This window comes from Nymphalis io, chromosome 18 (genome assembly GCF_905147045.1).
Source record: "Nymphalis io chromosome 18, ilAglIoxx1.1, whole genome shotgun sequence".
NCBI classification, from domain to species: domain Eukaryota; kingdom Metazoa; phylum Arthropoda; class Insecta; order Lepidoptera; family Nymphalidae; genus Nymphalis; species Nymphalis io.
Window position 1 is genome coordinate 4,275,056 of NC_065905.1, and position 1,044,727 is coordinate 5,319,782.

General features: G+C 33.0%; 44 protein-coding genes, 1 long non-coding RNA gene and 2 other non-coding genes across 83 annotated transcripts; 23 read left to right on the forward strand and 24 right to left on the reverse strand.

Moving 5' to 3' along the window:
* Positions 1-37,654: 37,654 nt before the first annotated feature.
* Positions 37,655-53,110, reverse strand: LOC126775549 (TWiK family of potassium channels protein 7-like). Its single transcript, XM_050497572.1, has 4 exons — positions 53,034-53,110; positions 52,752-52,931; positions 38,862-39,538; positions 37,655-38,751 (listed from the first exon to the last, which is right to left on the reverse strand). The coding sequence occupies exons 3-4, from the start codon at positions 39,463-39,465 to the stop codon at positions 37,955-37,957; spliced, it is 1,401 nt and encodes a 466-aa protein (XP_050353529.1). The 5' UTR covers positions 39,466-39,538; positions 52,752-52,931; positions 53,034-53,110; the 3' UTR covers positions 37,655-37,954.
* Positions 53,111-65,854: 12,744 nt separating this feature from the next.
* Positions 65,855-77,676, reverse strand: LOC126775538 (apyrase-like). Its single transcript, XM_050497553.1, has 11 exons — positions 77,442-77,676; positions 72,959-73,181; positions 71,336-71,533; positions 71,121-71,251; positions 69,926-70,076; positions 69,440-69,566; positions 68,934-69,091; positions 68,065-68,146; positions 67,447-67,605; positions 66,685-66,830; positions 65,855-65,991 (listed from the first exon to the last, which is right to left on the reverse strand). Exons 1-11 carry the CDS (start codon positions 77,558-77,560, stop codon positions 65,866-65,868), a joined length of 1,620 nt encoding a protein of 539 aa, XP_050353510.1. The 5' UTR covers positions 77,561-77,676; the 3' UTR covers positions 65,855-65,865.
* An 11,643-nt stretch (positions 77,677-89,319) lies between these two features.
* Positions 89,320-89,391, forward strand: Trnaa-cgc (transfer RNA alanine (anticodon CGC)). The gene has a single exon. It is a non-coding gene; the product is annotated as a tRNA-Ala (tRNA).
* A 1,729-nt stretch (positions 89,392-91,120) lies between these two features.
* On the reverse strand, positions 91,121-104,496 carry LOC126775535 (apyrase-like). Its single transcript, XM_050497550.1, has 11 exons — positions 104,296-104,496; positions 102,006-102,228; positions 99,088-99,285; positions 97,814-97,944; positions 96,767-96,917; positions 96,054-96,180; positions 93,916-94,073; positions 93,114-93,192; positions 92,707-92,865; positions 92,187-92,341; positions 91,121-91,787 (listed from the first exon to the last, which is right to left on the reverse strand). The coding sequence occupies exons 1-11, from the start codon at positions 104,418-104,420 to the stop codon at positions 91,662-91,664; spliced, it is 1,632 nt and encodes a 543-aa protein (XP_050353507.1). The 5' UTR covers positions 104,421-104,496; the 3' UTR covers positions 91,121-91,661.
* An 11,920-nt stretch (positions 104,497-116,416) lies between these two features.
* LOC126775536 (apyrase-like) lies at positions 116,417-130,092 on the reverse strand. The gene is made up of 11 exons (XM_050497551.1): positions 129,891-130,092; positions 127,571-127,793; positions 124,932-125,129; positions 123,471-123,601; positions 122,380-122,530; positions 121,838-121,964; positions 120,147-120,304; positions 118,582-118,660; positions 118,165-118,323; positions 117,645-117,799; positions 116,417-117,244 (listed from the first exon to the last, which is right to left on the reverse strand). Exons 1-11 carry the CDS (start codon positions 130,013-130,015, stop codon positions 117,119-117,121), a joined length of 1,632 nt encoding a protein of 543 aa, XP_050353508.1. The 5' UTR covers positions 130,016-130,092; the 3' UTR covers positions 116,417-117,118.
* Positions 130,093-137,841: 7,749 nt separating this feature from the next.
* Positions 137,842-151,756, reverse strand: LOC126775514 (probable ATP-dependent RNA helicase kurz). 2 transcript variants are annotated; one of them, XM_050497509.1, is made up of 19 exons: positions 151,553-151,756; positions 151,205-151,387; positions 149,935-150,112; positions 149,263-149,787; positions 148,518-148,733; positions 147,649-147,890; positions 146,353-146,499; positions 145,549-145,695; positions 144,923-145,085; positions 143,939-144,158; positions 143,636-143,864; positions 143,217-143,345; positions 142,959-143,099; positions 141,672-141,827; positions 141,010-141,205; positions 140,572-140,796; positions 139,623-139,764; positions 138,676-138,878; positions 137,842-138,038 (listed from the first exon to the last, which is right to left on the reverse strand). In XM_050497509.1, exons 1-19 carry the CDS (start codon positions 151,625-151,627, stop codon positions 137,962-137,964), a joined length of 3,594 nt encoding a protein of 1,197 aa, XP_050353466.1. In that variant the 5' UTR covers positions 151,628-151,756; the 3' UTR covers positions 137,842-137,961. The 2 variants fall into 2 exon arrangements, with proteins under 2 accessions (XP_050353466.1, XP_050353465.1); XM_050497508.1 differs by having other exon boundaries at positions 141,004-141,205.
* A 303-nt stretch (positions 151,757-152,059) lies between these two features.
* Positions 152,060-154,227, forward strand: LOC126775527 (uncharacterized). The gene has a single exon (XM_050497538.1). The coding sequence runs from the start codon at positions 152,153-152,155 to the stop codon at positions 154,100-154,102; it is 1,950 nt and encodes a 649-aa protein (XP_050353495.1). The 5' UTR covers positions 152,060-152,152; the 3' UTR covers positions 154,103-154,227.
* A 1,479-nt stretch (positions 154,228-155,706) lies between these two features.
* On the reverse strand, positions 155,707-164,579 carry LOC126775608 (fatty acid-binding protein 2-like). 2 transcript variants are annotated; one of them, XM_050497657.1, is made up of 4 exons: positions 164,373-164,579; positions 163,295-163,458; positions 156,754-156,864; positions 155,707-155,770 (listed from the first exon to the last, which is right to left on the reverse strand). In XM_050497657.1, the coding sequence occupies exons 1-4, from the start codon at positions 164,440-164,442 to the stop codon at positions 155,714-155,716; spliced, it is 402 nt and encodes a 133-aa protein (XP_050353614.1). In that variant the 5' UTR covers positions 164,443-164,579; the 3' UTR covers positions 155,707-155,713. The 2 variants fall into 2 exon arrangements, with proteins under 2 accessions (XP_050353614.1, XP_050353613.1); XM_050497656.1 differs by lacking the exons at positions 155,707-155,770; positions 156,754-156,864 and adding exons at positions 162,107-162,209; positions 163,096-163,206 and having other exon boundaries at positions 164,373-164,577.
* Positions 164,580-166,278: 1,699 nt separating this feature from the next.
* Positions 166,279-180,544, reverse strand: LOC126775607 (fatty acid-binding protein, muscle-like). Of its 2 annotated transcripts, none has more exons than XM_050497655.1 (5): positions 180,454-180,544; positions 179,780-180,040; positions 172,709-172,878; positions 169,845-169,955; positions 166,279-168,587 (listed from the first exon to the last, which is right to left on the reverse strand). In XM_050497655.1, the coding sequence occupies exons 2-5, from the start codon at positions 179,850-179,852 to the stop codon at positions 168,528-168,530; spliced, it is 414 nt and encodes a 137-aa protein (XP_050353612.1). In that variant the 5' UTR covers positions 179,853-180,040; positions 180,454-180,544; the 3' UTR covers positions 166,279-168,527. The 2 variants fall into 2 exon arrangements, with proteins under 2 accessions (XP_050353612.1, XP_050353610.1); XM_050497653.1 differs by having other exon boundaries at positions 180,172-180,536.
* A 10,262-nt stretch (positions 180,545-190,806) lies between these two features.
* LOC126775553 (histone deacetylase 3) lies at positions 190,807-589,182 on the reverse strand. Of its 5 annotated transcripts, none has more exons than XR_007669889.1 (8): positions 588,244-588,746; positions 587,531-587,719; positions 586,730-587,004; positions 586,367-586,554; positions 585,401-585,541; positions 584,481-584,590; positions 581,893-584,149; positions 190,807-191,012 (listed from the first exon to the last, which is right to left on the reverse strand). XR_007669889.1 is itself a non-coding variant. In XM_050497577.1 (8 exons), the coding sequence occupies exons 2-8, from the start codon at positions 588,410-588,412 to the stop codon at positions 583,989-583,991; spliced, it is 1,233 nt and encodes a 410-aa protein (XP_050353534.1). In that variant the 5' UTR covers positions 588,413-588,447; positions 589,115-589,182; the 3' UTR covers positions 580,072-583,988. The 5 variants fall into 5 exon arrangements, 2 of the variants coding, with proteins under 2 accessions (XP_050353534.1, XP_050353532.1); XR_007669890.1 differs by lacking the exon at positions 190,807-191,012 and adding an exon at positions 326,542-326,600; XR_007669891.1 differs by lacking the exon at positions 190,807-191,012 and having other exon boundaries at positions 580,072-583,685; positions 583,783-584,149.
* Positions 193,269-194,081, reverse strand: LOC126775597 (ribonuclease P protein subunit p29). Its single transcript, XM_050497642.1, has one exon. It carries the CDS (start codon positions 193,942-193,944, stop codon positions 193,318-193,320), a length of 627 nt encoding a protein of 208 aa, XP_050353599.1. The 5' UTR covers positions 193,945-194,081; the 3' UTR covers positions 193,269-193,317.
* Positions 194,578-198,720, forward strand: LOC126775574 (aldo-keto reductase AKR2E4-like). The gene is made up of 6 exons (XM_050497612.1): positions 194,578-194,924; positions 195,331-195,504; positions 196,310-196,426; positions 196,944-197,111; positions 197,810-198,013; positions 198,468-198,720. Exons 1-6 carry the CDS (start codon positions 194,850-194,852, stop codon positions 198,645-198,647), a joined length of 918 nt encoding a protein of 305 aa, XP_050353569.1. The 5' UTR covers positions 194,578-194,849; the 3' UTR covers positions 198,648-198,720.
* On the reverse strand, positions 199,393-215,667 carry LOC126775565 (putative tricarboxylate transport protein, mitochondrial). The gene is made up of 5 exons (XM_050497600.1): positions 215,372-215,667; positions 206,445-206,571; positions 203,293-203,516; positions 201,986-202,150; positions 199,393-201,341 (listed from the first exon to the last, which is right to left on the reverse strand). The coding sequence occupies exons 1-5, from the start codon at positions 215,568-215,570 to the stop codon at positions 201,103-201,105; spliced, it is 954 nt and encodes a 317-aa protein (XP_050353557.1). The 5' UTR covers positions 215,571-215,667; the 3' UTR covers positions 199,393-201,102.
* LOC126775555 (SWI/SNF-related matrix-associated actin-dependent regulator of chromatin subfamily B member 1-A) lies at positions 217,712-227,165 on the forward strand. Of its 2 annotated transcripts, XM_050497580.1 has the most exons (8): positions 217,712-217,899; positions 218,026-218,216; positions 218,391-218,553; positions 218,815-218,962; positions 219,726-219,937; positions 220,253-220,429; positions 221,718-221,856; positions 226,430-227,165. In XM_050497580.1, the coding sequence occupies exons 1-8, from the start codon at positions 217,819-217,821 to the stop codon at positions 226,519-226,521; spliced, it is 1,203 nt and encodes a 400-aa protein (XP_050353537.1). In that variant the 5' UTR covers positions 217,712-217,818; the 3' UTR covers positions 226,522-227,165. The 2 variants fall into 2 exon arrangements, with proteins under 2 accessions (XP_050353537.1, XP_050353538.1); XM_050497581.1 differs by lacking the exon at positions 226,430-227,165 and having other exon boundaries at positions 221,718-221,864.
* Trnaa-cgc (transfer RNA alanine (anticodon CGC)) lies at positions 348,016-348,087 on the reverse strand. Its single transcript has one exon. It is a non-coding gene; the product is annotated as a tRNA-Ala (tRNA).
* LOC126775511 (uncharacterized) lies at positions 459,883-569,648 on the forward strand. Of its 4 annotated transcripts, none has more exons than XM_050497493.1 (27): positions 459,883-460,077; positions 498,697-498,764; positions 499,400-499,557; positions 515,287-515,428; positions 515,999-516,196; positions 535,169-535,276; positions 535,518-535,658; positions 537,566-537,718; positions 539,004-539,134; positions 553,418-553,571; positions 558,951-559,112; positions 559,405-559,504; positions 559,594-559,732; positions 560,646-560,812; positions 560,901-560,980; positions 561,516-561,659; positions 561,951-562,058; positions 562,140-564,015; positions 564,084-564,201; positions 564,289-564,514; positions 564,852-565,255; positions 565,364-565,554; positions 566,373-566,505; positions 567,412-567,539; positions 567,700-567,830; positions 568,114-568,293; positions 568,866-569,648. In XM_050497493.1, the coding sequence occupies exons 2-27, from the start codon at positions 498,714-498,716 to the stop codon at positions 569,019-569,021; spliced, it is 5,679 nt and encodes a 1,892-aa protein (XP_050353450.1). In that variant the 5' UTR covers positions 459,883-460,077; positions 498,697-498,713; the 3' UTR covers positions 569,022-569,648. The 4 variants fall into 4 exon arrangements, with proteins under 4 accessions (XP_050353450.1, XP_050353452.1, XP_050353453.1 ...); XM_050497495.1 differs by having other exon boundaries at positions 567,415-567,539; XM_050497496.1 differs by having other exon boundaries at positions 564,102-564,201.
* Positions 577,186-580,054, forward strand: LOC126775547 (uncharacterized). Of its 2 annotated transcripts, none has more exons than XM_050497567.1 (2): positions 577,186-577,544; positions 578,709-580,054. In XM_050497567.1, exons 1-2 carry the CDS (start codon positions 577,369-577,371, stop codon positions 579,976-579,978), a joined length of 1,446 nt encoding a protein of 481 aa, XP_050353524.1. In that variant the 5' UTR covers positions 577,186-577,368; the 3' UTR covers positions 579,979-580,054. The 2 variants fall into 2 exon arrangements, with proteins under 2 accessions (XP_050353524.1, XP_050353525.1); XM_050497568.1 differs by lacking the exon at positions 577,186-577,544 and adding an exon at positions 578,287-578,632.
* Positions 589,155-595,768, forward strand: LOC126775594 (phosphatidylethanolamine-binding protein homolog F40A3.3-like). 4 transcript variants are annotated; one of them, XM_050497640.1, is made up of 5 exons: positions 589,155-589,289; positions 591,321-591,417; positions 594,009-594,132; positions 594,517-594,730; positions 595,339-595,768. In XM_050497640.1, exons 2-5 carry the CDS (start codon positions 591,337-591,339, stop codon positions 595,475-595,477), a joined length of 558 nt encoding a protein of 185 aa, XP_050353597.1. In that variant the 5' UTR covers positions 589,155-589,289; positions 591,321-591,336; the 3' UTR covers positions 595,478-595,768. The 4 variants fall into 4 exon arrangements, with proteins under 4 accessions (XP_050353597.1, XP_050353595.1, XP_050353596.1 ...); XM_050497638.1 differs by having other exon boundaries at positions 589,175-589,289; positions 591,296-591,417; XM_050497639.1 differs by having other exon boundaries at positions 589,179-589,289; positions 591,299-591,417.
* Positions 595,769-597,136: 1,368 nt separating this feature from the next.
* On the forward strand, positions 597,137-600,633 carry LOC126775596 (protein D3-like). Of its 2 annotated transcripts, XR_007669895.1 has the most exons (5): positions 597,137-597,379; positions 598,684-598,807; positions 599,424-599,637; positions 600,303-600,493; positions 600,592-600,633. XR_007669895.1 is itself a non-coding variant. In XM_050497641.1 (4 exons), exons 1-4 carry the CDS (start codon positions 597,218-597,220, stop codon positions 600,439-600,441), a joined length of 639 nt encoding a protein of 212 aa, XP_050353598.1. In that variant the 5' UTR covers positions 597,137-597,217; the 3' UTR covers positions 600,442-600,633. The 2 variants fall into 2 exon arrangements, 1 of the variants encoding a protein (XP_050353598.1); XM_050497641.1 differs by having other exon boundaries at positions 600,303-600,633.
* Positions 600,634-604,999: 4,366 nt separating this feature from the next.
* On the reverse strand, positions 605,000-606,346 carry LOC126775666 (uncharacterized). The gene has a single exon (XM_050497730.1). It carries the CDS (start codon positions 606,344-606,346, stop codon positions 605,000-605,002), a length of 1,347 nt encoding a protein of 448 aa, XP_050353687.1.
* A 13,649-nt stretch (positions 606,347-619,995) lies between these two features.
* LOC126775598 (protein D1-like) lies at positions 619,996-633,417 on the forward strand. Its single transcript, XM_050497644.1, has 5 exons — positions 619,996-620,059; positions 630,296-630,448; positions 631,229-631,349; positions 632,020-632,224; positions 633,215-633,417. The coding sequence occupies exons 2-5, from the start codon at positions 630,305-630,307 to the stop codon at positions 633,363-633,365; spliced, it is 621 nt and encodes a 206-aa protein (XP_050353601.1). The 5' UTR covers positions 619,996-620,059; positions 630,296-630,304; the 3' UTR covers positions 633,366-633,417.
* A 313-nt stretch (positions 633,418-633,730) lies between these two features.
* LOC126775600 (phosphatidylethanolamine-binding protein homolog F40A3.3-like) lies at positions 633,731-640,428 on the reverse strand. The gene is made up of 5 exons (XM_050497647.1): positions 640,315-640,428; positions 639,283-639,365; positions 635,783-635,906; positions 634,222-634,435; positions 633,731-633,886 (listed from the first exon to the last, which is right to left on the reverse strand). The coding sequence occupies exons 2-5, from the start codon at positions 639,358-639,360 to the stop codon at positions 633,748-633,750; spliced, it is 555 nt and encodes a 184-aa protein (XP_050353604.1). The 5' UTR covers positions 639,361-639,365; positions 640,315-640,428; the 3' UTR covers positions 633,731-633,747.
* Positions 640,429-644,016: 3,588 nt separating this feature from the next.
* On the reverse strand, positions 644,017-728,982 carry LOC126775541 (uncharacterized). 2 transcript variants are annotated; one of them, XM_050497558.1, is made up of 3 exons: positions 728,701-728,982; positions 660,335-661,290; positions 644,017-645,968 (listed from the first exon to the last, which is right to left on the reverse strand). In XM_050497558.1, the coding sequence occupies exons 2-3, from the start codon at positions 661,281-661,283 to the stop codon at positions 645,373-645,375; spliced, it is 1,545 nt and encodes a 514-aa protein (XP_050353515.1). In that variant the 5' UTR covers positions 661,284-661,290; positions 728,701-728,982; the 3' UTR covers positions 644,017-645,372. The 2 variants fall into 2 exon arrangements, with proteins under 2 accessions (XP_050353515.1, XP_050353514.1); XM_050497557.1 differs by lacking the exon at positions 728,701-728,982 and adding an exon at positions 697,386-697,419.
* A 3,759-nt stretch (positions 728,983-732,741) lies between these two features.
* Positions 732,742-733,799, reverse strand: LOC126775606 (mediator of RNA polymerase II transcription subunit 21). Its single transcript, XM_050497652.1, has 3 exons — positions 733,592-733,799; positions 733,161-733,439; positions 732,742-733,037 (listed from the first exon to the last, which is right to left on the reverse strand). Exons 1-3 carry the CDS (start codon positions 733,631-733,633, stop codon positions 732,912-732,914), a joined length of 447 nt encoding a protein of 148 aa, XP_050353609.1. The 5' UTR covers positions 733,634-733,799; the 3' UTR covers positions 732,742-732,911.
* Positions 733,800-735,458: 1,659 nt separating this feature from the next.
* On the reverse strand, positions 735,459-738,226 carry LOC126775558 (solute carrier family 35 member G1). The gene is made up of 2 exons (XM_050497587.1): positions 738,037-738,226; positions 735,459-737,941 (listed from the first exon to the last, which is right to left on the reverse strand). Exon 2 carries the CDS (start codon positions 737,929-737,931, stop codon positions 736,894-736,896), a length of 1,038 nt encoding a protein of 345 aa, XP_050353544.1. The 5' UTR covers positions 737,932-737,941; positions 738,037-738,226; the 3' UTR covers positions 735,459-736,893.
* Positions 738,227-739,045: 819 nt separating this feature from the next.
* Positions 739,046-753,041, forward strand: LOC126775520 (zinc finger protein 791-like). 3 transcript variants are annotated; one of them, XM_050497521.1, is made up of 14 exons: positions 739,046-739,395; positions 742,741-742,899; positions 743,466-743,630; positions 743,776-744,024; positions 744,218-744,493; positions 746,350-746,539; positions 747,186-747,363; positions 747,473-747,684; positions 748,135-748,502; positions 749,629-749,865; positions 750,313-750,387; positions 751,420-751,485; positions 752,116-752,217; positions 752,586-753,041. In XM_050497521.1, exons 1-14 carry the CDS (start codon positions 739,261-739,263, stop codon positions 752,691-752,693), a joined length of 2,520 nt encoding a protein of 839 aa, XP_050353478.1. In that variant the 5' UTR covers positions 739,046-739,260; the 3' UTR covers positions 752,694-753,041. The 3 variants fall into 3 exon arrangements, with proteins under 3 accessions (XP_050353478.1, XP_050353481.1, XP_050353479.1); XM_050497524.1 differs by having other exon boundaries at positions 747,491-747,684; XM_050497522.1 differs by having other exon boundaries at positions 751,423-751,485; positions 752,586-753,040.
* Positions 753,042-757,036: 3,995 nt separating this feature from the next.
* LOC126775564 (cyclin-dependent kinase 1) lies at positions 757,037-762,035 on the reverse strand. The gene is made up of 7 exons (XM_050497599.1): positions 761,676-762,035; positions 761,321-761,465; positions 760,761-760,895; positions 759,955-760,064; positions 759,219-759,332; positions 758,597-758,699; positions 757,037-758,333 (listed from the first exon to the last, which is right to left on the reverse strand). Exons 1-7 carry the CDS (start codon positions 761,822-761,824, stop codon positions 758,127-758,129), a joined length of 963 nt encoding a protein of 320 aa, XP_050353556.1. The 5' UTR covers positions 761,825-762,035; the 3' UTR covers positions 757,037-758,126.
* A 3,209-nt stretch (positions 762,036-765,244) lies between these two features.
* On the forward strand, positions 765,245-770,817 carry LOC126775667 (uncharacterized protein MAL13P1.304-like). The gene is made up of 8 exons (XM_050497731.1): positions 765,245-765,406; positions 766,600-766,817; positions 766,986-767,281; positions 767,576-768,334; positions 768,563-769,186; positions 769,301-769,504; positions 769,658-770,626; positions 770,681-770,817. The coding sequence occupies exons 1-8, from the start codon at positions 765,245-765,247 to the stop codon at positions 770,815-770,817; spliced, it is 3,369 nt and encodes a 1,122-aa protein (XP_050353688.1).
* Positions 770,818-773,748: 2,931 nt separating this feature from the next.
* Positions 773,749-781,633, forward strand: LOC126775540 (lysosomal acid glucosylceramidase-like). Of its 2 annotated transcripts, none has more exons than XM_050497556.1 (12): positions 773,749-773,878; positions 774,012-774,139; positions 774,473-774,524; positions 774,599-774,737; positions 776,600-776,756; positions 777,205-777,365; positions 777,964-778,087; positions 778,589-778,702; positions 780,400-780,547; positions 780,676-780,755; positions 780,923-781,212; positions 781,291-781,633. In XM_050497556.1, the coding sequence occupies exons 1-12, from the start codon at positions 773,800-773,802 to the stop codon at positions 781,388-781,390; spliced, it is 1,572 nt and encodes a 523-aa protein (XP_050353513.1). In that variant the 5' UTR covers positions 773,749-773,799; the 3' UTR covers positions 781,391-781,633. The 2 variants fall into 2 exon arrangements, with proteins under 2 accessions (XP_050353513.1, XP_050353512.1); XM_050497555.1 differs by having other exon boundaries at positions 773,757-773,878; positions 774,009-774,139.
* Positions 781,634-781,907: 274 nt separating this feature from the next.
* LOC126775532 (CCR4-NOT transcription complex subunit 10-A) lies at positions 781,908-783,779 on the forward strand. The gene has a single exon (XM_050497545.1). The coding sequence runs from the start codon at positions 782,007-782,009 to the stop codon at positions 783,702-783,704; it is 1,698 nt and encodes a 565-aa protein (XP_050353502.1). The 5' UTR covers positions 781,908-782,006; the 3' UTR covers positions 783,705-783,779.
* Positions 783,780-787,071: 3,292 nt separating this feature from the next.
* Positions 787,072-790,502, forward strand: LOC126775579 (WSCD family member AGAP003962). Its single transcript, XM_050497619.1, has 5 exons — positions 787,072-787,372; positions 787,560-787,735; positions 789,095-789,179; positions 789,816-789,985; positions 790,280-790,502. The coding sequence occupies exons 1-5, from the start codon at positions 787,105-787,107 to the stop codon at positions 790,460-790,462; spliced, it is 882 nt and encodes a 293-aa protein (XP_050353576.1). The 5' UTR covers positions 787,072-787,104; the 3' UTR covers positions 790,463-790,502.
* A 4,076-nt stretch (positions 790,503-794,578) lies between these two features.
* On the reverse strand, positions 794,579-879,791 carry LOC126775517 (myotubularin-related protein 4). 5 transcript variants are annotated; one of them, XM_050497515.1, is made up of 20 exons: positions 841,706-841,879; positions 833,484-833,846; positions 810,707-810,880; positions 807,278-807,453; positions 804,138-804,333; positions 802,980-803,119; positions 802,581-802,758; positions 802,133-802,329; positions 801,822-802,014; positions 801,244-801,429; positions 800,664-800,837; positions 800,218-800,356; positions 799,814-799,916; positions 799,581-799,701; positions 799,195-799,392; positions 798,684-798,981; positions 798,127-798,485; positions 797,801-797,905; positions 797,356-797,564; positions 794,579-797,244 (listed from the first exon to the last, which is right to left on the reverse strand). In XM_050497515.1, exons 2-20 carry the CDS (start codon positions 833,625-833,627, stop codon positions 797,148-797,150), a joined length of 3,387 nt encoding a protein of 1,128 aa, XP_050353472.1. In that variant the 5' UTR covers positions 833,628-833,846; positions 841,706-841,879; the 3' UTR covers positions 794,579-797,147. The 5 variants fall into 5 exon arrangements, with proteins under 5 accessions (XP_050353472.1, XP_050353474.1, XP_050353471.1 ...); XM_050497517.1 differs by having other exon boundaries at positions 798,127-798,470; positions 841,701-841,879; XM_050497514.1 differs by having other exon boundaries at positions 841,701-841,879.
* An 841-nt stretch (positions 879,792-880,632) lies between these two features.
* On the forward strand, positions 880,633-892,402 carry LOC126775554 (phosphorylase b kinase gamma catalytic chain, skeletal muscle/heart isoform). 2 transcript variants are annotated; one of them, XM_050497578.1, is made up of 12 exons: positions 880,633-880,991; positions 881,747-881,922; positions 882,268-882,400; positions 884,256-884,407; positions 886,802-886,892; positions 886,989-887,018; positions 887,242-887,348; positions 887,635-887,732; positions 888,332-888,415; positions 890,716-890,877; positions 891,222-891,413; positions 891,610-892,402. In XM_050497578.1, exons 1-11 carry the CDS (start codon positions 880,900-880,902, stop codon positions 891,354-891,356), a joined length of 1,260 nt encoding a protein of 419 aa, XP_050353535.1. In that variant the 5' UTR covers positions 880,633-880,899; the 3' UTR covers positions 891,357-891,413; positions 891,610-892,402. The 2 variants fall into 2 exon arrangements, with proteins under 2 accessions (XP_050353535.1, XP_050353536.1); XM_050497579.1 differs by lacking the exon at positions 888,332-888,415.
* Positions 892,403-899,584: 7,182 nt separating this feature from the next.
* LOC126775504 (max-binding protein MNT-like) lies at positions 899,585-934,614 on the forward strand. Of its 6 annotated transcripts, none has more exons than XM_050497486.1 (13): positions 905,967-906,404; positions 911,611-912,157; positions 919,472-919,664; positions 922,666-922,909; positions 923,466-923,601; positions 923,710-923,777; positions 923,884-924,000; positions 928,378-928,455; positions 929,568-929,648; positions 930,744-930,846; positions 931,390-931,458; positions 931,668-931,753; positions 931,858-934,614. In XM_050497486.1, the coding sequence occupies exons 2-13, from the start codon at positions 911,755-911,757 to the stop codon at positions 931,978-931,980; spliced, it is 1,701 nt and encodes a 566-aa protein (XP_050353443.1). In that variant the 5' UTR covers positions 905,967-906,404; positions 911,611-911,754; the 3' UTR covers positions 931,981-934,614. The 6 variants fall into 6 exon arrangements, with proteins under 6 accessions (XP_050353444.1, XP_050353443.1, XP_050353440.1 ...); XM_050497483.1 differs by having other exon boundaries at positions 905,969-906,404; positions 911,558-912,157; positions 919,472-919,691; XM_050497484.1 differs by having other exon boundaries at positions 905,969-906,404; positions 919,472-919,691; positions 931,390-931,462; positions 931,675-931,753.
* Positions 934,615-951,920: 17,306 nt separating this feature from the next.
* On the reverse strand, positions 951,921-960,696 carry LOC126775700 (cell cycle control protein 50A-like). 3 transcript variants are annotated; one of them, XM_050497766.1, is made up of 9 exons: positions 960,569-960,696; positions 960,149-960,255; positions 959,843-960,048; positions 959,206-959,339; positions 958,261-958,371; positions 957,392-957,477; positions 957,180-957,306; positions 956,522-956,686; positions 951,921-955,322 (listed from the first exon to the last, which is right to left on the reverse strand). In XM_050497766.1, exons 2-9 carry the CDS (start codon positions 960,200-960,202, stop codon positions 955,258-955,260), a joined length of 948 nt encoding a protein of 315 aa, XP_050353723.1. In that variant the 5' UTR covers positions 960,203-960,255; positions 960,569-960,696; the 3' UTR covers positions 951,921-955,257. The 3 variants fall into 3 exon arrangements, with proteins under 3 accessions (XP_050353723.1, XP_050353721.1, XP_050353722.1); XM_050497764.1 differs by having other exon boundaries at positions 960,363-960,696; XM_050497765.1 differs by having other exon boundaries at positions 960,355-960,696.
* Positions 960,697-961,111: 415 nt separating this feature from the next.
* Positions 961,112-963,092, forward strand: LOC126775633 (actin-related protein 2/3 complex subunit 3). The gene is made up of 5 exons (XM_050497693.1): positions 961,112-961,271; positions 961,342-961,518; positions 961,817-962,012; positions 962,160-962,221; positions 962,839-963,092. The coding sequence occupies exons 1-5, from the start codon at positions 961,266-961,268 to the stop codon at positions 962,932-962,934; spliced, it is 537 nt and encodes a 178-aa protein (XP_050353650.1). The 5' UTR covers positions 961,112-961,265; the 3' UTR covers positions 962,935-963,092.
* A 643-nt stretch (positions 963,093-963,735) lies between these two features.
* LOC126775632 (short-chain specific acyl-CoA dehydrogenase, mitochondrial) lies at positions 963,736-965,849 on the reverse strand. The gene is made up of 5 exons (XM_050497692.1): positions 965,700-965,849; positions 965,219-965,602; positions 964,714-965,129; positions 964,360-964,602; positions 963,736-963,978 (listed from the first exon to the last, which is right to left on the reverse strand). Exons 1-5 carry the CDS (start codon positions 965,734-965,736, stop codon positions 963,835-963,837), a joined length of 1,224 nt encoding a protein of 407 aa, XP_050353649.1. The 5' UTR covers positions 965,737-965,849; the 3' UTR covers positions 963,736-963,834.
* Positions 965,850-970,502: 4,653 nt separating this feature from the next.
* Positions 970,503-977,030, forward strand: LOC126775401 (polymerase delta-interacting protein 2). Of its 2 annotated transcripts, XM_050497292.1 has the most exons (7): positions 970,503-970,698; positions 970,782-971,061; positions 972,755-972,799; positions 973,867-974,044; positions 974,414-974,577; positions 976,360-976,565; positions 976,677-977,030. In XM_050497292.1, the coding sequence occupies exons 1-7, from the start codon at positions 970,610-970,612 to the stop codon at positions 976,792-976,794; spliced, it is 1,080 nt and encodes a 359-aa protein (XP_050353249.1). In that variant the 5' UTR covers positions 970,503-970,609; the 3' UTR covers positions 976,795-977,030. The 2 variants fall into 2 exon arrangements, with proteins under 2 accessions (XP_050353249.1, XP_050353250.1); XM_050497293.1 differs by lacking the exon at positions 972,755-972,799 and having other exon boundaries at positions 970,509-970,698.
* A 973-nt stretch (positions 977,031-978,003) lies between these two features.
* LOC126775402 (uncharacterized) lies at positions 978,004-978,212 on the forward strand. The gene is made up of 2 exons (XR_007669874.1): positions 978,004-978,061; positions 978,094-978,212. It is a non-coding gene; the product is annotated as an uncharacterized LOC126775402 (long non-coding RNA).
* Positions 978,213-978,261: 49 nt separating this feature from the next.
* LOC126775400 (5'-AMP-activated protein kinase catalytic subunit alpha-2) lies at positions 978,262-983,871 on the reverse strand. 2 transcript variants are annotated; one of them, XM_050497291.1, is made up of 7 exons: positions 983,397-983,871; positions 982,981-983,286; positions 982,463-982,762; positions 980,976-981,171; positions 980,502-980,622; positions 979,745-979,864; positions 978,262-979,178 (listed from the first exon to the last, which is right to left on the reverse strand). In XM_050497291.1, the coding sequence occupies exons 1-7, from the start codon at positions 983,649-983,651 to the stop codon at positions 978,923-978,925; spliced, it is 1,554 nt and encodes a 517-aa protein (XP_050353248.1). In that variant the 5' UTR covers positions 983,652-983,871; the 3' UTR covers positions 978,262-978,922. The 2 variants fall into 2 exon arrangements, with proteins under 2 accessions (XP_050353248.1, XP_050353247.1); XM_050497290.1 differs by having other exon boundaries at positions 982,460-982,762.
* Positions 983,872-984,325: 454 nt separating this feature from the next.
* Positions 984,326-999,278, forward strand: LOC126775631 (zinc finger protein OZF-like). Of its 3 annotated transcripts, none has more exons than XM_050497689.1 (10): positions 984,326-984,458; positions 985,020-985,151; positions 986,238-986,361; positions 986,581-986,675; positions 987,209-987,298; positions 988,001-988,119; positions 988,474-988,619; positions 989,296-989,447; positions 991,058-991,102; positions 992,589-999,278. In XM_050497689.1, exons 1-10 carry the CDS (start codon positions 984,423-984,425, stop codon positions 992,652-992,654), a joined length of 1,005 nt encoding a protein of 334 aa, XP_050353646.1. In that variant the 5' UTR covers positions 984,326-984,422; the 3' UTR covers positions 992,655-999,278. The 3 variants fall into 3 exon arrangements, with proteins under 3 accessions (XP_050353646.1, XP_050353647.1, XP_050353648.1); XM_050497690.1 differs by having other exon boundaries at positions 986,238-986,352; XM_050497691.1 differs by having other exon boundaries at positions 986,286-986,361.
* Positions 999,279-999,827: 549 nt separating this feature from the next.
* Positions 999,828-1,003,182, reverse strand: LOC126775668 (uncharacterized). The gene is made up of 6 exons (XM_050497732.1): positions 1,003,110-1,003,182; positions 1,002,376-1,002,492; positions 1,001,384-1,001,575; positions 1,001,178-1,001,287; positions 1,000,711-1,000,875; positions 999,828-999,875 (listed from the first exon to the last, which is right to left on the reverse strand). The coding sequence occupies exons 1-6, from the start codon at positions 1,003,180-1,003,182 to the stop codon at positions 999,828-999,830; spliced, it is 705 nt and encodes a 234-aa protein (XP_050353689.1).
* A 7,052-nt stretch (positions 1,003,183-1,010,234) lies between these two features.
* Positions 1,010,235-1,011,703, reverse strand: LOC126775669 (gustatory receptor for sugar taste 43a-like). Its single transcript, XM_050497733.1, has 3 exons — positions 1,011,635-1,011,703; positions 1,011,025-1,011,189; positions 1,010,235-1,010,310 (listed from the first exon to the last, which is right to left on the reverse strand). Exons 1-3 carry the CDS (start codon positions 1,011,701-1,011,703, stop codon positions 1,010,263-1,010,265), a joined length of 282 nt encoding a protein of 93 aa, XP_050353690.1. The 3' UTR covers positions 1,010,235-1,010,262.
* A 6,294-nt stretch (positions 1,011,704-1,017,997) lies between these two features.
* LOC126775670 (zinc metalloproteinase nas-13-like) lies at positions 1,017,998-1,022,442 on the forward strand. The gene is made up of 7 exons (XM_050497734.1): positions 1,017,998-1,018,178; positions 1,018,700-1,018,867; positions 1,019,312-1,019,458; positions 1,020,303-1,020,458; positions 1,020,607-1,020,740; positions 1,021,039-1,021,124; positions 1,022,294-1,022,442. Exons 1-7 carry the CDS (start codon positions 1,017,998-1,018,000, stop codon positions 1,022,364-1,022,366), a joined length of 945 nt encoding a protein of 314 aa, XP_050353691.1. The 3' UTR covers positions 1,022,367-1,022,442.
* Positions 1,022,443-1,022,942: 500 nt separating this feature from the next.
* LOC126775510 (general odorant-binding protein 84a) lies at positions 1,022,943-1,024,334 on the reverse strand. The gene is made up of 4 exons (XM_050497492.1): positions 1,024,134-1,024,334; positions 1,023,937-1,023,998; positions 1,023,473-1,023,620; positions 1,022,943-1,023,115 (listed from the first exon to the last, which is right to left on the reverse strand). Exons 1-4 carry the CDS (start codon positions 1,024,327-1,024,329, stop codon positions 1,023,033-1,023,035), a joined length of 489 nt encoding a protein of 162 aa, XP_050353449.1. The 5' UTR covers positions 1,024,330-1,024,334; the 3' UTR covers positions 1,022,943-1,023,032.
* A 7,714-nt stretch (positions 1,024,335-1,032,048) lies between these two features.
* LOC126775672 (uncharacterized) lies at positions 1,032,049-1,034,138 on the forward strand. The gene is made up of 5 exons (XM_050497735.1): positions 1,032,049-1,032,139; positions 1,032,587-1,032,737; positions 1,032,951-1,033,106; positions 1,033,323-1,033,457; positions 1,033,903-1,034,138. The coding sequence occupies exons 2-5, from the start codon at positions 1,032,647-1,032,649 to the stop codon at positions 1,034,136-1,034,138; spliced, it is 618 nt and encodes a 205-aa protein (XP_050353692.1). The 5' UTR covers positions 1,032,049-1,032,139; positions 1,032,587-1,032,646.
* Positions 1,034,139-1,034,369: 231 nt separating this feature from the next.
* On the forward strand, positions 1,034,370-1,036,064 carry LOC126775629 (gustatory receptor for sugar taste 43a-like). Its single transcript, XM_050497684.1, has 4 exons — positions 1,034,370-1,034,497; positions 1,034,664-1,034,773; positions 1,034,921-1,035,082; positions 1,035,973-1,036,064. Exons 2-4 carry the CDS (start codon positions 1,034,672-1,034,674, stop codon positions 1,036,051-1,036,053), a joined length of 345 nt encoding a protein of 114 aa, XP_050353641.1. The 5' UTR covers positions 1,034,370-1,034,497; positions 1,034,664-1,034,671; the 3' UTR covers positions 1,036,054-1,036,064.
* Positions 1,036,065-1,044,727: the final 8,663 nt, after the last annotated feature.

Sequence of the window (1,044,727 nt, forward strand, 5' to 3'; positions counted from 1 at the left end):
GCTCTGATAAGACTTGGAAAGCGCTTGAATCGGCTGTAAGCATTTTAAGAAAATGATTTATTTAAATAAATAAATTAATACATGTTAGTGTTGTAATTATATAAATCTTTTATATGGTAGAGCATGAAGGTAGGTTGGTACCACCCACTCATCAGATGTACTACCGCAAAACAGCAATACTTAGTATTGTTGCGTTCTGGTTTGAAGGATCAGTGAACCAGTGTAATTATAGGCATAAGGGACACATCGTCTTCGTTCCCAAGGTTAGTCGCGCATTGGCGATGTAATGAATGCTTAATATTTCTTACATCGCCAATATCTATGGGCGGTGGTCACCACTTAACATCAGGTTCCCACTTGCCCGTCTGTCTACCTATAACATAAAAAGAGTTTAGTTGTAAAAACTACAATTCCAGCGTTGAGATGAAAGTCTAAGTAATCCTTACTAATATTACGAGAGTGGGTTTGTATTTGTGTTACGTTTTCAAGTCTAAGCTACTCATCCGATCATCACGAAGTTACGTTATGCACGTCATCAATGGTACAGAAAAGGATTTAGGGTACCTCGTACCTCCCCCTTTATAAGCGGGTAAGGTGAAAACTAGTACTTCTTTAATTCTTACTAATATTGTAAATGTATGTCACTTATAGTGATATATATATAATTCTTACTAATAATTGGAAAGTGAGTTTGTTGGTTATACTTTCACATCTTAACTACTTAACCGATTATCATGAAATTTCGTATACATGTCAAAGGTATAATAAGCAAGGATATGCCTAACACTGACTCCTACACTCACGGTCGAAGCCGCGGGCGGAAACTAGTTATTCATATTTTAGAGTGTGCTTATGACTATGGAGATAGAGATGGCCAATTTACTCAATTGTCTTACAGTTCTAAATATATAAGGTGCCAATATAGTATACATACATAGAGAATACGTGGCTTTTGCATTATTAAAAGCTTTCTATTTAATGGGAAGGATTAGTCAAAACACATTAGAAATGTTTCTTATCTGTGCTGTTTTATTCGATAGCATCCTCAGTCAAACCTAGCTTGGAAATTATCTATTAAATACAGCAGCAAATTCATAATTTACAAATAATATAAATTAATTTAATATATCTCATAATATTCAATGATTTTTTTTTTATATTTGTATAAAAGATATTTCGTGTGTCACCGATACGGCTAGAAACGATTGTTTAATTTTTTAATTTCGATAAGGTTTAAGTGGCTTTTTTTTTAATTGAATTTTTCTTAGTTGTATAAATTAACTATTACAGACGAGCTAAGCTAAACTAAGCGAAATAAATTATTGTATGTGTTTGTTGTTTATTCAATATTCTTACAAATGCCTTTTTGTAATAAAAGTCTCCATAGCATTTTCTGTTCCGCAGCGCAATATGCGTTCGACCTCACGAATGTGCCATCATTACTCAAAGTCCGGCTAGCGCAACTAAGTTGATTTTTTCTCGTATTATAGCAAATATTCGGCCGTTACAGAAATCCAATGCGATATAAATGAGATATAATCCTTATGAATGGAAAACCATTTCGTTTTACGAAAAAGAAACGATGAAATGATGATGATGAATTTTTTTTATTTTTTTTTTATTCGGTTTACATAGAGTTCATAATATGATAAATCTTCTTTGCTACTTATTTTCTTTATTTGAAGTCTGTTAATTTTCATTTATAATTTCTTAATTTTCGTTAATAAACAAAGATTTTTATGGTAGATAAAAATATCGCTTGTTACCCATTTCTTTATATAAAATTAGTATAGTTGCAAATTTTCAAGCGACACATGCAGGTTTCCTCTCAATGTGCCTTCAACACGGAGCACGAGATGAATAAAGACAAATTAAGCTCATAAAAATTTAGTACACGTCTGGTTTGAACCCGCAATCTTCGATTTAGATTCACGTATGGCCATCTCGTAGAACAACACATATTTTCAAGGTCAGATTTCAATTTGTCAACATGCAATCAGCTGCATGATAATTATACATAATTAAAGTATATTCTATACCAGTAATGGCTGAATATCCGTAAAAATCTCATCCCTTAGCGGTATTATCAGAAAAATACTTGAAAAAATATGAGTGTAATATATAACGTACCCACTTAAATATCCCCACGCATTATATGTGGAGTCATATCCAGTTGACCTGGTAGAGGTGTAATTTATTGTCCACCTGTCAGCACCGTCCCGGGCGAGCGGTAAATTCTTATAATTGAACGCCGCAAATTATACCCGGATGAAGCTGTTTCTTTGTAAACTACATCGACTTTCCATAACCATGAAAATCAAAATATTCCTTACTTGTTGGCTTCTTTGTGCAAGCCCGTCTGGCTAGGTAACTCATCAGATATTCTACCGCCAAACAGTAATACTTAGTACTGTTGCGTTCCGGTTGTAAGGTTGAGTGAGTCAGTGTAACTACAGGCACAAAGGACATAATCTTAGTTCCAATAGTTGGTGGTGCATTGGCGATATTAGGGATGGTTAATATGTTTTACAAAGCCAATATTTATGCGAAGTTGTGGCCACTTACTATCAGTAGTCACTAGAATAGGAAGGCGGATGAGCATATGGGCCACCTGATGGTAAGTGGTTACCAACGCCCGTAGACATTGGCATTGTAAGAATTGTTAACCATCGCTTACATCACCAATGCGCCACCAACCTTGGGAACTAAGATGTTATGTCCCTTGTGCCTGTAATTACACTGACTCACTCACCCTTCAAACTGGAACACAGCAATACCAAGTACTGTTGTTTTGCCATAGAATATCTGATGAAAGGGTGGTACCTACCCAGACGAGCTTGCACAAAGCTCTACCACCAATAAAATTGTTTTGACATACGAAAGAAGAAGACGGTATTAATTAATCACTTCCTAAACAACCAGGTACATTATAAAACCTTCAAGTATTATATTATGAGCATGAGACTTTTTAGCTTAAATTAATTATTATAAAATAATTTAACGTACAAGAATAATAATTAATTACTAATAAATCACAATAGTATAATTCATTAAACTTTTTATTATATAAAGTAATTGTTACGAAGTATTACAAGGCATTGCTTAGGTTATTGTACAGTATACAGCCTAATAAACGATTCCAGCGCTAAAAGCTATGCAAATTAGGGTAATTCTATCGGCGTCTGATCGTCAATGTACCGAACAGTGGAGCGTCAGAGCAGCGTTGTAGCAAATTTATATCATTTACATAGCTTACTGCATATGATAATGCTATCGCAGCACACATGGTCTGTGACCTCGATTCTGTAAATGAAAATTCTAATTCATTATGACTAATGTTTGTTTTATTATTTTACACAAAAACAAAAATAAACAAACTCAATTGAGTAAGTGAGTGAGTTTAATTGTTACGTTTTCACGACTTAACTACTCAATCGATCATTATGAAATTTTGCATACACGTTACCGTACTCTTTGTAACGTGGTAAAGGACATAGGTCACACCTGCCCTTTTCACTCATGCACGGGAAACTAGTTTTTAAATAAAATATTCCTCCCAATTAATGTCAGAAATCTTTAATAGCCTCTTCAAAGTTAAAGTGATTCGCTATTGCGTGTATAAAGATATGATATATCGATGAAAATCTGAAGTTGAACCTAGTTTTCATAAATTGGAAAACTTATAGCGTCCGAGTTATATTCCAGCATTATGATGCTTTCAAAGTATCCGAGAAATATTTTACGACAACTTTCTTGATAATATGAATTTTATTTTTCTTTCTATCTCGTTGCTATTGTGTTTATTTATTGGAATGTACTGGAATTGTTTTTTATTGTTTAGTATTATTATTATTTAAAAATTATTAAAATATGTATATATAAATAAAAATATTCTCATCGATATTTTTATACATATAAATATCCAAAATACATTTAAAAATTACCAATGTCACTCTTCGTGATAAATTGTTATCATAGATGTTCTTAGTTTTATTGCGAAAATGAACTTTATATACATATAAATAAAATTAAAATTGTATTCGTCTTATAGGACCATTCGATACGTATGAAATCCGCTTATAATGTTATGAATTATTAAAATAAAGCAAAAAGTTTGATAAAAATTATTGTGTATCGAGGGCATTGAAAATGTATGTTACAAATGCCAACCATTAACAGTATTTTATTTACACACAGACACACATACGTAATTACAAACAAACCCCGCCCCTTGCTTTCCACAAACTCGCGCATATATGCAACAATATATAATTCTTTGAACTGGAATCCTTTTTTTAACTGAAATTCCTCTCGACTTAGCACCATAGCGAGTGATTTATGAAAAAAAAAATTAAGTTCGAAGTATGGGTGACATGCGACAGAACATACATAGTTAAAGTCGTCAAAGAAGTTATATCGTTATTATAAAAATTAAACGAAATTATTTATAAAAAAAAAACTCTAATGACAGAACTAGATAATTTTCAAACACAATTAATTATACAGTTTTGCAATAACCTATAACACAACCAGTATAAATAAAAAAAATGCAAAGATTAGAGGAGGACGTTTCATGATTTTATGTGTTGAAAAAAAATTATACTTTTATGTTTTCAATCAGACAAATCCCTTGAATATATAATGAAAATAGTTTTGGTTTAAACGCGAAAGAGTTAAAAACAAACAAGCTTACTATCGAACTACAATATTAGCTAGGATTATAATTTCTCGGTCAGCTAAGCGTAATCGAATTAAGTACACCCCAACGCACTAACCTAAATTAAATCGTTAATAATATAAATAATTATTATCGTTCAATATAGCAATTACGCAACTTCATTTGTTATTCACGACCTTTTGAGCGGCAGATTTATCTTTAAGCCCCCCAATTTATTTCTAAACATCAAAGCTATGAACAGACACAAAGAGATATAAATGCCAAAGAAGAAAATTTCCGTTACGAGTGGATTAGCTAAATTTAGATCCGTCCCAATTGCGCGGTGAATCATTCTGGTGTTAGTATTTTGTTTTTTATGTGATAATAATGAGGAGGCACCGAATTCCACTAAACGACCCCTAATCAAAGGGGCTAGCCGTCTTCGCGGGAGATTTTGCAAGACTTTACAATGCTCAGGATACATATTTATTAAATCAACCGCTTCGCTTTTTACGTTGTAATAGAAATGTAATTTTGCCATAGTTAAGATTCGTGTTTTCCAGAAAAATGTAATCGATTGTGCCTACGTATTAACTTTTATTAATGTAAGCAAAAATCACTGTCCATAATGGCACCTAGAAACAAGTCGATATTCGATACGCTACATTGCCAATTAATACATTATTATATGTTCTGTCGCCAGTCGCCATTCTAACATCGCACTGTAATATCGTCGTAACAATTAAATATTGTAAATTATATTACAATACATATATCTATACTCAATTGCCTTTCATTACATCATCCACATGACATTTAAGGCAAATTGGTGACCCCGACGTGATTCAGTCAGTTTATACGAAATTAAAAGTGATTATAAAATGACCAGTGAAAATAGAACACCATCAGCCAGCACAGCATCCGAGTTAGTAACAGTCATAGTGTCATCAAGAGTCCCTGAGTTTTGGTGCGATCAAGCTCGCTTATGGTTTGTGCACCCTAAAATCGAGATTATTAGCAGTGTACGAAGAATCAGAAAATCGTCAACTCCAAAAACTTTTGAGTGAAATCGACCTTGGCGATGAGAAACCATCTCAACTTTTGAGACGCATGCGAGATTTAGCCAGGGGGAAAATTCCCGACGAAACGCTGAGTATCATGTGGCAAGGTCATTTGCCAGCCGCAGTACGCTCCATCCTTGCCGTCACTGATGTAAAAGATTTGGAAAATTTGGCTACTATTGCAGACAAAATTATGGAAAATACAAGGCCTATTCAAATAACGGAGGTTAGTAGTAAACTGTCGACGTCAGCTGATAACCTTTCCGTGTTGCAAGCACAAGTGGCTCAGTTATCTTTACAAGTGATGGAATTGCAGAACATTCAAAGATTTCAACACAAAAAACGAAATTATAATATTCATAATCGCTACCGATCAAAATCCCGTGGCCGTAATATGATACGACGTAAGTCACGGAGCGCCGATGATCTTTGCTACTATCATGCGCGATTTCGCCATAGAGCTAACAAATGTACAGAGCCGTGCGCATGGAATAAACAAAATACCCAGAACAAGGAAAACTAAATAAGGTGCAGTCAGTGGCGGATGTCTGCACCCTTTTACCATGCCACCGCCTTTGCTTGACCGACTTAAACAGTGGTCTACGTTTTTTGGTGGACACGGGAGCCAACGTTTCTGTTTTGCCAGCCGTTAAAAAACCCTACAGACACAGTGATAGTGACAGTTATAGACTTTATGCCGCGAATGGGAGTGAAATACGAACATATGGAACTAAGCGCTTAGAGTTAAATTTAAAATTAAGAAGACCTCATGCTTGGAATTTTATACTCGCCGACGTAAAACAGCCTATCCTTGGTGCCGATTTTTTAAATCACCACAAACTCTTAGTGGATGTAAATGGTCGAAAACTTATCGATTCTGTTACGAGTCTAAACGTTATTGGGTTTATGGTAAATTGCAAACAAGACACTATCAAAACAATACAGGTCACCAACCCGTACTACGATTTATTGTCAGCTTATCCCGATATCACAAAACCTATGTATTACAAAAATGTGCCAAAACATAACGTTATGCACCACATCAAGACTACTGGACCCCCTGTCTTCGCCCGCGCTCGACCTCTTTCCGCCAACAAATATATGAGAGTTAAGAAAGAGTTTGAATTCATGCAAAAAATAGGCATATGTCGACCTTCGAAGAGTTGTTGGGCCAGTCCACTTCACGTTGTTGCTAAAAAGAACGGTGAAATACGACCCTGCGGCGATTATCGCAGTCTTAATGCCATCACCAAGCCAGATAGGTACCCGATTCCGCGTATTCATGACTTTACATACCCACTGGCTGGAAAGAAGATATTTTCCCGAATTGATTTACATCGTGCATACCACTTTATTCCGATGGCGCCGGACGACATTGAAAAAACAGCAATAATAACTCCATTTGGCCTGTTCGAATTTCCACGAATGACTTTTGGCTTAAGGAACGCAGCCCAAACTTTTCAGCGCTTTATGAACCATGTTGTTTTTGAAGGTCTGGATTTTTTATTTAATTATATCGATGATAGCATTATTTTTTCAAACTCGGAATCGGAACATCGAATGCACTTAGAGACCGTTTTCAAACGTCTTAATCAATACGGCGTTACAATCAACTTAGCTAAGTGCGATTTTGGAAAAGCGAAAGTAGACTTTTTGGGATACCACGTATCTGAAGAAGGCATACGACCTTTGAGTAATAGAGTGAAGGTCATTACAGACTATCCCAAGCCAAAAACAGTATCACAACTGCGCCGCTTTATGGGAATGATTAACTTTTACAGAAGTCATTTACCTAAAGCCGCTAAATACCATGCAATTTTGAATGCATATTTACATAATACAAAACGTAACGATAGAACCCCAATCACATGGAGCAAAGACGCTTAAAAGGCATTTGAATTGTGTAAAAATAATTTAAAAGAGGCCGTTTTGCTGTCGCATCCTGTTTCCGGGGCACCTTTAGCTATTATGACTGACGCATCCAACACGTGCGCAGGCGCTGTTCTTCAACAAAAAATTGGCCAAAAATGGAAACCGCAATCCTTCTTTTCCTGCAAATTTAGCGAAGCTCAGCAACGTTATAGTGCTTACGACTGGGAGCTACTATCTATATACATGGCTGTAAAACATTTTAAGTACATGATTGAAGGTCAACAAGTGACCTTATTTACGGATCATAAGCCGCTCGTGTACGCCTTACACAAAAAAGCTACGAGTGGTACCGATACACCTAGACGCCTACGACACCTGGATTTCATAAGTCAGTTTTGTAAATCAATAGAGTACATTCAAGGCTCGCAAAATATCGTGGCGGATACCTTATCAAGAATCGATCAGATAGACATGCCTTCGCCAATCGACTATACAGAAATATCCAAGGCTGAACAAAACGACGAAGAATTAAAATACTTGCTGAAATCAAAAAATTTAAATTTTAAAGCCATCGTATATCCAAATTGCAATGAACCGATATATTGCGAAATATCAAAAGAGTGCGCGCGCCCTTACCTACCGCATGACTATCGTATTACAGCCTTTAAAGCGATTCACGGAATTAGTCACAGTGGCACGCGCGCCACTAGAAAAATGATAACAAATAGATATTTTTGGAAATCTATGAATTCGGACATTAACGAGTGGACAAGAGTTAGTTAATTGCCAAAAATCTAAAATTCAACGCCATACAATATCTCCACTCAGCTCTTTGCCATCTTGTAGCCGTTTTGAACATCTACACATGGACATTATCGGCCCATTAACGTATTGTCAAGGATATAGATACATACTGACTATGATAGACAGAGCGACTGGGTGGCCTGAGGTAAAATGTTTAAAGGACATCACCGCAGAAAGCGTCGCACGCGCATTATATACTCAATGGATTACGAGATTCGGTTGTCCCTCCAAAATTACCACAGACCAAGGCCGCTAATTTGATTTAAATATTTTCTGTAAATTGGCAAAATATATGGGTATATCAAAAATTCGCACTACAGCTTACCATCCACAAGCCAACGGTATGATAGAAAGGTGGCATAGAACGCTAAAGACAGCACTGATGTCACGTGGAAATACCGAAATTGGGTAAAGGAGCTACCAACCGTTTTATTAGGCCTCAGAGCAAGCTTACGAGACGATACAGGCATTTCTGCCGCGGAAATGGTTTACGGCACTACTCTAAAATTACCAGGAGATTTTTTTGAGCCGTTAAAGCAAGCATCTCCGAATGACTTTACTGGTGGTAGGGCTTTGTGCAAGCTCGTCTGGGTAGGTACCACCCACTCATCAGATATTCTACCGCAAAACAGCAATACTTGATATTGTTGTGTTCCGGTTTGAAGGGTGAGTGAGCCAGTGTAATTACAGGCACAAGGGACATAAAATCTTAGTTCCCAAGGTTGGTGGCGCATTGGATATGTAAGCGATGGTTGACATTTCTTACAATGCCAATGTCTAAGAGCGTTGGTGACCACTTACCATCAGGCGGCCCATATGCTCGTCCACCTTCCTATTCTATAAAAAAAAAAAAAAAAATGTGCTAAAAATAGTGAAGTTACAATATAACTGTTGTAATCGTAGGTATATTGTGTCGTGTATTGTATCTTTAAATTTAAGAATATACCCATTTATATATATATATATATATATATATATATATATATATATATATATATATATATATATATATTTTTAAGGGTTTATTATATTTAAATTATAGGACATTATATTTCTTGTTTACACGATATACATTAAAATTTACAAATTTTACTTTTGACGATTGAAAAATATTTTTGTTTTATATAAGTGTAGTAATTAAATTTTTTCATTATATTTTGTTAATTTGTTTACTTTTATAATAATATGTCATAATATGTTATTATTATTATTTTATTTTTTTAAAGGAAGGGAAGTGTTGTGCCTACGTATTAACTTTTATTAATGTAAGCAAAAATCACTGTCCATAATGGCACCTAGAAACAAGTCGATATTCGATTTGCTACATTGTCAATTAATACATTATTATATGTTCTGTCGCCAGTCGCCATTCTAACATCGCACTGTAATATCGTCGTAACAATTAAATATTGTAAATTATATTACAATACATATATCTATACTCAATTGCCTATCATTACATCATCCACAAGACATTTAAGGCAAACGATCTTTAACCCTTTAAATCAGTCGATTGAGGTTAAAGATTGCTGATGTTAAATGTTTACACCCCACGGAACACCACTGTTAAAGAATAAGCGCTGAAGAAAATATCAATGAATGACGACAAAATAACCATCGCTCTATAAAAGTTCAGAAACACCTAAAAGGTTTTATTCATACCATACCAGCCGCGACGTTTTCACGCTTTAATTTTCAGAAGCACTTACAAATAATTCATGTTACTATTTCATATAATGGCCTCAACGGCTCCAATGAAATCTGTTTTGGGAAACGGGTAACACAGTCAAACAAATACTCGTGTGGCCCCAAGACAAATATTTGTCACAAGCAAGCCAGTTGCAGAAACTATATTTACGCCAATCTATACAATTATTATTATGCTATGGCAACTCTATCTGACTCTTTGTTATAACATTATGGACTTAATTACTGCACCGTATCATATTGTTTTGAAATGTGACTTGTAGATAGCCTGGAAGCTGTATAAGAGACATCCTGTAAATGACCCACTAATGAATTAGTTCCTTGTGTTTGAATTGGTGTTATCTTTCACCACTAAGCAGAAATGAATTATTACAAATACAAATACGGCACATAAGAATTCAGTGGTGCTTGGCTTGGTTTGACCCATAATCATGAGTAAAATACAAAAAGATAAAAATTCTAAAAAATTAAGGGCAAGATAAGAAAATAGACTTATATACGCAGGACACCAACGGAAGAAAAAGACGGAAGAGAAACACAATCAATGCCACGGGCTGAAACTAGTAACAATATAAAGTAGCAATTTATATACATAGACTCATTGGTAGATGAGTAGAATCGACAAAAGGCGTGGCCATAAAGCGCTCCGAAAATGCTCTTCTTACAAGTAAGTATATTCGAAGAAATCTGACAAACTGTCTGATTTGACGAAAATTCGATACGCGACAGGCAAATGTGCGTATCGATGCCATTCATCCGGTGTATTGGCTGTCGATAAAATTGTTGGTGAAATATATAGGTTTTGTAAATTACCGTCTAAAAATATTTCAATTATAATAATATTATTTTCAGTTCTAATCGACAATACTTCGTTGAGTTTTTAATATACATCTTATATTTTGCTGCCGAAATTATGTTATTTGATTATTAGGATTGTAATGAATTTTTTATCGATAAGTGTATAAAACATTTCTCATAATATCTTAATTGTATCATATAGGCATTCATGTTCACTATTCTTTATGGTATTATTTGTGGTAACACAAAGTATTGTAATCAGATATACCGACACATAACCAAATTCATGTTATCCAATACCTGTGATGTTTTAAAGATGTTTTTTTAAACGCAGTACGGGCCATTTTTTAGCCCATTCTTTTTTCAGCATGTTTCGTTCCTTAAACGTTAATAATTATTTCATCTACATTCACACAGATGGAACGTGATGTATGATTAAAAAAATCATTGAAATTAAAAATATGATTCGATTCCCCTTTTTCATATAACGGGAAATTATTCATTCTCCTTTCGCTCTCGATTTTTGAATTTCCACATCTCATATTTTCCTGACACTGAAATTTATCCAACAATTGCTTGAAACGCCGATTCCGAGTAATGAATTTAGATGACGCTACGTCTCCACGCGCTTGATTAAAATTTAATGTTTTTAACACTGAAATAAATTTATTTTTATTGATTTTAAACATTTTTATTTAGTAAACTAGTGCACAAAGTGTACAGACACAAGGACGCAATAGATTATTTACCGAGGTTAGTTGGTGATGTAAGAGATCATTAATGTCAGTGCCATTGTCCACGGGTGGTGTTGACCACTTACCATCAAGTGGCCTATCTATATCACAAAAAAAACTTCTCTCCTGAAAAGTCCATTTCCATATTTTCGGTACAAAACGTGTAACTATATGATACTGAGAAAAATATTTATTTTCCCAAGTGTAAATTGTTGAATAAAAAAGAAATAAATAAGTCAACCTTAGGACTTCGGTAACACAAAGACTTTTAGCGTATTCCAGAACGTGTTCTGTTTTAGTTTCTTATTTTTTATCTTATAAATCACTCGATCGACACCAATAAGTCGCAATCCCGATTCGCCTAATACAAATATTTTATAGAGAAGCTGTAGTATTCGTAAATTATCTTATATATGTATGTATTATCTTATATATGTTTTAAGCTCGTCTGGATAGGTACCACCCACTCATCAGATATTCTACCGCAAAACAGCAGTATTTGGTATTGTTGTATTCTGATTTGAAGGATGAGTGAGCCAGTGTAATCACAGCACAAGCACAGGGATATAACATCTTAGTTCCCAAGATTGGTGTCGCATTGGCGATGTAAACGATGGTTAACATTTCTTACAATGCCAATGTCTATGGGCATTCGTGACCACTTACCAACAGGTTGCCAATGCTCGTCCGGCTACCTATACCTATATAAAAAAATGTACATAGTTGACTTGACACTTACTTGTGATAAAATTCTTTAAAAGATATTTCATAAAATTTATTTTGCATCACTATTATAAAATTCTACTTAAAATACCTAATATTAAATATGTATCTGTGTATTTTCGCAACAAAATATATCTCATTTTAACAGCGATTCAACACGATGAATTCAGAAAACCGACAAATGCGAATATGTTCGATTTAAACCTTCTTTCAGTGAAATTACAGAAAAAAAAAGTCTCACCGTTGACGTTTATGGGTTTTTTATCAAAGCCTAAAAGGCAAAGGTATTATTTTTTCGTAATGGCATTACGGTATGGCTTTTAATTTAAAAAATATGGAACGCATATTTGTTCCATTTTTGATACATTATGTTTATGATACGTACATAAGTATCATTTTCTTTTTTATATTTAAAGGTAGACGGAAATATATCTGACTTCTTTATGTGACGTTCTCATATGCCCGGTAATAAAAAAAAAGTCGATTCGTTTTGTTGACGGATAGTAGAATTGTCTACGAGGAGAATTGAGTGGCTAATAGCTTTTGCTAATTTTAATTTTGGCTTGCTATTTATTATATATAAATATATTATATATATATATGTATACATATATATATATATATATATATATAGTAGGATACATATATGAACAGGACAGATATACTAGTCATCAATAAAAAATTGTAAAATTCAATTAACATCCGGAGTTTTATTTAAATTTGTATATGTTTAATAGCTCCTGTTATGCAAGACATAATAAATAAAAAAAAAAAACAAGTCTTGTGTAGAAAACAGATACTCAAATGAATTCTACAGCATTTGTTATCCAAATTAATAAATATATTGAGTTTTTTCTCATAACTTTTGTACATCGACGCATTGCCAGTTAACGAGCTGTGCTATTGCTACCCATTGTTAAATTCGCTGGCGTAAAATTTTAATTCGGAACTTTACACGGGCATAAATAACGACACAAACTGTTTGAGCACAGTTTTAATATAAACGAACAATACAGTCACGCAGCGGGAATACTTGAATTTCTTTTAAAATATGATTTCGTATACATTTCAGATTTATTTCAGTTTTGTATTTATTTATATTTCGTTATAACCATAGAACAAATTTGTATTTTGGATTTGTGATTTTGTAACGTTATAGTAACTAGTAATTGAAACGGAGAACGGGACGTGGGAGGCGAACTGGGAGCTTAGGAGAAACATAAGCATATCTTGGAAGATATTCTTATGTCTCTATATCATATAAGGGGTAGCAGATATACTATGTATGGCTATGGAAAATTGTAGTTTCTATAAGAAAATATATCTATGATTTAATTACCGCCCGAAATTGCTCGGTTTTCCGAATCGTTGACTGCACTCAAAGACTTTTCTAATATAATTAGTTCCAAAATACGCAGTTATTTTTATATCAGCAAAGTGTTCATTACAAGACAACCAATTTTATAAACTGTTTTGCTATAATTTTTTAAGGTTTATATTTTAAGGACTTATTTTAGTCTCCTTGTGTACTTTAAGAGTTATTGACGTTATGGTTTTGTTATATTGGGAACAATGGTATTATCAGTGGCTGGCTTTGTTGAATTTCTAAAGTATCTTGACTTGGTATAAGGGCTACCTTACTTATTATACTCTGCGTTCCTTGTGAGTTCGATCATCATATATAATAAGTATGGACGACGTTCTTTGGTTCCTCCAGCAACTGGTAACCTATGGAAGACACGTACTGGGCGCCCACTCTACTCAAGCTAGTTGGTGCTGTGGAAGGTAGGTGCTTAGGCTCATTTCCCTATTGTACGTTACATATATTAATAATTTTTAGGGTCAGTATAAATAATTGTTAAAATACACAATACAGTATAAATAATTGTTAATAAACTACATTCAATATACTAAATATATTTCAGTAGCACCTGCAAGTACAATAAAAACTAACGGCCTAGGTTTATAAGCAACTGTTTAGATAAGCACTGATTTATCGCTTTCTGGCATTATTGGCTTGGCATTCGAAAGAAGACACAGCATTGTTTAACATATCGCTCCTAAAAACGTTTATTAGGCCGTAAATAAATAAAATACTCGTGCAGAGTCAAAATGGGAAGCTAGTCAATTACTATAGAGAAAATACTCATATTTGGTTACGTCAGTATTGTATTTGCGTTAGTTTCGTGTATACAGGCCATGACCAATGATTGTGGTACTTCAGTGAGGATTTATAGGAATCCATTGCTCGTATACAACGTCACGAGGCATCGACGCTTTACATAAATATGATTTATTTTCCCAATTCGCAATGTAGTGTGTATCGCAAGACAGGTAACTACGACTCATATTATATGTCTTCCTGTTTAAAAATTATTATAATCGTTCTTTATTGTAATAATTGGATACAATTATTTGAGAAACTTTATTTTGTTATCCTACAATTTGTTTCTTGTGTATTATTTCGTTTATTTTTATTATTATACTTATATATTAAATGAAAATATATACTGTATAAAAATATACACTTTTGTAATGTATATTCCTGATTAGAAGGATAATGCGACTACGTCATTTAATTCTGAATGATACTGTATTTTCAATATAAAAAATCATCTATTGTGTTTGTTTACTCGGGCGTTAAAAGGGATATTTATATTATGAGTAGATAAAACATTCAGAACAATGTTTTAATTTATAATATCATTGCAGTAATAATATATACAAAATTTTAATTAACCTTTGATGAATGAAAGTTTAATGAACAGAAAATATTATTTTTTTAACTTATATCTTAATAATGACAATTTCATAGTTAAATCCCGTATTCTATTAGTTAGAACGCGTTTCTACTAGTTGAAACTAGTTACATGTAGAATTATCTAGTTATAACCAGAATTCACTGCTGTACATATTTGGATTTTAGATATAACTATTTTTAACTTTAAACATTATTTGAAAGTAATTATAGCTAAATAAACATTTTTGAAGGAAACGATTCAATAAAAATCAATAAAGTGACGATCATGATTATAAAACTTATCTTAATTTATCTTATTAAACAACAATTTGTGTGGTTTAATATAATTAAGATATGTATTGATAACATTTCTAACATTGCTTGCAAAAAATTAACACAGATCGTGATTTGGTGTCAAGATCGGCTTTCTTTATTTCTCAAAAAAAAAATCTTTCTAATCTCCTCATTGTCGTTATTGAATTTGGTGTCTCTCTCTATTATTTCGAGTTTGATACTTTGATGTGTATGCATGTTCCAAGCAGTATCACAATCAAAATTTTAGGATTACTATTTTTGTTCTTTCTTGTTGTTGGCCAGTTGCCTTTCTTGAGTCAATTGATCTTAGTGGAAATACGGTCTGGATGCTATTCAGCCAGCCTGTCCACGATGGCTTTATTTCTATCATGACTCGCTATTACTATACTATCTTAAACATATTTTTTAAAGTAAATAACTGCTTAATTTCCTTTCACCAATTTATAATGCAATTTGAAATGACAAATTATTGTCCAACATTTCAGAATTTATCGCAGTAAATTGCGCCGTGTAGGAACACCACAGGATTCCGACGTTTTAGCTAAATGTGATTTATTTGTTTGCCAATGAAGTGTAAATGAACAAAGATTATGAACAATGGTTTAAGCCGTCAGTTCGCAAATACTAATATAATATTAAGGTATAAATGATCATTTCAATATTTTGTTTGTCTTAATGAATATAATGTCTTTATTAGAGGGCAACAATATAAATAATACAGTAATTCTTACTTTGTTTAATATGAAAGTATTTGTAACTATTTTGATTTTTGTAAATTTTGAAGAATATTTTAGCCAAATAAATAAATACAAAACACAACACAACAAACACACGTGCATTATCTATTTCTTCACTCACATAATCTGACACGATCGGAAACAGTTCAGGTGCAGGACAAACAGCTTCACGTGCTGTGTAAGGGAAGGGATCGTAAACAATGCCAACTTAACTTAGAATAGAGGGCATAGCTTAGCACTTAGCATGTTGATCTTAACATGGTACACGAGTATGCAGGTTCTTTTAAAAAACATGGAATGTAACACCGAATTAATGTCCCACGACTGCGCTAAAACCTTCTTCTTCTCTTTTCTTCTTCTTTTTGAGGAAAAGGCTTTGAGCATATGGCAGATTTTCACTCGTTATAAGCAGGTTTCCTCATCATGTTTTCCTTCATCGCTGAACACGAGATGCATTGCGAGTAGAAATTAAGCATATGATATATGATGGTGCTTGCCCAGCTTTGAACCCGCTACATTTGATTAAGATTTCTGTAACACTGGCTCATTTTTGCATTTTTTTTATATCATTGCCTTGATATCGATCCCATGGATACTTCACATTTGCCAACCTCTATGTAATAATAACAAATGATTTTGAAGTCTCCAATATATATCTGCATATAGATATATAACAGAGCCTTTGCCAAAACGTCATAAGTTAGAAAAAAGTTATAAATAAAAAATAAGTTAAACGACCGACACTTATCCACAACTCATGTTAAACGACTCCAATATTGTAAACGTTTTATACTATATAATCTATATTGTAGTATAAAATAAATTAATTATTAAATTTTGTAAAACAGGCTCTTAACTAAAGAATAAGGCCCTAAAGAATAAAATAAAGCAAACCCATGATTTTGTTACATTATATAATTCTATATGGTATAAAAAATTTGTCGCGTATGTTTTATTTGCATATACTATGCAGTGACACGTGATTGAGAATTTACACCCTCCTAGGTGAACTGTATGACGGTAGGAGCAAAATCGGTAATATGAATCAAACTTGGGTTGCTTAACATTATTACATACTACAAATTATTTAGTTACGTTTTTCCTGCATTATTTATTATAGCCTTAATTTTGTATATAGAAATAAGCGAAATTGTTATTTGGATAAATAAATAAATTACAATTATTTTTATTGCTTCAAAATTAAGCAATAAAGTCTATACACGAAAAATTAGTTAATTCAAAAACTTAATTCCTTCCTTTTGCTTAAAATGAAATGAAATTAAGATTTGATTTTGTCACAGTACATAAGTTTTGAATGAATAATTTAATATTTGAAAGTCTTGCAAACATTTTGTGTCATATAAAAAAAACCGCACAAGTATGATTTTTCTAAATCAGTATAAAACAATATAACTCTTGAATCTAAATTACGCAATACGTAAGCGAAGTTTCGAAACAAAAGCCGTCTATTGAATTACTTAGCTGTATCGAACCACGTAGAGCACCCCCTACTAAAATCAAACTGCTAAATTATTCTTGCGGCATAACATAAACATTTATTCGATATATTAGACTGGTATCGGTCTTAGACGGTCCAGGTGTCGGATTAGAGTCTGATCTAGTTAAATAATTTCATCTAATGGGTTCAAATTCTCAGGGTTAGTCAGGGTTAAATGGCTGTCTGGATGTGGACAATATGACGTGTATACTAATTGCCGTCAGTAAACTTCGAGACATTCGTGCTGCTAGTAATATTAAAGTAACTCGATTATATTAGGATGTTTTTTCTGTTTTATATTAAGTTATCATAATAATTATATTTTTTAAATATATTATCTGTGCCAAGCTTTCATTGTTTTTCACATGATTGTAACAGAATTATTACGTCCTTACATATGAAATTGACGTTTTTTTACGAGAGGAACATAAAATCACTTTTTTTGTAAAATATATTTAATTAATGAAAACATGCACCGTTGTTATCTATGCACCACCTCATAGGTAGTTAATTGATCCCTTTACTAAAAAAATAATGGGTGCTAGAATCAATAAACTCTTTAAAGTTGGCTTGGACTGCCGCATCGGAATTGAATTTTTTTCGGAAAAAATGGTAATCTGTTGGAGCAAGGTCCGGGGAGTACGGTGGATGTCGCAGACACTCCAATTCTAGCTCAACTAACTTAGTGATTGTTTGTTGTGCAGTGTGTGGTCTTGCGTTGTCGTGAAGCAGCAGTAGCCTAGAGTGGTTGACCAATCTTGGTTGTTTAGCGGCTAGTTCTTCCTTCATGGTTTGCAGTTGCTGACAAAAGATATCTGCCGTAATCGTTTGGCCCGATTTGAGAAAGCTGTAGTGAACGATACCGGCGCTAGTCCACCAAACACTCACAAGTAACTTTTTCTGAGTCAATTTTCGTTTAGGGCAGGATTTGGCTGGGTCTCCAGGGTTCAACCATTGCGACGAGCGCTTCCAATTGTCGTACAATATCCACTTTTCATCACAAGTAATGATTCGATTTAAAATCCCTTCATTATTGTGTCGGTTGAGCAAAGTAACACAGCAGTCGACGCGTGCTTGCAAGTTCGAACTCAAATGTTCCAAATAAATGAATTTATAAATTTGAAATTGGAATTATTAACCAAAGAGGAGATATTTCTGATCAAAGTGGTCAGTATGACAAAACGCTAATTTCATATGTAAGGACCTAATATTAGGGGTAGATTTTGTTTATTATTAATAATTAAAATACACAAGTAGCTCTTTATATTATTGGTGTAGGTATCTGATTTTTTAAATCACGACACGACAGGACACCGCACGATACGATGTAGATAGAAAGTGTTTGAATAAAGAATGTTAGGTTTATTGAAATGGACATAGTTGGCGAGATAGATATCATTTCTATAAATATAACGTTATTTATAAAGATCGCTTAGCAACTGTTTAATTTAACACTGACGGCAATGTCAAACATTAGTGATTTGACATTAGAAAGAAGAAGACACGGTATTGTTTAACTAATCACGCGCTACTAAATGTTTACAAAGGTCGTAAATATGCTCTCTAAAAAACGAGAGTCATGTTTGAATAAAATATTGTATATGAATGTTTGATGTTGCCGCGGAACGTACACGTATGGTACATGTAAAATTGAAATATTCATTTTTTTCCGATTTTTAATGGACAGCACAATGATAAATTATATCAGTTTGCTTAATTTATTTAACAAAACCGCTGTATTATGCTATTTTTTTTTTTGCTGGAACAACGCGTTGCTGGGACTCGCGTATGTGGGACTCGCGGGCACTGAAGATGATAGAATACCCACTAAAAAACCAGCGGTATCCTCAACATCTCGCTGGGGCGACACGGGATCGCTTACGCATGCTACCGTGATATTATGCTATGCAGTCGAACTATTATTTTTTATTTGTCATTCCAAATTCGAATTCCCTTCCAACGTGTACACTAACTTATATATATTACCGCATCACTTTTTTAATGTTCAATCAAATATCTTTGAAATGATTGGCCAAGATACAAATATTTTATGGCAACAATATATAGAACTTACTTAAAATAATGTCTTTTATTTTGATGCGTCTCTAATAATGTTTTAATGTTTTTAAAGGTGTTTTTTAATAAATTCTTTTTAGGAGATTGGTCACATAGTGGTCATGTCACCACTGTAGAAAATTAATTTTTAAAAGTTACAAGTCACAAGCCATTTGACGAGTCGTTTAATAAGAAGTTATCTAAAGTAGTAATACATTCCAGGTTAAAGATAATAATTATAACTGCTGGAGTCGATACGTGGTGGATCACTGATGGTAAGGTTATATGCAAGCTCGTATATGTGGGACCACCCACTCGTCAGATATTCCACCGCAAAACAGCAATACTTGATATTGTTGTGTTCCGATTTGAAGGGTGAGTGAGCCAGTGTAATTACAGGCACAAGGGACATAAAATCTTAGTTCCCAAGGTTGGTGGCGCATTGGCTATAAGCGATGGTTGACATTTCTTACAATGCCAATGTCTAAGGGCGTTTGGTGAGCACTTACCATCAGGTGGCACATATGTTCGTCCACCTTCCTATTCTATAAAAAAAGGACAACGTACAGGTAGTCAGCGATTATATCTATCTCGGACATCGTTTATCATTTGATCCTCAAATACAGGATATTTCGATATCCTGTATTTGAGATTTCCGATCGCATTAGCTTAGGGTGGGCTGCTATTGGAAAGCTCGAAGATACGTTGACATCCAAATTCCCACAATGCCTCAAGACTAATGTGTGTAAACAATGTGTCTTGCCTACCTACGGTGCCAAAACATGGACGCTTACTAAGCATAGCATGCACAAAATAAAAGTGGCACAAAGGGCGATGGAGCGTGCTATGCTAGGCATCTCCCTTGTTGATCGTGTACCAAACGCGGAAATCCGTCGAAAGACGAAGGTTAAAGTGGAGATGAGCTGGACACTTGGCCAGACGGGAAGACGGAAGATGGACTAAAGTCGTCACGGAGTGGTGGCCTAGAGAAGCAAAAACAGGGCAGGTGGTCTGCCCACTGGCAGACCACATGCCCGGTTAGACGATTTTAGAAAATGGCGGGTGTTCAATGGATGCGACTACCACAGGACCGGAAGAATTGGCGCGCCTGTGAGTAGGCCTATGTCCAGCAGTGGATTAATGTGGGCTAAATATGATGACAACAAACATACAATACAAATTAGTGTAAACATACATTTAATACTAAAGGTAATATTTGTGAGCCGTAAATACATCAGACCTGTAGAATATCTTCAAATATTTACTCGCTGCCTCTCCTCATTAAGTACTAGCGTCGAACCTTTTAAAGTCCAAGTGGGCCATTATGGTGTCCTAGCCTTAAATTAAGGTAAATAAATAAAGCCGTATACAACGTTACCCTTAATTTGTACCTTGTGTTAGCTCTCATCTTGGACATAATGTTGTCTGGATGTGACGTATTAATATTTTAATGTCGAATTCTAATTTCGAAAATTATATATTATTTCGCTAAATTTATGAAAATAAATATTATATTTAAAAAGGATAGTTGGATCGAGTGTAAAAAAAGACTAAGATTATGTAAAGCCGTTTATATATATGGCGTTTGATCCACGGTTGGCTACGGTCGCCACACGCTTCCGATGCTATATACTTATTTATGCGTCCAAAGTAAATTCATATTAAAATATGACCCACAGCTGGGCAAAGTTCTCTTGATAAGTAGTTTTTTAGAGTAACCTCAACTGTAAAAATTTGTCTTATTTTAAAACCTACATTTTAAATAACGAACTCGGATTTATTTAAATATAAAGGTCATTTCTAGTGCTTATACATCTTATTTGACTTCCTCGGTCCTCGTAAATCTTCATAAATGGAGGGGTCTTTACCAAGTCATCCAGGTGCGTGGTTATGATTTCATACGATCCGCAGTATCAGTTACTTGCCGGCGAATTGAATACATTTTTTTTAATAACGATATTTAAAATAATTTTTGGAGGGATACACCTGATGTACATGGTCACCATTGCCAGCATATTGGCGATGTAAGAAATATTAACCGGTTTACATCGCCAATGCCCCACCAACCTTGGGAACTAAGATGTTATGTCTATTGTGCCTGTAGTTTCCTCGCTGATCTATCACTGTCTTCCACTTATTATTATACGCGATGTTACATAACTTTAATTTAATTAAAACGTCGTATAAAATACTGCTACTCTGTCAGATTTGTCAAATGTCAAAGTGAATATAATAATTATAGAAATAAATGAGTATATACATAAAAATAGCGTATCACCGTAAGTCGTTTAAACTTTTCACGGATCAGAGAGTCCTTAAAGAATGGCACTGTAAAATGGACATGAATTCTTTTAAAACAGGAAATTCTGGAACGTGTAAAGAATTTACCTAATAGCCGAACTCTAGACACACTTTGAAATATTGGTATTTCTGTAGTCACATATTTTCTTAAATACACGTAGCGTTAAAGTACAGTTCTTACAGAAATTCTGTTTGCGGTCCTGTTTTCTGCAGTACATTTTAAAATATTTTAGAAACATACTTCTTTATAAAATTTACTTGTGAAAATTATTAAAAACAGTTTCTTTATTAAAATGAACATATTTTCTTATTATTATATTAATAAGAAAGAAAGAAGACTTATACGCGCCATGAACACACAGAAATTGAGTATAAGAGAGCGTCATGTCGTTTGCCGTCACGGCATACGAATCGGTCTTATCTTCGTGCTAAGAGAACATTTCATAAAAAACACTGCGAGGAATTGCACGTGGCAAACAAAACTCATTCACACCGGTCTAAGGCAGCGGTGTGGTATCATACCTGCTAATCTTAATTATTTTAAAAAGTATAAGCGACCTCTTTGCGTTATAAGAAAATAAATATATGTATTAGATCGTTCAATCATTCTCAATCTTTTAAATACCTTGCTAGCTTAATTCGAGCGAAGCATGATGAATGAAACGATGATGTGATCTTGAGAACATATAATTACAGGAATTTTATTTATAAAGTTAAGTGTGAAACACACAATGAAATCTAACGTAATATGAATAATAGCATTTAATACATAATATATATATATAACAAAGTAATCTAGGAAAAGGCTTTAGCGCTCCTAAAAAAAAGAATAATCTTTATAAATAATAATGAACATTTACGCATCGATCTTTACAAGTAAATAAAATATATGTACCTATTGATAAAAAGAAACATTTTAAATATATATTTATGTATTTAAATTTAAATTATCCTGCATGTCTTATGTATGGTCATTTAAATGGTTATATTCGAACATATTACATTAAAATATATGTATATATAAAGACTTCAAGAGTATGTAATGTGATGTATTATATAAATCTATCTCGTGCGCAGCGGTGAATACATAAAACATCGAAAAAAAACCCGCATTTATGTCGAATATAAAAAAAACAATAATATTAATAAGTAATTTGAAGAAACATAGATATAATCAAATTGTATAAATACGTGAAAGCAATTGATTACATCAAATACAAGAAATTGACATACATAAGTGTCTAGTACACTTGTATGTTTTCAAAAAAGTAATTCGTATTATATGAGTATTATTAAATCTAAAGAGGTAATTTGCTATTGTTTGTTAAGTGGTATATTTCGTGATAAAACGCTATAAACCACTGAAGTAGTATACATATAAGCTTTTCTACCGACCCTACTAACATTACTCAAACAGACGATGGAAACTCGATGTGTATTTGCACCTATGAAATATCATAAAATAGCGTATCTGTATGATTTAGAATTACTTAGTAAAAAATTATATGTAAAAACAATTATTATGAGAAAACAAAATAGATAGTACGTTATGTTATAGCAAATAATGGATTAGATTTTTTTGCACAGCTGTGTGACGACACAAAAAGATTAGTCACGCAGCTTATATTGGCAACCTAAAAGCTGATACAACCAGATCTCGACTTCCAACGCTGATTTTTATTCCCTCGCAATAATTGCCTTCAAAATATAATAATATAGCTCATATTACTTGTCATTAAAATTTTTATTTATTTATTTATTAATCCTATATTGCACACAATTTACAAACGTATAAAAACAAGTATTACATAGTATAGTATGGTAAGCAAAGGCGGCCTTATCACTTACAGTGATCTCTTCCAGGCAACCTATGTAAAGGGAAATTTTAAAATAATAAATATTAATAGAATATATCATGTCCTCCAGACCGATTTCGGCCACGGCGGACAATCCCAAGAGAGATTAGCCAACTACGCAGGAGATATTATAGTGCACAAGTGTGTGCGCAAACACATTTGAAACAGCGCAGGCACAGGACCACTGGCTTTACTTGCTTTCTGAGGCACAGAAGTGTACACACTTCCAACTTCCAGACTCCGGGCTGCTGCTGAGAATTTTCTGACAAAAAAAACAATAACTTTTTATTTGCCCGACCTGGGAATTTAATCCAGGACCTCCGGGTCAGCGGCCTAACATTAAGCCACTAGACCAACGAGGCAGTCGATTATAGTTATTAATAAAAAAAACACTAATACACAAAAGTTGACTTGTGTCCCTTAAGATTGGACGCCGTGGCCGAAACAAACTTAGTGGTAATCAAACTTATTGTAATATTATGTCACTATTACGATCCTCGAACTGATCAAATTTAACAGCTAACGTAATTAATATTCGATATTAATTATATTTGCGTTAGAGGCATATTTCAATTAGTACATTTTAACTTGTTTATGCTATCGATATATACCATGGTTTTGTTCGTAAAGTATTTTTGTTGTAAAAAAAATATTGGGGGTGTGATTTGTATACCGTGATGGGAAACAGCATAATGTTCTCAACACTAGTCTATACTTATGGATACATCGACCATACTAAATATAAAAAAATAGTTACTAGTTGAAAAGGTTATACTTCACAGTCACTTGACGATTTCAGTGTTCAGGATTTTCAACATGGTTTATTTAAAGTTGAAACTCAACGTATCAATTCCCTATAGTCAGTAACATTCGCGATGAAGCAAATGCTATTTTTTTTTTTGTTATAACGTTCAATATACAAACATGTTTCTACACACGTTGGTATATATGTAAACCTACGCTAATTAATTTTAGATCCAGCTTACATATTTGTTAAATTAATTACCAATAGATAATACAACTATATTTACTAGCTTAAGCATATGTATATTAAATATTTAGACTGTTTATTGAAAATGCTTTATAAATTAAAACAATCGATGACATTTTTTCATTTCATTTACAAAATTGTGAAGAAGTAAGTTCCGATAACTTGCCACCTGTGCAACCAATATTGGTTGCCCAAATGTGCCCGAACACAGAAATGCACTCTATTCCCTCACGCTCAAAATCCGACACGATCTGTTCGTTGAATATCTGTACTGGGAAAATAATATTTTTTTGAATAGTTCGAACCAGAATTTAATTTGAAAAGCCTGACGCTAAGAGAGTAAAATAGAGGTATTCGTAGTATTATGAATCGTCAATTGTTAATGTAAGTTTTTGCCAGTTCTTGTTTGACAAAACATTCTGAACTGTGGCAACTTAACATTAAATTGCATACTGTAACATGATTTAAACTTGTTTATAAGAGTATACTTGAATAAAAATATTTTAAATTTTAAAATAATTTTTTACTAAAATTACCCTTTTTTACTTATTTTTTTCATTTAATTCAATGATTAGTAATTCCGATTATCCTAGACATAATTGTCGTCTGTCTTAAACATGCATAAATTAAAGTTATCATGATAAAATCGATCTCTATTCAATGATACGACATCCAAAGATATTTTGTGCAAGCCGCGTTTTTATAGTTTTCGGCACACTATATGAAAATATTATATTATTTAAATATTGACATAACATTACATTAAAAGACTTAAATAAATTCAGATAAAAATTAAAAATAGTTACTGTGTAAATCATGACCGATATACAGTAAGTATATATCAAAAAAATAGTTAATTAATTTTTGTGGTTAGATTACTTTTTTATTATTCTCTCACATAAGTACGTCCACACTTACGTTGTTGCAAAATATTCAAATTGTGAATCTACATCAACTTTAACAATATATCCCATTTTCTAAAGGTAGATCTTGAAAACAAAAACAAAAGAAAACGAATTCGTATTTCGCCAGCCTTTAGACAATATTAAGACGATAAAAGGCGGTTTAAAAGAAAAACTGTTAAAGGAATCAGCGAAAACCTAACAATAAACAGAAAGGAAACGTCGTAAGCGATATTTATCGGTAAAATATTCCGCCACAAAGAACCGTCTGCGGAGGCAGTAGGATCATAAAGTAGAACGGGCATGATTTTCTTTGGTCGACAACCTGAAGTTGTATTCTCCAATTTAACATAATGATACTTTCAATTCAAGAACGAGTTGGAAATATTTAAAACGTTGCATTTTCTCTTCGTTTTCTAACTAATCTACATATAAATAAAATAGTCCAATACATCTTTTTCCTTTGTTGCCAAAGGATTTTTTGTGGAGTTTAAGTTTTATCAATAAAATCATTTTGGAGAGAATTTCAAATTATATTACATTTTGTCACATTTTAAATAATGATTATGGTAGAATTTTGACCACTAGTATATATAACAATGGATGTTGTTATGTCTGTTTGCAAATAAAGGTTTACTTGGTGGTAGTGCTTTATGCAAGCTCGTTTGTGTTGGTACCACCCATTCATCGTTCATTCATTCATCATTCGGTATTCTACCGAAAAACAGCAGTACTTAGTATTATTGTGCCATTGTAACTACAGGGACATCTTAGTTACCAAGATTGCGATTGGCGCATTAGCAATTTAAGGGATGGTAATGATTTCCTAGTATTTCAATGATTATAGGCGTTAGCGATGTACATCGCGAATTATTTACATTAAAGCTGCCGTAAAAATGATGACCGTGTGGAAAGTTGACAAGAATACTATTTTCCCTTCGAATTCCAAATATGATCGTCCCGACGATTTGAACCTGTCACCAGTACGGGCAATAAAACGAGGTTTATATTTTTAATTGCAGTCGTTTTAAAGATTACCCAGCACACACAAATAAATAAAAACATATATTGTTTTGATTTTTTAACTCTCAAACAGCCGTATAAACTTAAAAAGAGTCAGTTATTATACAGTTATATGAAATCACAGAGCTACTTAAATTTTATTTATGTATAGATTATAGATTTCACTAAAATTTATTATATCCAGGATGAGACTGTACTGGTGGTAGGGCTTTGTGCAAGCTCGTCTGGGTAGGTACCACCCAATCATCAGATATTCTACCGCAAAACAGCAATACTTGATATTGTTGTGTTCCGGTTTGAAGGGTGAGTGAGCCAGTGTAATTACAGGCACAAGGGACACAAAATCTTAGTTCCCAAGGTTGGTGGCGCATTGGCTATAAGCGATGGTTGACATTTCTTACAACGCCAATGTCTAAGGGCGTTTGGTGACCACTTACCATCAGGCGGCCCATATGCTCGTCCACCTTCCTATTCTATAAAAAAAAAGCTTGCTATCTTCAATATCGTTTTCTTTCTTTGTATATTAAAATTGTATAAAAATAGGTACATGGATCAATGTCACTGATGATGATCACTTACAGGCGCAATTAGATAAACGCATAACGCGTATCTTTACATTTTTATCCTACAAAGCTCGAACATATAACTTAATCATAATACATACAGAACGCATCATAGTTATATCCACACACACATTCCCATTCGGCGCGTAACCGTAAAGCGTAACCACAACGTACAAAAAATATTTGATCTTATAATCATATCAAATATTCTTTATGCAAGTACGTGTGAGTTGTCAACCCAATCATCACATATAACATTACCAAACAGCAATAATTAAAATTGTTGTGTCCCTACTTGAAGGGTGAGTGAGCCAATGGTACAATTACAGGTAAATAACATCTTACTCGTAGTTTCCAAGGTTGGTATCGCATTACCCTTAAAAGATTCCGCTGCAATATATTATCTGCTTAGTTACGTATAATAGCGTAACAATAGCAGCACGCGTTACAGTAGACAGGTACAGTAAATACGACCGCTGCCGTTGAGACCGGATGTTTGCAGTTTTCCACTCTAGAAGATAAACTACCAGTTCCTTCTCCTCATGATATATAATTGTTTTAAACTTAGTATTATTTCTAAGATTTCCAATAATATTTTCTTTGTAACATTTTTCCGATATTCAGTAAGCTTATCCTGTAACCTAGCCACATTAAACATTGTATTTTTCCTACTTACCTATAAATGTCGCTTGGCCGCTGTTTTCTCCCTTTCTGTCATTACTAATTTGATATCTGAAAGAAGACGACACAGAATTGTTTAATTAAACACCCGCTAAGCAACATTTACGATGCCGTTATTATTTAAACAATCAATTAAAACTGACTAGCTAATATTCTCCTCCAGTTTAGATACAAATACCAAATAAGAAGAGAAACAAATCATCCCATTATAAATGGAATCATAGGCTTTGAAAGCAAGGAAGTGTACACTAAATATTAATTAATTTATATACTTACGAATGTGTGTGTGTTGCTCTGTGGTATGTGTCCTAATATAAATTCAAAAGTTCTTTGCAAAATATATTAAATAAAATGACTCCGTCAAAATAATATAAAAAGCATCTTTGGTTGTAGTAACGATATTAAAAACTACTTTAAAAAGATTTTTAACTAGGAAGCAGTTGAAGTAACACAATACAACGTAGGTAGACTTTTAAAAAAAGTCTTCTGGCAATCTCGCCGGAGCAATTAAGTAACAATACGTTTATTTAAAACGGAAAATGTGTTTTAATTATCTATCTACACATTTATAAAAATTGTATACGTATGTCTGTTTATTTAAATGAATGTGTGTTCTTTTTCTTTTTTTTCTAATGGCCAGTCACTGTGAAGATATAATTAAGGAAATATAGAAGTTTTATTTCAATCATCGATTACAATTTATATTTTTTTAGATCACTGTGAGCACGTGAGCACTTTACTTTTCTTATACAATAATAGATTACAAAAGAAGCATTGCAACGCTGCCGGGCAATAGCTAATCTATTATATATGAAGAAACACCAATGCCGAGGTAATTAAAAAAAAAAGTGACATCAGCTTCGTCATCAGCCGATGTCACAATCACCATTTCCATCAGGGTCGCTCAAACTCACATATAATTTAGTAGCAAGTATAGAAAAACGTCAACTGATTATCAATATACCTTCTTATATTCAATGATATAACACTAGAGGTCCGTACGCTCTGACAGATTTCTATCGGGCGCCCGTACTAATGCGAAACTAAAATCTCATAAGAGAAATATTTTAAAATAATGAAATTAGTTATAGTATCATAATTTGATATTTTACAATAATTGTTTGTCAAGATTAATTAATCAAATATAATTGTTGCTTCTATCCGGGAATTCTGTCACGCCGATAAATATACTTAAAAAATGTCATAATAATATGCCATAATAATTTTACCAATCTTAATTAAATGTCAATTGGTTGTTTACATAAGGCCTTATGTTACATCCACACTCCAATCCGTTTGTACCAAATATTTGCCAAGTACCGGCAAGCCAACATTGACCATCCACGCTTTTGCGAGTGTTCTAATTAGATCGTGAGCTTAAAGCGTGACGTTGAAGTTACTACTAAAACAATCGTTTGTCGTTTGACCAGTCAGCTGTTTTAATTGCTTATTTATCTCGCAAGGGTACTTTATAAAGTATCGGAGATTTTTCTTTAGAATTGTTTGAGAGTTGCAATTCAATTCGATTTACTCAATGTAGTCCATAGAATCTTTCAGTTGGCATGAATCTGTAAATCCTGGAGACTTGGTAATTTTGTTTTTTTTAGTATAGGTAGGCGAACGAGCATATGGTAAGTGGTCACCAACGCCCATAGATATTACCATTGTAAGAAAGGTTAACCATCACTTACATCGCCAATGTAACACCAACCTTGGAAACTAAGATGTTATGTCCCATGTGCCTGTAATTACACTGGTTGACTCACCTTTCAAACCGGAACACAACAATATACAAAGTAATGATTGACAAAGTATGATGGTTGGGTGGGACCTACCCAGAAGAGAAGAGGGTAAATGTATACTTAAGAGCCTTAGTTCCAAAAGTTGTCATACCAAACACACACTCATATACATATGTGTGACTAGAAAGACTCCCACAGAATTTTAATATATCAATTTGTATATTTGTCTTGGTCGCTTGTCCGCTTGGCCGCTTTTAACGCAGACTAACCAATTAGGTAATATCTCAAAGGCAGTTAAAGTGACAGCACCTCAATGACAATTGTCGAGGAAAAATGCAAGTTTTTCCACTGTAAAGAAATATATTAAAAACTGTCTGTATCTAACGTTCAGGCTCTTACAAGTTACTATACGTCAATTAAATATCCGGTGACGAAGGACCAGAAACATAACCAATTATCGAGAACTAAATGGCTTAGATATATACAACTAAATCCGTAATGATCGTTTCGGTGATGAGCATTTTATGTGATAATATTTTAGTCCCCGTATATTTAAGATTCGAAAACCACTAATAGATGAAACAAAACGTTACCAAGTGAAACGTATTTCTAAAAAAAGACAGTCGGATGTAAATTTAGTATCAAATAAAAGGAATGCTAAAAATATTTTCTTTTAAAAATTCCATTAAATTCGCCAATGCATTTACGAACAAAACATTATTGCAGTCTACTTTTATTATATAAAAAAAGTTTCGTACTTTCAAGTTAAATGCAGTTTAAGCCATATACAAAGCGAACGTTAATTAAAGTTTGTTTTGGTTGTTTGTTATGCGCCAAACAATCCTTACGTGCTACAGAATCCAGACAGCTCCATCATTACTCTAAAAACATAATTTCGCTCAACATAGAATTATTATACACAAACGCAAACATTATAACGCCGTGTTGTATCTATCTTCAAGTTATTCGTGTCAAAATAAATACACTAAGTTTTGCTGAAAATACTTTTACTTTTAAAGAAAATCTAAACCTTCTTGCAATTATGTTTACCTTAAAACTGAAGCCTTCTAATCAATGCGTTTCCACTCTATGTTCGCAATATCCACAGTGTAGATCATACCTCATTGCGAAGATATATTAATAGGTTCGCTCTGTTAAGATGGTGTATAAAACATTATTGTTAATCTTGTTAAAAATAAAGTATTTTATGTAAAGTACATTATATTTTTAAGCGTTGTGTCTGATCAAAAACGTAAGCTACTCCTCTTCCATCCTCTTTTACATTTTTTTGATTTATACTCATAATAGTATATTACATACACTATATAGATAACAAATAATTAATTATATTTACAAAAAATCCAAAGCTCTCACTAGTATATTATTAGTATATTTTGTAAAACCCTTTAGTTTTATAACGATAAAAAAACTTTTGGTGCTTAGTACATTTTTTTACAGCCACATCTGTTGCATGTCACCTATACTTCAAACATATATTTATTTCTTAAATCAGTCGCAGCGACGCTTTTGAGACAAAAGAAGTACAGAAAAAATTTAAAGCGCTTTTAATTAATTATCATATTAATAGTTATACAAGAATTATATTATATCCTACAGAATAATTTTCAACATATGTGCAATGTGGAATAAAATAAATTTAGTATTTACCTTATAAATTTACCTTTGTAAATAGAAAATGCATAAATATTAGATCGCGAGCCGAAAGGAGCGTGCAAAGGGTGCGAATCTGAACATTCTGGCTTTAGGTGCCTGAAAGAACATAATATACTTTTCAATACTTTTTAGATACTAACATATTTCCATGGCTTCTTTGTTGGTCTTTTGGCTAAGTCCTTGTTCAAGCCCCAGGTCGGTAAGATCGATAAAAAAATATTGTTTTTTTTCTGTCAAAAATTTCTCAGTAGCAGTCTAGAAGTTGGCAGTGTGTACACTCTCGTGACTCGGTAAGCTCGTAAAGCCTGCGCCTGAACTTTTTCCGGTCGCGTCGGATTTGCCGTTCCTTCGGATTATGAGTGTGAAGGAATAAAGAGTGCGCCTGTGTTTAAAAACACACTTGTTTATTATAATATGGCCTGCGCAGTCGTTCTCCCTTGTGGACGAAATTGGCCAGGAGGGCATCATAATTATACTCCTATCCTCGTCCAGAAAGAACATTAGTTGTCCCACAATCTGTTTGTTTATTCGTGATTTACATCAAAAAATAATAAATGAGATGAATAATGTTATTTTTAGGTAAATCACTAGAAACTTAATAATAAAAGTTTATTATTATCAAATTTAATACTAATAAATAATCATTAATGATAATTACTTGCTTATTAAAATAACATTGTCAAAAAAGAGTAAATAAATTGATATAAAAATATATTCATTATAATTTCTGATTTAAAAAAAATAATGTTTCATTTCATAAACAATGTTCAATAATATTATTTATTTTATTGTTTAAGTGCTTTGAGTCGTGATGGCCTAGTGGTCAGAAGACGTGAATGATTCCAAATTTAAACTCATCAGTGAATTTATAGTGATTAATTTGTGTTTATAATCACCTGCATGTGGCGGATGAAAATCTGCCACTTGTTTTCACCAATCCACATTGGAGAAGCGACATTTGCCCAATTTTGGTGCAGGAGTCTTAATGTATGACTCGTACTATATAAGTATCTTAGTACATAAATAATAATAATGTCCTCCAGACCGATCTCGGCTACAGCGGCCAATCTCAAGAGAGATTAGCCAACTGCGCAGGAGATATTATAGTGCACAAGCGTGTGCGCAAACACAGGTGCACTCTCTTTTCCCTCACTCTTGAAATCCGATGAGACGGCAATCCGACACGACCGGAAAAAGTTCAGGCACAGGACCAACGGCTTTAGGTGTTATCCGAAAGACGGGAGTGTACACACTTCTAATTTCCAGACTCCGGGATGCTACTGAGAATTTTCTGACAGAAAAACCCAATAACTTTTTATTGGTCCGACCTGGGAATTGAACCCAGGACCTCCGGGTCTGCGGCCTTACATCAAGCCGCTAGACCAACAAGACAAGACATAACACGACACAAGACCAACGAGGCAGTCAAAGTACATAAATAACTTTTATAAAAACACTTTTCTATATTCAAAAGCAAACGAAGTGGAAAAGAACGGTAATTTTAAATTGAATCGACACGTACACAAAGGGATTTATATCCCTTTAAATCCAATGAATAGTTAATACACTTGAAATATTAAAAATAATAACAACTGAATAAAAAAGCACCTTATAAATCTACAAAATATATTATTTACTTAAAATGTAATTCACTATTCAAAATATTTGTATAATCGTCACAAGAATGTACAAACAGAGAACGGGTTTACGGTACATTAAACAATTCATTTCTCTAACAACGTAATAAATTTAAGAGATCGCGCAAAATGTAATAACGAATGGTGAGAAAATTTTCTTCGCTGAATTCCTTTTACGATCTCATTTAATTCGGTATCAAATGTCAAGAGTTTTGTTTCAACCTTTGTTTTATTAGAACTCAGTAACTTTAAAAAAAAAGCGAATTATAATAATTTACAATACAATTACTTTTATAGTGAAACATGCATTTGTAAAGCCTGTCAAAATGATAGAATACCAAAAAAAAAAACGATAAGTAGATAGATAACTGATTAAAATGAAGTTCCCTTTCATATATTAAATTAATTACAAGAATATGATATTCACGCAACTTCTTATTCTTCGTCGTGACGCTCTTGTCAGAGCGGTCGTGGTCGCCATGAAGTATTATGAATTATTCGGCGCAGATGTTATTCGCCTCACGAGCCTTCGCCATAAGTCCCTGTTAGTGGTGAGGCTGGTGCATTCATGTAAAGGACCACCAACAGTTGTTTTTATTTGGTTGGTCCATCGCATGAGCGTCCTTCCACGTGGTCTGATGCCATCCACCTTGCCTTGAATAACAAGGCGCTCAATGGAGTCATTTCCTTGCCGGGAGACGTGTCCAAAAAATGTTAGTATGCGCTTTCGAACCAGCGTCGAAAGACGCTGTTTGATGCCGAGTTCTTGAAGAATGGAGATATTGGTGCGAAATTCGGTCCACGAAACTCTTAGCATTCGTCTCAAGCACCACATCTCCAGAGCATCGAACTTCTTTTTTTCGACCTGCCGCAAAGTCCACGTCTCCGCAGAGTATAGAAATATGGGGAAAACAAGCGTTTGTACGAGCCGGATCTTGGTTGCTTTGGTAATGTTTCTGTTGTTCACGCAGCTACTCATACATTTTTTTTATAGAATAGGAAGGCGGACGAGCATATGGGCCACCTGATAGTAAGTAGTCACCAAACGCCCTTGGACATTGGCATTGTAAGAAATGTCAGCCATCGCTTACATAGCCAATGCGCAACCAACCTTGGGAACTAAGATTTTATGTCCCTTGTGCCTGTAATTACACTGGCTCACTCACCCTTCAAACCGGAACATAACAATATCAAGTATTGTTGTTTTGCGGTAGAATATCTGATGAGTGGGTGGTACCTACCCAGACGAGCTTGCACAAAGCCCTACCACCAGTACATACATAGCCATACATTATGTATTATATACTAAAACCTACAATTAGATTAAATAAAAGATATAATGAAATGATAACAAAATTGTAATAAAGGACGTCATTATATCATTAATTGCACACGACTGTAAAAATTGTGATGAGAGATTTCTTCGGGTAATCTCTCTCATTCTCTATTCAACCGCAAAACAGAAGTACTTAGTATTGTTGTGTTCCGGTTTAAAGGTGAGTGAGCCAGTCTAATTAAAGGCACAAGGGACATAACATCTTAGTTCTCAAGTTTGGTGGTTCATTGGCGATGTCAGCGCTGGTTAACATTTCTTACAATGCCAATGTCTATGGGCGTTGGTGACCACTGCCATCAGGTGGCCCATATGCACATTCGCCTACCTATTTTATATAAAAACACACACACAGTGATTAATTATTTCACTATCTTTCTTCTTTTTCTAACTACCTGGACTATCTAGTCCAGATATGTATTTTTTACATTTACATTACATTAATAAATATAGCATATATATAAGAAAGTACATTTGTGTACGGACTTCGGTCACCGCCTTCTCAAACTCGTTTCCCCATCCAGGCACCAGCCTGTGGTGGGACCGAGGGCCTTGCCTTCACCGGCCGGGCCAAGAGGATAAAACCTCAATAAAAAACATTCGGTGGGTCGCTCACCCAAAGCGACGGTCGCAGGCGGGGTCGCGGTGGTGTGCTAACGCATTCCCGTAACCCCGCCACCATGCGGTGAGGCGGAAACGAGGAGGTTTTAGTAGGTAGGTCGATGGCCTTCTGCCCCGTGAGTCCCACATACCCGTCCCGGTCGTGTCCGGGCGGGAGGCGTAAATGCCTTTCCTCCACGAAAAAAAAGGCAAATAATTGGAAAAAAAAACATTTTGCTGTATCGAATAAAGGTATTTGACGTAATATAGACCGACCTTAACGGTTAATAGAATTAGAGCTTCAACAACCTTCAACCACCACTCTGCTTACACATATATATATGTAACAGCTTTTTACTCGAAATATGCAGGTTTCCGCACAATATCTTCTTTTACCACTGACCAGGAGTTGACTCTGTGATCTTTGATTACGATTCACATTTTATTTCCATTGGGAAAACTTCATTTTATTGTCTTTTCTCGTATAAGTGACAATTTTATAATTTCCGTATATTATATTTTAACTTATACATAATGTATAAGTTAAGCTAACCGATATCTTCCTTTTAAGTACTTGTTTGTTTGTGAAAAATGTTCAGACGTTCATTGATAGAAAACATTCCTTTTAATTGTATAAGTTTGTGCGGTAAAACTAAATTTAAAGTAAGCTACCTTTATACAGCGATAGTTAAGTTTGTGGTGCTAATATTTCATAGTAACTTACAAGATATATGTATGTTTATGTGTGTTATTAATATGACTAGCTAGTATTCTTCAAGACTTTAAGGATTAAAAAAAAAATCTAAAACCTATTTATTGAGACCGTTTTAACAAGATCAATAACAATTTTTGTATCTGTTGGTGAGGAATTGCTGCTGATTTGAAAACACTTAAATTGATCAGACCAATAGAAGTTGTACATATCCCTTCAACAACTAATATATAAAAACTGATGACCTTCAAACAGCTGAACAGATTCTCTTTAATCATAGCTAAGAACACTTTCAGTCTAGTCACCTTTCAAACAAAAAAAAAAAAACTAAATCAAATTCGGTCCCTCCGTAGTACCTACCATGCCACATATACACACATTACACTTATAACAACCCTCCTTTTGCGTCAATGTTAAAAAAGAACTACCGAGGTTCTGCATCTTTTTGGTAGAATCTGAATTTGTAACTGGAAGTAATTTTAATACGATTTAATCCTATAACATGATGATTCAAAAATGCTCAAAGGAGCTATTTTAATAAATTCTCATAATTATATAAATCATTTTCGAATTTCATTCATCGCAGATATTTCTATCCCATCACTGGTGGTATTTACTGGTGGTAGGGCTTTGTGCAAGCTCGTCTGGGTAGATACCACCCACTCATCAGATATTCTACCGCAAAACAGCAATACTTGATATTGTTGTGTTCCGGTTTGAAGGGTGAGTGAGCCAGTGTAATTACAGGCACAAGGGACATAAAATCTTAGTTCCCAAGGTTGGTGGCGCATTGGCTATAAGCGATGGTTGACATTTCTTACAATGCCAATGTCTAAGGGCGTTTGGTGACCACTTACCATCAGGTGGCCCATATACTCGTCCACCTTCCTATTCTATAAAAAAAAAAAACTTATTACATCGTATTACATACATCGGTCATTCGAACGATGTGGCCTGCCTATTGGCAATTTAGCATACTAACTCTATGAGTTATAGTGGTTAAATTCGTTTGTCTACGGATTATATTATTACGATCGGTCGCGTAGAGAAATACCGAGCATTGCTCTTTTCGAAACTTGGATAGCCCATCTTGGATTGTAAGCTACACGTCAGCCAGTCCTGTATTCGTGAATGAAACAATTCCTACATCAAAACTAAAACTACAATACAAACTAAAAGAACAATACGGAACATCAAAGAATAGCGGATACGTCTTTGTCAGGAAAATATGATCCATTCAAAGCAAATTACACAAATACAATATCAAATAAAACATAAAAAAAACCGCAGTGTTCTCAATATAATTCATTATATTTATTTAGATACCTAAACTAGGTCATCATGATCTAACCTTAAATGAATAACACATATTTTAAAAAAATAACCAACGCTTTTCATAAAAATGTTTTATTATCTTTTTTACACTTGGTATAATTGCACAAAACGTCTTAGGTCCTTAAATACATATATAGATGTTAAAATTCACACTATGTACGAACTAACATCTCTATACAGGAAACCACATTAATTAATTAGGTATAGTTGATTTCTCAAACCTAAGTAATCAATTCCTATTTCATTAACGCTTAAAAAAACCTTTATTAGGAAATCCGTAACACTTCAGACGTACCTTTGTAGTACTTTAACTTTTAATGCCATTAATAATACAATTAAAAATTTAATGTTCTTCCTATTAGTCTTAATTCTTAACGCAATTCCAATAACTGAATTAAAAGTTGATCAAATTTTATTTTATACAAAATGGTTACCTGTTAATTTAACAAGTTTATTTTATAACATTATATTAATTTCTTAGTATATAATTAGGTTTTATTTTTAAATTATTTTATGAGAGTATAACTTTATGGAGACAAATATAATTATTTGTCTAATTTGGCACTAAATTTACCTATTTAAAGTAATTAACAAACACTTCAGTCGTTTTATTATGTTTATCAAAATCATTTTATCTATACTAAAATTCACTCGTCCTAACAAATCTTGTAAATTCAAACTCCAATTTCGAATTCCAACTTTTAAATTATAAAGATTTAAAAGAACGTCTTTTTACATTGGTGTCGCCCGTTCTGGTTCTTTCTCTTCTTTAAGAGTGTAAACGGATCGATGTATCGTATTACCCTCGTACCTAGTATTAGGTATATGGTGCAACACTTCGGGGAGTGTCTCCACATCAGAATTGACTACTGTCTCTTCTGTGAAATTCCCGCTTTCGTCTCGTCAAGATCGCTGAAGAAATTCAGGTGTTGAACTCTTCAGATTATTTACTTTGAGTATTCTCTCATGGTGCCTTAATCGGTGAACAATCTCATCGTGGAGAACATTGAAACACATAGCTGTTAGCGCCAAACCAATCATAATGTAAATCGAGCAAAACCAGATAGTACCAGAAGAAGCACCATTTTTCTGAGTTAAACCAGGTGCCAAATGTCCGAAACCAATAGTGCTCAGGCTCATGAAGCAGAAATATACTCCATCTATAGGACTCCAACCTTCCAGTTGATATAAGACAAGAGCTCCAAAAAATATGTAGGTGAAAATAGCTGCTAGACATAATGAAATTGGTGCAAGAATCGAGAATCGACGCAGAGATATTTTTGAGTCAGTGTCAGCACAGCTCATTGAGTCACAATCACGTAGAAATTGTAAGCCTTGAGTCTTATCTTTAATAGAATTTGTACTCAGACTGTTAGCTTGTGATGCAGAAATAATTGTGCCCGAAGGTGATCGAACATAATACGGTTCTTGTAAATGTAAGGTTTGACTTCTATAATCATCCTGACGCCTTACTTTTTCTTTCCTTTCTTTCACAGCTATTGTTTTGTTATCAAGGCAACAATATCCACATTTTAAGCATAAACAGCAACATAACGCCCGACTGAAGAAACTACGAGCAAGTCTAGATAAGAGCGCTCCCACCACTGATAAATATAATAGTGTTAGTGGTATACCTATAACAGCATAACCAATCGTGACCGCTTTCCCAAGTGCTGTTTTTGGTGCCACACTGCCATAACCTGTAAATAAACAATTGAAAATAAATTAGATTGCTAGATTATAACAAAAAATGTTTTTTTTAAAAATTAATTAGCTTAATTTATTTATGATGTTTATCATTAAACTTTACCTATTGTTGTTAAAACTGTTAAGGAATAAAGGAATGCTTTGGCGAAATTCCACTCATAGTCATCAGTAACCAATGCTGGAGCCAATTCTAATGCTCTAACATCTCCATGTTGTTCAGAGACGTCAGCAGCAACTCGCGCAATAAGTTTTTCTTGAAATCTAGCAATTTCTTGAGCTGCAAGTCTAGTCCAGTTCTCTTTATACAGGATATTCAAGGATACCGTTATTTCCCAAATGCTTTCTACTGTTTGCGTTCTTAATTCAGCACTAACTTGTCCGATGCTGCTGTTAACTTTCGGTAAGGGATTAGATTTTCTATTTTCATTTGCATGATACGATGTCGTTGCTAAAGTTTTCTGATGCACCTTAGCAGCACTTCCTTCGATCGCTAGGAATATAAATGCTCCAACTAATGTATAAACAATAAGGATTGTGAGTATTCCTAAATTTGTTATACATCCAGCTATCAAACTTTTCTTTTTACTCTTTTTTGTTTGAATGCAAAGACAGCACGTTGTGATGACGTCATCATAATTACCTATTTTACCATTTTTCTTGTACTTGCCGTTAATGCTGTTTTTTTTCTTCTCCATATTTTGTTTCATGGAATAAAGCTATGATACATGCTTTTTGCTTCTTAAGTTTAAATCAAATTAATGGATTTGAGATCAATCATATCTGAAACAAACAAACAAAGATAGTAAACTACAAGTATAACTATGCAAAGTAAACATTATTGCTTATACAAACGCGCTTTGATTATTTCGTTAATAAAGATTCTTCAAAACCTGAATATAGAGATAGTATTTCTCGAATGTTGCTGAGACATAAAGTAACTTGACTAGTAAAAGGCGTGTCTGAAATAGCAAGGAAGGGGAAAAAGAAAATCAAAGACAATATTGTGAATAAATACGTTATATGCAACGATGTTCTCGAAAACAAATTCAATACAAGAATTTATTTAATAAATACATTTTCTTGTTACATTAATGGATCGTTATTAATACCGTAGTTGCATTTAGGTATTCTTGTTAATATCGATTAATATCGTTATTAATACCGTAGTTGCATTTAGGTATTCTTGTTAATATCGATAAAAGAGATGAGCTAAAGATCATCAATAATAATCCACATATATGTACATAAAAGTTACATATGTGGAATAAGCTAAAAGCTTCTTTGTGGAAAAAAACTAAAGGACCGATTAAAATTACGTGAATAACAAATATTTTATATATTTATTATTTAAGATAAGTAGTTTTTTTTATAGAATAGGAAGGTGGACGAGCATTTGGGCCACCTGATGTTAAGTGGACACCAAACGCCCTTAGACATTGGCATTGTAAGAAATGTCAACCATCGCTTATAGCCGATGCGCCACCAACCTTGGGAACTAAGATTTTATGTCCCTTGTGCCTGTAATTACACTGGCTCACTCACCCTTCAAACCGAAACACAACAATATCAAGTATTGCTGTTTTGCGGTAGAATATCTGATGAGTGGGTGGTACCTACCCAGACGAGCTTGCACAAAGCCCTACCACCAGTAAAATACATACACATTATATACCTCTTTATCTTAAATAAAGCCATTATTATTAACAAAATAGGGACAGTAAAATAGAATGAAACTATTGAATAATTATATAATATATAATGGCTCAATATTCAAATTTCGAAAATTATATCATTATTTAAACCTTATAGAACAAATAAAAAATCGTATGAAAATTCTGTTTAGATAACAGTTGATGTAGGCTACGGAAATCATCCTCACTATACATAAAGATTTGGCTTTACGCTGCAAGTTACAAAGTATCAGAACATTAGTGGTATGAAATGTTCATAGTTCATAGCACGCTTTCCACTACATTAGTCAAAGGTTTCATTTTCATCAACTTTTTATAAAGATTAATAATATCTTATCTTTTTATAATAAAGACTAAAATATACTTAGTTAAATTATATTTTTTAGACTTATATATTTGAATCAATTTTCTTTTTCTTACCATACAAAGATAGTCATTAGCTTATACATATGTGGGCTCTAAGAATATGGATTGAAGATTTTTGGTTAAACGTCTATATCGAGAAATTAAACATCAATCGGGAGGCATAAGAGGATTACTGTATCCATTTTCTTTACGCGTCGACTTCGCTCGTATATTTTTAGCGTTTATACGAATATATTATTCTTTGAACATACATTTAATGGTTTACTTATTTAAGGACACCTTTTAACAAATAGCTTTTTAGCAATTAGCTTCGGCTTTTCTACAGCTTTGACTGTTCGAACTTTGGACTTTGTTCCTTATTTTTGTTATTATTATTGTTGTGGCTACGGCTACTTTATAAACACCGCAGTTACGACTGTGCTTTCTACTGAACTACGGTCTAGTTTATTGATTTATTGATAAGACTTTCAGTTTTTTATACACGTCAGCTACGGCTGTGATACCTAATGGACTTTAGTTCCATTCCATATATTATTAACTAATTGTGGGCGCACTATAAAATTGTATGTCCCATAATCGAGGAAGGTTCACCGATGCGTGGTGGTAGCTGATGGCGGGTATGGGGCCAATTCAGTTTCCTCCCCCTTTTATATTTTTCTAAATCAGTTAAATATATAAAGATGGGAAGGAGCGACATCCTTTAAGTACTCGTAAGAGGTGTTAAAGGAAATGGGACCGGGATCTCATTACTGAAATCGTTTACAATTTCAGTCAATTAATTTAATCAATTAAAATTTTGCATATATTAATAAATAAAAATAAAAATAATAATAAAAACGTATTAAAAGATAAACATAGTTTTATTTGACTCCCCTATAGTTTGTTGACCATGTGATTCCTGACGCTCTAAAAGAACACGGTTATTACGAAAACAACATTATTAATATCCTAACTAACTAGACGAAATCACCAGCCAATGTTTTATTTAAATAATAAAGATATGAATATTTAATTTTTTTATAATTAAGGTAGGCAGGGATTGGTTACAATGTTTCATTCACCCTTCCATGATATAAAAGGAAATTAAGGTTTAAGAGTTCTCGATGACCAGCTCGGTTCTTTTATGGTCTCTAATATTTCAAATAATTTTATCAAGAATTGATCGCGTATACAAAACAAAGCGAATCAAAGTACACGCTATGATATATGTTCAATTTATTATCAATTCAAGTCTAACTCATAACTAAGTTCTGGAGCGTTTCAAGCTCGATGCTTTCCGCCTGTTTTTGCTACACGTTAAGTTTGCAACTAATCGGTAACTTCTGTTTGAGATTGGATATAGTTGGAAACTAGTGTCGGGGATTACGACTCTTATTAATTGATTTGATATCTTCTATATGTTTATTAAAAACTGTACATAAATGTACTTTATTTGTTGCTTAGTTCCTCTTAGAGAACATCATGCAAAAATGTCTTAACCATCGAATACTACTACCACTACTGAGTATATTAATTGATATTGTCGATCGAAATATTGTTGTTCCAAGAATTTATATAGGGAGTGATGAGATTCATTAGGAGAGAGTAGCAGTGGCTTTTAAAAGGCATAAAATATAAAATTTATTATTTAATTTTTACGTAAAATACAATAGTAAAATATAAGTTCAGATAATTTTAATGTATAGATTTTTATAATTAACGAAAAGTATAAAGTTTAAAAAAAAACTCGATTCATTGTTATGTTCCTCAATATAATAATTTTAGCAATACGTTTTATGTCTTTCCTATCTACTCTTCAATTAGGAATATTCACATAAAACTTTAGTTCCAACGTCAACCAATATAGGTTTCCTGTATTCATATTCATATATGTAATTTAAATGTTTAGGTAATACCAAAATTTAAAAATCTATCTGTCAGGAATGCTTTAATACTTTTCACAGATTCATAGATAAAATATATATAGCAATTAAATTGCTATTGATTTTAGAAAACAATACGAAGCTGTATGCTTTGTTTCAACAACAATCGTAAGTTAGATCCGCAAACAGCGACTAGCTAGTTTAAATCTACCAATATCATTTATATAAAGGACGAAAATGTTACCCTTCCAAATTAAAATGTCACACTATTTTTTTATAAAATACGTAGACGGACGAACAAATCGGCTAACTGTTTTGAAGCGATCACCACCACCCATAGACATTGGAGCTTTAAGAAATATTAACTGTTCCTTACATCGCCAATGCACCACCAACTAGAATTACGATGTAATGTGCAGTGCCTGCAGTTACACTGGATCACTCACCCTTCAAACATCAACACAACAATACTAAGTATTGCTGTTTATCAGTAGAATGTATGGAAAGTGGGTGGTACTTGCCCAGAGGGCCTTGCACATAATCCTACCAAGTGTTAAGCACGTCTCGTTTCAAAACATAATTATTATAAATGATCATTAGTGAAGTTTCCACCTATTTTCAAGAGCCAGTTACATAAACAATTATAACATATAAATGAAGCACGGAAGTTAGCCGAAATCCGTTTTTACTCCACGTTAGTTTCTGTGGAACTAATCGGAAACTCCTATTGAACACGTTGAGAAGTTGGAGGGCATTAAGACGGTAACGACCGTAACAATATTTCTATCGTCAAACTATCTTACGTGTTATATTCAAATGCACTGGGTTTCTGTAATCGTGAGCATATGTAGACACAGTGGATAATTCTACTAACAATGGATCATCATTATCTTTATAAGTATGTATTTACAAAAGAAAAATAGTATATGTAGTATATCAGTTCTCTGGTTTCCATATTACAAGCTTAATTTGGGATCAGATGGCCGTGTGTGAATAAATGTTCCAGGATATTATTATTATTATTATACTGGCTGGCAATGATATAAGTTTTGTTTATGTTTTTAACGTAATATTTGAAACTTAAATTTGCAATTATTATTCACTCTGCTTAGTTTTAATTAAATAAGAGATCGCTAATGTTTTAAAAAAATATGTTTGGTACCAACATATAGTTTCATAAAAATCATGTGACAAACCCTAAATTCTCAAATGTCTTACTTAGTAAATGAACGTAATGTTAAAGTTTAAATAAAAAATAATTTCCAGCCTAACCTACGCAATATATAAATTATAATCTTTTTTTTTTGTAAAATTATATTGTATGAAATGAAAGTACATAATATGTCATTTAATGTCAAATTAATTATCATTTGAACTAGTAACTAAATTGTATATATTTATATATAAAAATTTTAAAATGAATACACAAATAATTATTTCTATTTAGGTTACATACAAAATTAAATTTATTATGATGAGTTGCAAAAGTAAGTAACAACCGCTAAGCTTCCATCCTAACCTTAAGCATACGATTAAGTAGAAGCTTTCTCCTAATCTGCTGCGCAACTCTAAAAGGAATTGTCACATAAATATTCGTCAGAAGTTTTCTTAAAACATAATGTTTATGCATATATGTTTTCCCACGATATTTATTTTTCAAGAAAGCATGATGAATCCTATATAATGATCGTTAGGGGAACTCCTCGACTCGCTATGGATAAACTAGCTGTATTTTGTAGAGCAACTGAGCCATGGAGTATCAATGTGAAATCTTTATTAATTTTTAATGTTTTTGTGCCGAAATATGTGGAATTTGGATTTAACGGAAAAAATCTATTTACGTTACATCGTGTCACAGGTACATAAGTTATTACTCATACTTCTTGTTTTATGTACTATTAATTGTGAGTAAAAGCAATTTCACTAAATCGGGTCAGGAGATAAACCTGTGGCAAAAATCCACCACACATGATTTCCTTACGATGTTTTGTTTCACCACTGAGCATGAAATGTATTTATAAGGACTAAATAACAAATGAAAATTCAGTGGTTCTTGCCCGAGTTTACACAAAATTTGAGTGGAAAATATTCACGCGTTCTAACCACTGGGCCATCGTCTTTTCGTTGTTGACCATATTGATTTTAAAAAGCGATTCGTTTGTGTGTTTGGAATTCACGCAAATATATTACAAATCTTAATTAAAACGAATACTTTTCTTATAACATAATTACCTGTATGGATAATTTAATATTACGTGTATAAGATGAAAATATAGATCAGTAGATCAAACATCTTATATCTCTCTTGCAAATTTAAATAATGACAAGTAAAACTCAACAGAAGACTTTCATTTGTTGAGGAAAAAACATCGCAAAAATTTGCATCAGCAAAAATTTGACACACGCAATGTATGTTAAGGAAAAAATATCTTCTTAACGATAGCCTGCATTAAGCAATGTAAATTTTTTTTTCTGAAAAACTGTTAAAAATAATATTAATATATCAGGCGTATTACTCGATATATTTTTTTTTAAATAAAATATATGTATATAAATAAAAAGCGATAAAAAAGCGTGCAGCTTGTAATTGATTTTCATGCAGTATATACAACATACATATTTGGGCTTTGTGCAAGCTCGTCTGGGTAGGTACCACCCACTCATCAGATATTCTACCGCAAAACAGCAATACTTGATATTGTTGTGTTCCGGTTTGAAGGGTGAGTGAGCCAGTGTAATTACAGGCACAAGGGACATAAAATCTTAGTTCCCAAGGTTGGTGGCGCATTGGCTATAAGCGATGGTTGACATTTCTTACAATGCCAATGTCTAAGGGCGTTTGGTGACCACTTACCATCAGGTGGCCCATATGCTCGTCCACCTTCCTATTCTATAAAAAAAAAACAATAGGGATGTAATAATAATTTATAGTTTTTATTGCCTAAAGTTTTTTTTCGTTGGTGCCCAAACGATCCATTGCATAGTTATGGGTTTTTTCAAAACTACTTCAAACTACTTTTAAGAACCTACTTCAATAAATTATATTTTGATTAACAACTATAACACCAACAATTACACTATAAAATATAAGTTAACAATCTGAATAAAACTTACCTACTGAAAGTTTTATTATCAATTTCGAATTTATGTCTACGAATCTCGCTTAGAATCAGTTCAAGCGCACGCAGGGTAATGAAATAATTCATTTAAATTGGAATAGAGATTTCAATGGGACATTAGGCGTTGGGGAGGCTAAAACTCTGTAATATTGGATTATATCACTGATTTATGCAAAATCTTTATCGGCAGCGACACCTGAAATTGGATTTTGGTGTCGTCGCATTACTTTTGGTAAAAAGGGCTTAAAATGTTTTCCGGTCTGACCATATTTTAGGAATGTATTTTAACTTATATATAATTGGATGTGTGTAATATAAAGAATAAAACAATTTAATTTAAATCTTTTTGAAAATTTATTAATATTAAGGATATAGTCGGTTGCCAATTTTCCTTACGTATATTTTTTCTTACGCCCGCTACCAGTCCGATGTCTGAGCGGGTACATAATGAAACAATTGATTAAAAAACAGTGAATTTATATTTTATAGCAATCATATTTTAAAAATCCTTATTTAAATTCGCTTATAATGTAAACGCTTGAACTAATTTCGTGCTACTCTTACTGTGTGTCAGTAAGTTAAGCGTTTAGTCCATCAACGTCGAAAAGTATTAGCGGCTTTCATAATTTTTCCCCTTTTGTAACAAAACTTCAAAATGTATCGGACAGGACAGCGGACAGAAAAACTAAAACCGTTTGTAAATTTTTCTTAAAATATAATTTATTTATTGTTAATCAAATAATCAAAACCAGCCATATACAATCAAAAAGATTTTACTGCAACTTAATTAAAAAATACAAAAACAAAATTTTCCTCGAATATGTCAAATCAAGCAAGCAAGTTTAATTGCACTTCGGTACTTACTAAATAATTTAAAACATAAATTCACGTTGGTTGTACACTAGCACCAACGTCAGCATAAAATGCAAAAAAAAACATACTGCTATGCTATGCTATACAATGAAGATGTGTTTAAAAACTCCTGCATGATTAAGGAGCGTACTGAGGCCTGCATTCAGGACGGCACAATTTCCCTCCCCTTGTTATTTTTTATGAGAACCGTAATAATGTTCATATACGCTTGTATTATATCGGTGGAAGCGGAAAATATCACTTTAATATTAAATGACGTAAGAGTTTTTTGTAAAGATTCTATGAAAAACGTGGGTATGACAAAATATCTCGGTGGATCAAAGAACCTATTAAACAGCTCAACATTTAAGTAACAGTATTTTTTGTAAAAATATAATAATAAGTAAAACATATTGAAATGACATAGTGTCATAATGGCAAAACTTTTAAGATTTAAATTACTAAAAATCAAGAAATCTGCATGTCAGTGGAATTATAAATCATGTAACTATTTGCGGTGTATCTATGGTGGACTAAGCTATCCCTATTTTACGTGTGAAAGTTCTTCCAGGATACCCCCTGGGCCTCTGCAGAATAGAACGGAGATAGAGATTAATTCCATTCTATCCATTAAAAACTTTTTAATAGCTACATGCATCAGAGAGTATATTTATTAATAAAGAAGGTTTTTCGTAGTAGTCGTATCGGATAATATTTTACAAGCAAATTTATAAAGGTATTGGAACGCATATAGGAATATTAGTTGCATAGAAATTTTGTACCTAAAATCAAGTCACGTCGCAGCAGGTATCGGGCGTAACATTTTAGTGGTTCTAGCGACATACTCGACACGTGGACGCTCATGTGAACAGGGACCAATTTAACTGAACACTAGCCTCTCTTAAACAGTGAAGTACGCAGAAATTAGACAAAAAAATGTACACGTGTTATTTAAATTTATCAATGATTATTCATAAAAATTTAAAGAATTTTCAAAGTTTATATAACTGTATTATTATTAGAGAAATAACTGGCTGTAAATAAATAAAATCATACAAAAATAGATTCGTTTTATAAGTAGTCAGCGATGGAAATGTTTCTGATGTGAATAAAAATAAAATTTTGAAGTATTCATTTTATAAATCCCTTTTTTATAAAAAAAATAGACTCGCTTATTGCACTTTATTTGAATAATCGAATAAATGAAAATCTATAAAAACAGAAACAAATGGATATATAACATATTACAACATTATGGTTAAATAATTTAAATATCACATTATAATTTAAATAACATAACTAAGCAACAAGATAGCATTATTCACCGTAAAGGGCGAGAACGAGATTGGCATTATTTGTTACAGATACACTATAAACAAGCTACCACAGATAATAAAAACGACAGATAAACTATGAATGCGCTTAACGACAATTTTACAGCCTCACAAAATGCTTCCCACAAACGTTTTGAATTTGAATACCGATTCATGGCCATTAAACACAGGGTTCGATTTTATTCTTATCGATTTTTAGTTTATAACAATTTGATAGCTGTTAAGTATACAGAAATTGAATTGGTGAAGTCTGAAGTATTGAACTGAAGTAATTAATTATTATTGGTGCGATTTTTGATTTGTTGAATGTTTTCAACTTGTGAAATTCGTAAGTTTAAAAAAAAACGTGTTTTTTTTCGTGAAGAATTGCGTTTTTTCCTTTATCTTCAAATGTATAATATTTATATGCTGATGAATTTATTACAAATCAATGAACAATTTACACATATCCTTTTATATTTTATACGTTAATATCAAACGAAAAGCTATTCCCTTGTCTTAAATAATGGCTTCCGGTTTCCTGAACCCCGAATGTAAAGACAGATCTAAGAAAACATTTTATTAATTGTTATAGTACCGACTTCACACTGGCTAAATATTTGTTTTTATATTGAAATATAATGATTTTATATTTTACTTGGTGATAGCGCTTTATTGTGATTAGCGCAAGCCCCTCTGGTGGTACCTACCCACCCACATATTACACTCTACTGATAAACAACAATTTAGTATTTTTGTGTTCTGGTTTGTAGGGTGAGCCAGTGTAAGTACAGCAGAAGGGACATAACATCTCAGTTCCCAGTTGGTGGCGCATTGATATAAAATGTTTAATATCTACAGTATTAATGTCGATGAAAAATTTTCTCGTCCGCCTTTCTATTTTATAAAAAAAACAATATGGGATTGAATCCGGTCATCCTACGATACTTATGATTATTATTTATTAAAAACAGAAACAATAACAAACAATATGATTTATTTTATTAATTGGTAAATATATATACTATGATGACTAAATATTTTGATGACTAAATATTTTGATTGAACGGTATGTTCAATCATTTTCAAAAAAGTATAAATAATTTATAGGTACAAATAAAGAAATACGATATTGAAGCTAATAATATTTTGAATAAAAAGCAAGAAGTTATTCATAAAATAACGACAAATATTTGTAACGTAGTAAAAACAAATAAAAATAAAGTTTCCCTTTGTAATGTATTATGATAACAGAAAATACAAAAAAACATAAAAGTTACCCAACATTTAGTCTAAAAGTAATATAATATCTAAACATTTATTTAGAATAATTTTCTTTACGTATTTCATTACTCAATAATTTTTATGTCTTCGGTAAGAAAATTTTATAATTTTCCGAATCTAATTTCTACCTTTTCCCCAATATGCGAAATCGTACAAACGAAGTTATGGAATACTTTTGGTTTAACTACATATATGACTATGGTAACAAAACTCGATATTGTCCGGTCTGAATATATAACCAATTAAAATAGTAATGGGTTTAATGGTATTGAGATTGATGTGCTGCAGCGCCATTTAGTAGTTAGATGGAACAGGTGAATAGTATAAAAAAATACTCCATGAAAAAACTTATGTGATTTTCATGGTAATCGGTTACAATCACTTTTATTATTTATCCAATAAAAAGGATACTTTTTCTTATCAAAGAATACTATCAATCTGATTTTAAGGAACCACTTATTTTAATTTTTTCCGATACTCAAACCTTTATCGGCTAATGAGGTCGAGTGCCTATTACAGCCCACTTAAGGTCATTAATAAACAGGCTAAGGCCTCCTCTCCTATTTAGAAGAAAACTATCAAATTCCACCAAGCCGCTTCAACGCCGTTTTGGATACACTCGTGACAGACTTCAACTAGCATGTGTCGGATGTATCCTCGATGTCTTCCATCACAATCGAGCACGAGATGATTTATAAAATTAAGCACATGAAAATTCGGTGGTGCTTGTTTATTAACAACTTATAAAAATCACTGCCAAATAAGTTCTGAGCGTACATGAGTCGAGAGGAAAGGTTGTGTCATTATTGGGGACGAAAATATCTCAAAGGCTCACCTTTCGTATAGCTAGCCAGACCACCCGTAAAGCTATTGAGACCAATGATTTGGAAATCATAATGAAATAACCAATTTGAATATTGACGTATGTTTATTTCGACTAGAGCGTAAATGACTTGTTCGAAGCGACAAGTCCTACACTGTTTTAATTTCTCAAATCATATTCTTATTTAACTAGTATTTTTATTATAAGATTCAATTTTAGTTGGTCAACACTTGTTATTCAACAAAAGTTGTAACGAATTACAATAATAAAAAAAAATATAATAAAAAGATTTTTCTATTAAAATTAATTTAATTAATTTATTTTAATCTTAAATTAAAATTCACAATTTTAATATTGAATCGACCTTTATTTTTCAATTGTAAAAAGTCTTCTCAAAACTACAAATACAGCGAGTGGTCACCAACACCCATAGACATCGGCATTGTAAGAAATGTTAACCATCGCTTACTTTACTAATGCGCCACCAACATAGTCATAACCAAACGTTATGTCCCTTGTGCATGTAATTACACTGTTGCTCACTCACCCTTCAAACCGGAACACCACAATACCAATTACTGCTGTTTTGCGGTAGAATATCTGATGAGTGGGTGGTACATACCCAGACGAGCTTGCACAAAATCCTACTACCAGTATAGTGGTATATGTAAGTGACAGTCGTATGTATCAAATCATTATTTTATTTTATCTGCTGGCTTATTTCACGATTTCATCGCGCTTTAAATGAAAAAGGCTTTTCAATTTTTTAATTTAATAGCACAAAAATCAACGAATCTCCTAGTGTTTGTTTTTGAATTCAACCTAGATACAAAAAATGGAATTACGATACTAACTATCACGTCGAATCACACACGTCCTGTGAGTGTGGTGATGAAGAATATGTTTGTATGTGTGTGTGTGTGATTTTAGGATGTAAATATTTCAGTAAATTTGAATATAAATATAATGTCATTGATAAAAAACTAAACATTACTAAATAAGACAAAACTATAGACAATCATGTTATACTTGATATATTTTTTAGACCTTTTAGAAATTTATTTACATTTTTATTTTAATATATTTATATTATTAACACAGAAAAAAAGACAAAAAAAAGAAAATAGCATGTAATGATTATAAAAATAGTATGTGTGTGAAAGTCTGTGCACGTTTTTTATCAAAGTAAAGTTAATCATAATTAATAATTATTTACGGCCTTATAAACGTTGCTAAGCGGCTGTTTAGTTAAACACTGATTTCGCTCTTTCTGCCATTATTGATTGGACATTAGACAAAAACACAACGGTGTTTAACTAATCATCCGCTAAACAATATGTATAAGTAAGGCTGTTAATTATTCATCAACAGTAGTACCCTGTCACATTAAACAGGTAACGAAAATTATAAGAATAAAATGTCAGATTATAAAATTAAGATAATGGTTGAGGTTTTGTGTTCTTAGTGATCAGTAACAAAAAACGTAAATTTCATATCAAATTTTTTTTTTTGCGGGAACAGTTGTTGAAGTTTTTGCTGTTTCGTTGTTATCTGAACTGAACATAAAAGTATAATAACAAAAATATTATACATATGTAAATTCGATCGTATTTTTTTAGAGTTTTCATACAAATTACTCCAACTGTTCAGAGAACTTTTAAAATACATTTTATTAAATGTTATTCTCTACATAACAAACAGTTTTATTTCCAAATCATGACTTCAACGATTTAGTCATAGCTTTTATAAATGAGGCAAAATAATGTTATTTAAATATCGAATATAATTTTAATTTAAAAAAAAGACCTACGTCCTTACTTATAAATTTTGCTTGGCGGTTTTTACTTAAACACGGATTTCGCTCTTTTTATCATTATTGATATGACATTCGAAAGAAGATAATACAGCAATATTAACTAACCACTCGCTTTGCTACGTTTCCGATGGTGAAAAAGTTACTCTTTATTTATTTTTTATTCGATGATACTTCAAACTAAATAATAATAATAATTAAGCTAGCTTTTATACTTAACGCACGCATTTTATATAATGCGTGCGTTAAAAATACTAATTATAAAACACAAATAAATTTGAAAATAGTTTTTATATTAATTCATATTAAATAATAACGTCTGTCTGGCTGGCTTAAAATGCTGCATTAATGCAACCCCAATTATGAATAGAAAATTCAACTCGGATCTGCTTATGCTGACAGAATATGTACGTCAGACAAACGATATTATAGCATTTAGAGCTATGCAAATATAGCCTATTTTTGAATGCATTGTGCATGGTAACTACAAGTCCACTGTATTAACAGTTCTTTTGTATGTCACACGTATTCCCATAAGTGGCTTTTTTCACAAAGCCACGTAAGAACTGAGGAACGCTTAGAAGAGTTCTATGTTATTAATTTATATTGTTCGTTATGTTTTTTTTTTAAGATGAAGGACGGAACAATAACATTTAAACAAATAAGTTCAATAAGCTGTGTTCAATTTAACAATATTAAATGAAAATATGTTAATTAAAAACGTTTGAAGAACATAAATAGGTATCTAAACGAAAAATAAATTCAGTCTTAAATAAAACTACAATAAAAACATACGAATTAACTACCAATCTGTTTGTAAGTTTCAAAATGTATACTAGAATTTAAAAAAAAATAGGAATAAAAACATACCTCTCATCACATGTCCAATTTTCTGCAATTTTTTAAATTCAAGTATTTGACAATCGGATTTTTAACTAATCATATTCTGAAATTTTTATTCAAAAGATTCTGGACACTGATAATTTTAGTTGACAATTGAAAGTTCAAACGCTCGGAGTGTGTTGCAGTCACTCAATGATTACCACTGATCTGTCAACATAATGAACCTTAAAGTGATTGAATTAACAATTCTTACATACAAAATCACTTATTATTCATTCACTATATTTAAAAAAACAATGTGCTTATTACTTATAGTTTGCCCTTTAACCGTATATTTTGGGTTATTTTTTTATTTATAGCACAAATAAGTCACTACAATGGGTTAAGACTCGACCACTATCCGCCATCTTGGAAACTATACCGCGCATGCGTATTTTTTTTTAAATGGCGCATGCGCTCTTTGCTCGGTTTTAATGAAAAGATTGAATGAAAACATTTCCATAAGTATGATTTAGTAAAAAAGAGGTAAATTTAATTACTCAGTATAAGTAATTAATAAATAGTAAATTTTAAAACTAAAAAAAACAATGCGGTTTCTATGTGTGAATAGTTATATCTCATATTTCTACATTTAAATATAGAAATATACTGTAAAAAGCTTTTTATTGAGTCATATCATAATATGTCTGCATAAAGTTCATTTAATTTATAAAAATATATAGTTTTTATTTATCTCTAAAACTGTATTTATTTTTACTTAAAATTATATTATATGTAACATTTCTATTTAAAATGAAGTTTTGATAAGGAACTGTTATTACTTCTGGCACAGCCCCTAAAGCCTAAAAAGTCATCTACTGATTGTTAAGTTGAACTGTATCTTTTTTTAAGGAAATAAACTAATTTATTTTTAACTAGTTTTCGCCCGTGATTTCGCGCACGTTTTGGGGAAGTCTGTTAGGTTTGTAAAAGATGTTAGGTTTAAAAAAGTACACTGTCTCCTTCCTTAGGGTTCAAGCTTACTTCAAACCTAACATAATTAAAATTATATAGCCGGGAAAGCGTATTAGACGGACAGACGACAGAGTTACTTTCGCATTTATAATATTAGTATAGATTGTTAGATTGCCTCGTTGGTCTAGTGGCTAGATATAAGACCGCAGACATCGAGGTCATGGGTTCAAACGCTAAGTCGAGCCGAAAAAAACGTTTTTCTGTCGAAAATTCTCAGTAGCAGCCCGGAGTTTAATAGTTGATAGTTTCACTCCCGTGCATCGGAAACCACGTAAAGCCGTCGCTCGCGCCTGAACACTTTCCTTCGTGTCGGATTGCCATCTTTTGACTAATCTTTGTTTGGCTGTCGTTACTGATATCGGTCAGGAGGACATCATCATAAATTGTAATTATGTGATGGTTGATGGTTCTTCTCTCGTGACGGTTTTCCTCGATCTAACCTACATTCAGAAACAATAATAAAATGACATTTAATTTAATCTTGTTCACTGACGTTTCAAAGAGCCATCTTCAATAAAATAATATATATAACGTGTATTTCACTAAGAATCCTAATCATTAGCCATTTCAATATCCATCAAGTTTTATTAATATTGCATGTTTTATTATTATTTGCTTTTGACTTGCTCGGTGGTCTTATTGCTAACTTAGGTGGGTGAGTGGCTATTCTTTTATATAATAAAGAAAAAAATATACACTGGAAAGTTATCTGATATGCATATATATAACTGACGTACACAACTTGCGTTAATACAGTTTTTGTATGCTAAGTTTTTAATACAAATGGCCAACACATTACACATCTGCGATTTGCCGACGACATTGTCATCATGGCGGAGACTCTGCAGGATTTGGAAGAGATGCTAAACAGCCTGAGCGATTCTTCAAGACAAGTAGGTGTCGGGATGAACATTGAAAAGACCAAAATTATGGCAAATCGTCATGTATTCCCGAGACCAGTGGTCGTAAATGGCTCTCCACTTGAAGTTGTGCAGGAATATATCTACCTGGGCCAAACTATACAACTTGGCCAGCACAACTTTGAGAAGGAGGCTAAAAGAAGAATACGTTTGGGCTGGGCGGCATTCGGGAGGTTACGTCATATTTTTGAATCGTCGATCCCACAGTCGCTTAAGACCAGGGTTTTCAATCAGTGCAACCTGTAATGACTTACGGTGCCGAAACGTGGACACTTACCGTAGGACTGGTCCACAAATTTAGGGTCGCTCAGCGAGCAATGGAACGTGCAACGCTTGGGGTTTCTCTGGCAGATAGAATCCGAAATGAGAACTAAAGTCACCGACATCGCGCTTAGAATTAGCTCGCTGAAGTGGAAGTGGGCTGGTCATGTCTCCAGGCGCATTGATGGCCGATGGAGCCGACACGTGTTGGAGTGGAGACCACGCTTAGGTAAACGTAGTGTAGGACGCCCTGTGACAAGATGGGCCGACGATTTAAAAAAGGTGGCAGGTTCGGGATGGATGCGGACTGCCCAAGATCGGGATGGTTGGCGTTCTATGGGGGAGGCTTTCGTCCATCAGTGGACGGCAAAAGGCTGAAAAAAAAGAAAAAAAAAAAGTTTTTAAAGATATTTAAAATATTCGAAAATAAACATACGGTTAACGTAAATCTAAAATTATACCAAAAAAAAAACATGAGACACAACCACACATACTTATTATTCTTTATATACAACATACATATATGCTTAAATAAATTACTTTTCTAGCTGTTGTTTGCCAATTTATATGAATATTTAATTTTCTTTTTAAACGTAGCAGGAGAGTCGTGTAAGATGTGTCCAAACCTGACATCATTTCCTCCAATTCACTAACAATACTTAAAGTAAAAGCCGAGATGGCCCAGTGGTAAGAACGCGTGAATCTTAACCGATGATCGTGGGTTCAAACCCGGGCAAGCACCACTGAATTTTCATGTGCTTAATTAAAATTATGATTCATCTCGTGCTTTACGGTGAAGGAAAACATCGTGAGGAAACCTGCATGTGTCTAATTTCACTGAAATTCTGCCACATGTGAATTCTACCAACCCGCATTGGAGCAGCGTGGTGGAATAAGCTCCAAACCTTCTCCTCAAAAAGAGGAGAGGAGGCCTTTAGCCCAGCAGTGGGACATTCACAGGCTGTTACGGATTACGGATACGGACTTAAAGTAAATAGAGTAATATTTACTTGATTGTAGGGCTCTGTGAAAATTTATCTTACCGCCAAACAGCAAACCTTAGTATTGTTGTTACGTGGTATATATATAAGTACAGGCACAAAGGTTATATCTTAATTCTCAAGGTTGATGGCGCATTGGCATTGTAAGAAATGGTCAATGTTTCTTACAGTACCAATGTCTATAGGCGATGGTGTTCACTTAACAACAGGTTACCATATTAAAATAACATCCTGTTAATGATCCACTGCTGGGCTAAGGTCTCCTGTTAAGGAAAAGATTTGGAGTGGTAGACTTTAATAAATTTGTAGGACTGGCTCGAAGACCTTACTTATTATTCAACTTATATTACTCTATAAGAAAAACTTTCTATTGCTGAATTTAATTAAAAAATACATGTATCAACCGAATGTTCATTAATTTCAACACACTCAGAGAAATTAATACACTAAACATATAAACTAAAAAGTACATACTCGTATTGTATTAGTTATTCCTGTTGTTTCACGTACAAAGCCGTCAAAGTTAACATCAAAGCTTTTAACTGATTCAACAAAGTGTGGAAATAATTAGAATTTTAATTCGTCCGAATAATACCTTCCATTTTTCGAAAAAAAAAACGTATGTTACTGTCAGCATAAACTATGCGGAGACATCTCGTGCTTAAAATTGTACATATATTTGGTTTCGTTTAAATAAACCATCAAAATAAATATTGTGTACAAAAATCTCCATTTATACAAAAACATTAGCAGTTATATATATAAACAACCGCGTCGGTTCTAGTCTGAAGAGTCCGTGACGTCACGGCATTAAGCATGAGAATTCGCTGAAAATGGTTAGATATTTAAATGTTTTAAGAGGAAATGCATCCATTTCCATTATACATATTTAAATTCGGATATTTAAATTAAGGCACTATTTTGTTTGTATCTATGGTAAATTCTGTTGTGTCTAGTTCATTGTAATTCAGTTTACTTGATACTCTTTGTCTGATATTTAAATATAGTTATATGGAACAAATGCATCTATACTTTTATCTTTTTACTTGTTTTACTGGTTGTAGGGCTTTGTGCAAGCTCGTCTGGGTAGGTACCACCCACTCATTAGATATTCTACCGCAAAACAGCAGTACTTGGTATTGCTGTGTGAGTGGTGGTGGTGGTGGTGAGTGAGCCAGTATAATTACAGGCACAAGGGACATATAAATAGATAATATAAAAAAAATGTAAATCTTAATTTTTTTAATAAAAATTAATCTTAGGTCTACTTTTTTAATATAAATCTTTTAAGTTTTTAAAAGTCTTCAAATTATTTACTTGAATTTGATAATATTATTAAATTCTGTAATAAACTTAGAAGTTTGATCCTGCATGATTAAATTGAAAGCTAAGCCATATAAACATCATCGTATTGGATTGTTGAGTGACGATATACGCAAAGTGGCTGGCAGCGGATGGAGACTGAGAGTTGAAGATCGAGCATAGTGGCGTGGAGAGGCCTTTGTCCAACAGTGGACGAGGAAGGGTTGATTATGATGATCATGATGATGACTGCCAAAAATCTCGGTAGGTACTTATTTATAATTTTGTGTAGGCTTATTAATATAAAATTTGTATACATAGATGTAGAAACGAATACCCGGCCTCGGGAAGGATAAATTGCCTTTGCGGAGTCCGATATATAATGTTATAAGTGTTTATTTCTATTGTTTACACTTGTACAATGAATTTCGCTGATTCTATCAAAATAATGGCTTCGCTTCGACTTCGCACTATTTATTTAAGTTTAATCTTAAAATTCAAGATATAAGATTAATATAGTAACATAAACAGATAGGAGTTCGAATTAATATTTTTGACCACACACGCCACGCCATATATATATAACAGACTGTTTTTTCTGTTAAAACATTTACGGTTCTTTTGCAAAGCTACAAATATACAAATGTATATTTACCGTAGATACGTTACGTACCGTTGGCAGGTAGATAATACATTTAGCACTAAGCTGGCCTTTCACTTTGTTCTGAAAATATTAAATAAATTATATTATGTGCTGATTCAATCAAGTCAGCCTTAGGCAAATCAATTAAATGAAAATGTATTTGGGGTGTGTACTACTGAGTATCTTGTTGGTTCTTCTCTGTAGAATCTACTTTCTGAACCGGTGATAGTTGATTTTGAATAAAATGCAATTCATAATGTATTGTTATGTATATATGTATTGTATAGTTGCTATAAAAATGAAAAGTGAAGATAAATTCAAAAAGGAAAAGAATTTTTATATTTGAATATCTATCAATTGATCGCTTAACTTTATTCCAAGTATGTTTCAAGCAGAAATAGGATATTTTATGCACTCAATATAACACTACGATACTTTAGTTATTTCCACATGGTTGCGTGTTTCGCTTTGAAACTCAGCTTTATTTCTGGATTAAGCTATCGTCGAAAAGATTCTGCAAATTATTTGAAACGTGAAAAATAATTTATTTATAAATAATAAATTGTTTAGGCCAATTTTCTCCTTATCTATAATATCGGTATTCTATTACTAAAAAGTAACACCAATCATATGAGGGTTGCCATTTTGTTATACCAAATTTAACAGCAAGTAGGCAGGAAAGTGGACAGGAAAGTGAATGTAAACATGTATCTTCAATTGGTAGTGGTTGACTTTGTGCAATGCCGTCGCGGTACGTAACAGCCTGTGAATGTCCCACTGCTGGGCTAAAGGCCTCCTCTCCTCTTTTTGAAGAGAAGGTTTGGAGCTTATTCCACCACGCTGCTCCAATGCGGGTTGGTGGAATACACATGTGGCAGAATTTCAGTGAAATTAGACACATGCAGGTTTCCTCACGATGTTTTCCTTCACCGTAAAGCACGAGATGAATTATAAACACAAATTAAGCACATGAAAATTCAGTGGTGCTTGCCCGGGTTTGAACCCACGATCATCGGTTAAGATTCACATGTTCTTACCACTGGGCCATCTCGGCTCGTCGCGGTAGGTACCATCATATAATTTTCAACAGCCAAACATCAATACTTAGTCTCTTTCTGTGTTCGACAGGTAAGTTAGTCAGACTAACTGCAGGTACAAGGGACAGAACACATTCGTTACCGAGTTTGATGGCGTGGCTATGGTAAGGATATTTCTTACAGTGCCAATTTCAGGTGGGTGATGGTGACCACTTACCATCAGGTGGCCAATTTGCCAGTTTGCTAATCTATAAAAAAAGTTCAAACACTCAATTCGTACCAATAAATATATTTTGATACTTAAATACGGCATTTTCAGAAGCACAGAAACGTTGTAAGCATAAATTAGATAATACAACTTTATAAATACTTATTCTTTATTGCCATTTAAAGCATCGATAAATATATCTATGCTATTTTTTTCTAAGAATATCCATTACGCGATGAAGACACAAATGGCAAACACGTCGCCAGGAAACCAGCTCAATGTGAAATACATTTTCATTTATCAGACGAACATTATGAAGTAAAACTCAGGCATTTATTATTTTCACCAAATTCGATGTAAGAAGGAACGAGATTGAACGTCGTCATCGTTTAGTTAAGACTAAGAAACATTGAATTATTCGGCGAAACTCGGTGAATGATAAACCGTATATATACATATAATTGATATAGCTATTTATGAATCTTGGTAACTTGGTGCATTATTAAATCGTTAGTAATATATTTAATAACTTATATGACGAATGACGATGAAGTGTAGTGGATTATGTTGCGAAATCTTCAAAGATATTGTTTCTAAATTTTGTTCTTTGGAAGGGGGCCGAGCCGAGATGGCCTAGTGGTTAGAACACGTGAATCTTAACCGATAATCGTTGGTTCTAACCCGGGCAAGCACCACTGAATTTACATGTACTTATATTTATATTTTATATTTATATTTTGGTTTATAATTCATCTCGTGTTTGACGGTGAAGGAAAACATCGTGAGGAAACCTGCATGTGTCTGATTTCATTGAAATTCTGCCACATGTGTATTCTACCAAACCGCATTGGATCAGCGTGGAATAAGCTCCTAGACTTCTCCTCAAAAGGGACAGGATGCCTTAGCCCAGCAGTGGGACATTAATAGGCTGTTACTGTTACTGTTACTGGACGGGGTTGTGTTTCAATACCCTTGTCCAGTAACTGTAATATAGCTCCAATATAGCAAAGCAATTTGTATGTCCAATATACTAGCTTCATTTAAATAACATTTATATTTAAATAATTTTTATATTTACATGTGAAAGGCATACACCAAATTATAGCGATTACAATTCAATATAATGTTGACAGAGAAACTTCACCTGTTACGTCACTCTCAAAATCCAATGGGATAATAATAATAATGGCAATCCGACACGATCAGTGATAGTTCGGTTATCCGAACATTCCGATGACGATGACGAAAAACGATTTTTAAACTCGATCGACATTCCAAATTGATGTTTGCTGTTCATTTGAGGGACGTTATAGTAAAATTATATTTCAACGACGTTAATAACGACTTTAATAAGTATATTTTTTTTATCGGGGCTCATACCATAACTGATGAGCCATTAAATCGCCTATGATTATGAGCTTATAAGATGGACCCATAAATATTCAATTTATACTCATAGCAAACGATATTCAAAACAACATTACAATGTACATGGGATCGAAATGAAAACCGCAGATCAGTTTGGACCGAAGAGAAGTTCAATAGTTCGATGATAAAGTTTCAAACAATTTCACCTCTATATTTCGTGGGCGTTACAAAACACGTAGCAATAAGCCAAGCTACTAAAAACAGCCAATAGATATTAATATCGGGTAAAACTACTTTCGCAATAAACCGTCAAACTGAAAACACCGTTGCCGACCGCCACTGACTGTAAATTCATTCATTTACGGTAGTCATGTTTTTTTAATTTTTTTTTATTATATTCACCTATATAGGTTTTCCTAAAGAAACATCTTTATATATCAAATTATTTATTGACTGCCTCGTTGGTCTAGTAGCTTGATGTAAGGCCGCAGACCCGGAGGTTCTGGGTTCAATTCCCAGGTCGGCCCAATTAATAGGTATTAGGTAGGTAGGTTTTTCTGTCGGAAAATTCTCAGTAGCAGCCCAGAGTCTAGAATTTGGAAATGTGTACACTCCCGTGCCTCGGAAAACACGTAAAGCCGTTGGTCCTGCTCCTGAACTTTTTCCAGTCGTGTTGGATTGTCGTCGTCGAAGAGAGAGAGCACCTGTGTTTGCGCACACACTTGTGCACTATAATATCTCCTGCGTAGTTGACTAATCTCTCTTGAGATTGGCCGCTGTGGCCGAAATCGGTCTGGAGGATATTATTATTTTAATTATACTGAGCGAAGCCGCCGCCCAGGTACTCTATTATATATAATTGTACTCATATACTCACCCTAACCCTATCTATATATATATATATATATCTACAATATAGGTACAAATATACAACACAACTACACCCTTGGCGTATCGTAGAATAAAGTATTATATATATATATAATAAAAAAATACGTACATACACATATAATATGCTACAAAATATATACACAGCTATATTATATATAGAATAAATTTATAAATAATAATGTATTTAGTGTCATAATATGTAGTGATTTATAGCGTATTTATGGCATAAGCGTTTCACCCCTCAATCTTTAACTTCGTGAGTAAAGCCACGAAGAGGGACTCCAGTTAATGTAAAGATGTAACAAAACAACGGAGACCTTTCGAGTTGCGGTCCCGTATGTTGACATGAACTAACTCTATCTAATTTTCGTCCAGACGGGGTTCAAATCTCAAGTACGATCAAAGTACGTCCTACTTTGATCGTACCCGCATATATATTATATGTATTTGATTCTGAAAACACTGTTCGTCGTATTTGATTCGCCTAAGATATTTAAACAACGAAATAAATGATTCAGGTTAAAATAAGTTTCATTATGATATTTTTTTTAAATCTATGAAAAACAAAACAAGAAAATTTACAGTTAATACTTATAGTTATCGAACACCCTTCGAATGAAAAGTTGGAATTGTAAATAAAATCAAAACAAAATATTTTGAAATAATCATATAATGCTTCATTATCATTTAACAAAAATAAAACTTTCTTAAGTCACAAATAATCAATAAATCTTATTACGTGTTAAAACAATACTTTAATATAAAGGATAAAGATGCTTGGATTTTACATCGGGTTCCAACGTAGGACTGATCAGTAACAATAATTGTAAATACTAACGAACTTGTAAATCGGATTTATTTTAAAAAGAGTAACTACGCGAGTCCTACCGTTTCCTCTGACTACACACTGCATTCCGAAACTATGGTAGGGTTAAAACAGTGACGATTGAAAAACGCTTTATTCTAAAGCTTATTTAATTAATTTGACTGTTACATACAATATGATATATGATTTGATTTGATTACACTTTATCAGACTTAAATAGAGAAAAGAGTTCTGTTGAATTTATTTTCTTTTTCAAATTTACGTTACGTAAATATTAATAAATTAATAATTAATCTATTTTAAGAAATGAATAATTATTAATCGTTGAGTTTTTATTCAATTACACGTCCTAATTATTTTAATTGGATATCGTATTGCATACAACACATTACGAATCAGATCCTTCTTTTTATTTCCTAATAAGATGCTAATTGCACTACTACACATAATCTATTTCACATTTTAAAAAAAATTATCTGTCGCCTACATACATACGTTTAACATTAGTGAAATTGCCTTAGTTTAGTACGTCAGAACTCTAAGTACCCATAATAAGTCCTGTTCTTACTGTGGTATTGTGAATAAGTTTATACGTATATATTATATATATATTTTATTTTTGTTATTAATATAATTTAAATATAAACTTTTTTCCGTGTATTAAAATAATGAAAATGTGCCATATGTCCATTCCAAATTGTGAGACGTGGAGAAATAAGCTACAAAACCTTCCCTTCAAATGGAAATAAGGACAATAGCCTTTACTTTATGTATCACAAGATTCCGCAGGCGCTTGGGGCAGACAGGTGTTAAGTAGCCTGCTGTTAGCTATCTCAGTTCCAATTTTCGTCCAAATCGGTCCAGCTGGCTTGCTTGATTTAGTAACAAACATGCAAACTTTCACATTTATAATATTATTATTAATCCCGAGTTAAAACCCTTCAAACGTTACTGCTTCGCCCTCTTATATAGTCGAGTGTTGTTATATAGTCTAATAACCTTTCTCGATAAACGGGCTATTTAAACGCAAAAAGATTTTCTCATATCGAACTGGTAGATCCTGAAATTGGCTCCATCAAACAAACAAACAGTTCAGCTACATTTAATAGGATATATTATTTCATAAAGTGATTAACTAATTTCTATTGAACGTAAAATAATAACAATTATTGATGTATTCTAGAAACAAATACTTAATAAAAATAATAAATTTATATTAAAAAAATTATATTATAATAACTTTAAAACTTAAATAATTTGAATTTTGCATATAAAACTGCGAACGAAAACCACGCGACAGGTGGGACTTTCTAATTATCGCGAAACGGTCCGAGCTCATTACCATACATTAAAATTAATTATTAAACGACGAAATTTGATTTTAGATGACACTAAAGAATTTCAAACGTCCCACCTTCAACGTAAAATTATACGTGGAATTATTCAGATAAGGGAATTTGCATTTTTTCTAAGTTATAATTTTAGTACGAAATGTAAGTGCCTTAGTGTTATTATTGGATAAATTTTGTTTCCATTAAGTTATTGAATTAAATTAAATTCGAAGAATCCTCGATGTATTGTTTTTGTTCGGAAGTGATCGCTATGTAGCGATAAGGCCGTCGTAGTTGTATGCTAATTAGATTGTATCCATGTGTTATGTTTTTTGTTATTGTTTGTTTTATTTTATTTTTTGTGGTGTAGAATAATGTTTTTTCTATGTATCTATTTATGTTTCAACTCGGTCTATCGGACAGTGAGGTCATTTTTTTATATATAATAGGTAAACGGACGAGTACCACCTGGTGGTAAGTGGTCAACAACGTCCATAGCCATTGGCATTGTAAGAAATGTTAACCATCCCTTACATCGCCAATACGCAACCAACCTTGGGAAATAAAATGTTATATTCCTTATGCCTGTGATTACACTGGCTCACTCACCCTTCAACCAATATTCAAGTAATGCTGTTTTGCAGTACAATACCTGATGAGTCGGTGGTCCCAGACAGGCTTGCATAAAGCCCTACTACCAGAAATCGATCATAGCATCCGCTTCATAACAATGGGAGTCATACTCTTCTAAAAACATGTCGGCATACGTAAGAATCGTTAGCATTATTTTTATAAGTAATCAAAATGTATACTATATGATATTCTATTGGCTTGAAGTACATTCAGCATAACATGTCAGTTATCGTTCTTAGTGTCGCATAGACTGTGTATGAATTTATTAATACTTCTATTGTCTATGGTCGAAAATGGTCATCAGACAATGACTTACCGTCAGATAATAAACAGGAATTTTTAAATAATTTAAGTTTTTATAATTTTTATATTTCCTTACTTGAGTTTGATAAAAAGATACACAAAATAAAAAATAAGCGTATCCGTAAAAGATACAATTTAATTATATCGAAAAATTACCTGAATATTCACTTCATATAAAACTCAATACCAATGAAATGTATATAGGACCACTTTGGAGCTAAAACAAAACATTTTTAAGTCGGTTTAAAGCTACTAAAACATTAGCAATCTTTCAATAACTAACCAAATAGACATGTTTATTTTCGCCAAGCGATGTACTGAAAACCGCTAAACTTTTAAATGTCCAAAAAAGTTCCTAGGAAAAGATTATTCAGAGATAACTGGGTTTTAAAACTGTCTGACCGAATCACGTACAGTATTTTTTAGCCACACTAGTTATTTGTAAATGCCGTACGCCGTTGCGATTTCCATTAACTGTCCGGAAAAGATTTATGTAGCGAATGACACCTTTGTACTTAAAAATACTAAAGAATAAATTGTGTTAAAAATCTCCAATATATGTGATTTCAATTTTAAATGATAGATATTTTTAGTTGAATACTTTCAGTGTAAATTTGCTATAACAAAAATATATATAGAACTAGCTAGTCGTCCCTGATTCGCATTCGGATATATAAGAAGAAAATATTATTTTAGATAGTAATCCATTTTTAGTTAGCGTCTACATCGGGTGACAAATTTCGTGATGAGTGGTATTTCGCTTATTTACATGAATGTAGATAAAAATTTCACAAAACAAGACTTGTTTAACAACACTTTTATCTTCTTCTTTTGAATGTCAAATTAGTGATAGGATACATTACATTACAGAACAAATGTCATCATAGTTTCGCACCTCTTACAAATGGATATTAAATTTTAATCAAACGTCTTGTCACAGCAAAAACTTTTGAGTCTTTTTCGTGATTTCACGACCCACGTCAATATATCTTATACGAACCCTAAAAACCCTTATAAAGTAAAATAAAACAAATAATGTACTTATTTTAAATATGTCTTATACAAGATTAAAGCTTGAAACTCTATTGTGGGTCATAAAGATCCAGGTTGGATTCGTTCGTGTCGTCGAAAATTGACTTTATATTTTTTTTTAGTTTTTATAATGTGGTACTGCCATCCCATTGAAATGTAAGAATAAAAAGTGTATGTCTTTGATTATAAACAGGTGCCTGCACTAGAATATTTCCTGGGTAGGCAAAAGGTCCATCATTTGACAGTCCACTTCTTTAAGAAGATAGGCTATTTTACATCACGCTACGGCACGCAGCGGAGTTTAACTCGAGTGAAACCGCGCGGCACAGTTCGTTAAAAAATAGTAAATAAAATACCGAATACAAAATACATTAATTTATTACAATAAGTCTATTATCCAACGTCGGCGTGATGGGTGTAACTTTATTTATATAGTTTTCTATGACATCGCTATCTTTGCCGACTGCAGTCATGTTTTTTCCATATTTACTTAACATCTGGAATAAATGATTAATGTATATAAATATATTACATTAACATAATCACGAACTTTTTGTCTAGAAATCTAATATGAGCTTCAAGGCGTAAGGATTTTTATAACTTAACGAAAGACATCGGAAATATTGAATTCATTATAAATTGTGTCAAAGCAGAATTTGAAATTGCTTTTCGTTAGTATTTAAGGCTTTTTTAATAGAATAGGTAGGTGGATGGGCAAATGTCAGCCACCTGATGGTAAGTGGTCATCACCGCCCATAGACATTGGCGTTGTAAGAAATATTCACCATCCCTTATATCCACTAACGCGCCACCAACCTTGGGAACTAAGATGTATCTCGTGCCTGTATTACACTGGCTCACACACCCTTCGAACCTGCTTGGTATTGCTGTGTTCCACAGCAATACCAAGTACTGCAGATTTGCGGTATAATATATTTAGTCTTAAATAAAAGTGACTTTTTTACCACTTTTTACCTCCCTTACAATCCTCAAGAAAGATGTCTTTATGTTTGGATTCTGAACCTTATGGTACATTACAATCAACTCTTGGCCTTATATTATTAAAAAAAATCCGTGCTTGCTCGAGTTTGAACCAGCAATCTTCGGTCGAGATCCACGTTTTCTACTCATCTGGCAATGTTTACTCTTTATATTACTTGTCAAGTATCAATCAAACCAATTATACTTACATCGAAACCGTTTCCGCCTTTACCAATAAAGCTTAATGTTGTAACTTGGTATTCCATTTCTGGATCTAAAGGTACATAATCTTCACCTTCTTTAACTAATACTTCAATGGTCAACTCGTTCGTTAAATTCAAAGTCAAGCGCATCCCTGAAAAAAAAATGTTTTAAATTTTCCACCTTTCCTCACAGACCAAACTTACATACTTAGCCTGGAACATTCTACAAATATCAATAAATACAAGTAAGTTTACTCATTTAGTTATATCGTCACAAATAACTTATATATTTTTCTCCGAAACCAATGTTTCAAAATGCTAAAGTTTAAGTGATTTCTGATTGTCTGACTATCTATCAAAACGACAACTACCACTATTGACTCATCTCATATCGTAGTTATCCTATTTAATAGACAAATTAAAAATAAATACAGTACAAAGTTTTATAAAAGTTGAATTAATTATAGAACCTTGTATACCATATTGCGACAGCAGGAGAACTAGAAATAAAAATCCTTAGATTTACATATTCCATGAGATTTGCTATTAGCTCTACTACTATTTGCACTATGGACAGTTTTTGATTAATATATTATATTACTTTTTATTTTTAATTCTAAAGTACCGGCAATAACTTCGCTGATCAGCCGATCTCGACCAATGACGTCATATCAATTCAAAGTCAAATTTGTCATCTTTTCTACTACTGCCATTGGAATTATTTTATATATTATATATTATTTATTAATTATATATATGAGTACTTACCCGAAACTTGAGGCATCCAAGGTCCTTGAAAGGGCTTCGCGACCCAGGATCTGCTCATGCAATTTTTAAACGCATCAATCAAATATTTTCCGAGCAGGGAAAAAGTTACCACCGAGTTTGTAAACGGTAACGCATTTATAACTTCGCCTCTTGTTATTTCTGAATAATAAGAATTATGTTATTTTAAAATGTTCAAAATAACAATATTAATGAATGATTTATTAGAATTTTAGAAAGGAATAAAAATTCGAAGACTGAGATATGTAAATTAATTTTCATTTAATTATATAATATATAATTCTACGTTTATCATTTTTTTCTATAGAATTTATTTCGTATATACAGTTGTTACAATAAGAAACTACTAGAAAACTAACAAATAAATAATACAATGTGGTTGTACAACTATTTAAGATAAACATACCTGCTTATGAAATATTGTTTTCAATTAAAAATAGCTTATAATTTTTTTAAGGAAAGAAAAAAAAAATCTTGTCGATAATGAAACAAGATTTACGAAAACTAATTTTACCAAACAGTGTAAAAACGCCACAATAATAGTTTTAGTATATTATATATTATATTATATACATAGTATATAATTACAGTTATAATTACCTCCTTTTGGTATAGAGCCACGAATCATGTTACGCAATATGAAAGATACGTGCGTGAGATTTGAGACGTTCAATTCCTTTGTCTGTAATATATTAATTTAAATAAATTGATTTTATAATAATTAATGATAATATTAAATGACGAAAAACATATCACTGTTGATTAAAATATGTTTCTCAATCATTTCAATATTTACATATGAAATTGTATTTTTTTGTCCTACGGCGGAACTTGAAATAAAAAAAACTGTATGTGTGTTAAGAATTTCTACTTTTTGCAGGCCTGTCGGGGCGGGACAACGCACTCTTCATATATTCTACCGTCAAAAAATAATTCACTGTAAAGCAACAGCCCGTGAATGTCCCACTGCTGGGCTAAGCCTCTTCTCCCTTTTTGAGGAGAAGGTATGGAGCTTATCCCACCACGCTGCTCCAATGCGGGTTGGTGGAATACACATGTGGCAGAATTTCAGTAAAATTAGACACATGCAGGTTTCCTCACGATGTTTTCCTTCACCGTATAGCAAAAGATTAATTATAAGCACATAAAAATTAAGTGGTGCTTGCCCGGGTTTGAATCCACGATCATCGGTTAAGATTCACGCGTTCTAACCACTGGGCCATCTCAGCTTTTTTTTCGTCTTAAAGAGTAAATAAGACAGTTAATTAATTTACAAGTAAAATACAAAAAGAAAAGAAAAGACAGGTGATGATGGTATTCTATACCCATCTTCTTTTTAATCATATGTGAGCCTATAACCTACACAATCTTACACAAGGCCTACCACCTGAAATAAACTTCTCATAATATGTATTTGCATATTATGCAAATACTTCGGTCGTTGATATATTATATTTATTAAGACTTACGGAATATAAAAATGCATCCGCGAAAAAGTCGCCGATAGCACACTCCTTCGATCCACAAGCATCAGCAAGAAAATCATCTTCAACGTAACCAACAACTTCGTTCACAATTGCATGAAGATCATCAGAATATGGTTGAAGTAAGGCTTTTATATCAGGGTCTAGATTTCAATATTGAATTATCAAAAAAAAACATATATTATTACATACATCAAGCATAGCAATAGTTGCTTCATAAATATAATAAAAGTTACTCTTGGCTAGTAATTTTGTTCATTAATGAATTATAATTTTGTAACGTTTCGTTAAGTCATAGTCGCATTATTGAAATTATTAAAGGATATTTTATAATGGATACTTAAATTGATCTGCTTACATAACATTATTTACAATTGGTATAAAATAGCGTACATATATTTTTTTATGACCTTGTACACCATAAATTCTTGGAACAGAGTTAATAAAATCTAAAATAATTATGTATTTATTTACAATTAATTATAACATACCTTCTGGAATAGATCTGTTGAGAAATACCGGTTCACCCTCGAAATCCTTCAAGTGTCCATCCCCATCAAAATAAACAGTCAAGTTACCCAAATATTTTGTAAAACACGCTGCCGTCACTATCAAAACCTAATGAAATATAAAATAATTAAAAAAAATCCGAAGCTTAAATCAAAAAATAATTATTACATGGATTGCTATTCTGAATTACGATTATTACTGTTATAGGTCCCTTGTCAACGGAGCTTCACTAGGCTCTAATGACGATAAGAGAAAAATTGAGTTTATTTAAGACAAACCGTTAGAGCCTTTTCTGAGACACGTGGAAGAAATGTATATACAAGAATTGCTTATTTAAAAAGACCTATTTTTTCCGTATACAACAAGTATATGGAAAAAAATTAGGTCGTTCTTATATGTATATATAATATAATTATTATTATTATTACCAAATAACACACAAGCATTACATTTGCGCATAATCTTACTTGATGACGAGGATTTGTTTCAGTCCGCACAAGTACAGGGTACGGCCCTGAAATATACTCATTGCTCGGCGACTTTCCATTCCATAGAAGACTGTGCGAATGACCTCCTACAATTACGTCAATGTTTTCTCCAACTTCTGATGCTATTTGCCTGCAAACATAAATCATTAATTAATAAAAACTTCATAATTTTTAATACTAACAATATGTACAAGTAAAAAATAAAGTAAAAAACTTAGTACATCTACGATTACACATTGATATTCAAATGCCAGAATCGTTTTCAGAACAAACTATCCTTGAACCTAATTTCGATCAAACTCATTCATCTGTTAAGATGTTATTGTTTGAACAACCTGTATCCAACATCTTACCTATTGTTTTTATTATATTTGCGGACAGAATTACGCAATTTCTTTTCGAATCGTTAAATTATATGTAACGAATAGAATCGGAGCAAAACCCATCAATTCTTTTGACGGCAAATGCACTGAATCTTTATAAGACTACGTTAAGCGGATATTGGAAAATCTAACAGATTTATTCCATAGATAATAAAGTTATCGATGTATATTACTAGTATTTCTACAAAAGAATCTTATGCACCGTAGTCAGCGATTTGACAGGTTTATTGGAAAATATGGGAGCTAGCTGCTTTCTTTGCATTTAAATCGCCTGCAAGTCATACGCATGAAATAAATCGCTGTACTTAAATATAAAAGAGATAAATATATGCAGAAAATCCTCGTAGACTTATTTAAATTATATATTAAACGTTATTTATACCATATCAAATTTCTTCATTCCCAAATATTTCATTTTAGTTTTAATAAATTTATGGTTAATGATTCTTACACTACACTGCCCATGTCTGTAGGTATTGGTGACCATTTACCATCAGGTGGCCTATATGCTCGTCCGCCTACCTATTGTATAAAAAAATCATGTATTAAAACTAATACAATTTACTATTTGTTTTTTTTTTTTGATAATACTATCACTAATATCATAACTTCTACTGTATTACGCCGTGTTTTTGCTATAAATTTATAATGTGTATTTTGTTTTGTTTTTTTTTTATTATTATAATTTTGTTTATTATAAAAATGTCTGTACATAGTAATAAAATATAATAAATGGTATATCATAAATTTAATGTAACATTCTTATATCATTTTGACTATGACTTACTTACTTGTCAATATCAAGACCGCAATGTGATAACAATATTATAATATCTACTCCTTGTTCTGTCAGTAGCTTCGCTTCTTTTTGTGCTGTTTTTATTGGATCTAAAAATATAACATTTTCTGCATTCGACGACGTCTGAAAATTGCAAAATTCACTTACAAAATCATTGAATTTGTTTATTTATTATTGAAGTTTGCTCTACTTTCTGTTTATGGTTACCTTTGTTTCTGTAGTAATTAAGCCAATAATTCCTATTTTCCTTCCAGCTCTCTCTAATATAATGTGTGGTTTATATAAGCCATTCAATGTTGGTTCAAGGCTTATGTCGATGTTGGCGACGACGACCGGTGCTTGGAGTGCCGCAAGGTACGGTGCTAGGCCCGCAATTCCATCATCGAATTCGTGGTTGCCAATAGTCTAAACAAATTATTAATAGTTAGTTGTAATGATGTATTATCAAATACTAGGTTTTTTATAAATTCCTGAACAGGTCCTTTAACCATCCCAACGCACGCGTGACGCAGGTCACAAGGTCATCCATTTGATGTGATAATTTACACATAATGAGTTATAAGCCAATTTTGTAATAATAATAATGTCCTCCAGACAAATTTTGGCCACGGCGGCCAATCTCAAGGGAGAATAGCCAACTGCGCAGGACATATTATAGTGCACAAGTGTGTGTGCAAACACAGGCGCACTCTCTTTTGCCTAACTCTCAAAATCCGATGGGATGGCGATCCGACCAACCGGACCGATGACTAACGACTTTACATGCTTTCCAAGGCTCGGGAGTGTACATACTTCCAACAACTAGATGCTGCTACTGATAATTATCGACGGAAAAACCAATAACTTTTATTGGCCCGACCTGGGATTTGAATACAAGACCTCGAGTTCTGTGACCTAACACATAGCCACTGGACCCACGAGGTAATCATCGTATTATTTTATAATAATATCAATTATTGCCAAGCGATCAATGCACATGCGATAAAACATTGAACCGCACGCCTCACATATACTTATATCATGTGTTTATATAAATAACGAATATCTTATATTATCTTTTAAGCTACAGCTCTAAAGTATAAATGGCGAATATTATTTCTGATAATATTCACCATCATTTGTCAATTATCATAGTCATTAATTATAATAGTCATTTGTTAATAACCCAGTGACTTAGTCAATAAATGGAATTGATTCAAATTGGTTTCAACAAAAAATAAACCAGGAAATTTGTATGTGACGTTTTCAAGGCTCGTTTTGTGTTTATAGATTCATTACAATCAAGGAAAACATCGTAAGGAAGTCTTATGCGGAAAAAATTTTGAAATAATAATAAATAACTTTGCATTCAAACCGCGTCTAATGAAACGTTTATCTTAAATATATATATTTTTTAAATTCGTTTTAAATTTTTTTTTTTTTTTATTTAGTCAGTATTTGAGCATGTACGTTTGTGAATATTATGCGACGTGTAAATGTTAGTTGCGTATGTATAGGTGCGTGTGTTTATAAGTATATGATGGGATAATGTAACAGGCATAGTGTATATTATAATAAATTTTAATGTATATCAAAATAACGTGATATGCGAAATAAAATAAACCGTCAATAATGAATGTACATACACATACATAAATATAATGTAGCATTCCTGGAACCATTCCACGCGGTCATGTTTTGTACAGTAGATGTTTATAATTTTATTTGTATGTATTTAAGGCTTTAATAAAAATAATATATAATCATATATATCAAGAGAATCGAAAGCTCATCTAAAATTTGTCCAAAAAAAGTTTGAAACAATGAAGTGATTCAATTTGTTTTACTTACGTGTGCATCATTAGGCAGTAAGTTTATGAATCTTTGCGTTATATTCCATTTCAATAACGTGTACCAGTAGGTTCCTTGAAATGTGTCACCAGCGTTCAATAATAGGGCGTCAGGTTTCTCTTTGAGCAGTGTTTTGATTTCATGGTACAAGCGAGCGTAGCCTCCTAAGCAAGTTGTATCGTTCGATGTGCATACTGGATACGATACTGTCGTTTCTTCAAATCTGAAATTAATTATAAACAAATTATATAAAATGAAAAGAATTACAATACCAACGGTGCTAACTGGTCCATATTACATGTTTATCTATTCTAATAGTAACCAAGATTGATTTGTATTATTTTAATTTAGATTGAACCAGTTTCTACAGAGCGATTGCAATTTTGACAAAGATTAACACTTATGACCTTGAGTCACAATAATTTTATTAAATAGACATTGTTACCAGCAATTGTTCGTGATATGATTGTTTCGAGTGACTTAACAAACCTTTTCCTCAGGGAAACCCAGAAGGACGACACAGAAACCAAAATAAATATAAATATATATGTCTATAGAAATATAACTTTCAAACTGTTATAAAAACTCCGTCGAGAGTTGAACGCCCGTTTGCTGCGTTTTCCCTTGACGGTTGTCAATATTTTTGACGAGCAATTATACAAAATATTTATTACGTTTTTCTGTAAGCATATCTTTAGCTTCACTTTTTATATTTTATTTAATTTAAAAGTCTGTAGGAAAAAACTTGCGTCCTCATTTATACAGTTTATTTCATTTGTAATCATCTTTTATGATTCCGTCAGATTATTATTTACTTAACTTCTCTTATTAGTATGTATGGGTCATTCTTGAAACTAAATGTTAAACCAATTCCACTCACCCGATTTAGCCGAAATACAGCAAAAGTTATGATATAAGTGATAGTATTATCAAAAAAATAAATGGCAAATTGTATTAGTTCTAATACATGATTTTTTATATAAAAGGTAGGCGGACGAGCATATAGGCCACCTGATGGTAAATGGCCACCAATACCCATAGACATTAGCAGTGTAAGAAACATTAACCATAGCTTATATCGCCCATGCACCACCAACCATGGGAAATAAGATGTTATGTCTCATGTGCCTGTACTGGCTCACTCACCCTTCAAACCGTAACACAACAATACCAAGTACTGCTATTTTGCGGTAGAATATCTGATGGCACAAAGCCCCACCACCAGCAAATTAAATAAATTTTGTTTTAAAAGTCATCCTTGACTTGATATTTTATACTAATATTATAAAATAGTAAATAATTGTAAAGCCTAAAGTAAAAAAATCAACACTAAGATTATGTACTTACGATTAAATTCTGTAATTTCAATTAAATTCTGATCAATATTGCTTTATGTTACAACATATATAATTATATTATAGTCTAGGTCATTCAGACGTCATTATTATAGTCTAGGCCACTCAGATAACTTCTAGGAATCATATTGAAACTTTATGTGATAAAATTAAACAAGCATACAGATAACAATTAAAAACATAACATAATTGTACTGCCACTGCAATTTCTGCATACAATTAAAATCTTATCTACACACTTCAAAGTAAAATTAAAATCCCGTTATTTATTTTACCTTCAGTATATAATATAGGTAGGCGAACGGGCAGATTCAGCATCTGATTGTAAATGTTATCATCAACCATAGACATTGGCGCTGTAAGAAATATTAATTTATAAATTGGAAAGTAAGATGTAATGTCTCTTCTGCCTGCAGTTACACTGCCTCACTCACCCTTCAAACCGGAATACAACAATACTAAGTACCACCCACCATCAAGCGAAACCGTCCCTATTAGTTACGTACTTATTCCTGGATAATCTCATAAAAACCGGTTGAGTAGTTTAGTTGTCATGTGATAATTAATGTCACGTGATATCATAAGTATAAAGAATAATATCGACTAACAAAAATTGAAGATAACGGTAAAGGCCTCAAGCAAACACGTGATGACAATCCAACCCATCAGCATTTGAATTTACTCAGGAGTTTTGGTCTCAAACAAACTATATGGCCATAAAAATCTGCTAAGTCGTACGTAGGATAATGGGATAAGAGCAAGCCATAAAGAACTTTACACATTCTCGCTTATCAAAGAGATCGACAGAGATGACTGTCAATTTTATCATTTTTTTTTATCTGATATCGTTTACCGCTTAGTTATTTGTTTGTTTGAAAAAAATCTAAATACAATAATATACATTAAGGTTATTTTTAATTTATAAAAGCTAATAATGCAACAAGCTTCATCAAAATACTTTTGTGTACTTATTCTCAATATCTTTCAAAACATTTGGTTTTGTTGCATTGCATGTTGAGTTGTATTGCAAATGTTATTTATAAATATCCTACGTCGTCCTTAGGTTTCAGACTAGTTTACCCGTGAAAGCGTAACGGACATAAAGAAAGACAGAATATGATATTAAAACAGAATTTAATAATTTTCACTTTCGTGAGTTTGATATAATTGTGCTACATACAAAAGATTTAATAGGTCAAAATGACACTCGTAATAAGCAACCTATGGGGTTGCTTATTACGAGTGTCGCCAGAATAATCATTAATTGCGAATCAAGATGATGTGCGGCATAAAATAGCTATTTATGAAACATTTAAATTATAAGAAATCAATACGAGATTTATAAAAAAGTCGCCCTGTTTGACATGGAACCATACTAGTTTCTAGTTAACCTCTTTTTTTAAACACGAGAAACATTTCTCAAAATGGAGAAACTGTTTAAGTTAAATACGGGTCCCAAAAAAAAGGAAATTACTATGCGTTTAATTAAGATTCTTTTAAAATTATAACCAACAAAAGAATTGTTTTATTAAAGCTTTAAACATAAACAAATAAAATAGCTACTGTACAAATCGTGACCGCGTGGAATGGTGGCAAGAATGCTGGCAGCGTTTCCCCTTTGAATCGTAATTCCGATCCTCTGGGCCAATAAGAAATTAAATATTTAAGTAAATTGTGGTTCATAATTATAGTGTCTCGTAAACATTTTCTAACATGTTCCTAGTTAACCTCCAAAATCAAAGTTCATTTATTTATGCTGACAATATTTCAACTTTCAATATTCGCACAAGTTAGTGTTAATTTTTTTATGGAACTCTAGTATGTATTGTTGCCAGTTTTAACAGACTAAAAATAACTAACGATAATTTCAAATCAAAATATACTTTATTCAAGTATTCTCTAGCGAGCATTTTTTATTCGTCACATTACAAGATTCAATTAAATTTAAGTCAGACTACGGTTCGGAATGCTGATTCTAGAATCTGGCAATCAACTTACAATGTTAATTAAATATCTAAATAATAACATATTTTAAAATATCAAAATGAATCAAATTGTCCTTTATTTCTGGTACGATAAGATTCTACATGTGATAGATTGGAGAATTTACGGTAATAGTATAAGTTTGATGGGACCTTGGCATAACTGTATTATCAAACTGTATCATGTATTGACAAATCTTGGACAGCTCGGTTGGTGATTTATGTGTGTGTGAGTTTTTTATAAATGTTAGAATCAGGGAACTCAAAGCATTGATGTCAATTTAATATCGTTATTAGTCATTATCATGTCATTAACTATGTTCATTAGCTAATTGTATTTAATATATATAGTAATTGACTGTATATACACTTAATGGTTTTGTTGCATTGCATGTTGTTATACTTATATACAGTATATACATTAATTTTCTGTCGTCGATTACGGAAATCGCTATAAACTAGGCTGTAGCCAAACTTGGAACTTGAAAATTTATGATCTGAGATAAAACACTGGACCGCAAAGAAAGAGTCGGTTAGAAAATCTTCAATATCTTCAAAAGTACTTGACATTGCTTTATAAAATAAAGACTTAATTAAAGAATATTAATTTAATGCCATATAAAATAATATATAGAACTTTATTATTTATTTTTGATATTCGTATAAAAAAACTGAAAATGTAATAATAACTTGTGCAAATATGTCCTGCGCATTTACCTAATCTCTCTTGAGATTGGCCGCTGTGGCCGAAATCGGTCTGGAGGACATTATTACTACTACAAATCCGAAATGCCGAGATGGCCCAGTGGTAAGAACGCGTCAATCTTAACCAATGATCGTGGATTCAGCGGTAATCTCGCGTTCGGCGGTGAAGGAAAACATCGTGTGGAAACCAACACACATTGCAGCAGCAAACACAGCACTCCATACCTTCTACACATACCAATTTATTACCGAAAGTATACCTATATACACTAAAATATAAGTATGTCTGATTGAATAATATTATTTTATTTTATTTATATATAATTTTAATGGATACGACGATGTATAAAATAATAATATAACTTATATAATTATAAATAATAATCTCAATCAATTTATATATATAATATATTAAAAATAATAATAAATCATTAATCTCACCTAGCGTGAAAATCATTATAATGAATAATATCCAACTTAAACAAATCTCTTTTAAAAACACCGCACTTTACAAAGTCACTTATAAATAATAGAAACGATATAAATAACAAACGAATCATAATGATTTTAAATAATGAATTACGGAAAGTTCAATCTATAGCGCATCATTATCGATTTCCGAATAATGAAACCATATCGACGTCAGTGTAGTAAAATGGACACTTAAATACTACTAAATAGTACACAAGGCGTCAAACGAGTGCTGAGTACAGTTAACACAAATGTTGTAGTGAAAACTTAGTTGAATTCTGTTATCAGCTCTATGCTGTTGTAATAAGACTGATAAATGTAACATGTAATTTTGATATGAAGAATGAGCGTTGAAGCGTTGCGAAAAAACGGTTTACGAAATTAACACGCCGTCAGCTGTTCGAGGTTCGGTGTAATTATTTTAACAATTTATTGTCCCTTAATACGATGAGTTAGTTGGAAGTTTTTTTTGCTTAGGAAAACTATTGCTTAAAAAAATGTAATATATTTTTAATTGATTTAATTTGCTAATAATTTTGCGTGGGAGTGATGTATTATTTAAAAAAATGAAAATAAACCTAAAATGGATTTAATTTATGCATGTATTTTTTTTTTCATTTTAATAGTGAGTGTTTTTCTTAACATTTTTTAATTGTATATAAATAAACTATTATAATAAAAGTGTCTAAAATGTATTTCAAGGTAGTATACCAATTTTTAATTTTATTATTATTTAATATTTTCACATTAAAAATTCAACTACTCTCATATACATTTGTCTGCGAAAACGTAAATCGTTAAATTTCCCGTGAAATTTATTTACGTACCTTTAAAATGTTTGATATAAATATTTTTTTGTTTATTTACCTATCAAGCGATCGGTATTTTTTTTTTGTATTTTTTCTTTTTTCAATTTTCGTTTTGTTTGAGAGCTTATCGTACTTATTATTGTATTTTTATTATGTATTTGTAACATTAATATGTATTGGTAATATAATATTTATTTTGTGGTGTACAATAAAGAACAAAGTAAGTACTTCATACGATAAATGAAGATTTTTTAAACAAGACTGTTTTTTTTTTGTTTCTAAGAAGACATTGACCGGTACTTACTAAACTATTTAAATATTTTATAGGGTAATTTATTGACATCAAAATAATCTAGACACGCGGTAGCGTGTCAATCAAGTTCAAGCTAACAGAACTGGCGAGCACCGTGTGTAATATTACACGAACCATTTGGAGCCACTTTTGACCCCCTCATAACTCAAAAACAATTTCACATAAGCACGTCATCAGGCTTATATATTGAGACTTGCGAGATACATATGTGTTCTAAATTGCATAAACACACCTCAAACGGTTATTTAGATATTAACGTCCAAAAATCGTCATTTTTATCACTGACTGACCTATAGATCAAAACTAACCCAGTTCCAGACGACCTAGAAAGTTTAAATTTGGTATCCAGATAGGTAGTTGGGTGAATACAAAGGAATAAATCAGAAACTAGTAAATTTTTATCATTTTATTATAATTTTTCAATTAATTGATTATATTAGGAACACTTACTTATAGCGCCTATAATGTAAGAATAAGCAATCAAATTGATAACAGCCGGTCTTTATGTTGATTTCAAGGTCTTCGCGTGAATATATAACGAGTGAAATACCACCCGTTACCGTTACCGTTACCGTTAACGTTCATTAGAGTGTTGTGTTAATTGCCTAAAATATTGAAAGATATATATTATACATAGTATAATTATTTTTAAAACAAATTCAATTGGCTTTATAAATATGTTTGTGTTTATTTTAAAAAGGACCTTTCCTTGGTCAGAGAATTTAATGGCTCGTAATGCAAGGCTGTTGTGATCATATATTTAAATTTGAGTGGGAGAGTTCCAATTTCAAAATATGCATCCACATATTTTGAAGCAAATTAAAAAATGATCATATAACATACTAGTTTCTGTGCGTGGCTTCGATTATTAATATTTGTAATAATTTCTATTTTTCTATAAAATTAGTTAAAGCGAGTAAAAGAGACAAACGTGACATTCAGTTACTCAAGTCAGAAATATCATTATTTTTTTTTACTAAACCAATTAAATTCATCAAAAAAACAATTGTTTTAATTTATCATTAAACAAATATTAGATGTATTTAAAGTGTGAGGAGGTCGTGACCATAAAGACTAATTGGGTAATCACCCAATTAGGTAATCACCTATAATTATATTTCGATTGGTTTTTCTAATGTTCTATCCAACCTTCTATGACACATTATTAATAAATGATTCTATACTGTTTATATGATATAAGGTTTATATATGGCAATTTTTCAATATCACCATATAAATTAAACCCGTCTGTGTAAGTACTATAGTGTGGATAAAGAGAATAGTAAGACATACGTCACTTCTTGATTTAGTAACATTACATTTTATATTTTTTGTCTTGATTATGAAGTCTGGGTGTTACCTTACCATCTACACTATATCTTTAATTGTTGCCAACTTACCATCAGATCATTTATCCGTATTAATCCGTATTAATAATGTTGAATATTAAGAATTTTGTTGTTAAATATCTTTTGTCGCGCTTAGGGGTAAGATGGCATAAGAAAGCGTCACGCCGTTTGCCGTTACGGCATGCCTTAGATACACCTACAGATGTTTCTCATCAATATATAATGTAATGTAATCATAATATATATTATAATGCCTCTCTACACAAAAAGCACCTAACAACAGAACAGAATTATCGCTATCTATAATCGCAATCTCTATCATATTCAAGTATTTTCTGTCAATTTCTCTTGATATTTTGATTTAGGTCATCGATATTGATTTACACGTAAACTAAATTGACGCATTTTTTAAATGACTTGAAGTTTGTAAAATTGCCATCAATCGATAGATATGAGTGAACTCGAACTCACTGTTTTGTCATTATAATCTCTCGCCTTTAAAAGTTTTTCGAACGAAAACATATATTAACTAGTAAAGTATTATAATATAATCAATTAAATTCGAAGAGCGGTTAGTAACCGAACCTTAGATTTACATTTCAATTTCATTATAAAGCTCTTGATTAAAATTTGTTTACTTATATGACAACACTTTTTCATTTAATAATTATATTCTTTGTACTGCAGCAATACTCAGTCTTGTTGCGTTCCGGTTTAAAGTGTCAGTGAGCCAATGTAAGTACAGGCACAAGAGACATAACATCTCAGTTTACAAGGTTGGTGGTGCATTGGCGATGTAAGGAATGGTTATAATTTAACCTTACCAATGTCTATGGGTGGTAGTGGTCACTTACCATCAGCTGGCCCATTTGCTCGTCCGACTACCGATAACAAAAAAAAAATTATTCAATTTGACTTCAAATTTTCCGATAACAACATGGCCGACATTCAAAACGCCTTTCATACAACACGTCCGTACTTAGGCGTATGACGGGGTCATTGCACAATCACTGTCCTCCTTCCCGTCGTCAACGATGTCCTAAACCTCACAGGCAACCTTTATGCTTTCTCAAAGTGTCTCAATAGGTCAATGGTATATTGGTCACGCAGCGATGAGAAATAGCTGGTCCGATCCTGACCACCTGGGCTATTGTCGTCTCCACACAAGCCGCTAGATTAACTGGAAGGAAAATGGGAGTATTAGTAATTCCTCGAAATAAATATTTATTAAAAAACAAAACATTTTCTTACTGCATGATGCGCATTTTTTATTAATTACTGTATCTGTTGCGAATTATGTGTGTATATGTGTGTGTGTAAAAGAAGTGGGGGGGCTTGTTTCGGCCATGTGTGCGTAGCGTAGATATTGAAAAATTTGCTTGCGGATGAGACAATAATATTGCAAGCTCTGTGCCACAACTAATTAGTATTCCACTTAATGTAATAATGATTAAGTATTTACAGAGAATCGTTTACATACTTGTGAAAAAGTTGTGAAATTTGTATTTATTTTAAAACAATAATTATTTTCGCAGTAGGTAGTTCACAAGACGTTGTAATTGAGTAAATATTTTTGCATAACAACTGCGTCACGCGCTATAGCCTGGTCGAGCCTGACAAGCGTCTGTATTCATAATAATATGACCAAATCATCTTTTCGCCCGCGGCTTCGGCGGTATAAAACAGAAGCATATGTCCTTCCTTGGGTTTCAAGCGTCCTTCATATCAAATTTAATCAAAATCGTTTCAGTGGTTTGGCCGTGAAAGCGTAACAGACAGAGTTACTTTCGCATTTATAATATTCATACAGATCTATAATTGCACATGGTTCTATCTATACTTTTTGAAATATAACTCCCGAAGCGGCCTTCAATCATTAGGTGGATGAGAATTGAGAGTAAAATTAAGAAACATTACGTTTAGGCATATTTAGAGAGAAAAATAAAGTAAGCCTCATAATTTAAAAAGTTTTACTTTTATGTCGTATGCACGCGTATTTATTTATTTATTATTTACTTTCTTCGTCATCAAGTTAAACGCAAAGTAAGATTATAAATATGAGTGAGCACTTAAAAGCACTTTAATTATTTATCAATTTTATATTATTGATTGCATAGTAAGAATTACTAATATTATAAATACGAAAGTGAGTTTGTTTATTTGTTACACTTTTTGGGATACAGAAACGGACATAGGAAAAAATAATTATATGTTAACGAACAAACATAATATAAAATGTGTGTAAAATGTATATTAAAATATTATATTAAATAAAATATACATAAATGTAAGCTGATTACTCATACACGTCTGTTATATGACAGCTACTGAAAATTGGCATTGAGGTACCATCCCAAACATCAAGCAAAAGTGTAACAAACTTGTTAAACGTTAAGCAAATAATTATTTCGTCCTTTTATAATACGATACTTTAAACCATGAGTTATTTTATCCGTATTTTAAGCTATTTTTAACTAATCTGTACAGATTTTTTTAATAATTTCAATTTCTTCTTAAAACAAAATCAGATGGCTTAACGCGATGCTCCGCTAGTGCCAGTAACAGGCTTTTACATAAACACGCCGTAATATACCTCAATTCATGAACATTATACAAATCATCTTCATCACACAGATAATAATAAATAATTTATAATTTAAAAACTTTAGCGCCAAAATAACATTCTTTTTTTTTAATTGACTTTCATTTTATCTCGAAGTAATCTACACGCTTGCATTGAAATTCTTTTATCATTAACTTGTTATATACTATAAATTTTATTAGTAATATGATAATACACAATTATATAAATATGAATTGTTTTACTTTAATACGTAAGAGAATTTTATAAATTACTGGAATTAGATAAGAACTCCCATAATCTTGATACGTATGCTTATTTCATCAAAAGGTATAGCAATATTTTATCATACTGTGTAATGTAGTTAAGCGTACTAGCGGGCCATTTTTATCTCGCTTATAAAAAGCATTTACGCATTTCTTCAACATGAAGTGGAGGGATATTTGAACTTCACCGACGCCGAGTGCAGCGCCGACCTTGGGGAAGAGCGAGAGGCGCGATCACTTAAAATTAAATTTTAAGTTGAAGTCGAAATTTTTTGACTTTTTTTATATCCACCTTCATGCAAAAATTTGATAATATGGCTATATCCTAGCCTGATTACCTTATATGATTAATTCGATGACGAGTTTATCTATGAAAACACATAAGAAAATAGTAACCTATACACAGAAAAGTATTGAATTATTTTCTCAATCTTTTCGTACAATTTTATGTGACTAATACATTTATACTAATACAATTAAGGTCCAGACGCTTTTCCGAGGAACTAAAAGTTCTCGTTTTTAGAAAACCTGTTTATCTAATTTTAGTTTTTTCGCGATCATTACTATGACATTAATCTTCCAGACGACGACTACTCATATTACGAGAATTTGGCGTACAATAACTACCGAAATATTACGGAAAAACATAAATGAAATATTACGGTCAATAAATATCAAAGTACGAAGTATGAAGAAATATACAAAAAAAAGATCCATAATTAAATTTTCAAGAATAGAAACCGAAATTATTATTTTCACAAAATATAATGTAGCAAATCATAATGTGAAAGTAGAATAAATAAATAAAGAAATTCATATAGCGTTCGAAACAAACACAGCCACGGTCAACGAACACGGCCGTTAATTTTGTGGCACAGAGGAAAACATGAATAAAACAATCAACAATACATTCTGGATTAATAAACCTAAATTATCGTATATTACACCGACGACGGGGATGATGCGGCGGTGAAACTGGAGAAGATGCACCGATGGCAACAACAAAGAAGGTTCTAGACTATAACCTTATAGTGGCGATGATAGAGACGACCCATAATGGACAGGCTAGCTGAACACAATCCAGAACAGCCTAGCAACCCAGAACCAAAGAAAGCAAAAAAATTTTACAATCCAAAAATGTTTATTGTGATGCTGCCTGGTACACGAATTTGATGAAATTTGGTATGAAGCAAGCTTGAACCCCAAGGCGAAACATTGATTACTTTTTATACCTAATACCTGACGTCTAAAAATAAGGGCAAATCCGCCGGTGAAAACTAGTCGTTTATAAAAATCAATAAATATATCGAAGGCATGCTAATCCAATGCGTGACTATGCCGCACTTAAAACGTCTGTTTTCTGTAAGAATTCTTCAGCATCTTCCTCGATATGATGGTTCATCGTTATCTTTGTCCGTATCATAATATCAAATTAAACCTTGCCGCTTTAACTCAAAAATACAAGATCTTTTCTAATTTTATGTCCAATACGTATAACGGAAAACGTATTTGCCATTCCTATTGTCATTTGTTCGTATGGAAAATGTAACGAACGACATGAATGGAATCTCACGAAGACAATTGAACAAAGAATTGTAATAGAAATATCACACTTACGGAGTCAGTTCGCGCTTGTCGTATAATAACGTCAGTTATACTGTAACGTTAGATGTTATGCTTTGCGATATTAAGAACTATGAAATGAGATGAGAGTCAAAAATGTCCTATGGAATTATCCTGGGAAAACTTACTTCACAAGTGTAATTAATAAAGTATGTAGAATCAAAAATAATTTAAATATATTTTTTTTAATCTTAAAAATATAACATACACAAAAATTGTATTGCGAAGCTTATGTTATAAACGATTTCTTCCAACCACCCTGGAGTGTGTGTAACATAAGTGTGTATTTAAATAAACTGATGTATGTATATATTATATACTTTACTTTTACTTGGCGATACCTATCGAGATTGCACAAACAATCTCGATAGGTTTTACCCACTCATCAGATATACTGCCGCCAAACAACAATATTTAGTATTGATGCTATCTTAGTGCCCAAGTTTGGTGGCTCTTGGCGCTTTAAGGAACGGTTAATATTTCTTACAGTGCCAATGTCTATTGGAGGTGATGAACAGTTACCAGGGCAATTTTCCCGTCCTTTTATTAATTTTATAAAATTAATAAAATAAATACAATCATAGAAATTTGGACTGCCAATGATACCATAATTTAATAATAAATATTAATATAATTAAGTTTTCTTTTTGTTCCTATATTATATTCAATGTCATTACATACAGATAAGCTAGCTCTCAGCATTGATTTGATCGCATACATATACAGATTTATATAATATAAGATTATGTAATATAACTTCCAGTCCTAACTTCGTTGCCCTTACCAGATCCAAATTAAATCATCCTGAGACCCAATCCTGAGACACAAAAAACACATCAAAATTAGTAGTGACGTTTAGGCGTTATGGAAGACTGATATACATATGACTGATATATACTACTGATATTATTTACGAAATATTTACATATAACTGCTCCCGTGACCTATGGGTTATTTGATGTCTACATTTTTTATACTATATTGGTTAATGTCTATAGATAGTTTGAGAAAAGCAACAGTGCTTTTCTCAAAGTTGATGGTATATAGTATTCTCTCTTAAGCCATTAGCCATTTAGCCATTATATAGCTCGTTAGACCATTGATATTTTTAGTTTGATATTATAAATATTATACTAACAATTTAAAAGTCTATACGCGTGTTTCTGAACTTATTCAAGAAACTCGTCTAATATTTAGTGAACTGCAGGTCTATCAATTAATATTAGAAGGCTAGGACCAGGCTCAATGCTGGAAACATATTTTGACGTCAAAGATTAATTATGACATTATTGCATTCGATCTGAGTATATTTAATTTGATATTTTATAAAGTAATTTAACTTTTTAATTTAATAGTACATTAAACAAAGAACAATGACAAATATTAGTTATAAAAATATATTTTATAACAATAATTAACACATTCTCTTTTAGTATTTAAAATGAAAAAGGAAATTGTCAATAGCTGCTAGTAAGTAAAATGTACTTTAATATTTTTACGTTCTGTGTTTGCATCTACTAGGATTCAATTAATTGTGTTAAGGTTTGTACCAACTAATTTATTTTATTATAGTTTTGCGAGTAAAATAAATAAGCAAAAACATATAATCTATAGTAAGACTAGTCTCAAATTCAAAAAAAGCATAGTTCTATATTTCAAACAAATCAAATTATATCTAGCATTCTTTCTAATATTATAAATGGAAAATTGAGTTTATTTATTTCTTTATTGGTTACACTTTTACATTATGAAATTTTGCATACACGTTTTCAGGGGTACCGAAAAGGACATAGCGTACCAAACACCTCCTCCCTCCCCTCCATTTACTAATAACCCATAGGAACCCATAAGAAAGCGTTCGATTTTTTTTTCTTTCAAAGACAAGAATACAAATAAACCCATCTTTCCAGCAACATTTTCAAAGGCTGAAATAAAACGGCAACGGCGTCTGTATCAAAGAAGTCTTCTAACCTGTGGATAATCTTACTATTTAATGGATTCGTAGTCACTTTTTAAACAATTTTATGTTAACAGAAAATATAATATATACAGCTGAACTATCATATTGGACAAGACGATATAAATATATCATATTTTTAAAATTATCAAATGTAATTCTAAATCAATTAATCGTACTTGTAATTTTATTTTGTCCGTCAATGATTTTTGTCCCAAATACGATTAAGTTATGACACGAATACGCGACCAAAATAAATCACGAACTTAATTATAAATAGTTATCATACGTTTTCTTTGTTGAGTTGTCTTTCAAGGTCGTACATTTCATGATGAATTAAAATCATTTACTTCGCAAGTTCAACGATAGCCACAAATATATTATACAATAAAGTATGTAAATATAATAGTCAAAATATAGAAGCCATGTAATAACATAAAAAATAGGTATGCAAACAGGCAATGATAATGGATTAGCGCTCTCTACCACCTAAATGCACTGTAAGGAATATTAACCACCATTATATTGTCAAGACACCACTAACATTGGCCACTTAGATGTTATGTCCCTTGTGCTTGTAGTAACACTGGCTCGCTCACACTTAAAACAAGACCAGAACAGTTTTTTATTACTGTTTGGCGGAAGAATGATGTGTGGGTAGTACCTACCCAAACGAGCTCGTAAAAAGCCGTACAACCAAGTTAAATCTGTCTCAAGAACAAAATCTTTTTTCAATATAAATAAACATTACTTATTAAGAGAGCCGTGAAAGCCTAAAGGTTAGGAAACGTGCATCTTAACCGATAATTCCGAATTCATACCCCAGCAAGCACTAACACATCCAACCCGCATAGGAGCAGCGTAGCTATGTAAGTTTCAAACCACATTTACAAACTGTTATTTTTTAGTGTTTTTTTATGACGTTGTTTTAAATAGAAATTCAAACATATAAATATATAAAAATACTTTCTCTGCATTCTCTGCCAGTCAACTTTCATATTCAGAAGAGTCATAACTGCCAATGCTTAAAAATAATATAATATAACAAACACAACACATACTAAGTAAATAAATAAATAATAAAATGAATTTCTTCCGTACCGATTTTAGCTACGGCGGGCATTCTCAAGAGATATTAGCTAACTACGCAGGATATATATAGTGCACCTGTGTTTGCGCAAACACTTACATGGAAGATATATGAGTAAAACAATATAATATAATAATGTGTGTGATTGTTAGAATTTTGTCTATTTGTCTGATTATCTGCTTGTCTGTTTATCTGTGTGTTTGTGCACGCTAATCTTAGAAACGGCTTAACGGATTTGAGTGCGGTAACTAATGTATTGTGGCTAACTTTATTTAAAATTTTGTGTTTGTTTTATTTCAATCGGCTTATATATAATAAAGTTATGTCAACTTAAAGAGTCACGTCGAACATTTATTCGATACAATTGTTATAAAATAACTGTTCTTCCAATGTAAAGTCAGATCCGAAAAACTGAGATCAATAAGATCAATCATATTAATAGGAAGCAGCTTATGCTGGTGTATGTCGATTGTCTTAATATGTTTATCTTTTAAGGGTGACTATAACCTTTTCATTTCGGTCGTTTTTCATAAAATATTAATTCTTATGAAAGATATCGATCATAGACTATTTTTTGTACTTTTTATAGCTTTGTCATATTAATACAACGGGTATTTGTGTAGGTTGTTTGAAAATACTCATATATACATACGTATTTATTTTCGGTTTGTAAATAACTTTGTAAGTTAAAGGCTATAGGGTAGGTATTTCGTTTCGTTGCCGCATATATGTTTTTTCATTGTTTTGTTAAATTTATACTTAGTCGATTAGTTTGACAAGTGAAGCAAAGCCTGAAATATATACAAATAAAAATTAAAAATAGTACAAATCGTGACCGCGTGGAATGGTGACAAGAGTGCTAGCAGTATTTCCCCTATGAATTCAATTCAACAATTCCGATTCTCTGGGCGAAAAATGAACCAGTTAGTTAGTTGATAATAAGTACTAATAAAAAAACAGATTTACGTTTTAATTTTAAAAGGATACCATTTCCTGTGAAGGTATCGTTTGCGGTTACAATAAATAAAGCACTGGAAAAGTGATTCAAGAATGTCGGAATAGATTTAAGGTAATGATGTTTTTCTCATGTATGATTCCAAGTGTATGTTGCCTTATATGCGGAAAACCCGAATAAATACTAAAATCCCACGAAAATAAAACTAAATATGTTGTATATACTGAAATATTATAAGTCTGCTCTTAGTGATTTCTTAAAGTTATACGTAGGTGAAACCGCAGGTACAGCTAGTTTTATAATATTATCATTATCAAGCCAAGCGATCAATGCACATGCGATAAAACATGTCACAAATAACAAATATCTTATAAAAGAAAATAGAAAGAAAGTAACAGCCTGTTAATGCTGTGGGACAGCTGGGCTAAGGCCTCCTCTCCGTTTTGAGGAGAAGGTTTGGAGCTTATTCCATCACGCTGCTCCAATACGGGTTGGTAATACACATGTGGCAGAATTTCAATGAAATTAGACACATGCAGGTTTCCTAGCGATGTTTTTCTTCACCGTCAAGCACGGGATGAATTATAAACACAAATTAAGCACATGAATTCAGTGGTGCTTGCCCGGGTTTGAACCCACGATCATCGATTAAGATTCACGCGTTCTAACCACTAGGCCATCTCGGCCTAATAAGATAATATAAGTATTATCTTTTAAACTACAGCTCTAAAGTGTAAATGGCAAATATTATCAGAACACAAATTTACTTATCTGCTAAAGTTTATTCATAATAGACCAACGAGGCAGTCAGCCGTATATAACAGTATGTATAATATATAAAATAATATATATATAATATCGATAATGTGTATAAAGTATCTGTTATTTTCATCGTACTTCCTGTCGGGGGTGTAACTCAGTGGTAGAGTGTCTGCTTCGCATGCTGAAAGTCCTGGGTTCAAATCCCAGCACCTCCACACTAGGCTTACACGACCACCGTTTTGTATTTTCTTGAGTAACCAAGTTAATAGCGATGAGCAATAAATATTGACTTTTTGTATGTATTTTTCTCATTTATTTTAGAAAGGACATCTTTGCCTAAAGTTATAACCCAATTCTTAGCTTTGTCAATGCACTGCACGCAAAAAAGTCTTGTGTCCATTGATGTTCTCAATTTCGCTTATTTGTTGAATATTTTTTCAATGTAGAATATGACTTTATTTCAGATAAAAACATTATTTAACAAAGTACATAAAATACACATACTTTGTAGGAGAATCTAAAAATATAAAGATAGCTTAGACAAAAGCAGTCGGAAAGTGTTAGATTTAGTTCATAAAATAACAATGTAAATTATAAATTCAATTCAACGTTTACAGTTTTTTTTTATCTGTTTTTAAATAACATGAAATAGTTATTTTCGTAACCAAAATTCATTTATTATATTCTTCAATTCTATAAATCTATACAACAATTGTTTACATTATGACCTTGTCTACAAACGAAATCGACAACAGCTGCGTGACCTTGTCTAGACCCAATACAATTCTAATGATAGCAATACAGTCAGGTACTCTCGCTTAATAAACTTGATGCAATGCAGTATGCAAACTACTGCACTAAATGTGTTCATAGAAGCCCTATGAACTTCACTAAAAGTTAGAAGAAGAATAACTTTCCCGCGCTTGATTAAAAACTGAATAACTGCTACCGAATCGATCTTAATTTGATTTCAGAATTGTGCGGGTATAGAAATATCACCCAATATTATAAAACAAAGTCTCCCCGCTGCGTATGCTGAATTTTCATACGGTTTACACCAATAGACGGATTGAGTCATGAGGAAGATTTAAGTGTATAATTCTTTAAAGATTTTTGTAATTTGGCTGAACATGACGATGATTGTTGAAGATGTCGGAAAACAACAACTGAGAGCATCACTGGGCAGCGTCTCGTAAACCAATAGTTATATGCATTACGATATAAATGTATTATATCGATATTGTACATCGACCCTTATTCTCCCCGTGCGAGGCCGGGATGAGGGTAGCTAGTACGACATATATATGCATTACATGTACTGGTGTATTAATTACCATTATGTATACATTTTATGAAATTTATGAATTCAATTGTTTTTCTGACAGATTATCAATACCGCGTAATGTATTTCAAACAGAATATTATATATTCAAGTATATACTTACGACTATAGTTGTAGTTACTACTTGCATTGAGTTACTTGTTTTAGTGCCATGAAAAAGGCGTAAGGAATTAAAAGAAGAAAAAATTCAGTTAAGTTAAACAAATGCAAGGACGCTTACAGAAGCGTACAAATTATGAAAATATATATTAAAGTATTATTAATTAGTTAGTAAGTAACAGCCTGTGAATGTCCCACTACTGGGCTAAGTTCCTTTTTTTGGTTTTGAGGAGAAGGTTTGAAGTTTATTCCACCACGTTGCTCCACTGGCAGAATTTCAATAAAATTAGACACATGCAGGTTTCCTCACGATGTTTTCCTTCACCGCTAAGCTCGAGATGAATTATAAACACAAATTAAGCACATGAAATTAAAGTATACTTATACATATATATTTTCACGTGAGTCCTATTTACAAATTTACCAACTAAATTGAAACATCTTTCGAAATAAAACTTAACGACAATTTTTATTTAATTGCTTTTAATTCATTAATATATTTTCAAATCTTTATACTAAATCAATAACTTTTACGTAGACATTTCCGAGATCAAACATTTTATATCATGATTGTTATTAATTTAATTGATTCAACATATCAATATTCTTAGTATATAAAGAAACCATTATATTTCATGCATTGTAAAAATTACAATAGACAGCTCAACTGTAGCTTTTTAATAATAAAATTATTTTAAAATAGGCAAAGATAAAATAGTGTAAAACTTTTTACAGTACCGATTTTCTTTTTTCTTTTTTGTTTGGTAGTTGTATTATAGCTAGTGTTTATTTTATTATAGATTTTACTATACCATTTAATCGACCACTAGGCGAAAACTAATTTATTTAAATTGTCTCAATTTATGAAAATAAACATTAAAATATATTCTGTTATTTTTTTAATCTGTATTAAGTTATTATTAGTTGGAACTTAATTGATTTTCGATTTGTATATTTTGTATTTTCTTAGTATTATGTATTATATATTTATTTGTTTCCTGAATAAATATATAGTGTATTTATTTTAACGTTATTATCTGTGACTTATTTATTAATTACTATTCTGTTATCTTTTGTCACATTTATTGGAGTGTGTTTCTTGATATAATTTTCAATAATTTTCTGATCACGTCCGACTACTTCAACGTTCCTTTTTCCATTTTTAAACATCTGAAATTAAAAAATATATATACCGTCAATAAATATAACATCTTAGGAATAACTCTATTGACGGCTCCATACAATAATCCAGTATTCGCGAAACTGAAAGTATTTTACAGGAAAAAAACATGTATTAGTTAACTCTTTTCAACACATTATTATTATGACAACACTGACGTGTAAAATGATAGCAATTAATTTCATACAATTTGTAGTTATAATATCAACACTCGCATGATTGAAACAGTTTAGTATTTTGTACGTAATTTGAACATTCACAATTCATACAGTATATTCGTTGGGGATTTGGCAATTACATAATTCTTTTATTTACTTTGCGTATATTTACGTACACGTGTTATAATTGGCAACGAGCCGTTTGGAATTACATATTTGCACAATCCTTACCGTAAATCCATCACCGCCATCAGCTAAATAAGCTGGTACGATCAGGTGGTAAAAAGCTTCAGGATCTAATGGCACATCAGACTTCTCGTGGCCAACGGTCACTGAGGTCACTCTTTGCCCTTCTGGTTTTGACACATTGTATGTCACTCGTAAACCTTGAACGAATGAAAAAATATATATTAATTGTCTTAAGTTTTCTTTCTTAAATATAAAAATTCATTTTTTATTTTTTTATTTAATAATTTAAAAATACTGTCCTGAATGAATGAACGAATGGATGAATTTATAGCCTCTATCACATGGGGTGATGTGAGGATTGTCTAAATGCCTAAACAGATTTGGGGTGTTGCCTAAATTGCAGTGAAAAGTTACGTTGAAATATATTATAAACTCACATACATAAATACATGAACCCAGAAAACATTACACTCCTATTTTGGATACTCGAGTCAAAAACATCTTAACCGTTAAGCACTTTAAATAATTTATACAGAAATAACATATTTAAAAGGTATCATACCTGACAGCTGCAAAACATAAGGTCCCTTGAATGGTGTCATCTCCCAGGGCTCGGAAACACTTCGTTCGAGGGCAAGCAACACGTCTTTGCCTTGTAATTCGAATGATTGTATGCGATCGTTGAACGGCAACAGTTCGAATATTACACCTTTGGTTATGTCTACAACATAACATATAATAGTAATAAGTGCTGTATTTAATTTGTAATCGGTAGGTAGACTGACAAATGATCTAACGCCCGTAGACATTGGTGCTGTAAGAAATATTTAACATTGCTTATAATACCAATGCGCCACCAACCTTGAGTAATGTTATGTGCATTGTTAAAGCGGTGGAATATATGATGCACAAAGCCCTACCACAAAGTTAAACGGTTGCAATCTATTACCCATCCATTGTAATACTTACTACCACTCGGAATAGTAGACTTGATATTACCGCGTTGAATAAATGATATGTAATTGATATCAGATCGTAGCGTCTTTCCCTGAAATCAAAACACAATATACAGCTGTAAACTGTTGTTACTGTTAGTAAATTGTCTGGTTGGATACCATTAGCACCGTACTACCCAGGCACCATTTAATCCACCGCCAAACATCACATCTTTGAGTTGTTTTAATCCGCTTTTAAAGGTGAGTGATCCAATGCATTGAAAGTACAAAGGACATACAATTTTTGATCAAGTAATTGATGGCATATTAAAATGTTCATTTAATATTTTACAAGAATTAAATATATATATAATACGTTTATTCCAACCAAATTTGGTTATTAAGTTAAACAGATTTAAGTACCGTTTCAAAGTAACGTGATTTTATTTTTACATTTTTTAGGCCGAAGCCGGTATTTATGTTGAAACTATGATAATGTCCCCATGACCGATTTTAATCAAGGCGGTCCCGAGTGGTGAATAGCCAACTATGTAGGAAATTTATTGTATTGTATTTGTATCGTATATACAATTATGTATGTCGATGTGTGTTAGTATTATTTATTCAATTTAATATTATTGTTTTTTTATGTACATTTCATATTACACGTCTACTACAACATTCCATTGATGTTTTGATGTTGGCTGAAACATATGAGCTTTAAGCCTTCTGTACAATTTAGTTTTGCTGTACAATAAAGTATATAAAAAGTAATACTAATCAAGTGTGTGCGTAAACACATACACTGACTCTTATAATAATATTAAAATACTTACAAATTCAGTTAAAGAATCAACCAAAAGATCGCCGAGAGCGCACTCCCCGAAGACACACTTTTCAAAATATAATGTAGTTTTACTCTCTCCAATGATTTCTTGCTCCGCTTGGTGGACCATCTCCGCATACGGCGCCAGGCGGGCTTTAATGGCTTCGTCTTAATAATCATGAAAATCAAAATATTATTTATTAAAATCGTTCTTTTATTCTGACAATTAGTAAGTAAATGTATTGCTTCTATAATTAATGAATGATTTAATTCAAAATTACGAGCCAGTTGGCCTGGTTGGTAGAAACTTGCCTTTCACGCCGAAGATTGTGGATACGATTCCCACCCAGGACAGACATTTGTGTGCATGAACACGTCTGTTTATCCTGAGTCTGGGTGTAATTATCTATGTAAGTATGTATTTACAAAAGAAAAGTAGTATACTGATATCCTATATCAGTTGTTTGGCTGCCTTAGTACAAGCTCTGCTTCATTTAGGATCAAATGGCCGTGTGTGAATAATGTCCCAGGATATTTTTATTATTTTAACATTGTCTTTTATACTAGTCTAAGATACTATAAAGTAAGACTCGCTCCGGGTCTTACTTGGCGCACAGGTTGTCCATTGCCGTACAGTTTTAAAACGCGGCGTGTATTATGGGCAGCTTTGCGTCGGGTGGGGATGGGGGATACTTTTTTAAATTTTACTTAAAAAAAGGTCATTAATCAAATTATTAATTTTAAGTACGTGAATTTAATAAATTTATTATAATTTAAAAAAAAAAACAATTAATAAAAGTACTTTATTTCAATTCACACAGATACTATATACTATATATTCGATTTTCATCAAAAACAAGTCAATGAAGTTGATCAAAAATAGTGAAATAAAGTTAACATTATTACCAGTGTTGGTCCGTGATTTAGCTAGGCAACCCATTTGCTATGTATATATAGATTTATCAATGTACATATTGTCTAAAGATATATACTTTATAATAAGCAATAAGTACAGTCAGATGAGGGTATATATTACTAATAACGTATCTCGTTCTATATACAAGTAATTATAGATCTCGTATGGAAATAAGCTAATAGGCTTTGCTTCTGTCTATATACTGTTAATAAACTCTTATCATTGATGTTATTTTTAAAATAACACTTAAATTGATAACTACACAAATAAAATCGAATCACAAACTGTATTACGTAATATTTCATATTCGCGTATCACTTTATATTTGACGCAGAGGAAATTATCTTACAGTACGCAACTTCTCGATTACTTAAAACGACTATCACGATTTTATGTTATTTTGTTATAATTTATAATATTTCGTCACTCAATTTTAACTTAAAATCACTTTACGAGTATGTCTAATGTTTTCTATTTACTAACATCAAATCTAAATCAAGTATCTATACTAATATTATAAAGCGGATAAGTTTGTTTATTTAATACCCCAATCATTGAGAAACGACTATAATATAGCAGGTACATATATCAAGGGACATGAACAATTAACGCAGGTGGAACTGCGCGCAAGAGCAAGTATTGAATCATAATTGAACTATTAAGATATGATAATGAAGAAATAACTGGGGTCAAGTTCATGATATAAACCTTATAAATATTAAGAATTATTTATGCAAAATACATTATTCTATTTTTATAAGTGTAAACAAAATGGCAATTCGGAGTAAAATGTTGCCCTTTATTAAAATAATAATATAATTGTTTTAATCTGTAAAAATATTAACAAATCAAATTCTTTCAAGACTAGGAATGAGCGTAGGACTGCCCAAGTATAGTGTGTGCGCAAACACAAGTGCACTGCCTATTCCGTTACTCATAATCTGATAGAAAATCCACAAATCCGACACCACCGAAAAGAGTTCAGGCGCATAATGAAACAATAAGTTATTTGTGAGACACGGAAGTGTACTGCCCAATTCCAAAATCAGGGCTACTATTGAGAAATTTTATTGGCTCGAACAGTGGTTTGAATCCAGGATCCAGGAGGTATTGAAAAGTCAATATGTATATTAATAAAATAAAAAACAAATAATTTACGCAAAACGAAATGGGAAAACGAAAAAACCAGATATCGAATATAATATAGCTAATTTAATTATTATCATAAATACCTTCGGGTACAGATCGATCCAGAAACACGGGACCCCCATTCCAGTCCACGTAGTCACCGCGAAAATCGAAATAAACAATCAGACTTCCCATATACTTGGTAAAAGCTGAAGCTTGAACTATCAACACCTAAAAGTAAAATTTTATTACAAAGTAACCTGGTGGCTTTCTGCAAGCCCGTCTGGGTAGAAACTACCCACGCATCACGTATTCTACCGCCAAACAACATTACTTGGTGTTGTTGTGTTGCGGTTGGAAAGGTGGGTGATCCAGTGTAACTAAATGCGCAGGGACATAACATCTTAATACCCAAAGTTGGTGGCCAATGTCACAATGTATATGGGCGATGGTGATCACTTACCATCCGCTTACATATATTTAAAAACTCCTGCGACTAGTTAATAAAATATATGCGAATCTGAAAACACTTGTAAAGACGTTATATATAGAAACGTAACACTTAGGCATAACTATGTTACGGTTTGGCGAGTGAGGCAATGTAATTTATAGGATCAAGAGACATGACACTATATTATTGGCACGGTCACGGTCTAAGAGTTGGTATATATTATTAGTGTCTGAAGGTGACGTAATATTTTAATACTTGCATTAGATGGAAGTGAAAAAAGAGAAAATAAATACAGAATATTGCTTAAAACAAATGAGAAAGGACGATAGGCCTTTCACTCAGACCTTGTTTTCGATAGAAGCATACCTTATGTTTTTTGTTAGCGCTCGTCTCAACGAAGACAGGATACGGTCCTGCCACCTCTTCACCGCTCGGCGCTGCACCGTTCCATAACAAAGAGTGAGTATGTCCGCCTACTATTATATCTATATATTCGCCATAATCACGGGCGAGTTCTCTGAAAATATTACCTCGTATATAAAGACATCATTTTTATCGTACAATGAAACAAAAAACCAGCGTAGTTAAATAGTTCAAATCAAACCAAATCAAAACATTTTCATCTGTTATAGTTATCGGCTTTGCCCGCCTGTTAGAAAGCCGGCATATGTTATATATTTATATTATAAATGCCAAAATCTTTGTTAAGCTTTTACGTCTTAGCTATTTTACCAGTCATTATTAAATTTGGTATAAACGTTGTAATGGGTATAGAAAAGGACGTAGACTACATAACATCACTCTCCACCGCACGCTGGTAAAGTATAGATTAAATAACTTTTAGAAGTACTCACGAATCGTTACGGAACGTAAATTCCGAAAAAAAATTATGTAAACATACAACTATATTAATTTCTACATGAAATCTAGTAATAATTCAATCCATGTATATTAACAGACTTATATAATACCTATTCTGATACAGACTTAGGCTTTACTTTTAATTAGATTCTGTTTTATAAGAGATTTTTGTTATCTATAGATGTGATAACGCAGTAGAAACCGCGTGTGGGCACGTTGAATAAATTTATCAAAATATTTGCGTGATATGGCTATAAAAAATAGTAAAAGTACACAAAATATTTTTTTTGTCTGATAACGGTTTACACAGATAGATTAAGCTCAGCTCAGGATCAACATTTAGGTTTTGTTTCATTGAAATCGTATCACAGCGAAAAAAGTTATTATTTATAGAAACAACAGTTTTGTTTCTATAAACTTTGTCGCGGCCAAAGTAGTTTTTAATAAGAAATATATACATTTTATTTAAAGGGAAAACATTTTTTAATGTTACAACCTGGTGAATTTACTGTAGTTGGGATAAAGTTAAGATAATTCCGCGATAATACTCACTTATCTACGTCAAGGCCGCAATGCGAGAGAACAATTATTATATCAACTCCCATGTCGTTTAGCGCTTTAGCTTCCCGTTTCACAGCCTCACGTGGATCGGTGAACTCCACGTTACCCGTCGTAGATAATATCTGAAATTCAATGAAATGCTTTAATGAAAAAATGGCCAGACATTCTGTTGACATCCAGACTGTTGCGCGTCGAATGTCAGGCCATTGGGCCTGAGGATATTGCGCGTCAAATTTTTATTACGTTTCTCACTTAAAACTTCATGACAAATGAGAAAAGTCAAAAGTAACTTGTTGCTAAGTTGCAGATGCAGATTCGGTAATTAAATTTTTTTTTAAACATATGTTCCCGCCATAATATTAGACGAAGAGCATGACTATTAAGCTGTCTAGCCCCCTATCTGCCGCCGCGCTCTACTCCCGAATATTTTATTAACATCAACATAGTTTCAACTATGTCTTTATTTATTTTACATATTATTGTATTTATTACTTTCTTTAATTATATATTCATTAAATAAAACCATCAATTTGGATTAATTTCACATCATACGCATTACAGCGTGGTGGAGGTGCTCCAGTGTCAGCCAACTTTTTTCATTATATTTGATAAATACTTAAGTAAATTTTAATAACAACTTATTTACTATCATTAATGTGTATTTGCTTAAACATAGTTAATGTTACGACAGACAAATAGCAAAGATAAGTTTATCTTCATTATCAAATCAAGTCAAAGTTGAATGTTCATATAGATTCCACGTGAAAATGTGTGGTTAGGTGATTCCTATAGCATTTCGCTTTTGGGTGTTAAGTAGCTAATGTCTTCTTATGTACCTTTTACAACGTGAATAAAATATCATGATGATCGGTTAAAGAGTTTAAACATGAAAGTGTAACAAACTCACTTTTCCATTTATAATATTAGTTAGGATTTCCTCGATCGTTGAGGCCGCAGATACCGAGGACATGAGTTCAAATCCCAGCTTAGGCCAATAAAAACTTATTAAGTTTTTCTGTCGAAAATTCTCAGTAGCAGCCCGGGGTCTTAAAGTTGGAAGTGTTCATTTCCGTGCCTCGGGAAGCACGTAAGACCGTTGGTCCTGTGTCTGAACTCTTTCCGGTCGTGTTGGGTTACCATTCCATGGGATTATGAGAGTGAGGGAATAGATAGTACACCTGTGTTTGCGCACACACTTGTGCACTATAATATGTCCTGCGCAGTTGGCTAATCTCTATTGTGTCATCAAAATAAATTTTACCCACCTTTGTGTCTGTTGTTATAAGACCTATGATGCCTATTTTCCTCTTCTTACGTTCAATAATTACGTGTGGTTTGTAGAGGCCTTGTAAGACTGGTTCTTTGCTGGTATCCATGTTAGCTGCTATAACTGGCGCTTTCAGAGCCCTGAGATATGGAGCCAAGCCTTGGGGTCCATCATCAAACTCGTGGTTGCCAATTGCCTGTATAAAAGAATGATTTTTTATATATATATATATTCGCACAGGTTATAAAAGGAGGGGAAACGTGAGCTGGTAAAGAATTCCATTTTTTTGTGGTGCGATAAAGAAGAGTTGCCAAATTTCTACAACAATAACACTTTTTCAATCTAAAACTTATATAAATTTTTTTATAGCATAGGAAGACGGACGAGCATTTGGTCCACCTGATGGTAAGTGGTCACCAATGCGCCACCAACCTTGGGAACTAAGATTTTATGTACCTTGTGCCTGTTAATTATACTGGCTCATTCATTCTTCAAACTGGAACACAACAATATCAAGTACTGCTATTTTGCGGTAGAATATCTGATGAGTGGGATTCGCAATTTTAATTTAAGTCAGGATCACGATTATGACGTGTTGTTTTCAGCATGTATAATACCACTGCATCTAAACTCGTGTGTATCGTAGAACCACCTTTTTTTTGGATAGCGCATGCGTCTATAGTTTATACCATTAGCCAAATAAACAACAATACTTCTGCTGTCGTAAAACGTGTCGTGCTATCCCTATTAATGATTAGTAATATAAGCTTAAACTCCTAATAAATGTGACTATTTTATTTACAACCTACAATTGTCCAGCTGAGCTAAGGCATCCCTCTTATTTTGAAAAGACTGTTTGAAGCTTTCTCCACCACGTCGCTCCATTACAAGTTGGCGTATACCTACCTATGTGGCAGACTTTCATTCGACATAATATACAGGTTTCCTCGTAATGTATTCCATCTCAGGCGATTATTATAAACATAAATTAAGCATGTGCACATTTCGTGTTGTTTGCTTGGTTTGAACTTGCAGTCATCGGTTAAGACACACGTGTTTTCAACAACAAATAAATATTTTATTCTTATATAATATAACATATATATTGATATGAAAATGGTTTAATAATTTTTAAAGGATAAATGTATTTAATAAGGTTATTCCCACAATTTACAACTAAATTACATAATAACCTGGACTATTACGCAATTTAAGAACGGAAACGTATTACATTATGTATTCAGTGTATCAAAAGTGTATTGTGATTTATCTATCATACAATATGTACAGCTTACTATAAGTATAATGCACCTTAAGCACACATCATTAAGGTGCAATATCGTTTAAATATTTTTAAGACGATCGAAGGTGCTCTATCTTTTTATATGACCGGACAAAGCCAATATGCTATTTTTAAGTCATACTTGAATATGCACTAGTAATATATATATATATATATACTCTTAACTACAACTTGTATACATATTATTTGTGCGCTTACTTGATTTTAATGGCTTTGTTTCTGTTCCTGTATAATTACAATCCTTTTCACCACATATGTATATCTAAGGTATATTTATTTGTAAAGCTTTTTTTTCATTATAAATATCATCATAACAATCGTAAAAAATTAATTTAAAAAACTGCAAAGGTTTTGCTCTGCATAAATTATTGTCTCAGATATATTATATAGAAGATATAAATTGTGACATGAGGGAGTATCAGAGTATGAGTGGTGTATTCCTGGAGATATTTTATAACCATTAATATTCCTTTATCTAAGATGAATTTGTATTTATTATTCCTTTATATTTTCTCGATTACATTTCGGTAAACAAAATTATAATACAAATAAATAAATTGTGTAACAGTGCAAAGTTGCTTAATATGCAACAGGCGGCGTCAGAGCGTCACGGTAGCATACGCAAGAGATCTCGTGGCGCTCCTCGTTAAGACGGAAAGGGTACCGCTGGTTTTTTTAGTAGGTATTCCGGTGTTCCCAGCTCAGCCCTATATAACCCCTCACGGGACACAGTGTATGTGGGTAAACTCGGAATGCGGTGTATCTGTACCCATCACCGACAGTATTTACCTTCTAGGAGTTACCTTAACATCCAAACTCAACTTTGGGCAATGCATTGAATCCAAAGCTAAAACTGCTGGCAAAAAACTTGGGATCCTCAATAAGGTCAAACAGTACTTCACACCGGAGCAGCTTCTGACCATATATCAAGCTCAAGTCAGATCGTGCATAGAGTACTGCAGCTATTTATGGGACGGCTCTGCTAATTACCAGCTTGAAGCTTTGGATTCAGTGGATCGTCATGCTAGAAGGCTCATTGGTGACCAGACACTGGTGGCAAAACTCCAGACCTTGGAACACCGTCGTAAGGTTGCCTGTCTGTCGGTTTTCTACAGAATATATTTCGGAGAGTGTGCCCAGGAACTATTTAATTTGGTTCCTCCGTCACCTTTTTACCATAGAACTGCGAGGCATCGTAAAGATCTGCACCCGTACGTTGTTGATGTATCTAAGACACGTACGAAACGATTTGCTTCCTCGTTTCTGATACGCACCACTAAGATCTGGAATAACCTCCCAACCTTCGTTTTTCCCACCACCTACAATATGGGTACCTTCAAGTCTAGAGTGAATAGGCATCTTCTAGGCAAGCGCGCTCCATCTTAGACTATATCATCACTTTCCATCAGGTGTGATAACAGACAAGCGCAAGCTTATATATTAAAAAAAATCGGATTATTAGACTTAATAGAGAGAACAAATACACTAGCGCATATACTTACGCAATATAATATGTCCTGCATAACGGGCTAGTCTCTCTAGAGAATGACCGCCGTAGTTAAATTCGGTCAGGATGACGTCAAAATCGTACCTTTAAATTAAATGATACTTACATGAGCATCATGCGGCAGCAAATTCATGAACTCCTGTGTGACATTCCACTTCAAGAGGGTATACCAATAAGTCCCTTGAAAACTATCACCAGCGTTTAGGAGTATTGCATCTGGTTTCATTTTCCTCAACATCTCAATCTTTTTATACAGACGAGGAAATCCGCCAAGGCAGGAGTAATTGTTGTACCGACATGTCGGCGTATCCACTGAAGTTTCTTCAAACCTAAAATAATTGCTTGTAAAAGTTAATTCATTCATTTAATTAAATCGATTTTAAAGAGCACACTTTGGAAATAAATGGATTGCCTCCAGGCAGATTAAAATATAAATAATAACTATAATAGAAATAATGTTTATACTATATACTACGTTACTTTCGCAGGTTCTTCTAAAGTATGAGGTGTTTCTTTCCGTATTCACGATTGACATTAAAAAAAAAGTGCAACGCTTTTTAATTGTATATATGAATATTATTAAAATATACACACATATTTTCTTTACCTTTTAACTTATTAAAGAAGTTTTAATTTTGTACAATCCTAAGAGATTCTAAGATCCTAGAGAGATAATAGCTATTACTTCTTAGAATTCATTATTTTAATATAACGTTATTTAACGAATAATTAGTAAAACAGTGGGACACAAGACAGTGGGAGATCATAATATATTTGCTGTTAAAAACCGAAGTTATCAAATTCAAAAATCAAAATACTTTATTCAACATTGAAGCATTACACCATTACACTTGTGTATTGATTTTAATTATCAGTTTATTATAATTATCATTTCCGACCCGGATCTCGTTTAAATGTTGTGTTTAAAAACATTTTTTTTCACATTTATGCAAAGATATGATAGACGAATACCAGCGTTGTTTGTCTTTGAAGTGTGGAACAAATTCTTTTTTTTTATTTCGTAATTTTTTTCTAGCAAGACTATTATAATATCGGATGTAAACTACTGTCATAATATAACAAAGCCATTAAATATATAAGATAGGTGAGACAACATTCACTATCACACATACACAGACAGCACTCACACACAAGCATCTTACTTAAGACAAAAATAAGCTTGGGTTATTTTTAGCAAGAAATCGTGTTTTGCCTTTCACGTAATATGTGATACAACTTTGTTCCGAACAAAATAAAACGTCACAACAAAAAACGCTTATAAAAATCCGAGCACCAATGACTTTTCATTTGCATGAAGCAAATTTTATAATTCATCTCGTGACGAGGTGAAAAACATCGTGAATAAATCATCAATGTTGGATAAAATTCTGTCATTTATGTTTCCCCTAACCTGCATTGGATTAGCGTGGCATAACCTGTATATATATATATCTTTTGTCTTGTTTATTTAAATGATTAAAGATATTAGGATGACACTATAGACAAGTTAGTACTTTTTAATGATTTGAAATACAAACAAACACATAACACTACTAGTCGTGAGTAAAAAGTTATATTTAGTAGAAAAACACGCCTTTGTCTATGTACTTGCTGTTTAATTAAGTAATAGTTTAGTAGTAGGTTAGTAGGGTTTTATGCAACAAAACTGTACTGTTGTATTCAAACAGCAATACTGGACTGTTGTATTCCCGTTTCAAGGGTAAATGAGCCACTGTTACCACAAGCATAAGCGACATAATGTTTTAGTTCTCTAATTTGGAGGTATATTGACGGTGAACAGGATTGTTAATATTTCTTATAGAGCATATGACTATGGGCGATGATACGACGCCTAACCATCATTTGCCCTATTTGCCAATCAGCCTATTTATTTTGATTTTAAATAAAGCAAATGCGTCTTAACTCGATGGTTTCATAGTAGGCATTGTGACGTTCCACTAATCACAGCCTTGATTTAAAATTGATAATTAGAAGAAGATTAAAACCGACTTCCTAGATTTGTGTACTACTAATTACTTAATGTCAGTAGACCTTATTATTAACATGAAAATTAAATATTTACAATGAGAAGTAAAAATAAAAAATCACAAAGATATGTACTTTTGTGACTGTATTTTTTCTTTTGGAATTTTACTCTCAAACTCACGTTATACCTTAGTTACCATGGCAACTAGAGTAACATTTCTTTTAATAATATTCATTAATATGTCATCACATTTATTATTTACAAGTTTTACACACGCCTTTTTATATTTTAGTTATTAAATTTAAGACACAATTGATTTTGATTTAAAATCATTACTTTTTATTTTATATTGCTAACAAGAAATTACGCGAAACCCAAGAAAGTTTTTAAATATTTAAACAAAACTTACCTTGCATGAAAATCGTTGTAATGAATTATGTCAAGTTCGTACAATCCTTCGAAGGGCAAAGCGAATGTTAAAACAACACCGAATATAAAATGAAACTGCAATATTTTAAATACCATCGAATGCATATTGAAATTTTAATAAATTATTGCATATAATCAAATACTTGAAACGACGTTCATTCGGAGACGTCTAGACGCTCACTCAATCGAATACAAACTGAATAAGTTGATTATCTGACAGTGAATTGAATCAATTGATGAGTAATGCTTCGGCTACACTATCGGGCTTCAGCGTTTCGCGTTATAGCGACGAAAGTAACGAAAACATTCGTCAAACGCAACACCAGACATCAAAGTTCGTTAAAACAGCGAGGAGACCTTAAGCGTGTGACACATCGACTGCACCTAGCATGTTGAATGCTATTTGTAAAACCTTTAATTAAAAGGCCTTTTAGTTTTTTTTTTAACTTATTTATTTCTCAGAGTTGTTTTGAAAGTGAGAGGATATGTTTGTCCGATCATCACGTCTAAACGACCAATTAGTTCAATAGCACTACTTCATAATCCTTTAAAACTCGACAATTATATTATAGATAGGACTTCAAACCTACTACCACCACCACATATTCGTTATTTTACTACATCTTTGAAAGGACATGGGCTTTTTTAGCTAGCCCGGTGAATAATCACCTTGTGTAGTCATTAACTTTTGAAGATATCATATATAGTATAGTAACAGCTTGTGAATGTCCCACTGCTTAGCCAAGGCCTCCTCTCCCAATTGAGGAGAAGATATGGAGCTTATTTCACCACACTGCTCCAGTGTGGGTTGGTGGAATACACATGTGGCAGAAATTCAGTGAAATTCGACACATGCAGGTTTCCTAACGATGTTTTCCTTTACCGTAAAGCACGAGATGAATTATCACGAATTAAGCACATGAAAACTCATGAAAACTCAATCAACAACACCACTTCACGCGTTCTTACCACTGGGCCATTATTATTATTATTAAATAACTTTATTGCACACTCACAACGAAAAAAGAAAAGACAAACACAAGTAAAAAAAAAAGGAAAACAAAAGTTCAAGAGAAGCCATGTTATATAAATAAAATTGTGGACCTCAACATGATGCGTGCAAGGGCGGTCTTATCACACAAGTAGTGATCTCGTCCAGACAACCCTGCATTAAGATGCTGGCAGGACCTAACGGGCGAATGCATTGTACATACATATACATAAATGTAAACAATACATACACAAAGATACATATATACCTTTATAAACCATACAACATATATCAATACATATATACATAAATACATACATACATATATCTATTTACAATACAAACATTTATAACATTAAGAGTGGACAGATGAAGTGTGAAGGAAGTAGATAGGTTACAGAGATAGGTAATAGTTTTTAGTACGAATTTTGAAGATAGAAATTGAAGAGGATTGACGGATATCTGATGGAAGTGTATTCCACATTCTTACTGCCTTTGCCGTGAACCTATTTATATGGACGCCAACAGGCGTCCATATAAATAGGTTCGGAACCACTTGACAACATCTGGAGATATGTTGAGTGAGTCCTAAATGGCTAGGAGGATAACAAAGTCAACCGTATTAAACGCGTAGTCTAGTAAAGCTATTATACATATATGCCTTTGGTCTAATCCGTATTTAATGTCATCAAGAACTTTAGTAAGTGCCGTCAAAGTACTATGTCCCGAACGAAAACCAGACTGGAAAGGGCTTAAGATATCATGCTGTGATAGGAATAGAGTAAGCTGAGAGTGGACAATACTTTCAAAGACTTTAGACAGAAAAGGAAGAATACAAATTGGTCGATAGTGTGAAGGTGTTGTAGGATTTGAAATTTTATCAATCAAATCAAATCAATCAATCAACAGCCAATCGTTGTCCACTGCTGAACATAGGCCTCTCCCAAGGTGCGCCAAAGCTCCCTGTCCTCCGCCTTCCGCATCCAGTTGGTGCCCGCCACCTTCTTAAGGTCGTCGGTCCACCTGGCTGGAGGGCGCCCTACGCTGCGCTTGCCGATTCGCGGTCTCCACTCTAGGACTCGTCTGCTCCAACGACCATCGGTCCTACGACATACGTGACCAGCCCACTGCCACTTCAGCCTGCTAATTTTGCAAGCTATGTCGGTGACTCCGGTTCTTTTCCGGATAATCTCATTTCTGATCTTATCCTTCAAAGATACTCCGAGCATAGCTCGCTCCATTGCACGCTGAGCGACTTTGAATTTGTGGACTAGTCCCGCAGTTAGTGTCCACGTTTCGGCACCGTATGTCATGGCAGGTAAGACGCATTGGTTGAAGACTTTCGTCTTCAAACATTGCGCTATAGACGACTTGAGGACTTGACGAAGGTTGACAAATGCTGCCCATCCTAAGCGAATTCTTCGATCGGCTTCCTTCTCGAAGTTGTTCCTACCGACTTGTATTATCTGTCCTAGGTAGGTATATTCACTAACAACTTCGAGAGGTTTCCCCTCGACGTATATCCTCAAAACGAGGCGTGAAGAGGCATCTTGCGGGCCGGCAAGGCGAAGGCGGCTAGTGCAGAACGTTTTTCCCGTCTGTACTGGCCGTCGTCGCGTTTGGACTCTACTACCACTTACCATCAGGTGGAGTAGAGTCATTTGCCCTCCCGGCGATATAAAAAAAAAAAAAAAAAAATATCGGTCCCGGCACGACATGCCTATTGAACATGACCTTGGTCTTGTCCAAGTTTATACCGAGACCGACACACCGGGAAGTATCGCCTAGGCTACGCAGCATTTCGGTGAGTTGTTCCAGCGACTCTGCTATGATGACGATATCGTCGGCAAATCGAAGGTGTGAGATGTACTCGCCGTTTACATTGACTCCATACCTAGCCCAATCCAGCGTTTTGAAAACGTCTTCCAACGCGTTGGTGAACAGTTTCGGGGATATTACATCCCCCTGTCTCACCCCTCTGCGCAGTTGGATCGCCTTCGTCTTACAGTCCTGGATGTGGACAGTCATTGTAGCGGCGTTGTACAGACATCTCAGTACCTCGATATATCCCCAATCGATATGACATCTCTGCAATGAGTCGAGCACTGCCCAGGTTTCGATGGATTCGAAGGCTTTCTCGTAGTCCACAAATGCCATACACAGCGGCTGATTGTACTCTTCGGTCTTCTGCACAATCTGCCGAACAGTATGGATGTGGTCCACGGTGCTGTAGCCTGATCGAAAGCCGGCTTGCTCTGGGGGCTGGAACTCGTCAAGTCGTCTGGCGAGACGGTTCGTGACGACTCTTGAGAACAGCTTATACACGTGACTCAGGAGGGAGATTGGTCTGTAGTTTTTCAAGAGGGTTTTATCACCTTTCTTGAAAAACAGTACCACCTCACTCCTGCTCCACGTTTCCGGGGTCTTGCCATGTTGGATGACGGAATTAAAGAGGCTTGCTAGCTCTTTCAGGACCGGAGTCCCGCCTGCCTTAAGCAACTCTGTTGTGATTCCGTCATCTCCCGGAGCTTTGTTGTTTTTAAGCTGTTCTAGAGCCGCCCTAATCTCTCCTTAGTCAACGACCGGGAGCTCCTCGGAGTAATGGCGCATAAGAGGGGCGCGCTGGTCATCAATACTGATTCCCACGGGTTTATCCGATCTTGAAGAGAACAACTGCCCATAAAACCTCTCTACTTCTCCGACAATCTCAGGCCTAGAGGTAACGACCCCACCATTTTCAGTTTTAAGTTTTGTCAGACGCGGCCTCCCAAACTTGCGAGCGAACACTTTCGATCCCCGATTTTGCTCAATCGCAGCCTTGATGGCACGTGTATTGGAGCGTCGGAGATCGCGTCGCGTCAGCGTTTTTATTGTTCGGTTTAAGGCCTTATCTGACAAAAACGATGGTAGTTCTCGTCGTTTTCTCATGAGCTCGAGTGTCTCAGCAGAGAGTTTTGGTGCGTTGTCTCTTCTCTGTGGCGGAAAACACTTGCGGGATGTGATTTGCAGTATTTTGACCAGCGTGTCGGTTCTCTCATCAATGCTGCTTAAGGTTTCCAACGCGGTGAATTGATTTTGAAGTTCCATTTGGAACTTTTCGGAGCCTTGAGCAGCTTGAAATTTTATGGAAAGAAATAATATGGGCAACGCGCCAGGTACTAGGAAACGTTTTAGAGGATAACGAGAAGTTAAATAGATGGCAGAGGACAGGTACAACTTTATTCAGGACCAAGGTTATCATTTTTCTGCTTATACCGTCACCACCCGTCGCGTCAGAGGTAATAAGAGGACAGGTGCTTTATAACGTCGTCGTTAGTGACAGTACTGAAGGAAAACATGGGATAGTCAGGATAGTCATAGTTGTGCATTAAGATGTGTCATGGTTTCATATTTACGGACATTATTGAAATTACCTAAGTTAGAAAAGTGACAGTTTAGTCTGTCTAAATCCATCGTAAGAGATATGTTAGTTTTTGATCGTCCTATTCCCAGAGATTCTAAAAATCTCCATACATCAGCCGGGTTTTTATTTTTGACGGAAGTGTGTACAAAAGTCCTCTGAGCATTCCTACAGATCCTGTTGCACTGATTACGCAATCGTTTGTACCTGGACAGATTATCATCCGTTGGTCTGGATTTATATTTGGCCTTCGCAGCATTGCGTTTTGTCATTAGAGCTCTAATGTCATTGGTCAGCCAAGGAGCAGGTAGGTGTTTTAATTTAGTAGGTCTAAGAGGAGCATGCTTATCAAAAAGTTCAGTAAGTAGGGAATTAAAGATGCTTAGTTTATCATTTATCGTGGGAGCGTTGAACACTGAATTCCAGTCAATCGAGTTCAAGTCCCGCATGAAGTCGTAATTATTAAAGTTTTTGAAACTGCGGCGCATAACGATGGTTGGCTTAGCCTTGTGTGGGCGGACTTTATATGACAAATAGATCAAGTCATGATAAGAGAAAGCGTCGGCTGGAATCTGTCCGTGTATACTGATAAGCTCCGGTGAGGAGACGATCATTAAATCCAGCAAAGAAGGTGCGTAATTAGGGAAATAGTGTGTAGCACTCGTATTAAGCAGATTTAAATTAGAGCTGTTGATTATTTGATGTAACCGTTTAGCACGTGAATTATTTTTGATTAAACAAGTGTTGAAGTCGCCCATGATTATAGTGTGATCAGCGCTAGGAACGTAGGACTCCAACAATTGCTCAAACTCCTGGAAGTAATTTATTAGGAGTGATGGAGAGTAGAAGACTCCTAAAAGAACTTTTAGGCTACCAAATAAAACTTCCAGAAGGATATGTTCCGACGACTCAGAGTAAGCAGATGACGATTTGCTAAGAATCGAAAAAGGAATATGACTAGGTAAATAGATACCAACCCCACCGCCACCTTTGCCTGTACGATCGTTGCGAATTAAGTGAAACCCTGGGATTGAGAAAGATGTCGAAGAAAGAGATGGTTTTATACGATACCAAATCGCATGAATATTTGCAACATCGAAGGAGGCTAATATATCAGTGTAATGTGCAGGGACGCTTTGTGCATTTATGTGTATGACATTAAAGTTTTTGCAGAAAGAGGCAAATTTTGTACCAAGGAGACTGTTTAAGGGCAATGTAGTACTTTGAAAACTATCGTCTGAAGACAAAGAAAAAGAGTAGTAACTGTCGTTGTCAGTGACAATCGCATTGTGACTAATATCCATATTGTGTAATCAGAATTATAAAATTGTTGACGTATAAAATAAATGTTATAATAATTAAACAATATATCAAAAAAAAAAATATAATTATATATATATAATTATATATATATAATTATATATAAATTAAAATGCAATAAAATAGCAGTTAAAAAAAAAGAAAAGAAAGAATATATATATATATATATATTTTCTTCGAACCCACAACCTTCGGCGTGAAAGGCAAGTGTTCTACCAACCACGCCAACCGGCTCGTCTTAGAATAAAAGAATAGTATAATTTCTTACGTCATTCACCCCCTCTATCTTTTTCTAACACACAGCTGCAATCTTTTAAATAATATGGAGTTCGTCTTGTCCTTGCGGATCTCCTAAGATGTTGATCATCAGATGTGCTTGGCGCTGTAGATTGTATATTGTCTAGATCCTTATCCTCCGAGCTCAGAACTCTATCTTCAGAGTCATAAAAAACATCTAAGATATCTTTCTGACTTTTTGTATTTGAGTCATTTAATTCTTCTTCTATATTTTGATTCATAGAGTTTTCAACAAGAGAAGGAGGTGGAGCTAAATTTCGATTTGAAACTGTTTGTCGTTTGTTGATTCGCGTCCATTTTTATGCTTTACAAAAGAGTAATAGGGGTTACTTTGTAATAGTTCAACCTCTTCAACATATGGATCATATTTATTACGGATATTTTTTTTCATTAACACAGGTCCAGGAACTAACCAAGAAGGTAAAGATTCTCCATTAGATGATCTGCGAGGATGATTAAATAGCCGTTCGTGAGAAGTTGTATTGATTGGTATACACAGAAGTGAACGAAATGCATGTAATGACATTGGCAGAACTTGCTCCCAGTTTTCAATTGGCGTTTCTCTTGCGCGAAGAGCAAGTTGTAAAGTTTTCCACAAAGTACCATTGAGACGCTCGATTTGACCATTTCCACGTGGATTATAAGGTGTTGTTCTGCTACAAGCGATTCCCAAGGAACTTAAAAAATCTGTAAACTCTTTAGAAATAAAAGCAGATCCTCTATCGCTATGTATATAAAGAGGTGTTCCGAACATGTAAAATAAATCTTGTAAACATCTTATAACAGTTGAAGTTGTCATTTCCTTACAGGCATATGCAAAAGGAAATCTACTGTATTCATCAATTATTGTTAATAAGTACTTATTTGAAGTATTCGACGGTAAAGGTCCTTTGAAGTCAATGTTTAGTCGCTCAAACGGTGCTGTTGCTTTTATTAGTTGACCTTTAGATTGTATAAAGCGAGGTTTAACTTCGGCACATATTGGGCAAGGCAGTGTAACAGACTTCATATCATTTACCGAATACGGTAAATTTTTCATACGAATCCAATGCATCATTCTTACAATGCCAGGGTGGCAGAGAGAGTTATGCAACTCACGTAATTTATCAGTATTCATTTGAGCACATACTCTTGATAAAGCATCAGCAACTGTGTTGTCTTTACCCGGACGATAACTTATGTCATATTTAAAACACGATAGTTCGAGACGCCATCGTTCAAGCTTTTCATTTTTTATTTTACTGCAATGATTTTGATGAAATATAAATGCAACAGAGCGTTGATCTGTTAAAAGTAAAAAGTGTTTACCAGTTAAGTAGTGACGCCATTTGGGAAGACTCTCTACAATGGCACATGCTTTTTTTTCAATTGAAGGTTGTCGTTGTTCTGAATTTGAAAGGGTTCTAGAGAAAAAAGCTATAGGACGCCCTTTTTGAGAAAGAGATGCAGCAATGGCAAATTCTGATGCGTCAGTCTCTACAATGAGAAGCTCATTATCATCAATAACTGTCAAAGTGGATTTTTCTATTTCTGATTTCAATGACGCAAACAAATGTTTTGCAGTATCATCGATGGGAAAAGACTTAATACCAATCAATGGATGTATTTTCTGTGAAAAATTATTTATCCGTTTCGCGTAGTGAGCAAAAAAACCTAATGTTCTTTTTAATTCAACGTTATTTGTAGGAATTGGCAAGTGTAACAGTGGTTTCAATCTATCAGAATCAGGTTTGACAGTCTTTTATATTGTATCCAAGCAGATTAATAGAATTGACACCAAAGATAGATTTTTGTTCATTAATTGTCAAATTGTACATTGACAGCAGCCATAAAACCATTTAAGTTTTGATCATGATCATCTTTGTCCTTTCCACACACAGTAAGATCATCTAAATAGCAAAATATACCTTTCAGGTGTTCTGTGTTAATTATAAAATTTAAAGCTCGTTGAAATGCTGCTACTCCATTTGTGACTCCAAACGGTATTCTTATAAATTGATATAGATTACCACAGGCTTTAAAAGCAGTATAAAGTTTTTCTTTTTCTAGTATTGGAATCTGATGGTAGGCACTTTTTAAATCAATTTGACTGAAATAGTTATATTTTGCAACTTTAGATATTATACTTTCTACATTTGGTAAAGGATATGCATTTAAAAGTGTAAATCTGTTGATAGTTTGTGAATAATCTACTACTAAGCGTTTTCGGTATACTCCTCCTCCAGTAACAAGGACTTGAGCACGCCAAGGTGAAATGCTAGGTTCAATAACTCCATCTGCTAGAAGATTTGAAATTTCAGTATTTATAAAATCGCTATCTGCTTTACTATATCGTCTAGATTTTACCGCCACGGGTAATATCCAGTACCAAGTTAGTAAATAAAGACACAGGCAGAATAGATGCATTCATAACATTGCATATTTTTTAAGGGTCTCTATTACGTCCAAATTTAAATTCTAATGTCGAATGATCTTTTTCAGTATATCATGGCCTATAATGACATCCACACAAAGATTGTGAACTTTTAAGAGTTGACGGTGTTCATAGACATAGCAATCTAGTTTAACCGAAGCATAGCACGTACCTTCTACGAATGATACATGTGCCAACGATGCTAAAGTAATAGTCTGTTTGCAGGGTCATATTTTTAGTTTCATTATTTCCACTAAATTATTGTCTATAAAACTAACAGAGCTTCCTGTGTCTATTAATGCATCAGCGCATATATTATTTATAAAAACTGGTATAGTAGCTTTTAGTAAACTATTAGGCGACGCAGCTAAGAATTTTTTGTTTAAATTATAATTTACGTCTGAGTCTGTAGTTAGAACATTTGCAGTTTGTTGTTTATTGCTTCGACAGACCTTAGCAAAATGACCTTGTTTAGAACACAGTTGACATGTCACTTTAAAGGCAGGACATTTTATTCTTTGGTGTATATTTCCACCGCAAAAGAAGCAGCGTCTTCGCTGTAAAGTGGATACAGCCACATTTGGATTCAAATCAGTCACATTATTTGAGGAAGCATTTAGTTGTAATGAATTTGTATTCCCAGTAATTATTTCTGAGCTTCGTTCTGCAGTTTCTAATGATATAGCTTGATTTAAAGCCTCATCCACAGTAATTGTATTGTTCTCCAAAAGACGTTCTCGAATTTTCTGAGATGTAATGCCAGCAATAAATGCTCCTCTAATTGTCTGCTGTTCATGTTCTTCAGCAGTAACATTTCGAAAGATACAGTCATAAGCCAAGAGTTTCAATGCTCTTGAATATTCAGAAATAGATTCTTCCGGACGCTGTTTTCTAGAAATTAGTACGTGTCGTGCTAGAATTTCATTTTTGGATTTTATGTAGATATTATCAAGTATTTTTATTGCATCTTCGTAAAATTTACAATCTCGAATATATGAAAAAATAGTTGGAGCTAAATGGTTTACCAATAGCATCAGCTTCATAGAATCAGGAGTAGTAATAGTAATTTCTTCGGATAAAAAATTTGTAAACGTAAACCGCCAATGCGTCCATTTTAAATCAGAATTTTTAAAACTCGGTTCTACATCAAATCTGTCAGGTCGGAAATAGCGAGACATCGTGGCTTGAGAAAAAAAATGTGTAGTATCGACAAAATTATCTTGAGACATATTTTAAGTTAATAAAATTGATACATAAAGACAAAACCAAAAGGAAACTTGGTTTTTATTAACTTTAAAGAATTGTACATATTAAGCTGACAATATGTAACATTTGACAGAATAAAAGAATAGTATAATTTCTTCATAAATTATACGTCAAGCATTCAGAATCAATAATAAATGTTATTATAATTTTACAAAATAGAGGAATTCTAATGTACCCAAAAATAAACAAAAGGTCAACGTGTAGATCTATAGGTTATATAGTTAAACACCAACAACCCAAACCGGGGTGTGCGAAGCAAACTGAAGTATACATATTATGCAAAGTAGAACACTACAAATAAAAAGGGAAATTGACCGACATGAAAATAGCTGTTTGTTATCTACAATTACAAACAGTGGTACGAACTATAATTATTAACTAATATTATTGCTAATGCTAGACATTTAAACAAGTGAGACTACATTAATAAAAATAAAACAAGAAATAAAAATTTGAAGAACCTACTTTTTGATATTTCTTTTGGCTCTGGCAGCTTGACTAGGCTGTACGGTCTTGATACTTCTATGACTGGGACTTGCCACAGTATTGGCTAAATTTGCAGTGTTACTATTAGCGATGGATATCTGGTCTTGAGCACTATTTGCACCCAGGATCGCAGTGATTTCAGCCATCGAGGTGATATGGTGATGAACTCCATCTGGCCCAATTATAATTAATTGCCCTTCTTTAGTCCAGCATTTAGAAATACCGAAGGTCTGCCTTGCCTTCATAAATGCCTCGTGGCGACTCTTGGTCAGGAACTCAGAGAGTGTAATTCCTGTATTTTTAAATTTTGTTTTGGAGTACCATACTTTATTATGTAAGGACAGCTCCTGGAATTTAATAAAAATAGGCCTTGGTTTGTCACTTGTGATATGACCCATACGATGGCTGCGACTGATGTCAGTGGAAGTAAGCTGAGGCATTTTCAAATGCTCCGATAAGGCTTTCATGGCTAGAGTAGTCACATTTTCTTTCTTCACTTCTGGAATACCAAGCAACAACAGTATTTTTATCTTGCTTCGCATCTCCATCTGATCTACTTGCTTGGAAAGAACTTTTATTTGCTGTTGAAGACTTTCTAGAGCAGACATGACAACTACTAGCTACGGAAGTTGTTGATTTAAGCTGTGATGTTAGCAGTTGAGCTTGATGCTGGGTTATCAGCTTGCAGATTATGTTGGAGTTCAGTCATTTTGTTGTTAAAATGTAGTGCTAAATCATCCATAGATTGTTTAATGGATTCCATTACTAGTGTAACTTAACAGTGATAGTGAAAGTTGATGATTTAAATTTGGATATTCTGTGTGATGTGTGCGAAAGGAGTAGTACTGGCAAGTACTGGCAAATTTTTAGTGCATACTAATAAATATTTAAAGTTTTTATAGTATACAATTTTATAAAATAAAGAGAGAGCTCACAAAACTGTGTTATTTGTTATGCAGCTACCCGCAGAAAAAAAAAATAAATAAAAAATCCCATCCATCATGGCCATCTTGATATGCTATGAAAATATCATAATTTGTAATATATATTTTATTTTTATTTTAATAATTTTTCCAACAAGGAATACACATGACATGCTTTAAATATTATGCGAGTTATAAGTCTGTGTGCTCCCACAGTTACAGGAAACCACAGCATGCGTCCCATACAACTAAGTAACACCTAATATAAATAGTAAAAGTAAAATTAAGAACTACACATTTAAAATGCTACGACTTAAATAACTTCTTATGTTAAATGAATATATTTATTTAATAATACTTACCTAGTTTGTGTAAACAAAATCTTATCAAATGAAATACTATTTATCTTAATTTTATATTAATTTATTGACAATAGATTTTAAGTAGAAAATAATTAAATATTTTATCCTAACATGGTTTTTCTTGGGATTTTTCTTTTCGGAACCGGTGGTAGATTACAATTTGCTTCTAATGCTTCTTCATCATCATCATCTAATGCTTCTACTTTGAATAAAGTCTTCTTATTTTATTTCATTTTATTTGACTTTACTACGCGTGTATTATACTTCGTTGTTATATTGTTATAATTAAAAATACTATGTTTTCATTTATAAATAGTAAAACTAATAAATACCATTAAAAAATATTTATTCGTTATTCTTTGATTATACATAAATGATTTGATTGACTATTTCAATATCTCTTAGAAATCTTTTGCACAAATTCTGTTGCAAACATTTTTTTTCTCAACACATTTTGTATTCACACATACATCCTTTTTGTGATTTGATATCACAATACTATGTAAATTAGTTCATATTAAAAGGCTTGTTTTTTTTGCTTATTTTATCTTATTTTCAAAGTATTATTAATAAACAATAGTTTAACAGATATTAATAAAATAACATCTCATAACATAACGCCCTATAAACACTTATAAAATTTCAAAAAATTATATTTTCTGTTTTAAATAGCTACCTCTTATAAGATTAACTCCAAGTATTCAACATCCATCTTCAAGTAACGAAAACTAAATTGAAACATCTTTCGAAATAAAACTTAACGACAATTTTTATTTAATTGTTTTTAATTCATTAATATATTTTTAAATCTTTATACTAAATCAATAACTTTTACGAAGACATTTCCGAGATCAAACATTTTATATCATGATTGTTATTAATTTAATTGATTCAACATATCAATATTCTTAGTATATAAAGAAACCATTATATTTCATGCATTGTAAAAATTACAATAGACAGCTCAACTGTAGCTTTTTAATAATAAAATTATTTTAAAATAGGCAAAGATAAAATAGTGTAAAACTTTTTACAGTACCGATTTTCTTTTTTCTTTTTTGTTTGGTAGTTGTATTATAGCTAGTGTTTATTTTATTATAGATTTTACTATACCATTTAATCGACCACTAGGCGAAAAATAATTTATTTAAATTGTCTCAATTTATGAAAATAAACATTAAAATATATTCTGTTATTTTTTTAATCTGTATTAAGTTATTATTAGTTGGAACTTAATTGATTTTCGATTTGTATATTTTGTATTTTCTTAGTATTATGTATTATATATTTATTTGTTTCCTGAATAAATATATAGTGTATTTATTTTAACGTTATTATCTGTGACTTATTTATTAATTACTATTCTGTTATCTTTTGTCACATTTATTGGAGTGTGTTTCTTGATATAATTTTCAATAATTTTCTGATCACGTCCGACTACTTCAACGTTCCTTTTTCCATTTTTAAACATCTGAAATTAAAAAATATATATACCGTCAATAAATATAACATCTTAGGAATAACTCTATTGACGGCTCCATACAATAATCCAGTATTCGCGAAACTGAAAGTATTTTACAGGAAAAAAACATGTATTAGTTAACTCTTTTCAACACATTATTATTATGACAACACTGACGTGTAAAATGATAGCAATTAATTTCATACAATTTGTAGTTATAATATCAACATTCGCATGATTGAAACAGTTTAGTATTTTGTACGTAATTTGAACATTCACAATTCATACAGTATATTCGTTGGGGATTGGGCAATTACATAATTCCTTTATTTTACTTTGCGTACATTTACGTACACGTGTCATAATTGGAAGCGAGCCTTTTGGAATTACATATTTGCACAATTCTTACCATAAATTCATCACCACCATCAGCTAAATAAGCTGGTACGATCAGGTGGTAAAAAGCTTCAGGATCTAATGGCACATCAGACTTCTCGTGGCCGACGGTCACTGAGGTCACTCTTTGCCCTTCTGGCTTAGACACATTGTATGTCACTCGTAAACCTTGAACGAATGAAAAAATATATATTAATTGTCTTAAGTTTTCTTTCTTAAATATAAAAATACATTTTTTATTTTTTTATTTAATAATTTAAAAATACTGCCCGGAATGAATGAACGAATCTATGAATTTATAGCCTCTATCACATGGGGTGATGTGAGGATTGTCTAAATGCCTAAACAGATTTGGGGTGTTGCCTAAATTGCAGTGAAAAGTTACGTTGAAATATATTATAAACTCACATACATAAATACATGAACCCAGAAAACATTACACTCCTATTTTGGATACTCGAGTCAAAAACATCTTAACCGTTAAGCACTTTAAATAATTTATACAGAAATAACATATTTAAAAGGTATCATACCTGACAGCTGCAAAACATAAGGTCCCTTGAATGGTGTCATCTCCCAGGGCTCGGAAACACTTCGTTCGAGGGCAAGCAACACGTCTTTGCCTTGTAATTCGAATGATTGTATGCGATCGTTGAACGGCAACAGTTCGAATATTACTCCTTTGGTTATGTCTACAACATAACATATAATAGTAATAAGTGCTGTATTTAATTTGTAATCGGTAGGTAGACTGACAAATGATCTAACGCCCGTAGACATTGGTGCTGTAAGAAATATTTAACATTGCTTATAACACCAATGCGCCTCCAACCTTGAGTAATGAGGTACTATGTTATGTGTATTGTTAAAGCGGTGGAATATATGATGCACAAAGCCCTACCACAAAGTAAAACGGTTGCAATCTATTACCCATCCATTGTAATACTTACTTCCACTCGGAATAGTAGACTTGATATTACCGCGTTGAATAAACGATATGTAATTGATATCAGATCGTAGCGTCTTTCCCTGAAATCAAAACACAATATACAGCTGTAAAATGTCGTTACTGTTAGTAAATTGTCTGGTTGGATACCATTAGCACCGTACTACCCAGGCACCATTGAATCCACCGCCAAACATCACATCTTTGAGTTGTTTTAATCCGCTTTTAAAGGTGAGTGATCCAATGCATTGAAAGTACAAAGGACATACAATTTTTGATCAAGTAATTAATGGCATGCTATTTTATTATTTTACAATAATTAAAAATATATTTATTATGTTTATTCCAATCAAATTTTGTTGTTAAGTTATACAGATTTAAGTACCGTTTCATAGTAACGTAATTTTATTTTTAAATCTTTTTAAAACTCAAAGCTGCGCGATGCGAATGTTCGCCGAAGCCGATATTTATTTTGAATTTATGATAATATCCTCATGACCGATTTCAATCAAGGCGGTCCCGAGTGGTGAATAGCCAACTGTGTAGGAAATTTATTGTATTGTATTTATATCGTATACACAATTTTGTATGTCGATATATGTGTATGTGTTAGTATTATGAAAATTATTTATTCAATTTAATATTGCTTTTTTTTCACGCAATGGAAACCTTCAGAAAAGTATCTAGCTTCCATGGGAAGGAGGGAATGGGGGGGAACTGGGTTATGTAGCATTCTTCCCCACTAAAACAACTGCGATAGGCGTTCTCGGAGAGGCTGCGGGATTGTGTTGATATAACGCATCCGCGGCCTCTCCCATGCTTTGCTCCGCTCGTGGCTAGGCGGAGCTCTTCTCAGGGGGCGAAGGTAATCCCTCCCCAGCACTCCTCGCTAGTGCGTATGGCATCGTGGGGCCATCCCGGCTGCCATCCTCCTCAAGGCCGTCTGAAAAAAGACACGCAAGGCCCCCACCTCACGCATCAACGGCCCCAGGGTTACGCCCTATCTTTTAATAATAATAAGCCTAATTTAAGCCCTGGGCGTTGAGGCTGTGAGAGAGCCGAGACGACGCCGACGTCGTCTCCGCCGAGCAAGATCGGCCCTTTCCCGTTCCCGCTCCACTGTCTTCTTCTGGACCATGAAGGTCTCACAGAAGGAGGCTACGGCCCTTCACGCCGATTCCCTGCGGAGCATCGCCGACACGACTGCTCGCAGGGACAGGTCTTGTCCGACTTCGCGGACCAGGATCTCCCTCTCCGCATTCCACACGGAGCACGCCTCCAGCGTATGCTGAGCGGTTTCCCAAACGACACCGCAGTGGTGGCACATCGCCGAAGATTCGCGACCGATCTTACACAGGTATTCTCAAAACAACCGTGACCGGTCATTACCTTAAATTACACGTCTACTACAACATTCCAAAGACATTTTGATGTTGGCTGATACATAATCGCGTTAAGCCTTCTGTACAATTTAATTTTGCTGTACAATAAAATATATAAAAAGTAATACTAATCAAGTGTGTGCATAAACACGTACACTGACTCTTATAATAATATTAAAATACTTACAAATTCAGTTAAAGAATCAACCAAAAGATCGCCGAGAGCGCACTCCCCGAAGACACACTTTTCAAAATATAATGTAGTTTTACTCTCTCCGATGATTTCTTGCTCCGCTTGGTGGACCATCTCCGCGTACGGTGCCAGGCGGGCTTTAATGGCTTCGTCTTAATAATCATGAAAATCAAAATATTATTTATTAAAATCGACTCCTATCCTATACAAACGCTTAAATCAGAGGATAAGTGCTTAGTAATATCATAAACGCGAAAGTTAATCTGTTTGTTTGTTACGCTGTTGCGTCTTGACTACACAACCGATCATTATAAAATTGTGCACACAAGTTGTCGTGGTACAGAAAAGGATATATGGTACATACCACCTTACCCTCTACCACGTGGGTGAAACCTCGGACGGTAACTAATTGAATATAAAGCTACCATCCAGATGGTAGCTTGTATTAGTAATAGTGTCAGTAACATGAGTGTGCATGTGAAAATATTAAATTATTATATACATTACAATCATAGAAGTTTGAACTACCAATGGTGGTAGTTAAAAAAAAACAATATTATACCGAGGAGAATCGCAAAGACACAAAAATTTAGTCGACTGCAAAGAATATTTTACGTAAAAGCGATCAAAACTCCTCTGTTGCTAAATTAAAATATAATGTAAAGAAACGCTTGTGTGCAAAAGGTTATTAGACTGAAGAATGAATATTATATAAGTAAGTTAATATATGATAGAACACCTTGGGATTAAAACGATCGCCCCCTGGCAAACAAAACACTAAAACTAAAAAAAAAAAACCTCGCCGACTTTATCACGGCGATTTTTCTCATGTCAGGGTATTTTAACTTCCGAAACAGTGGTAGCTTTTATTTTGACAATCAGTAAGTAAATGTATTGCTTCTATAATGAATAATGATTTCATTTGAAACTACGTAGTTGCTTTTTACAAATAACATTGTCTTTTATATAAGTCTAAGATACTATAAAGTAAGACTCGCTCTAGGTCTTACTTGGCGCACAGGGTGTCCATTGCCGTACAGCGTGGAAACGCGGCGTGTGTTATGGGCAGCTTTGCGTCGGGTGGGGATCGGAGAGTACTTTTTAAATTTAACTTAAAAAACAGGTCATTAATCAAATTATTAATTTTAAGTACGTGAATTTAAAAGAATTCATTATAAATAATAATATAATTGTTTTAATCAGTAAAAATATTAACAAATCCGATACGACCGAAAAGAGTTCAACGCATGATGAAACAGTAAGTGATTTGTGAGACACGAAAGTGTACTACCCTGTTCCAAAATGAGAGCTACTATTGGTAAATTTTATAGGCTCGAACCGTGGTTTGAACCCAGGATTTTCGGATCTGCCTTATAAGCTAACCAGTAGACCAACGAGGTATTCAAGAAGTCTATTATTTATAAATGAAATAAAAAACAAATAACTTACATAAAACGAAATGGGCCAACGAAACAACGTGATGTCGAATATAATATAGTTAATTTTATTATTATCATAAGCCGAGATGGCCCAGTGGTAAGAACGTGTGAATGTGTATTCCAACAACCCGTATTGGAGCTGCGTGGAATAAGCTCCAAAACCTTTTCCTCAAAAAGGGTGAGGACGCCTTAGCCCAGCAGAGACACAATCACAGGCTGATTACTGGTTATTATTATCATAAATACCTTCGGGTACAGATCGATCCAGAAATATGGTACTCCCACTCCAGTCCACGTAGTCACCGCGAAAATCGAAATGAACAATCAGGCCTCCCACATACTTGGTAAAAGCTGAAGCTTGAACTATCAACACCTAAAAGTAAAATTTTATTACTAAGTAACCTGGTGGCTTTCTGCAAACCCGTCTAGGTAGAAACTAACCACCCAACACGTATTCTACCGCCAAACACATTACTTGGTGTTTTTGTGTTACGGTTGGAAAGGTGGGTGAATCAGTGTAACTAAAAGCACGAGACATAACATCTTAATACCCAAGATTGGTGAGCGATGTCACTATGTATATGGGCGGTCACTTACCATCCACCTACATATATCTAAGAATTGGTATATATTTATTAGTGTCTGGGCGAAGGTGACGTAATATTTTAAAACTTGCATTAGATGGAAGTGAGAAAAGAGAAAATAAATACAGAATATTGCTTAAAACAAATGAGAAAGGACGATAGGCCTTTCACTCAGATCTTGCTATGTTTTCGATAGAAGCATACCGTATGTTTTTTGTTAGCGCTCGTCTCAACGAAGACAGGATACGGTCCTGCCACCTCTTCACCGCTCGGCGCTGCACCGTTCCATAACAAAGAGTGACTATGTCCGCCTACTATTATATCTATATATTCGCCATAATCACGGGCGAGTTCTCTGAAAATATTACCTCGTATATAAAGACATCATTTTTATCGTACAATGAAACAAAAAACCAGCGTAGTTAAATAGCTCAAATCAAACCAAATCAAAACATTTTTATCTACTATAGTTATCGGCTTTGCCCGCGTGTAGGAAGTAGGCATGTGTTATATATTCATATTATAAATGCCATCTTTGTTAAGCTTTTACGTCTTAGCTACTCAACCGGTCATTATGAAATTTGTTATAAACGTTGTAATGGGTATAGAAAAGGACGTATAGTACATAACAATACTCTCCCTCGCACGCTAAAGCCGTTGGCGGAAACTATTATATAACTATATAATTTATTATATTAGTATAGATTAAATAACTTTTAGAAGTACTAACGAATCGTTATGGAACGTAAATTATAAAAAATATGTATGTACACATACAACTATATTAATTTCTACATGAAATCTAGTAATAATTCAATCCATGTATATTAACAGACTTATATAATACCTATTCTGATACAGACTTAGGCTTTACTTTTAATTAGATTCTGTTTTATAAGAGATTTTTGGTATCTATAGATGTGATAAAGCAGTAGAAACCGCGTGCCGGCACGTTGAATAAATTTATCAAAATATTTGCGTGATATGGCTATAAAAAAAGAGTAAAAAGACACAATTTTTTATTTTTTTTAGTCTGTGTACGGTTTTCACAGATAGATTAAGCTCAGCTCAGGATCAACATTTAGTTTTTGTTTCATTGAAATCGTATCACAGCGAAAAAAGTTATTATTTCTAGAAACAAAACTGACTTTGTCGCGGCCAAAATCTAGTTTTTAATAAGAAATGGAAATATAAACTTTCATATATATTTTATTTAAAAATGAAAACAATTTTAACAACCTGTTGGAATTACTGTAGTTGGGATGAAGTTAAAATAATTCCGCAATAATACTCACTTATCTACGTCAAGGCCGCAATGCGAGAGAACAATTATTATATCAACTCCCATGTCGTTAAGCGCTTTAGCTTCCCGTTTCACAGCCTCACGTGGATCGGTGAACTCCACGTTACCCGTCGTAGATAATATCTGAAATTCAATGAAATGCTTTAATGAAAAAAATGGCCAGACATTCGACTGTTGCGCGTCGAATGTCAGGCCTGAGGATATTGCGCGTCAAAGTTTTATTACGTTTCTCACTTAAAACTTCATGACAAATGAGAAAAGGCAAAAGTAACTTGTTGCTAAGTTGCAGATGCAGATTCGGTTATTAAATTTTTTTTAAACATATGTTCCCGCCATAATATTAGACGAAGATCATGACTCTTAAGCTGTCTAGCCCCCTATTAACATCAACATAGTTTCAATTATGTCTTTACTTATTTTACACATTATTGTATTTATTACTTTCTTTAATTATATATTCATTAAATAAAACCATCAATTTGGATTAATTTCACATCATACGCATTACAGCGTGGTGGAGGTGCTCCAGTGTCAGCCAACTTTTTTTATTATATTTGATAAATACTTAAGTAAATTTTAATAACATCTTATTTACTATCATTAATGTGTATTTGCTTAAACGTAGTTAGTGTTACGACAGACAAACAGCAAAGATAAGTTTATCTTCATTATCAAATCAAGTCAAAGTTGAATGTTCATATAGATTCCGCGTGAAAATGTGTGGTTTGGTGATTCCTATAGCTTTTAGCTTTTGGGTGTTAAGTAGCTAATGTCTTCTTATGTACAACGTATATATAAAATATCTTGATGATCATTTATAATATTAGTTGGGATTTCCTCGATCGTTGAGGCCGCAGATACCGAGGTCCTGAGTTCAAATCCCAGCTCAGGCCAATAAAAAGTTATTAAGTTTTTCTGTCGAAAATTCTCAGTAGCAGCCCGGAGTCTGAAAGTTGGAAGTGTTCATTCCCGTGCCTCGGGAAGCACGTAAGACCGTTGGTTCTGCGTCTGAACTCTTTCCGATCGTGTCGGGCTACCGTTCCATTACCGGATATACCGGATTATGAGAGTTTTTTTTTTTTTTAATGAATAGGAAGGCGGACGAGCATATGGGCCACCTGATGGTAAGTGGTCACCAACGCTCTTAGACATTGGCATTGTAAGAAATGTCAACCATCGCTTACATATCCAATGCGCCACCAACCTTGGGAACTAAGATTTTATGTCCCTTGTGCCTGTAATTACACTAGCTCACTCACCCTTCAAACCGGAACACAACAATATCAAGTATTGCTGTTTTGCGGTAGAATATCTGATGAGTGTGAATATGTGTGAATATGTGAGAGTGAGGGAATAGAGAGTACACCTGTGTTTGCGCACACACTTGTGCACTATAATATGTCCTGCGCAGTTGGCTAATCTCTATTGTGTCATCAATATAAATTTTACCCACCTTTGTGTCTGTTGTTATAAGACCTATGATGCCTATTTTCCTCTTCTTACGTTCAATAATTACGTGTGGTTTGTAGAGGCCTTGTAAGACTGGTTCTTTGCTGGTATCCATGTTAGCTGCTATAACCGGCGCTTTCAGAGCCCTGAGATATGGAGCCAAGCCTTGGGGTCCATCATCAAACTCGTGGTTGCCAATTGCCTGTATAAAAGAATGATTTTTTATATATATATATTCGCACAGGTTATAAAAGGAGGGGAAACGTGAGCTGGTAAAGAATTCCATTTTTTTGTGGTGCGACAAAGAAGAGTTGCCAAATTTCTACAACAATAACACTTTTTCAATCTAAAACTTATATAATTTTTTTATAGCATAGGAAGACGGACGAGCATTTGGGCCACCTGATGGTAAGTGGTCACCAATGCGCCACCAACCTTGGGAACTAAGATTTTATGTACCTTGTGCCTGTTAATTATACTGGCTCATTCATCCTTCAAACTGGAACACAACAATATCAAGTACTGCTGTTTTGCGGTAGAATATCTGATGAGTGGGATTCGCAATTTTAATTTAAGTCAGGATCACGGTTATGACGTGTTGTTTTCGGCATGTTATAATACCACTGCATCTAAACTCGTGTGTTTCGTAGAACCACCGGTTTTTTTTTGGACAGCGCATGCGTCTATAGTCTATACCGTTAGCCAATAAACAACAACACTTCTGCTGTCGTAAAACTAACCCACCAGCAAAAGCATCAAGGTAGGTTAGCATCAGATGTGTGAGTTGCTATAATAGTTTTCCAAAACATTTTTCCCTAAAAATATGACATAAAAATCTGTTTCATGTTACACAAACACACACAATTTATACCAAATATCTCATTAAAACATCACTATGCTATCCCTATTAATGATTAGTAATATAAGCTTAAACTCCACGTGTTTCCAACAACAAATAAATATTTTATTCTTATATTACATAACATATATATTGATTACGAGATAAGATTATCTTATTGGTATGATATACAGAAAACGGTTTAATAATTCTTAAAGGATAAATGTATTTAATAAGGTTATTCCCACAATTTACAACTAAATTACATAATAACCTGGAATATTACGCAATTTAAGAACGGAAATGTATTACATTATGTATTCAGTGTATCAAAAGTGTATTGTGATTCATCTATCATACAATATGTACAGCTTACTATAAGTATAATGCACCTTAAGCCTACATTATTAAGGTGCAATATCGTTTGAGTAATGTTTTTAAGACGATCAAAGGTGCTCTATCTTTTTGTATGACCGGACAAAGCCAATATGCGCTTACATTATTTTAGTGGCTTTGTTTCTGTTACCACATATATCTAAGGTATATTTATTTGAAAAAAAAAATTTTTTTATTATAAATATGCTTAAGGATATGATTGACTGCCAAGATTTTGCTCTGCATGAATTATTGTTACTTAGATATATTACACAGACGATATTACATAGTGTATGAGTGAAGTATTCCTGGAGATATTTTATAACCATTATTCCTTTATATTTTCTCGATTACATTTCGGTAAACAAAATTATAATACAAATAAATAAATTGAGTAGCAGGGCAAAGTTGGTTAATGTGCAACAGGCGGCGTCAGAGCGTCACGGTAGCATACGCAAGCGATCTCGTGGCACTCCTCGTTAAGACGGAAAGGGTACCGCTGGTTATTTAGTGCGTATTCCGATTCCCGTTCACAGCCCAGCCCCACATAACACCCCACGGGACACAGTGGGGGGGTATGTGAGTAAACTCGTAATGCGGTTTTTCAGCGATAAAAAAAAGGTGCAACAGGCGGCGATCTTAATGAAGCAGCGATAAAAATACTGTTAATTGCAGCTGAGTTTCGCTTGAAAATACTCGTACATGTTCTATTATTTCGATGAGATAACAATTTCTATCTCTTCAAATTTCAACGCTATTTTATTTTTATGCGTCATCAACATTGTCCTCACTATAATATATACTAGAATTGTTCGATCGACATTATTAATTGTAAAAAAACTCATTCCTCTAGTGGCTTGTTAAACAGTACTGATGCCGAACTGTTAGTTTCAAACCCCGTGGGTTATTCAATAAATAATCCTAGAGCATTTCGATAGACAGATTGTTAGCAGCTCGGTAATTGGAAATTAGCAAAAACTTAACACCTGTGGTCCCGAGACTGTTCTATTTTTTTTTTTAATGTATAGGCTAGCGCTTGACTGTTATCACACCTGATGGAAAGTGAAGATACAGTCTAAGGTGGAGCGCGCATGCCCAGAAGATGCCTATTCACTCTTGACTTGAAGGTATCCATATTGTTGGTGGTGGGGAAAACGGAGGTCGGGACGGTATTCCATACCTTGGCGGTGCGTATCAGAAACGAGGAAGCAAATCGTTAAATTAGAACTATAATCGTTAAAATAGTACTAATTTCGGTCGTTTCGGATTATTAGAGTTAATAGAGAGAACAAATACACTAGCGCATATACTTACGCAATATAATATGTCCTGCATAACGGGCTAGTCTCTCTAGAGAATGACCGCCGTAGTTAAATTCAAGATGGTCAAGATGACGTCACAATCGTACATTTAAATTAAATGATACTTACATGAGCATCATGCGGCAGCAAATTCATGAACTCCTGTGTGACATTCCACTTCAAGAGGGTATACCAATAAGTTCCTTGAAAACTATCACCAGCGTTTAGGAGTATTGCATCTGGTTTCAATTTCCTCATCATCTCAATTTTTGTATACAGACGAGGAAATCCACCAAGGCAGGAGTAATTGTTGTACCGACATGTCGGCGTATCCACTGATGTTTCTTCAAACCTAAAATAATTGCTTGTAAAAGTTAATTCATTCATTTAATTAAATCGATTTTATAGAGCACACTGGAAATAAATGGATTTCCTCCAGGCAGATTCAAATATAAATAATAACTATAATAGAAATAATTCTTTCCGTATTCACGATTGACATTAAAAAAAGTGCAACGCTTCTTAATTGAATATATGAATATTTTTAAAATTTACACACATATTTTCATTACCTTAACTTATAAAAGAAGTTTACTTTTGTACAATCCTCAATCTTGTAAGATATAAGAAATCCTAAGGCATTATCAATAAGTACAACAAAAGCAGTAATAATTAAGCTTTACCCAAAGAGATAATAGCTATTACTTCTTAGAATTCATTATTTAATATAACGTTATTTAGCGATTAATTAGTAAAACAATGGGACACAAGACAGTGGGTGATCATAATATATTTGCTGTTAAAAACCGAAGTTGTCAAATTCAAAAATCAAAATACTTTATTCAACACTGAAGCATTACACCATTACACTTGTGTATTGATTTTAATTATCAGTTTATTTTAATTATCATTTCCGTCTCGCATCTCGTTTAAATGTTGAGCTTAAAAACATTTTTTTCACATTTATGCAAAGATATGATAGACGAATACCAGCGTTGTTTGTCTTTGAAGTGTGGAACAAATTCTTTTTTTTTATTTCGTAATTTTTTCTAGCAAGACTATTATAATATCGGATGTAAACTACTGTTTTTAATATAACAAAGCCTTTAAATATATAAGATAGGTGAGACAACATTCACTATCACACATACACAGACAGCACTCACACACAAGCATCTTACTTAAGACAAAAATAAGCTTGGATTATTTTTAACAAGAAAAATTTAAATTAATCGTATTTTGCCTTTCACGTAATTTGTGATACAACTTTGTTCCGAACAAAATAAAACGTCACAACAAAAAACGCTTATAAAAATCCAAGCACCAATGACTTTTCATTTGCATGAAGCAAATTTTATAATTCATCTCGTGACGAGGTGAAAAACATCGTGAAAAAATCATCAATGTTGGATAAAATTCTGTCATTTATGTTTCCCCTAACCTGCATTGGATTAGCGTGGCATAACCTGTATATATATCTCTCTTGTCTTGTTTATTTAAATGATTAAAGATATTAGGATGACACTATAGACAAGTTGGTACTTTTTAATGATTTGAAATACAAACAAACACATAACACTATTAGTCGTGAGTAAAAAGTTATATTTAGTAGAAAAACACGCCTTTGTCTATGTACTTGCTGTTTAATTAAGTACTAGTTTAGTAGGGTTTTATGCAACAAAACTGTACTGTTGTATTCCAACAGCAATACTGGACTGTTGTATTCCCGTTTCAAGGGTAAATTAGCCACTGTCACCACAAGCATAAGCGACATAATGTTTTAGTTCTCTAATTTGGTGGTATATTGACGGTGAACAGGATTGTTAATATTTCTTATAGAGCATATGACTATGGGCGATGATACGATGCCTAACCATCATTTGCCCTATTTGCCAATCAGCCTATTTATTTTGATTTTAAATAAAGCAAATGCGTCTTAACTCGAGGGTTTCATAGTAGGCATTGTGACGTTCCGCTAATCACAGCCTTGATTTAAAATTGATAATTAGAAGAAGATTAAAACCGACTTCCTAGATTTGTGTACTACTAATTACTTAATGTCAGTAGACCTTATTATTAACATGAAAATTAAATATTTACAATGAGAAGTTAAAAATAAAAATCATAAAGATATGTACTTTTGTGACTGTATTTTTTCTTTTGGAATTTTACTCTCAAACTCACGTTATACCTTAGTTACCATGGCAACTAGAGACATTTCTTTTAATAATATTCATTAATGTCACTATTTATTATTTACAAGTTTTACAGGCGCCCTTTTTATAAACATCTTAGTTATGAAATTTAAAACAATTTAAAAATAAAATCGATTGATACCACAGACACCATTGATTTTGATTTAAAATAATTATGACTTTTTATTTTGTATTGCTAACAAGATATATGTGCGAAACCAAAGAAAGTTTTTAAATATTTAAACAAAACTTACCTTGCATGAAAATCGTTGTAATGAATTATGTCAAGTTCGTACAATCCTTCGAAGGGCAAAGCGAATGTTAAAACAACGCCGAATATAAAATGAAACTGCAATATTTTAAATACTATCGAATGCATATTGAAATTTCAATAAATTATTGCATATATTCAAAATACAATAAACGACGTTCATTCGGAGACGTCTAGACGCTCACTGTATTGAATTCAAACTGAATAAGTTGATTATCTGACAGTGAATGGAGTCAATTGATGAGTAATGCTTCGGCTACACTATCGGGCTTCAGCGTTTCGCGTTATCACGACGAAAGTAACGAAAACATTCGTCAATCCGAACTAGTTCAGTAATTAGACATCAAAGTTCGTTCAAACAGCGAGGAGACATTAAACGTGTGACACATCGACTGCACCTAGCATGTCGAATGCTATTTGTAAAACCTTTAATTAAAAGGCCTTCAAGTTTTTTTTTTAATCTTATTTATTTCTCAACGTTGTTTTGAAAGTGAGAGTATATGTTTGTCCGATCATCACGCCCAAACGATCAATTCCATCGCGCACAAAGAAATTTGGCAACTCTTTTCTTTGTCGCACTTCCAAAAAATGGAATTCCTTACCAGCTCACGTGTTCCCTTCCTCTTACAACCCGGGTTCCATCAAACGAGGCGTGAAGAGGCATCTTGCGGGCCGGCAAGTCTGTACTGGCCGTCGTCGCGTTTGGACTCGACTACCACTTACCATCAGGTGGAGTAGAGTCATTTGCCCTCCCGGCGAATATATAAAAGCACTACATCATAATCCTTTAAAACTCGTGAATTATACTATAGATAGGACTTCAAACCACTACCACCACATATTCGTTATTTTACTACATCATTGAATGGACATGGGCTTTTTTAGCTAGCCCGGTGAATAATCACCTTGTGTAGTCATTAACTTTTGAAGATATCATATATAGTATAGTAACAGCCTGTGAATGTCCCACTGCTTAGCCAAGGCCTCCTCTCCCAATTGAGGAGAAGATATGGAGCTTATTCCACCACACTGGTCCAATGTGGGTTGGTGGAATGCACATGTGGCAGAAATTACCTTATCATATCAGTTGACGTACGGTGCTATATCGTTTGTGCTATACAAAATAATCCCTAATTCCTTATAAAAGTGTTATTGGAAGTGACTTTTTATTTCATGTTGTTTAATAAGTATTAAAGTATATTTGTGCTTGTTTTTAATAATATACAAAGACACAGTATAATAAAAATATTTAAAATACTAAAACAATCACAGTAATTACATTGAAGTGCATACTATTTGAAGAGAACGCGTAAGTACGCGATATACGCGGCGCTTACGACTTTTTGGGCGCGAGCTATTATCGAAGAGCAAGGTGAATTGAATACGCTGTGTTAACTCATTAAGGGTCCGTTCACACAGACCGGCTCGGAGAGGAGAGCAGATTTTTATCACGTTGGAAACAGTGTTTTGAGTGATTGTAGTAAAGTTTATTTTTGCATTTGCACCTTTTTTGTCATTAAAAATGCCTGAACGCGCTTCGTGTGAAGTAATAAAAGGAGCCGACCGGCTCCGCTTGCGTGCTCTTTCTCGCTCGCACCCGCTTTCAGATCTCTTCCAGCCGGTCGATGTGAAATAGTTGGCGGCTCCGCTCCGGCCAATTCCAAGCGTATACGACCCGGTCTGTGTGAAAAGAAAAAAGCAGGCCGATGCTCTCCGAGCCGGTCTGTGTGAACGGACCCTTAAGCTTACCTACATTTATTTAAAAGCGAATAGAATGGAGTGTAAACATTGCTTATGCTTATTGAAAGTTGAAGAATCTATTAAATGTACTGCTTGCTTAAATATATATCATCATGGCTGCGTGGGAATTTCGCTTGCAGATTTTAAAAAGATTCTACCGATGAATAAAGCTAAATGGAAATGTCCAAGTTGTAAACAGACCAAAAATAATAATAATATAAGTCCCATTACACCTAATGTCGCCAACGAAACCAATTTAGATCTTGCACAGCCCTATTCGACCTTGAATACTAAATCTATAATAGACCACTTTGATGAACGTTTCACTCATTTAAATTCATCTATTGAATCATTTAAAAGTTTTATAACCAATGAGTTTAAAAAAGTTACCGAAACTGTAAACGAATGGACAAAAAAAATTAAGCTCGTTGAATCATCAATTGATATGGTCATGGATCAAGTTAATAATTTTGACAAGGAAGTTACAAAAATACATAACATCGAATTGGAGTTAAATGAGCTAAAGAATTCTATGAAAGATTTAAAAGATAGCCATTACAAGAATGAACAATGGGTTCGACGTTCAAATATCCAAATTAGTGGAGTTCCCCAAAAGAAAGGCGAAAACCTTATACAGTTAATAAAAGTGCTCGCTGATAAGTGCAATTTCCCTTTGAACCCGGTTACTGACATAGACTTTATCACAAGAGTAGCGACTAAGAATGATTCCAATGACATCAGGCCTAAACCAATTATTTTAAAAATGCAAGCTCGTTACAAAAAAGACGATTTTTTGTCATTGCTTCGAAAATTAAAAACTATAAGAGCTTGCGATATAGGATTTTCAGAAATGCAAAATCAAATTTACGTTAATGATCACCTTTCTACTCGCAATAAAAGTTTATTCAATGAGGCAAAGCGAAAGTCAAAGGAAAAGGGTTATTTGTTTTGTTGGGTACGTAACTGCACGATTATGGTTAGACGCACAGAAAGCTCGCCTGTCCTGCACATCACTTCTGAAGGTTGTTTAAAAAAAATCGTATAAGTGCGAAATTGTTTTATTTAAAACATAAGTTTCAAGTGTCTAATTTTATTTTGTTAGTATTTTTTCATAACTTTACTTTTTTAGTTAGTGTCCATTTTCATGACTTTTTTAGTTATTATTTTATTGTTAGTGTTGTATATTCTTTTATGATTTTATTCGTTTTATCTGAGCAGCGTTCATTGCGGGAATCATTTATTTATGACTTATTAGAAATAGAAACTATGAAGGAATTTTTATTACAGATATGTAATATATACAATTATTATTTGTGTTTTAAGTATTCAACATGTTCTTAAATATTTTTTATCAAAACGTCCGAGGTTTACGGACTAAAACTAATCAATTTTATAAAAACGTGCTTAATTGCGATTATGACATTATTTGCCTAACAGAAACTTGGCTTTTACCTGGAATCTTTGACAGTGAAATATTTGATGCTCGATATAATGTTTATCGTAACGACCGTGATTACGAGCAGTTAGAAATGACAAAGGGAGGTGGTACTCTGATAGCGGTCCGTCGCGAAATTGATGTTGATGTGAGAAATGTTCAGTTGCCTAATTTTCCTAGTGCTGAAGTCACTTATATAAAAATTATAACTAAACGCGGTATTATTAGGAAAATTCTGCATCTTTTTTGTTGTTACTTTCCACAGAATAATTCTCAAACGGATTCACAGCTTAATTTTTTTGAATTTATATCTGATTTGATTATAGAAAATTCACAAGATGATATAATTATTACAGGTGATTTTAATATACGAGATGCTGTTTGGTCATTAAATAATAATAATTCAATTTATATTTTAAATCCCTCGGAATGTCTCCTTGTACATCAAATATTTGTTTTTATGAATTTTACTGGATTACAACAATTAAATTATATTCTTAACTTAAATAACAGGCTCTTAGACTTAGTACTTTCCAATCTGAATTGTAACATATCTCGTGTGGACCCTTTATCAGAACCTGAAGATGAACATCATCCTTCCCTTTGTATTAAAGTTGATATGAATACCATTGAGCGAAATTTAAATCCAGCTATTCGTGTTGTACGTCGCTTTCACAGCGCTGATTATGATAAAATTAATTTTGAATTAGCTAAAGTTAACTGGCAACACGAATTTAAAAACAAAGATATTAGTCAGGCAGTTGATACGTTCTATCTTATCGTAAATCACATTATAGAGACATTTGTCCCGTCTAAGTGTATAAATGAGATCAATAAATATCCACGCTGGTTTACGCGACCCTTGATAAAATTAATTAATAAAAAATTAAAATTCCACAAAAAATGGAAAATTTATGGCCAACAAAACGATTATAACAAGTTCTCTGAATTACGTCTACAATCAAAAAACTTAGAAGGAACGTGTTATAATGAGTTTCTGGAACGAGCAGAGAATAATATTCGTTTTAGCTCAAAACAGTTTTGGTCCTATATAAAGACTAAAAAAGGTCATACGTCTGTACCTAATGTAATGTATTTTAACTCTCAAGTTGGATACAATGGACACGATATAGCAAATATGTTAGCAAATTTAAAAACAAAGATATTAGTCAGGCAGTTGATACGTTCTATCTTATCGTAAATCACATTATAGAGACATTTGTCCCGTCTAAGTGTATAAATGAGATCAATAAATATCCACGCTGGTTTACGCGACCCTTGATAAAATTAATTAATAAAAAATTAAAATTCCACAAAAAATGGAAAATTTATGGCCAACAAAACGATTATAACAAGTTCTCTGAATTACGTCTACAATCAAAAAACTTAGAAGGAACGTGTTATAATGAGTTTCTGGAACGAGCAGAGAATAATATTCGTTTTAGCTCAAAACAGTTTTGGTCCTATATAAAGACTAAAAAAGGTCATACGTCTGTACCTAATGTAATGTATTTTAACTCTCAAGTTGGATACAATGGACACGATATAGCAAATATGTTTAATTCTTATTTTCATTCAGTTTTTGAGGATAATATTGGAAATCAAACAATGGATCACTATTCTACTAGCGCAAATCAGACTATCATCAGTTCTATCGAGATTGTTGACAAAAAAGTAGAACGATATTTATCGAACATAGATACATCCAAGGGTTATGGTCCAGATGGAATACATCCCATTTTCTTAAAAAACTGCAGTAAAGTGTTATGTGTGCCTTTAACAATGCTTTTCAAAAAATCATTGGACAACGGATTATTACCAACTATTTGGAAAAAATCTTTAATTACGCCGATTTATAAGTCTGGAAATAAAAACGATATAAAAAACTATCGCGGTATTTCTAAATTGTCAGTTATTCCAAAACTTTTTGAAAAGATTGTCTATGATACGATATTTCCATTATTAAGGCCTCTACTTACCTGTAACCAACATGGTTTTATTAATAAGCGATCCACTGAGTCCAATCTGTGTGAGTTCTTGCATACAGTATTAAGTGCTATGGAAGTTGGTTTCCAGGTAGATGTCGTATACACTGATTACTCGAAAGCATTTGATAAGATATCGCACAATTTGTTATTACAAAAACTTAACAACATCGGTATACATGGTGACCTTCTACGTTGGCTTACATCTTATCTCCGCGAAAGATCTCAAGCCGTTGCTATTAAAGGATATACGTCTAGTTTTATTCCTGTAACATCGGGTGTACCACAAGGTTCTCACCTTGGCCCTTTACTTTTTAACATTTTTATTAATGACGTAACTAATTGTTTCAAAAATTCTCAAGTTTTATTATACGCTGATGACACTAAAATTTTTAAGATAATAAAAAATAATCAAGACTGTTTTCATTTACAAGAGGATTTAAATAAATTAGGACAATATTGCATTGCTAATAATTTGCAGCTTAATGTTGACAAGTGCTGTGTAATTACATTTTCGAGAAAAAAAGAACAAATAATTTTTGACTATTCCATATTTAATACTAAATTAAAAAGGGTGACCGAGGTGAGAGACCTTGGGGTACAACTAGACAACAAACTTATATTCGATAAGCATATTGAGGAAATAGTGATGAAGTCGTATAAAATGCTTGGATTTATCTTTCGGCAAGGGGCAGACTTTAAAAATATTCATACCTTTGTAATTTTGTACAATGCTTTCGTTAGATCACATTTAGAGTATGCGTCAACTGTTTGGAATCCACAATATGCAAAATATGTCAACTTAATTGAAAATATACAAAACAAATTTATCAGGAGGTTGCGATACAAATTTACTTTTCCTGACTCTGTTTTTATGCCACTTGAAGAACGTAGAGAACAAAGAGACCAAATGTTTCTTTACAAAATATTAAATAATTTAATTGATTCTCCATATCTGCTCAGTGAGATTTTATTTAAGTGTCCTCGTTTTAACGCTCGCTCTCAGGATACTTTTTCAATACCCATTTATAAAACTAATTATTTCAAAAATTCTTTTATTCTAAGATCTTGTAATAGTCATAATAGAAAATACAACCACATTGATCTGTTTAAAAATAGTTTAAGTAAATTTTATAATCTTGTGAAAAATACTTATTAGTAATTAACCATAACCATATTTACGTTAAAATTTTACTTTGTCATAAATAGTTATATTTTATGTAACATCAAAATTAGTCCACTTCCCTGTTAAAACAGTAGTGGAAACTTAACTGGCATAAGTGTTAAAATATGATTATTATATTAAGTTGTAATATACGATATGCTGTATGTTTCCCTAATAAATAAATAAAAAAAATAAAAAAAAAAATTCAGTGAAATTAGACACATGCAGGTTTCCTAACGATGATTTCCTTTACCGTAAAGCACGAGATGAAATTATAATCACGAATTAAACACATGTAAACTCAGTGGTGCTTGCCCGGGTTTGAACGGGTCAAAATTCACGCGTTCTTACCACTGGGCCATCTTGATATGCTATGAAAATATCATTATTTTAGTAATATATATTTAATATTTTATTTTTATTTTAATAATTTCTCCAACAAGGAATATTATGCGAGTTGTAAGTCTATGTGCTCCCACAGTTACAGGAAACCACAACATGCGTCCCATACAACTAAGTAACAGCTAATATAAATAATGAAAGTAAAATTAAGAACTACACATTTAAAATGCTACGACTTAAATAACTTCTTATGTTAAACGAATATATTATTTTAATAATACTTACCTAGTTTGTGTAAACACAATCTTATCAAATGAAATACTATTTTTCGTAATTTTATATTAATTTATTGACAATAGTTTTTAAGTAGAAAAATAATTAAGTATTTTATCTTAACACGGTTTTTCAGAAATATCCCAAATATTTCTTTTCCGAACCGGTGGTAGTTTCCAATTTGCTTCTAATGCTTCTACGATGAATAAAGGATTCTTATTTTATATCAACTTTACTACGCGTGTACTATACTTCGTTATTATATTGTTATAATTAAAAATAATATGTTTTCATTTATAAATAGTAAAACTAATAAATAAATACGATTAAAAAATATTTATTCGTTATTCTTTGATTATAAATGATTTGATTGACAATTTCAATATCTCTTAGACATACCGTGACGGCTTAATCTTTTGTTTCAAATTCTGTTGCAAACATATTTTTTTTCTCAACACATTTTGTATTCACACATACATCCTTTTTGTGATATATCACAATACTACGTAAAATGACTGTCTCGTTGGTCTAGTGGCTAGATATAAGACCGCTGACCCGGAGGTCCTGGGTTCAATTCCCAGGTCGGGCCAATAATAAATTATTGGGTTTTTCTGTCAGAAAATTCTCAGTAGCAGCCCGAGGTCTGGAAGTTGGAAGTATGTACATTCCCGTGCCTCGGAAAGCACACACTTGTGCACTATAATATCTCCTGCGTAGTTGGCTAATCTCTCTTGAAATTGGCCGCCGCGGCCGAAATCGGTCTGGAGGACCTTACTATGTAAATTAGTGTATATTAAAAGGCTTGTTTTTTTTTTCTTACTTTATGTTTATTTTCAAAGTATTATTAAGATAAAATTCAATAACAATAGCTTAAAACACATTTATAATAAAATATAACATCTCATAACAAAACGCCATATAAACACATAAAATTTCAAAATATTTATTTTTTCTGTGTTAAATGGCAACAAAACGCCATATAAACACATAAAATTTCAAAATATTTATTTTTTCTGTGTTAAATGGCAACCTCATATAAGATTAACTCCAAGTAGTAAGATTATAAGTAAATATTTATTTACATTATTTACAAAGTTATCTATGATAATGTTTATCATAACGGAGGCCAGTAAAGTGTGACCTCATTGTGAGCAGACTCTGGTAACCATTTCAAGTATTCCTCCAATAAATCTGTAAAATAAAATATTTATCACTTTAAATTATAAATTATAAAACAAAAAACGATTTTCATAATTACTTTTCTCTTCATAATACTAATATGTTCAATGGTGACCACATATAATCTATTGATATCTAACTTTATCTTTAGAATTTTAATATTTTTAAATTTAATTTTCTTTTTTTTATTATCATTTTAGTTGTTAAGTATATTTTTTACATGTCGTGGTAACTATACGTATGGCAACTTTTACCTTCAAACCTAATTTATACTGATAATTTCTAAATTTATGTGTCATGTTGGTACCCTAAAATAAATAAATAAAAAAATAAACTTTACTGACGCCTTGTTGCCCGATATGGCCCAAGCACCACTGAATTTTCATGTGCATAATTTGTGATTATAATTTATCTCGTGCATTACGGTGGAGGAAAACATCGTGAGGAAACCTGCATGTGTCTAATTTCACTGAAATTCTGCCACATGTGTGTCACCAATCCGCACTGGAGCAGCGTGGTGGAGTAAGCTCCAAGCCTTCTCCTCAAAAAAGGGAGAGGAGGCCTTTAGCCCAGCAGTGGGACATTCACAGGCTGATACGGTGCGGACGGACGCCTTATTACCACTTATAAAACAATTTAGTGAACTTACAATCAGGCTGTTCCTTCCATGCTTTCTGCAATTGGTCTTTAGTGCCGACTCTTCTTGCAATTAAGGTTTTCAATATTACTTCTGTTCTGGACTGCAACTTCGCCCAACTCTTAACCATCGTTGAAGGCGGAGACAGTAGAGATCCAGCGTATTTCTTCAGTTTTGGGAATACTTTTCCTTCTAACAGGTATCTTGCGAACCACCTGTGTATATAAATATTCATGAATAGTTTTTCTAACCGAGATATTTTATAGGGCAGATATGAATGGTCAAACTTAGACTATTTTCTCACTCACGTAGTCGACTCGACTATAGAGCGTTTAAGCGCAGTGTTAACGGCTTTTCGAACTTTCCAAGACCCAGGAGTCTAACACTACAAATTTTTCAAATCCATCATTTACTGGTGGTAGAGCTTTGTGCAAGCTCGTCTGGGTAGGTACCACCTTCTCATCATATATTCTACCGCAAAACGGCAGTACTTGGTATTGTTGTGTTCCGGTTTGAAGGGTGAGTGAGTGAGTAATTACAGGCACAAGGGACATAACATCTTAGTTCCCAAGGTTGGAGGCGCATTGGTGATGTAAGTGATGGTTAACATTTCTTACAAAGTCAATGTCTGTGGGCGTTGGTGACCACTTACCATCAGGTCGCCCATATGCTCGTCTAAATTCTTATTGTATAAAAAAAAAACAAAAAAAACCTGCTATCTCAATCTCTATACATTTATTGAATCTACCAGGATTCAAACATGTCACTTCATGATAAGCAGAAATATAAGCTTAGTACTAAATAAATAGTTATTTACAAATATTTTCCAGATATCGTTCCAGAAAAACTGTTTTAACAAACCAAACTTTTTTATAAAAAAATTACTTATATATTAGAATAATACATATAATATATAATTATTTAAAAGTAACTTATTACTATAGTAATTATTTACAAACCTATATCTTTCTATTTTGTCAGGATAATCAATTTCAACGACAGGAAGCTCCCAGCAGCTCATCCCAAACGTGCCTTTAAAATGACACTTGACTCGGCCTGACGTTTCGTCGTAACTCGGCTCGGGCGTCGACAGCGGTTCCCCTATTCATACGAATATTTACATTTAATTTAAAAAAAAATAGCCTGTAAATATTTCACGCCTGGCAAAGCTCTTCGAATTTCATCCAACGCATACAGATTTGCTCACTAAGTTTTGATGGTTTTACCGCAATATTTGTGTGAGATACAAGCTGGCCAATTGCCATTTCGTTTTAAAGAATGTTAGTCTATAATTATTTATAAAAATATTCCAATAACGAGAGGAATAAACACAAATAAACAACTCTGACAGCGAATTGAGGCGATATCATTTGGTCGTGATCTGGAATTATCTATGATATTCATTATGGATTCGTGGAATTTCGGCAGTAAAATTAAAATGGATATAATAATAATAATAAATAACATTATTCACCAAAAAAAAAACAGACAAAAAATTGAAGTACAATACCATAAAAAAAAACATATAATATAAGTGGTTATGTAATAATATGGAATAATCTTGTTTTATAAATAAAGATATATTTATCAATAGTTGTTTGTCGTATATTATATAAAAGGGCTATTAGCAAATCGCATGGAATACGTAAAGTCTTGAATCGATGTATAGAATATGTTATACAGTAAAATGTGTATGAGCGGTTGTGGCAACTGACCATCAGATGGCCAATTCGATTTTATTTAAATTTATTAGAGAAATCTGTTTTATTCTTCGTAATAATTATATTTAATTTATGTTTTTTTTTTCTTTTACCACCACTCCTTTAATTCCTATTCACCCCATTCAATGGACAATTAGGCTGTATTACAATTTGACATTTTTTAGGCAAATTTACGTGAAAAACTCACCCAAATTACACAATTGCGGCACGTATATCGGTAGCCACTCAGGCTCGATGGCGGCCACGTTCCTCATGACCATTTTCTTCCTATCCGTTTCTCCCGTTTCGTACAACTCCTGGTAGACGACCCACTCGGGTATGCTCTTGCGAAGTATTGACTCGGAATGTAGGAACACCGGTTCCTCTAAATTACTGCAGTGGTAGGCGTATTTGAATTTTCTTTTATCTTCGCCTAATGATAAAAAAAATTAGATTTGTTATATAACTAAATCAATTATTGTAATATAACTTTTTTTTAGTAGAATTAACAAGCTGCTTCGCATGATTTCGCACGGTGTAATATCCATTGTGTTATATAGTCTAAGAGCCAAGATTATATATTAAAGATTAGATATTGACCTAGTACTATCAAATACACCATATTACAATTATAACATACAATTACCATTTTTAACTTCTTCGAGTCCTATCTTCCTTCCGACTTGGTCTCCCAGCCCGCTCAGTAACAGCTGCCTCAATAGTTTCGCCTGTTTGTCGTCTGGTGGTTTCATCTCCGGGTCAATGGTAGCGTTCACGCCCGACACACTTAGATTGATTTCTGACGTCAACTGCTTACGGAGCTTGCGTATTTCTTTTATAGCCTAAAATTTATATACATGTGGACTTATGAATTATGATATAGTTAGAAGATTTCTTAATCTTTACAACAGCGTTGTTAAAAAATAACAGTAACAGTAACAGCCTGTTAATGTTCCACTGCTGGGCTAAGGCCTCCTCTCCTTTTTGAGGAGAAGGTTTGGAGCTTATTCCACCACGCTGCTCCAATGCGGGTTGGTAGAATTTCAATGAAATTAGACACATGCAGGTTTCCTCACGATGTTTTCCAAGTCAAGCACGAGACGAATTATAAACACAAATTAAGCACATGAAAATTCAGTGGTGATTGCCCGGGTTTGAACCCACGATCATCGGTTAAAATTCATGTGTTCTAACCACTAGGCCATCTCAGCTTAAAAAATATGAAGAGCGCTAATTTAAAATTTGATTGAACGATTGCTGGATCTCTTTTATATACATATGTGATACATATATTTACTATGTACATACCTTTTCTCTTAAGCCATATTTCGCACAGAACAGTTCTTGTTCACCCTTAACATGTGCATATTCAGCCGCGCCCACCGCTCGAAGTAACACCCCTGGGTCACCGAGCAACAACGTATTGCCAGTAGCCGGCCAGCTATCGGCTTTACCGGTCATCACCTACAAAAAAATGCTTTCAAATACACACTTGATATTTGATGACATTTCAAAAACATAGATTATTTTAAAGGACAAAAGCGACAATTTAACACATATAAAAATCTTTATGAAATATAAAAAAAATATACTCGTTCATTGGTGACTGGGAATCTAGGAGGAAACCGTTTTGAATAAACAGAAAAATAGAGATAAACAAGAACAAAACGAAATTATATATGGCCATATGATAATGAAGGAACTTACTACGAACGAACCATTTAAGAAAATCACACTAAAGATAAAATTTTCATGTAATTCTTATGAAAATAAAATACTTTTTAAAAAAGGAAGACCGATGAAAAGATGGATGAGTGGAGAGATACAATGTGAAATAAAAGAATAATTGATAATATGTGTAGATAAAGATGAATGGAAAAACTGTATAACGGCCTATGTTACAACTCGGTAGCGATAGATGGCGCTAATTGAATATGTCACATTCCTGAATCGCGATGTCGAGATATTCGCTACTGGATATATATAGTGTGGAACAATAATTATAAAGTCCCTCCGACTACGACCTGAGCCGAGGTGCGATCTCGTAGGAGACACCCTCATGATGGACATCATGTAGAGCCCGAGACGGCTCGAAATTCAAGGCGGAGTCTAGTACTCGCCCCAACGCCCGGTAACGCTGTAAAGGCCAATAGGGCCAACAGCATACATTTATTCAGAAAAAAAAATAAAGTGATCAAATAAGTTGTAGTTATATATGAACAATGAGAAGCATTTACTTAGTTTTACTTACCATTTGATCAGCCGATATTAATTCGCCGTTAACAAAAACACATCACCTCATTTAATTTGATGGTGGGGATTAGTGCAAGCCAGTCGGGGTAAGCACCACCCACTCATCACATATTCTACCATCAAGCAGCAATTACTAAGTATTGTTATGATCCGGTTAAAAGGATGAGTGAGCCAGTGTAATACACAAGGGACATAACATATTAGTTCTCAATATTAGTGGTTTATTTAGGACGTATCCCTTACGTCGTAAATAAATTACGTGGTTAACATTTCTTACAGTGCCAATGCTACCATCACGCGGCGTATTTGCCAGCACGAATGACTAAATATTATATGACATACCTCCTGTACGGTAAGCGCAGATACGAGCGCGATGGTGTACGGCAACAAGTTGAACTGGTGGCTGAGTGCTAACATTTTCCCGTAGCGAGGAAGCAGTGGAAACGCCGACACGGCTTTACCAAGAGGCGTCACTTTGAGCACCTACAAGAGCAAAGGGCTTTAATTAAACAACTAATCGTGTATATGTCTTTGTGTTGAGCCTGCTGTATAACTTTCTGTATTTTTGTTCGTCAAATTATCATAAACAAATATTAATACCTCCTCAACGTTTTTCTTCTTAAATTTCTTCGTTTCATGCTTCTCCAGTATACCCAGAATTTCCAGTCGCTTTTCTGCCATACGTAATTGAATTTTATCAGGCGCAGTCGGGTACGGAAAATTCACCACCTAGGGATATTATCGACTTACGTTATCTAATAAGATCCAAATCTTCTTCAGATCTATGTTTAGCGGTGGAACATTAAATAAAACTATCACTTTTATGTATTGATTATGTCCACAGTAATGTAATGGTACAATACTCTAATGAAATAGGCGAAAACACAGGCACATTTATAATATTTTTTATTTGCGTAGGTCAATTTATTTGTTGATTATAAAAAGTAGTTACAAAGAATTGGCGTACCCATTTAAGAAGCACACGTATTCATATAAGTCGACGTCTCGTCCGCGCTCACCTTGTCGATGCCCATGCACTTCATCATGAGCACGAGGTCGTCCGCGGGACGGCGGCACAGCTCGGGCTCGAAGTGCGCCACGCAGTCGTGCTGGAACACGGCGCTGCTGTACAGGCGGTAGGCGTGTCCCGCGCCCGTGCGGCCCGCCCGCCCCGCGCGCTGCTCGGCGCCCGCGCGGGACGCCCACACCACGCGCCACGCGCTGGCGCCCGTCGCCGGGTCGAACACGCTGCGGACACGCGGTCGCGGCGCTCAGCGGGCGGGCCCGGGCGAGCCGGGCGCCCGCTGGCGGCGAGGTCTTACCGCATCTTCTTCTTGCCGGTGTCGACGACGTACTTGACGGCGGGTATGGTGAGCGACGTCTCGGCCACGTCCGTGCTGACGACGCACAGCCGCGCGCCGGGCGGGGCGGGCGCGAACACGCGCGCCTGCCGCTCCGAGCCCAGCATGGAGTACAGCGGCAGCGCCCACAGCGGCTGCCGGCACGACTTGATGACCGGAGCCAGGCTGTCCTCTTCGGCATCTAAGCGAATATATTAAACCTCTGAATACGTTCTATAACTAATTATTTATTTACTATTGTTTTATTAAATACTAAACTTTTTAATTATTATCGGCTTATCCTATCGTAATTGCAAGAGAAGTGTACGTTCATTCTTTCTATATAAAACTTATGACGAAACAGAAAAATATATAACCTAGATGTTCAAGAAGAAAAAACATAACGCACGCACACACACACACACATTAATATTTAACTATAGAATCTAATATTGTTATAGAAAGTCTTTAAGAGAAAACATATTCTACATAATAATTTTGTGACACACAAAAAATGAAATGGAACTGTTCCTTCCTTAATACAGATTATTTTATAACCTAGCGAGGAGTACAGTACCACTACCTACGCCTACTTAATTAGAATTAAATTAAATTGTCCAAACCAAATTGTAATATTTACTATGTTCAATCTCTATTATAAATAAAAATATATTATTATAATTATTATTAAAAAAAACATACAAGACACTTTTGAATAGTCGATTCAATGGTAAAGTTCAATTTATTTATAATAGCGCCTTACAACATACATATAAAGCATTGAAAAGATTAATTTATAAAACAATAATAGTATATCTAATATGCATGACAATTACAAGTGTACATAGCACTTCCAGAATCATCTAATCAAATTCAAATTAGAAGTAACAAAAAATCATAAGTAATTTTTAAAAAAATGTCAAGCTATATACCGATTTAGATTTTTCATTTAGTATATGCACAAACCCGAGTCGCTCAAATGGCCGTCGCTATCTTCATCGCTAACCAGGTCCGCTTGGCCGTCATCTTCGGGCATATCGTAGTCGTCCAAATTGATTTTCGGTAACTGTTTCGACTTCTGCTTGGCCTTCTTACGTGCTTTTCGCATTCTTTTCATTTCTTTCTCCACCTAAAATTAAATCGCTTCTAATTTTATTTAATCCATGTACTGAAACCGAAAGCCGAGATGACCTAGTGGTTGGAACGCGTGAATCTTAACCGATGATCGTGAGTTCAGACCCGGGCAAGCACCACTGAATTTTCATGTGCTTAATTTGTGTTTATAATTCATCTCGTGCTTGATATGAAGGAAAACATCGTGAGAAAACCTGTGTGTCTAATTTCATTGAAATTATGCCACATGTGTATTCTACCAACCCGCATTGGAGCAGCGTGGTGGAATAAGCTTCAAACCTTCTTCTCAAAAAATTAATAGTTGTGCAATTATTAATGAATGCAAATAATTAATGCAAATTATATTATCTTTCATAAAATATTAACATCTATGACGTAGCTAGAGGCAAGAAAGGCAGCCCAAGGTCACTTTTCTATTTCCTCGAAACAACCAAGTATGCAATAATAATATACATTACCTCGTCATCATCAGACTCAATATCCTCAGGTTCCGAGTCCAGCGCTGGGTCCACTTCAGTCACCGTCTTCTTTGTGATCAGTTTCGTATAATCCACATCTTTCCTATAAGGAAATGATGCCTTCAACTTACGTACTAAGTAATTTACCTGAAAACAATTAAACAAAATGAAAACCTTTAAAGAAACATAGTTTAATCATTTAATCCATACAGGATTGTATATAAGAGATGGGATATCGAAGATTATCTTGACGATTACTGCTACAAGAAAGCGGTATATAGAGATTGTCTATGATTTTTGAAGATATTTCTAATAGCATTTAAAGAATTTTTAAAAATATTTGACTGTTATTAAATTCTGCGCCTGTCTGAAAGCGACAAACTAAAAACTACCGAATTTAATTTTATACGATTTCCACCAATGAACGGAGTGATTCGTGAAAAAATATAGCGGCTGAAAGCTTTAATAAACCCATAGAGTTATTAACAATTAAAACAGGATGGGTTTGCTAGTATTATGTTTTTTTTTTTTATGTTATAGGTAGGCTCACGGGCCTGAGGGTAAGTAACCATTCCTTACATTGCCAATGAGCCACCTTCCTTAGGAACTAAGATGTTATATCCCTTGTGCCTGAAGTTAAACTGGCTCACTCATCCTTCAAACCGAAACGCAACCATATTATTGCTGTTTGGCGGTAGAATATCTGATGGTTGAGTGGTACCTACACGGGCTTGCACAAAGATAACACCTAGTATATATATTTCTTTGTTGATGTTTTTCACAAATAGGTTTAACATTATTTACCTCCTGCTGTCCCGTTACAAATATAAGTATTCCACCTTCTGGCAATCTCGTGTGTATTTTCACTGCCTTCTTGTATGCCTCCTTTAAATAATCGCTGTACGTATTTTTATTAAAATGTATCGTAACTGGATACTGCCTCGACTCTACCTGTAAACATATTCATTTATACCAATATTATGAAGAGGTAAGGTTTGTGAGTTTGTAGGGGGTAATCTATGGATCTACTGAATCGATTTTAAAAATTCTTTTACCGATAGAAATTCACGTAATTTGTGAGTGTCATAGACTATATATTAACCCGAAAATTGAAAAGATTTATTCGTGGTAGTGGTGGCCAACGCGACTTTTGTCAGGAAATAAATCATAGCACTCAGTACTAACCGAACCACAATCATAAATTCATCACAAATAAAAATGTTTACCCCCCAACGAAGTAGTCACGGGTCAGCTAGTATACTATAATCTAACTAATTAATGCGTGTAATTATGTTTTTGCTATTAATAATACTATAAATGTGATGCAGCCTTGAAAAAAAAAAACATGAGGAAGGGGGTGGGGGTGTTAGTGGTAGGGGGTGTCCATTTCTGTGCCCCTGACGTTACGAATTAATACGTGAAAGACTAATAAACTAACTCACTTTCGCATTTATATTGTTAATAAGGACTTGTTTATGTCCGCGACTTTGCCCGTAAGGAAGGAGTGAGAAGTAAGGAGTGAGGTGTTAGACACCCTATGTCCTTTTCTGTACTCTTAAAAACATGCGAAGGCGGCTAGTGCAGAACATTCTTCCCGACTGTACTGGCCGTCGTCGCGTTTGGACTCTACTACCACTTACCATCAGGAGGAGTAGTCATTTGCCCTCCCGGCAAATATAAAAAAAAAAATGTATGGAAAATTTCATGATGATCGTCGAGTAGTTGTGACGTGAAGGCGTAAGAAATTGCGTAATTTCGCATTCATAATATAAGTAAGTATATTCGTAAGATATAATTTATAACATTTCCATCCATTTAAGAATAACATAATTATTACATAGTTACGAGGTTCCTTGATCAATACAAGAGCGTTGTTAAAAAAAAAATAGGCGCGCTAATTTCAAACCGCCATTTTGTTGGTTGGAATTATTGGCGCGACTTGTGATTTGTTGAAACAATTAAATTTTGTTATTTGAATTTTTAAGAGTAATTGACTGATTTATTTACATCAATTCGTACGATTTGGTGTTCTATTTTTAAAAACTAGACAATTCGAGATTTTTGTAAAATCAGTTTATTTCAGTATGCTAAATATATTACCTTTATAGTTGGAGGTGGTGTTTTAAACAATCTCGTATTATCGGTGAAGTCTTCAACCCTTAGCGTCGCTGACATAATAATTAATCGTAACGAAACCCCCCTTTTATGTCTCAACGGTACAATTCTTGATAACAATCCGAGCAATATATCCGTATATACGTTACGTTCGTGAGCTTCATCAATGATCACTACCGAATATTTGCTTAAAAGAAAGTCGGATTGTATTTCTTTTAGAAGAACACCTGAAAATTTACCATTATCATACATTATATTACGTAGATTTAAACCTAACTTTTTGGTAGGGCTTTGTGCAAGGCTGCCTGCTTGCTTAATAGTTTGAATAAGCCAGTGTAACTATAGGCACGAAGGACATAACATCTTAGTTCTCAAGGTTAGTGGTGCTTTGGCTATGTAAGATATTGTTAATATTATTAATGGCGCCAATGTCTAGGCGGTGATGACCGCTTAACGTCAGCCATTTCACAATCTGCATATATATTATAGAAAAAAAAAAACGTAAGTAACTACTAAGTTGTTTCATAGTTATTTATAATCTAAAAAAAAATTAAATATTAGTTTGGTTTTATTTTATATTTCCTTTTTGTTATTTTTTTTTTTTTTAATATCTAATAATATTTAGTGTACAGATTAAACGAAGTATTCAATAATAAGTAATTAGTAAAATACTGAAACTATAGTATTTTAGCATAATTTCAATCACAACCTTAATTCAACACTAATGATTGATGATGACGATTTTGTATTTTCAAACTATTAAAACAAAATTGTACCGAGAAAGAGTTTTTTTTAAAAACAATAGTATTTATAATTTTAGTCTTCCTCATCTTTTTTAAGTTCAAATATCTTACCATCCGTCATAAATTTTATTTTTGTGTCTTTAGTGACATTTCCTTCAAAACGCATTAAATAAGAAACCTCCTTGCTCGTCAAGCCCAACTCGTGCGCTACTCTTTTAGACATGGCCACCGCTGCCACCCTGCGCGGTTCCGTCACAGCTATCATCTTATTTTCCGCATAGCCAGCCTCATAGAGGAATTGCGGTATTTGAGTAGTTTTACCGCTTCCTATAAAATGTAAAATAATGATATACTCTCAAGCAATTTTAGATTCTTGAAAATTTTAAAGGGTTTCTACGCAGCACATTTGAATTCTGATACGACCGAAAAGAACTAAAATGCAGGACCATTAGCTTCAGTTGCCTCCCGATATGCATGTGTAATACAAAATTACTGCCAACCTGCACAACCGGTCGCTACTAAGAACTTTTCAACTAAAAACTTTATGAGCCTGACCTATTGTTTGTTTGAAAAGGTTCACTTCTGGGCTTATGACCTAATAAGCAACCCTCTCAATTGAACTTTAGGCAGTCCTAAATCATTTGTACATGTATATACTCCACAAATTGTGTGCACAATAACTTTAATCAAAAAAACTAGCCAATAACTTTTTAATTAATTTAATTTGAATAGCTCGAGCTTAGCTACTAGGCCATTGAAGCTTTTAGAATATGTATATTATAAAATAAAATTCAATAATGAGTGTAATATCGAAACTTGTTACTTGCTTAATCAATTAGATTAATTAAATTTTTACCAGTTTCTCCAGCAACTATAAGTATTTCATTTTCATTCACCAACTCCATTATTCTCTGTTCTTCTCCAAGAATCGGTAACTTTAACCTTGCAATTTGCACTATTGGATCTCTTTTTATTTCCACATGTACTGTAGGCACATAGAGCTTCGGTTGTATAGACTTAAGTGCTTTATAATTAATTGAAATACTATTTTTTTTGTCTGAATATTTTAAATTATTTTCTTCTTTATTTATTTCTTTTATAGTATTATCTGTATTTTTACTTGGTCCTTCTTCAGAGATATCAATAACCTCTGTTTCTTTTGTAGAGTCTGCGTGAATTTCTTTTTTAATTTCTATATTTGATGAATCTGCAGAATCAACGTTGATTTCATTTTTGACCTCAGATGCATCATTGTCACTTTCATCTGAAGTAGATTCTTTATCAGTTGAATCTTCAAGACCAATGATATTAGGATCATATTTTTTCTTCTTATTGCCATCCATGTTATCCATTCTGAGCAGTCTCAGCCTCTTTTTTGCACCTAAAACGGAAATTTATAATCCATTGGAAACAACTACTATCATTGCCGAAACAGTCTTAAGCTCACTTTAAGTAAAATCTGCTAAGCAAATGAACTGGTCAATAAGCAAAGCGATTAAAACAACATATAAATTTTGTAAATATTTACCCGCTATACTACTAAATTTCTTTTGTTCACTAGGTACAGTATTTTTATGTGCAGTTTCTAAATTATATTCATTCAGCTTACGTAACCCAAGTGTTTGAAATGATGAAATCGTCGTCAAATGAGCTACTTCATCTGGCGATGCTTGGACTTGTGATAAGGATTCTAGTAGAGCTGCCCTCTAAAAATGTAAATGTAGATATATAGTTATAAAAATAATTAACCTCTTTTGTATACTTCATTTGTACTTTTTGGTAATGGAAAATTGTGAGAAAACATGCACATCAAAGTTAACTCTGTCATAATATATAAACCATTCAAATTAAAGCCAGCTTTGCAAAACCAAATCTAAGCCTGCTACGAAACCGAAGAATTAAGCTTTGCCAAGGAGCGTCACAAGTTGTTAGTATTTAACTAACATGCTTAAGGAGGTAATTGAAAAAAAATTACATTTATGTTTATTATGCTGTTGTATTGTGTGTATTTCAGTTATAATCTGTTTTGTAAATCATAGACAAATAAATTAATTAATAAATGATTAAATACAATCACTGTAATATTTTCATGAATTTAATGACATTTAGTAAATATTTCCCATTGTTGCTAAATAATTATTACTTTATACTTTTAATTTATAAATTACTGTATAACTTTATTGCACTGTGAAGTTTTTGTATTTATTGTTAGTTTTTGTTTTTTTTTTTGTCTTTGCAGAGTTCTAATTTTTTTTAATCTGTGTAAGTGGAAACTTTATTCATTTACGTTGTAGAAGTTATTGTTCAATCTATGTTGTATATTTCCCAAATAAAATAAAAGTAAAAACTTATCAAACGCAAAATGAGAATAAATAACACCTCACCTACTTGAACTAAAGTACTTACAAAGTATTTATTTTTAATAATTCCGCATGACTTATAATGAAAGTTATAATTTAAGCAATTTTGCTTTATTTTTTAATATTGTTATATCATGACTTTATACTTTATACTTTGAATATATATTCAAAGTAAATTCATTAATATATGAAGTAATAAACCATACCATTAAAATTAAATTGTTATAGTTTTAAAAAAAATATGTTTAGCCTTAACTATATAGATTTAAAATTTATGTTCTTGACATACACAAGATTGTTGTAAAATTATGTTCACCAATACACCTATTTACCCCTTATGATTATGGTATGAGTGGAAAATAGCCTGAGATGTCAAGCTTAAATCTATGATTTCTGAATTGCTTCTTAATTTAAAAAAAATATATTTTATTTACTTACATTTTCTTTTTTTTTCTTTTTATCAACAATTTTTTCTAATTGTTTTCTTTGAGCCTTTGACAGAAATTTTGTTTTTTCCTTCTTATCGGCTATTACTTTTGTTTTTCTTTTTGTCGATGGCAAAGCCAATAAGTTACTTGTATCCGTAGAGCCATATTCTTCTGCAGCAAACTCAAGTTTAATCTGAAAAATAGTAATTAGTAATATTTAAGAACTAGAAGTAACCTAAATAAAGCTATCAACAACAAATTTAAATTACAGGATATTACTTAAAAAACAGAAAAAAAAAAACAAGTGAACTGCGATTAAAAAATACATTCAAATAACATTTGAGTTAACAAATTTTACCTCATTTGTTTGTGAATTATCGATATTTGTTTTAACCACTTGACGCGCTTTAGCATTGTATCGTTTCTTGCCCATTTTATCTGTTTGTTTTTTACATTTATTACAATTTTAATTCAATAGTTTTGCTAGATTTAGCTTCCGTTAATTCAAACTTAATAGTAGTAACCAATATTGTAAAATATAAATTAACTTCAATAGATCTCAACAATCAATTCAACGTGCTTTTATTATGACTTTTTACTTCATCGTCAGTATTCAGTCTCCGGTTTTGCTCTGGATACGAGTTATTTTAGAAGTTCACTCAAAAATATTGTATTATAAACATTTAAAAATATGTAGAAATTTTTTGAGAAATATTCAAAAATAATATAAGCAATACGTTATTGGTCGAAAAATTACCACCAATTCATAAAAAATACCTTATAAGCATATAAGAGCCGGCGATAGGAACTATTACTGGAAAGGAACGGTAATGTCAATCATTGTCAATATGACATGTGCGTTTGTTATTATTGTGTAACCTCTAAAATAAAATTGTATAAAAGCTTAAAATAAAGAAAAATAAGATTTTATATAACAGTTATAATAGATATTTATGACATGTTACATGAAATATCACGAAAACGAATAACCGTAAATAAATATGAAGAAACAAGCATATCTTGGTACAATTCCGTGTTGGTAGTGCGAGGATATAAAACTTTACATTTAATTGATTTTTCATACAACTTATATTCTTTAGAAAAAGAAATAGATTTAAAGGAATGTACGGTAAGCGTCAGTTATGACAGCCCAGTACCAAATAATTATCTATCAAATTATGCTGCACAAGGAGTCAACAATTTGGAACTTGTGGAGATGATTACAAACCCAGCCTTTTGGCCACATAATAAATTGCTTACACAGGAAATGACAAATATAGTATCATTTAAATGGTCTCCCGAGAATCTAATAAATAACCACGAAAGTGTACTAGCAACGGTAAACAGTGTTGGTAATATAGAATTATTCGCTAGAAAAAAGCAATTATGGTACAGTATAATGGAGTTCTCAAAGGAAATGATGAAACATTTAAGTACTAGATTTGAATTATTAGACCAATGCCCCCAAAAGTTTAAAGAAATGGAAGATGTTGTATATAGCTTAGAATCATCAACAATTTGTTGGTGTCCAGTACTGAATCCCGATAATTCTTGTTACCTAGCAACAGCTCAGAAGTCTGGTGAAATATTATATTGGTTACTTAAATGTAATGATACATTGCAAACCGAATACTGCGGCAGTATAAAGAATTCAAATGATGTTGAAATTCCTTTAATGGTTTGGGTATCCATTGATACAGGTAAATTTATACTAATTATTACAAATGAAAGCGGTCAAGTATTAGCTAATGAATGTCAATTAGTTGAGAATAAAGTAACACTTATAAAGGAACACATCTTATGGCGACATACAGATAAAATGATGGTCACATATTTGGAATACACATTTATAAATGACATGTTATTAGTATTATTTAATAAACACAGACATTTAATAGTACAATTGTACGACAAAAGCTTTAGGCTAGTATGTCAATGTGTGAAAAATGTGAATGATTATAAAATATCATCTATTAAAAAGTTTAAAAATATTTTCTACATCAGCACAATTAATACGAATATATACAAAATCAATTATACCATCACCGAAGACAATGTAGAAGTTACATTGGAACCATTTGATATTAAAGATACATATACATCATGTGAGCTATTCGGTATTGGATGTTCAAATAACAATGTTTTATTCGCTCTAGCTATGATCGATAGAAGATTATTATATCGAAAACAATCATTAAAAATCGAAATAATTTTTCTTTGCCCTGAATCTGAACCCGAAGTAGAAGCTACAGCCATTATAAATAATCCATTAAAAAGATTAACTCATATGTGGGATTACCTTGAAATTTTACGATGCAAAATAATAAAAACAAAAACGTTACCTCAAATAGACTATTATAAATTGCTAAAAGATGGTGCAAGTGATGTGTATAAATTAAAAGTATATTTAGTTTTTTTAATTTTCTATCAAAATTTGGAAAAGTTAATGGTACCACATTTAAAAGGAAAACTTCCAGAAACATCGATAGATATTATAAAAGATAGAATCCTATTTGTTCAAGCAATAAATGTTATTAATGATGTTTATGATAAATATACAAAGAACAATCATTTAACTGATTTTGAAAAAGAGTGTTTTGATTGTAGTAAAAGATTTATTAATTATTATTGTATGTTATATTCTGGAAATCGTGATGATTATGTGTCTGACGATATTTGTTCAATATCTAATTTGAATGTTGAATACATGTGTCAGGCGTGTGACGAGAAATTATTGCAGTTTTCATGTAGAAATGGACATCTGAATATGTTTTGCTCTCTCACGTTCAGTCTTATTGAAAGTGATCAATACATAATATGCAAAAGTTGCGGCTCAACTGCAAGAATGGAACTATATAAGGATAAGCCAACTTGTGTTTTCTGTGATTTACATTTGATTAGTGTTTAAATCTGCATCAACTGCGCTACGGTCTCTTCAAACACTCCAGTAACTTGAAATAAGTTTTATTCGTTCCGGAACATAATTTTCTAAACTAAGAAAACAATTGATTAAAGATTCTAATATCTGAGAAATCTTGGTTTTATTGTTGAAAATAGTCTCTTAGTCTTAGTCACACTTAATTAATTATATGTTTACTTTGACATAAGATAGAATCATTCATTTCATCTACAATGACTTTTTAAAGAAAATCTATATGGGTAAGGGCTAGTGATGGTTGAAATATTAATGGCTTTAAGCGCACTTTGATTACTAAGTAGTAACACAACGCGCGTCTGCTTTATCTTAATTATTTTTTTAGATAGCCAAATATATTATTTTATTACTCCAAGAATAACTCTCGCTCACAGATAATTTCAAGTCAAAATAAATTGAAACCTTTTAATATCTTCTACAGGACATGACTAGCGAAGTACACCAGAAAAAAAAATTGTTCTCAAGACATCCGTTTTTTGTATTTTCTTTCATTCAGTGAACAACATGTGCTATTACTAATACTTGTAAGTTAATTATTAGTTTTATAGTAACTGTTATAATAAAAAAATTAAATAATGTTGGATAAATATCTACTTGACCTAACGATCGAATTGAACGAAGACAATACAATATATATGCGTACCTACCTGAACTCTGAATAAAAATTACACACATTCATATTATTGAATGAATAGAAGCAGACATAATAATATCCTTGGACATTATTCACACACGGCCATCTGATCCCAAACTAGGCAGAGCTTGTACTATGGAAACCAGAAAACTGATATATATGTAGTATCATATACTACTTTTCTTTTGTAAATACATACTTGTATAGATAATTACATCCAGACTCAGGACAAACAGACATGTTCATGCACACAAATGTCTGTCCCGGGTGGGAATCGAACCCACAACCTTCGCCGTGAAAGGCAAGTATCTACCAACCACGCCAACCGGCCCGTCAGACATGAACTGTATAAGGCGACTTCTTGTGACCGAGTTCTTTTATATAAATAATCATTGTTATTGTTTTCTTTATAAGCCTTACCTCTTTTACTACATTGAGCAGAATGATCACCTCAAGGACTAATATTTAATCGATCGTTACTGGATATGTTCAAATATAATATGTGATATACAAAAATATTATGTTTATATCTACCGGGACTCCTTTTTATTTTATACTGACTTACAAAAAAGTAAATCTGTACATATCTAGTACCGACCTAAAAGCTGAATACCAACTTTAAACTAACCAAACGCTTAGAATTATGTCGATCGTCCAGTCACAAGCCTGTTGGTAACTGGACGAACTTGAAATCATATGATGTTGGGTCGGGCCAATTAGACCTTATTTCGGTATTTCCGGCGGACTGCCGTAGAAAACTATTAATTTTATCGTACTTTGAGATTGACGTCATCTGAGGCCAAAAATCACATTATTATCATGATATCTATAGAATAAAAAGCCTCTAATAAAACATTTTTAGTAAGAGAGTAGAATTCAAAACAAGTAACATTTTTCTTATTTGTTTTAATAAATATTTAAAACTTATTTACAATTATAATTCGGTACATTTAAACAGCAGCGTAATATCTGCGGGCGACGCCGTCCCAGCCAGATGTTGTTATTTCCTGGAAAAAAAATATACACTTGAGGTGCTAAATGTAACAAATTTCCAATCTACATTTACTATACTTTAAAGAAAGGATATAAGGGTGCTATATTTTAGAGACAAGAATGAATGCTTTGCTCAAAATAAGTAGGCTTATCTTACGACCAATAATAATATCTACGAGTTTAAAGCATATTTTTAGTAGAATAAGAATTATTTTTATACCAAAAGTCGGTGCAAAAAAAGCTCAATCGATTGGTTAAAACTGGCTTAAAATGCAATTGCATAACTTGGAATAGGTTATAAGCCACAACTGATAAATAAATATAGATGTATATACATATACCCTATTCCAGTCGGAGTAGGAGTAAAGGTAAACAAACCGTAGATTTACAAATTGCTTACGATTTTCTAATTGCTTTTGTAATGCTTTATTACGCACTATAAACATTTCTTGATTAATTTACCTTTATTTATAATACAACACTATTCAATTTAACTACAATTCAACTTAACTATAATCACATTAATTTAACTTTCGAAGTTCCGATTACACCTTCGCGGATTGAAAACGCCATTTTTTCGCGAATCCATAGTGAATATTATAGATTATTCCAGATCTCCACCAATGATATCGCGTCAATTGATCTCGGTGAACAATGATATTGGTGTCAAAGTTGTTTATTTGGGTTTACTCCTCTTGTGGTTGGGATAGGCTATATGTACCTATTTATTACTGTATAAGTAGGCATATTTTACGACCAATAATACTACGCGTTTAAAGCATATTTTTAGTAGTATAAGCATTATTATTATAATTATAATGTGGTCTTTTTTGCAACTATCTAGTAAAAACGTTTTGGCAATGAGTCTAACAACTACAATTATTACAAACCTTAAAAGATACAAAGGAAAATTCTAGTTTTTTATTGGCCAAGAACCTCCCTGAGCTTACAGAACAAACAAACATACAAATATTCATGATATTCGCAAACTACTTACCACGACAAGTTGGTCGCTGCTGTATTTTCTTTTAAGGGTGATACTGCGACCATCTTGGAGTTTCTGTACTTGGGTCACTACATCACCAGAAACGGTGAATGTTGTCTTTGACTGTAATAAATATTACATTAATGTTAAGTTTTTGTTATACTAGGTTTTGGGAAATTGCAAAATTTTATATAAATATTGTCTATGAATCTATATTTTCTCCTGTACTATCTCTAGGAAAGATTATATAAATTAAATTATGTTGAGATTTGGATACGTACGGTGATTTCCGGGGTAAGGATTTCTTCGAATTCAACTCCTTCCTTGAACTTCAGTTCTTTGGTCGAAGTGTCAATGGTAGTCAAGGTGTAGTTGTCGCCATTCTTTTCAAGTTTCTGTGATGGCTTGGATGACATGAGGATTTCCACTTTGTCTGCTGGGGCACCTGTAGTCATAAAAATAATTGTTAGTTTTCTTTCCAAAAAAATTTACGAACACGCAATTTAGCCTGGCATTGGCACTACATGAAATATAGACCATTCCATTTAGCTCACCAAATTATGATATTGTTAACTCTTTTTTAAAAAAAGAGTTAACAATATCATAATTTGGTGAAAAGGTCGTAGTCTCAGCTAGGCTACTTTTCAGTTTACGCCTTGTACATATGCTGCCAACACAAACGCTACATTCAGTGCAGTAAAAGTTTATGCATATCATATAGTATATCCATGCGAATTTAAATCAATGTTTATGTCACCAGTTAAAAATACGTATTCATATTTTGGTGTTAAAAAGGATAGATTGTCATCTAGCGTAGATAAAAATGTGCTAAAACTAAATTTGGGAGGTCGGTAGATGACTCCTACAGCAATTATGCATCTTTTAATCTTAATTTCAAACCACTGTTGCTCAAGTGCCGAAGAATCTTCTGGCAATACTTTTACTCTCAAATTTGAACGTATATATGCGCCTACTCCTCCTCCTCTAGATTGCGAACCTGATCGTGGTTCATGAAAAAAATGATAGCCTGGGATATTGTAATTTTTTTAGCGTGACATTCTCAGATAACCATGTTTCCGTGATAGAAATTATGTCTCGATCAAATTATTTTAGTGTGTGGTAATTCGTCTTTTCCTGTATTTAGTGATTGAGCATTCAGCACAGATAATTTTAACTTTGTAACTTTTTTACCCATTTTATAGAATTAAAATTACATAATATAAAATACCATAACTTTTCCTTCTTAAAATGTTTGCATGAAATATTTTCCTCATAATAATAATTACATTTTATTTTAATTGAACGATATCAATTTCGCAATTGTCTCTAAAAGTACCAAAAAGATTACAATAGTTTTTTTTATTTCTGCTATCATAGTATATTCGCAATATGTCGCGTATGGACCTTATTTGAAAAACAACTGACTTTGTTGATTTGCGCACCAAAATTTTGCAATCTTTAATCCAAACAAAAGAAAAGTTTCGTTCGCGAGCCTTATCCTTTACAGTACGAAGGAGACGCTGATTTGCGAATGTCAAATTATCTCTTAAGAAAATTTTATGGGTAATACCGCTTATTCCTATATCCGATGTTATAAGCAGCCTCCTTTGATTTGACTTTTGCCATTTTTTTACTGAACTGATTACTTTGTCTTTTATTTCTTTGCACTTAAAACGAACTAATATGCGTGACGGCTCTTCTCCTTTTGGGGTTGAAGCTATATTAGCAAACGTCAAATCAGTTGTGGGTTGTTCTTCACCACATACAGGTGCCATTTGGGATTGATGTTTTCTGGTTTTTATCCTATATACACATTCTAAGTCACTGGGTAGAATCGACACTCCCGTGGTTTTCGCTAATAGACATACCGTATCAGCTAGGTTTTCATTAGGAGTTTGTGTAACACCGCATATCTCCAAGTTATTGATATGATCTTTTTAGTCCCTTTTATTTATTTCATTTTGTAAGTTTTCATTTTGAAACTTTAAATCAGATAATTTCTGTTCTATTTTTTCAATTCTTTGGCCCTAATGTTCGACTTCTAAGACTTTTGTTTGTAATTCAAATAAATCATTTTTCATCTCCATGACACAAGATTGTAGCTTTTTGAATTCATTATCTTGTTTATTGAGTCTCGCATTTATTTCTGCGCGAAAGTTTCTTATTTCTGTTAATATTAAATTATTAAAGTTTTTGTTTCTCATATCTTCTTAACTATTTGACGTAGCTTGTGGTATAGGCGACTTGTTACTATGCGATGAAGTGTTGATATCCTTATTACTCACACTTTGCACTCTTTTAGAACTTGTTGAATTTTCTCCCCTTGGGTTTGTTTTTTTTTTACACTTGAACTATGTCAATGTTACACACAACATTATGTATCAGTTTGAGACTAATCAATTTCGAGACCGTGTGGCCAGGAATATTTTTATACTACTTGTGGCTAGCCACTGAATAGCACTCGAGAGCATCGACTTCTCAATAGAAGTTAACAATCGCAATGACAATTGCGATGTACATACACAGACAGGAGAAAGTCTATAAACGGCTGCCTAACGGGTATTAACGTATATATGTAGATAGATATATATATGCATAAAATAAACGTTTTTATAATAATAATAAAATTGGCAAAAAATAGTATACGAGACAATTACTAAGTTAAAAGATATCACGAACAGTGCATTCGTATATGGTATATTTTTGGGAAAATAGAAAAACTATAAAATTAATAAAGATACAGTTCTGATATATTCCATAGTGTAAAATCTTTAATTGACTTACCCAGATGAGTCAAGAATTCAAGGAAATTCTCGGCTTTTTGGAATTTGTAAGTTTTACCAATGTACGCCATTGTGATTTGTGGTAGTTAACGTGAAATGCCGATATGGAATTAATAAAAAATGCCGGCGCTGCTCTTTTTAATAGCAACTTACTGATTCATAGATAAGTACAGTGTTTCTTATCAGTTTAATTTACGTTACGAACTTTAAACGTAATCGTTGATAATTTTTTTACATATAGTAACTTCTTATATTTTTTTTATTTATTTATTGTGTGTTATTATTGCATGCAATGCAGGATAATTAAGAGACATTTCTACCAGTTGGCATGATTCAGCACCTTTAACAACCATCGTCATATTTGATCCAATTTACTAATATCTAATATTTAAGATCTTTAATGAATTATGCTAAATTTTCCTCATTAATCAGTTAACTTGGAGGTAGTTAACTTTGTACAATCTCGTCTTGGCAGGTACCTACCGCAGGTATTCTACCGCAAAACAGCAGTACTTACTACAACAGGGTGAGTGAGTCAGTGTAATTATATGCACGAGGGACATCAAATCTTAGTTCCCAAGGTTGTAAGGCTGCTTTATATTTGTTACAAAGCCAATGTCTAAGTCACTTCGGTAACCACTTACCCCCAGGTGGCCGACTCATCTATAAAAATCCTTCTATTGGTGAAAATCATATGAAAATTCGTTCAACGTTCAGACATTAGATTATTATTCTCAGCAGTCATTGCCTATTTCATCTAAGGTCATCATGATCGTGCATATTTTCGCTGTATTTATAATATTTTTCGGTAGGCTACTTTATTGTAGTACGCATGAATCTTAGAGCGCAATCCGCAGCTGCGTATTTTGTTTTGGAAGGATAATGGACGATAATTGTGATTTGCATTAATTTTGTTTTGATTGTAGCAAAAGATTTGTTATTTATTATTGTAAGTTACATTCTGAAAATCGTAATGATTATGTGTCTGACGGTATTTGTTAATTTATATAATTTTAATCATCTACTTGTGGATAAACATTACACACATTCATAATATTGGAGGACCAGAAGCAGACATTGACATAAACTGTATAAGGCGACTTTTCTTGTCACCAAGCTCTTTTTAAAGACTTACGGCATTACATTACGGAGTGATTAGTTAAACGATGCTGTCTCCTTCTTCCGAATGTCAAAACAATAATGTCTAAAAGAGTGAGGTCAGTGTTTAACAAAAAAGCGATGCCTTACTTATAAAGGAACTATAAGGTCGTTATTTATTTATCGAAGTATTTCTGTATTATACATAATTTTTAATAATTAATAGATCATCATCATTTGATTCTGATAATTAATCATTGATTCTGTATTCCTTACATAAGCCATACCGCTCTAGTAAACATGTTCAGTGTTCAGATATAATATGTGAAATGCATAAATATTATGTTTACTATCTACCGGGCCACCTTTTATACTAACTTTCAACATTGTACACATGCACATAGCTATAGCCTTTTTTTCACGCAGTGGAAACCTTCAAAAGATTGGTAACTTTTTGAAGGCTCTCTTGAAAGGGTTAAGTGGGATTCTTACCCACTAAAACCACAGCGATGGCCGTCCTCAGCGCGGATCGGAGAGGCTGCGGGATCGTGTTTATATAACGCATCCGCGGCCCCTCCCGGGGCTTTAGTTTGGAAGCTGACTCGTCGTTTTCGTCTCCCTTACCTTACCTTACCTATTCCAACCACAAGAGAGTAAAGACGAATAAATAATTATTTAGCTGATATTTAAATGTTATATGTTAATTTGTAAACTTTTTAAATAAATTATTATTAATAACTACTTTGACATTGAATTGACGCGATATAATGACGAGATGGATTCGCAAGAAAATGACGTTTTTAATGTACGCGAAGTTGTGATCGGAATTTTACAGTTAAATTAAATTGGATATAATTATTTAAGGGACATAGTGTTGTATTACAAATAACAATAAACTAATAAAGAACTGTTTGTAGAGTGTATATGCTCTACAAACAGTTCAGTAGAACTATTAGAAGATCGCTTGGAATATGTTAATCTAAGGTTTGTTTATCTTTACTCCTTCTTCGATTGGAATATCTACGTAAAGGTCGAACTTAACGAACGAATTTAAACTAAGTAAACTCTTAGAACTGCGTCGTTCATCCAGTCACAAGCTTGTTAGTAACTTGAAATAATACGATGCTGGCTCAGGGCAATTAGATCTTATTGGGTTTTTCTGACTTGAAATTATCATTAAAAAACCAGACTTGCGAGAGTTAGGAAGTTGCCAGAGTTGGCAACTTCTAGCAACTTACGTGCCTTAAAATCACGTAAAACCCTTGGTCCTATGTCTAATCTGTATCCGCTTGTGTCAGAAATAGCGTAGAAAATTATTTATTTTATTGCACTTTGAGATTAACCGCCGCATGAGGCCAAAATTCAATCAGAAAGACATTATTATTATGATAATATCTATGGAATAAAAAGCCTCAAATAAAAAAAAAATTTAGTAAGAGAGGAGAATTCAAAACAAATAACATTTTTCTTATTTTTTTTTTTAATAAATATTTAAAACTTATATAAAACTATAATTCGGTGAATCTACATTTAAACAGCTGCGTAATATCTGCGGGCGGTGCTGTCCCAACCAGTTGTTGTTATTTCCTGTAAAAAAATAATAAATACTTGAACTAAACTAAATGTAACCGAGATGGCCTAGTGGTAAGAACGCGTGAATCTTAACCGATAATCGTGGGTTCAAACCCGGGCAAGCACCACTGAATGTTCATGTGCCTAATTTTTGTTTATAATTCATCTCGTGCTTAACGGTGAAGGAAAACATCGTGAGGAAACCTGCATGTGTCTAATTTCATTGAAATTCTGCCACATGTGTATTCTACCAACCCGCATTGGAGCAGCATGGTGGAATAAGCTCCAAACCTTCTCCTCAAAAGGGAGAGGAGGCCTTAGCCCAGCAGTGGGACATTAACAGGCTGTTATTTTTGTTGTTGTTGTAAATGTAACAAAACGCCAATTTACTATATATTTTAAAGGAAGAAATGCATACTGTATAAGTAGGTTTATTTTACGACCAAGAATACTACGCGTTTAGAGCATATTTTTAGTAGAATAAGCATTATTATAATTATGATTATATCTGGTACTTGTACACATGGTAAGAACTGACTTAACATTCAGTTGCATAACTCAGAATAGGTAAATATGTTCAATTTATGTTCTTTTAAAATGCCATAGCTTATAAATAAATGATGATGTACAAATATATTGATTATCTGAGAAGTATAATTACAATGTAACAATTTATTTTTGTATGCACAAGATTATATTGTGGTCCTTTTTCTAAGTATATAGTAAAAATATTTTGGCATGCACTCTAACAACGTTTTTTGGGCCAAGAATCTTCCTGAGTTTACAGAATAATCGTCAAATTTTCATCACAACCAGATCAATGGCTTAGCATAGAGGACAAATACACAAATATTCATGTTCTTTTCATTTAGAAAGATGATATTCGCATACTACTACTTACCACGACAAGTTGGTCGTCGCTGTATTCTCTTTTAAGTGTGATACTGCGGCCATCTTCGAATTTCTGTACTTGAGTCACTACATTACCAGAAACGGTGAATGTCGTCTTTGCCTGAAATAAGTATTACATTAATAATAAGTTCTTCTCATACTAAGTGTTGGAAATTATTGTTTTATGTTACATGGATTTGGACACATACGGTAATTTCCGGAGTAATGGATTCGTCGAATTCAACTCCTTCCTTGAACTTCATTTCTTTAGTCGAAGCGTCAATTGTAGTCAAAGTGTAGTTGTCGCCATCCTTTTCAAGTTTCTGTGATGGCTTGGACGTAAGCAGGTATTCCACTTTGTCTGCTGGGACACCTGTAATCATAACCAAGATTTTTATACTATCTACCTTGTTGTATCTCGATACTAATTGGTTTTCAAGAGCATCAACTTATATAGATACAATTTATCATTGCGATTACAATTATTTTACACGAGTATATATACACAGACAAGAGAAAGTAAATTAACGGTTTGCCAACGAGTATTTATAAAATTAAAAAGTTTTTATTTATTTTTTTATTTGCTATTTTGACTGGATCATTCTACGGTTGATAGATTTTGACAGTAGCAATGTAGTGTATTATTATTACGTAAAGAAAATTATCAAGGCTTTTCAGAGAATTAATTGATGACAAAAAATGATTGCCTATTTGAGTTCTACAGGTCGTTTATTTTACACGAATTTCGTCATATATCAGTTTTATTTAAAAAAAAAACTATTTGGACAATCGAAAGATTAGATAAAACATCCCCATTAATATTTACAAGTAAGCTTGAAGCTTTATCAATTTTTTTTATATCAGTTCTTATCTCCGCACTAAAAAAAGAGTTAACTCATAATTAATTTTAAAATTTTTAATAAGCAATTGAGGATATTTGGCGGTAGTATATCTACATCGGCTTACAATTAAACATCAGCCTTCAGTAGCAGTATCCAATGGAGATAAAATATTAATTAAATTATTAATTATTACGTCATTAATATTTAACATAGGTACTTAAAACACTATTTTATGACGCAACTTTATATATATATTTAGGTATACATATATAAAATAAACTGTTTTCATAATCCAAAGTAAGAGTATAATTTTTAACTATTTTAAGAATAATAAAAGTGCATAAATATATGGCATATTTATACACTCTTCGTGAATCGTAACTATAATTTTGATATAGATACAGTTCTGGTATATTCTATATTATAAAATCGTAAATTGACTTACCCAGATGAGCCAAGAATTCACGGAAGTTCTCGTCTTTTTGGAATTTGTAAGTTTTACCAATGTACGCCATTTTGATTTGTGGTAGGTAACGTGAAATGTCGATATGGTATTAATAAAAAATGCCGGCGCCGCTCTTTTTATTAGCAACTGTGATGATTCAGAGATAAGTACAGTGTTTGTTATCAGTTTAATTTACGTTACGAACTTTAAACATAATCGTTGATAAAAAATTTACAGATAGGTAATAATTTCTTATAATTTTTCTTGTCAATTAATTAATAATATTTTTTCGTGCCTGGACAACCAAGCTTGTGACAGTTTAAAGGCCGATAAATTTATTGTATTCGTAAGTTATTAATACTAAAATCGCTTGAGATGTTTATTATAATTAAATTAAACGTAATAAGAATTAAGTTATTATTGCATGCAATGCAGGATAATTAAGAGAGATTTCTCCCAGTTAGCATGATTTATTCTGACACTCAATAACCATCGTCATATTTGAGCCAATTTACTAATATCTTTAATGAATAAATTATCTACCTAAATTTTCCTGATTAATGAATTATTTTTCTCGATAGGGTTTTGTGCAAACTCGTCATGGTAGATACCACCCATTTAATAGATATTCTGCCGCAATACAGCAGTAATCCGTATTCTTGTGAGTTCCCAAGGTACATTGCCTCTGTAAGGGATGCTTTATATTTGTAACAAAGCCAACGTCTATGGGCGGTAGTGATCACTACAATTAGGTGAACGATATTTACCCTATCTATAAAACAACTCCATCCATTGGCGAAAATCGTATGAAAATCCGTTCAACGTTCAGACATAATATGTTAGAGACCGGATTATACGCATTTGTATATTAAGTCTATCTTCAGCGATCATTACATATTTCCGCTATGCTTATAATATTTTTCGGTAGGCTTCTTTATTGTGGAACGCATGGCTCTTAGAGCGCACTCAACAGCTGCGTCTCTTGTTGGTAGGATAGTGGACGATAGCTGTGATTTACACACAATTTTTATTTATTCATCAAGGTCAGCAGTAGATAATGGGTATATTTACGTATTGTAATAAGCTCATACTTATTACGTTTTTACGATTTATTTAAGCCGCGTCATTGTGATACATAATTTATTTATCGATTTGCACACAGGACAAATCACTTTATCAATAATAGAGTTAGTCGACTTTAACCAATTTTAATTTAAACTGAAGCTACCATCGGTTCGAGGCGAACCGGCCTGCTAGAGATACCTACATATTTTTACCTAATATATTTTAGATATCTTGTATGAACATGTGTTTCAATTTCAGTTATTGGTAAATAATGGTTGGCAAAACTAAGTTATTAGTTGTAAACCAATTATGTATTAGTTATAATGCATTGTTTACATCGTTTTAATAAATGTTTTCCTGACAACTAAAGAATTATTATGTATCAGCAGCTAACAATATAGTATCACAAATACCATTAAAATTAAATGGAAGTGCATTTATGTATACCAAAAATAGGAAAAGACCCAAAATTGATCCCTGTGGAAAGTCCATTTATAAAAACATGTTGTTCTTTGATTTATTAGGTATGAATATATCTCAATTTGATCTCATCCCAAGTTTACACATCCTCTTCTCTACTGTGTGTTATTTATTATTATATGTTACTGTTATTAGTTTTTTAATAAATAACAATTTATTCTCATATATTTTTCAAAAATCTAACATGTTAAAAACAGAATTATTGATTTAATTATTTTTGCAATAGTAAGAAATGTGTTCGTGGAGTTTGACCCACGATTTCGATTAGATTAGATTAAACGAGTATAATATAGAAAGAACTCTTTTTACCAATCAATTTCTTTATTATGGAATTTTTACAATTTACTATCTAATCTGGCTCTACTTATTTAAAAAGTCAGACGGTTTTTCTTATATGCATAGTAATAAGAAAAATAATAATAAAAATATTAGAAGTAATAATCACCCATAGTTGTAGCGAAAGTATAATTTATTCGCTTAATATAATCTAGATATATCTGTATAAATATCCGAATTTTTAACCAAACTATTCAAACATATTTGGGGCGAATTTGACAAGTAGCAGTTCTCGGAACTCACTCTCATAACAAAACGGTATCGTTATTTTTGCTTAATATAATAAAAATAATGCAATAAATAAGCAGTTTTAAGATAAAATATTTTAATTTAATTATAAATGATTAACCGATATTAACCAAAAACAAGTGATTATTTAAGTTTAAAAAAAAACTTATTTTCACATTTAACATGAATTATTTTCTTACAAATAAATAATACTTATTTTTAAAATATACTGTTTTCGAAAACGTTCGGATACAAGACAATAGGCTGAATAAAATTCAGTATAGATCAATATCCGTTCTATGTCCATTGAAAAATATTAAGCATCCTTCAATTATTTAAAATTGAATGATGTTCCAAGCAAACATTTCTTTACTTTCCTTGCAGTTTGCCTTATCAGTATTTTTCAATTGGTAAGAGTTTATGTGGATATTGGTGTTATAATGATAAAGATTATAACTACGGTGACCGATATTGTTTAAGGTGAAGGAGTGTCACATTGCCACTCCTTATTTTTAACAAGTAGCAAGTTTATCAAATGTGCTAATAAAATATTTTTAATCGAAGTTGTGACCTATATTTTACAATAAATTCATTTTTAAATGTAATCAAAGAGAGCCGAGGTGGCACTTGAATTTCAATTTTTTTTATTTAAGCTTTAAATTTAATTTAACACTTTAATATACTACCACAAATATTATATACAAAAAAAGTGATCTAAGTATAAACGGCATACTTATCCATTGAGGAGGTTTCTATCAGCATACCGAAGGAATAAGCAAAATTAATTTAGACAGATAAACAAGAAGTGAACAAATACAATAATACAACATCTTATCAAAAAAATACAGACGAAAAAGTCAATTTCAGCATTAAAAAATTTATAATCTATTTTGCATAATATTAAACCTTATTTAGATAACAGAATATTGCTTTTAAAATTAGATAACATTATAATGTGAATATTATTATTTGAATCTTTATTACATTTCTGTTTGATTATGTTTATGACGTGAAACGTCTATAGCCACGCTTTGGGCGTAAGAACGAATCGTGTACCATGACGGCAAACGACATGATAGTCCAGCCATCAAGGAATAAAATGGAGCTTTCACGACCTAAGGTCAAGGAGTTTTAATTTGATAGATTAGTAGAGATGGTATTCGAATTAATACTCCGAGATTGCAAACGCAGCACGCGCCGCCATCTTAAAAAAAATTGTACCGAAAACATAGTAACAAAATAGAATAAAATATCTAAAGGTCCTGAGACTGTTCTTGTTGGTTCGCCGTTCAGATTTTTAATCGTACGGGACTATGAGAGTGAGAAAGAATGCGTCTAAGTTTGCGCAAACATTTGTTCCATATAACATCTAAGCACTTATATTGTTTTGTTATAGACCGCCGTGGTCGAAATTTCTTTAAAAAGATAGATATTCTTTTGAATATTTAAAATAATATAATTGAAATTTATTTTAAGGATTATTATTTATATATTATTTATATATTAAATAAACATAATAAATAAATATTATAAGCATATAGTGTGATGTGTGTGGAATCTTAGCAATAATCTATTCAATCATATAAGTACTTGTACAAAAATTTTATTCACATTATTGTGACTAAAAAAACACTTAATACATAAAATTTTACATTACATTAATACATTTATGTCATTGAATTGTCTTTTGTAGCTTTAGTTTTTTAAAGTAATTAATTACTAGTATAATTAGTAGTATCAGATCATAATTTAAAAAAAAAGAACCGTCAAAGAACTCCCGGCACTTGTGAGGCAACGACATCAATGGTTGTTGAAATAATTTATATTTAAAGAAAACCAATTAATAAAAACGTAGTTTCGTTCATTACAATTTGTTTGATTGAAATAATAATAATATACAGCAAAGAAGTATGTAGTATACGTGCTACGCACACGCATAGGGGTGGAGCGCGGCGGAGAGAGGAAATGGTACCATAAGAAAACATCACGCCGTTGGCCGTCACGGCATACAAGACGCGCCAATAGACGTTTCTCCAGAAAATAAACTTATTTAACTAATTCATATATTCGAATACATGTTCCGTCCCATCCTTCTGCCGTTGTTGTCTGTAAAATAATAATTATTATTATTAGGTTTTTTTTAATCACTCACACCAACAATGACTTCACAAACATATTACAGATCAAAAACGGATAAAATATAAGTTAACTATCAGAAATATCATCTATATTTGGAACTATAATAATACGAAAAAAAAATATTAAAACATCTTGGATATCCTCTCAATAAAGTTATGTTTGAGGCCGAAAAACTCAGGAAATATAAGAAAATTCAGACAATAAGAGTAAAGTCATTTTAGGGACAACTTGAGGTTGTCTGGTGATTTGATATTCGGCATTGTTTGCTAATAGAATGATACTTTAATCTTAATGAGATATTAATATACGTTTCTTCGATTAGATAAACGTATCATGCTGAAAATGCAATATTTTGCTGTACGCGATTCAATAACATCGAAAACGCATAATCCCAGAATCTACTAGCAGCGCTATTCTGAAAGAACTGCTCACCCATGAAATGTTGACAATCGATTTATGGTTATATACTATTCTGACGCATGTATTCATGACATTTTGCGATCGTTTTCTGCGGTAATTTTCGAGTTTGTTCTTACCGATTAGTAGCCCTACAACTTGCTTTGAACAATATTTTTCTTAATTAGCCCCCTTATATAAAAAGTCTATAAACTATATTATGTATCGCGGGGCGGAGCAGTAACTACTTTTCAAGGCCTATGAAACAGATAATATTATACATATATAAAATACTATTACAAACAAAGCTTTATCTATCTATGTAACATCGTACATATATACAGAGTAAATAATTAGCTTTTATTCTATTTACCAATGTATTACCTACGTAATACGTTGGCCGAGGTTATAGCTGCACCATTTTGCGTAAAAAATAACCTTTTTAACACATTATACAAACGGTTATGACTTTTATAATTTAAATACTATTTACTGGTGGTAGAGCTTTGTGCAAGCTCGTCTGGGTAGGTACCACCCACTCATCAGATGTTCTACCGTAAAACAGCAGTACTTGGTATTGTTGTGTTCCGGTTTGAAGGGTGAATGAGCCAGTGTAATTACAGGCACAAGGGATATAACATCTTAGTTCACAAGGTTGGTGGCGCATTGGTGATGTAAGCGATGGTTAACATTTCTTACAACGCCATTGTCTATGGGCGTTGGTGACCACTTACCATCAGGTGGCCCATATGCTCGTCCGCCTTCCTATTCTATATAAAAAAAAATATTTATAATAATAAATAAATAATTATATTAAATGTCACTTACCACAGTAAGACGATTGTCGGTGAACTCTCTGATATGTTTTGATTTTCTACCGTTTGATTCTATTTGTATTTGAACAAGAGTGTCTCCTTCGACATTCATTACAGATTTTACCTGTGAATTAAAAAAAAAAGATTTTATTGTCATATATTATGCTCGACTATTAAAATCCATAAATTTCATCAATGGACCCATAGAATTGCATATTTAAGTATGTATTCGTTTGTGTGATGTTTCAAAAAATTCAAAATATACTAGGTGATAGGGCTTTGTGCAAGCCGGTATGGGTAGGTGCCACCCATTAATCAGATATTTTACCTCTAAACATCAAGCCTTAGTATAGTTGCGTTCCGGTTTGGAAGGTGAGTGAATCAATGTAACTACAGGCATAAGGGAATGGTTCATATTCTGTACATCGTTAAAGTATCTGAGTGGTAGTGACCACTTTACATCAAGTGGCCTATTTGTACGTCGTCCACCTATACTATATTCAAATAGGCTTTAATAGGTAATCATTCTCAAAACGTCATTTTACCAAATTTAATTTAATTTAAAGTCACGGTTCTGAGTGTAGGTTCTAAAAAGAAAAATCGACAAGAAACTCCGTGGCTACTCTATTCCATTAATTAAATAATATGTTTTTTATACATAAATATTAATTAAATACAATTTATTTATTTTTTATGACGTGTATTGTTCTTAAATTAAAAATAAATCTTTATTCAAGTCGGCTTTTGCATGCACCTTTTTATATCAACCTGTAAAGTTATCATATTATGAATTCAGATTTGAACCGACAAGAGACTCAACAGGAAGTATATATTTTTCATTACCTATCCAAATTACATGTACAAATCCACAATGAAATTGATACGTATATCCTACTCGTAGATGAAAATAAAATAATAATTACTCGACGCTTTTTATTATCTATATAATCTTGTATAAAATGATATGTCTTGTTATTATTACTGTGTTTGAATTCGGCTTATAATAATTACTTGCTAAATATTGTATCTGCGAGATTTTATTACACCCCAGGAAGGGCACGAATTGCTGCGTTATTGAAAACTTTGCGTTACTACACAATTTTTACTTTTGATTCTATCAAAATAATCAAGTTGTAGATATACTCTGCATGATTGTAATTATTATGTGACGAAACCGTAATACTTCTTTACTAAAATAAATTGCAAAGAAATGCTTATTTCGTTTCAATAATAAGTAAAGGACTATACAATAATAAGTAAATGACGATTATTAAAAGTTTTGTTCGACGCTAAAAATTCCTAATGAACTCTTAACTTAGAATTTTATTACGTAAAATTGAAGCGAATAACAATTAAAAAAACATTTGATTATAAAGGTGATAATGAGAAATTGCATCTAAACCACTATTTAAGTTTCAGGAGAGTATTACTATTTACTGTCTAATCTCTTCTAGAATGAGAGATTATGACATGAACAATGATAAATAAAAAATAAAACTTTTTTACATAGCAAGGGTGTACAATGACGTTTTATTTATTTCATTTAAGGAATCTTATTTCATTTCATTTATGGCGTTTCGTTTATTTCATTTAAGGAATATTCCAAAGAAATTAAAATAGGTAATACATAACTAAAAGAAAATTATAGGTAATTGAAAAATGTTTTAATATGTTTTTCCTCATACTGTAAGTCTATCTAATCTCTTTTATCAACTACACTAGTACTTCAAAAAAAATTGTCTGCTGACTTTTTAGGTTTAAGGAAGGTTAACATATTTTCAATTCATATATACATTTCTTTTGGCGTATAAAAAAAGTTGAAATTTGTGAACTAGTGTTTTCACAGGCAAGTTACGTAAACGTGATCATAATTAACAATCAAGGACATCTTCATTTTTCTTTATCAACGTTTATTTGATTATTTAATTATGTGACACGACAAACTGGCTATCACGGTTAACCAAGAAGGTTATAAGTTTAGAACACCTTAAACTCCGAACTCTGGTCATCGAGATTTTTTTTTAATTATATTGGTAGAAAAAGAAATATTATGTGCATCCGATATACAAACAATGACATTCCTTACTTTAATTAACATTAATAAGCAAATAAAAAACGGTTTGCTTAAGGCAATTATGAAATTTTGATAACCACATACATTAATCATGTTTTTTAAAAGCCTTATTGTTCTTCTAATTTTATATAAATAATATTTTTTATAGAAAATCGGTTAATGATGTTTATTAATATAAATAAAACAACTATCACTTTATCCATGGCTTCGCTCCCGTCATATTTCTAAATTGCCAAAGACCATTTCCGTAGAACTTTCTTAAAAAATGATGAATTTTCATACAAACTTTCATTCGTTTTAAGTGTAACATTTGACTGCCTCGTTGGTCTAGTGACTTGATATAAGGCTGCAGACTTGGAGGTCCTGGGTTCAATTCCCAGGTCGGGCCAATAAAAAGTTATTGGGTTTTTCTGTCAGAAAATTCTCAGTAGCATCCTTTAACCGTAAAGCCAAGGCTAAAGGCGCAGGACCAAATCCTGCGCCTGAACTCTTTCCGGTTGCGTCGGATTGCCGTCCCATAATATTATGAGAGTTAGGGAATAGAGAGTGCACCTGTGTTTGCGCACACTCTTGTGCACTATAATATCTCCTGTGTAGTTGGCTAATCTCTCTTGAGATTGGCCGCCGTGGCCGAAATCGGTCTGGAGGACATTATTATTATTTATTATTATTATAACATTTTTATAAATCCTTCATTACTGCTAGACTTCTATGCAAAAGGAATCCGTTTGTAAAGGCCGTGCGTTGATATGTCAGTCAGTTATTCTTTTATATATATATAGATTAAGGATATTTTTTTTTACCTTGACACCATCAGGCCTTTCTTCAATAAACTCTTCGCCAAGCTGAAATGTCGTAACTACATTTCGTATAGCGGTAATCATGGTTAAGGAGTAAATACCGTCTTCATTCTTCGTCAATACGCACACGGGGTACAGAGAAGTGACGAGCTTACGAGATATATAGCCCACCTCTGGAAAAAAAATAGAATTTCTTCAATTATATTTGATTAAAATAACAAGGTATCAATGAACACAATTACTCGGTGGTAGGACTTTGTACAAGCCCGCCTGGGTGGGCACTCATCAGGTATTTTACTGCTAAATAGCAATACTTAGTATCGTTGTGTTCCGTAACCGGAAATCCGGATTCCTTGAAGGTAAGAGAGTCAACCACCTAGCATTAAGCCATTACAAAAGAACAGATCAAAATATCATTCTACCGGTCATTGAACACATTAAAGTTACTGACGTTAAAAATGTTAAGGTTTTATTTTAAAGTCCGAAAAGTAGGTACTCAATACAATTTTCAAGTGGAAATTTCTATTAAATAATTGTCATTTTATCGTAATCGAATCGAAGTGTAATTGTTGCCGTTTACCCGTTTTCCTATTCTTTAATTTAATTATCGCCTATTGGTATAAAAATAATTAAGTTTTGTTTTAACATAACGGTATATGGTAACATCATATCGGTTCGGTAGCGATCCGAATAAATATAGAGTAGTCAAAGTTGGATTGGAATTAAATCGGGGACGTATCAGAATCGTTATAGATTAGTAGAATTGGGCCACAGTTCTTAAAAATCGATTCAATAAAAAAATGCCACATTTTTGTATTTAAAAAAGTTTCTATTACTTGTTGAGCAAAAAAAAAACGAATCGTGTGAATCGCTGTGATAAAAAGGTCTGGATCTCGGTTTATATTACAGACTTGAGTCATGATTATAAATTAAAAAATATAGTTGACAAAATTAGTACTAAATGTTGACTAGCCCTAACTGTAAAAGATTAATAAAATCATACGATACTACGTGAATATCATATTGCCAATATCACTGTCATTACGTGGACATTTATAAATCGAACGATAACAGGATCCCGAAATGAAATTAATTTTAATCTTTATTTAATCAGTCTAACAATCTAGAAAAGAGCTCTATGTCAAAGCAATATATATATTATATATTGCTATATAAATATATATATACTAATGCAGTCAGCAGAAACGTTCAATTAATAGAATATGTGTTTCGTGAAAATTTCGATATATTAAAAAAAAAAGTAATCTGTTATTCTTCTTTTATAATATGTATGTACGTACAGACACACGGTTTCTATTGCTTTATTATATGTAAGCATAATGTATGTCTTACGCCTAAGCCATAAATGTGTTTATCTAGCGAGAAAAAAGGTGCATAATATAATATCAAACGCTAATGAATGGAAAGATTAATTCTTAGAATCACTTTAAGGAAGTCAATGCAAATGCAGTTACTTTAGGAAGCTTGTTAGCCTCGTTGAAGCGATATAAATAATATGCGTCATAATTAAACAGGTTTTTTTTTTCATTTCTCGTAAAACTGGCATGCCACTAACCTTAAATTATTATGCCTGTTCTATGTGGCATGCTTTTTTTTAAATTCCGAATGGAATAAATATATATAATTAAATATCCACAAGAATAGAATATGTCGTAACAAATAAAAATAAAAACAAAACGTGTTTCTTTTTAAACTACTTCAATAGATCCAAAACAAATGTTCCTAATTAAATATTAAAAAATATATATTTATTTGAACTTGGTTAATTTGATGATTTTTCAAATTTGTGTTGATACTACGATACTATTTTCTAAATCATAATTTTAAATTACTGAATAAATTGTAGTTATGTAACTATGTACTAAATACATATTTATACATTTCCCAATTTGAAAGTTTGAAGGTTAAACTGATTAATATATTCAAATTGAACGAAACATTAAAATATCAATTTATATTACTATCAAAGTTTGTAATATTTCAAATAGTGTTGATTAATATTTAAATAAAAAAAAAACCATAATTATTGCATAAATGAAACATGTGTTTGTGCACACACTTGTCTACTTTATGTCATGCGCAGTTGGTTAGTCTCCCTTTAGAATAGCCGCCTGGCCCAAATGGGTCTAGGCGACGTTATCATCATCATCATTAACTCTACAAATATTTTAATTTATGAATTTGAGGTTTTTGTATAAGGATCATAGATCCTCGGTCAAAAACTGTAAGGCAAAAACATTACTGATTTAATTAAGGGCTGATACATTTAAGGAGCGCACAGCGACAAAACAATAATAGCGGGAACGCCGCCGCCGGTTCAGTATCGACATCATAGCGACAAGCGCTGCAAAGCGTTTTTTAGTCGCTTTATCTAATAATTTTTGCTCTGATTATGATGGTAGTGTTAAAGAAGTATTATTAACTGTATTGATGATAACAATGTTTTCTAAACTCGGTACTAGTTTCCTTTAGTTTCCGTTATATTATATTATGTGTATAGCGGTTAACGGAAGCGAGTTTTTCGATTAATTTAAATAATTAATGTACGTTGCTTATAAATTATGATGCATGCTTGTAGGGTTGTCAGGCTCCTAAATATAAAAAAGTAAAACATTGTTACCTTTACAAAGCGGAATAAAGTTTTTAACATTTTATTGTTTATTTCAAATATGTAAGCAGACTGCCAAATATGCGACCTGATAGTAAGTGGTCACCGACAATCTTAGACTCACACTGTAAAAAATATAACCCTACCTTACACCGTCAAAGCGCCACCAACTTTGAGGATTAAGATGTTATGTCCCTCGTGCCTGAGAACTATCTCTGGCTTACTCACTCCTAACAGAACACAACAATACTAAATATTGCTATTTGGTGGTAGAATATGTTATGATTGGATGGTACCTACTCAGACAGGCTTGCAAAAAGCCAGACAGACTTGCTCGTTTTGTAAGTGATGCATACACTCGATGTAAATATTGACAAATAGTCTAACAAAAACCGGACAAATGGGCACGTAATGTTTGACCGGACATGACACCAAAAAGCCCGACTCAGCAACCCTACTTGAGTATTAAGCAAGATCAGTTTAAACCAAGCGAACATGAGATTAAACATTGGGTTATATCGTCACGATCTTGTAGGTACCGTTATACAGGTGCGTTATTCTTCTTTTAGGAGCGTAGTTCGTAGGAGCATAGTTTAAGCGATACGTTAGTTTCAATTGTAATGATGAAAATGAAAGGGCAAACAATTTATTCTAGGCAAATGGACCAGCTTTATTGATACATGTGTTTTATTGCAGATGGACACTAGATTTATCGAATATAGAACAACTTCTTCTCTGTACTTTGATAAAAGTATATTTTTATTTATAGAAATATTTTAAAGTTTAATTAAAGTAATAATTATTAAATCATACGCATCTAAATCACCTTTCAGACAGTTTTACCGATATTCCAAGGAATTTCACTTGGATAATAGTTCCGTTAAATATGGGGTACTTGCTTCTTTGTAATTTGTTAGACCATTTTACATAGTCCATATTTTCACTAAAAGGTTTTGTCTATTATATAGATTTTATGTAATACACAATAACTATTAATAGTTGACTAGTTTTCGCCAGCGGCTTCGCCTTCGTGATAGGGGTAGGGGTAGGTGTTAGGTATAAAAAGTAGGCTACGTCCTTTCTTGGTGTTTAAGCTTGCTTCATACAAAATTTTATCAAATTTAGTTAAGTGGTTCAGCTGTGTAAGCTTAGAGTCACTTTCCCATTTATAATATCAGTATAATCTATAGTACTACTGTCTGAGCTAATTAAAAAGTCATTGGAAAATGACTTTGATGCACAAATACCATGACCATTAGTATAACTTTTGTTTATTTGAACAAATCTATATATAAAACCTTTAATGGATATCGGGGCGACTACACATAGTAATTATCTAGGGTAACATAAGACAGATGTAAAGCATATTTTTGTGCGTATACGATATTCGAATGTGTGGAAAATATTTTGATGATCTCCGTAATTGCGTTTAAATGAAACATTTTGTGTTCGTGGTGTCAAAAGGTCCCGTTAGTTTGTATTTTGTACTATTTATTATTATACGCTATTTAATTAATTCAAAATGTCAGTGAGATCAGCAGTGAAATGTTTGTCTGGAGGTTGTTCGAGTTACGAGGTCATTACCCCGTCAGGTAGCTATATTGGACGCAAAAAGTTTTTATACTATATCATATATAATATACTTGAAAACAAGATAAAAATTATGCTTGTACATATATTTTATAGCGATTAAAAAAATGTTTATTATTCACTAATCCGGATTTGCTTAAGTTATTTAGCTAGGAATGCTTGGTACGTCCGCTCCGTGATAGTCATGGTCTTCCCGAAGCATGTCGAACATGCTAATAAATATTATAAATGTGAAAGGGAGTTTGTTTATTTGTTACGCTTTTAAGTCTTAACTAATCAACATCGGTTGATCACGAAATTTTGCATACACGTTGTCAAAGAACAGAACAGAACAGAAACATAGTTTACCTTACACCTTCCCTCTCACACACTGGCGAAACCACGGACGAATACTAGTTAGTTAATAAAATAATTGTCTATGGTATTGTCATCATATCTATGATAAGTATCTATATATGTGACAGTATGCCAAGGGGCTATGTGGTTATGATCTATACCGGATGTCCGTAAAATAATAAATATGTATATAGAATATTCAGACATAAATTAAATTAGTGTATTAGTCTACTTATTATACAAAATATTTCAGTTATATACTGGTGGTAGGGCTTTGTGCAAGCTCGTCTGGGTAGGTACCACCCACTCATTAGATATTCTACCGCAAAACAGCAATACTTGATATTGTTGTGTTCCAGTTTGAAGGGTGAGTGAGCCAGTGTAATTACAGGCACAAGGGACATAAAATCTTAGTTCCCAAGGTTGGTGGCGATTGGCTATAAGCGATGGTTGACATTTCTTACAATGTCTAAGGGCGTTTGGTGACCACTTACCATCAGGTGGCCCATATGCTCGTCCACCTTCCTATTCTATATAAAAAAAAGTTAAATTAACGAGACACAACGAGAATCTTAAATAACTTAATACCCACAGTTAAGTTACAGGTATTGGTTTATTTTATACTCCTGACCAGGGCCGGCTTCAGGGGATTTCTATTGTTGAGGCCCCCTCCTCAAGAGATTTCTAAAAGGAAAAATTTCCTAATTTCGAAGTTTACGCACATTTAATGCAGTATATTGTGAAGATATCTGGCTCCGCTCCTGACAAGTAGATTGCGCAATTGCGCACGTAAGTCAATTACTTAAATATACCGTTGCGTGTTAGCTTCCATTAGCGTCGTTTCTAATGACTTTTTTTACCGTGATAAACACTATCGTGTGACTATTTATTGTGTCAACAAATTCGTTTCGTATAAACTCAGTTTTCTTGTTTATTGCGACCTCTATGTACTTCGTACTAACCATTGAATACGATCATTTACATAATAATAATGATTTACATAATTAACTCAAAACAAAGAGTAAAATGATTTTGTTTAAATTAATTTAAAATTGGAATTGACAAAATAATTATAATACATAAATATTATTATCGTATTAAATATCTTGTGTCATATATATCTTAATATTTATTGTAAAGGCATCCAGCATAGACCCTACTTATACAGCCTACTGGAATACTATCAAATTATCTCTGTTGTCAATATCAAAAACATTAATATGATTCCATAAACAATTGAAGATGTAAGTGGTTGAAGGTGCTATGTTGCATTTTTACATCAATGAAAATTTTAAGACACTATACACATCATGGTACCTTCAACCTCTCGCAATTTAAGCTTTAAGAGACACGTAATGGATGAATGACGTATCTACACAAATAGTAACAGCCTGTTACAACAGGATATTAATAGGCCTCCTCTCCATTTTGAGAAGGTTTGGAGCTTATTCCACCACGCTGCTCCAATGCGGGTTGGTAGAATACACATGTGGCAGAATTTCAATGAAATTAGACACATGCAAGTACCCTCACGATGTTTTCCTTCACCGTCAAGCACGAGATGAATTATAAACAAAAATTAAGCTCATGAATATTCAGTGGTGCTTGCCCGGGTTTGAACCCACGATCATCGGTTAAGTTTCACGAGTTATAACCACTAGGCCATCTCGGTTATAAACAAATAATCAGCTCAAAAACATAAGACTGCCAATTACTTAAAATCATCTCTCTGTTCCATGACACCTTTTTCCACTTATCTTTAATCACTTAAATCAAGTAATTAGACGTAGAATAATTATAGAAGTAGAAGTACTATAAACTCCTTTTTAAATATCAAAAATTATGTATAGAATTAGTTTATTTGCCTTTTAAATCTAACAGTTTAGATGTATTTATATAATTATAGTATTACAATACACAATCAATTATTTTGTACAAATTATACGCATAATATTTTATTTTGTACGAATAATCAATTCAAGCATTGCTTATAGAGGCAGAGTTTTAACAAAATAATTGTTTCTATCTTATAAAAGATCGTGTGGTTATTTAAAAAAAGGTTAATTACTTTATTATCATCCCGGTGTATTCCATACCTGGGCAATGGCCTCTCTACCCTCTTTCCACAATTCCCTAAAATTTACTATGCAAGACTAATCCTTCTGGAAGTATTAATATATTTGTTCAATTATTTATATTCTAAGGTTGGTAATAAATAATTAAAAGAGCAAAGCAAATTATATTCAAGGGCACGCATTTATCCGTGATACGTAAACTTGTTTAATTAACGAAAGGCGAATTTGATAAATGAACTTAATAAATAAAGAGCAATATATAATATAATAATTAATTGACGATAATCCGAACCTATACAACGTTAGGTACAAAATAGAGAATAAAATCTCACTCAGTAGTCTCAAAGAATATTATATACAATAACTTTATATATAGATAAGTAAATAAACTAAAACTATTAAAATATAACATAGATAGGTCAAAAATAAATACCAAGAACTTACCAATAAATTTAAGGTATTCTTCGAAATTATCTGAACTTTTTAATTTATACCTTATACCAAGATATTTTTCCATTTTATTCACAATATAAACACGTCAGGAGATCACTAAGCTTAGTGCGAGTTATTTTACTAACTCGATAGCGTTGACTTTAACGGCGTTTTGTATGGAATTCCAATTATTCTCGCTAGACGGCGCTGTTTTCATTACATATAAATCGTAAAAAGTTTACGGTCTAGGCTGTTATGAAACGAACGCCAAAACTGTAAAAGATACAAAAAAAATTTAGAAGAAATTAATAGGTCTCCAAAATAGACAACTGCCTATCTTTTATAGGTGACAACTCACTGTAATCACAGTATTTATTTATTTTTTGATTAAAATAAGGAAATACCTGTTGTTTAATTCAATTGTCACAAAGTATAAATCCTTTGCAACACAAATAACATATAAATTTTAAACACTTCATGCCAGCACTAACACTTTTTTAATCGAACCAGTAATATTAGAAAAATAACAAGATATTTAAATAAACGTATTATTAAATCCGCGCGTTGTATTATGCTTTATATGCAGAGTATTATTATTAGCACTGTCCTATATAAGCGAATAGATCAATCAGCGAGGTTTAGATCTCATTGAAAAAAAAATGCACTATATAAAATCATAATTTTACCCTTACGGAGTCGGGGCTAGTATGTATCATAGGAGTGAAGACATTATAAACGCGAAATAGACACGAGGCTGTAGAAAAACACGTGTTTCTCTGACAGCGATAAGTTTTTATTGAATTCTTTGTATTGAATGTGGAATGCTAATTATATTTATAATCAAGTTTAAAGTATCGTTTGCGTAGATGTATATTACATTATATAATGTTAATTCTTTTTATTTTGTTGTTATAAATAGTACCTACCTGTCAATAAATATAATACTTTCTTACAACAAAAAAATAATATAATAACTTATTAGATATTTATTTTTATTTGAATAGACAACTTGACGTTGGGTGTCATCTTTTTTTTTATATAATAGGAAGGCGGACGAGCATATGGGCCACCTGATGGTAAGTGGTCACCAACGCCCATAGACATTGGCATTGTAAGAAATGTTAACCATCGCTTACATCACCAATGCGCCACCAACCTTGGTAACTAAGATGTTATGTCCCTTGTGCCTGTAACTACACTGGCTCACTCACCCTTCAAACCGGAACACAAAAATAACAAGTACTGCTGTTTTGCGGTAGAATGTCTGATGAGTGGGTGGACCCTACCCAGACGAGCTTGCACAAAGCTCTACCACCAGTAGTTTTTGTTTTAAGGTTTTTATTTTGTCATTCCTGTTGTTTAAGAAATAAAGCAAAGCTTGATGCTTAGTTATGGAATTAGTTCAATTTCGTTAAGAAGCGACGTCCACGTCAATCCGAGATACATATATCTAGAGATCTATGTCAGTTAACTCGGTCACAATTAATAATATAATAATAATAATATCCTCCAAACCGATTTCGGCCCCGGCGGCCAATCTCAAGAGAGTTTAGCCAACTACGCAGGAGATATTATAGTGCACAAGTGTGTGCTCAAACACAGGTGCATTATCAGTTCCCTAACTCTCATAATCCGATAAGACGGCTATCCGACACGACCAGAAAGAGTTCAAGCTCAGAACTAATGGATTACGTGCCTCCGAGGAACGAGAATATATATATCCTACTTAACTTAATGTAGTCGAGACTCCAAGCTGTTACTGCGAGATAGTTCTATAATATTCATAAGATAATTTAATACTAATTTATTTAATAATTAACGTAATTATTAGTTTTCTTAAGATTGCGAAATAACAGCGTAGTGAACATAAAAAAATTCCAATGCCAAATAGACCAACCTTCTTATGATCAAGTGAAGCAATACAAGAAGACGGGACAAACTTGTTCTGTGTGTTTTGATTTACCGGCTCTAACGAGAAAAATCGGTACACAATAAGAGTATTAATTATACGTATTAAAACTGTTAATTTGACCAACTCATGGTAAGCGGACACTACATAGCAATTGGCACTGTAAGAAATATTAGAGGTAGAGTCAAAATTGTGACGACTCAAAAACGCTTACATTAATAAATTTTAATTCGATTTGATTTGATTTAACCATTCCAATTGACGATTAACCTTAGGAAATAAGAGTTGCCTTTTAATTATACTGACTCACTCACTTAAACCGTAAACCGTAACCGTAACAGCTTGTGAATGTCCCACTGCTGGGCTGTAGGCCTCCTCTCCCTTTTTGAGGAGAAGGTTTGGAGCTTATTCTACCACGCGTTTGCCGCTTTTCAGTGCGGGTTAGTGGAATACACATGTGGCAGAATTTCAGTGGAATTAGACACATGCAGTTTTATTCACTATGTTTTCCTTCACCGTAAAGCACGAGATGAATTATAATCACAAATTAAGCACATGAAAATTCAGTAGTACTTGCCCGGGTACATACATACACCCACGATCATCGGTTAAGATTCACGCGTTCTTACAACTAGGCCATCTCGGCTTAAACCGAAACCTCTTAAACCGAAACGCAAAAATTGTAAGTAGTGCTGCTTAATAGTAGAACAACCTTAGTGGGTGGTACCTTCTCAGATGGGCTTACACAAAGCCGAACCAGGTTAATATAAAATAGGGGTGCATGTCAGTCACCTCCACGTGGTGCACCCTGGGCAACGGGGTCGACCAGCAATCCGATGTTTTTCCGGAATGCTTGTCGATCGCGGCTGAGACTGACGCGGCGGAAGTGTCGCGGGCCGCTCCTGGGACTTCTCTGTTGCGCAGAGTTGACCAGCGAGCGGCTCCGTGGCAAATAGGAGGACTCCGGGGTCCTTTCGGGCCGCCGGAGAGAGGAGGAGTTGGTCTCCGGAGTCCTTTCGGACTGCCGGAGACAGGAGTAGAGGAGTAGAGGAGGAGGGAGAGGCGGGTTCGTCCAGTTTCGGTGTCGATGCTGGGCGGACAGACTTCGGTCACCGCCTTCTCAAACTCGTTTCCCCATCCAGGCGCCAGCCTGTGGTGGGACCGAGGGCCTTGCCTTCACCGGCCGGGTCGAGAGGAGAAAACCTCAATAAAAAACAACAGGTGGGTCGCTCACCCAAAGCGACGGCCGCAGGTGGGGTCGCGGTGGTGTGCTAACGCGTTCCCGTAACCCCGCCACCATGCGGTGAGAAGGAAACGAGGAGGTTTTAGTGGGTAGGACGATGGCCTTCTGCCCCGTGAGTCCCACATACCCGTCCCGGTCGTGTCCGGGCGGCAGGCGTAAATGCCTTTCCTCCTCTAAAAAAAAAAAAATGGTTAATATAAAATAAGTCTTGAATATATTAAATGTTAAATGTAAAAGTACACCGGTACTGTAATGCTACCATAGGTATTGATTATTATAAACCTGCTTCAAGGATTGAAGCAAACCTCGAGCCATAGGATCTCAAACAGGCCGAATAATTGTTACTAAATATTGTTATTTTTAAATATATAATAACATTTTAAGGTCGCTTAGCGAGCTATGGAGAGGGCTATGCTCCAAGTTTCTCTGAAGGATCGAATCTCAAATGTGGTGATCCGATAGAGAACCAAAGTTATCAACATAGCCCAAAGGATTAGTAGCTGGGTTGGTCACATTTGACGCAGAACCGACAACCTTTGGAGTAGACGTATTCTGGAGTGAAGACCACGCCTTGGCAAACGTAGTGTAGGACGCCCTCTAACTTGGTGGACTGACCATATAACCAAAATGGCTGGCAGCGGATGGAGATTGAGAGCTAAAGATCGAGCTGTGTGCCATAACTGTACAATGAACTTTAATATCGATCATAGCAGTAGCGATCCAGTTACACCTCTGTTAGGAATATGGTTTAATACTAATATCTTTAATAAGTTAGATTGACTGAACGCCTCAAGGCTAAGTGTGAGTAGGTCTTTGCCAGATAACTCTGTGACAGTGAACTGGGAAATAGTGGATTGTTGTAAAATAAACAAGGCCAAAGACATATATAGTGACAATAATACAACCGAACTACGTCTATATGCTACTTGCGGAACTGAGCTACCTTTAAGGGATTGCAAATCAGATTTCCAACTCCACTAATTAATAATCTAAAGCATTGCTTAAAATACTGCAGTATCATTTGTACTAATATAACAATTTTCAAACATTACTCCAAAGTTTTCTTGTCTTACATTGGGTACAAGTAAATATAGCTTATTTTTCTTGGTGCAATTTTTTTTTTATGTCAGCAGGTGTCCGTAAGCAGTGGTAATCACTTTCCATCAGTTGAGCCTCCTAATCGTTTGCCCCCTCTTACATAAAAGAAAATAATCAACTCCTCAAAAAAAGAAAAGACCTAAGCCCAAAATGGAACCCATACAGCTGTTACTTTTTACGAATAAACCATTAGGATTTCAATTTGATTATAAAATTATAAACTAATTTAAACATCGAGTAGACTTTTATGCTTATAAAATGATTCTTACACTTACCGACAATTATGGCTAACCTTTGACCACAGCGAATCTGGTTACAAGCGCGCTACGTAATTGCACGATTATGTAATTTACATAAAACAAACACTTTGTACAAGAAGTCAATTTACTTTAACGCGCTTAAGTATTTACCGTAACGTTATTAGTTATAACAATTATACCACCTTCAAATTTAAAACCTTTATTACTTACTGGCAAGCAAACCAATACTGTTTTTTTTTAATTCGTGATCCGCTGTATCATTATCACACTAAATCTCTACTCTCTCAATAATATAAATATTGTTATTGATGAAGAGATTTTCTTAGATATTTTTTATCTATAATCTATACTAATATTATAAATGCGAAATTAACTATATCCGTCTGTATGTTTCTCTGTCTGTTACGCTTTCACGGCTAAACCACTAAACCGATTTTGATAAAAAACGCGCAGGTGAAGTCGCAGGCGAAAATTAATACTAACGATTACGAATTAATTGTTGTAGGAGCCTCCGTCAGAAACCCAACCCACGCTTAATACACAGTAAATGATTAAGAAACATCTTGTTATTACAGTCACTGTTTAAATATAAACTTAAAAGCGTCTTTGTTGTTGTCCAGATTTGTTCAACAGCTTTTCTATGTATTTAGTGTACTCTTCTATCATACTCCTGTGAACACTGTAGGTACTACATGAACTATTTTACATGAATATTATATTGTATTTTAGTTATTAATACTGTAATGCAGATCCTTGTAAATATTCCTGCCGGCGCCAATTTTTTACTCCTTTGGAATAAATAATAGTAAGGAAAGGTAATAATACTAAAGCTTAGGAATTGTATTTTTATCATTATATTTTTTTTTAATTTACCAATTCACTATTGATAGGAATGCGTCAAAACTATAAAAGTACTAAAAATTGTCTACGATCATCTTGATATCTTTCATAATGACAATCCGCCACAAGGCTGCGTGTGAGCAAGGTCAATATCAGTTAACTCGGTAACAATTAATACGTTAATAGTACTCGTATATAGGTGTATAATACAAAGACTAAAGACCAATAATAAAAATAATACAACTATATACTAGAGAGGTATATGGCATTGCCGGTACTCACACGTGTAGCGTACTAATCAAAGATACTAAGATGCAACCATAGACAATTTACTACGTTCTACTGATTTGACAATTTCCTAACAGGAACGCATATTGGAATCCCGTGTAGTACATACAATGTACATAATGCGCCTGCTCTAAATAATTGAATGAAATACCTTAAACTGTTATATATCAATTAGTAATTAAAAACACAACTAAAATTGCGGCGATGACGTAACTTCGTGTAATAATAACCACATCTATTACCAAACGTACGTTCTACGGTTAACTGCGTTAAGGAATTGTTCTAATTATACAACGTCTTTGTTATGTAAAAAATTAAAAATAAATTGTTTAGACGTCCATTAAAAACAAATAAATTAAACACGTTTATTTTTAAGGAATAATTACATTATTCATATTATAAGCTAAAATCGGAACAATATTTTTTTTATTAATTGATTTAATTGTTTTAGTTTTATAAGTAAACTCAGATCAATAAAAAAGCTAGACGGTACACGTAAACAAAACCGTTCAATGAAATTAAGCGTTATTTACAAAGTTGTGTCGTGATCACGTGTCGATTACACTTACAATGCGTCTGTATGCTAAGTAAAAAAATGCTGCCACCGAAAGATTTTTACCCGATTTCTTCATTTTAAATAATTATATAACCATTGTGACATTACTTAAGGTTTTGAGTTCCATTATTTTATTAGGCATTATTAGCTGAAATGTACAAATACCTGCCTTATTTTTGCTAACGAATTTATTTATAGGCTTAAGACAGAATATTTTAAGGAATCATTTTTATTATTAAAATTCTAATACGAGTTCGAGAACGCAATCAGCAATCAGCTTCCTTCAAATTCAGCTTCTTTTGATGTTCGTTTTTGTTATTCTTATCGTTTTGAGTAATAATTATAAGTATTCTATTTTTTAAATTCAACTGTTGTTATTGTATGAGGTTCCAGCAGCAAATTCGCTTGATTTTCCTTATAATTTAAAATAATTGATGTTTGGTAGCCTCTATAAATTTAAATGAAATATTAATTTTTAATTTAAATATATAAGTAAAGTAAAGTAACGGCTCAGGCCTCCTCTCCATTTAAGGAGAAATTTTGGAACACATTCCACCTTCCACCATGCTGCTCCAATGCGGTTTGGTGGATACACATTTGACGGGATCGTGTCTAATTAACGTACAAAGAAGCAATTTAAAGCAATAACATAAAATAAAACCATAATTTCTCTTAGTACAAAGCCGATTCAATTAGTGACCAAAAAGTAAAAACAATCTTTAACTGAAATAAAAACATAGTATGTATAATATATAACTCAAAACACACCTATTGTATACTATAAAAACTATAGTGTTCTTCGGCGTGACAAACGCAACATGTAGGAATTGAAAGAATCCCGAATGTTCTAGAACTTATATCTTTATCGAGCCTCGTGGTATGAACTTGGAGAAATGTCCAATAGCATAAAACATCGGCTGCTTCATAAACTCATCGTGCTCTGGGTCCACAATGATAGGAGCATCTTCGAATAATTTAGCCCAGTTTGGCGCACCTTGCAAGTCTAGGCGCAAGTTCCAATCTATCCAACTTACTACATTGGGGTTTAAAGTCAGAAATTAATCATTATTTATTGTTATTAATAAGTTTTACAGTACTTTTGTCATGACAATGTCCTCGTGGCCGATTGCGGCAACGGCGGCTATTTTCAAAGGACATCGCAGGACATAATATCGTTTGCCTTCGAAAAAAAAAAATAATAATAAAATTAAATATACGTAAATTAAAAACTATTAATTATTTGAATGTATGTGTGTTCGATTGTGTGTGTTGCTTTGACTCAACGACTTATCAGATAAAGTTTGACATGTAATTTTAAAACACAAAAACGTACGAACAAAATCTTCTATGTGTCAACTTATTATTACAATGATTAAGTAGTTATTGATTAAAGTCACCACAGAGTCGGGAAAAAAACGACAATAAGAACTTAACGAAAAGTACTCGCGGCACAAATATTTTTAATGATTGAACGAATGAATCGAATGCCTAAAAGCAATAACGGTCACCTCCATAATATTCGTGATATATCTGTTAGCTCTCTACCACGAACCCAATGCGACGTGCGTTGATTGCCAAAAGTATACAAAAAAGTACATCTGAAAAATAATTATTTTAATTTATTAAAATTACTTTTAAACGTTATTTAGCGAGTAATTAGCTAAACAATGCTGTCTTCCTTTTTCAAATGCTAAATCAATAATTCCAGAAAGAGATTAATCAGTATTTAACTAAACATCCGCTTAGAAACGTTTTTAAGTAAGGAAAAACTAGATAGCTATATTTCCTGGGAGTTTTGATGGTACAGGCTTAACGTGAAGAAGGTTTCCCTATGTCAATGAAATAATTTGACTTTGAATTTAGCAGCCGACTAATATTGAACTCTAATATGTGACTAAGATAAATGAGTGTTTACTTTTTAATACAACATTCATTAGCTACGAAACCCTAATCTGTGACTTAGAAATAGACTAAGTATAAAAAAATTTACCAAGCTCTAGCGAATATAGAAATTGAAATAAAAAACTTACCAACACTGGCTTTTGTCGAAATCATGAATAATTTTGGATAAATGTTAGATATGATATCTAATAGTGAGGCCGGTATAAATCTATTTTAAAAATAATGAACACTGATACCATCTACATATTGAATAGCATTTGGATATTTTAGAAACATCTAGAAAAAAAACCACAAATTAAAACAAGTAAACAACACAGTATCAGAGAGAGAATTTAGGCAAAAAACCGACGTAGCTAGCTTTACGAGATTTGCAATTCATGGTAGTGAACTATCAACTTTCAAACTTGGCTGCTCTTTAAAATTACAGAGGGAAAACCCCAATAACTTTATATTGACCTGACCAGAGGGAAACCTAGTAACATAAGATCAGTAGCTATTATATATTATAAGTTAGTCACTAAACCAACAAGGTATTAAATATCACCAGTCTTTATCAGATACTATGTAGCTTATATCCGTCCTGAAACTATAAGGTATCTATAAGGTATATGAAAGTTATATATCAATCGAATTGGTTGTTTTTGCGTGAATCCGAAGATATAATTAATATATATATATATATATATATATATATATATATATATATATATATATATATATATATATATGTTATTCTAACATTTTAAATAAAATCTACGTACAGCAGACATCCAAATTGGCAGAACGATCAGTTGATGAACGAAATGTTGAATTGCGAATAGTTGGCTCTAAATTATTAACAATCCAGTTACCCTGAAAAGTCATGAAACACAACATACAGATGTAAATTCGGTCTATTATAATAATTCCTCTACTCTAATTACTACACAATTGCTTATATGACAAAGTTCATTTGCATTAACTTAGGTATTTATGGTACAGAGAGCAACTCTAGCTAAACAGTACGTTTATACTTCAATCAAACATGTACTTTCTTGTTGTAATAAATACATATTTTTTTAATATGCGTTTTTTTAAATATTTTATATACTGATCTAAACATCACAATGTAAGCGCCAATTTTGTATGTATAATAAAATATAATATTCTTAGAGCATCAATGGTTCACAGAAACACAGAAACACAAAATGGTTGGTAATTTTGGTAGTATAATCAGTTAATATAAATGTATTTTAATAAATATTCCGTTGTATATCGAAATTATTGTCATATTTATAGTTATAACATAAAAAATCTTATTCCAAAATACTTTTCTGTTGAAAGCTCTTTTTTAAAATTAAATTACAGGATTTTATTTCTGGTAATTTACATTTGTATGTACACAACATAATAAACGAATCTGACCATTTTGTTTATCGATCACTGAAACTCGGTTCATTCGTTGTTGTAATAAACCAAATCGGATTGCCATTAGCCTTATATTTCTCCAGAAATCTACATTTTGGAAAATAATTAATATACCATATCACATCCAAAAACATAAAAATGGAAGATTTTTTGATTTCTCAATAGCCACCCGGAGTTATGTTTCCTTTTACGTGGTTCTGCGCCTGCTTTCGCGAATCAATAACCAAATCCGCGATTTCAAATCCGCGGTTAAAGGGGAACTTTATTGTATTATTGGATTAATTTTCTTGTGAGGTTTCAATATCAAGGTTCAACATTGATAACATTGAAACCTTACCATATTATATTCCTTAATGTAATATTTATATTTGCGTCAAAATTAAAACTAATTAAGATACTCATTATCTTACTTAAGATGATAATCGGCATAAGTATGATAATAAGCTAGCTTTAGTCGGTTTTGACCTCTGTAGTCATTGTTCGTCTTCATCCAAATGGGAGGTGACCAAGTGCTCGTGACTATCTGAATGGGCGTTGTTGATACATTCATCATTGATTTTATCATTGGTATCTGAAACAGCTCTTGATTTTAACGAATCATTAAGATCAAAATAGTTATAGATCTTTTTAATCTATTAATATGATAGTTTAGAAATTACTGTTTTCATGAAACAATCGCAGATTAAATAACAATCGCCAGCCCGGATTTATTACTTGGCCTACAATCCATCGGCCTAGGGGCCCAGCCGGCCCAGAGACCCCATCTAAATATATATAATTTTATTCTAACCGTTTCGGAATGTGGGTTTAAATGTCAGAATGCCTTGAATCTCTAAATACGGGCCTTGCAATCGTAGATCAATACTATTTAACATTGCTATTTTAATAAGAATGGCAAGATCAATTAGCGAACGTCAAATTGGATACCAAATGTTAGGTCAATAAACTCATGGTTTTTACACTCACTGTATTTTGCTTTCTTTTTTGCTATCTCACCTTGTATGCAATCCTGTAGAATTTTAGGTACACTTTTCCAATTTATTCCAGATGAATCTGTTACAGAGCCGCCGAAGCCTTCTATTCGCTGGTACGTTTTAGTAGCATCCAATTCAAATGTAGCAGGTTTTCTGTTAAAAAAAATCATTTACTAAAAGACAAAACTTTTTCTACCTAATTTTAGTTATCAATATACTAACGCGATTTTCTCTAGCTTCCCAAAACTTTCTTCGAGTCATTAATATACAATAATTGTCTTCTAACGATTAAGTACAATTTAAAATAATTGAATAAATGTCTTACGACATAAAATACTTAATAGTAGCAAACAGAAACATAAATATTAATATATCATCTCTTATATATAAAAAAAAACTTGTGGCATTCTCGCTGGTGCTACTCCATCTCTGGATTGCTAAGTTCAGTCTTAAACCTATAGGACGTATAGAAGTTAGTGGTAGGACTTTGTGCAGGCCAGATATGGATAATTATCACCCACTCATCAACCGAGCCGAGATGGCCTAGTGGTTAGAACGCGTGCATCTTAACCGATGATCGTGGGTTCAAACCCGGGCAAGCACCACTGAATTTTCATGTGCTTAATTTGTGTTTATAATTCATCTCGTGCTTGACGGTGAAGGAAAACATCGTGAGGAAACCTGCATGTGCCTAATTTCATTGAAATTATGCCACATGTGTATTCTACCAACCCGCATTGGAGCAGCGTGGTGGAATAAGCTCCAAACCTTCTTCTCAAAAGGGAGGGGACACCTTAGCCCAGCAGTGGGACATTAACAGGCTGTTACTATACTCATCAACAGCAATACTTAGTACTGTTGTGTTCCGGTTTGAAGGATGAGTAAGCTAGTATAACTAAAGGCACAAGGACTATAACATTTTAGTTCCCAAGATCGGTGGAATGGTTGATATTAATTATAGCGCCCAAGTCTATGGGCGGTGGTGACCATTCACCATAAGGTGGCCCATTTGCCAGGCTGCCTAACAATTATAGTTAAAAAAATGAGTAAGTCTAGTAAAGTCTAGTACGATCGTACGTTCTGGTATAACTTACGCTCTCAAATGTTATTAGATTTTCATAAAAAACTAATATTATTTCGTAGATTATGATTTAAAACAAATAAGTATACTACCGCAGAAGTAGTGTATGCGACGAACGATCCATTATCAGGTACATCTCTGATGATTTCATCACAGTATGTCGAGTTGCAGATGCACACAACAGAATGTGTAGGTATAAGTCGAGCAGCACTTGGCTTGTCTAGAAATAATATTGATTAATAAAAAATATTTAAAAAAAATATCATTTGCTTAAAACATACCTGCAAGACTATATTTTATTATTGAAAATACTATTATATTATACAAGAAATACGTCAAAGCCATAATTTTATCTAAATATTATTAAAGTATTTAACCATATAACTTTTCATGTGATTAAGTTATTGCATACGTTAGCATGAAGCCAGTAAATAATGCATAAATGGCCTTAAGACAGCACGAACAATGTTTCTAAATCACGACTTAACAGCTATAGTCATTGTGCTGCTACCCTACATTGAATTTATAAAATTAAGATGTATACTTTCATAAAATACTGGTTACCCGTCACGGCTTTGCACAGTTGGAAGACGGTTTATTGAGGGACACTTAGCTACAAATAAAAAAAATTTTTTTTTTGAGCCAGAAACCGTCACCGACAGACATTAATGGCTTAGGAATAAAGGACATAAAATTTTTATTTACAATAATGCTTATGTAAGAACTAGTTACTCCGCGCGCGTTAATCGTTACTGCTCCGTCTCTATGAGTTTCTCAATGGCTTTTATTAAATCGGACAGGTTAAACAAATAAACTCTTCTACTTTAAACCCCCTAAACTCCCCACTACCCTAAAGCGAGAGCAAAATCTAGTAAATAATATACTAGTTAATGCTACTACTAGCAGCATCAAATTATAAAGCTGATGAAAGATACAACAAAGGCACGGACAACAGGTCTGTGGATACTACAAGAAAAATACGAGCGGCATGCATCTCTTTTTTTTTATATATATTCGCCGGGAGGGCAAATGACTACTCCACCTAATGGTAAGTGGTAGTAGAGTCCAAACGCGACGACGGCCAGTACAGACGGGAAAAACGTTCTGCACTAGCCGGCTTCGCCTTGCCGGCCCGCAAGATGCCTCTTCACGGAGGGGAACACGTGAGCTGGTAAGGAATTCCATTTTTTGGAAGTGCGACAAAGAAAGGAGTTGCCAAATTTCTTTGTTCGCGATGGAATTGATGTCACAGTTAGGCGGTGACATCGAGAACCAGCTCGCGTGGACTTAAGAAGGAAGGGGGAAGCAGGAATTAGAGAGAATAATTCCTCAGAGCACTCGCCGTGATACAGTCGATAGAAAGCGCTCAGTGCTGCTATCTCACGACGCAATTGTAAAGGTTCAAGGGTGTTTCAGACCTCATGCGGCTTCACCCGTGAGCGGTACAGAAGGGTGTTATGAGTCCTATGTCCTCGTGTAACCTTAATATGTATGTAAAACATAATGACGATCGGTTGAGTAGTTAAGACATGAAAGCGTAACAAACAAACAAACGCACTTTTGCATTTATAACATTACTAAGGAAGTTTTGATTTTGCTGGATCATGAGAAAGTAATCCTATTGAATGATTACCTATGTGTAAGAAGTTTATTTAGTATGACATGCCTTTTCAATGTTGAAAACAATATTGTTGTTTAAAATTTTTTATAATTATTAGTGAAATTTGTAATTTTTGTTAGTGGTTTTCTTTATACACATAGCATCATTGATCAAGGAGAATATCCGCTTAAGCTAAAAGCAGGGAAAGTCAAATGGGTTCCCAGGTTGTCTCCTGTATTTATTTATAGTTAATAAAATATAACAAGCTAAATAACTAAAAATTAAATAAGTAATGATGAGCATGTTATTTATAATTTTTAAATTGCTAAATAAAACAAGTACAGGTATTTAATTTTTATTTATATATTTATTTAATTATAATAACAATTAAATCATAAATCGGGATGTAAATAACTTTTGATTTTTTTATTAGAACGTTCAGCAGGCCTCGCACACAAGAGTTTGCCAAAAATACATATTATTATATCATTAACAAATAAATTAAAAACACTACATTTTTTAGGTACAGTAGTCACTATATTATCTTCAGATACAATTTTGAATGTATTTTTAGTGTCCATTATACAAATTCCTTTTTTACCAACGTAACTTGGACATTTAGAACGTACTACTTCCATCATACCACCATGAAAGTCTGCTCTATACAAACTTTGAGTAAACTGGACCCAATTTTTACTTTTTGAATCTGGAACCTGTTCTTCTACTTCAAGTAATTGACTTATATAATCAGACCAAACTTTATGCAGTGCCAACATATCATTATACTTAATGCTGTTCCTCGGTATAACATAAAAACCGAGAGCTTTCCTTTCATTCCGGGTCAAAATCTTAGACTTCTTTGTCTTCTGCTTTCCTTTATCTCTCCTCTTTTTTTTAGCAAGCAAGAAATCCTTTTTCAACTCAGACTCTATACTATAACCCTCATACTTAGGCGCGTGAGTTTTCAAGAAATTAACAATTGACTGCGCAGCTTGGTCTTTTATTTCTAAATTCGACATAATTAGTTACTTATTACTTGTAATTTAAAAATAATGCAAAATTGCCTTCTCTTAAATCGATTTTGTATACTTATAAAGTTCATAACTTGTTAAAAATCAGAAATTATAAGTCTCTCAATCATGCATATCCCAATCCATAATAAATAATAAAACTTCACTGTCATTTGTTAGACGTCAATTGTCATTTATCATATAAACATTCAATTTCATTCACTCACCCACAGATTCTATCTATACCTATAATTATTATCCTGAGAGATAACATTAAATTAAATACCAGGCATAGTAAATGTTTTAATAAACAGTTAAATCATGACAAAAAGTTAGACGGAAAATTAAACCTCAAAACTTTTACTTATAAATTATTCTATTGATTACCAACCTCTTATGCTTCTTTTAGTAACTATTTATTAATAACAGCGTTGCCAATTGTCGAAATTATTGTTGCTTGGATAACCTGAATGCTGAAACATCAATTATCAGTTCCAGTATCAAAAGCCTAAACAAAAAAAAACGTAACACAAAAAGTAAACAATAAACATAAACAAAAACAAGTGTCACACTTCAATCTCTTTAAAAATTGAATTTAATATGACATAAGTTTCTCCTTTCCATTATATATTACCATAAATACAAATGTTAAGTAAAATAAACCCACAATCATATTAATATTATTATTTTATTACAATTGACATTTGAAAGGTTATTTAGAGGTTATCGTAGTATCGCAAAATTGGATTTATAGTGAAGTTGAAGTGTTTTCCACTTTAATAAATTCTTAAAATAGCACAGGAGCTTTCATATAATTTATTTTATAAATTATATCAAAAACTTGATTAATTAAAAATTAAGCTTAAAAGTACTGTTTCTATAACAAGGTTTTATGTTTCTGTAAATCTTGTAAAATGTTTACTAAAGTGTCGAAAGTTAAACTAAATAATGGAATTGAAATGCCTATGATTGGTTTAGGCACCTATGCGGTAAATAACATAAATTTCTATACATAAATATAAATGTTTTTTGATTTTTTAAGAACTATAAATGCAATTAAATACTACTACAATGAATACCCTTCTATTTGTTTATAAAAAAATGTTTGATGTCGAAGGCCTTTTTGTTACGCCGAATTATAATAAAATCACACCATCGTAATGCATGAGCATTATAACAATTCTAGAGCAATTGTGAGCCGACAATTATATTTTATATACGTTAGTCGTGGCAGTTAATTATCAAGCACTTAAATGATTTAACTAGCACTATGGTGGCTTGGAACAAATCGACCGGCAAAAGCATAGATACTTTTTATGCAGCATTTGGACGAGGACAAGGATATGATTAATCCATTAAATATGTACACTAATAATTCTAAACTTTATCTTGTAGCGTAAAGCAGAACCAGGGCAGTACAGACAAGCTGTTGAATGGGGTATAGAACTTGGCTATAGACATATAGATACTGCATCTTGTTATAAAAATGAGCAGGAAGTAGGAGAAGCAATTGAAATGAAAATAAAACAAGGGTTGATTAAAAGAGAAGATTTATTTGTTACAAATAAGGTGAAAAATATTATTTAAAATTAGATAACCAGCTATTATTTAGAGTACTTAGTGCTTTTTTTATATTTACAACATTATTACTGGGCATTCTTAATCTAAACAGTAAACTTTGGAACTCAACATTTTTTGTTGCTGTGTTCTAAAGTTTGAAAGATGAGTAATAATAATGTCCTTAAGACCGATTCGGCCACGGGGGCAAAATCTCAAGAGAGATTAGCCAACTGTGCAGAAGATATTATAGTGCAACAGTGTGTGCGCAAACACAGGTGCACTCTCTATTCCCTAACTTTCATTATCCGATGGGATGGCAATCTGACTCAACCAGAAAGAGTTCAGGCGCAGGAACAGCGGCTTCATATGCTCTCCATGGTACAGGAGTGTACAAACTTCCAACTTCCAGACTCCGGGCTGCTATTGAGAATTTTGTGACAGAAAAACACTAACTTTTTATTGGCCCAACCTGGGAGTTGAACCCAGGACCTCCGGGTCTGCGGCCTAACATCAAGTCACTAGATGAATGAGTAAGTCAAAGAAAGAAGAAAGATGAGTAAGCCTTACTGAAAGCATAGGGAACCTAATGTCTTAGTCCACTATACAATAAAAGAAACAGCTAGTAAATGTACCACTGTGGTTTTCCTTTTGAGTAACAGGTATTGAGCTTAATCCACTATGCTTCTGCAATGAGGTTGGTTAGTGGAAGTTACTAAAAGAAATAGCATTCATGTTCCATATTACAGTATTTAATGAATTGTTACTAAATTTGTCGAAACTTTTAATCAACTGATAGAATTATGTTCATTTTTAGATCTGGAATGATCATCATGCCGAAAACGAAGTTGTACCAACCCTAAAGGATTCATTGAAAGAAATGAAATTGGATTATTTAGACTTGTACTTGATCCACTGGCCAGTTTCCATTAATGTATGTATTATTTTATGGTAATTTGTGTGTCTAAAATGTTAATTTAAAAAAGGAACAAAGAAATATCAAACTTTTTATATATATAATAAATTTGTATCTATTAACAATACACTGAATATATTTGAACTTTAATGTAAACACCTGACATTGAAGCTTATATAATAAATATTATTGTCATTTCTATTCTTAGATAAAACAAAGAAAATGTTGTAATTTACTTTAACTTGTATTAACCACAAAAAAGGGTCATAAATTATCGACTGTACAACAATTCATTTAAAGAAAAATAATCTGTATTTAATTGATTAACCAAACGTCTCAGATACCATGTATGATGGTGTTAGCAATAGATTATACTTTTTCTTTTATTATTTTAATTTTTGTGTAAAAGTGACAATTAACTATGAGGTGATCAATTTGCCTTTATTAAAATAAATGCAGTTTTTATATAAAAATAATTTCGTTCAATAACATAATTTAATATATCAAATATGTACTAATAGTATTAAAATTGCAGGCAAAGGGTGAAGATACTGCAGTAGATTACATTGAAACATGGAAAGGTATGGAGGAGGCAGTAAATCGTGGACTTGTGAAATCCATTGGTGTTTCAAATTTCAACGAGGAGCAATTGAAGAGGCTTCTTAAGCATGCTAACATCAAACCTGTTGTTAATCAGATTGAGGTAAGGTAAAAAAAAAAAAAAATTAGTTGCAGATTATTGGTTAATGATAGTTATATCACTGGAAATTAGGAGTTATTTCTGTTGTTTTATAACAACGATGAAACAATTATAACTGGCACATGAGACTATGTTTTGATGGGCATCACAATAGTAATTAAGATATGGAATGAATTCTTAATTTATAGATAGATTTGGCTAACTAGCTGTAATATATAAAGTGATATTTCTCATAAACATGTTGGGGAAATTATTGGATACAGCAGAAATCTAATTTATTAATATTTAATTTTAATAAATTAGTAATCAATCTGTGTTTGTATCGCATTTCCCATATTTTCACTTTTTAAGGTTATTAGATGGTCAAATTATTACAGTAAAACCTCATGATCTTCCAGGTCTTAAAGTATTGATAAATGGGTAGCTTGAACCTGCTTGTGAATAAATATTTGGCATGGTTGGGTCATGGGTTTGCACAAAGCCCTACGACCCAACCATGCCTAAACAGTGCTACACAAACAGGTTCAAGCTTTAATAAAATTGTTAATAACTTAACATGCATTCCAATGAGCAATTTTACAATTTATTAGTAGATATCTCAGACTAATTTTCTTCCAAACTTATCTTTTTAGTCGTGAATGGGACTTTTTGGAATTGTTCATGTTATGTTCATTTAAAAATCTCAAATCTTCTTTTCACAGATAAACCTCACATTGACTCAACATAAATTAGTAGATTTTTGCAAAGAGATGTCTATTATTCCAGTGGCATACACTCCTCTAGGTCTCATGTCTGAAGCCAGACCGGAGTTTATTGGGAAGGATGTCATTAAAACTGATCCCAAGTTGGGAGCAATCGCTGAAAAATATGGCAAAAGTCGAGCACAGATTGCTTTAAGATATTTAGTAAGTATCACAATGTAAGATGATAATTTGCTTTTATTTGTACAACCATCCTGGGTCGTTGAACCCTGGATGATGACATTAAATTATTCAAGCTGTGGTGAAATGTATTGTCGAAGGTACACTCGGTTTGCTCCAACAACCTCTATAATCCATCTTAATCTCCTAAAAATTAACGGCCTTACCTATAAATGTTGTTTAATGGGTGATTAGTAAAACAATACTGTCTTCTTCTTTTGAATAACAAATCAATAATGACAGAAAGAATGAAATAACTTTAAAATTACTATTGTATTTGTAATTAATTCTTAATTATGGTTGAACTGTATTTATATTGTTAATAAATATGTGCAAAATAAATTATTTATTTGTTAAAATTTATTATCACCTACCTCAATTTATTTATTATAAATTCTTTTAGTTGATTAGTTGTTTTACTTATTAATTTTTATTTTAGACTCAACGGGGTATACCAGTCATCCCGAAATCATTTACAAAGTCAAGAATTGAGGAGAATTTAAATATCTTCGATTTCGAGTTAAACGAAGATGAAATGAACATCGTGGATAGTTTCAATTTGAATCATAGATGTGTTCCTGGACGAGCTTTTGAAAAATATACTAATTATCCATTCTAAGTTGTTCTTTTTACACATTTGTTAAATAATATAATGTATTTCTGTGATAATAAAGGTAAACATGGTTCAAAGTTGTTATGTATTATTTATTGATATTGTTTTGCTTTGTGTTGTGTCTGTATAGGTACCACTCATTCATTATTTATTCTATGGCTAAACAGAAATAAAATTTATCTTTGGGTTCTGGTTTGAAGGGTAACTGTACCTGTGTGTATGTAAAGAACAGTTACAAATATTTTTTTTCATATCAATAAACCCATCTCATTGTAATTGAAATCTAAATTAAATAAAAAATACTCAACTGGATTATTAAATTAAAAAATAAAACAATTTTGCTTGCCATAATTTATTGAAATGAAAAACATGAAATAAATAACAAAAATCTGATTTGCACACATTCGATAATTAAAAACCAGTAAAAACATTTTAATAGTATAACTAAATTAAACTTATTCGGAATGTCCTTACAAGAACTCTCATTCAATTATTGAAATCAAAACATGGATACATTATTTTAGTATCATTTAAAAATAGAACAATTAAATTTCTATTCATCAAATTTCAGGACAGATAATAAACTAACTTTGGTCACAATTTATGTAAATTGTCTGTTAGTTTTGCTATATCTTTGTTTTGTTCATTATAATATGTGTTCTCTAAGGCTGAAGAGGTGTTAGAGAGAATGTTCAGAAAAATGCAAAACTTAATATTTAAAGTTTTAAACTAAATTGTAAAAAACAAAAACAACTGTAGTAACATTTATTTTTGAAAACAAAATAACGAAATATATTGCTTTTAAGCAGGATTTCTTATTTAATAAATACATATGGTTTATATTATATTTAATTTTTAAGTTTTTGTAGTAATCTTAAACCAATCTGTTTAAAACAGACTCCATAGCAAAGCATCCCATATATTAATAGTAACATACTAAATAAAGCAATATTTAATTAAATTCTTATCAATTCATAAATAGCACTGGTCTATAAATTCAATAACCAATCAGATTATAAGAGGCATACATTGAATACATCCAAAAAATTTTTTTTTTTTTTTTTTAAAATAGAATGTATGCCTGTTTAAAAAGTATTAGCAATGTTAATGAGAGACTATTTTATTATAGATATATAAAAGTCATGTAAGACAATATAAATATTCATATATATGAAACATCAAATGAGACAGAGACAGCTGAAATAAATTTTAATCATTTTTGAAAATAAATAATATTAGTAATAAATAAATTAAGAAAATAAAAATATATAAAAAATCAACTTCTATTATAAACTTAAAAAAGAATAAAAAAATGATAATATCTTTAAAAATTAATTATTATAGAACAATGTTTTTTTTTTTATATTCTGTAATTGTGAATTGTATCATCTATTAAATGCTGACAATCGATTATATTTCAATTCCCATTGTATAAATCGATTTGATTAAATATTATGAATAAACATAGTTGGTATTTTAATATTTTTGGGCTCATTAGATATTCGATAGACATGTCGATTGATATAGATTAAAAAAATAGTTGTGAGCGTAGCAAGCCAGATAGTAGTAAGTGATATTGTTAACACGTCGAAAGAACAGTACCTAATACCGAAGTATTGGTCTCATCTCAATTTAAACTCAAGGGTACCATCTATTACCAGTAAAAAAATTAATAGCATCGCCCATGAATATAATGCTTAAAAATAAAGGCAGTCATAAAAAAAAAACAAAATAAATTCCTTTTATAAATCACATTACCAACCCCGGAACCAAGACAAAAATCTTATAAAAAAATGTTCTAAAAATATTGTTTAAAATGCATACATATATAGTGTTTAAAAATAATATAACAAAATAAAAACAATAGTTTAAATTCTACAAAAATATTCATAATATATATTTAGATGTCAATTACTTACTATATTATGATCCTAACATCATTCAAAATGTTTGTACACAAGTACTGCAACGAAATATTGCATATATATTTCACACTTAATCTAGTCTCACATGAATTCGTCGCAAATATTGTAACTACATAGAAATTTCAATATTCAATATGGCAGCACTTGCAAGAAATTCACGAAAAACTTGAATAAACGTCGTATATAATTGATAAAATTATTACTTATAGTATTCTTTTTTCACGTCTTATTATATAAATATATAGTAGTCAATATATAAGTGTCTGTATATAAAAGCAAAAAAAAAAATCATAGATTATCACCACAATCAAAGCATGACTAATTGTTTAAACTATAAACTCTTCAATAATTTACGAAATCACATGTAATAAAAACAAAATACTTTTATAAATTCAGATATACATTTCGACCTGATAACAAAATGAAACAAAACTCTATTCACATTTAAAATATACTAATAGAAACGTAAATGAAATCTGTATCCCGTTTATATTAGTGGTAATTTATAAAATGGCAACATTTTGAACCCGTTTACACTACTTCCATACATAATTAAATACGTCCATGATACTGTCATATATGGTGAACGTGATCGCTACATCGAACACAACTCTACTGAGACGTGGCACGGTACCTTTATAGAAAGCGAGAGGACCCTCGTGTTTCCAGGTCTTTATAAAGCAATCCAACGTGCTCTTGTATTTCTTAGCTTCGAGACCTTGCATTCGAGTTTTGACTACATCTATAGGAGTGTTACCGAAGACTGATGCTGCACCTATGAACAAATAAAAAACCGTGTTCTTGAAGAATGCATTGCTATTTCATATCAGCAATAATAATGACGGCTATGGCACGGGAAGTGGAAAAATAATGTTATAATGAGTTTAAGTGCCGACATTAGCCAATGGTAAGAATGCGTGAATCATAGTCGATGATTTCGGGTTCAAACCCAGGCATGCATCATTGAATTTTCATGTACTTAATTTGTATTTATAATTCATCTCGCGCGTATAATTCATCTCGGGACAACAACTAATCTAATTTCTCTGCCACATGTGTATCCACTTACTCGCATTGGAGCAGTGTGGTGGAAAAAGCTCCAAATCTTCTCCTCAAAGAGAGAGGAGGCTTTAGCCTAGTGGGATAATTACAGACTTTACTTGTCTAATCCCAAAAACATACATGCCCATAATTATTCGCCATATTTTTATTTGTGTGCTAAAAACAATGGGAGTGGGATATGAAAATATAAAGAGTATGACATTGTCCAAGTCGAAGGTCGATTCTGGACAGTGGCACAACTTGCAGATAGGGGCCTATAACAGCGGGATAAGGATGGCTGTGGATGATAATGCTTAACCCTGAAATATAGACGTGTGTATGATTGGGAATACTAGTTTACTATGGATATAAACTAACCTGCAACGCCACCGAATAAACCCACGATGTATTTCGGCACTGGTTTGTCCCGGTCACCTCCCTTGTACCAGTCTCTTAGAGATTCCATCACGAAGAATCTGATTGCCTGATTACTGCCCTGCTTCATGATAGTGGCTGATACACCTTTGTAGACACCACCGATACCTGGAATTCACATGTTTATTTATGAAAAACTTTATATCATTGAAATTCTATATATAATACTAATATGTATATGGAAATATGAGCCAATAAGAAACCTAATAGTATTTATTCCTGTTTTACTGGTGGTAGAGCTTTGTGCAAGCTCGTCTAGGTAGGTACCACCCACTCATCAGATATTCTACCGCAAAACAGTACTTGGTATTGTTGTGTTCCGGTTTGAAGGGTGAGTGAGCCAGTGTAATTGCAGGCACAAGGGGCATAATATCTTAGTTCCCAAGGTTGGTGGCGCATTGGTGATGTAAGCGACGGTTAACATTTCTCACAATGCCATGTCTATAGGCGTTGGTTACCAACTTATCAACAGGTGGCCCATAAGCTCGTCCGCCTTCCTATTCTATAAAAAAAATTATAACACTAGCATTTCGATGTGAACCGAAAAGGCCTCAATGATAGAAGGTGCATTGTATACATTTATCAGAAAATACTCATTTATCTAGTCTGGTTTAATTAGGTAAATTTTGTCCACATATCCATCATAATATGCATTTAAAATTGTTAATAAACATAATAATTATTAAAAGCAGTATAAATACAATAAATTTCATAATAAGAAATTTAGTTTTACTGATTATCGCTTCTTAGTCGTATAGCATAACGATATTTGGAACAAATTTTGGGTAATTTATCTAAGGCTTTTGATTGATTAGAGCATAACATGGGTTTTATTTAAATAAAAAATTAAGCGTTAAGCTTTTGATCTCGTTGCTCATTAGTTAAACCAATAAGTTTCCATTAATGAAATAGTTTCTGGATCTATGCTCAAAATGGGTGTTTCACAAGGATACTTTCGGATATTTTCGGTCCTTTACTATTTTTGAAATATATAATTTTTCTTTCTGCGTTAAAGCTGTTTGTGATATTGTATTGTTAGCTACTTCAGTATTTCTTAAATTTCTCAGAAAACAAGCGAATTATGACGATGTAAACAATCAATTTGAACTCGTAGGTTTTATAAGATCAGTACATAGATTTTTTACCTGAGTTAGCCTGACAAAATCTTGTACCAGATCCAAAAATTTAAGGAGTATCATTGTGTGATATAAAAAGTAAATTATAATAATAAATGTGATATTCAAACCCACCTTCTTCCCTAACGATAGTTCTAACACCATGGAAGAAACCCTTAAACCTGGGCTTCTCCATTCTCATGTCATTAATGAACTTCACTTTCACAGTTTCCATGGGTGTGACAGCGAAGATCGCTTCAGCTACACCGGCAGCCAAACCACACGCCAGTTTGCCAGTCGTTGATAATGTTCCATTCTCTGTGACCATGTATAGTTTTGCTTGCTCGAATACTCCGAATCTAAAAAAGGTTAATAGAAATGTTTAATATGTAATACATGTATGGAAACTTTAAGAATTCTTCATTTGCTTGTTTTTGTTCTATGTGTTAGAAATTTCATTGATTGATTACTTGGTCGTAAGGCTTTGTGCAAACAAGTCTGATCTCTCTATAACTATATAATATATATTAGATAACTCATTCGATACTCTACCGCCAAACCTCAATACTTAGCATTGTTTTTCCGGTTGGAGCGGTGAGTGAACCAGTGATACAGGAGTAACTTACATGTAATGGCTGGTGGTGACCACTTACCAATAGGTGGCACATTTGACCGTCTTACTATAAAAAAAAAACATTCATTTATATTTCAACAAAGTACTTTTTCTTTCCACGCAAAAATTCAGAATTTTGAATTAAATTCTTTGTCAAATATTTTTTGATGAAATAAAATGTTATTTACTCTTAACAAATAAGGTAAATAATATGTTCTATTTAAATTTTCCTTAAACTGGGTTAAACTAAATAAGCGTTAACGTGCCGAACAATTACATTGTATGTATATAATATTTACATAACATTATATTTTTTGTTACGCCGAAAGTTCCAGTTTCGGAGTTCGTGTATTGATTTAAGAAGCCACTGAAACGGTTCCTTCTTGTTTTTATACGTTTCTTTTTCCAACCTATTTGGGAGTTGCTCCAACTTTTTAAATATACTAGTTTTCGCCCGCGTAATACGGGAGATGTTAGGTATAAAAAATAGCCTGTGTCCTTTGGTTTCAAGCTTGCTTCATAGCAAATTTCATCAAAATCGGTTAGTGGTTTAGCCGTGAAAGCGTAAAAGACAGACTGGCAGACAGACATTCGCATTTATAATATTAGTATAGATTAGTTACGAGGTGGGATCTTCTTTTGATGTATTAGTTGCTGTTCTTTTTTTTTTTATAAAATAGGAAGGCGGACGAGCCCATATGGCCACCTGATGGTAAGTGGTCACCAACGCCCTTAGATTGGCATTGTAAGAAATGTTAACCATCGCTTACATATCCAATGCGCCACCAACCTTGGGAACTAAGATTTTATGTCCCTTGTGCCTGTAATTACACTGGCTCACTCACCCTTCAAACCGGAACACAACAATACCAAGTACTGCTGTTTTGCGGTAGAATTTCTGATGAGTGGGTGGTACCTACCCAGACGAGCTTGCACAAAGCCCAACCACCAGTTCGCCCAAATGATCAAAACAGCGTCACCAGATATGAGGCAAGCTGGGCTCGGAACTTTATAATACGATCTTTTTTTAATATTGATAAACTTATAACTGTGGCAAGGTATTCTATAATAAAATTTCACACTTATTTTTACCCCAGCAAATAATTAAATTTCAATATTATACAAAAACACTAGTAAATACAACAATGTCTATGGACGCTGATCACGGCTTACTACCACGTGATCCAATTGCTTGCCCTACTTATATTATAAAAAAAGAAAAAAAACTCCGCTTTTGAGTAACGCGGTATAATGGCAAGAGAAACATTTGCCAAGACACATTTAAGGCTTTTCCGTGTAGATGTATTCTGTAAGAACAAAACTTAAAACTCACGAGGAACACGATCGTTAAATACCAGAAAATGATATGCGACACTATAATAATTGAAGACATAAGCGGATAAGTGTTATAGCATTTTTAAACTTTTTCAAATTGTTACATGATTGAACATTTTTAGTTAGGTACTATACACATCATGGTACCTTCAGATCTTACGTTTATAACTTTAAGAGCTATTAACGTGATGGACGACCCATGTACACCAATAAAATCAATCATCTTTTTGTTTCATGACACCTTCTATCTTCAACACCGTAAATTTTTAACATTTCAAGACTGAAATCCGAAGTAAGTTCTTAGAGATTGTTGTTTTTTTTACGTCTATTAATCTTGTTCCATTTTTAAATATTAATACTTAAATACTAATGAAATACATTATTAATCTAGGCTAATGAACGACCGGAATGTCATTGAATGCTATCAGTATAGACTGGCGTCACGTTGAACTATAGTTATCACCTAACGATTGAAACTTGGTAACCTCATGAAAGTCATACATACGACTATTGTATTACATAATCGTTTGACATGATTGAGAATATATATATCATTAATAATAAAGATAATCTACCGATTATTTAATATTAACATTTTTAATTATTTATTTTCATATATAGAACAATAAAATATTTAATGTTTTAATACGAGTATGTAAAAGTGAATGAAAGATTTTCTAACAAAGCGGCAAATCCCAAGAACTACCTTAATTTTTTTTTTATAGAATAGGAAAGCGGACGAGCATTTGGCCACCTGATGGTAAGTGGTCACCAACGCCCATAGACAATGGCGTTGTAAGAAATGTTAACCATCGCTTACATCACCAATGCGCCACCAACCTTGGGAACTACGATGTTATGCCCTTGTGCCTGTAATTACACTGGCTCACTCACCCTTCAAACCGGAACACAACAATACCAAGTACTACAAGTGGGTGGTACCTACCCAGACTAGCTTGCACAAAGCTCTACCACCAGTAAACTGCATACGAGATACTCTATAATACAAAGTGTGCGCGCGATTAACATAGAATGAATATAAGTTACTCTCCTCAGTCAGGTGTACCCTCTATTCCCTCACTCATAAATCCCGATATAAGATAGGATAGGTAATATAAGGATTTTATATAAATATGTAAAATGTGCAGATAAGGTTTGAACTAGTTTGTAATTGTTTACTGAATACTAGTATTTGCCCCCTGCTTCGCGAGCATAATAGGGGGAGCTGCGGTTATTAGGAAAAAATATTCGTCCTTGGGTTTTTATCTAGCTTCGTACCAAATTTTATCAAAATCGGTACAGTGGTACGCATTTATAATATGAGTATAGATAATCTTACCGTACTGCTGATTTGGGTATTGAGCCGTACAATAGGACACTGAGTCCTCTGTAAAGACCGAGGAAGCCATGGCCTTTGACGGTCTTCTTAACACAGTCAACGATACCTGCATATTGCTTTGTACCACCTGAAATTAAATATTTTTAATGTAATACGATAAACGCATTGCACCGAAGGGTCAGATGGTCACGATTGTTTATAGAATTTGATAAGAATAATCATAAATGCTTGACCTATTATTATATGACATAATCTATAATAATAAATGAGACGTTTATTACGAGAACAATACGCAACTTTTACCGAAAGACGAAGCTCGTGTCGGAGACGTTAATATATAGCTAATATTATTATAAGTAGCTGTTTCGTCCGCTTTAAATTTAGATTAGGATTGACGAGATGAGTCCGAAATTACTGTTCTTGTTTATATTCCATTCCAAGGAACAGTAAAGTTAAATAGATCTTAGGTTTACAAATTCCATGCGATTGCATTGCACGCATTCCATGTTAAATTATACACTATTTAATGTATACGCAATGCTATGCTATGCTTAACTATGTATCCACTTTAATTTTAATTCCAAAGTTCATCCGTAATGATGATTTCAGATAAATTTAGATATTGATGAATATGTCATATGAATTCAAGATAAAATTAGTGTAAGTAATTATGTAATTAATAAAAAAATATATATGAAATATAGATCAAAGTTTCTTAATCTAATAAAATAACTATCATTTTAATCTAATAATTCTTCCTGTCATTGGAGAGTAGATTATTGTGTGACCTAATCGTCATTGTTGAATTCACTGTCCACCTCCCGAATCTATAAGCAGACTCTACTGTTATCCGAATTACATAAAATATACTTGCGAAATATCAGATCGATAGTACAATAAAATGTTGGTCAAACACCAGTTCCTATATTTTTTATGTACTCTTATATTTAGATAAAATTAAATAGCATGTAAAAAACATTAATAAATAAGGCGTACTAATAAAATATTATAGCGATACTAAAAAAGCGTGTAGGTGTATGAGTGTTCGTTGATTTTCATGCAAATTTAATAATTTAATTAAACATATCTATGTGATTTAAATGGTAGATAGGGGTAAGAACTACTACTAGGGTAAGGGTTATAATAGGTTGTAGGGCTTTGTGCAAGCCTATCTAGGTAGGTACCATTCACTCATCAGATATTCTACCGCTAAAAACAATACTCCGTATTGTTGCGTTTCGCTTTGAAGAGTGAGCCAATGTAACTACATGCATAAGGGACATAACATCTTCGTTCCCAGATTGGTGGCGCATTGGCGATATAAGGAATCGTGAATATTTCTTACATCGCCAATGTCTATGGGCGGTGGTTACCACTTAACTTCAGGTGGCCCATTTGCCAGTTCGCCTACCTATAACATTAAAAAGTAGTGATTGAGATTTTGTCGCTTGTATTCGGTATCTAACGACGGTATTAACACTCCGAAAGGGAGGTAAATTTAAAGATTGCTTTATCTTGTAAAATGACGATTTAAAAGTACTCGTAAATCCTACTATTTGAAAAACGAATTTCGATTTAAAGTGAAGTTAACATAAAAGATTCACAATAACGTATTTATTTAGTAATCAGCCAGCGAGAGTGACTTAGTATAGTTTTATTTCAACTTCCATTCAATTGCAACTTCAATAGTCGAGGCAATAGTTTTATTGTTATGGTTTGCTATCCCTTTCCAACTACACATAATTGTAAATGGGAAAGTGATTTTCTTTCTCACGCAGCAAGAGAGCCTAATCGAAGTAATTTACAATGTCTTACTATGGAACACTGTTGATTAGTCCAAGTAAAGTGCAAAACATTGCGCTTCGAAGGAGCCGGTATCCTTACGATGTTTTTTTCCACCATTGAGCACGAGATTAATTATTAAAACGCAATAATAGAACATGAAGATTTGCTTTTCATCTGCAGTAACTTTTTTTACTTAAAATCCATGTGTATAATCATTTATACACAATTATACATTTAAACATTCCTCGTTAATCAGTCCGTTCAATGTAAAGAACGTATAAAAATCTGTTTGGTAGTTTGTGAGTTTATCGCGTTCAAACAGACACACAGACGGCTGAGGGAGGGGACAATTGATTTAGACCTACCAGTATTGTTTAAACGAATTGTATATTTTTATAACGTTCTCCTCCAATTTGTAGGTCAAGATTTAAGCTCGAGTCTCGTGTATCGTATACGAATTGGTTCATACGATTTAAAATATTAATGATTCGTTTTGTTAAAACGCTTTTTCATATTATATCAGAAAGTAAACAATGATATCAGAAAAAAAAATTCACTTTGGTTAGTTATCTAAATATGATATGAGATATGAATGTTTGTTTATTCGCTCTGAAATGTTTCAATTTAGTAAATACTTAATGTTAATAAAAAAAGCCAAGATGGCTTAGTAGATATGAGATGATAGTCGATAGTAGTAGTAGATAGTATATGTTAAATGAAAATTTCTGGTTCAAATCCAAACCACGTACTAATACGAGTTATGATGAGTTCCATTATTGTTTATTATTCATCTCATGTTCACTTAAGGAAAACATAGTGAGGAAATCTCATATAGTTTTCCTTTTCAAATACGACGTCATTATTTGTCGTATACAATTCATTTATTTATTTGGATTTCCAAAAGTTGTACATAAGACAAATTCAAATCACTTTTTACATTAACTTAAAACAACCAATTACAGGAGAACACACACATTCGCAAACACAATTACAAAATATACAAATCAAAAATAGAATAAAAACAGAAAATAAAAATATTTAAATAAATAATAAAAAACAAAAAACAGAAACAAAAGGTAGTAACTAATTAAATTTTTAAACAAATTGCCAGTTTATACTAAAAGAAACATCACATTTTTTCATGAACGATGAGAGCCCGTCACAACCAATGTCCAGTGTTACTGTGTTTTTTACACAATAATTATATTCTCGCGACATTCGCGATATTGGAGCATTCTGTCCAAGTTTCGTTCGAGTGCGGTCAATTTTAAAGAACGGACATGGGTTGCGAGGAGGTTCTTCTGTCAATTCTCAGTACATTGTTTTGTGTCTCAGGACAGCAAAGCTACCGGTTTCACAAGCGTTACAGGAACGTTGAAATCCATTAAAAACAATACAGGCATAATTCTATTATGACAATAAGGTGAAAAACCAAATCCAAATTCACCAACGAACACTATATAGCACCGTAGTGGTTTAAACTCCAAACCTTTTGCATTAAGAGAATGACAATGTTTTGGTGGATTACCACTTTTCTTAAAAAATAAAATAAAGAAATATATAAAGTACGAATATTTGGATTTATTAAGTGTGTCTTCTTGGTTTTAATCAATGCACTCGATAACTGTATGTGAATCTATCCATATTTAAGCCTATATGCATTGGTTAAAGAAGTCCATTATCATAGTTTCTCTACAACCTATTTAGTTTCTCGTTGGTTCTTGAAGGAATTAATATTTCGAAATGTTGGTAACGCCACATCATACAAAAGTACTTTTAATTGTGTTTTAATAATATGCGACCTTACTTATAAACTTTGGTTAGCGTTTGTCTAGCTTAACACTTATTTCGCTCTTTCTGTCATTTTTGATTTGACAGCTGTTAAGCTAAGTTTATAAGCAAGACCGTAATTACTCTCTTTTTGTCATTATTAATTTGACATTCGAAAGAAGAAGAAAGCATTTTTTGACTTATCATTCACTAAACAACATTTATAAATAACGTATAACATTTTGAAATTGACAATTTAAAAGTGACGCCTTATATTTTTTTTGTAAAATATGGACGAGCATATGGGCCACTTGATAGTAAGTGGTCACCAACTCCCATCGATATTGGCATTGTAAGAAATGTTAAACATCTCTTATATCGCCAATGAGCCACCAACCTTGGGAACCAAGAAGTTATGTCCATTGTCCCTGTAATTACACTGGCTCACTCACCCTTCAAACCGGAACACAACAATACCGAGTACTACTGTTTTGCGGTAGAATATCTGATAAGTGGGTGTCACCTACCTAGACGAACTTGCACAAAGCCCTACCACCAGTAAATATAATATTAATTATTTAATTATCAACAAACAAACAATAAATATGTTGTTTCTCTCAATTACATAATTTTTAATACAATACTAAAAGGGACAAAAAAACTCTGCGACAGTTAATCTTTAAATAAATAAATGTATTACATCATAGATTTGAATCGTCTGAAATATAAATATATCGAACATTTTAACTCCAGCGACCTCGTTTCAGAACTGTGGTCGGATATCGAAGCTTTTTTTAGAACAACGAATTATATAAAATCGTATACATTATACGTTTGATAACATAAGTATTAAAAACATTGAGATGTTTTCGTAGGTGGAACGTAAATAAATATGAATAAATATTTTTCTTTTTTATAAATGTATCTTATTTATACTTATTTTATAAGTAACAATGTTCGTTTCAAGTCTTTATATAATAGAATAGAAGAGACGCGTTACTTTTATGTGAATAACTAACTGAAAAAACTACTAAAGCAGTATATATTGATGACGAGCCGGTTGGCGTGGTTGGTAGAACACTTGCCTTTCACGCCGAACGTTGTGGGTTCGATTCCCACCCAGGACAGACATTTGTGTGCATGAACATGAATGTTTGTCCTGAGTCTGGGTGTAATTATCTATATAAGTACGTATTTACAAAAAAAAAGTAGTATATGTAGTATATCAGTTGTCTGGTTTCCATAGCACAAGCTTTGTACAAGCTTAATTTGGGATCAGATGGCCGTGTGTGAAAAATGTCCCAGGATATAAATAAAAAAAAAATTAAAAAACATATTATACATAAAACTTGCAACAAAAGATGCAGCGCTTTTTCGAGGAGATTTTAGTATATAATATACAGTGTAACCTCAATATAACAAAATGGAAGGGAATTAAAAAATCTTCGTTATACCAAGTCATTTGTTACAATGAGGTTTGTTATATCGAGGTTAGGTTACTCTACGATGCGTTATTACAAGGTAAAAAACTTGTACGTTTACATTAGTAATTATTTATTATTTCTCTCGCCATTGCAACTGTCAAACTAACAACAGTGAAAAACTAAAGTGTTTACCACGTTACTTGGCGTCAAACAACAATGATTGTCTTACGAAAAATTTAACTTGTCTGAAACCTGTCGAGACATTAATTATTTAGGAATTGATCGTGAATGATTGATTTGATACGTTATGTAAAGGTTATAAGTTGACAAAATTCGTTAAATAGACGTAACTTAAATACTTACTACGTATGGTTGAAAATTCTGTGAAATGTAATGGATGATAACTCATTATAAAGAGGTTTCTGACAAATGTATTCGTTATGGACAGAAATGTTTTGTATTGACAGTACGCAGTACTTACGGGCAGTTATAGGGGATTTCGAAGAATTTGTTAAATCGAGGGAATCGTTATATTGAAGCTAATATTAAGGTTGCACTGTGTAATAAAATTGGTAGATGCTCTTCGCAGTTTTACGTTAATTTAGACTATTGACGTGAAAAGCTTGAATTTATTTTTTTACTTAATATTCTAGTCTTATTTTTACACGAATTTATTAACATAATGCACTGTATGACTGTTGTTTTTTAATGGATTTCTACGTTCCTGTAATACTTGCAAAACTAACGGTTTTGTTCAGGATCCCGATACACAAAGCAATCTAAAGTTAACGGAATATGTATTTATATATAGACTATATAAGCTGTGATCGAAGAACAATGTGTTAGAGATATTTCATGAATCTTTGAATTACATATATGTATATTTAATTCGATTTTTATATATAACATTCGATATAATATGATATGACATTACAACATTCAGCCTTGAATTTATATTTTATATATATTTCTAATATTAACATCAACATCAGATAAAATCAGATAATCCGATATCAACACTTGCTTTATCAAACATTCACAATTTTATTAAAGTAAACAGCTATGCAAAACTTATTTATAACAATATACTTAATTATAATTCAATATAATATATGAAAAACATTTTACATTAAAGGTAACTAAAAAGAATAGAAAAAAGTTACGCAATTACCAATCGCAAATAATTTGCTTTATTTTGTTTATATAAATACTTTGGACTGTCTCGTTGGTGTAGTGGCTTGATGTAAGGCCGCAGACCCGGGGGTCCTGGGTTCAATTCTCAGGTCGGGCCAATAAAAAGTTATTGGGCTTTTCTGTCAGAAAATTCTCAGTAGCAGCCCGGAGTCTGGAAGTTGGAAGTGTGTACAATCCCGTACCTCGTAAAGCACGTAAAGCCGTTGGTCCTGCGCCTGAACTCTTTCCGGTTGTGTCGGATTACCGTCCCATTGGATTATGAGAGTTAGAAAATAAAGAGTGCACCTGTGTTTGCGCACACACTTGTGCACTATAATATATCCTGCGTAGTTGGCTAATCTCTCTTGAGATTGGCCGCCGTGACCGAAATCGTTCTGGAGAACATTATTTTAAAGTTTAAAGTATTAGTTAACAGTAAAGTAAAGTATGTATTACTTTACTCTACTGTTACTACACATTTATTCACAGTTGAATGTTATCTAAGATTACGTTAAAAACATGAGGTAATCGTTCTTTATTTAAGTTCTGTCAGAACAATTCTTCCTTTGTTTTGTACATAAGTTATATTATTACAATTCGACTGCCTCGTTGGTCCAGTGCCTATATATAAGACCGCAAATCCCGCAGGCTTGTACTATGGGTGGGGCCGATGAAGTGTTATTGGGATTTTCTGTCGAAAAATTCTCAGTAGCAATCCGGAGTCCGGATGTGTGTGTCTCGGAAAGCACATAAAACCAAATTATCTTACGTCGTATTACCGTAAAAAAAAATTAATAACGCGAATATGCGGATTTCGAAAAACATATTCAAGATATTGTAACATTAAAATAGATTAATTAAGAACTATGTACTTACAATTCTTAAGTTCATAGTATTTATATACCAATAAATATAAAAACGTATACTACACGACCGAGCTGCGCAATCGTACAATGATCGGAAATTATCGTATAGCATATCATTTTACGATAATTATCGTATCGTTGCTAACAAAGTTTCAAAAGTAAATTTATTTCAATGCTAAGGCAGAGTTACTTGATTATTTTTTGTAACATATTATCAAAGTACACCAATATATAATAAGTATCTCAAAGTTGCTGAAATCATAGTTCATAAGCTACTTTTTTTGCTAGTTATAATATCTAAGAATAGATATCTATTATTAATTCTTAAATAAACCGAGTTGGTGTAAACGCATTGTGTATAAGTACACACAATGCGTTTAAAGAAAAAGCTGAACTATTATTGGTAAATAAATGTTATGATTTGTTTGTAAAACAAAGATAGACCAACGCGTATAATTTGTCCGAAATACGCGGGAATAACAATAACATTTTTATATGTTTAGTTTGAATTTATTCTTCATCTCGTGCTCGACGACGAACGTCGAAAGGAAACCTGCCCACACCAAGCCGTTGATATTCTATATTTATATCTTAATACTACCATATGAGTATCTAGTGTATTATTTAAAAAATAACACCTGAAAATCAGTTCACAAACGGCGATGATATCGGCCATATTATATCGCGATATATACACAAAAAAAAAACTCAGCAAAATTGACAAACATGATAATTGTACAAAAGGTACTTTTATAATAAAAACACAATCAAATTTTGAGAAAAAAGTAATTTATTATTCAATATTCAAATAACTAAAGAGTGTCTTAATTTTTATTTATGGACTTTTTTAGTATTATCTGTATTTTAATTTGCAGCAAACATTACATAAGCAATTTGACATTAATTTTCTTTGGAGTACAAGGTCATTATTATAATTATTATTGTTCAATTATTCATAATAGCACTAACAGACTGTTAAGTTAAATATAAAATGTATAAGACTTTATTTAGAAACTTCTTAAACTTTTTCTGTATCAATGACATTAATCATTTCCATTAATTGGAATGGAATTATAAAACTAAAGAATTATATACTAAATACCTAGTTATGGTGTACTTAGAGGTAGCCTGCTTTGATTTGTACCTCAATCATTTTTCTAATGCCAAATAAACTGCTTCATTTTGGTTTTAAGTTGTATTAATTTAAGTTGCTTTTTATAATTAGAAAATTTGTTTCATTATTCTGTAAAGTGAATATTTTAGTAAAAGCATACTGTCAGTTTTTAGGTTTGATTATTTTTTCTACACTCATGCATTTAGGATAATAAAAATATTATTCAGGTTTTATACTTGATACTTCAGATTATATGAATAGTTTGCTCTGGTTTGATAATTTTAAGTCTCAAAATGTACACTTTTATAGGAGTAAATAAAACATATTTTTTATATTAAACATTAAAGTTGCAATAAAAGAAAAATATACCAGTAAAGTATCTAATTAAATTAAAAGCTATGAATGTTTTTTTTCTAAGCTATCAATTTATCAATGATAATAAAAAGGTTGAAATCGGACAAAGTCCAATACAATACGAGCTCAAGAAATCAAACAAATATTACGGAAGAGTACTTGATATTCATGTTAGTATCGTAACCTCGAAAATGATACCCGTGCAACATGATTCTAATTGGAAAATATATTATCATAACGAGACTTTGTTTAACCAATAAAAAAGTTCTTAATAAATACTTCATTAAAACGCTAAATGACGCAATATAAAACATACATATACATATACTTTTTTTTTAATAATTATCGACTAATTTCGTCGAGGGCCAACTTGAAGTGTTTTACAAAAACAATAATAATAATAATACTCATTTAAATATTTAATTTAAGAAGTAAACTGACCTTTTTCGTCTAATTGGAGTTGTGTTTTCACATATTCGGTGGGGAATGTAATACAAATTTCAATGCCACCAGTAATACCGCCGGCAACGACTCCTTTCAGTCCGACTGACCCTGGACCTCCGGCTGCGGCTGCTGCTCCAGTTTCAGTCATCCATGGCCTCGAAAAAGGATTTTTAAAATTTTGCCTTCTATTAGACATGTTTATTTACCGCACTTGTCGTTAATTTAACGACTATGACATGCGACAATCCTTCCCACTCAACAATTAACCACCGACTAAATATGAATGAGTTACTGCGGTAACTGAATGATATTAACGTAAACGTATGAAGAGATTGGATTGTAGATACTTGAATGAACCATAAAAATATTATTATTTAACTTATAATAATTAATAATTAGATAGGTGATTTCTAGGATATCAAATTCCAGTAAATGCATTTAATGAATGGACAAATTATATTTTTATTTTTAAAATAGTGTGATTAACAGGGGTGAATAGGGAAAACAACCTTATATGAAGATGAATGATTGCATAAATATTAACAATAATAATTATTAATATTATGGTAGTTCAACTAATTTATTAACAAATTAAACGTTTACTATCTGTTATATTTTCTGCTTATTGTTTTGAACAATCGGTATTTCTATTGTGGACTTTTATTTATTGTTACTTTATTTTGTTATCCTTACTTAATATTATAAATGCGAAAGTAAGTTTTTTGTTTGTTACTGTTTTGCGTCTTAACTACTCAACTAATCATAATTATTGTACACACCTTGTTAGGGATACAAAAGAAGACATAGGGTAACTTAATTACCTAGCACCATAGACAGAGAAACTAATAGACGCAATGACGATTTCCTTCTTACTTACACAAGAAAGGGAACGAAAATTACTTTACAAATGGTTTAGACAGAGATAGAATTATCAAATCTTTTGTTCCTTATCGCGTAACCAGTTTTAGTGTTTTAGGTTTTTGGGTGTAGTTGGAAAACAAAAAAATATTTTAATTAAAAAAATGTATAATAAATATTAAAAAGTAAAATATAAAATCTAAAGTAAAAAAAGAAATTGTTTCAATTAAATCCTGAAAATTATTTATCTCCCGAACAGGGAATGCAGTTACTATGGCAACATTATACGCACACATTGACAAACTATCTCTGTCTCCATTGGTCTATTTAACAAACTATCATTTCATTAAACAAAATAAGTTTATTTAATTTTACATTTTAATATTTATTATACTTTTTTAATTAAAATATTTTTTTGTTTTCACAAAAAACAAACAATGCAACAGTTTTTGGGTGTAGTTGACACCCAAAAATTGTTGCATTGTTTGTTTTTGTTTCCATTATCAATAGTACTTCAGCATCTTTATATGATACTGAATTGGCATTCTCCTCAGAAGATGAAATCTAAAACACTCAATTAAATTATTACTAAAGAATGGTTGCCACATAGATTTCTATGTTAACCTCTTGACTTGGAATGTAATAACATTATAAATTTTTGTAGAATGTTAAATACTGTTGTCGTTAAGAAATTATAAAAAGGAGAACGAAAAATTTAAAATAACATATTTACATATAACGAAGCACTTTAGGCTATTATTGGACTCCACATTAATTTGTCTACATTGTTAACGAGTCGATATTTTTTATCGAAAATCGGGATATTTTTTTTAGCTGACGATTTTTTTAGCAGCACTTACATAATAAATAATTATAGGTTATGAATGATAAAAACTGGAAAATCCTATTATCTTCAGGATTTTAATGCAATATAAGGTTCCGCCATAAATAAATATCAATGAGAAATTATATTTAGGGACAAAATCGTCGTACTTACGCGTAAAAACACCCGCCAGCCATTTTCTTTTTGCTATCACTTTAACATGAAATAATACGGCACTGCACCATTGTATAACCTTCGATATGATATAAGGATTGTTTCTCGGCCTTTTCACTGGATTAGAATCGTTCTAACATAAAAATAAGCGAAAATTGAACAAAAAATACAATGAACGTACCAACTGTCAAGTTTGTTTCGCAACTCAAGTAGCGAAACAAACACCAAAACTGGTTACGCGATAAGGGACAAAAGATTTGATAATTCTATCTCTGTCTAAGCCATTTGTAACGAAATTTTCGTTCTCTTTCTTGTGTAAGTGAGAAGGAAATCGTCATTGCGTCTATTAGTTTCTCTGTCTACGCCTAGCACTTATTTTAATGTATTTGTAATTGTCTATAGTGAAAATATGCTTGGTCTTTTGACAATTGACGTTGTCAAAATAAAAAAAATATTGTCTATTGTCATTTGTATAGCTTGTATCGAGTGCTTGTTACTATCCATATTTTCAATTTTTATTTTAAATGAATTTCAATTGTTGAATTATAGTACATTTCTTTGTTGGATAAAAGAAATAAAAACATTAAAAATGGCTTTAAGGACATACGGCGATAAGCCGATCAGTTTTCAAATTGAGGAGGGCGGCGAATTTTACTGTGTCGGATCTGAGGTATTTATATAGTGTTTAAAGACTATTTTATTGAATAGCCAAAACATTGTACAAGTCATCAACTGCATTACTTCTTATTCATGATTCTTTATTTGTGACCTTTATATTTTTACGAATGATTTGTAGGTGGGAAACTACTTACGGTTATTCCGTGGGTCACTATACAAGAAGTACCCTGGCATGGCCAGGAGGACCTTAACTAATGAAGAACGAAAACGATTAGTCGACAATGGATTAGGGCCGCATGTTCTGTCTAGCTCTGTATCATTGCTGAAGGCTTCTGAAGTTGAGGATATTATTGAAGGGAACGATGAAAAGTAAGCCATTTTGTTATTCTTTTTATATGTATATTTATTAGAAGAAAGTTTAATTTATATTCAATAATTGTTGTTCATGTGCATTTTTACACTGAGTTTTCAGCCCCTTGATTAATTTTTTTTTTATTTAAAAAAATGTTAAATATATTGAATAACTTTATTTTCTTTATTTAGATACAAAGCAGTATCTGTTAGTCAAGAATTGGCTACTCCTCGTGAGAGCAAGAGTAAGAAGCCACACAATCCATCATGGTTGCCAGTTATGCCAAATTCTTCCCATTTGGATGCAGTTCCACAAGCCACTCCAATCAGCAGAACTAGAGTTCACAATAAGAAGGTAAATATTTAATGACTTATGATGTATAGTAAGTGTGGGTAATATAAATCAACAAAGATACAATATTTATGTATTTGGATAACAAGATAGTCAATATCAGTGTATAGCAGTTTAGTAGAGATTTCTTTTGTCAAATAAAGTATGCACAAATGCAAATTGTATCTATGAACCTATATTTGCTTATCTAAGTAGCTGTACCTGTGTGGGTAGCATGTTGGTACTTTTATATGAACAAATCATAAATATTTTATCATATTACAGGTTAGAACATTCCCACTCTGTTTTGACGATACTGATATGACGGCAATGCTTGAGAATTCTTCTCAGAAACAAATCTTGGTTCCAATCAGATTAGACATGGAGATTGAGGGTCAGAAATTGAGGGACACATTTACATGGAATAAGAATGGTAATGATTATTTAAATAAGTGTAATATATAAATTTAGTGATTTTATAAATTAATTTCCTCACCAACGTCATTTTCTTTGTATATTTACATGAATATCAGAAAGTACTTTTGTATAGAAAAAGTATATATGTATTAAATTTATGAATATTTTGTACAAATTATCTATTATCATTATGTATTTTGTCGTTCAACTTGGAAAATTATGCATGCTATGAGCTTCGATGCTGTGGTGCTGTGTTGATAGATAAGCATTTTCAAATCAATCCTAAAACAAGTTTATAACATACTTCAGTCTGCCTTCTTAATGCTATCAGTATGAACTTCACACTGCTTGATTAGCTATTATGATAAAAGTTTATTTTTTTAAATATTAAGTAGAATATTATATGGTATATTGGTGGTCAATTCATGAAGAGTGAAAGACCAGGTGACAGCTTTAAACTATTGTCATACAATATTCTTAATAGACTTTATTTATTAAGTATTTAGTTTTCTTTATTGAGCATAGAGTAAGATGTGAAAAGTTATTATTTATTGACTTCACCTAAACACATTTCACATTGGTTAATATTGAGCTCAACCTCTATAATCCTGTATTAATGAATAGCAAAAGTAATTTGTTTGTTTCACTTTTATGTCTTAATTACTCAACTGATCTTGATGATATTCTGTATATATCAGGGCTACAGAAAAGCACATTTAGTGCCTAACACCCCCTCGCAGGCATTACATATTTAATAAAAATATTTACTCTTTTGCCAGAATCAATTATAACACCAGAGCAGTTTGCGGAAGTACTTTGTGATGATCTAGAATTGAACACAAGTACATTTATCCCAGCAATTGCGACATCTATTCGTCAGCAAATTGATGCCTTTCCGAGTGAACCTCCAGCTATCTTGGAAGAGCAATCAGATCAAAGAGTCATTATTAAGTTGAATATCCATGTGGGGAACACTTCTCTTGTTGATCAGGTAATGTTTTAATCATGAAGGCCTTTAGTAATTTGTTTTTTAAGTCCGGAATTTTTTGTTAAAGAAAATTAATTGCTAAAAAATTCCACAGTGAAAATACCTAAAATGGTTCCGTAATATGTAAAAAGAAAGCCATAATGAAATTAACAATATTTTTGTAAAATAAAGTCTGCAGTAGACATTTTATTCTCTTAATTGGTGTGATTATAAGGGTATTACCCATTGTATACAATTATTTGTAGTCTTTCTTTTAATATTACAACTTAATATGAATGTAAGTAAAGTAAAAAACACAAAATTGCTTACTAATCACAGGTTGAATGGGATATGTCTGAAAAGGAGAATAATCCAGAGCAATTTGCAATGAAACTGTGTGCAGAATTGGGTCTAGGGGGAGAATTTGTAACAGGTATTGCATATAGTGTCCGCGGACAACTCAGCTGGCATCAGCGCACTTATGCATTCAGTGAAGCACCATTGCCTATTGTTGAGGTAAATCGATTGACTTTTTTTTAACATACCACTTATAAAATAGATAAAAAAACTAAGTATGGAAGGCATGTCTTGAAGATAATAATAATAGGTAAATTGCAATGTTTCATGTAAATCAGATTTCCTCAGTTTTATAATCAAATTATATCCGAACAAATACTACTATTGTTTATTTAAGTGTAATATGTAAATTAATTACAAATTACTTTAAAGATTACTGCTATGGTCCATGAATAATAAAATCTGATATTTAGGTTCATCAATTGGAAACATTTTTCACCAATTGTGCTTTTTTATAGTATAGGTAGGTGGACGAACAAATGGGCTACCTGATGTTGAGTGGTCACCAACGCCCATAGACATTCTAAGAAATCGCTTATATCGCAAATGCACCACCAACCTTGGGAACTAAGATGTTATGTCCCTTGTGCCTGTAATTACACTGGCTCACTCACTTTTTAAATCAGAACAACAATACCAAGTACTGCTGTTTTGCGGTAGAATATATGATGAGTGGGTGGTACCTACCCAGACAAGCTTGTAACAATCCCTACCACCAGTAATGTCAAAGAATCTTTATTGTTTAAATACTAATATCTATTAATAGCAAATATAAAAAAGTAAATTAAATTTACAGCCTGTAAATTTTCCGCCTGGTCAAAACCATTCCTTTCTCTTGAGTTTGGAGCTAATTTTGCACTTATAACTAGCACTTGTAACAAAATTTGATCCGACACATGCATGTTTCCTCATGATGTGTTCCTTAGGCAGTTAATTATAAACTGCCTCGTTAGTTTAGTGGCTTGATATAAGGCCGCAGACCCGGATGTACTGGGTTCAATTTCCCAGGTCGGGCCAATAAAAAGTTATTGGGTTTTTCTGTCAGAAAATTCTCAGTAGCAGCCCGGAGTCTGGAAGTTGGAAGTGTGTACACTCCCGTGCCTCGGAAAGCACGTAAAGCCGTTGGTCCTACGCCTGAACTCTTTCCGGTCGTGTCGGATTGCCGTCCCATCGGATTATGAGAGTTAGGGAATAGAGAGGGCACCTGTGTTTGCGCACACACTAGTGCAATATAATATCTCCTGCGTATTTGGCTAATCTCTCTTGAGATTGGCCGCCGTGGCCGAAATCGGTCTGGAGGACATTATTATTATTAATTATAAACAAATTAAGGATATGCAAATTCAGTAAGCGAATGTAATATTGAAAACCGCGAACGCCAAGCTCTATTATTGTTTAAAAAATATAATTGAATCATTGACGCTTTTGTTTTTTTTTTCTTTCACAGACGCCATACCGTCAACAATCGGAAGCTGAGCAATGGGCTCCATATCTGGAGACACTGACTAACGCTGAAATGGAGAAGAAGATCCGTGATCAGGACAGGAACACAAGACGTATGAGACGTCTTGCAAATACAACACCCGGTTGGTAAATATGATAACTATATAAATGGATGCCTTGATTGATAACACTATATTTAGTTACAACAAACTCTCTTACACAAGTCAATGCATATATCCTACATAGTACATCTCGTAGAGCTGCGTACATCATTGCCTTGTGTAGGAGGGGCATATAATAGTGATTAAAAGTTGTCTATGGCATTTGTTGCATTTTCGTCAATTTTGTTAACAATACTTTTCTATTCTTCATGGGCTATATATGTATCATATTATAACACGCTTTTATGGAGTTATAGTTTATATTCATATTGCGATGTCTACATTTCTACACTGTAGTATTTATGGTATGTGTTGCCAGAGTAGACTTGTTTATGGTATTATTAGTAACGGATTAGTGTAGCTGAACTTACTTTATTGTAAAGTCTGAAACCGATGCATATTGAATTATGAGGATATTTTATTTAAAAGAATTTTAATATGAATATAAGACTTGAATATGTTTTATATATTGTATGTATTTAGGACATCTTTCCTATATAAAACTATTCATTTAGTGATCAAGTATGATGAAACAGTTTTTATGTCATTATTATTGTTATCCAATATAAGAAATGTATGTGCGGGGACCTAATTTCTGTTGTTCATGGTACATTACACATACATTTAATTAATCTGCCTCTATGTAAACATTGTGGCAAGCTTGCTTTTAGACGATACTGTTATTTTAATATTTATATTTACTTCTACATTTAAACATAAATATGGGTCAAGATTGAATCAGTTACTAGATTAAATTTAATGCTATTTTATATTTCTCATATTGCCAAAGTCTGTGCGTGGGTTTTATGTATGATTTATACCCATACATACATACATACATAGATTCATATAGATGTGAAATGTTCATATGTAAATTATTTAATTTCAAGTACATTTTAGGATGGTTTCAGACTTTATTATAATAACAATAATAATTTATTATTATTAAAATTGAAACAATTCCGTAGTTAGCAAATTTTTTGAAATAATTTATTTACATCAAATTGTATGGTTTCGGTGATTTTGTTATTGTACTTAGTTAAATTATTATTATTAGTTAAATTAATATTTAATATCTAGTTAGTTAGTAAGTAAAATGATAAGCTGGGTGTTTAAAAAGTTTAATTTATGGCCAAATATCAAAGGTATAAAATAAAATTCCGTAGTTCATTTTTATATAATTTTTCAATCGGTGAGTTTTTTTTTTAAACTTAAAAAAGGTGTTCGTTAATTTCTGTATAAAAATAAAAACGAAATAAGTATGTATATGCCAATTTGTAACAAGTAGACTTTATTTTTTCTATATGGTATCTTAAATTATAATAATTATATAACGGGGAAGGGATTTCAAATTACTTGTTGGAAGGTTTTGTGTAAGTCCGTCTGGGTAGGTGCCACTTACCCATCAGATATTCTACCGCCAAACAGCAATATTTAGTATTGTTGTTTTCCTTTGTGAAGGGTGAGCGAGCAGTGGCGATGAACGGAATGCTTAATATTTTTTACATCGCCAATGTCTATGGTCAATGTCAGGTGGCATATAAAAAAAAGGTCATTATAATATATGGAAATTTCGTGAGAATTTGACGTAATGATCATTTTGTCTTAGTTGTACTATTTATAAATAAAATATTTAATTAATGCAGATAGTAAATAAAGCGTAACGAAATACAATGTTTGATATCGATTTCAATTAAGCACCGATTATTAAAGGTTAGCTTTAGCTCTAGTTTAATTTATTTTTTAATGACTCGATATTTTTATTGCACTCGTATTTAAGCTAAGCTGTTTGTTAATTTAAAGATTGCATGAAATCGAACTATTCAGTATATAAATATGAAAAAAAAAATCCTTAAACATACCTTTACGGCAACTTTTGAATTTTTAAAAAGAAATATGAAAAAATATATATATTTGGCGAATTGATAATATATTTTTTTGAAAAGAACGGGAAACCAATACTGGTATAATTTTAGGTCTTAATTAATTTAATTCCGAGAAGAACCGACTATAGTAACTTTTTTACATCAATTATAATTATACATGTCTAATGTTTTATAATATTTTGTTCAAGAGTAAAGTAACAGTCTGTAAAATGTCCCGCTGCTGGGCTGAGGCCTCGGCTCCTTTTTAAGAAGGTTTTGCAGCTCATTCCACAACGCACCAATGAGGGTTTTTGGAATACACATGTAACATGATTTGCATCCGATACAAGCAGGTTTCCTCACGATGTTTTCCTTTACCACCGTGCACGAGATGAAATTATAAACACAAATTAAGAACTTGAAAGCATAGCAGTGATTGTCCGGGTTCGAATTTCGAATCTTCAGTTAAGGTCTTCTAGCCACTGGGCCGTCTCACATTGTATCATATGCAATTTATGGTACACTATGGTATCAAAGTAGAAATTATTGTAGTTAAAATCACTATAATATGGCGCCGCTTGTCTATGGCATATGGCTAATGTAATTTATTTATGTCCTAATTAGAGACAATAATAGAATAATGTGCAGAAAATATCGAGTCTGTGTAGTCTTTTAAAGCTTTAACACATTATTCGGTAATTCTGTATGTCTTAGTGATGAATTATTTGTTCTCGACTTTATTATTTATATTTTATTTATTACATTAATAATAATAATTTATGTACTTAAATTAAATTTAATGTAAGAACTTCAATTTTATAGTTTTTACTGGTATTGGTGTTTTAGTGGCTTGGTTCATTGGGATTATATTGAATAAAAATTAGTATATATTACGATACTTTTAAGGATATAAAAATACAGCTTTTGTATTTCATTAATTTGCAAATGTATACGAAGTCGTTACGTTTAGATATTTAATCCTAATTATCTGTCTAAACATACTGTTACATATGATAGCATCTGGAATTGCGATATTTGGCATTGTCGTGTAGTGACAGAAAAACCATAAGATTATTATATTTTTTGGAATTCTTTTAAAAGGCAATTTTTCTTATATATTTAGATAATGCTTGGATTAGACACGTAAAAGAGCATTACAGTTCAAGGGAGCAAGTATCATAAATAAATAGAAAAACCATAACTATATACAGTATACTACGGTTTTCGGAACTAACGCAACATAACGGGAAAAATAAATAAAAATTATTTTAACTTTTTCCTGTATTGCATTCATAGCATAAGCCTCTTATAAAAAGTACTTCAATTAAAGTTTTTCGAACCACGCCTACTTAGCACAACTTAAAAAGTAAAAACAAATAAACTTCATTGTCTTGCTAACGCTACTTTTTTAGTTCACAATCACACGGCACTCCATTCCAATATGTGTACAATCAGCTACTATATACCACAAAGTATATTAGTTTAAAACAAATGTAGTCAAATATATATATCGGGCATGTAATGATATTTATCGCTACTGTTATTACAAAAGTTCGTATGTTACTGTAATGTTATATATACTTCTAATACGTTAAAAATTATTTAAAATATTAATTACTATTTTTATGCTAACTTTAAAAAAAAAACTTTATTTTCCACTTAAAAAAAAAACAGTATATAATAAATTTATATGCTCCTCTTTGACGTACAACCTTTTGTAATAAAAGTAGCGTTATGTACGTAACTGCATGCTGCTTAACGGTTTTTTTTTTTACATTATATAATCATAGATAAGAATGTTTTTAGTACAGCCTATTGGTATAGTATGTTTTTTTTTAATTCTGCATAAAATTAATCATTTATCGTTTTGATAATAGCACATGTCGTTATAACTCGTTTGTTGTTTTACTAATTGTTCCGATTTGTTTAAAATGTTAGAAGAGTAAGCTTTCATTTCTTTTGCGATTGTCGATTGATATTTTATAATTAAAGCGTTTATAACATTATTCATTTGTCAATCGTTGATTACGAAAGGTTTGATCGACTGTATTTTGTATTTTACTGATAAAATTGTAAATTTGTGGTGTTCTGTAAATGTTAAAATAATAATATCTTACGTAACTAAAGTACAAAAAGTATGCGCTGTGTTGTTAGCTAAACGATACAGTTTTGAACGCTCAATTTATATATACTTAAATATTAACTCGTATTCGGGTTGTATTTTGTGCAGAATTTAATAGAATTAGATTAAATTTAAAAGTAAGTAGACTGTTAAACTTTTTTCACATTAAACGATTTTTTTTCAAAAAAAAATATTAGTTTCATTTGACCGCTTTTTTAATTTTAATAGTTTAATGCATTGGGTGATTAAGTTGATACGTCTGCTTACCATTTCATTTTTTATATGGCAACACTTATGTATGAAATCGCATGATAACATATACATTTTATTATATGCATGTCAAATAAGAATATTATTATTAGCAATATATATATATACTTTAGATGTATATTTAGATTAATTTTTTTTCTAATTATTATATGTGTAGTATTAGTAACTGCTATTTTATATATAAAAAACAATAATATAATGAGTTTTCGTTATAAAGGATTAAATATGAAATGTTACATTAAAGTGTTGCTATATACAAAAAGAGTTAAACAATTCTGACACGTTTGTTTGGTGGCAGATGTGTCGTTGAGCCGCGCTGTCAATCGGCTGATCCGGGCAGACGAGGCGCTCTTCCAAAGTACACCTGAGAAGAGAAGGAAAAAAATTTAATCACTCAACGCAAACCAGTTACCATCTACAAAAAAAAAACAACATTTATAACATACAATTATATTGTTATTAATAATAAGATTGCAATAAAGTATTGTAATATGATATTAATTTCGGCACTGTTGATATTTAGGCTTTTCAATATAAAATAAATGAGCGATATATGTTCGCATTATGTATAAGACCAATTGAAGTTGTTTCCTAGTATAAACAATATTTGTTATTTTTGTGTGGCAACACAAGACTGCATGACTTATAATACAAAGATGGCGATTCTGTATAACCGATGATGACAATTATGTCAGCTTAGAAAGAAACGCGATAAGTGTAAAATTTACATTAAAAAAATATTTTGAAAACATATTCGGCTTAAAATTTACAAACAAGTATTATATTTTGTAGTTGATTATCTAAGTTGCAAGTAATACTTTAATATTGTATTATCAATGAAAATACTTTTGAAACTAAATGATATTAATTATTGGACTCGATATTTCACCATAAACAAATAAAAAAAAAGATAGATAATAAATAACACATTCAATAGTAAGTAGTATCCTAATCAGACTCTCAAATTGCAATCTCTTGTATTACAAAATGAGGTAAATATATTTAAAAAAAAAAAAACAAGTTTTTATTTAATCTGGACTGTGTTTAGATCTATTCTGTGAGAACAAACTCGAAACTCACCACAGAAAACTGTCTTGAAATGTCAGAAAGTGATAAGCGATATTGACAATAATTAATATAACATTTCAACAATATTCGAATCAAAATCGTATATCAACTTGATCATCTTTTTTGTGCTAAAATTAAACACGATGCCCTTATATATGTATTATATAAATATTGATGTATTGATTGATTTGTATGTGTGAAGAGTGTCAATTTGAAATATTTGACGGCGCGTCACTTGAAAATGAGTATTTACTCCAATGACAGGGCGAGTAAAGAAATATTATATATATTATAATAAACAAATATTATATATATTGCATGTAATTTGTTAATAATAAGTAAAATAAGGCAAATAGTGGCATTGTTCGACTATTGGTTCGCTCAGTAGCATTACTCAGATATCGTAAGTCGATTGTCAACTTTTGACAGGTGAATAATGAAGTGAGTCCTTACAGAATAGCATGTATCGTAATCGAAGTGTATGTAAAATTTTTTGCTACTAACTTCTTGCTAACATTCATGATTCTAGGTCAAACGGGAAGTACCATATAGTTTTTCATTTTGATGAGGCATAAACGGTGGTAGCTTTTGATTGTTTTGATTAGAAGTTTGAAGTATTTTGTCACTGCTCCAAGGGATTGCAGACTTGAGTAATTGATATTTCAATTCGAATCCACCACGTGTTCTTGAGAAAAAGGCGCTTGATCGACGGACAGACGGACAAAGAAGTGATCCTTTAAGGGCTTTTCCTTTTAAGATACGGAAACCTAAAGGCTCATCAAGTAGTCTCAGCGCTGATATCTGCGAGCATGTGTTACACTAACTTTTCCATCTGAAGTTTTCAACTTAACAAATAAATGTTTATATGATATTGTATTATATGAACTTTTGTATTCACTATTGTGAGACATTCCTGTGTCAAATAAAATTAAAGTGTGCTTTAGTTTCTTAAGTTTGTAAGGAAATTAGATATTCGTTATTGCAAAATTTAATTGATGGTGGAATGGATCACATTTAAAATTGAAAATATTTACGCAATTGGATATATTTTCAAAATGTATAATGTATGTTTAGAGATTTTATTTTCGCATTTTAGACGTTGGTTAATAAAAAAACTTTTTTTTTGTCTTCGATGAGTTGGACTCAATCTGGAATATATTGATTTTTTGAAATTAATAGTTCATATAATTAAGTAGTAACTACTATCAGGAAATTTTTCTCATTGATTTATGTAACATTTTTTTAAAATAAATATTCATATGCAATACAGTGTTTTATTTATCTCGAAAGTTATATGTAAATGTACGTCACAAGATCTGAGTTTTTTTTTTAAATTTATACAGATATAGGTAGATATATAATACCTGGGCGACTGACTTTGTTTTTTTTTTAATTCCGTTTTTTGCGGGATATGCCTATTATGACTTAAAATAAACTTGAAACGTAAAATGTGTTAATACAAAATTTGAGTCACATACACGTTAGAGCTGTTTCCGAGATAAACAAATATACAATACATCTACGTATACAAGAATCTCATTTAATATTATACGTTTATTTTAACGTATCTAATAATCCCTACCGGTTCAAAGTGAAAAATGTAGATGTTAATTTTTATTTACAGCAAACATATATAATTAATGTGGTAGGGCTTTGTGCAAGCTCATCTGGGTAGGTACCACTCACTCATTAGATATTCTACCGCAGAACAGTAGTACTTGGTATTGTTGTGTTCCGGTTTGAAAGGTGAGTGAGCCAGTGTAATTATAGGCACAAGGGACAAAAAATCTTAGGTCCCAAGGTTGGTAGCGCATGGGCTATGTAAGTAATGGTTGACATTTCTTACAATGTCAATGTCTATGGGCGTTGGTGACCACTTAAATAAAAAAATATTATTATTTATTTTGAATAACATTAACACTGAAAAAGACATTGAACTAAAGATAAAGTTTATTTTGTCACAATTTTTTTACATATAAATGTTTACTGTGACATCGATTTAAACAGTTTTTTTTAGTAGACATACATGAAAAGTTTTCTTCTATCTGTTATAATTTTGACATGCGGTGTGACATCATTTTCTCTCTGATTAAGTTGACATGATAAGCTACGTGATCTGAGTAGTTAAGGCGGGAAAGCTTAAGAAACAAATAAACTAACGAGCTCACTTTCTTATTTATAATTTTAATTAGGATTGATGTACTATACAGCTGAAAATCTTGAAACGACCGTAAAAGAGTATCTAAAGCTAGTGATATAAATAACTCGAAGTCCAACCATATAACAAAGCTAGGAGCAGCTTTTTACAAAAAATGAACTAGTTACCGTTTCGTATGCATTAATAAAGATAAAACCAAGACGATATGTGTTGTTGTTTACGCTCATATATCACCAAGATCGCCGCTGGCCGCCTGAACGACCGCTTACAAAATGTTTTTTAACAATACGATATTTATTATACGAATGTTTTTCAGGTAAATGGAAGTAAGAGAAAACTTAAATTTTATACTCGTAGAAGTTATTGAATTTACATTATAATGAATATTAAAAATTACTACTTTTTATTTAATACATTTAACGATCCCTCACGAGTGACACGTGTTTGCGTGTCGTGTGTGTGTGCATCGTTTTGGAATTGAATATAATTGAACCATTTATGAGCTAAATTAAAATTAATTAAAATAACAATTAGTTGTCCAATAATCCTAAATAATTTTGTAACTTGAACACTGAATGAAAACATTGAACTGTTGAACCAAAAATCTATATACTATAAAGGGTAGAAAAGGCTAATATAACGCGTTTTCCTTAAGAAAATAGTTTAGACAAAGGCAAATAATGTCCCCTCAGTCGTTTAAGATTTATTAGGCTCGACTCAGACGTTAAGACGCAAAGAAGATTCAAGTTTCGAATCGAGAAAACACGGTTTGCGCATGTGCTAAGCCGACCAATGCTATTTCTCTGCATCATTAGGGTTGGAATCGGTAAATATTCGGAAAATAATTGAATATCGATACATTTTATTGTATTAGATAGTCCAACAGCTTAATTTATATAACGTTCCAATTAAAATAAGTATGTAGTTTAACCGTCGTGAATGTACTTAATAATTATTATTAACGGTAACGAGAAATTGTATATAACATTATTAAAAAATGATCTTTTATATAAGAAACTAATTCATAAAACATCTGTATCATGTATATTATACATACATATTTATTTTCTATATATATAGTGACGTATTTGTTTTAATAATAAGTAGAAGTTATAGAGGTATTGCTGAAATAGGTGTATCGGTTATTGCGTTTTCTTTTTGTAAATCCAGTATATTTATAATATTACATTATTAAAGTATAGTAGATGCTATATTTATTACAATTTATAAAATTAGTTGGGATAACTTATTCTACGGGATGTACCATTTATCGATAGAATATTAGACAACACTACTGGCAGATTTTGCTAACCGTTCTGTCATTCAGTGCGATAAAATGTTTGGAACAAGCGGAGGGAAGCTTTCGAGCGCGAGCTCTACTCCCGCCAACGGAAAAATTCAAATTTGGAATGAGCAAATAACATTTTCTGATTAAAAAATTTCTACGTACGTACTTTTGTTGATATTAATTTGTGATTGTGAAATATTTTTTTAGTTGTGAATAGTTTGCAGTGGTTTCATTGTGTACTTACTTATTTAAAAAATAAAATAAAAACTAGTGTTTGTTGTGATACGACGGAGAAAGTGCGGAAATTGTTAGGTAAGTATTTTTATATACCTTCAATAAATTTAATGAGAGGTAAAAGTGTTGTATTAAAACTACATTTATTTAATTATAATCGATTAAATTAAATGCTGATAGATAATTTTCAACGACATTACGTCAATTATAAAAATAGGTACTCGCATATTTTTTAAATTTTATTATAGCTAAATAACGATTAATATATATTTTAAGAAATGTGTCATAAGTATTCTTTGTATATATATATTATTTATATCAGGATTCAGTTCAATTATTTTTAAAAGCACTAGTTTAGATATTTAAATAAAACTTTACGAATATCTTTTTAAACGTACAAAAATTAAAAGTTGAAAATTGGCGATGGATTTTTACATACAGATAATTATAATATTCAACTGTTTTCTTTAAGGTTACTCCCCTAAACTCGCATATTTTCCGACATCATTAGCTTATAAGGTCTCGTAAATAGATGACAGCTATTATGTAAGCAGTAAGCTTCATTGGAATTCAAGATTCGTCAATGTTCATTTTAAATTATCGTAAAATATCATGATATTTATCGATATTACAAAAAATTTGTAATATCGATTTTTCGAATACTCTATCGAAACTTCCTTCGAGTTTTTTTATTTATAGGGACCGTGGTGGTACAGACATTTACATTCCTCTACCATTGATAGATAACGGAGATTAAGAGAGAGCTATTATATAGATCGAGTTCAGTTACTAAGAAATTACACTGATTTGATAAAATAATGCTTATATTATAGCTATCGTCACTAATTCCTAACATATGAATGATTTATATCACATATACCAGAAAATTATCTCAGTATATAGTGAAGCTTATAGATATTTTTCAGTATTTTTTTTATAGAATAGGAAGATGGACGAGCATATGGGTAATGGGCCACCTGATGGTAAGTGGTCACCAAACGCCCTTAGACATTGGCATTGTAAGAAATGTCAACCATCGCTTACATATCCAATGCGCCACCAACCTTGGGAACTAAGATTTTATGTCCCTTGTGCCTGTAATTACACTGGCTTACTCACCCTTCAAACCGGAACACAACAATATCAAGTATTGCTGTTTTGCGGTAGAATATCTGATGAGTGGGTGGTACCTACCCAGACGAGCTCACACAAAGCCCTACCACCAGTATATGTAATTCTATGAAGGGATATAATAGTTTTATTTCTAGAATTCTCTTAGATCAACTGCGTAGCCCGTATACTGAAAGCAGGTCTCTAGAGAGATATGGTTATCACAGTTTATATACTTAATACATATAATGCACACATACGTAGAACCTAAAGAGTGACTATGTAGAAAGATCTTTCTTAATCTATAATAACGTTTAATTTAAAAAAATATATTTATTTTTGTAATTATATAATTAATTTTTTTTATAAATACTTTGTAGAAAGGCATTTAAGCAAATGATCTAACTGAGTCACCTTTGAATGCTCATCAGTATAAAACGATCCTTATATTACTAATGCGCTAAACATGGCTGAAGATTAATGCCTTACACCTGCTTTACACATTATTACTCATCATTCACAAAAACACACCACTGCAAATATTGGTAGAACGATTTATAAGTGGGTGGGCTACATTAACGGGTCTGCTAATATCCCTTAACTATTATTTCACGAACGCCATACGATATCTGTGTCATTTATAAACCATGACAGAAAATTTTACAATTTGGGTATAACCATCATGGAAATTTGCGAATTTAAAGGTAATCTATTTATAATATGGTTAAAAGGTTATATATAATGTATCCTTCAAAGGTCGTAGTACTCGGCAATTGCAAGTAACGTTACATTTTTTAATGATTAGTTAATATGACCCACGGTCTCTGGGCTTTATATGTATTTTATTGCGATATATAAACACACCACTGCAAATATTGGTCGATATATAAACACAGACGTCAATGGTTATCGGATTTTTTGTGGAACATTCTGTTATTTTTTTCTATTTCTAACATTTCAAGTTACCAAGCCCTATGTTTTGATGATTATTAATTACGGAAATACAGTTTCAACGGAAGAATCTTCCTGTTTCATACAGCTCGGAATTTATTTTTTTGGTTTTAACTATACAATAATGATTCCAGATAAGATATATTAAGCCGTTTTTGTCAAAAGATAGACAGTATGACAAAAAAGTGATTCTTTATAGGATTACTTTCCTCATCGAACCCTTATGGGTTCCGTTTTTTGCTGTTCTCGCCATAAAAAGATATGTGCTAGATAAAGAAGGCAATAGCGCTATTAGCGATGATTTATATTTACCCTACCCAGCCAAGAAAGAGTAGTAATGGTTTTAGCAGTTTATGTTTCTGCGTTTATTCTTGACGTTTCATAATATAATCAGCAGATCCTAATAGCTCGGAAGCTGGCGAGGATTTCAGATACCTACGTAAATATTTATAAAATCGGTTTTTGTAATCGCTCCAATTGCTTATCGATTAGAGCGATTAAAAACCTTTTAGGATTCTATCAGAAACCTGGATGTCTGCCTCGTTGATTTTCTTCGTTTTTATAAGTTATGCAGTAATAATATATACTAATATCCCTCAAAGAGGCAGATATAAATAAATACTCTTTTTTTAACATTGATCAAGCGTTGATAAGAATTGACAACGCATTGGCAGTATCAGATTGACTTGAAATTTTGCGATACAATAATATTATACCATTGAGTTGTTGTGATAGATGTGAAAAGGGCCATCAGCTCTTCAATTAGTAATAATAATTTTATCAAATTTACTCTTTTAAGTAATATAACAAGCGATTCCAACGTAAATATACTCCAACGCCAACAGAACAAGATCATAAGGACAATTGCAAAAGTACCATGGTACATATTCAACAATGAGGTTCACGAGCACCTTAAAATGAGAACAATCAAAGAGGAAATTCGGAGTTTGGCAGACCGGTTAAGCCCTATTACCCTAACGAACTCGCTCGTCAACTCACCATGGACCAGTATGTGAGACTAGAAGTCCGGCTATAGCTCTGGGCAGCAGATGAGTAGACGCTTCCAATAGGAAGCCACTCCGCATGACAGCATCACAGAACAAATGCTCAAAACCTTGGGGTTGATTGCAAATACACACAGAGAAAAAAAAGTAATATAAAGTCTTGATTAACTCATTCTCATTTATCGTCATGATTATATGATGATGATATATTTAGTGATACTACAAACAAACGTACAAAAAATCTAATTTTACCTCTTTATAATATTAGCATAGATAAATAAAATATAATTTGTTATAGACAAAGCTTCCTCACAACAACAAACACAGGGCGACAAAGGTCGCCCTGTTCTTATTTGTAATTTATATGTAACTTTGTGTGTCCTATTCTATTTTCTTCTATTCGATTATGTCTAAATTTATTATCGACTTCCGCTTTCGATGAAACAAGGCTTTAGACTAATTGTAATCGGTTGAGGTCGGTTGAGACAAACCTTTAGAATATAAACAGCGCCATCTATGATCTTTCTTTTGAGTAACAACTATACACAACGACTACGTTTCTTTTCATGTAAGTGCGTCGCTATTTTTAATCTGTTAATTTAGCATTAAGTTAATTAAATATCGTGAACTCTGGGTAATATTCAACTAAAAATAATAGGGCTAAGATATTTTCCTGCGTGTAAAATGGAGACTATATTTTAAGTAAGACTTCTAGCAATACAACAGTGAAAGCCGCAAACATATGTAATTAATACTGGTGGTAGGGCTTTGTGCAAGCTCGTCTGGGTAAGTACCACCCACTCATCAGATATTCTACAGCAAAACAGCAGTAATTGTTATTGTTGTGTTCCGGTTTGAAGGGTGAGTGAGCCATTGTAATTACAGGCACAAGGGACATAACATCTTAGTTCCAAAGGTTGGTGGCGCATTGGTGATGTAAGCGATGGTTAACATTTCTTACAATGTCAATATATATGGGCGTTGGTGACCACTTACCTCCAGGAGGCCTTCCTATTGTATAAAAAAAAATATTAGTTTTTGTTAAATGTCTATAATGTACAGAGATCGGCCTGTTACAATGTTATTATATGTATAGATAATTCGTTTTCAATTACGTTATATATCGATGTTTTGTTCACGTACGGACACGGACAGCGAATACTTCGAAATATCGTCGCCAATTTCGACGTGTCCACTCCATTATAATGAGATCCCATACTTTCTGAAATATGTCGAGTATTTTTCGATAAATAACGTAATTGAAACAGGAATAACGAATTATATTTTACTTATATTATACTTACGCTTATACACAACAATGTTAGTAAGAAATATTAATAAGGAAATGACTCCATAAAGCGCCTTGACATTCAAGGAAAGGTGGATGGCACCAGACCACGTGGAAGACCCATGCGATGGACCGACCAAATAAAAATAACTGTTGGCGGTCCTTTGCATGAATGTACCAAGCTCACCACTAATAGGGACATGTGGCGAAGGCTCGTAAGGCGAATAATATCTGCGCCGAACAATCCGTAATACTTCATGGCGACCACGACCGCTCTGGCAAAAGTGTCACGATGAAGAAGAAGATTGTGATTGTGAGTGTGATGCACTGTTAGAATTAGGAATATGATGTATTATTGTTACTATTAGTCTTTTGCTTTGCTTATTCAACATACATACACTATTTACGTATTGATTGAGTTATCTGACATACGACCTACGCACACGTAGTCTTGTGGCGTTCTGACAATATTAATCAAAAATATTAAGATGAAACTTTAGACAATTTAGTTCTTTTTAATGATTCGACCTACACCTAATAAGTCTTAAAATTTTCGATCAGTATTCTGTGTTGTAAATTTTGTTCGGTGAATAAACAGTTGTTTTATTTATTTAACTAGACATTCAGGTTTCAGAATATCTTTAGAGGGTATTTTAAAACTTGCATGAAGCATACTAAACTTTTAGAACGAATAAACTTCAATTTGGAGCTGGAAAGGCTGAGAGTTCTTTCTCTAGCATAAAGCAGTATAGGGTTATAATTCTAGGCTTTTGAAAATTCAAAATTATCTGAGCTATTTTATCATATATCATATTTATATTGATAAAACAGTATAAATACCTTAGATACATTATTGATAGACGATCAATATAAAAGTAGGATTTTTGACAATCAATAAGCAAGTGTAAGTGTACAATAAAACTACAGGTAGAAATGGTTAATATTTTTTACAGCGCAAATGTCTATGTACGGTTGTTAACACTAACCATCAGGTGGCCCATTAGTAAAAAAAAGAGATCATCAGTCCAACTGTCTGGAGGGCTCTACGCTCCAACGCTCCAATGCTCCGGCCACTTCATGTTGCTAATTTTACAAGCAAGTCAGTACAGATCTTAGGTTTAGGTTAGCCTCATTTCTGATTTTATCCTTCAAACTCCGAACGTAGCTCGCAAGATAGCACTTCTTCTTAGCTAAATTATCTCTTAAAAATTCTCAAATAGACTATAAATTTAAATTACGATTTTCTTTTAAATTCTCGTATTCATTCCAAGGGGGTTTAAGTAAATTAATTATCGTTTCATTCTGCTTCTCTAACTTCCCAAAAAAATCTAATTACATGTAAGCATAAATTATGTAAATTACGTAGATGCTCTTGTTAGATGATGGTTTAATGAGTAACCACACAACTCAAGAAGCAGGAATTCGATCTGCGGTCACAGACCTGTCCGCAAAATGTGTTGATTACGGCAATTCTAATGGGAGTTCGATGTAAGTACAGGACATTGCCAGTCAGATGCCTTCGGTCATCAGGGACACCACAGTTTTGTAGATGCCATTGTTATCATTGAAGTTCTCGAGAATTGCCATACAGCTATAATGTAACGATCTTACCCCCCCACTTACCCCCTCGGGCCTTTTTCCTTCATTATATAAAAAAAATAAACGGATACATCTGATCTATATTACAAAGAACTAAATCACGGTATTGGAAAAAAAGACGACCATGACATGGTAATAAAATATGCTGTGTCTTAAAGTAAAATTAAATCAATATTTTCTTTAAATATCAAAGGTGTCTGTTTCAATCAGTACATGTTACGGATAATATTATATTCAAATTTCAAATTACGCTCATTATTAGATAATTCGCAAGCCTCACAAATACTGGTTCGATTATACGCAATTACTTAAAAGTGCTATCTGATTTGCGGAGTTGAATTACAGCAAAAAGATTACAGAGAGACGTTCACTTTACGTTATACACATTAAGCTCGTACGACTTGCCTACGCTAAACCGTGCAAATCGTAGACTTCAAATCTTTGTCAATAACTGGTTCAAAATAACTAACTATTGAGGATACTCGAGTGTCATAGATCTACTTGAAGCAGATTCTCGCAACTTAAATCAATCGATATTATATTGACTATCTGTGGAGGTATGTTTCTTATACAGTAACAGCCTGTTAATGTCCCACTGCTGGGCTAATTCCTCCTCTCCCTTTTGACGAGAAGGTTTGGAGCTTATTCAACCACGCTGCTCCAATGCGGGTTGGTAGAATACACATGTGGAAGAAATTCAATTAAATTAGACACATGCAGGTTTCCTCACGATGTTTTCCTTCATCGTCAAGCACGAGATGAATTATAAACACAAATTAAGCACATGAAAATTCAGTGGTGCTTGCCCGGGTTTGAACCCAAGATCATCGGTTAAGATCATACGTTCTAACTACTAGGCCATCTCGACTCTTATGGATGTTTCTTATACATATATATAATTGCCAAACTCAAAATATATTTAATGGCGTTATGTGAATAAAAAGAAATACCTCTTACATAAGCAATGGCTTCTATCTATGCAATGTGTCTGGACAAATGTGTGTAACTAAACTTCAATATTTAATTGTTACTTTGATTGTAATTTATTAAAACATATATCTCTATTTGTTTAAACATTTTTAATTATTTTATTATTATTGTATTTTCATTTTTTATTCAATATGAAATATTTTCCTTTTTCTAGAATTAAAAAAAATAAAATACCTCACTGTATTAGTAACGCTTGCATGTTTTCTTTTATATTTGCCTATTGTGCGTGTTATAAATTGTATTAACTTTTATTATTTAAGTAATTTTATCTCCTTTTACCTTTTACTGCATTGAATGTAGCGTTTGTGTTGGCAGCATATGTACAAGGCGTGGACTGAAAAGCAGCCTAGCTGAGACTACGAACTTTTCACCAAATTATGATATTGTTAACTCTTTTTTTATGGTTTTGTACCTTAATTTTTTTGTCTTTGTTTCTTTGTGGTGAATTATGTTATTTATTATTATTATATACATATTCAACTGAATTAATGTTTTAGTTTATTTTTGTTTGTATTTACAGAATCTTTTTTTTAAAGTTTTGATCTATAGATTTATAATACGATCCTAATACTATTTACTAGTTTATGTTAATGTCAATATTCAGTCATATATTTTTTATTTGTATATTAAGTTAATCTACAATTGGTATATATTTTGTAATACTCTTTTTATATAATCAGTAAGAAAATGTATTACTTAACATATAACGTTGGCTTCCTAATAAATAAACTAATACACATTGAATACATATTTGACATTAATATTCGTCACATGTAGGTTTCCTCATGATGTTTTCTGCCTCTACTTAGCATTAGATGATTTAAAAAAAAAGAAATAAAACACATGAATATTCTGTTGTAGATGCTCGAGCTTGATTGGCCCCTCTCAACAAAAAGGTTGTAAATACTAAGAAGATTTTAATGTGATAAGCTCCTTTAGGACTGACTATGACTAAGTTTCCCAAGCAGGTCACATGAAAGGAAGCTATTCAAATAAATTGCAAAATGTTTTTAAGGTTTCAGTTAGCTACACAATTATAAAGTCATTCTATTACTTTTCAAGAAATGAGAACATACTCTTATTAGACGTTTTTGTTCCCGTACCCAAGGACAAGGAATGAATAAAAATTTCAGTTTTTTATTTCATTTTAATTAACAGTACAGAAGAAAATTATATATTGTCCAGGGGAAACCTTTAAGTTTCTGGGAAAAGAAACGGGTTATGTGAGATTATTTTTTTTATGGCTTCTTGGGGATTTTAATTTTTTTGAATTCCATAATAAGTGCCGAAAAGGCAAAAAGCCGAGGTGGACCATGAGTGGTTAGAACACCTGACTCTTAGATAAAACCCGGGCAAGCACTACTGACTTTTTGTGTGGTTAATTTGTGGTTATAATTCATTTTGTGCTCGGCGGTAAATGAAAACATCGTAAGGAAACTTGCATGTGTCGGAATATGAGATGAGGATATGTGTATCCACTAACCAGCATTGATGAAGCGTCGCCCATCATGCTCCTCCAATGCTCTATGCTGCAAATCTTCTCAAAGGGAGAGTAGAGCAGCTCAGCTCATGGGACTTTTACATACATTAATTATATTGTCTAAACAAAAAACTCGCCTATTTTTTTATCACATACGACATTAATTGACTAACTAACATATCAGAGAAACCTGATACAGCTTAATGAACTTCACCAATTACCATTAGCCACTTGACTATTCGCTTTATATCGATGACAGTTTATTTCTGACTGACTAATGCCCGACTATTTAGCTGATTGCCTGTTGGAAATGAAAAAGTCTAGACGTTTCTAGATATTTTGATTGTATTTATGAAAATCTTGACGTACTAAGCTGTTTCTCCAATACAATAAGCCAATAAGCACCATCGCAACGTTTATTAGTCGCTGTATGGTTTCTGTATATCACACTGTTTTGAATCGGCATATTACTACTTAATTTTTTTATTTTAAAATCTAAAACATTTATTTTTAAGTCAAGAGTTCTTGAATTGATGCAATAGAAATTTTGAAACGGTGAAATAAGAAAACATTGCAACCCGTTTTTTTATCTATTTTTCAACCAGCCACTGGTCCTTGTATATTTTTCTTGATATTATGTTAAGCCGTTGGTTTTGCTATTGTAATCATAATCCATAAATCTAGATAAGAATACTTAAATCGAACTTGTAACTGGTAACAATAAAGGTAAGACAGAGCAGTAAGATTACCTTTTACACATTTTTTTATAGATATAACGAAAGATAAAAATAAAATTTATTTATTCATTTTCTGTTTGTGATAGTCTTTAATAAAAGAAAAACATATAAGATTAAAGATTAGTTACCTTAATAGAAGAAAAGATTCGCATTTGAGATATTATCACTAGCTGAATCGTGGTGTTTTCAGCAATTTCCATAATAATTCATATAAAGATACAGATAGAAGAAATGAACTATCTGAATGCAAATCTATTATCTCGTTGTCATTTGCATTCCTTACATTGTCAGTATGTCAATCGTGAAATGTAAGTTGTTTTTTTTTAATTTTGGAAGACAATTTTTGGTTCCTTGTCCATAGCCATTGGAACTGCAAAAAATATAGACTACTGGCAACATTAATGCGCTGACAAAAATGAGATCTAAGAGTAAATACGCCTAAGTCTTTTGTTTACACTCTGAGCATGCGTGTAATTCGCGTATTAAAAGATTATTTCGTGTTTATCGTAATATTCGTATAATTAGGTTATACTTACGTCTTTTTATTTGCAGCATTACGGCCGATGCCCAAACTGTGCTATTAAACTGGTTGGGTAAACGTGACTGCATCGATCACCCTTACCACTTTATGTTATAATTATTTTTATATTATTTAATAGTTAAACTTAAAAAAATAATTAACTACTAATTAATGTGTACTTTTAATTATACTGTCACAGAAAAACTAAATACAGCCATGTAAATAGCTGAGGTTTGGTGCTGATAACGAATAAATAGGTGGTACCTAGAAATACAGGTTTGCATTAAGCCTTTAACTAAGCCAGTGCTGACTTCCATAATATTATATGGAATACCGTATCCACTAATAGATTCCATAAATGCGCTTAACTATGCTGGTCTACTACAATAAACCAATACCATTTTTTATTTATGTTCGGCAGCAGATTAACTGATGCCAGTGCTTGCAGGGCCTACTTGAATAAAGTTACTTTTGGTTTTGAGTGAGTCAACTGAAACTAAAACTAGTATTTATGCGTATAAGGACAAAACATATCAGCTATCTCTTTAAAAAATCCTTCATTCTACAATTTATGTTGTAATTTTTATTTCACAAGAGCGTTCTTATTTTCGACAACACTCAAAAACACTTTAAAGGATCTTGATACAATAAGAGTACACAATCAAGTGGATGACTTTCAAGTTTAATATTATAATTTGTTTTACCTTTTACAAAGGTTTTTATTATTTTAATTATATAATACGGATGTAGACAAGCATTGTTTGGTAACATCGATTACATTCATTGTCATCGTGTTATAAACTACTCTGCACGAATAATTTGCTCATTTAGCATATCTTGAAAACAAATACCGATATTGATAGCAAAGCAATTAACTTTGGCATGTAACGGCTTTTTTTTTTTTTTTTTTTTTTTTTTTTTTTTTTTTTTTTTTTCAGCCTTTTGCCGTCCACTGCTGGACGAAAGCCTCCCCCATAGAACGCCAACCATCTCGATCTTGGGCAGTCCGCATCCATCCCGAACCTGCCACCTTGTTTAAATTGTCGGCCCATCTTGTCACAGGGCGTCCTACACTACGTTTGCCTAAGCGTGGTCTCCACTCCAACACGTGTCGGCTCCATCGGCCATCAATGCGCCTGGAGACATGACCAGCCCACTTCCACTTCAGCGAGCTAATTCTAAGCGCGATGTCGGTGACTTTAGTTCTCTGGCGAATGTCTTCATTTCGGATTCTATCTGCCAGAGAAACCCCAAGCATCGCGCGTTCCATTGCTCGCTGAGCGACCCTAAATTGGTGGACCAGTCCTACGGTAAGTGTCCACGTTTCGGCACCGTAAGTCATTACAGGTAGGACGCACTGATTGAAGACCCTGGTCTTAAGCGACTGTGGGATCGACGATTCAAAAATATGACGTAACCTCCCGAATGCCGCCCAGCCCAAAACGTATTCTTCTTTTAGCCTCCTTCTCAAAGTTGTGCCGGCCAAGTTGTATAGTTTGGCCCAGACCACTGGTCTCGGGGATACATGACGGTTTGCCATAATTTTGGTCTTTTCAATGTTCATCCCGAGACCTACTTGTCTTGAAGAATCGCTCAGGCTGTTTAGCATCTCTTCCAAATCCTGCAGAGTCTCCGCCATGATGACAATGTCGTCGGCAAATCGCAGATGTGTAATGTGTTGGCCATTTATATTAATGCCGCGTCCGTTCCAATCGAGCGTCTTGAAGACGTCCTCCAATGCATTGGTAAAGAGTTTCGGTGATATTACATCTCCCTGTCTTACCCCGCGATGCAATTGGATTGGTCTTGTGCTCTGATCTTGTACTTGGACGGTCATGGTTGCGGCTTCGTACAAACACTTCACCACCTGGACATACCGACAGTCAATTAGGCATCTCTGCATGGATTCCAGAACAGCCCAGGTCTCGATGGTATCGAAGCCTTTTTCGTAGTCCACAAACGCTAGGCATAGAGGCTGATTATATTCCTCGGTCTTCTGTATTATTTGCCTTAGTGTGTGTATGTGGTCTACGGTACTGAAGCCTTTTCGAAACCCAGCCTGTTCCACGGGTTGGAAGTCATCGAATTTTCGGGCAAGACGATTCGTGATTACCCTCGAAAACAATTTGTAAACATGGCTTAAAAGTGAAATGGGGCGGTAGTTTTTCAGAAGAGCTTTATCGCCCTTCTTGAAAAACAGCACCACCACACTTCTGCTCCATGTCTTCGGTGTTATACCATTGTGGAGGACGGAATTAAAGATGTTAGCCAGCTCTCTCAGAACTGGTGTGCCTCCTGCTTTGAGAAGCTCTGAGGTAATTCCGTCATCTCCTAGAGCCTTGTTGTTTCCAAGTTGCCCGAGAGCAATCCTAATCTCGCCCAAATCGATGTCGGGAAGATCGTCTGATAGATGGCGTGTTAGTCTGGCTCGTGAGTCATCCGCACTGTGGGACTCAGGTGGAGGTACTCGTGATGAGTATAAATCGCCATAGTACTTTTCGACTTCAGCTAGAATCTCTGGTTTTGAGGTGACGGTTGTGCCTTGTATGGTTCTGAGTTTTATCAGGTGACAACAGGAGGTATGTGACTTTGCAAAAACCTTTGAGCCCCTATTGAGTGCTATAGCATCTTCAATATTCCGGGTATTCGCTCGTCTTGTGTCACGCCTTATTAGTTTTTTAACCTTCCTGTTAAGTGCCTGACACTCAGATGGCGTCATGTTCTGCTGTTCTCGTCTCCTCGTCATCTCGTTCAGAGTTTCGCCTGAGAGCTTCGACTTACGTCCATTGCTCTTTTGTCGAAAGTAATTTTGGCCTACCTCGCGGATGACACGCACCAGACCATTGGTGGCGTCGTCAATTCCCTGCCTGGTTTCCAACATGGCAAATCGGTTCTGTAGTTCCAGCTGGAAGCTTTCGCAACCAGCTTCGACCTGAGGCAGAGTTGGTCAAAGAGTCGACTTCATTAACCGCGATCGTTCTATTTTAGTGTTAATATTCAGGGTGCCTCTTACCAGGCGGTGATCACTTCCAGTGTTTACCCTGTTGATCACGGAGACATCCCTAAATATTTGGCGCTTATTGGATAAAATGAAGTCGATCTCATTCATCGCTATGTTATCGGGGCTTCGCCAGGTCCACTTCCTTTGGGGCTTTTTCTGGAAAAATGAATTCATCAGAAATAATCGCTGAGCCTCGAGGAAGTTTACCAGCATTTGTCCCCGATGATTTCTGCGCCCATAGCCGAATTTTCCTACCCTCGATTCACCATCTTCTTGTACTCCCACTTTGGCATTGAAGTCACCCATAACAATTGTGTAGAAGGTATTGGTACGAGACATAGCTTTCACTATGTCTTCGTACATGGCTTCGTCCTCTTCGTCAGTGTATGTAGACGTTGGGGCATACACTTGTATAACCTTCAAGGCATACCTCTCGGTTATCTTTAAGACAAGGTATGCCACCCTCGCCGACACACTGCCAACCTCCACGACATTGCATCTGAGTGACTTGTGGATCAAAAAGCCGACGCCACCTTGGGATGGTTGGTGTCCTTCTCGGAAGTAGAGTAAGTGACCGGCATCTAGTGTCATCGTGTCCTCGCCCTGTCTTCGGACTTCTGATAGACCTACTATATCCCAGTTAATACGACTTAACTCTACTTCCAATTCTGTCAGATGTTCGTCCAGTCGTAGAGAGCGTCTATTATACGTGGCCAGAAACAGTCGCCGTTTGTGGTACACTGCCGTAGCCCGGGGATTCTTAGCACCCCCCATCGCACCGTTACCATGGCCGGTACCGTGGCCAGGAATAGTGTGATTACCGGGAATTGTGGGCCGTGAATTTTTGTCGTCGCTCATAGGGGGGTTTTTGCCTTAGTCACCACGCTTGGCAGGCGGGTTGGTGACCGCAGTGGCTGGAAATCTTTCACTAATAGCGCTGCTGCCCGCTATCAGGATTTGCATTTTCGGATTCCAGCATTTGTGTGGTTATACCGCCACGATTTCGGTCATACCGCCACGATTTCGGTCAAACAAATCTAAACTTGTGAAAAAGGTTGTACGGCATAAGGTGATGAAATCCAGGAGAAGATTGATTTCAGAGATCATCTGCGCAAGACATTATAAAGTGTATAGGGTTGTACGTGAAAATAAATGCAATCTATATTTTAACACTCTCATAATGTCCAAACAAGTGGTTCATTTTTTTTCAATACTCATACAAGTCAGTTAAACTCTTTGTACTTCTTGATACAGACTGTAAAGAAGTACATGATGTACTTATGTCTCTTAAAACAGATAGTGCCCCTGGATGGGATAATATTCCAACTAAATTTTTAAAAATAGCTAAATTAGTAGTTGTTCCAATAATCTGTCATCTAACGAACCTTTGCTTTAGAAAAGGAATCTTTCCGTCCCTGCTTAAACGATCTATCATAACTCCCGTTCACAAGGGTGGTGACAGAGATGGCGTTAGTAACTATCGTCCAAATTCCGTTTTGCCGTCAATATCAAAGTTAATAGAAAAAATTATAAATGTGAGATTATTAAACTATTTAAATAAATTTAAGCTTTTGTCAGACTCTCAATATGGTTTTCGTCAGGGCAAATCCACGGAGGACGCTGTTGAAGCTCTAACCTCGCACATTGTTAAGAGTCTTGACAGTGGTAAAAGGTCGTTGGCTGTATTCCTTGATTTAAAAAAAGCCTTTGATACGGTCTCTGTCCCCATTCTTGTGAAAAAGTTAAAATATTTGGGAATCAGAGATACCTCGCTGGCTCTTTTTAGGGACTACTTGAGCGACCGAACTCAAGAAGTTAGACAGTTTGATAATCGTGCCTCAAAAATAACTTATGGCGTACCGCAAGGTAGTGTCTTAGGACCTACCTTGTTTCTAATTTACATTAATGATCTCTGTAATTTAAAAATAAACAATGCTAAAATATTTTCCTATGCAGACGATACCGCAATTGTTTTTACAGATACTAGTTGGACTAAAGTTAAAAATACAACAGAAAGAGGTCTCTTCACTGTCTCCTGTTGGCTGAAGTCAAATTTACTGTCTCTAAACACAACCAAAACAAACTACATGCCTTTTTCCATCTATAATCGAACCCAGCCAGATAGTAACTATAATATTACAGTTCATGTTTCCAATAGCATTAAATGTGAGGATTGTAATAGCTGCTCCATGATCAAACGAGTGAACTCTTTCAAGTACCTTGGTGTGTTAATAGATCAAAGACTATCATGGGATGCACAGCTAGAAGCTATAGGATGTAGATTGCGTAAACTAATTTGGATATTTAAGGATTATTAAGGATATTTGGATTATTAAGGATGTTACGCCACAAAGCCTCTTGGGCCTTATTACATAAAATATATAAAGCTTTGGCGCAGTCAATATTGGAATACTGTATTCCTGTATGGGGAGGAGCTGCTAAATCTAAGTTCATTGAAGTTGAGAGAGCGCAAAGGCTTTTGCTAAAAGTTATCCACTTCAAGCCACATCGCTTCTCAACGGACACGCTATATTCAATGAGCCAGATACTGACTGTCAGACAAATGTATATCCAACGTATCATTCTTAAAGCTCATAAATCATTAAAATTCATTAAATCCAGTTCATTAAACAGAAGAATAAAACATAAAATTACTGAAACGTATGGTGCTAAGACTACTTTTGCTAGCAACCAATATATAACACGTTCTGCCTACCTTTATAATAAAATTAATAAAATTCTAAACATATATCCCGAACAATATTTTAACGTCAAACAGAAATTATTTGAATGGTTAAAAACAAAAACATACGATGACACCGAATTAATTCTGTTTCATAAAACATAATCTAATCTACTGTAATCTACACATACAGCCACCTACACATACACACACACATACACACATACACACACAAACACACACACACACACACACACACACACACACACACACACACACACACACAAACACACACAAACACACAAGTAAAATTCATTTTGATATAATGTTAGTTTACCTGCTGATTGTGAGTTTTAGTATATAGTAAGATATTGTTTATTCTTTTTAAGAACATGGACAGAATTGTATGTTATGGAAGAGCGGGTCCTTCTGTCACGAGTATTATATTATACTCACTAGAGGGTCCCAACCTTTATTTGCTATGTACAACTTGATAAAGAATAAACTATTTTTTCATTTTCATTTTCATAATCCGATGGGAGGGCAAATCCGATACGACCTGAAAGAGTTCTGGAGTAAAGGCTTAAAGTGTTGTCCAAAGCAGGAGAGTGGCTACCAACTTTCAGACTCCAAGTAGCTACTAAGAATTTCTATCTCGATATTTTTCATTAATAACCTTATAAGAATAAGAATAATAAAACATTTGTTCAGGACAAACAAACATTGCAGACCAATGTATAGAAAAATCATTATAATAAAAACAAAAAGAAATTAAACATTAAATAATAAATATAAAAACAAGAAAAAATAAAAGAGATAAGATATAAGTCTAAAGATTCTGTTAGAAATTTTATTTCCAATGAGGCAATACCTAAAGGCATTATGAATCCCTGTTTGAGATTTTGGTGAATTCGATTCAATTGTTTTTACTATGTCATTGCATTTCCTTAAGGACGTAAGTGTAATATTTATTTTTATTTTAGAATGTTGGCAGAAAAAATTGTTCCTTTTTATTTTGAGTCGGTGATTTAATAATATGTTCAATTAACTTATTGAATACTTAAATAAGGTCTGATTGAGGATTAAAATTTCAAGGCTAAATAAAGAATGTTTAAAATTCCTCGCAGCGCCAATGTCTATGGGCGGTCATGACCACTTGCAATCAGATGTCCCATTTGCTAGCCTGCCTATATACTTCAAATTAAAAAAAGCCAAAGTGGAACACTGTGGTGAAAGGGCCTCGAAAATAGCTCCCACTTTTGCAGTAGATGGTCAACCAAAAGCTGTTACTTCATATATTTTTTATATAAATAACGAATTATTCATTCGTTTATGTACTGACATTGTATTCGTTCCTTCAGCTATATTTAGTGTATGCAGAATTAATTTTGTGTGTATTACTATGTGTCTTATAATTTAAATCACTAATTGAATATCCAAATATTCTCACCTGCGTTTTAATAACGTCCAATTTTCTATGCGATTACTTGTATTATTGCCTCTTGTATAGTAATAGAGATTGGGTTTCAGTCATTTGGAATATTAACAAATGCATTCAACGTGACGAAGATATCTGTCCGTTATTGATCTGCACTTACCGTACCTTGAAATGCGATATATTGGATTTGAGATTACTACTTTATATATTGGTTTCTAGGAATACGAAATGAGTGTTTATAGCAAACTCTTTTAGTTTTTACATCTAGAAATTGACAAACGAATCATTTTGTTTTTTTGACATTTGATAAATGTACATAATAAAGATTGGCTTAAGGAATTTGAGGGACATTTAAGTTTATTTTTATTTTATTTTATTTATTATTTTAAAAATCAATACAGTTAAATTTTTGCAATTTTAATTGTAACCAATAACTTTATTGTTATTTGATTAAGATTTAATTGATAAAAAAAAACAAAATTGAAACTGAATGCAGGCAGGCAAGTTGAATCCTTGAACCGAATGGAAGTGCCTTAGTCTCCATGTCCAAAATTGAGTCTGGAGATCTTCCAAGGTCCACGGAGAGGCTTCCCTCGAGGGGCGAGTATCACGTAGGTATTTCGATGTTCGGGGCGCACTCGGCGCCTTGGACACCGGTTAGCCCCACATACCCCCCACTGTTTCCGTGGGGGAAACGCGTAACGCGTTTTTCCAGCGTAAAATAAATAAAAAAATATAAAAGTACTTACCGAACCCGGCTGCTTTGATTTTTGAATTACCTGCACAAGATAGCGCAGCGGGAAATGTCACTTTCTTGCCACGAGTGTGGTTCACCAATCGACACGGCGCAACACATTCAGGTAAAATAATAAATACGGTTTTAATTCGGTTGAGACATGTATTGAACAAGAACAATGTGACAAAACAAAGAAAGAAAACAATAGATGTAACAAAAGATTTCGAAAATTATTTTTCTTATATGTACTACAAACTCTTTACAAGTTTATAATAATAATAATAATAATATCCTGGGACATTTTTCACACACGGCCATCTGATCCCAAAATAAGCTTGTACAAAGCTTGTGCTATGGAAACCAGACAACTGATATACTACATATACTACTTTTCTTTTGTAAATACACACTTATATAGATAATTACACCCAGACTCAGGACAAACAGACATGTTCATGCACACAAATGTCTGTCCTGGGTGGGAATCCTACCCACAACCTTCGGCGTGAAAAGGCAAGGTTCTACCAACCACGCCAACCGGCTCGTCAATAATATAAAAAAAACATTTGTTTCTTATTTCTATAGGCTATACATACTTATTATACATATTTTAAATAAACAAACGGTGAAAATCAGACTAATGTATGAAATAAAATTATATTCGTAATGATATAGCGTAGTGTTATAGATGATGTTACAAAACGAATCTTTTTGTATTCCGGCGTGAGGATCAGAGTTTAGTGTAATTACAGCCAGAAGCCTTATATTACAGCTGCGGCTGTTTCGTTGTTCTAGTGGCTAGCTTATAAGACTATATATTCCGAGATCAAGCACAATCTAAATATATAAATAAATAATAATATATATAAATACGAAGACGGTTAAATATGGTCAATATTTTTAGCATTATACAAACGGCATGCGCTGTAACGCATTATATTGCGTATATAAATATAATATACTAATTAATAAATTATACAGTTTATTTACACTTCTCTGTAATTCTGATGTAACTACACCCGAGGTTGCCTGTAAGAAAATTGATATAGTGAGTAGGCCGTCCTAGCAAACATTTTTTTTAAGAATATTGGTAATACCCTTTATAAATAAATTATTAACATTCCTATGTACCCTCCAATTAAGCGTAAAGCTTGTATTAGGCGTGGGAACAACAATAGCCCATTCGGCTATGATCGAATTTACAAACATATAAAAGAACAAGTAGTACATATTATATGCAAAGGCGGCCTTATCACTTATAGTGATCTCATCCAGGAAACCTCTGTGAAGAGAAATATTTATGTTTTTTTTTAGCCATATTTATGTTTTTTTTTGTCATTAATCGGGCGTAGTGTGCGAACAACTTTTATTTAAATTTATTTTTTCATTAAATTGTATTTTCTTATTCAGTGTAATTTCTACATCGCTTAGATTTAACAAAAGTCCACTCTCGTCGCACCTTTGTTACGACCGACCGACTTAACTTCTTTAAGATACGTCATATCACCCTGTACCCTGAAGTTATACTTGCTTGTTTCATCATCTTCGTCTTTCATACGAATGTGTTTTATTTGATCACACTTTTGTTTGTAGCTATCCTTAAAATAAAATATATAAATTACTTTTTAAGTTAAACTTATTATTTTTTTTTTTTATAGAATAGAAAGGCGGACGAGCATATGGGCCACCTGATGGTGAGTGATCACCAACGCCCATAGACATTGGCATTGTAAGAAATGTTAACTATCGCTTACATCACCAATGCGCCACCAATCTTGGGAACTAAGATGTTATGTCCCTTGTGCCTGTAATTACATTGGCTCACTCACCCTTCAAATGGAACACAACAATACCAAGTTTTGCGGTAGAATATCTAATGAGTGGGTGGTACCTATCCAGACGAGATTGCACAATGCAGTAATTTTTGCAATTAATGAGTTTTATTGGCCTGCACGAATGTAACTAAAAGTAAATTTTCGATGTGAAATATCCATTTGGGTAAGAGCTTCTCGTAAGTCGTGCCGGCAAGCGACATGACTTTCTCTCATGCTGACATCCTTCTCTCCGCCGTTGCTTTCTGCAGCTTTGTGTGTGCGTAACCCGTATATAATATAAAAAAGAAAAACACATTTAATTAAGAAATTCAATTAACTGATAAGTTTGTTGGTTTTCTTTAATTATAAACGACTTCAAACATCCCTTTCAATCTTTACCACTGGCGTCGTTTGACGGTCATTTCTTTTCTAAAACATACAATTTTAATAATTAAAAATAATAATATATATAATTAAAAAGAAATGGAATATATATGAAATCACCGAATGACCTTAATAAATACGATTATGTCAATGGTAAAATTGATTATGTTAATTAAATTTAAACTTGGACGATAAAATTAATTATTTTCCTAGAAGTCGTTTACAAAATATATAACGTTGCTCTGAAAGTTGTATAGATGTTGTAACCGAGCTAGTTGTTGACGCTCAATTTAAAGTTGGTTCACATTAAAAGTGTTTAAATCAGTTAACGTATTAGTTGCTGAAAAATTATTCATGCGACTAATCCTGTTTGAGTGTTAATGTAGGAACCTTATCTCTTAGATTTATTAGTATATTTATATATTAGCAACCTGTCCCAGCTGAATGAGGGTCTATACACCCTTGGACTTGGACGCGAGGATACGTGAGGTGGGGGCCTCGTGTGTCCTATTTCAGACGGCCCTGAGGAGGACGGCAGTCGGGATGGCCGTACGCACTAACGAGAAGCGAGGAGAGCTCCGCCGAGCCACGAGCGGAGCACAGTACGGAAGGAGCCGCGGATGCTTTATATCAAAACGATCCCGAAGCCTTTCCGATCCGTGCCGAGGACGGCCATCGTAGTGGTTTTATTGGTTAAGAATCCCACATAACCCGATTCCGACTCCATTGGACCTGGGTACCTTTATAAAGGTTTCCACTGCGGAAAAAAAGGGGTCTACATACAAGGCTTATATCGTAATACATAAACTCTTTAGATTTACACGGCGCACGCCGTAAAGATCCTAGGCGGTATGTTTTTTTCTGAGATCTTCAACAATCACCGTTATATTTCACCAAATTGACGCAAAATCATTAATGAATTATACATCCAAACCTCACTCGTGAATCACTTCACCCACAAATGAAAACCGTATGAAGTTTAACAGTTTCTGAGTTTATCGGGTTTAGAAAGACGGACATATAGACGCAGTGGAGGTACTTTATAAAGCATAGGGATAAAATAATAGTATGCTGAAAATGTCAGTTTGCTTCTTTTAAGGCAGACATGATGATATAACAGATTAAAAAAAATGTTTTGCGTTAGATACCTTATTTATTGAGAACGGAATAGCAATCAAATAGACTTTATAATACCCAAGGGGGCGGAGTAATACCGCATACCGGGTGGAGCAGTACGTTTCTTATAACTCTTATAATTTATAAGTTTTAATTAATTTCCTTTATGTTCATTTATTCAAGCGAATGTTTTAATAAAATAAATCGAATTAATGATGTCGAGTATGTATTTAGTATATTACTAACTAGCCTTCACTCGCGGCTACGCTTGCTTGTGAGGATTTATGTGGCGGGTATAAGCTATTTCTATTCTAAATTACAAGCATGTATAGCATGAAAGTTTAACAAAAATCGATTCCATTCATTCTCACAAGCTGATATATATATGTCATTTTATATATTTTATTCAAAATAGGTAAGCAAACTCACAAATGAAGCTGCTGATGGTACGTGGACACAGCCACCCATTGATATTATTGACCATCCCTTACATGGTCAATGCGTCATTAACCTTGGGCACTAAGATGTTACGTACTCTATACCTGTAGTCGCTGACTCAATCATTCTGCAAACCAGAACACAACAATACTAAGTATTATTGTTTGGCGGTAGAATTTGTCACGGGTGCGTGGTATATACCCAAATGCATAAAGCCCTACTACGTAAGTATAAACTAGTCTTAAACTTAAAAGCGTTAGTAAGTTTCCTTTCGATTTATTTTTGGGCTAACGTCATTTCTAACTAGTAATAGTTCCACGTAGCTTTAACTGGCGTGAGAGTTTTGCAGAATGAATTCGTTAATGTTACTAAAAGTGTACTTAAATAAAGTACTTTTAATAGTAGCTTTTCCATGTTTGTTGTATAATATTTTCCTTTTTACAGAATAGGAATAGGCTTAAAGTAAGTTTGTTGTAGTTAGTGAGGGTAAAAATATGGCTAAATTACTAGAACAATAAAGTGCAAGATATCTAGAATTAAGATTACGTGAATTTATTCCAGAAAGGAAATTGAACTTTAGGAATATAAGTCTTGGTAGATAATTGATGAAAACGTTTATAGCTGCTTATTATAAGATTTTATTTGATTTCAACTATTAGTATGCGGGGTCAAATCTTGGAATTGCCATTGCAAGAGCATCGAACTGAAATTTTGAACTTTTTAATTTGGTGTCAATATAATCTAATATTTTATCTTTTTTAGTACTGCATGGATTAAATAAAGTTCAAACACTATTTTTTTAAACTTGCCACACTTGTTCAAACACTATTTTTTTTTAAATATTAATGACTAGTTGTCCACCGCGGGTTCATCCGCGTTATTTTGTCAGATATTTGTTTGGTATAAGAAATCTCGTTCCTCAAAATCGATTTAGTTGTTTCGCCGTGAAAGCGTACCAGACAGATAGACGAAGTTCTTTTGAATTTGTAGTATTTAATAGATTAATCAATATTAGAGGATATCGAATTATGCTAATTGTTATTAGTTAGTTCGAACAAAAATAAATTTGCTCACAACCGTGAGGAGCTTAGCCTTTGCGTCACATTAAAAATAATGCTTAAATGTAATATTTAGTCCATAATATAAAAAATAAGTTGTCAACGGTGTAACTGGGCAAAGAGTGCCTTTAGAAACGTCTGTGAAAAAATTGCATTGCTATGTTTTTAAGGTGAAAGTATGGGGCTTATTTTACCAGGACATTCCAGCTATTATCATTCCAGCATATATCCCAATTCCGCCCCGATTATCGGAATAGCCACTAAAAACCAGCGCTACCCTTTCCGTCTTAATGAGTAGCGCCGCGGGGTCGCTTGCGCATGCTACCGTGACTTCATCGAATATTCTCCTATTACAGATGGCCTTGTACTTTTATCTCGTTTAAAACTCTGATTGTTTGGCCAGTGAGATGATTTGTAGATCTGATTACAATCAGACATGCGTGATTTTCAGTTACTTAGATTCAAAAAGTGACATAAAGTACAATCAAAAAGTTTGTTTCTAATATGCATACATACATAGGCTAGGAAATATGCATATTAGAACAAACCATGTTTAAAAAAGAGACGTCAAATTGATGCGATGCTATTGGTCACGATCTTGAATAAATATAGTACTAGTTATGGATTCACGAAATAATGGTTTTGAATTTCATCGAAATTGTAATCGGAAACATTGGAAATAAAATAAATATTTATAAGCAACTGAGTGGAATAGTATTGTATCATAAATAAATGTAAGTTAATCAAGAACTGTATAGAGTGCATAATACAGCAGAGCTATTAGCAAATCGCATGGAATATGTAAATCTAAGGTTTGTTTATCTTTACATCTTCTTCGATTGGAATAGGGTATAGGTTTAGCTTGCATGGCGAAATAAATACACACAACTTGATGAACAAAGTGGACTTGAGTAGAAAGCTACGATAACTAATAAATTCAGAACAATGATGATAATTAATCATAAATGTCTTTAGTCTTAAGACGAATTTATTTAAATGACAGAATGTATGTTAAAAGTTATATTTTATTTTATTTAAATTAGAGGCACAGGCGTGCATTTAAGGTAAGTGGTTATCTTCCATTAAGATTGGTATAAATATAAAGCATTTTTACGCGCCGCAAACCAGTGGAATAGATGTTATGTTCCTTATGTGGTGGACTAACTCACCGAAACAAAAACACAAGTTTGATGTTTGGTAGTAGAATATATGTACTTACTCAGAAGTTCAGAACTACACATATTCTTCCGCCACTAATATTCATTGAAAGCTTTTTCAGTTTCAAAATCATCGTAATCAATTTGTAGCGAGTGAATATTTACAAAATTAGCAGCGGGGGCAATTGAGTTAACCTGTATTGCACGTCCGTGAAGACTAACAGGATTTCAGGTGATATACTTAAATGTACCCTGCAAATGTAGGTACATTATAGTATGTGTTAATAGAATTAGTTACATTGAATAGTTATTAAGTTCATACAAATTAAAATTTAAAACATCTACTGTACAAATCTTAAGCGAATCATGGCCATAATTGATAAATGAAGAGGAACGATAAAATGACATAAATGCTAGCAGAATTTTTCTGCTGAATATCGATACTCTGGGCGAAAAATTAACCAATCCTCTTGTCATCAGAGGAGGCAATAATATAAAGGCATTTTTGCCTTGTTACTCATAGATCATGTGGTTCCAACTACAAATAGTATAAATATATAATTTGGAAAGAGAATAATCTTATTAATGATAATGTTATTAATTTCTATTGTAGTAAATAACCTGAACTAACCTAAAATAAAGAGCTATTTTATTCATGAAACGTACATAATACATCTTTCTATAAGTTAGGTTGATTAGATTTATTTCGTCCAGTAAAATAAAGAGTTCTTTCCGAACGCGGATCACAACTCTCTGATCAGATGTTACAGATGATATGCTGTTTCACATTAATCTCCATAATATACAGGACTACCTGATGACCATGTTTGCCTCTGTCTAATATCGATCAAGGCAGTCTTTCTCAAAGGAGACTAGCCACCTGCGCAGCACATAGAAGTGTATCTATTCCCTCTTTATCATAAGCTGATGCGATGGCAAATTCGTCACAAGTAAGAGTAAAGAAATAGAGTAGGTGCAGAACCGATGGCTTTGTCTTCTTTCAGAGACATGGAATAATTTCTCGAAAGGAAAATAGAAAAGCTTTTTTATAGCCCAATTTGAGGTTTCAACCCAGGGGTTCAGGATCTGCGGCTTAACATGCAAGCCACGAGGCCGTCGACGATGACTTAGTTAGGGTACAAATGGATACATAAATTTTTTTAAAACGTATAGGGTACAAATAGATACATTAATTTTTTTAAAGTTATCCTTTCACGAGATATGAGTCGTTTATTCCTCGGCTCTGTCAACAATAACAACTTTGCAACAGTTAATGTTTGTCTAACAAACTGTATCTATAAACTAGACTTTCATTTAAGCACGCTTAGAAGAGCTTATTAATATATACTAAAATATTTAACGCTATAAATTTTTAATATTTGAAAGCATTTAGGTTAAGCGTACGTACAGGCAAACGTTTAAGGTTGATTTAAATTAATTTTTTATTACATTAATCACTACTTTTAGTATAAAATATTGACATATATATTGTTTTGTTTATATACGAGGTTCCTAACTCAAATCGTGCTAATATAAGTAACAACATGAAAATGTTCCATTGCTGGGCTTAGAGCTCCTGTTCTTACGAGAAGTGGTAACCAACGTGGATAGGTGGATACGCATATGTGAGAATCCGACACATTAAGCATGAATTATAATAGACTTAATGAAACAATACTAATTCGTGACAACTTTTTTATCAGTTTTAATTTAAGTTGAACATTTTAATATCTCTCTTGAGACGAGTTTTGAGTCTTTCTTTGTAAATACTTAGAAAGTTATTGTCAGGGAAAGAAGTAGAATAAACAATTATAAGGATAAAATGGTACGGCTTGCTGACAACAAACTCGTTTTTTTTTTTGTAAAAAATCAGCTTCGTTTTTGTTAATGATCTGTAGTGCTGCTCTGAAAGAACTCACTTCGTATCTCACTCATATAATGTTGTATGCCGACTTACGGTGATTGATTAATTTGATGCGTGTGTCCTTTAAAATTTCAATGCTATAATTGTTATAGTCAATGTCGCATATCACCTATCGTGTTCTGTAGAGTTTTTATCCTTTTATTATTATTATTATTATTTATCTTATATGCATGATCCATCCATCGTGAGAAGCTTCAGTTTATAATATATGTATATCATTTGTTGTTTGGGATACCTGGACTACCTGGTAGTATTGGTACTGTAAGACTTTAAAATAAAACCACCGAGTATGTTTTACTGGTCAGACAGTGTAATTGGTCTCTCTTTAAAAATTAACAAAAACTTATTAATTACTTACAAAAAGTAATATTGTTATAGCGCGATATAAAATACATCTAACGCCATCTATTGATGAAAAAATAAATTAAAATTTTATTTGGCATAGTGTATTTTGATCGTGAACATTTGGTCGTAAAAGGTTATAGATATGCTTATTATCATAAGGATAAATAGTGCTTTATAAAATAAAGATGTATAGTCAAATGATAGTTATATTATTAGTTATTTTATCACTTATTTTATTAGTATGATAGTATGATTATGTTCGTCTTGAAATAATAAAATAAAACAATATTATATTAAACAAATAAATACATTATTTGATAATAAAACAAAAATAAAATATTTAAATGATTATTATAATGAAAGTGTGATACAAGTTTCAAGTTATTATAAAAAGTTAAAATGAAATGGCGATACAATCGTAGTAATGAAAACAAACAAATGTATTATCTTATGCAAATTTCTTTTGCGTATTGTTTTATAGAGTTTGTACAACATATATTTCATGTCATGAATAAAATACTCAGATAACTCATTTATCGGTGAATTAATTGGTATTTTGATCCTAAAATTAAAAAAAATAATTGTTGAATTTTGTATTTGTAATTACTAGTTTCCTTCCGCGGGCTCGTTCGCGTGAGAAAGTGTACTTTACTGTATTCCCGACAAAGTTTATGCAAAATTTCATGACGAAAGGTTGAGTAGTAAGACGTGAAAGCGTAACAAACAAACAAACTCACTTTCGTATTAATAATATTAGTAAAGGCTAGAACTGGTGGCCAAAGGAGCCCATTCTTAACGGTTTAACTAACTGTGCAGAATATATAAATATATAAATTTCCATTATCAATGCAACGGAAAAGCTAAACTGAAAATATATTAAAAATAAGACGTAATACATAAGCAATACACATTTACATACATACATAAAAAAACACTAACACACATATACATATATACATATATATATTTATACGTACAAGTATAAAATTGTAAAATGAAATAGTTATGTTGACAAATAATTATGCAAACGACTTAAAAAATCGTGATAATCATAATAACTCATCATGATACTTTTTAAATTAAAAGTGACGCTTGAATTAATATTGTTTTAAGAATTTTGCATGAATTTCATTTATATTTAAACTGACCATCGGTTTTAATTAAAAATGAATAGCACTATCAATGTGATTATGTTCGACTAATTAATTGGCTGTTAAAATTACAGTTCCAGGCAATCTAGCCCTTGATTTGAATTATAGAATAGCATTTCTGTATCAGAGGTAAATTTCATTTAAACATAATGACAAACAAGGATATCGAAATGGTAATTAATAATTTAATATATATTATTTATTTGCAATACTGTACTGTACTGTAAAATATTTCGGAATAACCTCGTAGATAAGGGCTACGCGATCGTAGTGTATTCATTTTTATTCATTCATATTTGCGATGTAAAAATTCCTCAAAATACTTGCTTGCTTACAAATGTTATGTATAATAGTCCTCTAGAGGGATTTCGGCCACGACGGCCAATCTCAAGAGAGATTAGCCAACTGCGCAGAACATATTACAGTGTACAGCGCAAATACAGGTGCACTCTCTATTCCCTCACTCTCATAATCCGAAGGGACGACAATCTGAAACGACCGGAAAGAGTTCAGGCGCAGGGTCAATTGATTTACGTGCTTTCCGAGGCACGTGAGTGTACGCACTTTCAACTTCCAGACTCCTGCTATTAAGAATATTCGGCAGAAAAACTTAATAACTTTTTATTGGCCCGACCTGGGATTTGAACTTGGACCTCAGGGTTTGCGGGCTTACATTAGCCACTACACCAATGAGGCAGTCAAAGTTATGTATATATATATCATTAAGCAAGCATCCGATCGATACATTTAAATAATAAACTAAAACTGTAAATATTATACAACCGAGATATTATTTTAAAAAAAGTGAAGTAACAGTTTGTAAAAATATCACTCCTGGGCTAAGGCCTTCTCTCCTTTTGAGGAGAGGTTTTAAAGCTTATTACACCACGACACTCCAATGCGGGTTGATGGAAACACATAGGACAGATTCTCATTCATCATGTGCTGGTTTACTCACAACGTTTTCTTTACTCCTGATCATGACATGAATTATAAACACATAAAATAATTTAAGGCTAATGAAAATTCAGTGTTGTTTGCCATGGTTTGAACATACAATCCTTGGTTAAGGTTCACATATTGTTACCACCATAGCATTTCAATTCCACACATATAATTTTTGTTAATCCATAGTTGTAACAAAAGATGAATATTTCGATATAATTATAATTAGGTTCTTTAAAATTTTTAGGTAAAAAAATAAACTAAAAAATAAACTATTTACAAATCAATTACTAAATGTATATTTTAAAAATTTTGGTTACAAAATTATACGGCAGAACGTGTCGAGCGATAAGAGCCAAGTGGTGTAACACGCTGTTTCAATTTTATAGAATTGTCGACGTCGATTGTGAGTGAGTGACCGCTGGCGCTAACAATATATTTTCATTCCTATTAAGAGGATACACGTGAGGCAGGTTTTCATTCGACACATGGAAAATATTCTCATCTATATGCAAGTTTCGTCACGATGTTTTTCTTACCTTCGAGCACGAGATGAAATATAAATAAAAAGATCACAGTTGCTTGGCTTGGGTATGAACGTGTAATCACCGCAAATATCGTTTTACAGCAAATAAAATAGGAGCACTGCATGCAATTTTCAATGTTAAACCACAGCGGAAAGACATGATATAGTCCTAACTAAAGACAAAACCAATAAAATAACGGAACCGCTCTCCTCCGTATTCACTGAGTTTTATTTCTCTTGAGATTGTAATCTTTACTAGGAAGCTTATTTAAAGTACTGCGATGTAAATTGGTTTAATATGGTTATATTAAACTCATACCAGTTATATATATAGAGTTCCCTCGTGTATGTGACTGTAGATTAATATATATTACTGATTCAACATCGCTAATAAAAATTTAAATATATATATATGAATGCGTTTGGCGCATGAAATATTATATTATACTAAACACACTTATAACCACATTAATTAGTCTCGATTTGCTGTCGGGTCATTTAGATTTATCGTTAGTTGAAAACCTCTTCTTGTTGCGCCTTTACATGATGACAAGGTTTTCTCATGTATCAAGACTTTATGATCTAGATGATCAGGTATCCGCCCCCTGTTTCGTATGGGTGAATAAGGGTCTAAATAAAACGTTTATATCTATATGCGAAGCAATATACTTAATATTGCTTCACGCGACGCACACCAGTAAAGCTTCCAGTTATCATGTTTTTTTCCGACATCTTCAATAATTACCGCCTTCCTCAACTTCCTCATTAATTACTCCGTCCATTGGTTTTTTTAAATAGGTAGGCGAACGGGTTATGTTGTTATAACCGCCCATTCGCCACTGACCTTGGGAACTAAGATGTTATGTCTTTCGTCCCTGAAAATATTTGTCCTATTCAAGATTTGTTTCACTATAATTACTAGTAAAAACTGCTTTATATGCGTGGAATTCAGTATGTTATTTTTCTTCAAATTATCCAATTTTAACGTATGTAATGCCTTTTTGAAATGTAGTTAAAATGTTAACATAGCAGCGGGAGTCTTCAATAAAATAAATGTTATTTTGGTTTCTTATTAACTTTAAAAAGGGGCAGTTATTTTGAAATCACAGACATACATTTAAATTTTATTTATGTTTGCTAGAAATGCATCCATACATATGAATTCATTTTAATTCGTCATTAAATATAATGGAACCATTTTTTTCCATCGACGATAGCTTTCCATTGTTTCATTTCGGATCTAAGGAATGCAAAAGGTATAAACATAATCCTTTAGAGCAGAAATGCAATCTATATGGTAATGAGTAATCAAAGCAATGCCTTCCAATTTGCTGTTTAAAATAGTAATTAACACGTACACATAAAACACGTTTACTATCTTGCCTTTAGTGCCAATATATAGTTTTTCGTATCGCTTAAGGGAATATTTTACATTAGATGATGTGCTCAAAATCCGATGTGTGTTTTATTACCTACTAATAACTAACTAACGTGAATATTGAGATACAACTTACGGTTATACGCTATTTTGATGCGTGTATCCTACATATGTTATGATTGAACATTCAAAATTGCATGTCACTTATAGACATTTCAAAATCATGCCCTGGACTATGTTTCGAGTTTGTTTTTATAGAATATTTAAGCTTGAGTTTGGGCTGACAAATGTCGATCAATAAAGACCTGATCGAATTTCTAATGATCTTGCGAATGATCAATCTCAAGATCTAGCTAACTGCGCATAAGATACTAAAATGCACAGGTGTGCAGGTGCACTCTTTATTCTAACGATTTAAAAGAACGAGTTTTTTTTGACGCCACTAAAGTATTAAAAAAAACTTACATTTAATGAACCTACACAAACTTCTGGGTTCTAAATAATTTCAAGTAATATACGTTTAAAATACAATTCTTTGTTTTTTTCCTTTTAATACACTTTACTACTTTTTCCACATATGTCCGTGTGGTCCACATTTGGTGAATCTTTCTATTATTTTGATTGAGCTTAGCAGTCTGATGCAATATCACATCGAAATGTCAAGATTTTAATTTTAATTGACTTGAATGAATGAACCCTTATTAGTAGCCCATGAGGTAGTTATCGGTTCACCAAAAAACACACTTTCAGATCAAGGCAGATATGGGTTAAATATGTACAACACGAAATTATAGTTATATAATATGTTACGTCATGTTTTTAATAAGCTTATTCTAATACGTATATTGAGTGCTGTCTATCTAAACAAATTACAGTAAATTAGTCTTTGACGATATATTTTTTTTTCCATCTTTTTTGCTCGTCTGTCTTTGTAAGCATTATTATTACAACACAATAAATTCCGATGACAATTTATATTTTTCGTCAATTTGTTACTTATCTATGAATGTTTTTCTATTATACCTTTACAAATATTACAAGTAAATGGTCGTATCTATACTTTTATTGCTTCACAAAAGATTTTTTGTAAAATTAACTGATTTAACAGTATTTATTATATTGTACAAATCATAATATCAAAATAATACAAGTTGATCCTTTACTGTTATTTCGACACATGTTTTGATTCAAAATTGATGCATACGATGCATATATACTATAAACTGAAATCAACCAAGTATTAATAGTTTTAATTGCGTTATGCCATGTGAGGCATTTCATGTGAAACGGCAAACATTTTTCATGTTTTTGATTTGAGTATTATTTGAGTATATTGTTACCCCCTACACGTTCTGACCACAGATAAAAAATATTTTTATCTAATATATTATAACTAAAATCAATGACGTGTTTTTTATCCGTCTCGTGATATGCCTCATGTGATAAAAATGAACATAAAAAATTTGAAGTTTTAAAATTATGTAGATAGCTTTTATTGCATTGTGACTGTGACGTAAGCGATGGAACCGCGACAAATAATAACAATTTGAAATTAGAATATGATTTTGTGATGGTGAGTGAGACAGTATAATCCTAGAGTCTAGCTAGATGTGTGGTAAGCAATAAATATTGTTTCGACCCAATGAAAGTATGGGTAATGAAACTGCCTCGTTGAATCAGTATCGCTTATAAGGCTGCAGATCCAAGGTTCCCACCAGATTGGATTTTTCTTTTAAAGAAATCTGTAAAAAGGTCTACCACCATCATCATCATCATCATCTATCTAAATATTTCAATAATATGACAATATAGAAAAATATCCTTAATTGATAATATTACATTTTAAAACCCATTTCGTATAATAGTAATTCTGAAAGAGTTCAGAAACCACGCACACCCTCATTACCGAAGGTATCTTTGAATCTTTTGTTGAGTTTCTATTGTACAGGTAAAGGAACCGACTTAATGAAATATGTTCGTGCCTTATCGACATTGCAGGATAACTTTTATTGGCGACGTAACCAATTATATGAGTCTTCGGTTTAAAATTAATATTACGTATATTAGCTACCCGTTACGTCACAATTCTACTTAAGTTCTTATTATAATTTGTTATAATATTTACATATTTTTATATCTAAATATTGATACTATATGCCATCTGAATTATTAAGAAAAAAACTTCGAAAGATAGTAAGAATACCATGCAATGCGAAAAGCTAAATGACGCACGTAAACTTGTTTGATCATGATATCCTGATCGATTTCGGCCAACGAGGTGCTCAAGAGTAACGAGCCAGCTGCGCAGGGCATATTAAACAGAAGTGCATTTTCTATTCCCATACTCTTATATATATTTTTGCCACCTGAGGGTAATTGGTCATTACCGCACATAAACATTGGTGCTATAAGAAATATTAACCGATCCTTATAAGGCATGCTATAAACCTTAAGGACTAAGATGTTTAGTATTTTGAATGTATCATTGAATGAAACTCAGTGGAGCCAAGCCTCTTTCCCTGTACGGTCTGGGGGTCTAGGTGTGCGACGAGTGAGGGATGTGTGTCTGCCTGCCTTTCTCGCATCGGCGCATGGGGTTGTTAGTCTGGTCTCTAAAATTTTATCGTCCGATGGAGGCAGGACTATCATACCTTTTGCTGCTGAGGGAGTAGCGAAGTGGGAGACGCTCTTCCCGAATGCACTCCTTCCTAGATTTCCAGAAAGGCAGCGTTCTTGGGACGATGTGGGATACAAGTCTGAGCTCGACCGACTTGTCAGTGCGGCTGGGGGAGCGGATTTGGCCAGACTCAGAGCGGTGTCGAGGGCGGAGTCTGGAGCTTGGTTGCAGGCTTTGCCTTCCCCCTACTTTGGGACTCTTCTCGACAGTGACTCTTTGCGTGTGGCTGTGGCTCTCCGCCTTGGCTGCGATGTTTGTCAACCACACCGATGCATCTGCGGATCCATGGTGGGTGCCAACGGTCATCACGCATTGAGTTGCGGACGATGCTCGGGGAGATTTCCCCGACACCACGCTCTAAACGACATTGTCCGGAGAGCCTTGGTTTCGGCGAATGTCCCATGCGTCCTGGAACCACCAGGTCTCAGTCGCTCCGATGGCAAGAGACCGGATGGCTTGACACTGGTCCCATGGCAAAGGGGAAGAAGTTTGATATGGGATGCTACCTGTGTCAATACCTTCGCGGCCTCTCACCTGGCCCACACAACACGGACGGCTGGGGCGGCTGCTGAGAGTGCAGCGGCGAGGAGACGGACGAAGTATGCTCCCTTTTTAAAAAAATATTTATTTGTGCCACTAGCGGTTGAGACGTCGGGATGTTGGGGGTCGGATGCCCTCAGTTTAATAAGGGAAATCGGCTGTCGCCTTAGAGAGAGGGGATTTGACGGTCGCTCCGGGTCACACTTGGCACAAAGGTTGTCCATTGCCATACAACGCGGAAATGCGGCCTGCATTATGGGCAGCTTTGCGTCGGGTGGGAATCGGGAGGGACTATTTTAAAATTTGACTAAAATAATAAAAATTAATAATCTAAATTTAAATCAAATCCTATGTAATGATCATGATTTCTGTAAGATGTTACGTCCCTTGTGCCTGTAGTTACATAATCCGATGTAACGGCAAATCTGATATCACCGGAAGGTGTTTGGGCGCGAGACTAATGGCTTTACGTCTTTTCGAAAGCATTGGAGAGTACACACTGCCAACGTCCAAACATCAGGCTGCTACTGAGAATGTTCTAAAAGAAAAACTTACCTAATACCTGTTTATGTTCCCATTCCATACATCGAACCCAGGACTTTGGGATAATCAGCCTTATAAGTTAGCTTCTAGACCAAAGATACATGCATATAATATGATAATTAAATTGCCCTTATCCCATTTATTTGGTATCGCATTATATTGTTACCGCCACCATGTATATAGACGTTTTTTTATCATTAATAGGCCAGCGTTTGACCGATGTCTTGCCTGATCTTAAGAATCGACACGGTCTAGAATGTAGCACGCTTGCCTAGAAGAAACCTGTTTATTAGACGTGCATATAAAGAATTCCTTTCGTAGTTTTTCTCTACCTCAAAAATCCCTAAAAAAATAATGAAAAATTTATATCAGTACTAGTTTCAGTAACAATCAAATAAACAAACTCACTTTTCTATATGTTATATTAGTAAGTATTATATAAGTAAGTATATTAACATATAATAATTTACGGTTACAAATTATTATTTGTATCCATAAACTATCAGTTGTTTTTTCTTTGATATTGTGTTGTGTGTGTTTGTGTGTTCTTTGACGCTGTGTTTGTGATCATGGATAAATTGCAATCTCGAGTTGTTTGTAAGTTGTTTTGATCGCTTCCGTTCTGGAAATTTCGATTTCAAGTTAGCCTCGTGGACGGCTTGAGATTAAATAAGGTATAAGGACGCATTGAAAATGATTGTGGAAGTGGATTCTTCTTAAGCAGTTTTAAAATTAGCAGCTACCTTTGAACAAAGCTAAGAAATTATACTTAGTATTTCAATTTTAATATTTGCAAATTTGGGAAAATAGTGAAAAGAACCTGCAAATTTCCCACTGTCGGGCAAAGGCTCTCTTAAGAAAAAAACTGTTCCAATGCGAGTTCGAATCAAGAGATGAAAACAAAAACAAACCGGTTGTAAAAAACATACTCGAAATCGAAATTGACGTCAAATTTGATTTCGAAATGAAAAAGTTCATTTATTGGTAAAGAGAACGAAATTCCATAAGAAAAATGTGTGCATCTTCCATGACATTTTAAAAGTAATAATAAAATAGTTGAATTTAATTCTGTAAACTGATACTTAAAAAAAAAAAAAACTATCATGAAAAATTATTTGTAACTTAAGACGCTTTGTTGATTTAATTGGTTTAAATACGACCTTTTGCACCAACGCAGCGATATCTACTCGTATACTGATATTATAATAAAGCCTAAGATTATTTTGGTTTTTGTTTAGTGTTTTTTTACGTTTCTAGTTTGCTATTGTTGTATATTAGTTGCAATTGTACTTTACATTTGAGATATATAAAAAAATAATGCCGCCGAGTTTCTTTCGCCGGTTTTTCTCAGGTCTGGGAGTTTATTTCCGAACCGGTGGTAGATTTATGACCATCAATAAGTAAGTGTAACGCTTCTATATTGAATAAAGATTTTTGACTTTGATTTACCCACTAATCTGATATTTTACCGCCAAACAGCTAAACTTAGTATTGTGTTACGGTTTGAATGGTGAGAGACCCAGTGTACATAGTTTACGTTAACGTTTTGTTTTTCCTCATCTTAATTTAACAAGAATAATAATATAAAACATAAAATAAAAAGTAAATTAAAGTGCACAAAGACGGCTGACTTATCCTAATAAGCGATCTCTTCTAAGAAACCTTTAAAGTACTGAGAAGTGAATTTATGCGGTTGGGAAGTTGTAGTTTATGAAAATTTAACACAAGTAAAGATAAATAGAAACAAAGAGATTCAAAACAAATAAATAAGAAACGGTGAAATTCGTGTTATCATTTATTGTGTTTTCTGCATAAATAATTTAAAAAATTGTTGCAGATCTGTATAGGTAACTAGTTACCAGCCACGGATTCGCCCACAAATACGGCAAGGTATGATGCGTTATTTTCTTTGCTGTATATCATATTAATATTATACATAATAGTGCAAAAACGAGCCGAGATGACCCAGTGGTTAGAACACGTGATTCTTAACCGATGATCGTGTTTTCAATCCCGAACGAGCACCACTGAATTTTCGTGTACTTAATTTGTGTTTATAATTCATCTCGTGCTTGACGGTGAAGGAAAATATCGTGAGGAAACCTGGATGTGTCTAATTTCACTGAAAATCTGCCACATGTGTATTCTACCAACCCACATTGGAGCAGCGTGGTGGAATAAGCTCCAAACCTTCTCCTTAAAAGAGAGAGGAGAGGCCTTAGCCCAACAGTGTGACATTAACAGGCTGTTACTGATACTGATATATTAATATTATATATTTTCTATTATATGTGATATAAACAAAATACATTGTGCACAAAGAACATGGATATCTTATAAAAAAGTACATAAAGATGAGATATTCACGTCAAAGTCGAGGAAGGTCAAATCAGAAATAAAAAACGGAAGATCTATTTACTTCGTGTCACATTCATAATAGTTTTATGTCAAAACTTTTAAGCAATATATAAATCAAGTCGGCAGTCTTCGTCGACTTCACACGGGTAAAATAAGGATTTTAACCCGTGCTTTTTTTTGCGCCAATGTAAACATTCGCCTTTACTGTCCTATTGCGTTATGCAACACGCCCCGGGTATTTTTTTAAAGCGTATTATTTCTACAACTATCAGTTCGAATGACAAAGTTTTAAAGCGTTATTTATCTATCAAATATCTTTATGTATGTATTATTTATTTTCATGAGAAATATTATATAATATTGTTAATATACATCACAATTAGTTGAGAAAACATCTTATAAGAAAAATAATAAAAAAAAAGTTTTTGTAGTTAATTTTTCGAAGGTAATGTTTTCGATTTTTGTAAAAGATAAGATTTTTTCTGTTTTTTTTTATAATTTGCAGTATTTCCATAACTTAAGTTATATATGAAATTCCAAAATCACTATTCCTGTTATTCAAGTTTGCGATCATGATGCGATAAGTTTCCTAACTTCGATTGTTCGATAAATGTGTCTATACATATAGACTCTAACGCTCAAAACGTATACGAGAACGCTCAGACTTAGGCTACATTGAAACCATAAAGAAATTTTCGTTTCTCATAGCGACCGGTTTGTAGACAGATTTATATCACTTTATTACGGTTACTAAAAATATATATATTTTTTTATAGAATAGGAAGGCGGACGAACATTTGGGCTAACTGATGGTAAGTGATCAACAACGCCCATAGACATTGACATCGTAAGAAATGTTAACTATCGCTTACATGCGCCACCAACCTTGAGAACTAAGTTGTTATATCCCTTGTGCCTGTAATTAAACTGGATCACTCATCCTTCAAACCGAAACACAACAATACGAAGTACTGCATTTATGCGGTAGAATATCTGATGAGTGGGTGGTACCTACCCAGACGAGCTTGCACAAAGCTCTACCAGTGATTTTGAAAGTCTCAATAAACATCATCGTTTTTAAAATAAATTTTATTCAAAGACAGCTTTTAAAAGCACTTTTGGATCAATTGACAGTATTGGATTAGATTTAAAACTTCCAACGATGCGGAATATAGGTCTTAATTTGAAACTCATTTTGACACACCAAATTACATTTATTTATATTATCATATTATAAATGTAACTCTGTATGGTATCCAAAAACCCGAGCGAAAGGTTCATACGGAAACTAGTTTATTATATATTTGGTTCATTCATAAACTCGCTAGTAAATATAATTGAGAAAACTGTAGCAAATACTAAGGCAAAGGCTAATAGGACAAAAAGGAAGAATTATCTATATTATAAAGGTTAATAACACGGGACACGAAGTCCTATAGAATTTTCGTTTTAATTTAATGATTATTTTATTATTGCTGGGTTTAATAAAAGGTGTAAAATATAATTAATTATTTTTATAGTTTTTTTTTAAATAAATTATTGAAGTACTTTTTAATTTTACTTTTTTTTTATTTTCACTTGGAGGTAGGGGTTTATTAAGCAAGTAGTGGTAATAGGTACCACCCAATCGTCACATTCGTTGGTGGTAGAATCACCAAACATATTAGTATTGTTGTGTGCTGGTTTGAAGAGTGAGGGAATCAGTCAAGAGGCATATAATATTAGTTCCCTACGTTGATGGTGGTAGTTATCTTGCACGATCCTGTGTTGTTTTTTTTGTTCGCTACAATGTAATAATAATAACATTGTTATATATTTCCAAAGTAAACTATAAATGTTTCTCCTTTGAAATCCTGAGAATGCGTGATTATTGGCCACCGTATCTTATTCCAGTGCACAAATATGCTAAGCGTATATACTTTTACGAATTGATGTTAGGAAAATCCCGAGGCAATGTTACACTAACATTTTCAATTCCGTATCCCAACGAGTTTGAGGGCTTTGTTTTCATACAATCTCATAGTTTTCTTAGAAGTGATTTATCTCTTCATATATGGGATACAAAGTAAGTAACAGCTTGTAAATGTCTCTAGCTATGGCATTTTCTTCTCTCGAGAAGATGACTTGGAGCTTAATCCACCATAACTGTTCTTCATCGAGCATGAGATGAAATATAACCAAATTAAGCACGTGGAAATTTATTAATTTTTAGATGGACTTGAACTCGCAATCATCGGTTAAGATTCCCGTGTTCTACTCTACCATGCGATTAAACGGCAAAAAGGATATATAGCTACAACAAAATTAATTTATAAGATTTTGAAAGTTCTTAACACAAAAGTAAACAAGCGGAGACAGTGTTGTAATAGAATCAGCAACAATACCTGCTCACATATGTTGGTTAACAAAATATGTTTTAAAACACGTTGAAAAGTAAAATCTTACAAAAATGTATTTAAATTTGTAATGAAAAGTATCGAAAAAAATTAATAAATATGAGATTTCTTAATAGATATGTATGTATTTTCGATGAAAAAATAAATATATAAATAGTTATATGGAATATGTATAAACCACAAACAAATGAACTTGAGTGTATTCCATAATAACAAACTTGCAAATCTCAAGAGACATGAATAGTCAGAGACAGTCAATAGACCGGACCTATAGTGGGATGACAATAATCAATTTCCAGAGGCATAGTCTTGGGAAATCAAGCAAATAACAAATTCTTAAGACTGCCTTAGATAGTGCCATAAAGTTCTCTTTTTGAATTTGAATGCCAATGTATGATCAATGTACATAATATTTTAATCTAAAAACCATCCAAAATACCTTGTGTAGGAGAGAATTGTTAGAAGGGAAATGCTAATTCAAAAACGAACGTATGAGTTTTTTCTTTTAAATCACTTCAATAGCACATTCTTTAATTTCATCAAGAAAAAAGTTACTATATACAATATCTGTTGAATCTAAAAATAAACTCATAAAAATATCCTTAAAAAAAAACAAATGTTAGAATTTTGTTACACAAATTTTGTTACTTAATGATTGTATTTACGAAAGGCCTCTCGACTATCGGTAGCTGTTCTTAAAATATTTTTAAAGCCTGGGATGAAACTGTGTTTGAATTTTTTTTAAATCACTGAACCTTCCTGTGAATCCTCAAGGGATACATTAGGGATAATTTGTGTCTTATCTGAGACAATTTATTGCGTGCTATTTGAAACACTGGTTAGTAAGTTACGTCACAATGCCATTAGTGAAGTTGTACTCAATCTTCTAATTGCATACAAGAGCAAACGAATTCAGGAGGTTGGTGTAACAAACAAAGATAGTTCAATAGATCCAGCTCTCGGTAATCGTCCGTAAATAATAAGAATGTTAACTTATATGTATACGCGATTGTATATGTGATTGAATTTATTTTTGACGTGCTTGCTTCTACAACTTTGCAAGTTGCATGCCAGTTATCTTATAGCTGTGTCATTGACCTTTATTTGACCATTTGGGGAATTCTGGAGTCATAGGCTGGTTTTGATGTTATTCGGCATTCCATGATGGGATCATCCGTACTACGCATCGCGATTTTTATGTTATAGCTCATCTTCTTGTCAGTAGCCGTTTCTGGTTTACCATTTTAGAAATATATATTCGAATATATTAAAGTCCGTATATGATCATGCGAGCTTGCCTTTAGGTGGTTGTAGCAATGGCTGACAGGCTAGCATTTTATACGGAGACATCGATAGAAGCGGGGTATTGATTTTATTTTAATATTTTTATCCATCAAGATTAATTAATATTTAACTTATAATATAAACTCTTATTCATTGAAAAAATAAGTGCGTTGAATGCAAGTGACAATGTATTGCGTAATATCGTCTCTAGTGGGTTTGATATCCGTTTCATTGCTTTTATTGAGATAACGAGAATTCTTTATTCTTATTGTCATCTTTAAACACGACAGAGATTTGCTTGAAAAACGAACCGACTAATTGGTCGTTTGATTATGACTTTGTTTTATTGTTAAGATAAATACAATGCAAATTTTTTCTACGAAAGATTGAAAGAGCGAATGCAAAACAAGTAATCAATTAAAAAAAAAAACAGTTTTTTGTTTGATTAGTATGAAACAACAGTAGGTTAACACTATGGAAGGATTTTGAAAAAAATTATCTCTAATGTAGTGATAAACGGGATTGAAATTTTGTATGAAAATCCTGAAATAGTATTTAGCCATTCTGAATTGTAGCCACGGCTAAAGCGCTAGGTATCCAATTAAAAAAACTATATGGATCCGTGACATATTTATTGTAAAGCAAAGAAATACATAAAAAGAAAAACATTTACCTTAAATATTAGCAATTTAGTGATAAACCGAAAATAAAATAAAACAAAGTGCTTAAATTAATGAATGAATTCACAATAAATATCAAACTAGGTAACAATGTTGGATCCATCGGTTTTTATTATCTGTATTTATTATTTTGATTATATATTTCTATTATATATGCATATGGTTATAGTGAAAATATTATTTATATATATTGTTTTGGAATATATAAATAAGAATAACCAGTTTAAAATTTCTTTCGTTTTCAAGGAAATATTTCTTCATTAAATTTAAAATGCGGATAACCGATTTAAGAAGTAGTTCGCGGTAGAGGAGTTTAAGAAGTTCATTAGTAAGTTTCCTTTTGAATAGTTTTTAAGGTTTTCAAGAGGCTTTTCCTGCATTTAATTTTAAGAATATTTTTTTCTTTAGGTTTGTGTTGGTGTGATATTAAACATTTTGGTCACACATTATTGTCAATATAAATAAGGATATTTACATAATTTTCTATGTTAAATCCTAGTTGAGTGTCGTTTATTTTTTTTATATTATCCTCATTCTGATTTTTAAGATATTATATTATTAAAAATATATCGTCATTATTATTTAACTTCAATTAAATTCTACTTCGAAGTAAAAAATCATAACGTTCCTTTTTTTTCAAATACGGTAGAAAATTTAAGATAGGCATCTTCATGTTATAACCGGCGTTGTTTAGTAGATCTTGAACAATCTAATTAGCGGCAGATAGACGGGCAAGAAAATTGGCAACAGGGACGCACTTTATACAAGGCGGAGTTATATATAAGCGAAAGTTTATAATAACTTATTTTGTTCTATTGAAAGACTTGTTCACGTGTATATTTTCGTGTGTGTAACTATGTCGGTATTATTATAGTTAAAGCTATATGCTCGTAAATTTTCATTAATTATTATATGTACTGGAATTCGTATAAGATAGAAGCTAATATGTGTAGTGTTTCTTTTCAGTTGAAATCACATTATTATCGAACTGGGCTTAAATTTAATTGACATGATAAGTCTATAAATGAAGTTAAAATGTATTTATTAATAGCTAGATACTGAACGTGAAAGGCGTGGGTATGAGGACCTTATGCAATAACGTAACAGGCTTCTATTTGATGCATTATACTTTGAAAATCATCTCATTATATGCCATCATTTTGATTTACGCTAGAGTAAGCGGAACATATTATTGCATACAATATGCACTTAAATTATGTTACGTATATACGACTATTTACGATGCTAATATGACTTATAAGAATTGAAATATCTTTTCTTATGCACATACAAGATGGTCATATGATGTTATTCGTATAACAAATCGATACTTAATACTTGTAATAATAGTAAAATGACTGATCTGCGTTTTTGTAACTTGACAAGCTGTTTATGTCATGAGTATCAAGTCCCTTTTTAAATATACACACCTAATATATTAATCGAATGTATAAAGAAAAAGATTAAGTAAAAATATTAATATTCAAAAATCATTTTAACATTTAAATGAATATTAAAAGTTGAATAGTTCTTAGACCCTGTTTCAGTCCAATATCACGGGACTTGTTCCCCTTCCAACGAGTTTCTTGCAAGAATGCAACGTGAACCCTGCGCTTCGTCAGTACGTCAGCCAGTTCAAGTGAGCGACCTGTGAGAGAGCCGATGTTCCAGGTGACAAAGCGGAGCTTCTTTTTAGGTACTTGCTTCTTTAGCTGTGTCCGTACTTGACACGGTAGCCTTTTCCCACTTGTCGCAGGTTTAGGGCGATGTGCCTGCGCGTCGTTTTGCGGCGACGCCCTAGCCATTGTACCTAAAATTCTGTTCTTCTTTTCCATATAAAATGGCGGGTACTGGTTTTACAAGGAGCGACTGCCGTCTGACCTCCCCAGCCTAGAGTAGGGAACCAGTTCAGGATAGAGGGATGTTGAGGAAATTTGGTAGGAATTCAAGGTATAAGGATACTTATGCCACGGAAGACACAGGGTGTAGCATAAGTAGCTCGAGGAAGGCGGGGTCGCGTACCCGTATGTTTATATCTCTTATACTGCACAGGTACAAAGATACAAACCCCCCTGCCTGTAATAATTCAATAAAAAAATATTTCACCTAATTTTTTTTATATTAATTTTCTTGGTGTGGACATAGCTTAGATAAAGCTAAGCTTAAAGTAATGGATGTTTTCTACGTCTGATTGAAAAATTACTTTTGCTGCTAGCTAGACTGTCGTTTCACGTTACAAGCTTGGAAATAAATGAAAAACCATTTTCTTTTCCAATTACATCGTATTTCAATTTGATTCGAATAAACCAGACGTGAGATCGCGTCTGAGCGTCAAACATTAGGGAAAGATTCATAATGACATTTGCATTTATTAAATGATTAGTTGCTTATCGCGGTTACACATGCCTTTAATCACGTCATCCATATGAATACAGACTATTTTTTAACATATAAAATAACAGCAACAAAGGTCATTTTAATTATAATATACAATGTTGAATTTTTTTTAATCTATTATATTTATTGTTATTTGCAAACAATGAATCTTTTAATATCACAGAATCAACAATATCGAAGAAGAATCAAAAGACGGGAAAACAAATGAATAGTTTTTTTAAATAAATCTTTTAGCTGTAGAATTAAATTAATTTGAATTTGAAATTCGAAGTCACTGTTAAAACTAGCCAGTATTAAAAATCGGCATTTTCATATTTCTAATACAAATACATTTAGAATATATAATTATCAATTAACAAATAAAATGCATCCATAGTGATAGATGTGGTAGAATAAAAATGTTTTTTATTTTCAGTATTAGAAAACTCGCTGTTCGTATAGACTTATCCTGGTTAACCATATCCAAGTAGATTTAAATGGATACTTTTTTGAGTGTTCGAAGGGCGTTTGAGATTACAAGGGCCGGGCCAGTCTTAAAATCTGTTTTCTCGTCAAATCCGGTAATCTTAAAATAAATCAAACCGCGGAGCTTATCGCATCGTAAATTACATTACAATATTATACTAAGTGAACCTTGTTGACATACATGTTATATAATATTATGTACTACTATCCTGTATGTATATTATGTACTATATTATATACTAATATACTGTCTGCTTTTTCTAGTAGTTAGATTATATGGCTGTAGATCACACGGTACTGGATTCAAACCTCAGATAAGACCGATAAAAATCTCCGTAGCAGCCCATAGGATTTTTTTCCTGGGACATTATTTACACAAGGTCATCTGATCCCAAACAAAGCAGAGCTCGTACTATGGAAACCAGATAACTGATATACTACTTTTTGTAAATACATATTTATATAGATAATTACACCCAGACTCAGAACAAACAGACATGCTTATACACACAGATATCTGTCCTGGATGGGAATCGAACCCACGACCTGTGGCGCGAAAGGCAAGTGTCTACCAACCACGCCAACGGGCTCGTCAAATGATGTTAGAAGGGTCTACACTACCGGGCTACGTTCATGACGGAATTGCCTTTACGTCGGATTATGAGAGTGCTCTTGTGTGAACACACTTGTGTACTAAAATATGTTACATAGTAACAACGGCCAATATGGCCAGGGTAACCACTTACCTTATCGTGGCTTATTTGAAAGTCTGCCTACCTACATTAAATAAAAAAATGTCGCATTACTAGATAAAAGCCTCCGCTCCTCTAAAGAAAAGATTAAGTTATTGTAATGTTAATAAAACAAGTTACGAACGCAATATCTTATAAATTACATATAAAGCATTCAATAGGCATACTATCGAACAGTCGAGAACAATCTAGAATTTCTTTTTCGTTATTTACTAAAGCGATTGTAATACCACTCCTGGAAGGGAAGTGTAAGAAAGATACGATACGATGTGAACTACTAAGCGATTGGGTATACCGTTTAACATTTTTTGTGCACTGTATTAGATAGCATCTTATTTTTATCAATAACAACTTATTACCAACAATGTCGTAACAATAAATTGCAGTAGCAAATCATATAAGTCAAATGTTAAATCGATTAGTATTTCTGAAAATTCATACATTATATACATACATAGCTATGTATAAAGCGGTACAAATATTTTTAGTAATCATACTTGTGAGGATGAATGGATCTTTGCAATTCTTTCACGCTAAAACTATTGTATGGATTTGAACGAATATTTTATTGTCAATATCCTAATGTGAGTGCGATGGAAATTATTCTAACAAATCCTACTAAAATTGTTATATGCGAAAATTTGTGACGATGGATCTTTGTTACGCTTTTACGAGTTGGTACGAAAAACTATTGAACGGATTTAAATGATATTTGGAATTTTTTTTTTTTTTTTTATAGAATAGGAAGGCGGACGAGCATATGGGCCACCTGATGGTAAGTGGTCACCAACGCTCTTAGACATTAGCATTGTAAGAAATGTCAACCATCGCTTACATATCCAATGCGCCACCAACCTTGGGAACTAAGATTTTATGTCCCTTGTGCCTGTAATTACACTGGCTCACTCACCCTTCAAACCGGAACACAACAATATCAAGTATTGCTGTTTTGCGGTAGAATATCTGATGAGTGGGTGGTACCTACCCAGACGAGCTTGCACAAAGCCCTACCACCAGTACCACCAGGAATACAGACAGCTTATACCTTATACCTCCACGTTATGCCAAACGGGCGAAAGATAAGTATTATAATACAAAAGTGGTATTGATTATTTATCTGCGTTTTTTACTTTTTCATGTCTTAACAGATAAATCGATGACCATGAAATTTTGATTTCTTGTCTGAAATTTCAATTAAAATATTGTCTATTGAAGATCGGTAACAACGAATACGTTATCTAGCAATTATGCTTGATAACAAGAGTTCTTGGCAGTCCTAACCAATTAAACGCCCCAGTTACATTAATTGATGAATGTATAATTAGGCTATGTTCTATTAAATTAACATTTTAATTTAACTATTATCATTTTCTGGGATTCGTTATTTTTGCACGGACTTTTTGTGTGGATTTTTGGAATTATTTTTCAAATGACTTCCTTGTTTGATCCAGTTAAATAATCTTAAATCATATGTTTATATAATAATAAATTTAAAGGCTGAAGGGATAATTAACATGGAGAAAATATAAGTCTTCATGCATTATATATAAATTGAATTGTACATTGATTGTATTACAAAGTTTCTTAATCGTTATTTCTAATCATAAAGAATATATTTCGATTTGATATTTGAACAATTTTTCCTTTTTGCAATCGTCTAGATACATAGTTCCTTAAGGTCTTGAAATTATTACACTCAGCAGACAAAGTTAGTACTAAACATACGTAGTTACATAAAATGAATCACTACTACCAAGTCAAACAGACAGACAGAGAAGTCCTGGTTATACCTAAGTTGCTCTGAGGTTGACTAATTATAATAACTTGATGAGCAAAGTTTTGTACGTTTTACAATTTTCAGACCATATATGTATATTATCGTCATTATTCGCTAACTTTTTAAAATTGATTCGGTACTGGACAGTTTCTGGACTCACCAGATTCCAGAAACCATCACTTACATTGCCAATACGCCATCAACCTTGGGAACTAAGATGTTAAGTCCCTTGGACCTGTAATTATACAGGCTCACTCACCTTTCGTACCGGATCACAATAATACCAAGTACTGCTGTTTTGCGGTAGAATATCTGATGAGTGGGTGGTACTTACCCAGACGAGCTTGCAAAGCCCTACCACCGTAAAACCACCTTGTGTCTTGGTGAATTGGTCATTCGGTATTGAACGTTTGATAAAATTGATATTTATAAATTTTTGTTATATATATTGTGATGAACGCCAAGACACTTCTAATTTTAAAATTATAATGACTCATTTGCGCTTCAAACTGGAACATTACTGCAAAAAGCTGCCAACCTCAGCCAATATATAACATAGAAATTCTATATGTTTTATTAGCCACACTTGGGTTTTCAAACAATAACCTTGGGATCTTGGGCACGAGGCAAGTGCCTGCAATATCACGCCTCCGCTGACCTAGTCCACCGAAGAAGACTGGGAAGATGACGTCAGCGTTATACGCACCTTCTCCCCTCGTATGCGTCACCTGGACACATATTGGTAAACATACGCGCTCACCACTATCTACGGGGGAAACGCGTTAATGCCTTGACAAATAGCGAGATAAAAAAGGTGCCAGCAATGTCAATATTGTCAAACCTTTAAATACTTACGAAAACTTATTAATTTAGAAAAACTTAATAATTTCGGCACAGCAACAAAATGTTATGTATGTATTTTTTCACTAAGACCTAAAACGTCACGAAAAATTACAAGGCAAATTGAATTTTTAAGCAGTTTACAATTATAAAAGAAAAATATTGAATCTATAATTATTCCTCTTTTATATGAATTGAGTTGCAAGAAATATACGGATAAGGCTTCTTCGTTATTCGTCGCAGGCCCTTTGACGGGTACAACTAGCTAATTAATTATTCTATTGTACGATAACTTTTCTATAGTACGTTGAATGGTTGTATTACAGTTTGAAGTATGAGTGAATCATTGTTAATTTATTTATTTGTAAAAGAACACTTACAACATACATATAAAGCATAGACAAAATGAACTTATAATACAATAATACTATATCTAATATGTATGTCAATTACAAGTGTACATAGCACTTCCAGATTCAATCTAATCAAAACTCAAATTCAAAATAAAAAAACAAAATGAATTTTATTGTTATAATAAAAACTATATTAAAAAATAAAGTGGCGATATCATAATTGAAATTATTAGAAGTATTAATTAAAACTAATCATGGATTTTATAATAATTAAATAACCAGTCAGGAATTGATTTGATTTTGATTTACAGACAAGAAATATAACATCTTAGATCCCATAGCTTTCGCATTTGCGGCGGAAGGAGTGTGTTCTTTTAATATTTGTGTTTTCACTGACGTGTTGTCCTTGACTTGTCTTGTATATAAAATAAGGATTTACGTTATAAACGTATATAGATATATACACATATGCATACACACATCTGCGCATATATAAATCTTCGAATAATAAAAAACCCCGACACAAAAAAAAAATCAAATGTGTTTGTTAGCCCATTAACTATTATTTAGTATAGGTATTCGTTGTTTTATTTAATTACAAGCGTCGTCGAATCGGGGTATCGCAATTTCAAATCAATCGGACCTCTGCAAGTTGATAAACTAAGGTAAGGTAAGTAAGTTAGCTAAGAGCTATCTTAATCACATCAGGTTTCAAACAAAAATAAACAAAACAAAATCGGTTCATTCGTTTGGGAGCTACGATGTCACAGAGAGACACAAAGATGCACACGTTAAACTTATAGCTTCCTTTTTATGTTGGGGGTTAAAAACATCGAATTAAACTCTAATGACCTCATAGAGTAGAGATTTTCCATAACTTGTATTTCCGAATATATATATATTCGGTAATTTTGAATCTTACCTGTACAAAATTGAGAGAAGTAAATATATATATATATATATTTACTGGTTATATAAATGGTAATTCACTGGTATAATAATAATGGTAATTTCAATATATATATATATATTTACTTGTCTCAATTTTGTACAGGTAAGATTCAAAATTACCAGCCATAAAATTGAAAGTCCTGTAATCCTTACTATTATTATCTAATGCTACTCACCCGATCATCATGAATTTGACATATTTATATTTTTTTTTAAATTCTACATACACGTTGTCAAGAGTATAAAAATATATGGTACCTATTACACATTACCCCCCCTTCCCCTAATTCTAGTAATAAAATATGCCTATGTCCCTCCTTAAAGACTCAGAAGTTTTGTCTGTGCATTTATAGTCATCTAGAATAATCCATTTTATAAGCATAGATCTGTATTTATTTAGGACAACCAACAGTAGATACATTAGATAGACAATTAATCAGAGGTTAAAAAGTTATTCAATAAATGTTCTACTTATAGGTTATTACATTATTCATAAAAAGTCATTGAATTATAAGTAGACGTTAAAAAAATTAATCATTAATAAAATATTTACAAGTCCATAAAAATACAATATAATCATATAATATCATCAACTACACATCATTTTAGAGAAAAATGTATATCTTCATACAATTCCTTTACCTTTACGAGGGACATTGTCCTACACCTAATTGCACGGAATACAATTAATCGCACGCTTTATAGCTCAGCAATAAAGCGGAACATCTCAATGTTTACGAGATCGTCTCGAGGATTAGGGTTAAGATGGAATCGGTGTTTCATTACAGATCCTTTTCTACAGTATCCAATGTAAAAAGATGGAGGGATTTTTTTTTAATTTTATATCTACTATAAAAAAACCTCAATATCTTTAAAGAGATTTATATGGCTAACAGCAATTCTTTTGAATCTATTAAAAACTTATTTAAAAATGTATTTTTTTTCGTCAAATTAAATTATAACCTACTGTCTCTTTAAATTTAAGTTTTTATTTTTAACCGACTTCAAAGTTACTTAAAAATAAAAAATAATAATTTTTTTTTTTATTTATTTGCTATAGACCGATTTAGATGATTTCAACTATAAATGTATAAAATGTATCATATCTTGGTTTATTGGCTACGATGTAAGACCGCAAACCCCGAGATCCTGGGTTGAAATTCGGGGAAAGAAAAAGTTATTTAGTTTTTCTGTCGAAAAATTCTTATGAGCAAACCGGAGTCTGGATGTTGGATGTCCTTCAAAAAGTACGTAAAGCCGGTAAACTCTTTCCGGTCATGTCGGATTTTTCGTCTCCAAGTGAGTGTTTGTACACTTAAGTCCTGCGTAGTTAGCTTGTCTTTCTTGCTAATGGCCGCCCTGTTCGAAATTGGCTTGGACGTCATAATAATATTATCTATATTTTTAATTAAATACCGAAATTGAGGTTTTTACGTAATTTTCTTAATAAAAAAAGGATAGATTATTATTGAAACATTTCAAAAGAAAAACTATATCATCTCCAAGCGGGTTTTACTTAAATGAGGCCTTAAATGCATATAATCAAGGCGTAAAACCACAAATTTACTCATTAAAAACGAAAGCTCTCCGCTCTGCATAAGCAGATTGCTACTTTATTTTAATTTAAAAGGAAACTTGAGCCAGGGCTACCACACTTCTGCGGTAAACACGTAAACGTTATAGAATAAAAGCCATTTTTGCATTTAGATTGCTCCATTTGCGGAATACTTTGTGCAGTTATGAAAATAAAAGGCTAATCTAATATATTAATTTTATATAGTATTTATTTAATTTACTATTATTTATTACAAATGTTATTTGCAAATGATGTAACTTCACAAACTCGTTTAGTGATTATGATACTTTTTTTCTATAAAATAATTAGGCGGACACCCACAGACATCGGCACTGTAAGAAATATTAACAATCACTTTCATCGCAAATGCGCCATCAATCTCGGGAACTAAGACGTTATGTCCCTTGCACTTGTAGTTACGAGCTCTCTCACCCTTCAAACCGGTACACAACAAATCCATATTGCTGTTTGGCGGTAGAATATGTGATGAGAGGTGGTACCTACACAGACAGGCTTGCACAAAGCCTTACCACCAAATAAAACCAAAATCTAAAATTAAAACCGACGTAATTAAGTTTTTGTAATACATAGGAATATGTTATGTGTACCCTTTTTGTTGTAGCACCTTGTTATAAGCAAAATCACTTTATTCTTAAATAAGCGATTCGAGAGAAATTGCTATTAGCATTCTTGCTACCAATCCACGTATCATAATCAGATCATGATTTTTGCAGATGCCATTTTTAATTTTTGTTTGTATATATTCATGACCTTAATGTAAATAATTCTTATGTTAATTTGAGAATGTTATGATCAAGTTTTAATTAGACGTAGGGAATCTATTTATCCTGAAGGTGGTGTTTTACTGTCTCTTTCTTGAAGTTTCCTTCTTCTGGTTACTCAACACCGCCAATGCTCAACTACGAATTCTTAGATACAAAGCTTAGTCATCCAATTTCAAAGTTTATATTTCGAGCTAGAAATGTTAAAAAGTGATATGCGACATCGACTACTATTATTGTAATATTTATATATGTAAGCAAAGAAAAACAGTTCACTACCTTCTCATTTTAAAACTCTGATGGGATAGTTTTTATAATTTTTCGATTGGCAAATATCGAGCATTCACCTCCATTACGCTCCGAGCTACTTCAGCTGGTCACGTAGTTGATAAGATCTTCACACTCTAGGAGCGTGCAACGTTGCAAACTTTGCAGTGCAGTGTGTTGGGTTCCGTCATGTATGTTGTTAAAATAAAAACTTTGATATCTTTGACGTCAATTTCATTAAAATTTGTATCCCCGCGCATGTATTGATATTAGTTTATATGTTCGTGAAAATCTTTCCTGGTTTTATCTTAAAGAAATCTGAAATCTCCAAACTAATTTATTATAATAATCAATTTTATTAAACTTATTTTCCACAACCTTTGTATGTTTTATTACGTGTATAACTTAGAATAAGAAAAAGAATTCATGGCTCATATTTCATCGCATATTTTTCTTAGAAAACGTTTGTTTAATATTAGAATAAACGAACATCAATTATCCTCATTGAACCTCATGTTTTATCAGGGCTTGCTGTTTCTAAGTATAAACGTATAATTATGGTAAAATGTTGCTCGACCTAATTTTCTGATCAATTCCCTATTAGATGAATTGACCTCATACTTTTGTTGATTAATTGTAGCAAACAAAATATTTCTTTATGTCTATATCTAGATGGTGACTATTTATCAGGTGACCCAATTGCCATTCTGCCTACCTAAAATAAATCAAACAATAGTAAGATGATTTTTCCAATAGAAATGGGATCATCCTAGATATCATTAATCCAATAAATAGCGTAGGTATATTATTAAAATACAATAAAATATTATTGCATGTTATATTACCTTCATAAAAATAAACAAACACTAACATCTATTAAATCTTGTATTATGTAAACAGTGTTGATGCAACGCGAATTACAGATATTTCTTCGTAGATTTAGATACTTATTCTCTAAAGCGAAAGATGTCTTAGTACTGGGATATTTACGGCCCCCTACAACACATCCTAGGATCCTAGAATGGATTCTTTAAGAAAACTTGGAATAATTAAACTGGCCTATGACAGCTCTGTAGTCATGTTTATGAGATATTGATACTAATATTATAAATGACCATATATGAACATAGTTACGTGAACGACACATTATTAGTACTTTATTACTTAATTTACGCTTCGCCCTTGTTGGTAATAAAATTCCCTCACGCTGGCTCGTAATTTGATCATTGAATCTTCTGTGCATGCCCGCTGAGAATGAAGGAATGTTAGGATAAGTAGGGGATTGCTTTAATGCAATTATATCTTAAGTATTTTTACTCAATGATTGTCAAGAAAAGTATTGTTTTGTCTGTTATTATAGGCTGTCCATGCTGACTTCGATCAGATTGCATTTAAAAAATCCGCACAAAGTAACTCCTTAAATGATTTAATAAAATAGTTCGTGGAGCGTGGTAACTATGAACAATTTCGAGTCAATCAAGCTTATAGTTTAGAAGATCTCGTGATGCGTCAGTCAGTGCTATCTCACTTGTATATATGTGTATATGTATTTACATGTACTACGATTAGTTAGTAATTAGTAATTAGTTGTGTAAGCATTCTTCTCATTTCTACGTTTGGGTGATAATGGTTAATGGTCCACAATCATCACCATCATCTATAGACATTGGCGCTGTAAGAAATATGGGAACTAAGATGTAATATCCCTTATGCCTCTTGATGCACTGTCTCACTCACCTTTCAAACAGAAACACAACAATACTAAGTATATTACTTTAACGAGCAGTCGCTACTACTAAGACTCGCAGTATTAAGTTGCTTTTTTGAGGTAGAATATTTGATGAGTGGGTGGTACTTACCCAGACGGTAGCCCCTACCACCAAGTAAATATGATATGAATTTCGCCTCATTCATATACATTAAGTACAAAATACGATCCGTATACCGTAAACGTTATCCCGAATAAAGTATACCCATTTTGCTTCTATATTACTTTAACGAGCAGTCGTAATTTGAGTGCCACTCACGTATTTCCAAGTCTTGCAATTTCAAAACGAAACATGGTATCTATGGTAAAAATACAGTTTGAATATATACAATTGTAACAAGCGAAAGAATTTTTTTAAAGGATGAAATAAGAAATTTTTATAATGGCTACCATCTCGGTTTCACACGAGTGTCATGGGGGTATAATTACATAAAGTTTATTTTCATGGAAGAGAGAGTGGGGAAACCTGCATGTGTCAGATGAATCTACCACATGTGTCTACAACACAGCAGTGTGGTGGATAAGCTCTTAGCCTTCTCAAAAGGAGCCTTTTCTTAGCAGTGGAAATCAACAGACCGTAAATTTTAGTCTGGTTCATATAACGTAAGGCGTATGCGACGAACCACATTGAAGCTCAGAAAATCTTCTTTCGCGAGGTAGTACCTGAGACATTTTAAAATAAATTCCCCCGATTTTTCACTTCATTTCATGTCAGGGGGATTATGTCTTTGACGCTTGAATGATTGTTGGTAGAAAGACTGTAGATATAGAGATAATTTATGTCTTTTTTTCTTTAAAGGCGAACGATGCTCTAAGTTTGTGTATCTAAGTATCATGAATTTTTTATTTAAAATAATACTTATTAATAATGTGATCATGTGGTACTTACGGCCTTATTTGCATAGAACTTATACTATAAAGATATGTTCTTTGACTCAAGACAAAATAATAACAAGATTAATAATACTTTTTTACTTTAAAATGTCATTTCTTGGGATATTAATTAAATTTTACTAAGAAATAATTAAATACTCCTATAGAGCAGGTATTTGAGTAGCTAGCCTAGTTGTTTCATTGTTCATATGGTTATACTAATAAATTAAAAAGGTATTTTTTATATAATGCTGGCTCTGTTTGTTACACAACAATTTCTATGAAATTAAATTAATTCTGTTTAATAAAAAAGTACTGTAAGCTTATTATAGGTATTAACGTTGAAAAGGCATTTTTCTCGCTTCTCTTTACCAATTCATGACATGATTTGAGATCGAAGTTGCCTCATATTTTATGATAAATATATTGCCCGTTATTATTTCCTCAGTAAAGAAATATAAAATAATTTTGTCTTGGCTGTGTGCTGTTGTTAAATGGTACCCTGAATCGTAAAGTTAAACTAAATGAAACTAATGAAAGAGGTAAAAAAATCTTTATAAAATTATTAACATACCTATGTCATTCAGTTGATGCAAAAGATTCACTATTGAGTTTTGTTGCCGGTTCTTCTCGGGAGAATCTGTATTTGGAACTCGTACCTTTAAATTTAACATAATCTTGTGAAGTTATCATTTAAAAGTGCTTGTAAAATCCTACTTGACTTAAGTATATTCTGATTTTGATTAGCTCTTATGATGAACTACATTGGATCATTATACATTATGACTATTGCTATTCTAAATTTTCGTATTATTATTAAACGTTATTATTTTATATTGTAGAAGTGTTAGGCGATCGTAAGAAACCTAATACTGGTAATGTCATCAAAAGTTTTACACACTTCTATCTAGTTTTTATAAGACACGCCAATCATTCCAAATTCAAATATATATTTTTTAATTACACTTAGTCGTCATAAAGCCAGCTCTTTTCTATAAGTCCAACTATTTACTTAAGACGGCTGCAACAGTGAATTTAAATAAAACTTTATTCAATATTATTCTATTTTTAAAAAGTATTGTTATAGAAATGAAAACACTATACCCTTCATAAATTTAAGTAAATATCAATATGCATGCTACTATAATGTTAGTTTGCAATATTGTTTTTATTGTAATATAGGTGGCCAGTTGTAATCACGATTCCTTGGAGACTTGATTTACGTGAATATCTAAAGTACCAAAAATTCTGGTTACATTTTAAATAATTCCCAACTCGACGTTGTTTCATTAAGAGTGTGTATTAAAAAAAATCTGTATTATTTATTTACTTCAATTAAGAGTGTTTGCATAATCATATATGTTGGTTTGTCAGACACGCACGAGATTTATACATTTGTTTATCCTCCTCACCTTAAAAAAAATTCAGTCCACGTTTTAGGTCAGATTTTTATTACAATAAATTGTGAGAGTAAAAAATGTTATGTAATTTTAAACTTCAGCCGATTTAAAAAAATAAGGAAGCTATTATATGGGCTTTATTTTTTTTGTGCTTATTCCTCGATAGCTCGATTTTAAGCCGCTTTTAATGATTCCGTTTTTTAAAGGATTTGCTTGGCTTAGACTAACAACGATCCCTAAAAGTATCTAATTACATGTCTATACTAATATTATATAGAGTGAACACGAAATTTGTGAGTTCGTTTATTTGCGGTAAGTACTCTCCGGAACCATGACATCTATTTGAAAATTCTTTCACCATTTGAAAGGTACATCTGGAATAATGCCCAGGCTATCTATATAGCTATCTTTTATAAATAAAACTTTAATCATTTTAGTATTAAAAAAAGAAAACACTACAATTGTAGTTTAGTTTAATATATTAATTTTAAGCACTTCCTGTAAATAAATATTGCCTATCCGATTTTTGCAATTCGAACTAGTAATTTTAGAAATATTACGAGATATTTAAATTAATGTACAAAAAATACGCAGTGCGTGTTACACGATATCTTAGAATCGAGTACTGTACTGGCAAATAAATCGGTTGGCGAATGTTTATATAATATCTTATTGATTAAAAAATAGTACGAGATAAAATCCTTAGTTTATCCGTACGAAGTCAGAGCGAGCTGCTAGCTGTGAATATTATTTTACAATTTTATAAGATATATATTCAGAAACAGAGTAATAGGCTTTACTAATAAGATTATTTTTAATAACTAATTTAGCCTGCTTAGTGGCGTCAACTGTGAATAGCGCAGATGACTTTTGGACTGGTCTCGGCCACGCTGGCCATTCTCAAGGGACACTAGCCAACTAGCCAGGCCATATTAAAGTTCAGAAGTGTGTGCGCAAACACAGATGCGCTCTATTCTCTTACTCTCATGATCGGATGGGACAGAGAATCTGACACGACGGGGAAAGAATTAAAGTGCATCAGCGGCTTAACGTGCTTTCCAAGGCACGGGAGTATACACACATTTAACTTTCAGATTCCGACCGCCATCGAAACTTTCGCTTTAACTTTTAACTTTAGCGCGACTAAAATTCTTTTGATTCCTGGAATTTAAGAAGTTTAAACGCTATAGTCGTATTTACTTTTATAATATTGTAAGGTATAAAGTATTAAGTAAAGTTATATCAACACGGGAAAAGAAACCTTATTATAATAGAGTAGGATTATATAGTTGAAATGATCTTAAAACAATTTTGTTTGTAGTTGTTCGTTGCAACCATTGAAAATTATTTAATTAATTGCTGTTTTGTATTATACTTTACTGTTATAAAAATATTATTTTATTTATAAACTTTATTCTACGCCAATTTAAATACATTAAGAACATAACTATAAAATATGTGCAGCACAAAAAGCCTTTGTCCCTTACTAGCGATTATTATACAACCTTCTGGTTAGGACATTTGTTAATATGGGTAATAATTGAATATCAGAATAAGCGGTAATCTTTAGTAATATTACAATTTCGAAAGTGAGATTATTTGTTTGTTTGTTACCATTTCACGTCTAAACTACTAAACCGATCATCATGAAATTCTGCATACACGTTGTCAGTGGTACCGAAAAGGATAAAGGGTTCCCTTCTCTGACGTTCCCTTCTCTGACGCGGGCGATGCCACGGGCAAAAACTAGTATAAAATATTATATTTATTTACGTCTTGCATAATATAAAATTTAAAGTTAATATTTTGATAAAAGCTTGGGCTAATCACGGCAAAATAAGCTTAATGGTCAGGAAAATAGTATAATAGTAAAATACAATATCACTTAAAAAAAATACTTTGCCAAATATTTTTAAATTTCCTCTCTCTTTGGTTTAGGTCAGGTTAGGCTATAATCCCATTGATTATGAGATTGACATTTGCAATATCCAGCGCGATTGTCTAGTACGATGATAATGTCTCGTTCTGTCCGTGTATCCATGGCAACGATAACCTATCACCAAGTATAATGACAAACGAGTATGTATAATATCAAAAGCAACAGTTTTAAATCATTATGCATTGAGATAAAATGTATGCCGAGTGAAAATACTTCTAAGACAAAACACCTTACGTTCAGCTGTCTTCATTTGTCATGTAAAGTAGAACGTCTACTATTATTGTCCTGAGTCGAAAAACGTTTTGGAACCGAGCTCGGTGACATAGAGCTTTATCATGTGATGTTATCTTAGTTTTTATTTATATTGAGAGACAAAAAGCGAGAGATTTGTTAAAAGTATATTTTTATCTGTAAAATTTATTTATAAAGCTTGACAAAGGAACGAGGAACCCAGAAAACAATAGCAGTTTTTTTTTTCAGAACGTTCTATTTTTAAATATAATGTTCTTAAAATCAAATGCGATCAAATAAAGGTATGTGGATATATTTACCTTTTTTTTTTTCTCTGGAAAACGCGTTTACGCGTTTCCGCCACTTGAAGTGGGGGGGGGGGTATATGGGACTCGCCGGCGCCGAGTATGCGCCGGAATACCCACTAAAAAACCAGCGGTACCCACACCGCCCTTTCGAGGGGCGTCACGGGATCGCTTGCGCATACTACCGTGACGCCCCGACGGTTGGCCCGCCTCTGCAGGCCTCCAAATCCTATTGGGTTCTCAGGGTACAAAGATCCCCTAACCCCGGCAACACTTACGGCGGGAGGAGAAGATGCGCATAGCGCTGACGTCTTCTCCCCGGTCTTCTTCGGCGAAGCGAGTCAGCGGAGGCCCGCTCCTCACGCTCCCGTTTCGCTGCCTCCTTCTGCGACATGACATTTTCGCAGAAGGAGACCGTCTCCAACCAGCACCTCTCGCTACCAAGCATGACATTTATCACACTCGGCAGCGAGAGGTCTTCACCGACTAAGGCCGCCAGGGACAGGCGCTGAGGTCCCCAAGCGGCACACTCCATCAGAGTGTGGCACGCCGTGTCCGAAGGCGCACCACACTCATGGCAGGAGGGTGTCACCTCCCGCCTCGCTATCCGGTGCAGGTACTTACCGAAACAACCATGTCCGGTAAGTACCTGCGTCAGCATGAATGTGAGTGTGCCGTGACTCCGTTCCACCCAGCGACTCAAGTGGGGGCGGACCGCCTCCACTGTCACTAGGCCTGCCGAGGGGGACCTCAGGTCCTCCTCCCACCTACGAATCAAGACTCGCTGGGCTAGGGCCCTGACTCACTCAATCTCCGCCGACCATGGACGGACGCCGCTTGACCTCGTTTCCACCCGGAACCGGTGCACTTCCGCAAGCACCTCTGCCTGGAGTTCCCAGGGTGGATCGCTCGCGAGAAGTGTCGCTGCCATCCATGACACCGTACGGTACCCCCGTATCGCTCTCACCGCTATGACTCTTTGCGGCCTCCGCAGAAAAGCTCTGTTACGAGCGGTGAGAGCATCCACCCAAATGGGTGCACCGTACAACGCTATGGAGCGTACCACGCCAGCGTATAAGCGCTGACATGGTGTTTCCGGCCCTTCTACATTAGGTAGGAGGCGGCCCAGGGCAGCAGCAGCGCTTATAAGCTTCGGGTCGAGTTGGACAAAATGCTGCCTGAAGCTCCATCTTCCGTCCAGGATCAGGCCCAGATACCTCATCTGGACCTTCACCTTAATCACCGTTCCCTGGACGGTGATAGACGCTCTTCGAGGGGGACCTCGATGTGGAATAGGAGGGCCTCCGTTTTTGTTACAGAGACCCTCAAGCCCAGCATCCTGATCCGATCCATCGTGAGCGATACTCCGACCTCAGCCAGGCGGGCTGCCTCCTGAAAAGTACGTCCCGTCGCCGTGATGAGGGTGTCATCCGCGTAGTACAACACCCTCATTCCGGGAAGAATGGGGGCCCTAAGGAGCCAATCGAATCCGACGTTCCACAGGATTGGGCAGAGTATCGACCCCTGTGGAACGCCGCAGCCTACCCAACGCCGGACAAGTCGCCCATCGCCCCCCTCCCAGAGGACCACTCGGTCCCGGAGGTATGCCCCCAACAGCCTTCTGAGGTAGGAAGGCACCCCGTGGTATCGGAGTGACTCCCTTATAGTCTCGAAGGGAAGACTGTTAAAGGCGTTCGCTACGTCCAGCGATATCGCCAGGACTACGTCTCCTCGGGCCACCGCCTCGGTGGTCCAGGTCTTTAGGGCGTCCAGGGCGTCAATGATTGATCGACCCTCCCTGAACCCGTACTGAGCCTCTGAAAGACCCGGCCCCACCTCGTTGAGGTGCTGAATAAGACGGGCAGCGAGGATCTTCTCGAAATGTGAATATATTTACTTGGCTTAGAATTCTATTATATATTGAACTTCTTTTTAGATGTTGATCCACCACAGATTGTATCCAATATTTTTTTTATTTATTAACCTTATTGTAAAACATAATATTATAAACGTGAAAGTTGGTAAGTAATAATGAATATTGTAGTGTTTGTGTGTGTTGCAAAGGGTGAGTTGGCCAGTTTATTTACAAGGGATATAACTTCTTAGTTCCCAAGGTTGGTGGCACGTGTATGATGTAAGGGATGATTAATAATTCCTACGATGTCAATTTCAAAGGGCGGTAATTATCATTAGGTGGTCATTTGCAGGTCAGCCTATATATTATTAACTGAAAAAATATAGCGGGAGGTCAATTCATCAGCAAAATAAGACGAAAATACGACGTTTTTATAAATAAAGGATAAAAATACAACAAAGCTTAATGATGATTAGAGCAACAAAAAATAAATAAAAATACTTCAATCGATCAATCAAACTAAAGAGATAAGAACTGTACATGTTATGGTCTGGTGATTGATGTTTCAACTTCCTTATATTATTTTATTTGTATAGTATAATATATTATATCGATATGTTGGAGAGTGTTATAAAGTCGAGTCTCTAAAATATATCTTGAGAAGATTAATTTAATAGTGGGGAACATTTTTATCACATGAAAAGGAACTTTTTTGTGCACATCACGTGGAATTCATAAGGTACAACACAGGACATAAGATTTTTTTTATAGAATAGGAAGGCGAACGAGCATATGGGCCACCTGATGGTAAGTACTACTAACTACTGGTGGTAGGGCTTTGTGCAAGCTCGTCTGGGTAGGTACCACCCACTCATCAGATATTCTACCGCAAAACAGCAATACTTGATATTGTTGTGTTCCGGTTTGAAGGGTGAGTGAGCCAGTGTAATTACAGGCACAAGGGACATAAAATCTTAGTTCCCAAGGTTGGTGGCGCATTGGATATGTAAGCGATGGTTGACATTTCTTACAATGCTAATGTCTAAGAGCGTTGGTGACCACTTACCATCAGGTGGCCCATATGCTCGTCCGCCTTCCTATTCTATAAAAAAAAAAAAAAGTGGTCACCAACGTCCATAGACATTGGTATTGTAAGAAATGTTAACCATCGCTTACATCACCAATGTGCCACCAACCTTTCCATGTTCCAATTTATTTTCCATGAGCCTGTGTTTAATGGCTCAATCCCCCTGTAACGGTAAACAATAATATTAAGTATTGAACGAACACGTATTATGAAAGTGTTTAAATAATACCACATATTTAATTTAAATTCTTACGCGCAAATGAGTCTCAGCTAAAATCATATTACATTATAATTTTAAACTGTAATCGTTTTAAAATTATATAAGATTTAAGGAAAGGAATGAGAACGATAGCGTTGTTTAATTACAGACATTTATGATGGAGGAATATGAATGACGTAAGACGTATTTTGAACAGATATACATACATTATATGTATATGAATGATGTATTTAACTAACTATAATATTTGTTGTATGTAAATGGATGGTGGTATCTGTTTGAGATGAATACTTCCGTATCGTTTGACTAATTACCATGAAATTAAATATATGTTTTTTTTCATGGAGTAGGTTTTTCCCGGTGAGTTTCTGTTGCCGATTTTTCTCCAATCTGAGATGTTATTTACGATCAATCAATAAGTAAGTGTATGCATTTATTTGAATAAATATTTCTTACTTTTTTGACTTTTTTATATTATTCACTTTATTTTAACCTAAGTTTTGCTAGTATAATATATGATAACTAATCCTGTCAAAAGTGTAATAAAAAAATATTATTCTCTCAACTAACCGCGGCGGTGCCAATAATGTTCTCCGTGTTTACGAAACGCTTGGGGATCTTATTTTAAGTTGATTACAGCTTCATAGATGTGATATATTTCGTAGCTAACATCACTTTTTTGTTTGATATTATTATTAACTCTAAAAAAGTTAAGCTATAATCATACCAGTATTATTTAAACTTTTATTTTCTGACAAATGACATCATATACTATTAAATATACAAGATCGCATTTCACCAGAATCGAAATGGTGCAAACTTGAAGCTTAATATGTTTAGAAGTGATTTAAAATTTAATTAACCCACGCACACAGATAGTAATAGTCTAAAAATATTCCCACTGGCCAAAGACTTCTCTCGAGGAGAAGGTATTGGACTTTATTTCATCACGCTACTCCAATGCTGGTTGGTGGTAACAAATATCACTGTATTTCATCCAAAATGTGCTGTTTCCTCGATATGTTCTTCTTTACCATGCGATGAATTATTAACAAAAATTAAGCATACTAATCTGGGTTTGACCCCACAATACTAGAACGAAGTTCACGTGTTCATGCAACTGGGCAACAACAACAAAAAAACAACTGAAAAACAACAGCTTGTAAAATATATCCTCTGATTTCTCGAACTCAAATTCAAGGAATAAACATAACAACTTTATAAATACATGACGTAACCGAGATAGGTTTTATAAAAAATATCGGTAACACGTCACGAATAAAGTTCGTCAATGATTTATGTTACTCATATTCGTTTTGGACTCGTTCATCATCCCTTCCAAATTGACATCTTTGCATTTAAGATTTGCCGTTCACTGGGTTCGATATATCGCATTATACATGAAACAAAAACTAATAAGAATTTACATATATCAGTTAGTTTTGTGTAGTTTACTGTTAGTATTATTCACATATTAAATTTTTTTAAATTATTTATTGTATCTATATATATATATATATACTCATATTTCTCACATTTTTAAATACTCCTATAAATATATTACATAACATTATTGGTACATAAAATAATTATAAAGCATTTTCGAATATTGAATACCTAAATTTTTTTTTATGAACGTTGTGTAATGCTCACCTGTTTAATTAAATGTTGGCCCGAATTGATTTAAGCCAATTCGTGATGTTATTTATAAGCTCGTTAAATGGCGTTGATGATTGTGTATATACATATGTTTATGCAAATCTTCATTCACTAGTTACCTATTTGATATTTCCTTACGTGAAATAAGTAATTAGTTTGACTACAATGCTTACTTATTCTTTTCTAGCACGGTAAGATAATAAATGATAAAAAAGGTCAGAATCGAAGGCCAAGTTATGGCTCGCGTCACGGCTTTGAACGAAAGCGATTTTTCATATCTTGCTTTATATCATACCGTTGTTACTCGAAATAAAAATTGTTTGTATACTCAATGATTGAAAAATAATTATATAATAATATCCTGGGACATTATTCATAGACATCTGATCCCAAACTAAGCAGAAGCTTGTATTATGGAAACCATACAATTGATATACTATATTTACTACTTTCCTTTTGTAAATATATACTTATTTAGATAATTACACACAGACTTAGAACAAACAGACATGCACGCAAATGTTTGTCCTGGGTGGGAATTGGGTTTGATTACAACCTTAGGCATGAAAGGCAAGTATCTAACAACCACGCCAACTGGCCCGTCAAAAAATTAAGTGTTAAGAGGTGCTGTTACAGTTAACTCCAGTGGACAGTCAGGTTTAATCTTGGACAAACGACACAACATTCGGAAACGTTGTCTGTGACATAAAATTTCACGTAACTGAAAAATGGGATTTCTGGTTTTTTAACTACGAGTATATATTATTACTGATATAGTATTATTACTGATTTACTTATGCCGGTGTTTTTTCAAATTGGTAGTAAATTTTTGACACTTAATAAGTGAATGCAATGATTCTCTTTTGATGAATAATTATTTTGACCTTAACTCTGACTATCGTAATAGTACTTATACTTTACTAATAACCCTTCAAACTTTAACGCATCAACAAAAATAAATGAAATAATTTTTAAAAATAAATTAATGTATTATAAAGGGTTAAAAAAATATATATACATAAAATATTATACCATTTTTCTTTTTTCAAGTAGCGTTTTGGGATAATTAATTCCATTCCGCTTGATATATCACGTCAATACAAGTAAAATATACGAAGCAAATTATACCAGGCCACAAGTGTGACCCTGTTTTTGCAATGATAATGCGGTGAAGTGGGGTGGTCGACGACGACGCTTCGAATTTATCCCCACCTTTTTGTACTGCTTGATACATTTCCATATTTAAATCGATAATATTAAATTTTACATTTCTATTATTTTATTATTGAGGCATTTATTTTTAAATTTGAAGAGACATATGGTTAACATAAGCTTATTTAAAGAAAGCCGAGATTGCCTAGTGGTAAAACGCGTGAATCTTAATCGATGATCGTGGGTTCAAACCCGGGCGAACAGCACTGAATTTTCACGTGCTTAATTTGTGTTTATAATTCATCTCGTGCTTAACGGTGAAGGAAAACATCCCGAGGAAACCTGCATGTGTCTAATTTCATTGAAATTCTGCCACATGTGTATTCTACCAACCCGCATTGGAGCAGCATGGTGGAATAAGCTCCAAACCTTCTCCTCAAAAGGGAGAGGAGGCCTTAGCCCAGCAGTGGGACATTCACATTCTGTTACTGTATTTAAAGAAAATATTATTAAGCGAGTTTGTATTTATAAATGTGTAATTAGGACAATTATTACGGGATCATCATCGAATTTGCGAGTTTCTCACTGTTAGACAAATAATGTTATTAGTTTCTTCTACAGATTTTAATATTTTATTTTTAACAAAAAATTAATAAGAAATATAATGTAAAGTAACAATTTGTAAATGATCCATTGCTGGGCCATGGCTAAGGCCGCCTCTCCTTTTTAAAGGAATGTTTTGGAGCTTATTATATATACTTTCTGAGACTATTAACTCTTAAAATCTGGTCTGCTCTTGACAATTTCTGGATAGAAAATCAATAACATTAAGATCGAATCCAAGATGCTTGAAAGCATTATAAGATCAACAGGACAATCAATTGTATAAGTTACCAGTTTCCACCCTCGGCTTTGCCCACATGTGGAGGGGGTGGGGGCGGTAATTAGATCATCTATGTCTTTTTCTATACATATGACAAGGTGTATGCAAAATTTCATAACCAGTTGAGTAGTCAAAACGCGAAAGCGTAACTAACAAACTCACTTTCGCCATTCACATTATTTTCATTACTGGGAGTTCACTTTGTTAATACATACTTTATGATATATTTGAGATAGATAACATAAGTTGCGAGAGAATACCCAACGACGAGGTATTTTTTTACTTTATTATATAAGTTTTCAACAAATCTCATCTTCCAACTATATTTCACACACGAAAGTAGGTATATAAAATATAAGTAATAATCGTCGGTGGATTTGATATCATGTAAGTTCTAAACGACTCGACCGATTAAGGTCATATTCATGTGATATGTTTGTTTTGTCGAGATTGAGTTAATTACACAAAAATGACTTTTATCTACAAACGATTAGAAAAAACAAAGAATGGTGTTTAGTTATTATATAAAAGTTGCATAACATTTTTTCTTACTTCACAGGCAATACTTATACCAATTGTCATGGCGATCAGTTCAATTGATGAGCTACTTTAGGTGGTGGTTGGGCTTTGTGCAAGCCCATCTGGGTAGGTACTACACTCTCATCATATATACTGCTGCCAAACAGCAATCCTTTTTGTTATTGTGTTTCGGTTTGAGGATGAGTGAGCCAGTGTATATCCGGAAAAGAACCGGAGTCACCAACATAGCTTGCAAAATTAGCAGGCTGAAGTGGCAGTGGGCTGGTCACGTATGTCGTAGGACCGATGGCCGTTGGAGCAGACGAGTCCTAGAGTGGAGACCGCGAATCGGCAAGCGCATTTAAGGCGCCCTCCAGCCAGGTGGACCGACGACCTTAAGAAGGTGGCGGGCACCAACTGGATGCGGAAGGCGAAGGACAGGGAGCTTTGGCGCACCTTGGGAGAGGCCTATGTTCAGCAGTGGACAACGATTGGCTGTTGATTGATTGATTGATTTGATTGAGCCAGTGTAACTACAGGCGAAAGGTTTAACATCTTAGTTCCCAAAGTTGGTTCAAAACATTGGCGTTATAAGAAATGGTTAATATTTCTCAAAGCGCCAATGTTTATGACCGGTGGAGACCACCTACGATTAAATAACACATTTTCTCAAATTTCATAAAAAAGCTGCAGCGGTATCTAGCGCTTAGTTACAATAAAGTAGATTATATAAAAAAAAATCGTTGAATAACATAATATCACCATAATGCCAATACAAATTTACCAATATCCATTTTTATAAATATAACTATAGACAAACTGACATTTATAAATGTATCTAATAAGACGCGGGCAAAACCGCCGGATACAACTGGTATATACATATTACGTGTATATATAGAAAGAAAGAGATAATCTCAAATATATCATGTGTCAAACGGTCTAAATTGCGTAATGGGATGAAAGGGAAGCTACATCGATTTTTCCTTGTATGCCGTCTTATAGGAAAGATTATTTTCCGTTTGAAATATAAATTGTATTTTTTTAACGTATGTCTGTTATATATATTTAATGTCTGATATAATGTTAAGAGTTGATGATAAATGTGTTTAATTCGGGGTAGCTAAAAGTATTATTATAATTCGATTACTTGTTACAATTTTAAGATATTGAAGTTTGTCGCCAAGCTATTTTTCGGTTTCGCGTTGATATGTATCACGATTTTTTGCATATATTTTGAATAATCTTTAAAACCGGGAACGATAAAAACTATTTTAAAATTATTAAATTTAAACTTTGTCTATTAATATTTGTGTAAATAAAATAAGGCTTATAATGTTGTCAATAAAAATTGGTCAAGTTATAGACCACCAGCCCAATGCCTTATTATTTATCTAACATCTGAAAGGTAAAAGAGTATTTTTGTATTTATATTTTATAACAACCCTTTTATGCGGTCCCCGCGTAGACTAATATTACTATTACTGTTCTAAATTATAATATAATTATTTTATATTGTTAGCTATATAATATAAAGTATATTTTGATTTTATTTTTTTAAATACTTACATGAATGTGTATCACGGGTTTTCAGCTCCGAATATGCAGTTCAAATTCGTGTAGCCATGACTAATAAGACAAGGAATATTAACAATTTCTTCCATCATGCTGCACCAAGCTTGAGTATTAAAATATTATGTCTCTTGAGCCTATACATATAGTTACAACGATACTAATATTTCAATTTTGCACACACATAAAAAATATGAAATAAAATAGTAAGTGTACATACAATACACGTGAAACATGTAAATCTTCGGAAATTCTTGTCTTATTCAATCTTATCGAATAATTCCAGTTATTATACTATTTCTCCCTTACATACACATACATGAATATCTTTCGTCTTTGTTGCGCGACGGAAACTTCGAAACATGGTTTGAGGAACCTTGTTATTTTATTTTTGGTTCAGGAAAATTACTTTCTATTCAAAAATTTACAATAAACATGTGTAAAAGATGACAATCGAGGTCAAAATTTTCTCCTTGTATAATATGCCCTTATGGTACTAAGCCTCGTTGGTCTAGTAGCAAAATATAAAGCCTCGCATCGTTGAAATACAAATAAGTATATGCTAAAAATATTTGTCGTTCAAAAAAAAGGTAAATTTTATGATTTTTATAGTCTAAATAATTTGCAAAAATACTAAAAATTATCTTTGAAAAAAAAAAACGAAGTGACGTGTAGCAGTAACTTTATGTACATCCAAAGCAAAGGGCGATTAATAAAAACACGACGACAGCCGAAAGCCGAAGATTGCCAAGAGTCATTAATAAAATAGAAGCCCAGCATTGCCATTCAGTAAGAACTCAATTCGCATCTTACTTGTAAAATGTTAAAAACTAACTTGCATTGATACGCTATTTTGATGCTTATAACCTTTAAATGTTTTAATTTTTATAATCAATGTTGTTTATCACTTTGACTACGCGATTAGTTTGCGGTGAGTTTCAATTTTGTTTGCCGATCAATATGCATTAACTTCGCACCAATCGCACCTCACTTGTAAAACGTTGAAAACCAATATACATTGATTCGCTATTTTGATGCTTATATCATTTAAATGTTTTAATTTTAATAATCAATGAGTTTCGATTTATTTTTTATGTAGTGTAACACAATTGTTCTTGACCAATAAATTTATTTAACATCTTAATAATAATTTGCGATAAATCCGTACTGTTAAGATGTAACCCTCAATCGTAAAAGGCTTTAAACGCAAGGCTTCATTACCTTCCGCTAGTGATATATCAAGCTAAGATAAATGGGGCCGACGGAGATAAACTGGCCTGATTGTGGGACATGTGTTCTAGGTATCTTTATATTTTTATCTTTTGTGTGGATGTTGCTGCTTCGTCCTTAGCTATAAAAATGTTCTATAGTTACAATTATTTAATCTTTTTTAATGTAATAATAGAAATTTGTAAAACAGATCCCATTTTTGAGTATTACCTCTTTTATATTGGATTATTGGGATTTATTAAACATTAGCTGTGCTTTCGGTTTCACCCGTGTATAACTTAAAGAAATCACTAAGAGCAGACTTGAAAGTATTTCAGTACATACAACATTTTTAGTTTTATTTTCGCGGGATATTAGTATCTATTGGTTTTCGCTGCACCCGGATTTAAATAGGTCAACATACATTGGCAATAAGAAAAACAGCATTACCTTTAAATCTATACCGACATACTTGAAAAAACATTAAGAAAAATATGCGGCGATGAAACGAAATACCTACCTAACCCAAAAACTTTAACTTAGTTATTTTCAAACCGAAAACAAATGCTTAAGTATGAGTGCTTAAGTATTTTTTTATGTATTCAAACATTTACTCTATCTTTTTTTGTATTTGTTTTCTCGCTGTGGAAACCTTCGGAAAGGTCCCGGGTCGTATGGGGGTGGCACCGGGTCATGTGGGATTCTTACCTACTAACACCACTGCGATGGCAGACTTCAGCACGGATCGGAGAGGCTGCGGGATCGTGTTGATATAACGCATCCGCGGCCTCTCTCGTGCTGTGCTCTGCTAGTGGCTCGGTGGAGCTCTCCTCAGGGGGCGATTGTAATCTCGCCCCCGCACTCTTCGCTAGGGCGTACGGCAGCGCGAGGCCATCCCGGCTGCCGTTCTCCACAGGGCCGTCTGAAATAGGATGCGCGAGGCGCTCATCTCACGCAACTACGGCCCCCGGGTTACGCCCTATCAATTTTAAGAATCACGTCGATCTTTTCTTCAATAAAACCGAAGGCACAGCTACTACAAAATAAGTCTAAGTTTATATTATACATATATAATTTTAATACATTGTTTTTTTAATGATTTTTTAACCAAAAAAAAAGTTAAACATAGATTCATATTTCCGTCGATGAGAAGACACAAATCGGGGATCTTGTTTCCGCCACCGGAGGCGATGTAAGCGTGGTGTACGTATCGTACGCGTCCTTGCTTAGGAAGCGTTGGCTAATATGATCCTATCGCCTTTGTCATTTAGGACGTGTTTAGGTTCCCTAAGTCTGTCAATTTGTTCAAATGTCTGTATTTCTACGTAACACCAGTATGAATGGCTGAATGCTGCGACACAAATCCAGACTGATTTTTGTAAAGTATTTTCTTGTTATTTTTAACATTAGTTGTATGGTTTGCAATGATAGTAATATTTCTTTGTAGTTTGTCCAATAAATTACCTTAATATCTACATACAGGGTAATATTCGAGTGAGATATACAGAGATCTACTAATCTCCCTCTCTTTTTTATAGTATAAGTAGGCGGACGAGCATATGGGCCACCTGATGGTAAATGGTCATTAACGCCCACAGACATAGGCACTGTAAGAAATTTTAACCATTTCTTACATCGCCAATGCGCCACCAATCTTGGGGACTAATATGTTATGTCCCTTGTGCCTGTAATTACACTGGCTCACTCACCATTCAAACTGGAACACCATAATACCAAGTACTGCTGTTTGGTGGTAGAATATCTGATGAGTGGGTGGTACCTACCCAGTCAAGCTTGCACAAAGCCCTACCACCACTAAAAATCTCTATACATTAGTCAGTGTTAAGATGTATAATAATTACAATATTGTTTAGTGTTTAAGTTACATTTATATTTAAATTCAAATTTTATTATGTATGTAATAAATTATAAAAAAATTAAATATTACTTATATTCAATATTAAAGCAGTGTTGCTTATTGATGTATAAAAAAAACTATCAATATAAATTACGTTTCGTTGCGTGCGTGATCAGAAGAAAGTAAGGGTTCATCTTTATTACAGAGTCAATTAATATCTTGCAAATAAAGCAATATAGCAAATGTGCCAATTACTGGTCACCAAGAAAATGGAAATAATTCTAAGTCTCTTGCTAACTGGAATCAAATAAAAAAATATATATAAATAAATAAATAATAAATAAACCGAAAAAAAACCGAACAGGCCTATGGCTGGAAGTACAATCTTACATTACAAAATGCATTATATTTTGTTTCTAACCTATTATGGTTATGTAATTTACCACACCTGCTAATTAATATGCACATTATTTAAAGGAATACGCATTTTTATTCCTTTAAAGTGGCCCCTATACTTTGTACATTGAACTGCTTAATGCCATATTAAACATGTAGATAAAATATTTTATATAAATAAAATATTTTATAAGCAGGAATAGCTTAATTTTGTTTAATGTATTGAATGAAAATTTTATGTAATGTCCAAACCATGAATTTTATGGGATTCCTTATCAGAAAACATAAAACTGACTTTTTTTTTAAATCCAAAGGTCGACTGGCAAAAGGGTCATTTGATGGTAAGTGTTCATTATCTAGTGGTACCTACCTATAGACAGTGGCACTGATAGAAATAACATTTAGGTAAATAAAATAAAGGTATTTTATAAGCGTTTTTTTTTTCATTTACTGAATGAAATATATTCTACCGTAACAGCCTGTGAATGTCCCAATGCTGGGCTAAAGGCCTCCTCTCCTCTTTTTTTTTTTTTTTTGAGGAGAAGGTTTGGAGCTTATTCCACCACGCTGCTCCAATGCGGGTTGGTAGAATTCACATGTGGCAGAATTTCAGTGAAATTAGACACATGCAGGTTTCCTCACGATGTTTTCCTTCACCGTAAAGCACGAGATGAATTATAATCACAAATTAAGCACATGAAAATTCAGTGGTGCTTGTCCGGGTTTGAACCCACCATCATCGGTTAAGATTCACGCGTTCTTACCACAGGGCCATCTCGTCTTCTAAAATTTCTATAAATAGGAAATTTTTCGTTCGTATGAACGTAAAATTTAACACTTTAAAATTATTAATAAACAATTACTCTATATGGTGTTATAGTATAAGAGCTAGCTATTAAAAAAAAGTGTTTACGAAGATTGGTTTTAAGATGCTTAGAAGCGTGATACGGATGAGACACGTCTCATTACGTTTACCAATGCGTAGCCTGTATGTAAATTTTGTATTGTAAAATCAATTTCGGTTAAATCATTTTTTTTGTCACAATTTTCTATGACCATATAAATTAGGAGACATCCTTTTCATGGAAAGTCCGTTGTTAGGGTAATATAATTTAAGCCAGACAGTATTTTAGTAACTAATAAAAAAATCAAATCATTTCAGATACTGAAATTTTAGTATAATACATATAATGATCCTATTAAAGAACCTAAAATAACTTTACCAGACAGAAATTCAGTTGTTTAATTTGAACCTAATTGTTTTAAGTCTCGGGAGAAATACAGTAAAACTATTTATCTATATAATAGTTATGTGAACTTAAACAAAATTTGATAAAAAAAGCTAAATTTTTGTTGTAAATATTATGTTTGCAGTTACAAAATTTTAACAACCTTATTTTATATATTCTTTCAAGCTACCTCAATTGCAAATATGATTTCGATCGGTTCTGGGATTTCGCCCTTATAAGGTAACAAACAAATAGTGGGAGATTATTTCGCATTTACAATATAAATACCTATATATATTCTTTAATATTTTCTGAGTAAGTAATGTGTTTTTGTGTGCGTATTTGATACAATTTAATATATTCATGTTGTGTACCAAAAAACTAACTTCATTTATCCACAACGATTATAATAAATGGATTATTATTAATAATACTCTCTGTAGTGCGAATAGAATATAATTATTTATTACACGAACAACCGCCCACATATTTTTTACGGAAACAATAACAAATAATGTTGCCATTATAAAGTATCAAAACCTTTTGAAGATAATAAAAGCAACAACGTTTAAACAAAATAGTAGAATTGCTCTGAATAATAATTAATGATCCTTCATCGCTTCTCAAAATAGTTTTGATAACAAATATTATTTGTTTCCAAATATATTTTAAGCCTTCAAAAACAAAAGTACAATAAACTACATCCAAATTATTTTATAAGTAGTTAATTTTGAGTTTTTGATCATTTTCATGAGAGCTTTTTAAATTATCACTTTGAATTTTGATATATCTTATTTGCATTGATCATTTATTCTAAATATTTACTGTAATACAATTACCGATAAAACTAACCTTTATTCGTCGGTTCTTCGCAGATACGTGTGTTTTTTATTTTGACTAGCAGTAAATAATTGCAAAATACCAATAAAAGTAAGTAAAGTAACAGCCTGTTAATATACCACTGCTGGGCTAAGACCTCTTCTACCTTTTGAGGAGAAGGTTGGAGCTTATTGCACCACGCTGCTCCAATGTTATTAGAATACACATGTGGCATAATTTCAATGAAAATAGACACATGCAGGTTTCTTCACGATGTTTTCCTTCACCGTCTAAATACCAATATTGAATAACAAAACAGATTAAACTTAAAAAAGGATCATATCCCGAATAATGCCTGGTTCTGATTTTATTATAATAAAAGGTACTACATAGCTCGCTCCATAACTTGCTGAGCGATCTTGAATTTTCGGACTAGTTCCGCGGGTAGTGTAAGTTTCGGTACCGTATGTAGTGTGGTGTAATCTAGTGTGTAGTAGGTAGGACGCAAAGTTGAAAGTATCGTCATCAAATACGAAGGTTGCCATCATTTTTCAAAATTTCAAGTATAATAGTCTTTAATGTGTTTTTATGTGTGCGGTAATAGGGTTCAAAGAATTTTAAGCTATTAAATTAAGGGTTAAAAATAGACACTATTTATCTTTGTCTGGATGGTTTTGTTGTTATGATATCTATGTATATTTCTTTAATTATAAGCACATAATTTACCTCATAAAATTACTTCAGTAGATATATCGTAAATATAATAATAATTGATAAGCTTATAACTTTTAATTATTATTAACTCAACGAAATATATATCTAGTATGGAGCTGAATGAAGCGCTTTGCTGGGCTGAATGGATAAAAGGCTTAGCTGTGGATGCTTTTATCTCAACTCCATTACTAGACTGCTATATTAAAGTCTTAAGGAATTTGCTCTAACTAATTATAAAATAGTTGAAAGATATTTCATAATAGAAGATAAATATAAGTACTGTATTAATTTATTTCGTAATACGCATCTTGGTCCGATCACTCAGAAATTGGCACTATTGGATTTTTTTTTCGAGGATAATGTTACTACCATTACCACCTTGTTGTAGTGGTCACTAACGTCCACAGACATAGGCATTGTAAGAAATGTTAACCATCGCTTACTTCGCAATACGCCACCAACCTTGGGAACTAAGATATTATGTCTCTTGTGCCTGTAATTACACTGGCTCACTCACCCTTCAAACCGGAACACATTTAATAATAATAATATTAAAACACGACTGCCAAAAAACGAACTAAAAAGTAAGTAAATTATAACTAGTGTCAGAACTAGTGTCTCAGAATGATGTGAGGTTTATAACAATACATGGGGTATTGTAATTGTAAAACCAAATCAGTTGAGACATTTGCAAGTTTTGATTAAATAGAGAAACTCACATATCACGGCAAAAAAGGTTTTCATCATTGGAACTAAGAGATAAGACTCTTATAGCTTCCCTCACCAATCTTTAATCATTAACAATGGCTATGGGGTATCCCGAAAATCGCCACAAAAAGGTAGTTCATATGTAAACAAATGTTTTCTAACTTGGTTTTGATAAACTAGACAATAAATATACGGAACTTTAAGTTCACGGTCCCTTGACTGGTTTTTTATAACGATAGATAAGAACAAATTCACTTAATGTTTGCATTTATGGATCATTGATCCGTGTCGTCTAGAAAAACTCCTATAGATATAATGCCCCTTAATCTTTCCATAGAAAAAAATAGCTTCTAAGAAAGTCGTACATTTATATATTTACACAGCGAGATTGATCATATTTGTGTGTAATATTTAATGCTAAGTTATGATGGTAAATCAAAAACTCGCGTTTCACGGCTTTTACCGCGAATGTAGATCAGGCATCATAAGTAAGGCCATGATTTTTTTCCGATTGTTATATTGTTGTAAGCATTATTAGTTATAATTTCTGGTGCTTCGTAGACTTATAAGATAGCTACTAGATCAATGTAATAGTATATTTTTAAATCAGATGTCAAACTTTTCAAACCACTCGATTGAAAGTTTATCCTGTAAAACTCTTTGGCCAGACGACCGTTCATAAGGAAAGAAATAATTTTCTTAAAGCGTAATGACTGAATTATTACTTGGCAAGTTATTCGTGGTCAACCTGAAGTTTTCGTAATCATCATTAATATTTATCAATGATAGGAAACTGGGAATATTTCGGTGATTTTTCTTTGTAATGCTTCATATCGGTAGGAATTAAAGGTCATTATGAATCGATTTGGTCTTCCGTAGCTGAATTACTCTCGTTCTAGTTACATTAGCTTCAGTTATTTTAACGAATTCGATGTCATTGACAATGCTACGTTATCATGTTGGAAGACAAGGTCATTCACGTTTCTTATGGTTTGCCACAAGCAAATCAGATTTAAATGATATGTTTTAAATAATTTTCCTTTAGTAAAAGCTAGTTTTTCTGTAAATAATATTGTGACACTAATTGACTTTATAATTTGAATAATAAAAAACTGAAAATTTTGATTGAAGCTTAATAACAACCTTTGTATTATATAACAAAACCTTCGGTTACGAGATTTATAGATACAATACAAACTCAAAATATTTTTTTTATTTCTCTCACAGTTCTCATTTTTTTATTTATAATATGAAATATAATAACACTTATTCAAGAGATTAACATCTCTTAGACAGAATTCTAATTATATTTTTAAATATTAATTTATTCATTAAAATTAAATTACTAAAATTTAATTACATACTAAAAATCACTGTAAGCAGTGATAAGGTCGCCTTTGCATACTAAATGTACTTGTGTGCAATAAAAAATAAATAAATAAAAATTGGAAACAGTACTGTTTAAATATTTTGTTTTCATTACTACATTCGATAGCTTTTGGTATGTAGTTCTTTCCATTCCATTGGTAATTCAATATGGCGACATGGCTTAGTTAATTATTCTAACAAATACACCCTAAGTCACTCCTAAGATAAGGACAGATATATAAAGAAGCTTATTTTAGTACCGATTAACACAGTAGGTGCACTCGAAAAAGATAATTGATAGTCTGGAAGAGTGTGGTAAAAAAAAACATCAATATTTACTGAAAATTTAACTTGTATTCATCGTGGATACAAGTATGAATTAAATTGCGAAACTGGAATGAAATCCTGACGTTCGGTATTGCTGTGATCACGAGTATGTAATTACACCGGTGCGGCCGTAGTTTCACACATACTCGTAGTTCTCATCTGTGGATGTTGCGGTTTGGCAGATATTTTCGATGCTTGGTTCATACACGATGATTCTCGATCGTAGGTGTGTTTGACGCTTAACTCTTAATATGATAATTATTATTGATAATGCGAATGTAAGCGATTCTGTATGTTATTTTTATGTGAAACGGTAACAATAACAATCAGTACGTTATACCCAATCAATTTTTTATCAATAATTTTTCATTATTCCGTCTATTATTATCATTGCTAAGTACGACACTCGTTATTTAGGTGACCATTGGGTACAGACTCTCCTGAATAAACTAGCGAATGACGTTCCGAATTGAGCGGATAGGGAATTTAACTCTTCCCACTTGGCAGATGTGACGACACTAATGGCTACAGGCGGGCTTAATGGACTAACTGTTGTGGCGTGGCTTTTATTTTGGCTTAGCTTGACTTAACTTGGTATGGCTCGGCTGGTGGTGTTACATGATTTCAAAGCTCAACGTTTCGATTCCATTAACACTAATAATAATTGCGTGGGGTACATAAATATTAAGTTAACAGGCTGTTTGTATCTATAGCATTTGCATATTAAGAAAACATTTAGCAAGCAAGGAATTCAAAAAAAAGAAAACATTTTATAAAGTGAGGTCCACTAGCAAACAAATTACTTGTAGCGGAGGCGAGGTTTTAGATAATGGTTACCCAGCGGTTAGCTGATCTAGGCCAAATGGAGTCTCCATTTTATATATTTAAGCTCACCACAGCTTCCTAACTCGCAAGTAATTAAGTTTTATTTTAGTATTTAACGTTCGTTCTAAATTAAAAACATATACAACCTAATCCTATTTATTTATGGCATAATTACATACGTTAGTTACCAATAATGGCACGTTATTTTAGAGCATTTAAACTTTTTTGTGGTTGCATTCATTGCTTATTTTATTAGAGTATTTTATGTACATTTTTTTAAATTAAATTTCATTAAGATGTAGTGTCCTCGCCCAAAAGCAGTACATTACAGTACATTTAAATATAAGTAAGTTAAAAATACGAACTGTCATGTTTTTATAAACAAGAAATGTGTGTAATTATGTCATTACATAAACTATTCGCTTAAGACGTTACACGTTGCATTATATACTATTTTGCTAATGCGAACGTAGAACGTTTAAAGCTCTCACTTATTGCCCTTTAAAAGTCACGACACAGTCGTTTAGCCGTGTAGAAATTACTTAAAACTGGGAAATCTTAAAACCTTTTTTACAAACTGGTGGTATATACGCGTAGCTATCTTACGTGTAACAAATAATGTTTGTTTTAAATTATATGTGTTTGTGGATTTGTCATCGCGATTAATTAAATTGAAACATTAGATAGTTGTTATTGGCGCATGCGTGAAGGTTTTAATATAAAAGTATTTATTTAAAACTTTACTGGTGGTAGATCTTTGTGCAAGCTCGTCTGGATAGGTACCACCCACTCATCAGATATTCTACCGCAAAACAGCAGTACTTGGTATTGTTGTGTTCCGGTTTGAAGGATGAGTGAGCCAGTGTAATTACAGGCACAAGGGACATAAAATCTAAGTTCCCAAGGTTGATGGCGCATTGGTGATGTAAGCGATGGTTAACATTTCTTACAATGCCAATGTCTATGGGCGTTGGTGATCACTTACCATCAGGTGGTCCATATGCACGACCGCCTTACTATTCCATAAAAAAAAACCTTCTACAATATAACTAACTCACTGCTCCACCTCCGAGAGTCGTAGCGTATATATTATATAGTCTGAATGGCTACAAAAATATTTTTTAATCGGACTGTCTAACCCTGGACAAAAAAAGAAAATCATTTACATATAGATTTATTTATTTATAATATATTAAGATAAGTTCTTGTGTGAATATAATTAATTTTTAGTTTTTTTTCTTTATAATTTATTCTAAAGAAGCCAGTCATGATATAAATATAAAAAATAAAGTCAGCCTCGAAACTAAGTATTCAGTGTAATTTGACACGAAGCCAAGCCGTCTTCAGTCTACTATAAGGCCCATTAAACAAAATTGCTCACCAAAGTCTATCTTGTACTTTAAGAGGCTTTTAAATGCAAATGTAATCCCATAAACAAATTACGCTATTTCCTGAAAACTATTTTGTAAATAAAATCCGCATTAGAACTCAGTCGTTCGGTAATGTGAATGACTGAACAACACAATTATCGTCTCGTCCAACAAATGTGTTTGATATTTATTTACACGTTTTAATATCAATATTGAAATAATTGGAACCCGGTGGTAGGTAGGGCTTGGTGCTGGCACTATTTATTCTACAGCCAACCAGTCTACAAAAGTTATAATCTGTATTCCTGTGTTTCGGTTTAGAGTGCAAGTGAATCACTGTAATTACAGGCACGATAAAATATGGAATAGCCCATAGTTGGTGTCACATTGACGGAAGGTAATGGTATATACTTCGTACAATGCCCGTGTCTATAAGCGAAGGTAACCACCATCGGCTGACTATTTTGCTCGCCTGCCCTCGATAAAAAAATCCAAAACTAACGACTATTAAGCATTTACACAGTTATACACCATTGATTCTGAACGTGCAATATCGTTTCAACAGCCATAGACAACAGCGGACAGCGACGAAACTGTTTTGCTGAACTAGCTTTTAGTAAGGACCGACTTGAGCCATGCAAAAATAGTTTATTAAAAAAAATCAAGACACCCCTCTATTACCTGGGTGGATTTGATAGAAGTATCTAATAATTATTATTTAGTTTCAAATTCTCAAATGACAATTCAGTCATTAAAATACCGCATAAAATATAAAATATTTAACGCACGGAAATGAAAATTGCTATCGTAATTATAAAGTTATATAGTTTTTTGGTAACGTTAAAACGTTAATACAGTAAAATAATGTTGTAATAGTATATATGGATATACATATTTCGATCAGATAAATAATTTCACCAGATATGCAAGTTCTCTTTCGATATTTTCCTCCACCGTCGAGCACACATCTCGATGAGCGGACTCACCGTTCAAGCTGGAACAAGGTGTTAATAAATACCTAATTGTCGCATGTAATCGCCCTTATGAAGGTCGGTAAAGGTCAATAGAGAATATGGGCAAAAGAATTGCATAAAAACACGCATTAGTTTGGTTCTCCAAAAATAAAAGGAATATCGAAAAACGCTCAAAGGTCTTAATTCTGGTTTTGATTTTAATGAAAAATGAAACTGGGTCATGATATTTTTAATTTTTGCTTTTCCAGCTTGAAATCGAATCAGCTGATTTAAAAAGCCAACCAAATCCTGTATTATTGCACCAGCCGAGAGTGCCTTTCCATATTTTCATTCATCACTTATGTCACTCGGCTTGCTGAATATGATGTCCCAATTTTTACCACTCACGTGGATCTTTTGAGGTATTATCTTTGAAATATTCTTTACAACATCATTTTCAAAACTTTTTTTTTATTATCTATGTATCCAAATAAATAATAAGTGGAGTAATACATATTTGGAGGGAGGGAGGGTGCTTTGTTTTTGTTATGCAATTTTCTAATTTTTGCAGTCGTGTTAATGTTTGCCACATGAACCGATCAAATATAGCAAATTCAATCACCAGTACTAAGCATATTTAACCTTGCCATAAAAATTACAAGTACCTGATTTAATAATTTGTAAAAAGATTGAGTTTCTTTTAACAAATCTTTCTTTGTCGCACTTCCAAAAAATGGAATTCCTTACCAGCTCACGTGTTCCCCTCCTCTTACAACCCGGGTTCCTTCAAACGAGGCGTGAAGAGGCATCTCCCGGCGAATTTAAAAAAAATATAACATTATAAAATTATTAAAACATAAAACCAAAAGAACTGTAACAAATTTAGTGAATAAAAAGAATTTCTATTTTGTTAACTTAAGGATTTATACTAACCGAAGACTGAATTTTCATGTGCTTGATTTGTGTTTTTGAAAAATATCGTGTGGAGTTCACTCGCAAATTTTGGACGAAAATCTAACGCATTCGTAACCAATCCGCAATAGAGCAGTGTGGTGGATTATAGGCAGTTACTTTAATTTGTTTTTACTTTTTATGTCACTTATGTATTTCAATGACGAAAATTCTACAATAAGAATCGGATAATGAGACATGAGATGCACTAACATCTTCTGCAAAGTTTGTTAGTCTATTCTAACGAATCGGTCAGAAGGAAATAATCATTATTCTACCGACTATCAATATATAGCTATAAAACATAGATTTGTAATTTTGAAAATACCTTCGTTTCGTGATTAAAGGCGCACTAAGGATTTTGCAACATCTGATTTAGGCGGCACCTTTGTATCAAGCCGAGATGGCCTAGTGGTAAGAACGCGTGAATCTTAACCGATGATTGTGGGTTCAAAACCCGGGCAAGCACCACTGAATTTTCATGTGCTTAATTTGTGATTATAATTCATCTCGTGCTTGACGGTGAAGGAAAACATCGTGAGGAAACCTGCATGTGTCTAATTTCACTGAAATTCTGCCACATGTGTATTCCACCAACCCGCATTGGAGCAGCGTGGTGGAATAAGCTCCTCAAAAAGAGGTGCCTTTAGCCCAGCAGTGGGACATTCACAGGCTGTTACGGTTACGGTTCGTATAAATATAAACACTATTACACTATCTAATATAGCTAATCTAAAACTTCATTAAATTGAACCGAAGGGTCATTATTTCCATGTATATTTATAGTTGTGTACATTATTAGGGTTAAATTCGCCAAGTGTGGATCGCTGGAACCGTGGTGGTTTTAGTCGGTAAGAGTCCGACATAACCCTCCATGTATCATCCGATATGGAGGGTATCCATGAAGATTTCCCCACGATAAAAAAAAGCACTATGTCACACTGAACTAACATGTTTCTTTTTAAATAGTGTCTACCTTTCTTTTTTCTTTTCTCTTCCTTCAGGTTGTCTGGTTTTTTGTCTTGTCTTTGTACATTTATCTTGTCTGTATATTATGTAAGTTCATAAAAAATCACTACTTCTTACTAACTCCATATCCTCCTGTGACGTCGAGTTATCTAGATATGTACATGTCTCCTAAATCCTATCAATGACAGCGAAAGGATGACGAGGGATGAAGGGCGATTTTAATATCTGTAGACACATTTATAATTCGTAAATGTATGTTGTTTATTGTTTAATATCTAATAATATGAATATTTAATATAAATAATGTGCTACAAAATGTATACACTTTATTTGGGCGAAATAAGAATACAATTTATTAAATTCGAATCAATATGGCCGCGTTCCACGCTGTCATGATTTATGGAGCAGCTATTTAATCAAGTAAGTAATAAATATTGTCAATTTTTTTAATATCTTTATTCCAAATATTAAAATGTTTTAATCATTAGTAGTATCTATTGGATTTTATTATAGTTACCAACACCTGGGAAACTTTGTGGGTTAGAAACTTGATGTGACAACTTTAGTTTATAGAGAGTTCGGTCCTCCTGGCTGGCCTAGGCCAGTCAAGGTATGGGCTTCGGGGTTGCCCCCTTTACCCGAGCTGTTCCTCTGTTTTGACCGTCGCGTCATTTCATTCTGGCCCAGAGGGCCAGGGTCTCTGTGACTCAGTGGCTATTGAGCTTTATAATAGTTATAATAGTGGCTACTTTAGTTTTTAATAGTTACCTAAAATTAGTTTCTGTTTTGGCCACCAGGTGTCATGCTTCAATCTGTTAGATCCCGTGCTAATTTACACTTTGTTGATATTTCTTTAGAAGTTATGACTGTGTAAATCAACTGAATAATTGGACTAATATTGACGTTACGATTTTTTTTAAATTATAAGTAAACCAAATCTTATATTTTGTTTTTAAGCCTTCGCTAGGTAACGCATGACACCTCATCAATGTTTCATCAAAATTTGATTTATAGTTTAGGAAGCGATAGAGAGCATAGCTACGAACCTTCATTTATATTTATATTTTACTATATTTGCCGTATACTATATTTGCTATATTAAACATTTAAAGCCGTTGGCTTGTGTCAGATTGCCGTCCTTGCATTATGAGGACGAGGAAATTATGTTAATCTGTGTTTGCGAACACATTTTAACATCAATATAATATGATCTCTTGTGCAATTCCTGCCTTCAAGGTTAATCTTTGAGATTGGCTGAAATTCGTTCAAGTTTTTATACAATACCATAAATATTAAAATATTAAGATAATATACAATATCATGACTAAAACCATGACTTTAATCTCGTGGCTGTCTGTGATACTGGCTTATGCATAGACCACCTACTAAGACCCAATTATATAACATCTTAGAAGCATGTTTGTCCATTCATCCGTGTCTTTCTGCGATACGTCGGACATTACAGATATCCTCTAATAATACAAGGTATATACAATCTAGGACTTGAAAATTATACAATTACATCATGTAGGATTTACTCATACATGAAACTAATTGAGGTGATTATGTATTTTGAACACATGTAAAATAATATACTCTCATAAATGATATATGTATAAATTATTAATTACTTATATTTGAATTACTAAAATATCGATAAAATAATCGAAGTATAGATGGAACTAATTGCAAAAATACACATTATTTATTACTTAGGAATCAATTATCGAACAAACATAATAACATAACTTTCACCAAGTCATCTACTTACGAACTCCCGACTGTAAAAAAGCATCTCCACTTAATCAATGCAATGAAAAATAAACCTTAGACGCTGGGAATACTATCCGTTCGTTTCAATTAATATTTAATGTATATTTTTATGAGATAATAATTATATTGCCTCATTTGTATGTTGTTGGTAGAGAAAACATTACACAGTTCAAATTTACGCTGTTTTGTTGGAGCAAACAAGGACCCTGACTAGTGACGTCCCGCCAAAGAACGTGGCGACAATTTAAGCGGTACGAGTAGAAGCGCTCTTCTGTCTACCCACCAACTCGTGCGAAAGTGTGATCTCATGAGAGATACCCTCAGGATGGACGTCACTCAAAGCAAAGTCTAGAAATTGTCTCGTGGCTTTAAGAAGGCCAGTAGGGCCAACAGAAATTAAACAATCAAAAGAAAAGAAGATCATCATCAGTAGACTTATAATGTTCGGGATTACCTAATCGGTGTTTCAACCCACTTCTGAAATAGCAATTAGCTTTGAATTGAATATAATTTTGTAATTAACCGCCTTAAAATTTTTATTTGTAAAATATTTTAATTTTTTTTAATATTGTTTGAAGTTGCATTAAAGTGCTGAAAAAATATTAATAAATATTTTTCATTTGCCCATAATGAAAAATAACATTTTCTTGGTGGCTTATGTGAAAGATATTGTATGTATGTATTGTATGGCTTTGTGCAATCTGGATAGCCACCATCCACTAATCACATATTCTACCGGCAAACATCAAAACTTAGTATTGTTGTCCCAATTCAATGTCAATTGTAGTGAAGAGTGAGTGAGCCTTTGTAACTACAGGCAGTAAGGACATAATATCTTAGTTCCCGAGATGGCGCTTTGGTGATGAAAGCAATGGTTAATAATTTTTACGGGGCCATTTTCTGAGGGTTACCACTCTTAACCTTCAAGTGGTCCATCTGCCTGTCTACCTACCTATATTATATTTAAAAAAAAAAAACATTTATAGTAATGACGGTATTTCTTTGATTTATATCTGGTTTACTTATTGTATTTCGGATAACTAATCAATCGAAACTATCAAGTTTTTGACATGGTAATATACGATTCAATAAACCTCTGTCAAAAAAGCCGAGATGGCCCTGTGGTAAGAACGCGTGAATCTTAACCGATGATCGTGGGTTCAAACCCGGGCAAGCACCACTGAATTTTCATGTGCTTAATTTGTGATTATAATTCATCTCATGCTTTACGGTGAAGGAAAACATCGTGAGGAAACCTGCATGTGTCTAATTTCACTGAAGTTCTGCCACATGTGAATTCTACCAACCCGCATTGGAGCAGCGTGGTGGAATAAGCTCCAAACCTTCTCCTCAAAAAGAGGAGAGGAGGCCTTTAGCCCAGCAGTGGGACATTCACAGGCTGTTACGGAAACCTCTTGCGAAGAACATATCGTAATACTTGTCGTATATAATCATTTGAAGTTAGAAAATCTGTCTTGTGACAGAAACTCTGAAAACTCATCATGATATCGAAGAATATTGATAACATCCGAGGTCCTTCGGCTTGCAATAAACAGTCGGTGTAAGTGCTTTATATATAATGGCAGTGTTTATGGGCAAATGGGTAATGGTAATTTACAATAACACCCATGGGCAATTAGCTCGACTGCCTTGCTAAACTAAAAAGAAAAAAATAAGCCATGCCGGGCCGACCGACCGTCGGCTGATTGACCTAATTTTCAACTTTGTTTAAATTCCAGTAAGTATTAAAAGCGATCCTTTCAAGTTTTCATGATCATAAATGAAAATTGTTATACCATAAATGGTAAGTCGGGATGGCCCAGTGGTAAGAACGCGTGAATCTTAACCGATGAACGTGGGTTCAAACCCGGGCAAGCACCTCTGAATTTTCATGTGCTTAATTTCTGTTATAATTCATCTCGTGATTTTCGGTGAAGGAAAACATCGTGAGGAAACCTGCATGTGTCTAATTTCATCGAAATTCTGCCACATGTGTATTCCACCAACCCGCATTGGAGCAGCGTGGTGGAATAAGCTCCAAACCTTCTCCTCAAAAGGGAGAGGAGGCCTTAGCCCAGTAGTGGGACATTAACAGGCTGTTACTGTTACTGTACTGTACTGTAAATGGTTCTTTTTATCTTAGTCGGAAAATTTTATGCAAAAACTAAAAAAACTTAATTTTACGTTCTAAACTATATTGTAGTTTACTGTATAGTCAGTATCTACTTTAAAACCTTGTCGATCAGTGGCTAATTGATCCTGTGATATATAACCTTCATTTAATTTTTAAATAATGTGTTAAATTTTCCTTGTACTCTTGATGTATTAACCACTAGGCCATCTCAGCTGTATACTGCTGGGCTAAACCTTCTCCTTTTTGAGGAGAAAGTTTGGAGCTTATTCCACCACGCTGCTCTAATGCGGGTTGGTGGAATACACATGTGGCAGAATTTTAATTCAGCCATATAGCCGAGATGACCGTGGTTAGAACGCGTTAATCTTAACCGATGATAGTGGGTTCAAACCCGGGCAAGCTCTACTGAATTTGCATGTGCTTAATTTGTGTTTATAATTCGTCTCGTGCTTGTCGGTGAAGGAAAACATCGTAAGGAAACCTGCATGTGTCTAATTTCATTGAAATTCTGCCACATGTGTATTCTACCAATCAGCATTGGAGCAGCGTGGTGGAATAAGCTCCAAACCTTCTCCTCAATAGGGAGAGGAAGCCTTAGCCAAAGAGTAGGACATAGTAACAGGCTGTTACTTGATATACAGTCGGCTTCAAAGTTATTGTTCAGTATTTGCATTTGGAATGCAGAGGCAAATTGGCTTAAATAAGCTTGGGGTGGTAAACAGTGATACGGTAGTCCACTTTAAAACATCTTCAGTTTTTAAGATTTTGTAAGAAATATTTTTTTTCTTATAAATTAACTTCAAAAATATTGGTTATGCCGAAAATACTTCGATTTTTTATATCTAAGTAAACTTTAGAAGTAACATAAGCAAGATATAATAAGATAATGTTATAATTAGTATTTACAAATGAAGACATAATAAAAATCACTTTATATAGTTGATAAAGAAAAATAAATATTGTTATCATTCAATATTATTAATTCGCGAGTCTATCTACGAATCTCTATAATATCTAATCGTTACGTAATGACGAGCCACTTCAATGAATCGCAGCTATGTATTCATTAAATATTTAATATAAGCAAAGAGATCCTAGCTGGTACAGGGGACGAATTGCCGTTTATCCGTTTCATGTTCTTTAATTTGAGTATCGACTATTGACATAAATGTTAACAATTAAGTATTGTTTTGGCATTATAGTATAGGGTGACATCATATCGTTTTCGTTCCTATCCGAATAGCTATATAATAGTTTAAATTGGATAGGAATTGAATCGGATCGTAAAATAATCGTTATAAATTCGTAGAATTGGCCCAAAGTTCATCAAACTATACAATTATCTTCTGTTATCGTCAAAATGTTGAATACGTAAAAACCTAATGATGTTTTCTTTCGCAGATGGAAACAAACGTAAAATATGAGAAGCACTTAAAAAACTCGAGAGTTGTTTGTGCAGATGCGAGAACGTGACATTTCGGCGGTTAAAATATCCTATCTCGGCCTTTCGGAGGAAAGATTAACTTTTGACGGTTATTTGTTGAACTAAATCCAATGCCATACGATTCATCTCTAGCATAATAATAATAATCATTATTAAATTATTCTTTATCAGCCTTATAAAGGTTGTTTTCTTTATGAAATAGGTAGGTGGACTGGCAAATGGACCACATGATGGTATATGGTCACCACCGCCCGTAGGCCGATGTAAGAAATATTAACCATTTCTTACATCGAAAATGCGCCACCAACCTTGAGAACTATATTTCCTATGGTGCCAAAATCTATGGGTATTGTGACCACAATAATCCCATTTGCTAGCCTGCCTACGTAAACAATTAAAAAAAAGTTCATATTTAGCTTACAATTCCTATGATATATATATTTTAAATCAGTAGTATAATTAATTATTGTTTTTAAATCGATATAAGCAGTTGTCTGCTAGAAATCTTCAATATAGTTTTTAATCTACAGAACGTAAGACAGTCGACCTAGTTCTGAGAGCCGATTGATTGCACGGAATATTGGCTGCCTTCACTGACTCCGTTAACGAGGTCACATCCTGAACTGAACCGTATGAATATATATTAATAATAGTATATAAACATATGAAACGTGCCGTGGATATTAATTTTGTACTTCTCATGCACGATAGTCAAGAGTTCTACCTTTTTGAATATATATCAAACTAGCTCCCTATCCCGGCTTCAATGAGTAGAATAAAGGCCTACGCAAAACGTTTATATCGTAATGTATAATATTAAAGCTCTTTTGGTTTACGTTACGCACGCGAGATAACTTCCAGTTGGAATGATTTTTTCGACGTCTTCAGAGCTCATCGTCATATTTTAGCTAATTTAAAAAAAACCTGAAATTATACACCTAAACCTTCCACCGTTACGTTCATTGGATAAACAGTACAGTAACAGCCTGTGAATGACCCAGTGCTGGGCTAAGGCCTCCTCTCCCTTTTTTTGAGGAGAAGGTTTTTGGAGCTTATTCCACCACACTGCTCCAATGCGGGTTGTGAAACACATGTGGCAGAATTTCAGTGAAATTAGACACATGCAGGTTTCCTCACGATGTTTTTCTTCACCGTCAAGCACGAGATGAATTATATCACAAATTAACGGATTTGAACCCACGATCATGGGTTAAGATTCAAGTGCTCTTACCACTGGGCCATCTCGGCATTGGATAAAACCATATGAAGTTCTGTCGTTTTTTAGTTTGTCATGTTTAGACAGACCGACGCGATAGGCCTTTAATTTATAATATGTAGTGAAAGTATTAATATGACTTAATCGCATCATACTGCAATGAAGTAGGGTTTTGGACAAACAATTTATTGTAAAAATTCAATTTTAATGACACTCTGCCACATGTTTATCAACCAAAGTCATGTTATATCTGTGTAATAGAAATAGATCCAAGCATTCTCTTCAAAAGCACTAAGCAGAGAGGACTTTAGCTCAGCATTGGGTAATTTAAATACGTTATCTTATTGTATCTGTGACCAAATCCAATACATACATACAAACATCATCAACCCTTCGTCGTCCACTGCTGGACATTGGCCTCTTCAATGGCACGCCACTGAGCTCGATCTTCAGTTCTTAATATCCATCCGCTGCCAGCCATTTCGCGAATATCGTCACTTGTATGGGATGTAAGGGAGCACAGGGATGCAACGGAGCACAACTAAATCTAACTGCTCCCAGCCAACTTTATCTGCACGTGGTGCATCCTGCCGACCAACAAACGAGGCTCTGGCAACCGACTAATGGCGGTATAACCATTCGATAAAGGCGTAGCTAAATTCCGCAGACCGGTGACGGGCAGCAGCGTCAACCTGTACGACGAGCTACGTTTTGCGATCACCAACACGCCTGCCAAGCGTAATGATTATGGGCAAACACCTCGATGGCACACACATTTACGCAACGGCCCCTATTTCCCGGTCGCCCCCGCTGTTCAAATTCAATAATGAATAGCAATTATTGACTTACATAATCAGTCAAAATGTTGGTTCAATAATATTTGCATATTGGAAGTACTTCAGATCTGAAAAGAGCCGTTGAAAGAAACTGAGTTATTGGTTTTTTTTACAAATGTATTTGTTTATTTGAATCTCTGGAGACGATTATTATATCCATATATGTCATCGTTGTATCATTTTGATATGAAGTAATTATATACTATTACTGTAATTGTATAAACAAGTGTTTTTTTTATTATTTTATAATTGATAATATTTTTGATTATAGTTTGGGATTCCGCTATGCTCATTGTCACACAAAAATATTGCTAACCCTGTGTTTGATACCAAAAGTATCTATAGACATATATGTGTAATGAAATTGTTATTCTATATCTTTGCCTACGTAAATGTTTTTAAGAGTTTTAAAATAAATAAGCATGACTCGGGAGATAAATAGTAGCTTGCCGTCATCTATAAGCCAACAAAATAAATTATATATCATACTATTCTAAGTTATTTTAGCTATATAACATCACATATTATTAAAAATATAATTATATTTTATTCAAGCCCAGTTAAAAAGGAGCGCAAACACTTTTGTGTTATCATTTTATAAAATAAATTAAAATTTCATGTTATCACGGAGCTTAGAATGTAGTCGATATCTATATAAACAATTTTAAAACTCAATAGTTACTCTTTTCCACCTATTTCATTAAAATATTATTAAATAATTTACTTATCTTGCATGAAAATCGCATTTATAATTTATATGATAAGAATTTCTGATCATCTATTTGTTTTTCACTGATTGATAGATTGTGGTTGCTACGATATTCTCGTAGCGATCGTAGACATCCTTACTTTAACAAGCTTGTTTAAATAAACTTGACTTGCTATGGTGTAAATATACAAATACATATATAATACTAAATATTTTAAATATATGTATTTTTTATTGTAACTTATAAATAGCTGTAGAAATAATTTAATAAAAATAGAAAATGACAAAGTAAATTTGACTGATTGCGAGACTAGCAAATGGACCACTGGATTAAGTGGTCCCACCGCTCTTTAGCATAGACTTTGGCACAATGAGAAATATTAATTAACCTTTACAGTCAATGCGCCGCCAACCTTTGGAATTATCATGTTAAGTCCCTTGCTTCTGTAGCTATACTGGCTCACTCCCTATTTAAAACGGAACACAATAGTTATAAGTATTGCTATTTACCGGCAGTAGATATGATCAGTGGGTGGTAACTACCCAGATGAGATTGTACATAGCCGATATTACTCGATATGCAATTTTCAGATCGTAATCGCTCTGATAAAAACTAATGACCTGTCAGATCCGAAGTCGACTAGACCCGACAAATATAATGATAATATTATACCAGAAATATTGTAGGAAGAACGCCGAGAACAACAAATGACGTTTGAATGACATAAATCTTTTTAATAGTATGTTTTATTCGACGATAGTAAAGTACAAACAAGAGATATAGTCTAGTATGACTGTAATGATTTTAAGCGATCAAAATAATATTCGATAATCGCAGATTCAAATAGTGACAAACTCCACTGAGTTTATAAGTCAATTATTTGTGCTTATGATTCATTTCGTGCTCGGCGTGTAAGGAGAATATATTCTTATGATCAAATCTGTAGTACAAGTATATAGTACGAAAGGATTATTATGAAAATAAAAAAATCATACAATTTTTTTCAGTACGTATTTATTATGGTTTTGAAATCATTTGGAAAGCGCAGGCAAATTAACTGAAAGTTTTCTGAGAGTTGGTTCATCATCATCATCCCCCCTTTCACGTTCACTGCTGGACATAGCCTCTCCAAACTCAATCTTCAGCTCTAATTTACATTTGCCAGCCACTTTGCGTATGTGTATGTGTGTGTTTGCATATACAAATGCGTGTAACTAAACTTAATGTACTTAATTGTTATTTTGATTGTAATTTATTAAAACATATATCTATATTTGCTTATACATTTTAAATATTATTATTATTTTTATTCAATATGAAATATTTTCCTTTTCCTAGAATTTAAACAAAAAAATATACCTCTTTGTTTTAGTAATGCTTGCATGTTTTTTTTATTTTAGCCTATTGGGCGTGTTATAAAATTGTATTAACTTTTATTATTTAAGTAATTTTATCTTCTTTTACCTTTTACTGCACTGAATGTAACGTTTGTGTTGGCAGCATGTACAAGGCGTAGATTGAAAAGCAGCCTAGCTGAGACTACAACCTTTTCACCGAATTATCAAATATATTGTTAACTCTTTTTTATGGTTTATTAACTTAATTTTGTCTTTGTTTATTTTTGGTGAATAAAGTTATTTATTATTATTATTATTATTTCGTCACTCCACCCAGCTAGAGGACGTCCTACGTAACGCTTGTCAAGGCAAGGCAAGGCAAGGGAAAATACAGTCTATCTTAGCCTGAAAGTAAAATTAAAATTGATATAATTTATTTAACATAATATGTACATACGATGTCAGTTTAATAATTCGTAACGTTTTCTGAAATTTTATATTAATATGCAACATTGTAAAAGGATTCATAAAGTGCCCTATTCACTTAGAATATACTTACCTTATATTAATACGAAACTCGCATAGGATCTGAGAACTTATTAACTTTCAAGTAAAGGACTTAATATTTACATGTCTCTTTCCCTATATGATAAAATGAATATTGTAAAGATATTACTTAAATATTAGAGACTTGCTGCCGGTTTCGACTACGTATTGGTAAAATTAATACAAACCTCTCCCATATAAATAGCCGAGATGGCCTAGTGGTTAGAACGCGCGAATCTTAACCGATGATCGTGGGTTCAAACCCGGGAAGTACCATTGAATTTTCATGTGCTTAATTTGTGTTTATAATTCATCTCGTGCTTGACGGTGAAGGAAAATATCGTGAGGAAACCTGCATGTTTTTAATTTCATTGAAATTCTGCCACATGTGTATTCCATCAACCCGCATTGGAGCAGCGTGGTGGAATAAGCTTTTTTTATAAATACCTTCTCCTCGAAAAGGGAGAGAAGGTCTTAGCCCAGCAGTGTGACATTCACAGGCTGTTACTGTTACTGTTACCCCTCATTCCTCACCCCCTTAAAGATGAAATTTCCAAAAAATCTTAACCATTCCTTATATAGCCAATGCGCCACCACCAACCACGATGCATTTCCACGTCCAGCGCATACTGGCCTTGATAAGTCAGCCACTACACAAACGATTCAAGTAAAATAAACATTCGCGTATTCCGTTGACATAAATTAATTAATAAAAATATGCCGAGAAACTTTTGAGTATAAAAATTATATTACTTTTTTAAAACGAAAAGATTTTTGACGTTGGCTTCTCCTCTTCTCACGTAACTAGATTACAAATGACAAAGCTAATTAATGTATTTTAATTGGAGCATCGTTGTTACAGAACTTTTTACCACGGTTGGGTTGTTTAAGATATTTTTTAAATCTGTCAGGTTGGTTTTTTTTTTCAAAAGTTTCTAGTTTTTTTTTTTTTAATATAATATTGCGGTTTGATAATAGTTTAAAAAGTAGAATACCTTATTCTACTTTTTTTAAAAAGTAGAATACAGAAATAAATTGTCTATGACTCTCTAGTCTATGAATGTTATGATACAAATAATTTTATAAGCTTATATTTTTTTATGTGTAACGGCAAATGTGGACAAAATTACTGGCTTCTAGATTACTTTGCCTCATGTAGACTTTTTTTGTTGTATTTTTAACCACTTCACAATAATAATTATGTTCCGTAAAAACTCACTTCATAACTCACTTTGAACTGAACTGTTGAAAACCGATCGCTATTTGGTGTGTACATTTCAAGATCGTATTGCGATAGGCCCTCAATCTAGAATTTTCTGATATAATTTTTGGTCGAAATGATTTTGTTATATATAGATATATCGTTGACAATAAGACAAAGTTTTGGAAAGAAGGAGTCAAATTAACGCTTACATTGTGCTATATATTCAGCTAAAAACTGTCGCCTTAAGACATGTAGTCTCTTTTTATTTTTTATCAATTAATAAAAACAATTCGATCGTCAATTCGAACGTCTATTTATAAGACGTTTTTAAAGGTTGCTTGCAAAGGAATGTTAATTAAACAAATTTAGAAAAGAAAAATTCGAACGCTGAAAATAATGAGGGAAAGTTCGAGAATTTTTTCGAAAGACAGTAATTAATGAACCCTTTTAATGGACGATCCCAATTCACGATAGCGTCGACAGAATACTATATTTGTATGAATCAGAAGAAGAAATTGTTTGAAGAAATAAGCATACATAAATACTTTAAATAATAATCAAAAACATTTTATTTAATTATTTATTTAAGGAAAACAACAGCATTATACAAAATATGTTGACGATATGTTTGGTTTTATAGCACTGTCATTGAGACAGTTAGTTTTCGTTTTATTATATTTGTTACGATAAAGTTTGCAATGTTTGAATCAAGTAGACAAAGTTGTGAGACTATTTAATTAATTAAAGTTTCGTATTACATTAGCTGCTATTTATGTCTTATGTACATATATATCTTAGTGTGCAACATTATATTATAGCTTATCTGTAACCGGGATAAAAAGCCTTTTTCCATGTATTTTCATTATTGAGGTCCAATCGTGGGCGCAGTAGTTGTTGATTCGTTCATGAATCTCTGTGGTTATATTAAAATCCTTTTCGGATGCAATGAAATGGACGTGAGTTATATTTGGTGTGCACAGTACAGAAGGTAATTAATTAAGCATTATGGTTAAATATGTATAGTATTTTATACTTTATTTACATAATAATAAGTCATTATGATGTCTAATCGATAGACTGCATATAAGATATTACAATGTTCAAGTGTGTACGCAAACGCAGATATACTCTATATCTTCACTATGTCGAAATCCTTTGGGACAACACGGCCGAGAGTAATCATCGCCGCCTTACAAGATATCCAGTCAGTTATTGTAGTGCAAACTACCTTATTTATGTTTCGTAATATGAGCCTATGGATGTTAATGTCTGTCGTTATGGCAAATAACGAAGGAAAGGCTATGATTTAAAAGGAATATGAATAAATTATTCTACTCTGTATTTCTTTGTTTTTGTGATTTTGGAAATTTAATTATTAACCTTTTAACTTTTTTTATAAAAAATCAGAAGGCGGACGGGCAAATGAGCCACTTGATGGTAAATGGTCACCGTTGCTCATATGCATGGCTCCGGAAGAATTATTAACCATTCCTTAGATCGTCAATGAACCACCAATCTTAGAAACTAAGGTATTTTATCCCTTGTACATGTAGTTATACAGGCTTACTCATCTCTTAAACCGGAACACAACAATACTCAGTATTGGCGTTAGGTTGCTGTCAATATGTATTCTCTAAACTATTGTTATAAAGAGAAAATGTATGTTTGTTTATAATTCATAAAGCCTGTAACTACTAAACCGATTTTAATAATTCTTCCACCATTGGAAAGCTATTTTATCTAGCAGTAAAATAGGCTTAACAATACATTTGTAATAATGATATTTCAGTCTAAAATTAGAATAAAAAAAAATTACTGATCTGTTTATGGAAATAATTAATTACATTGGGAACTAAAATAAGTATAAAATAAATATGAATAAAATAAAATGTATATTTATAATTTAAACAAATAAAAATAAAAATTATGTATATTTTGGTTTCAGGTAAAGATGGCTGAGGCAGTATTTATACAAGTACGAAAAGTTTTATACAAGTAGTAAGTATAAAAGTACAAGTAATGTAGCTTCATTAGCACGTTATACGGATCGGTTAAAAGTCGCAGATTTGATCAGATCAGAACACACAATTAAAAGTAAGTTTGGAAAGACATCATCAATATTATACATCTTATACAATTGTATAAGAAGTTCTTAGTAGACAGATAGAAACTTGGGCCTATAGGTTGCTCTATTTAATATGCCTTAGTGAAACATGTATCTATACAGCATTTCTATGTTGTTAGATTCTATTTCCCATATGACTGAACTTAAATTAACCGAATCACCAGTACAGACTGAGTTGCTCTCACACAGTAATACTACCAGTTACTTACTTTAATAATAATAATAATAATAATATCTTGGGACTTTATTCACACACGGCCATCTGATCCCAAATTAAGCAGAGCTTGTGCCATGGAAACCAGACAACTGATATATTACATATACTACTTTTCTTTTGTAAATACATACTTGTATAGATAATTACACCCAGACTCAGGACAAACAGACATGTTCATGCACACAAATGTCTGTCCTGGATGGGAATCGAACCCACAACCTTCGGCGTGAAAGGCAGGTACCTACCAACCACGCCAAACGGCTCGTCGTCAAACTTTGCCCCCAATATCAGAATATAATTTAAAATGTTCACTACTTTCGTGTGGCATGCTCAAAGCCCGTCTTGGTAGGTACTAGTAACTCTCTTCAACCGCCAAACAAAAATATTGAGTATTTTTCAACTGCAACCAAAGGCACAAGGGATGTAACATTTTAGTTCCCGAGATTGGTAGCGCATTGACAATGTAAGTATTGGTTAATATTTCTTACAGTGCCAATGTATATGGGCAGTGGTGACCGTTTACTGTCAGGTGAACTATCCGTATACTTAATATGGATAAAATAAAATGGCAGTAAAATTACTAATCAATGGGTGGTACATGGATTCATATCACTAACAAAATTATTATAAATCGATTTCAAGCGCAATTTGAAAATTATTTAATCAACATTTCGCTAACATTTGTTAAGATCGTAATTTAATTAATTTCTAAGCTTAAATCCTGATTGAAAGAAAATCCTTTATTTTAATTAGAGATGTTACTGAGCGGTGAAATTCAAAGCCTAAGATAACGAAAGATCACAAAATATATATATATATATATATATATATTTTTTTTTTGTGAAATTTGAAAAATAAATGTTATATATATGTATATATATATATATATGTATATATATATATATATATATATATATATATTATAACATTTATTCACATAGAACAAACGCTCGCAATAATAATAAACCAAATTTCGAAAGCTCTACAATTCGCTTTCCGCCTGACAGTTATTTTTATTGGGTAGTAACTGTTACCCTTCCATTTCGATGGACGAAAATGAATTTTTAACTATGCTTGTTTGAATTTCGTCTCCTAAATACGTATTGCAAAATTCACTCAAATCTGTCCGTCCTTTTTGTAGTGATGCTGTGACCAACAAACTTTCACATTTATGAGAACGCTAAAACAATTAGACTAATAATTATGTTTTTTAATTGTGAATACAATTGTTTGACTTTCCTTTGTGCTTCAGAGAAGCATTCCTGCTTCCCCCTTTCTTCTTAAGTCCACTCGAGTTGGTTCTCGATATCACCGCCTAACTGTGACATCAATTCCATCGCGAACAAAGAAATTTGGCAACTCCTTTCTTTGTCGCACTTCCAAAAAATGGAATTTCTTACTAGCTCACGTGTTCCCCTTCTCTTACAACCCGGGTTCCTTCAAACGAGGCGTGAAGAGGCATCTTGCGGGCCGGCAAGGCGAAGGCGGCTAGTGCAGAACGTTTTTCCCGTCTGTACTGGCCGTCGTCGCGTTTGGACTCTACTACCACTTACCATCAGGTGGAGTAGAGTCATTTGCCCTCCCGGCGAATATAAAAAAAAATAAAAAATTAAGGTAAAAAATAATAATATTACATAAATTCTTATAAAAGTATTAAGACAAAATATCTTAGATAAAGAGAAGATCCTAAAGAGTTAATCATAAGATATGATTAATGATTCGAATTTATCTCGACAGTTTTATTTCAAGCACATTATAGATTAAACCTTTTTTTTTATTGCCATCATTAATAGATTAAGTCTTTGCGACTTAGATACTTAAAAGATATTTCATAAAATATACAGAGGGTTCTATTACAATATTAAAAAAGTTTAAATTGTGTTATATCAAATAATATATCTGTTCCTGTTGAAGATTGTTGAGTGATATTGGAATATTTAATCTAAGTTAGCCGACTGTTCTTTGAAGTGCATCCACATTTATTGAACTTTTCTTGTCTACAAATATAAAAATACTTATTGAGACGAGACGAAAGTATCGAAAGTCATTCGAAGGTCGTTGTAAAGGGACGTTGTTCCTAGTTTTCTGTGGAAGAAGAAGATCTTTTAAGAGGCAGGTCATTGACCTTGCTTGATTAGGAGTTACCGACAATCATATCCGCAGATATCATACCTTCTATGCCCGGTGTCTGCCTAAAAAAGTGTCACCGGTCTGCTTAGCATCATCTAGTCCCGCAGTGATTTTCTAGGCGACAAAGGGATTACATCGCGATTGCGATCATCAGTCATTTAAAAAATCGTTAAAAATATAAATAAATGCAAAAGTAAGCCGAGGATTCCCTTAATGTTAAATTATATAATATGCATTTTTAAATAATACAGTTTTGTGATAGATAGCTTTAAAGAAAAAAGGTAATAATTACAAAAACAAAGGATACTTTGCTTTTGTTCTATTTCCCATATGACTTTTGTGATTATAATTCATCTCGTACTTGACGGTGAAGGAATACATCGTGAGGAAACTTGCATGTGTTTAATTTCATTAAAATTATGCCACATGTGTATTCTACCAACCCGCATTGGAGCAGCGTGGTGGAATAAGCTCCAAACCTTTTCCTCAAAAGGGAGAGGACGCCTTAGCCTAGCAGTGGGACATTAACAGGCTGTTACTAGAATACTTTGCTTTGCATATTATATACTTTAATGTTTTTTCGACAAAAAATACCGAGAAAAAAGCACTATGCACATATGCACCTATTAAACAGTAATTGAGAAAATTTGACGTCACTCTGACTTCAGAAATTCATATATATATATATATTTGAGGTACTAATAGCTGACTGAATGAACGGTCACTGACCTTTATCCCATTCCTCAATCTCTATTTGCTTACAGACGCTTTAATCGTTACTGTTATAGATGTAGTGACAATACTCAAGTTTGAGCTCCTCATTTACATTTACCCGATTCGTAAACAGCGATATATGCTCAGTATTTGATCCAACCTTGACCATACGTTATGGGCGTGCTCATGTCACATAAATTTTGATTGAACCAATTGGATCGGTATCAAAGACAGAGCAAGATATACATACATATTATATCTAGATATATATATATATATTATTGCAGGTTTTCAGTTTTGCTGGGCGCTAGTTTACAGTTATAACTTTATAACTATCTATAATGGTTCTCGGGAATTTTCCTGTAGAATCCCAAGCTTCAAAATACTTTTAATTTATTTATAGTTGAAATGAAGTAATAGCCTGTAAATGTTCAGTAGCTGGGCTAAGGAGTTTCTCTCATTCTGAAGAGAAGATTTGGGGCTTAAACGATGAATACACTTGTGATAGAGTTTCGCGCGACACATGCAAGTTTCCTTACGGTGTTTTTCGTTAAAACTATAAATTAAACAAAAATTAAGTTCGAAAAAAATTTATAGTAAGCACCACTGATTTTCATTCTGCCATATGTTAAAACGTATATTCCACGCAGCGCGGTGGAATATTCTCTTAGCCCAACAATGGGATATTAACACGTTTATTTTACTTTAGATGGTAATGGTGAATTTAAGCTTATAATATAAAAAGCTAATTTGAATATACACATTATGCACAGTTAAAAAAAAACTATGTTTTTGAATTTCTTTGGACGAACTCTTTAAGTTATCTGAATAGTTGAGTGCCTTTGACACAAGGGCAATCGACTGAAACTATGTGGGTTGACAAACACTTTCCGCATCCGTTCCGTTGGAAGTTTCATCTGTAATGAGATGAAAATAGTTCGTCAAGAGTCTTACATGTTTCTAAAACAGATTGTTAAAAAGTTTTTTGATTTGTAATACATCTTACACTGTACAAGGTAAATACATTAGCATTTTCAATTTCAGCAAGTTACATACATAATTTACATCATAATAAAAATATTTGAGTTTGCCTTGCATGTCTTAACATAGATATTGTATAATTTACGAAATTGTATCATATTTATTTGCCACGAGCGCAGGATGTGGCGTAAATATTGTGTGTAAGTACTGTATTTGTCCAGCAGTCAAAGATGAATTATAATAATTGTTCATAAAATATTCTGCCACCAAATAGCAATAATTTCTATTGTGAGGTGAGTAAGCTAGTTTTACTACAGCCATAAGAGACATAACTTCTTAGTTTCCAAGGTTGGTGGTACTTTGACGATGTAAGGAACTGTTAATATTTCTTACAGGGCCAATGTCCAATGTCAATCACTTACCTTCAAGTGGACTATTTGCCTTTCGCCTATCTATTATATATAAAAAAATACATGTTATAATCGTACTATCATTCATTCTAACAGGCAAAAAATTAATCTCTGGAAATAACACCTATTTGTTGTATGGTTTTTTTTCTGTTACACAATAATTTTTAACATATGATCCATATGTCAATATAACAAAGAAGAAATTAATAAAAAGATCCAACGCAATATTAGGGTAAATAAATGCTTTGATATGACATTAAAACAAATATCGTTTTCTTCACTTTGAAATGGGAAAATTTAAAACAAACACCGTAAACAGCCTTAGACGTTCGTCTTATTTATTTCACGCAAGATACATACGAGATACACGCGATTAATTTTCATAGAATTTACATAATTTATATGAACGTTATTTAAATAAACATCTCATAAATAATTCACGATCATATGTTGACTGATTTAAAATTAATTACAGTTCCATCTCGACCCACTTAATCGGGATGCAAATTGTATAATTGTATTGGGAATTTGAATAAAGAATTTCATTGACATTTTTATTTTTAATCCAATGACTCACTCACGTTTTACAAACAAATTTCTCAATTTCTCGCCTCGACTGAACCGTAAAAACTCGTTCAATTTATATTTAGTTATTTGATAAAGTGTTTTGTATGCGTCCTAGTTCAAGGAGGTTGTTGTTTCAATTTAAAACGATTGCTATTCAACGACTTACTGAAAATAGCGAAGATCTTTATAAGTTTTTCGACTCAGGATGTACGGTCTGAACGACCCACACAAATTTTTCACCACTCAAATCGATTCTGCGAGCCAATATGGAGGTGAGTATTATGTATCTATTTAAAATTCTGAGACAAAGTTGAATAGAAATAAACTGCCTGTTTGGGTAGATTAGGAATAAATTATGGTTTTATATTTTTTCTTAATATAAGACAAAGAGATTTATTGAAATCGTTATCTAATAAATCAATCTTCTCTTATGTAAAACTACCGTTTTTTTTAAGTTATGTTTTGTAATGATAGGCTAACGTTTAGAGGTTATTCCATCACGTTATTCAAATGCGGCTTGATACACCAACCAACGTACATGTGACAGATTTTATAGAAATCATTCAAGTTTCTTGTTTTACTTCAATGTCGAGAACGAGATTAATTAATAAACACAAAATAAACATGTAGTTAGTTCGAATGAAATTTTTTTTGTTCTACTTTGAAAGATGAGTGTAAGATTATTTTACTTGACCGTTGCAGATTAGTATGTAGTCAAGTTATCAAAACAATCACTTTAAATATACATGGTGGTGACTATAGATTTGTCAGTCTAACTACCTATTTAGACTGATTAAAATGATTTATAATTTTGTACATTTATATTTTTTTGTTTGTGTTTCTAAATATATGGTTTTTTTTAACCTTCTCCTCAAAAAGATGAGAGGAGGCCTTTAGCCCAGCAGTGGGACATTTACAGGCTGTTACGGGATTACGGGGACATATATATTTTTTTTGTTTGTGTTTCTAACTATATGTGTATTCTAAATGATGTTAAAAATATAATTGCGATAGGATTAGTAGAAAACGGATACAACACTCGAAATAAACATGACATATGCATATATACATATATTACGTAAAGTTCATGAATCCGTATTTCCTCGACCGACGTAACGCTCACCTACCAAAGTCCGTCTCGCTGAACAAGAGTTTCGTTAATTAAAAAGGCTTATTTCATTAAGTTGAGTAGTTTGACGTACTCGATCTTTGTAAACGACTTTGAAATTATGGAATCACTTCTACGGAAACTTTTCGTTACGTTACATTTAGTCAGAGTATGAATAACAACTTCCGAATATTATTAAAACAAGGTTTTCTTTATTTTTTTGAACCTGTGTAGCTTTTATCAAATTTATTATATTATCTTAAAGTATTTACATTAAAGCCTTAAATGTTTCCTTACATTCGTTTATAAAAGCTTTGTTCAACTTTAGTTTTCTTTGTGAGTTGAGTTTGAGGACTAGCTCTAAACATTCTCATAAATAACTAATAGTAATTTTTTTTTAGAACCAAACATTTATTTACAAAATTTGTTGCTTATGTTGTTGACCGTTGAGAAGTTCCTTCGTCTGAATCTAATCTTGATAGAATTAGGTCATGCTTTCTATTAAAATGCATTCTCATTCTAACTGAACCCTTTTTTCATAGATTAGGTAGGCAGACGAGCAAATGGTAACTGATCACCAACGCCCATAGACATTGACATTGTAAGAAATATTAACCATCGCTTACATCGCCAATGCACCATCAAACTTGGAAACTAAGATGTTATGTGTACTAGGCTCCAAAGTCTTGAACATCGACGTGTGGTTGCATCACTCTCAGTCTTCTATCGGATACATTTCGAAGAATGTGCTCAGGAATTTCACGAACTGATTCCTCCAGCCCCTTTTTACTATCGAACGGCCACGCAAACGCGACCAAAGCGCCATAGGTACACAGTGGAAATTCCCCGCCTACGTACGAAGCGCTTCGTGTCTACATTCATCATTTGCACTGCGAAACTATGGAATGCTTTGCCTGAGTCTGTATTTCCTGATAGGTACAATGTTGGTGTCTTCAAATCCAGAGTAAACAGGTTTCTTATAGGCAAGCGAGCTAAAGTCATGAATATTTGACTATCATCGACGTACTTGTATGATTTTTTTTTTGTTATACTGGACTGCTCATATATTTTTCTTCCATAAATAATTAATCGATTATATTTATTAGTTAACAGTAAGTAACATCATTTCATTTTAAGCTTAATGCTGCTCAAATTACATTCGCTGTATTTGTTACAGTCGTATATAGGCAAGTACCATTAAAAATTGTGGTAAGTGAATGGCGACTCGAGTCGACTGTACGTATTGTTCGTACACGCGTTGTGGAATTCTTAGCGTTAGTAAATAAATAAAATATATACTGAATAAATTAGCTTTCTAATAATGGAAATCATTTAATATTTTCATGTTCAGTTATTTCAGAGTTTATCGACTACAAGCAAACAAATCTTTTCTCTTTATAATATTATTAAGTACTCTATACTCGTATGTTATATGTATAGAGTAAATATATATACATATATATTCTATATATTCCAAATTACATGAAAAAACAAAAAAAAATTGATGTAACATGCAGATTGGTTAAAATTCAGAGTTCCAATATTCTGACCAATCACAATAACTTCCTATTGGAAAGTTAATATAGAAATGCTACTAATCCAATCATATTTCATGTACTAGGTTTGCAGGATTGCGAAATCGGGTAACTAAACCAATTTTCATTATTTGGATTGAAATTCCAGTAACTTCGACTTATATGTGAAAGTTAAGCTTTCTGGTAACAAAATTTCTCCGACGTCCGTTTGTACTACACAATCTCGTATACTTTTTAAGAAGGTTAGATATGGACGCGGGCGTTCAAGTACTTGGTGGTGGATTCGTTGTAAGCTAATATACTTCATATTCTGTCTAACATCAGGACTAATGGTTAGAATTCAGTAACAGCCTGTGAATGTCCCACTGCTGGGCTAAGGCCTCCTTCCCTTTTTTTGAGGAGATGGTTTTGGAGCTTATTCCACCACGCTGCTCCAATGCGGGTTAGTGGAATACACATGTGGCAGAATTTCAGTGAAATTAGACACTTGCAAGTTTCATCACGATGTTTTCCTTCACCGTTAAGCACGATATGAATTATAACACAAATTAAGTACATGAAATTTTAGTGATCTAAAGCTTATGCACAATGAGATATTTCATTAATCCAATCGCAAATAGATTCAAAGTCATTCTATTTAGCATACTAAAACAAATAAATAGTGAAAAGATAATAATATATTTTATTTATATTTCTGCGATGGGAGTCGCGACAAATTGTGCTTCTTTATACGTGAGTAAAACTCATATGTCACAAGATGTGAGTATAAAGATCTGTATCACTGCTCGGTGAATTCTACTTTATACGATACGTCACGGTCGTGTGCGTGCGAAAGAAAAATTTATTTTGTGCGAAATACGCGATCGGAATTTAAATTTTCAATGTAAGAGAATATTGAAGGAATCATTTCTTACAAAATAATAAATATAATAAGAGAAAAGAAAAAAAAAATACAACAATGGGATTTGTTTGTTAGAAATTTGATTTTAACTTGAATTTCAAAGACAATTAAGTCCATTTCAAACGACAATCAATCGATTCTGTGATTGTAAGCTTTTAGTACCGCTGTTGATATATATCTATATTTTATTTTTAATTATTAATTTTAGGAAGTTACGAACAAATGGGCCTGTTGTTATGTCTCCTTCGTCTATAGACATTAGGACTACTAGGAGAACAAACCACTTCTTACTCGACATATATAAGCATCTTATAAAAAGAAGCCTATGGCTATTTACAACCGAAACATAAAAGATTGTTATGTCGTTTATGTCTTAATACACTGACTTTCCTTTCAAACTCAGAATGATTGAGAACGGAGAACATCAACAATGATCGATTTTGTGTTCTAGGAGGACATCTAAGTAATTATTATATATATATATATATATATATATATATATATATATATATATATATATAATATATATATATATATATATATATATTATATATATATATGTATCTATATACAAAATTACATATTCATAGAATTGAGAATGTGTAAAAACGATTTCTTCGCCAATTATCATATAGATAAAAAACTAAATAAATAAATAAGCGTATGTTCTTGAACGTTTGTGTCTATACATTTTGGTGACCTGCAAAAAAGATAGGAATCCCTCAAAACTCTCTATCACTATGAGGTAGAGTAAAAATAAATCACCATCATGAGCTCTATCAAGAATCAAGGGTTCGTATCAGGTATCAGTCAAATTCCGGAGTAAACCTGCATGTGTCTAATTTCACTGAAATTCTGCCACATGTGTATTCCACTAACCCGCATTGAAGCAGCGTGGTGGAATAAGCTCAAAACCATCTCCTCAAAAAAAGGGAAGGAGGCCTTAGCCCAGCAGTGGGACATTCACAGGTTGTTACTTTAGTTATTCAATAATAATTGATTGATATAATCAATATATAACTATATAAAAATTATATCAGTTCTACTAGGAGCAGAACAGTCATACGATAAATATACATAAACGATAATAAATATGTCATGAATATAATCCAAATTAAGCAATGGCAAACTTATGGCGCATTGTTACTATAAAATATAAAAAATATCATAACTGTTTTATCAAAAGGTACAAATTTTTAGTTGAGAAAACACCCGTGGGTACTTTAATGTTTTACGCCATCGATTCAGAGGCAAGCATTGTGTTTTCTAGAAATTTATATAGTATTTATCACTTGTTTAGTATTGAAGAAAAACTTTATTATACCACGTGTTAAAAGAAATGTATATACGTCAATTGTACATTAGAACATGGAACTTGAATAAGTAAAAGTTTACTATCTTATTCTTCTGTCAGCTCTTTATTATAATCTTCAAGGCAAGCATAAGCATCATCTATTAAAGCACTTTTCATCTTAGAGTTTCAATACTAAGGTCTGTAAGCGTAAGCCTATAGTAAAAATAGCTTAGCTCCTACTTACTACCATGAGTACTCGTTAAATAAAATTGGAATTACAACTTTAGGTGTAACTAAACCCACGTCACACATTGGTAATTTGGCCAAATTGATTAATGTTCTTTTCACATTAATTGATGTCCGCCAGCAAGTCGGTCTGGGTAGGTTTCTTTATCACTAAGTAATTAAAGCCTAGCAACAGAGACAGTGTTACAAAACTGAATGAAATAAATTTATTTGTTAAACGTTAATAAAAACAGCGGATTAAAAGAAGAAGAAAAATCGAAGCTAAAGAAAATAACACATTTTTTAGAAAAACAATAATGTTATAACTATAATCTAATGTTGCGAAAGAATAAAAGAATACAAGATTATTTTTTTGTATTATGTCTTGATCTTGTATATCTCCTTCTGTAATTACTAAATTAATATATTAAATACCTTAACTAATACGCCTTTACGTCTTTGTAATATAGACGTGAATTTCACGCCAACGCTACATACGATAAGAAAAATGGAATTAAAGCTCAATCCTCAGCTTTAGTCAGCTCCTCGAACAAACAAAGAGACAATGTAGGTTTTTGTTTTTTATGTCATTATTCGAATAATGAACATTTTTGCACTGGACTATTAAGTACAAAGGTCCGTTAATACAAGAAGTTGTTAGAAAACTTTAGTAACAGCAGGAAATAATATTTTGTTGGTATGAGTTAATAAATATAGGCTATATTTAATAATTTACCCAAAACAGGAGTCCCTCAAATAAAAATGTATTCAAATTTAACAAAGAATACTTGACCGTTTTCAAGGAATTACTAATATTCTTATTATTTACTCTGTCCTATTAAATATCTTCTAAAATAATAATTGCAAACGTTTTCTGCTCATTGATACTTTCTGGGACAGTAAACGTCAAAACAATTGATTAGCTATTTATTGTATAAATGTATCTCAAAGTGTTAATTTTTTAAATTTGTAATTAATATATGATCAGGTCAAAGACAAAATAGATCGCTAGTGTGACCTAAGTATCATGTATATATTAAAAGTTAAAGACAAAACCATACAGACATAGAGTTAAGTTCCATTATCTTTACTTTTTGTCAATCAGTAATAGCTCTTGTGGTTTAATAATTAATCTATATTACGAAAATATATTATTAAATTTTAACACTAAAAACCTATAGGAATTGAATAATCCGGTAAAACTAGTTTCGAATTCAGCGTCACTTGTATTCGTATTGGCTAACTTGTCGGCAATTCTAAGTTGAAAGTTACTTCAACAGATGGTACACGAAATATTGTGACATCTGTCTCTAGACGAAGGCTATATATCAAAACTTTCCGCAAAATTCAATACTAATGAGAAATATTTATAATTTTAGATTTCCTCATATTTTACGCGGAAGTTGGTTTAATACCGCACCACTTGCAACTCCTTTAGAGAATATTTTTTTTTTCATAAATAGAAGCCTGAACACCAATTTCTAACTTCAAAACTGAAACGAACTTCCACGCTAACTTTCATCCCCTTAATTTAACCCATTTAGAAAATTAATTATGCTCACCTATGATATATAAGAATTGCTATGTGCTATGTGATGTGATGCTAGTGATAATATTATACAATATACGTGTTAAAACGCAAATTATACTACTGAAAATTTCTGGAGCATTGATTACAAGAATACGTACACATAAATGCGCATGTTGGATGCATTCGGGATGGTTGGCGTTCTATGGGGGAGGCTTTCGTCCAGCAGTGGACGGCAAAAGGCTGAAAAAAAATGCGCATAGGCACGCGCTTACATACATAGGTAGCTTCGTTAATTTTTTCTATTAGCTAATTATTTTGAAATTGTAACGCATTGGTATTTTGTGGACGTATTCAGTGGGGCAATGTTTGTATTCTTAGCGATAACGGGACATTACATGACGAATATGCTTCTGAAATTTAATAAGTGTGTGATTTTAGCGTCTTAATTGCCCATCACATAGTAATGATCACATAAACACGTTATTAGTCTTATACCAATTTTCTTCACTCTCATGAATGAGAAGGCTATCCGAAGCAATGAAAGAGAGATGAAGCGCAAATCGTTTCAATGCACAAAATATAAAAGAGACAGAAACGAAACTATTTTGTTTTCCAAAAGTTTTATTCTTACATAACATATACATTTTTACACTTGTTAGTTTTTTTTTTTTTTTTTTTAATTACCATACATTTAATTTTACTGTTTTATCTATTTTATATATATGTTCACTTCCAGATTAATTATTTGTGGAAACTGTATTGGCATGTGTGTTATTTAAGGTTTTTATAAGTTTTATGTAATATAAAATATGCTGTTTGTTTCACTTACTTACAAATAAATAAATAAATAAATAAATAACATCACTTATAGAAACGTTGCACTTAAGCCGACCTTGAAAATTCGTTCGTCTAGAAACTTCGAAACAGTTGCAATATGAAGCGAAAATGACGTATTGTAGTGTTTTTATTTATTAATATATTCTTGAGTTTGAAAACAGTGAAACAGTGTTTGAACTATTGTGAAAGAATAGTTAGTTGAAGTCAAAGTTTTAATATTCACCATTCACAACTTTACTGGTGGTAGGGCTTTGTGCAAGCTCGTCTGGGTAGGTACCACCCACTCATCAGATATTCTACCGCAAAACAGCAATACTTGATATTGTTGTGTTCCGGTTTGAAGGGTGAGTGAGCCAGTGTAATTACAGGCACAAGGGACATAAAATCTTAGTTCCCAAGGTTGGTGGCGCATTGGATATGTAAGCGATGGTTGACATTTCTTACAATGCCAATGTCTAAGAGCGTTGGTGACCACTTACCATCAGGTGGCCCATATGCTCGTCCGCCTTCCTGTTCTATAAAAAAAAAAAAAAAATTCACAACTTTCTCAATACTAGATAATTAAACTAAAGCACTTATAGTACTGGAGCATTAAGAATCTGCTTTATGTAAACGGTTTTATAATAAATAATTTATTGCATCCCTTGGCCTAAATTAAATATTAGAACATTTTTTTAAATAAATAATCGATATTGTATTTTACGTCCCAAATAATACACAATATATACTTTTAACTAGTCGCATTACATACATCCAAAAATATATTTAGAAACTTCAATATTTTTTAACTGTATGTCGCGGATTCAAATGGATTTCCTTTTAAATGGCCACCATTGTCGTTCAACATGTTGATTTTAAATTTTATTTTGGCGCTGTCCTGAGAGCAAGAGACCAAGAAGCCAAGTGTGTCACACGACAAACAATCACACGCACTACTGACGGATACAACATTATATTTCCATACTTCCATCATCTTATCTGATCTTATATTTTCACAACTTGACGTCTGACAACCGACCAACCTATATGACATACATCACGTTGTGTGGTGTTGCTATTCTAATAAGTGGCGTCGTATATTTATTTATTTATTTAAGAAACTTACAGCATAATATAACACGTAAACATTTGATAACAAAGAAGTCTTACATAAGCCAACAAAGTTTCCACTTTAACATTGAAACATGAAGTGAACCTAACCAGAACAAGTTATTTAGCAAGTATATAAAATAAAGTATTAAAAAGTAATTTAAAAAGCAGAACAACAAAAAAAAATACGATAAGAATGTTAATAACAAATACAGTTTTTTAAGGTTTCTAAAAACTTAAATAAATTTACGTTAAAGATATCTATCTATATGAGGGTAACGTTTATTATAATTGTCAGTTGCTCTTACCAAAAAGCGATTTTTAGCACAGTTAGTTCTACACATAGGAACATAAAAGGTATGTTTTGAACGGGCAATGGAATGTGGACACTTGATATTAATATTGTTGACTAAGTTCATTGAATCGACGTTGTAAAGAAAAACCTGATTTTTGCATTCCCTACGTTTCTCAAGCGACAAAATATTAAGCTTTTAAGCTTATTAATAGAATTAGACCCAAACTTACGTGTTATTCTTCTAATAAATTTATTCTGTACGTTTTCGATAGCCACAATATACTTTGAGTATTGTGGATTCCAAGCTGTTGAAACGAATTCCAATTGTTAATATATTGTTAATGTATTGATATTTTTAGTCTCTTCCCTGGCGAAATATGAAACCCAACATACTGTAAGCTTTATTCACATGCCTGTCAAATATTAAATTAGAATCTAGAAGCGCTCCTAGGCCCCTAACCTCGGTTATCCTCTTAATTAAATGATTGGAAATTGTGTATTCAAATAAAATTGGATCTATTTTCTAGTAAATGTTATAATATAGCACTTATCAAAATTAAGATGTAGCCCGTTATATGAACAATATTCCACTAAAATATCTAAATCATTTTGCAAATTTGAGCAGTCATCACTTTTTTTTATGATTTTAAATAGTTTAGTATCATCAGCATATATATCAGAAGAGTGTTAGGATTTTGAAAATTTTTCAGTATATCATTAAAGAAATGTTAAACAATAGGGGACCGAGGTGAGAGCCCTGAGGAACTCCAATGTTATGGGGACAAAACTAGAGATGTGTCCTTTAACAGCTACTGCTTGAGTTCTGTCACGGAGATAGGATGTTATCTATCTTAGCAAATCGCCGTGTATACCAGTATATTCGAGTTTTTTTAAGTAATAACGAGTTTGGAATTTTAGCAAATGCTTTTGAGTAATCAGTATACACAGCGTCAACCTGATGTCCTCTCTCCATAGCTAAAAGAACAACATCCAGAAACTCAACGAGATTAGACTCAACTGATCTTTTATTCACAACTCCATGTTGTTGGGTAATGAGCAGAGTTTTTATTATAGGAAACAGAGTATCGTAAATAATCTTCTCAAATAATTAAGGTATGATTGACAATATTGAGATTCCGCGATAATTTTTGACATTATGCTTATCTCCATTTTTAAAAATTGGAACAATAAGGGATTTTTTCCAAACAGTATACCCGCTTAAATTTATTATCTCTGACATATACAATTATTTATGTATTACAAATCTTCTCAGTGTTTACTGATGCGAAACATCTATTACGCGCACGTAGGTGTATGACCGACACGTACATATATCGTGACGACAAACCACATGACGCACTCTTATGCCATCATGTCGCCTACCTGCCGCCGCACCCCTAAATGTGCGTGGCAAGAATACTATATTCTTCGTAAGTACATATTATTACAACACAACAATAATAAGAAAAATGTTGTGATTTTGGGTGTATAATTGTGACCATTTTTATTTTGTTACCAAAGCTACACATGACGATTTTGACTTCAAACAATTGAATTCGACGTGTAATTGCATAAATAATTATAAGGGGTTATATTTTTACAACATAGTTTAAGTTAGTTAGACCGCTTAGTCTATGGAAATTAAATAACAATGAAAGAGAAATTTAAAGTTGAGGTACTTCTTTCTAACATTAAAGCGCTTTTAAGAGCCAATTTATGTTATTAATCTTTGCTATTAAGCTACTTACGTTTCTGCCTGAGTTATTGCATATAATTAGGACAAGGCTGGCCGTTAGCGAAGATCTTTAATCAATTAATCTAAATATAGTGTATTCAATAGGCTCTTCAGGCTGCGGCCTTCTATTGACGGTTGGCCATAGAAAATTCGTTGTAGCAAATATTCACGCAGCGTAAATGTCGACGCGTTTACAATTAAAACTTCCAAAATTCCATATATTTATATGGAATTGTACCAAAAATGCCACGCGCAGCGGCGACTGGCGGCACGAAGTGAGAATGTTGCTGCACTAATCTTACGACCCTCAGGCGATGCGACTATTGATAGAATAGTCCAAAACCGAAATCGCTTAGTTATATATTCGCCGAGAAATAATAGACATAGAAATAATTCATTTCAATCATTTGTATTGCTCCTTCACCCGTCACGCCGTCAGTTTTCGTGGTCAGGCGGTAAATGAGATACGTAATAACTGACGTTAGCGTAAACTTCAGATTGACATTACAACCGCCTTAAGTCAATGCATATGTCAATCACAACAATAGTCTTTTTTTTTTTTATAGAATAGGAAGGCGGACGAGCATATGGGCCACCTGATGGTAAGTGGTCACCAACGCTCTTAGACATTGGCATTGTAAGAAATGTCAACCATCGCTTACATATCCAATGCGCCACCAACCTTGGGAACTAAGATTTTATGTCCCTTGTGCCTGTAATTACACTGGCTCACTCACCCTTCAAACCGGAACACAACAATATCAAGTATTGCTGTTTTGCGGTAGAATATCTGATGAGTGGGTGGTACCTACCCAGACGAGCTTGCACAAAGCCCTACCACCAGTAAAGTCGATAAAAAGTATCTCGCATTTGGTGTTTTTATTAAATGTTGAATTTTTGAACGACGATTATATTGCAATGGTTTGAAATAAGGAGAGTCGCAACCCACAGCGTTTGCACGCCGCGTACGAAGTCAATATGTAATAAGCATCATGACGGTGGGAGGACAACAGGACGCGAGGGTGGGAGCGCGCGTTGGCCACAGTGACAAGTGACTGTTGTAGCGCTAAGTTGTTTCAGACGACAGACGACACCGAACGATAAGACTGAATGGGTTTGATAGTCCCGCTACCCGTTCTCGTACCCACCAACCATAGCTCGTTGCCAAGGCCCATAGTGTAGCTATAACGCGCGGATAGGAACGTTTAAAAACTACGCCCGCTAGCTCATTCGGGCCCATCGCGCTAGGCGCTGGCCTTAGTCATTACACTATGGACGCAAACGGCGGTTTCATAGGCTTGATACTTCGCGCCCGTCGTCGCAATCACGCAAGGCCGTCAATGTGGACGCACACTTACGGTGTTACATTGCAAGCGGCCGAAGACCATAATAAAAGTCACAAGCATTTGTAGTTTTACAATATCAATTAAATATAAAACACCACCGATTTGTAATGTAGATTCCAACGAAAAAAAACTGGTATGAAATTCAGTAATTAAGTACTATTTTTTATCAGTCATGTTCCATGTATATATCCTGCAACGAAAAACTTATATAATCTTATAAATATTTATGTAATATTTTGTTAATCTATTTAAGATATTTCAATCGAATTACTTAAAATGCTACAACTAGTCAGAATTGTCATTAATTACTACCATTCATACAAACAATATATATTGTTATATTAATGTGTATATATATGTTTTTCTCTAAGTTTTTATTTATCCTATGATCATAGTATCTTCCAAAACGATTTTGTTCACGACGACGAAACAAAATAAACTCCAATCCAAAAAGTTCCAATCGAAAAATCTAATAGAGTATAAATCCCTTTTCGAAGCGAAATAATTTCATTAAGGTATATTATATTTCGGGGTAGATGATAGTTCCAGTATGAATTAAGTTGTGTATTTATAGAAACACCTTCGTTATCGCAGGCGTCAACCTAAGCGTTACGTCGAGACGACTGCTTCAATGAAGGGATTATTCGGAAGAGTTCCCAAAGAACTTAAAGATAAAATTCATTTTTATTTTATAGGGGATTTAATGTAAGAATATATTCAATAATCTTAAATGTAATAAAATATTTCAAAATAACTGCTCTTTTTTTAAGTTAATATGGCTATTTGCGAGTACCACCCATTTTTATAATTTTAATATATTATGCGTATAATTCAGACATTATGTACGTTAAAATGGCTGATTTTGAAGCATTGTCGTCACGAGTTGATTTCCACGCTAGCGAAGCCGTGGCTTTTGCTAATAATATATTATGTGCCTTGTAGAAAACACAGCATCGCATTATGAAGAAGCAGTGTCGACTCACCTTTATTGTTCTACTTACTCTCGTTTGTCTTAAGCCGAATCCATAGATGTTCATCCTCTACCTTATTTAAAATATCTATGGTCTGTTACCGCAAGGCGGGAACCGGCCTGTCAAAGTCACTGCGTGTGTTACTCGCCGCCAAGTTGTGTACGATTTGTAATTTTTAATAAGTTTAAAGTTATAAAATGAACGAAAACGAGCCGAACGTAGTGATTACTAACGAAGACGGGTCGGACTCAGATTCGTCTGCAAGTTCTTCTCTAACGGAGAGTGAAAGGCCTTCTTTCAAAATAAGAGATTCTAAAGAGGACCCTCGCTTGGAAGCGGAATGTAGGATTTTTATCTAACATCTATATGCAGAGTCTCGGCGGCTCTCAAAATAACCAATCACAACAATCACAGGTGTCAAATAATCAGTGTTCAAACGATTCATTTTTAATTCTTCCTCAGGCTACGGATATATTTCTTAATTTAGGCCAGGTAGCAATTGATATTGATGCAACGAAGTTAATAAAACCAGCTCTTCCGGAAAGAGTAGTGACAAAATAAAGCTACTACAAAATTTTGGCTTACCAACCTGGCGTAATGTTAGATACTCTAAGTCATTACAATCTTTTGCTGCCACACCTGGCTTTACTAGCTTAGTAATAAATGATGAATTATGCCACCTCAGTAAAACAAAGGATTATTTAGTAGGCACTGAGAATGTTATGGCTGCCTTATCAAATGTTCGAGAGTAATGATTTACTTCGTAGTGGTTTGCAGTCAGTAGTTGACTGGGCTTTTAAATCTCCGGAAGAATTAAAAGCATCAACCCTTTTAGAGAAGATTGCCTCTGCAGTTGGTAAAGGAACATCATTTTTTAAAAACTCTGAGGACATATTACAAATTGTATGTGGTAAGCGGGCTGAGTGTATAGAAACTAGAAGGGAGAGGCTAATTAAAGAGGTATCTAACAAGTGCATGCAGCTTCTACTTAGAAATATTCCTTCTTCAGAAACTTGTTTATTTGATCAAGTTAGATTAAATAAAAATTCAGAATTTTGGTGGCCCGCAGCAATGGTTAAATTCTCTTGTGTTAACAGAAAAAAATTCAACAACATAATTTAAGAGGAAATACCCTTCTCGCTCAGCCCAAAACTCATTTCCTAGCTCTGTCCAAAAGAAACCTAGATATGAGGCTCCTCGGAGGAACCTTAATTTTCAAGGTAATGAGTGTAAGGTCAGAGGCAAAGGTAAAGGTAAAGGTAAAAAATCCTCTTTTCATACCTTTGATCAATCGAGACAGTGACGCTAAACAGGGATTCCGAGGGGGGCAATTAAGAGATTTCAGGAAAAGATGGGAGGAGCTCGGAGCAACACCTTTTATTCTGAAAGTAATATCGGGGTCTCGGTTACCCTTTGTTCAAAGACCTCCCTTAGTATACCCTACACCAGTAGTAGCACAAAGTTGTGCTACAAAACCGTCTGTACAAATGACTTTATAAATCGAGGAGTCTTGGAATTTTAGAAAGACCAGTTTCTTTGACTCCCCGTTTCTTCTCCCGGGTATTTCTAGTAAAGAAAAGCGATGGTGGCTTCAGACCCATCTTCGACCTACGCCAGCTAAACAGATTTGTGAAAACAAAACATTTTGAACTTATCAGCCATGCCACCATACCAGAATTCCTTCAACCAAGCGATTGGTTGGTAAAAGCCGACATATCACAGGCTTACTTCCATCTACCTATTACTGCCTCCCACAGACCATTTCTGCGCCTGTTTTACAAACAGGAAATGCTTCAAATGACCTCACTGCCCTTTGACCTAGCATCAGCACCTCGGCTTTTTTCAGCAGTCACTTGCTGGGTCGCGGAGACTCTACGCAAGAGAGGGATGCGAGTTGTGGATTTTCCTAGATGATTTTCTCTTGGTACACCAGGACCCTTCCAAGTTGGCATCACAAGCCTCGGAGGCTTTGGAGCTTTTGGAGTCCCTAGGATGGAAAATCAATTACATGAAGTCAACGTTGACTCCAGTGAGATCCCTGGTCTTTCTAGGCATAAATTGGGATACAGAGCGGAATATCATGTCTTTTCCGACCAAGAAGCAGACATCAGTTGAACTTTGCATGCTTCGTGATACCGAGGGGGAGACTTCACTGTCGGCACCTACAGATCTTTTTAAGACAATTCCCTCGCAATCTGCCAAAAACAAAGTTATTCTTCCCGCGGAGGGCGATGACGGATTCACATTGGTGGCTCGGAGCCGTTTATCTAACAACCCCCATTCACTCGATACCCGTATCCCATTTTAGGCTACAAGCATTAATGCCGAGAGATTGATACACAGGAACGCGAATTTGACTATAATTTATTTGATAACTTTAAAATAATTTAATGTGATGACTTCATTGTGATTATATTGATCTCATAAATACTACATATTAAGAGAATAGGATTAGTTTGTTAATAATTAATATTTATAATTATTTTCAATTATTTAATTTGAGTTTATTAAGTTTTTTGTTATTTTGTTTATACTTCTGTTTTTTATTTCTAATTGCAGTGTAATACTCATTTATTTTGTTATTTTCTGTTGCATTATAAAATATTAAACCAGAATGGGTTTAAATATAGTGTATAAAATAATTTCTTTTATATATCTCAAATTGCAGAATATTAGGTATATAAATAAGAACTTTTCTGTTTGGTCAATTTAATTTCAATTGCAGGAGAATGGCAATTAATTATTATTTTTTATAATAGAAGTTATTTTTACAGAATAAATAATTTTAGACTGATCTTAAGTTTTTTAAATTGTTTAATATTAGGTCTAAGGTTTAAACATATTAGTAATTTAATGTTTTAAGTCTAATTCAACATTGCGTGTGTTTGTTTGTCTCCACCAGATATCAAACACGTCGTCTTCGTAATGCGATGCTGTGTTTTCTACAAGGCACATAATATAAACTTTTTACATAACAATAAAACGGTTATTATGTGCCGAAAGAAAACATAGCATCGCAGGAATGCTCTTCCTGGTGAATACTCCATTGACTTTGACAGGCCGGTTCCCGCCTTGCGGTGACAGACCATGAATATTTTATATAAGGTAGAGGATGAACATCTATGGATTCGGCTTAAGACACACGAGAGTAAGTACAACAATAAAGGTGAGTCGACACTGCTTCTTCATAATGCGATGCTGTGTTTTCTTTCGGCACATAATAACCGTTATATTGTTATGTAAAACGTTTACATAAAAGTAAATATTTGTTATAGTTTTGATTGTCTACGATTTAACTTAAATTTAATAATGATTATATACTAAATCTAAAGTCCCTCCTCCTCTTTTTGATCTTTTCACATCACGATGTTTCAAGCGGGTTACGCTGCGCAATCATCTTCAAGATTTCGTCACCATCACATCCTGTAACCGAACAGCCATCTCGCATTAAATTAATTTACTCTTAACGATCATTGTGACAGATTTCAATAAACAATAATAATTGTGCTCACACTCATTAATTTTTATTAATATTTATTAAATATAACACCAATCGATTTAAGTAATTACAGTTTGTGTTTTTTATAATAATGTATTTTCTTTGCAAAAAAATAGTTTGGCATATTATATAAATTAATTTATTTATTAGGTATTAGGTATCAGATCAGTATCAGATTGTCTTATACGCCACCTGATGGTATATAGTCACCACCGCTCATAGACATCGGCATGGTTTGTGTAATATTTGCGGCTAACATTTGAACCATAACTAAAGAGTCTGAGAATTTATGAATACCTCGTTGTATATGAAACAAATAACAAATTAATACATTTTATTTATTAAGTTTTGGTTAATAAGATAAGTTTTAAGTGAAAATATATGATATAATTATATATATAATATAATTATGTAAATTTCGTTTTGGTTCGGCGTTTAAGTAAGTTTTTGTGACAGTTTCCGTAATTCAATAAATCTGGAATCAAAATATGTACTTTCAGGAATCTTACTATTCATGTATTGCAGACATTTTTATTACCAGGTATGTTACACTGATAGTGTGCCCCGTGGTCGATGTAGAATGTGACCGAATGTATGCAGGTTACCAACAACTCTAATAAAAGTGTACTCGACTAGTTATTGACAAAAAACTTTTTGTTGTTGTGGCTACTAGACTGGAAACCCAAGTGTTATACGAGTAGATATAAGTAAATTTAAAGGACAATTTAACCAAAAGGATCTCTGTAAACAAGTCGCTTACACCGAGGCGACTGCTTAATTAAGATAAGGGTGCGAACAGCCCTTTAATTGCGACCAAACCTATAATTAACGTTTGACAAGAAATTGATACCAAAAATTTAAGCCCCTGAAAATGCGTTAATTAACTTCAAAACGTGTTTTGGGTTATTTGTTAATCTTATAATGTTTAAGAGATGAGAAATTAATTTCCATGTTTTTAATTATTTGCATTCGGTACCATAATATTCGAAACGTGCGACATAATTATCATAATAAAACATTAAACACAATTTAATCTCATAAAATATTATTATACATATGTAGTCGGGTCGACCCAGCCCTTTCGGAGGTGATGATGATGTCATCCTGACCTATAAGGCCAAGGTGAATTTCTCAAGAAAGACTTTCTATCTGCACAGGACGTGATGTAGTGAATAAGTGTGTTTACCCTTTATAATTTGACGAAAAATCCAACATGACAGGAAGGAGTTCAGGGGCCTTACTAACAGATATATATGATAATGAGAATTTCTTTTTTTTTGTATATACCAGGAAAGTAAATGACTCCACTCCACCTGATGGTAAGTGGCAGCGGAGTTCAAACGCGACGACGGCCTGTACAGTCGGAAAGAATGTTTTGCACTAGCCGCGCCCGTTTTGTCGGCTTGCGAGATGCCTCTTCACGCCTCGTTTGAAGGAACCCAGGTTGTAAGAGAAGGAGAACACGTATGCTGGAAAAAATATATTTTTAGTGGTGCGACAAAGAAAAGAGTTGCCAAATTTTTTCGTGCGCGATGGAATTGATGTCACAGTTAGGAGGTGACAATGAGAGCTAGCACGCGTAGACTTGTGAAGGAAGGGGGAAGCAGGAATTAGAAAGAATAATTCCTCAAAGCACTCAACGTGATACATCCTATAGAAAGCGCTTATCGCTGCTATCACTCGACGCAATTGTAAAGGCTCGAGGTTGTTAGTTGTTGTCAACGCAAGACCACACCTGCGTTTTATATAACAGGAGCAGTTGTTGTGGCTCTGATGAGATGAATAAGATGAATGAAAATTTCTCGGTAGATCCACCCAATAACTGTATCATTGGATCCCAGAATCTGTGACAGTCCTATAAGTTACTCACGACCAACGAGGTATTTATATACATAACATAGGCATATAGGTAATTTACAAAATATTTTACAAAAACCTATATCATTACAATTATAAAGATAACTAGTGTAAAGGTAGTCTATTCTGACCATTGCAGAATTTTCGGTAGTGGTGATAGCTATTTCAGAAAATAACGAACTTTTTCCTCTCTATTATAAAGACTTCTAAAGTTTGGGCTGGTTGGTGGCTAATTTTTATCGTATATTTGTAAGTTTAAGGAACTAGGAAAATTATAAGCACATGAAGCTTCAGTAGTGTTTGTCCAGATTTGAATTCGCAATCTATCAATTCTACTATATCGGCTCTCAAGGGCCAATAAAACATATCAATTAATAGCAGAAAATATGTTTGGTACTCGTACGTTTTATACGTTAAGCACAAGCGAATATGAAACTAAATAACTAAAATTTTAGATTTACTTACGGTAATTGGTTTATTGAATTATTTAAATATCGATTCTATGTATGTACGATTTCCTTGTAAATTTCAAATGTTGTCTAAATAGCTATATTAAATGGTAATATTATATTTGCTGTAATGACTTCTTCCAACTTATTACCAATTGTGTGCCCTAACTCAGTATTTTATCCATTTTTTAATATACATTGTGACATACAGTCAGATATGAGACACAAGATAACTATATAAGGCTGCAGACCCTGAGGTCCTGATTTCAAATCCCAACTCGGGCCATTAAAAAGTTATTGGCTGACGAAATTCTCAGTAGCAGCCCGTAATCTGGAAGTTGGAACCGTGCCTCGGAAAGCACTTAAAAAACACGACACATTAAAAACAAACAAGGTTTTTTTTTGTGTGCAGTGCATTGAAAATGCTAGGAATCGGCTTAGGCAAAGATGTCCACTTTTAATGCCTTTTTAAAATAATATAAAAAAATACATACCGTCAACATTTATATACTCGAGAAAAAAAACTTACAATTGGCATGTTAGACAAGTGTGGAGATGCTGGGATTTGAACCCAGGACTTTCAGCATGCGAAGCAGACACTCTACCACTGAGTTACATCCCCGTTAGAAGATAACATGAAAATAACAGTTAGTTTATAAAAATTACCGAGATTTAATATATAATTATATACGACGGTACTTTATATTATTTTGAAATACATTATATATGACTGACTGCTTCGTTGATCTAGTGGCTAGATACAAGGCCGCAGACCGCGAGGTCCTTGGTTTAAATCCCAGGTCAAGCCATTAAAAGTTATTAGGTTTTTCTGTCTCAGTAGTAGCTCGGAGTTTGGAACTCCCGTGCCTCGGAAAGCACTTAAGAGTCCTGCACCTGAACTCTTTCTGGTCGTTAGGATTGCCGTCCCATCGGATTATGCGAGTTAGGGAATAGACACTATAACACACTATGTTATGCCTACTGCACTATGATATTATGTCCTGCGTAGTTGGCTAATCTCTCTTGAGATCGGTCGCCGTGGCCGAAATGGGTCCGTAGGATATCATTAATATAAATACAGTAACATCCTGTTAATGTCCCACTGCTGGGCCACACGCAGACGCAAATAAGACACACGCAGGTTTCCTCACGATCCTTCACCATCAAGCACTAGATGAATTATAAACACAAATTAAGTCCATAAAAATTCAGTGCTTGCCCAGGTTTGAACCCGCGATCATCGGTTAAGATTCACGCGCTCTTACCACTAGACCATCTCGGCTTTTTTTTTAAATATAGATACAATAAAAGCCAAATGACGTACACGAAATCAAAATGTCAAATATTTAAGAATCGTCATTTTAAATGAAGGATATATGGAAGGTAAGACACTACACATCTTCCACTATCTGGCGAGTATCGTAATTATTTGTATGTTAATGCAATCAGATTTTACTAAACGTGTACAGCGAGAAGTTTGGACGTTACAATAAAGTATCGTAAATGACGTGTTTATAGCATCGTAAATCCGGCACACGCTTTAATATTAAATGCACCCGCTTCCCTTCTAGCCTAAAAAATTTTATGATTCGCAAATAAGGGTTATTTTTACGTGTAAACGGAACAAAATGCTCTTTGAGAAAGGCATAAAAATAGTTAAGAGTAATGACTTTTTATGTTAACTGTTTTGATAAGTAAAACTGCGTCACGCGTAATCAAAACTTCTTTTGTTTTATATTAAGCACACGTTTTGCTTTAAAGTCGAGATGGTGCGACTCAAATGTCAATAAGTACAGAACCTTTATTTTATATATAAATGTCTGTTTTTATATCTATTTCATATCAATAGACCGATCATCGTGACAATTAGCACAATTTAAATGTATTTTTACACGGAGGAGGTTTTTATATTTTCCTCGTTGCTGTAACTCAAACTAGATGGCGCTGCTGCATGTCAACTTCTATACCGACCTACCTTTCGACATAACGATATGGTACACACAGACAGGACAACATCTGCCGAGTTTTGTTAGTACAATTTATTACATAAATAAAATATATTTACTTGAATTGCCATTAAGCAGGCTTCAATAAGTTAAAAAAAATATTAGTAAAACCTACTCTGATTCTGAATATGTCTGAATTTGAAAAATGCGCGAGTTGAAGTATTGTTGGTCTCGTGTAGGGACTAACTAACTGTATGTAATTTATAATTTTTTTAATTAAAACAAAGAGTAACTATTGAGTTTCTTGCCGGTTCATTTCGGTAGAATCCACAATCCGAACCGGTGGTAGCGCTTGACGATTCTTAAGTACTTGTAATAGTCTATTTGAATGAAAATATTTTGATTTAATTTAATATATTGACATCTACACTGTACAGAATCGATTGATCAGATAATTAGATTTTTTTTTATATGAAATATATACATTGCTAAGCTTTATATTTATATAGCTTGGCAATAAATAAAATAAAAACAAACTGTATAACTAAAGTAAACATTATTATACCTCTTAAGAAACAATTCGGTGACACGTGGCGGCAAATCTCTCAGGAATTCCTAAACTTCCCTAATTAAGTTTCATCTTGTTAAAAGTTGTCAGCGATTAGCGCTTGAACAATGAAAATTCCTTTTAAAGTATAAAAAATAATAATAATATTAAAGTATTAATGTTTGCGAATTTTTTGTAAATAGCTTCGTGGCTCATTTTATTGAAAAAAGGGGTGAAGAAAAACATTGTGAGGAAACCTGCACGTGTCGGACGAAATTATGACACATATGTGTCTACTCACCAAAATAGAGGCTTTAATAATAATAATGTATCCACTAACCTGCACCTTTTTATGACTTAGATATCTCAGTCTCAGTCTCAGTCAGTTTTCTGGTGGTAGGAATTTGTGCAAGCCCGTCTAGTTAGATACCACCCACTCATCATATATTCTAACGCAAAACAGCAGTACTTGTTATTATTGTGTTCCAGTTTGAAGGGTGAGTGAGCCAGTGTAATTATAGGCAAGGGACATAACATCTTAGTTCTCAAGGTTGGTGGCGCATTGGCGATGTAAGCGATGGTTAACATTTTTTACAATGCTAATGTCTATGGGCGTTGGTGACCACTTAGCATCAGGTCCCACCCATAGGCCCATCCCATATGCTCATCCGCCAACCTATACTATAAAAATAATTATTTTATTTTAATAAGAGATGTTATTTAAAATGATTGACAAATACTGAATATACATTGTTAAGTGCTCGTAAATGAATATTGCTGGTTCGAACTCGAGCAAACACTAAATAATTTTCATGTCCTTAATTTATGTCTAAGCGATTATTTCATAAGCAGCGTGGGTAAACAAGCTCCATAAATAATATTTTCCAAAGGCGAGGAGGCTTTGCCTAGCAATTAGACATTATTTGCTGTTACATTACTAGACAGCACGTAGCATGTATTGCACGACTCGCGCTTCAGTTATTATACTAAATAACATTTAAGTTAATATTTGCGTAAAGATTTCTAGTCATAGTACATTGATAATACTTTTACTAGTAACCTTCACACGAGTACAGACAACAACTGTATAAAGTTTCAACTCAATCGGATAAACGATGCGTGAATACATAGAACGCGAACAAAAAGTCAACGTTAACGGAATCAAAGATAGAATTCTGTATGTTTTTCAGTGAACAAAACGCTAGTAAAACCGTATCAGCTTCACACTAATTGTGTATAGAATTTTTGTTTTTTTTTGCGCATATTTTTGTTTTCATTCAGTCGGTACTTAGTTTGAATACAACAAGACGTTCGACGTTCGAATAATATTTCTGAAAACCAGAATTCAATAATAATTACGCTTGAAATAAACGTTACAATCGATATTAGCGCAAATAAAAATTGAAATAGACATAGACAATAAAGTTATACCCGCAAAAATTTACTTTTTTGAAATCGGTGAAAGCCATAAAAATAGTACGTGTGGTATATTGGAGCGATGCTGTTTGTATTACGATTTAAAGTTAAAAATGTTTTGGAGTAACAAGTAAATTAAAGGTATGTTAAATCGGGTTTTAGAATTATAGCTAGTATTATACTCGTACAAGCTCTACCAGTAGCGGCTACGAATAATAATAATTTTACTTTTTTATTGTGCTTTACATGTTTTACCAGTCCCAACTTTTGTGTCACTCATATGTTCTAAAATCATCAATCAAAGTCTGAATTGTTGTATTCCGGTTTAAAGTAGCCAGAGTAATTACAAATACACGGAACATAACACCGGTGATCACGGGGTTGGTAGTCCGTGTACGGCTTAAGCAGTAATTTTTACTTCTTGTAATAACAGTAATTTTAAAGTTACCACTTACCATCAAGTGGACCATTTGCTTTTCTGTCTTTAAAATAAATTAAGAAAAACTTCAATACACATTTTCCATTTTGTGTGATAATGAAAGACTACTTTTTTCATTCATTACTATATGTAATATTTCTCAATGAATAATAAAAAATATTTAACATATATTATTATATAATTATTATATATTTTTTTTTCGAATTAGACTGAAAAATTTACTCGTTAAAACAAACAGACTCTTCCCCTTTATGATATATATTAAACTATTTTATAAGAAAAATAACACTTCTACTTAACTCTTTATATCTACTTTATATCTATTTTACTTCCAAAGCTCTGATACCAACTTAATTTAAATTGAAATCTCCTTTTTTTCCCGAGTCCATAACAAATACCTTAGATTTTTTTAATGTGAGTGAGCCAGTGTAATATAACAAGCGACATAACATCTTAGTTCCCAAGGTTGGTGGCGCACGGCCGATATAAGGGATAGTTAATATTACTTACATTCCAGTGGTTGCCATCAGTTTCCTCATTTTCAAGATTGCGTAGTTATCTTACATAAATAAAAATAATGTCTGTCTTTGAACTTCATTGTTTGTTCATCGAAAGCCGGTTCGTATTTGTTCTTCTTACATAAGGGCACGTGCAGAATCAAATAGCTTGGAAAAGGAAATAAAACCGTATTCACTGTGAAACATTTTACTAGAGATAAACATTGTGGTATATTTTGTTTACATTTAAGAAAACATATATTATGTTGAGAATAAATACTTGGTATACTAGATGCGCCGCGCGATTTCACAAGCCTTAAACACCCCCCCCCCCCGTCCCCTTCGTCATAGCGTGTTGTCACGTTATGCCTTAGTAAATAGTTATAAATCATATACAAAACTGCGTATATAAGAAAACTACTTAATTCGGAAAGCCGAAATTAAGAATTAGATTTATTTTATTTTATTAGTATTTATGTATTAGTAAATAGTATCTATACATAAAATATTTCATACTATTTAAAAATAAATATTTAATTCGATTTACAAAGAAAATTGGAAATAATAATACAGCTGCTTTTACGCTCTAAATAATTGTAAAAAGTTATTCATATTTAAACTACGTTTTTAATTACATTTTGTGTTTATTCGTTTCGTATAAAAATATAAAATAATTAAAAAATTATAAACATTAAACTATGTAATACAATTTTTAAAAATATTATTAAGAATTCTAGTACAGATACCGCAATGGTACAACACCGAACATTTCATAACGCACAGCTTCATTTGCATCTAGATATTTAGAATTTGCGGTATTGCTTTTTTCAACAAAAAACAGATGGCGCCACCGTTGAATTTGAAGCGAAGCGTAGAAATTGTGTTATACACAGTTGAACTGTCACCTCGGGTGTGATATGCAGAGAGATCGAGTTCCTATTTATCGTATTTTTTATATGATTTCAAAACGTTTAACCTCACATTTACTATGCGCCAGTAAAGAAGCGATATATAAATGATCACAAAATATTGTACCATTGGATATCTTTATTGGTTTTTGGCTACCAACTTGGAAGCTGAGTATTCTATATATATTGAAAACATACATCAGTATACATATTGTTTTCTTTAGTATTCTTTTTTAGATTATTTAATAGTGATTGGTTATTTTTATTATATGTTAATTTTTTATAAATTTTAGAATATATTTTATTTGTTATTAGGTTTTATGATGTGATTTTAATTTTGTGTGTATATTATCTCATTCGATTCGATCGATTTCGATCGACGAGCCGGTTGGCGTGGTTGGTGGATGCTTGCCTTTCACGCCGAAGGATTTGCGTTCGATTCCCACCCAGGATAGATATTTGTGTGCATGAACATGTCTGTTTGTCCTGAGTCTGGGTGTAATTATCTATATAAGTATGTATTTATAAAAGAAAAATAGTATATGTAGTATATCAGTTGTCTGGTTTCCATAGTGCAAGCTCTGTACAAGCTTCATTTGGGATCAGATGGCCGTGTGTAAAAAATGTCCCAGGATATTATTATTATAATAATATATCCAAATTAAACTTGTTCTTATTCTTAAAGTACGTGTATTATGAAAGTATATACTTAATTAAAACAGCCATTTAAAAACGCACGTTTGAAGGTCAAAGTAATTTCCATAAACATTTTATGTAATCAATGTCATAATACAAACTTTAATAAAAAACGAAAACTACAGAATTTAACTGAAAACGTTAAATTAAATATAGTAAAAGACTGTTAACAATTGTTTTCATCGTGAAAGTAGTAATATGATTACGTGCAATTCTGTTTATAAATCGAATTAAATATTCATTTTAAAATTATACAGTGCAACATTTTCTGTATGAACGCAGCATATAATGTAAAGTATGAAAGGAACATAATATATGCAGCGGCAATACAATTTTCATGTTTTGTAAAGAAGCGTCCGGAAGGCAAAATTGCCTTCAAGCTTGAGAGAACGTTTGTATTTTATTATACATAAATACGAAATATAACTTGCGAGCATAATATAAATATGGGTTAATTTATAACATAGGAATAATTTACATTAAATTAAATATTTATATAAAAATCGATATTGAAAATTAATGTAGGATATATAGGCTGTGTCAGGATGTATGTGCAAGCTCATCTGAATAGGTACTATCCACTCATAAAATATTCTACCGCCAAATAGCAATACTCAATATTGTTACGTTTCGCTTGGAAGGGTTAATGAGCCAATGAAACTTCAGGCACACAGGACATAACATTAGTAATTTAAGAACGTCTACCAATATATACTATAAAAATACAATATATACGTCTACCAATATATATATACTGGTGGTAGGGCTTTGTGCAAGCCCGTCTGGGTAGGTACCACCCACTCATCAGATATTCTACCGCAAAACAGCAATACTTGATATTGTTGTGTTCCGGTTTGAAGGGTGAGTGAGCCAGTGTAATTACAGGCACAAGGGACATAAAATCTTAGTTCCCAAGGTTGGTGGCGCATTGGCTATAAGCGATGGTTGACATTTCTTACAATGCCAATGTCTAAGGGCGTTTGGTGACCACTTACCATCAGGTGGCCCACATGGCTCGTCCACCTTCCTATTCTATAAAAAAAAAAATATTATTAAAAAAAGAATGCTAAATGATGGCAAGATTGCTTGCAACATTACAAAGCAACCAAACGAAGACGAGGTTTCACATTTTATAAGTATTTTCGTTGGACTATTCAACTCAAGGCCAAATGTTATTAAAGCAAGCAGCGCAAAGAGACAATTTGGAATTCGAGACGAGAATTTGTTTTGCTTGGCATCATCAGCATTTTTTGCCGCAGTTTTCAAATTTAGGGCTGTTTCCATTAAAAAAATCTTTTTGTTTTATATTTCTAATGTTAAGAGGGAGTACGAGGTAGGCTCTAAGATAACGAAGCAGTTAAAGCATTTGTGCACTTAAAACATTACTCTTCTCAATTTGTCTGTAGTCTTGTACAAAATGACATTTGATTCCCAAACATGTCTTAAAAGCTTAGAGAATTTGAAAGAAATTTCGGCGTACAAACTTTCATAGCCTTGTATTAGCATATAGAGTACACGGAATACATAGCCCCGTGAGTGTTACCTCAACCGAATTTTACGTAACTACAAGAAGATATCAGGAAAACAAATACTTTAACTGGAAATAGGAGTACCATGGACAAAAAATAGGAGATGGCTCTGTGGCTAGAATATGAATCTTTAACTAAGGTTTCTGATTCAATCCTGCGCAAGCAGCACTGAGTAGTCAAAGGCTTTATTTGTTTTAAGCGACTGTAAAAAAGAAGCAAAAAAGGATTTACTTAATTCAATAGCTTTTTTTAAATATTTGTTATAATACCAATATTCTTAAAGGAATCTCTAAAGGAAGCTCTAAGTTCCTAAATTATAAATAATCCGTTTGGCTTATTTTCGTACAATGAAAATCGTTTCAATGTCAGCGGCTTTACCCAAAGAACGGTGTTGTATGATATAAAACTGTGAAAGTAACTGAAATAAACGATCCCGGCAGTTTCGATATCAGTCAATTGCCTAGCTGTATTATTTGATAAAGTTCTAGATCTATTTACATATTAGTCAAGTTGTTTTCTAGTAATAAAAGGAATTGAGAGAACTCCTCAAATGTTGCTCAAGCGTTTGCATTTAGACATTCTCATTTGCTGAAGTGGAATGAAGCAGACCACAGATGGCTACCGGAACTCTTTAATGTATTTTACAAGTGGCGCCAAGACGAACTTTTTTTATTCGCATTTTTTTAGAGTATTAATTAAAGTCGGTCCATCATGTACAATGGGACATGATGGACGTTGGACTAATATTAAAGGCAACTCAGTTTAATTGTTACAGGAGTATATGTATGTATGTATCTATATAGAGTTATCTACATGTTCCTACAAAATTATTTCCGTCACGTGTAGATACGATTCATGGAACGTTGAAACCCCAAAGGGTTTCGAGGCAGATTAAAACTTTCACAATAAAAAGGATTATGTACTAACATGTTCCTTATAAGTATTTTTTTTATCTGATTCATTTATATGGTATTCGCTTTTATATTTTTGCTTATATAAACTGATATTATATACTTTAAAGTCAACTATATTTTTAAGATATATAACGTTCACCAGTACTTGTATTCTTTATGGGACACAAAATATACACAACTAACATCCTTAGTTATCTTTGACTACTTGCGCATATCCTATGATCCACTTGTCTAGCGCAGTGATCCTCAACTTTTTTTTGTTGCGGCACATTTAACAATTTCAAAATTTGGCGGCACACAAAGAAAAAAATATGGGCTTGAAAATTATTTACTTACCTATACACCCTGCATAAAATAGGTAACGAACCCAATCAATTTTTATGAATTTAAATATCATATTATTTAATAATATTAACATAATTGTGTATAAAATTTGGCGGCACACTTTTAGAATTTCGCGGCATACAAAAATGCCGCGGCACAGTGACAATATAATAATATTGATATCGGCTTTTAAACCAATTTCATCCTATATTGCTTACAATTTTTCGTAAAATTCGTAAAATTCGATTCGATCCAGTTTTCTCGTACAATAGAAATTTGTTCAAAATACACATAGGTTCATGAAATACACATATGTTCATCAAACGGATGTTAAATAAATAAGACGTCGTTTTACAAACAATATCGCGTTTGCAATCTTTGCGGTCGTATCTAGCAAACTAGCCGCTGCTCTGAGTACATATTTTACGTCGCACCAGATGCCTAGTTAATTATACGCGTGTCTCGTTACGTTATTATATGAAATTATAAAAAATAACGGGCAATGTTTTTAATAGAAATATGTTAATATTTTTTTTTTAAATGAATGAATTTATTTTGTTGTTTTTTTTTTATTTTATTTTATAAAATGCAAAAACTTTACTGAGTAATTCATAATTAAATCAGCGACAAAGCTAAAACTATAAATCATAGATAATTTATGTATCGACTTTATATGAATATTTAAAAAAAAATTGATCATAATAATTATGTTTATCTGATATTAGACAAACGTCATCTATTTTGATAAGTATAAAAACTGCTTATTAAATAATAATAAAAATAATGATAAAGTTACCAACATTTTACCAAACAGTGTTTGAAGAAGTGATTTTAAATGCGAAACATTAATATTATCGGTAAGTCATAAAAAATCACGAAGATTAAAACACTGTTGGTCAATAAAAAATTTTAATCAAAAATGTATTAGGCTATTTAATTATTTAAAAGTCAATAACAATTCAAATGAAAATTATATTAAAGAAAAGCAAGAGCCAGTATACCTATTATTGCTGGCTAAAGGCTTCTTACCGTTTTGAAGCTTGAAGACATGCGCCGACTTCATCACGTTTTTTCATCGAAGAACATGAGATGAGTTATAAACAAAAATTAAACTCATGAAATTCAGCGATACTGCCTAATAACCCCAAACATAGGTTAACATTCACGTGTTCTAGCCCATCTCTTTTTATGGGCGTTTATAAATTTCATAATAAAAAAAAATAAGTAAGAAATATACATATTTCCGGTTAACTAAAACGACTAGGGCGATAAGAATCTGCAAATTTAGTAGTACAGGTATGAAAGTTTCCTTACTAAGCCCGAAGAGAAAGTTTGCACGAGAATATGCGGTTCTTAGTATTCAACTTGAATTTTAAGGGTTCATGTAACTTTAAAGTTAACCTCACGACTCAGGTGAGTCACAAATGAACTTTTATATATAATACATTAACTAAAACTTTCGAAATGGAAATTTTAAATTGAACATAATAATTGAAGACATTCTTGGTGATGATTGATGATCTCTAAAAACCCAATAGTTTTCATTTGACCCGACCGGGTATTGAACCCAGGATCTCGATATCTCTAGGCTTATGAGATATAAACTAGACGACCAAGGTAGTTAAGTATATTCTTGTTTTCAAAAATATTGATTCAATAATAAAAATCATAGCTAATAGGCTTAAATTTTCCAAAAGATAATTACCCTTCGATGTCTCCCAGTATCGCTAATTGCTACTAGTCAATCAAATTTACATAAAGTAAAGCCAATTTACCAGTAAATTTAGGTAACTTCGTGTTAAGCATCGTCACGTTAAATTTATTAAATGTAAATAATAATCAACGCTATTTGATTTGTCTTTTAGAAACACCGCTGATTTTTGAAAGATCAAATAGCCAATTTAGATAACCTTTCATCAATATTTTGCCTGTCGCTTTAATAAGACAATAAATCTATACATATTTTTTTTAAATATTAAAAGACCATCCTGTTATGCAATGCATCAGACTAACAGATACTATGTATTACTTGTAAAATATTTTTTTCATATTATTTTTACAATTATTTAAAGAAAATGCTATGTACTAAACTTTATCCAGTGGATAGAACATGTCAATCTTTTATATATTACTTTCTAAATTTGTATGTGCTTAATTTGTTTTTATAATTCATCTCGCACTCAGCTTTACATAAAAGCTCTAAATCTTCTTCTTTAAAAACAAATTAGTCTTTGATTAGCAGTAACAGTCTATGAATATCCTACTGCTGGGCTAAAACCTCCTCTCCTTTTTTTGAGGAGAAGGTTTGGAGCTTATTCCAATACGGTGCTTCAATTTGGGTTGGTGGAATACACATGTCACAGAATTCCAGTAAAATTAGACACATGCAGGTTTCCTCACTATGTTTTTATTTACCTTCAAGCACTAGATGAATTATAAACACAAATTAAGTACATGAAAATTCAGTAGTTCTTGCCCGGATTTAAACCGACGAACATCGGTTAAGACTCATGCGTTCTAATCACTAGGCCATCAAGGATCACCAGTGGAATAAATATAGGATAACTTGTCATATCAATTCTATTCAATAATTGTAATATTCAACTACGAACACAATCAAAATCAATAAATTCTCAAAATAAAATTGTAAAATTAGTAACGCAACAGTAGTTAATAGGTTTACTTCCAAAGTCTAAGCTTTGACAGTTATCTGCATCTTGAGGATATAAAAGTAAAAAAATAAATTTATAATTGGACGGAAGACGTGCAAACGGGGCACCTGATTAGTGGCCACCTGCGCTCATAGACATCGGAACAATACGAAATAATGACTGTTATTCAAGCCACCAATGCGTCAACTGCGGGAGATCTACCTCTTTTGGTCTGAAAAAAATTTTCGTTCACCATCCAACCCAAAACACAACGATGCAAAGTATAATTGCTATTCAACGGTGAATTAATTGTCAATAATTTATTTTTCCTATATATTATATTTTTAGGGGTAACAAATAGAAAAACTAAACTGCGGATACATAAATTTCTGTGTTAGATACATTCAATACAAGGAAATCTAATATTAATATTCAGAGCTCAATAGCGATAACATTTTAGTCTAGGGTTGGTGCCAACAAATAATTGTATCATTCATTGCAAATAGCTCGACAAATATTCAATTAAAATGTATGTAAAATAGTTCATGCCAGTTTTGCTGTTCTACAAATTATTTGTTGAAATTGCATTTTATACACGGTTTGCTGGAAAAAGGCCTTGTCCTCAAGACAAGGAAACAGCTAAATCCACTTTTCTGTTCTGATAAACATTTTTAAAATTTTTCCTTCACTATACAAACAAAACATTAGCAATGCAGTCATATAAGCCGAGGTAGCCTACTGTAAAGGACAGTTAATAATGTTATAGCAATTTATCCCGCAACCCCTCGATATGTGTTTAAGAAGGCCATTGTGGTTTTAGTGGGTAAGAATCCCAAATAAACTGGTTCCTAAAATGGCCCGTGTACTTTTTGAATGTTTCCAATGCGTGAAAAAAAAAGTGTAAGAAATACGTTAAGGAACTTAAATAGGTATTAATATAATAAATATGCAACAATACAACATAATGCTCAAATCGTGACCGCGTGGAATGGTGGCAAAAATTCTAACAGCATTTCCCTGTTGAATCTCAATTCCAATTCTCTGGGTGAATATTAACCAGCTCTCTAACACTGGTGAAGGCAATTAAACTATTATTTTATGCATAAATAACTCCATCTGAATCCAGTTACATTATATTTGAAATATTTTAAATGATGTTTTATTATTATTATTAGCTTTGGTGCTAGACAAAGTCCTTCTCGCAGCTTAAATATAAGTTCTGGAAGTTTTCCACAACGTGACTCTAATGAGGATTACTGTATACACATATGCACCATCGAGCAAAAGATGAATTATAAGCACAAATTAAGCACATGATAGTTCAGTGGTTCTTGCCCGGACTTAAATCCATAATTTTCTGATAGATTTTTGACACCACTGAAATAATTCAGGTCTACAACTAAATATTTACCGTAATTTCGAAGTACGAATGTGGAAACGCCGTACGTTATACGTAAACTACGTAGTGAATTTTTTTTTAATAAAAACCAAATAAATTTTTATTTGACCTATGCAGGTGGTACTGACGACCACAGACCTCGGTATTTACAACCACATAGGTAGCCACCAAAACTATATATAGTCCTTGGTGAATATAGCTATCGCCAATAGCCAATAGAAATAACAACAGCATTTCTAAAGTTTGAATCCAGTAATAATTGGACCGTTTATGCCAAATCGCTAAATAGAAGTGTTCACTGAAACCGCATATTTGAAAAAGAGCCAAATAATCTGCCTCCAACTATCTGCAGCGCACACAGTAAAAAAATAATCAAAATGCCTTTGTATAAATCTCTTTCGTAATATTTTTGGTCCAATTAAGATTTTTTTTAAATTCCGTTAGTAGTAGATTCGTGCATTAATTGCTTAACATTAGTAAGACGATGCAATTCCTGGATCACCACCATTCAACCATCAGTTATTCCTTTAAATAGCAATTCTTTGCTGCATTTTAATGGTGAATAATTCAATTTAATAGAGACTTTTACTGGTGGTTATAGCCCATATACGAGCTCGTTTAGGTAGGTACTACCCACTCATTAGATATTCTACCGCAAACAGCAGTACTTGGTATTGTTGTGTTCCAGTTTGAAAAGTGAGTGAGCCAGTGTAATTAAAGACACAAGAGGCATAACATCTTAGTTCCCAAGGTTGGTGGCGCATTAGCTATGTAAGCGATGGTTAACAATTCTTTCAATGCCAATGTCTATGGGCATTGGTGACCACTTATCATCAGGTGGCCCATTTGATCGCCCACCTATCTACTCTATAAAAAATATAAGAGCAAGGCGGCGCTTTTGTTACTTACAATGCTATAAATAGACGAAGGTATGACCACTAACCATCAGATGGCTTTTAACTTGTCTGACTTCCTAAAACTAAAGTAAACAGCCTGTAAGCATTCCACTGCTGGGTAAATGTCTTCTCTACTGTTGAGAAGAAGATTTTGAGCTTATATGTCGACTTCAAATATTTAATCATTATAGTACGAGATACGTTATGAGAAATATATACCCTCATCTGTTATTTAATGATGACTGTGCTTATTTTTTTTTTTTATATCGCCGGGAGGGCAAATGACTCTACTCCACCTGATGGTAAGTGGTAGTAGAGTCCAAACGCGACGACGGCCAGTACAGACGGGAAAAACGTTCTGCACTAGCCGCCTTCGCCTTGCCGGCCCGCAAGATGCCTCTTCACGCCTCGTTTGAAGGAACCCGGGTTGTAAGAGGAGGGGAATACGTGAGCTGGTAAGGAATTCCATTTTTTGGAAGTGCGACAAAGAAAGGAGTTGCCAAATTTCTTTGTTCGCGATGGAATTGATGTCACAGTTAGGCGGTGACATCGAGAACCAGCTCGCGTGGACTTAAGAAGGAAGGGGGAAGCAGGAATTAGAGAGAATAATTCCTCAGAGCACTCGCCGTGATACAGTCGATAGAAAGCGCTCAGTGCTGCTATCTCACGACGCAATTGTCGAGCTGGTTGGCGTGGTTGGTAGAACACTTGCCTTTCACGCCGAAGGTTGTGGGTTCGATTCCCACCCAGAACAAACATTTGTGTTTGAGCGCACACCTGTGTTTTCTTGGCATTAAACTCAACAAGATTATCAGAACCCCATTTGGCGATGAGCTCTAATGTCCTATCGAGTTCAATAACAAGATTCTCCCGCCTCTCCTCAGTTTCCGCCCGCCCAGCCACTGCGCGTCCGTGGTATCCACCATGCACTGTACTATCATCTGCATAGCAATGTATGTTCCCAAGAGAGAGCATATCATTGATATGCAAAAGAAAGAGTGTGGGAGATAGCACAGATCCCTGGGGGACGCCAGCATTCACTACATAGAATTGTGAAGCGCAACCATCTACTAAAACACGAAGGCTACGCTTGTGTAGGAAGCTGGCAATCCAGGTGCATAGCTGAGCAGGCAGACCATATGCCGGTAGCTTGGAGAGAAGACTTCTGTGCCAGACCCTGTCGAAAGCCTTGGAGATATCGAGGCTGACAGCCAACGATTCTCCATGCTTGTCGATAGCTTCACCCCAGAGGTGCGTTACGTACGCTAGAAGATCACCTGTGGACCGTTTTGGTCGAAACCCGTACTGACGATCATTAATTAGACAGTGATCTTCTAGGTAATGGATCAGTTGGTTGTTTAAAATCCGTTCCATCACCTTACAAAGTACTGAGGTGATAGCTATTGGCCGATAATTTGCCGGGTCAGACCGATCCCCTTTTTTGGGAACCGCTTGCACATTAGCTCTTCTCCAAGCCTCCGGCACACTTCCCGAAGAGAGAGAAAGTTGGAACAGGTGCGTTAACACAGGAGACAGCTCCGCTGCGCACTTCTTCAGCACTATGGCTGGTATTCCATCGGTATGGTATTCCATCAAGTGATTGCAGCTCCGCACGCACATCACGTTGCCTGATTTTAATGTCAGGCATCGTATGGCCACATGCAGGTATTGTAGGTGGCAGTGCACTACAATCATCGATGACGGAATTGTCGGCAAAGAGTTTAGCCAGGAGATCAGCTTGCTCTTGCGGACTGTGAGCTAGCGATCCGTCCGGATTTCTGAGCGGTGGCAGCGAAGGTTGGCAGAAATTGTTTTGCACAGACTTGGTCAGACGCCAGAAGCTACGGGAGCCCCTAGGATGCGAAACAAGGTCATGACCAATCTGTACAATGCGCTGTGCATCCGCTCTCGTGTATGCCTTTCTACAGGACTTGGAATTTTTATTATAGTTTGCTTTCAGTGAGTCAATGTTAGATGCCCCGCTAATGCGGCCGTTGATCCACTTGCGATATGCCACCTGCTTAGCTGATACAGCATCGGCACATTCACGAGTGAACCAACGGTTACGCGTACTCCTACTGACGAGATCTGAGCTAGGAATGTAGTATTCCATTCCCAGCATGATCTCGCCAGCAACAGCAGCGGCACTAGCTGTCGGGTCATTCCCACTGAAGCAACGTTCCTTCCAAGGGACCGACGCATAGTAATCGCGCATACCGTCCCAATCCGCCGATTTATAGTGCCAAACGCGACGTTTGCATACCGCTAGTGGCGGCAGCTTGGCCTGTGGCACTCTGGTAGAAATAAGGCTGTGATCCGAAGAGCCAAGAGGAGCCTGAACCACAACCTGATATTCCACCGGGTGAGAAGTCAGCAGAAGGTCCAGTAGAGAAGGTGCTTGCCCATCAATGTCTGGGATCCTGGTGGGCTGATCAACCAGTTGGGTCAAGTCATGTGTGAGAGCAAAAGCATGAGCAGTCCTTCCAGCATGGTCAGTTTTGAGGGATTTCAACCAGGATTCGTGGTGAGCATTAAAGTCCTCCAAAAACACCAATTCCGCGTTAGGAAATTGCTCTTGCGCAGCATCTGCCACCCGACTAAGATGGTCAAATAGTCGGCTTGTCTCCAAGTCACCATTGTGGGATCTGTAGAGGCACACGTAGACTCGGCTCTGACGAACCAGGTCCACACGTACCACCAACATGGAGAAGGAGGGGTCCTCCAAGCAGCGCAGTCGGTGACAGCAAACATCCGTCCTGACGAACAAGCATACTCCGGCTTTCGCTTTGAAGGATTCTTCAAGCGTGTAGCCGGGATAATTAAGGTAGCTGGTATCGGCAGGACGGAGTATTTGTGTCTCCGTGAGAAACAACATTGCTGGTGGTGGACGGCGTTGAGGTTAGTGTGGAGTCCTCGGATGTTAGAGAACTCGACCTCAAACAGCGAGGGTATGGTGGGGGTGAGCACCGCTGTACGACCGTTATTTCTTTTTTGTTGCGCCATTTGGGAGAAATTAAATGGAAAAGAGACGTGAAGCGAGCGATGTATTGCCACGATAGGGATGGGCAAAGTGTGGAGGCGTGTTTCCCCAAGTGGTTGCCAAAAGGAAAAATACACTGACCCGCCGGACGGAACGGCCCCCGAACCCCCCCGGAAGTGGCCGCCGGGACCCCACCTACCGGTCACCAACCGGCACGACGGTCCACCCCGAGATTATGCGTGGCCTGGTGGGGCAGCCTCACGAGCTGGTTAGGCACGCTCGGGCCCCTGTACTATGCCACGGGCGGCCAGCGGAACAGCCGTTTCTTCGGGTCTCCCTGACCGGCAGGTCAATACAGTTTCCCCCGGCATTGGTTCAACAGCCGTCTCCAACCGGACCAACACCCATCGCGGCAATACTCGCTCGGGCTCTGGCTGTACGCTGGCTGACCTCGAAACGCGGCTGCAAGCCACTTCACGAGTTTTTCACCATGCGTACGGTGGTAACAAGCCAGGCGGATGTTAGCATCCTACCAACAGATGAGCAGATGGTCGCTCAGATATCCCTTAGTCGCCTCTTACGACACCCATGGGAAAGAGAGGGGCAGTGAAATGTATTCTTTCTCCGTCACTGCACGGATAAAAATATTACTTATATATATATACGCTTATTACTTATATATATATACTTTAGACAATATGTACATTAATAAATCGCAAATGGGTTGCCTTGCTAAATCACGGACCAACACTGTTAATTATCATTAGCTATAACTCACTTTTTTAGATGAACTTCCCTCATTTGGTATTTATGAAAATCGCACATTAATCGAGAAAATTTTACACGAGGAATTGGAAAAGGTTGTCTACTTTCTCTTTACAGTAACAGCCTGTGAAGGTCCCACTGCTGAGCTAAGGCCTCCTCTCCCTTTTTTAAGGAGAAGGTTTTTGACTCCTTCCACCACGCTGTTCCAATGCGGGTTGGTGGAATACACATGTGGCAGAATTTCAGTGAAATTAGACACATGCAGGTTTCCTCAAGATGTTTTCATTCACCGTCAAGCACGAGATGAATTATATCACAAATTAAGCACATGAAAATTCAGTGGTGCTTGCCCGGGTTTGAACCCACGATCATCGCTCGCTAAGATTCACGTGCTCTTACCACTGGGCCATCTCGGCTTTCTCTTTAACCTCTTTGAAATTGCCTGGTACAAATAGGTAAACAGGCGTCATTGATATACCCTTATCTGATTTTTTTATCCTTGTTTACATATCTTAGACCTTTATGTTGGTTATTAGCATGAGATATATAATACGCCAATGAACACTTTGTGATGCTTTTCTGAATTTGAACACAATTATTTAAGTTTCAACCTGTTCTAGGAACAGGCTTATTACAGCTTTCCTAAAATTATTAAAAACTACATTATTAAGGTGCTATATGACTGACCGTCCACTGTAATATGAGCTGCAAGCATGCTATATTTGAGCTGTAATTTATAAGCTATTAAAGCAACCATTGTAGAAGTCATACATTAGCTTTACATCAGCTACAGTTCTATGATGTTTTAAAATGGCTACATTATAGTAAATTGTAGGAGAACCCAATATCATATCTTATGAAAAATGGAATAAGATATGAAGATATGTGTTTGCTCTGGCCTCTCTGTGAATAGTTGGACGGGTATTTGTAAAGAGAACAGTTACTAGTAGATGTCTAGTCGATGAATATGCTGGGTAATATTTTTGGTTGGAAAAGTCATGTGTTCTATTTGTAAAAAAGTTTTATCTTATATATATTAAAAAGTACTCATTAAATATTATTCGTATAAAATAATATATGTAATGAAACGTAACTTGAATGACGTATCATTGATTCAAATTTCTTCCTCACACTTTAACGGGTTAAATCAGTTTTATATGCTTTAGCCGACATATAACTCGTTAATTGTTAATTATTTTATCAGTTATTGAGACTCGTGTAAGTTTGTTTTTTCTTAACTGTAATTATATTATATTTCAATCGGAGGAGTAGAAATAAACACACCTTATATTTACATATTCTATGCATTTTGTAATAGCTCTGCTATATTATAATGAACAAACAGTTCTTGATTAAAATATCTTCATTTATAAAACATTACTATTCCATTTTCTAAGAAGGTACTTATAACCGCTTTAATTTTTCTTCCAAAATTCCGATTTGTATTAAATTTAAAGTTTATAAAACGTAAAAAGTTTGTATAAAATATGAGTTATTTTATTCCTCAATTCGAAGAGTATCAACAATATTGACATGTATTATTTAAATATTTTTATAATAATTATATTTGTTTTTTTATCATATAAATATTTATATATTTATAAAATGACAAACAAGCAAAGAAAGCTGCATTTTTTATCTGTGATGGTTTTAAGCAAAAGTTGTGGCAGTTTCTTTAACAGATTCTACATTCCGTGCCAATATTCCAGTCGATTCCTAGTCTATTAAATACTAAAATTTATTTAGAATACTATATCCAATAGAAAACTTAACCGATATTATTAGTAGAGACTATTGAAGTAGCAAGATAGTACTGCCCAAGATCGGGATGGTTGGCGTTCTATGGGGGAGGCTTTCGTCCAGCATTGGAATGCAAAAAGCTGAAAAAAAAAATTGAAGTAGCCTTGGGAGGTCGTTGTTAAACATAAAACTTGGCGAGCGACACTCTATTATAACGTGAATTAACATTTCTGATAACTTTAATATTGACTCTAGATATTGTTTACTCTAAAATTCAATCAGCTTGTTACAAGTTCGTTAGACTTTCCGTTAATTTATTTAGTATAGTAAAGGTTATAAAGTATACATTACTGTTTTGATCTTGTCTACCTCTCCGCTTATATACTTCTTTATATATATATATAATTCTTCTGTTAATCACTGGACTCCTAAGCGACTACAACAATGATCTTTTTGTAGTCCTTGAATGGTTTAGTTTGGACCCTGGATTTTATTTGAAATAAATACAATTGTTATTTGACTTACGGGTGAAATAAAACATCTCCTTATATTATATAAATTGAATATTAATTTAAAGTTAGTTTCGTAACAATCATTTTATGCATGTGTGGGTTTCGATTTGTATTTGTGAGTAATTTTAACTACTTCGTTGATTTTGTGTAAGTGGCTCGCTTGTAAGGCTTAAGGTTCCGGTTCGTGTAAATATATAGTTATTGGGTGTTTTCTGTTGGAGAAATTATAGGTAAACGTGGCTCGTTTGTAAGGAATAAAGATTTTCATCAACAAAATTTTCATGCACCTAAAAGTTTTCGGCCCATGCTTGATTTGTCATTTTTTCCATAATATTTAGTGGAGAAATAGGGGTTAAACTTGCGCTTGCGCACAAACTTTGCGCTGTCTATTGTACACTTGGTTAATTTCCCTTGTGAATTGCCGACGTGTCCGAAAAAGGTCAAGAGGACATCATCATCATCACCATTATTATTCATTAACAAGAGTTTTGATAGTAAAGTGAATAAAAAAGGAGCCCGCGACTTTCACAAATAAATAAATGTCACATTACTCCAGAGAATGCTCCGCAAAACAAATTGTACCACTTAAAAAGTTTTGAGATGGAATTATATTTCTTGTTTTATCATCTCGTACAATCAACAATTTAGAATTTCTGTGTAACCATTTTTTACTTCTACTTTAAAGTTTTTTTTTAAATAAACAATCGTTGAAGTCTTTCTAATGAGAGAATGATATATATATATATATATATATATATATATAATATATAATATAATATATAATATATAATATAATATATATAATATATAATATATAATATAATATAAAAAATTAAGAGCATTTTATGATAAATTAATGGAAATAAATGGTGAAACCTTCATAAAATATTATTTATTTTCTTAATTTTTAGTTTTTTTTGTGGTGTCTGTAATTTTTACTAATTTTAATATGAAATATTGCTTTTTGGGTTTTACTAATATATTTTCCTTAGGAGGTTTTTACAAAACACAGCTGTGTCTTCTTCTTTCGAATGTCAAATCACTAATGACAGAAAGAGAGAAATTAGTGTTTAATTAAACAGTCGATAGGCAATGTTTAAAGTAAAGCCATAAGTAATTAAAGAAAACTGTTAATATATTCAGTGAGGCTTCCACAACTCTATTTAACAAAAAAATCGTTTAAAGAATTCTAGAAAGTTCTAACTTGTAATATAAAATGCTAAAACAAAAGATTTTTAGCTGTCTTCTACATTACCGGATCGGAGGTTACCGGATTTCCGGCCCGAACTTTACGCCTTTTGCATGGATGCTCGCACAACATTTCTCTCTCTTCTGAATATCCGATCCAGAATTGTTTCTGTCTAACGCTGCTTTACATTTACCAAAAAAATCCTGATGCCTTTCAAATATTGAAATTCACAACAACATAACCACAACAAGCGTATCGAAACCAAAATATATATTCTAATGGATCAGGACTCCGCGCCGGTGAGTGCTACATACTTATGTGGGGGAAATGCGTTTTTTTTATAAAGCCTTACTGAAAAATTACTAAACTAATGTACAAAATACATATACCAAGACATGCAGCGTCTTTCAGAAAAGGTTTCAGTATATAAAATTATTGTATTATTAGCTGAGCTTTGCAATTCCATCGTTTCTAAATAAGACTATTGATGTGATAATCATTAATTTCATATTCATGTATTGAACCTAATGAATTGACTAAAATAATTGTAAATAAATGCTTTATTTTTAAAGACTTATTATTTTATACACACAGCCGACACAATCATCATATCATATAGCTCGTTTTCAGATAATAGAGCATCTTGCTCAAAAAAATTGCTTTTTAAGCTCATGAACACAAAGGATGACTTGCTGGAGCAATAGAGAATAAACTCATTTTGTATGAGACGTTTCCGGCAACGCGTTGAGTCCCACAACCCCATGTATGATGGATGAGAGTGCCGAAAAACTCACTAACAAGCCGTCATGGGATTGCTTGCGCATACTACCGTGACGCCCTGACGGTTGGACCATTTATAAAGGACTCCGTTTCTACGGGGTTCTCGTGGTACAGTTAACACTTTTAGCTCCGGCGACACATACGGAGGGGTAGAAGGTGTGCATCGAATTCCTCTAGAATGAAACAAATAAATTAACCTATTTAAATTAAAAAATCTTTATATAACATAGAAAAATTACACTTTTTTATCGATGGACAAAAATCTACGACCGGTTAGGAAAAAATAAACCTCAGACCTGAGAAGAACCGGCAAAGAAAATCTTACATATCTTATATACATAATAATTGATCTTGATTAATCTGTTTTAGATCAAAAAACTAAAATTGGCACATATGTATATATATTATGTATTTTCTATAGAGAATAATAGATAGAGGATAGAGATAGATTGATAACTTATAAACCGTTTAACCGCATACCAGGGTTATTTGGGTTTCGCTGATATTGTAAATAATTAAATAATAAATATAAATAATTAAAAAATTATGTAACTTCGGTTGCTACCGAAAACCGCGAAACACAATACTAGGATCGTTACGATGCGAAGTGTTACTTATATACTCATCATCATCCATCGGTATCAAGCTAATCTTGTACATTTTCCACACTTTCAAAGCTCCCGTTTCCCAGCTTGCTATCGGCGAGAATGCGGCTTCATAGTCAAATCAATCGATCAATGTCAGCAGCAATGCGGAGAATATTTCATCCAGATTTCCCAATCCGAACTTTGGGCATCCATCCATATTCAGTCACTTTTCTCGATTCAAACGCAATGGGCCGGTTGGCGTGTTTGGTGGTGGTTTGGACTTGCCTTCCACGCCGAAGGTTGTTTGTTCAATTCTCACCCGGTATAGACATTTGTGCATGAACATGTCTGTTTGTCCTGAGTCTGAGTGTAATTAATCTATATGTATTAATTCTATATTATTTATAAAAGAAAAATAGTATATGTAGTATATCAGTTGTCTGGTTTCCATAGTACAAGCTCTGCTTAGTTTGGGATGAGATGGCCATATGTGAATAATGTCCTAGTATATTATTATTATAAACATACATACAGCAAACATACATAAAAAATAACATCACGCCATATTGAAACGAACTAGACGCGTTTTTTTTATATGTAAATTTTTAATACTATTAAATTAATATATGACTTTATAATTAAAGTTTTCTCACTAATCTAATTGAATATATCTATAGATATCTTATGACCTACCCACTCATCAGATATTCAACTCCATAACAGCAGTATTTGGTATTGTTGTGTTCCGGCTTAAATTTGAGTTTGAGCGAGCCAGTATAATTACAGGCACAAGAGACATAACATCTTAAGTTAAGCGATGCTTAACACTTCTTACATAGCCAGTCTATGGGCGTTATTGACTAATTGCCATCAGGTGGCCTGTGTTTTGCTCGTCCACCTACCAATACTATATAAAAAAATTAAGTAAAGCAACAGTTTAACTATTATGAATGTCGTGTTTTCCAAATAAAACACCTCAATTGTAATAAAATCTATGAGTCATAGTCTAATCTTACATAATCTAAAAAGCCTACACAATCTAATTCAGGCTAAGTAATAATTGATTTCAAATGCATTTTTTTTTAAGTCAACTTAGCCTATCTAACATTCCGTGCCTAAACTAGTTGATCTAGTGTAGGCACGAAATGTTAGATAGATATTTAAGGGAATGTAAATAATTAAGTTTATAATGTATAGTCATTTTGTGTCAAAAACAATATTTCAATTCGTTAATGACAGACCAGACCTCTGACGTGAATTAGATAAATACAGTTATTTGTTGTACAAGTTTATGTCGTTTATAGGTTTATTTGTAATTAAGATTAATACATTATATTTGATATGTACTCGTGAAAGAAATTTTATTAATTTTACACATAAATAAATATAGCCGAGATGGCCCAATGGTAAGAACGCGTGAATCTTAACCGATGATCTTGGGTTCAAACCCGAGCAAGCACCGCTGAATTTTCATGTGCTTAATTTGTGATTATAATTCATCTCGTGCTATATGGTGAACGAAAACATCATGAGGAAACTTGAATGTGTCTAATTTCGCTGAAATTCTGCCACATGTGTATCCAACCAACCCGCATTGAAGCTGCGTGGTGGAATAAGCTGTTACTGTTACTGTACACATAAATACACAAAAAAAAATCATTACAGTCGTTTAGGACGAATTCAGTGACACACGCGAAGGATGAATTATATATTATAATGTGATGATTAAATATATATGGAATAATATATCGAACAATGTAAAATATTTCTGTAAAGTCTCGATCAATTTGCTAGAACAAGAGATGTGCCAATCTACATTAGACTTGCAAAGCGTTGACAACTCGTGGGTACGGAAAAATTGAGGCGAAAAACTTTGCTCCCTCGAGACGAATTTCGCGTAAAATAAAGAATCATTGTAAATTCTTTTGTGATTCAAGAGTTATAGGATAAAATAATATATAGCACAATTTATGTATACACTCGTATACGTATTAAATTAATACAGTAAGGTCAAATTTTAAATATGGTGGGTTATCGTTACTGGTAACTTAATGCTTCCTGTATCCCAAAAACTTTATTGAATTTGACTTTGATTATTTAGGCTAGAATTACTTATTTAAAACAAATAGACGGACCTACAAAGTTTTGTTACTGGTTAGATATTTAAGGGCTGTTATTCAATGACAACATATTCACAACGTAGTTTCTAATTTATAAAATCAATAAGTAAGTGTAATGCCTCTAAGTTGATTAAAGCATTTCGATTTGATTTGTTTTGAAAGAACAACCTGCCTTTTACAATTTCTATTTACAATAACTACTGTGTATGTATTATGTAAGTATTTCTTAAATATATTTTGAATTATTTATATTTAATTTAAATAAAACAATAGGTATGTAAATTATTTGGAACAAGACATTAATTTTTTTTAAATTTGATTTTGTTATATAAGAGGTGAATTAATGGTGACCAGATTGTTCATTTAACTCAAACATCGACACGATAACTAAAACTGACAAGTGTAAAGTAATATTTCATATCATGAGATGGGTTACAATTTTATTATGAAAACGATAAATTGTATAGCTAATAACAAAATTTTATTTATGGAGTATAATGTGTATATATTTGAAATGATGAAAGCCCCGCAGACGTTCAGATATTCAACCACTTATTCAATTAAAACGCTTTGCTGTTAAATAAATACAAATAAATTTAAATAAAAACTTACATTTTTTATAGCGAACCAATAAAATCACTAGAATTGATTGTATTCCCTTCCTGTTATGAAGTATGCAAATCGAACGAATTATTTTTACAACTTCAATTGCAATTCGAGTTTGTTTGAAATATTCAAATGTTTTTATTTTAAGTGAAGTGAACATTGTAAGCCGTGATAGCCCAGTGGTTAGAACGCGTGACTTTTAAACGATGATCACGGCATTCAAATCACGGATTCAAAGCACCACTTCATATACATGTTAAGTACATTCGTATTTTTTTTTATAGAATAGGAAGGCGGACGAGCATATGGGCCACCTGATAGCAAGTGGTCACCAAACGCCCTTAGACATTGGCATTGTAAGAAATGTCAACCATCGCTTACATAGCCAATGCGCCACCAACCTTGGGAAGATTTTATGTCCCTTGTGTCTGTGCTGGCTCACTCACCCTTCAAACTGGAACACAACAATATCAAGTATTGTTGTTTTGCGGTAGAATATCTGATGAGTGGGTGGTACCTACCCGTCTGGGGAGGTACCAGCTCGTCTGAGCTTGCACAAAGCCCTACCACCAGTAAAATAATTCACCAGTATTTATATTTCACATAATGCGGCGGTGAAGAAAAAACATCGCGAAAAAACCTGCTTGTGTCTAATTTTACTGGCATTTTAGTACATGTGTATCCATCATAACACATTCTAGCAGCATGGTGGAATAAGCTCCAACCCTTCTTAAAAGGAGATAAGACTCAAGCCTGGAAGTGAGACATACACAGACTGTTATTATACTTTACTTTTAGACATTGTAATATAACATAATCAAAGGTCGTCATAATCGTAAGCTTTGTAAGCTATTTTTTTCTAATATTAAAACTTGATAAAAAAACCCACTCTTCCTCACAGATATGGGACTTTTTTTCTCTGGTAGTTTTTTACTTCGATTATAAATGAGTGAGTTTCATGCTTCTATTATTATATTGAATAAATATTGAATAAATATTTAATTAAATCTTGTAGCATGATTCAAAAGTTTTTTTAAGATTATAAAAATAAAGAACAATTTGATTTTATTTCTTTTCATTTATGGTATTATGAAATAGGATAATTGTATACTGCTTTTTTTAAAAAAAAATGTATGGAATAAACTAATTCGTAATATATGTAGTTAAAAATATATAAAAGAAAATATTATAGACTATAAATAAAGCTAAAAGAGGATTTACTTACTGAGAAAAGTTTCCCTTTAAGCTTAATGTCGTTCATGGAAAACTAATCAAATGAATACAAACTTTAGTGCTCCAAAAATTTGATAAACTACATCGTAGCTATTTTGCAATGCGCATATTTTTAAAAATATATTATTTAAATACGATTTATTGAAGTAAATATTCATTTAAATGGTTTTGGAAAGTGTATTAGAGTCATTTCACTCACAATGCCATGTGTAAACAAAAAAAATAAACAAAAGTGATTTATGAATACAATAACGAACCAATCCAACAACGGACATTCGACGTAGAGATTAAAATTGACTCGAATGAACGTAGAGTATATGTGTGATACCTCAAAGAAAGCTAAATAAAAGCAATACTACTAAGATAAATATCAATCTAAACTTAACGTCATATACGCAACGAATGTTCATTTTAGTCTGCCACGTATTACCACGTATTACGCTTCGATATGACATGAGGGCAGATTACATCAATCAGCGATGATTAACGATCGTCTCGCGAAACATATCTCAGACTGTAATCGATATATTTTCATTCGAGCGCTGTATTATGACCAGCAACGTTTTATATCCAGCTTTAAAACGATATTTGTTAAGCAAGTGCTAAGTTATAACTATACAATAATAGTAATCTTATTAAATTATCAATCCTTGAATATACACATATGTATATATTTCGTATATCTCGGAATGGCTCATTTTTGTTATTTTATGATTGGTATATAAAATAATTTTAATAGAGCCGAGCTAAGCTCGGTTGCCTAGGTACTATATATTTATATGTACCTATTTTATGAAGAGTATTATTAAGATATTTTGTATAAATTAATGTAACAAAAATAAAACATATATTATGTGTATTTATACATATATAAATTCTATCTTTTACTGGGTTGTTGTTATATAAATTCTTAAATGACAATAAAAAATAAGCGATGTTCCAGGCGTAGTATAGTAGTCGTTATATAGATATCAAAATGCAAATTTAAATACCATTATTTTCGACGTAATGACTGAACTATTATTCTAATATACTTCGTTGACTGCCTCGTTAGTGTAGTGGTTTGATATGAGGCCGCAGATCCGGAGATCCTGGGTTCAATTCCCAGGCTGGGCCAATAGAAAAAGTTATTGGGGATTTTCTTTCAGAAAATTCTCAGTGGCAGCCCGGAGTCTGTAAGTTAGAAGTGTGTACACTCCCGTGCCTCGGAAAGCACGTAAAGCCGTTGGTTCTGTCCTGTCCTGAACTCTTTCCGGTCGTGTCGAATTGCCGTTCCATCGGGTTATGAAAATCAGGGAATAGAGAATGCACCTGTGCAATTTGCGCACTCTTGTGCACTAAAATATTTCCTGCGTAGTTGACTAATCACTATTGAGATTGACTGGAGGACATTACTTTGAAATATTTTGTAACAATTTAGTTGAATAAAATCTGTGTGAGTGTGTGTATGTATCAATGTGTGTCGTGTTGTGCCTAAATGATCGTTTCATGATATAATTCATATTCGCGTTTTCAAGCCACGGTTTACCTTTAACTTATCAGATCTTTCACATCATTAATAAAGTTGGCTGCTTTGAAATTATAATCATCTCTGATAAATCTCGTCTCTCCATAAATACGTTGTGTCGAAGTAATTTCGTTGAGTAGATTTATACATTAGCATGTTTAAATATGACAACATGCACAACTCTTTGAAGTGGCGGAGAAACAATAATATTATGTATCATATGAAATAACTGAGTATGGTTACTGAGCTGAGATGGCCCAGTGGTAAGATCGCGTGAATCTTAACCAATGATCGTGGGTTCAAGCCCGGGCAAGCACCACTGAATTTTCATGTGCTTAATTTGTGATTATAATTCATCTCGTGCTTGACGGTGAAGGAAAACATCGTGAAACCTGCATGTGTCTAATTTCACTGAAATTGTGCCACATGTGTATTCCACCAACCCGCATTGGAGCAGTGTGGTGGAATAAGCTCCAAAAACCTTCTCCTCAAAAAGGGAGAGGAGGCCTCAGCCCAGCAGTGGGACATTCACAGGCTGTTACTTGTGGTTACTGATTATGTAATTTATATATAGGAATAATAATAATTATAAAATAACTTTATTCACAAAAAAAAAACAAAGACAAAATTAAGGTACAAAGACATAAAAAAAAGTATTAACAATGTGATATTTGATAATTTGGTGAAAAGGTCGTAGCCTCGGCTAGGTTGCTTTGCTCAGTCTACGCCTTGTACATATGCTGCCAACGTTACATCGTCAGTGCAGTGCAATAAAAGAAGATAAAATTACTGAAATAATAAATTTATGTTAATACAATTTTATAACACGCCCAATAAGTAATTTTAATTAAGTATAAAATAACCGTATGTAATAATAATAATTAATTTAATAATAAACTTATTATTAATAATGAAATTTATAATTATTAAGTAATAATTTAAAACGACTCAACTATAAGTGCTTGTAAGAGCTTACTTGCATAACATATACTCGTATTTTGATAATGAATATCCCTAATATTAAAGAAATACTGTCAAAATACACATTTAAATATCATAACACATTAATTTACAAACACTACACAAAAATATTACAACACTGCACAAAAACATTACACAAAAAAAAACGTGAGGTGAAGACTTTACACATAAAATAAGTGTTGAAATAGAGTTGAAATGTTCGTACTAAGCAATGTGCTTTAACCACTAAAAACGGATTCAACCTTATGAAAGGCTAGCAAAAAATAAATTGACTGACTTTAAAATACAAGTTTAAAAACACAACAGACTTCAGATCTGAATCTTAAATTTCAGAATAAATAAAAATTATCTAATAATATAATATTGACACAAGTGAAATCTCTCATTTAGTTAAAATGAAATCAATTTATATTTATAATATTATGTGTCATATAAAAAAATGCTTACAGTTAATGTTATAATATCTTATTTTTAAAATATATAAGTTAGACATTCTTCCGATAATATATCTTAATTATCCACACTCGGCGACCTCATAATGTGTATTTTCATAAAATAATCGATTTATGTATAACTGATTTTGTATAAATGTAGAGAGCATTGGCTCTATCAATCGACACAATAAAAATATTACATAAATATTTGCCATGCCAAAAGTTTTGCTTTAACGTATAGAACTTTGACTTTAATTGCCCTTGTAAGGAAAAAAGATTTTGAAGGGCATAAAAGGATTATCTTGATTCATTGAGAAGAAAAGTGAAGTTTCCTTAAAAAGTGCGACGAAGCGTCTTGTAACTGATTTTACTAATAACAAGTGCTTGCAATGCTTTTTGATAGACACAATATGATACTTTAATATGAAAAAAATTTATATATATTACAAAAAAAAAACAAAAACAAAATTAAGGTACTAGGCCATAAAAAAAAAAAATTAACAATGTGATATTTGATAATTTGGTGAAAAAGTCGTAGCCTCAGCTAGGTTGCTTTGCACAGTCTACGCCTTGTACATATGCTGTCAACACATTTTAAATTACTATATATATAGTAATGTAAGTTTTTGACGTTTGAAAATCGAATAGATTATAATACTATGCAAAGTGACCTAATCAATTTTAGTTACAGGAAATAAAGATGATCACACAAAACAATTGAATAAATGAGCGGAAAAAGTGACATCATTTTGTTTAACTTCTTTGAACAGTTACGAAAAATGTCAATATAAGTTTTCTTTAAATCTAATTTTTTTAATAATTAAGCTAGGCGGACGAGCCACCTGATGGCAAGTGGTCACCAACGCCCATAGACATTGGCATTATAAGAAATGTTAACCATCGCTTACATCACCAATGCGCCACCAACCTTGGGAACTAAGATGTTATGTCTCTTTTGCCTGTAATTACACTGGCTCACTCACCCTTCAAAAATGTAATACAATAATACCAAGTACTGCTGTTTTGCGGTAGAATATCTGATAAGTGGGTGGTACCTATGCAGACAAGCTAACACAAAGCCCTACCACCATTATTTCATCATAACTCCATTTAGAGAAGAAAAGTGACCGAGGCCGTTTATGAAATTATTGAATAAAAAGGAGAAAGCTCTGTTATTTATAATGGATCAATATATTTATATCACATATAATGTATTTTACTAAAGATAATTTATCAACTAATATTTTTGTTCAATGTTGCCAGCTCGTTGGCTTAGATAGATGAGACTGCAGATTCTGAGATCATGGATTCAAAGTCCAAGTAAGACCGAGACGATTAGATTTATTAAGTTTTTCTGACAAAAAAATACTAGGGTATTGGGATGCTGGCAGTGTGGCAATCCAGTACTGTAAAAGTGGTTCTGTGCCTTATCTTCCTTTAGTCTTGAGCACCTATATTGTATTGTAGTATACATTCTTATCTACAATATCTCCGCAGTCAACGAGTCGGCTTTGAGAATCACTCCGTGACGGAAATAGGTTAGGACGTCATAATTATTTCATTTGTAATTACAATATTTTATATCAAAAATAAAAACTTTTTGCACAACGCTCTTCCACTACGACTTTCCAACATTAACCCATTTTATTTTCAACAACTGTCTTGTCTACAGTCTGCTCTGCCACAAGAGCTCACTTCACTGTTATTGCTGGCCGTCGCATAGAATGACTGGAATTAAAATTTGGCCACGAGCCAGAGCCAGTCTGCGTAATAATAGTTTATCTCTCCATTGTTTTGTTCGAGTTTTTTTATGTTAATAATTGTAACGAAAATATTTTGAACGAACTCTCAATAGTTACTTAGTTCGTGTAGTACTTTAATAAAGTTAGTCGTTGCAATGAGTTGCGGTTATGTTGACGCCGAAGATAAACTATCTACGTGGCGATTTTTTATATTATAGTTAGGCACGGGAAAATGGGCCACCTGATAGTAAGTGGTCACCGCCGCTTATAGACATTAGTGTCACAAAGCCAATAAGCCTTCAAACTTTGGAATTAATATGTTACGTCCCTTTTGCATGTAGTTACACTAGCTCACTCATCCTTCAAACCGGAACACAACAATACTAAGTATTGCTGCTTGGTGGTAGAATATGTGATGAGTGGTTGGGCTACCCAGATGGGGTTACACAAAGTCCTACCACAGCGATTCCAACATCACATACCTCACACAACACACAAGCTCAAGATAATTTATACAAACAAATTATACACATGAATTTTTTTTATATAGAATAGGGAGGCGGACGAGCATACGGGCCACCTGATGGTAAGTGGTCACCAAACGCTCTTAGACATTGGCATTGTAAGAAATGTCACCATCGCTTACATAGCCAATTCGCCACCAACCTTGGGAACTAAGATTTTATGTCATGCTATTCTTTTCTATACATTTTAATAAAAGTAGGTATTTAAGTAATATTTGTTTAAAACACTTGCAAATTATGTATACTCGTTGTTTTAGTGACCAGCATAAAACGCTCATTTCAATTTGCAGTCTTTGTTATCTACTTTTTAATAACTTTTCCTTATATTATGTGACATAATATAAAGTTTTATCTACTATTTGAATTTTTATCACTTCCTCATACCATAAACCTACTTACCACATTCTGAATGGATGAAATTTATACTTAAAAATATTAGGTCAGTAGAGTGATTCTTTAGCACACGGGTACGCTCTGGCGCTTTGGTAAAATACGATCTTAGTCGACGAAGATATTGAAGTTCATATACACTTAATCCACCTGTCGAAGGTATTTTAGAATGTTATTTTAACGATTGGTAAAGCATATTAGCTTTTTCTTCTCCAAAGAATTGCATCGCACAAAAGTCCATCTTAGCATTCTGCCAATCAACCTTTATGTTAAGAAGACGACAAATATATTATATATCCCCATGGCGACAAATATATTATATATCCCCCTTTCCCCCTCCTGTTACAACCCGTAAGATGCCTCTTCACCTCTCTCGTCACGGGGACACGTAAGCTGGTAAAGAATTCCATCTTTTGGAAGTGCGACAAAGAAAGGAGTTGCCAAATTTCTTTGTGCGCGATGGAATTAATGTCACAGTTAGGCGGTGACATCGAGAGCCAGCACGCGTATACTTGTGAAGGAAGGGGGCAGCAGGAATTAGAGAGAATAACTCCTCAGAGCTCTCGCCGTGATACAGTCGATAGAAAGCGCTCAGTGCTGCTATTTCTCGACGCAATTGTAAAGGATCAGATATTCTACCGCAAAACAGCAGTACTTATTATTGTTGTGTTCCGGTTTGAAGGTTGAGTGAGCCAGAGTAATTACAGGCACAAGGGACATAAAATCTTAGTTCCCAAGGTTGGTGGCGCATTGGCTATGTAAGCGATGGTTGACATTTCTTACAATGCCAATGTCTAAGGGCGTTTGGTGACCACTTACCATCAGGTGGCCCATATGCTCGTCCGTCTTCCTATTTTATAAAAAAAAAAAAAAAAAGGATCGAGGGTGTTTGTGACCTTTACATCGCCAATCAGCCATCAAATCAATCAATCAATCGCCAGCAAAAATCAATGTTAAAAGGAATTCGTCTACAAGTCAACTTCCTACAACTACAGCATCTATTTGAGGATATAATTACGATTTTGTTACAGCTATTAATGTCTCAAAGGATTACTAGCTATTTACCTGATCTCTATAACTAATAAAGGACAGTACAAGCAACGTCCCATTTATTTAATATAATGATGACAGCTAATAATTAGTTTCTGGTACACTGTATGATGGATTATATAATTAACTACTGCTATATAACCTAGTTTAATCGAATATTAATATAATTTAGTACTTCAATAATATATTTTATGTGTAAGTAAATATTAAACATTGATAGCTTTATTTTTCAATTCAATATAATAATAATAATAATATCCTGGGACATTATTCACACACGGCCATCTGATCCCAAATTAAGCAGAGCTTGTGCAATGAAACCCAGACAACTGATGTACTACATATACTACTTTTCTTTTGTAAATACATACTTCTTTAGATAATTACAACCAGTCTCGGGACAAACATAAATGTTCATGCACAAAAATGTCAGTCCTGACCTGTCGGCGCGAAAGGCAAGTCTACCAATCACGCCAACCGGCTTATCAATATATGATGTTTTTAACAAAAAAAAAAGATTGTTTTATGAAATATATTGAGAGAGTGAGCGATTCAATGAAATGAATGAAACAAATAATTATTACAAAATTGAGGAAAACATACATACATATATGAACACGGATATTGAAATTTGAATTTCAATAAACTGACGTTAACGCTAATATTAACGATACTAAATAACGTTCCGTTTCTGTTGTATTAATAACCAAAAATAAAATGAAAATTGAAAATGAATTGGTTGACAGACATAGAAGAAAAAAATACTGACCTCTTATGCCCTCGCCTGTTTTAATATAGATTAAATTTACGCTATGCAATTAAATTAGAAACATGTTCAAGTCATATACAAGCCATATGCCTAACCGTCTAGTTTCAGTCAGTCAGTTCTACATCATATGTTTGAACTGGACTCCTTTGGATGCAGTGTTCTTTGATGTGAGATGTGTCTGCGCTTGCAGTGACAAAGCCAAAGCGTATCCATACAAAATTGCAATAAAAAGTACTACACGAACTCACCCGTTTCACATCATTGAAATGCATAATTAAAGGTCTGAGGTTCAAACCAGTTTCTTCTATCGCATTATTGAAAATTGCACTCTTTGCTTTCAGCGATGAAAACCGCACGCTGCTTTAGAACGGGTTAGTCAACACATCTGACACATGCAGGTAGTTTTACTTGGTGGTAGGGCTTTGTCCAAGTCCGCTTAGATCCATATGGATGATATGGACTTATCAAATATTCTACCGATAAACACCAATACTCATTATTGTTGTGTTCCCGTTGGAAGGGTGGGTAAGCCAGTGAAACTTTAGACACAAGGGACATAACATCTTAGTTTCCATGGTTAGTGGCACATTTGCGATATAAGGAATGGTAAATATTTCTTACAGTGCCAATGTCTATGGGCACTGGTGACCACTTACCATCGGGTAGTCCATTTACCTTTCTTATCTTATCTTAAAAAAGTGGTTAGCAAGCACGAATTGAATTATAAACTCAAATTAAACGGATAAAAACTTACTATTAGTCATCTCGGCTCACGGGTATTACTTGTGAAGTATATGAAAACTTAAAATACTTTTTGAAATGTTCTTTCAGAAAGTATTTCCATCTTTTGTACATAGATAATAAAATAATAAGTTACTTAATAAGCTTATATAACATTATAATCTATTCTATCTTATATATCTAGTCAGTAGCGTATATGACTATAGTCTCCGAAGTCCTGGGTTCGATCCCAGACTTCAAGCTAACCTACGAACATGGGTTAGCTTGACATCTGGAAGTTAGCAGTGACCAACTAGCTTCTCAAATTGGAATATTATGAAACTAAATATACTTAAACAATTAATATAACATTGACCTAACTTACATTTCCTTCCTACACCATCCTTTTCTTATTATATACTTTATAAAACATATTTAGATATCTGTTTATTTGATTAGGGTTTTTTTTATAAAAACACAACTGGTGGTAGGGCTTTGTGCAGGCCCGTCTGGGTCGGTACCACCCACTCATCAGATATTCTGCCGCTAAGCAGTAATACTTAGTATTGTTGCGTTCCGGTTTGTAGGGTGAGTTAGTTATAACAATTACTTTCATAAGCAGTTTAAAAAATATATTATATTTTTGTTAAATTATATTTTTTTAATCTATTTGATTATTAATTTAATTAAACAAATGATAAATAAATTTGTTGTCGAATTGGAGGGCATTAGTAGCCACGACACAGTTCAATCCTATTGTGGTTACTATTGTTTTGTTACTATCGTATATATTGTTGATGATATATATAAATTGTTAAAAATAAATAAATAATTAAATAATAATTAGAGAATTATCCGTGCAGTCTACTATGCTGTGTACTATGCGTCGGTCCCTTGGAAGGAACGTTGCGTCAGTGGGAATGACCCGACAGCTAGTGCCGCTGCTGTTGCTGGCGGGATCATGCTGGGAATGGAATACTACATTCCTAGCTCAGATCTCGTCAGTAGGAGTACTTTTTTTTTTTTTTTTTTTTTTTTTTTTTTTTTATAGAAAAGGAAGGCGGACGAGCATATGGGCCACCTGATGGTAAGTGGTCACCAACGCTCTTAGACATTGGCATTGTAAGAAATGTCAACCATCGCTTACATATCCAATGCGCCACCAACCTTGGGAACTAAGATTTTATGTCCCTTGTGCCTGTAATTACACTGGCTCACTCACCCTTCAAACCGGAACACAACAATATCAAGTATTGCTGTTTTGCGGTAGAATATCTGATGAGTGGGTGGTACCTACCCAGACGAGCTTGCACAAAGCCCTACCACCAGTAAACGCGTAACCGTTGGTTCACTCGTGAATGTGCCGATGCTGTATCAGCTAAGCAGGCGGCATATCGCAAGTGGATCAACGGCTGCATTAGCGGGGCATCTAACATTGACTCACTGAAAGCAAACTATAATAAAAATTCCAAATCCTGTAGAAAGGCATACACGAGAGCGGATGCACAGCGCATTGTACAGATTGGTCATGACCTTGTTTCGCATCCTAGGGGCTCCCGTAGCTTCTGGCGTCTGACCAAGTCTGTGCAAAACAATTTCTGCCAACCTTCGCTGCCACCGCTCAGAAATCCGGACGGATCGCTAGCTCACAGTCCGCAAGAGCAAGCTGATCTCCTGGCTAAACTCTTTGCCGACAATTCCGTCATCGATGATTGTAGTGCACTGCCACCTACAATACCTGCATGTGGCCATACGATGCCTGACATTAAAATCAGGCAACGTGATGTGCGTGCGGAGCTGCAATCACTTGATGTACGGAAAGCTAGCGGTCCCGATGGAATACCAGCCATAGTGCTGAAGAAGTGCGCAGCGGAGCTGTCTCCTGTGTTAACGCGCCTGTTCCAACTTTCTCTCTCTTCGGGAAGTGTGCCGGAGGCTTGGAGAAGAGCTAATGTGCAAGCGGTTCCCAAAAAAGGGGATCGGTCTGACCCGGCAAATTATCGGCCAATAGCTATCACCTCAGTACTTTGTAAGGTGATGGAACGGATTTTAAACAACCAACTGATCCATTACCTAGAAGATCACTCTTTAATTAATGATCGTCAATACGGGTTTCGACCAAAACGGTCCACAGGTGATCTTCTAGCGTACGTAACGCACCTCTGGGGTGAAGCTATCGACAAGCATGGAGAATCGTTGGTTGTCAGCCTCGATATCTCCAAGGCTTTCGACAGGGTCTGGCACAGAAATCTTCTCTCCAAGCTGCCGGCATATGCCATATGGCAGCTATGCACCTGGATTGCCAGCTTCCTACACAAGCGTAGCCTTCATGTTTTAGTTGATGGTTGCGCTTCACAATTCTATGTAGTGAATGCTGGGGTCCCCCAGGGATCTGTGCTATCTCCCACACTCTTTCTTTTGCATATCAATGATATGCTCTCTCTTGGGAACATACATTGCTATGCAGACGATAGTACAGTGCATGGTGGATACCACGGATGCGCAGTGGCTGGGCGAGCGGAAATTGAGGAGAGGCGGAAGAATCTTGTCATTGAACTCGATAGGACGTTAGAGCTCATCGCCAAATGGGGCTCTGATAATCTTGTTGAGTTTAATGCCAAGAAAACACAGGTATGCGCTCTCACGGCGAAAAAGTCAACATTTTCCCCTCTTCCCTCCCTCTGTGGTACTCCGCTGGTGATGCAAAGCAAAATCGCCATGCTGGGGATTGACGTTCGCTGCGACCTTAGTCCAAGGGATTACATCGAGGCTGTTATAAAAACAGCTACACGGAAACTCGGAGTTCTGAACAAGGTGCGGCGCTTTTTCACGCCACAACAACTGTGCCTGCTGTACAAAACACAGGTACGGTCTTGCGTGGAATATTGCTCGCACCTTTGGGATGGCTCCGCTAAGTACCTACTTGAGGCCTTGGACCGGTTGCAGCGACGTGCCGTACGCATTATTGGCGACGTAAAGGTCACAAACACCCTTGAACCTTTACAATTGCGTCGTGAGATAGCAGCACTGAGCGCTTTCTATCGACTGTATCACGGCGAGTGCTCTGAGGAATTATTCTCTCTAATTCCTGCTTCCCCCTTCCTTCTTAAGTCCACGCGAGCTGCTTCTCGATGTCATCGCCTAACTGTGACATCAATTCCATCGCGAACAAAGAAATTTGGCAACTCCTTTCTTTGTCGCACTTCCAAAAAATGGAATTCCTTACCAGCTCACGTGTTCCCCTCCTCTTACAACCCGGGTTCCTTCAAACGAGGCGTGAAGAGGCATCTTGCGGGCCGGCAAGGCGAAGGCGGCTAGTGCAGAACGTTTTTCCCGTCTGTACTGGCCGTCGTCGCGTTTGGACACTACAAACACTTACCAACAGGTGGAGTAGAGTCATTTGCCCTCCCGGCGAATATAAAAAAAAAAAAAAAAGAAAATGGAGAGTACGCTTGGGTTTGTGCACTTTAGTTGGCTTTTTGCAAGGACGTCTTCATAGGTTCACCCACTCATAATACATTCTACCGCTAAATAGAAATGCTTCGAATAATAGGGTTCCGGTTAGGAGGTGAGTGAACTGTGACTAAAGCAAAAAAGACATCTTAGTTTCCATGGTTGGTGTCGCATCGTCGATGTAAGGAATCTTTACTTTTTTCACAGTGCCAATATTTATTTGCGATAGTCTATACACTTGCTGTCTATAATGTCATTTGCAGGTGGCTTGTCTCTTGTCTTGTCTCAACTTTTAAAAGTCGGAACGTAATAAAAAGGATTTTGGACAGATGGACATTATAAATCTCCTCAAAGCAAGATGAGATCGATTTAACTACCTCGAAGTTATAAGTAAGAGGTATAAAGTCATATAACTTTGAATTTCATGCAAATTGGATTAAACGTGTAAGCTTGTTAGAAGCGATTTTGAGATTAAAGTAACTTGTGATCATCTTCTAAGAACTTGTTTTCTTGTTAATAACCTGGTAATTGGCGGAGATGGCCCAGTGGGACATATACAGTGGTTTCACTTGAATATATAAACAATAAATTATATATATTTTTAAATTATTTAGATTAAAGCCTTAAATAAATAGAAATTAAAATTAAAAATATTTACTGTACAAATCGTGACCGCGTGGAATGGTGGCAAGAATGCTAGCAGCATTTCCTCTTTGAATCGCAATTCCAATTCTTTGAGCGAAGAACGAGGCAAAATACCCGCTATATGTTATTTAGCCGGAAATCTAATAGAAATATTTTATGATCGTAGAGGTGAAAAGTGTATTTTCAAACCGGAAGTCCGATCTGCGTTGGTACATAGGTGGATGATTTTGGAAGGCTCGCACCAAGCATCCGGTTATCCGCATCACGAAACCACCAGAAAATGATTTATAACTTTCATTACATTGACACGTTATAAAAATTACTAATCTAGTGTCCATAAAAGGAAACTTATAGAAATACAAATTTGAAAATTTTATTTAATTATAAAGTTAAAAAAAATTAAGAATCATTTACAAAGCAACTATGTAATTTATGTCCGTGATCTGACCAAGTACAAAATATTTAACATTAAGTACGAGGAACATTCAGATAAAAATAACTTTACTTTTTATTATTCCAAGCATATAAGAGATAATATACAACACAGCTTTTCTTCTTCATAGCCCCGTGGGTACACTTTTGCTGATTCAATTACAAGAACTGGCGAACAGAGACTTCGCCAACATTCCAAATGTTTTTAAAACTACACAGTTATCTGAATTTTACAACACATCGCATTTCTTTTAGTTTTAGTTATATACGCATTTAAAATAGTCTAGTCTCATTAATATTTTTTTTAAAGTCGTACGCTGTGATTTGTACGAACTGACTATAATGGTTAGCTTTAAGATTCTCTCTAGACCAATCACGAATCCCGTTACGCTAATGTCAGGCATCTGTAATGTAATTAAAACGAGTTCTATTAGATAATATTACATCCCAAATTAGTAGAGAACATAAAAACAGTAATTACTCCCAACGATAAAATTAATAATGTGTTAAAGTATTTCATAGTGAATCTTAACCGAAGATCGTGGGTTCAAACCCGGGCAAGCACCACTGAATTTTCTTGTGCTTAATTTGTGATTATGATTCATCTCGTGCTTAACGGTGAAGGAAAACATCGTGAGGTAACCTGCTTGTTAGACACATGTAGCAGTATGGGCAAACCTTCCTACATGGTAGATGCGCGTTAAAAAAAATGGCTCCCAGTTACCGGCAAGCCCGCAAGGCCCGACCAAGGTAGCGGTCGCGGTTTCGGCAGGGCCTGGGGTGCAAAGAATCATCGGTTCATGGCAGGCTACCATTTTAATTTTATTAATATAATATATATAAATTTTCATTTGTGTTTTCAATTCATCTAGTGCTTGACGGTGAAGGAAAACATCGTGAGGAAACCTGCCTGTGTCAATTTCACTGAAAATCTGCTACATGTGTATTCCATCAACCCGCAACCTTCTCCTCAAAAAAGGGAGAGGAGGCCTATTCAATCATTCTCATTATTCACTATGACGGACAGAAGGATCAAGGGTTTTACGTACTTTCCGAAATTCCGAGGTACAGCTGTATCAACAAAAACAAAATCAAAACTTTGGGCTTACAAACAACCCAATATTATTTTATGAGCCCGACCCGAGGTTTAATCTCAGGACCTCGAAATTTTCTGTCTTATCAACTAGCCACTAGACCAATGAGTCAGTTGAACATTGCACACGTAGAAGTATATATTATATGAGATAAATATACATTACAATTTTCGTCATTATGTCACTGTTGTTCGCAAGCGCGGTTGCAATAATGATGACACTAATGTCGTGGGCCAACAAAATATGCAGTGATATAATGTGCCAACTATTTTCAACGCGACGCTATTGTAGGACCTACGTTATTTTAAGCAGTAGTTCACACTTAGTTTTGGAATTATTCTCGAACTATTATTTGTAATTATTTAATTCATTGTTTTATCCTTTTTCATTTATTATTTGCTTTATATGTATCTATGTAACGCAGTGTATTGTTTATAATATGGTATCTATATTTATCTAGCTATATTATTTTACTGCAAGTTTCAAATATCAAACCTTTTTGACCTACTTCTTCGGGTTATTATACTGAAATGAAATATGTTTCTGGGTGAATGGTTAATTCTCAGGTGGCATCTTAATAGGCTTGTGCATAATTTTATCAGCGTCAAAGCTGACCTACATGATGGGAAGATAAGTCATGAATTGACGCTAATTCTGTGAAAAAGTGAACGTTGCAATTTTTTAACGAAATGTTATCGTTTAAGCAAATTTACAAAAAAAAAAAAAATATGGTAAAATAGCAATTTTAGTGGAACAGATTTAACACTTTGACGGATAGAATACGTCATAGCAAGCATCACGGCAAGGGGCGTATTCATCATCCTCATCGTAAAATCAATCATAATCCTCAATGAAATGACATAGGTCTCATGATAAATGCGCCAAAGTTTCCAGTCCTACGCCTTCCCAGTGGGGTCGTTTAGGTATCCTTGTCACCTTATTTACAATTAAGTGATATATTTTCTAAATTCAATCGTGATTCTTCTTTTTTCTGTTACATATACATCGAAAAAATATAAGTTCACTTTTAGAAAAGATTCAGTAAGCTGAATCTTGAGAACCTTCTAAAGTAAAGTATACTGTTATTTGTAAAACTCCCCTCAATTCATTGAAAATAACATCTAGAACTACAAAAGGGCGAATAAAAGTTTCATCAAGATAAAACAAGTGCGGTCTTGGGAAATATACATATATCCTGTAATACAATCGGATCTAGTTTTCTAAGAATAGTCACTGGAAGTGCACTTAGAGTGGGAATACCATTCAACATATATATACATACGAGTAAGTTCAATCCCTTCAGCGGATTGGAAGTCAAATCGATCCACGTAATATTGTATTGGAGAAAAAGGTTCCGAGCAATATATGCAGCAAAACCAATTGAGCGAATATATTCCAGTGGCAGTGTTGATCTTTCATTTATTCTTACTAATATTATAAATATAAAAGTATATTTGATTGACCTAAAGTTTAAATTATCTTTTTAAAACACTCGAATAGTTTTACAACCATAATTATAATTACATTAAACAGTAAACATCACTTATTTGTTGACAAAGCCACCAACTAAAATAACATAAAATTTTACATATACAAATGATAATACAATATGCAAGTGATTATAAAAATGATGCTAGTAAGTAGAATACTTCTATTCGAATAACTAGCTTAAGATTACAAGAGATAAATCTAATATTTCTCCTTAACAGGATATATACATACATATGTCAATATTATTTTGCTAAAATCAATCTGATTATAAAGTTTCAACGCTATCATTTTCTATACAAGTATTATTTCGTTACCTATGTACCGTCGAGATTGAATTAAAGGTTAATACCTGTATTGATGTATCTATGTTAAATAACACTTACAATCAAATGGCTTATTAGGACAAGAGGGATGAAAGCTCACGAACTGGATGTAGAAACTGGAATGCAGCGCCAACCGTAGGACTTGAAATCGTTCATTTTTTCCAATAATCAATAAAATAATTTCATTCTATCCACAAGCACAAAACAGTATAATATCTAATACTTGATGAGTGTCAATATTCAATATATATATATATATATATATATATATATATATATATATATATATATATATATATATATATATATATAGAATATAAGATAGTAAGTAATGTTCAGCTTTTCATTCATAAAATTTTGTGTTTGTACTTTAATTTTCCATTTTGTCACTGAGTCTGCAAGTGATATTCTCTGGGTGTGCTGAACTCATTTTTTGTGTGCTATTAGTGGGACAAAGGCTTGAAATATGCAGCAGCCGGGCGATAAATTAGTGTAAAGTAAATTTACGAAGCCATTGTTGGGATATGAATAATTCAGTCAAGATAAATCAGTATATGTAATTTTTTTTAATTTATTTCAAAAGAAAAGGTATTCAAAAAATCTTACAAAAATCACGATATAAATATAAAGGCAAGCATTATTGGGATTTGATGTATTTTCGTGTTCACAATTCTCTAGTGAATGTTGCTAACGAAATATAATACTAGAGAACCTAAATTATTAAAGATTACCTTATGAGAAAATAATTTGTATTTTTCTTGTCCCCAATGAAATAACCGAATAGATTAATCTTCTTTTCATTTATCCTGACACTAGAAGACTTAATTACCTTGACAAGAAAGACAATTATATATTATATTAAACAGGGATGGTTAATATAGTCCCAAAGTTGGTACATATATCACGCTTTGACGACTTCCCTGCAAGTGTTACCTGTAAAAGTGTGACAGCCACTATCAATGAAGTGTATTGGAAAAACAATACAACACAATAAAAAGCAATGTTGCCCCCACTGCTGTATAGTAAGATAATTGGAATACCATAAAAATATATAACCAATCATAAACTTATTAATGTAATATATTTAACACATTTTTTTATTATTAAGTAAATATTTATAATCATTTGTATACATACATATATGCATCGTATACATACACGACGATTTACAATAACTACAATACACACATACACATACATCGCAAACTGAGTACCATAAAAGGTTATGTCCTTCAAATACGAGCCTTAGAAATGAAGAAAAGAAAAGTTCGATAAGTACTTAAGAATCGATAAAAGTTTATAAGGAAAAATACAAGTTAAACATGAAGTTTATAAAGAACTTTTTTTAAATAAGTAATCGTTTTACAAATAAACAAAAAAAAATTGATTTTTTTAATCCACACTAAGCTTTTCTTTTTTATGATTTTTTGGTATTTAGTTACATTAAAAAAGTCACAGCCTGGAAATGTTCCACCGTGAGGCTCTGTCTCTTGTGGCTTGAAGTTTATTTACCACGCTTCAATGGGTGTTGTTAGATACATAGTTTTATTCGATACCTACAAATAGTTTTGATCTTGATGTTTCTTCTAAGCAAGATTTTTTTTTTATAGAATAGGAAGGTGGACGAGCATATGGGCCACCTGATGGTAAGTGGTCACCAAACGCCCTTAGACATTGGCATTGTAAGAAATGTTAACCATCGCTTATAGCCAATGCGCCACCAACCTTGGGAACTAAGATTTTATGTCCCTTGTACCTGTAATTACACTGGCTCACTCACTCTTCAAACCGGAACACAACAATATCAAGTATTGCTGTTTTGCGGTAGAGTATCTGATGAGTGGGTGGTACCTACCCAGACGAGCTTGCACAAAGCCCTACCACCAGTAACAGTAGATAACAAATATAAATAAAAAATTAACCACATGAAAACTTAGTGCTTGCCTAAGCTTCAAAGCTTAAAGCTAAGTGAAGTTAAGTGAAGTTTACTCGAATATCGCGGATATTTGAGTAAACTTCACTTTTTGAATATACTTCGTCAATATCAAACGTGTTTATTGAAATCCATAAAAATAAAATACAAATGTGGGTTATGTGTTGTTTTTTTTTAATTTTACCCCAAAAAAGGTTTAAGTCTTATTTGCCGATTAATTCAGCCACATTTTCTCGAACCCTCTGTACATCTCTGATTGGTTCAGAGCGTTGAGTGTTAATACGCAAGAATAATTCATTCCAGCTTCGGCACCTGATGCCAACATTTTCAATTTCAGTGAAGTGTTTTGATCGAAAGCCGTTGCATAATTAGGTCAACCTCTTGACTCTATATGTTTTGCTTGCTAAATTATTTAAATTCGCTTTTTTATTGGCTACTTTAAATACAGTGATATTCAGTTGGTATATATATAATTTAGTCTGTAGAGACAAAATGCCCCTGCGATTGTTCTTAATTGACAGATTTTTATATTATCTATTTCATAAAATCTGTGTATAATATACTTGTAGTTACTAAAGAGATCAAAGAGGCGATCCTCTTTGATCTCTTGGATATATATTCTTGTGGTATGGTTTGGTTGGTTACAGAAGTTTGCAGATCCTAAGTTCCAAATCCCGTTCTTCAATTAAAAATTATTGGGATTTAGATTTAGAATTATTTGGAATATTAGAGTGAGCTAACAAAGTGCTTTCTCATTCCTGATATGCATCGTTATCGTCTGGAATACTCCTAACCTCCGTCTATCTCACCGCTTACAATTTGGGTACAACCTTCAAATCAAAAGTAATGAGGCATCTTCAGGCAAACGCGCTCCTACTTAGACCACGTCATCCCTTTCCATCAAATATGATAATAGTCAAGCTTCTATATATTTTTTCAAAAAAAGATCATGGTGCACTTTTATTTGTTCAGTTTTTTATTCTCCGTAAAGGCTAGTTCATGGTCAAATTCACTCCAGAGGATATCTTTGTCTATAAAATGTACGTTCTTAGGTCTTTCGATTAATCTGATAATTTGACGCATCGTTTATGTGCTAAAGTGAAATTGTAAGGACAAGTCAATGATCTTTTGTTATCATTCAATCGTGCTTGATACATATATTTTGGGGGTAGCTTGACAAATTATAATTTAATCTTGTAAATTGATATGAATTGTTTATTTGTAAAGTGAAAGTTGATGGTAAGTAGAAACATTTAGTATTATTTATAGCTATTACCCATTACTTTGACTTTTATCCACGTGAAGGGTGAATACCGTTATTACAATATTAGGTCAAGCGGAATAAATGAGTAAAGCCCCACGTTTGGCAACATCAATAGAAGGCAATAATATAGCAATATAATACCTCTGAGATTGCCAATGTCCAATGATGATTAAATGTCAAGTGGGCCATCACTCGTTTGTTGTTAGCAAAAATCGAACTCCATCTTGTGCAGAATATCCCTCATTTTTTAATATAATTTTACTTGAGATTCTATAAAATTCTCTGTCTCAGGAAGGACTTAACGATCTAAGATACTTGGTTTTACAAGTTCTTTACTTATCGTGTTCATATAGTGTTTATTAATAACACTTGCTATCAAAATAGTAGATTTTTTTTATAAATCAACATGACATACTTGTAAAATGCTATCGCTCACGGTACTCATATTCATAATATGCTAAAATCATACCTAACGAAGTCACTAAAACCCAATGAAGCTTTGATTCTAAGTATAAATATTACAAAAACTGTAGTATCATTACTTAGATCTCTATTGCTATTGAATATTATTCAATTTCAAACTTAGATATCTATTGTCTTATATAAATGCAACATTTAACGTTATTAATATACATATATAATACTATATACTTGTGAATATATAAATTAGTAAATACATCAAAAGATTTTAATTAAATGATTAACGTTTTTTAAAGTATATAACGGAATATATATTCAGTAATATTCATATTCCGTAATATATATATTCAAGGTAAATCGAAATTAAAAGCAAAAGGGTTACATTTATTATGCAGTAGAAAAAGAATAGATAAAAAAGGTCTAATTGAATTATTTACGACCCACTGATCAAAGGTTCGTAAGTTTTGTTTAAAAGTTAACTTGTCCGGCTCTCGTTCAACATAATGACTATTTCCAACACTGCGTTTGTTTTCAAAGGATTAATGTTGTAAAGAAGAAATAAAAAGATCAATTTGACTCGTGTTGTCTCCGAAAAAAGGTACATCAGCATTATTGTTTTTTTTTTTATTTGCTAGTATTTTTACTTGGTGGTAGGGCTTTGCGCAAGTCCGTCTAAATGAGTACCCATCACTTATTCTATTGTCAAACAGCAATACACAGTTACATACAGGTTTGAGGAGTGAGTGAGTCAGTGACTTGCGCATTGACGATGTAAATAAAAAAATTTGTAACCAAAAACCCACATTATATGAAAATACAACCAACACTGAAAAGTAAGATGTTATGTATATTGTGCCTCTATTTATGTGTATATGAATTGAATGGGTGGTACCTACTCAGTTGGGCTTGCACAAAGCCCTACCATCAAGTAATGTATATTTTTTTCTTTAATTACGAATTCATTGTTCATAGATTTACACTGTGTCGTACACTCGATGAAATGGACACGCTGCAAGCAATTAGTGGATCAATGAATTTCGTCCCAAAAGTTAACAAAAAATGTACAACTATTATGTTACATTCAGATAAATTTATTGTATAAAATATTATACGTTACTGTTGTTGTTATTTTCTCAAAGATTTACATCTAAATCACTTACAGAGAAAATTACAAAACAATTAGAAAAAAAAATTAAATCGAATAGGCGTACATAGTAATACAATGAATGTTACAATAACCTAATAATATCATAATAATATGGGTACAGTGCAAACAAGTATGAATAGTTTGTGACGTGAAGTAGCGTGTGAAGGGCAGTGTAGTAAAAAATATAATGTAATAATAATAATATTTAGTACGTTAAACTATCCTATATGTGTGATATATAATCAGTGTGTTTATTTAAAAATAAATTACAGTTTGCCGTGTGGTGACGGCGACGAATATCACCACCCCATCTCATCCCGTGGGGGGCGTAGAAGTCGACCCGAGGGAGTATACACCAGAGAAGTGGCAGCAGCGTCTCTCTGAGTACTATGACTAACTTACTGCGATTGCCAACCCGTCTGCCAGGCGTGGCGATTATGGCATATCCCCTCAATGATTCGCGCAACTAAGCCACGGCCCCTAGTCCCCGGCAGCCATGCTATTCCTAGCCTTGGTAACAGCTATGGTAATGGTAGGGCAGGGGGTGCTAAGAATCCCCGGCAGATTTCGTGTTACCAACACCGACGACCTCTGGCCCTGGCAACATATAACACGCGTACACTGCGGACCGATGAGAAGATCATCGAACTGGAGGAAGAACTGAGCAGGTTACACTGGGATATCGTCGAATTACCCGAAGTCCGAAGACAGGACAGGATACGATGATCCTGAAATCCGGTAACCTTCTCTATTTCCGAGAGGGCGATCAACTGTCTCAAGGTGGTGTCGGGTTCGTAGTACACAAGTCCCTCGTTAACAACGTTGTGAAAATCGAGAGCGTGTCGACTAGGGTGGCGTACCTTATACTCAGAATCACCAAGCGGTATTCTTTAAAGGTCATACAGGTATACGCGCCGACTTCGACACACTCCGACGATGAGGTTGAGGTCATGTATGAGGATTTATCTAAAGCCGAACATACCAATAAGACTCATTTCACTGTTGTAATGGGGGACTTTAACGCGAAGCTGGGCAAACGATTCGGTGATGAGTTAAAGGTTCCATGTGGTCCCACCACATGGAATTGGAGACCACAACCCTCGGGGCCAGATGTTGGCCGACTTTATGGAGAAGGAGGGACTCTTTATGATGAACTCCTTTTTCAAGAAGCCAGGTCAACGAAAATGGACCTGGGTGAGCCCTGATGGGAAAACCAAGAATGAGATAGAATTTATCTTGTCGACGAGAAGACAAATATTTAATGACGTCCCCGTGATCAATGCAGTCAAAACCGGGAACGATTACAAACTAGTAAGAGGCTCATTAAATATCAATGTTAAACTCCAGAGGTCCCGACTGATAAAGTCTACGCTCCGACCATCACCTCTTCAAATCCGAAATCCCGAAGTCTTTCAGCTCGAACTCCAAAACCGATTCGATTGCCTAGCAGACTGCGAAGAAGTGCACACATACAACGACAAGTTTGTGGAAACTGTCCATACGGCTGGGTCTAAGGCCTTCAAGACCAACTGTACAAAAGGAACCAATGAGATCTCTGCCTCTACCCTACGGCTTATGGAGGAAAGACGGAAAATGATTCTGACGTCCTCAGCTGATGCTGCCGGCTATCGGCTGATCAACAGAAAGATTTCAAAGTCTCTGACTCGCGACTCTCGCCGATTTAACACAGTGCGCATTAAAGAGGTCATCGAGCGGAACAAAGGCTCTAAAGTGTTCGCCAGAGATCTGTCTGTTGGGCAGAGTCAACTGACAAGGCTGAAAACTGAGGATGACAGAATAGTCACGTCAAGATCTGAGCTATACACGACAGCTCAATCACCTGTCAGTAGTCATGCTTCAGATCCCAGAGCAAGACTAACCCGACACTACACTGAAGATTTTCAGGACGTCAGTCTTTTCGAGATTAGAATGTCTCTCGAACAACTCAAAAACAACAAGGCACCTGGTGATGATGGTGTTACAGCCGAGCTTCTGAAGGCGGGTGGTACACCGATCCTCAGGGCTTTTCAAAGGCTTTTTAACTCCGTCATAGCCAAAGGTCAAACGCCAAAGGCTTAGCACGGAAGTGTGGTGGTACTTTTCTTTAAGAAGGGTGATAAAACCCTTCTGAAGAATTACAGGCCCATCTCACTGCTGAGTTATGTTTACAAGTTGTTTTCGAGAGTCATTACGAATCATCTCAAGGAAAGGCTTGACGACTTCCAGCCACCCGAACAAGCCGGATTCCGAAAAGGCTTTAGCACCATAGACCACAAACATACGCTGCGGCAAGTTATACAGAAACCTGAGGAGTATAACCAGCCACTTTGCTTAGCGTTTGTGGACTATGAGAAAGCCTTTGATTCGATCGAAACCGGGCCGTGCTGAATTCTCTTCAAAGGTGCCAAATTGATTATCGGTATATCAGAGTGTTAAAGTGCTTGTACGAGAACGCCACCATGTCGATCCGACTCCAGGATCAGTGTTCAAAACCTATCCAACTGCAGAGAAGTGTAAGACAGGGACACGTGATATCTCGGAAACTGTTTACCGCTGCATTGGAAGATGTTTTCAATCTTCTGGACTGGAACGGACTTGGCATCAATATCAACGGCGAGTACATCACTCATCTTCGATTTGCCGATGACATTGTAATTATGGCTGAGACTTTGGAAGACCTCGGCACTATGCTCGATGACCTTAACAGGGTTTCCCAACAAGTGGGTCTAAAAATGAACATGGACAAAACGAAATTCATGTCGAACATCCATGTTGCACTCACTCAAGTCAAGGTTGGAAATTCTGCACTTGAAGTTGTAGACAACTATGTCTACCTAGGTCAGACCATCCAACTAGGTAGGTCCAACTTCGAGAAAGAGGTCAATCGTCGAATTCAACTCGGCTGGGCAGCGTTCGGCTGCTACACGATACACGATATCTTCTCATCCCAAATACCGCAGTGTCTAAAGTCTAAAGTCTTCGACCAGTGTGTGTTGCCAGTGATGACTTATGGATCAGAGAAGTGGTCGCTCACAATGGGCCTCATAAGAAGGCTCAAGGTCACTCAAAGGGCAATGGAGAGGGCTATGCTCGGAGTTTTTCTGCGAGATCGAATCAGAAATGATGAAATCCGCAGGCGAACCAAAGTAACCGACATAGCCCGAAGAATTGCTAAATTGAAGTGGCAATGGGCGGGGCACATTACTCGCAGAACCGACGACCGCTGGGGCAGAAAGGTTCTCGAGTGGCAACCACGAACCGGAAGACGCAGCGGGGGCAGGCCCCCTACAAGGTGGACCGACGACTTAGATCGAGTCGCGGGAAGCCGTTGGATGCGGGCAGCGCAAGACCGGCCAACGTTGAAATCCTTGGGGGAGGCCTTTGTCCAGCAGTGGACGTCTTTCGGCTGATATGATGATGATGATGATAATGATGAAATTACAGTAACCGTTAGCATTTTATAAGAAACATATGTGCTTAATAAATATTTGCTTATGAGATTCATATTATTACGTTGGTAGCCTTGTTTCAGTTATTCAAACGACTTATAAATATTTTTTAGCCGAGGGAAATAAGTCCTGTATAACTAAAAATCCTGCTGAAATAAATATTTCACTGCTGGACTAAGGTCTATTGAGAATAAGACTTATTGCATCACGATGTTCCAATGGATTGGAAACACTTATGATATTTCATCCGATATATTCACTTCAATACTGATCCCGAAATCAGTAAAATAAATACGAATTAAGCACATGAAATTCAGTGATCTTTTGTCAGGTGTAAGTCCTCAATCTTTATATAAGATCGAAATGCTATAACCATTGTGCCATCTCATACTATAAGTAATACAAATTGATTAAAATAATTTCAAAAGCAATTTATGAGACTTAACTCCCCATTACATTTCCTCACTGGTGACAAGTGGGTTGGCTCATTTTTCTTTCAGTGAAATGTAATTGCGATTCGATGGGAAAATTCCTGTCACCGCTTCGAGCGGTCACGATTTGTGCGGTAATTGTTTTCTGTTTTGTGTATTTTAATTAAAAGACTAATCCTTTTTATTTTTTAATATAACTAGCGGTTCAACCACAGCTTTGCCCACGTTATAATCGAAATTCCATTTAAACGAGAATTCAATTTAAAGAAGATTAAAGGCCAAAATATGTTAATTATGTCATATTTTAGCCGTGATTGATCTTGAATAAGTTACAAATAATCACATCAAACTCGACCTTTCGTATTTATCACATGAGTATTATTTTGGTTTGATTGCGAGTTCCAAATGGCAGTATTAACTTTAAAAGAGACAGTTATTTTGAAATCACGGACAGATACTTCAATTGATTTTATTAAAATTTGTGATAAAGCAAGAAAGAGTACCAAATATTCATAACACACACAATCTTTCGTATTCATATGGTTATTATTATTCTAGTAATTAAAGGAAAATGGATTTAGTGAATTATTGAAATGCCTCCTTATATACTATATTAGGTGTAGTATTTCATTTGATAGGAAAGTGATATCATTGGCATGATTTACACGTGAACATGCTACATACAGTTGCTCATCGTCAAGTAATAGAAAAAAAAATACAACCCTTCTAATCTAATAAAACTATAAATAAAGTTTAAAAATCTTGAAATACGTATTTTTTATTTATTTCTAACCAAAAGCCTGCATATAAAATTTCATACTTCTAACATAAAAATGACGGATCTCCATACAAATTTTCATCCCTTATTTCACCCTCTTCGGGGTAGATCTTCAAAAACTCTGAAATGCATATTTATTTATTTCTAACCAAAAGCTTGTATATAAAATTTCACACTTCTAACTTTGAAAATGACGGATTTTCATGGAACCGTTCATCTTTAGGGGTGGAATTTACAAAAATCTTAACAAAATACATTAACTGTCAAAATTTCAAGTTTCTAACTCCTGTGGTTTAGGATCTGCATTGATGAGTCAGCCCGTACGAGTCATTATAATTGTTATATATATATATATAGATGAGTGAAATTCCTGCATTTATTTAACATTAATTGTATATTAATATTGTTAATTTTATTTTAAACTACGATATTACAAAATTTTGAATTCTAAAAATAATTCTTTTAAAATTATATTTTAATATTCTTAGATTTCATAATGTAAAAAACAACCATTGAATGTCTCACACCTGGGTATAGGTTGTCTTATCTCGAGGTTGTGGCAAATATCTAACCCAAGCAGATTTCCTTACCATGTTGTTCTTCACCGCTGAGTACGAGCTTAATTAATAAACACTAATCAAGCACATGTCGACAAACTCAGTCTTGCTTTCCAACCTTTTCAGTTTTCGAATCACATGTTAAATCTCTTCAGATTTTAGTAAAATTATATTACAATGATATCTTTATAAGAAATAATTTTAAGGAACATTAATAATTTATACGTATTCATTCATATTTACTATTTTCTAAAAAAAATTACGGCACCATTTTAAACGCGAACAACGGAAACTGTAAACAATGTAGAATGTACGTATAAAGTGAAATGCCGTGTTTACACTTGAGGAGCTTTTTATGCTATTTTTTAAAGACAAATTTTTAATTACTTTGAATATCTAAATAAATAGAAAAGTACCCATACTACATACTTATTTATACTAATAATAAGACGTTTATTATAAACCAACTAAAAAAACTATTAAACCAATACGCATAAAACTTATAACAGAAGATGCAGCACGTTTTGCAGAAGGCTTAAGTATATATCATTATTATATAAGTAGCTGCGCTTCGTAGTTTCATTCGCTTTAAATCTAGAATAATATGGCAAGCGTGAATTTCATGTTCTTGTTATTTATATATTGTTGAATGTGAAAATATTTTATAACGCACACATATAATAAAATATTTTATCTAAAATAATAAAATAATCGGTCTATTTTTGGAGAGAAGACATTTAGTTTGAAATTTGAATGACTACCCATAAAAACAACAGTATCTTCAGAAGACCACCATAATCACAGACTTGAAGGACAAGTGTCAAATGGGCCGAGCCAAGTGATGGATGCAATTTCAATAATTGGAGAAGGTTAATTATATTACATAAGGCAACTTTAGCAAATACATACAAAGTTATTATGCTGCACACATGTAAAGAAAAAACATAAAATATTTAATATCACAGTAACAGCTTGTTAATGTTCCACTGCTGGGCTAAGACCTCCTCTCCCATTTGAGAAGATTTAGAGCTTATTCCACCACGCTGCTCTAATGCGGGTTGGTAGAATACACATGTGGTATAATTTCAATGAAGTTAGACCAAAGCGCGCCATTCTAATTTCTCATAATTTGAATATTACACAATGGATTTGCTGAATAATTTGTAACATACACGTTTCACTTTATCTCTACAAGTGAAATTATCAATCCAGATTCCATTGATTATATCCGTTGCACTATTATTTTTTTCTTAAAAAAATATATTAAGCGTCTATTTTTCGCATTTGTTCCAAAATCAAAATTGCACGTCTAGATTTATACAATGCTACGACATATGAAAAACAGATGAACAACGGACGGAAACCGTAAACAATGCACGTATACACTGAAGGAGGTCGTATTTACACTCGAGGATGTTTTCTGCAACATTGGCACAAGTCGTGAAATTTAAAAACTATGCGGATTTGACGTAGCTGGCAAACAAATTAAATACGTATTGCATTACTAAAATATTATATTTATACTAATATTTTTTTTGTAATGCCTAACTGAAAAATATAAAGAAGCCAATAATATAAATAAATAAAGGATATTTTAGTATATACTATAATTATACACCTGTGCTTCATAGCTTCATCTGTTTTAAACTTAGACATAACTAATGAGTTTCATGTGCTTGCAAATAATAAAAAAAACGTTTAGTAAGTATTCGATGATTTAATTACTTATAGTTAAATTGAAAAGTGTAACTACGCGCCCCCTTCCGGTTCTACACGGTACAATTATTATTCAGAGCCAGTAACATTTAATTTAATTTTAAATTGTAAAATAACTATTCATATTATGTAAGGACGTACTTAAATAAAGTATATAGTGACTAGTGAGTACTAGGTAAAGGTCTCGCGTCTCAATGCGGATGCGTTGATGCACAATTGCCTGAATTTCATCCGAAAAAGGCAGGTTTCCTCACGATGATCTCCACGACCTATTTGTGTGTTAGTTTACAAAATCAGCTTAATAATTTTATCGTGTTAACTATTTATATTGAGCTAAGTAATTGCCGATTTTATAATGTTAAATGTTTAATGTACACATCTTATTCTGTGCTAAGTACATGAGAACTATATTATTGCTTAAGATAACGTTGTACTTAAGTTCTCCCCAAACATTTGTTTTGTGGAAAATATTAGCTATTTCAAAACGTAAACAACTTCTGTCTCAAGGTCGTTTTGGTTGTGTTCACGTTTAATATAATGTCCTCTTAGATGTATTCCGAGCCGAGACGGCCCAGTGGCAAGCACCACTGAATTTTCATGTGCTCAATTTGTGCTTCTAATTCATCTCATACGGATATCTGTTAAAGATAAAAATCTTCTACACGTTTATTCAACACCAACTCAAATTGAATAATCGCGGCGAAACATGCCGTACCTTTAAACGTACCTTTTTTAGAAAAAAGAGAGAAGCCTACGCCCAGCATGAGAAGATGAAAGATATACTCTAAGTATTATCGTTTCTTGGTATGAAGGCTAAGTGAGCCAGTGTAACTAAAGGCACAAGGGATATAACATCTCAGTTTCCAAGTCAGTGGCGCATTGGCGTTGTTTAATATTTCTTACAGAGCCAATGGTCTATTGAAAGTGGCGACCACTTACCATCAGGTGGCCCGTTCGCGTACTTACGTTTTATGTAATATAAAACATTATAAAAAAACTGTTACTGAAGCCAATCTGGAAGACATTATCATCATCATGATAGTTACAACGAACTTAAACTTATATAAAAGTAAAGTAGCAGTCAACCTAGCTGATTTGTTTACTATCGTATAGGACTAATAATTTATTATATTATGCTTGCTTAAAGTGTTGAAATTAAATAAATTTAAAAACCAATTCTACCAATAGAAAGGTGTTTCACGCGTACCTAATAGCCTAATAGAATTACAGATTTAATTTTGAAAGAGCTTACTTAGTTCGTTGTCAATAGAGAGGAAAAGTTATAACAATGTCAGCAGTTATTATATATATTTTTTATAGTTACGTAAAGGAAGCGGAATTATAATCATATAAAAGTTAAAGTCGAAAGGAACTTTTAAAAACAAAACGAATAGAACATTTTACGAGTACGTTATTAGAAAGTTAACTGTTTTTACAATGATCATATAAGATAATTATGTAATACGTGTAGTTGTGACTTTTACGACAGAAATAATTAGAAATAAGGGAACAAAGAACTTAAACCCTTAGTATGCTTGAAACCATTACGTATATCTGTAACCCTACCTATTTACTTCTTTCAAATTTCATTCTGTCCACTATTAATGTTTTAAATGTGACCTTATATAATTTTTTGTATTATGAATTGATATATGTATTTATGTACATATATCAATTCATAATACAAAAAATTATACATGTATTGATATACATATATATATTGATATATAAGGTATATAACTGTATATATGTGGATATGTATGTATTTATAATACACTCGCCCGTTAGGTCCTGCAAGTATCTTAAGGCAGGGTTGTCTGGAAGAGATCACTATCTTGGTGATAAGAACGCCCTTTGCATGCATCATGTTGAGGTCCGCAATTATGCTTATATAGCATGGCTTTTCTCGAGCTTTTGTTTTTGTTTTTCTTTTTTTTTGTACTTGTATTTGTCTTGTTTTTTTCTTGTAAGTGTGCAATAAAATTGTTTAATATAATAATAATATATGAGAAAGTGAGTTTGTTTGATCGTTACTTTTTAATTACTCAATCGGTCGTCATGAAATTTTATATATACGGTGTCAGGGGTGTATAGAAAAGAAGTACCTAATATCTGCCCCTTCCCCTACACGCGGGTGAAGCTAAAAGCAGAAATTAATATACAATAAACTAAGAAGCATTATTTAACCGATGGTCACAGGTTCAAATATTGGAAGGCATCACTAAGTGCGTGTTTAAATTTTGTTTAAATTACAATTGGTCTTAAGCAAATAAAATATAAACGATAACATATACATATGTGACGAATAAACTCCACGATAACGAGCTATTAAGAAAGAACACATTTAATAAATTTAGTTTAAACTTGTTCTGTGAATGATTTTTTTTTTATTTCGAATAAGAATACAATATTATGAATCTAGATGAAGCGCTGCGCTGAAAGCTGTTAAGCGGTGAATAAAGTAGACTGTATTGCTACTCGTATGTAAATCATTATTATTTTTTATAATTTGTTCTCAACTCCATATTGTTATGGCTTTTGTTAAACATATTCCTAATCGACAAATTCAACTTAAATTTTTGTTATTCACTCGCCTTAACTTTTGTTGTTGAAAACATTACAAACTTTGTTGTTATCGTAGCACTTGTTGTATTAAGATTAGAAATATAAAGAAAACAGCTACGGACAATTGTTTGAAAATCACATTCGTTTCTCTATCAGAGGCATTAACGAGATCAATACATACCTACCGCTTTGTTGCCGTTGGCCCCTCAATTGTCAGCCGTTTGCAGTCGACACTGAGGCGCCATTCATGTTGCTTAGTGATGTGCGTATTGTTTACCGTAATTTTTATTGTGAGAAATTCAATATCATCGACTGGTTTTGATCGATTTTACTATATATAAACAGCTAACTAATGCAATACTACTACTAATACTACTACTGGTGGTAGGGCTTTGTGCAAGCTCGTCTGGGTAGGTACCACCCACTCATCAGATATTCTACCGCAAAACAGCAATACTTGATATTGTTGTGTTCCGGTTTGAAGGGTGAGTGAGCCAGTGTAATTACAGGCACAAGGGACATAAAATCTTAGTTCCCAAGGTTGGTGGCGCATTGGATATGTAAGCGATGGTTGACATTTCTTACAATGCCAATGTCTAAGAGCGTTGGTGACCACTTACCATCAGGTGGCCCATATGCTCGTCCGCCTTCCTATTCTATAAAAAAAAAAAAATACTTTTGTTTATTGCATCATATTGTAAATTACGTCTGCTAAAGACGTAACATTTTAAGTATTTGTTACGGATATTATGGTGCTTTGTCTTAACAGACGAAAATTTTAACAAACTTTATATGATATCAAAAAACTCTACATTAAGTTATATATTATTGGGTAGTAAATAATGTTTTATATATAAGTAAAGTATTTAGTTATTAATTATATAGTTAGTAATTATATATAAGTAAAGTATGTTACTGTATATAAGTAAAGTATGTTTACTAAATATGACATCTTGAAAATATCCCTATATATATAAGATAAAATAAATCGTTTTCAATATCGATATAATATTATTTCTAATATCGATAACTATTTGGTATGCCCCATCATTCGTAGGAGTTAAAAAAACTCCAAATTTATTAAAACGGTACACACTCCAAGGTCTCACTTGGTAACTTCGAAGTGTGATTTAAAAGCAATTCCATGTTTTTCTGTAGTAAATATATTCAATTACTTGATAATGGTATTTTTAATAAGATATATACATACATAAATCAAAAGAAAATTTAAAATTATGCAAATATTTTAAGTCGTCTGGGTAGTATTTTTGTGTTTAAAGGGTTAGCGAGCCAGTCTAACTATAGGCTCGAGGGACATAACATCTTAGTTTCTAAGTTTGGTGGCGCATTGGCTATGTAAGGGTTGATTAATATTTCTTACAATGCCAATGTCAATGGGTGGTGGTCACTTACCAACAGGTACCCAATCATAAGGCTAGCAACAGATAATATAACGCAAGGTCACAAGATGTGTTCAAAATTTCTTTACAATAATACTATAATAATAAAATAAATATAATATAATAAACTTAGCCTATACGGTAACTTCATCATATTTGTAAATAAATACGTGAATTTCAAAAGCGACGTATATTTTTTTAAAGTGGAAGTAAACTTATATCATTCGACAGATACTCTTGTATAGATGATCACTCAAAATTGGCTGGCCCGTTGGCGCAGTGTGTGTAGACTGCGGATACTACACGACAACTTAAACATTAAAATAAATAAATAATAATAATAAAACAAATTAATTAAAAGATATTTTCTGTTTTGTTTCAGATTCAAATCGGCATCATAAAGGAAGAATGTGAATGTAGGATGAATCAAAAAGTGATAAACCAGTGCATTAATTAAAATAAAAAAATATATATATTAAATTCAATAATATTGAATTCTCTAGAATGGAATTCACTGTGCTGCAAAAATAGGATATACTACATACAATATTTTAACCTACGAAAATAATTTTCAAAACATTATGTATCTTGAAAAATCTATATCTAGTAACAATAATAGTAAGATAGTATATATTTAGTTAAATATTTCGAACAATGAAACTTAGTGTGAGTGCGTATCGCGCACATGCGGCTGCGCATAAGAAAATACTGACGTCGTCCTACCAACAGCACTATGGGAGTACCGCGGCGCCGCCATCTTGCAACCCTTTGCAACCACCTAACTTCACACCACAGGTAAGTTTTCAAAATTATCTCCATTATATTTTTAAAATGTTTTTAATTGTAAATTAAGATTTATTATTTATTCGCGTATTTTCTGCTTAAAGCGAAACAAAATGGAGTTCATGATTTTAGAAGTCTATGTACTCTGATTGTTAAGCTACTTCATGTTGCATATAATATATTAACAAATTATCATTAGCTTTATCTAAATGCGGACTACAATCCTATACGCATATGTGAAAATCAGAATAGGATTAATCAGTCGAACAGGCAATCGTATGAAATCTGATTACGTCGACTACAAGATCATCCGATTCCGATTAATACCCGGAAGCAACTTGATCATGTTCGTATTTTTCCGAATTTCCGAGTTTTTTTTAGAATTGATTTGTTCCAATAACATGTTATGTATTTGTATTGAATCGACCATATTATAGCGAAAATAATTTTGATCCGCCCGCGTCCGTACTATTAGCAATCGAGTGATAAAATTTCTCTCCGGATACGGTTCGTATGTAGTCAATAGCATACCGATCTCGGTTTTTTTCGGATCCGCATATTCCGGGTGCTTGTAGTCTGAACCCTATTGAACCGCATAGTCTATGTGCTTTTTAAATTTAACATGGCGGATATGAATTGCATAATTATATTTCATGTATTATGTAATTATGCAATCCTATGTTTGTATACTTGTATATTTTTTTTTCCATTCATACCCACAAACTTGTACTTGCTAACCAGTATTATTAGCTAATCTAATTACTAAATTGCAAACAGCATTGTTTGCAAACAACAACAAAAAAAATAAGGAAGGTCGAACAAAATTTTGGACTTAATCTTTTTTAGGGTAATTTTTCAAAGACTTTTACTTGAAGTAATATCGTTATTTTGATTTAATCAATCATCCTATAATATTGATATAATAAATTTAAGAGCGATATTTATTTTATAAGTATTATATAGGAGCCTCACTTATTTTTTTTTATGTATTCGGTTTATCAGCATTTTTTACAATAATACATAGGTATAAAACTTACAACTTATCAATACACGCGTGATTGTGCAACCATTTAAAATGAAAACAGCATTCGTATTATTAAAGCTATAGACTAAATATATATAAATGTTGATAAGGCATAGATAAAAATTGTATTTAATAAAAAAAAGAAAAATTTTGTTGATAATAAAAGAATATTCAAAAATAATTATACAAAACACATAATATCATAATCAAATGTAGCATACAGATGATAATTATTGGCTATAAGATATGATACGACAGGAAAAGAGGGCACAAAAAAACCCATAAAATCGGCTTTATAAATCGGTCGAAACACAATTAAGATAAGAAGATATTGGTCAAAAGAGTCATCGTATACATCCATTGTATTTCAGAATCCGTTGTATAGACTAGCGAGGCATGGAATTAGTTAAGCATTGCTGTTTTCTTCTTTCGAATGTCAAATCAATAACGACAGAAAGAGAGAAATTAAATAAGCAAGGCTTATAAGTAAGTATATGTTTACTTCAAATTACTGGTGGCAGGGCTTTGTGCAAGCTCGTTTGGATAGGTACTACCCACTCAACAGATATTCTAACGCAAAACAGCAGTACTTGGTATTGTTTTGTTCCGGTTTTAAGGGTGTGTGAGCTAGTGTAATTACAGGCACAAGGGACAAAACATCTTAATATCCAAGGTTGGTGGCGCATTGGCGATGTAAGCAACGGTTAACATTTCTTACAATGCCAATGTCTATAGGCGTTTGTGACCACTTACCATCAGGCCCATATGCTCGTACCGCCTTTCTATGCAAAAAAAATGTTCATAGGTTTCAAGCGACGTCCTCATTGTGTACAAGAGGTCTCACTTATAATGCGCACTTTATATGAAAATTGCACTTCTAATTGCTTACCTCAAAGAAATTCACTATTAACTGAATAGTTTGAATTCACATATTATATCATAGCTCGTAGTTTTTCTAATTGGGGCTATTATTCGTTGGATTTTTTTTATAAATACAAATAAATTGTTTTAAATATTATGCAAAACTTTGTCCGCGGTTTCGCTCGATGGCTCGCTGAGAGGAGGAAATAGATGTTAAGTTAGCTACCTATGTGTTAAGTCAGGATATAAGCTATATCTATTCAGTTGAGTCAACAAATATCCAAACGGACTCTTATTTCAATCTATATTTAAAAAGATAAATTAAATTTAAAGGTACAACTGGTTCAGAATGTAGATTCTACCTATTCTACCTCTTCTATCATATAATTTTAATAATTATGTATACAATTAATTACATAAATTAAATATTGTAAATCATCATATCACTAAATGTAAATAAAATGGACCTAGGTAACAATTTTCCGATCATATGGATATTTCAATCTCCAACAAGCCGTATAAACTCTAAACATATACAAACTTCGACAGACACGTTGAACCTTCACGAGTTTTATGAAAGATGACTTTTGTTCTTGAGTTGTTTTCGAGAAGTGTCCATTTCGCTTTATTGAATTTTATCGGATATCATGACTCGGAAATTCTTTCCGAGTAAATAGTACATTTGATAGAATTTTCGGATCAGAGTTTGGGAAAATGCGCCTCGATATAATTTCAGGAAAAATATTGTTGTTGTTTATCAAAGTATACATAAACATTTAATCTTCATATATCTGAATATGTACATAAAAGTAATCTATAAATGCCCGTTAGTCTAGGAAAACATAAAGAGAAAACAACACGTACTAAAAAAATCTATTCACATTTGTATGGCCGTCAACAAAAGCTTTAAATAAGTTCAAAACCTTTAACAAAAGAAGAATGGCTAGCTGTAGAGCATTAAATATTCGTATTGGTAATATTTCTATTGATATGTAAGAGTGTCTAAGCGACTGAATGAAGACTGAATGCTTAAACGTCTGAACGAATATATATATAGGGAGGGCTTTGTGCAAGCCCTGCCGGCTTAGTAACACTCAACACTTTTCTACCAACAAACAACACTACTTATACTTGTATTCCGGTTTGAAGGGTGAGTCAGGCAGTGTAACTACAGGCACAAGTGACATCATATATTCGAAAGATATGAACACAGTAAAGATTACAAATTAAGCACATGAAAATTCCTCCTTGCATGAACCCAAAATCTTCGGTTAAGATTTAGATGTTTAACTGTTGGACCATCTCGGCTCTCATACTACATTTACTTAATACAATTATGTACGTACTAATACCCTTTTATGATAATAACATCGTAATTAAGTCTTCAACAGTGGAAGACAGATAAACCTTTTGAATATTACGAATATTAAACTCAAATTAACATTTTGCGAAAACCATATGTATATTTCATAAGAATCGATTCCGTAAACTTATTTAATTCCATTCGGCTTCAATCAAATGTAAATAATATACCAATAAGTCTTATATAATCTGTGATGATCGAGATAACAAAATAACCTTTAGTTTGTATACACAAAGGGAAAGTTCTAGTGAAATATAAATGAGTGTGGTTTGAATATTTCATATTCATGAATAATCTTCCTTTCACGAATCCATTAATTTACCGTGTATTTTTTATATTATCTATAATAAATATCGTATATATTTAATGCTCTTTTTCTATAAACCCATAGGTTTGCTGAGAGTTAATTTGAAATGGGTAACAAAAATTTTTAAAAATGAAACTGTAAATAATTCTGTATAAACAAACTCTAAAAACTGAAAACGTGAACGGAAACGTGAAATGTCAGAAAGTATATACGAAATTGGCGTGCATCAGAATGACTATACAAAATGACGGATCAGCTTTAAAATACTACCAGCATTTAGTACCTATTTATTTTATTTAGTACCTTTGTATCAATATTTGATACCCAACATACTATTATCAATGATAAAAAAGATTTTATTAGCAAAGAATGCATATCGATTTAATTTTAATTATTCTGTAAAATAACTAAATTTGTTACTTTATTTTTATTTTCTTTACTAAAAGCACGTAATTCAATATGAATTATTATTTAATAAGTGGAATGTAGTCAAGTGTAATTCTTTATTTTACCATCAATTATTAGAATTCTTAATGTTGTCTTTTATATTTTTTTGATTTCTCTAATATACGCGGGTGGTGGTGATTTCTTACAATCAGGTTGCCTAAGTTTTTTTATTGTTTTCTATAAAAAAATCATAAGCCATAATTGTTTTAAAAAATGTATAAGCTTTTATCTGGAAGATACATATAAACGGACAGAAGAAAAACACAATGAGCAAGTTATAGTGAAATTTAATTGAAATGATTTGAATAATTCATATTTATAAATTATCCTTCCTTTCATGAATCCATTAATTTACAGCGTATTTATAATATTTTACATAGATACTCTCTTTATGTAGATTTTTGAGTTACAAACTTTGAAATGTACCACAGAAACCATACAATTAAGTTTTGAAAGTTAGATATATAATTTCATAAATAAGGTATTTTAAAATTAAAATAAGTAACAAAAAAATTACAGCTCTAATAATAAAATTTACTTTGTTATTTATTCTTTTATCGACTTACTTATTCCACAAAGGCTGAATATTTAAAATTAATATCGAACAATTAAATCAAAAACATAACTCAATTAAAGGTTAACTTATAATACCAAGTTTTCAACTCCCCAAAGTCAATGCATCCCTCCTGGGAAAGGTTTTCCATTTCTATTATAAAATAGCGCACATATTTTTAACCTTTCCTTTAAACATCATATAAAAAATCATATGTTATGAAAATTAATAACCGACAAGAAAAACTTATACTTGAGATCTACGACCTTATATCTGGTTAATGCAATAAAATATCATCTTTGTCAACCATAAATATATATTATCATCATCCTTTTGTTGTCCACTGCTGGACATAGGCCGCTCCAATTGCAGGCCACTGAGCTCGATCCTCAGCTCTCAATCTCCATCTGCTGCTTGCATACGCAAGGTGGCTGGCACTCCTCACTCCACCTAGTTGGAGGGCGTCCTACGCTACGTGTATATTCCAGGCCCAGATTCAACGGGGAAATACTGTTAGTAAATATTTTTGCACTACTATAAAAATCATGATCGTGTGATCGTGTGATCATGATTTTTATAGTAGTTCATGATTATTTAAGTAACAATCTGGCTAAAAAATATATCCTCGAAACTTCTAGAAGGCTTTCCACTTCGTCCGAAGAGCGGATATTACAAACTTTTGTTTGCAAACTTCGCGAATTGTAGGAGAAATAAATAATCTGTACTTTATTGTGGTTATATTTTGGTTCATATGGAACTAGGCCGATGCTTGGATTCAAATATCAGTTAGGAGTAATGTGACTTATTTCATTCTTGCTGAGGAATCTTTATGAATCAAGTGATATATGAATTAAAATCAATATAAACCTGATTCATGTAGACTCTTACAAGCATTGTTTCATTGGTTTGAAATAAATTGTAGCGAAAAGAACTAGCGCAAAACTCTGAAATTTCTATTTTCTAGTCACTAAATTACATAATTATATTATAATATTCATAAAATACACACATTTAAATATTCTGCCTGAAATCAACTATTGCTAACTCCACGCTTTATTATCCTAATTTATATAATAAATTCGAAAGTGAGTTTGCTTGAAACTAATAGTTTCTGCCCACGGCTTTCGCGTCAGAACTCCTCAGATATTACGTAAAAGTAGCCTATATCTGTTCGAAATTCCTGAGTACTAATCCATGAAAATCACTTCAGTGGTTTCGTCGTTAAAGCTCAACAGACAGACAGAGTTATTTTTGAATTTATAATATTAGTATAGATTAACACTTACACGGTAACAATAATAATTTGAATCGCACATGTGGAAATATAATAACAATAATAGTAATGTTCTCCAGACCGATTTCGGCCACGGCGGCCAATCTCAAGACAGACTAGCCAACTGCGCAGGAGATATACTGGTCCACAAGTGTGTGCGCAAACACAGGAGCACTCTCCATTCCCTAACTCTCATAATCCGATGGGACGGCAATCCGACACGACCGGAAATAGTTCAGGCGCAGGACCTTTACGTGCTTTCCGAGGCACGGGAGTGTGTACACTTCCAGCTTCCAAACTCCGGGCTGCTACTGAGAATTTAAAACCTAATAACTTTTTATTGGCCCGACCTGGGAATTGATCCCAGGACCTCCGGGTCTGCGGCCTTACATCAAGCCACTAGACCAACGAGGCAGTCATAATAACAATATAACAACAATCGTCAACAATACTAGGATGAATAACAAGTCTCGAATTATTGTATATAAATCTATAATCATAAGACTCGTAGCCTGTATAAAATGTAGAAACGCTGGCATTAAACCGTCGGTCCCGGTAGGCTAGCTTGGAAACTTTCCAAGTGGAATTGTGGTTTTTGTTACCGCGCTTAGCGGTTTGCAATACAAAACACCCTTTTCCTATTTATAACACAATGTTCTAGAATTCGGTAGGCGGTGAATGGACCTGAATAATTCAATTTCTGTATTAAAACTTTATTTGAGCTTATTATCTATAAGATATAAGAATATAACAAAATATGAGTATTTTTATAAACTTGTTAAGTGTTATATATGTATGCGAAGCCACTGGTTCTTGATATTTTGCGACAATTAAAGCCTAGTTCTTATAATATATTTTGGTTTTAAACGAAGACAACGAAGCTCAATAAAAAATAACGGAATTAAGTTCATATTGCATTGTTCATAGTTCATACGAATTTTAATGGAAGTTGACGAGAAAAATCCGGGAATATCATTAAGATTTTTGGTTTTACTTACAATTTATCTCGCGATCATTAGTGAATGAAAACATTTTCATTCCTTAATCAAACCCTTTTTAATTTTATCCCTTTATTGCTCTAAACGTCTCATTTACTTAATATTTATACGCAAACATCGAAAACTGTCGCACATGTTATAGTAAATAAAAAGAGGAATGAAACATATCACTCGTTATACAAATTCATTATACAAATGTAGATGTGCGCCGCAATAATCTTCGAAACTACTATTAAAAACGAAACGTGGTCACGGGGCATTTTGCTAATGTGAAATATAAATTCAAAGAAAAACAATAAAGAAATACGATGTATATACATAGCTTCGTTAATACATATATAGCAAACGTAAATAGCATACGCCTCACGCACAAGGGAGTAGAAAGCACCATCGGAGAGGATATCATAGTATAAGCGAGCGTCTTGTCGTTTGACGTCACGGCATACGAGTGGCCGCGGCACGCGGCTTATATCAAATGTTGTTTCATATCAAAAATACTCTCTTTATTTATTTAAATTATCAAAAAATCAACGCTCGTTGTAAAGGTAGGTAGAAATCTTACGATCTCAAATCATGACTCACCCTTGTCAATTATTAACAAAGCGAGGCAGTTCGAAGCACTTGAGCGTCCTGGTGTGAGGTTAAAATATTAACGGAAATCCCCAATCCGAGCCATCTCATTTACTTGGGATATAAAGTGGGAACGAGATTTAAGGCTATAAGCCCCCATTTCAGAACACTCGATTTTAACTTGGACAACTGAAATCGATGACGTAAACAATAAATATTTGTTTAATGAAATCTTATCACAACGACTAGATAATAAAATACAAGCAGATACAATACAATTCGCAGATTTTATACATACACACAAGATACAAGCAGTATTTTTATATTATTATTAAGTCATCCTTTCTGTAAGTTGATATTTTGGATGATTTTAATGGAATTTATTCAATCAACAATCAACAACAATAAATAATATGTTTTATACATTAAATAATAAAGTAAGTTTATATTTAAAGAGTTACATCCGTTATTACGGTTGACATTGTATTAACTGTCGATGATGACCTGACCAAGGTGCAGTCACTTAAGAGAGACTCACCAACTGCGCGAGACAAATTATAATGCAGTGTTGTGCGCAAGGTTATCTATTTTTTCACTCTCATAATCCGATGGGATGGCAACACGACACGACGAGAAAAAGCTCAGTTGCTGCTTTAGATGTTCCCAAAGCGCGGGAGTGTAAATAATCTCAAATTTCCAGACTCCACGCTGCTACCGCTAATTTAACGGAAATGTTATACCGGATAATTCATGCGACTAAATTCACGCAAAAATTGGTATAGTGGTCATCGAAATAATCATTTCCGACATCTTTGTTAGTAACTAACAAAATCAGATAGAATGATATGAAGATAGTATTTTAAATAGTATCATAATTATGCTTATAAAAAAAATGGAGAATTTTTATTGATTTATTTTTATTTAGTACCAAAGTTTTTTTAAATTAAATTATTATGAACATTATATATTCGATTATTAATACTACCTATATTAAGACCTTACTAAGTAAAATATTATTTAAAGATTTAAAAAAAAAAATGTATCAGTTTTACAATATAATTATATTATGGGCGATACACTGGCTAATAGTACAGTTAATTATTGTTTTAATTCTGACTTAGTTTAAATATGGACGATATTGTAAGCTAGTAAAATTTATAAAATAATCTTTAAAAAAATTAATTTAATTTTTTTTTTTTATATAATAGGAAAGTGGACGAGCATATGGGCCACCTAATGGTAAGTGGTCACCAAACGCCCTTAGACATTGGCATTGTAAGAAATGTCAACCATCGCTTATAGCCAATGCGCCACCAACCTTGGGAACTAAGATTTTATGTTCCTTGTGCCTGTAATTACACTGGCTCACTCACCCTTCAAACCGGAACACAACAATATCAAGTATTGCTGTTTTGCGGTAGAATATCTGATGAGTGGGTGGTACCTACCCAGACGAGCTTGCACAAAGCCCTACCACCAGTAAAAATCATACTTGTTTATATAGTCGGTAGCCCTTCCGTGAAATTCATGCTATTGGCCATGGCTATCTCTAAATCAAATTTCAATTAAATTCGTACATTGCATTTTGAGGTTACAATGTCGGTAGCTATAAAATGTTTAGCGCTACAATCCGCTATAGAATGGTATTTAATTAGTTAAGTTAATAATAGATTTATACAAATGCATTAACTCAAAATGATAATAATAAAACAACAAATGAAGTAAATCAGTGCAAAAATATTATAAAAAATTGTTAAAAATTTATTATTAATCTACATATACTTTTTGCAAAAACATCCGATTGTTAATTCATACATAATCTACATGAGTGTGAATTAATAAAATTAATAGGCAATTTTTTTTATTATTATTACTTTTATTTAATATAGAATAGGAAGGCGGACGAGCATTTGATACCTGCATGCACCTGATGATAAGTGCTCACCAACGCCCATAAACATTGGCATTGTAACAAATGTTAACCATTGCTTACATCACCAATGTGCCACCAACCTTAGGAACTAAAATGTTATGTCCCTTGTGCCTGTAATTACACTGGCTCACTCACCCTTCAAACCGGAACACAACAATACCAAGTGCTGCTGTTTTGCGGTAGAATAACTTATGAGTGTGTGGTACCTACCCAGACGAGCTTGCACAAAGCTCTACCACCAGTATTTTCAGTATTGGCTTCTCCGCTTATTTAAACAAAAACACAATTATCAATCAACAAACTGAAAATATTAAATGTATTTTACTTTTAACCACCCACTTTTAACTTAAGACAAACTTTCAACTAAATATACATATAAATTTATTACTGTAGTTATAACAAATAAGAGATAACTTAGTAGGTCGGGTAAAAAGTGTTTTTCTTATTTTAAAAGTAAAAAATTGTAATAAAATCTCTTTGGTTGTACTTTTTGTATCTGACTGGTTTTGATACCATAGAATGGATAATGAAATTTTAAACAAAAAAATAATAACTTATAATGAATATTATAGATTGCGTGACTATGCATGTAATTAAGCAAAAGGATTAACTGTCGTCATCACAATAGTAATATTATTCAGACAAATTACTTTATTCGAATATCGAATTGCATTTAAAGCTGTACAAACTTTTAAGAGACTTTTAAGATTTCAATAATAATTTCAGCAGACGAAAGCAAACTAAGCAGAAATAAAATTTATGTTTATGAGCGAATTTATCGAGACTGCATACTTTTATTGGTACATTTTTATGATGCGTTTTATGGGTATTTTTACATTTCAGGCAGCGGTACAATGTCGTCATTACCACTATTGGTATCATCCACAGGCACTTGAAAACTTGTAAATGTACTTGCCAGAGTAGATCGTGCCCAGGTCTGTTTGGGATCGTCCACGCTCTCGATAGCCTTCAGGGTTCCAAGCTAGCTTGTCAGGGGCTTGGGATCCATTGGACGTTTGTAGTAAAGACGATTGTCAAGCTTATATTATATATACTTATATTTTATCTATATATCTATCAGCTTCGTGACATTTGAAACTAATATTTTTTCACGATACTCTGTCTTCGAGCACGATGAATTATAAAGATATGACCAATAGCGCTGTATTTCGCCGACCACCGACCGACCGAGTAATGCTTAAAAATGGTATATTTGCTTTAAGAATGAACATTGGACTTATGAGTTTAGTAATAAGTTACATTATATTATAATACTTGCCTTGAGATTAGAGCCAGCTCAAGTAGTAGAAACTAGTTTTTATTAGTAATTGCGATAAGAAACAGATTTTAAATGCTGTTAATTTTGCTTTTATTATATTTCATGCGCTTATTTTAAATTTTAATTTTCTTCTTAGTGATTGTAGAATAATTCAAGACTATATCCCTAAAAATACTATTTTGAAAAAATTAAACGATCAGTTATAGAGTAACAGTGAAACAAGTAACAGTGAACAGAGTAGTAAAAGTGTTTCACAATTATAATATAATTTATGTAATGTTTTTAAGAGTAACATAATTTTTTCTAATTTTATTTTTGAATAATCTTCAGTTGTTGAATTGAACTGAATTTCAGTTGTTGAAAGTTGAATTAAATACTCGTTCAAGCAATTTATTTATTTACTCATTAATGATATATACAAAAAATATTGATTTTATTTATTTATTGAGATAGTTATCTTAACTTATCACTAAACACTCAAAATTAACAACGTAAACACAAACTCTTACGAAGGTGTAAACAACATTCATCATTATAACAAAAAAATAATATAAACCAAACAAACCTATATACAAATTAAAAATAAAACCTTGACTACTAATACAACAGAATTAAACAAAAACGAAATACAGTTTTGTAATTAGAATTTATTAATTTTAACTACTATTAAATGAGGAGTTTTTTTTTTACTATTCTCTGTATTTTATATTTTATTGTTGATAATAATATTCAAATTTTGATAGCCCATGTGGAAACGAGTTTAACTTTAAGTTAAACCACTGCACTACAGTATATAATGAGAAAATAAACGACAAACGTTATAAATGATAGCACTTACTTGTAGATTGATTTAATGAGTGCCCACTTATTCTCTGTTGTCTGTCCCAGTATATAATAATGAAAATAATTCAATATATCAACGTCTCGTACAGACTCAAGTAAGTAAGTGTCCCAATTTGTTTTATGCTCAAGGCGACGAAAAGTATTTGATTAATGTTTACTGAACCTAAAAATTTTGCGTCTTGCGTGTTTACGCTAAGAAGATTCCGTATCTACGTTTGTTATAAGTGTCCATGTCAAATTACTTAAACAATACACAACGAAGAATCGTCATACTTATTGATTGTTAAAAATATATTCGATTCGGTTTAAGTACTTCAGACTTGAGAAAAACCGACACAATACAGCGGGGCCTTTTTTATTTGTCATCGACAGTTTTTTTTTTTATATATATTCGCCGGGAGGGCAAATGACTCTACTCCACCTGATGGTAAGTGGTAGTAGAGACCAAACGCGACGACGGCCAGTACAGACGGGAAAAACAGATATTTGGTTTACATTAAAATAAATTGTATCATATTTTTATTTTAACTGACCTGAAGCCAATTATTTTTCTTTGGTTCGATTCGTTTTTATTTATAAATGACAATCATATTGGTATATTATAAAAGAGCATAAGACATTTATTTTATACATAATATATTTAAATAATTATACTCGCGATAGCTTAGTGGACTGTACTAAAATGAATAGAAAGAAGGTGAATGAACCTCGAAATCCGGGCTCTTACTTATGAATACTTTTTTTTCCTTGATCTTCAAGCACACTTGTAGATCACAACCCAAGGGATGGGGGATAGAAGAAGGATAACAGTTCGTTACACGAGCTGACTTTGAATACTATACACACGTAGCCGCGGCTCACACAAAAAGGGAAGTACTTCATACGTCAAAATCAAATCATGAATAAGAAATTACGTTCCAATCTATGCATTGTCCTAAATACACTACATATATATTTAATAAAATACATAACATACATATGTATTGGCTAAGTATGTACTTAGCCACACGACCGTATTATTGTGAGTTCTAATTGTTTTTAACCGACTTCAAAAAAAGGAGGAGGTCCTCAGTTCGACTGTATGTTTGTTACACGACAATTCTGACAATTATATGTTCTTTATATTATAAAATTTGTGATGGTGTACAGTATTATGCAGTTATTATGCAGTTTCATGTTGTCATACGAATTGTCCTAAATCTTTGACTGACATTAGCTATGAACATATTTTCAATAATTTTATATATTTTGAAATAAGAAAGGTTTTCGGGAGTAACACTGTGTAGTTGTCGATGGGGAAAATCAAAGATTCATTTATGGGTTATATTGAAAACGGAGTAATTGAGCTATATGAATACATAATTTCCATTTCACATATAGTTTAGATGCCCTGACCGATTACGGCCACGGCAGCTAATTTCAAGAGATTAACTAACTGCGCAGGTCATATTCTAGTGCACAGATGTGTGCGCAAACACAGATGCGCTCTATTCCCTCTCTCTCATAATCCTATGGGACGGCAACACGACCGGAGAGTTCAGGTGCAGAACCAATAAGCTATTGAACTCTTTTGGAGATATGAGAGTGGACAAACTTACAACTTCCACACTCTGGGAACCCAGGACCTCGGAATCTACTGCCCTATAACTAACCACTTGTTTATTACACAGTAAGTATTATTTTACACCTCGTACGCAATGTGTCGTGATAGTGCTCTTATCGCTGCAAAATAAAAATCGTGACACACTCAGCTTTCATTGTTTCTTACTGTTGCTATTAAGAGCTTCCGTTCAAGTTTCAAATAAAAACGCTTCAGATATAATTATTTCGAAATTTCTTTCGAAAGAGCAAAAACACATACATATTTATTGAACATATCATTTATTTCAATATTTAAAGAGTTCATAATAGTTTTTTTATGGAAGAGGACCTGATGGAAAGTAACTACCACCGCTCCTAGACACCTGCAACACCCTAGGGCTGGCAGGTGTGTTGCCAGCCTTTAACGAATGAGTAAGGTCTTTTATTCAAGATTTCTATGTCATATCATTTCGGAAAAGTCGAAAGTTTGCGGAAGTGACGAAAGCTTAAACAGTATAGACATATTTTGCAAATGGTTAGGGAGCTTATATAACATTTATTATTTCAATTGATATTTTTAGCCTTAGATTTTTTTATTAAATGAGTAAGTGCTTTTCGGATGGATAAAATATTTCAATTATCTGCCTTTCGAAGATCAAATAACAATTTGCGTCGTTTCTAGAAGGATTCTGTACAATCAGAGGCAGACATGCGCAAACAAGATAAATTTTATGACAAATTTAAAGCTGTGTCAATTGACAGTCCCACTATGATTGCAGTCGCGGTCTTTAATTTAACTTCTCATACTTTATCTTATTCGATTGAGTTACCAATACTGGCAACACAGATTTTAATCTAATGTATGTATTTTATTATAGCATAATACAATCAATTTTATTTCAAAACCAATTTCAGATTACATTCATAGTCATTCTAACTTTTCGTTTAAATTAAACTTTTTATGATATATTATATTTTAAATCGATGAAATTCTATCAATGTACTTCAAAAATTATATGGCAAAGAGCCAACTTTTTAAATGCAATTCTTGTTTGTAATACGTTGTAATATTATTATATTTGTTTCAATACTTGGACACTTATTGGTTGAAGTGAAACAGAGATCCGATCTGTTATAAACAACATTTTGCCAATCGGTAGACCGAATTCGATACCAAGCTCAATCATCCGTTTAAAAAAATAAACTGTACACACAACTAGTTATTATAATAATTAAATTATAAAAAATGGAGATATGCTATGGCTATGTTCATACGATACATACATACATATAATACATATTTGTTTTTATTACGAGCATTTATTTAAGTTAATTTTTTATACTGATTTTTATACCAGTAGGGCTATTTTGTAAGAACAAACTCGGAATTCACTGTTGAAAACGATCGTGAAATGTTAAAAAGTGATATGCAACATTGAGCATAATAAGAATAAAATTTCAAGACACGTATCAAAACTGTATATCACCATAAGTGGGTTTACATTGCACGAGTGAGTAACAGAGTGAGTTCTTACAAAATAGCATTGCTGTTCCCAGCAACGGATTGAACTGAAATTTAAAATATATATGTAACTTGATTTTGAAAGGTCATAACTAAAATTATGTAAAAGTTGGTCAAACCCAAAGTGAACTGTAATAACTACTGCTTAAGGAATAAAATTGTGGAAATATTAATGTACTTTATTATTTAGTACCTTAAATAAGTCGCATGCGATGTGTTTCTTTTTATAGGTATGAAATGTTGATCAAGCCCAAAGTGCCATCGGTATCAGTGCCTTGTTCTTCAGGTCATGTAGGCGAAGGAATATGTGCAGACACTCGTGTACTCTCTCGCCTCCATGACCTGAAGAATTCGGCAGTTACATCAATCACCAACAGAAGACGCATCCTTGGAAGATAACATAAGAGGTACAGGTGGTAGAACTTTCTGCAAGTTCGTCTGGGTTAAGTACCATCCATTCATCAGATATTCTACCGCAAAACACAAAACTTGGTATTGTTGTGTTCCGGTTTGAAGGATGAGTGAGCCAGGTTAATTACAGGCACAAGGGACATAACATCTTAGTTCCCAAGGTTGGTGGCGCATTGGTGATGTAAGCGATGGATAACATTTTTTACAATGCCAATGTCTATGGGCGTTGGTGACCGCTTACCATCAGACGGCCCATATGCTCGTCCGCCTTCCTATTCTATAAAAAAATACCTAGATAATTTATATGTAAATATTATCCAATAGAAAATATTGTTTAAAAGAAATGAAACCGAGATGTAATAAAATGATCATTGATATTAATAGAATTTCTTTTTTAAATTTATTTAATATCAATTGTTTAAAGTTTTTCTTGTAAGCAAAAACGTTTTTATGTAGTGATAATTTAAATATTAAATAAAGTGATAATTTAATTATTAATAATTTTTAATAAAAAATTTAAGTTATCATGTAAAATATGAAATATCTTATTATTATAAAATTATTGTATTAATAGAAAAGCAAATTATGTTATGTGTACTCTTTGTTTATGTGAAATTAACTTACTTATATATTATTATAATATAATTTTAAGCAAAAATTAAATCCCTTATCCGCCCAAGGGTCTTTGGAATTTCAATTGAATCAACAAGACTAATTAAAATGCCGACATACTTTATATAAAAAAAATATTTATTTAGTCTTAAGTTAATAACTTCAATATTATAATTAAAATTATATAATTGTATATTAATTTCATTTTCAATTGTATTTTACTATGGTATAATGTACATTATATAATATACATTCCAATATATAAACGAAACATGAAAAGTAAAATCAGATGAATTACCTCGGGATTTAATATATGTATTATGTCCCATTTGTTTGCTGTGTTTGCTTTAAAAGAGTCAATATAAAATTATAATAACAACTTAACCTTTTCTCACCTTTATTTATAGCGATACAATACAATCGAGGTCAGTTTTGTATATTGTTAATTTAGACCGTATTTAAGAGGGGCGATAATTTGACTAAAGCCGAGATGGCCTAGTGGTAAGAACGCGTGAATCTTAACCGATAATCGTGGGTTCAAACCCGGGCAAGCACCACTGAATTTTCATGTGCTTAATTTGTGATTATAATTCATCTCGTGCTTTACGGTGAAGGAAAACATCGTGAGGAAACCTGCATGTGTCTAATTTCACTGAAATTCCGCCACATGTGAATTCTACCAACCCGCATTGGAGCAGCGTGGTGGAATAAGCTCTAAACCTTCTCCTCAAAAAGAGGAGAGGAGGCCTTTAGCCCAGCTGTGGGACATTCACAGGCTGTTACGGATAATTTGACTGTGCGAAACGACCGTTGCTTAAGCACAGGGTAAACCCAATTTAAATACATTCAATATAAAGCTAAATATTGTACAACTAATTTCGAACGTTTTTAAAATGACTAGACTACTACATAAACAAATATAGGTATGACATAAAACATAAAATCCTAGTGTATATTATTGTATATGTAAATATTGTTGACGCTATCAATCTTATATTACAAATAATAAATAATTTCAGTGATGATAATAGTTTATAAAATAACATATAAAGGTCAATCTAATGGCTGAGAATAATTGAATAATTATACTTTTGTAATATATACGTTTGGTATAGCAATAAAAGGATGATCGAACTTGATTAATATATTTAAAAATGAATTTATTTAATGATATATATAATTGTTTTATAAACTAAAACAATTGCTTCATCCCAGATAAAAGAACATCGTATTTAATAACTTTCATGCCCTTCAGATAATACCTCATAAAACAGTTGGCGCGTGTTACCATCGTAAAACCCGATGTTACTGTCGTGAGAGTTGAGACACATCCTTGATATGATTTTAATGACTGTCTCCTATCTTCTGGTCAACAATATTTAAAAATATTAAAAACAACACATTACATATCTTTTTTTTCATTATTTATTTTATCCTGTTTATTTATTTTTTCTATAAGAAAATGCATTTGTTATAGAGCTTACAGACCGTACTTCATGTATATTGTCGAATTAAATATATTTTAAATAAGATATTTCATTAATTTGTACTTGCGCTGCTTTTTATATAGAATCAGCGAGGACACTGTTACACAGCCACACCTCCCCGCAATAATTAATTAAGCATAAAAATTTACTCTTTTAAACACACTCAATTATTACATGGTTTCTTCGCATTACATGGCATATCTTGCCTCGTTGATCTATTGGCTAGTTTATAAAGCTGCACACCTCGCGGTCTTAGGTTTCGACCCCGAGCTATAAAAGAATACTACAAATTTGTAATATAAAAATTATACAATGTTATTAGCTTATCGCCCTCTGACGCTGAAGTTCCTTCTGAAAACGACAAAAAGACAGTTATGAAAGGTACTTTTGTAATAATTAAGTTTTTTTTAATGTTTTACTAATATTGATAATATGCTCATCTGGCAGACCTGAATCGTTCGATTAATGTGTTTGTGATTATGAATGATCACTAAAAAATTTCTGCCAGTGGGTTGCCTCTACGTTGTCAATTGACAGCACTTCAAAGATTTTTTCAAGATTTTAAAGACCTAAAGTTAAATGATTGTCAAAATCTGAAATTCCAATATCAGTCAATTAAAATCTTCTCTACAAAAAAGTAATGTTCTACGAAATTAAAGTACAAATACAACTACAACTACTACAGCAGTTATACACATATTTTATTTTTGTTGTTTTATATAATGTCTTCTAATATAAAAGAGTATTGTTTAAAAAGTTCATAATATCCCCAGAATTAAATTTGTTTTATCAATTTTCAACGTCTGTGGTCAATCAATACGAAATGTACAATTACATTTTTCTACATCCTATTAGTTTATCTAGAACTCCTTCAACATTCCGAATAGTAAAATATTGGAAATCTATTTCAAAAGACGTTGATTGAATGCTATCTAACAAACATCTGTAAAAAATTTAACAAAGTTTATATAAAACCGTTTGATTGTAAAAAGTTTTTTTTTTCACGTTAAATCTGTCATATTGTTTTGTCTAAACTTTCCAGCAAGTGGAGTGCCATTGAATATATTACGAGGATGCAAAATAAATTAGCATAATGAAAACTCATGAAGAAACAAAAAAAAATCATAAAATATTAATCACAAATAGCAGTGCGCTCATTGGCATAGTTGTTATATTCTATATGTTATCTGCCTCGTTGATCTTGTATCTCATAAGGCTGCTAATCTCGAGGTCTTGAGTTGAAATCCCGTATCGGACCCTAAGAATTTAATATATTTTGATCATTATTTTTTCAGTAGCAGCTTAGTAGTATGGACTTGATAGTTAATATCAGAAATAACGTTAAGCCGTTGGTTTTGCGCCTGTTCTCTTTAACGTCGTATCAATTTGTCGTTTCATTAGATTACGACATGAACATAAGAGTAGTATACACATGTGTACACATTTTACAAATGACTAGTGTATTTGAATAAAGACTAAACATTATGCAGTTATCCATCTACGACTTTGGTAAATAGATATTTTTTAATAGGTAGGCGGACGAGCATATGTGCCACCTGATGGTAAGTGGTCACCAACGCCCATAGACATTGACATTGTAAGCAATGGTTAACATTCACCTTGGGAACTAAGATGTTATATCCCTTGTGCCTGTAATTACACTGGCTCACTCACCCTTCAAACCGGAACACAATAATACCAAGTATTGCTGTTTTGGGGTAGAATATCTGATGAATGGGTGGTACCTACCCAGATGAGCTTGCACTATGCCCTACCACCAGTAAACCTTAAGAAACAATATTATTCTTAAATTCTTACGAAATTTCATCGTCGTCGACGTCATTTCGTTTATATTTATAATAATATATTAACTTAAAAATTTGTGAATTTCGGTACGATTTATATTGTGAAAATTTTAGTTTACATACTATGCTCTCAATCATTGTTATTTAAATATCAAATCCTTGTAAAAAACATTAAGCTACTACGTTATAAACACTACTATTTACTTGGTAGGACTTTTTGCAAGCTCGTCTTGGTTGGTACCACCCACTTATCATATATTCTACCACCAAACAGCAGTACGAAGAATTGTGTGTTCCGGTTGGAGCCAGTTTAATTGCAGACTCAAGGGACATACCACTTAGTTCCCATGGTCTGTAGCGCATTGGCGATGTAAGGAATGGTTAATTTTTCTTACGGCACTAATGTATATGGGCGGTGGTGACCATTTACCCCCAGGAGGTCCATTCGCCTGTACTTGTACTTACATTTAAAAAAAAAACCAAAAACGTGTTTATTTAATTTTTACGAGACACTTTATTCATACACTCAAATATCAATTATATACATTTACAAAAACAAATAGACTAAGCTTCCTGAGTGTTCCAGGCGCACGCTCGTTATATACCCAAGTTCCAATAATATAAATTTAATCAAACAAATTTAATGAAAACTTTCAAGAACTTAAATGAAGTAAGTCAGTAAGAAATTAGTTCTGAATGCATTAAATCGAAATATGTTTATTCAATTAGGGTCTTACGAGTTAGTATTACGAGTTTTGAACATGTCTGTTTGTCCTGAGTCTGGGTGTAATTATCTATATATGTATGTATTTACAAAATAAAAATATATATGTAATATATCAAATGGTTTCCATAGTAAAAGCTCTGCTTAGTTTGGGATCAGATGGCCGTGTGTGAATAATGCCCTAGGATATTATTATTATTATTTTGAATCGACATACCTATTATTATATTTACTGGTGGTAGGGCTTTGTGCAAGCTCGTCTGGTTAGGTACCACCCACTCATCAGATATTCTACCGCAAAACAGCAGTACTTGATATTGTTGTGTTCCGGTTTGAAGGGTGAGTGAGCCAGTGTAATTACAGGCACAAGGGACATAAAATCTTAGTTCCCAAGGTTGGTGGCGCATTGGCTATAAGCGATGGTTGACATTTCTTACAATGCCAATGTCTAAGAGCATTGGTGACCACTTACCATCAGGTGGCCCATATGCTCGTCCGCCTTCCTATTCTATAAAAAAATATATATATCAGCTCGTTATGCACACACAGCGTCTTCATTTCGTGCCAATTTCAATACATATTGTATTGTTCCCGCGCTCCACGATGTTGTCACCCGACGTGACAGATTGATAGATATACAGATAATATAAATTCATATTATAAAATAGTAATTAATTATTTTTTGTTAATGTGTGTACACTACAGTCATTATTAAATTAAATTAAATATTACACTAGGTTCGAAATTTAGATTCTACTAGGTATGTATTAGCGTTCAAAACTAAAATTATTTGTTATAAGACAAACATTGTATTAGTCATTCTGCATTTCTTATAATGTCAAAATAATAATAATAATAATAATATCCAGGACATTTTTCACACACGGCCATCTGATCCCAAATTAAGCTTGTACAAGGCTTGTGCTATGGAAACCAGACAACTGATATACTACATATACTACTTTTCTTTTGTAAATACATACTTATATAGATAATTACACTTGGACTCAGGACAAACAGACATGTTCATGCACACAAATGTCTGTCCTGGGTGGGAATCGAACCCACAACCTTCGGCGTGAAAGGCAAGTGTTCTACCAACTACGCCAACCGGCTCGTCAAATTTGATTTATATCTGTCAACTTAAAAAAAAAAACAACGAACAATTCAATATATTTAACGTGAAAATGTAGTTCATTTATATGTATCAAAAAGAGAAAACTCGTAAATTGATCCCTGCTAAATGACTATTTCAGCGCAGACCCAGAAGACGCCATTCCATTATTGAAAACTTGTTGAGTTCTTTTACTCAAGTATGAAGCAATGAGATCTAGAGATTTCCCTTTTATTCTACTGTACTGTTCAGGCTTAAATAAAGCGTTACGTTTACCACTTAATCGAATGCTTTAGAAACCATCTTGACGATATTATAATAAAAAATAACTTTTGCTATAACAAATTTCTGATGTTTGCTAAATATGATAAACAAAGATATTTATCGCTGAGCCTACAGCATTGTAATCCATTCGCATGGTTTGACACATGGCTTTTTTACCTTTATTCAGGGTGTAAATTTTTTTTCTGATAATTGCCGCTGTGACCTCATTATCATCATAATGCTCTAGCTTTAACACATTGACTGCCATGCACCCGACTCTGGATGCCGACGATTCACAACTATATGTAATTACAGATGACATCACACGATGCCAAGAACTCTCCACACGAGTTCTAATCAAAACACGCTTTTAGGGTTGGTAAACTAACTATTATTAGAATGTTTCACCTATGAAGATTATATACATTAGGGTTTTAATCGGTTATACAGAATGATTATATCATTCAAATAATGAATAATCGTTATATAATACATAGTAATCAAATAATTAGATCATTAGTAGATTTTTTATTTTGAAAAATAAATATAAGTATTATGATTAATATTAATTTATTGTGTCTAGCGTTGTGAATTAAATAATTAAACAAGGGGGAATAAATATCTAAATAACATAATAAAATTCTAAGTAATTTTGACAACCCTCTGTACATGGCGTCGGGTTTCGATGGACTCGGCTAGCGAGTTTTATGTATTTTCTTGGTTTCTGAAGGTTTCCACTGCGAGAAAAAAAGTGGCTTGATGTAAGGCCGCATATCCCGAGTTGAATTCCTAGGTTGGGCCAGAAAAAAGTTATTGGATTTTTCTGTCAGAAAATTCTCAGTAGCTGCCCGGCGTCTGGAAGTTGGAAGTGTGTACACTCCCGTGCCTCGGAAAGCACGTAAAGCCGTTGGTCCTGCAGCTGAACTCTTTTCGGTCGTGTCGGATTGCCGTCCCATCGGATTATGAGAGTTAGGGGATAGAGAGTGCACCTGTGTTTGCGCACACAGTTGTGTTCTATAATATCTCCTGCGTAGTTGACTAATCTCTATTGAAATTGGCCGCCGTGGCCGAAATAAGTCTGGAAGATTACTATGATTCTTACTGTGTTTAATTAGCTGTAGTATTTTTACTCCAAATAAATCTTTAACAATCAAAATTTGCTTTAATAAAATTGCTCAAGGTGGTAAGAAATTCTCCCGATATTTCATCGGCAATTTTATTAAATTACATTCAGCAGTCCTTTCAACCTTTTTCTTTCGATATTAAATTGAATATCGAATGCAAATTATTGAGAAAAAGAGAGTGTAGCTATGAATATTATTTCTTATGGAATAAAACATGTACTTTCTTTATCTACGGAGCAGATAGAGAGAAAATGCACTCTTTGGTTTGCGTGGGTCTACGGCTGCATTTGTGGAAAGCATAACGCGTAATTGGTGATTAGTTGAACAATTCTGTGTCTTCTTCTTTCGAATATCAAATCAATAATGTCAGAAAGAGCGAAATTAGTGTCTAACAGTTGCTGAGCAACATTTATAAGTATGTACATAAGACCCGATGTGAAGTATTGTACTGAAATTTATTATTATTCTAAAATTTTACTTTATAATGTACTCTTTTTATTTATTGATAAACTTACGCTGAAATGAAACTGTAAATTAATCAGTTAAAGCATTTTTGTATAAATGATAATAATGATTTTTAAAAAGGCACTTGTATATATTTAGCGTAGTTTGTTAATCTCAAAATCGGAAATTGGACAGTATGATTTATTAACAATTTGCTTTGCTTTCAAAGTAAAATGTCAAACCTTAAATTTTAAGTCAACGAATTTCCACCTTAAAAGCAATTTAAATATACACAATATATTTTTTACTTTTATTTCCTGTAACTACATTTACAATAAGCGTTGCGTTATATATAGATATATAACTATGTAATCCACGATTATGACGATAATGCATTACTGTATGTAAGACTAAATAAAAATTGAAATTCTGCCACATGTGTATTCCACCAAACCGCATTGGAGCAGCGTGGTGGAATAAGCTCCAAACCTTCTCCTCAAAAAGGGAGAGGAGGCCTTTAGCCCAGCAGTGGGACATTCACAGGCTGTTACGGTTACGGTTACGGTATGTAAGACTAAAAGCGTAATAAAATCTAAATAAGAAAACGAAAATCGAAACTTAATATATTTATTAATAGCTTGTAAACGCAGTTTAAAAAACTCAAATAAATTTCAAGTGCCATTTATTTAAAGTTCGCGAATAATGTTACGGTATTAATGTCGCCAATGGTCTTTAAATTCGTCGCTAAAGGTATGAATGGCCTGTAACATCCAAAAGTATTATGATTTAAGTCAATAGATGTAGCGCTAAGTTTATTTTTTATAATTCATTATTTTTTATTATAATATCTGAAGATCAATTATACGTTAAACATATAATTTTATAGTCTTACGAATTATTTATATTTACTGGATTTTGAACGACGTTTTAGTCTAGATTTTAATTAATGTTTAAAAACATTAATACAGTATTTATCAAAAAATAAAATAAAATATGGTAATATGACGAAAAATTTTTATATAGTTTTAGTAAAAAGGGTGCTATCGAGAGCAGAAGCGTCTATCAAGCGTCTTAATAGTTTATTCGTACAGCGGTTATAACATTCAAATGGTTTCATTTTAAGATTGTTTCGGTTTACTTAAATCATGCTACTTAAATGCTTGACCATTTTATTCCAATATAAATGTCCCGCTTCCGCTTATAAAATACACGGCAATTTTTCGCGTTAGATAATACTTTACGTTAATATAAGACAGTTTAAGAAAGTTATGATATTAACTCAGACAGCGTTTAATAACATAAAATTTATTTTACGATTATTGATACAAACAGGATTAGCAATTAAATTTAACCTATAAAATGTAATCTATCAATGAAATGTAATGTAGCTTAAAATTTTTATAAGTTTGTAATTTTAATATATATCCTGATTATATTGTTTGTGCATCTATATAAATGAATAAATAAATAAATGAGTAACATTTAGTTGCTATCTGAGAAATTTTAATAATATTTTACAAATATATTTTTTAATTTATTAATTGGTATTATGGGTAATTTATTAATTACATCTAAACTTTTTTTCTTTGCTGGATCTTAAATACCAAAAATTTTATAATAAGAGTAAGTTAAAACTTATATTGAATTTGACGTTGTTATTTCAGTGGATGATTTTATTTATTAATTGTCTTGGAGCAGCTTTACATGAATAAAATGTTGTAATTTAAAAGTCTTGATAGTTTTGAGCGTTAGGCGAAATATTCTCAAATTCAGGCCTCAGGCAATTTTTTTCTTTTTTTTTTCAAAAGAAATTAAGTTATTAAAAGGTTGCATGTAACAAAGAACTATATATTTACTATTCTATGTACTTCTATCTGGCGATATCCAGCCGAGCACGAAATCTTTAATTGAAATTCTTCCACAAAAATTAATCTCAATCTACGTTAAAATTACAATATAATTTTGAATGCGTAAAAGCTTACTATATAGATATTGTATTAGTATATAATTCAATATACAATACTATGAATTAATATTCATTATTATAACAGGAAGTAAAAAAAATATCAGAATCAAAATTTTGATAACCGTAAAAAACAGTACATGAATAGAATTAAAAAATACAATATAACTTAGTAATTACTATTTCAATTAATTAACACGACTTGAGATATTACGTCCACGTTAACACTAGAACAACTTCGAGAATACTTCGATCGAGGATTGATTATTCTTGAACTTTTTTATGTATGTGTATTTATAAATTAAAAATATCTTTTCAATTTGATATTTAAACAACTTGCTTTCTACACTATCCAGAAATGATACTCAAAATAATTTGAGTATACAAAGCAAGCTGTTTAAATATCAATATTAATATGTATGGTTGTGTACTTAATCGTATTTGATTTTGACATTTGAATAATATGTGAACTTTCTCCTATCGCACAAATACTTGATTTGTATTCTTTAAGCACTTCCACGAATTTGTTCCTTTTTTACAAAATACAGCCCACTTTGCTATTTCCAGATATATATACTTAATATAAAAGATATATATATATATATATATATATATATATATATCGAATATAAAAGAGTATATTATATGTATAATTAGTCTAACATGCCATTGAAACCAATCAGCAATCGAGGCATTTAATTGAACATTGCAAGTCAAGATATTCTCATTTGCAGCCAGCAGATAGGAAATTGGCAGTATTACAGTGTCTCCTAGAGAGCACGTAAAGCCATTTGTCTTGCATATGATATATCTTACTGTGGAATTGCAGCCAATGAGAGATTGAGAGAATAGTGAGAGCACGGAACGTTTGTGCACAAACTTAAACTGCAGAAATATGATTGTAAGAAACGGACGAAGTGATATATACTCATGTTTAATTTAAAAAAATCAATTTCAGAACTGTCTTCATTGACTTTAAGAAAGTAGATTGTAAATCAGCACAGAAAACAAAAATATTCTTTCATAATCGAGCTTTTAATCGTAAGACAAAACCAGATTATGGCAGTTTTCACAGGTAAAAAAGCATCTTATTTTGGTGCTAGTCTGTACAATTAAATAGTAAGAATACAATTATCTAGGTAAGATAAACGTGTAGGATATTTATTATGTCGAACCAATAAAATAAACTTAATCAATTCTAATTTTGGTAAATCGAGGGCCTGGCCAACTATCCCGTAATGTTCGAGGAATTATAGCAAAAGATCACGCGAGTTTTTCGTACTATGCCAATATTAATCTTATAATTAAGAGCATAGAATACACTATTGAGTGAATTAAGTGACATATTTATGTTTACGACTGTTCTTTATTTTTTTTATCAATCACATATTCAAACCTTACTTTGTTAATTTGTTCGGCCTTATCAAATTGATTAAAATTATCTTTAATATAATTTGGCAGTATTTATATTACCGTCGAACAATCTATGTGCTTTAGAAAATGGTATGGCCGTGATTTGATCTACACGTACGTCTTCATCTACGTTTCTGGTTTTTCATTATTGTGGGTGAAAAAAAGTGAATGTTAATTGCTTTAACTTGTTTGTATGTCTGCATAGGGCCAATTAGAGCTATTGGTTCTTAATAAATCCGTTGTATCCAGAACGAAGGAAGTTGGCAGCGTTGCATTCACGTGCAGTTGTCTTTGTGCATAATTTCTATTCTGTCATATCAGATTGTCGTCTCATCCGAATTTAAAAGTGCAGTCATACCGCCCTCACCCAGTCGCTCTCGTCGAGATCAGTCCGGAAGACTTAATTCAGTGCATATTCTTAATTGTCAGTGGTAAAATATGAAAAAATCTAATCACTTCAAACTCATGTTGTCCAGGTTAATGGTAATGTAAAAGCTCAATGTTTCTTACAATCACTGACTACTCGGCATGAAGTAGAACATATGCTCGTACATAATCACACTAATGATAAAATTTATTAATGTAATCATAAATGATCCTTTTCATTTTTTTAAATATTTAAATTAAACTCAAAACTTGATGCTAACATAATTCATTGTTGACAGAAGTTTGTTTATTATTCAACCTACTACGTTCTACAGGACTGAGACAGTCCAGTGGTTAGAACACGAGAATCTTAACCGAAAATTTCGGATTTAAATTTTTTTTCTCGCTGGGAAAACACCTTTATGCGTTTCCCCACATGAAATGGGAAGTTTATATCAGCCTCTGAGTGCGCCGGAATACCCAATAAAAACCAGCGAAATGAACGGAGTGGATATCGTTTTTACACATCCAACGGATCGCTTACGCATACTACTTTTATCTCCGACTGTTGGCCCGCCATTTCGAGCATCTAATTATCTAGGGGAGTTCGCGGGCTATAAAGAACTCATCTAGCCCTGGCGACAGCGATGACGCTTTCTCCTTGCTTTTCTTCGGGAAAGCGGCTAAGCGGAGGCACTTTCTCGGAGGAGTCCTCGCAAAACAGTCTCCTTCTGTAACATAAAAGTTTCACAGAAGGAATTTCCTTCCAGCAGCTTACAGTGTGTTCAAACCTAGGCAAGCACTACTTAATATCTATGGGCTTAATTTGTGTTTATAATTCATCTCGTGCTCGCTGTATAAAAAAAGATCGTAAGAAAAAGTGTATACGCTACTTCCAAAAGTACATTTTCAAGCTATTACTTTACTACTCAACAATGCTATGCTTGTGATTGAAGTACAAATAAGTATTTTACTTGTGCCCATTTTACTTGTTCTGAACAAAGAGTGGCATACGACACAGCTTTGTGGCTCATCATTAGATTTATAAACAGGATTCGACAGGATGCATAAACCAAAACAAGCAAATATTGGTTCTACACAAATGTTTTAAGGCATAAACTTGCCTGACCATGGAAAGAAAACATGCAGAGTATTAACATGAAGAAGATTTGTGACGAAATTGCGAAAGTCAATTTGTATTTGAAATTGGTATATAAATTGAGTTTACGGATTAATTTTCTTCTTTGGACATTTTCATGTTTACGTCAAACACATGTGATACATGTGTTATGTTAAAAATGCATTCCAATTCACGTTAGTGCAATAAAAGAAATAATTTGGAATGTTTTTGGTTTGTTTTATTATTATAATTCGATAATCTAACCCAATAGTTTCTTTGTTGAGTTAAAATTTGATTATGCAAAAATATGCGTCAACGTCTGAGCGAGCAGAAATTGCCCAGTTGTTAGAAAGAGTGAAGCTTAACTGACGATCACTGGTTCAAACCCAGGCAAGCACCACTGAATTTTCATGAGCTTACTTTGTTCTCATAATTAATCTCGTGTTTGACGGTGAAGGAAAACATCGAAATTTTACTGAAATACTGCCATATATGTATCTACCGATTCATATTGGAGCAGCCTGGTGGAATAAGCTCTAAACTTTCTCCTCAAGGGGAGAGAAAGCCTTTCCATATCAGTGGGGCATTAAGAGGCTGCTCGTTCATTTTTCCATGTGTCAATGTCACAATATTAGCTGAACGAAATATAGCTATATTTACTAGTGAGAGGTCATGAAGCAAGCTCATCAGTTCTTTACATCCAAATATCATTAGTATTTGTTGTTGTACTTTGGTGAAAGTGAGAAGTGAAAAGTTAATAAGCTAGTATACTATTACATATTGTCGTTGCCGCCATAATTGTGTAAAAATTGATAATACTTCTTACAGTGCCAGTTCTGTACGAAGGGCCATATTCGCTTGGCGTTTTTGTTTTGTTTTATATAGTTTATACTTTTACATAGTATTTTTTATATATACATGTATAAAAGAATAACTGACTGATAAGTGCAGCCTAAACTACTGGTAGTCCCAGTAGTTTAGGCTGGTAGTACCATGAAAATTTACATACAAGTTTCTTTTACAGAGTAAGTTAATAATAATAAAAAAAAAATTTAATCCTTAAGGTCATGAAGGGGATGAAAGTTTGTATTGAAAGTCCTTCATTTTTGCAGTTATGGAAATTGGTTTCTAATGAAACAATTCGAATTATAACCCGAGCAATGTCGCGGGTAATGCGCTAGTATTATTATATACATACATACATACATCTAACATATATGTATAACGTTCAGAATATGTTAAGCAACCTGTTACAATTTAGGTGTTGCCAAATTGTACATATTATCGTTATGCTCTTGTCGTAGAATTTCATATTAAACTGACATTCTAAGAAACTAAAATACATTCATACAGCATTTTTTTTATTGATATTTTTATGAATCAGGATTGAAATGTTTTTTAAAAAGATATATCAAAACAACTATACAACAATAAAAATAACGTATATCGACACGTACAATTTAGACACAAAAATACAACAAAGGAATCAAAACTGAGCGACTAAAATATTATTTATGAGATATCCTCCACAACCGAGAGTCCAAGCAGAAGTGTGTAACGCCCGCCTGGTTAGCCGATGAACTCGGCAGGGCCAGTCCCCACCACTATAACCATCACGTGATAAAGTCGTGCCACTAAGCCACGCCCCTTTCGGAAGATATTCCAAATAATATAATTACTAAATCAACTTATCACTAAGTGCTAAAAATTAACAACTAAATTAGATAATCATACGATGTATTTGAAGTTATAAACAAATGGTCATAAAGGAAATTATAAACCAAACTGACCTTTATTAAAAAAATAATCTTAATAGCTAAATTTCATAATAAAGCAAATCAAAACGTTACAAAGATAACAATATAATAATAATGTAATTAAATAACATAATTTGCCGAAGGTAACCCAAATTATAAATATTATTAAAAGATAAATATAAATTGTTATTTTAGGTACGCTCCTCAGAAACCGAAAGCGGGTTCCTAAAACCGAAAAAAGGTTTCTGGGAGAAACGAGAGCTGTAGAGAGATATTGGTGTTATTGAAATTAACTTTGTGAATACTTCTCCTTTTCCATGTTAATAACTAAAGACATGAATATATAATATATATATATATATATATATATATATATATATATATATATATATTAGTTATTAACTAATATGATTGATCTGAGCCTATTCCAGGTTGCTTCACCACCACCAATAGACACTGGCGCTGGGAGAAATATTAAGTATCCCTTACGTCGTCAATGCACCGCCAACCTCGGGAACGAAGACGTTATGTCCATCGTGCCTGTAGTTACTGGCTAACTGGCACTTAGTATAATTGTCCTTCAGTGGTAGGACATAGGATGTGTAGGTGGTGCCTATCCAGGCAAGGAAATCAAAATATGATATGTATAAGAAGTCAAGTATACGCAAAAACATTCATATACAAATAATATAATTAAACAAAAGCTGGCTACAAAAAAATAAAATTATAGAGTCCCTACAGACAGCAAATAATTCGATTTTATTAAATAAAATGTGTCTGTTCACTTGCTTTTTTTTCACGCATTGGAAACCTTCAGAAGCCTAGCTCCCATGGGGTGGGGGGATCTGGGTTATGTGGGATTCTTCACGCATCCACGGCCCCAGGGTTACGCCCTATCTTTTAAGCCCCGGGCATGTCTTCAGTTCCCTATGCAAACGAAGCCTCGAGTAAAGCCTTGTATTATATTAAATTTTACAATTATCAAAATATTCAAACATTATTATAACATCCATTAACGCTTCAGCTTTTAATACTATAAAAGGGTTTAGACTTGACTTTCGAAGTAATCGCGTTTCGATTCACATATTCACTATTGTATTTAATATTACCATCACAATACAATGTTAAAATCTACCTTTTCAAGCAATAACATTCCAAATATATATGAAGTTAAGGTCGATTTTAGATTTTAAACATATTGAAAGGATTATCAAATGTATTTTCTAAAACAAAGTTTCGCGGTTATAATGCAAATCCGAACGTAGAGGTCACTATATATCATAATAATGATTATAATATCCTGGAACATTATTCACACGCGGCCATCTGATCACAAATTAAGCAGAGCTTGTGCTATGGAAACCAGACAACTGATATACTACTTTTCTTTTGTAAATATATACTTATACAGATAATTACACCCGATCCCGTGATTTAGAATTTAAATGAAAATAATATCGGATATTGTTTGTATATTACGAGATCATCACAAAAATATTATGATCCTTTGTTCATGAGTTTCATTTCAATTAACAGCACTGCAAAAAAATATTTTTTTGATACCATAGAACCTCGGGTACTAGAATATATGTTCTGAACGTGAACGAGAATATTATTATTATAATATTTGAATAATAATATTCAGGTGCATACGATATTGTCTTCATTTATTTATCAATTATAATGATATTTATTTATTAAAATCAAAATCCTTTCTTCAAAATAGAAGCATTACACTTACTTATTGATTGTCAAATTAGAAACTACTACCGGTTTTGTATTTTTTCAATAAGTTTAGTTTTTTTTTTTCTTTTCATTAAGGGTCATTAGCAGTCACTACACTTACTCAACTTTTGTTAAATATGTACCACCGAAAACACCACATAAATCGATCCCTGAAGGAGCAACCAGTTTAATCACCATAAAATATGTTACTGTGTGAAAATTAACGTAGGCTACGCATAACATGTATATTTTATAAGATGGTTGACGTAATTTGAGCATTAATTAAGTTAATTGGAGCAAAACACCTGATATAGGTGCCAAAGCTTTGGCCCCAATTTACAAAGACAACAATTGTGGTCATTATCAACGAAGAACTCGGCAATACAAAGATATTGTTTGCGTAGCAATTTAATTATATTCGAAAAGATGGTATCAATACTTCTTTTAAAGAATATTAGCATTGTCTGTTTTTATTATAATTACATATATTTAGCCCTTCAATTAGGTGTAAAGGTTGCGTTATGAGTGGGGACAATATATCAAAATGTCAGGATCGAACCTGCGTTTTTTGTCGTTACGTAACCCATAAACGATTACGCTATTGCGCTTTTAACTGCCTTATGTGAAGACACTTCAATTTCATATTTTAAATATGTAAAATATAATTTAAACAAATCGGAGGGAATTTTATTTTTCTTTAAATAAAAAAATCGTCACAGCTGTCTTTTGTGGTCTTCCTTTTACTTTATTTTATTTCCGAGCAGTTTTTAGTAATCTTTTATTCTAACATTTCAACACATTTATAACTTCAACGTAGTTTAAACGCGGTTTAGTTAACAGAACGCATTATAAACTCTTGATTAATTTACAAAGTTGATCTTACCACGAAATGTTGATCGCGAAGTGAGCGTCGAGTCATTAATTACTCGACATGCGTCACTTTGATCTCGACGTATTTAATAATTACATTGCAAATTGAACTTAAACCACTTTAATATAAAGGTTATAAGCAAACAAAATCAGGGGGTACAATATGATATACTTAATTATACAAAAGTTGTTTGTTTGCTTTTGTTCATTACGCAAAATGCTTTGTTTTCTCAGACTCAAAAATGATACTGAAATTATAAAATATATTAATTTAAAGGTTATAATTATTTATAGATGCTTCTGAAGTGTAAACAAAGACGTTTCTATTTCTTTATTTAAAAAAAAAATATGCAAAAATTTATATTGCTTGAAATTTAATCCTGATCGGTGAAAAGGTTTACTTGGTGGTAGGGCTTTGTGCAAAACCGTCTAGGCAGATACCACCCACGAAGTTTAAGCCAGTGTAACTACAGGCACAAGGAACATAACATCAGGCGGCGCATTTGCCCGGCTGGCAACCTTTTTTATAAAAAAAAGAATATATTGTGTATTCTTGTTAATTAATGCCTATTATTATGTATCACAAAGTAATAGCCTATTACTGTCGTAGTTTTTTCTTGTTTATTTTGTGTAAAATAAAATAATTATTTATTTAGGTTTTTTCTTCATTTCCGAACAGAGAAGAGTTTGTAAACTGGAAACTTTGTAAATTGTAAACAACTCGAGTCTTAAATTATTAGCTGTATATTACCGGCTTATATTTTATATAAAAAAAAACTAAGTCCTTAACGAGGGATTATTGTTTGTACTTAGTCATCGGCCTCTTAGAAATTAATTAATGTTACAAAAGTTTGACAGCATTATGAGATGAAACGAGAATCTACTGAGGGCTCAAATTTCTATGAAAATTTCTTATTATAAAGTATTTCCTCGTCATTTATTAAAGTACGGCAATAATAATCTATAGCTATTTTATACTTATATTATGCGAAAGTAGCAGTATCTGTCTGTTTGAACGTTTTCAAGGCTATACCACTGAACCGATTTTGATGAAATTTGTTACGGAGCAAGGTTAAGCCCCAAGGAAGGACCTAGGCTGCTTTTAATATAATCTATTTATATATGAAAAACAATTTTAAAAATAACTCATTAGTTGATTCCAAATATTTAAAATACTTTTTATCATTTTAAAAATGGAATTTTATTTCAAAATGTTAATTTTAAGTTTTTAGTAACAGACCGCCGACGTCTAACCTTAGGGCTATTTTCATAAAAAAAAAAATTCTTGACGCTTATTTTAACAACAGTGGGTGTTGGATCTGGTCACAGGTGTCACGAAATACATTGTAAATACAAATTAAGCATTAAAACACAATGATTTTCTTGATGAGATGAGATTCGAACCTTCGCTAAAGATCCATGTGATTGATATGTACACTGGCCAAAGTTAAAGAAATTTTTAGAGAAATATTACCGTTGCCGTTCAGCTTCCTCAATTTCATCTCCTAAATCATGAAAGTAAACTTGCAAACATTTTTCATTACTCATTCCTCTCTGTAATCCATGCCTTGGATGCTTTCCATATCATGAATTATTTATTATTTTAGTGAATTAATATCACACAACATTATGTGGTGTTTAATTTTAAGTGGTGGTATTTTACTGGTGGTAGGGCTTTGTGCAAGCTCGTCTGGGTAGGTACCACCCACTCATCAGATATTCTACCGCAAAACAGCAATACTTGATATTGTTGTGTTCCGGTTTGAAGGGTGAGTGAGCCAGTGTAATTACAGGCACAAGGGACATAAAATCTTAGTTCCCAAGGTTGGTGGCGCATTGGATATGTAAGCGATGGTTGACATTTCTTACAATGCCAATGTCTAAGAGCGTTGGTGACCACTTACCATCAGGTGGCCCATATGCTCGTCCGCCTTCCTATTCTATAAAAAAAAAAAAAAAAAAATGTGTAATGAGCCTAACGACCAATAGTATTTTATTTGGTGATTTGTTCAAGTGATAATAGTATCATTATTCATTTCGTTGTTATCATTCATATGAATGTTACTACCATATTAAATCGTTAAATAGATAATTAAATAGAAAATGTTTTGTTTAGCTTATGAGGCTGCAGTAGTCCTAGGTTTAAAACTACTGTTGGGTCAGTAAAATCGTTATAGTATTAAGAAAGATTGTTCTCTTAATCTGTCTTGCCTTCATAAGTATTTAAATCATTTGATTCCGCGCCTGATATTTTACTGATCGTCTCTATAGAGCTATTTCTTAAGAACAAACTCGATACTCACCGTAGGAATCGATCGTGAAATGTCAGGAAATGATATGCAACATTCACTTTAATACTTATAATATTACGGATCAAAATAGTATATCACCATAAGTTGATATTTCACGGGTGAAAAATGTACCACTTATTTATAAAAGCGAAGGAATATAATGTAATGCACGTCCCGTGTTTATAATCAAATTCAGACATGGACATAACTTGTGTAGGTATTGGCAGTTATCTAAAAAATACCCTGTTATTATGTATTAAAGAAATCAGTAAAACTCTCATTTATACTAGTAAATAATATGCAATTATCGTTTTAACTTTAGACACAATAATGAAAATAAACGTCCTTAATTATTAGCGTTGTTAGCGAATATTTATTTAAGAACGGATCTCGATACGGATCACGGATCTGTCATCAATAATTTGACACTCGAAAGAAGAAGACAAAGCATTGTTTAAATCATCAATTTCATAGGTAAATCCAATTATAAGCCATTCAATAAAATTATACAACAATTCCTAATTCTTAATTAAAATCTTTGGTTATACCTTAATGTCTTATCGACTGCCATATATATTATATATTATTATATATTATATTAAAGTTTTAATTACTTTAAAAATATACCTAAGTTAATATCGTTCGTGTTAAAAGAATATATAAGTATTGTAAAGTTTGACCTTTGAATTTAAGTTTTACGTCAAAGCCATCTCGTGACTCAAAGTTGATCGAGACGATTCAAGTTCAAAGAATTTCTTTTAAATTCTAGTGCTTTCCTGTAAGTAACATAGTTTAGGTTCGTATATTTATTATATACCTAATTATATTCTATATTTAAGGAATAAACCTTCTATATATTTATCATATCATATATAAACTTAACCGACGATTACAGGTTCAAACCCGGCAAACACAACTGAGTATCCGTGTGATCTTTGTTTATAATTCGTAAGGAAAATATTTAAAAAAATCTACCATAGGTAATATTGGAGCAGCGTGATGCAACAAGCTCCAAACGTTCTCTTCAAGAGGAGAGGATTCCTTTACCCAGCAGTGGGACATTTACATTAGTTACATATATTAGACATTTTACTAGGGTAACATAATTTGCAGAACGCTCCTTACATATAACAAAGAACTGAACCGCTAAGAATACAATTATATTGCCGATCCTTATTGATTTAACATAGTAAGTATTCATAATTGTATATAATTATAAGAACAATTAACTAATAGCTCGATTGACAATGTTAAATTAGATAACGCCTTTTATAATAGTAATATCTTTGAGCGAAGCCGAAGAGATTCGATTACTCTCGTCTTCTAATTAATCTATATATATAAAAGAACGAGTGACTGATTGACTTACACACATCAACACATATCCCAAACCACTGGGGCTAGTACAATCTTTTTTTTACACACTAGGTTAGTACTAAGTAAATAAATAACCCCGAAAGCATTTTTGAAGAAAGAGCTATGGAAATTGTTTTTTTGCAATTCAGAATAATAACGCGAGCGAAGATGCGGGTAAATTGCTAGTATATAATAAATTGATATTTAATATTTTCATTAAACAATTTAAATTCAAGTATATTATTACGTAATTACAATCACTTGATACAAATATAACAATATGATATTGTTAATTTTCCTTCAAGTCAAATTATATGAAATTTGATGAGGTTCATCTTTTTTTGTTTTTACAAATGATATCTTGTCAAGATTCGTTGAATTATAAAACACTAGCTGCCTATCCCGGCTTTACTTTTTGTAGACCTTTTTGTAGACCGTTATACTAACGGTCTACAAAAACGTTTATCTCGATATACATATAATGCTATTGGTTTACGCGGCATATACCAATAAAGCTCCCAGTCGGCATGATTTTTTTCTGAAATCTTCAACAATCGGTGTCATATTCCAGCCAATTTACACAAAACCATAATAAATCATATGCCTAAGTCTTCCTCATAAGTCACTCCGTCTATTAGTGAAAACATTATGAAACACCATTCTGTACTTTTAGTAGTCTGCATTACGATTATCACTTACTTAACAAAATAGCCGCCCCAGCTTCGAAAGGGTAGAATACAAAGTCTGCATATAACATTTGTATTGTATTCTTTCGATAAACATATGAAGGAAAATTTTACCTTTTTTTTGCCAGCTCACACCTTTGACACCTCAGCAAAGTTTCATCATATGAAAAGTCATCGAATGAAAAGTTTAGTATCGCATAAAGAACAAACACATAAACATTTAAATTTATTTATTAAGATGATCATACGTCACCTTATCACTGCAGATTATGAATATTTAGACTTGAACGTGACGGTCGAAGCCGTTAGTATCATCCCTTTAGAGGAAATGATAAACGAGGTTAGCGCCTAAAAACGTGCCAGTAAGCTAACCAGCCGTGGCTCCGGAGGCCAGTTCTTAAAGATAAAAACGATTAATTGCGTTTAATTTCCACTACAAAATGTTGTTCTTTAAACTTCCTTAAATTTCAAATATTTATAGCTTTTGTATATGCACGGGAACGTTGGTACAGTTGTTATCTTATCGGGCTGAAGAAACCAAGATTTTTAGTTTATAAATTGGTTTAGGCCGATAAAGAAATTGAGTTTTTCTCTCAAAGAATTTTCAGTAGCAGTTTGGGTTTAGGAAGTTGGTATTATTACATTACAGTAACTCGGAAAATATATAAAGCCGCGGGTCCTTCACCCAATCTTTCACAGTCCAATAGTCCCAATGACCACATTTGTCATTTGGGTTTGTCTACTTGAATATCTCCAGTTTACCTCTGAAACTGGACGTCATGGCAGATGTTTGGTTAAGGGGACACTGTTACTTTATTTATATGACTTTTATTTTATAAAATTGGTAGGCAGACGGCAGATGAGCCACCTAATTATAAATGGTCACCATCGTCTATATACATTGACGTTGGAAGAAATATTTAGCATTACGTATATCGTCAATGCGTCACCAACCTTGGGAACTAAGTTGTAATGTCCATTGTGCCTGTAGTTACACCAGTACACTTAAATCGGAATACAACAATACTAAGTATTAGTTGAACATTTGATGAGTAGGGGTTACCCAGACGGCCTTTCAGAAAGCCCGTAACGTTATATATATTTTAACTGCAAAATTTTAATTTTAAGAAATTACTACATAACTTGGTGAAATCAACGTTTCAGTGTGATTTTGGCACACTGAGATTTGAGGTTAAGACAAATTTTTTATGTTAATTTACATATATAAACATAACATTTTTAAATACTTACGTTTTGTTTTTCACAGTCCCATGTGACTTTCAATGCTTCATAGCATAATGGTTCAGTTGATATAACACGTAGAACTCAACTCGAAGATCGCAAGTTCAAATCTAAGTTTAAGCACCACTAAATCTTCTAAAGCTTAATTAATTAGCTTAGAGAAGAATGAGGAATAAGGGAGTGACACTCACATGTTTATAAAATTCAAATCTAACCAAAAAAATCTTTTCCTTATGATGAGGAGACGACATTTAGACATTTGTGCTATTATTTTTAACACGTAATAATAACGCGTAACAGATATGTCATACTGTAAATTATTTATTGACGTAAAAAACACAATCGGGACATTCACAAATTATACAAAAAAAAAATAGTACAATAGTTATATAATAAGCATGTATAACAATTCTAAAAGGAAAATATATCTTTTACAATTTGAAATACTAAATTATTTATCTGTAGTGGTCTTTTCACTGTTTCCAATGATATTGCGCTTTCAACAGATTCAATAACACGATAGATGATATCTCACAGAAATATCTTATTTCACAGTAAAGATTCAATACGAATAAGTTTTTGTTAAATTGTATAAATATATTTATTGTACTGGTGACAGGACTTTGTGCAAGCTCGTCTGGTAGGTAATACCCACTCATCAGATATTCTACCGCAAAACAGCAATAATTTTTATTATATATACGATCTTATAATTAATAATGTAATAAATTGAATATTATTACATTTTTATTTTATTTTTCCAATTCTTTATATAAATATTATTCTTTAGTAACGTTTGAATTTGGAATTGCTTCTTACATTGAAATGCATTTTTAAACGTAAAATAGATATAAAATTGTGAGCGCTATGGAAAACAAACTGTTTTCTTGATTTCATATTCTCTTAATTTTTTAAACTGTCACTGTTTGATTCAAAAGTTAAAGTCAAGTCGTAATACCCACAATTAGCTTTATTTTTCATATAATTCATTTAAATTAAAATAGTAAATAATCAAATGAAACAATTAGTCAAGTAGAAAATTATATTTAACTCGTCAAGTCCTTTTTTTGTCAATTATTATTTTCTACATAAAATTTTGAATTTTGATTTAAACATATTTAATCACCATTTTTATTTCATGCTTTCGAGCTTATTTATTTTATTTGAATAAATAAATATAAAAGCAATTCACTAACTACAAATAGGTCAATATACTTTTTACTTAACCTCTAACTGTTTTTTCAATAATAAAAGTTGACGTAATTTTTTTTTTCATTTTTCCACACGCAATGACTTTAAAGTCTATTTAGTAGTATCCAAACTATTAATTGAATTCATTAATTTGGGAAAAGTTTTATCAATATCCTTCCGAAAATGCAAATATGGTCCAATTATATTTGCATTTGGAGTCGTTATTCTGAGATTGCCTTTGGACAAAGCTATGTAAGTCTGACAAGACGACAATTGAATGCTTAATAAGATTGTTTGGCGTGCGAGTTCAAAATGTAACCCGTCTGAGTTGCTGATAGGACTTCAAATTTCCTTTTTAGTGGCTGAATAAAACATAGCATAAGCCTATCTATATCTTTAAATGTGGATGCCAATATCAAATATATTGGCATCCACATTTGATTTGAGTTTAATAATCTTCGACTACGTTTGACTGATTACTATAAAAATTGGCACACATGTTTTTTTTTTCAACTTTACCTTATCAATAGAAGATGTAAGAATGTATTTTTTTATAAATAAATAAAATCTTTATAATAATAGTATATATGATGTCAAAATATAAATGTCCGTTACAGCATATTAGATAGATCCATTGCGTACGGAATAAAGCAACGTTTGTATTTAAAAATATTATTCAATAGTATCGATAGGTCGATTTTGAAGTGACTTTAACCCAGAATTTTCCCTTTTTTGTATCTGCACATTACATGCTGTCCGTATAATACCAGGCAGCATCGCAATCTACGTTTCAGGATTAAAAGCTTATGACGTCAGAGCTCAGATGACTTCTACATTATCTAGCCCATTTAAGAGACATTTGTAATGTTAACGCCGTAAGTCGCTGCCATCAGTTGCCGCAAAAACCATGGTATCTAACTTGTAATATTGTCTTGTGCCTGTAGTTACTCACTCATCCTCTTAATTGTAACACACTTACCACTACTGTAACACTCAACATGCTCCATTTGTCCGTACGCGTACTTATTTACGACGAGACGGTTGGCGTAGTTGGTAGCTTGCCTTTCACGCCGAAGGTTGTGGGTTCGATTCCCACCCAGGACATATATATATATATGTATGAATGAATATGTCTGTTTGTCCTGAGTCTGGGTGTAATTATCTATATAAGTATGTATTTACAAAAGAAAAATAGTATATGTAGTATATCAGTTGTCTGGTTTCCATAGTACAAGCTCTGTACAAGATTAATTTTATTATTATTATTAATGAAACCAATTAACTAAGCTTGAGAGACTTCAAAATATATTTATTCGGTTTATATTTGGATTACGTAAATATGACCACATTTAACAATTTCGTTCTCGTCTTAATTGGTTACCCATTCGACTTCGCTGGAATATGCACATCCTGTCTATCCTGTACTGCGTGTTGTTTCACCCTTATACTCCCCCTTACTTGAAGGAGAAATTTTTATTTTTAGGAAATCCTGGAGAAGTAGTTCGTTCTGTGAAGAGATGGATTTTAAAGGTGCTCGAACATAAATCATTATTTTATAATAATTCTTTTACAATTCAGGCTATTAAACTCTGGAACGATCTTCCTATAAATATTCGGGAGGCCAAATCTATAAATATTTTTAAAAAACTTGTGAAAGATCACTTTTTGTCTCAAATGCCTTATCAACAATAATTTCTTTTATTTCAGTATTTCTTGTATTAGTCATCTGCTTTTCTTTTTTCTTTTTTGTTATGTTTGAGGACTTACCGTTTTATTCATTGTTGCTGTATATAGTATGTTTTTATATCATATACATAATTTTGTATGTACTGATAATATAATTTATTTATGGATATATGTATAGTATGTGTATTTTATATTTACATTTAATAATTGGTTTTATTTCAATTAAATATTAATATTATTTTATTCATACCACCACCTACCCCATATCCTATCTGTAATTACTTACACTCGGTTGCCTGGAAGAGATCGCTGTGTAGCGATAAGGTCGCCATAATTGTACATTTATTTAGGCAATATACATGTTTTGTATTTTTCTCTTTGTGGTGTGATGTACAATAAAAGTATTAAAGTAAAGTAAAGTAAAGTAAATTATTTATTAATAAAAATAAAAAACGAATCAAAATAGCAACGTATCATCGTAAATTTTCAACATTTCTCAATTGATACGAAGTGAGTTCTTACAGCACAGCACTTCTGTTCTTGGTTCAATTTAAAACACATTTGGTATAAGTTTGCATTCGACATTTTCTATTTACGCGCGAACAAGGAACGCGAAAGCTCGAAGTGGTTTCGTTATCGCACTTTAAAACTTGCTCATACTCTTAAATGTTTTTGTCTTATAATAGTATTTTCAATATCATTTGTTTTCTTTTACTATGATTAACAAGCTGAGCAATTTTATTAGTTTTGTTATGACCGTGAATGAACTGCAAATGCAGGCCAATTAACAAGAGCTCAAGTTATAAGAATATGTAGTGCGATAATATGAATATCATATTATTACAAGTATCATGTGCGATATAAGTTATCAATACTAATATATTATTCAGCTGAAGGGTTTCATTTTTGTTGCATTTTTTTAATAGCTCATTCATTGAGAAAGACTATAAACTATACAACATTACCTAGTTTACCTAGAAATCTAGTAAATAATAAAAAAATATTAAATCACGTATTAAATACTGTCGTGATTTTCGTAAAACACTGCGGTGTTTTACGAAAATCCCCCTGATAAATAATTAAGCGCGTGAATGATTAAGGGGTATTGTATATATGTATAACGAATATGGTTAATCTAATCCGTCAAAGTTTTCTTCGATTTTATATAATATTATAAACAATTTAACTACAAAATAATGTATTTTTTAAGTGTTAATATTTTTTTGCTTAATAAAATATTGGGTCATTAAACAAACAATTATTATAATTAGATTTTATCTTGAATTGTTTTGATTAGATACAGTAATAACACAGCGTCACATTAATATGTTTATTTCAAAATATTTCAAACAATGTAAGAAATCCGCGACGAGAATCGAGTACTATATTTATTCTTTGTTGTAAAACTTTAGTGGCTTTCCAGTCCGTTGCTTTGATGTTGAAATCTAACGTTGCATTGTGTAATACATGTAAGTGAGCAAGACTTCTTTGTAATGTTTTTCTTTACATAGTCATTTAAAAATTATATATTAAACAATTTCTAAAAATGTTATATGTCATTGTTAAAAAATATTATTTATTCAAGTTGGTATATAAACACTTTCGTATCGCCCTGTCGCTTGTTAAATACACAAATACATTCTAAAGCTACCCACCCGGTTCGAAATTGAGATTCTATCAATAAGAACGTGCAAGAAATTAAGTAGCTACTGTGTTTCTGAAATAAAGTACATCTATACACATACAAATGTGTATTTCGGATTATTATTTTATATACACGAAATACTCCTAGACTCCTCGCTTTAATATTGTTGTGATAAACCTTATCAATAAATATATTTTTTACACATGATTTAAATAAATTAATACACAAAGATGAGACGTAACTTATATTAGTTTTATCTCGAGTTACTTCTATTTCACGTGTTATTTATAACGACGAATAAATCGATACCAATTAAATCGTATTGTCTCCACATTTAAAACAATCTTGAGATAGAAACCCAATTGCACAAATGCACAGTAGGGATGGGTCGTTCTACATAAAAGTAATATGCAAATATCTCAAAGGCCGAAGCTCGTTCGTTCAACGGAAGGACATTTCGCTTAATCAACAACCACACTACGACTCTACAGCGATTGGCTGATATACATCTCTCTGACTTTCATACCACGTGTAGACTACCTCACAGGACAACATGTCCTCTGTCGTTCGCTTGATAAATTACTAGCACAAATTACGGATCGATAGACCGATTAGTGTTATTGGTATCGCGCAGTGTTTTAGTTTGAAACGAACGAAGGGTTAAATAAGATTTTGTACCTTGTGTTTACATAATTAAATTGAAGCACCAAAAAATCGATTCAATAATAGTCATCTTTCAACTTCTAGTGATTCTTTTCGGTTTTCTTTATAGTATAGGTAGGTGGACGAGCTGAAATACTCGCTTAAACATAAATATAGAAAACGAAAACTATTTACTGCTTGCTCGAGTTCGAACCCGCAATATTCAGTTACGAGCACGTAACAATGTATATTCAGTATTTGTCACTCATTTGAAATAACATCTCTCATTAAAATAAAATAACTTTTTTTATAGTATAGGTTGGCGGACGAGCATATGGGCCACCTGATGGTAAGTAGTCACCACCACCCATAGACATTAAAATTTAAAGTAATGTTAACCATCGCTTACATCGCCAATGCGCCACCAACCTTTGGAACTAAGATGTTATATCCTTTTTGCCTGTAATTACACTGGCTCACTATCTCTTCAAACCGGAAGATAACAATACCAAGTACTACTGTTTTGCGGTAGAATATCTGACGAGTGGGTAGTACCTACTCAGACGAGCTTGTACATAGCCCTATCTACTGGTGGTAGAGCTTTGTGCAAGCTCGTCTGGGTAGGTACCACCCACTCATCAGATATTCTACCGCAAAACAGCAATACTTGATATTGTTGTGTTCCGGTTTGAAGGGTGAGTGAGCCAGTGTAATTACAGGCACAAGGGACATAAAATCTTAGTTCCCAAGGTTGGTGGCGCATTGGATATGTAAGCGATGGTTGACATTTCTTACAATGCCAATGTCTAAGAGCGTTGGTGACCACTTACCATCAGGTGGCCCATATGCTCGTCCGCCTTCCTATTCTATAAAAAAAAAAAAAATATCACTAGTACCAAATGTTGAATGAAAGCGAACCGTGTCAACTAACTATTAGTAAAATATAGCTGAGGACTTCATCCATTCTCGCGAATTGAAAAGTTCGCTTTGACTTTATTGGTTATTGAAAATTCCTAAGCGACAATAAACTTGCTACTATGAAAACATTTTACGCCGATTTTATTAAATAATCTCGTGTAAAGATAACCGTTGTAAAATTTTCTTAAGGGATTTTTATCATAAAAGTTTGATTTCACACTAAAATACGCTCTGGTGTTAATATTTTTGAACACGTGTCTGAAATATCTTGACTTTACGAGCTATTAATTTTCAAGTTTCATCACTAACAATGATTTAAGTTAATTTGAATTTAAGAATATTTAATATTTATTTCTATATAGATATTACTGGCTTCGACTGCCTTGTTGGTTTAATGGCTAAATATATGGCCGCAGATCGCAAGGCCCTTGGTTCACGCCCCAGATCGGGCCGATAAAAGTTATTGAGTTTTATCAGTCGAAAATTTCTCAGCAGCAGCCTGGAGTCTGGAAGTTGGAAATATGTACACTTCCGTGTCACGGAAAGCACATAAAGCCGTTGGTCCTGCGCCTGAACTATTTCCAGTCGTATTGGATTTGCCGTCCCATTAGATTATGAGAGTAAGGAAATAGAGTGTGAACCTGTGTTTGCGCACACACTTGTACACTATATAATTAATGAAACGTCAAAAGCAGCGGATCAGACAAAATGTGTCATGCGTCGCCACGCTATAACAAAGTATGACAAATCTAATACGATATGGTATAAAAAAATGTTACATTAATCTTTTTCTTTAATTTTTTTTTTTTTTAATTTTTTTATTTTTGATTATCTCATATTTATATCCTTTTATAAACTATGATTTTATGCATACTAACCGTACAAAATAATTTCAATGTTTACATCTACCCGGCGTCCTGCGACGGTCTACTTTTTTATTATTTTATTTCGCTCATATCAATTTTTAAAACAAAATTTCACACTTTATATCTACTAACTTGATTTATAACTATTTTCTCCTCTCAGTATCTAAAAGGTTGTAGGAGATCTCTTATTGGGTATCCCTTTGTACATCAATATTTGTTTTTATTTAATTAAGCTTTTTACATGTTTGATTTATGTACAATAAAGAGATTTACGTCAGCAACAAAAAAAAACAAATGTAATACCAATTATATTTAAAAGATATTTTCATAATATCATTGAAAATATGTATTAATAAAACACAACATTTTAATGTCCATCCGATCGATTACGACCACAGCGACCATTCTCAAGGAACACTACCCCGTATAGGACCGCAGTTTGACATGAAAGGAAAGAGAACAGGCAACAGGATCAATGGCTTTACACGTTTTCCACAGTATAATAGTAACTGGCATCATCATGACTCAAACATCCAGCAACTAGTCGACCCCTTATTAACACTTTAACTAGACTTACGACACTTCATACTTTTTTAACGTAACAGGAAAAATATAAGTGTTCTAAAGTGTTCTTAAGACTACTTGCTATTGCGTCTTTAAAAATTAGTTATAAAAATGTTTGTTTTATTGTTATTATTGCATTTTATCAAAAAGGACACGAATAACATAAAGAGCAAAACGTTATCTTAATACAAAATTTGACAAATCATTTAAGCTGTTTCTGAGATACACGAAATAAATCTGTAACAAATACACAATAATTGCCCATTAATAATACATAGCTTATTATGACAGTACTGTTACATATTAATAAGAGCAAGTCTCAGGTCTAAGGCTTTCTGTCCTATTAAAGTCAAAAATATAATTTTACTACCGTATAATGGATTAACGTGTATAAATCTTTTAGAATTTCTCTAGAGACAACCATCATTTTCCTCAAGGTAATTTTCTTTTATGAAAATCATAAGCCAATAAAAGAGGATGTTGATATCGTAAATCCAGTATTTTCACTTAAAACCTCATCGCGTGATAAGCACGTAACGCCTTACTCGTAGTTGAGAATTATTTTGTATCCATCGTGTTATCGAAAAATAACGTTTCTTCAATATCTTATAATTCAACACCATATTCCTTGTATACAGATTACTGTATACAAGGAAAAGTACGTACGTATCAGTATCTAAGCTATCCTCCGAGGCATTCGCTTAAATAACGCTTTCGACGTCTATATATTGGTACACGTGCCAGATAGTAAAATAGAAATAAAAATCTTTATTCCCAATAGAAATCCGGCAGGAGTGGAAATGTTCGGAAAAAACAACTATATTTCGTCTCAACGCCATCTGTTGGAAGTTACGAGAATTTCTTAGAACGCAACCCAAGCTAAGAAGCTTGGGTTCGCATTTGAGTAGCGAAGGCATTCTCCGTTTTCCATTAAGCAACAGAAAAAGACATCCATATTAATATGCTATGTTTCTTATTGTCAACATCTACTGATACGAGATGTGTGGCTTTTATATTTAATATAATTAAATGATGTACTCCTGGCTTATTTCAGCCACGGCGGCCAATGAATCTCAAGAGAGATTAGAAAACTGCGCAGGATAAATTATAGTGCACAGGTGTATGGGCAAAACAGATGCACTCTCTATTCCCTCACTCTCATAATCCAACGGGAAAACCAAATTTCCTCCATAAGAGGAATGGAGTTTTTTTACCCAGCCATGGGACGTAAATGAAATAAAAACGTAAAACATGCTAGCGCTATATTGATTGCGTTATTGTATTAATTAATTGAAATATATTGAGGTCATGTAATATAAGAACTCGTGTGAAAGGCAGTCGTCCTTAATAATTAACACTTAATAAAATTATTTTATTAATATATTAAGATATCAGACCCGCACATCAGATGTTCTACCACAAAACAGCAGTACTTGTTATTGTTGTGTTCCGGTTTGAAGGGTGAGTGAGCCATTGTAATTACAGACAACAAGGGACATAGCATATTAGTTCTCAAGGTTGGTCGCGCATTGGCGAGGTAAGCGATGATTAACATTTCTTACAATGCCAATGTCTATGGGCGTTGGTGACCACTTACCATCAAGCCCTTATGCTCGTCCGCCAATTTATACTATGAAAAAATTTAGAAGAAACAATTGTATCAAATTAATTATTTTTCACACATTCAATAAATAAAAAAGAATATAAATTTTTCATATTATAATACCCGAAGAATTATAATATGAAATAATTGATATATTAAAGATCGAACTCCGATCGTATAATAAATTACATGAACAAATAAAGCGACTTGACATTATTGCCTATGATTAAAAATAAAGCCATAAAGTGAAATGGTGGTTTTATATAGTGAAAATGATTTACAATTTATTTCATCGTTCTCAATTTTTTTTAAATTTAAACATTAAAGTCGCGTTCGTGTCCAACGAGAATAATTAATTATAATTTCACAAAATAGACAACATAAAAATATATATTAACAAAATAGCAAAGTCATATCATTAATCGTTATATAATTATTGTAAAATTCTTATATTTATTGTTTGTGAAATCAATACTAAGTTTTTGTTTGGTATCCTTATTATAAACATCGAATTGATAGAATTGAATAAAAATCCAACGAAATTTCATTAAAATATTAAAATTAAAGCCGAGATGGCCCAGTGGTAAGAACGTGTGAATCTTAACCGATGATTGTGGGTTCAAACTCGGGTAAGCACCACTGAATTTTCATGTGCTTAATTTGTAATTATAATTCATCTCGTGCTTTGCGGTGAAGGAAAACATCGTGAGGAAACCTGCATGTGTCTTATTTCACTGAAATTCTGCCACATGTGTATTCCACCAACCCGCACTAGAGCAGCGTGGTGGAATAAGCTCCAAACCTTCTCCTCAAAAAGGGAGAGGAGGCCTTAGCCCAGCAGTGGGACATTCACAGGCTGTTACGATGATTAAAATTCTACCTAGTTACACAAGATTGAAATAACGTCGAAAATTAACGTAACTTTTATCACAAGAAAAATATCAGCGTTAATAATCATATATTGATTATATGCGGTCTATTAAAGTAAATAAACAAAAAAATACTTTTTTAATATTTCATTTATTATTATTGATCGCGATCTTTATCTTGATTATTTGGTCCATCACTGTGATGGCAATTTTCTTTACCAGATAAATTTCATTTAAAAAAAAAAATGAAAATAGTAATAAAAAAACTGAAATATTATAATAATACTAACTTGCTTATTAATATAAAATACATGCGTGTGCATATGTGTGTGTGCGTGTGTTTGCGTGTGGACGTGTGTGTGGGTATGTGTGTGTATTTGTGTGTGTATGTGTATTTTTTACTTTAGTTGTATATATATATATATATATATATATATTTCGTAGTTTATTCGTTTTGATTATTTTTAACGGCCTTTTTTTAAAGATACTAATTTAATAAGGTAATATTTAAAAGGTTTATTTTATATAACAATGGTCCAAGATACATGTATTTCCGATGGGCATATTTAGTTAAGCAGGCTCTTATAAACTTGCACAAGACCAAGGTCATGTTCAATAGGCATGTCGTGCCCGGACCGATATATCCGATCGAAGGGAAACCTTTCGAAGTTGTTAGTGAATATACCTACCTAGGACAGATCATACAAGTCGGAAGAAACAACTTCGAGAAGGAAGCCGATCGAAGAATTCACTTAGAATGGGCAGCATTTGGCAACTTTCGTCAATTCCTCAAGTCGTCTATACCGCAAGGGTTTGAAGATGAAAGTCTTCAACCAATGCGTCTTACCTGCCATGACATACGGTGCCAAAACGTGGACACTAACTGCGGGACTAGTCCACAAATTCAAAGTCGCTCAGCGTTCTATGGAGCGAGTTATTCTCGGAGTATCTTTGAAGGATAAGATCAGAAATGAGATTATCCAGAAAAGAACCGAAGTCACCGACATAGCTTGCAAAATTAGCAGGCTGAAGTGGAAGTGAGCTTGACCAGCTCATAGACGTATGTCGTAGGACCGATGGCCGTTGGAGCAGACGAGTCGAGTGAAGACCGCATATCGAAAACGCAGCGTAGAGCGCCCTTCTGCCAGGTGGACCGATGACCTTAAGAAGGTGGCTGGCACTGACTGGATGCGGAAGGCGGAGGACCGGAAGATTTGCCGCACCTTGGGAGAGGCCTATGTTCAGACGTAGACAATGATTGGCTATTGATGATGATGATGAGACTTATAAATATATACTTATGCTCTTAAATTATTATTTTATAAGATTCTATATGATAACAAGATTCTATACTGGCTAAACCTGCCGGTATAGAAATAATTACGATATAGCCGATCATATTCAAACCGTCGCATTTAAAAACTAAATATGCCGAGTTTATGATGATCGGTGAATAGGTATCGAAATCTATTAATCTCTAAAAGACAAAATGTTAATTTCGACAAAAACCGACACTTGTTACAACAAAAATAGTTTCATAAAAGTATATGAATATTGTACGTGGTACGTCATTAAATAAAGAGATGAGAAGGTGTTTGAAAAAGCCATTTAGCTTATCTAAATTTTATTTTTTCATGAATTGGTAAAACAATTAAAATTATTCTATTGTGTTTTTTAAAAGTCCCTATTTTCTCAACCCCATAATATATTTTGATAAAGTAGAACGGCAGCGCAATTTTCTCTTGTATTTAGTCCTATGGGTGGGAAACTCATTTATAATACTAATTTTAAAAGGGTCAACTGTGATTTAGCGCTTTGTATACCTTATTCGTGCATTAATTTAATTTCATGGCTTAATATATGACGTAAGCATACCTGGCCTACAATATATTTTGTTACTTCTTTATAATAAAAATATTTATACGAATCGTTAAAAATTAAAAAAAACATTATTTCTGTAACAAACTGTAACAAACTTCCAACGATATTATTGAAGTATATATATTGGATACGGAAACTCTCTATCTTTCTCTAAAAACCTTCACATTTCTGGGCATATAATCCGAGATGTTATTATGAAAATCTTGGTAAAAAATCTAATTACTCGTTTTGATAGATCAATAAAAAAAATTCACATTGTCAATAAAATGTCAATGTGATATATACTTTATTGTATGTCACTTGAAAACAGCACAGAAAAATATTTACAACTATTTAATGAGCAATACTATAATCTTATAGCTAATAAGTATTTTTTTCCGGGCACACAGATTATAAAGTATTGGAGATTTCTTGATATGATTTTGGTAATTTAGGGAATTGTTATGTATAATTTACATATTTATATTATAGTAATATATCATGTTATAATAGTAGTAAGTACGAGTAAAGGTAACCACTCGTAGAACACTTTACGGATGTAAGATGGCTTTGACGATTTGATTGATGAAAAGTGATCTGAGATATTGCGTTCCTTGTGCCTGTCATACCACTGATTCTATCTGAACCCTAACAGACCTTATCCAAAGTGGTGCTATTCAGATAAAACTAAAACCTACATTTAGTTATTACATAAAGCACCATTAGGAAAAACAATGCACGTGTTTTTCTATAATCACTACATATTATAAAACAAGGTTCACCCGAAAAAGCTCAGATGACCCACTGGTAAGAACGCTTGAATCTTAAATGTTCATGTGCTTAATTTGTGATTATAATTAATCTCATGCTTGACAGTGAAGGAAAACATCGTGAGGAAACCTGCACGTGTCTAATTTCACTGAAATTCTGCCACATGTGTATTCCACCAACCCGCGTTGGAGCAGCGTGGTGGAATAAGCTGCAAAACCTTCTGCACAAAAAGGGAGAGGAGGCTTTAGCCCAGCAGTGGGACATTTACGGGCTGTTACTGTTCACCCGTCGCCTCTCTCGTCTGAATGCGATAAACTCGAAAACTACCGAATACTATTGTTATCGTATTTCAACAAAGGCCGAGCTAAAGGTGTTTAATTAATTTATATTTTGTGTAAATTGACTGAAATAAGACGATGATTGTTGAAGAAGGAAAAAATCAAGCCGACTGAGAGCTCCACTGGCATGAGTGAATGTAAACTCTTATGTAACTTCACAACTTTATTAGTGACAGGGCTTTGCAAGCCCGTCTGGGTAGGTACCATCCACTCATTGGATATTCTACCGCAAAACAGCAGTACTTGTTATTGTTGTATTCCAGTTTGAAAGGTGAGTGAACCAGTGTAATTACAGGCACAAGGGACATAACATCTTAGTTCCCAAGGTTGGTGGCGCATTGGCAAGGTGAGCGATGATTAACATTTCTTACAATGCCAATGTCTATGGACGTTGGTGACCACTTACCATCAGATGGCCCATATGCTCGTCCGCCAACCTATACTATAAAAATAAAACGTATTATTATGCGTACTGCATTAGTCAAATCTTACAAATTAATATCAAACCAGTTCCAGTTAACCGATTGTGTTTATTTCACATAATTTTGACCTATGTGACAATCTAATTTATTATACTAAATATCGTAGTTTGTTTGAAGTTGCCACCTTGTAGAAATTAAAATATTTCTTTTGTTCTCTTATAGTTTATATACTTTTATAACTGTTGTGTGTAACATTAATAAACATTTCTGACGTCAAACTATAAACAGCAGTTGAAATTTTATTGGTGGTAGGGCTTTGCGCAAGGTCGTCTGGGTAGGTACCACCCACTACCTTCACAAATTCTCTATATAAAATCTTTCGTCTAACCGAAAAACTACTAAGCCAATATACATAAAACTTATTAATTTTAAAGATGCAGCGCGCTTCGAAGAAGATTTTAGTATATAATACTTATTTATTTTAGTATATTATTGCATAAGCAACTGCGTTTCGCTTTTTTATTTTAACATGATAAACGTGATTTTCATTATCTTTTACATATATAAGGCATATCAAGATGTATTTATATGTGTATGCACATATATAATACTTTTAAAATAAGTTAATATATAAAGCACTCTATGAAACTAATTGCTAAGGATCCATCTCAAGCTGATTTCTGATGTAAGAGAAACAATCACATATAATACAAACCCTCTATCTCACTAATGAAACTTTAACACAGAATATTAACAGCGAAATGTACTAGAGACGGCCTTATTGCTAAGAGTGACCTCCTTCAAGCAACGCGTAGGTAAAGGTAGAGGAATGAAAAGGAACCTGGGGAACAATTACTTACATTTGCTTTCTACACATTTTACATTTTTTCCCCATGACGCGTATCTACGCTTGTTGAGCACTTAATATTCTGCCAATGTCACGTGGGTCGGACAAGACACGTATGAGATTAATCGTTTGCATATATTGAGCTTTTATTGATGATATGAGTAGAACTTATACGACGTATATCTAAAACCACATATATTTTAGACAGCGAAGTACGTAACACCGTATAAGCAAGGGAGAGTTCTTGTATTTTAAACTAGAGTAGTTTTCTACTTTAATAAAAAACTTATGTTTTGTTTTTAATTATAGTCAGTGCCGTTTTTACATATATAAAATTGATGAAGGTCCTCCTGACCGATTTCGGCTAGGGCGGGCAATCTCAAGAAAGATTAGCCAACGTAATAAGGATAAAGATACAGTACAGATACGTATGTAAATGAGAATTGATCTTTGTTTTTCATTGCTTTAAGCTTAATAACAATATAAAAGTAAAATAAACTAATACTCTGTTAAACCACTGTTGGCCTTAGATCTCCTCTCTTACGCTGCTCCAATATGGATTGGTGGAAATATTCGTCTCACAAATGCAGGTTTCCACACACAAATTAAGCACATAAAAATTGATTAGTTCTTGGGTCGGTTTAAACCCTTAAAAAAACCTTTATAAAATATTATTTCTGCCATCACGTGGCAGATATATAAGGGTTTTTTTTAACAGATGGATTACCTAGGGCTCATATTCCAAAATTACGATATTTAGTGATCGTTACGATAATATTAATTTGTTTTATTTACCTGTTTGTTTCTGTCGCTAAATATATATAGTCAAATTCGAAGTCAGCTTACAGCGTGTTAACGGATATAATAGGTCATATAAAATATAAATATATTATAACAATAATAGGTCATATAAAATATAAATATATTATATGGCCTATTATATCCGTTATAATATAATTTTTTTTTTCTACCAACCCGCATTGGAGCAGCGTGGTGGAATAAGCTCCTAACCTTCTCCTCAAAAAAGGAGAGGAGGCCTTAGCCCAACAGTGGGACATTCACAGGCTGTTACTATATGTATATTTTCCGAGATACCAATGGATCATTTTGTCAACGTTGTTGGCGTGGAAATTGAAAATTGTCAGGTCGAGCACTTATCAAGCGAACGCTTGAACCGTAACGAAAACTTAGCACAAATTATTTGTAAATAAAAATCGTAACAGAAAAATCGAATAGACCGATAATCATATTCATTAAATTTAATACATGACAGAGTAATACCTTATCTTTACAATAATATATAAAAATAAACGATAACATTCGTTCGTCTAATTAGTCACATACTATTAAAATAAATGATATCGACTTTGAGCGTTTTCTGTACATAAAATAAACACTTACACTTTGCAATATTAACCAGTATACGGAGACTCATTAGAGATTGGGCTTCGGTATGGCACAGTATGGGCGGATAGATTTCGTGGCTTTATAACGACAGTTATTTATCGTATTGTTTATTTCTCACACTGTAAAAGAAATATCATTGAAAAAATGCTTTAATTTCAACAGTGCGATTTCGGGACGCTTAGCTACTCGTATTAGTTAATATTTAATAGTATTCAAAGTATTTATAGAAAAATCATTTAGTTTAGTTTAAAAGAATTTGTAAATTTAATAGATATATTTAAAAAAATAATAATAAAAGAAAAATTTTAAGGAATTACTAATACACTTCCAATTAAGCGTACATCTTAGGTTAGGAGTGGGGACAAAAGCCCAAAGGCATAGGATTGAACCTGCGGCTTTTACATCGCTAAGCGACCTGTAACTCCAATGAGTTATTGACGCTATTGACGCGTAAATTAGAATTTAACAATTCGAAATTTATAATTTTATAATGTAACAGTTGACTTCAAGAACAAATGTGACAATTATGATTTAACTATTCGAAATTAATTCATACTATAATTCGTAACCAAAATGGCTCCACTATATATATAGTGATATATATATATATATATATATATATATATACATATCTGTCACGTCAAAGTCTAAATAAACTTTGTCAAGTTAACGAATTTTAACCTCAAGTTCAACCAATATAATTAAAACAAATGGTTTAAGCTATTTCTTACGTTAGACGTCGAGTCCCTTCAGTACACCGCCAGCTTCGAAGCGAGGTAGTATTTTCCCGCGCACTCGTAAAATTCTTTAGATGTATAAAATAATCGCGTGTATTTTTTTATTATTTTCGTAGTGTTAACTGTCAAAAAAAGTGATATATAGTGCCAGAAAGTGTTTTGTGTTTTTTTTAAAGGAGTTCTCTTTTTATTGTACCAGTAATTTTCATGGCAACCAAAAAAAAAGTTGTTCGTTTGCCTTCCGTGGTAAGAATTAAGTACAATTGGGATATGAGCATGTTTACAGGTTTTTACATATTGCACCTTTGCATGGCATATAATGATTTTTACACATTTCTTTTAAATTATTTAAACGTTAGCACAAATCATTGAAAAGAACCGTAGAATGATATCATTATCTATGTAAAGTAATCTAATAGCTGTAAATATAACGAAAGCACTGACTACTGAATAAATGGTCTCCATATCATGCGGCTCGGGGTTTTCTATTAAAATAGTCATAATAATTTTTTTTTTATATTTACCATTATTCTTCATTACAGATTGTAAATAATATGTTTTTTATTCAAAATACGCAATAATTCAAAATATTTAGTAAATAAGTGCAATTATAATTAAAAAAGGTTTTTAAAAAAAGATTTTATTACGAAGTTTACACGCATGATATTATTGGTCATTGTCATATAATATTAGGTTCGGATGGCATGTTTCATACAATTATTTCACCTATTTAGAGGATTATTTGTTATATGAAGTTTTCCACCACTACACATAAATAGTTGATCTTCGAAGTTTCATGATTACTTTGTTGTTTTTCTGCCCAAGAGCAATAAAATCATAGTGAAAACTTTATTACATAAAAAACAGTGTGTTTAAGAAAAGATATAGAAAACGAATACAAATTGAAAATGTACATAGATATTTAAATTTTTTGTTATTTATTTCTTACTATTTACATTTTTAGACAACGATACGATATATATTGGGGGAGGCCTTTGTCCAGCAGTCGACGTCTTTCGGCTGATATGATGATATATATATATATATATATCCGATACGCGACCAATACCAAAAACCTTTACGCGAGTATCAACGATTTTTTATTTATAAATTATATTGATTTCGTTCATAAAATCAAATTATTTTCAATGATCTTAAATTTGTGTAATTATTTTACTTATTGTTGGGACTTTATGCAAGCCCTGGGTAGGTACCGCCCTCTCATCATATATTCTACTTCTAAGCAACAATAGTTAGTATTGTTGTGTTCTGGTTTGGAAGTTGAGTACGTCATTACAGGGATATAACAATGCGCGTTGGTGATGTTAGGAACGGTAAATACTTCTTACACTACCAATATCTATGGTCAGTGGTGACCATTTACTAGACAGAAGGGGAATTTTTCAGACTGCCTGCCTAAGACAAAAAAAAAACAGTTTTTATTTAAAATCCTACATGATAATTTTTTTTTCATTTATGCAGTCAAATTGCTTAGGAAATTATTGATTTAAAAGTACATTGAAACTCCATGTGCGTATTAATATACTTTATGACCTGCTTATCCAATGTAAATAAATCGGCTTATGGCATTCATTTGCTTCGCCAATAATTATTATAGGTATAACGAAATTGTATTTGCACAAGTAATTTATTATTTATTTTGTAATCAAATTATTGAAGACGCTCACTGCTGATTGGTTTATTTATGATAGGAGTATATGTTTAGCCTCACCAAGGGTTGGCTTATAGCGTTATGCTGGTTTATCTGTTTAGTGACCAAGTGTAAACCAGTGTAATATAATGTAGTTGTGGATATAGTTGTAGAAAGGGTTCAATGTTCAATGGAAGGGTTCAATGGAAAGGTTCAATGTTCTAGACACGTGCGTGTATCTATGGTTATCCTGATAATTAGTTTTTCTCGAGGAATGATGATGTACTATGATTTTGGCCATATTTAATAGTCTAGCCAACTGCGCAGGACATATCATAGTGCACAAAACTCAATTCTCTCACATTCATAATCGGATAGGAAGGCAAAACCGGAAACAGTCCGAATACAGAACCAACGGTTTTAAATGTTTTCCGAAAAGACCCGAAAACAAAAATAGCTTTTAATGGCCCAACCGGGGTTTGAACACAGTACATTGGGATCCAAATCTTTATATGCTTCCTAAAATATCATTTAGGTATCCGATGTATATAAAAATAATGTATAAATTTTACCCTGGACTGCGATTTTTAATGCATGCAAGCAATGATGAATGAATAAATGAATATCGATATTATGTATGACATCATGAATGCCGGTAACTATATAGGTTAAGCTATATATTTAGTTCGGTTCGACAAAATTCGACATGCATAAATAGCCAAAAGGTCACTGACCAAAATATGCTTCTAAATACGATTCGCCAATTAAAATCCAAAGGTAAAAATAAATGCATATAATTTTCAATATATTTTCAATCCAAAAATTTTGAAAGGTCACCATGAAATGTCACCAATTTGAAAATACCAATCGGATATTTACGATTATTGTTTCTGAATGTGTTCTCTAATTTATTATAACCTTGATATGAAATGTTGCCTATTCAAGGAACTCTGAGAGTTCATCTTCGATTAGCGATTTAATGTATAGTGCTTCGATGTTATACTGGAATGTTATTTTTCTTATGTTCTATTATTAATTTTGGCTTTATGTATTTTTTGTCTGTTTTTTTTTTATTATTTTGAGATAGCAAATAACCTAATGATATTAAACCTTAGTCTAGAAAGCACTGTATTGCTATTAGTAACTAATCATTAAAATGTCAAAGCATCGCCACGGGACCTAAAAGGTTGGCCCCTGATATACCTTTACTTAATACGTTAATTTTATTCATCAATTAATTTATATTAAAAAAATATGATGGAAGTCTGCAAATTTGCAAATCATGAATATCCTCCACGTAATTAAATGTAACAAAATTGTACCGTTATTACATGGCTCAATCGCAAACACAACAATAAGGTCAAAAAACTTTATACAATATAGAAGCATTACATTTACTTATTGATTGTCATAAATCTACCATTATAATATTAATTATTTTAGGCGTTTATCTGTATAACGAATTGAATGGGCGATAGATTAAATACTGGGGCCTGAATAAACACTACCATTGGTGAAAACAATGTCTTTAGTAATAGTAGCCCTTATGACTAGAAATAATAGGAGTCAAGTGATTTAAGATACTCTGAGACATAGAAAGTCTCGAATTCTGAATAGTACACATCTTTCATAAACAACCTGCTACTATATGTACGTACGTTTATGTATTCTTATAGTACGTGACTAATCTAGTTTCTGTCCAAACAGCTAATATAGCTTCGAAAGGCTAGTTTCGTTGTAACTTTGAACTCTAAAACAATTTTTATAGTTGGTGATTCATCAAAGAACCGAACAGCTGACCGACCGACCACATGTGGTATTTATAAAAACTATTTAAAATGCAACTAAAAGCGGTCAAATGTCCTCGCTTTAAACTGCTCTACCACATATAAAGTGCGATATAACGCTAAGCTGTAATCGAACCATTAAAAATACTTTAAAAATATAAAATAAAAAAGGTTAAAAACGCAAATAAATTGCATAGTATTTTAAAATTTCAAGTTATACTGTTACCCTATCCTGTCATGTCTATAAACTTGTTATATCTATAAATAAATTATTCGAGTGAATTTGCGCTGCATAGCTCTTTATTTACAGGAAGGTAGGCTTTTTAGTTGTCTAGTATGGCCTAATAAGCTTAACTCTTATGTACCGCCAGTTATAGATAATATACTATATTTAGTAAAGTACAATTTTATAGATTGAGTTTTAATTAAAACATATTTTCAAATCAATTACTCCAATATCCCAATGTATTTTTTTTTTAAAGTTAAATATAATTCGAACCTCACCACGTTAATATCATCAATACTATATTTAGTAAAAAGGTATATTTTTCGTGTTATGCATAGAATTTTACTCGGTGGTAGGGCTTAATGCAAGCCCGTCTGGGTAGGTACCATCCACTCATCAGATATTCTACCGCTTAACAGTAATACTTAGTACTATAGCGTTCTGGTTTGAAATGAGTCGATAACTGCATTGACAACTGACGAAACATCTCAGTTCCTAAGGATGGTGGTGAATGGTTAATATTTCTTACATCGCCAATGTCTATGGAGAGTGGTGACTACTTACCATCAGTTGGAACATTTACCCGACCGTCTGTGCTTGTGAAACTAACAAACTATAAACCGTCAAAAGATACACCAATTTACTATATATACTATATAGGCATAAGTAAGAAAAAATAATTATTTGGTTCGGTCTTTTGTAATCTTAGATTAGATTTTTAAAATTAAACGTCAACACATTCGAAGTTAGAAAGAAAAACAAATTGATAATTCGCAATTAACAGTGGATAGATCCAATTCTAGGCACATGCGTAGTAATTTTCCATGTCGTATTTGGTTGGTGTTTTTCCACGAAGTACGGATAGTACGGTAGGGATTCAAATATATTTTCCACCCTCGTGTACTCGTCATGGTAATCTTATGGAGATATAAAGTATTCATACAGAGATGTAAACAAACCAGTACAAATATTTTTTTATAATCTACAAGAATTTTTAACATAAAAAGCTACTTATTTTCTAAATCGATTATATCTAAGCATTAGTAATCATTGAATTTTAATTCAAGTGAAAGCCGACAGTGGATCATTGGTTAATAAAATTATACAGAGCTGATTTTTGTAAACGATTCCGTATTGAACGATAAACATTATTTCTGAAGAAATTCTTTTTTCACAAGTTTTTTATCATTTTTATAGCATTATAAGAGTAATAAACGCTGTATAGCTGCGGAATAGTTCCACATATTTGTCCTTTTCTTTCATTTCTGAAATTACAATGGAAAGAAGAAGACAAAGCATTGTATAACAATACACAACGATATTATTGGTAAGCGTATGTAGCTTTACTTGTTTTGAATATTGTTATAACTAATCATAAATTCTAATATATAAAATATACGTCACATAATATTGAAATCATACAACATAAATGCAATAATATAAAGATATATAAATATTATATACAAAGAAATTCACTCACGAACTGAACATACACATCTAATGAGATTCAAGAAATGTAAATTTTCTCTCATGGCTGAAGTATCATTCAAACGAAGAGTGAGTGGTTTTGAGTGCTTCGTACCAAACATATTTAGTAGTATCTTGTTACAGTTTTACAATCTACGTTCAGAAATCGAACCTTATAATTGGTTAAATTGAACTTAATAAATGATTTATTTTAGGATTATCATAATTTTTATTCTTGTGTGAAATCGTATATTATTGAGTAAAATTTCGTTTCAAAAATATCTCATAATGCTTAGCAGCAGCCAATTGGAGTAGAATATAAGTGAGAACTCTTCGAACAAGGTCGTGGCTCGTATTTAAAAAGGCAATAAAAGGGAGGTAGATCAAGTTAGAGAGTCCATTAGAGTTTTAGCATTCGAAGGTGCCCCATCGGTGTCGCGAACTCACTTTTTCCTTCGTTATATAGATTACAAATTTTATTGTGTCAAAATAAGTGTTGGAAAAGTGTAAATAATTTGATCCTGATTTAGTAATAAAGAAGATATTGACAAGAATAGTGTTGAATAGTTCATATTGAAGACTAAAATACATACAAAGTAAAATTAAAAATAGCTACGGTACAAATAATAACCACGTAGAATGCTAGCAAGATAATAGCAGCATTTTATCCGTTATATCGCCATTTAATTCTCTGAACGAAAAATGTAATGTCTATAAGACGTAGTGTTATGTTTTAAAAATGCGTTTGCACTATTACTTCAAATTCAATCCATGTGTTCAAATTCCAAGTGCAAATGGAACAAAGATATAATTTGGAATATGAGACGAGGTATTCTTCGATATATATAATTCAAGTCAACCTTAATAGTCTCTTTTTTTCTTAAATCTCGCCTCTTGTAAAAATATACAGTTGGGGGGGTATGGCTTTGTCCAAAACCGTCTAGGTAACCACACACTCATCAGATATTTAACCGGTCAAAAGCAATACTTAGTACTGTTGTCTTTCGGTTTGCAGAGTGAGTGAGCCAGTATAATTACAGGCACAAGGGATGTAATATCTTAGTTCCCAAGTTTGGTGGCGTATTGGCTTTGCGAGAATTGACAAGAAATTTATATTGAATCTAAGAACAGTAAATTTATTTAGTTTCTATATCCTGCAAATCAATGAATGCAAATTCTAAGCTTGTTTTAACATCCTTGCCCTTGAAATGCTTTTATACCATTTATTTGTAGAAACACCCTTACTCCATATATTTAGAAAATGTCCATCCATATTGCTATTAGGATTATTTTGCTGGCGCTGGCTCCACCTCCAAACGGGTTACAAAAAACGTTTGTACTAACAAGTGATAAGGACTTCATGGTCTTTCACACGATTCCAATATTTTCAAACTAGTAGCGATTTTAACAAAAATATATGTGCGTACAAAGTAAATACTTTAATAAAAACTAATTTGCTAGCATTTTTGACAATTTAATTACGTGTGTATTTTTAGTAATTATTAAGTAAATTTAATAGCTAAGGAATTAAGATTTAAAAGTTAATAAGGATTTTTAGCAATAATAATATTAAGCTATTTATTTTTTTTCAAAATTTACGGAGTTAAAAGATATATTTAGATCTTTTATTATAACCATACACTATTTTCATTCTAAGTTTTAAAACGAAAGTAAGTTTGTTTGTTTGTTATGCTTTCTCGTCTTAACCAATCAACCGATCACCATGAAAGTTCGTATACATGTCGTCAGAGATTCAAAAAAAAGACAGGCGCCTAAAACCTACCCCATCCCCTAAGCGATGGTGAGACGAAGGCGCGAAAATTAGTACCTAATAAGTATATTGACATATTTTTTATATAATAAAAATGACTAATGTAAAATGTATTTTCTCCATTTTTGTAAAATTACATTACAAGGAACGATTTGTTCTTTATCTGTACAATATTAAAGGCAACAACATTTCTTAATAACAGCTGTGGTCAGCCGTTAGCGTTAAATGGCTGTTTTAATAAAGCAATTGAAGTTTATGTCACGTATAACAAAGATATTTCAAATTTGCCATCCACATTCTTTCCTTGTAAATCCTTCACGTATTGTTCGCAACTAGCTGTGCCTCGTGGTTTTACCATGTTGAAATTTTATATATATGTATATAACAAGTATAATAATAAAAGAAACCTGTCTGGTATCGCTTTTAATTCTATCCCAGAATAAATTTCAAAAAAACTGAAAATACATTTCAGTGATTACAATTACCTACTCAATACTTATATGCCGAAAAAATTTAACTTGTTAAAACTTTTGAGACTCAACCTCGAAATAAATACTATATGGTACATGGAATGTAAATATAATAATAATTATTTACGTTTATATTTTTACCCGTTTTGCAGTTGCCGTTTTTTAAGGTATTGATTTTGATAACATTAAAATATCCATATAAAGTTAAAAAGTCAAGTTTTGTATTCACAGACACTGTGTTTTTTTATTCGTATATATGTGTCGGTCTAGCAATTTGAACAATTCCGTGCCCGCCATTCTATTTGAATGAACTTGCCCGATTGAATTTCGGACGTTTTTATTACATTTTTGCTTCTATAGAGGACGTGCCAACGATTATTGTAAAACAACTAAATTATTATGGTAATCTTTCATTTTTGCATCTTGCCTTTTCTCATTTAGTTGTGACCAGCACGGGATGTCAACTGCTTGTGAAACAATTTAATAAGCTTGGCTAACCATTTTTGAGAATGCCTTTGCTGGTGAAATGGTGCTTCGCTACCATACTGGTGTTTGAAATGCTGATGGAGGACTTATATGAAAAGTCGTGGTATGGTAAAAATTGATAAATATCAAAATATAATTAGGACAAGAAATTTTACAATATTTCTAATGGTAGCGTTTCAGGATGTAGATTCCACGAATTCTTTCAAATAACTGATTGGTTAATTCTCTGTACCAAGTACTTTAAAATTTTCACCTTACAAGAATTTTGTAAAAAGAATTTTGGAAAGTGAATTCGATCGAGACAAACTTACGGAAATTGCTATTCAGTGGCAAAATGCACATTTCTATGAGTACATTTCATGACACAACATGAAGAAAAAAAAATTAACGAAAATTATTGAATTTTGACTCGTAGCTTAACATGAATAAATCGTAGCGCTCGAATTATTTTTTATAAAGAACATCAGACTTTTCTTATTGCGGTCTTCGTTAACAATCCACGTCACTAATATGACTTCCTTTACGTTAACTGGCTCTTTCTTTTGTCATATAGCGTAACAATCGCGGAGATTTTATGAATGAAATTCAAAATTATTATAGGCAAAAGGGTACGTTTCAACTAAAGTTACCAATATATTATTAGCACGTGACTTCTAAGTTTATAATTTAACTTTTGTAATTTCATTCTATCTACGCTCTTTATATTTTTCGTTGGCTTATTATATTGTAATTGTTAAAAAAATAATAATATATATCAGTGGAAACTTATATACATACTATATGTAACATTTTTATTGATAGATTCAACTATTTATGTTTTCTAATTAGTAACTTACCAAAATTTATAGTGAACGTATATAGATATCAATATTATATATATTTATTTCTATAATAAAAATAATCTGTTATGACGCTTCTTTCGCTACTTTATCCCGTGGTATTTTTTAAACAATGAAATATAAACATTTGTTGAGCAATCATTCGCCTGTGCTGTGACAAAACATTGTATTTTTCACACGTTTTTCCACTAACTCGTATTATTTCTATAAGTCCTAACACAAATTACAGTAACAGCCTGTTAATGTCACACTGCTGGGCTAAAGCCTCCTCTCCCTTTTTGAGGAGAAGGTTTAGAGCTTATTCCACCACGTTGCTCCAATGCGGGTTGGTAGAATACACATGTGACATAATTTCCATGAAATTAGACACATGCAGGTTTCCTCATGATGTTTTCCTTCACCGTCAAGCACGAGATGAATTATAATCACAAATTAAGCACATGAAAATTCAGTGGTGCTTGCCCGGGTTTGAACCCACGATCATCGGTTGAGATTCACGCGTTCTAACCACTGGGCCATCTCGGCTTTCTAACACAAATTGTTTACTAAAAAATAATAAAACTAATTTCTCATTTAACGTTTTTTGTATATTACCCGTTACAGTTTTGGTAGCGGTCGCTTCAAAAGGGCGTACCGATATTTTTTTCTGCGATACGTCACCACATTAAGCCATATAGCTTATGTGCTGATACTATAAAGTATAAGTTCCATATCAATCGCATTAGTTTTTCCATGAATCGATAAAAAAATAAGCAAATAAAACTTACCTCTATATAATATTATTATGATAGACAAGCCGTCACATTCTTTCTCAAAGACTATTTCCAGAACAATTTAATTTAGATCTCTTCAAAGTAACAGCGAATGGGCTTTTAGGTGGGTGTGCTCCAGCTTAATCTTGTTACGTATATGGACAAGTGCGAGCCTTTAGAACAAATAATATAACATTTCTTACAAACCTATAAACACTACATATGTAGCTAACATAATGGCGAAAGCATTAGTGTTTCTTTTCTTCTTACAAAACGCATAAGTTTGGAATCTTAATTGCTTGTATGTATTAGTGTGTATTAAAGTTAAGATAATGATGATGTTCTGAACAATTTTGGCCACGATGATCCTTTCCAAGGTCAATAATGCCAGAAAGAGAGAAATCAGTGTTTAAATAAACAGCCGCTAATCAATGTTTATAAGTAACGTAATAAGGGTGGTTATAACCATCAGATTCAGTTTTACACTTACTAGCTATTCCGTGACGGCCATATTTTTTTTCTAATAATAATATAACACACTCGCTTAGTTTTGATTTTTGTTAATTCATATTTCATTAATTTAGATTAGATTTGCGTATTTATATTATATTATATATATTATTAAGTTCACACGTATTGAAATTTTAATGAAATCGAAACATTTTAAAAGTAATTATAAATTCTACTTCATAATTACAGCGCTTAAAGTTCATGTGAGAAATACGTGGACCCGTATGGTCACGTAGGCGACATATGGAATCTGAGGTATGCCCCACATATAGTGAGTACCTTTGAGTGAGGTCTAATTTGTTTTAGTGGCCATTATTAGCTACACCAGCCTGTGACTTGAAGAAACTATTCTCTTCTTCGCCGAGCTGGTCTAGTGATTAGAACGCGTAGATCTTTACCTATAATCGCGGGTTCAAGCCCAGGCAAACACCACTGAATTTTGTTTTGCTTAATTTGTGATTATAATTCATCTCGTGCTCGGCGGTGAAAGAAACATTACGAGGAAACCTTCTATTTCTAATTTCACTTAAATTCTCCCATATGTGTACCCACTAGCCTGCATTGAAGCAACATGTTGGAATAACCTCTAATGAGGACACATGTGGTATTAGGCACGATATGAAGAATTTTAATTAGTTGCAATAATACGTTTAAGTGAAATCTAATTAATTTAGTGAGGTAAACGTTCAAATGGTTGACCTGATAGATCAACAACAGAGGTGGACCTTCACCTATAAAGGTGGGCATTCCAAGTTTAATCTACTCCTTACAATACCTTCGTATCTCAGTTGGGTTTTGCTTCGTCTTGTAATATCACTGGCCCTAACATCCTTCAAATCTTGACAGAGCAAATTAATATATGATAAATAAAATGTTTTGCTTTTATACAGTACAGTACAGTAACAGCCTGTTAATGTCCCACTGCTGGGCTAAGGCCTCCTCTCCCTTTTGAGGAGAAGGTTTGGAGCTTATTCCACCACGCTGCTCCAATGCGGGTTGGTAGAATACACATGTGGCAGAATTTCAATGAAATTAGACACATGCAGGTTTCCTCACGATGTTTTCCTTCACCGTTAAGCACGAGATGAATTATAAACACAAATTAAGCACATGAAAATTCAGTGGTGCTTGCCCGGGTTTGAACCCACGATCATCGGTTAAGATTCACGCGTTCTTACCACTTTGCTTTTATATAAGTTTATAAAACACATTATCATCACTCATTATGATAACAGAGAGAGAGAGATTGAAGAGTTGGGAGAGAGATTATATGAGCTATGATGAAATAATTGATGTTTAACTGAAAAATAAGTATTAATTTTATAAAGTCATTTTAATAAGTAAGCCATGCGAAGTGTTATAAAAAGTAGTTTTTAAAAATTGGTTGTCTCTCGTCTCATCCCACTTCTAAGGCGTATATAATGTATTAGATATATTTATATTGCTTTCTAATATTCCAATTAATTTTACTTAAAGATCATTTCCATATATCCTGTCACATTATTCCACACGTCTGAAGTAGACAAAAATGTTATCGCAACTTTGTCCTTTTTCGCATGGTAAATACATATAACGGATAATACTACGCAGACAGCCAGCATTTAAAAAGTCTATAATTAAAAGAGATAAAAAAACAACTTCAAACTACCATTAGTACAATACACACTTACTAAGATAAAAGCGTGGTCATACACATGCACTCATTAATTTATTTATTTTATTGAATTGTTAAGCGGACGAGCATATGGACCCCATGATGTGTTCACCAACGCCCATAGACCTTAGCATTGTAAAAAATGTTAACCATCATAGTTAGTTCTTCAATATTTGTTTGAGCTAATCCTATTTTGGGTTTAGTTACATGTCATATAATACTTAATATTATAAGGTATTTATGTTAACTTTTGGAATAAGCTCCAAACCTTCTCCTTAAAAAAGGGAGAGGAGGCCTTTAGCCCAGCAGTGGGACATTCACAGGCTATTACGGTTAGGGTTTGGATTACCAAACAAATAAATATCCTATTTTAAGTTTAACGAATTTGGTTAAAATCATCTATGCATATATATATATATAAAGTAAAATATTTTAAGAAATTATGCGATGCTGCATGCTTTGGTTAATATCCTTCTTGTTGGTTTTTTAATGCAGATAATATTTTAAAAATTCAAAATGTAATAATATAGCCTACATATTGATTGACTGTGAACTTAAATATGATAGCAAAAAAGCAAGTGTACATTCACTACACAAATAGGCAAAAAAAACAGCTTAGTACATTTTTCTCCTCTGTTTATTATGCGAATGTTTGGCCATTGAAAGCTATAGTGTTATCATTATATAATTTGAAAAGAGAATGTCATTTATAATCATTTCATTGAAGTTCAAAGTTCAAATAATCCCTCGATAAATGTTCGGATTACTACTTATTTACTTTATATTAAGAATATGTTAAACTAAAATCATTATTTTTTATCATTATTATTTAATTTATTAGAGGTTTGAGCATTGATCATAATTATGCCAAACCAAGATAAAACTATGACAACCTATAAAGAATAAAATATCTCAAATATAATTTGATATCACTGCGTAGGAAATAAATCACATTATATCATTATAAACTAAAGGTCAATCACCTACTTATAATATTATTGTAATTCGAGCCGAAATAAATCCTTACTTTTTAGCTTATTAAAATCGAAATTCCTTCTTAAAATCTCCCCAATTGTTGAGCTATAAAAGTAAGAACCGTTTAACTTAAAGGAAGTCCTATTAGTGACATAAATTGTTGACGAAGACCGTAATAAGAAAAGCCTGATGTTCTTTACGAAAAATTATTGGAGCGCTGCGATTTATTCATGTTAAGTTTCGTGTAAAAATTCGATAACTTTCATTATCGTATATTTATTTTCGTTACCATAAGTTCTTGCATAAAATTATCTGGTAATACTCACTATATAAATAATATCCGAACAAAATGTTCGCATAGAAATGTTGCTTGCATTTTGCCACTGAATCGCAATTTCCGTAGGTTGTTCTCGATCGAATTCATTTTCCGAACCGGTGTAAAATATAATCGACTTGTGAGATGAAAATTCAAAAATACTTGTAACAGAGAACCTACCGATCAGTTATTTACCAGAATATATGTACAATATTATAGATAAGAAAGAACATTATTCTCACTAAGAGGCTACGTTATTAAACTAAGTTAATAGCCTGGGCGACCAAGCTACGCTCGACTCTAATAATTAGCAATAATTTTTGTTTTGCGAAAAATTTTGGTTTTTCAGAAAAAAATACGTATACAGATAAACTTTAAACTTATTTAAAGACAAAATTGAGCCAAATCGTTATAGCCGTTTCCTAAATACACGAACCTATATATACAAGAATTGCTCATGTAATATATAAGATATGTACAAGACTAAGCGAAAACTGAATAAGTTACGTATTAACGGCCTTACTTATAAACGATGCTTAGAGAATTCTTAGTTAAACAATGCTTTGTCTTCCTCTTTCAAATGTCAAATCAATAATGACAGAAAGAGCAAAAGCTGTGTTCAACTAAACAGCCGCTAAACAATGTTTATGAGTGAGGCCTTCAGTTAATAAATACCATATCAATTATAAAAATAAATATGTATCTAAGCCCTGAAAATCATATAGTATAATACAATTTTATTTGAACTTTGAACTAGATTTACTAATATAAAATCAAGTCACAGATTATTAATATGCAATAAACTTCTCCATTTTGGTAGCTGAAATGCAAAAATCTTCTGGCTTTATAAATAAATGTAAAAATTGAAAAAAAAAAATATACAAGACCTAAAATACATAATACAGATTTATTTACAGGCGAATATAGATCTATTTAGTAATAACATAAAACATACAAGATTAAAATACAAAAAAAAAATGAAAATTTACATACATAAATTTTATTTATTTTATTTTTATCACATTGTTTGTTTAAATGTTATTGTTTCCTTTATTTATTTTACTTATGTTATATAGAAGCCGAGATGGCCTAATGGTAAGAACGCTTGAATCTTAACCGATGATCGTGGGTTCAAACCCGGGCAAGCTGAAGCTGAAGAACCACTAAATTTTCATGTGCTTAATTTGTGATTTTTTTTATAGAATAAGAAGAACGAGCATATAGACCACCTGATGGTAAGTGGTCACCAACGCCCTTAGACATTGGCATTGTAGGAAATGTCAACCATCGCTTACATAGCCAATGGGCCACCAACCTTGGGAACAAAGATTTTATGTCCGTTGTGTCTGTTATTACACTGACTCACTCACCCTTCAAAACCGGAACACAACAATATCAAGTACTGCTGTTTTGCGGTAGAATATTTGATGAGTGGATGGTACCTACTCAGACGAGCTTGTACAAAGCTCTTCCACCAGTAAAAGTGATTATAATTAATCTCGTGCTTTAAGGTAACGGAAAACATCGTGGTGAAACTCGCATGTGTCTAGTTCCACTGAAATTTTGCCACATGTGGATTTCACCAACCTGCACTGGAGCAGCGTGGTGGAATAAGCTCCAAACCTTTTCCTCAAAAAAGGTAGAGGAGGCCTTTAGCCCTGCAGTGGGACATTAACAGGCTGTTACTGTTTACTGTTATGCTATATATATATATTAACTTTTATACACATAATTTTACTTCAATACGTTTTGAAATACACATTGTTTTTTTATTGACATGATTAAAAAATGTTAAATTAAAGTAAGCAAAATTGGTATCATTGCATGATGAGTTAATTTTTTAGGACAAAGATATATACATTGTTCATTATGTTGGCTTACTTTATAGTAAAATTTAAAAAAAAACATCATACAGTAAGATCAAATGTGAATTTTCAAAACACATTGAGTTTTATATAATTTTAATTCGGATACAATAATTTACAAATTTGTTTCGAAACCCCGGCGGCATTCTACCCTGTCTTTTGTTTTACAAGAGACCAGAAGTAGACTTAAAATATTAACAATGTTTGAAGTTACCCTTCCTCTCCCAGTCAAGATATTCTGTTGATATTGAATCGAGGAATACCTTGTCCATAAGTACATCTTTAAAAACAAAATAAAAATAAATGGTGTGAATAGAAATATTTAAGATAGGCAGCTAAAATACTTATACTTATATAACAATTTTAATGTACGTATAGTTGAGTTATATAAATCTATATATGCAAAAGAAAAAATCTTTGAAAATCGATTCACAAATGACGGAGTAATCAGTAAATATACATAAAAAAAAAGTCACAGTCAAACACAAAACCTCAACCTTTTTAGAAGCTGGTTAAAAATAAAATTTTATTGGTTATTTGCGATATTATTTGCTGTAGCAATATAAATACTCATGCATTTTAAATCGTCGAATCCATTTGCAGTCAATGTTTTGTTTTTATTTTTCAGTTTATACAATTTGTAATATAAACATTACAGCACTTTGCTACTGTGATATCGTATTGCACTGATATATAAATATGTCTTGTGTTAACATATCGTAGTGTTGTTGTATGTATTAGATTAAAGCCGATTCAACAAATGAAACCATATAAAAGATTTATTTTATACGTCTTTTAATATGCATGTATTTTATTTTATATGTATCTTATTTTATAACGTTGGTGGGCTGGCAAATAGACTTGATGGTAAGTGGTCACCAAGTATCACCAACCATAGACATTAGTGCCGTAAAAAATAATAACCATTCCTTACATCGCCAATGTGCAACCAACCTTGGAAAGTAAGATATGATGTCCCTTGCACAGAATAATAATAAAAAACCACAAAGTTAAATGTATTTTATGTATAATGATTGAGACGGAAAAAAAAATGTAAAATATCCATTGGCACGCTTTGGGGGTAAGACTGACTCGTATGCCGTGACAGCAAACATCTTGACGATCTCTTATGCCCTTATACTCCCGCTCCACTATTGTTTTCTGTTTCACGTCATATATTAACAATAATCTGCCTATCTTGTTGATCTAATCATCACTTTATAAGGTCGATCCAGAGTAAATATTTATTGAGTTTTCTGTAAAAGATCTCTCAATAGCAGCTAGAGATTAGGCAGTATTACATACGTAAGCGTTGTCCCTGCATCTCTTTCGATCTGGTTGGACTGCCATACCATTGGACTATGAGAAAATGGAGAGTGCCTGCGCCCTGTACTTATACTTTAACTGTAGTAGCTTTAGCTGTAGCTGTGGATTACTAAAATTTGTCAGAAAGATATTATTAATAAACAGTGATTGTTTGTGTTGTCACAAAATATGTGAATGATTGGGAAGTCGGTGTAATTTCACTACATATTAAGTGATTTAAATTATGGTAATCGATAACAAACAAAGTAAAGGTGACTTCAAGAGTGATAGTCACCAGCGTCGCGCACTTTATGCATTTTTAATCATATAATCGTTTCGACGTTCGATAATTTCTAAGAACTCTATAGCTTCTTTACATAAAAAACCAGCAAGTGTACTAGAAAAGCTCACAGGAACAATACGTTTTACGAGAAAATATTTAACGTTTGAAAAATTTAAAGCGGTTGGAGGCTGAGTAAAAAGTTCGTTTAAAGATAGTTTTATACGTTTTCTCCTTGTTTAACACATAATGCTAGTTTTATTTGACTGAAATCTCTTTAAAGTTTTCATATTAAACCGTGTTGAAAGAGAATTCTAGACTGATGGTTTTAATTAACACTACTTTTTAATATGAATACATAATATATTTTTCTCAAATTAATTTTAGGTATGCAAACGTTTTTTACTGGTGGTAGGGCTTTGTGCAAGCTCGTCTGGGTAGGTACCACCCACTCATCAGATATTCTACCGCAAAACAGCAATACTTGATATTGTTGTGTTCCGGTTTGAAGGGTGAGTGAGCCAGTGTAATTACAGGCACAAGGGACATAAAATCTTAGTTCCCAAGGTTGGTGGCGCATTGGATATGTAAGCGATGGTTGACATTTCTTACAATGCCAATGTCTAAGAGCGTTGGTGACCACTTACCATCAGGTGGCCCATATGCTCGTCCGCCTTCCTTTTCTATAAAAAAAAAAAAAAAAAAACGTCCATATAGGCTACTAGAGTAAGTAGTTACCTTCGGCTAAAGACACTTAAACGGTACAATCCACTTCTTATTCCCCCAATAAGCTGCAAACAACTAGATGATGTGATGGAGATGTTTTGTACCATATACCAATAGTTAGTGTTACCGAAATCGACATACACAAAGCTCCACTACCGGGAAAAATGGGCCACATGACATTAGCACTGTGAGAAATATTAACCATCCCTTATATCGCCAATAAGCCTTGGAAACTAAGATGTTTTGTCCTTTGTTCACCCTTTAAACCGGAACACAGCAATACTAAGTATTGCTTTTAAATGGTATATCTTATGAATGGGTAGTACCTACCCAGGTACCTGCGCTACCACCGAGTGGGTATATATTTCAAAATACAAAAAACAGTCGATCTCTTTTTACTATATCATGGAGTTACGACATCTTTAATAACAACATACGTGTGATAAATCGATGGTTGGCTAACGTCGACAACATCCATCATTAATATTTTCCATTACGCCTAGACGACCTCTTTATATTATTGCATATTCAAAACATTGATTGATATTGGTATTGAGCTACATTTAAATTAAATTGTCTTTTGAAATTAATACCTGCAAATCATGCTACTTGCATGCTACTAGCATGATACTTGCTTTATTGTTGCATGCAACTTAAATGTAAAAAAGGTAAAGTCTGATTCCCCCTGATTCAAATGTAATAAGTTTATAAGACCAGCAAATAAAATAATAATATTTTGTAACTATTTAACGAATAAAACTCATATTTTTATCAACGTATACGTATGATTGTATACTTACGATGACATCTATAGAAACAGTGACAAACTTTGTATAAACAAGAAAAAAACGAAGTAACATCAGGCGGCTCATATGCTCGTCCGCCTACCTGTACTATAAAAAAAAGGTATCCACCTCCACGAAGTCGATTCATCTTTTCCTGAGCAAGGTGTTCGCTTCTATAATAAAAATCTGCAAATACTTTATCTTTGCCAATGAATAAATTTAAATCTCATGTTAAGAAAACTTTTATAAATAAAGCACATTACTCGATATGATGGATTATTATTTTATAAAGATTTTTTTATGTTATAGGTTTTGTATATCTCATCAGATATTCTACCGCTAAATAGTAATACTTAGTATTGTTGCGTTCCGATTTGAAGGGTGAGTGAGCCAGTGTAACTACAGACACAAGGGACATAACATCTTCGTTCACAAGGTTTGTGGCGCATTGGCAAGGTAAACAATGGTTAATATTTCTTGTATTGCCAATATCTATGGGGGTTGGTGAACACTTACCATCAGGTGGCCCATATGCTCGTCCGCTTTCCTATTCTATTAAAAAAAATCTATTTAAGACATAAATATATAAATTAAAACTTATTTTTATTCATGATTTGTATTTGAAATGCAAATTGTAAAATAATAAAATATTTATGGGTTAAATAAATGGTACAAGGATAATACATGAAATATTTTTAGATGATAAAAGTCATTATGATGATCATGTAAATAAAAATACAGAATAAATATACAATTTCGCTGATTGGCTTTTACAATCTCAGATCTATGGTATTTCTTTCGGAAATGGTGTTAGATTATTGTATTGTTTTATTCTAAAAGTGTATTGAGTTTATTTCGAATAAATATTTTTTAAGTTGCAGCAGTCAGCATTGCAGTCATTATCTTCACGTTTTATAATTAAGAAAGCTAGCTGCTCCGTGCAATTTTGGTAAAGTTATATTCATTAAAAGGTTACACCCTTTAACCTTTATCAATAAATAAACTGTCTTACACAAAAATATTTTATTTTAATTCGGACCGATAGGTTTCTGCTTTATAATATATAGATTCTTTAGGTTTTTACCTATTATGTGTTTATAAATAAACTAGTATGTGTCTATAAATAAAGTACTGTGCTGTACTACTGTTGTGTTGATAGCATGTAGTGGTTATGGCATGTGTCACCCTGATTGTGACTTATTTCATATCTAGTTCCGGTCCGCGGTTTCGCCTGTTTATGAAAGGGTGGGGTATTTTTTTTCAGCCTTTTGCCGTTCACTGTTGGACGAAAGCCTTCCCCATAGAACCATCCCGATCATGGGCAGTCCGCATCCATCCCGTACCTGCCACCTTTTTAAATCGTAGGTCCACCTTGCCACAGGGCGCCCTACACTACGTTTGCCTAAGCGTGGTCTCCACTCTAACACGTGTCGGCTCCTAAGGCCATCAATGCGCCTGGAGACATGACCAACCCACTTCCACTTCTCTGACGAATGTCCTCGGTAATAATGGTTGGGTATTAGATAGCCTTTTCTGTACCTCTGAGAAAGTGTATGCAAAATTACATGATCAATAAATTGAAAGTAAATCAAACTCACTTACTCATTTATATTATTAGTAATAATTTGAATTTAAAATTCGCTTCCTAGTCGAACGAATCCATAAACCGGTATATTAGCTTATATAACTTAGTTCCACAGTATTCCAATAACAACTGTCGCAACTAGTGAAATCCGTTCGGTTACATGGAATAGTTTCCACGTAAAATTTAGTTGGTAACAATGCGGTTCTGACGATTAAAACGTTTATCTATTTATCTCGATAGAGATACATTATATTTGTTGTAATTAAAGAGATGATTACAATTATTTGTGTTTTGAAGTCATATTTAATATTTTTTAAATACAACTATATTTATAAAAGATTTAATAATATAATTTCGGGTTATTTTTTTAATTATATAAAGTTAGTAGTCGGACTGGAAAATCGAAAACCTGGTGGTAACCACCGCCCAAAGACATGGGCGTTATAAGAAATATTACCTATTATTACAACGCTAATGTGACACCAATTTATGAACTATGTGCCATGTGCCTGTTGATACTCTGACTCAAGGGTGAACCCTTCAAAACGGATCACAACCGTACGTATTTACAATACTATTGTAATAACTTTTACCATTCAGAAAAATAAGTCACAAAGACAGTTTTAATGCAATAACCTTAAATCTTTTTAATTAGTATATTACTCCATTGCGTAAATTCAAAGCGACAATAGTGCCATAATTATGTTGTACTATACACATAGCGAGCTGGGATAGCCTGATGAGTAGAGTACGTTAATCTTAACCGATGACTGTGGGTTCAAACTCAGCAAGCACCACTGAATTTTCATGTGTATTTTATAATTCATCTCGTCCTCCTTAACCATTCAAACTGCAATATTACAGTGATTCCAAATATGAAATAAACTATTGATATTGACTGTATAGGGAGTATTGTCTTGAAACCTTAAGAACGGTGAAATTGGATTAGACATATTACAACTAGAAATAGTGAAATAACATTAGTTATAGACGTCTGTAATCTCATTTCACGGTTTCAATAAGCATAAAAACAGTGTATTCGATAATACACTTTCGTAACTGAAATACAAGATTAGTGTTAAGAAAAAAAGTGTAATGGCCTGTTAATGTCAACTGACAATAGCCTCCTCTCATTTTAAGAAAATTTGCAGTATATCATTATTATATTAATTTTACTGGTGGTAGGGCTTTGTGCAAGCTCGTCTGGGTAGGTACCACCCACTCATCAGATATTCTACCGCAAAACAGCAATACTTGATATTGTTGTGTTCCGGTTTGAAGGTTGAGTGAGCCAGTGTAATTACAGGCACAAGGGACATAAAATCTTAGTTCCCAAGGTTGGTGGCGCATTGGCTATAAGCGATGGTTGACATTTCTTACAATGCCAATGTCTAAGGGCGTTTGGTGACCACTTACCATCAGGTGGCCCATATGCTCGTCCACCTTCCTATTCTATAAAAAAAAAAAAAAAGCAGCAATACTCGGTATTATTGCGTTTCGATTTGAAAGGTGAGTGAGCCAGTGTAATTGCAGGCACGACGGATATAACATCTTCGTTCCCAAGGTTAGTGGCGCATGAGCGATGTAAGGAAATAGATATGTATTATCACCAATATCTATGGCCGGCGGTAACCACTTAACATCAGGTAGCCGGTCCGCACACATACAACATAAAAAAAATCCACCACCATCGCCGCTCCATTGTGAAAAAAATGTTGTAATTTCACCTGACTTGTGCAGGGTTCCTGACTATTTTCCTTGAGCGCCGTGTACTATATGTTATACACGCCGTGTATATATTACATTTCATGAAACTTAGTAATGCTTGATTTGAATCCACATTCATCGATTCCTTACGTGTTCTATCTACTGAGCTATTAAGACTTTAAATAAATTGAAATAATTAGTTTAAAAATCCCAAATTGTTCAAAAAAAGTTGTCTTTTTCATCTCTTTTTTTGTTTCACATTTATTTCACTATTCATACATAATTTTTCAGAGAAGTTCCTAAATCGTTACGGCCATTATCGTAACAGCCTGTAAATGGCCCACTGCTGGGCTAAGGCCTCCTCTTCCTTTTTGAGCAGAAGGTTAGGAGCTTAGTCCACCACGCTGCTCCAATGCGGGTTGGTGGAATACACATGTGGCATGTAGTGTAGTATATAAGCAGCTGACACATGGTATTGAGAGCAGTAATAAATTTATCTTCAAACCTTAAACATCTACTTTATTTACCTAGTCCCGTCCTTACATGGCGACCCTGCCATTTAAGGTTCGGTTTCGGGTTCTAACGAAGTGCAGTATAACAATATAATGTCGCTCTGTGTAATATTGGACATTCGTGTATTTAATTGTTCGAACGTTAGTAGCGTCATAATACAAAATGGGCAAAGAACAAAGTAAAGAACAAATTGTGATTGCACAAAATGCCGCAGGAGGCGTGAATTCGGCCGACGTGGAACTATACACTAAAATCAGAAAGTGACAAATATAATTTTGGGTATTTTTCTTTTACTTTTAATTTTGGGGGCAAAGTTTGCCATATATAAATTATATAAACGCTGCCACATAAACTGGATGCGTCAGGAGATGGCCAGGAGCGCTTTCAGACGTTCGAGGCGTGGACCAGAGACTGGAGAAATAAATCAGGAACGTGTCGTTTAGCCTGGAGACGCATCAATAGATGCTTATAAAAAAATAGGAGTGTAAAAGTGTGAAAAATATATAAAAGGAGAAGTGAAATAGTGTCATCAGCAAAGGTGTTATGGTATTATAGACAATAGATATATTCATATTTTATCATTATTTTTAAGTGTATATTTTTAAGCCGTTTCTTAAGATTTAAATGGATCATATATTAGATATAAAACATCAAATTGAAAATATAAAAATAAATTTAATTAAACTAAGTAAAGGGAAAAGAACTAAAAAGTTGTTAGAACAGAAATATTTAGAGGCAAAAAGTTTATATGACGAATATATAAAATATCGTGACGAGTTAAACTTTAATGCATCTAAAGGGTATATAAAAAAGGAAGAGATAAATTACTTATTAGTTGCTTGCGAAGAAATTGAATCGTTTTATCAAAAAATTCAAACAACTTGTTTAGTTAGTGACCAAGATTTTAGCACCATGACTGACTTTGACATGAAAACTGCTACTTCTCTTCTACCTATTATGACAGGAGATGAAGAAGTTACTAAAAAATTAATAGATTGTATCGAATTCTATAGCCAAACCATTAGGAAAGAACATGAACAGTTACTTATTTCTTTTGTCCTTAAAACTCGTTTAACTAAAAATGAAACAATAGAGGATCCACAAGTAATTCTCGAGGACGCGGACATAATTTTGAACGTGCAGTATCGCGAGGTAGAAATAATAACGGTAGAAAACAGCATGGGTATCTTATGAATCAATCCCAAAACGATATACAGGTTACTACTTCGGAAAATAACCAAAACTTAGAGTTTTTTCGATCCTAACTTTATTCTAGCATGCAATACATATAATAATTTCGTAGAGTTTACAATATTAGGTACCAAATATAGAATGCTAGTTGACACGGGCGCCTCGATGTCAGTGATTAAATACGATGTAATAAGAGATAGGAATATTCCAATACATCCAAAACGCGTAGCCGTAAATGGTATTGGTGGCACCTCGTACACCGAGGGCTATGTTTACATACCGTTTACCTTATGTGGAATAGAATTCAAACATAAGTTTTATGTCTTAAAGAATTTGCCTTGTATTCAAGATGGTTTAATCGGACAAGAATTTTTAACTAATTATAATTGTGTATTAAATTACGAAAATAATACATTTACTTTAAATAGCTTCGACAAACCAATTACGCTCTCCTTAGGTTTAGGAAAATTAGGTAAAAATACATTTATAAAGGTACCTCCGAGGTGTGAAAAGTTTTTTCAAGTTGATTCTTATTTGAATGAATCGTGTGTTATATTTCCCAGAGAATTGTGTGAAGGTGTATTTATCGCTGGAAGTATCTGTCAACCGAAAGAGGGAAAAATATTTATTCAAATTTTAAATACTCGCGAAACAGAAATTAATCTTAGTTATTTTAGGCCTGAAATTGATTTATTATCGAATTATAATATTTGTTCGTTTAACAAAGAAAATTTGGACGGAAAAAGAGTTCGGAAATTATTATCATTAATTAAATTGAATCATTTGAACAAAGAAGAAAGCATTAGTATACAAAGTATTTGTGCGAAATATGCTGACGTATTTTTCTTGCCAGGAGACAAGTTAGGTACTTGTAATCTTTACGAACAAAATATACAACTAAAAGCTAATACGAATCCGGTCTATACTAAACAATATAGATTACCGTTTTCTCAACGTGATGAAATAGAAAAACAAGTTCAAAAAATGTTGGCCAATGATATTATCGAACCCGCTAACAGCGAATGGTCTAGCCCAGTACTATTAGTACCTAAAAAATCAGAAGATAATAATAAAAGCTGGCGTTTAGTGATAGATTTTCGGAAATTAAATGATTGTATAATGCATGACAAATTTCCCCTTCCGAATATAAGTGATATATTAGACTCACTTTCAGGAGCTATTTATTTTTCTCAATTAGATTTAACACAAGCTTATTATCAAACGAAGCTAAATGCTGACAGTAGGAAATATACCGCATTCACAACACCGTCTGGCCAGTATCAAATGACCCGTATGCCTATGGGTTTGAAAACCAGTCCTGGTTCATTTTCACGCTTAATGACAGTAGCAATGTCGGGACTTAATTACGATAAATGTTTTGTATATTTGGATAATTTAATTTGTTTCGGAAGAAATTTAGATAGTCATAATAAAAATTTGTTAGATATTTTAACAAGGCTTAGAAAAGTTAATTTAAAATTAAATCCTGATAAGTGCGATTTTCTTCGAAAAGAAATTTTATACCTCGGACACGTGGTATCAGCGGACGGCATTAAACCAGATCCAGAAAAAATTAAGGCGTTAATTAATTATCCGGTTCCTAAAAACGTAGACGAGCTCAAACGATTTGTAGCCTTTGCGAACTATTATCGAAAGTTTATTCCGAATTTCGCCCAAATCTGTATTCCATTAAATGATTTATGTCGTAAAAATGTAATATTTAATTGGGATAAAAACTGTCAAAAATCATTTAGTACTTTAAAAGAAATGTTAATGAGCCCTCCAATATTACAATATCCTATTTTCGATTATAATAACACATTTATACTACAGACAGACGCCTCAGGGTATGCAATAGGTTCGATTTTATGTAATGCTGATCGTAGACCAATAGCTTACGCCAGTCGTAGTTTAAATAAAGCTGAACGTAGGTATCCAACGATTGAGAAAGAGCTTTTAGCGATTGTTTGGTCTGTTAAATATTTTAGACCGTATCTCTATGGACGAAAGTTCATTATAGAAACGGATCATAGACCCTTAATATTTTTATACAATATGACAGATCCTTCCAGTAGATTGTTAAAATTTCGGCTAATACTTGAAGAGTATGATTTTAAGGTTACTTATGTGAAAGGGTGTGATAATGTAGCTGCAGATGCATTGTCACGCATAGAAATTAGTAGTGAAGAATTAAAGGCGATGAATGATCATATTTTGTCAGTACTCACAAGGGCACAAAAGAAGAAGCTTGATGAAAAACCTTGTAATTCTACTTCGGTTTCTAATATTTCTACTGACGATTGGACTGATCACCCAAGAGTTGTAGAGATGTTAAAACTACCGAAGTATTACACGGAGTTGGTATTTGTGAATGAAGAAGAATGGAGAAAGTTTAAAAAATGCGTATCATTAGAGCGTGGTGATTATGCATACTCGTCGTCAAATCGTACAATTTTTGTGAAACTGTTTACCCAATCCCAGTGTACACGAGCTGTCTCTGTGAGGGAAATGGAATCATTTTGTATCGATTTAAAAATAAATACGTTATATGTAATAAAAGATGAGAATAATTTTCAAATAATTAAAGAGCTAGCTCAGGTTATTAATAAAATGCGTAAGTGGTCCGGACCCCGTTTATGCGTAATTAAAGGAGTTACAAAAATTATAGACGACGATACGAAAAGAGTTATATTAAACGATTATCATATCCTGCCCACTAGCGGACACGCAGGAATAAGACGTATGTTAAATAACATTCGTAAAAAATATTTTTGGCCAGGATTAGAGCATGATGTTAAGCTTTTTGTAAAAAAATGTAGTAAATGTCAACGTTATAAATATTTAAATACCATAAAAGAACCTATGACCATAACGGACTGTGGAAATTCAGCTTTTGATAAGATTTATTTAGATTTGGTAGGTCCATTGACAAGAGATAATAATTATAATTACATTTTAACGCTCCAATGCGACCTCACCAAATATGTCGAGGCATATCCGATAGCAGGTAAGGATGCGCGCACAGTAGCTACAACTCTAGTAAATAATTTTATACTTAGATATGGCATCCCTCGGCAGATCGTGACCGATAGAGGAACTGAATTTATAAATTCTACAATGGAAGAGGTTTGTAAAATTTTAAATATAAGTCAATTACAGTCTACAGCCTTCCACCATCAGACCTTAGGATCACTTGAAAATAGTCATAAACATTTAACATTTTATTTAAGAATGCAAGTTAACAGTCATAGTCAGGAATGGAGTTCATGGATTCCTTACTGGTGTTTTTCGTATAACACTTCTGTACACTCGAGTACAAAATTTACTCCATACGAATTAGTGTTTGGCAAACAATGTAACTTACCAAGTAATCTTAGGTCGACAATAGATCCAATTTACAATTTTGATGATTATGCAATAGAACTAAAATACCGGTTACAAAAGTCACAAAATGATGCTAAAACAAACCTCATAAATTGTAAAACTTTAAGAAAAATAAAATATGATAGAAGTATAAACCCAGTGGAGTATAAACAAGGAGACTTAGTATTGGTTAAAAATGAAAATATTAGCAAACTTGATCCATTATATTTAGGTCCATATACAGTTGTTAAAGATTTATCACCGAATGTTGTAATTTTAGTCAATGGTAAAGAAAAAACTGTTCATAAAAATAGGACAAGACTTTATGTTGAATGATCATTAAACATATTGTTTATTAAGACTTGTGATTATGACTGTACCTATTATGATATTTGATATTAAATTTCAGCACTGCATTATTATACCTTTGTTTACATATTTGTTTTATTTTGTTTAATTATTATTATATTCAATTTTATTTTACTTTTTCATATTGTATTTTGATTAAAAAAAAATGTTAATGTATCCAACATTTTTTTTTTTTTGTTTGGTAGGGCATGTAGTGTAGTATATAAGCAGCTGACACATGGTATTGAGAGCAGTAATAAATTTATCTTCAAACCTTAAACATCTACTTTATTTACCTAGTCCCGTCCTTACAGGCAGAATTTCAATGAAATTAGACACATGCAAGTTTCCTCACGATGTTTTCCTTCACCGTAAAGCACGAGCATATTAAATGTAAAAATATTACTTAACGATAACTCATATATTTATTACAAGTTTAAAAAAAATTATTTGTTTCTTGACAATTTGTATCTAGATGCAAATACTTAGACGTTTAAACGTTTGAGCCTTTGAATCCGATACGTAAATTTCAACAAATGACATTCATATAATTCAATAATAACACTTTATTGACTCAAAGGATGAACATAATCCGAGATTTATTCGTAAGCTCGTCTTCATTTGAATTTTAAAGTTTCTAAACATATATTTCTAATAAATACATCTCCGAAATCGCAGATATATTGCCCAATAAATCGTAAAATAGTACAACAATTCACAAAATTGCATCTCCCGCTGAAGCTAATAAAGATCTTTAGTGAGTTCCAAGGATACTTTATTGAAATTCTACTTTCTAAGAACTTAATAAAATCGGTATACCTTCGCATCGCTACACTGGCTATAGTTCTTTTAATATAAGTTTAACATAAAATATACATATAACCACAGACATTCAAAACATATATTTCCCAAAAAATCTCTACTTCGAAACAATATTTTCATAAGCAAAAAGAGCTAATATTAACACTAGGGTTATAACTATTAAAATAAGGGCTAATATTTTGTATAAAATTAAACCAACATTGCTAAATCTAAATTAATTTATGTAAGATATTTTTTAAATATTTTATATAATGTACACATTTAAATAAAACGAATCTTTATAATTATATACTTAAGCCGACGATTACTATCCTATTTAGCTAAATAAATCCTATAATCCTAAATATAAATCCTGAATCGATTAATTATACTATTTAGCTTTATCGGATAACGAAACGGGAGAGATAAGGTAAAAGACCCAAAGATAAAGCCTAAACCAAAATTTTGGTTCGAAAATAGAAAAGATAAACGAGAAAATTTAAAAGCTCAAGGGTTGTATGTCATCCCTTACCTTTAGTGAACCTTTATCTAAACAGGATCTGAACGTTACCTTTTACAATTTACACAGCATACTGATTCTATTTTTTGAATTATTTCTTAAACACAAGTAAAAATTTTTATCCAAAGCATAAGTTTAAAGCATATGTATAAGTATTTTTTCAAAAACTATAGTAATATAAAAGATAGATATGCTATATATAAAGTGGACCTGTTAGTTGAGCAAGGAAAGTTTTTAACTAGATTTATTAATTCGTTCTCAATGTGGTTCAAGAATGGTCAGCTCTACTACCTTTCTTATAAACTGTAATAGGATACTGTATTACGGAAATATATCCTCTTACAGAGTTTTTAGACATACGTAAGACCTCTTTAAATTTGATAAACAGATTTGATATAAGAAGAAAACTACTGCATCGATTTAAAACAACCTAACTTTACCTGGTGGTAGAGCTTTGTGCAAGCTCGTCTGGGTAGGTACTATGAAAAGAAAACAAGGAATACAAGACAATGATGACCAAGTTAGATGTGGTTATGACATTATTAATTAAAAATTTAAATAAATTCACTTAGTCCCTCAGCATGAGGGATTTATTTTAATTTTATGTGAGAGATCTACGGTCACATAATAATTGGTGAGTGTGTGTGTGTGTTTGTAAATAAACCTAGTTTATGAACGGTCGAGTACGAGTACTGATATATTCATGTAAAGTATGAACCTGTTTCGTAAACTATCTTTCATTTAAATTAAACTATATGCATATTAATATAAAGTTATAAAAAATATATTTATTCAAATTATAAATTATTTTTTAGCTAATTTAACATTTTTTTTAATTTACTTATGATTTTTTGTACATTTTATTTTATGAATCTGGAAGTGCTATGTACACTTATAATTAACTTGTATATTAGATATAGTTGTTCTGTAAGATTATTTGTAAATGCTTTGTATGTGTGCTGAAAGTGTGCTTTTACAAATAAATATTTATATCTTTTTATAACATATGTTTACAAATTGCTACTCAAAATAATCTACAAAATCAGAATTAATTTAATTACGTTATTCTTCCATAATTGGATTACGAAACGAGTACGAGAGTGTGAGTAACGAATTTTATTTTATTTTTTGCCGTACAAACAAGGTAATAAGGATTTCAGTTTTTCATCAAATTTACGGAGCTATAATAACCACTTAAATCACTTTATATAGATGTATAATAATTATGTATAAAGTAATATAATTCTAACATAAATTGGAATCTAAGGTAGTACTTTCTATCATATACGTTACGATACACATTACGTAAGAAGGTAGGTGAAATTTTTTTAGGGCAATTGAGGCGTCAGTGAAACAAGTTATGTATTCATCAACTTCTAAGATAAGAAAATTGAAGTGCCTTCTGTTTTGTTCCCATTTACAATTTAAAGTCACTATTTATCAAATTTTGTTGATTTTTTGTTTGAAACTCCAAATTGTTTTATGTAACTTTCATATAACTTCTTTGATTTTCTATTATGATATCAGCTGTAACATTAAGATAATACTATTTAGATATGAACATGGTTAACACGAGCAATAATTCTAGTAATTTCCAACTTATTCTCTTTGGACCAACAAATATCTTCATGACGTAATCCCAAGTACAGTTTTCAGCGCATTTTAGGAACTGAAAACGATCGATGGGATGATAGCGCCTCGCTGGCTCTCTTAATTCACCAAACAGATATCAACCAACGATTTATTAAGCCCCATTTTTTGCAGGAAAACGAGGCAGTTCGTAAATGGTGCCTCATATGAATTACGAGCTGATGTGCTCGCGATTTCAGTCAGTCTTTCGTTATAATTATTCGTGAATGAAGATTTTTTTCTTCTTCCTAGGAATATTTTATGCCTATTCCAAAAGTTATACGAAAGTTAAAGGTTCTACTTAAAGATGGACAGACAGTTTGACAAAAAAGGTTGTAACTGTATTGGAAAATTATATGAAAAAAAATTGATGTATTTTTCCAGTTCTAATAAACATAATAAATATATATTTCATTGCTATTATCCCTATTTTTTTCTGTAACAATTGCTATGAATAGAGAACATGAGCGTCTCTAGCGATCAGGATCGAATCGACGACTTTTCGTTTCACTTCGCTGGGATCGTTTACAATTAAAATATTTAGAATTAATTGCTATCAATCCTAAATACTATAGTAATTTTGCTTATTTGAATATCTGATACATAATTTGATTACTACCCAAATATCATATACATCTGATTGGTAAGTATCAGTAATAACATTCATTGCGAATGAAAATGTAAAAGCATGAAACTTGGCTCTTCGTGTATTATGATCGTACGTTTATAGGATTATGTATGGTAATCACAATCTGATAGAGACGATTTTCCTATAACACGAGGTGTCTTTCCACACTTGAATAATATAGAGACCATACAAAATCGGGATGTTTTCTTTATATGCATCTCGAATAATATATGTGGGAATGTTCTGACGAGATTTTTTGGTTTAGACTGTTAGATGTAGTTATTAATTTGAAAGAAATAAAAACAATAGTATTTCGTTTTTGTTAATCATTTGTTTAATAATTATTTACATTAGACTATTAATTTAAAAAAAAAAAACAAATATACAAACCATGACCTCGTGGAATGATAGGGAGAAATCTAGCAGCATTTCCTCGTTGATTTACTAAACTCATTCTCTGGAAAATCTAACCAGCATTGGTTACATAAGATACAAATATATATTAACCTATAAGATATAAATATATATTATAAAACAGCTTCACGGAAACTCGGAGTTCTGAACAAGGTGCGGCGTTTTTTCACGCCACAACAACTGTGCCTACTAACTGTGCCTACTGTACAAAACACAGGTACGGTCTTGCGTGGAATATTGCTCGCACCTTTGGGATGGCTCCGCTGAGTACCTACTGGAGGCCTTGGACTGGTTGCAGCGACGTGCCGTACGCATTATTGTTGACGTAAAGCTCACAAACACCCTTGAACTTTTACAATTGCGTTGTGAGATAGCAGCACTGAGTGCTTTCTATCGACTGTATCACGGCGAGTGCTCTGAGGAATTATTCTCTCTAATTCCTGCTTCCCCCTTCCTTCTTAAGTCCACGCGAGCTGGTTCTCGATGTCACCGCCTAACTGTGACATCAATTCCATCGCGAACAAAGAAATTTGGCAACTCCTTTCTTTGTCGCGCTTTCAAAAAATGGAATTCCTTACCAGCTCACGTGTTCCCCTCCTCTTATAACCCGGGTTCCTTCAAACAAGGCGTGAAGAGGCATCTTGCGGGCCGGCAAGGCGACGGCGGCTAGTGCAGAACGTTTTTCCCGTCTGTACTGGCCGTCGTCGCGTTTGGACTCTACTACCACTTACCATCAGGGTGAGTAGAGTCGTTTGCCCTCCCGGCGAATATAAAAAAAAAAACCTTACTTTACTTGGTGATAGAGCATTGTGCAAGACACCACCTACTCATCAAATATTCTACCGCCAAATAACTATGCTCTATTGTTATATTCCAGTTGGAAATGTAAAACCAGTGAAACTTCAGGCAAAAGGGACATAACATCTTAGTTTCCACGGTTGGTGGTGACTTGACGATGTAAGAAATGGTTAATATTTCTTACGATACCAATGTATATGGGCGGAGTAGACCACTTACCATCAGGTGGTCCATTAGCTCTTATTATAAAAAATACTTATTAAATTCATATATCCTGCATGATTCCGATGATTTCTCCTAATGATGATCCTTTTAAACGTCACAAAATTAACCTCCTTTTTAATTTTTCCGGCAGCTATGTTTCCTCCATAAAATCCCATATCGTTCCGTCTCGTAATATTTTTTTTTGGCACTAATGACTTATAGTATGTAAACACAGTACAATAAGGGATTCAATTTAGATGATATAACAAATGAGCATAATATATCGAATGATCACAGTTTAACCTTTGTAATGACTGAAATAGAAGGGGTCGGTACCAACTGAACATGATTAGGGCGTGGCTTAGTAACTTAATGTACGATTTCGACTATGTCATTGCTTTGTTTAAATGATTTTAAAAATGATTATACCTACACTACCCAGTTTTTTTTATTAGAGGGGGGGGGCGTCCCATCGGATTATGAGAGTTAGGGAATAGAGAGTGCACCTGTGTTTGCGCACACACTTGTGCACTATAATATCTCCTGCGTAGTTGGCTAATCTCTCTTGAGATTGGCCGCCGTGGCCGAAATCGGTCTGGAGGACATTATTATATATATATATATATATATATATATATATATATATATATATATATATATATATATAGTATCGAATAAAAAAAACTTAACGATCGAAATAAATTGAATTACTAATTTAACAGAATTAAAATTACAAGAAATTCTTAGTTTTCTATTTCCCGTTTTTCTCAGCTATACGTTAACTCTTAACAGTACACACAGTTTAAACAATTTATGAAGGTCCTAATAAATATTACGACCCTTTAAAGAAACACCTTTTACTTTATTTCGTGTTACGTTTATATCTTACTTACCTACCTTACCTTTTCCTATTTACGAGATTAGTCTTTAAAAACACACACAAAATATTCATTTGTCAATGGCCGCAGCAATAGAAATCCATCAAGACCTTCATTTAATTTAAATTTATTTCGTTATGTAAAATTTTCAAAAGCATTGAAAAATAAAAAGATAAAAATTTAAATAACAACAAATAATAAATTTAAATCCCCTTCCCTGTATCTAAATCTCATGGCAAATTACATCGAAATTGATGTCAACATTCAACAGAATCGATGTAAAATTGTGCTAAGAACCATCTTAGACAACCTTAAACCTTATACCTTTTATTTTAGCACCCAAAATTGCATGGATGCTTATAAAGCCGCAGAAAGCTGATGTCAAGCCAAATTGACAGGAATTGATGGCGAGTTTAAGAATATTTTAAGCAAATGAAGCATTAAAAACCGACATTTTATTCTGCACAAATATCTCAAAGGGTTGTTTAATAGTTTTAAGAATAGTAAAATTTACATTTTTGAATCTATTTGAACCTACAAAGTAGTCATAAGTAAAATGGTATAAGTAACTATTTTAGCATAATGCGTGCAGGCCATTATGTTCCTAAAATTGAGTATAATTAGAGTCATAATTATGCTTTTTACACGTAATCTACTAGTTTGTTTCATCATGCTTATCTCAGGATATTCCAGTCCGATTTGAAAATTTATTTATGTGTTTGATAAATATTTACTTTAAAAGATTAAGGACTATATAGTATCACAATAAGACCCAAAAGGGAGCAGTGACGGTTAGTGGGCGCAGCCAACGGATCCTTGCCATTTATTATATATATATACATATATATCAGTAGCAAAAATGATCAATATAGTAATATAGTATCGTGTTTCATTTTAATAATGATGATTTGACGTTAATAAGCAGTTCTCGATATTCGAGCCAAATTAAGAAATAATGTAACATGTATTATGTAGAATTATTATTTCTTTATTTCGACAAAATACTTAACTAATTAAAAAAAATATTATTAATCAATATTATTCGGCCTGCCTCGTTTGTCTAATGGCAAGCCTATAAAGCTTTAGAAATAGATTATTGGATCCCTAAAGCATATAAGCATAAGCATTCTTAGACGTAAAATTTTGAAGTAAGGCCGTTGGAACAGCGTCTTGGCTCTCTTATGTCGTGTCGTATATAATAGAGAATAACTGGTACACATGTCCAAGCACATATGCACTATGATGCGAGTATCTTCGGCGCAGTAGTTATTGGCCACGGTGAAATTATTCAAGAGGTCATTTAGCCCTGTTACTATATCATGTACAGAATCATTGAACAATAAAGAATACCGCGATTTAATAACACGTGATGTTAAAAAAACATCAAAATGTCTCCATATCGATGTGAAATACGTGACCCTAACCTCATTAATTTTTTTATTTTCAAAATGGGAGCTAATTAATGTCTTTCAAGGTACAATTTTACTGTATTGCTTTTAATTACAGTACAAGTTATGTTATGTTTTATTACAAACGAAATATATTAACGCTGATCGAATACAAACTAAAGAAGTCGCTGATCGTCCGAACTCTGGTCAATACCAAGGAAAACTTTGAATAAAAAAAATTTTTGTTACGTTATTTAAAATGTATTACGAATGTAAAAAAATAAATTTAGTGGGTTTTGAAATCAATTGTAACAAATCATAATTATTTAAAACACTTCAATTTACTATACTTGATACAGATAAATAAAAAAATATTTATCCATACGAAGTACAGTTAAATAATTTTTAGTTATTTCCAAATGTTAGTTAATATTGAGATTGTTGAATAGTTTTTGAGGAAAGATTTTCTATATGGAATGTAAACATCAAATATCACAAAAAAAAACAGTATTGTGCAGTGAACACTCTTATTCATAAGGAATATTGAAAATGTTTTCTACAAAGCTTTGTGTTGTAAATCGAAACCAGTTGATATCTCACCCCAATAGTTGTCAACACCTGTCTGAAATGGACCGAGACACTTCTTAATGGTCCTAACTCTAACATCCGATATCATTGAACCGGTTATAACTGGTTCGAGGGGAAAAGTTCAAGTGTGTAGTCGAATATGCGCGAAATTAATTTTTCTCTTGTTTTTAATATATTGATTTGAAGGTAATAACGGATTGATAACTAAATGTCGCAAACCAGCAGTATCTTTAATTTGAAGCCGAGTCTTAAGAGTAATATCATAATAAATCAATTAATTAATTTCACCGTGTTATTTCTGTTGCTGAAAACCATCAATCATAAATATTTTCTCCATAATACGGTATAATCTATGAAAATCTTATATTTTTTTAATTATATTTTTATTATTAATTGATTAATAAAAAAAAATACAAAATTATTGACAAGTCAAATTCTAATAAATTTCGCAATGCTTCGTTTGCCGTAAAATATGAATAACATTATTTTATTGTATATTTTTTAATTATGGCTGTAAATATAAATATGTAAATATCTATTTTCAAAAGCGTAATTTTAAACTTGATCACAATTCATTGACTAAATAATGTAATTTAACTAACTTCACATGTTTGTTTTTTATTTCTAAAGAATATGAAGTGTAAATACAATATCATGTATCCAAAGATTCTATTTAAAAAAAACACTATTCAAGAGAAATCTCAGTGGAATCCCTTGACACGTGACACTGACGACTGACGTTGGTATTCGTTTTGGAAACCTGGGATTTACCTTTGAAATGTGCTTTCGAAGTTTTTTTGCTTCGAATGCAATGCAAGCTATCTTTCATAAACATTTTTTATTTGATAGGACATTGAGAATGATCCGATTGTAATATACAATAAATAATTTTAAAAATCGATTAGTTTTATTCAAAACAAATGAAAACATTTTAAAAAGCACGGTTTGTTTATGATTTTGGGATAAAAGCAGAAGTTAAAGGACAATTTTAAGACAAGACTTTTTGAAATAGAATTTATCGCAATTATCGCGCAATTATCCTTCAATCACGTGAACTAATTTGCGTTCCTTTTATTATACCCAAAGTCACAAAATTTGTTTAATATTTTCGAAATCCTTTTATTTATTGTTAAAAACTTCTAGAATGCTTAGATATAATATAAATACGTAAGAGATTGTTTATAATGACAATCTCTCTTATAGAGAATAAGTCATTATAAGTTTTGACGACGTAGATGGACGGCAGAATTATTACGAAAATATCTTTAAATTTTTGCACCACTGTATATATTATTTTCTAACTTTACTTTGGGAGCTGATAAAATTTTTAAATCTATAAAATATTTTGCTTGATTCGATTGGAATAAAATAAAAACTGTTTGTTTTCAAGAAGAAGTTCGTTCTAGAAAAATGTCAATAGAAAGTCTATTGTGTATAAGATAAAACTCGTCTCATGGGACTTGATCATTCAAATCATAATTTAAAGTTACACAAAACTTGAAAGTCGAATTGTCCAATGGTTTAGAGACGTGAATCTTAACCGAATGTATGGGGTTCAAACACGAATAATTACCGCTGAATATTTATATGCATAATTTGCGTTTAAGTCAACTCAAAATATCGTGAGAAAACCTATATGTGTCGAATGGAACTCTGCCACATGCGTATCGACCAACATTCATCAAGGAGTACAATTAATTGCTAATTTTACACAATTTTATTTTCTAATACAAAAAAAGTATATTTGAATGTTTATGTGTGTGTTAATGGAATAATTGTGAATTCAAATATAAAGTATTTTACACAAGTCTTCCAGTGCGCTTACAAAAATGCATTTGAAGCGATTTCCATCGTATTTCTTTCATGACTGTTTAATCAGGTGACATCTAATCAATCGATATGAAAATTGTTTAAGACCGTGATCTGTCATCGTGTTTGATCTCAACAAATTAAACGAGATAAATTTTAAACATAGAAAATAATTAAGTATCCAGTTTTTGTCTCATTAACCTAACACATTACACGTAAAAAACAGAACAATGTTAAGATATGAGTACATTTAGCCTTTTTTTTCTATCGAAAAATCTCATTCTTTTATGTTTTTGATCAGACAACCCTTGGAAATATAATGTTGTTAAAGATACAACATTTTATTTTTAACTTTATCTGGACTTAGCCATTCAAAATCAGTTAAACTATTAGCAATTTTGCTTTCTCTTAAATAATTTTATATCAACAATATTACATTTTTTTTTATAAAATTATCTACGCAGTGTAGACATTTTATCATGTTATCATAATATCATTTTAATATTTATGTAAGCTGTGTCTAATCTGTAAAAACATACGAGAAATTTTAAGGATCTAAAAGTTTTTCATGCAAATTTTTAACATACCTATCTATTATAGTTAAGCCGGTTTTCGTTCGAAAACGTTCGGACTACTCACTTTAACATAAAAGGTTATAGGTGCAAAAATATATAAACAACAACAGCAGATAAAATTATATATATTCACAAAAAAAAAACGGTGTGCAAAAATAGCAACTCGGTATAGCTGATAGAACTGTTATGTGCTCCTTTGGCTCAGTAATTAGCATATACGGCTACAAGTTTCGAGGGTATGAATATCAAGTCTCGAAATTGAAAATTACTTGAAGCCTCTAGCCCCGCGCCTGATGTGCTTGTGTGGAACGTTCTACCTTTCTGAGACTCTTGCAATATAATCTCCAGTGCAGTTAGTCTTTGATCTCAAAGAAGAATGCAACATTTAGTTTTATAGAAAAATGAAACATAAAAACTTTTCAGTTCTTAATATCTTCTTGCTTTCGATTCTTCTTTGTGATTTAACTTTTATTGCGTTAAAAGAATTTTCACTTCAAAAGTATTTGAATAATCGTTATAATATATTATATTAAAAAAAATCTTTTAATACGGACTATTTTTTATATCAGCTTATGGTATGTATATGTAGAAATTATTAATTGTAATTGGAAACTAAAGCTTTATAATGTTTTATTAATGTCGTGGGTGAAGTTATTTCAATTAGATACAAGTGGAATAATGACTTAATTGCCATGGCTAGCAAATAGTTATAGCCTGCATTTATTTCTGATTAGCCTAACAGTTTACTGGTAAATAATACCTTCAGGCATTTACCTCGTGTATCGACTACTATTTTAAATAAATAAGTACACATGTTCTGAATAGAAACATATTAAATTATCTTATTATGGTGATTAGGAAAGTGATCTAATTGTACATAGTACACATAGATATTAACCTAAGCTCATTAATTATATCCTGTAAATATTTAATTAATACCATATTATGTTCTTTTTAATGTACAACAAATTAACCTTCACTCATAAAAACTAGCACTGGAAAAAGTAAAAACAACTTCTTAAACGAAATCTTAGATATGACTTACGTCTATAATAACACTGGCTCACTCAACCTTATAGCTGTAATTAGAGTTTAAGAAGTCTCATCATTTTTAAAGTCCCGGGACTCAAGGCTTTATTGAGACAAAGTCCCGAGACGTCCCAGGACTTTTCTAAATAACAATTATTATGTGACCCTTATCCTTTTATCCGTTAATAACCCTTCCTTATCAACATATAATAAAATTCAAATATTATTTTGGGTTAAAGCGTGTCAAATTAAATACATGTGAATATTTCAAAAAACCCAGATTTTTATTTTGATAGTAAAATGATGTATTTATGAAACAAAAATATATATCATCATATACATATATCATATTGTAGTGATAACTTTTATGATATAAAAGTGTGACAGAATAAAGCTTATCATTACCTTTACATTATCATGACATAACATTATCATGATACGACTTTGACAAGCAAGTAACGAGTCTCGACTTGAAAGTCACGAGATTGTTAAATTTGGCAAAGTTCCGGAACTTCGATACACGAGAACGTAACTTAGTAATACAAAGTACTGCTTTTTGTAGTAGAATACGTAATCAGTGAGTACCCCTCTTAGACTGGTCAGCCCGTCAAGGTGGTCAGGTCAACCGTCGATAACTATACTTCTACTATACTATACCTTCTGTATTGACTTCTATTTATTTTTGCATGATTCTAAAAAAATATTGTATCATTCTATAGCAATAATGCCTAGAAAATACTTATGTATACCAATGGCACTTATTATGCCTGGAATTTGTCTCAATTAATATCACAATGCCAAATATGATATGCAATGCTTTAACCAATCATAGCCTTCTTCCATCTACGTAACTATTTTCTTAGATGGTTCATCGTATATCTATCTTTTAATATAATGTTTATTAAAAATAACTTTCAATTGCATCGTCAAACATGAATATTAGTTCTTCATCCATTGTTAACCGTCATCCGCAATAAACCCTGTAAAGACTTGTAAAGTGTAAATGACTGGACATTTAAAATAATTTTTTAGGACATTAGTTGATATTCATGATGTTTTCTTGTACAATTGAAGAAAGAATACCACTTATAAGAGTACAGGTAAGTCCTGGGATGGATCACTATGTATATTTATCAGCGGACATTTGTAATACCATGACATTATGATAATTAATTTTTAAACTGTAAGCTATCAGAAATTAGTGAACGAAGTATTCAATCATTATGATAAAATAGATTATTTTAGGTTGTGTTTATAATTAAATTAAATCTTGGCTCCGTAGTATTGATATGAAACATTTTGTTTGTCTTTTGTGACGTATGAGGGTTATTAATAAGCAATACAATGAAATACAATTTTTATATCAGTAACTATATACACTAAAAACCTTCAAGACGACTGTTGAGAATCGTTCACCAACTTTGCTTATGAATTTTGTGTAGAGGGATTAGTTAAACAATTATTTGTCTTCTTCTTTTAAAAGTAAAATCAATAAGGAAAAAAGAGAGAAATCATTGTTTGCTAAACAACCGCTATACAACCTTAATAAGACAGTCTTTATTGTAGTCGTTTTCAAAGCGAAATAAGAGTAATTGTTAAAATGTTTCTTTTTTTTAATTTTAATTGTCATTTTTATTTCTTTTTTTTTTTAAGTGTGTGTTGAACAAAATTCTACAAACACTGATCGAAACATACTTCTCAAAATAATTTTCTAAAATAAAAAAAATATTTCCAGGCTGAAGAGGGAACTACTCGAACACCAGATGGAGAAGAGAACGATGGTAGCGACAACAATGCTGGTTCCTCTAGAGCTATATCAGCAGCCACATCTAGAGAAGAAGACGACGATTCAAGTATCAACGCTAGTAATGAAAGCAAGAGTCCTGGACAAAGGTGAATATTGAACATAAAAATAAATTCTTTAAACATTAGAAACTATACAAAGTGAACTTTAAAAAAAAACGTGCGTTTTAATCTTTTTAACAATACGTCAATTTATTTGTCAACTGTCTATGATCCATGAACTCATCTACAGTATATTCCAATGGCAAGAGGAAAAGAGTTAAACAAACTTTAGATTTAAATAGGTTTTCCATGCGATTTGCATTAATGCTCTTCTATATTATGCATTAAAAGAGTTTAATAACATAAAAAGAGAAATTTATCAGAATTATATATATATAATTCTAAACACTATGGATTACTTGACCATTATATTAGATTTCGACCAATGATACATGACATGACAATTCAAGGTCAAATTTGTTTGCTTATCTTTATTTTTTACTTCTCCTGCTATTGGAATCGACTCATGAGGTAATTATGTATATATTATTCTATAATTGTGTTTACATCACAATATGTACATAATATGTGTGTCTATATTTTAAATATAGAACAATCTTTGAATATTCGAATCACGTAAGTACGTAATTATACTTTTAATAAGACATTAAAGGTTCAATAGAAAGCACTTACTTTAGCAAACAACCAACCCTTTGCAAGACAGAAATAATTAGATCCAAAGTCCCTATAGATAAGTTGGTTTATAAATTTGTAAATAATTTTGTATCCACAAAATCAACCTAACCTCAAAATATTTTATATATTTTTTGAAAAAGCAAAAAAAAAACTATATAAGTAGGTACAAATTTTATTCGAAACTCACCCATTCTTTTTTGTGATTTGTATGTATGAAAAAAGTTATCTTTAATTTAAATTACGCATGGATCCCTATGGACCTACTTTTAGAAAGGTCACATAATAACATTACGGATTAAAGAAATATTCATATACAGCGTTCATATCAGAAATTAAACTTCACAAAATCCTTAAAAATATATCGCGACGATATTTTCTACACAATATATATTTTTAAACCCAACACCATTTAATTTTAAATAATTTTCGGTGTATTAAAAAGTATTTGATAACGTTGAATTAAAAGTTAAGCGGAAACCGATTAAAAACTTGAATTAACTTTTTTTTATATTCATGAATTTTCCGTCTACGTCGTCGGTCCATTTAAAAGGCAATCGTTAATTCATCAGTTATAAATTATTACAATTCGTCGCGTATTCAATTTAAAATGAGATAATCCAGAATATAAATGAGAAAAATCCGGATTAAAAAATAGACGTTCTTTGGTTATCATTTAGACCAGAAATCTTTTATTCGGTAGTATGATATTTAAAGCGTTACTTCTAATAATATATTAGGCTCTAACTCAAGCACAAATAAAATATGCCTCCAGCCTAATACGTCCTAAAGATACATCCCTGTAGTAAGCAGCTAGATTTTTGTTGGTGTTAGCTTGTAATAGTTTCAACTATGGTTACGAAACCATAAAAACATTTCCTATATTATAAAACTAAAACTTAGCGCTACGGATAGTTCGGACGCTTTATAACTTTATTTAGCTCAAGCAGTTAGAATCTAGGTGAGCAAAATCATTTTTGGTTTATATTACGTGGTACGGTTACTAAGTAGGGCTTTGTGCAAGACGGTGCTACCCAGGGTTGGTACCACCTACTCATTATATATTCTACCGCTAAACAGAAATAAACCTCCTCTTACAACCCGGGTTCCTTCAAACGAGGCGTGAAGAGGCATCTTGCGGGCCGGCAAGGCGAAGGCGGCTAGTACAGAACGTTTTTCCCGTCTGTACTGGCCGTCGTCGCGTTTGGACTCGACTACCACTTACCATCAGGTGGAGTAGAGTCATTTGCCCTCCCGGCGAATATAAAAAAAAAAAAAAGAAATACTTAGTATTGTTGCATTCCAGTTTGAAAGGTGTTTATATCGCTAATGTCTATGGGCGGTGTTGACCACTTACCATTTGTTGGCCGGAAGGCCCATCCACCTACACAAAAAAATATATATATGTAAATAGTGTCTTAAATATGTAGTGTCTTAAATAATATTATTATGTACAATGTACAATAACAAGCAAAGATTATCTCAACATTGGGTGTGAGTTAAAATCTTATACAAATAAATATCTGCCAAGTCAGGCACAGCCATAACATTTTTTTTTCGGAGCCGTTGAAGGGTATTTCAAGACCTTGTAACTTCGTTATGGACAAAGCTAGAAGCCTTTAGTAACTAAAAAAAAATACTAAGACTAACTATGTTATCAAATGAAATAATATTTAAACAATTAGCTTATAAACTATCGCCTGTCGAAGTTCTATAATTTTGTCACAGATATTACATAACGACCAATACTTGTAGATTATATTATCTACGAATCTTAAGGAGCGCGTGCATACACGTGTTAAAAAAGAAAACTTTTTATCATAAATGGTTCATCTTAGAACGTTTTATTTAAAAAAAATGTAATTAAATCGACCTTGAAATACTTTCATCGCAACCAAAGAAGTTTCACTACAGTAATTAATTTTTCATCTCCTCCTTACATTAATCAAAACGTCTCTAAGGATTCTCTGATTTTATTACCAAGCTTTATTAAACATACCGATAACTAAGTGAAGGCTCGACGGGTACCACCCACTTACTAGTTATTATATCACTTCGATTGTGACTGCTTCTAAGCTTGGTCCAGTAACTACCTAATAAGGCTGTAGACCCCGAAGTCCTAGGTTCAAACCCGGGGTCGAATTAATAAAAAAAATATTTGGACTTTCTGCCTCAGAAGTAGCCCAGTTATTTTGAAATATCAATCGACTACATTTCCTATTACACTATAACCCATACGGCTTATGGTTTAAAAGTGAGCCAGTACACCTATGTTTGCGCACACACTTGTACTTTTACACTGTAATATGTACTGCACAGTTGGCTAATCTCTCTTGAGATTGACTGCCTTGGCCGAAATCGATCTGGAAGATATTATCATCATAAAATTAATTCCGTTTAAAGTAGTAGTTATTTATGGTGTTTCGCAAATAGAACTGTTTCATAATAAAAACTTAAATATGACCAGCACAAAGGGTGGCCTTAAGCTTACTAGAGATTTCTTCTATATAATGTTTAACCATTCGAAAATGAAGATCAGGGCAGATAGTGAATCGGTAACTCTAGTTTTTTACTAGCAATTAAAAAGTCAAATTTAAGACGCGTTTAGTATTACACACATAGCATATATTATTTTGCAGATCTAAATTAATTACTGGTACTATGATTATGATATTTATGAATAATACTTAAACCGTCATTCCGTCTAAACTTGATAATAAATCGTAACATATGATTTAGATGCATCATTACTTGAGATTCCAAATTATACGCACATATATAGTTATAGAAAGGGTGGGATTGGGGGAGGAGTATCTATATATATTCATAGTTGTCTTATGCATGAAAATGTTGAAGTTATTAATAGAGAAGAAAACGAATACATTTGGATATATATAGAAAAATATGCAATTAATATTGGAGCTATATATAAACCACCTAATACAAAAACAAAAGATTTTATAGAAAGTTACAGTCAACAGCTAGAGAAAAAACGTAGATGCTTAATATTTGGAGATTTTAATATCAACCTGATAAGTGATGACCATAATACAAATAACTATAAGAACATGATAAATGAAGCTGGATATGCAATCCTTAACAATCTCAATGAAGACTTTTGTACAAGAGAAACACACACAACAAAATCTATTATAGACCACGTTTTGACAAATATGGAAGGTGTGAATTTCCACATGGCTCTCCTTGATACCCCCTTGTCTGACCATAAGCAGATTTACCTAGATATCAAACAGATCAAAGTTGATAAGAAAAGAGAGACACATGAATACTTGGCAACTGATTATAATGCTTTATATAAATCAATGGAAATAACTGTGATCCAAAATAAAGACTACGATTATGAAATATTAGAAAATTTAATTAAGACTAAAATTCAAGAAAATAAATGCACAAAAATAAAAATTTTAAATAAACCCAGAGAAGACTGGATAAACAAAGAGGTGTTGAATAGTTTGCGTGATCGAAATATTGCCTGGAACCAACATAGAGCTGATATTAAAAATACCGAAAGGGAAACAACATTCAAAACCAAAAGGTACGAAGCTTTCAAAACTACACGAAATGCTAAAATTAACTTCTATTCCAACGCCTTTGAAAAATGTAAAAAGCGACCAAGAAAAATGTGGGATTTAATTAACAGTCTCGTCAATAACAAAAATAAGATAAATATCATACCTCCTAATCTTGTTCGAGATTCCAATATAGTAGTAAATGATCCTTATGACATTTGTCAACTTTTTAATGATTTCTTTTCCACTGTTCGTTCAGATTTAGCAAGTAAAATACCCCAATCATATCATCAAAAACTTACTTCCAGTCTTTCACATTCACAAAATAACACTATTCAGTCATTTGCACCCACCACAAAAAAAGAGGTTAGTGAAATAATCGACAAATTGAACGTAAACACAAGTAAAGGCATCGATAACATCGGAGTAAAAGATATAAAGTGTATAAAATACTTTATTCTAGATAATCTTACTGACTGTTAACAAATGTCTTACACAAGGAAAATTCCCCGAAAGTCTAAAGATTGCTAAAGTTACGCCAATTTATAAATCCGGAAGTAAAACAGATCCAGGGAATTATCGGCCGATATCTGTTTTACCAGTTTTGTCAAAAATTTTAGAAAAATTAATATATGTCCGTCTTTATAATTACCTCAATAAACAAAACTTCTTTTTTAGTCAACAATATGGCTTTCGTCCGAAATCTAATACACTTTCAGCAACTGTGGATATTGTCACCAAAATTAAAAACGCGGATAGTAAGCAAATCGTTCTAGGTATCTTTATCGATTTAAAAAAGGCTTTCGACACGGTCAGCCATAATTTATTGTTACAAAAACTACATAAAGAAGGTATAACAGGTTCAGCAATCAAAATTTTAGAATCATATTTACATCGTCGCAAGCAAATTGTTAAAATCGGAAAATTTCAAAGTAAGCCCGCAACGTTAACATATGGAGTACCACAAGGCTCTATCTTGGGACCGCTATTATTTTTAATTTATATAAATAGCATTAGTACAATTCTTTTGTCTGGAGATGTAACTCTTTACGCGGATGACACAAGCTTATTTTACTTTGGTGATAACATTAAAAATATAATTGACGTAGCTCAACGTGATTTAAATGTTATTAGCGAATGGTTTCTGTCTAATTTATTAACTATTAATACCAAAAAGACATCATATATGATCTTCGCGCCTAAAAATAAAAATATACCAAATCATGATCAACTAACATTTTTTAACGAACCTATAAATAAAACTGATCATGAAAAATATTTAGGTCTTATAATGGATAGCAAGTTAACCTGGCAATACCACATTGATCATCTTAAAAATAAAATATCCCCTTTGATAGGAGCACTACGTAAAATTTCCTTATGTATGCCTAATAAAATTCGTCCTATTATTTATAATTCTTTAGTAAAACCTCATATAGAATATCTTATTGAAATATGAGGAACTGCTGCGAAGTCTAACATAAAGCCATTACAAACTTTACAAAATAAAATTATTAAAGTTCTTTATAAATATGATTATATGACGCCATCCGCTGAATTATACAAAAAAACAAAATTTCTTAATATAAATCAATTATACACTTTAAAAACCTGCATGTTGATTAGAAAAATAATAACAAATAAAACACATTCACAATTACACTTTCATAAAAAAACACATACATACCACACTAGAAAACGTAATAAACTAAAACTTCCAAAAACCAGAACCAACTATGGAAAGAAAAACATTTTATTTGAAGGAGTTCAAATTTATAATAAATTATCAGACTTAATCATTAATAGCAAGAGTTTTCCTATATTCAAAAAACGTGTAATGGAATATGTGCAAAATAATTTATAAGTTAATGTAACCCCTACCTAAACATGTTTGTGTAATATAACTACCCGCAACATTTTATCTCACTGTATATAATTCATAAGGCAGACTTTTAAATGTATCCTCAGGCAAAATTATTGTAATTTCTTATTATAAGTGAACTTTTGTGTTCTTTATGAGAAATAAATAAATGTCTTTAAACCGAACATAACGATTCTATAAAGTTTTTCTCCAGCTTACCCACTTTAATTTTATAGTAAATAAATAGAGCCTCCTGCCATTTTCAAATCCTAGTAATTCACGTCCATATACCATTATAGATTAATAGACGTGAAAAAAATACATTTAATTAATAAAAAGAAAACGTTGTTTAGAAAATATATCGTAATTATCCAGGTCGAGGTAAGCTTTAGGTACATACTTCCACTTCTACAATATTTATATCCGAACTAGTTGTATATATTTTTTCCATAAAAAACACTAATATTTGTAATATTGAATTTTTTAAGATATTGAATTAAGATTTTAAGATATCTCTAGACACTAACACACAACACACGCTAATCCAAGTTAAGTGCTGCAATAAAAGGAACAGTAATTAACTTTTTCATTTTTTATTATAGAACTTACAAAAATCTTTTAGACGTAAACTATTCATATGGACGAAGCCGCAAGAAACAAAAGGAAAGTAAAACTTGTAATCAGTCGACGTGTTGACTTTTGCACTGTGACCTACTTCGGTCGAGCAGAGAAATTGCGTTTGTAGGGTTTCTGTCTATTAGCCGTGAACCGAGTCGCCCGTGACTTTATACCTATCAGCATAGTAGATCCTGTACAGTTACATACGTATAGTATAGTATTTGCAGTTACGTGCCTCAGTGATCCAGCCAGCTTAAATGGGTAAACATATCGTTGACGAATCTAAAAAAGTCATTGGGTTTTTCTGTCAAGGCTTTCTCAGTAGTAGCCCAGAGTTACGAAGTTGGTTAAAGTCTACAGCTACCGTGCTGCAGAAAGCATGTTACGCTGTTGGTCCAGCGTCTGATCTCTTCAGTCATATCATATTACCAATCTATTGGACTATAATAATAATTATTATTTATTTATTCAAGTAACAAGACTCATATACAAAATTACAAAAAAAACACTACTATCTAACTTATACAATTTACTGGTCCAGCTGAAACTTTAAAACAGCGGTTTATAAATCTATATAGTCTAGTCTGTTAGCAACCATGATTAGGATTTTGTTGGAGCTGGCACCGCACCCTGTGAACCAAGGATGCACACTTTTTCGCATTGATGCGTAAAAACAGTCATATTCGCTTCAGCAAACATCCCCGAAGCACTACAGAAGCGAGGCAACCCCATCTGCAATGTAAAGGCGTTATTGTACTGGACACGAAGAGCATTGTATGATTTTAATGTATAATTAGCCCACAAACTACATGTATAAAAAGAGGTACAGTAAGCGCGGAATAATGTTTTTTTTTACAGCCCTTGACGCACGCACAAATCTTCTGACAATCATGTTAGCTTTTATTGACAATGCTCTCCTCTCCTTTTCAATATCATTATCATCCTTGAGACTGGTGGTTAGTATATGTCCAAGGTATTTAAATTGGAAAACCTGAGCCAAGCTCATATCATTAATTTTTACCGAAGGTATTATTTTTGGACATTTACTACCACTTTCGAATAAGTCCATGTGTTTTGGCATAGCCTTCACAAGTTGCTAATAGTTTTCTTAGACCACAAACTGGTGCGCTAAGCAAAACCATATTATTAGCGTAACTGATATTATTGACGTTAACTCCATCAATATGGTAACCAACATGCTGGTTACTGAGTATATCAATGAGCTCGTTAACATAAAGATTGAAGAGTATGCTCTTCTTAGTGAGTTTAGCTCTCCTTGTCTTACCCCGCATTCCAAACTATACGATCGAAATAACACTCCATCCCATTTGACATTATTAATTTAAATGCTACTATGCCAGTCATGTACCACGGTATGCGTACGCACTTTTGCTCTATATTATCTCCTTTTCCATCATGCTACTCCAGTGCGGGTTGGTGCCGGAATTTCGTGCGACACACGTAAGTTTCCTCACGATATTAATAAATTTATAAATACAAAACCCATGAAAGCCAATACCATAACTTATCCTCGAAACGATAAAAATGGGAGACGAAAGAGTTATCGCTGACATGCTTACATACAAAGTGCACACAAAAAAACATTTATAGTTCCAAAGATCTGACTTTCAACAACTAACACTGAATTGATCCAATTAGTAAAAAAAAAGCAAGTTTAAGGAGTAATTCACAAAATATTAATAAATAATCTGACATTTTAATCTATAAGATATTTACGAGATCCAAACTTCTTGAAAACAAAGTTTCGAGAACAGTTTCTAGAGCAGATAAAGCCCAAGCTGACATACACACCGCCATTATTTCGACATTATTAACTTTATACAACACACATAGATCATTTTCATGACACCGCTGCAATAATTGTATAAACATGAGTAGTTATTGTAAATATATAACACCAAATTCCTGAATCCTCAATTTCAACACATTCTTTCTTAAGTATTCGTTTGGTATGTCATAGTATATTAAAATACATTTATAGTTGACTTAAATATATTATAGAAAATGAAAAAAATGCGAAGAGTTAGTTTTCGTTTATTTCCAGAGTGGGTTTACATTTTATTTAAAAAATAGGATACACTTATATACTGAATTTCTTGCCGATATTTTACATTCGATTGAATGGTAGTTATTTAAATTACAGATCAAAATTAAAAATAATTGCTGAACAATTTATGATCGCACGAAGTGGTACCGAGAGCTCTGGGTGCATTTCTCTGTTAAATCGTAAATAACATTCTCTGGTGAAAAAAATAACCAGACTTTCTGTCCCTGTCTTTTAACTTAACGTGTTTTAAGCTATATATAACAATGTCATTTTTTATTTTTCAAAAGTATTCATGTTGTAAAACTACATGTAATTACAAAATACGAAATAATAGTCTCTTGTGGGTAATTTGTATGGATGTTTATCTTTAACATGGGCGCCAACTTTTGAACAAACCAATACAATAACAACAATTAAATAATACCTATATAATATAGAACACAGTATGACACACAGTCGTATGACACACAGTATTATGAGAAACACAGTCGTATGTGCGCAAACACAGATACACTATCTTACACTCATATTAATCCAACGGTACGGCGTGTGATTATGACATTGCTAATTTCTTAACTCCGCCTACTGTGAATTTCGTGATAGAAAACTCAACAGCTCTTAATTGGGGCAACCCGGTATTTGAACCAACTATAAGCTTGAAGAATAGTGATAGAAAAAGTAAAATAACATATATGTCAAGGGGAAATATGACGTCAAACTCCTCTCTATTCTTATAAATACGTGTTGATCTACCTACAAATAGGTGGAATGGCAACACTAAAATACCTGAAACTTAGAATAGAATCGTGAAGTATTTAAAAGGGTTTTATTAAGAGCTTTTGACTTTATATTGCAACAACGACTTAAGCCTTCAACACTTTTTGTTATACTTTAACGATTCACCCTGGCGTCGGATGATTTTAAGGCTTAGTAATAATCTTTTTTTAATATGAATTTTTTTTTTTTTTTGTTATAATATAAACATTATTTTATAATGTGAAAATATTGGTTATTGCGTATTTAATATCAAGAACAGTAAGTACATATTTTTAATAATCATATATTATAAACAAGGTAAAGATTGTGGAAGTCACCAAATGCTTTGGCATTTACAATAATAACACAGTGACACTATATACGTCATGATTTATTAACTCGTAAATCCCTTTATTTATATGCCTATATCAAAGTACTAAATTATTTCTTTGCCAAATTTTATTACGAGTGGTCCTGATGAAATAACACACATACAAATAGACGCAATTATAGTATCAGTCTGATAAATAAGAACTGTTATATTATTTATCAACGTTTGCCACAAAAACTCTGGCTTATTTGCTCTTCTCAAACTACATCGGCATAATTAGCCGTAGATCGTTAAGCATACAAGAAGAAATTGTTGATATCATTATAATTCAATACAATGCTATTCGCTTTGTTAAAAACTATTAATTTTTTATAGAATAGACCAAAATAAAATTTTAAAAACATGCTGTTATGGACAAATTATGACATTTTCTTTTTACCAATGATATTTTTTATTAAATTTTGCTTATATCCATTAATACCCGAATTTATCAACTTTCTGATATAAAATAATTTTACATTAAAAAATGGTCATCCATTATTTACATACGTTTTGTATACCACTGGGACCAACTTTTTATTGGAAAACTTTAAAAGACATTTATATATTTGTGTGTCTGGATGTGTAGTAAAAAATTGCGAAATTCATGTGCTGTATGTGAAATGAAGTAGAGATGGCCTAGTAGTCAGAACGCGTAAATCTTAACCGATGATCGTGGGATCGAAACCCGGGCACCACTAAATTTTCATGTGCTTAATTTGTGTTTAAAATTCATCTCGTGCTCGACGGTGAAGGAAAACATCTTGTGTAAACCTGCAAGTGTCTGATTTCATTGAAATTCTGCCACATGTGTATTCTATCAACCCGCATTGAAGCAGCGTGGTGGAATAAGCTTCAAATATTTTCCTCAAAAGGAAGAGAAGGCCTTTGACCAGCAGTGGGACATTAACAGGCTGTTACTGTATGAAATTCTACCACTTCTATACCCAACAAACCGCAATGTAAAAATGTAGTTATAGCATGAACTACAAACCTTCTTAATAAAATTCTTGCTTAGTTGAGAAAAGTTCAGCTCAGAATTAATAACAATTATGGAGCTTTAATAAAGTGAATAATAAGAAAATATATCATTGACTCAATTTCATTACAGTAATTTTTTCGGTTAATATGAAATCGACTTTTTAAATCGAATGATCACCATTGTTTGTGGTATATTTTCGGCATTCAACGGCCTTGTTTAAAATATTTTCTATATTATATCGGATAAAATCGATTAATGTATTAAGAGCTTAGAGACTTCTAGTCGTTTCTTAGTTAGTGGTTATCGATTCGCTTTATGCTCGGAATAAAGGCATCTGCTGCATCTGCATCATTGACAAAATCAATGTTAAATCATGAGTTTATTCTAAAATATATTTTAGGAAGACACAAGGAAATTGACCGACTGATGATAACTTAGATATTGAATGGCAAGAAGTATAAGCTTCATTTTATATCGTCAATGCTGCGTCTGCTTTGAGATGTAAAATGTTATGTATGGCTCTCATATAAGCTGATACACAGATATACATAATATATTATTAACAATAGCAAAATTGATAACGGACAGATATACAGATTTATTATTAACACAGGGTTTAATTATTTTTATATGTAATCGTGTTATTCTTGTAATATATGTAAGAGTAACTACGTATGTAGTATAGCAACATGTATAAAACAAGGACACAGGTGAAAAATCATCATTTTCGATACTCCATATCTACTACTTCTTATTTATCATAATCATAGTCTACCAAATAACCATCCCTTACATACCCACTACGTCACAAACCTTAGAAACAAACTAAACTAAATATTTTATGTATTTTTGCTTACCGTTAGAATATATTAAGAGCGGATGGTACCTGTCTAGGTGGGCGGTTTGCACAAAGTCCTACCACCAAGTAAATTTTTAATATTATACTGGTGCCTCTAATTAAAATACCTCGCTCGCACTTCAAACTAGGACACAGCAAGTGCCAAGTTTGTTGGTGGTAGAATGCCACAAACTTATATTATATTTATAACAACGAACATATAATGGACAAACCCCAAGATAAATGCACTTTAGATGCATTATGTTCACTAAAATCTACATTCGATTTTGGTTGCAGAGTATATTCTGTTTATACTGTCATTAGCACCCTCTTTTAAAACGATAAGCTCGCATTCAACGCGGCTGAAGCAACGACAACATTATAAATCGGTTTATGGTTAAAACATGATAAATTATCAGCTATTCAGCATAAAACATTATTTACAAACGTTACCAAATTAATTAGGTAACGTAATACTATATTAAGGTCATTTATATGGGGCACAAATAGTTCAATAATTCTACTGATAAATAGAACGAACGAAGACCGCAGGGGTAACCGACCATATATTACGGGTAACTGTAACTCATGTATTCCAACAATGATTGGAAATAAACTAAAAGATTACTTATTTCATTATAATAATGAGCCCGTAAGAGGCTTCATAGATACATTAAGCAAAGATATATTGTGCAGATAACTCGTTATATATCTCTATAGAACTTTAAGGTCATGGTTTATTATTCTTATAAAGCAAAATCCGGGATTTCGCCAGCGTGTTATTCAGATTGTGTCGAATCATTCAAAATCTGCCATTTTAACGTACATAATGGCTATTTATTATAATGTTATATACTATTTAGTATTGATTTACTATCCGGTACATAAAGTTTGTGCATACCGATAAAATTAGGTATAAATAGTTTTGACAGACATGAGTAAGGTTATTTCTTTGAGCGTGCCATTCAAACGTATGTAGCGTATCTCTATAGAAGGAAAACCCAGTCACGTCGGTCATATCATAGACCTATGTCACTGTATGTAGACATAGGCTAAATGGTCAAAGAACTTTTAATCGTGTAACCGGACAAATCTGGTTTTTACCGGTATACAATTTATTTAGAACTTTCGGTTAGGGTGAACTATATGTAAAATCTACCCAGCTTTGCACGGATACAATAACGGATGTCATTAAACGTTTAAATTGAAGGATAAACGTACAAGGAAATCTATTAGTTTGGTTTGTGCTAGGATCCTTTGCGTACGCAGAACAACTCACCAAAGTTTCACCACAATCGGATGAATAGTTTAGGAACGTATAGAGGACATACACACACACACACATATTTTTTTATAATTGTTATATATTTCACCTATGCTAATTTGAAGTAGAGTTAATATTATTAAGAATAGTAGAATGACTTGAATCTTTATAAAGTTACTATAGAGACGTAAGATGTATCAAAATTCTTTATTTAAAATAAAGATAAAAGTTACATATTTATTATACGCATTTTAATACTTGGAGTAGGAAATATAAAATATCAGAAGGAATAACACAAATAAAATTGTGAAACGTGATAATATCTTCTTCGTTCACGTTCTCATACTTTAGATTGAAAATAAAATAACTGAAAGACAAAAGTAATATTCTGAACTTGAGCGTATTTTCATAAGTCCATTCTATAGAATACCCGTATTATCTATAACATCATATTAAACTCAAATGGTTACAAAACAATATTTCTAATAAGCTTTAACTTTACACCTATAATGAAAAACGTGTCAACACATTTAGCTGGCAAAACTATTTAATAATCAAATAGAATAAAAATACAAAATAATATTATCAAAAATTAAAAAAGGTTCTATATTAGAAATGACCCAAGTAAAAGGAAAATGTAAAAAAAACGGATTAAAAATAAAACAATACGTTTTGTTAATTTAGGTTCTTGAACAAGTTGTCACCATTCACGACTAATGGGACCCATGAAGAGATGTAAGTGCTTAAGGAAATGGAAGCAATCGCTTTGGAAACGCTTATCGATAGAATAGCACGTATACGTCGATTACGTACGCGATCACTATCGTCGGTATGGCTATCAAGCTAATAGTGATCAATATCAAACCTCAAGAGACTTACGCCATTGTGAAAAATAATGTATGCGAAGGAAAATTACATTCGAAATTAAAATTTAGAGATTTTATAATAATACATCATACATGCTTTTCACCTCTACTTTTATATTTAAAATGTTTACTTTGTATTTTATTAAATTTAAATACTACTACTTATGTACAAACAACGACTCACTTTAAATGAGATGGTAATAGTTAGACAAGTTTGATGTCCATACCGATGATATAAAAGACGTAATTTGTCCTCCTGACAGTCGATGTGCATAAAGCATAGAATATTGTTAAATTAGAACACGATTGCACAGCTGGATATAGAAATCACATTGCTAATTAAACCACATATTTTCATACTGTACAGACCCCAGCGCGATTTACCAGTAAGGCCTTTATTATGCATGTATTTTTTATTTCTGTGAAGTCTCGCAAAATATACTTGAAAGTGATTGAGTTCCGAACCCGTTTTCTCGTGTAAATTTTCACGTCACGTCCGCTTGTGTCGAGTTTCGACGTTCCATTGCTACGCTATGATATTCATTTGATCGTTAAGCCCTTCGAAACAAAAGAGAAACGATTTGTAATATAATTGATTTTTAGGTTTAAAATTTTTTAATACATTATTTTACACGAAAGGACGTGGTGCGTGACTCCATGGTTTTCACCTACAACAATACACTTATACTGCGTGTAACACATACATCCCTTTATAGGCGACCGATCATTGCATCGAGTTCGTCAAGCTCTCACAAGTCCATGCTGGACACTGAGAGACCCGGATCTGAGTCTGACAAACGAGGCCATAAATGGAGACACATCCAAGCTGTTATGGCATACTACCAGGCACTCAGGAAAATAAAGAGGTTCGATGACGAAGACGGTAACGCCGCGTCGTTGTCAATTGTTCTGTATTTATATATTGTCTGTTTGTTTATCGTTTCCAACTAATATGCTAATCGTCTGTGTCTAGGATTTCGAGAATGGTAACTTAATATGGTTATTGTGTTCTTATCGTGTCTATTGTGCCTTATCTAGTTTCACTTTGAAGAATTCTACTTTTCTGTCCGTACTATCTCTTGGGAAATTAAATATTATTCAGTGTTTGTTATTGTTTGCATCCTTGCCGTTTGACATTTTGATAGATTTATAAGTCTTAGTGAATTTAAGTTTAGATTCAGTTAGTTAATTAGTTTTAGATCTACTTTCTCGTTTATATACGATATCACTATTTCACTTCACACAACTAATACTTGATTCTAAATTGCCTTTTCTATTAATAATTGCAATGCCGCATGTCCATAAAGTTAGATATGTTTATTGTGTGCACGAAAAACTATGTACATATCCGTTATAAGCGAAAACTTTACGATACACCCACACATATACACAATATTATAATTTCTTATATTATAAAACAAGCTTTACTTCGAATGAAACACAAGATGCAAAGCAAAATGGATCTATATGATAATAATTATAATAAAAAAAACATAATTGCATCAATAAATTTAACAAGCTATTTCTTTCTTAGATTTCGATTTCTTAATTATTATCAATAAGATCACATTTAAAATACTTTAAACTAAAAAAGTAATTCAAATTTCTATATTTAATAGTATACATTCACACTAAAACCCACATCCTCAAGCCTTAGAATAAAAGCAATACTTAAAACTGAATTCTATCTCACTTACTAATAAACGTTGTACAGCGTTTGTGTAATCACGCAATCCTTTGTCATCTTCTTTCGAATGTCAAACCACTGATGACAGAAAGAGAAAAATCGGTGTGTCACTATTCATCCAATATACAACGTTCACTAGTATGACCGTAAAAACCACCTAGTCAATTAGTCAATTTACAAGATATCAAATGCATAACAAATTATAACACATTCGCTTATACACATGTATTTCTTTTCTATCAATTATTCTCTAACGATATGTCAATATTAATTGTTATTAATATTTAACCTTAAACTAATGCAGAACAAAGTCGAATCAAAGGTGGATGAAGCTGAGAACAACAGTTCAACTGAGTTCAGCCATCCAGAAGAAACCGCCATTGAAGAGAGAAGATTCGTTTCTAAAGAGGTTCTCGACGCGACAAATACCTGAAACGCAGGAAACAGTAAGAACTAAAAAAAGGAGTTTTAATTTAAAGCACTGTCAACCCTAGAACTAACCTTGAGAAACTAACTTTTTTAGATAATTATCTCTTAAAAATGCTTTAAATGTATTAAATATTTCGAAATCGATAGATAAATGTAACAGGTTTTTATACTGGTAATATTATGACCATTCACCGAAATAAATAACTGCACTGGATCTGTATTTCGGCTAATGGTCTGGATGATCTGATGAAGTGGACTATATAGCATAGACTATTAGAAAGCGTCCCACATTCGTCTGGTAATTTCTGTTCAAGGGACAAGTTGAAGCGAAGACGGTTAATTCATATATTGTGATCCGTTTGCTCTGAAATCGTTTGCCATTTCTGTTTTTGTATCAACTTGCGATTCTTCAGAAAGTCACAAATAATTCTATAACAATTTTTGTTTTGTTTTTGATAGTTTAATGTAACACGACATTATTAAATGAGTTTTTTTTAATTATTTTAACTTGTAACATCTCATGAATAATTTAATTATACTACAAAAGATCACAAGATTAAAAAATAATAAATGCTTTTGTCATTCAGGTAGAGGACACGGGCTCAGAAGGAGCTACCGGTGAACAAAGAGTAACGAACCGACAGAGACGACGGAAAGTCCGTGTGCCCCGAACTGTTGTAAATCCTGATGAAAACTTCTACTTCTACTGGCTTTGGTTGATCACTATCTGCGTCTTATATAATCTGTGGACCCTCATTGTGCGACAGAGCTTCCCTGAACTTCAGGTAATTCATTTCGAATATACGTTTTTGTATTTAAAAATGCCACAAAACCCAGATATGTTCCAGGATATTTTACATATTACATATGCATTAGATTATTAAGCGCTGCATGATTAATTTACAAAAGGATTTACAGACCACCCGCATTTATTTAAATAGCTCGGTAATGTTATGTTATGTAACATTACATCAATGAATATGTAAAGCCGAACACTGTTCCTGCCTTCGTCACTGTTAATGTTATTGCTTACTATCGAATTCCTATTTGTGATTATTACATGCGTAATATCACAAATAATAATAATCTAAAACAATCTAAAACACTTTTTTAAAATATGTTTTCGGTAAAAAAGCTAAGGATCAATTCCTTTCAGCCACAGACATTTGTTTTGTTATAATTATGAACTTCTTACAACGTCAATGTGCTGTCAACATTTCAAGATTAAAATGGCTCTTGTGCCTGTAATTACTCCTACTCACTTGCCCTTCAAGCCAAAAGACAGCAACAATGTAACATATAGGTAATCTTCGTTAACATATATTATGAACAATTAAAATGTATATTTGAATTTAGTAATTTTTAATGAATTATAAAACAATGAGTTTGTTTAAGAGAATTTTTCACCAAATTATAACACCAACACCAACTTCTTTATCAAGCTTTATTTTAAAAAGAGATTTATTTGTCACTGAAGTATTTATGATTTTTATAATGTTATTAAAAATACCCACATTTGTATATTACTGAATATTTACGTCGATATCTGATTTGTGAAAAATAAATTCTACTATCGACATTTATATATTATATGCAATTAAGACTAATCGTTTTCAAAATGATACGATATATTTAAATAAACGCCTAAAAATGGTTTACTATAATTTTGTGACATGTCTTAGTTTCTAAATTAATCAATAGGTGGCGTTATTAAATTTATTCGATTTTCTGAATCGAGCTATCTTTATTTAAAATCAATACTATTAAGTTCGTAATACATTTAAATTAAATGTCTCTGTCTTGGGAAGTGGTGTTTTTAATCAGGGGGTACGATAATACAACGAGCACGGCGGTATAGCTAATAGATCGGTTGGCGAATGTTTATAATATTGCTTAAAAAAGCTCGGGTTACCCTAATTCCGGGTGGATAGTCTATTATATATAACGGCATTATATAATTCGGTGGTCTTAAATTAACGAAAAGTCGTTTTACTCACTCTTTTCTCATTCAGTTTTCTAATATCGTGAGACTTTCTTTGAAAAGCATTATCACTGGGTTCTCGTGTGTAAGGGGTTCGTTCCACCAAGACCGTTACATTAATTAAACTCGTCACAAACATTATAAAATTCCAATTATAAAATTTACAACATAAAAAATCAGGGGGTGGGCCGTTGACAGTATCTGGTCAATTAAGTTAACATTAATACAATAAAATATTACAAGTTAGTTGTAGGTGAGTTGGCATCGGTTAAAATTTTTTGCTTTGAAAAGCAAGTCTCACTATATTAGAAAATTAAATGAGGAAAGAGAGAAAATTAAAAGAAAATAAAGTGATTAGTTTAGCTCTAGTGCTTCAGCTAAGCTAAGAGCTAAACAATAAACGACGAGACAGCAACAGTTCTAAAGTTTCGCTTGATACAACTATAATATTACATAAATCTTAAGTTGGAGCCTTATAGGCGATGATACACGTCCTATACATTATATATATACATATATAGTCTTACAGGACTACGGAAAATATGCATATAAATCGCCGGAGGCAAAACAGTAGCATAACATTTTAACTATACAAATTCACATATTTAAACATTGGATTTTACTTACAAACAATTGTCACTAACAAGTATCACTGTGCTTTGCAGTTGGCAGTATTACACTCTCGGACAGCATGTGAAGGCCTTACACCTAATCTCCCTCATATTATGTCGCCATTCCATTGGATTATCAGAGTGAAGGAATATAGAAATGTGCACTCTTAATGCAATAACATATTCCGTATTTGCGCTTGATTTTGTTGAGAAATGCCGCCATTATCATTATGAACATCACATCGGGTTTTTATTCTAATGTTTTATTGTATATAAAAGAAAAAGATCATCGAGCAAGTGGTGCCACCTGTGTTAATCGTTACTACTCCATGACGTTACATAGTCTACCTTTCTCAATAAGTGGCTATAAACCTACGACCTTTCACCGATGCTTTTTGCGATTTCAACCCTTGTTCAGCTTAAACAATACACTGTTTAAGTTATAATAAAATATACATGTAAACGTATAATAAGTACTTAAATTATATTAATCATTTATTTATTTTTTTATTGATAAAAACTTTCATTCTCATAATAGTCCTACTATCCTGTTTCCGCACATATGTATCTACACTTGAGAACATCCTCGTAAACGAAGTTTAGTTTAATAGAAAATTTAGTTTAAAAATCTAGACTAGCTAGCCAGCTCATCTATAACCTTAAAGAAAGAACTGTTAAACGCTGCAGTTTTGGCTCCCAAAAGGAATACTGAATACCCCTCGCATTTCCCTTCCTTGATTTTTATTTCCAATAGTATCAATTTAAAGCGGGTGAAACTGCGAAGCTACTTATATGATGATATTTATGTACTAAAACCTTCTCCGAAACGCAGCATCTTCTGCTTAAAGTTTCATGTGTTGGTTCAGTATTCTCAGTTAAGCATTAAAAAAAAACGTCACCTCATTTATTAGTATTTATAGTAACAACTTGTTTCTTTTCCATTTGCAATCGTTTTACTTTTTTTTGTTATGAAAACTAATTATATTTTTAATTACTATTAATTGACCAGCCAGTTGGCTTGGTTGGTAGATACTTGCCTTTCACGCCGATGGTTGTCGGTTCGATTCCCACCCAGGACAGACATTTGTGTGCATGAACATGTCTGTTTGGGCTGAGTATGTGTGTAATTATCTATATAAGTATGTATTTACAAAAGAAAAGTAGTATATGTAGTATATCAGTTGTCTGGTTTCCATAGTACAAGCTCTGCTTAATTTGGGATTAGATGGCCGTGTGTGAACAATGTCCCAGGATATTTATTATTATTATTTTACAAATAAAATTACATTTAATTAAACAATTTAAATTCAAAAGTAAAATTTTAAAAAACCTACTTGAAAAAAGTATATTTCGATCTATTAATTTATATTGAGATTGTAAAAAAAATTGGCTCATTAATTGCAAATAAAGACGCAATAGTAACATTTAGGTTTTTCACACGTAGCGGAGTAATTGGAGCTTGGAATTCAATCACACGGGTCGTCCGACCGTGTTCCGTCGACCGAATGCCACACGTCTCATGGTTAAACGATTGATCCGTTGATATGTTTATTTTCGTAGCGTAGGATTACCCTTCTACTATGTTTACAATTGGACGTTCTAAAATTCTTTAAATGATGTAAATATTATATACACATCCCTGTTTCATATAACAGAGTTTGAGATTTTAATTTCCTCATCAGAGTTTTAAGATAATCGCTTAAGTACGAATATATGTAGCGTTACTTTTATACTAAAAAAATACTGGTTATTTAGTAAGGAAGTACTTAGAAAGTCAGTATTCATGGTTCATAAGTTTAAGCCGGAATTAAATATAATTTAAAAATGCACACTTTTTTTATTATCCTGTCTGGCACCCGACGTAACAAGCGGGATATGAGCGAATGCGGGGTGTTAAAAGGTAAGCGGGGAGGAGAAGTCAGTGGCCGCCCAAACAGCGTTAGTCCACCCAGATGCAAGGTTATCTGGATTAGTATCAAATCATCGGCCTTGTAAGCTGGTCTGACAACAGCGAGAAAGTTACAAATAATCTAGTTATAGAGATTTTATAACTTGGAAAGATAAGGAATTCTATAAATATCCGTATTTATAAAAAAAAGCATGAACAGCGATATATATTACTAATGTCTCGGAAGTCTTTTACAACAATGAAAAAAAATGTTACAATATTGATAAAAGTTGGTTCAAATGTTTTTCTTCTTTTGTAAAACAAAGCCAATAGTGCTATTTGAATCTTTTATATTGAATCGATGCGCTAGCTACTTGACCTAGCTTGTCTATTGACGTGTCAACGTTTTTAAGTGCCTACGCTCTGATAGTGATTTTTTATGGATAGAAGATAAAAAATACTACAAACTAAAAGTTAAAATAGCATGACCGTTAGTAATGACTTTTTATTAATAAATATTAAGATTCAATTTAAATCGAAATGAATCTAATTTGGAATTGACATTTTACAACCTGTAATAAAATGAAAAGTTTCGAATTTTCTTGCCCTAGTTATTACACTGGCTCACTTCACCACATATTTTTATGGAACATATGGATTTAGTTATGATATATTTTTTTAAGCGAGTGGTTTTACGTACTACTTATTAATGTCTGTATAATATTTATTTACATAACAGTTATTTAAATTGACACTCACTATCCATAGCCCGCTAAGAAAAGACCTCCCTAAAGTACATCAAGGCTCTCTTCTCTGGACACGTCCCCATTACTCTCACTCAATACTGTTACCTATTTCTAGACTTAGATCTACCTGACTAAAATAAAAAAGTATCAGTATTTAAATAGCCCACTGCTGGGTAATGACTTTCTCTCCTCTTAGAAGGAGGTTCGGAAATAAGCTGCACCGCGGCGCTTCAATGCGGTTTGGTGGTCAACTAAAATTAATATGTACAACTATTATAAATTGCTACTGTATTAATTATGACCACGTGGATTAGTTTAAAGAATACTAGTTGAAATTCCCCGTTGAATTGCAATCCGATTTTCAAGTAGTAACAGCCTATAAATGTCCCATGCCTGCGCTAAGACCTCCTCCTCTTTTTTGAGGAGTAGACTTGGAGCTTATTCTACCACGCTGCAAACCCCATTGGGGTTTGCAAACCCCAGCGTGGTGGAATACAGATGTGGCAGAATTTTAGAGCAATCAGACACAAACAGGTTTCCTCATGATATTTTCCTTCACCGCCAACCACGAGATGAATTATAAACACAAATTAAGTACATGAAAATTTAGTGGTGCTTGCCCGGGTTCAAATCTGCGATCATCGGTTAAGATTCACGCGTTCTAACCACTAAGCCTTCTCGGCTTCGATTTGCAAAATAACGATATTTTTAAAGTAAAATATTGACCTATTATTTAAATATTATGATTTATTATTATATGGCCATGATATTTATATGTTAAAGGCATAAAATATTAATTCAAGTAAAAATCCGCAAAAATCTACTAAGCCGCAATTAACGAAATAAATCAACAATAATGCCAATTAAAACGAAAACAATGTAATGTGGATTATACCCATTAAATATATTGGTATATGCTTAATGTTCAACAAACTTATTAGCATCGAGCATTATAGTGTTTTTGTCGGAATATAAATAGTACAAATCGTAATAAAGCGTGTGGTGTAAAGAGTACCTCTTGCAATGCTTATGCCTGTGGGCGAACGTGACCTTACCATCACGTAGTCAATTTGGTCTTCAACCTCTTCAAAAGAATAAACGCCTTCCGACCTAGAAGCTTTATTGAAACTATTATTATTTTCCAATATAAATTTAATTCCGTGGTCTTCGGTAGGAATTTTTTTTATAAGCGATAATAAAAAAAAATCATATCTCTGGCAAATTGTAAGATGTGTTTACCCAATCAGTTGAGGGGCGTGAAGGCTACGAACTAAATTACGTTTTCTAAAACGCAACCATTAACTAGCATAATATATGAAAATATATAATTTAAAATGGTTTGGCTACATTTTACATGTGTGATTTATTACACATGCTATATGCAGATCAAAGGGATTGTTATTGATTTTGAGTTTTTAAACAAAGTCCACAGAACTTTAATAAACATATTTTTCAGTGTAATGTGCTTGATAGTGTAATGTGTGATGGTAATGATGTCACGATCGATTTCGGTCACAGCGGCCATTCTTAAGGGAGACTAACCACAAGTGCACACTCTGTTCTTTTTCTCATATGTTTTACATGCTGTCCGAGACATGGGAGTGGACACAGTTGAAACTTCCAGACTCCATGCTGCTACTGAGAATGTTTCGATAGAGAATGATAATATTTTATTATAAAATAAATTATCGACCCGACCTGGGCCTTGAACCCAGAACCTCGGGACCTGCGACCTTATATCTAGCTACGAGACCAACGAGGCAGTAATGTATAAGGGTTCTTCTAAACATAACAAATGAGTCCACAAGTAAACTATGGAGATAGTTTACTTGTAACTTGTGTAAAAACTAGAACACGACCACCAAACAGCAAAACATATTATTTATTGATACGTGGCGATAGAAAAGAACATGATACCACTTTAATGGCACAAATCTCTATACAACCGAGTAAAATGTTACATTTTCAGTTTGTGTATAAAGACGGTAATGTATTTGTACGAATAAGTAGCTATTATCTACACGACAGCTGCAAGCAATTGTAGTTGTGCTGCTGACAGAAATAATGGAGCTATTGGTAAATGTTCACCGACGTAATCATTAGGAGCAAAAGAAGCGCTCGGTTGCATGTACATAAACTTTTTATCTTCAGACATAAAACACTTTATACCGTTATTGTTGAGCAACCAACACAAATATAAAATAAAATTTAAGTTATTTGTTTACTTTTTTAATTTTTAAATAATTTACCACGTTATTCCTAAAATTTCATTAATATTTTCGAGCAAAAAATATTTCAAATAAATTATATCTACTATTGAAATGTAAATGTATTTAGTCAAATTGAGTTATGAATAATGAAGCCACTTGTTATAAGGATCAATAACGACGTGGGAAAATAGACATTGGACGGCCGATCGAGAAACATTTATTATAGAAACTATGGAGAATAAAAGTTTTCATTTTTTTATAAAATAGGTAATATACATATTAGCGCTATAAGAAATATTAATTCCTTACATCGCCAATGCAGCACCAACCTTGGGAACTAAGATATAATGTTCCTTGTGCCTGTACACGCTGGATCACTTGCAAACCGGTACATAACAATACTAAGTTTTGCTGTTTGGCGGTAGAATATCTGATAAGGGGGTGGTACCTAACAAGACGTGTTTTAACAAAGCCCCCACAACAACCCCTATAAGTAGCTCATGACGTCTTATTATTTATCTATAAATACATAGCGTATATGTATGACGTCATATTAACTAAAATCCTGTGTTTTCTTTATTCGAATTACAAATCAATGATGATAGAAAGAGATAATAAACTAGTGTTTAACTAACCGCCCGCTAAATAAAGTTTATAAGTAAGGCCGTAATTGCTTAATATCCTAATAATAATATCCTCTACTCGGATTTTCTGATAAATTAAGAAATAAGATCTTCCATTGTACGACTTTTTTATATTCTTGTTTTCGTTTTCTTTTTCTGCTGTATTTATTTTCGTTAGCAAATGAATATTATTGTATTTTAAGTATAAAAAATACGATTCGATGTCACATATAAATCATCTGTCGTGCTGCCAATAGCAAGTTCTTTTCAATTTTTAATTTTTCGAAAAATAATTTTTAATTTCTTTCTGTATAATAATAATATGATTCTATGGAGCTGGAGTGATGATGGAGACGGGCGTATACAGTTATATATAGTAAGCCAATCGCTTTTGGATTGAGCCTCGTAGACAGAAAGTCCATAATGATATACGTAAGCAAAACGAATCGTTTCTTGATTATACTAACGGGCATTAGTCCATCAAGTTTAAGTTTCACTTACTGACTCTCTAATTTTACTTTGAGTCTTATAATGATGTGACGGGATGTGAATAGTGGATAAAAATACCCCATTATTCTACTTCCTAGTATCAGCTGTTAAACTAGAATATTTAAAAAAAAATTAAAAGTACTAAAATTAATCAAGCCATACTTTAATTAAAACCGATCTAGCTAACTTTTAGAACAATCCTCAAATTCTCATTTCACGGAACTTCCCATTTGAATTCAGGAATAAAGCGAGATGTCTGATGTGCATATTAAAACTCTGAACATGAATCATTCTTGTAAGATAAGACATTAAAATTGGAATTGCATTTATTATATTATTTATTTTTATTTAAACTTTGGCTTAAAGGTTAGATTACTGTTTACAAAAGAGATTTGAAGATTATCCCATCACGTTGTTCCACACCAGACTAATAGACATATTATATCTGTAAGAATTATAAACACAAATTTTGCAACGAATCTATAAACTCCCTTTTTCTCTCTTACTCACATCACTTCTCTCATTTAACGAAATGTGACAAACGAAACATCCGTAAAATTCTATGCTCAATCCTTATCTACCTATTGATTATCCACCACCTAAGAAGTTTCACTTCTGAAATCAGTTGTGATATAAATAAACCCGCATCTTTCATTTAAAATGTACGCGTCGCGTCCACTTACTGTCTCGACTTCTATATCTAATTGAAGGGAAAAGTTACCTGTCGCAAGTTCAGCTTATTAAAGTATAAACTAGTGACCTACATTACAAGCGATTCAAAAATGGTCACCGAATGGAACTCTGCTTTCTCTGTTTTCATATGAGTATATGAAAGATTTCTTATTATTAGCCTCGTAATATCATTTAATTTGTTACTTATAACTTAATTTTTACGCATTGCTTGAAATTTCTATACTTTTTACTAATATTATAAATGCAAAAATAGCTCTGTCTATCTGTTATGCTTTTTGAACCCCAAGGCAACCCCAACCCACGCCCTAACACGCGAGTAAAGCCGCGGGCGAAAACTAGTAACATTTGGTAACTTCTCTGATAGGCAAGCTAACACTAAACAGAGACTACATCTTTTTTTTAAACCCAGTTATACCTGATATTTATAAATTTCAGAACTTCAACTTCTAATAATTATATTAAATTACTTATTATACCCACGTATACATTCACTGAATTTATTTAAAAATATAATAATAATAATATCCTGAGACATTTTTCATACACGGCCCCATCTGATCCCAAATTAAGCTTGTACAGAGCTTAACTATGGAAATCAGACAACTGATATACTACATATACTATTTTTCTTTTGTAAATACATACTTATATAGATAATTACCGTGGAGTACCGGCTTAGAATAATACTCCCCCAATCTCATCCTGTGGGTGTCGTAAGAGGCGACTGAGGGACGGGGAAAAGGGAGGATGGGCAGCAGCGTCCCCCCTCCCATAAACATCTTACCCCCCTACTGCGCTCGCCAACACGCCTGCCCAGCGCGGCGAGTATATGCAAACCCCTCCATTAATGGCAGATGCACCCAAAAAAAGGCCCCCAGTTACCGGCAAGCCCGCTAGGCCCGACCAAGGTAGCGGTCGCGGTATCGGCAGGGCAGGGGGTGCTAAGAATCACCGGTTCACGGCAGGCTACCGTATAAAACGACTGAACATGGCAACGTATAATGGACGCTCGATGAGGCTGGACCATCACCTCGCCGAATTAGAAGTAGAGTTAAGTCATATAAACTGGCATATACTGGGGTTATCTGAAGTCCGAAGACAGGGGGAGGACACGATAACTCTAGAGTCCGGTAACTTACTCTACTTCCGCGAAGGTGATAACCTCTCCCAGGGTGGTGTCGGTTTTCTAGTCAAAAAGGATCTCATTAGCAGCATTGTGGAAATCAGTAGTGTGTCGAACCGGGTAGCGTACCTTGTCCTAAAACTTTCCGACAGGTACTCCCTGAAGGTCGTACAGGTATATGCGCCAACTTCGACATACTCTGATGATGTGGTCGAAGCGATGTACGAGGACATCGCAAAGGCCCTCAACGACACCTCGAAGGCCCACTACAATGTTGTTATGGGAGACTTTAATGCTAAAGTGGGAGTACAAGATAGCGGTGAATCGAAAGTCGGACCTTACGGCTTGGGCTGCAGAAATCACAGGGGGCAAATGCTGGTAAACTTTCTCGAAGCGCAGGGGCTTTTTTTGATGAATTCTTTCTTTCAAAAGAAGCCTCAGAGGAGGTGGACCTGGCGAAGCCCCGATAACGTGACAAGGAACGAGATAGACTTTATCATTTCGAATAAAAGGCACATATTTAGAGATGTTTCAGTGATCAACAGGTTTAATACCGGAAGTGATCACCGCTTGGTTCGAGGCACTCTAAATATCAACTTAAAAGCCGAAAGATCGAGAATGATGAGGTCTACTCTCCGACCTACCATGCTCCAAGCTGCTCAAGGCTCCGAAAAGTTCCAAATGGAACTTCAAAATCAATTCACCGCATTGGAAACCATAAGCAGCATTGATGAGAGAACCGACACGCTGGTCAAAATACTGCAAAACACATCCCGCAAGTGTTTTCCGCCACAGAGAAGAGACAACGCACCAAAACTCTCTGCTGAGACATGAGAAAACGACGAGAACTACCATCGTTTTTGTCAGATAAGGCCTTAAACCGAACAATAAAAACGCTGACGCGACGCGATCTCCGACGCTCCAATACCCGTGCCATCAAGGCTGCGATTGAGCAAAATCGGGGATCGAAAGTGTTCGCTCGCAAGTTTGGGAGGCCGCGTCTGACAAAACTTAAAACTGAAAATGGTGGGGTCGTTACCTCTAGGCCTGAGATTGTCGGAGAAGTAGAGAGGTTTTATGGGCAGTTGTTCTCTTCAAGATCGGATAAACCCGTGGGAATCAGTATTGATGACCAGCGCGCCCCTCTTATGCGCCATTACTCCGAGGAGCTCCCGGTCGTTGACCAAGGAGAGATTAGGGCGGCTCTAGAACAGCTTAAAAACAACAAAGCTCCGGGAGATGACGGAATCACAACAGAGTTGCTTAAGGCAGGCGGGACTCCGGTCCTGAAAGAGCTAGCAAGCCTCTTTAATTCCGTCATCCAACATGGCAAGACCCCGGAAACGTGGAGCGGGAGTGAGGTGGTACTGTTTTTCAAGAAAGGTGATAAAACCCTCTTGAAAAACTACAGACCAATCTCCCTCCTGAGTCACGTGTATAAGCTGTTCTCAAGAGTCGTCACGAACCGTCTCGCCAGACGACTTGACGAGTTCCAGCCCCCAGAGCAAGCCGGCTTTCGATCAGGCTACAGCACCGTGGACCACATCCATACTGTTCGGCAGATTGTGCAGAAGACCGAAGAGTACAATCAGCCGCTGTGTATGGCATTTGTGGACTACGAGAAAGCCTTCGACTCCATCGAAACCTGGGCAGTGCTCGACTCTTTGCAGAGATGTCATATCGATTGGAGATATATCGAGGTACTGAGATGTCTGTACAACGCCGCTACAATGACTGTCCACATCCAGGACTGTAAGACGAAGGCGATCCAACTGCGCAGAGGGGTGAGACAGGGGGATGTAATATCCCCGAAACTGTTCACCAACGCGTTGGAAGACGTTTTCAAAACGCTGGATTGGACTAGGTATGGAGTCAATGTAAACGGCGAGTACATCTCACACCTTCGATTTGCCGACGATATCGTCATCATAGCAGAGTCGCTGGAACAACTCACCGAAATGCTGCGTAGCCTAGGCGAGTCTTCCCGGCGTGTCGGTCTCGGTATAAACTTGGACAAGACCAAGGTCATGTTCAATAGGCATGTCGTGCCGGGACCGATATACGTCGAGGGGAAACCTCTCGAAGTTGTTAGTGAATATACCTACCTAGGACAGATAATACAAGTCGGTAGGAACAACTTTGAGAAGGAAGCCGATCGAAGAATTCGCTTGGGATGGGCAGCATTTGGCAACCTTCGTCAAGTCCTCAAGTCGTCTATACCGCAATGTTTGAAGACGAAAGTCTTCAACCAATGCGTCTTACCTGCCATGACATACGGTGCCGAAACGTGGACACTAACTGCGGGACTAGTCCACAAATTCAAAGTCGCTCAGCGTGCTATGGAGCGAGCTATGCTCGGAGTATCTTTGAAGGATAAGATCAGAAATGAGATTATCCGGAAAAGAACCGGAGTCACCGACATAGCTTGCAAAATTAGCAGGCTGAAGTGGCAGTGGGCTGGTCACGTATGTCGTAGGACCGATGGCCGTTGGAGCAGACGAGTCCTAGAGTGGAGACCGCGAATCGGCAAGCGCAGCGTAGGGCGCCCTCCAGCCAGGTGGACCGACGACCTTAAGAAGGTGGCGGGCACCAACTGGATGCGGAAGGCGGAGGACAGGGAGCTTTGGCGCACCTTGGGAGAGGCCTATGTTCAGCAGTGGACAACGATTGGCTGTTGATTGATTGATTGATAGATAATTACATCCAGACTCAGGACAAACAGACATGTTCATGCACACAAATATCTGTCCTGGGTGGGAATCGAACCCACAACCTTCGGCGTGAAAGGCAAGCATCCACCAACCACACCAACCTTTAAGAATATTTCTTCAATAGAAGATTAATCGAATTCTTATTAAAAATAATTTGTTTAAGTTTAGAAAAAACTTTATTTTATCTAAATTGAGAGATATTATAGCAGATATCTCTTCTGGGAATCAGTACAATTAAGTATTGTAGGTATCGCAAAGTTTCAGTTAGGTTCCGTTCAGTGCTTCAGCGATTCAAGATTTATCTTTTGGAATTAAAACAACAATAAAAACTTTGCTCTTATTTAACAGACCATCATAATGAGAATCTTGAATGAAACGTTTTATTTTTTTTTAATTAGAATTCTATTATTTATTATTATGTTTTTTTTTTTAATTAATAAAATACGACAATACTAATAAAACTTGTGTTTGTAAAACTCGAAATTTAACCTATTGAATACAATATTGATATGATTGCATATCTCGCATGTTTTTTACTACACTTTTTACATTTATTTTGATGACAATAAACACGTCAGTAACTGCCAAAGAAAAAATAAATAAAACCGGTTTACAAACAGAGGAGAAAAATATAATGAACTGTAAGAACAAAACTCGAAGCTCACCGCTGAAATCGATATGCGATTTTGACCATAATAATTATAAAATTTCAACACCACACGCATCAAAATAGTATATCATGTCGGTTGTTAGCATTTCATGGGTGAGTAATGAAATTAAGCTGATGATGATGAGTTCTTAAAGATCGCACTGCTGTTTGATTTGCCTATTTATATATAAATATGTGCAAAGCTGAAACAACTTCAAGCTTTGATTTTTTATGTCATTTTTGTAGGGGGAGGCTCTTTATTTTTGAAATACAGATATCAATAATTAATTAGATAAGGCCTTATATGGTTATATATATTATTAATGGTTCTACTATATAGGAACTTAGTTTTGAACGTATTTTGTGTAACATTTTTTCTAAGTAACTAAATTATTTTTATCATTAAAAACAATTAATATTTAAACCGATAGAGTTAATATTTTTCCTATTTGATTTTAAGCGAGATAAGGAATCGAGCGAACAATGCCTTCCCATCGAACTTCAGGATATTAGAATACCACACAAGAGATTGCTTCCCAGATTAGGAAACAGTTCCTGGTTTAGTAAAGTTATACTATACAGATTAACAGATGCCCGTAAAATAACTTTAAAATAAAGATTATATTTTAACCGATAATATAGGTCATGAATAAAAAAAAAACTGTTGGAAATTTATAAACGCTGAACATTAAGGATTATTTATTTCTTTGAGAAAATATATATTTTTTTAATAATTTTGGCAGGATAGTAAAAAAACTGGATGTCGGAATTAGCATCACCGGTATAGTAACTATAGCTCAAACCATTCAGGTGACCACATAAGTACATAATAAATATTTCATCAAAATCGGTCAAGCCGGTTAGGAGGAGAAAAAATATAAACACGCACAACTGAATTTTTATATAAAAAGATGTAAATAGTATTGATTCTTATCAGATAAACAAAGCAAAGTTTATAGGTGTTTTTCGTTTATACGAAATACATTTAAGCATTTCAGTTTGAAACAATATTTTGCAGCACAGCAGCATCCTCCTCAAAGTGAGAGGAGTCTTAGCTCAGCATTAGGACATTAACATATATTTTTGTAGTCGGAGGTGATCCCTTACCATCCACCACCCGATAAGTCACCCAGCCTTAAATGCTCTAATTAAATTATTATAGTCAATAACGACACGCAAAATATGTAATATTTCACTAAAGTGAACTTCGAGTTTGTTATTAAAAAATAGCTCCACAGATATATAGAAATAAATATACAAAAGTGTATAGCTCAATGATGACAATGTTATTGAGACCGTCGCTTTCGTCGAACTTTATATACAGAAGATCGATCTTGAAAATACATCGGTTATTTATTCAAGCTAAGACTGCACTTCAATCCCACCCAACTCTTAAGAATACCGCAGACGTAAGACAAATGGTACCAATAAATATAAATAATAAACATAACTATATGATAATACTTTCAGATATATCAGAAATGACACATTTATTAATCTTTTAATATAAACGTATTAATATTAAAAAGTTTTTACTGTACAAACACCGATTCTATTATCATAAAAATTATAAAAAGTTAACATCTTGTAATTTTAATAAAGGCCATTTAACAGGGTTCGTGATGCGTGTAATGACGCACAGATAAATAAACTATAGTTTTCAAAGAATATTTTCTTTTAATTTACTATTTTTGTATATGTTTAAATAACATTTTTTATATAAAAAATAAACCTATAAGGACATAATATTAGAAATTATAGAATAAAACATGCTATCCAAAAGATAATAATGAGGCATTGCACCCAGATTGGTGCTGTTCCCTATTTGAACCGTTATATTTATAATTATTAAACATTAATAATAAATAATTAATATTATTAGTCTCACAACTTACTTAGAATAATTAATTAAATATTATCACGAACGAAATTTTATGAGAAATTATTACCAGTAAAGCAACTTAAACAAAAATTGTATTAATATATTTTAGATTAACGCATGAATATTTTATAGATAAGCATCTTTATATTACAAAATTAAAGTACTTTCGTTTTTACGATAAAATATCGTAAAATAAAACAAGTTGTTAGCGCTAAGACATTCTAAAGACTGTTTTAAATCGTGTCTACGTTCAGTGTAAATTTCCAAAGACTCGGTTGAGTAAAATGAGCTTGCGGAGAACCTTGCGGAGCTCGTTATTGTCCCTTCGGGGGTAAAGAATGTCTCACTCCTATTATTAGATAGCAATCGAGTGTGATGACTTCGTTGGAAGACATTTATGTAATTAGTTCTGTCCGACACCAGAGCGCAGTCATCTCTACCCTCATTAGGAACGCAAAAAAATTCGCTTCGATTAATTCTATAGATACACATACTCTTAAATAATCGTTACATGAATTATTTATTTACCTATGTTCTCTTTGTTATTAATCGATCGTTGAGACAGCATGTAAATAAGAGAAATTATATGATATTTTTTACTTTGTTCAAACACTGGGTAGGTACCAATAACTCATCACATATTCTACCACCAAGCAGCAATACTTAATTAGTTACATCATAGTAATATCTTAATTCAAAATGATATCTGGCCAAGCTTTGGAAAGTAGATTTTATGTCGTCAATGTGCTTATTGATGATGTTGTTAATATTTCTTACGGTGTGGCAATTCATATCGACGATGAAATTAATTTCTTTTTAGTATATGGTACAAAATATTAAGAAACTTTTATCACAAATAGCTGTGTTTATTTTGAATACATTTTTAATATTCTATTATAAATGGATCGTTATAAATGTTTCCCGTATACATTCTTAAAAACTAAAAAGTTTATGTTTTTCTTTACATAAAAATGGTAACGTTAAATGTCACAGTGCTGGAGTATCCTTACTGTTATAACTGTTAAAAACTTGGATACACGCGGCAGAAATTTACCAGCTGATATCTTCAATGTTTACTGACTATATTTTTGCTTCATCGCCAAACACAAGATGTATTCATTTTGTTACAGAGAAATATAAAGTTTGTCTAAGTATATATTGTATGATGTACAGTAAGAAGATGTAAGAGTCTATTAATATTTATATTTTTTTCGAACATGTTAAGTCATATTTTTTCTTATATAACAATTACATAAAGTTACTCCTTTACATTGAGCAATGAAACTTACCACGAAGCAGCTGATAAAAGCAAATAATCTACAATAATAATAATAATGACTAAGTAATTGTAAAAAATATTAGAAAACAAACACAAACGACATTAAATTATTTCATTGAAAAGCGACAATTTTGAAACATTTTTTTGGAGGAAATCTATTTATATACTCATAAAAATAAGAAAAATATAAGTCTCCATATTAAATCTACTACGGTTAACGACTATCAAAGTGGTATAAAGTTTTATATTTATTTTATTTTTTTATATGGCAACAAAAAAATAAAACTAGCATACTTTACAATTAGATTTACGAGTACATACTATTATAAACGAAAATATAAAATATGTAATTTATATGTAGAATGGTCTATTAGTGGTATAATAAAACGTAGCTAATGAACATTGTAATTAAGAAAATGTAATGTTATAAATACACCTAAAATATCCCCCAATAAAATTGTATTTATTTTTATTAGTTCGTTCACAATTAATTAAGGTTTTTTACAACCACAATTATGTCACAAAGTAATCAAACAGCTTTTGGATTCCTAGATTTATGTTTACTCAAGCAAAACGAACCTGTTTTCAATAATAATTATTAATTAATTTTAATATGATAATAAAATTTAACTTATCTCAGGATCTAATACGAATCGTAAAAATCTTTTTACAATAGATAACTTAATATAATACAAAATCGATTTACGATCTGCGAAGGCAGCTAAGTAACGCTTACGCGAGTGAAATCGCGTGGAGCTGGTAGTTACAACTAAAATTCTGGTAGTTATTTGGTGTTAGGGCTTTGGTCAAGCCCTTCTGAGTCGGTACCACCCAATCATCAGATATTCTCTATAGAAATACTTAGTATTGTTGTGTTCTGGTTTGAAGGGTGAGTGAGACAGTGTAATTACATGCAAAAGGGACATGGCATCGTGGATCCCAAGATTGGTGGCATTGGCAGTGTTAGGAATTTTCAATATTACTTACGGTGCTAATGTTTATGGATGGAGGTGACCACTTACCATCAGGTAGCACATTTGCCCGTCCGCCTACCAATTTCATAATAAGAAGTTTATTTATTTATTTATTTTATTTTATTGACACTTTATTGCACCCAAACTTAAAACTAAAAATTACAATTTTTAAACAAAAAAGTTGCATGAGGTGCAACAGGCGGCCTTATCGCTAAGCAGCGATCTCTTCCAGGCAACCTTTGGGCAGAGGATCATAATATTTATAAATGGGAAGGGTACAAGCCAGTTTATCTATATACTACATACACTACTACATACATAATACATACATACATATATATACTACACTACTATTATATATAATATAAATATACATATATATATACTATAATAAATACACACATAAATAAATACATAATATATATATAATAAAAATAGGAGATATAACAAAACAAAAAATTAACAACGACAACGACTGCTTAGTATTAATAATGCGACAGGTAAAAGTCCTTAATCATACTTTTAAAAACGGCCAATGACTGTGCGCGCCTTGTAGCTAAGGATAATGAGTTCCAAAGTCGAGAAGCTTCAACTGTGAAGGACTTAGAATAGTAGGAAGAAGAGTGAGAAGGAATGGAGAGAATTAAATTTTCATTCGAGCGAAGAGCGCGCTTATGAGTCTCCCTTAGGAGATTGAAACGCTCTTTAAGATAGAAGGGTGTCGCTGAATTAAAAAGAATAGAATAGAGAAGAGATAAAATATATAAAGTTTATATTTATTCATAAATTATATATAATAATATAAATTTAATATACAAGAATTGGCATTGTTTTTGTATGAAATATTAATGTTGTATTTATGTTATGCCATTGTTCGTTGAAGATATTATCTTGTTTCAAAGACAAGGGGTGGCTTTCCGTCTGTCTTCATAACTTCTGCGTTAGCGAATGTACACGTAATCAAATTTAAAAACATGAGTATTTCTTTATGATTTTTATCTACCTCTTTATTTTTGAGCTAATATAAATTGATAAACGGTATTTCCTAAGTGTTTAATTGGTACTAGGGCTTTGCCCGTCTAGGTAGGTTAGGTCAGTTATTCTACCGCCAAACAGCAATATATTGTTTAGTTTGAAGCCAAAGCGAGTAAGCGTAACTACAGAGAAAACGAACATAATATCTTAGTTCCCAAGGTTGGTGGCGCATTGGTGATGTACGGAATGTTTTATATTTTTTATATCGCCAATGTTTATGAGCGATATAAGAATTACTATTATTTTCTACTAAATATTAGTAAGCGTAAGCGTAGCAAAAAGGTGTAGACTTTATGTAACCGCCTACGTCCATAGCCATTACTCTCGTAGCGTAAATACAATTGTAGCACCGCTACGCAATATAAGATAATTGAATTTACTACGAGGCTCATGAATTCAATTGCGTTATTTTAGTTACCAGAAAATCGTTCAATATCCTACTTTCATTTCTCTCGGCGTTTTATTATGTATTACTTGTCTACTTTATCAGTTAATACACAAGAAACCGCATATTAGTAATATAAGATAGTAATTGAAACATATTATACAATATATTTTTCTTTTTTTTTCATTTCAGATATATTTTCAATTAAGAAAAGGGGCTTATTCAGATTTAAGAAAGTCAATTTATGTGTTAATGATTGTGATGTTCTTTCTATCGTAGTTTTCAACATGATATTGATTTGTAATTTTCCTTTAATACATAGTTAGCTAGCAAATTCAAAACAAACTTCAAGACAAGAATTTTACAAATCAGATTCAAGGCTGTATTGGGTCAACGTTTTTAAAAACTCTATTTAAAGCGCCGGCTTTCACATTATATAATTTTATTAATAAATTATTTTGCTTGATTTTGTCTGCAGATAATGTGCCACTATTTCTGGGTAGCTTGCGACGGCATTGGAGACATTGTGTTTGCATTGGACCTGGTCGTTCAGCTGAGAACTGGATATTTAGAACAAGGGCTTATGGTAAGATTCTGTATAATGATAAGATAAATCAATTTGATACAAAAATATCATATTATCATGTACTTATTTTTAAACTCGCCCCTTTTTCTTCACATTCGACCACAATTTTCGGCGACAATAGACCTTTAATAAATATAATATTCATAGCAATTTACAATGTCACATATAACATAAATGTTACTGTTAATTGAATAAAAAAATAAGTTGCTATATTGATATTTAATATTGTATTATGTTCTAGGTATATGACTCAAAGAAATTAGCAAAACACTACGTATACTCACGATCATTTCTCCTGGATATCACCGCGCTTTTACCATTGGACCTTCTGCAATTGAAGATTGGAACCAATCCGATTATACGCTTCCCAAGATTCCTTAAGGTAAACAACTATAAACTTTTTTATGTATTTATTGTTGTATAATTAAGAGTAAACGTAAAATAATGATTACGATATAATAATTGTCAATAATTTAAAAGATTTATTTTTAAATGTTTAAGAAATGTTATAATGGAGAACAGTTAATCATTCATTCATTTATTATTTACATAAAATGGAATTAAATTAAAATTAATACGTATTATCTTAACTAAATCGTTTATTACTACGAGTAATTTGCTAATGATTATATATATGTTAGTTACATAAATGATTAAAAAAATAAATGTTAATTATATATAATTAACAACGACAACAATATTCCACTACTGTTTTCATAAAATACATCTGAGAAAAGACACTACTGTGTTCGTGTATTTTTCTATTCGGATGGCAAACTAGATAAAATTGCAAAACGAAGTATTACTAGAGCAATTGGTGGGAAAATGGCTACAAGAAGCGAATTTTAGCAAAAAATCGGATTTTATCTGGTTTTCGCTGTGACTGCTTCAGTTTGAGAGACCACAAGAAAAAGGGAAAAATGTAATAGAGGTCAGTCAGTGCAAGCGTAAGTGCCATTTAAGTTTTTCGAAGCGAATTGAACGAATTTAGTATTATAATTTTATTTATCTCAAACAATAATTGAAAAGTTACTTTTAAAGTAAAGAGTGATCTAGTGACGTCTGAAATTCGCTAAACTTGAGTTGCATTTTTGACCGAATACATTCGTCCATAAGCAATGATTATTTAAACTTTGCCTAAACATTGGAAGATACGATAATAATGAAAGAACCAAAGTACGGAAGTAATGGGATTAAATATAAAAATATATATATTTATAACATAAATAAGAAAATTAATAATCCAAAAAAAATCTCGATAAACAACTGAGAGAATGGAATCTAATACTTTTTGAAGTCGAAGAGGAGAAAATAAAATATTTTAAAGTGGTCGATATGATATTAAACGGTAGAAGTGACAAGACAAGGGATTGTGCCAAAAGGGGGAAATTGAAACAGCAGCCAGGCTATAAAAAAGACTTGAATAAATCTGCAAATTTCCAATCATATCATAGCCAAAAAGCTACTGGAATTTGGAAATAATAAGAAATAAAAATTTTTATTAAACACTAGGAAACTAAGGAACTATTAAAACGTAAATAGGTCCTGAAGCAGCTAAAAAAAGTAAAGAAGTAGAATGATTATAAAATAGAGAACAATTTTTTGAAAATAAAACCTTTTAAGAAATATACATCGCGATCTCTGAATTGTTAAATGACCAACTCAGTTGCACGATAAAAAGTTAATATAATACATAGTTCAAACTTCAACACCCATCATAAAATGATACAAAGTAAACTCTCAGTGGGAATAATAGCGAATGAAAGAAACTTTAAATCTACAAAATATAATAGAACTCTGCTGAAAGTGACAGCAGACATGGCTAAGCGTTCTAAAGACCTCATGGACGACTAATAAAACAGAAGAAATACAATGATTATTATTTTATTTTAAATTGAGCCCAGAAATGTTTACTTATAACTTTGAATAAGTTTCTTGAAGGTTTTCATTAGAAAATTTTCAGTTGACATCAAAAATTAATAATAAGATATTGTAAATATTTAAGTGACAATAATTTTAACAATTGAACTTATAAACTTTCCTTGTATCGTCCTAATTAAAAAACTAATTTTGAAGTTTTAATAAGTTATTTGTTTACAATTAATTCAGTATCTTGTTTGTAAAGGAAGTAATCTAAACTCCTATCAAATTCCATAGATCAGTAATTTGTGATAGGGATTGTGATTTATTTAACAATGATCATTGTTGTGGTAAATACTTCTTTAGTACATTAGTATTATAGTATAAATTAGTTTGGTCATATATATATATATATATAATTGCTTTTAGGTGTACAGAGCTGTAAACTGCTACTATATAGTGGAGTCCAGGACTGTGTACCCAAACTTTTGGAGAGTGATTAATTTAATCCACATCTTACTTATCTTGGCTCATTGGTTTGGATGCTTCTATTTTCTACTATCTGAAGCTGAGGGATTCCAGGTAATTTAATTTAGTAATAAGATTTATATTGTAATTCAGAAAATGATGAAAAATAAATTTAAAAATATAAGGAATCTGAATCGTCAAGGACATCAATACTAGAGGTATTGTTGTATGGTAGATCAATACCTTGATATATTAAAATAAATTACAATAAGATTACGATTTCAATTAATTATTATTATTTGGGACAAAAAAAAAATTCTTCAATATTTTAACTAGTATAAAGAGTACACAATAAATAAAAAAAAATATGATATATATAGAACATTTAACAAATTAAAACTGTTCATAAAAATAATTTAACGATACACAACTTGTCTTAAATATATGTACTATATACCGGACGAACCACCCAAGACATTTGTGTGTATAAACATGTCTGTTTGTCCTGAGTCTGGGTGTAATTATCTATATAAGTGTGTATTTACAAAACAAAAGTAGTATATGTAGTATATCAGTTGTCTGGTTTCCATAGTACAAGCTCTGCTTAGCTTGGGATCAGATGGCCTTGTCTGAACAAGGTCTTAGGATATTATATGTTGAATATCCGTATAAACAGACTAATTTGCAAGATTTGCTTCAATTCAATGCGCTAAAGTAGGAAGTAGACTTCCTTTCCTTTACACAATAGTGTCTGTATTTAATTATTTTCTGAAATAAGAAATAAGTTTATATCCTCACGTAGTTTTATAGCAAAACACAAATTTAATATTGAACTAAGAATTAGTTAAAATTTAAAATTTTATTTTACTTATTTAACTTTTATATTTATAACTTAGTACTAAAATTATACATGGATATAATTATAACAGATACAAGCAAAAGAAAATTAAACGTAGAAACATAGTATTTATATGTATGTACAATAAAATACATTCTTACTTATACTCATATTAATGCAAAATGAATGATGGAGAACAGAATGTGTTTGTGTGCGTGTGTGTGTGTACGTGTGTGTGTATGTGACTGTGTATGATATTTATTTTCAGTACATATATGACTGTGTATGACTTAAAATTATTAAGTTTGATATATATGCATACTAGTCTTAACTAAAGCTATGAAAAAAGTACAATCAAACTGGACAACTTGCATTCAGAGGCTCCGAGTCTTCTCTAGAGAATAAATGCAATTACTCTGTGGATGCCAATGGCATACACGTGCTATAAAATTGTATGTATTTCAGATCGACATTGTAATTGCAATCAAACCGTTTGTTTGCATGACACTGTCGATTTTGAAATACATTGTTTGTATAACTGTTTGTTTATTTGTTGTTTAGGGTGATTGGGCATACCCGCATCGACCAGGCGACTACGCGACTTTGACGCGTAAATATCTTGGGTCACTATATTGGTCGACTTTAACCTTGACCACGATAGGAGACCTGCCCACGCCTGAGACTAACGCTGAGTGAGTATTAACGCATGATATACGTATTGATATGTTTTACTTAAAATAAGTATTGTCTTTTAAACTTTGTTCGTCGTCACTCGTAATGTATAAAATATTTTATTTAAATAAAAATAATTAACTATTTATTATTTCTTAATAAAGATAATATTGTCAGTACGGTTTTTGTGGGATATAGGATCTGCATATAATCACAACTTCTCCAACCAATTGCAATTTGTGAAATAAACAATATCAGTTATATTCAATTATAACGGATAGAAATCTAACTCAATTAAGCCTATAAACACACTAACACTATCATTTATCGAATTTGGTTTTTCATAAAGTTGTTAATAAATCGGAGCGTTTTCCATGCAGTGTCCGTATGTCCTCATACACGAAACTATTATTATGTAAATATGAGAATAGATTAATTTAATATTTACATTATTACATACATATGCCATTATAAACAATGTGATTGAATCAGTGTGAGGTCTGGATTCATATAAAATTTATGAAACTAATTCAGTTTAAATTCAATTATCTGCACTAATGGATTATTTAGATACGAATTATAATACATATAATTAATAAAAACTATATTATATATGTATACACTTAAATATAGAACTATATTTTATCTAAAATCGAAATTTCAAAGTATTTATGTATTTGCTTAAACATAAAGAAAATAATTGCAAATTAATAATAATCGAGTGCTTTTATTATATATGTACTCTGTCTTATAAATGAGTGTAAATATACTAATAAAGAGTGTATTATTAACTAAGTCGTTGCTTGTATGTGTAGCGCGCATGGAGGCCCCAAATTTTTGCCGCGGCGGGGACTCAAATCCCGTCTTCTACAATTCAGATCTAACCGGGGGTATGTTAATAATTGCACGCGATTGGTCGGATCGTGATTTTTTTACCGCAATTCATTTTTAAACAGAGAACAAAATAATATATGTGTAATTTTATATTGTATGCGTAATAAAATAAATAAAAAATCAACAAACAAATTTATAACAAATAATGTAAGTATATTTGCCGAATTATATTAAGAATAAAAGCGTGTTATTGAGAAGAAAATGCGATTATAGCATTTCATTTGTGAAGGTAAATAGAACTTATTTGACGCTAATTGTCTTGATGTCCTTATTTTGTCTCAAGTAACAACAAGTTCACAAGTTCCTCTTTTATATATACACACGATTGAAGTCATGAAATAAATAAGTACTCTATAAATTATACTAATATTATAAATAAGAAAATAACTCTGCCTGCCTTTCTTTCTTTGTCTGATAGGCTTTCACGGCAAATAATAATGACGAATTTGGTATGAAGCAAGATTGAACCTCAAGTAAAACAAAGATTACATCTTTGTACCTAATTTGAATTTGAAATTGAATCCCTTCCCCTATAACATGCAGATGAAGCCGCAATTAATACCAGTTAGTATAACATACATCGTTCTTGTAACTCCAAACGTTAAGGTAACTGCCCTTATTACCCGATATCAAATTTCCACTCTGTCTACTCCTATAACTAGCTGCCTAATTGTAAGCAAACAAGTAAGCTTGTCTGAACTTTAGCAAACACTGACCCTCTGTGACCGCGTTTCGAACAAAGTAAACTATACTCTAAAGTAATTTGCTCTATAAATCATTAGAGAATTCATGTATTTGTCATTTCAAAACTCGGCTCATAAGTTATGACAGCGTTTTGTCAGAATAAGGAATCGCACAGACAGGTTAAAATATTACCTCGAATATACTTCGCACTTGCTTATTAACTAATATGGTTGTAGCTTTATATGTGATTCAACATCACAGTCGCTTTCCCTTCAATATATCGGCCAAGTGTATACTTTAACAGCTATAAATAGTATCGAAATTACATATTTCAGGACAATATTGATTTTGATAAAATTACTTAATAAAATATTATACAGAATATATTAAATCGTGGAGTTAGCATTCGTTGATTTTCAAATAATAATTCAATTGTATTTAATTACTTACCCTTTATCCATCTTGAAAATTCAGGGGTGCTTAACCTGGTACTATAACCTTACTTTTAGATGCACGAGTTCTGACCTCTGGGTAGTTAGATATTCTTAAGATATATTAATACATATATTGTTATTACATTATACTGTTTAATATTTACATGTAATTAGTAAGATTATTGCAAAAGATTCGTTTGATAGACTTTGATACAAAGAAATACTATTGGAGCATAGTTGCAAAGTAAAGTCCAGCGAATGTCACACAGCTGGGCTACGGCCGCCTCCTTCATGGATTCATCTAAGGTGTGTAAATTATTCCACCACGCTGCTCCAATGCGGGTGGCACACATCTGGTAGAATTTCAGAGAAATTAAACACTATCAAGTTTTCTCACGCTGTTTTCCTTCACGACTGAGCACGAGTTGAAATTATAACACAAATTAAACATACAAAAATCAGTAATGTTTGCTTGGGTCTGAATCCGTGACGGCACTGGGTCATCTTGACTATTGCGCCACGATTGCGAATTAAATTAAATGGAATGAATTATTCACAACGGACATAACAGATCCCAAGGTCGGTGGCGCCTTGGCGATGTAAGTGATGGTTAATATTTCTTACAATGCCAATGACCCATATGCTCGTCCGCCTACTTATACTATAAAAAAAGTAATATTACACAGAAAAATAAAAGAAACATATACAAATCTCATACAAATAATTCTACTCGTGCAAAAAATAATCAAGCTCTCATTAAAACCAATGTTAATTTCATTTACTGTTTTAAGAGTAAAATTTAAAATTATAATTGAATGTAACCATGAATCGTTTTCTATACAACGGTAAAAATTTTTGAACTGTTACCCGTATTTTAAATTAAAATTTACATTGTTAAAAGTTCTAAAACCTTGCTCTAGTCTAAGTTCGCCTCATAATTTTACATTTTGTAACTTCTTCCGCGCCTTACTATGTGGAATTAACTTGCTTAAATTCTACAGCGATTCTATGAACGAAAAAGTTTCTTGTTAAATTAGTTCATGTTTTTTTAATTTTCTCATATTCAACAGCTAAAAAGCAATACTTAGTGAAGTTGTGTACCGGTTTGTGTGTGAGTGAGCTAGAGTAACTACAGGCACAAGGAACATTATATCTTAGTTGCCAATGTTGGTGGCACATTGGCGATGTAAGCGATGGCTTACGTCTCTTTCAATGCCATTGTCTATGAGCGGTGGTGACTTACCATCAGGTCACCCATTTGCTCTTATAAAAAAAACAATAACTGAAGTTATTTAACCTGCGTTACATGAATCAGTCCACTGTATTTAGTTTTTTCACTATGACATAAAAGCGTTATTTTTCTTTCATAAAATTATAAAAAAAAAAAAACAATTATATGCAAATTATACTTAATAGATTATTCTATTAGTTCACATACATTATTGTCACTATCCTTTATAATAAACACTTTCATACTTGTATTTGTAAAATCAATTATAATTATAATCTAAATAATAACGACAATTGGAGATTATAACTCCATTCAGATTATCACGCCCAAATAAATATAGAGACTAAAAATAATGCATTTAAAGCTATTTAATAAATAACTACCTAAGTATAAATATATGTTACCATAATCTATTATAGGATTTGGTTATTTGCTCATACATGAGGTTATCTTATTAGTCAAGTCGTTCATACTCTTCAATATGTCAATACTTTTCTAAAAGGCAGCATAAAATTTTCTAAGAAATCGCTTGATGTTAATGAGAACCTGTCCCGTTACTTTGACTTCACCCAATGACGCTCCTAGTGATATTGAGAAACATTCAGAGATTTCCAATCCTTTGAGACAAGACATTTCATTAAACAACATACGCTTGACAGCGATCACACTTGATAGAAAGTTTTTACTTTGCCTTACTCTTCTATAATTCAATAACGTGATAAAAATGTTAATTAATTCATCTACATTTCGCTCCATGTATTTTGACGAGGCGCAGCACAATAGTAACTTACACTGTATTACTTATTTATTGATGATAAGCCGAGATGGCCCAGTGGTAAGAGCGATTATAATTCATTTCGTGCTTGATAGTGAAGGAAAACATCGTGAGGAACATACATGTGTCTAATTTCACTGAAATTCTGCCACATGTCTATTCCACCAATCCGCATTGGAGCATCGTGGTGGAGCATAAGCTCCAAAATCTTCTCCTCAAAAAGGGAGAGGAGGCCTTAGCCCAGCAGTAGGAAATTTACAGGCTGTTGCTGTATATTTTAAAAGATCATTTAGTTTTTCATTATTCGTTTATGTTATCAATGGTTATCATTCGTTTGGCTTTATCCTAATTATTTGAAGTTCTAATTTGCATGAAAAACTAATTTGGCATACTTGCTAACTGCGTGCCCGATATTAAACATTCTTTGGACTAGTTTGCCAGTGGGTTTGTTTTACGTCAACATACATGTGTCAAAACAACAAAAACAGTCTTAGTGGCCTTATTCTTCTTTGCCAATACTATTTGCCATTCACTACAAATAAGACTTTAAGACATTATGATTACACCTAGATGTTTCATGAATTATCTGTTATTTGGGGGCTAGTTCTTAATAAAAATACGTGATCATTTGCCTGTGGATTATTTAAGATGAACCCAACTCCTTCTCTAGTAATCTAATCAAGTAATCGATACTTTAATTAATATTCATCTTTAGCATATATCCTTTCGTGACGTAGTTTCGTTATAGAATCAAAGGAAATTGAACAGATTAAATCTCAGTAAACTAGGTCGCCGCTAGAAATTAAAGTAAAAAAACTACCTACTTTTCCTACCTACTGCATATTTTGGTTCTGATTTAAGCACTGAATATATAAAGAGTATTTATGTCATGTTTTTAACAACTATGCTTTATGACAAATTTGGTAATTAAAAAGATAGATGGTGTTTTGATGACTGTTTCTTTTTTCATATATAAAGAATAAGGCTTAAAGTTGTATAAGAGGCTAATTAAAACACACTAAAAATGTTTGTGATATTCTTTTTCGTAAGGGAATTATACAAGTCTGTCTGGGTAGGTACCACCCACATATTATATCGGCACAATAGTAACTTACACTGTATTACTTATTTATTGATGATAAGCCGAGATGGCCCAGTGATTAGAACGCGTGAATCTTAACCGATGATCGTGGGTTCAAACCCGGGCAAGCACCACTGAATTTTCACGTGCTTAATTTGTGATTAAGATTCATCTCGTGCTTTACGGTGAAGAAAAACATCGCGAGGAAACCTGCATGTGTCTAATTTCATAGAAATTCTGCCACATGTGTATTCTACCAACCCGCACTGGAACAGCGAGGAGGAATAATCTCTAAACCTTCTCCTAAAAAAAGGGAGAGTAAGCCTTAGCCTAGCAGTGGGACATTTACAGGCTGTTGCTTACTAATGTTTCGTTGACAGCAGTTGATAGGAGTTATTAAGGTCGGATTTTGACCACTGGAAGAACACAAGTTCATGTAAATGAGGAAGTTACGTCCACAGATCAATCAAAAAGTCTCTTCTGTAATTCAATAGTATCGTCATTATCTGACCAGAATTTTGTATTACATTCAACCAAAAGCAAAATACATCTAAAACAAGATGCCTGTCACTCCTAGACAACATTTATCTGGGGTATCAAGCTCATAAATGTTATTTAGGTTGCCATTGGTTGCCGAGCGGCCTCTTGTGAGTGTTATCTCTGTCGAAATCAGCTAGTAATTGATTTGAAATATTTTTGTGAGGTCCTAAATTAATGGGATATAGTATAAGATAAGAATTCTGGAATTATTTTACTATGTTTCATTAGCTCATGAAGTATTTATAAGATTGAACACATTTTTTTTATTTTACTACTTAGGAAGCCAATATTATATATTAAGAAAATCATTGTGTTACTGCTTATATAAAAGTATTGTAACAAAATATATATCAATTATAGGCTGACTTAAAAAAATCTCGAATTGTTCTTGTTGTTATATCTCCAATTTGTTTACTTTCAGCCATACATACATAAGGTATTTTATCTTTAAAAATTAAATTATTTTTTTATACATTGCGTTTGTTAATCAATCAAACTTAATTTTGTGATGTAATCTTTGAATCTTGCTACTAAAAACTAATTATAAGCAGTATTATTAAAATATTTGCATCTTATTGACATCATGCTCAATTTGCAAAAAATATTACAGAAGCGGTAGTCAAAAAGTTTCCCTATTTGCCTAGGATATTATAATATTTTAGATTTTTCTAATCTAATAGTTTATTTACTTACTCAGGACAGCTGATTAATAGTCTGTATCATTACTTCTGACAATAGTAATCGTTTAGCATAATTCTATTGGTATTTTATTTGAAAATAGACCAGCAATGATATTGGTCAAAGAGAAATCATGTCATGTCGTATTTACGTTTTGACACGTATATACGACTTACCGAGGGGGAAACCTGCATGTTTCTAATTTCACTGAAATTCTGCAACATGTGTATTCTACCAACTCGCATTGGAGCAGCGTGGTGGAATAAGCTCTAAACCTTCTCCTCAAAAAGAGGTGCGGAGGCCTTTAGCCCAGCAGTGGGACATTCACAGGCTGTTACGGTAATGATATTAGAACTCGTTTCATATTTAATTCGTGAAATGTGATACGATGAGCTTCGAGATTTTTAAATTAAACACACGCATGGATACTATATACCTTGTATCAAATATACTTATATTATATTTTCAAACAAGTGCAGCAAATGTCTTCTCAATAATATATCTTTTAACATGCAATCTCCTTGGTAGACGAACCCATTAATCTTAAATATTGTTCGATTGCTTCTATATATCATTCGTGGATAATAAAGCGATTCTATCGACATTTTAAATTTATCTTAGCTGTCATTTTAAATTGTTATTCCAAATTCAGAACGAATTTCAAAAAATACATGATATAATTACGTGTATTATATATGTGTGTATGTGTCTGTTTTAAACACATATTTATGTAAATATTTTAATTTGTAATCAATAATATGTAGAATAAAATTAAATATCTGCATCACAGATGGAAATTAAAATTGTAATACTGCCTGAAAATAAAATATGGAAGTAAATTAAAAAATAAAACTCAACCAAAATAATAAGAAAATATTCCAGATATGGATAACGTCTGTGGAGATTTGTTTGTTTGTTAAAAAATTCAGATTGATAAAAAGCATGAAATGGCGGCGAAAGACGCACAGATAATATCTACATGATTATTTAATAAATTTACTCATTGGAGTTTCATTTTCTGACTGTGGAATATTAAAAACAGCAATAAACAATTGTCTCAATAAATATGTCGTCGTTTACTTTTAGCGAAATAGACTATAAAATATGGCATAATAACATTAACTAAATTAGTTTATCTGACTCCTCGGACATTTCAATGACAGTAAGAGCACAGTCGATTTAGATGCTTAGACCCTTCTTGGTCACGATATTTATACATTTTCGTTGTCAATTTAATAATCTATTATAAATTTACTATGATTTTATTTTATTTATTCATTTAATTTTTGGGAAACAAACAATAACACAGAAATAACACATAAACCAATCAATTTTCCACTAATAATATCTAATGAAAGTAAATAGGGATACAAAAATGATTAAACTTCAGAACTTTAAATATAAATAATATATTGTAAAACTAAGTCAGATTGTAATATATAATATTAGATATGATACGAATTATTATCTAGACACGCGGTAACGTGTCAAACCAAGTTCAAGCTAACAGAACTGGCGAGCAGCACCGTGCGTAATATTACACGAACCATTTGGAGCCACGTCCAAAAATCGTTATTTTTATCATTGACTGACCTATAGATCAAAACTCTAACCCAGTTCCAGATGACCTAGAAAGTTCAAATTTGGCATCCAGATAGGTCTATACTCTTAGTTATAAGTTGTAACTGACTACACTGTTAGTTATAAGTAGTTATAAGTACTAAAACTGATATATTTGGATTAAAAAAAATTAAGGGTGATATTCCACTTGTTATATATTCAAGTGAAGACCTTAAAATCTACATATACTACATAGTCCAGCTGTCATCAATTTTGATTGATGATTCTTACAGTTCAGGCACTATAAGTGTTCCTAATAGAATCAATGAATTGAAAAATTATAATAAAATGATAAAAAATTACTAGATAATTTCTGTACAAAAAGTAATGATATCCTATCAAAAACATGGGAATTCATTTTATTATAGCCTTCGCAAGTCTTAAAGTTATAAGTTCTTATTTTATTCTTCCGAAAATTTGGCTTGCTGGTAGAAACTAGCCATCGAACATAGGGCTCTTCCATGACTGTTTTAGTAGATACTCAATAATAATTCGTATATGAGAACTAGCCAAGTCAGACCTTAGGCTTGAATATATTTTCCTGTTATAAGAAGAATTATGTTTTAAGTTGTTATAAAATAATTGTATGTTGTTATAAATAAATTTCAGGAACTTGAAAATCAAATTTCAGGAAATTGAACTTGGCAACCATTTAAATCTCACTTCTTTTTTCGTTGAAGTCAACAACCTAGGTATATATCATAATATTGAACTTGGCTATCATTTCACATTTATGTTTTTGATGGGATTGAATATTACTGGAGAGTATCTGTCATTTTTTATATTAATCAATAATAGTCTATATTTTTAATCTGGCAACAAGAACAGTGAAAATACTGTTTATGGCGGTAAACTGATAGACTTGGAATGAGATATAGTTCTTACAATATATAGTTACAAAATCCTTTGTCATGAATAACTATCAACACACGATTGAAACAACTGAGTCTATTAAGATAAAATTTGAAACGTTGGTGATAATTAAAACGTTAGTATCCGCTAATAAATTACTCCAAAGGTATGGACAACGTCTGTGGAGAATTGTTTTTTTTTTTTAATAAATGCAGATCGATAAAAAGTATGAAATGGCGGCGAAAGACGCACAGATAATATCTAAATGGTTATTTGAAATAAATTTGCTCACTGGAGTTTCTTGAAATTTGAACCGTTGATGATAATTAAAAGCGTAAGTATACGATAATAAATATTTTTTAAAAGTTGAAACTTTAAAGGGGAAATGGAAAGGTAATGGAACGGGAGGAGGAGACATAACTTTGTATAAATTTTACTCATACAAAGAAATAAGATCAGCATTGCCTATCTGACTGACCTTTGCTATGACACTAGTGTTCAATACGGCTAATATTTTAACTAACATCTGCGATTGTTCAGGCACAATTTTTATTATTATTATCCTTATCCGATGAGGGCTACATTTTAAATGTATTGAAATAAGAAATAATTATATAACAATATATGAGTAATAACCTCATTTAAATTAATACCATAAATAATAAGAATTAATAGATATTAAATTTTACATATTTTACTTATATAAAAATGTATGTTGGTAAATATTTGTTTGAAATTAATATTAATAGATTCTGATCATAAAACATGATAGTTGAAAAATATACGTATCTCTTCATGGAGAAGAGTACTACCCACTTTGATATAAATAACCACAAATCGCGTGGCAACACAACTTCTATACCGTTCGAGATTGCCGTGACAATTGGTATAATAACAGGCGAGATAACGTCACATAAAACAGTTAAAATTTAAATAAATCATTGACCCTTTCATGACATTATTTACTTCTTATAATAACACATAATCACAGAACATTGATTAGAAATCTATTAAACAATTATTATGTATTATTCAATTTGCAATACCAATAATAATTTGATATCTTGAAAAGGTCACTGTACGATCTAACATAAAAAGGTGGAGTTCTATCCAATATATTACATAAGGTCAGGCTGAAAATTGTCCGGCCTTATATCTGTGAGTTATGGGATGCCTCTCGACACCCATAAAATATCGTTTCACTGAAGGCCGTAAGAACTTCACTTCTCTTTCATAGGTTCACGTCTATAAATTTAATAATGATTAAGCCACTGGTCTAACGTTTTATCTTTCTATTATCTATTTTTATTAGGTTTTAAGAAGCACTCCTTTAAGCAAGTCTTTGGTGAGAGAAAGATTTTCACAGAAACAATACCCGCTTCGCAATGTCTCGTTTCTGAAATGACCTCTTTTCACATTCAAGGTTAACTCACTCAGCTCGTGTGCTTTGTTTTTTTGTTAGAAAGAAAAATATTAAGCTGACAATCTATGTATCTAAGTTTGATTAAATTTTTAACCAACAAGCAAAGAAAATTTATATTAATTGAACGGTTAGAACCTTTCACAATTCTCTCAATTATGAGTCAAAGCGAATGTCATTCGAGTAAGAAGAAAATTAAATGTCATACTCCTAAGTTTTTTTGCCTTATATAAATATTAATGGGCATGTTATGAATTGTATATATATGTAGTATTTTCCACATAGTGCCTACCAAGACAGACAGACAATCTATGTTTGAGCTTGCCCAAATTAAACCAAATTTTTAAGGGTTCAATGCCGGTTAGAATTATATAAAAAAAAACATACATAATACAAAAATGTAACCACTATCATTTAATTTTTAGATAGTTCTAATCGCGGCATTTGATGGTGGGTTTTGTACAAGCCTGTCTGGATAGGTCAAATACTTATTGTTCTTGTCTTTCGTTTTGAAGGGTAAGTAATACAAAGTGACTAAAGTCAAAAGAAACATTACCTAAGATTTTTTAATTGCTTATTTCCAAGCTCCGTCGTCATCTTTAAAAGAACTATCACTTTTAACGCGCATGTAAAACGTTTGTTCTATATTGTTTATCTCAATACAATAATATCGTGATGATCGTTGAAAAAAAATAGAGTTCTGAAAAATAAAAATTAAGGTCGACAAAAATCGAATATTACGGTACATACATAATAAATGATATGATAATCTGACGTTACCGATGTTACCGGTCAAAGTCAAAAATCTTTATTCTATATATAGAAGTGTTACACTTGCTTATCGTTTGTCAAAACCTACCGCCGGTTCCTAAATTAATTCTATAGAATAAATTAAATCCATCCGTGTAATAAGATGGATGGATTTGTAATTACAATAAATAATATTTTTCATTTCATCGAAATATCATGAAGGTCGTTGAACTTTATCAAATAATAAAACGAATTATTCATCTCATTACAGTAATAGGAATTATACGGATATGAAATAAGCAAGACGTATTCAATGTGATTTACATATGAAAACTCTAACTAGACGTGAACAATTTTCCGTCACAACGAATGCGATCTAATTTTGTCACATCTCTTTCGTGTCCGTCCTTATATGTTAATGTAATTATTATACCTGAAAATGACATATTATAACGACAATTTGAAACGATCTGATTTCACTACATTAGATTTTATAGACGAAGCTGTCACTTGTTTCTGATATCAACTTAATTTATTCATCTGTTACTCATTCTCATTCGATTTCCGCACCTTTGATGTTCATGATAAAGCAAAATATATGAATTATGTTACTAATGAATATTAAAATCAACTATAAGAGGAGAAATGGCCTAGTGGTTAGAATATGGAGGTGACGCCTATCAAAGATTGCAGGTTTAACCCCAGGCAAGCACCGCGGAGTCATTATGATACAGACCAACCAAACATTAAAGCAGCGTGATAGAATAAGCTCCAAACGAGAGAAAGCCTTAGCCCAACAGTGGGAAATTATAATATAGGAAAAGCATAACTGATTGCCAAACAATTACGTAAATAAATCTTAGTGTTTTAATAATATCAATATAAAAACCCTTTGTGAAATATCAAACATCAAATCTTATCTCCTTCTCTCTCTACGAATTAGTCCGTTACATATTATACGAAAATCTCAATCTTCGAATAACAAGTCCCAAAAGGGCAAGGTTTCGGTTCAGTTGTATTTCAGCAAGAAATCAAGACTTAATGTAATTTCTTCGAAGATTGGTATTATTTTTTACAGGAAGATAAAAAATACTTTCGATTACTTCATTACTTGGGTGAGCATAGCCGCCAAATTTATTTACGTTAACTTTGATGTAGATAGACCTTTTTCATTTTTTAAGAACGTTTATTTAATGATATAAAGGTTTTATATCCTTACAACGAACGTATTATTGATCCAGTGTACTAACCATCATATAGATTATAGATAGGTATATAGGGTAGGATAAGGTACATATTGCACAATTACTAAAGTGCCCTCGTCTTTATACATCTGGTGAGGGAATAGCTTGCGTAACGATATACCATGTGCTTCCACCAAACCGCATTCGAGTAGCGTGGCGGAAAAAGCTCCAATCCTTCTCCACACAAACTTTAATTTTTATTCTGACTGCCTCGTTGGTCTAGTGGCTTGATGTAAGGCCGCAGACCCGGAGGGTTAAATTTAAGAAAAAATTAAGAAATTTAAAATTAAGGTCGGGCCAATATAAAAAGTAATTGGGTTTTTCTGTCAGAAAATTCTCAGTAGCAGCCCGGAGTCTGGGAGTTGGAAATGTGTACACTCCTGTGCCTCGTATAGCACGTAAATACGTTTGTTCTGCGCCTGAACTCTTTCCGGTCGTGTCGGATTACCGTCCCATCGGATTATGATAGTTAGGGAATAGAGAGTGCACCTGTGTTTGCGCACACACTTATGCACTATAATATCTCCTGCGTAGTTGGTTAATCACTCTTGAGATTGGCCGCCTAGCCGAAATCGATTTGGAAGATTATTATTAATTTTTATTTTTAGTGTTCATTGGCTTGATTAACCATTTATTTGGGGTCAGCACTGTCAGCCGCATAAAAAAAATTCAGACTTTTACGGCCAACCTTCTAACGTCAACCCTCTGGTAAATGAATGATTTCATAGTGGATTGGTTCCCCGTCCCCGTATTGGTTGAAGCGCTTGTGTGCTCGATTGATGGATAAAGAATATTCTCGAATACATTACTATTACGATGTCAATTCAATTTCCGAACGTGAATATTCGAAAATAAACAAACAAATAGAACGTTAATAATTTTTCAATTAAAAAAATGTGGCCGTTACGATACACACGTCGGATAAGAAACATCGAAACCGACGGTTATTTAAAGAATATAATTAAAGAAAACCATTAAATAAATATGGACCAATATAAATAGTTTCATTAATTTCATTAATATATTTTTATTGTTATTATAAAATTGTATACCACGCGCCACGAACACACGAGAGAATAGAGTCGCGGCTAAGAGGGGACATGACGTTTGCCGTCATGACATATAAGTCAGTCTTACCCTCAATGCGCACCGATCCATGTTTCACATCAAAATTAATTGAATTGTATCTTCAAATTATGCTAAATATTGAATGGATTTTATTCAATTTAACGGTAATCATGATCTGACCAATCAAAAGCTTTTTGAATAACCAATTAATTAACAATATTTAACAATGGCTGTTTATCTCAACCGTATCTAGTTATTCGAAATAAAAATATGTTTTTTGTTGATTTATTTTAACTGTAATATGTTATTAAATTGTTCAAATCAACGATTAACCGTTAAACGAGAATGCAGAAAATCAGGTAAGTTTTGGCACTTTTTACCGAGAACACGTTTTGATTATTTATTTGCGCTTTAAAATAAAATAATAAAAACTTTTTACGCTAACAACTGTCAAAAGCTTAGTTATGAATAGAGTTACACATTTGAATCCAATTTCGAGCAACACGAGCACTACTAAACAGCTATTGCTTGTGAAAACGTGTTAGAGGGAAACAGCCATTTTGATGAGTAATAAATTTAAAATGGCGGCGGCAGAAATTTGGAGGCTGTTCGCTTCGCAGTGACTAAACTTCGGGTAACATAAATTGATGTGAATGAAATTGTATCTTTTGTCATGAAATTGTTTATTTTTGTTTGTACCATTTCCTTTATTTCTCATCGATTGTTAGTTTCGGGAAGTATTTGAAAGTTTTCGAACAGCCTTCATTGTTTGAAACCGCCATTTTTTAATTTTTACGCTTATTATTTACTTTTAACGTGTTTTATATTGCAACTGTTCGAAAACTTTGCACAGTTCTATTTTTTTAACACTATTGTTTTATTTATTTTTCTATTTATATCTTATACTATTATTTTACCACTGATAGTTTTTTAATATTTAGCTTTGTGTAACTTAGTCTAATTTTCTCTATGACCAAATAATATGCATAATTGTTTCAGCCGTGTATTAAAAAGTACTTACTTTTTCAACAGATACATATTCACGATTGTAAGCTACTTGATTGGCGTTTTCATCTTCGCAACGATAGTGGGTCAAGTTGGTAACGTCATCACTAATAGAAACGCGAATAGGCTAGAGTTCGAGCGACTATTGGATGGAGCGAAGACTTATATGCGACATCATAAGGTAAAACAAAATCTTTTAAATTTAGAATGTAGTTAACTAATCAATTTCCTCGTAGGTCTTATTACAGTCTTACGTTAATTATCTTTTTTTATAATATATAGGTCGATGGCAGCATAGAAGATACATACATCTACATAATAGCAACTTTTCAGGAGATCACATTAAGTAAAAAATATTATTTCGAGATTTATATATCAATTAGCATGAAAATTTCCATTATTTAAAATAATATTTTTCATTTATTGTGTAACGGGTTTTATCGTTGTTTTCTGAAATAATGTAAATGTATTTTTAAAAGCCTCAACGTTAAAGAAGACATCTGCCTGATATCCGTTTATTCTTTGTAATCAGAATAGTGCTCATTCTAAAAAAATAAAATATATTATAATATAATAAATATTTTAATTAGAATGATATTTAAAGAAATCTAAGAGACATAAAAAAAGTATTTAACATTTTTAGACTAAAATTTTGTAGATGTCTTCATTCACTTTGCATTTAATTTCACTCTCTCAGTTAAACTCATTTAATTTTCAAAACCACTCCAATGTTTTGTTTTAATAATAATGCATATGTAATAATACAGTTTTATTTATTATTTATTCAATATATATAATAATAATAATTATATATTTTTGTTTATGGACAAAAAATCAAAACCATTTTTAAGTAAATTATACTAGATCAACTATCAAAGAAAATCTAATTTATATTAATTAATAAATAAAATATAATCCTAATATAAAAATACAAAAATGAATACAACTGTTTCTTAAAAGTATAATCAGCCTTGAACTTTAAAGAATATCAGGCTATTTTTAATCACTCAGTTAAGCGTTTTATTGGTAAAGAGCTCTGCCCGCGGTTCCACGCTTAAAGAAATCACTAAAAGCGGACTTATAGTATTTTACTAATAACAACATTTTTAGTTTTATTTTCGTGGGATATTAGATATTAGTATTTATTGGTTTTCGCCGCATCCAGATCTAGATAGGTCAACATACAATTGGCCATGAGAAAAACAGAATTCCCTTAAATCCATTCCGACATATTTTAATGTCTATCTCTGTACTTTATTTATTATAACTGCAAACGATACCTTCATAAGAAATTGTATCCTTTTAAAACTGAAAGGTAAATCTGTATTTAAAAAATAAGTACATATGATTAACTAACTATTTAAAAAACGAGTAATTATAAATTTAACAAAACAATGAGATGTACGCAAATAATGGATTATTTTAGAACTAATTTGATTGTCATATAAAAAGGTACACATATAATACCGTGGATGCTTTTTTATCTTTGCGATAAATTAACCGCGTACTCGCGTAACCGCTTATGCGCAAGAGTGTGTTAAGTGACTGATGTCTTTGTTTGATATTCAATCATCTGTGGATACTCCGAAGTAAAGGCGAACAAATTCAAAAGTCCGTTTCTACTGCGGCGTTTTTTCAAATCCGAGTGTAGATGTTTTCATTTACATACCAGTTGGTAGATATGTGATGAGTGGGTGGTACCTACCCAAACGAGTTTGTATAAAGTTCAAAAGAGATTAGCCAACTGAGCCAGACATATTATAGTGCACAAGCATATTTGCACTATCGTAATCCAATGGGACGACCAGTCGTCACGACCGGAAAGAGATAAGGCGCAGGACGAAAGGCTTTAGGTGCTTTCTGAGGGACGGGAGTGTACACGCTTCCAACTTCCAAACTCCGGGCTGCTTCTGGCGATCTTTGACATAAAAACTTTTTATCTATGCACTAGACCAAAGAAGTAGTCAATGTAACTTGTTTGATTATAAAAAATATACGTAATTCGAAACTTGTTGTTTCGACATCAGCGTATTTCATACCAAATCACTTAAAAGGTAAAACTTTTTCATTTTCATCACAATAACCCCATTTTTTTACAATGACTTGCATAGCCCTTATAGTAAATAGTAAATATACTTATGTAAATTATCAGTAATAGCAGCAATAAAAAAATAATAGTAATAAAAAAAGGAATAAAAAAATGGAATTATTTTCTTAAGTGCCATTACTTATTGTAATGACATTTATTTTTCTGTTTTGTTAATATGTTTATTGAAACAAAAACATAAGTTATAAACTTACTTAAAAAAACTTCCGCGTGAAGTGTGATCCTCCGAGTCTACTGGCAATATCATGACGGGATAAGTTGTGACACTTTTCCTCTACGTAAGTAGCTTTTTAGTAATAAGACGCGGGCTCTTTGCATTTAGGATTAATTTCAAAACAGCATTGTTATTTTGTGAGAACTATCTTTATATGTAATTTTTTAAATAAAGAAAAAGTACTTTTACGGTACATGATACGGTAATTTGATGCTTATAAGTTTTATATTAAACGTTCAAATTATTATAGTCAATGTCGCCTATGACTTTCTGACATATAATGACCGTGTCTACTGAAGCCTCGATAGGCAGTGAGCCTTTAAAGGCCAAATTGAAATGACTTCAATCAGCTTGGGGTCTTTCTTTTATAAGAATACTAATTCCATGTGTGAAGTAATTAAAAACTGTAGCATTTTAATAGCGTGAATATGAACAAAGAACAGGCTATCTGGAACATATAATGTCCTCCAGACCGATTTCGGCCACGGCGGCTAATCTCAAGACAGATTAGCCAACAATATTTATATTTCAATATATATATCTCATTCGTTTTAAATAAAGCAATTAACCATCATACCCTTAGTTGTATATTATGTTCCATAATCATATCATTATCCATATCCATTGTTTCAAATCGTAAAGTTCATTACTATATTTTTGTTCTATTCCATTAAAAGGCTTAAAAAAATAAAAAATCAAGCGTTTAGCATTACGTGCGTTCTATTTTATGGTAGTAAACATCACTTGACACTGTTTTACACTAGCTTATTTCACCTACCTCTTTTCTTGCAAATTTTTCAATTGGCAGTTAGGCTCTTTCTAAAGGAGCTTAAATTATTCGTAATGCCAAGTTCCTTACATTGCAATAAAATCTTCCTGGTTCCTTACATTGCAATAAAATTTCATGATGGCCCAGTGGTTAGAATGCGTCAATCAATTGCGGGTTCAAATCTAGACTAGCACCACTGAATTTGTGATAATATTCATCTCGTGGTGAAGGAAATCATCTTGAGTAAACTTAAATATTTCTAATTTCACTGAAATTCTACCACATCTGTTAGGTACAGTACGACCCGCATTGGAGCAGCATGGTGGAATAAGTTCTAATCCCTCTTTTCAAAGCGAGAGGCCTTGTCCCAGTAATGGGCATTTCCAGGCTGTTACTTTACTTTGTCCATGTTTTATTAAAAAAATAAAAAGCCGGGATGGCCCAGTGGTAAGAACGCGGAATCTTAACCGATGATCGTGGGTTCAAGCCGGAGCAAACACCGCTGAATTTTCATGTGCTTAATTTGTAATTATAATTCATCTCGTGCTTTACGGTGAAGGAAAACATCGTGAGGAAACCTGCATGTGTCTAATTTCACTGAAATTCTGCCACATGTGTATTCTACCAACCTGCACTGGAGCAGCGTGGTGGAATAAGCTCCAGAACCTTCTTAAAAAGGGAGAGGAGGCCTTAGCCCAGCAGTGGGACATTCACAGGCTGTTACGATACGATGTTTTATTTAAAATGCCTTCAAAGCTTAGTATTAAACTAGGATATATAATTATTTATTAGTATGAATCAACCTTACCCTGCAAAAGAGTATTTAAATAGTTTTCATCAAAAATAGCCAACATTATGAAGTTGCATTAACAAATCCGGTTTCCTTTGTTTGAATTTTCTAGAACTTTAACCACCACTTTACCCCAAACGTAAAAGCAATAAGTGAAATAAACTGGTATCAAAGCTATTTGAGTCAGAGTAGTTAAAAACGTAAATACCAAACTAAAGCATAATTAAACTTGAACATAATTGGTTAAACAATACTGTATCAATGGATGCTACATCTTCTTCTTTCTTATGTCTCTCTTAAAATCAGTGATTACTTCCCACCAAACATCTTTTATAAATTAAGCTATACAACAATTTGACGTTACTTCAAAGTTAGAAAATAATTTTGTTCATCAACCAAAGTTGTAAATCATCAGTTTCATTTGTCATTATCATGTAAACATGTACCTTTTTATATGGATCGAATGAAAGATTAATTAATTTATTATTATATACGAAAGCTAACGAATTGATTACATAGCTTTTGTCAATGGTATTTTCACAATTCATTAAATTGATTGGCTTTCCCTTATAATGCGCCATCGCGCAAATTAAGCACTTCACCGTGTACCGAATCCATATACGTAAGTACATAATGGATTGCATGTATCACTTACGGGAAAGTTATATCATGCTGAAAATATTTGTATTAAATGTAAAGAGTATAGCGAACATTCTTATCATTACATTATGTCATTTATCATTTAATTAAACCTGATAAATTATAAAAATGTATATAAATATAATGAATGTAGTGATAATAAGAACTTAGTGAAAAAAATTGTAACCGTTTTACTAGACTTCCAAGTCATGTCTTATTGCAAGCCTGGGTAGGTACCACCCATTCTTACAAAGAGTAACACTTAGATATTCTACTGTTAAACAGCATTGTTGTGTTCCGATTCGAAAGGTGCTAATGTTATTCCATATATATCACATCTCCGTAATTGAAACCGTGAGTATTTTTCATCTAAATAAGTAATACAATTTTTCTTATATTCCATTAAAAGGTTTCAAGTAATTACAGGCACAAGAGACATAACGTCTCAATTCCCAAGGTCAGTGGCGAATAGGAGATGTAAGGAATGGTTTATATTTCTTAAGGCACCAATGTCTATGGGCATTACTAACAGCCTATTAATGTCCCACTGCTGGGCTAAGGCCTCCTCTCCCTTTTGAAAAGAAGGTTTGGAGCTTATTCCACCACGCTGCTCCAATGCGGGTTTGTAGAATACACATGTGGTACATATTACACACATGCAGGTTTTCTCACGATGTTTTTCTTCACCGCCAAGCACGAGATGAATTATAAACACAAATTAAGTACATGAAAATTCATTGGTGCTTGCCCGGGTTTGAACCCACGATCATCGGTAAAGACTCACGCGTTCTAACCACTAGGCCATCTCGGTTTTTTTTCCAGGCTGTTACTTTACTTTGTCCATGTTTTATTTAAAATGCCTTCAAAGCCTAATATTAAACTAGGATATAAAATAAATTATAAGTATGAATCACCCTTACCCTACAAAAAAGTAATTAAATAGTATTTATTTATGGGCATTGATGACCACTTATCATCAGGTGACCCATCTGCCTGTCCACCCACTTATATTATAATAAAATTTATACATTATTGCTGCAGGTTCCAGGAGGTATGAAGCGTCGAGTACTTCGATGGTATGACTACTCATGGTCTCGTGGAAGAATTCAGGGCGGTGGCGATATAAACACTGCATTGGGTCTGTTACCAGATAAACTGAAGACCGAACTGGCTTTACATGTTAATTTAAGCGTTTTAAAAAAGGTAAGTAGAACTGTTGCAAAGTAAAATATATTTTCTTTCAATTAATTATTTTATTATCTATATAAAATAAATACCACTTCATTGCGAGATATTTCGGATCGATTGACTTGAAATTTATCACAGTTACTCTTCCCCGACGTAGACGCTCACGATAAAATCTCTTCATCTGGTTAATCAAAATCCAATAAAAATATACTCCATTCAAGCATGCTCTTACGAGCACTTTTAACATAGACCTTTTACAAGATTAAATTAAATTCACCCAAAAAAACACCAAACCATTTCATTTCAGGTGACAATATTTCAAGAATGTCAACCAGAATTTCTTCACGATTTGGTTTTAAAAATGAAGGCCTATATATTTACGCCCGGTGATTCGATTTGTAGAAAAGGTAAAAAAATAATACTATTAAAATATAAATAAGAAATAAACGCTTTCGTAAGAAATAAAGTTATAACGCAATTATCATTTTCTTTTCAGGCGAAGTAGCGAGAGAAATGTTTATAATAGCAGACGGTATACTAGAAGTAATATCAGAGACTGGAAGAGTTTTAACTACAATGAAAGCAGGCGATTTCTTTGGAGAAATAGGAATTTTAAACCTCGATGGTCTAAACAAGTTAGTTTTCTATTAACGTATATTTTGTATTCAGTTATATTTTTAAAATTGTACTTTATTGCCTTATTTATATTTGGTTACTTATTACATATATAATAGGTTATTTGCACTTAAATTTATTATTTCGTTAAAACAATAAAAAACTCTTTGATATCTCTGACGATAGGGAGGGAGGGGAGGGGGACCCCATAAATACATTGAAGTACTTTAACATAAAAGATTTAATGTATATTGATACCCATCTTTTATGTGGGATTTTGTTTGCTCTAAAATTCCAAATAGCTTAATATTACTTGATCAATACACAGTATCAATATAAAGTTTTCATATTTATCATCTTCTTTCTCGTGGACTTGTTTGTGGACTTTGGTAAATGGCGAGGTTTTTCTTCTACCACCTTTAGCTTCTCTACTAAATTTTCTTATTTGAACACTGCACGTTCTTGATGCCGTTTTTGATTGTTTTAAGTGTGCTTAAAGAAACAAGCCATTTTTTCTAAAGAAATCAGTCAATGACGTGTTGTTGTTAAAAATGTACACACATCAAAATATGATATTAAAGCGTCGAGTTTTTAAATATTTAACGTGCTAGAAACCACTACAGCATCACCCGAATTGTTGCCAACTGACTTATGATGATATACTATTTCGATACGTGTATTTTTGAAATGTTATAATTATTATAGTCAATGTCGTATGTCGCTTTATGATATTTCACGATCGTTTTCTTCGATGAGTTTCGAGTTTATTCTTACAGAATAAATAACTGTGCTCGTGTTTTTGAGTTTATATTTCTTGTTTTTTTTATGTTTTGTTTAGAAATATATATACATTTTTTTAAGAAAATTTATCATCAAACGCAACAACATCAGGTTTTCTTGTACTTGTAATTTAATTATTTTTTGTTTTTCCAGGCGCACAGCGGATGTAAGATCTGTCGGATATTCTGAACTTTTCTCTCTTTCACGTGAAGATGTTTTAGCAGCGATGAAAGATTATCCTGAAGCTCAAGATATTTTACAGACTTTAGGCAGGAAACGTTTACAAGAAGCGAAAAGCATGTCGAGGCAAAAAGTTAAAAGTATTAGTCGAAAATTTTAATTAATGTAGTTTAATTTCTTTTTTTAAATAATGGAAATGTTGTTAATTAATGTTGTTATCTATTCAAGGTGAAATAAGTCCAGATAAATCAGCTGGGGACGGAAGTGCTCCTAAAAGAATAGTCCACAAATTACGTACTGATGTAAAGGTTATTATCCTAATTATTTCCTTAGCTAATGTGGGTAACGTTTACGAAAATTGCTTATTTATTTTTAATAAATTGACTTAATTGTTTTTTTTATATTTATGTCTTTTTGGGTTTTTATCAAAAAAATTAGAAAGAAAACATCTAACAATCGCATTGCAAGTTTTTTTTTTTTTTTATAGAATAGGAAGGCGGACGAGCATATGGGCCACCTGATGGTAAGTGGTCACCAACGCTCTTAGACATTGGCATTGTAAGAAATGTCAACCATCGCTTACATATCCAATGCGCCACCAACCTTGGGAACTAAGATTTTATGTCCCTTGTGCCTGTAATTACACTGGCTCACTCACCCTTCAAACCGGAACACAACAATATCAAGTATTGCTGTTTTGCGGTAGAATATCTGATGAGTGGGTGGTACCTACCCAGACGAGCTTGCACAAAGCCCTACCACCAGTAGTAGTGTATAATAATATTATACGTGTTCGAAACAAACATTATTTAGTAGTTTTAAACTACGTCATTAACTCAACAGGGAATAAGGAACGCGATTCGAAGCAGGTCACGTGTGGGTCGACGCTCCGGCGAGTCAATGGAGCTGCAAGCGCTCGCTGCTGAGCCCAAGCTGCGCCGCATGCCGCGCGTTGAGAGCGATGACTCACAGCCACAGCACCAAGATGTATGCATATACTCTTATTTATTTATTACATTATATTGGATAATCCCACTTACTGTAAATACAGGAAAATTAAAAATAAGGAAAGACGCTACTGCATCTTTAGTGTTACTAAATAAGTCGTAAAGTAGCTTGAAGTTTTTTTAAAATCATGAATATTTTTCAAGAAATACAAAAATTTTTATAAACTTTATTATTACTTAACTAACTATAAAAATACATCTTTAATAAAGGTAATTTGGTATTTTTTGGTTTGTTTTTTTTAGTCATCATCTTTCAGTATTATTATTTTAGGACAACGATGAAACGACTTCTGGGAGCAAAGATGGTGAAAAAGTTATTTCACCTATTGGAGCTGGCTTGCCATTACTATCGCGGTTAAAACTATTAAAAGAAAAACAGGTAAAAAAACGTGAAATTACCAACTAATAACTAAGCCTGACTATTAGATATGTTATTCACAAATATTTTAATTTTAAACAGGATCGAGAAGAAAAAGTTGCAAAACAGAGACTTTCAACATCTTCAGTGATATTATCACCTCCTCCCACTCACCCATTGCCTTCGACTAGTTCAGCGCCGCCTGATGGAGAACCAGAAGTTATAGGAGCTGGACTCCCTTTACTGCAAAGACTTTTATTACTTAAAGCTAAAGAAGAAAGAGAAAAAAATCAGTTAACACCTACAGTCAGTAACCAACCCTCTAGCTCTGAAACTATTAGCCCTAGTTCAATAAAAAGCCCCTTAAGTCCAACTGTAAAAAATCTTAGCCCGATGCGAAAAGGCTCCGAATCTAGTTCACCCGGTAAACTACAGAGTCCAACAACTAAAACATCAAGGAAAAATTCTTCGGGCTCGAGTGACGGTGTTTCAAAGCCTAAAGTAAGTTTTCGAGATAAAATATTACAAGTAAAAAGTGATGGAACTGCAGTTTGCCAGCCACTCACAAAAGGAATCGCTGAAAAACCAGCAGCAGTAGTAGAACCTACACCAAAAACAGAAGGGAATTTAATATCAATACCCCATTCTGTTGTAAGTAAAATAAAGTCACCAGCTAAGTCTGTCGGGTCTAGTTTTCGAGAAAAATTAAAAATATTACAGGGTGGAGGGTCGTCTAAAGAAAGTGATACTTCTTCAACAGAGAAATGTAAAACGCCAGTTAACGAAAAATCGGCTTTAGAAGTACCTCCCATTCAGACTAAGGAGAGCCGGGAGGAGCCAAAGACTAAAAAGCCTTGGACTAAACTCAAAAAGGCCGCCATTTTGGGTGACTCAAAAAGTAAACCTAGCTTAGAAGATAAAAGTGAATCTCCAAATATTTCTAAAGATTCAGTAGAAGGAAATTTACCAGAACCAAACATAAGTATTTGTGTGCCAAAAATTAATACTGCGCAACTAGTTAAGATAGATAATGCTAAAACGGAAATTAAAAATGACAATCTTACACAAGATAAATCAAAAACTTGCTTGCCAACTCCTTCAGAACCCGTCCAAGAAGAGTCCTTAGATTTATTGACATTGTCACCCAAAAAAAGTTTTTTATCAAATGATAAAATAGCTAACATAAAATCATCATTATCAAAAGATAAAAAATATAAATCTATTGATGATCTTTCACCAGAATATGGTGGACTTCCATTTGTAAAAAAGCTCAAAATACTCAATGAACGACAGAAGTTAGCGGAACTTGAAAAAGTTATTAAATTTAGAAGTTCAAGTTTAGACTGTGCGAGTTCATCAGAAGATTTACTATGTGATACCCTTACAAGAAGCCATTCTGAGGGTAGTACAATGGATAAAAGGAAATTTAAACGAAAATCTATAGATTCAGTTGAAAGCCACGGGTCTAACGAAACTCTCGAAAGAAGAACACTAAAATCTATATTAAAAAAATTGTCAGAAGATGTAACGCCTGCAGAAAGTCCTGAAAAAAGCAGGGAATTAAAAAAACTAATTCGAGCACCCACGGTGGAAGGATACGCTATGAGACATTCAAAATTCGCTAAAAGTGTAACATTTCATCGACATACCTTACCATCACCACCCGCAAGTATTCCGGTGGATGATTCCGATGATGTATTTGAATTACCAGCTCCAACTGTACCTTTACCACAAAAAACACCCTCAGATATAAATGTACCAAAATCCTTAGAAACACCTTCACCTCAAGTAAGCAAGCCATCAATATTAAATACTGAAAATATCCAACCAAACCTCAAACATGACTTTAAGCTACAATCTAATTTTGAACCTGTCTACGACTACAAATCTCTACGACCTGAAGAAATAAGAGTACCATCAGACAAACCCAAACTGTCACTAATATCAGCGGTAGCAAATCAACGAAAATTATTAAGAGGTAAATTTACTGTGTCTACAATTTTTATAATTTCAAAACATAGTTATTGATACTTCGTTTGATTGTAGATCGTTTTATTTTTCCAGGATCAATTGAAGACCAAGAATATTTTGGAGAAGTACTCTTTGGTATTAAGAAAGTAATTCAAAGGCATTTGTATGACGTCCAAGGAAAATTTCAAGAAAGGTTCTATATAAATTTTGTTTTTTTTATAAATAGAATATGTTCAATATAGTTTGTTATAAACATAATAATATTTTTTTTATTTCACAGATTTGATACGTTAGAAAATGAAGTTCGTAAGCGTGATGAAATTATAAGCCAACTGCAAAATCGAATACAAGAGCTGGAAAGGTTAGGTTTACCTGGAGTACAACCAAACACTGCAAGTACTGAACATGCAGTGCAATTCCAAAGACGCGATGACTTCAAATTATTAGGGCAGTCAAAAAATAGTTCTGGCAGTGATGAAATATCGGGAATGGATGAAGGTTTCATGGTATGTACGTTTTATTTAAATATTAACTTAATCTTAAATTGTTTTTTGTATATTCTATACTTGACCAGTAAATAATATGATAATACATAGTAAAATAATAATGATTTTTCTTCTCCCCATTTAACGACAACTCCCAAAAACGCAAAAAATGCGTGGTCTATTCAGTGTCGTTATATAGAGTTAACATTGTAATTGTAATAATAAATAAAAACATTTTTTCACCTTATATATCTTAAAATATGATTAAAAACTATGTTTCACAATAATTAAAACTCAATATAAATTGTTTATATAATTGTATAATTTCGTATTAATTAAAATGTATAAACATTTCTAGAGAGGCGATTCACTAGACACAGTTTTCACCACTTCCCCGCCTGAAATAAGCACTACAGAAGTTACAACAACTGATAGAAGAATATCATCAACACCGAACCTAAGAGACACACACTCCAGCGACGTTTTATCAGAAGAGAAATTGACAGAAATGACAGAAGGAATAGAACTCTCCAAACTGACGTATTCCGAACTACAATCGTTAGCTGAATCACTGTCTAAAAAAACTGCTAAAACATCTTCTAGTAAAGAAGATTGGTCTGTCAGTAAGTCTAAGAGATTAGACTTAAATTTAGATGGTAAAGCTGGAACATATTCGAGAAAACGAGCTGAAAAGATAAGACAAAGAAAATCGTGGGAAGATCAAAACTACCAAGAGACAATGGAGCTACAAGATTTAACAAGGTAAGTTGTTATCAGTAAAGTAATATTTTAACTACTTAGGTTACTTACATTGAAACGATTAACATTTATATTCATTTTAAATTAAATCATGTTTATTTTATCGTGAAGGCCAATATCTCCGCACATGACGTCAGAAGATCGATCACTGCTCAGTCCCGAACAGTCAAGCCTCCGTATGAGTAGACGAGGAATACGCCCCTTTCAATTTTTAGGCACTCACCTTGACAACACAAAAACGAAGATAAAGAAAACATTATCAGTTGACACTGGAATGCATCATACGGGAAGGAAAGACAGAAGTGAGTTTAACAGAATCAAATACCTATCAGTACACTAATGGAAACTAATACTATATGATAAACTAATTTATATATATATATATATATATATATATATATATATATATATAAAACTATAAAGGACTGAAGTACTATAGTAGTGGACTATTCCTATATAATATTCTATTCTATATATATATATATATAGAATAGAATATTATATAGGAATATTATATAATAGGAAGGCGGATGAGCATATGGGCCACCTGATGGTGGCCACCGACGCCCATAGACATTGGCATTGTAAGAAATGTTAACCATCGCTTACATCACTAATGAGTCACCAACTAAGATGTTATATATCCCTTGTGCCTGTAATTACACTGGCTCACTCACCCTTCAAACCGGAACACAACAATACCAAGTACTGCTGTTTTGCGGTAAAATATCTGATGAGTGGGTGGTACCTATCCAGACGAGCTCTACCACCAGTATTATTCTAGTCTAGTGTATTCATAATATTAGTCTAAACATATTATCTGTGTATCGCTATCTGTGTTCGAATCCAGAATTTGCGTAGTTTATTGTTAACCTCAATCTATATATGTTATATATAACAATTCTACTATATGCAGGTACATATATCCCTTTATGAACCAACGAAGTGAATTAAGTTACAAAATTGTCTTAAGGAGAGAGAAAGTCTTTGCTTAGTAGTAGTATATTTATGGGCTGTGAATTTCATGTCAGAATTTATTACTTTAATCAAAAGCCTCTTCCATTTGATCTGTTGTAATTTACTTTTCACCCTCTTTATTTAATGTAAATTGATCAAACAGAACCACTGTCGCAACGGTCACAGCGCAAGTTCAGCCTGGGGTCCTTCTTCGGTTACAACCGCGGCGCCGCTGCGAAGATGAATTGTAGTGATGTGGTTGTGGATATCGATAGCGACTACAGCTGGAGCGATTGGTAAACATAATCTCTCCTCATTTTATCTAAGAGTTAAAAGAGAGTTACGCAATATTTATATATGGCTACTAAATATATAAGCAAACACTTTTAAAATATCCTATTAGTTACCAGATCATATATAAAACTAAATATTTATAAATTTAATTTAAAATATTAAGTGTTGTTGTCAAATAAATCATAATCTTGTTTAAGCTGGTCCGAAATAAGACACCGTTGTCAATATAATGTTATTTATTCTCCGATATAATCTTATTCCAAAAATAATTCATTTCTTAGATCGTCCATTTTTTTTAAAACCGCTACCATGACAGTTGTCTTCTTCCATAATGACAGTTAATGGCCAGATGTAATTTTATAACAAGTTATATTCAACTGACCGATACGGCCATCAATAAAGTGCTAACATTCGGCCTTTCCTGGCATTTTCACGTCTCTTGAAATTATAATATATAAAAAGAAAACAAAAAAAACATTACTTAGTAATATGCTACTGATTTACAAATATTATTATTATTACAAATTTATTGAAAATTAATAGAACAATAACAACAATTAACAATATTCATAGGTATACCTTCTACATATCCACAGCTGGTATACAAGTTGAAGCCCCTTCATGTCTTCAACTTACTAATCATTATAACACTTAATTTTACCATTGTGGCCTCTACCCATATTTCTGTGGTTGGTTTAAACTTTTAGTAGGGTGTCTAGGTGTTCACCGAAATAAAGTTATCCCAGTGGAATCCCACTTCTGACCTTTAAGCTGGTCCGAAATATAATGTTATTTATTCTCCAATATATAGGCCCAATAAAGCTAACACTTGTTAAACAATTTATTAATAGTCTATTTTGCATTAAGTACGAGAAGTATAGTAAAATATTATTAAATGTAAATTTCAGTAGTTCAACCTCATCAAGTAGTGATTCGGAGTCAATTCCTCGTACGCCAGTTTTTGAAGAGTTCATTGAAAGCAACTCAAGAAGGTCACGCGGCTTTTCTAATCAAGGCCAAGAATCGCCAATCAGAGGTAAGCGATTTTTTAACTAGATCTTTACGATAAAAATTCTAATAATAAAGAAATATTTCTTACAAAGAAAAATTAAATAAAAATTATCAATCAAATAATATATATAATAAAAAAAAATCGGCTTTTTTTGGAAATACAATTTTTTTTTCTTATTTGCTAGCCTACGCTGGAAGTGGTAGCCATTGGGAAGTAATGATGCTTGCGGATGAGCTGGAAAAGAGGGAGAGAGAGAAGGAAAGGGATGAGAATAAAAGACTACAGTACCCCACGGGCTTAAGAGATTTGGAAGAGGTGAGCGATAGAGTTATGGAAATAGTTATAAAAAATAGCGATGGCTATAAAAAGGGCCTCAATCAACACATACAGTAACTATGTATTATTTAAATAACGCAGACATTTTTTATATTATTTTGTTTGATTCTTTCGTTTCATAAAAACAAAATATGAAATTTCTTCTAATCGCAAAAGAGTGACTCCAGTTTTCATAAGCAAGTACCTCTGTGTAAATTGTTTAGTGTCAATACCAATGTGCTCAACTTACTGCTACGATTTAAGTATATGAATGTATTTTCAGGAATCCGACACCCCACATCGAGAAGACAGCCCAGACGATCTGTCCAACATGGAAGACTCAAATTCAACGACCCAACTACTGTCTCAATCTATAAGCGAGGCGTCGCACAAGTCAATGGAAACTTCCTTCACGGAGAGTTGCACGGGGAGACCACATCGAGTTGGATCTGTTGGAGAACAAGTAAAAATATAAATACACATACTCATACTATTATATATCATACCTTTTAAGTTTATTTCTGAAAATACATTTAAAAAGAAATACTAAGACACGTAGAGCTATTTATATATTATACTCGTAATAAATAAAAAATATAACGTGTAAAGGATACGCGTATCGAATTAGTCAATATTAAACATTTCACGAGTGACATGCAAACTGCGAAGTAGGTTCTTAGCAATTTCGAATCAGCAATACCGAGTTTTTATATATTTTTTTGGAAACAAACGTCCTCAAAAACATCAACTAAAACATCTTGGTTCATATGTAAATTTATTTTCATAAAAAAGAATAACAGCTATTCCTGTTGTCAATAAATTATCAATGTTACTATTTCCCCTCCACTTAAGCTCATAAGGCATATGTTATGAATGAATGCGGTAATAGTCGGCGAGGCAAGAATCCAACATAATGTTCCACTGAACTTTAATTTGCGCTTGTATTATCATTACTTTATTATCAATCTGAATTATTTTGCAAATCGAGTACGAATAGCCAAATGTTATTATAGTTTTAAAATATTTACCTTCCAGGTAAGACCGACGTCGTCCCTTCTACAATCAAGGGGGCTCATCCTACGAGCGGCAAGCTTGGACCGAGAAAGAACGACTACTTCTCACTCTAGAAGGTTCGGCGGCTCCCTCAAGAGTTCCAGCACGGACTCACATAAGAGTCTCAAAAGACTCTGATCCGCTTTCCAACACGGCCCAACGAGGACCAAAATTATAAATAAACCTAAATTTAACATTAAAAAGAAATATTATGCATGTAAAAATAAAACAGAAAATCATAAAAAATATAATTTAGGAAGCTCTTTATTAAAACAAAATATTACTTTTAATGACCTCAACGTTGCAAATAATACATTAAACTCTTGTCATAGCAATCATATGATCGATATGTTCCCAAACGTATTGATTGAAAATTTAGATATGGATTTTGTAAGTAACGGACGAGAGAATAGTAATCGACTTCGCGACGACCAACCTATTGTTGGCAGTCAATTATTAATAGTCGTTATAATTACGAACGATTTACGTTTTGTCATATTTTATTTTATTATACAAGTATAAAGATTCAGTTCTTCGGCATATATTAATAAGCTAAACTAACAAATAAAACAATCGAATCGCAGCATTTTAAGTAAACAGCAAAATTAAAAGCGAGTTTAATTCTAAAGTTTTAATGCATATTAAAAAGATTTTTATATAAACACTGAAAGCGTTGCAAAATAAGATGTTGAGCGCTGATTTAAAAACACAAATACATTTAAATCAAATTAAAATTACAAATTACAATTGACAAAATTAATGTCCTTAGAGCAATGATTTAAATTTTGATGATTGCAACAAATAGTTTAAAAATCTATTTAAGCCTCTTTTTACCTATTTTGTTATTGTCTATGGAATAGATAATTTCATTAGTTGTACCAAATGTATAATAAATTCTTAGTTGCAAAAAGAACCTGTTAAAATAACCTCAACTATAAACATTACTTTACGACTACAAAGTAAATTTTATTAAAATAATGATAACGATTATTTAAATAGTGTCAGGCATAAGAAGATTTTTTAGGTGTTTTAAAAATATAATTCGAATCCATTTATACTTTGCCATGAAAAATAATATATGTACATTATTCATAAATGTAGCTAGATTACATGAAAAATATATAATATTATATAAAAAATTATAGGCATATAAACCTAGTGCCAAAATATTTTATTGATATATAAGTAAATATTTAATATAGACTTTAAAAAGCACCTTTATCGTATTAGGCTAGGCTAGGTACCTTCAAGGTATTCAAAAATGAAAAAGTTTTAAGTATAATTAAATTTATATATAAAACTCTGATGCGATTTATTTTTATTTTAGTTCATTTATTTTTTTATTCATAGAATAAATTATTTTATTCCGAATTTACGTGTTGTTCCTAAGAAGCGAATTTTTTAAAAGAATGAAAATGCACTTAACAATAGAATAATTATTATTTGCATAAAAAAATATAGTGTACCTAGTACCTACCTTATAAAATTTATATCTAGGTTATTTGTAACTATTCGTGCAGGTTATTGTAAGAAAGAGAGAATATATAACATTTTGAAACCATGAAAATGAAACTTTTTTAAATTACCGTATAAATCTCTCTTATACTGACGATAATCTACTATCGAATTAACTGTAGCACAAGAATAAATATTAAGTATGTAAAACTTATAATAATAGACATTTTAACAAATTTTAATTATATTAATTTTAGATTATAGTGATGAGCTTTCTAACAAAAGCCAATAGATTGTAGGTATTGTAGTTTATTTAAATGTATTATTCATTTAGCCTATGATCGTTCATGGTAAAATATTAATTAAATAAAAAAACTTTAAAGCATTTTTGTGATTTTATTCTATGGCCAACTTTACATTTATTTAAAAAAAAAATAACACTTGTTTTGAAAGAACCATATTTTTATCTGATGTCGTTTGTTAAGTCTAGATTTGAACAAATTGAAATAAAATCGTGAACTACCACTGTGGATATTAGGAATGTTCCAATGTCTGGTTCTGAAAGCAAAGAAGGTCTCTTCGAACTCACGAAAACCATTGGTATATTAACGTCCCTATCCAGGACTTCGACATTCGAGATGAGTTTCACATGAAGCTGAAGGATAAGCCAACTGACCTGTCCTATCGTTGTCGATTTTACCTCAACTCTTAAGAGAGAAAACTATAAAAGCTACAAGAACATAAAACAAATTGAATATTCGCTAACGTTTGAATACTACTAGTCTCAAACTGGAGGAACCAGCTGCTAACCAGTGCTACCGTGACGTTCATGCCTTCGGTAAGGTATATTTGAAACGCAACACCAATGAACCTCGACAGCGTGTTAGCTGTGAAGAAGATATGGAAAATCTCAAGAAATGTATATGACTATTTTATTCTCTGTTGTTTTTAGCTTTAGTATTCCTTTATTTACTGGTGGTAGGGCTTTGTGCACTGGTGGTAGGGCTTTGTGCAAGCTCATCTGGGTAGGTACCACCCACTCATCAGATATTCTACCGCAAAACAGCAATACTTGATATTGTTGTGTTCCGGTTTGAAGGGTGAGTGAGCCAGTGTAATTACAGGCACAAGGGACATAAAATCTTAGTTCCCAAGGTTGGTGGCGCATTGGATATGTAAGCGATGGTTGACATTTCTTACAATGCTAATGTCTAAGAGCGTTGGTGACCACTTACCATCAGGTGGCCCATATGCTCGTCCGCCTTCCTATTCTATAAAAAAAAAAAATAATAACAATAGTTTCACCGTATGCATCATAGCCTTTAAAAATGGGTACTATATTGATTAAATTAAAAATTTGCATCGTATATTTATATTTTTAAATCTATGTAACATACACAAAACAAAATTTTTTACTCAAAAATTATGCCTGCGAAATGCTACATACAAACAAATATACTTTACATCATACAACAAATATTTGTATATAACAAATATAACAAGCAATTTTCTAAAACAGAAACGTGGCCATGTATATTACCCATTCTGTGTACCATATGGTTCTCGAATATTACCCTCCCATAAGCTTTTTTCTAAAAACTTAATTAATCCATTCATATTCAAACTGATATTGCCGAATCTGTTTTATGTTAAGTATACGGGGAATTTTTTTGTCTCTATTATCAAATACGAACAAATTCTTAAATATTCTGCAACAAAATATTCCTAGTCTAAAATGCAATTTACCAGTTTTATTACCAATCATCGTCGAAACTGGGATAAGCTGGAACTGTTGGTTGCAATTCATCACCATTTACCCATTTTGGGCGGTCACAATATTTTTACTAACAATTATACACAAAACGAGTGTCGTCTATTACTAACAAAATCTGGTTATCTCAGTCGAAGAACCGAAAATATCTCATGCAAAGTCTTGTGATCACTCTGAATAACGATACGGTTGATATAAGGTATGTCCCAAATATAGTATTAATATATAATAGGGTATAAATAGTATGTCCCAAAAAAGAACTTTAAATGATGTCATAATAATGTTGTTTTTCTGGATTCGTCGCTGACCGTCGTAGCGTGCGGACGTGTTCGTTATCTCGAGCGAATGTTGTCAAGCAAGTTACGAATAATAACTGAAGCGAAACATCATGGCCTTGGCTGCGTTATCTATGCGTTGTGGATGTTTTTACGACTACTTTGGCTTTCTTTAAGGGTTTTTGTTGTTTCTTATGTGAAATATTCTGAACTCGGCTATGCAAATGGATTGTTGTTTCGTCTTGAGATTGGTTATGTTGGTTTTCACTGTTGTTTGTTGATTTGTTTTTGTTGTTCAATTATTTTTCATTTTTAAATTTTATATAGGGTATTTTTCTTTTCTTTTGTTTCATTTGATTGTTCGTTGTTTTTTTTTTTTGTTCTGATGGACGTCGACACGGAGCTGTCGTCGTCCGACGCAAATGTTGGGCGTAAACGCCCACTTGTGGGCCTCGCGCTCTTTGATTCCGGTTCGGATATGGAGACCGAAGTCAGATCGGTGGCGGAACGTAGCAGTGGTAGCCGGGGAAAGGTCACTTCCAAGGGACGCGGAACTGGCCTCGCTCGCGCCAAAGCCAAGCTTAAGGCAAAGGCCATCGAGGCTAGCGAGGAGGCGTTTGAGCGCTCCTTGAGAAGTCGGGCTTTCCGTAAGGAGACGGCTGTGATCGCGCTTGACTCGGAGGAATCTTCTTCCTCGGAGGTCCATAGGGAAGATCCCCTAAAATTGGGTGCAGAGGAGCTGCGTGCATAGGCTGGTCGCAATGCAGCACAAGCTCAAAGAATCTACATCTTGGCTCCAGTCCATTGTAGATGTTCTGGCATCAAGGACCGAAGCGGAAGAGAAGCACACGCTTCGCGCTGATAATGACCGCCTGCGCAAGGAGGTGGACAGCCTCAAGGCTGAGTTAAAAGCCCACCGCCGTGAGTTTGCGGAAATGCGGACCACGGTGGCAGTGGCAAATGAGGCGTCCACCAACACTATGCGGGACACACAGGCTTTGGAGGAATTTAAGGCCTCTATAATGTCGTCGGTAGGCGTTATGATTAACGCTCAAATGGAAGGCGTTCAAGACCGTCTCCTTCCAGCGAAAGTGCTCCGTCCCCCTCTGGCCGCGGACAAGAAACAGGCTGTAGTGCAGAAAACTGCACCTACATACGCGCAAGTGGTCCATCCGACCCCACCGCCGAAACCCGCACATGCGCCAAAACGGGTGCCTGCAATCGAGTCAGTCCCACTGGCACCGACTACGTGCCCATCAGCCACCCCGACCACGTCGGAGTCCAAACCATGGGAGGCCCAGGAGACATCATGGTCCACCGTGGTTAAAAAGGGGAGAAAAGGGGAAAAAGGCTTCCCCCTCGGCCGCAGCGTCCGCCACAGTACCATCAACAGTGGCGAAGGCTCCGCTGGTGGCCAAACCGAGGCTGGGTGCTCCTCGCAGGGCTGCAGTAATAGTCACTCTGCAGCCGGATGCGCAGGAGAAGGACGTTACATACGCTCACATCCTGGAGCGCGCGGATCAGGTCGTTAAGCTTCAGGATATTGGAATCTGTGGCGGCTTTAGGGTCCGACGATCGGCGACGGGAGCCAGACTCCTCGAGCTGCCGAAAGCACAGGCGGAGCAGGCGGATAAGCTTGCTGAGAAGCTCCGCACGGTGCTGGATGGAGTCGCAAGCGTCGTTTGACCTGTAAGGCGGGTGGACCTTAAGGTGACGGGATTGGATGATTCCGTCACCAAAGATAAATTGGTCGCCGCAGTTGCTCGTGCAGGGAACTGCTCCCCTGACTCAGTTAGATGCGGAGTGTTGCAGCGCGGTCCCGGATATATGGGAATGGTCCACGTCACCTGTCCTCTCACAGCGGCGAAGAAGATATCAGATGCCGGTCGCCACCTCGTAGGGTGGAGCTCGGCCAAGGTATGAGTATTGGAGCAGCGTCCTTTGCGCTGCTTTAAGTGTATGCGCCTTGGCCACACGAATGTGCTTTGCCCATCCAAAGTGGAACGGGGGGGTCTATGCTTCCGGTGTGGCGTAGATGGCCACAAGTCGGCGGGCTGCACTGAGAAGCTGCGCTATGCTGTGTGCGCAGACGTTGGCAAGACCTCTGGGCACGTGATGTGATCAGGGGAGTACAACCCCCCTATCACAAAGGGTACGGTGGACTTTGGCACCCAGACCGCCACCAATGTCGGACGGCACCAGGCCGAGGTCGCCTGGTCGGGGAACTGTTTCCCCACCCAGGCGAGTTTGTCCCTCCACAGATGGCCCCTCACTCCGTGATAGAAGACCTAGTGGCTCCACCACTGATCACGGAGCGAGAAATGGAGATGGCCCTCAGCCGTTTGAGGGCCAAAAACACGGCGCCGGGTCCAGACGGTGTTCCAGCGCGTGTTCTGTGCGATGCCCTGGAATACCTAGGTACAAGGCTTCGGGAGCTGTTCAACGAATGTCTGCGCAGCGGGCAGTTTCCGAAGCCGAAGTTTTGGAAGCAAGGAAAGTTGGTGCTCTTGCCAAAGGAGGGGCGGCCACCAGGCTCTTCTTCGGCATACAGGCCGATAATGCTGCTGAACGAGACTGGCAAATTGTTTGAGAAGATTCTCGTAGCTCGTCTCGTTCAACACCTCGACGAGGCCGGTCCGGGTCTCTCGGAGGCTCAGTTCAGGTTCAGGGCGGTCCGTTCAACGATCGACGCCTTGAATGCCCTGAAGACTCGGACTACGGAAGCAGTGGCCCAGAGCCAAGTGGTCTTGGCGGTGTCGTTAGAGACTTTAACAGTCTCCCATTCGAGACGATCAGGGAGGCACTCCAATACCAAAGGGTGCCGATCTATCTGAAGAGACTGTTGGAGGCGTACCTCCAGGATCGGGAGATCGTATGGGCAGGAGGCGATGGGAAGTTGGTCCGGCGTCGAGTAGGCTGCGGCGTTCCACAGGGGTCGGTTCTCGGCCCAATTCTTTGGAACGTCGGCTTTGATTGGGTTCTGAAGGCACCCGTCCTTCCCGGTATGGGGGTGTTGTGTTACGCAGACGATACCCTCATTACCGCCACGGGGCGGGACTTTGGGGAAGCGACCCGCCTGGCTGAAGTTGGAACAACTTTGACTGTGGACCGAATGGAAATGCTGGGCCTGAGAGTCTCCATATCCAAAACGGAGGCTCTTCTCTTCCACGGTCCATGGAGAGGCTCCCCTCGGGTAGCGAGTATCACCGTCCAGAGGACGGTGATCAAGGTGCAGGCCCAGATGAAGTATCTGGGCCTGATCCTGGACGGGCGATGGAGCTTTAGGCAGCACTTAGTGCAACTCAGCCCGAAGCTCGTCAACACAGGACCGTGATCCCTATGTCGGCGCCTCTATGCCGGCGTAGTGAGGTCGATGGCAAAAGAGGATATCGTACGGTGTCTTGGACAGCGGCGATGCTCCTCGCGGGCGATCCGCCCTGGAAACTCCAGGCGGAGGTGCTCGCAGAGGTGTACCCTTCCGGGCCGAGGTGCGAGAGCGCGGCGCCTGTCCAGGGTCAACGGATGTCGGGCGGATCAGGGCTCTAGCCCAGCAAGCCCTGATAGCCCGATGGGAGGAGGATCTGGGGTCCCCCACAGCGGGCCTGGCGACAGTGGAGGCGGTACGTCCCCACTTGAGTTGTTGGATCAAAAGAAAACGAGGCACGCTCTCGTTTAGGTTGACGCAGGTACTTACCGGACACGGCTGCTTCGGTAAGTACCTGCACAAGATAGCACGGCGGGAAATGTCACCTTCCTGCCACGAGTGTGGTGCGCCAATCGACACGGCGCAACACACCCTGACGGAGTGTGCCCAGAGACATTCCCTGGCGGCAGTTGTCGGCGGAGACCTCTCCTTGCCGAGCATCATCAACGCGATGCTCGGAAGCGAGGAGTGCTGGTCGGAAATGGTCTCCTTCTGTGAAAATTTTATGTCGAAGAAGGAGGCCGCGGAGCGGGAGCAGGAAGAGGACGCCGCTGCAAACCTGCTCCGCCAAAGAAGACCGGGGAGAAGAATGAGGCGCTATGCGCACCTTCTCCCTTCGCCACAATAGGCGTCGCTAGGACTAGGGGAGGGTTCTCAGTACCCTGGTAATCCCCCTATAGAATGGAGGCCTGCATAGGCAGGCCGCCCGTCAGAGCGTCGTGGTAGCATGCGCAAACGGTCCCGTGGCGCTCCTTGTTATGACGGAAAGGGTACCGCTGGTTATACGGGCGCACTCGGCGCCTCGGACATCGGCGAGCCCCACATACTCCCCCACTGTTCCCGTGGGGGAAACGCGTAATGAGTTTTTCCAGCGACAAAAAAAAATATATTTTTCTGAAGATTGGAAACCTAATGATCTGTAATACAGACATTAATTTTCCTAACTAGACTATGAATGTATATTATTAGATACAAATATCACATTGTAAGTGTTTAAGATCTGTTTTTTTTAAGAGAAATAAACATTATTATTTTACGGGCCGTTAAAATTATAGATTTCATAAAAATCTACATTATAAGCTCTGTATATCTATCGAACTATTAATTGTAAATAAACATAACAACAATATTTCTGAATAAATTAACCACTATTCTTTTAAAACGAGATTTAGAAAATTATTTGTGTTATACTATTTAGTTTTAACTTTTAATATTAACAATTTTGCTGTTTATAAATAAGTAATGGAAAAAACAAGTTATTTGACAGCCCGGGTAAGGCTGTATAGCGTAGGTCTTAGCATTTGGAGAAATGATATAAAAATTAAATAATGATTTCAGAATTTCAGAAACTGTCAATTGTCACTGTCAACTATTTAGATACACATAGATCAATTAATTATTACATTTTCTCAAAAACATTTATTGTTATGGTGCAATTAGTCAACGTTATTTTGACTCATTTTTATCTTATGAGATGATTTTCAAACAATATATTCGATATACGTTAACGATAACAAAGTGATTAACTTTTGATCATAGTTTTATTTATTCAAAACAAATATGTCGCCTCGTAAACAACCAACTAACTTATTTAAATTATGTATTAAGAGTTCCCTTAGTTTAATAAATGATAGTTGCTATCGCATCGAAAAAAGTTACACAGAAATCGAATATATGGATTGCAAAAATAGAGTATATGTTTTGAAAGGGTTCTTAATGTCTACACTTCCTGCCAGGTTTGTATGTAACTATATAAAATCTTTAATGAACTACGCAATTTGTAAATAACCTTCGCTATTAAAAATCAACCTTTATTAAAAAAAAAAAATTTAGAAAGGAAACAAAAAAAGCAATATATTATAAGTTGTTATTGCTATAAAAAGTGGTTATGATATTATAAAAAACATCTTTTTTTGTATAATTTAAATAACAATACCGTAAAATGTATTTGAAACTAATGTAACCCAACCCACATTATTATTTATCATTTATATACATTTGTTTTATCAATTAATTTACGTTTAACTTTGATAAATTAATATATGATAATAATTTGTTAAATTAAATATAGATTCAAGCTTTATTTGATTTTATACCTTCTTTACAAAAAATATTTTATAAATATAAATAAATTGTAGCAACTGTTATATGTAATGGATTATATCATATTTAATAATCAAATTACTTTCTTGAATGACCTTTTAAAAAAACCTATATCCCATTTCATACCGGTGTATTAATTATATTGAAGAATGTTTTGCTTTCTATAGTTTAATCAATTCATAAATATTTCATTAACTCACTCATTATATATGTATATATTACTTTACAGAAATAATAACGATTAAAAGGAAAATTCATTGATGAAAAGAAGGATTTAAATATTTTAGTAAATCCTATTATAGTTTTTGTTTTTTATAAATTTCTCATAAATTAAAAGATTTTGATATGTAAAATGTGTCACCTGATGGTCATTGGAATTGTATGATTTGAAAATAAGCCATGTCCAGGTCTAAGCTGTTAATATTCTTGTCTTTAATTACACTAATTAATTTTCCGTTTAAACTAGAAGAATTACTAACGAGCAATTAATATGCACGCAAATAAGCTTTACTTACTCATTAAATTTAGAATCGTCATTACTAATAATATTAATATCTATGTAATAAGCTAAACAGTTACTCAATGTTTAGTATAAAAATAATTACTAACTGCATTAATAAATGTTGCTGAGTGACTATTTTATCTTTCTGTCATTATTGAGTTGACATTTGAAAGAAGAAGAGCTTTGTTTAACTAAACACCTGCTAAACAATGTTTATAAGTAAGCCTATATATTATATAGTTTTAAATTATAATTAACTATTTTTTTTTTTGCTAAATATATTATATTGTTCCAGGTTGTTTGATATCCTCTGTTTAGAAAGAGGATGTTGCCCGTACCGCGGCGACCCTCGAGTCCAGCTCAATGTCCTGATACATCCCAAGATGTCTATCTTTCGCAAATGCAATATTGATAATGGCATATCTCAACATTACTGGATAAGTACCATTCCTTGGTTTACTCGATTAGTTGTTCTTGACCTCAAATTTATTTGCACAGATGAAATCCTTGAAGTAATCGCCACACACTGTCCCCTTCTCGAAGAACTGAACATCGTATCTAGGGTTGACGTATGTAAGTCTCCAATCAACGCTTCAGTTCTGATAAGAAACGTTTCCGATGTCGGATTGTGTTGTATAAGCATTCTCAAACAGTTACGAATCCTCTCTATGGATCCACCACGCAACGAAAAGTCTAGTCGTATTGGTCGGTGTGTTACTCAAGCTGGTATCATTATGCTATTAAGCGAACTTCCCTATCTTGAAGAGCTAAATATAGAGTCCTGTGACATTGGTTCGACAATTATAGGAGCGGATATCTCTATTGGTCCTTTAAGTCTTAGAAAAATTAATTGTCATTTCGCATCAGCTAACGGTATACGTAAATTAATAAAAATATGTCCACATTTAAAAGAACTGTCCGTAACACATTTATCGGCTAATGATAAAGAGTCTATCCTTGAAGAGATAGGAGCTAGTGATCTCAGACTAACTAAATTAAACACTTCCTTCTTTTCATACACTCAATCCCTCCAGCGTCTTCTAGAAGTCCAAGGGAAATATTTAACTCATTTCTCACTGTGGGAAATAGACCAGTCCGTTAATATTGACTCAATAATTACAATAGGTTTGCGTTGTCCCAATCTAACTTGTCTTTGTCTAATGACTCAATCTAACAATTTATTTATACCGCGTTTTTTAAGACGACCGAAAAAAATCTTCACCGAGCTTCGGAGTTTGACATTAGGTAACGAAAACTTTAATCTCGAAGAGATTTTACTTTTTTTCTTAGACAACACAGAGAAATTACAGAAACTCGTTTTGAAATATCAAACGAAGCTGGTTTTCGCTGAGATATTGTTATGTCTTCTTCAAAAGGGTTATCTTAAGAATATCAATAATTTGTGGTTAGACTGTACTCTAGAAGTTTCTAAGGACACAATATTACAAATTATAAAATCATGTGATGCACTAACAATGCTCACAGTAGATTTATCGGAAGACACATGTGACATTTTAGATTACATCAATAGCAATAATCTCGATTTAAAACTAGGAGGATATTAATTTATTTCTATTACATTTTATTTATAATTGTATTAATATTGTTGTGGAGCAATATAATAAAAAACACTATCTTTTATGTTTCTTGTTTTATTTCTTAATATTAAAATGTATGCACTTATAACCCAAATTAAATAATAATATAAAAAGTAAATATACGGGCTAAAAAGGGGGGCAACTGCCAATTGGCTTAGCGCCCAACGGCCCATGATATTGTTAATCATAAGGTTGTTTATTTTTTAAGTAAAAATTAGAGGATAATTTAAATTAGTGTAATATTCATAATTAAACCTCATTTTAAATATTTTTAAAATTACTAACATTCGTCGTTTCTGACAAAATAATAGACGTAAAAAATAATGTTATAAAGTATTATGTATCAATGGAGTGCCAACTCTTGCTTTTAATCTTATGCTTTTTTATTTTTAAACAACTTCTATTTAATTTTTTCGTTTTCAATTCAAATTGAAAACGAAGAAATTAAATATGATCTTGAGAAAAGTCTATTACGGGCTTATATTCAATTGTTAAATAAATTTAAAAAATGGTAATACATATATTGCGAAGTAGGTACTTAAAAGGGTACTTTATATTCGTTTGTTTTGACCATTTGATTAGGTTTTCTATTAGCGATTACAATTGTAGAATGTCAACTTGACTAAGGCCACATATCTTTTAACCCCACGCAAGAAAACGATAAATAAATAGCGCTTTAGTACAATCCTATTAGAAATTATGTACAACAAAATCAAAACTATTATATATAATATTTATTTAAACATACAGATAGTACATAACTTTAATGATTGACTATTAAGAAAGAAACTTACAAAGCAACGGATAGAGGTTATACAAAAAAATTCTTTTAAAATTCCGATAATATGTCGACATTCAAGATGCATTTTTTTCACGAATTCCTAAGATATATGATGAATGAATATCAATACGTCATCATTGTCAAATCAATGTCAAAGTTGTTTATTTGTCAAAGTTGTTTCCTGCTATGAATATAAGAGATTATAATTCAATTTTTATTGACCTGTTATGAAAACTGACTACAAATTTATAACATTTCATTTCAAGTACATCTGTTACAAAAGGTAAGCAAGCACACACGAAATAAAAAAATAATATAATTTTGGCTTAACTTAAAATAATTCTAAATTATCGGTTGTTTTTAAGTAAGTTGTATATGATTAAGTAATTTCAAACTGAAAAGATATTTTATATTATACAAACACTATTTACCTTATAACTGTTATATGTTATAAAATACTTAATTATCGTAAAAAATATTAGCTTCCTATTATCATTATTTATTAAGTCTTAGTAATAGACAACATCAACTGTGGTTGATGGAAATCTAAATTGTAATCTTACGAATCATAAGCTAAGCTAGAAGAGATTTGACAATACACAAATATTACTATATCCATTGACGTTTTTATTTCTATCCCATAATGTGATTTCACTGCTTTAAAAAATCATCTAAACAAATACTTATTGCATTAACCATTTAAAAGTGCTACAATGTTTATAATCATAGAAAATTATTGTTTAAAATCCATATATTCTAATGCAGTTATAATACTAATGCTTATCATACTTTATAAATATAACAATTACCCCTGTATAATATATTCAAATGGCAGAAGAAGTACAGATAAAGAAACTTAAGTTTTACAAGATGGCCTAGTGGTAAGAACGCGTGAATCTTAACCGATGATCGTGGGTTCAAACCCGGGCAAGCACCACTGAATTTTCATGTGCTTAATTTGTGTTTATAATTCATCTCGTGCTTAACGGTGAAGGAAAACATCGTGAGGAAACCTGCATGTGTCTAATTTCATTGAAATTCTGCCACATGTGTATTCTACTAACCCGCATTGGAGCAGCGTGGTGGAATAAGCTCCAAACCTTCTCCTCAAAAGGGAGAGGAGGCCTTAGCCCAGCAGTGGGACATTAACAGGCTGTTACTGTATGATTTGTTAATAGTGCAGTGCTATTTTATGCAATTCAACTATTACTACTCATATCATATTTAATTTTACTTTCAAAAGTACCTAACTATAAAAACTTTAAACCGCAATTTATTCACAAATCTATAATGAATAACATAGAATATTTTAGGTTTGAACCAAAGATATCTTATCAAGTCAAGGTGAAATATGTTTATTTATATTTACTACTTATCATTGGAGTTGCCTATATATAAAATTAACTAACTACTTACAACTTGTTTATACTATACACTTATTATAATAAGTTATTTGTATATTATGCCTTGTGTTGAATGACATAACTATTATTGTTACTTCATACTTCTCAGCTTTGTAATGCAACTTAGTATAATATATAAAATATGTTTTACGATTAAAATCACAAAAATTACTTAATTTACTGTATGATCTTAGAATCTTTATACAGATTTTTTGGACGAATATCATATCATATTATCATACATTAATATAAATCATAATTTTCATAAAAGGTTCTAGGGCTAATTCAGGAACTGTCTATTTTAATTATTATACAGATGAATTAAATGTCAGAATTTGCATTATTATATATGACATAAATAGGTTTGAAATTCAAAATGTGGACTTAAATTATCGTACTATATGTAATCAATACAGAAAGTTTCTTTGTAAAACAACAAGTAGTAACTTTGCAGTAAAGAAAAAGATTTTTTTAATAATAAAATTAATGATCCATTTTAATAAAAATTGTCACAAATAGCGCATACAACTAAGTGCTAAAGTATTCTAGTGAATTTGGTTAATTTTTATGGTATCTCATTCAAGCACAAACTATTCCTACTTGGTTGCTTATTTCTGTTGCTCTGTTATGTATGATCTGTTGCTTGCTGATTAGTTGGCACCAGCAAGCAGAGATGAGAGGGAAGCTGGCAGAGTTATACAAAAGCTCTCCCAAAAACACATAGATCTTCACTCTTGATATAAAAATGAAATTGTGAAGATGCAGTGATTTTCTAATTATTTATGATAATAATATATAGATAAAAGTAAAAATAGTTTTATTAATGATAATAATACATATAATGTATATATGTGTTAGTTTTTGACTGAGATCCTTACAACTAAGAATAATTATTTTTAGTTAGTTTTTACATTACTGTCCTATAGTTTATGATGGATTGTAGCAGTGGCACAGGTAAATATATTTCTGTGAAATGTTAATATAATGTTTATATGGAGTAAAAACAGTAGAACAACTCAAAAACTGTGTGTTTGTGACAGTTTTCTATCAACAATAACACTTCTAAAATATTAAAGTTATTTTTAATATGAAAGAAAATCATTTGTGTTATACTATTTTGTTTTAACTTTTAATATTAACAATTTGAATAGTATGATGTCCTCCTGACTGATTTCGGTCACGGTGACCAATCATAAAAGAGATTAGTCAACTGCGCCGCACATATTATAGTGCACTCTATTCCCTTACTCTCATAATCCGATAAGACGGCAATCTGACACGACCGGAAGAGTTCAGGCTCAGGACCAATGGCTATACATGCTCTCCAAGACATGAGTGGAGTGGGAGTGTACATACTTCCAGACTTCGGACTGCTACTGAGAATCTTTGACAAAAAAACTCACTAACTTTTTATCGGCCTGACCTGGGAATTTAACCCAGGACCTCGGGATCTCCGGCCTTATATCTAGCCATAAGACCAATGAGGCAGTCTAAAATAAAATATTATAAAATCATTATAAAACATTAATTCATTATTGTTTAGTACAATTTATATTGAAATGGAATACTAAACTTAAATAGACTTACAGTAAAAATGTCTTTTACTGATGTTTCACTTCCAATCTTAATTTTAACACTTTAACACTTAAGTACACTTGTTACACTCACTAAGTCACTTGTGTTCTGTCTCCTCACTGTTCCTCAACAGTAGGATGTCACATGAACTTCTTCTTATACTTCTTGTATAGTGTCTCTTGTCAAATGGCCACCGCAGGGGTGGTTTCCTCCGTATGCTATGATTCTTTCGTCTCTGGAACTGGTTCCTTGTCGTTGTCTTTCTCATCTTCATAGAACTCATTCTTAGGTTCAATCATTTTGTCAGCTTCTTCTTGACTTATACGTATCTCGGGATCTGGTTCGTCCTTTATCCTGTATTCTTCTGGCAGAAAATCACCTGTGAAATACAAAGTTTAAAATTTTAACTTTCAATTGTAAAAAATTACTGATCACATTAATCGACTTTAAAATAGAAGGTGGTCTCTATGAATGAATGAATGAATGAATGAATCAGTTCAACTTATATTTATTTGTGTGTAAGTTCTTTAGTAATAATTTTAATTTTATTTACTTAGAAAAATATTGGTGTTTTCTCCGTGCTAAGTCAATCAGTCTATTACTTATACTTTTAAACAAAAAAAGCAATTATTAGTATACATACAGCTTAGTATCCAAATTATTATTCAGAAATTTTCAAGAAATAATAGAAGAGAAATAAGTTGTAATACCTGGTATATGCGTCATTTGAACTGCAGGCGAATGTTGACACATCTTCAGATTATCGTATACATGTTTTGTAATAGCCTCCAAATACTGTTTAGTATTAGCGTTTGACGTGCTGAAAGTAATGCAACTATTTTTAAGTACATTGTGACATCATCTTCTTAATAAATAAAAATGAATATTTGTTCTCCGTGTTTACGAGCGGTAAACTATATATCCGTCGTTGTTGAATCTGATGAATTTTTATGTAAGCCAGGTAAAGGCCTGGCCCAAAAAAAAATCATTATTTTTTCCTTGTATGTTTGTTTTTTAAATTAAACGTTTTATGTTTTTGTGTCTGATTTACATATTTTGGCAGCGTTCATTTCTAAAGCGCTTAGACCAGCATATTTATATCCAACTATATAATAATAATGTCAACTGGACCGATATCGGCGATGGCGGCCGATCTCAAGAGAAATTAGCCAACTGCGCAAGACATATTATAGTTCACAAGTGTGTGCGCAAACACAGGTGCACTCTCTGTTCCATAATCCGATGCGACGGCAATCCGACACGAACGGAAAAAGATCAGGCTCAGGACCAACGGCTTTAAGCGCTTTCCGAGGGACGGAAGTGTCCACGCTTCCTACTTCCAGACTCCGGGCTGATACAGAGAATTACCACTAATTACCATTACAGAAAACCCAATAACTTTTTATTGTCCCGACCTGGGAATTGAACCCAGGACCTCGGGGTCTGCGGTCTTACATCTAGTACTATACCAACGAGGCAGTCAACGACGAGATATAAACCCAAAAAATATTTTAGATATTAATACACAAGCTAATAATAAATTGGATCAGTACTTTTGAAAAGGAAAAATAAAACGAAAAAACTTATCTCTTTAAAAATATTTGTATCATTAGCAATCAATAATATTTACCTGCTAATTTCTGGATGTAACTGGAAATCTGGCGCGAAAAACTCGAGGTACTCTGTATATGGCAGCTCATTTGAAATATTCTCATCAACGAGGAGGGAAGTCTCGTAAGTCCAGCATCTTGCTACATTTCGAAGTGTATATCTATGGATAAGTTACTAGTTTCAATAATTGAATATTAATAAATATATATAATAATATATGTCATACATTTATTTTTAAGATGACTTTTGTCGAATGATGGTAAAGATAACTGTCAGTGTTGCCATTCTTTCCGAATTTCCGAACCAGCATAATATTTTCAGGTAACTTATTTTACAAAATAATACTATTTTGAATTGTGTTATTCCAACAAATCTATCCTAGTTCCTACAACACCTACTTCTGAAAGGTCTTATCATTTGATATACTTGTTTAAATAGCTTAGGCTTAACAGCCTGTGAATGTCCCACTGCTTGGCTAAGGTCTCTTCTCCTTTTTGAGGAGAAGGTTTTGGAGCTTATTCCACCACGCTGCTCCAATGCGGGTTGGTGGAATACACATATGGCACATTTATACACATGCTCCTCACGGTTTCCTCACGATGTTTTCCTTCACCATCAAGCACGAGATGAATTATGAACACAAATTAAGCACAAGAAAATTTAGTGGTTTGAACCCACGATCATCGGTTAAGATTCACGCGCTCTAACCACTAGGCCATCTTGGCCTACATGAAATCAGTTGGTTATTTAAATCTTAAAATATATTTCTTTACTCGGATAATATCTCCTCGTCAACCTGTTTTTTTAAATTATTTTATCAGTGTCTATAAAAACTTTGATGATTATGTCAATTACAGGTAAAAAAATATTTATCAGAGCGTACAATATACAAATATGAACATCACAAATCTTGTATTCAAGGAGAGCTGGGTAATCAAACAATGAACAATTACTTCTCTTATAGTTCTCAACAAAATAGACCTACCCTCCACCACCCACAACCAACGTGGGTACATTGAGGTTTTTGACAAATTTGACACACTCTCCATGTCCACGTGTTGACAGAGAGAAACACCCGAGTCGGTCTCCAGCTAGCGAGTCAGCACCACACTGAAGTACAATAGCAGTAGGACGATAGAACTCCATCACAGTGGATATCACTGGTTTGAAAACCTAGAAAAAAATGTAAGCATAAAATCCTAGTTTATGATGTACTACAGCTGCACTGAAGGGAGAAGCACCCATAACACGAGTACTGTCTCACTAATCAACACCATTGGTCACATCACCTATTCACTAATAATCCGAAAACTGATTGCATATTAATAAATTATATTACAAATCTCACCTGAACGTAACTTTGATCGTCAATACCCTCTTTCAATGGCACATTCACCGAGAAGTATCTTCCACTTTCAGCTCCAATTTCATACATATCACCAGTTCCAGGGAAAAAATAATTTCCATACTTATGGAAGCTAACAGTCATGACTCTATCGGTTAGGTAGAATGCTTCTTGGACTCCATCCCCATGGTGTACATCAATATCAATATACAACACTCTTGGGTGGTACTTCAAGAGTTCTAGTATTGCTATAACTATGTCATTAACATAACAGAAACCTGGAAAAAAATTACAAATAATATAACAATGCTGATCACGTTTCATCCAAATCAAACTTTTGACTGATTGAAAAGATTTTTTTCATGTTTCTTAGGTTAACCTTGTAAAAATCTAACATAATTAATTTATTAAAATTAAAATAGATTTTTGAATACTTTATTCTTAATATAGTATAAGTATATCAAGCATACACGAACAAGCAGACAATTCTAAAATCACAGAGACAGAAAACTTTCCTTCTTGGCCTGAAGCACTATTATTAATACACTTTTTATAGTATTTAAGTATTAATATTGTTAGAATCACATGTTCAGGACAGGACTTATGAGATTATACATACCTAATATGAAATTAAAAAAGAAAGCAAGATCTATTTAAAAAAAGAAAGCTATATTCATGATAACAGGCCCAACTAGTACCACAATTTTTGTGTAATTATTAAAAAATAAATTAATATATTTGCTGATTTATTAGCATTAAGGGTACACCAATGAACAAAGAATGCAATTAAGTTATAAAACTTACCTGAAGGTTCAAATTTCTTAGCGTGATGCAGTCCACCAGACCAGTTAATAGCAATATCACAGGAATTGTTATTTAGTTTCATTGCACCTTCTAGAGAGGCACCGGTGTACATTGAACAGAAGTCAAACAGACCTTCAAATACCGGGCAATCATCACCCACATTATAATGGAGGAGATCCTTTGAGTATGCTGAAATTAAAATCGATTTATACTTATTATGATGTCATCAAAAAATAAGCAGTATATATCATTTTCATTTTTTAATTAATTTAATACTGATATAAGGTCAAAATACATTTATAATTTTATATTCTGTATCATGGTAAAATGAAAATAATGAAATGCTCTCAATAAAATGTTTCATATTCTCTGCGAATATACATATTACTTTTAAACTGAGATAAAAAATAACATTTAACCAGACAGACATCCAGTAAAAATATACTACACCTAAACTTATTGTAATTACTCATATTTTTGTAATACTAATAGAAAATATTATATGTGTATTGTTCTTTCAAATAAAAAAAAACAATTGTATTGCTAGTTATATTTTAAAAATGTGTTCATTATCATACTACATTATTTTAGAATTAATAATACAATTTAAAACATCTGTAGTCATTTTAATCAAATATTATATGGAAACATACAGCTTTAGTCTAAATTGGCCTGATATAATGCTGACGATAATAATAACATTTGTAACTTACTCTGAATATTTTGAGGGGTTACATTTTGAAGAAATTCAATGTAATCTTCACTGTGAAAACGACACATGTCGTGTGCATTAGCTCGATATGGTCTGTATATCTGCATCTTCTTCTGGAGACCATAATTGAGAACTAAGCTGTGGGTGACTGATAACCTATGAGGTTTCATAGGATGACCCGGACCGTAATGAAAATTACCTACATCTGGATTATAAAAATATGCAACTCTACTTTGACTCATAGCGGAAAAACAAACACGTATTCTTTAAGAATTAAAATAATGCCTAGGACTAAGGCAATAACAATTAAACGCTTTGTTAATTGAATGTCACCGAACATGCTCTAACGCTTGCTGTTAACTGTAATATTACAGTTAGCCATATAAGCCACTCTTATTTCAACAAGTATCGAAAATATATATTCGGATGTTAAAAGTAAAGAAAACAGTCAACAAAACTTCTTAGCTTTCGAAGTTTGGACAACCGAAGGTCAGATTATGTCACTGTCACTTATCAGTTGTCCCAAGTATTTTTTTTTAATTTTCCTTTAAGAGAAATGCAAGCGCGTTTCATTCTGCGGCCGCGAATTTGTAAATATTTACTTGATCATTGGTCGCTAATGTTAATACAGACATAGTTTAGTAGTGACTATATAAAGTTGCAAATGAAAAATCTATAGATTTAAAAAATAGATTTATGCACGTTATACGTTTATGTTTATGCAAAATATATTCATATACTGGATTGATCAATATTAAGCCCGGACCCAACGGTTTTTATAACGGCCTGTCTATAGTGTTCATAAATAGACATGGTTTATTAGATTTTAATATTTGTCTAAAGTTGACGAAAAATATTTGTAATGTAGTTACCCTATTTACTCTGTTGTTATTATTTCATATTACGTCACATCACATATCTAAATGACAAATGTCTAATTGACCGGCTTACAAAATAGCAGTGGTTGAGTAGTGATAAGTCATATTGTGTTAATACTATTTACTTACGATTTTCGTGTTCGATATTAACATTTCAACAGTCTCTAGAGTAAGTTTTATAAGCGAATGATATAAAACCATAGGTATTAGATTTATTTTTATGAACCTATATCGTACTTGTATCTGTTCTTTATTTTTATCAATACATATTACATACGTACAACATGTAGCTATCACAATAAGTTGTACGGTAATCCCTCAGGGCACGTTACGTAACAGTATGCACTCAACGATAGTATCGTATCGATAGTATTGAGTGCATGCTTTCTTGTTACAAGAATTTAGTAGGTAGTATAATTTTCATCAAAAACCGGTTATCACTACTTAATTTCTGATATTTACGATTAAGATAAAAATTAGGTTATTAAGAATTAACACCAGTAAAGGTTGTTCTTACACGAGTTTTTAAATATGTAATTTTAATAACATATTCATTGGAGATTGTAATATTATCGTATAGTTTTTAAAAATATGGGGAAGGGGGTTACTTTATAAAATGAAGATTAATTCTATTTGGGTGAACAATTCATATAATTCAATTATTTTTGGAAATAAATTGCCCTTAGAAACCCTTTCTGGATGATTAACCTATAATCAATGTATTTCAAACTACTAAAAAGGAACAAACTGAAAACTATGAAAACAGTTCACAAAATTTAAAAATTGCCAAAACTCAGTGAAAATTTCTCTTGTATATAAATATGTCAGTGATCTGACACAACTTAATATAAGCCATATAGTCAAATAAAACTTATACATTGTCAATTTCCCACCAACTACAAGATCTAAAATGTAAAAGGTGTTTCACTCTAGAATAGCTGGTGAATGGTCGTACTTACACACGGCTGTACGAAGAAAAGCCGAATCATAATAATAGGATAAAATACTTAAATGCAATAAACTTAAAATATCCTTTATTCAAATGGGCTAACACACATTTAGCCCATTTGAATAAAGGATATTTTATTCAGAAATGTTGATTCTATTGAGAAGAACTAGTTAGACCCACAATAACACAGTCTCCACTTTATTGAAACATAAAAACCATCTAATTATTGTACTTGTGATATACATCCGACTATATATATATATATATATATATATATATATATATATATATATAGTTATATATATATAGTCGGATCATATATATATATATATATGATTTTGTTTGTATTTTTGATTATAATAAATCGAAAAATCAATTTTAGTATGTTTTTATCATAAACCAGACAAAATATTGTACTTAAAAAAAAAACAAAGGTTGAATTGAATTTTTATTTATTTATAGACAAAATCCAGGTGACTTGAGTGCCTTTATAGTTCTTTGTCTGTTGTCAAACTCATTGGTTAATTTAGATCACATCTTATTCATTGTCATCACCAATTAATCACCAATAATAAAGTATATTGAAAAAATTAATAATTAAAAAAATACAGTAGTATAAAAATTATAAAAAACTTATGCCGTCCCATACATGGGGCATTATTGTGTCCAAAACAGGTACTATTGCAACTTTAAGGTAAGGTTCACTGGTCCAGTTCCGTGAGTTCTTGAGTTGTATTACGAAATGTCTATACAAGTCTATACAAGTTTTATATTTTTTTATTTTATTTCTTTAATGGAGAACTTTGATTATATATATTAATTTGTAATATTGTTGATTCTGACTGAATATATACATATTAATTATGTAATATTATATTAAGGCAAATAAAATTTATATAAAATTAAATAAATTTTATTCACATGATATTACATCATGACCCTTGAGATTTACGTATTTTTGTCCACTAAATAAAAAAAAATATCTAAGTGTTATGCGGCTTAAATTTTTTATCTTATGAAGATGAAGGAATAGCTGTTAGAGATAATTATAGCTTACATTCACCTGTACCTGACGGATGAAACTGGTTCCATTTAAATAGAAGGTGTTTTTAAATTATTGTCATTCGACGGCCATCAGCCGTCGTATTCGGTCTGTTGCTTGTGTGTGTTATCCTGTCCTATCAAAATGAATCGTCTATTGAGGCTTGCGATTGTTTTGTTATTAGCAGAGAGCACTATGGTCAATTTTAGGGTGCTAGCGAGAGCGATGTCGTCTGTGGCGAAAGCGTTCGAAGGGCATGGCGTGGTGCCTGATGTCGTTCCCAAAGCACCTACGTGTGACATCAAGGTGAGTTTAACTTTTGAATCAATATATTTTGTTTAAAAATCAACTTCAAAAAAGAGGACGTTCTAAATTCTTCTGTACAAATAATTTTTATGTCTTTGCGTATAAACTTTTTGTATGAACGTGAACCGATATTAATGAATCTGTTTGCGTTGGTTTCAGTAACCAGATTGGTGTTAAATAATCCGATCGAGTTTACTGGTGATTTCGCTTTGTGAAGTCTTTATTTGAATGGTATTTTCAGGCAAATTGATTAAATTTTATTTTACTTGTTTGTTTGAATAGGAAAAAAAATCTTTATTTCTTATATCATCATGTTATATGAAGTATGTTATGAAAATAACAATAACGTAGCATTCAAAATTTATATAATAATTTCATACTGAAATCTGGCGTGGTCCTAAATGATTTTACGGTGTTGAAGTATTGATAAATATTTTAGTCACAATATAATTAAAACCTTATAAAATACTAAAACATTTCTCTCAACTTCACGCGTTGAGTATACGACATTGAGGCTTTTGACATTATCTGATACTTGTTGATTTTTTTTATGGAGCCATACATCAAAACTCAATAGTGTTCAAGCGAAAAGATGACAATGTTATGCATAATATTTACATTTAAGCTTATTGAAAAATTTAATCATCATCAGACAGTGTTTGCCTTGTATTGTCCAAGTGTGGCCAGCCATTTTGCGTATTTCGTAACTCCCGAGGACGTTTCTTCGTTTATAAATATATTATACGTGTTTTATATATTTAATTATATGCGTGTTTTCTGATCTACTTTAATAAGGTGTAGTTTTACATAATATAAATAGTTCAGACAACAAAAACTCGCGGTAATCAAATCGGTCCCTTAAAGTAGAAGATAGCGGATTACAAGTTACAACCCTTTTCATTAGACCATTACGCCAATCCGTCGTGCTACGTAGCGTGTATTATTTACGTTTATGTGAGGACTTTTATAACATTTATTTATCATTATGCCATTGCCTTGTGAAGTCTCATGCTCGTGACGTGATCAATTATTATTATTAGTCTTGAACTAAATTGTGCAATTAAATTTATTAAGGTTTTTCCTTTCGGTTCTTTTTCTACAGATTTTACCTTTGAAGTTTCAGCCAACAGACGAATCAATTAAATCTGACTTTTATCAAGAGTTATAAACCGACTGAAATAAACAGTATCCTCTAAAAAACGTACGACATTCTGGGAAATCTGTTTTCGTATTCTCTTGACCAACAAATAAGCAATCTTCGCTTTGGAATTTTTCACCATATCATATATCTCTGATGCTGTAAATCTTAGGTCGACTTAAAGTAAATGTTAAACATTTTGTGAATTTCAGCAGTTGTCCTAGACTGAGCGCTACTACCTCCAGGCATTTTTAGTTTAGCAGTTCCTTCTACCTCTTCTAAACTCAGAGAAAGACGTAAAAGACAAAGCAATATCTTAAAATTATAAATAAATAAAGGTTTAATTTAGGACGAAATAAAAATGCCAAACTTAACATTTTATCTTTCAGTGTTATCGTGTGTAATATTAAGTGACTATCTCAATAAATAAAAATAGGAAAAAGCAAACTTTCGCAATAAAGCAAATATCAAATTTAGGAGAATCAAGTTACATTCTTTGCTTTTTATGTGATTCAGGTGGAGATTATATTAAACTAACACTAAAACGAGAACATCGCTGTAAACACATGACGGAATAATTTCGTTGTAATATTTCCGGTGTGTGATGAGAATGATTACCGTAATTTGTATGATCATATATCTGTCATACCACTTTATTAGCCGACAAAGAATTAAAGCAAGATTATTTTCTCGTTATCACTTCTTATTACTCCTGATGAGATTAATTGAGGACATTTCTGCTTGACATAATAAAAATATTTCTATTTTAGTCCGAGAATAATGATAATTTTCTATTGTTTGACCAAATTTTTCCTAGTTGTTAGATAAGATGGTTTACAAAATAAATTAGATTTTTTAATGGGGTTCATGTTAAAACCGATTAGGAATTGATACAAAAATTTGTTTTTGTATCAATTCCTAATTTAGCTTTACTTGCATCAACTCAAGATTTTTCGCTTTTCATTTATATGAGACTACTCTTACAATCAATTCAATAAAATGAGAGTCATTAAAATCGCTTTACAATGGGCGATGATATCGAATAATATTCATAGAATATAAACATTCATAATAGTTATAAATGCACTGTTGTCTACCCGTATGAAGGGAAGGGAATATTTTTTTTTTAAATTAATTAAATAAAGAATTATTAAAAAACTTTACAATCAGCGAAGCTATCAAGGAACATACATATGTATAATGACAAACAAATCAGGGCGAATTGATAACTTCCTTTTTGAAGTCGGCTATTTAATTGTAAATGGTCAAACGTAAAATACATGAAATTTTAAAACTTAAAATAGTATAAAAGAATTGTTATATGTAAATGTGATACTTAATAATAAAATCAAACTAATCTCATATAGTATTGTCGTTGTAGAGATGGAGAAGTCTGTAGAACTCTGTGCTCTGAATATAAATATAAGATATTATTTTTATCTTTCCTGTTCAGGTGAAATATCCAAGCGGCGTTGAAGTAAATTTGGGCAATGAACTCACTCCCACGCAAGTGAAGGATGTGCCATCCGTGACGTGGAATGCGAAACCTGACAGCTACTACGTGCTCGCCATGACGGGTTTGTACTAGTTCAAATAATCCTTATTAAACATACATGAGGGAGCGTCATTGTAAATGACCCATGAACGTGTCGGTCAACATCGACTACTGAGCATGAGAATGCATTTTGATATTAGAATGCCCTCAACGAATACTAAAAATGTATTTGTTCTCTTTATATCTTATGAAAAAATAGTAGAGAAACTAGAGGCTTTCTGTTTTCTCCAAGATTGGTACCGAACGTCATTTCAATCGAATATATACTCAACCAATTTAAAAATATGTTACTTTTGATGAAACAATAATTCATCATTACTCCTGAATCAAATTGCCAATCGAAAGATCAGGCTAAGCACCTCCCAAGAAAACAAAAAAAAAAAATATGATTATAATATCTTTCCAGACCCAGACGCGCCGTCCCGAAAAGAGCCCAAGTTCCGCGAATGGCACCACTGGCTGGTCGGCAATATTCCCGGAAACAACGTGGCCGCAGGCGAGACGCTCTCCCAGTACGTTGGTTCTGGACCCCCGCCTGAGACTGGCCTTCACCGTTACGTGTTCCTCGTATACGAACAGCCTGGAAAGCTGACGTTTGACGAGCCTCGTCTTACTAACAGGTAGATAACTAGTATTTAATGTACTCATACATGTTTAAAAGACAAGTTTCACGTATCAAGGACATCAAGACTTCAATGGAACGGTGTCATCAGAGGTGGCTCCGTTGTCTTATTATTTAATGTGTGTAATTTTCTTCCATACGTCGTAATTTCTCGCTGTACTGTTTATAAGTAATTTGTTTTATAGCTGATTTCGATGATTAAATGTATAAAGATAAATAAACAAGTTTGACTTTAAATTGACAAGATGCTGATAATCTATTGTATTCATTATTAATTCCTGAAAAATTGCGTTTTGAATGTCAGCGAAGTTTATATAAATAGTTATGATAAATATGTATTAATAAATAATCTTTTATAGTGCATAATATAACAGAGCAATATATATATACATATATAAAGGTTTGCTCATCTTTACTCCTATGGCAAATGGACGCCATTTATGAAAAATAGTTTAGTTTACTCAAAAAATACTTGTTGTATTAAAGTATTCGTTAGAATTTACTTACTCTTCGACAAATTACCAACGTCCCGTTTGCGCATTTATTTAACTATATTTATTCCATATCCATGATAAAGTATAAAAATGATATATCTTTTTTTTTTAGATCTGCCGATAATCGTGGTGGATTCTCCATTGCTAAATTCGCTGCGAAATACAAACTCGGCGATCCCATCGAAGGGAACTTCTACCAAGCCGAATACGATGACTATGTACCCATTCTGTATAAACAACTGGGAGGCTAAACGTCAAAAACACATCCTGTATAGTTTGTTAATATTTAATTCCTGTGAAATATATCTATTGTATCTGCTTTTAAAAAGTAGTATGATTTTACATCATGCTATACAGGTGATGTTAAATATGAGCTTGGATTTTCAAGACTGAAATGAACAAAGTTGTTAAAGTGAAATGAACATTACTTGAATATAATCAAGATACATCAAATCCGAACTCATTGGAAGCGATTTAATTGCATATAATGTATATTTAGCTCGTAAGATTACCTTCCATAATAAAATATACATTTCATCTCGTGTTCGTCTTTTTTGATAATTCCATTATACATTGACACTTTACTTATCGTATCGTAATTTGTTTTAACAAGTTTTTAATAATTTGTTTCATATATACAAATATGACAACTCCATTTTCCACCAGACCAGTTAACACCCGCGTGTAAGGGAGAAGTACCCTTTGTCTTTTTCTGTATCGTGTCCCCTGACAACGTGTATGCAAAATTGCATGATTTGTTGAGCAGTTAAGACGCGAAAGTGTTACAAACAAATTCACTCGCATTTATAATATTAGTAAGGGCACGGTTTGTAATGCATTTGACGATGAATTGGTTTCATTTATACAGCAATAACGTGGTCGAACTAAAAGATACCGTTACATAAACACGCTCAGCAAGGTGAAGGCAGAATATTTTTAATTTTCTCCAAAAGTTGCCTTTTGACGAGTGATATGAGTGGGGACCGGCTTGGTCTTTTCCCTTTGCGACTTTTCCCCCAAACTCAAGTTGGAAGGTTTACAAAATTACCTAAACTTAAAGCACTCCTAAGGTCTTAGGTAATAATAATAATATCCTGGGACATTTTTCACACACGGCCATCTGATCCCAAATTAAGCTTGTACAAAGCTTGTGCTATAGAAACCAGACAACTGATATACTAAATATACTACTTTTCTTTTGTAAATACATACTTATATAGATAATTACACCCAGACTCAGGACAAACAGACATGTTCATGCACACAAATGTCTGTCCTGGGTGGGAATCGAACCCACAACCTTCGGCGTGAAAAGCAAGTGTTCTACCAACCACGCCAACCGGCTCGGCTCGTCTTAGGTGAAACATGACTTCGCAGAAATAATCGGGATTCAATTAAAAACAAAACTATAGTCTATACCTACGAACATTATAATCTTGTTATCATTCTAGAATCGTTCCATTGTTTCCGAATGAATGAGTCCTTCCTATGGTCGTATGTCTTGTATTTAATCTGTGGTTGTATGGACAAGGTGGATGAATTTTCAAAATAAGTATATTGATTATCTAAATTATAATAAAAATATTTAGTGAGTTATCATTCGAAATGAGCTATAGTCTGTGTTATTAAGAAAATAAATATTTAGCTTTGTTTAAATAGTACAATAAAAATAATGTACATTATATATTAAACATAATATAATGCTGTTTTTGATATAATAACTTATATCTATTATTTATCATCTGAAGGGATCATTTATTTATGCTGTGTTTAAAACATTATGAATTATGTAAATCTAATCCTTTATTGGTTTTTGTTTTATACAAATAACCAGACAGGTGCGTTACAAAAAATCATTCACCTTCACTCGATGCTCAGATAAAACCGGTTCCTATTTAAAGACACAGTGCCCACAACAATTGTCATTCGCCGGTCAACAGCCATTGATGACAGTCTATCTGATATAAGAGCGATTGTCGCGTTCTAACAAAATGGGTCGTCTATTGAGATTTGCGTTTGTTTTGTTAATAGCGGAGAGCACTATGGTAAATTTTAGGGTGCTAGCTAATGACGTGTCTCCTGTGACGACAGCATTTGAAACCCACAAAATCGTAACTGATGTAATACATAAGGCTCCTTCATACTTAGTCAAGGTGAGTTCGTTTATTTAATCATTAATCTAGTGTTCGCGTGTTAGTGGTTGAAATTGGATCATATTCAGTGGATTAAAAATTTGAGAAAATCTTATAAGAATTTGCATATTTCTAACATTTTTTTACTCTTATTATTTATTAAACACCCAATTCCGACAATAACTGACTAAGAAACAAAAAAAATAAATCGGTTAACAAATCAAGATATTGAACTGTTTTTCTATGTCTATTTGTATAAATATTTGATGTGTATTCATTTTGAAAAAATTTGTGTCATTTGCGAATTGCGATTTTCTTATCAAACAGTTATATCAAAGTCAATTTATAAAGGTATAAAGAAAGCAAAACTGTTTATATGCAAGATAACATTTAAATAACTTTATCGTTTGTGTAAATAACTACGAAATAAACAAATCTATCATTTACATAACTCAAAGTAACAACTGCAGCCATTTCTCTTTTAGAAAATCTATATGTGTAAATATATTTATGTAATGAGAAAGGAGAAATCTAACCGGCGTCAACATCTTACATTTAGAAGATTAATTAAATTACATTCTATATACCCGAGATGGCTTAGTGGTTAAAACACGTAAATCTTAACCGATGATGGTGGGTTCATCTACGGCAAACCACTGAATTTTCCTGTGCTTAATTTGTGTTTATTTATTTGTTTTTGTTCATCTCGTGCTTGACGGTGACGGAAAACATTGCGTGTCAAAACCTTGCATGTGTCAAATTTCTTTAAAATTCTGCTACATGTGAATTCCACCAACCCGCATTAGAGCAGTGTGGTGGAATAAGCTCCAAAACCTTCTCATCAAAAAAAAAGAGGACTAATTTACGATAGAAAATGTTTAACCTCAATATCCAACAAGTAAAATAAAATTAAGAAAAAAATTCCTAGTAAATATTATATTTATTTTGCTAATCTGGCGTTTCCCAATCGTCAGTCTCTACGATATATAAGTAAAATGTTCATTAATTAACTAACGGCGCTTTACTTTGATCACATCCTATACCAAATTATTATCCGGTAGAGGTTATTACTAAATAAAAGAATAGAAAGCAATAGAACATTTTTTATAATTCATTTAGTAATTTTTTTATAAAATCTATACTAGTATTACAAAGACGAAAGGAACACTGTCTGCCTGTTACTCTTACTATTACTAGTATTTTATATTTCCATTTTCTTCTTTGGATTTTATAAATAAAAAAGTGAATGTAGTAACATAGGAAATAAATAAATTTATGTCTATTAAATAAATATAATAATTAAAGTATAAGCTCATCTGATTCAGGTGAAATACCCAAGTGGCGTTGAAGTGAATTTAGGCAATGAGCTCACTCCCACGCAAGTGAAGGATGTACCATTAGTGACGTGGGCGGCCGATCCTGACAGCTATTACGTGCTCGCCATGACTGGTATGAATAAGTTGAACTATTGTGATCTTATTCAATATTTGATAAAAAAACTTTATCTTGATTTATTCTGTAGTATGTAAAATGTAACGAGTTCTTTTGTATTTTTTTTTTACGTACTGGTACTTGTATATAATACATATGTATACATACACTATATGTTACTGATACTTATGCACGTTTCAAACTGTTACATGAAAGAAGTAGAAAAACTGGTGGTAGAGCTTTGTGCAAGCTCGTCTGGGTTGGTACCACTCACTCATCAGATATTCTACCGCAAAACAGCAGTACTTGGTATTGTTGTGTTCCGGTTTGAAGGGTGAGTGAGCCAGTGTAATTACATGCACAAGGGACATAACATCTTAGTTGGTGGCGCATTGGTGATGTAAGCGATGGTTAACATTTCTTACAATGCCAATGTCTATAGGCGTTGGTGATTACACCTACCATCAGGTGGCCCGTATGTGCTCGTCCTTCCTATTCTATAAAAAAAACTTAATTGAATTAACCAAGTTAAAAGGTTTAGTAAATGTAATACCGAATTTGAAAGAAAAACTAAATAGGAACACAATTAAATTAAATATCTTCAATAATATTGATATTATTATAACTTTTCCAGACCCAGACGCACCATCCCGAAAGGAACCTACCTTCCGCGAATGGCACCACTGGCTGGTTGGCAATATTCTCGGAAACAGCGTGACCACAGGCGAAACCCTCTCCCAGTACGTTGGCTCTGGACCTCCGAAGGGAACTGGCCTGCACCGTTACGTGTTCCTTGTTTACAAACAGCCCGGCAAACTGACTTTCGATGAGCCTCGTCTTACAAATAGGTATCTATAATTTTTACTAAGATTATATACAATAATAACATTCACAGTGTCGAGTCAAAGTGAGGATTCGAGTCAAAATGAGGATTATATGTAACTTGCATCGCATCATCTACACAGTAGTGTACATTGCAACAGAAAGCTTCTTTGTTGGTCTATTAGCTACACTATTAGGCTGCAGATTTCAAACCATATTTCAAGAAATTTGTATCATTAGATCTATAAGTATTTAGTCTTATTTAGCTACCAATTCACATAAACGTATTCAATAATAAAGAGGTACCCGACATAGACAATTTACTACTTTTTAATGATTTGATAAATTCCTAATAAAATTTTCTGTAGGTTTATGTTTGGTAGTTCGCATTACTAATACTCCCGTGCCTCGGAAAACCCATAAAGTTGGTACTACATCTTGTGCTAGACTGCTGTACCACCGGATTATAAAAGGGATGGAATATAATGATCACTTGTTGCAATGAATCTAGCGCAATTAGCTACTCGCCGTTGTGTTTATCTGCTATGACCAAAAGTTCACACAATACAATAGATGTGTTCACTTCAGACCAAAAGAGGCAACTTATTGCCTTTTCAAACAATTGCAATTGAAAAGTGTCAAATTTTTAATAATCAATTACATAATAAAGTAATCTTTGATTTTTTTTCAGATCTGCCGATAATCGTGGAGGCTTCTCCATCGCAAAATTTGCGGCGAAATATAATTTAAGCGAACCCCTTATAGGGAACTTCTACCAAGCTCAATACGATGACTATGTACCTATTCTGTTCAAACAACTTAGACCTTAATCAGTATCCAAGCTGTACCTTGTTTGTGTAACTATGTATGTACAATAGGAAAGTTTTTTTATTTATTTATCCATTTAAATAGCAATACAAAACTTCACATAATGATAGCAGCTAAAACACCACCAATGTTTATACGTGTGCTATCATTAGTTTAATTTATAAGTAAATATTATTAAATTTGTTTACTTGTTATATTGACTTAATGTTGTTATTATATTTTGAGTTTGAATAAAAACATATATGACTAATCTTTTTTAAACGTAGCTTTTAGTTGGAAATTTAAATAAAATTCGATATAAGAGAATGTACATGACTAGCAGCGACTGGGTCTCTTAATTTCACCTCAAAGGTGAGTGACTGAGTACCGCCAGTTTCAAAAAAGGGGGCGCGATCCGACGATGTGGAAGGCAGAGAACCCTTGGCGAGCCTTGGGAGAAACCTACCGTAGTAGTGGATTGCGATTGACTAATAATTAATCGATTGATCGTTTAAGTGGAACAGGGTTAAAATTCAGTTGCAAGTGTTCGCCAACGCCCATAGACATTGGCATTGTAAGAAATATTAACCATCGCTTACATCACCAATGCGCAACCACGTGCATAAAATTAAGAATGATAATTATGTCTTGGAGAAATTCTCTGACGCCTCAATTTCTGGGTGGGGTGCAGTTTGTAATGGGTAAACAACTAGTGGTCGCTGGTCAAAAAACGAATCACTATTGCATATTAATGAACTAGAACCCCTAGATTTTGCTCGAAAAATATTTGAAAAAAAATATTTAAGTATCAAATATACTGCGTATTGACAACACCACTGCTGTAAGTTATATAAATCGCTTGGGTGGTGTTCAATACCCCCACCAGAACGTAGTCGCAAAAGATATATTGGCAGTGGTGTGAAACTCACTGTCCTTGCTTGTACTATTAAATCAAACTGCACACTGTTGTTAAACTCAATATTTAATTAAAGCAAAGAAATGTATTGTACAAATAAATAAAGAAAACTGTTGCGTGATCTAGGATTGGGTACAATGCCATCTATTGGTGGGAAGCGCAAAACAAAAAAAATAGTATGACTTATTATAATTTTGACTTGAGCGAAACTATACCGCGATGTAAGAGTATACTAGCGCCATCTATTGCGCGTATGCTTAGTTATAACTTACAATATTAATAAAATATATTAATTATTAACTTTTATCTGACAAATTAACATTGAATTCAACATTCCGCCCACCAAAGAACTTGTTCTTTTAGTAGTTCATATGAACTATATAAATTCTTACATGACAACCGCCCATCGTGATACACAGAAACAAAAAACAAAGTACAAGAATATATCAAATGACATATAACAGTCTTATTAAAATAACTTAACCTAACTTACATACTATGCTTTAGTTATGCCCATACATTAAATAGCACTTGGCAGAATAGAAACCTTATTGAGTGGACGTTTGATCAATCCATTTTTAGTTTTAATAGTCAATACTCTAGTGAGTCCATCATGGCCTGAATGCTTTTTTTCTATTTTGCCTAGTAACCATTTTGTTGGTGGTAGGTTATGATCCTTAATCACAACAATGTTGCCTATATCCGGATCTTGCTTCTTCGTGAACCACTTGTACCTTTGATTGAGGCTAACCAGGTATTCTTCTGACCATTTTCTCCAAAAATCATTTACCATCTTTTGTGTCATCTTCCATCTCTGCAAGCCAGTTACTTGTACGTCAGTCGGAGCCTCATCGGGAATCGCAACCATTTGCTCACCGATTAAAAAATGACCGGGAGTTAATGGCTGTGGATCTCCGGGGTCTTCACTCAAATATGTCATAGGCCGTGAATTAAGGCAGGCTTCAATCTGGGTCAGAACGGTTGAAAGTTCCTCGAAAGTTAAAGTTGAATCTCCAATTACGCGTTTAAGGTGTGTCTTGGCTGATTTTATGCCTGCTTCCCATAGACCACCAAAGTTAGGTGCATTTGGTGGGATGAAATGCCAAGAAGTTCCGTCGTTTGCAAGTGCCTGAGCGATTTCTATAGGGAGCTTGGATTGGGCAGTGAGGAACATGTCTCTTAACTCCTTTTCCGCTCCTACGAAATTAGTCCCGTTATCGCTATATAAATCGACGCATTGGCCTCTTCGAGATCGAGACAAATCGTCGAAATGCGGAAATAAAGCCCTTTGAAGATAAATCCGATACTGCTTCCAGATGTATCGCTTTGGTGGACATACATATGAAGAGGCATATGTACCCCTTATATGATTTTGATCCTCTGCCAGGTGAGAACCTTGTATTTATAAACCCAGTGAAATCAACACCAGAAGATTTAAAGGGTCTTGAAGGTTTCAGCCTGCACTTTGGTAGCTGACCCATAAGCTGATTGTTATTTTGTTGGGAAAATCGTAAACATTTAACACATTCGCGATACTATCGCGTACTATCCAATACTTGGAACGTAGGTAATTTAGCATGATTTGCGGCCCACCGTGCATAGTTTTATAATGGGCATCAGTTATTAATAATGAAGTAAGATGGCTATTACTCGGTAAAATAACTGGATGCTTTACATCAAATCTCGCTTCTGACTCCTTAATACGGCCACCTACTCTCAAGACTCCATTTTTGTCTAAAATGGGGCAGAGAGTATGCAATGAACTTTTTCTTTTAACTTCTCCATGAGACTTTATCTGTTGTATTTCTTCCGCATAATAAATATGTTGGGTGTTTCTTATAATTGTCTGAAGAACTTCTTCCATTTCTTTCACAGTAATAATTTCAAACTCTTTGATCCTTCGTTCTTTTGATAGTATTACTCTATTTTTCCTTGATGACCTTAATATTCCTATGTATCTCTTACAATATGCTAAAATCCTGACCATTCTTGTTAAGTTTGAAAATCTTGTCCAGACAAATTCCTGTTCTGATTGAATGACGGCTGTTAAAGTCTTTATGGGCCGCTCCTCAATAGAGGTGGAGAAATCATCGCGAAAATCGTACGTACAGTTGTGGTGCAGGCAGTCTGGACCGTGCCACCACAGCGTGAGACCAGCTAAATCAGCTCCTTTTATACCCCTATAAGCAAAATCTGCAGGATTATTAATTGTTTCGATGTGACGGAACTGACTGGAATCTAGCATGGTATGAATTTCCGAAACCCTGTTACTAACAAATGTATTCCATCGCGTCCGTTCTCCACGGACCCAAGCTAATACAACTGTGGAATCTGACCATGCGTATGAATCTTCTTTAGGTATTTGCATAATTTGCGAAACTTCTTAAATCAATTTAGTCACGAGCAAGGCGGAGCATAATTCTAGCCGAGGAATACTTATTTCCTTTTCAACTGGAGATACCTTTGTTTTGGATGTCACCAAATTAACACGAATATTGCCGAATGCATCCGTCACTTTCATATAGACAGCACCAGCGTATGCTGTCTGAGATGCATCTGCAAACGTATGTAATTCTATTTTATCACCCTTATGAGACTGTAACCATCTTGGTATAACAATATTTCTTACGTTGTGCAGATCTTGACGAAATGAGCACCATTCCTTATACAACTCGGCGGGTAAGTTCTCATCCCAATCTAACTTAGCCTTCCATAATTTTTGGATGAATATCTTTGCTGTTATAATTACTGGCGAAATCCAGCCCATTGGATCATATAATCTAGCAATATCAGAAAGAACCTTGCGCTTCGTAATACGTTCACATAAATTTGGTAGTTGTAGTGTATACTCGAAACTATCAGTGGTTTTATTCCAACTAAGACCCAACACTTTAATCGTATTATTTGATTGTGAAAATTAAGGGTTGGTTTAATTTCTTGCATCCATCTTCAATATGATTCATTAATCTCTCACTATTACTACACCATTTTTGTAGACAAAATCCACCTGCACTCATCTGATTATTCATTTCTTCAAATATCTCTACTGCTTCCATCTCCGTCTCACATCCTGTTAGCAAGTCATCTATGTAATAATCCTGAAGAGCGATTTTAGCTGCACGAGGGTACTGTGCTTCTTCATCCTTTGCAAGTTGTTGTAATGCCTTTACAGCCAAATAAGGAGCACAGGCAGTACCAAAAGTAAGTCTCAAAAGTTTGTAATGTTCAATAGGATCTTTAGGGTTCGATCGCCAAAGAATGCGCTGAAAGTCAGTGTCCTTCTCCTCTACTCGAATTTGTCTGTACATTTGTACCAGATCTGCTATTATGCAAAAAGGATGACGTCTCCATCGCATCAAAATGTGGCGCAGATCTTGCTGCAGCTTCGGTCCAACAAGAAAACAATCGTTCAAAGACACCTTGTTCATGCCCTTGCAAGACGCATCGAAGACGATGCGTACCCTTGTTGTCTCTTTATGTTCTCGGATCACTGGATGATGAGGCAAGTACACTGCCTTTGGGTTATGTATGTCTTCAATGTTCTGAATCAATACCATATGATTTTGGTCCTTGTATCCATTAATTACGCGTTTGTATTCTTCATATAATGGTGGATTATTTTGTAATTTTCGCTCTAAGTAGTGGAATTTACGCAAGGCTATATCTCATGTCTTACCTTCAACACATCTTGGCTTATGTTCCTTGAAAGGTAAACGCACCACGTATCGACCTTCGTTATCTCTTGTAGTAGTGGCTTCAAAAAATTGCTCACACTTGATTTCTTCTTTCGTAAACTTCTTCAAAATTGCATCAGGCTCTCTTTCAATTTCCCAGAATTTTTTTAATAGGTCATCCTCTTTTACTCTTATATGAAAACCGACTAATTGGGGGTTTTTTGAAGTGACATTGTTTCTTACTCGACCTGATAGAACCCGACCAAATTGTGTCTCTTGCGCTATCGGGCCCTTCTCTGTTGGATGTTTCAAGAGGCCCTCTAGAATTATGTCTTCATACACTTCTACTCCTAGAATCATATCGATTTTTGCAGGTGATCCATACTCAGGGTCAGCCAAGCTAAGTCTCTTAATTTCTGGCCAGTCGGTAATCTTTGTTTGACATGTTGGTAAAAATGATGTCAACTTTGTTAATACGTAGGCATCAACATTTATTGCGTGCTTTGATTTTTGGTTGTGAATTGACTCTAGGCTTAAAGACACCATGCTTTTTGACCTTGCCAACTTGTCACCTATACCAGAGACTAGACCATTGATATTGGTTCTCTTTAAACCCAGTGATTGTGTCGTTGCTTCGTTTATAAAAGAACCCTCTGAACATGGATCAATAAGAACTCGTACAACTTGTGAGTACCCATTTGCGGAACTTGCTCTGACTATGGCAGTTGCCAACAACATCTCCTTCTGATTCCTTCTTGTAACCAAATGAGCTATCACTGGTGTCTCCCTTTCAATACTATCCTTATTGACCGGTTGAGCTTCTGGTAAACTTGGTAGTTCGCTCCTCTCCAGATGCAGCAAAGTGTGGTGTCGTCTACCGCAGCGGCGGCAACAAGTTGACGATCGACATTCTTTAACTGAATGTGTAGGTGCAAAACAATTGAAGCAGAGTCTCCTTGATTGTATTACTTCAGTTCTCTCTTGAGGAGTTTGCTTTGCAAATTGTTTGCATTGATATAACAGATGCTGACCCTTGCAAATAGTACAAGAAGGATTTGCTCGTTTATTATCTTCTTGGGCGGTGGAATGAAACACCTTTGGTTTGGTGTTGTTGGAATGTACATTTGGGGATTTTACCATGGACCTGTTGTTGCCACAGATCATTTCAAATGTCCGGAATCTTGACTCTAAGAAATTTACAAGTTGATTCCACGTTGGTAATGTTTCCGAATCTAACTCACTGACTTTTGCTTCCCACAACTTTCTTGACTCTGAGTCTAGTCTTGACACCACGATGTAGTTAACGATTACATCCCATGAGGCGGTGTCTATGCCCATGTTTTGCAATGATTTAAGCGATGAAGATGTAACATCCAGTAGTGACTTGATAGAACTTGCAGAGTCAGTGGCATTTCTTTGTGAGAGTAAACGCTTCATAATTTCGTTGCAGTTATAGCGTTTGTTGTTATAACGGCGAATCAATTGCTGATAAGCATCTTCGTAATTAGAATCTGTTGTGGTTAAATTCCTTAGTAATGTTTCCGGTTCTCCTGTTAGACTACTCTTTAAATAGTGCATCTTCTGTACTGGACTCAATGCAGTATTTTGATGAATTAATGAGGTGAACATATCATGAAATGTTTGCCATTCCTCATATAGTCCAGAAAATTTCGGTAATTGGATCTGTGGTAATTTTACCTTTGTATTCGATAGGACCGATCCGTCAGGACCAAGTGATTGTGGTGAAAAGTTATTTGCACTAAACAATCGGAGATCATCTTTAATTCTAGCTTTGTATTCAGTATAAATATCTTCGAATCCTGTGTACATATCATCGGTGAAGTATGGCAATTTAGCCCTTACCTCTCTCTTAATGCTGCCAACTATATCATCGTGTATATTCATGAAGGTTTCGAACAATCTATCTAAGTTTTCTAGTTTTGATTAGATATAAGTTACTTTCAATCTATCTTTGGGTGTTTTTTTATAATTTATGAAAGCTTTCTTTAATTGCTCAAACGTATCTTCCTGTTTCATTAGTAACTTCTCCATTGTACAATTTCCAAATACTTTCTAAGTTCTATTATAATGATTTTTTTTCTAAGCGTTTTCGAATGCAAATTTTCTAAGTTTTTTTTAGCGCAAATTTTTCTAAGTTAATTTCAAGTTCAAATTTTTCTAAGTTAATTTTAAGTTCAAATTTTTCTAAGTCCTTTTAAATGCAAATTATAAGTCTTTAACACAACTCACCAAAGTCCACAGTTTTATCCCGAACATACACTTAAACACTTTTCACTTACACTGTCATCTAAATTCCACACACTTCCCGGGTTTCGGCACCAGATGTCCTTGCTTGTACTATTAAATCAAACTGCACACTGTTGTTAAACTCAATATTTAATTAAAGCAAAGAAATGTATTGTACAAATAAATAAAGAAAACTGTTGCGTGATCTAGGATTGGGTGTACCCAATCCCTACTGGTGGGAAGCCATCTACTGGTGGGAAGCGCAAAACAAAAAAAAATAGTATGACTTATTATAATTTTGACTTGAGCGAAACTATACCGCGATTCAAGAGTATACTAGCGCCATCTATTACGCGTATGCTTAGTTATAACTTACAATATTAATAAAATATATTAATTATTAACTTTTATCTGACAAATTAACATTGAATTCAACACTCACAAAATATTTATCGTAGCGTCATGTATAAAATCATCCGACAATGTAATTGCTTATCGGGAATCCAGACGAACGCACCCTGATGTTGAATGGGATTTATCTGCCACAGGCTTTCAAAAAGTAATGGATAATTTTCAAGTCCCCGAAATTGACTTATTTGCCACTCGTCTTAATAAGGAATGTAATATTTATGCCTCTTGACACAGAATGATTCAAACACTTATTTTTTATGTTTTTCCACCAGTAGCAGTTATAATTAAAACACTAAGGAATAATATCAGATAAAGCTAAAGGAATTATATTGGTGCCTGATTGGCCACTCAACCGTGGTACCCACTATTTATGCGTCTTCTTTCTTCGGATGTAAGAAAACTAACAACTAATTATGTCATCATTACCAATTCTAGCAATCGGAACATTCAAGCACACACTACCCTGGTCGGAATGTTATCCGGACGGCCCTGCTACAGCGACGCGTCCCAGCATCCGCTTCTGACTTTTTTTTTTATAGAATAGGAAGGTGGACGAGCATATAGGACAAGTTCTACCACTAGAATTCGTCGTTGACCGTCGTAGCGTGCGGACGTGTTCGTTATCTCGAGCGAATGTTGCTAAGCAAGTTACGAATAATAACTGAAGCGAAACATCGTGGCTTTTGCTGCGTTATCAATGCGTTGTGGATGTTTTTACGACTACTTTGGCTTTCTTTGAGGGTTTTTGTTGTTTCTGTTGTGACATATTCTGAACTCGGCTGTGCAAATGGATTGTTGTTTCCTCTTGAGATTGGTTATGTTGGTTTTCACTGTTGTTTGTTGATTTGTTTTTGTTGTTCAATTATTTTCATTTTTTATTTATTTATTTATTTATTTTGGGAAACATACAGCATAATATTTATTTATTTATTTATTTAGTGTACAGGAAACAAACAGTGAAATAATTACAATAAAATAAAAAATATAAAACAATTCATAAACCAAAACAGTTTCCATTTATAAATTAATCATAAGTAATTACAAAACAAGACATTTTTTATATTTAATAGGTGCATGAAATTATATAATTCATTTATATAATTTAATTTAATATAAATTTAATTTTTAAATCAAGAAAACATAATTTAATAATAAATAATCAATTTATAATTAATTAATTAAAAATGCATGAGTAAATTAAGGCTCTTGAGAGTATAATATTTCTTTTACTTGCAGTTTGAATTTTTTAAGGGAGAGATGAAATATATCACATTCAATAAATGTTTTATTGTACTGTTTAGATGATCTATTAATAAATGCATTTGCTGCATATTTAGTCTTTGTCAATGGAAAATCAAAAGATAAGGGGAATCAAATATGTTGTGGATCAATTTATATAAAAACACCATATCACGTTCAAGTCGTCTCTGTTCAGTTGTCGGTATCTTTTCTATTTGATTCAAATTATTTATAGACGAAAATTTTAAATATTTTAAAAACTTTTCCTGAATATTTTCGATGAATTCTATATATTTACTATACCGTGGATTCCAGACAGTGCAAGCGTATTCTAGAATAGGTCTCACAAATGATTTATATAAAAGAGCAAAAGTTGAAACACGCTTAAACTCTCTGGAAATCCTCAGCACAAATCCTAGCATACGAAACGCTTTAGAAGTTATGGAATTTATGTGTTCATCGAAAAGAAGTTTAGAATCGAGTGTTATTCCAAGATCTTTGACCACTGATACACGTTTTATATCATCTTCCTTAAATCGGTAGTTGTAAATGATCACTTTTCTTTTTCTGGTATATGTTATACAATTACATTTCTTTATATTCAAAAACAGCGAATTGGTAGTACAATAATCGCTAAGTAAGTTCAAATCTTTTTGCAGACTAATACAATCATCAACACTCTTAATAATTTTATAAGTTTTTGTATCATCAGCATATAATAGAAATTTAGAAGATGCAAATACCGAAACAACATCATTTATATATATATTAAAAAACAGTGGTCCAAGATGTGAGCCTTGAGGGACTCCAGATGGAACGGGTAGAAAAGATGAGCAATATCCTTTCACAGTAACGGCTTGACTTCTATTCAATAAATATGACTTGATCCATCTAAGGAGGTCACCATGTACACCGATGAACTCCATTTTTGCTATTAAGATAGAATGAGAGATTTTGTCAAACGCTTTGGAGTAATCGGTGTACACAACGTCCACCTGATATCCTTTGTCCATTGCAGTCAAAACATAGTCAGTGAATTCACACAAATTAGTTTCAGTTGATTTCTAGTTAATAAATCCATGCTGCTGGTCAATAATTATGGGACGTATGCTTGGAAAGATTTTGTCATAAATTATACGTTCAAAAAGTTTTGGAATTGAACTTAATTTCGAAATAGGACGATAATTTTTGATATCATGTCTATCTCCATTTTTAAAAATAGGCACAACATAAGACTGTTTCCAAATTGAAGGCATAGTACATGTATGAAGGGAAATACAAAACAATAAATGTAAAGGAATAGATATAGTCATATAGCATTTACTTAGAAAAAGAGGTGGTATACCGTCGGGTCCGCTACCTTTTTTAATATTTAAGGTTTTCAAATACTTACGAACATCAGCAAGTGAAATATCAACAGATGACAAATTAATTGTATTAGCATATCCACTATTATTTTGACTGTTACAGGAAAAATTGTTAAGATGTGTACTATGTTCAAAGGATGTATAGAAATATTCATTAAATAGATTGCTTATTTGCTGACCGTCACTTGTTGAGATATCGTTATAATATAGCCGCTCAGGTATGTCATTTGTATTCTGACAAATGTCCAAAAACACTTAGTTTCTCAAAATATTATTTTCCGCAAAATCAAGATAGTTATCGTAGCATGTCTTTTCAACCCTTTTTTGTCTATCACGAAGTAATTTAAAAGTACTGTAATCACTGTAATTATCATACATTTTCCATTTTTTGTGATATTTTAGTTTTTCTTTAATAATTTTAATAAGTGCAGGAGAATACCACGCTGGATACTTACTAAGATCAACAACCACTTTAGAAGGAATATTCTTTGTAATTATATCATTGATTATGTAATAGAATTTCTCAACGGATGTGTCAATATCATAGTAATCAGAAATAACCGACCAATCAATGTTAGCCAATAATTCATTAATTATTTTATAGTCAGCTTTATGAAAAAGTTTAACAATACGAGGAGGGCTAAGAAAGCTACTAATGTTAATATCTATTAACATAATATCCAACGTGGGATGGTGTAAATCTTCCTTTACTAAAGGTGTTTCACAGCGCATAACCCTACAATTTGAGTTACTGAAGACAAGGTCTAATTGGCGATTATTGATGTACATACAGCATAATATAATACATAAAATTTAGTAACAAAATAAATTTCACTTAAGCCAACAAAGTTTCCACTTATACAAACAAACATGGAGTGAACCTAACGATAACAAGTTATTTAACAATTTATTAAGATATATGAATAAAGTATTAAAAATAATTTAAAACGTTTATTATGATTGTCACATGCTCTTACTAAAAAGCGATTTTTAGCATAGTTCGTTCTACACATTGGGACATAAAAGGTATGTTTTGAACGGGCAATGGAATGTGAGCACTTGATATAAATGTTGTTGACTAAGTACATTGAATCGACAAAATTATTTACAATTTTGTAAAGAAAAACCTGATCTTTGCATTCCCTACGTTTCTCAAGCGACAAAATATTAAGCTTATTAATAGCATTGGACCCAAATTTACGCGTTAATCTTCTAATAAATTTATTCTGAACATTTTCGATAGCCATAACATACTTAGAGTATTGTGGATTCCAAACCGTTGAAGCGAATTCCAAATTAGATCTTACATACGAGTTATACAACACATTATATGTATTGATATGCTTAAAGTCTCTTCCCTGGCGAAATATGAAACCCATCATACTGTAAGCTTTTGCGATAATTTTATTCACATGACTGTCAAATAATAAATTAGAATCTAGAAGCACTCCTAGGTCCCTAACCTCGGTTACCCTCTTAATTAAATGATTGGAAAATATTATATATTATATTCATCATTGCAAACAGCTGTATGTAATCGCTACGCAAATAATTATTATAAAACAGTATATAAGTCGATAATCGGGAGTGAACTTTTGAAAAATAGTTAAAGTTTGTGTTAATGACAATAATTTATGTGTTAAATTATATCTAAATGTGAATTATATAAATTAAAACTACAAATTTCAAATTTATTTGTTAAATTGCAATAGTAGTGTGCAGTGTTTAAAGTGAAGGCGTAAGCGACGCTTATTTCCCGGCGCTTATGACCTTTTGGTCGCTGGCTTGACTGCAATTCAACAATCGGTCTGTTAAGCAGAGTTACTCTTAGCTTTTTTTCTACCTACATTTTTTGTGATAATAATATATATGCAAAATAGATTGTAAACATTGTTCAGAGATCGTAAGACCAGAAGAAATGATTAGATGTACGGCTTGTCAAAGTATGTATCATTACTCATGTGTTGGTATAAATGAAAGCGACTTTAAAAAGATTCTGCCTATGAATAAAGCTAAATGGAAATGTCCAGTTTGCAAAATATCTAAGAAAAATAATATAAGTCCAAAATTAAATATGATCTCTGATAAAATAAATACAAATCAAGCCCAAATCATAGATATTAAATCGTTGATTGCACATTTTGATGAGCGCTTCAATAGTTTGCATTCCACAATGGAGTCATTCAAATCTTTCATTACTGACGAATTTAAAAAGCTCTCAGAATCTGTTACTTTTTGGTCTACAAAAATTAATACGATCGAGTCTTCCATTAATTCTGTTGTTGATCGAATGAATGATCTAGATAAGGAAGTTACTAAAATAGAAAATTTTGAAACAGAACTCGTAGAGTTGAAACTTAAGCTTAGAGAATTATCGGAAAACACTAACAGAAATGAACAGTGGGTGCGTCGCTCTAATATTCAAATAAATGGTATTTCACAAAATAAGGGCGAAAACTTAGTCCATATTATTAAGACCCTTGCTGAAAAAAGTGGTTACCCCATAAATTTTAATACCGATGTTGATTTTGTAACAAGGGTAGCGGTAAGGAAAGATTCGTCTGAAAATAAATCGCGTCCCATTATTTTAAAAATGCAAGCACGTTACAAAAAGGATGATTTTCTTTCATCGTTAAGGAAGTTAAAAAATCTGAAAGCATGCGACATTGGTTTTTCAGGCAGAAATAATCCTATTTACATAAATGACCACCTGTCCACTTACAACAAGGCTCTTTTGAATGAAGCTCGACGAAAATGCAAAGAGAAAAGTTACTTATTCTGCTGGGTTCGAAATTGCACTGTTATGGTTCGTAAGACTAACAATTCACCAGTTATTCACATTACTTCCAAAGAGTGTTTAAACAAAATTTTATAAGCGTTATTAATTTGTTGGTTTATAATATTAAAGTATGTTACTTTGTTCAGTTTTTTAAGAATATTTTTTGTAGTTTTATATTTTTACTTGTTTTCGTTAATATTTTAATTATATTTATTAAGAAAATTAGGCTGATATTGTATTGTTTTATGGACTTAAAGGTATGTTTTAATTCTTATCTGGCATCTAGGTGCATTGAAAAGCTATTTCTCTTTAATGTTATTACTCACAATAATTATAATCTAAAATATATATTACTATGTACTTAAATATTTATTATCAAAATGTTAGAGGATTGCGCACTAAAACTTTACAGTTCTATTCTAATTTGTTAAATTCCAATTATGATGTAATTTGTCTAAGCGAGACCTGGTTACTTCCTAATATCTTTGATGAAGAACTCTTCGATTCACGCTATAACGTATACCGGATTGATCGTGACTATGCACTTCTAGGGGTAAGTAAGGGTGGTGGTACACTTATAGCAGTACGTCGTGGCATCTATGTCGACATGCAACACTCTAGGACACCAATGTCTCTTCCAGGTGCTGATATAACTTTTGTTAATATAGTGGTCGGACAGGGTTCAAGTAAACAAAAACTACGACTTTTCTGTTGTTATTTCCCTCAAAATCAACACCAGAGCGATTCTGAAGCCACATTTTTTGAGTTCTTATCAGATTTAAATTTGAATAACCCTTTTGATAAATATATTGTTGTAGGAGATTTCAACATAGGAGATATTGTGTGGTCACATAACTCTGAAAATACGCTAGCTATCCAAAACCCATCCGAAAATAATTTAATTATGCAACTATTTGCTTTTATGTGCTTCTCTGGCTGGTGTCAGTATAATGGGATTTTTAATGGTAATAATAGACTATTGGATCTCGTTCTGTCTAACTGTAGTTGTTCGGTCGATAGAACAACACCATTATCTTTGCCTGAAGACGCTCATCATCCGACTCTCTCTGTGTTGACGGATATTATGTTGAATGATTCAAATTTACGTTATGCTCGTCAAATTGTTCGTCGCTTTCATGTTGCTGACTACAACGCAATTAACAATGAGCTAAATAATATTGATTGGGTGGAACAATTCGAAACGTGATATAATTAACGCAGTAGATAAGTTTTATTTAATAGTTAATAATATTGTGGATCGCTTTGTAACAGCTAAAACAGTATACGATATCAATAAATATCCTGTATGGTTTAGCAAGTTTTTAATTAAATTGATTAAAAAGAAATTACAAGTGCATAAACGATGGAAAATTTATGGTCATAATAGTGACTATGACAAATTTGCTGACCTTCGACACAGAACTAAATTGATGGAAAGAGAGTGTTATAATGTCTTTATTGCTAGGGCTGAAAATAATATTCATCACAGTTCTCGGAAATTCTGGTCATTTATAAAATCAAAGAAAGGTAGTAATAATATACCTGACACCATGTTTCATGATAATACGGTTGGCTCCGACGGCCCATCGATCTCTAATCTATTTAGTAACTACTTTAAATCAGTTTTTGAAGTAGAAGTGAATCAACCCGAGGTTGATTATTTAAACAAGCATAGTAGTCAGTCTTTAATTAGTACTATTAATGTATCATGCTGTACCGTTGAAAGATATCTCTCAAAACTTGACTCGTCTAAAGGCAGTGGCCCAGATGGATTACATCCTATGTTTTTAAAACGATGCAGTAAATCTTTATCAATCCCTTTACATTTACTCTTTAACAAATCCATATATTCAGGCATACTACCACCTGTTTGGAAAAAATCGCTTGTTGTTCCCATTTTTAAAAATGGAGATAAGCATAATGTAAAAAATTATCGTGGAATATCAATGTTATCTATCATACCTAAATTATTTGAGAAGATTATTTACGATACTTTGTTTCCTTTAATAAAACCTTTACTCATTACCCAACAACATGGATTCGTAAATAAAAGATCAGTTGAGTCTAATCTTGTTGAGTTTCTCGATGTTGTTCTTTCAGCCATGGAGAGAGGACATCAGGTTGACGCTGTGTATACCGATTACTCAAAAGCATTTGATAAAATTCCACATACGCTATTAATTAAAAAACTTGCATATATTGGTATACACGGCGATTTGCTAAGATGGATAACATCATATCTCCGTGACAGAACTCAAGCAGTCGCTGTCAAGGGACACATTTCTAGTTTTGTCCCCATAACATCTGGGGTTCCTCAGGGCTCTCACCTCGGTCCCCTATTGTTTAACATTTTCATTAATGATATACTAAAAAAATTTCAAAATCCTGACATACTTCTATATGCCGATGATACAAAACTATTTAAAATCATAAAAAGAAGTGATGACTGCTCAAACTTGCAATATGATTTGGATATTTTAGTGCAATATTGTTCATCTAATGGCCTACATCTTAACTTTGATAAATGCAATGTAATAACATTTTCTAGAAAAAAAAATCTTAAACAAAAATACCCTATATAAATTTTAAATTTATATAGGGTATTTTTGTTTTCTTTTGTTTCGTTTGATTGTTCGTTGGTTTTTTTTTGGATTAGATGGTCTCCTTCTGCGAAAATGTCATGTCGCAGAAGGAGGCCGCGGAGCGGGAGCGCGAGGAGAGTGCCTCCGCTGACCCGCTTCGCCGAAGAAGACCGGGGAGAAGACGCCGGCGCTATGCGCATCTTCTCCTCTTGCCGTGAGTGTCGCCGGGGCCAAGGGGTCTCTGTACCCCAAGTACCCCCTAGGATTTGGAGGCCCGCACAAGCGGGCCAACCGTCGGGACGGCACGGTAGTATGCGCAAGCGATCCCGTGACGTCCCCCGACAAGATGGAGTGAGTACCGCTGGTTTTTTAGTGGGTTTCCGGCGCCTTCATCGCCGGCGAGTCCCACATACCCCCCCGCCTCATGTGGGGGAAACACATAAATGTGTTTTTCCAGCGAGAAAAAAAAAAGCTCTACCACTAGATTTTACTCGAACATTAATAAATTTCAATTAATGGCTTGTAAAAAAACTCGAGGCATTAACTTTAACAACACTAATAAGCCGACGAAAACCATTTCATTGGTTTTTTTTTTCTTTAATTTGTTTTTTATGCGTTATAATTTTTTTAATGTAACCGCTTCAAATTTTCCTAAAAAAACATTGCTTCTAACACTTTTACGTAGACCTATCAATTAATACAAAACATTAAAAACAGTAATCATGAGGTATAAACATTTTTTATTGGAATTATTTAAGCAAAAGCGACGAAAAACACATACTAAAACTTAGTGTAAGGTTAATACATATATTGCACATAAATTATATAAAATATTTAGCCAATAAACCTATTCGTCGGATTCCAATTACCAAGTGTCCCTTCCTGTACTGCATAAGCGAAATAAATAATAATCTGGAACTTACAAATCATAAAAATAAGTGAAACAGAAGGTGGGCCAGGATAGCGAAAGAAGTGTTGGGTGGTTATAACAATATTTATTTAAACAGGCAGAGTAACCACCCTGCTCAAGTTCAACAATAATTATAATCGTTCATTGAAATACATCGCTATTTATACCAAAGTCTAATCATTTTTAATGTTGGTAGTTGTAAAAAAAATAATATCACGAAATTAAATAACATTAAAACAAAATTTATAATCAACTTAAATAAATATTAGGTTATTCTAAATTATATACGCGTTGATCCTAGCGTTGAGTTTAACATAAGCTTAGAAAAAAAAATACAGGATGCAAAAAAATCTTTTGACTATATTGGCCTTGACATTTTCTTTTAAAAGACCTAGGTTCGGTAGCAGTTTTTGATAATTCAGCCATGGCCATCCTGACACGGTGAACGACACCATGACGGAGTGTGCTACTGGGGACCCCAGACGCATTCCCTGGTGGTTATAGTCGGCGGGATTCCTGCCGAGCGTGATTAACGCCATGCTCGGCGGCAAGTTGACTTTTATTAGGCTAATTTCATATGTAAGGAACATGAAATTAGCGTTTTGTCGTACTGACCACTTTTAATCTGAAATATCTCCTCTTTGGTTAAGAATTCCAAATTCAAATTTATAAATTCATTTAGCTGGTACATTTGAGTTTTGAAAACAGTAATTCATTTGTTTTTCCTAATAATTTTTTTTTCTTTGGCGTCGCTTATTACCACACAATGGAAAACATGAAATATCGGTATATTTACGAGTACGAGTTCTACCGTGGTACCAGTGCTGCAGAAACAGTTCGAAGGATTAATGATAAGCGGATCCATCACAAAGCACTTCAGAGATATCTGCAAGCTTCGGGGTAAGTGATAAAACTATATTAATGCAAATCGGGAAAGTAAAAAAACTTGAACGATGGGTACCTCATGAATTGAGTGAATCGAACTTGCAAATACGCGTCGACTGCTGTGTTACTTTACTCAACCGACACAATAATAAAGGGATTTTAAATCGAATCATTACTTGTGATGAAAAGTGGATACTGTACAATAATCGGAAGCGCTCGTCGCAATAGCTGAACCCTGGAGAGAGAGGAAAGTTAGGTGGACTAGCGCCAGTGTCGTTCACTACAGCTTTCTAAAATCTGACCAAACGATTACGGCAGATATCTTTTGTCAGTAATTGCAAACCATGAAGGAAGAACTAGCTGCTAAACAACCGAGATTGGTCAATCGCTCCAGGCCACTGCTGCTTCACGACAATGCAAGACCACACACTGCACAACAAACAACCACTAAGTTAGATGAGCTACAATTGGAATGTCTGCGACATCCACCTTACTCCCCGGACCTTGCTCAAACAGATTACCATTTTTTCCGGAATTTGGACAACTTCTTACATGGAAAAATATACAACTCCGATGCGGCATTCCAAACCGCCTTCAAAGAGTTTATTGATTCTCGCCCCATGTTTTTTTTAGTAAAGGGATCGATAAACTACCTATGAGATGGCGAAAGTGCATAGATAACAACGGTGCATACTTTGATTAATAAAATATATTTTACAAAAAAAATTCATTTTTTATTCCTCCCGTACAAAACGCCAATTTGATATATAAGGACCTAATAAAACTCGCATGCATGTGTTTTACAACAAATTGCTACTTGGTAGTCCAAAATTGTTCTCATTAATTATAAAATCAATAATTAAATTGACTTGAGTGTAGAACTAAATAACCAACCAGTTGATGAAGAAATTCAAAAGTTCAAAAGTGTCTACGTAATGCGATCTGACAAAGCTATTGAACGTTTTATGCTTTTTATTTACCTTTATGTTTATACATGCACATATGTTATGTGCATAATAAAAGACAAGGTTACAATATATGTTTTCCTATTTATTTACTCGACAATACTTATTTGATTAATACGCGTCAACAGCAGTGGCTTACGAGCTGCAAGCCATGTCAAAAGTCCCACTTTTTTTAACTCTGGAAAAACGCGATACCCGTTTCCCTTACGGGTACAGTAGGGGTATATGGGACTCGCCGGTGTCCAAGGCGCTGAGTGCGCCTCGAACATTGGAATACCCATTAAAAAACCAGCGGTACCCAATCCGTCTTAACGAGGAGCACCACGGGATCGCTTTCGCATGCTACCGTGACGCTCTAGCGGGAGAGAATCGATCCTGCTCAAGGGAGCAAAAAGAAAAAAAAAGAAAATAAAAAAAGAGATACCAAAGGTATTGTCGTCAACACTCCTTTTTCTTTTCTTTTTTTTTCACGCAGTAGAAAAGGTACCCGGCTCCTTCAGGGGGAGGAGTACCGAGTTATGTGGCTTCTTACCCACTAAAACCATTGCGGTGTTGATATAACGTATTCGGGGCCCCTCCCATGCTGTGCTCCGCTCGTGCGTACGGCAGCGCGAGGTAATCCCGGCTGCCGTCCTCCTCAGAATATTCGAACGATGGCCTTAATGTAAAAACTTAATAATGTCTATTACGAATAGAAAACGTTCTCCTTTATTGAAGTCGATTAAATAAAACTTTTAGATATGTCATTTCTGTAACTTTAATTTTCGATGAGTAAAATTCATTATATTCATGAAAATGTAATGTAGATATTGTGGAGGACGATATATATATATATATTTATATATTAGGCGTATTTCGTGTACGTGGACACCTGGACATTTGTGTCACCAACGCGGACTCAATACGGACGGATGTAAATAATATAACATGTTGGTCTATCAATATACTTGTAAAACTAATAATCGAAAACAGCGCTACTTATCGTATTCTACTATAAATCTTAGGTAATAATCTTGAGAATTGTACTGTTCTGGGAGCACGCGTTGCTTTTTGTAACATTTTCTTTCATTTCCTATAAGGTCCATAGTAGGACCATAGTAGGACTTTCTAAGATCAAGTGAATTCGAGACAAAGTTGTTGTGTTATTACCTAAATTTCATAAAAATCCGTTAAGTTATTTTTAATAATAAAATAATAATATCATACATAATTACCACAGCCTTGCTATTACTCGGGAAAGTATATGCAAGTTATTTTTCCACAATCTATCACCATGAAAAGAACTTCTCGATTCGTTGCTCCGTTGCAGAGTAAAAAAATGGACAAGCCAAAAAACGTTCTCGCACTAATAATATTAGTGAGGTTTTTGTAATTTACGTAAACATTTTTATCACTACTATTAACAATATTAATGGTTGTATGTAACGAAAAATAATATAAAATTTATTGTAGTTAAAAACCGTCAACGCAAGTGCTAAAAAATCGAAAATCGTGAGGAAAATAAAAACTTTGTTTAACTAATTTTAGACATATATATCATTAACTGACTTCATTACGTCCTTATAAACACGTACATTAAAAAAATATCAAAAACGTAAATACTGTGTACATTACGAGTCATTTAACCGTAGGAGACATAAAATTTTGTATTTATTTATGCAACGCGGTAAGATATTCAAATTTATACTATATTTACCTAAGATTTTTTTACATTATGTGCTTAAGTATAATACAAATCAAAATTAAGAATAGCTACTGTAAAAATCATGACCGCGTGGAATTGTGACAAGAATCATTTCTCCAATGAATCACAATTCCGATCCTCTGGGCGAAAAATGAATCAGCCCCCTGTCAATAATATAAACAATATAAGACGGGGTGTTATTACAAATGCAACCGGCAAAAATACTTGATTTGGAAAGTTTTTTTTTTAATGAGATAATAATAAATAAAAAATTATTCGAATGATTCTATCTATAAACAAAAAACCTATTTCAAATGATGGCCTTAATGTAAAAACTTAATAATGTCTATTACGAATAGAAAACGTTCTCCTTTATTGAAGTCGATTAAATAAAACTTTTAGATATGTCATTTCTGTAACTTTAATTTTCGATGAGTTATTATATATAGGCCTCTGCATCTTTGACAGATGATTTAAGCGGCATCGCGAAGGCACTTGCGTTCATGACTGAATAGACCAATGCGAGAGAGGATCCCCCGGCCGCACTTCCGACAAGTGTATGCGCCCCCAGATGGGCGGGGGTTTGAAGCCCGCTCATGACGCCTAGTGCGTTTTTCTTTTAGTAGTTTGAACCAGTCATTGTCATGCTTTGATTGACCTTCGTGAATAAGGCGTCGCCACTTGGCACGGTCCTCTGCCAGTTCCTCCCATCGATTGCTAGGGATGTTAAACGCAACCATATCACGCTTAGCGCAATCTTTGTAACGGAGCATAGGCCGCCCAACAGACCTCTTTGCACCCACAACCTCTCCCAGTAGTATTTGCCTTGGAAGACGGGTCTGCTCCATTCGATGCACGTGTCCCAGCCACCGTAACCGTTTTTTTTTGAGAATGGCCATGATGCTAGGCAGCTGTGCCTCGCCTAGAACAGACTCGTTTGTCACGCGATCCTGCCATGTGATGCCCAGAATGCTCCGAAGACAGCGCAAGTGAAATGTGTTTAGTCGGCGTTCTTGTTTTGCGTACGTTGTCCACGCTTCTGCTCCATACAAGAGTGTGCTTAGGACACATGATTGGTAAACAAGCATTTTCGTTTTTACCGTAAGGTGTCTGTTATCCCAAGCCCTTGAACAGAGCCTCCCGAACGTAGAGGCTGCTTTGCCGATGCGGAAGTCGATCTCTGCATCAAGCGAGAGATTGCTCGACAAATGCGACCCAAGGTAGCAAAATTTGTTAACCACCTGTAAAGGTGCGCCGTTAAGCAAGATGACTGGTTGCTCTAAACATCCTTGCGCTAAAATAACGGTCTTCTTGCAGTTTATGGACATTGAAAAGAGGTCGCACGCTCTGGCAAATTTGTCCATTAGACTCTGGAGTTGAGCTTGGTCATGAGCAACGAAGGCAGCGTCGTCAGCGAAGAGGAGACTATCTACAAATAAGTCCTCCCTGTAGCGTTTGGACTTGAGCATTGAGATGTTGTACAGCCTACCATCGGTTCGCGTGTGTAAGTGGACGCCTTGCTGTTCATCTCCAAAAGCAACCTTCAGAAGCACTGAGAAGAATATTCCGAACAAGGTGGGGGCCAGTGCACAACCTTGACGAACACCACGGCGTACGTCGAATGGCGTGGATGCGTTGCCATTGTGCAGGACGGTAACTTCCATACCTTCGTGGAACGATTGCACTATCCTTAGGAGTTTTGGGGGGCATCCAATTCTGACAAGAACCGAGTACAACCCCTCTCTGCTCACGGAGTCAAAAGCCTTATTTAGGTCTACAAATGCAATGACTAGGGGGGTATGTTGCTCCCTACACTTTTCTTGTAGCTGTCTGAGTGAAAATATCATGTCGACAGTTGACCGTTGGGACCTAAAACCACATTGTGCCTCAGGGTATACGCGGTCGGCGAGCCTTTGTAGTTTGCCTAAAATGGCCCTGGCAAAGGCTTTACCGACGATGCTAAGAAGAGATATTCCGCGGTAACAGTTGCAGTCGCCACGATCGCCTTTGCCTTTATAAAGAGTGACGATGTTAGCATCTCGCATATCCTGAGGGACGTAGTTTTCTTCCCAGCACTTAGCCAGGTGGTTATGAAGGATGGGCAAGAGGCACTCAAGCTTGACGACTTCGGTGACAACATCGTCTTTTCCGGGGCTCTTTCCACATTTGAGCTTCTTGACGGCCAGATAAAGTTCCTCTACTGTGGGTGCAACGTCTAGCTCGTGCCAAGTTGCCAGATTCGGGACAAGCTCCATTGCTTCTGGCTGAATATCCACTGGGCACGAGTAGAGCCCCTTGTAGTATTCTACCCATCTTGCCATCTGACGGGTGCTGTCTGTTATAACAGAACCGTCGGTTTCCTTGAGAGGTGCCGTCTTTTTTGGAGTAGGTCCAAGAGCTCTTTTGATGCCCGCGTACACCCCGCCAATATCCCCCGCGATTGCGCACGCTTGGATGCTTTGGCAAAGCTCTGTCCAATACGCATTTACAAAGAAGCGCGTGCTACGCTGGAGTGAGGCTTTTGCCTTCGTGAGATCTTTACGCGTCGCATCGCAAGGGTTAAGGCGAAAATTTAAAGCGGCTTGGCGTTTCGAGTCAATCAAGGGAAGTAAGTGCTTCTCGTTTTCTTGAAACCAGTCGTAAGATTTTGCCTTTTGATAGCCAAAAATCTTGCCTGCAGTGTCAGTGAGAAGAGACTTGACTTTTTCCCATTCGACTCGCGCTGATGCCGTACTATCCCAAGTTGCAACTTCTTCGCGGACGAGTTCCCCAAATGACTCCACTACTTCCATGTCACGAGTCTTGAAAAGATTTATCTTTTTTCGACCGAGTGGCTTGGAAGAATGGACTCTTCTAGGGACAAGTCGGACTTTAGTAGCGACGAGGCTGTGATCGGTGTCGCAATCGGCACTGTGAAACGCCCGCGTGTGGAGCGTTTCCCGTAGATCCCTCCTTCTTGTTAGAGCAAGGTCTAATTGGTGCCAGTGTTTAGATCGAGGGTGCATCCACGAGACTTTCCGCATCATTTTGCCTTTAAAAAAGGTGTTGGTAACACACAGCTGGTGCCTTGAGCAAAACTCCAACAGTCGTTGTCCGTTGTCGTTAAGCTTGCCTATGCCGTGTGCACCGAGGCATTCAGGCCAGGCTGATGTACCCTGACCGACGCGGGCATTAAAGTCACCCAAAATATGCAGTCTGTCAGTTGGATTCACCCTGCGCACTGTCTCATCGAGCTGGCCGTAGAACTGATCCTTGGTCTCAGGTTTTGAACTAAGCGTCGGTGCGTAAGCGGAAATTAGCGTGACAAAGCCGCTTTTTGTGTTTAGACGCAAGACCATAATCCGCTCGGAAACGCCTACAGGTGTCTCTATGGCGTTGATGAGATGGTTTCGAACCGCGAAACCTACACCATGCTCTCGTGTTTCCAAGGAACTCTTGCCCTTCCAGTAAAAAGTGTAGTTAGCTTCACGCAAAGACCCTTCGTCTTCAGTTCTGGTCTCTTGTAAGGCTACGATATCGATTTTGAGCCTTTTAAGCTCCACGTCGATACTGTAAGTTTTGCGCAGTTTTTGGGCGCAATCGGAGCTTCCGTAGGTGTTCGGGAAGCCTGTCCTCATCGTTCGGACATTCCATGTCGCAAAGCGCATGTAAGCAGCGTTGTTGTGGGTTTTGAGATTTTTGTTTCTTTGAGCAGGTGGTTAATGTCACAGCGTCAACGTCTAGCTGTAAGGCTTGTGTTCCGTTCACCCAGGCGGAACAAGTTAACGCTGAGGCGGATCAGTACCTTATTGATCGGGGGCTGCCCGACTTAAAGCAGGCGGTAACTGATCAATGGATCTACGATGGATCCTCCTACTGTCAAGAGTGGCCCCTGGCGTCCGCACTTACGCCTATTCGTGCTGACTTATAACCGGTGACTGCCACTCTCCGTGTTGTTTTCCACCTGCAAGACAGGTGAGCGAAGTGTCCTCTCCGTGGATGCTGCTACGCCTGGGCCAGGCGACTTTATGGCAACACGGGCTTGCCCAGTACCCATGCCACCCTCTCCTCCTCCCCAGCAGGATCCGCAGGAATGACGAGTCAATACGTGTGGTGCTGGTTTGGCCGCAGGTGACTGGCTTACGCCTAAACGGAGGCACCGCTCCGGGTTTAATATTAGTTTTCCTTCTTCTTTGGCGTGACGCTGGGATAATTTTGGGAAACAACGTATCAAGGAGAGGGGTGAGGATACTGTGATCACGGAAGATACAGGAATGTGACACTAGTAGCTAGAGCAGTCCGGGGTCGCGTACCCGTAGTGATTCCAACCAGCTATCGGACAGATAACTGGTAGATCCACCCTCTGGACTAATGGACGATGAGTAAAATTCATTATATTCATGAAAATGTAATGTAGATATTGTATTATTATTATATAGTTTTAGGTATAGTTTTCAAATACTTACCTAAATAATATTTTGTTTCCTATTAAAACTGTATGATCGCCTTGATTAAGTAGGTAACTACGATACTTCGTACTTACCAAGTCATGTGGGTGTAATTAGTGTTCGCTAGAAAAACAAGTAATAAGAATTGTCTCATCAAATGAATTTTTAATAACATTTTTTTCGTTAGTTGTACTAAAAAGCAATTTGTTAAACATAGATTTTTTTAGTTTATTTTTTTATTATATAGTGTTGGTCGAGAAGATCATCAGGTAGCCCCTGATGGTGAGTAGTCACCACCAACCATAGACATAGGTGTCGTAGGAAATATTAACCATCCCTTGCATCACCAATGCGCCACCAACCACGTGAAGTAATTAGTAATGGACGTACCATTGTGTTTGTAGTTACAGTAGCTCATTCTTTCAACCGGAACACAACAAACCTAAGTATTGTCGTGTGCCTGTAGAATATGTGATGGTGATAGTGATGGATGGTATCTACTAATACCAGCTTGAACTAAGTAAATTTTATACTTAAAAAATTATAATGGTATATATATATATTTGTATGTATGTATATGTGTATGTATGTATGTATTATTATATGTGGTTAGTGGGATGTAGATATGTGTAGTTTATTAAATATTTAGTATTTCCTTTTTATATGTAAATGCACTTACCTGTTCTCTTACAAAATTCTTTCACCAAAGATTGTCTGTTAGAGATCGCTATAAGCGATAAGACCGCCTTTGCGCACCATTTTTTATTTTATTTTTCTTTGATTGTTTCCTACTTCTCTCATTTTATGTATATGTTGTGCAAAAAGTGTAAAATAAATAAATAAATGTTATAATTTCTATTATAGTCAATGTCGCATATCACTTTCTGATATTTCACAATTGTGTTCTGTGGTGAGTTTCGAGCTAGTTCTAATGGAATACAGTTCTACTGCAACTATATCATATTTACTATCCGTGTAACGTGTTGATTGTGAATAATAGTTTATTCTAATCATTTAAATGACTTTTTTTACAACTTATGCATGCTACGAGCATTACTATCAAATAACACTTCTTGCGCAATGCTTAATCATTTAAAGCATTCATTATTCAGCTAACGTAGATTTTATGTAATTATAAAAATATGAATTTAACTTAATCTTTCTTATCAATTAATTTTAAATTAATTATTAATCAATATACACTTGTAAATTAATTATTGTGCCTGTCTAGCTGAACGTCGTCATGAATTGCAGGCACGGCATACGAGTCGGCTTAAGAAAAATAATATATTTATTTATTCACCTGACTTCATTTAGCTGCTCCTCTTTATTTAAGGAGTATTCTCTCTTTTTGTTATGGTATATATTCTTTCTTAATAGTACAAAACCCTCTCCGAATCGGACTCTCACTTGACCTGTTTCATTTAGTCTTTTGATAAACTGTATGTTGTATAAATTTCTATATATATATAAATTTGTTAGTCAGTATAAGTCAGTAACAAATACATTTTCGTGGTAGAAACACCTGTGAAATTAAACTTATCAGAATAAACTTAATGTTATTTACATTTTAAACATTTTAAACAGAAAAAGGTAAGACATATATTATTGCAGATATATATTCGCCCAGGACAGGCGAAGCGCTTGGCGCAAAACTAATTCTATTATAACATTGTTTGTATCTTAATTACAAAATTAGACGAAAGACAAACAGTGCTGATCTTCTTTCGCCGGTTCTTATTAGGGTATTTGTCGTTTCAGAACCTGTGGTAGTATTTAATTTAACAATCAATAGGTAACTGTAATGCAGTTGTGAATTATACAAAAATATCGTCGTATAAAATCACGTGTCGGGGAAGGTTGCTTAAATATTTATAGAGCTAGTTTTCTTTGCTACCAATAAAACCTCATATTAAGGCCTTATTTGTGGTTATAATGCAGTGACGGTGAAAGAATACATTTCACTGCCCCTCTCGTTCCCATGGGTGTCGTAAGAGGCGACTAAGGGATATCTGAGCGACCATCAGCTCATCTGGTGGTAGGATGTTAAACATCCGCCTGGCTTGTTACCACCGTACGCATGGTGAAAAACTCGTGAAGTGGCTTGCAGCCGCGTTTCGAGATCAGCCAGCGTACAGCCAGTGCCCGAGCGAGTATTGCCGCGATGGGTGTTGGTCCAATGGAGACGGTTGTTGAACCAATGCCGGGGGAAACTGTATTGACCTGCCGGACAGGGAGACCCGAAGAAACGGCTGTTCCGCTGGCCGCCTGTAGCATAGTACAGGGGCCCGAGCGTGCCTAACCAGCTCGCGAGGCTGCCCCACCAGGCTACGCATAATCTCGGGGTGGACCGTCGTGCCGGTAGGTGACCGGAAGGTGGGGTCCCGGCGGCCACTTCCAGGGGGGTTCGGGGGCCCTTCCGTCCGGTGGGTCAGTGTATTTTTCCTTTTGACAACCACTAGGGGAAACACGCCTCCACACTTTGCCCATCCCTATCGTGACAATACGTCGCTCGCTTCACGTCTCTTTTCTATTCTTTTTTTCCCAAATGGTAGCGCAACAAAACAGAAATAACGGTCGTACAGCGGTGCACACCCCCACCATACCCTCGCTGTTTGAGGTCGAGTTCTCTAACCGTGGACTCTACGCTAACCTCAACGCTGTCCACCACCATCTCGAGACAGCACGGCCAGCAATGTTGTTTCTCACGGAGACACAAATACTCCGTCCTGCCGATATCAGCTACCTTAATTATCCCGGCTACACGCTTGAAGAATCCTTCAAAGCGAAAGCCGGAGTATGCTTGTTCGTCAGGACGGATGTTTGCTGTCACCGACTGCGCTGCTTGGAGGACCCCTCCTTCTCCATGTTGGTGGTACGTGTGGACCTGGTTCGTCAGAGCCGAGTCTACGTGTGCCTCTACAGATCCCACAATGGTGACTTGGAGACAAGCCGATTATTTGACCATCTTAGTCGGGTAGCAGATGCTGCGCAAGAGCAATTTCCTAACGCGGAATTGGTGTTTTTGGGGGATTTTAATGCTCACCACGAATCCTGGTAGAAGTCCCTCAAAACTGACCATGCTGGAAGGACTGCTCATGCTTTTGCTCTCACACATGACTTGACCCAACTGGTTAATCAGCCCACCAGGATCCCAGACATTGATGGGCAAGCACCTTCTCTACTGGACCTTCTGCTGACTTCTTACCCAGTGGAATATCAGGTTGTGGTTCAGGCTCTTCTTGGCTCTTCGGATCACAGCCTTATATCTTTCACAGCTTATTTCTTTTACTGCCGCCACTAGCCGTATGCAAACGTCGTGTTTGGCACTATAAGTCGGCAGATTGGGACGGTATGCGCGATTACTATGTTTCGGTCCCTTGGAAGGAACGTTTCTTCAGTGGGAATGACCCGACAGATAGTGCCGCTGCTGTTGCTGACGAGATCATGTTGGGAATGGAATACTACATTCCTAGCTCAGATCTCGTCAGTAGGGGTACGCGTAACCGTTGGTTCACTCGTGAATGTATCGATGCTGTATCATCTAAGCAGGCGGCATATCGCAAGTGGATCAACGGCTGCATTAGCGGGGCATCTAACATTGACTCACTGAAAGCAAACTACAATAAAAATTCCAAGTCCTGAAAGGAAATAAGAAAGGCATACACGAGAGCGGATGCACAGCGCATTGTACAAATTGGTCATGACCTTGTTTCGCATCCTAGGGGCTCCCGTAGCTTCTGGCGTCTGACCAAGTCTGTGCAAAACAATTTCTGCCAACCTTCGCTGCCACCGCTCAGAAATCCGGACGGATCGCTAGCTCTCAGTCCGCAAGAGCAAGCTGATCTCCTGGCTAAACTCTTTGCCGATAATTTCGTCATCGATGATTGTAATACGCTGCCATCTACAACACCTTCATGTGACCTTCATGTACGATGCTTGACATCAAAATCAGACAACGTGATGTGCGTGCGGAGCTGCAATCACTTGATGTACGGAAAGCTAGCGGTCCTGATGGAATACCAGCCATAGTGCTGAAGAAGTGCGCAGTCTGAGAGGTGTCTCCTGTGTTAACGCGCCTGTTCCAACTTTCTCTCTCTTCGGGATGTGTGCCGGAGGCTTGGAGAAGAGCTAATGTGCAAGCGGTTCCCAAAAAAGGGGATCGGTCTAACCCGGCAAATTATCGGCCAATAGCTATCACCTCAGTACTTTGTAAGGTGATGGATCGGATTTTAAACAACCAACTGATCCATTACCTAGAAGATCACTGTTTAATTAATGATCGTCAGTACGGGTTTTGACCAAAACGGTCCACAGGTGATCTTCTAGCGTACGTTACACACCTCTGGGGTGAAGCTATCGACAAGCATGGAGAATCGTTGGCTGTCAGCCTCGATATCTCCAAGGCTTTCGACAGGGTCTGGCACAGAAGTCTTCTCTCCAAGCTGCCGGCATATGGTCTGACTACTCAGCTATGCACCTGGATTGCCACACAAGCGTAGCCTTCGTGTTTTAGTTGATGGTTGCGCTTCACAATTCTATGTAGTGAATGCTGGGGTCCCCCAGGGATCTGTGCTATCTCCGACACTCTTTCTTTTGCATATCAATGATATGCTCTCTCTTGGGAACATACATTGCTATGCAGACGATAGTACAGTGCATGGTGGATACCACGGACGCGCAGTGGCTGGGCGGGCGGAAATTGAGGACAGGCGGAAGGATCTTGTCATTGAACTCGATAGGACATTAGAGCTCATTGCCAAATGGGGCTCTGATAATCTTGTTGAGTTTAATGCCAAGAAAACACAGGTATGCGCTCTCACAGCGAAAAAGTCAGCATTTTACCCTCTTCCCTCCCTCTGTGGTACTCCGCTGGTGATACAAAGCAAAATCGCCATGCTGGGGATTGACGTTCGCTGCGACCTTAGTCCAAGGGATTACATCGAGGCTGTTATAAAAACAGCTTCACGGAAACTCGGAGTTCTGAACAAGGTGCGGCGTTTTTTCACGCCACAACAACTGTGCCTGCTGTACAAAACACAGGTACGCTCTTGCGTGGAATATTGCTCGCACCTTTGGGATGGTTCCGCTAAGTACCTACTGGAGGCCTTGGACCGGTTGCAGCGACGTGCCGTACGCATTATTGGCGACGTAAAGGTCACAAACACCCTTGAACCTTTACAATTGCGTCGTGAGATAGCAGCACTGAGCGCTTTCTATCGACTGTATCACGGCGAGTGCTCTGAGAAATTATTCTCTCTAATTCCTGCTTCCCCCTTCCTTCTTAAGTCCACGCGAGCTGGTTCTCAATGTCACCGCCTAACTGTGACTTCAATTCCATCGCGAACAAAGAAATTTGGCAACTCCTTTCTTTGTCGCACTTCCAAAAAATGGAATTCCTTACCAGCTCACGTGTTCCCCTCCTCTTACAACCCGGGTTCCATCAAACGAGGCGTGAAGAGGCATCTTGCGGGCCGGCAAGGCGAAGGCGGCTAGTGCAGAACGTTTTTCCCGTCTTTACTGGCCGTCGTCGCGTTTGGACTCTACTACTCTACTCTACCACTTACCATCAGGTGGAGTAGAGTCATTTGCCCTCCCGGCGATATAAAATAAAATAAAAAAATAATATAAGTGTATTTAGAATATTTTCATATGAGGGTTTAAATTTAGGTTGACTTAAATGTTCGTTATTCGGCATGTTTAAAAATACATACTATTTAATTTAGTTTTTAATTAATTTATATCTTTTTTTATTAATTATAAAATAATATATAATATTATCAATTTACAGATAAGAAATATGTATTTAGTCAACTGCCTCGTTCTATCATTTCTCCTTGTTAGTTGTTATGGAGACGCACAAAATTCAAGAGTTGCTACAGCTTTTTTGGATAACAAACTTATACCCAACATTGAAACAGTGGCGCCGCAACTTTTTATAAGCGTAAGTATTTATCATATGATTTCAATAAATTGCATTTAAGTTCATATAATTGGTGTGAGTGTTGTGTAATTTGATGCACCGTCTTGGGTACAATACCACAGAACCATCTTTTCTATACATTTTGATTGACAACAGCATGATTTTCTATACATTTTTAATGTATAATTTTTAATTAATTTAGTTTTAGCTACTCTAATATTTTTTTAAATTTAATTATGTTTATTGAAATTAATAATAAAATTATTTGGCATGCTAGTACTGTCAAGAAAAAAAAAATACATAGACAATAATATTTTAGATAATTAGTTACCCGTAAATGATTTGAATAAAAGCTTCCTCCCCTTTTATGGAGAAGATTTGGAATTTATTCTTCCATACTGATCCGTTGTGGAATACACATCCCGTAGAATTTTAATTCCTACAATACAGGTTTCCTCAGGAGTTTTCTTTAGCCGCCGGGCATAAGATAATTTTTATGAACACAAATACACGAACCTGTAGAGCCAGTGAAATATGCTTCTACATTATTGTTACTATTAGTCTATAGTCTTGGTTTATTCCGTGTATACACTATTTACATATTATCACTAAGCTAACTGACATAGACCTTACTCAAACATATCCTGTACGCAGACTGTCAATACTCCAATACTAAATATCGTGTGATGGATATCGAGATGAGACCATAGACAATTTTTAGTACTTTTTATAGTTTTGACACATTAGTCCTAACAGCTCTAAACCTTCTCAAAATAAGTGAATGGTGAATTGATCTTTCAGGTCAATTATTCAACTGTTAATGTGGATTTGGGGACTACAGTCAACCCTCTGCAAACCTTATTACAACCGACTGTCAGTTTTAAAGCCAATTCCACCGGGCTATATACGTTTATGTTTTTTGGTAATGTAGTTTTTTTTTTTAAATATGGTCTTTTATATTTATATTTTTTTAGCGCTTTTGTGTGCTCTTCACATATTCTACCACTAAACAGCACTACCTGGTATTGTTCTGTTCCTGTTTGAAGAGTATGTGCGCCATGGAACCAGGGTATTTCCGTCGCACAAGTGGCCGAAAAAGGCAGTTTTTTTAGTTTTTCTATGTGTGTGTAATATCGATTTTTGCCTCGTTGGTTTAGTGGCTTGATGTAAGGCCGCAGACCCGGAGGTCCTGAGTTCAAATCCCAGGTCATTCCAATAAAAAGTTATTGGGTTTTTCTGTCGAAAGTTCTCAATAGCAGCCCAGTCTGGAAGTTGGTAGTGTGTACGGAGTGTAAACGTGCCTCGGAAAGCACGTAAAGCCGTTGGTCCTGCGCCTGAACACTTTCCGGTCGCGTCGGATTGCCGTCCTATCGGATTATGAGAGTTAAGGAATAGAATGCGCCTGTGTTTGCGCACACACTTGTGCACTATAATATGTCCTACGCAGTTGGCTAATCTCTCTTGAGATTGGCCGCCGTGGCCGAAATCGGTCTGGAAGACTTTTATATAATTAAATATATATATAAATAATTTATAATAATAATATTTAATAACTGTAGATATCTCGAATAATTAAATATCTCTTTAATCAGGGCCGGATCTTCCAATCGATTTCATTCCAAGATACACGCAGTTCCTCCACTGGTTGATTGTGAACATCCGTGGGGCAAATATGGAAAGCGGCGACACTTTGGCTTCATATTTTCCCCCCACTCCTTACCCTGGAGGATTTCCGTACTTATTTCTCCTTTATCAGCAGAGCGAGTGGATTGATCCTGAACCTCTTGATTCGTTATGGTAAATTATTCATTATTAACTTTTATATATAACGATGTATAAAATATATAGGCTTCTATAAAATATCTCGGCTTCATATATAACTTTTATATGAAGCCGAGACGGCCCAGTGGTATGAACACGTGAATCTTAACCGATGATCGTGGGTTCAAACTCGGCCAAGCACCACTGAATGTTCATGTGCTTAATTTGTGATAATAATTCATCTCGTGCTTGACGGTGGAGGAAAATATCGTGAGTAAACCTGCATGTGTCTAAGTTCACTGAAATTCTGCCACATGTGTATTCTACCAACCCGCATTGGAGCAGCGTGGTGGAATAAGCTCCTAACCTTCTCCTCAAAAAGGGAGAGGAGGCCTTAGCCCATCAGTGGGACATTCACAGGCTGTTACTGTAAATAAAATCAATTTGAATTAATATATATTTATAAGTTACTATCAAAACCTGCAATACGTTGTTCTGTCTGTATATATTCATGACGATCGATTGAACGGTGCAAAAGTTGACGTGCTGCAACGCCGTCGAGTGCCGAGTTATAACAAATTAACAATCCTACTCTATTAAGAATGACATATGAGCCAGCTGTCACGTTAATAGGTAAATATTAGGAGTAATCGTTTGTTTATGAAGACGTTATAAAATTATTACTATAATAAATGCAATAAGTAACTCTATTCATATATAAATAGATGCTTAATTTGGCTGTTGATACTAAAAAGCGCCATTATTTGCAGTTTCAAGATTATATACAGGTTATTAAAATAATGTTAATAAAATTAAAAAAAAAAATCAATAAGTAAACAATGAGTCACCTATAGCTTTGAACATCGTAAATTCGAACTCAACCGCTTAGGTTTGTAATCGTGCCACTCGTAACACAAACTTTGTTTTGATTGCTTACTACGTATTGTACTACTTTATACTCCCTTTTACATAATAAGATCTACTATATAGAACGTTCTTTATTCATATGTAAATTTATTTTTTCAGTTCAATTCTAAATCGTCCGGGTTTTGACCCCGTGGAGTTTAAGGAGCGGCACAATCTGACTGGACCAATATCTGGTAATTTTATGCGTGAAGCATACTTATCGCCTGAAGCGCTTGAAAATGTTATAAACTCTTTAAGTTCGTCCCTTTAATACATTTATGATTTTACTTTGATTTATGTACATCACATTTATGTACATATTCCATTGTAATTTCTAAAATCAAAATAAACGTAGTTCAGTGAATTTCATGGCATATAATTGTCTATCTATCCCATATAATGTCCTTATTTCTATTTAGAGCAGTCGCGTTTTCAAAATTTGCTCGCAAAAATTGATTATCCGTAATTATGCCAATATATGTCCAGCATTATGTGGATGAATATTCAATGAGCATAAAATCGTTTTTTGGAACTGTTTGTCCTTTGAAATTATTTTACCTAAAACGTATGCTGTATAATAAAGGGAAGCATTTCATTTATTTTCTAATGGTACTGACAATATATAAAATGAAAATATATATTAATAAACTTTATTAAACTCCCAAACTCTTGTACAAGAGAGGTACGTAGTCGTCAAATTGCGCTCGGTAGAAGTTCCCAGCGACTGGAACTCCTAAGTTATACTTCTCGGCGAACTTTTGAGTGGAGAAAGCAGCACGACCGTCGATCGACCTGATATAAGATTTATTAGTTAATTTTTTTTTGGACATTTAACATAATTACATTCTTAAAGTATTTCCAATCCGAAAACGAATGAGTATATTATATATAATAATCATTTTAAAGTAAGACGAAACTGTACATGTCAATACCACAATTAATTAGAACGTCTCCGAAATTGACGGATACATTTTATTAGCCCCATTGAATTCTTAAATACTTATCGGTCTATATTACCAACACCAAATTCTCGATCTTACGTACCCCTAAAGGCATAAATTTTTTTTGTATCTTTTGTATTGAATTGCAAAATGTAAAACAATAATAATTAAAGTTCTTTAACTCACGTATTGGTTAGCCTCTTTTCATCGAAGCTTAGTTTTCCCGGTTGTTTGTAAACAATGTACACGTAGCGATGGATGCCAGTGCCTTCTGGCGGGCCAGAGCCGATATATCCGGATAAAACTTCGCCCTTCGATACATCACTGCCTGGGATGTTGACTACAAGCCAGTGGTGCCATTCACGGTAGACCTTCTCTGGGCCATCGTAATTGTCTGGATCTATAACGGTAAGGCTTTTAATAAGTAGTATTCTATAAATATTATGGGATTGTGTATAATTAAATTAGTAGTTATATGAAGATTTAGGAGTTAGAAATTATCATTAGTTGTTCAATGTTTGGAAATGAACAGTGTTTTCACTACCGTGTCGGATTTACTGTCCTATTAGATTATGAGTGCGACTATATAAAGTGCACTTGAGTTTGCGCGTACATTAATTGTTCACTATAAAATCCCCTGCGAAGTTGGCCAGTCTCTCTTGTTAATATGTTAATATGTTAGTATGTGCCATGGCCAAATTAGGCCATGAGGAAATCATCAATTAAAGAAAGAGGCCGTAAATGACATTTTTAGACAAAAGCTTTTTATTTACAACTTAAGGAAAATCTGTAGACTCTGATGTTGTTGCCAACCAATCAAATCCCCTTTGCAAGATGATGGATTTTTTTTTACCATATTTTCAAGAGGCCTTAACCCTTCAGTTTTATATTTACAGGCAGGATTTTAAACTACACACACCGCAGAAATTATTTATAAGCACAATATAATGTCACTTGTTTGAAATAAATAAATTAAGCCGTTATTGATAAAACTAAACACATATCTCGAAATCGTGGTAAAAGATTAAAATACTCAAAAATCATTGATAAAGTTTACGATTACGCGTATTTTTTGGCTTACTGACGCACGCTAAGCGGGATTAATATCCCGCTTAGCGTGCATCAGTTAATAATGATGGAGATAAAATGCATATACTTTCATTATAGACTTTCAGGGGTATTTTATTGTTTACGAATTAAATATATATGAAGTAAGAAAATCATCAGATATTCTACCGCAAAATTTGTTGTGTTCCGGTTTGAAGGGTGAGTGAGCCAGTGTAATTACAGGCACAAGGGATATAACATATTAGTTCGCAAGGTTGGTGGCGCATTTGCGATGTAAGCGATGGTTAACATTTCTTACAATGAGGTGTATGGGCGTTGGTGACCACTTACCAACAGGTGGCCATAATTGGCACATAACAAGAAAATTGCGATAATTCATAGGGATTATTTACAACTTCCTCATAAATTTAAAGAAAAAATATATAAAACTCATATAATCTGTTGTAATTAGTGGATACTGGGCTACTAAGATGATGGATGGAAAAAAATATTGTGAAAGATATGTAGAGAAACGAGAATAGAACGAGTACGTAAGTTTGAAAGTAGATCGGATGACAGAAAACTTCAAAGGATATTCGGGTATTCTGATGTCTTCCTGATCGATTTTATCCAGGAAGGTATTTTCAATGGAGACTGAGAGAACTGCGCAGATATATAATTTTTAGTGATTATCACTTACCGGTGAAAATGAGTGTATAATATGAACCTGAGTCAGCCTCAAATGATACACTGGGTTGGTTCTTCACTTGAGTAGGAGTCAGCTCGTTTCCCTGCTGAGCCACGACACCGCTTGGGTAAGTGAGCTGAAATTAGGAACATTTATATATTTATATATTTTTGTAAAAATAAAATATCTTACACTGAAAAAACTTAACTGTTACTAGAGCTAAGGTCTTTCAAGATTCTACCCATGGAGTGGTAGCTACCCACTAACAAGTTATTCTAGTGGCTAATACCAAACTTTGTACAGTAGTATTTCCCTTTTAAGGGTGAGGCAGTTAATATCAACCGCCGAGAATAAAAATTAAAGAAAAAAACGGTATTGAATTAAAAACTGTTTTGTTAACAAATAGACATACATAGCTTAAAAGACAGCCAGTTAGCTCAAATATTGATTTTAATTGAGTCTGAACTGCATTGTCGTATGCTATTGTTTTAAAAATTATGTAAACAAGCGGATCTCTTTGACGTCATACAATGTATTGCATTTTTTTTCGTCTGCAATTATCTTTCTACCTTTGATTATTTATCTTAATACATAAACAATATATTTCTTTTTAGATTATAAATACAATAGTACTGTGCACCGGTTTTTATAACGTTTATACTTAACTTATTTATTAAATTAATAATCATTGTTTGTGTTTGTTTGTTGTTCATATTCTACACGTTAAATCGTTTATCCGATTCAACTTTCATAAGAATGTTAAAGTGCATATAATTAAGCATGTACCTTTCAATAAGACAATAGCATGTATTAAAAATTACATAATTAATCTAATTGATTGTGATAATTTCTTTATCTCAAAATATATTTAAGATAAAATGTCAATAGAATGTACGCTCTAAGATAAGTATAAATATGTTTCGATAAATTTGATTAATTGAAAATTTGATTATAGTATTTAAAGTAGTAAACATTAATTATTAGAATAATACACAAATTATGTATTTGTACACGTGTACGTGTACAAATCATTAGTTTCTTAACAAAATGATGTACGTTGCTATTTTATGTTTGTATAAGTATTTTTTTTAACTCTTTTAATGTACAATATAGCATATTATGTTATATTTAACAAATCCTTTTTTAAATATTATAATATGATATTTATTATTTAATCTTTTCATCCATAAATTGGTATTTAATGTATTATATTAATGGAGTCGTGAACATCGTGACGTACGTTTATATTATTTACTTTAAAATTAGGCAAGGGAAGCAAAATGAAATGGTGTCAGTTACACAAAAATAAAATTAGTTAAATATCGGATACTGGTACTAATAGTATCATTAATATATAAAATAGGTAAAAAATAATTAAATTGAATTGCAAATAAATATTGTTTCAAACCAATTCAATTCATTTTAATCTGTATGCAACTAAATTATCTTTAAATTTTAAAAAGAATAGTTTATTATATATATCTTTTTTTTGACATACGGTGCCGAAACGTGGACACTAACTGCGGGACTAGTCCACAAATTCAAAGTCGCTCAGCGTGCTATGGAGCGAGCTATGCTCGGAGTATCTTTGAAGGATAAGATCAGAAATGAGATTATCCGGAAAAGAACCGGAGTCACCGACATAGCTTGCAAAATTAGCAGGCTGAAGTGGCAGTGGGCTGGTCACGTATGTCGTAGGACCGATGGCCGTTGGAGCAGACGAGTCCTAGAGTGGAGACCGCGAATCGGCAAGCGCAGCGTAGGGCGCCCTCCAGCCAGGTGGACCGACGACCTTAAGAAGGTGGCGGGCACCAACTGGATGCGGAAGGCGGAGGACAGGGAGCTTTGGCGCACCTTGGGATAGGCCTTTGTTCAGCAGTGGACAACGATTGGCTGTTGATTGATTGATTGTTTTTTTTTTTGGCTTTTTACTTTCAATATATTTTTTAATTATTTTATTTGAATGTAAACATAATACAACGTATTAGGATTATACATACTTAGTAATTTTTTATTTTACCTTTTTTTATTTATTGCGATTGTTTAACGACAGAAACTGTTATGTAAAGTTAACTTAATTTAGAATTTTATAATGCAACTCGACACAAGACACAAATTCAGAAATTAATAATTTATCGTATTGAAAAAAAAAACAGATCTATTTACTAATATCATAAATGCGAAAGAGAGTTTGTTTGTTTGCTACGATTTACCATCGTAACTTTAAGTAGCAAGATATTTTGCATGCATGTTGTCAGGAATACTGAAAATGATCTAGGGTGCCTAACACCTAAACGCTTTCCTCCTCGGTGCTAAAACGAGTTATTATTATATATTTCGTTACAAAACTCCACCTACCACTTTAAATTTTTTACTACACTATATAAATAATGTAACACAATGAGTGCTTACCTAAATTAATTTTTTTTTTTATAGAATAGGAAGGAGGACGAGCATATGGGCCACCTGATGGTAAGTGGTCACCAAACGCCCTTAGACATTGGCATTGTAAGAAATGTCAACCATCGCTTATAGCCAATGCGCCACCAACCTTGGGAACTAAGATTTTATGTCCCTTGTGCCTGTAATTACACTGGCTCACTCACCCTTCAAACCGGAACACAACAATATCAAGTATTGCTGTTTTGCGGTAGAATATCTGATGAGTGGGTGGTACCTACCCAGACGAGCTTGCACAAAGCCCTACCACCAGTAATTGGAATTGGAAAATATACAATGAATATTGTTATGATCGTAAAACCAAAACTATTATTTCTAACAAAAGAATTATATAACATACATATAAAGCTTGTAACTTCGCCTTCGTCCGTCACATATAAAAATATGTAAGCAGAAGTTTTCCAAAGGAACGTATAGCTATAATATAGCCAAAATTGTATTTGTTTTTATTTTAAAACTTAATCATGTTTTGGTAAATAAGTATTAAAGTTCGTATTTTATTTGCATATGGGTACACCTTTTCAAATGCTTTACTCATATCAATTACAAATAAATCAAATAAAAAACCTTAATCATATCTCGATATGACACAAACATAGAAAAACTAAAAAAACAGCCTTTTCGGTCGTAAAGAAGCGCTTTTGATTGTCAACTTTGATCACAATTGAAATAACAATTCGTATTATGACTTATGATCTTATGTTTCGTTGCCTTTTTTGTAATTATGAAAAAAAACAGTGCGTGATTAAATTATTATAATGATTATAGATAACCTTTTATTTAAATTAAATTGAATTATATTATTTATTTTATAGTAGTACTTATAATCTTTATTTATTTTTTTAAGATTACGTATACCGATTATTACTCGACGCTTTGTTCGTCTGTTATATAAATAACATTTTTTTAAATTAAAATCAATTTATTCATTTCATTAAACACTTACCAGGTTTTAATACTTTACACCAACACATTTTGTTACAATGGATCAATCTAGGCAACATGACGAAAATCAAATTAAGGTCCATTAATAGTGTAAATTTGGTAAATACCTCTATAGTTTTGCTGGGTGGGGAAGGGATGACATCTGGAACAATTTTGCTTGATTGGAAGGCACTGGCGACCGACATGGTGTCTGTTGAAAATGTTTGTTTGTTTGTTCTATTTATTACACATATAAAAGTACTTCAACACAAACAAAAATATCTTTTTCTAATCGTTTATATAATTATCCAAAAAGGTGTCAGTCAATCTTAGAGTACCGGGATGGAAAAATGGTCTTTAGATTTAACATTTCTTATCATTGTAAATGATATTTCTATGCGTAAAATAAAAAATAATAAATGTATACTGTTTAAACATTACGTATAAAATATAATATTGCTTAAATATTTCTTTAACACAATTAAGATTGATAAAAAAGGAAAAGTAAATTCATGTGTTCGAAAGTTTGTCTGTGGCTTTGTACCTAGGAGTCCTAGGTCCTATCTGAATTGCTGGGCTCAAGCGTGGCTCATTCTCCTTATGTTTGGTGAAACAACAAATATTTAATGTATTATATTATATTATGTGTGTTCGAGCGGTTACTTGAAGCAGATATAACAAAACGCAAAAATGACAAAGAGGACAACGATTGGTCCTGTAGGAGAAATTTAAATCATAACGACTTGAACTATCAACCAAGTAAAACGCATATCATTGAGTACGCCTTTCATTTTTTTAATTCTGAACGTTAACAATGTGATAAAATAATATTATGAATACACCCGTTAATTTGAATAAACCATCTGTCTACATCAGAGAAAGTAAAATGTCAAAAAAATATATTTATCATTCGTAAATCAGATTCAACATGATTTGTAAAATGGCAATTTTTGCTATATTTTTCAGAAAGCATATTGTCTTTACTTTAAATGAAGGAAATCTCATATAAATTCTGGAGAATAAATTAAAATTTGCAATTTATGACATGTTAAAATATGTGAAGGATTAAAAAATATTTATAATGTGGAAAATTGTTATACTTTATATAAAAGCAAAATATTGTCAACTGTAATAAAAAAAAAACTATAAAACAATATTACCTTTTGTAAAAGCGATGTCACAAGATGAATTCCTTATAAAAACTGAGCAGCGAAACTTCACGTATCAGTAAACAAAATTGTACCGATAAGAACTTTTTATGCAAAGCGATAACCTACGTTTCTTAGGTATTCGAACAATTGGCGATAACGAGACATTTAATTGGCATATACTATTATTGAAGCCATCTTACAAATAATGATGATGACGATGTCCTCATGATCAATATCCACCACAAATACGCACGATTCTCAAGGCAGTTCGCCAGTTGGAGATTTTATTATGCACAAGCTTCTAATTTTCTTACAGAAAAACTCAATAACTTTTTTATGTAGGGCTATTCTGTAAGAACAAACACAAAACACGAAAAACGGTCATATAATGCGAAAAAGTGATATATGACATTGATCAGAATAATTATAAGATTTCCAGAATACATGCATCAAAATAGTATCACCATAAGTCCGTTGTCAACAATTTACTGGTGATTTCTTCCAAAATAACACTGCTGGCCCTAAATATGATTTTATATCACATGCACATAAGTGTTTATAGTGCACTAATATTTAGTAATATAAAATAGTACTACCTACCAATGTCTATAGGCAGTATACACTCAGCACCAACCTATTAGCTCGTTTTCATATTATAAGCCAAATAAACTTATAAAAGTGTAATGTCAATGTAAGGATTGATAAAAACAATAGAAATCAGACAAAAAAGTTTATTATTTTTTTAAAACAAATTTAAGACGAAATCAAAAACAAGTAACAACAATTTACGTATCATACGCTAATTACTAAATTAAAACTAAATTATGTAACATGTAAGCATTAAAAATTATCATTAATTAACAATGAACTTAATTAATTTCAACTATTTTTTTTATTAAAAGTTTAATTATAATTTCATTCTTCAATTCATGACTTAGACGAACCCATTCCATTCCTTGTTTTAAAATCAAAGTAATAACACTCACCAGTGCCTGCTTATAGCTTTGTCGCAAAGATTTTCAACAAACTATAAATCGTACGTATGTATGTTCGACAAAAGTTATTGCGTTACATGACGTCACTGTCTTGTTAACATGTGTACCACTAACGAACATAAAACACTTTGTTTGTAACACACGTTCATAGCAATTCAATTTATTTTATGCATGAACGGTGTTCAGAGAACTTTGATAATTGTTACGTAAAAGAAATGATCGTACACAACTCGGAAGAGCTTTTGGCTACTTCATTATAACTCATATATGGCGGTTATGCTCGATCTCAAGATCTCGATGTTCGTGTTCGTTCTAGCGTATGCGGTTTAAAATGTTATATATTACAAGCTTTTATTTAACTGTATATTTGTGAGCGTGTATGGATCAATATTGAAATTCAATTCTTAAACAAATTTTCCCAATCAATTGAGCTCAATATATATAGTGTACAAAAGCTTGGTTTAAAAATAGTTTTTAATAATAATAGGATCTGAACTCTCTACCAGTTTCCATTGTAAAAATTGACAATTAATCATTCAACCATTTATTAAAAAGAAATAGACAAAAGAAACGAAATAACTACTACTTGAATTTTTTTATTGAAAAGAACGAAAAAAAAGTTATGAAAAGTTTCGCGCGTTAAATAAAACGAATGTGGTATTAAATTTCTATAGACATTAGACTTTACACTTGATTGGACTAGGTATTATGATGGCGTCTCTAAATTTATAAAAAAAATATTTAGAATTTATTTTTAATAAGCTATTTCACTACGTATATCTAAAAGCAGTTAAGTGTTAAGGAGTTCGTCAGATTCTCCGCAGACAGAATTTTGAATTAGTAGGAAGTATTTAAGATATCTTATTTAAACATATCAATGAAACAATCTTAAAATCTTAAGCTGTGTTTCAACACAAAAGAAAATATGACAACTCTTGTAATGATCAACACGAGTTCAAAGGCATATATTTTAAGTGATCAAAAATTTATACAGCGATGTTTATCGTTGATAACTTTCAATAATAGTACAAGTTTTAAATGCAGAATTTGCCGGCTGTTTTAATGGAAACGCACCATAAAGAGCATATTTAATCATTAAAAATCTTCTTGAAAAATAAAATTATTCGTGAAGAATAAATTACAAGAAGGTACAAATATAAAAGTTTAAACATATATAACATTAGGTACTTAATGATTAACGCATAATAGATACATATATATTTAAAAAAATAAACATAATAGAGAATTTAGATATACATATGTTTATATATTTTAATCGATTATTCGTCAAAATCGTTAGAGCATATACTGAATCGTAACAAATATTTATTTATAATAATAATTCGCCGGCCAGTCTAAAAGACATTATGTTAAATATTCTTATTTTTATAACATAAAATAATATATTTAGGTTTTTATTTACACCTGAAACTGACCGACAACAATCTCTTAAAGATTGGTGGCATTTCAATCTTTGGAACATTCGAGAACAAAACATTTTATTGAGCAAGCTTTCCGCGATTCAATAACAAATTGGCAGGATGATATATTACGGCTCAAGGCGAGTTCTGTTGTATTTTTTAAGCTAACGTAGCACATTATAATGCCAAAAAATTAATGGCACAAAAAATAATTACACAATTTATATAACGAACAAAATTGTATACGCCCTGTAAGATATATTTAAGCTGTTCGGAAAGCTGGCTCACCGTCCCTTCCTCCCCCTTAGAAATCCCTTCTTCGCTATCCATGTCACGAACAAAAACAATCGAAAACTAAAATGATAAACACCAGACATTTTTCTACCTATAGACAATATTATTAATTTTCATATTTTAACTAACGAAGAAATATATAATAATATAGATACGGCTTTATTTCAGAGATAAATGTCTGGTGTGAATCTTTAACTTGACGATTCTCTCATTAATAAAGTTGATATTATTAGGTACAGAATTTATAATAAAAATAAATATAGAGGAAGAATGCTTAAGACTATAATATAGATATATGTTATATACATATGCATACAAGCAAACGGGAACAGCATTGAAGATATGACTCATGTTTGATCAATATATGTGTGATAGGAATACAATTGTATATAAGAATTATAATAAAATAATTGCAGTGGGTCGATTTTGTTTACATATAATTCACGTGTTTCGTTTCGTCCAAATAGTTCGTAAGGCTTCAAACCTTACAGCAAGTGAGGTGAATTTTTTGTGTAAATTTTTAGACGTTTTTTCGTCAAGAATTAAAAAGATTATGTAATTAATCGATCGAATTATGAAAATCATTTTATATTACTTAAATATCTGTGTCTGTCTTTTTTAATATTTAGATTAAAAGGAGGCTGAAAGCGTCTTTGTTGTAAGTTTTTTCTGTGTAAGTGAATTATTTAATCGAAGGTTTAAAAACAAATTGCTGAATCTAATAAACTGTCGCAAGGAAACTGGATTATATCCTTTATCAACTTTTATAGATGATTAAAAAATACACATACACAGATTGAAAATTCTACATCTGTCAATCAGAATCAGAATAGAATAAAAATATAGTAATTCTATTTTCAAAATGTAATACAAATGCTTGAAAATCATTTAAAAAAAAACAAACATAACTTACTCTCCTAATAAATTATGAATAAATGTCAGTTCGTAACAATTATTAAGTCAATTATCAAGTTAATTAAATTATCTATGTACATGCGACAGACTAAAAAGATTAGAAATAATATAATATTTTATTTACAAATTCTCTTATAAAATAACTAATAGGTTGAAATACTTTTTTAATATCTTCGTAATGATTTCCCGAACGAATACGTCGTTGAAATTATTAATAATATAAGTTTAAATGACAATTTCATCGAATTTTATATTCACACAAACCCGACCTGTTTCGTTTTTTTTAACGAATTACGTAACAATATAATAAAAACAAAAAATAAGTAAACACTCAAAACCTTTAGACTTTAATCAGCTTTAACTTTTCGCGCCCTTAAATAATTAAAAAATATTTAATAGTAAAATACTAAGTTAGTATTGTTGCCACTATTAAAATAGGGTTCCCTAGATCGTAGAAGAGTCATTAGCACAAATGATTTACGGGCCGCCTAGCGATGTAAAAGTCGCTGGTTCGGACCTGGCCCCTTGTGCTACCGTCCCCACTCCTAACACAAGCTGTACACTTAATTGGAGGGGTAAATATGATCATTCTAGCAAACTTGGATTTTGTTAATGAGAAATTACACCGACTATTATTAAAACAGGAAATCAAACTTTGACTAACCAAGTTGCATCTAGTTTTATACCGTACATACCGCGAGAAGAACACATCTAAATGTCAAAATATATCCGTCTACATAACCATATTGTTTATGATATATTCAATAATACTATAGTTAAAAAAGTTTTTCTTAAATATCTGTAATTTGCCTAAGCAAAATGCAAACAGATTAAAAAATTTACGACTACAATTTGCATTCATGATTACCGATTAACTTTGATTGATTCTGAAGAGGGCGTGCGGGGATGCTCTGGGCTACTTACTTGACTTACTCACTCATTTTACTTTTTTGATTACTTTCGTTATACTGTAATCGAGTTTAATGATTACATATCGTAATCGTTTATCATTATACTGATTAAATTATCCCAAAGTATGTGTAATATTTTAACAAAATTGATGTTTATCGATCAGTATAAAAGAGGCAAATGAAAAAATATCTTTGATATTGGAACCCTACTTATAGCATGTCTTGTACTTAAATAATACCTTTTCCTTTGTTTGTTTTCTAAACTATGTTACATACCTACTAGTATTAGTTTATATTAATTGGAAATACATTCAGGCTTAATTGTTACTGAGGACAAAGTGAAGAAACAAATCGAATTATTTATACTGTCAAATTATTTATAATGTCAATTATAGAATTACAACAATTAAATACTTATTACATATAATATTTTAATGTCAAACCGTTATATTTATTTTTATTATTCTTAATACTATATATGTAGGGTTATAACTTAAGGCCCCGCCAAATATTCAGCATAACTTTTTAAATTTAAACTACTTGAACGGTGGCGAAGGCACTAAATGTAACTTTCTTTGGTGGTTCTACACTACAAGTCCTTACAACCGAACGCTTCGTTCCATCATGAACGTTCATTTTCAATACTGGTTTTAAATTCGCAACATCACTATGCGATTGCGCTTTAAATCTACCGATGGTGTTGCCATTACCTAAATCTCGTAATTTATTTGTAAGTCCCGTGATCCTGTGCGAGATATTGCTATAATTCGCCTTTTTCTCATTCTGCTTTTTTGGTTCGCTTAGCTTCTTCGGTATTTCGAGATTTTGCAGCGACATATATTTTCTATGATCCGTTGTGAGGTTCCGTTTGATTTCTGTGCTGGGTCGCGGTAATCTCGGTGCTCTTTGGAGAAAGTTGTTTGGTCGGAACGGTAGGGGAGTGAGTTTGGGCTTTGAATCGCTTGTTAGGCGAAAATATTGTGGTACTGGTTCGAGTCTTTGGGGCTTTTTGAATGTTAACGCCATCGCCATTTTTGTAGGCCGAGCGAGGCTGTCGAAGGCGGTTGTTGAAAACTGTGAGCGGCTGCTTCTCCACTCTTCTCTATCAGATTCGTAGCCGTTGGTCACTGGAAATACAAAAAGCATATTCATTAACGATAAAATTCGATGATAAAGGTATACAGAACAGAACAGAAACAGCCTCTTAATGTCCCACTGCTGGGCTAAGGCATCCTCTCCCTTTTTGGGGAGAAGGTTTAGAGCTTATTCCACCACGCTGCTCCAATGCGGGTTGGTAGAATACACATGTGACATAATTTCAATGAAATTAGACGCATGCAGGTTTCCTCACGTTTTCCTTCACCGTCAAGCAGGAGATGAATTATAATTACAAATTAAGCACATGAAAATTCAGTGGTGCTTGCCCCGGTTTGAACCCACGATCATCGGTTAAGATTCACGCGTTGTAACCAATAGGCCATCTCGTCTTTTTACTCATTTTCTTTACTCTACTCAACCTAACATCATGAAATTTTGACACGTTGTCAGGGTACAGAAACGGGCATAGGGTATCTAACAATTCTCCCCACTCATACGCGGGCTATCCACGAGCGGAGACTAGGTTAGAATAAAATAAATTTCTTCAAAGTACACGTCTTATAAGTTATTATAGTAATTTAAATTAAATCTTGAAAAAATACGAATCTTTGTAAAAATTCAAATCTGCCTTTAAGAGCTTAATTAATGCAAACGTAGTTCTTTTTATTTATTTATATATTAAGATTCTCCAGGAGTAATTACACCAATACAACATTAAAAAAAACCAAGAATAACTACTAGCTTAAAACTAGGTGCATTACCTATTAAGTATAAAACCTCATACAATGAAAAATGATATGAAGGAGTAAGCTCCTTCGTATCGTATTATAAAGTTTTTTATGATATATTATGTTATGAAAATTAAAAAGTTACAGAAAAAAATACGTAATACAGGAAATAAGAGAAAAAAAGACAATCGAAAAAAATAGATAATGATAACAATAAATAATCAAATGGCAAATAATTCGGAAAACATTTTCTTGTGGAACTTAAATGAATAATATGGATCTAGGGAGGCTCTGTGTTCATTTATGATTTTACAAAAACTTGCTATCGGTGAGTTACTTCCTAAAACATTATTACGAAGAGGTCTAGGTAAAGGGGTTAATTATAACTATGGGTAATTCTTATTATAAATGCCTCTAAAAGATTTACTTCTGGAGGTTTCGAATTTCAACCTCATTCCACCGCTCTGCGTTGGTTACGCAAAATTTATTCCATTAGATCACGAGATGAATTATGAATTATTATACGTACACACAAATTAAGCACGTGCTCTAACTATTGGGCCGTACTGGCTCTAGACGAATACAGTCCTTATAATATTTGTATATTAAAATCATATGAATTTGTATAAAAAGGTATATAATATTTGTCTTATAACTACGTCTAGCTATCTAATTAGTTTTTTTTTATGAAGGAAGTTTAAGTGATTCAATTAAATATTACATTTTTTTTTCAATCTTACGTAATTCTTCACGAGTAAATCATAGCATCGAATGCATGTTCTCAGTTACATCATTTCAGACAATCTTTATATAAAGCGACACAGATACGTCATAGGACATAGCAACCCATTTTTATAACAAGATTTTATTTAACACCTTTTACTATGTGGGTGTGAAGCTTTATATAAATTTTAAGGCTCTAAGAATGCATATTTTATTAAAAGAAAATAAAAACCTTTTGAAAATAGAGTATTCATTCATATCTATAATTAAAAAACAGCCACTTTTTTTAATTTATGGATGTGGATGGAGAACGTGCTGTAAAATAGCTCATTTTATTAACAACATTAATATTAACAGCCTGTGAATGTCCCATTGCTGGACTAAGGCCTCCTCTCCTTTTTTTGAGAAGTTTTGAAGCTTATTCCACCAGTCTGCTCCAATGCGGGAAGGTGAAATATACATGACAGAATTTCAGTGAAATTAGACACATGAAGGTTTCCTCGCTATGTTTTCCTTCACCGTCAAACACGAGATGAAATATAAACACAAATTAAGAACATGAAAATTCACTTATTTAGAAACAAATGTTTGCCTATAGCATAAGCAGATTCGATTCTGACTCCTTACGTTACTGTCGGACTTAACCTACCCACATCTAACGTCAATTAGGATTAACGCTTAACTGGGGCAAATAGGAACATGCAAAATAATTCTTCAAATCCAGGATTGCTATTTTACTTAAAAAAAAAAAACAATTTTAATGAAATGTCGTTATCGTATCGTCAGCGTCAAGCTTAATATGATTCAGTCTCGTTAATTCGATACACGGAGGCTTCCGTGCTCCGACGCATATAAATGTAATATTAGTTAATTTTATTTTGACCTAGAGGACGATACAAGGCTACTCGTAGGAAAACATCAGACTCAACAATTAAGGTCAGTTGTATTTGACACTTTACAAGTAATTCATATGATTAAGGTATACATTTGCATATAATAATGTTTAATTTAAAAATAATTATTGGATTATTCTTCGCTATTTTTAAATACTCATAAATATGACAAGGTAATCATGGAAATGCTAGTTTCGCGCGCAAATGATTAGAGGGGGTTTCCAAAGGTGAAAGCGCATTAACGATGTGCGAACTATGGGCGATGATCACTTCCCATCAGGAAGCCTATTTACTAGTCCGCCTACGTATAGTAAAAAAAATATATTTGTTCGGCAGAATGTGCTTATTTCAGGAACTACTAAAAACCAAAAGAACAAAGCGGCAACGTTATCGCGGGTGAAACCGAAGCATATTATAATAAAGAATTTGGCTTGATGTAAGCTAAATTTTTCTATACTTTATTCAAGCTAATTGAAATTGTCATATAACAAATCAATCGTAAAGCTACCGGTACGGAATGTAGATTTTATCGAAAGAATAAAAAAATCAGTCTATTTATAAAAGGAGGAACTTTTAAATACAATATATATATGTATATATCCTTAATTTTGTTTGGTACATGTTTTGTTATAATATTGCATAGAAGATGTCACGTAAAGATGTTTTTGTTATCGACACGAGACAAATTGCCTAATTTATGCAACAGTCGACAAGACCTTTCGTAAAATGGCGAGGTTACCTTCGAAACTCGATTCAAGAGATATGACTCTATTAGAGGTCAATATTAAGAAAAATATTGACTCGATTTTAACGAAGAACGCAGTTTTGATTTAGATATTTTAATCTTCTTAGGATATTTTTGCAGTCTAGATAGTACATAACATCTTAGTTCTGAAGATTGGTGGTGCATTGACGATGTAAGGATTGGTTAATATTTTTTACAACACCACGAGTATATGCGGTCGTGATCATGAATTTAGTGACCCATTTGTCAGTCCACCTACTTTTCACAATAGAAAAATAATAAGGATTTTCTTTTAGTTAGAGCGTATAATGCAAGTTGATTGTCTCGTTGGTCTAGTGGCTAGAAATAAGGCCGCGGCTCCCGAGGGCTTCAAACCTCAGGTCAGGCTGATAACTTGATAAAAAGTTATTGGGATTTTTGCTCTGGAAGTTGAATATGTGTGCATTCCAGTAAAGCCGCTGATCCTGCACCTGAACTCTTTCCGGTCGTGTCGGATGGCCCATCGCATTATGAGAAAGAGAGATGATGAGAGTGCACCTGTGTTTGTACATTCACTTGCGCACTTATAATATGTCCTGCTCAGTTGTCAGCTAATATATTTTGAGATTGGAGGACATCATCATAATGCAAGTTTGCATACGATACAAGTACTTTCTCCAATCAGCATGAACCAATGTTAATCGGATTACCAGCACAAGTATCTCACAATGTTTATTATTACTACTAAAAATAAAATACTACATCCAGTTAAATAAAATGAAACTTACTACCATATTATTGTAATTATTATTTTACACCCGTGATATGTTGACAACCGACTTATTATAAATATTTTTGATGCGCATATTCTTGAAATGATACAATTATGATTGTCAATATCGCATGTCACTTTCTGACATTTCACGACCGATTTATGCGGTGAGTTTAGTGTTTATACAGGATAGCCATACTGTTCAAATCACAGTTCAGATAAAACTTAATTAAATAATCAAATTGTTGTAAATACACGATTTAAGGAAATAAATTTATTTTCATAAATGTATTTTTTATTTAAAAAAAAACGGCAATAAGGTAATACATTGAACATACTTATTGCACTATTTTTATACAGTTCCGTATCCTGGAGATGTTTAAATGATATTTAAACCTACATCTAAAACAATATTATTATTTCTCATAATTATATGTGATATTGGGCCTTTTATTATAATCTGTTTCTTTGTAATTACTTATTTTTTATTTATATGTTTTATTTACTTTTAAACGAAACTTTAAATTGCAATTTCATATTTACGTATGGTTAATTCAAATGTATTGGCCGGTGACACTATCTTTTTTTTTTTAAATTATACGTGTAGTTGACCAAGGTCACGATGACTACCTCGTCCAAATGGACTCGTAAAAATAGTGATTATATAATAAATATATGTCGATAATTTTTTTTTTTTTTTTATATTCGCCGGGAGGGCAAATGACTCTACTCCACCTGATGGTAAGTGGTAGTAGAGTCCAAACGCGACGACGGCCAGTACAGACGGGAAAAACGTTCTGCACTAGCCGCCTTCGCCTTGCCGGCCCGCAAGATGCCTCTTCACGCCTCGTTTGAAGGAACCCGGGTTGTAAGAGGAGGGGAACACGTGAGCTGGTAAGGAATTCCATTTTTTGGAAGTGCGACAAAGAAAGGAGTTGCCAAATTTCTTTGTTCGCGATGGAATTGATGTCACAGTTAGGCGGTGACATCGAGAACCAGCTCGCGTGGACTTAAGAAGGAAGGGGGAAGCGGGAATTAGAGAGAATAATTCCTCAGAGCACTCGCCGTGATACAGTCGATAGAAAGCGCTCAGTGCTGCTATCTCACGACACAATTGTAAAGGTTCAAGGGTGTTTGTGACCTTTACGTCGCCAATAATGCGTACGGCACGTCGCTGCAACCGGTCCAAGGCCTCAAGTAGGTACTTAGCGGAGCCATCCCAAAGGTGCGAGCAATATTCCACGCAAGACCGTACATGTATTTTGTACAGCAAGCACAGTTGTTGTGGCGTGAAAAATCGCCGCACCTTGTTCAGAACTCCGAGTTTCCGTGAAGCTGTTTTTATAACAGCCTCGATGTAATCCCTTGGACTAAGGTCGCAGCGAACGTCAATCCCCAGCATGGCGATTTTGCTTTGCATCACCAGCGGAGTACCACAGAGGGAGGGAAGAGGGGAAAATGTTGACTTTTTCGCCGTGAGAGCGCATACCTGTGTTTTCTTGGCATTAAACTCAAAAAGATTATCAGAGCCCCATTTGGCGATGAGCTCTAACGTCCTATCGAGTTCAATGACAAGATTCTCCCGCCTCTCCTCAGTTTCCGCCCGCCCAGCCACTGCGCGTCCGTGGTATCCACCATGCACTGTACTATCGTCTGCATAGCAATGTATGTTCCCAAGGGAGAGCATATCATTGATATGCAAAAGAAAGAGTGTGGGAGATAGCACAGATCCCTTGGGGACCCCAGCATTCACTACATAGAATTGTGAAGCGCAACCATCTACTAAAACACGAAGGCTACGCTTGTGTAGGAAGCTGGCAATCCAGGTGCATAGCTGAGCAGGCAGACCATATGCCGGTAGCTTGGAGAGAAGACTTCTGTGCCAGACCCTGTCGAAAGCCTTAGAGATATCGAGGCTGACAGCCAACGATTCTCCATGCTTGTCGATAGCTTCACCCCAGAGGTGCGTTACGTACGCTAGATCACCTGTGGACCGTTTTGGTCGAAACCCGTACTGACGATCATTAATTAGACAGTGATCTTCTAGGTAATGGATCAGTTGGTTGTTTAAAATCCATTCCATCACCTTACAAAGTACTGAGGTGATAGCTATTGGCCGATAATTCGCCGGGTCAGACCGATCCCCTTTTTTGGGAACCGCTTGCACATTAGCTCTTCTCCAAGCTTCCGGCACACTTCCCGAAGAGAGAGAAAGTTGGAACAGGCGCGTTAACACAGGAGGCAGCTCCGCTGCGCACTTCTTCAGCACTATGGCTGGTATTCCATCGGGACCGCTAGCTTTCCGTACATCAAGTGATTGCAGCTCCGCACGCACATCACGTTGCCTGATTTTGATGTCAGGCATCGTATGGCCACATGCAGGTATTGTAGGTGGCATTGCACTACAATCATCGATGACGGAATTGTCGGCAAAGAGTTTAGCCAGGAGATCAGCTTGCTCTTGCGGACTGTGAGCTAGCGATCCGTCCGGATTTCTGAGCGGTGGCAGCGAAGGTTGGCAGAAATTGTTTTGCACAGACTTGGTCAGACGCCAGAAGCTACGGGAGCCCCTAGGATGCGACACAAGGTCATGACCAATCTGTACAATGCGCTGTGCATCCGCTCTCGTGTATGCCTTTCTACAGGACTTGGAATTTTTATTATAGTTTGCTTTCAGTGAGTCAACGTTAGATGCCCCGCTAATACAGCCGTTGATCCACTTGCGATATGCCGCCTGCTTAGATGATACAGCATCGGCACATTCACGAGTGAACCAACGGTTACGCGTACTCCTACTGACGAGATCTGAGCTAGGAATGTAGTATTCCATTCCCAGCATGATCCCGCCAGCAACAGCAGCGGCACTAGCTGACGGGTCATTCCCACTGAAGCAACGGTCCTTCCAAGGGACTGACGCATAGTAATCGCGCATACCGTCCCAATCCGCCGACTTATAGTGCCAAACGCGACGTTTGCATACCGCTAGTGGCGGCAGCTTGGCCTGTGGCACTCTGGTAGAAATAAGGCTGTGATCCGAAGAGCCAAGAGGAGCCTGAACCACAACCTGATATTCCACCGGGTGAGAAGTCAGCAGAAGGTCCAGTAGAGAAGGTGCTTGCCCATCAATGTCTGGGATCCTGGTGGGCTGATCAACCAGTTGGGTCAAGTCATGTGTGAGAGCAAAAGCATGAGCAGTCCTTCCAGCATGGTCAGTTTTGAGGGATTTCAACCAGGATTCGTGGTGAGCATTAAAATCCCCCAAAAACACCAATTCCGCGTTAGGAAATTGCTCTTGCGCAGCATCTGCCACCCGACTAAGATGGTCAAATAATCGGCTTGTCTCCAAGTCACCATTGTAGGATCTGTAGAGGCACACGTAGACTCGGCTCTGACGAACCAGGTCTACACGTACCACCAACATGGAGAAGGAGGGGTCCTCCAAGCAGCGCAGTCGGTGACAGCAAACATCCGTCCTGACGAACAAGCATACTCCGGCTTTCACTTTGAAGGATTCTTCAAGCGTGTAGCCGGGATAATTAAGGTAGCTGGTATCGGCAGGACGGAGTATTTGTGTCTCCGTGAGAAACAACATTGCTGGCCGTGCTGTCTCGAGATGGTGGTGGACAGCATTGAGGTCAGAGTGGAGTCCTCGGATGTTAGAGAACTCGACCTCAAACAGCGTGGGTATGGTGGGGGTGTGCACCGCTGAACGACCGTTATTTCTTATTTGCGCTACCATTGGAAAAATTAGGAAAAGAGACGTGAGGCGAGCGACGTATTGCCACGATAGGGATGGGCAAAGTATGGAGGCGTGTTTTCCCAAATGTTTGCCAAAAAGGAAAATATATTGATCCGCCGGACGGAAGGGCCCCCGAACCCCCCCGGAAGTGGCCGCCGGGACCCCACCTTCCGGTCACCAACCGGCACGACGGTCCACCCCGAGATTATGCGTGGCCTGGTGGGCCACGCATAATCATAATACATTTAGTACAATAATAATTATATAATTTTATATTTATTTTGGTTACGATAAGATAACATATTGGCCTTAGTAAACAGACCGTTAATTATAAACAATATACATACAATTGTTGCTATTTAAATTTGATATTATCTTATTTTGCGCTAAATATTTGACAAAATGAAAAAACCTGAACTTACGGAGCTACAAATTGCAATAGTAAAAACTCTTCTTGAACAAGGGAAAACCAAACGATCTGCTGCAACAGCCATTGGTATAAGCGAGTCATGTCTTCGCAAAAGACTAAAATTAAACGTAGCTGCGTCTTCCATGGGTCGGTATTGAAATAGCTATGTTTATTTTTTGTTAAATTCACCATGCGTTCACTTACCCCAAGTGCGTCTACTTACCCCCATAGGAGTTCATGATTTGTCTATGATTGACTCTTAACTAGTGTACTTGCTGATTTTGTTTTTTTTCCAAATTAAAGTCTAATAAATTCTCTTTTCGGAATAATACTTTTGGTTCCTTAATCCCACTGTTCTAATTCATAATCAGGCTTCAAAGGTAAAAGCGCGCACTCTACTCAAGTTAAAACTGCTGGGCTGACATAAGTGAAATCATGAGATCACAGATAATAAAACAGAATTAGCAATCACTTTGGCTGTAATTCAACAAAAAAACGTAAACATTGAAAACATAATTGGCTGAATAATAATTAAAAAAGATTAAAGAAATTTTAAGACAATGTTATTATCTTAGAAAATATTAAGCATAACGTACAAGTAGAAAAAAAACTCAAATTCATATAACTTCAAAAGTTGCTGGTTGCGGATCGGATTTAAAAAATGATTTGTAACAAACATAAACTTGAAACGTATATCCTGCCTTCTTCGTTTTTTAAACCGTTAAAGAAAAAATAAATAAAACAAATAAACTTATTTAGTAGAAAATTTTGTGAGTTTGTATTAGTTAGCCGCCTACCGTATGACCTCGGTGGCTAAGTAACGGGATATCTGTGACACAACCCGACCATGAAGGGCGGGTTTGATTCCCGCGCGGTTCGATTTGCATGTATCGCTTCCTATATTATACTACTGAGCAATAATGCGTAACTGTGTCAATGGAATTTTTTTGTATATTTCAAACTAGCGTTTATCAGCAGGTTCTGTCCGCGTAGATTTTACTCTGTCACTGTGCCTTAATTTTAATAATGATGCTCAATCGTTAGATAATTTTAATATTTAGATTCATTATGATTTTTACTTGGTGGTAGGGCTTTGTGCAAGCCCGCCTGGGTAGGTACCACCCACTCATAAGATATGCTACTAATGAGCAGCAATACTTAGTATTATTGTGTTCCGGTCTTAAAGGTGAGTGAGCCTAACTACATGCACAAGTGATATAATATCTTAGTTTGTCGGATACCCAAAATTACCCAAAATTTGCGTTGTAACAGCTTTCAGTATTTAGTTAGATTAGGAAATCTTACTACTAATCTTACTTTTTAGATCAATACGCAACTGTCAAATATTTTCTCCCACGTGTCCCCTACACGAGGGGAGAGGGCGGTTGCTCGATATAAAAAAGTAGCCATAGTCTTTCGTAGGGGTTTAAGCTTCATACCAAATATCATCAAAACCGCTGGTGGTTTAGCCGTGGAAGCAGACAGACAAAGTTACTTTCGCATTGATCATTAGTATAGAAGTAGATACGTCACTAAATGTGCCCAGATAATTTATAATTAAACTAAAACTGTTTATTCGTGCAGTATAACGAATGAAATTGAGAAGATGCGAATATTCTGCCGAAAAATATTGTAAAATTATAATATAAGGACATTAAAATCTGACATATTGTCATGGACATTTACATGTCTTATAAACCTTACTGTACAGTAGAGAATTTGATGTATCTTTTATGACTAAACGCAAGTCAGCTTAAGTCGTGTTAACGTCGTTAATTCACATTTTAACGACGTGATTACAAAACATCAAAACGTCTACTAACACTACGTCCACATTGAACACTAAAATATTTTTAAACAAATTATTCAATAATTTAATAATATACATTCACGTACGTTTAATACTACTTAACCGTTTACCCAAATCTGCAAAAGGGGTCGTATTCGCCCCACTGGAAAAAAGTACTCACAGAATTGACATCATAAATCTACAAACCACTATTAGAAAATAATGAAAATTATTAAAAATTTTACACAATTTTTTTACAAGTTTTTCCTATGAAGGTACATTTGATACGAAACCTCAATAATGAGCTAGAAATATAATCACGAACCGAAGTCGTTTATAAGAAGTTATTTACAAATATTTTAAGTAAACGGACCTTCAATTGTAACTGGATACCCAAATGTTTGTTTAAAGTTAAGGCCATTTTCCACTGACGGGTACAATATATGCTTTTTATATAGATATTTCATGTTTTCCATTGTGCGGTAATAAGCGACGCCAAAGAAAAAAATAATAAGGAAAAAACAAATGAATGACTATTTTCAAAACTGAAATGTACCAGCTAAATGAATTTGTAAATTTGAATTTGGAATTCTCAACCAAAGAGGAGATATTTCAGATCAAAGTTTGTCGTACTGTGTTTTGTACAACAAAACGCTAATTTCATATGTAAGGACCAAATATAAACAAATCTGCTATGCACTACAAACAATTCTTGGTTAATATATCTTTATTTATATCACAACACTATTCCACATAACTATTTAATATCACTAAAATTTTACTTCCAAAATTCCTATAATAAGACATCCAAAGTACAATTTTTCGAACCCATAGTTTATATCATTAGATTATTCAAGATCTCTCGACAAATAATATTTAATGTTCATTTGTCCTCCTATTGTATTTGGATTGGGAGTATGTAACATTATGATGAGTACTTTTGCACATTGGTTTTAAAATGTTTAATTTTTTTGGTTTGCCAGCGTCTGTGCCATATATATTTGTATGTTTAATGTCAAGTTATTACACACATTATAACAATATTCTTGCTTCACTTAATAACAACATAATTTCATATAAAAAGCATATGAGGTGTTGCAGTACAGACGGGAAAAACGTTCTGCACTAGCCGCCTTCGCCTTGCCGGCCCGCAAGATGCCTCTTCACGCCTCGTTTGAAGGAACCCGGGTTGTAAGAGGAGGGGAACACGAAATGACTTTATATAAATATTAAAGACGGTCGAAATGGTTATGCATCTTTTAAAGTAGAACCCTAGCTGACATATGCAATTCAATTATGTATTATATTTAATCGAAGCAAAAAATTCTATGTTTCCCAAATAAACTTTGGTAAGCAAAAGTTAATGGGATTTTAAGTATACATGAAGTTTTTATGTACTTTACGTTGCTTTTTTTAGTTTTAAAAACCTGTTTATACAAAAAAGGGTTTAATTGAGACGTAAAGAAAAACGATTATAAACATTTATACATCGATTTTCGATGAATTATCTTTTATAAAGTTCTGTTCTGAAGACCAATTTATAATAATATAGCCATAAAATTATGCCATGAATAATATTATAATTATGTCATAATATAGCCATAAAATTGCTTTAAATGCTATTTATTTTTGACTTTGACTTTTGTCGAATAAAGCCGAGATGGTCCAGTGGCTCGATTACACAAATAACTTAAGATCGTGAAGAAATTTCATGTGCTTACAGTAAAGTAAAAGCTTGTTGTCCCACGTATGGGCTGAGGCTTCTTCTCCACTTAAGAAGAAGGTTTGGGGCTCATTCTAGCACGCTGCTTGAATGGTTGCTTCAACAGATTTCCTCAAGATGTTTTCCTTTACCGCCAATCACATAAGAAAATGCGTTACTATTTCCCCACTTCAATATCTCCCACCTGTTGTACATTACTTTGATAATGAACACGGCCTTTAATTAATTTGTACGTCAAATTGTTTGAATAGTTTTTTTAATCTCATATCAAACACGCGTGACCTTTACAAAACAAACTATTTAACCATTTGACAAACGATTTACTGTTTGTGCAACAAACATTGCCCAATGGAGAGGTAATGTTTTTAAAACGTGCCTGATTATTATTACAAGATAAACGCGAAGAATTAGAAAAACGCTATTATTAACTTCCCAGTTATAGATACGGTTTATGTATAATTTTAATATTTGACTGCCTTGTTGGTTTAGTGGCTAGATAAAAGGCTGCCAATTCCGAGATTAGAACCAAGGATTACATCCCAGGTCGGGCTAATAAAAAGTTACTAGATTTTTCTATCGAAAAGTAACAGGCCGAAGTCTGGAAGTACACTTGCCTCGTGCAGTTGTTTCTGCACCTGAATTCTCTCTGGTCGTGTCGGATTGCCACCCCTTTGAATTATGGGAGCTGGGGGGGAGGGTCTAAGAGAGTTCATCTATATTTGCGCACACACTTTTGCACTATAATATGTCATGCGCGGTTAGCTAATATCTCTTGAGATTGACCACCGTGGGCTAAATCGATCTGGAGGACATCATATTGTTAATAACTGTGGTTTCAAAGACCCATTTTTTAAAATATAAATATATCATGGGTTGTTTTCAAAGCCATTAATGATATTGTAATTGCAATTACAATATTGCAATTACAATATCATTAATGGCCTAACCCGCATTGGAGCAGCGTGGTGGAATAAGCTCCAAGCCATCCCCCAAAAGGGAGAGGAGGCCTTAGCCCAGAGGGACAATTACAGGCTGTTAGCTACTTCATTACAATTACTTATTTGTATTTACGTACAAAACTTTCTCTTGTGACCATCTCATTAAATGAGACTCAAAATTAATTATTCAAATCAGACTTGTAGTTCCAAAGATTTGTGCGTAGAACCTTACGAACACTCCAGTTTACAATACATGTACTAATGCATTAATCTAGCAAAAAGATTTATTTAAATCTAACTGGCAGGTCCCGAGATAAAAGCGTTCAAAAAAAAACTATCTAATAACAATAGAAATATATATTATAAACAGCGTTTAAAAACATTTATCTAAAGCATATAAAAGAATAATTATGTAAAATGTTTAGGTAGAAAGACTGACAGGCATAACGAAAGAATCCTAATGTCATTACGCAGGTGAACAACCTATTGTAACATACACGGCCTTGACTTGAATGCAATTGCTCGACTAATTTCATTATATAGATGTTTTTGTATGTAAAACACATCAATTTTACATGCTTTTTTTCAATGTTTGTATGTGATTTCGAAAATCGTGATATCGTTAGGTCAAACGTTTTAAGAATTTTAAATTTCGACGGACTTCGAAATTTAAATTCAAAATGTGTTCTATTAAGTAATACTTTATAAGTATTATGTACTGTTATAAATGTAAGACGTAAACACGGAATTAAGTATAACCAGTTCGAGTTATATCTTAGTGGATATTTTTTATAATTTAGCATTGAAATGTTTCTAAAAATCATTGCATATGCATGCATTACCTCAATGTCATTACGTTTTAAAAATAATAATTATATGAATCATGTAAATCGAAGATGATTTATATTGTGTCAGTTATGAACGTATTGCCTTGATAAAGTTTCTAACCAACGAAAGGTACACTGTACTCTATCCTCCTCCCGACTCTTTCGGATCCTTCGTTATCTGACCTAGATTAAAACGAATTGACCTGTTAGTTGATGCTAACTGAAGCCCAGGTAAGAGAAACCTCGATGTTCATATCCAGTCTGAGGTCTCTGATACTGAATTACAAATATTTTCATAGACTTAAATGTATAGAACAAGAATAAATAGGTATAAACGACTGCCTGGATTTGTTAACGTACTTTTTAATTACAAGTAAAGCTAATATTTAATGTTTAAATCTATTAAATGTCTAAAGGAATCTATTCGTATGTTATCGTAATGTTTTTCATGACATCAGTCTTTATAATATATAAAGGAAACTGTAACGTCAAAACAGTTATCACTTATAAAGATTTAATTACAATACAAAAGTTTTGAATCAAATGAGAAAAATTGTGTTATTAATTTATTAATTTTATAATGGTTTTCTGATTTTTTTTTTTGTATAAGGTTCCGTATATATCTACTTCTTTCTATTATTTTATTGAATTTCAAATTCTATATGTATACATTTGACATCACACACTACACTTCATATCTAACTATATACTAGCTTTTAGATAATGAACTCAGTTATATCAGTTAACGTGATACATATTAGAATAATTTTAAGTTAACTACTTTTTTTAATTATTTTCTTTTTAATTCTGTGACTCATATACTCGTGTATACATATCTCATTTGGACGAGAACAAGTCGGTAGTCGAAACTGCGATATCCCTAAATATGGTTTCCAGAAGGCGCGTAGCCTCTGCACCAGACGACCATCACTTAATGCCAAGTAAAACAGGTCCCGGTAAACAATAAATAACAAAAATGCCGGATGATGTTCGTCGTCGAAACAAATTGCTCGTTATAATTAATGCCTCAAACGTAACCAACGCCATACTATTTCCTTATTGCGATCGGTTCCACGGAATTACGTAAGTTTTGCTGACGCTAACACTTAATAATAAAGAAATTAATTTACCTTTGTTGCTAACAGTCCACAGATTGCTCTGATTGTTCTTTTTCGATTTGTTATCTCTAAGCATTAGAATATCAGGTATTTTATTGTGCTTATTATCTTTAGGTATAACGTCTGGTGATCTTTCAACATTCACCCTCACGAATTCGCCCTTAAGTATCTTTGGAGTTTCTTTGTTGATAAGCAGTGGAGGCGGAGGAGCTTTAGATTTTTTGTGAAACAATCGCTTCTTCTCCGGTTTACTTGGTATATCTATATCTGTATAAATAACACTATCTATTTCACCATGATCTCTCTCGTTTTTTAATCCAATCAGACTTAGTGGTTGCTCGTACCGCGTGCTGTAGCCCTTCTGCTGCACAGATATATGAGTTATACCGTCATTGTCGACGGTCTGCATCAGATCGAACTCAGATCGCGTCTTATCAATCAAATTGTAATCGTCGACGCCATTGTTCCTATTGTTGTACGAATCGACGTTTTTCTTTTTGGAAAACAAGCTGTCGCTACTGTAACTGTTCCTTGTCAATCTGTTTCGCATTTTGAAATATTTATAAGTAAAATAGATTCTTTTGAAATCCTGTTCGTTTTCAAATCGAAGAGCGATGGCCTCTTTGTTTGAATTCTTTGTAATGTAAAAAACCAGCGTGTTTTCACAATTCGGATAGTTGTCAATGTTGACACAGTTCGCGATGTCGTCAATACAGATGTTCTCTTGCTTGCCGGCCTTTATATCGTAATCTTTGATCAGCTTTTGTTTATCATCTTCATTGCTATCATCCTTTGTAAGTAGTTGTAGCTGATCTTTTTCGTTAAAACCCACAATGGTGCTGTAATTGTGATTTGATTTACTAATGGCCGATATGTCCAGCTGTTGATTAGTATTGTGTAGCTTCTGACGGGTCAATATTGCAGCTAAGCCGCCACACCGGCTGCCTTTCTTAACCGTCATTATTGATCTGTGGACAAAAAAAAATACAGATTAAATTTCATATTTATACTAAAATAAGTATTTATAAATAGGTTGTTTATATCATTTAATAAAAGTGGGAATTGGATTACTAGCAAATAGTAAAATGTTCATAACTAACTTTCTTGATAAAATAAAAAATAAATTGGAATAAGACTTTAATTCTAATATTTTCTATTCAGATATCAATTTAAGTTATTTATTTATTTTTAAACCTATCCAACAAGCTATACCTACTAAATTTAATAAGGAATAAAAGCCATGTGATTGCAAATATATGAACACCCAATTATAAGAGAACACAATACGCGATACATAATATTAAAAAGTGTGACAATGGCCTATAATACTAATTAAAAAAATTTGAAAGAAATATATATATCAACTGTATCAGTTCACTGTAATTATAACAATTTTAAACAGTTTACTGGTGGTAGAGCTTTGTGCAAGCTCGTCTGGGTAGGTACCACCCACTTATCAGATATTCTACCGCAAAACAACAGTACTTGGTATTGTTGTGTTCCGGTTTGAAGGGTGAGTGAGCCAGCGTAATTACAGGCACAAGTGACATAACATCTTAGTTCCCAAGGTTGGTGGCGCATTGGCGATGTAAGCGATGGTTAACATTTCTTACAATGCCAATGGGCGTTGGTGACCACTTACCATCAGGCGGCCCATATGCTCGTCCGCCTTCCTATTCTATAAAAAAAGTAAATAATGAAATTTGTTAAGTTATTAAAAAATTAAATAAAACCCATCTTCCTCGAACGTTAAGAAATATATAATATCATTAAAAATTCGTATATAACATTTACATATTATTATTCAGAACTCGTTTCAATTTAAATAATAAAAAGTACTTATACCCGAATAGAGAGATAAAATTTCGCATAAGCCTTAAAACAAGAATTTAATATAAAGAAACAATTGAGTAATAAATAGAAAGCATAAGAATTGTGACAGAAAACTTTTTTTTTGAATAACACGTGCCTTGTGTCTCTGGGAAATAAAACACACGTGTGACAATTAATTCTCAGCTGAGAATACGGTTCGAGTACCAAGATACAGCGACCGTTGAATACATTGTGCCTTTATTATTATTGTTCTTGTATGTATAAACATCCATATTTAACGCACTTTCTTAAATTTAATTAGTTATCACAATAGTAAAAGAATGAAATTATATCACTTAGAAGATAATAATAATTGTTTGTTTACATATAAAAGTCAATATATGTGTAACTGATTCAATATGTTGTACGCCTAAATCATTGAACTGACTTGAATGATGGAAAGCTTAAAACCCAACGCTGTTTTTTTTTCTATGGGAAGAATTATAATATATTTATTTCACGATAAAATAATAAGAAAAAATGTTAAGATGTTTTGTTTTTTTTTTCAAACGGAACAATAGACCGAATATAAATATTTATTTATAAGTTTTTTTTATAAAAAAGCCGAGATCGCCCAGTGGTCAGAGCGCGTGATTCTTAACCGATGATCGTGGGTTCAAACCCGGGCTAGCACCACTAAATTTTCATGCGCTCAATTTGTGATTATAATTCATTTCGTGCTTGACGGTGAAGGAAAACATCGTGAGGAAACCTGCATGTGTCTAATTTCACTGAAATTCAGTCACATGTGTATTCCACCAACCCGCATTGGAGCAGCGTAGTGGAATAAGCTCCAAATCCTTCTCCTCAAAAAAGGAGAGGAGGCCTTAGTCCAGCAGTGGGACATTCACAGGCTGTTACTGGACTACTGGAAGTTTTTTTTTCTAAATGTTATTCAAAGCAACTGAGCCCCGCTCCTCTAACGCGTGGGGAAGCTGAGGCGAAAACTATATATAACTATATATACTAATCTGTTTCCCGCTTTCCGCCTCACACGTGTACCAGCAGATCCGGATATGATTTTGTTATTGATAAAAATGCATTACATATTTATCATTTCCGATAGTGTATGCTAATTGTGTGGGTAGGTGATATTCATTTGAAATTCAATAATTTTATTTACCTTGACAACTGATATAGGAAAAATTAAAGTATTTATTAAAATATAGATTTAATTATCAGTTATATAAATCAATCGATTTTTGGTTTTTTTTTTTGCGTAATATCATGTCATACTTTACTTTAAGTGAACCAAATTGTTTTGAATAATTATGTAACTAATATTTTAGACATCAAATATTCATATAAATCAGTATTCATATAAAGACCTGATACTGACTTGAAGCTTTTTTGGAAACAAATTCGATAACCAATGCACAAGTATGTGCTAGAACAGGTGCACTTTCTATCATCTCAGAGAAAAGAGATCAGGCGTACCAACCTCGGGATTGTGTGCTTTCTGTAGCACGAACAACTTCCTACTTCCGAGCTCCTAATGAGAATTTCTTGACGGAAAAACCTGATAACATTTATTGAATTCGAACGTGGGACCTAAAGATATGCAGCATATTAGCTAGCAAATGCAGTTGTAAAAATAATGAATAATATAAAAAAAGAACATGAAAAACTATATTATTAAAGACATTTTCAAACTAAAATATAGCCAAATAAACCTATTTGATTAGTTAATAGTCAAATATAAATGGGAACTTAAATTAATTTATATTTTATACTAATTTTCACTCGCGGCTTCGTCCGCGTGTTATGTCGTGTGATATGCTCTTCCTTGGGATTCGAGCTTGCTTCACATCAAATTTCATCAAAATCGGTTCAGTGGCTTAGCCGTGAAAGCGTAACATAGAGACAGAGTTACTTTAATATATTAGTGTATATTAAAAGTCAGCCAGTTATCTTAAAACTTGAAATGTTTATTTCACTAGGCTATATGCATAACAAAAAATTAAAAAAAAAAACACTTCCTTTCGCCCATCTTTTGACTTCAAGGTATTTTATTTTCCGAACCGATGATAGGTTTTTGCTTTAACTATCAATTAATAAATAATTTATATAAAAAAGAATTATTTAATATATATTAATTGTACGTAAGTTGATTGACATTTTATATCACAAAATTTTCTTTTTTTTTCTTCTTGTTTTAAAACACGAATACGAAGCAATGTAAGCACAACATGCGGTTTCTAAGTTATAATCCGAATCTTTCTAATACAAATAAAACAATTGTCTCCCGTATCAACAATCACCAGTTCTCAGAGACATTCAGTTTTCGCCATACAAATGTTTCTCACACGATTATACCGCTGTTTGTGTTCTCTTAAACCTTTAAATAGAAAGCTGGGGACGAAACTACGATAATTATGTGACGATTCTGGATAATTACGATTTGACATAATAATTTAGATAGCATTATAATTATACAAAGAAACTTCTGTTTGTGTTTAAATCTGAAGCAATGTTTTTTTTTATCTAGGCGCACGTTTGCGTCGACCTTTGCCAAACTAAGAAAGAAAAAATACAAAATAAGACAATTTAAATTAAAGATCCTGAATAAACTAGTCGAAGAAAACGCATATAATTGTATTATTTAAGTATATTTAAAGTATAACATAAATACATAAAGCCAGCAAACGTCTCACAGCGGGACAATAGCCTCTTTATTTTAAAAAGGAGTTGAAGCTTATTTAAATCCGTCACTCTAATGCGGGTTCATGATCTAATTAAAATGTTTTTCAATTACACTGATAGTATTGAATCTTTTTCGTTTTGTTTTTCTTAAATCAACACATTTTTATTTTAAATGAAATTGTTAAAATGGTATTATGTACTTTTGTAATGTCACATGCTTTATCAATAGAAATCTTAGAAAAATACGAAGGTTTAGTTAAAGAAAATCTGGTTTTATATACTTAATTGATAGGTCACTACTAGGTCAATAGCAAAAACGGCAAGTTCAACCTTTGGCAAAGCTCTTCCGAGTTTATAAATACACACATCGCCTAGCCTTGCCTTCTGTGTTACATATATGGACAGAACATATGTGGTTCAACCTTGATGTCTTATGTTTTATTAGCCCTGTGTATGAAATTTTAAATTTTATATATAATTTATATTATTTTCTTGTGTAGTTCCGGCAGAATGGAATAATAGCCGTTTGAAACCAGTGTTATCAGAATCAACTAATATCCGGTTACTTTATTCAAGAAATAAATCGCTTATGTATGGTAGAATTGTGTATGAGGCGTTATTCAAAAACATCCATACAAAATGTAAGTATATAAGACATTATATGAAATATTATAAAGAATAATATGTTATAATAATTATAATAAACATTTATTTCGACCAACACAGATAATAATTCCTTCACGGTGAAGGAAAACATCGTGAGGAAACCTGCATGTGTCTAATTTCACTGAAATTCTGCCACATATGTATTCCACCAACCCGCATTGGAGCAGCGTAGTGGAATAAGCTCCAAACCTTCTCCTCAAAAAGAGGAGAGGAGGCCTTTAGCCCAGCAGTGGGACAAAGGCCTCACAGACATTCACAAGACATTCACAGACTGTTACGGTAAATAATAATTTACAAAACAAATTATATAATAATAATGGTGTATCACAACTAGGCTACTTTTATCGCAATTTTTTTTTTAATTTTGTGAATAACGCCGATGGTGTTTATATAAATAAATAAATAAATAAATAATTATGCTATAATTCGTTACACGTGTTTCGGAAAAGATAGGTTGGTATACAATAACTGTTCGTTAAATATAGAAATCTGAAATACATGGAATAAGATGATTTTTAAGCAATCGATTTAACTCTTAAACGACTCGATCACGTATGGTGGTGGGAATCAACCCCACCAAAAAACCAGAAGCTTTCTCAAAAAGGATTGACGTTTGACCAGGGGAGTTGACCGTCAAAAAATTCCAAGTACTTTATTCATTTCGCTTATACTTTGTATTAATCCTAATTAACATTATAAATGCGAAAGTGTGTTTGTTTGTGTAGTACGCTTTCACGTATTAACTATTCAAACGATCTGCCTCGGATCAGCCAATGGCTGCCTCGTCGGTCTAGTGGCTAGATATCGGGCCAATAAAAAGTTATTGAGTTTTTCTGTCAGAAAATTTTCAGTAGCAGCCCAGGGTCTGGAAGTTAGAAGTGTGTACACTCCCGTGCTTCGGAAAGCACCTAAAGCCGCCGGTCCTGCGCCTGAACTCTTTCAGGCCGTGTCGAATTGCCATCCCATCTGGTTATGAGAATTAAGGAATAGAGAGTGCACCTGTGTTTGCGCACACACTTGTGCACCATAATATGTTCTGCGCAGTTGGCTAATCTATCTTGAGATTGGCCACCGTGGCCGAAATCAGTCTGGAGGACTCAACCGATCATCAGGGGGACAGAAAAGGACAGAGGGTAACCTTCACACACACACGCGAGCGGAAACTAGTCCCAAATAAATGAGATAAGTGCAAGCAAATGATTATAAAATAAGAATTTCTTTATATGAGAAAATGCTCTTGATTTAGTTTGCATACAATAAGCTCGTCGTACAATTTCATTTAATGATGTTTTTATTTTTAAACGAAAAAGTAACATTTTTAAAAAGCAACATTATCGGCAAGATTAAGTTGATTAATCTAAAGTTATCCAGAGTTTCGATGTTCAGCATACACACATATCAAGTAAAACAGAATACTGATGCAAAACGAGTACTTAAACAAAACAAAAATCTTTTATAAATAAAAAATAAATATATGGAATTTTCGCATTTAAAAATAGTAATTGCTTGATATTTTATAAACAATAAAAAAAATACATTTTTTTATATTAGAAAGAATTTATGCATATTTAAAAATAGTAATTGCTTGTTATCTTACAAAAAATAATGGTCGGATCTACTTAACTTTCTCGACGATCTCTGGGAGTTTTATACTCAAAACACATTAGCAAAACACATTGTGTAATAACTAAAATATATTTTCACCCGCTTCAAGCGATTCTAATCTTAAAAAAACAAGTAAAAATGATTCAAAATGTTTACTATGAATTTGATACTTATTATGCATTCAAGAACATATTTTTAAACGGTTATTTTTTTCTTTTTTTTTGTCTACTGCCTGAATTGAATTTTGGAAATACAGACCAAACTACTAAAAATTTAAAACAATTGTATTGGATTCTGTAAGCGACTATTTTTGTTTTCAGAAAACGCCTAAAAATAATATGATATATATTTTCAAGCGTCTTATTATCTTTTCAATTTAAGTTGTAATATAGTTATTATATGCTTATAATAAATATTTATTTCTAATACTAGCTACCAGTCCCGTCTTCGGACGGATTGAATAAGGGTGTACATATAACGTTTAATCGTAACATAGTGTAATTCTATGGGGCGCATGTCAGTAAAGCTCCAACCAGCATGATTTTTACCGAAATCTTTCACAATCATAGTTATAGTTCAGCCAATTTACATGATACCTTTATTCACTTTAACCTTCCCTGTGAACTTCACTCCGTTGGCGAAAACTGACAGACAGACGCGGCGAGAGGACTTTGTTTTATAATGTTTTGTTAATGATTCTAAGTATGGAACGATCTCATTACTCATATATAAGTATGAAATGATTCTTCAATAGAAATTATGACTGTTGCTTTAATAAGAAAATATAGTTTTTTTTTTAATTGTAAGATTCTAAAATGTTTGGAGAGTTGTGTCTAGTCTAGATTAATGCTATTTAAAATGCTCAAAACTAGTTTCACCTAAATTAATCAGTCCATATTTAATGATAATTATTTTTAATGAAAGATTTTTTCTTAAGCGATTAAAAAGTTTTTATATTAAAATCATATCTATGTATTTTTTATTTTTTATTATTTACATTTCAGGCTTGCAAATGTATTTTTTTTAATTTTGAAAGTTTCTAATTTTTTTTTATTTTAAAGTAACATTGAACATGCCTAGACACTGGTCGGCTTTATTATTATTTTGTTAAACTAAAAACTACTTTGTAATATTAGGCGAAATTGTACTGAGATTTTTTTGCTCAATTTTCCTTTTCATCAATAAAACTAACCTTTAAAACAAGATGATTTTGCCGATTACCATAAACAAACGGGCACAGATAAATAATAAATCTATATTGTAAAGGAATTTTAAGACTAATATCGGAAGATCAAGGCCATTTGAATCATCAATGAAATTCGATTTGCATTTTAATTTATACGCTAAATGGCATTTTGTACGGGTGGGTATATATGAATTCGTATTTAAGACATAATGTACAAGTTTTATTAAATTAGAATAAAATAAAATAGAATATGCCTTATTGTACACTAAAAGAGTTATAGAAACATACAGTTGTAAGCACACAAAAAACATTAATTTGGTAAATTTGGTACATTTTTTGGGTAAAGGACATTATAATTAGTAAAGCGGAAACGTACAGATCAAATAATTATATTTTTTTTAATATGGAATATTTTTCGGATATGACTTAAACATTAAAAGCCTTGGGCAAAAACTTTTTAAGAAAAAATACCATATTAAGGAAAATATTTGTCGTTTCCTATATATGCAGATTTTCTTCGCGTATTTCCGTCAACGTTGCGCGTGACAGAAATTCTACTTACATACAGCACAAAAGCACTTGAAAACTCAAAAGCGCTTGTTTTTTTTAAAGCTTGAACCTTTGGCTTAGATCTGTGTGTTCTTTCCACAGAGTCATGTGGGCTCATTATATAGAGCCTGATACATGTATATGTTTTTTAAATATATGTCTGTTTATGATAATGCCTATGCCTATGATAATGAAAAATAACTCGCGACTACGAACCCCGTATGAAGGATAGACATAACTTATATGTTAAGTCGGGATATAAGCTATTTCTACTCCAAATTTCATCCAAATGTGACCATCCGCTTTTCGCGATTGACTCAATAAACATATAAACTTTCTCATTTATAATATATATGAGAATAATAATAATAGGATTATTAAATTAAATGTAGTTTTTTTATTAAAGTAAACTTACATTACAGCGTTTTCGAATCGTAATTAATTGAACTCTATCACCAATTTGGTCCGATTATATTACAATTGAGTTTTTATTTAACACGTTCGTTCATCATAGACAAAATTATTTTGCCCCCCAATTCTTTATAATATACATGCAAAAATAAGAAAGTTATATTTGATTTTCGAATTACTAATCCGATTGACAGACAACTTTCACATTATCATAGCTTAGTTTCCATGTTATACAAATTATATATTCATCAATTTTGAAAAAAGAACATCGATGATCATTGTGCTTTATTATCGCCATTTAACATTTTATATATGTCTCATCCTTATTAGTTAATTACTTTTATTATTTTTTATTTCATATAATTATGTGGGCATTGGAACGACGTACTTTATTAAATTTTAAAAGAAGGGGAATAAAACTTATATTATTCTTAAATACTGTCTTAAATACGCACACTAAATAATCGGTCTAATTTTATCAAAAGAAATGAATTTTGACAACATGGGATACGCGTTCGAATTTTAAAACCGCAGCTCAAAACAAATTAACTAGTTTGACTTTAATCTGAATGGCCATTGGTTGATAGCAGCTAATGACGTAATCGCCAGCCAATGAGTGATCAGATTAAATCGGAATTAATTCTTTGACTAACGTTTAAGCAACTGGAGATAAGTAGTAAAAATTATATGTATAGCAATATAACATGTAGTAAGCTACGGGGTGACGCAGATGGGGTGTTATAGTAAGCTATGCGATAGATTTAAATGTCATGTTGTCCGCTTAACGGATTTTGACAGCGCTTTGTATTACATATCATATCATAGTTAAAAGAGCTATATCTCATACTCTTTCATTCTATAATAGATGCAACACAGAAAAAATAATACTATACTTGTAAATAAAATACAATAATATCACATTCTTGAAATTGACACGTTCGATAAGTATTTTAACAAACGTTATATATCTTGCATTTTTTAATATAATATATTGGCGGACGAGCAAACGGGTCACCTGATGGTATGTGGTCACCACCTCCCATAGACATTGGCATAGAAATAATTGTTAACCACCGCTTACATCGCCAATGCGCCACCTTGGGACGGATAGATTGGTTAAGTATTTTATTTTATAATAATATTTTTTTACATAGCTACTCTGTAATGTGTGTTGTCTCATAAAAACTTATATTTCTTAGGAAGATCAACTAATCCAAGAGATATTTGCGGCTTGTTAAAACAGTATTATCGTAAACAGAGCATGATCGCGAGAGGTATTTGGTACTGGAATGTGAAATTATACACGATTTTTATTTATTTTAAATCGTTCAAATTGTATCCATGATAGTGTGCCCCTTGCTATTTTAGTGACATTGACTCACTTACCCTTCAAACCGAAACATAGCAATACAATTTTTAAGGGAAGAATAATATACTAAATGAGTCGATGGTATCCACTCTGACTTCCAGAGCCTTACCATCTAAAGAGCCCTACATCTAGTTTCCCTAGTAACAATACGAGGCTGAGTGTTCATGACAAAACGAGATTAATGACATATGTATTTTCGTTCAAACAAGCAATGAGTCTAATGACCGTCTCTCCACTTTTCGAAAAAAAAAACATAAACAGGCCAGTAATAAAAGACATGGTATGATTAAACCAGCCAATGACTTTTTTATTATTATTTGACGTGATTTGGTATTAATCTCATTTTTTTTTAATCAAGTGTAAATATTGTTAACTCCAAGACCAAGATGCTAGTTTTAAGTTTTTATTTGCATTATGTACAAGCTTGCCACTAGAAACATGACCATGATATGACCACAATGTACATATATACATAGATGTACTCACACACTTAGGCTTCCAGTCATTCATAGAACAAAGAATGTAAAGTCGGGGAAAATTTAAACATCCAAAAATCGGCAGTATATAGCAGTAAAAGGGTAGTAAAAAAATAAGAATAAACAGTAATGTTTATTGAAAGGAGTTGTTACCGGAATCGCTATTCGAGTGTAAATTTAGAAAGGATGTCCACATTCATATTAATATTTCGTTTCTAACAAAGAACGTCCACTTAGAATGGTCGCCAGACGCGCATGCGCAGACGTTTATCACCCACTATTACTTTCACGAAATCATGTAAGTCTGTTGCTAAGTTGACTGTTAGACCGCATCGTAACACTTATTTGTTTTAAACACGATTTATAACAGTCAAGTAAATATAATATATTTATTTTAAATAGTTATAGGTTATACCTGTTTATTGATTAACATGCGCCACCAGTCTGGCTAGAAAAATATCTCAGACATGAATAAACAGAACAGGTTCGAATCTTTGATATATAAATACGATTGTTTCCGTTCGATTTGTTAGACGTCTTCTCTAAGTAAATATATTTTTAGAGGTCTTAACATTACTAATTAATATAATACTCAGATGTACCCGTGTCGTTATCCATTACATATATAATTTAATTGATAAAAACTAATATCCAAAGACGAAACAAGACAAAAAGAATTAATGAAAATTATCGCATTTATATTAATTAAAACTTTACTGGTTTTTATAGATTTTTTAGATGCCATTGCTTCATATTTCATTTTATTATATAGTATTAAAATATAAATACGTATATAATATATATTATTTGTTTTGCAAATAAAATAGATATTGGAAATCATATATAATTGTTATAACTATCCAGTACTACAAATAAGCGGCTTTAATTATTAACGCTGCTTAGCGGCTGTTTGGTTAAACACTGATTTCTCTCTTTCTGTCACTATTAATTTGACATTCGACAGAAGAAGACAGCCTTGTTGAGCTAATAACCCGATAAGCATAGTTTATAAGTAAGGCGGTTAAATATTAGGAAAACATAAATCAAAAGGAATGAAATCGATAAAGGTTACATTAGTATTATATTACACTGTACACCTGTCGTTTCTGGAGAAATGATTCACTGAATTATTGATAGAACATACAATTTTAGTGTCGGTGTCATAGACGGCCGGCCTAACAAGTGTTAACCAGATTTCAGAGGCACCAGTCTGTGACACGCAGAACAAGATTAACTTAGGAATTACATTTTTATATCCATTTTTTTAAAATTCGGTTGTACATTAATTATTTTCTTTGCAGATTTCTAAACAATAACCGCCTTACTTATAAACGTTGCTTAGTAGCTGTTTAGTTAAACGCTGCTTTCTCTCTCTGTCATTAGTGATTTGACATTCGAATGAAGAAGACACAGTTTTGTTTAACCGTAATGAAAAGGATATTGAATACATAAGTACGAACATTTCTAGATGTATGTCCATATTTAGTTTCAGATTGCATATCTATGGATCCTTTAAAATTTCGTTAATTACCTCATTAGTCTGGTGTTTAAATTGTATGATTGCAGTTGCTGAGATCCTTAATTCAAATCCTAAAAATAAGTTATTGTTTTTCTTTATAAAATATGTAGGCGAACGGGTAAATGGAACCGATAAATGAAAATGATAAATGATATGTTGGTTTTAGAATTATAATTTTTTCTATTATATATAATTTCAAATACATTTATCTGCCGTTTTGTAAGTAACGATTTATTTTAATTTGTATACCGTATTTAAATTCGCAAGCCAATTACTTCCTTAAATTGAATTATTATATAAATAAATAATTTGTAATTAAAATATATTTACTTCCTCTCTTCCGTCTGCCTAATGGAAAATTGTCAATGTCTAATATCGAACAGTTAGTTTCTACATCGACTATTATTAATATCACATATATTAATTTTTGGAACATAACAGTAACCGCCTGTGAATGTTCCAATGCTGGGCTAAAGCCTCCTCTCCCTTTTTGAGGATAAGGTTTGGCTTTAAAGCTTATTCCACCACGCTGCTCTAATGCGGGTTGGTGGAATACACATGTGGCCGAATTTCAGTGAAATTCGACACATACAGGTTTCCTCTCCGGTATGCAGGAAGTCGGGTAACTAGTCTGTTATTTTTTGACTAAGACCGTACCGTACCGTAACAGCTAGGCTAAAGGCCTCCTCTCCTCTTTTTTGAGGAGAATGTTTGGAGCTTATTCCACCACGCTGCTCCAATGCGGGTTGGTAGAATTCACATGTGGCAGAACTTCAGTGAAATTAGACACATGCAGGTTTCCTCACGATGTTTTCCTTCACCGTAAAGCACGAGATGAATTATAATCACAAATTAAGCACATGAAAATTCAGTGGTGCTTGCCCGGGTTTGAACCCACGATCATCGGTTAAGATTCACGCGTTCTTACCACAGGGCCATCTCGACTTGACTAAGACATTATATATAAATAAGGCGTATTTATAAAGTGATTAGTTAAGCAATGTTGTCTTTTTCTTTCGAAGGTCACATCAATAATGGCAGAAAGAAAAAAATCACAGTTTATCTAGACAGCCGCTAAGCAACGTTTAAAAAATAAGACAGATGTGTTATTTTATTTGATTTGTCCTAGATTTAATTAATTTCTCAGATATGAACAAAGTTTTAATTTTAATTTAGAAATATATGTTAAAAAATTGCAAATACCAATCGTCCGTTGCAAAACCGGTTCTATTTGGAACATACGAAAACCGTATCTAATAAATTTACATATTTATATTTTATATGCTCGTTGATTTTTGTATCTAATTTTTCTACGTATTAATATTTAACTATATTGTATCTATCTTTTGATATGGATATGTCACGATTTTTTTTAACTTAATCTCGCATTTTCTTATATACATAGTATTTATATACTTAAGGAACAACCTCAATGGTATTAAGGACTTATGACCCATCTAGTCAGGTGCCATTTACTCATCAATTGTATTACAGTTAAATATTAATGCTTCACCTTGTTGTGCTCCGATTTGAAGAATGAACAAGTGTGGTTATAAGCATACAGGATAACAGCAGTTCCGGTTTAAAGGGACAGTAAGCCAGTGTAACTACAAGAATAAGGGACATAGCATCTTAGTTCCCTGTCATTTCTAACACTGTTAATTTCTAAAGGCATATGGTGACCATTTACTATCAGGTAGCCCATTTGCCAGTCTGCCTACCTATTATAATATAATAAAATATCATCTTATTTGCTATGGTTGCGTGGGTTTTCCCTTAAAATCACAAACACAAAAAACATTTACATATGTGGTGTTATGGAGGTGTTAGCACTGCATGTCTTTGCACTAATGAGATGTCAAATTGGATTTATTAAATAGCAATTATCACAATATGGAGTGTTTTTTTTATTATATAGTATGGATAAGGTGGTCTTTCTCAAGTATAGAAAGCCAACTGCGCAGGGTATATAGTGCACGAGTGTGGGCGTACCCTCTAACTCTCATAATCCGATGTGATGACAAATGTTACACGACGCCTAGGCACGGGAGCGTAAATATTGCCAACTTAAATAAATCACTTTTGAGAATATCTCGACTTATTGGTAGAGCTTACCACCTACTCATCAGATATTCTACCACCAAACAACAATACTTAGTAGTATTCCAGTTGTTTAAAGGTCGAGTGAGACAGTGTAACTACAAGCACCAGGGACATAACATCTTAGCTCCCAAGTCGATTGCGCAATGGCGATGTAAGGGATTGTCAATGTTTCTTACAGCAACCAAAGTACATGGACGGTGACCACTTACTATCAGCTAGCCCATTTGCTAGTTCGCCAACAAAAATTGAAATTTAAAAAAAATAAAGAATAAATAACCCATTACATATTATTATCTACCAGGATACTAATAACTATAATTTAAAAAATAAAATTCCATATCGTATCAACAAAGTGCAGTTCTTAAATTAATTTCTAAATGTTAACATACATATCCAAGAAAAATACGAAGGACGAAGAAACAATTTTGTTGACAAAAGCAATTCGTTTGGTATGAGTTAATACAAACATCCATCCTGGGTCTAAATCGTTTCACAGAATCAGCTAACTGTAAATACCGTGGAAACATACAGGAAATGTCCATGCAAATTGATGCATGCATCTGACACTTGTGTGGTCTTCCCACCAACACGCAATAATGCGTTTTTGTAAGCTAAGGATAATATTACGTAACATATCACACGTAATGCGACCGGAGAGCACCGGTAAGAGGAAGGCCGGATAAACTATCGGCAATTTAAAACGTATTCTGTGGAAGTTAAGTTTAATGTATACATATATCTATATATCGGAGACGCATTTTTCTCAGCTTTGTCTTAGTTGGTAAGGGCTTGTGGGCTTTATGTTGGTAGAACTTTTTAACAGCTTAATCACACTTAATGTTACAGTTTATTTAAATAAACAGCACAGCGGGTTCACAACAGCAAAGTATCCCAAATCACGAATACCCCATAATCTGAATCGACCATTAAAACTCCGTATTTCTTATTGATAACCGCCACTGTTTTGCCGCACCCGACCCCGCTCCATTAGACTTGCTCTGATTGGTTGTTTTTAAAATGAAAATCGAATAACGTCTAAATTGATACTGAATTTTAAACAGACAAAGGAACCATAATATTAAAAAAAACTAAGTAATAAATTTCGTATATTAAATCAGTCCATTCAACATATATATAAATAGGCATCCACAAAACAGTTCAGTATGCTTTTTCTCATCCGTTTGTCAAACGATTTCCTTTTTTTGTGTTTTGTAGCTATTGTCGAGTTTCAGTGATAAAACATATTTCTGAAGCACGTAAAGCCGTTGGTCCTGCGCCTGAACTTTGAGTTCGTGTCGAATTGCCGTTCCATCGGATTATAAGAGTTAGGGAATAGTGAGTGCACCTGTGTCTACGCACAAACTTGTGCAACATAATAAGTCCCGTGCAGTTGGCTAATCTCTATTGAGATTGGCCGCCGTGGCTGAAATCGATTCGAAAAATTTAGCAATCCAATGATAAAAATATATTTATATTTCTCATTACATATTCTATTTGTATTTATTTAAGGATCTAAATTATTAACGGATTAATTTAAAAATAAATACACGGATATTCGTTTAGATTAAAAATAAATAAATAAAGGTTATATACAATACACAACATCGCTGAGAACTTACGACCAGTAAACATTAAACACGGAATAAACCCGCAGAGCTTGTAGGTATATAAAATTAAATGTTTCATTGTTTGTCGCGTGTATGTTCCTATATTATTCATCCTATTGAGTTCACAATTGATACTTTGTACGGTTGTTGTTTGCACTTATGTGCAGACTTCTGGCAGTTTCTATCAACTTACAGTTAAGTACATAACATCCCGACTCTTAATTATGTATGAAGTATATACTGTTAATACATAAGATAAGGACAAACCAACAAATAAATCCTTTCTCTCGTATTTGCTGCATCAAAATCAAAAACATTAAATTCTTATGAATATATAAACAATATTTTTCTTTAAGTGACAAAAATCCAATATTGGTAAAAAACTGCAGACCTGTGAAAAATTGGCGAAACATACTCAGTGTAATGATTAATTCTTCAATATAATTTCCAGACATAAATCTCATTTGATATTGTCTTGTCGAACATATTTGACAAAAATATTTTAAAAACAAATATGATTTGTTCATTATTTCCAATAACTTTTTTTTTTAATTAATTTTTTGCATTCTAAAACATTATTGCTTAGTGTTTCAATGACCCGAAGGTAAAGGGCCTAGCGATTTAGACATCACATATTTCATCATTGAGTTCAAGATGAGTCGCTCAAAAATAATTTTAATTAAACCAGCAATAACGTTAATCAATAATCATAAATAAAAACATGCGATTATAATTTACAAATTTCACCTTTCAACAGGTCAGATAAAATAATGGTGTCGTGATTCGATAGTGAACAATGGACGGCATAATAGCACTTGCTTATTGTTTATAGATAGTAATAATCTTATTGATTGCCTCACCGAAGTTGGTCATGGCACTGATGCGTAATGTTTCCTTCCTTTAACTGGCTGGTGATTCCATGAGTTTCTAAGCAATCGTTCCTTTTATTCTATATTTGTTTCAAGTTATAAAAAATACTACATAAACTTTACCTAAAGTGTGTGTGCGTTTTCCATCTTTCTGCAGTCTAGCGTTTATTTATTTGATTGCAGGAATAATTATATTATTCAGATGGAAGACCCTACTTTCTATAATGCTATACTTACTAAAATCTATGTTATGCTAGAAAACTAAAAAGGTGTTAAGTGTTATAAATGGTACAAAGTTTATTGAGCACAAAGGCTATGTGGCACAGATAACAATATTTTTTTTAGCCATAAATGGAAGCACAATAAGTTGAAAATGAAAGTTCGATTACTTTTTGCCTTACTTTCATTTTGCCCATTGCTATCTTATAGAAGTTTTAGTTGAATCAAATATTATTATTTACTTATAGGATCCGGTGGTAAAACATATGTCTTACCAAAAACATTACTCAGTGTTCCTTTGACTTCATAACGATATCATTCTACGGATCATTAAAATTATTAAAATGGTGTTGATTTATACATAATTCAATTATAAATTATAATTCACGATAAGCTCGTTTTCGTATCCTTTAAAGCGAGACATAATAATACAATGGTTTACAATAGTCTTATCTTTTATTGTGATGCACATTATAGGTATCGTTATATTCTCAAGGTTGAAACGACATCTATATTCACACATGCATCATAATTAGAATTGAAGTTCGTCCGCGACTCATGATGAAAAATATTACGGCTCTTATGATAAATGAATACGTAGTATCTTTGACATCATTTTTCTGTTCTTAAATTGAAATAGAATAAAAAATTAAAGACGGCTCGTTTTGCTTTAAATTTGTAATGTGTATTTTGTTCTTTTTATTTTAATTTTGTATTTTATAAAAATGTCTGTACAAATTTTATGTATATAATAAACTTTTCTTTTTTTTTTTGAAAATATGACGCAAATATATTATTTGTACCTGTTAAAATCAGTGTTGCCATATTCCTGGAGTATTTTTTTAAAGCATATACTTTTATGCAATTTTTTTCATGATTAGCTTCTCCTTACTAATAATTAATAGCTTGACGGACCGGTTGGCGTGTTTGGTAGATACTTGCCTTTCACGCCGAAGGTTGTGGGTCCGATTTCCACCAAGGACAGACATTTGTGTGCATGAATATGTCTGTTTGTCCTAAATCTAGATGTATCTATATAAGTATGTATTTACAAAAGAAAAGTAGTATATACTACGTGTACTGATATCAGTTGTCTGGTTTCCATAGCACAAGCCCTGCTTAGTGTGGGATCAGATAGCCGTGTATGTATAAGGTCCCAGGATATTATTATAATTATCTTTATCCAATTTTTTGGGATGTCTCTTTCATTCATCTCAATCTCCATACTCAATCCTACTCACTAGAATAGTTACATGTGCATAACGATGATCGCTTTCTCTTCAGGTTTTTCGTCACTAGACTTTCAAACTTCATTTCACATATAATTCCATATTCTATTCATTATTACCACTTTACACATCCATCTCAGTTAAATACATTCACCCGTCAACCGCCGCGACAGACCATTGGTTACAGCAAGTGAATCAAAACCCAGATTGTGGGTGGTTAGGAAACCTGCCTCGGTTTAATTCCACTGAAATTCTGTCACTTGGGTATCCACCAACCCGAATGACCTGATGACGGTTACATTCTGATAAGATCAGAACAAAATCGTCATATTAAAAGGTATCATCGCCATACAACACTTGCTTGTCCTTATAACATGTTGATGTTAATGCAATGTGTAAACTACATAAGAAAATGATTTGTCAGACATTTACGGTTGCTGGATACTAAAACTACTTTTTGCTTGCATGCTAACATGCTTTTGCTGGATTGGTTCTTCACTACCATACACATACAAATGCTATCACAAAGGCGCGTTTTCGTTTGACAGATTCGCTTATCTTTGACCGGATTTATGGACATCATGACAGCACTCTAGTACTGGGGCATTTACAATATAAAATATTCTGATGGATAAAAAAATAGACAGAATAATAAAAAAAGATTCACATTCACAAAGCACTCTTTCAAAATATTTTCAATTTTTAATTTAAAGTTAATTTAATTTTTAATTTAAGTTAATTTATACAAATAAATATAATTTTTTTTTTGTCGCCTAGTTCATTTTTGTAGGGCCTTACTTAATCGGCTCTTACGAAACCCACTAATTGAGATGGGATGGCTCTATCGAACTCTACCATCACGTAATTCTTATCCTTAAATCATTTATTCTTATAACGGCTGTAACGTTACAAAAATTTTACTTAAATATTTATTAATTAAAATTAATTTTCTCTTTTTAATTCGAATCTTACTCCGAAAAAGTTAATCTCACGCCTTGTTTTAATAAATAAAAATTAAAAAAAAAAAACAAACAAAGCCGGGAAATAGTTATCTATTATTAGATTACAGTTGTCGCAAATAAGTATATTTAAATGAAAGTACATGTTTTAAGAAAAAAAAAAGATTTAATCTTAACAATTATGTTAAACATTTTCGAAGCGTGTGAATTCTTATTGTTTCAAAATCTTCGCATCATTCGCATCTGTGACCGTTACGCTTTAAGGAAATAAATAAAAATATTCTTTTGTTCTGTAATATTTTTATCTAGATTTGTAATAACAGGAAAATATTCAATTGACTAACAAAAATAATGCTAGTAGAACAAGCTATTTACAAAACATTTAGCCGTTCAATAACTTACGTAATTTATATATGTGTAAATATTATCTGTTGTAGTAAAACTCAAATAAAAAGATTTTTACAATTTAATTGATTTATTGGTACTAAGCGATTCATGGTCGAACATATTAAAATATAAATCCTCTACAATAATTCCCAAAATCATGGAACATTTTCGATAAGTTTAGTACATTGAAAAAGATAAAATAAATATATATACCATGGTTTTAAAATTTATATTTTATATAAGTCTATATTAGGCTTCATCATCTTATTATAAAACTGTAAAGTTTGTATGTTTGACAGTACTAATGTCAGGAACTAACTATCCTAGTCCCGTTTGAACAAAAAAAAACAAATTTTTCCGTTAGTTAACTTGTTTAGTGATAAAAGTTTTATATGAATTTTACTTCACGCTACTACTTCGACTTAATATATAGCACCCATACCCAGACGCCTGTCTAAACAAAATTTATCGTGGCCGTAATCGCTGGCACAGGTAGAATATATTTGATGAAAATCGGGGGAAAACTTTAAACGCAATATAGTCACCACTTTTCGACTGTACCGGTTTCAGAAAGTTCGCAGAATTGTTTGACGTCTATGGTTCCTGTCAGTCCTTTTATGACTTATAGCTTGAGTTATGATCCCGATTTGAAAAACAGATGCTATCTATTCTGTGACTATATACGATAGATGGCGATCCGACACGGTCGTAGAAAGATAAAGTAAAAAAATTTAAAAATTTTTACAGTACACTATAGTAACAGCCTGTAAATGTCCCACTGCTGGGCTAAGGCCTCCTCTCCGTTTTTGACGAGAAGGGTTGGAGCTTATTCCACCACGCTGTTCCAATGCGGGTTAGTGGAATACACATGTGGCAGAATGAAATTAGACACATGCAGGTTTCTTCACGATGTTTTTCTTCGTCGAAAAGCACGAGATGAATTATAAACAGAAACTAAGCACATGAAAATTCAGAGATGTTTGCCAGGGATTGAACCCACCCTTTATCGGTTAAGATTTACGCGTTGGTAAGAAATCTGGGCCATCTCAGCTTTTTTTACATTTTTTGTATATTTTGTATATTTTTTGGACTGCTCATATTTTTCATTATATATTTCAGTAAATATTCTTACATTTTATATATTTTTTACTGATGATAAATGTGACATGTTAATGCAACTGTATTTCAAAGACAACTGCCTCGTTGGTTTAGTGGCTAGATATGAGGCCACTGACCTGGAGGTCTTGGGTTCAATTCCCAGATCGGACCAATAAAAAGTTATTGGGTTTTTCTGTCAGAAAATTCCAGTAGCAGCCCGGAGTCTCAAAGTTGGAGGTGTGTACACTCCTGTGCCTCGTAAAGCACGTAGAGCCGTTGGTCTTAAGCCTGAACTCTTTCCGGTCGTGTCGGATTGCCATCCCATGGATTATGAGAGCTAGGGAATACACATATTATAGTGCACACTCTTGTGCACTATATGTCCTGCGCAGTTAGCTTATCCCTTTGACCTTAATTTCAAAGACAAAAGGATCAAAGGATTTGAACAACTTATATATGTATAAAAACATTTGATCAAGCTTTGTTACCATAGAGGTATGGCATTAATTTATCATTATAGATCACCTATATTTAGTACTAAATATAGGTGAGATGATCAATAAGGGGTATATTAATATTTAAAACTGGTCCATATTTTTATTTTTTTTCAGCCTTTTGCCGTCCACTGCTGGACAAAAGCCTCCCCCATAGAACGCCAACCATCCCGATCTTGTGCAATTCGCATCCATCCCGAACCTGCCACATTTTTTAAATTAAGGGGATATAAGAGGAGCCGACAACAACCTAGGCTCTCTACCGTCAACCTCACCTGCTCGTGGTACATCCTGCTAATCAACGAACGAGGCTCTGGCGACCGAAATCGTGGCGGTATAACCACACAAATGCTGGAATCCGAAAATGCAAATCCTGATAGCAGGCAGCAGCGCTATTAGTGAAAGATTTCCAGCCACTGCGGTCACCAACCTGCCTGCCAAGCGTGGTGACTAAGGCAAATACCCCCCTATGAGCGACGACAAAAATTCCATATTTTTACTATATACATATATTTTATTATATTGATATTGTTAATTTTTGTATCAGGTTTCCTAGACACTTTTACATTACACCAATGATACCAGGAATAATATAATGTTAAATATATTATTTGGCATTCCTATATTTTGCCTTAGGCAAGCAATAATAATAAAAAATAACTCACACGAAAGTCCACAAGCTTTTAAGAAACATCTTGTACGAATGAACACACATTATATAATTGTCAGATTAAAAACAACAGAATCATTTTCCCGCGCACACTTTTTTTTTCTTAATAGACATAACTCATAGACAGCTAATACAAAATACTAAAAATCAAAAATAGAACGTGAATTTTGTAATCAAAATAAATTGTAGCGATTGTATAGAATGTCATAATACGTTGAGACGTGACGATAGACAGACGTTAGAAAAATCACGCACTAAATATCTCAAGGCTATTATCAAACGGATTAAAAATTTTTTTATCAATTTTAAGAACAAATAGAGATTAGCTTTTTTAATTTAACATAAACCAAAATCCACAAACTAACAATAGTAAAATATTAATTTACAAAAATATACTTATTGACTGAAACCTTAAGAAAATTCTATGAAATTAAAATTTTGAATTTTAACATGCGAGCGAAGCCGCGGACGACCACTAGTTATTAATATATTCATTTGTACCGGAGTTGATAGTGGCGGTAATGTAGCCGTTCTTACTGTACTTTTCGATGAATATCTATTTATAGCGATAAAACCTTGTACATAACATGTTATATCAGGAGTAAGGACTCCTAAGATTTTTTTTAAATAGTATAGGTAGGCGGACCAGCACATGGGCCACCTGATGGTAAGCGTTCACCAACGACATTGGCATTGTAAGAAATGTTAACCATCGCTTACGTCGTTAATGCGCTACCAACCTTGGGAACTAAGATGTTGTGTCCCTTGTGCCTGTAATTACACTGGCTCACTCACCCTTTAAACCGGAACACAACAATACCAAGTACTGCTGTTTTGCGGTAGAATATTTGATGATTTGGTGGTATCTACCCAGACGAGCTTGCACAAAGCCCTCCCACAAGTAGAAGCTCTACCATCAGTTATATATTATAGACTATTTCAATAAATAATTTTTATATTATGATTATTGAATACGAATTATAAAGTGTACTATAATTTCATAAATTGTCAATACTTTAGGAAAAACTTTTGGAGTGCGCATGTAGTAGCTTTTTGTCCCATACATGCCGATTTCCACACGATATTTTCCTTACATTATAAACAAAAATTAAGCAAATCAACATTTAGTTGTGCTCGCCTGATTTGAACATGTAGCCCTTGGTTAAAATTCACGTTTCCAAACCATTAAGCCATCTCTGCTTTCATCTTTAAGTTTAGACTTTATACCTTCTCAATTATTAAACAAACAGACTTTCACATAGGTTATCAGCAAAATCCGCTAAAGAATGAATTCCGGAATATTTAGCAATCAAAATGACTCTGTAATAATTTCTGACTATTCGCGGTAATGCGTGAATCGTCGCCGTAACCTACATTCGTAACAACTCATCTGAGATTAAATTTTTTTTCAAATAACAATCTATTCAATTAACATTTTCCGTATATTTCACCGTCACCTGATTCACCATTCACTTGAATAAATAAGTGCAATTCTAAGTTATCATTACGAAAATTTATATTTAGTTATATAACATGTAAAAAATATACATCTTTTAAAAAAATACTAAAATTCTCGTGCTTTAAGGAATTCCTAATGTTTTTATTTACCCCTGCAATTATGTGCACAGCTTGTGTTAGAAATGGGTATCAGGATCGAACCAGCGATTTATACATCGCAAGGCAGTCCATAAACCATTGTGCTATTGTTAATGGCTTACAATTCTGGTTTTATATAGAATTCATATTGTTCTAGTAGGCTAGGTAAGATATTTATTGGATTTTTATTATGTAAAAAGTGATATGTTGAAAAATTTTCAGTAGCAGCCCCGTGTCCGCAAGTTGGAAGTAACTTCCCGTGCCTCGGAATGCACGTGAAGCTGTTGATTGTGAGCTTTAACGCTTGAACACCGGTCGCATTTGCGGTCCCCTCATATTAAGAGACTAAGAATTGAATGTGCTCTTGTGTTTACGCACACACTTGTGCACTATAATATGTCATGCTCATTTAGCAAATCCTTGAGGAAAGCCGCCTAATGGCGGCAATCAGTCAGGCGCATCATAGCAATACTTTAGGATTTTCATTTTTTACGCTTACTACCTAAGAACTTTTTCTAAGAAATTAGGAATGTACTTTCATCAATGCGTTTTGAGAACAACGAACGACAAGTTTAAGTTAAGTTCGACAAAGATCTTTATATTGCTAATTATAAATTTGGATCAATTTTCTTTTTGCGTAACATATATCTTTCGATTAATATAAGCTCGCTTACATTTATAATAATTATTTTTTCACAATATAGGGTTTTCTATTTATAGGTATACATATGAGTGTATAAATCAGAGTGGTGGTGGAATATTATACATTCCATGATTAGCGTGTTGCATTCCCTTGATAGTTTCTAAACTATTTCTACATTTCACGAACGAGATACGCAGTCCGACAGAATAGAACTGCAGTAGAGCTATTCTATAAGTACAAACTCAACACTCAGAACACGATCATGAATTGTCAGAAAGTCATATGCGACATTGACTTTAATAATCATTATAACATTTAAAGGATACACGAATACACGGATCAAAATAGCGTAACACCGTAAGTCGGTTTTCAACATTGCCCAAGTGAGTAATTACGTAACAGTACTGCCGTTAAGGAGTAATAAAAAAGACAAATTAAAGATCCCACATGGAGAATGTAAGCAATAGTTTATTATATGGACAAAGATGAATACAAACCAAAAGGTGACCTTGCTTATCTGCCGTCTTCTATTAAGAAATATCTAAAGTTCATCATCAAAAATAATATAAACCAAATTTCATGCCGGTTCTTGTTCTTCTTCTTCTGAGTTTGAAAAAGGCTTCAAAAGTGCATATAAATTCTACTTGAATTACATAATTTGATTTCAAAGGAAGACAATTTTCATACATTAAATTAATTTAACTTCCTGTTTTATTTAAGTATCATCCCAACTGTCAACACTTGGGGAGTTACAGTACGTGTTTTGTTTGTTAATTGTTTAAAGTTTAAAGACATTGCAGTGATTGAACCCCAAGAGAGTTCAGACAACTCGCTCGAGACGTTTATGTAACATTAATTAATGTATAATCGATTACTTTCAAAGCGAAAGTTATTTCCGGACATATCCGGTCTCACGCCATACATATGTACTCTTTTTATATTTATATAAGACAAATTATCCTTTACGTTGTTCTAATGGAAGCGGATAAAAGCACGTTCACACGGACGGTCCGTACTTACAGGATAGTGTCTATCGAACCGGCGCTAATAGTAAAAATAGTAGGTGATTTTTTTTCTGATTGTATAAATGCTGTTGGCCCTAATAGATCAGTGGGGTGGGGGCGAGTACTAAACTCTTAAAATTAGAGCCTTCTTGGGCTACGTATGACGTTCATCCTGAGGGTGTCACATGAGATCGAATCTCGGCTCCGGACGTAGGCAGTGCGAGTAAATGTAACGACCAGTTGCGTGACGTCACAAGTCAGGAACCTCTGGAAGGTGTGTTCACACCGTCCTGTGATCGGTAATTTCAAGTGGAGTCCGGAATACGGCAGTGTGTGCACTCGTCAGGATACTATATACGCCATCGTTGCATAGATTATTTCCATATATTAATAATCAACATTGATGAGATTACTCAAACATAAGAACGGATTTCGCAAATAGATCTAATAATAATATGCACACTTTAATTACCTTATTACAAAAATAAAAAATATTTAATTTTAATATAATTCTTAATTGTTTCATATACTTACCTAGTATTATGTGGATAATACCGTATCAATAACATATATGTAACATTATTTGTATTTGATGAAATTTCGTGTGAATCAAGCTTGAACGCAAGGAGGTACATAAAGTACTTTTTATACCTCAATCCTGAAAACAACGCCCCCTCCCCCTAAAAAGCACGCGAAACCGCGGCCGTGAACTAGTAATTAATATATTATTCAAGCACAGCTATACTGAGCTGAAAAATAAATAAAATATGAATGGATTTCATAATATTTTTGTTTCAATGATTCAATCCAATTAGCTTCCAAACAAAACTTACTGACATACTCTTATGTATTAGTTAGAGATCCGTAAGCAAGTGAGGCGAAGCTAGTGAACAGGCTCAGCTTTCATTCTAGCAGAGCCCCGGGGCAAAAACTCACGGAACACGCGCGCCGGGTCAGCGTGGGTCGTGCGCGTCTCCACGGCGACGATACGAAATAACGGCCAGTCATTCTTACTTACATGCTAGTCAACGAGAAAACAATGATCAATTTTGAATACATAATAAAAAACGCTGTTTTATAATATAAAGTGTATTCAAAATCGAGTAGGTTAAGAACTCCTATTGGATAAAGATAATCATGAAATACATACCTAATTAAACTCTTATTAATAAAATCGTACTAAACAGGTTTCTTATATTTATTATTGTTTTTATAAATTATTGCATTTGTATATTCTAAATATAAAATGTTTAGCTACAAAGTTTTTTTCAATCTTCAGAGAAAAATAAAAGTTTGAGGCACAAAATAAATATAATATATTTTATCTTTGTAGATATCAATATAAATAATAATCAATCAACTATAATAATCAATATAAAGCTTATCAATATTTTTTATTTAAAATAATTTAATGAAAAGATATGAATAATAAATGGTCGAAAATTTGTTAAAGGCGCATTCAAATCTCATAATTATTATGATTAAATGATTAATTCTTGTATATAAATTTATTCCGATTCGGAAGCTGCTCAGACGATTTGACTTAAATTTTGTATTAAGGTATTTTTCAAGAATGTTACCTATATATATAAGTAAGGTTTTTTTTTTATAGAATAGGAAGGTGGACGAGCATATGGGCCACCTGATGGTAAGTGGTCACCAAACGCCCTTAGACATTGGCATTGTAAGAAATGTCAACCATCGCTTATAGCCAATGCGCCACCAACCTTGGGAACTAAGATTTTATGTCCCTTGTGCCTGTAATTACACTGGCTCAGTCACCCTTCAAACCGGAACACAACAATATCAAGTATTGCTGTTTTGCGGTAGAATATCTGATGAGTGGGTGGTACCTACCCAGACGAGCTTGCACAAAGCCCTACCACCAGTAAGGTAGGTTTATATATACCTTAAAAACGCAATTTCGCACAAGAAAAATTATAACTGATTATTATTAGAGCGGAATGGAGATCGATCGCCCATAAAACAACACGTAACACCTGTAAATATACCACTCCTGGACAAGGACCTCTTTTTGAGGAGAAGGTTTGGAAGGCTTCACCACTGCACTTTTGGGTTGGTGGATACACGTTGCAGATTAACGTCCATCACATATAGGTTTTCGCACGATTTACCTTCACCGCCGAACACAAAATAAATTATAAATACAAATAAAGCACGTGAAAATTAAATCGTGCTCCGGCCCGTTTTTAACTCGGAATATCCGATTAAGATTTAACTGAAATTTTCTATATTTATTATTAACTAATGTTCGTTACAATTATCCGGTAACGTATCCAATGGAAACGTGATGAAAGTGAAAGGGCGCCAAGAGCCGCAATTGATCGCTTGACGTCGCGTGTATCTTCATGTACACGATTGTTCTATCAACTACGAGATATTTGATTAACTGTCAAATTCGAATATCAATCTACATAAGAGTATATATAGATTGGTATCGCGGGACAAAAAAAGTCATTGTATTTTTGTCAAGAAATTCTTATTAGTTACCCAGAGTTGGGACGATGATAAAATTAAATTGTAAATATGTACTGATATTATAAATCCGAAAATCTTTGTCTGTCTGTCTTTCACGGAAACCACTGAACCGATTTTGATTAAATTTGGTATGTAGCAAACTTGAACCACGAGGAAAGATATAAGGTGTCCCCGCGTAACACGCGTAAAGCCGCGTGCGAAAACTAGTTAAGTATAAAAGATAATCGTTAATTCAACAAACACCCATCGTAGGTACGAAACTAACAAGCAGAAATATTCCTTTCGACAAAACCGGTCACCCCATCTATTAACTTACATAAGCCTACCCCTTAAAAACACGCAATATACAAACAAATTACATTTTATTAGTCCACACAGCTAACGTGTCGCGCTTTAATGCATTTAACACGCGAATATTGCGAACTCAATTATAAATTCGCGAATATTGTAATATTCAATGTCTGTTATTTATTACATTACCGCAGTGCAGCTTTACTGTGACAATATACTTGCAATTTAAACATTCAGCCACAAATTAAAATATCAGTATCTAAATTTCCTACTGGAAACAAAACATGTAACTAACCTCTTTTTAATACAATCGGATAGTTTATGAATGCATAGAGAAAAAGCATTAATTTTTAGTTATATAGATAGAGGAACTTCACCATGTTAGTGTGTGACGGTCAAAACTTTTGACTTTATCGGCCTAGCTTGGTGGTAGGACTTTGTACATGCCAGAGGGTAGCTACCACCCACTAATTATATATCCTACCGGCAAACAGCAATACTTCGTATTGTTTTGTTCCGATTTGAAGGGTGAGCGAACCAGTACACATACACAAGAAACATAACATCTAGGTTCCCAAGGTTGGTGGCGCATTGGATATATAAGGTGTTAATATTTCTTACAATGGCGATCATCACCATCAGGTAGCCCACTCGTCAGTCTGCTTACCTAATACAATAAAAAAAACCAGTTCTGCATAAACGGATGAGCTAAATTTAGCGAATAGTTTCGGTAGCAAAACCATCTTCACCTAAATATCGTAAATTGTATAATGACTAAATAAACTATTGTTTATTAAGACGGTTTTTCGAAAATCAAATTAATTTATTCAATATACTTAATACACGATTGATACATGTATGTAACTAACGAAGTCAGTATAATTTGCGAAGTCGATATCTACTTTTAATTGTCGTAAGTTTTGAAACTTTGCAAGTATTGTAATTCAAGTGATAATACGAGTACATTAATATAATTTAGCTGATCTGATGATTTAGCCAGTAAGGTTGATAGTGAGATCACGGTATGATGCGCAAGCCGTGCCGCGCCCCGACGAAATGACGGAGTGGGGTACCGCTAGTTTTTTAGTGGTTATTCCAGCCCCTTCAGCGCTGGTGAGTCAAAACTGTCATTTTTCCAGCGAAAAAAAAGGCTGCTAGTGACACTCATCAATAGCTCTTCAAACTCTATTAATTAAATTACAAAAAAATAAGTAATGGTACAATTTATTTATTCTAATGTGTCAAATAGATTTCGTAAAAAACCCGTGTTTTTAGTATATTCAAAAAAAAATTTAACAAAACTAAGATGTCGTATTTTTTCAGCTAAAACCACTTGTAGTTCCGAAGATCGAATTATGTCATCATATACATATACACACGCTATATAGAAAAGCAAAAAATCCTTAAAGGCAATTTGTATATTAAAATCGAATATGCGTGAGTTATAAAGTAGTAAATATTACGTATGTACTGTATATATGTGTTCGAGTGCTAAAAATAAATTTTCGCGTGACAAAACACTGTGGCAAAACACGTGTATCGTGGATCCATAATAACGAAGCAAGAACCTCGAGGTGACGTTCGTAATATAAACCGATCGTCATTTCGTCTGTTGCTACGCCATTTTCATTGTACGGAAAAGCCTATAAGTCTAGTAAAAAAATTGTACAAGGAAAATCAATATGAGTCTCAAACTTTATGTCTATGAATAGGTGATTGCGTGCGTGTGATTTGGTATTGATTTAAAACGTTTTCAACTGAGGCAATTAGGTAGATTGACGACAGGCAATAAGTGATTACTATGCAAATAGACATTGGTATTGAAAAAACAAAATCGAAATGGTCTTTAGAGTGAGTTCTTATAAACGCTTTGAAATCGTCATTTTACATGATTAAATTATATGTAGATTCTACCGAGAAGAACCGGCCAGAAACAATAGTTTATGTTTCACCGATTAAATAACATTAATATATTAATTACATTGACATGACCTGCACTAATATCGACACTATATACTATACTGACTATTACGAATAACTAAACTATACTAAATATTAAAGAATATTTTGCAGTTAGTATTATATTACTAACTGCAAAATATTGTTTCATTTTTAATCTTAGTTAGACATTATTTTGTTTTCTTTTACCATCTGTTTTTTTTTTTTGTTTGTTAGCTATTAACGAACTCTAGTGTTATCAATAAAAAATAGGTAATATGATGAGAATAAAAATTAATAAGAACATATGAATATCATATATGAATTTGCATATTTATATATAGTCCTCAATTTTTCAATGTTGATTAATGGTTGAATTTCGAACACGAGCCGAACTGAACACTGGCATATATAATCAGTAATCATGTATTAAGAAATATGCCTTATTTGTTAAAGATTTTTATAATGAGATTAAAATTTTAGTCATTAACGAAATTAAAAGATTATACATTGAAAGTTGACTATATATTTGAAGATATAAAAGCAATAACTGAAAAGTTTCTCACAGTGTAAACCTTTATATCAGACTTATATCAACAATTGGGACCGGTTACGTACAAATCTAATTACACGTTGAAAGTAAAAAGCAAAGACGAAATCACCTTTCACGATGGCGTATATACGATTTGCGTAACTTATTTCTATGTATTGTTCATGATATAATAATGATTTGTTATATGAATCGCGAGTTGTCTTTTCTGTTATTTCGTTCTTTTCGAGGTCTGATATTACGATAGTTTATTAAGTAATCCGACTGAATCGAATCAAAATATCCCATATACAATTTGATCCTTAAAAGGCGTTCACATATATTGATGATATTTGATCAGCTGCTAAATCCGGGAGCAATTTCGCTCAACATATTTATCAACTAAAATTGAAACTGTCAATCTTATATTATACGTACTTTTAATGTTTATATCCTATGTACATTTCATTAGATAAAGGACTCTTAAAGATACAATAGCCCTAGACTTTATGAGTTTTCGTTTTATCGTGTTATTTATTTCGCTCTATTAATAAATTTAAAACGACCTCTCAAAACACTAACAGTAACAGTCTGTTAATGTCCCACTGCTGGGCTAAGCCTCCTCTCCCTTTTGAGGAGAAGTAATGTTGGTAATGTTGGTTGGTTGGTAGAATACACATGTGGCAGAATTTCAATGAAATTAGACACATGCAGATTTCCTCACGATGTTTTCCTTCACCGTATAGCACGAGATGAATTATAATCACAAATTAAGCACATGACCCACGATCATCGGTTAAGATTCACGCGTTCTAACCACTAGGCCATCTCGACTCTCAAAAACTGAATTAAAAAAAATGCATATATATTCATTGTCATTATGTTGTGTGAACCCATTGTTAGTATATTAAGTAAATGAACACAAAGATGAAGGCTGCCGTACGTTTTGTGAGCAAAAAACAAAACGAAATTAAGGTACAGGTGAAAATTAGAAGTAATTAATATACATCAATAATAACCAGCAGGAATAATATCACCGAAAAACGAAAATGAAACAGACCTGGTGCAGCCCACCTCAAATGCAAAAAAAAGTTGTAAGTAATTTAATTGTAATTAAATAAACAATTTGTCTATTACAGTTGTTTATCTCAAATTAACAATGTACTCTTATTATGTTTGTTAAGAAACCATTTTTGTCATTATTTATATATATATTTATTTGCTGTGGTTGTCGTGAGTATCTTATTGCACACAAATAATCAGACAAGGAGTAAATAAGAAAATATATATATATATATATATGTAATTAGTATACCATAACACATAACAGACTTATAAGAATTATGAAGAGATGATAACTGATCAGTTTCTTTTCGATAGAATCCTCTTAACGAAACTGTGTTAATTTTACTTTAAAGTCAATTTAACATGGTGATTCAAAATTGCTTTTATGCGCCTACTGATTTTATAGAAAGCTTATTGTATTAGTTTAAAGTGGTGATAGGGCTTTGTGCAAGCTTGTCTGGGTAGGTACCACCGACTCATCAGATATTCTACCGCAAAACAGCAGTACTTGTTATTGTTGTGTTTCGGTTTGAAGGGTGAGTGAGCCAGTGTAATTACAGGCACAAGGGACATAAAATCTTAGTTCCCAAGGTTGGTAGTGCATTGGTTATGTAAGCGATGGTTGACATTTCTTACAATGCCAATGTCTAAGGGCGTTTGGTGACCACTTACCATCAGGCCCATATGCTCGTCCGCCTTCCTATTCTATAAAAAAAAAGTATATATACACTATCTTTCAATAAAAAGGCACCTTTTATATAACTTCCCCTTTTTATAAAGACAAGTCTTTGATAAAACTTAACTCACGAACGAGTTAATTAATTAAATATAATTATTTGTGTTTCCATTTCGTTTTAATTTTATCTAATTTCAACGGATTTCCAGTCAGGTTTCGCTGACGTAGAGTCTAGATATATCAACATTTGACAGAGGCATCAATAACATTTAACATATTATGGTCCTTAATGTTCAGATATTAAGATCTATATCCGTTTCCGTGTAAGCTCGTGAACAGGTTTATTGTATAGAGAAAGCTGAGTATTTTTTACTTTTTATTTGTTTATCTGAATAGATATTTTTCCGTAATTAAGTACGCCTTTCAAGTCTTTAGTTTTAGTAGAATTTTAGAATGAAACTATATTCAAATGTTCGTCTGTTTAGAAATGTATGTAAAACAAAAATAAATTTATTTATATAAGAATAAAATTTAAATTATTCATTGATTTAGTATTTAAGCAAATCAATCGCTATGACGACTTAATTAAAAATCACGGATTTTTGCGTACTTATACAGAGATACGGATAGGTCACAAATATTAATATTAAAAAATATTTATAAGCATCTCATACACACCATACATACTATATGCATAAATATTACATTATAGAGCCTTGATAAAATATATATTTGTTATTTTGAAACACGCTTTAATCTGAACAACAAATTTTATTTTAATTATAATAATATACAAGATCATGATATTCACGCTGCATCCTTAGGTATAAGTTTTATGTCAAATCTTCTATCACACATACATACACATACACAAAAACAACATACATACGCACACATTAATAGGACATACGAAAAACAAACGTTATCAAATAAATAGATCATTTTATTGTTAAATTAAATTAATTGGTTATATAATTACCTGTTACAAATGTTTTTCGGAGCAACAAAACATATTGCTTGGCATAATTGTCTTAGGAAGGCAAATGAGCAAATGAGTTATCCAATAACAAAGGCTCACTTCGTCCATTCAATTCTTGTTATGACTTTGTGCAGACCTTAGGTACCCTAGTTAAGTACCACACACTTATTTTACGAGTATATTCCACTGCTAAATGGCAAGCTATTAAAAATAATAAAAATGATTATAACAAACACTAGGCTTTTGATTATATAAACTACTTATTTACGCCGCCTACCTAAAATTCTAATATGTAGGTAACAATTTCCAGTATTTAACCATATATATACGTATTTTAATCTTATTTTAATAATGCTCTAAAATAAAACTACTAACAATTAAATTAAATATTGTCTCAGATTCATAAACAATTTAATAATAAATAAAATTATGCTAGTGTGTTAAGTAATGTATGTGCCCCTAATTATATTAAAGTTATTATGATGTTAATTATAAAAGCACTCATGTTGTATGTGAGTCAACGGAGTAGGGCGATATGTGAAATTGTCCATGTTGTCTACGATGTTGAAACGAGAAAGAGATGATTTCTATAGATGTGACCTAAGAACGTGCCTGCACAAACGAGTACTTTCGAAATATTTTACAAGAAAATACTAATCATTTAAGTCTCTAAACATTACTCATTTATTGTATTAAATTAAAATTAAACAATGTAAATAAAAATGTTTAGAAACAAATCGTAAGTGTCTCGTTGCTGAGAACTCCTCTTAAGTAGATTTGCGGGTTGATGAACACACACGTGGAAGCATTTCATTCGACACATATCTGCAGGTGAAAGGTCTTAAGTTACAATTGTCAAAGTAGAGCCCTTTTTCATTTTTAAGATTTTGTTTCTAAAACGTATTACTTCGCAAAGTGGAAGAGGATCGATCGATAAATATGAATTATTAAACAGAATCTAAAAAAATTAAAAAAAAATGCATAAAAATCTTGGAATAATGGACTTTTCTTTTAGAATTTTACCTTTTACCTACAGATATAGGCTTTCTCAATTATAAACATAACTTCACATAAAAACTCAATAGTGCTTGCCCGGATTTGTTAACGAGATCTTGGGCTTCGATACAGATGTACTATCCAAGGGGCCATCTCAGATCGTAAATAATATAAATAAAGTAAAAATGTCTTTATATTCTCACGCTATTCTAGTCATTCGTATTTAATACTTATTAAAGTATACACAAGACAACTTATTAAGCGTTACAATATTTTTTTTTTCAAGTAATTGTTCGATTGTGTAATTTGTAAACTTTTTCTTTTATCTGTTTCCTTGATCTTAGAACTATTTATATTGTTTAATCTGTGTCAATTTAAATCATTACTACGATATTAATTTAAATTTTCGATGTTCCAAGTATGAAACTTTTAAGTTCGAATTGATCTGGCATATTCTAAAATGGAAATATATTTATCTTTCCTCTTCTTTTTTAAACACAACCGCTATTTTAAAAACATACATATAATTAAACCATTATCTATTAAATAATTGGTTTCAAATCTATTTTCACATGCATTTGATAAACAATTTACCGTTATTAAATCGAGCTATTAATAAACAAAATGTCCAATTATTGTTTATGAAAGAAAAACGCCGAATCATTTGAAACCGAACGGAACTATGATATGCATTTAACAACATAATTACTATTCGTTTCTATGGGTTTAATATTTAGTACATCGAATTGTATTGTAGAAAAATGTTTTATTAACAAGCTTTAAAAAAAGGTTCTGTTTTATATCTTTTATACAATACTAGCTTATTCCCGCGACTTGCAAACTCCAATTGGGTTCAATTCCCAGATCGGATAATAATTTAATTTGGTTCATTTCAAATTCTGTCAATAAATTCTAGTAGCCCGGTAGTCGAAAGTGGTGTAACTATCGAACCTCGGAAAACACGTAAAGCCTTCGACGGCTGATTTTTTTCCGGTCGTGTCGTATTTGTCGTCCCATCGGATTTAGAGAGTGAAGTAATATAAAGTGCACTTGCGTTTTAGCACACATTATAATATGTATTGCGTTAGAGAATTTTCTTATGAGAATCGCTGCAAGACATCATCACCTTTTACGAATTTATCATACAATATCTTATCCTTCATTTTATTCCTTATGGAAAATTATTTAGAAAAGTGCCTTTATTATTTACAGGCTTCACCCACTCGTAAGAGGAAGGGACACAGATACAGAAAGATTGGGTACCCAATCCTATTTTCTGTACCCCTGATAACATGCAATGATCATGATGATCAATTAAGTAGCAAAGACGTAAAAGCGTACAAACAAAATCACTTTTGCATTTATATGAGTAAGAACGTTTCTTCTAGTTAGCTACTTATATATTATATCCGTGAAACTATGACAGTGTACATAAGGTTTTAGTTTAACATACTTATAAAAAATGACTTCTACTTCTCTTTACATGTGAAATTGCATATATGTTAATCAATATGTATGTAGTTGCATAAAATTTACTTAAAAATTAGGTTGAATATCAGCATGTTATAACATGTTGAGTTATTTGTAAATAAACAAATTAATAGCAAGCTATCAATATTCATCACATTAATATATGTTTTGAAAATTAAGAAAGAAAAAACTATTTCGACATTGTTCGTTTGAAATTCGCCATTTTGATTTCGTAGCGCCGTCAAATTCTATTATAATTATGTCTCTTGATTGGAATGGAACAGATAATTTAATAAAATACGTGATATTTTTTAAGGCAAAGGTACTATTATTTTATTAGTATTAAAAAGACAGTAATTAAAATACATATATTCGAATAACAAAATCGATATTTTGAATAGGAGTAAAGATACTGGGCTCAAATTTTTGTTACGAAATTTCACGATAATTGAAAGAATGTCAAAATATTATAAAGTAACTTCAAAAAATTTATCAAAGTAACTATAATGCCGTTTTCATCCGTACGTGACAATAATCTGTTCTCACTGAGCACAACTAAAAGCTATTAACCTAAATATAGAATTTAATAAAAATACCATGATAATAATAACGAACAGATTTGAGAAGAACCAATTGTATATAGTTTTTTTCGCATCAATACTGCTACTCTGTAAGAGCTCACTTCATTACTCATTCGTGAAATATTGACAGCGTACTTATGGTGACATACTATTTTGATACGTGTATTCTTGAAATCCTATAATTGTTATGGTCAATGTCGCATATCACTTTCTGACATTTCAAGACAGTTTTCTGCAGTGAGTTTCGAATAGTCCAACTGATTTAAATATAAATGAAATTCGTTATAAATATCTAATCTTAAAAAAAGTCCGTTTTGGTAAATAAATAAGAATAATTTGCTTTCAACGCAGAGAACATAGTATTCGGTTCAATTAGCACTATATGACAATTATTATAATATATTATGTATGAAGATATAAAACAATATAACCTATCATAGTTTAAGCTACAACCTTTAAAAAGTAGCAATGATTACTAAAACATAATACCTGCCTATATAACTATCAGTACATATTATAGTAGTCAGTCAAGCTGCGTCTGTCTTTTTGTCTGAATGCAATAAACACAAAAACTCTCAAACGATTTTTAATACGATTTTCATCAATAGCATAAATATGACGATGATTGTTGAATATGACGGAAAAAATCACGACTTCTTAATTTTTTATTTAAAAATGTCAATATATTAAAAAAAAAATCGAACTAGTAATAATGAAATATAAAAACTAGCGAAAGTTGAAATTAATTAAGCAGAAACCTGTTTAATTAAACATTTCGATTTCATGATTTTATGAAACTAATAAATAACAAGTAATAAAACAAGTAAGTAAAAAGTAATAACAGTCAATATTTAATTATTCTCACCTCATTAAATAGATCAGAGACGTTAGAAGAGAATTACCTGAAAGCAAATATAATAAAATTATTAAGTGATCGTGAATAAATATTCCAAAATAATTGGACATTATAACTACACAATGCAGTTTGACACAATCGTCATACGGCAACTGTATCGATTTAAATATACCACGTAACAGCCTGTGAATGTCGAACTGCTGAGCTACGGCCTCCTCCCTTTTTGAGAAGAAAGTTTGGAGCTTGTTCCACCGCGCTGCTCCAATGCGGATTGGTGGAATACACGTGTGGCAAAATTTCAGTAAAATTAGATACATGCAGGTTTCCTCACGATGTTTTCCTTCACCGTAAAGCACGAGATGAATTGTAATTACAAATTAAGCACATGAAAATTCAGTGGTACTTGCCCGGGTTTGAACCCACGATCATCGGTTAAGATTCACGCTTTTTACCACTGGGCCATCTCGGCTTCTGTATACTAGCATTATCCATATTCCCCGGTAGGGTTTTGTCCACCTGGGTGGGTCATAACCACTAGCTAGTTATTCTACCGCTAATCTACTCTGGTTTTAAGATAATTGAGCCACTGCACTTCGCATATGAGAACCCTTTGACTGCCTTGTTAAAATATTTTAAGGAGGAATAGTGTTCATGCTACCCGAAAACTTCCATTTCTATGAAAATAACAACTACAACTATATTTATAAGAATATTTCATTGTTTTCCCATATCCATTCCTTACCACTCATTTCATTACATAAAAACTTTGGTAACAGGTATTGCCAGGACTAATAATGAAATATCCATTATTTTTTAATCTAGCTCTACAAGGGACAGACCAAGAAATATGTATATGTACAAAATCACAGATAACATTACGTGCATTTGTAATTATTAATTTAATTCTAAATTTAAATTAGAAAATTTCGTTCCATTTCTTTTTTTTCCATATTTTGCCATAATAATCGAAAACAATAACACATTGTACACACATCGTTCGTGAGACATTACTATGAACACAGCCAGCTTTCTCCGTGTGAACTGCATACAATGCGCTGAAAACTGACGTTTGGACGTCGCTTGTTAATTACCTCAGAGCAGTACTTAGAAATGGTACGAAATTAATTTAGTCCACAATCATATTGTTTTATAGCTTCTAGCCACATTCAATATGGATTCGAGGAAAATTGGCGTTTTGAATATCGGAGTTGTTATCGGAACTTTGGAAGTATTATTAAAAGTTAATATAAGTAATTTATGTGGAAAAGTGTTTTATTAAAAATAAAGATATGTTAAGCAATTGTTTTTATAATTCAAATGTATAAAAAAGGACATAAAGCATTAACAGCTGTAAACGCCCCCTCGCACACACACAGGCGAAACCTAACGGGCGGAAAGTAATCTTCTATAAAATGCAAAACGTAATTGATTATTCTTGCTGGTTTCAGGCGCTATTATCTCGTAGGACTTCTATTGAAAAAAAATTGCTAATTCCACCAGGCTGCTCTAATGTTAACTAATTTGGTGGATACACAGCAAAAGACTAAACTTAGTGGTTCTTGCACGTGTTCTATCCACTAACGCATATCGGCTTTAAAAAATATACATCAAAATTAATGAACCGACCAATGAATCACTGGTTCGATCAAATTTTGATTTCAAAACACACATTCGCTAATAATTAATTTGTTAACATATCATTTAAATAAAGTTTTTGAAATTATGATAAACGTTTCTCGATTATATAATTTATTGCAAATGCATTCTTAGTTAATATATGTTGTTTAGTTTAAGCCGAGATGGCCCTGTGGTAAGAACGCGTGAATCTTAACCGATGATCGTGGGTTCAAACCCGGGCAAGCACCACTGAATTTTCATGTGCTTAATTTGTGATTATAATTCATCTCGTGCTTTACGGTGAAGGAAAACATCGTGAGGAAACCTGCATGTGTCTAATTTCACTGAAATTCTGCCACATGTGAATTCTACCAACCCGCATTGGAGCAGCGTGGTGGAATAAGCTCCAAACCTTCTCCTCAAAAAGAGGAGAGGAGGCCTTTAGCCCAGCAGTGGGACATTCACAGGCTGTTACGGATTACGGATATGTTAGTTAACATCTGCTCATTGATTAATTAAGATAAGAATGTACTAGGATTACATGACTTTGTATTAAACAGCAACAACGTCACTGGAACTAAATAACGACTGCTGGAAGATTTTTTTAAATTACATATATTTCACATTTAATCTGCAACCCTAATACTCCCCTCTCGATCTTTATGCTTTTTCTATCTACAACCGCAGTATTGTATTTAATTATATTTTATTATTACAATTTAATATAATTACAATTTTTTCCATAGTCCTCTCGTAACAGCGCCGCAACGACTGATATAAGAAACAAATATATGCTTAAAGTATGAGTGTACCAAGCGCTAAAAGTTTTTTATTGTAATAAAAATAAAACGAAATTAATTCAAAAATCCCCTAATAGATTATTTGTTAATCTAATTAATAATCTCTTTTTTGTCTCATTAACCAATAGCATTATAAGTGAAAAGATATATAAGATTCTTATTTTTTTCTCTATTTAATTCTTATTCTTTAATTCTCAAAGAACATTTCATGTTTCCTTTACGATACTTCATGCTTGTCAACTCCAGTTATTTATGTAAATACGTAGTTACAATCAAATAATAATTCAAATAATAATTTCATTTAGAGTACCTACGTCACTAGTTTTAAAAATAGTATAATTTTTACCGATTTTTCGAACAAATATTTTTATTTCGTATTCGTAAAACCCATATATACCCATTACTATTTTCCTTATACAAATTACAGGCGAGCGATAATAAAAAAACTATTAGAATTAAAAAAAAACTTGCTGAACATGTAAAACGATAAACAAAAACGTTTTAAAGCTGTCGATATATCATATATGTAAGAAACCAATTACCCTACTAGAATGCGTTTGTGGTTAGGTAGAAACAATTCTATACACTATTTCTTATCGCACGTGTGATCTAAAGCAAAAAGTCTAAACTTCGAGTTGTAGGTAAAAGGGAGCGTGCAGTGCACTCGTGGACATTTGCTAAGAATGCGGTCAACTGGTGTAAACAGTGGAGCCGGTGTTCAACTAGCTAAGATGTATTATATCTCATGTATTAATTACGAACAACCCACGATTTTAACAATTATTTTAATATTAACAGAACCGTCCTATACAACATTCTTTTGAAGTGAATACGTCTTTAAAATTATTTCATGCGTCACAGTTACGTCGTTTTGATTTTCGTTATGAGATCAAAAGACTTAAAGTTAATTGTACTTAAGTTTTTATTGATTTTTATCAGTTCGGGAGCAAAACCTCAGATTTACAATCCACGTTCATTTATTTATATTATTTTCAATGTGCCTTACTAACGGAATGTTGTTTCCGATAGTTAATAGTTTAGTTTTTTAATAAACGATTTTTCTTACGAGTATATATTTCGCGTTCTATATTTATTATAATTAACCCCACGTGTCTGCCAACTTGTTATCAGTCAAGGGACGAAGCTTCTATTGGGCATCAAGATGTTTCTGAACATAAAGATTTTTATTTGCAATACCACACGAGCAATTTTTTTTATGAATTATATAAGTGAACGTAAATAAATGGGCTACTTGATAGTTAATTCAAATGTCACTTCGGTTAAAAATCTCATACCTTGAACACAAAGATGTGACACAAATCCCCGGAAATAAAAAGATTATTGACATTGACAAATAAAGAGCATTGACATCTTCCATATCGATGTCGTGAACATGGCTCATTAATTTACAAATATCGCGTGCAATAAATGAATATATGCAAGAACTAATTAAGAGATAAAGAAATCGTGAATTGAATTACGCAAATATTGTAATATCGTTTTAATTAAAGACGAATCTATTGAGACGGATCAGCGATCTTGCACGTGACTTTCACAGTCTTAATAAAAATCAAACTTGATTCCCTCATCGTGGAAATACCTTGATGGTTATTTACAAATTACATTAATTTAAGAAATTCAAATTTTAAGAATTTCAGTATTGTGTATTTATCTTAATCTAGGCTATCATTTAAGACGCTTTGCCATTAATATATGACTTACCTGAATAGGTATTACCGGAGTCTAATTATTATATCGCAGAGAAAAAAATACTTTTGTTGTTTGGCTCAAATGCGAATGAGCCAGTATAACTGTGCACAAGTGCATTAATATTATAAATCGCATAGTCGACAACTTATTACCAGCATTTGAATTTGGAACACGATTATAATGCGAATATCGACTGGCAGCCGCGTTTACCACCAAATGCCAAATCTAACCGTAAGACATTCAAAGAAAAATATGAATAGGTACGTATCTTCTAATAAAATTACGAATGATATCTGTAAAGATCAATTTTAGCGTTAAGAAATAAAAATGAAAATAGATAAAACAACTTAAATACAACCATGTTTCAGTGTCCCAATTAGCCTGATTTATAGTTTAACAAAGGCCTAGCCATAAACTGAACGCAGCGAAACATGTATGTGCATTTGTTTAACCTCAGTAACCAATAACGTAACACAAAACATCGTTTACCTACTTTTGAAATGTGTACGCTTATCTTGCTAAATAATTTGTAAAGCATTGTGTGTTTACTGTCACAACATTTAAATATTTTCAGATATATTTTTAAAGTAGGTATTGATTGTATTCTAATAAATGTATATTTTAATTCTTAATTCCAATTATAAAATAGACAACGAAGTTGACATTTTATCAAATAAAATCACAATAATCATAAACGGCCCTACTTATGAACGTTGTTATATGAAACGATTGTGATTGGTAAACAATGCTATCTTCTTCTTTCGAATTTCGAGTGAAAGAATCAACGTTTATAAGTAAAGCCGAAAATGTATTGCACATAGTGTTGGGTCGTACCTTAGTAATTGTATTAATTTTAGTTATAATATGTTTTATCAACCATAAATAAATAAATATTTTATGTAGCTAAATCTAATATTGCCATGAAGAATACAGATTAAATAAATTTAACCATCAATCTTACGTCTATCTCATTTCTGTCATTAGCCATCCAAGTTCCAACTCAAACCAAGTAGCACAATGTCTAGTAATAAATTGAGTTGGTGTTAAATGGGTGAGCTGGCATAGATTATCCATAGAACGTCAACATTTAAGATGTACAACACGTCAAACTCCATGCTCATGTCCCAATGAGCAATGCATTATGCAGACGGACGTCTCTCACTGATTACCTCAATATAATGCTTTCCCACGTGACCTTGATTAGCCAATCTGCTCATTTGCTTTAAAAGAGGAATATGACAATTGTTCGGATTTAACTTATCCTTTACAGATTTGTATTTGCTTAATATAACTATAACTTTTTTGGGGTCTTTGTTAGATCTAAATATTTAAAAAAAAAACAATACGTTTGACAAAATTGAAAAGAAATTGATTGTTATTTCCTTAATATAAATAAATATTATTTCTAATGCACGCAAAAACAATTTCGCATTCTTCGTTTTTTTAAAAATGGAAAAAATTTAAAACAACTATTCAATGTTCAATTAATAGCCTATTAAAAAAACTGTTGCATTAATAACCGACAAGTAGTAAACAGGAATCGCCCTTTGTTACGCCATAGTTAATATTAATTGCAATAAAATGCTAATGAATATTTCACAAAAATAAATCTCCTGTAGTCATTATTACAGTACAGTAACAGCCTGTTAATGTCCCACTGCTGGGCTAAGGCCTCCTCTCCCTTTTGAGGAGAAGGTTTGGAGCTTATTCCACCACGCTGCTCCAATGCGGGTTGGTAGAATACACATGTGGCATAATTTCAATGAAATTAGACACATGCAGGTTTCCTCACGATGTTTTCCTTCACCGTCAAGCACGAGATGAATTATAAACACAAATTAAACACATGAAAATTCAGTGGTGCTTGCCCGGGTTTGAACCCACGATCATCGGTTAAGATTCACGCGTTCTAACCACTAGGCCATCTCGGCTTTTTTAGACTTTAAATAAACAATGGATTGGGAACGAATCGAACGATTGCGTCGAATAATAGTCGAATATTGATTATCTGTTCAGTAAACACGAATATACATGAAGGTGCATTAATGGCGGATGAGAATTCGAACTAGGAACTCCTTTAATATTCCCATGTATTTCTTTTACCATTACCGATGTAATAAAATCCGTCAAGCAAATATCGACATTAAACCTTTAAAGTTAAATGTTATATCGACTTATATTATTTTTTAAAAAATTAAATGTTGCTCTTCGTATTCCTTAGGGATACCCGTTTAAATAAACAATAGTTCAAAAATTTGCATAGACATGGAATAATTATAGTTTTTGCTCAAACGGTAGTATCGATAGTTACTTGATAAAAAGCTTATACGAAGAAACAATGGCGCCAAAGGAATATTTTATTGTTAAAAATATAGACAGAGGGAAAAACATATACGTTTACATACCGTTTTACCGTTTTAAAACCTATATGCATTATTATTTTTTCGTTGTATTTTCTTTTTACTTTCTTCAATTAATTAATAATAAAATTATACATTTTACGATAAATATATGAGCCTACTGCCTACCGGAATACAACAATACGAATTATTGCTTTTTGGAGATAGAATATTCGAATTCCCAGACGCTCACAAATATCTAAAACCAAGTTAGGCTAGATATATTACAATATTTAATAATTTGTTATGTTTTGTTTCTTAATTGCATTAATAAACTATGGTTACTTTGACAAATATATATATCATTATATCCAGTGGAAACGAGATTCGTTAATCATCGTTAAGCCACTTTCGATACAGGCTTGCCTAGTCGCATAAAACATAAAAGTGTCTTGTTATTACATCTTGTATTTGTTAGTATGCCGACAAACCTCATGTAATAACCGGTCAAAATAAACTGCCTATCCGGTTATAAATCAAGTATCAAAACTATTTTGATAAAAGATTTATTGTCGTATGGCTATCTCAAAATTTACTTTCATTAAAACTATGCACCGCTTCGTAGTCATTAATATTTTATACCAGCAAAAATTGACGGAGGTTTTGTCTGCATATACGTATTTTTATTAGGTACATAAACAAACTTTTTTTTACCTTAATAGTAGTACAAAAGTGTGCAGTGCATAGAAAAAAACAAACAATAAGCACAAAACTCTTCAAAACTATTTCATCAAATAATTTCAATGAATAATAATAATATCCTGAGACAGTATTCACACACGGCCATTTGATCCCAAATTAAGCAGAGCTTGTACTATGGAAACCAGATAACTGATATACTACGTATACTAGTTTTTCATTTGTAATCACATTCTTATATATAGATAATTAAACATTAAAATGAAGTTAAGTTGATATGCTGGTATAATAATGAAACATATAGTATTCGGTCCTAACATATGAAATTAGCGTTTTGTCGCCACTTTTGTTACCACTTTGATCTGAAATATCTCCTCTTTGGTTAAGAATTCCAAATTCAAATTTATAAATTCATTTAGCTGGTACATTTTAGTTTGAAAACAGTCATTCATTTGTTTTTCCTCATTATTTTTTTCTTTGGCGTCGCTTATTACCGCACAATGGAAAACATGAAATATCGATATATTTACGAGTACAAGTTCTACCGTTGCACCAGTGCTGCAGAAACAGCTCGAAGTATTAATGTATGTACGGCGCTGGTGTCGCAAAAGAAACCACGGTACGTTTTTGGTTTCAACGTTTTCGTTCTGGAAATTTCGACCTTCAGAACCAACCCCGTGGACGGGCGGAGACCAAAGTGGAAAATGTAGAATTAAAGGCTATTGTGGAAGCGGATCCATCACAAAGCACTTCAAAGATAGCTGCAGGCTTCGGGGTAAGTGATAAAACTATATTAATCCACTTAAAGCAAATCGGGAAAGTAAAAAAACTTAAACGATGGGTACCTCATGAATTGAGTAAATCGAACTTGCAAACACGCGTCGACTGCTGTGTTACTTTGCTCAACCGACACTATAATGAAGGGATTTTAAATCGAATTATTACTTGTAATGAAAAGTGGATACTGTACGATAATCGGAACCGCTCGCCGCAATAGCTGAACCCTAGAAACCCAGCCAAATCCTGCCCTAAACGAAAATTGACTCAGAAAAAGTTACTTGTGAGTGTTTGGTGGACTAGCGCCGGTGTCGTTCACTACAGCTTTCTAAAATCTGGTTAAACGATTACGGCAGATATCTATAGTCGGTAACTGAAACCATGAAGGAAGAACTAGCTGCTAAACAACCGAGATTGGTCAATCACTCTAGGCCACTGCTGCTTCACGACAACGCAAGACCACACACTGCACAACAAACAACCACTTAGTTAGATGAGCTACAATTGGAATGTCTGCGACATCCACCGTATTCCCTGGACCTTGCTCAATCAGATTACCATGTTTTCCGGAATTTGGATAACCTCTTACAAGGAAAAAAAATCAACTCCGATGCTGCAGTCCAAACTGCCTTCAAAGAGTTTATTGATTCTCGCCCCCATGGTTTTTTTATTAAAGAGATCAATGAACTACCTTTGAGATGGCAAAAGTGCATAGATAACAACGGTGCATACTTTGATTAATTAAATATATTTTACAAAAAAAAATGACTTTATTCCTCCCGTACAAAACGCCAATTTTATATGGCCTAATATATGTCAAATTTCATGGAATTGGTATTTATTCATTCAAACGGTGTCGGAGTCCACTAATCTCAAACAAATATGTATCTATATCATATTATTCTACACCTAAATATATCATCAAATTTTGAAACATATTTTTATTAATTATTATTAAAACATTATTATATATTTATATTATAAGACCCAAGAATCATTGTAATATAAATGTCGAAATGTAATCATCTTTTAACAAAAACAACAGTAATAAAATAATTATATTTTCTTTCCGCTAATATAAAAAAACTAACTTCATACAATATATTCAAGGTAAGGAACACAAAAAACTATTAAACATTGGCGTCAACTCCAAACTGACTGGAATGGATTAGAGGCATAAAAACTATTTAAATATATATATAATTAAAATACTCATAAATAAAGAAGAGAAAAGTACAGAAATTGCATAAGGTGGCCTTATCGCTAAAACAGAGATATCTTCTAGATAATCTTTGACAAATGAGTTATTATAAAATACAAATTTAAAAACGTTCGTGATATTGCATGGAATTGAGACGTTTTATAAAATTACCTGCAATTTTAATATTAATGTCGTGAAAATATCACGTATTTTACAATAAACCTGCGATATATATGCAAAAACAAATTAAAGTTATTTATATTTGTTATTGCATATAGAAATAATATTTCTTTAACAAATAATATTTATCTTACAAATCGCTTCACGTTAACTCTCTTCATGTATAGAATGTCTTCAGTATTATCAAGTTGCATATGTATTGATGTGTACGTATATTAGCTACTTATTCAACTTTTTATAAGACTTTCGCCTTCCCTATTACGCGATGATGTTACGTAAAAATACGTCGGTGCGTTTGTGTGCAACGAAGTAGAACCGAACGCTTGGACTATCCCATTATATGACTGGAAACAATAGTCATATCAAAATATTATTCATTCATAACAAAAAATAAATAATTAATAATTAATTCTGTTTAATTACACACACGTAAACACATGTACATTTTTACACACAAATGCTAAAACGCACACGAAAGCAAAAACAGTTAAATTAATACTTAAATGCTGTATAATTAAATAAGCTTTATTCCATAATACCTACCTATTTTAATAGTGTTACGAATATATAATTCTTTAAAAAGTACTAAATTGTCTATGGTCCTATCCCAATATAAGAGGTCTATGTCAGTTAACACTGTGACAGTTAACACGTAAGTAATGTCTAGTTGAATAATCTAAGACTAAAAATTAATAGCTACAATAATACAAATAGTGGCAACCGTTATATTAACACGATAAGTAAAGATAAGCTTAAAACACCAAGTTTCCGATTCCACAAAATCAATACATCCTTATTCCTACTTGATCAATATATACTTTTCAAAATATACTAATAAGTTTGGGCACATATAGATTCAAACCTGGACAAGCACCAATAAATTTTTACGTGCTTAATTTATGTTTATAAATTCATCTCGTGTTCCGCGGCAAAACATCGTGAGGAAACCTGCATGTGTCAAATTCACAAATGTATCCTTCTTTAAAGGGGAGGAAATCTTAACGCTCTTAATATTAGGAAGTTCAAAGCATATATCAAAACTTATGATAATTGTTATCATAAGTTTTGATATATGCTTTCATCATCCATGTGAAAGCGTAACTGCTATTAGATATCTATGTAATGAGTAAATTTCAGCGGTTCTTCATGGTACAATCTAAATTACGAATCTGTGCTAGTGACGATTCAAAAATCCTTGTTATGGTTGAATTGATAAGACCTACACCAAAGGAATACTGACATTGAATATTATTAGTTATTTACTGTGACCTTACGTGACTGTAGACCTTAAGTGGTTAACAGAAATCGAAGGAAAAAATAGGCATTTTATTTTCAATGTGTAAGTGTGTAACTTAGTGTGAGTATAGCACAATAACAAATTAGATTGTTACTCGACAGTGATTATTTATAACGTCATATGTATTACGTTTATATACTACACTTTATATACACATTTAATATATTTTGACTTAAAATATATTGTTAAAAACAATATTCTAATTAACTGCATGCAATCTAAACTATAAAAAATAAATGTATAAATAGTTGAAATATTAAAACGTATTAGGTAACTTTCGAAGTTTGTAAAAAATAAATATATATTTTTATAATTATTTCTCAATATAGTCGCGGCAAAAGAATCTCCTAAAAACATATGCATATACATACACGTGTCTTTAAAACGTGGATATTTATTAAAAAACTGTCCCTTGCAATTGTTTCCAAACAAAAATTAAACATATCAACATTGAAAGCGGCAATGATGAGTACTGAGACGTAAGGTGCGACTTATGTACTACATGATAAATGTCGAAATTCAAGGGCGTGTCTTCTGATTCCCATGATAAATTACGCCATAATCGTACATTCCGGTTGACCGAGCAAGTTCAATAAAAGCATATAAAATCTATACAATAAAACTTTTTTAAATCGACAATACATGGATTCATTGCTTCTTGTTAAGTTTTTTTATATATTTACGGTCTGGCTGTTTGTCCTGGGTCATAAAGCCACTCCCGTTTAAATGAGACTAGTGAAAATAATATTGGTAAATTTTAATTTAAACATACGGCTTAATTTGAAAAGTAATTTATTCTTTAAAAAATAGTTCTTATTAGTAGTAATGCCTTGGTGGTTATTAGCGAAACTAATCCACAATTTACGTAGGGGAATAAAGCCACCCAGGATTTACCAGTAGACCGAATAAGCCCGGGCCTAGGCCGACACAACTTGGTCAGTGAGCTTTTTTTGGGTTAGCGCTTTCTATGAACTCACACGTCAACGGTTAAAACCCAAAAGTCCACAGTCTCATAAAAAATTAAAGTGCTTTAATTTTTATACATAATTAAAGTTTTTGTGCTCCTGCTTTGTGGTTACAGGATTTAATTAAAAGTAAAACCATTACCGGTGCGGAATGTATGTAGTAGAATCTATACACAATACTTACATACTATTATATTCTTAACAGAATGTATATGAAATTCAATTTCTTGAAATAAATGACGATTTATATAAATACAAGGGGTAATTTTAAATAATATAAACATTATTGTTAATATAAAATATATTCAATTATGTAAATCGCGTAATATTATTGAATTCAAACGTGTCGTTCCCTAAATAACGTGCTTAAAAGGTATTTTTTTTATTGATCGTATTTACGTTATATTATAATTAAATAATAATTATGAAATAAATATTTAATTTACTATAATAATATTACGGTATAAGAGTTATGTTATATTTTGTCAGCGCATTCCAAACGGAGTCAGTCACATTGCGAGCACTATGTAAGGTCAAATGGAGGCGAATGAATTATTTAACGAGACGTTCTAATTCTTAAACTAACACAGTTATAGCAAATATAATTATTACCGAGTGAAATATGATCTACAATTGTAATAAACAAGTTTTCTTTAACGTAAATACCTACGTTCTGTAAATAAAGCTTTAAATAAAAATTAAAAAAAAACTTTTTATTTTTTCTAACTTTATTGTTCCAAGAATACGGCTATTGACAGATACCTATACTTTGGCCTTATGAACAAAATCGCGTGCGTATGTTGGTATGATAAAAAAGCATTTTTTTTATAAATAAACGGACAATGGTAAAATTCTTTTTTAAGCAACATATAATTAAGTTATAACTACAAAACATACTTTATTCAAATAGGCTATTGCGAGCACTTTTGAATTGTCATTTTTCAAGATTAGAATCTAGATTCTACAGCGATAAATCTCCAATAAAAAATCTCAGTAGTTACTGTTTTTCGTCAATCAACTTGCATAGATAATTAAATACCAACAAAACTTTCTTTTACTAATAAGTACCTATACTACAAGTATATATGTCATTTACGTGATTCTGAGTAAGTATCAAAGCATACAATATTTTAAACATTAAAAAAAAATTTAAAAATATATACATATATTGGCAGAATATTTACGCCCAAATAGATACACGAAAAAAATAATATTATTAAGTCCTTCGATCAAAATAAAATTTCAAAAATTAATTGCTTATGAATTATTTTACTAATCATATTAAATAAATCAAATAAATTTTGCTAATCATTTATTATAATAATAATGAATAAATATAATTTAATCATTTGATTACTAAAATATACATTGCAAAATACAATAACTAAAGTTCCCAATACGTACAAAATTAGCGCCAAAATGGACGCTTGACGTGTCACGAAATTGAATATTAAATTAACTGAATTAAATTAACATTTCAATGCAAATATTTAGGAGATGTCAGATTTGTGATGTAATGACACCGCGTTATTGGATAATACATAATAGCCTTCTTTAACTCGACATCTTTATTATATAATGTTTCCTCCTATTTACGCATTTAGAAAGAGATAGATATAAATTTTGGTGTCGATTATAGTAACATGTGTATAATAATTTCATGCGATGAAATATACGATTCTAAATTGCAAATCTTCTGTATAAAGTCCGAATTCATAACTTTACCGTATTTGATTGGTGATATTTAAATTTGATTAGTTTTTAAAAAGTAAAAACCGAAACAATAGTGTTTTTTTTGTTTTGTCTTTCCGTGAAATTGTAGCTGGGTAATCACTCAAAATCAAAGTCAAAAAACTTTTGTCAAAAGTTGCTTCGGTGGTAAGACTTTGTGCAAGCCCTTCACCCAAAAAGGGAGATACCACCACTCATCAGATATTCTACCGCCAAACAGCAATACTGAGTATTGTTGTGTTCCGATTTGAAGTGCGAGTGAGCCAGTGTAACCAATACTAGGAACATTATTTCCAAGGTTGGTGGCGCATTGACGATATAATGAATAGTTAATATTTCTTTTAGCGCCAATGTCCATAGGCGATGGTGTCCACTTACCATAAGGTGGCCCAATCTTACCGACCACCTTCCTTTTTTTTTTAAGTTACGTTTTACGTCGATCGGCGTGCTCCGCCTTGAATGGGTTAACAAGCATGGCTAATTCAGCCATTGTGGAGTAAATAACGGTGAACGAACGTATAGTAAAAATGAGTAAAAACCTAGCATTTCGCCCTAAATTTCACGGCCCCGATCGGTTGATGTCTACGACGTATTTTGACCTTCATAATCACCATATAAGACGTATAATATTATTGTACATTTTATTAATCCGAACCGAGTTATTGGAGCACGATGCTTTTATTGTTATTTATTTCAATTTCTCCGCCGCAATATAAGTGTAGTTGCCTATATCGATTAAATGTAGGTAAAAATTTTCAACCACAATCTCAATTTCCTAGTTCTTAGAAGCGTAAATTCCATTTGCACATACCTAGACAGTCTTATAATGCTTAGGTATTAGATGAATGTCAGCATATAAGTAATGTGGATTAAATCCAGTTTTTTTTCCTATCTTTGACAATGGCAAAACGAAATGTATATTTAAATAAGGTCTATTATTATTTACCGTGTTCAACATCGTCCGTATGTATAATAATAATAAATACAAACATCTATATATAAAGAGTTTAGGTGCTCTATGCCCATTTCTGTACCCCTGACAACGGGTATGCAAAATTTAATGATGATCGGTTAAGTAGTTAAGATGTGAGTTAGTAACAAACATACTCACATTAACAATAAAGTATGTGTGTGTATAATACACACGTCTAACCTAAAAAAAAAATTTCCTTGGGTTATTTTAATTATAACAAATACGTCCAACTAAGTCTATTTTAAATTCGTCGTTCGTATTTTTAAATGACTCGAGAATTTTCCATATAACGAAAATTAGAAAAGTCGTACATAGACAAGTCGAAAAGATTTATAGCAGTTTTGACATTTAACAAAAATGAAATCTATCCATTAACGAATTCAAAAATAATGCTGTCTTCTTCTTTTGGATGTCAAATCAATAATGACAGAAAGAGAGAAGTTTAAGTGTTTTACAAAACAGTCGCTAAGCAACGTTTATAAGTGAGTCTTTAAATAGATTTTTTACAGCTCTATAAAAATATAACACCGTACAATTTTTTATTTATTAGTTATGATTAGATACATTGTACATATTCATTATAAATTTTGAAACGAATTCACTTATGGCACAAATTAAATACGATTAGAAAGATAATATATGTTATTAAACATTGAAACACATATATAAGCACCTCAATATTATCATCGCATATAGATATGTAATGGACGTTTAACTGCGTTATTATATATAGAAAATAATCGTTTAGATCGACAATTTATTACTTTCACTTGTATATCAATTTCAATCCGGTTTAATGTCGAATAACTGAAGTTTTAATCGGAATTTAAGCAGGTAGTCTAGTAAGTAGTAAGTCAGGATATCTGCTATAAAATATAATGTTTTTTTAATATACAAATAATTAGAAGATGCTGTGTCGATCCTCGTGGGGAAGACACCAGCCGAGTTAAAAATAAAGTAGAAAAAAAAATGCACTAACAGCTTCGGAATGGTGGAGATTTCAAAGTATCTAGAGGCCTTCAAGCCTTAAAGGGGCCTTGCATCCTTAAGTCGGGGCCTCCCTTCAACATTTTCTCCCTTGTGCCCATTGATATATAAAAATTGATAAATAACAATAAGGGTTTTTTTATATGCTTTTGCCTGCAATTTTTTTATATAAGCTAATAATTGACTGCAAATTGATGAGACTTTATCTATGGGTAAAGGTACTATAAGGTAAATTTGTCCGATTTACTTTCTTCTAAAGACTAACATAAAAATGGATTTAATATCAGCTACACAGATAAAGGTTCCGGTGCAGTGTTGCATTGAAATGAGATATGGCAAAAAAAAACTGAGTTTCTTGCGCCGGTTCTTCTCAAGAGGTGTTTATTTCCTAGTGGTAGATTTATGACAATAAATAAATGTAATTTTTTGACTTTCAATTCTAATTGGTATAGATGTCGCCAAAATGTTATATGAATTTTTTTTGTCACAGTTGGTACGCATAAATGTATAAAAATATAACCTATTTCATATGTAGCCCCTTACCTTAGGGGGCCTTGGTGCACCGCACCGCTTTGCCCACTTGCTCTATAGCTACGCCACTCGTTAATATAACGTTGTTATGTATTAAATCTGTAATATTATTATTCAAGTGCTTATTTAAAAAGAAATGAAAAAGAAACACTAGTAGGTCTACTGCTGTTTCTTCTTGTTGTAAAAAAGTATGGATCTACTTATAATAAATTATTATTGTTTACAGTGTTTACTGGGAACAGTAATATTTATTAGTTTAAATTTTTAATTATATTTTTAAAACTGACATTCATAAAAAGTTTTTATTTATTTATCTGCTTTACTTTATATTAATTAAGATCACGCACTTCATAACATACTTATAACATTGTAAAGAACAAAGGGACGTCAAAATAGTTAAACACCATTTTATTACAACCTCATTTTATTTATTATTTTTTCGTTTTTGTAAAATATAAATAAAATTTTTTTTTTTATGTATTATCGATATTAAAGCGTCCTCGAAATTATATTTTTTATTTAATATTATTTTTATGAACTCTTATTTCGCACATTGGATGGTCTTGAAACTTTTTTAAGGCATTTTACGAAAGCCTTGGTGACGGTGATCGCGATGAAAGTGTAAAGAGGCCTTGCTTTTACTAGTGCAACAATTTTAAGAATAACCTACATACATAACATGTATACATATATGTTTATAATCAACAATCATAAATCTATACTTGATAACTTACTTTATTACTGGTGGTAGGGCTTTGTGCAAGCTCGTCTGGATAGGTACCACTCACTCATTAGATATTCAACCGCAAAACAGCAGTACTTGGTATTGTTGTGTTCCTGTTTGAAGGGTGAGTGAGCCAGTGTAATAACAGGCACAAGGGATATAACATCTTAGTTCCCAAGGTTGGTGGCGCATTGGCTATGTAAGCGATGGTAATATAATAATAATATATTATGATAATAAATGAAGTTTTCTATAAAAAAAATTATGATTAACATTGTAAAAAAACCATTAGTATTGTATATTCGACACACATAAATACCAATTTATTTTTTTTATAATTGTACGCGGGTAAAGGCTTAATTGAATATCGCATTTGCTGCAGCTTGATTTAAGACTGACGTATTTATTTTATGCCAAAGCTCAATAAATTATCACTTATATAACTCTTCCTTATGTATAAATTACTTGTCAAAAATCCTAAACAAAAATAACCTATGGCCTTATTTCAACATCACTCGATAAACATCTGACGTCGATTTTAAAATGTCGCTTAGTTGCTCAAACTGTTTACTTATTCGGCCAACGAACGCGCTAATTCGCGGCGTTTAGCAATCGAGTAGAATTTAGAATTTTCCGTATAACATATCTACATACTCAATGAACTGTGTTGAAATAATTCAAATGACTAATGCTTGTATGCACTTACACTGTTATCTGCAATGACAGAATGCAGTTGTCGCTGGAATGTTTTTATATTGAATATGAGTTTTTTTTTTTAATAATTTCTACATATTTTTTTTCTTCAATTGCAATAATTTGTTTAATACAAAAATGTTTGTTAATGTTAACATTTTCTTATCCTGAATAATTTTAATAGTGATATTCATTTAAAAAAAAGTTTCAATAACATGAAAATTATTTAGTTATTAAATTTATCGCATTCAACCATCGATACAACAAAGTACTATAATTCCGATTTAAAAAAATAAAACAAGAATACATGTCTGTATTTATGAAATACAAAATAAAGTTAATTCTAGTCAATATGTATACCGAACTAATAAGTACTTTAAAATTTTATTTAATGGAAATTGGTCGGAAATTGTCTAGCCTTTACCTGGCGTTTAGAACTTGAGCTATTTCCTATCGTGTTTAAAAATGCACAGAACTGGCTTGATAGACATATATGGTAAAAAATGTAACCTATACCTTAAGCATCTAAGTATAAATGAAATATTTCAAAAATATGTTAAAATGATGTTTATGAAAGTGTTAGTAAAAAGTCGTATTTCGGGAAAAGTAAGCCAAAAGGCCGAGTATAGAAGATTGATGATCAAAAGCCTTACCCTGGTTAAATAGAAAATAATTATATTCTATCTGCTTTTAATGTGGCTGTATAATTTCGATCATTGGAATAAAATTGAGCTGATCTGCTTAAAAATAACTTTTAAAAAAGAAAACACACTTCAACTACAACCAAATATTTTTAATTTAATTACGTATTTGAATATTAAGATATATTTCAAAGCAATTTTCGAAAGTTAACGATTAAATAATTTTCTCTTATTTTAGTGTTCCTAAATTACTTTATTGATAATAATAAAATCTTTATTTTTTAGTCAAGAGATTTACATAATAACAATAAAGTATAAGCGTTGCGATTTTCATTTCAATTTGTTTTAACGATAGCTATTTGGCACCAATTCCCTTGATGGTATTAAGCAAAGTTCGAAGGCACGGATAACACTTTAGCAAACTACCTACCGTTCACCGTTCAAGCACGAAGTCGTTTGCAACACGAAAGGGTAGCTATCCTGGTGTATTAAATTGAAAGAATTGAAAGCATTTTACATCAATAAAAAGAAATAAAATACGATCACTCGTACACATCGAAATGATTTGAAAAATATCCTTCTTAAGAAATTAAAAAAAAGTTAATTATTTTTTCCTTTAGTTGAAGTAAAATGAATCAAAACTATTTAGGTATTTAATATTTTTAAGAAAAAATAAATTATTACAACTCAGGCATAAAAGATTATACATATTAGGCACAAAATACGCGCCATAAAAACTAAAATGATTAATTTATCTGTATCAAACATCTATCAGACCGATCTTTATACAGCCTAAAAACAATTACGGTAATATTGGCTGCTTTATGATAATCTCAGTATACTCAGTAAGTATTTTATTAAGAATTTACAAACCATACATACCTTACGTAATTCATGAATATATTAAATAATATAATAAATAAAACATATCCGTAACGAAATTAAAAAGGAGGTGCACTAGAAACAAAGTCTGTTATTTCGTCTATGGATAGCTATCATTCTGTAATAGCGAGCGATTTCATAATATTCCCCGTTTCACACGAAGCCACCCTATCTACGATATTGAACATGTGATGGAACATTTACTGGAATTATTATTTTTTATTACTCCATTTCGCGAACGCCTTGATATTTCTCATCTAAATCGAATCCATTGCAATCACCAGCTTAATTGTAGAACACGCTCGCTATCACGGTAATTACACTGACAATTGCAAGCTGTCGTTTAAAAAAATAAAACAAACCATAAACGGTTCCATTATTATTCTACACTCGAAATTTGAATAGTTATCAATGTGCTGTAATACTAATGTACAAATTAAAAAAATATTTTAAAATGTTTAACTAAAAAGGCTAAGTTGTCTTAAAATAACCTTAGCATTATCGTATCAAGGGCTATACTGAAATATACGTGCCTGTATTATTAAATTTAGTGGAAAAGTGTGACTGAGAGCTAGCAAATAGTTCATCTCGTTAGAATCTACATTCCGAAACGGTGGATTTACATTTAATATACTGTTAAATGACGATTCATGACAAAAGTCAAAGAGCATTTTCGGCATACGCCGTTATTTTTTGAAATCAATAATTTTATATACTTATATTGTTTTTATATTTTATTTTTAAAGGCAATCGAGCAAATGGTCAACTGGACTGGTTATTACGACGTAAATGTCCTGTCATCCATAGATCCATAATGTGTTAAGTACCTGTAACCATTATTATAGCTCACTCTTAATGATACTCTAGTAGATCGGTTCAAGTCTTCAATTCTTGGCCTTTTGACACTTTCATACACTTTCATACACATGATTTTAACATATTGGACATTTAATGATCTTTTTAATGTCTTTAAAATCAGCACACAGGAGTACAGTCAAAGTATTAATTGGTAACTACACATTTCGATTATATGAATACAAAATAAATTTAGTTTATATAAAAATATAAGATATACATATAATATAACTCTCTTGTTTTCATTATAGGTACAGCTTTACCTAACAACCTTTACAAAGTTTAATTCATTATTTTAATTCCGGAAGCCGAGATGGCCTAGTGGTAAGAACGCGTGAATCTTAACCGATTATCGTGGGTTCAAACCCGGGCAAGCACCACTGAATTTTCATGTGCTTAATTTGTGATTATAATTCATCTCGTGCTTGACGGTGAAGGAAAACATCGTGAGGAAACCTGCATGTGTCTAATTTCACTGAAATTCTGCCACATGTGTATTCCACCAACCCGCATTGGAGCAGCGTGGTGGAATAAGCTCCAAACCTTCTCCTCAAAAAGAGGTGCGGAGGCCTTTAGCCCAGCAGTGGGATATTCACAGGCTGTTACGGTACGGTTTAATTCCGGTTCGAAGTGTGAGCGAGCCAGTGTAAATACAGGCGCAACGGACATAACAACTTATTTGCCAAGATCGGTGGCGCATTGGAAATGAAAGGCAAAAGGCAAGGTATTTCTTACATCGACATTGTCTATGGACGGTGGTTACCACTTACCGTCGGGTGACCCATTGGCCCGTCCGCATAATTATATAAAATCTAGTCGCATAACAATAGCTACTAAAACAAAGCGAATACAAAACTTGTATCCGCATTTAATAAAAGAAGATGTACTGCAAAATAAAATAAATTGCAGAGACAAGTAATACAAAAGAAGATCTACACATATACTAAATGTCAAGGTGAACTACAAGATGGCGTTATCCAAAATAACAATTGCGAATCGAACCTTATAAATAAGTGTTCTGTACATTATATAATTAATTAATATGTATATATATATATCTAAAAAAATTAGGCAGACTGACAAATTGACACTGACAAATGAACGTTAGAAATATTAACCATTCCATAAATCGACAATGCGTCAAGTAGTTCCTAAGAACTACGATGTTTTTTTTTATTGAATAGGAAGGTCGAGCATATGGGCCACCTGATGGTAAGTGGTCACCAAACGCCCTTAGACATTGGCATTGTAAGAAATGTCAACCGTCGCTTATAGCCAATGCGCCACCTTTGGAATTAAGATTTTATATCCCTTGTGCCTGTAATTACACTCACTCACTCTTCAAACCGGAACACAACAATATCAAGTATTGCTGTTTTGCGGTAGAATATCTGATGAGTGGGTGGTACCTACCCAGACGAGCTTGCACAAAGCCCTACCACCAGTAAAATGTTACGTCGATTGTCCCTTGCCCTTCCAACCGCAACACAATAACACTAGGTATAGCTGTTTTATAAATATGTTACAATTGTGCGGTACCTATCCCACCGGGCTTGCACTCGTAATAAACACACTTAATTTTCTATCGGCAATATTTAGTCAATCCTTAATTGATATATTCATTACACCATGCAATTAAATCTTATCTTGTTATAAGCATTGCTCAAAATAACGTTCCAAGTTCAAATTTCGTAAAGTACATTAAAAACTATTTTTTTAAATAAATATTTTCGACCAGTTCGTTAGAATTTGAATAAGTAAACATTGGTTGGTATAAATTAAAAAAATATATAAAATAAGCCTTATTTTCCTCATTATAAGATCTGATTTGCTAGTTTTTACAGATTATATGACATCATGCATCGTCCTTCGATTTATACCAAATATAATATTGAAGATATATTAACATACACACGCCTTAAAAAATATCTAAAAGCGTTAAAAATAAATAACTTAAACATTTGGATAAATCTTTTAAAATAGCGAGGAGTCGTAAACGAAAAAAAGCACATACTGATTATAGATTATACTGCCAACTTTTATTTAAGGTAAAACATATAAAAACTCTGTTTTATATGTTCTATTACAATAAATACCAACTAAATGACTTCTATAAAAAATAAGATAAAACTTTAGATACACAAAAATAAAAACTGAAAAATATGTTATGTATTGACAATTCTTTGCAAATATTGTCAAAACGCGAACGTCATTTTCTATTATTATTCCATATACAATTGTTGTTAACTATATTATCTATTATATGTATAGGAAAGTTTTAACAGGTGTGAAACTCATATAGATACGTCACAAGTCAAGTACATAGCTACGGTCTCGAAAACTTATTTGTTTTCAATAAAAACAACTTTACTTGTTAGCAATCACACGTTAAATAATAATTTTAATAAATCTATTCCCATAGTAAGCTTATTTTTATCGATTTTTTAGAAGATTTTGATATCATACATATCGACTAACAGCAGCTGTCGCTGTCTCTGATAGTACAATTTATATTAGTTTCGGAGTCAGAGATCCACCAATAGTGCTGCTAATGTAAATAAAAACCCTAGAGTTAGATAATACTGCAAACAAATTGTGTGCATGTATCTTTTGGGTGTGTTAATAAATTTTTATTATTATTATATTATAGCAGCTATCGATCATATTAAGAGCCCGTAAATGTCTCATTGTTGAGCAATGGTATCCTCTCTTGTTGAAGAGAAGGTTTTGACCGTAATTACAGCATTTTAGACTTATATGTACATATATATAATAATAATAATAATCAAGATTTCGGCCACGGCGGCCAATCTCAAGAGGTTAGCCAACTACGCAGGCAATATGCACAAGTGTGTGAGCAAACACAGGTGCTCTCTCTATTCCATAACTCTCATAATCCGATGGGACGGCAATCCGACACGACCGAAAAGAGTTCAGGCGCAGGACCAACGGCTTTACGTGCTTTCCGAGGCACGGGAGTGAATACACTTCCAACTTCAAGACACCGGGCTGCTCCTGAGAATTTTCTTATAGAAAAACCCAATAACATTTTATTGGCCCGACCTGGTAATTGAACCCAGGACCTACGGGTCTGCGGCCTTACATCAAGCCACTAGACCAACGAGACACTCATATATATATATATATATATATATATATATATATATATATATATATATATGCCTGAGTATATATATATACATATATGCACATTAGAAACACGTGCTCTTATGCAAGCTTAACGATGCTTTTCTCGACCAAGTAGGATATAAATTATAAACACATTAATCACTTGTTCACTCTACAGTTAAAATCTCGACTCATACATATTCGCAATTACATTATTAAATTTTATTAAATCGACCTTTTTTTTGCTACAACACAAAACAAGGAAATTGTCTACGATTCGTTTCATTTTTAATCAGAAATTGTAAGAATTAATACTATTACGATAATAATCGTTTTGTTCGAGACAGTGGAATGATTACTTAACATTTAATGTTTTTACACAATACACCTGAGCTTTCGAAAGAAACAACTGCAACAGGCTGAAAATAATCTGCGCGACCAAGCGGAGCAACTATGGGAAATATACTTTCGCTACGATACGTGGTCAAAAACTTTGCAGAAGCGTCATTGTTCCGTCACACTTCCGTCTCGCATGGTCGCTTACGTCTTTGCAATCAATTTTGCCAAATCAATTCTCACTTATAGAACTGTTCTATAAGAAAAAAGCGGAAATTCTTCGGTACATTCAAAATTGAAATTTAAAAATATTGATTCGCTGTTACGAATTTTGAAATATACATATAAATATTGACGAGCCGTTTAACGTTGTTGGTAGATACTTGCCTTTCACGCCGAAGGTTGTGGGTTCGATTCCCACCAAGGACAGACATTTGTGTGCATGAATATGTCTGTTTGTCCTGAGTCTGGGTGTAATTATCCATATAAGTATGTATTTACAAAAAGAAAAATAGTATATGTAGTATGTAATAATGTATGCAAAAGATAAGTAGTATATATAGTATATCAGTTGTGTGGTTTCCATAGCACAAGCTTTGTACAAACTTAATTTGGGATCAGATGGCCGTGTGTGAAAAATGTCCCAGGGTATATATATATATAGAAAGAGAGCTGAAGGAATTCTTCTTTTGAAATTGTCTTGCGCTCTCAAGTAAATATGTGTGCGAAATTTGTTGATAGAAAATTGACTCTTATGACCAATAGTCTCACGATTGTCAAACGTCATAAGATTTCATCTCAGGGTTTATTCTTCTTATATATTGTCAACATATTCGCTGTCTTTGAATAGTACCCATATCGTTAGAATGAAGAAGAAAATAAAATCAATTTTGCATGAAAACAAACATCGATATTTACATTTCACGATCGATTTCAATGTCGAGTTCTGATTTTTTTGTCGCAACCTGTTGACCTACGCTCACGTTTCTGAGCAACTCAATCAAATATTAAAGTAGAAGGATACTCCTATAGATTAAACATCATAACATAATAAATAATAACGTCAATATCAAAGTTAACAATCTTTATTTTCGCATTTAAAATTAGACAAATTCAAAATTTAAGAATTTATAAGTAAATTAAATCAAACCAGCTAACCATTTCATTGATTTTTCACTTAAATAGAATTAAATTATAAAACGGTTGATTTAACGGCTTAAATTTTTTTTTATATTCAAAATATTCTATAATGGCAATGATATAAACAAGAACAGAACAAGTTAATTCGTGGGCTCAAAACATAACGGCCTTTAGAATATGGTAATCGTTTATCAAAACTCGTTATTACAAAATTACAAAAATCATCTTTAAAATTATAAATCGAATAAGTGTTTTTATTTATAACCTACATAATATATCACGAATAAAAAAAACTATAAAATGAGTCAAAGAAGATAACAATAAGCTCTTTTTTTAATTATTTATTTGATGTCGATTGTTCATAACTATATTACTTAGAATATATAAAATAAGCAATATAATATATAACACATATAATATTAATTAATTTGTGGCTCCGGGTTCATGTTCTAAGTTATAATAAATGTATTGTTTTTTTTTTCTTGCAATACAGTTATGAATAATTCAATAATATCAAGACTCGACTGCATAAATATTTAAAAAAGAAGTTCCTGCTGTACAATTTATTCAATTTAATATTTTGATCATTACGAATAATAAATATTTTTTTTATATTTCTTTGGAATATATATATACAACAACAGATCAAGGAGTTAGGATTGAACCCTTAACTTTCACATATCATTCCCGTTCATCTATTATTTCTTTTTTAACTATTATAATGAAAAAAAAGTAATAATGAAAGTTTAATTTAAAAAAAAAATAAGCCTAAGTTTTATCAACAAAAAATATCGTTTCAAGCCACTCAGAAACCGGGTTATTTTAGTTAAATCGTCAAAACAGAAAACGTTTGAATACATTCGTTATTTGGCTATAGCAAAACTACTATTTAAACGTATCCAATATCATAATTATATTTTATTTGATCGTCGATGGTCAATGGTCGTGATCGTAATCGCGGGTCGATAAAGGCTATAATTGATTGTTAAGAATTGAATGTTTTTAGTTGGTAAATTTAGTAACGTTTCGGATGCACACGGAGGATACTGTTTTGTAACAAACTCATATTCCTCTGTAATTGAATTATTTATTACTAGCTTTTCCACCGCGTGGAATTATTATTAAATTCTGTATCACAGGTTTACCAAGCCAGAAAGTTATACTTGGTGGCACAACTCTCTTGTAAAAATGGTGGCGCCAGAAACTGTGCGACTTTTTTCTTGAGTAGAAAAACCGCAAAATAATAAACTAAAAAGAAAGAGCCATGCATAACTTATCTCCCATTTGCCAAATTCAAAATTATTAGCCATAAAAAAATCTATGATTCCTTAGCGTGATGGGAGGTATTGTTATGTAAGAGGGCAAACGGGTAGTAGGTATTCTCACCTCATGGAAAGTGACCAACACCGTTCAGTATTTGTCATGCAACTAAATTATCTACTCATACTTATTAATAATTGAATATAAACATTGAATGAATATGAACATATGTTCTGTTATGTTATGTACGAAGATCAGGTGGCATGAGGCACAAAGCCGGTTTGGTTGGGTCAACACTTTCTCGTGGCGAACGGTTTTTTACCTGATTGATTTGTATATCATAAAGAATTATTTGAAGGCATTATAAAATCGTTAATAATGTTAAGATATTATATATAAATACATTTTTATACATGTCACTTTTATTTATTGTAATATATGTAAAAAGATTCGGGTTGGAATAAGTAAACTGACAAATCTTATAAAATCATTTCGTGTATAAGTATTTTTTTTATTTCTAATAAGCAGGCTAATAGGGCATGACAAATGAACAAACGGCGCACCATATTTACCTTCAAGTATAAATATATATTTTTTTTTGTAAAATTAATTAATCTATTCAGTTATTTCCAAAATCTAAACCCATATTGACGATTTTTTTTATTGTTTAAGACTTTTTGCAATTGTATTGACAAGTTCGAAACATTCACATATTTTTCTAAATGTCATTACTCATTACGTAGATAATGAGAGAACTCACGTATTATAATTCGTTTAAGAATTAACAATCACGAACAAAATACTTATTTAACTTTCTAAACTTAGATGTTTTGACCCTTAAGCCTGTAAATTACAAATAACGAGTGCATTGCAATATATACATATAACTTATTCTTTTATATACTTACAAAAAAATATATTGCAACTTATTTACTATTTTTATTAAAAATAGTAATAAATGTTTAATTGAACAAAAAAATATGTAATTTTCATTCGTTCTTCGTTCAGTCACAATACAGTTTTGAATATAATGGTTTCTTCGGAATCCAGATGTCGAAATAGTTTCTTGTAAAGGTTAAGTAAGCAAGAACCAATGAATATCAATGTTTGTTCGTGATGTTGCTACATTGAATTACTACAAGCCAATATAGAAAGTTTTACTGTATTTTATTTTAAAACAAATTAGGTATAAATGCGGAACTAACTCTTGTCTGTCTGATTGTTATCTCGTTACGAGTACACCAATGATCCGAACGTAATTAAATTTGACGTCAAAGCAGGCTAGAACCTGGAGAAGGTTATATGTATATAGAAACTATGAAAAAAAAACAGAAATAAATGATGCAGATAGAGTCGAGGGAAAAAGCTAGTTTCAATTAACCTAAACATATATTTGAAGTGAATAAAAAAATGTAAGTGTTGTAGAAATAAGAAAACGAATATGTGCTTTGAGTGGTATTAAGCCAGTCGAGTCAGTTAAATATAATATTACCCGTGAATACCAAAAATGTAAAATTTTCAATATTTATTACAAAAGGATGGTGATGTTATGCATTTGTTTATCTCACGCAAACATGGGGTATGAAAGATTTCTGGCCGAGTATCAGACTACCTATTAAAAATTAGCGGTACCCTTTTAATCATGGTTAAATGCCATGCCATCGCTTGTCGGCCCTCCAAATTACATACTAATAAAAAAGAGCCTTTATTGCAGTAACTTTATACAACTTATTTATATACATAAAAAGATACATTACTATTTTAGTGTTCCATAAAGTAAAAATTAAATGTAAATGAAATCAATTCAATTGCATATTATATTAATTATTTATATTTAATGAACTAGAAATCTCAATTCGAATATCAAATAATTAAGTACTAAAGACGGATACGTTAGTTGTTAAGTTAGGTAGGTAGGTATATCTAGACGTCAAATCTTATTCAAAGGAAAGCAAATGAGAATTTAATTTTTTTTTTTCTTAGAATACCAGTGGAAGGTAATTAGTTGTAAAACATTATATACTACTGACAAAATCACTTATTTCAAATTTATGATGCGTTTTCATTGATACAGTTAATAATTTCTATATTTGCAACTGTTTGCAATCCTTATAAAAACATCAATAATTAAACACCATGTTAGCAATTCTTGATGGAAAAATAAAAGAAATTTATATAAACAACACGTGATGTTATTATCCTTTTATGGATACGCAACTTTGGATCATTAAAAATATCAGCCTTACTAATAAACGTTGTTTATAGACGTTGTTTTAGCGAATGATACTTATACACTATTTATTTTTTCATTGGTTTGACATTCGAAAAACGTTTAAAATACGTAGCATTAAGTCACCTAAGTTTAAAAATATTAAAAATATTTTTCAAAACGTAAAACGATTATGTGTATTTAAGCTTTTAATGTTATGTATTAAACATTTAATTTATTATACAAGATATTAATTTCTCGATTTAGAAATAAAAGGCTTTTATTCTTAAATAATAAATAGGAAATGTGTCAAGGTATACAAACTGAATGTGATAATTAACAAAGTCACAAAAATGAACGCGCCACAAATGCTCCGCTCGCGTACAGAACACGAGCGTCGCAGCACGAAAAATTTGGACGCACTCTAAGCACAACCACTACTCATGTTATGTGTAAAATTGGTATGTATAAAATTCCTTCATAATCGGCCAATTAAAAAAAAATAAGAACAATAGTCTGTTGAAATTGAATATGTAAAATACCCGATGTTGGCAGTAATTGCAGCGCGATCGACGCGTATATTGCGCATTATGCTTATACCCTTATATACAAATATAAAAATCATAGCCTACCCTATACAATAACCCAACCCTAATATAAAAATGAAATCTTAAATTTTATTAAATGTATTTTACTTATTTACTATGGAATAAATTAAAGGTATAATATAAAAAACAAAAAAATTATAATTGGAAATTTGGAGGCAGGCCAACCCTCAGTTACTTTTTCTCCAAATTTAACTCCATAAAGATATATTATTATTTTTTCATTTGCATTTTATTACACGAAATACCCTTTGCACTATAAATATAAAATTACTTTTTATTATAAGCTTTACCTCTAACTAAACAACCTAAGCCACAAACTAAGGTAAATCAAAATACTATTATTAATGTCCAGACAGGCCTCCACAAAGATAATTTTATAACGTTGGTAAATGTATTTATTCATTCTCCAACGTAAGTGAGGGGGTTGGTACCCTTGGCCGAATGCCAGATTAAAGTACTATTTCCGTTACAAACTAATTACGAAGTGTAAATTACATCCAGTCGATATATCATTGAATCAATATTTCAATATGATAACATTGATAAGAAGGCCTATATATTTATTTTACTAAAAAACATTGCACAAATTATTAATAAAACGTGAAGTTTTATGAGGTAGTGATAAAACACGTACGTACGTACTTAAAATATAATGGAATTCTTTTCAACAATAACGTTGTATTATAACTACATTATAGTAGCAACTCTGGTCATTGTCATAATATAACATTTTATTATTTATTTAGTAGTTAACAGTAAGCAATAATTCAAATCAAACATAATGTAAATAAAAATGTTTAGAAGCAATTCGTAAATATCTCGTTGCTGAGAACTCCTCTTCAGTAGATTTGCGGGTTGATGAATACACAGTAACAGCCTGTGAATGTCCCACTGCTGGCCTAAGGCTTCCTTTCCCTTTTTGAGGAAAAGGTTTTGGAGCTTATTCCACCACGCTGCTCCAATGCGGGTTGGTGCAATACACATGTGGAACAATTTTAGTGAAATAAGACACATGCAGGTTTTCTCACGATGTTTTTCATCACAATAATCACAAATTAAGCACATGAAAATTCAGTGGTACTTGCCCGGGTTTGAACTCACGATCAACGGTTAAGATTCACGCGCTCTTACCACTGGGCCATCTCGGAACCTCAGTTAGGCCACACGTTAATAGAAAGTTTCAGGTATTTGGGCAGTTAGGATATCAAATTTCTGCTGGTATTATTGTCGTATTCCTATTATTCGTTAGAATGAATTATAAACCAATCCCTAACACACATTAAGCACATTCAGATAGGGACTCTCACTTAATTTAATGCTATGTACGAGTAATACTATGTCAAATCATTTGTAAGTATAATTTTATTCAAAAATTCACGATATTCAAAAATTAACGATTTGAGAAATCGTCTGTTGTATTTATGAATCTGTGGTCCATTGTAATACAGTAATCAAAACGTGATGAATATTAATTTCAATTGTTTGATTAACTATTTTGAATAGGCAATTGACTATGTTTTAGGTTTTAAAAGCTTTAAGTCTGTATATACTTGCGCTGTTTCATTGCTAATCATCTTCACTATCAATAATTTTTATAATATTCGAAATAATATATATGTATAGTTAAATAAAGATAATTAATTAATTGATAATATAGACCAATTAAGGTAAAAAAATTGGAAATCAACGAATGCCTGCATTTCATTACATCCAGAGTTGATTGTTTTGTATATTTAAATAAATAAGAAAGTTTTATTCTTACATATTCTCATGAATTTCTAGTTTAAATATGAATATTCTACTACAAAAAGAAATTATTTCACTTAGAAATCACAAATTACGCATTCTGACCACACAATATTTTTAGCAAAAAAAAAAGTAATTAATAACTAACATACAAGCCCCTAAACGACGATTAACACTAAAAACGATTTGCCTTATAAACTTTTTTTTTTCTCTTTTCTGGCATGTATCTACGCTATTCGAGCGCAAAATATTCTGCCAATGTCACGTATAAAATAGATGACACATATGATATGAGATTATTCGGTTTCAAATTTTGAATCGTTTAATGATGAGGAGTGAAAAATATTTAATTCTACAGTAGATAACTAGACTTATAAACGTTGCTTAGCGGTTTAGTTAAACAGTGATTTCTCTGTCACATATTTATTTGACATTCGCAAGAATTGCTTAACTAATCACAGCCTAAACAGCATTTATAGGTAAAGCTGTATATATGCATGCCTATGTCCGTTATGAAATTATAATATAACCTTATCCTAATTTATAAATTCCATATCAGTCGAATTATTGCGGTTGATAAAATTTAGTTAAAACTAAAACAATTTATTAGTCTTTACTTCTAAATAATATTCGTAGGATATTATGATACATGATATATTTTTAATTAACTTAAAATAAAGATATTTTAAAAAATTATGTTTTTTTTAATTTTGCATTACATATATCTTTTTATATCTTTGATTGATTTTAGTAAGTGGTGTAGAATAATTTAACAAATTGAAAATTGAATACTAGATAAATAATAAACTTATACATATTTGTAAATTAACAGAGTATATTTATATAAATTAGTGTTTTTCTAAAGATATTTTAAAGTCCTATTTATGATCTATAAAATACTAGAACTTATTTTAATTAAAAGTAATTTAATATTTTTGTAACAATTCACTTTTTACCAAAATTTCTATAAATAGAAAAAAATTAAAGCAATTTCATTTATTCTAGCATGATTATGCGCTAATTATGTCTTCTTACTTTTACTTGCTCGTGTACATGCAAATAATGAATTTAATTTGCATAAATTAATTCATAATTAAGTAAGCTATTTTTTAATCTTAAATAAGAAAAAGTCAAATTTAAATAATAAATGAATCAACGAAAAGTTTAATTTCTATACATTCGCAGTTTACAAATTTTGAAATAACTGTCGAATTATTAATCTGTATTTTATCAAAATTTCATCTCAGAAATTTAAACCTACTTATTACGATTTCTAAACTGGTCAATAACATACCTGTTGCGGAAATGCGAAGGGAGAGTCGGCCCGTCCTTCCGGACGTTTTCGAGTTTTCACATTCACTCCTTCAGATTTGTAAATTAAATAAACAATGTCGTGTAAACAACATTGAAAAAAAATAGTCACTGCACTAAATCCAATAACACTTAAAAAAACAAACAAACAAAAAGAAAATTGGCTTAGCGAATAAGTACAGATTTAACATAGCATAGTCAATTTAAAAATGGAATGCTTAAAAAAAATCGAGTCAAAACTGTAGTTAAAAACTCGCGATGGCATCAGCGTGTTCACGCCAAAGAGGTTGGTTATCAACTACAGGTGGAAGGCGAGGCGAGCCGGCGAGAGGCTGGGTGTGTTTCACAGACGTATAGCGCGGAATACGCGATACGTAAATATATAAACGAAAACAAATAGTCTGTATACAGTATACATTGTTTAATATGTAATGAACAACGCCAAATCCTTACTTAACTTATTTTTTTGCAGATTTATAATAATAAAGCAATTGTCTTAGAATTATAGACTAATAAAATTACAAAATATCCATAAAAATAACATAAAATAAACATTTATATTAATTTCGATGCCATACAAATAAAAAATGGACGTATTGCTATCTTTATCTTCCAAAAGAGCTTAGCAGATACGTAACGCGCGGACCGTTACTATATTTGTAAGGGGACGCGTGAATGTACGATGTTCTGCACTATTACAACCTTTACGTTCATTAATTTAAGGTCTGAACTAAGTTTTAGAACTCGAGAAGGCAATGTATGATGCGACGCTAATGTCAAAGTAGCCGGTTTTCCGGATGACCCGGAATTGTACACGATGCAGGTGGGTCGCATTTTAAATTAAAAGAAAATATATTTTTTAAATAAGAAAGGATATTTATGATCGATAAACTTAAGGCTGTTTATGTTTATCTGAGCTCATTTAGGTCTATTAAAAAAATTGACTATTACTGAAATACTTCATTTATAATTCGGTATGTATGAAAATGACAGTGGGAGTACTGTGTATCCAAAGCGCATTAGAGCAGCGTGGCGGAATAAGCTTCTAGCATTCTCAAAGAGAGAAGGTTTTAAGCCTGTGGGACAATTAGGCTGTTACTTTAATTTTGCTTGAATTAGAGTATCTTATTTTCTATGATATTTTATTTAAAGCTATGATCCAACTGTCTGATGTTTTTCTATATTTTTAATTATCATATCTGGGTTTAACGGGCTTAGTCGAAAACCAGTATGCTTTTTATTAATGAATGCTTAAGCTTGCCAACTTTACTTATGGATGTTTTTGTGTCAGGCTCTGGAAAAAGTCATATTTAAATAATAAATGATGACGCTAAGACGAATTTCTAACAAATTCATTTTAACATTTTATTTAGATAAAATCGAACTTGCAACACCATACATTGGCGTCTTGGTTCTTGAAAAAATCACGAATAATGAAACCTTATTGTACACCGTAATTAAATTATTAATTCATTTGATAGTTCGCAGTTAAATGAGTAATGTATAAAGAAAATTTCAAGATATAATAATTAATAGCCCTAACTAATCACTTATGCCACGCTCGTTCATTTCTCAATCAGAGAATCGGAATTAAACGTGGAATTTCGCTTGGGCATCTTTGCCAACATCACGGTCATGACTTTGCAGTATATTGAATTACAATTTGTATATAGTATATTAAATCCGTGCGCACTTTTCGGCAATTTTCATTTTATTGTGCTGGTTGAGCACAAAAAGAAGCAAAAAAGCACTGCTGGACAGAAGTTACGTTTATTCTTCTGACAAACTTGTCAGAAGAATAAACGTAATAAGTAGTAGAGTAACTAGCTTTTTCGGGCTCCAGTGTAACTGGAACGGGTAGGGCGACTTTTGTCTTTTATAAAAATGAACGTTAGACTTCCGAGCCTCGAAAGCGATAAACTTCGAAAAACGTTTTAAAATAAAAGAAGCGTTTGTCTCGTTGGCCGCATATCAAAGGGCCCAATGCGATCGCATTTGTTGCATTAACGTAGCTACGTGCAAAAAAATAACAACTTAGCGAACACATATTTTTGTCATTTGTATACAAATTTACTATGAAAGCTTATAATTTTTTGAACTATCTTGACACAATCCTACACATACCTAATTTAAGGCCTTTGATTATATGTATATAATCAAATTTAGGGCAATAATTCGCGATTGTTTATGTGAAACTAAAACAAAAATTTCGCAGTTTTATGATAAAGAAACGATGTATTTGTTTAAAATAACGAACATTTCAAGAAACGTAAACTATATATATATATATATGAACTGTACGTATATTACTTGGTGGTAAGGTTTGTGCAAGCCCGCCTGAGTAAGCCTAGGTACCACCCACCACTATCTTATTCTATCGCCAAACAATATCATTGTATATTTGTTTGTTTATAAGTTAAAGTAAGTTTATTTTGAAGAGTGAGTGTATAACTGTAACTGTAACCTGTAGTATAACTACAAGCACAAGGAATATAACTTCTTAGTTCTCAGGATTAAAGGGGCATTGGCTATGTATGGAATGGTTAATTTTCTATTAAGGGCATATTAATTCCATTGAGGGCAGTCGGACATCAGGTGCATCATGTCAGCTCGCCTTACAAATAAAAAAAAACTTCGCCTCGCAGGATATGTGTGACAACTCAATATATGTAGGAAAATTAAGCAATTAAAATTAAAAAAAAAACTTTTAATACTGAACCATATTACAATCATGTTTATTTACAATATTTTATGACAAGTTTTAAAGACAGTATTATTTAACAGATTCACACAGAACGCTTTTTTAATCAGTTATTTAAAAAAAAAAACACAAAAAAATTCTTTTCTTATTAAAAATATAACAATTTACCTATTCTATCAGTTTTAATTGTGCTGGTTTGAACATTTTCAATAGCAATGAGTAATAGTAAATGTTTTAAAATTTTGCTGTTTATTATTTATATTTTACTCAAAATCAATAATTTCTTTAATGTTATGAATATTTTCATTAATAAATATGACAAGCTGTTTAATAGTGTTCTAATCTTATATTTAAATGCTAATAAAGGCCAGAGATGGCCCTATGCATTAAACATCTGCAATATAACTGAATATTGCAACTTTAAATGACTACTTAAGTCATGCTCTATGAAAACCTTATGACGACGCTAACATACTATGACAGACAATTTTTTGTCACATTTATATAAATCCCTTCTCTTTAATAGAATTCCTCTTTAGGAGGAATATAAACCTTCTCTTTAACAGGAAAGGAGGATTTGCCTTGGCCGAGTCTAAGCTTTTAACTTAAAGCTTTAATATCATGAAAGTACATGAAATTTATAACTAAGCAAAGAAGTAGTAAAAAAATTTACTTTTAAATAACCTTACTAATAAAAATTGTATGAGTACAATGTTAAAAAAAAAACAGAAAGTATACAAAACATTGAGTAACTATACAGACACTACATATTGTTTATTAGTAAGTAAACGAAGATGTAAGTGGAATCGGTGGAAAGTGTCATGGCATAAAATTTTAAGGAATTGGCAGTTTTATGCCTTTCAGTTAATTATTAATTTGTGTACAAAGGCGAAATCCAAACCTTCTCCTCAAAAAAAAAAAGAGGAGAGGAGGCCTTTAGCCCAGCAGTGGGACATTCACAGGCTGTTACGGTTACGGTTACGGTACAAAGGCGAATTATCCATTATGTTTATAACTCTTTATTTTAAATCATTCTTTTACATTATGATACCTTTACTGTGTATGGTCTTAAAATGTTCATTAATGTACCAAATTCAAAAACTTTAAAAATGAGACATAACACCATTATCCATTTATCTCTTCCAATAAATAAGTAAAAATAAATATTTTATGTAGAAAAATGGCAACACTGAACCAGAATCAAAGTATAACATTTTTCTTTCTGAAAATACTTCTTTTTTTTTAATATAAATTTTATAATTTAAAAATTTCATTCAAATTATAAATAAATATTATACAATGTGTGAAATAATTACTAGTAAATGTTGCCTAATTTTTTAATAATTTAGTGAAGTTTCTGATTGAGCAAATTGAATTATTAATACTTTTTAACTATTTTGGGTTTAATTTTACATACTCATTCGGTTTACACATAGTTTTAGCCTATACCAAAAGTATCACCGACGATGGTAACCGCCGGGCCTCCTCAAATCCTATAACTGTGGTTTGATATCTTTATTAAGGATGAGTACTGGGTTCTGCATGTCGAGTTGAGACTGTGCAATATCACTTAGAGCACCTTGTATCTTTTCAAGCAGAATCTCACCTTGGCGCACAACCTATAAATTAAAATTAAGGATAGATAGATGCCCAATTACTGTGTTTTCAAAGCCAATTAGAGGTTTAAAAATATTAAAAGCTTTTTATATTATGCACATGTATAATCTTTGAAAGCAACTCACTTCTTCTAACTGCTCAGCAGCCTCCTTATTTTCAGCTTCTAAGCGCCTTAAGCTTTGTACTTGAAGTTCTGTAGAACTTTCTTCACTGGGCAAGGATTCAATAAGTGTATCAATGTCCTTTGCACAGCGGGAAATTAATGTTGCAAATAACATAGCATAATCTTCTTGGTTCTGTTGTTGTTGCGGAGTTTGAGAGCCACTACGATCGAACCCAGGAAACTTGCTCGGCGTAGAAAATTGTTGTAGTATCCCGATACTGTTGCAAAAATGCTCAGCTTGCTGAAAAATATTTTGTTACTTTAGATAATGTATTCATTTCTATTTTGCGATTTGTTTATCTTCTTTTATTATTTAATTAAAATTTATTAATCTTTTTGTTATGACCGTAATATTTTTTATGGATTTATTTGTAATCATAGTTTTATGTTTACCTGATTAATAGTATCTTGTAATTGTGTTAGTCGATCCGCCATGCTGTTGTGATAGAATGAACGCGTTGTTAATAAAGCAAAGTTTTTAGACCTAGTTTGTTTAGCAAATAACGTTATTATAAAAATATAAATGAATCAAAATGTTTAAGTTTAGCCCCAATACATCGAGTGCAAATTGTAATCAATGATGCGTGACTGGCAATGACAACTGACAGCGTCAGACTAAGACGCATAGATAATACATATACACTGAAAAATAATGTAACTTTTAAGTGATAGCAAACGAAAGTGATACATTTTTGAGGCAAAGGTCGAATTTTGTAAGCTATCTACATACCACATTTTTATTGAAAGACTGGCTATTGGATAATTAGTTTTATTTTTTCAAGTAGTCATTATGATTTAATTGATGCTGTTGGTGTAAGAATAATTTATGAGCCGTGGATAACTCCATTCGAGTTTATAATAAGTATTATTTTTTATATCTTTATAATAAGTTTATGATAAGTCCCACCACCAGGTACTGTGTATATTTATGTGGATACTATAAGTACAAGCATCCGTTATAAAAGAACCATAGTTATCGTATTTTTTGTGTGTTGTATCTCGTTGGTCAAGTAGCATTCATAAACCCCAGGTCGGGCAAAGGCCAGGTCTTGCGCTGATGACTAGATAATTAGTATACTTAATATAGTGTGAACATATTTTATTTAATAATTATATAATTTATATATTTTTTAATAATGTTTCGTAAATATTTCCACAGTCGGTTCCGGCAATAATGAAACATTTGAAACGAATCCATAATGTTGTATCCGCCCGTAAATAAGGATTTACATAGTTACAACGTGAAATTGTGACATCGACTTTATATATATATAAGTATCTTTCAGCGAATACGATTGTAAATCAGTCTTTATTACAAAACAGGCTCCAGACTTACATGAAAAAATGTAATTTCATATCGATTCAAGGAGAACGAAAGATGAAAATATAGCTCTTATGTGAGCTTTGGCTAAGCACAATTACTGGTGGTAGGGCTTTGTGCAAGCTCGTCTGGGTAGGTACCACCCACTCATCAGATATTCTACCGCAAAACAGCAATACTTGATATTGTTGTGTTCCGGTTTGAAGGGTGAGTGAGCCAGTGTAATTACAGGCACAAGGGACATAAAATCTTAGTTCCCAAGGTTGGTGGCGCATTGGATATGTAAGCGATGGTTGACATTTCTTACAATGCTAATGTCTAAGAGCGTTGGTGACCACTTACCATCAGGTGGCCCATATGCTCGTCCGCCTTCCTATTCTATAAAAAAAAAAAAAAACTAGCTCCTATTATGTATATTATCGTATTGCTAACTCTTATTCACCAATATCCGGGAAACTAGAAATTAATTGACCAAAAACGTGGTACCTGCCTCCGAATGGCTACCCATTGTGTCCATCTAGTCTACACCGAGGGTACACGAAATTAAAATTCATTAAATGGGATCTCCTTACCTCTCACAGACATTTCGACCCAGGCACAAATAGGTACCTACTTGAAATGAAGGAGGTTGATGACATATTAATAAATTTGAATGATGTCTGTGGTAACGGTCGGTTTTTTTTGTAATTTTTGTATTTTCAGGAAAGACATCTATATAGATAAAAAGCAAAATTATCTAAATACAAAATTTGAATCAAATCATTAGAGCCATTTCCGAGATACATGAAATAACAATATACATTAATTACTCATTTAATATTATAAGTAAACTCTATTAAAAATACTAATCGAAATATGCATATATGAACATTGCATTGGTCACAGCAAAACTTATAAATTAAAAAAAAACTAGAACAAATTCAACTTTACTTTTATTCAAATAAGCATGGATACATAGTATTTTCCTGGCTAAAGGTTTATCACAATAATTGTTAATATATAAGAAAAACAGTTTCATACAATAATAATAATTATTATTATAATTAATGACTAGAATGATATGGTGTTGCAATTAAACAAATACAATTAAATTATTAATAGTATCACAAGTACCTACATTCAGCAAAAATGTAGGACATAATGTGTTATACTAATTTCATAGGATTATATTTATTGAAAGAAAGTGATCGGTTATTTTTTATTTGTACAAATAACCTACGATATGATGATGTTTGGTTTCAAATCGCCTTTTATTTGAAGAGATGTGTTTAAGATTTTTTTTAAATAAATAATGATTTTGTTAACAGCATAGCTGTTTTAAAGCTTAGACGGGATTTAGTTTCCAAGGGGATAAAGTTAAGTTTTTTCTGAGCAAATACTAAATACTATTTAAAGTGATTACTTTGGTTACTGAGTGTCATTTGCAAGAAATATTTCATGCATTTAACTTATCACTGATAGCTAGTGCTTGCAGCAATGATAAAACCTTTTAACGTCAATTTAACTTCTATTACGTAACTGTGACTTAAGTATTTCTATTATTTATCACTTAGAGACTAACTCCTATATAAAAACAAATGACTAGAAGCAATTGCAGGATGTAAAATAATATTTGATACAGATCTTATGTGATCTTACAAACAGCTCAATATTGTAAATGTTACAACTAATAATACATTTAAGATTAGAATTTACCATCTAAATAGGAAGAATACAAAGGTAATATGTATATAAATAACACTGTGATAAACTTACATATGAGATAGATTTGCAATTACTTTAACAAATTAATATTTAAAGCTTATAAGGAGCACAACACAAGAGATATAGAGGCAAGTACACACAACACAAGACTTTGAACAGTCTTAATTATTTGGTGCTGTACTTCAATAGATGAAGTATCACACATTTATATTGTCAAACATTTAATTTACTGAATTAATAAAATATTTTCACATGCTTTATATGTGAGCATGTAAGTAAATATATAAGTATACATGTCCAAATAATCTATCAAGCAATATTTATTATTTCTCAATAATGTATATGGAATCAGATATAAGACTGGTAAACTGTAATGATAAAATTGAAAACAATATTGAAAAGTAGTTTCTACAGGTTTACTAAATTCAATAGCAAATGAAACATGCATGCATGGCCAAAGGAAAGGTAGGGCCATATCTGTGTGACCAAGCATAACAAATAAAATAAAGTGATTTTGAAAATACTTGGTCCCACAGAAATGATTATACTTTAAAGGGGAACCCTTAAGATTCCCTTGGACATGCAAGAGCATTCAATTTCCAAAATTTACAAAGTGAACATTATATAGGTTTAAAAAATGCTGCATTTACATATAAAAGAATATTGTTAATTACTGTGCCAATATTCCTAACTTACTTCTCAATTGTGAATCAGCAGGCAATGCTAAAGCCCATTTTCGTAAACCTACCAACATAACTGAACTCAGAACTAATACAGCTCCTAATATAGAAAACTTGCTTGGTATTTCGTTAAAAAACATAACCTGCCATAAGAAAGCAAAAACAATATCCGCAGAACGAGCTATAGCAACTGGTCCTGCCTGTTCCATTTGTAAAGACATTGTTAACAAAATCTGTCCCAAATAACTGAATAAGGCTAGGCACACAACTAGGAACCGTTCAGTTCCACAATTCGGCATACATAAAGCACCGAAAATAAAAGAATAAAACAATGTCTGCATTATAGCAATAGCACCGAAATTGGTCATAATTACAGAAAAGTGCAAACCTTTTAGAACTCTGAGTAAAACATAGGCATTTGCGCCGAATATTGTCGAAACAAATGCAGCAATAGCACCCCTCAAGCTATTATAATTTTGATTTGTCTCTATTTGGTAGCTGCCAAATATAAATGGTGGATGTGTTATTAAGATAACACCTATCAGTGTTAATATTATTGATATTGTGTTCCAAATACCACAAGGTTCTTTTAAAAAGACTCTAGCAAAAAGTGCCACAAAAACTGGCACAGAAAATACAATAACAGATGCATCAGCGAGGGGCATATTCCTGAATGCATAAAAACTTAACATTAGTCCCACCGTGCCTACAATAGATCGCAAAATTAACAGCACACGTTTACCTTGAGGGAACACCGGTTGTTCTGTATATATAACAATAGGTATTGTTGGCAGTAGAACCCCTATAAACCGGAACATTGCAAGTTGCATGGGGTCTATATTTACCAAGCTCTTCACAATAACTGAGCATAGTGAGAAAAATAGTGATGAGAGTGTCGCAAGTATCAAACCGAGATAAGGACATCGTTTAATAAGTGGTCTCTTATTCTCCAATAAGTTCGGTACTGATTCGTCGCCACTCCCGACCGATAGATCTACAAGATGTTGCAATTCCAAGTGCTCCGGCATATTTCGATGTCTGTAAACACACAAAACAAAACACTAAGGTAAGAAAGTGTAAAATTAATAAATTACTTATTATATCTTTAATGAGTTTAGTAAAGCATTCATTACATTTGTCTTGTATATTTAGGATACTAGGCGGCTGAGGAAGGAAAACGTTAGATATTATGATTCATTGTTGTTAGTATATACCACTACTTCAATTTAACATAATACTTTAATTCAGACATTGAGGTTGGAAATACCCATGAACATAGAACGTATTATTTCACTATATTGACAATCTCTATAGATTTTCATGTTTATTGAATTTGACAATTTGTTGACAAAAGGTACACTGACAATGTAGTAGAAAAATAGGTAGGTCTACATTACAATAAGTAAATTTTATAAAAATCAATTATTTAAAATGGTTTTACCACGAAACAACATATTTATTTAAGATATAAGCAGGTTGTATAAATATTTAGTACCTATATTAAAAATATATATATATATATATATAAATTGACTTACAGTATTGCCTTTAAGAATAATTCAATATCTATTTCGAAAACAATCAGTTATCTCTTTTCACATACAATTAATTTGCCTTAAAAGAAAGAGACGGATAGCATTTTTGTTCTTCATTTAGCTATTTTACTCTACTATCTACTATCTATAATAATTTATTATTATTATTATTATTAACAAATATAAATAACTTTCTATAAGTCTAAATTTATAGCAATAAGTTTAAATTTTTAAATATTTTAACTACTTAATATTTTGATTTATTTTTATAAATAATTCGTTTTCGACAATGGTTGTCTCTTTCTCTCATGCTTTAACGTTTTCCATATTTAATAAAATGTGTATTTAATAACTTTTCTAAAAAAAACTGTACATATTATTGTAATTTTGTTTAAGCTAAAACTTCATATTTTTCATAATATTAAACGGAAACGTACTTTTCAAAATACGAAACAATTACCTTTCACATTTTACTACACAATAGCCATGACTATGTTGCGTAACTATAGCTATCTCTCTTTAACTCGTGGACTTTTACTGCATACGAAACTGACACTCTCCCACTCCTTATAGGCTAGTTGGCAGTCTTATGACTTCATAACTATAAAGCTATGTCTGTCTTTCTTGTGTACGTGCGTTTTATAATGGATGATATTTAATATGTAAATTGTGCAGATCGATGTGTGTTTTACTTTTTAGTGTAAAAGTCAATAATACTATGTGAGCAAATAAAATAAATAATTAAGTATATTGAGAAAATAATAATTTTAATGTGAAATCCGTATAACAAGGACAAAAACAGCTCGATTGCTGTCCTTCAAAATGGCGGCCATTAATAAAACGCAGAAATATAATTTTGAGAAAATATGTCGTGCTTGTTTGCAAATAAAGAAGGACATGCGACCATTATTTGAACAACTTACTGCTACAATGTTAATGGGCATATCAAAAGTGCAGGTGAGATAACAGATTGATAAATTTATTTTTGGAAATTGTTGTTGTCTCTTTTCTACTCGTTATTTAGCTTGTAAGCGAGCTGTGATGACAGTGGTTGTCGCATCAAGTCATCTTTGTTTAGAAATCACGTGATAGCAGGTAGTCATTTAAGATTTTGGTGCCTGTATATTCTAGGAAATTCATTGAGTAATAGCTGGCTATCCTTTTCTGATTTTAGGCGTGTTGTGCGAATGGGTGAATGAGATGGTTGGTAATAATGCTAGCTGCCGAAAAATAAGATATCAAATATGACACTAATAAAGTTTTTAATAAATAAATTCCAATTTGCTTCTATTTTTATAATATATATAAAATTGGGACTGCAATAATAGTTACGCATAATTATATTAAGAATTCTTTATCTAGTAATTTAATTTAAATATTATAAAGATGTTTGTACAACTATTTAATTATATACTTCCGATTCAACGATTTCTAATATTATTATTTTATTTACTATTTTTGAACATATTTGCTTATAGTTTAATTATAGTAAAAAAATTATCATACAATTTAAATTATTAGTTTAAATATTATTTAACTGCATAATATGAGACCTTTAACTGTCTAACTATTTTAGCTAGTAAATGTATATTTTTTTATTAAAATTTTAAACAAGTAAACTTTTAATACTTTAGTACAAAAATGTGACCGTGTTGATTATGATTAAACAAACTATTTCATGCAGAATATCCTGTTTTATTACATCGATCTGAAGAAAAGCCTATTCAATGAAATTTAAATTAAATTATAATAAAAAAATACTCTAAAGTGTAAAATTATATATATAAACTTTGATTAAAAAACCAATAGCGTTATTTTTATGTAAATATTACCATTAATTACGAATACGATTTAATGTTAAAATACATACATCTAAGGTATAGTTTTAGGGTAGACAGAGCTGAATAATAGCGAGTGCAGTCTCTATTAAGACCCCAATATATTTAAATTGCAAAATTATTATAACAATATTAATATAAATAAACAAAAAAAAGTGAGACCACCTTATATAATGAAATTTAATTTATCTAAACCGATGTAGTGATAAAGATTATGTTTTAAATAACTACGTATTCTACTTGATCAATTGAACGTATTGTAAATTTTACCGACGAAATTGTATAAATACGTATATTATTTAACGAAAGTCATGCCTTATTACGTGACAATTGATGTAAAAATATCCACGCTATTAATGAAGAGTCGAATACGAAATTATCTCTGGTCAAACAAAACAAAAAGCCGAGATGGCCTAGCGGTAAGAACGCGTGAATCTTAACCGATGATCGTGGGTTCAAACCCGGGCAAGCACCACTGAATTTTCATGTGCTTAATTTGTGTTTATAATTCATCTCGTGCTTTAACGGTGAAGGAAAACATCGTGAGGAAACCTGCATGTGTCTAATTTCATTGAAATTCTGCCACATGTGTATTCTACCAACCCGCATTGGAGCAGCGTGGTGGAATAAGCTCCAAACCTTCTCCTCAAAAAGGGAGAGGAGGCCTTAGCCCAGCAGTGGGACATTAAGAGGCTGTTACTGTAAACAAAACATATCGAATGTGGCTTCATTTCAATTCGCACTCGTTATGATTGAAGTGAAATTGTTACTGAAATTCATATTTATTTGATATATGCAGTTAAATAATATTAAAACTAATAATTTAAATTGTATGATAATTTTTTAAACTATAAACATACATGTTAAAAAATAGTAAATAAAATAATAATATTAGAAATCACGTATCGGAAGTATATAATTAAATAGTTGAATCAACTACAGAAGTTGATCATGGTTTTGAACAAAATAGCCTATATATTGCTAAACGGCGACGATCGCGCGATTGATGGAACAAATCTGTTCGGTTCATATAGACTGACGAAGCCCTTCAATATATTAAGAAGATTGATATTTTGTTATTCGATCTATCAATCCATACATTAGACGTTCCATCTGGCACCAATGTTGCGATTAGAACTGATGCACGAACTATCAACAGTGCTCATAGATATAAATTATACCACCAGGAAAACTTGTTAGTTGTCCATAATGTTTATTATTCAAGGCCATTGTCTGACTGTAAATGCTTATGCCGTCTTTGTACGATGGATAATCAGAGCGGTTCCATGTGTCTGATTGGCATAGTGGCGACTGTTCATGTTCATACCGCTGATGCAATTGAAACGTTCTCGGTTTTTTCTTGCAAATTAAAGGGCCCATCAAATCATGATTAATGCAATTCTTGTATAGCAGATTCTTGTTTAGAAAAAAAAGGACCGATTGTTGTGCTTCGAATGTTCTGTAACAGCGCCAAGCTAAATTTTTTTTTTTTTTTTTTATAGAATAGGAAGGCGGACGAGCATATGGGCCACCTGATGGTAAGTGGTCACCAACGCTCTTAGACATTAGCATTGTAAGAAATGTCAACCATCGCTTACATATCCAATGCGCCACCAACCTTGGGAACTAAGATTTTATGTCCCTTGTGCCTGTAATTACTCACTCACTCACCCTTCAAACCGGAACACAACAATATCAAGTATTGCTGTTTTGCGGTAGAATATCTGATGAGTGGGTGGTACCTACCCAGACGAGCTTGCACAAAGCCCTACCACCAGTAGATAGATAGAAATATTGCTGTTGTAATTAATTTGCCCGTTTGCGCAGTTGGCAGTGACTTAGCCTTCCGCGCCGAGCTTGCGGGTTCGATTCCCGTCCCGAGTCTGGTTCTATTAAGTATTTATAGGTTTATTCAAAATGATATATGTAAATATGTACTTCAGTCGGCTGTTACCTATAACACAGGCATAAATTTGCTTACCTTAGGAACAGACGATCGTTAAGACAATATACAGTAACAGTAACAGCCTGTAAATGTCCCACTGCTGGGCTAAGGCCTCCTCTCCCTTTTTTGAGGAGAAGGTTTGGAGCTTATTCCACCACGCTGCTCCAGTGCGGGTTGGTAGAATACACATGTGGCAGAATTTCGATGAAATTAGACACATGCAGGTTTCCTCACGATGTTTTCCTTCACCGAAAAGCACGAGATGAATTATAAACAGAAATTAAGCACATGTAAATTCAGAGGTGCTCGCCCGGGTTTGAACCCACGTTCATCGGTTAAGATTCACGCGTTCTTACCACTGGGCCATCTCGACTTAAGACAATATAGGTATAAGGTATTACATAAGTTAATTTAAAATAATCAGATTTATAACTAAAGTAGCTTAATGTGTGTTCGTCAGCGAGATTGTCCCTCATACGATGGGGTGTCAAATTGTTTTCAATAAATTGCCCTTTTTAGGTAGCAGTCGGTGATGGCCTACCATCCCAGCTGTGCTTACAATGTGTACACCAGATATCCCGGTCTCACGCGTTCAAGGATCTCGTCGAGAGGAATGATGGCTTACTCCGAGAACAAGTGAAGGCGATGGCCGAGGAAACTTTCAAAGCGAATCTTGAGGTATTAAACTATTAATGTCTTCGTTTGAAGTTATCCTAATTTGTCAGATTTTATTTGAACACCTTGATAATTCCAAGTACGTTTCAGCAGTTTTTATAAGGATTCTTATAAATACATTCAATAGAGAAATACACATATGTCGGTGCACTACACACTACGGCCTCGTTGGTCTAGTGGCTTGATATAAGGCCGCAGACTCGGAGGTCCTGGGTTCAATTCCCAGGTCCAGTAAAAAGTTATTGGGTTTTTCAGTCAGAAAATTCTCAGTAGCAGCCCGGTGTCTGGATGTTGGAAGTGTGTTCACTCCCGTGCCTCGGAAAGCACGTAAAGCCGTTGGTCTTGCGCCTGAACTTTTACCGATCATGTCAGATTGCCGTCCCATTGGATTATGAGAGTTAGGGTATAGAGAGTGCACCTGTGTTTGCGCACACAATTGTGCACTATAATATCTCCTGCGTAGTTGGCCAATCTCTTGAGATTGGCCCCGTGGCCGAAATCGGTCTAGAGGACATTATTATTACACACTACGGCTAGTGCATACAGCAATGATAATTGTTTTGTTACAGAAGGAGAAAGAAGTTCAATCCGTATACAGAACTATACAATTCATAGAAGTACCGAACCTCAGTAGTAACGCAAATCAAATTCTAGAAGGATTCTTCACGGAAACTGCTGATCAGAACAATATAACTCAGGAAATATTGCAAAAGGAAGAATTTGATATTGATAAGGTAAGTGCGTTAAGATGAGCGTAAATTTTATACGAAACATCAGTATTCGTATATCATACACACCGATGAATCAGCTTGAAGACGTTTTTGCGTTTGTACTAGTGTTATGCACACAGTTGACATAGACAACAAAAAATCTTTTCAGCTGGACACTGAACCAGTACCACAAACGAAAGCGGAGGAAGGTTTGAACTCGGATGAAGAGAATTATCTTCAAATGGTAGTCTTTCAAGCCACATCATCAGTGGCACCGGGACGCCATGTTTGTAATTTATGCCACAAAGAATTCAAACACGCGCGATGGCTTAAACTACATATGCGCTCACATTCGAACTGGATTAAAGCAAATTGCAAGAAACCGCCCAAGTGTCCCATTTGTGAGAGAACTTTCAAAGTAAGTATTGAACATTAAACACATTGGAGGCTCAGACATTAACTACGCTCTGACTAAAATTAAATAAATATTCAACTTAACCAGCTGAACAGTTTCTAATCAGATTCAGCTGTTCAATATAAGTAATTAGTGCAATAAAAAGAAACAAAATTTTGCTATTAATGTTATTTTCTAGGCATTTCTATAATTTTAGGGTCCCGGCATGTTGAAAATGCATATGCGTACCCACGAACAGCGACCACCGAAACAGCCAACCTGTTCCGTATGCCAGCGTACGTTCCCGACCAAAACATTACTATATCGACACAGACAAACGCATTTCGAACAGAAAACCCACCAGTGTACTGTTTGCGAGAAACGATTCTATAGTGGTTACGCATTAAGGTCGCATATGGCGCGGCACAGAGGAGAGAGGCCCTACATGTGCGCTATATGTTCGAAGAGTTTCTATAATCCTACTGACTTGAAGGTAAGTGCTTATGATTTAATTTAATAATAATAATAATATCATTGTACATTATTCAAACACGGCAATTTGATCCCAAATTAAGCAGAGCTTGTACTATGGAAACCAGACAACTGATATACTACATATGCTACTTTTCTTTTGTAAATACATACTTGTATAGATAATTACACCCAGACTCAGGACATACAGACATGTTCATGCACACAGATGTCTCCTGGGTGGGAATCGAACCCACAACCTTTGGCGTGAAAGGCTAGTATCTACCAACCACGCCAACCGGCTCGTCAAATGACAATTTAAAGCATCATGCCTATATCATTATCCAAGTCCTCTATGTATTATTTAATTATTGTCCAGTGGCAGATAGAAAACAGACCGACATTTTCCTTCAAAAATATATATGCTGATTTAATCGTAATTAGATAACGTATCCAAGGTACCACAAGGAAGCTTATCAAATCTTTCGTTGTCCTTATCTTGAACTTCGAAAGCCTCTTCGAAAGCCTTTTTGCTATGTGTCGATAAATACAATGGAAATGTTATTTTGAAACGTATTATAAGATTTCCTTTTGCTTTACTCGCACACGGGAGTAGGGGAAGACCTTCGTCTTCTATTACTTTTTCGTAAGACGGTGTTATGACGTCAGTTATTTTGATTCTTAAAACTCTCTCATCCAAAGTAGACACCGTGATCGTAATACCACATAGCGCTTCTTTTAAAGACACCGTTCGGACCATTAATAGATCGCTTACACCGGTTCTTATGAAGTTTTCATGAGGTCGATCCTCAGTGACGAAGATGACATCAGCTGGTATTCTCGTCGGGCCTTGATCTCCTTCTTCCTTAAATATGATCTCCGTATTTGGATATATACCTGGTTTAATTGGTATTGATAATACTTTCTCCCTCAGTTTCAACTCGGAACATGTCTCGTCTGTAAATACCAAGCGTTGTATTTTCATTTTCTTCAAACACCCCTTGTATACTTCCTCCAAAGTGAGAGCTAGTGGTCGAAATATTGTTTGATCTTTTTCCTTGTAACCTTTTCCGAGTGGAGATTCGAACATCGGCGGTGGATTTTCATAGTAGTCTAATAGATCAGCGTATGGATTCTTAGTTCCGAAAAATTCTTGATATGTTTTGATGGGATCGCCGTGGTAAGTGTAAGGTTGGATGTATTCCTTGGGGCCTGGGATACCTCTCTTAAGCCCCTCCTCTCCGTACTGGTCGTAAATCGCTCTGTTTTTGTGGTCTACTAAGACTTCGTAGGCTTCACCTATGAGACCGAATATTCGTATAATGTTTTCGTCGTTACCGTATTTCTCAGGGTTGTATTTGAGCGCTAGTCGCCGATATGCCTTTTTTATTTCAATTTGATCGCAGGAACGCTTTACGCCCAGAATACTGTAATAATCAAACCTCATGTTATATTTATTTTATTTTTGTATAATACGTCAAAATCGACGTAAAATAACAGCTCTTGTAATATGTCGTCTGATATGACATTTAATTTTCGAAGTTCATTAAAACATTAGACGTTTGTTTACCAGCCTAGTTTTATTTAAATCGACTTATTTGGTATTTTAATATTACATATGAAATTATTTATGGCATATCTGTTCGGGACTAGATTAGTTCGTTTAGTTTTTTATTTTAGTTTTTAGTTAGATAATTTTTGATACGGGTGTTGTTCGCCAAAAGAGTTGGCATATATACCTACACATGTATTTTTTCTTAAAAAAGGTTTTATATTGTCAGTTTCACTTTGACTCTTCGTTAAAATACTTTGCAAACGTCTAGTTTGCCGGTTTTTCGCTAATATATGTTAATATTTCAGTCGTTTATTACATTTTAGGTTCATTTCCGCTTGCACACCGGCGAGAAACCGCTTAAGTGTTCGGAATGCAACAAGACGTTCAGGCGACACTCGACTCTGTGTCAGCATATGAAGAAGCATCGAGGTATCCGCAACCACGTCTGCACAATTTGCACGAAGGCCTTCTATGAGGTTTCGAAGCTGAACGCCCATATGAGAGTGCATACAGGTAATAATAATTTATACTATATTTGGTGACGTGAATCTTAACCGAAAGCTCATCTTCATGTTTTGTTTATAATTCATTTCGTGTTCGGCAATGAAGGAATACATCGTCACACGTGTATCCAATCAAGCCACATATTCCATCGTGGTGGAACAAGCTCTAAGCCTTCTCGAAAGTAAAAGATTCTAAGGCGGCAGCATTTACACTTATATTTTTTATTGTAATTGTAAAAGGAAAAGCATGCATTATCATTTTGTATGTACGTATTGATTTTCATTGTATGAATACATCTTTTTAATGAAATATTTGATAGTTTTAGAATTTTGTTTATTTTTTCTAGAAAACATTTCTTTTTAAGTGGTAACCATAACCCATAGACTCTGAAACTCAAATATAAATAACTTCTTGAAAACATGGAATCTAAGATATGACACTTGTGCTTTTTTTCCATTGGCACTTTGAACTTTAAATTGGAACACATTAACGCAACATATTACTATTTGTTGGTAGAATAATGTTGAATAGAATAAGCGAGTGGGTGTGTGGACCCACCCGGGCAGGCTTGCACAAAGCCCTACCGCAGTCCCTCCCTGCTATAGTTATGTGGAAGTTTCAATTAATATTTAATCCTTCATTCGCTGCCCTCCAGGCGAGCGTCCCTTCGAGTGTCAGTTCTGCGAACGCAAGTTCGCGCAGCAGTCCGCCCTCATCTACCACCGCCGCACGCACACGGGGGAGAAGCCCTACGCCTGCAAGGCCTGTCCCGCGCGCTTCACCACCTCCTCCGCCAGGAACAACCATCTGCTGACGCACACCGGGAACAAGAAGTAATTCCTTTCGATTCGTCCCGACGTTCATATAACTATCACAAGCTGGATATCGTGTTGATTAGCCACAATATATTGGCACAATCGGCAGCGCTGAGTAATCGTATAGTTCGGGGTCCGCGCACAGGTTCGTGTGCCCGGTGTGCTTCAAGGCGTGCTCGTCGCGCACGGAGCTGCGCGTGCACTCCAGCAAGCACACCGGCGAGAAGCTGTTCGGCTGCGCGCTGTGCTCGCAGCGGTTCAGCTCCGCCTCGCACCTCGCCGTGCACCGCCGCCTGCACACCGGCGACAAGAAGTACCAGTGCGACGTCTGCGGGAAGGGTGAGCCGCGCGCTTAGAGCCTGCAAACTGACACGTCTCGTGCTAATTAAGATGAATTTGCAGTGTGACCCAATAAACGTTCGAATAACAGTTAAAATGATACTAAATATTCGCCGTGTGGTTTCTGGTAGAGGAGAGGTCATCTTAAGGTTAACTCATCTCAACTCTGGATGGCGTATGTGAAGCGCATCTCTCATTTGAGGTCTCGTCGACCCGTATGCTAAGCGCGAATCAAACCCACAGACAAAAAAATCTTTAAGGGACAGCAGTCAGAAAATTCTACTTAATCTTGTTTTCCGTACACTATTCTAAAACAGATTACGTGGGTTGTTGTGTGTTCATATTTCAATGTGAAATAACTCGCAAGCATTATTTTTTAAGCTGTGTGTGATTTAGAATAAATTAAAAGGTTTTTTAAAACATATTTGAAGCTTTCGTTTCATTTTGCAGGTTTCGTAGAATGCAGTTCATACAAAAGACACATAAAAACACATTTATTGGAGAAGAAAGATAATGAATTGAACCCAGACACAACAGATGCGGACACGAATTTTGAAACAGAAACGCAGAGCAAGGAGCCCGAGACAAAATCTATCGACAAAGAAGAAAGTAATGAAGGCGAGGAAACGCACACACAGATAGAAGGGCAGATAGTCCAAGTGCAAAACCAAGGGGAGAATGGAACGCAGAAGAGATTTAAATGCGGTATATGTGTGAAGAGCTACATGTATTTACACAGCTTGAAGAAACACATGCTCAGTCACGTGCAGATGTGTGTGTTCAGTCCGGATGGATCGGAGAAGTTGTATGCGTTTAAGGTGCGCTATAAAATTACAATCGTTTAAATTATCTGCTGGTGGTAGGGCTTTGTGCAAGCTCGTCTGGGTAGGTACCCACTCATCGGATATTCTACCGCAGAACAGTTGTACTTGGTAGTGTTGTTTTTCGGTTTGAAGGGTGAGTGAGCCAGGGTAATTACAGGCACAAGGGATATAAGATCTTAGTTCCCAAGGTTGGTAGCGTATTGGCGATGTAAACGATGGTTAACATTCTTACAATCCCAATGTCTATGGGCTTTGGTGACCACTTTCCATCAGGTGGCCCATATTTTTTTTAACGCTGGAAAAACGCATTACGCGTTTCTCCCACGGGAACAGTGGGGGGTTATGTGGAGCTCGCCGGTGTCCAAGGCACCGAGTGCGCTCCGAACATCGGAATACCGACTTAAAAACCGGCGGTACCCTTTCCGTCTTAACGAGGAGCGCCACGGGATCGCTTTCGCATGCTACCGTGGCGCTCTGGAATCAGGTGGCCCATATGCTCAACCTATTAAATAAATAAAAAATAACATATTTACAAAATGTTAATAGATATGGCTACTCGCTCGGGTAGCAAGTAGCCATAAGCATAGATACTTAGCTATAGCTAATTTATAGCTGTTTAAGAGCAGCTCAGAAAATAAGTCGACATAGCTCTATATGACAAATTATAGTTTTTGACTAGCATACACCCCGGCTTCGCCTGCGTGGAATCAAGTCTGCGATGTAAATCTTTCAATTTGCCATTTTAACTTGCGTAATGCTTATTTGAGATTTATAATAATACACATAAAATATTGAAATTATTAAAAAGGAAGATAACACGCACTTAAAAAGAGGCAGTTATTTTGCAATTGCATACAGTCACATCAATTTTATTTATTTGTATAGATTAGGGCTAGTAAGCCAATTAGTACCAAGTATTCCATTACATACATATAATTGGCCAAGAAACAGTCATTCTATGTCTATGGGTGAAAATAGAAAGAAAATACAGAGAGAAATTTCTCAGTTTGCCGTTAACATACAAAGGGGGAAACATAAATAATAATATGTATAGATGTTTTTGATGATTATTAACTTACTCGAAACAATTTTTTTTTATATAATATGTTTTGTCATTTAGCAACAGCAAGAACTCCAACAGCAGCAGCAGCAACAGCAACAGCAGCAACAACAACAGCAACAACAACAGCAGCAACAGCAACAGCAACAACAACAACTCCAGCAACAGGCGCAGCACCAGGCGCAACAGCAGCAGGTGCAACAGCTCCAGCAGCAAGTATTGCAAGTGGGAAGCGTCCAACAGCTAACGTTGCCGATACACGCCAATCACGTACAACAAGGAATCGCTGTTTCTGGGGTGAGAAATATTACACCAATTATCCGATTATATATAACAAAATGTTGTTTAATTAAAAATATAGTACTGGCTATAATAATTGTTTAAGTATATTATACCAACATAGATAAAATTTAAAAAGCAAAGATACAAAATTTTAGTCAAATCGTCAGTCATTTCCGACACACACAATTTCCTTATTTGATAAAATTCAAATTAATCTGCAAAATTAGATGGTTATTATAATTCTGTACATCTGATCACTTTCTCAGAATTTACTGAACACAAGTTGAAATTCAGTTACGCATAGCTTAAATTAAAAATATAATAAGTACGTGCTTTTTATAATAAAAGGACTCGTAGTTAACAAAAATGCAAATATATTTTATAATTTTCAAACGTATAGCTTAGAAGTTTTTTTTTTTTTTATGTAAGATATTAAATTATATTTCGAAAAATATTTTTCAGGGAGGGCAGCAGTACCCGGTAATATCATCAGTTCAGTCATTGCAGCTGCAGCAGACACATCAACAAATAAATACGGTAAGACAATGGCTTCTAATATGCATTATATAATATTATAATAATATTTATCGGATTTTAACGTCGAAAAATTCTATAGAACCTACTCACATGTAGCCTCGTGGCGTACTGTCAATACTCAAAGATAATAGGATGAAACCATAAACAATTTACTACTTTTTAATGATTTGACATATTTCTAACAAGTAGCAGCATGGAGTCTGGAAGTTGGAGGTGTGTAAGCTCGTCTGATTAGGCACTCAATACTTATTATAGCCGTGTTCCAGTCATTGATGCCAACTTGAGGGTTTTCACCCCAAATTTAAGGGGATTCGAGACCTCTAGGGAGTTTAAATAAATGTACCTCCTAACATTTATTTAGGGGTCTTTTAGGAGGTCTACTATTCAAGTTTTTTTTTTTGTTTTGCCTTAAAAAAGCGCACGAATCCATACAATTTATATTAAGCTTCGAACCCAACCAGCAAACTAAAATATAAACTCCAAGCGTGGCTATAACTGAAAATTATAATATATTGCGATTGAAATAATAGCTCCCGTTGAGCTATTATTCAGCGTGCTTGTACAACACGTAGGAGGCCCAGACTTTGATTTCTGGTCACCGAATGAAAAATAAGAATCGTTTAATTTCATTGTTATCATCATTAATATTATTAAGTCATTAATTAATGTATGTAAATGTGTAAAATGCACCCGCGTAAATACAACAGCTATTTTATTTACTACTTGAATGTATTTTTAATTTGTATTTGAAATTTAGGGGAATTTGAAGTTGGTCCGAGGGTGAATATTCTGTAGGAGTTGTCATCACTGATTCCAGTTGGAAGCCAGTGTTACTATGGGCACGAGGGACATAACATCTTAGTTCCCAAGGTCGGTGACGCAATTGTTGGAGTAGTGTATGGCGTGGTTAATGTTTCTTACTGTGCCGGTGTTTATTGGGGGTGGTGAAAACTTACCATAAAAAAAAACGGCGATAATTGCGAATTTACTTTATTCTTAAAGGTTTTATTAATTTTATAATATATTTGTCAGCAGCAGCCGCAGCTACAGGTGCAGACGATACAGATACATCCTCAGCACCAGCCCATTCAGATACATGTAATTATATATTTTTTTGTCAACTACATTTCTGCTGACAATCATTGCTTTAAAGCATCTCATCTATCATTACTACTCGTATGTACCCTGTTCCAATCAGAGTAGGAGTAAAGGTAAACAAACCGTAGATTTATAAATTGCATGCGGTTTTCTGTTTGTTATGCTGTATTACGCACTATAAACAGTTCTTGATTAATTTACCTTTATTTATACAGTAACAGCCTGTAAATGTCCCACTGCTGGGCTAAGGCCTCCTCTCCCTTTTTGAGGAGAAGGTTTGGAGCTTATTCCACCACACTGCTCCAATGCGGGTTGGTGGAATACACATGTGGCAGAATTTCGATGAAATTAGACACATGCAGGTTTCCTCACGATGGTTTCCTTCACCGAAAAGCACATCATTTTATTTATTTATAATACAACACTATTCCACTTAACTAGTTATAAACACATTAATGTAACTTTCGAAGTTCCGATTACAACTTCGCGGACATTGAAACCGTTTAAATTGAAATGAAATTTATATCGTTGTCAAAGTTGTTTATTTGGATTTACTCCTCTTGTGGTTGGAATAGGCTATGGGTCGTTTTTCTACTCTATCATTTACTAATGTCAAGTAATGTATCACAGGCGGTGGGCGTTCAACAAGTACAACAGGTACAGCAAGTGCAGCAGGAACAGCTGCATGTAGCGACCTCGTCGTGTCAGACCATGCTCCCCAATATACTACAGGTATAATATATTTATTATTCAGTATATATATTTTTTTATTTTAACAAAATTATATGCTAATGAAATTGCTAAGGTAACCTATGAGTCGTGAGACACACTGTACCTTCGTTACAGCCAAGTTAAAGAAAAATTATGGACGAAAAACATCTTTCACGGAGATATATAATGTCTGTCTGTTAATATAAAAATTAAATTTGAATCTTAGTGATATAATAATAGTGCGCAAATATGTGATTAAGGCTCAGAACGCAGGACACAGGTGCAATTCTGAGGCCAAAGTGATCACTGCCAACTTGACAAAAAATAGATTATAAAATTTAGTATAAGTATAGTAAGTGACATGCAATATATCGTTCTGTCGGCGCCAGCTGCAGCCGGGCGCCGTGGTGTCGGGGCTGGCGCCGGAGCTGGGCGGCGTGCACCGCATCATCCTGCAGCCGCCCGCGCACCCCGCGCTCTACACCATCCACCACTGAGCGCACACGTGCATCGTGTCGAACCGCACTCCGAAACTTGCATCGGCATTTAGTTTGGCGATATTTTTAAAATTATTTTAAAGTTATAAATTTGAATTATAACTTTGCTGGTGACGCCAGGAAACAAAGGGATTTTTACAATGTTTGCAAACAGAAGTTACATAAATATCGACACATTTTTAAGTTAGCTCTATGAGTCAGGAAAACTGACAAGTATGTAAGTACATAAGAGTAATATGACTTAATTATATGTACCAAAATGTAAAAAGAAAGTCTAAGTAACCAGTTATTTCAATGTAAATGATCAATGGATGCGAAAAGTTTTTTTTTTTAGTTAACTGAAATATAATTTTATTTTCTGTTCACATTTCGTTTTATTTATTATTTTATATTTTTTTAACGTATTTATTTATCTCGTATGATTAATTGAAAAGTTAACCGGAAGATAACATTTGGTTTATCAATTAGTCACAATCATTTTCAAATATTTAAAAAATATATATAATTAACCATTAAAAATATTAAACAGTTATGAAAATATCACTTACCACTTGTGCCTCTGCATCGTACAGTCGAAACGTTAGTATTATAACAATATATGACGTACGTTGTACGATGCAGGTTACGTAGCCTGTTCCAATCGAATTAATATAATTAAAGCCTATTCCAAAGACAGGAGTAAAGATAAATAAATATCTTAGACCTTGCGTTGACGTTACATCAATCATCGGGATTTATATTATCTATGGTATTGATTGCGGATTCGTAAAAAAATGATTAAATGACGTTTTGAATTTAATGCCAGCGAAGTTTTAATCTGAACTTTCAGAGTAAAATTAAAGTTGATATGGTTAAGTGGAATAGTTTTGTACTTTAAATAAATATATTTTCATGAATATCTTTTTTTAATGCATAATACAGCACTTTTAGCAAATCGCATGGATTATTTGAATCTAAGGCTTAATTAGCTTTACTGCTACCATTGGAATAATGATGTATGTTATAATACATTGTTAGGTGCTTATATCGAATTGATTGGATTTGTATGGACCTTCATTGAAAACAGTGCCTATTATATACCTTACATACATTGTTGTCGTTGAAATAGCAATAATTAAAAACAATGGACTGCCTAGTATTTGTATCTCATTCGTTAAATCATAATACCTAATGACATAACCGGTAGTTTCTATTGACATTAAATATTTTTGATGCATAAAACTGTTTTTAATAATAGTGTATAGTAAAGCTCATCGATAGATGTAGACGGTTATATTATAGAATCTAGAATCATAGAATTATTCCCCGGAAAATCTGGGAGGCCGTCCTAACAAAGACACATTTTTAAAATATATCTATATATTAGAAAAAAAGATACTTGCTACTTAAAACTTAGCAAATTAAATGTTTGTATTTTATAATTTTGATTTGTTTTAAAAGGGGCTAAGAAATACCTCTCACTATGACTTAATGTTCGTGTTATTGACAAAAATGTAATCTATCCTTTTATAACATCTTGTTACATAATATTAAATATTTATGTTTTAAAACCTTGGCTGCTTCTGTATCCTTATTTTCTAGTAATTCTTTACATTCACTTAAAATAATATTTTTAATGGGATTCACTGCGTTCCGCGATATTTGATTTAAGTTTTAAAGTTTCTTAACATAATATTTAATGAAAATTGTAGACAAATATTCTGTATTTTTAACCATAAGTGAATATGAGAAAATAACACGTCTTTATTAAGTATAAAATATTTTAATTTTCGTACCTACCATATAGGTAACTTAATACGTATCAAATTTATACAAGATCGCGTAGTACATTTTTGTATTAATAATAAAATGTATACAATAAGTTCTATTAACTTTTTTCTAAGTGCCATGTACACTAACGTGATGTGACGTGACGGCATGACGATTCAATGTTTCAGTAGCGCAGTCCTTTCGTTTTTAAGTTTGTATATAATTATAATTCATTTATTATGCAACGTAAGTGAATAGTGTATTTGGAATCTAGCTTATTGGCATACCTATTATTATAGTTCGGTAAATTGCACTGAGTGTCGTCACGACTGCCGTTTTCTAGAAGTAATGCTTAATAAAATAGTCAATACAAGAAGTATATTTGTTTGTGTTGCATGAATAATATTATTAAATAATCATAATTTTCAGTTAATGTTTATTTTATACAATTTAGGTGTTGTGTTTGTTAATATTCGAGAGCAATAAAAATCTTTTATCTAAGCGGTCTTTTTTTTTATAAATAAAACTCGATATATTAAGAATATCTTTTTAATGTACAGTTTTTAAAGAATTAAATTATAACTATAATTAAATGCAATTCATTATACATATCCTAAATCGAACGCACCAATTAACCTATGACGAAAATGTTAAAAAAATATTATTTGAATCTAAAATAAATTAAGGCCAATTAAGAGGCAATTTATGTAGTCAGATATAAAACTAAAATTTAGTTTTAAAATTCCACAATAATCATTATGAAAGTAAAATACAATAACCCTACACAATAAACAGAGTTCAAAATTAGTCCAACTGATATCTATCTAGTACTTAAGAAATTTTACATCTTCACGTAGTCATTAAAAAAAATTACAAGATGAGATTTTTTTACCAAAGACATCCATGTAAATTGAAGTTATTCTTAATTAATATTATATAAAATAATAATTCAACATTTGTTATGTCCGTTCTAAAAACATATAAATATGAGTTAAAATTTTAGTATCATCTATTTAGTCTTCTATTTTTCCAGTCTTCGAATTGCAAGCTATGTCAGATGAGAAAATATTTTTGTTGTTTGTACAAAAGATTCAGAAAACCAATAATACATAATATAGTACTATTATAAACCAGTGTATCTAATAAAAGCCAATTAGTTATTTTTACCAAAGGCACATGTTATATCTTATTCGGTTTTCAATCATACTTTTTTTTTTGTCTAAATATATAAAATGAATAATTTGTACATAGCGAACATTAAAGGCATACTATATGTAAGTACAACAATGGATTTTACAATATAACCACTTAAAATATGAATATTGGACAGGACCTATGAGATATTCGACGTTGATTGAATTAATAGGGCCTTTAATGATAACACAAGACCATTGTTTACATTAAAAAAACAGACATTGGCACTTGGGAATGAAAACAAAACTTTGTTTAAATATTCAATTTGTTAAAATATTATAAAATTCAATAAAAATGTCCTGTCAAAGGAAGAGAAATAATTTTTTTATCATTTTGTTTCAATGACAATAGTTCTAATTTGTGTGTTAAGTAATGTCTAGCTTAAAATGAGCTTTTGTAGTTAAATGAGCAGTTATACTACCCATGCAGATATATAATGAGATTGAAAATAGCGTCGCCTCTATTAATCTTTCACGCGCACTCTTGTTGTCGACATTCACATTTACCGATAAAATAGTAGAGGGAGGCAGTGTGCGAGCAAAGGGTGAAGAGGCAACGCAAACAATCCAGTTAGTCTATAGTCAAATTACATTTCAGTCTTATAACATTGTTTCCAAGCCAAAATTGAAGTTATTGAGAGTGGCGAACAAGACAAATAATTTATTATATATGTAATCTTACGCATTTTCTCAATTGTGTATAATTGAAGTATTTTAGTATATATTGGTAAGATAAAACTAAACTTAAACGTAAACTTTGTAACAACCAATCTAATGAAAATCAAAGAAAAAAATTAGTATATATTTTTTTTTGGAAAAACAATAGATACAATGTCACAGATAAAGAATTTAGAAATAGTGTCAGTTTGATAGAGGAATGGTATCAGCGTATATTTTATTAAAAATTCTTTAGAGGGACCAGACAATGTTACGGCTAATTTTATTAGACATCTCATGTAAGTCTTAAGATGATCTTATTTTCATTTTTTAATGGAATATATTTAGATGGCAGTGTTAGATAACAGTTTGAGTCTTTAAAATTACCATTTTAATCTTTGATAAATATAAGTATTTCAGAATTATTTTTAAAATTCCACCAGTTTGAACGGTATAAAATATTTAAAAACCACCACAAATTAAAGAATTCAAAACTTATGATATATAGACAAGCCACTGTAATACACATTATATTGTAATTTTTTGGATGTAAACAATCTTTCTGTTCATTATTTTTTTTTTTTTAAACTTAATTAGAATCCAATTTTCAAACATATAATTGATACCTTGTTTTAAATACATAAAGCAATACTATTTATGTATTTATAATAGAAAAAAGCAGAAAGATAGTTTACAAAGTATGAATACATTATTGATTTTTCCTTTATTTACAATTATGGGAAATAACATAATTTGACCCTATAAAATATCATCCGAATATATTTAAAAATTATAAACTGACAATGTATGTTAAAATAAGAATGTATAAACTGGGGGCAGGTAAAGTTATCCAATATCAGAATTAATATTTTTTTTTTTTTCCCCCGAGGCCAGTGGTCATAAATGGCTCTCCACAAAATATATATGTATATATAATTAAAAATAGTTTAAAGAATATTTTATTGTTGTTTACAAATTAAAACTTTAATGGGGGTAATTATTAAAATATGTCATATAAAAGTTAAGCATTTTCGATACTTTTTACGCTCGTCACGCTTTGTTTTAAAAATTCTTTAAACTCCACAAACTATTTTATTTTAATTGTGATATCACAATCAATAAATTTATTTTATTAAATGTGTCGAGGTTAAAAATATATATTAGTTTTTCCCATTTCATATGTATTATGTGTATTTTTTCTCATGTGCTTAATAAGAAAAACACTCAGAGTATCATATTAGACACTAGAGAGTATTTGTATTAAGTAGAAGACTGGAGATGCGAAATCCACCTTTAGTGCACTTATACATTACAAATGGAGAGCATTAGTAATGAATTTCTGAATTTGAATTCTCTATTCCTTATATTTTCAGTTGTGCGTTGATAATCAATCAGTCAGGACCTAAACTTTCATATATAAATTGTATTCCAGTTTTAATAAATAGACAATATTTTCAATGCTCTTTCAACAATCTTCATAGGTTAACATATTGTAACATGAGGCCCAACTAACAATCCACACAGCAGATTGTACTTAGCCTCCCTTTCTACAAAGATATTTTATAGGTCCATTCGGGAACACAGCTTTAACCTAATGTAACTCAGTGCTGTAGCAGTAGCAGGCTACTGAATCTGTCTCTATTAGTTATTAACTCAAGACCTTGTTAGAATTAATACTCGGCAACATCATCAATTGACCATAAGACTGTAGGATAGCTCTATGGCATGCCGTTACCAGTAAAAGCAAAACCTTTCATTGTTTGGTTGTGTAAAAGATATTTGCAATACACACTATCACTTTTGTTTTTAGGTATTACAATATACATTATGCATGTTAGACACTCTGCACTGTATTGTCGGTGCGCGGTGAGCCGTCTCCAGTGTATCGTATGTAGGGCGCGTGTGAGGCTAGTCCGGGCGGCAACTTCACGTCCCGGAAGTAGCGGTGTCTGCGCACTTCCTTCGCACTGATGCGACACACAGGGTCGTACACGAGCATCTTTTGAAGGAGCTCCATACCACTCTCGTCTAGATTTTGCACCTGGAATATTGAAACAAGCTACCTATAATATTTCATAAGTATACAACAAAAAAAAAAATAGATGCCTAAAAGATTTCTTATTTATGAAATTGTATATTAATTATGTCACGTGTCAAGTCTGAAAAGTATAATATAAAAAACATAAAATATAAACAATATTTGCTCAGATAAGACATCAGTATAGTCTTGAAATTCTATCTCATTTGGTTGTAAAATTAACTAATATGATTTTATTCATAATTGATGCAATGCTTTTTACTTACATGGTTATAAAGATTAAAAGTAGTCCAGTTAGGGAATGTGGGTTTGTAGTCTGGTAGTGAAGATACACCTGGCCAAATGTCTTCAGTAGGCGTTCTTAACATCCTAAGTAAATAGAGTAATAATTTTGAAATAACGTTTTTATTGCTTATTAATCAAGTTAATTTTTAATGTTGATGATTTTAAGGCAGCATGTCTTTACAACAAACTTACTTATTATTCTACCGAAGAATTCAAAGTAAAAGAATATAAACTAGAAAGTACAGCTGTGTTACAGTTTAGAAGGTGACTTTTCCAATATGTTTACAAACAAAGACAGAATTTACAATAGTTTAACAAATGGATTATATTTTAGTGCCAAACAACATCCATAGATAGAAGTGATTTGCACTGCCCATTACTTTGTATTTTTTATTGTCTTCCTGCTTCATAAAAAAAAATGCAAACAAAAACAGTCAAAATTATCTCAACGGGCAAGTGTGATTATATTTTAATAAAAAATATTACTAATTATTATTGAAGATCCCTAACTTTACCCACGTGACTTTAGGGCAGATAGGTAAATTGCATAAATGAAATCAATTGCCTAGACACAATTTTTAATTCGCGTTAAAAATTTTATACCTGAATATACGGAAGAGTTGATCAATTTCTGAATCCCCTTGAAATAAGGGCTTCTTGGAGGACATTTCTGAGAAAATACATCCCACTGACCACATGTCTATTGGACATGAATACCTTTAAATAGAAACATGAAAATTTTAATGTTACTTTGTCTACTAACACTGTCAATTTAAAAATAGAAAAAAAATATGTTCAATGGCAGAGCTGAAGATAAAAAAAAATTACATATTTTATGTCATTTGCTATTTTATGTTACCAACAGTTCTTCATTAATGTACCTTCATTTATAATTAAATTTAACACAATTCCATGTAATTAATTATATCCACTTGTAATTTTACTTCCCAAGTTCAGATAAAAAACTTTATTGTAATTTAAGGATAACATGTTCATTAATCTAGAATGAATTCCATAGATTAATAGATTTTGACCATACAAGGTCAAAGTTGTTTATTTATCTTTACTGTTGCCAATGGAATCCACATATTAGGTCATTATTATTTCATTTGAAATTTATTTATTAAGGTAGAACATATATAAGTATTGTATTTGGTTATTATCGCTGCTATAAAACAGGAACGAAGTTTTTTTTTAATTTGCATTATTTCCTAATTAATATTAAACAAATAAAAATACTTTTGTACGAAAACTATTCTTAGTGTCAATAGTTTTAGCACAGGCAAAGAGCGTGCAAGTAGTCAATAACTTGGCAAAAATTTCTAATAAGTTATGATACCTTTGACTGCCAAGCAGAACTTCAGGTGCTCTGTACCAAAGAGTTACCACTTCATGAGTGTACACCCTTACTGGTACACCAAATGCCCGTCCAAGACCAAAGTCTGCCACCTGTAATATGAAAAATTTGGTCTAATTGGTTATATATACTATTCTATTTTATAAATGTATTGTTTCTAATCTAGTGAGTAGTGACATATACAATTATTCCACCTTGTGCATGTCGCGTAGCAGTTCATCCGGTAAAGTGCGCAAACATGAGTAACAGCCCAGTGGTAAGAACGTGTGAATCTTAACCGATGATCATAGGTTCAAACCCGGGGAAGCACCACTGAATTTTCATGTGTTTAATTTGTGATTATATTACATCTCATGCTTTACATTGCACGAAAACATCGTGTGAAACCTGCATGTGTCTAATTTCACTAAAGTTCTGCGATATGTGCATTCCAACAACCCACATTGGAGCAGCGTGGTGGAATGAGCTCCAAACCTTCTCCTCAAAAAGGGAGAGGAGACTTTAGCACAGCAGTGGGATATTCACAGGCTGTTACCTAATACAATTATTCACTGCTTTATTTTGAACTTTTATGTAAATCTAGCTATAAAAATTATAGATGTAAAATATTTTCCAAGTTCTCTTAAAATTGTGACAACTCTTTATAAATGTGTTATCATTAATTCTTGTTTATATAATTTAATCTCATTTATTTATTTTATCTTCAATCTATTTTTTTTTTGTTAGTCTTAATTGATCTCAGTTTAACTAACTCTTTTTAATTTATAATAAAATAAAAAAAACAATACCTTTATAATACCAGTTTTGTCTATAAGAAGATTCTGAGGCTTCAAGTCTCTGTGTAGTATGCGGCGTTGATGGCAGTACAAGATGGCATTATTTATCTGGTACAGGTAACTTTTCACCACCGTGGGGTCCATGAACTACGAAACATAAATAGTTTATGTTTACAAAGATCAAAATAATTTGCTCTAAATTGGAAATCCAATTAAAACCTATTTTCCATAAATAAAACCTAGTAATACTTCTTTATAAGATTATTATGCTTGATATTGTAGGATTTTAAGTTTTAGCTGTTTAACAATAAGCTTGTCTTTTCACAAAAACTACCACTACTAAAAGGAAATTTGTTTATTATCTTCTTTCTGTGGGTGATTATAATTCACCCCTCCGTCACTTGATTAATTTATTTGAATTTAAAATAAGTTTTATAACATTTAAAATAATCTATATTGCACATTTACAAGTAAAACTGATTAGTTGTTTAACAAAATAATAAATATAATAGAATATATGTTAAAAAATGTTATTTGACATATCTCAAATAATTCTTAAATTTAGAACTTACCTTGCCTGACCCTAGAGAATCCATGTATTTCTTTAAATCCATTGATAAAAACTCAAATATAAGATAAAGGCGTGATTCCTCCATAAGCACGTCTTCCAGCTTTACAATATTTGGGTGATTTAATTCCTTGAGCAGGGAAATTTCTCTGTAATAGGGATGATGCAAAATATGGGAGTTTTAGGTTATAAATTATTTTACATGTTTATCAATATTGTCTTCAAGGTCCTACTGGCAGTTGGTAAACTGCCAGTAGGACCTTGAAGTATATACCTTGACCTTGGACTGGCAGTTGGTAAACTGCCAGTAGGACCTTGAAGTAGAACTAACCATGAAGGAAAAATGCTTAACAACTTACCGTATAGCTGTCGAGGGAATGCCTTCATCTTCAGATTCCAATCTAATTTTCTTCATAGCAACAAACTGTCCAGTTATTTTATTTTTTCCTTTATACACTACTCCGTAAGTGCCTTCGCCAATTTTTTCTATTTTAAGAAAATCATCCATCTTGTAAGGCGGAATTTTGTTAGATTTAGCACAGTATTTAATAAAAATTCTGCGGGTCAGTAGCCGCGCGTGTTTCTTTTTAGTTTTTTTATTGAAACATTTATTAATCTTATATGTAACCTATGTGTCACGAGGTTTAGAATATTTCACCTTATTTTTTTATTGCAAACTATTGCAACGTTTACAGCATTTAACGACTTTCAAACGAAGTTTTTTTAAATTCTACGGACGACATTTAGCGTTGACATTGCCATTACTTGGTTTACTCTATACCTACTCGGTACTCTATATGTACTATATTCTTTTATAATGCTTATTTTATTTTAAAAACTAATCATATTGGATGTAATGACGTATATGCAATTAAAATGATTATTGCATTTATCACGATGAACTCATATCTGCATCATTTTATCAAAAATCCAAATTATATAATAAATAATTATTCACTATAAATAGGCAATTTATTTACATAATAGGATGTCTTTATACAAAATGATGATTATTTAGTTTAAATTTTACGCCAATTATCTTACGAATTACTAAGCTAAAAAATATCTCTACGAAAACATAGCTAGGGTTGCCAGGCGTTTATCCGGAAGGGACGGATAAAAACTAATATAGTTATTAATTAGGCTTTTCGGATGTCTTGACGGTGTCCAAGTTATCCTTCGTCGATTGGAATAGGTTATTTTTATAGTAACTTATATTAGAGCCGTAATTCCCATTGAACAATAATTTAATAACAATGTTTTGTGCTGTATAATGTAATTTAAAAAAAATTAAAATCCTTCATTCTTCATATATATCGATGGACGTAATGTAAAATACATTTAAGGTGTTTAAGTTTTCTATCTTGTTAATTAACATAAAATCATAAAATAAATTCCCCTCAAGCCAAGCCGCTGCTTCGACAAGTATATGTGTAAATACGACAGTGCGTCAAAACAAAACCAAAATATGTGGTATATATATATTTATATAAGTACCTACTTTTTTTAGCTACGCCACCGTAAATATTTACTGTTAGAGAATACCTATTTTGCATTAAATGTTCGCCTGATGTCTTTTGTATTTGTACCATATATTTTTTATGATTGATCGATAGGTTTTGAATCAAAACGTCAAATATATTACTTAGCAAAACTACATGAAAGTAAAATACTTCTTCCTTTTTTAAGCAATGGGTTAAATAATAATTAAGCGTTCAAGAAGAAAAGCACCGGAATTGAGAGCCTCCTAATTTTTTGAAGTAGGTTAAAAATTAACGGTAACTTTAGTTTGATGTATTTATTATAATTTTATAGCAGCATTAATCTGTATTCTAATCAATGCCAATAAGTCTGATAGTCCAATCAATCAAACATATCGCATTTTATCTTTTATATTTTTATGAATAAAAAAAAACAGCTTGAAACATGTGCCTTATTTTATCGGAACAATATTCATTATTTGCCCAGAGAATTAGAATTATTACGATTAATGGAATAAATACGTAAGCGCTAGGATTTCATGTTATGATATTTTGAACAGTATTAATTGTTACCAAAATATTTTATAATAGACACTTCTATTGTTTTGTAATTTGTGTTAACTAAAAAGTCTATACTTAAGTAAAAAATATCTAGGTTGTATAATTTATTTTTTACACTCTTAATATAAGTCTAAACATAAGAATTTCATATCATACTTTTTATTTCACATCATTCATTCAATAGAAATAATCTAAGACAAACATGGTTGTTTATTGTTTAGTATGAAAAAATCGCAAAAATAAACAAAACCTATTTTGTTATTAATAACTTATTTTAAATGTTGTCTGTATATAATATTTAATTAAGAATTAACAGTTGATGTATAGTACACACCTACGTCTTAAAATATAGTTGACTACTATTTTAATAATAAAATTCAGCTATAAGAAATTATAACGAGCATAAAAATATTATAAATGCGGTACTAGTTTTTTTTTATTGAATTGGTAGGCGAACGATCATATGATATACGAGATGGTTAGTATTCACCAACGCCCATAGGCATTCGCATTGTAAGAAATGTTAACCATCGTTTACACCTCCAATGCGCCACCAACCTTGGGAACTTTACCACCAGTAAAGGAAGGTCAGTCTCTTGTTACTTTATCAAGGCTAAAATATTGCACCGGTCGTAATAAAATCAATTGTAATTGAGACAATCATTGTTGCGCTATTCTGTAAGAACAAACTCGAAATTTACCGCAGAAATCTGTCGTGAATTGTCAAAAGGTGATATGCGACATTGACCATAATAATTATATCAAGAATACATGCATCATAATAGTATATAACCTTAACTCGATTGTCAATATTTTACGCGTGAGTAATGAAGTCAGTTCTTACAGAATAGCGCTATATGCTAATATGCATAAGGACGATGGTATATATATTTAATTTTTAAATATTTATTATTTATATTATTCTTATATTTATATATTATAATTGATTACGGGATTTGATACGGGATTTAGAACATAAAAATTTGGGAAACACTTTTGACGCCAACAGAGTCGCGTGGAACAGCTAACACAGCTAATTGTAAGTCAAATGGCGACTTGATAAGAATTCTTTTTTCTGTCGACCTCATCACTTTCGGTCACGTAATTATTCTTATTATTCACGACGCGTGCTTTTGAACTCGTTACCGTTATCACAACATTATCGAGAGATTATCTTCGTTTATAATCATATTAAAACAGGCCGATCATTAAAAGATCAGTTTATTTGGACGTAGATTCCGATGTGAACTAGAAAAAAGTTTCAGATATGTGGAAGTGGTTCATTTTGTTATGGTTGGCGCAATGGAGAACTGTAAGTTTGTTTATATGTATTTACTTCTTTATTGACTGCCTCGTTGGTCCAGACCAGCAATAAGGTATAAGGCCGCAGACTTGGAGGTCCTGGGTTCGAACCTCAGGTCGGGCCAATAAAAAAATATTGAATTTTTCTGTCGAAAATTCTAAGTAAAGTAGTCTGGAAGTTGGAAGTGTGTACACTCCCGTGCCTTGGAAAGCACGTAATTCCGTTGGTCCTACGGCTGAACTCTTTCCGGTCGTGTCAAATTGCCGTCCCATCGGATTATGAGAGTTAGGGAATATAGAGTGCACTTGTGTTTCCAGACACACTAGTGCACTATAATATCTCCTGCGTAGTTGGCTAATCTCTCTTGAGATTGGCCGCCGTGACCGAAATCAGTCTGGAGGACATTATTAATATTTATTTGATACAAATTCATGCTTTAGATGTCGTAAAATTTGCTTAAGATTTTCACGCAAAAGTTTATTTTCAATAGTCGACGAAACGGTCTTATAATCCTAACTAATATAAATACGAAAGTGTTATTATTTATTTGTATCACTTACATGTTTTCATTTCTTAATCGACCATGATGAAAATTTGCAAACACATTGTCAGGGGTACAGCAAAGGACACACTTCACAGCTGCCCGTCCTCCGACATTCTCCGTAACATGCGGGCGAAGCCGCAGGCGGAAACTAGTGTTATATGTATTCATAACTTGAATGTTAACATTGAAATAAATAAAGACGTTAACAAATTTATGTCATAAAATCTTGCTTTTCGTAAATATAACTCATCAATGTATCCTGCAAATTCTGGATATTAGTGCCATAGGTTTCGTTGATTCATTTGAATATGTCTTTGTCTGCGGAGTACCTTCGTATTATTATTTACGTATGACAAATAAAATATCATTTAAGTAAGCTTTTACATGTTCTTTAATCCTGTCTTTACAAATCTGTAAGAATGAACTAATAAATAAACCGCAGGAAACGGTCGTGAAATGTCAGAAAGTGATATGCGGCCATAATAATTATAACACCAATAATACTAACTTTAATTTAAATGCTTGAAACTTGAAAGCGTGCAAATGTAAGTCGTATACAGACTAGGTTACTTACGACAATTTACTACATTCGTAGGCTATGAATGTATTTTGTAACTTGTATTTTAAAAAAAATGTTAAATAAATTACTTGAAAATATTTGTAATTCGCATTTTATTCAGAGCAAATCAGGTAGTTTTCCCAGTCCTACCTGTATTGTAAAGTTTGTCAAAATAGGAAAAACATATTCGAATTAAGTTTTAATTTCCTTTGAATATCCATTGGCGTATTTGTATATTTTACAAGTATGTACAATTTAAGCCGCTCCTATAGTATAGTTTTTTTTTTTTTATAATTCGTCAATTTAGTTTAGATTGCACTAAAAATAGCTTATAATAATTATATCTTAAAGGTACATTAAAAGAGATTTTATATCCGTCCTGGCTCATTAAATATTTAAAAAAAAAAAAACAACAAAATTTGCCGCCCTAGGCTTATACCTACTTATCCTGTTGATAAATCTGCAGCAATCTGTTAAGAATTGTAATTTGTAACCATAAACAAATAATATTTTTTTAGCGTCATCTGGCTCATAAGCCAACCTGGTAAATTAAGAAATCAAATTCGTGCTGTAGTTGTAATGAGTGTGGCGATTTGTTGATTGTTGATTTATGTACTTATTTGCGTACCGTTTTAAATTAGTTAATTTAGTTTAAGTTTTTTGAACCCACTAGGCTTTCAAACTGTCGTGGCACGTGTATATGTGTATTCACTACATATTATAAAACAAAGTTCCTCCAGCGCGTCTGTCTGTCTGAATGCAATAAGCTTAAAAACTACGTTTTTCATACTATTTTCTCCAATATAATTATATTATATTTTTTTAAATATTACAGTTATTATCGCAACCAGTGATAAGCGAGAATGTAAGAGAGTCCAGACAATTAAATTTTGCTGAATGTTGTCCCTGTCACGAGTCTCAAAGAAGTGCTGATTACGATGTTATGGAAGCAGCTTCCACTCGCGATAGCTGTCCTTGTCAGTCGGCATCAGATTCAGAATCTGCCCCGTCAATCTTCACACCTGCAGTTAGAGCAGTTGAACCATTTACGAGGTACCTATTATTGTTTTTTTTTTTATAGAATAGGAAGGCGGACGATTAATTGCAATTATATCAACCACTAACAAAGTCTTTACTTATTATTTATTTACTTTTTGTGCACTTATTTATTTTCAATAATAAACGAATAAAATAGTACCTAATAGCAATTTTAATTTTCAGATCAGGTGAAATAAAAGCTCCTAATCCTCTGCTGAAACCTGAAGTGGGACTAGCGTCTTCTGTTTTAGAAACCTTACAGGAGGTCACGGATCAAGAATATCAAGAAGCATTGGTTAGAGACGCTACAAGAACTGCACTTAATGATAGAGAGGAAAACCTGTTAGAACAAGAAATTACTAACACCCCGAGAAATATAGTTAACATTATCTTGCAACCAAAAGATGGACATACGTTAGATGACGTAATGCCAGAAGCATCGCATATGCAAGAAACACGTTGTGTTCATCCACCTTTAGGTAGAGCCAATAGCTTTGACCAAATGAGTTACAAACCAAGAAATAACGATATGGCAAGCAGTGCGAGTAATATTCAAGAAAATAAAACACCTTTGAAAAGTAATATTTTAGAAGATTTAAAATTAAAATCCGATTTACTAAAAACAAAACTCTTTTCAAACAATAAGAATAGCTTGAAAGATACGTTTTCCAATTCTAATACACTAAATCCATATGAAAAACAATCTAAAAACGAAAATTCGAATGACAGTTATATCAAGCGCATTCCTAATTATAAATTAGGTTCTCTTTTAGAATACTTAAAAAATTCCAAACAAAAAAATAATTCACCGAGTGCTATGAAAGAAACCGATAAAAAATTCGAAGATGTTTCATTCTCACCAAGTAATCTTCAAAACCATTTCTTACGAAATAATGAAAGAATACACTACTTACCTAAAAGTTCTAAATCACTGTCACACGAAGAAGACTTGATAAAAGAGAATCTTAATTCAAAAGAAAAGTATTTAAATGATGAGTTAATTGAAACACAAAAAGATGTTATGCCGGAAGAAGCCAGTCTATGGAATCCACTCTCGGACACGAATTTAGTAAAACCAAATAATGTAGTAACTAAAGACAATGAAAAAAATGATTGTGAAGTAAACCTTTCTAAAGAAAACATCCAAAGAGGAACAAAATATAGTGTCGAAAATATGGATGCAGAGTCTAGTCCGACAGAACTAAATACGAATATAGCTGAAAAACCTATTAATGAAATAGGCGCAAAAGATAATTATTTAAATGATGATTGGAAAGATGACACATTCAATAACAAAATACCAACACAAGCTCTTATTAAAGAAACCGTACCAGTAAACAACGATGTAACAGAAATGAAAGATAATAATGAATTAATGGCTAAAGATGTAGAAACCGATAACCTTGAAAATGAAAGTAGCGATGGACACTCATGTGACGCCGAGGAGGCGGGATCGAGTGATGCCATTAAAATTGCTAAAATTCCACAAACAAAGGACAAAAAAAACAGTGTCGATAATGTCAATGATATTGGTATACACGACAACCAACTGTTAAATACTGAAACGTTAACACTTACAACAACAGAAAAAAGTTTTGATATTTTTAAATCAAATGAGATAAATATATTTCCAAATATCAAAGCCGACGTACTTAAAACGTTGAATAAAATTAAAAACGCAAATGAAAAAATCCAAGATAAACTTAAAATCAATGCACAAAATATTCGAAAACTAGATGTGATTAATAAATCTTCAACAGATATTACAGAATCGAGTACTTTGGAAATACCTAAAAACTATACCGATGAAAACAATAATAATATTAGTAAAAATATAAATACTCAAGATTTACAGGAAATGTCAGATCGTATTCTTAATTTAAGTTTATCTAATGAAAAGTCAGTAGAACCGCTGGAACCGGATACTACGGTCAATATAAATGACAATACAGATGTCATTAAAAATATAGATAACGAAATGTCTCCATCGGAATTATTTAAAATGGAAGAGCCATCACTTTCCTCATCAAATTCACTATTAAAAAGTTCTGATGAAATAGCAGATATATCGGATACATTTAATGAAATTGACAAAAATCATAATAAAGTTAATAATGATGCAATCGATGTATCTAGAAAAAATCCTTGTGAAAGTATGACACCCAAAATTTCTGACAATACCGGAGTAAGCTCATCAAATGATCAAGAGAAAGAAATGATGTCACAAGCTAGTAGCCCTTATGAAAACAGAATTCGCCATACTAATCAAGATTTTATTGTTCAACCAGAATCGGATATAAATGTAAAAGATATTCTGGATAATCTTAAGTCTTCATTATCAGATATTTTTAATAATAATGAAAATATAAATAGCAACAAAGGCAGTGACAATTTTCATGATAATTCAAATAGAAATTCAATATATTTAGAAAGAAATGAACAAAATAATTTAAATAAATCGCCATTTAATTTTAATGAACCAAAAAATATTAACACAGCCAAAAGCTATGCACAAACAAGAACTCGAGGTGATTTATCAAATTGGGATAAAAACAATCATCAAACCAATCACTTAAATTCTTATAAAGCTAAAGTAGCTAGTCCGGATTCACTTAATTTAAAAACAGTACAATCACAATTAAATAAAAATCGAGATACTTTGCAAAGACCATTTCAAGATGATTCTGAAGTTAGGTCAGCAAGTACCATTTTCCATTATCCTTTAGAAATGCCGAATTCCTCTAACATAAAAATTCCAACTAAAAATGGAAAAAAATATTATGATTCTGGTTTAAATTTACAAAAATCTACTGAATCCTTAAACACTCTTTCGGAAAACTTCAAATCACGAACAGAGGATGCTTTTAGAAACATAAAAGAGTCAATAGATGATTTTAAAAGATCACATAAAACAAATCAGAATAATTTATTAGGCGAGTCGCATACGCCTCAAAATATTCTTTGGACAACTTTACGACCAAATAATATAGATAAAAGACTACAAGATTTCCATTCAGATTTAAAGGACAGATTTTCGCAAGTGTCACAAAGAATACCAGATATTTTGCCCTTTGATGACAAGTCTAATTTACTGGCAAAATATAAAATAAATAATCTCAATAATCCAATAAAAAGTAATCCGAAATATCAAGTCAAAAGCAATGATTTACCAAAAAGCAAGATAAATTTGGCATTAAAACCACATACATCGCAATCAATTTTAGGTTCAAGTAAGAAGGGACTATCGAAATCAAATTTGCAACAAAAAATAAATCTTACTCCGAAACCTTTGGGTGCAAGCTTGAGACAATTTGAAGATCCTATACAGTTGGGCCATAAATTTGAGAGTAAAACTCCCCTTAGAAAGGAAATTAGACGTAAACCATTGAAAGAAAACAAAATTACCTTTTCTTTTACTACACCTCGCCCGCAAATAACCAAATTAAGACCAAATCAGAAAATATATAATAAGCTTACACCAGAAACTTTGCGATCGTTGTTTAAGTTACCAAAATCGTCATATAAATCTCCATTACAAAAAAGTCTTGAACTAAAGTCAAAATTCAATCCTGATGAACTGAAACATTCAGCAAGTAACCAATTTACATCGCACATTGAACCAGATATGAAATTGGGTAATCCCAAAACAGCATTTTCTTCTTTAGAAGAATCAAAGATATCACCGACAGTTAGTGATTTATGTGACGAGAATACTTATCCAAAGATTAGTGATTTATCCTCAAAAAATAATCCAGAAAGATCTGAAAATGTATTAATGACTAAAATGAGAGATGCCGGCAAAGCAAAAGATATGCTATCAGGTGGCAATTTGAATAAAAAGTTTTTATATAATAGCGGTAATAATTTAAAATCAATAGCTCTACCAGATGCAAAGCCGTCAGCTTCTAATAATAGAAATACAGTTACATCAAGTTTTACAGATAGATCTTTAAAGGAAAACGTTTCATACAAATGTAAGATGATTTGTTTTGAGGATAATGAAGATTCCGAATAATAATGCGAAATACAACTACGACACAAAATTTATATGTTGTAAATAAAGACTACCAAGTGCATAGCTGTTAAGTTTTAGGTACTTAAATTTTATAATTGAAAATATAACTTATATTAAAATAATATCACTTTTCTTTGGTTTTTATTTATTTTTATCGAGGCTACCAATCATTACCAAAAATAATTCGTAGTTTATATAAAAATTCATTTAACTATAATATATATGTGACATTTTGTTTCAATTGAAAAGAACGCTTGAACCAATTTTGTGCCTCTCTTACTAACGCTGCGTTAAGTGCATAAACGTCGCTTTTACGCTGCTTGTGTCGCATTTTTTTCTTTTTTGTAATAAAAACCTTAAATTCTATCAAATTTCTTCATTAGATTTTGGCGGAAAATGTGTTTTTAAAATGTCATCGATTTAATGATAACAAAACCAGCCAAATACAAACAGGACAACCTAAGAGACTTTACTAGAACTTTATACTTAAAAAAAAACGAAAAAATTTGGCCGAGAATTATTATTATTTGTTATTAGAATAGAGAACCCCTATTGTGTTTAAGTTAGAAATAATAACACTAAATGTATATAGTTATACTTTATTGTAGCTGCGTATGTAAATTATGTAGTTGGAGCGTTACTTACGTAGATTTGTAAACCAAAGACATTAGTCTAGAAATACAAAATACAAACACATTGTAACAAGCAGTTATTGATAAAAAAAATTATGTATTACTACGACAATTGGTGTAACAGCACGTTCAGTTTCCATTTAAACTTTAAAACATCAACAATAATTGAAACACAGCAAGATAAATATTGTTCCTGCCATTAAAAAAATATACAATTTAAAACTTAAATTTTGTTTTCTTACTTTCTTGAAGTTTGTTAATACATATTAAAAAAAAGATTTGAAATTTATTCCCATCCATACCCATGCTTAAGTTTAATCTACCCAACCACGTATTGTAATACACAATATGAATATTTTAAATATTCGTAATTATAAATTTTTAAGCTTTAAACGTTATATCATTTAACCCATTCAACGCCAGGGACCCACGTAGTGGGCTCACTAAGTAAGTTTTTCTTCGTAAAATGCAATAATAAAAAACGACAATAAAATTGAATGGCCATTTTAACAAGATCTTCTTATACGTTTTGGTTTTTATGTTTAGACATATTTATTTTTTTCAATACATTTTATCTTCTTCCTAGATACCAAAAACCCACGTCGTGGGTTGTTTTGCAGGTGTAGAAAATGTTGAAAGAAATAAAATAAAAAGAAAAACTTTTTAAAGGTATAAATGAAATATAAAAAAACTCTTATAAAAAAACTGTTTTGTTGGCTTTGGTGCGAAATATTTTGTTATTTCTTGAATATTTAATTCGTTTAGCTTTTGGAATATTTAATAGTTATTAAAAAAAAACGCAGTAAAGGTAACAGTAAAAGATACAGTAATTAATGTATTATTGCCGCGACTTGTGATTTGTTCAAAGATTTATTGTTTGTGTTTTAAGATTTATTGAGTGAGTTATTTATATCAATTTATATTATTTGGTATTATATTTTTTAAAAGACCAATTCGAGATTCTACTAACCTATAACAATTACTTTACGTTCCCGATTCAAGTCAACTTTGACTATTCTATATTCATTCGAATCGGAATTAAACCGTTATGATGGTAACATATACCTTTAGATTAGAATCAATTTTAAGAGTTAACTTTTATACTAATAATAAAAGTCCTGCAGACCTATTTCGGCCAAGGCGGCCAATCTCAAGAGAGATTAGCCAACTGCGCAAAACATATTTTAGTGCACAAGTGTGTGCGCAAACACTCTATTCCCCAACTCTCATAATCCGATGGGACGACAACCCGACATGACCGAAAAGAGTTCAGGCGCAGAACCAACGGCTATACGTGCTTTTCGAGGCACAGGAGTGTACACACTTCCAACTCCCAGACACCGGGCTGCTAGTGAGAATTTTCGACAGATAAACTCAATAACTCTATTGTTTCGACCTGGGATTTGAACCCGGGTCCGCGGCCTTGCATGTAGCCACTAGACCCACAGATATACAGATAGTTTGTATACTAGCGTAGGGTTAGCAGAAGAATTGTTAAATCTACAGAATGAAATGCTGTATAATAACAGCACAGGAACATTAAATTTAAATAGAAAAGACACACCATTGCGATTTAAACAAGAAAAATTAAAGACAGCAGAATTGGCTATCATATATAAGAATGAACTTTGTGTAATTGCTTCGAAATAATAATAAATTATTTATTGCTTGACAAGGCGAGTTTTAGTAGGAGGGTGCAAAACAAAAATATAATCGTAAAATACTCTAAAATGTATTTTAAGAAAATGTTCAATGAATTATTTATTATTATTAGCAAACAGCATGAAAACTACAAAAAGGTTGAAGACCACTGTCACAGGATCGGAGCGAGTGAAATAACTTTTTGTTAACTTTCTCATTTTTCATTGAATGCAAGTTTTCACTATCAATAAGCTCGGGAATGCCTCGAAAAATAAAGCTTATAGCAAAACGATCCGAAAAATATCCAATTTAACTATATCCGAGCGTTTTTTATCACGAGTAGTTACCGTATAGCAACAACCCACAACGTGGGCTCAAGGCTTTTATTATATGTACTGCCGAGAACCCTGCTAGAGGGTTCACTAACACAATGTATAACGGCACAGCGAATGTGTTAAAAACCAACTGATAAAAATATATAATAAGCTGTTCAATCATAAGCAGCTTACTATATGTTAATATTATCAAACATAATGATTATGGTTGTCAAGATTCCTGTATTTACAGTTATTATTTTATATTTTCGACATAAATTAAAATAAACAATCTGTTGTTTGTCTGATGACCTCAGGATACCGTTGAACTTCAATTGACTATAATTGCCAATATCATTCGGTCGCGTTCACTGCAGTCGTGCGAACGATAAAATATGTTTTTTATTTTCAATAATTCAATGAAGTGCTTTGGACTTATATTCATTTTAACAACTTTTACTTATATTTTAGCTGGTAAGTTTTATATTAATATTACAAAATAGAAGATTAAATAATTTAACAGATATTTTGTATAATAATTTTTATATGATTTATTTTTTATTGAATATTCTATCGTCCGTTATAAACCTGTATATTTTTTTAGTAGACATACCATGTGCAGAAAGACGTATTCCTAATGAATCTGTAGTCTGTGTCTGCAACACATCTTATTGCGATGATATTACAAGAGAAATTCCTTTGAAAGGAGCTTTCGTAACTTATACTTCGTCGAAGGTAAAAAAATTTATCTCATTTATACTTTTCTATAAATAACTTGTGCACATAATATAATATAATGAATGACTGAATCATTGAATTCATCATCATGAAGTTATCCAGAAAAAAATTAAAATATACTGTAACTATAATAATTTCGTTTTACAAGAACTATTCCGGTATTGTACAAAATAACGGATTACATTCATTACCGATAGCATATATATAAAAATAAAACTAAGTTAAAATAATTGTGTTTTATCTTAAGTAATATATATATATGTATAAAATTACTTATAATATAATAAATTCTTCTATTATCTTTTTCCTGGTGTTTTTTTATATTTACAGGATGGATTACGCTTCAAAAAAGATCGTGGGACCTGGAATGTTTCACACATTGGTATGAATAACTGTTATTTTATTCATCACATCACTTTATGTTACGCAAATTAATTATTATAATTATATCATCAGAATCATGCTGCTTAACAACATTGGAATTATTCCCAACCATAAAATACCAGATAGTTGAAGGTTTCGGAGGAGCGGTAACTGACTCTGCTGCAATAAATTGGAAAACTCTACCGCTTGAACTTCAGGATTATCTTATCCGGTAATTGCTATTTCACCATATATTTCTAACACATTCACGGTATATTGCAAATTTATTTTATGTAACTAAGTAAATAAAACTTCTCTAATGACAAAGCGAAAATTTTGCCCCAAGCTGTGCAAACATACTTAAGTTTTACAAAGGCTTAATACAATTAAGAATTTTAAAATAAGTTTATATATCAAATAGATGATAGATAGCAGACATCAGAACAGTTGTTTAATGAAATTATGAAAATGAATTGAAAAAATTAATATTTTTGAATCTTAGGTTTGCATAATTCACATTTATTTAAATTTTATTAGTATATATTATATTTATCATAATATAATAAGGATAATATTATATTATGCGATATTATTCTAGCGATCATACCAATTGTTATGAGTGTTAGCATTGCTATGACGGTCCTTTAAACGATGTGGAACGGTGTGACGTATATGTGTATTAACATCTGGTGGTAGAGCTTTGTGCAAGCTCGTCTGGGTAGGTACCAACCACTCATCAAATATTCTACCGCAAAACAGCAGTACTTGGTATTGTTGTGTTCCGGTTTGAAGGGACAAGGGACATAACATCTTAGTTCCCAAGATTGGTGGCGCATTGATGATGTAAGCGATAGTTAACATTTCTTACAATGCCAATGTCTATGGGCGTTAGTGACCACTTACCATGTGCTCGTCCGCCTTGCTATTCTATAAAAAATATATTTATACATTTTATAGATTACGAAGAGGAAAATTTTATTTCATTTGAAACAAAAGTTATGATTAGATAACGAACAATTGAACAGATTGTCTAGGTAACTTGAATCGGGAAAATATTATATTTCTTAACACTATTCTTCTTTCTGGTATGGTAGCAGCTATATAGGTAGTCATTATTTTCATAAGTCTACGCGTGCTGGCTCTCGATGTCATCACCTAACTGTGATATCAATTCCATCGCGCATAAAGAAATTTGGCAACTCATTTCTTTGTCGCACTTCCAAAAAATGGAATTCCTTACCAGCTTACGTGTTCCCCTCCTCTTACAACCCGGGTTCCTTCAAACGAGGCGTGAAGAGGCATCTTGCGGGCCGGCAAGGCGGGGACGGCTAGTACAGAACATTCTTCCCAACTGTACTGACCATCGTCGCGTTATGGACTCTACTACCACTTACCATCAGGTGGAGTAGAGTCATTTGCCATCCCGGCGCATATAAAAAAAAGTCATTATTGAAGTGGATTTTATCACAAAGTCTATTAATACTCTCTGTAAAATACATATGTTTATTGTGATTATCATATCACGTAAATAATATCAGAAAAAGATGTAGTACCAATCTCCTTCGCATCGTCTTTATCTTACGTGACATTAACGAAGTAGTCTGCGCTGCTGCTGCTATCTAACCCGGGGGCCAATTCTACTCATTTGTTATATTTATGATACGTTCCCGGTTCTATTATTATTATTCCCTTGTTATATATCCCTCAAAAAAAGAAACCAAGAGCGAGAGAGAAAAGATCGTAACTGGGAGCCAATTCTATTCCGATCCAACTCCAACAAACCCGCAACTGGATCGTTGTGTTAGTAGATTAGGAAAACGACTAAAAACTTATATTTTGATAATCATAATCCACATAATTTATATATGTACATTTGTAATGTGAGGTAGTACCGTTACAGCAATGCCATAAACGATATTTGTGGTGTAATTTAAAAAAAAAAAAAAAGCAATTATGTAATTGATATCTTTGTTATTTATTTTATTGGTTATGATATAATTTATTGACATAGGTAAGGTTTACTAAGCTGCTCAGGGCAGGCACCCCGGTTTGCCGTCAGCTCTGGTGCTGAAGTAGTGGTTGTATCTGTTGCAGTTCTTACTTCAGTAAGAATGGCCTCGAGTATAACATGCTCCGCGTACCCATCGGTGGCACTGACTTCTCGACCCACGCATATGCTTACAACGAATCGCCTGAAAACGACACGCATCTATCCAACTACAAACTTGCTCCAGAGGACACATTATATAAAGTAGAACATATCTAAATCTTTTTTTTTTAATCAACGGTACAATTTTGCCAATAAATTTAATCAAGTCATAACCAAGTTACAAATAATATACACTAAAAAAGCAAATGTCTCAATATTGTAAATAGTCGTCTTTACCAGCAGATAATAACATTATATGCATTTGCAATGCGGTAAACTGCCAATATTTCGTGCATATAGTGATATTCAATTGCACAATACATTTGAGAGCTAAAAAGTTTTGATGATTAATATGAAAAATAGGTTGCAATTGCACAAGCGCACTGTATCGAACGATAATTCCTAATATGTAGTACCAGATTCAAATTGAAGTGACAGCAAATTTGTTAGAATCTAAGATGAAAACCTACTATCCGGCAATAATAATTATCACGAAATAAATTGTCTCTTTTCATGTCACACTGCCATTTCAATTTAGAATTATTTCTAGATACCAATGATAAAATCTATCATGCAAGTAGCAACGGCTCCCGTGCATATTGTCGCCACCACCTGGTCTCCGCCCCTCTGGATGAAGACTCACCAGACTTATGGAGGGTACAGCCGCCTCAAGCGTCAATATTACCAGACCTACGCGGACTACCACTTGAAGTAAGTGCTGAATTGAACAGCGGAGGCACAGTTAAGACAATTATATTTATGCAGTAACTTTTATGCAGAACGATTAAAAATTGTTATATTTCATTTTTTTCTATCTATTATGAATACATATTGCTCAATGTTTATGATAATCGAATTAAAAATACTTCAACAACTTAACGCTCTAAAGCTTTACGACCATTTATATTGTGACACTGTATTATGTATTCATTTAAAATTTGTATCAGTCGGCTGTTCTATACCACAGGCATTAAGTTATATATACACCTTAGGAACAGACGGCTTTGTGTAAATATATTTACAATAATATCACTAGTTAAGAAAAATGTCGAATGTTCTAAATTAAACAAATTGTTTATACAATATTGTACAGATACAATAATCTGTATCATCGATCATTTCTGAGTTATGAGAAACGAGCCGTGGAAGTTTTCACATCACATTTATGCGATTTCTGCATATATGAAACGTTTTTTTTTATATGCGCTTTTGATTTACGATACGAAGACAACTCTACCATCCGATGTGCGACTATCGATCACCACCAACACTTACGCTAATAATATAAAATTTCTTATCAAATTTTCAGATTTATTGAACAATATAATCAATCGGGCATACCTGTTTGGGGGATAACTACAACCAATGAACCCATTAATGGTTTATTTTCCTTGGCATCATTTAACTCTCTCGGATGGGATATAACGGAAATGGTAAAACATTATGACTGAATAGAACATTAGCTTACGTAAAAAACACGAGAAGGATCAGTTTTTAGAAAAAGTACTTAAAAGTACAAACTTGAAGTTTTCGTGTTTAATTTGTATTTATTTAATATTTCATCGCGTGCGGTGAAGAGAGTCGTCGTGAGACAACCTACATGTGTCGGGTGACAAAATTTCCGCTTTGGCATCTCCCAACCCGCAACGGAATAAGTTCAAATACTCAAAGAGTAAAGGAGGCTTTGCCTTGCAATATAAAGAGGCTGATACTTTAATTAATTTTATGTGTGTTAAAATAGAGAAAATACTTTTACTTGGTGGTAGAATTGGTATATCTCTTACCGTCCCTCAACCTATTTCATATAAAAAAAAAGAAGTATAAGTATCTGTTAAAATGATATCTGTATAACTTTACATTTACAGAATACAGAAAACTAAATTTAGTATTTTATGACAAATTGTTAACATACTTATTAAATAAAACCTTTTTAGGGTGAATGGATTTTGAACAACTTAGGACCAACAATCCGCAAATCGGCGTTTAAAGATCTCAAACTATTAGCTGGTGACGATCAAAGAGCCACTATACCGTACTGGTTCAATGTGGTGAGTTAACAAGTGTGTTATGATATAAGGTTTCAAATATACTCACTCCCATATGCGAGTATATGACTAATCAGAAATAAGTAGAAAATCGTCTACGGAAAAATATTCTTTTGATTATTTCTAAAATATTTGACATTACGCATAACCATGCGTAAGTCGGCTCTATGGCGGATTCGTCTGTCTTAAATACACCAACCCAACTTCAGCTTCATTTTGAGCACACTCAATTATCATAGAAGACACGTACCATAATACGTGTTTTCTATGACACACTGCGATTAAGTGAAGGTGTTTTACCCATAAGAAAACCAAAGTTATTTAATGGAATGTGTTCGGAACGAAGTAGAAGGGCTATGACAATTGAAGACCTGCTGACCAGGACTACAGTCCAGGCTGCATTGTTCGGTACCAGACTCCCTTAGTTATAAACCACCAATTCACTATTTACGTATCAATTACAAACTCGTATATTCACTTTATACGTATTTGTAATTAAAGGAGACTAAAGATTTATATATAACCCGCATTGGAGCAGCGTGGTGGAATAAGCTCCAAAACCTTCTCCTCAAAATGAGGAGAGGAGGCCTTTAGCCTAGCAGTGGGACATTCACAGGCCGTTTCAAAAAAAGATTTATAGCAATAGTATAAGCATTACATATATTACTTTGGTCGATATAATATGAAAATGCAATTTACAATTTTATAATTGAAATCTAACAAACGCTGTCAAAATAGTATATTTATAAACCGCTGTTGTAAAGTTTTAGCTGGACCAGTTTATTATATAAGTAGTAGATAGTAGTGTTTAATTTATTTTTTTTGTAATTTTGTATATGAGTCTTGTTACTTAAATAAATAAATTATTATTGTTATTAAAATCACAAATATTAGGTATCTATTAACACAAAAAGTTGTCTAAAATAAGTCCACAGTATCTATACTACGGACCTACAGCTTATACTACGGACAAATAAACAATTCGACATCAAATTGACGTGATAACATTGGTCAAGATCTCGCTTGAATAGTTGCATTTTGAATGTCGACGAAGTTAGCGGAACTTTGGAATTAAATTTAAAGTCGATATGGTATTTATGTACAATAGTGTTGTATTACATATATAATATATAAACTCACCAGACTGCGTACGGGTGATAAAATAATAACAAAATAATAGCAGTGACATATACACGAATAGAAGAATTATATATATAAAGATATAGAAGAACTGTAGGTTATCCAGAATATAGTAAAGCTATAAGCTAATCACGTGGAATAATCTCTTCGACTGAAATAAGCTATAATCATTTTTATGTTGACTAAAATAATAATAACTTTTTTTTTTACAATGAAAATTGTTTTTCTAAAAAATTAAAACTTTATCTGCCTGTATAAGCTCATAGAAAGCTTAGTGAAGTATCATCTTAATATTTCATTAATAAATAACAATTTATTCATTTCGTCAATTATCGTATTTATTTATTTTTGTATATAAAAAATCATAGTTGTTGATTAAACATTATTTAACGTGGTTTTTTCTTCCTCTTGCAGTTAGGTATAGGTGCTGATACTATTAAATAATATGAACATATTCCTTGAAAAATATTTTTATTTTATATGTAAACTAATAATATATAATATTTTATTTTTTACTTATAACTTTAAGTAAATTAATCGTTGTAATTTCTTATCGTTAGATGTTTTCACGTTACCCAAAAGCATTAGACTACATCGATGGTATCGCAGTACACTACTACACTGACAAATTTGTACCCGCCGCTGTATTTAAGGCGGTGACGCTAACACATCCTGATAAAATCATTTTATCTACAGAAGCTTGTGAAGGTAAATTAAAATGAATATTCAAATGAAGTTAAAAAATTTATATTTGTGATTTTTCTAGTTTTCAGTTTGAGACATCAATAACGAATTATCTATTTTTATTTTATTAATTGTGTACTTAATATTTAAAGGTAGCTTCCCGTGGCAAAAAGAAAAGGTATTACTCGGTTCGTGGGACAGAGCGAAATCATACATAGAAGACATTTTAGAAGTAATTATGCTTACAGTTTTTTCTGGTTATTTTCAGAATACATTTTCATAAGCACGTTATAACATACAGCCATCTTTAGCCTCAATACAAAATAGGACAAAGAAATTTGAACAAAAATGTTAAGTATGTTCTTAATTCTGAAATATATTTTCTAATATTGTTTTTAGGATTTAAACTACAATTTAGTTGGATGGATAGATTGGAACTTGTGTCTAAATATGGGTGGAGGACCAAATTGGGCTGCGAATTACGTCGATTCCCCTATCATCGTGGATAAAGACAAACAGGAGTTTCTGAAACAACCTATGTATTACGCTATGGGACATTTCTCAAAATTCATACCACGTGACTCAATAAGGATCAAAGTTCTAGAGAAGAAGCACTTCTTTACTTCACACTTGCGTCATGTGGCTTTTGTAACGCCAAAAAACACGATCGTGGTTGTTGTATACAATGAGTAAGTTATTTTACCTAATTTCCGTGAAATTCAATATTCATTGATTATTTAAAGCTAACATGTTTGTATTTGTTTCAGTGGCCAAACTAGATCCATTCGTTTGAAAAATAGAAACAAACAAGCGACGTTAAATTTGAAAGCACACTCTGTAACTACTATTGAATTTCTTTATGAATAAAATCACAAAGTATAAAACATTAATTTTAAGTAGCTGTTCACATATTGCGAGGCGAACAGTGCTTAACTTTTAATTTGTATTGACTAAGCACATACTAACTTTCATTGACTGTAAGGTTTACGTAATTTACGTAGTTTACCGCGGGTTGGCCTAAATTAATGTATATTATTATAATTAAATTCATAGACTGTATTAAGATTTTTTTTTGTAAATCTTTACAAATAAAGCAATATGACTACGTTATATATAATTTTCTCTTTCACCTTTTAAATTTAAAAACATAATGCAATGCTGGTGCAATTAAAACTAAATGAACACCTATATGTATTGTCAATTTTGACCACTTAATTATTGTTTGATATATTTAACACAAATCATCCCTTCGGTTTACGTTTCCGTCAACGAATCACAACTGATTAATCGTTCAAGTGAAAAAAGGTGTTTACACTGAGCGCGAAGTTGTAATGAAACGTGGTGGTTTTGTACTCTGTATTAAACGCCCCTGTCACTTCGACATGTCAGTGTCAAGTCATTGAAAATTATAACTTGTTACTCTTGTTATTGTGTATAGTTACAAAATATTTTAAATATCTTATTACAATATATAATTATAGCCATGGCAAATTCTAAAGACGAGCCAGCTTTCCTTGCTCATCAGTGTTATCTAAAAAAAGACTACGCAGGTGCAATGCAACATTTAAATGAATTGGAAGCTATGGTCGGCAACAACAGCAGTCTCTTGAAACGAGTACAACACAACAAAGCTGTCGTTGAATTTGCTATTAGTGACATGAAAAGTATTGATACATTCAAAAAATCAATAACACAATTTATAGGAGTTAACTTTTCTGATGTTGATATAAAAGATTTAAACATGCCTTGCTTGTTATACAATTACGCCGTGGTACTATATCACTCGCGCTATTACTATCAATGTGCTGTTGTATTAGAAAAGTTATTAACCTGTAAGAATATTAATGACACTAAATTACATCATAGAATCATACTACTATTGCTTGAAGCTACATTGTGTCGAAGAACATATGAAAAGACATTGGAAATAGCCAAAAATCATGGTGAGCCACTAAAGTCAAACAATGAAGTGAGTGAATTATATGAAAGGCTAGTTTGTAGAGCGCAGCTATATCTTGGACAAAAGGTAAACTTAAAGCCTGATTCAATTGAAAACATTTTTATTATAGCCCAACAAAAGTTTGTAAACGGTGACACAAATGATTCAGCCAACACACTTGGTCTTTATAAAACAATGAAATTTAATTATGATTTAAAAACTCAAGGGGAAGATATTTGGGCTGCTATTAATAACAACCTTGGTGTTATATATTTATCTATAAAAAAACCATTTTTGGCCATAAAATATTTTCAACATGCCGTCAAAGAGCACTTTAGGGCAATAGAAAGTGAGGATAGTGAAATGTTGATAGCATGTAAGGACAGACCTCTTTATGTGTATAATTTAGGGTTGGCATTGTTAGCTGCTAATAACTCTGAAGGAGCATTTGAGTGTTTAGTAGAAGCTGCTCGTCACTATCCCAATAATCCTCGAATATGGCTAAGACTTGCAGAGTGCTGTGTCAAGAAATGCTGTAATGAAGAAGCACAACAATTTACAGTCAAGAAGCTAGGTAGTGGACCCCATACAAAAATTCTTCTATCCAAAGAAAATAAGGAAAAGTATTCAACATCTGGTGAATCATTTGCCATTCCTTCGCTTTCACTAGAATTTGCAGCCCTTTGTTTGAGAAATGCAATAAGTTTACTCCCTGATCAGGAAACATTATCTGACACAAGTATTGCTTCAATTCAGGCTCCACCGGGCCCTCCCATAAACTGGAAACAAAGATGTGACCTGAAGAATTCAATCTTAGTCCTTCAGAGTTATATATTTCTTCATTTGCAAGATCCTTTGTCGGCTCTAATGAGTGCTAATGAATTATTGAATCAATCAGATGCAACAACTTGTCAGAAGGCTTGGGCGCACATTTATGCTGCCGAAGCGTTGATTAACTTAGATAAAATAACAGATGCGGTGGATCACTTGCATCCTCCTATGATTCACGATTTAGTCTCAATCCTACCATCTCAAATGAGAGATATGATTGCAGTGTCTGTTTGGGCTAAAGCTGCAGTATGTCATATACTGAGGGGAGATTTAATTACAGCAAGAAAAATTTTACTACAAATCAATTCACCTAGAGTTCTGCCACTACAAATGTATTTGGAAATTTGCACAGGAAATATTGAAAATTGCCATACAATATTGAGAAAGATTCGAATTTCCAATACATCTTAGCCCTTTTCCTGTTTTGTGAATCAAATGTAATTCATAGATATTAGTCAACTATTTTGTATCTTGTTTAGAAGAACATTTTAACATGTTCTTCTAAACAAGATACAAAATACTATAAAATATATTTATGATATTATAACTTATTGTAAATTGAATATTTTTTATTAAATTATATACAATAATTTTGTTTTTGATCATATTTTTAATGTACTACAAGTATGTTGTTGCAGGGTTTAAATAAATTTATAAGTAGTAATCAATCAATTATGAAAAGTATGAACACTACCTAGCCTCGGAAAGCATGTTGTATTAGATTTCCCATCAGATTAAGAGTGAGAATTTACAGTGCATCTGTTTTTTGCATACACACTTGTGCAGTAGAATATGTCTTGGGCAGTTGTCTAGTCTTCTATAAGAATGGCCGCCGTGGCTGAAAGCAGTTCGTGGGACATCATAATTGTTAGAATATTTCAGTTACTTTTACAGCATAATGCCAATAGCCATACAAAATTATGCTTTGGGGTTATGCAGCATGCACTATTTGTGCTAAAAAAGAGCATACATGCAGTCCTACTTAGGAGCTAAAGAATCATTGAGGCACCAATTTAAAGAAATTAAAACATTAACTGTGCATCTTAATACATATTTTTTAATGTTATGTATGTTCAAAAATATATTAATGATTTTCTGGGTAAATATAATACTTATAACATTGGTACAAGGAACAAACACAAGCTAATTACTCCTGTTATTCAATTGCATAGAGCGCTTAACTTTATAGTGGGGCAATGTATAGTTGTATACGGGTCTACAATAGATCCCAGACAGCAGACAGACCATAATGTCACTGTTGCTAAAATAGAAATAAAAAATGTAAATACAATTAGTGATTCATGTATGATATTAGTAGATATCATTATAGTATAGATATTAGTAGTATATAGTATCTATGATAGCACACCTTGGTAATCAAAATGTCATCTAGTCATTTCTTTATTATATTTAAAAAAAAAATAAACAACTACAAAATCTTACAAAAAATATATAAACCGTCGTATTTTCTTTTCCGAACTAGTGGTTTTTAATTTGACAATCAATAAGTAACAGTATTGAACTACCTACCCGACTTTTACATGGGTAGATTGCAAAATTTTATTTTTGATATGATTTGCGTAAAATCAGTTCTTAGCGAGCGTCGTCAAAAGAGTAACTGCTAAATTTCAAGTCATTTATTATTATTTTATTTTATCCTTGATCCATACAACAGCATTGTTAAAAAAAAGACGTGCGTTAATTTAAAGCCACTATTTTGTTGGCGGACAGAAAGGTAAAGTTATTAACTCATTATTGGTGTGACTTGTGATTTTTTTTAATGTGTTTAAATATGTTATTTGGATTTTAAAGAGTAAGTATGTTATCTGTATCAATTTGTATGATTTGATGTTCTACTTTTCAAAGGCCAATTCGAGGTTTTTATATCAGTTTCACAGCAAGCGGTTTCACCGTTGTGGACAGGGTGGGCATGCCTATTGCCCACAACCTGAACCTATAGGCACTTCGTCTATAGGCATTGATATATAAAAAACCCAAGATACATACACAGCGTCTCAAAAACGTCCGCATAAAATTAGCGCACAATGTTGAATTTAAATTTTCAAATAGTCTCGCTACGCCCGCGTCACTGCACGCATTTTAAAAGTGTTCGTTGAGAAATTGTAAAAATATTAGGTCAAGAACGTTAAAAAAGGATGGGATATCGTATTTTCGGTAAGCAAAAGTGTTTATTGGTTTGTTTTTGTTGTTTTTTTTTTTGACTTCATATATAACGCAATATGTAATTTTGATTTAATTTGTCTCAAAACTTCAGACATTGGTCCAAGTATAATACAGCAAATTTCAATGATCGCATTGTCAGTGTAAGAAATATGCATAACAGCCTCCTTTTATTTTAGTCGTATATAGTCGTATAATACATATGACCCTGTATCTTAGTCAATAGAGTCGATTTTTTTTATTATGTTTAATTTTTTAATTAATAATTTTGAACTTTTTGTGTTAAAGTTGTCATAAACTTTATATATATTAAATATTAATATGTTATAAAATAGTAGAAACTTTAAAAATTACTCTTATAAAAGCAATTATAGAAAAGTTTATAGGCATTCGTTTACATTATATCGCAAAGAAAACATCAGAAAACCTGAAATCGAATTTAAAAAGACAACTCTACAATAAACTAAATTTATTCCAAGTAAATTAATGTGTTTCCTGTTGTTGCTATGTCAGTTTAAAAAATTATTATATTTTTAAAGTTTTTAAGAGTGATCCGTAGTAGCATACCCTGAAACTTGAAATTTGAGTTTCGCGGGCTGGTAGCTCGCTACCCAATCACTAAACATTAAACTAAATAGGTACCTACTTAGTTGCGATAATATGTTCTTTTTATATTTTTTGAACCAAAAAATTAAATAAATAATTTTACCAGTAAATATTTGTTTCATTGATTTATACACATGTCCTGCCCAATACATATTTACGCTGAGACAAAAGAATAAATACGTGTTTAGAACACGATTTAACAAACTCTTAAAAACTAATGCAATGTTGTATAAAAATAAGCAGTATAAATAATATTCGTCTTCACTCCATCCTACCGGCTAATTTTGGTTTTAAAATTATATTGCTTTTTGTACACTGCTTTGTGAAAACAATTTTAAGCGATTCGTGTAAGATTGAATTTGCAAAAAAAATGATTATAGTAAAATTACTTATATAGAATTGCCGCGTGTTTGGTGACAGTTTCGATTGTTACTTTTGTTCGTGACTTCTTGGGTTCTTTTATATATAAATGTCTATAGGTTCATGCGGACAAAGTCTGGGCAAGGTTAGGCTGAGGCTTCTTACATTTTTAAGCTTTTCCTTTGTAGGAATGCAATGTATCGATCATTATTATTATCGAACTAACAACAAAATTATACGATTCGAATAAGTAAATTATAATTTCAATATTAACACATTAGTAGAGAAGCTATTATTATTAAAAATGATTTGCATTCAATTCGAATATAATTTTACTCTGGCAAATCCATACGCGAAGTATTTTAATATATGAGGATCAAACTATTTATTAATGGTAACACTGGTTTATGTCATTTTACGTACATTTTATTTTTAATTCAAACAAAATGAGCAGATAATAATTATTTAATAGCAATTAATAACGAATGTTTCCTATTCGGCCTATCCTAATTGTTTACAAAATGACTACTTTGTAATTACAATTTTGATTTAAATTGTCAATTATTTAATAATCGAATTGATAAATTTTATTCAATAAAGTTCATGAATGTAACAAATTGTTTATTTTTGACAAAATATTTTGCTTAACGCTGTGTAGAGAAAAATGCCTAGAAGATTAACATTTCTTATTGCTGTGATGGTGGTATTAATTTATTTTTCGTTAATTTTGTTTATGTTGCGTCCATTGCAAGGTGCAAGAAGTTATTACGGCAATAATTTAATAAATCACCTCGGGTTGCGAGAAACACCCAGGGTGAATTGGTGTAAGAATCTGCATTGGCGTTCTCCACCGTCTCCGAATGTAGTAGCTCTCGTGTCATATCCAGGGAGTGGAAATACTTGGTTAAGATACCTACTGCAACAGGTTACAGGTGTGATATAATATTGATATCCAATAGAAAACTAGGTTCAAGCTAGTTTATTTTGTAGAAAATTAAACTGAGCCATAATGTATATTCAAAATATTTTCAAGATTTAAAAAGTGAATATAATTTTATAAAAGTAAAAAAACCTGCTGGATCATTTTACAATTATATCATAGTATAAACATTCTTCCAGGAATCGTAACAGGTTCTGTGTACATGGATTATGGTCTTCGGATGCATGGTTTCCCGGCTGAGAATGTGACAGATGGATCAGTACTAGTTGTCAAAACTCATGAAGCACCACCCATCGAAGTAGACAAGTTTAAATCTGCTATACTCCTCATCAGAAACCCTAGAGATGCTATTTTGGTAACTAATATATGACCTTATTTTTTTTAAACTTTTTGTTAAAGTTTATTCCTTTTCTATATATTTTTTTTCAGTTTGATTGCAATTAAGGTCTCTCTTCGTTTTTAGTTATTTTTTAATCTTACTTAAATATGAAGACAATATTATAAACAATTTCATATTACCATTTAAATGCTAATCTCTATAAAAAATAAAAAATATATATATGCATCTAGGTAGTAAAACAATATAATTAAAGCCAAGAAATGAATGGAATTAATTAAATAATTAAAAGTAAAGTATCAATGTCTCACTGCTGGGCTAAGACTCTTTTTCCTTTGAGCAGAAGGTTTGGAGCTCATTCCATGCTACTCCAATGCTGATTAGTGGATGCACATGTAGCAGAATTTCAGTAAAATGCAGGTTGCCTCACTATGTTTTCCTTCATCGTTAGCACAAAAGGAATTTTAAATACATATAAAACACAAAAATAACCACCACCAAAAAAATATAATATGCATGCACCACTTTTTATTAGAGCTTCTTGATTTGCAGCTTCTTTTAAAATAGCAAATTAATTACATTAATCACTAAATATACTCATAATTCAATTTTACCATAATAATAAAATTTGATTATTACAACTGCTTACTTAACAATTGTCTCACATAACAAGAAAGCATGTGTATATTTATATTAGCTCTTTTATAAGAGCTCGTCGAGAAAAATCATTAAGGAAATTATCAAGTTATTACTTATTGTTTAAAAGGAGAACTATTTTTCAAAGAAATAATATAATTAAAAATAGTGTATTATTGATAGTGACATCAGAATCAAGTACATAAGTAAAATATAATATTTATATATTTAATACTTTTATGTTGTGTCATATTTCAGTGTTCTGTGTTGCAGCTTTTAACAATATGCTTCTGCACTTAAATGAAGTTTGACCGGTAATTGTTTTTTTTTTTTTCATTTATAAGTTTCTCTTCTTTTTATATATATATTTTTTAAATATCTCATGTTAATTGAATATTTGTTTCTAATTTTATGCACATTCTTAATTTAAATTCCTAAATTATTGATGTAATAATATACCTATATTGTATTCCAATTGCAGGAGTAAAGATATACAAACTATATTTTTACTTATTTGATTTGCCAATAGCTCTGCTGTATCATACACTATAAACAGTTCTTGATTTGTATTTCTAATATACGATTTGACTTAACTCCAAAGATAACTGATTTGTATTTCTAATATACGATTTGACTTAACTTCAAAGATAACTCCAAAGAAAATTCATAGTGCCATGTTTTCCTTTTAATTAATTATGTTACTTTTTAGAATAATTTTATTTATAGAGAACTGTATTTCAGGCCGATTTTAATAGGCTTCACAAGGGTCATATAGGAACAGCTCCGAAGTCCGCATTCAAAAAATCAAATAAAAACAAAAATTCAGGTTGGTAAAGTTATTTAATTTCATTATTTATTTATTTTGTTTTAGTTATTAAAGAAACAAATAAAACAATATGTAAAATGTTGGCCTAAGAATTATTAGCATATTCATTTTCACAAAGACATTTTATACCTGTATATATATTATATAAAAGAAGAGAAATATTACCAAAAAAATGCTGTCTTATGTGTATAACATTGTTGTTTTAGTATAATAATCAGATGTGATACTTATTTTTCCCTTTGAATTTCGTGGGCCCGGCAAAACTTAAATAGACTCAACAGTCGTTGGATGTCGTGACGCGCGATCACTTGATTTGATACTTTTATAGTCTACTAGTTATTCTTAGGTTTATACATTTCCTGCATAATACTATAGTTTTTAAACATTGTCATAGTAACCAATATTTTTATTGATAATGCTGTCTGGTAATAAACATGCAGCCATATTAAAAAACATCAATATAAATTAAAGGTAAGGTTCACTAAAGGAGTCTGTCTGTAGAGATACAAATACAAGAAAAAAAAAGTAATCTAATAAGCACTTAAATGAAGTTTGACCGGTAATTAATGGTCCGGTGCATTAATTTTTAATATATTACCAACTTATGATTACTATCGTTATACCACATATTTTCAGATTGGTCGACATACGTGTTCCATCAGCTGTCTACGTGGGAGACACTCCATCGTCTATGGCTTAAAAAGTTCCTGGGACCGGTTCACATCGTGTTCTACGAGATCCTTGTCAAGGACACGAGGAGAACGTTACAAGGGATTTTGGATTTTCTCAATCATACAGTAACTGAAGTAAGTATTTTTATCCGCCGAGTGACGTCATCAAGTGCGTGTTATGACTTATGTATATATGGCGGTGACGTAGGTGTGCGCTTATTTTAATGGTCTCAACACAATTTAATTGCTGACTCAACAAACTGAATTATTATCACATCTTATGATTAAAATAGAATCTATTATTTATTTTTAATGTGCGTCAAACTGAATAAATAGGATTGGGTTGGACTTGAATTTTGGCACATGCTAATTAAAAAAAAACGATACAATACTTATAAAAGTATGGATAATTTCCTTTTTTTCTACCAGGATGACATGAATTGTGCGGTGGCAAATCGAGAAGGAATTTATAGACGAAAAAAGAAATATCACGACTTTGAACCGTTTTCGCCAGAAATGTATTCTGCAATAAATAAAGTTCGATATAGAGTTTTGCGTTTGGTTTCGGATTTTAGGAAAAAACAAAACTACACTGGCCTATACCACAGATAAAATAGATAAGAATGATAATAGAGAATTGTACAGAGATATATTTTTTAAAAACGATTTTAGGATATAATAATATTACTCAACATTATTATTATATAATATTACTAAATGTTATATTTTTACTATGTTATTTATTTAAATCAATTTTACCATGTAAGTCATCGAATTTGTATTCATAAATTGATTAATACAAATATTTTCAACTTTTAATTATTTTGTTTGTTTTAGTTATTAAAGAAAACAATATAAACATTATATAAAATATTGGTTTAAGTATTAATATGGTATTCATTTTAACAAAGATATTTTATAACTAGAAAATAATATTATTAAAATGTAATAGGACTGTATACCGTCGATACTCACATTCTCTTCGGCATGTTGCAAGACTTACGATAGATGAAAAAGCGAATTTGAACAAAAAATATCGTTTGCTCATGCATTTGTTATATATTTACGTAAGTTTATAAAAAAACACTAGATTTGCAAATAAATAAATAATAATCATTGATGGCAAATGTTAAAAAAATAGAAAACACCAAAGAGTTTAATTCCGATGACAATCTTAGAAATCATTGTAAAATTGCGCTTTTCTTCAGAATACTTTTATAAAATTTTAAGAATTTGTTAAGATTAATTTGTACTTATTCATAGAAGTAAGAATTGCCAGTAACTGTTGAAAACTATAAGAAAAAACAAAGAACTCGTTCCGTTTTTAAAACAGTTAGGCTAGCAACTGTCACCCGTTAGTTCCGCAAAGAGTCACTAGGGGAAACTCTTCCAATAGCTAACGGCGCCATCAGCACTCTTACCTTTAGTACCTTTCGAATCCTATTAAACAAATAAGTGTTTCGCAAATGTACAAACTACTCTAATATATAATAACAGTCACACTACTAACATAAAATATAGATTATAATTTTATTTTATTTATAAATTTAAGTTTAATTAATTGTACTTCGGGTGCCAATGTCTGATATGTATGAGTCATATAAGATTTTGGTTCTTTGAACTTAATATTAGAAAGTTATTCAATATAAAACTAACAGCCCGTAAATGGTCCACTCTTGGGCAAAGACCACCTCTATTTAGGAGTAGATGTAGAGTTTACTCCGTGCTGCGAGATTTGTATGCATACGACATACAAAATATAATAAAAATATTGTATTTCGGTGTTTCATCCAGTAGATTGTAAAGGCTAGGAATTGAAGAAGTTTGTAAAGAGTATACAAAATATACAAAATATTTCATTAAAAATGTAAATATATATATATAAATTTTCAAGCAATTTAAATAAATTGTTTTTTTTTACGCTTTAACAAGCAGTTACTATTTTTTAGACGTGCTTATAGTTGTTAAATCAAAATAAGCCTATGCTCATTCCCTTATTAAAATATGTCATAAATAATAGTAATAAAGTAAATAGTAACTGTCATCTAAATGTTTACAGTGTGTTAATATATCTTGTTAAAATATAAAAAATAGTGTCTTGTCACTTGTAATATCTAATATAACAATTAATATATATTGTTTGTAATTAACTTTATTTAAGAGTTATTCTAAAACTATCGTCATCATAAAAATATTTGTTTAGTTACTTAAAATATGGCTGTACATTTTTTGTTTATAAAACAAATAAAAAAAAATAGTCTTAATAATTTTCTTTTACAATATGTGTGACTTAGAATTTTCATATTTTAATTTGCCTATAAATATAGTTCAATGTACTATACCGTGATTGCTAATGTTTTTTATTAAATAGTGTTAATAAAAACATTGTGATCCACTACTGTTGTTAAGGAAGGTTATTTAATGTGTTTTACAATGTTAATCAAGATTTAAACTCAATTATGTATTTTGAGCGGCATAGTTATAATATTTGCACTATAAACGCTGATGATTATTTTTCGTTATAGTGATTAAGGATAATGTAGTTTTTATTACTTCTTATTTCGCCAAAGATAATTTTTAATCCTATTATATATATAAGAACATAAAAAGACTACTTGTCCTTTTTTGTTTTTGATATATATATATATAAATAGCCAAGGACAAGTAGTCTTTTTATGTTCTTAGGCATGTGTATGTAAATAATTCCTTGTGTTGTTTAAAATTGTAATTTGTGTAGTTATTTATATATGGCTGTACAAAGTTTGTTCGTTGCGTTGTTATTTTTATGTTAATAATAACAGTTTTATTAAATAAAAAAAAATATCTATGTTTCTAATTCAATTAGTAAAAATGATAATATGTATATGTATATTACAAGTGTTTTAATGTACTTAATTGTTTTCATTTCTATGATCTATGCTAATTAGTTTAATGTTGTTATTAGTTATTTAATGTTCTATTTAAATACGTTTAACGTGACGTTTTTAAATGGAGTGCACTCGAGAGATTGGTATAGGTATAAATATTGCGATATTTAATATTATGATAATGAGTTGTAATGAAATAAAAATAATATAATCAGTATTTCACTTTTATATATAAAATTACGAGTATAAGGGATAAAACATCTGTGTGTTGCAAGTTGTAGCATTATTCAAATTTTAAACTATTACAAATATTATCATCGAGATGAAATCATCGAAAATTTTAAACAATTAAACTTCTTGTACAATAAATAATTTTATGTAGTTTAAAAATTAACTACATATAATCGCTATTTTAACTGTATTCCACTGCGGTCTAAAGAAAATAAGTATTTATTTTTAATTTATAAATAAAATACAATTTGTTTATTTTAATATAATGATATTATAAACAATATAATAATATTTAAATCAACAAATTATGAACACTGGTCTCTTGAATTGTTTTAATATTGTATTCAATAGAGGATGTAAGTACTAAGTACCTAATATACTACATATTAATAGTAGGTATATTACTACGGTGGTCGAATTAAAGAAAAAGTTAATAATGAAAGAAGCAGTTTTTTTTATATATTCCTAAACATTGATTATGCCTAATTTATAGTACAAATTTAATTATTAATTTTATTTTAATTTATAAGACAACGCAATCTTTAGAAAAAATATTTATCAAGTTTTTTTTTGGGAATGAGTTGATTACATTCTTCATTCATAATAGAGGAACGAAACGTTCCTATTGGTTACACTCGCGACTACAGCGCCACATGCGTTGTACTACTCCCTTCTCATCTATATCAAAATAATAGACCATGACTAGTCATGGGCATTTTTGGTTTTTAACGCAGACTGATATTTATCCGATTTCAGATTTACAAATCGATTTCAAAATCCGATTTTAGATATCCGATTTCGGTAACGCCTCGCATCACCAAATCGCTTGCTTTTAGGCAAATATAGTCTTTAAGTACTTATAAGTAAGGTCGATGATTGTGTAATAGATTTCCGTAGCAGAACCAACAAACCGAAATCCGAATCGCAAAATTTGCGCTATCCTTTTTATTCCGCTTTTTCCAGTTGAAAAGAGAGAAAACGAATTTCATAGTAAGCAGTAATCAGTTTGCGTTTGGGTATCATACACAATTCGTTTGGTGCTATCCAGTGATTTTATTTGTCGATTCGAAATCTTTTAATGGTATCGATCTGTAGATCGTTGGCGTTTGGTTCGGTTTGGTCGATTTTTGAAATCGGATTTTTAGATTGCGAAATCGATACGAATGGATTTATGTTTGAAATCGGATTTTGAATTCGTTTTAATATATCAGACGCATGCCTATGTTTAAGGTAGGTACGTAGACTCAATTCCCCATTGAACGTTACATTAGTATATTCTATTGACATATGCAAATTATAATTTTTTTTTTAATACCCTGGGACATTATTCACACACGGCCATCTGACCCAAAACTAAGCAGAGCTTGTACTATGGAAACCAAACAACTGATATATTACATATACTACTTTTCTTTTGTAAATACATACTTATATAGATAATTACACACAGACTCAGAACAAACAGACAACATGCACAAACATCTGTCTTGGGTGGGAATCGAACCCACAACCTTCGACGTGAAAGATAAGTATATAAGTATATCTACCAAACACGCCAACCGGTCCGTCCATACATTGTAATTTTTGAAATAAGAAACTTTTAAAAAGGTTATGAATAAATGAAAATCTCTTATAAAACTAAATATGCTTTATTCCACATTATATCATTCATTGGTCACAAACAAGTTGCACTTCGACAATAAAACTTAAGTTACTCCGAGCTTTAATTGTGGTTTATAATTTTTGCAAGAAACAATTCCATTTTTCAATAAAAAACATTACTAATTAGACACATTCTTGATATAAGTTCTTAAACATTAAAAAAACAAATGAATATTTTATATGTATAGTTAGCTTGTGCCAAATTCAAAAATTAATACACGTCAATATTTTATTAAAAGGTATTTTATAATATACGTCTCGCGAGAACATGTATTTCTCGATCGTTCGGTAATTATTGTTAACAATATTTTTTTAAATGGCAAACAGCGTCTCGTATGAGCCTACAATTACAATTTACCTTAAATAATGTTTTATTTTCATCATTTGAACATTGTTATTGCTTATCGTGTTCAGTAAAGTACGCTCAGCTGATAGATTATACTTTAAAATCATTATTAATAACAATAATTATATAAATTCAACGAGTACGCACCGCGATTAAATAATCACCACAAATGTAACGTATATCAACATGTTTTAAACTCTTATATATAGCATTTTACAAAAATTATAATCAATATCACAAATAAAATACAAAACTGCGCGTATTTCCTCACGGGATCGAAAGTTGTTTAAATGTTCATTTATTAACTGTTAATATAATAGTTACTTAGAGAACCTGATCAGACCATTCATTTCGGAATTCATTCAATATATTTCGTCCATAACTTTTATTTGATGGCTTGTAATTAAACTACATTGTTTTTGTGTTTGTTTTTATTAAAAACCATCTATTAAAAATTGTTATTTTCGACATTGGTGGCTTATTCAATTTTTATTTTATTAATATGTTAAGTTTACTGTAAACCTTAAACTTAGTCTGGTCAGATATACTAAATAGAAACTATTGCATAATTATTTTGCTTTTCAACTCTGTTTAGGCACTCAATTATTAAATTTCATTTAATTCTAAGAAAGTCGGTCATTAAATATATAAAGCAATAATAAAAAGTAAAAGATAAACAGACGATAGACTTTTAAAAAGTCGAACATTTCTCTCATTTTCTAATGATTAATTCAATTATTGTTTAAAGGCGAACAATCGCTGATTTCATCGATATAATGTAGGAAAAACTGAAATAACAAAGTATAGAACTTTTCTTTGTGGACCGTTCCCCATCTTACATTCCATTTAACGCTAACTCATTAAGACGATTATACACGGTGTCGATCGAATTGAAGTACATTTTACTAACACGAAGAATTATTTAATTATAAAAAATAATAAAATTTACAATTATTTAAATATCTTCATATTATTTTATATATACATTATAATATAAAATAAATAGGTTTTAATATATCACCGTAGTACAATCGCTTACACCATTCCATTATATATATCCGCCACAAGTTTTAAAAAGTTCAGTCTATACGAGCAGTCGTTGACGATACGTGTCACTATTCATTTAAGAAATTCGTTGAAAAAAAAAATCAAAATCAGCCTTCGCTTTTGGACTTTCGAAAACTTTTATATCATAGTAACGACACTTGCATTCACAACGCAAAATATTTAGAAGTTCCTCTCCTAATTTTGATTATGCTAATGATCACAATTTATCTAACATTTATGTCGTAGATGTCTAGCGTAATTTGCCGTTAAATAATCGCTTAGCGTAAACTATGCATCACTTTAATGAGGCAATCATTTAAATCACAAATAAAACTAGATAACTGCGACATCAACTCCGGTCCAGCTTTAGCTTACCCTAGGAGTCGCTAGTAAATGATATATCCTTCGACCCATCAAACAGTGTCTAGCCCGTTGTGTAATTTTTACGGACCTATCGTCTATAATAATACATTTCGGAGTCAGCACATAATTATATATACTTTAAAATACATTAAACTTTAATGTACCGTAATTTAAATTTATTGGATTATATAAACATTATATATATGTAAAGTTGGGAGTAACTGTCATGGTGTCTCGTGGAAAAGTCTTGGAATCATACATTCTTACAAATAACAAAACAATGTTTTAAAATGTTAAACGAATCAGGCTGACTAGTATAAACAAACTATTGTATCGTTATGCAGGTCAGACCGCACTCGCGGTGCGGACGAGCGTACAAAATCTCCCTCTATAGTTACATTTACATTTCGAAGCCGCCTTTTAATGACGAGTTAGGACGAGTTGTGGATAGTATTTCATTATTAACATATTTTGCAACACGATAGTTGTAATTTATCGTTAAGTAAAAAAACAAAAATCGATAACATTATGTAAACTTTATTAGAACAATATAGAACTGATTTGGAAGTAATCGTTAATTAATTAATATCTAATTAGTATAGGAGAGTCAATCGTTCGACCGACGCGTCACTTGTGACTCGTGAGCAGTTCATTGAGGAATACTGTCGTTGAATCGAAGACGAATTTCGTCGAAGGAACATTCGTGACGTTTTAAACATCACTAACGTCATTCGGCTATGAAGGTGTACAAGCGGGGCGGGGCGGGGGCGGTTTGGGCTCGTCACCGCAGGCGGCAGCGCCGACACACGCGCACCGCGCCCAGCTCGCCCCACGGGCTCATCTCCGAGCACGAGCCGCAGAATATGCCGCCGCACCGTCTGCGGGCGAACGTTAATGTACTCTTGGGCATTTGTAAAATGTAGGAGCCAACCCTACCGGTGAACTTCACACTGATATGTCTCATAAATAAAATAAGTATGGTATGTCACCTGCAGTGGTGTCGGCGCCGCGCCAGCCAGAACTGGTTCCGGCAGTGCTGGCAGCGCGGCGCGGCGCTGTCGGGCAGCCACAGCACGCCGCGCGCCTCCTCGCCCACCTCCACCTCGGACGCGCTGCCGCTGCTGCTGCCGCTCGCCGCGCTGCTGCCGCCGCCGCTGCCGCGACTCGCCGAGCTGCCGCCGTTGCCGTTGCGGACCACCTGGCGGCACCGCGAGGTACTTGTTTAGTATATTACAAAATGATGTTTTTCAAACAGTTTTTTACTCATCAAAGTGACTATTAAAATTTTGGTAAAATTTACAGTATCACACTATTAAAAAGTTGTTATTAAAAAAATTTATAACTACTTATAATTATCAACATATTAACACAATTTTTTGATTTTACACAGAGCATTTTCATATTTTTGTAATACAACCTAGAAATGGAATATACCTGTGCTTGGGTGGCGGGCTGCGTCGCAGGCGGCGGCGCGGGCGACGCTCTCCGGAGAGCCTCGCGCGCCTCGCGGAGTTGCCCACTTAATTCCTCTACCACTTTCTGTGAAATATACAACTGGAAATTAATATTACATAAATTAAGTCCTTTCATATTTCAAATATTATAAATTACAACGTTGAACTGCAGCAACTACTTTGAATCAACTTTTCATTTCAATTTTTAGAAATTCCCGAGTAGATTACAATAACGAAAATTTTTTTTCGGGTTACTAACATACACTTCTCAATAGAGTTCGTACCCCTATACGTGACCAGCGTTACCTTCTGGTAGAGGATGATCTGGTGCAGCCGCGCCTGCAGCGGGTCGGCGGCGGGCGGCAGGCCGTCCAGCGAGTCGCAGTGCGCGCGCAGGCCGGCGCCGCACACGCAGCGCGCGCGCGAGCCGGCCGCGCCGCCGTCGCACACGCCGCACCAGCACGCGTCGCTGGAGCCCGACGACTCCTCGCCCGCGCACACGGCGCAGTGCGGGCACGGCGCGCAGGCGGGGCGCGGCGCGCGGCGCGGCGACGCGGGGCACAGCGTGAGCTGGCTCGCCACGCGCGCGCCCGCCAGGCGCTCCGCCTCGCCCTCGCTCTCCGAGCTCGCGCCGCTGGACGACCCGCCACCTGCCGCGAGAGGAACTTCTTAGGGTTTTACTACAACAGCGCATTATCATCTTTTTTATCGATTCCATGACGCCAAAATTTTTTATATAATATAATTATATGTCATATGACTGTACTTTTTTCAAGTAATTTCGTTACAAGTATATAGATTAAATGAAGTAATGAATATATGTCGTAAATAAAGTTTAAAAGAAATATTAAAAGCGTTCTCACCGTTCAAGTCTACTTCTAGAAATTTCGTGGCAACGTTCACTAGGCCGTTGACGTCCCCGTCGCCCACCTCCCTGTTGTGGTTGGTCAGCTGGTTCACTGTGTTGTGATTGACCGCGTCCCCCTCGGTGGAGTTGTGGTTGTCAATGGGTGTCTCTTGGAGACGGGTGATCTTAGATTCGGTGTGATTTTGTGGCGAGTTCTCCGGGACGTCGAAGCCGGTAGAGGATTGGTTGCTGGACTCCGATATAGATCGCCATGTTATGCTTATGTTTCTCGTTCGCGCTGATTCTCTTGCCGCCTGAGATAATAAATAAATATTTAGCACAGAAAATAACGGCTTTTTTTTAAATTGTGTTTTTTACAGAATATCACCTATTTTTTCATTTTAAAGATTTAATTTAAATTTATGATTAATATTCATATTATATATATATATATATATATATATATATATATATTACTTAAATATTTGATTAAACCATCTTTTAATAATTATTGTCACCCGACTTACTTCAGCCATGCCAAGAACGTCGGTATAGGTTTCGCAAACGAACACAGGTGGCTCCTCGGGCGTGTCCGCTGGAACGTCGCTCGTGTGTTCATTTATTGGCACGGTGGGTGCGGCCACCAGCTCGCGTTCCAAGGATGATGAATTGCTCGTGATGTCGCGCAAGCGGTTCTCGAAATGGTCTGGGTGGAGGCCGTCGACCTAAAATAATTAACAATTTTTATTAGATCTTTAATAATTTAAGTTGTAACTGGTAATTATTATTTCCTATTATACAGTTTATTAGAGATTCATTTAAGCAATATAGATTTTTAATTAAATAATTTTGATAAATTATTAAATAAAGTAACGCTAATTTTGAATTATGCAATGTACTCGTGTAGGATTACCTGATCGGTCTCCGTGTCCGTATCACCGGGCAGCTGTTCAACGCAACTGTCGGTGAGTACAGGAGCTTCGCCCTCGGAGCGTTCCGCAGTCGGGCCGCCGTTTACTACCAATGACAAATTCCTAGAAAATTAATATATATTAAACAAACAGATCTTATTTTCTATATTTAATTAAAACAGTAAGGGTGAGTTAAAATTGTAGATAAAAATATTTAAATAAAAACAGTACTTACATAACATCTGGCGCCAAATTCGGGTCGCTGCATCTCCTTTGCGCAGTTTTCTTCTCTCCTTCATTAAGCAGATTATCACAGGATCTAGTTTTCGTCATTAAACCTGTAATTTCCAAAAGTTCCAGATTAATAATATATAAATTGATTCTTCACTGACACGTTGAAATACAATAGCTACAACGATAATTTCGAATTAATTTAACAGAAAGAAATAAAAAGCTCGTTCGTTGAAGAGTATAATATGATAAAAAGAGAGAAGAAATAATTTACCAACCAAAAAATAAAAAGTTACAGTTAAACTTGTTAGATGTACAAAGGCGGCCTAGTTGCTTGACGCGATTTCTTATAGATTATTTGATTATATTAAAACGCGCTGGTATCGATAAGGAGATGGTGGTAGTCACCGCTGGCTTGCTGCGCGGCGGCGGGGGGTGCGGGGGCGGCGGGCGGCGCGGCGACGCGCGGCGGCTCCCGCTCGCGCTCCCCGCGCAGCAGGCCCCACCACACCTGCATGGCGCGCACGCTGCACTCCGGCCAGATCACCTGCGCACACCACGCCACATTGAGACGGGCACACGCTCGGTGTGTACGTGCGTCACGTCCCAATGACGTACCCACATTGACAAATTATTTCCGCGTTGGATTTAGTAGTTTGGATATAGTAGATTCTTAAGGTAAACGAGTCGTGACATAATTTTTTGTCAGTAGATATACGTCTTTCAAAAAAATAAAATCACTGAATCGATATCGAATCTTTTTAGAAATGAAATAATAAAAAATTACTATTAAAAATAAAAATTACGATTTCAGTTAAACAAGTGGTCCGTTTATATAAGTCCGTGGTCCGTACCTGCTCGTGCGGGTGGTGCGGCGGCGTGTAGAGGTGGTTGCGGTAGGCGGGAGCTCGCAGCAGGTGCCACACTTGCGCGGTTGTGTCGTTCGCGCGGCACTCTGCGCGCTCGCGGCTCGTGTTGCACAGGAACGTGCCGAACATGCACGAGTGCACGTGCGTCGCCAGCTTTATCTGTAGTAGATAAATGTCACCGTCAATCATTCGCTTATCTTATCCTATTTATTTTGCAGCCAATCCTATTAGAAATGCGGGGGCGGAAGTCGACGAGCGCATTACACGCTGTAAGAGGATTTATCAGACTTAATCCTGACGCCAACATTCCTCGGAATTGCTTTTCCTATTGAGTTGGTTAAGTATGGGGTTTTTAGGTACTATGGAGTCTTGTCGACTCTACCGTTGAGAGTATTTGTCCTACTCCTAACTGCAAGGTATTCTTATGTAATAATTTCAATAAATAATATAGCAACACTACAGTTACTAGTGGTATATGACTTGAACGCTACACGCTATAGTCAGTGAGTTTGATAAACGAACAAGCGCCGCCGCTTAGTAGCGTAATGAGTAACCGTTTACTCACTAGATAAGCTTCGTTGAATTCGAAGCTGCAGGGATACTGCAACATCATCTGGTACACGACGTGCAACCACTGCAGGAAGATGGGAGATCGCTCGTTGGGGTCTTCTGCGCCGAATTGATGGCCACAGCGGTCCGCGAACTTGTGTCCGAAGTCCAGCCACTCCCGCTCGATTAGTATTCGGAAACCCTAAAAGGTAATGACAATTGGTAAGCTTTACAAGACAATTACTTGATTTTTTCAAGTTACGTAATTTTGATTGTATTCGGATGGGTTAATTAGAATGAATTGGCTTACATCAAATTCCAAGCGAGTTTTACGAGATTTGTCTGATATCATATTATAAGTGGCGCCAAAAACAATTGCATGTGTGTTATGTGTTGCCGTTTTTTCTCGCTGATAGTTTTTATTAATAAAAATGCGTAACTTATGTCTCAAATATAAATAATTTTCTCACTGTCAGAATGATTACAAAGTTTATCTAAATTATCTATAAAAAACGCTACTAAATAGTATCTGCGTCACTAGTCCGTATCGCGTGTGCGTGCAGTGTGCGTGCAGTGTGCGTGCAGTGCGCGTACCTGCAGCGTGCGGTAGTAGGGGTCGAGTATGAGCTGCGCGGCGGCCACGAGCTGCGGCGTGCGGTCCCAACCGTCCGAGCAGTGCACGAGCACGGGCCGGCCCGCGTGCGCCGCGCGCGCCACCGCGCTCGCTGCGCGTGCCACGCCGCACACGTACTGCGGCCACACCGTGCGCTCCAGGTTGCTGTGCCAGCTGCGGACGTTGCATTGTCACATTATAATTACTTTATAGTGACGCTTTGAAAAAGAAGTTGTTTGAAATCGTTGTGAATGTCAATGTTACAGGAGCAACGGCATAGTTCTCGTCTTACTTGGCCTGCTCCCCGGGCTCGGCGGAGAGCGCACGCATCTGCTGGAAACTGCGCCGCACGTGGTGAATGTTGGGCAGGCTCATAAACTGTATGTCCGCGGCGGGGTAGTACTGCGCGCACTCGCAGCCGCCCCCGCGCGCGCGGTTCGTGACCGCGGACGCGTACGAGCGCGCGTCTACTATCAGCAGCTTTAGTTGCTGAAACAGGAAATAACAATCTTTTACTCTCGAAATACATATTTAATCTTCTACACTTTGATCTTAGCCAAATGGCCGAGCAGCGATATTATTTGATGTTTTTTTATGATAATTAAAAAAAGCAAAAAGGGATTTGATTAAATCAAAGCCTACATGGCGGTGGCGTATATTGGCCGCAATGCAATCTAAAAACTCGACAATCTTGGATTATTCAGTTATTTTTCTAGATTTATATTTATGTTACCATGTACCTTATTAGGAATAGGTCTATCCTGATTACAGGCAGTGACGAATGCGGCCAGTAATCGTTCGTCTTCGCTGGAACGCCAACCAAGCCACCCGACCTCCGGCTGCGACGAGCGCGCTATCACCGCACCCGTAGACCGGTGACGCCAGACCACCGCCGGAATACGACGCATTGCGCGGAAACTAGCCCATGGAAAATAATTAATAAAATAGTATAAAAAAAACACAACATAAGCAACATACAATTAATTACAGCTACCTTTTAATTATGTATCAAAACTACGTCAGAAGATGTAGGTACTAGGGCACAATAAAAAGGTTGGAAGAAACATTTCCGATTGTACTGGTATTGAACATTGGTTGTTTGATTATTTTTAACACCAAACAATAGGCTTTAGTCTCACCGCGCAACGGAGTCCAGGTCTTCGTCGCCGATACATGCCGGAACGATGAGCAGCGGAGGATAAGAAGGGCATAGCTTGTACTCTGCATTAGCAGCGGTGACGCGCCACGCGCCTTTAGTCGTAAAACCGAGTCGTTCCAACTAGAGATCAGATAAATCAATACTGGTTTATTGGAGACAACTTTCATACGTGTTCGGATCGATAATCTCTTGATATTGGATTGTTAGTAAATAAAGATTCAATATCTTAATACAAGTGATGTTCAGATTAGGTTTAAAACTAATAATTTGAATCTTACGGTATCCTTATTTGGAATATTATTTATTTCAAAGTGAATTTGTTTGTTACACTTCAACGGCTTAATCAACCAATTTGAATTGAATTGAAATTGAATCAACCAATCATCTTTTTGCGTACAATTTTTCAAGGGTACAGAAAAGGACTAACGCCCTCACACGCGGGTGGAATTGAGTAATTGTACAATATTGTAAATTAAAATATGACGTTTATCATCATTAAGTTACAAATTAAAAGTTATTTAATAACATAGAACGACGCTTAAATTGATAAAATATTTATAAGCTGCACTCATAATGTTAAAACAGTATAAATTGTGCAATAAAAAAATATTCTTTCTGACCTAAGATTACGTTTTCTTACCTTTGACCCCAAGATATCAATAGAATGTTTCTGATAAATATATTTTTTATTCTTCAATAATGTTATTCAACCTTTTAATAGCTATTAAAACGACTTAAGTAAGTACTTCTTTCATACTGTTATTTATATTAAAAGTAAGCTATTCTAGAGCGTTGCAAAACGTGTTATCACAGCCATCTTTAAGCGAAGTTGCTTGAAAGAATTCTAGAATGAATATGCTGCGAGTGTTTATCAGTAATATTTAAAAAGCGTGAAACGCGCACCTTTATAGGAAAATAATAGAGCGGTAAGACAATCTTATATAAAAAAATAATGTTTTATTTTCACTCCTATAGGCAATTTTTTAATATTTGTTATTTTACAATTTATTTTTGCTTTCTAATTGTTTTTTATTGAAGTATAAAATATTTTTTTATTTCAACGATTTATTTATGTATGTACCCTCGACCTCGACGTCATGTCGAAAGTACCAGGCCACCATAAGCGCCGAGTAGTTACCTCAGGTCCGAACCAATGTCGTTGAGGGGCTTGTGACGCCCTCATTAGCGCCTTGTGGACGGACGTGGGAGGTAGTTCCTTGGCCCAGGCGGCATATGCAGCTGCGAACGTTTCTTGCAGAGAACCAATGGGAACTAAAGCCGTGTTCAGTCTTCTCCACCACTCAACGCACTGGTCTCCTGTGTTGAATGAGCATCTGTAAAATTAAGTTAATTAAAATAAACCTTCAAAAACACAAGAGATTTTCTTGCTAAAGTAAATATTATTATTAATTAAACAAACGTAATTAATTTGTCATTTAAAAATAAAAATATTAATATTAAACAATAATTGTGGGTTGTCAACTTATTTTTCTTCAAAATAATTTGCCTTTATTTATTCAACGTTATTTATTAATATCATTTAATCGTTATAATCGTGTAATAAAGTCTAAAAAAACCCTTATTTTTTAATTGTCGTAACAATTACAATTATATACGTTAAGTAATTTTAAATAAGCGTTTCTGTGAACCCATATGTAATATATTATAATAATCTTATTTAAAGCCTAGGAAAGGAATAACTCGGTGTTATGTATGTGAACAAAATGCAATCCTGCTAATATTGTTCTTTAATAAAAAAACTCGACTCCTACATAATCCTTTTTTTTAATTCGATTTTTTCATTAATATCTGGCAACCCATAGATCTTCCCAATTTATACAGCATGTTGGGAATCTTGTTAAAATTTCAATTCAAAACACACTTGAATACTTTTTCATTATCATATTTAATCGTGCACTCATCGTAGAATTCACATTAAAAATGTATATTATTATCGTTTTTTTTTTATGGACTTTAAAGTAAGAGCTACTAAGTTTATCTTTGGTTGGCGTTAGGCAAGCAAGCGGTGGGCCTTAAGATTAACCCACTGAATATATCTATGCGGGATGATCTTTATAATAATCTTAGGTAACCTTTATAAATGGATTATAAATAGGGTTGAAAGTTTCATATGTTCTATATAATTACAATAAAACTAGCAAAAAGCTGGATTACATTTTTAAGAAATGTTTCACAGTAACAGCCTAATGTCCCACAGCCGGGCTAAGGCCTCCTCTCCCTTTTGAGGAGGTTTGGAGCTCATTCCATCACACTGCTCCAATGCGGGTTGGTAGAAGGTGTTGGAAGAAATGTTCGAATATTACAAATTGTGTACCTAATGGATATTCCTACGTATTAATCTCAAAGTTAACTTATTTTAATTTATTATACGGGGTTCTCATTCGTTTCACTCATCAGGTACATTTCATAAGTTTTTTTTTTGTTATATATGTCTAATCACGAGCCATTAAACAAAGAAAGTCTTATTAAAATCGGTCCTATCGTTTGCGAGTTGCTCAGACAAATATAAAATATTCAGTTTTATAATTTTTATTGATTTTTTTGTATTCAACACAAACACTGCCTTAAGAGGGAACAATTACGTTATGAACGAGAACCCGTTGAACAGGTGAGCAAGGTTATAAATAATGAAACAGACCGTGGCGAATGAATGAAAATTATAGAAGGAAGATATCGACGCCGATAGATTATTAAGTTGTTTTAATAAATATATAATATTGTTAAAGAACCACGACGACATAATGGATAGAATACGTGGTTCCAACGGGCGTTGCGAGTTCAAATCCGTACACGCAACACTTCCCTTATTATTATTATTATTTAAATAGGAAGGCGGACGAGCATATGGGCCACCTGATGGTAAGTGGTCACCAAACGCCCTTAGACATTGGCATTGTAAGAAATGTCAACATTCGCTTATATAGCGAATGCGCCACCAACCTTGGGAACTAAGATGTAATGTCCCTTGTGCCTGTAATTACACTGGCTCACTCACCCTTCAAACCGGAACAAAACAATAGTGTTACTAATAGAACAATATAATAACAAGTACTGTTGTTTTGCAGTAGAATATCTGATGTGTGGGTGGTACCTACCCAGACGAGCTGTCACAAAGCTCTACCACCAGTAAATTATATTCATCATTCAGTATTTGGTGCTGTAAACATCGTAAAGAAAACTGCATGTGTCGGGTTAAATGCCACAGCCCACATGTGTCCACTAACCCCTAAGAGAAGACCTTAGCCCAATAATAGTAACAGTACATGTCCCATACACAGGCAATTACTATTAACGTATATTTCTTTTCAAAGTATTATGAAATAGCCATTCATACGTTAAGTCGACTAGTACAAACAGTTACAAGCATACACAATACGGGCTCGTAAGCATATTGAAAAACAAACAACACGCTGTAAGCACTTGTGCCATTAGCTGTCATTTACTTTGCAGTAACACAAGTTACTTACTCAATATGTTAAGAGATCGACCCTTCGTAATTATTTCGTCACAGAATGGCTCTTGTTGATTTAGACTTTAATATAATATCACATAAACCACGAGCCGGTTGGCGTGGTTGGTGGATGCTTGCCTTTCACGCCGAAGGTTGTGGGTTCGATTCCCACCCAGGACAGATATTTGTGTGCATGAATATGTCTGTTTGTCCTGAGTCTGGGTGTAATTATCCATATAAGTATGTATTTACAAAAAGAAAAATAGTATATGTAGTATATCAGTTGTCTGGTTTCCATAGCACAAGCTCTGTACAAGCTTAATTTTGGATCATATGGCCGTGTGTGAAAAATGTCCTGGCATCTGACTGACTCTTGGTTGTCAAAAAGTCGCCTTGGTTCGCTCTTGGTTGTCAAAAATTTGAAGGAACTGTGCTTTAAACGGTGTACTTTTCTTTTTGTGTATGAAAACTTGTGATGCCCAATTTGCCCCAAGTAAATAAAACCTAATTTACAGATAGTTAAATTATTCTCATTACTATAGTAATGTATCAGTGTTATAATAATTTACATATTTTGGTCTTAATCGTCATTTTGTCATTAAATTCATACGAATTGAGTATAACTATAATTATAATATATTATATAAAGAAAAAAACTGTAATATAAAAAGTGAAAACTCCATAAAATAATATAAGATATACATACATACTATAATTTAATAAGTTTATCAAATATTGGGTTTACATACAATCAAGTTATTTGAAAATAATAACAGGACATAAAGAGTTCCTTAGGAGATACTTACTTTAATTGTCGGCCGTGTTTACAGAGTATATATAAGCAGAGTAAATCGCGGATCTCAAGTGCGTCAATAAGCCGTAACGGCACCGAAGCACCGGGTCCGCCACGCCTTCGCGGCTGCAAGTGAAGGCGGTAGTTTGACATCGCAATCGTACCGCCGTCTGCCGTGCGGCCCACCCACTGCGGAGAGAGCGCCTCATTGTTATGATAGCCTGGTATTTTAAGTGCATTAAATATATATATTTTTAAATATAAAATTATGTTTTGTTTAAAAGTTTGTGTTATTTCAATTATTATTTTATAATTAATCATATTTATAAATAATAATTAAGTATGTACAAAGTAAATTAATTGATAAATATAATAATAATTTAATATGATTTATTATTGTGGTATGACCTGGTAATCTGTTGAACCTAGAAATAATTACTGAGACCGTAGAAAAAAAAGTATATACTTAGCAATATTATATGTCACATAATTTTTATCACATAACCACAAACTACAGTGTGGTTATGTGATAAAAAATGTTTATTAAATTATATAAAAAAACACATAAAAATACTTCTTTTTATTCTTAATAGTGCACTGATTACCAAGTATTATTGTAAGCACTTAAATGTTATAATTATATATTATTAAAAATTGCGATATATATAGTTAAATTGCTCAATGGTGTTAATGACTCAATTTTCATGCGATAAGTGAGAAAACCAACCCTTATTAATTATAACAATGAGGAAGTAATAATGTGTACTTTCACACCTTAACTGTTTCCGATCGATGGAATGGAAAAAGTAGTACGAATTCCATGCTAAAGAAGTTTCGCCCACAGGGTTTAAAACTCATAATATTTATATTTAAAAATGAATTAATAATTTTTACACATGTTCATGGACAACTCACGTGTTACCAAAAAATTTTAGATGACCTTTTTTTATATTATTTACTTAATGTAGGAAACATTCTTAGGATTCTCAACATCTTTAATGTTTTCGGATATCCAATTGGCAATATCCAGTTAAAAGTAACCACACTTTTTTTAAGAAATGATACACACATATTATTAACTTAGTCTAATCTAATAATATTATTATCTTAGTTAGTTATCGACGTTGGCTTCCTATTATGTACTAAATAAAAAAAGGAAACAAATAAAAACTTGCAATTATGTATGTATACTAATTTAACAACTTCACATTACACTTCCTCAAGAGAATATTAATAACAAAGTTAGGCCAAGTTATATCTTAAGCTTTATTGGCTCTTCTCTATATAATCTTCATTCCGGACCAGTGGGAGCTTTTGATTTAATTGATTAATTAGTGTTCTCGTAAGAGATTACGGGTAATATATATATTATAATTATAAACAGGATACAAAAATTAAATTATTGGCGCCAAATCGATTAATGTTTTAATTTTAATTGCATTTATATTTTTTTCTTTTTCTGTTGCCTTTAACAGCGATGAGTAAACAAAATTTGTAATTAGAGTTTAATAACTTTAGCAAGTTTGCACGAAATTATAAAATATCGGAATGAAAATTTACAAAATGATTTCTGGTTTCAGGGGGTTTTGAAGATGACTGCGCTGTGGGTGCGTTGAAATAAAAATTGAGCATCATTATATGCAGTTTTAGTTTTCATCAGTCTTGCGTTGCGTCGTGTTGATACAGATAATTAAATGAATTTAAATACTCCTATTGCTTTGATAACGAGATAATTTATAAAAGCCGTTTTGACCACCATTATAATTTGAATTTCTAACTTATCACAAAACATTTTTAATATAACCGTCCCCGGGAACAGTTTTATTCCCACCTAACAGTAACAGCCTGTTAATGTCCCACTGCTGGGCTAAGGCCTTCTCTCCCTTTTTGAGGAGAAGGTTCACACCTTACACAAAATATAATTAACATTTTATATCTTTAAATTCCAGTTAAAATCTTACTATTTAACAATTACAATGAACTTGCAATTAAAATGCATGCACACAGATAAAATCACATAATGCGGTTCGTTCAACTCGGCCCGACCTGATGACCTTTAGTACCGTCGTGTATACAAATATCTATTACAAATAACTTTTAGCTTATTAATTATGTTAGTATTCAGTCTACGTCGCCAGTGTCTATTATCAGTACAGATTACATAATGACTAGAAAATACATCACTTGAAGAAATATATAAAAAATAATATATTCCATATGTATTAATACTAGCGATTAAGTACAGACGGCATAATAATACAGATATATCCAACAAATTGTATTGAATTGGATTTACATTTTTTTATAAAACATTTCCGCAAGCATTTCAATATAACTAATATATTGAATCGAACGCGAAATCGTTGAATAGCCTCTATTGATGCTTCATCTCTGTTTATAAAATACTAGTTATTAAAATGTATACCATGTTATTTATTTTTCGATAACATTCATTGAGCTGATTCATTATTAAATTTTATTTACCGATAGTTTTAACAATTTTATCTCCAACGAGTTATTAATCACTAAAATTTTCTAATAATATTTATAACAATGGGCCGAGCCATACCATACCAAGCTTTTAAATAACATAATATATATATATATATATATATATATATATATATATATATGTATATATTTATATAAAATATTTAGTAGAGCTCATGCCACATACCTCGCGAAAATACCGAGTCAACTGTTCCGTTGGACAATTTGAATTACTATATATGTATGATATGTGACCAGAAAAACTTGAATTATTATCAATTTTCTAGAACGGACAAAAACGAATGAATGAGCTCTCAACGCAATAGTCGAGGATACGCCTCGACATCCTCGGTAATATTTAAATATACATACATAACATACATATATATGTATGTATATTTAAATATAACCAATTTATCACGTATAACTGTCTACTGTTTATCGTTTGTTTGGCCCCGAGTCAAAATTATTTACTAACATTCATTAAGGATGTTAGTTATTACGATTACAATGTTTTTTTTTATTGCTTTTCGGTTCCTTTTTGCCGCGGCTTACATGTTTTTTTAAGTTTTTATTATAACTTCGAACGCACAAATCCAAACTATGAACTATGTATACAATAACTATTTCCTATGACAATACCATAAAATAATTACAAAATAAACATTCCATAACACATATTTTAACATTTATATTATGAAATAAGAAGTGGGATAGAAATTATTAATTAATTATATATTTTAGTCAAGCGGATGAGAGTTTTAGCCATTTACGAATTACATTTTTAGTGTTAACATAAGAATACTCTTTGAATATTTGTTTTAGATGTTCGGTCAATGATTTCGCTATTACGATATTTTAGCTCAAATTCCTTTCATGTAATAAATTTCAATCTAAATAATTAATGGTAGGAGATTTACACCGATATTTAAAAGAAACTTAAAGTTTATACCTGCACAAATTCGCCGCATATTGGAGTGAAACCAGAATCCAAGCCGGGCTCGTCGTAGTGCGTGCGCGTGCGCGGGTAGAGATCTGAGGCGCGCACGCGGTGCGGCGGAGGCTCCGGTTGCGGCGGCGCGCGATACCGCTCGCGCTCGCTCATTTCGCTCGACGTCGCTGCCACCTGCAACAAAATATATTTAACAAATTAAATTATTATACTCTTAAAATAACACTAAAGATCCGAAAATAACTTCATCCTTACAAAGATTTCCTTCATCGAGCACGAAATGATTTGTAAACACAAATTAAGCACACGTTAAGTGAGTGTAGCTTAAATTAATAAGATAATCCACTTCAGTTTGAATGAACTAAACGCTTAACAAAAGATTTTGAACAAAGATCATTTCACCATAACTATAGTAACGTCAACATAAAAAAGAGACGAAAACAGTATTTTAATTAGTTAACATAATTAAACTATATATATATATATATATGTAATTATTACACTCCATCCGCAGAGCACGTCGAGCAGAGCTAAATATATTTTCAAACCTATCTTAACAAGAAACGCGTTCGATTTAACAATACTGACAATTTAAACTGGCACACACTATCGGAGGCACACACACACTCCAAATAGAAACAGTTAACATATCTTGAGTGAGTGACGGCTTGCTTTCTCCCTCATTAGAAGGCAAAGTTCAGATCGTAGTAGTGTAACAATTGCATATACTATCACAAAGGAATGTTACGGACGATGCAGTAGTAATTAAAGGAAGTTAACTCTTTGATTTGGTAGCGTTAACAAATTGACTGCTATTCTTACATGAGTTATGTTACTTACATAAAAAACAAATTATTTAAAATGAAGTTGACTCTTCGTTTTAGTAGCATTGCCGTTAACATAACATTGCATTTAGTATGTGATAATACTAAAGCTTTTTAATTTTCATCCCCTTAGGGGTTACATTTTCAAAAATCTTTGTTTAATGCTTACTTACTATGTAAAAGCGTTTGATATATTTTTTTTTATGGTGCTAATCCTAGTACTTGGCTGTACGTTGATATATCAGTAAATTATATTTTTATATATTATATAGATAATGAAAGATTGACTGACATCACTTAAAATATTTATTACGTCTTTTTACATAATCAAAAAAAAAACGATATATAATATTTATATGCATATACATAAAGACAATTAAAAACAGTTTTTAGTTAACTAGTATAAATAAGCAGAAAATACTGAGGGAGGTTTTTATTATATAATACAATAATTTACATTATGAATGGAATAATCCGCTATTTACCGCACAGAAGCGTGCATTAGAAACATCACGTACCCTAAGATAGTAACTATGTGATTATGTTATTTATTATAGTTATTTTGGAACTGTGACATCTGTTTATCGTATCAAGTAAATAAGACGTAACATTTTATGTTGTGTGTACATTCGATAAATATTTTTTTAAGGCCCCAACGCATCCAAGTGATTATATAAAAAATATAATATTATATAGGTATAATACATACATATGGCATATTTATTTGTAGCAAAAATGTTACATTTCGTTGCTCGGATAATGGGAATTTATTAACTGTTTTTTTTTAAATATATTTTACGATATGATGTATATATATGATGATCAAAGTCAGATTAACTAATCTGTCTTAAATACTGAACGCTAATTGGTCACCAATCACGCTATCGACCCATTCAAAATTCAGATTCAAGTCAAAACAATAAATGTAATTTTTCAGCATTTTAGGAATTTACGAGGATTTAGAACTTATGTCTCTTATTTTAATTATATCGGTTATATATATGAGCCAATAATTATATTATATTTTAGTGATATAATTATCTTAAATTTTTTTATTGCTGTGATAAATATAGTCGTTCATAATATTTTAATTGTGTTACATTAAACAAAAATAGATTATAAACGTTGATCCACTTTGACTTTTACAAAGATTATATAAATCTCTCTGAAAATAATAATCTTTGTCATAAGGTTTTAAGATTAGCAACAAGTTATAGCAATAAAACGGGCCTAACAGCCTAGAGCACGTTCACACTAAGCCCTAAAGCCGACAGTGTAATCGCTGTTCAACTGTCGACTCACGCATGAAGGATTTTTTTTCTATTTCATAACGGTTACGATACCTATCCGATCCGACATCGACTGAACCGCAACTAGATTGTTGCAACAAGCGGAACGATTGCGTATCGCTTGCGTTAAGTGACAATTTGTTAGTAGAATTGGCTCCCATATTCCCACTAGCTATAACGGTGTCGTGACGCACTAGAAAATTGAATGCTAATAATTTATTTATTTATTTTTTATTTATGTACCAACAGAGTATACAGAAAATTATATAAATGAAAAATGTGTACAAAGGGATAACTTATCTCTAACAAGAGATCTCTTCCAGAAACCCTGAATCTAGTGGAGATTATTTGTAATACATATTAATGGTGCAGGTACAATATCAAATAATGTTGGACTCAATAGTTCAATCGTGGCAGAACATTTGGTAAATGTGTCGTTGTTTTATCGGATTATTGATGTGATAGTACTATTTTAATATATACGCAGCCGCACACGTTTGCCGGGATGACAATTGTATCGGTCCGACCCAATGTGAACTAAGTCTGACGTATATTTAACAGCGGGCATGTTTTATTTTGCTATTACTGCATTTATCACATTACAATGTGAAAAATAATTATTTATTAAATTATTTTTATTATGTTTTAGGATACAAATGAATCTTAGCGGTCAGGATCTTCATTTCCAGTAATATTATGAAAAAATCTAGACTAAATACAATATTACTGCCTACCTGCCAGTCAAGCTTTCTGCTAAGCAGATAATAAAAGCTGAAATGCTTAACAAATTAATACAATAAAAATAATAATAATAAATTATAATAAATGATAACGACAATAAAGATGATATTTTTGCACTTTTTACTTAAACCAGCTTCAGTACGATCACTATTTTTACAGCACTAGACATTCACGAATGGTTAATATTAACTTTTTTTATAATAATAATTGCATGAATGCATTTTAAAACAATTAACACATAATAAAACATTAACAATTCTGATTTAATAAGTCATAACGTTATTTATAATTGTTTAAAAAACTGACAAAGAAAGCCAAGGCTGTTGATATATTGATAAAAGATGATAAAGTAAATTATTAAGGTCACAGCAAGGTTGGTTAGTTGGTATTTGGTAAACAAGACGTCAGAAACATTGTATATGAAATGATTTTATTTAATAATAATATACTTTTATAACTATGTTTGTTATATACATAGAACAGTTCATATGATATTGATTATAAGGTTATTAAAGTTCAAAAGTACTAGGATAACATAGAACACAAGAATATCATAATATAGTGATGTACTAACTATTTTTGTTTTATATTTATTCGAACTGCTATGTTTTATTCTAATTTTATCGCAGAATACTAATTCTGTATTTATCAACGCGTGGCTCTGTTATGTTTATTTAAAGAAGTACAAGTTGTTTGATGTTTCGAGTACACTTTGAAAACACAAGCCGGCTTATTTAATATGCCTACATAAAGTTTCTAAAAGAAAAGTTTAGCGGGGTCGATGCAGAAAACGGGTACGGGGAGCTGGCTACATTGCCTAATGTGTGGTGAACTATAAGGTCAAAGGACATAACATGTTAGTGCCGATCTGATGGGTAAAGATGACTATGGGCTGGTCAGTTTCCTAGTATGCCTTTCTACCATAAATTTACAACAACAACAACAACAACAACAACAACAACAACAAAAACCCGTCTATCTCACGCGTAAGTTTCAATTGTAAACAGCTCTTCAAAAATTACAATTTCTGTTCTGTCAGAAAAATGCATTATGTTGTCACCTAAAAACTATTCTTTTTTTGTAAAACATACATTTTTATTTTGTAATGTGATTTTACTTAGTTTGATATTGTCTATAGTGGAATTAATTATTTTTAATAGTACGTTCCGGTAAACTGTTGGATCTGTTGTATTTATACAAAATTGTCAACATTATTTAAGACTGTCCACAATTGCTTAAAAAAATCTTACTTAGAATTCTTAGAAATCTTATTTAGAATTGGAACTGTTCTAGGTGCTAATTCCCCCGCTCCTAAGACTGTGTATACTCCTGGACTAGGTGTGTTCTTTTGTTGACATTCGCGCAGATTCAATTCTGTGAACCTAAACGATAAATAGTTAAGACTACCATCAAATTTTAGATTTTTTTTTAAATTTTTTTCTTTCTTTTTACGTTTCTTTTTTTATGTTTATGATGGGTTCCTACTTTTTATACGCGTGTTGTGTTTACTTTTAAGCAATCTCTACACTTAGATGATAAGTTTGTATTTAATAATTCTATAAATATATTAGTATAAGTGTTTGTAAGTAAACGTAATAAATAAAATAAATACAAATGAACGTTTTTCGCTTCCTGTTGCATTTTCATTATAGATTATAATGAAATAACTATCGATCATTCGTATTTTCCTCTTCGTCTGTTTTTACTGATACAACAAAAACGTCTTGGGGTTAGTATTGTTATCAACGGATCCTTGAGAGAGGTCAAATGGGATCGCGACCGCCCCCGAAGCCGTCCAACCCGCGGTTGTGGTGGCTGTCTTCAATAGAATGAATAGAATCAACTACATTGTTTATATCTTTCCGATATTATCCTCTTGATTCGAAAAAAAGTAAAACTCGATACGACACAGAAACGAGATCTTAAGTATAAACAATTAATTTTTTTTTCTTTTATATTCTATGCGATCACGCTTCGTTCATCCGATTGACGTACAACTTGTTGGAACCGTAGACAAAGTCCCATCAACGTACAAGTGAGTCGTATCGTATATTTTATACTTACAATAAGAAATAACTGGTACGTACTGGATAGACTTAAAAAAAAAAGAATTTTAGGTTAATTTCATATATGACGAAAAATCGACAAAGATAGGGATAGATGTCTCGTTCTTGTCACCGATATGATGACACCTATGATGGCTTTACCGTAACCGTAACAGCCTGTGAATGTCCCACTGCTGGGCTAAAGGCCTCCTCTCCTCTTTTTAAGGAGAAGGTTTGGAGCTTATTCCACCACGCTGCTCCAATGCGGGTTGGTAGAATTCACATGTGGCAGAACTTCAGTGAAATTAGACACATGCAGGTTTCCTCACGATGTTTTCCTTCACCGTAAAGCACGAGATGAATTATAATCACAAATTAAGCACATGAAAATTCAGTGGTGCTTGCCCGGGTTTGAACCCACGATCATCGGTTAAGATTCACGCGTTCTTACCACAGGGCCATCTCGGCTTTTTTTATGATTATGATGGTTTTCCTATGAGTTATTACTTACACCGTTGGTTGCCTGTAAGAGATCGCTATGTAGCGATAAGGTCGCCAAAATTGTATGCTACTTTTATTTAGGCTGTATCCATGTTTTGTATTTATTTATTTTTCTCTTTGGGGTGTACAATAAAGTGTAAAGGTTTTCCTTATTTAAAGGCTGGCGTTAGTTTTTATTTAACATAATATGTTTTAGTAATAACCCGTTGATTCCACGTGTAACGACAACGACAACGTTATTAAATCAAAACCAACATAGAATTTTTCCGGTAGCCAGTTATAAGCACTTTTGGATTATCATCACACCGAAGTAGCAGCTATAAAATTCATCATTTTCATTCAATCTTTTTTTAATTATGTTCCTAATTTGAATTTGGATGATGATGATGAAAAATTTATTTTGGATATGATTTGCGTACATTCTTAATGATCTACGTCGCCAAAGGAGTAACCATGCTAAATTTTAAGTCAATCTCTTGATAAGTCAGACAGTCTGTGGTATTTCGAATTTACTCTTTTCTGTCAATTTACTACCTTGGCCAGTTAATCGAATACAATAAAAATAATTTTATAATAAAATTATATATAATAATTATGTAAAAATAATATTATTAAAAATAATAATTATATAGCTATACTTTAAGCATAGTTACTTGTTGATTTTTAATTGATAGGCCGAGTTAAATACTACACGACTTACTAAAAAGTTTCTAATAATTTCAACAGTACATAACGTATCCATTAGAAATCGTTTATGTTTTATAATGTAGAGGAACTGAGCGAATTGATTATAATTAATTAATTACGAATACTTTTACACCGAATGAAATCGTAAGCTTATTTATATAATTCGCTTAGGATTTAATTTTGTAGTTAAATAATTTCAGCTTACTTGACTATAGCAAAACTTGATAATATGTTTAATTTAATATATTTTTAATAAAAAAAACAACATTTGAAATATGAACTCATCGTTACTTTACGTAAGATTAATTGAATATATTAATTTGTTTGAATAAATGTTACAAAGAATATTCATTTACAAACGAATTATTGCTAAAATTTAAATAAAAAAAAGTAGTAAAAAAAAAAACGTTAAACGTCACCTAATTTACGACGTAATGTTTTTACAGCCTGTTAGTCCCCATAAATAGGCTTACGCCTCTTCTCCTTTAAGGATGAGGTTTGGAGTTTCACAACGCTGGTCAAAGCCGGTTTGGTCGATACACAAGTAGCAAATGTTTTGACTACTGTTTTAATTATTGTTATTTTAGTAGTACAGTCATTTATCACACGTAAAGTTAAAGATTCGCTCGCAACTAATTGAGGCGACCAAGCATTTACCTACATTGTTTAGATGTGATTTCGAAATGAAACTAATAACACACACACACACACATGTATATGTCAACTCGTGTACCTTAGATATATCATAGTGTTTAGCAGTGGTCTGAATTCTTATACATTCCAGACTAGAAAGTAAGTATATAACTTATTTATAACAATAACTTTGTTATAGTAACTATGTCGCGTTTTAAACTTGAGCAGTATCGATACCTGCAATACTTCTTATAGAAGAAATACGTGTAGGGAAAATATTTAGTCGACCAATAAAATTGAAATAAAACAAAACTACATACAAATATGCAATACAATTTCTTAACATGTATATAATGTTTCAATGTTTATGACTGAGTTGATATCAAGTTTATTATGTGAGAAAGGTAGGTAGGTCTATTTCCTCGTAGCAACAGGCCTCTAGGGTTGGCGCAAATTTGCAATGAGATTTATATACAACACATTAACGCTGCTCTATAATTTTGCTTATTTAAATCAGTTTGGAAACGGTAATCGGTTCGCATATCGATGTGAAAGTAACAGATCTTGAGTCCTTGGACTATTATAGTAAACCAAGCTTTAGGATTTAAATTAAAAAAAAAAACATTTATTTCAAGTAACAATGACTTGATTCGAATAATACCTGCGGTTTTATTACCGCCGTATAAATTAAAAGAAACAATAAATGAAAAAAATTTTGAATTAAAATAAAATAAATAATTTTATTTATACATTCAATTAATTTGAATTAAATAACATAAATTAAAAAATAAAATGATTAAAATAATCCTTACATATTTATTGATATTGCAGTTACATTTCTGTCGCTGAATTACTATATACATATATAAGGGCAGTAAAGCCTGAGAATAGGGTTGAAAATAGTAATGTTAGTAATCCTTTGTACAAGTATTGTTAAGAGTTATTTGAAAGAAATCAATTATTCATGTCAAGGGTTGAAATGTTAAAAAAAATATTAAATTTTATTCAAGTTTCGACAGCCCTAGTGAGTGACCTTTATAGGAATGCAATAGTGTAACCAATAAGTGAGTTGGAATGTCATTCAAGGTTTACCGTCTTGTCTCTTATTTTTATACTTGGATAACAAATTTGTATTACAAGACGGAAATTAGTCACGAATTGCTGCTTAGGTTCTGAGAAATTAAAGCGGAATAAGGGCGTTAACTCAGGCTATATATGCGAGTACCTGGGACTCGTGCTCGACGGCAGGTGGAAGTTCGAAGAGCACTTCCGGCGCTTGGCCCCAAAGTTGGTGGCTGCAGCCGGGGCGCTAGGGAGGATCCTCCCGAACGTGGGTGGGCCAGGAGGTGCCTGCAGGCGCCTGTACACCGGCGTCGTGCGCTCGATGGCGCTCTACGGGGCGCCGATATGGGCGGACGCTCTGAGCGCCCGTAACGTCGCCTCGCTGCGACGTCCGCAGCGAGCGATGGCGCTCAGAGCGGCTCGGGCGTACCGCACGGTGTCATACACCGCGGCGTGCCTGCTCGCCGAAAGCCCGCCATGGGACCTCGAGGCCGAGGCTAACTCGAGGGTCTATTGGCGGATCAAGGCGGCAGTGAGAGCGGAGGGGGAGAACCGGCCCCACCCACGTGAGGTTCAGATGTGGCGGGAGGAGGCCCGCGAGAGGCTATTCGCCGAGTGGTCGGAGAGACTGGGTGTCCCGGGTGCTAGCCGGGACCTCGTGGCGGCCATTCGGCCGGGGCTAAGGAAGTGGGTCGAGCGCAAGCATGGCCCACCCACGTATCACCTCACACAGCTTTTGACCGGCCCGGTTGTTTTGGCCGGTACCTGTGTGAGATGGTCGGTAGGAAGCCGACGGTGGAGTGCCACCATTGTGGCGGAGGAGCCGTGGATACGGCGGAACACACGCGCGTAGAGTGCCCGGCTTGGGCGGAGCCTCGCGCGGTCCTATCCACGGCTGTAGGTGGGGACCTGTCGCTTCCGGCCGTCGTCGAGAAGATGGCCGGAAGCGAAGAGATCTGGGCGGCAGTGTCACGGTTCAGCGCATGCGTCATGTCGCAAAAAGAGGAGGCAGAGCGGGAGCGGGAGGACGACGTGGACTCGCTCCCGCAACGAAGAAGGAGACCTCTTCGACGGCGACGTGCCTTCGCAGGCCGGACGCTGCCGCAGAGTTAAGGTGTGGTTGGCGGCGGAGCCAGTTTGTTGATCCGCCGCGGGGCTTCAAGCCCTGACGCCCAGCCTCCAGTGGCGGACTCGGGGGAGTCCGTCACGTAACAGGACGGAGGCACAGAGAGGAGGGAGGCGCGCCCTAACATCCTGGCGCGCTCTCGAGATGGGTCGCCTTATGGCGACGACCGCTGGCGGGGTTGCGGTTGTAAGTCACAACGTTCCCGTGACCCCGCCGCCTTGCGGAGAGGCGGAAATCCGGGGAGGTTTTAGTGGGTAGGACGGTGGCCCTCTGCCCCGTGAGTCCCACATACCCGTCCCGGTCCCCCCGGACCAGGCGGCAGGCGTAAATGCCTTTCCTCCACGAAAAAAAAAAAAAAAAGGGCTATATATGCGAATACACCTCCATATATATAGCGCTTTTACAATTACGTATATAGTTAGTGTTTTTCAAGCGCGAATGTCTCGAAGCCTAACTTCAAGCTGGTCGGCACAGATTATTTATGCGTATCGTAATCGTATAGTATGTATGTTTTACTGGTGGTAGGGCTTTGTGCAAGCTCGTCTGGGTAGGTACCACCCACTCATCAGATATTCTACCGCAAAACAGGAATACTTGATATTGTTGTGTTCCGGTTTGAAGGGTGAGTGAGCCAGTGTAATTACAGGCACAAGGGACATAAAATCTTAGTTCCTAAGGTTGGTGGCGCATTGGCTATAAGCGATGGTTGACATTTCTTAGTTACATTCCTTAGTTAGTTTTTATTGATAAAAAAACATAATAAAAATTAGTGTCACAAAAAAAATTCACCGACAAATCTTTATTCAATATATACGCATTAAATATCTCATATTATGACCCATAAACTCTACCCAAAAAATCAGTCGATAGTCAGCAACATGTGAGAAAACACATACTTTTTTAATATTTAATAATTTATAATAACTATAAAAATTAAACCTATTGAAATTGCATCGTGATGATAATTCAAAATGAGTTTTAATACAAATATTACACATTGTGTCACCGTCTCTATATTTTGATCTTAATATTCAAACAATAAAGTGTATAGTTGACTCTTATTTGTTTATCCATCTCATACATCACGGAAATCTGCGCGGTCATCTGCGTGATACACGACGACAAAGAGCAGTGAAAACAAAGCGAAAATGAACTTCATAAACATTAACAAACCATAAGCATTAATAGTTTTTAATAATTACTATTTAAATGTATTGATTTCAAGGATACTGATAACGGATCACACACGTTTGTCCAATCTCACAAATAAATATGGCCAAGCTATTTTTTTACTGCGCTCATATAAAATGACAGTTTTAAACGAGTCGATTGAACGAACGTTCTAAATTAAAACACTACTCTACACTCTATACTCCTTTTTAAATGAATATCAAAATAAAAATATACTTTATTCAAATAGTTTCCTACGAGTACATTTGAATCATTATTTTACAAGTTTATTTTTTATGTTTTCTAGCTACCACCGGTTTGGAACGTAGATTCTACTTAAAAGAACAGGTCTCCTGTGTAAAAATCATCGAACATTTCGCATAGTAAGTTTGTTAACATCCTAATGAAGAAAACAAAGGTATTTAAATCCTAACCTGTATGTTTTATAGCTTCAGCTACAAGTTGAAAATCAGTCCAGACATTATGCCTCGATAGCACAAAGTATGAATTATGCTAAGAAAATAACAAATTATATAATATGAAACATGCAAAGGCGACCTTCTCTTCCACGCAACCTCTATGTAAAATAATAAGCGGAGACAAAAAAAAACATACTATAATTACTTTTACTGCTTTTCATTTATTGTGTTTTAGTTCATGTTATGTAATGTATTTAAAAATAATGTAAAAAAAGGAACAGTGGGATTGTTTATTTCCACGCTACAGTTTACAATAAGCATTGTTCTTGTATTTTAATCAATGGATACGCTTAACAATTTTCATATTACAATAATTTATAATTTAAACGCAAACATAAGAAAAATTAGTTCGATTTTTGTAGTTTTATAATTAAAAAAAAGCATGCTCTGGTTTCTTTTAATTTAAGTAAAACATGATTATTTATATTGTTATGATTTCCTTTTATAAAAACTTAATAAATAAAAAGTAAATGATTCGTCATCGGTATCGTTTATTGTTATTTTGATGTTGTATCTATATAAACACAATCCCTTTTTAAACACTTAAAACTAGACATTATATTAAAACATAACATTATATTAAACTAGGGGCCGAATTCTACTCATCTACAACGATTACGATACGTTTCCGATTCTATTCTAATCCAACTTTTACTAATCTATATTTATTCTGATCGGAACCGAAACGGTATGACGTCATACCGTTATGTCAAAACCAAACTGAATTGTTAGCTTATGCCAATAGTCGATAATTAAATTAAAGAATAGGAAAACGGATAAACGCAACCGATCGTTTCGATCGATTGCGATAAAGTGGCAATTTGTTAGTAGAATTGTCCCCTAGTTTCCGCTCTCGTGTTTCAAGGGGGGTTATGTGTTTCGTACCCTATGTCCTTTCTGTACCCCTGACAATGTTTATTTTAAAGACTATGATGTTTGGTTGTGTAGTTAAGCCGTGAAAGCGTAATAAGCAAACTCACATGCTCATTTATAATATTAGTAAGGTTTTAAGTGCGATCTCAATAATGTACTAACTGATAGAAAGTTAAAGATAATTATAATAATAATAATTTGCCAGGACATTATTAACACACGGCCATCTGATCCCAAATTAAGCTTGTACAGAGCTTGTGCTATGGAAAACAGACAACTGATATACTACATATACTATTTTTCTTTTTGTAAATACATACTTACATAGACAATTACACCCAGACTCAGGACAAACAGACATGTTCATGCACACAAATATCTGTCCTGGGTGGGAATCGAACCCACAACCTTCGGCGTGAAAGGCAAGCATCCACCAACCACGCCAACCGACACGTCAGATAAGAATAAAATTGTTTTTATAGAAATTACTATGCGTTCGTAGGCCGAGAATATGAAACAATAGAAGTTATTTTATCACATGAAATTACACATGAGAAACGAAAGTGATTTAATGATTTATGCATTATACTTTTTATTCATCAGAATATTATTTACTATAAACAAAACAAGAACACTATTCAATAGCTTATTGCCGATGCAATACCGTCGATTACCACTATTAATACGCAACAATAGGGTCTCAGAAACACAATGTAATTATTTTTAAATATAGAACATTATATTTTTAAACGGAGAAAGTAGTTTAATAATAAAATCCTAATTGTATTGTAACAAATCTATTTGAGCAGTCTCCGAGTCTAATTGGCGTAACATTCCGAGGCGATGATGTAACGCGGCGCCCGCGGCGTTCACGTAAATACATATGTAGTATACCAACCACATCTACCATCGCTGACTCATTACAACTAAACGTAGTTACTCTACCAGTATAATACTATGTGATTTTTTTTGTATCGGGTTATACCCGTTCCAATCATTATTAATAACACAAACTGCTTGAATTTCGTTCATTTTTTTAGAATCAAATTTTTCATAACGAATGATATCTTTCATATAACGATATATGATATCGTAATTAATAATATAATATACATAATAGCGTGTAGTTTCAGAAGGGATGTTGTTTTTTTTTTTTTTTAATTACATCCACAGGCTCAAAGGTGCCCGTGCCTTTTTTTAATTACTATTTGTTTATTTTATTTAGGGAACGAATTTTGACGCACTAAGCGCTACAGTAGTTACTCTATGCTTACAATATTTGCTTACAATAATTTAACCACTATAACGCCACTGCAGCAGCTGGTCTTCTTTCCCTCCGAATGTCTTCATTTGGAGGGTGAGCCGTACTGACCATAATAATATATATATCTATACATTTTTTTTTTGTGTATTATCCTTACATTGTTTTAATTTATACATTTATTACATCTTATGATTCTTATGATCCTATTTTTGGGTAGCGGGCGCTGCACCACGTTTTATCGGCGAGAGCACAGCCTCTGCGACAGTGCTGTCTCGTTTATGAATGGCCATTTTTAGGCTGTGCTCTACGATGGTCATTCTTGAGGCCAGAAGGGATGTTAGAATATATTTATAGGCTGTGTTATTTTTAATGTTGAAGTTTACTTAGTTTAGTTGGTTAAATCCAGGAGAAAATCGTCGGCTTTCCAGGCGATAACAATCGTGACTGTATCCTAATTTTGAAAGCTTTAGATATATTCGCCAATCGTTATTTAGCTAGTATTTAATAAGCTTCGGTCACATTTGCCTAGCTGGCTGGCAGGGTTTAGTTCTTCAGATTAAGACATTCTTAGTAGCAGCCAGGAGTTATGAATTAGGCACTGTTTTCGCTTCCGGATTGTCATTCAACCGGAGTATGAGAGTGAGACGATATAGTGTTCATCTTTTTTACTCACGCACTTGTGAGCTATAATGTCTCCTGAGCCGTCGCAACCGCCGTGACCGATATTCGATTGAAGACCTTCACCATTCACATGATTCACACCATAACATGTTGTTAAAACATTTTTTTATACTAAAATTATAAAGATATAAGAATTGATTTTTTGTTTGTATAATGGATAAACTCAAAAACTACTTAATCGTTTTTAAAAATTCTTTCTTCTAGAAAAGCTACATTATCAGAGAAAAGCTACATTATAATGGTACGCATGTATGATGAGCAACCGCTCAGTCACAGAAGCCGTAGACAAGAGACCCAAGAAGTTCAGACAATATTATGGGAGTGTTTGTCGGTGACTTTTGTCGATCACATCCTGTGATGAGTTAGTTTTAAATGGATACGCAATAAAATAATATCAACGTAATACCTATCTACTAAAACAGATAATCGTTTAACCGAACGAAGTGGGGCAGGCCGTTACTAAAAAATATGTAGAAATAAAAAAGTGACAGACACCAACAAAGATAAAGACAAGGACATTACTCCAAGCTTGAGTATTTGTGAGATTAGAGATTTATTTTTGAGATAAAGTTAACACTTTTTAATTAAATTCCTCAACTTCAATTGCAAATCAACTAAATAAAAACGTCAAAAATATATACGTATAAAGCAAGGATCCTTGCCACTTAGATAAATAAATATAATCATATATGTCTTTTGAGATGAGATAAACTTTTCGAGCTGGATATCACCAGTGCAAAACATTTCTTTCATATTTTTCTCTAAACATAAATTATATATTCTTGACGCTTTTCATTAAGTTGAATTGTTATTCAAGTATAAATTGAGGAATTTAATTAAAATGTGTAATCTAAGTGAATGAAACGAAGTTCCTCTTTAAACGAATATTCAGTCAGTTTCTTTTTTTAGACGTGAATGAAACCCGTATTTTAAACAAAAATGTAATATATATTATTTATGCGAGAACAAATTCACTGATGAGTTTTTTTTTCGGTAAAATTAATTGTCATCGCAAAGACAAATTTTATAAAATGAAAAAATGCTTAATGCTTTTAACCGGATTAAAAAAAATAGTTCTATGTTAAATCAAAGGCCAATTTTTATTTTTTATTCATCATCGGTAATTTAGGTATATATGAAAATGTTTTAGTATATAAAATATTAAGGTAACAGAGCTGTAAAAATAACGATGAACTGCATAAACGAGTCCTAGACTCCGGACTTCTAATAGGAATTTTAAACGGAAAACCTATTAAATTTTTATTATTGAATCAGTACCTCGAAATCTGCGGTCTTATGTCAAGCGAGTAGACCGACGAGGCAATTGCGTATTACGTATGTATAGTAACTATGATAATCGTTTATGATTTATAAATAAATATTTTTTTTCACAGGTTTGATTGTAAGTATATATCTTTAGATTGAGGAAATTTTATGAAACAATATAATAAGCTAATTGTGTAATATATGATAAATGTTTAAACATTTATTTTACGAAAGTTACATATTTGATTGATAAGAAATTTCAGTTCTGTGAAGGCGTCCGTAAAAATTATGCAGGCGAAGCCGTGAAAATTAACTAGTTACAAAATATAAATCCATCCAATTATGCAACTTATTTTATTAGCCTGCAACGGTGAAGCTAGTTTTAAGTGCTGCAGAAAGTAATTTCAACTTAAAATTAATCTATATTCGTTACTCAATGCTGGGTTTATGATTGCGGAATTAATAAGGGTAAATAAACGCTTCATAATGATTTGCATTAATGTTAATTTGAGAAACAACAGTTTTAAACAAGGTGTTTCAACGTCACAGATATTGCAATAAATGAGCCAATACCATATAAAAATGGCTTGTATTTTTTATTGTTATTAACATTATTTCATGAATAATTTATTTAATGAAACGTAAATTAAGCGAATAAATTAACCATTAAATTAAAATAATGAACGTTCTGGAAAATATATAAACGTGAACAATAATAACGTCTAAATTCGAAATTCGATATTTAGACATGAGTTCATTGACCTTAACAACCCTATCCTTAAAACGAAATGTATTATAATACAACTTGTCCTCTTGATATAAATGACTAATAACATGAATACATAAATAAAACATGGAGATAAATGAGGAATTAAAAGAACGGTATATTCATAATCACATACAAGTGGGCGCTACGCCCCCACAAACGCCGCATTATCTCGAATCATGACAACTCCATAAAAGGATAGTTACCGCGGTGCAGTACTTTCTACATTGCGTTAAAAACTTTAAATAACGAACATTATTTATAGTTATATATTATAAGTAAATAAAGACAGACAATGGATATAGAAGTGTAAATATTTCATTTAAATATTATATATTACTAGTTTTCGCACGGCTTCGGCCGCATTGGGGGTCCGCATGTTGGGGGTTGGGCAGATGTTAGGTATAAAATGTAGCCTAAGTCTTTTTGGGATGCAAGTTTGCTTCATGCCTAATTTCATCATATGTGAAACAGACATACAGACAGTTACTTTTGCATTTATAACATCAAATATAGAGGATAATTCCGACAAATACTCTATTTTAATATTTAAACAAAGCATCGGTTTAAAAACGGTCGTAAGTCGTATCATAATTAATACTAACTACCGGTTATGACGAACTCATAAAACCCAACCAAAAATAAAATACTAGATAATAGACTTACGTTACAATGAGATAGAATATATTTATATCGGTCGGTTAATATTTGAATCGTCAAAGTTCAATAACCTCCTCCCTATTTGGTAATGTTAAAACTCATCCAGTGAAATATCTTCGAAGATTCTAGAGCGTTTTATCTATAATATTGCTATCTTATTTGACTTTAAGCTTTATATAATGGTGTTAAGAGTGAAAACAGAATTAGTTATAGCGTTTTACAATTTTAATAAAGGATATATATACACTTGGACAGTGACATCGTTTGATACTTTGAAACTTGAAACAACAAAGGATGAAACAGATTTTTACTAAAATATATAGTATAAGAAATGAGACATTGAATTACTGCACATTGTAGTGTAACCGATCAATCTTGAATTTATATACATATATAAAAACGATATAATGTCATGCTTTACAATGCTCTTTAAATAATTAATATTATAATATTATAAGGATGAATGATATAAGGACACACGGGACAAACAAAGAAGAAGAATAAATATATAATTATGGATAACTGAATTCCTATTGCTTCAATTTTGCTTTCTATATCAAAGTATAAAAAGTGATTATTTACTATTTGAACGCCTTCATTTACTTTGAATGTTTTATTGAACCTATTCTTACACGGTACGTTATACAAACCCATGATACCAGGAAAGTAGGAGCTCACTGTACATTGCTTAATGCTCAGTGTCCTAATAATAATTTGCCAATATTTACTATTACCTATCAAGGGAGAATGCCTCTGAACATACAATATATTTATAAATACGGTTGTTGTGAAAGTTGGCATATATACGTATTATTTCATGAACAAGGTTTGTATACCAACCACGTTGTTCTAACTCGCCACTAAATGCAGCAGCATGCAGCGCTGCAGCCCATAAACTTCTATATCGTCCTTTTGATCTCCATAACAATTGATATACAAATGTCCGATATTAAGTACGGAGGATATAAAAGGGTAGAAAGTGTTACTGGTTAATAGTTTACAAATAACTTGAAAGAGAACAATTCATGCATCGTATGCGCTTTCACGTAAAACCGTAAAGTTAAATCTTACATTATTCATTTTATAAATTATTTAGTGTTAAAGAAATAAGTACGCAATAAACGTATAATAATTACTGCATTAGTAATTTTAATAATAATTTGTGACACGAACAGCGAGTGTCCGCCATCCGCCATTCATTGTTGTAATGTAAGAGTCGTGTATACTCTGTAACTTTATTATACCATGCATACTCGAAATATTTGTCTTTGTTACGATTTTTGGCAAGAGCTGAATGAAGGTATGACCTATAAAAGAAATAATATATAGCAATGACATCTGAACTTATATTTCTATATCTTGTAATTTAGATTAACCAATATTATATATATATTTTTATAATAACAGTTTCTCCCGCGTTAAACATTTATCATAAATAGGCTATCACACGCAAAAAAAAGAAAACAAATCGGTAGATTAGGGCATTTATACAAATAAAAAAACAGCTTAATAATATCAGCGTATTACAATATTATAATGTCGCTTTATTCTATTCCGTTCAACGCCATAATTTGTTTGCCCTAATCGTATTTGTTTAGGGTCGGCGTAAGGATTAAGCATATTTTGACAGCCTGTTGTCTGCTTGACGCCAACCCGTTGCCAAATGCTATTGGTGACGGGTTGGTTCTCAGATACTATACGTGGGGTTGAAGTGCTTACTTGGATGGAAGCACTTAACAAAAATGTTCTATGTCGGCTCTTAGGAAACATAAAGAATGGCTCTATTCTAGATCACATTGTTCATATTTATGAAATCAAATAATAGTCTATTCCAATCGAAGAGGGACTCATAAACGAACCAATTTACTTATTATTCAATCTGTTCGTGATAAGTATATCTGTATTTATAGTACAAGACTATCTACTCTTAATTTTACGTATAAAGTTTCGATAACAATTTGCTGTCATTCAAAACGCTATTTTTACGCATGCACAATGAATATTCAAAGTAAAGATTATTCATGATCTCGACCAATGATATTATTTCAATTCAATCTCAAAGCTTGTTATTGTCTTTACTGACTACCTAAGATTTTTGAAATCTTACAATACTTTTTTGTAAATATAAAAGTAATGGACCGAAGTAGTCGGCTATCAACATATTGCCCGCGTATTATTTGCTTTGTTAGGTATATAAAAGTAACATATGTCCTTTTTTCGTGTTCAAGCTTGCTATTGCTAAATTTCATTAAAATCCAGACAGATTGAGTTATTTTCGCATTTATTATATTAAGTATAGAAATGTAGATAAACAGTTTGGTCGTTGACGTTACTTGTTACTCCTACTGATATACGTAAGCAATTCAGCTCCATAGCTATATATAGCCATCTATATCCTTGGGTTTAGCCATAGCTACATTGGTGGCTATATGGCTCGATGGCTAGGCAATGCTAGTTTGCAATGCCACCCAACCGTGAAACCTAAATCGCTAAATCCATTGTATCGACACTCACCCAGTGTAAGTACATTACTTACCTTTTACGATCAATTTTAGATTGTGCTTATCGAAATTATTGATAACTAAAATAGTAAGTCTCCTTTTTTCTAATGTAAAATTACTGATGACGGAAAAAGAGAAATCAGTGTGTAACTATTCAACCACTACAAAGCACTTATTAGTAAGCCCGTTCACATGTGTCATAGATATATTTAACTTTTTGCATGATCATCTTTATGATACTGTTAGTGTTATTTCGCATTACAGAATACTACTGACCCAATATAGAACTTTTGCGGTGCCATTTTCTATTTAATTTAAAATTCCTATTTCTCCTTTTTTTATAGAATAGGAAGGCGGACGAGCCTATGGGCCACCTGATAGTAAGTGGTCACCAAACGCCCTTAGACATTGGCATTGTAAGAAATGTCAACCATCGCTTACATAGCCAATGCGCCACCAATCTTGGGAACTAAGATTTTATGTCCCTTGTGCCTGTAATTACACTGGCTCACTTACTCTTCAAACCGGAACACAACAATATCAAGTATTGTTGTTTTGCGGTAGAATATCTGATGAGTGGGTGGTACCTACCGAGACGAGCTTGCACAAAGCCCTACCACCAGTGCTTTAAATATTTTTTTATCTTGAGCTAAGACCTATTTTTTACGCAATCCTTAGTATGATGATTTGAAAACAAAATTATAAGAAAAAAAAACATATATACTTAGTTTATATAAAATATGCTTATATCACAAAAAAAGACAGAATCAGTGTTCTAATGGGCTATTTATGTATGTACTAATAACAATACTTTTTAACGTATTAAAATTCAATTCAAATATAAGAATGAAAGGTTGAATCTCTTCTAGGGTTCTATAATTAATATTAAACAATATTGGTTTATAGAAAATTTAAGTTTCCGAGAGATAAACGTCGTAATAAAGATGCTCAGAATACTATTATTCTTTTCGAAAGTTTGTGCCATTTTTTGATTTTACTAACTACTAATACATACAAGTGCAGAGTTTGTTTATTTGAACTTGCTATCAGGATCTAACAATTGGGCGTATGAAAAAAAATGCGTAGTATCGTCCCAGAGCGGGGCAGTGACGATTAGCGTGGGTGATACGGCGCGGGGCAAGTAGTTATACTATAAATATATAATTCTGTTAAACAACAATAATATCTTAAGTACCGTTTCTTAGAACTTCTATGCATGTCATTCGTTTTCAATCATCTGATATATTATGATCAGTCCTTATGCCACGTGACAGATTTATAGCTCTTCTATTTTCATACTTATTTAACTTGGCAATTGGCAAATATTATAAGTATTCATTTAGTGGTATATACATATATAGTATATGACATAACTATAACGCAGTATTTATATATTGTAAATTTTCTTACTGGTTAAAACTATGTTGTGAAATGTTTGTATCGTCTAGTGTCCGCTGAGTGATTGCTGATGTACTTGCAAGGACGTTCGGCGCGTAGATGGTTGGCCAACCGCGGAAACGACGCCGGCGAGCCCTCCCCACTTTCGCAACGTAACGAACGTTCAACGTTACGTTAACTCCTTGAAAACGTATACCATACACATTGTACTGATCACGTATACTTTATACTTTATTGTACACCACACCACAAAGAGAAAAATACAAAACATGTATATTGCCTAAATAAATGTACAATTATGGCGACCTTATCGCTGCATAGCGATCTCTTTCAGGCAACAGAGTGTAAGTAATTACACATAGGATATGAGGTAGGTGGTGGTATGAATAAAATAATATTAATATTTAATTAAAACAAAACCAACAAACAAATGTAAATATAAAATACACATATTATATATCCATAAATAAATTATATTATCAGTAGATACAAAATTACAAGTATATAATATAAATACATACTATTTACAGCAACAACGAATAAAACGAAAAGTCCTCAAACATAACAAGAAAGAAAAAAGAAAAACACGTAACAAAACGTTTCAAGCTGTTGAACCAAAACTTATATTACGATCGAATTAAATTAAAAATATAACTTTCATGTGATGATCTATGTACTAAAACGGTGGATTGTAATGTTACATGTAAGTAATGCGTTTCTTGCCGGTTATTCTCGGTAGAAAAATTCCGAATCGATTGTAGCTTTACAATTAATTCGTTACTGTAACATGACAATTCAAAAGTTCTTATCAGCGTACTTGAATAAGAATATTTTGATTATGATTTTGTGACGTCAAATAAAACCTTGTAAAACAGTACCTTTGCTATTTTGACATTGTTAGCCATGAAAAAATAAATTGGTTTATTACATTACTTACATTGCGCAAACTTTTTAAGATATTTTAAGGTAATTTGTAATTGCTTTTGTTTTCTAAAAATTCCAGTCGATTTTACGTAGTCGTTAATGTATGTTATAACAAACTAAGTTACTTTTTAATTAATTTATTTGATAGAATTTTACGGTTTTTAAAATAACATCAAAAGTGTAGATAAATTTACGCTTTTTGTGAGTCATTTTAGACAAAACAGCCCATCATCTTAACGAAAGTCCCTATAACCTTTTATGGTGAAATAAAATACGGTACATGAATTATAAAACACTAATTAATTACCCAATAAACCAACATCACGCCACCTAAGCTCCCAACAATGTTCTTATTAAGTTCGTGACAGATTTCTTAGTGAAACATTATCGGATGATTCACTTCGAGGTTACGTTTGTAACAGTCCCGTTTGCTTTGAAATAAACACGAACCCCTGCTGCAAGTCGTCATTATCAATTGCTTCGAATTTATGTCATTTAAATTCAGACCAGACACGACGAGAATTGACATTAATGTGTTTGATAAATTAAACGAAAAATGAAAACAAAAACATTGATAATGCCAATTCAAATGTCAATATTATTAGGGTACTTATTAACATATAAATCATTACCAATCTTGTTTATAGAGCGACAATTGTTATGATGAAACTGTAGCGAGATCGTATCCGTGTGAGATATTTATTTGGATACCCCTTTGATCACTAGTTCTTTTCAGTAATCGGTACCAGCACTCAAATGTTGGAATCGTATCATTAAGCGCTACGCCTTAACTCTATCATAGGGTGAAATTTTAAAGCCGTATTTAAGTGTCCAAATTAGGCTTATCTCTTTATAATATTCCTTCCAGCACACATAAAAGAAAAAAAATACAGATAGATACAATTATACAACATTTAAAAAACAATGTACTTAAGTATATCCTCAGTTACATAATTACATAAATATTTATTTAGTTTAGCTCTTTAGTTGATTTTTATTTAAAAAATATGCATGTAACTATAATTGCTACCATGACAAATATGATCACAATAAAAAATCCAAACCTTAGAATACCACAAACTTCTCTAATTCTTTGTTTCAGCAAATTTTATTTTCTCCTGTATCTAGAAAATTGTAATAAATCCATGCGTCGTCAAATTGTATTTCGTTTTATATATTAAAACTACAAATTAAAAAACTTATTTATTAACAAATCACCCGCTAAGCAACGTTTATAGGTACGACCGATGGTGTTTACAATTATCCGGTGTCATATTTTATATAATAAATGATAAAGTAATAGCGACGCCAAAGAGATTCGCAGGAACGTCATATTCATGAATGAGTTCAGACGTGAACGTAGGATTTAAAGGCAAGCGATGTCTGAACAATTATCTTTCAAGGCAATAGCGATATTCCGAGCGAAATCCTAGCGCTATTAGAGATTAAATACGTCTGGCTTAAGATGATATTTCCGTATAATAATAATTGTTATTATATTTTATGCAACTCATTTGATATTTTGTCTCGGCTTTTAACGTTTCTGGCAATTAACTATAAACTGTATAAAATAGAACAGTAAGACATTAAGGCTTTATATTAGTGTTCGGTATAAAGGATGAATGAGGCGGTGAAATTATTGGAACAATTCAGAAGCATGCACTGATATATGCATGACTGCATGGTTGGCAGCGTATTGGCACGTCAGGAATGCCTAATGAAATAAGTATAGATATTTTTAGGCGAAGAACACTTACAATCAAGTCCATTATATGTATGTCTGCCTTCGTACTATCAATAAAAAAAGTATAAATAAATGTTTTATGGCGGCCCCGTCGAGTCGATTACATCATCTGCCGTTCATGTGTTTACCCTTAAAGTAATTACCTCCTTATATTCCGGTGTGGTCGGTCGAGGGTACTTCGAAGCGAGGCGTGCTCCCGCACCACAGCCCTGCGGGGCCGGCGGCTCATCTTCCGGATAGTACAGGTGTACAAAATCCTCAGTATCAAGGAACGTGTTGATCAGCATACTCCGATATAGATAAAACTAACGTTTAACCAAATCAGACTTTTATCACTACACACTAGTTTAACTCACTAAAGGAAGCACGAAATCGTAACGCGTCCAGTTTGTAACGTTCCATCTTTTAATGGATAACTGCATCGATACTACCGTGTTAATAAATTAGTTTAGTCTTTCTTACATTTATATAAAATCACATTTGCACCGATTTTCGTTCACACTGTCCTGAAATGTAAAACTTTACTTAAGACTGGATGACGGCATCCGCTTTGGACCTTCAAAGATCAGACCACGCATCGAAAATAAAATAGTATATCAGTTTATTATGGAAATTCAGTAATTGACAACTGTTCGATTAAGGAGTTAGGTTTATTAAAAAAAAACAATATATCAATGAAATTGTTACATTGCCGTTTATAATTAAATTATTAAACAATCAGTAGTGCTATTCTGCAAGAACTCACTCCGTATCTCACTCGTGAAACGTTATAAAGCAACATAAGTTGATACGTTATTTTGTTTCTTTAAGTGTTTAATATTGCGGTCCAATTTCTCATATTTTAGGATCGAGTTCGAAATCGTTCTTTCAGAAAAGCTCTACGCATTTATCGGTGTAATGAATAAGACTCTCTAGATAAATTTTAATAAACGTACATCCAAAATTGTTTTATGATTGGAACATACAATCTTTATTTTTGATACGTGACATAATCTTAAAAATCCATCTATTTAATCACGGGCACGACATGGCTTCACGATACGACGGTGGTTAAATACGTAATATACTCGACGAACAATTTTTTTAACAGCAAAAAATTCACAGACGTATTTGCATCACCTCGAATGGATATGTATTAGCAGCAGAAAAACTATTATTGACAATGAGCAGTAATTAATTTTATCTTTATAAATGCGCTAACAATACCTACTTGTTATTTATCAGATAATACTCGACACAACGGATCGTCGACCTCTCGGGACAGATCAAGTGGTACAGTATTATGCAAACCACATGACCGGAAACGGAATATTGTTAATGAAGCTCTTTTTCGCATTACTAATTAACAATATGTACATGTCATTGGCACCCCAGCACCACACACGAATTTCAATATTAATATGATTACGGCTTTAGTGGCGTGAATTACTAGCTTTATACTCTATGGTTGTTTGTACTTCCGGATTCGCGTAATAAATATAATATTTTTTAATCGGATTCGTTCGATGTAAAACTTACGTAATATGATGATTTTAACATTTACATTACATTTTTTCATTATTTAGAAAAAAAACATCAGGAGGTAAAAGCTTATTATTTCCCACGCACTTGGCAGTTCTCACGAAGGGAGCTACCCTTTCTGATGCATATGAAATTTGGTACTTTTTTTTATCTAACACTTGCCCTCCCAACTCCCTCGTCCTAACACGCGGGCTAAAATTAGTTTACAATAATTACGAAGCATTCCAATGATCGATAAATTTATTTCAAATTAGGAAAACAATACTTAATATTATATTAATTTATTTTTTAATAACAAGGTAAGTATATATTAACATAAGTTTGCAATTATTTTTATATGTAATGAGGTTTGACGTAACTTTAGTTTATAGCAAAATAATTCATGGAATTTAAATATCTGGTATCTGGGTATCGACAATTATGTAGATGATTTTGACTTTTTAAAATATATTCAAATATATGTGTAGAAATCACAATTTGAATAGCGTAATGAACTTTGTCTCTATTAACAGTATTAAAAGTAGCATTATAAATGGGTACGTTGTAAAACTACAACTGCATTCATAATAAGCTAAAAACTTGTTACAAAAAAATTACAAAAAATATTTTTAATATTTTCCATTGTAACAAGATCTTTTAAGTGTTTACCAATTTCATAATAGTCTTAATATTATTTAAAGAATTAAAAAATGTTTTTTTTTATCAAAACAAATTACTTTCTACTCGATTTTAAATCTTAGTCAATAATCAATGTGGAATCTTTTTTAACTTAGGATCATAAAGGTCCTTATAATGAACGTATTGTTTGATTGATTGGTGATATAAATGTATATTATGTCGTTTACGGGTACTTTGTTGCCTTTATAAATAATATGGAGTATTAGTTGGTAAAGAGAATGTAATGCAAATTATTAATAAAAACACAAAAATTTGCATAACATAAATAAAATTCTTCTCGTTTATGGTACTAGGATGTCAGGAAGTAGTAGGAGATACAATATCGCCAGACTTGTAGTTTGTTTAACGGACGCGTGCTCCAGTTTCTGCGCATGTCGACGACTAAGAATGCGGTCACAGGCGCTTGATTCTTCACAGAACAGTTCAATAATCAGCAGTCAGAGACAATTGTAAGAGTATCGAAGATATTTAATAAACTATATTAATTTTATTTTGTAATTGAAACAATATTTATTATTAACTATTACTTTTTAATATGAGTCATATGATACATTTAAACAAAATACGGAAACTCGACTTAAATTGGTTGTAACCATAAATAAATTAGCAACCGCCCGCGGCTTTGCTCAATTGTTAGAGGAAAGGGCATGTGTTAGGCAAACCTTTCTTCCTTTCTATATCCCTAACGTATATGAATAATTTCATACCGCAATATATAGATGAACTTTAGCTATAATTCATACATAGTTAGTTTTGAGTGGTTCAACATATTTGAAGACCTGCAATTCAATATACATGCACATTAAAGTTATACTTATATTCATCATCAATTATTATACAGATTATTTAAAATCTTTATAAATATATAAACAAACTTATAATTATAAAAGCGAATGTTATTCTGTATTATTTTAATGTCATCTGTTTCTTAATTCATTACGACTAAGCCACTGAACAGATCTTAATAAAATTTGACAATGCGGTAGCCTAGGTTTTTTTAACGCTGGAAAAACGCGTTACGCGTTTCCCGGGAACAGTGGGGGGGTATGTGGGGCTCACCGGTGCTCAAGGCGCTGAGTGTGCCCCGAACATCGGAATACCCACTAAAAAATCCAGCGATACCCTTTCCGTCTTAACGAGGAGCGCGACGGGATCGCTTTCGCATGCTAAGGTAGCCTGGGTCCTGGATAGGTAAGTAAATTACCAATGTAATATATTAGGGTAACATATATGTAAAATAGATTTGATCCAGATGGGTCGGGTCGTTATTGGTTATTATTAATTAATGCGTTTTATTTATTATTCTGATCACAACTTATTGAGGAAAGTCATCGTAATGGCTTAAAAATATAACTATTATTTTGTAGTCTTATATACACTTACATAATATTGTATACAGAACGAATGACAAACAATCAATTGTAATTATAATATCTTGTTAATTGGTAATTCGTATCCATCACTAATATTTGAATCTTATTTTTTTATAAAAAGTAACATAAATATCTGTAACATCAGACTTGACATTGGCAAAATATTTTGCATAGAACTGGCACAGAGACAAGTTTATAATAAAAAAAAACATTTCAAAATTGGAACATTTATTTCTGGGCATCCAGCACTGGGTCATATATTTTTCGTTTCACCAACAATTGCACAAATCAAAAAAACTGTGATCAAGAGGCTTCCAGGGGCTTCACTACATGTTATATATATGTATAGAGTAGAATATTCGTTATTTTCGCTGAGTGTTTTTAGAGTGTACACGTACTATTTGAATGATTTTAATGTATTAATATCGGATTGTAGTCAGATGGTGATAAAAAATAAATCTACCCACATGGTTTCGTCGTTTGTTTTTCTAAACGGCGCCGTTTCATTTGAGCGGCGTATTTAAAAGTCAATTTTACCGATATTCATTATAAAATCACATATTACTTAATAAACGTAACTAGTAAACGTTGAAATATAAAAAATATTTCTCTTTTCAGTAAACTAGGATCATGTCCATAGTTTTGACTTAATTTGACGCTACTATTATTTGCCTGGTTGTGGTGTGTCGATGTTACAACTCGATCAGTTTATAGGATAAAATCATTAACGGTCGTGTCCACGGCCGGACCGCAAGCGACGTTGACGTGCTATTCACAATTCTCAAGTTACGTCCGACATTCCTAAGCATAAACGAATAAACGGGTGAAAATCTAGTCAGACAACAATAGTTTAGCTTTTAAAACTGAATTTTCTACTTAGTTTCACCTGCAATTTTGCGGTGTGTTAGAATACATGTAACTCTAAACTATTAAAACATTTTACACGATTGTCATTATATCTCTTTCACTAGTGTGGAATTTCAACGCATTCTAAATATAAAATAACAAGGTATATAGTTTCCCATTCATTTTTAACACGTACACGAACATTTGATACTGTAATGTAAACATTAGATCGAATTTTAAGCAATATCAACTGTCACGTGACTTTTACAAAGTAAACATTCTTTTTATAGATGCGAGGATATATATACATATGTGCATGACTCGTATGTCATCCGCACAAGGGCGAATAAAAGATTTATCGTATAAACAATTTAGCGAAAACATGACGTTCTAAACGAGAATGACAGTGGGCCAAGGTCTGTTTTTGGTGATATCATAAATCGTGTCGAAAACCACGACGATACAACTCCAAACAAATATCTCGACTGTCGAAGTCCACTCGCATTTTCTTTCCAATCTTGTACAAATCAAACTTACGAGTTTTATTTCTTAAACCTAGACAAGAGTTTGAAAATAAAATGATATAAATAGAAATACATTTATTATTTCTAGCTCTTAATTCATTCTATAAATGTTTATAAACTCTTGGCTGGACGTCTAATGAACGCTCTCCAAATTTTGATAAATAAAGGCAATAACAGACGGATGGGTGTTCGAACCCGGTTCGTCAAGACTGATTAACTGTCAATCGAGTCGATTCTCATGAAGTTTGAATGTTTCAAACATTCCCAAACAAGTAAGCAAATAGGGACATTTGTATGATCATTTACGACTAAGATAAAAGTGAAGCTCCGTGTCAAATTGTTAATAAAAATATTTTTACAATATACACGAATCAGTTTTTTATAAAAAATGAAATGAAATGAATATTATATTTCAAAATCAATAGAGGAATTAACATTCATAAGAGATAATCTTATTTTATTGACCTTATAAATGATCTCTAACAGGCAACTAAATGCTTATGGAATAAGGTCGGATATCCGCGTGGAAATCACGTGACCTCGTTAACGATAAAGCACTTGTAACAACACACATGTTGTTTGTCGTTTACTGTTCTTCATTTAGAAATTTTTAAAAAGTTCTAAAAATTTTTAGATCTTTAAACCGAAACTGTTATTGAACGAAATTGACATTTATCTTTAATGTACTTTATATTCTATTAAACTTTCAAGTAACATAAACTTTTAAATTATTATCAAAAGATATGTAGATATTATTATACACCAGAAGTAGATAATAACTTTGCAAATGTCGAAAAACGAGTTATTTAACGATTAAACAAGATGCTGCGACTACGACCTTCAGATGGTAGAATACGATATTATGCATAAATTGCAACAATATAAGATTATCCATACAATAATAAAAGTAAAATTAGATGTAGACATAGGTATTGAACTGGGTGACGTTTTACCTATAGAGTGACAGATTGTTGCATTTGTTAAAGAAAACGTCAATTTCTTCTTGAACTTCTTGAACATGAACTAGGAACAATAAAGGAATACAATTACCAACCAATTAATTTCAGTTAATACCACAGGAGGTTGATCGGAGGAGAAAGTATAAAATACTAGGAGAAGAACCTATTGGAGTATCTTCAAACGATTGATCTAATCGAAAGACAATTCACTTAAAGTATTAAAATTTAATATAAATAATATATTTATCGAATCAAATGCTTTGGCAGAGAAAGTTGCCTTGGCAAGGCGCCGCTAGAGTTTAGTATACGCTCACGTGTTTACTAAAGGCCAGACAGGAAACCTTTAAAATACAATAAAAAAATCAGGAAGGTGACTTAAAAAATATACATTTCATAGCATAAATGTTAATAAATCACGTTTAAGCGATAATATCGTTGATAAAAATATAATTAAATTAATATTATTTTAGAAAATTAAACACAGAAGTTTAGATTTCTTATCCATATCTAAATAGGACAAAGAATTATTAAGATTAAAATATTAGATATATTTGGTACCCTCAATGTTCAAATCATTATATCATGCGTAGCTTTTAGGATATTTGTTAAAGTTTAGTATCGTAGTTTTTATTCCAATGAAGGTGAAAAGACCATGTGATGCGGTAGATGGTAACGATTTTCCTAGTTCACAGCTGTGACCCGTAGACTTGCGCACAGCTTGGGACCACCACGTGGTGTACAAATTTTACTATCACTTGTTAACTTACAAGTAAATTATTGAAATAGTTTTAATAAAATATTTCACTTAAAAACTATATTAGATGAAAATTAAAAAAATAAATAATAGAAACGTAATTCAAATGTTTTGTATTTACTTTTCATAAGTATATAACTACATATTTTTACCATTTACAAGTTTCTTTGTTGATATCGAGTTTGATTTTTTAAATCCAAGGAGTGATATGAATCCATATTAAAATGGGTTCACCTATTTGACATGCGCACAAAGCACGATTGGGCCACGTGGCAATCTCCCGTTGCATAACCTTTCCCTAATGCGACAACTGTTATAAACTTATTATTATGATACCCCGTCTAGACGTTAATTTACACAATAAATTTTGATTTGAAATTAAAACTACGTAAATTTGTCCAGTAATTTTTTTACTTTCGAATATTTTCAAATAGGACGTTTATTTGGCAAATTTAAATAACGAGCTAGCAATGAGGTAAGATAACATAACGAAGACAAGATAACGAGACCTACTTCTGAAAGATGTTCTTGTATTATGTAAATGTAAGGTACGATTTGTAAATACAATAGATTATGAATGATGTTATTGTCGATAAGCATTCCTAATTACTTTAATTGCTCGTCGAATTAAAAATGTACGCTATAGCGTTAAATAAACAATTAGTCGTATATGTTATACATATTTTTTTTAAGAAATTGCAATAAATGAATAGTATAATATATTTAACTACTAGGATATCATAATAAGCGAGCTTAAATGATTGGCATTTCAATTAAAGCATTGTCAATTGATAATGGAATTAATTTCTTGAATCGCAGTGGGAATATGATTAGTCTGATTAGATTCCAACAAGTCAAGAAAATAGCCGAGAAAATGTGACTGGCCAGTTGACCACGCCTGTGAAGCTTTCGTAGTACTACGACATTAATTGAACACACTTCTATTACATCTAAATAATTGATCAACACGAAGGTAAAATAAAAATGAATGCCACATCGACTTGCGTGCCTTACGCATTTGATTGACATGTATTATTTACGATTTAAAGGTAGTGGGAATTTATAATATGCTAATTAACGCTCAACTAATAAATGGAGGTATTACAAATGTACACGTTGATTACAGCTGTTTAGAATTAAAAAACAATTCATTGAATGTTTCTGAGCGATTAGCCAACTTGCTGTAGAGCCAGTGACCTCGGACCGAATATGCTTTTAACAAAGCAACGTTTTTGTATGAAGAATTACAATTGAAAAAAATATTACAACAAATCCGATGAACACTCTCACTTTTAATTTAAAACACGCAAAGCGCCTTATGAAAATATTTTGCAATTGTTAACTTGAGGACATGTTTATAAACAAATTTAACGTACAACTTATAATACAATTGCAAAAGTATACTATTATATTGTGGTTTTAAGGCGTAAATACAATATTCACAACAGCAGACTTTGAACTACAGCCCGCCATAGTGTAACGTGGACGCCACGAGTACACCATGCCGTGTTTTATATGTACGAGTTATGCAGTCACTTGTTTTAAAACGTAGATTAAATTAACGTATGTATTTCACTATTTGATATAGTTTTAAATTGTAATATTATAGTAAACTTGTATTTTGCGCACCACCATAGTATTATAAAGCCATGTGCCGAACATGACCGAGCGCTCGGTTGGCCATACTAGAAATTCCATTGCGGACCTTACAATTCTAATCGTTTCCAATTGCACTTTACAATATAATCCATTTATACTTGTCGGAGACTTCACAAAACCACAAATATGAGAACTGAATATTGATAAGAGCACGAATGTGGTATATATCCATATTATGACAGATGAGGAGCGGTGTCGCATTGAAAATGCGACGGACACACGCGGCAGCTGCGAAGCAACTGGAAGCGCGAGGAGGGCGGCAGGGCAGCGGGGCGGGTTTAGAGCGTGCGGGGAGCTGGCGGCGTCTAAAACGCGCGTCTTTTGCTACAACGCTACTAGACAGTAGACTCTGAACTCAGACTAGAGGTACCCATCGTAAATTGTGCAACGTAAGCGCGTGCGTACTCACTTACCTCATCATTCCTTGATACTGCTGGCTTGTATGATCACAAAAAAACCCGACCATTCATCAAGGGTTCGAATTACAAAAACTTGTTTAACGACTTGCTGTTGTTGTTTTGATATATGACAATAATTCGCATAAGTCAATTTATACTTAATATCGTTTACTTTAAAGATTCTTATTTTCTGTAAGTGTCGGCAATGCTTATTTTTTACACTTGCTGTGATGACTTGCAAGTCCTTTGTGTTTTGTATTGATCAAAGTTTAGTTCTGCAACTTTTAAGAGAGGTTTTCTAGAATTCTTGGAGCTTGTGGTGTAAAATAATCGTTTACAAAAATATTACAAGATAAATGTTTGTGATTAATTAATAAGAAAGTGAAGATAAATATGAGATAGCAAAGGTCAGCAGAAGGTTTCAAAAATGAATAAGAGGAACAAAGGCATTTCCCAAGTAATAAAAAAACCACAACTAATGTTATTCATATAAAACGCTGATAAAAATGTTCTAAAAATAGGCCTTAAGGACTGCTGAATCATCTTTTAAATCAGGTAATGTTATTAATGTTATCGTGGGAGTTGATTTTATTCATCTGAATAAAAATTGCAAATGAACAAATACACTGTTTGTTAAAGTTTATGAAAAGGATATTGCTACTATTTTGCGGTAAAAGACATATTTCACAGACACATTTCATCCCACATGCTTCGAAGTTCGAAGAGAATTATGTCCCATATCGATGTTTTTGCGAGTTTGTGATTTCACTAAGTATATTTTTTTTTTTTTTTTTTATAGTAAAGGAAGGCGGACGAGCATATGGGCCACCTGATGGTAAGTGGTCACCAACGCTCTTAGACATTGGCATTGTAAGAAATGTCAACCATCGCTTACATATCCAATGCGCCACCAACCTTGGGAACTAAGATTTTATGTCCCTTGTGCCTGTAATTACACTGGCTCACTCACCCTTCAAACCGGAACACAACAATATCAAGTATTGCTGTTTTGCGGTAGAATATCTGATGAGTGGGTGGTACCTACCCAGACGAGCTTGCACAAAGCCCTACCACCAGTATATAAAGTTGCGTTGGATGTACTAAGATATATTTTATTTTTTAAAACTACCGATAAGGACCGCGATAGACAGTGGATTAAGTAAAGGTCAGAATAAGATTTAAATCCGGACAATCACGACCAAGTTTTTTCGAGTGCTATATTTGTGTTTGCAATTCATCTCGTACTGGCCGAAGGAGGAAAACATCGTCACAAAATTTACACGGACGAAATAATATCTTAAGACTAGTAATAAAACTACTCAAATATGCAATGAAACATTTAGTATAAGGTAAGTTTTTAAATAACCTGCCTTAAATGAAAAAGGAGGCCGAAGATTATTATTAATGAAAAGTTTATTACTTTATTTAATTGTACACTAATTTCCTTACTATTAAACGATGTGCACAAAGTGTATGCATAAGGCCTTGTCTTCTTCTTTCAAATGTTAAATCGCTGATGACTTAAAGTAAGAAATCGGTGTTTAACTATTCACTGTCTCTACAATCTACTTGATCACTGGCAAGACAGATTATAAAATTATTTTGTTGAATAATTTAAAGTTTAATTAGAGTAGATGCTAAGATGCATTCAAGCAGAATTCTTGGATATTCTGACAGGAATATCAATGAGACCTTTGCAGGTCATAGCACGCAAGATAAATTCAAACAAAAACTTATCTGTCTTTAGCAATATCCAATATACTTTTTATAGATACCAAAAGTATGATATTAAATGATATCTAAGCAATGTTGATGTAAAAACTATTTCCAATAAATGACGATCACATGTCTGAACTGGGCAGAGCCTGTATTTTAATATTAAATATTGTACTTGGGACTTACTAATATGAAAAAAGTATATGAACTATGGCATAATTTAGATTAACCGAACATAGGACTTCGCTTTAAATACATGCATGTTCCATATGGTTTCCATATTGGTTGACGTTAGAGATTACTGCTCGGTAGAAGCTTGAAGATGACTTGCCTAAAACCGTCTCTAATAAACGGATTATCTAAACCTAAAAAAGATCTTCAACGGTTGAATGAACGATGAACAGTTAACGAGTTATGAACGAGTTGGTTAACAATGGAGATGGACTCGTAGGGGAGAAAAGATCTATAATCAACAGTTTGTGATCTCAAACTATGGAAGATAATATACTCGTATAGGATTAGCATTTGGCAATTGTGAACATTTCGATTTCCCAGTCACAAAATTGAAATACCATTGACCAGGTAAGTTTTTTCGTAATGCAGAACAGACAATATTTACAAATACTTAAGGCATTATCGTTAATTATTTATTAATCATCTAAAAATATATCTATATGTAATGGTAGAGCTTCGTTACATTTTTAGTATACATATAACTGTGAATGTATTTTCATTTTTAACTGAGTTATTTCTCTCATCAATGCAGCTGCATGTTTTCAAGGAGTTCTCGATTGCATTCACATACAAGTTCCGCGATTGTTTCCCAGCAATGTTTCCGTGTAAATTTTCGATACGGAGCATTATTTCTATAGTCATTATTAAAATTTTCCAGCTTCCTGTGCGTTTTAAAACTTTGTCACGGTCGTATCGCAGAACAATGAATATTAGGCATAAGTAGTTAACGTAATAGTTCAAACTATTGTTAATTGACATCGTTTATCCTTGAGTTGTTACTATTGAATAGTAAAAACGTTTTTTTTGTCATTTCCATTTTTAACAACATATCTTGAATAAACATTGAGTCGATAGTTTGTAATATAAATTACATAGCGATACGCACACACATAAACTAAACTATTAATTCTAAATGTTTTTATCTTTTATCAAGAATAGGATATTAAAAATAAATGATGATGAAATAAATGATAAAAAAAAATTGATCAAAAATAAACGAAATATATATATTTTTAAAGTACAACCGATTTTAAAGTCGCAACTGTATGTATGGCTTCTTTTTGTGAACGTGCCCACAACATGAACTGAAGGGCTTTTCTAACAGAAAACTCTGAACTCACAGCAGAAAACGGATAATTATAAGCGATATTGTCCGTAATAAATATAACATTTCAAGAATACACGCATCAAAATACTATGTGAGCAATGAAGTGAGTTCTTACAGAATACTATAACAGCACGTAGAATCGACCTGAAATATGTTAAAGACCTGTAACTGAACAAGTTTTCGTATAGTTTATTATATACATACATCGACTAGCAAAAGAGACAACAAACTGTTAATATAAAATTCAATAAATTTATATACAAATGTAAAACGGCTTTACAATTATATAATAAATAAAAACAAATTTCGCTATATTGTGTGTTAATATATTTCTTCAAGGTATTATTAAATTCGGGTATTATGTAGCGTTTTAAATCTGGGTACGTACCACCCACTCATCACATACTTTCTCTTAGGTGTTTATCAAGATAACTAATAAAAAAGTAGGAATTGAAGTAACAACATTCGTACTTCATTACTCAAATGAAAAGATAATCTGTACACCATCTGAACGGAGAAGTTTATCTCGCAATTTAGAAGCAGGCGGAACAGCAATGTAACTAACGACGAAATATGCTTTCAATAATAACTCTTGTATCCACTGTGTTAAGGATTACTGATAAATTTTCTCTACTTGTCATAAACTTGTTCCAAACTTCCCAGTCTCACGATAGATTTTACATAAAGCATAGTAAATTTCATTTCCTAGCATTTAAGCTGCATTAATTATTTATGTATTATAAATTTAGTTTGAAACTCGTTTAAATACACTTCAAGATTAATAATAGTTTTTGTGACGACATAAATTCCGGTAACTAACTTGTATATCTAGTTACAAAATCTACTTTAAATAGAAAATTTTCTTTACAGCTCTCGAGAAAGTTAAATGTTCTTAGTCTTAAGTTTAGAAAAATAGTTCTCGTAAACACATGACATTAACGATACATTTCTAGTTACAAGAACATTACAACGGTCCAAACGTTCCAGAAAAACAACAATTTACAACAGTGCGCGTAGTTTGTCACGTAGACGTTATATTTTAGTAGGTGAAGGGCACGCTGATTGGAGTTTTAACTAACGTAACGCGATATTCATAATAAAGAATAGTGAAAGTGGCTACACGACGGCTGTATATGTAATCTGATGATATTGCATTTTTATCCAAGAACGACGAAGAGGAAAATAGTAGTTCATTACCATTTTATATAATATTATATGAAATATGATATATCAACATTTGAAAATCATCATTATGACAACTGTTTTCGGTTAGTGCATGGAAGCTATTATAAGTCTAATAATAAAGTAATAAGAAGTACATGATAAAAAATTATTATTAATTTCATTATTACGGTATTTATAAAATATTGATACTATTTTATTTGTGACAAAAGATTTCGTTCTTAATTATTATTAAATATTCAAATAATTCAACGATAATATATCCATATTATCGTTGAATTATTTGAATTTCTGTGGATCTTCCACTTTTATTTCCTGGACAAGAGCGCTGTTCAAAGGTATACGAAGTCCGAGTTGTAGGAGAATATTAAATTTTGACTGTAGTCATGGTTAATAGTTTGTAAAAGTACCCTATTCATTTTAACCTTATTTTTTATTAAAATTTCTAAATCACTCAAACGTTAAAATTTCCACAATGAACAACGATGGCGTTTACATAAGACAATTTAACTTCAAATTTATTCAGCTTTTTGAAATTCAAAATAGTACCTACTGATTGTATATTAAATAGACGAGACTAAACATGTTGGTGTTATTACTGAAAGCTTAAACTATTAACCCGAATATACCAGTCTGAATCACTTGGTCTGTTAGAGGATCGAATCGTTTGGACAAATACGTTAGCCGGTAAAAGCGAAAGTAAACACAGGAAGGGCTGCTACTGACTGTTTAAGGAATGTTAGCTAATCCATGTAATCATATGTGATGTAGATAAATACTTATTAAATGTCTTGTATTTATAGTAAAACCTGGCTGATGTTGTCTTGTCTGTGTATGTTGTACGAATTATCATGGCAATCGGTGAGTGGAACGGTATACAAGTTTATGTGTTAGCGATACTGTGTGACGTGGTAACGAGTTCGACCAAAGTGTATAAAAAACTTCTGCATGAAGAGATAAATATATGTGTGTTAATTTTCACGGCCGTCGGTCAAACGGTGCCGAAGTTTTTTTTTATCTCAAACAGATACATTTTTATAATATTTTAATTTTAGTTAGTTTTTTTTTTTTCAATTCAAATTTAATTTAATGCAAATATTCGTTAATGTTGCTTCAATGCTGTAGTCTGCTGGTATTGTTGTTTGGTAACCTTGTTTTTTATTAAGTACTGTTTTTGCATCAAGCATCGTCTGACGCGTTGCTGAAAAACTTGTCTCTGAACAAAGGCCATGGGTTCGATGACCTTTGTACCAAGTTCTATTAGAATACGTTTAGCATTTCATGCTTGATGCTAAAACTGCTGCATTTATACTATAGCATTATTTATTTTTATAATTCGAATTAAGTTAAAATTATCCATTGTCACTTCGTATACTTTAAATACAGAATTATTATTATGATGATCATGATAAGAAAAAGTAAAATAAAATCTTTAATACTTTACACCAATATTGATGAAATATAAATATACTTTTAATATTTTAGAATGTTATTTTTATCCGGATATAATATCAATGAGTTGTTCTTTCGTATACTTTAATAAATTGCAGATTTAAAAAATATTTTTGCATTTAGTAAATTTATTTGTAACACAATCGAAAAGAGTCATGTATAATGATTGCTTATATAGAATATTATTTTTAAAAATAAATAGATGCCCTTAAACTTTTTCTGCAATAGTGTATTTATAGGTCCCCCAAAGAATGTATGTTGCTATAGCGACAGACACCGGTGCTACAGAATGGCGAGGACGGCGGACATGGCCGGCGGTTGACCTTGAACCAAAGGGGTTGGAACGTTCAGTTTTTTTTTCCGATACTACTTAAAAATTTTTGTACTTATTTTTTCTTCCACTTTGAAGTTAATATAATTATCATGGTTTCGATATTTGAAAAAACAATATTAATATTCTCTAAATTCTAAAGTGTTTTTCAGAAGAAGGTAGAAGTGGGTATTGTATGAAAAATGAAAACCTTTGCGTAAATAAAATATAATCTCATTTTTGTAATTTTAAGATATTTTGATATTAATATTATTTTGTTTTTGGGATTTAATCCCTCCATAATCTCCAGAGATAAGAATCTTTACTATGTAATTGAATTGGAGAAGAAAATCCTTTTGCGCAGATGCAGCTTAAAAGCATAAAGATTCTTGATTCATTTGGATACTTATTATGTTGTTAAAGATGGCACACTTACCAATAGGTACATTGCAATATTTGCGAACAGACAGCTTACCTGAAACATACATTTAAATTTTACTGACACGTTCTAAAATCAATGTTTATATAATTAAATAAACGTCTAAAGAAAATACATTATACTAGAAAAGATATCTATCATTAATAGATGCGTCACAGTAATGACATTTAAGTTTTAAGCATGTATGAGATTATTGTTATATAATGAACTAACTGAATGAACTGGTCGTAGGGCTTTGTGCAAGCTCGTTTGCGTAGGTACCACCCATCTCATCAGATATTCTACCGCAAAACAGCAGTACTTGTTATTGTTGTGTTCCGGTTTGAAGGGTGAGTGAGCAAGTGTAATTACAGGCACAAGGGACATAACATCTTAGTTCCCTAGGTTGGTGGCGCATTGGCGATGTAAGCGATGCTTAACATTTCTTACAATACCAATGTTTATGGGCGTTGGTGACCACTAACCATCAGGTGGCCCATATGCTCATCCGCCTACTTTAACAATAAGAAAAAAAACCTTGCGCTTTTAAGTAGGCTAGTTATATCAGGGTAGAGCCGAAATTTTATCCATACGAAGTCAAGTAAGTTATATAATATATTAATTATATTTTTCTTTCATAATGTGATATGACATACGCATGTCTAGACTCTAGACGTTTGTAAATCCCCAAATTGGATCAAACACTGAAACCTTATTCGGCGAATTGGTGGGCCTTGCAAGGTGATGGTGTCTATCACGTTATTATATATTTATATAAGTTTGTATTCGTTTTATATATGTATAGTGTATATGTAGCAAGTTAAATATTTAAGGTTTAATTAAAAAAATATTTTAAAAGTTTCCACATTTTTCATTCATCATTCCTGTACCCAAAGTTTGCCTCGAAGATATCTATCTCTGCTTAGCGACGAGGCCGACTGTTGCACATCATGTAACTCTTGTGACTCATAAAGAGTTTTATATGAAGAGGTATATTTAAGTTTATGTATTGGTGTGATTTAAAAAAGTCGAGATGGCCCAGTGGTAAGAACGCGTGAATCTTAACCGATGAACGTGGGTTCAAACCCGGGCAAGCACCTCTGAATTTACATGTGCTTAATTACTGTTTAAAATTCATCTCGTGCTTTTCGTTGAAGGAAAACATCGTGAGGAAACCTGCATGTGTCTAATTTCATCGAAATTCTGCCACATGTGTATTCTACCAACCCGCATTGGAGCAGCGTGGTGGAATAAGCTCCAAACCTTCTCCTCAAAAAAAAAAAAAAAAAGGGAGAGGAGGCCTTAGCCCAGCAGTGGGACATTTACAGGCTGTTACTGTATTGGTGTGCAACAAATTATATATACAAAAATTATTATAATTTATTTATTTATATATTATTTTATGTGTATAGTTGCACTCTCAAATCAGAAACCAAGTCCGAATACGATAATGATAAAATTTATTAATGTAACCATTGATATAAAAAATAGCTTTAAAATCAATTTTTATCTTGTCAACCTGGCGATCCTGGCAGGGATAATGTGACAATTTATTTTATTATTGTATCGTCATCAGCTATTAGTACGTGTGCCAATCTCAAAACTCATCAGATGTCTTGAGGATGTTGAAAATCAATTACAAACAGGGCAAGCGAATAAAAGTTTGTTAATAAATACACAACTCACTTAAAATGTTATATACATAGTAAGATAAGTTTATTTTTTATATATCAATCTACGAATAAATACGTTAAGAATAAATGGGTCCTTTGTGTATTCTTCGTCCTCCGTAAGATCCTCCGTCCTATCGTAAGATAGATTATAGGAATAAAAAAAAAACTATTATAAATATTTACAACGAAATATCAAAAGAAAACTACTACTAAAAATAAGTACTTGCAATTTGTAGAAAATGTCAGATTGCTAGTATATCTGCACCTTTTATTTAAAACCACAATACTAATGTTAATATGCCATATTAAAGAATCAATTTGTATACATTTAACTAGCCTAGAAATAAATTTGAATTAAATATATACATTACGTCATGCATCATATTAATAACTGCCGTAAACACTATTTTCCTTGGTTCATCGTAAATATTTCATTTAACAAACACAACGATTATTATTACAATATTTCACTTAACATGCAATGTTTGTTAGTTTGTTCAGGTCAAACGTTGCAAGCTGAATTAGGACCACTTCCTCTTATCCTACGAATTTGAAATCTTCAGTCCCGGTGACAATGCAGTTTTATGGTAAGCTTGATCTGATTCAACACCCAGAAATGTCTCCAGACGTAGGAACTCCTCAAAGGTTAACATCGACAAGAAATTGTGTATATAAAAGCTTGTTTAAAAAAAAAGTGTTTTTAGTATTAATTTACTTTAAACGCTAGTGAAACGCATATAATAATGATTTAATAATATATAATTATTGGATCATTATATATCTATTGGGATTCATCGAAATAAATGGCATTGAAATGGTATTTTCAACATTTATAAAAAAAGTCGACTGCAAGTTTTTAATGATGTTGCTATTTATATATTACTGTGGCGCCACGCCTCATTATCAAGGTTAAATGATAGCACTTATCATTGAAAATAACATACAAGTGAGATTTTCTGATTAAAGCTTCGTAACATTTGTTTTAAGTTATTATTATTATTTATATCATCACTGTCCAGATATTTATTTTTAATAACATAAGTATATAATACTTATATTACGTTACTAATTTATGTTAATTTTGCTATCTCGACCTGTCTTATGAGAATCAATAAATATCCGTTTGCTTTAAACGTAAAGCCGAGATGGCCCTGTGGTAAGAACGCGTGAATCTTAACCGATGATCGTGGGTTCAAACCCGGGCAAGCACCACTGAATTTTCATGTGCTTAATTTGTGATTATAATTTATCTCGTGCTTTACGGTGAAGGAAAACATCGTGAGGAAACCTGCATGTGTCTAATTTCACTGAAATTCTGCCACATGTGAATTCTACCAACCCGCATTGGAGCAGCGTGGTGGAATAAGCTCCAAACCTTCTCCTCAAAAAGAGGAGAGGAGGCCTTTAGCCCAGCAGTGGGACATTCACAGGCTGTTACGGTACGGTACGGTATCTTGAACAGATTTCGCCGTTAAACAAATTCATGAAATATTATAATCATACAATGAGTACAATTAATATATTTTCAATCATGGTTTATATGTTTAAGTGAATATTTAAAAAAATATTGTATTCTGTTTCTTTATTATTATTGTTAAATATTTAAATGATTGTCGATTAATTTGTTGATTAGTTTGATATTTAGTTTTCAATATTTTATTTTACAATTATATTTATAATGTTATGATTTTTGATCATGTTGCTTAGTTACCTCCAATTTTATGCTTATTCGTATATGTATAACTTAAATGCAAATCGATGTTAAACATTTTGTGGTTTTATAAAATTGTAGAGTTAATCGTGTGGGATTGCGGACGATGAGAGTGAAGGAATATACAGTACAGCCTTGTTATCACACACACACACACATGCACACACACGTATATTTTAGACTTCCAAAAAAATAAGTTTAACACTCAAATAGGCTCAACATGAGATAGAAAACATAACTTTTAATTACATTTTCACGACTTCCATATTTCTCATGTTGTGTTTATGAAGTTTTTCAATTTAAATAGTTTTGAAGACTTTAAACTTCAGCAATGTGTAACATACTTAAGTATTCTCGAAATAAACTGAGATTATACCTTTTATATAGTCCCAAGATGTTTTGACAGAGTTGTATCAGCTGTGGTCACGTAGCACTAGCGTGCTAAAACAAACGATGGGCCGAATGGCCGAATGGGTTTGTCTTCGGTACTCGGCATATTCGGAAGGTTTACCGAATATTATATGAGTCGGCGCAAGAATAATTAAACGGTACAGCGCGTTTGTAATGGATAGGTAATACTAGGCGTATCGAAACTTTCGAGCGAATGTCAAAATGCTAGCGGGCTGGTTTAATTTTAAATGAAGCGGGCAACGACCGACGCGTCAAGAATGACGTTGTTTTGTATAGTATAGCACTATACCACGCGTCAGAAAAAAGAAGAATAAATAGATATTTGGTAGTCGTTATTCAGATATGATTTTGATAAGATTAGATTTTTTGTTCGTGAGATTTTACCCAAACACGTTGCGCCAAGTTTAAAGCGTTCAGCATACGGGTTTAATAATAATATTAATCTAAAAGTTCGAATATTTTAACAATTATTCTTGAAAACTTTATTCAAATTGTTATTTTAAAATGAATTGCGTTCAAAGATCTTCATTTTTAGCTTATTATCTTAGGTAATTATGCACAGCCGAAGCAGAAGCCTTGTAGCCGCCGCTACCGCCTCGCGAAAACACATAATACTTTATTTTCGTTTCATTTTTAATTATTTTGTCAAGTTAACATTTTTTGCCTTATTCTTCCATAACTTTATCGGGTTTCTAAGGCATACAATAAATATATAAAGGGCTAAAACGTGAAAAATCGAAAGAAGTTAAAATGATTTTTCATAAATATTATATTGCTTTTTATTCGTAAAGGCGAAGCCATGAAAATGCACATTTTCAACGGTAAATAAATTTATTTTTAAAGATGTTACTGTTTCTTTTATTATGTACGCATTGTTTGTTATCTTTTCAAAATAAAATTCATATACATGAATATATGTCGTGTCGTGTATGTCATATGTCGTGAATATTCAGTTAGGTTAAATTATTATCGAACATTTGACTAAAAATTCTTTTTTTGTAATACTTCTATCCGTAACATCACCAGTTAAGATCCCTAATAATAAATAAATATGTAGAATAAATAGGCGTTATAATATCTTCAGTGCATTCACACAATAAATATGATATATAAATTAATTATTTGACTGCCTCGTTGGTCTAGTGGCTTGATATAAGGCCGCAGACCCGGTGGTCCTGGGTTCAATTCCCAGGTCGGATCAATAAAAAGATATTCAGTTTTTCTGTCAGAAAAATTCTCAGTAGCAGCCCGGAGTCTGGAAGTTGGAAGTGTGTACACTCCCGTGCCTCGGAAAGCACGTAAAGCCGTTGGTCCTGCGCCTGAACTCTTTCCGGTCGTGTCGGATTGTGAGAGTTAGGGAATAGAGAGTGCACCTGTGTTTGCGCACACACTTGTGCACTATAATATCTCCTGCGTAGTTGGCTAATCTCTCTTGAGATTGGCCGCCGTGGCCGAAATCGGTCTGGAGGATACTATTATATAAATTAATAATAATATTACTTGTTGTAAATTATTATTAACAGTTAATTAAATTTAAACAAAAACGATTATACATTAGTGAATAACTAAATATTTAGTTATTTTTTTAACACTCTATAAATTAGTAAGTTAATTAGAAAAATAATACTTTAACTGTATATAATATAACGTAGGTCATCGACCCTTGTCGTGTGATAAGCGTTCTGAATAAACAACCAAGGTCATACTGATAACAGCTGTACCGTCACACACCTTTATTGATTCACTCATGTAAAACATTTATTTATACAAAATTATAATATATTACATTTATAACATTATATAACTAGGTTGAGTACAATACAGTAACAGCCTGTGAATGTCCCACTGCTGAGCTAAGGCTTCCTTTTTGAGGCTCTCTCTTTTTGAAGAGAAGGTATGGAGCTTATTCCACCACGCTGCTCCAATGCGGGTTGGTAGAATACACATGTGGCAGAATTTCAATGAAATTAGACACATGCAGGTTTCCTCACGATGTTTTCCTTCACCGTCAAGCACGAGATGAATTATAAACACAAATTAAGCACATGAAAAATCAGTGGTGCTTCAGTGGCGCGTTCTAACCACTAGGCTATCTTGACTTATATATCATTACAGGGGATTTTTAGAATTATTATAATAGTCACAGAGAACATTATTCCTCTTCGTCATGAACATGAATTCTTGTATTGTAGTTTAAATTAATGAATCAGTAAGCGTGATGAAAAAAGCTCAAAGCCGTCTTCTCAAAAATGATAGGATAACTTAGCCTAGCAGTGGAACACTGACAGGCTTTTACATTACTTTATACTTTAGTCAGTGAGTAGCAGACCGTAAATATTCTACCTTTGTATAAAAGCCTCTCCTTTTGTTTAGAGGTTATTCTATCATTCTGCTCCAATGTGAGTTGGTGCAGAAAACACACGTGACAAACATTCATCCCACGTTACTTAATTTTTTTTTAATTGCTTATGTTAGTTGAGTATTTGATTTTAGTCATTGATCAACTATTTCTCTTCGGCCACATTTACTAAAATTACACATTTACTAAAATTAAAAATACGCGAAAAAAAACCTAAACAAATGCGCTTTACATTTTCAGGAACGCCACCAGTAAAAAATCGCTCGTTTGTTCTTGAGCCAAGAGAAGTTTATAGTAAACACAATTTATAACTGTATTTTACTTTTTATGTAAGGTCGCACTTTCCAGACATTAGAAGACTACGTGTAGCTATGTGGTTTTGTCGTTTTTAGTTTCGCGACAGTAATGTCAGTTGCAGTACAAATATGGCGTTAAATGATTGTCGCTGTTTTGTATCGCTCCGGCGACATCTTTGATAATGTTCATATATATAGTTATTGTATAGATTATTATACCAACCCGCATTGGAGCAGCGTGGTGGAATAAGCTCCAAACCTTCTCTTCAAAAAGAGGAGAGGAGGCCTTTAGCCCAGCAGTGGGAAATTCACAGGATGTTACGGTGTTACCGTATAGATTATTTAAGACGGAGTCTGTTGTAAGGGTCAATGGACCAAAAAGCAATTACACAAAAAGGAGTATAGACAGATTAAATAAGTTTAATGGTGGTAGGGCTTTGTGCAAGCTCGTCTGGGTAGGTACCACCCACTCATCAGATATTCTACCGCAAAACAGCAGTACTTGGTATTGTTGTGTTCCGGTTTGAAGGGTGAGTGAGCCAGTGTAATTACAGGCACAAGGGACATAAAATCTTAGTTCCCAAGGTTGGTGGCGCATTGGATATGTAAGCGATGGTTGACATTTCTTACAATGCTAATGTCTAAGAGCGTTGGTGACCACTTACCATCAGGTGGCCCATATGCTCGTCCGCCTTCCTATTCTATAAAAAAAAAAAAAAAGTTTATGTTTGAGTTAGATGAACGGCTGAGAGCACTTACTCCTCTATTGTTTCATTCATCAATTGAATTTGACCCCCAATACTATGAACATAACATTTAAACAACGAGGAAATATTAACAATAGTTGAGAAATAATACTTTACTTTAATAGATGCAAAGCAAGTATTAATTTTCAATTATTATCATTTTCATATATAAAAAAACAAAGACAAAATCCAATATGTATATTTTTTTTTCAACCGATTTTTTTTTCTTTGTTATTAAAGAGTTTCAAGAACAAAAAAAGTGAAAATAAAGACATGCAAATTCAATTATGATTTTCTAAAATTTTCAATAATTACTCTAGTCAAAATTCGACTTCTGTGTGTACAAAAGCTAATCTTAAGAAACGTTAATTAAAATAATAAGCTATAAGTGTGAACGACGGTCTATGAACCAATTTAATACAATAACCATTTAATAAAGACTTTAGTTAATCACGAGAACACACGCAATAGGTCGTTTTAAGCAGTCAAATGACCACTTTCAAAATTTTTATAATAACACTTAAGCATATTGATTTTTATGGTTCCGTACAATTTACGATTATAGTACACGTAGTATATATACATATATTTATATATGTAGAACATTTTATCCTTTCATATATTTTTGTATAACCGGTAGTTCTATAAAGCAACTATCTAAACTTAAATAACCAATACTACCGAAGTCATGTATATTCCAAATTTAACGTATTATACGACTGTCTCATACAAATGCTGAGAAGCAAGATGATTATCAAGTGCATCTCATTATCTAAATACCAGTACGGTGTGCCAGATTAGTCGGTACGAGATCAGTGCACTCAAACATACAAAGCTTTAAAATTTTAGGATTTTTTTTTAATAGCATATGGGCCACCTGATGATAAATGGTCAATAACGCCCATAGACATTGGCATTGTATGAAATGTTAACCATCGCTTATATCACCAATGCGCCACCAACCTAGGAAACTAAGATGTTATGACCCTTGTGCCTGTAATTACACTGCATCACTCACCCTTCAAACCGGAACACAACAATACCAAGTACTGCTGTTTTGCGGTAGAATATCTGATGAGTGGTGGGACTCAGACGAGCTTGCACAAAGCTCTACCACCAGGATACGCATATTCAAATAATTCCGCATACATATGAGAAAAATTTTTAAATTTAGAATTATTTATGTGATTCGATGATGAAGATTATTCAGTTTCGTTATTGGTTTTAATATTCATTTCAGAGTATATGGATAAAATACAAACTTGTTATAATATTAAATATGAGATCCAATCACCGTCAACACGATAAAGCCGTAGACCATGGTCTTTTTACTCAAGGTAAAGGTTGTTTTATGTGTAATGGTCTGTATACACGCGACGACTTACTGGCCCAAGCCGGTTTTTACAGACAAGTTGCTGCATAAACTGACCGTAGAGACCATACATACAAAAATATTCTTTATTCAAGTAGGATCTTACAAGCACTTTAAAATTAAAAATTTTACATAATAGATTTTAAGTTACCACCGGTTAGGCATGAAGATTCTACCGAGAAGAACCGACTCGAAACACAGTAGTACTATTTTTCATATGATTATAAGTTATGCATGTGTATGTATGAATATAAACAAATACAAGTTTGAAGCTTAACATAACGTCAACATAATCTTGTACGGAATAATATGTATTTATACATATAAAATTAAAGCAGAGATTAAATTAAAAATTAAAGCAGAGATGACGCGTAGAACGCGTGCATCTTAACCGATGATCGTGGGTTCAAACCCGGGCAAGCACCACTGAATTATCATGTGCTTAATTTGTGTTTATAATTCATCTCGTGCTTGACGGTGAAGGAAAACATCGTGAGGAAACCTGCATGTGTCTAATTTCATTGAAATTATGCCACATGTGTATTCTACCAACCCGCATTGGAGCAGCGTGGTAGAATAAGCTCCAAACCTTCTCCTCAAAAGGGAGAGGAGGCCTTAGCCCAGCAGTGGGACATTAACAGGCTGTTACTAATATTTATATTAATTATTAAATTCATAATAATAATAAGAAACACATTTATTTCGACCAAACAAGGATCATATATACAACAATATAAATAATAAAAAGACAAAAATTACAATATTTTTTTTTTTATAGAATAGGAAGGTGGACGAGCATATGGGCCACCTAATGGTAAGTGGTCACCAAACGCCCTTAGACATTGGCATTGTAAGAAATGTCAACCATCGCTTATAGCCAATGCGCCACCAACCTTGGGAACTAAGATTTTATGTCCCTTGTGCCTGTAATTACACTGGCTCACTCACCCTTCAAACCGGTACACAACAATATCAAGTATTGCTGTTTTGCGGTAGAATATCCGATGAGTGGGTGGTACCTACCCAGACGAGCTTGCACAAAGCCCTACCACCAGTAATAAAATTATATATAAATCATAATAATATTTTACAGATTTTACATATCTTTAATTAGATTCAATCAATCAACAGCCAATCGTTGTCCACTGCTGAACATAGGCCTCTCCCAAGGTGCGCCAAAGCTCCCTGTCCTCCGCCTTCCGCATCCAGTTGGTGCCCGCCACCTTCTTAAGGTCGTCGGTCCACCTGGCTGGAGGGCGCCCTACGCTGCGCTTGCCGATTCGCGGTCTCCACTCTAGGACTCGTCTGCTCCAACGGCCATCGGTCCTACGACATACGTGACCAGCCCACTGCCACTTCAGCCTGCTAATTTTGCAAGCTATGTCGGTGACTCCGGTTCTTTTCCGGATAATCTCATTTCTGATCTTATCCTTCAAAGATACTCCGAGCATAGCTCGCTCCATAGCACGCTGAGCGACTTTGAATTTGTGGACTAGTCCCGCAGTTAGTGTCCACGTTTCGGCACCGTATGTCATGGCAGGTAAGACGCATTGGTTGAAGACTTTCGTCTTCAAACATTGCGGTATAGACGACTTGAGGACTTGACGAAGGTTGCCAAATGCTGCCCATCCCAAGCGAATTCTTCGATCGGCTTCCTTCTCGAAGTTGTTCCTACCGACTTGTATTATCTGTCCTAGGTAGGTATATTCACTAACAACTTCGAGAGGTTTTTAGAGGTTTTTTTGATCGTATATATATATATATATATATACGATCGAAAGTTTTCTATTACGTAATCGATAAATATTAAAGCTTTTATATTCAATGTAATTGAAACAAATAACAATATGAAGGTTGTCATATTTTGATATTGTATATAAAAGTGATAGCTTTTATTTGATACAATTATTTGCTGTCACACTAAGCCGCTTGTTCCAAATGCATTAATTACATTATACGAAATACATAAACGAACATTGGATAGTAATAATATTTTCTGAATTCAAAATTATTTTTTAAAAATAGTACAGTATTTACAAAGCAGTCCACGTATTTATACGTGTTTGTTTTGTATGCACGTATGCCTCACACAACAGAACTAAACACAACAATATCCTCCCCCAAGGATTTCCACGTTGGCCGATCTTGCGCTGCCCGCATCCAACGGCTTCCCGCGACTCGTTCTGAGCCGTCGGTCATTTTATTATATATCTAAATTATATAATATATATATATATATATATATATATACGATCGAAAGTTTTCTATTACGTAATCGATAAATATTAAAGCTTTTATATTCAATGTAATTGAAACAAATAACAATATGAAGGTTGTCATATTTTGATATTCAATTAATTCGAATTAAATTATAAAACCAAATTAAATAAATTTGAATCAAATTAAATCAATTCAAATTCAATTAAATTCATAAATTGGTAGTTATATATTTATCTATTTGTGAGTGACGAATAATTTGCCGCTGGAATTATGTATTGACTTTTGTAGTCAGAAACTCAGCGTTACAAGTTTATATTTACTTTCCGTGTTTATACAATGTTTATAACCGTATCTATCAATATACATCGATTTTATTTTCGATATAAATTATATTAAGATCGTCGACACCACGGTTTATTTTATTCATTCATATCAGCCGAAAGACGTCCACTGCTGGACAAAGGCCTCCCCCAAGGATTTCCACGTTGGCCGATCTTGCGCTGCCCGCATCCAACGGCTTCCCGCGACTCGTTCTGAGCCGTCGGTCATTTTATTATATATCTAAATTATATAATATATATATATATATATATATATATACGATCGAAAGTTTTCTATTACGTAATCGATAAATATTAAAGCTTTTATATTCAATGTAATTGAAACAAATAACAATATGAAGGTTGTCATATTTTGATATTGTATATAAAAGTGATAGCTTTTATTTGATACAATTATTTGCTGTCACACTAAGCCGCTTGTTCCAAATGCATTAATTACATTATACGAAATACATAAACGAACATTGGATAGTAATAATATTTTCTGAATTCAAAATTATTTTTTAAAAATAGTACAGTATTTACAAAGCAGTCCACGTATTTATACGTGTTTGTTTTGTATGCACGTATGCCTCACACAACAGAACTAAACACAACAATTTGAATACGACAAATAATATTGTGTGGCAAAAGCAGCTAGCTCAGGCTCAGTCAACGACCGGTATTTTTACCTTGTAAATTACGCAAAATCTACAATCAATATCTACATTATATAAATAAATATTCAGAGACAAAACAATTCAGTAGCATTTATCATCTGTTCGACAACCGATTTTCTTTATCTTTATTTGTTTGGTAGGCATTTACGGGCTTTAATCAATAGAAAAATTGAAATAAGAATTTTAAAAAAATCATATCATAGAAGAATTTGATATAAAATTAGTCGAATTTCGACAACTTAGCGAACGCAAAGCTTTTTAATTTACTTGTTCAAATTGCTTTGTCTATTCTTCTTTATACATATAACTTGTAGGTCGTAATTTCTACATAGCTTCGTTATTAATTTAGAACGTCCAGCACAAAACTAAATAATTAATTCTCAAAATTACGACCTAAGGGAAGTGATGTTGTAATTAAACGTTACCTTATGTGCACAATAGACATATAATCACACATAATATAATATTGCGCTGCACGAACGAGTAGCTAACCTTGTTTACGAACGAAACATACCTTAGATAACTATTATTAAAACAACGTGAAAGATGAAAATTTATATAAGAAGGAATATTTTGATGCATTACATTAAAATGATTAAATATTAAAATGCCGTTTATGTTATTTTTTTACATTACCTTCCCCTCAAAAAGGGAGAGGAGGCCTTAGCCCAGCAGTGGGACATTTACAGGCTGTTACCGTTACCGTTTTATAGGTAGGCGGACAAGCATATGGACCACCTGATAGTAAGTGGTCATCAACGCCCATAGACATTGGTATTGTAAGAAATTTTAACCATCCCCTACATTGTTAGTCAGACATTCAGACCTACAGAAAGAAGCTTATTTTTGTTGACATCGGACTTGTCGATCCTGAGTTTAGCGACTCCAAACAAACAACCTCCTTTCAGCTTTAGTTAATTCTTACTGACATTTCATGACTTCTATTAGGATTTATACTCAGTTACTGGTACTTTTGTTTTATATATATGAAAGAAAAGAATAAATAAAGGTAGGGTGTACTTGTCATAAATATTAAAAATAATGGACATGTATTGTACAGTAAAGCAATATATAATATTCTTAATATTAATATTTTACTCAATAGTAGAAATTATTAGACAAATCACAAGAAAGGTTACAAACATTCTTTTTTAACAATTGAAATTGTTTTTCAATTAAAATTATTACGCCTTCACTTATTAACTAAACACTTAAAATTAACAACATTTTTTCAGATATGCGGAAGGGCAACTGAGCACCTGATGGTAAGTAGTCATCGGCACCAATAGATATTGGCGCCGATAAAATCATTTCTAACGGCGCCAATATCTTATATTCTTTACATGCGGCACTAACCTTGGGAACAATGACGTTATGTCCCTTGTGCCGGAACACAACAATAATAAGCATTGCTGTTTGGCGGCAGAATATTATGTGATTAATAGTTAGTACCTAAACAGACGGGCTTGCACAAAGCTGCAACACCACGTTCTAACTAAAATACGTATTCATACAAAGTTATATGTTTAGTTGTAAACAACATTGACCTCAAACAAATATAAATCACAGTAAACAAAAAAAAATAACTAAATTTAACAAATTAAACAAATTGAAACGTAACAAAGACAAAAATATTGTAATTAAAGTATGAGAGTGAGATGCAATTTAAATTATTTGTAAGTTGTAACACATGCTCAAAAACGAATTGTATAATAAACAAAACGTGAAGTATGAATAATATGATACATATGTTTAGCCTCATTTATAATAGATAACATTTAAAAATGTTTAGTATGCACAAATACAAACGATTGGAGACGCTTTGGGTAAAGACAGAAATAGCTGCGCGTGCGCAGAGTCCGGTATGACATTACGATAGTGTTGTGTTCACGTTACAGGAGACCACAGATTTATATGTATTTCAAATCAATAAGGCACATAGAACGATAAAATATGACTACTAGTATTGTATAAACCTTTTCTCATATTTTGAGGAAAAAATGATGTCATTATTTAAAAAAAAAACAGTTTCATTCCTTATTATCAAGATAAACAATACAATCTTTGTTTATTAACGAGTGCAACAACTGTTTTTTTATTAATAAAGTAATATAATTTTCAATAATGTAAAATATAAAAATGAGAATAAAACAAAAATGAGACGATTGTTTTGCATATTCTCATACGAAACGTTTTTTACTTGCACTACGCATGGGCGCATACAAGCGGAGTCAAGGGCATTTGCATCTGCGTGCACGCATCAAGGCATCCACAGTAACGTATTTTTATCACAGCATAATTTTAGATTCGAAGAACAAACATTAACTCTCTTGAAAAATGTCGGGATCATTCAGTACTGTAATAAGACTGAACACATTTTCTCTTTATAACGTTTCGTGGTCATGCTCTTTATTTGTGTTTTTATTTATAAAAGGTAGGCGGACGAACAAATGGACTACCTGTCTCTAATCACCCCCACCACAATCAGCGCCACGAATCCCTAGGAACTAAGAAGTCAGGGTATGTACCCTGTGCCTGCAAAAAAACGACTTGCTCAAACAAATCGGAACACAACAATAAAAAGTAGCGCTGTTTAGCTGTGGAATAATTGATGAGAGGGTGGTACCTACCAAGACGGGTACAAAGCCTTTTCACCATATAAAAATCGATATTATAAAACTGAATCAAAATTATTAATATATAAATTTATCTTTGTTTGAATTTGACGTAGTTATTTCAAAACATTTACTAGTTAAAACATATATTATGCGCATTCAAAGTAACATCTTAATTTATAAAAAACACGTGTACAGGTATAGTATTGCTTCAGCAATATTAAGTCTCTTGACTTCAAGGTATGAATGTTAAAAGACAAACCATTACTGATGGATATAAATAACCAAATACACGTGATTTGATTGCTTATTGATTAAAGTAAAAGTGCAACTATAAAAATATTTTAAATTATAACAAAGTATGTTCTTGATAATAATCAGTCGAAATTAGTCTATATATATATAATACACTTTGTTATTAAATTCGATGAATTGTTAGTGCACCACTATTGACACTGACAATATTATTTATTATAATTATAACCTTGCTATACGTTTATATTTAAATTTTAAAAAATCTAAGAAGTCATGGTAAGAACTTTGATCTGGATGCAATTTTGTCTTCGTCTAGTCTTTGTACATCTTTGTTTATTTGATGTCCTTTAAGACAATCTTCTTTATATGCTGAGTTTTCTTAATAGTAAACAACTATAAATGACTATAGCATGTTGTATTATTATATGTATATGGTTATTTATTTCTTAATATAAGTTTATATTAGTACGTATGTATATCGATGTTTGTATATTACATATTTGTATTAAGTTCATAAGCTTTCAATAAATTTTAAGTATAAGTTGTTCGCACACTATGCCCGATTAATGATACTGGCAAAAAAATATTTCTCTCTACAGAGGTTGCCTGGAAGAGATCACTGTACTACTTGTTATTATGTTTGTAAATTGTGTGCGAAAAAGAAATAATAAATAAATAAAAATGAAGTTCTATATTCCGTATTTTTTCAATGGATGTAGATTCTCGTAAATGCTCTATTTTCGTTATTTTACTTGGTCCTCTTAATCTGAGTACCAATCATTATCAACTTTATTCGTCCCGTAAATTATGATAATTATATCGAATGCCAGAAATTTAGCGGAATTTAAGGTTGCTACTAAGATTTTATTTTTATATAAAGACAAGCACTTTTATTAGAACGAACCATTTCAATTCGAGGATTCAGAATCGTCCTTATACGCTTACCACGAGACCAACAAGATAGTTTCGGAGTAAATATGTGGTAACAAATGGGCTAGCAGACAGACTACTACGAAAGTGAGATCTCAGATTTTTTTTTTGCTTTTTTTCATCGAATGTACAAATGTCAAAAACTAATAACGCTTTTCATAACAATTCTTCTCGCGCGCACGATGTTCGCAAAAGCGGACAACAGTGCGTGCGTGCACCTCCACGGCATAGCATCTTTACACGCACGACCAGCTGAGGGGCGTCCTCTACCTCGGGAACTTCTACTATCGCCTATCATCGGCCCTGTTGCAGGCATCGGTGGCAGCAACGAACAGGACCACGAATTCCCATTCGTCCTCCCGGACGACAACCACTAGACATGGCAACCACCTGGACGAGACAACCTAAAAAAGCAGAAGCATCGAACACGACGAACAGCCACTGGGTCATTTTGACCCTGGCCAAAATATATGAAACGGCAAGTTGACTTGCCGGGGAAGAACTAGCCCAAGCAAAGGGGGCAACCCCGAGACCCGTACCCAGATTGGCTTGTTTTTTGGCCAGTCAGGAGGAACCCTCACTTACTTAACAATTCTACCCGTACGCATATTTTCATGGTGTATGCCCAGTAGTTTGGGCTATGCGTTGACATGTCAGTAAGTTCTTATATATATAAGAGATGACAACATAACAATAATTGGATATAAATATAATCAGAATATTACATAGTACATTTTGTTATTTACCGCAGTCATAAAATAGTTTAACATAAGTTAACCTTAATTGTTAAAAATCAGAATCCAACCGAAGGGCATGCTACTTGATGCACAATGCACTCATATGAGGTTTATTCATTCACTGCGTGTTTCTACTATTAAAGAGATCGTGACATTTGAGCGTGACGTTTGACGTAGAGATACGGGTTATAAGCAAATGAATTGATGTGCTAATGTGAAAACTATTCATTATGTAAGTTGCGAGGTTACTATAAGGTCAGAGATACTTGTTTTAGCAATAATGTACCAGATTAGATTCTTATGCGGAAATTATTGGTCCATTATGTATATGATAAACTAGCGACCTGTCTCGACTTCGCACGGGTGCAATTTCTAATAGAGAGAAAATGAGAAGTACGATTAGCATTTATATTTTATTTAAAGTTATTTATATATTATTTTATATAAGTATGTAATGAATGGGAATATGATTAATATAAATATTTGTTTGATTCGTAATTTGAAAATTAGACCTAACTTTGTCCACGGCTTATAAATATAGAATACTATAAATCTGGAAATTTTATCCGTATCCGTATACGATTTAAGACTGACTGAATAATGACAAAGTTTCGTAAAATTTACGGTAATATATACATCGAACAATAGGTTGGATTGCTTGTGGAAGGTATAGGTACCTTCCACGAGCGATCCAACCTATAATGATGACAGTCAAAAATATTTTATTTTATTTTATTTTATTTATTTGGGAAACATACAGCATAATATAATACATAAAATTTAGTAACAAAATAAATTTCACTTAAGCCAACAAAGTTTCCACTTATACAAACAAACATGGAGTGAACCTAACGATAACAAGTTATCGTTATATCATACAAAACACGAAAACTACTACCTAACCAACCAAAATAAAATATATATACCAACTAAAATATTTACAAGTAATAGTAATAATGTCCTCCAGACAGATTTCGGCCACGGCGGCCAATCTCAAGAGAGATCAGCCAAGGCTTTAGGCGCAGGACCAACGGCTTTACGTGCTTTTCGAGGCACGGGAGTGTATACCCTTCCAATTTCCAGACTCCGGGCTGCTACTGTGAATTTTCTGACAGAAAAACCCAATAACTTTTTATTGACCCGACCTGGAAATTGAACCCAGGACCACCGGGTCTACGGCCTTACATCAAGCCACTGGAGCAACGAGGCAGTCAAACAAATATAAATGTAACGCCTACAAATTTGTTGTTTACTCCCCACTTTTTCCTTACCAGTACATTAATTTTAATACTAAGCCAAGAACTTTCAAGTAAGTGTCAACAACAACTACACAAGGTTTCAATGAAATCAGATGGTATAGGAATGCCTACGATACGAACAAAGAAACATTCGTTTTTATATAAGTACATAAATAGAAATGTGCGGTAAGCTAACATGTTACATCGAATTTAAATGCAATACAAATATGAGAGGCCGTGACGAAGTTTTAAATAACTTGTTTCATCGAGATATAAACTCTAAAGGTTGTCAGGCTTTAGTATTGTAGCGTTTTTAATATCCACTTATATCTAAGTATGTGTGTTTTATATATAAAAATTAATGTTGTTATATCTCTTTATATATTAATAGACTGACTTCTATATCGTTCAACAGATCGTCAAGAAAATAAGTATTAAATATAAACAGGCTTTGCGCGATTTTGCTAGTGATGGTTATGACGTCCTCATGACCGATTTCGGCCATGGCTGTCATTTTCAAAAGGGATTATTATTATAGCTAATGCACTAAACTAGTCTAACAGAGTAAACACAGGTGCACTCTCTGTTCCCTAACTCTCATAATCAGATGGAACGGCCATCCGACTCGACCGGAAAGAGCTCAGGCGCAGGCCGTTGTTCCAACGGCTTTACGTGCTATCCGAGGCATGGGAGTTTACTCTTCCAACTTTCGCTCTACTGGCTGCTACTAAGATTCAACTGACAGGAAAGCCCAATGACCTGGGGTTGGAACCTCGGTATCTGCGACCTTATATAGCCACTAGACCAACAGTAGTTCCTTCAGTAATTCCCAACTTGTATTTGTTATCCCACACAGTCCAACTAATTTGAATAACAATTAATCTGAAGAGATAGAGATAAACAACTGTTAAATACGTAAAATATCTACGTTGGTTCTGTTGCCTCATTAAAAATAGACTCAACTCACATTTTTAATAATTTTAATCCGCATTTTTTTATTACTTATTTGTTGTTATTTTTCCATATAGATTGAGATGTGAATTACAGAATATTACGATGTCAAACTATTCTGCTAGTGAGTTTAAGTTACTTTTATATTTATGCATGTTGTGTTTGCATCTAGTAGGATACAATTAATTATTTTATTTTTATACGTTGTATTCATTTATATATGACCTAATTGAGTGCAGTTTAGCGAATAAAATAAATAAATAAATATATTCAATAGTAACAAAAAGGGAGTCATTAAAGGGGATTAGAAAAATAAGCAAAGTAAATGTTCACCTGCTGGGCAAAAAGCCTCTTCTGTTATGAAAAAGGAATTCAAACTAATTCCATCATCATTTCAATAGGGAGTTATTATACCAACTTTATATATATAAATCAATTTGGTAAGTAGGCTTTTCGAATTGTCATATAAAAACTTCTACAGTTTCACATAGATTGTGTAAGAGCCCACCTCACCTACGCGTGGAATGTCTATGATAAAATAAAACCATGACACGTAAGCGAGTTCCCAACGTCCTCTTACCGGTTTATCTCTGTAATTACTGGCAAATTTCTAACTAAAAATAAACTTCAATTTAATTAACGTACTCGTAGAACATGCTCGGAGCAACCAGAGCATTAACAATATGGAAGTTAAAATAATAATTCTGTAAGCGAAAATAATAAACAGCTTTTTATTGAATTCAGAAATATGATTCAATATAACGGTATATTTATTATGTATGAAAATAATTTAAATATTATTTCGTCGTCGCTCGTCCCTACTTTGTACAGGAAAAAATCATATAAAGTTACCCCTCCTATTTCTCCCTTGAAATTTCTAAACATCCTTTCCTAGTCGATCCTTACTTTAAAACTCACTTCTATATCGTAAGTTTTCTGGACTCGGTAGGGCTAAGTGTGTTTTTAGTAAATAGTCAATCAGGTGAAACGATTTTTTAAGTATTAAATGATATTAGAAAAACGCTAGACGAAATCGCTTCTTTCAATAATTTATCATTGAAACACTACTTATGACACCGCTTTGCCTTCGAGATGAGCAAAATACAAATGGTTTTTCGTAAAAGACTTGTAATTATTTTCGATTTAACCTCAGTGACAGTACTTTGTGTTTGATCTCACAGCAGATATTGACATTGTAACACATCTTCCAATTCGGCTTAAATTGTTATATCCTTTGTGCCTGTAATTACACTGACTCACTCACCTTTTATACTGAAACAGAATATAAATTGCATTGTTGTTTGTCGGTAGACAACTGATGTTTAGGTGGTGCTTAAAGAGTCATGTTTTAACCAAGCAGACATGACTTTATAAAATTTAATTAAGCTTTAGAATGACGATAAAAAATATTAACCTTAAATCCTACCTGACCAATTTAGCCCTGATTCTAGCTATTAGCCCATTCTCGACAGATTAACCAATACCGCAGAAAATATTACAGTGCACAAGGGTGTGCAAAAACACTCACTCTCTACGTCCACACTAATAGTCCCATTGGTAATTCGACACGACCAGAAATGTATCAATTTCAAAATCTGCTACGTGTTTTCCGAGACGGATTGATAATTAATTTCTTGGCTAAAAAAAACAAATAACTGTCCCTTTTCGACCTAGGTTTTGAACCGAGGATTTTGGGATATGCTTTATAAACTAATTGACCAAAAATGAAGTTAAGCTGATAAAAGACAAATTAGTAAGATATAAATGACTACATAAACTGCGTAATCAATGTACTCTGTTTAATCCTCACAAGCTTCTACGCCCTGTTGACCTTTTGGCAATAAAACCGTATAAACATGATATTTAATATCTAATCTCACGTGACAATTGCTAATGGATTTATGAGCTCTATCACTCATGCACATAATAAAAATGTATGGGCCCTTGTCTGTATGTGAAACATTATGACATTAGACATTCAGATTATGGTCACTCTTTAATTGATATAGCCTGCGTGTCTGGACGCATCACGCGTAAATCACAAGGTGAATTCTGATAAAACACAATATACTAGTAGCTTATATAGTCATGATAATGTCTTCGTGACCGTGCACAAGCGAGCGCGCAAAAAGTGCACTTTCTATTTTCCTACTCTCATAATCCGATGGGTCGGCAAATCCGTCACGCCAGAAAAGAGATGCAAGCGAAATCAGTTGTGATTTACGTATTCGGCTGCTGCTGAGAATTTTTAAACAGATAAAACCAATGACTTTCAATTGAACCTATTGTTTTGAACACAGGACCGAGGGATCTGAGGCCTTATAAAGTAGCTACTTATATATTAACGTAGGGAAATATATAAGCTTAGTACTGTACCAACGAGGCAGTTACTTTATGAAAAAGGCACAGACTACCAAGAATCCTAATTTTAAACGTGTAATGTGTATTCGAAAATAATCTGGACATAACTAAGTAATTACTTTTTTATACTTAAATAAGTAAATATGTATTTATTAAATTAATATATTATACTTAAAAAATAAATAACAATGAAAACATTCTTCTATTTATTAATGTAGATTTTATTTTCATCTTGTTTGTAGATAATTTTCTACTCCAATATAATTAAATAATTTTCCATAAAAATTAATATGTATGCCATATATAAAATAACGTTAGAATTTTAACAGACACTCGAAAATTGATTGTTTGAAGAGTCTTAAATTTTTATTTATTAATATATAACGGAGTACATTATACAAGAACAGAATACATTTAGTATAATACATCAGTCAAAAACAGGTGCAGGTTTTTTTTTTTTTTATAGAATAGGAAGGCGGACGAGCATATGGGCCACCTGATGGTAAGTGGTCACCAACGCTCTTAGACATTGGCATTGTAAGAAATGTCAACCATCGCTTACATATCCAATGCGCCACCAACCTTGGGAACTAAGATTTTATGTCCCTTGTGCCTGTAATTACACTGGCTCACTCACCCTTCAAACCGGAACACAACAATATCAAGTATTGCTGTTTTGCGGTAGAATATCTGATGAGTGGGTGGTACCTACCCAGACGAGCTTGCACAAAGCCCTACCACCAGTAAGGTTATATATATCCAACCGAAAAGGACAACTAAATGAATAGAAAACATGGAGTTTACCCGAATAATTTAAAATCACTGCACTAACCGTACTTTATCATACGTTAAATTTGAGTTTGCAATCAAATTAACTGCAATACTTAGTATTATGTTATGTTTTGTACAGGATGAGTAAGACAGCGTAAGGCATAATGGATATAATCTTAATTCCTAAGGTTAGTAGCGCATTGGCGATGTAAGGGATGGTTAATATTTCTTACAGTGACCATGTCCATGGGCAGTGATGACCACTTACCATCAGGTGGTCCATTTGCAACTATGCCATATATAGAAAGTAAGTAAAATTAGCTGGGAGTGGTTTTGTCCATAAGGGATACAAAAGTCTATTGTGAATTATTTTTTACCAGGTACCCATCCTGGCTTCACAATAAAATGTATGAATACATATTTATAACTCTATTGGTTTACGTGGCGCCCGCCGGTAAATTTCCCGGTCGCATTGATTTTTTCCGATATCATCAACAATCATCGTCATATTTTACCCAATTTACACAAAATATTAATGAATTGTACACCGAAACCTTCGTCATGAATCACTCCGTTCATTGGTGAAAACCATATGAAAATCCGTTCTGAAGTTTTCGAGTTTATCGCGTTCAGACAGACAGACGGACGCGGCGGGGACACTTTGTTTTATAATATGCAGTGATGTCAATATTATTACTTTAATGTACACGTATGTACATTTTATGCTTATATCGTGACCTAAAGCTGATCATAATAAACACGATCGAATAACATTTGACAAATGTAATGTAATACTATTTTTAATTAGGTAAGAATATCAGGTTTTACTTATCGGTACAAACGCGACAGGCGTGAAGGAAGTTTTGTAACTTAATAATAGGTAGGTTAGTTACCTAATTATTTGTAGGCATGTATTTATTTCACATATTTTATATGAAATATCTATTTTAGTATTATATATGCTATGGTATAAAATGTTTTTTTTTTTAATTTTTGAGACAGTCTTTGTTTTCTTTATTGTTTTCTGATGGCGTCATATCGCTTATATGATAGTTTGGAATCGGGGAGCGATTCCAAACGATTACACCAGTATGATTACTGTAATAAAAAGGAATCTACCATTTTAATTGAAAGACGTATAATAGTAACGAGTCTAATAATTTTAAACGGCACAGGTTTCTTAAGAATACTTATCCTATCCTATAACACACGAATTGAATTATTAAGAAAAAATTAAGCACATGGAATCTTAATAATATCCACGTGTTCCATCTATGGATTGAAAATTTCATAGAAATGACAACAAAAAGGAAAAACCAACAGTTCTAATAATGAGAAATAAGTATAGTCTTACCAAATATATTGAAAACAGATTGGTCATTGATATTAAAAACCGGTGGCGAAAAAAAAAATTAGTTAATCCGACTTTAAAAAGCTTTTTAGAAGTTGGAATTAAATCACATTTTCCAGATATTACACAGATGTAATTGAAATTTGAACTTTAATTAAAAAAAAAAATACAATTTCCACAGACTTCATGCTAGCGAATCGAATAATTTGCTTAGTAAATAACGTGACAAATTCGCTTTATTAGCACTGTGAAAAAATATATCAGACAATGGCGAAGATAGGTATTTACAGCAATTAGTAACATTTAAAATACGCAACAAAAATATTTTTCAATCAGACGATTATATTTTAAATTTCATAATAGCAATAATTAAATACTAGTAAGATTTGACAGGACAGTATTACATTATAAATTATTTTAAATCTACCGTGTTTAATTTTCGAGCAACAAATACTAATACGATTAATATGGAATTTCTGTATGATTTTAGTTTATATTTTTAGGACAGACAAAGGTTACGTAATATGGTATAGACTTCGGAGAGAAAATTGTCGGTCCAGATAATTTCACAGCGAACACACTAACTATTACAAATACATGAAAGCTCTGAACTTTCTACGGAAAGGTCAGAAATAGCATATAAATATATTTTGTTGATAAGCGTCGGTATCTTTATTTTATTTTATAAAATGGGACAAAAATATAAATAACTTTAGTCTACTTATTATTATTACTCCTATAAAATAAACAATATACTACAAAATTTCATCATCGTTTACAATTTCCAATAGGTCATATTGGAATTTTATCTACATATAAATAAATACGCAAAGAAATAGTTGTTCAGTACCTTTTTCTCACTGCGCCTTTGATTTTATATAAAAAAAATAGTAATAAAACTAGAAAAAAGGTGCGAAACTTAAAATTTTAATAATAATTATAATCTAAATTCGACCTATGGTCGACCACTAATAATAAATTACTATTATAAGGCACAATAAGAAAATTGGCCCAAAGTTCGGAAATTGTCAGTGTTTATACTCTAAAAGGCACGTCATTCAACAAACTTGCCCCTGAACTCGCTTCAGTCCTGTTCCGTTGGATAATGCGTAGGAATAAAGAGATCATATGCGTTTGCCCACACACTTTTGCAATATGATGCGTAGTTGGTTAGTCCAGTTAAAAATGGTCGCTGTGAATACCGAAATCGATCAGAAGGACGTTGTGTTGTATAGGCTAAATTATAAAAGTGGTTTTGGTGAGTGAAATCCAAAAATATAAGAAATGGCGGGAAAATTCATTACCATTGGTTGGTGCAATGAAAAATTATGTGCCTTTTTTTCAAAATCTACACCAAATGGATTTGTCCAAAATTGTAATGACTTCCTATTATGTATATTTTTGACCAAAATCGGGCCCGAAAATTCTTTCATCAATTACCTAGTTCTCGTTTTCAAATTGGCCTACTAAGCCCATTTGAAAAAATTCAGCCTGTAAAAAACTCACTAATCGTAGGTATAACCTTTTGCACATAAACATCTTTTAAGAATTATTTTAAAATTGCCAATAGAACGAGCTGGGCGTCGCCTGGGATTCTGTTGTAAGCCCACGTACACGTTTATAACGTACAAACATTGCCATATAAGAGTTATTGACTATGCAGCCGAATAACAGGATTAATAAGACTGTAACACGGTTACAGCAATTATTCGCCCGCTATTTAAAACGTTACTGCTACACCTCTTACGTCGTAGATGTTTCCAAAACGGATTATTAGATCCTTAGACTAGCGCATTTGAACCCACAAACTCTTCAATTTTATTGAATTATATATCATAGATACTACTGATTTAATAAAATAATCTGTTTTTTATTAGAGACAGACATTTAATGAAAATAACATCAATATAAATCATTTAAGAACGAAAATGTCAACCTATTTATTGTACATACAATCTATTTATCGTATTTCTCTTCCTATTGTATACAATTCCGTCCCCGTTTTCTCTTCATTCACGCCACTTGAAATCAAACATTTGTAAATTCCAGACGCCCTTCATAGATACCTCGCCCTTGACAAGGACGTGAGGCTGCGTCACAAACTGTCTGACGTTTAGGTTACGACCAGACGACTGATTTATAATAATTCATTCATAACTACATTTTGTATTTGTACCATTTTAATATTTTAATTGGTATAAATTAAAGTATCGTTTCGCTTATGTGATGACAGTACCTACTTATAAAAAAAAAGTGTTTATTTATTTATCTGCTGATCGTTCACTACTACAAACGCAAAAGCGTTCCTAAGCTGATTTTACTGTACGCCGTAGTTTTCCATCTTTGAGATATTTCCATATTCTTAGGCGTTCGTACATCCAATGTAGAAACGACACTGTATGACACAGCGAATTCACCAAATCTCCGAAAACACTTGAAATTTGGAACTTATTGATAGTCCGGTGATAAAATCACGGAAGTATCACGTAAGTAAACGAATTCTGAATTTATTGATTGTATAAAATATATTGTATTGTTGATTACACAATTAAAATCACGAGCATATCACATATGAAATAGAAATTCATGTTATAAGAAATACAAATATACTTATATTTTAATTTAAACTGCATTGTTTATTTACAAAAATCGAGATTTTTAAACTTTGGGATAAATTTTTTACTCCTATTTTTATGCGAACAAGAAATATTTTATTGAGAGTGACAAACATTGTATAAGCATTATAAATAAAGACAAACTTTGTGAAGAAAAACTGCAAGAACAAAGTGCTTGTTTTTATGTAATAAAGTATTTTTTTTAAATACTGCAAATAATAATATAATAAAATAATTCTGCAGCTTCTCCAATTATTAAAATAACGTATCTTCTGTTGTTCTAGATTCAATAAAAGATTATATCTAAAAAAGCGTGGAGTATGAATTCAATGATCTTCATGAACGATAAATAATATAATCACTGAAACTGATAAGATTCCTGTAAGTGATCTTAGACCTTTGCATACTTTAAAATTTATCTCTTCTTCTTATGTATTATTTGTAAATTGTGCGCAATAAAGACTTAATATAAAAATAAAAAATATCATTTAATTACATACCTACAAGAAGTTGGTATGTAATTAAATTATATTCAACTGGTCGACAAATGTATCTACTTTTCGATAAATTATACATTTCTAACCAATTGTGATATAAAATTTAATTCATTCATATAAAATATCAATTCAAAAGTATTTTAATTTGACATAAGTATTCGCTGTCAAATTATACTATTTTTTTAATTACGAATATGTAAAAAAAACGAATAACAATTTATTAGTTTATGAAGATTTATTTTTATAAAGAAACTTCTCAACAGTCAACTTCTTGTTAAACAAAACTTATTACATAAGTACTTAATCGAAAATAAGGTAGTGTATGATTTTCCAGTATTGTCTATATAACAGCAGTGTCATCTGTAAGCACTATTTTGAATTATTCTGGCTTATTACGAATTTGTTTAGCTTTTTTACAATTTATTTATAATAATAGCCGAGATGGCCTAGTGGTTGGAACGCGTGAATCTTAACCTTGATGATCTTGGGTTCAAACCCGGGCAAGCACCACTGAATTTTCATGTGCTTAATTTGTGTTTATAAATCATCTCGTGTTTGACGGTGAAGGAAAACATCGTGAGGAAACCTGCATGTGTCTAATTTCATTGAAATTATGTCACATGTGTATTCTACCAACCCGCATTGGAGCAGCGTGGTGGAATAAGCTCTAAACCTTCGCCTCAAAAAGGGAGAAAAGGCCTTAGCCCAGCAGTGGGATATTAACAGGTTGTAACTGTAACTGTACAATTTATTTTAATATTTACAATAATAAATACATAACTTCTATTTGTCCACACCAGGTTAAGCAATGGCAGTTCAATGATCAAGTTAGGAATGAAAGGTTTTTATCAGACAATTAATCAGATTGTCAATGTAGTATCTATTGTAAATATCGTGAATACATTATTCGATAAAAAAATATGCAACCTCTTCATTCAATAGACTACTTGAAAATATAGAATTTGTACAGGTTATACAAAATATAATATTATACATACGTCATACCATAGACTTAAATCAACGTGTTTTAATTTTCTTTATTAGTTTTCCAAACACATTTTCATAATTGTAGATTCAATATTTATTATTCTACAGAACAATAAAAAAGAAACTCAAAAGTATATATATTTTTAATTATAATACTAACAATCTATTTAAATTATTTAAAATTGTGTAAATATGATCTACAAAGCATCTCTTAATTTTTTTTACAATCAATTAATATAAAGTTTAAATTTATTAGTTATTACTAATAATACTTATACAGTCACATACAGTCTAAATAAGAAACACGCTACTAAATTATAATAGCAATATATATATATATATATCAATTATATTTTGTTTGTTTTGAATTAGTTTATTGTCTTACACATATACATCATGTCTATGTTGTATCTAAAAGACAATCAATACATTCATCATTTGTCCAATTATTTTCCAAATTATGTTTATATGCAAGTTCCCATTGTTGTCAATTGTGGTTTATTGCAATGTCTGTTTTATCTGTGGTTAAGTTTATATATACAAAACAAACTTTTGAATTTATGATTTGATCTTATACTTTCCACCAAACTCTCACCCGGCTTGACCTTCCGCGGGTAAAGATTTTTATTTAATTTAAGGATTTTTCAAGTATTATAAAACAATCATACACTAATTATTGACTCACCACTCAAAACACTTTTTTTTATTTTAGAACAAAATACCTTCATAAAAAAAAACAAACAAGGACAAAATATTAGCACAGATCTATCTACAAAGGATTTTTGAAGAAATGTAAAGTAATGAGCCAAAGTAATAAATACTTTATTATGTATTTGTACAAACTTTTACACTACAGCCTATTACATTCGAAAGAGAAAGAGAGAAAACATAAACAAACCTTAGATTTACGTATAACACGCGATCTACTAACAGTTCTGCTATGTTAAGCCTACAAACATATCTTGATTAATATATATTAAATTATTCTAGAACAATATTCCACTGAATTACGCATATTGTCTTTCCTCTTTAACTTCCAAAGTTCCGATAACAATTTAAGACATTTAAATCGCCCATTTTTTGCATATTACAGATTATTCAAGAAATCGACCAATGATATCACGTCAATTCAATGTTAAAGTTGTTTTTTTGTCTCCGCTCCGCTTGTGGTTGGAACAAGCTATACATTACTTTAGCAATAATCAAAAAATAATTCATCCCACCGACCGCTTGGGATCTACAGCTTTATAAGCTACCTACTAGTCTGGTGATAATGAGGCAGTCATTTACAATAGTATTGCAACAATCGAAATCCGTGCGACAGCCGAACCATAGTTCCATAGAGAAAAATCATGGAGATCCGTTATCACCGGAACCGTTGTGCTGGGTGCAGCCCTACTGGACGAAGTTTTCAAATAGCTAATAGCTGTCTAGGCAAGCAACATCATAGCAAGGCAAATTATTTTACTGGTGGTAGAGCTTTGTGCAAGCTCGTCTGGGTAGGTACCACCCACTCATCAGATATATTCTACCGCAAAACAACAGTACTTGATATTGTGTTCCGGTTTGAAGGGTGAGTGGCCAGTGTAATTACAGGCACAAGGGACATAACATTTTATTTCTCAAGGTTGGTGGCGCATTGGTGATGTAAGCGATGGTTAACATTTCTTACAATGCCAATGTCTATGAGCGTTGGTAACCACTTACCATCAGGTGGCCCATATGCTCGTCCACCTTCGTATTATCCTATAAAAAAAAAATCTTAGACCAGATTGACACCAAACAAGGTTTATCATCCATACACTGTTGGGTCAATAAATTGAATACGTAGTTTCTTTCAAAGTCAATCAATGTAAATAAATTGCTAGTCGCACTGAAAATGCCCAGAGGGAAATAAACCGGGAAATCTCCCGCTACCTCTTAAAAGAAATTACATGGCCTTTTGCCTCTTCTTATTTTACATCCAACAAAAACATGATCTTTAAACATTTCAACAGAGATGCGCCCTGGCAATTGTCAAGGATGGAGGGTAGATGGAGCAATATAGATAAGTCTGCTAAAGCAAAATCATGTCACTTGGAAAAATGTATCGCTAAAATGGAACTAGACTGGATATGTCTGTCACAATCAGATGATCTATGGGCAACAAGTACAATTGGGTCTGCCGCTATGGCAAAAACCAATTTGACATCAATGGAGATGGCGATGCTGGTTTGGTGATTGGTTTTTTTTTTTCAATCAAATTACTGGGGACTGTGGAACGAAAACCTTTACCCGGCAGTGGGATAGTTTTTACTGTTGTACAAGAGATTTATATATATCCATAACTACCAACCCAAATTACAAATTTAACCAAGCAATTCCTATTCATACAAATTTCTTAAAATTATGGTCATGCTAATGTAAAATCATGTTTAAAATTTAAATTATGACAGTAAAAATGGTCCAGAGACAACTAAATAAATAATCTTGTATAATTAGTTACAGACAATAAAGAAATTAAAAAGCTATCTGCCCCGGTAGAATAAGGATCTACATAACACATTTATACTGATTTATACATAGAAAAACTTTTGCTGTTATAGAGCCAGAACCTTATAGGTGTACGTAAAAGATCACATATTATATATACATACATATAAACATTCATTTTTATTTATATAGATAGACAAAAATAAAAACATGCATTCTATTATTCATAGTTTTTTGGGATACAAAAATAGTAATAACATAAATTGGCATTTAAAAAGCATTGAAGCCAGTTCTATTCACAATTTCACAATCTCTAAGCTGATTTGACAAACTTAAGAGATATGTCATCCTATTTGAATTCCACATGTATAAAAGTGATAGCAATATTTGTAAATAAATTAATTGAATTAGATTAAATTAATTTAATTTAATTTGGTGATATATAATATATTATTGTTGTTTATTAATTGCATGTATCAAAGCTAAAAGATACTTTTTAAACATTATTTATCAAAATAATTTAACCTATTAATTTCATACAAAAAGCAAAAATAAACCACTCTTTTGAATTATCATTCTAATAAGAATTTATTTATGTTATTATTAAATTACATAACTTTATGAACAGTTTAGCACAAAACTTTTATGTATGTACTTATGTAAGTTGTGATTATAAAAAGTATAAAGAAGTTTAATTGACTTGATGTATTATTAACTTTTTTACCGTTGTATTTGATCAATATGCTCTGTTAAGCATATAATTATAGAATTAGCCCTATAAACTATATAGTGCCTTGCTATAAGTAAATATCTTTTGAGTGTGTTTTTATTATGCAAATACCTTTAAAAAATTATATTTCAAATGTAAAGAATATGAATCAATTAATTACAGCTTACTAAAAAAAATTCAAAGTGGTAACTAGGCATGTGTCTATGATAAAAATAGTAATATTTTTGTCAATTATTAGGCAAATTTGAGGCAAATTAGGCAATTTATTACAATCATTATAAAAATAAAAAGAACGACAACAATATTTTGAGTTTGATTATTATATTTTGAATTATATATGTTGTATTTTAAACTTTTCTGTTTAAGTTTCAATACACTTTCTTACATAACATTTCACAAATTATAAGGTAGTAAAAACATGCCTATGTTTGCCATAAAATATTAAATAGGTAATGTGAAATAATAAAATATTACTACCTTCATTATTTTTTTTTCAAGGTATTTAATAATAATAATAAATTTGTTGAAGGTTTTTGACCGTCTTAAAATTATTAATACAGAAACTATTCTGAGATAGGCTTTGTACTTGACCTATGATCTTAAGGCAAACTTTTGTTAGGAGATTTGGATAAAAACAGTACTCAATTGGATTTTTTTCGTGGAGAGACTGGGACTTTTTTTGGAGAACCAGATTTTGATCAATAATTTGGCTATGGCAATTGCCACAGACCTAACGAGAAAGAAAGGTGTTATGCTATGTTGTGTTTCGTAGCTCAAGGTTGATAAGATATTTCAATTAGAGCAACAGCTATTGTCACTCTGCTATATACTCAATGCGCAATAAGGTCTTACCTGATTAAAGACACCAAAAACTTGCACTTAGCACTTATATCCAAAAACTAAAGTTCGATAAATTGCAAAATAATTACTGCAATAAGCTACATGTAATTTTCTTATCACCAAAAAAGCATTACCATCGGACGGAACAACAAGAGAAAACATAGCATAAAATATATGAAATAGTAGATTGACATCTGGTAGGAGTGAGTGAGACAGAATTGTAGTGACTGCCATTGGCATAGACAAAATCAGCTGTTGACAATGATTAGAACTAGGTTGTTCATAAAATAATTTAATATCATGATTTTGATTATTATTTGTTTCTAAATGTAATAAATACAAAAAAAATTAAAAAGAAGGTTATTGTAATCTTTTATTTTTTCGTAAGACATTGTACTTACATAAATAAAATATACAATAGAGAAATAATATTCCGTAACAAAAAATCCTCTTGTTATCATATTATTAAAATAAATATTCATTGTATTACTATAAGTATTGCATTGTTAAGTTAACAACACTACAAGAATCATTGTATCTTTCTACGGCTAATTTTAACAATGATATAAGTCCATGTCATTATTTAAATTAGCTACATTCAAGTTAATATAAATGACAATATTTAATGTAAGAACATAGGTACTTCGTAATCCTCAAGTTATGTCTGTTATGATTCATGTGAGTTAAGTTTAAGCTTATTTTTATTCTGATTACTTTTCGTATAAAATAAAACAACTACAAATGAAATTATTCCGACTTCTAAATTATATTTATTGTAGATCCATGCTTCTGAAATGTAACCAATTTAAACTATATTATGTTTGTTCTATAAATATTAACTAAACTATTTGTATAACGATGATGATGCACATTCGTTATTTATTTTCTGATGTAATTTAGATTTCGTTTATTTTCTTAAAAAAACTTTTTACGTCGTCGCTTAACGTCTTTGTCTACTATATTTGTCTCTGGATTCTACTTCATAAAATACACAGATCAAAAATATCCTAATTTTAATTTTTATGTCAAATTCAGCCGTGGTCGAATATTTATTAGTGACCTCAAAATAATAATATATTTTAGCATAAAAGTAATTAAAAATAGGTTTAAAATAGGCTAAAGTATATCGAATTTACTAGGATCAAACAACTCTAAATGAATTGTGTCCTTGAAAGATTATACTAATTTTCTAATTGTTTCTATTAAGTAACCTTTCGTCATTGCGAATAGATTCTTTGCTAATGACCGGGGATTGTGAATAAAATAAAATTAATCCGGACAAAGTAAATATGGCTAAAGAAGAGGATGACGACAATTTACCTGATAAAGATGCGGCAAAGGAGTTCTACGCTAAATATGAACCAAAAGAAATAATAGGGAGGTACGTTGTGGGCATACAATAATAATATTATTTATGTATATAGGCAAGTCCTTGTAATGTAATCGCTAGATTTGCGTTGTTGCCAAAATTGTCGTACGCAATATCTACAAAGCGCAATATATAAATATATGTATCATAATATTTAATATACCGTGACCTTGAGAACAAAATTTCAAATTTATAATAATACTTTTCGAGGTAAGTAAATATTAGTTATATTCAATATAAATGATATACAAGATTTTTTAGTACTATTTAGGTATCTTCTGAATGAGTGTAATATAATTGTTTGATTACTAAGTATATAAATAAAAAGAATCATGATTGTGTCCTTTCTGTACATAACAAAGTAACTCTTCAATCATATTCAATCTGATCTCACTTAACTTTGCCCTTGTTTTGTTAGTAAAATAATTCTTTCAAACTGATTTGTTGCCGATAAAATGTATTTTTTATATGCTTTGAGCCGCATTTCCAATTCAAATTCTCTTAACGAAAAAAAACGGACATACTATAAGATGGCAATAAAATGGATTGTAAATTTTTGCACTATTTCTCCAAGGTGCAAAAGTGTTAGAACTGCCAACATAAGTATAATTTGCAAATAGAATAAATTACAACAATAATGATATAACATTCGAGTCAATTTTAATTACTAAATTGGCTTTTTTGAATACAACCTTATGTAGAAAATAAAATAACGTTTGTATGTGCAAACAGGGCAATATTTTTTTATAAATTGCTTTTATCGGTAGAGGCATAAGTTCAACAGTAAGAAGATGTATTGAAAAAGAGACTGGCCGGGAATATGCTGCTAAAATTATTGACCTCAGTCAGGAGTCTCAGGATGGTGTGGACACCCACACAATGAGGGATGCCACCCGACAAGAGATTAGTATACTGCGAATGGTTGCTGGTCATCCTTATATTAGTGAGTGAGTTATATGTTATTTAGGTTAAATAAAAAGTAAATGACTGATATTTTTTTACAATGCCAATGTCTACAGACATTGGTGACCACTTACCATCACATGGCCATATACTTGTCCACCTGCCTATTCTATAAAAAAAAAGTAAACAAAAGAAATTTCTTTTGAAATGTAGTAAAAACACATTATTCAAATAATATACTCATTACTATTTAATTAGATTTAATATTTAACAATTATAACAATTTTATTGTGCAGTGTAATCATTTCCTTTTTATGTAAAAAAGTATAATAGTATTAGTATAGTATTGTTTAATGATTGACACTTAAATGTAAATTTCTTACAGTTGAACTACAAGATGTATTTGAATCTGAGACATTTATATTTTTGGTCTTCGAGCTTTGCAAGAACGGTGAACTTTTTGATTATTTGACATCAGTTGTGACACTGTCGGAGAAGAAAACTAGATATATTATGAGGTATGTGCCTTAAAAATATAGGTATGCAAAATAATAATAATTTTGAGTGGTGGAGGGGCTTTGTGTAAGCTTGCCTGGGTATGTAGCACCCACTCATCAGATATTCTACCGCAAAATAGCAGTACTTGGTATTATTGTGTTCTGGTTTGAAGGGTGAATGAACCAGTGTAATTACAGGCACAAGTGACATAACATCTTAGTTCCCAAGGTTAGTGGCACATTGGCGATGTAAGCGATGGTTAACATTTGTTACAATGCCAATATCTACGGGCATGGGCCACTTAACATTAGGTGGCCCATATGCTCGTCCGCCGTCTACTTATATTATATATATATATAAAAAATATTATCGATAATAATTTTTTTTATATTCTTAGTCAGTCAGTCTTATTATATAAAATACTTACATTCGCCCGCGTGTTAGAGAGAAGGGGGGGAATGGTGGATTGCAGCGGACGAGCAGATGTTATATTACAGTATTTATATTTTTGTTATGTTTTAATTTAGTTAAATTATAATTTAGTTTGATTAGATTATGAACCTTGTAATTATTATGTTGTCAATTCCTTATCATGTTATTTACTTAAAGTATGTTACTTAATTTGTAGTATGTTTTTTATCTTAACATAATTTAAATTAAAAAAAACAACTGGTGAAACGAAATTCTTAATTTTTATTAAAACTATGTTAAAAATCCCTATTTATATAATCATTTTGAACTTTTAAGTTTTTTTATTGTTATAGAGCCACCTCTAAGCCTAAATAATATGCTAATATAATATTATACATATATAATAATAACAAGTACATATACAAAACATTATAATCCTGACTGAATTCCGGTCAAGGCAGTTTATAGCCTTGTCATTGAAAATAAGGTAGCAGACTTTAAATAAGTGGTCACCTCCACTGTAACCTCCCTGCACCTCTACCACTATTGGCACTGTAAGAAATATTATTCATCACTAACATTACCAATGCGTCACCGACTGAGAAATAAGATGCTATGTCCCTTGTGCCACAAGCGTAAATATAAATAAACAACGCGATATCAATGATCGAGATTTTGAATATCTATGATATGTATTCATTATGGATTCGCGAAAAAGTAGCGGCGAAGTTTTTATTGGAAATTTGGAAGCCAAATTAAAGTGGATATGAGTATTTAAAGTGTAATAGTATTGTGTTATAAGTAGAGTTGACTGTCTACATTTGTAAATCATGAACGGTTAGATTTTGTGCTTAAGGCAAAATAAAAAATAACAGCTTTTGTTACACAATGAATGAAAATGTTTATTAATATTTAATAATTATCACTGAATTCGATCAAACATTTACCTTCTAATCTTCGTTTTGTCGTCGAAAAGATCGTACCAATTTTGCTTTTCGTCATACCATGTTGAATAGCATATGTAAACAATAGAAGCAACAGGATTCTCGTATCTTTTCAGTCTGACTCACTATACAAAAGATCAGTTTAATTCAATCTCTTGACGTGTTATGAACGCCTAGTACTTTATCGCGAAAATTAATATATTTATTAAAGTTGATGTTTCAAAGAAATTTTATGAGAAATTGCAGATTTTTTGTTCTTTAAAGATGATGGAGTCAAGACCCAGTTTTTTAAAATGCGTAAAGTTAGTACTGATACTAAAATTTACTTCTTGTATAAAAAAAAAATGTTCAAAACAACATAAGTGACGAATAATATTATATTATGTATACAAAATTTAAATAGAAACTTGAAATTTAAAATACAATCTAATTTAAAAACTATTAAATTGTTATTAAAGAAAAATAATGTTAATAGAAATACCCTTTCAATTTTTTTTTTCACGGATATCTCATAACTCAGGCAGGTGCTGGAGGGCGTACGATTTATCCACAGCAAGAGTATAGTTCACCGGGATCTCAAACCAGAGAACATTCTACTCGACGATCAACTAAACGTTAAGATAACAGACTTTGGCTTTGCAAGGGTGCTGAACGACGGAGAAAAGTTATTTGGTAAGTGAATGTAATAGTCATCAAAATATTTTAGAATTATTCTGAATTGGTATTTTTTGATCAAATCAAGATAACGCTTGAAGAAATCTCTGCACTCGGAGTACTTGGGGGGCTTTGTGCAAGCCCCTCTGGGTAGGTACCACCCACCCATCAATTGTTGTGTACCGACTTGAGGTGAGTGAGTTAGTGTAATTACAGGAACAAGGGACATAATGCTTTAGTTCCCAAGATTGGTATCTTACAGCTCTTAATGTCTATGGGCGGTGGTTACCACTTAGGTATTATCGATTGGCTCATTTGTCACTCCGCTTCCTATTAAATAAATACATAAAACATAATACTCGTTTAGGTTAATTATTATTTTATGTTATTTGATTGCATTCAGTATCAAGCTAAGCGATATACCTTATAAAGCTTACTGTGTGATCCACGCCCTTTTTTCTCTCTTTCAAACAACTTGTAAACAATATGTGTTCCGGTTCGAAGGGCGAGCGAGCCAATTAACAAGGGCCATGACATTGTAGATTCCGTTAATGACGCCACATTGATGGATTAATTCTAATTTCTTGGGGTATCCATGGACAGAGACATTTTATTTTCCAAAAATAAATTAAATAAAAATTAAGCCCGCAATATGTGTTTTATTGATTTTTAAACAAATACTACTATACAATAATTGTCGATACAATATCTATCACTTACCGTTTCTCCCTTTTCTAATTTTAGTATTATCGCTACAGGTACTGGTCCAAATTGTAAATATATATAACTACTTTATTCTAGAAATGTTTGTAGACATAGATTTTGGATATCTCAGACTTGCAAACAAAGTTTTCACGTAGATCTTACAACACGATTTACGTATTTTCCAACGTTCTTACAAACAACTTGTCAGGTACCACCCACTCGTCAGTTATTTTACCGCCAAAAATTATGCAGCTTTGGCTGGGTTCGTTTGGAAAGCGGCCGAACCGATAATCTTATGTCTCATCTACGAGCACTTATCTATAGCCTATTCCAATCACAAGAAGAGTATAGCCTTTTATCCTTTGTCGGAGCTGCAACTATGAACTATAATTATTTGTAAGTTCGATATCAATCAAATTAGTAAACTAACCTTTTACTAAACCTCTTACTTTTATGTTATTAGTATGAATGCAGATACTAATAAAACTGTAAGTTTGTATGTAGTCGTGTATTCGTTCCTATTATGCGCCGGTGCATTAAAAAACCTGTTGTGGCTTGTATCACGTGTACGTAATAATACTTCTCACTTCAATATTATATTTCAGTACAGCTATTATCTAAGACAAACTCGAAACACATCGCCGAACAATATTGTGATATGTCAGAAACTGTTACGCCATTTACTTACAATAATAATGTCCTCCAGACCGATTTCGGCCACGGCGGCCAATCTCGAGGAAGATTAGCCAACTACGCAGGAGATATTATAGTGCACAAGTGTGTGCGCAAACACAGGTGCACTCTCTATTCCCTAACTCTCATAAAACGATGGGTCAGCAATCCGATACGATCGAAAAGAGTTCAGGCGCAAGACCTGTTGGCCCTTACGTGCATAGCGAGGCACGGGAGTGTACACATTTCCAACTTCCAGACTCCGGGCTCCTTTTGAGAATTTTCGACAGAACAACCCAATAACTTTTTATTGGCCTGACCTGGGATTTGAACCCAGGACCTCCGGGTCTGCGGCCTTACATCTAGCCACTAAAATAACGAGGCAGTCCAACAAAAACAAGTACTATATACGACGCATATAGACATTAGTAGTGTAAGGAATACCATACACACCACTAATGAGTCGCGATCAATCCATCCATGGCAACTAAGATGTTGTGTTGTGCCTATAATTACACTGGTCCACTCATCCTACAAACTGAAAGACAGCAGTTCGAATTTTATTTCTGTTTGGCGGATTAGCTGTAGAGTGATAAATTGTTACACATACCCACACTTCCATAAAGGCCTGCCACCCAGGCCATAGAGTAAAAATAACCATGCAAATGTCGATCGTGAGCAATTGTTCTATAAATTTTTATTTATAGCATAGCGCTAGTAAGCGATTTTCCACAACCGAACGTACTTAAAAGAAATTTCTCTATATTTTGACACATAAAATTTAGTATATATAAGTAAACATTTATGATAAACAAAGGAAACCTGATTATGGTCATATTTCAAACAAAAATCTACTACATTTGAATCGTGCTTACATGTCAAAGCTAGGTATTATAAATGATTAATACTTCTAGTATATAAATATACCAGCTGCCGTACCGACTTCAGACGGGTTAAATACTTAAAAAGTTATCTTCTATATATTCATATATTCTAGTTTTAGAAGAATATTAATAAGACATTCAATTATTTCAGAACTCTGTGGAACGCCGGGTTATTTGGCACCAGAAACCCTGAAAGCTAATATGTTTGAAGACTCACCCGGCTACGGGAAGGAGGTTGACACGTAAGATATATTTTTTTATTTGTCTTCTAATTTATGCATATTCTATACAAACATGCATAAATTGTGTTTAAAATTTAATGTATTTATCATTTACAGATGGGCATGCGGCGTCATAATGTTTACATTGTAAGTAGCGTTAATCTAAATATTAAGACAATTTTAATTTAATTTCCTGAATAAAAAGTATCTATATGCTACTACTAAATTGACCAAAATCTGTTTTAATTGTTCTGTTGTCGAGCATACCATACTACACTCGACAACGGAAGGTCTCTCCTGTGCTCGTTGTTGGTAAAATGGCTTCTGTTGTTTGTAAGTAATTAATTGTCTCTCCATTGTAACAATACAGGTTAGTCGGGTGCCCGCCATTTTGGCATCGGAAGCAAATGGTGATGCTACGTAATATCATGGAAGGAAAATATTCTTTTACAAGTCCCGAGTGGGCGGATATTTCAGGTTAGTGACAATGGGACGATAGAATATACACAAAAACTATGGGAATATTTTTTATTTTACTGTTCAAGCTACTAAAAGCTACTAAGCACACTATGCACTTGTCGATTGCTGAACGTTTTAACAGCTCTGTAGTGACAAATTGAAATGGCAAATTACAGAAATAATGTTTGAAATAAGTATTTTACGTACCTTACGTAGCAATTATATATATACATATGTATACATGTAAAACTAGCTAACATGAAACCAGAAAAGGCTTCCATAATACTGTTTTATAATTTTACAGAAGACCCTAAAGATCTGATCAGACGGTTCCTCGTTGTTGAACCGAGTGAAAGAATCGATATTGAAGATGCCTTAATTCATTCATTCTTCCACACAGTGGTGAGTTACTGTTTATATTTTATGCGGCCCTGGTACTGCAAATTATTTAATTCTTACTTAATATTTGCTTGAGCTTACATTTTATTTAAAAAGCAGATTATGATGAAATCTGTATTTTTTAAACGAGAATAGTACTCAATATGGCTTGTGTTGCCATATTCAAAAAATATTTTTTAAGCAATCTTTTTGTATAAAGTAAATTTTCAGCTTCTTTCTTATGTTTTTAATATTTCTTTTTTCTAATAACATTTTTCTAATTGGCATAAATAATTACTTGTCTTGTCAATAATATATACATTTTATAATTTTAGTGCACATTGTAGAGCTTATTTTGCACTTGCAATCAACAAGTTTGATTATGCGTTTTTTTTATAATCAAAGAATTAGAAATATTTACAAACCGTTTTAAATTACAAAAAAATAACGCATAAATCAATACTTATCACTTACCTTTTTAAAGCTTATGCCATTTCATCGAAGTACTCGATAAAACAGAAACATTAATTAAATGCGAATTCAAAAATAAAATCACTTGAACTTCAATGAAATGTTTTTTCGAGTTTTCGCTCTGATGGCATGTTATTATAATGTTCCGGTAGCTTTGGGACCAAGACATGACCCCGCTGAAGAAGTCTTATGCCGGTACAAGCCGCAAAATGTCCAGAATCGACCAGTTGGCAATGGTAATGTATTAGGGATATGTGGTTTACTTCTTAATTAAACCTTTGACAAGTATTTTATCGTATAGTCCATTCCAATAGAGGTTTATAAAAAATATTGTGACAACTAATATTAATAACTGAATAAAAAGGATGTGACAAACCACTGAAATTTAACCTTTTCAATCCAATGTTAAACTATATCATTTATCTTCCAATTGGAATAGACTATATATAAAATAACGCAACTAACGCACACAAAACAACAAATAAAACTACATTTACAAAATAACACGTATATATCATCGTCTTACAATACTCTTCTAACAATTGTTATAATATTCATTACAATTGTCTATATAATTAATGTAATTGCTATGGGTATCCTTAACAAAAATAAATTTTAATTGGTCTAAAAACGGTTTTCCATATCAGTAACGGCCTTACTTATAAACGTTGATTAGTTAAACAATGCTGTGTCTTCTTCTTTCGAATGCCAAATCAATAATGACGGAAAGAGCGAAATGTATGTTTAACTATACAGTCGCTAAGCAACGGTTGTAAGTAAGGCCGTAAGTTTCTAATAAGTAATAATATAGGTGGGGCTTTTATTTAAGTAAATAACATAGAGATCAAAAGTACACATATAACTTAAACACGAACGCAGAATTAGCAGAAGTAGAAAGTAGTTACTGACTTAACAACTAACGGCCGAAATTAATAATAATAAGTACCATCGGAGACCCCTAGATTGTTGATGTGTGATGTTGACACAGCAACATTTTCCGAAAAATATATTTGGATATCGTGTCATTGATGAACAGAGATTATTTCTGTACGTACGCTTGAATGTATGCGCGTCGAAAATTTATTTGGTCGATTTAACTACGAAATGAATGCATTTACTTTGTATTTACTAAGTGGACTTTTTATTATTAATTTGTAAATAATATCTTCTCGAAATAGAAGAATTACATTTCAAATATTATTATTTATTTATTGAAATAAAAACATAATTATATATTTACTTCGTTACAAATTATATTATATTCAAAAAGTTCTAACTAAATTTTTATTAAAACGAAAATCGAATACAGTATAAATATTTAATTAATTACTACGTATAAAAATATATTTTATAAGGCTTAACTTATAAATGTTGTTTTGGGGGTGAGTATTATAGTATTAGTAAAACAATGCTATGCCTCCTTCTTTCGAATTTTTTTTTATTATAGAATAGGTAGGCGGACAAGCATATGCACCTGATGGTAAGTGGTCACCTACGCCCATAGACATTGGAGTTGTAAGAAATGTTAAGCATTGCTTACATCGCCAATGCATCACCAACCTCGGGAACTAAGATGTTGGATCCCTTGTGTACCAAGTACCAAGTACTGCTGTTTTGTGGTAGAATATCTGATGAGTGGGTGCTACCTACCCAGACGAGCTTGCACAAAGCCCTACCACCAGTAATAAAATCAATATTGACAGAACGAGAGGAATCAATGTTTTAACTAAACAACCGTTAATCAACATTTATAAATAAGGCTGTAAACATCACACACGGACACTTACAAACTTACGTATAGACACAACACAAGCTGTTACATAATATTAACGGCGTTCAAGGATTTTATCAACATTATTTTATTAAAATAATACATTGTATGTTCTGTCTTCGATGCACTTTTTGCTAGCAAATTCAACATACTGTCTATAGACAAAAACTTTTCAAAATCAGACCTAAAGCAAGGATCTGATTGATATTATTTTATAAAAATCCTTGTTCGCTTTAAAGTTTCTTTATTTTGCCGATTCTTCGGCCCTGTTTGATAATAAGTCACGTGCTTTTATGCTTGTCTCTTTCTTCAGCCGGTTGTATGTGTTATGTTGCACGTTGGCTTAGCTAATTAATCAATAAGACTGCATTTTGAAACTATGGGCAAATAAAACATTTTAATCAAAATTCGTTTGTTTATTTTTTTTAATATAATCGTCAATAAATTTAAATAAACTTAGCTACTGTACTAATCGTGACCGTGTGGACTGGTGGCAAGAATGCCAGTAGAATGTCCCCTTTGAATCGCAATTCCAATCCTCTGGGCGAAAAATGAACCAGACAATATATTTATAATCAAAGTATATTAGCACTAGAATTTCTCTAGAGGCTATTTTATTTTGCAGATCCAATAATAAATATATTAATAATAATTGTTTCCATTAAGTTTTAAATCTTTATGGTTTTATCTTGGAAGAGAAATCTCGTACATTGTCTATTTCTATATATATATTTCTTATGTTTGATAATTCTTAATTAACACTAGGCGATAAAATCCGGCGGTTTCAACGCCCGTGCGAAGCTACGTCTCGTGCTGTTGACAGTGCGGGCTGCGATGCGTCTGCGTCGCTTGCCGCACACCTCCGCGCGTGCCGTGCCGCTATGCGACGCGCTGGTAGATCCGTACACCATGCGAGCACTAAGAAAGGTAACAATTCTGTTTATTATATTAGGAAAGAACGATAAAATTCTAAATTTACTAATTTTAGTTTTTAGAATTTAGGTATAAAAAACCTGTCCTTTCTTGGGATTAAAGCTTAGTTTATACCAAATTCTATCAAATACGGTTCAGTGGCTTAATCGTGAAAGCGTAACAGATAGACAGAATTACTTTCGCGTTTATAATATTATTATAGATATATATGAATTGCCACGTCTATCTCGTTGACCATTTAAAATATTGTTGTATACACGTTTATAAAAGGACAAATAGTAATATTTAGGTCATTGAAAAATTGGTTAAATTGATTTTATGATATGTGTTCCGTTCAGGTGATCGACGGATGCGCTTTCCGCGTGTACGGACATTGGGTAAAGAAAGGAGAAGGTCAAAATCGCGCCGCACTGTTCGAGAACATGCCCAAAACCGAGCTTAAGAGCCTCTACGTTAGCAATTTGAGTCGATAAGTAATGAGTCAACTGAAATGGCTATCTCCTTGCCGCAGCTGCTTCCCTAGTGCTTTGGTTAGTAGATATATCTTTTTTTAATACAAATAAAATAAACGATTGATTTAGTAAAAAGAAATACAATTAATACATACATATTCTTTATGAAAGACAATAAAATATTTATTTATATTATATATAAATACGTACAGATTATATTTAATAAATTATTTATTTAAATTTGTAACTAAATGAAAACCGTTATTTTCGACAGAAATACCAGGATAGCAGCACTATAGAAGAAGTGTCAGAAGTCAGCGAACAAACATGTGTGATGTAGGTAATAAAAAAATCGTCTATCGAAAATCTCTTATTCGTTGTTTATTAAACGAAAATTAAAAAAAAAAAACAACCGTTTTATACCGCGTGGACAGTGTTAAATGATTCTTAGTTAATTAGCAATCGAAAGTGTAGCAATAATATTAATAGTGAAATGATTATTGTTATTGTTAAAGAATTTAAACAAGGTTTTCTAATTAGTTTGTAAATCGTTTTCTCATTAAACTTAAGATGGTAGTGTATAGAGATTTAGTATTATTTGTATATTTAAATTATTATTTTTATATACATATATGGTGTTAAGACAACTGTATACCAGAGTTAGTAGGCTATTAGACTGTTTTGTTAATCCACGTAGGCTCATCCGCGTAGCCCACACATTCAAACTTAATTCGGCCATACAAATTATCGTGTAGTTACTCAGATACGATAATAGGATTGGTTTATTCAATAACTATTATGATATCCGTATATTGAATGAGCCAGAGTAATTTCAGACACATAACAATTCTTTTGATTCGCTTGCCAAATTTTATAAGGCAGTCTTTTGGACTTTGTAAGTTAAATAAAACTTACAATGAAAGAAATGCACTCTTTTAACATCAAATGATCGACATAAATGTTTCAAATAAAACTAAACATTTTGTTTAGACCGTTTTGCCTTATAAACTTTCGACTGATAAATAATTAATAATATTTTTGTTCAATAATATTTTACGTCAAAACTGTTTTGTTGTTTTATTATTCAAATACATCGACAACTATTTTTTATTTACAAAAAAACCTTATAAACTGTTTTTTTTAATAATATTTGTATATATAAACCAAAATTGTAACGAGAGATGAGAAATTTCTCTTAGACGTGGAATTGTGGCGGCTTATATGGTTTGTAGATCTCGTAGTTCAGGGTACAAAACTTAGACCGGGCCTGTAATAAGCTTGCGTTTTTTATATCAAGAAATGATCAGTAGCGATTGGATGTTGGGGAGTTGGCTTACTGCCAACTCCCCAATAGTTCCGGGAGTATATTCGTTCCTCGGAAAGTACGTAAAGATAATGAGACTAGGGGGTTAAATATCGTACCTGTATTTGCGCACACAAGCTGCGCAGTTGACTAGCGTTCGTTAAGAAAGACTTCCTTGACCGAAACTGGTAATAAATCTAGCGAGATTGTAAATCAACGAATTTGTAATAAAACAAAATTGTAAATGGCATTCAATTTAGTTTTATACTAAATAAGAATATATTTCCGACAGCTTTTTAATTTCTTAGGTTAGTTTACTTATTTGACAATATGATACTAAGTTAAATACTCTATATAAAATTATTCTTCAGCTTATCTATATCATCATATTCAGCCCACATTAATCCACTGCTGGACATAGGCCTCCTCACAGGCGCGCCAGTTCTCCCGGTCCTGTGCTAGTCGCATCCATTGAGCACCCGCCATCTTCCTAAAATCGTCTGACCATCGGGCGGGTGGTCTGCCCACTGGCCTTTTTGCTTCTCTAGGCCATCTATATACCTTATTATAAATATTATAATAGAAATTTTATAAATTAACAGTGTTTACAATTCAATGACATACAAAGCAATAAACAAGTAGTCCAAAATATTTGTATTTTCCTATACCATATATAATATAAACAAACCTTAGTTTTATATATATCGTTCGATTTGCTAATAACTTTACTACTTATATATCTTTATATATAATATAACACTGTTCGACATAACCACTTATATTTATAAATTAGTCTTAACTGCCAGTTTCGATATTAATTTCACCGATATTCATGACGCCATTTTTTTGCCTTACCATAATGAAAATCATAGATTATTCAAGATCTCGACCAATAATATCGCGTCAATTCAATTTCAATGTTGCTATTTCTTGTTCATTCCTCTTATGGTTGGAATAGGCGATACATTACTTTAGCAGTAATCAAAGAAAAAAATAGGTAATTAATTTTGTAAAACTTCTTATAATTTGTCGTAAAGTGTATGTGTAACATATATTTATTTTAAATATTATTTTCCCGGTGCTATGTCGATATGAGGTTTTTATTTATTTAGAGAAAATACTTGTCCGATTCTCGAAAACATTGCACACATTGATAACGTATGTAAAAGTATTTGGAGAGTTAATATATTTTAGGTTTAATTTTTATACCGAAAGTTGAAGATTTTTCTTTTACTAACATAATGTTTTATTTTATATCTACAAGTCAACATAGTATACAAATGAACGGCCTTACTTATAAACGTATGAGTTAAGCAATGCTGTGTCTTTTTCTTTCGAATGTCAAACAAATTATGATAGAAAGAGAGAAATAATTGTTTAACTAAACAGTCGCTAAGAACTATGTATTATAAGTAATATATAAATAAGTGTTATGACGCCGATTTGTTAAATACAATTTTCGTATTTGTAGTAAAAATTTAACATTTATTTAACTTTTAAGCTAATAAAAACTTAACTAATACCTTTGAAATAGACACGGTCCAAGGTACTTTGGAGCTGTACTGAAAACGATTCATAAGCAAAATATTATCGCGAACGTACATAGTAAAAATATAAATACAGACGAATTGAGAAGATCCTTCTTATTTTGAGGTAAGTTAACGACCGTAATTTATATAATAATTTATTTGATTTAATATTTATTATATATATTATATAAGCGAAATACCACTCATCACGAGATCTACTAAACTATCCGTCCGATTGACTTGAAATTTGTCAGTTACTCCTTTCCGAAGTAGACGCTCTCTAAGGACGGAAGGATTTACGCATAGGACCAAATTTTTTAAACATTTTTCTTCTTAATTGCCCATGCGAAGCCGGGATGATTAGCTCGTGCATTAATATAATTGGACATACATTTATGTGTAATTACATTTTTAATTTTTAATATATATATTTTTTTAAATTGTTGCAATAAAGTTTTTCTTATCTATCTAACTTGAACCTTACATGAAAATTGAAATGTACTTTTTTATTCAATACTATATAATAAAATCACGTATACAGAAAGTAAATTTAATAAAGTCGACATCAAATTCTTCATTTTTATAAGTAAAATTTATTCTACAAATTTTTTGTGGACAAGTATAATGATCACATCACAAAATATTAAAAATGCTTTATATATACATATAATCTTGGTTTGAATTTGTCATCAAACACTGTGAAAGCCGCTTAACGATTTAATTTTTTTTAAATGTATGTAATTAATAAACGATATAACCTATTTATATTTATTTATTATATATGATATCTGCTCGATTTGTACATTTCTTTATAGTGTTACCGAAAGCTTGAGTTTTTCGTTAAGTAAATAAGTAACCTGTGCGCGATCGCAGCTTCGATCGCTTCGTCCAGCTTTTGTAATTAAAGACACGTACGTATAAAACAGATTTAAAAAGCAAAACCTTATCTAAATACAAAATTTAAAACCATGTATACAAAAATTGCTTATATAATATAAGATAAATTAAGTTTAACAAACACTGGAGTTTATGTAAACCTTTTCTTTCTCTTTGACTCTTTATTGGTAATAATGACTAGAAAAGAACTCGGTGGTTTTGTCTTATTTGAATTTAACAAACACGATTGTAATTATAAAAATACTTACTTAAATAGCTTATTCAAATCACAGGAGGAGTAAAGAAAATAAAACAACATTGACAGTAAATTGACGTGATGTCATTGGTCGAGATTTTGAATAATAATTGTTCATTATGGATCATTGAAAAATGGCGTTTGAATGTCAGCGAAACTTATCGGAACTTGTCTCGAAAAGTGGATATGAGTGGTTAAGTAGAATAGTATTGTATTAATCAACTGTTGGTTCCATAATATTGCAGGGCCATTAGCAATTAGGAGAGGAAGCCTTAGCCCAGCAGTGGGACATTAACAGGCTGTTACTGTACTGTTACTGTATTAGCAAATCGCATGGAGTACCTATGTCAATCTCAAGTTCGTTTTTCTGAACTGTTTCTTCGATTGGAACAGGCTATGCGTAAAGGTAGGATAACACGAAAATGTATTTTAACTAGAACGTTCCTTCCGTAAGTATTTTATATCCCATTAATTTGCAGGAGTTAGATATTATTTGTATATTTTTTTTTTATAGAATAGGAAGGCGGACGAGCATATGGGCCATTGTAAGAAATGTTAACCATCGCTTACATCACCAATGAGCCACAAACCTTGGGAACTAAGATGTTATGTCCCTTGTGCCTGTAATTACACTGGCTCCCTCACCCTTCAAACCGGAACACAACAATCCAAGTACTGCTGTTCTAGAATATCTGATGAGTGGGTGGTACCTACCCAGACGAGCTTGCACAAAACCCTACCACCAGTAAATGTATACAGAGTTCGCTTCGTTTTTTTATAACAATTACTTACTTATACAATATTTTGAGACCTTACAAAGTGTTAATTTCGACTTAAATTTTAAAAACAAAGGTTTGCATGATTTTTTGGAAACTACACATATTTAATAAAGACCACGATCACTGTCTATTGTTTATTATTGTGTATTAACTTGTTATTTTGATTTAGAGTATATAATAGAGTATAAAATAAAGATTATTATTTATTATAAATTATAAGCGTCTAGTTTAAAAAAAGTTCGTTTTTACATATTAACACAATATATACACGCGTAAGTGATATACATACAACACATACTTATATCAGTAAAAAAATAGTATATAAATCTGATTCAAAGGATATCGAAAATTGGATATATAAAATATTTCAAAACCATAAAATTAGCTTATAAGCGCTATAACATTTTAATTGTAATTTTTTCATTAAACGATCAACTTAGGTGCTCGTATTCTAAGAAACTAAAAAACTTTGAAATTTTTAACTTATAGAAAAATGAAAATAGTTGTTAGTATTGATCATAGCGGCCTCAATTTTCTTAATTTTGGTTTAGCTATTTATACAAAGTCAAAATTCCAAAGAAAGTGTTTACGTAAATACGCGAATGCATTATTGGAGTTCGTAGATTGAACTACAGTGCTGACCAATTTAAATGAAAAAAATATAATACTGTAGTTTAAATAGTGATTTAGTACATAGCAGCCTGAAAATTTTGATATGTATGAATTAACTATAAAAAAAATCACATTCAAAGGCAAAAAACTACCAAAAACGCTCCGAAATAGTTGTGAATTTCACCTTAATAAATAATTATTATTAAGAAAAAATTATACCAAAGTTAACGTTACTTTATTTTTTTGTTCAAATATTAAAAATTAAAAAAAAAAAACGTAATAACAACTTATAAAATGCTACAAAATGCCACGCGTTGGGCCGTGGGCGTTCGAATTCAGTATTGTGCTAGCGCTTCTAGTGTTAGGACTTATGCCGAATTATTGAGGTCTCATACTACGCCAAACGATACCGCGTGAACTGTATAGTGAGACTATTTATTATAGATCATGTATAATAAATCTATTTTTTTTTAATTTGGGTTAAATAAATATAAGCAAACCGAATAAAAAAAAAAAATTAAAATACTTACCTCATGTTCTCAAAAATACAATAAAGCTAATACAAAACCATATAAAGACCGATAGCGCTACAAGCCTAGCCGCAAACAAGTCCAAGTTCCCAGCATAATCTTTATGATCCCATACCTTTAAAATTCCTAATATTAGTAAATGCATTTAAATGAAGATTGTTATTTTTACTAAAAAAAAATACTATAATAATGTACACGAGGGAAGCCGCAGGTGGATAGCAAGTGGCTGCAACTCGAATGCACACAAACTCAATCACTGAACACACTCAAATTATATAGTGAAAAAGATACTCAAATACTGAAATTTTACAAATATAAAAAAAGTGTTTTTATTTTGAGATATCTGCCGGCATTCCCTTATTATGGAATTGCTTATCATAATAAAAATATTTTAAGAAAAAAGTAATAGAATAATTCAAATAATAGAAAAACTATCAAGATTACTGAGTTACAGCGACAACGCTGTGTCGTAAACTCAAGAGTCCGATAGAGTCGTGCGTAAATACTTAATTTTGACAAAAGTAATTTTGTGATAGGCTTATACCAAATTCAATAAACAATGATAGTAAAAGTTGGCAATTGAAAAGCCTTGTTACAAATGGATTGATCCTTTATTTATAATAATAATAATAATGTCCTCCAGAACGATTTCGGCCACGGCGGCCAATCTCAAGAGAGATTAACCAACTACGCAGGAGATATAGTGCACAAGTATGTGCGCAAACACAAGTGCACTCTCTATTCTCTAACGGGAATATGAGAGTTATCTCATAATCCGATGGGACGGCAATCCGACACGACCGGAAAGAGTTCAGGCGCAGGATCAACGGCTTTCCGAGGCACGAGAGTGAAAACACTTCCAACTTCCAGACTCCGGGCTGCTACTGCGAATTTTCTCACAGAAAATCCCAATAACTTTTTATTGGATATCCGACCTGGAAATTGAACCCAGGACCTCCGGGTCTGCGGCCTTACATCAAGCCACTAGACCAACGAGGCAGTCAAGGCAGTCTTTTATTTATATAACATTATAAATTGGTCGATGAAGTTAATTTATTATAGAAATTTAAATTACGTCATCCTTTCGAATATAGCTTAGATAAAATTATTAAACATTGGTTCGATTATTATCATATAATATTATAATTATATATTGTTATTACGGAACGAACGAAATGTTTAATGGTCCTGACGTCTAATCGACCAGCAGTAGAAACAACTTGTAGCTCACTTGCGAAATGTTGAAAACCGACTAATGATATTGGTGATACGCTATTTTGTTACATATATTTCGTTTAAATGTTATATATATATATATATATATATATATATATATATATATATAAAGATATTGTAATGCATTTTAATATTTATTTAATTTAATTGTGTGTCATAAATATAGTGGCTACACATATATATATATATATAAAATCAAAGACTTACTTTAACCTAGGATTTTTTTTACCAGAAAACAGAAAGTAAAATTTACATTTTAGTAGATTTACATTATTAATTTTTATTATTTTAGTCAAATTTAAAATAGTCCCTCCCGATTCCCACCCGACGCAAAGCTGCCCATAAAGCAGGCCGCATTTCCGCGCTGTATGGCAATGGACAACCTATATACCTAATTTTATATTTATTAAAGTCAATATCGCATGTCATTTTCTGAGATCCTATTAAAGTTTTCTCCGGCGACTTATGAATTTGTTTTTTAAAGAATATTTACTATAGAAAATTAATTTTTATAAAACAAAAATCTTTAAAACACTAAAGAAAGCTTTAATTTACAATTCAAGTTTAGTATTAGTAATAATTTTAGGGGGACGAGACGAGAGTAAAGTTGGTTTGACCTATCTAAATACGAGGTAATAGAAACATTCACGAATAAGTATAGTATATTTATTAATATTATTTTATACAAATTCTTGTTCATTTTACTGTGTGATTTTGCTAGTAGGTAATTAGATTAATAATTATTATCGTCGGTATAAGAAAAAGGAGGATGTTAGGTGAAAATATAAAGTATTAATTTCCGTGCGTCTTTAACTCCCCACGCACTAGAAGTGAAAGTCGGGCGACACGTGCTGCTGCGCTGCGCGATTGCTGGTGTCGCCGGTAGTTCGCCCGCGCTCCGCTAAGGTATTTCGATATAAACAAAGCGTGCCGCGTCACAGCACCGACGTCTGCATCCGATTGTTCGTCGGCCATCGCTCTCGCAGTATCGCTGTCGTACTCGTACCTCTGGCTGTGCAGACATCGATCGCGCACGCCCCGCACGGTGCGCTCTCTCGTATTATCATTGGTGAACGATGAGGGACACGTGACACGCGTGCAGCGCCGCGATTCGCCAGTAGGCCGGACGGCCACGTGAGCGGCTTGCGGCGCGCGTGGCCAGTCGCGGCGTGACAGCGGGCGCGCTCGTACCGCGCGCGGCCGTGCCGCGCTCTCGATATGAGCCTCCTCGACACGCTGCTCGAGGCGGCGCGCTTCATCGAGCTGCAGGAGAGGCGCCTCCAGGCCGGTAAGTGGCGAGCGTGCGCGGTGTACCCGGGCCCGCGCCCTGCGCTGGCTGACGCCTGCTGCTCTTGACCTTGAACGCCACGCAGCCGCGGTCCGCCCCGCCCCACGTAAACAAAGGAAGCCCGAAATTCGCCGGCTACGAGAGCCGCTCGCTCGAGTGTCGAGTTATGCCATGTTGTGTTTTTGTGTGAATATTGAAAACGCGATGTGATTTTATTCAATTTCATGAGAGTATATCGCTCGACCGTCCCTAGACTACCTCGTCGCGAGCGAATAACGCCAGTGCTATGTATTTCAACACAAAATGTACACAGAGGCGATGAACCGAGATGCGAGCGATTCTCGTCTCTATCACTCGCACGCGATTCCCGATCCCGACCCGGTACTACTTGACGCTCACAACAGTTTATTTCTCAGTGTTCGCCTCCACTGCGAGTTGTGTGTAGTTGCAATGACATCACGATAGTTTTCTCTAAAGTAATATTGGGTATGTGTTCTGTTATATCGTACTCATTTTGTACACGCACACCTACGCTATATTTGCGCACGTTGAGTGAGCGGTTACTCGTTCGTAATTCAAGTACCGAGCGTTTTCTTTTATTTTACGTACAACGCTGCGTCTGTTGAGAACAACGTAATCAAGGCGTTAAAACGTAATGCATTGGTCAGTGATTGCGACGCTGACTTGGATGCGGGCAATCTGTCAGCTGATCGCCTCGTGTCGAGGCCGGGGCGGGAGCGGAGAGGCCGGTGCAGCGCAGAGTGCGGGGTGTAGTGGGGTGGTGACTCGTGATGTGCACACGCATCCTGTGACTGCCTTGTTTACTCGAAACATCCTAATTGCGATATCCATACATTATTAAACTTAACTTCAAAATAAAGCCAAAGGCATTATTTGGTAATGGTTCTGCACTTTCAGTTAGACGGTGAACATATTGTACAGATGTTGAATATTCAAATATACTGATAAAGTATAAACACGACTGGTTATTTTTGAATGCAAGGCGATTTTCATCTTTACAGGATTAAAACAATACCCGAGTTCTAAGTAAGGGTTTATCTGTGTATTATTATAGATTATTAATTAATCAGCTAACGTATTCGTAATTTAATACAATGTTTTGTAAAACACTTTGTCAAGTAAAAGAAGAATCATTTATATAGTTTCACTTTAACGCAAGGACGATTCGTCTGGTGTCTAACGTGATCTCGTTTACCGATAAGTAAGCATCTTTACACGTGTATTTATGAACCGGCTGGTTATTTGTGAGACCACTTCGTCATTTCTGCTGCCCTGGTAACTTTAACATTTATGTCCCTCATTTGATTTCTTTTTTTCTTATAGTTGGTTTAATCCACTAATCCTACTACAAGTCTACTGTCCGTAACAGCCTGTGAATGTCCCACTGCTGGGCTAAAGGCCTCCTCTCCTCTTTTTGAGGAGAAGGTTTGGAGCTTATTCCACCACGCTGCTCCAATGCGGGTTGGTAGAATTCACATGTGGCAGAACTTCAGTGAAATTAGTCTACTGTACCGATTGTAAAATAGTGTGGTGCGTCATTATGGATTGAACTATGCATAGTGTGTGTGTGTTTTTTTTAAATGAAAGTTATCCTAATAATTTTGCATTACATGAGAACTTGTAACAATTGCAAAATGCCATAAATTAATAAAATATAAAACTTTAAACTACAACAATTTTTATAACAACTTCACCAAATTTTTACCTTAATAAAAATTAAGGTAAAAATTTGGTAATATGGAATGAAGGGGAATTTTAAAAACGGAATTTTAACAATATGTAATTTATCCTGTATTAGGTACCAAAATGAAACTTGGAGAAAACTCAAACATTAAATTTAATTGTTTTTTGTTACCACCATCAACTCACATTGGGCAGCGTAGTGGTATAAGCTAAACCTTCTCAAAAGGACAGGATGCTTTATCACAGCAGTAAGCAATTTTTAGGTTATTTGCATCTACTTTTATATTTACACTGGTGGTAGGGCTTTGTGCAAGCTCGTCTGGGTAGGTACCACCCACTCATCAGATATTCTACCGCAAAACAGCAATACTTGATATTGTTGTGTTCCGGTTTGAAGGATGAGTGAGCCAGTGTAATTACAGGCACAAGGGACATAAAATCTTAGTTCCCAAGGTTGGTGGCGCATTGGCTATAAGCGATGGTTGAAATTTGTTACAATGCCAATGTCTAAGGGCGTTTGGTGACCACTTACCATCAGGTGGCCCACGTGCTCGTCCACCTTCCTATTCTATAAAAAAAAAAAAAAATTTGCAATTTTTTCGATGCCACATTAACAAAATGTGCTGTTTTTTTATATAAAAAAATAAGATTTACAAAATAAATTGAATAAAGTTTGTTGCAATCCCAACTTGTTGCAGTAATCGAATTTAAAACTCTTAAAAAACAGCTTTAGTTTCTTTAAAGGTAGAATAAAATTAGTGATAAACAAATATAGTTTTGAATCTCTATTAAATTAATTAAAACAAAATAAACCGTTTTATTTCCGCTATTAATTATATTTCACCAATTAGACAAACTAGGAGCCAGATTCTGTTATAATTTTTAATTAATCTAAAGTGTTAAGTGATTTTGTAATTGTTATTTATAAACGACACGACTCACAACTCAGTGTTTAACATGATAGCGTCGTGAACAATAAAAACATTTTCACTATAACAACAATAATTAGTAACCAGTGTAATATTGAACGGATATAAAAATACTACGCTCTTAAAGGAATATAATTTATATTTAATGGGAACATTTATGCTCTGTGCAAGCTTGTTTGGGTAAATGCCACAGTCATCAGTTATTGATTGAGCAAATTTCCGGATCATACTGTTACATACAACAGTAAGGAACATTACACCTCAATTGATAATATCCAAATCCCATTCATAAATAAAAATAAACAATATAAGCTAACCAAGTCTAAGAAAATTGAATTGCATAAAATATTTTCGCAAGTTGTAGGAATCCCTACAAGATCAGCCAAATGGTTTATTTTTATCACAATGAACCATGCCATACCTGATATCGAAATCTTGTTTTTTTTCCTCAAAGTAATAACAATTTAAGTCTTATGAAAAGATGCATTTAGTTTCATACCACAAATATAGATCAATCACAACCAAAACGTGTACACAGTAGAGTAATCAATGATATAATTAGGTTAATAAGTAATTATATCATTTAATTCATAATTTATTCACTGTGTTTAGTGAATTGTCAATATCTGGACGAATCTTCCAAATCATTGATTCTCCCGAAATACTTTACTAATGCGCGCCGACGTAAATTTGAATTGACTTTGGGCGTATTGATGTTCTATCTTCATTTATTAGCCGTAAAATTTTGGCAAAAAAACTTTAATACACAATATAATGTATGATGGGTGGTATGTCTGAATTACGCAGTAAGTAAGGCTCGGTGAATCTTATCACCAAGGTTTCAGTGAGGTCGTCACGAGTACCCGGCGATCAGAACGGTGAAAGGGATTGTATGACCTCGCCATATGCGTCTACACTGACAACGCGTTCTTTTGTATTCAACTACACGGGAACCTGACGTCGATAATCATATGGGGCGACGAAAGTTTTGCACTAATGTGTAGCTTCGGACTTACAGCGTTCCATAAAATGAATCTGATTATCCATTGGTAATGGTACTTATAAATACATGTATCATGATAACATATAAGTTTTGCTTAAGATTATTGTTTCGTTTAGGATGTCATTGATTCAATACAGGGATATTGTGATATGAGAGTTCTATTACAACGTAGATGAGCCTTATACAAATTAAATTTAGCATTTTCTAGAAAGGCATAAGATGCCTTCTGTTATTACCTACACAAAACAACAATAAAAAAGCGAAAATAATTTTTGCATCTGGATCAAAATTAATGAAATTAGCTTTAAATCTCCATCTGTATGGAAGAGCAGACCCAGTGGAACATTTATTGATTATTACTACTAAGTAGGTACCGACTTGTATTTAAATACATGAAATAACCAAATGAGAATGGTCTTTTTAGAGGTGGTGCTTCTTATATACATCAGTTTTAAACGTTGTTTAATTTATAAACCGTCAAATATTTCGTTAACATGAATTTTTTAATTTATGAACTTTGAAATTTATTAATTTATGTTAATTAATAAAAATTTTACATATTAGGTACCCAATTTTTAAAGATAAGAGTAAGCTTTTATGGGACTAACTTAAATAGTTTTACTTCGACAATAGACTTAGACTATATACTAGGCCGATTCAAGGTCAATTGACACAGGCATAAAAACTTAATGAAAGTCATAAACAAAAATGTGTATGTCTGCTTATCTCGAATACAAAATAAGATACGCGGAGTCTTATGCCCTATATGTTATTTTGCTTATATTCATGGATGTAAATATTTAAAAAACTAGGAAATATTGTAAAAACGAAAGTTAATTTTAGACATTGAATATTAAAAAAAAAATCCATAGTGTTAAGAATATATTTTTAAATGTAACTTTTGAACTAATACACAAGTACGTAAGTACAAATTAACCAACCAAGAATAAAATTCTACATAAATAACAAATATTGTATGTATTTAAAAAAACATATTTTGTAGAAGAATTTAAATGCTTATCATATAAAGTTACATGAATCAGTGAGCTTTCGTTGCATGATACGCAGTCGTATCTCGACTTCCGGTGGGTGGATTCCCCCCTTCATGGCGTTTCCACTTGGAATCCCGTGTCGTTAAGCGGTTTATATCGATTATCAAGCGATGAAAATTGTAAAAATGTTTCTTGATCTATTTATTACAACAATATTTAATTTCTGTCTTTAGCCACGTTGAAGCAAGTTGATCACATCATGTCAAAGGAAACTGAGCAAATTTCATGAGATCGCGTATTCCGAAAATAGAATCTAGACATGATGCTAGGTTGGATCGTAACCTGCTAAACCGGCAGGTGTGGTTACAAGAGGTACATGAAGCGGGGAGAGGTGTTTGTCCGGGGGGAGACAGCCCGGGCTGCACGCTGCACCGCGCCAAGGTCAGACGTCGCACGCATGCGTCGACTCCCTCCCTCGCACGACCTTATCGGTACCTGCACCCACTTATTCATGTGTTCCTGTGACTTGCACTCGATACAATAATCGTTCCCTCCTTTTTCTCGCGGCAAAGGATTACGTGACCCATCGAAGTACGTGAGCAAAAAGTACATTGTTCAAGAATAGCCTTGAAAAGTTTTAAATTTTTCTAGAATTATTTTAAATATGTAATATTTTTGCATGGATTACATCTAAGTCTAGTAAAATATAGAAAGTATTTATTTACTTCCGCAAGTTCCGTTACGGCGGTTATATTATGATTTAACATTAAATAAATTGTGTACAAATTATTCTTTATATATTCAAAAGAACAATGTACAAACATGTGTCTTGGGCCATGGCGTAGGAGGAAAACAGTGCTCATGTACTAGTATCGTATAACATAATATAGAAATCCTATTAGTCAAATTAGCGCTCGCATTGACACGCAAATTAGTCTGTTCATTTCTGCTTGTGTAATACATAGTTTGCGATAGATTTTACTAACATAATAATTGTATTTTTAACAATATCAATGTGATATTAAACTAAAATTGTAAATGTTGTGAATGTTAGTACCAGTGCATCGGCGTTGTCACTTAAACGTCTTTTATTAGAAAGTTTAACGATATTGTGCATAAGGAGCGAAGTGCGGGACACGGTGGACTTCTACATTCGCACCGTCGCCAACACAACCCGATTCGGTTGCAACGTTCCATTCACCTTATTCGCCGCCGTCGAGGTTCAGTGACTCCGCCGGTGACCGACTAACTCTTCAAACACGTCATCGGCGTGCTAATGCCGCCGTTTCATCACCAACAGCTATCGCTGCGCTGCTCTTAACATTCTGTAGGTGTATCGCGGCGCGGCCGTTGTTGCGACCTCGTTTCGAGGTAGTCGAATGTGACGCGCCGCGTGTCGACGTCGGGCGTGCAGCGTTATGTAAAATGAGACAGTGCAGCGGCGAGTGTTGCGCTCGACCGCGTGCGCGCCCCCCGCCTGCAGTCCTCCCCTTCGCGATTTCGTTCGGCGGCGGCTGGCGAGCGGTGTGGCGCGGTGCGGGGCTCGGAGGTCGCGCTCCTCCCGCCTCTGCCCTCCGAGACGCGTTAAAGTTCTACAATCCGCAAACGGCGGCCGCTCAGTCGTCGAGCGGAGTTCGTCGGCACTGGTCGGTTTCGTGTCCGGGAGCTGCTTTCTCTCTTTCCGATATCGTGACGTATTGCAGCTCCGGTCGCCTTCGACGCGCAGCCATTTCGGGAGTTCGTAGTGAATCCGTGGGTGCGTTTGCGACGGTCACGAACGGCACCGGCGGTTGCGGATTAAAATAGCGTTCGTTATCATCGCAACCTCGAACGGCGAGACGAGATAGCGCGAGGTCGGCGGCACCTGCGCGCCGCGCCCCACGTGCGCGTCCGCTGCAGCCGACAATTAGCAAGTGGTAACCACTGGAGCACTCGCTGTCCCCTCTGCTCCTCTCTATCTCTCGGGCTGGCTACCACTCTAGAATTGTCTGGACTTTGCGCATTCTAGAACAGATATAAAGCATTCTTACCGGTAATTTCTTACCTACTATTACTTGAAGCCTGATTAGTCCTTTGAATGGTATTTATTATTTAAGATACTCTGACAGAGTTATATTTTCAATTACGAATAAAATATTATTTAAAATATTTTTGCGAGATTAACGTAAAACAATGAAATCGCTATGAAACCATCATTTCAAGTATTTCACCTATGAACATTTTCGCCCGTCGTGTGCGCTGAATATACATATTTTGTTATTGCTATTTGACGTTCCAAAAATGTTATCGGATACAAGTTATTTTATCTTAATTCAACTTTACATATACAATATTATCACAAAGGCAGAATTCGTACGCTCTTTGTTTTCTTTTCGTTGATAGATTAAAATGTATCTAAAAGTTTTTTTCTGAACTACACCAACCAAATGGATCTTTAATTGTTCATGTAGTTTGCTATAAGGATGCCATTGACAGAGAAATTTCGTTAGTCCATGTCGACATTTCTCGACTTAAACGCACTAATGCAGACATATATTAATAAACACTATGATTACAATAGTAAAACAAATAAACCAATGTTATAAGTAAAAGTATTTCTAATCAGACGGTATATAGTATAATCCTATGTACTTAGAATTTGTTATAACTGTTATATATCGTATGAATTAAATATAAATTATATGCAACTTGTTTAAAGACAAATAACATCGTAGGACAGTCTTAATAAATATAATAACGGTATAAAGCACATACCAGATCATTAATTGTGAAAAAAATTATTATATGTTGTATGAAAAGAACTTATATAATTTGCTCAAATTATAGTAAATATGTTTTGTTTTTTTTTTTTAATCAAAATAATTAGAATAATACTTATTTCGATTTAAATTTCAATCGCTGCCTGAAAATAAAACATGATTTTATTTATTTTAGAAAAAAATGAAGTTAATGGGAGACAATCCTTCCTTGTGTTGTTTTCTTAGTTTTTTTTTCAAAATGATGCATTTTGTTCTACATTATATATATTTTTCGATTTAAATGAGTATAAATGCACATATTTGATATATACATGATTTTATTTATACATGATTAAATTTCATACATAAATTGACCTGATTGTATTTATTTCTTTTGTACGCAAATGATCATATGATTTTGAATTACAATCATAGCCTGTTAAATACTGTATTTTTATCTTATACCTGATACAAAAACATCGTAAGTCAGGGTTTACTACGGTAAAAAAAATACAATGCAATGCAGTTTATTTAAAATGTCTCCATTGCTACGTTCAAAATAAAATATTCAGTGAAAAGATTGTAACTTCTCTTGTAAGTTGCTATTTTTTTCTCCATAATAGTTTACAGGTTGTATGGTGTAGTAGTGCTTTATGGATTTAAAGTCCTTATGGAAACTAAAGATATTTTAAATTTAAACTCTTGGGCACTCTGGGGTCTTAGTAAGCAAATCCAACAAAATGGTGACACTAAGGCTTCTTTTTATTAATCGGAGGTCAACAAATACTACTAATTAAGGTATTTTTAAATACATTTTTATAGGAACAACAGGTGCGGTACTAATATAAAATAAATGAAATTCATCCAAGACAGTTTTTCTTTACCATGCTTTACGTTAGGAGTAGTTAGGACAATATAAAATAATTGCTCAATATTAAAACAAATTGACTCACTGTACATAATGTTAAAACTTATATGGTAAACTAATAATTATCTTTGTACACACGATGTTTGAATCATGCAAATCAATTTTCACCCACTTTTAAATGTTTTTGCACTTGGCTATCTGTTTTAAGAGAAAGATTATAAAATTATACAATTTTTGGCTACAATTAGTAATCAGCCAAGCATTAACAGTGCAATAGGCAAGCAACCACCATGTATAAATCAAGCAAGTATTGGTATTTACAAGAATTGACGCAGTTGAAACTGTTGGTACATCTCGCAAAAAAAACCGGCCGATTGCTATAGCATTTTATTAGTAAAATCGTATTTTAGTTAATGATAGCCGAAGTCGATAAAAATTGATGTTCTTATAAATCAGGTGTCAGCAGAAAGTCAAAGTAATTAATTTATATTATTAATATTGCATAATATGCAATATAACAAAGTACAAACAAAGGCATTTCAAAACTACTTTAATTTCTAGGTTAGTAGTATTTATGTATTTTATTTCTCCATATTAAAAACGAACAGCAAACATTATATATAAAGCCAAAATGTCAATGCTAAAAAACATTTGAAATAATTTCCTCCCATAGACAGCACAGTCTATTAGGAAGGATATTATATTTGTATAAGTAAATTGTCTACATCGTTTTTTTGTTAGGTACTAGTTTTTTTATGTTGATAACGAATAAACACACTGCGGTGCACGTTATCAATTTTAACGGATTTAGAATAAATGATTTTCGATTCACATAATTGGAAACTAAAATTAATATATTAAAGTTTTCTCATTAAATTCACAACAAAAAGAAATATAAATAAAATAAAAAAAATCGCTATCATTTACGCTATTTTTTCAGTACGCGTCGATTTGCAAATTTTAAAATAGAACTTTTAGATTCATAATAACGAATGCTGGTGGTAGAGCTTCGTGCAAGCTCGTCTGAGCGGGTACTCATCAGATATTCTACCGCAAAACAGCAGTACTTGGTATTGTTGTGTTCCGGTTTGAAGGGTAAGTTAGCCAGTGTAATTACAGGCACAAGAGATATAACATCTTAGTTCCCAAGGTTGGTGGCGCATTGGTGATGTAAGCGAGGGTTAACATTTCTTACAATGCTAATGTCTATGGGCGTTGGTGACCACTTACCATCAGGTGGCCCATGTGCTCGTCCGCCTTCCTATTCTATAAAAAAAATGCTTACAATAATACTAAATCTTCGATTTTTTTTTATTATGAGTTTAGTCGTGAGATTGTCAAAGTTGACAACAGTATAGTAATAGGAGAACATACCATAGATATTAATACGTGAAAGCATTTCCACCTTTTAATACTAAAGCATTTACAAACTGTTTCATATGAATAAAGTTTTACCATTACATAGAAAATTGCTTTGTTCTGACATTTGTGATAGTCATATTGCAAATTATACTACATACTTTATACTAATAGTTACTGATAAACCAAGTATTGTGGCGCTGATTTTGTTACGAATAAGGATTTGAAGCGACTTATAGAATTATATATCCTGTAAAAAATAAATCGTCAATATGATTCGTTTATTCCAACTACAACATAGTACATAATACCATATAATGATTTTGAATTGTAAACACTAAGCTGACATACTTTATGTAGATGTCATTGTTTAATTTGGCGACTTAAACCTTTAAAATTACTCTCGATATTAATAAAAAAGATTTTTTTTTCACTGATTAGTGGTTATATGTGCGCGTATGACTTTGAAAACAATGAATGGGTTTTAATGAATAAAGCACTAATGTCTTTTAATAAGTGAATTTAGCCTTTAATAATTATAATTATTATTACAATTACTCATTGGAACCTAGTTTATTTTGAGATAACAACGAGAAACATTACGTTATTATATAAAAAAAAGTATTATTATTGCTCGACTCTTAGTATGGAATCCGTACGTTCAAATTCTGTTGTATTATTCATTCTGGCTTAATGTTAGTGTAGTGTAATTTAGCACGAAAACATAAATATTTAACTTGTTCATATTCTTTTTTGTTTGGTCTTTATAAAACTTCTAATGGATTGAACTATAATATTTTACAAATCATAGTAAGAGTAACGAAGCACTTATATAACATATAAACACATACACGTGTCCGCCAGTCTTAGTTACGTAACAAATACGTTTACACTCGAGCCGATATATATATACTATGTTAACTGTTTAATGTTTTGATTTTTGTGAGTTTAAAATAATTGTGGTATTTATATAAATGAGTCAGTATTCATATTAGTATTATTGTATTATATATAATATATCGTGTATTTAAAAAACAAACATATTGTAACATGTAGAAGTGATTTTAAATGACCCTAATATTTTCTAAATCTAATCTTATTAAGAGATCATGTGTTAATCGAACTACGCAAGAGTAATCAGCATTAACTATTGTTTGTTTAATATTTCAAACAATGTTGCCCCATTCAACGTGTTTTCATCGACATGAGCACCGCCCAGCACGTACACATTAGACCTGACTAACAATAATGTTATAGGTTCATAAACCAAAACAACAGTTTTTTCTGCATTTTATGTAACAGGTACACTAGCTACTATGTGCTATTTTCGCGACTCCCAACTATTTTTTTACACTATACTTACAAAATTTACTGACATACAAAAAATTTCACCTTTGAATCGAAAATGTCTGCCAATTCGGTTGCTTTATGTACCAGGGCAACACGCCACTGGAGGAGGTAGAGATAACAGTTACTATTGCGTTGACGTCGGAGTGCGAAGTGGAGGGCGGGAGGCAAGTGCACGTGCCCGTAGCTCCATGCGACTGTGCATGCCGTCCTCCCCCCTCACTTGTTGAACACATCGACACTATCAGTGGCGCTGGCCTTCGAGCCACATGAGCATGACATCTCGCCCATTCTAATGTTACTATCTCTCTCGTACATGTTCGTGCTCATAGCGCTCTCTGCGTTCATGTAGAAAATATGTTTCACGCTAATCGTACGGAGTATACTATAAAAAAATTTGCTTAAATCAAAATATATTGCAAATTATTAAATTTATAAGTCTTTAGGTACATTTTATTGAAAGGCTATTTGACATTATGTAGGAATTATATATCATTTAGTTACTAAGGAAGAACTATTTAATATATTATTGCGTATGTATCTATGTATATTTCAGTTGTAAATAATTGGTTGATGACAAAATTATATATGACTGGAAAGGCAAGCAAATAAAAAATCATGTTAATTAAAGTTAAATAAAACAATTTCTTAATCGGCAATTATTTATTTAAGTTTGAATACATTGTTGTTCATTGTTAGCTACCGTGAATTTGATTAATCTTGCAAAGTTGCTTATATCTTAGGTCGAAGATATTATATGGCTTGTTCTAAAAGTTATTGTGTAAACTGTTTTGAGAAAAAGTAATAATTTATACATAAAACTTGCGGTCTTTCAACCATTTTTAACTCTATCGTTTCGTAAACTACTAATAGGTAAACGACCCTCGCTAACGCACCCTTATAAATTTACGCAATTTTGTGTGCAGGTGATATGTTAAAAAGTGAATAAAATAGCAAATTAAATATATATATATATATAAATAATTTGACTATGTGAGTTATTAACATTGAATTTGTAACAATGAGGACTAGTGAAGTGCGAATTTAAAAATTATTGTGCCGAAAAAAGGATGGGTATATTCATGGAAATTAAAGCCAATTTGGTCACTGCCAGTTACCGGGGACGTGGTGCTGAGCCGGAGCTATATGACACAATGAATGCGCCCAGGGAGGCCTTCTACTCAGACACGCTACATACTATTGCTATAAATACTAGGGAAACAGAATTTGGCAGTATAGTTGAGCCGATCCCTATTATGCTAAAGACTTATCAACAATTTCAACAAAACGGTCACAATATTAACGGCTATGGACACCCGCATCCAGTAATAGCTTCTCTAACATCTGCACCCCTGTCACCAACGACTGAAAATCCTTCCACATCGACCACTCAAAGTCCGGTTAAAGAAGAAGCGAAGGACACGCAAAAAATTGCAAGACCTCCTAAAAAGAAATGGATCAAAGAGTATTTGGGTAAGTTAAACTAATACTCGATTGCACTTTAAAATGCTTCTCCATTTCATAGGTTTGAAATTGTGTATTACAAAAAAAACCATAAACCCATATTATTGAATTAGTTTTATAAATGCCAATAACGGAGACAGACTCGTGACAACACATTGTGGTTCGTGAGCACAACGTAAATGTATGGTTAATGTACTTTTTTTTAAAATGGAACGCTATAAACATGTACGTACATACATTATTATGTTTGCTTGAGTAAGATACCATTACTTTTTATTTTGAGAAATCGAGCGGACAATTGATCGAGTGCGATAATCTCGTTAGCTTATCTATTTGCTCAAATGAAAATATGACAAAATATATTGTCGTGCAAGTCTACTTAAGGGTAACAAGTTTGCATCAAGTAAAAATAAACGAATATTTTTTACGTTTTCAAATACCAATTTATTCTTTATTTTTAAATATTTGTTAAACGCAAATTGTACTGTAAATAATAATGATCTTAAAATCGAAATCACAGTTATAAATATTATGGAGTAAGTCACATAGCTATTCATATCATAATTATGTGAAGTATTTTTTTTTTTACCATAAACAAATGGCAAGCATTGAGTAAAAATAATATAATACGTAATCGATACACGCAAATGGACTGTTAAAATCTAATAAAGATGAACACTAGTGTCTCTGATTGTAGTGTTGCGTAATAGAAGTTTCTAAAGCTGCCACCCACCGGGTTACAAATCGACGCCCGTCGCCCGTACGAATCTGTATACCTACTACGTGTTTACATCACGAATAATACGTCTATACTAATTTTGCAAACTAACCTAAATTAGATTAATTTAAATGTGAAATGTTTAGTTAATTTTATGTAAATTGTAGTTAAATATATCTTTAGTATAATTTTAAGTGCATTCACGGTATCAACATTATTATATGGAAAATATTTAAGATCACATGGAAAGTATTATTGTTATAATCCAATAAAATTATGAAGATATTTATTTTGATGGATCATATATATATAATAAATATATTGCTTAAATCCACACCACTGCTCTTGATAGAACACTTATTATTGTTAATACGACAATAACAAACAAACCTTGCCATAAAATTGATAAACAAACGTATTTGATATAAAAAAAATATTCTATAAATGTTAAATAAAAATTGAAACATTTTTGTAGTGGAAGTTGGCGATTAAAAGTATCTTTTAAAAACAAGTGAAAGAAATCTATATTAATTTTCATGTTTTTAGTATTGACGTAAATACGATCGCTTTTGTTCTATTGTAACTATCATAAATTGCAAGGTTTTCTCAGATACACATACAAACTATTACAAATACCTTACATAACTGTTGGCCCTTGGTATCATGTACTTACTATATTTGCTGCATCGTGTTTTGAAATCGTCTCATTGACGTGTAAATTATCGAGGACTAGTTGAAGATATCAACTATATCCCATTGAGCTTCTAGAACACGTTTTTAGACTTTAATTAGCAGACACATTAAACACTTCTTAATGCGCCTGATAAATCTGCAGATTACTTTGACGCATTTAAAAATTAAACAAATGAATCAAAATATCTTTCATTCAAGACTTCTGCAAGTACTTTGAACAATATACGTAAACTATTAACATATTTTGTAATAAATACATATAAAACAAAATAAAATGCCTTTACAAAATTGATTTTGGCTCTTGCGTTTAGTTTGTTTAGCATTTTGCTTTATTCGAAGGACTTTGAAAAAAAGGAAAGTTTTAAACGGTAATGATACGAATAAATAAATTATACTTCATGTTGTTTAAACTCCATATTATCATAACTATTGATTAAAGTAATTTCTAAGGTATATGGCAATTATATTGTCTTAAAAGGGAAGGTCCGGACTCATAGCCGAGATGGCCTAGTTGTAAGACCGCGTGAACTTAACCGATGATCGTGGGTTCAAACCGGGCAAGGTAACCTGCATGTGTCTAATTTCACTGAAATTCTTCCACATGTGAATTCCACCAACCCGCATCCTCAAAAAGGGAGAGGAGGCCTTAGCCCAGCAGTGGGACATTTACAGCTTGTTATTGTACTGTTTTTACTGTCCGGACTCAGTCAGGTATCAAAATCGTATTTCATCTAAAAGCCATTCCTTCATGTCCTACTTTTTTAATCTGTTTAAAAAAGTAATTGAAATATTTGGTATGCGATTACAGATTGTAAGAAAATAAGTTGAAATATATCTCGAAATTATTTTATTTAACTTAATTTTAGTAAATAAAAATAGCAACATTTTTATAAAGGCTGTTAAGATTCTAAATATAATCGAACGGTGAAGCGTATAACTTTCTTTATAAAGATAACCGCGTCACAGCTTTCGGCCATCTAAGTTAAATGATCGCTGTCTTTATTTATTTGTAAAATAAACACACAATGCTTTTATATTTCACACTTTATAGATAGGTAAGTATTGGCCGCGCTGACATAATATTATTATATTATATTCAGGCTATTCAGATAACAAAAATAATTCTTACACGTGCTGATTAGTAAAAGAACGTCATAAATGTAGAGCGCAAAAGCGAGGTTGTTGACATTACGATAAAAATATTATTGGCAAGCAACATTTTTCCTGTCATTTGTAGTTTATTTGCTTTCATATAAGTACATATTTTTATATTTGATAACGAAAAAAAAGAGAAATTTTTCGACGTCAATTCATAGGTTGAACATTAATAACAATTAATATCGTTATGTCAAAATGTTTTTATAGTACGTACTGTTATTTTGTAGATATTTTATAATAACAAATAAACACGCATTTTGTTACGAAAAAATATACAAGGACGGTCGCAGCTTATACTCGCTTCATGTAACTGTCTGTCACGTGTCGACCTGGACCTCCCCACTCCATATTATGTTCTATCCATTTTGGCCTCGCGCTAATCCCCACTTCTCTGCGCCATCGCCAAAAGGCAAAGCAACCATTGTTCCAATTGCAATAATATAGTCCGTCAGTCGTCTTATCTTGTGGATTCATCCGGGCTCGTCGTCTTTAGCAATTCAAAGCACTTGGATAACACGACGGCATAAATTATAGTAAATTATGATTGTTTATAATTTTATATTATGGAAGGTCCGCTATCTTATTTAAAAAAAAAACTAGTTAATGGAACAAATTTCTGCGATTTTCGAAGAATTGGCAACTTCGCGCGGCGCCATGCGCTAGTTTTACCAGGACATCATACAAACTAGGAGGCACTTTTTAATTTATCGAACAATTTATGATGTACCTAATTAGATTTGGAGACTCCCATTCCTGTTTGATTTTTCAATAAAACGCTTTACCTATAGGGGTATTAAATAAAATTTGAAGCATAATAAAATTATATTGTTAAATAAAATTAAATATTTAATAATAAAAACATTTTTATTTTCATCTGTCCTTATCTTCGAAATGCCAATATCACTATTTTTTGCTGAATCTCAACCACCGGACTACGCCATAAACGCCTACGACAATCGAGTGAAGTTCGATTATGACGCACGAGTAGACTCGACCGTAGCTCCTGTTTGGACATGCTATCCTAGTGGAGTGCAACAGACAGAAGCTATTACGCCATAACATTTTATATCATTCATTTGTTTTTATAAGATAAGTAAGATGTTTAAAACGTTAAGAGGTAATATTGGCGATGGTTAAAGAAAATCGTAGACATATCATGAATAAATAATACTTTCATATAAGAATTAATCTGACTAAATTACGTCTCATAAATGTTGTTTTTAAAATCGCATTGAAATTAATTCGACTAGAACCGTTGTTATTCGTTGACCTCTGTTAAAACAGTTTGGTCGCCTTGGTATCATTGAGGAGAAATATTTAATCAGATGATCACTTTTTCACAGAACTGTAACTTTTTACTACGATTTATGTATTAAAACAGTACTTTCTACAAAAAAAAACCACTATTTTTGTATTCATTAAAACATTTTGTAGAATAGTAGTAGTATGTTTATATATCTTTTCAATATTTAATTGTTGAGGTCTTTTTTATCTACACATAATGAATGGTCAAATAATAATAATAATTTTACACAATGCCAAAATTATTTTAAGGGTTTTCTTGCCGTTATAGACTTACGAATTTTCATCAGTTGTGTTAATTTAAGGTAAGGTAACGCAAAGGTAAAATATATGTATGGATAGATCGCTTTGCTTATTATTATTATAATAATACATAACTAATTTTATTCAGGCAAAGTCAAACAAAAAAGAAACGGTTTAATTTAATATCTATTAAAATTAATCATTTGAAATAAAGTATATTTTGATTTGATTTATAATGAGTTAATTATTTAAATGTATTAAAAAATGGTTACTATCCAAAGTTGAAATTGTTATTCAAAGTCATGAGTTCACGAGCCTTATGGGACGGTACCATTTCTTAGACATTTTACCTATTCAAATTTAAACGTATTAAAACAACAGGTCAGTAACCAACCACCCAGTGATCCCTGTTTTCCTTTTCTTCTTTGTAAACGTAAAAGCCATAGAATATCGCTTTGTTATTTAAATTACTTTTTTTTTCATTATGAAAAAAAAGGTTAAAATGTTTCGAATAAATTAATCAAGGGAAAATAATCAAATTTAATATTGATTATTTTATAAATGTATTATTATGGCCGATGGAGCCACCGAGACCACGCTTAGGCAAACGTAGTGTAGGACGCCCTGTGACAAGATGGGCCGATGATTTAAAAAAGGTGGCAGGTTCGGGATGGATGCGGACTGCCCAAGATCGGGATGGTTGGCCTTCTATGGGGGAGGCTTTCGTCCAGCAGTGAACGGTAAAAGGCTGAAAAAAAATTATAAAGTATTCTGAATAATTCTTCTGTATTTACAAATATATAGGTGTTGTGCGGTAAATAATGTTGGTTTTAATTCGAGCTTCTAAATATTACATTAAACTAGGCGTTGTTTTTATTTAATAGTATGGGAATTTACGTATTCACTCATTCAAGATTTTACGTTTATTATTCCACAGACTACAAAACTTTAATCTTGTAACAGTATAAAGACGGCATTTTTTAATTGCGTTATCTATCATTAATTTGGACGCCTGATCAACGTTGTAACATGAGAATGTTATCGTGCACACACTTTTAAGACTTATATTTTCGTAATTGGGAGTGCTTAGTTCTACGGGTCCATATATTTATTCAGACCGGTATCCGGAATTCGTTAATACTATCGAATTATCTCCATGTCAAGGTCTGTCTCGATCCGTTTCTTCTTTAACAAGATGAAATGACAAGTTTTGATTGATAGAATCAATGCCGCTATCGTAGGGGCGAGTTAGAATGTCTTTTTAAGGATTTTTTTCAGTTCCGTGGTTGTTCTTCTTCAAGGCTCACATCGTCGTCGTCTCTTGAAAAACCGAAACTATGCCATTTCAACTGTGATAGTTATAACATCATTCACGATCAATTACTTTACTTTCTACGTTAATGTCATGATTTTGTTCTCAAAGTGAGAATATTTTAGTGTCATTGTCATAACACTACTGTTACTACTTCTACTACTACCACGACTACTACAACTGTTACTATCTTGATGAGTCGACCTCTGTTTACCATGACTGGCTCCCTCTATGGTAATATTGACACCCTTATCTAAATACAAATTCTGTTTGTTTGATTTTGAAATTATTTTACGTAATCACGTTGATCTCGCGAGATTCGCTCAATTAACGTGCGGGATCCGTCCCGTAAAATTAGGTATACATAATACAGGAAACAATTTTAGGTAAAGTTGACGCTTGTAAAATATCCCCTATAATATAATCTCTCTTAAGAGGGTGTGGAGTTAATTTAGCCACGCTCCATTATGGGTTAGTGGGTACACTTATGTGTAGTGGGTATGTTGTCGGGACTTGAATCCGCAATACTGGCCCATCTCAGTTCAATTTTAAGTGATTATATGTATACGTATTTTTTTTTTTATAGAATAGGAAGGTGGACGAGCATATGGGCCACCTGATGGTAAGTGGTCACCAAACGCCCTTAGACATTGGCATTGTAAGAAATGTCAACCATTGCTTATAGCCAATGCGCCACCAACCTTGGGATCTAAGATTTTATGTCCCTTGTGCCTGTAATTACACTGGCTCACTCACCCTTCAAACCGGAACACAACAATATCAAGTATTGCTGTTTTGCGGTAGAATATCTGATGAGTGGGTGGTACCTACCCAGACGAGCTTGCACAAAGCCCTACCACCAGTAGTATCTATTTTGAAAAAATAAATGATAACTTTGATTCGATGTTTATGTGACAGTTCTAATCCGTATAAAGTTCATAATTATTATTTTTTATTGTAGTTAACATAAACAAAACGATTACTGTGAGTGATCATATTAACAAGTTTTAAATAATGTAGTAAATGCATTTGATTTTATAAAAAAAAAAAAATATGATTAAACATTAATATAGTAAAATAATATATTTAATAATTTATCCCTTTATATTAATGTGGAAATATTGAAATGTTTTTCCGACTCTACACTACAGCAGCGATAACAGTCATTGTGTAATTTGATTACGCATAGATATTAGACTGACGCAAAATTTACCTTCAACTTTAAAAATAATTCATCATAATCGAAGAATGTAATGATTATTTACTAATTGCATTAAATTGTTTAGTGTTAATGACCATTTAACGTAATGAATCATTTATGTATGTTTTAAGCACGTATGCAGTTTTCGCAAGACTAGTTCTACAAAGTCGTCATATACGTTCGTAACGTATATAACGTTACGAACGGCCTTTCGGGTTAGACTGCACGAGTCGATGAGCAGCTGATTTTCGGCGTAGCAACTAGTAATGTCAAAAAACTGGCGTGCTTACTCTGTTTTATTTTACGTCATTCCATAAACCACGCCTTTGTTTTCTATCTCTTTTACTCAGCTCGATTCAAACATGCTGTCTTCGCTTTTTGTCCAAAAATATTTTTGAATACAAACGAAAATGAACTTTATTAGTAAGGACATTAAGCCCCTTTTAAAATATTGTAGGAGAACAGGCTGAAGTAGTACAACCGTCTCATTCACTCGTGTACGACCTTTCGTTTCGACGTGGTTGAACTCTTACCTTGGTATGTTCGCCTAGTACTTTACCGCCACAGACTGCAGCCACCGATGAGCGGTTGACACGGATTTGACATGTCGGTCGTCGTCAACAACACGTACGTAGGTTGTTTTCGAGAAAATTAAACGTAGTAGTGGTTTTCTTACACGTAGTTCTTTGTTTACAGAGGAGGAGCCTAAGTCGCCGGTGTCCGTGCGACTGACAGGAGTGTCAGTGACGCGTAGTAATGGCGTGGTGCGGCCGACGTCGCCGGTGCCGGTGGTGCCCCCTGCGCCTGTGCCTATCGCGCCCCTCGCGCCGGTTCCTATACCCGCTGTACCGCCCTCCGCGCCCCTCGACTTCGTACAAGAACATTCCAGGTCGCGTAATACAAATAATAGTCATGGGTGAGTTATGTTCTCCCAGTAAGTGCAATGCTCAAATCAGCTGGTATTCGTTGTACCACGTGCTTGCGATTTTATTTCCATTCTGTCTATGATTTGTTTCTGTTGTTGTAAACATACGCAATAAGTTTAGTAAGATATTTCATTATTTAAGTTTTATTATTTATAGATTTGGTGGCTGACGGTAGTGAGAAAAATATTTTTTTTTAAATCTGCAAATTATTTTAGTTTATAATTTTAATAAAGATATGGTACAACTAAAAATTTAAAAACCGACGACTTAAATAATAATCTACATTTTGTTCATTCAAATTAAGTTTTGTGCCATAAGAAGACTGGTCCACGGTAATAAATTATACAAAACAATGTAATACCTAATTTATTCGCCATAAGTGTATTTTTCTAACTTATATTGATAAATTCACCAATCCGTTCTCTGTTCAACTGTTTTCTGAACCAAATTTAGAAGTACCTCCGCTTTTTGAACCACGAAGAAACCCGTATCTGAACTTTGTTTCAAAAACAACTGTTATGTGTATAATTTTTTTTGTGCCAAATAGTTCTATTGTATAGTATTTTTTGTCATCATTAGCTTAGTTTAATATAAGTTTTAACAATATAAGAGGAAATGAATTATGACAATATCAGTGGATAGAATATACGAATCTTAACCGAAGAACGCGACGTAAATCCGGGCAGGGCTTAATTTATGTTTATTGTTCATTTCATAGTCGGCGTAAAGGAAAACATCGTGAGGGAAACATGCATGTGTTGGATGAAATATTGGCACCACATCTTTATCCACCAACCCGCACTGGATTATCGTGGTGGAAAAATCCCTAATAAATAAGAGAAATTTAGGTGTTGTTACTTCAGTTCTTCAAGCATATTATGTTATATGTGGTTAACTTCTTAAATCATTGGTAACTATTAGTAATGCACATGTTCTCCAGACCGATGTCGGCTACGGCGGCCAAACTCAAGAGAGATTAAGCAACTGGACAAGACATAATATAGTGCACAAGTGTGTGCGCAATCACAGATGCTGTCTCTTTTCCTTTATCAGACAAAACAAAACAACAAAAGGGTTCAGACGCAGGAACAAAAGCTTTATCTCTGACAGAAAAACCAAGTAACTTTATTGGCCCGACCTGGATTTCGAATCCATGACAGCAGGGTCTGCCTTATATCTAACCACTAGACCAAGGAGTCAGTCATTAGTATCTTTATAATTAGGATTAAACATACAGCTAATATGCATAGATTTTTATTACTAAATAAACAAAATTCAAGCAAACAATACAATTACATGATGTAGAGATTAAAATTATAAAAAGAAATGTCTGTGTCGTATTCGTCATCATTATCAACTCCCCACATTATTATATAGACTATTTTTAACTGATTCCAAAAAAGGAATATATATTTTTTTTTATAAATTTGATTCGAAATAACTTTTTTGAATCGGATATAAATTCTTCTAAATTGTTGAAGTAAATGAAGTATTACTATTTTTACTATTAATCAGCTGATTGGGTTAATACGTGTCATATGAGTCGACTATGGTTTTGCCATTTATACGAGATAATCAATAATACCATCTGTGATATAAAAAAACCTTGTTCATGAAATAAATGTACAAGGAGATACGCATGCTTGTGTTAAAAAGTCCATTCAAAAGTGGCTCATTAGGATTACAATGGTTACCGTTTCTAATTTAGTTTTTGTATGTTTTGTCGCGAAAATGTAATAAAAATATCAGAATACTTATGGTATATATAAGAAAAGACACAATCTGTATTTTTTTCTTCATTTTAAAAATCATGCTCTACACCTGTTCAAACATTGTCAAAAATAATGAAATGGATATATATGTATATCCTATTGAAATTATTTCGCAAGCTTTGAAATTTACAATTATCCATATATATAATAATTTGTAATAATTTTATTCGTTAAAGCACGCCTTACGAATAACCTTAATATAAATAATATAGATTTAATACATAATATAAATCGTATCATAATTAATGTCTTAGTTTAGCTTAGGCGAATAAAGTCATTTAATTAAAGGCCTTATTTAATAAAAATAGTTGTCTTTTTTATTAAATAAGACTGATATAGATGTTTTAGTAACGACGAATATATTAAACCCTAGGAGTATCGCCCATGTATTATGTGGCATTACATATGTAAAGGGGTCGAAAATGAATCAGTAATTGTATCCTTGCGGTTCTATCTCGCGCAAGGCTTATACCCGGTGAGCTTATAAATATTTTGTTCCTAAGGAGTTATAAGTAGGTCGAAAGACCTCAATGTGTCGATATTTTTGCAATTTTATTTAACAAATTAAAAGTTCCAATCTCATTGCAAGGACAAGGACATGCGTTGTTATGTTCGATATGAATGGAGCGAGTGTAGTATTACTTATACGTAATTATAATATTAGATTATGTATATAATAAAAGTACGATGGCGTCTTTTAACACGAGTTTTATTATCTTGTTTTATTAATAAATATTTATATATTATTTAATACTTTTACAATTAAATATTTATTTTCGGTACGTCGATGTTATAAAGCCGTTATAATAATCGTAATAATATGTCGCCTTAAACTTAGTAACGGATACGTTGACACGAATATTAAGTAATTTTATTATTCATCGTCCTATAGATCTGCCCTTGCCGTTGCATGCATCATTAATTTGATGTTATGTAGGCCCTTATTTTGTAATTTAATTACAACAAACTTAAGAGTCATGTCGCATCGTTATTATTGATGTTCCTTGATTGTAAAACAAACATTTTTAGAACAAGGTTAGAAGAATATAAGGTGATATTTACTTGCGTAGATTTTTTTTTATAGTTAAAATTACGAAGCAAACGGATAAAAATCCTTTAAGAAACTTTAGTGTTTATAAAATATTAATTTTGCAGTATAATTTTATAATAGTTTCGTAAATCTTGTCCTCAGACCACCACAAATACCATCTCCCCCATCAGTCAGCAGTAGTGGCAGCGGAAGCGGTAGCAATAGCGGTAGCATCGGTAGTGCGCCTCGAGCCGGTACGCGGGAGGTCCACAATAAGTTGGAGAAAAACCGCCGCGCCCATCTTAAAGAATGTTTCGAACTCCTTAAACGTCAGTTGCCCGCTACACCAGACGATAAAAAAACTTCCAATTTATCCATTCTTGGCTCAGCCATTCGTTACATTCAGGTAAAACAATAGTTTGAATATGAATACGTTTAGTATTAATAATATCATCACAGTTTTCGTTATTGTTATATTTGCAAGTTAATAAGTCGCTTACTTGTGAGTCGTGATGGGTGTGGCTCCACACTATGAGATTATTAAACATTAAAATACTTAGTCACAGAAAAAAATATTTAATTGAATATTTGCTACCGATTTATTTTGACAAAAATCTTGATTTTTTTTTAAATTAAGAATGTACTATGTAACATAAAATATCTTTGTTTGGAATTTATCGTTTCTAACGCTCTCACTATATTGTTATTTATAAAATATAATTTAAACTAATATAAAATTTTTGATATATTCCGTCTTTCCCGTTCATTGTGGCACTTATAAGAATGAAGTAAATGGTGCGTGAAGGACTTTTGAATCTTTAATGTTAAATTGTGGGTTTTTCTCTGGTTTGTTAATATAACTCATTGTTGCATAACAATTTTCATTCTAGAAAATATCGCGAACACTTCGCCAATATTTCTACATGTTGGCAATTTATGTTATCCTAGTACTCTGTTTGTAGGTGCTTCGTCGAAAGGAGCGCGAAAGCGAACACGAGATGGAACGACTGGCTCGCGAAAAGATTGCAGCCCAACAGCGACTCGCCGCGTTAAAGCGAGAAATCTCTGTTCGTGCCACATTACGCCCAAATAGTATCGGTATGTGATATATATTTTTGAATCGTAAATTAATAATTCGTAAAGAAAAAAAATCCGATGTAAACTATAACCGAATTAAAAAATCATATTTCATTTTTATGTTTTCAGAAGCTGTTTCCGAAGAAAATGATAGGGACGATCGTGTTAATGGGCAGGTACTGGGAATTCCTGTAAGTGTAAGTTTATTTGCTAAATTTATTGCATATATATTATAAAATAATAATAATATAATAATAATAAAATAAAATGTGACTGAACATATGTTTATTTATAAAATTTCAGATTTCGTCTTCGCCGCCGCGTTCTGCAATTCGAATGGATTCCTCTCCACCTCGCACACTAAACCTTAGCACGAAGCTGCGCACGCTGCCGATACAAATTACTCCTACAACTTCACAGGTATGAATGTCTTCTATAAAGAATAATAAGAAAGAAATGTGATATAATAAATTTAAAAATACATTAATAGTAAAAAAGCATTTTTAAATATAGTAAATTTCGTGTCTATGCTGTTGATAATTGAGATTTATCTGTATGGGATAAGAGAGAATGATTCTAATTCAGCTTGCAAGATTTGACATAACCAAACTAACAAACAATGGAAACCAAAACAAACTAAGCAAGGAATGGACTAGAATGAGAACCATTAAAGTTAAAGTTTTTCAATTTAAACTTTCCAAACGTTCTATTCTTTTTTTATTTATTTATTTATTTGTTCTTTTATTTATTTTGGACAACCAACAGTTTGATGGTTGTGAAATGGTTTTTTGACAAATGTTCTACTAATTATTGGTTATTACATCATTCGTAAACGCATCATTATACATAGTCATTAAATAAAGTTTTTAGTTAAAAATTACAAGTCCATAAAAATACAAATACATTAACATCATTAAAAATATTTTGAAATTATTATTAAATTTACGATTGAATATTTAATATTTATATAAACTTACATATTAATTTAGAGAAAAAAAAATTGAGAACGAAAGAAAAACAAAAAACAATTTTAGAGAACAAAAAAAAGGTCATAATTCTATATAAGTTAGTGAATAATAAGTCAAGCCCGAGCGAGTATTGTCGCGATGGGTGTTGGTCCGGTTGGAGACGGCTGTTGAACCAATGCCGGGGGAAACTGTATTGACCTGCCGGTCAGGGAGACCCGAAGAAACGACTGTTCCGCTGGCCGCCCGTGGCATAGTACAGGGGCCCGAGCGTGCCTAACCAGCTCGTGAGGCTGCCCCACCAGGCCACGCATAATCTCGGGGTGGACCGTCGTGCCGGTTGGTGACCGGTAGGTGGGGTCCCGGCGGCCACTTCCGGGGGGGTTCGGGGGCCCTTCCGTCCGGCGGGTCAGTGTATTTTTCCTTTTGGCAACCACTTGGGGAAACACGCCTCCACACTTTGCCCATCCCTATCGTGGCAATACATCGCTCGCTTCACGTCTCTTTTCCATTTAATTTCTCCCAAATGGCGCAACAAAAAAGAAATAACGGTCGTACAGCGGTGCTCACCCCCACCATACCCTCGCTGTTTGAGGTCGAGTTCTCTAACATCCGAGGACTCCACACTAACCTCAACGCTGTCCACCACCATCTCGAGACAGCACGGCCAGCAATGTTGTTTCTCACGGAGACACAAATACTCCGTCCTGCCGATACCAGCTACCTTAATTATCCCGGCTACACGCTTGAAGAATCCTTCAAAGCGAAAGCCGGAGTATGCTTGTTCGTCAGGACGGATGTTTGCTGTCACCGACTGCGCTGCTTGGAGGACCCCTCCTTCTCCATGTTGGTGGTACGTGTGGACCTGGTTCGTCAGAGCCGAGTCTACGTGTGCCTCTACAGATCCCACAATGGTGACTTGGAGACAAGCCGACTATTTGACCATCTTAGTCGGGTGGCAGATGCTGCGCAAGAGCAATTTCCTAACGCGGAATTGGTGTTTTTGGGGGACTTTAATGCTCACCACGAATCCTGGTTGAAATCCCTCAAAACTGACCATGCTGGAAGGACTGCTCATGCTTTTGCTCTCACACATGACTTGACCCAACTGGTTGATCAGCCCACCAGGATCCCAGACATTGATGGGCAAGCACCTTCTCTACTGGACCTTCTGCTGACTTCTCACTGTGTTAACGCGCCTGTTCCAACTTTCTCTCTCTTCGGGAAGTGTGCCGGAGGCTTGGAGAAGAGCTAACGTGCAAGCGGTTCCCAAAAAAGGGGATCGGTCTGACCCGGCAAATTATCGGCCAATAGCTATCACCTCAGTACTTTGTAAGGTGATGGAACGGATTTTAAACAACCAACTGATCCATTACCTAGAAGATCACTGTCTAATTAATGATCGTCAGTACGGGTTTCGACCAAAACGGTCCACAGGTGATCTTCTAGCGTACGTAACGCACCTCTGGGGTGAAGCTATCGACAAGCATGGAGAATCGTTGGCTGTCAGCCTCGATATCTCCAAGGCTTTCGACAGGGTCTGGCACAGAAGTCTTCTCTCCAAGCTACCGGCATATGGTCTGCCTGCTCAGCTATGCACCTGGATTGCCAGCTTCCTACACAAGCGTAGCCTTCGTGTTTTAGTAGATGGTTGCGCTTCACAATTCTATGTAGTGAATGCTGGGGTCCCCCAGGGATCTGTGCTATCTCCCACACTCTTTCTTTTGCATATCAATGATATGCTCTCCCTTGGGAACATACATTGCTATGCAGATGATAGTACAGTGCATGGTGGATACCACGGACGCGCAGTGGCTGGGCGGGCGGAAACTGAGGAGAGGCGGGAGAATCTTGTCATTGAACTCGATAGGACGTTAGATCTCATCGCCAAATGGGGCTCTGATAATCTTGTTGAGTTTAATGCCAAGAAAACACAGGTATGCGCTCTCACGGCGAAAAAGTCAACATTTTCCCCTCTTCCCTCCCTCTGTGGTACTCCGCTGGTGATGCAAAGCAAAATCGCCATGCTGGGGATTGACGTTCGCTGCGACCTTAGTCCAAGGGATTACATCGAGGCTGTTATAAAAACAGCTTCACGGAAACTCGGAGTTCTGAACAAGGTGCGGCGCTTTTTCACGCCACAACAACTGTGCCTGCTGTACAAAACACAGGTACGGTCTTGCGTGGAATATTGCTCGCACCTTTGGGATGGCTCCGCTAAGTACCTACTTGAGGCCTTGGACCGGTTGCAGCGACGTGCCGTACGCATTATTGGCGACCTAAAGGTCACAAACACCCTTGAGCCTTTACAATTGCGTCGTGAGATAGCAGCACTGAGCGCTTTCTATCGACTGTATCACGGCGAGTGCTCTGAGGAATTATTCTCTCTAATTCCTGCTTCCCCCTTCCTTCTTAAGTCCACGCGGGCTGGTTCTCGATGTCACCGCCTAACTGTGACATCAATTCCATCGCGAACAAAGAAATTTGGCAACTCCTTTCTTTGTCGCACTTCCAAAAAATGGAATTCCTTACCAGCTCACGTATTCCCCTCCTCTTACAACCCGGGTTCCTTCAAACGAGGCGTGAAGAGGCATCTTGCGGGCCGGCAAGGCGAAGGCGGCTAGTGCAGAACGTTTTTCCCGTCTGTACTGGCCGTCGTCGCGTTTGGACTCTACTACCACTTACCATCAGGTGGAGTAGAGTCATTTGCCCTCCCGGCGATATATAAAAAAAAAAAAAAAAAAGTCAAATTGGGTCGATTGAAAGATAGTTCAACGAGGGCAACTATTTAGGTAATTTAAAATGTTGCGTTTGAACTGAGACGGGCTATTATGGAAGATATCCAAATCAGCTACTAGTTTTGAAATGCTATTGTATAAATATGATAAACGGGGTATAAGTGATTTTTTTCCTAATTGTGTCCTGTATGTTCCTATGTGTAAAAGATTACCTATTCGTCTTGTATTGCTACGAGGTAAATTAAACGTCAATGTTGCCAATAAATCGGGAATATCAATATTATTATTTAACATATTGTATAAAAAAGTAAGAAATAAAAGTGACCTTCTTGATTCAAGACTTGTTCTGTCAAAACGTTTAAGCCTCTCACTATATGAATGTTGACTAGTTTTAAATCTAAACGACATATGCTTCAAAAACCGCTTTTGAACTTGCTCAATTATGTCAACGTGTATCCTATAATAAGGTGCACAGATTATACAACAGTATTCAAGTCTACAACGAACATAGCTGTCAAAAAGTTTTATTATAGTCGAAGGTCTTTTAAAATCTTTGGAGCACCTTAGTACAGATCCGAGAGATTTATTGGCCTGTTCCACGGTTTTGTCAATATGTGAGATAAAACTAAGCCTACTGTCAAGCAGAATACCCAAGTCACGTTCTTCATTTACTTCAGTCAATTCTATGTCATTTATATAATATTTTGATGAAATTACTTTTTTTTTAAATATTAAAAAAAACAGTTGCAAAGAAAGTTTAGTATGTAAGATTTCCGTCCCGTCTTCAGGTTCGTTTCTTTAGCTTCATTCAGGTTTTAGTTTAGTCTGTGTTAAGTCAGGGTATAAGCTCTCTATTTAAAATTTCAATCAAATCCGTCCAGACGTTTTTGCGTGATTGAGTAATAAACATAAATTTTTTATTCAATTATATATGTAGTGCGTTCCTTTGCGCTGTACAAATTACTTTCTTTCGTGTAAATTGAATGACGTCAAACCCCTGACATCAACGTGACCTGACGCGACCTAACCTTGCTTTGTTTTACAATTATAACATGAATATAGATATATATTATAAGGTTTATGTTTTGTTTCAGGTCGTGAGAACGTCGTACGGTACAAGACATAATACCCTTACTCTTACGACGATTGCACCAGCAGAGCCTTCGTTGCAGGTATTCTGTTTTTACATTAATTTTAGATCTATATATATCAGTGAAACGTGGAATTTAGCAAAACAATTATGATATTAATATCTAATTTTTCTCCTTACATTTAAATATTATTTATTTGTATAATATGCCATCTTGATATAACTGTCATTAATTATATTAAAAACGTGCGCAAGCGCTTTTTTACGTAATGAAAGTATGAGCTTTTTTTCGTTTTAATTAAATAAGAAATAGCAATATAATATAAATTAATCTATTTCTCTTTTATTTATTGTTTAGTAATGGTAAAATGGTTTCTCTCCACATGACGTGCAGAGCAACAGCGACACTTGTGACTCAAATGTCATTATTTATGTTCTTATTGGACTTATTTGTAAATAATATTACACTGAAAATACTTATAAAATAACAAATATGTTTATATCAAGTCAGAGACACAAGTCTTTTATAAAATTATATAGGCATTATTTATAAAAAAAAGTAATTTATACATAATGCAGTTGTGATTTATTAAATGAATTAAATTATTATTTAACCTTATATTAAGATTTTATTAAATACTCGTATTTATTGTTTAATTTTACTTAATACATATATTCATGTACAGTACAGCAACTGTACAGTCCCACTGCTGGGCTAAGGCCTCCTCTCCCTTTTAAGGAGAAGGTTTGGAGCTTATTCCACCACGCTGCTCCAGTGCGGGTTGGTAGAATACACATGTGGCAGAATTTCAATGAAATTAGACACATGCAGGTTTCCTCACGATGTTTTCCTTCACCGTCAAGCACGAGATGAATTATAAACACAAATTAAGCACATGAAAATTCAGTGGTGCTTGCCCGGGTTTGAACCCACGATCATCGGTTAAGATTCACGCGTTCTAACCACTAGGCCATCTCGGCTTTTATATATTCATGTATCTTCATATATTACTAAATTATTTTGAAACTTAGTATAATATATGTACATATACCTAGGATATAATCTGCTTTATTTGTACACATAATAAAACAATAATTATTTACGGCTATTTCTTTAAAATAACTGAATATATTTACTTTTATTATTTATGGATATATTTAACGAATTAATATACCAAGGATTTTTAATTACAGAATGGTCAAGAAGTCAATGGCGTAACAAATGCTTTGAATAATATAATGCATCCAGCTCAAATTCATCTCCCTTTATCCCAAGTAAGTTTATGGTAAATGTATCGTTAAAAATTGGATTAAATATATGATTTTTAATATATCTGTAAAAGGACTTTTCGAAATTACTGATATGACTTTTGATCTTAATATATGGAGATTGCATTTTTATTAATTTCTAGCTACCAGATTCGACTTCGTACGAGTTATTAAGGATTAATCCCCGTGATATATTAAAGATACGTCTATGATGACCCTGTCGCTGACTTTTCTGTAGACATTTTCTGATCATAAAATTCTTATTACATTAAGACTACTTTTTTTTTCGGATTCACTCAATAACAACGAATGTTATTTTAATGGAACTTTCATGCTGTAACAGTTTATAGTTTTTATGTAAAGTTTTGACAACATTTATTATGCCAATGTAATTAAAAAAAAATGTTGGTCCAGGCGCTTTTAACACAAGCTGAACTGAAACCTGCTTCTTAAAATCGTAATATTAAAGATTTGTACGTCTAATGATATATATATGCAGAAAGTCTCGGGAGATTATCTTTAAAAGATAAGGGACTAATCTCTAGTTAGTAATTATTATGAAATAATTAAATAAAATAAACAATAAGTTTAATTACTAATTTTACTAATTTTATATACAGTAAAATACAAATCTTTATCAAAATTAATGTTAATTTTAAACGTTTTATGAAAATTTAATAAATGTTTTATGCAATTTGGACTATTTTTGCATATAGGCTTAAAAAATGAGAGGGTGTGGGATGTGCGATAAAATGTAATTAGCACACTAAGGGTGAATATGAAGCCTAGATCGATATGTACTAATTTTACAAACATAGTTTTGTTCCTATTTCATTATAAAAATATGATAAATAAATATGTTAGAAACCTTTATTTTAACCATGCGAAGTCGGGTAACTGGTATGTAATTTTTTAAGTAAAACATTAACGGACCTTATTTAAAAAAAGTTGTTAAGCGCATGATTGATTAAGCAATGATGTGACTTCTTCTTTCAAATGTCAAATCAATAATGCCAGAAAGAGCAAAATCAGTGTTAAAAACTAAACATTGACTACGCAACCTTTATAAGTAAGGTAAAATTATTTTTTTGTTTATTTTAGGTGGTTAGTAGCGGCGGTCTCGTGGTAGGGCCGGCAGCACTACAGCTGTTGTCAGCGGGCGGCGGTCTGCGAGTACTACAAGCGCCGTCTTTTCACACCAACGGTGAGTTATACTAGCCTGGTACCTTCAATGCCAGCCGTATTATGTCAATGTCATTAATTAATTGTGATCAATCAAATGTAAAATTTTGATCGGTTGCGAGATTGCTAATTAGCAGTATTCAAATATACCCTATTCCAATCAGAGTAGGAGTAAAGGTAAACAAACCGTAGATTTATAAATTGCATGCGGTTTTCTGTTTGTTATGCTGTATTACGCACTATAAACAGTTCTTGATTAATTTACCTTTATTTATAATACAGCACTATTCCACTTAACTAGTTATAACTACATTAATTTAACTTTCGAAGTCCCGATTAAAACTTCGCGGACATTGAAACCGTTTAAATTGAAATGAAATTTATATCGTTGTCAAAGTTGTTTATTTGGATTTACTCCTTTTGTGGTTACATACATATATCAACCATACAATTAAAATATAAATAACTATAAAATTGAGATAGTTGTTAGTCAATTTTTAATAGTTTATTGTTAATTTGATATTATAATCATGTCAATATTAACAATGATATGGCCTTCTTTCAGGCGTAACCACAGATACCAATAAGGTTTCTAAAGAGAATGGCATCGTGACGCCCCCACCGACGTCAACAGGCAAGTATTTAAATATAATCTTCCATCATTAAACATTACATAGGAAAATAAAGAGTTCATTATAACGACTAAGGTTAGTTTAAGGGTATTTTTTTGCACACCTTACTTTAATCGTAAAAGCGTTGTGTGCTGGCGCACTTTGACGACATTAACAGTGTAGAATTTCTATTGATATTACAGACCAGTATATGTAACCTGTTTTATTCCAGAAGGAAGCGTCTTGGTCGGCGGCTTGACTCCTCTCGTAGTGTCGCAGCCGGGGCATTTATTGCAAACGCACACACTCACACATAAGGTAAGATTATATAATGTGATATACATTTTAAAGAAACCAATATTTTATCAATAAAAAATAACCTATATAAACTGTTTTTTAACCTGTAACTTTGATTATTTCAGATGGTAGAAACCCAGATGGTGAAAGGTAGTGTTGCGCCATTGACAGTTAGCGCGCAGTATTTAAGCGCCACCACCATCGTCAAACCCGTGGTGGTAGTGTCCAGTGCATCGCCTTCCACGTGACCTCCGCGCGAACTCTGAACGCCTAGTACACGCTCACTTTGATAATGGTCTTCATTTAAAATAAAATAAAAACCACATTTTGGTGTAAAATTTTGTTGACATCGCAACAGAGAATAAAATAAATATTTACAATTAGTACTTGGTAGCCAGTGAAAGTCACGAGGATTCACTCTAATTGGTTTAGACTCATTACGGCATATAAACATTAGTATACTAATTAATACATATTCCACTTTCAATCTTCATTCAATCTACTTCGATTTCACATTACATTGAAATGTAATGATGAGTCAAAAAATGCAGGTTTTTTTAAAGTATTATTTTTAAGTTAACAATTGCTACAAAATTTTACGCCAATGATATTATGAATTTATATCAGCAAAAAATATGCTTATATTATACAAAGCATTTTCATCGGTGCGCGATCGAAAGATGCGTTTCGAGATGATTGTCAGAAACGTTTAATCACTGCCTAATTTCCAAGCAATAATTCGATGTATGGACTTCTTGAGTGTGACACGTTTAACGATGTGTTTATCTGTATAGTTTTAGTCATTCTACAACAGAGTAGACACATTTATTATTCGACAATACGATCGCCACTGACAGTAATCTTTAGTTAATTGCGTGATGCGCGTACACAGTGTTCAGTTATTTAAGACAGTGTCAGCAAAGTGAAGTGTGTGATGGACGATTTGCGATGGTTTTTATGCGTATCATCCGGCCAAACTGTTGAAGTAGTGTAGGTACAATTCACTTTATATTTTTCTACAAGTAACAAATTCCATGTGATTGTACAGAGCGCTACGAGTGTAAAGATATAATTTAATTATTATTTATTTATTTAGAGCCAGTAAAATAGGGAGCAAATTTTTATATGTATCAAAACTGGAATATATTTTGGAGCCGATTGGATAATCAATAGATGTGGTTGTAAAGAATATGTTCCCCATGATACTACTACTCCGCTCAGACAGACATCTGTCATAAATCTATGAATTTCTACAAATTATTCATTTTATTCGAATAACGTGTAGTTTTTCATTAGATGTCATCTGTAAGGAGGTCTATACAATTAACATACTGTAAATATATTTAGATTTAGGCTAAAATGTACTTGTTATGTATAGATTAACAAGATAAAAGTTTATTTTTTCTATATATCTGTGATGTGTGCAGTTTAGCTACTGTAGTACTGGAAATTCTGTACAAAGATTCTGTCTTTAGATGTTGTCAATTTTTAATAATCGCGTGTTATTAATATATAAAAAAGTCAATAAATAAGGCGTAAATAATTTAGGTTCAAAATGAATAATGTGGCTTATATGTATGTGAAAGAAAATACATCATTTTGTGATAAGTATATATGATGAAGTACCAGGGATTAATAAATTAGAAGGCTGTGATTCGCACAAGCGTTTCGGCTATCCGGAATATGTAAGGATAAGATACACTTGTCCGGAATTGTGAGAATATTCAGTAAATTATTGTATGCCGTCGCGATTTAATGCATCATATACCCTGTAGTAACCTTTGCGGTTGTTTATTCGATAATACTTAAATTGTTTCATGTCGGTATGCAATAGCATTCATTAAATTAGCCGGCGCTGGGTCAGGTCCCTTGGCCGTCCGAATACAGTGCCTATATGATTTTTAAATTCTAAAAAATGAAATTTTAAAATAATGACATCGTTGATATAAATAATGTTTTTTTTTGTGAGATAGAACATTCAAAATGTTTTTCAGCTTTATCAAATAAATAATTAATTAGTGACACATAAATGATTACAGAATTGTATTTCTTTCATATTCTTTCACTTCCTTTGCCTGCAAAAAATATATAATTAGCGGACAGTATGGTGCCTAATGTATTTTACGTCTTCAACATTACATTGTAAGGACAGTTGGAAAAATAAGAGCTTTGAGTTATTATTTAAGAATTCATAAGTCCATTTTGATGATAAAGCGCGATTACAGATTTTTCAGTTATGTTGTGTGCAATATTGATAAAATAAAATATAGATTTTTTTTATTTCTTCGAAACTGGAGAATATTATTTGAAATGGAAATTAAGTAAAATATTTACATCCTACTAGAGCAACATGAAATAATGGAAAATGACGAATCATTTTGTGTCATGTTTGTTTCACACCTATTCGTAATATTTTAAGCAAATTATTAAGACTCCAGAAGTTTAATTTAAATTGATTTTATCGTAACGATAAGGATTACAATTGTACTACAGATATCAAGTCTAGAACTGGAACAAAGAATCTGAGCTAAGTAAGTTTCAGGTTTTCTAAGTTTGTTTTAAACATTTCGTAATTTTATGTTGCAGTTTCAAAGTATCTTTTATATTTATTAATTTCATAAAAATAACGAACAATAAGTTTAGAATCCCGCTTTAGTAAAATATGTAAAGGAATCCAATATACGATTTTTCTGAGCTTCTGAAGTGATGTCTCTTTGCCTAATAATAATAATAATAGTAGATATGAAAATTGTATAAATATTATAATTTAAGAGAGAATTTATTTTAATTTTATTAATATTGCGAAGCGAATGCTCATGTAAATACAATGATGTAGTGTATAAAATTCTAATATGTTAGTAATACAGGAAATTACATATTTATACTGTAGTTTTATTTCAAAATAATAAATATTACACGTTTTATAGGGGGTTTTCAATGCGGATCGAAAAACACCGCACCGCAGGTAAGTAAAATATCATTCTTCAAAATGTATACAAATACGTGAAAAGTTTTTATATAAGATTTGTTAAATTCCTCATTATTGAACAGTGGGCATAACTTAACTTAAAACTTTTTTTAATATCCTTTTTATTATTTAAATGTTTCTTGTTTTTTTTTTTGGGATAGTTTAATAGCTTGTTATAATAGTTCTATGGTTTGTGGATACTTGTTGTGTAATTATTCATAATGCTGATGTATGCTTTTTTAGTTATTATTATTTTTTTTTTTTATTGTTTTCTTTACCGTGTCACTTAAATCTTTAAAATTGTATCCACTCCTATTGTTTATTATGATATATGATATGATTGGTATTTTCAATATTAATTTTAAAATGCTATCTCACATACTGCTGGCGGGTTAGAGATATGCCTTGGTTAGAACCTATATATGTATATATTTTATTCATATATATTTTTATTATTTTATCTATTTATATATATATATATATATTTTAATTATTATTATTTTTAGAATTTATACAAACATATAATAGTTGGTTGTTAATATAACCAGCATGATTTCAAACACTCTCAGTTTAAGCGACTCGAATGACAATAGTGAGTATCTTAGTGACGCAGTGCTCTCTAGTGATGATAGTTTTCATAGTGCTTCTCTTCCTCTAAACTCTCTTTTAGATTCAACTTTCTCCGGTTTCACTAGAAATTTTAATGTAGTTCATATAAATGCACAGAGTGTACCTTCTCATTACCCCGATTTCCTGTCTTCCTTCGATAGTAAAAATATTCATGCCGTCCTAGTATCCGAATCTTTTCTGAAACCCTGCTTACCTTCAACTTCTTACTGTTTGCCTGGCTTTCATCTGATCCGGAATGATCGTACCGGTAAAGGTGGTGGTGGAGTGGCAATATATCTCCGTAGTCATATCCCCTTTACTATTTTAAATAAATCTCCTACACAATACTGTGAGTCATCTGAACATATTTTTATTGAAGTCTTATTCGGCCATCTCAAACTACTACTGGGTGTTTTTTATAGTCCATCCCTTACTATTAATTATTTTGATAATTTTGAAAATTTGTTGGAACAATTTAGTGCGTCTGTTGATCACACAATCATTATGGGAGATTTTAATACTTGTTTAATTAAAGATGATCAACGCGCCAAACGTTTTAAAAATATAATTAATAGCTGTAACCTTAATGTACTTCATACGAACGCAACTCATTTTTTTCCGAATTGTTTGCCATCGCTGTTGGACTTAATGGTTGTTTCCTCGCCTAGTCATGTTGATGCGCATGGTCAGTTTCCCGCTGAAGCCTTTTCTTACCATGACTTAATTTATTTATCCTATAGGATACGACCTCCGCGGGCTAAGCCCACCATAGTCATGCGGCGAAATTACCAGAATTTGAATACTCCCAATTTTATGGCTGATCTAAACAATATCGACTGGACCGCAATATATAGTGCCAACTCAATAGACGATAAAATGAGTATATTTAATTCCCTATTAAATGATCTATTGGATGTACATGCCCCTTTAAGACCTATCAAGCTTAAGCACCTACCGGCTCCTTGGCTAACTCAGGACATTAAAGCACTCATGGCAAAGCGTAATGCTGCGAAAGCTAGATACAAAAGAAATGCGACGAACGATAACCTTTTAAAATATAAGCAGCTGCGAAATCGTTGCAGTATGCTTTGTCGTGATGCTCAGCGTAAGTTTATTACTAAAGCTATCGAAAAAAGCGGAACATCTAAGATATGGCAGTTTTTGAGATCATTGGGGATAGGGCGTCAGCGAGAAACGTTTCTTGCCAATTTCAATCTCGATGATCTTAATAAACACTTTATTTCCTCTTCCTCTCTAAACAATCAGTACAAATCCATCACACTCAACTATCTCCATTCCTTGCCAAGCCCTAGCTATCCTCCTTTCCAATTCAGTCCTGTTACCATGGGAGAATTAAAAAAACACATCCTATGCATCAAATCTGATGCAATCGGTTGTGACGGAATTAGTCGAAAACTTATACTTCTTACCCTTAACAGTATATTGCCTACTTTATGCCATATATTTAACTATTCTTTATTACATGGTGCCTTTCCTTCTGTATGGCGTAAAGCTCTCGTGATTCCTATTCCCAAAGTTTCCAATCCTTTGCTTCCTTCTCATTTTAGACCTATTTCTGTTCTTCCATTTCTTTCAAAGGTGTTAGAGCGTGTTGTTCACTCTCAACTAAACCAATTCCTCACTATTAATAAAATCCTGTGCCCTTTTCAATCTGGGTTTAGATTAGGCCATAGTACAGTTACAGCTCTTGTTAAGGTATGTGATGACATTCGCCAGGGTATTGATAACAAATCCGTGACTGTACTAGCTCTCCTTGACTTTTCAAATGCCTTTAATAACATCGACTATGACATATGCTTGGCAATCCTAAGATCGCTAAGCATAGATTCTACTGTCATTGAATGGTTCCACTCTTATCTGTTTAACCGACAGCAATGCATAATGGCTAATAATAAATATTCATCCTATCTAGATATTCCTTCCGGTGTCCCGCAAGGTGGTGTGCTCTCTCCTCTTCTCTTTTCTATATTCATTAATACTCTCTCTTCACTTATTTCCTCCTCTTATCATCTATATGCTGATGATCTACAAATTTATGTTACCGCTCCTTTAGACAGTATCGATGAGGCAGCTGCAACCTTGAATCATGATTTGGCAAAGATATCCGAATGGTGTAAATCTTACGGTCTCAAAGTGAACCCGAGCAAGTCGCAAGTGGCTATATTTGGCAGTCATAAGCTTCTGACGAGGGTCCAAGATAAACATCTACCTCCAATCTTATTTGAGGGCCAAATATTACACATGCAAGAGACTGTTAGAAATCTTGGACTACTTCTTGATGCTTCCTTTTCCTGGGTACCTCAAATCACTGAAATGAGTCGTAAGATTTTCGCTATCATTGGTTTCTTAAGGCGATGGAAAAACCTATTGCCTATCAAGGCAAAGATCAGTTTAGCTAATACGTTCCTGTTACCAATACTGGACTATGCTGATGTCTGCTACATGGATTTAACTGAAGACCTCCTAAATAAATTAGAACGGCTGCAAAATATAGCCATAATATTTATTTTTGGCCTGCGAAAGTTTGATCATATCTCTGAGTATCGGTCTCAGTTAAAGTGGCCGCCAATCAGACTACGAAGAAATCTACACGCCTTATCTCTTCTCTACTCTATTATTTATATCGATCACACACCATCTTACCTTAAAGAACGCTTTAAATTTCTTGGTTGCGACAGCGCACACAACCTGCGTTCTTCGGATGATAATAAACTAGTTACCCCCTGCAGCCGGACACAAACCTACAGTAACTCTTTTACTGCAAAAACCATCAAACTTTGGAATGCACTGCCTACAGATATTCGGCAGTCGAATTCATTGAGTATTTTTAAATACCGCTTGAAAAGCTATTATTTGTCCATTTCCAAGTAAGGTATGTATGTATGTATGAAATAGTATGTGGTTTATAATTTATCTATATATAATTTTATACTCTATAATTATACTATTGTATATATATACATACACATATATAATTATTACTTAGCATATACATATTATATATAAATATATATTTGTATGAATGTATATGTGTATGTGTGTGTATGTATGTATGTATATGTGGTTAGTGGGATGTAGATATGTGTAGTCTATTAAATATTTAGTATCTCCTTTTTATATGTAAATGCACTTACCTGTTCTCTTACAAAATTCTTTCACCAAAGGTTGTCTGTTAGAGATCGCTATAAGCGATAAGACCGCCTTTGCGCACCATTTTTTATTTTCTTTTTCTTTGATTGTTTCCTACTTCTCTCATTTTATGTATATGTTGTGCAAAAAGTGTTAAATAAATAAAAAAAATAAACTTACTAAGTTTTTATTACAATTGGTTGAAAGTTTCAATATATTGAATCGCGCTGTCAATCAACTGCTTCTGTTTATTTGGGTTGTAGATAAGTAACGTACATTTTTAAAGTAAAGAAAGAAGTAGTACATTTTTAATATCCAATTTTTAATCTTCAAATTTTTAATATCCATTTCATTTTGTAAGATGTGAAATTACCAACTTTTGTACTTACAGAAAAATCAACAACATGACGGTATAAAGACAAATGTATGTATCAAAATTAATACATACATCAATTCGTTGATTTAAAAGATAATTTATGTTAAGCTTATAATATTATATATTTCATACAAATAAAATTGCTATTTTTTATTGCAGTATGGACCAGTGTTTTTAGACTTCGGCATTTTTTAATGTGTACAAATATATTTTAGAAATTCTAATAATAATAAATTAGATCATGAAAAATATTGTGTAGTCCAGCGGTGAAATGCTTTATCACAGTACAGGCAGACAGATTCCTTCCAAAGAAATGCTAATAATAATCGCGTTAATCAAATAAGTCTAAATCTATGTAATATTTTATTCTTATAAAATTGGTATTCATATAGTAGATAGAAGGCCGTCTATCACTGTCCCACGGCCACAATAGTTGTAGTGACTCCAAGTATCTGAAATCATAAGTATATTTAATTGTATTCCTTAACATCGTACAAAATAACTGTCCTAGAAAACTCCATATAGGTAGTAAAAAATAAATCTATAACTATCTATAACACTCGAATTTTTAATATTCGAGTTTTCTAGATTATTCATTAGTTTACGATGTCGTTTTTAAATTGATTGTATAATAATGTGGCGTATGTCTCAATATGAAATAATATTAATTATTACTTATTTAATTATTTAATAAGATATATTTGAAACTGTAGATTGTTAAATGTTAGCTTGTGTTAAAAACACAGCTAGTCCTCGTCCACCACTGCTATATCCTGTAAAATTTCAATTTTATTTAAGATATATTTACAACTTTCTATGCGCTTATTATAAGCGAGAACACACCTAGCGTAGAATGACACCTAACCGACAAAACTATCGCGGTCTATTGAAATAGTACGCACCGCAGACATTGATTGGCTACTAATAAGTAGAACTTCTCATCGGTCAACCGCTCAGCTTACGCATTGCGTGAACGAAAAATGCAGTTTCTTTCTACGTTCACACTAGGTATGGAAATGACTACGCTAGGCGTGAACGCGCGCTTAATGTTAAATTATAACTTTTACTCGATTTCATTCTTTTATTGTCTACTGGAACTAAGCTCAAGTAGTGTGAGAACATTTTTCATTAAATGTTTTCGACGAACAAAGTTATGATTTGTTCAAATGACAGGAGTATGTGCTTACCGCGCTACGTTATACTTAGTAGAAAGTAACATTATTACTGTATTTGTTATTACGTGAGTAACTTGCCCTACAATGAGTACTTGCCATTGATATAACGTGTCTGTCGATTATACATATTCCCATTACATCATACGAGATGTCATTTAAAATGAGTTGTTTGAAAAATGTATCCACCGCTTCAAAGAGTTGGACGGTATCCGAGGTTACGTGAACCATGATCTTTCCTACCAGGATTCTAGTGCGTGAATTCTGTTAACATTTCATAAGTAGGTTTTAGTTTAGGCATATTTCCTTTGTAAAGCTAAGTATTACACTATCTTACACAGCAACTATACCAATGCGACCAATGCGGTCGCATGGTACATAATTCAAGAGGGCCTAGCGAGAATAGAGAGGGTATAGTGACAAGTCTTTCCGTCTAACGCTCGGCAGTTCGTTTTCATAATAGGCTAAGGGCGCCACTAGTCAGATTTTTTTTTTTTATTTCTTTTAACTATAAATAAAAATAACCATTAAGCACTTGTTTACATTAGCATAGTAAGGATATCTTCTAAAATGTGGCTTGCCTTATGTTTAAAATATTATGATGATGACAATATAAGTGCCTACCATTATTTAAATCATTGGCACGTCCTGAAAGATTCTCAAAAAAGATATTAAAAATTTATAATACATCACCAGTTGTCGAGTTTCCTGGCAGCGTTCCACTAATAATAGTGTTTTAATTATGTTATATAATATCCATATAAGCTGTGCGATTGTTACATTAAGTTCCGATAATGACCTTCCTGTCAACAAATATTGTTGAATTGGGCAGTAGGAATACTCTTATATAATAACTGAATAGAAATATTGACTTCTATTAATTTAAAAAAAAAATCCAATAACTTTTTCAAAATCAGAAACAATTCTTTATCTAAATATGACGATTTTTTACGCGTTATTTACGCATTTTTATTTATCAGGGTTTTTATCTATGGCGACGCGAAACTGTCGCAACAAAAGTGTCGAAACAATTATAACTTATGATTCAAAATGTCAACAATACCTACACACATAGTGATTACATTTGCCATTGTGTTATTATAATCATAATAATATTCTGGGACATGTTTCACACACGGTTGTTATTGTAAATATTATGTCGACTTAACGTGCTGTCCACTGATTTAAAAACGAATGAATTGAAAGTTTTCCTTTTCAGTCGGTAACAAGTTATTGTATATTACAATAATACATAAAAAAATTATTGAAAGAATAAATATGTTCTTACTAGAAATATTTCCAAATAAATCGTTTAAATGTATTCCTAAGTTGGCTGACAATATACACAAATGAAAAAATAAATTACTGCTTTCAATTCTATTTAATTCTAGCATCACTTCACAAATCGAGACGAACTTTCGAGACAGGTTACGAACCAAGCGGGCCAACGTTGTTTTACGCAAGTTACCGATATCTGTAACAATGTCAAAACAAATTGATCTGAACTAATAGCCGTAATTTATGTTTTATAGGATTATAGATTTGACATCAAATTTTTTTTTAAATTTGTTTCATTGTTATTTTATATACATTTATTTGCCTCTGCTGGTTTCCTTTGCCTTGAGAGTGGCTTATGGTATTGAGGACAATCGCAGCCCTGTCTTGGCTCTACTATCGCAATGGACAAAAGCTGCTCATCTAGACACGTGGTAGCGTTTCAAGCCAAGTTCAAGCTAACAGAACTGGAGAGCAGCACCGTGTGTAATATTACACGAACCATTTGGCGCCACTTTAGACCTCCTCATAACTTAAAAACTATTTCACAGAAACATGTCAAATTTGGCTCATATATTGAGACTTGCGACATACATATGTGCTCTAAATTTCATAAACGCACCTCAAACAGTCATTTAGATATTAACGTCCAAAAATCGTCATTTTTATCACTGACTAACCAATAGATCAAAACTCTAACCCAGTTCCTTTTATGATATTTGTATATCATAGTATGTCTTATTCTCCCTGATATCTCTGGTGTTACGAGTGAGTGTGTTCTGCTCTCAGTCGAGCTCCGCGGTCTGCTTTAATTTAGTACGATAACACTCTCGCAAAGGCCACCACCGATCAGCAGCTCTAGATATGTGGGTTTTGGACATGTATTATAATATACATATATAATCACGAAGTCTTATTATTATAATATAATTGAAATGAAAGTAACTTACATTGAGCATTCAGCTCGACTAGAACATCTTCAAGTCTTCCATTTAGTTCTCTAAAGGCAACGTTAATATTCCCCGCTAAGATCAAAAATTGTATTTCTATATAAAACCATATGTTGTTCAGCAATACTATAAACGTAAAAACAGGCATGTTCTCTAAAATTATAGGTATAATTGTAAATAATGTTTGAGATTCAATACAAAAAACAAATTCCAGCTCATTTGGTCATTTGATTGAGGTATATACAAGCAATATTGCTTATCCCAGGCATTATACTGTGACACATACCATATGAGGCGAGAGATACGCACAAAGCCCCTGTTATCCATGGTGCTACTGTTACCAAAACTTTAAGACAATTAACTTGCCATCGTTTAGGATTTCGACAAAAGTGACTATTATCAATTATTTTTATCTAAAAAAATTAAATATTTAATAATTTATTAGTTTAAGAAAAAATATTAAATTGGTGCACAAGTGTGTGCGCAAACACAGGTGCACTCTCTATTCCCTTACTCTCATAATCCGACGGCAATCCGACACGATCGGAAAGAGTTCAGGCGCTGGGCCAACGGCTTTACGTGCTTTCCGAGGCACGGGAGTGTCACCACTTCCAACTTCCAGACTCCGGGCTGCTACTGAGAATTTTCTACCAGAAAAACCCTATAACTTTTTATTTGCCCAACCTGGGAATTGAACCCAGGACCTTCGGGTCTGTGGCCTTACATCAAGCCACTAGACCAAAGATAATAATATTAATATATACGTAATATAGTAATATTTATATATACGTATGTTATGTCGTCAATCAATCAACAATCATTATATATTCAGATTGGTGGCTTATTTCACACCGTTATCAATGCGCTGCCAACTGTTAGATCTTAGATGTTATGCCCCTGACCGAATATAACATCGACACGGGTGATTCCAGGGGGCCTGGCATAGTCGTACAACCAAGTGTTGTTAGAATTTTGGTATGTTTGTTGTTAGAATAACTATTGGTATCTATTTATATATTAAAGACCTGTTCGCATAAATTAAATATAGACAAAGCTAATGATACTGAGATTATATTATATAGATAATCATTTTTATATGATATTAAATAAATTTAAGTAATTTAAAATTTTAAATAAATAAGTATTTTTTGCGACTTAAAACTATAAACATTTTTATATGTACATACATCGTTAATGCGCGTGAGAAGACGGAAGAGTTTCATCATTCTGACGTAATTTAAAATCATAAAAATGTTTAAAGGAACCAGACACACGGAGATTTTAGTTGAAAATATAATTAATGATTTTATTTCATGTAGTAAGGTATAATTATCTGGTTTTGTATTTTTAATTTTTAATATAAGGAAATAAATTGCCAATACGTCTGAAAGAGGAATACAGAATTAATATAATTATATTATGAAGTGTGAACAAAATAATTTAATGTTTAACATTTTGCAAAATCGAAACATAACAGAAACATGTCCCATGTTTATGCATTATTTTATTATATAAGATGTGGCTAGATTTATTTTCAATTTATTAAGCATTTCTTCAAGAATTTTAGATACTAGCTAATATGTAACTCGACGTAAAAAAACGAGTTGCTCCATTTCAGAATAATTTATAAAAAGCAAGGGCTATTTAAAAGTTAAATTGTTATTGTACCAAATAAAGACGTACCACTTTACTTCTTAGCTATTTAATTACTGAGTGCAAGCGTTTAATTAAACTAACCAAAAATCAAGGCGATAAGGATACCAATGTAGAAATGAATACGCGAGAGAAACGCGAGTCCCACACGTCTAGAATTAAAGCGGACCGGCGCAACGCCGATAATCTGCGACACTCGTAGAGTCAGCGCCAGCGATTCGTCTACCACCCAGCATTCATATACATCTCTCATATTCTAAGATAATAAAATAAATCGTATTAATTTAATGTTGTTTACTACCCTACTACGGACCGTATTTATGATGTCAGCAGGTATGTAGAGAAATAATAATTATTTAATTCCGATTATAATTCATGTGACACGAAGTGCATCTAAAATAATGATGAAAAAATTAAATAACGTAATTCAGTGTATTGATCTTTAGAAAGGTTAATATCATACTTGTATAAAACAAATATATAATGCAAAAATCTAAATACCTTAACACAGCGCTGAACTATGATACTATAATTTCAATGGAAACTTATTATACGTGTTAATAACTAAATGGCTGTCAAGTTGGGCGTCTATGTATTCCATTATATATAATTATATTAATTTGTTTCCAGTATCGGTATCTCCATTTTTATTATTTGATACAAAGTTACAATTGTTGTGAGATATGTTATCTTTAACAATTTTGTGTGGAAAGTAAAATAAAAAAACGTAGGTATTATTGTATATGCAAGAAGTGAAACTTCTATTGGCTAGGGATCGGCGAGCAGAATATCTATATTTGTTCATATGGCAGACATTATTAATAGTGATAACAGTGCCGTAAGAAAGTAATCAACCGAATATCAGGAAATTTTGCATACACTTTTTCTAAAGTACAGAAAAAGACATCGGGTACTAACATCAGCCCTACTCACAAGCAGGCAAAGCCGCAGGTAAAAAACAAGTTAATATCAGTATGAATTATCAGTATAAGTTAATATCATGGCTGCATGGAATTATTTCGAAGCATTTCAGTTATGATTAAATTATTTGATAAAATCTTAAATAGTTGAAACAACGGCTTATTATATATTTGTACATAATTATACTCTGTACGAACATATAATTCCGTTATCACAACTTTCTTGATCAAATATTTGATATGAGTGTAATTGAATCGTAATAACTTTTACTACTATGTAGACTTACCTCAGTGAGACTTACAGCTTCAAAATGTACGACGATGTGTACGTGGTGCGGAGAGAATTCTCACTTGCGCTATACCTTTCTCGAATCTTCGGTTTAACGCCGCTACGCTTTGAGCTACATCAAAATGGTTATAAGATTTCCATCTCACATTCGCACGCATTATGGACCTATACCATGATGATCATTTTAAGTAAGATTTATATCATAAAACGGAGATATCGAAAATATTACGCTTATTTAATTTATTTATTTCATTATTTATTTATTTAAATATTAGTCTTAAAAATTGTAGTACCTACCTATCTGATTGAATTGTCTTTGTCAAACAAAATAAATAATTCTTATAAAGGCCATTTCTTTCTTTCTTCTTCTTTAGTACATCATTATTAGTAAAATTTATTACATTTCTTTTATTAGACCAATAATAACAACAGTCGAAGTATTTTTTTATAATTCACTACCAGTTTAATCCGGGCAAGAACTACTGAATGTTTATAAGCTTTGTATTTGTAATTCATCTTGTGGTCGGCGGTAATGGAAAATAGCGTTAAGAAACCAGTCGCATTGCGACAGTGTGGAAGAATAACGCCCAAACTTTTAAAATATTTACTTACTGTTACTTTGTTTTTAATGTAGTTTTTATCTAATTTCACAGATACCCTTGGACTATTTTCATTTGCAATGGATGTTGATGTTTTTTTAGAGACATGGAAATTTCAATTAAGAGTGTTTCCATTCTTCGTCGGTTTTTTCCAACTAAACATAATTATCACATCTGTCATCGTTACACTATCTTTTTGTAACGCGAAGAATCGAATGGCGCAAATGATACACAACTTTAATATCATAGAGAAGGTATTGTACTTAAAACAGCAAGCGAAAGTAGAATACTAATAGAAAATTGCCATTTTATCATAGAATTGAGGAAGTTGATTAATTTTGTTGTCTATATAAATAAAAATAACATCAATTTAATTTTTAGGTAATGATAAAAATTGATCAAAATTGTGCTTCCGATTTAAAAGACAGAAATAAAACCAAGATCAATTTTGTCGTAATTTTTTTGTTCGTGGTAACGATTTTGCTGATAGCTCTTGATTTTATATATTATACCGTATTCGATTCGAGGCAAGGTAATTTATACTTTATATAATATATTGGTTATAATTAATGAAATTGTGTTCAGGCGCAACGCAATTGAATTATTTGTATATTTATTTACCATATTGGGTTTTAACGATTTTATTACTAGAATTTTCTAAAGCTAATACAACTAAGTGTAATAATCATCAACGCAGGCATCGTATTGTTTAAAACTATAATATTAAATTAAGTATTGTTTAATTAATAAATAATAAGTTATTGGGTTTTCCTGTCAGAAAATTCTCAGTAGCAGCCCGGAGTCTGTGAGTTGGAAGTGTATACACTCCCGTGCCTCGGAAAGCACGTAAAGCCGTAGGTCCAGCGTCTGAACACTTTTCGGTCGTGTCGGATTGCCGTCCCATCGGATTATGAGAGTTAGGGAATAGAGAGTGCACCTGTGTTTGTGCACACACTTGTGCACTATAATATCTCCTGCGCAGTTGGCTAATCTAATAATAATAGAATGATTATGGACGAAGTAAACTTAATTGCAGTGGCCATGTGGGGAATAGCTGTGAGTAATATAGTAACAGACGATTTTTCAGAACCAAGACAAAAGCTTTATAGTCCCCGCCCCCTTTCTTACTGGATCTTTTCAAAACTCAACTGGGATGAATTGAAAAAACTTCAATAGAACGTGCGCCGGATGCTAAGCGTTTTGTGAAACTTTTTTTAATTCTTCAAACATTTCTTTGGCATCTCTATAACTGCCGGCCGGGGCAGATACCTTAATTTGTTTCTGTGTCATAATAGCGTTGTATATCGACAGGGTAGCTTAAAAAAAGGCGTTACTATATTCAGTTTTTTTATATAAAAAATCGTGATAGAGATATAAAATAAGAAAACCTAATGCTTCATACTTTATCTACTTCAAAATACTTAACTCTGAAATGTGGTCGAGTAACATTGTACCGATGCTCACCAGCTCCGTAAATTTTTATAAATAACATTGGCCGCTTTCTAAGTAAAAAGACTTGTTATTGATTACAATGAAGAAGGACTATTATAAATTATTTTTTTGAAATATTTACAATCAACTTCTAAGTTCTTCATAAGTAGGAATATTCATAAAAACCAATTGACGGCTATTGATTACAATATATTCGTTTCAGTGGGTAAATTAATTTATTATGGATCGTTTTATGTACAATTACTGGTTTTGTTTCTTTTGGAGGCTCTGTTTTTTTACATCAACTCTGAAGTTCTTACGGTCTTTCAAGTGATGTGTAGAAAACTACGACAATTAAAGGCACTTATCAAAACAGGTAAATGATTTTTTAGAAAGATTAAGATAAGATTCAAGAGAAGAATAACGACTTTCTTATTAATCATATCACACTAAAAACTTCATGCCTGGACATAGTGCATGCAGACTCTAGACCTACCGAGTTTATTTTATGGTCTTCTTGCCTCTTTTGCACCACGTTATGGCATCTCCTTCATCTCTACTGCAAAACATCTAGGATTCTATAAGAATTTTCCGTTACTCGAAGGATATAGGAACTCTAAATAGTTCACAAAACTTTTGGGTGTACATTGGTAGCAAATTGTCTAGGGACAGACATAACCTAACCATTGGATTTACCTCGAGAGAATGAGTATGGATGTGATACCATTTGCTATGCCTCGCATTTTAAACAAAGCTCTTTTGCACTGCGAGGTGACTACTAGTAATTTAGAGCGTCAAACCGCATATCATCATACACTACAGGTAGACGTTATGATAGGATCTTGATTTGTTCTTATTATTTCTGTTCTCACGTCACCTTTTCTGAGCACGTTTGTTATTTGCAAGTCAGGCGTTAAAATATTTCTTAATTACACATTCCTAATTATAACAAATACCCGTTGAGTATGAGTTTAAAGGTGTGAATTCCGTAATATAATTTCATAGCTGATATTTCATGTGGATTTGTGTATTTACAGTAAATACTTGTTATTGCATTTAAACTAACTATTTCTACTCGTATATAGCTTATTTACAATGTTAGGAATATGTCAAAACTATCTCGATATCTTTTATAAGATGTTGTGTACTTTAATATTCTAAAGACATATAATAACTATAATAAACAACTACAATTATTATCTTCTCAATCATTATAGGATTTATACCAGATTTACGCATTGTCAACAACATTGTCCGAAACCTCAGCCATTCCTATGTCTCTGGATGTGATATTGTGAGCCAGATCAACAAGAGAGACGGAACGGTTATTGTGCTGCTGTTTTTAATGTGTGGTGTTTCTGCGTTCATTAGTGGATTCGATTTATGTAGCTCAAGTCAAAGTCAGTAAATGATACTTTCGTAATGTTCATGTTATATGTAAACCTAAGCTCATGTTATATGTAAAGACCGATAATACCTAAACTTGTTTTAAAATTTTACATTAATTCGCATATTCATCTTCTGCCCTTTTTATCGCATATTAATCTTTAATTATATATTTTACAGATCTATCAACGTTTTACTTTATAAAAGAAATAATATGGATAATATTCTATATTGTTAAAGCGGCTGTTTTCGTAGAACCTGGTCATTTGATTACGAAAGAGGTAATTTCATTATTTATTTTTAACAATCTTACCCGTATATTTAGGTATATTTAATACATATCATGTATTTAAAAAAAACAATATTAAGACATTTTTTATAAGTACTTATTCTGTATGGTTAATAAAATGAACGAAATTTATTTTTACACATTTTTGTGCCATCAAATTACACAATAAAACCGGAATACCCAGCCTAAAAACCCAGCGGTACCCTCTCCGAGAGGCAACACGGATTCGCCTACATATACTACCGTGACGCCCCGACGGTCGGCCCGCCTATGAGGTCCTCCAATCCAAGTTGGGTTTCCGGGGTAGAGAGCTCCGCTTACGGCGGGAGGAGAAGGTGCGCATAGCGCCGACGTCCTTGGTACACTTTTAAAGCCTACGTTAATCGTAGTTGCTTATATATATGAATGAAATATGATCTAGTTACATGGGTAATGGGGAACCTATACGAGAAAAACAAAAAAAAACGATAATCGACATTTTACCGGCGACTTCATTATAAAACAATAATTTTGTTCTACTATTAACAAATTTAATTAAAATTATACAAACGATTCGATACGAATGACAGAAGGAGTAAAGGTATACAAACCTCATATTTACATATTCCATGTGACTTGCTAATAGTTTTGTTTTATTATGCAGAATTCAAACAGTTTTTGATTAATGTATCTTTGCTTATAATACAATACTTATAATCAAAGTCAAAGCGCTTACAGCGCCAATGTGGGTGGGCACGGCCCCACCACTTACCATCAAGTGGACCATTTGCCATTATGCCTACCTATTATAACTAAATATTATATTTTGTATAAACTTAATATCAAATTATCAATAATGAAATTTATAATATCAACAAATTTAGGAGTCTAGAAGAACTATGCGGACAAAAAATATGACTTTATTTTAGACAATTTAGACATTTCAGGTACATGATATGGAAGTGCTCTTAAGTCACCTAATGATCAACACGACGCCGATTGGAAAGCCAGTCTCAATAGAAATGGACATGTTGTATAAAGAGACCATTTTGAATAGACCGACATTCACGCCGCTCGGATTGCTTACGATTGACAGATCTCTTATTATCGTGGTATATTGCACAAGTTCTTGTAAAGTCGTGACAGAAATCGGCTAAAATAATCTTTGTTTTTCATTTTTGTTTCAGATGTACAGTTATATAACCACGTACTTGGTATTTTCAATACAATTAAAGTCACAATAATATCTTATTTAAACATATACATTTGTCAATAAAACTATATCAATCAGCACGTATAATTAGTGTCGCGTTATTTACTTTTTAAAACATTATATAGTTCACATCCTCACGTTAGTACATATAAGCTTTACCTAGCTATAAAATTGCCATTTCACAAAGAATATAACTGATGTTTTATAAACATAATATTGACCAATATATAAAGGTACTGGTGATAGGGCTTTGTGCAAGCTCGTTTGAGTAGGTACCATCCAGTCATCAGATATTCTACCGCAAAACAGCAGTACTTGAAATTGTTTTGTTCCGATTTGATGGGTGAGTGAGCCAGTGTAATTACAGGCACAAGGGACATAGCATCTTAATTCCCGAGCTTGGTGGCGCATTGACGATGTAAGCGATGGTTAACATTTCTTACTTTGGTGACCACTTACCATCAAGTGGCCCATGTGCTCGTCCGCCTATCTTTTCAATAAAAAAAGGTACATCCAAATACTTTTTTTTAAACGTAAAAATCAAATATGTCTGGCACAAATGTTTTCGAATACATGTTTAAAAGACTACAGAATACAACTACTAACTAATCTAAGCCCGAAACACTCAACTAACAACTATATTTATAAATACAAGAGCGATATGAAACTCGTAAGATTATAAAATATATAAGAATAACACATCAGCTGTGAATTTCATTAATTTTTAATGGACACAGTTTTATAAATTTAATGTAATTCGATGTACCTAATTCATTAAATTGTCAGTCAAATAAAATAAAGCAGTAATATTAACTTAAAATCAGACCACTATTATTGTATTTAATTACTAGAGTGGTATAAAAAAAACGAGATAAGTACGATCTGATAACAATGCGGGATTTTTTTATTTATAATCCTGGCAGCATTACACAAAACACTGGCGCACATATCGCAGTATTTCTACACTGTCGATGAGTGTTGTCAAACACGCATCATAATACGGAGGGAACCTCACAATATTTGTTCCTTGCTCTTCATTACTCTTTTGTTTCGTAATATGAGGGGATAAAATATTCTAATAACTAGTAACATTTATATGTCAATTTGACAATTATTTTTTTAAATTTGAGTATGGAGAGTATTATCTTATAATTATTATATTATAGAGATTATTATATTATATGGGAAACAAGCTAATAAAGTGTCCAGATGTAAGCTGAAGGTAACAGTTCAAAAACATTCCAGAATATCGCTAGCGTAAATACAGGGTATGGTATAAATGTATCAGTTGTAAACGGATTGAAGTGTTCAGAGTTAAAGAAAAATAATATTTTTGGTGACTGTCACTAACTACCCTAGTAGTCAGTACCCTAGTAATACTACTAGGGTAGTTAGTGACAGTACAGTATACAAAACTGCAATTATTTCCTTAGTATACAATAATTTTGTAAGCATAACCTAAAATAACTGCTGTGAGAAAAGTAGTAATAAATTACTTGTTGTGAACTTAAAATAATTTAGATTGTTTGATGGTACCTGATATAAAACTTTTTAAAATAATAGAACAATAATAATTTCCTTGTTTATTTGTCTTTCTTAATCTAATAATTTTTGGTGCGGTTTTTAAATTTTATTCTGATGCTATTGTACCACCATCCTAATTTAACGCATTTCAGCGGACAGTTTTTCATACACAGAGATATTCCTCCTAACCTCTACCTTACAAAGTTTTGATATTTTATTTCAAAATATAAGATTCTGGTTGCTACATCCAAGTTAAGCTTAAATGCGGGTTCTCAGATGCTTCTATTAATTATGTAAAAAGTGGTAGTAAGTAAATACAAATTTAAAACTTGAAATATTTTATTTATGAAAAAAATGCTAAAATCACAATTATTGACGTGTTTTAAAAACACATTGTGGCGTCCCGCCAATTATAAATAAAATTCAAATGAATTAATAATAATATACATAAATATAATAAAAATATTTTTAAACAAACAAAGTACAGTACAGTAAAGATTATATTTGTAGTAGATAAATACGAAGCGACCATACGACCGCGCGCCTCGCTTATTCGCCACCGCTGTCCTCCTACCCGACAGCTAGCGATCGGCGGCACGAGGCGCGGGGAAAAGATAGTCAGCTCTCGACATCGACGCGCACTCCTTTGATTATTATTTTTTTATGCTCTCACCCGCTTACGCCTCACTTACTCTCACTACTGTTATCTGTTTATGTAGACTTTGACTGTGCTGTGCTGTGCTGTAAGTGCGAACAATAAACTGTAGACTGTTCGTTGCTTTTTTTGTTGTTTACGTACCAAGTACTAAGGGTTTGTACACAAAACTGCGATGCGACGCGATGCGAATTCGCAACGCAGAAAATTACGACACGAATTGCTGCGATGCGATTTCGTGCGGCAAGGCGTCTCCCAGGGTGACCATTCCTTCGACGAGCGTTATCCGTACTAAACGTATTTTGAATTGAAAACTAGGTCGTGACATGGATCGTAAAAAGAAGTGTGCACTTTTATTATTGCTTAGGAGATACAGGAAAAAGAAACAAAGAAGATTTTGGGTTCATCCATTTATTACTATTATGAATCCCGATGGAAACTATTTTATTCAAAAATATAAAGCTTTGAAAACCGACGAAAAAAAAATTTTGGAGTATTTTAGAATGAGCATATCTTTATTCGAAGAGCTTTTAAGTTTATTTTCACCATATCGTTTTTATAATCTCATCATCATTTGTTTTTATAATCTTCATTACTAGTGTCCCAAAGAACAGGGCGCTCCTCAATCAGTGATATTAAAAAATCAACGTCGTATTCTGTCATTTTTAAAGTACACGTCTTGCCCACACGCTGTCCCTGAGCGAACTAAAATGGCGTCAACAAGTGTGACGCAACATCGCAGGAATGCGCGATGCGAATCAATTCGCAAGTTCTTGCGATGCGTAGAGGGAGCTCGCAGATTTTTGCGATGCGACGTCGCATCGCAGTTTTGTGTACAAGCCCTAACCACGCACCGACAACTACACACATTATATTGTATTTGTGTTATGACTCGCTTTAAAATAAAGCATAAACAAATATTAGAAAATATTGTTGTTTCAAATTATTTTATAAGAAATTTATGTTTTACATTACTTTTTTTTTCTTATACACAAATGTTATACATTAATTTACATAACCTTTAAATTATTAATAAATTACAAGTACAATAATAAAGTTATATAAAAAATATACACACCTTATGTACTTACGAGACATTTTCATAACCCGTAACGTTATAGCCTCGGTAGTTAGCAAGTTATATATATAACACTACTAAACATTAAATGATTCACACATCGCATTACAAGATTCACAAGGAAACCATTTATTGTAAAGTTATACGTAACAAATTTTGTACAAACTGCGTCATTTCAAATATAAAATGCCGCAAATCTCTCAATAGAGAGATCGACAGGTCAATCATATGATGTTCATGTCAGTAAATCTAATATTAACAAGACACACACTTTTTTCTCACACATTGCTTTGATTTTTTTTACTGATACAAATATATATTAGTCAGATAAACGATAATAATTTAATGCAACATATATTTTATATATGTATATATAATACATGTAAAGAGTATTTAGATAACGCTTATCATAGACCGAATTTATTTTCTTGAAATAAAGGAGTGTTAAAATAACGGGTACCTATGCATTTCATAAGTGAACTTACTATCGAATATTATATTAACTTCTATTAAAATATAACTTTACATTCGAAATTCACGTACATATATATCATATTTCTTTCTATATATCACATACCTTTCCAATAAATTGTTAATTTTTAACCATAACCATTAAGTATAATATTTTAATTTAAAATAAATATTTTATCTTTACATAATACGATACACTGGATATAAAAAATAGAAATACCTTGAATTATCTGTTTGCTTTTCAAAACTATATTTTTTTTAAAGTATAATTAATAAAGTTCGATATATATAATGTATCATATTCGATTTGACAATTGCTATTAGTTAACAATAATAAATAAATACAAATAGAAGCTAAACAAATATATCTAATCTAACTAAGTATCAGAAGTCACATTTATAGTTATCACTTATTACAGACACATTGAATTATTCAATTGTGATTTCAAAACAGATTTCATATTAATCTTACTCCGGGAAAGGAATTAAGAAACGTGTTTTTTTCTTTCACATTTTTGTAATGAGAACGTTTTGGTATTTTGATTAAAGCAGTTGCAACACTCATGCAAACATATTTGGCGAGACATTAGAATAGTTAGTAATATAAATGCGATAAACTGTATGTCTATTTATAACGCCATCCCCGTGTTACTATATATGCCAAAGTAATATTGGATACAGATGAGTACATAGACATACATTAGGGGATCCATGGAAGATTAATTTGAAGGGTTTAGAGCTTCGGGGAATAGTCTGAATAAATAAATATGAATGATTGTAATTTTGTCCTTTGATTTTTATGAAATTTTAGCGAGTGGCTGAAAACGACAGCAAAGATTTAAAAAAAATAACAAGATTTTTTTAATTTTTTGTCCTTCAATATAAACGTTATTATAACGTTTATATTGAAGGATTTTCATGTGCTTAATTTGTCATTATAATTCATCTCGTGATTTGCGGTGAAGGATAACATCGTGAGGAAACCTGCATGTGTCTAATTTCGATGAAATTCTGCCACATGTGTATTCCACCAAACCGCATTGGAGCAGCGTGGTTCACATTAAAAATATGTATAGCCTATTCCAACCACAAGAGAAGTAATATAATTATATATTATTTGGTAGAGGACTTGAATAATCTATGATTCGCGAAAAATTGCGTTTTCAATGTCCGCGAAGTTGTAATCGGAACTTCGAAAGTTAAATTAATGTGTTTAAGACTAGTTAAGTGGAAAAATACAACACGTATTATAAATAAAGGTAAATTAATCAAGAACTATTTGTTGTGTTGTATTTAATACAGATGGGCTATTAGCAAATCGCATGGAATATGTAGAATTTTAGATAGAAAATATTTACTCCTTGGATTGGAATAGGGAATCCTTGTTCTAGTATTGCAAAGCCAGTCCAGGATGCCAGGATGCCTAGTAAAATATATCATTTTCGTATATTTGTTAAGTTCGACCACATTTCAAATGGCTCTCATATCTCAAGGATCTTTACTAAATGACGATAGATTTCTTCCGCCGGCAGATGGAGCTAGTGATTGCCTGTTAAGTTTTCATTTGCAGCATCGATGTGACCATTGTTGACTGCTTCGTTTCCTAAAAATATAAAACGACATCATTATTTAATTAACGAATACATTAATTGAGTTTTACGAATATTATTATAACGATTTTATTTTCACATTTCTCGGTAGAAGCTGTTATGTATGCTGGTATTTAATTCATCGTGTCAGATGATGATTTAAAAGTACATACAAGAGCATATTCGAATAAAGCAGGGATAATATTTAAATTTCTGATTAGTGGTCGGCTTGCTTTCAGTTGCTTAGGAAAAACGATACGAACCTAATTTTAGTGTTTCGGAATATTATTGTGTTGTGATTGTAACAGGTATTAGGATCAAAACAAAAAACTGTGAGTCATTACGAATTCGTGCAGCAAGGTAGTCTCTGCCATGGTTCCGGTGAACATATCTATATCAAATACGAATCAATCCGCAAGTTCTTACGATGCGTCGTGCGTATTCGCACATGTGTGCGTTGCGACGTCGCATCTGGTGGCGCATTTACTGGTAGGGCTTTGTGCAAGCTCGTCTGGGTAGGTACGACCCACTCATCAGATATTCTACCGCAAAACAGCAGTACTTCGTATTGTTGTGTTCCGGTTTGAAGGGTGAGTGAGCCAGTTACAGGCACAAGGGACATAACATCTTAGTTCCCGAGGTTGGTGGCGCATTGGCGATGTAAGCGATGGTTATAATTTTTTACAATGCTAATGTATATGGGCGTTGGTGACCACTTACCATCAGGTGACCCATATGCTCGTCATCATATGTAGGTAGGCACCTATACTATAAAAAAAATAATCGCATTTTACTTTTTTGGCCCTTACGTGCGACTGTTATACGTGCGACACGCAATATCCGAACTGAAGCGTAGGTCACGACGATCGAAGAATATACCATCAGTGTTCACATTAAGCCGAGCCGAGATGGCCCAGTTGTAAGAACGCGTGAATCTTAACCGACGATCGTGGGTTCAAACCCGGGCAAGCACCACTGAATTTTCATGTGCTTAATTTGTCATTATAATTCATCTCGTGATTTGCGGTGAAGGATAACATCGTGAGGAAACCTGCATGTGTCTAATTTCGATAAAATTCTGCCATATGTGTATTCCACCAAACCGCATTGGAGCAGCGTGGTTCACATTAAAAAAAAAACTTATTTTATTGTTATTCAGTACTACAAAATGGAGACGACTTGTAAAATATAAATAAGAAGAATGAATACTCGCCTTTGATACGATTATACATGACTAATACGATTGGCGCTGTAACGAGAAGTATCAGGCCTATGACTAGTGAAATTATTCCAATTATATTGAGATTCGGGTGCGTCATCGTTAACTTAGCGGAAAGAATAAATTTCCGTCGACCACTGTATCGAGTCGATGGATAATCTGAAAATGATTAATGATTACTAGTGTTTGTAACGGGGTCATTATTTAAAAAGAATTATTTTAAATAATGCGTTTGACAGTTGATCGTGTCTGAACAGTAAACGTTATACATCGAGCTCTTTGTTTTATTGAATAAATACCACAATTATATAAGTAATGGAGGGGTACTTTATATGTTTATGAGCTGTTTACATGCGGCGTCAGTGCGGCTGCTGTGCCATGTACATAAAGCCTTACTTTTTTTTTTTAATTTTTTGATTTTTGATGTTAATACCAGCACTAAGGTCAACCGTCAGAGCGCCGCGGTAGCATGCGAAATCGATCCCGTGGCGCTCCTCGTTAAGACGGAAAGGTTATTGCTGGTTTTTTAGTGGGTATTCCGATGTTCGGGGTGCACTCGGCGCCTTGGACACCGGCGAGCCCCACATACCCTCCCACTGTTCCCGTAAGGAAAAGTCAAATTTAATTTGGTTATCACAATAAAAATACGTACTGTAACCAACGCGCAGTTCATATTCTCCAGCTTGAAGACCATTTTGAAAATTAGTCTTGGTTTTGTCGATACGCGCATACGGTTTGCGTTTCCATTCGGTTTTCATCCAACCTATAAATAGTTCGTTCTGTAAAATTTTATATATTTTTAGGCTACTAACTAACATCAATCCTCAATAATATTTACAACTATATATATATTGAAATAAACACCTGAAAACCATTATTCTCAGAATTCGAAACGTCTAACTCCCAAATATTTTTTTCCCAATTTATTGGTTTGGTGTAATTCTTAAAATCTGAAATAAAAATCACATTTAAATATTCATATAAACATATGTAGTAATAGCAATTTATATAAGCTTTATATGTAATACAGATAATTAACAAATTAATTCAACACTTTTGAACAATTATATAAATGTCTGTCTACAATGGATTATAAGGATAAAATTAAATTAGTTTTGTTTGTGTACATTAAGTTTACCCTAAAAACTTATTTAACCTTTTTTAAAACGAAAACATAATATTGTAATCTTATCTTGACTAATAAAAGTCAAGGTGTGGAATATTATCAAGCACTTTCTTTTTTGATACATAAATAAGAGGTCATCCATTATCTTTTTAATATAGGTTTTTAGCAACTTTTTAACGCTTACGAATCTGCCCCTATAATAACCATCACGGATAACTTTCATTCAATTTAATCTTGTAAAACGATTCAAAATTGCTATCAAGAGCCTACTTAAATTTTTTTTTTTTTTATAAAATAGGAAGGTGGACGAGCATATGGGCCACCTGATGGTAAGTGGTCACCAAACGCCCTTAGACATTGGCATTGTAAGAAATGTCAACCATCGCTTATAGCCAATGCGCCACCAACCTTGGGAACTAAGATTTTATGTCCCTTGTGCCTGTAATTACACTGGCTCACTCACATTTCAAACCGGAACACAACAATATCAAGTATTGCTGTTTTGCGGTAGAATATCTGATGAGTGGGTGGTACCTACCCAGACGAGCTTGCACAAAGGCCTACCACCAGTAAATATATTTTGATTTGATTAATAATAAATACATACCATCCCAGTTTACTGGATTAAGGTAACCAACCTTTTCAGCCTCTGTTAGCATTCCCGTGTTGAGAAATGGTGTAATTATATTACTAAAAGTATTTCTAAGTTCATATGTATCTGCAAAATATATATATATAAATATTACTATTTAGTTAAGGTCACTTCTATGAGTTTAAATGTTCGTTACATTTATAGCCATAATTTGAACTAAATCTGTACAAACACTATTTACTTACCATGTAACTCTGGTTATTATATTTAACTATTTTGTAAGTTTCATATTCTAATATACTTTTGCCTAGAACCAATATGACCAATTGGTGGGCTAGATTAGGACATACATACCAAATATTGAAGAATATATCATATATATATTCATATAGTAAAGCCGTTGGTCCTGCGCCTGTACTTTCATGTCGTGTCGGATTGCCGTCCCATCGGATTATGAGAGTTAGGGAATAGAGAGTGCACCTGTGTTTGCGCACACACTTGTGCACTATAATATCTCCTGCGTAGTTGGCTAATCTCTCTTGAGATTGGTCTGGAGGACATTATTATTATTATTCATATATATGTATATGTATATATTATTTAGTAATGAAGTTAAAATACTTAAATAATCCAGGCAAGCATCATTGGGTTTTTTAAATATATTTTTTGTTTTTAATGTATCTCAAACAATCTCCACGAAGAATTTCGCCATATATATTTTTAAATAAAATTTAATATATTATAACTAATTTGGCTGATTATTTATTATTTGTATCAATATTCAATACTTGATAATAATTAAACACAAACATTATACATAAAGAGTTATGAGGTAAATTGTAACAATTATTTTTATAAAAAATGGAAACACATCATTTCACAACTGATAATTATAAATTTCATATTTTTCCTCAATATTCAATTCAAACCAAAACACAAGTTAAATTGTATTTGACTAACCATTAAACATTGCATCGGCTATGGCACCACATGGAGAAATAGATGTCTTTCCTGTTCCCATATAAACATATCTATAAGGTTCACAATTTTCAGATGGTATCGGTGCAAGAACACCCATCAACTGTTTATCGTCCCTAAAAAATAAAAATCTCCATTTTTAAATTTTCGATGGAGCTTTAAAAAAATTAATTATTTCAATGTTTGAAGTTTAATTTGAATTTTTACTATTTTTAGTCATTTTAAAACTTTAAAAGGCATCAAAAGAAATTGTAAGGAATGTTGTTAAATATTGATCATGTTAAGAATACCGATTGTAGTTATTATTGGTTTATGAAATATTTATACTTAATAGTAAAAAGTTAAATATTTATTTAAAAAATTCTGCAGGTATACTAACTTCCTAAGCTTAAACTGAAAATTCTGGATATTTTATTTTTGTAATCTGTCTATCAACGGTAAACATGGTTCATATAAAGAGGCTACTTAGTTTGTTAGTATTCACATCATGCTTTGATGACTTGCCAATTTCCTCAATAGGTTAAGTGATACTAACAATAATAAACTTCAGACTTGATTCACTAAACATCTAATTATATTGCTTAAGCAATGAAAGAATTGTTTCTTGAATGCTTTTTACCTTGAATTAACATAATCACTTCGCAGCTGATCAAAAGATTCCAATTCATAGTATACAGTGATGTCTCCCTCTAAGCTATCAGTGATGTTAATATTATGGAAACATACACATGGTACGATTTTTTCTGCACATGTTAAACTTCCATCACTATCAAAGTCAAATGCTTTGCAATCTGTATAATCTACAATTTGTTCCTTATATGTAACCTGCAATTTTAGATTGGCTATATTAATTAAAATTGTATCATCAAAACACATAATATTCAAACTCTCTGTTTGTAAATAAAAAGTCAATACATGTACATACCTTGTGTGATATACTCAAAAACGTTATTCCAACCGGTATAAGTATTATAGCCATGAACAAGTAAAATGGAAGCAGTTTCAAAAGACTTCGTATACACAAGTCGATTTCTGAAATAAAAAATAATTAAATAATAAAAAATGAAGATATCAAAATAATAAGCAGCTTGATTGATTGAAATATCAAAGTTATTAAATACAAATAATAACATTTTTACTTTTGTTTCCCATTTTCAGTTTTTCACAAACGATTTAAGCTTCAAATATATGATTTAATCGGCGTGCACGTCGAGGAATATTAAAGTAAATTGATTAATGGGGTTTTTCCACAATTGAATTTCTACTATTCTAATGAAAGTATTAATTGACATTGAACTAAAAGGAATATTTGGACATGGTTGTTCTTTCATAAAATTAAATTTACATATCTCAAATTTCACAGAATAAGATTTCACACTTCAAATGTTCGACAGTCACAACAAAAACTAAACAGGTAATGACAAAGTAGGCACAGACAAAGTGTCCTAACTTCATATTTCAAAAGGAACTAAGGAAGAAGACATAGACATTTACATAATGGTAATGACCATTGACCACCGCTAGTAACAAAATATAGAGACGTTACTTATAATAAACTACTATTTCGTAATAAATATATATATAGGAATAATAGTAAAAATTGGCATTTGAGTTAGTAATTTGCTAAATATACATATTGCATATTTTATGCAATATATATTCACTTTTAAGACTATTATCGGAATTTGAACAAATAATTCGAATTAATCTAGCGGAAAGCAGTAAGTCCTTTTAAAATATTTGTAATTTAATATAACATTGAAAAAACAACTAAAAATATTCTGTATGATGTAATACTTTTGCCTTTTCTAAGAAAAAACAATAAAAAATTTAAACCGTGAGCGGTCAGTGTCATTGCCACTATGACATATTTCATATTTATCAGTACTGCTTAGCCGCAGTTTATGACAAATTTAATGATTCATATTTAATTTTTCAATATATATTAGCTTTTGTGATAAAATATTATAAAAAGTAAACTATTATTTGAAAATAGTTTATTACTACTTCAGTGAATACTTTAAGGCTTGTGAATCTTAAAAATGCCAGTAAGTAGTAATTCGGTGTATTTTTATAATTCGTTAATGATGTATAATTACCTAAGTTTTTATATTACAGGCCTATCATTCGTCATTAGTCGACTACACCCAATCTGTGGGTAACTTAGCCCTATTGCCTATTCGCACTACCTTCAGAGGACCTGCGCCTTTAAGTCCAAAAATTGAATTGGATATAATTGACGAAGCTCTCAATTACTTTAAAGCGAACGTTTTTTTTAGATTTTATGAGATTAAGGCAAGTTTATTTAATAAAACAAATTATGTTTGATTAAGTCTACAAATTAGCAGTGCATATTTTTATATGGTATTATTATAATAAACAAAATACATTTAAATAATGTGTGCTTGGTATACATGTAAATAAATCAATAATTTTGCATGCATACTTTAACATGACTGCGACTGACTGCTGTATTACACTTAATTTGTAGTTCTTGTAACTGTTGTAGTAACATAAAATTATTTTAAATGGTAATATAAATAATAGCATGTTGAAGGTGAATCCATTACAATTTTTTTTCTACCATTTTCAGTCTGATGCAGATAGAGTGCTCATTTATTTGACCCTTTATATTTCTGAATGCTTAAAAAGATTACAAAAATGCTCAAATAAAAATCAAGGTCAGCAAGAGATGTACATGCTTGCAATATCAAAGTTTGACATTCCTGGAGAATCGGGCTTTCCTTTGAATTCTGTGTATGCAAAACCTACCAGTACTCAGGAAGCTGGTATGTGTGACAATGTTCAGAATTGCATTTTCTACTGTAACTTTGGAATACAATTATATGAAATAGTTATAATATGATGAGCTTATAGTAATATTTTTTTTATTTTATTAATAAGTATGATTATGATTAATGTAAATATAATTTCAGATTTGATGAGACAATACCTGCAACAATTAAGGCATGAAACTGGAGGAAGAGTATGTGAAAAGGTTTGTAGCTTATTAAAAAATAAGTCTTTAGTAAAAGTACTGCTAGAATAAGGCTTCCTTTGAAGTCAAAAATAGGTGTTAATTCCACTACCCTATTCCAATAACAATTCCTAAATATGTATTAAATATATATACCTAGTCCACATTAGGTTTGTTTTATCTCATTTGAATATTATTTACTGTTAATTAACTTATTCATTAAATGCTAATGAAAACTACAATTTTTAAATGAAGCTTGTATGGCAACCCTATGGTGTTGCAAGTAATTTCAAGCAGTTATTGTGTCATGATCTAAGATGCTTATGTATATTACATTAAATCATAAAAATATATTGCAATAGATATAAAAGAGTAAGAATGTTATATTGAATAGAACCAAACACTAAAGCAAGTGTAGATGTTAATGTAAGCGATTTGGCAGTTGAGTTTTCAATAGAAATATGTTTAAATTTAAATATTCCTAAAATGAATATAATGCTCGACTCTTGCAAGCTATTTAGTTTGTTTAGTTGTTTTTTAGTCAGTAGCAAATTAAAAAACTGTTATACACTCTCAATTTTCTTTAGTTTGAATATAGTTTTTCAAGATTATATTTTGAATACTAACCTTTTTTGCAGGTATTTGCTACAGAAGATGGAAAACCGAGCAAATGGTGGCTATGTTTTGCTAAAAGGAAATTCATGGATAAGTCTCTTTCAGGACCAGGCCAGTAATATTAAACTGAATATTTCAATATAAAATATTTATTAGAAAAAAATATGTAGTTATCAATTTAATTCATATCTTGAATTTGAAGCTCATATTATATGGATATTGAGTATTAATATTATTTTTATTATAATTCTTTCTAAATAAATTTCACTTTTTCAAAGTTTTTTTTTATTTAGCTCTTTCTGAGGGCTTTATTCTTTTTCTTATAACTGCATCAATTGAATCCTTTTACATTTTTGTTGTTAAAATACACTTGATTTAAATATAAATAATACAAAATATTAAGAAAGAAATGTTGAGTTATTTTAATATCTTTATGATGTACCTAGACTGATTACAGACACAGCAGCCAATTTCAAGAGAGATTAGCCAACTATGCAGGGCATATTATAGTGCACAAGTGTGTGCGCAAACATATCAGATTTGGTGTCCCATCAGGTCAGGAGAGCAAGGAAATATAGAGTGCCCCTGTGCTTGCACACATATTTGTGCACTATAATATATCATTGCAGTTGGCTAGTCATTTGAGACTAGCCGCCGTGGCAATAATTGGTCAGAATTGTTATTATTTATACCTTTACAGTGCTATAAAGAAATGATCAAAAGCAAATAGAGAATTTTATTTTAAAATACTTTCTTATTTGTGGTGCTTGTATTTTAAGCTAAAGTGAAAAGGCTACATTATGCTTTAGTAAATATTTACATCACAGATAAATCTCAAATATATAAACTTTAAAACGAATTCTTATTATTAAATATTGTATAATTAAAAAAAATGGTTTATTTTAAAATAATAATATTAATTTTTACTAGCGGAAAAGGTTCTAATAGGTATTGCAAGAATATACTACAAATAATAAGTCTTTATAATACATTTTCTTAATACATAAAACTAACATAAACTATACTCCATACTCCTTTATCAGTTGCCCGGCAATTACAAGTCTCTGAATTTCCGATGTGCCTTCATATATCTCGGTAATTCTTGCATCCCTATAGTGTCGTTCAGCAGGCATATCTGATACATAACCCATGCCTCCTAAGATCTATAACAAAAAATATATATTTTATATTTGGATTCAGAATTATGTCAACATAAAACAACTACCTGCATTTACTACTAATAACATGTTATTGAAACCTTATGCTTGGAAGCACTTAACTCATTTAGAAATTAGGCAAATTATGTTTTACAAATAAATATTTCTTATAAATTTCAGAAAACATATGTATTTGCTTAAGCATACTTATACATGCAATATACTTATTTCAAGAGATAAATATTTTTATTATGACAATCATATATATCAATAGCAACTGTTAGTTTTGAAAAAAAGATTTATCATATTTTTTCTGACAAATCTCATATAAGAGGGTTATGTAGATATAATAATAGTGTTGTAATATTAGAACTATAAGATACTTACTTGTATACACTGATGTGATACAAATGTAGCTGCCTCAGATGCTGCTAGTTTGGCCATAGCTGCCTCTTTAGTGTATGGCTTTTTGTTATCTTTTAACCAAGCTGCACGCCATGTTAGTAGCCTAGCAGACTCCAGCTGCATGGCCATATCAGCTAATTTGTTCTGTATTGTTTGCAACTTCATAATTGGTTTGCCAAATGCAATTCTCTTTGATGCATATTCAACAGCTACATCCAAAGATGCCTAAAAATAGATGTTACATGAAATAAAATGAGATAATATGAAATATAAAAGGTTTACTATTTAGGTTTACTAGGTTACATTTAAAAATCTAATCATTTCAATTTAAATTACCTGTGCAATGCCTAAAGCTTGCGATGCAATACCAATTCTACCTGCATCTAATGTCATCATTGCAATTTTGAAACCAAAACCAGGCTCACCCAAAATATTCTCCTTGGGTATTTCACAGTCTTCAAACATGAGGGAACAGGTTGATGAACCTCGAATACCAAGTTTATCTTCTTTCTTTCCTAATTCAAGTCCACTTATAGGCTTTGGGACAACAAATGCAGATATACCTTTGTGTTTTAGGCTCTTATCAGTAGTTGCAAATACAACAGATGCTTTACTTTCATAACCATTTGTTATCCAACACTTTGTGCCATTAAGAACCCATTTATCTCCATTAGTTTTAGCTGTTGTGGATGCAGCACCTGCATCTGAGCCATTTCCTGGCTCAGATAGTGCGAAACAACCAACTATGTCACCTGTAAAACGAAATTTTGAGATTTTAATGATAAATGATTGATTTACATATATGAATTAAAATAAAATTATTCAAGAAAGATTAATAGACCAGTGCTAAAAGGCGTGACAAACTCCTGTTTCTGCTTGTCAGTGCCCCAGTGGTTCAAAGGTCCCAGGTATAGTGAGTTATTCACTGACATTATAACACCAGCTGAAGCACATCCTCTGGATATTTCTTCTAGTGCTATAGCATACGCCAGATAATCTAATCCAGATCCTCCTAGCTCTTCAGGTGTAGCTATCGCCATAAGGCCAAGTTCACCCATTTTCTTAATAGCTTCTTTAGGATACAAATGGTCTCGATCATATTTTGCAGCGTTTGGCTTGAGTTCCTGCTCGGCGAAATCTCGACATGTTTTATATAACATCTGATACGTATCGGGTAGAGCTGAGAGAGAAGCTATGCATCTGGAACTGCGTAATGTTGATGGCACTGAAATAGGAATGTTATGACCACTTACGTTAACAATAGGTGAAAACATTTAAAATATTTTTTTATAACTATATCATACTTTATAACAACAACGTACCATAACAGTAGGCAGTTCTGGATAATAAAGTTAACATTTTATTAATTTAATCAAAACAAACGAAAAAACAAAAATAAACGAAAGACAAAATTAAAATTAGAACTACGAATATGAAGTTTGAACCTTAGGTAAACTTAAATTTTTCTTGAGGGTTACCAACTTAATATGTTTTACCCTTAAAACACACTAAAAAAATCTTTATCTTTATAACATATACCAGTGATCGATACTAAAAATAAAAAAACCCCTTAACCTTATTTTTTTTCTAACCAGAATAATATTTCATGGTTCTTACTTTAAAATCACAGACTTCCAAGCAATCTTTTATCCTTTCCTTATACTTAAGCGCGAGTGAAGCCACGGGCAAAGGCTAATAGTAATTAAAATCACAGACTTCGCCAAGGCTACTCAGTTGATTATCATATCTTTTTCAAACAAATGATGTAAAATTGAAATAAAAAAACAAATAAAAAAAAATTTAAACTGACATTAATTGTATGTTTTATTAAAACAAAAATAAGACAATTAAAAACAAATTTTGTCCATTGAACTTGACATACATTTTCATAAGCTGATTATATAATATAAAAATAGCAGTTCTATAACAGTTTTAAACAAATAAAATTATTTAATTAAACAAAAAATTAACAAAAACAAAACATAAATTAAATCACATAGCTAAAAGATTGTAACAATTAATGAAACCGATAAAAGTTCAGTAAATAAATTGTGTACATATATATATATATAGTAACACTATATTAAAAGGCAAGTAATAATATGACACAGTTGCTAATTTATAACAAACTAAAAATTTTTATATTAAGATAGGTTGATTTATTCAGAGCGTTACGGTATCATGTGCAAACGATCCCGTGGCGCTCCTCATTAAGACGGTAAGGGTGGCTGGTTTTTTAATCGGTATTCCGATGTTCGGGGCGCACTCGGCACCTTGATACCGGCGAGCCCCACATACGTCCCCTCCCACTGTTCCCGTGTGGGAAACGCGTAATGCGTTTTTCCACCATTCAAAAAAAAGGTTAATATATAAATTAATACATTATATTTTTACTTTATTTATTTTAATTTGAAAAGCATTGATTTTATCAATATCTGAACGGACCTTATTATAATTTTGGCAGCTATGGCTATCGCAAGGATGAATAACGACCACAATATCATTCTTGAGTGGAGTAAATCTTTTGGTCTTAATGTCAACCCTAACAATTATTGGCAGCTGGAAACAAATATCAAAGTCGACTTGTCTTCCTTGTCATCCATAATGTTTGACAATATTGACAATAAAATATATAACAATATCAAAATTTATAATGCATATAATAATGCTCGCACAGATCTACATCCTCCTATTTTTGATTATGCTGACGCAAGCTTTTTAGCCTTAACCGAACACCAATTAAATAAGACTTCAAAATCAAAATACTTTAATTCGGTTTATATATGGATTTCATTCTCGTTTAAATTGGTTACCCATCCGACTTCGCCAGAATATACACATCCTCTCTATTCTATACTGTGTGTTGTTTCACCCTCTTACTTCTTAATATTCATTAGATGAATACAAAATAGACTATGACGACGACGACTCATTGCTTTTATTTATGTGCTCTATGTTTTGTTGCGCGATGACCATTGTTTTAGCTACCTCCATAGCTTTCTTTAGTGAAAGATCCGACCGTTGTAATAATCTGTGACGTATGTGCGAGCTATTCGAGCACATATTTGCTATAAATATATCACGGCCCAATTCAATTTCAATTTTCAATCTCAATTTTCAATTTAAATCAACGAAATCACATTTTGCTGAAGATGAGATTTTCTAGATTCGTGATAGTTGTTTATATCTTCGTGTTCGCGTTGTTTTTTTTTATGAAAAATGCATATCTGTCCATAGTTGTTAAATTTATCAATAAGGTCTTCTAAAGTGATTTCTGTTTTTCAATATTGAATTAATTGAATATTTCGATCTTTTCCACTAATCGAATGTAAAAAAATTGCAATTTTTTCTCTATTTACACTTCTTATCTAAACCAGTGGCTAATAAATATGGTTCGAAATGTTGTGGCCACTTTCTTCACATTAAATTGTTATTTATTTCGTTGTTTATAAACAACTTCGGTAGGTAAAACGTTGAATTTTTAAACGTCATTTTAAAACTTGACAGAAGCCCGCGAAACACGAATTTACGTGAAAGTTAAATTTAAAGTTTTATGATGTTAAATACCACGTTAATGTTCACAGCACGCACTTCTAAAACATGTATTATGATTATAATTGGTCTTTTAGGCTCTGTTTATACACCTTTATACTATTCACGTATTAATTGTCTGTATTAAACTGAATTAACTGACCTTGCTCACACGCAGCCTCGACGTGGACTGTTATGAAAGATATGAGTTAAGAACAAAAAGATACACATAAAGCCAGACAGTTATCGTACCAGGGCTGTAAAATTATCGTGTATGGATGAAAATTATCGTACGTCAGAAAACTTTGCGTCTATTAGTTTCTCTGTCTACGACGCAACGACGATTTTCCTCTCACTTCCACAAGAAAAGTTAACGAAAATTACTTTACAAATGCTTTATACTGAGAAAGAATTATCAAATCGTTTGCCCTTAATGCGTAACCAGTTTTAGTATTTGTTTCGCTACTTGAGTAGCTAAGTTCATTGTGTTTATTGTTCAATTTTTGCTTATTTTTATGTTAGAATACGATTCTTAACCAGTGAAAAGACCGAGAGTCAATTCTTATATCATATCGTTTCATTATAAAAACGAAAAAAGTATTGCTTACTGTGGCTGCTACGACAAGATGATGTCAAATTGCCACCTTTGTTCCGTAGTCCTGTTTAATTGTTAATGCTTTTTCACTTATCATTAATAAAAATTCAACCCATCTACTATTATTCAATGTGTTTTTTACCGTCAGAATATTTTATGACATAATTTGTATTTTTTATGACATAATATTTCCGATATTTATCCATATGAAATAAAAACGTGTGATAAAAAATGTATATTATTGGTTTTTAGCGAAAGCAGGCGAAGGCGGCACAGAGGGCGGCGCCGAGGGCGCGGAGGGCGCGGAGGGCGCGGAGGGCGCGGAGGGCGCGGAGGGCGCGGAGGGCGCGGAGGGCGCGGAGGGCGCGGAGGGCGGTGAGGCGGGCGGCTCGCCCGCCGAGCGCCTGGCGCACCTCGACCACGAGCTCAGCAAGATCAGCCTGCACTACAAGCACGCGCAGCCCAAGGTCAGCGCGCTTGCCGCCCGCACGGCGTACATACATACAGTATTCCGTCTTCTTACGCGTCGGTCGGAACGCATTCGATACCTACGCGCCTCGAGTTCGGTGTACACCTCGGTATAAAAAAGTTAGGGTCGCCAACTGTTTTTGAAAAAAATAACGTATAATAAAAAAAAATAAAAAAATATATTTCAATTTTTTAAAATTTTCGTTATCTCCTCCCTGGCATATTTTTGTGTGTTTCTAGTACACACTTACAGTTTTTCATTATCCTCAAATTTTTGGAACCTATCTTTACATTCGCAATTTAAATTTAAATAACCGAGCAAATAATTTTTTACTAAATTTATGGATGGCATTATTCATTTACTGGTGGTAGAGCTTTGTGCAAGCTCGTCTGGGTAGGTACCACCCACTCATCAGATATTCTACCGCAAAACAGCAATACTTGATATTGTTGTGTTCTGGTTTGAAGGGTGAGTGAGCCAGTGTAATTACAGGCACAAGGGACATAAAATCTTAGTTCCCAAGGTTGGTGGCGCATTGGCTATGTAAGCGATGGTTGACATTTCTTAGAATGCCAATGTCTAAGGACGTTTGGTGACCAATATATCGTTTCATTATATTTCATGTTAAAGCGATAGTAAGAAGAAAATTGTCAGGGTGTGTTTTCACGCATAAGTACGACGGTTTTGTCCCTAAATATAGTTTCTCAGTGATGTTTATTTATGCCATAGCATGACGGAACCTTATACTGCATTAAAATCCTGAAGATAATAGGATTTACCACTTTTTACCATTCATAACCTATAGTTATTTATCATGTAAGTCTGTACTGGCCGTCGTCGCGTTTGGACTCTACTACCACTTACCATCAGGTGGAGTAGAGTCATTTGCCCTCCCGGCGTATATAAAAAAAAAAGTGCTGCCAGCGTCAGCTAAAAAAATATCCCGATTTGCGACAAAAAATATCGACTCGCCGATAATGTAAACAAATAAATACGAAGTCCAATAATAACCTAAAATGCTTCGTTATATATAAATATGTTATTTTAATTTATTCGTTCTCCTATTTATAATTTCCTAAAGACAACATTATTTAACATTCTTCATGAATTTATAATATTATTAGAATCCGAGTTAAGAGGTTAACATAGAAATATATTGGGCAACCATTCTTTATTAATAATTTTATTGAGTGTTGTAGAATTCAACATCTGAGTAGAATGCTAATCCAGTACCGTATAAAGATGCTGAAGTACTATTGATAACGAAAACGAAAACAAAAAATGCAACGGTTTATGGGTGTAATTGGAAAACAAAAAATATTTTAATTAAAAAAATGTATAATAAATATTAAAAAGTAAAATTTAATAACCTCATTTTGTTTTAATTAAATCCTTAATATTATTTATCTCCCAAAACAGGGAATGCTGTTACTATGACAACATTATATGCAACATCGACTAGCTATCTCTCGAATCTCGAATCGAAAATCTGATTCAATCGCGGTTTCACGGCCTCTTGGTCTATTTGTTTCTCTGCCTACCGCTCAAGTCTTGTGTCAATTTGGCATAAGTCATTGTCAAACAAAAACCAAAAACATTTAAGTGTTGAGAAAAAAATAACTATTTAAAATGATAAAATGGAGATATTATTAAGATTTGTACCTACAAATCCATTAAGATTAACAGCCTCTAGGATATTATTAACTCATGTAGCTTATTACACTAGGTGCTTAACGTCTTTTAATTTATTTTATATTTCACATATATTACGTACTTAACCTAATACGTTTTTAAATTTTCGTTTTTTAGACTCGCTGAAGTTGGAAAATTAGAAGCACCAAAAACATCAGGCAAATACGAAACAGGACAATTAATTTTGCATAAAGTATTTGGTTATAGGGGTGTTATTTTATTTCCCTGGTTAGCGAGGGTGTATGATCGGGATGCCACTAATAAAAAGGATAGCACAGAGGCCTCAGGCACTACAGACAATTCGCGAGATACACACTCAAATGTTGGCAAAGAAGTTAAAGGTAGAACCCACACCTTCTATCAAGTTCTTATAGACACCAGAGATGCACCTTACATAGTAAGTAAACTTATCCTTCTTAATTTCCTTATTATTAATTAGTCTTCGTAATAACTCAGCTTAGAAATGATTAATATTTGTCTGTGAAAGGAATATTTGCCTAACTTTTGCATTCTTCTATAGTAATATTATAAAAAGGTAAAGTTTGTGAGTTGGTAGATGTAATTTCTGGATCTATCTAACCGATTTTGAAAATTCTTGTACCAATAGAAAGCCACATCATTTGTGAGTGTCATAGGCTATATACTAACCCTAAAAATTAAAAGACTTTTTCATGGTAGTATTATTTGCAAAGAAAAGATGGTCGATTGAAAATGTTTCTTATGAACTCTGCCTTAACGATGAGAGACATGGATTGAGTTCTGGAGAAAAGTTGTAGAGCTTGATAATGCCTGCAAAAAAGTCAGTGACAGCATATGTCTAACTTTTATATTTAAGTCACAAAAAGTCATTTTTTATATTAAAAAAATAATTTAAATTGTTAGGTTATGTTTATTGGTCATATTATAAACAATTATGATTTTTATCAAAATAAGTGAACTCATCGTCTCCAGTGCTTAAAACAAAAGACTTTTCCCATTTACTATATATAATTTGGACCAGAGATAATACGACATAGGTATTGAAAAGCCACTGTGTTGTATTCTATTGAGTGATATTTCTATTAGTTTTAGTGGGTTTTTTCATATACAACACGTGAATTTATTTAGAAATAATATGCTTTATTAGCAAGGAAATTTTATTTACTTGTAATTCGTTTTTTACAGTTTGTTTTTTGGTTGCATAGTTTAAAATATGATTTAAAATATCAAATATGTGAGACAATTTTATTAAGGTTCGGCCAATTGATCACAAGTAAAAATGTTTACCGCCCAACAACATGGGCATGGGTCAGCTAGTATGAAATAAATTCATATAATAATAATAATAATAATAACTTTATTATTCAGGCATCGAGGCCCATAACTGTCTGTATAAGTTACTATTTACTTAATATATAAACATATAATATGTGGAATTTCTTTTAGAGTATTTTGCTTTTGAGTTGTTGACTTCCAAAACCTAGTTGCTTGCAACATTAATTTAGCATTAATGTCATCATTATCTTAGCCTTGTTCCTTTTACAGACTAAATGAATTGAATGACATTTACTAGGACCATTCTATCTATGAAAGCACTTTAATCTTATAAGGGTTATTTGATTTATTCACTAAAGTAACATACTTTTCGATATATTATTATATAATGTGTTTGTAATTTATTTTATGTACCTTTTATTAAAATGAAATAATAATAATTGAAAATTTTATATAAGTGTCTATTTGTAACAGTTGTTGTAATATTATTTGTCACATTGGTGTTATTACATTATATATGATACAAATATTTGAGCCTATTTGTACATTCATCTAATTTTATATACTAATAACACTTAGCCAGTAATAAGTAAAGCCTTTTCTACTAAAATTCTTTCATTCATTAAATAATATACTCTAGATATTTTTTTACTTTTATATATATTTTTTACTATTGGTTACTTTAATTTTTATTTATTTTTTATTTTTCATACTTTATATACATATAATATATTTGCATAAAATATAACTTCAAAAATGTTAAAATAAAATAATCAAATATCAAATTATATATTATATATAATTAGAATATATTAAATAAAGATAATTTATTTTTGACTGTGCAAACACACATCGACATGAGACCTGAATGGAAGAAAAAGGTATATTTAAATATTTGAAACTTTTTTGTTTATTTAATAATTATGACTAACCTTGTGGTGTCTTGATTAGCACATTATTAAATGATTATGTTTTGTGTTTATATAACAGCATTTGGACAGGCTTTAATTTTTACTATTCATATCATCTAAACCAAATCATGACTTTCTTTTAATAATTAAAATACTAGAGATTATGTTATATGATAGTAAATACCAGGTGACATTTTTTTTCTTTAAGGCATTTTGCACTTCTAAAGACAAAAAAATTTGAATTGTGTAACTAACTCATTTTATCCTCACAATAAACAGGTATGATTGCAGTTATAATATAAATAAGACATCTAGTATAGATGACGTATATCTTGAAAATTTAAAGTGTGCAATTGTATCACTAATAAATTAATACTAAGCAAAAAAATCTATATTTTACCTATTAATATGTAAATAAAAATCAATCAAATCAGATTTGAAAAAACATATACAAAAAACTTTACTTTCGCCAGTTGCACAAAAAGATGTTGATATGATATTTCGGTTTTGTTTACTTTTTGTAAAATTTGTACAAAGTATTTTCTACAAAACAATTTAAAAAATTTACTTTTAGATTTTATTTAACACTATGAAAAAGAAGTTTAAACATTTTTTATAGAATATATGTAAAATAAGATATTTTAACAATGTTATAGCAATTAAGGGTTCTTCTGTTGTTAAAACTGAAGATTATTCTGTAAAATACACACCCTTAGCTTGCAAGCTAAGGATGTATACATTACTTGTTTAATCATGTTGTAAAAAAAAATTATTGACATTTTTTTACATTTTGTACTTCTTATTTAATGGTCCTTATAAATAACAGTTGCTTGCATTTCATGATTACATTTTTTGAAAATATTGCCTGATAAGAAATGCATTTTTTTAGTACATTTTTTTGGGTACATTGTCTTAAACCAAAATCTTAAGTTACATAATATACATATAGAGTATTTTATTACCTTTAACCTATTTTCTGTTACAGTAAAGTCCATTTAGAATTATTTTGTTTTTGTTGATATAAAGTGATATTTCAGAGAGCGCAAACTGAGGCAGTTACCTTCTTAGGCAACCAAGAGTCTAGTCGCAGTCTTTATGCTATACCTGGTTTAGACTATGTGGCACATGATGACATCATTCCCTATACATCTGTAGAGCGGGTGCCGCTGCAACATGAGCTTTTTGATAAGTTTCTTATGCACAATCCGGATAAAGGTAGATTATCTTTGATAATATAAAGCTGAATTGTTTAAATAAGTTATAATATCATTTTTGGGTTAAAGTACGGGGTATTTTTGGTGAAATTGATAACAATAACTTCAATTTATGATTAAAAATAATCTTATAGTCTTAGATGCTTTTTATAATGTTACTCTTTGTTTCGTTTTTATTAGGAATTCAAGGAATTGATCTCAGAATAAAAAAATAAAACAGAAAAATTATGCTTGACGATCTGGTAGAATTTTTCTAAAATGTATTTGAATAATCGCATTTTTCATATCCTTTTTATATATTTTCAGTACTTAACTCTCATTTACAATTAAGCTGTAACATAAGAATCAATCTTAAATTAATTTTATCTAGATCCACCCTTCATAGCGCAAGAGACGCTTCGAGCTTGGCAAAAGAAAAATCATCCATGGTTGGAATTGAGCGACGTCCACCGTGAGACTACAGAGGGCGTGCGCGTTACTGTCATACCGTTTTATATGGGCAGTCGCGAATCCCAAAACTCAGCTGTCTATTGGGTAATAAAAAAGTTTTTTATAAACGTAACGAATTTTTAACACCGGTTTAATTTTTTCCGTAACATTTGTTGTTCAAATTTTCCAGATTCGATTCTACTGGCCTCCAAAAAAATCGACCCACCTAAATTTTTTGTAAAAAAGCTATCGTATGGTTTTAAACTACCACACATTTATATTTTTAAGATTGATAATGAAAAAGTGCAATTGTAGGATTGTACAAAAACAGAAATAGTGCTCAAAAAATAGGTTTTTAGGTAAATATGTGACAAAACACGAAAACACAAAATTTTACGCAATTTTATTTTTTTGTGTACAAAACGATTATGCCGTTTGTTTTTAAATTTGGGTGCCTAAATCTTACTTTAATAGGGAGTGTTTCCTCCTCTTGACCTAATCACTGCCTGCATACGCCTATTAAGTGACCTGATTAGCTTTTTAATGTCTTCCTGTGGGGTCCGTTGCCATTCTTCAGTTAGGGCAGCTTCCAGTTGATTCAGGGTTTCTGGAATTAGATTTCGTGCTCGAATCGTACGTTTTAGCTGGTCCCAGAGGTGCTCTATCGGGTTTAAGTCCGGACTATTGGCTGGCCACTGCATAACTGGAATTTCGACTTCCCTGAGATAGTCTTTAACAATTCTAGCGACGTAAGGTCGTGCGTTGTCGTGCATAAGTTGGAAATTATCCCCAATATATCCAGCGTAAGGCATCACATGAGGCTCCAGAATGTCCGTTATGTAAGTTTCAGCATTAACAGCACGATTACGGAAAAAAACCAGCTCTGTGCGTCCCGTCAAAGAAATACCTCCCCAAAACATTGTAGAGCCTCCACCAAATCGGATTGTTTCTCGAATGCAACACTGAGAGTAGCGTTCTCCTGGCCTTCGCATGACGTTACGTCGTCCATTAGAGCCTACTAGAGACATTCGGCTTTCATCACTGAACAATACGGTCTCCCATTGGTCCAGTGTCCAATCGACGTGCTGCCTAGCAAATTGTAGTCTTGCTTGTCGATGGGATGCTGTGAGTTTTGGTCCTGTTGCTGGCTTGTGAGGGGTTAAGTTTTGCTCTCGAAGTCTTCTTCTTACAGTATTTTCACTCACAGACACTCCACGACTTTCTCGGAGTCTACCTTGAACGTCAACAGCCGAAAGATGTCGGTTTCTTAAAGACGTCAAACCAATAAAACGGTCATCGGTCGGGTTCGTGACACGCCCCCTGCCAGATCCTGGTCTCCGGCGATACTCCCCAGTCTCCAAGTAGCGTTTGTACACTCTTCGCACCGCTGAACGACTTAATTTTAGTGTTCTAGCCACATTTCGCTGACTTAACCCCTCATGAATAAGAGCTACGACTTGAGCAGCTTCTGCTTCAGTAGTATCCATTTTTTATGTTTAAACTTATTAAAATTATTGTTTCAACAAAGTTTCATACACTTAATCAATAATAAACATCGAACCGAGATGACTCCGCGTTAAGAACTGGAAATAAACTAACCATGCACTTTGTGCACAAAGTAACGTTTTCTTATCAATACTTTAAAAATATTCCAAATATCCTCAATAACACTTACAACTCCTCCAAATCAATATCAAGTGGGTAATAAAATGTTAAATGTATGTCCCATAAGTAAAACAATCCACCTAGGTCGTCGCATAGTTAAGATAACAACTTTGTAAGTAAAAAAATACGGGTGGGTCGATTTTTTTGGCGGCCAGTATACAATGATATCAGTCTACTCAGTTTGTTGACAAAAAATAAAAACGGCGTCTAAATATTTTTCAGTGGCGGTACTGCATACGTCTAGAAAACCTAGGTTCACAGGCTGTGCAACTTCGCGAAAGGCACTGGCGGATCTTCTCTTTGAGCGGCACGCTGGAGACTGTGCGCGGGCGCGGCGTGGTGGGCCAGGAGCCGCTGCTGGCGCGACACTCGCCTGCCTTCCAGTACAGCAGTCACGTCAGCCTGCAGGCTCCCAGCGGCCACATGTGGTACGTACTGCGATTGTAGAGCGCCTACTAGACGTCTTAGCGATCAAACCACTTTAAAGTCTAAATTTGCTAGTATGTAGAGAAGATAATAGATAAAATATCATGTTATAGGGGGACGTTCAGAATGGAGCGAGAAGACGGGTACACATTTGATTGCCGCATCCCCCCTTTCTCGCTGGAGAGCAAGCCGGATGAGGGTGCACCCGTGGCGCCCTCTGCTGCCGCATGAGTGCCGCCACAGACATGACAGGAAGCCCGATTTCAATTCAAATATGGAACTTGTGATCTTTTGACATACTGTAGAAGCTCAAAAGCTGAAGTCATTATTTTTAGTTTATCAATGATAGAAGATATTTATTACGATAGTAGAGCTCCTTATCGTTACATCCCTAGGCTGTTTTCAAAAAAAAATTTAGTACTCTTAATAAATTTAGATCTTAAATAAATTACAGTATTCTTACAGAATTTTGGGCTTTTATTTAGATTTCAGGACAATGAAAATAAAACACACTTGGCGCTCTAAATAATTTAATATTCTTTAAGTTTTTATTAAATCTATAATATGAAGCTATGCTATGGTCAAAGAATTAAAGCTACGTTTTTTTTTCGCATTAGTCAACAACGTCATATGAGGGTTCAAAAATTATTGCTTAATACAAATGGCAAGTAATTTACATCGATCAAAAATACATATAATATCGCCCCTGGCATTGTAAATAGCGGCCCATACGACATGGCAAATATTTGATAATTATCCATGTATCCTGATCGATGTAGATGCCCATTATAATGATTTAAAGTCAACAGCCCACTTTTATCATACATGTATATAAGAATAATAATCATCTATATAAATTACTAAATTACAAATATAAAATTCCATCGAATTCATAATAATATTATTTCAGCATGTAATCATTTTGTATTCTTATAATAATAAATTTAATTTTAACTTTTTGGGTAGCTATTTATTTTAATCTATAAAAAATGACGTTTTATTTAATTTCATCATTATATGCTACATTTATTTTATTAAGTAATAATTCAACATGTTTAAAATTGAAATTTAAGTTGAATGCAATTAGTAATGTCCAGGTACTCAAGACTACAGGAATAACGCTCTTACTTATACAAAAGGCACTTTAATATTTCTTTGGTAACGACACTCGTGTCGACATGGTCTTCCACTTTTTTACAACATGTATCCATATATCTTATACATTACTACTAGTATATTGCGCAGGAGTTGTTTTTTGTTACAAGTTTTTTTTCATCTTCACCCGTTATCATGTGTGGGTCAAATATCATCACTGGATTTCAAACCAGTTCCTACCAATTGAGCTGAAATGATCACACATTTTTGCTGCTGGTGACAAAATCATACATACCCTATTCAAATTGAAGAAGGAGAAATAATAAACAAACCTTAGATTTACATATTCCATGAGATTTGTTAATTTTATTACATGGGCTAAATAAAAACTTGTTTTAAAAAAGTATTTTTTTTTTAAATTAATTTAATACCTAGTAAGAGTTATTTGCTACACTTACCAAAGCGCCATATTGGATTTTGACTTTCTTATTGGAGATAGTTTAAGTATTACAAAAGCCGGCTTAGGAGGTGTTTATTTTTCTTTCCTTTCTTTTGTTAGAAAAAGAGAAAGACAAGAATATTTCAAACGGGTTTTATCGAATAAGCAAGAAGTTTATTTCTTATTAGATATAAATAAGCGTTCGTTGAATAATACTTATACGGAAGATGAATCGCGTTTTTTTTTATATTTTCGTCTATAGGATGTACAAAATCATTGCTAACATAATACTTTAACAGCCTGTGAATAATATGAAGTAAATATAATAATTTCGATATAGTGTACAAGAGTAAGTACTCTATAAAGTTAAATTAACTATTATTTATAAACATGACATTCTTATGTGTATGAATATTGTTTTCAAAGTAGCTTGTACAAAATATATATATAAAAACTGAGTAAGCTATCAACATTGGGGATAAATTTTATGTATTTATTAAATATTTCCTGATTTCAACATTATTTTTATAGAAAACACATAAATAATAATAGCTTAAACTTTCTTACTATATCTTGATATTTTATTTAAGTATAGACCAGGAGCAATTACAAGTTACATTATAAATACTAATTTAAAATGTCTGCAAATCGACGTCATAAAGGCTTTTCTAAAAATAGTGCATTATTAATACACAAAAAAAGCATATTTGACAACCAATAACGCATCTAGTTAATATTAAATATAGATGGGCAGGCTAGAAGTTACTTCTAAATACCTTTAACAACTAGAAAGTTAAAGGCAAAACGAAATCTCATACTAAAACATTACCTAGCGAGTTGGATAATGAGTGCTGCACACATTTCGAAGAACTCCATGGTGTGGTGACCCTGGGGCTGAGTTGGAACCGGTGGAGGGAGTGTGGGGGACGGGGAGGGAGCGAGGGGGGAGGCCTCCTCGTCCGTGTCCTCCTTCTCGCCGGATAGGGACTTGAAGTCGAGGAGGTAGGACTTGTAGTCGACTTGGTACAGTTGGAGAGACATTTTGATGTGTTTTTGTGTCATCTTGTTCAAGGTGCGAACTCTGAAAGATATAATTTGCGTAATACGCAATTTGACAAAGATCAGTAGACATATTCTGTAAAAACCAATTTGAAACTCACCGCAAAACTATTGATGAATATAATGATAATATTTATTTAATTAAGTTCATTTTCTACATGATTTCATGAATAAGATACGCAGTGAGTTTTAACAGAATAGCTCACTTGGTGGTAGGATTTCGTACAAGCCCGTCTGGGCAGGTACCACCACTCATTCATCATATATTCTACCTCTAAACAGCAATACATAGTATTGTTGTGTTCCGGTATGAAGAGTGAGTGCACCAGTATTAGTAGCGGTGCTTAAAAGGTAGAGCGTAACCCTTGGGCCGTAGGAGGACGGCATCCGGGACGGCCTCGAGCTACGCGTACGCACTAGCGAAGAAAATTACTGTCTGTTACGCTTTCACATTAACCAATGAACTAATTTTGATGAAATTTGGTATGAAGCAAGCTTGATCCCCAAAAAGTACATAGGCTTTTTATACTACTATATACCTAATATATACTATTTTATGTGCGAAAAGTAATACAAAATAAATTTTACCTGACATGATAAGGATTGATGACTTTCCACTCGTAGTCGAGTGCTTTCATAGCACGAAATACTTCCAGCATGATGTCGTTGGGTTTGCTTTGAGATCGGATTCCTAAGTGCCATTTCGCTCTGTAAAATATATATCACATTTAAGCTATTTACAAACGAATCAGTTACCATTAAGTATCCAACCAATGAAATAATTTCGATGTAAATCTCATTTCAATTTTCATTACATTTTTAATTTTAAAATTCGCAAACATTACTATATGATACGAACACATACATATACACAACATACATAAATACATGTGAAATATATGTAACACAAATTAATATATGATTCACGACTTTTATAGAATAGTCATTTCACTCCACATCTCGACTCAGGATGTCGAATATGTCAAATTATTAAAACGTACTATATTGTCTATGGTTTCATCCCAATCTATTTGATTAGACTTCGAGTAACTTTATCATAATTAACAAGTAAATAGTTAAGTAAATAAGATAAAAGTGATATAGTAACAATAATACAGTACCAACCGACTAAAGCACCTGGGAACACTGTCCAGCGCATCAATACAGCTCATCAAGTGCCTGAACCACTCACACCGTTGTGGAAAAACAAATCATAAAGCGACATCAGAAAACGCTTTCTTAACGGAAGCGGCCATCGAGCAGGCCCGCGGTAAGTAAGTACCAAATGCTTTTCGTGCAGTTGGGACACCGAGAGAGGGCAGTACTATAGTAGGGGGAGGCTGACCGTTTGACGGGCGTGCCCTTCTGCTTGTCGTGCTGCGGCTGCGCGGCGGGCGCCGACTTGTCGCGCAGCGGCGCGATGCGCTCGGGGTGCGGGCGCGCGCTGTCCGCGGGCGGCGAGCTGCCTGCGCGCACGCGTTACTGGCGAGCGCTCTCCACCGGTTGCGGCTCTCGCTCCGCCACCGGTGGAGAGCGGTCGGGCACTCGCCTTTAGCCATTTTTGGGACTTGGCGGCGAGTCATCCTTATTACAAGTCATGATTCCAAAAAGTATATACAAGTTGTTTCGGAAACAACTTGTATATACTTTTTGGAATCATACGGAACGTCCTACGTAATTTAAATGACTTTGTGAAATAGGAGAATCGAGATTTCAATTTGTATATTTAAAACTATCATTTATATTAAGGTATACGAAGTATGCAATTTCTGTTTTTTTTTTTCAATTTGTGACAATTATTCATTGAGAAAAGACTTACTGGCAACGTAGAACTCTTTGATTTCGGCCTTAGCGGCTTCGTCTGCAATTCTCTTGTTATCTATGATGAGATGGTAGGCTATAGCGAGCTGGTCGTGCGGGTCTCCGCTGAGTAGCGCGTTGTGGACTTCGTTCTCGCGTACACCGAACTTGTCGCACACTTCGGCGATCGCCTCTGTGTCTATAACGCTGCTGTCCTGTTTCAGAGAACATTTTTTTAGATAGAAAAAGAAATACATACATGCAAATATAGTTGTCCGGCCACTAAGAGAATGCGTCTCTAAAAGGTCTATGATCGAATGGACGATCCTTAAATTGGAAGCAATTCGGATAAAAAAATTAAAATTATCACTTATTTGCCCTACTAATGCATAATATCATTAAAAACTATATCATTATATCAACTTACAATAAATGTTATACTTTTGCGCTAAATTTAATTATATATAAATGGGAAAGGAAAAAGTTAAATTAAAACTTTGTTGTTACTGCAAATTCTCTCAGGGGCCAGATATTAATATTTGCATGTATTTAGTGAAAAATATTCCACCGACCAACTTCACCGACGAAACAAGAATATTTTCCTATTTTTAAAAGACAGTCACATGTTTAATCTATGTATACAAATAAAATTGCCAAACTGAAAAAATAACAAAGCCAATATACGTTTTGGAGATGATACATAATCAGCTGCGCTTCGCAGTTTCAAGCGATTTAAATTTAGACTTTTGCTGTGACAAATGTGAATTTTTCTTGTATAATTTATTTTGAGTACATAATTTAAAGTAAAAAATAAAAAGTAAAAAATTATTATTGGAGGTAAAACCAAAACATGCTATAAAACTATTTATGAAATGGCTTTATACATAACAGATGGCCTAATAATTATTGTAAAGTAGGGGTGACACAGATGTATCTCTTTCTGTCATCAGTAATTTGACTATCGAAAGAAAAAGACAAAGCATTGTGTAACTATAGAACCGCTACACAACCTTTATTAATGAGAAATATGTTTAACTAATAAAAAGAGTACAATATTTTAGTATTTACTATATTCATAGAGAAATACTGCAAAGAACTATGTGTATAAATTGTACTATTTTGGGCGAATACATTAAACTTTCATGATTGCTTAATGCTTGCTTGCAGGTTAATTAGGTGTTGATCCCTTTATTGTAAGAAATATGAAATGCTTTCCTTAAAATTTTGTCTAATACACATACATTAAGCTGTATGTTTTACATTTTTAATCATCAACACTTGCATGCAAATTTCAACGATTACATAGCAGATTAAATAGTAAATATAATTAATTAATTCTGACTACACTATTACCAACACATACATTTCCTTGTAAGTTCCAAGTTTACTGAACGTCGAGAAACAAAACAAAACTGTCATTCCGTGAAATAAGTTATGTTAGTTACCATTTTTTACCATCTAATTCATATAGTGCTGTTAGTAGGATTCAACAATTGTGATTACCACCTGCTCCACGGGAGACGGGAACAAATAACCAGGTAGATCTTTCTGGAACCACTCATGTTTTTTGACATCTTCAATAGTTGCCCTCTTCATGGGGTCAACTTGTAACATGTTGCATAAGAGACTAACAACACTTTTATTTAAGTACTCCGGTATAGGGAATATTCCTGACTTGATTTTTCTGAACAATGTTGGTACATGTTCATCGTCAAATGGCAAAGTTCCACAGAGTAGTGCATATAGAATTACTCCACATGACCATACGTCGACCTCAGGACCAGCATACAGTTTTCCTGATATGACCTTGAATAAAATCAAATGGAATTTAATATACAGATATATTTTTTAATCATTTTTTATAGATTATTTATTTTTAAATATATTATGCCGAAACATAGGCAATAAAAGGACATAATTAACTGACACTTTTAGTTCTCAATTATGTACTACTATTATATATTGAAAATAAAATATACACTTTTAAAATTTGTGTACAATCAGTTGTAAACAAATGAATTCACCTCAGGAGCAGCATAATTTGGTGATCCACAGGAGGTTCTCAAAAATTCTCCATCCATCATCATATTGGATAACCCAAAGTCTGCTATCTTGACATGCATATTATGGTCTAGCAAAAGATTCTCAGGTTTTAAGTCTCTATGAACAATCATATGTCTATGGCAGTAGTCTACCCCAGATATGATTTGTTGGAAGAAACGTCTGGCTTCGTGTTCTTGAAGTTTGCCTCTTTTCACGATGTAGTCAAAAAGTTCACCACCAGATACATATTCCATTATCATAAATATATCTGTTGGTGTAGATATCACCTAAAAATGAAAATTAACATAAAGAACTTGATAGAGTAATATTGTTTAAACATATATGTTATATATTAACACATTCAATTATGTTTAAAAATATTTAAAATATAAATTACCTGATATAATTTAATGATATGGGGATGCCTGAATAGCTTGAGGTTCTGTATTTCACGTCTAATTTTACCGACAACATCTAAGGATTTAATCTTTTGTCGATTAAGAATTTTAACTGCGACCTTGTGCTTTGTCAGTTGATGTTCTCCAATCTTCACTTTTCCGAATGTGCCCACTCCCAAGGTAGCTCCTAATGTATAGTGACCTATTTTAACAATAGGTTGATTGCCACTCGCAACCACTGGTTTGTCGGACATTGTTTACGATTATGTGTTCTTATTTTTTAATTCCACCAAGTTCAAGGAGCAAGGTTGTAAATAATAGTGTAATCTCTTCTAACACTAGTAATTACATAGTAATTAATTTATTTATAAAAAAATATATTAACTTATGTAAAGGTATTATAAGGGAAATTATAACAATACAATAAAAATAATAAATCAGGAAAAATTGAAAAGACGAAGGAAAAATTTAATCTTCTTCATTGAATTGTCAATGTCAACATTTTTAATGATGTTTATTTCATACATAAACTCGGTTACACACTTGTACATCATATGCTATTCAAGATGATAATAAAAAAAATATTATAAAATTTAAAACTTTAAAATGGTACGTGAAATAAGTAATTAATATAAATGGTTAGGGCTATCATGTGTCACTGTGTACAATTGTATATATTATATATTATGATGCAGGGTATCTACTTAGTCTTACAAGTTCCACTGTTCATGGCTAAAGTTTGGTGTTTAGAATTTTGATCCGAAATTTTCGTTACACATCATACTTTAGACACAAATAATGTTTAAATTATTGAATTATAGTAATAATATTTTTAATATAAAACTAGTTTGAATTAACCTTTATTTAACTTTGAATGTAATCTGTGTCAATAGCCTGCCCCACTGTGCCCCACCCCGCTTCTACCTGTCTTTTCACTGACTAGCTGTCGTATAATGAGAAAAATACTAATATTTTCGGATCTTGCGTTGTTTTTGTTACTGAATTACTAATTTTACATCTGTACAATGGATAAATGTGGAATCTGCTTAAAACCTACAGTTGTAAGTACCAATTCTTATTTATACAAATGCTTGTTTTGAAATATTGGCTGAATGTTTTTTTTTGTTTTCTTTTAAGAGTTTCCAACGAAAATAACATCTGAAATACAATTCCGTATTATTAATATATTTAAATGACTTATACTTGAATAGTTTTCACATTTATTTGAGTATGGTGTCTAAAAATGTAGCACCTTACTGCAGTTGTAATAAAAAACCTGCATTCGAAACCTGCCCGCGTTATTTTTTTTTACTTCTCTCAACCCGTCGGTCTGTTTTTTTTACGTCTGGCTCTGTGCCGTATAAAAAACATTGTGTTTATTTTTTTATGTTCTTCAATACCGAATGCTAGCTTTCCGTTTCGATATTTCATTGTTATACTGTTGTAAATCGTTTTATTATTTACATAACAAAATTGCAAATGCCGGTTTTGTTGTTCCAATAAGAAACAGAAAAGAATTATTATTGATTTTTTCTGTTTCTTATTAGTTTCTAATTTAATTTTTTTTTTATAATATATTGTTATAATTTATGAAAGTAGTTTAAAAATTCTGCCTTTTTTAGCCACTTTTTGAAACTGGTAAAGATGGGGTATACGCTTGCTTTAAATGCCAACCTTTGGTCCCAGAAGTTACATTAGATGATAATAATTTGGATGAATCCGAGCGGCAGTCACAATCTTCAAATAAAGATGAGGTACATTATTTTATTATATTAAAACATTTTACAAATCAACTAAAAAATGTATTTATCATATATTTTATCATGGTCATTGTATTAAACTGTCTTAAAGGGCTATTATATTATTTATTTAATTTTTTTTAAAGTTTGTACTAGTTGGTGCACTTTAAAATAAAGGAGAATGTCATTTTAGCTACCTATCAATAAGATATTTTTAACACATTAAAAAATAATAATAGATTAAATGTAAGTAGTAAATAAAAGTAAGCATAAGTATGGATGCAATAAATAACCTGAATTATACAAGTAACTCAAAAACATATGTTAAAAAAATAGTATTACGTAGATGTGTAGCAAATTATTAAGATTGTGATTTAATACACCTATGTAAACTAATGTTAGGCATTTTTTGGTGAAGAAATTAAAATAATGTTTATGGATTTATGTTTTATAAAAACACCAATTATTATACTTAGATAAAAAAATCATCATTATTTTTTTACATACATATAAAAATATACATAAAATATTGTATTTTTATATCTATCCAGCCACCAGACTAAGGGTTCATCGCTGGATTGACATCACATAATTAGTGTCCCTTTGATCCGTGATCTTTGATTCCAGTTTTTGAAATAATATAATCTAAACATTTAATGTTTGTACATGGTAATATGTTTATTTGAGTGTTTTCTAATCATAGGAAGGGTCACTCATAGTGAATATATATATATATATATATATATATATATTTTATAGAATAGGAAGGCGGACTAGCATATGGGCCACCTGATGGTAAGTGGTCACCAACGCCCATAGACATTGGCATTGTAAGAAATGTTAACCATCGCTTACATAACCAATGCGCCACCAACCTTGGGAACTTAGATGTTATGTCCCTTGTGCCTGTAATTACACTGGCTCACTCACCCTTCAAACCGGAACACAACAATACCAAGTACTGCTGTTTTGCAGTAGAATATCAGATGAGTGGGTGGTACCTACCCAGAAAATAATGTGTTGGTCTGTATTAAAAAAATTTAATACAGACTAACACATTATGTTTAGTTTTATTACTTGTATAGTTTATTCAATTTTTAGGACAACGAAGGAAGCCTCTATTGTAACATCTGTAATAAATCATTCCAGAAGTCAATGCAGCTTCAGAACCATATGCGAAATCATCGCGCCGAGAGGCGCTTTGTGTGCACTTACTGTAATAAAGGTGTTTTTTTTACTTAGTACACAATAGAAATTATATACAATTAAAAAAAAGTTCTTCTAACACTTATTATTAATAATGGTAAATTTATTAACATATACAACCAATATTTATGTTAGATATATTTTTAAAATAATTTGATTTATATATTTTAATTTATCTATGTGAAGTAGAACTAACTGTTTGTTTAAAAATTTTAATATATTATTGTTTTGTTGACAGCATTCTCTCAGTCTAACAATTTGAGGGCACATCTTCGTATTCACACAAATGAACGTCCATACAAGTGTCAAGAGTGTGGAAAAGCCTTCACTCAGGTAACGAAAATAGTTTAAAAAATGATTGCAAATAATAATATTGTACTGATAAAATAAGGAACTCTATTATAATGGTAAAGATTAAGATTTTTTTATTATAAGGGAATGGAAACTCATATCATTTAAAAACTACTGTGTCAGACATATGAAATAAAAATTTGAGTAATTTTCGAATACATATGATACTGGTTTCATTTACTATCATTATCTTTAGACGTAATTATAGAGTCCCTATTTTCAGCAGTTCAAATTTTAACTATACTTTGGTTTGTATATCCAATGGCTTAATTCGGTATTTTAGAAAGATATGTTTTTATCTATAATTATGTTCGGTCTTTTTGATTCAAATAAAGATGTCTATTTGTTTTCACTCCTCGGTTCGAATAGGCAATAGACTTTGTATTTACTTTTTATTCATCTAAATCTTTGTTTTCTTCAATGTGTGGTAAGTCACTTGATAAGCTTTATACTAAGTTTTCTTTTTAATTTTTTTTATTTATCTTTTTTTCTGTAACAATACTTTTTTGTTTTAGGTTACAAATTTAAATAACCATGTCCGCCTTCATACTGGTGAGAGGCCATTTGTTTGTCCGGAGCCCGGATGTAATAAAGCATATGCCCAGGTGTGAAAATTATTACCCTTATTTTTGCTTAGATAGACTAGTTACCGGCTTTGATCTTAAGTGCTCTGACAATTTAAATGTTCTTCACCGGTCGATTGTGAATGTAAACTCAATACTCATTCGATATTGTGAATTCTGAAAGTGTGTTAACGTCTGTGAAGGTCCCTCTGCTAAGCTATAGCCTGTCTCTTGTTAAGGAGCATCTTTGGAGCCTATGTGTCATAGGATTTTAAACTTCCATGTTACCGAGCTATATACTGTCGAACACTGGATAAACTGAACATAAATTAAGCATGATATTTGTGTGGATATTAATCACTATATAATAATAAGTTGGGTGTAGGGCTTTGGGTCAGCTCACCTGGGTAGGTACCAACTAGCTCAACAGATATTCTACTGCTAAACAGCAATACTTAATATTGTTGTATTCGGTTTAAAGGGTTAATGAGGCAGTGTAGGTACAAGGGATATAACATCTTAGTTCCTAAGATTTGTGGCGCATTGGTGATGAAAGGAATGGGTAAAAATTCTAACATCGCCAATGTCTATGGGCGTTGGTGACCACTTACTATTAGGTGGCCCGTCCGTCTACCTATAACATAAGAAACCCTGTATTTTCGGCTCAGATCTGTGTTATTTCAGCCTCGAAATCTTTTTATTTATTTCATAAATAGCTTATTCTTAAATTAATATTTTTCGCAGGTGACAAATTTAAATCAACATCGCAAGAGACATATGACAGGACGACCCATGGAACACACTTATGATTGCACAGTCTGCGGCGAGAGGTTTTCACAAAGGAATCACATGTATACACACAGGTGAGTTTAACACTACATCGTACTGATAATTGAATGACAAATTTATATTTATGGTTAGTTAGCCAGACAGGCCACTAGGCAAGTGGCCACTACCGCCCGTAGACGTTAGTACTCAAAGAGGCACGGTAAATTCTATGTCAAAATATCCTTTATTAATTTAGGGTCTAATAAAGGGTAAGTAAATGAGTCGGGTCGCACTGACAAGAATCGAACAGACATGTACAGTACTGTGAGTCTAGTTGATGTGATGTCTAAATTATGAATACTATTTGAATTAATTTATATTATATTAATTGAGAAATTTAAAATGCAATTTTGATGGCACTCTCATACGATATGTCGCACTCGGCACAGAAGAGAAGCGCATGACATCAAGAGCCCCGTGCGGAGCGCCGCGCGACACGCGTGCAAGCTGTGCGCCGTCAGCCTGCCCAGCGAGCGCCTGCTGCAGCTGCACATGGAGCAGCACGCGCACGACAAGGACTCCGCCGAGGAGCACAGTGAGTCCCCGTTCGCGTTAGCCCGTGTACTCGGGGAAAAAGGGTTCGGAAGTCTTACGGCCGCCTGCTCGATTCGAATTCCACTTGAGAATTATTCTGTGACGACCGCGAATCGACATTCATTCAATTAAATACACGAGTGCTTTTGAGTCGTGATTTTAGAAAATTTTATTAAGTGTAAAGCTACCACCGGTTCGGAATGTAGATTCTATCGAGAAGAATAGGCACGAAACTAGGTAGTATTCGGTTTCGAGTCTTGTATTGCCGTATGAAATAATAATAATAATGTCCTACCGATTTCGGCAACGGCGGTTAATCTCAAGAGCGGTTATCCATTTGTGCAGGTCATATTGTAGTGCAACAGTGTCTGCACAAACACCGGTGCACTCTCTATTCCCTAAAGCTCATAATCCGAGGAGCATCCGGAGGGCAATCCGACCGGAATTTCCGATCCGGAAATAGTGCTTTCCGAGGCACGGGAGTGTACACACTTTCAACTTCAATTTTCGACAGAAAAACCCTATAATATTTTATTGGACCGACCTGAGATTTGAACCTAGGACCTTCGGGTTTGCGGCTGCATCTTGTCACTAGACTAACGAGGCAGTCATGTAAAATAAGGATCAGTAGCCCGTAGTGGTGGTATGTGAGATGGTATGAGAGTGTGCGTCCACAGATTGGGGCGTGTCGTGCGTGTTCTCGTCGTGCGGCGTGCGGCTGTCGTCGGCACGCGAGCACACGGAGCACCTGCTGCGCGCGCACCAGCTGCGCGTGCTGGCCGCGCACCACGCGCACCACGCGCCGCCGCGCCGCGGACGCCCGCCCAAGGTGAGCCCGCGCCCTACACGTACACAGTGACACCAGCTGCGCGTGCTGGCCGCGCACCACGCGCACCACGCGCCGCCGCGCCGCGGACGCCCGCCCAAGGTGAGCCCGCGCCCTACACGTACACAGTGACACCAGCTGCGCGTGCTGGCCGCGCACCACGCGCACCACGCGCCGCCGCGCCGCGGACGCCCGCCCAAGGTGAGCCCGCGCCCTACACGTACACAGTGACACCAGCTGCGCGTGCTGGCCGCGCACCACGCGCACCACGCGCCGCCGCGCCGCGGACGCCCGCCCAAGGTGAGCCCGCGCCCTACACGTACACAGTGACACCAGCTGCGCGTGCTGGCCGCGCACCACGCGCCGCCGCGCCGCGGACGCCCGCCCAAGGTGAGCCCGCGCCCTACACGTACACAGTGACACCAGCTGCGCGTGCTGGCCGCGCACCACGCGCACCACGCGCCGCCGCGCCGCGGACGCCCGCCCAAGGTGAGCCCGCGCCCTACACGTACACAGTGACACCAGCTGCGCGTGCTGGCCGCGCACCACGCGCACCACGCGCCGCCGCGCCGCGGACGCCCGCCCAAGGTGAGCCCGCGCCCTACACGTACACAGTGACACCAGCTGCGCGTGCTGGCCGCGCACCACGCGCCGCCGCGCCGCGGACGCCCGCCCAAGGTGAGCCCGCGCCCTACACGTACACAGTGACACCAGCTGCGCGTGCTGGCCGCGCACCACGCGCACCACGCGCCGCCGCGCCGCGGACGCCCGCCCAAGGTGAGCCCGCGCCCTACACGTACACAGTGACACCAGCTGCGCGTGCTGGCCGCGCACCACGCGCACCACGCGCCGCCGCGCCGCGGACGCCCGCCCAAGGTGAGCCCGCGCCCTACACGTACACAGTGACACCAGCTGCGCGTGCTGGCCGCGCACCACGCGCACCACGCGCCGCCGCGCCGCGGACGCCCGCCCAAGGTGAGCCCGCGCCCTACACGTACACAGTGACACCAGCTGCGCGTGCTGGCCGCGCACCACGCGCCGCCGCGCCGCGGACGCCCGCCCAAGGTGAGCCCGCGCCCTACACGTACACAGTGACACCAGCTGCGCGTGCTGGCCGCGCACCACGCGCACCACGCGCCGCCGCGCCGCGGACGCCCGCCCAAGGTGAGCCCGCGCCCTACACGTACACAGTGACACCAGCTGCGCGTGCTGGCCGCGCACCACGCGCCGCCGCGCCGCGGACGCCCGCCCAAGGTGAGCCCGCGCCCTACACGTACACAGTGACACCAGCTGCGCGTGCTGGCCGCGCACCACGCGCACCACGCGCCGCCGTACACAGTGACACCAGCGCACATCGCACATGTCATCATTTACACACTTACCGTCACCCTGATAAAGGAGACGTAGTATGATGTGTATTTATCAATAATCAAATTATAAAACCTAATATTTATATATAAGATAGCTTAAGATAAGATGGGTTTGATATGCCATAAGGATAAAAAACCCTTAATAAAATAGATAAAAAAACTTTGTAAACTACATGAATGAATTATAACATAATAATTAATTCTCATATGTGCTTCAATAATAATAACTATTTTATTTTCCAGATAATGAAAGATCCACTCGAACTCTCCAACACGGATTACGACGAAGTAAGATATAATCTTTTCAATTTATTTATTTTATTTGAATATGTTTGTCATAAATATATGTAACATCTTAGCTTACCTTAGCCCTTACTAGCCTTTGGTGGAAATAATTTAGTAAGTGCATATTGAAAAATGAATTTAAGAGGGCCAGACAGAGATATTAATTTATTCCGTTGACACATCGGATAGCGTTGGAGTCGGAATAATAATTAATTTCCTGATTAAAGTATGAATACATATTATTATTTTATATGCCACTACGAGATCAAAAATTAATTAAATTAATCTAGAATATATATATAGCCTACTACATACTATATATAGCATATCCAATGATAAGAGGAAAAATGACATAAAAATTTTGACATTGAAATGACGTGATATCATTGGACGAAATCTTGAATTATCTATGATTTTCATTATGGATTCGCAATAAAATGGCGTCTTGAATGCTGCGAAGTTGTTATCGAAATTTGAGACGTAAAATGAAAGTGGATATAATTAGTTAAGTGGAATAATGTTGTATTACAAATAAAGATATACTAATGAAGAACTGTTCATAGTGAAAAATATAACCGAGCTATTAAAATACAGAACTATTAGCATGAAATACATAAATGTAAGATTTCTTTATATTTTCTCCTTCTTCAATTGTATATTTCTAGTATTTACTAATAATAATGAGCAAATGAATGTGTCGGACGAAATTCTGTCGCGTGATTATTCACCAACTAACATTGTAGCAGCTCATTTGCTCCAAACCTTTGTCGGTCAATGAATGGTTAATATTTCTTATAGCGCCTATGTCTATGGGCGGTGATGAGAACTTACTCGCGAGTGGCTCATTTGCCCGTCCGCCTACCTATTCATTATTTAAAATCGTTTTATTATATAAAAATCTTTATTAAGTAGAATATTTACATAAACCAGTAACTCAAGGTCACTTCTATAAGACAATTTGTAGTGTTTAAGAACATGTATAGTTACGACTTGCTATTTACTTAATTAAGTACAAGCAATTACACAATCCAGTATCACTTGCTTACTAGAACAATCTATATAACTATACCGCAACAGCCTGTTAATGTCCCACTTCTGGACTAAGGCCTCCTCTCCCTTTTGAGGAGAAGGTTTGGAGCTTATTCCACCACGCTGCTCCAATGCGGGTTGGTAGAATACACATGTGGCATAATTTCAATGAAATTAGACAAATACAGGTTTCCTCACGATGTTTTCTTTCACCGTCAAGCACGAGATTATTTATAAACATAAATTAAGCACATTAATATTCTGTGGTGCTTGCCCGGGTTTGAACCCACGATCATCGGTTAAGATTGACGCGTTCTAACCACTAGGCCATCTCGGCTTTTTTTTTAAATTTATATAACTATAATACTATATACCTACATTATTTATATAATTATATACTATATTTATACATGTATATACCTACATAATTGATATATATATATATATATATATGTTACAGGACAAAATCATAAAAGAGGAGCCTCAATACTTGCCCAAGTTGAAAGTGCAGAGTTTGTTTCAGTGATAGAGACATATAAAGGACAATTACATAACCAGTAATGCTATTCTGTAAGAACAAACTCGAAACACGCCGCAGAAAACGGTCGTAAATGAAGGTCAGAAAGTGATATGCGAAATTGTCCATGATAATTATAATATTTCAAGAATACAAGCATCAAAATAGTATATCATCCATAAGGCGGTTGTCAAGATTTCACGAGTGAGTAATGAAGGAAGTTCCTACAGAATAGCACTGCAGATGAAAATGATCTAATCTATTCATTTTTTTTTATAGAAAGAACCATATATTGTACTTAGTTGGATAATATTGCATATGATTCGAAAGTTATTTGCTAAGTTAAAATGTTCAAGAGATCTATAGTTATAAATAATTATAGTATAATTAAGTGATAAATATAAGTGCAATTTACTTAAAATTATGTAGTTATAAGTTGTAAAGATTATCATAGAGTAAAAGAGATATTATAGGCAATAGTGATACACAGATTAAAAAGTTAACGAGAATATTTTATAGAGCATCAAAATTTTATTTTGATTTTTTTGACATTTGATGTTTTTTTTTTTTTTGTTTTAAATTATTTACGAAAATAATTTGGCCTGAATGAAGACAGTTTTAAAATAATATTTTTTAAAAACGAAGACAAGTAGAATTTTATAATTAAAAATATAAGTACATTTTATTTTTTAAGAAGTGCTAACGAAAAATATATTAAGAAATTAAAGTTATTTGTATAGTATCTTTTTTAGATTACTATATTAAAAAACTATTTATTTTGTTTACGGAAAATAGAATTGTCTATGAGGCGTTATTTGAATCTGAAGGCTACGAATGACGGATAGTAGGTTAACTGTATGAAGATCTTCTTCCTGCCGTTATCCCACTACGTGGCACGACATGTATTTTCCTTCCACTTCTCTCTGCCACTCGTCATTTCAGCACTTTCATACACATATCATTTCTTACGCAATTCATCCACGTTTTCTTCGGCCTCTCCCGTCCCCTATATCCATCAACATTCATACTCATCACCCTTCTAGTAACATGCTTTTTATGCCTCCTCATCACATGCCCATACCACGCTAATCTATTGCTCTTCAATGTTTCATTTATTGGCGGTACTTCAGACTTCCTCTGATATACTCGTTTCTTATCTTGTCTATTCTAGCTACACCGCACATCCTTCTTAACATTCGCAACTCTGCCACATGTATTTTTTTTACATCCACTTTTTTTTTACCCAACATTCAGAATCATTTTTTTTTCAAAACATTCAGGTCTAATGATGGTCTTATAAATCTTCCCTTTTAACTTCAAAGGCACTCGTGGGTCACAAATGGTCCCAGAGACCTGTCGCCATTTCATCCACCCTGCATTTATCCGGTTCCTCACGTCACTGTCAATGTAACCATCGTTTAGGATTGATGAACCCAGGCAGCGAAAATCTGAGCATATTAGTAGATGGACACCATTTAAAGCTCGTGGGAAAAATTCTAGGTACCACCGAAGTCGAAAACGGATGTTCCGTTTTGGTTCTGCTTATTTTTAAACCGACTCTCCAATCTTTCCCGCCATTTTTCGAGCTTGCTCTTACCTCGTTTGCATTTTCACTAACGAGAACAATGTCGTCGGCAAAGAGCATACACCAGGGTGCCTCCTCCCGTATGTCCGATGTCCCATTATGAGGAGGAACAAAAAGGGCTTAAAGCCGATCCCTGGTGTAAGCCCATAGCCACATCGAACGCGTCAGAAACACCGACTTCGGACCGGATGCGTATACTAGTACAGATGGCATACATATGGATACATGGCACGGATAAACTGCAGGTACTTCACAGGCACTCTTTTCTCTTTCAAAGTCCACCACAGAACCTCGGGGTACTCGATCGTACACCTTTTTGAGATCAACGAAAACTATGTGTAATTTCTTATGTGCACGTCTGTACTTTTTACACAGTAGGCGTAACGCAAATATGGCGTCCTTTGTTCCTCGTCCGGGCATAAACCCAAACTGGCTCTGGGTCACCTCACTCTCTTCTCTTATTCGTCTCGCTATCACTTTCTCCCAAATTTTCATGCTATATGACAAAAGCTTTATACCTCGATAGTTGCTACAATCCTGCACATCGCCATTGTTTTTTAAAATGGGTACCAGTGAACTGTTGCACCGTTCATCCGGGACCGCCTCTTCTTGCAGCAACTTTGTTGAGGTGCATACATACTTACAATATTCAACATCAAATCGTCTTTTATTACTTTAACTAACATACATCCTTCATTCACACTTTTAACTTCAACCACACATTCTTTTAGTTCTCTCTCCAGAACTATTCACACACCATTCCTTTTTTCATCGCTTTCATAGTAGAAAAACTTGTAGTCTTCACCAATTTCTCTAGCTTTTGTTCCCTTCCACTTAGTCTCTTGTAAACAAGCCACAGTTATTCTTCTTCATTTCATGATATCTGCTAATTCTCTGGCCCTTCCAGTAATCGTTCCTGCATCCAGCTTGCTATCCTCAGTCTTACTTCCCGGACTCGCTTTTACGTTGCACCCGCCCCTGATGCAACAACCCTTGTCCATTTCTCACAGTGATCGGGTGCTGACCCTATCACTGTTTTCCTTTGCAATCAAATCCATATTGTTGTAAGGTTTTGGCTTATGTTTTATAGCAGGCCGCCTGCCTGACGTCAACCTTTCCCCGCCACCATGCGGGTTCCTCAAGGTGCTCGGTGGAATGTGCAAAAGGTCCTTCTTCCCTTAGGCGCTTCTACGACATCCATTGGAGGAGATGGATTAGCCCTGATCTTATCTTGCCGGGAACTAAACGGCGTGAAGATGATATGAAGATGATAGATACTATTGTTTCGATACAAAAAAAGTAAACGTCACTGAAACAATTCTACTATCCGTAATCAAAACGAGTAGTTTTTTAATATAGTAACCTGGCTTAACTTACTAGTAACCGCAGGCTATTGTCGAACATAATTGTATCCTTTCGAGTATAATGGTAGTTCAAGCTGACTTAATTTAAAAGTGATACATCACCATCAGTATCGTTTTTAATTTAAATTTTGAAATGTTTCACAATAAGCCTGGCGTTTTATTACAAATATACTAGTAAGTAGGTAGAATGACTTTGAGAAGGCATTTATAATTACCTAACGGTATCGCCGTAGTCTAGTTATTACTACATTTCGATAATAACAATTTCTATAATTTTGTCTATATAATTGTTTATTGACGGCGTGAGGCTGGACTTCACTTTATAAAAAAAAACCTGTATCGTTTATTAAAAAATATTGTGAAAAAAAAATTATTAATAAGGTTCCGTACCATATTTTGGTGAAAAATTACTACTACACTTACCAGTGTTTGTTTGTCATTTTCCAATTAAAGTGATCGGATCAAGACATAATTAAATATTTCTTATATTTTTATGGCGCAATGTCATATTTAACATATGAATAAAGAATTGGGGCATTTATTAATTATTGGATGATGGAGAAATCATAAATGGAGGTGTCTAATAAAAATTATTTATGTAACAAACATTATTATTATACAAACACATTTTTATTTTTTTTATTATTATAAATAGAAAAAATATATTTAAAATTAAGCTTTTATATACAAACAATCTTGTCTGCTTGCTTGCTTGCTGTCTGCTTGCTTGCAATAGTGCTGTTGGCCTGTTGAGGAGTTCCTAAGCGTGGAGCCAATCCTTTGTGTAGGTCAATCAATCAAGTCATGCTTACCATAAAAATTCAATGAACCAACACGTAAAATTTCAACTAATTCAGCTTGCAATAATTAATTTTAAACTAATTTCTAATTTTTAATAATTAAATTAATTTCTAATTCAGCTTGCAATAATTAATTACAACAATCTAATGGACATTGCAAGTTCAATTAAAACTTGTATATAAATATATATGTATAAAGGTTGTGCCTCAAAAAGTAAGTCTTCTAATTAAAATTGAACTGCAACGTAATGAAAAATCCGAACAAAGTGAGCTCATGTTACGTTTGGTGTTTAAGTATTAACATGAACTGAAATATGGTACGGAGCCTATTTTGCGAGATTCGATTAGCATATATTCTTTTTTTAATGTCATTCACTTGCATTTTTGTAATTAAAAATAAAATACCTAGTGATATAATATACCTAGCGGATGCACAAATGTTTGTTTTGGAACTAATAGGTGTTGTGAACTCTGTCCCATTAGTTATTTCAACTCTAGATACGTTATACATTCAAAATTATCTTAGAGAAAGTAAGACAACGGTCTCTCATTCATTACCCACGGTGTGTGACGGCCGACGACCACGAACGTAACAACGGTGCGTGTAAATCTGTGGCGGTCTTGAGATTTTGAGCCATTTTGACATTCCAAAACGACAAGGTCTTTGAAGTTACCGACTTGCGCCGGTTTCGATACACCGCCCCGGACTTGCTCTGCGCTTTCATATGATACTCTTCCCATTGTGTATCGGTGCGGGCATGTCCGCGTCAGTCCGTAGATATTGTTTGATAAATTACCACAAAAGTTCATTTCTATACTTTCTCCACTTTTCTAGTTTTTGTGAAACAACTCGATGTTAACAAAATAAATAACCAATACAATAGTAACTTATTCTTAAACATATCAATATATTCTTGATTCAAGTAGGATCTTATATTCTCTTATTAATCGTCATGTAACAGAATTAAATGACGTAAACAATGACTGCTCAGGGATGTAGCTTCTACCGAGAAGTACCGGCAAGAAACTTAGTAGTTACTTTTTTTCAAAAATGTACACAAGTGTGTTATTTGAATATAATTGTTATTGTTAGTTTTTTTCCTTGAAAATCAACAAATACTAAACTAGCTGACCGATGAATCTAGTGTTTTTAAGAGCACAAATAAAGCCTATTTTGTTGTTCGATGTATAAAGATTTTCATATTTATCTCTTACTAACTATCCAGTTAGTACAATACAATATTTTCATACTTTTGAGAAAATGTCATGAATTATACTTGGAGTTCGTTTTGAATGAAAGTATCGTGTCTAGAGATGAAATGTCTCGATTACTTTTAAAATAAAATCAATCGTCTCGTTCATTTGAATTAAGTTTTGTTCATACGTTACAGATTATATGCTAATGGTACAGAGGGTTGATATCTTGGCAACGGTTTGCCTGAAAAAGTATTATTTGATGTGTAAGAAAAATAATAGTATTAGATGTGATTTTGTTTGGGATTGTAATGATATCTCATCTTGCTGAGGAGCGTGTACGAGATGAGACACACGCGTGCTAACTTGTATGTATATCTAATGAAACTCACTTTTATGTATTTTGTTTTGAAGTCATTCAATCTATGAAAATATTTTATTTAACGAATCAGAAGCCGAAGATTGTTTTTTGTTCAATGTGTAAATAATTTGTAGTCGAACTCACACTACAAACACAAATGGGCTTAAGCGGATATTTTATAGAACATCAAACTGAACAATATGCTGGCATAAATATTGGATGTACGATTACGTACAATACATTAAAAATATATTCTATCTGTTCGTAATATATTAAGTAGATAACTTTTATATAATGCCGTTAGTACAATACAGTATATTATATTAGAGTATTATCGTGACGTATTTTTTTTACTAGATTGTCAATCAGAATGTAAGATTGAACGGTATTTTTTATTTTATTTGAAAGCATAACAAGTGAAAACGTGAAATTAGATCATAATATTGTTTTTTTTTTTTTTTAACAAATATCAAAGGAACGGCTGTAGGTCGATGATCATTCTTGAATAAGTAAAACAAAACGACACAATCGGCATTAACATTCCGCAGTACTATTGTGGCATTTAACCCCGCCACAATAACAAGTTAAGGTCAAAATATATTTACTCCAATCTTAACGGCTATACCTGCCTCTAACCAATGATGTTTTGCCTAATGTTCGTTGTTGTAAGTGTGAAATAAAAAACAAGTACTCCGACATATATGAACTATATTTAATAACGATCTAAATTTAAGAAAACACGTGCGTTAGAGTCGAAGTTCGGATAATAAATGAAGTATAGGTAGGCACAATAATTTCCTTCCTTTTTTTTAAAAGTTTATACAATAATAAAAAATGGAATACAACAAAATAAACGAAAAATAAATAAATTCCGTGACAGCACACATACGGTGTATACATGCTTTACATGAAATGTAAGGAACATTTCACTATATTGCCGTGTCGCGTAAAAGAGATTGCGTATTTAAACTATTACGACAAAAAAAGATAGCTAGTATTTGTCATTTATGCGTTTATTTATGCAGATCAACCAATTAAATTAAAAAAAAAATGTTAATTTTCCGGCATTCTGTTTCCAATGCGAGGCCATATATATTTAAGGGTGAGTTTCATTACATATACCCAAGTGAGTGCTTGCTTCTGTAGGTATTTTAGTATAAGGTGCAAATGTTCCTATGAGTGTCAGATTATTGGATCGTATTATGGATGGACAAAGTGTTGTATGTAGTATAGTCGACAGTTTCAATGTATCTAGCCTTGTTAAGTGGAAGCGGTGGAGATTTTTCTATTAACATACACTTATCTTATTAAATATACAATTTTCAACTATATCTCGGTTTTTTTTCGGAGCTATTGCCCTATTTTATTTCCGCTCTTGTTATTTTAAGTAATTTTCATCTATTATATATATATTTTGTACCAAACAATGATTGCAAATCTAGACTTTCTTCCGATCCAATAGTCCCAGAGGTTTCGCATCACCCAACCGAGCGAGTGGCACTCAGCAAAGCTGGGATTTATATTATAAAATTGCTTTATCCAATGATACATCCTTGGATAAAGCAATGTTATTATCATATAAATAATTCGCTTTTCCTATTGGGAGTGATCAGGTTTTTGGCTTGTTTTTAAACCACCAACGCAAGTTTTCATAGTGAATACTATTGAGATTGCATTAGCGCTCAGAAATCAAATTAATTATTCTGAGAAATTAGAGTTCTTATCAAATTATTAAAATAAAATATATTGTAATCGTTTGGCATAACAAAAAAAATCGAATATAATTTTTAACAATACTTTTATTAAGTAACCATTGGTTTAATTAAGCAATAACGTATTTTAAAAGTTACAATTAAATAATAAAATTATATATATTTTTTAAAACTGAAAGAGAAATACTATAATTGTTGTGACGCCTCCAATAATCTGCAATGAAAAATATACAATATTAAAAGTTTCTTAGTTATCTATACCGTATATAAATATTGACTCTCCAACGATCTGTGAAATAGCCCTTCAAACTCGATGTAAGAGCAATAAAATATAAGTTTTGGTCGGACTTTATTGCCGCGCGGATCCATTTTGTATCCATCACGGATATTCCGACTAGTGTAAAGCTTTTTGAACATTTAAGTGGAGATACTGGAAGAATGAATCAACAGTACGTCGAAGAGAGTTTGGGATTTATTGTGATATCTTTAAGAGGACCAACGAACTTGACAGATACGGAGTTGACAACTTTAGTAGTAAGATCTGCGAACTGGGCTTTCGGATAGCATGACAAGCAAAACGTAGGCGCTTCCATAGTATGCGAGGAGCAATGAACCGACAGACTCGCACCGTGCTGGTGAATTACCGTGCAAAGGGCTAGTACGTGAAATACTTGGGCCTAACCCTGAATCGTAGATGGGGCTTCGAAGAAAACTTTGACCGCCTTGTTCGAGAAGACTACCTTTCGGTCTCATAGGCTGTCGGGCATCCACATAGTAGTAGTTTTGCATCCTTGGAAATCTGGCCGATATGGACGCGAGGGTCAATAAGCAGACGTGCTTAACGTTCGAGAAAGGTTACCATGAATAGCTTATCGGTATTGCCTAATCGTTAGAGACACGAGTGAGGATTTTTTCTACCTCAATTATGATGAAATCGACAGTTTCTAGTTCTTACATCTCTGTGAAGTAATCTCGCTCCTCACCTCATATTTATAATACTTTTATACACAAATTTATTAAAACAAGAAGAAAATAACGTCAGCATTTACCGTTGACATAAGAGGTCTTCCCATGTTGCATATCCCCATAGCTGAATATGATATATTGTTAAGCAGCAATTGTTTGAAAAAATCATCTATTTCATCTCTCACGGGGTCTACTTCAGAAGTCACGTAGCACATAATGCGACCCACCAAAAAGCGTGTATTGGAAACCTAAGTGTTAATAACCTCTTCATATGTTGTGTTACAATTTTTATGTTTACAATAATGTTGCTCAAATCACATCAATTTATGTTTAATTTAAAAAAATGTCATTGCTAATGTTTGAGCTTTTATTATTCTATTTTATTAGTAGATGACATAAAAGACGAGTTCATCATTTTGCTTTGCTTATTACTGTGACAATTGCTACACATGAACAAAACTTGATAAACTCGAAATATTTTTATTTCTGAACAAGTCCACGTGTTTATTTCATTTAGTAATTTTTTTAATAATAAATAAATTGACGATACCTCTCTTTCAGTCCGATAACATGGCTCCACGAATAATATTGTTTTAGTAATGTGATAGATAAACCAACTAGTCTGTAGTATTTTTAATAAGATATCTTTGGAAAAAGAGTCTGAAATTTTTTTTTATTTGAGAAATTACTGGAAACTGTTTCATCTTATTTTTATCACAAACATTTTCTTATATTTTAAATCCAAGAGTAAATTACCATTATCGTATAACGTGTGCAGGGCATTATGAACTGTAAGAACTAAATCTAAGCTTAAAATAGTGAGCTGTACAACTAAAACAAAATCTTCTGATCTGTTCACCTTTCTCAATACCTCGCTCGTTGAAACGAAACAATGTGTAATTTGACGTATTTTTTGTGCGAATATTGTCCTTTGCATAATTTTATAATCTGTAAAAGTATTGCTTATTATTATTATAAATATTTCAAGATAAATTAAGTCTAGTTCATCCGGTAATAGTATCTCGTTCATCCAATCCTATTATTTCTTCTTGTCTTAGTTAATTTAATAACAGTGATATTACGCAAAATAAATGGTGGTAGTAACCCCAATTGTAACAAACTCGTTTTTATACTTTTATTAAATTTTTGCACCTTGCTTTCTAAATATTTTATTAAATTATATTCACGGTAAGGTAAGAGTATTCTGAGTTTTGTGAAAAGTATATTAACCGACTACACACGGTTAAAAGTTTTGTGGCCAACAAAACGTATATATAGAGTATATATTAACAAAAAAAGGAACACAGAACATCAATTGCAAAATTAAAAAAATTCGTAAGGAACGTTTTTATGTTAAAATTATTATAGCAGACTCCTTAGATAATAAGTTATCATTATTGATAACACGCCTTGAGGCCCTGGGGCCTAGGGGAAAGAAACGATCGTCTCCAGGCCGCTTCATATGGAAATGATTGTACTGTAAATACAATTGTTGGAAAAAAAGGAAAAACCTCGCTGAGTATATTTCCCCGATTCCTCTCAGGTCTGAGGTGTTTCTTTCCGAATTACTAGTATTTTTTTAACAATCAATTGTAATGCTTCTAAATGGAAGCATTAAAAAAGATTTTTGACGTTTCGAATTCCCTTTTGTAACTACTTTGAAAATGTTATCGTTACTAAATATTTACTATACTTATACTATAATAAAATTAGTAAATTAATGACTAATTAAAAAACAACAATCTTACCTGGATATATTTGTTTTTTCATTCCAATCAGATCTATAGCTGCGTTTATAGATTTTATTGGTATTTTTAAGTGAGATGACTTCAAGAAATTTTCGGATCTCGTATGACGTATTTCGGCTGTTGTGTGAACAAAAAAATATTTGATTATGAAGATAGCAAATTTTTCATATCAGATGAAAGGCAACATTTAAAAAATATGGAGACAAAAGCTGGACTGTAAATGGACTGGACGTTATTATAGGTGTAGAACATTTATGTGCCTGTATCGTATTTGCTAATATGTTTTACAGCGTGTGCAGTGTGCAATTTGCTTGCGTCGAATTAAATTAAATCGAAATAAATCGATTTGCAATGATCACAAATAAATTTATCCTAAGTTTGGTTTTTTGTCTAGAAGATTTAATTTCGCAGATTGTTAACACCGGTTGTTATCACAATTTATACCTATAGTTTCAAGACTCTTAAAAAGTATCTAATGCTAATAGCGGTTCGTGATTCAACTGCAAATGCTTTTGTAAATACTAGAATGTTCTGTTGTATAAAGATTGTAGTGAGTAAAGATTTTTTTTTCTTTAAATTGCTATAGATTTTGTAGACCAAGAGGCTTACTGAATCGAGTCTTGTTTGTATAATCAAAGACTGAACGTAAATGTAGTTAAAAGCTGACAGTTTCTTCATATCAATAAGGATTTTTTCTTTTAAGCGTGTAAAAGCAATGTTTAAACACTACTAACATTTAAAATGAATCTGCATGAGCAATTCTTGAAGGCTTTTATTTATAATCTTATACGCAGATTTAATAGACATCGCAATTACAATAAACTGAAGTTCCATTAGGCATTGAACGGTACATGCTACGTAGACAAAATAATTGCGTACTATATTCCCTGAAATAAAAGAATACCAAATTTACTCTAACTTTGATTATGTCATCAGCCTATAGTATCGTTTATTTCATTCGCACCTTGAACTGAATTCCATATTTTATCTTTAATTTTAGCACTCGTATTGTTGAATCCGTAACTTATTTCTTATTATAATTAATATTTCATATCTTTTTTTTGGTTAGTTCTTTTTCATTTTTCATATATGGTAAGTCACAAATTAAACTAAATCATGGGTATGATTTGGTTTAATTTGTGACTTTATGCTTAGCAATCATAAAGAGCAGAATAAAATTTGAAATGAAAAATGATGAGCGATAATTTGTAGGAAAATTGTTTACATATTAAGTTTTTTAAAACATTAATAATCCATCCAATCAAATCTAACTTTTAATCATTGTTTTTGTTTTAATTACATTTCCAACATCTCTATTGCTGTACAATAACAATAACAGCTTGTTAATGTCCCACTGCTGGGCTAAAGCCTCCTATCCATTTTTGAGGAGAAGGTTTGGAGCTTATTCCACCACGCTGCTCCAGTGCGGGTTGGTGGAAAACACATGTGGCAGAATTTCGATGAAATTAGACACATGCAGTTTTCTTCACGATGTTTTCCTTCACCGAAAAGCACGAAATGAATTATAAATAGAAATTAAGCACATGAAAATTCAGAGGTGCTTGCCCGGGTTTGAACCCACGTTCATCGGTTAAGATTCACGCGTTCTTACCACTAGGCCATCTCGACTTATAACCACTAGGCCATCTCGGATTTATACTATTCCTGTACTTTTTGAAAAATAGATTTTTTGAAGGAAGTGCGCTAATAAAACAAAATATTACTTACATTGATTATAGAACCAAATATCCAAAATCCCGAGTATCCACATTGACAATATAGTAATTGATAAAACTCCATAGAGTTTCAATTTATTGAACTTGCAATCATATGTTGTACCGATTCTATTTTTTATCTATTTTTTACGAGAATAGAATAATTAAAAATAAATAATATAGCTTACAAAAAAACGATGTATGAAGACGACTAACGAAATACTATAGCTTGTGCATCATTATTTTTTATACAATTACTTACCTTTTGTAATTGATTAACACAGTACATAAAGTTCCTTATTCTGCTCACGCCATAAAACACACCGTAATTAATCAGTAGCATCACAGAACCAATGTTGCCAATCAGTAAAATAAAAGTAGTATTTTTTTTAGAATCAACATCAGAAGTAATAATGCTCTGTAGTTGTATAATAACACTATACATGTACGCACCATCTGCAAAATGTAATTTAAGGCTGTTTATTTGTTACCGTTGTCTCGTGTTTTTTTTTTAAATTCGTTAATTTAAAAGAACGCAATTTTATTATATGTGTTATCCATAAACGTTTGTATATTAATAAAAACTACTAACAAAATAAAGTGGAGCATAAAATTCCGTATGTCAGCAAGAAACGTGAGATATACATAATCGTGTGTGCGTTTGTTTTTGTGAATCGTATCGGAGCAATGCCAAAAAAACGGGAAATCTGCATCGTTGTTATGAACGAATCGTCTTCCATCACGTATCGCTCTCTCGTATCACCCATGTTGTGGAAAAATTACAACCGGCGACACTGTAACTTAAAGTAAAAGTGTAAGATTACCTGGTATTCTATTATAAGTATGAGGTTGATGCCCGGATGGGCGTAACCGATGTAAGCTACCGCTTGCTACTTACGGGATCAGCCAATACAATAATAATTTATTGTATTTATACTACGAGGATATGAGTAACGACAGATAATAAGATGTTTTAATTCAAAATTATAACCGTCAACCGTGAGCAAAACTAATTTTATCTATAATTATTAAGTATATAGGCAAAGACGAAATTGTTCAGTACCCTCTGTTTTTCAACCTATTGTTTTTATTTAATAAGCTATCAGCGAGATTTAGTATTATTAATAAAAATAAGAAAATTAATAATTAATAAAAAATTTGAAATAACAGTAGAAAAATAAATGTTCGAAACATGCAAATTTATTATGTTTGCATTGATTTTCTTCAAATAATTATGGTGGTTGGTTTGCAACCGCTTGACGAACACGTTCTTTTAGTATAATAAACCTTAAACTATATGAATTTTGCCGGCAATTTAGCCCATTCGTTAATTGAAATTATACAGAATATATAATAAATTAAAAACAATTAATTGGCACAGTCGTACGTTGTTATTACTGGAGACCGGGTTATATGTATTTGGATATTTAAATAAAGTTTTTTTAACCCGATATTTGCATATGTAGTCCATTTTTAGCGATTATTGCATATATAGTCTTAGGGCTAGTAAAAATGTATAGTTTCACTGTATTTACAATATTTTGCGGTATTTTTCACCAGCGTCGTTTCAATAATAAATATATATAATATAATAAATCTGTCAAAGAAACTCCGCATTGCAGGAGGCATTCTTGCGTAAACTTAAAATATTTTTCATACATGCGTTTCAATATGCATTAATGATACTGTCTACTGCTTTAATTTAAAACGTACATGAATAAAATTAAATAATACGTTTTTTAATTCCATTTCCAAATTAAAATGTTATTATAAATATAAAATACATACTTACGAATATATATTGCATATATTACGTTAAGCAAAGATGGACGCTTCGTGGAAAATAGAAAGAGTTATATCTAGCATTATTAGCCGTCACTTTAAACGTGATATCTGTACTTATATATCTTGAAATATAATGCAGTTGTAGTTGATTATATCAATAATTATAGCTTACGATGTTCATCAAAATTATTCTTTTAATTCGTTTTATATTTTGTAGTTATATTTCACAACAAAACAATATTGTAATGTACAGCGGGACAGGTAATTGTCGAAGCGATTTGGAACTTCACTTTAATATAAATAAAACAGCTTAGTACCTTTTTCCCCTTTGTTTGTTAAACGATTTCTTTTTCTTTCAGGTTTAGTGTTATAAATAAAAACAATAATGAAAATTAGAATAGCATATAAATATTCAAAACATTCATTATATATGTTTTCCTCTCAAAATTGATAATGGTAGAATTTCGAACACTGGACAAACACTATGTTGATTACGTGATAAATAGCATATACTCGTATATCATTTCCATAACCTTTTTCTAGTAGCCTCTTCTATAAACGAAATTGACAATCGCTAATGTGACTTTGTAGAGGCTCTCTGAATATTCAGCTTTCTTAAAAATGAATACTTGATTCGGATATGATTTACTTTTAAATTGTTTACTAAGACATTTTAAGGACGACTTTATGCACACGCCATCGTTATTTGTAATTATATATGTCTTATGGATTGTATCGGATGATTGATGATGCAAAAATACTTACGACTGTTTATCTAAATGTGTAGTTTAGTAGTAACTTTGCTCTAACTTTGCTTTTATTTCATTAAACTGTAACGGTAAAATATATTTTTTACAATATTTTTTTTGTTTTTCATTCCATTGTTCCTACACTTAATAGTTTTCGATCGCGTGTTCCTGGATTATGTTTGTTGTTAAATCGGTTCTGTTTAGCCGGGAAAGCGTCGGACAGAAAGTCAAGCAGGATTACTATCGCATTTATAAATATATAGATATAGATGCAAATGTTGAGATAACAGTAACAAGTATATGTCGTTATGTATCTAAAGAATTATATATAGTAATAGTAGTTTGAATTTAAAACTATAAGCATGCAAAGGTACTTAATTTCTCAATTACAATTGATTATATATTAATTGTAACACATGTACATGTCATCTATTTCTCATACCTATACGTAAATTATTTTGTGACTGTTATTTATTTGACGTTTTACAAACAAATAATTTTTGATAGAGTAAAAAAGAGTAACTAATGTTAGTGTCAATATACTCAAAGCGAACATAAATCGCATATGAGTGAATATGATCATACATAGGCAGAACGTTATATGCTTTTATTGATAATTAGCAGCCATGAATTCTTCTCACCACCAATCTCTCGGGGTTTCCCGAACCTTTTGTTTAAATCATTTAAAATAGTTTTTATTGAAATCAAAATAATATTAAATGAGCAGGCCTGTAGCATATTAGCACCTTAAATCGACATGTTTCAGAGCTTAATTGTAAAAATAACCGCAAGAGATTCTGTAATTACTTTTTTTCCTTAAACGAAATATTTGTCATACATAGTCCTAGCTTTATATAAAAAAAATCAACGAATTCCTTGGTATTTCATGGATATTCTGTATTGTCTTTATTTTTTTAACATAATTACCTCATCATCATCATCATCATATTCAGCCCACATTAATCCACTGCTGGACGTAGGCCTCCTCACAGGCGCGCCAGTTCTCCCGGTCCTGTGCTAGTCGCATCCATTGAGCACCCGCCATCTTCCTAAAATCGTCTGACCATCGGGCGGGTGGTCTGCCCACTGGCCTTTTTGCTTCTCTAGGCCACCACTCCATATAGGCCATTACCTCACTCACAATAATTGAATCACATTGCAGAATCATATTTCGGAAATTGAGGGCTCTTTTTGTCGTACATATTTACTATTTAAGTCGTCCAATTTCATATTTCAAGTACAAAATCCAATAAGTTTCATTCATTCATTTTTGTAGTCATCTTTTAAACCTTTTGATTTTCTTGTGGCTGGACGCCTTTTATTGAAACAAGCTAGTTGAGTAGCTAATTTCTATGTAAATTGTGCAATCGTTGGACAGGCAAAGACAACTGAAACAATAAATTTTTCTTTTTTATAACTTTCATAATAGTTTAACTAAGGAAGAATAAGCTGTATTAAGTTATAGCGTTTCATTTTTAACAGGATGTTTAATCGTCCCGTTAAAAAGTCAACTGATAAAGAAAAACTACAATTGTTGTGACGCTGCTAATAATCTGGAAAATAAATAAATATATATATAATATATTATTAAAAGTTAGGATAGATAGAAGATTATTGCAATTCATTAAAATAGCACTATTCAAAATTATGAAAGTTAGACTAATTGGGCTATTTTCTGGTCTAAGACAACTACACACTCGACCCTGCTCCAGTTGCTTCATATAAAACTTGCTCAAGGCACTTTGGTTTGGGAATTTTAAGAAGGTGAATTTTAGGTTTATTTAGGGGATTATCTCTTGACCCACTATCAGTATCGGGTCTTTTTTTGTTTTACTATATAAAATAGTACAGTGGATCAATTCTACTAACAAATTGTCACTTCACTATTCTTTATTTTAATTATCGACTATTGCCATAAAAGTTAACAACGTACATACGTAACATAATGTTTGATTTTGAAATAACGGTATATGTTAACTTTTAAATATTAAATATTCATATTAAGATTTGCCATCCCATCGGATGATGAGGGTGAGAGAATAGAGGGTGCACCTCTGTTTGCCCACACGCTTGTCGAACGTGTCTGAGATAAGAAAGGCTCACACAGACTCTAATTTATTCCATAGCTTAATCTATAATATTTTTTATTGACTTTACAATGTTTTCAAGTAGTCGCACATTCCCAACATTTTGAAAACACCATGCATTCTAATGCAATATCTCAATGATATTCTGCAAATACGCCAAGCGAAGTTGGATGATTCATGCAAAATATAAAAAAGTTATTGCGTTTAACATAATGCCACTTTAGGGGTTATATCTGTACTCATTTATCTCGACATGTAAGTTGTATTTGATTATTGATAATTATACATTGTTTAATGTTAATTTTTAATTTAAAAACAATATAATGTATTCAATTTCCAAATCAAAAGTCAGCTTGCATTAGCATAAGCACCCGATTTTCATGTGTGTCTTTAATATTTCTTAGTACACACAGAAATATTATTTAGTAGACACTTCATATTTCTAGTCTTTATACATACGACATCATTATTTGTACTACTTATAGAACATCCATATGTATAATAGAAATTAATTATCTTAATATAATACTTGCAAAATTAGCAGGCTGAAGTGGCAGTGGGCTGGCCACGTATGTCGTAGGACCGAGGGCCGTTGGAGCAGACGAGTCCTAGAGTGGAGACCGCGGATCAGCAAACGCAGCGTAGGCCACCCTCCAGCCAGGTGGACCGATGACCTTAAGAAGGTGGCGGGCACTAACTGGATGCGGAAGGCGGAGGACAAGGAGCTTTGGCGCACCTTGGGAGAGGCCTATGTTCAGCAGTGGACAATGATTGGCTGTTGATAATAATATAATACTAGTTTGCCCTGTCTGCTTTAATAAAACTATTTTGTTTATTCATTTTATATTTTAACTAGCTGACTTATTTTGTACTTGAGCAGATGAATATTTAACTTCAACTATTACATATAAATGTGTTCGATTTAATAGAAAAGTAACAAGTTTATTGTCTAATTTCTCTATAAATTGTGCAATCGTTGAAATTATTTTTAATCATAAATGGAATAGTAAACTTACGTATTTATTTTAATAATAGGCACACTAAGGAAGAATAAACTGAATTAAGTAATAGTAACAAAAACATCCGATTAAATACTTATGTTGCTTATATTATACATTATTATACATTTTACTGCTGATAAAGAAAAACTAGTACTAGTACTTTAAATTCCATAAGTTACACTGAACCGGTAAAAACTTTTTACTGTACTTTATTTTTCAACGTTCTGACTTTAAGCCTTAAGACATGCCTTTATGAGAGAGAAATAATAATATATATCTTTGTTTTCAAGGTATCCTGGTAATAATGACAGTATTGTGTTAAGTGCAGTGATTTAGCCGAGCAGAAAACATAGGAAACGAATAATGATTTTTGTACTCAAGTCTATGAGTTTCTAGTTTGTAAATATTTGCAATTATTGGACAAGAAAATATAATTGAAACAATAAACGTAAGAAATATTTATTAAAATAATAGTTACATTAAGTAAAAATATAAATTGAATTAAGAAACAGCTTTTAAACATCCGATTCTTTGCTAAAGATACATTACTTCAGAGCTGATAAAGAAAAACTATAATTGTTGTGATGCTGCCAATAATCTGCAAAAAAGTAAACTGCAATAGAAAGATAAGATAATATGACACATTTCTTTTTTTAATTTAAAATAGGTGGACGGGCTGATAAATGGGCCACCTGATGGTAGATCATCACCGTCCATAGATATTGGTGCTGTAAGAAATATTAGCCACTCTTTCACCTTTCACTCCACTCACGGAACACGAAATGGAATTTCAGAGGTGCTTGCCCGGGTTTGAACCCACGATCATCGGTCGAGATTCAATAAATATAACCAAGATATAATAAAAAGTACTTTGTTCCATCTCTTTCTTGTTTACGTACACAACTTTGACAAGGTTTTGAGAACTAATATTTTCTATTTAAACCAGCGGATTCGCCTCAAATGATACATTTTATAAACTTATTCAGAAAAGTAGTGAACCACCCACCTCGTAAATCCACGTCGTTGACTTAAATGCAATCTTAAGACTGAATGATACAGTATAAGATGTCTAAGCTTTATTAACAAAGCGTCAAACCAATAGAACACTTTTAACCTTATTTATTTTAAAAAATGTAGTCGAATATAACCCTAAAAATATCGTAAGTATATATGGTCTACAAAACCTGGAAATCGATTCCGTCGAATCTTTTTATTAAGAGATGACTTAAGCGAAAGTATTTTTTTTTTTTATATTAATACAAACGGACGTCACAAACGTACACTCATTTAAAAAAGGTACCAAGCCACTTACCGTGGATATAAGATGTCTACTTATGTTGCATATTCCTTTAGCTGAATAAGATACGTTGTTAAGTATTAATTGTTTACAAAAATCATCTATTTCATCTCGCAAAGGGTCAGCATCTGAGGTCACGTAGCACATAATGCTACTTACCAAAAAGCGTGTGCTAGAAACCTAAATATATAATATATCCTTAAAGTAGATAAAGGTTTAATTTAAAAATTAATTTTTATTTGATTATTTTATTTTCAAGAGAAATAAAATATTTAAATTAAGTCTTAAGATTATTAAAAACTAAAGCTTATTTATTTAACAATAACTAAAATATAAACATAATAATACATATAACATTAAATAAGTAATTAGGCTACATATTATTTAATTTAAGTATTATTATTGTTAATACAGCTTCAATGTATTGTAATAAATTAAATCATGTTGAAACATATCAATGTGATTTTAACAGTATAAGGACAACCTGCAGCCATTTATAAAAATATATTAATTTATAATGTATTTGTTTTCATAATGATTTTTCTATAACGATCTGTGTTTTTTATGCATTGAGCTATGAAACATGGCTTGAATTATTATTTAATTATTAAAAAAATCGTCATACCTTTTCTTTTGTTCGATAACATGGCTCCACGAGCAACAATATTCTCATGATATGATACACAAACCACATTATCTCTAGTATATATTTTAAGGTAGCCTTGAAAGATTTATCTGAAAAAGAATTTTTGTTGACATTTTTCTGAAAATAATTTCTTCTACTTTGTAGAATCAAATAAAGTTACCATTATCGTGTAACATTTGTAGCAAATTATAAATAGTATAGGATAAATCGCTGGTAAAAATAGCCAGCATTAGAAGTAAAGCGAGACTCTCTGAACTGATCAGATTTCTCAAAACTTCGCACGTTGAGACGAAGGAATGGGTAACTTGGCGAATTATTTGTGCTTTCTTTATCCTCTGCATTATTTGAATGTCTGCAAAAGAGTTTTCTATTACATGATATGTAGTTACTAGAACTCATTAAACTGTATATCATGTATTACTACACTAAGTGTTGAAAAAGTGATGTTTTAAACAATTGTTAAAGGACCTGCAATATTTCTATATATATATATATATATATATATATATATATATATATATATATATAGTTATATATATATATATATATATATATATATATATATATATATATAACTAACTATACTATATATATATATATATATATAGTTTAATTTGTTGTCTCCATAGACGTGTTGTCCGTGTCTTTATTGTATCTACTTATCGTATCGTATATATTTTCTTCAGCATCACATCAAAAATTTTGGACCACCGCGTCGTCAATGTCGTTAAAACTAGTTTTAAAATTAAATAAAACTTATAAATTTCTCGTATATAACATATTACCTGGGTATAATTGATCAGTCATTCCAACTACATCTATAGCTGGATTTATAGATTTTACTGGTATCTGTAGGTCATAAGTTCTCGTATGATGAGTTTCGGCTTTTGTATGAAAATAGATATTGTATATTGTATCATTAAAACAATTGTTCATATACGAGGCAAGATCAAAAGTCCCAAAGAATGATGGAGAAAAAGATGGAGAATGGGATGTAGTTATACTAAACTGGTATCATCGTTATAGGACCAAAATTTTACCTTCCAAATTTAAGACATGATTTGGAAGGCAGTATATATAGTTTTAATCGTTTATAATATCTAACAATTATTAAGTTTATTTATTTCTATGAACTGATTGATTGACTTATCTAACTTGTTTTTTTTTATATTACATATCTCCTTTATCCATTTGATTTAAAATATTTTCAATATTGCCATATTTAGAAGCATAATTTACTTACATTCAAAACGTATCTTCATCAGGTTTTCTAGAAGGGTTTTATTTATAACTTCAAACGCAGAGTTGATAGAAATCACAACGGCAATAAACTGAAATTCTATCAGGATCGCATAAAATGATATGACAAATGTTACGTAATAACGTATGTTGTCCCCTGAAAAGGCAAAATTATTAATAAAAAACAAATTACTATATTATTACAATACCATTCCTATCTATCACATATGGTTCTGTAATAAATATATATAGATATTTGTATACTGAATAAGTAATAAAATAATTAAAACTTCACTTTACTTACATTCATTATAGAGCCAAAATTCCAAACTTCCGATTGTGCACAACAGCCCAAGAAATATGAAAATTAATAAATAAATTCGCCAAGTTTTGATATTACATTCATTATCGCTACCGTACCTTTTTTTAATCTATTAAATGGATAATCAAATTAATTAATAAATGACTTGTTGTTTATTTACTTAATGAGATGAGATTGTATTCGGTCAAAAATTACAAAATAATGCTAAAGTTCAGGGTCCGAGAAAAGGCCAATCGACGTAGACCTCCTCAGCTCCGACATCGGTTGTTTTAAACATAAGGATGGATGTGTGAAGTTGGGCATTAATTTTACTCTCTACGCGCTAGTGGGGTAGCTAGGTTAGCGCTGAGTCACAATCGGAACTTGGCACAAGAGGGGGAGTAGAAAGTGTAGTGGTATGTGAAAACCACCTCGCAGCCTTTCTAAGTCTTGTCATTCCAGGAGTTTTAGTAGGTAACAATTCCACATAAGCTGGTTCTCTACAGGAACGTACCAGAAGTTGTCCTCGACGCGAATATAAAAAATATAGTAATTGATGCACCTTACTTGGGGCCGGTTAAAAGAAATTAAGCGTTTTACTATTTTGCTACATATATTGAAGCAGAGACCTACCTTTTGTATTTGATCAATACAGTACATAAAATTTCTCACTCTGCTCACACCACAAAACACACCACGGTTAACCAGTAGCATTGTCGTACAAGCGATGCACATCCAAAATTCGAGATGTAGAAATTTTTGGTAATAGTTACCAGTATTAATAATTTTAGTAAGACAATCAATAAATAACATAATGTCTGAAAAGCATAATTCTTGCATTATTTTATTTATTTATTCACACTTATACATAATATATGTATGCTATGCAAACTATAGCATACATGTGGCAAGAATAGTGGCAAGTATTTCCCCGTTGGGGCTCAACGGGGAAATACTATGAAAAATCAAGATATAGAATAATTTAAAAACAAAGAGATTTTAATTTACACAACAGGCAAATTTAACTATAATATATTTTATTAGATGCATTGGTACAAATTACTAACTGCAGATGGCGATCCAAAGAATTCCACATCTCAGAAACAAACGTGAGATGTACATAATCGTATGTTTGGGTGTTTTCGTTAATCGTACAGGAGCAATACCAACAAAACGGGACACCTGCATTATCATTATGAACAGTTTGTCTCCCACTATATATCGCTCCTTCATATGAGCCATAGTCTCAAAAAATTGTAATGTTTTAATTTAGGTTTATGTTATCTGTGAAAAAAATCCTGGCCTTAATAGAATGAAAATAAAAACGTACGTCTTAACATGCACCAGTGAAACTATCTTATATTCCAAACGAAGGACTAAAGATAAACAAATATTAGATTTACATATTCGATGCGATTTACTAATAGGTTTGCTGTGATGCATTACAAAAAGTTCTTGATTCATTTTCATTTATTTCTATGACAACACTATTGCACTTAACTAGTTATAACCACTTTAATTTAACTTCCATAGTTTTGATTACAGTTTAGCGGATATTGAAAACTTTTTACGAGAATCGATACTGAATGTCATAAATTATTCAAGATCTCGACCATTGATATCGCGTCAATTCGATGTCAAAATTGTTTATTTGTCTTTACTTCTCTTGTGCTTGGAATACGCTATAAGATATACGGTTTGCTTAAAAGTGACATCGAGTGAGCCTTTTTTTGCGTCTCAAATAAACACTTTCTTTTTTATTCGTATATACTACTGCGTCTTAAATTTTATATAAATTTTAATTTTTTTTTATTTTGTTAATTATTTTCTTATAATCTATCTCAAAATATAAAACAAAAAAAAAAGATTTACATTTAAAAATATATTCTGAAAAGATTATTATCAATTATACGTCAAGCAAAGTAAGATGCTTCATACAAATTGAATAGTGTTAGTATTCATTTTGACGTGGTATCTGTACTCGTATATCTTGAAATATAATGCATTTGTATATGATTATATCGATAATTATAAATAATGACAATCACGATTCTGTTCGTACATTTATAATGTGTAGTAAAATAAAGCAATCTTATGTACATAAGATTGCTTAAACATTAACGGCCTCACTCAAAAAGTTGTTTGTTAAACATCGATTTGTCACTTTCTATCATTATTGATTTGACATTCGAGAGAAGAAGACACAGTATTGTTATTAGAAAGGCCGTATTTATTCAGGTTGTTTACTAAGAAATATTAAGGCTAAAGCTTATATTACTTATGTCATAATATGCCTATCTTATTTATTGTATCATATGATTAATGATGTACCAAAATAATGTATAACAAACTCTACTTTACAAATTACATAATTATCATATATATTTAATTTATATATATGAATATAGGCAGCTAGGCAATTTTTTATAATAATGTCCTCCTGACCGATTTCGGCCACGCCAGCCAATCTCAAGAGAGATTAGCCAACTGCGCAGGACATATTATAGTAAACAAGTGTGTGCACAAACACAGATGCACTCCCTCACCGGAAAGAGTTTAGGCGCAGGGCTAACGGCTTTACGTGCTCTGCGAGGCACGGGAGTGTACACACTTCCAAATACTAGACTCTGGGCTGCTCTACTGAGAATTTTCGACGGAAAACCCCAATAACTATTTTATTGGCCCGACTTGGGATTTGAATCCAGGACCTCCGGGTCAGCAGTCAAGACTAACTTGTAATATACACAATACTTGTAGATTTTGCTTACTTAAAATTAATTAACCTAAATGGGTACTTCACGGTTTCCGTTTCACATTAATAGAATCTACTGGCTCATAAAATTACTATCTTAGTTCTTTAAGAAAGAGAATAATGCAAAATTAATTCAAATAGAGAATTCTTATCAATAAACATAGCTAAACTGAATAGGGGCCCCGTATATATTTTCTTTCTCAATTTGTATAAAATAGTAAATTAACTTTTATCATGAATGGAGACAGAGTTTTATTATATTTATTAAATAATCGATAGCCATGATAAGACAAACTAATAAACCGCCAATTCTCTACTCCACTCTATATGTTAGATTTTTAGTCTATAGTTAGTTGATAAGCCTTCGTTAAGCCATGGCCGCCACAACCTAAATCAGTCAGAATCAAAAGCCCTTTTAACAATATATATATATATTAAATATGGCCGTCAGTAGATATTTTATTTAGCTGACAAATGTGAAATATCGAAATTGATCTTTATTAAAGGATCTTAAAAAAAAGAAAAGTAATAAATAAACAAAACCAAATTTTGTTAGAAACGAAAATATTTTTTTATCTAATTATTAAAACCTATAAAGTATTCCTCAATAAGCAAGCCGTACTTGCTTGCTTGCTTCATGCCGTTTGCCGTTACGACATACGAGATGGACTTACCCCCGAAGAGCGATTCTTAATTATATCTTAATTGTATCTTTGTGAAGTATAATAATTAGTATAAATTAATAATAATAATACATATTAATTATACACTCCCGTGCTACAGAAAGTATATACTGTCGTTGCGAAGCGCCTAAACTCTCTTCTTGTTTCGGTTTTCCGATTGGATAATGAAAATAAGCGTCTACAGAGAGCACTATAAAGTCGCCTGCGCAGTCTTCTTTCAATTGAAAATGTAAAGTCGGAAGAATATCATCATCTTAATTATATAATCTACATGTTAATATTTAACCTTATTTATAAACGTTTTTTAGCTTGATTAATTAAGCAATGCATGTCGTCATTTGAATGTCAAATTAATAATGAGAGAAAGGGACAAAAACTGATCAACAAGTTTATATGTAAGGCCATTTTGAATTTGTTTAAGTAATATAATGTGACAAGCCGACAGGTACATCGGATGTCACTCGTTTCAAGTTTACATCCGGTAGATACAGCAGCGTTTCATGTCAGCACTGCAGATAACATGTTTGAAAATGTTATGAAATGTGTTTCCTCATTATGATAAAATTCTTAAATTATTTGGAAATTTAAATAATTAATACTGATGTCATTATTATTCTGCAACTAGCACTTGTGCCTACTAGTATCTACAAAAAAATGTTTTATAAATTTACAAAACATACATTAAAACTAAATTATATTAATTGCATTTCAAATATATTTAATATTAATGAACAAAACTATTTAATTAAAATATATTTTATTAATAAAGTTATTTGAGATATTGTTATTTCGTAGATTTATTGATTTGGAATTTCTTTTAAAGAATATTTAAATGTAAGCAAATTATAATTACATTCTATAAGTTTTTTTTTAATGACATTTAAAATAGTTATTAGTTTTTAAAACCTTGTTATTTATGTACAGATATTTTTATAAAATACAAAACTAAAATAATAAAATTATTAAAAGTTATATATTACATATATAATTTTTTTCTCCTAAAATAAAAATGAAATTTAAAACTAAATAATATGTATTATGTTAAAACCTGAACAAATGCCGGTAGTTATTCCGGTATTAATCTACCGGAAAAAATTAGGAAATAAATAAAACCGATCTTGTCTATCAAAATACTAAAACACATAAAAAACAAACTTCAAGGCACTCTTTATCAGAGTACATATATCGTATATCCTTTATCAGAAAGGTGTAATGAACTTTAGACGGTTAACACAAATTTATATAAATGGAGCAACCTTTTTTTTTCACACATACTCGTGACTCCTGGTCGCCTGGTTCATTGAAGTCACCTAAAAGTTTTAATTATATTTTTGTTAATTAATTATTATTAATAATATCTGTAGAAGATGGCACTTAGTTATTTACTATTAAATTTAATATTAATTACTGGTTACAACGGCCTTCCGGTAGAAGATGATTCCTTGGTTATCGTTATCGATGAAACTGAAAACAGTATAGACGACGGTGACGTAATTGATCTCACTGGGTTAGAACCAAATGCTTTTGGATACCCTAAGAACGAAAGTGGTAAGAAAGTCGTTATAAATGTTTTGTAATTGTGTACTGTTTCAGGAGCTTTATTAAAAAAATATGACTGTGGAGTTTGATACAAAATAAAAAGTATAAAATTGCGCAGTCTAAGCCATTATTAAGCTGACATATTGGTGAAGCCTCTTACTCTGTACCTATACAGATTGTATCTAATATAGATGCATGGATCTAATGATGCTGGATCTCTTGTAGGAACTAATTAGTTGCAATTTAAAAAAAAATGTAATATTTATTGTATTGTTATGTAATATGAGCTTCTTGTCTGTTACCCTTGTTTGAATCCACAATCCAAATGCTTGATGATTCAAAAGTATAGTTTATATGCATTTGATTTTATTGATCGTACGCTCAACTATGTAACTTTTAATAAATATGTTAATTTCATATAGTATAATCAATTTTATTTATAATGCAATTAACCAACCTAGGATTTGTATTAACTCCGATTAGAGTTATTTTTATGTCGTGCAGTTGCCATATATTATTATTTTTTGAAGGTGAAGCCGTCGCGAATTGGACGGAGTCATCTCTAATGAATCCTGAAGAAATGGGAAAGTATGCGGAGGGGGACATATTGATTCCCCAATATACAAGAAATGGTGTTCGCGATCGGGCGTTATTGTGGGAGAATGGAATTATTCCCTATACTATTGAAAAACATTTCAGTACGTTTTAATGAATATAATAATTTATACAAAAGAGTTAATTTGTAGAGCGAAAATGGTATGGTGGACTATTGCTGACAGTGACATCCGGGGTTTAAATTCGGGCAAGCTTTGATATATTTGATATATTTTTGTGTGTCTGTGTTCATCTGTTGCTCCGCGGTGAAGGACATCGTTCGTGCTGTGTGAACCGGCTAAGATAAGATTTATTATATGTAATTTAAGGTAGACAACAACTTTTTCTTATAGCTTTTTTGTTGATAAGACCATTTCGATTATTCTTTTTCAATTTAATTTAAAAATGATTTGATTTTATTGGTTGTTAAGTAACTTTTTCCGAGATAATTTTGAAGTAGGTTTTTTGAAAAAAATTTTTTTTCTTGTAATTTTATAATCTTTAAGCTCTATTTTTGACAAATATTTTGTCACTATTATTGTTTATAGACCAGGAGCAACGTGATACAATAATGAGAGCTATCGCGGACTATCACAGACTGACATGTCTCCGCTTCGTCCCTTACAAAGGTCAAAGTGATTACATCGCAATCAAGAGTGCGAACACTGGCTGCTGGTCTAGTGTTGGACGACTTGGTAAGATTTTATTTTATTCAACAGAATGACATTTGTATTTCACCCCTTAATATAAATCGTTAAAAAATAAAACAATTATATACGGTATATTGTAGAAATTTCTACCAGTTCAATAAGTACGAAACGGAAATGTGGTGAGAGCGAAAAATATGTTTTCATGATATCTCGACACGCAGAATAATGGACTTATCACTCGGTCTTTCGGATTATATTCATGTATTTTTAGAAACATGTATGTTAACTGTATATATATTGGAATGTAACGCATTTTTAAGTAGCAGCATAATTTGTCGCCCCGGGCACACTATAATATCCACCTCTTATATTTAAGGCAAATATGTATTATATTATTAATTAACTTTTTCAATTATTATTAGTAACTATAACTACAACTGTAACTAACCAATACAGAGTTTTAGAATACTTGTGTGATGATACTTAGGTAGATTGTACTAATTTATTTAGAAAAGTAAAATAAAAAAATAACAAAAAATGGATACTGATTATCAAAAGGCTCTCACGTCCATTCAAGACCTGCCGCCTCTGGCACGTGTTTCCTTGGCCAAAGATAGATACGCCATTGCATATGCATGTTCGACAAAAAATTATGACATTGAACATCGAACTAATTTCATGAGACACTTAATATATAATAAGCAATTAATTTTATTATAGGTAATGGTTTTAATTTAAGCTGCTTGTTTTATAAAAAGCAATTCATTTTTCAATATTTTTTTATCAAAATCAGGATATTATAACAAAAGTCTAATGCGAATCTGAAAGTATAGACGATCAAAAGCATTTTATCCATTAGCTAAAATATTTTTATCTTATAAATTTCCAGGTGGTCGTCAAGAGGTGAATTTGCAGGCACCAGGCTGTTTGTCAAAAAAAGGGACGGTTTTACATGAACTGTTACATGCTGTGGGATTCTTTCACGAGCAGAGTCGACCGGAAAGAGATAATTTTGTGAAAATTAATTATAATAACATAAAAACTGGTACCTTTTTTTACAATATTAATTTCAATTTCTTTTTTGTATATCAGTTACATTACTTTAGCAATTTAAGTTATCTTATAATCCATTGATATTCAGTCTTTTCATGTAAGGTTAAGAGCGCACTTGATTTAAAATAATTTTGTTTCAGGTGCCGAAAATAATTTTAAAAAAGCCGATCCGAAACGTTCAAGTGACTACGGTATATCCTATGATTACAACAGTGTAATGCACTATTCTGAATATGCTTTTTCAAAAAATTCCCAAAAAACAATTGAACCTAAGGTACGTAAAACAACGATAAATTACTTCGAATAAACGTTGAAAGGAAATTTTCGCACTATGGTCATATAATGCGGACGAATCAATATTATATTACAAGAGTGTTAGGTTAGTGTTAGGTATGGGGCTAGATAAGTCTAGACGACAGACTTTATCAAACGGTTTATATAAGATACGACATTAGCAAGAAAGGGGCAATTGGAGATATATATATTTATAGTGACATGTGGGTAGGAAGAGTGATAAATGGAACACAAACACAGAGTGCCGGCTTAATAAAGTGAAGATATGCTTTTTACAGATCAGTGGAGTAACGCTCGGCCAAAGAGAAGGCTTGAGCAGAGGAGACGTTAAAAAAATAAACAACATGTACAATTGTAAAAAGGAGTACGTACAAAAATAACTATATGTAAAGTAAAAATTGATGGTTTTTAATTGTTTAAAATTTATATTTTCGTGTAGGTAAATAATAAATACAGTACAGTACAGTAACAGCCTGTAAATGTCCCACTGCTGGGCTAAGGCCTCCTCTCCCTTTTTGAGGAGAAGGTTTGGAGCTTATTCCACCACGCTGCTCCAGTGCGGGTTGGTGGAATACACATGTGGCAGAATTTCGATGAAATTAGACACATACAGGTTTCCTCACGATGTTTTCCTTCACCGAAAAGCACGAGATGAATTATAAACAGAAATTAAGCACATGTAAATTCAGAGGTACTTACCACTGGGCCATCTCGACTTATAATAATAAATATCCATACTTAAATAATTCAATAAAAGAGTTGTAATACGCATATTGGCCGTATTTGCTGCTGTTTGGAGTAACGCTACAGATATTGAATCTGATTGAATTTTAGAAAAAAAATAATACTTAACCAAATTCTTAACTTGTTCTTTATATACATTTAAATCTTACATTAAATAACGTATATAGATTGTTTTTTTAAAATAATATATAAATGACATCTGTTCAATTTAGTATTCGTTGATTTCCATATAGGATATAAAATATCAATTTTATATAATTCGTTTCGTAATTTTATTTGATAAAAAAAACTATAGTTTCATATGGATTCTTCTTAGCAGAATCTACATTATTAACCGGTTTATATTAAGTTAGCTTTATATTAATTTAATCCTGTAACATTATGATCCAAAAGGGCTTATGTAGCTTATCGAGTTATAAAAGGTATATTTTCAGTTATACAGTACAGTAACAGCCTGTTAATGTCCCACAGTTGGGCTAAGGCCTCCTCTTCCTTTTGAGGAGAAGGTTTAGGGGCTTATTCCACCAAGCTGCTTCAATACGGGTTGGTAGAATACACATGTGGCATAATTTCAATGAAATTAGACACATGCAGATTTTCTCACGATGTTTTTCTTTACCATCAGGCACGAGGTAAATTCAATTTATAAACACAAATTAAGCACATAAAAATTCAGTGGGTTTGAACCCACGATCATCGGTTAAGATTCACGTGTTCTAACTCCATCTCGGATTTCATTTATGAAAATTTTAATTAAATTAATTAACCACTGCCTTTTTAAATTTTCAGGGAACCACAAACTGGATGGGTGGGATCGATATGGCAAAGTTTATTCGGGGATAAATCGAAAACATTACCTTGAGGAAATTATTATATTCGTTGCTTCGCTTACAGTGTTAAATTATGCATTTATAATTATTGACATATGTATATATGCCTAAAATGAACAATTAAAAAATATAAAAAATGATAATATATTGTTTTATTTTTATTAAACTTTTTATATTATTTAAAAAATGTATTTGAAAATTACTTTACTAAATCCATCTTTCGTTTATCCGTTTTCCTATTCTGTAATTTAAATTTCGACTTTTTGTATACAAGTTAATAGCTAAGTTTAGTTATAATATAACGTTATGTGTTAGCATCATATCAGTTTGGTTTCGTTTTGTATAAATTTAAAATAAAAGTAGGATTGGAATTGAATCAGGAAGTATCGTAATTGTTATAGGTTAGTAGAAGTGTCCACCAGGACAGAAAAAGAGAAATCGTTAACTAATGTTTATAAGTAAGGCCGTAGAAGTTTAAAGTATGTAATAGGGAAGGTAGGTAGTTAAACAAAAAATGTAAAACGTCTGTAGCTTATACATTTGCAAACAGATATTTATTTGTTCTATATAAATCGGTACATTTTTTCAAGCAAATTTTATGCCACTAATATAAATATCTTGCTTAAAATAAAAATGCTCAGTGTCCATTAACTCAAAGCTGGGTCAACTTGAAGTATAATTTGGTTTGCTGGTTTATTTTAAGTTGTGTCATATTTGTCTATCGCCGTTTCTAAAATGCATTTCAAGTATTGATACGATCGTTCGCACTTACAACTTTCGGCTGAAACAAAATAATAAACTGCATCAGCTGTTTTCCATATGGTAGTAAAAAGGGGTTTAGTGGAGTTAAAATTGTTTATCTTACGCGAGAGGAATGGAATGTTAGTGATATCTTTTACGACGGAAAGTATTAACACAAATAATATACTAAAATTGTAGCAGGTATAACTTGTGCATGGGTAGTTACTACATCCAATTGCTAAGAAGTAAATTGAAGGTTAATTATTTATTACAAAATTTTCTCTTGTTCACATTTATGGTACAGTCTCATTTGTGAGTTTCATTTATCTCCTTTTGTAATAAAAATATAAAAAGTATGTACATGTTTTATGTTTACGTATTTTTCTACAATACTTACATCTCTCTGAACATGGCGTCGCCATTTCGACAATCTCTTCCTGAGGGATATCTCTGATTTGTTGAAACAATTCAGCAGTGCGAGTCACGTTAAACTGACTGTCTTCCATTGTTATTTCAGATTTATCCAATACGCAACGTACGAAGCACTAAAAATTTCACTTCATATAATATAATTATAACAAGAACCTGTTTATTCTTATGTTACATTTAATGTTACTTTTAATAAGAACCATAGAAGATGATTTTTTTACTAATTAAGTAAATAGCCGAATTTAAATTTTTCGAATATTAAGCCAATACTGTTAACGATTTAGTTTGGTTTTTGGTTGAAAAGGAGATATTTCAACCAAAATGTCAAATCAAATATTTTTCGTCAAGATCTTATGATGAGATCAATGACTAATACTAATGAAATATTTTTTTACAATTTAAAAATTATTGTATATAAAAGTAGAAAAATACCTTCGGTGTCCTGTCCGTTTCGTCTGGGAAACTGCCGCTCTTGTTGAAAGTATCTAAATATGCTGTAATAATAAAATGAGCTCAATGAAATTTCAAAATATTGTGTTTTGACACCACTCCACTGCTACTCGGTGGATATCCTGGTGAAAAGGGCACCTTAAAAAGATACGCACAAGACACCTTAAAAAGATACTTACGCATTTCAATACGAAATGTATCATTACAATCTAACATAATCCCCATCAGGTCCACGTCACTGTTCCTAGCCTCGTCTTCCATCGTTATAGCAGTTGTTGTCAAAACATCGGTATTCATCTTATTTTCGATTTTTTTCTCGCATTTTGTATTTGAAAACGTCATTAGCGTTAACGTTATGATTAGAATGGCTTTCATCTCATCATACGGAAGGTAACTCATAGCATGTATTGCAAATATAGTGCTTTTTATATGGTTTTATTTTGTTACAGATATGCAAAGCATTTTTATATTATTTGAGTTTTTTTTAATTTATATTATAATTATTCTTTTTGTGATATGTCATGGATTTACCTCAATAATCTTACTTGAGGTTCATAGTTATCTGTTTTTATGTTTGAGTTTAATTTTTTTGTTTATGAACCGATTTTATAATTATTTTTGCATTGGGTTCAGTTTGAAACTTTCATTGGTATTGAACATTTTTAAGTTGTCATTTGAAACGTACATTTAGGCAATTTTTTGTGGTGCGCTTTTATTTATTTTTTTAATTAAGCGAATATAATCTCAATATAAATACATAGGTTATATTCGGGAAATTAGGATTTATCTGTAGCGTGATCGAAGTCAAAATCTTAAAAAATTAAGGTGTAAAACTGGTTTATTACTTTATCAATTTTGTTTGCATGTAACATTATATTACGAGAAAATCAAATATTTAAAGTGAAAATGTTTGTAAGCTCTGCGGCGTTTAATATAATTTTTTATATAATTCAGCGTTTAATGTGAATGCTAGGTAATATAATGACGCTTTGACTATTAAAGGAATTAAGAACATTAATGGTACTCAATTAAAACAAATCGTATGTACTTATATAGAATCATGGATGGTTAATTTGTTATTTCAGTATCATTTTCCGATTAAGTCCTTTTAATATTACACAGAAGCCATTTTTTTTCATGACCAACAATGATTTCCAATGTAATTTGAATAATAATTATCATAATAATATTAACCGAGCATTTGCAATGAACTGCACGTAAGAGACGACATTTCGTTGATTACGGTAATAATGATATCGGTATAATTTCTAGAAAAATCAACAATATCACGAACTTGTATCAATAATTAGACTGCATAGTAACCGCAGTGTATTTTGAAAGAGCAAATCTCGCGTCTCACTCGGAAAACAGGCTTACGTTGAGATTATATTATAATACCTGTGTTTTTCGTTATAATTTTATTATTGTATATATATACATTCTCTGATTTTTCACGATCGTAGTCTGCGGTGAATTTTAAGTTTATTCTTACGGCATCTATAGATCGCGTCTTAATGAAATTATATTATAAAAAGTAAAATAAAAGTTATAATCTGCAAATATATATACTCATAAAGGATAGGACATCTATCCTATCCGTTATGATGACAAGGTTTGGAGCTAAATCCACCACGCTTCTCTGATGTGTGATATATGTGGTAGATAACTGCCACATTTAGGTTTCCTCGCGACGTTTTCCTTCACCGCCGAGCACAAAATTAATTAATTATAAACACAAATTAAGCACATGGAAATACATTAGTGCTTGCCCAGGTTTTAACTCAGAATTATCGGTTAAGAATTTAAGATTCATGTCTTCTAACCACTGAGCCATCATGGCTCATATATAATTTAAAAAAACAATACCTATTAAATATTATTCGATATATGTTTATCTTTCTCTGCCGATACTGTGTACTCAATTTGATGAAACTCGCGACAGCTTATATGAAAATTTTGAGAATACAATTAGAAATACAATTATTCATACGGCGGATTTGGTAGAATTTAGCATATTTTTTCTATGTTACAAAAATACCATACTACTTGAATGGATTTTATTAATAATGTCTCAAAAATTTCTGATACGACTTAGATAAGCAGCATTGGTATCATCAACATCTGACATCCTTGCCAGATGATTATCAAAAACTAAAGATTGTTGTATATGTTCTTCATCTCTTTTTCATTAGACAAATTTGGATTAATTAAGCGAATTAGTTTCTATCATTCACACCCATTTTAATCCTTGAAGCATTAAAGAAATATTCTCAAAATATACCTTCTCTTGTTAAGACAGAGACTACATGAGTAGGATGACAAGTGGGCTAATGAGTCTCCAGCTCGTACCAGTTCCTCTATAAGAACTATCAACCAGTAAATAAATTCTTATTACCAATGATTTGTCAATTTACGACAATTATTATATACCTGTACGTTATTACATGGGCTCATTCGTGGGCATGTTGCACATTTCTCAGATATGCACCGATATGTTACAACATTACTCACTCAACTATCGCATTGTATGGAATTAATTATTATCACAAGTAACAATAGAGAAATACAAATTTACAAATTCCAGTGCAGATAGTGAGGTATTGAAATTTGTCTACGACCATTTGAAGTAGGTTAAAATAACTGTTACGGAAGTTCTATCAGTAAGGCGTCGATCGTAACATTTAGTATTTTACTTAACCCGTCAATACTGCGTCATGTATAACATGCACTAGCATAAAAATAATAATATTACGATAAAATTACTTTTATTACGATTATAAATATTTTCTTCGTTCTTAAAAATGAATAATTGGTTTATTTTTTTTTTATCCGTGTGGAGTTTGCGAGTACCATTTTGTTTATGCTTTGACGTCTTAAGTACATAACCGATCATCGTGAAACTTTGCATACACGTTTTTAGGGGTACAAGGACATAGAACACTATTAAATCTCTTCCCCTTACACGTGGCTTATTATTAATATGATAAACATTAGTATGTTAGTAAAGTTATTATTTAACCTTAATGTTTTTACTTATAACTTATTAGTTGTTTTAGTTATCGATAGTTATAGAAAAATTGCAATTGTTCTTTGCAAAATTTAATTTATTTTTAAAATGGATTCGATCAACTACTGTTTTATTACGTCTTTAAAAAATAGTCTTTAAATTTCTCCTAGTTTTTTTCAATGGTTAAAAGGGTGTTATTGTAGACAAAGTACCTTTATGTAAATTAAGAACAATTAATGCTAGAATGTGACTGTTCACAGTTTTTACTATTTGCTTATTTAAGTTTAGGCAACATCTATGACAGATTGTGTTCGAAAACGAAATAAAAATATGAAATTATCAGTTATCTTACTGGTGCTGTTAAATCTCTCAGGAATTTATTGTGAAGGTTTCAATATATGTATTTAAAATGATTTTAGATACTCTATTATATATCATGTTTATTATTATAAGCTATATTGTTTTTTTTTTACAGATAAACAAAGTTTTGGATTGGATTTTTTGTCTGTTAACGATGACTACGTAAATGTATTCCAGACAATTCCTACATTATTTCAATATATGCTGAATTTACTGCAAGAGAAACCTGAAATATTAGAACGTAATGATATAACAACATTCACAGAAGATAATGTTGATGACGATGAAGTTTATTTGAGCAAAGAAGATAATTTAAAAAGAGAATTGGAAGAGAGTGATTCTGTCGGTGCCCAAAATCGTATATTTTATCTCACACCGGACGAAGTCATGGAACGAATGTTATTTGTTGAACGGAAATTGGAAGACTACAATAGAAAAAATAGAAACTAATGTATATATTCTAAATAAATCAATATTACCTTACATGTATTTTATTTTAAAAGTGTCTGTCATCATTGAAACAGTGAGTATACTGGTGCTTTGTGCAAGCTCGTCTGGGTAGGTACCGCCACTCATCAGATATTATACCGCAAAACATCAGTACTTGGTATTTTTGTGTTCCGGTTTGAAGGGTGAGTGTGTGTTATTACAGGCACAAGGGACATAACATCTTAGTTTCCAAGGTTGGTGGCGCATTGGTGATGTAAGCGATGGTTAACATTTCTTAAAATGTCAATGTCTATGGGCGTTGACCACTTATCATCAGGTGGCCCATAAGCTCGTCCGCCTTCCTATTCTATAAAAAAAGCTATAAATCTTGCAAACACATTACAAATAAAAAAAGAGTAAAAACTCAATTCCTAAGGTATTTTATTTCATAAAATTCATTGTTTTTGTGAGACAGATTTAATATTTATTTGTTATCTTTCTGACATAACACACCGATTATTATCAAAATGAGTAGAAGGCTATATATTTCACAGACATTTATGGAAAATTTTGCTAACTCGGACATTATAAAGTCGATCAAATCATCATTTACGACTATAGTTTCAAATAATTTTAATTTAATAAAGACAAACAAATGTTACGATCCATAATATATTATAAGTATTATAAAATGAAAGAAGTTTTGTGTGTTTGACTGTTATTAAGAATACTACATTTTTAAGAAGTTATTTTCTTTTTTTATAGTACAGGTAGGATGACGAGCACATGGGCCACCTGATGGTAAGTGATCACCTAAGCCCATAGACATTGGCATTGTAACAAATGTTAACCATCGCTTACATCGCCAATGCACCACCAACCTTGAGAACTAAGATGTTATGTCCATTTTCTTCAATACTACTTACGAATTTAAGTAACAACGCGAAGGAGAGGAGTAGCAACCATAGCAACCAGTACTGTATTTAATTAATGATATCCACTTCGTTATGTACTCAATATTTACATGGAACATGTTTGCTCTACGCCTAGTGTATTTTGCTTTGTTTAAGGATTTTGCTTACGTAGGGCACATATTATTTTGACAAACGAACGTATAATAATAATATACTGGGACATTATTCACACACGGCCATCTGATCCCAAATTAAGCACTTACTTTTCTTTTGTAAATACATACTTATACAGATAATTACACCCAGACTCAGGACAAACAGACATGTTCATGCACACAAATGTCTGTCTTGGGTGGGAATCGAACCTACAATCTTCGGCGTGAAAGGCAAGGAATGACAGTGAATGAATAAGTACCGATGCAAAGAATAGCAATAACTTGGACCAATGATTTTGCTCTTATATAAATTTAAAGCGTATAAAGTGTTCGATATTTGTGAAAAAGAACTAATATTTTCTTGTAGTTTTTTAGGATGGTGAAATTAATATGATAATAAATATGATTACGCTTAAACAGATTGTTTATTCTTAAAGAAAGAATATTAGTAAAGCCTTCTTACTTAATTTTTTTAAGTTACTTAAGTCCTTTTAGTATAGGCATTTTCTATAGTAAGCAGATCCACTTTCCCACTGAGCACTCTGGGCACGTGCCCTGCCATCAATAGAGGCCCTCTAGTTCCTGCCAGATCACCAAACGATAACCGATATTTATTACTGAAAAAAATATGTCACGGTCTTAGGCCCCAATATACTAATGTGCCCAGGGACTCCAATAGGTTAAAGACGACCCTGATACTAAGAAAACATTACTGAATGCAAGAATGTGTTTATTATGTAGTTTCTAGCGCATTTGTATTAGTTTTTAAAGTGACGTGAAATTAAATACAACTTATAACGATAAGTGGTCTTTAAGTTTAACCTAATATTCAAATGTACTGATAACAATGGTATGAGGAAATAATTATAAATGTGTCTTTTCCTTTTCTCCATTTTCATTTTTGTTGGACTCGGTTCAACATGTCTCATTTGCTATTAATTCTTATTGTATGCATCAGTCTGCGCGTTATACCAGCAATGACTACCGAAATTATCGAAGATTCACAATCTACAACTTTAAAAAAGTTTTTGGATAACAAGTTATCATTATTAAGAGTGAAACTTGGCGAACTCAACGAACTAAACGAAGACACGTTACCCAGGAGAATTCATAATTATGCTGAAAATAAATTCAATAATATTTTGCAGCTTAACAAAAAAGGAATAGATAAAGGGGTCATGTCAGAAAAGCAGCATCATGATGGTTTTAAAATAAACAGTATTAAAGTCAAAAGGCAAAGTCCTGACTCACAGACTAATATGATGATTGGTACATTTCAAGCAATAATGCGACCCATGAGTTTGCCTGTTAATCAAGAGAATACGGAACAAGCGCGAAATACGACTGAACAGTAGAGCTGAATAGCTCTTAAAGAATTTTAAGAACCAACTCGAAACTTACTCCGCAACACGATCGAGAAATGTCAGAAAGTGATAAACGGCCTTTACTATAAAATATCACATTTACAGGATACATGCATTAAAATAGCGTATTATCGGGATTTAATATTTAACGAGTGAATTACGAAGTGAGCTCTATCAGAATAGCACTGCAGGACTCGCATTTAATAGATTATGTCATTATATATTTTAGTTTACTTGCCGTTATAATGTATGGAAAATGCTATTAAGTAGTATTAAGAATATATTGTGTGCTTAATATAGTTGATAAATGAAAAGTAAAATTAATTATTAAATAATTTTATAAATTTAACAAATTATCACAAAGTATCAAATAAATACTATTTTTATAAATAAGGAAATTGTTATCTAAAATATGAAATATTTCGATCTTCTCGTTAACTCAAGGCTAGCTCTAGCCCCTATCGGTCTATCTCTCTCAATATTTATATACGATTTTGATGTTAGAACTGACGACCGTTAAATATCATTTTTGTCATTAGCAATATGGTTTGACATTAGATAAACATTTCACTTGTCATGTCATATGCAGTGTTTATTTAAGCGCTGTTCGCGTTACAATTAAATAATGCATACATATTACTGTTTTTCTTTGATTTATTAACAAATATAGGAATCAAATTTCAAGTTTTATATTTATTTTAAAATCGCTATCGTTAAGTTTTGACCTTTACACGTTGCATGACACTTCACCGTCCTTAAAATATTGCAGTGATTCGTAATTAATATCGATTTGTATACATTTTTAGTTGAAAATCTTTAAGTGAAATCCATTTTTCAAACTATTTCACGCATTTTTGAAGAACCTTGAAGGCTTTCCAAATATCAACTTTTATGCTACGAGTCAAGACAGGTACTAATGAGTTTCTACTTTGATTTGTAGTAAAAGTGCTATCAAATAATCGTTATACCACTTGCTTTTTAACAATTATTTAGCAAAGCTTATTTGTTAGGTTGAATTTACCCTTAGCTTTCTCATCGCCGGCCCTGAGTTAGAGCAAGAGGAGCGATCGCTCTAGGCGTCAAGTAGCAAGTGTCGCGAAAATGTCAAAAACACTTACCATAAGCGTTGTTTGATTTTTATAAATGTGATAATTAATACTTATATAATATCAAATGAAAAGCAATTTATGTGAAGTGATAGCGTCGAGAAAAGGTCGCTGAAAGACAATCTCGCTGTACCCTGATCAAGGGTCAGGGCCTGTGCTAAGTATTCTATTACATTATTACAATTATTCAATCATTTAACCTGTCCTAATAGTACTTAATAGTGATTGGTTACATTAGAATAATGTTGCTTTTACTACTTGGTTTAATATTAAACTGTAATTGTTAGCTTAGCCTAGAAAACTGTAATGATTAATCTGTATTTTGCTTCACTCATAGATATGAAGAAATCTGAAAAATATCCAGTGGGAGGTGCATTAGCGTTAGTCCTTCGTATGTCACGTTTTGCGGGAGTTGCACCGGTTACTTTCACGCCAAAAGGCATCCGTCTTTCTCGTCCTTTGACCTTTTATAGTTACTTTCTCGTCACAGCTATCAGTAAGTTTATAACATATCATGTGATTGTAATATATATAAGCTTTTTAACCTATTAGGTATTTATCTTAAAACTTTACACTTAAACACGAAAAATAGTAAATGTAATTTTGAAAATATACTACATATTTTTTTTTTGTTTGAATATGATTTTTATTTGCAGGTTGTGTTGTTCTCACTGGATTTGCGTTGGATCTTTTAACAGAATCAAAGCGCTCGGTGCGCGTGCGCACACCTACCTCCCAGATGATATGGGTGGCAAATTTTTCAATAGTAATTCTCATTACGTGTGTTACCGCATACAGAGCACCGGCTCGTTTCTTATGCATTATCAATTGCTTGAAAAAAATTCAAAAGGTTTACTACTTTCTAGATTTTAAAAACACTAATAGCTTTATTTTAATTTATGGTAAGTGGTCACCATCGTTCCAAATATTGGCACTGCAACGCATATAATACACTTACACCGCTAATAAGCAACCAATCGTAGGAAATAAGTGGTTTTGAACCTCGTGCCTGAATGGGTTGAACCCATGGTTGGTATTTTACAGCTGATAGTATAAGAAATTGTTTGAACCACAATGAACCACATACCAACGAGTAGACCTATTGCTATAAACTTGACAACTGAATACTCAATAATTATAACTTAAGATCATTTTCAACATTTTGATGAACCCACAAATGGACGATATTTATTGTAATTTGTGATATCTATTAAATTATATAAATGAAAAAAAAATGAATTCACCGGACACATACTGAAAATAGTAACAATTATTATTATTACCATAATTTGTTTAGGTTAAAAGAATTGTAAGTGGTGTAAATAACTCAAATTTGACTGAAAACTTCAAAATTGTAATGGTTTTGTTAAGCTGTGTTGGCTTGGTGTTCCTAATATTTTTCGATATTTATGGCTACGTGACGGAAGCACTTACATATGGCAGAGAAGGTGACATGTTTTAGTATTTTGATTATATTACTTATGTTTGCTTTCAATATCACGTTCATCATTAAAGGCACCCTTGGGAACAGCTTCTTCTTCTTCATGGCTTTAAAGAAAAACTCATATACTAAATAATTTTGCTATACTTTGTAACATATGCGTAATTATTTGAAAAATACAAATGTTCTGCATAATTATTGTTATTTTTGATTCTTTCAGTACGAACATTACTTCTTTACTCGTTTCTATATTATGAGTACTTTATTGTGCTATTGGTTCATTTACAATTCATATTAACAGCGCAGAAAGTACTTTCAGCTCTGCGATCGGTTAATGATGAATTGCAGCAGCTGACGATCACCTTTGAGCCTAAACGTATGATTACATGTATCATATAAAATAATTTGGTTTTAATTTGTTACTTCAAAATTATTTTCATTTTAAAATTTAAATTTTTATAATTTAACTTGTAATGTACAATAATTTGATAATATTAGAGTTCAAGGTAAATATTAGAAATATCGTAAATGTTATTTTATCACTAAAACGACCCCGACTATTACTATCATAATTATATGTTTTATTTTTCAGGTAATAAATGTTATAGCCATTTTGGAAATGTATTTAAGACGAACTCTGACAATTACGGTTTACAAGAAAATTCAACCGTATCAAACAAAGTTATAAATTATGTAATAGATTCTTTATCTGTTAAGGAAAAGCTTAGTAAGTCATATTTTAGATATTTAGTTTTTTTTATGCCACCACTGTCGCAGAGGTTAATTGATATTGATTTCATACTATAAGTCTTGCATTGATTTCATGCTATCCTTTCTAATCATTAATGGGGGAAAGCGATGGAAATATTAATAAACTTATCAAATTAATTTGGCTTACAGATTGTGTACTTTAGAATTGACAGCAATTAATAATATGTTGGCTTTTAAAAGTACCGCCTGTTGGTAATAATCACCTTCGCCTAATAGACATTAGTGTTTTGAAAAATATTAACCACTCCTTATATCGCCAATGCGCCACCAACCTTGGGAACTAAGATGTTATGTCCCTTGTGAGTGTACTTAGCCTGGCTCATTCGTCCTTCAAACCGGAACACAACAATACTAAGAAGCCATACTAACAAGTTATGTGTATGACATAGATGTTTTTTCAGATGATAAGAAGTCTCTTTGTGGAAATAATAGGACAGTACGTGATTTATCCAACGCATATGCCGAAGTCTGTGACATTTTGAGACATATCGATGAGAGTCACGGCTTAATACTACTTTTGATTCTAATCGCTTTCTTTATGCAACTAATAATAACACCATATTATCTGATAACAACTCTTTGTGAGTGTATTCTATATTTCAATAAATTAGTAAATTTAAAAAGTTTCTTAACTTAGAGTAGAATGTGAACATGTTATTGCAAGGCTTTTTTAAAACAAAAACTAATATACTTATTTTAAATATTTTATGTATATTATACTTAGTAACAGAATAATATTTTTTTCATAATAATGAAAAAAGATACTAGAAGATAATTTCACTAATAAATAATGTATTGATTTACGTTCTTAATAACGTAATTGCGGCAACATTATGACGTCACAAAAATGTCAGCCATTTGTGGTACGATTTGTAAAGATGTATATAATTTCATTTTTATACATTTTAATTAATACATAACTAGCAACGCAGCACAATTCTTCGTCTTTAAATTTGGGCGCACTAAAAGTGAATTTTCCGAAATTCAAATTTCAATGTGGGGGTTGCTATACAATTTAATTTGCTGTATAACATAATTTTATTGCATTTAATGTTAGCATCAATTTTCAATCTTGAAAAAAATACCCAAAAATATTAATAATTCTATTTCATTTCATATGGGGATTTCTTATTAATTTAAGGTGTTATTATTATTTCTTTAGATACGTCCATGAGTCAAATAAATAATATTCTGCTTCAAGTATGCTGGTGCATATATCATATGGTCAGCATGCTCATGGTCGTGGAACCGTGCTACCAAACTCAAAAAGAGGTACCTACATACATATGCAATAAAATAATTGTGTCTGTTTTGTTTTTTATTTTATTTATAATTATATCATTATTAAAAAAAAACTTTAGCTTATACCGTTATAAAAGTCTTAGTCTTATAATTTTCAATTCTTGTTACGATTCTCAGATGGATAAGACTCAGGTGCTCGTTTTGTACCTGCTGAGGTGCGTTTCCTCTACCGACCCATTGTTTGTAGACGTTGATATTTTCTGCAAGCAGTTACATCTTGATCGGCCAAGCTATACCCCGCTTGGAATGTGCACGATTTCAAGACCGCTCATTGTTACGGTAAGAATGTTTAATTTATATTTTCTCTTGGTTATTACTAATCGTTTTTCTTCGCATTGCTATGTTCCAGTTTAACGGATCAATGAGACAGTGTTACTATAGGTACAAGGGTAATCCTAATTGTCTTGGTTGACTATGGTTAATATTTATTAATATTACTGGTGGTAGGGCTTTGTGCAAGCTCGTCTGGGTAGGTACCACCCACTCATCAGATATTCTACCGCAAAACAGCAATACTTGATATTGTTGTGTTTCGGTTTGAAGGGTGAGTGAGTCAGTGTAATTACGGGCACAAGGGACATAAAATCTTAGTTCCCAAGGTTGGTGGCGCATTGGCTATAAGCGATGGTTGACATTTCTTACAATGCCAATGTCTAAGGGCGTTTGGTGACCACTTACCATCAGGTGGCCCATACGCTCGTCCACCTTCCTATTCTATAAAAAAAAAAAAATTATTTACTTAGGCACACAAAACATAATGTAACCGGAACATACAGAAAAATTAGGAAACTAATTAGTTTTAATCAAAATTACATTCCAAAACGTGTGTACATGGCTCATAAAATAATGTAGATACAGTCAGTTGCTTGTGTAATAAAATTAATAAAATTCATGCCATTATCAGTTATTGAATCCAGTCCAATCCAATTGGCAATCCAGCCGGAGATCGCGCTGGACGAACTCTAAATGCTGTCTGGAGCATGGGAGTGTTGTTATTATTCATTTTAATGCGCGGCGGTGATAGCTTATTAGCCTGTAGTCAGAACAACAGATTAATTAGTTATCCATTAGACTATCGAGGCAGTCATTGTATTTTGCAATTCGAACTGCATACAGCTGTTTGTTATTTTAGTAGACCCATGATATTTAAGATGTTCTTTCCATTTCAGATAATCGGCGCCGTGATGACATATCTTGTTATTATTTTTCAACTACGCTCTTACGAGTCCGACAGCAAAGATCAATTATAGAGATATTTTTTTCCATTTGCGTCGATACTATTTTCATTGTTATCATTTAATTACTTAGTTGATGATATCTTTCACTGTATTTATGTAAGTGTAAAGCGATATACGCTTTCATTTAAATTAAATAAATTTAAAATCGGTGAAGTGAATATTATATAAAATAATATTATTTTTATTATTTATCTTAACCTTACCAGCTCATTTTCAGATCATAATTACGTAATTAATTTATTAAAGTAAAACTTTGGATTTTGCAATTTGACCTTTACCGATTGTTTGTATGTAATTTTTAAAATCAAGTATTTTATTTTATACCTATTACAGTTTATTTCCGTTTGGTGAGGTAGTAAGGTTCAGTTTAACTTGTGCCGGCTGATCAATGAGAGAAACACGTCTTTCCTTCGTAAATGTATATTGGCAACTAACTTAATCGTAAAACAGAATCACCACCGTTTATAAAGAAATACCTAGAATTCATCATAAAAATTAATGTAATTAAAATAAAAAGGGGTCCTACCTCAGGGGTACAATCGGCTTCGGAAAGGTGGAGACTTCGAATTGAATGTATTTGTGATTCGAGAGAGTTTTCACCCCTTTTTCTGCTCTCCAGTTACTTAGTAGGGCTTTGTGCAAGCGCGTCTGGGTAAGTACTACCCACCCATCACATATTCTATAGCAAACCAGCAATACTTCACATTGTCGTGTTCCAGTTAAAACAGGCTCTGGGGACATGACATCTTAGTTCCCAAGGTTGGTGGAAAGTTGATGATATAAGATGAGTTTAATATTTCCTACAGCGACAATGTCTATGGGTGGTGGTTACCATTTACCATCAGGCCTATTTGTCCGTCCGCCTACCTATATTATAAAAAAAGATACTAACTCTGTATGCTGCGGCTGGGATGGGGTGAGTACGTCCATCACATAAGCCTCTGATGATGGATGCAAGTGTGAATATCCCAATGTTGAGCAGAGAAATACTTAGGCAGAATTTGTATTTGATTAATACATTTTTATAAAATTGTCGTGAATGGATTGGTTTATTATGTTACTAGTCTTCGTGTATCTATCATATTTTACATTATATGGTTTTTATTTCAAAGCGTAATAAAACCATTCGCGTCGTAATCTAAATATACACGTATAATATGTTGTGTATATATTTTTTATTATAAAAGTATGAAATTTATAAAAAGGAACGAATTAAAGGTGAATTTCGATTGTATACCCAACTAGGTTTATATAATTATGTAAGTAAGTAAGTAACATTTGTCAATTACGTCAGAAGTGGTTCAAAATCAAAGGATCTCTAAAAATAATGTATATACAGTAATCATAAAAAAATCGATCGGTGTATACAGAGCAAAACAAACTAGTAAATGGAGACGTGGGAACGAAACGACTGCGTCATGAGCGGCGCTTTGCCGCTAGTACTGAGGGCGTCACGCTGGACCGGCGTCGCACCGCTCAGCTTTACACGCCTTAGGAATGGCAGCTATAGAGTCAGTACCTCGACGCCTATATTCATAGCGAGCTGTACCTGTCTCATGATTTGCCGTAAGTTGGAATTATTATATTACCTTGTTAGACAGGTCAATATTAATATCAAATATTGTGTTAATTATACCCAAGCTAGCCCTTCCGGGGGTGTGACGGGATCGCTTAGGCATTGAGTTGTCCTGACGGTTGACCCACCTAGGGTCAGGGTCAGGAAGAAGAGGGAGTTTCTAGGGATATAGAACCCCTAGCCCGCTTGCGGTGGGGGAGAAGGTGCGCATAGCGTCAACGCCTCCTCCCTGGTCTTCTTCAGCGGATCGGGTCAGCAGAGGCATTTTCCTCACACTGCCGCTCCGCATTCTCAATCGACACGACACTCTTGCAGAAGGAGAACATCTTTATTTAGAAAAAAATTGTTTTACTGTATAATTGTGCAGATTTACAATGTAACGTACGCAAGTACGTTGACGTACAACGGTGACGTACGCAAGTACCATTAAGTGGTCCATTTTTCAAACTTAATTAAATTTTAAATAAAAGGTTGTATAGAAATCAAAACGTTTTTAAGGATAGATTTTATCTAAGCACTAATGATATAATAATACAATTTTATATTAAACAATAATTATTGTCTTATATTATAGTAGTTATCAGGAGGTTGTATTTGCAGGTGTTATTTTATTCGGGATATTAATATACAGCATAAATAGTAACGAAGATCAGTCGAAAGTAAAAAGAAACTCTCTGCTTTCCTTAGTTTTTATAACTGTGATTGCTCTAATAACCATTGTCGTAAATAGCATGGGAGTGTTTGGTGGGATGAAAAGAATGAAGCGCTTATTTTTTATTGTGAGGCAGATACAGGAGGTACAATTTTTTTTTTCGCAAATCCATATTTAAAATTATAGATAATTATTCAAAATTTCGACCATATCATATGGCGTCAATTCAATATAAAAAAATGTTTATTTGTCTTTACTTCTCTTGTTTGGATTGGGAATAGTTATATATTTATCCATGACTCAACTCACATGTTGTTTTCTAACGAGACCTACACATGTATATTCATAATCAAAATTTATTTCAGCTAAACATCCAAATAGCGTATGATAATTCATCGGAGCCGAAGTCATGGAAAGTTTGGATATCAGTCATCTTAAGCTTAGTTTTACCTTTTTTCATGATATGGATTGACTTGAGGACTAACCTGAACGATGGTGAAGATTTTATGGTATTCTTAAAAGCTTCTATCCGAGGCTTCCTCCTGATGTTTCCTTACGACAAAAAGTGTTATTGAACATTCTTAAGTCTGGGATTGATTTTGACTTGATTTTATTTACTTACTTTGGCCCTTTTAGCTCCATAGACTTAATTATTATAAATCCAAGTTATTTATCAGTGTAAATTGTATCAACATATTCTTTACATTTCAAAATGACGTTCAAGCGTGACGTAATAAACCTGAATCACGCTATATATATGTCGGAGATAATAAAAATAGGCGGGTATACGACGTCACTTATTAGAATAGCAACACCACACAACGTGATGTATCATGCAGGTTGGTCGGTTGTCAGACGTCAAGTGTGAAAAATATAAGACGGGTGCCTATTTTATTATCTAGCCGGCTTATTGAAATATAAAATATAAAGGTGTACGTCAGTAGCGCGTGTGATCATTTTGTCGAGCGAACACCTTGGTCTCTTGCTCTCAGGACAGCGCCAGCGCCGGACGTGCGCACTGACTGATTTAATAAAATCAACATATTGGACGACAATGGCGGCCATTAAAATGGCAATCCATTTGAATCCGCGACAATATATATCAACTGCTTCTGTTAAGTAGAGTTGTCCTATAGCTTATTCTGCTACTGTTATGTGACAAAACGTCAACATTGGATGGATTACATTTCAATCCTGTCCATATTAATATGTACTTTGTCAATTATCTTTGTATATTCTATTATGCTGTGTATAGATATATATTTGCTTTACTTCAGATGTAGTTATTCATTTCATAAACTTTAATATATCCTGTCAGGTTTCATCATATTGATAATATTTCTCGTCGAGACTAGTCCACTTTCACTTTTGGAGATACAGCAAATCTTCATAATTATGAATATTAATTCATCTGTTAAGGTGCTAAACTATCGAATTAAGCAATTATATGACGTCGATGAGATAAGTGGTTTGTTATATATTAAATCTGTTTATTAAGCATTATACGTTTATTTTGGTTTAGTAATACTTAATATATTATTTTCATGTTTGAATAGACAGAGAGAATCAACCGAATAAAATATTTTCTATGACAAAAAATCTAAGAAGAATGAATGTTGACACGAACATTCCCAATTTTGATTCAACTGCGGATATTGATTTATTTATAATTGAAGGTAAAGATTTATCTAATTATCATACGAGAAGTAAGGATGAACCAGACTCTAATTAAAATATTACGATGATGTTCTATACCAACATATACACTCAGGTGCCCAAATAGGTATCGATAATTTACGTAATCTAAAATATCTGAATATGGTAAAATAAATTTATTTTAGTCATTTACTGAGGGCAATATATACTGTCAATTACTAAAACCTTATGCAGTATAAATTATCCTGAATCAATTACGTCTAGAAATAAAAATATCAAATGATTAAAAATATTCTTAATATTTTTTTTTTCTCGGCAATATTTAATACTTTATTTCAAAGTAAAAACTTTTTTCAATAACATTTATATTTACTTATTGCTTGTTAAACTGGTTCGGAAAGAAATAGTTCAGACCTGAAAAGAACCAGTGAAAAAAACTCAGAATCTATGTCGTTTATGTAAGAACTTTTAATAATATATTTTATAATTCAAATATCACCTACTATGATCTTGCTCACTACGAAAAATAATCTCATATTTAAGAAGATCCTTATTTGTACCAATTATGTAATATAATGCAAAAACTTACTATTCTATATAATTTAAATAAATATTTTATATAAATGTATTTTTTTTTTGTTTATAGGAGATCCGGCGATACCTACCCATTTTGAAAAAAAAAGTATTCAAAATTTGGCCCAATGTAATCTCTTTATAAGCAACATAGTGGTACAAATGTTTGATTTGGACGGTAGTCGATTATTTTTGCAAATTGGCTCATATATTTTATCCATTATTAGCACAGTGTTCAATTTTTCGTCAGTACTTGCAGGTAAATAAGTTTTTTTCAATACCAGCGACTAAATGAAAATTAGTCGATTAAGTATAATTAAAGTTGACAATTTTCCGTAGCGGGTACATCACCTTCGTCGACTGCGTCAATTGTATGTCAATCTCTATGGCTGATACATCATATTGTGAAAATGGTAATTATAATTGAACCTAGCCATGGCTTGTTGAACCAGGTAATTCCAGATTTATTATGTAACTAATATTATAAATGCGAAAGTGAGTTTATTTGTTTGTTATGCTTTCACGTCTTACCTACTCAACCCATCATCATGAAATTTTGCATACATGTTTTCAAGGGTGCAGTAATGATTACTAGCTCACTGAACTCACACGCGGGCGAGGCTGCGGGCGTAGATTGGTTTATAATTCATGCAACTTGTCAATAAAATATTAGTCTGCTTCAATACAATTAATTGAAAAGTTATCAGAAACATAGGTCACTTAGTGCGATGTTCACGGATAAAAATTAAATCTTCAGCTGCAATATAAAGAAATGTCATGTTTGTCATATTGTTTGAAAATTAGCAAGTGGATATAAAATTTTCTTTTGAAGTGAAAACCTATTGGCGCGCCTTCGCGGTCAAGCTTGTATGTCGTCAAGCTGCATGGCCCTAATTTTATTTTTGAAAAAAAAAACAGTATTTATTACAGAGATTATTCACTGACCAGTAAAGTTTAAGTAAATTATGTTAAAGAAACATTCATGAGCAAGTATATACAATTTACATAGAAAAGATATAAATTTATGAGCATAAATTAATAATTTGATTAATAACCTACTACGTATTTTAAACAATTAATAATTATAAAGTAGAAATGATACATAACATTGAAATTAATTACATTAGATTTGTTCATTTAAATACTCTGGAATACCAAGATACAATGGAAATTCTAGAATCAAATAGAACTAATTAATTAATAAAAGTCGCTATGCTGTCCTGGCCCGTCTCCTCTACTCGTTTCTCCTTTTTGTGTGTGCGTGGCGTCTACTATACTTTCATGCTATATATTATTTACAATATTTTATTCTAATAGCTATCAATTTCTATTATTTTTATTATAATATTTCGAATAGAAAGTGCACTTGGGTTTCCGCACACACTTGTGCACTATAATATATCCTGCGCGGTTGGCTAATCTCTCTTGAGATTGGCCGCCGTGGCTGAAATCGGTTCGGACAGGACATTATTATTACTAATAATAGTTTATTTAAAATTATAATATTACTAATATAATGATTAAAAAAAAACATCGTGATAAAACGTGCAAACGTGACCTGAAATGTGTTCGTTATTTTTGAATTCTCAGATGGAAAAAACGAAAAGTTTACTGAGTATGCTATTGTGCAAGCTGTCCATCTCTAACCCACGGAGGAGAGAACTTGGTAGTTTTTTTCAACAATTTCTGGTAAATCAACCATTCCTCTCTCTAATAGGAGTTTGCACCAGTAATAGACAACTCTTTGCTACCGTAAGTACAATATTACTTATAAATGTCAAGATATTTCGCAGTAACTGTGCAAATTTCACATTGACGACTGATAACATATATTTTATTTCTAAAATACCAATCTACTAAATTGATTATTTGTTTCGTTAATTAATTGTTTTAGTATAAATAGTATTATACCAAGTCAAGTTAATAACCCTTTTTATTTCATGCAATATTTAGACACATTAGATTAGACACATTAATCAAAGAACAGTGCTGATGTGTCTTCATTTCATACAAGCATTTCTTGTGGGTTACTTATCCCTAACATTAAACACAACTTTTGGCCTATACGATCATAATTATACATGCTTTGTAGAAATATTTCATACGGTAACTGTAAGGTAAAAAAGCAAAGCGAGAATTAGCCGAAAAAATGTTGTCTGTAATATGACACAACATTATGACACAATATATTTTATTTTAAAATTAAATTTTCCTTACAGATATTGGGTGGAGTGGTGACATTCATAATGATTGTACTGCAGTTTAAATTAAATGAATCAGATTAAAGTTTTGACAACGGCATTATGTTTCATCTTTTCTTTTTGACGAGCCGGTTGGCGTGGTTGGTAGATACTTGCCTTTCACGCCGAAGGTTGTGGGTTCGATTCCACCCAGGGTAGACATTTTTGTGCATGAACATGTCTGTTTGTCCTGAGTCTGGGTGTAATTATCTATATAAGTATGTATTTACAAAAGAAAAGTAGTATATGTAGTCTATCAGTTGTCTGGTTTCCATAGCACAAGCTCTGTATAAGCTTAATTTGGGATCAGATGGCCGTGTGTGAAAAATGTCCCAGGATATTATTATTATTATTTCTCGAATTTTGCGTAATTTACACCTTTAGTTTTTATGAAGTTTATTTGCGTAGGTATATATAAAATGTTATACATAAACAAAATAGTTACTACTCGTCTGTGTATATGTTAATAATTTAAAAATTAAAACAAAATCTTTTTGGTTGTGTAATAGTGATAAGACAAACATAGGTACCACCCACTCATCAGATATTCTACCGCAAAACAGCAGTACTTGTTATTGTTGTGTTCCGGTTTGAAGGGTGAGTGAGCCAGTGTAATTACAGGCACAAGGGACATAAAATCTTAGTTCCCAAGGTTGGTGGCGCATTGGCTGTATAAGCGATGGTTGACATTTCTTACAATGCCAATGTCTAAGGGCGTTTGGTGACCACTTACCATCAGGTGGCCCATATGCTCGTCCGCCTTCCTATTCTATAAAAAAAAAAAAAACATAGATTATGAAGGCTGTACAGTTGATACGTATATATCACTACAGTCGCTGTTACCATCCTTTAAAAAGTAATATGTATCTTTGTATATTTATTTAATATGTGTATATAAGTAACGAATACCTAAGAGAGAGATGCAATTATTATATATACAAGGAAGTATCATAATATACGTAAATTTTGTATGTTTGTTGAAAGTTCAAGAAAACATTTATTACTTAGTATTATATATTAATTATGTATGTATTACCGTGGTATTACATTTATGCGTGTAGTTTAATTGAATATTACTTTAGCGTTCAGGGATTAAATTTGTTTTTCGTTTCGTACTATTTATAATAATTTGGTCAATATAGTGTTTTAAATAAATAGAATAGCTTGTTTTTGTACCTAGTCTTTTGTTACAGGTATTTGTCACTAGTATATTTAAGTCACAGTACGTCTCAAGTCAAGAAGCCTGTTCATAGAATCTATATTATTTTGTCAGTATTCTCAACTGTAAAGTTAGGGTGAGGTTTCTTTACACTTACATTTTTAAGCTCTCACATAATATCTAATTCATTTATGATAGTTTGTTTATTATATAATATCTGAAAAGTCTACTTTTTTTTTTTTTTTTATATGCGCCGGAATGGCAAATGACTCTACTCCATCTGATGGTAAGTGGTAGTAGAGTCCAAACGCGACAACGGCCAGTACAGTCGGGAAAAATGCTCTGTACTAGCCGTCCCCGCCTTGCCGGCCCGCAAGATGCCTCTTCACGCCTCGTTTGAAGGAACCCGGGTTGTAAGAGGAACACGTGAGCTGGTAAGGAATTCCATTTTTTGATAGTGCGACAAAGAAAGGAGTTGCCAAATTTCTTTGTGCGTGAAAAAACGCCGCACCTTGTTCAGAACTACAAGTTTCCGTGAAGCTGTTTTTATAATAGCCTCGATGTAATCCCTTGGACTAAGATCGCAGCGAACGTCCATCCCCAGCATGGTGATTTTGCTTTGTATCATCAGCGGTGTGCCACAGAGGAAGGGAAGAGGGGAAAATGGTGACTTTTTCACTGTGAAAGCGCATACCTATGTTTTCTTGGCATTAAAACAACAAGATTATCAGAGCCCCATTTGGCGATGAGCTCTAACGTCCTATCGAGTTCAATGACAAGATTCTCCCGCCTCTCCTCAGTTTCCGTCCGCCCAGCCACTGCGCGTCCGT

Bases quoted from the DNA above. Each gene is read 5' to 3' on its own strand.
- LOC126775549 (XM_050497572.1), bottom strand. From the start codon at position 39,465: ATGAAACAAAATATGGAGAAGAAAAAAAACAGCATTAACGGCAAGTAC. The intron at 38,752-38,861 runs GTAAAGTTTAAT...GTTTATTTACAG, and splicing joins AACAGTTTTAACAACAATAG to GTTATGGCAGTGTGGCACCA.
- LOC126775538 (XM_050497553.1), bottom strand. From the start codon at position 77,560: ATGATTCGTTTGTTATTTATATCGTTTCTATTATTTATAAGTGACTTT. The intron at 70,077-71,120 runs GTAAGTAAGTCA...TTATGTTTGCAG, and splicing joins TGCGGTCTTGATATTGACAA to GCAAATAGCATCAGAAGTTG. The intron at 69,092-69,439 runs GTATGTTATAAT...ATTGAAATCTAG, and splicing joins CAACAGATCTATTCCAGAAG to ACCCTGATATAAAAGCCTTA.
- LOC126775535 (XM_050497550.1), bottom strand. From the start codon at position 104,420: ATGCATTCGATGGTATTTAAAATATTGCAGTTTCATTTTATATTCGGT. The intron at 99,286-102,005 runs GTAAGTATCATT...TCTTTTATACAG, and splicing joins TGCTGCCGCATGATGCTCAT to GCAATTGGCAACCACGAGTT. The intron at 91,788-92,186 runs GTAAGGATTGTG...TTTTAATTTCAG, and splicing joins ATGGCGGTGATGGATTTACG to ATGTTTAAAAATGGAAAAAG.
- LOC126775536 (XM_050497551.1), bottom strand. From the start codon at position 130,015: ATGCATTCGATAGTATTTAAAATATTGCAGTTTCATTTTATATTCGGC. The intron at 127,794-129,890 runs GTAAGTTTTGTT...CAATTATTTTAG, and splicing joins TACAACGATTTTCATGCAAG to GTTTGAAGAAACATCAGTGG. The intron at 125,130-127,570 runs GTAAGTATCATT...TCTTTTATACAG, and splicing joins TGCTGCCGCATGATGCTCAT to GCAATTGGCAACCACGAGTT.
- LOC126775514 (XM_050497508.1), bottom strand. From the start codon at position 151,627: ATGGGCAAGAAACGATACAATGCTAAAGCGCGTCAAGTGGTTAAAACA. The intron at 151,388-151,552 runs GTAAAATTTGTT...ACTATTTTTCAG, and splicing joins ATAATTCACAAACAAATGAG to ATTAAACTTGAGTTTGCTGC. The intron at 150,113-151,204 runs GTAAGTAAATAA...TTACATTTTTAG, and splicing joins AAAAGAAAAAAAAAGAAAAT to AGGGCAGCTCTACTAGAATC.
- LOC126775527 (XM_050497538.1), top strand. From the start codon at position 152,153: ATGTTACATGAAATATCACGAAAACGAATAACCGTAAATAAATATGAA.
- LOC126775608 (XM_050497657.1), bottom strand. From the start codon at position 164,442: ATGGCGTACATTGGTAAAACTTACAAATTCCAAAAAGACGAGAACTTC. The intron at 156,865-163,294 runs GTATGTGTCCAA...TATTTATTACAG, and splicing joins CCATTACTCCGGAAATTACC to TCAAAGACAACATTCACCGT. The intron at 155,771-156,753 runs GTAAGTAGTTTG...TTTTTTTTCCAG, and splicing joins GCAGCGACCAACTTGTCGTG to GAAATAACAACATCTGGCTG.
- LOC126775607 (XM_050497655.1), bottom strand. From the start codon at position 179,852: ATGGAAAAATATCTTGGTATAAGGTATAAATTAAAAAGTTCAGATAAT. The intron at 172,879-179,779 runs GTAAGTTCTTGG...TTTTTTTTCCAG, and splicing joins AGAATACCTTAAATTTATTG to AGGTGGGCTATATATCTCGT. The intron at 169,956-172,708 runs GTAAAAAAAAAT...TTTAATTCACAG, and splicing joins AAAGGCCTGATGGTGTCAAG to GTAAAATCTGTAATGAATGT.
- LOC126775597 (XM_050497642.1), bottom strand. From the start codon at position 193,944: ATGTCGAATTTAGAAATAAAAGACCAAGCTGCGCAGTCAATTGTTAAT.
- LOC126775574 (XM_050497612.1), top strand. From the start codon at position 194,850: ATGTTTACTAAAGTGTCGAAAGTTAAACTAAATAATGGAATTGAAATG. The intron at 196,427-196,943 runs GTATGTATTATT...TTAAAATTGCAG, and splicing joins ACTGGCCAGTTTCCATTAAT to GCAAAGGGTGAAGATACTGC. The intron at 198,014-198,467 runs GTAAGTATCACA...TTTTTATTTTAG, and splicing joins AGATTGCTTTAAGATATTTA to ACTCAACGGGGTATACCAGT.
- LOC126775565 (XM_050497600.1), bottom strand. From the start codon at position 215,570: ATGTCTAATAGAAGGCAAAATTTTAAAAATCCTTTTTCGAGGCCATGG. The intron at 203,517-206,444 runs GTAAGATTATCT...AACCTTTTTTAG, and splicing joins ATACCCAAATCAGCAGTACG to ATTCGGAGTATTCGAGCAAG. The intron at 202,151-203,292 runs GTGGGTTTGAAT...TGTGAATTCCAG, and splicing joins AACTATCGTTAGGGAAGAAG to GTATCGGTGGTGTCTACAAA.
- LOC126775555 (XM_050497580.1), top strand. From the start codon at position 217,819: ATGGCTTTAAGGACATACGGCGATAAGCCGATCAGTTTTCAAATTGAG. The intron at 218,554-218,814 runs GTAAATATTTAA...ATCATATTACAG, and splicing joins CTAGAGTTCACAATAAGAAG to GTTAGAACATTCCCACTCTG. The intron at 221,857-226,429 runs GTTGGTAAATAT...GTTTGGTGGCAG, and splicing joins TCTTGCAAATACAACACCCG to ATGTGTCGTTGAGCCGCGCT.
- LOC126775511 (XM_050497493.1), top strand. From the start codon at position 498,714: ATGATGTTTTCTTGTACAATTGAAGAAAGAATACCACTTATAAGAGTA. The intron at 565,256-565,363 runs GTAAGTTGTTAT...TTTATCGTGAAG, and splicing joins GAGCTACAAGATTTAACAAG to GCCAATATCTCCGCACATGA. The intron at 567,540-567,699 runs GTAAGCGATTTT...CTTATTTGCTAG, and splicing joins CCAAGAATCGCCAATCAGAG to CCTACGCTGGAAGTGGTAGC.
- LOC126775547 (XM_050497567.1), top strand. From the start codon at position 577,369: ATGTCGCCTCGTAAACAACCAACTAACTTATTTAAATTATGTATTAAG. The intron at 577,545-578,708 runs GTTTGTATGTAA...ATATTGTTCCAG, and splicing joins ATGTCTACACTTCCTGCCAG to GTTGTTTGATATCCTCTGTT.
- LOC126775553 (XM_050497575.1), bottom strand. From the start codon at position 588,484: ATGAGTCAAAGTAGAGTTGCATATTTTTATAATCCAGATGTAGGTAAT. The intron at 585,542-586,366 runs GTAGGTCTATTT...ACTTATCCATAG, and splicing joins TTGGTTGTGGGTGGTGGAGG to ATATACACTTCGAAATGTAG. The intron at 584,591-585,400 runs GTAAATATTATT...CATTACTTTCAG, and splicing joins TTACATCCAGAAATTAGCAG to CACGTCAAACGCTAATACTA.
- LOC126775594 (XM_050497637.1), top strand. From the start codon at position 591,256: ATGAATCGTCTATTGAGGCTTGCGATTGTTTTGTTATTAGCAGAGAGC. The intron at 591,418-594,008 runs GTGAGTTTAACT...TTTCCTGTTCAG, and splicing joins CACCTACGTGTGACATCAAG to GTGAAATATCCAAGCGGCGT. The intron at 594,133-594,516 runs GTTTGTACTAGT...ATATCTTTCCAG, and splicing joins CTACGTGCTCGCCATGACGG to ACCCAGACGCGCCGTCCCGA.
- LOC126775596 (XM_050497641.1), top strand. From the start codon at position 597,218: ATGGGTCGTCTATTGAGATTTGCGTTTGTTTTGTTAATAGCGGAGAGC. The intron at 597,380-598,683 runs GTGAGTTCGTTT...CATCTGATTCAG, and splicing joins CTCCTTCATACTTAGTCAAG to GTGAAATACCCAAGTGGCGT. The intron at 599,638-600,302 runs GTATCTATAATT...ATTTTTTTTCAG, and splicing joins GAGCCTCGTCTTACAAATAG to ATCTGCCGATAATCGTGGAG.
- LOC126775666 (XM_050497730.1), bottom strand. From the start codon at position 606,346: ATGGGCATAGACACCGCCTCATGGGATGTAATCGTTAACTACATCGTG.
- LOC126775598 (XM_050497644.1), top strand. From the start codon at position 630,305: ATGTATTTAGTCAACTGCCTCGTTCTATCATTTCTCCTTGTTAGTTGT. The intron at 630,449-631,228 runs GTAAGTATTTAT...TTGATCTTTCAG, and splicing joins CGCCGCAACTTTTTATAAGC to GTCAATTATTCAACTGTTAA. The intron at 631,350-632,019 runs GTAATGTAGTTT...CTCTTTAATCAG, and splicing joins ATATACGTTTATGTTTTTTG to GGCCGGATCTTCCAATCGAT.
- LOC126775600 (XM_050497647.1), bottom strand. From the start codon at position 639,360: ATGTCGGTCGCCAGTGCCTTCCAATCAAGCAAAATTGTTCCAGATGTC. The intron at 635,907-639,282 runs GTATTTACCAAA...TCCTAATTTCAG, and splicing joins CACCCAGCAAAACTATAGAG to CTCACTTACCCAAGCGGTGT. The intron at 634,436-635,782 runs GTAAGTGATAAT...TTACCGTTATAG, and splicing joins TTATACACTCATTTTCACCG to ATCCAGACAATTACGATGGC.
- LOC126775541 (XM_050497557.1), bottom strand. The intron at 645,969-660,334 runs GTAAATTAATTT...TTGTATTTCCAG, and splicing joins GTGGACTGTTAGCAACAAAG to TGACCAACGGCTACGAATCT.
- LOC126775606 (XM_050497652.1), bottom strand. From the start codon at position 733,633: ATGGCGGATCGACTAACACAATTACAAGATACTATTAATCAG. The intron at 733,440-733,591 runs GTAAACATAAAA...AATATTTTTCAG, and splicing joins TACAAGATACTATTAATCAG to CAAGCTGAGCATTTTTGCAA. The intron at 733,038-733,160 runs GTGAGTTGCTTT...TTTAATTTATAG, and splicing joins CTGCTGAGCAGTTAGAAGAA to GTTGTGCGCCAAGGTGAGAT.
- LOC126775558 (XM_050497587.1), bottom strand. From the start codon at position 737,931: ATGCCGGAGCACTTGGAATTGCAACATCTTGTAGATCTATCGGTCGGG.
- LOC126775520 (XM_050497521.1), top strand. From the start codon at position 739,261: ATGGCGGCCATTAATAAAACGCAGAAATATAATTTTGAGAAAATATGT. The intron at 746,540-747,185 runs GTAATAATAATT...GCTGCCCTCCAG, and splicing joins CCATATGAGAGTGCATACAG to GCGAGCGTCCCTTCGAGTGT. The intron at 752,218-752,585 runs GTATAATATATT...TGTCGGCGCCAG, and splicing joins TGCTCCCCAATATACTACAG to CTGCAGCCGGGCGCCGTGGT.
- LOC126775564 (XM_050497599.1), bottom strand. From the start codon at position 761,824: ATGGATGATTTTCTTAAAATAGAAAAAATTGGCGAAGGCACTTACGGA. The intron at 760,896-761,320 runs GTAAGTTCTAAA...TATGTTTCGTAG, and splicing joins ATTCTCTAGGGTCAGGCAAG to TTCATGGACCCCACGGTGGT. The intron at 758,334-758,596 runs GTAAGTAAAAAG...TCAATATTCCAG, and splicing joins CTTTTAATCTTTATAACCAT to GTGCAAAATCTAGACGAGAG.
- LOC126775667 (XM_050497731.1), top strand. From the start codon at position 765,245: ATGATGAAAATTTGCAAACACATTGTCAGGGGTACAGCAAAGGACACA. The intron at 765,407-766,599 runs GTTAACAAATTT...TAAATATTACAG, and splicing joins ACATTGAAATAAATAAAGAC to TTATTATCGCAACCAGTGAT. The intron at 767,282-767,575 runs GTAGAGCCAATA...GTTCTCTTTTAG, and splicing joins TTGTGTTCATCCACCTTTAG to AATACTTAAAAAATTCCAAA.
- LOC126775540 (XM_050497555.1), top strand. From the start codon at position 773,800: ATGTTTTTTATTTTCAATAATTCAATGAAGTGCTTTGGACTTATATTC. The intron at 780,548-780,675 runs GTAAATTAAAAT...TAATATTTAAAG, and splicing joins ATCTACAGAAGCTTGTGAAG to GTAGCTTCCCGTGGCAAAAA. The intron at 780,756-780,922 runs GTAATTATGCTT...TATTGTTTTTAG, and splicing joins ACATAGAAGACATTTTAGAA to GATTTAAACTACAATTTAGT.
- LOC126775532 (XM_050497545.1), top strand. From the start codon at position 782,007: ATGGCAAATTCTAAAGACGAGCCAGCTTTCCTTGCTCATCAGTGTTAT.
- LOC126775579 (XM_050497619.1), top strand. From the start codon at position 787,105: ATGCCTAGAAGATTAACATTTCTTATTGCTGTGATGGTGGTATTAATT. The intron at 787,736-789,094 runs GTAACTAATATA...ACTGTATTTCAG, and splicing joins ACCCTAGAGATGCTATTTTG to GCCGATTTTAATAGGCTTCA. The intron at 789,180-789,815 runs GTTGGTAAAGTT...ACATATTTTCAG, and splicing joins AAATAAAAACAAAAATTCAG to ATTGGTCGACATACGTGTTC.
- LOC126775517 (XM_050497515.1), bottom strand. From the start codon at position 833,627: ATGCTGATCAACACGTTCCTTGATACTGAGGATTTTGTACACCTGTAC. The intron at 800,838-801,243 runs GTGAGTAAACGG...TATCTACTACAG, and splicing joins AATTCAACGAAGCTTATCTA to ATAAAGCTGGCGACGCACGT. The intron at 798,982-799,194 runs GTAAGTCGGGTG...TTATTATCTCAG, and splicing joins ACGTTCTTGGCATGGCTGAA to GCGGCAAGAGAATCAGCGCG.
- LOC126775554 (XM_050497578.1), top strand. From the start codon at position 880,900: ATGGCTAAAGAAGAGGATGACGACAATTTACCTGATAAAGATGCGGCA. The intron at 887,349-887,634 runs GTTAGTGACAAT...ATAATTTTACAG, and splicing joins CGAGTGGGCGGATATTTCAG to AAGACCCTAAAGATCTGATC. The intron at 890,878-891,221 runs GTAACAATTCTG...TGTTCCGTTCAG, and splicing joins CCATGCGAGCACTAAGAAAG to GTGATCGACGGATGCGCTTT.
- LOC126775504 (XM_050497483.1), top strand. From the start codon at position 911,755: ATGGGTATATTCATGGAAATTAAAGCCAATTTGGTCACTGCCAGTTAC. The intron at 912,158-919,471 runs GTAAGTTAAACT...CTTTGTTTACAG, and splicing joins ATGGATCAAAGAGTATTTGG to AGGAGGAGCCTAAGTCGCCG. The intron at 922,910-923,465 runs GTAAAACAATAG...CTCTGTTTGTAG, and splicing joins CAGCCATTCGTTACATTCAG to GTGCTTCGTCGAAAGGAGCG.
- LOC126775700 (XM_050497764.1), bottom strand. The intron at 959,340-959,842 runs GTAAAAAGCATT...TTTATTTTTTAG, and splicing joins AGTGATTATGTTAATTCAAG to GGACGATAAACAGTTGATGG. The intron at 957,478-958,260 runs GTATGTATTTAT...TTTTTATTTCAG, and splicing joins TAATCCAGTAAACTGGGATG to ATTTTAAGAATTACACCAAA.
- LOC126775633 (XM_050497693.1), top strand. The intron at 961,519-961,816 runs GCAAGTTTATTT...TACCATTTTCAG, and splicing joins TTAGATTTTATGAGATTAAG to TCTGATGCAGATAGAGTGCT. The intron at 962,013-962,159 runs GTATGTGTGACA...ATATAATTTCAG, and splicing joins TACCAGTACTCAGGAAGCTG to ATTTGATGAGACAATACCTG.
- LOC126775632 (XM_050497692.1), bottom strand. From the start codon at position 965,736: ATGTTAACTTTATTATCCAGAACTGCCTACTGTTATG. The intron at 964,603-964,713 runs GTAATTTAAATT...ATCTATTTTTAG, and splicing joins AAGCTTTAGGCATTGCACAG to GCATCTTTGGATGTAGCTGT. The intron at 963,979-964,359 runs GTAAGTATCTTA...TTTTTGTTATAG, and splicing joins TATCACATCAGTGTATACAA to ATCTTAGGAGGCATGGGTTA.
- LOC126775401 (XM_050497292.1), top strand. From the start codon at position 970,610: ATGGAGATATTATTAAGATTTGTACCTACAAATCCATTAAGATTAACA. The intron at 974,578-976,359 runs GTAATAAAAAAG...AATATTTTTCAG, and splicing joins AAAACTCAGCTGTCTATTGG to TGGCGGTACTGCATACGTCT. The intron at 976,566-976,676 runs GTACGTACTGCG...ATCATGTTATAG, and splicing joins GCTCCCAGCGGCCACATGTG to GGGGACGTTCAGAATGGAGC.
- LOC126775400 (XM_050497290.1), bottom strand. From the start codon at position 983,651: ATGTCCGACAAACCAGTGGTTGCGAGTGGCAATCAACCTATTGTTAAA. The intron at 981,172-982,459 runs GTAATCACAATT...TCTCTGAAACAG, and splicing joins CGTCTCCCGTGGAGCAGGTG to GACAGCAGCGTTATAGACAC. The intron at 980,623-980,975 runs GTAAGTCTTTTC...GCGTGCGCGCAG, and splicing joins CAAAGAGTTCTACGTTGCCA to GCAGCTCGCCGCCCGCGGAC.
- LOC126775631 (XM_050497689.1), top strand. From the start codon at position 984,423: ATGGATAAATGTGGAATCTGCTTAAAACCTACAGTT. The intron at 988,120-988,473 runs GTGAGTTTAACA...CACTCGGCACAG, and splicing joins AATCACATGTATACACACAG to AAGAGAAGCGCATGACATCA. The intron at 988,620-989,295 runs GTGAGTCCCCGT...GTGCGTCCACAG, and splicing joins GGACTCCGCCGAGGAGCACA to ATTGGGGCGTGTCGTGCGTG.
- LOC126775668 (XM_050497732.1), bottom strand. From the start codon at position 1,003,182: ATGTCTATTAAATCTGCGTATAAGATTATAAATAAAAGCCTTCAAGAA. The intron at 1,001,288-1,001,383 runs GTAATTTACTCT...AAAAAATTTCAG, and splicing joins GCACACGTTATACGATAATG to ACTCTTTTTCCAAAGATATC. The intron at 999,876-1,000,710 runs GTAAATGCTGAC...TTTTCATTGCAG, and splicing joins GAAGACCTCTTATGTCAACG to ATTATTGGAGGCGTCACAAC.
- LOC126775669 (XM_050497733.1), bottom strand. From the start codon at position 1,011,703: ATGTGGTTTGTGTATCATATCATGAGAATATTGTTGCTCGTGGAGCCA. The intron at 1,011,190-1,011,634 runs GTATGACGATTT...TTATATATTTAG, and splicing joins GTTATCGAACAAAAGAAAAG to GTTTCTAGCACACGCTTTTT. The intron at 1,010,311-1,011,024 runs GTAAGTGGCTTG...ACTTTTTTGCAG, and splicing joins GTAGACATCTTATATCCACG to ATTATTGGCAGCATCACAAC.
- LOC126775670 (XM_050497734.1), top strand. From the start codon at position 1,017,998: ATGGCACTTAGTTATTTACTATTAAATTTAATATTAATTACTGGTTAC. The intron at 1,018,868-1,019,311 runs GTACGTTTTAAT...TATTGTTTATAG, and splicing joins TACTATTGAAAAACATTTCA to ACCAGGAGCAACGTGATACA. The intron at 1,019,459-1,020,302 runs GTAAGATTTTAT...ATAAATTTCCAG, and splicing joins GTCTAGTGTTGGACGACTTG to GTGGTCGTCAAGAGGTGAAT.
- LOC126775510 (XM_050497492.1), bottom strand. From the start codon at position 1,024,329: ATGAAAGCCATTCTAATCATAACGTTAACGCTAATGACGTTTTCAAAT. The intron at 1,023,999-1,024,133 runs GTAAGTATCTTT...TTATTATTACAG, and splicing joins TACATTTCGTATTGAAATGC to CATATTTAGATACTTTCAAC. The intron at 1,023,621-1,023,936 runs GTATTTTTCTAC...TGAAATTTTTAG, and splicing joins AAACGGACAGGACACCGAAG to TGCTTCGTACGTTGCGTATT.
- LOC126775672 (XM_050497735.1), top strand. From the start codon at position 1,032,647: ATGGTTTTGTTAAGCTGTGTTGGCTTGGTGTTCCTAATATTTTTCGAT. The intron at 1,032,738-1,032,950 runs GTGACATGTTTT...TGATTCTTTCAG, and splicing joins ACTTACATATGGCAGAGAAG to TACGAACATTACTTCTTTAC. The intron at 1,033,458-1,033,902 runs GTAAGTCATATT...ATGTTTTTTCAG, and splicing joins ATCTGTTAAGGAAAAGCTTA to ATGATAAGAAGTCTCTTTGT.
- LOC126775629 (XM_050497684.1), top strand. From the start codon at position 1,034,672: ATGAGTCAAATAAATAATATTCTGCTTCAAGTATGCTGGTGCATATAT. The intron at 1,034,774-1,034,920 runs GTACCTACATAC...TACGATTCTCAG, and splicing joins GCTACCAAACTCAAAAAGAG to ATGGATAAGACTCAGGTGCT. The intron at 1,035,083-1,035,972 runs GTAAGAATGTTT...TTTCCATTTCAG, and splicing joins CAAGACCGCTCATTGTTACG to ATAATCGGCGCCGTGATGAC.